The sequence below is a fragment of the Pseudophryne corroboree genome, chromosome 2, assembly GCF_028390025.1.
Source record: "Pseudophryne corroboree isolate aPseCor3 chromosome 2, aPseCor3.hap2, whole genome shotgun sequence".
Taxonomy (NCBI): domain Eukaryota; kingdom Metazoa; phylum Chordata; class Amphibia; order Anura; family Myobatrachidae; genus Pseudophryne; species Pseudophryne corroboree.
The window spans coordinates 195045788-196199220 of NC_086445.1; the positions used below are offsets into that span (position 1 = coordinate 195045788).

Genomic DNA, 1153433 nt, shown 5'->3' on the forward strand with positions numbered 1-1153433 from the left:
AGCCGCTGCCTCGCGCTGACTTATATAAGTCAGCGGGAGGGGGCGGGGCGATGACGCGGCGAGCCATGATTGGCTCGCGGCGGCCATCTTGAATTTTAAAAATGACGCTGAGGCGCCATTTTTGAAATGGGTACCGCTTCCGCTGCCAAACTCTGCACGAGCCTGAAAGCCGCGTCCCGCCGCCGCTACCGCCGCCCGCCTCTCCGCCGCCAGCACCTCCGCCGCCCGGCCCGCCGCATCCCGCACCTCAGCCGCCCGCACCTCCGCTGGTACCGACGCCCACACAGTGATTGACAGCGGATCCAGTGACGGATCCGCTGGCCAATCACTGTGGCTTCACTCACAGGGACGTGCTTTCATAGGTTGAAAGCACGTCCCTGTAGGAAAGCGGCACCACTAATGGTGCCGCTTTCCCATGTTATTTCAATGGGCTTTTCCAGCCCATTGCTAGGGCCCGCCTGCGCCCGCCCCCCGCTCCCCATACCTTTCCCAATCACTACGGGAGGCACCACGATCGGTGCCTCCCAAACTGATTTTAACACATATAATGATAGGTAAAATAATAAAGAAGATACTTATGTGTCATAAGTATCTTCTTTGTATTATTTTACTCATTAATGACAGGGGAGGCACTGCCTCCCCTGACTGCACGTCCCTGCTCAGCGTTTCAGCGCCATTACACACAGCTGTGCTGATTCTGGGACTGCTGGGTGATGCCTCTGTAGAGCCGCCTGCATCATCAGTGCCCGCCAGTGCACGGTGCGCGGCCGGAGAGTACTTCCGGTCGCGACGTGATGACCTCACTACTGATGCGTCTGTTGCAATGGCAACCAAGACGCCGCTGCTCAATGCAGAAAACAGTGACGTGACGTGAACAGTGTCTGTGGAAGACGTGAATGTGAATGAGAGGAGAAACTGTAGCCACACCACCATGGAGACCCTCCACCAATAAAGGACGTGGTTCAACAGGACATGTCTAGGGTCATGGCAACACTTCAAGGGTATAGGAACCAGACATTAATGGATGCTGGTCACACTGCTGTCTATTGATTCCAGGGGTCGGTATGCGCAATACCTGGAGGCTGCTGCCATGTCGGTCTGACGAACCTCACCCGACGGTATCTATCCTATAATCCAGGCTTTCACATGCATCTGTAGTACCCACAGATGGATGGATACAAACAAGACCTTAGTGGCATATGCATAAGACCCCAAGCAAGTGAAAAAACACACCAACATCCATTTTGTCCAGTAAAAGCCCAAAGTGTGCCCCCCCCCCTTTTTTAAATAAATATGCATGCCACCCAGAGGTTGCTATTACGTGGTGCAAGGGGAACTTGCAGCAGGCGGTTGCGGGGATAGTGAAGAGCAAGGGAAAAAGGGAGGGGGGGGAATGGGGTGGGGGAGGGGATGAGGCGAGGGGAAGGGGAAAAGGGGGGGGGGAGGGGGGGAGGGGGGGGGGAAAGGGAACAGGGATGAAGGGGAACAGGACATGCGTGCAGTCCATCACAGACTCATAGAAAGATGTTCCAGGAGAACTTCTCGTTCAGTCCCCCTGGGCTGATAGTTCCTAGTTCATAGATCCATTTGGACTCGATGTGAAGCAACTTGCGATCCCTGTCTCCTCCTCGGAAGCTTCGCGGCACATGGTCTATAATCTGGTGCTTGATGTCATTCAATGAATGGCCCATCAGTGCAAAATGTCTTGCCACGGGTTGTTCGGAAGGCTTGCCCGTCAGTGCTTGCTTGATCGCGGACCTGTGGAGGGCCATCCTCTCTCTGAAAGTTCTGATGGATTTGCCCACGTACACTAAGTGGCATGGGCAGGTAAGTATGTACACGATATGCGTGTACAGTTGTCTGAGCGCATACCGTGACGTGATCTTCCGTCCAGCGTATAAGGGGGGAGGACTGGTCATCCTCAACCTCTCTGATTACATCAAAGAAATAGAGGGACAACTGACGGAGCCCGAGACATATGAGGAACTGATGCATGACCCGACTCTCGAATATCAACATGAACTGGCGTTTCTTCTGGATCAGGCCAAAGCCAATGGGCTATTATCCAGCAAAATGTGTGAAGCTCTCAAGCAGGACCATCCACTTGTGCCCATCTTTTTTGTGGTACCCAAGATCCACAAGAGTGCCACATCACCGCCGGGTAGACCGATAATTGCTGCAAGGGACTCCATCTTTCAACCCATCTCGATATTTCTTGATGGGATCCTGCAACTGTTGATTGTAAAACACCATAACTACATTAAAGATACCACCAGCTTCTTAGAGCGGATCAACAGTATTGGGCAGGTTCCCCCAGGGACACTAATGTGTGTGATCGACGTTAAGAGCCTATACACCAGTATCCCGCACGAAGAAGGTCTACACGTGATGAGAGAGTTCCTTGTTAAAGAGAAGATGGAAGCCCTCGATATAGGTCTCTTCATGCAACTCCTCACGCTGACATTGGAGAGGAATTTTTTCATGTTCAACGGCAGATATTTCCGCCAGAGGACTGGGTGTGCGATGGGGAGCAATGTCTCCCCATCGTTCGCCAACGTCTTCATGTTTCAAGAGGAGCAGGCGGTGTTTTTTGACGACAGGGCTATAGCCCAGCATATCTTGATGTTCGTCAGATACATAGACGATTTGTTCTTGCTCTGGACTGGAGAAACCAAAACGTTTGAACAACTCATGGAGGATGCTAATAATAGACCCTCTACCATCAAATACACCTATACAACCAGTAGGGAGTCCCTCAACTACTTGGATGTAAGGATAACCGTCAAGGATGGCATTTTGAGCACTAGTCTGTACTCCAAACCAACGGACAAGAATGTCCTACTGAGGGCCAACAGCCATCATCCGAGACCCCTCAAGGATGGACTCCCTAGATCACAAATGATAAGGGCCTCCAGGATTATCAGCGACCGATCTAGTTTGGACCAAGAACTAGAGAACATGGTTAGCAAGTTTACCCAAAGGGGATATGACCACCGTAAACTGCAATTGCAGAAAAAAGAAGTTATGGACATACCCAGGGAAACCTTACTGAAACCGGTAACGCGGAAAGCTAAAGCGGTGATTCCATTCGTTAACACCTTCAGCACTGCCAGCCCGGTGATCCAGAGAGCAGCAAGGGCCTTATGGCCTATAGTGGCCTCAGACAGGAAACTTCCAGTGTTCAAAGAGAAACGCCCCATGCTATGCTTCTCTAGAGGTAAGAGCATAAGGGACATTATCGTGCACTCGGATATCACGGGATTCCAGAATGAGGTACAAAGGCCCTCCACTTTTCTCACTAAAGCACCGGGTTGCTACAGGTGCCTCAAATGCACCACATGCAATAGTATGATAGTAGGGTCAACCTTCAAACATCCCCATAAGGAGAGGACCTTTCAGATCAGGCATGTTGTGACATGTACGACCACGCATATCGTGTACATACTTACCTGCCCATGCCACTTAGTGTACGTGGGCAAATCCATCAGAACTTTCAGAGAGAGGATGGCCCTTCACAGGTCCGCGATCAAGCAAGCACTGACGGGCAAGCCTTCCGAACAACCCGTGGCAAGACATTTTGCACTGATGGGCCATTCATTGAATGACATCAAGCACCAGATTATAGACCATGTGCCGCAAAGCATCCGAGGAGGAGACAGGGATCGCAAGTTGCTTCACATCGAGTCCAAATGGATCTATGAACTAGGAACCATCAGCCCAGGGGGACTGAACGAGAAGTTCTCCTGGAACATCTTTCTATGAGTCTGTGATGGACTGCACGCATGTCCTGTTCCCCTTCATCCCTGTTCCCTTTTTTCCCCTCCCCCCCCCCCTCCCCCTTCCCTCATCCCCTCCCCCACCCATTCCCCCCCCTCCCTTTTTCCCTTGCTCTTCACTATCCCCGCAACCGCCTGCTGCAAGTTCCCCTTGCACCACGTAATAGCAACCTCTGGGTGGCATGCATATTTATTTAAAAAAAAAGGGGGGGGGGGCACACTTTGGGCTTTTACTGGACAAAATGGATGTTGGTGTGTTTTTTCACTTGCTTGAGGTCTTATGCATATGCCACTAAGGTCTTGTTTGTATCCATCCATCTGTGGGTACTACAGATGCATGTGAAAGCCTGGATTATAGGATAGATACCGTCGGGTGAGGTTCGTCAGACCGACATGGCAGCAGCCTCCAGGTATTGCGCATACCGACCCCTGGAATCAATAGACAGCAGTGTGACCAGCATCCATTAATGTCTGGTTCCTATACCCTTTAAGTGTTGCCATGACCCTAGACATGTCCTGTTGAACCACGTCCTTTATTGGTGGAGGGTCTCCATGGTGGTGTGGCTACAGTTTCTCCTCTCATTCACATTCACGTCTTCCACAGACACTGTTCACGTCACGTCACTGTTTTCTGCATTGAGCAGCGGCGTCTTGGTTGCCATTGCAACAGACGCATCAGTAGTGAGGTCATCACGTCGCGACCGGAAGTACGGCGGGTCCGTCGCGTCTCCGGCCGCGCACCGTGCACTGGCGGGCTTCTTCAGGATATAAGGTATGTTTGTACACTTCGTATTTGTTACACACCTTGACAAAGGGGCATGTGAGCCCCGAAACGTCGGCTTCATGTAAACGCTTTTGAATACATTTTTCCTTTTTCAAACCCTCGAGTGCCGCTGTCTTTTTTGGAATTCTGCATCATCACTTCAGAAGGCACCGAGGTTAGAGATACAAGTCAGGAGAGTGCCAGTCCATTTGGGAATATATATATATATATATATATATATATATATATATACACATACACATATACATACACACTGCTCAAAAAAAAATAAAGGGAACACTTAAACAACACATCCTAGATCTGAATGAATGAAATATTCTTATTAACTACTATAGTTGAATGTGCCGACAACAAAATCACACAAAAATTATCAATGGAAATCAAATTTATTAACCCATGGAGGTCTGGATTTGGAGTCACACTCAAAATTAAAGTGGAAATACACACTACAGGCTGATCCAACTTTGATGTAAAGTCCTTAAAACAAGTCAAAATGAGGCTCAGTAGTGTGTGTGGCCTCCACGTGCCTGTATGACCTCCCTACAACGCCTGGGCATGCTCCTGATGAGGTGGCGGATGGTCTCCTGAGGGATCTACTTCCAGACCTGGACTAAAGCATCTGCCAACTCCTGGACAGTCTGTGGTGCAACGTGGCGTTGGTGGATGGAGCGAGACATGATGTCCCAGATGTGCTCAATTGGATTCAGGTCTGGGGAACGGGCGGGCCAGTCCATAGCATGAATGCCTTCGTCTTGCAGGAACTGCTGACACACTCCAGCCACATGAGGTGTAGTATTGTCTTGCATTAGGAGGAACCCAGGGCCAACCGCACCAGCATATTGTCTCACAAGGGGTCTGAGGATCTAATTTCGGTACCTAATGGCAGTCAGGCTACCTCTGGTGAGCACATGGAGGGCTGTGCGGCCCCCAAAGAAATGCCACCCCACACCATTACTGACCCACTGCCAAACCGGTCATGCTGGAGGATGTTGCAGGCAGCAGAACGTTCTCCTTGGTGTCTCCAGACTCTGTCACAAGTGCTCAGTGAGAATCGCTTTCATCTGTGAAGAGCACAGGGCGCCAGTAGCAAATTTGCCAATCTTGGTGTTCTCTGACAAATGCCAAACGTCCTGCATGGTGTTGGGCTGTAAGCACAACCCCCACCTGTGGACGTCGGGCCCTCATACCACCCTCATGGAGTTTGTTTCTGATCGTTTGAGAAGACACATGCACATTTGTGGCTTGCTGGAGGTCATTTTATAGGGCTCTGGCAGTGCTCCTCCTGTTCCTCCTTGCACAAAGGCGGAGATAGCGGTCCTGCTGCTGGGTTGTTGCCCTCCTACGGCCTCCTCCACGTCTCCTGATGTACTGGCCTGTCTCCTGGTAGCGCCTCCATGCTCTGGACACTACGCTGACAGACACAGCAAACCTTCTTGCCACAGCTCGCATTGATGTGCCATCCTAGATGAGCTGTACTACCTGAGCCATTTGTGTGGGTTGTAGACTCCGTCTCATGCTACCACTAGAGTGAAAGCACCGCCAGCTTTCAAAAGTGACCAAAACATCAGCCAGAAAGCATAGGAGCCGAGAAGTGGTCTGTGGTCACCACCTGGAGAACAACTCCTTTATTGGGGGTGTCTTGCTAATTGCCTATAATTCCCACCTGTTGTCTATTCCATTTGCACAACAGCATGTGAAATTGTCAATCAGTGTTGCTTCTTAAGTGGACAGTTTGATTTCACAGAAGTGTGATTGACTTGGAATTACATTGTGTTGTTTAAGTGTTCCCTTTATTTTTTTGAGCAGTGTATATATATATATATATATATATATATCTCAATGAAGAAGTGGCACTCACGGGACTTGATTGATAAAAATAAGACTCAGTTCAGGGCGGTCTCAGATGAAAGATCTTTCATCTGAGACCACCGTGTCCTGAGTCTTATTTTTATCAATTAAGTCCCATGAGTGCCACTTCTTCATTGATTTAACTACAAGGTCCCACAGACCTATTAGGAGGCACCTGGGCATTAACTGGAGGAGAGTGTGTGTGTGTGTGTGTGTGTGTGTGTGTGTGTGTGTGTGTGTGTGTGTGTGTGTGTATATACATACACACACACACCATCACAATAGTACTTTCACAATAGTAGTATAGATACACATACCTCTTTCACTTACACACACACACCTCTTTCACTTACACACACATGCCTTTCACTAAGACACACGCCTCTTTCACTTACACACACGCATGTCTCTTTTACTTACACTCACATGCCTCTCACGTGAGCACATGCCTCTTTCACTTACACACACACACGCTTCTTTCACTTACACACGTGCCTCTTTCACTTACACACACACACACATGCCTCTTTCACTTACACACACACACATGCCTCTTTCACTTACACACATACGCCTCTTTCACTTACACACATGCCTTTCACTTACACACACGCCTCCTTTCAATTACACACACAATTACACACACAAACATGCCTCTTTCAATTACACACACACACAAATACACACATGCATCTTTCACTTACACACACGCCTTTCACTTACACCCGCCTCTTACACACACTCACATGCCTCTCACGTAAACCCACTCACATGCCTCTTTCACTTACACACATATGCATCTTTCAATTACACACACACATACCTTTTTCAATTACACACACACATGCCTTTTTTCACTTAAACAGACACACAAATGCCTCTTTCAATTACACACACACCACGCCTCATTCAATTACACACACACACTCACATGCCTTTCACTAACACACTCACATGCCTCTTTCACTTACACACACGCCTCTTTCACTTACACACACATGCCTCTTTCAATTACACACACACACGCCTCTTTCAATTACACACAAACGCAGTTACACACACACACACACACGCCTCTTTCACTTAAACACACACACATGCCTCTTTCAACTACACACACACACAATTATACACACACACCACGCTTCATTTAATTACACACAAATTACACACACAATTACACACACACAATTACACACGTCTCTTTCACTTAAACACACAACTTTCGTTTAAAAAACACAGACATACACACCTCCCTTAAAACATTAACACACATAAACACAGTCAGTGCTGCCAATATTTATTAAAGATATACCCCCAGTAATCACAACCCATACACACACAAACACCACACATACACAGTGCAGCAGCTGGTGCCAGTGCCTACCTTCAGCGAGCAGCAGGACAGAGGAAGAGAGCTTCAGCCGGCCAGCTCTATTGGAAGTGCCTGGGAGCAGCTGCCAGCTCGTCTCTGTGGATACGAGGAGGCAGCTGTTGCAGCCGTGTCACGACACTGGCAAAGCTCCTCCATCCAGATACGGTGCAGCGGCGATGGATGGTCGGGCAGTGGGAGGCAATGGAGGACAGGTGCCCGCTTGAGGTCAGGAGCCTGGCGACAGCCGACTCCTCTGCCTCCCACAGTTCCGCCACTAACAGTACAGGTGACTGTGTGTGTGTGCAAATAGCTGCTGGGTGATCTCCACTCCATGTATCTCACTCCTACTGCTATCCCTATATTCTGTAACCTGAGGGGGCTCCGTGCATCAGGGTAATTAGATAATATAGGTATTTCCCAGGATATATGTATTTTGTATTTTTCTCTGTGTTTTTCAGTCACATTTTACCTCAGAAATCCTCTGTTTGTGCTGTCACACTGCACGGGGAGTTTGTGTTAGGTATTATATCTGCTGATATTGTACCATGTCACCTGTGGTTTATGCTTTCATATCATGTCAGCTACAGGGGACGATGGGTCTGGGGCTGATTCTGCCATGTGCGGTTATGATGTCCCAGATGCATTTGAGGATAACATGGCTGTGGAGGGTTCAGATTTTGGGGGTTCTGTATCCCCCAGTCAATTTGTAACAATGGGGGCACATCGGGGCCTGCCTTTTCTAATTTACTGACTACGCTGGTAACCAGACTTGCGCCCCCTATGGGACCTCTTGTGCCTTATCAGCCTTATATGGTCCCTGCAGTTAATCAGCCGTGGACAGATGCTCTGTCCACTCAGTTATAGCACTTGAATAACTCTTTGGATGAAGGTATTCCTGACCCTCGCCCACCTAAGACTAAACCTAAGAAGTTCTCTAAGCGGCCTGTTACTTCCTCTCAATCCACGCATGTTCCGGATACCTCTTCCGATGAAGATGGCGTGTATTTTGACCCCACAGACTCTGATCATGAGGTTTCTGATGGAGAATCTGTTTCACAGGTGAATGATCCTTATCTCTTAGAGGCTATCAGGCTCATTCTTCAGATTGATGATGATCCTGAGCCTGCTACTACATCTAAGAAACTGGACAGGTTCAAATGTCAGAAGGTTATTAAATTGGTTTTACCTCATTCTGGCCACTTGGTTGACATACGTCAGGAATCCTGGGAGAACCCAGGAAAGAAGATGCTATCCCACTATCCCCTTGCGGCAGAATGGAGTAAAAATTAGGAAACGCCACCGCCGGTGGACTCGCAAATCGCTCGGCTGGTGGTGTCATCTGCTCCGCCTGTCACTACCGTCACGTCTCTCAAGGAGCCGATGGATAAGCATGTGGAGGGCTGCTTAAAAGCTATCTATACCCTTGCAGGGCTGCGCATAGGCCCACCATTGCGGCTACTTGGGCCGCAGAAGCTATTTAGGCGTGGGCTCAGGAAACAGAGGCTGAGTTTACGTCCAATTTTTCTGAACATGCCAGACAATGTCTCTCTTATATTGTCACAGCATCTCATTACATTAAAGAAGCAGCTTCAGATGCCGACGTTCTGGCTGCCAAGGCTGCTACAACATCCATTTTGGCTCGCCGTATTCTCTGGTTATGGTCCTGGTCGGTGGACTTGGACTCTAAGAAAATCCTGGATGTGCTCCCGTTTAAAGGAAACATCCGTTTTGGTGAGGATCTCAACAAGATTGTCGCTGACTTGGCGTCTGCTAAGACTGTATGTCTACCTAGTACTACTCCTTCGGCCCCGAAGGATAAGAGTACTTCCTTTCGCCCCCCGGGTAAAGCAAAGGGTCAGGCATACCCGAAACAGTCTCACACTTCCAAAACCGCCAAGCCCAAGCCTAAACGTGCCTGGGCTGCCGGTCAGCTGGCTTCCAAATCTGACAAGCCTGTGGCATGACGTGGCGGGCTTCCCCCTGGAGGATCCCAGGGTGGGAGGCCGACTTCTACAGTTTACCCAGGTATGGTTGAAGACCACTTCAGATGCTTGGGTACGGGAAGTCGTCACTCACTGATACGGTATATCCTTCAAGACACGTCCCCCTCCTCGCTGTTGCCTGATGGAAATCCCTTCGGATAAGGTGAAGGCAACAATTCTCTGTTTAGTGGTACAATCCCTACTGGACACCGGAGTGGTAGTCCCGGTGCCCCTGGCTCAGAGGAGCAGGGGGTACTATTCAACGCTGTTCCTAGTCCCCAAACCGAATGGTTCCTCCCAGCCCATTCTCAACCTCAAATCTATTAACAAGTTTGTGAGGGTCTCCAAGTTTCGTATGGAGACCCTTCGCTTTATTGTCCTGGCTTTGGAACCAGGGGACTATATGGTATCCTTGTATATACAGGATGCTTACCTGCATATTCCTATTGCCATGTCGCATCAGCAATACCTGCAGTGTGCTATTGGCAATCCCCATTACCAATTCCGGGCCTTACCGTTTGGTCTGACCACGGCTCCGCAAATTTTCACCAAGGTTATGGCAGTTATGACGGCTTCACTCCACCATCGGGGCATCCGGATCCTGCCGTATCTGGACGACTTGATCCTGGCCAATTCCCCAGAAGTTGTCCTCCGTCATTTGGATCTGACGGTCCAGTTTCTGAAAGCCCACGGATTGCTCATCAACTGGAAGAAATCATCCCAGGTCCCTGCCCAGAGCATGGTGCATCTGGGAGCGTTGTTGGACACACACAACCAGAGTTTGTTTTTGTCACAGGAGAAAGTCCTGAAGCTTCAGGACAAGATACGTTGCTTCCCCTCTCGGCCGCGCGTGTCGATACACTCGGCGATGCAAGTACTAGGGCTCATGGTGTAGGCTTTCGACATGGTGGAATATGCTCAATTTCGTTTCCGCCCTCTACAGAAACGGATTCTTGCCAAGTGGGATGGCCTGCCTCACCGGATCAGGTCTCAAATGATTTCCTTGTCTTCAGAGGTCCGTCTATCACTGACCTGGTGGCTGCAGGACCAACGATTGACCAGGGGTCGTCCCTTCTGGATCCCCAAATGGCTCTTTCTGACGACTGATGCCAGTCTGAGGGGTTGGGGCGTGGTGTTGAAGCAACACTTTCTTCGGGGTCGGTGGACCAGGGAGGAGTCTCTCCTCCCGAAAAACATTCTGGAATTGAGGGCAGTGTTCAATGCTCTGAAACTGGCCCAGCATCTAGTACTGAACAGGCCTGTTCAAGTACAGTCAGACAACGCCACCACGGTGGCGTACATAAATCATCAAGGCGGCACTCGAAGCCACATGGCAATGATGGAAGTGTCAAAGATTCTTCAATGGGCGGAACGCCATCTGCCAGCCATATCGGCAGTGTTCATTCCGGGGGTCCTCAACTGGGAAGTAGACTTCCTCAGTCATGAGGACATACATCCCGGAGAGTGGAGCCTTCATCCAGAAGTATTTAAACTTTTAGTGGACAAGTGGGGCCTACCAGATGTAGACCTGATGGCGTCTTGACACAATCACAAAGTTCCGGTCTTCGGAGCAAGAACAAGGGATCCTCAAGCGGCATTCGTGGATGCACTGGCAATTCCATGGAACTTTCAGCTGCCGCACGTTTTCCCTCCGGTGTCACTGTTGCCCAGAGTAGTGAGGAAGTTCAAGCAAGAAGGAGGAATCCTTCTTCTAATAGCTCCAGCGTGGCCCAGACGGCATTGGTTCTCAGACCTACAGGGTCTCTCGCTAGAGCATCCTCTTCTGCTTCCACAATGCCCAGACCTCCTCGTTCAGGGCCCTTGTGTTTACTAGGATTTGGCCCGACTGGCTTTGATGGCGTGGCTCTTGAAGCTTCCGTACTGAGGGCCAAAGGATTTTCTGAGGTGGTCATTCAAACTATGTTGATGGCCCATAAGCCGGCTTCTGCTCGGATTTACCATAGGGTCTGTAATTCTTACTTTGCTTGGTGCGCATCTAACAATCATGACGTTTACAAGTTTAGTACGGCCAAACTTTTGGCCTTCATACAACAGGGCCTGGACTTGAGCCTTCGGCCGGCCTCCCTCAAGGTCCGTATTTCTGCCTTGTCGGTCTGGTTTCAAAGAAAAATTGCGACTCTGCCTGATGTTCATACATTCACTCAGGGTTTTTTACGGATTCAACCTCCCTATGTCTCACCTGTGGCTCCTGTGATTTGTCGTGGTTCTGGAGGCTTTGCAAGAGTGGCTTTCCCTCAAGGTCTTGTTTCTGTTGGCTATTGCCTCTGCTAGTCGGGTATCGGATTTGGGTGCCTTGTCTTGTAGGTCCCCCTATCTGATTTTTCACTGTTATCTACCTAAGGTGGTGTCTTCTTTCCACCTTAACCAGGAGATTGTGGTTCCGGCCTTTGTCTCTCCAGATTTATCCTCCAAAGAGCGGTCTTTGGATGTGGTACGGGCTCTCCGTATCTATGTGAAGAGGACAGCTTCCATTAGGAAGTCTGATTCTCTCTTTGTACTGTTTGGTTTTCACAAACTTGGCTGGCCTACTAACAAGCAGACCTTGACCAGATGGATTAGAATGGTGATTGCACATGCTTATGTACAGGCTGGTTTTCCATCTCCTGCTGCCATCAAAGCCCATTCTACTCGGTCTGTTGGACCTTCTTGGGCGGCCTGCCATGGTGCGACCCTTGAACAATTGTGCAAGGTGGCTACGTGGTCCTCAGTGAACACGTTCATAAGGTTCTATGCCTTTGATACTGCTGCCTCGCAGGATGCCTCCTTTGGACGCCGGGTTCTTGTGCCTGCTATAGTGCGTCCCCTCCCATGAGGAACTGCTTTAGGACATCCCCAATGTTATTCCCTGTGGAATACCAGTGTACTCCGCTGCAGAAAAGGAGATTTATGGTAAGAACTTACCTTGTTAAATCTCTTTCAGCGAGGTACACTGGATTCCACAGGGCGCCCACCCTGACGCACTTACCTTCTGTGGGTTTGTATGGCATTAGCCGCTGATATCTTCTCCTGTCGTGAGAATGTGGTGTATGTGGCTACTAACGGTTGTCATCTCTTTTGCCTGCTACTGCATTGGACTGGTTAACGAAACTGAGCTCCTGTGCATGGAGGCGAGGTTACAGAGGAGGCGTCGCTGAGCATCTTGGGAACAGTCAAAGCTTTTAGCCTGTTGGTGCCTCGGATCAAGATCCTACTCTACACCCCCGATGTTATTCCCTGTGGAATCCAGTGTACCTCGCAGAAAGAGATTTAACAAGGGTAAGTTCTTACCATAAATATCCTTTTAATGATTCACCTATTTTTGCGTAAAAAGAAACATTTGGTTTGATATTTAGATGTTCTATTTGTTGTGTGATTAAAAAAAAGGAGCTTAAGTGGACTTAAAGTCTGTAGATTTCTTCTTTCTACACATGTACAATTTGTCTGTAAATGTTGATATACAAGAAAGCTTCTATGAAAATTAAAACAAAATAAGAAATACATGTTCTGCAATAGTGTCTGGCCATGCACGTTATAATCCATGTCCTGAAAAAATACATACAGCAAATGAGCAGATTAGGTGGTTTATCGCAGACGCTGAGAGGGTGAGGAAATGAGGCTGTCTAGAGAGAATGAGCTCATGTTTTCCATGCAAGTGAAATACTGTATTAAAAGGTGAGCGTACAGGCATTTTAAAGAGAGAGAGAGGGTGGAGGAGTAGGGGGGTCAAAAGTGTGAAAATGTGATATAAAAAAAAAACAGTGACTCAACTTCTAGGTTAAAGATGTAATTATTGCAGTTATTGTCTATGGAAAGCATTTTGCAGTTACCAGACATATTCACGGTGCTGTAATGAGGGGTGTGTGACTGTACCACCACCCAGGGTGTAAAGCTGAGGGGGCAGTATGGGTGCTGTCCCAACCGTATCATTTTCCAACTTGTGGGGAGCTTGAACAGGCACCCATCCTGCTACATAGAAAGGTGCAGATGTCCGGTGTCATGCGTGTTTGCTGTCATATATTGGTGAATATCCACACCAAGCATGGGTAGGAAGGGGAGGGGGAAAGAAATAAACACCCTCTCTGTGTCACTACCCATCTATTACAGTGATTTGCGAGGCGAAAGGTAGGTGATTGGGGTGTCTCACTGTCTATTTCCTGCAAACAGTTATTGCAGAGAGATGAATGGAAGTACAGTACTATGGGGTAACGGGAGACAAAAACATTTTCGAAGCTGGAATGGGGGACTGACCCTGCTTCTAATTATTTCCAATTATTCCTATATTGGCTAACTATACCATGCCTGAAAAAGAGGCACAGTTTAGAAAACTGGCAGCTTAAACGGGAGGTTGTTACTTGACCGGCGGTCAGGAGACCGCCAGTCACAATACCGATGCCGGAATCCTGCCCACTCACAGTCCCGGCAGTCGGCATGCTGACTAACAGGGACTATTCCCACTCGTGGGTGTCCACGACACCAGTGACGTGCGGTGGGGTGAGGCAGAGCTTTTCCTGTCATACTAACATTTGTGCCAGAGTTTTGACTGTGCAAAGTATATGAAAAATACAAACAATATGTTAGAAATATCTCCTTTGCACAATTCTAATCATTTTTATAGCCAAAACTCTGAAAAAGTCTATGACAGGTGAGGCAGTGCCTCACCTACCTATCTTTGCTTTACTGCTGCACCTGTGTATAATGCCCAGATGTACCCTTTGGCTCATATAGTGTGTGTAAAGCTGGCTCTGGGGCTAGCCAGTGCCTCCTGAGCCATTTAGCTCACCGCACGTCCCTGCACAACACCCATAGAGTGTGAATATAACCTGTGGTGCAAGGGGCTCCGTTGTGCCCCCCTCCCCCGCCAGACATCTAAAAGCCGGGATTCTGGCGTCAGTATGGTGTCCGGCGGTCTCCTGACCACCGGCCATGCATACCCAGCTCCTTAAATCTATACAGTTGCCAATACACCAGATCCAAAGGAGTAAGAGTTTGGGAGGTAAGGAGCATAGGGTTTATTTTTCAATCAATGAAAAGGGGAAGAGCGGTAGGTATGTGAAGAGGTGCATGGTGATTAGATATGCCCATGCCACTGGAAGATCCCAGGATATGAAGGAACTAATCTGGAAGAAAATGGAGCCACATCCCGTCCAGAGGAGGTCGCTAAGCCTACAGGGGACTGGAAGAGACCTACACATCGAGAGGAGGCAGCTACAGTCCTTGGGAAAGGCAAGGACCCATGGGCCTATTGTAGTTTGGGCCTAATTCATATTTGTACGGTATCACACAGCCGTAGGTTACTCAGACGGCCATCTCAGATCCACAGCCGAGGCCAGTAAATATGCGTTGGCAGACACAGCCAATGGTCTTCGCACTCCCACAAAATTACATGCCTCCGTTTTGTGGCACAGACCCGACTCCCAAATGCTTGTTAGTTTATATATTATACATATTTGGTTTGGAGACTAGAGGTTAGTCTGATTGTGCGTGGGAGGGCATTACACAGAGTGGGCGCAGCCCGGTTAAAGTCCTGTAATTTTGAGTGGCAGCTAGTAATGTGTGTGGATGAGAGACGCAGATCTTGTGGAGAGCGGAGAGGTTGGGTAGAAAGATATTTTGTGATGAGTGAAGAGATGTATGTAGGTGCAGTTTGGTTAATAGCCTTGTATGTAAGTAAAAGTATTTTATATTGCATATGGTAGCATACCGGTAACCAATGGTGGGACTGACAGAGTGGATCTGCAGACAATGAACGTCTAGCGAGGAAATACATCCTCACACCTGCATTCAAAATAGATTGTAATGGTAAGAACCTATTTTTGGGAAGAACAGTACGGAGACTATTGCAATAATCAATGCGGGAGATAATGAGAGCATGGATTAAAGTTTTAGCAGTGTCTTGTATAATATGGTCGTATTTTGGATATATTTCTTAGATGTATGTAACATGATTCTGAGACAGATTGAATGTAGGGAACAAAGGACAGTTCAGAGTCAAGAATGACACCTAGGCAGCGAGCTTGTGGGGTAAGCTTGATTATTTCGTTATCGACAGTATTGAGGTATCAGGTTGGTAACTACTATTGGCTGGTAGAAATATAATTGATTCTATTTTGTAAATATTAGTATGAGGTGTCGAGATGTCATCCAAGATGAAATGGTAGTAAGACATTCTGTGACATGGCCCAATAGACAATGACAATGGATACGTAGATTTGAGTATCATCCACATACAGAGGACACTGAAATCTGAAAGAGCTGATTAGTTTGCCAAGAGATGTGATATAGATTGAGAAAAGCAGAGGACCTAAAGGGCAGTATTCACGGGCCGATTTGGGGAGAGATGTGTGCTGAGCAGTTCGCTCAGCACACATCTCTCCCCCCACTCAGCACAGCGCGATGTGTGCTGAGCGTGCGGGGGGAGACGGGGGGGGGGAGGGGGCGCTCATTTCACCCAGCGGGTGAAGTGAGCGACCTGCTAGATTGGCCTAGCACCAGCGATAGCGATGCGCGGGGCTGCGCATCGCTATCGCTGTGAGGGGTACACACGGAGTGATCGCTGCTTAAAATCTAAGCTATCTAGTCAGATTGCTTAGATTTTAAGCAGCGATCGCTCCGTGAGTACCCCCCTTAAGACTGAGATAGGTCTGTGCCCTGGAGACCTAGTGATTGAAGTGTTTGTATAAAAACAGAGTGGTCAATAGTGGTCATTCAGAGTATCAGAGTTTTTTTCACAGCACTCCTAGGCCACAAGGTCGTTACAGAGAAATTCAGAAAAAGTTAAATCAAATAAGTTGTGCTTATAAGTCTCTTCCTTAGGTTCAGTTATGCGGCGAGGGACAGGATTCGCTTCTGTTTGTCCGCATATTTTAGAATTGGAAGCTACTAGCTTTGTTTCTGCCTATTCGTACATTGACCATAAATAATTTAAAATCGATCCTGGACCATCAACCCAGGGCACTGCTGCAAGTGCTCCGAGGCACCCAGTTTGGGAGCCACTGGTATACTGTGTAACATTTTTATCATGTGAGCTTATAGCTAATTCAATCATATACACAGATTCTATGCTGCACCGTGAACAGTGCTGCTCTAGGCATGCCTAGTTTAGGTATACTATACATCCAGCCCTGGCAGATGGTTCTCCAGAGGTTTATTTCTTCTTCAAGAGGAAACTGGGGAATTTCCTGACAGGATGACTGCAACATTGTTTTGGCCCTGTCACTACAACATCTCTGTGTACATACTTATTAAAAGTAAAGGCATTTTCAGGGATAATATACATGTAAACTAGACTCCGCTAAGTTTACTGCAAGAGACAGTGTTTCCCAGCCATATAACCTTCTCTGTGATTGGTATAGCAAAGACTATATGACCTTTGAACCAACCAGTTGTTAAAGAAAATTCCTTTAGAATATGATATCCAATGAAGACAGCAAGGATCAAAAGGTCCTGCCTTATGAATGCTTGTAGATCCAATAAAAAGGTTGCCTTCTCATATTTAAATTTGCTTGGTTCAAATGTTATAACAACTGCCATCTGCATATAGGGCCTGATTCAGATGTGGTTGGAGTTGTTATCGGTGCTGCAGAGCCAGCCCTACCCAATATGATAAACAATGGTGAGGTCAGCGCACTTGTGGAAGAGAAGGAATGTGAGAGAAAGGGTGAAGATGGAAAGGGATGGAGAAAGAAGGGATGAAAGAAAATGGGAAGAAAGTGATGTGACAATTTGATGTATGATAGTGTTCACAAATGACCATATGTCGTAATATAATGATATTTATTAGGGTGGTATGTTCCCACTGTCAGGTGTGTCATGCAGACCACCCTTTTCAGTGTACCCTCCTGAATGGTACACTTCTGCTCAAAACTTCTAGAATTAATAATAAGAGTGGTGGGTAAAAGTATGTGCCTCTCCGTAAATCTGGCACAATGTCTGTGTCAGTGTTACGTCCTTAGGAGTCCTAATGTTCAGAGGTCCCTTGCGGGATGAATGTCAGGTATGCCCAAGGGTGCACCTTTACCATTTAGTAATTCTAGAAGTTTTGAGCAGAAGTGTACCATTCAGGAGGGTACACTGAAAAGGGTGGTCTGCATGACACACCTGACAGTGGGAACATACCACCCTAATAAATATCATTATATTACGACATATGGTCATTTGTGAACACTATCATACATCAAATTGTCACATCACTTTCTTCCCATTTTCTTTCATCCCTTCTTTCTCCATCCCTTTCCATCTTCACCCTTTCTCTCACATTCCTTCTCTCCCACAAGTGCGCTGACCTCACCATTGCTTAACATTAGTACGGAGGTAGGACACCTCTAGGCCTAGCAGCACTAACCCCCCATCCCAGTGAGCGCAGTCTCTCTCCATTTATCTACGAATACTACCCAATATGATGCCCTAGGCAAGATTTGGCTGGTGCCCCCTAGCAGCGCCGCTAGTTCCGCCTCTGACCCTGCACCCCTTTCCCAGCCCCATCACTGCTCACCCATAGAAGTCCTCATTTTGGTGCTCCTACCTCCTATATTTTAAATAGGAACAGTGCGCACATTCGGCGCACAGCCCAAAAAGGTGCGTATTCTTGCTGGGAAGGGGCATGGCCACACTATTGTACCCTCAATTCAAATTACTTAATACAGTACTGCAACTTTATTCACATTTTATCATGAGATAGTGTTCCTTATTCACGTTACATCACACAGTAGTACCACTTTACCTTATATACGTTACTCCTCACAGCAGTGACGTGCGGTGGGGTGAGGCAGAGACTTTTTTTGCACCAGACTGTATTTTTCATATACTTTATACAAAGAATATGGTAGCTTTAGCTAACTTGTATTATTCTAATCATTTTTATAGTTAAAACTCTGAAGTAAAAAGTCTATGGCAGGTGAGGCAGTGCCTCCCCTGCTTATCTTTTCCGCACATCTCTGATCAAAACTCACCAAATTTCTAGGAGTTTTACTGCTGCGCATTTGTATAATGCCCACATGCACCCTTTGGCTCATATATTGTGTGTAAATCTGTCTCTGGTACTAGCCAGTGCCTCCTGATCCATTTACCTCGCCGCACGTCCCTACCTCACAGTAGTGCCCCTTATTCACATTACATTACACTGAATTGCTCCTTATTCACATTACATACACCACACCATATTGCTCTTTATTTACATTAGACTACACAGTAGTGCCCTTTCTATACGTCATGCCACACAGTAGAGCACCTTATACACATACTGCCACACATTGGTAATGCCTTTTATTATATATATATATATATATATATATATATACATATATATATATATATTACCATACCATACAGTAATGCCTCTTACACATGACACAGATTATTAATGTCCTTATAAGCATAATGCACCTTACACATTATGCCAAGCTTTATTAATGCCCTTATTCACATAATGTCCCTTACACATATGCTACACATTATTAATGCCCTTAACCACATAATGATACACATAGTGCCACTTACACATATGCCGCACGTTATTAGTGCCCTTATACACACAATGACACACATAGTGCCCCTTGCACATATGCCTCACATTATTAATGCAAATATACACGACACACATAATGCCCCTTACACATATGCCGAACACTATTGCAAAACCAACCCAGCCTCACACAGCACTCTTATGGCCGCTAACACTGTGACCTCTGCCTGGATACAGATGTGTCCTCATACATTTTGCCTCAATACGCCATGCAGTTGGAGATGCCTGGCGTGAGTCAGCTGGCAGGCTCTAGGCCAGCTCTGCTAGTGATCGGGCGCCTTTTTTGCCTAAAATGTCTTATTTGCATTGTTATGTGGCTAGGATGCACAAGCAGCTTCTGCTGATTAAAATTATATGCAGCATGCCTATATTCTGTGTGGCTGTATCTGCATACGAAATGCTACATTACAGTGTATTCCTGGAAATCACTGTAACATAGCATTTTGCATGCAGATACAGTCGCAGTCACACACAGAATATAGGTATGCCGCATATCATTTTAATCAGCAGAAGCTGCTTGTGCCCCTAAGCATTCCAAATGCCCTAGACATTTGCCTATGCCTAGGGCCGGCTCTGTGCTGCGGATTACATAGAAGCAGCAGTGATAGCACTAATATGGTAATGCAGCAGGAGGCGTCACGCCTCCTGCTGCATTACTGATCCGAACTATCTCCTAGCAGGCAGTATCGGATCATCTCCGACACCATCGGCCGGCAGCTTGGCCCATGGGGTAACGCAAGACGGCCGCAACAGGAGCTATCACGAGACCAGGAAATCTCCATTCTCTAAAGGAGATACTGTCCTCATCCTTACCCCACAACTGCAGCACACATCTTCGTTTTGAGAAACGGAGGCCATCACTGCCCACTCCCAGCCCTATAAATGGGTGCTACACCTGAATCAGGTCCATAGTGCTAGCATCTAGCTATCGTTTTATAGAATTTCCTTGACAAATGATTGCGAGCAAACAATCAGCTTTTAGCTAACACTGAAAAACAGATAAAAAGGATCAGATAATTGATTAAGGGCCTAATTCAGACCTGACTGCTAGCAAGTGATTTTTGCACTGCTGCGATCAGATAGTCACCGCCTACAGGGGGAGGGTATTTTAGCTGTGCAAGTGTGCGAACGCATGTGTAGCAGAGCTGTACTAACAGATTTTGTGCGGTCTCTGAGCAGCCCAGGACTTACTCAGCCGCTGCGATCACATCAGTCTGTCCGGGACCGGAATTGACGCCAGGAACCCTCTCGGCAAACGCACGGACACGCCTGCGTTTTTACAGACACTCCCTGAAAACAGTCAGTTGACACTCACAAACGCCCTCTTCCTGTCAATCTCCTTGCGATCGCCCGTGCGAATGGTCGCTGAGTGGCGATCTGCTTTGTACTCGTGCAATGCACCTGTGCATTGCGGTGCATACGCATGCGCAGTTTGGACCTGATCGTGCACAGCAGCGATCAGGTGTCAATTACCCCCTAAATCCATTTGATTTAATCAATTTGTCTGAACAACCATTTTTGTCAGTTCACTGGCATTTCGGAGCAAATGGTCAATTGTCATTTGCTCCCATACATTACCAGGCTTTCGTTCCAACCAGCCAGCTTGGTCAATAAATCTTTAGGTGTATAGTCAGCTTTACATGTTATCACTTCATATAGTGGAAAAAAGGGGAGGGGGGAAGGGATGACGACCTGGACTGCACATCCTATTACTAAAGCTATCAAGAGGTGCTATCATGCTGAGGCTTCTAATACTATGTTGGAAGAAGAAAGATGCAGATGCACACTCTTAGCACTAGTTCTAAAAGTGTGCATCTGCATCTCTCTTCCTCCAGCATTTTATCACTTCAGCAAGAATTTGTCATTATATAATAAATGGTGTCATTATTACAAATCCAGAAAGACTGACTTTTCCATGTTGCTTGCTGCAATATACTTGGAGTTATGTGTTTATTCAAGAAAACAGAGAGAAAATCGTTACAGGCACAATCAATATTAACAAAAATGATACGGTATAAATTGGCTAGTAAGATATAACAGAGTACAAATCAAGTGAGATTTTGATTGTAGTTGCAGTGCAGTCATATAAAACCAGGCCACAGAAACAGCGGAGTATAATACCAGTTACTTTATAAAGACTAATCCAAAGAGACTTGTCATCTACAACTAAAACTAGGTATTTAGGCTCATCACCAAGTGGTAATCTGCAGATTTACATAAGAGGATGAACGTCAAGAACCAGTCTAAAGACACCTTCAGTGCAGGGTCACCACCTAGATCAGGGATGGGGAACCTTTGGCCCTCCAGCTGTTGTTGAGCTACACATCCCAGCATGCCCTGCAACAGTTTTAGCATGGCCAAATACCAAAACTGTAGCAAGGCATCCTGGTATGTGTAGTTCAACAACAGCTGGAGGGCCAAAGGTTTCCCACCCCTGACCTAGATGATACAGAGTTCTTTTATGTGCACCAACAAACTTATTTGGCCGGGTTGAACTAATTGACTTACATTTACATTATAAATGTATAAGTTTGTAGAAATAAATTTTTACTGCTTTGACGGAGGGATGGAGTTATGTGAATGTGTGTATTGGGTAACTACAGTATCAGCTGTTGAATACTACCAAAGGGATAATTTATAATATTTTTGTTTAAAGATACAGTTTAATTGGTGTACCAGTTTTAAAATAAAGTGCTATACAGTATCTATTCATCTATTCAAGTGGGAATTCAAATAAATTGTAATATTTTGGTTGTTGTGTTATACATGAAACCTCTTGATATGCTTGAATAAAATACTCTTACTCTGTTGGGCAAGGCCTTTCCAGTCACTGTTATATTATAGATTAGTTGGGAGACTCTGGACATAGTCTACCGTACCGTTACATTGAACCACAGGAGTTTCCTGTGTTGACCCCTGGTGGATTTCCCTCTTCAATCAACAGCTTGGGTGGAGGCACCATCAGAAATAGAGAATAAACTGATCTTAAAAGGTGTAGCCTGTCTACCAAACACCATCTACAATTAAGCAGGTGTTACACTATTTTAGCAGTGGAAGTAGCTGTGTATACTGTGGTAACTTAAAGTACCGTTGACACAGCTATACGTGACCCTAATAAAAAGGATATTTCCACAGGGAATAACATTGGGGTGTAGAGTAGGATCTTGATCCGAGGCACCAACAGGCTAAAAGCTTTGACTGTTCCCAAGATGCTCAGCGCCGTCTCCTCTATAACCCCACCTCCGTGCACAGGAGCTCAGTTTTGTTAACCAGTCCAATGCAGTGGCAGGTAAAAGAGACGACATCAGTTAGTAGCCACAGACACCACATTCTCATGACAGGAGAAGGTATCAGCAGCTAATGCCATACCAACCCAAAGAAGCTTAGTGCATCAAGGTGGGCGCCCTGTGGAATCCAGTGTACCTTGCAGAAAGAGATTTAACAAAGGTAAGTTCTTACCATAAATCTCCTTTTCTGCAGTGGGGTACACTGGTATTCCACAGGGAATAACATTGGGAATGTCCCAAAGCAGTTCCTCATGGGAGGGGACGCACTGTAGCGGGCACAAGAACCCAGCGTCCAAAGGAGGCATCCTGGGAGGCGGCAGTATCGAAGGCATAAAACCTTATGAACGTGTTCACTGAGGACCACGTAGCCGCCTTCCACAATTGTTCAAGGGTCGCACCACGGCGGGCCGCCCAAGAAGGTCCAAAAGACCGAGTAGAATGGGCTTTGATGGTAGCAGGAGCTGGAAGGCCAGCCTGAACATAAGCATGTGCAATCACCATTCTAATCCATCTGGCCAAGGTCTGCTTGTTATTAGGCCAGCCACGTTTGAGAAAACCAAACAGTACAAAGAGAGAACCAGACTTCCTAACGGAGGCTGTCCTCTTCACATAGATACGGAGAGCCCGTACCACATCCAAAGACAGCTCTTTGGAGGATAAATCTGGAGACATAAAGGCTGGAACCAAAATCTCCTGGTTAAGGTGGAAAGACGACACCACCTTAGGTAGATTACCAGGGCGCGTCCGAAGAAACGCCCAGTCACGGTGAAAAATGAGATAGGGGGACCTACAAGACAAGGCACCCAAATCTGATACCCGTCTAGCAGAGGCAATAGCCAGCAGAAACAAGACCTTGAGGGAAAGCCACTTAAGGTCCGCAGATTCAAGAGGTTCAAACGGAGGGGTATATTTACTAAGGTCCCGATTTTGACCGAGATGCCGTTTTTTCATCAAAGTGTCATCTCGGTAATTTACTAAGCAAAAATCACGGCAGTGATGAGGGCATTCGTAATATTTTGGAAGTCCTAGGAAAAAATCACGAATCAATACACCATCGGTCAAATACGCCTGCAATTTGCTAGAAATCGGGAATTTACTAAAAAGTGCAAAACACAAACACTGCCGACAAAAGCCAAACACTGCCGTGATAAAATACAAATCGTGAAAAAGTGCTAAAAAAAAACAGACCTGCTTTTTTATCCCGTGTTTGTATAGGCATGCACGGATTCATGAGATCCGTGCATGTTTTTCAGTGGGAACGGGGGGAAATGTTATAAATTTTCTGGGAAAAAATTGCGTGGGGTCCCCCCTCCTAAGGCAAACCAGCCTCGGGCTCTTTGAGCCGATCCTGGTTGCAGAAATATGGGAAAAAAATGGACAGGGGTTCCCCCATATTTAAGCAACCAGCATCGGGCTCTGCGCCTGGTCCTGGTTCCAAAAATACGGGGGACAAAAAGAGTAGGGGTCCCCCGTATTTTTGAAACCAGCACCGGGCTCCACTAGCTGGACAGATAATGCCACAGCCGGGGGTCACTTTTATACAGTGCCTTGCGGCCGTGGCATCAAATATCCAACTAGTCACCCCTGGCCGGGGTACCCTGGGGGAGTGGGGACCCCTTCAATCAAGGGGTCCCCCCCCAGCAACCCAAGGGCCAGGGGTGAAGCCCGAGGCTGTCCCCCCCATCCAATAGGCTGCGGATGGGGTCTGATAGCCTTTGTGAAAAGTGATTGATATTGTTTTTAGTAGCAGCACTACAAGGCCCAGCAAGCCTCCCCCGCAAGCTGGTACTTGGAGAACCACAAGTACCAGCATGCGGCGGAAAAACGGGCCCGCTGGTACCTGTAGTACTACTACTAAAAAAATACCCCAATAAAGACAACACACACACACCTTGAAAGTATAACTTTAATACATCCATCCACACCTCCATATACACATACTTACCTTATGTTCCCACGCAGGTCGGTCCTCTTCTCCAGTAGAATCCATTGTGTACCTGTAGAAAAAATGATACTCACATAATCCAGTGTTTTCGGATCCTCTGTAAATCCTTTTGTAATCCACGTACTTGAAAAAATAAAAAAACGGATACCCGACCTCGCACTGAAAGGGGTCCCATGTTTTCACATGGGACCCCTTTCCCCGAATGCCAGAAACCCACTCTGACTGATGTCTAAGTGGGTTTCTTCAGCCAATCAGGGAGCGCTACGTTGTGACACCCTCCTGATCGGCTGTGTGCTCCTGTACTGTATGACAGGCGGCACACGGCAGTGTTACAATGTAGCGCCTATGCGCTCCATTGTAACCAATGGTGGGAACTTTCAGGTCAGCGGTTGACCGAAAGTGACCTCACCGCTGACCTGAAAGTTCCCACCATTGGTTACAATGGAGCGCATAGGCGCTACATTGTAACACTGCCGTGTGTCGCCTGTCAGACAGTACAGGAGCACACAGCCGATCAGGAGGGTGCCACAACGTAGCGCTCCCTGATTGGCTGAAGAAACCCACTTAGACATCAGTCAGAGTGGGTTTCTGGCATTCGGGGAAAGGGGACCCATATGAAAACATGGGTCCCCTTTCAGTTCGTGGTCGGGTATCCGTTTTTTTATTTTTTCAAGTACGTGGATTACAAAAGGATTTACCGAGGAGCCGAAAACACTGGATTATGTGAGTATAATTTTTTCTACAGGTACACCATGGATTCTACTGGAGAAGAGGACCGACCTGCGTGGGAACATAAGGTAAGTATGTGTATATGGAGGTGTGGATGGATGTATTAAAGTTATACTTTCAAGGTGTGTGTGTGTGTTGTCTTTATTGGGGTATTTTTTTAGTAGTAGTACTACAGGTACCAGCGGGCCCGTTTTTCCGCCGCATGCTGGTACTTGTGGTTCTCCAAGTACCAGCTTGCGGGGGAGGCTTGCTGGGCCTTGTAGTACTGCTACTAAAAACAATATCAATCACTTTTCACAAAGGCTATCAGCCCCCCATCCGCAGCCTATTGGATGGGGGGGACAGCCTCGGGCTTCACCCCTGGCCCTTGGGTGGCTGGGGGGGGGACCCCTTGATTGAAGGGGTCCCCACTCCCCCAGGGTACCCCGGCCAGGGGTGACTAGTTGGATATTTGATGCCACGGCCGCAAGGCACTGTATAAAAGTGACCCCAGGCTGTGGCATTATCTGTCCAGCTAGTGGAGCCCGGTGCTGGTTTCAATAATACGGGGGGCCCCTACTCTTTTTGTCCCCCGTATTTTTGGAACCAGGACCAGGCGCAGAGCCCGATGCTGGTTGCTTAAATATGGGGGAACCCCTGTCCATTTTTTTCCCATATTTCTGCAACCAGGATCGGCTCAAAGAGCCCGAGGCTGGTTTGCCTTAGGAGGGGGGACCCCACGCAATTTTTTTTTTACATTTAAACTTTATTTTTTTGTTAAACAAAGTGCACAATGAAGCCCAGCACGGATCTTTCAGATCCGGCCGAGATTCATTGTATTAAAGTCGGCAGTGTTTTACAAGTCACTCACGTAAAACACTGCCAAAAAAAACGAATGACATCGACATCGGAAAACCCGAAAATGCAGAATACGGCAGCTTAGTAAATTAGTCGTAATCAATTCAAAAAGTTGCATATTTACACTTTCGATGTCATTCGTGATTGAACTTTGACCTCAAACGGGAAAACACGAATCTTAGTAAATTTACCCCGGAGACTCTTGCAAAGCCTCCAGAACCACCAACAAATTCCAAGGAGCCACAGGTGGGACATAGGGAGGTTGAATCCATAAAACACCCTGAGTGAATGTATGAATATCAGGCAGAGTCGCAATTTTTCTCTGAAACCATACCGACAAGGCAGAAAGATGAACCTTGAGGGAGGCCGTCCGAAGACCCAAGTCCAGGCCCTGTTGTAGGAAGGCCAAAAGTTTGGCCGTACTAAACTTGTAAACGTCATGATTGTTAGATGCGCACCAAGCAAAGTAAACATTCCAGACCCTATGGTAAATCCGAGCAGAAGCTGGCTTACGGGCCTTCAACATACAGTAGTTTGAATGACCGCCTCAGAAAATCCTTTGGCCCTCAGTACGGAAGCTTCAAGAGCCACGCCGTCAATGCCAGTCGGGCCAAATCCTGGTAAACTCAAGGGCCCTGAACGAGGAGGTCTGGTCGTTGTGGAAGCAGAAGAGGATGCTCTAGCGAGAGACCCTGTAGGTCTGAGAACCAATGCCGTCTGGGCCACGCTGGAGCTATTAGAAGAAGGATTCCTCCTTCTTGCTTGAACTTCCTCACTACTCTGGGCAGGAGTGACACCGGAGGGAACACGTACGGCAGCCGAAAGTTCCATGGAATTGCCAGTGCGTCCACGAATGCCGCTTTAGGATCCTTTGTTCTTGCTCCGAAGACCAGAACCTTGTGATTGTGTCGAGACGCCATCAGGTCTACATCTGGTAGTCCCCACTTGTCCACTAGGAGTTGAAATACTTCTGGATGAAGGCTCCACTCTCCGGCGTGTACGTCCCAACGACTGAGGAAGTCTACTTGACACTTCCATCATTGCCATGCGGCTTCGAGTGCTGCCTTGATGATTTATGTACGCCACCGTGGTGGCGTTGTCTGACTGTACTTGAACAGGCCTGTTCAGTACCAGATGCTGGGCCAGTTTCAGAGCATTGAACACTACCCTCAATTCCAGAATGTTTATCGGGAGGAGAGACTCCTCCCTGGTCCACCTACCCTGAAGAGAGTGTTGCTCCAACACCGCGCCCCAACCCCTCAGACTGGCATCCGTCGTCAGAAGGACCCAGTTGGAGATCAAGAAGGGACGACCCCTGCTCAATCGCTGGGCCTGCAGCCACCAGGTCAGTGACAGACGGACCTCCGGAGACAAGGAGATCATTTGAGACCTGATCCGGTGAGGCAGGCAGTCCCACTTGGCAAGAATCAGTTTCTGCAGAGTGCGGGAATGAAATTGAGCGTACTCCACCATGTCGAAAGCCGACACCATGAGCCCTAGTACTTGCATCGCCGAGTGTATCGACACACGCGGACGAGAGAGGAAGCAACGTATCTTGTCCTGAAGCTTCAGGACTTTCTCCTATGACAAAAACAAACTCTGGTTGTGTGTGTCCAACAATGCTCCAAGATGCACCATGCTCTGGGCAGGGACCAGGGATGATTTCTTCCAGTTGATGAGCCACCCGTGGGCTTGCAGAAACTGGACCATCAGATCCAAATGACGGAGAACTTCTGGGGAATTGGCCAGGATTAGCAGGTCGTCCAGATAAGGCAGGATCCGGATACCCCGACGGTGGAGTGAAGCCGTCATAACTGCCATGACCTTGGTGAAAATTCGCAGAGCCGTGGTCAGACCAAACGGTAAGGCCCGTAATTGGTAATGGAGATTGCCAATAGCAAACCGCAGGTATTGCTGATGTGACATGGCAACAGGGATATGCAGGTAAGCATCCTGTATATACAGGGATACCATATAGTCCCCTGGTTCCAAAGCCAGGAAAATAGAGCGAAGAGTCTCCATACGAAACTTGGAGACCCTCACAAACTTGTTCAAAGATTTGAGGATGAGAATGGGCCGGGAGGAACCATTCGGTTTGGGGACTAGGAACAGCGTTGAATGGCACTACCACTCCGGTGTCCAGGAGGGATTGTACCACTAAACGGAGAGTTATTGCCTTCATCTTTTTCAAAGGGATGTCCGTCAGGCAACAGCGAGGAGGGGGACGTGTCTTGAAGGATATAGCGTATCCGTGAGTGATGACTTCCCGTACCCAAGCATCTGAAGTGGTCTTCAACCATACCTGAGTGAACTGTAGACGTCGGCCTCCCACCCTGGGATCCCCCAGGGGGAGGCCCTCCATGTCATGCCGCAGGCTTGTCAGATTTGGAAGCAGGCTGACTGGCAGCCCAGGCACGTTTAGGCTTGGGTTTGGTGGTTTTGGAGGTGCAAGACTGTTTTGGGTACGCCTGACCCTTTGCTTTACCTGGAGGGCGAAAGGAACGAAAGGAAGTACTACTAGGTAGACCTGCAGTCTTAGCACACGCCAAGTCAGCGACAATCTTGTTGAGATCCTGACCAAAGAGGATGTTTCCTTTAAACGGGAGCACCTCCAGGGTTTTCTTAGAGACCAAGTCTACCGATCAGGACCGTAACCAGAGAATCGTTGGTCCTGCAGCCACCAGGTCAGTGATAGACGGACCTCTGAAGACAAGGAAATCATTTGAGACCTGATCCGGTGAGGCAGGCCATCCCACTTGGCAAGAATCCGTTTCTGTAGAGGGCGGAAACGAAATTGAGCATATTCCACCATGTCGAAAGCCTACACCATGAGCCCTAGTACTTGCATCGCCGAGTGTATCGACACGCGCGGCCGAGAGGGGAAGCAACGTATCTTGTCCTGAAGCTTCAGGACTTTCTCCTGTGACAAAAACAAACTCTGGTTGTGTGTGTCCAACAACGCTCCCAGATGCACCATGCTCTGGGCAGGGACCTGGGATGATTTCTTCCAGTTGATGAGCAATCCGTGGGCTTTCAGAAACTGGACCGTCAGATCCAAATGACGGAGGACAACTTCTGGGGAATTGGCCAGGATCAAGTCGTCCAGATACGGCAGGATCCGGATGCCCCGATGGTGGAGTGAAGCCGTCATAACTGCCATAACCTTGGTGAAAATTTGCGGTAAGGCCCGGAATTGGTAATGGGGATTGCCAATAGCACACTGCAGGTATTGCTGATGCGACATGGCAATAGGAATATGCAGGTAAGCATCCTGTATATACAAGGATACCATATAGTCCCCTGGTTCCAAAGCCAGGACAATAAAGCGAAGGGTCTCCATACGAAACTTGGAGACCCTCACAAACTTGTTAATAGATTTGAGGTTGAGAATGGGCCGGGAGGAACCATTCGGTTTGGGGACTAGGAACAGCGTTGAATAGTACCCCCTGCTCCTCTGAGCCAGGGGCACCGGGACTACCACTCCGGTGTCCAGTAGGGATTGTACCACTAAACAGAGAATTGTTGCCTTCACCTTATCCGAAGGGATTTCCATCAGGCAACAGCGAGGAGGGGGACGTGTCTTGAAGGATATACCGTATCAGTGAGTGACGACTTCCCGTACCCAAGCGTCTGAAGTGGTCTTCAACCATACCTGGGTAAACTGTAGAAGTCGGCCTCCCACCCTGGGATCCTCCAGGGGGAAGCCCGCCACGTCATGCCACAGGCTTGTCAGATTTGGAAGCCAGCTGACCGGCAGCCCAGGCACGCTTGGGCTTGGCGGTTTTGGAAGTGTGAGACTGTTTCGGGTATGCCTGACCCTTTGCTTTACCCGGGGGGCGAAAGGAAGTACTCTTATCCTTCGGGGCCGAAGGAGTAGTACTAGGTAGACATACAGTCTTAGCAGACGCCAAGTCAGCGACAATCTTGTTGAGATCCTCACCAAAACGGATGTTTCCTTTAAACGGGAGCACATCCAGGATTTTCTTAGAGTCCAAGTCCACCGACCAGGACCATAACCAGAGAATACGGCGAGCCAAAATGGATGTTGTAGCAGCCTTGGCCGCCAGAACACCGGCATCTGAAGCTGCTTCTTTAATGTAATGAGATGTCGTGACAATATAAGAGAGACATTGTCTGGCATGTTCAGGAAAATCGGACGGAAACTCAGCCTCCATTTCCTGAGCCCATGCCTCAATAGCTTCTGCGGACAAAGTAGCCGCAATGGTGGGCCTATGCGCAGTCCCTGCAAGGGTATAGATAGCTTTTAAGCAGCCCCCCACATGCTTATCCGTCGGCTCCTTGAGAGAAGTGACGGTAGTGACAGGCAGAGCAGATGACACCACCAGCCGAGCGATTTGCGAGTCCACCGGCGGTGGTGTTTCCCAATTTTTATTCATGATCAGAGTCTGTGGGGTCAATATACACGCCTTCTTCATCGGAAGAGGTATCCGGAACATGCGTGGTTTGAGAGGAAGTAACAGCCCGCTTAGAGGACTTCTTAGGTTTAGTCTTAGGCGGGCAAGGGTCAGGAATACGTTTATCCAAAGAGTTATTCAAGTGCTGTAACTGAGTGGACAGAGCATTCATCCATGCAGGGCCGAAACTAGGAGTTTTGGCACCCGGGGCGAGCCATTAACTTAGCGCCCCCCCCCGCATTCAAGTGTGTGTGTGTGTGTGTATATATATATATATAGTAGCAAAAGGTGCGGCACTGAAGGTGCGGCATTTGAAACGCAGGACCGTGTGTGTCTCTTAATTACAGAGAATCAGCTTCAGTGCCGCACCTTTTGCTTCTGTATCTACTTACACCTGTGAGGGCACCAGCGAAGTAATTCATACTGCACTGGGAGTGCAGTATGAATTACGGTTACACAATGTGTATATTCTATCTATATATATATATATAATCTCAACTTCATAAGGGCAAAGGGGATAGCTAGGCATTTTTATACTTTTTATTTTGGGCTACGGATGAAGGAGGAAAGGAAAATAATAACCCATATATTAATACATACATAAAATCACACACCAATACAAAATACATACTGTCACGCACACATACATTCACTCACATACATACATACATACATATATATATATATATATAATCACACACCTGTACACACATGTATACTGACACATATGTATACAGTGACACACAAGTACACATACAGATGGGATGTAGTTATGTGACCGCCGGTCACAATACTTCCCCCTATATCCCGCCCCCTCACAATCCCGACGGTCGTCATGCCGACCAACAGGGACCACTCCCACCCCAGCGTGGCGAGCGCAGCGAGCCCGCAAAGGGGCTTGCTGTGCTCGCCACCCCCCCGACGGCATTCCGCTCCCGGGATACCAGCGTCGGTATGCCCGGTCACGCATACCCATACATATGTAGTCACACACCTATTCACATACAATCACACACATGCACACATTCATACACACATATAGCAGTCACAGAAACATACAGTGCCCCTTCCCTGAGTACTCACTGTTTAGGCTGTGCTGCTCTTCCCTCTCTCCCATGCTGTTGCTGGCTGGCATGGCACTGTGTGTACAGTGCCGTTTAGCCCCGCCCCCTTTTCGGAATTTCATGTTCACTGCAGCAGTGGCTGCAATGATTAAAGGCGCTAACAGTGGGGTTAGGGGGAGGGGGGAGTAACTTCTCCCCTGTGCCCCCTCTTAATGCGGCTCCGCACGCTGCAGAGATGAAACTGAAAGTAAAGTACAGCTCCCGGCAGCAAGGGCTGCTGGGAGATGTAGTTTAATTTCAGTGTCTTCTCTGCGATGCGGTGCGTGTGCCTGCTGGCTAGACGGGAGCTTGCAAAGTCTGGAGCTCAAGCTGCCCGGCTCTATGCTATCGCTGCCGCATAGGGAGGGGGCGTTAGAAGGGAATTAAAGTGACAGTCTCGGCGCCCTCTCCAGTCTGGCGCCCAGGTCACATGCCCCCCTAGCCCCCCCTTAGTTTCGGCTCTGATCCATGGCGGATTAACCGCAGGGACCATATAAGGCTGATAAGGCACAGGAGGTCCCATAGGGGGCGCAAGTCTAGTTACCAGCGTAGTCAGTAAATTAGAAAAGGCAGACCAAGGCAGGCCCTGATGTGCCCCCGTTGTTACAAACTGACTAGGGGGTACAGAACCCCCAAAACCTGAACCCTCCGCAGCCATGTTATCCTCAAATGCATCTGGGACATCATGACCGCGCACGGCGGAATCAGTCCCAGACCCATTGCCCCCTATAGCTGACATGATATGAAAGCGTAAACCACAGGCAACCCTGTACAATGTCAGGAGATAGGATAGAGGCCCTCATTTCGAGATGATCATAGCTGTGCTAAATTTAGCACAGCTACGATCATTCACACTGACATGCGGGGGAACGCCCAGCACAGGGCTAGTCCGCCCCGCATGTCAGTGCCCCCCCCCCCCCCCCCGCAGAAGTGCAAAGGCATTGCACAGCGGCGTGCCTTTGTAATTCAAGAGTAGCTCCCGACCAGCGCAGCTTTAGCGTGCTGACCGGGAGCTACTCGTCACCCCCCGGCCCGCAGCGGCTGCGTATGACGTCACGCAGCCGCTGCGAGCCACTCCCCGCAGGGTCCGGCCACGTCTGCATGATGACAGAGGCGGCGCTCCACCGAGCGGCCCCGGCAACACAGTCTCTGCAGCGGCATCTACACATCCTAACATCGCCTCTGTTACAGGACTCCGCTCAGTGCACTTCTGCACTCTCCCTGTCAGTAACAGCTACGTGGTGGGCATTGCAGGACAACTTAACCGAGGACGCTCGGTTGTAACCAGCCCACGGGAGAGGTAACTTTGCTTTCACCTTACTTCGGAGCGTATTTAAATAACGGAGTTAAACACCTTATTCACGGGACTGCAACACCGTGTAAAAGCTTGTGAATCATCCTCTATTCCAGTATTTCAATTTACATCCAGGATACGAGTTTTTATTGCCTTATATCAGTGGTTTCCAAACTTTTTGGAATCACGGCACCCTAGAATATTAGAATTTTTTTCACGGCACCCCTAGGCCAAAAATTTCTTATTTAGAAAGAAATAATAAGAATTTACTTACCGATAATTCTATTTCTCGTAGTCCGTAGTGGATGCTGGGAACTCCGTAAGGACCATGGGGATCAGCGGCTCCGCAGGAGACTGGGCACAAAAGTAAAGCTTTAGGACTACCTGGTGTGCACTGGCTCCTCCCCCTATGACCCTCCTCCAAGCCTCAGTTAGGATACTGTGCCCGGACGAGCGTACACAATAAGGAAGGATTTTGAATCCCGGGTAAGACTCATACCAGCCACACCAATCACACCGTACAACCTGTGATCTGAACCCAGTTAACAGCATGATAACAGAGGAGCCTCTGAAAAGATGGCTCACAACAATAATAACCCGATTTTTGTAACAATAACTATGTACAAGTATTGCAGACAATCCGCACTTGGGATGGGCGCCCAGCATCCACTACGGACTATGAGAAATAGAATTATCGGTAAGTAAATTCTTATTTTCTCTGACGTCCTAGTGGATGCTGGGAACTCCGTAAGGACCATGGGGATTATACCAAAGCTCCCAAACGGGCGGGAGAGTGCGGATGACTCTGCAGCACGAATGAGAGAACTCCAGGTCCTCCTCAGCCAGGGTATCAAATTTGTAGAATTTAGCAAACGTGTTTGCCCCTGACCAAGTAGCTGCTCGGCAAAGTTGTAATGTCGAGACCCCTCGGGCAGCCGCCCAAGATGAGCCCACCTTCCTTGTGGAATGGGCTTTTACAGATTTTGGCTGTGGCAGGCCTGCCACAGAATGTGCAAGCTGAATTGTACTACAAATCCAACGAGCAATAGTCTGCTTAGAAGCAGGAGCACCCAGCTTGTTGGGTGCATACAGGATAACAGCGAGTCAGATTTCCTGACTCCAGCCGTCCTGGAAACATATATTTTCAAGGCCCTGACTACGTCCAACAACTTGGAGTCCTCCAAGTCACTAGTAGCCGTAGGTACCACAATTGGTTGGTTCAGATGAAACACTGAAACCACCTTAGGGAGAAAATGAGGACGAGTCCTCAATTCCGCCCTGTCTGAATGGAAGATCAGATAAGGGCTTTTACAGGATAAAGCCCCCAATTCTGACACGTGCCTGGCCGAGGCCAGGGCCAACAACATGACCACTTTCCATGTGAGATATTTTAACTCCACAGATTCAAGTGGTTCAAACCAATGTGACTTTAGGAACCCCAAAACTACATTGAGATCCCAAAGTGCCACTGGAGGCACAAAAGGAGGCTGTATATGCAGTACCCCTTTTACAGACGTCTGAACTTCAGGTAGTGAAGCTAGTTCTTTCTGGAAGAAAATTGACAGGGCCGAAATTTGAACCTTAATGGACCCCAATTTTAGGCCCATTGACACTCCTGTTTACAGGAAATGCAGGAATCGACCTAGTTGAAATTCCTCCATCGGGGCCTTACTGGCCTCGCACCACGCAACATATTTTCGCCAAATGCGGTGATAATGCTTTGCGGTTACATCCTTCCTGGCTTGACCAGGGTAGGGATGACTTCATCCGGAATGCCTTTTTCCTTCAGGATCCGGCGTTCAACCGCCCTGCCGTCAAACGCAGCCGCGGTAAGTCTTGGAATAGACAGGGTCCTTGCTGGAGCAGGTCCCTTCTTAGAGGTAGAGGCCACGGGTCCTCCGTGAGCATCTCTTGAAGTTCCGGGTACCAAGTCCTTCTTGGCCAATCCGGAGCCACGAGTATAGTTCTTACTCCCCTCCGTCTTATAATTCTCAGTACTTTTGGTATGAGAGGAAGAGGAGGGAACACATACACTGACTGGTACACCCACGGTGTTACCAGAGCATCCACAGCTATTGCCTGAGGGTCCCTTGACCTGGCGCAATACCTGTCCAATTTTTTGTTTAGGCGGGACGCCATCATGTCCACCTTTGGTTTTTCCCAATGGTTTACAATCATGTGGAAGACTTCTGGGTGAAGTCCCCACTCTCCCGGGTGGAGGTCGTGCCTGCTGAGGAAGTCTGCTTCCCAGTTGTCCACTCCCGGAATGAACACTGTTGACAGTGCTATCACATGATTTTCCGCCCAGCGAAAAATCCTTGCAGCTTCTGCCATTGCCCTCCTGCTTCTTGTGCCGCCCTGTCTGTTTATGTGGGCGACTGCCGTGATATTGTCCGACTGGATCAGCACCGGCTGACCTTGAAGCAGAGGTCTTGCTTGGCTTAGGGCATTGTAAATGGCCCTTAGCTCCAAAATATTTATGTGAAGTGATGTCTCCAGGCTTGACCACAAGCCCTGGAAATTTTTTTCCCTGTGTGACTGCTCCCCAGCCTCTCAGGCTGGCATCCGTGGTCACCAGGACCCAGTCCTGAATGCCGAATCTGCGGCCCTCTAGAAGATGAGCACTCTGCAACCACCACAGGAGAGACACCCTTGTCTTTGGTGACAGGGTTATCCGCTGATGCATCTGAAGATGCGATCCGGACCATTTGTCCAGCAGGTCCCACTGGAAAGTTCTTGCGTGGAATCTGCCGAATGGAATTGCTTCGTAGGAAGCCACCATTTTTCCCAGGACCCTTGTGCACTGATGCACTGACACTTGGCCTGGTTTTAGGAGGTTTCTGACTAGTTCGGATAACTCCCTGGCTTTCTCCTCCGGGAGAAAACACCTTTTTCCGGACTGTGTCCAGGATCATCCCTAGGAATAGAAGGCGTGTCGTCGGGATCAGCTGCGATTTTGGAATATTGAGAATCCAACCGTGCTGCCGCAGCACTATCTGAGATAGTGCTACCCCGACTTCCAGCTGTTCCCTGGATCTTGCCCTTATCAGGAGATCGTCCAAGTAAGGGATAACTAAAACTCCCTTCTTTCGAAGGAGTATCATCATTTTGGCCATTACCTTGGTAAAGACCCGGGGTGCCGTGGACAATCCAATCGGCAGCGTCTGAAACTGATAGTGACAGTTCTGTACCACAAACCTGAGGTACCCTTGGAGAAGGGTAAATTGGGACATGTAGGTAAGCATCTTTGATGTCCAGAGAGACCATATAGTCCCCTTCTTCCAGGTTTGCAATCACTGCTCTGAGTGACTCCATCTTGAATTTGAACCTTTGTATGTAAGTGTTCAAGGATTTTAGATTTAAAAATGGTCTCACCGAGCCGTCCGGCTTCGGTACCACAAATAGTGTGGAATAGTACCCCTTTCCCTGTTGCAGGAGGGGTACCTTGATTATCACCTGCTGGGAATACAGCCTGTGAATGGCTTGCAATACTGTCTCCCTGTCTGAGGGAGACGTCGGTAAAGCAGACTTTATGAAACGGCGAGGGGGAGACGTCTCGAATTTCTTGAGACGGGCCCCCACCGTGCCTGAGACCGCTTGTAAAGCCCCAGCGTCATGCTGAGGACTTTGCGGAGGCGGGAGAGGGCTTTTGTTCCTGGGAATTGGCTGTTTCCAGTGGCCACCAGGTCTATTAGACCTACCCCAAATAACTCCTCCCTTTTATAAGGCGATACTTCCATATGCCTTTTGGAATCATCATCACCTGACCACTGTCTTGTCCATAACCCTCTTCTGGCAGAAATGGACAGCGCACTTACTCTTGATGCCAGTCGGCAAATATCCCTCTGTGCATCACGCATATATAGAAATGCATCTTTTAAATGCTCTATAGTTCGTAATATACTGTCCCTATCTAGGGTATCAATATTGTCAGTCAGGGAATCCGACCAAGCCACCCCAGCACTGCACATCCAGGCTGAGGCGATTGCTGGTCGCAGTATCACACCCGTGTGAGTGTATATACATTTTAGGATATTTTACTGCTTTCTGTCAGCAGGTTCCTTAAGGGCGGCCGTATCCGGGGACGGTAGTGCCACCTGTTTAGACAAGCGTGTGAGCGCTTTATTCACCCTAAGGGGTGTTTCCAAACGTGCCCTATCCTCTGGCGGGAAGGGGTATGATGCTAATAACTTTTTAGGAATTAACAGTTTTTATCGGGGGAAACCCACGCATCATCACACACTTCATTTAATTCCTCAGATGCAGGAAAAACTACAGGCAGTTTTTTCTCACCCAACCTAATACCCTTTTTAGTGGTACTGGTATCAGAAATGTGTAAAAACATTTTCCATAGCCTCAATCATGTAACGTGTGGCCCTACTGGAAGTCACATTCGTCTCTTAATCGTCGACACTGGAGTCAGTATCCGTGTCGGCGTCTGTATCTGCCATCTGCGGTAACGGGCGTTTGAGAGCCCCAGATGGCTTTTGAGACATCTGGACAGGCACAGGCTGAGTCGCCGGCTGTCTCATGTCATCAATCTTTTGTAAAGAGCTGACACTGTCACATAATTCCTTCCATAAGCTCATCCACTCAGGTGTCGACTCCCTAGGGGGTGACATCTCTGTTACAGGCAATTGCTCCGCCTCCACCTCATTTTCCTCCTCATACATGTCGACACAACGTACTGACACACAGCACACACACAGGGAATGCTCTGATAGAGGACAGGACCCCACTAGCCCTTTGGGGAGACAGAGGGAGAGTATGCCAGCACACACCAGAGCGCTATATATATATATACAGGGATAACCTTATATAAGTGTTTTTCCCCTTATAGCTGCTGTATTGTTATACTGCGCCTAATTAGTGACCCCCTCTCTTTTTTAACCCCTTTCTGTAGTGTAGTAACTGCAGGGGAGAGCCAGGGAGCTTCCCTCCAACGGAGCTGTGAGAGAAAATGGCGCCAGTGTGCTGAGGAGATAGGCTCCGCCCCCTTCTCGGCGGCCTTTTCTCCCGTTTTTCTGTGGAATCTGGCAGGGGTTAAAATTCATCCATATAGCCCTGGGGGCTATAAGTGATGTATTTTCGCCAGCCAAGGTGTTTTTATTGCTGCTCAGGGCGCCCCCCCCTAGCGCCCTGCACCCTCAGTGACCGAAGTGTGAAGTGTGCTGAGGAGCAATGGCGCACAGCTGCAGTGCTGTGCGCTACCTTGGTGAAGACAGGATGTCTTCTGCCGCCAATTTTTCCGGACCTCTTCTTGCTTCTGGCTCTGTAAGGGGGCCGGCGGCGCGGCTCTGGGACCGAGCTCCGAGGCTGGGCCTGTGTTCGGTCCCTCTGGAGCTAATGGTGTCCAGTAGCCTAAGAAGCCCAATCCACTCTGCACGCAGGTGAGTTCGCTTCTTCTCCCCTTAGTCCCTCGATGCAGTGAGCCTGTTGCCAGCAGGTCTCACTGAAAATAAAAAACCTAAAACTAAACTTTCACTAAGAAGCTCAGGAGAGCCCCTAGTGTGCACCCTTCTCGGCCGGGCACAAAAATCTAACTGAGGCTTGGAGGAGGGTCATAGGGGGAGGAGCCAGTGCACACCAGGTAGTCCTAAAGCTTTACTTTTGTGCCCAGTCTCCTGCGCAGCCGCTGATCCCCATGGTCCTTACGGAGTTCCCAGCATCCACTAGGACGTCAGAGAAATTACATTAAGTAGATCGCGTTTATATGTCATCCTTAGGGTCAGTTGTGTGGTGAGGGACAAGATTTGCTTCTGTTTGGCCACATATTTTATGACTGGCAGCCAGCAGCACTGGTTTTGCCTATTATATTGACCATGAATAATTTGAATTGGTCCTGGACCACCAACCCAGGGCACCCCTGCAAGTGTCCGTCCCGAGGCACCCCAGGGAGCCACGGCACACAGTTTGGGAACCTCTGCCTTATATGCATGTTGCAAATTGTTGCCACTCACAACACAATTGCTGGCTTTAATTTATCAGCTTTTCAGTACAGGGGGGTATATTTACTAACATTCGTAATTTTCGGAAAAAGGTCAAAGTTCAATCACGAATGACATCGAAAGTGTAAAACTGCAACTTTTTGAATTTATTACGCCTAATTTACTAAGCTGTCGTATTCGGATTTTTCATTTGTTCCGATGTCGATGTCATTCGTGTTTTTTCCCCGTTTTTTACGGCAGTGATTAGCAAAACACTGCCGACTTTATCACAATGAATCTCGGCCGGATCTGTGTGATCCGTGCTGGGGTTCATTTTTTTTTTTTTTTTTAAATAAACACTGTAAAACTGAGAAAAAAAATGCGTGGGGTCCCCCCTCCTAAGCATAACCAGCCTCGGGCTCTTTGAGCCGACCCTGGTTGCAGAAATATGGGGGAAAAAATGACAGGGGTTCCCCCATATTTAAGCAACCAGCATCGGGCTCTGTGCCTGGTCCTGGTTCCAAAAATACGGGGGACAAAAAGAGTAGGGGTCCCCTGTATTTCTAACACCAGCACCGGGCTCCACTAGCTGGACAGATAATGCCACAGCCGGGGGTCACTTTTATATAGTGCCCTGCGGCCGTGGCATCAAAAATCCAACTAGTCACCCCTGGCCGGGGCACCCTGGGGGAGTGGGGACCCCTTCAATCAAGGGGTCCCCCCCCCCCAGCCACCCAAGGGCCAGGGGTGAAGCCCAAGGCTGTCCCCCCCATCCAATTGGCTGCGGATGGGGGGCTGATAGCCTTTTGTGAAAATGAAAAGATATTGTTTTTAGTAGCAGTACTACAAGGCCCAGCAAGCCTCCCCCGCATGCTGGTACTTGGAGAACCACAAGTACCAGCATGCGGCGGAAAAACGGGCCCGCTGGTACCTGTAGTACTACTACTAAAAAAATACCCAAAAAAAGACAATACACACACACCTTGAAAGTAAAGTTTTATTACATGCATCCACACAAACATACATACATACTTACCTTATGTTCACACGAGGGTCTGTCCTCTTCTCCAGTAGAATCCATGGGGTACCTGTTGATTAAATTCTACTCACCAGATCCAGGGTACCAGGCTCCTCGGATAATCCTTTTGTAATCCACGTACTTGATTAAAAAAAAAAAACGGAGACCCGAGCCACGCACTGAAAGGGGACCCATGTTTTCACATGGGTCCCCTTTCCCCGAATGCCAGAAACCCACTCTGACTGATGTCTAAGTGGGTTTCTTCAGCCAATCAGGGAGCGCCACGTTGTAGCACCCTCCTGATTGGCTGTGTGCTCCTGTACTGTCTGACAGGCGGCACACGGCAGTGTTACAATGTAGCGCCTATGCGCTCCATTGTAACCAATGGTGGGAACTTTCAGGTCAGCGGTTGACCGAAAGTGACCTCACCGCTGACCTGAAAGTTCCCACCATTAGTTACAATGGAGCGCATAGGCGCTACATTGTAACACTGCCGTGTGCCGCCTGTCAGACAGTACAGGAGCACACAGCCGATCAGGAGGGTGCTACAACGTGGCGCTCCCTGATTGGCTGAAGAAACCCACTTAGACATCAGTCAGAGTGGGTTTCTGGCATTCGGGGAAAGGGGTCCCATGTGAAAACATGGGTCCCCTTTCAGTGCGTGGCTCGGGTCTCCGTTTTTTTTTTTTAATCAAGTACGTGGATTGCAAAAGGATTATCCGAGGAGCCTGGTACCCTGGATCTGGTGAGTAGAATTTATTCAACAGGTACCCCATGGATTCTACTGGAGAAGAGGACCGACCCTCGTGTGAACATAAGGTAAGTATGTATGTATGTTTGTGTGGATGCATGTAATAAAACTTTACTTTCAAGGTGTGTGTGTATTGTCTTTTTTTTTTAGTAGTAGTACTACAGGTACCAGCGGGCCCGTTTTTCCGCTGCATGCTGGTACTTGTGGTTCTCCAAGTACCAGCATGCGGGGGAGGCTTGCTGGGCCTTGTAGTACTGCTACTAAAAACAATATCTTTTCATTTTCACAAAAGGCTATCAGCCCCCCATCCGCAGCCAATTGGATGGGGGGACAGCCTCGGGCTTCACCCCTGGCCCTTGGGTGGCTGGGGGGGGGCCTTGATTGAAGGGGTCCCCACTCCCCCAGGGTACCCCAGCCAGGGGTGACTAGTTGGATTTTTGATGCCACGGCCGCAGGGCACTATGTAAAAGTGACCCCCGGCTGTGGCATTATCTGTCCAGCTAGTGGAGCCCGGTGCTGGTTTTAAAAATACGGGGGACCTCTACTCTTTTTGTCCCCCGTATTTTTGGAACCAGGACCAGGCGCAGAGCCCGATGCTGGTTGCTTAAATATGGGGGAACCCCTGTCAATTTTTCCCCCATATTTCTGCAACCAGGATCGGCTCAAAGAGCCCGAGGCTGGTTATGCTTAGGAGGGGGGACCCCAAGCAATTTTTTTTAAGAAAATAACCACTTTCCCACCCCTTCCCACTGATATACATGCACGGATCTCATGGATCCCTGCATGCCTATACAATCACGGATTAAAAAAGCAGGTCTGTTTTTTTTAGCACTTTTTTACGAGTTGTAATTTTTCACGGCAGTGTTTTATTTTTTTTTCCTTTGCGCTTCTTAGTAAATTACCGAGATTCATACTTAAACAGCTGCGTTTTGACCGATGGTGTATTCATTCGTAATTTTTTTCTTGGACTTCCAAAAAATTACGAATGCCCTCATCACTGCCGTGATTATTGCTTAGTAAATTACCGAGATGACACTTTGATGAAAAAACGGCATCTCGGTCAAAATCGGGACCTTAGTAAATATACCCCAGGGTATTTGGACATTTCGTCTATAAGTCCTGAGTCCAGACTAGTTGTTTCACTGTATGACTTTTATATATATTGTATTAACAAACATATTTTTTAATATATCTCAGCATACGTCAGCTTCCTCTTATTTATTTCCCCAATTCCATTGCGCAGCTGGGTTTTTTTTTTCCATTTCTGCCTGTTAGCTGCCTGCACTGCAGGCACCAACTTACAAACTGAGCTCCTGTGCACACAGGCGGGAACCGGGGTTATAGAGGAGGCGGCGCTGAGCATCTTGGGAACAGTCAAAGCTTTTAGCCTGTTGGTGCCTCGGATTAAGATCTCTACTCTACACCCCGATGTTATACCCTGTGGAATACCAGTGTACCCCGCTGCAGAAAGGACACTTCAGTGGATGATAGTTATTGTAAATTCTGTATACTGTCACGCTAGCAGCTCTCACTTCACACTCGCCGCTGTATAACCAAAATGTAATACATGAGAAAGGGTACCCAGCTGCAAGTGAACAAAACTTGCTAAGCTTTGATAAAAATCACCAACACCACCACCACACAGATCACTGCGCTATGGTACTCCCTGATAAAGGGGATTTGTGTAAGATAATGTATCTCATACTTGCCTACTTTTGAAAACAGGTTTCAGGGAGATTCCAGGTGGTAGCAGAATGGTGCGTCGGTGAGGGGCGTGTCATGTGTCGCTCAAAGGGTGTGTCCCGCTCCACCTATGGGCATATTTATTGCCACTCAGGTGAAAACTATAGTACTAAAAGCAGCAATAAATAAAAAAAAGAGTAATAATATAGGTGCACTATATATTAATGGGGATGTAGTTATGTGACCATGGGTCAGGAGACCGCCAGTCACAGTACCTCCCCGTACTCGTACATCCCACCCCCCTTTAAATCTTGACAGTCTGCATGCAGACTACAAGGGACTTTCTCTGACGTCCTAGTGGATGCTGGGTACTCCGTAAGGACCATGGGGTATAGACGGGCTCCGCAGGAGACTGGGCACTCTTAAAAGAAAGATTAGGTACTATATCTGGTGTGCACTGGCTCCTCCCTCTATTCCCCTCCTCCAGACCTCAGTTAGTATCTGTGCCCGGCCAGAGCTGGATGCACCCTAGGGGCTCTCCTGAGCTTCCTAGAAAAGAAAGTATTTGTTAGGTTTTTTATTTTCAGTGAGATCTGCTGGCAACAGACTCACTGCTACGTGGGACTGAAGGGAGAGAAGCGAACCTACCTGCTTGCAGCTAGCTTGGGCTTCTAAGGCTACTGGACACCATTAGCTCCAGAGGGATCGAACACAGGCCCAGTCCTCGGTCGTCCGGTCCCGGAGCCGCGCCGCCGTCCCCCTTGCAGAGCCAGAAGAACGAAGAGAAGTGGAAAATCGGCGGCTGAAGACTCCGGTCTTCATTAAGGTAGCCATTGCTCCCTTAGCACACCACACACTCCGGTCACTGATGGGTGCAGGGCGCTGGGGGGGCGCCCTGGGCAGCAATTAGATTACCTTACTTGGCGAAAAGCACATAATACAGTCTGATAAACTGTATATGTGCATTAACCCCCGCCATTAAAGTACATAAAAGGACAGAAGCCCGCCGCTGAGGGTGCCGGGCCTTCTTCCTCAGCACACCGGCGCCATTTTCTCTTCACAGCTCGGCTGGAAGGAAGCTCCCCAGGCTCTCCCCTGCAGTATCCTGGTACACAAAGGGTAAAAAAGAGAGGGGGGGGCACATAAATCTGGCGAAAAACTGTGTATACAAGCTGCTATAGGGGAAAAATCACTCAGTATAGTGTACATCCCTGTATTATATAGCGCTGTGGTGTGTGCTGGCATACTCTCTCTCTCTCTCTCTCTCCAAAGGGCCTGGTGGGGGAACTGTCTTCAAATAGAGCATCCCCTGTGTGTGTGGTGTGTCGGTACGCGTGTGTCGACATGTCTGAGGTAAAAGGCTCCTCTAAGGAGGTGATAGAGCGGATGTGTGTGGGAGGGTGTCTCCGTCAACAACGCCGACACCTGTTTGGATATGTGTAAGTGCTGAGGTAAAATTATTGCACAAAAGGTTAGGGAACAGAAAGGAAATCTACCCTGGTCTGTCCCTATGTCACAGAGTCCTTCAGAGTCTCTCTATGCTCACTATCCAAAATAACAAAGTATCGACACAGAGTTTAACTCCACTGCCGACTACGATAATGCAAAGTTACAGCCAAGAGGGCTAAAAGATATTCAATATATGATTATTGGAATAAAAGATGATTTGCATATCACTGATGACTCATCTGTCCCTGACACGAGAGTACACATGTTAAGGGGAAGAATGCTGAGGTAAATTTCCCTCCTCTCATGAGGAAAAAGAGCGGGAATCTCCAGACAAGAGACGGCAGCTTCCCACAAGAGAATTCTCAGGCTGTATCCTTTCCCCACTAGGGCCAGGATGTGTTGAGAATCTTCCCCTTGGGTGTCCTGTTTGCACTAGCTATTCTCAGGGATCCTGCAGATAGTGTGCACATTCTAGTATACTAACCAGACCAGCGATTGTGTCGGCATGGGTTTATAGCGCTGTGGCAGCGTGGACAGGTACCTTATCAGCAGAGATTGAGACCCTAGTATGCATATAAATATTTTAATATGCTGTCTTAAGTGATAGATATATAATTATAAAGCATGCCCAAAGGGACATGAGTATACTGGGTCCTAGAGACAAAAGCTATGTCGATTTCTGCTTGACGTGTCCTGTAGAATATACATTGGACAGATGATGCCGACTTAAGAGGCATATGGAAGGCTGAGGATTGTGTGGAGAAAGGTTCTCGGGCCTGGTCTCCACAGCTATAGCTGGTAATTCTGATATTTTGCCTTATATTCCTGCACAGCCTAGGAAAGCACGACATTATTAAATGCAGCTTTTCGAATAAAGAAACAAGAAAGTCTGAGGTGCGTCCTTTCTTGTCAGAGCCGGGGGCAGAGGAAAGAAGCTGTACAACACAGCTAGTCCCCAGGAACAGAAGTCCTCCCTGGCCTCTACAAAAATCCACCGCATGTCGCTGGGGCTCCACAGGCGGAGCTAGGCCCGGTGGGGACACGCCTTCGTAAGTTCAGCCACAAGTGGGTTCACTCCCTGTTAGATCCCTGGGCAATAGAAATTGTATCGCAGGGATACAGGCTGGACTGTGAGAAGATGCCCCCTCACCGAGGACCCGGCGGGCTTCCCCCCAAGAGAGGGAGCCAGTGTTAACTGCAATTCGTAAATTGTATCTTCAACAGGTGGTCAAGGGTCCCCTCCTTCAACAAGAGGGTGTTATTATTCGACCATGTTATAATCCCGAAACCAGACGGTTCGGTTAGACCCATATTGAATTAAAATCCCTGAACATATACCTGAAAAGGTTCAGGTTCAAGATGGAATCGCTAAGAGCGGTCATTGCAAGCCTGAAATGAATCGGGACATAAGGGATGCATACCTTCGTGTCCCCATTTATCCACCTCATCAGGCGTACCTCAGAATTGCGGTACGGGATTGTCATTACCAATTTCACCAAGGTAATGGCGGATATGATGGTGCTCCTGCGGAAGCAAGGTGTCACTATTATCACATACTTGGATGATCTCCTCATAAAAGCGAGATCAAGAGAGCAGTTGCTGGACAGCGTATCACCTTCCCTGGAAGTGAAACGGCAACACGACTGGATTCTATATATTCCAAAGTCGCAGTTGGTTCCTACAGCTCATCTGCCTCGCCTAGGCATGATCCTAGACACAGACCAGAAGAGGGTTTATCTCCCGATAGAGAGAGCTCAGGAGCTCATGACACTGGTCAGGAATCTATTGAAAACCAAAACAGGTGTCAGTGCATCACTGCACTCGAGTCCTGGGAAGGATGATGGCATCATACGAGGCCATCCCCTTCGGCTGGTTCCATGCACAATGGAACTTACTGGACAAGTGGTCCGGATCACATCTTCAGATGCATCGGTTAATCACCCTATCCCCCAGGGCCAGGGTGTCTCTCCTGTGGTGGCTGCGGAGTGCTCACCTTCTCGAGGGCCGCAGATTCGGCATTCAGGACTGGGTCCTGGTGACCACGGATGCAAGCCTCCGAGGGTGGGGGGCAGTTACACAGGGAAGAAAATTCCAAGGTTTGTGGTCAAGCCAACAGACTTGCCTTCACATCAATATCCTGGAACTAAGGGCCATATACAACGCCCTACGTCAAGTGGAGTTCCTGCTTCGCGACCAACCGGTTCTGATCCAGTCAGACCGCAGGGGCTCATGTAAACCGCCAGGGCGGCACAAGGAGCAGGGTGGCGAGGGTAGAAGCCACCAGAATTCTTCACTGGGCGGAGAATCAAGTAAGCGCACTGTCAGCAGTGTTCATTCCGGGAGTGGACACGACCTCCACCCGGGAAAGTGGTGACTTCATCAGTAAGTCTTCACGCAGTTTTGCAAATTGATGGAAACTGCCTCAGGTGGACTACATGGCGTCCCACCTCAATAAAAATATAAAAAAGGCTTTACGCTGGGTCAAGGGACTCTCAGGCGATAGCTGTGGTCGCACTAGTAACACCGTGGGTGTTCCAGTCGGTCTATATATTCCCTCCTCTTCCTCTCAGACCCAAGGGCTGAGAATTGTAATAAACGGAGGAGTGTGAACAATATTCTTTGCTCCGGATTGGCCAAGAAGGACTCGGTACCCGGAACTGCAAGAAATGCTCTCAGAGGACCCATGGCCTCTGCCTCTCAGTCAGGACATGTTGCAACAGGGACCCTGTCTGATCCAAGACTTACCGCGGCTGCGTTGGACGGCATGGCGGTTGAACGCCGGATCCTAGCGGAAAAGGGCATTCCGGATGCAGTTATTCCTACGCTGATAAAGGCTAGGAAAGACGTGACAGCAAGACTTTTTCACTGTATATGGCGAAAATAGGTTGCTTGGTGTGTGGCCGGGAAAGCCCTACAGAGGAATTCCAGGGGGGTCGATTCCTGCACTTCCTACAGTCAGGAGTGACTATGGGCCTAAAATTAGGATCCATAAAGGCCAAGATTTCGGCCCTATCCCTTTTTCTCTCAAAAAGAACTGGCTTCACTGCCTGAAGTTCGGACGTTGTTACAGGGGTGCTGCATATTCAGCCCCTTTTGTGCCTCCAGTGGCACCTTGGGATCTTAACGTGTGTTGGATTCCTAAAATCCCACTGGTTTGAGCCACTTAAGACCGTGGAGCTAAAATATCTCACGTGGAAAGTGGTCATGCTTTTGGCCTTAGCTTGGACTAGGCGTGTGTCAGAATTGGCGGCTTTGTCATGTAAAAGCCCATATCTGATCTTCCATATGGAAAGGGCAGAATGGAGGACTCGTCCCCAATTTCTCCCTAAGGTGGTATCATCGTTTAATTTGAACCTACCTATTGTGGTGCCTGGGGCTACTAGGGACTTGGAGGATTCCAAGTTGCTGGACGTAGTCCGGGCCCTGAAACTTTATGTTTCCAGGACGGCTAGAGTCAGAAAAACTGACTCGCTATTTATCCTGCATGCACCCAACAAGCTGGGTGCTCCTGCTTCAAAGCAGACTATTGCTCGCTGGATCTGTAGCACGATTCAGCTTGCACATTCTGCGGCTGGACTGCTGCATCCTAAATCAGTAAAAGCCCATTCCACAAGGAAGGTGGGCTCTTCTTGGGCGGCTGCCCGAGGGGTCTCGGCTTTACAACTTTGCCGAGCTGCTACTTGGTCGGGTTCAAACACTTTTGCAAAATTCTACAAGTTTGATACCCTGGCAGAGGAGGACCTTGAGTTTGCTCATTCGGTGCTGCAGTCATCCGCACTCTCCCGCCCGTTTGGGAGCTTTGGTATAATCCCCATGGTCCTTACGGAGTACCCAGCATCCACTAGGACGTCAGAGAAAATAAGAAATTTACTCACCGGTAATTCTATTTCTCGTAGTCCGTAGTGGATGCTGGGAGCCCGTCCCAAGTGCGGACTCTCTGCAATACATGTATATAGTTATTGCTTAACTAAAGGGTTATTGTATGAGCCATCTGTTGAGAGAGGCTCAGTTATTGTTCATACTGTTAACTGGGTATAGTTATCACGAGTTGTACGGTGTGATTGGTGTGGCTGGTATGAGTCTTACCCTGGATTCCAAATCCTTTCCTAGTAATGTCAGCTCTTCCGGGCACAGTTTCCCTAACTGAGGTCTGGAGGAGGGGCATAGAGGGAGGAGCCAGTGCACACCAGATATAGTACCTAATCTTTCTTTTAAGAGTGCCCAGTCTCCTGCGGAGCCCGTCTATACCCCATGGTCCTTACGGAGTACCCAGCATCCACTACGGACTACGAGAAATAGAATTACCGGTGAGTAAATTCTTATTATTTCCACTCGTGGGTGTCTATGACATTCACAGAGTGGGAATAGAACCTGTGGTGAGCGCAGCGAGCCCACAAGGGCCTTGTTGCGGTCGCCCCTACCCGCGGTCGGTATGCTGACCGTCGGGATCCCAAGCGGCGGTAACGCATACCCAGTGCTATTAACGTACCACGTACATTTGTTAGAAGAGACACACAAATAGAAAATCTATATACACTGGTGCAGGATTGTGTGATTTTATACTCACATATATATATATATATATGTTGCCTGAGTCCCTCCTGAGCCACATTTTTAATGGCGGCCGCAGAACTGAAGGGGTTAACACTCCTGGCACAGTGACATTTCAAGGGACAATGGGCACCACTTTTAAAAAGACACTAGCGCTAGGCGCCATTTTTAAATGTATCCTCGGTGCTAAGTTCCGAGAGGGTTAACATGTTTAAAAATTTATTTTCCAACTGTTGTTGGCAGCGGCAGTGGAGTGTTAACCCCCGGTGCGCCGGAGGAGAAGGGGGTTGCTATGGCTGCACGGTGCAGGGGTACTCTATACAGGGGAGACTGGGTTAGCCATCTCCCTGTGCGGTGGGAGAGGAACGGACTACCCATAGAGAGCTGCATGCAAAAAGGGGGCATCTTTAGTAACTTAACACCATGTACTGCAAACCATAGAGACGTGTGCTGTATACCCCTCACATAATCAGGATGATGTCTGAAGACTGGACACAAGACAGCAAATCAGCACAAGCCACAGCTACTAATACTAACTTGTTTGTATTTTACTTTTTAAACCTCTAAGGGCAAACAGCTCTTACCCGTAGAAGACCTGTCCTGGATAGATCCTCATAGTTTGGTGTGGAGAAATCGCGGGCCACAAAGGGGGCGGGGCCTCGGCTGTAGGATGACTGCCACTGCTGTACCAGGGAAAAAACTTTTCCCCTCTCTGTAAGGTGGGGGTAAGTGAGACCCGGCCAGGGCAATCTGCAGCACTGAAAGACCGTGACACTGCTGTCCTGCAACTGCTGATAGCTGCAGGGCAGGGAGATGGCCTCTCCAATAGGGTGCCTTCCCACCCCCCTCCGGCTGTGGAAGGATGCAGTCTCTCCCTGTAGCTCCTGTCCCACAGTGACGCTAGCTGCAGTGATGAGCCTCCGCTCAGACTTTCACTGCAGTACAGCGGCCAGCACTATCCACAATGATGGCAGTGAGTATCCCGTGCAGGCCCCACCCCCGGCATTTATGGACTCGCACATGCGCAGTACATATTTTCACAGAGGGACCCTAAAAACCGGGAGGCAAAGCAAGGTTTGCAGGGTAGCGGGAGGCTCAATTAAAATTCGGGAGCCTCCCGCTAAATGCGGGAGGGTAGGTAAGCCTGATTTGGGCAACGTCATGTCAGGATCCCTGGGTCAAAGATCTTATAGCACAGGGATACAGACTGGAGTTTCAGGAACTCCCACCTCCCGGATTCTTCAAATCCGGCTTACCAGCTTCTCCGGAAGCCAGTTTGACCTTACAAGCAGCAATTCAAAAACTGGTAATGACTCATTGTTCCAGTTCCTCTTCACCTGCAAAAATAGGATTTTAATACCTACAGGTAAATCCTTTTCTCCTAGTCCGTAGAGGATGCTGGGGACTCCAAAAGGACCATGGGGTATAGATGGGATCCGCAGGAGACATGGGAACACTATAAGACTTTGAATGGGTGTGAACTGGCTCCTCCCTCTATGCCCCTCCTCCAGACCTCAGTTATAGGAACTGTGCCCAGGGAGACGGACATTTTGAGGAAAAGGATTTTTGTTAACCAAGGGTGAGAAACACACCAGCCCACACCACAACACACTGTACAACATGGCTTTTAAGCAATACCAGTTAACAGCATGAACTAAAAATAGCAACAAGCTGAACATAACCGATACACAACCTCCGTGTAACAGAAGCAATAGCTATCAATACTACTGCAAAAACAGTCCACACAGGGACGGGCGCCCAGCATCCTCTACGGACTAGGAGAAAAGGATTTACTGGTAGGTATTAAAATCCTATTTTCTCTTACGTCCTAGAGGATGCTGGGGACTCCAAAAGGACCATGGGGTCTATACCAAAGCTCCAGACCGGTCAGGAGAGTGCGGACGACTCTGCAGCACCGATTGAGCAAACATGAGGTCCTCATCAGCCAGGGTATCAACCTTGTAGAACTTAGCAAAAGTGTTTGAACCCGACCACGTAGCCGCTCGGCAAAGTTGAAGTGCCGAGACTCCACGGGCAGCCGCCCAAGATGAGCCCACCTTCCTAGTAGAATGGGCTTTCACTGACTTCGACAACGGCAATCCAGCAGGCAATAGTATTACAGATCCAGCGGGCAATAGTCTGCTTGGCAGAAGGAGCCCCAATTTTGTTGGGAGCATATAGGATAAACAGAGCCTCTGATTTCCTAATTTGAGCCGTTCTGGCGGCATAAATTTTCAAAGCTCTGACTACATCAAGAGATTTTGAAACAGCCACGGTATCCGTAGCCACAGGTGCCACGGGTGTAGTACGGGTGACCGGCGGTCTCCTGACCGCCGGTCACCTTACCGACGCCGGGATCCCGGCAGCATACAGACGCCGGGATCCCGGCGGGGAGGGGCGAGTGCAGCAAGCCCCTTGCGGGCTCGCTGCGTTCGCCACGCTGCGGGCTCGGTGGCGACCTGCGGTCGCCACGGGTTCTATTCCCACTCTATGGGTGTCGTGGACACCCATGAGTGGAAATAGTCCCTGTTGGTCGGCATGCCGACCATCGGGATAGTGAGCCGTCGGGCTCATGGAGGAGGTCATGTGACTGTCGGTCAGCCGACCGGCGGTCACATGACTACCACCCGGTGCCACAATAGGTTGGTTTGTGTGAAACGAAGAAACCACCTTCAGCAGAAATTGTTGACGAGTTCTCAATTCCGCTCTATCCACATGGAAAATCAAATAGGGGCTCGTGAGACAAAGCCGCCAATTCAGACACCCGTCTTGCGGACGCGAAGGCCAAAAGCATGACCACCTTCCAAGTGAGAAATTTCAACTCAACCTTTCGCAAAGGTTCAAACCAGTGAGACATAAGAAATTGCAACACCACGTCAATATCCCACGGTGCCACAAACGGAGGATGTATGTGCAGAACTCCCTGCACGAAAGTCTGAACCTCTGGAAGGGCGGCCAATTCTTTTTGAAAGAAAATAAAGCCAAAATCTGCACTTTAATGGAACCTAATTTTAGGCCTGCATCCACACCTGCCTGCAAAAAATGGAGGAAACGATCCAGCTGAAACTCCTCCGTAGGAGCCTTCTTGGCCTCACACCAAGACACATACTTTCTCCAAATACGGTGATAATGCTTCGCCGTGACCTTCTTTCTAGCCTTAAGGAGAGTGGGGATGACTTCCCCGGGAATACCCTTTCGAGCTAGGATTTGGCGTTCAACCTCCACGCCGTCAAACGCAACCACGGTAAGTCCTGGAAGACGCACGGCCCCTGCAGTAACAGATCTTCTCTGTGAGGAAGAGGCCAGGGATCTTCTATGAGCAATTCCTGAAGATCCGGATACCAGGCCTTCCGTGGCCAATCTGGAACAATGAGTACCGCCTTAGCTCTTGTTCTTCTTATGATCCTTATCACTTTTGGAATGAGTGGAAGTGGAGGGAACACATATACCGACTGAAACACCCACAGAGTCACCAGGGCGTCCACTGCACTGGCTTGAGGGTCCCTTGACCTGGAACAATATCTCTGAAGCTTCTTGTTGAGGCGAGACGCCATCATGTCTATTTGAGGAATTCCCCAATGACTTGTCACTTCTGCAAACACCTCTTGATGAAGACCCCATTCTCCTGGATGGAGATCGTGTCTGCTGAGGAAATCTGCTTCCCAGTTGTCCACGCCCGGAAGGAAGACCGCTGACAGAGCGCTTACATGTTTTTCTGCCCAGTGGAGAACTTTTGTGGCCTCCACCATCGCCGCTCTGCTCTTCGTTCCGCCCTGGCGGTTTATGTACGCCACCGCTGTTACGTTGTCCGACTGAATCAGAACAGGTAGACCTTGAAGAAAATGTTCTGCTTGCAGAAGGCCGTTGTAGATGGCTCTTAACTCCAGAACGTTTATGTGCAGACAAGCTTCCTGGCTTGACCATTTTCCCTGGAAATTTTGTCCCTGTGTGACTGCTCCCCAGCCTCAGAGACTTGCATCCGTGGTCACCAGGACCCAATCCTGGATCCCGAACCTGTGTCCCTCTAGGAGGTGAGAACTTTGAAGCCACCACAGGAGAGATATTCTGGTCCTGGAAGATAGCCTTATTTTCCGGTGCATGTGCAGGTGAGACCCGAACCACTTGTCCAACGGGTCCCACTGAAATACTCGGGCATGAAACCTGCCAAACGGAATGGCTTCGTAAGCTGCAACCATCTTCCCCAGCACCCGAGTGCATTGATGGATCGACACTCTTGCCAGTTTCAGAAACTCCTTGACCATGGTCTGGATTTCCAGAGCTTTTTCCGCTGGGAGAAACACTCTCTGCAGTTCCGTGTCCAGGATCATGCCCAAGAAAGACAGACGCGTTGTCGGAACCAACTGTGACTTTGGCAAATTTAGAATCCAACCATGTTGTTGCAGAACTGTCAAGGAGAGTGCCACGCTTCTGAGCAACTGCTCCTTTGATCTCGCCTTTATCAGGAGATCGTCCAAGTACAGGATAATTGTGACACCCTGCTTTCGTAGGAGCACCATAATTTCTGCAATTACTTTGGTGAAGATCCTCGGGCCGTGGAAAGACCAAACGGCAACGTCTGAAATTGGTAATGACAATCCTGAACCGCAAACCTCAGAAAAGCTTGACGTGGAGGATATATTGGGACATGTAAGTAGGCATCTTTTATGTCGACTGACGCCATAAACCCCCCCCCCTTTCCAGACTGGAGATCACTGCCCGAAGAGATTCCATCTTGAACTTGAAAGTTTTCAAATACAGACTGAGGGATTTTAGGTTCAGGATCGGTCTGACCGAGACATCCGGATTTGGAACGACAAAAAGGCTATAATAAAACCCTTCTCCCCGTTGAGACGGGGGTACCGTGAAAATGACACGCTGTTGACATAGCTTTTGTATCGCAGCACGCACTACTTCCCTTTCTGGGATAGAAACTGGCAAGGCTGATTTGAAAAAAATCGGTGGGGGGGGCACCTCCTGAAACTCCAGTTTGTACCCTTGGGACACTATGTCTAACACCCAAGGATCCAGGCCCGAGTGAAACCAGACCTGCCTGAAGAGCCGGAGACGCGCCCCCACCGGTACGGACTCCTGTAGAGGAGCCCCAGCGTCATGCGGTGGATTTGGCAGAAGCCGTGGAGGACTTCTGCTCCTGGGAGCTTGGCACAGCAGGAGACCTTTTTCCCCGTCCTCTACCTTTTGAGGCAAGGAAGGACGACCCTCTTCCTTTTTTGTACTTATTAGGCTGAAAGGACTGCATCTGATAATGCGGCGTCTTTTTCTGTTGTGCAGGAACATAAGGAAGAAATGATGACTTACCCGCTGTAGCTGTAGACACCAGATCAGCGAGGCAGTTACCAAACAAGACCCTACCTTTATAAGGGAGAGCTTCCATAGCTTTCTTAAGGTCGGCATCCGCATTCCATTGATGAATCCACAGCGCTCTCCTGGCCAAGACTGCCATGGCATTGGCCCTTGATCCCAAAAGGCCAATATCCCTTGCCGAAACCTTTAGGTAAGCTGCAGCGTCCCTGATATAACCGAGAGTCAAAAGAATGCTATCCCTTTCCAGGGTATCCATGTCAGATGCCAAATTATCTGCCCACTTGCCAATAGTACTACTCACCCATGCCGACGCCACGGCAAGTCTGTGCAGTGCACCCGTAGTGACAAATGGATTTTAAGGTCGTTTCCTGCTTATGATCCGCAGGGTTCTTTAGGGCAGCAGTGTCAGGAGACGGAAGCGCCACCTTCTTGGACAGTCGTGATAGAGCCTTGTCCACATTGGGAGATGACTCCCACTTTTCCCTGTCGTCAGAGGGGAAAGGATATGTAATTAAAATTCTCTTGGGAAACTGCCACCTTTTGTCAGGAGATTCCCAAGCTTTTTCACAAAGAGTGTTCAGCTCATGAGAGGGGGGAAAAGTCACCTCAGGCTTTTTTCCCTTATACAAACAAACCCTTGTATCAGGAACAGTAGGTACTTCTGAAATATGTAAAACGTCTTTAATTGTCACAATCATGTACTGAATACTCTTAACCAGTTTTGGATTTAAACTGGCCTCACTATAGTCGACACTGGAATCAGAGTCTGTGTCGGTATCAGTATCCGCCATCTGGGTAAATGAACGCTTTTGTGACCCCGAGGGGGCCTGTACCTGAGACAAGGCGTCCTCCATGGATTTTCTCCACGTTTGTGTCTGAGAATCAGATTTATCCAGCCCTTTAGTCAATAACGCCACATTCGCATTCAATGTACTCAACATATCCACCCAATCAGCAGTCGGCGGTGCCGACAGAGCCACTCTCAGCATCTTATCTGCCCCCACTGCAACTTCCTCCGGGGAGGAGCACTCAGCCTCAGACATGTCGACACACACGTACCGACACACACAAACACACTGGCTATAGGGGACAGACCCACAGGAAAGCCTGTTAGAGAAACACAGAGGGAGTTTACCAGCTCACACCCCAGCGCCTATCCCGGTACTGAGAATAATTACCCACTGCCTCAGACCTGTCTGCGCTGTTATTAGTAAGGGTTAATAGCACCAAATTACTGTGCACCCCCCCCCCCCCCCCCGTTTTGCTCCCTGTTACTTGTGCAGGAGAGTGTAGGTCCGGGCCAGTGTCTCTGCATCCTGTGAAGAGAAAACGGCGCTGGTAAGCTGTGAGGGCTAAGCCACTCCCCCTCACCGGCGCGCTGTAGTCACACTCAAATATTTATACTGGCGGGGGCTATATCTAGTGCCTAGGCACTTTTGACATATATATATATATTTTGGCCAGATTCATTGTTAAAACTCCAGTAAGCATGCAGCCCAGGGCGCCCCCCCTGCGCCCTGCAAGTGCCGCCAGAAGTGTGTATGGGAGCATAGCGCGCAGCGCGACCGCTGTGCGGTACCTCATACTGAAGTCTTCTGCCGTCACTGAAGTCTTCTGATCTTCTTTATACTCACCCGGCTTCTTTCTTCTGGCTCTGTGAGGTGGTTGACGGCGCGGCTCCGGGAACAAGCAGCTAGGCGCACCAAGTGATCGAACCCTCTGGAGCTAATGGTGTCCAGTAGCCTAAGAAGCAGTGCCTTTGAACTCAGAAGAAGTAGGTCTGCTTCTCTCCCCTCACTCCCACGAAGCACGGAGCCTGTAGCCAGCAGGTCTCCCTGAAAATAAAAAACCTAACAAAGTATTTTCAGAGAAACTCAGGAGAGCTCCCCTAGTGTGTGTCCAGTCTCTCTGGGCACAGAATCTGAGGTCTGGAGGAGGGGCATAGAGGGAGGAGCCAGTTCACACCCATTCAAAGTCTTATAGTGTGCCCATGTCTCCTGCGGATCCCGTCTATACACCATGGTCCTTCTGGAGTCCCCAGCATCCTCTAGGACGTAAGAGAAATAAAGGTTTTTTAATCCAATCCGTCTGTGGTACCGAAACCGGACGGTTCGGTAAGGCCCATTTTAAACCTCAAGTCACTAAACCCGTACTTACGGGTGTTCAAGTTCAAGATGGAGTCTCTGAGAGCGGTGATCTCAGGTCTGGAGGAGGGGGAATTCCTGGTGTCTCTCGACATCAAGGATGCGTACCTTCACATTCCGATTTGGGCGCCTCATCAGGTGTATCTAAGGTTTGCACTGCAGGACCGTCACTTCCAGTTTCAGGCCCTGCCGTTTGGCCTCTCCACGGCACCGAGAGTTTTCACCAAGGTGATGGCAGAGATTATGTTTCTCCTCCGCAAACAGGCAGTGAACATCATACCATACCTGGACGACCTGCTGCTAAAAGCGCCTTCCAGGGTGAGGTTGTTGGACAGCATTGCCCTCTCAACCAGACATCTCCAGGATCACAGGTGGATTCTGAAACTGCCAAAATCCTTTCTTGAACCTACACAGAGGCTTCCGTTCCTAGGAATGATCCTGGATACAGAGGAACAAAAGATGTTCCTTCCGTTGGAAAAGGCATTGGTAATCCAGTCAATGGTGCGGGATGTCCTAAAACCAACCCGGATATCGGTTCATCTGTGCATTCGCCTTCTGGGGAAGATGGCAGCCTCTTACGAGGCTCTGCAGTACGGAAGGTTTCATGCCAGGACATTCCAGCTGGATCTGTTGGACAAATGGTCCAGATCACATCTTCACATGCACCAGAGGATACGTCTGTCACCAAAAGCCAGGATTTCTCTTCTATCGTGGCTCCAGACTTCTCACCTGACCGAGGGTCAATGGTTCGGGATTCAAAATTGGATTCTGCTAACCACGGACGCAAGCCTCCGAGGTTGGGGAGCAGTCTCTCAGGGGGAACAGTTCCAAGGAAAAATGGTCAAGTCAGGAAGCCATTCTTCCGATCAACATTCTGGAACTTAGGGCAATATACAACACCCTTCTACAGGCATTGCATCTTCTTCAAGATCAAGCTGTTCAGGTTCAGTCGGACAATGTGATGGCAGTAACGTACATAAACCAGCAGGGCGGAACGAAGAGCAGAGCTGCAATGTCAGAGGTAACAAAAATTCTCCTCTGGGCAGAAAGACACGTGGTGGCGCTGTCGGCAATCTTCATTACGGGAGTAGACAACTGGGAAGGGGACTTCCTCAGCAGACATGACCTCCATCCAGGAGAGTGGGGCCTTCACCCACAGGTGTTCGAGTCCTTAACAAGTCGGTGGGGAATTCCACAGATAGACATGATGGCCTCTCGTCTCAACAAGAAGCTAAAGCGCTATTGTTCCAAGTCGAGGGACCCATAAGCAGTGGCGGTGGATGCTCTCGTGACTCCATGGGTTTATCAGATGGTTTACGTGTTCCCACCTCTTCCACTAATCCCAAGAATTTTCAATAGAATAAAAAGGGAAAAGGTTCAAGCACTTCTCATTGCTCCAGATTGGCCGAGAAGGGCCTGGTACGCGGATCTACTGGAGTTGCTCCTTGAAAGTCCAGATTTGTCATGGTCCATTTTCTTCCATAAACAATTGGCTTCTTTCCCTGAGGTTCAGACATTCTTGAATGGTGTTCTGCCCATCCAACCACCCTTTGTGCCTCCCACGGCACCTTGGGATCTTAACGTGGTGTTGCAGTTTCTGAAATCGGACTGGTTTGAACCTTTACAGGAGGTTGATGTTAAGTTTCTTACGTGGAAGACTGTTACACTGTTGGCCTTGGCTTCCGCAAGGCGTGTGTCCGAACTGGGGGCGCTGTCTCACAAAAGCCCCTATTTGGTTTTTCTTGAGGACAGACCTGAACTCAGAACTCGTCAGCAATTTCTTCCTAAGGTAGTGTCTGCGTTTTATATCAACCAACCTATTGTGGTTCCGGTGCTTACTGACACCTCTGCTACCTCAAAGTCCCTGGATGGTGTGAGGGCTTTGAGGATCTACGTGAAGGGGACAGCTCATCACAGAAAATCTGACTCGCTGCTCTATGATCCCAAGAAAATTGTGTGTCTTGCTTCAAAGCAGTCTATTGCTCGCTGGATCAGGCTTACTATCCAGCAGGCTTATTTGTCGTCAGTATTGCTGGTTCCTAAAGTACAGACCCACTCTACTAGGTCAGTAGGTTCTTCCTGGGCGGCTGCCCGGGGTGTCTCGGCTTTACAGCTCTGCTGAGCAGCTACTTGGTCAGGATCGAACACGTTTGCCAAGTTCTACAAGTTCGATACTTTGGCCTCTGAGGACCTTCAGTTTGGTCAATCAGTTCTGCAGGAACCTCAGCACTCTCCCACCCGGTTTGGGAGCTTTGGTACATTCCCATGGTACTAATGTAGGACGTAAGAGAAACTAGGATTTTAATTACCTACCGGTAAATCCTTTTCTCATAGTCCGTAGAGGATACTGGGCGCCCGCCCAGTGCTTCGTTTTTCTGCACTGTTACTTGGTTAAGTATTATTGTTGGTTCAGCCGTTGCTGTTCCTGTTCAAGTTTGGTTAGCATGGCTTTCCTCTTGTTTGTGTGTGCTGGTTCGAATCTCACCACTGTTCAGTTAAATCCTTCTCTCGAAGTATGTGCGTCTCCTCAGGCACAGTTTCTAGACTGAGTCTGGTAGGAGGGGCATAGAGGGAGGAGTCAGCCCACACTATTAAACTCATAAAGTGCCCGTGGCTCCCAAGGAACCCCATGGTACTAATGTGAACCCCAGTATCCTCTACGGACTACGAGAAAAGGATTTACCGGTAGGTAATTAAAATCCTATTTTCTAGCGCTCGCCCCGCTGCCAGGATACTGGTGGCCGGGATCCCGCTGTCGGGATCATGACAGCCGGGATCCCGTCCACCGGTAAAAAGTATGTATTCCACATATAGTATTAACGGCACTATAATGGAAACTATTGATGAGAAAAGGAATCTAGGAGTCACTATTTCAGATGACTTGAAGGCTGAAGTCAGATGCTTGGAGAGGAATCAGCAGCAGAAAGAAAGGGGTGTAGTACTGCTGACCGGCGGTCAGGAGACCGCCGGTCAGCTTACCGACGCCGGGATCCCGGCGGGGAGGGGCGAGTGCAGCAAGCCCCTTGCGGGCTCGCTGCGCTCGCCACCCTGCGGTCGCCACGGGTTCTATTCCCACTCTATGGGTGTCGTGGACACCCACGAGTGGAAATAGTCCCTGTTGGTCGGCATGCCGACCATCGGGATAGTGAGCCGTCGGGCTGGTGGAGGAGGTCATGTGACTGTCGGTCAGCTGACCGGCGGTCACATGAATACTACCCAAAAGAAAGAAGTAATAATGCCACTATATACAGATGTATCCTCTTACAGTGTTGCTGTGATGCGCACACTGTTCGTAGCATAGCGGGCCGTACACTATGTGTATGCCCCGCTATGCCATTCACTTGAATGGGAGTCACATGCACATGCACTGGCCTCCCATTGAGTGTAATGGGAGCGGACAGCGATGTGAACAGACTCAGCATGCCGCGCTGTGTTCACATTACGGTCCCGCTACAGCGCGCTGCTATACACCGCAAGGCTGTAGCCGAACACATTTGTAGGTCACTGTAATGGCCTCATCTATAATACTGTGTTCAGTTCTGGAGGCCATATCTCCAGAAGGATATTAATACATTAGAGACTGTAAAAAGAAGAGCAACTAAAACGATGCATGGCCTACATCACTAAACTTACCTGGAATTGCTAAAAGATTTGAACATGTATAGATTGGAGCAGAGAATGGAACGGGGGGGGGGGGGGGACATGACAAACTTCCAAATATATAAAGGGTTTCAACAAGGAACAGGAGGGAAGCATTCTTCAAAGGAACAGAAGTACAGTATTAGAACACAAGGACATGCCCTGAAATTGGTGGGAGTCAGGTTCAGAGGAAATTTAAGGAAATATTACTTCACAGAAAGGGTAGTGGATAGGTTGAATAGCCTCCAAGCTGAGGTGGTAGAAACTAAGACAGTAGAGCAATTTAAACATGCTTGGGATAGACATAAGAATAATCTTACAAAGAACTAAGGATAAAATAAGTTTGACGTTACCAAAAGATAAAAAAAAAAAAGGGGCAGACTAGATGGGCCAAGAAGAAGTACTTATCTGCTGTCAAATTCTATTTTTCTGTTTCTGTTACCCTTTTCTTATTCCATTACTGCCATCTAGTGCAGACTGAGGGAACTTGATTCACTTGCATGATTTCTATTCTAAATAAGGTAACTTGTCAGTCACTACAGTACAGAAAAAGCCTTTCTCTTTAATAATTACATGATAACTGTTGCATAAAGAAAAAATAATGAACATAATTGCAATATTTCTCTATGCATTTATATACTCATTGATAATGCCGTTTTATATGCAGGAATGAAAAGCTATCCCCTATACTCACTTCAAATACACTTTACCATGAAGCCGCTGCGGCTGCTAAACTTAATACACACCCTACGTACATTGTACACTGTTTGCGTACAGAGTCCCGTACAGTGTACGGACTTTGCGTACACACGCCGCGCTGATGGTACAAAGTACACGCAGCGCGTACACACCCAGAGATACATTTTAAACCTTTTACAGCAATGCAATGCGATAGTAATACACTTTATACCTTAGCAGGGAAAGGAAGACACGACACCAGTTTGTAGTTAAACCACTGGGTTCCGACACCACAGCGTATTATTGCTGAAAGGGGGTTACAATATAAACAATACAATACAACAGAATAATGGCTACAATCAATGGTACATACGTGAGTGGATTCGCCGCACTACCCAGTCTGGTACTCAGTCATCTGATAGATAACGTTGTGAGTCTTGTGTCTGACCAGGCCTGCAGCAGGCTCTCTTTATACAATTCATCCAAAACTTAACACAATGGATACTGTAATCTTTGTCCATTGGACACAGGGATGCTCATTTACAGTACAGGAGAGGTCATAGGTTGGTTTGAATAGGTGGGCGATGTCTGTTCCAACTGCTCTTCTGGGTGGTCTCCTCTGTATTCCCGCTGCATACATAATGTACAGTAAATACAGTTTATATCTATATTCTGCTCCTGCACATAACTATCCGCAGGAACATGCGATCTTCCTCAAACCAACACCGGAATGTTACCCTTAAAATACCCTACAGCTGGATACCAAACACCACCTTATAACCTTGTTCTGTCCCCTCCTATCCTGTAAAGGTGAATCCCTTTGTTCTGTTACCATTTAAACTGCTGTTACTTTCTGATGTGGTGCAGGGAGACTATGTGTACATTGTGCACTATTTGGATTAAATATGTAATGTGTTTTGATGGCTTTTCCATGCGTTCACAAACTCTACCGTAAATACTCATACCACGCGCTAATACGCAGGTCCGCGGGAGCGACCATACGCAAATTGCAAATATGCGCACGCACAGCAGAGCAAGTACGCACACGGAGGCCATCTGTGCGTAGTTTGTACGTGATGTGTGTACTGCAATATTTTTCGACTTTGACATCATATAAATAATTAGTTTAGTAAAGCCAAAGGTTATAAAACGCTATAACAGTCTCTATGTACTCCAGCTGTGTCACCCATGTCTGTCTACCCCTCCCCTTTAGATTGTAAGCTCTCACGAGCAGGGCCCTCTTCCCTCATGTGCTTATCCTTTGTCTTACTTTAATAATCTTCAACTGTACCACATCCAGCAGTCTTCTGTCACCTGATACTTATTCCAGTGTCATCTGCTGATGTAACTATGTTTATTTACCCTGTACTTGTCCTATACTGTCATCAACTGTAAGTTGCTGTTTTCCTGTTTGATTATTTATGTACTGTAATTGTGCGCTGCGGAACCCTTGTGGCGCCATATAAATAAAGGATAATAGTAATAATAACAGTCTACAGCTAGAAGGTATTGGTAGAAGCTGTGTTGATGGGCAGGGGTGTAGCTACAATAGGTGCAGTGCATGGGATGCGGTTGCTATGGGGCCTGGGCTGTTTCTGCTGAGCCCCGTTGGCTGCTTTTATCTCATCACAGCATGCTGCCACATCAGCTCTCCCGGATGGCTCCACCTCTCCCAAATTATGTTGGGAGGAGGCGTGCAGAGTCTGCAGGGACATCCCTGGTCATTGCCACTCCTCCTCCCAGCATCAGTGAGGAATGGAGTTGGCCGGGAGAGCAGATGTGGCTGTAGTGCAGCAGCACACTGCTAACAAATAAAAAGCAGCCAACGAGGCCCCGATGTTGAGTGCCCAACTGCTGCAGGTAGTCCACCAGGAAAAGACTTTTAGGCCCTACACACATGCCGATATTCTGAAAGATATGAACGATCTCGTTCATAAATGAACGAGAACTCGTTCATATCTTTCAGTGTGGAGACTCCAGCGATGAAAGATGCGCGGCCCCGCGCTCGTTCATCGCTGATCTCCCGTCGGCTGTGCATGCAGGCCAATATGGACGATCTCGTCCATATTTGCCTGCACTTCAATGCAGCCGCGTGACGGGGGGAGTGAAGAAACTTCACTCCCCCCGTCACTGCCCCCCCGCCGCCGGGTAGCTCGTCGGCCGTATCGGACGTCGGGCACCTCGGCGGCGCATCGCCGAGTGTGTAGGGCCCCTTAGAGTAGTCTGCCAGCTGAGGGGATTTCAAGATCTTTGAGTAATTCACGATGGGGGAGTGGAGCTCTGAGCAGTCAGTCAGGGGGGTCCCATGGAAATTATGCTATGGGGCCCCCATTGGTAGAGCTACGCCCCTGTTGATAGGTGTCAGCGGTGTGTTATGAAGATTAGCCCACTTGATGAATAGATTAACAAGAGATTGGCTTATTAAGAAGGTAGAACAGAAAATTGTGAGACAGCACAGGGTTCAAGTAGCACAATGCAGGAACATGCATTATAAGATCCAGTCAAGAGACCATTCTGGTATTTATCAACGTTTCAGAATGGTCTCGAGTATTTTTTCTTGCCGAGTGCTGCACCGATGGAAAGATATCCTTATACTTTTGTATATGTGAAGGCACAAGCGCGGTAATATGTGTAGTGCTGATCCTGTGTATATGTAATATATATTTATAGTGCTGTAGAAATGAATTATTACTATTATTATATGTGGCAGACTTTGCCAACTCCTATCTGATCCTGATCCCCGGTGTTGCCTAAACCTAACCCCCCTGTGCTGCAGCCTAAACCTATCCCCCCGCCCCCCCCCCACGGAGCCTAACCCAAACCCTCCCTGTGAGTGCCTAAACGTAATGTCCCCCCCCCCCCCCCAGCCCAAACCTAACCTCAGAAAACGCTGTCTGAATGACCATGACATGCCTGCATTTACCCAATTACTCCCAGTTACCACCCCAAAATGCGGTCTACCTGTCACTCTCTTTGTGACTAATTCCTCAGTAAAAACACCATCGCAATATAATCACTGCGGCTCATACGCATGCGCAGTGCAAAAATATCGACCAATTTGTATACAATACTGCTTTGCGACCACATCTGAATGACCCTCACTAAACGTAAACCCCCCATCCCAGCAGCATAACCCTAACACCCCCCTCCCCTGCAGCCTAACCCTAACCGTCCTCTCCCACAGCCTACCCCGGTCTCCCTCCTGCAGCCTAAACCTAACCGTCTCCCCGGTGCACTGAATCTGCCCCCTCATGAGGAGGCAGGTCACGGGTCATACTGTTTAGATATCCTAGCCCACTTGGATCTAGCATCTACCAGTTCCAGACATTTGCTGCATTAGCTCTACCTCAAGGCAGCATGTATCAACCACTACTGTTGGTCTGTGGCATTGAGAAAGCCTGCACAGCTGTAATTATTCTGAAAATATGGGGGAGGGGGAGCCAGCCCCTTACGTTGCCAGGGGCACTCAGACCTCTAAATACACCCCTGAGTTCTTGTTCCCATTGGTCCTGAAACCGTGCATCCTATACTAACCACTAGATTGAGCTACTCCGGATGTTGAATATGTGTGTGGTTGTGGACTGTTCACTGACCACACCATACCACAGTGCTATGGGGAAGGGGGAAAGTTGCTACAAATTATAAAGACCAGAAGTGTAACCACATTCCCCCAAATTGTTGCGATCATGCCCCCCAGTGCATGCGCTGCCACTTCACCGTAGCATATCCGTACCACCTCCAGTGCCCATGTCCCTTTAGGCCCTGAGCCTGTCCGAGTGTCACTGGCACTGCACCCTATATCTGCTTATTATGGGGTTTATGAATGCTAAGATGTTGTGTATAACGAGATTTATGGTAAGAACTTACCATTGTTAAATCTCTTTCTGCGAGGTACACTGGGCTCCACAGGGAATGACATTGGGGTGTAGAGTAGGATCTTGATCCGAGGCACCAACAGGCTAAAAGCTTTGACTGTTCCCAAGATGCATAGTTCCGCCTCCTCTATAACCCTGCCTCCGTGCACAGGAGCTCAGTTTTTGTTAACCAGTACAATGCAGTAGCAGGTAAAAGAGACGACAACCATTAGTAGCCACATACACCACATTCTCACGACAGGAATAAGTGTCAGCGGCTAATGCCATACCAACCCAAAGAAGCTAAGTGAGTCGGGGTGGGCACCCTGTGGAGCCCAGTGTACCTCACAGAAACAGATTTAACAACGGAAGTTCTTACCATTAATCTAATTTTCTGCTACGGGGTACACTGGGCTCCACAGGGAAAGACATTGGGGATGTCCTAAAGCAGTTCCTTATGGGAGGGGACGCACTGTAGCGGGCACAAGAACCTGGCGTCCAAAGGAAGCATCCTGGGAGGCGGATGTATCGAAGGCATAGGACCTTATGAACGTGTTCACCGAGGACCACGTAGCCACCTTGCACAATTGTTCAAGGGTCGTAACATGGCGGGCCGCCAAAGAAGGTCCAACAGACCGAGTAGAATGGGCCTTGATGGTAGCAGGAGCTGGAAGGCCAGCCTGTACATAAGCATGTGCAATCACCATTCTAATCCATCTGGCCAGGGTCTGCTTGTGAGCAGGCCAGCCACGTTTGTGAAAACCAAACAGTACAAAGAGAGAATCAGATTTCCGAAGGGATGCAGTTCTCTTTACATAGATAGCGAGAGCCCATACCACATCTAAAGACCGCTCTTTGGAAGACAAGTCAGGAGAGGCAAAGGCCGGAACCACGATCTACTGATTAAGGTGGAAAGAAGACACCACCTTAGGTAAGTACCCGGGATGTGTTCTAAGAACCGCCCGGTCACGGTGAAAAATCAGATATGGGGACCTACAAGACAAGGCACTCGGATCCGACACCTGTCTAGCAGAGGCAATTGCCAGCAAAAACAATACCTTAAGAGAAAGCCACTTAAGGTCTGCAGATTCAAGAGGCTCAAACGTAGACTCTTGCAAAGCCTCCAGAACCACAGACAAGTCCCAAGGAGCCACATGCGGGACATAAGAAGGTTGAATCCACAACACACCATGAGTGAACGTATGAACATCAGGTAAAGTCGCAATTTTTCTCTGGAACCAAACTGACAAGGCAGAAATATGCCTTTGTCTGGCCTCCATCAAGGTTCATAAGTCCAGGCTTTATTGTAGAAAGGCCAAAAGTTTGGCCTTACTAAACTTGTAAGCGTCATAATTATTAGTGGCGCACCAAGCAAAGTAAGAATTCCAGACCCTATGATAAATCTGAGCAGAAGCCGGTTTCCAGGCGTTCAACATAGTTTGAATGACCGCCTCAGAAAATCATTTGGCCCTCAAGACGGAAGCTTCAAGAGCCACGCTGTCAAAGCCATCTGGGCCAGATCCTGGTAGACACAAGGGCCCTGAACGAGGAGGTCTGGTCGTTGTGGAAGCAGAAGAGAACGCTCTAACGATAGACCCTGAAGGTCTGAGAACCACTGCCGTCTGGGCCACGCTGGAGCGATCAGAAGTAGGATTCCTCCTTCTTGCTTGAATTTCCTTAATAGCCTGAGCAGGAGTAACACCAGAGGGAACACGTTGGGCAGCCGAAAGTTCCATGGAATTGCCAGTGCGTCCACGAATGCTGCTTGAGGTTGTGTCGAGACGCCATCAGGTCCACATCTGGGAGGCCCCACTTGTCCACTAGGAGTTGAAATACTTCTGGATGGAGGCTCCACTCTCCGGCATGTACGTCCTGACGACTGAGGAAGTCCGCTTCCCAGTTGAGGACCCCACGGAATGAACACTGCCGATATGGCTGGCAGATGGTGTTCTGCCCACTGAAGAATTCTTGATACTTCCCTCATTGCCATGCGGCTGCGAATGCCGCCTTGATGATTTATGTACGCCACCGTGGTAGCGTTGTCCGATTGTACTTGAACAGGTCTGTTCTGTATTAAAATTTGGGCCAAGTTCAGAGCATTGAACACCGGCCGCAGTTCCAGAATGTTTATCGGGAGGAGAGACTCCTTCTTGGTCCACCTACCCTGAAGGGAGTAATGCTCCAACACCACGCTCCAACCTCTCAGACTGGCATCCGTCGTCAGAAGGACCCAGTTGGAGATCCAGAAGTGATGACCCCTGCTCAATCGTTGGTCCTGAAGCCACCAGCTCAGTGACAGACGGACATCCGGAGACAAGGAGATCATGTGAGACCTGATCCAATGAGGCAGGCCGTCCTACTTGGCAAGAATCAGTTTCTGTAGAGGGCGGGAATGGAATTGAGCATACTCCACCATGTCGAAAGCCGACACCATGAGACCTAGCACTTGCATCGACGAATATATCGACACTTGCGGACGAGATAGGAAGCATCACATCCTGTCCTGAAGTTTCAGGACTTTCTCCTGGGACAAGAACAACCGCTGGTTGTGTCTAACAACGCCCCCAGGTGCACCATGCTCTGAGTAGGGACCAGGGAAGATTTCTTTATACAGTTGATGAGCCACCCATGGGCTTGCAGAAACTGGAGCGTCACATCCAGATGGCGTAGGAGAATTTCTGGGGAATTCGCCAGGATCAACAAGTCGTCCAGATACGGCAGGATCCTAACCCCTTGACGGCAGAGTACAGCCATCATTACCGCCATGACCTTGGTGAAGACTCGCGGAGCCATGGTCAAACCAAAAGGTAACGCCCGAAATTGGTAATGGAGGTTGCCAACCGCAAACTTCAGGTACTGCTGATGCGACATTGCAATGGAAATATGCAGGTAAGCATCCTGTATGTCCAGGGAGACCATATAATCCCCAGGCTCCAAGGCCAGAACAATAGAGCGAAGAGTTTCCATTCGAAACTTGGAGACCCTCACAAATTTGTTCAATGACTTGAGGTTGAGAATGGGCTGAGAGGACCCATTCGGTTTCGGGACTAGGAACAGCGGTGAATAGTACCCCTTGCCTCTTTGAGCCAGAGGCACCTGTACTACCACTCCTGTGTCCAGGAGGGACTGTACCACTGAATGAAGAGTTTTTGCCTTCACCTGATCCGAAGGGACGTCTGTCAGGCAAAATCGATGAGGGGGACGATTCTTGAAGTGTACGACATAACCTCGAGTGACAACTTCCCGTACCCAGGCATCGGAAGCGGTCTTTAACTATTCCTGGGTAAACCCTAGAAGTCGGCCCCCCACCCTAGGATCCCCCAGAGGAAGGTCTGCCCCATCATGCAGCAGGCTGGTCAGTTTTGGAAGCAGGCTGATGGGCAGTTTAGGTTTGGGCTTATTGGGTTTGGAAGTGCGAGCCTGTTTCGGGCATGCCTGACCCTTTGCTTTCCCTGAAGGATGAAAGGAGCGAAAGGAAGTACTCTTAGCCTTCGGTACCGAAGGAGCAGTACTAGGTAGACAAGCTGTTTTAGCAGAGGTTAAGTTAGCCACTATCTTATTGAGGTCGTCTCCGAAAAGAATGTCTCCTTTAAAAGGGAGTACCTCCAGGGTTTTCTTAGAGTCCAGATCTACAGACCAGGACCACAACCAGAGAATCCGGCGAGCCAAAATGGACGTAGTAGAAGCCTTGGCCGCCAGAATACCGGCATCAGAAGCCGCCTCCTTAATGTAATGAGAAGCTGTGATAATATACGATAGACATTGTCTAGCATGATCAGAAATGTTGGAAAGCAGCTCAGCTTCCAACTCCTGAGCCCACGCTTCAATAGCCTCTGCAGCCCAAGTCGCTGCAATGGTGGGCCGATGCGCAGCACCTGCTAGGGTGTAAATCGCCTTTAAACAACCCTCCACACGCTTATCCGTCGGTTCTTTCAGAGACGTGACTGTAGTAACAGGCAGAGCTGAGAATACCTATTGTAAAAATATATATAGACTTAACTATACGAGAGAACAAATAGTAAAGTGTAAAAACTATTATCATAAAAAACCCCAATTGGTTTATTAATAAAACATTGCTTGTATAATAATGAAACCACATCAAATAACTTAAACCATTGTATGCACCAGCGCACTGATATCCATAAACAGTCCCAGTTTGAACGTATTTATTAATGTCCAAGAATTCCTAAATGGACAAAAATTTGAATGAATGTCCCGGACCAATTAGTGGCTCACTAAATTAGTCACGTTAGAGGATATTTGTATAGATAATGCAACTTATTATAGGTGCCAGCCTTTTTGATAGAATAGATGTGCCGAAATGAAGCTTTACACTCCGCTGGAAATGAATTTAATGATCCTCCTCATCCATATAATGCAGTCACAACCCCCGTTGTTATTACATGTAATATCTCACCGCTGATGTCCTTTGTAGCTGCCGTCTCTTGAGCTCTGAACGGTGCGACCGTAGCCGTATCAATACGTGGAGACGCTGCCAACCCTATGGCACAAGGGCTGAGGCAACGATGGGGGACGGCAGTAGGAGACGGTGAGTCCCGGACTTGGACGGCGCAGCCGCAAGCAGCATGGGTAGTCGGCTGGGAGCAAAACAAGTGGTCTGCAGGAAGATGAATCCCAAGCTGGGACGGAGCGGCTATCGGCGGCACGAGTGGTCTGCACAGCGGCTGTACCATAATAAGTAGAGCTGGCCAAACAATGGGTATGTGGCTAGAAGCTGTGACAATATACGATAGACATTGTCTAGCATGATCAGAAACGTTGGAAGGCAGCTCAGCTTCCAACTCCTGAGCCCACGCTTCAATAGCCTCTGCAGCCCAAGTCGCTGCAATGGTGGGCCGATGCGCAGCACCTACTTGGGTGTAAATCGCCTTTAAACAACCCTCCACGCGCTTATCCGTCGGTTCTTCAAGAGACGTGACTGTAGTAACAGGCAGAGCTGAGGATACCACCAGCCGCGCCACTTGCGAATCCACTGGCGGGGGTGTCTCCCAATTATTACTTAGCTCCGCCGTGAGGGGATAGCGAGCCAGCATCTTCTTGTGAGGCGTGAATTTCTTTCCTGGATTTTCCCAGGATTCCTGACATATGTCAACTAAATGGTCAGAGTGAGGTAAAACTTGTTTAACCACTTTCTGACGTTTAAATCTGTCCGGTTTCTTAGGGGCAGTATCAGGCTCTGGGTCATCAGTAATTTGAAGAATTATCCTGATAGCCTCCAACAAGTCAGGAACATCCACCTGTGAAACAGATTCCCCATCAGAATTATCAGTATCAGAGTCTGTGGGGTCAGTATATACGCCATCCTCATCAGACGAGGGGTCTGATGAGGACCCCTTGGTCTTAGGCGGACGAGGGTGAGATTTCCAATAATGTGGAGAAAGTAGCCCAAGGTGGGTCATCATGCACCCCAGTTGCTACCGTCCCACTGGGGGGTAGGTAACCCCCAGAACCTGAACCCTCTGCTGCTATGTTTTCCTCTAATGTGTCTGCAGCATCACCACCATGCAATGTGGGATCTGCCCCAGCTCCGTCGCCTCTTGTAGCCGACATGTCTGAAAGCTCAATTCAAGGCAACCCAGTACAATATCAGCAGCACACCTGACAAGAACCCCCTGTGTAGTGTATTAGCACAAACAGAGTTCCAGAGGTATATGGTGACTAAAAATCACAGAGGAAAATACACAATAAGTATATCTTGTGAAACACCTATATTAAGTAATAATTCAGATGCACTTAGCCCCCTCAGGTTACAGAATATAGGGATAGCAATTTGAGTGAGATACACGAAATGGAGGTCACACAGCAGCTATATGCACACACATAGGGGGTAATTCCGAGTTGATCGCTAGCTGCCGTTGTTCACAGCGCAGCGATCAGGCTAAAAATTGGCATTTCTGCGCATGCGTATGGGCCGCAGTGCGCACGTGCGATGTACTTTCACAAAAAACTATGCAGTTTCACACAAGGTCTAGCGACGCTTTTCAGTCGCACTGCTGATCGTTGAGGGATTGACAGGAAGTGGGTGTTTCTGGGTGGCAACTGACCGTTTTCCGGGAGTGTGCTAAAAAAGTGTTTGTGGCGTCAAATCAGGAACTAAACAGACTGAAGTGATCGCAAGCAAGGAGTAGGTCTGCAGCTACTCCGAAACTGCTTGAAAAAAAATGTAACCTCGTTCTGCGATCCTTTCGGTCGCACTTCTGCTAAGGTAAGATACACTCCCAGACTGCGGCGGCTCAGCATTTGCACTGCTGCTAAAAGCAGCTAGCAAGCGATCAACTCGGAATGACCCCCATAGTCACATTGTACAATGCAGAAATTATAACATGCAATAAAACTGCACTGGACTAGCAATACAGAGTAATACTAAGTATAGCTATACACTCAATAGATATAACAATGCACAGTAAAGAGTGGATGTATATCACAGGGTACTTGTACTAAATAACCCTGACTAAATGCACTTATTCTTAACTAACACTGGCAACAGACATGTAAAATACTTAAGTGTCCTGTAAAATGCACAGCGCTGACATGCAGGCGGCTTTACAGAGGAGGATTTGGCCAAACAGTCCCAGGATCAGCTCAGCTTGTCCTAATGGTGCCCAAATGCTGACAGGGAGTGAGGGAGAGATATGCAGCTCCAGGGCGGGAACATTTACTCTAAATGGCACCCTGGGGCTGAGGGAGGGGCTACAGGTCAGAGCCTTATCCCCTTGCTGGACTTCACCACCGGGTACTGTGGGCCTTAGCAAACGGATTTTTGAGAGATTCCGACCTGTGCCCTTGCCCTGGTGATCTAGTGGGGTCCCTGTACTGCCACAGTGTCCACGCCTCCCTCCGCCCACGCTGGGTCGCGGTTTACAGTGGGTGCTGCCTGGGGTACCCACTTACCTCCTCCCTGAATGCGGCCACGCGCTCCTGGAGAGCTGCGGTGGTGTGTGTGCCTGACTGAAGAAAACCGGAGCCTCCGCTGTAAGCACCCGGCAACCAGGGCGCAGAAGTATACAGCGCAGCTGGGGGAGGTGATGGAGCTGCAGCAGGAGATGTCTGACTGACATCTAACACTCACAGTGTCTCTGCTGCAGCCCTTGAAGTCTTAATTTTTCACTTAAAAAAACTCTTCTGAGGGCTGCTGGAGCAGCCCACCTGTTGTATACCTGCACTGCATGGCACCAACTACAAAACTGAGCTCCTATGCACGGAGGCGGAGTTATAGAGGAGGCGGTGCTATGCATTCTGGGAACAGTCAAAGCTTTTAGCCTGTTGGTGCCTCGGATCAAGATCCTACTCTACACCCCAATGTCATTCCCTGTGGAGCCCAGTGTACCCAGCAGCAGAAAGAATCAATTTAAATCTGTCAATACAAACTGAAACAGAATATGACATATGAAATAACAATATTCACATTGTATTTATGTGTGAACTAACTTTATGACCAGAGTTAAACGGTGATCAGCTCCTGCTGACACCAAACTCAAACTGAAGAGCCTGAGCTGTGAGCGGGGTATGAGGAAGAAGGACCATTGCATCTTGGAAGCTTTAATAGCTTAAATGTTCGGTGCCATGATCCTGGTCTCCACCATCATACCCCAAGGTCATCCCTGTGAACGCCTATTTACCCTGAATAAGAAATGAATCTACATCACTACCTTGTATTTTAATAAAGATTAGGCCTAGTAGCAGTGTTCAAACCATGAACCTTTTATTAGTTACTTTGTAAAATGTATACATTGGAAACAATTTGCCTAAGGGTGCCAAAAGTCACTATCACTAACCGACAAGAAATCTGATTTCTCCATTAATATACTGTAATATGCTGCAGATATCAGATATTAAGGAATCCATTATATATTGGGAATCTAGACTAGCAAGACTGAAATCAAATCATAGCTAATTTTTCTCTGTTATTATAGAAAACCAAAAACAGATAGATAATTATGTCCATAGCTTTCTGATTATTCAATTCACAGGGGTAAATTTACTAAGGTGGGAGTTTTTAGAACTGATGATGTTGCCTATAGCAACCAATCAGATTCTATCTATTATGTTCTAGAAGCAGCTAGATAAATGTTAAGTAGAATCTGATTGGTTGCTATGACCAACATCACCAGTTCTATAAAACTGCCACCTTAGTAAATTTACCCCATAGTCTGAATCACTACCTATATCTTAATAAAGACATTATATTAGTAATGAACATAAATTGGAATATAACTGCGATACAATGTGGATCCAATTTTATCTCTCACCTATGTTTTGTCACTCTTTTTCTGACTGAAAGTGGCGCCGATTATGGAGATGGCGGCTATTAAACTAATCATACGGACAGGAAAGATGCATAGTATTCAGCACACAAGAGGAGATGAGCATTTATTTTTATGCATGCAATGCGGGATTAATTGCAATCGATTTGCATTCAATTCTGCCTCGGGCAGAGAGAATTATGGACAGGCATCATTAATATGTGATTGGGAAAATGAGCTTACAATCAATACCAATTTAATTATAAATGTGTTATTAAATTCAAAATTGGACAATTACTATGCTAAAAACTCCACTGCCTGAATAATTTACAAAGATTTGGGGAGACAATGAGAACCTTCTGCCAGCTCATAAGACTAAGAAATGGGACTATCTGCCAGCCAGTCAGATGGGAGACTTCTGCCAGCCAATCAGATGGGGGCCTTCTACCAGCCCATTTACACTTCAAATCACATAGCTATCCATACTTTTACCGCCCATCATGAAAGGCCCATCTAGTAAGATGGTGCAGCTGACCCCAGTAGGGTAAAATCAGCCTTAAATAGGGCATCAGAAGCGAGTTCCCTCTAGAACTAATAGAGCAAGATCAGCATATTACAGTTGTCCTTTCCTTTCCTTAAGCCAACACAACATGACAGGGAAGGCATGGATTTCAATAAGAAAAAACTGTCCCAACTCTCTATTCCTGCTGCTGGCATCAGTTTCGGTGAAGCCCACAATATATTATGGGGTTTAATTGTTCTTCAGATATATGCCAATGCCTTCTGATATGAATAAGAGTAATTGCCACTGTGTCCGATAGTGAAAACCTATCCCACCCACTGTTCTAGTGCACGTCTAGTGCAGACGTTGTTGCCTTCATTACTTTCGTCACTTAGACCGGACCCATGCTAGGTGCAAGAGATCACTCAGTAATAGCCGTCTCTATCCCAAATACATGGAGATGTACTGTACATACGTACCTATGACACTTGCATCAGAATTAGCCACTTCTTGCATCTGGATACTCGCCGCCTAATTACGCCTATTTCATGCTGGACTCCACTCGGGATACAGTCATTTAGTCGACATGCATTAAGTTGACATGGTCACTAGGTTGACATGGAAAAAGGTCGACATGCGTTTTTCTAATTTTTTTAATTCTTTGAACTTCTTCATACTTTACGATCCACGTGGACTACAATTGGGAATAATAACCTTAACCGAAGCATGGCGAGCGGAGCGAGGGGACATGGTGCACTAATTGGGGTTCCCACTCACTCCCATAGTGGTTGACCTAATGACTGTCGACCTAATGACCCATACCCCTCCACTCACAGACAGGGTGGCATGCACGCACTTACTTGCAACTTCGGACACATTGTGTGGCATGCGCACATTTTATTTTGTGATGCAGATATGTGCAGTGGGCTCAAAACAAGTGATGCGTCCGTTCTCACAGATACATCCATCTCAGAATCAGGCCCCTGATGTAGAATATAGCTACAGTATGATGCACAATTACCAAGGATTTTGTTTTTTAAAAAATTGTGTTTATTGAACAGAAGAAATGTAACACACATGTAATAATGCAATATGGAACATTAAAGGCAGACAGTCGAAACACCTGTCCGTACATTACAGTGATATGTTTAATTGTAGAATACTATGAAGCAAAATAATAAATTCCCTAATGGTCGTGAAGTACAGTATAACAATATATAACAGCTACATGGCGAGAATCCCATTTAAAGAAACTCAGAACGGTGACGACCCATCAGCAAGGATTTTGTTTATGTAACTTCATTTATCTTGTTGAAAAGAGAACAGGATTAACAACAACCATAACTGTTCTACATACTAAAGGGGGGTACTCATGGAGCGATCGCTGCTTAAAATCTAAGCAATCTGTAGCCCCTACAGCGATATCTGTAGCCCCTACAGCGATAGCGATGCGCAGCCCCGCGCATCGCTATCGCTGGTGCTAGATTGGCCTGCCGTGCAGGCCAATCTAGCGGGTCGCTCATTTCACCCGCTGGGTGAAATGAGTGCCCCCTTCCCCCCCCCGCACGCTCAGCACAGATCGCGCTGTGCTGAGCGGCGGGAGAGATGTGTGCTGAGCGGTTCGCTCAGCACACATCTCTCCCGCATCGGCCAGTGTTGCGGCCTTAAGCCACAACAAATAAATATTCAAAATAACTATAGGCAATTCTCCCCAATCAGAATCAAAACATCTTCTCACACCTGCTCCGCTGGGCTGTATACTTGAGGCTATCCCACTGCTCCTCACTACACTGTCACAACAAAAAGTAATTATTGCCACAGTAATATAACTAAATTAGGCTATTATATAGCAATTGTTAAGTATAACTTACCCAGTGGCAAACGCACGATTTGCATGGAGGTTTTTTTTTTCCAGAAATGGGTAGAGCCAAGCACAGGGGTGGAGACTGAGGTGACCCATATATATGCTGGGTCCATAAATCTAGTGTGTCTGCGTATATATATATATATATATATATATATATATATTTATTTATAAATAAAAAAGGATTTTGGTACCTACCGGTAAATCCTTTTCTCGTAGTCCGTAGAGGATGCTGGGGTCCACATTAGTACCACGGGGTATAGACGGGTCCACCTGGAGCCATTAGCACTTTAAGAGTTTGAGAGTGTTGGCTGGCTCCTCCCTCTATGCCCCTCCTACCAGACTCAGTCTAGAAACTGTGCCCGAGGGGACAACATACTTCGAGAGAAGGATTATACACAGATAGTGGTAAGATTCATACCCACACATACAAGGCACGTCAAGCCAACTAAGCTTGAACACTCAGCAACCACTGAAACATTACTTACCAAGTAACAATGCAGTACTCAACTAAACGAAGTGGTACTGAACCAAATAACATGGAATAGCAGGAAAACGAAGCGCTGGGCCGGCACCCAGCATCCTCTACGGACTACGAGGAAAGGATTTAACGGTAGGTACCAAAATCCTATTTTCTCTTAAGTACTAGAGGATGCTGGGGTCCACATTAGTACCATGGGGATGTACCAAAGCTCCCAGAACGGGATGGAGAGCGCGGAGGATCCTGCAGAACTGTTTGACTGACTTCAGATCAGAGGCCAAAGTATCGAACTTGTAAAACTTTGCAAACGTGTTCGATCCAGACCAAGTTGCAGCTCGGCAAAGTTGCAATGCCGAGACACCCCGGGCAGCCGCCCAGCAAGACTCCACCTTATGAGTAGAGTAGGCCTTAACATATTTTGGACATGGCAGTCCTGCCGTAGTATAAGCATGCTGGATAGTGAACCTGATCCAGCGAGAGATAGTCTGCTTAGAAGCAGGACACCCAATTTTCTTGGGATCATATAGGACAAAACAGAGAGTCCGACTTTCTGTAACGAGAAGTTCTCTTCACATATATCTTCAGAGCCCCTACGACATCCAAGGACTTTGATGTAATTGAGGAGTCAGTAGCCACTGGCACCACAATAGGTTGGTTGATATGAAATGCCGACACAACCTTCGGAAGAAACTGCTGACGTGTCCGGAGCTCAGCTCTATCATCGTGGAAGATCAAGTAAGGGCTTTTACAGGATAAAGCCCCCAGCTCAGACACACATCTAGCAGAAGCTAAGGCCAACAACGTGACCGCCTTCCATGTAAGAAACTTGAACTCTACCTCATGTAGAGGCTCAAACCAATCCGACTGGAGGAACTGCAACACCACGTTAAGGTCCCAGGGCGCCGTTGGCGGTACAAAGGGAGGTTGGATATACAGAACTCCCTTCAAAAAGGTCTGAACCTCAGGGAGGGCAGCCAATTGTTTCTGTAAGAAAATGGATAGGGCCGAAATCTGGACCTTTACAGAACCCAACCTCAGGCCCATATCCACTCCTGCTTGCAGGAATAGGATGAAACGTCCCAGTTGAAGGTCCACCATAGGAAACTTCTTGGATTCACACCAAGAGATATATTTCTTCCAAATACAATGGTAATGTTTAGACGTTACCCCTTTCCTAGCCTGTATGAGAGTAGGAATAACCTTCTTCGGAATACCCTTCCGAGCAAGTATCAGAAAGCTCAACTTCCATGCCATCAAACGTAGCCGCGGTAAGTCTTGATAGGCGAACGGACCCTGCTGCAGCAGGTCCCCCTGAAGAGGAAGAGGCCTCGGCTTTTCTTGCAGTAGATTCAGAAGGTCCGCGTACCAAGCCCTTCTTGGCCAGTCTGGGGCAATGAGGATCGCTTGAACCCTTGTTTTCCTTATGAGCTTCGGGATTCTTGGGATGAGTGGGAGTGGTGGAAACATGTACACTGACTGAAACACCCATGGAGACACCAGGGCGTCCACTGCCACTGCCTGTGGGTCCCTCGACCTGGAACAATTACGCAGAGGCTTCTTGTTGAGACGAGAGGCCATCATGTCTATTTGAGGCAAACCCCAAAGGTCTGTTATTTCCGTGAACACCTCCAGATGGAGACCCCACTCCCCTGGATGGAGATCGTGTCTGCTGAGGAAGTCTGCTTCCCAGTTGTCTACTCCCGGAATGAAGATGGCTGACAGCGCCAATGCGTGCTTTTCTGTCCAGAGGAGTATTCTTGTCACCTCTGACATTGCCGCTCTGCTCTTCGTTCCGCCTTGTCGGTTTATGTAAGCCACTGTCGTTACGTTGTCCGACTGTACTTGAATGGCCCGATTTCTTAGAAGAGGGGCCGCCTGAAGACTGTTGTAGACGGCTCTTAGTTCCAGGATGTTGATGGGCAGGACGGCTTCCAGGCTTGACCACCGTCCTTGGAAGGTTACTCCCTGAGTGACTGCTCCCCAGCTCTGGAGGCTCGCATCCGTGGTTAGAAGGACCCAGTCCTGAATCCCGAACCTGCGGCCCTCCAGGTGGTGAGGCAATTGGAGCCACCAGAGGAGTGAAATCCTTGCCCTTGGCGACAGACGAATTCTCTGGTGCATGTGGAGGTGAGATCCCGACCACTTGTCCAGGAGATCCAGTTGGAAGGTCCGAGCGTGGAACCTCCCGTACTGGAGAGCCTCTTAAGAGGCCACCATCTTTCCCAATAGGCGAATGCATTGATGAACCGACACCCGGGGTGGCTTCAGGACATCCCGGACCATAGCTTGCATCAGCAACGCCTTTTCCTGCGGAATAAACACCCGCTGCACTTCCGTCTCCAGGATTATTCCCAGAAATGACAACCTCTGGGTTGGTTCCAAATGTGACTTTGGAAGGTTCAGAATCCAACCATGACTCTGGAGCAGTCGTGTTGTGAGAACAATGAACTGCAGTAGCTTCTCCTTGGATGATGCCTTTATCAGCAGATCGTCCAGCTATGGAATGATGTTCACCCCTTGCTTGCGGAGAATCATCATTTCCGCCATCACCTTGGTAAAACACCCTTGGTGCTGTTGAGAGGCCGAATGGCAGGGCCTGGAACTGGAAATGACAGTCCAGCAATGCGAAGCGGAGATAAGCCTGATGCGGCAGACAGATGGGAATGTGGAGGTACGCATCCTTGATATCCAGTGATACCAGGAATTCCCCCTCTTCCAGACCTATCACCGCCCTGAGAGACTCCATCTTGAACTTGAACTCCCCTAGAAAGGGGTTCAATGAATTTAGGTTCAGAATGGGCCTGACCGAACAATCCGGTTTGGGCACCACAAAAAGGTTGGAATAGTAACCTTTGGTCAGCATGTGAGGTGGCACTGGCACAATGACCTGTGCCTCCACCAGCTTTTGGACAGTGTCTTGTAGTACCGTGCTGTCCTCCAACAGAGTTGGTAAGCCTGACTTGAAAAATCGATGAGGAGGGAGACTTTGAAATTCCAGCCTGTATCCCTGAAACACAATATCTATCACCCAGGGACCCAGGCCGGACGATACCCAGACATGACTGAAGTGTCTGAGTCTCGCTCCCACTGGCCCCAACACCGGGGCGTGCAGTCCACCGGGGCGTGCAGTCCACCAAAGTAGGCTTTTGTTCCTGGGAACCTGCAGCGGCAGGTTTCTTGGACTTAATCCAACCTCCCCTAAAGATGGTATTGGATGCTCTGGCCTTTCTGGGATTGTTAGGCCAAAAGGACTGCGGTGCAGATGAAGAGAAAGATTTCTTCGGAGCAGGTGCTGCTGAGGGAAGAAACTGAGACCTACCCGCTGTAGCGGTGGATATCCACGCGTCTAGAGCTTCCCCAAAGAGAGCCTGACCTGTATAGGGTAGGGACTCCACACTCCTCCTGGATTCCGCGTCGGCCGACCACTTGCGCAGCCACAGTCCCTGACGAGCTGAAACAGACATGGAAGAAATTCCCGCAGCCATGCAACCCAGGTCTTTCATGGAGTCTACCATAAAACCTGCAGAATCATGTATGTTGCGTAAATACAAAGCAACGTAATCCCTCTCAATAGTATCCAAATCCTCAAGTAAGGTAGCCGACCACTTTACTATTGCCTTTGCAATCCATGCTGTAGCAATAGTGGGACGTAATATGGCCCCTGAAGCAGTATACATTGATTTAAGCGTGTTATCAATTTTCCTATCAGCCGGCTCCTTTAAGGCGGTAGAGCCTGGAACAGGTAAAACCACCTTCTTTGAGAGTCTGGACACAGGGGCGTCAACAATCGGCGGGTTTTCCCATCCTCCTCAGGGAAAGGAATTAGCGAGGCTTTTTTATTTTCAGTGAAAAAAGCCTCCTCAACCTGCTCAGGTGTGGTATCATTAACATTTAACACATCCCTGATAGTGCTGTCTTCCCGCTCTTCACAGATTATACTGGCCTGAGGAGAAATGTGCTGGCTGAGATCCGCGGACCTCGTCAGACTTGCTGACCAGTGTGGGAAGAAGCGCTGGCCCAGGACGCCCCTCACAGCATTACACCATGTGCCTCTGGACCTTCATAGGAGGACAGTTAATACAGCGCTCCCTCCCCTGTGCCGCCATCTTCACACCCGCCCCCCGCTTGCTTGCGGGGGTCGGTCTTACTCACCACTCTTCAGCACTGTAAGGGGTTGGCGGCATGCTGCAGGGGCAAGCGGTTCCCTGTGGCGGAGAACGATCTGACCCCTCTGGAGCTCAGCGTCCAGTCAGCGGCTCAGACCCCACAGGGTGGACACTGCTCCACTTCTTAGTCCCACGCTGCAGGCAGGCTGTTGCCAACAGCCTCCTGTAAAAAAACCCCTCTAAAACTAACTAACTAGAAAAGCTCAGCAGAGCTCCCCTAGCTGTGACTGGCTCCTCTGGGCACATTTTTAAACTGAGTCTGGTAGGAGGGGCATAGAGGGAGGAGCCAGCCCACACTCTCAAACTATTAAAGTGTTAATAGCTCCTGGTGGACCCATCTATACCCCATGGTACTAATGTGGAATCCAGCATCCTCTACGGACTACGAGAAAAGGATTTACCGGTAGGTAACTAAAATCCTATTATTTCGTCCAGTTTACGTTCCAAGGAGCTAGAAGCGTGTATAGATCAGCAAGTTCAGATTTTAATTCTGCCAACACTGATCTAATTTCCGATTGAATCGTTTTTGTAATGATGGCAACAACATCGTAAGTAGTAAGGGTAGCTTCAGAGGAGGAGCTAACCTCAGTATCTGAGATGCAATACGCAGATGGAGAATTTCGAGAGGTGCAGCCTACTTTCTCCTAAGCACGTAGAATGCTTGGTTTAGGAGCAGCTGAGGTTTTGTGATTTTTCTGAGAAATATTGAAAATGAAAATCAGACAAAGATAAAGGTGTCTGGATGGATATATCAAGTGTGTCTGTTGAAAAGAAGTTGATGCAAAACCAATAGAGTCACTACGTGGAGGCAGGCTCTGGGCCCCTATGCACTTAGTGGTCTCTATATAGTTCTGGGAAGGGCAGACATTATGTAGTCTACGAAGCGTCCGCTAAAAGACCTTGAAGGCGAAGGATGCAGGTTATAATGACTGTAGTTAAATACCCCCTGATTGATCCATAGGCAATAGCCACGAGTATGGGTGAGAGGTCAAATCAGTGGGGTAGCACTGTTCATTTTAGTATGGCACGTGCAGAAAGACCCCACCGAGGATAAGTTTGTAGGCCAGCGGGAAAGCCACCAGATAAGAGTCACACAATAATAGGCGGCAGAAAGGTGAGATCTATATTAATCCACCTTGGAACTTTCAATGGGTAACCGTATTGGCACTGTGTTTGTCAGTCTATCAGAGAGGATGATGAGCACAATAGCAACAAGATTGGTAACAGTGGCACACGCAGGGGGGTTTCCGAGCACCCAGAAACCCCCCCCCTTCCACAAAAAAAAAAAAAAAAAAAAATTGTTGCTGCATTTTGTGAGCCGCAATTTAAGCCCCACCCCTACCGGCATTAGGCTCCGCCCCTTTCAGGCCCCCGAATCGAGTGTTGTGCAATGTGCAGCAGATTCTTGTTGACTGCTATTCTTCTAGCTGTGGCTCCCTCTGATCTCCACTCAGTTCCTCCACCACTGGTGTTTATATAATGGGTGCAGTGTGTGCAGTGCACATGGGACCCTGAGTCCAGAGAGGGCCCCCACCGCACATGCTGCACCCATTTTCTAAATACTCAACCCTCCGGAGTCCCACGGCGACGTCCACTTTGGTATTAAAACTGTGAAAATGGCCCAGCGGCCATTTTCACGGAGTTCTGCGCATGCGCAGTAGAGAAATCTCAGGGAAAATGGCCGCCGTGCCATTTTCCCAGAGATTTGCACATGCGCAGTACAGTCTGAGCACTCTAGTGCTCAGACTCAGCGCTGCCAGCAAAAAGGAGGGGGCCCAAACGGAGGAGGCTGCAACCGGGCCTCCTCCTCTCTTAAAGCGCCCCTGCCCTCCACTATCGTAGACTCCTTGTGGCTCCAAAGATGAGTCTTATAAATGGCTGTCTGGTGTCCTCTGCAGCCTTCCTGGTGGCACTTGTAAGTGCTTAATAAAAGTTTACATTATTTAAATTATAGTACCGCTAAGCGTGTGTAACCCCTAACAGATGCGTACACGTTGCGTAAGCACGCCGTAGCTACACGTGAGGCGGAATACACTTTATAACCCCTAGCAGGAAAGGAACACAACACCAATTGTATTTAAATATATTGGGGTCTGACCCACCAACAGTTATTTACTAAAAGGGGGTTACAACAATAATACAATAAGAGAAACTGGCTACAATCAATGATACATACGTTTGTTTCGCCAGCGCCACCCGGTCCTCGGACAATCAAGACAGATGACATTCAGAGAATGTGTGGCCGGCCAGGCAGCTTGGCTTTTTATACATTTGTTCAGTTCATGATACAACAGACACTGTATGCTCTTCTTCCATTGGTTCGAGGGTGGGACATATCCTGTGCACTGGGGATCATTGGTCAGCTCAAGCGGTGGGCGATGGCTAAGTCTTGAGATGTGATTTCTGTTGTTTGCATCTGAGTTCCCGCCCTATGACCAGTTAAACCCATCACATTAATCATACATAAATTTGGTATTATTAATAACTTATTGTTGCAATATGTGACAATATTCTCATACCCACCAGATTACTGCTTATGTGACCCTGAACAATATGATCCCACACATGATATGATTATCCATTTCCATCCTCAAGATATATATATATATATATATATATATATACACACACACACACACACACATATTCCTGCTATTACAATTTGTTAGGAAATATATATATATATATATATATTTCCAAGAGTTTAAACTATGAATGTTACACCTCAGATATCTAAATGTCTGGTATGTAGTTTGTCAGCTGTTGCTAATCGAGTTCTTTCAAATTAAACAAGGTTTCTGGATATTGTCTTGTTTGTCCTGGCTTAAAGTAAAACAATGACAGTCCAGTATTTACTGTCTTCGACAGATACTGGCCAACTCTAGAACAATGGGGGTAACCAAAGGTATTTGCCTTCTTCATAGGATTACAAAGCTTTGCGTAAACAAGTCAGTCTGGTACATTCAGCACTTGTTTGTGCTTGAGTTTCTAGGAGAATAATTTATGTGTGAACAGTAATTTGCTATTAGAAGGATGTACAGACAGTGTGTGATTTATGCATTATATGGGTAAAATATTGAATATGGCTTTTGATGGCTTTTCTGTGCGAATGCTACCGTATTTACTCATACCACGTGCTAACATGCAAGACCGCATGAGCGGTTATACGTAGCTTGCATGTATGTGTACGCACGGCAGAACAAGCACCCACACGGAGGCCATCTGTGTGGTGTTTGTACGTGATGAGTGTGCCTATAATATTTTTGACTTTGACAGTCCACCCTTTGGCAGTCAATAACTGCCACACATAACTAATAAACTGAAAATATTATCTATACATTATATACAAAGTTTGGATGACCGGGAGAGAGTTGTAGGTAGGAAACAAGTAGCCTAGTGGGATAGGAAAAAAGCATGTATGTATGAATCAATGTCTGAGAGGCATGTATCATCGTGCTGAATATGTTCTAAGTAAGCTTCGCGGTATTGCGAAGTATACATTAAATCCTTCTTATCCCGTATTAAGGGTCTGTACATGGGCAAACAAACACTACCGAGCTCTTTTCGGGCAAGGGCTTTTGACCCTCACCTTTTCGGCTTCTAATACCAACAAATGGGGAGCACATTTATCTGATGATACATGGAGGGGAAAACATGTGAGTGCTACTATATGTGGATATCACCTGTCGACTATGTGTGCCATTAACTGAGGGTTGCAGTGATGAAGGTAAGACACATATATAAAAATACATTTACATAAATTTGGGTAGGGTTGACGTCTTTTCCGGTTGGATGTTTCTGGGTAGAAGGGGTTGACAGAGAAAAATGGTGAAAGAAACAGGCCATGAAATTTATTTGCAATCCTTATCATAACACTGTTTCAACAGATGGGTCATAAATCAAATCTGCTGCTGTAACAACGCCCTCGCTCCTAAATATCAGACCAATAATTATGACGACACCCAGGATACAAAGGAGAAACTTTCCCACATTCACAATAACATTCTGTGCCCACTCTCCTAACCCTGAGAACCACTTGCGTGGGTTCAACCAGGAGACCCAGCCGGTCAGTTCATTACCCACAGCCGTCAAGGTAAGGTTGTGTTTCCTCCTGAACTCCCACTTCAACTGCAAGATCTCATCCATTTTTTGATCGATGATCTACGTGGAGTTGTCAGTGCTATTCGTAATATACGAACAGCACTTCACGCCATATTGAGTTGTCAGGGTAACACAGTACCCACCTGTCACAGCTGTAACGTAATTAAGGACCATTCTGTGCTGGATTAATTCCTTCTTGTAGGCTTGTAACTCCCTTTCTGTATACCTGAAGGTGTCATCATACATCTCAGTGATATTATCTATCAAGTTCGCCAGCGCATGGATGTACCTATAATTTATAGTTCCTCTGGCAGTACGGGTGATATCTAATGCGAGAAGGAACTGAATCCCGGTGGATTCATGGATCAAATCAGAGGCTGCATGCTCTGTCCTATCTATGAGGTGTCTCTTGATGATGTGTTCATAATGGGTATGAGTATAAGGAGTCTGAGCATTGCGGTGAATGTCTTTCATTTTATCATGCGCTATGGTCATGACCTCTGGTAGTACTCTCCCAATATAACACAACCCTTCAGAGCTCGGAGTAAGCCACTTGTACGCTTTCCTCCCACATATGAAATAGGCATCATCTGGGAGTAAATATGACAACACCATATTGCAAATCTTCCATGTAAAGAAACCAATCCCTAGTTCTCTCATTTGCTCAGTACAAGTATCGGGCTGGATGATGTGGGCACAATACCCGTGATACTTTTCCAACCCACATGGTTTTGATCCCATGTGTATACCGGTACCGAAAATACTTTCCACTGTTGGCTATCTTGCGTACAAGTTCAGAGTCGATAGGAATCATATCAGCTCTGTGTGAAAAGGTCATTGTCTGGTTATTCCAAGTTACTTCCCAATTTCCTGGTTTTCGGAAATAGGAAACATTAAAATACATCAGGGACCTATCTACGTTGTACTGGTGGAGCTTCAAGCTAGGGGGCCTAGATATATTGAATTTCTTGTCCACCGGTCTCCCACCCTGTAATTCGATTACCTCATCTATCGTTAAAGGGTATGGTACTAATCCTGACTTGCTCTGTCCTTGAGGTACCTGTGAGCACACCCAACATTCAGTTTGGTTTAAGACCTTACCCACTAATGAGTGGTAATCACTCAACTGATGTCGGCATTAATGTTGGACTGACATCTTTGGATGCACCCATCTTCGACTATGTTCTCTCAATTTCTACATATACAATATTCATCAGACAATAACCCTTCACAGTGCCTCCGAGCTCCATGACTACCAGAGCGCTTACTGATACCAGCCTTTACTAGAGTGATGCGCTGCTCCTGAGATTCTACAATACCGTACTCGCCATCAGAACCCATTCCAGATCCTTGCTCGACGTCTCTGGAACCCTCACCAAAACAGATAGTCCTGATCAAAAACAGAATTACCAGAAAAACCCGAAATGCACTCTCTTGAGGTAGATCCTTTTCATTAAGGAAAAAGAAGAATTAAATAAGAGGGGAAATAAAAAGAAAAATGCATTTTGAAAAAAAGAAAATGGTACGACAATCATCCTTGATCTTGTTGTTCTCCGCGCTCAGCTTTCCTGGAATAGACTCTCTAGTGATTCGAGGTTCTCTTCTCCTTTATCTTTGTCACGAGTTTTCTCCGGGTCCGCGACCTTCTTACAGTGGGACGAGTGGACCCAAGTCTCTCTCTCGGCAACCTTTAGTGCTGTCGTGCTGGTCAACAAAACTTGAAACTGTCCTTCCCACCTGTCTATGAGGCAACCTGAGCGTAGAAGATTTCGAATCATCACATAATCCCCAGACTCAATGTCATGACAATTACTGTTCGGTAGGTCAGGAATCACCAGCTTTAGATTTCTTTGATTTCTCAGCTGCTGGCTCATCCTAACCAAATATTGGGGGTGATTCAGAGTTGTTCGCTCGCTAGCAGATTTTAGCAGCATTGCACACGCTAGGCCGCCGCCCTCTGGGAGTGTATCTTAACTTAGCAGAATTGCGAACAAAAGATTCGCAGAATTGCAAATAGAAAATTCTTAGCAGTTTCTGAGTAGCTCGAGACTTACTCCTACACTGCGATCAGCTCAGCCCGTTTCGTTCCTGGTTTGACTTCACAAACACGCACTGCGTTTGGCCAGCCACTCCCCCGTTTCTCCAGACACGCCCGCGTTTTTCCCTGACACGCCTGCGTTTTTCCTCACACTCCCAGAAAACGGAGTTTCCGCCCAGAAACACCCACTTCCTGTCAATCACACTCCGATCACTTCAACGATGAAAAATCTTCATTCGGACGTGAGTAAATCTGCTAAGTTTTGTGCTAAAATACTAACCGCATGCGCACTGCGTACCATGCGCATTTTTGCCTTAATCGCTCAGTTGCAAAAATCGGCAACGGGCGAACAACTCGGAATGACCCCCCTTGCACAGTTATTTCGTTATTGCACTTTAAATCATCCTGGGGGTCTATCATTACATGGGGTTGTCGACCAAAAAGAACTTTGAAGGGTGATAAGTTAAGTGGTGACCTGGGTGTGGTTCTGATGCTGTACAACACTAGTGGCAAAGCTTCTGGCAACAAAAATCCAGTCTCAGCCATTACATTGCTCAATTTATTCTTAATAGTGCTGTTCATTCTCTCCACCTTCGCACTCGGCTGTGGCCGGTACGGAGTATGCAGATTGCTATTAATACCCATCAGTTTGCACATGACCTGAAAGACTTCACCTGTAAAATGGGTACCCCTATCACTTTCAATCTTTCTAGGGATACCGTATCTGCACACAAATTCCTGCATGATTTTCTTTGCAGTAAACACAGCAGTATTTGTGGCAGCGGGGAATGCTTCTACCCAGTTTGAAAAGACATCAGTACATACTAATACATATTTTAAATTCCTACAGGGTGGTAATTGTATGAAGTCAATTTGTTTTACCTGAAAAGGTCCGTCTGTAGGAGGGATATGGGATGGCTGTTGGTATTGCCTTACCAATATTCTTCCTCAAGCAAGTAAGACATGTCATTGCTTTCTTACCTGCATGAGACGAGAACCCTGATGCACCAGTAGGCTCTTACCAGCTTGCATATACCTTCTTTACCTAGATGAGTCAGACCGTGTGCCGCTTCAGCTAGGCTTGGGAGATATGCTCTGGGGGCCACTGTCTTACCGTGTCCATCTGTCCAAAGTACTGAGGGCTCCTGACCATATCCCTTCGCCTTCCAGACTGCCTTTTCCTGTAGGGAACACAAATTTTGCATTTCAATTAACTGTTGTGTGTTAACCGTGTTAAATGTCATCAGTGGTGTGATGTCAGTTTGTATGGTGGTGCTTGCTGCGGATTTTGCAGCTTCATCTGCCCGGCTGTTACCAAGTGAGATTGGGTCTTGGTTGTGTGTGCTTTACACTTGATAACAGCCACTCTGGTTCCTGTATTGCTGTCAGAAGCCTTTTTATGTGGGACGATTGCACTACAGGTGTGCCAGCTACCATCATGAAATTTCTGAGGTGCCACAGGGCCCCAAAATCATGCACCACTCCGAAGGGGTTCAGTATGGTATGCCGGCGGTCGGGCTCCCGGCATACCGGCGCCGGGTACCCGACCGCCGGCTTACCGACAGTGTGGCGAGCGCAAATGAGCCCCTTGCGGGCTCGCTGTGCGCGACACGCTATTTTATTTTCCCTCCAGGGGGGTCGTGGATCCCCACGAGGGAGAATAAGTGTCGGTATGCCAGCTGTCGGGATTCCGGCGCCGGTATACTGTGCGTCGGGATCCCGTCAGTCGGCATACTGAAGACCACCCCTCCGAAGGCGTACCTAAAATCCATGTATATATTAGCTGACTTACCTTTGGCCAACTCACATGCTCTGGTCAGGGTTACCAGCTCAGCGACTTGTGCTGAGTGTGGTGGGCCAAGGGGTTGTTTCTATAATCTTTGTCATCTACAACTTCGTATAAGGCGCACAGGTCTCCCGATTCCGTCTGTCTGTGGCAACTACCGTCAGTGTAGAAGGTAAAGTCTACTCCTTCCAGTGGGTTGTCACTAGTGTCAGGTCTCGCAGTGAAAGTTTGGTTCAGGCATTCCATAGAATCATGCGTATCAGTATCTGCACTAAATCCTCCTTCACCATCGTTCTCATCCTTGGCAAGTAAATTGCAGGATTTAGTGAGCTGCATCTCTTAATGGTGATGTTTACAGGGGCCATCAGTGATAATTCCCACTTTGTAAACCGAGCAGATGAGACATGTCTGGTTTGGGCGGAGTTTAGCAAGGCTGATACTGCATGAGGTGTATGAATGGTCAAGTCTTGTCCTAACACTACGTCCTCGCTTTTACTTACCAGCAAAGCTATTGCTGCAACCCTTCGCAAGCGAGGAGAGACGGTGCTAGTGTCCAACTGTGCGCTGTAGTAGGCTACTGGTATCACCATGTCTGTGTTAAGACTCCTGCCGCGCACCCAGCACTTTCAGTACCGTACAATTAAAGGGCTTCTCATAATCTGGCATACCCAACGCAGGTGCTTGTGATAAACACTGTTTTAGTCTCTCAAACACCAGTTCAGACTCATCTGTGTGAGAGATCCGTTCCGGTTTGTCCGAAGAGACCATTTCTTGCAAAGGTAGTGCCAGTATGGAGAACCCTGGAATCCACTTCCGACAGTACCCACACATTCCGAGGAAAGTGCGGATCTGTTGCTGAGTTTGCAGCAGAGTCATGTCGCGAATCGCCTGTATTCTATCAGCGGTCAGGTGCCTAAGTCCTTGCGTCAAGCAGTTTCCCAAGTATTTAACCCTGGTCCGGCACAACTTAGTATCTGCCAAGGACGACTCGAGTGAGTCAGAACACAAGTCATCAACATATTGTATTAGCACTGATCCACTTTTAGGTCGAAAGGATTGCAAACAGTCATGCAAGGCCTCGGAGAAAATACTCGGGCTGTCAATGAAACCTTGGGGGAGACGAGTGCAGGTGTACTGTACTCCCCTGTAAGTGAAGGCAAAGAGGTATTGGCTGTCAGGGTGAAGAGGGACAGAAAAGAAGGCAGAACAGAGATCAATGACTGAAGAATTTGGAGGTAGAGGGAATTTGCATGAGGATGACAGCTGGATTAGGCACTACGGGGAATTGGCTCTCAACTATCTTGTTTATCTCCCTTAGATCCTGCACTAGCCTGTAACCCCTCCCCCCACTCTTTTTCACAGGGAAGATGGGACTATTGGCGGTGCTGGACGTCCTGACTAGGATGCCCTGCTGTAGCAGCCACTCTATGAGGGGGTACACTCCTAACTCTACCTCTGGCTTCAGAGGATACTGGGGAATTTTTGGAGCTATCCTACCATCTTTTACTTGTACTGCTACTGGGGCTACATTCGCCATCAATCCAGTGTCCTGTCCATCTTTGGTCCAAAGGGAACCTGGTATTTGTGAGATCATTTCCTCTACCTGCGATGGACACGTGTCTATAACAGTAGAGTGCAACATTAGCCTTTGAGGGGTGTCTAATATATCTTGCACTTCTTGTGCATGGTTCTCGGGAATATCTAAGAACACACCCTCAGGGGTACAATATATGACACACCGCATTTTACACAACAGATCTCTGCCCAGTAGATTAGTCGGAGCCGATGCAGCCAACAGAAAGGAATGTTTAGTCTGCAAAGGCCCTATCGTAATCTCTGCAGGTCTACTCAAAGGGTATTGTTGCACCGTTCCTGTTACTCCCATTGCCAAAATCGTTTTACCCGTGGTTTTTACACCTGTGGTGGAATTCAACACTGACCTGGCTGCTCCTGTATCTACAAGAAAGGGTAATGCTACACCAGCTACATCCACCATGACCTCAGGTTCACTACCAAGGCTAGCAATCAACTTCACTGGCTGTAGACTACAGGTGTGGCCTAACCTCCATTGTGCAGTGGGACCCTCCCGCAGCGCATTGGCAGCTACAATATGTGATGGGGAGAACTGATTTTTTTGGAGGCCTGCCAGTCCCTCCTATGTGGGTATCTCCTTGTTTCCCATCTATGCAGCTCGTAATCCCTTCTATGTGGTCCCTGTTCCCAACTATGTGCATTGTAGCGTGGTTCGTATTCAGGTCTAGGGGGTCTATATAGGCTGTGTCCCGCTACTTCTACAGTCTCTGGCAAAGTGCCCTTCTTTCCTGCAAAGAAAACATGTGATTGACCGTGGCCTAACATCAGGGGTCTGGGATTTAGGCTGATGGGGCTTTCCTGTAAGATCCTGTATACTTACCGTCATCAGCTTCTCCCCTTGCGACTCCCTGTTTACTGATATTACGATCATGCTCGATAGTGCACTCTCTCAGCGCAGCCACCGAAATACCTCTCCAATTTGGCAAAGAGGTTTGTACCCTTGTCCTCAGTGCCTCCTTTAATCCATCCATTAGCACAGAGACAGCTATCTCCCTGTGGTTGGCATTCTCTTTAATATCCTCTATCCCAATGTATCTAGCCCTTTCCTGCAGTGCTCTATGGACATATTCGGATGCCATTTCACTGTCCTTCTGTCTTATGGAGAAAATTTTGTTCCATTTAACAACAGTAGGGAAATACACTTCTAATTGCAGGTTGGTTTGCCTTACATTCTCCTGATTATACTCATCAGTGAGAGGCACTTCTGCATCTAATTTACAATCCGTTATGAATTTTGGGATGTTAATATTTGAGGGTAAACACACTCGTAGCACTGTTCGCCAATCTTTATTTGTGGGCTCATGGCCATTGCCCAATTCTATTTCTGGCATTCGACTAGATCTTTTCTGGGATCCGGGAATTCTGACATAATCGATCTCAGTTCTGATCGGGACCAGAGACAATGCATTGCAATGTTCCTGATGGGAGTTACTACCCGACTATGTTTTCCCATTTGGCACTGCAATCACCCTGACTGGATTTAACTCAACCACATTCCTGTTTGTTTGACTCTATAATACGGGGAGCTATTGTCTCTGCATAATGTATGGTACCGTACTTACCGGTGGACACAACCTCACTCACCCCTCCGCTAAGGGGTATCGCTACTGTTCTCGCCGGTTGGGCCGTGCCCACCTGAGTATCCTGCATGGTGGCTGCTAAAGAGAGTGCCGATATGGTACTGGGCTCATCATTATCCTCACAATCCTGGGAAAAATTCAAAATGGGATACAACTGGCAAGGGTTAGGGTTAACAAATTGATTAATCACTTTTCTATCCTTTTCCAATGCACCATTGGTTGTAGCCAATTTCTCCCCATCAACATATGGCGGTGGTGGTGCGCTCGCAATCGCCTTCCCGCTAGGTTTAAAACTTGTTGTGCGAGCCAGTTCTCTTTGCACATCCCCCTCTTCCTGCCACAAGTTTAAAGTCGGTATGACTGATCCTTTGCTTTCTAGACTGGATCAGACATATTCTAATCCTTATGTTCTGTAATACCTCTGATTCAAAACTACCCATCCTAGGGAATGATGCCCTATCTTCAGCAGTCATACGCACCCATTCATTGCAAAAAGCCTCCGTGTGTGAACCATATTTCTTACACATAATAAACCTCGCTGACCCCCTGGGCAGCGGCTCTCCTGCCTGAACCCTGGCGACCACACGCCCACTGCTTGTGCAATTGGATCCCATCACGGACTTCTTGCCTGATACACAATCCCCAAATGCACCACACAAATAGGCGGTGAAAGACACCTAGCGCTTTCACTCGCTCCTTCTCCACTGACGTACCACGACTCACTCCAATAGTGACCACCGTGTACCCAGTGAGGACCCTAACTGATTTCTATACACTGGAAGTTATAGGAGTAACTTACCTTTTCCAGTGAATATCCACCGTTGAAGATTTTCCTGAGACCAGCGAAAACTTCTTTTTGTTATACACAAATCACGCTTGTGTATACTCTACACGACGCTAATGATATCGCAGTTTGCGCAAAAGCTTGCAAAAGTGGTATCACGTTGCGCTACGTATCGCACGTACAAACGCGCGGTCCAATCGCACAGCGTATAGATACTTGTTACCTATCTGCCCTACGACCACTGGAGTCGAATACACAAGCTAGGCTCCTCAGCCGGAGCGCAACACAAAATCTTTACTTCAGTTCACAATTTTAAACTTCACAATGCACAATTCTATATCACGCTCCTCTGCAAATCTCACGATTTGCGTATTTCTCTATCTGTTAACGTAGGTCAGCCGCCCTACGCCGCCAAGCCTCCGCTTATTTGGTGTCACCACGGGATCCCGACTTCCGGGGTTCAATCCACTCACTCCTACTTTCAGCTCACACAAATACACTGTTTCTTTTCTGTACAGAAAATATCACTCCCTGCGACTAGTAGTCTTATCACAGAGGTAGTACAGTTTAAACAAAATCTAACACTAATCTGCATTTAAAATCGGATAGTTGTGTTATTTGTATTAAATGTATACTATCCCGCCTTTAATTGAACAACTATTGTGTGGTTTTACTTGTGCGCCCGCAATCCTACGCAACCTTGCGGAAACATGCAACCGCACGTGCCTTTACGCTACATGTGCGACCCTGCGCCACGTGTACCCTTCTGCACTTTGTCCGTACCACGTGTACAAACATGCGTCCGCAACCCAATAAACCACACAATCTCTATAAATGTGAGCAATAACAACTACTATCGCTCACTAACACAACACACATTTTTTTCCGTATAAACCTGTGACCAGGCCGGCACAGCGTTTTGTGTTTTATGATTACACCCTTAATACACTATTACAAATATTTATATAGCAAACAAATGTATCCTATTTCACACAGATCTAAAATGACTGTTGTAACCTATGGCAACAATATGTGGGAAAGTATGCAAAGTATCAGTACGCTTTGTGTACGCTTTTGGAGCCAAAAATTTTACAGCTTTTTAAATTGCTTTTTTCCGGTTTCCTCCAAGTTCTAGCAGCACCTCTGTAGATTAGACAGAGCAGACGTGATCTAATCAGCACAAAAGAGGGTTTTAAAACACCCAAGTACCAGGGAAAGGTTTTACTTAAAGATGCGTCTCCACCCTTTGCTGATAGATCACAGTCTGCAATGGCAGGCAAGTCTATGAGTGTGTGAAAAACCGGACTCAGCCCCCAATTGATAAAGCTGATTAACTTACAGGACAGAAAAAGCAATACCTTTAACTTATATTTGTGCAGGCCGCTGCGATCGCTAAGCGTGTGTAACCCCTAACAGATGCGTACACGTTGCGTAAGCACGCCGTCACGCTGTAAGCACAGAGTAGCTACACGTGAGGCGGAATATACTTTATAACCCCTAGCAGGAAAGGAACACGACACCAATTTTATTTAAATATGTTGGGGTACGACCCACCAACAGTTATTTACTAAAAGGGGGTTACAACAATAATAGGATTTTGGTACTTACCGGTAAATCCTTTTCTCCTAGTCCGTAGAGGATGCTGGGGACTACAAAAGGACCATGGGGTATAGACGGGATCCGCAGGAGCTTGGGCACACTGAAAAGACTTGAGACTGGGTGTGAACTGGCTCCTCCCCCTATGCCCCTCCTCCAGACCTCAGTTATAGGAACTGTGCCCAGGAGAGACGGACATTTCGAGGAAAGGATTTTTGTGTAAACTAAGGGCTACAAACATACCAGCCCACACCACAACCATACCGTACAACCGGATTAACAGGAAACCAGATAACAGTATGAAAAAACTACAGCAACAAGCTGAAAACAGAAATACACAACCCGTGTATAAACTATGCGAACCCACAAGAGAACACTGCAAGAAACAGTCCGCACTGGGACGGGCGCCCAGCATCCTCTACGGATTAGGAGAAAAGGATTTACCGGTAAGTACCAAAATCCTATTTTCTCTTACGTCCTAGAGGATGCTTGGGACTCCAAAAGGACCATGGGGTTTATACCAAAGCTCAAGACCGGGCGGGAGAGTGCGGACCACTCTGCAGCACCGACTGAGCAAATGCAAGGTCCTCATCAGCCAGGGTATCAAACTTATAGAACTTGGCAAGTGTTTGAACCTGACCAGGTAGCCGCTCGGCAGAGCTGTAAAGCCGAGACGCCCAAGACGAGCCCACCTTCCTGGTATAATGGGCTTTCACTGACTTCGGCACCGGTAATCCGGCCGAAGAATGAGCCTGCTGAATCGTACTACAAATCCAGCGTGCAATAGTCTGTTTTGAAGCAGGATGACCAATCTTGTTGGAAGCGTACAGAACAAACAGCGCCTCAGTTTTCCTGGCAACAGCCGTACGGGCGACGTAGATCTTCAAAGCCCTCACTACATCCAGAGACCTTAGAACTGCCACAGCATCCCTAGCCACCGGTACCACAATAGGTTGGTTAATGTGAAACGAGACCACCTTTGGTAAAAATCGTTGACGAGTCCTCAATTCTGCCCTATCCGAATGAAAGATCAAGTACGGGCTCTTATGAGATAAGGCCGCCAACTCACACCCGCTTGGCAGAAGCCAGCGCCAACAATATGACTACCTTCCAGGTGAGAAACTTCAACTCAACCTTACGCAAAGGCTCAAACCATGAAGACATAAGAAACTGTGATCCCATGGGGCCACAGGAGGCACAAACGGAGGATTGATATGCAAAACTCCTTTCACAAATGTCTGAACCTCTGGGAGGGCAGCCAATTCTCTTTGAAAGAAAATAGACAATACCGAAATCTGCACCTTGATGGAGCCCAACTTCAGGCCTGCATCCACACCAGCCTGCAAAAAATGGAGAAAACGCCCCAAATTAAATTCTTCCGCAGGAGCCCTCTTAAACTCACACCAGGAAACAAACTTCTTCCAAATACGGTGATAATGCTTCGCGGTAACCTCCTTCCTAGCCTTGACGGTTGATATGTGCCACTGCTGTGATGTTGTCTGACTGTACCAGGACAGGTCGACCTTGAAGAAGGCTTCTTGCCTGTAGCAGGACGTTGTAAATGGCTTTTAACTCGAGAACATTTATGTGGAAACCCGCTTCCTGGAACGACTATCTCCTCTGGAAGTTCCTGCCTTGGATGACTGCACCCCAGCCCCGGAGACTCGCATCTGTCATCAGAAGTACCCAATCCAGGATACCGAACCGGTGTCCCTCTAGGAGGTGAGAACCCTGTAGCCACCACAGGAGGGAAATTCTGGCTCTGTGCAGGTGAGACCCGGACCATTTGCTCAGAAGTTCCCTGACCAACAACTGCAGTTCTAGAGCCTTTTCTTGTGTAAGAAAAATTCTCTGTAACTCCGTATCCAGAATCATGCCCAGAAAAGACAGCCGGGTGGTCGGAATCAACTGAGATTTTGGTAAATTTAGCAACCAACCGTGCTGTCGAAGCACAGACAGCACCAAATCTACACTCCTTAGCAACCTTTCCTTGGACCTCGCCTTTATCAGGAGATCGTCCAAGTACGGGATAATTGAAACCCCTTGCTTGCGAAGGAGAACCATAATTTCTGCCATGACCTTGGTGAAAACCCTCGGTGCCGTGGAAAGGCCAAACGGCAACGTCTGAAATTGGTAATGAGAGTCCTGTATCGCAAACCTGAGGAAGGCCTGATGCGAAGGAAATATCGGGACGTGTAAGTAGGCATCCTTTATGTCGACTGACGCCATACAATCCCCCCCTTCTAGGCTGGACATCACAGCTCGAAGAGATTCCATCTTGAACTTGAAAACTTTCAAGTATGGATTGAGGGATTTTAGATTCAGAATCAGTCTGACCGAACCGTCCGGTTTCGGCACCACAAATAGGCTCGAGTAGAACGCCTCCCCCCGTTGTGACGGGGGAACTGGAACAATGACCTTCTGTTGACACAATTTTGTATCGCTGCCAACACCAGCTCCCTGTCCGGAAGAGACGCTGGTAAGGGCGAAACGAAAAACCAGTGAGGGGGCACCTCCCGAACCTCCAGCTTGTATCCCTGAGACACAATCTCTAGGACCTAAGGATCGAGGCCTGAATGAATCCAGACCTGACTGAAGACTCGGAGACGGCCCCCCACCGGTCTGGACTCCCCCAGGGAAGCCCCAACGTCATGCGGTGGACTTGGTAGAGGCAGGGGAGGACTTTTGGTCCTGGGCGCCCGACACTGCAGGTGACTTCCTACCCCTTCCTTTACCCTTTGAAGCGAGGAAGGACGAACCCTTTCCACGCCTGTATTTATTAGGACAAAAGGACTGCATCTGCTGATGTGGTGCCTTTTTGTGCTGTGTGGGAACATAGGGAAGAAAAGAGGACTTACCCGCCGCCGCGGTAGAGACCAGGTCTGCTAAGCCGTCCCCAAACAAGACATTACCTTTGAAGGGTAAAGCTTCCATAGCTCTCTTGGAGTCGGCCTCAGCATTCCATTGATGGATCCACAATGCCCTCCTTGCTGATATTGACATGGCATTGGCTCTTGATCCCAAGAGACAAACATCCCTCGCCACATCCTTCAGGTAATCTGCAGCGTCCTTGATATAACCAAGAGTCAAAAGAACATTATCCTTATCAAGGGTATCCATATCAGCAGCTAAATTCTCAGCCCATTTAGCAATAGCACTACTCACCCACACGGACGCCACTGCAGGTCTGAGCAATGCGCCTGTATTAGCGAAAATGGACTTCAGAAACGTCTCCAGCTTGCAATCCGCTGGACCCTTGAGAGCTGCAGTGTCCGGAGACAGGAGCGCCACCTTCTTAGACAAACGAGATAGAGCTTTGTCAACATTTGGAGACGACTCCCATTTTTCCCTGTCATCAGAGGGGAAAGGATACGCCATGTAAATCCTCTTGGGAAGCTGCCACCTCTTATCCGGCGACTCCCAAGCTTTTTCACAAAGAGTATTCATTTCATAAGAGGGGGGAAACTTCCCTTCAGGTTTTTTCCCTTTGAACAAATACTTGTTTCCTGCACCGCAGGTTCATCAGAAATGTGCAAAACATCCTTTATAGCCAATCATGTACTGAATACTCTTCACTAAACGCGGATGCAAAGCCGCCTCAAAAAAATCGACCTCAGAATCAGTCAGTGTCGGTATCAGTATCTACCACTTGAGTAAACTGCCTTTTGCGAGCCCGATGGGGTCTGTACCTGAGATAAAGCCTCCTCTATGGACTTCTTCCACACCTGCATCTGTGACGCAGACTTATCTAACCTCTTTGATAAATAAGCTACATTCGTATTGATTGTACTTAGTAACATGAGTAAATCAGGTGTCGGCTGCGCCGACAGACCTAAATCCAGACCCACAACCGCACCCCCAACAACCTCCTCCGGTGAATCACATTCAGCCTCAGACATGTCGACACGTTTAACCGACACACCGAATGTCACAGCTAGGGGACAGGCCTACAGTGAAGCCCAGAGAGAGACCCAGAGGCAGTATGCCAGCTCACACCTATATATCCCTATAGGGGATATATATGACCAGCGCTGCTTTAAAACCAAATAATGCACCACACTGGCCCCCCCCCCCAGAAATCTCCCCGTTACTTGCGAGGAGTGATCGGAAGTCCGGCCCAGCGTCTCCTTCAGCCGCGTGCAGGAGAGAAAAGATGGCGCTGTGAGCAGCGCGCTAAGCTCCGCCCCTTCCCGGCGGGCTTCAGCGTGACCAATTTGAAAATGCCAGCGGGGGCTGAGGAACGGTGCAGAGTCACCGAAAATGCTGCTGCCGGCTTCCCGGACCCCAGTGACCTGCTGCCCAGGGCGCCCCCCCCCCAGCGCCCTGCACCCTGTGAGTGCCGTCAGTGATGTGTGTGGGAGCATGGAGCGCAGTATCACCGCTGCGCTGTACCTGGTCATCGAAGCCTTCTGCCGTCCTGAAGTCTTCTGATCTTCTCATACTCACCCGACTTCTTTCTTCTGGCTTCTGTGAGGGGGTGACGGCGTGGCTCCGGGAACAAGCAGCTAGGTGCACCAAGTGATCGAACCCTCTGGAGCTAATGGTGTCCAGTAGCCGAGAAGCAGAGCCCTTAAACTAAGAAGTAGGTCTGCTTCTCTCCCCTCACTCCCACGTTGCAGGGAGCCTGTAGCCAGCCGGTCTCCCTGAAAATAAAAAAAAAACCTAACAAAAGTCTTTTCCAGAGAAACTCAGGAGAGCTCCCCTAGTGAGTGTCCAGTCAGTCCTGGGCACAAAGTCTAACTGAGGTCTGGAGGAGGGGCATAGGGGGAGGAGCCAGTTCACACCCAGTCTTAAGTCTTTTCAGTGTGCCCAAGCTCCTGCGGATCCCGACTATACCCCATGGTCCTTTTGGAGTCCCCAGCATCCTCTAGGACGTAAAAGAAAATACAATAAGAGAAACAGGCTAGAATCAATGATACATACGTTTGTTTCGCCAGCGCCACCCGGTCACGGTCAATCAAGATAAATGACTTTCAGAGAATGTGTGGCCGGCCAGGCAGCTTGGCTTTTTATACATTTGTTCAGTTCATGATACAACAGACACTGTATGCTCTTCTTCCTTTGGTTCGGGGGTGGGACATATCCTGTGCACTGGGGATCATTGGTCAGCTCAAGCGGTGGGCGATGGCTAAGTCTTGAGATGTGATTTCTGTTTGCATCGGAGTTCCCGCCCCATGACCAGTTAAACCCATCACATTAATCATACATAAATCTGGTATTATTTTTTTAACTCTCATACCCATCAGATTACTGCCTATGTGACCCTGAACAATATGATCCCACACATGATGATTATCCATTTCCATTCTCAAGATATACATACACACACACATATATATATATATATACACACACACACACACACACACACACATACATTCCTGCTATTACAATTTGTTAGGAAATATATATATATATATATATATATATATATATAAAATCTCCAAGAGTTTAGACTATGAATGTTATACCTCAGATATCTATATGTCTGGTACGTAGTTTGGTATATGTCTGGTACGTAGTTTGTCAGCTGTTGCTAATCGAGTTCTTTCAAATTAAACAAGGTTTCTGGATATTGTCTTCTTGTTTGTCCTGGCTTCAAGTAAAACAATGACAGTCCAGTATTTACGGTCTTCGACAGATACTGGACAACTCTAGAACAATGGGGGGTAACTAAAGGTATTTGCCTTCTGCATAGGATTACAAAGCTTTGCGTAAACAAGTCAGTCTGGTACATTTAAGGCACTTGTTTGTGCTTGAGTTTCTAGAATAAATTTATGTGTGAAAATAACTTGCTATTAGATGGATGTACAGTGTGTGATTTATGCATTATATGGGTAAAATACTGAATATGGCTTTTGATGGCCTTTCTGTGCGAATGCGTATGTTACCGTATTTACTCATCCCGTGTGAGCGGTTATACGTAGCTTGTGTGTATGTGTACGCACGGCAGAACAAGCACCTGCACGGAGGCCATCTGTGTGGTTTGTACGTGATGAGTGTGCCTATAATATTTGCGACTTTGACTATATATATATATATATATATATATATATATATACACACACACACACACACGTTTAATATGCTGTATGTGTGTATATATATATATATATATAAATATATGTGTATGTTCAGTATATATGTGTAGATATGGATATATATATTTCTCTTATGTCCTAGAGGATGCTGGGGTCCACATTAGTACCATGGGGTATAGACGGGTCCACCATGAGCCATTGGCACTTTAAAAGTTTGAGAGTGTGGGCTGGCTTCTCCCTCTATGCCCCCCCTACCAGACTCAGTTTAGAAAATGTACCCGGAGGAACCGGTCACAGCTAGAGGAGCTCTACTGAGCTTTTCTAGTTAAAGATAGTTTAAAGTTTATTTTTTTTACAGGAGGCTGTTGGCAACAGCCTGCCTGCAGCGCAAGACTAAGGGGGGGAGCAGTGTCCGCCCGTGGGGTCTGAGCCAGTGGGGACCGCTCGCCCCAGCAGCATACCGCCAACACCATACAGAGCTGAAGAGTGGTGAGTGAGACACCGACCCCCTAGCAAGCGGGGGGCCGGTGTGAAGATGGCGGCACAGGGGAGGGAGCGAGCGCAGTATTAACTGCGCTGCTATGAAGGTCCTGAGGCACATGGTGCGGCACTGTGAGGGGCGTCCTGGGCCAGCGCTTATCCCCACACTGGTCAGCAAGTCTGTCGAGGTCCACGGATCTCAGCCAGCACATTTCTCCACAGGCCAGTATAATCTGTGAAGAGCGGCAAGACAGCGCCATTAAAGGGGACGGAGCTGCTCCTCTGAGCAGACCCAGCAGCGTTCCAGTGCCATTTTCCTGCCTGCGAAGCACTGGATGGAAGAACACATCCCTCCACAGCAACTCAAGCTATCAGTACACGGTACTAGGGGGTTGTAGAGGAGAGGGGAGGCTGTAAAACGATTGTCTCTCCTAATAAGGGACACAGTCTGCGTTGGTAAGGGGTCGCCCTTTACTGAAAGCGCTGTGGTGTGGGTTGGTTCCGATCTCCTCCTTGGGATGAGTGGGAGTTGTGGAAACATGTACACTGCCTGGAACACCCATGGAGTCACCAGGGCGTCCACTGCCTTTGGGTCCCTCGACCTGGAACAATAACGCCGAAGCTTCTTGTTGAGACGAGATGCCATGTCTATTTGGGGCAAACCCCAAAATGTCTGTTATTTCCGTGAACACCTCCGGATGGAGACCCCACTCCCCTGGATGGAGATCGTGTCTGCTGAGGAAGTCTGCTTCCCAGTTGTCTACTCCCGGAATGAAGATAGCTGACAGCGCCAATGCGTGCTTTTCTGTCCAGAGGAGTATTCTTGTCACCTCTGACATTGCCGCTCTGCTCTTCGTTCCGCCTTGTCGGTTTATGTAAGCCACTGTCGTTACATTGTCCGACTGCACTTGAAAGGCCCGATTTCTCAGAAGATGGGCCGCTTGGAGAAGACCGTTGTAGACGGCTCTTAGTTCCAGAATGTTGATCGGTAGCTTCCAGACTTGACCACCTTCCTTGGAAGGTTTCCCTTTGAGTGACTGCGCCCCAGCCCCGGAGACTTGCATCTGTGGTTAGTAGGATCCAGTCCTGAATCCCGAACCCGCGGCCCTCCAGAAGGTGAGGTAATTATAGCCACCAGAGGAGTGAAATCCTGGCCTTTGGCGACAGACGTATTCTCTGGTGCATGTGTAGATGAGATCCCGACCACTTGTCCAGGAGATCCAGTTGGAAGGACCGAGCATAAAACCTCCCGTACTGGACAACACCCAGATGTGACAAATGTCTGAGCCTCGCCTCGCCTCCACCAGCCACACCTCCAGGCCGCACAGTCCACTGTCATGCTGAGGACTTTGGCGTACCCGAAGTAGGTTTCTGTTCCTGGGAACCGGTCGCAGCAGGTTTCTTGGATTTTGGCCGACCTCTTCTAAAGAAGGTGTTGGAGGCTTGGCCTTTTGTTGCTTTGGCAGTCCGAAAGGACTGAGATGCAGCTGAGAGTAAGGAGACTTACCAGCAGTAGCCGTGGAAATCCACGCATCCAATGCTTCCCCAAAGAGAGCCTGACCTATGTAGGGTAAGGTCTCCACACCTCTCCTGGATTCCGCGTCGGCAGACCACTGGCGCAGCCAAAGTCCCCTACAAGCTGAGACAGACAGTGAAGATATCCCTGCAGCCATGGAACCCAGGTCTTTCATGGATTCAACCATAAATCCTGCAGAAACCTGAATGTTACGTAAAAACAATTCAACATCACTTTTATCCATTGTATCCAAATCCTCAAGTAACGTGCCTGACTACTTTACTATAGCTTTGGAAATCCATGCACAGGCAATAGTAGGATGTAGTACAATCCCGGAGGCCGTGTATATGGATTTGAGCGTAGTGTCATTTTTGCGATCAGCCGGCTCTTTTAAGGCGGTAGATCGTGGAACAGGTAAAACCACCTTTTTTGAGAGTCTGGACACAGACGCATCAACTATGGGTGGGTTTTCCCATTTTTTCCTATCCTCCTCAGGGAAGGGAAAAGCAACCAGAACCCTCCAAGGGATCTGGAATTTTTTCTCTGGGTTTTCCCATGCTCTCTCAAATATAGCATTTAATTCTTTAGACGCAGGGAAGGTTAGTGAGGCTTTCTTATGGTCAGTGACGTAAGCCTCTTCAACCTGTTCAGGTGTTGTATCAGTAACATTCAACACATCTCTGATAGCCTCTATCATCAACTGCATCTCTTTTCCAAGAGATGCCGCCCCCCGCAGCACAGCCCTCTCACCTTCTGCCGTTTCAGAATCGGTATCCATGTAATCTTGCATAATCTGGGCAAGAGCACGTTTGTGGGAACATACAGTAGGGGGTCCTGAGGTAACAGAACCGGACCAAACTGCCATAGAGTTCTGTAAAACCTGAGTTGCAGATTCATTCTGTGCAACCCTAGTAAAAATTTGAGAAATCATAGTTTTAATAGAGGATAACCTTTCAGGCTCCCTTGCTGGTATCTGCGCTAAAACAGTGCAATCCTGATTACATGGAATGGCATCCCGAGAGGACATATCCTCTGCAGAATATGACAGAGACCCTGGACATAGCTTAATGGAGACCCCAGACACTCCCCACACACACAGGGGAGGACAGAGTTTCACCCCCAAGAATGGCAAGAGACACACAGCACTTTTAAGGTATAGGGAGACCTCCAACCAGTGCTGACTGTGCACCTTAATAGGTTACGCAGTCTTTCCACAGCCTCCCCCCCTTTCCACAACCCCCTGGTACCGTAAGAGATAGCTGGAGTTGAATTGGAGGGACAGCTCTCACTGACCGCGCTTCTGCAGGCAGGAAAACGGCGCTGAACGCTGCTGGGTCCGCTGAGAAGCTCCGCCCCCTTACATGGCGCTGTCTTCCCGCTCTTCTGAAGATTATACTGGCCTGAGGAATTTTTCTGGCAGCGATCCGGGTACCCTGACAGGCTTGGAGATCAGTGTAGGCGCTGGCTCAGGGCGCCCCTCACAGCGCCACACTATGTACTGCTGAGCCCTGGAGCGCAGTTAGTACTACGCTCCATACCCTGTTGCCGCCATCTTCACACCGGCTCCCCGCTTGCTAGGGGCGGTGACTAACTCGCCACTGATCTTCTGGCTCTGTAAGGGGGTGGTGGCATGCTGCCGGGGTGATCGATCCCCTGTGGCGGGGAACGTTCGATCCCCTCAGGAGCTTAGTGTCCTGTCAGCAGAGATAGTGGCTCAGACCCCGCAGGGAGGACACTACTCCCGCCCCTTAGTCCTACGAAGCAGGGAGGCTGTTGCCAGCAGCCTCCCTGTGCCTAAACTCTAATTAAAATCATAAAACTAAACTCCTATGGAGCTCCCCTAGCTGTGACCGGCTCCTCCGGGCACATTTTCTAATCCGAGTCTGGTAGGAGGGGCATAGAGGGAGGAGCCAGCCCACACACTCAAACTCTTAAAGTGCCAATGGCTCCTAGTGGACCAGTCTATACCCCATGGTTCTAATGTGGACCCCAGCATCCTCTAGGACGTAAGAGAAAGATGCGTATCCAAACAGACCTACACATCTGCATCCACATAGCCCGCAGTTCTGTAGACATGCCTTCAATGAACATTGCCTACTTATGAAATCCAAATTACAATGGTATGTAGTTACTAGGAATTTTTACATTGTAACGTCAAATGGTTCAGAATGTCAACATGTGTGTTATGTCCACATGCTAGACTTAAATGGTACAGGGCTGGCTCCAGGACTGCTGGTAATTTTATGTATAGCCTCATATTACTCAGCTCAGCTGCTAATTTATTTTTATTATATTTATTATTTAAAGTCTGTTAAATGTGCTGAGTTACTTTACAATTAAATTTCTATCAAACTCGACAGGACCCTATTCAGAGTTGGACGCTAATGCGGCCACATCACAGTTTGTCATACATCGGCAAACTGTGCACACGCAATGTCCGAATCACACCCGTGCGGACATTCACCTTGCAGGCGCACACCCGAATGTGGGTGAGAGATCAGATGCTGTATCCTAGGATGCCGGTCAGATCACTACTGCAGCAAGAGGAATCTCCTTGTAAAGGGGGGTACTCACGGGAGAGATGTGTGCTGAGCGATCTTAACACAGACCGCTCAGCACACATCTCTCACCCCGCTCAGCACAGCGCGATGTGCTGAGCGAGGGGGAAAGCAGACGGGGGGCCGCTCACTTCACACAACGGTGAAGTGAGCGACCCGCTAGATTGAGCCTGCATGCAGGCTCAATCTAGCACAGGCGATAGCGATGTGCGGGGCCGCGCATCGCTATCGCTGGGGGGCATACACACGGCAGATCCGTGCTTAAAATCTAAGCAATCTAGCAAGATTGCTTAGATTTTAAGCACGGATCTCTCCGTGTGTACCCCCCTTAAGACGCCTTCTGTTGCATTATCATACAGCACTATCACTGCTGCATACAAGGAAGCAGCAGTGATAGCACCTCCAACCACATCTGAATCAGATCCAGTGTGCAGCTGCAGCTGTCAAAAAGCTGCATTTTCACATAACTAAGGGGGTAATTCTGAGTTGATCGCAGCAGGAACTTTGTTAGCAGTTGGGCAAAACCATGTGCACTGCAGGGGAGGCAGATATAACATGTGCAGAGAGTTAGATTTGGTTGTGTTCAATCTGCAATCTAAATTGCAGTATAAAAATAAAGCAGCCAGTATCTACTCTGCACAGAAACAAAATAACTCACCCAAATCTAACTCTCTCTGCACGTTATATCTGCCTCCCCTGCAGTGCACATGGTTTTGCCCAACTGCTAACAAGGTTCCTGCTGCGATCAATCAACTCAGAATTACCCCCTAAATGCGTAAACGGACAGACTCTTAACATTTCATTATTGACCCCAGCCCAAGTCAGCAATTCCCTAAAGATAAGCTATAGAAAATGTACAGAAATTCCAGTTTTATTATTTAAACTCAAATATATCTAGGACACATGGTAAATGTTTTGCAAAAAAATTCAAATGTGACCCAATACAAAATGAAACAAAACTTTATTTTTATTTATTTTTTAACAGGAAGAAACATTTTCCAGAAGTTTTCGGATCTTAACTTCAGTCTAATTCAAAATAGTAACATGTTAAATTTTGAAAAATTAGTTTTTCTTTTTAAACAATTTACATTTGTTTCATCTAAGGTGACAGACTTCAAAACTTGACACTGGTATAACTTGGGATGGGTTGAATAACATATAGAAAAGGCTAACATATGTTGAAGTGTGGTACAGTACTTCAAATGGCAGTACAAACCTGTTAGGAAGCAATAATATAGAAAATGTTTCTCCGTCACCAGAAAAAAAAGAAAAGTATCCCATCTTATTTAATGTGTGATCATTATCAGAGTAGGATATCTATGTATGATAAGCATACAGTTTCCCATGCTTAACAGAAATAACCCGCAGATAATCTGCATCTACAATATATCTTGGTCCTTAAACAAGTTACTTATGAATTTTCAGTAACATGAATAAAACAGAAAAGCTTATGTGTATTACTATACATTTAGCTTTTACTTGAGCTACAAAAATGTTTTTTATACCTGCCGAGTTTTAGAAGTATATTCAATTGAAGTCTGATCCACTCCGACATTCATTTGTCAGAATGGATCCGACAAGGGCTTTTCAATGCCATCTTAATTCAACTTTAAAAAAAAGCCGAATTGAGATGCAGGAGCTGAGACGGGGGAGAGCAGCGATACAGCAGCGTAGCCGAAGGATGTGTCACAGCCGCCGCTCGCGGCAGCTGTGACACATCCTCCGGTTACGCTGCTATAAGCTGCTGCTGTAGTGCTGCTCTCCCCCATATGCCTGCGGCTCTCCCCCATCTCCTCGTCTAAACTCCCTCATCTCAATCCGACGGTTTTTAAAGTCGGATTGAGATGGTCGAAAAGGGGGCCAAAACCGCTTTCGACAGAAGCACGTGGATCAGCAGCTATTCCACCGATCCATGTGTTTTTCGACAAGTCGCATTCCTCGACTTGTCGAATAATTTTGGGTTATATTGAATAGGTCGGAACCCCTTCCGACCTAAAAAAGTCAAAAACTTAAGTTTTTTCGACAGATGGCAGCTTTCGACTTCAATTGAATAAACCCCTTAGAATAATCAATTGTAAAGATGATCTTTTGGTTCAATTGTAAACCATTTAGGGGAGGAATTAAAGTCTTATACTGGCTACACACTAGGCAAACTTTTAGACGACATCGTTCATTTTCACCCATGTAAGTGATATTGTTTAAAATATTTGCCAGTGTACGTAACGACTGATGAACGATGCGCTCTCCTGCACAGTTATTAGCTCCCTCCATCGCCTGTGCATGCAGGTCAATCTGGACTTATCGTTCAAAACTGCATGTTCAGGCTGGCTGTGGCATGACATCACTGAACGATATCTGTAGCGACATCATTCAGTATGCACGCACTATATCAGCTGTCCAGGAGGGTAGGGGAAAAACTAGGCAATATCGTTCATGGAGCGAATCACCTAGTGTGTGCCCAGCATTAGGCTGGTTACATACTAAGCCAACAAATCTGCTAACATATTGGCTGATTGGTAAGCATATGTATACAGAGTGCTTGTAGGATGTAATAGAACTATGAACACATATCTAAATATAAAAACTGCTAAAAAAATAAAAATAAAGGGATATATAGCATAATGAGCAATGTACTCTATGTTTACAGCTCTTTCTGCAAAATGTCCCAGTAATCCGTAATGGTTCATTTATATGCTGGGTTCCTGAAGAGTTGCTTCAGGAGAGATGCTAGGTACTTGGTAGGTCCTAAGCCAACTTGCCCTATTGCTGCCTTTCTTGACCACGGCGTCCTTCCTTCTAGTTTACCAGCTGCTCCCTACTGTGTTGGAGCACACGTCAGACCGTCTGTGCCCAATTAGGACGTCACACCTGAACTTCCGGTTTTGCTGCAAGCTATCTAACACGTTTCATACTAATGCATTTTGTTAAGGAACCAGGACCCCACCAACATCCTTTCCTTTATGTGTGTGCACAAGGGATGAGCGACCGCATGTCCAGCAATGTGTAGCCTCATCTTCCACAGAAATGCCCAGCCAACAGTCAGAGCACCAGCCAAACATGTACTCCGATACAGCAGGCACCAGCCGGGAAAGCAGATGTAAGAACAACAAGTATTTGCATAAAGAGCTGTAAACATAGCATACATTGCTCATTAAGCTATAAATCTTTAACCATTTTTATGTACTTGCGTTCAATGTGTCCTGCTATAGCTTTGCTGCTTCTAGCAGCAAGCTGTAGCGGGACCACAATGTGAACTCAGAGTGGCATGATGCGCTTCTTCGCATCGCTGTGGTGTCCCTTTGAAGTGGGAGGCGGGCGCATGCCAACTCCCATTCATTTCTATGGCACAGCTGCTATGCCGCACTGTCTTTGCTGCGATGGCAAGGACACAAGAGGGCACATTTGTACATCCTACAAGCGCTCCGTATACATAAATTACCTTTGCCTAAATCTTTAGTGCCGGCACACTAGTCTTTATCTAAGCAACACACTTACCAATTGGCCGCTCAATATGTTTACTCAACTGGGCGGGCATTTAAATTTGTCCATCCAGCAGAGATGTCAGTCCATGTATGGGCAGTTGGCAGGTCAGCCAGACATGCCAATATATTAGCATTGGTTATGCTGCACGGGCGACCAGTTATGTCTGAACGACATTGTTCACAGACATATCGGGTGCACACACCTGCCAATATTTTTATTAGTGTGTAGCCAGCTTTAGAGATGGGCACTTGAGTGAAACCCATTTGCAGCTAAGGACATACCTAATCTCTCTCCCCACCCATAGATGTGCACATGAAGAATAGTGATGCTACTGTTTTGTACTGTGATGTATGCATCTGAACATTGTGAAAAACTGAATCTCTTATTTTTCCAAGCATCATTATTTGAACAACGGTCCACTCACTATACATTAAAGTTCCAGACAATCACGATTTTTAATAGCTGACCAGAAAAAAACAAATTTGCCCACTCAAAAAAATAACTTGTTGCCTTGCCTACATAAACCATCAAGTATTTGGATATGGTATACGATTAGTAGGAGAACGGCTATTTACAAGCTACAAACAAGATTGTACTGCAAACACGCACAAGAATGGGCTAATGGAAGTAAACTTACAGATATTTAGCAAGTTGATGTAATTTAACTCCCCTCAAAAAACACCAAAACATATTGCACAAATGTCTTTGCTTTGGAGCAAATCTGAATGTAATCTATGAATATGGTTTGATAATTAGAAGGAACATAACTGCACTCACTTTTTTAAACATTTAAATAATGACTATTAACACATTTATGAAGGACAGAGCTCTTTGAATGCATTTAATGCAACACTAGTAATTAAAACTTATAAACTGCTCTACTTGTTAACATGGCCCTCAGTGACCAGCTCGTTCACTAGCAAGCAATGGGGTCCTTCAGAGAAACGTTAAGATCTTCAATGATTAAGGCAAAGCCCGGTACAACACTGGATCTTCCTCTGAAACACTGTGACCTCACTTGACTATTAACACTAAACGAAAAGTTTGATTAACGGCAACTGAAAGTACCAGGGGAAGATCAACATGGTCCTCAAATACATCTGTAAAGTGCAAGGTTCTGAAAAAAAACAAGAAAAAACATGTTATGGTAGACTTAGGGATATATTCAATAAGAGTCGGGTCCATTGCGACATGCAGTTGACGGAATGGACCCGACAACCCCTATTCAAAGGAGCGGCCAAATCCGACTGTCGGATTTGGCCGATCCCGTGTCCTGCTGCTGCTAGCAGCTGTCAGCGGTGCCGGCGGATTGATCGCCGTCAGCGGCGCCGTGTGGAGGGGATGACAGCCGCACCGGGAGGAGGAGATCGCAGCCCAGAGGGAGGAGGCGGCAGCGGAGCCGGCACCCAGGGAAGGGGGGATATTGGCCCGCAGGGCGGAGGTGACGGCAGCCCACAGAGAGGAGGTTGATGGCTGCCCGTCGGGAGAAGGGGGTGGCAGCACGCCGGCGGAGAGGAGGAGACGGGGGGAGCAGCGGTGGCTCACAGCAGCGTCCACCCGGCTCCAGCAAGCGGGACGTCGCTTGCTGGAGCCGGGTGGACGCTGCCGCTGGGTCGCTGCTCCCTCCGTCTCCTGCTCTCAGATCACATATCTCAATCCGACTTTTTTTTAAAGTCGGATTGAGATTGTCGGAAATAGGGCTAAAACCCGACGGGTTTGGCCCCGCTTCCGACAATGCACGCTGATCGGCGTCTGAAGCCGCCTATCGGCGTGCATTCCGACAAGTCGGGTTTCCCGACTTGACGGAAAAAATGGGTCCGTAATGAATAGGTCGGAACCCCTTCCGACCTAAAACTGTCGGAAGCTGCCGTCTTTCCGACAAGACGGCAGCTTCCGACAGTTATTGAATATACCCCTTACTGTGCCTTTGTTAACTCTCTTTCTTCTAAGTTCATAGGGTCCACAGAAAAACATTGGGTGGTTGTAGTGGTGGATGGAGAGTCTGGGTACCAACCAGTTAAAGCTTTCAGCATATCCCAGGATGCCTGGCTCTTCTCCCTTATAACCCCACCTCCATGCTCAGGCCTTCAGTTTTGGTAACTAGATCGGAGCAAAAAAGCAGACAAGAGAATCGAAAGATGTTAGGCTCATTAGAACATATTCTCACGGACAGAAGGGAACCAGGGGCCAATGCCGTGCAAACCCAGAGAGGCCAGGTGCGTCCGGGTGGGTGCCCTTTGGACCCTATGAACTTAGAAGAAAGAGAGCTAACAAAAGGTAAGTCTAACACTCGTTTTCTTCTGCAGGGTTCATAGGGAAACTTCAGGGATGTCCTAAAGCAGTACTTCAAAGGTGGGGACGCACTAGAGAGGAAAGCATCCTGGGAGGCGAATGTATCAAAGGCATAAAACCTATGAAACAGCGTGCCTATAAAGGTCTAACAGAGTAGAATTGGCCGAACACGAAGTTGGGACAGGTAGTTCAGCTTGACGGTAGGCATGTGTAACAACCATTCTAATCCATCCGGCCAGCATATCCTTATTAGCAGGCCAACAACACTTGTGAAAACCAAAAAGAATGAACAGAGCTTTAGACCCTCTAATGGAGCTATTACGGTATACACAGACACGCAGAGTATGAATCACATCCAAAGAACGATCCTTTGGTGAGAGGTCTGTGGGGAGAAAGGCTGGAACCACAATCTCTTGATTTAGATGAAACTTAGAACCCACTTTAGGGAGGTAACCCAGCCTAGTCCAGAGAACCGCTCGGTCATGATGAAATATCGGAAAAGGAGGACGACAGGAGAGTGCTCATAAGTCTGACACCCTCCTAGCCGATGCAATGGCGAGCAGAAACAGTGCCTTTTCTGTCAGCCATTTAAGGTTAGCTGATTCCAACGGTTCAAAGGGGGGATCTTGAAGAGCATCCAGCACAACTGATAGCTCCCATGGAGCCACAGGAGGGACATAAGGTGGGTGTATGCGAATAACCCCCTAAGGAAAAGTGCTTACATCCATAAGTGATGCAAGTCTGCATTGGAACCTGCACTTTGAGAGGCAAGCCGTAAGCCTAGATCCAAACCATGTTGCAGGAAAGCAAGTAATCTTAAGGTTTTAAAGATATTTGGATCAATGCTTTTCAGCGCACCAAGCAAAGTAGGTATGCCACACTCTGTAATAGATGCGCGCTGAGGCAGGTTTACGTGCCTTAAGCATGATTTGAATAACAGTTTCTGAAAATCCTTTTGTCCTCAGGATTGAGGACTCAAGAGCCACGCCGTCAAAGACAGGTTGCCTAGGTCTGGATGGAGACTAGGACACTGATAGAAGGAAGTAGAATGCGTCCTACAGAGAGAGACCATGGAGATCAAAGAACTAATGCCTCCTGTGCCACTCAGGGGCTACCAGAATGAGGTTTCCTCCTCCTTCTGGCGTGAGGTCATGAGAGCCACATCTGGGAGACCACATCTGTCCACTAGGAGATGAAAGACCTCTGGGTGTAGAGTCCGCACTCCAGCGTAAACATCCTGACCACTGAGGAAGTCCGCTTCACAGTTCAGTACGCCTGGAATGAACACTGCTGATAATGCCGGAAGATGATGCTTGGCCCACCGAAGAATCTTGGTCACCTCTTGCTGCGAGTGCCACCCCGATGGTTGATGTATGCCACTGTTATGGTGTTGTCTGACCGTACTTGACCAGGCCTGCCCTGAAGAACTGTCTGACCTAGAATCAACGCCTTGTACACTGCCCCCAATTCTAACACTGGCTGGCATCTGAGATTCTGCTAGGCTCCATCTCCTTTGGAAGATTGTTCTGTTACCGCTCCCCAGCCACGAAGGCTGGCATCCGTCGTAACATCCAGTCGGAGATCCAGAATGGTTGTCCTCTGCTTAGCTGGTGAACTTGTAGCCACCAAGATAGGGAAAGTCGAACCTCCGGAGTTAGGGTTATCTATGACTTGATGCGGTTGACCGCTCCATTTGAAGAGAATCAGTTGCTGCAGAGGGCAAGAATGAAACTGAGCATATTTGACCATGTCGAATGCTGACACTATCAGACGGAGAACCTGCATCGCTGCATGAATGGACACGAGGTTGGTGAAGGAACCGGCGTATTTTGTCCTTCAATTTTAAAATCTTGTCCGGTGATAGGAAAAGGAAGGCTACTGTAAGCTGGATATGATTTAGGAGAACTCTGTGTGAGTTCGCCAGAAGCAGTAGAACGTCTAGGTATGGTAAGATTCTGATTCCCCGACGACAAAGATGTGCAGTCATAACAACCATAACTTTGGTAAATATTCTGGATGGCGTAGCAAGGCCAAATGGCAAAGCCTGAAACTGATAATGTTGGTTGCCAATAGCAAACCGCAGGAATTGCTCATGTAAGAGTGCAATAGGGATTTGGAGGTATGCATCCTGTATGTCCAGGAACACCATAAAGTCCCCAGGTTCCATGACCAAAACTAGATCGCAGTGTTTCCATGAGAAACTTTGAGACCTTCACAAACTCGTTCAAAGATTTGAGACTGAGTATCGGTCGGTGTGACCCATTTGGCTTTAGAACCTTGAAAGAGGGTGGAGTAGTATCCTCTGCCTTGCTGAGGCACAGACATAATCTCACCTGACTGAAGAAGGGAGTCTACCATGGTTTGTAGTATCCGGGCCTTGTTTTGATCTGATGGAAGGCCCGTAGTAATGTATTGGTGAGGGGGATACCTCTTGAACGTGTACCGGTGAGAGACTACTTATTGCACCCAAGCGTCTGTCGAGGTCCCTGTCCATACCTGCGCAAGGCGGCCTCCAACTCTGAGGTCCCCAAGAGGGAGGCCCGCACCGTCAGGCTTGTCAGGTTTTGTGGTAGGTTTGATGTGCAGCCCAGGATTGCTTGGCCTTGGGTCTTTGCAGCATGTGTTTGTCTGGGAAACACTTGTCCTTTTGCTTTCCTTGAGGACGAAAGATATGCAAGGTAGAGCCTTAAGGGCGATGAGTAGGTGCCCAAGGTAAAAAGGCAGTTTTGGTGGTGGCCAATGATGCCACAATTTTGTCTAACGCCTCTATAAAAAGAATATCACCTGTAAAAGGGAGGACTTTCAATGTTTTCTTGGAATCCAAACCTACTTTCCAAGATCTTAGCCGAATGATACGTCTTGCTAGTACAGATGTAGCAGATGCCTTTGCCGCTAACACACCAGCATCATATAATGCCTCTGCAATGTAGGCAGTTGCTGACTTAATATGGTCTGGGTATAGTCTGCATTTATTGGACAGATCTGATGGTAGCTCCTATTCTATAGCCTGTAACCATGCTTCAATAGCTGTTGCAGCCCATGAAGCCGTCAACGTGGGACTATGTACAGTGCCTTGCTCAAGTATACACCCCCCTTGGCTTTTTACCTATTTTGTTACATCACAACCTGTAATTCATTTTTATTTTTGAATCTGAATTTTCTGTGATGGATATGCACAAAGTTGGTAAAGTGAAATGAGAAAAAATAAGATTTTAAACCTACCGGTAAATCTTTTTCTCGTAGTCCGTAGAGGATGCTGGGACTCCGTAAGGACCATGGGGATAGACGGGCTCCGCAGGAGACATGGGCACTTTAAGAAAGACTTTGACTCTGGGTGTGCACTGGCTCCTCCCTCTATGCCCCTCCTCCAGACCTCAGTTAGAGAAACTGTGCCCAGAGGAGATGGACAGTACGAGGAAAGGATTTTAGTTAATCCAAGGGTAATATTCATACCAGCCACACCAATCACACCGTATAACTTGTGTTAAACTAACCAGTTAATAGTATGAAAAACAACATAGTTTCGGTCCAAAACCGATGAAACTATAACATAACCCTTATTTAAGCAATAACTATATACAAGTCTTGCAGAAGTAGTCCGCACTGGGACGGGCGCCCAGCATCCTCTACGGACTACGAGAAAAAGATTTACCGGTAGGTTTAAAAACTTATTTTCTCTAACGTCCTAGAGGATGCTGGGACTCAGTAAGGACCATGGGGATTATACCAAAGCTCCCAAACGGGCGGGAGAGTGCGGATGACTCTGCAGCACCGACTGAGCAAACAGGAGGTCCTTCTCAGCCAGGGTATCAAACTTATAGAACTTTGCAAAGGTGTTTGACCCCGACCAAGTAGCAGCTCGGCACAGCTGTAGTGCCGAGACCCCTCGGACAGCCGCCCAAGAAGAGCCCACCTTCCTAGTGGAATGGGCCCTAACCGATTTTGGTAACGGCAATCCTGCCGTAGAATGCGCCTGCTGAATCGTGTTACAGATCCAGCGAGCAATAGTCTGCTTTGAAGCAGGAGCGCCAACCTTGTTGGCTGCATACAGGACAAATAGTGCTTCTGTTTTTCTGACTCTAGCCGTTCTGGCCACGTAAATTTTCAAAGCCCTGACCACATCCAGGGACTCGGAATCCTCCAAGTCACGCGTAGCCACAGGCACAACAATAGGTTGATTCATATGAAAGGATGAAACCACTTTAGGTAGGAATTGAGGCCGAGTCCGCAATTCTGCCCTATCCACATGAAAAACCAGATAGGGGCTGTTATGTGATAAAGCCGCCAATTCCGAGACTCGCCTAGCCGAAGCCAAGGCTAGCAACATGACCACCTTCCAAGTGAGATATTTTAACTCCACCGTTTTGAGTGGTTCAAACCAATGTGACTTCAGGAAACTTAACACCACGTTAAGGTCCCAAGGCACCACCGGAGGTACAAAAGGAGGCTGAATATACAGTACTCCCTTTACAAAAGTCTGTACTTCAGGTAGAGAGGCCAATTCCTTTTGAAAGAAAATGGATAAGGCCGAAATCTGAACTTTTATGGAGCCTAATTTTAGGCCCAAATTCACTACAGTTTGCAGGAAGTGAAGGAGATGACCCAGATGGAATTCCTCCGTAGGAGCATTCCTGGCCTCACACCAAGAAACATATTTTCTCCATATTCGGTGATAATGTTTTGATGTCACGTCTTCCTAGCCTTTATTAGCGTAGGAATGACCTCATCTGGAATACCTTAATCCGCTAGGATCCGGCGTTCAACCGCCATGCCGTCAAACGCAGCCGCCGTAAATCTTGGAACAGACAGGGCCCCTGCTGCAGCAGGTCCTGTCTTAGGGGAAGAGGCCACAGATCTTCTGTGAGCAATTCCTGTAGATCCGGATACCAAGTCCTTCGTGGCCAATCTGGAACAATGAGGATTGTTCTCACTCTTCTCTGTCTTATTATTCTCAACACCTTGGGTATGAGAGGAAGAGGAGGAAACACATAGACCGACCGAAACACCCACGGTGTCACCAGGGCGTCCACAGCTATCGCCTGAGGATCTCTTGACCTGGCGCAATACCTTTTTAACTTTGTGTTGAGACGGGACGCCATCATGTCTATTTGGGGCAGTCCCCACCGACTTGTGATCTGCGCGAAGACTTCCTGATGAAGTCCCCACTCTCCCGGATGCAGGTCGTGTCTGCTGAGGAAGTCTGCTTCCCAGTTGTCCACTCCCGGAATGAACACTGCTGACAGTGCGCTTACATGATTTTCCGCCCAGCGAAGAATCCTGGTGGCTTCCGCCATTGCCCCCATGCTCCTTGTGCCGCCTTGGCGGTTTACATGAGCTACTGCAGTGACATTGTCCGACTGAATCAGAACTGGTTTGTCGCGAAGTAATGCCTCCGCTTGACGTAGGGCGTTGTATATGGCCCTCAACTCCAGGATGTTGATGTGGAGACAAGTCTCTAGACTCGACCAAAGAGCTTGGAAATTTCTTCCCTGTGTGACTGCTCCCCAACCTCGGAGACTTGCGTCTGTGGTCACCAGGATCCAGTCCTGAATGCCGAACCTGCAACCCTCTAGGAGGTGAGCACTCTGCAGCCACCACAGGAGAGACACCCTGGCTCTGGGGGACAGGGTGATCCTCTGATGCATTTGTAGATGTGACCCGGGCCACTTGTCCAGTAGGTCCCATTGGAAGGTCCTCGCATGGAACCTGCCGAAGGGAATGGCTTCGTACGATGCCACCATTTTCCCCAGGACTCGAGTGCAGTGATGCACTGATACCTGTTTTGACTTCAATAGGTTCCTGACCAGAGTCATGAGTTTGAGCTTTTTCCATTGGAAGAAAAACCTTCTTCTGGTCTGTGTCCAGAAGCAAGCCCAAGAAGGCCAGACGCGTCGTAGGAACCAACTGTGACTTTGGGATATTGAGAATCCAGCCGTGTTGCTGTGACACCTTCAAAGACAGAGACACGCTGTCCAGTAACTTCTCCCGAGATCTCGCTTTTATGAGGAGATCGTCCAAGTATGGGATAATTGTGACCCCTCGCTTGCACAGGAGCACCATCATTTCCGCCATTACCTTGGTGAAAATCCTCGGGGCCGTTGAAAGCCCAAACGGCAACGTCTGAAATTGGTAGTGACAATCCTGTACAGCAAATCTCAGGAACGCCTGATGAGGAGGAAATACTGGAACATGAAGGTATGCATCCTTTATGTCCAGGAAAACCATAAAATCCCCCCCTTCCAGGCTGGCGATGACCGCCCTGAGCGATTCCATCTTGAACTTGAACTTTCTCAAGTATAGGTTCAGGGATTTTAAATTCAAAATGGGTCTGAACGAACCGTCCGGTTTCGGAACCACAAACAGGGTTGAGTAACAACCCTTTCCTTGCTGCAGTAGAGGAACCTTGACCACTACCTGTTGAAGATACAATTTTTGTATTGCATTCAACACTAACTCCCTCTCTCAGGGAGCCGCAGGTAGAGCCGATTTGAAAAACCGGCGAGGAGGCACCTCTTCGAATTCAAGCTTGTATCCCTGAGAAACAATTTCTATTGATGTGGCTGAAAAGTCGAAGACGTGCCCCCACTTGAGCGGACTCCCCCAGGGAAGCCCCAGCGTCATGCGGTGGATTTTGCAGAGGCAGGGGAGGACTTCTGTTCCTGGGAACTAGCTGTGTGCAGCTTTTTTCCTCTGCCCTTACCTCTGGCAAGAAAGGACGATCCTCGTACTCTCTTGCTTTTATTCGAACGAAAGGACTGCATTTGATAAGGAGGCGCTTTCTTAGGCTGTGAGGGAACATAAGGCAAAAAAATTGATTTACCTGCCGTAGCTGTGGAGACGAGGTCCGAGAGGCTTTCTCCAATTAACTCCTCACCTTTGTAAGGCAAAGACTCCATATGCCTCTGAGTCGGCATCACCCGTCCACTGTCGGGTCCATAAGACTCGCCTAGCAGAAACAGATATAGCGTTTATTCTGGAACTTAGCAAACAAATGTCTCTTTGAGCATCCCTCATATATAACGCAGCATCTTTTATATGCCCTAGGGTCATTAAAATGGTATCCTTATCTAGGGTCTCAATTTCCGTAGATAAGGCGTCTGTCCATGCTGCGACAGCACTACAAACCCAGGCCGACGCCATTGCCGGTCTAAGAATTGTGCCTGAATGTGTGTAAATGGACTTCATGGTAACCTCCTGTCTGCGATCAGCAGCATCCTTGAGGGTAGCCGTATCTTGGTATGGCAGCGCTATCTTTTTTGATAAACGTATTAATGCCTTGTCCACCTTAGGAGAAGACTCCCATCGTATCCTATCCGTTTGCGGGAAAGGATACGCCATAAGAATCCTTTTGGGAATCTGCAGCCTCTTGTCTGGAGATTCCCAAACCTTTTCGCACAGCTCGCTCAGCTCATACGAGGGTGGAAAAGTGACCTCAGGCTTTTTCTCTTTATACATGTGTACCCTCTTGTCAGGGACAGGGGGTTCCTCTGTGATATGCAAAACATCTTTTATTGCAATAATCATATATCGAATGCCCTTAGCCACTTTTGGCTGTAATTTTGCCTCCTCATAGTCGACACTGGAGTCTGAATCCGTGTCGGTATCTGTGTCCATTATTTGGGACAATGTGCGCTACGGAGACCCGGAAGGTCCCGGTGACACAGGGACAGGCATGGTCTGACTACCTGACTGTTCCCTAGCCTCAGCCTTGTCTAATCTCTTGTGTAATAAATTTACACTAGCACTCAAGACATTCCACATCTCCATCCAGTCCGGAGTCGGTGCTGCAGACGGAGATCTGACATTCATACACTCCCCCTCTTCCTTAGGTGAGCCTTCCACTTCATACATGTTGACACACGCGTACCGACACACCCCACACACACAGGGAAGCTCTTATCTGAAGACAGTTGCCCACCAGGCCCTTTGGAGAGACAGAGAGAGAGTATGCCAGCACACACCCCAGCGCTATATAACCCAGGCAAAACACAGAATGTTTCCCCAGTAGCGCTGAAATAACTTGTTTTTCGCCAATTATGTGACCCCCCCTCTTGAAAAACCCACTGTCACCTCAGTAAGCAGGGGAGAGTTCGGGGAGCTTCCTCTCAGCGCTGTGCTGTGGAGAAAAATGGCGCTGGTGAGTGCTGTGGGAGAAGCCCCGCCCCCTCGGCGGCGGGCTTCTGTCCCGCTCAAATTATTCAAAAACATGGCGGGGGCTCTTTATATACATGAACAGTGCCCAGCTCTACATGTATATATGCCATAATAGAGGTTTATATTGCTGCCCAGGGCGCCCCCCCCTGCGCCCTGCACCCTTACCGTGACCGGAGTGTGTGAGGTGTATGGGAGCAATGGCACACAGCTGCAGTGCTGTGCGTTACCTCAGTGAAGATCACCCAGTAGCCTAAGAAACAGGACCTTGAAACTCAGAGAAGTAGGGCTGTTTCTCTCTCCTCAGTCCCACGATGCAGGGAGTCTGTTGCCAGCAGTGCTCCCTGAAAATAAAAAACCTAATTAAAATACTTTCTTAGCAGGAAATTCAGGAGAGCTCCCTGCAGTGCACCCATCTCCTCTGGGCACAGTATCAAACGGAGGTCTGGAGGAGGGGCATAGAGGGAGGAGCCACGACGGGCCGCCCAAAAAGGTCCAACAGACCGAGTAGAATGGACCTTGATAACAGCAGGAGCTGGGAGTCCAGCCTGCGCATAAAGCTTGTGCAATCACCATTCTAACCCATCTGGCCAAGGTCTGCTTATTCGCAGGCCAGTCACATTTGTGAAAAACCAGAAAGTTCAAAAAGAATCTGACCTCCTGATAGAGGCAGTCCTTTCTACATATATACGGAGAGCATGTACCACATCCAAATACCGCTCTTGGGAGGACAAACCAGGAGAGATAAAGGCTGGAACCACAATCTCTTGGTTGAGGTGGAAAGATGACACCACCTTAGGTAGATAACCAGGGCGAGTTCTAAGAACTGCCCGGTCACGGTGAAAAATCAGAAATGGTGGACGACAGGACAAAGCGCCTAAGTCTGCACCATCCTAGCAGAGGCTATAGCCAACAGAAAAATGACCTTAAGCGTAAGGCAGTTAAGGTCCACAGACTCAAGAGGTTCAAATAGAGACTCTTGAAGGGCAATAAGAACAGACCGATCCCATGGAGCCACAGGAGGCTGAATCCGTAGTACGCCCTGAGTGAATGTATTAACGTCAGGAATAAAAACAATTTTTCGCTGAAACCACACTGACAAGGCAGAAATGTGAACCTTGAGGGAGGCCAGGTGAAGTACTAAATCCAGGCCTTGTTGCAAAAAAGCCAGAAGTCTGGAAGTACTAAACTTGTATGCATCATAATTCTTAGCAGCACACCAGGTAAAGTAAGAATTCCAGTCCCTATAATAAACCAGTGCAGAAGCCGGTTTGCGGGCCTTCAACATAGTTTGAATAACCGCCTCAAAAAATCCTTGGGCCCTCAGGAGAGAAGCTTTAAGAGCCACACCGTCAAAGACAGTTTTGCCAGGTCCTGGTAAACACAAGGGCCCTGAATGAGGTGGTCTGGGAGTTGAGGAAGTAGAAGAGGATGCTCGATCGATAGACCCTGCAGGGTCTGAGAACCAATGCCGTCTGGGCCACGCTGGAGCGATTAGAAGCAGTATTCCTCCTTCTTGCTTGAACTTCCGTAGTGACACTAGAGGGAACACGTATGGCAGCCAAAAGTTCCATGAAATTGCCAGTGCGTCCAAGAACACTGCTTGAGGATCCCTTGTCCTTGCTCCGAAGACCAGAACCTTGCGATTGTGTCGAGACGCCAGCAGGTCAACATCTGGTAGACCCCACTTGTCCACAAGGAGTTGGAAGGCCTCCGGATGAAGACTCCACTCCCCGGCGTGTACGTCCTGATGACTGAGGAAGTCAACTTCCTAGTTGAGGACCTCTGGAATGAACACTGCCGATATTGCTGGCAGATGCCGTTCCGCCCATCGAAGAATTTTTGACACTTCCATCATTGCCATGCGGCTTCGGGTGCCGCCTTGATGATTTATGTACGCCACCGTGGTGGCGTTGTCTGATTGTACTTGAACAGGCCTGTTCTGTACGAAAGGCAGGGCTAGTGTCAACGCATTGAACACTGCCCGCAATTCCAGAATGTTTAGTGGGAGGAGAGATTCCTCCCTGTTCCACCGACCCTGGAGAGAGTGTTGCTCCAACACCGCGCCCCAACTCCGCAGACTGGCATCCGTCATTAAGAGGACCCAGTTGGAGATCCAGAAGGGACGACCCTTGCTTAATTGTTGGTCTTGTAGCCACCAACTAAGTGACAGACGAACCTACGGAGTCAAGAATATAATTTGAGACCTGATCCTGTGAGGCAGGCCGTCCCACTTGGAAAGGATTAACCTTTGCAGAGGGCAGGAATGAAATTGAGCGTACTCTACAATGTTGAAAGCAAACACCAGTGTATCAATACTCTTTGGCGAGAGAGGAAGTATCTGATTATGTCCTGAAGTTTCAGGACCTTCTCTGGAGACAAGAACAAACGTTTGTTGTGTGTCCAGTAATGCCCCCAAGTGTACCATGCTCTAAGCAGGGACCAGTGGGATTTCTTCCAGTTAATGAGCCACCCGTGGGCTTGCAGGAATTGAACAGTCAGTTCCAGATAACGGAGAACCTCTGGGGAGTTCGCCAGCATCAACAAGTCGTCCAGATACGGCAGGATCCTGATACCCTGACGGCGGAGAAGGGCCATCATGACCGTCAAGACCTTAGTGAAGATCTGAGGAGACGTGGTCAGTCTGAAAGGCAAGGCTCGGAACTGATAATGAACGTTGCCAATAGCAAACCAAAGATAATTCTGATGCGACATGGCAATAGGTATATGTAGGTAAGCATCCTGTATATCCAGGGATACCATATAGTCCTTGGGTTCCATAGCCAGTACAATAGAGCACAGAGTTTTCATACAGAATTTGGACATCCGCACAAATTTGTTCAAAGATTTGAGGTTGAGTATAGGTCGGGAGGATCCATTCGGCTGCGGAACTAGACATAGTGTCGAATAGTATCCCCTGCCTCTCTGAGACAGAGGCACCGGTACTATCACTCCTGTATCCAGGAGGGATTGGACAACCAAACGTAGAGTTTGTGCTTTTAACGGATCCAAAGGGAAAAACGTTGAGCAAAACTGTTGAGGGGGACGTCTCTTGAAAGAGATCGCATACCCGTGAGAGACTACTTCCTGCACCCAGGCGTCCGAAGTGGTCTTTAACTAGACCTGGGCGAACCGTAGAATTTGTCCTCCCACCCTTGGCCACCCCAGGGGGAGGCCCGCCCCATCATGCAGCAGGCTTGTCTGGTTTGGAAGCAGGCTGATGGGCGGCCCAAGAACGTTTAGGTTTGGGCTTAGAGGACTTGGAAGTGCAAGCCTGTCTCGGGTACGCCTGTCTCTTTGCTTTACCTGGAGGTCGAAAGGAACGAAAAGTAGTACTTTTAGCCTTCGGAACCGAAGGATTAGTACCTGGGAGAAAAGCAGTCTTGGCTGACGCCAAGTCGGTCACAATTTTGTTCAGATCATCTCCAAATAGTATATCTCCCGTAAAAGGGAGTCCCTGCAAGGTCTTCCTAGAGTCTAAATCCACCAACCAGGACCGTAACCACAGAATCCAGCGAGCCATGATAGACGTAGTAGATGCCTTGGCCGCCATAACGCCTGCATCAGAGGCCTCCTCCTGAATATAGTGGGAGGCTGGAGTAATATAGGTCAGATATTATCTGGCAATTCGGCGGTAGCTCTTCCTCAATTGCTTGAACCCATGCATCAATGCCTTTTGCAGCTGAAGAGGTTGCCATAGTGGGTCTATGTACAGCACCTGTAAGAGTGTAAATAGACTTCAAGCAACCCTCCACACGCTTATCCGTCGGTTCCTTCAAAGAGGTGACTGTGGTGACAGAGAGTAGATGACACCACAATACAGGCTACATGCGAGTCCACTCGTGGCGGGCTTTCCCACTTGTTACTAACTAGTTGGCATCTTTTTAGACAGGGAAAATTTCTTTCCTGAAGAAGACCAGGATTCCTGACGTATGTTAGGATGCGGTAGGTCAGAATGCAGTAAGACTAATTTAGTAACCTTCTGACGTTTGAATATATCAGGTTTCTTTGACGTATCAGGAGGGTCAATCTCATCATCAATCTGAAGAATCAGCTTGATAGCCTCCATTAGGTCAGGAACATCAACCTGTGTTGTAGAATCTTCATCAGAAGCAGCGGTATCAGCATCTGATGGATCAGTATATTCTTCATCCGAATCGGAAGAATCTTCCGAAATATTAGTGGATTGTGAGGAAGAAATGGCCCGCTTAGATGATCCTTTGGTCCCAGTAGGGCGAGGGTTCGGTTTTCGTTTAACCAAGGACCGATTTAAGTGCTGTAACTGGGTTGACAGAGTATCCGCCCATGGTGGATTAACTACAGGGACAATATGTGGCTGTAATGGCACAGGAGGACCCACAGGGGGCGTAAGTCTTGTTACAAGCGTAGTCAGCATATTTGAAAATGCAGCCCAAGGAGGATCTGCCACAGGTGCTGCGGGCTGACTAGGGGTGCAGAACACCCAGTAGCTGGACCCTCAGCAGAAATCATTTCCTCAGGTAAATCCATGTCGCCAGCACTGCATGATGGAGCGTCTGCGGATTTCCCGCCCTGTGCAGCAGACATTATTGGGAATGTAGCCTTAGGGCGTCTCAGTACAATACAGCCAGACAAACACTATACCTGACAAAAAACCCCTAAGATATGTTACTGCAATTAGAGCACAGACAGAGGATTTAAGTGGTATGAGATGACTGAAACACAGTGAATAATACAAAACAGTATATCCTGTGGAACACTATATGGTACAGTATATGAGACCCTGACGCATTTAGTTCCCCAGGGTAGAGAATATAGTGATCGCAATATGTGTGATGCACAGAATAGAATCCACACAGCCGCTACATGCACACACAGTCACAGGTACAATGCAGAAATTATTACATATAAACAGTAAGACTGCACTGGACTAATACTACATAGAGACATGTATGTATACAGATATAACAATGCACAGTAAACACTGGATGTATATCACAGAATTGTACTAAATATTCATTTAGTAGTGCACTTGTTCTTAACCAACGCTGTATAAACGACATGTAGAATACTTAAGTGTCCTGTAAATGCACAGCGCTGATGAGACAGGCGGCTTTACAGAGGAGACAGTGCCCAGCAGTCCCAGGATCAGCTCTGTGAAATGGCGCCCAAACGCTGACAGGAAGTGAGGGAGAGAGAGATGCAGCTCCAGGGCGGGAACACCTGCTGTAGATGGAGCCTGGCGCTGGGGGAGGGGCTACAGGTCAGCGCCTTATCCCCTCTGCTGGACTTCACCACCGGGTACTATGGAGCCTATAATTAACATTTTAGTAAATCCAACCTGTGCTCCCTGCCCTGGTGGATATAGTGGGGTCCCCGCACGGCCACAGTGCTCACGCCAGCGGTGCGGTCCGTCTCCTGGGACCGCGACCAGATTGCGATTTTGGCGGGTCCCACTTGGGGGATGCTCTTACCTCCTCCCTGAAGTGCGCCCATGCGATCCAGGAGAGCAGCAGCGGTGATGTGTGCCCGATGACCAGAGCGCCTCCGCTGCAAGTACCCGGCAACGGGAGTATGCAGAGCCGCTGGGGGAGGTGATGAAGCTGCAGCACAGAATGTCAGCCTGACATGCATGAACTGCAGCCCTTGAAGTCTTCTGTCTGCTTAAAAAGCTTTTTTTAGGGCTGCCTAGCGCAGCCCCACCTGTTAGCTGCCTGCACTGCAGGCACCAACTTACAAACTGAGCTCCAGTGCCTGGAGGCGGGGGTGCAGTGCATCCAGGGAACAGTCAAAGCTTTAGCCTGTTGGTGCCTCGGATCAAGATCCAACTCTACACCCCGATGTTATTCCCTGTGGAATACCAGTGTACCCCGCTGCAGAAAATAATTTTTTATATAAATGTTTCTCATTTCACGTCACCAACTTTGACTCTTTTGTGCAGATCCATCACATAAAATTCAGAGAAATTTTTTTTAAATTAAATTACAGGTTGTAATGTAACAAAATAGGTAAAAAGCCAAGAGGGATGAATACTTTAGCAAGGCACTGTAACATCCTCTACAGTTAACCAAACAGAGCAAACTCTACAGGAGAGCAGCAGGGGGAATCTGCTTGTTTGCGACCCTTTTTGCTAGACTTTTTTGCAGAAACAAGTAGGGTGCCTTTACACTCTGACGCAGAGTGTGGTATGTGACTAGACACAGCCAATTAAGTGCTGTGAACAATGTCCCTGAAAGCACCTGTGCCCAGGGTATAGAGATAACAGTGATCGGAAAATACAGTGCATCTGGTAAGTATTCACAGCGCTTCACTTTTTCCAAATTTTGTTATATTACAGCCTTATTCCAAAATGGAATGCATTTTTTTGTCCTCAAAATTCTACACACAATACCCCATAATGACAATGTGAAAAGGTTTTTTTGAGATTTTTGCAAATTTATTTAAAAAAATAAATAAGAATTTACTTACCGATAATTCTATTTATCATAGTCCGTAGTGGATGCTGGGGACTCCGAAAGGACCATGGGGAATAGCGGCTCCGCAGGAGACTGGGCACAAAGTAAAAGCTTTAGGACTAGCTGGTGTGCACTGGCTCCTCCCCCTATGACCCTCCTCCAAGCCTCAGTTAGGATTCTGTGCCCGGACGAGCGTACACAATAAGGAAGGATTTTGAATCCCGGGTAAGACTCATACCAGCCACACCAATCACACCGTACAACTTGTGATCTGAACCCAGTTAACAGCATGATAACAGAAGGAGCCTCTGAAAAGATGGCTCACAACAACAATAACCCGATTTTTGTAACAATAACTATGTACAAGTAATGCAGACAATCCGCACTTGGGATGGGCGCCCAGCATCCACTACGGACTATGAGAAATAGAATTATCGGTAAGTAAATTCTTATTTTCTCTAACGTCCTAGTGGATGCTGGGGACTCCGAAAGGACCATGGGGATTATACCAAAGCTCCCAAACGGGCGGGAGAGTGCGGATGACTCTGCAGCACCGAATGAGAGAACTCCAGGTCCTCCTCAGCCAGGGTATCAAATTTGTAGAATTTAGCAAACGTGTTTGCCCCTGACCAAGTAGCAGCTCGGCAAAGTTGTAAAGCCAAGACCCCTCGGGCAGCCGCCCAAGATGAGCCCACTTTCCGTGTGGAATGGGCTTTTATAGATTTTGGCTGTGGCAGGCCTGCCACAGAATGTGCAAGCTGAATTGTACTACAAATCCAACGAGCAATCGTCTGCTTAGAAGCAGGAGCACCCAGCTTGTTGGGTGCATACAGGATAAACAGCGAGTCAGATTTTCTGACTCCAGCCGTCCTGGAAACATATATTTTCAGGGCCCTGACTACGTCCAGCAACTTGGAATCCTCCAAGTCCCTAGTAGCCGCAGGCACCACAATAGGTTGGTTTAAGTGAAATGCTGAAACCACCTTAGGGAGAAATTGAGGACGAGTCCTCAATTCTGCCCTGTCCGTATGAAAAATTAGGTAAGGGCTTTTATAGGATAAAGCCGCCAATTCTGATACACGCCTGGCTGAAGCCAGGGCTAACAGCATTACCACTTTCCATGTGAGATATTTCAAGTCCACAGTGGTGAGTGGTTCAAACCAATGTGATTTTAGGAATCCCAACACTACATTGAGATCCCAAGGTGCCACTGGAGGCACAAAAGGAGGCTGTATATGCAGTACTCCCTTGACAAACGTCTGAACTTCAGGAACAGAAGCTAGTTCTTTTTGGAAGAATATCGACAGGGCCGAAATTTGAACCTTAATGGACCCTAATTTGAGGCCCATAGACAGTCCTGTTTGCAGGAAATGCAGGAATCGACCCAGTTGAAATTCCTCCGTAGGGGCCTTCCTGGCCTCGCACCACGCAACATATTTACGCCAAATACGGTGATAATGTTGTACGGTTACATCCTTCCTGGCTTTGATCAGGGTAGGGATGACTTCATCCGGAATGCCTTTTTCCTTCAGGATCCGGCGTTCAACCGCCATGCCGTCAAACGCAGCCGCGGTAAGTCTTGGAACAGACATGGTCCCTGCTGGAGCAGGTCCTGTCTTAGAGGTAGAGGCCACTGGTCTTCCGTGAGCATCTCTTGAATTTCCGGGTACCAAGTCCTTCTTGGCCAATCCGGAGCCACGAGTATAGTCTTTACTCCACTCCTTCTTATGATTCTCAGTACTTTTGGTATGAGAGGAAGAGGAGGGAACACATACACTGACCGGTACACCCACGGTGTTACCAGAGCGTCCACAGCTATTGCCTGAGGGTTCCTTGACCTGGAGCAATATCTGTCCAGTTTTTTGTTGAGGCGAGACGCCATCATGTCCACCTTTGGTTTTTCCCAACGGTTTACAATCATGTGGAAGACTTCTGGGTGAAGTCCCCACTCCCCCGGGTGAAGATCGTGTCTGCTGAGGAAGTCTGCTTCCCAGTTGTCCACTCCCGGAATGAACACTGCTGACAGTGCTATCACATGATTTTCCGCCCAGCGAAGAATCCTTGTCACTTCCGTCATTGCCCTCCTGCTTCTTGTGCCGCCCTGTCTGTTTACGTGGGCGACTGCCGTGATGTTGTCCGACTGGATCAATACTGGCTGACCCTGAAGCAGAGGCCTTGCCTGACTTAGGGCATTGTAAATGGCCCTTAGTTCCAGGATATTTATGTGAAGTGACGTTTCCATGCTTGACCACAAGCCCTGGAAATTTTTTCCCTGTGTGACTGCTCCCCAACCTCTCAGGCTGGCATCCGTGGTCACCAGGACCCAATCCTGAATGCCGAATCTGCGGCCCTCTAGGAGATGAGCACTCTGTAACCACCACAGGAGAGACACCCTTGTCCTTGGAGACAGGGTTATCCGCTGATGCATTTGAAGATGCGATCCGGACCATTTGTCTAGCAGATCCAACTGAAAAGTTCTTGCGTGGAATCTGCCGAATGGAATCGCTTCGTAAGAAGCCACCATCTTTCCCAGGACCCTTGTGCACTGATGCACTGACACCTGGCCTGGTCTTAGGAGTTTCCTGACTAGGTCGGATAACTCCCTGGCTTTCTCTTCCGGGAGAAACACCTTTTTCTGTACTGTGTCCAGAATCATCCCTAGGAACAGCAGACGTGTCGTCGGAATCAGCTGCGATTTTGGAATATTTAGAATCCATCCGTGCTGTCGTAGTACTATTTGAGATAGTGCTACTCCGACCTCTAACTGTTCTCTGGACCGTGCCCTTATCAGGAGATCGTCCAAGTAAGGGATAATTAAGACGCCTTTTCTTCGAAGAAGAATCATCATTTCGGCCATTACCTTGGTAAAGACCCGGGGTGCCGTGGACAATCCAAACGGCAGCGTCTGAAACTGATAGTGACAGTTCTGTACCACAAACCTGAGGTACCCTTGGTGAGAAGGGCAAATTGGGACATGGAGGTAAGCATCCTTGATGTCCAGAGACACCATGTAGTCCCCTTCTTCCAGGTTCGCTATCACTGCTCTGAGTGACTCCATCTTGAACTTGAACCTTTTTATGTAAGTGTTCAAGGCTTTCAGATTTAAAATGGGTCTCACCGAGCCGTCCGGCTTCGGTACCACAAACAGCGTGGAGTAATACCCCTTTCCCTGTTGTAGGAGGGGTACCTTGATTATCACTTGCTGGGAATACAGCTTGTGAATGGCTTCCAATACCGCCTCCCTGTCGGGGGTAGACGTTGGTAAAGCAGACTTCAGGAACCGGCGAGGGGGAGACGTCTCGAATTCCAATTTGTACCCCTGAGATACTACCTGCAGGATCCAGGGGTCCACTTGCGAGTGAGCCCACTGCGCGCTGAAATTCTTGAGACGGGCCCCCACCGTGCCTGAGTCCGCTTGTAAGGCCCCAGCGTCATGCTGAGGACTTGGCAGAAGCGGGGGAGGGCTTCTGGTCGTGGGAAGAAGCTGTCTGTTGCAGTCTTTTTCCCCTTCCTCTGCCCCGGGGCAGATATGAGTGGCCTTTTGCCCGCTTGCCCTTATGGGGACGAAAGGACTGAGTCTGAAAAGGCGGTATCTTTTTCTGCTGCGAGGTGACTTGGGGTAAAAAGGTGGATTTCCCAGCCGTTGCCGTGGCCACCAGGTCCGATAGACCGCCCCCAAATAACTCCTCCCCTTTATACGGCAATACTTCCATATGCCGTTTGGAATCCGCATCCCTGACCACTGTCGCGTCCATAATCCTCTTCTGGCAGAAATGGACATCGCACTTACTCTTGATGCCAGAGTGCAAATGTCTCTCTGTGCATCTCGCATATATAGGAATGCATCCTTTAAATGCTCTATAGTCAATAATATATTGTCCCTGTCCAGGGTATCAATATTTTCAGTCAGGGAATACGACCAAGCCACCCCAGCACTGCATATCCAGGCTGAGGCGATTGCTGGTCGCAGTATAACACCAGTATGTGTGTATATACTTTTAAGGATATTTTCCAGCCTCCTATCTGCTGGCTCCTTAAGGGCGGCCGTTTCTGGAGACGGTAACGCCACTTGTTTTGATAAGCGTGTGAGCGCCTTATCCACCCTAGGGGGTGTTTCCCAACGAGCCCTAACCTCTGGTGGGAAGGGATATAGTGCCAATATTTTTTTAGAAATTAGCAGTTTTTTGTCGGGGGTAACCCACGCTTCATCACACACTTCATTCAATTCATCTGATTCAGGAAAAACTACGGGTAGTTTTTTCACACCCCACATAATACCCCTTTTTGTGGTACTTGCAGTATCAGAGATGTGCAAAACCTCCTTCATTGCCGTGATCATGTAACGTGTGGCCCTACTGGAAAATACGTTTGTTTCTTCACCGTCGACACTGGAGTCAGTGTCTGTGTCTGGGTCCGTGTCGACCCACTGAGGTAACGGGCGTTTAATAGCCCCTGACGGTGTTTGAGACGCCTGGACAGGCACTAACTGAGCTGCCGGCTTGTCTCATGTCGTCAACAGTTTTCTGTAACGTGCCGACACTGTCACGTAATTCCTTAATTACGCCCATCCATTCAGGTGTCGACTCCCTAGGGGGTGACATCACCATTATAGGCAATTGCTCCGCCTCCACATCATTTTCCTCCTCATACATGTCGACACACACGTACCGACACCCAGCACACACACAGGGAATGCTCTGATAGAGGACAGGACCCACTTAGCCCCTTGGGGAGACAGAGGGAGAGTTTGCCAGCACACACCAGAGCGCTATATATGTATAGGGACAACCTTACAATAAGTGTCTATCCCTTATAGCTGCTTATATCTGTTATTTTGCCAAATAAGTGCCCCCCTCTCTTTTTACCCTGTTTCTGTAGTTGCAGGATGCAGGGGAGATTCTGGGAGCCTTCCTACCAGCGGAGCGGTGTGGGAAAAATGGCGCTGTGTGCTGAGGAGATAGGCCCCGCCCCCTTCACGGCGGGCTCTTCTCCCGCTTTTTTCTGGAAAACTGGCAGGGGTTAAATACATCCATATAGCCCAGGAGCTATATATGTGATGTATTTTTTGCCAAATAAGGTAAATTCATTGCTTCCCAGGGCGCCCCCCCCCAGCGTCCTGCACCCTCAGTGACCGAAGTGTGCTGAGAGCAATGGCGCACAGCTGCAGTGCTGTGCGCTACCTTATGAAGACAGGAAAGTCTTCTGCCGCCGATTTATGGACCTCTTCTTGCTTCAGCATCTGTAAGGGGGCCGGCGGCGCGGCTCCGGGACCCATCCATGGCTGGGCCTGTGATCGTCCCTCTGGAGCTAATGTCCAGTAGCCTAAGAAGCCCAATCCACTCTGCACGCAGGTGAGTTCGCTTCTTCTCCCCTTAGTCCCTCGATGCAGTGAGCCTGTTGCCAGCAGGTCTCACTGAAAATAAAAAACCTATTTAAACTTTTACTCTAAGCAGCTCAGGAGAGCCACCTAGATTGCACCCTTCTCGTTCGGGCACAAAATCTTAACTGAGGCTTGGAGGAGGGTCATAGGGGGAGGAGCCAGTGCACACCAGCTAGTCCTAAAGCTTTTACTTTGTGCCCAGTCTCCTGCGGAGCCGCTATTCCCCATGGTCCTTTCGGAGTCCCCAGCATCCACTAGGACGTTAGAGAAAACACACAAAAACTAAAAAATCACATGTACAGAAGTATTCACAGCCTTTGCCATGAAGCTCAAAATTGAGCTCAGGTGCATCCCGTTTCCACTGATCATCCTTGAGATGTTCCTACAGCTTAATTGGAGTCCACCTGTGGTAAATTCAGTCGATTGGACATGATTTGGAAAGGCACACACCTGTCTATCAAGTCCCACACTTGACATCACATGTATGAGCACACACCAAGCATTAAGTCAAAGGAATTGACTGTAGACCTCAGAGACAGGATTGCCTCGAGGCACAGATCTGGGGAAGGGTACGGAAAATAATCTGCTGCTTTGAAGTTTCCAATGAGCACAGTGGCCTCCATCATTCATAAATGAAAGAAGTTTGGAACAACCAGGACTCTTTCAAGAGCTGGCCGGCCGTCTAAACTGAGCGATCGGAGGCCCTAGTCAGGGAGGTAACCAAGAACTCGATGGTCACTCTGTCAGAGCTACAGCATTCCTCTATGTGGAGAGAGTAGAAACTTCCAGAAGGCCAACCATCTCTGCTGCAATCCACCAATCAGGCCTGTATGGTAGAGTGGCCAGATGGAAGTCACTCCTTAGTAAGCAGCACATGGCAGCCCACCTGGAGTTTGCCAAAATGCACCCGAAGGACTCAGACGATGAGAAACAAAATCCGCTGCTCTGATGAGACAAAGATTGAACTCTTTGGTGTGAATGCCAGGCGTCATGTTTGGAGGAAACCAGGCACCGCTCATCACCATGCCTATACCATCCCTACAGTGAAGCATGGTAGTGGCAGCATCATGCTATGGGGATATTTTTCAGCAGCAGGAACTGGGAGACTAGTAAGGATAGAGGGAAAGATGAATGCAGCAACGTACAGAGACATCCTGGATGAAAACCTGCTCCACAGCGCTCTTGACCTGAGACTGGGGAGACTCTTCATCTTTCAGCAGGACAACGACCCTAAGCACTCAGCCAAGATATCAAAGGAGTGGCTTCAGGACAACTCTGTGCAAGTCATTGAGTGGCCCAGCCAGAACCCAGACTTGAATCCGATTGAACATCTCTGGAGATCTGAAAATGGCTGTGCACAGACACTTTCCATCCAACCTAATGGAGCTTGAGAGGTGCTGCAAAGAGAAATGGACGAAACTGCCCATAGCTAGGTGTGCCAAGCTTGTGGCATCATTTTCAAAAAGACTCGAGGCTGTAATTGCTGCCAAAGGTGCATCAACCAAGTAATGAGCAAAGACCGTGAATACTTATGTACATGTGATTTCTTAGTTTATTATTTTTAATAAATTTGCAAAAATCTAAAAAAAAAAAAAAAAAAAAAAACTTTTCACAATGTCACTATGGAGTATTGTTTGTAGAATTTTAAGGTATAAAATGAATTTATTCCATTTTGGAATAAGGCTGTAACATAACAAAACGTGAAAAAGTGAAGCGCTGTGAATATTTTCCAGATGCACTCTATTGTACAGAACTAGCACACAGTCACATACAATGCAGAGAAATGCACAATTACATTGTAATGAGAAGTTAAATCAAATACTCAGCTTGAATATTAAGCAGGTAGGATGTAAGTGTTTGTAAAAACTAGGCTTGCTGCAGAGGTTTTAACGGGATGCGGTCAACATCCCGCCGGACGGAATCCCGACAGCCACAATCCCGACATATTCTCCCTCTGTGTGTGTCCATGATCCCTGTCGGGATTATGCCAGTCGGGATTCCGGTGTCGGTATTCCTACCGCGGGGATCCTGTCCGGCAGGATTTCGTACTGATCCCGTTTTAACAGGGAGACTTTAGAGCCCAGAGATCCCGGAGACCTGCTTGCTGCCGCTCTGAAATGGCTGCCCGGGTTCTCATGAGGGCAGAAGGGAGCGTGAGGCAGCTCAAGGGCGAGAAATGTTATAGACTAGCGCCCAGAGTTCGGGGAGGGGCTACAGGTTAAGTGCCACCTCCCCTGTGCTGGTCTTCCACCCCAGGTACAATGCAGGCCTTTAAAATGGGTGTAATTCACACCATAACATGTGCCCCTAACCACCCTGGTGGTCTAGTGGAGTCCCAGGCCGGAGATTGTGTACACGCCAACGTCGCGTGCCTGTCTCCCTGGACGCGCGGCGGACTGTGATTTCAATGCGGGTTCCGCAAGGAGACCCTTTTTACCTTCCCTCCAATGCCTGCCACGCAGTCCCATCAGCAAGCGGTGTTAGTCGCTGTGTGTGCTCCTTTGCCGCAAGATCCCGGAGGCATAGGCAAGGCAGGAGTTTCGGCGGTGATGGAGCTGCGGCATGAAGTCTCAGCCCAGAATAATAGTGAAAAATGAAATTTATGGTAAGAACTTACCGTTGTTAAATCTCTTTCTGCGAGGTACACTGGGCTCCACAAGGATTAACATCGGGGTGTAGAGTAGGATCTTGATCAGAGGCACCAACAGGCTCAAAACTTTGACTGTTCCCAATATGCACAGCGCCGCCTCCTCTATAACCCCGCCTCCATGCACAGGAGCTCAGTTTAGTTAACCAGTCCAATGCAGTAGCAGGTACCAGAGACGGCAATCATTAGTAGCCACATACACCACACACTCACTACAAGAGAGGGTGTCAGCAGCTAATGCCATACCAACCCAAGTGCGTCAGGGTAGGCGCCTTGTGGAGCCCAGTGTACCTCGCAGAAAGATTTAACAGTAAGTTCTTACCATAAATCTTGTTTTCTGCTGCGGGGTACACTGGGCTCCACAAGGATTAACATCGGGGATGTCCTAAAGCAGTTCGTTATGGGATGGGACGCACTGTAGCGGGCACAAGAACCCGGCGTCCAAAGGAAGCATCCTGGGAGGCGGAAGTATAGAAGGCATAGAACCTTATGAACGTGTTCACTGAGGACCACGTAGCCGCCTTCCACAATTGTTCAAGGGTCGCACCACGGCGGGCCGCCCAAGAAGGTCCAACAGACAGAGCAGAATGGGCTTTAATGGTAGCAGGAGCTGGAAGGCCAGCCTGTACATAAGCATGTGCAATTACCATTGTAATCCATCTGGCCAAGGTCTGCTTGTTAGCACGTCAGCCACGTTTGTGAAATCCAAACAGTAGAAAGAGGATCAGACTTCCTAATGGAGGCAGTTCTCTTCACATAGATACAGAGAGCCCGTACCACATCCAAAGACCGCTATTTGGAAGGCAACTCAGGAGAACTAAAGGCCGGAACCACAATCTCCTGATTAAGGTGGAAGGAAGACACCACCTTGGGTAAATAACCCGGATGCGTTCTATGAACCGCCCGGTCACGGTGAAAAATCAGATATGGGGACTTACAGCATAAGGCACCCAAGTCCGAGACCCTTCTAGCTGAAGCGATAGCCAGCAAAAAAAACAAAAAACAAAAAACCTTAAGGGAAAGCCACTTAAGGTCTGCAGACGCAAGAGGTTCAAACGGAGACTCTTGCAAGGCCTCCGGAACCACAGACAGATCCCAAGGGGCCACGGGTGGTACATAGGGATGCTGAATCCGCAACACACCCTGAGTGAAAGTATGAACATCCGTTAGGGTAGCAATCTTTCTCTGAAACCAAACCAACAAGGCAGAAATGTGAACCTTGAGGGAGGCCAGACGAAGTCCAGGCCCTGTTGTAGGAAGATCAACAGTTTAACCATACTAAACCTGAAAACGTCATGATTATGAGACGCGCACCAAGTAAAAGTAAGAATTCCAGACCCTATGGTAAATCCGAGCAGAAGCCGGCTTACGGGCCTTCAACAGTTTGAATGACCGCCTCAGAAAAACCCTTGGCCCTCAAGACGGAAGCTTCAAGAGCAATGCCGTCAAAGCCAGACGGGCCAAGTCCTGGTAAACACAAGCGCCCTGAATGAGGAGGTCTGGTTGTTGTGGAAGTAGAAGGGGACGATCTAGCGAGAGGCCCTGTAGATCGGAGAACCAGTGCCGTCTGGGCCACGCTGGAGCGATCAGAAGTAGGTTTCCTCCTTCTTGCTTGAAATTCCGTATTACTCTGGGCAGGAGTGACACCGGAGGGAACACATACGGCAGCTGAAAGTTCCATGGAATTGCCAGAGTGTCCACGAACGCTGCTTGAGGATCCCTTGTCCTTGCTCCAAAGACCGGAACCTTGTGATTGTGTCGAGACGCCATCAGGTCCACATCTGGAAGGCCCCACTTGTCCACGAGGAGCTGAAACACCTCTGGATGGAGGCTCCACTCTCCTGCATGTACGTCCTGACGACTGAGAAAGTCCGCTTCCCAGTTTAGGACCCCCCGGACTGAACACTGCGGATATGGCCGGCAGATGGCGTTCTGCCCACTGGAGAATCCGTGATACTACCCTCATTGCCATGCGGCTTTGAGTGCCACATTGATGATTGATGTAAGCCACCGTGGTGGCGTTGTCAGATTGTACTTGAACAGGTCTGTTCTGTATCAAATACTGGGCCAGGTTTAGTGCACTGAACACCGCCTGCAGTTCCAGAATGTTCATCGGGAGTAGAGACTCCTCCTCGGTCCACCGACCCTGAAGGGAGTGTTGCTCCAACACAGCGCCCCAACCTCTCAGACTGGCATCCGTCGTCAGCAGGACCCAGTTGGATATCCAGAAGGGACGACCCCTGCTCAATCGATGGTCCTGAAGCCACTAGCTCAGTGACAGGTGGACCTCCAGAGACAAGGAGATCATTTGAGATCTGATCCGGTGAGGCAAGCCGTCCCACTTGGCAAGAATTAACTTCTGCAGAGGGAGAGAATGGAATTGAGCATACTCCATGTCGAAAGCCGACACCATGAGACCTAGCACTTGCATTGCCTTATGTATTGACACTTGCGGACGAGATAGAAAGCATCGAATCCTGTCCTGAAGTTTCAGGACTTTCTCCTGAGACAACAACCGCTGATTGTGAGCGTCCAATAACGCTCCCAGGTGTACCATGCTCTGAGCAGGAACCAGGGAAAATTTCTTCCAGTTGACTAGCCACCCGTGGGCTTTCATGAACTGGACAGTCAGATCTAGATGACGCAGGAGAATTTCTGGGGAATTTGCCAGGACCAACTAATCGTCCACGTACGGCAGGATCCTGACCCCTTGACGGCGTGGTACAGCCGTCATTACCGCTATTACTTTGGTGAAAACTCGCAGAGCAGTTGTCAAACTAAAAGGTAACGCCCGAAATTGGTAATGAAGGTTGCCCACCGCAAACCTCAGGTACTGCTGATGTGACATTGCAGTAGGAATATGCAGGTAAGCATCCTGTATGTCCCCAGGCTCCAAGGCTAGAACAATAGAGCGCAGAGTTTCCATACGAAACTTGGAGACCCTCACATACTTGTTCAAGGACTTGAGATTGAGAATGGGCCACGAGGACCCGTTCGGTTTCGGGACTAGAAACAGTGGTGAATAGTACCCCGTGCCTCTCTGAGCCAGAGGCACCTGTACTACCACTACTGTGGTCAGGAGGGATTGTACTACTGAATGAAGAGTGTTTGCCTTCACCGGGTCCAAAGGGATGTCTGTCAGGCAAAACCGATGAGGGGGACGTTTCTTGAAGGACACGGCGTAACCTCAAGTGACGACTTCCCTTACCCAGGCATCTTAAGTGGTCTTCAACCATCCCTGGGGAAAACCTAGAAGACGGCCCCCCACCCTGGGATCCCCCAGGGGGAGGCCTGCCCCGTCATGAGGCAGGCTTGTTAGTTTTGGCAGCTGGCTGACGGGCAGCCCAGGCCCGCTTGTTTCGGGTATGCCTGACCTTTTGCTTTTCCTGGAGGATGAAAGGGGAGAGAGAAAGTACTTTTAGCAGAAGGAGCCCTACTTGGTAGGCAAGCTGTTTTAGCAGAAGCCAGGTCAGCCACAATCTTATTGAGGTCATCTCCAAAAAGAATGTCTCCCTTAAAAGGAAGCACCTCCAGGATTTTCTTAGAATCCATATCCACCGACCAGGATCTCAACCAAAGGATACGTCGAGCCAAGATGGACGTAGTGGCAGCCTTGGCCGCCAGCACCCCGGCATCGGAAGCCGTTTCCTTAAGGTAGAGAGAAGCCGTGGCAATTTATGAGAGACATTGTCTAGCATGATCAGAAGCGTTGGAAGGTAGCTCCGCCTCCAGCTCCTGAGCCCATGCTTAAACAGCTTCAGCAGCCCATGTCGCTGCAATGGTTGGTCTATGCACAGCCCCCGATAGGATGTAAATCGCTCTCAAACAACCCTCCACACGTCTATTAGTCGGTTCCTACAGAGAGGTGATGGTAGTCACTGGCAGAGCAGAAGAAACTACCAGTCTTGCCACCTGAGAATCTACAGGAGGAGTGTCCCAATTTTTACATCGCTCCGCAGAGAGAGGATAGAGGATAGCGAGCCAACAGTCTCTTATGCGGTGTGAATTTTGTACCCGGATTTTCCCAGGATTCCTGACGTATGTCAGCCAGGTGTTGAGAATGAGGTAAAACTTGTTTAACCACCTTCTTACGTTTAAATCTGTCTGCCGCAGGCTCAGGTTCATCAAAAACTTGAAGAAAGAGCCTGATAGCCTCAATCAAATCAGGGATATCCACCAGTGACTTCCCATCCCCATCAGAATCCGTGTCTGTGGGGTCAGTATATGCACCCTCCTCCTCAGAGGATGTGTCCGAAACAGCTGTGGATTGTGAGGAAGTAGCATCCCGTTTAGAAGACGTCTTAGGTGGGCGAGAGTGAGACTTATTTTTAGTCAGCGATCGGTTCAAGTGCTGTAACTGAGATGAGATTTGATCTGCCCATGGCGGATTGACTGCAGGGACCATAAACTGCTGCACTGGCATAGGAGGTCCCACAGGGGGCGTAAGTTGTGTTACCAGCGTATTTAATAACGTGGAGAAGGTAGCCCAAGGTGGGTCATTATTGGCCCCCGATGCTACAGACCCACTGGGAGGTAAGGAACCCCCAGAACCTAAACTCTCTGCTGCCATGTTTTCCTCAAAAGTGACTGCAGCATCACCTCCACGCAATGTAGGAGAGGCCCCAATTCCGTTGCCCTGTGTAGCTGACATAACGATAAGCTCAATAACAGGCAACCTAGTACAATATTAGCAGCAATATACCTAGCAATAACTCCCAGTGTAGTGTCAGCACAAACCGGGAATCCAAGAGATATATGGTGACTATAAATCAGAGAAAAATACAGTAAGTATATCTTGTGAAAAACCTATATTAGTTAATAAACCTAATGTAATTAGCCCCCTCAGGTTACAGAATAGAGGAGTAGCAAGCTAAGTGAAATACACGAGATGGATGCCACGCAGCAGCTTCATACACACACACACACATATAGTCACAAATGTACAATGCAGAACTTATACCAAACAATAAAACTGCACTGGACTAGCAATACTTGTGTATCTTAGCAGAAATGCGAACGAAAGGATCGCAACAATGCTACAAGAGAGAGATTGTGCAGTTTTTGAGCTGCTCCAGACCTACTCCTAGCTTGCGAACACTTCAGATTGTTTAGTTCCTGTTTTGATGTCACGAACACGCCCTGCGTTCGGCCAGCCACGCTTGTGTTTGTATCTGACACGCCTGCGTTTTTCCAGACACTCCCAGAAAATGGTCCGTTACCTTCCAGAAACACTCACTTCCTGTCAATCACTCTGCGGCCAGCAGTGCGACTGAAATGAGTCGCTAGACCTTGTGTAAAACTACTTTGGATGTTGTGAAAGTACGTTGCGCCTGCGCATTGCGCCTCATGCGCAGAACTGCCGATTTTTTTGCCTGATCGCTGCGTAGCGTCCGAAAACAGCTAGCAAACAACTATGAATGACCACCACTGACAGGTAGAATACTTAAGTGTCCTGTAAAATGCACAGCGCTAGCAGGCGGCTTTACAGAGGAGGATTTGCCCAAGCAGTCCCAGGAACAGCGCAGCTCCGTGTAATGGCGGCTGACAGGGAGGGAGAGATATGCAGCTCCAGGGCGGGAACATTTACCCAAATGGCGCCCTGGGGCTGGGTCTACAGGTCAGGCCTTATCCCCCTGCTGGCTTCCCCACCGGGCACCGCAGGTTGCAATGAAGCGGGTTTCAACAGAGACAAAAACCCAACCTGTGCCCTGTGTCCCGGAGGCTAGTGGAGCGGCTGCCCCTTAGTGTCCACGGCCGCGCTGGATCGTGATTACTGCGGGCCAAAAAGACCCCTTACCTTCCCTTTGAATGCGGCCACGCGATCCAGGAGACAGCGGCGAGTGTGTGACTGAGAACAACACCGAAGCCTCCACTGTAGTTACCCGGTGGGGGAGTGATGGAGCTGCAGCGGGGGATGTCTGACTGACCTCTAACACTGCTGCAGCCCTTGAAGTCTTCAATTATTCTTTTTTCTTCTGAAAAATAGCTTTTCTTAGGGCTGCAGGAGCAGCCCCCCTGTTGTATGCCTACTTACTGCATGGCACCAACTTACAAACTGAGCTCCTGTGCACGGAGGCGGGGTTATAGAGGAGGCGGCGCTGTGCATCTTGGGAACAGTCAAAGCTTTGAGCCTGTTGGTGCCTCGGATCAAGATTCTACTCTACTCCCCGATGTTAATCCTTGTGGAGCCCAGTGTACCCCGCAGCAGAAATTAAAAAGCATTGGGCCTGTAAACAGTGCACCTGCCTACTGCAGGCACCAATGAAAAAACTGAAGGCCTGAGCATGGAGGTGGGGTTATCAGTTATTTTGGTTGGGGGGGTGCGGTAGAGAGCCAGGCATCCTGGGATATGCTGAAAGCTTTAACTGTGTGATCCATCCACCACTACAACGTCCCGATGTTTCCCTGTGGCACCCTATGAACCTTACAGGAGGAAATAGTCTACACAAAAACATGCAATGCGTGCAATCAAAACACAGATTTCTGCAGGACAGGCAAGAGAAGAATACATAACCATAGTAATGGGCATATACTTCTTCAAAACTCATGCACTCCAGTTGATAAAAATAGGATTTTGGTACTTACCAGGTAAATCCTTTTCTTTGAATCCATAGGGGGCACTGGAGCACTCTTGGGATATGGACGTCTTCCGCAGGAACAGGGCACTGAATATTTAAATTTATAACTCTCCTCCCCTCCATATCCCAGAGTATCTCAGTGTTTTTTACTGAGCCGAACAGGAGCTATAGAGAGGTTGACAATGGAGAATTACATATAACATAACGGACAACAATAAAGTTGACACATAACGTTACTGACAACTAAACAGTTGACACCATAACCGATAGAACTTGATAATTTGAACCAGTCGGTGAGAGTGCGTTACCATTAGATTCCCTGAACTTACCACAAACCAGGTAAACTGCTCTGGGTGGGCGTCCAGTGCCCCCTATGGATTCAAAGAAAAGTATTTACCTGGTAAGTACCAAAATCCTATTTTCTTTTTCATCCACTAGGGGTCACTGGAGTACTCTTGGGACGTACCAAAGCTTCCCCCGTGGGCGGGAGAGCTGTTTGGCACCTGTAACACTAGGCGGCCAAAGCTAGAAGCTGATGCCGCAAACGTATCAAACTTGTAAAAGCGCACAAACGTGTGCACTGAAGACCATGTAGCCGCACGGCACAGCTGCGTTGGAGAAGCTCCACAACCAGCTGCCCATGAAGTTCCCACAGAACGTGTGGAATGAGCTGTTACTGATGTAGGCGGCTGTAACCTAGCATGAAGGTAAGCCTGACGTATGGTCAGTTTTATCCATCTGGATAAGGTCTGCTTAGAAGCTGGCCAACCCATCTTGGCAACATCATAGAGAACAAACAACGTATCAGTCTTACGAACTGTAGACGTTCGGGATACATAAACGCGTAATGCGCGTACCACATCCAGAGTTCCAGACTGTCCTGCTAACACAGGAACTACTATTGGTTGATTGATGTGAAAAGATGACACTACCTTTGGTAAGAAAGCGGGATTCGTCCGAAGTTCCGCTCTGTCATCATGAAACACCAAATACAGTGGCTTGCATGACAAGGCACCCAAATCTGAAACACGCCTTACCGAAGCTAAGGCTAGGAGAAAAGTTGTTTTCCAAGTGAGAAACTTAATATCCACTTGTTGTAAGGGTTCAAAATATGAAGACTGTAAGAACTCTAAAACCAGATTCAAGTCCCATGGCGCTGTAGGTGGAATGAATGGAGGCTGTACTCTGAGGACACCTTGCAGAAAAGTGTGTACCGACGGCAATAGAGCCAATCGTCTTTGAAAGTAAATTGACAACGCAGATACCTGCACCTTTAGTGTAGATAAATGCAGTCCTCCATCTAACCCCGTCTGTAGAAATAACAAAAGACGGGATAACTTGAAAGATGATGTCGGAAACTTCCGAGCTTCACACCAACCTATATAGGCACGCCAAATTCTGTAATAATGAGCTGCCGTAACCGGCTTCTTAGCTCGTAACATGGTTGGTGTAAGATTCTGGAATGCCCTCTCTTCTTAAGAGTGCGGTCTCAACAGCCACCCCGTCAAACGCAGCCGCGCTAAATCGGGGTAAAGGAACGGACCCTGTTGTAACAGGTCTGGACGTAGTGGGAGCAGCCACGGATCGTCTGCGAGTAGTCCGCGGAGATCCGAGAACCAAGCTCTCTGAGGCCAATGAGGCGCCACTAGTATGACTGTGACCGACTCTTTTGATCCGTTTTAGCAACAGAGGGAGCAGCGGAAACGGTGGAAACAGATACACGAGGCTGTACGGCCAAGCGATTGTGAGAGCATCCACCGCCACTGCCTTTGGATCTCTCGTTCTGGACACATACTGGGGCGTTTGGTGATTGTGGCGAGATGCCAGCAGGTCCACTTGAGGGTAACCCCACCTCTGGAACAACATGTGAAACACTTCTGGATTTAATGCCCATTCTCCTGGATGATAAACCCGACGGCTGAGATAATCCGCCTCCCAGTTGTCCACTCCCGGAATGAACACTGCCGACAATATCACTTGGTGATGTACGGCCCAATTGAGGATTCGAGCTACTTCCCGCATTGCCATGCGGCTTCGCGTTCCTCCTTGTTTGTTGATATACGCGACTGCCGTCGCGTTGTCTGACTGCACCTGGACAGTCCGAGACCGAAGCATGTGTACTGCTTGTCGTAGCGCATTGTAAATTGCCCGGAGTTCCAGGACATTTATAGACAGCAATCTTTCGTGATCCGCCCAGAGACCCTGGAGCTGACAATTTTGAACTACAGCTCCCCAACCTCTGAGACTCGCGTCTGTCGTTAGAATTATCCAATTCCAGGCGCCGAACCGTTTCCCTGCGGTTAGATTGTGTACTTTGAGCAACCAGAGTAGAGATACCCTTGCCCGTGGCGACAACCTCACTCTGTGGTGAATCTGCAGATGCGAGCCCGACCACTGTGCGAGCACATCCAGTTGAAATGGACGTGAGTGAAATCTTCCGAACTGAAGCGCTTCGAAAGCCGCCACCATTGTGCCTAAGAGGCGAATGCACAAATGTACCGAGACTGTGCGTGGTTTGAGCACTAATTGTACCAGATGACGAATCATCTGTACTTTCTGTTCTGGTAGGTAAATTCTTTGATTTACCGTATCGAGAATCATACCTAGGAATTGAAGTCGTTGAGACGGAATTAGATGTGATTTCTTGAAGTTGACAATCCAACCGTGGTGAACTAGTACATTGTACGTTAGCAGCGCATGTTGGAGGAGAAGCTGTTGAGACAGAGCTTTGATGAGCAGATCGTCTAAGTACGGAACTATTGTCACTCCCAGGGATCTGAGATGAGCTATTATCACAGACATCACTTTGGTGAATACCCGAGGCGCTGACGAGAGGCCAAACGGTAGAGCCTGAAACTGGTAATGGTTCTGGCGTATTACAAAACGCAAGAACCTCTGATGAGGTTGCCAATTCGGAATGTGTAAGTACGCATCCTTGAGATCTAGCGCAATCATGAATTCCTTTGGCTCTAAACCTGCAATTACTGACCGCAGAGATTCCATCTTGAATCTGTAGTAAGTGACGTACTGATTGAGACCCTTTAAGTTCAATATTGGCCTGACGGAGCCATCCGGCTTCGGTACCACAAACAGACTGGAATAATAACCCTGATCTTGTTGTTGTTCCGGGACCTGAATCAAAACTGCTGAATCCAGTAGGGACTGAATAGCAATTTGCAGAACCGCCCTCTTGTCGTCCGACAGAGGTAGTCCTGTCTTGAAAAACCGCAGAGGCGGAAGACAGTCGAACTCTATTTTGTAACCTTTTAACACTAAATTGCGGATCCACCCATCTGTGGATGTCTGGAACCACGCCAAATGGAACGTCTGAAGGCGTGCTCCCACACTTGGAGATCAGAGATGGGCTGGGACCCCGTCATACCACTGGCTTGTCGGTGACCTTAGCGTCCTGACGACTAGTGTTGGTTTGTTGGAAACCACGTCCTCGACCTAGTCTACCAGGCGTGGCTGTTCCTCTGCCACGCCCGCGAAAGGGCTGAGGTCTAAAGGATTTGAACGCAGGTCCAGAGTATCTCCGTCTTGGTACCGTTAGAGGCAATGGTAAGAAAACAGACTTTCCTCCCGTGGCCTCAGAAATCCATTTGTCCAATTCAGGACCAAACAACTTCTCGCCCCCGTAAGGTAACGCCTCTATACCTCTTTTGACCTCTGCCTCCGCTTGCCAAGAACGCAGCCAGAGTGCTCGTCGTACTGTAACCAGTGACGATGAAATGCGAGAAGTGAGCTGACAGACGTCAGTAGAAGCTGTACATAGATACTCCGCAGCCTCACACATTTGATCAGCAAGAAGTATAAGGCGATCGTCATGTAGGGCAGACTTGAGTTCTGTTATCCATACTATGAGCGCCTTAGTGACCCAAATGCCAACCAACCCAGGTCTCAGCAGCACTCCTGCTCCTATATACATGGACTTTAGCATGGTTTCTATTTTGCGGTCTGAAGGGTCTTTAAGCGTAGTAGCAGTTGGCACTGGTATGGTTAATTTCTTTGTAAGTTTTGACACAGACGAATCAACCATTGGTGGATTCTCCCATGTACATGTCACAGAGTCTGGAAACGGGTAACGACTTAAATCTACGAGGTATAGAAAACCGTTTATCTGGATTCTTTCGTGTTTCTACTAACATCTTATTAAGAGACTCCGAAACAGGAAAACACATTGGAGTCCTCTGTCGTTTAGTAAAGACGACTTCATCATTTGTCAAAGGCTCCTCAGTTTCTGTAAACTTCAGAGACTGACGCACCGCTCTGATGAGATTATCAATGCCTGGGCTGGTAAAATCATCACTATCTGACTGCTGGTCCACTTCGCCTCCTCACCCGTATCTTGCGCAGTGAGGTCTGGCATGGAATCGTCAGAATGCAACATAGCAGAAACAGGTAAATCATAAGACATATGAAATTTATCCCGTCTACCCAAAATGGATTTGGACTTTTGGCAAGGCTGAGATGCCTCCGGTAGTTCTGGCGGTCTCACCCTAGACTCAGAGATCTTGCCGCTTCCCGCTCTTGTCGAGCGGCAGTCAATTCTGATTGAAACCCAGCCAGTACATTGGCTAGCATTTCCCATGGAGGGTCCGGGGAGGAAACTGGCTTTAAAACCGGAGCAGAAATTGTATTCGTAACTGAATTAACAAAACATACTGTACATGTGGTAGATCCATCCGGTAACACACTGTTACAGACCTTGCAGTGAAACTGCTTTTTAGTTTTTGCTGGTGCCTTACTCATTATGCAGACAGACAATACAATATACAAAAAATAAGAATTTACTCACCGGTAATTCTATTTCTCGTAGTCCGTAGTGGATGCTGGGAACTCCGTAAAGACCATGGGAATAGACTGGCTCCGCAGGAGACTGGGCACTCTTAAAAGAAAGATTAGGTACTATATCTGGTGTGCACTGGCTCCTCCCTCTATGCCCCTCCTCTAGACCTCAGTTAGGGAAACTGTGCCTGGAAGAGCTGACATTACCAGGAAAGGATTTGGAATCCAGGGTAAGACTCATACCAGCCACACCAATCACACTGTACAACTCGTGATAACCATACCCAGTTAACAGTATGAACAACAACTGAGCCTCAGTAACAGATGGCTCATAACAATAACCCTTTAGTTAAGCAATAACTATATACATGTATTGCGGAGAGTCAGCACTTGGGACGGGCGCCCAGCATCCACTACGGACTACGAGAAATAGAATTACCGGTGAGTAAATTCTTATTTTCTCTGACGTCCTAGTGGATGCTGGGAACTCCGTAAGGACCATGGGGATTATACCAAAAGCTCCCAAACGGGCGGGAGAGTGCGGATGACTCTGCAGCACCGAATGAGCAAAGGCAAGGTCCTCCTCGGCCAGGGTATCAAACTTGTAGAACTTAGCAAACGTGTTTGAACCCGACCAAGTAGCAGCTCGGCAAAGCTGTAAAGCCGAGACCCCTCGGGCAGCCGCCCAAGAAGAGCCCACCTTCCTTGTGGAATGGGCTTTTACGGATTTAGGATGCGGCAATCCTGCCGCAGAATGAGCTTGCTGAATCGTGCTACAGATCCAGCGCGCAATAGTTTGCTTTGAAGCAGGAGAACCCAGCTTGTTGGGCGCATGCAGGATAAACAGCGAGTCAGTTTTCCTGACTCCAGCCGTCCTGGCTACATATATTTTCAAAGCCCTGACTACATCTAGTAACTTGGAGTCCTCCAAGTCCCTAGTAGCCGCAGGCACCACAATAGGTTGGTTCAAATGAAACGCTGATACCACCTTAGGGAGAAATTGGGGACGAGTCCTCAATTCTGCCCTGTCCATATGGAAGATCAGATAAGGGCTTTTACACGACAAAGCCGCCAATTCTGACACACGCCTAGCCGAAGCTAAGGCCAATAGCATGACCACTTTCCACGTGAGATATTTTAGCTCCACGGTCTTAAGTGGCTCAAACCAGTGGGATTTCAGGAAATCAAACACAACGTTAAGATCCCAAGGTGCCACTGGAGGCACAAAAGGGGGCTGAATATGCAGCACTCCCTTAACAAACGTCTGAACTTCAGGCAGTGAAGCCAGTTCTTTTTGAAAGAAAATAGATCGGGCCGAAATCTGGACCTTTATGGATCCTAATTTTAGGCCCATAGTCACTCCTGACTGTAGGAAGTGCAGGAATCGACCCAGCTGGAATTCTTCTGTAGGGGCCTTCCTGGCCTCACACCAAGCAACATATTTTCGCCATATACGGTGATAATGTTGTGCTGTCACGTCTTTCCTAGCCTTTATCAGCGTAGGAATCACTGCATCTGGAATGCCCTTTTCCGTTAGTATCCGGCGTTCAACCGCCATGCCGTCAAACGCAGCCGCGGTAAGTCTTGGAACAGACAGGGCCCCTGCTGTAACAGGTCCTGTCTGAGAGGCAGAGGCCATGGGTCCTCTGAGATCATTTCTTGTAGTTCCGGATTGGCCAAGAAGAACTTGGTACCCAGAACGATGAGTATAGTTCTTACTCCTCTCTTTCTTACAATCCTCAGTACCTTGGGTATGAGAGGAAGAGGAGGGAACACATAAACCGACTGGTACACCCACGGTGTCACTAGTGCGTCCACAGCTATCGCCTGAGGGTCTCTTGACCTGGCGCAATATCTTTTTAGCTTTTTGTTGAGACGGGACGCCATCATGTCTACCTGTGGCCGTTCCCAACGATTTACAATCAGCGTGAAGACTTCTGGATGAAGTCCACGCTCTCCCGGGTGGAGGTCGTGCCTGCTGAGGAAGTCTGCTTCCCAGTTGTCCACTCCCGGAATGAACACTGCTGATAGTGCTAGCACGTGATTCTCCGCCCATCGAAGAATCCTTGTGGCTTCTGTCATCGCCATCCTGCTTCTTGTGCCGCCCTGTCGGTTTACATGGGCGACCGCCGTGATGTTGTCTGACTGAATCAGCACCGGTTTTTTGAAGCAGGGGTTCTGCTTGACTCAGGGCGTTGTAAATGGCCCTTAGTTCCAGAATATTTATGTGAAGGGAAGTCTCCTGACTTGACCACTGTCCTTGGAAGTTCCTTCCCTGAGTGACTGCCCCCCAACCTCGGAGGCTTGCATCCGTGGTCACCAGGACCCAGTCCTGTATGCCGAATCTGCGGCCCTCGAGAAGATGAGCACTCTGCAGCCACCACAGCAGAGACACCCTGGCCCCCGGGGACAGGGTGATCAGCCGATGCATCTGAAGATGCGATCCGGACCACTTGTCTAACAGATCCCATTGAAAGATCCTTGCATGGAACCTGCCGAAGGGAATTGCTTCGTAAGAAGCTACCATCTTTCCCAGGACTCGCGTGCAGTGATGCACCGACACCTGTTTTGGTTTCAGGAGGTCCCTGACCAGAGATGACAATTCCTGGGCCTTCTCCACCGGGAGAAACACCTTCTTCTGTTCTGTGTCCAGAATCATGCCCAAGAACAGCAGACGCGTCGCAGGAATCAGCTGCGACTTTGGGATATTCAGAATCCAGCCGTGCTGTTGCAGCACTTCCCGAGATAGTGCTACGTTGACTAACAACTGCTCCTTGGACCTCGCCTTTATAAGGAGATCGTCCAAGTACGGGATAATTATAACTCCCTTCTTCCGAGGGAGTATCATCATTTCGGCCATTACCTTGGTATATACCCTCGGTGCCGTGGACAGACCAAACGGCAACGTCTGGAATTGGTAATGACAGTCTTGTACCACAAACCTGAGGTACTCCTGGTGAGGTGGGTAAATGGGGACATGCAGATAAGCGTCCTTGATGTCCAGCGACACCATAAAATCCCCCTCATCCAGGCTTGCAATAACCGCCCTGAGCGATTCCATTCTGAACTTGAACTTCCTTACATAAGTGTTCAAGGATTTTAAATTTAGAATGGGTCTCACCGAACCGTCTGGTTTCGGTACCACAAACATTGTGGAATAGTAACCCCGTCCCTGTTGAAGGAGGGGAACCTTGATTATCACCTGCTGAAGGTACAGCTTGTGAATAGCCGCCAGCACTACCTCCCTTTCCCTGGGAGCCGCTGGCAAGGCTGATTTGAGGTAACGGCGAGGGGGAGTCGCCTCGAACTCCAGCATGTATCCCTGAGATACCACTTGTAGAACCCAGAGATCCACCTGTGAGCGAACCCACTGGTCGCTGAAGTTCCGGAGACGCGCCCCCACCGCACCTGGCTCCACCTGTGGAGCCCCAGCGTCATGCGGTGGACTTAGTGGAAGCAGGGGAGGATTTTAGTTCCTGGGAACTGGCTGTCTGGTGCAGCTTTTTCCCTCTACCCCTGCCTCTGGACAGAAAGGATGCGCCTCTGACCCGCTTGCCTTTCTGAGGCCGAAAGGACTGTACTTGATAATACGGTGCTTTCTTAGGCTGTGAGGAAACCCGAGGTAAAAAAGTCGACTTCCCAGCTGTTGCTGTGGATACGAGGTCCGAGAGACCGTCCCCAAACAATTCCTCACCCTTATAAGGCAAAACCTCCATGTGCCTTTTAGAATCAGCATCACCTGTCCACTGCCGAGTCCATAATACTCTCCTGGCAGAAATGGACATTGCATTAATTCTAGATGCCAGCCGGCAAATGTCCCTCTGTGCATCCCTCATATACAAGACAACGTCCTTTATATGCTCTATGGTTAGCAAAATAGCATCCCTGTCGAGGGTATCAATGTTGTCTGACAGGGTATCAGACCATGCTGCTGCAGCACTACACATCCATGCTGAAGCAATAGCAGGTCTCAGTATAGTACCTGAGTGTGTATATACAGACTTCAGGATAGCCTCCTGCTTTCTATCTGCAGGCTCCTTTAGGGCGGCCGTATCCTGAGACGGCAGTGCCACCCTTTTAGATAATCGTGTGAGCGCCTTGTCCACCCTAGGGGATGTCTCCCAGCGTAACCTATCCGTTGGCGGGAAAGGGTACGCCATCAGTAACCTCTTAGAAATCACTAGTTTTTTATCAGGGGAACCCCACGCTTCTTCACACAATTCATTTAATTTATCAGATGGGGGAAAAGTCACTGGCTGCTTTTTCTCCCCAAACATAATACCCTTTTTAGTGGTAACCGGGTTAATGTCAGAAATGTGCAACACATTTTTCATTGCCGTAATCATGCATCGGAAGGCCCTTGTGGACTGTACATTTGTCTCATCCTCGTCTACACTGGAGTCAGACTCTGTGTCGACATCTGTGTCTGCCATCTGAGCTAGCGGGCGTTTTTGAGCCCCTGAGACGCCTGGGCAGGCGCGGGCTGAGATGCCGGCTGTCCCAAGGCTGTTACGTCATCAAACCTTTTATGTAAAGAGTTGACACTGTCGGTTAATACCTTCCACATATCCATCCACTCCGGTGTCGGCCCCGTAGGGGGTGACATCACAGTTATCGGCTCCTGCTCCGCCTCCACATCAAACATGTCGACACAGCCGTACCGACACACCGCACACACACAGGGAATGCTCTGACTGAGGACAGGACCCCACAAAGTCCTTTGGGGAGACAGAGAGAGTATGCCAGCACACACCGCAGCGCTATATAACACAGGGATTTTCACTATACTGAGTGATTTTTCCAAACAGCTGCTTATTAACACCAATTTGCGCCTAAATTTATGTGCCCCCCCCTCTCTTTTTTACCCTTGTTGTACTGAATACTGCAGGGGAGAGCCTGGGGAGCGTCCTTCCAGCGGAGCTGTGAAGAGAAAATGGCGCTGGCTGTACTGAGGAAGATAGCCCAGCCCCCTCAGCGGCGGGCTTCTCCCGCTTTTTATAATGTTAATGGCGGGGGTTTTTGCACATATACAGTGTTATACACTGTATTATGTGCTATTTTTGCCAAAAGGTAAACTAATTGCTGCCCGGGGCGCCCCCCCCCCAGCGCCCTGCACCCAACAGTGACCGGAGTGTGTGGTGTGCTATGGGAGCAATGGCGCACAGCTGCAGTGCTGTGCGCTACCTTAATTAAGACAGGAGTCTTCAGCCGCCGTTTTTCATCTTTATCTTCCGTCTTCTGGCTCTGCAAGGGGGACGGCGGCGCGGCTCCGGGAACGGACGATCGAGGTCGGGCCCTGTGTTCGATCCCTCTGGAGCTAATGGTGTCCAGTAGCCTTAGAAGCACAAGCTAGCTGCAAGCAGGTAGGTTTGCTTCTCTCCCCTCAGTCCCTCGTAGCAGTGAGTCTGTTGCCAGAAGATCTCACTGAAAATAAAAAAACCTAACAAATACTTTCTTTTCTAGTGAGCTCAGGAGAGCCCACTAGGTGCATCCAGCTCTGGCCGGGCACAGATTCTAACTGAGGTCTGGAGGAGGGGCATAGAGGGAGGAGCCAGTGCACACCAGATATAGTACCTAATCTTTCTTTTAAGAGTGCCCAGTCTCCTGCGGAGCCCGTCTATTCCCATGGTCCTTACGGAGTTCCCAGCATCCACTAGGACGTCAGAGAAACAGACACTTGCACGACTCAGTAAAATAGTACCAAGGTGTGTGTAATATATATATCTGGCCAAGTGCAGTGCACGTGGCCAGTACTATATGAAATCTGATCCCAAATTCCCACTAACACCGCTGCGCCTCCGGTGGAGTAGAGATGTAGGACAGGAAGTCAGGAACGTTCTGGAATCACAACAGGAAGAACAGGAAGCATGGTTAAAATGGCCCCCATGCCATGCTTACAGTATAATCACAGTGCAGGTTATAATCTTTTTTTATATAACCTGGGATAGTGGTAACAAAAAGCCAATTCCTATGCTTCCCTTTTATATATGCAGCCTAGCATACTGCTGCACCCCCCCCCCCCCCGTGCAGCATCGTGTGCTGTGAGCTCCCCCCCCCCCCCCCCCCCTCCTGTATGCTGCGTGTAGTGGAACACCAGGAGCAAGTAAAAGGGCCGAAGACCAGGCAGCGGGAGCCGGGGAGCGCGCTGCATAGAGCGTAGTGCGCTGTGAGGAGCGGCGGCGGGCGGCTCTTTGATAAACAGTGCTCCCCCCTTCCCACACAGACCAACATACCTGGACACCTGTGGTGAGGCTCCGACGGGGCTTTTCTGTAAGCACCGGCCAGCCTTTCTGCAGGATGTCTGCTCTGGCTGAGAGGGTGCTCTTTTTAGAGAGGACCGACACGCCACAGCTGCTAGTAGCAGCTTCCACTATCCCTGACCCCTGGCCTTGGGATGTGGTAATGTGAAAAAAAAAAGAAAAAATCAGAATAAAAAATTAAAATATATTCAAAATAAGTGTGGACTGAGCCACACAAGCCTGTTGCTACAATGAGCACAGAAAAAACACTGAGGTACTCTGGGATATGGAGGGGAGGAGAGTTATAAATTTAAATATTCAGTGCCCTGTTCCTGCGGAAGACGTCCATATCCCAAGAGTACTCCAGTGACCCCTAGTGGATGAAAAAGAAATTAGAAAAATAAGAATTTACTCACCGGTAATTCTATTTCTCGTAGTCCGTAGTGGATGCTGGGAACTCCGTAAGGACCATGGGAATAGCGGGCTCCGAAGGAGGCTGGGCACTCTAGAAAGATCTTAGACTACCTGGTGTGCACTGGCTCCTCCCACCATGACCCTCCTCCAAGCCTCAGTTAGGTACTGTGCCCGGACGAGCGTACACAATAAGGAAGGATTTTGAAAATGCACTTGAAAAAGGATAGTAATCCGAAACGCGTTGTGCCTGGAGTGGGACTTGCAAGCTACATCGGATCTTCACTGCCGTCTTCGCTGCTTCCAACTGCGATTGGGCTAAGCGTGTGGTGTAGTGCTGGGCTGCCCAGCTGGAACCCAACCTTTACATCAAGGCACACACCACACACCCCGAACGGTACGAGTCTGAAGTCTCACCTTGCTTATTTTTGCACCAAGACTGCTCTTTCATGTTCACATCATCTATGTTTACAAATTAAGGGTCTGTGCAATATTTTTAATATGTTTTAATATTCATGTTCCTGTATGTCCAAGCCATGACATATGCACTGTGTCTATATAATGGTTGTTTAGAATAAAACTTTTGTCTTCTTGTCATAAAGCTGACTATAATTTATGATCCTTTGTCACTTCCCTGGGAAAACCAGCGCACACCATAGATGCCAATTTTCTCTCTCAAAACCACCTTTGGGAGAAACTGGGGACGAGTCCTCAATTCTGCCCTATCCATATGGAAAATCAAATAAGGGCTTTTACAAGACAAAGCCGCCAACTTTGATACTCGCCTGGCAGAAGCCAAGGCCAATAACATAACCACCTTCCACGTGAGATATTTCAGATCCACGGTTTTTAGTGGTTCAAACCAATGTGATTTTAAGAAACTCAACACCACGTTGAGATCCCAAGGTGCCACAGGAGGCACAAACGGGGGCTGACTCTGCAGCACTCCTTTTATAAATGTCTGAACTTCAGGTACTGAAGCTAGTTCTTTTTGAAAGAAAATCGACAGAGCCGAGATCTGTACCTTAATGGAACCCAATTTAAGGCCCATAGTCACTCCTGCTTGCAGGAAATGCAGAAATCGACCTAGTTGAAATTCCTCTGTTGGGGCCCTTTCGGCCTCACACCATGCAACATATTTTCGCCATATGCGGTGATAATGAGTTGCTGTAACCTCTTTCCTGGCTTTAGTAAGCGTAGGAATGACTTCCTCCGGAATGCCCTTTTCCTTCAGGATCCGGCGTTCAACCGCCATGCCGACAAACGCAGCCGCGGTAAGTCTTGGAACAGACAGGGCCCCTGCTGCCGCAGGTCCTGTCTGAGTGGCAGAGGCCATGGGTCCTCTGATATAAATTCTTGAAGTTCTGGGTACCAAGCTCTTCTTGGCCATCCACGAGTATCGTTCTTACTCCTCGCCTTCTTATTATTCTCAGTACCTTTGGTATGAGAGGCAGAGGGGAGAACACATAAACCGACTGGTACACCAACGGTGTTACCAGAGCGTCCATAGCTATCGCCTGAGGGTCCCTTGACCCGGTGCAATATCTTTTATAGCTTTTTGTTGAGGCGGGACGCCATCATGTCCACCTGTGGCCTTTCCCAATGGTGTACAATCCTATTAGAAGACTTCTGGAGGAAGTCCCCATTCTCCCGGGTGGAGGTCGTGTCTGTTGAGAAGATCTGCTTCCCAGTTGTCCACTCCGGGAATGAACACTGCTGACAGTGCTAACACATGATTTTCCGCCTATCGGAGAATCCTTGTGGCTTCTGCCATCGCCATCCTGCTTCTTGTGCCGCCCTGTTGGTTTACATGGGCGACTGCCGTGATGTTGTCTGATTGGATCAGTACCGGCTGGTTTTGAAGCAGAGGCCTTGCCGGCCTCAGGGCATTGTAAATGGCCCTCAGGTCCAGAATATTTATGTGTAGGGAAATAACCTGACTTGACCAAAGTCCCTGGAAATTTCTTCCCTGTGTGACTGCCTCCCAGCCTCAAAGGCTGGAATCCATGGTCACTAGGACCTAGTCCTGTATGCCGAACCTGCGGCCCTCTTGAAGATGGGCACTCTGCAGCCACCACAGTAGAGATACCCTGGTCCTTGGAGACAGGGTTATCAGCCTATGCATCGGAAGATGCGATCCGGACCACTTGTCCAACAGGTCCCTCTGAAAAGTTCTTGTATGGAACCTGCCTAATGGGATTGCTTCGTAGGAAGCTACCATTTTTCCCAGGACTCGCGTGCAATGATGCACCGCTACCTATTTTGGCTTCAGGAGGTCTCTGACTAGAGATGACAACTCCTTGGCTTTCTCCTCCGGGAGAAACACTATTTCTGGTTTATGTCCAGAACCATCCCCAGGAACAGTAGACGTGTCATAGGAACCAGCTGTGACTTTGGACTGTTTAGAATCCAACCATGCTGTTGTAGCACTTTCCAAAATAGTGCTACCCAGACTACCAACTGCTCCTTGGACCTCGCCCTTATAACGAGATTGTCCAAGTACGGGATAATTACAACTCCCTTTTTTTGAAGGAGTATCAACATTTCGGCCATTACCTTGATAAAACACCCTCGGTGCCATGTACAGTCCAAACGGCAGTGTCTGGACTTGGTAATGGTAATCCTGTACCACAAATCTGAGGTACTCCTGGCGAGGATGGTAAATGGGGACATGCAGGTAAGCATCCTTGATGTCCCAGGATACCATGTAATCCCCCTCGTCCAGGCTTGGAATAACCGCCCTGAGCGATTCCATCTTGAACTTGAATTTTTGTGTTCAAGGATTTTAAATATAAAATGGGTCACACCGAACCATGCGGTTTCGGTACCCCAACCCGTGTGGAATAGTAACCCCGTCCTTGTTGAAGTAGGGGCACCTTGAGTATTACCTGCTGGGAATACCGCTTATTAATTGCCTCTAGCACAGCCTCCCTGCCTGAGGGAGTTGTCAGCAAGGCATATTTTAGGAAACGGCTGGGGGAGACATCTCGAATTCCAGCTTGTACCCCTGAAATACTACTTGAAAGAAACAGGGATCCACCTGTGAGCGAGCCCACTAATTGCTGAAATTTTTGAGACGGCCCCACACCGTACCTGGCTACACCTGTGGAGCACCCGCGTCATGGTGTGGCCTCACAGGAGGCGGGGGAAGAATCTTGATTCTGGGAACAGGCTGACTGGTGCAGCTTTTTTCCCTCTACCCTTGTCTCTGTACAGAAAGGAAGCGCCAATTGACCCGCTTGCTTTTCTGAAGCCGAAAGGACTGTACCTTTGTCTGTGAGGAAACCTGAGGTAAAATTATTTCTTCCCAGCAGTTGCTGTGGATACGAGGTCCCAGAGACCATCCCCAAATAATTCCTCACCCTTATAAGGCTCTCTATGCGCTTTTTAAGTCAGCATCACCTGTCCAGTGACAGGTCTCTAATACCCTCCTGACAGAATGGACATTACATTTATTTTGGATGCCAGCCGGCAAAATATCCCTCTGTGCATCCCCCATATATAAGACGACGTCTTTAATATGTTTTTATGTTTGCCAACTAGTATCCCTGTTTGACAGGGTCACCGACCACGCTGCAGCAGCACTATCTGCAGGTCTCAGTCTAGTACCTGAGTGTGTAAATACAGACTTCAGGATAGCCTCCTGTTTTTTATCAACAGGTACCTATTAAAGTGGCCGTATCCTAAGACGGCAGTGCCACCTTTTTTGACAAACGTGTGAGCGCCTTATCCACCCTAGGGGATATCTCCCAGCGTAACTTATCCACCTGGCGGGAAAGGGAACGCCATCAGTAACTTTTTATAAATTACCAGTTTCTTAACGGGGGAACCCACGCTTTCACACACTTCATTTATTCATCTGATGGGGGAACAAAACACTGCCTGTTTTTTCTCCCCAAACCTAAAACCCATTTTTAGAGGTGCTTGGGTTAAAGTCAAAAATGTATAACACATTTTTTATTGCCGGGATCACGTCACGGATGTTCCTAGTGGATTGTGTATATGTCTCCACCTTGTCGACACTGGAGTCAGACTCCGTGTCGACATCTGTGTCTGCCATCTGCGAGAGCGGGCGTTTTTGAGCCCCTGATGGCCTTTGAGACGCCTGGGCAGGCGCGGGCTGCGAAGCCGGCTGTCCCACAGCTGTTACGTCATCCACCCTTTTATGTAAGGAGTTGACACTGTCGGTTAATACCTTTCACCTATCCATCCACTCTGGTGTCGGCCCCACAGGGGGCGACATCACATATATCGGCCTCTGTTCTGTCACCATATAAGCCTCCTCATTCAACATGTCGACACAGCCGTACCGACACACCGCATACACACAGGGAATGCTCTAAACGAGGACAGGACCCACAAAAGCCCTTTGGGGGGGACAGAGTAAGAGTATGCCAGCACACACCAGAGCGCTATATATATATATATATATATATATATATATATATATATATATACAGGGACTAACTGAGTTATGTCCCTAATAGCTTTTATATAATATACTGTATACAGTGCCAATTTTAATGCCCCCCCTCTCTTTTCCCTCTTACTGTACTGTAGAATTGCAGGGAAGAGCCAGGGAGCTTCCCTCCAGCCGAGCTGTGAGGGAAAAATGGCGCCAGTGTGCTGAGATAGGCTCCGCCCCTTTTTCGCGGCCTATTCTCCCGTTTTTTATGGAATTCTGGCAGGGGTATTTACCTCATATATAGCCCCTGGGGCCATATATTGAGGTATTTTAGCCAGCCAAGGTGTTTTTATTGCTGCCTCAGGGCCCCCCCCCAGCGCCCTGCACCCTCAGTGACCGGAGTGTGAAGTGTGTGAGAGGAGCAATGGCGCACAGCTGCAGTGCTGTGCGCTACCTTGGTGAAGACAGAGTCTTCATGCCGCCGATTTTCCGGACCATCTTCTTGCTTCTGGCTCTGTAAGGGGGACGGCGGCGCGGCTCCGGGACCGAACATCAAGGCTGGGCCTGCGGTCGATCCCTCTGGAGCTAATGGTGTCCAGTAGCCTAAGAAGCCCAATCCGGCTGCAAGCAGGCGAGTTCGCTTCTTCTCCCCTTAGTCCCTCGCTGCAGTGAGCCTGTTGCCAGCAGGTCTCACTGAAAATAACAAATTCTAAGACTATAACTTTCTAAGAGCTCAGGAGAGCCCCTAGTGTGCATCCAACCTCGGCCGGGCACGAAATCTAACTGGGGCTTGGAGGAGGGTCATGGTGGGAGGAGCCAGTGCACACCAGGTAGTCTAAGATCTTTCTAGAGTGCCCAGCCTCCTTCGGAGCCCGCTATTCCCATGGTCCTTACGGAGTTCCCAGCATCCACTAGGACGTTAGAGAAATAATGGTTATACGCACTGGTTGAAGATAACCATATACCAAAGATTTTATAAATCAACCTGTCTCCAGGAAAATGTTGTTGACTATTTTAGTTTAGTCTTTCATATCATCAAAAGTTTACAGGGGGCATCAGGATAACTGATGCTGAGGCATGAAGTCTGAGTTTGCTTCCACTAATTAAGTAGTGTTTCGGGATTTTTCTGGTGTTTAGATTGGAAAGCTGCTCAACCACCGATCTTTACCTCATCTTAAGCCTATTATAGCATTTTTTGTGCTGGTCACAATCAAACATCAGTACCCACAGAAATTATATCTTGTTTTATTTGAGAGGCCTTTGAACTTACAGAAAAGTATATCAGCGCTTAATCCTCCTCACACGGCAAAGACAATCTACCCAAAATAGACTGTTAAGGTAAGAACTTACCATTGATAACGGGATTTCTCCTATGTCCACAGGTATCCACAGGATAACATTGGGATATGCCGGAGCGACAGCGGAAATGGCACCAAACGGTCACGAGCTTTCTGGCCTCCCAGGATGCATCGGGGCTTCTCCATATAATCCCGCCCACTGACTCATTCAAATCAGTTATTTCCACAGCAATTTAGGCAGCAGCATCAGGTAGAAACCTATTCAGGCGATAAGAACACACATGCACACCCTTCCATGCAAGAGGTTTAGTGATTGCAAAGATCCTCAATCAGGTGTGTCAGGGTGGGATCCCTGTGGATATAGGAGAAATCCGGCTGGGTCCACAGGTTATCCACAGGATAACAATGGGATTCCCAAAGCCAGTTTTAGTGGTGGGGACGCTCCTGATTAGACAGGAGAACCTTTTCGCCCGAATTCAGCGTCATGAGAGGCAAAAGTATCCAAGGCATAATGTCTAATGAATGTGTTAATGGAAGACCATGTGGCTGCCTTACAAATCTGCTCTGCTGAAGCACTATGTTGTGCTGCCCATGAAGGACCTACCTTACGTGTAGAGCAGGGCTGGCCAAACCAGTCCTCAAGATCTACCAACCGTTCACATTTTCCAGACCACCTAGCTGGAGCACAGCTGTTGTCATTACTAATTAAGATGTGCTGCATTCATTCCTAACTGACAATTCTACAGATCTCCAGGAGGCCTGGAAAACATGAACTGTTGGTAGATCTCGAGGACCGGTTTGGCCAGCCCTGGTGTAGAGTGTCCAGAGATATTAGCCGGAGTAGGGAGATCAGCACGAGAATAAGCTTCTGAAATTATCATTCAGAGCCATCTTGCCAGCGTCTGTTTACTTAGCAGGCCATCCTCTTCTATGAAATCCGTAGAGGATGAAGAGAGAATCTGTTTTTCTGATGGCACTAGTACGATCTATGTAGATTCTTAACGCCCGGACCACGTCCAGCGACTCTTCTCCCGCAGAAAGTCCCGATACCTGAAAAGCTGGGACTACAATCTCTTCGGTAAAGTGAAACTTTGAAACCACCTTCAGAAGATAACCAGATTTAGTTCTAAGAACTACCTTATCTGGAAAAAAACTTAGAAAAGGAGACTTACACGACAGTGCTCCTAAATCTGACACTCTTCTAGCTGACGCCATTGCCAGTAGAAAGAGCACCTTAGCCGTCAACCATTTAAGATCTGCTCTCTTAAGTGGTTCAAACGGAGGTCCCTGAAGGATTTTAAGAACCAGATTCAAATCCAAGGGAGCTGCAGGAGGAACAAATGGAGGTTGAATGTGTACAACTCCCTGAAAGAAAGTACGCACATCCTGTAAGTCAGCAATCTTTCTCTGAAACCATACAGTTAATGTTGATACTTGAACCCTCAAGGAAGCTACTTTCAACCCGTTATCCAATCCTGCATGAAGAAAATCCAAAATCCTGGATACTTTAAAAGATCTTGGATTCAAACTTTTTTCACTACACCAATGAATATAGGCTTGCCATATTCGATGATAAATACGAGCTGAAGAAGGTTTTCTTGCTCTAAGCATAGTTTGAATTACTTGTTTTGAAAATCCTCTAGCTTCTAGGATAGAGGGTTCAACAGCCATGCCGTCAAAGACAGACGATCCAGATGGATGTGACAACAAGGACCCTGCATTAGCAGATCTGGACGTTGAGGGAGCAATATTGGTGCTTCCATGGACATCCTTAGTAGATCTGTATACCAATGCCTACTTGGCCAAGCTGGAGCTATTAGAATTATGGCTCCCTTTGCTTGCTTTATTTTCCTCACTACTCTGGGTTACAGAGATTGGAGGGAACAGATATGCCAGATGAAATTTCCATTTTACTGACAGTGCGTCTACAAGGATCGCTCCGGGATCCTTTGTTTTTGATCCGTACCTCGGAACTTTGTTGTTTAGACGAGACGCCATGAGATCTCTCTCTGGTAGACCCCATCTGTTCACTATAGTCTGAAACACTTCTGGGAGTAATGCCCATTCGGTTTCCTGAATGGTGTGTCGACTGAGAAAATCCGCTTCCCAGTTCAGTACACCTGGAACAAACACTGCTGACAATGCTGGAAGATGGAGCTCTGCCCACCTTAGTATGGGAGTTACTTCCTCCATCAATCTTTTGTTGCGAGATCCTCCCTGATGACGGACGTACGCTACTGCTGTTGCATTGTCTGAGCGAATCTGGACTGGTCTTCCTTGCAGACTGTCCTTTGCCTGAACTAGAGCCATATAAATGGCCCTTATTTCCAACAGATTTATTGGCAAGTGACTTTCCCTTATGGTCCTTTTTCCCTGGAACCAAAGGCTTTCGAGCACCGCTTCCTAGCCTTGAAGACTGGCATCTGTCAGGACTTGCCATTCTTTTATCCAAAAGGGTCTCCCCTTGTTTAAATGGTCCCTCTGTAGCCACCAAGCTAGAGACCTTTTCACGTTTACCGGAAACTTTAGCATCTGTTTTTTTTTTATTGTCAGATGATTTCCGTTCCATTTGGTCAGAATAAAGGTGCTGTAGTGGTCTGGAGTGGAATTGTGCATATTCCACCATGTCGAAGGTTGACACCATCAGACCCAACAGTCGTATTGCTGCATGGACTGACATTGTCTGAGTGTGCAACGCCTTTTGAGTCATGACCTGCACCTTGGCTATCTTTTTCTCTGGTAAGAAAATTCTCTGTAGACCTGAATCCAATATGTCCCCCAAATGAACCATCCACTGTGACGGATTCAGAGATGACTTTTCCCAGTTTATGAGCCACCCGTGTCTTTGTAGACAAACTACTGTCTGTTGAAGATGGCTCAAAGTAATTCCTGCGAATGTGCTAGGATTAAAAGGTCATCGAGGTATGGAAATATTCATATCCCCTGCTTGCGGAGATAAGCTGCCATAACCACCATCATTTTGGTAAACACCCTGGGTGCTGTTGCTAGCCCGAAGGGCAAGGCTTGGAACTGAAAATGTTGCTGGAGGATGGCAAACCTGAGGTAACATTGATGAGACTATAAGCACATGAAGGTAGGCATCCTGTATATCCAGAGATACCATGTAATCTCCCGGTTCCATAGCCAACACTATAGAGCGTAACGTCTCCATGTGGAACCTTGGAATCCAAATGTATTTGTTTAACATTTTGAGACTGAGAATTGGTCGGAATGACCCATTTGGCTTCTGAATCAAAATACGGTATTTTGGTACTCACCGTTAAATCCTTTTCTCCTAGTCCGTAGAGGATGCTGGGGACTCCAAAAGGACCATGGGGTATAGACGGGATCCGCAGGAGCTTGGGCACACTTAAAAGACTTAAAACTGGGTGTGAACTGGCTCCTCCCTCTATGCCCCTCCTCCAGACCTCAGTTATAGGAACTGTGCCCAGGAGAGACGGACAGTACAAGGAAAGATTTTTGTTTTAACTAAGGGCTACCAAACTACCAGCCCACACCATAAACATACCGTACAACCGGAATAACGCCAAACCAGATAACAGTATGCATAAAACTCCAGCAACCAGCTGCAACAAACCAATACACAACTCGTGTACAAACTAACTTGACCAGTAAGAAAACACACTGCAAGTAATAGACCGCAGTGGGACGGGCGCCCAGCATCCTCTACGGACTAGGAGAAAATAAGATTTTACTTACCGATAAATCTATTTCTCGTAGTCCGTAGTGGATGCTGGGACTCCGTCAGGACCATGGGGAATAGCGGCTCCGCAGGAGACAGGGCACAAAATTTAAAAGTTTGACCACTAGGTGGTGTGTACTGGCTCCTCCCCCTATGACCCTCCTCCAAGCCTCAGTTAGGATACTGTGCCCGGACGAGCGTACACAATAAGGAAGGATTTTGAATCCCGGGTAAGACTCATACCAGCCACACCAATCACACCGTACAACTTGTGATCTGAACCCAGTTAACAGTATGACAAACGTAGGAGCCTCTGAACAGACGGCTCACAACAATAACAACCCGATTTTTTTGTAACAATAACTATGTACAAGTATTGCAGACAATCCGCACTTGGGATGGGCGCCCAGCATCCACTACGGACTACGAGAAATAGATTTATCGGTAAGTAAAATCTTATTTTCTCTGACGTCCTAGTGGATGCTGGGACTCCGTCAGGACCATGGGGATTATACCAAAGCTCCCAAACGGGCGGGAGAGTGCGGATGACTCTGCAGCACCGAATGAGAGAACTCCAGGTCCTCCTTAGCCAGGGTATCAAATTTGTAGAATTTTACAAACGTGTTCTCCCCTGACCACGTAGCTGCTCGGCAGAGTTGTAATGCCGAGACCCCTCGGGCAGCCGCCCAAGATGAGCCCACCTTCCTTGTGGAATGGGCCTTGACAGATTTAGGCTGTGACAGGCCTGCCACAGAATGTGCAAGTTGAATTGTGCTACAAATCCAACGAGCAATCGTCTGCTTAGAAGCAGGAGCACCCAGCTTGTTGGGTGCATACAGTATAAACAGCGAGTCAGATTTTCTGACTCCAGCCGTCCTTGAAATATATATTTTCAATGCTCTGACAACGTCCAGCAATTTGGAATCCTCCAAATCGCTAGTAGCCGCAGGCACCACAATAGGCTGGTTCAGGTGAAACGCTGAAACCACCTTAGGCAGAAAGTGAGGACGCGTCCGCAGTTCTGCCCTGTCCGAATGGAAAATCAGATATGGGCTTTTATACGATAAAGCCGCCAATTCTGACACTCTCCTGGCTGAAGCCAGGGCCAGTAGCATGGTTACTTTCCATGTAAGATATTTCAAATCCACCGATTTGAGTGGCTCAAACCAATGGGATTTGAGAAAATCCAAAACTACATTAAGATCCCACGGTGCCACTGGGGGCACAACCGGGGGCTGTATATGTAGTACTCCTTTTACAAAAGTCTGGACTTCAGGAACTGAACCCAATTCTTTCTGGAAGAAAATCGACAGGGCCGAAATTTGAACCTTAATGGACCCTAATTTGAGGCCCATAGACAATCCTGTTTGCAGGAAATGTAGGAATCGACCCAGTTGAAATTCCTCCGTCGGGGCCTTCCTGGCCTCACACCACGCAACATATTTTCTCCAAATGCGGTGATAATGTTGTGCAGTCACCTCCTTCCTGGCTTTTACCAGGGTAGGGATGACCTCTTCCGGAATGCCTTTTTCCCTTAGGATTCGGCGTTCAACCGCCATGCCGTCAAACGCAGCCGCGGTAAGTCTTGGAATAGACACGGTCCCTGCTGAAGCAGGTCCCGTCTTAGAGGTAGAGGCCACGGATCCTCCGTGAGCATCTCCTGAAGTTCCGGGTACCAAGTTCTTCTTGGCCAATCCGGAGCCACGAGTATCGTTCTTACTCCCCTTTGCCGTATAATTCTCAGTACTTTTGGTATGAGAGGCAGAGGAGGAAACACATACACTGACTGGTACACCCATGGTGTTACCAGAGCGTCTACAGCTATTGCCTGAGGGTCTCTTGACCTGGCGCAATACCTGTCCAGTTTTTTGTTGAGGCGGGACGCCATCATGTCCACCATTGGTCTTTCCCAATGGACCACAATCATGTGGAAGACTTCTGGATGAAGTCCCCACTCTCCCGGGTGCAGATCGTGTCTGCTGAGGAAGTCTGCTTCCCAGTTGTCCACTCCCGGGATGAACACAGCTGACAGTGCTAACACATGATTTTCTGCCCAGCGGAGAATCCTTGCAGCTTCTGCCATTGCCCTCCTGCTTCTTGTGCCGCCCTGTCTGTTTACGTGGGCGACTGCCGTGATGTTGTCCGACTGAATCAACACCGGCTGACCCTGAAGCAGAGGTTTTGCCAGGCTTAGAGCATTGTAGATTGCTCTTAGCTCCAGTATATTTATGTGAAGAGACGTCTCCAGGCTTGACCACACGCCCTGGAAGTTTCTTCCCTGTGTGACCGCTCCCCAGCCTCTCAGGCTGGCATCCGTGGTCACTAGGACCCAGTTCTGTATGCCGAATCTGCGGCCCTCTAACAGATGAGCACTCTGCAACCACCATAGCAGAGACACTCTTGTCCTTGTGGACAATTTTATCCGCTGATGCATCTGCAGATGCAATCCGGACCATTTGTCCAGCAGATCCCACTGAAAAGTTTGTGCATGGAATCTGCCGAATGGAATCGCTTCGTAAGAAGCTACCATTTTTCCCAGGACTCTTGTGCATTGATGCACAGATACTTTTCCTGGTTTTAGGAGGTTCCTGACTAGATCGGATAACTGCAAAAAAAGGAAAAAGAGGTAATAGTGGCGCTGGCAGGCCTGTGTGTGTGTGCACCCTGGGATTAGCTGCCACCTGGTGAGGAGGTAGCCGGCCTCCTCAACAAACAAAGCAATTAGGAAAATTACCAGGTCGGCGCTTAATACCAATTGGTGAACACAATGATAAAAATTAAACCAATTTATTGACAACAAATCACAAAAAACACATAAAAATAAATAAAATTATACATAAACAGGACCACAATATAATAATATAAAACTGAGGTTCCAGGAACCTCTAAATTAAGCAGTAAATTGAACCTTAATTGGGTATACTCAGAGGGCCGTCACAGTACCTATGTTAAAGGATAATTCTTTTTTAGCTGTTTAGCTACATGAAGTTTTCTTGCCAAGATGTAAAAAGGCACGACAGTACTTAGCACAATTGTGCATATAGGTGTCCTCACTTTATAATTTATTTTCCAATTGGGAAAAGTTCATCACTTGCCAATTTTAGTGTGGACTGTGCAGAGGTAAGCAGTAAAGGGATAGCTGTTACTCACAAACTGGACGGTATTTTCTCTTGTTGTACCGCAATGGTACCGGCGTGCATAGCCGCTCTCTATCACCCTTAGCACGGGTGAGACATCCGTCAGCGGTAGGACTCGTCCGTGGCGTGAGTAGTTGGTAGCGTCAGCTAAACGACCGCTCTCTCCTCCGGCAAAGTGTGAGTATACCGGTACAGCGTGTTCCACTCTCAGTATTGGTGGAATGATGTTCACCAAATTCAGGTGTTCCCAGTGTGATCCGAGGGACTAAATGAATCAGTCACGCTAGAAAGTGTAGCAATTACCGGCAATGGTTTTTGATAAGCTGCTGGGAGGACACACTTCAGTTCTTATTGGCAGTAGGTACTGGGGCTCCTTCTCTCTGTATCCTCAACGCGTTTCTCCGCACCCCAGGCGGCTTCTTCAAGAGGCAGAGTGTGCCTCTTGAAGAAGCCGCCTGGGGTGCGGAGAAACGCGTTGAGGATACAGAGAGAAGGAGCCCCAGTACCTACTGCCAATAAGAACTGAAGTGTGTCCTCCCAGCAGCTTATCAAAAACCATTGCCGGTAATTGCTACACTTTCTAGCGTGACTGATTCATTTAGTCCCTCGGATCACACTGGGAACACCTGAATTTGGTGAACATCATTCCACCAATACTGAGAGTGGAACACGCTGTACCGGTATACTCACACTTTGCCGGAGGAGAGAGCGGTCGTTTAGCTGACGCTACCAACTACTCACGCCACGGACGAGTCCTACCGCTGACGGATGTCTCACCCGTGCTAAGGGTGATAGAGAGCGGCTATGCACGCCGGTACCATTGCGGTACAACAAGAGAAAATACCGTCCAGTTTGTGAGTAACAGCTATCCCTTTACTGCTTACCTCTGCACAGTCCACACTAAAATTGGCAAGTGATGAACTTTTCCCAATTGGAAAATAAATTATAAAGTGAGGACACCTATATGCACAATTGTGCTAAGTACTGTCGTGCCTTTTTACATCTTGGCAAGAAAACTTCATGTAGCTAAACAGCTAAAAAAGAATTATCCTTTAACATAGGTACTGTGACGGCCCTCTGAGTATACCCAATTAAGGTTCAATTTACTGCTTAATTTAGAGGTTCCTGGAACCTCAGTTTTATATTATTATATTGTAGATCGGATAACTCCCTGGCTTTCTCCTCCGGAAGAAATACCTTTTTCTGAACAGTGTCCAGAATCATCCCTAGGAACAACAGACGTGTCGTCGGGATCAGTTGGGATTTTGGAAAATTCAGAATCCACCCGTGTTGTTGGAGCACTACTTGGGTTAGTGCTGCTCCGACCTCCAGCTGTTCTCTGGATCTTGCCCTTATCAGGAGATCGTCCAAGTAAGGGATAATTAAGACGCCTTCTCTTCGAAGGATCTCTTCCAGATTCGCTATCACTGCTCTGAGTGACTCCATCTTGAACTTGAATTTTTGTATGTACAGGTTCAGAGATTTTAGATTTAGAATCGGTCTTACCGAGCCGTCCGGCTTCGGTACCACAAATAGCGTGGAGTAATACCCCTGTCCCTGTTGTAGGAGGGGTACCTTGACTATCACCTGCTGAGAATACAGCTTGTGAATGGCCTCCAATACCGTCGCCCTGTCGGAGGGAGACGTTGGCAAAGCAGACTTTAGGAAACGGCGAGGAGGGGACTTCTCGAATTCCAACCTGTCACCCTGAGATACTACCTGCAGGATCCAGGGGTCCACCTGCGAGTGAGCCCACTGTGCACTGAAATGTTTGAGGCGACCCCCCACCGCCCCTGAGTCTGCTTGTAAGGTCCCAGCGTCATGCTGACGCCTTTGTAGAAGCCGGGGAGGGCTTCTGCTCCTGGGAAGGAGCTGCTTGTTGCAGTCTCTTACCCTTTCCTTTGCCTCGGGGCAAATAGGAATGTCCTTTTGCTCGTTTGTTCTTATAGGAACGAAAGGACTGCGGCTGAAAAGCCTGCGGCTTTTTCTGCTGGGAGGTGACCTGGGGTAAAAAGGTGGATTTTCCGGCCGTTGCCGTGGCCACCAGATCCGATAGACCGACCCCAAATAATTCCTCCCCCTTAAACGGCAATACTTCCATATGTCGTTTGGAATCCGCATCACCTGACCACTGGCGCGTCCATAAACTTCTTCTGGCAGATATGGACATCGCACTTACTCTTGATGCCAGAGTGCAAATATCTCTCTGTGCATCTCGCATATAAAGAAATGCATCCTTTAACTGCTCTATAGTCAGTAAAATACTGTCCCTATCCAGGGTATCAATATTTTCAGACAGTGACTCCGACCAAGCCACGCCAGCACTGCACATCCAGGCTGAGGCGATTGCTGGTCTCAGTATAACACCCGTATGTGTGTATATACTTTTTAATGTATTCTCCAGCCTCCTATCAGCTGGATCCTTGAGGGCGGCCGTATCAGGAGACGGTAACGCCACTTGCTTTGATAAGCGTGTGAGCGCCTTATCCACCCTAGGAGGTGTTTCCCAGCGCGCCCTAACCTCTGGCGGGAAAGGGTATAATGCCAATAACTTCTTTGAAATTAGCAGTTTTCTATCTGGGGTAACCCACGCTTCATCACACACTTCATTCAGTTCCTCTGATTCAGGAAAAACTATCGGTAGTTTTTTCACACCCCACATAATACCCCTTTTTGTGGTACTTGCAGTATCAGAGATATGCAAAGCCTCCTTCATTGCCGTGATCATATAACGTGTGGCCCTACTGGAAAATACGTTTGTTTCTTCACCGTCGACACTGGATTCAGTGTCAGTGTCTGGGTCTGTGTCGACCGACTGAGGTAAAGGGCGTTTTACAGCCCCTGACGGTGTCTGAGACGCCTGTACAGGTACTAACTGGTTTGCCGGCTGTCTCATGTCGTCAACCGACTTTTGTAGCGTGCTGACACTATCCCGTAATTCCATAAACAAAGCCATCCATTCTGGTGTCGACTCCCTAGGGGGTGACATCACCATTACAGGCAATTGCTCCGCCTCCACGCCAACATCGTCCTCATACATGTCGACACACACGTACCGACACACAGCAGACACACAGGGAATGCTCTGATAGAAGACAGGACCCCACTAGCCCTTTGGGGAGACAGAGGGAGAGTTTGCCAGCACACACCCAAGCGCTATAAATATATATAGGGACAACCTTAATAAGTGTGTTCCCTTTATAGCAGCTCAAATATTATAAATATCGCCAATAAGTGCCCCCCCTCTCTGTTTTTACCCTGTTTCTGTAGTGCAGTGCAGGGGAGAGTCCTGGGAGCCTTCCTCGCAGCGGAGCTGGGCAGGAAAATGGCGCTGTGTGCTGAGGAGAATAGGCCCCGCCCTCTTTTCGGCGGGCTTCTTCTCCCGGTTTTTTTGGAACCTGGCAGGGGTTAAATACATCCATATAGCCCCAGGGGCTATATGTGATATATTTTAGCCAGAATAGGTATATTACATTGCTGCCCAGGGCGCCCCTCCCCAGCGCCCTGCACCCTCAGTGACCGCTGGTGTGAAGTGTGCGGAGAGCAATGGCGCACAGCTGCAGTGCTGTGCGCTACCTCATGAAGACTGAGACGTCTTCTGCCGCCGGTTTCTGGACCTCTTCTCTATTCGGCATCTGCAAGGGGGTCGGCGGCGCGGCTCCGGTGACCCATCCAGGCTGTACCTGTGATCGTCCCTCTGGAGCTAGTGTCCAGTAGCCTAAGAAGCAAATCCATCCTGCACGCAGGTGAGTTCACTTCTTCTCCCCTAAGTCCCTCGTTGCAGTGAGCCTGTTGCCAGCAGGACTCACTGAAAATAAAAAACCTAACAAACTTTTTCTAAGCAGCTCTTTAGGAGAGCCACCTAGATTGCACCCTGCTCGGACGGGCACAAAAACCTAACTGAGGCTTGGAGGAGGGTCATAGGGGGAGGAGCCAGTACACACCACCTAGTGGTCAAACTTTTAAATTTTGTGCCCTGTCTCCTGCGGAGCCGCTATTCCCCATGGTCCTGACGGAGTCCCAGCATCCACTAGGACGTCAGAGAAAAGGATTTAACGGTGAGTACCAAAATCCTGTTTTCTCTTACGTCCTAGAGGATGCTGGGGACTCCAAAAGGACCATGGGGATTATACCAAAGCTCCAGAACGGGCGGGAGAGTGCGGATGACTCTGCAGCACCGACTGAGCAAACGCAAGGTCCTCATCGGCCAGGGTATCAAACTTATAGAACTTAGCAAAAGTGTTCGAACCCGACCAAGTAGCTGCTCGGCAAAGCTGTAGCGCCGAGACACCTCGGGCAGCCGCCCAAGATGAGCCCACTTTCCTGGTAGAATGGGCTTTAACCGATTTCGGCACCGGCAGTCCTACCGAAGAATGAGCCTGCTGGATCGTACTACAAATCCAGCGTGCAATAGTCTGTTTTGAAGCAGGATGACCAATCTTGTTGGCCGCATACAAAACAAACAACGCTTCAGTTTTCCTAGTAACAGCTGTCCTAGAAACATATACTTTTAACGCTCTTACAACATCCAGAGATTTTGGAATCGCCACCTCTTTCGTGCTACCGGACTCACAATAGGTTGGTTAATGTGAAGTGAAGAAACCACCTTCGGTAGAAATTGTTGACGAGTCCTCAATTCCGCCCTATCCGAATGAAAAATCAAGTACGGGCTCTTATGATATAAAGCTGCCAATTCCGACACTCGCCTGGCAGATGCCAGCGCCAAAAGCATAACGACTTTCCAAGTGAGAAATTTCAACTCAACCTTACGCAAAGGTTCAAACCAGGAAGACATGAGAAATCGTAAGACGACATCGAGGTCCCATGGAGCTACAAACGGCGGATTGATATTCATTACACCCTTCACAAAGGTCTGAACCTCTGGGAGGGCAGCTAACTTTTTGAAAGAAAATAGACAAAGCCGAAATTTGCACTTTGATGGAACCCAATTTCAGGCCTGCATCTACGCCCGCCTGTAAAAAGTGGAGAAAACGACCCAAGTTAAAGTCCTCCGCAGGAGCCATTTTAAGCTCACACCAGGAAACATACTTCCTCCAGATACGGTGATAGTGTTTCGCCGTAACCTCTTTCCTAGCCTTAATGAGAGTTGGAATGACTTTACTGGGAATTCCCTTACGAGCTAAGATCTGGCGCTCAACCTCCATGCCGTCAAACGCAGCCGCGGTAAGTCTGGAAAAACGCATGGACCCTGCAACAACAGATCCTCTCTTAGAGGAAGCGGCCAAGGATCTTCCACCAGCAAGTCCTGAAGATCTGGGTACCAGGCCCTTCTTGGCCAGTCTGGAACGACGAGAATCACCTGAACCCTTGCTCGACGAATGATCCCCAGCACCTTTGGAATGAGAGGAAGTGGAGGGAACACATACACCGACTGGAAGACCCACGGAGACACCAGGGCGTCCACTGCAGTGGCTTGTGGGTCCCTTGACCTGGAACAATACCTCGGGAGCTTCTTGTTGAGCAGAGAAGCCATCATGTCTATCAACGGAATTCCCTAGCGTCTTGTCACTTCTGCAAATACCTCTTGGTGCAGAGCCCACTCTCCCGGATGGAGGTCGTGTCTGCTGAGGAAATCCGCTTCCCAGTTGTCCACCCCCGGTAGGAAAACTGCTGACAGTGCGCTGACGTGTTGTTCCGCCCAGCGAAGGATCTTTGTGGCCTCCACCATTGCCGCTCTGCTCCTCGTTCCGCCTTGCCGGTTTATATGGGCCACCGCTGTGATGTTGTCTGACTGTACCAGGACCGGTCGATCCTGAATTAGACTTCTTGCTTGGAGCTGGCCGTTGTAAATGGCTCTTAACTCGAGAATATTTATGTGGAGACAGGCTTCCTGGAGCGACCATTTTCCCTGGAAATTTCTTCCTTGGGTGACTGCGCCCCAGCCCCGGAGACTTGCATCTGTCATCAGAAGTACCCAATCCTGGATACCGAATCGGCGTCCCCCCAGGAGGTGATGAGCTTGTAGCCACCACAGGAGAGGAATTCTGCCTCTGGGAGATAGACTTATCTTCCGGTGAATGTGTAGATGAGATCCGGACCATTTGCTCAGCAAGTCCCACTGAAACACGCGGGCGTGAAATCTGCCAAATGGAATGGCTTTGTACGCCGCAACCATCTTCCCCAGAACCCGAGTACAATAATGGATCGACACTCGTCGGCTTCAGAAGTTCTCGGACCATCGTCTGCAGTTCCCGAGCCTTTTCTTCTGGAAGGAATACCTTCTGTAACTCCGTGTCCAGAATCACGCCCAGAAAAGGAAGCCGAGTGGTCGGAATCAACTGGGATTTCGGCAAATTGAGCACCCAACCGTGCTGTCACAGAACCGATAGTGACAACTCTACACTTCTCAGCAACCGTTCCTTGGACCTCGCCTTTATCAGGAGATCGTCCAAGTACGGGATAATTGAAACACCTTGTTTGCGAAGAAGAACCATAATTTCTGCCATGACCTTGGTGAAAATCCTCGGAGCCGTGGAAAGCCCAAACGGCAACGTCTTAAATTGGTAAAGAGAATCCTGTATCACAAACCTGAGGAAAGCCTGATGTGGAGGATATATCGGCACATGTAAGTAGGCATCCTTTATGTCGACTGACGCCATAAAATCCCCCCCCTCCAGGCTGTCAATCACCGCTCGAAGGGATTCCATCTTGAACTTGAAGACTTTCAAGTATGGATTGAGGGATTTTAGATTTAGAATTGGTCTGACCGAACCGTCCGGTTTCGGTACCACAAAGAGGCTCGAGTAGAACCCCTCCCCCCGCTGGGACGGGAACAATGATCTTCTGTAGACACAATTTTTGAATCGCCGCCCGGACCACCTCCCTGTCCGGAAGAACCACTGGTAATGCCGAAATGAAGAACCGCTGAGGGGGCATCTCCTGAAACTCCAGTTTGTATCCTTGAGACACAATTTCTAACACCCAAGGATCCAGGTCTGATTGAATCCAGACCTGGCTGAATACCTGAAGACGGCCCCCCACCGGTCCGGACTCCCCCAGGGAAGCCCCAGCGTCATGCGGTGGACTTGGTAGCAGCCGGGGAGGACTTCTGGTCCTGTGCGCCTGAGGCTGCAGGAAGTTTTCTTCCCCGTCCACTACCCTTTGAGGCGAGGAAAGACGAACCTTTCCCACGCCTGTATTTATTGTGACGAAAGGACTGCATTTGTTGATGTGGTGCCTTTTTCTGTTGTGTGGGAACATAAGGAAGAAAAGAGGACTTACCCGCAGTCGCGGTCGAGACTAGGTCCGCCAGGCCGTCCCCAAACAAGACAGTACCTTTAAAGGGTAGAGCTTCCATAGACCTCTTGGAGTCGGCATCAGCATTCCATTGATGGATCCACAAGGCCCTCCTGGCAGATATCGACATGGCATTGGTCCTTGATCCCAAGAGACAGACGTCCCTTGCCGCGTCCTTTAGGTAATCCGCAGCGTCCTTAATATAACCGAGAGTTAGAAGGACATCATCTTTATCAAGAGTATCCATGTCACTAGCTAAATTCTCAGCCCATTTAGCAATAGCACTACTCACCCATACAGACGCCACAGCAGGTCTGAGCAATGCACCCTAATTAGCAAAAATGGACTTCAGACACGTCTGCAACTTGCGATCCGCCGGATCCTTGAGAGCTGCCGTGTCAGGAGACTGAAGCGCCACCTTCTTAGACAAACGGGATAGAGCTTTATCAACAGTTGGAGATGTCTCCCATTTTCCCCTGTCATCAGAGGGGAAAGGATACACCATATAAATCCTCTTGGGAATCTGCCATTTCTTATCCGGCGACTCCCAAGCCTTTTCACAAAGAGTATTCATTTCATGAGAGGGGGTAAACTTCACCTCAGGTTTCTTTCCCTTGAACAAGCAAATCCTTGTTTCCTGTACCGCAGGTTCATCAGAAATTTGCGAAACATCCTTTATAGCCACAATCATGTACTGAATACTCTTAACTAATCGTGGATGTAACGCAGCCTCAGTGAAATCGACCTCGGAATCAGAGTCCGTGTCTGTATCCGTATCCCCCACCTGAGTAAAAGGCCTCTTATGGGACCCGGATGGGGTCTGTACCTGAGATAAAGCCTCCACCATAGACTTTTTCCACACCTGCATCTGTGACTCAGACTTATCTAACCTCTTAGATAAAGAAGCTACATTGGAATTTATTGTATTAAGGTGTGCTAGTAAATCAGGATTCGGCTGCGTCGACAGTGCTACATCTAGCCCCGCATCCCCACCTCCCATAACCTCCTCTGGTGAATAACATTCAGGCTCCGACATGTCGACACGTAGTACCGACACACAACACACAGAACCGTTCCAGCAAGGTGACAGGCCCACAATGCAGCCCAGAAGAGGAGACAGAGGGAGTATGCCAGCTCACACCCCAGCGCCTGTATATTGGTACACGAATATATGTACCCCGCGCTGCCTTATTATCAAAAAGACTGGTACCCCACTGCGGCTCCCTCTGGAGATGTCCCCTTTACTTGAAATCAGCGTGGAGGTCCCGGCAGCGTCTCTCCCTCCGTCTGGTGCAGGGAGAAAAATAAGAATTTACTCACCGGTAATTCTATTTCTCGTAGTCCGTAGTGGATGCTGGGTACTCCGTAAGGACCATGGGGTATAGACGGGCTCCGCAGGAGACTGGGCACTCTTAAAAGAAAGATTAGGTACTATATCTGGTGTGCACTGGCTCCTCCCTCTATGCCCCTCCTCCAGACCTCAGTTAGGGAAACTGTGCCCGGAAGAGCTGACATTACTAGGAAAGGATTTGGAATCCAGGGTAAGACTCATACCAGCCACACCAATCACACCGTACAACTCGTGATAACTATACCCAGTTAACAGTATGAACAATAACTGAGCCTCTCTCAACAGATGGCTCATACAATAACCCTTTAGTTAAGCAATAACTATATACATGTATTGCAGAGAGTCCGCACTTGGGACGGGCTCCCAGCATCCACTACGGACTACGAGAAATAGAATTACCGGTGAGTAAATTCTTATTTTCTCTGACGTCCTAGTGGATGCTGGGTACTCCGTAAGGACCATGGGGATTATACCAAAGCTCCCAAACGGGCGGGAGAGTGCCGATGACTCTGCAGCACCGAATGAGCAAACTCAAGGTCCTCCTCAGCCAGGGTATCAAACTTGTAGAATTTTGCAAAAGTGTTTGAACCCGACCAAGTAGCAGCTCGCCAAAGTTGTAAAGCCGAGACCCCTCGGGCAGCCGCCCAAGAAGAGCCCACCTTCCTCGTGGAATGGGCTTTTACTAATTTAGGATGCGGCAGTCCAGCCGCAGAATGTGCAAGCTGAATCGTGCTACAGATCCAGCGAGCAATAGTCTGCTTTGAAGCAGGAGCACCCAGCTTGTTGGGTGCATGCAGGATAAATAGCGAGTCAGTTTTTCTGACTCTAGCCGTCCTGGAAACAAAGTTTCAGGGCCCGGACTACGTCCAGCAACTTGGAATCCTCCAAGTCCCTAGTAGCCGCAGGCACCACAATAGGTTGGTTCAAATGAAACGATGATACCACCTTAGGGAGAAATTGGGGACGAGTCCTCCATTCTGCCCTTTCCATATGAAGATCAGATATGGGCTTTTACATGACAAAGCCGCCAATTCTGACACACGCCTAGTCCAAGCTAAGGCCAAAAGCATGACCACTTTCCACGTGAGATATTTTAGCTCCACGGTCTTAAGTGGCTCAAACCAGTGGGATTTTAGGAATCCAACACACGTTAAGATCCCAAGGTGCCACTGGAGGCACAAAAAGGGGCTGAATATGCAGCACCCCTGTAACAACGTCCGAACTTCAGGCAGTGAAGCCAGTTCTTTTTGAGAGAAAAAAGGGATAGGGCCGAAATCTTGGCCTTTATGGATCCTCATTTTAGGCCCATAGTCACTCCTGACTGTAGGAAGTGCAGGAATCGACCCCCCTGGAATTCCTCTGTAGGGCCTTCCCGGCCACACACCAAGCAACCTATTTTCGCCATATACAGTGAAAAAGTCTTGCTGTCACGTCTTTCCTAGCCTTTATCAGCGTAGGAATAACTGCATCCGGAATGCCCTTTTCCGCTAGGATCCGGCGTTCAACCGCCATGCCGTCCAACGCAGCCGCGGTAAGTCTTGGATCAGACAGGGTCCCTGTTGCAACATGTCCTGACTGAGAGGCAGAGGCCATGGGTCCTCTGAGAGCATGTCTTGCAGTTCCGGGTACCGAGTCCTTCTTGGCCAATCCGGAGCAAAGAATATTGTTCACACTCCTCCGTTTATTACAATTCTCAGCCCTTGGGTCTGAGAGGAAGAGGAGGGAATATATAGACCGACTGGAACACCCACGGTGTTACTAGTGTGACCACAGCTATCGCCTGAGAGTCCCTTGACCCAGCGTAAAACCTTTTTTTATCTTTTTATTGAGGTGGGACGCCATGTAGTCCACCTTAGGCAGTTTCCATCAATTTGCAAAACTACGTGAAGACTTCCTGATGAAGTCACCACTTTCCCGGGTGGAGGTCGTGTCCACTCCCGGAATGAACACTGCTGACAGTGCGCTTACTTGATTCTCCGCCCAGCGAAGAATTCTGGTGGCTTCTACCCTCGCCACCCTGCTCCTTGTGCCGCCCTGGCGGTTTACATGAGCCCCTGCGGTCTGACTGGATCAGAACCAGTTGGTCGCGAAGCAGGAACTCCGCTTGACTTAGGGCGTTGTATATGGCCCTTAGTTCCAGGATATTGATGTGAAGGCAAGTCTGTTGGCTTGACCACAAACCTGGGAATTTTCTTCCCTGTGTAACTGCCCCCCAACCTCGGAGGCTTGCATCCGTGGTCACCAGGACCCAGTCCTGAATGCCGAATCTGCGGCCCTCGAGAAGGTGAGCACTCCGCAGCCACCACAGGAGAGACACCCTGGCCCTGGGGGATAGGGTGATTAACCGATGCATCTGAAGATGTGATCCGGACCACTTGTCCAGTAAGTTCCATTGTCCTTGCATGGAACCAGCCGAAGGGGATGGCCTCGAATGATGCCATCATCCTTCCCAGGACTCGAGTGCAGTGATGCACTGACACCTGTTTTGGTTTTCAATGGATTCCTGACCAGTGTCATGAGCTCCTGAGCTCTCTCTATCGGGAGATAAACCCTCTTCTGGTCTGTGTCTAGGATCATGCCTAGGCGAGACAGATGAGCTGTAGGAACCAACTGCGACTTCGGAATATATAGAATCCAGTCGTGTTGCCGTTTCACTTCCAGAGAAGGTGATACGCTGTCCAGCAACTGCTCTCTTGATCTCGCTTTTATGAGGAGATCATCCAAGTATGTGATAATAGTGACACCTTGCTTCCGCAGGAGCACCATCATATCCGCCATTACCTTGGTGAAATTGGTAATGACAATCCCGTACCGCAATTCTGAGGTACGCCTGATGAGGTGGATAAATGGGGACACGAAGGTATGCATCCCTTATGTCCCGATTCATTTCAGGCTTGCAATGACCGCTCTTAGCGATTCCATCTTGAACCTGAACCTTTTCAGGTATATGTTCAGGGATTTTAATACAATATGGGTCTAACCGAACCGTCTGGTTTAGGGATTATAACATGGTCGAATAATAACACCCTCTTGTTGAAGGAGGGGACCCTTGACCACCACCTGTTGAAGATACAATTTACGAATTGCAGTTAACACTGGCTCCCTCTCTTGGGGGGAAGCCCGCCGGGTCCTCGGTGAGGGGGCATCTTCTCACAGTCCAGCCTGTATCCCTGCGATACAATTTCTATTGCCCAGGGATCTAACAGGGAGTGAACCCACTTGTGGCTGAACTTACGAAGGCGTGTCCCCACCAGGCCTAGCTCCGCCTGTGGGGCCCCAGCGACATGCGGTGGATTTTTGTAGAGGCCGGGGAGGACTTCTGTTCCTGGGGACTAGCTGTGTTGTACAGCTTCTTTCCTCTGCCCCCGGCTCTGACAAGAAAGGACGCACCTCAGACTTTTTTGTTTCTGTATTCGAAAAGCTGCATTTAATAATGTCGTGCTGTCCTAGGCTGTGCAGGAAAATAAGGCAAAATATCAGAATTACCAGCTATAGCTGTGGAGACCAGGCCCGAGAACCTTTCTCCACACAATCCTCAGCCTTCCATATGCCTCTTAAGTCGGCATCATCTGTCCAATGTATATTCTACAGGACACGTCAAGCAGAAATCGACATAGCTTTTGTCTCTAGGACCCAGTATACTCATGTCCCTTTGGGCATGCTTTATAATTATATATCTATCACTTAAGACAGCATCTTAAAATATTTATATGCATACTAGGGTCTCAATCTCTGCTGATAAGGTACCTGTCCACGCTGCCACAGCGCTATAAACCCATGCCGACACAATCGCCGGTCTGAGTAGTATACTAGAATGTGCACACTATCTGCAGGATCCCTGAGAATAGCTAGTGCAAACAGGACACCCAAGGGGAAGATTCTCAACACATCCTGGCCCTAGTGGGGAAAGGATACAGCCTGAGAATTCTCTTGTGGGAAGCTGCCGTCTCTTGTCTGGAGATTCCCGCTCTTTTTCCTCATGAGAGGAGGGAAATTTACCTCAGCATTCTTCCCCTTAACATGTGTACTCTCGTGTCAGGGACAGATGAGTCATCAGTGATATGCAAATCATCTTTTATTCCAATAATCATATATTGAATATCTTTTAGCCCTCTTGGCTGTAACTTTGCATTATGGTAGTCAACAGTGGAGTTAAACTCCGTGTCGATACTTTGTTATTTTGGATAGTGAACATAGAGAGACTCTGAAGGACTCTGTGACATAGGGATAGACCAGGGTAGATTTCCTTTCTGTTCCCTAACCTTTTGTGCAATAATTTTACCTCAGCACTTACACATATCCAAACAGGTGTCGGCGTTGTCGACGGAGACACCCTCCCACACACATATCCGCTCTATCACCTCCTTAGAGGAGCCTTTTACCTCAGACATGTCGACACACGCGTACCGACACACCACACACACAGGGGATGCTCTATTTGAAGACAGTTCCCCCACCAGGCCCTTTGGAGAGACAGAGAGAGAGTATGCCAGCACACACCACAGCGCTATATAATACAGGGATGTACACTATACTGAGTGATTTTTCCCCTATAGCAGCTTATATACACAGTTTTGCGCCTAAATTTATGTGCCCCCCCCTCTCTTTTTTACCCTTTGTGTACCAGGATACTGCAGGGGAGAGCCTGGGGAGCTTCCTTCCAGCTGAGCTGAGAAGAGAAAATGGCGCCGGTGTGCTGAGGAAGAAGGCCCCGCCCCCTCAGCGGCGGGCTTCTGTCCTTTTATGTACTTTAATGGCGGGGGTTAATGCACATATACAGTTTATCAGACTGTATTATGTGCTTTTCGCCAAGTAAGGTAATCTAATTGCTGCCCAGGGCGCCCCCCCCCAGCGCCCTGCACCCATCAGTGACCGGAGTGTGTGGTCTGCTAAGGGAGCAATGGCGCACAGCTGCAGTGCTGTGCGCTACCTTAATGAAGACCGAAGTCTTCAGCCGCCGATTTTCAACTTCTCTTCGTTCTTCTGGCTCTGCAAGGGGGACGGCGGCGCGGCTCCGGGACCGGACGACCGAGGACGGGCCTGTGTTCGATCCCTCTGGAGCTAATGGTGTCCAGTAGCCTTAGAAGCCCAAGCTAGCTGCAAGCAGGTAGGTTCGCTTCTCTCCCCTCAGTCCCACGTAGCAGTGAGTCTGTTGCCAGCAGATCTCACTGAAAATAAAAAACCTAACAAATACTTTCTTTTCTAGGAAGCTCAGGAGAGCCCCTAGGGTGCATCCAGCTCTGGCCGGGCACAGATACTAACTGAGGTCTGGAGGAGGGGCATAGAGGGAGGAGCCAGTGCACACCAGATATAGTACCTAATCTTTCTTTTAAGAGTGCCCAGTCTCCTGCGGAGCCCGTCTATACCCCATGGTTCTTACGGAGTACCCAGCATCCACTAGGACGTCAGAGAAATGGCGCGTGTGAGCCGCGGACCGAAGCTCCGCCCCCTTCCCGGCGGCTTCGGCCAGCCAAATTCACTGCCGTCCTGAAGTCTTCTGATCTTCTCATACTCACCCGACTTCTGCCTTCTGTGAGGGGGTGACGGCGTGGCTCCGGGAACAAGCAGCTAGGTGCACCAAGTGATCGAACCCTCTGGAGCTAATGGTGTCCAGTAGCCGAGAAGCAGAGCCTTGAAACTCACAGAAGTAGGTCCTGCTTCTCTCCCCTCACTCCCACGCTGCAGGGAGCCTGTAGCCAGCAGGGCTCCCTGAAAATAAAAAACCTAACAAAAGTCTTTTTCTAGAGAAACTCAGTAGAGCTCCCCTAGTGTGCATCCAGTCACTCCTGGGCACAAAGTCTAACTGAGGTCTGGAGGAGGGGCATAGAGGGAGGAGCCAGTTCACACCCAGTTTTAAGTCTTTTTAGTGTGCCCAAGCTCCTGCGGATCCAGTCTATACCCCATGGTCCTTTTGGAGTCCCCAGCATCCTCTAGAATGTAAGAGAAATAGATTGGATTAAAAACCCTATCCCCATTGTGATGGGGGTACCGGGATAATCACACCCGACTGAAGCAATTTCTGAACTGCTTCTTGCAGGGCATTGGCCTTCGACTCTAAACAAGACGGGCTGGTGCAAAAAAACCTTTGAGGAGGCTGCCTCCTGAATGGGAACCAATACCCGAGAGATACCACCTTCTGCACCCACGCATCTGTCGTCGACTGTTGCCATATGAGTGCAAAATGAAGGAGTCGACCCTCAACCCTGGAATCCTCTGGGCGGAGGCCCATCTCCTCAAGCTGATGGCTTTTGTTCAGGATTGGAAGCTGGCTTTCTACTAGCCCATTGCTTTCTACCCCTGGCTGATCTATTGAACTGGGGTTGCTTAGACTCCTCTTTAGCTTTTGCTTTGCCTTGCCGTAGAAATAGCCGAAATTTTGAACCTCTAGTCTTAGGGTTATAACTAGCCGGAAAACTGACTTTTTTGGATTCAGCTTCCGATTCTCTGACAATTGTTTCTCAAACAATACATTACCAATGAAAGGCAATGCTTCCAGAGCTTTCTTGGATTCTGCATCTGCTTTCCAAGTGCATAGCCAAACTGCTCTACGAGCGGCTACTGTCAAGGCTGATGCTTTAGAAGCAATCGTACCCATACCAATTGCTGCTTCTTCCAAATTGGGCAGCTTGTCTTATACGGCCTAAATTATACCCCTGCTCCGTATTAGAAGGGGAGAGGCCATTTTCTAGTTCCTCCACCCATTCTCCCATTGCCTTTGCCATCCAGGCTGAAGCAATAGCAGGCCTTACCACTGTTTCTGAGAAAATATATTTTTCAAGAAGCTATCTACCCTTCTGTCTGTGACATCATTTAGTGAGGTAGATGACAATGGCAAAGCAGATTTATGCACAAGTCGTATATGTGCATCTACTTTAGGAGGAACTTCTCTTTTTGAACAATCTGCAGCTGGAAATGGGTAATAAGAATCCCATTTTTTCGGAATCTTATATTTTTTACTGGGCGTCGCCCAGTGTTCTTCCATCATTTCCGTAAGATCCTCTGACGCTGGGAACTCAGTTTTAACTGTTTTTGTTCGTTTAAACACAGGTGCTTTAGATTTTGACACTGCTTTGGCTGATTCCTCCAAAGAGAGAATAGCCTTCATTGCATCAATAAGTTTAGCTACATCCTCTGAGCTGAAACTCTGCGACTGATCATCATACGGAGTATTTGAATATACTGTATCATCATCTGTTGTATCCTCTTGTGTAGTCTGTAACATAGACGTACCTACTTTAGTCTTACCTGTACCCTGGTTAATAGCCTGGTTACTTGTAGAAGCTACTGGAACCAAACCATAGGGATGGAGCTGCATGTATGGGTTAATAGTGTAACCTATTCCCTGGGGTCACCTGAATTGAGGTTCAGAACAGAACGGACAACATATAAAAGTCAGCACACATACTAGCAGTCAGTCACATGTTAAAATTTTAGACATTGTCATATGAGAATACAATCAACCATAAAAATTACTTACAAGTAAATGGGACAATTGTATTTCTGTTTTTAACCAGTTTTTTCAAATATATCATGCAGAAAACAACAGTAATATACAGGCCTCATATGCAATATGTACAAAAAGTTAACAATTCATACTAACAAGTAGAGAGAATCTTTAGTACTGTATAACCCTTTCCCCATAGAGTGGGATACAGGGAGACTCACCAAACTTCCATATCCATCAATACGCTCGCAAGACGCTGAGTGGATTCAGACGCTACTAGTGTACACTGCCGCTCTTGATGACTGATGAGACACACAGACGCTCTTTAATGGACACAGACACTCATTGAACAATAAGTGTATACAGATGCTCCTGTCTGCGACCGGGTCTAGGCGGAAAGTCTAGTGTACACCATCGCAGCGTCTATGCTGCAACTAAGTACCCTCATGGTAGCGTCTGAGCCGGAAGTGAGGTCATTAGTTCGGACGGGAGACGCACGGAAACTGGTCATGAACTTGGGGGAGGGGCGGCCAGGAGAGCGTCTAACTCCCCCAGTTGACTTAAACTCCAAGCATCGCGGCCTCACCTAGTCCTGGCGCCTATAATCCCTAAAGCATAGCGCTGTTGCACTTAAGAGTGGCGGCGCATCAAGCACTGTTTGTAGTCCCCTCCAATACAGTGAAGCTGTGTCCGGACCCCATAGTAAGAGGAAACCGATTGACTTACCTTCTCCCCATGCTCCGGCCACAGCCTGGTTACGTCTGCTGGACCTGCTAGAATCATCCGATACAGACGCCCGTCGAGACAGCACTATACCGCGAAGGTAAGCGTTGTTGCGACCCGGTGGAGAGTTGTTGGAGCGACTCTTTCTAGTATGCGTTTAAGACGCTGTTAAGAAAAGTCACTCAAAGAAAAAAAAAACATAGTAAGACTATAAAAATAAAATAATAAAAGCTTCAGGATGCTACTTAATCGCAGCCCTGTGACCATGGTCCGGCTCCTGCCGCGCCAAACAAAAAACTGATTTGACAGTCAGTGGGCGGGATTATATGGAGAAGCCCCGATGCATCCTGGGAGGCCAGAAAGCTCGTGTCCGTTTGGTGGCATTTCCGCTGTCGCTCCGGCATATCCCAATGTTATCCTGTGGGTAACCTGTGGACCCAGCCGGAGAAAAGAGTGTTTATTTTACTTTAATAAAAAAAGTGAAAAAAGCCAATGCATATATTTTCCTAACCACCACAAAGATATACTCTGAATTAATCCACATTTCCAAAACAGCAAAAACGAATCTGGATTCTTTGCAGAATAAAATCTGAAATTGAAAAAGATGCAACATCTGTGTATAATTTAAACAAGTTTATTCTTCTATTTATGGTTAGCAGTCCCCTGCAAGTCACAAAAATGAAACATTATAAATACTCACCCAAATACCCAGTCATGACTTATCTGTAAAGACAGAAACACACAGAATTGACTTAATTAATAAGTAACATTTCGGCACATAAACTTATGGTTACTTCACCTACTGGCTTTTGTTTTCAAATAAGAAGGCCAGTCTTTATTTACTGTACATTGTCAATGAAACTAGTCGGTTACAACTGCAGCGGACTTCAGAGAAAACCATACTTCCACTAAACAAACAGAAAATACAAACCCTTCAAAGTTAGTTCTCCAGGCATCACAACCAGGAAAAGTTGCGACATAGAAAGTGGTAGGACATGACAACCATCCGTTGAGAGCAACAGCTGAGCAAACCAGGATACTTAACCAAGTAACAGTGCAGGAAGAAGTTAGCACCGGGCGGGCGCCAAGCATCCCCTACGGACTATGAGAAAAAGATTTACCGGTAGGTAATTAAAATCCTATTTTCTCTTACGTCCTAGGGGATACTGGGAATCCATTTAGTACCATGGGGAAGTACCAAAGCTCCCTAACCGGGTGGGAGAGTGCTGAGGTTCCTGTGCAGAACTGATTGACGAAACGGAAGGTCCCCAGAGGCCAAAGTATCAAACTTGTAAAACTAAGCAAACGTGTTCGAGCCTGACCAAGTAGCTGCTCGGCAGAGCTGTAAAGCAGAGACACCCCGGGCAGTCGCCCAAGAAGAACCCACCGACCTAGCAGAGAGGGCCTGTACAGATTTTGGAACTGGCGAGCCTGCCGTGGAATAAGCATGCTGGATAGCGAGCCTGATCCAGCGTGCTTCAAAGCAGTCAATTGCATGCTGGATCAGGCTCGCTATCCAGCATGCAATTGACTGCTTTAAAGCAGGACACCCAATTTTATTGGGATAAGAGAGAACGAACAGCGAGTCTGAATCCCTGTGACGAGCTGTTCTATTTACATACACCTTCAAAGCCCTCACGACATCCAAAGACTTTGAAGTAAAGTAGCAGAGGTGTCCGTTACAGCCGGAACCACAATAGGTTGGTTGATGTGAAACGCAGACACCACCTTAGGAAGAAATTGCGGACGAGTCCTGAGTTCAGCTCTGTCCTCATGGAAAATTAGGTAGGGGCTCTTGTAAGACAACGTCCCCAACTCCGACACACGTCTTGCTGAAGCCAAGGCCAACAGTGTGACTGTCTTCCACGTAAGGTACTTAACGTCAACCTCCTGTAACGGTTCAAACCAGTCCGATTGAAGGAACTGCAGCACCAAATTGAGATCGCAAGATGCCATGGGAGGCACAAAGGGAGGTTGGATGTGCAGAACACCTTTAAGAACGTCTGGACCTCAGGTAGAGAAGCCAATTGTTTCTGAAAGTAAATAGACAAGGCCGAAAATCTGGACTTTAATGGAGCCTAGACGTATGCCCACATAAATTCCAATCTGCATAAAAAGCAGGAAACGTCACAGATGAAATTTCACCGTAGAATATGGTCTGCTCTCACACAAAGACATTTTTCCCAGATACGATGGTAATGTTAAGACGTTACCCCCTTTCTGGCTTGGATCATAGTCGGGATAACCTTTTGAGGAATCCCTCTCATGGCTAGAATCAAAAGTTCAACTTCCATGCCGTTAAACGTACAGTAGCTGCGGTAAGTCTTTATAGACGAACGGGCCCTGTTGCAGAAGATCCTAGCGAAGAGGTAGAGGCCACGGATCTTCAGTCAGTATCTCGAGAAGATGCACGTACCAGGCCCTTTGAGGCCAGTCTGGAGCAATGAGTATTGCTTAAATCTTTTCCCTTTTTCTTCTTTTTAGAATTCTTGGGATCAGAGGAAGTGGAGGAAACCCGTACACCAGCTGGTAGACCCACGGAGTCGTCAGAGCGTCTACCGCCACTGCTTGTGGGTCTCTCGACCTGAAGCAATACCGCCTTGAGCTTCTTGTTGAGTCGAGAGGCCATCATATCGATTTGTGGATATCCCCACCGATGTGTCAACCACAGGAACACCTCCGGCTGTAAGTTCGTGTCTGCTGAGGAAGTCTGCTTCCCAGTTGTCTACTCTAGGAATGAAGACCGCCGACAATGCCACGGCGTGTTTTTTCGCCCAGAGGAGAATTCTTGACACCTAACATTGCTGCTCTACTTTTCGTTCCGCCCTATCGGTTTATGTACGTTACTGCCGTCAAATTGTCCAACTAGATTTGAATGGCCTGATTCCGAAGTACAGATGAGGCCTGCAGAACGGCGTTGTAGATAGCCCTGAGTTCCAGGATGTTTATTGGAAGGACGACTTCCTGACTTGACCATCTTCCCTGAAACTGCACCCCCTGGGTGACTGCGCTCCAACCTCTGAGGCTTGCGTCTGTGGTTAGCAGAATCCAATTCTGAATTCCGAACCTCCGACCCTCGACTAGGCAAGAAGTCTGTAGCCACCACAGAAGGGAGATCCTGGCTTTTGGCGACAGACCGATCCTCTGGTGCATGTAAAGATGTAATCCGGACCATTTGTCCAATAGATGTAGCTGGAGGGGCCTCGCATGAAACCTTCCGTTCTGAAGCGCTTCGTAGAAGGCGAATGTACAGATGCACCGAGATCCGGGTTGGCTTCAGGACAGTCCGAACCATTGACTGGATCACCATAGCCTTTTCCAAGGGAAGGAACACAGACTCTGTGTCCAGTATCATTCCCAAGAAAAGAAGCCTCTGTGTCGGTTTTAGGTGAGATTTTGGTAGGTTCAGAATCCACCCGTGATCCAGGAGTAGTCTGGTTGAGAGGCCAATGCTGTCCGACACACTGCTCCCTGGACGATGCCTTTATCAGAAGATCGTCCAGGTACGGAATTATGTTCACTTCCTGTTTGCGGAGTAGAAACATCATCTCTGCCATCACTTTGGTGAACACCCTCGGTGCCGTGAAGAGACCAAATGGCAGGGCCTGGAACTGGTAGTGACAGTTCTGCAATGTAAACCGTAGATAAGCCTGATGAGGCGGCCAGATCGGAATGTGAAGGTACGCATACTTTGCATCCACAGTGAGGGACCCCTCACTTTTTAAAATTGGGGTCCTACTGGTCCTTTTCTGGGTCCCATCAGAATGAAGGTTTTTATTAATCAATCTTATTTGGACACTACAAAAGTGTTGCAAGGTGGGGGGATGGAGTGACAGTGCTGCTGGGCTGCATAACATGCAGGACACCCTGCACCAGAGCTGTGCAACTATACATTGTGGTGCCCTTTTGGCAGAAAGTGAATTGGAGCCCCAGACTCTTCAGGTGGTGCGCGCTGAAGGCGCGTTACAAAAATTTAGGGGCGTGGCTTCATGGGGAAGGGGCGTGACCACATAATAGTGCCAATTAACATTACACCACACCATAGTGCCGCTTATACACATTGCGCCAGGCAGAGCACGTTATACACTTTGCGCCAGGCAGAGCACGTTATACACTTTGCGCCAGGCAGAGCACGTTATACACTTTGCGCCAGGCAGAGCACGTTATACACTTTGCGCCAGGCAGAGCACGTTATACACTTTGCGCCAGGCAGAGCACGTTATACACTTTGCGCCAGGCAGAGCACGTTATACACTTTGCGCCAGGCAGAGCACGTTATACACTTTGCGCCAGGCAGAGCACGTTATACACTTTGCGCCAGGCAGAGCACGTTATACACTTTGCGCCAGGCAGAGCACGTTATACACTTTGCGCCAGGCAGAGCACGTTATACACTTTGCGCCAGGCAGAGCACGTTATACACTTTGCGCCAGGCAGAGCACGTTATACACTTTGCGCCAGGCAGAGCACGTTATACACTTTGCGCCAGGCAGAGCACGTTATACACTTTGCGCCAGGCAGAGCACGTTATACACTTTGCGCCAGGCAGAGCACGTTATACACTTTGCGCCAGGCAGAGCACGTTATACACTTTGCGCCAGGCAGAGCACGTTCTACACTTTGCGCCAGGCAGAGCACGTTCTACACTTTGCGCCAGGCAGAGCACGTTCTACACTTTGCGCCAGGCAGAGCACGTTCTACACTTTGCGCCAGGCAGAGCACGTTCTACACATTGCGCCAGGCTGAGCACATTATACACATTGCGACAGGCAGAGCACATTATACACAGTTTGCGCCAGGCAGAGCACGTTACACAGTTTGCGCCAGGCAGAGCACGTTACACAGTTTGCGCCAGGCAGAGCACGTTACATAGTTTGCGCCAGGCAGAGCACGTTACACAGTCTGCGCCAGGCAGAGCACGTTACACAGTCTGCGCCAGGCAGAGCACGTTACGCAGTTTGCGCCAGGCAGAGCACGTTACACAGTCTGCGCCAGGCAGAGCACGTTACACAGTCTGCGCCAGGCAGAGCACGTTACGCAGTTTGCGCCAGGCAGAGCACGTTACGCAGTTTGCGCCAGGCAGACCACGTTACGCAGTTTGCGCCAGGCAGACCACGTTATGCAGTTTGCGCCAGGCAGACCACGTTATGCAGTTTGCGCCAGGCAGACCACGTTATACACATTGTGCCAGGCAGAGCACGTTATACACATTGCGCCAGGCAGAGCACGTTATACACATTGCGCTAGGTACAGCACATTATACACTTTGCGCCAGGCAGAGCACGTTCTACACATTGCGCCAGGCTGAGCACATTATACACATTGCGACAGGCAGAGCACATTATACACAGTTTGCGCCAGGCAGAGCACGTTACACAGTTTGCGCCAGGCAGAGCACGTTACACAGTTTGCGCCAGGCAGAGCACGTTACATAGTTTGCGCCAGGCAGAGCACGTTACACAGTCTGCGCCAGGCAGAGCACGTTACACAGTCTGCGCCAGGCAGAGCACGTTACGCAGTTTGCGCCAGGCAGAGCACGTTACACAGTCTGCGCCAGGCAGAGCACGTTACACAGTCTGCGCCAGGCAGAGCACGTTACGCAGTTTGCGCCAGGCAGAGCACGTTACGCAGTTTGCGCCAGGCAGACCACGTTACGCAGTTTGCGCCAGGCAGACCACGTTATGCAGTTTGCGCCAGGCAGACCACGTTATGCAGTTTGCGCCAGGCAGACCACGTTATACACATTGTGCCAGGCAGAGCACGTTATACACATTGCGCCAGGCAGAGCACGTTATACACATTGCGCTAGGTACAGCACATTATACACTTTGCGCCAGGCAGAGCACAGTTCACACTATGAATGGGGAGGCACTGAGCAGGATGGGAAGGGGGCAGAGAGATGGTGGTGGGATGCGGGATCACTAGGCAGTAGAAGGGGGTTCTTGCTGAGAGGCAGTGAGATGGGGGCAGAGGGCTGGTTGGGGGGAGGGAAGAGAGAGTTCATGAGATGGTGGGGGACACAGGGCTGTATGGGGGGACACTATGAATGGGGAGGAACTGAGCAGGGTGGGAAGGTGGCAGTGAGATAGGAGTGTGACACTGGGTTAGGGGGGTGGATCAGTATGTCTGAACTGATTGGGGGTTTAGATGGGAGGGCAGTGAGATGGCACAGTGGACTGGTTGGGGAGGGAAGGGGGAAACACTCTGAGGCAGGGTGAGTAATGGTGGGGGACACTGGGCTGGAGAAGGGGCAAACACTGTGAAAGGAGCATTGGCCTGCTGCTGTTCAGTTTCTGCCTGGCCCCGCACAGTGGCTCCAGCACCGCACACTCACACTCCTACCCCAGTGTCCCTGCACCCTACCTGCATCCTCAATTACCTTTGCACTGCCAGCTCTGTGCAGGGATCTGTCCCTCAGGTGGCGGGCCCGGCAAACTAAATCGCTCTGCCGGGTGATGTCACCCGGCAGCAGCGGCTCCGGCTCAGACCCCGGCTCTCGCATCACGGACCCCCCTTCTCCCCTACCCGTGGACTAGTGCATGACGGCGTTTTCATTCAGCAGCTCTTACACCTGGTCCCGGAGCGCCGCGCTGTTGCTTCCCGTGGTGCCGGCTCCCTCACTCCTCTCAGCTTGAGAGCGTTCTCTCTGGCCGGCACTGCCATCATCCCGCCCAGCAGCAGCCGCCTGACACACGTGTCCAACGTGCCCGCCCTCTGACCAATAACGTCAGAGCAGAAAGTCAAGCGCCAGAGAATCAATCCCAACGGAGCACGTCCCTAGGGACCCTCCCATTCTTAAAAAGTGAGTCCCCAGTCCTCATTTTGGGGTAAAATACGCGCTATAGCGTGTTTTTGCGATCACCGATATCCAGACACACTAGGAATTCCCCCTCCTCCAGACCTGAGACCACCACTCTCAGAGACTCCATCTTGAATTTGAACATTTGAATCGGCCTCACCGAACAGTCTGGTTTCAGTACTACAAACAAGTTGGAATACCACCCCTTATTTTGCAGATGAGGTGGAACTGGAACAATGACCTGGGTCTGTACCAGTTTTTGAATGGCGTCCTGTAAAGTTATACTTGCCTTTTGTAAAACTGGTAAGCCTGATTTGAAGAATCTTTGAGGTGGGAGCTCATGGAATTCCAGTCTGTAGCCCTGGGAAATAAGATCTATTACACAGGGATCATGGCATGAAGTTGTCCAGATGTGACCTGCCAGTCTTCCAGGCATCGCGGTCCTCCGTCATGCTGAAGGTTTTGAGGAAGCAGAGCTTGAGTCCTGTTCCTGTGAACCGGCAGTTGCTGGTTTGCGTGGTTTACCTCTAGCGCCTCTGGTGGCGGTAGAAGAACCTCTGGGTTTGCCCCTAAACTTGGCAGTCCAAAAGGACTGTAAATTGAGACCTGAGAGATAGGCGATGTGGAGTACTTCCACCATCCAAAAAATACAAAGGGTTACATTTTGCACAGGTGAGCCATACTTTCATCAGAAACACCCTTACAAATACACCTACATCATCCAGGGCACCTGTGAGGGATTGATCAATGGAGTTTTTGCAGTCAGGAGTTGAGCGGTGTGTATGTGATATTGCACATTTGGAGGAGCTGCACAGGAGGAGGGCACAGGCTGCACACCAGATCCAGGTTCCCAGACCACTTCGTGCTGCACGTAGGTACAGTGCGAGGGTGTACCTGGACTCCCTCTTAGATCAAGAGGTGGTGGAGATGTTTCGGCTGAACCGCAGAAACCTCTTGAGCTTATATGAGCAGACGAGACATGATTTGGAGCCATATGGCTCTGCCAACTATGCAGTGTCTGGGCTACAAAAATTAATGTGCGCACTGCACTTTTTTGCCACAGGCACCACTCAGTCTGTGGGCTCTTGGTCGCTGGGATGCAGCATGACCCTGACCCATAATGGTGTGCTTATTTGGTCAGTAACACACTTATTTGTGCCATGAAGTCAACTTACTTTCCTCTAATCATTGTATTTATGTGCAGTAATAACTGACTGTTAGGGTCTGGTATTTAACTATACCTTAGTGTGTAACAAATACCTGAAAACAACTAATTAATCATTCACAACCACAACTTATATTTTGCAGGGGATTCAGGGTATGGATGTCTACCGTGGCTCATGACACCTCTGCGTAATCCACAAGGCCCTTCACAGCATCAATAGAATGATGCACACATTGCCACCCGCAATGTTGTGGAACGCACTTTTGGGGTGCTTACGCACCATATTAGTGCGGTGGTCATCCTTCCCCAGAAGCCGATTAAAAACTGGCACCATTGCCCTGACTAGGGCACAGTTTTCCTCATAGGAGAGAACGCACATGGCGACCACTGGGAGAACACCCTGGCATAGGGCCTTCCTCACCCTCCTCAAACTGGCACTCATCACCCTCCTCCTCCTGCCAGTCGATGTCACTAAGTAGAGGCTCCTCCAGCTCTTCCTCCTGCTTCCTCTCACAATCCTCCTCCTCTGTGCCACTTTGCCTGCTTCCAGCACCAGCCTCCTCCTGACTCCTCCCAGCCACTGCCCTCCTTGCCACCATGCTGCTCTCTCTGCCTCTCTTGGTCACTCTCCTCTCCATGCTACACTCCTCCCAGCCTAACAAAGGGCAAAATGGCGCTGGAGCCCTTTAAATAGGGTGTGTGATACAGATTCCAGGGGACTTAGCTCGGAAAATAGGTGGGGTTCATTGCTAGTGTGTAATGGTGGTGTTGTAAATCGCATTCTGGTTGGTCAGAAAAGCGCACATTACTGGGTCATATCGTGACAAATCGCATGACATTGCATGTTTCACTCCCTAATTCGCATCCTATTACATTTGCGATTTCAACAAAAAAATTAACGCTTTCAAAACATGCGATAGGGGGCGATTTCAGAATCATCCTATTACATGTCACCCAAGGTGTCTAACCCTTCAATCAGGTTAGCCGACCATTTAGCAATGGCTCTTGTAATCCACCCACATGCTATAGTGGGTCTCTGGGACACCCCAGCAGCTGTATATAAGGATTTGAGCGTAGTCTCAATTTTGCGATCAGCCGCGTCTTTTAGGGAGGCTGCACCTGGGACAGGCATTACAAATTTTTCGTGAAAGCAGAGATACTGATGCATCCACTGTCGGTAGATTTTCCCATTGTTTTCCTATCCTTAGGAGGAAAAGGAAAGGATGATAACAACCGTTTAGGGATTTGAAATTTCCTATCAGGATTAACACACGGTTCTTCAGACAGGGTATTTAGTTCCTTTGACACAGGAAAAGTGACTGAGGATTTCTTCTATATATTAAAATAAGATTTTACTAACTGGTAAATCTATTTCTCGTAGTCCGTAGTGGATGCTGGGGACTCCGTAAGGACCATGGGGAATAGACGGGCTCCGCAGGAGACATGGGCACTTTAAGAAAGAATTTAGATTCTGGTGTGCTCTGGCTCCTCCCTCTATGTCCCTCCTCCAGACCTCAGTTAGAGAAACTGTGCCCGGAAGAGCTGACAGTACAAGACAAGGATTTTGGAAATCCAGGGCAAGACTCATACCAGCCACACCAATCACACCGTATAACTTGTGATAAACTTACCCAGTCAACAGTATGAACAACAACAGAGCATCAGTTCAACCCTGATACAACAATAACATAGCCCTTATTGCGGCAATAACTATATACACGTATTGCAGAAAGTCCGCACTTGGGACGGGCGCCCAGCATCCACTACGGACTGCGAGAAATAGATTTACCGGTAAGTAAAATCTTATTTTCTCTAACGTCCTAGTGGATGCTGGGGACTCCGTAAGGACCATGGGGATTATACCAAAGCTCCCAAACGGGCGGGAGAGTGCGGATGACTCTGCAGCACCGAATGGGCAAACACAAGGTCCTCCTCAGCCAGGGTATCAAACTTGTAGAACTTTGCAAAAGTGTTTGAACCCGACCAAGTAGCTGCTCGGCAAAGCTGTAATGCCGAGACCCCTCGGGCAGCCGCCCAAGAAGAGCCCACTTTCCGTGTGGAATGGGCTTTAACTGATTTTGGCAGCGGCAATCCAGCCGCAGAATGAGCCTGCTGAATCGTGCTACAGATCCAGCGAGCAATAGTTTGCTTTGAAGCAGGAGCACCCAGCTTGTTGGATGCATACAGGATAAACAGCGAGTCAGTCTTCCTGACTCCAGCCGTTCTGGCTACATTAATCTTCAAAGCCCTGACTACATCAAGCAACTTGGAATCCTCCAAGTCACAAGTAGCTGCAGGCACCACAATAGGTTGGTTCAAATGAAAAGATGACACCACTTTCGGCAGAAATTGCGGACGAGTCCGTAATTCTGCCCTGTCCATATGGAAAACCAGATAGGGGCTTTTACATGACAAAGCCGCCAATTCTGACACACGCCTAGCCGAAGCTAAGGCCAATAGCATGACCACCTTCCACGTGAGATACTTTAGCTCCACGGTCTTAAGTGGCTCAAACCAGTGGGATTTCAGGAAACCCAACACCACGTTGAGATCCCAAGGTGCCACTGGTGGCACAAAAGGGGGCTGAATATGCAGCAACTCCCTTAACAAACGTCTGAACTTCAGGAAGAGAAGCCAGTTCCGTTTGAAAGAAAATGGATAGGGCCGAAATCTGGACCTTTATGGACCCCAACTTCAGGCCCATAGTCACTCCAGACTGTAGGAAGTTGAGGAACCGGCCCAGCTGGAATTCCTCTGTAGGGGCCTTCCTGGCCTCACACCAGGCAACATATTTTCGCCATATACGGTGATAGTGTTTTGCTGTCACGTCCTTCCTAGCCTTTATCAGCGTAGGAATAACATCATCCGGAATGCCTTTTTCCGCTAGGATCCTGCGCTCAACCGCCATGCCGTCAAACGCAGCCGCGGTAAGTCTTGGAACAGACAGGGCCCCTGTTGCAACAGGTCCTGTCTGAGAGGCAGAGGCCATGGGTCCTCTGTGAGCATTTCTTGCAGTTCCGGGTACCAAGTCCTTCTTGGCCAATCCGGAACAATGAGTATTGTTCACTCCTCTTTTTCTTACGATTCTCAGCACCTTGGGTATGAGAGGAAGAGGAGTAAACACAGACCGACTGGAACACCCACGGTGTTACCAGGGCGTCCACAGCTATCGCCTGAGGGTCTCTTGACCTGGCGCAATACCTTTGTAGTTTTTTGTTGAGACGGGACGCCATCATGTCCACCTGTGGCAGTTCCCATCGATTTGTAATCTGAGTGAAGACTTCGTGATGAAGTCCCCACTCTCCTGGGTGGAGGTCGTGCCTGCTCAGGAAGTCTGCTTCCCAGTTGTCCACTCCCGGAATGAACACTGCTGACAGTGCTTGCACGTGATCCTCCGCCCAACGAAGAATCCTGGTGGCTTCTGCCATCGCCACTCTGCTTCTTGTGCCGCCCTGGCGGTTTACATGAGCCACTGCGGTGATGTTTTCTGACTGAATCAGCACCGGTTGGTTGCGAAGCAGAGGCTCCGCTTGACTCAGGGCGTTGTATATGGCCCTTAGTTCCAGGATATTTATGTGCAGACAAGCCTCCTTGACTTGTCCACAACCCTTGGAAGTTTCTTCAATGAGTGACTGCCCCCCATCATCCTCGGAGGCTCGCATAAGTGGTCACCAGGACCCAGTCCAGTATGCCGAACCTGCGGCCCTCGAGAAGGTGAGCACTCTGCAGCCACCACAGAAGAGACGGTTCCGGTATGAATGGTCGACCATTGACATGGTCGACACATGAAAGGTCGACATATGAAAAGGTCGACATGAGTTTTTTTAACTTTTTTTGGTGTCGTTTTTTGCGTAAAAGTGACTGGGAACCCCAATTAGTGCACCGCGTCCCCTCGCATGGCTCGCTTCGCTCGCCATGCTTCGGGCATGGTGCCTCCGCTCCGCTACAGCTTCGCTCGGCACACTTTACCGTTCCAATCGTAGTCCATGTGGATCGTAAAGTATGGAAAAGTTCCCCAAAGAAAAACAAAGTTAAAAAACTCATGTCGGCCTTTTCATGTGTCGACCATTTTCATGTGTCCACGTCGACCAATAGTGGTCGACCTAATGACTGTCGACCATAACATGGTCGACCATGTGAACGGATACCAGAAGAGACACCCTGGCCCTCGGGGACAGGGTGATCAGCCGATGCATCTGAAGATGCGATCCGGACCACTTGTCCAACAGATCCCACTGAAAGATCCTCGCATGGAACCTGCCGAAGGGAATGGCTTCGTATGATGCCACCATCTTTCCCAGGACTCGCGTGCAGCGATGCACCGACACCTGTTTCGGTTTGAAGAGGTCTCTGACTAGAGTCACGAGCTCTTGAGCTTTCTCCGCCGGGAGAAACACCTTCTTCTGGTCCGTGTCTAGAATCATGCCCAGAAAAGGCAGACGCGTAGTAGGAATCAGCTGCGACTTTGGAATATTCAGAATCCAGCCGTGCTGTTGCAACACTTCCTGAGTGTGTTCTACGCTGACTAGCAACTGCTCTCTGGACGAGGAGATCGTCCAAGTATGGGATAATTGTGACTCCTTGCTTTCGAAGGAGCACCATCATTTCCGCCATTACCTTGGTAAATATTCTCGTGCCGTGGAGAGCCCAAACGGCAACGTCTGGAATTGGTAATGACAGTCCTGTACCACAAATCTGAGGTACTCCTGATGAGGTGGATAAATGGGGACATGCAAGTAAGCATCCTTGATGTCCAGAGACACCATAAAATCCCCCTCTTCCAGGCTTGCAATGACCGTTCTGAGCGATTCCATTTTGAACTTGAATCTTTTCAGATAAATGTTCAGGGATTTTAAATTCAATATGGGTCTGACCGAACCGTCCGGTTTCGGTACCACAAACATTGTGGAATAGTATCCTCTTCCTTGTTGAAGGAGGGGAACCTTCACCACCACCTGCTGGAGATATAACTTGTGAATTGCCGCTAACACTACTTCCCTTTCTATGGGGGAAGCTGGCAGGGCCGATTTGAGGTAACGGTGAGGGGGCATCACTTCGAATTCCAGCTTGTATCCCTGAGACACAATCTGTATAGCCCAGGGATCCACCTGTGAGCGAACCCACTGGTGGCTGAAATTTCGGAGACGCGCCCCCACCGCTCCAGGCTCCTGTGGAGCCCCAGCGTCATGCGGTGGATTTAGTGGAAGCCGGGGAGGACTTCTGTTCCTGGGAACTAGCTGTATGGTGCAGCTTCTTTCCTCTACCCCTGCCTCTGGCAAGAAAGGACGCACCTCTGACCTTCTTGCTTCTCTGTGATCGAAAGGACTGCATTTGGTAATACGGTGCTTTCTTAGGCTGTGAGGGAATATATGGCAAAAAGTTTGACTTCCCAGCCGTAGCTGTGGAAACTAGGTCCGAGAGACCGTCCCCAAACAATTCCTCACCCTTGTAAGGTAACACCTCCATGTGCTTTTTGGAGTCGGCATCACCTGTCCATTGCCGAGTCCACAGGACCCTTCTGGCAGAAATTGACATTGCATTTATTCTAGAGCCCAGTAGGCAAATGTCCCTCTGGGCATCCCTCATATATAGGACAGCGTCTTTTATATGCCCCAGGGTCAGTAAAATGGTATCCTTGTCTAAGGTATCCATTTCCTCAGACAGATTATCTGTCCATGCTGCTACAGCACTACACATCCAGGCCGACGCAATTGCCGGCCTCAGTATAGTACCTGAGTGTGTATAAACAGACTTCAGGATACTTTCCTGCTTCCTATCTGCAGGATCCTTTAGGGCGGCCGTATCCTGTGACGGCAGGGCCACCTTTTTAGATAAGCGTGTCAGAGCTTTATCTACCCTAGGGGAGGATTCCCAGCGCATCCTGTCCGTTGGCGGTTAAGGGTACGCCACAGTAACCTTTTGGAAATCAGCACTTTCTTATCGGGGGAATCCCACGCTTTTTCACATAATTCATTTAACTCATGTGAAGGGGGAAAGGTCACCTCTTGCTTTTTCTCCCCATACATATACACCCTTTTGTCAGGGACAGGGTTTACCTCTGATATGTGCAATACATCCTTCATTGCTATAATCATGTAGCGGATGGCTTTAGCCATTTTAGGCTGCAATTTTGCATCATCGTCATCGACACTGGAGTCAGAATCCGTGTCGATATCTGTGTCAACCATTTTGGATAGTGGGCGCTTCTGAGACCCTGACGGCCTCTGCACTGTAGGATCAGGCATGGGCTGAGACCCCGACTGTCCTAAGGCATCAGCTTTATCCAACCTTTTATGCAAGGAGTTTACATTATCATTTAACACCTTCCACATATCCATCCAATCAGGTGTCGGCGCCGTCGGCGGGGACACGTCATTCATCTGTACTTGCTCTGCCTCCACAGAGCCCTTTTCGTCAAACATGTCGACACACGCGTACCGACACACCACACACACAGGGGATGCTCTATATGAGGACAGGAACCCCACAAGGCCTTTTGGAGAGACAGAGAGAGAGTATGCCAGCACACACCCCAGCGCTATATGACCCAGGAATCACACAGTAACTTAGTGTTTACCCAGTAGCTGCTGTATATATATTAAATGCGCTAAATTTATGTGCCCCCCTCCCCTCTCTTTTTACCCTTTCTACCGTGAGTCTGCAGGGGAGAGCCTGGGGAGCTTCCTCTCAGCGGAGCTGTGGAGAGAAAATGGCGCTGGTGAGTGCTGAGGAAGAAGGCCCCGCCCCCTCAGCGGCAGGCTTCTGTCCCGCGATTTTGTGTAAAATTAATGGCGGGGGCACATGCATATAACAGTGTCCAATTGTATATATGCTGCTTTCGCCAGGAGGTATCTAATTGCTGCCCAGGGCGCCCCCCCCTGCGCCCTACAGTGACCGGAGTGTGTGGGTTAGTGTGGGCGCAATGGCGCACAGCTGCAGTGCTGTGCGCTACCTCATATGAAGACAGGAGTCTTCTGCCGCCGATTTCGACGTCTTCTTGCTTCAACCCGCCGGCTTCTGTCTTCTGGTTCTGCGAGGGGTACGGCGGCGCGGCTCCGGGAACGGACGACCAAGGCTAAGTTCCTGTGTTCGATCCCTCTGGAGATAATGGTGTCCAGTAGCCTAAGAAGCGCAACCTAGCCGCAGTTAGTAGGTTTGCTTCTCTCCCCTCAGTCCCACGTAGCAGAGAGTCTGTTGCCAGCAGAAGCTCTCTGAAAATAAAAAACCTAACTAAAATACTTTATTAGCAAGCTCAGGAGAGCTCACTAAAAGCACCCAGCTCTGGCCGGGCACAGATTCTAACTGAGGTCTGGAGGAGGGGCATAGAGGGAGGAGCCAGAGCACACCAGTAGTACTAAATCTTTCTTAGAGTGCCCAGTCTCCTGCGGAGCCCGTCTATTCCCCATGGTCCTTACGGAGTCCCCAGCATCCACTAGGACGTTACAGAAAGAGAGAATCTATGGGCATTGCCAAGAGAAAATAAGATTTTACTTACCGATAAATCTATTTCTCATAGTCCGTAGTGGATGCTGGGACTCCGTCAGGACCATGGGGAATAGCGGCTCCGCAGGAGACAGGGCACAAAATTTAAAAGTTTGACCACTAGGTGGTGTGTACTGGCTCCTCCCCCTATGACCCTCCTCCAAGCCTCAGTTAGGATACTGTGCCCGGACGAGCGTACACAATAAGGAAGGATTTTGAATCCCGGGTAAGACTCATACCAGCCACACCAATCACACCGTACAACTTGTGATCTGAACCCAGTTAACAGTATGATAACGTAGGAGCCTCTGAAAAGATGGCTCACAACAATAAACAACCCGATTTTTTTGTAACAATAACTATGTACAAGTATTGCAGACAATCCGCACTTGGGATGGGCGCCCAGCATCCACTACGGACTATGAGAAATAGATTTATCGGTAAGTAAAATCTTATTTTCTCTGACGTCCTAGTGGATGCTGGGACTCCGTCAGGACCATGGGGATTATACCAAAGCTCCCAAACGGGCGGGAGAGTGCGGATGACTCTGCAGCACCGAATGAGAGAACTCCAGGTCCTCCCTAGCCAGGGTATCAAATTTGTAGAATTTTACAAACGTGTTCTCCCCTGACCACGTAGCTGCTCGGCAGAGTTGTAATGCCGAGACCCCTCGGGCAGCCGCCCAAGATGAGCCCACCTTCCTTGTGGAGTGGGCATTGACAGATTTAGGCTGTGGCAGGCCTGCCACAGAATGTGCCAGTTGAATTGTGCTACAAATCCAACGAGCAATCGTCTGCTTAGAAGCAGGAGCACCCATCTTGTTGGGTGCATATAGTATAAACAGCGAGTCAGATTTTCTGACTCCAGCCGTCCTTGAAATATATATTTTCAATGCTCTGACAACGTCCAGCAACTTGGAATCCTCCAAATCGCTAGTAGCCGCAGGCACCACAATAGGCTGGTTCAGGTGAAACGCTGATACCACCTTAGGCAGAAAATGAGGACGCGTCCTCAATTCTGCCCTGTCCGAATGGAAAATCAGATATGGGCTTTTATACGACAAAGCCGCCAATTCTGACACTCTCCTGGCTGAAGCCAGAGCCAGTAGCCTGGTTACTTTCCATGTAAGATATTTCAAATCTACCGATTTGAGTGGCTCAAACCAATGGGATTTGAGAAAATCCAAAACTACATTGAGATCCCACGGTGCCACTGGGGGCACAACCGGGGGCTGTATATGTAGTACTCCTTTTACAAAAGTCTGGACTTCAGGAACTGAAGCCAATTCTTTCTGGAAGAAAATCGACAGGGCCGAAATTTGAACCTTAATGGACCCTAATTTGAGGCCCATAGATAATCCTGTTTGCAGGAAATGTAGGAATCAACCCAGTTGAAATTCCTCTGTCGGGGCCTTCCTGGCCTCACACCATGCAACATATTTTCTCCAAATGCGGTGATAATGTTGTGCAGTCACCTCCTTCCTGGCTTTGACCAGGGTAGGGATGACCTCTTCCGGAATGCCTTTTCCTTTAGGATCCGGCGTTCAACCGCCATGCCGTCAAACGCAGCCGCGGTAAGTCTTGGAATAGACACGGTCCCTGCTGAAGCAGATCCCTTCTTAGAGGTAGAGGCCACGGATCTTCCGTGAGCATCTCCTTACTCCCCTTTGGTGTATAATTCTCAGTACCTTGGGTATGAGAGGCAGAGGAGGGAACACATACACTGACTGGTACACCCATGGTGTTAGCAGAGCGTCCACAGCTATTGCCTGAGGATCTCTTGACCTGGCGCAATACCTGTCCAGTTTTTTGTTGAGGCGGGACGCCATCATGTCCACCATTGGTCTTTCCCAATGGACCACAATCATGTGGAAGACTTCTGGATGAAGTCCCCACTCTCCCGGGTGAAGATCGTGTCTGCTGAGGAAGTCTGCTTCCCAGTTGTCCACTCCCGGAATGAACACTGCCGACAGTGCTATCACATGATTTTCCGCCCAGCGAAGAATCCTTGCAGCTTCTGCCATTGCCCTCCTGCTTCTTGTGCCGCCCTGTCTGTTTACGTGGGCGACTGCCGTGATGTTGTCCGACTGGATCAACACCGGCTGACCCTGAAGCAGAGGTTTTGCCAGGCTTAGAGCATTGTAGATTGCTCTTAGTTCCAGTATATTTATGTGAAGAGACGTTTCCAGGCTTGACCACACGCCCTGGAAGTTTCTTCCTTGTGTGACCGCTCCCCAGCCTCTCAGGCTGGCATCCGTGGTCACTAGGACCCAGTTCTGTATGCCGAATCTGCGGCCCTCCAACAGATGAGCACTCTGCAACCACCATAGCAGAGAGACCCTTGTCCTTGTCGACAATTTTATCCGCTGATGCATCTGCAGATGCGATCCGGACCATTTGTCTAGCAGATCCCACTGAAAAATTTGTGCATGGAATCTGCCGAATGGAATCGCTTCGTAAGAAGCCACCATTTTTCCCAGGACTCTTGTGCATTGATGCACAGACACTGTCCCTGGTTTTAGGAGGTTCCTGACTAGTTCGGATAACTCCCTGGCTTTCTCCTCTGGAAGAAATACCTTTTTCTGAACAGTGTCCAGAATCATCCCTAGGAACAGCAGACGTGTCGTCGGGATCAGTTGGGATTTTGGAAAATTCAGAATCCACCCGTGCTGTTGGAGCACTACTTGAGTTAGTGATACTCCGACCTCCAGCTGTTCTCTGGATCTTGCCCTTATCAGGAGATCGTCCAAGTAAGGGATAATTAATACGCCTTCTCTTCGAAGAAGGATCATCATTTCGGCCATCACCTTGGTAAAGACCCTGGGTGCCGTGGACAATCCAAACGGCAGCGTCTGAAACTGATAATGACAGTTTTGTACCACGAACCTGAGGAACCCTTGGTGTGAAGGGCAAATTGGGACATGAAGGTAAGCATCCTTGATGTCCAAGGACACCATAAAATCCCCTTCTTCCAGATTCGCTATCACTGCTCTGAGTGACTCCATCTTGAACTTGAATTTTTGTATGTACAGGTTCAGAGATTTCAGATTTAAAATAGGTCTTACCGAGCCGTCCGGCTTCGGTACCACAAATAGCGTGGAGTAATACCCCTTTCCCTGTTGTAGAAGGGGTACCTTGACTATCACCTGCTGAGAATACAGCTTGTGAATGGCATCCAATACCGTCGCCCTGTCGGAGGGAGACGTTGGCAAAGCAGACTTTAGGAACCGGCGAGGGGGAGACTTCTCGAATTCCAACCTGTAACCCTAAGATACTACCTGCAGGATCCAGGGGTCCACCTGCGAGTGAGCCCACTGTGCGCTGAAATTCTTGAGGCGACCCCCCACCACCCCTGAGTCCGCTTGTAAGGTCCCAGCGTCATGCTGAGGCCTTTGCAGAAGCCGGGGAGGACTTCTGCTCCTGGGAAGGGGCTGCTTGGTGCAGTCTCTTACCCTTTCCTTTGCCTCGGGGCAAATATGAATGTCCTTTTGCTCGCTTGTTCTTATAGGAACGAAAGGACTGCGGCTGAAAAGACTGCGTCTTTTTCTGTTGGGAGGGGACTTGAGGTAAAAAGGTGGACTTCCCGGCTGTTGCCGTGGCTACCAAATCCGATAGACCGACCCCAAATAATTCCTCCCCTTTATACGGTAATACTTCCATATGCCGTTTGGAATCCGCATCGCCTGACCACTGTCGTATCCATAGACTTCTTCTGGCAGATATGGACATCGCACTTACTCTTGATGCCAGAGTGCAGATATCTCTCTGTGCATCTCGCATATAAAGGAATGCATCCTTTAATTGCTCTATAGTCAATAAAATACTGTCCCTATCCAGGGTATCAATATTTTCAGTCAGGGAATCCGACCAAGCCACCCCAGCACTGCACATCCAGGCTGAGGCGATTGCTGGTCGCAGTATAACACCAGTATGTGTGTATATACTTTTTAGAGTATTTTCCAGCCTCCTATCAGCTGGATCCTTGAGGGCGGCCGTATCAGGAGACGGTAACGCCACTTGTTTGGATAAACGTGTGAGCGCCTTGTCCACCCTAGGGGGTGTTTCCCAGCGCGCCCTAACCTCTGGCGGGAAAGGGTATAATGCCAATAACTTCTTTGAAATTAGCAGTTTTTTTATCAGGGGTAACCCACGCTTCATCACACACGTCATTCAATTCCTCTGATTCAGGAAAAACTACAGGTAGTTTTTTCAGACCCCACATAATACCCCTTTTTGTGGTACTTGCAGTATCAGAGACATGCAAAGCCTCCTTCATTGCCGTGATCATATAACGTGTGGCCCTACTGGAAAATACGTTCGTTTCTTCACCGTCGACACTAGATTCGGTGTCCGTGTCTGGGTCTGTGTCGACCGACTGAGGCAAAGGGCGTTTTACAGCCCCTGACTGTGTTTGAGACGCCTGTACAGGTGCTAATTGGTTTGTCGGCCGTCTCATGTCGTCAACCGACTTTTGCAGCGTGCTGACATTATCACGTAATTCCATAAACAAAGCCATCCATTCCGGTGTCGACTCCCTAGGGGGTGACATCACCAATACCGGCAATTGCTCCGCCTCCACACCAACATCGTCCTCATACATGTCGACACACACGTACCGACACACAGCAGACACACAGGGAATGCTCTGATAGAAGACAGGACCCCACTAGCCCTTTGGGGAGACAGAGGGAGAGTTTGCCAGCACACACCAAAGCGCTATAATTATATAGGAACAACCTTATATAAGTGTTGTTTCCTTATAGCTGCTTAAATATATATAATATCGCCAAAAAATGCCCCCCCTCTCTGTTTTTTACCCTGTTTCTGTAGTGCAGTGCAGGGGAGAGCCTGGGAGCCTTCCTAGCAGCGGAGCTGTGTAGGAAAATGGCGCTGTGTGCTGAGGAGATAGGCCCCGCCCCCTATTTCGGCGGGCTCTTCTCCCGGTTTTTCTGAGACCTGGCAGGGGTGAAATACATCCATATAGCCTCAGGGACTATATGTGATGTATTCTTTTTAGCCAGAAAGGTAATCTCATTGCTGCCCAGGGCGCCCCCCTCAGCACCCTCAGTGACCGCTGGTGTGAAGTGTGCCTGAGCGCAATGGCGCACAGCTGCAGTGCTGTGCGCTACCTCATGAAGACTGAAAAGCCTTCAGCCGCCGGTTTCTGGACCTCTTCTTACTTCGGCATCTGCAAGGGGGTCGGCGGCGCGGCTCCGTGACCCATCCAGGCTGTACCTGTGATCGTCCCTCTGGAGCTAGTGTCCAGTAGCCTAAGAAGCAAATCCATCCTGCACGCAGGTGAGTTCACTTCTTCTCCCCTAGGTCCCTCGTTGCAGTGAGCCTGTTGCCAGCAGGACTCACTGAAAATAAGAAACCTATCAAAACTTTTACTCTAAGCAGCTCTTTATGAGAGCCACCTAGATTGCACCCTGCTCGGACGGGCACAAAAACCTAACTGGGGCTTGGAGGAGGGTCATAGGGGGAGGAGCCAGTACACACCACCTAGTGGTCAAACTTTTAAATTTTGTGCCCTGTCTCCTGCGGAGCCGCTATTCCCCATGGTCCTGACGGAGTCCCAGCATCCACTAGGACGTCAGAGAAATATGAGATACCGAACAATGCAAAAGAGCTGAAGGCCGCTATTGAAGCATTGTGGTCTTCCATAACACCTCAGCAGTGCCACAGGCTGATAGAATCCATGCCACGCCACATTGAGGCAGTAATTCATGCAAAAGGGGCCCAAACCAAGTACTGAATACATATGCATGATTATACTTTTCAGAGGGCCGACATTTCTGTATTTAAATTTTTTTTTAATTTTATGTAATATTCTAATTTTCTCAGATTTGAGATTTTTTTAAACTGTAAGCCACAATCAAAATTATAACAAATAAATGCTTGAAATCTCACTTTGCATGTAATGAGTCTATATTAGTTTCACCTTTTAGGTTGAATTACTGAAATAAATGAACTTTTGAACAATATTCTACTTTTCTGAGCTTCACCTGTATATGTTAGCGGCTACCATTTTGTTGGTTACTGCAGTGGGTAAAGCATAGTGTGTGAACAGGAGTGAGTAGGAAAGGGGTGTATGGAAGGAAAAGCTGAACATATCCACAAAATACTTTTGTAAATAACAGGACTCTAAACTCTTCTGCCACTTTCATAGATATTATGTAAACCACATTTACAGGCTGTGTCAAATTGTAGTGGAATTGTTGGAGACATCCAAGTTCACTGTGATAAAAATGGAGGGTGGAGGCGAGCACAGAACTAAAGCTTACTCTATACTCCACTAGCAGTATTTCAAGTTACAGATAGTTACGGGTACTTACTCATTTGCCATGGCAGCACATACGGAAGAGACTTAGGAGCACGTAAATTAGAACCAAGACTATTTTTCGGATCCATTAAAGTCCCAAACTTAGAACTGCAAGATAAAACAGATCAGGTAAGATGATTATGCAGACCAATCGTTTTTTCATTTGTGTATCTCAACCCTGAAATAAACGATCTAGCGGAAAAATTTAATTATCTCTAAACACTCACTATAAATAAGAGCTAATTAGACAAAATAACGAACACAATAAAGATACCTCTCTTAAGCATGATTCTTTAGTATGTTCTCAACTGTTTGGTTAAACGTGCTTCCAGAAGCAAAATAGCTATTGGTACAGAAAAAAAAAGAAAAAAAAGAAAAAGAAAAAGGACATACTGTAGGAATAGGAAGTGCAAAAATAGGATTTTAATTACCTACCGGTAAATCCTTTTCTCGTAGTACATAGAGGATACTGGGGTCCACAAAAGTACCATGGGGTATCGATGGGTCCACTAGGAGCCATGGGCACTTTAAGATTTAAGATTTTGATAGTGTGGGTTGGCTCCTCCTTCCATGCCCATCCTACCAGACTCAGTCTAGGAAACTGCCCGAGGAGACGCTCACCCTCCTCTGGGTCTGATACATCATAATCATCGGTATCAGCCTGCATGATTTGGGCCACAGTACGTTTCTGTTGAAAACTGGCAGGGGTCTGAGATGCTGGAATGACCACTGAATCTCTATTCATCAGGTCATCAACAGATTGCCTTAAGTATTGCGTCTCCTTCTCATTTTGGGATAATTTAATCAAAATATTTGAAATCATCCATTTTAATTGATCTAACCATACTGGTTCAGATCCACTAGCCTGAGAATGTGTACTATCCTGAGTACACTGCAGTGATTCCTCAGATAGGTACCAAAATCCTATTTTCTCTATCGGTAAATCCTTTTCTCGTAGTCCGTAAAGGATGCTGGGGTCTACAGTAGTACCATGGGGTATAGACGGGTCCACCAGGAGCCATTGGCACTTTAAGAGTTTGAGAGCGTGGGCTGGCTCCTCCCCTCCTAGCAGACTCAGTTTAGAAATTGTGCCCGAGGAGACGACATACTTCGAAAGAAGGACTTAACACAGATAGTGGTGAGATTCATACCAGCTCACACATACAAGGCACGTCAAGACAACTAGCTTGAACTACTCAGCAACAGCCGAAACATTAATTACCAAGTAACAATGCAGTACTTAACTAAAACGAAGTTGTACTGAACCAAATAACATGTGCAGGAAAACTAAGCGCTGGGCAGGCGCCCAGCATCCTCTACCGACTACGAGAAAAGGATTTACCAGTAGGTAACCAATATCCTATTTTCTCTTACGTCCTAGAGGATGCTGGGGTCCACATTAGTACCATGGGGATGTTACAAAGCTCCCAGAACAGGAGGGAGAGCGCGGAGGATCCTGCAGAACTGACTGACTGAACTTCAGATCATCAGAGGCCAAAGTATCGAACTTGTAAAACTTTGCAAACATGTTCGACCCAGACCAAGTTGCAGCTCGGCAAAGTTGCACTGCCGAGACACCCCGGGCAGCCACCCAGGAAGACCTCACCTTACGAGTAGAGTGGACCTTAACAGATTTTGGACATGGCAGCCCTGCCGTAGAATAAGCGTGCTTGATAGTGAACCTGATCCAGCGAGAGATCGTCTGCTTAGAAGCAGGACACCCAATTTTTGGGATCAAATAGGACAAACAGAGAGTCCGACCTCCTGTGACGAGAAGTTCTCTTCACATATATCTTCAGAGCCCATAAAACCTCCAAGGTCTTTGATGTAATTGAGGAGTCAGTAGCCACTGGCACCACAATAGGTTGGTTGACATGAAATGCCGACCCATCCTTCGGAAGAAACTGCTGACGAGTCCAGAGCTCAGCTCTATCTTCATGGAAGATTAAGTAAGGGCTTTTACATGATAAAACCCCCAGCTCGGACACACGTCTAGCAGAAGCTAAGGCCAACAAAGTGACTGCCTTCCAAGTAAGAAACTTGAGCTCTACCTCCTGTAGAGGCTCAAACCAATCCGATTGGAGGAACTGCAACACCACGTTAAGGTCCCATGGCATCGTAGGCGGTACAAAGGGAGGTTGGATATGCAGGACTCCCTTCAAAAAGGTCTGAATCACAGGGAGGGCAGCCAATTGTTTTTGAAAGAAAATGGACAGGGCTGAGATCTGGACCTTCACAGATCCCAACTGCAGACCCATGTCCACTCCTGCTTGCAGGAAGAGGAGGAAACATCCCAGTTGAAACGCCACCGTAGGAAACCTCTTGGACTCACACCAAGAGATATATTTCTTGCAAATACGATGGTAATGTTTAGACGTTACCCCTTTCCTAGCCTGTATGAGGGTAGGAATAACTTTCTTCGGAATACCCTTTTGAGCAAGAACCAGGTGCTCAACTTCCATGCTGTCAAACGTAGCCGCGGTAAGTCTTGATAGGCGAACGGCCACTGCTGTAGCAGGTCCTCCCGAGGAGGAAGAGGCCTCGGCTGTTCTTGCAGTAGATTCAGAAGGTCCGCGTACCAAGCCCTTCTTGGCCAGTCTGGGGCAATGAGGATCGCTTGAACCCTTGTTCCCCTTATGAGCTTTAGGATTCTTGGGATGAGTGGGAATGGTGGAAACACGTACTGACTGGAACACCCACGGACACACCAGGGTGTCCACTGCCTGTGGATCCCTCGACCTGGAACAATAACGCCGAAGTTTCTTGTTGAGACGAGAGGCCATCATGTCTATTTGGGGTAGACCCCAAAGATCTGTTACTTCCTTGAACACCTCCGGATGGAGTCCCCACTCTCCTGGATGGAGATAGTGTCTGCTGAGGAAGTCTGATTCTCAGTTGTCTACTCCCGGAATGAAGATGGCCGACAGCGCCAACGCGTGCTTTTCTGTCCAGAGGAGTATTCTTGTCACCTCTGACATTGCCGCTGTGCTCTTTGTTCCGTCCTCTCAGTTTATGTAAGCCACTGTTGTTACGTTGTCCGACTGCACTTGAATGGCCCGGTTTCTTAGAAGAGGGGCCGCTTGAAGAAGACAGTTGTAGACGGCTCTTAGTTCCAGAATGCTGATGGGCAGGCCTGCTTCCAGGCTTGACCACCGTCCTTGGAAGGTCACTCCTTGAGTGACTGCTCCCCAGCCCCTGTGGCTCGCATCCGTTGATAGCAGGACCCAGTCCTGAATCCCGAATCTGCGGCCTTCCAGGAGGTGAGGCAATTGGAGCCACCAGAGGAGAGAAATCCTTGCCTTTGGCGACAGACTAATTCTTTGATGCATGTGGAGGCGAGATCCCGACTACTTGTCCAGGAGATCCAGTTGGAAGGGCTGAGCATGGAATCTCCCGTACTGGAGAGCCTGTAGGAGGCCACCATATTTCCCAATAGGCGAATGCATTGATGAACAGACACCTAGGGTGGCCTCAAGACATCCCCGGACCATGGATTGGAACCCCAACGTCTTGTCCCTCGAAAGAAACACCCTCTGCACTTCCGTATCCAGGATCATTCCCAGAAATGACAATCTCCGGCTTGGTTCCAAATGTGACTTTGGAAAAATCAGAATCCACCCGTGACACTGGAGCAGTCGCGTTGTGAGAACAATGGACTGCAGCAGCTTCTCCTTGGACGATGCCTTCATCAGGAGATCGTCCAGCTATGGAATGATGTTCACACCCTGCTTGCGGAGTAGCATCGTCATTTCCATCACCTTGGTATACAACCCTTGGTGATGTGGAGAGGCCGAATGGCAGGGCCTGGAACGGAATATGACAGTCCAGCAATGCGATGCGGAGGTAAGGCTGATGCGGCAGCCAGATCGGAATGTGAAGGAACACATCGATATCCAGCGATACCAGGAATTCCCCCTCTTCCAGACCTGATATCACCGCCCTGAGAGACTCCATCTTGAACTCCTTTAGAAAGGGGTTCAACGATTTTAGTTTCAGAATGGGCCTGACCGAACCATCCGGTTTTGGTACTACAAAAAGGTTTGAACAGCAACCTTTGTTCAGCATGTGAGGTGGTACTGGCACAATGACATGTGCCTCTACCAGCTTCTGGACAGCGTCTTGAAGTACTGCGCTGTCCTCCAACAGAGTTGGTAAGCCAGACTTGAAAAAACGATGAGGAGAGAAACTTTGAAATTCCAGCCAGTATCCCCGAGACACAATATCTACTACCCAGGGATCCAGGCCAGACAATACCCAGACATGACTGAAATGTCTGAGTATCGCTCCCACAGGCCCTACCACCAGGCCGTGCGGTCCACCGTCATGCGAAGGACTTTGGGGTGCCTGAAGCAGGCTTTTGTTCCTGGGAACCTGCAGCGGAGAAGGATTTCTTCTGAGCAGGTGATTCTGAGGGAAGAAACTGAGACTTAACCGCTGTAGCGGTGGATATCCACGCGTCTAGAGCTTCCCCAAAGAGAGCCTGACCTGTATAGGGTAACAACTCCACACTTCTTCTGGATTCCGCATCGGCCGACCACTGGCGGAGCCACAGTCCCCAACAAGCTGAAACAGACATGGAAGAAATTCCAGCAGCCATGGAACCCAGGTCTTTCATGGATTCTACTATAAAAAATGCAGAAATCATGAATGTTGCGTAAATATAATGCAACGCCATCCCTATCCATCGTATACCAATCCTCAAGCAAGGTAGCCGACCACTTCACTATTGCCTTTGCAATCCATGCACTAGTAATAGTGGGATGTAATATGGCCCCTGAAGCAGTATACATTGACTTAAGTGTGTTATCAATCTTCCTATCTGCCGGCTCCTTTAAGGCGGTAGATCCCAGAACAGGTAAAACCACCTTTTTTGAGAGTCTGGACACAGATGCGTCAACAATCGGGAGGGTTTTCCCACTTTTTCCTATCCTCCTCAGGGAAAGGAAAAGCCACCAGAACCCTCTTAGGGATCTGAAACTTCTTTTCAGGGTTTACCCATACTTTTTCGAAGATAGCATTCAACTCCTTTGATGCAAGGAAGGTTAGCGAGGCTTTTTTATTTTCAGCGAAAAAAGCCTCCTCAACCTGCTCAGGTGTGGTATCATTAACATTTAACACATCCTGATAGCCTCCATCAACAATTGCACCACCCTTGCAAGAGATGCGGACCCCCGTAACACATCACCATCTGTAGTGTCAGAATCGGTATCCGTGTCGTCTTGTGTAACATGCACAAGCGCACGTTTGTGGGGGTATATAGCGGGGTGTCCTGAGGTACCAGACATGGGCCATACAGCCATAGAGCTCTGTAATACCTGGGTTGCAGATTCATTACTAGCAACCCAACGCTGTCAGAAATCTGAGAAATCCAAGTTTTGATAGAGGAAAACCACTGTGGTTCCCTTGCTGGTATCTGTGCTAAACCAGTGCTAACCTGATTACATGGAAGGGGATCATCCTGGGAGGATAAATCCTCTGAAGCATATGACACAGTGTCTCCGGACATATGTAAAGGAGACCACCAAACACTCCACACACACAGGTGGGGCAGACAGAGTCCCCCCCAAGAAAGGCAAGAGAGACACAGAGATCGGGGCCAACCCACAACACAGCGTTTTTAGTAAAAGGCAACCCCTTACCAGCGCAGACTGTGTCCCTTAATAGGAGACACAGTCGTTTTGCAGCCTCCCCTCCCTTCTACAACCCCCTGGTACCGTTTTTACAGTCAGTAGAGCTGCTGTGGAGGGACTTGATCTTCCATCCAACACTGTGCAGGCAGGAAAATGGCGCTGGAACGCTGCTGGGTCCGCTCTGAGGAGAAGCTCCGCCCCCTTAATGGCACTGTCTTCCCGCTCTTCAGATGATTATACTGGCCTGAGGAAAGTTGCTGGCTGAGTTCCGCGGACCCCGACAGGCTTGCTGACCAGTGTGGGGGGGCAAGCGCTGGCCCAGGGCGCCCCTCACAGCGCCGCACTGTGTGCCTCTGGAACCTTCCCAGGAGCGCAGTTAATAGTGTGCTCCCTCCCCATTGTTGCCATCTTCAAGCCGGACCCCCCGCTTGCTAGGGGGGGGGAGATGGGTCGGTGACTAACATCACTGCTTCAGCTCTGTAAGGGGTTGGCGGCATGCTGCTGGGGTGAACGGTTCCCCTGTGGCGGAGACTGATTCAACCCCTCTGGAGCTCAGTGTCCAGTCAGCGGAGTCAGTGGCTCAGACCCCGCAGGGCGGACACTGCTCCCCCCCTTAGTCCCTCGCTGCAGGGACTGGGGGGGGGGGGGGGGGGGGGGAAATTAAATGCAGAAAACTCTTCAGGAGATTCCCAAGCGTGACCGGCTCCTCCGGGCACATTTTCTAAACTGAGTCTGGTAGGTGGGGCATAGAGGGAGGAGCCAGCCCACACTATCAAATTCTTAAAAGTGCCCATGGCTCGTAGTGGACCAGTCTATACCCCATGGTACTAAAACGGACCCCAGTATCCTCTAGACATCTAGAAATGTAAGCTCTACTGGGGCAGGGACTGATGTGACTGGCTGAATATTCTCTGTAAAGCGCTGTGGAATATGTGCGCACTATATATAAATAACTGGTAATAATAATAATAATAATAAAAATCTATACAGTTTTAGTCAGTTTCCCAATCTCCTCCATTACAGATCACGGTTTAAAGGATGTCCATGCTTGGGCACAAGTGACTTAAGTACCTCAGTCAATTTCATTTAACCATTTCTATATCTCCATCTAGACACACACATTTTAAACAGTAACCATTTACTACAGGGTGAGGCACAAAAATTAAATCAAAAACCTCTTTTAAAAAGTAAAAAAATAAATAAAAATAAATAAATAGGTTTTTAATTACCTACCGGTAAATCCTTTTCTCGTAGTCCGTAGAGGATGTGGGGGTCCATATTAGTACCATGGGGTATAGACGGGTCCACCAGGAGCCATTGACACTTTAAGAGTTTAATAGTGTGGGCTGGCTCCTCCTTCTATACCCCTCCTACCAGACTCAGTCTAGAAACTAAGCATGCTGGATAGTAAAGATGATCCAGCGTGAAATTGACTGCTTAGAAGCAGGACACCCAAGTTTCTTGGGAGCATAGAGGACAAACAGTCACTTTTCCTATGACGAGCTGTACTCTTCACATAAATCCTCAAAGTCCTCACTACATCCAAGACCTTTGAAGCAATTGAGGAGTCAGTAGCCGCTGGCACCACAATAGGTTGGTTGATATGGAAAGCCGATACCACCTTAGGCAGGAACTGTGGACTGTATGTAGCCTGTATCAGGGTAGGAATGACCTCGCTCGGGATACCCTTCCGAGCTAAGATCTGGCGTTCAACCGCCATGCCGTCAAACGTAGCCGTGGTAAGTCTTGATAAGCGAACGGCCCCTGCAGTAGCAGATCCTCCCGAAGAGACAACGGCCTTGGATCTTCCAGCAGAAGATCCAGTAGATCCGTGTACCAAGCCCTCCTTGGCCAGTCTGGAGCAATGAGGATTGCCAGAACCTTTGGTCTTCTTACAAGTTGAAGAACCTTTGGTATCAGAGGAAGTGGAGGGAACACATACACTGACGGGAACACCCACGGTGTTACCAGTGCGTCCACCGCCACTGCCAGTGGGTCTCTTGACCTGGAACAGTACCTACGCAGCTTCTTGTTGAGGAGGGAGGCCATCATGTCTATGTGAAGAACCCCCCACCAACCGGTTACCTCCTCGAATACCTCCGGATGGAGGCCCCACTCTCCTGGATGGGGATCGTGACTGCTGAGGAAGTCTGCTTCCCAGTTGTCTACACCCGGCGGACATCGCCACCGCGTGCCTTTCTGCCCAGAGGAGGATTTTGGACATCTCTGACATGGCAGCCCTACTCTTCGTTCTGCCTTGCCGGTTTATGTAGGCCAATGTGGTCACGTTGTCCGACTGCACCTGAACAGCCCGATCATGTAGAAGGTGTGCTGCTTGCAGAAGGGCGTCATACACGGCCCTAAGCTCCAGGATGTTTATTGGGAGAAGGAATTCTTGATCCGACCACCTTCCCTGAAAAGGTTTCCCCCAGAGCGACTGCTCCCCAACCTCTTAAACTTGCATCTGTGGTTAAAAGGATCCAGTCCTGAATTCCAAACCTTCGGCCTTCCAGAAGGTGCGGAAGTTGTAGCCACCAGGGGAGTGAAATCCTGGCTTTCAGAGACAGGCGTATCCTCTTGTGCATGTGTAGGCGAGAGCCCGACCACTGGTCCAAGAGGTCCAGCTGAAAAGGTCGAGCATGAAACCTGCCGTACTGCAGAGCCTCGTAGGCGGCAACCATCTTCCCCAGAAGGCATAGGCATTGATGAACAGATACCCGGGTAGGCTTTAAGACATCCCGGACCATTGTTTGAATCACCAATGCTTTATCCACCGGGAGAAATACCCTTGGCACTTCCGTGTCGAGAATCATTCCCAAGAAAGACGGCCTCCTTGTCGGCTCCAGATGAGACTTCGGAAGGTTCAGGATCCAGCCGTGCTTCCTGAGCAGCTGTGTTGTGAGCGCGATGGATTGCAACAACCACTCCCTGGACGACGCCTTGATCAGGAGATCGTCCAGATATGGAATTATATTCACCAGCTGTTTGCGGAGAACCATCATCTCCGCCATCACCTTGGTGAAGATCCTTGGTGCTGTGGAGAGGCCAAACGGCAGCGCCTGGAACTAATAGTGATCGTTCAACAGTGCAAACCTGAGATATACCTGATGCGGCGACCAAATGGGAATGTGGAGGTAAGCATCCTTGATGTCTAGACACCAGGAACTCCCCATCCATCAGTCCTGAGACGACAGCTCTCAGAGATTCCATCTTGAATTTGAACTCCCTGAGATAAGGGTTCAAAAACTTTAAGTTTAGAATCGGCCGTACCGAACCATCCGGTTTTGGTACTACAAAAAGGTTGGAATAATAACCCTTGTTCCACTGCTGAGGTGGAACTGGAACAATGACCTCTGACACCACCAATTTTCTGATGGCCTCCAGAAGAATTTTTCTGTCTGCCAGCAGAGCTGGCAAGCCTGACTTGAGGAACTTGAAACTCCAGTCTGTACACCCGGACACTCTATCCAGTACCCAGGGGTCCAGCCCAGACGACACCCAGATGTGGCTGAACTGCCGAAGACTTACCCCCAACTGACCCTCCTCCAGGCCTAGCTGTCCACCGTCATGCAGAGGACTTAGGGGTATCAGAAGCGGGCTTCTGGGTTTGGGAACCTGCGGGAGCAGGTTTCTTTCCTTTGGCACAACCACCTCTGAAGGTGGTGTTCGAAGGCTTGTTCTTTATATGCCTCGCGGGCCGAAAGGACTGTGACGGGGCTGGTGTAAAAGGCTTCTTCGTAGCTGGTGCAGCTGAGGAGAGAAAAGGAGACTTACCCGCGGTAGCCGTGGCAATCCACGCATCCAGCGCCTCCCCAAAGAGAGCCTGACCTGTATAGGGTAGGCCTCCCCACGCTCTTCCTGGATTCCACGTCCGCAGACCATTGGCGCAGCCAGAGACCCCTGCGAGCCGAGACGGACATGGAGTAGATCCCTGCAGCCAGAGACCCCTGCGAGCCGAGACGGACATGGAGTAGATCCCTGCAGCCACGGAACCCCGGTCCTTCATGGAATCTACCAGGAACCCTGCAGTATCCTGAATATGGCGTAAAAATACATCAACGTCACCTTTATCCAGCAAAGTCGACTCCTCCTGCAGAGTGATTGACCACCTGGCAATAGCTTTTGCAATAAAAGCACAGGCTATAGTAGGCTGTAATATAGCCCCAGAAGCCGTGTAAATGGATTTTTGCGTAGTATCCGCCTTGCGATCTGCCGGGTCCTTCAACGTGGTATATCCCGGGACTGGCAACATCACCTGTTTGGACAGCCTGGAGAAAATAGGATTTTGGTACTTAACAGGTAAATCCTTTTCTTTGAATCCATAGGGGGCACTGGAGTACTCTTGGGATATGGACGGCTTCCGCAGGAACAGGGCACTGAATATTTAAATTTATAACAATCCACCCCTCCATATCCCAGAGTACCTCAGTGTTTTTTTACTGAGCCGAACAGGAGCTATAGAGGTTGACAATGGAGAATTACATATAACATAACGGACAACAACAAAGTTGACACATAACGTTACTGACAACTAAACAGTCGACACCATAACCGACAGAACTTGATCATTTGAACCAGTCGGTGAGAGTGTGTTACCATAAGATCCCCTGAACTTACCACAAACCAGGTAAAACTGCTCTGGGTGGGCGTCCAGTGCCCCCTATGGATTCAAAGAAAAGGATTTACCTGGTAAGTACCAAAATCCTATTTTCTTTTTCATCCACTAGGGGTCACTGGAGTACTCTTGGGACGTACCAAAGCTTCCCCAGTGGGTGGGAGAGCTGTTTGGCACCTGCAACACTAGGCGGCCAAAGCTAGATGCTGATGCCGCAAACGTATCAAACTTATAAAAGCGCACAAACGTGTGCACTGAAGACCATGTAGCCGCACGGCAAAGCTGCGTCGTAGAAGCACCACGACCAGCTGCCCATGAAGTTCACACAGAACGTGTGGAATGAGCTGTTACTGATGTAGGCGGCTGTAACCTAGCATGAAGGTAAGCCTGACGTATGGTCAGTTTTATCCATCTGGATAAGGTTGCTTAGAAGCTGGCCAACCCATCTTGGCAGCATCATAGAGAACAAACAACGTATCCTTCTTACGAACTGTAGACGTTAGGGATACATAAACGCGTAATGCGCGTACCACATCCAGAGTTCCAGAATGTCCTGTTAACACAGGAACTACTATTGGTTGATTGATGTGAAAAGATGACACTACCATTGGTAAGAAAGAGGGATTCGTCCGAAGTTCCGCTCTGTCATCATGAAACACCAAATACAGTGGCTTGTATGACAAGGCACCCAAATCTGAAACACGCCTTGCCGAAGCTAAGGCTAGGAGAAAAATTGTTTTCCAAGTGAGAAACTTAATATCCACTTGTTGTAAGGGCTCAAAATATGAAGACTGTAAGAAATCTAAAACCATGGCGCTATAGGTGGAATGAATGGAGGCTGTACTCGGAGGACACCTTGCAGAAAAGTGTGTACAGACGGCAATAGAGCCAGATACCTGCACCTTTAGTGTAGATAAATGCAGTCCTCCATCTAACCCCGTCTGTAGAAATAACAAAAGACGGGATAACTTGAAAGATGATGTTGGAAACTTCCGAGCTTCACACCAACCTATATAGGCACGCCAAATTCTGTAATAATGAGCTGCCATAACCAGCTTCCCAACATGGTTGGTATAACCGATTCTGGAATGCCCTCTCTTCTTAAGAGGGCGGTCTCAACAGCCACCTCGTCAAACGCAGCAGCGCTAAATTCAGGGTAAAGGAACAGACCCTGCTGTAACAGGTCCGGACGTAGTGGGAGCGGCCAAGGATAGTCTGCGAGTAGCAGATAGATCCGAGAACCAAGCTCTCCGAGGCCAATGAGGCGCCACTAGTATGACTGACAGCCTCTCTTTTGATCCGTTTTAGCAACAGAGGGAGCAGCGGAAACGGTGGAAACGGATACATGAGGATGTACGGCCACGCGATTGTGAGAGCATCCACCGCCACTGCCTTTGGATCTCTCGTTCTGGACACATACTGGGGCGTTTGGTGATTGTGGCGAGATGCCATCAGGTCCACTTGAGGGTAACCCCACCTTTGGACCAACATGTGAAACACTTCTGGATTTAATGCCCATTCTCCTGGATGAAATTCCCGACGGCTGAGATAATCCGCCTCCCAGTTGTCCACTCCCGGAATGAGCAATGCCGACAATATCACTTGGTGATGTTCGGCCAAATTGAGGATTCGAGCTACTTCCCGCATTGCCATGCGGCTTCTCGTTCCTCCTTGTTTGTTGATGTACGCGACTGCCGTCGCGTTGTCTGACTGCACCTGGACAGTCTGAGACCGAAGCATGTGTACTGCTTGTCGTAGCGCATTGTAAATTGCCCGGAGTTGCAGGACATTTATAGACCGCAATCTTTCGTGATCCGCCCAGAGACCCTGGAGCTGACAATTTTGAACTACAGCTCCCCAACCTCTGAGACTCGCGTCCGTCGTTAGAATTATCCAATTCCAGGCGCCGAACCGTTTCCCTGCGGTTAGATTGTGTACTTTGAGCCACCAGAGTAGAGATACCCTTGCCCGTGGCGACAACCTCACCCTGTGGTGAATCTGCAGATGCGAGCCCGACCACTGTGCGAGCACATCCAGTTGAAATGGACGTGAGTGAAATCTTCTGAACTGAAGCGCTTCGAAAGCCGCCACCATTGTGCCTAAGAGGCGAATGCACAAATGTACCGAGACTGTGCGTGGCTTGAGCACTAATTGTACCAGATGACGAATCATCTGTACTTTCTGTTCTGGTAGGTTAATTCTTTGATTTACCGTATCGAGAATCATACCTAGGAATTGAAGTCGTTGAGACGGAATTAGATGTGATTTCTTGAAGTTGACAACCCAACCATGGTGAACCAGTACATTGTACGTTAGCAACGCATGTTGGAGGAGCATCTGTTGAGACGGAGCTTTGATGAGCAGATCGTCTAAGTATGGAACTATTGTCACTCCCAGGGATCTGAGATGAGCTATTATCACAGACATCACTTTGGTGAATACCCGAGGCGCTGACGAGAGGCCAAACGGTAGAGCCTGAAACTGGTAATGGTTCTGGCGTATTGCAAAACGCAAGAACCTCTGATGAGGTGGCCAAATCGGAATGTGTAAGTACGCATCCTTGAGATCTAGCGCAATCATGAATTCCTGTGGCTCTAAACCTGCAATTACTGACCGCAGAGATTCCATCTTGAATCTGTAGTAAGTGACGTACTGATTGAGACCCTTTAAGTTCAATATGGGTCTGACGGAGCCATCCGGCTTCGGTACCACAAACAGACTGGAATAATAACCCTGTTGTTGTACCGGGACCTGAATCAAAACTGCCGAATCCAGTAGGGACTGAATGGCAATTTGCAGAACCGCCCTCTTGTCGTCCGAGAGAGGTAGTCCTGTCTTGAAAAACCGCAGTGGCGGAAGACAGTCGAACTCTATTTTGTAACCTTTTAACACTACATTGCGGATCCACCCATCTGTGGATGTCTTGAACCACGCCAAATGGAACGTCTGAAGGCGTGCTCCCACAATTGGAGATCCGAGATGGGCTGGGAGCCCGTCATGCCACTGGCTTGTCGGTGACCTAGGTGTCCTGACGACTGGTGTTGGTTTGTTGGAAACCACGTCCTCGACCTCGTCTACCAGGCGTGGCTGTTCCTCTGCCATGCCCGCGAAAGGGCTGAGGTCTAAAGGATTTGAACGCAGGTCCAGAGTATCTCCGTCTTGGTACCGTTGGAGGCAATGGTAAGAAAACAGACTTTCCTCCCTTGGCCTCAGAAATCCATTTGTCCAATTCAGGACCAAACAATTTCTCGCCCCCGTAAGGTAACGCCTCTATACCTCTTTTGACCTCTGCCTCCACTTGCCAAGAACGCAGCCAGAGTGCTCGTCGTACTGTAACCAGTGACGATGAAATGCGAGAAGTGAGCTGACAGACGTCAGTAGAAGCTGTACATAGATACTCCGCAGCCTCACAGATTTGATCAGCAAGAAGTATAAGGTGATCGTCATGTAGGGCAGACTTGAGTTCTGTTATCCATACTATGAGCGCCTTAGTGACCCAAATGCCAACCAACCCAGGTCTCAACAGCACTCCTGCTGCTATATACATGGACTTTAGCATAGTTTCTATTTTGCGGTCTGAAGGGTCTTTAAGCGTAGTAGCAGTTGGCACTGGTATGGTTAATTTCTTGGTAAGTTTTGACACAGACGAATCAACCATTAGTGGATTCTCCCATGTACATGTCACAGAGTCTGGAAATGGGTAACTAGACTAAAATCTGCGAGGTATAGAAAACCGTTTATCTGGATTCTTTCGTGTTTCTACTAACATCTTATTAAGAGATTCCGAAACAGGAAAACACATTGGAGATCTCTGTCGTTTAGTAAATACGACTTCATCATTTGTCAGAGGCTCCTCAGTTTCTGTAAACTTCAGAGACTGACGCACTGCTCTGATGAGATTATCAATGCCTGGACTGTTAAAATCAACACTATCTGACTCCACTTCGCCCTCCTCACCCTCATCTTGTGCAGTGAGGTCTGGCATGGAATCGTCAGAATGCAACATAGCAGAAACTGGTAAATCATAAGACATATGAAATTTATCCCGTCTACCCAAAATGAATTTGGACTTTTGGCAAGGCTGAGACGCCTCCGGTAGTTCTGGCGGTCTCACCCTAGACTCAGATCTTGCCTCTTCCCGCTCTTGTCGAGCGGCGGTCAATTCTGATTGAAACCCAGCCAGTACATTGGCTAGCATTTCCCATGGAGGGTCCGGGGATGAAACCGGCTTTAAAACCGGAGCAGAAATTGTATTCGTAACTGAATTCACAAAACATACTGTACACATGTGGTAGATCCATCCGGTAACACACTGTTACAGACCTTGCAGTGAAACTGCTTTTTAGTTTTTGCTGGTGCCTTACTCATTATGCAGACAGACAATACAATATACAAAGACAGACCACTTGCACGACTCAGTAAAATAGTACAAAGGTGTGTGTAATATATATATATATATATATATATATATATATATATATATATATATATATATATATATATATATATATATATCTATATCTATCTGGTCAAGTGCAGTACACGTGGCCAGTACTATGAAATGTGATCCCAAATTCCCACTAACACCCCTGCGCCTCCGGTGGAGTAGAGATGTAGGACACGAACGTTCTGGAATCACAACAGTAAGACAGGAAGCATGGTTAAAATGGCCCCCATGCCATGCTTATAGTCTAATCACAGTACAGGTTATAATCATGTGAAACAGATAATAAGAATTTACTTACCGATAATTCTATTTCTCATAGTCCGTAGTGGATGCTGGGGACTCCGTAAGGACCATGGGGAATAGCGGCTCCGCAGGAGACTGGGCACATCTAAAGAAAGCTTTAGGACTAACTGGTGTGCACTGGCTCCTCCCCCTATGACCCTCCTCCAAGCCTCAGTTAGGATACTGTGCCCGGACGAGCGTACACAATAAGGAAGGATTTTGAATCCCGGGTAAGACTCATACCAGCCACACCAATCACACCGTATAACTTGTGATCTGAACCCAGTTAACAGTATGATAACAGAGGAGCCTCTGAAAAGATGGCTCCCAACAATAATAACCCGATTTTTGTAACAATAACTATGTACAAGTATTGCAGACAATCCGCACTTGGGATGGGCGCCCAGCATCCACTACGGACTATGAGAAATAGAATTATCGGTAAGTAAATTCTTATTTTCTCTAACGTCCTAAGTGGATGCTGGGGACTCCGTAAGGACCATGGGGATTATACCAAAGCTCCCAAACGGGCGGGAGAGTGCGGATGACTCTGCAGCACCGAATGAGAGAACTCCAGGTCCTCCTCAGCCAGGGTATCAAATTTGTAGAATTTAGCAAACGTGTTTGCCCCTGACCAAGTAGCTGCTCGGCAAAGTTGTAAAGCCGAGACCCCTCGGGCAGCCGCCCAAGATGAGCCCACTTTCCTTGTGGAACGGGCTTTTACAGATTTTAGCTGTGGCAGGCCTGCCACAGAATGTGCAAGCTGAATTGTACTACAAATCCAACGAGCAATAGTCTGCTTAGAAGCAGGAGCACCCAGCTTGTTGGGTGCATACAGGATAAACAGCGAGTCAGATTTCCTGACTCCAGCCGTCCTGGAAACATATTTTCAGGACCCTGACAACATCCAGCAACTTGGATTCCTCCAAGTCCCTAGTAGCCGCAGGCACCACAATAGGTTGGTTCAGGTGAAAACGCTGGAACCACCTTAGGGAGAAACTGAGGACGAGTCCTCAATTCCGCCCTGTCCGAATGGAAAATCAGATAAGGGTTTTTACAGGATAAAGCCGCCAATTCTGACACGCGCCTGGCCCAGGCCAGGGTCAACAGCATGACCACTTTCCATGTGAGATATTTTAACTCCACAGATTTAAGTGGTTCAAACCAATGTGACTTTTGGAACCCAAACTACATTGAGATCCCAAATTGCCACTGGAGGCACAAAAGGAGGCTGTATATGCAGTACCCCTTTTACAAACGTCTAAACTTCAGGGACTGAAGCTAGTTCTTTTTTGGAAGAAAATTGACAGGGCCGAAATCTGAACCTTAATGGACCCCAATTTCAGGCCCATAGACACTCCTGTTTGCAGGAAATGTAGGAATCAACCCAGTTGAATTTCCTACGTCGGGCCTTACTGGCCTCGCACTACGCAACATTTTTTCGCCAATTGCGGTGATAATGTTTTTGCGGTTACATCCTTCCTGGCTTTAGATCAGGATATGGATGACTTCATCCGGAATGCCTTTTTTCCTTCAGGATCCGGTGTTCAACCGGCATGCCGTCAAACGCAGCCGCGGTAAGTCTTGGAACAGACAGGGTCCTTGCTGGAGCAGGTCCCTTCTTAGAGGTAGAGGCCACGGATCCTCCGTGAGCATCTCTTGAAGTTCCGGTTACCAAGTCCTTCTTGGCCAATCCGGAGCCACGAATATAGTGCTTTCTCCTCTCCATCTTATCAATCTCAGTACCTTGGGTATGAGAGGCAGAGGAGGGAACACATACACTGACTGGTACACCCACGGTGTTACCAGAGCGTCTACAACTATTGCCTGAGGGTCTCTTGACCTGGCGCAATACCTGTCAAGTTTTTTTAATCATGTGGACGACTTCTGGGTGAAGTCCCCACTCTCCCGGGTGGAGGTCGTGCTGAGGAAGTCTGCTTCCCAGTTGTCCACTCACGGAATGAATACTGTTGACAGTGCTATCACATGATTTTCCGCCCAGCGAAGAATCCCTGCAGCTTCTGCCATTGCCCTCCTGCTTCTTGTGCCACCCTGTATGTTTACGTGGGTGACTGCCATGATGTTGTCCGACTGGATCAACACCGGCTGACCTTGAAGCAGAGGTCTTGCTAAGCTTAGAGCATTGTAAATGGCCCTTAGCTTCAGGATATTTATGTGAAGTGATGTATCCAGGCTTGACCCTAAGCCCTGGATATTCCTTCCCTGTGTGACTGCTCCCCAGCCTCGCAGGCTGGCATCCGTGGTCACCAGGACCCAGTCCTGAATGCCGAATCTGCGGCCCTCTAGAAGATGAGCACTCTGCAACCACCACAGGATGGATACCCTTGTCCTTGGTGACAGGGTTATCCACTGATGCATCTGAAAATGCGACCCGGACCATTTGTCCAGTAGGTTCCACTGGAAATTTCTTGCGTGGAATCTAACGAATGGGATTGCTTCGTAGGAAGCCACCATTTTTACCCAGAACCCTTGTGCATTGATGCACTGAGACTTGGTTCGGTTTTAGGAGGTTCCTGCTAGCTCGGATAACTCCCTGGCTTTCTCTTCCGGGAGAAACCTTTTTTCTGGACTGTGTCCAGGAACATCCCTAGGAAACAGAAGACAAGTCGTCGGAACCAGCTGCGATTTTGGAATATTGAGAATCCAATCGTGCTGCCGCAACACTACCTGAGATAGTGCTACACCGACTTCCAACTGTTCCCTGGATCTTACCCTTATCAGGGAATCGTCCAAGTAAGGGATAACTAAAATTCCCTTCCTTCGAAGGGATATCATTTCGGCCATTACCTTGGTAAAGACCCGGGGTGCCGTGGACCATCCCTACGGCAGCGTCTGAACTGATAGTGACAGTTCTGTACCATAACCTGAGGTACCCTTGGTGAGAAGGGTAAATTTTGACATGAAGGTAAGCATCCTTGATGTCCCGAGACATCATGTAGTCCCCTTCTTCCAGGTTCGCAATCACTGCTCTGAGTGACTCAATCTTGAATTTGAACCTCTGTATGTAAGTGTTCAAAGATTTTAGAATCGGTCTCACCGAGCCGTCTGGCTTCGGTACCACAATAGTGTGGAATAATACCCCGTTCCCTGTTGCAGGAGGGGTACCTTGATTATCACCTGCTGGGAATACAGCTTGTGAATGGCTTCCAAAACTGCCTCCCTGTCAGAGGGAGACGTCGGTAAATTGACTTTTGGAAACGGCGAGGGGGAGACGTCTCGAATTTCAATATGTACCCTTGAGATATTACCTGAAGGATCCAGGGGTCTACTTGCGAGTGAGCCCACTGCGCACTGAAATTCATTGAGAACGGGCCCCCACCGTGCCTGAGCTTGTAAGGCCCTAGCGTCATACTGAGGGCTTTGCAGAGGCGGGAAAGGGTTTCTGTTCCTGGGAACTGGGTAATCTCTTCAGCCTTTTTTCTCTCCCTCTGTCACGAGCAGAAAAGAGGAACCTTTTGTCCGCTTGCCAACAAAGGACTGCGCCTGATAATACGGCGTCTTATTTTGAGAGGCGACCTGGGGTACAAACGTGGATTTCCCAGTTGTTGCCGTGGCCACCAGGTCTAAAGACCGACCCCAAATGTCCCCTTTCAAAGGCAATACTTCCAAATGCCGTTTGGAATCCGCATCACCTGACCATTTTACTGGTAGAATTGGACAACGCACTTATACTTTATGCCAGTCGGCAAATATTCCGCTGTGCATCATGCATATATAGAAATGCATCTTTTAAATGCTCTATAGGCAATAATATACTATCCTTATCTAGGATATCAATATTTCCAGTCAGGGAATCCGACCATGCCAACCCAGCACTGCACTTCCAGGCTGAGGCGATTGCTGGTCGCAGTATAACACCAGTATGTGTGTGAATACATTTTTGGATACCCTCCTGCTTTCTATCAGCAGGATCCTTAAGGGCGGCCATCTCATGAGAGGGTAGAGCCCTTGTTCTTACAAGCGTGTGAGCGCCTTATCCCCCCTAGGGGGTGTTTCCCAACGCACCCTAACCTCTGCGGGAAAGGGTATACAGCCAATACTTTTTAAGAAATTATCAATTGTTATCGGGGGGAAACCCACGCATCATCACACACCTCATTTTATTTCTCAGATTCAGGAAAACTACAGGTAGTTTTTCCCTCACCGAACATAATACCCCTTTTTGGTGGTACTCGTATTATCAGAAATGTATAAAACATTTTCCATTGTCTCAATCATGTAACGTGTGGCCCTACTGGAAATCACGGTTGTCTCTTCACCGTCAACACTGGAGTCAGTATCCGTGTCGGCGTCTGTATCTGCCATCTGAGGTAACGGGCGCTTTAGAGCCCCTGACGGCCTATGAGACGTCTGGACAGGCACAAGCTGAGTAGCCGGCTGTCTCATGTCAACCACTGTTTTTTTATACAGAGCTGACACTGTCACGTAATTTTCAACAGTACATCCACTCAGGTGTCGACCCCCTAGGTGGTGACATCACTGTTACAGACACTCTGCTCCGTCTCCACATCATTTTTCTCCTCATACATGTCGACACAAACGTACCGACACACAGCACACACACAGGGAATGCTCTGATAGAGGACAGGACCCCACTAGCTCTTTGGGGAGACAGAGGGAGAGTATACCAGCACACACCAGAGCGCTATATATATATATATATACAGGGATAACCTTATATAAGTGTTTTTCCCCTTATAGCTGCTGTATGTTTTAATACTGCGCCTAATTAGTGCCCCCCTCTCTTTTTTTAACCCTTTCTGTAGTGTAGTGACTGCAGGGAAGAGACCGGGAGCTTCCCTCCAACTGAGCTGTGAGGGAAAATGGCGCCAGTGTGCTGAGGAGATAGGCTCCGCCCCCTTTTCGGCGGCCTTATCACCAGTTTTTCTGTATATTCTGGCAGGGGTTAAATGCATCCATATAGCCCAGGAGCTATATGTGATGCATTTTTTGCCATGTAAGGTATTTTTATCCTGTTTTATTGCGTCTCAGGGCCCCCCCCCCCAGCACCCTGCACCCTCAGTGACCGGAGTATGAAGTGTGCTGAGAGCTATGGCGCACAGCTGCGGTGCTGTGCGCTACCTTATTGAAGACAGGAACGTCTTCTGCCGCCGATTTTTCCGGACCTCTTCGCTCTTCTGGCTCTGTAAGGGGGCCGGCGGCGCGGCTCCGGGACCCATCCAAGCTGGGCCTGTGATCGTCCCTCTGGAGCTAATGTCCAGTAGCCAAGAAGCCCAATCCACTCTGCACTCAGGTGAGTTCGCTTCTTCTCCCCTTAGTCCCTCGATGCAGTGAGCCTGTTGCCAGCAGGTCTCACTGAAAATAACAAACCTAAACTAAAACTTTCACTAAAAGCTCAGGAGAGCCCCTAGTGTGCACCCTTCTCGTCGGGCACAGAAATCGAACTGAGGCTTGGAGGAGGGTCATAGGGGGAGGAGCCAGTGCACACCAGTTAGTCCTAAAGCTTTCTTTAGATGTGCCCAGTCTCCTGCGGAGCCGCTATTCCCCATGGTCCTTACGGAGTCCCCAGCATCCACTTAGGACGTTAGAGAAATATAACCTGGGATAGAGTAACAAAAGCCTAATAGCCTATGCTTTCTATATCATCTATGCAGCCTAGCATACTGCTGCTACTGCTCCCCCCCCCCTCTGTGCAGCTGCGTGCTCCTGCTGCTATATACATGTACTGTGAGCTCCCCCCCCCCCCCCCCCGTATGCTCCGTGTACTGAAACACCAGGAACATGTAAAAGGACCGGGGAGCGGGAGCCGGGGAACGGCCAGCGGGAGCCGGGTAGCTGGACGGCCAGCGGCGCCGGAGAACAGACAGCGGGAGCCGAGGAGCACGCTCCCTCTATGCGGCTCTGAGCAGCGGCGGCGGGCGGCTTACTATGCAGCTCTGAGCGGCGGCGGGAGGTGTGGCTTACATCTCAGAAACAGTGTCCCCACACAGCGGGGCGGCAGCGTGAGCGGACCGCCCCGTCCACCAACATACCTGGACTCCTGTGGTGAGGCTACGACGGGGCTTCTCTGTAAGCACCGGCCAGCCTTTTCTGCAGGATGTCTGCTCTGGCTGTGAGGGTGCTCTTTTAGTGAGGACCGACACGCCACAGCTGCTTGTAGCAGCTTCCACTATCCCGGACCCTCGCCTTTTGGAAGGGGGAAAGGAATGTGGTAAAGTGAAAAAATAAAAAATCAGAAATAAAAAATAAGAATTTACTCACCGGTAATTCTATTTCTCGTAGTCCGTAGTGGATGCTGGGAACTCCGTAAGGACCATGGGGAATAGCGGGCTCCGAAGGAGGCTGGGCACTCTAGAAAGATTTATGACTACCTGGTGTGCACTGGCTCCTCCCACTATGACCCTCCTCCAAGCCTCAGTTAGGACACCGTGCCCGGACGAGCAGACATAATAAGGAAGGATTTAGAATCCCGGGTAAGACTCTTACCAGCCACACCAATCACACCGTACAACTCGTGATACTATATCCAGTTTGACAGTATGAAAACAACTGAGCCTCTCAACAGATGGCTCAACAATAACCCTTTAGTTAACAATAACTATTTACAAGTATTGCAGACAATCCGCACTTGGGATGGGCGCCCAGCATCCACTACGGACTACGAGAAATAGAATTACCGGTGAGTAAATTCTTATTTTCTCTAACGTCCTAGTGGATGCTGGGAACTCCGTAAGGACCATGGGGATTATACCAAAGCTCCCAAACGGGCGGGAGAGTGCGGATGACTCTGTAGCACCGAATGAGAGAACTCCAGGTCCTCCTCAGCCAGGGTATCAAATTTGTAGAATTTTGCAAACGTATTTGCCCCTGACCAAGTAGCTGCTCGGCAAAGTTGTAAAGCCGAGACCCCTCGGGCAGCCGCCCAAGATGAGCCCACCTTCCTTGTGGAATGGGCCTTTACAGATTTTGGCTGTGGTATGCCTGCCACAGAATGTGCAAGCTGAATTGTACTACAAATCCAGCTAGCAATAGACTGCTTAGAAGCAGGAGCACCCAGCTTGTTGGGTGCATACAGGATAAACAGCGAGTCAGATTTTCTGACTCCAGCCGTCCTGGAAACATATATTTTCAGGGCCCTGACAACGTCTAGCAACTTGGAGTCCTCCAATTCACTAGTAGCCGCCGGCACCACAATAGGCTGGTTCAGGTGAAACGCTGACACCACCTTAGGGAGAAATTGGGGACGAGTCCTCAACTCTGCCCTATCCATATGGAAAATCAGATAAGGGCTTTTACATGATAAAGCCGCCAATTCTGACACTCGCCTGGCTGAAGCCAAGGCTAATAACATGACCACTTTCCACGTGAGATATTTCAGATCCACGGTTTTAAGTGGCTCAAACCAATGTGATTTTAAGAAACTCAACATCACGTTGAGATCCCAAGGTGCCACTGGAGGCACAAACGGGGGCTGAATATGCAGCACTCCTTTTACAAAAGTCTGAACTTCAGGGACTGAAGCTAGTTCTTTTTGAAAGAAAATCGACAGAGCCGAGATCTGTACTTTAATGGAGCCTAGTTTTAGGCCCATATCCACTCCTGCTTGCAGGAAATGCAGAAATTGACCTAGTTGAAATTCCTCTGTTGGGGCCTTATTGGCCTCGCACCATGCAACATATTTTCGCCATATACGGTGATAATGCGTTGCCGTAACATCTTTCCTGGCCTTAATAAGCGTAGGAATGACTTCTTCCGGAATACCCTTTTCCTTCAGGATCCGGTGTTCAACCGCCATGCCGTCAAACGCAGCCGCGGTAATTCTTGGAACAGACAGGGCCCCTGCTGTAGCAGGTCCTGTCTGAGCGGTAGAGGCCACGGGTCCTCTGAGAGCATCTCTTGAAGTTCCGGGTACCACGCTCGCCTTGGCCAATCCGGAACCACGAGAATTGTGTTTACTCCTCGCTTTCTTATTATTCTCAATACCTTTGGTATGAGAGGAAGAGGAGGGAACACATAAACCGACTGGTACACCCACGGTGTCACTAGAGCGTCCACAGCTATCGCCTGAGGGTCCCTTGACCTGGCGCAATATCTTTTTAACTTTTTGTTGAGGCGGGACGCCATCATGTCCACCTGTGGTTTTTCCCAACGGTTTACCAGCATCTGGATGAAGTCCCCACTCTCCCGGGTGGAGGTCGTGTCTGCTGAGGAAGTCTGCTTCCCAGTTGTCCACTCCCGGAATGAACACTGCTGACAGTGCTAGTACATGATTCTCCGCCCGTCTGAGAATTCTTGTGGCTTCTGCCATCGCCATCCTGCTTCTTGTGCCGCCCTGTCGATTTACATGGGCGACTGCCGTGATGTTGTCTGACTGGATCAGCACCGGCTGGTGTAGGAGCAGGGATTTTGCTTGACTTAGGGCATTGTAGATGGCCCTTAGTTCCAGAATATTTATGTGAAGGGAAGTCTCCTGACTCGACCATAGTCCTTGGAAGTTTCTTCCCTGTGTGACTGCCCCCCAGCCTCGAAGGCTGGCATCCGTGGTCACCAGGACCCAGTCCTGTATGCTGAACCTGCGGCCCTCTAGAAGATGGGCACTCTGCAGCCACCACAGTAGAGACACCCTGGTTCTTGGAGACAGGGTTATTAAGCGATGCATCTGAAGATGCGATCCAGACCACTGGTCCAACAGGTCCCACTGAAAGATTCTGGCATGGAACCTGCCGAAGGGAATTGCTTCGTAAGAAGCCACCATCTTTCACAGGACCCGCGTGCAGCGATGCACTGATACCTGTTTTGGTTTCAGGAGGTCTCTGACTAGAGATGACAACTCCCTGGCTTTCTCCTCCGGGAGAAACACTTTTCTCTGGACTGTATCCAGAATCATACCCAGGAACAGTAGCCGTGTCGTCGGAACCAGCTGTGACTTTGGGATATTCAGAATCCAGCCGTGCTGGTGCAGCACTTCCTGAGATAGTGCTACTCCCACCAACAACTGTTCCTTGGACCTCGCTTTTATTAGGAGATCGTCCAAGTACGGGATAATTAAAACTCCCTTTCTTCGAAGGAGTATCATCATTTCCGCCATAACCTTGGTAAATACCCTCGGTGCCGTGGACAGTCCAAACGGCAGCGTCTGGAATTGGTAATGGCAATCCTGTACCACAAATCTGAGGTACTCCTGGTGAGGATGGTAAATGGGGACATGCAAGTAAGCATCCTTGATGTCCAGGGATACCATGTAATCCCCCTCGGCCAGGCTTGCAATAACCGCCCTGAGCGATTCCATCTTGAACTTGAATTTCTTTATGTATGTGTTCAAGGATTTCAAATTTAGAATGGGTCTCACCGAACCGTCCGGTTTCGGTACCACAAATAGTGTGGAATAATAACCCCGGCCTTGTTGAAGTAGGGGTACCTTGATTATCACCTGCTGGGAATACAGCTTGTGAATTGCCGCTAGCACCGCCTCCCTGTCTGAGGGAGCAATCGGCAAGGCAGATTTTAGGAACCGGTGGGGTGGGGACGCCTCGAATTCCAGCTTGTACCCCTGAGATACTATTTGCAGAATCCAGGGATCCACCTGTGAGCGAACCCACTGATCGCTGACATTTTTGAGGCGACCCCCCACCGTACCTGGCTCCGCCTGTGGAGCCCCACCGTCATGCGGCGGACTTGGAAGAAGAAGCGGGGGAGGACTTTTGCTCCTGGGAACCTGCTGTTTGTTGCAGCCTTTTTCCCCTACCTCTGGACAGAAAAGACCCGCCTTTTCCACGCCTGTTTTTCTGGGTCCGAAAGGACTGAACCTGATAAAACGGCGCCTTCTTAGGCTGTGAGGGGACATGGGGTAAAAATGATGACTTCCCAGACGTTGCTGTGGAAACTAGGTCCGAGAGACCATCCCCAAATAATTCCTCACCCTTATATGGTAACACTTCCATGTGCTTTTTTGAATCTGCATCTCCTGTCCACTGGCGAGTCCATAAGCCTCGCCTAGCAGAAATGGACAATGCACTTACTTTAGATGCCAGTCGGCAGATTTCCCTCTGTGCATCTCTCATATATAAGACTGAGTCTTTTATATGGTCTATGGTTAACAGGATCGTGTCTCGGTCTAATGTGTCAATATTTTCTGACAGTTTATCTGACCATGCAGCGGCAGCACTGCACATCCAAGCTGACGCAATAGCTGGCCTAAGTATAATGCCTGTGTGTGTATATACAGACTTCAGGATCGCCTCCTGCTTTCTATCAGCAGGTTCCTTGAGGGCGGCCGTATCCTGAGACGGTAGTGCCACCTTTTTAGACAAACGTGTGAGCGCTTTATCCACTCTAGGGGGTGTTTCCCAACGTGACCTATCCTCTGGCGGGAAAGGGAACGCCATTAGTACCTTCATAGGAATTACCAATTTTTTATCAGGGAAAGCCCACGCTTCTTCACACACTTCATTTAATTCATCTGATGGGGGGAAAAAATAAGAATTTACTTACCGATAATTCTATTTCTCATAGTCCGTAGTGGATGCTGGGGACTCCGAAAGGACCATGGGGAATAGCGGCTCCGCAGGAGACTGTGCACAAAGTAAAAGCTTTAGGACTAGCTGGTGTGCACTGGCTCCTCCCCCTATGACCCTCCTCCAAGCCTCAGTTAGGATACTGTGCCCGGACAAGCGTACACAATAAGGAAGGATTTTGAATCCCGGGTAAGACTCATACCAGCCACACCGTACAACTTGTGATCTGAACCCAGTTAACAGCATGATAACAGAAGGAGCCTCTGAAAAGATGGCTCACAACAACAATAACCCGATTTTTGTAACAATAACTATGTACAAGTAATGCAGACAATCCGCACTTGGGATGGGCGCCCAGCATCCACTACGGACTATGAGAAATAGAATTATCGGTAAGTAAATTCTTATTTTCTCTAACGTCCTAGTGGATGCTGGGGACTCCGAAAGGACCATGGGGATTATACCAAAGCTCCCAAACGGGCGGGAGAGTGCGGATGACTCTGCAGCACCGAATGAGAGAACTCCAGGTCCTCCTCAGCCAGGGTATCAAATTTGTAGAATTCAGCAAACGTGTTTGCCCCTGACCAAGTAGCTGCTCGGCAAAGTTGTAAAGCCGAGACCCCTCGGGCAGCCGCCCAAGATGAGCCCACTTTCCGTGTGGAATGGGCTTTTACAGATTTTGGCTGTGGCAGGCCTGCCACAGAATGTGCAAGCTGAATTGTACTACAAATCCAACGAGCAATCGTCTGCTTAGAAGCAGGAGCACCCAGCTTGTTGGGTGCATACAGGATAAACAGCGAGTCAGATTTTCTGACTCCAGCCGTCCTGGAAACATATATTTTCAGGGCCCTGACTACGTCCAGCAACTTGGAATCCTCCAAGTCCCTAGTAGCCGCAGGCACCACAATAGGTTGGTTTAAGTGAAATGCTGAAACCACCTTAGGGAGAAATTGAGGACGAGTCCTCAATTCCGCCCTGTCCGAATGGAAAATCAGATAAGGGCTTTTACAGGATAAAGCCGCCAATTCTGACACGCGCCTGGCCCAGGCCAGGGTCAACAGCATGACCACTTTCCATGTGAGATATTTTAACTCCACAGATTTAAGTGGTTCAAACCAATGTGAGACTTTTGGAACCCAAAAAACTACATTGAGATCCCAAAGTGCCACTGGAGGCACAAAAGGAGGCTGTATATGCAGTACCCCTTTTACAAACGTCTGAACTTCAGGGACTGAAGCTAGTTCCTTTTGGAAGAAAATTGACAGGGCCGAAATTTGAACCTTAATGGACCCCAATTTCAGGCCCATAGACACTCCTGTTTGCAGGAATGTAGGAATCGACCCAGTTGAATTTCCTCCGTCGGGCCTTACTGGCCTCGCCCCACGCAACATATTTTCGCCAAATGCGGTGATAATGTTTTGCGGTTACATCCTTCCTGGCTTTGATCAGGATAGGGATGACTTCATCCGGAATGCCTTTTTTCCTTCAGGATCCGGCGTTCAACCGCTATGCCGTCAAACGCAGCCGCGGTAAGTCTTGGAACAGACAGGGTCCTTGTTGGAGCAGGTCCCTTCTTAGAGGTAGAGGCCACGGATCCTCCGTGAGCATCTCTTGAAGTTCCGGTTACCACGAATATAGTGCTTACTCCTCTCCATCTTATCAATCTCAGTACCTTGGGTATGAGAGGCAGAGGAGGGAACACACACACTGACTGGTACACCCACAGTGTTACCAGAGCGTCTACAGCTATTGCCTGAGGGTCCCTTGACCTGGCGCAATACCTGTCGAGTTTTTCCCAACGGTTTATAATCATGTGGAAGACTTCTGGGTGAAGTCCCCACTCTCCCGGGTGGAGGTCGTGCTGAGGAAGTCTGCTTCCCAGTTGTCCACTCCCGGAATGAATACTGCTGACAGTGCTATCCCATGATTTTCCGCCCAGCGAAGAATCCTTGCAGCTTCTGTCATTGCCCTTCTGCTTCTAGTGCCACCCTGTCTGTTTACGTGGGTGACTGCCGTGATGTTGTCCGACTGGATCAACACCGGCTGTCATTGAAGCAGAGGTCTTGCTAAGCTTAGAGCATTGTAAATGTCCCTTAGCTTCAGGATATTTATGTGAAGTGATGTCTCCAGGCTTGACCATAAGTCCTGGATATTCCTTCCCTGTGTGACTGCTCCCCAGGGTCGCAGGCTGGCATCCGTGGTTACCAGGACCCAGTCCTGAATGCCGAATCTGCGGCCCTCTAGAAGATGAGCACTCTGCAACCACCACAGGAGGGACACCCTTGTCCTTGGTGACAGGGTTATCCGCTGATGCATCTGAAGATGCGACCCGGACCATTTGTCCAGCAGGTCCCACTGGAAAGTTCTTGCGTGGAATCTGCCGAATGGGATTGCTTCGTAGGAAGCCACCATTTTACCCAGAACCCTTGTGCATTGATGCACTGAGACTTGGCTCGGTTTGAGGAGGTTCCTGACTAGCTCGGATAACTCCCTGGCTTTCTCCTCCGGGAGAAACAAATTTTTCTGGACTGTGTCCAGAATCATCCCTAGGAACAGAAGACACGTCGTCGGAACCAGCTGCGATTTTGGAATATTGAGAATCCAATCGTGCTGCCGCAACACTACCTGAGATAGTGCTACACCGACCTTCAACTGTTCCCTGGATCTTACCCTTATCAGGGAATCGTCCAAGTAAGGGATAACTAAAATTCCCTTCCTTCGAAGGAATATCATCATTTCGGCCATTACCTTGGTAAAGACCCGGGGTGCCGTGGACCATCCCTACGGCAGCGTCTGAACTGATAGTGACAGTTCTGTACCATAAACCTGAGGTACCCTTGGTGAGAAGGGTAAATTTTGACATGAAGGTAAGCATCCTTGATGTCCCGAGACATCATGTAGTCCCCTTCTTCCAGGTTCGCAATCACTGCTCTGAGTGACTCAATCTTGAATTTGAACCTCTGTATGTAAGTGTTCAAAGATTTTAGAATCGGTCTCACCGAGCCGTCTGGCTTCGGTACCACAATAGTGTGGAATAATACCCCGTTCCCTGTTGCAGGAGGGGTACCTTGATTATCACCTGCTGGGAATACAGCTTGTGAATGGCTTCCAAAACTGCCTCCCTGTCAGAGGGAGACGTCGGTAAAGTCGACTTTTGGAAACGGCGAGGGGGAGACGTCTCGAATTCCAATATGTACCCCTGAGATATTACCTGAAGGATCCAGGGGTCTACTTGCGAGTGAGCCCACTGCGCACTGAAATTCATTGAGAACGGGCCCCCACCGTGCCTGAGCTTGTAAAGCCCTAGCGTCATACTGAGGGCTTGGCAGAGGCGGGAAAGGGATTCTCTGGGAACTGGCTGATCTCTGCAGCCTTTTTCCTCTCCCTCTGTCACGAGCAGAAAAGAGGAACCTTTTGTCCGCTTGCCAACAAAGGACTGCGCCTGATAATACGGCGTCTTATTTTGAGAGGCGACCTGGGGTACAAACGTGGATTTCCCAGCTGTTGCCGTGGCCACCAGGTCTAAAAGGCCGACCCCAAATGTCCCCTTTCAAAGGCAATACTTCCAAATGCCGTTTGGAATCCGCATCACCTGACCATTTTACTGGTAGAATTGGACAACGCACTTATACTTGATGCCAGTCGGCAATTATTCCGCTGTGCATCATGCATATATAGAAATGCATCTTTTAAATGCTCTATAGGCAATAATATACTATCCTTATCTAGGATATCAATATTTCCAGTCAGGGAATCCGACCATGCCAACCCAGCACTGCACCTCCAGGCTGAGGCGATAGCTGGTCGCAGTATAACACCAGTATGTGTGTAAATACCTTTTTTGGATACCCTCCTGCTTTCTATCAGCAGGATCCTTAAGGGCGGCCATCTCATGAGAGGGTAGAGCCCTTGTTCTTACAAGCGTGTGAGCGCCTTATCCCCCCTAGGGGGTGTTTCCCAATGCATCCTAACCTCTGGCGGAAAGGGTATGCAGCCAATACTTTTTAAGAAATTATTAATTGTTATCGGGGGGAAACCCACGCATCATCACACACCTCATTTTATTTCTCAGATTCAGGAAAACTACAGGTAGTTTTTCCCTCACCGAACATAATACCCCTTTTTTTGGTGGTACTCGTATTATCAGAAATGTATAAAACATTTTCCATTGTCTCAATCATGTAACGTGTGGCCCTACTGGAAATCACGGTTGTCTCTTCACCGTCGACACAGGAGTCAGTATCCGTGTCGGCGTCTGTATCTGCCTGACGGCCTATGAGACGTCTGGACAGGCACAAGCTGAGTAGCCGGCTGTCTCATGTCAACCACTGTTTTTTTATATAGAGCTGACACTGTCACGTAATTTTCAACAGTACATCCACTCAGGTGTCGACCCCCTAGGGGGTGACATCACTGTTACAGACACTCTGCTCCGTCTCCACATCATTTTTCTCCTCATACATGTCGACACAAACGTACCGACACACAGCACACACACAGGGAATGCTCTGATAGAGGACAGGACCCACTTAGCCCCTTGGGGAGACAGAGGGAGAGTTTGCCAGCACACACCAGAGCGCTATATATGTATAGGGACAACCTTACAATAAGTGTCTATCCCTTATAGCTGCTTATATCTGTTATTTTGCCAAATAAGTGCCCCCCTCTCTTTTTTACCCTGTTTCTGTAGTTGCAGGATGCAGGGGAGATTCTGGGAGCCTTCCTACCAGCGGAGCTGTGTGGGAAAAATGGCGCTGTGTGCTGAGGAGATAGGCCCCGCCCCCTTCACGGCGGGCTCTTCTCCCGCTTTTTTCTGGAAAACTGGCAGGGGTTAAATACATCCATATAGCCCAGGAGCTATATGTGATGTATTTTTTGCCAAATAAGGTAAATTCATTGCTTCCCAGGGCGCCCCCCCCCCCCAGCGTCCTGCACCCTCAGTGACCGAAGTGTGCTGAGAGCAATGGCGCACAGCTGCAGTGCTGTGCGCTACCTTATGAAGACAGGAAAGTCTTCTGCCGCCGATTTATGGACCTCTTCTTGCTTCAGCATCTGTAAGGGGGCCGGCGGCGCGGCTCCGGTTCCCATCCATGGCTGGGCCTGTGATCGTCCCTCTGGAGCTAATGTCCAGTAGCCTAAGAAGCCCAATCCACTCTGCACGCAGGTGAGTTCGCTTCTTCTCCCCTTAGTCCCTCGATGCAGTGAGCCTGTTGCCAGCAGGTCTCACTGAAAATAAAAAACCTATTTAAACTTTTACTCTAAGCAGCTCAGGAGAGCCACCTAGATTGCACCCTTCTCGTTCGGGCACAAAATCTTAACTGAGGCTTGGAGGAGGGTCATAGGGGGAGGAGCCAGTGCACACCAGCTAGTCCTAAAGCTTTTACTTTGTGCCCAGTCTCCTGCGGAGCCGCTATTCCCCATGGTCCTTTCGGAGTCCCCAGCATCCACTAGGACGTTAGAGAAACTACGGGTAGTTTTTTCTCTCCAAACATAATACCCTTTTTAGTGGTACCTGTAGTTATATCAGAAATGTTTAACACCTCTTTCATTGCCTCAATCATGCAGTGAATGGCCTTAGTGGGCATCAGGTTTGACTCATCGTCGTCGACACTGGTGTCAGTATCAGTGTCGACATCTGGGTCTGCTTGAGGTAGCGGGCGTTTTAGAGCCTTTGACGACCCATGCGACGCCTGGGCAGGCACGAGCTGAGAAGTTGGCTGTCCCACATTTGGCATGTCGTCGATTTTCTTATATAAGGAGTCTATACGTGCACTCATTACTTTCCATAAGCCCATCCACTCAGGTGTCTGCCCCGCAGGGGGTGACATCCCTTCTAAAGGCATCTGCTCTGCCTCCACATCATTATATTCATCAAACATGTCGACACAGCCGTACCGACACACCGCACACACACAAGGAATGCTCCGAATGAGGACAGGATCCACAAAAGCCCTTTGGGGGGACAGAGTGAGAGTATGCCAGCACACACCAGAGCGCTATATAATGCAGGGACTAACTGAGTTATGTCCCCTATAGCTGCTTTTTATATTATATATATATATATTGCGCCCAAATTTAGTGCCCCCCCTCTCTGTTTTTACCCTGTTCTGTAGTGTAGACTGCAGGGGAGAGCCAGGGAGCTTCCTTCCAGCGGATCTGTGAAGGAGAAATGGCGCCAGTGTGTCTGAGGGAGATAGCTCCGCCCCTTTTCCGCGGCCTATTCTCCCGCTTTTTTCTGGATTCTGGCAGGGGTATTTACCACATATATAGCCTCTGGGGCTATATATTGTGGTATTTTTGCCAGCCAAGGTGTTTTTATTGCTGCTCAGGGCGCGCCCCCCCAAGCGCCCTGCACCCTCAGTGACCGGAGTGTGAAGTGTGCATGAGGAGCAATGGCGCACAGCTGCAGTGCTGTGCGCTACCTTGGTGAAGACTGATGTCTTCTGCCGCCGTTTTTCCGGACCTCTTCTTGCTTCTGGCTCTGTAAGGGGTACGGCGGCGCGGCTCCGGGACCGAACACCAAGGACTGGGCCTGCGGTCGATTCCTCTGGAGCTAATGGTGTCCAGTAGCCTAAGAAGCCCAATCCGGCTGCAAGCAGGCGAGTTCGCTTCTTCTCCCCTTAGTCCCTCGCTGCAGTGAGCCTGTTGCCAGCAGGTCTCACTGAAAATAAAAAACCTAAAACTATACTTTCTTTCTAAGGGCTCAGGAGAGCCCCTAGTGTGCATCCAACCTCGGCCGGGCACGAAATCTAACAGAGGCTTGGAGGAGGGTCATAGTGGGAGGAGCCAGTGCACAACAGGTAGTCATAAATCTTTCTAGAGTGCCCAGCCTCCTTCGGAGCCCGCTATTCCCCATGGTCCTTACGGAGTTCCCAGCATCCACTAGGACGTTAGAGAAATAAGATTATACTCACCGGTAAATCTATTTCTCGTAGTCCGTAGTGGATGCTGGGAACTCTGTAAGGACCATGGGGAATAGCGGCTCCGCAGGAGACTGGGCACAACTAAAGAAAGCTTTAGGACTACCTGGTGTGCACTGGCTCCTCCCTCTATGACCCTCCTCCAGACCTCAGTTAGGATACTGAGCTGACACAATAAGGAAAGGATTTTGAATCCCGGGTAAGACTCATACCAGCCACACCAATCACACCGTATAACTCGTGATACTATACCCAGTTAACAGTATGAAATATAACTGAGCCTCTCAACAGATGGCTCAACAATAACCCTTTAGTTAAACAATAACTATATACAAGTATTGCAGACAATCCGCACTTGGGACGGGCGCCCAGCATCCACTACGGACTACGAGAAATAGATTTACCGGTGAGTAAAATCTTATTTTCTCTGACGTCCTAGTGGATGCTGAGAACTCCGTAAGGACCATGGGGATTATACCAAAGCTCCCAAACGGGCGGGAGAGTGCGGATGACTCTGCAGCACCGAATGAGCGAACTCTAGGTCCTCCTCAGCCAGGGTATCAAACTTGTAGAATTTAGCAAATGTGTTTGACCCCGACCAAGTAGCTGCTCGGCAAAGTTGTAAAGCCGAGACCCCTCGGGCAGCCGCCCAAGAAGAGCCCACCTTCCTCGTGGAATGGGCTTTTACAGATTTAGGATGCGGCAGTCCAGCCGCCGAATGTGCAAGTTGAATCGTGCTACAGATCCAGCGAGCAATAGTCCGCTTTGAAGTAGGCGCACCCAACTTGTTGCGCGCATGCAGGATAAATAGCGAGTCAGTCTTTCTGACTCCAGCTGTCCTGGAAACATAGATTTTTAGGGCCCGGACTATGTCCAGCAACTTGGAGTCCTCCAAGTCACGAGTAGCCGCAGGCACCACAATAGGCTGGTTCAAATGAAACGCTGAAACCACCTTTGGGAGAAATTGGGGACGAGTCCTCAATTCCGCCCTATCCATATGGAAAATCAGATAAGGGCTTTTACAAGACAAAGCCGCCAATTCTGACACACGCCTGGCCGAAGCCAAGGCCAACAGCATGACCACTTTCCACGTGAGATATTTTAGATCCACGGTTTTAAGTGGTTCAAACCAATGCGACTTTAGGAAATCCAACACAACGTTGAGATCCCAAGGTGCCACTGGGGGCACAAAGGGGGGCTGAATATGCAGCACTCCCTTAACAAATGTCTGAACTTCAGGTAGTGAAGCCAGTTCTTTTTGGAAGAAAATTGATAGAGCCGAAATCTGGACCTTAATGGAACCCAATTTTAGGCCCATAGTCACCCCTGATTGTAGGAAGTGCAGAAATCGACCTAGCTGAAATTCCTCCGTTGGGGCCTTCCTGGCCTCACACCACGCAACATATTTCCGCCATATGCGGTGATAATGGTTTGCGGTCACTTCTTTCCTAGCTTTAATAAGCGTAGGGATAACTTCCTCCGGAATGCCCTTTTCCATCAGGATCCGGCGTTCAACCGCCATGTCGTCAAACGCAGCCGCGGTAAGTCTTGGAACAGACAGGGCCCCTGCTGCAGCAGGTCCTGTCTGAGCGGCAGAGGCCATGGGTCCTCTGAGATCATTTCTTGAAGTTCTGGGTACCAAGCTCTTCTTGGCCAATCCGGAACAATGAGTATAGTTCTTACTCCTCTCCTTATTAGTCTCAGTACCTTGGGTATGAGAGGCAGAGGAGGGAACACATATACCGACCGGTACACCCACGGTGTTACCAGAGCGTCCACAGCTATCGCCTGAGGGTCCCTTGACCTGGCGCAATATCTTTTTAGCTTTTTGTTGAGGCGGGACGCCATCATGTCCACCTGTGGCCTTTCCCACCGGTGTACAATCATTTGGAAAACTTCTGGATGAAGTCCCCACTCTCCCGGGTGGAGGTCGTGTCTGCTGAGAAAGTCTGCTTCCCAGTTGTCCACTCCGGGAATGAACACTGCTGACAGTGCTAACACATGATTTTCCACCCATCTGAGAATCCTTGTGGCTTCTGCCATTGCCATCCTGCTTCTTCTGCCGCCCTGTCGGTTTACATGGGCGACCGCCGTGATGTTGTCTGACTGGATCAGCACCGGCTGGTGTTGAAGCAGGGGTCTTGCCTGACTTAGGGCATTGTAAATGGCCCTTAGTTCCAGAATATTTATGTGCAGGGAAGTCTCCTGACTTGTCCATAGTCCCTGGAAGTTTCTTCCCTGTGTGACTGCCCCCCAACCTCGAAGGCTGGCATCCGTGGTCACCAGGACCCAGTCCTGTATGCCGAATCTGCGGCCCTCTAGAAGATGAGCACTCTGCAGCCACCACAACAGCGACACCCTGGTCCTTTGAGACAGGGTTATCAGCCGATGCATCTGAAGATGCGATCCGGACCACTTGTCCAACAGATCCCACTGAAAGATCCTTGCATGGAACCTTCCGAATGGAATTGCTTCGTAAGAAGCCACCATCTTTCCCAGGACTCGCGTGCAGTGGTGCACCGACACCTGTTTTGGTTTTAGGAGGTCTCTGACTAGAGATGACAACTCCTTGGCCTTCTCCTCCGGGAGAAATACTTTTTTCTGTTCTGTGTCCAGAACCATCCCCAGGAACAGTAGACGCGTTGTAGGAACCAGCTGCGACTTTGGAATATTCAGGATCCAGCCGTGCTGTTGTAGCACTTCCCGAGCTAGTGCTACACCGATCAACAACTGTTCCCTGGACCTCGCCTTTATAAGGAGATCGTCCAAGTACGGGATAATTAAAACTCCCTTTCTCCGAAGGAGTATCATCATTTCGGCCATTACCTTGGTAAATACCCTCGGTGCCGTGGACAGACCAAACTGCAACGTCTGGAATTGGTAATGACAGTCCTGTACCACAAATCTGAGGTACTCCTGGTGAGGAGGGTAAATGGGGACATGCAGGTAAGCATCCTTGATGTCCAGTGATACCATGGAATCCCCCTCGTCCAGGCTTGCAATCACCGCCCTGAGCGATTCCATCTTGAACTTGAACCTTCTTATATAAGTGTTCAAGGATTTTAAATTTAAAATGGGTCTCACCGAACCGTCCGGTTTCGGTACCACAAACATTGTGGAATAGTAACCCCGTCCTTGTTGAAGGAGGGGTACCTTGATTATCACCTGCTGAGAATACAGCTTGTGAATCGCCTCCAGCACTGCCTCCCTGTCCGGGGGAGCTGTCGGCAAGGCAGATTTGAGGAAACGGCGAGGGGTTGACGTCTCGAATTCCAGCTTGTACCCCTGAGATACTACTTGTAGAATCCAGGGATCCACCCGTGAGCGAGCCCACTGGTCGCTGAAGTTCTTGAGACGGGCCCCCACCGTACCTGGCTCCGCCTGTGGAGCCCCAGCGTCATGCGGTGGACTTAGAGGAAGCGGGGGAGGACTTTTGTTCCTGGGAACTGGCTGTATGTTGCAGCTTTTTCCCTCTACCTCTGGGCAGAACGGACGCGCCTCTAACCCGCTTGCCTTTCTGGGGCCGAAAGGACTGTACCTGATAATACGGTGCTTTCTTTGGCTGTGAGGGAACATGGGGTAAAAATGCTGACTTCCCAGCTGTCGCTGTGGAAACGAGGTCCGAGAGACCATCCCCAAACAACTCCTCACCCTTGTAAGGCAATACTTCCATGTGCCTTTTAGAATCTGCATCTCCTGTCCACTGCCGAGTCCACAATCCTCTCCTGGCAGAAATGGACATTGCGTTTATTTTAGATGCCAGCCGGCAAATATCCCTCTGTGTATCTCTCATGTACAAGACAGCTTCTTTAATATGCTTCTACGGTTAGCAATATAGTGTCCCTGTCTAGGGTATCAATGTTTTCCGACAGGGAATCTGACCACGCAGCTGCAGCACTGCACATCCATGCTGAAGCAATAGCCGGTCTCAGTATAATTCCTGAGTGTCTAACTATATACAGACTTCAGGATAGCCTCCTGCTTTCTATCTGCAGGCTCCTTTAGGGCGGCCGTGTCCGGAGACGGTAGTGCCACCTTTTTTGACAGACGTGTGAGCGCTTTATCCACCCTAGGGGATGTCTCCCAACGTGACCTGTCCTCTGGCGGGAAAGGGTACGCCATTAGTAACCTTTTAGAAATTACCAGTTTCTTATCGGGGGAAGCACACGCTTCTTCACACACTTCATTTAATTCATCAGATGGGGGAAAAACCACTGGTAGTTTATTCTCCCCAAACATAATACCCTTTTTTGTGGTACCTGGGGTAATATCAGAAATATGCAACACATTTTTCATTGCCGTAATCATGTAACTGGTGGCTCTATTGGAATGTACACTAGTCTCATCATCGTCGACACTGGAGTCAGTATCCGTGTCGACATCTGTGTCTGCCATCTGAGGTAGCGGGAGTTTTAGAGCCCCCGATGGCTTTAGAGACGTCTGGGCAGGCACAGGCTGAGAAGCCGGCTGTCCCACATCTGCTATGTCGTCAAACCTTTTATGTAAGGAGTCGACACTGTCGCGTAATTCCTTCCACATAACCATCCACTCAGGTGTCGACCCCGCAGGGGGTGACATCAGATTTATCGGCACCTGCTCCGCCTCCACATAAGCCTCCTCATTAAACATGTTGACACAGCCGTACCGACACACCGCACACACACAGGGAATGCTCTGACTGAGGACAGGACCCCACAAAGCCCTTTGGGGAGACAGAGAGAGTATGCCAGCACACACCAACAGCGCTCTATAACACAGGGATTAACACTATAACTGAGTGATTTTCCCAATAGCTGCTTGTATACACAATATTGCGCCTAAATTTAGTGCCCCCCCCTCTCTTTTTTACCCTATGTAGTCTGGAAACTGCAGGGGAGAGCCTGGGAGCGATCCTTCCAGCGGAGCTGTGAGGGAAAATGGCGCCAGTGTGCTGAGGGAGATAGCCCCGCCCCTTTGTCGGCGGACTTCTCCCGCTTTTTTCTATGTATATCTGGCAGGGGTATTTTACACATATATAGTCTCTATGACTATATTATGTGTTATTTGCCAGCCAAGGTACTCAATATTGCAGCCCAGGGCGCCCCCCCCCCAGCGCCCTGCACCCATCAGTGACCGGAGTGTGAGGTGTGCATGGGAAGCAATGGCGCACAGCTGCAGTGCTGTGCGCTACCGTGATGAAGACAGAAGTCTTCTGCCGCCGATTTCCAGGACCCTCTTCTTGCTTCTGGCTCTGTAAGGGGGACGGCAGCGCGGCTCCGGGACCGGACGACCGAGGCTGGGCCTGTGTTTGATCCCTCTGGAGCTAATGGTGTCCAGCAGCCTAGAAGCCCAAGCTAGCTGCAAGCAGGTAGGTTCGCTTCTCTCCCCTTAGTCCCTCGAAGCAGTGAGTCTGTTGCCAGCAGATCTCACTGAAAATAAAAAACCTAAAATAAACTTTCTTTTTCTAAGAGCTCATAGTGTGCATCCAGCTCAGCCGGGCACAAAATTCTAACTGAGGTGTGGAGGAGGGTCATAGAGGGAGGAGCCAGTGCACACCAGGTAGTCCTAAAGCTTTCTTTAGTTGTGCAAGGTCTCCTGCGGAGCCGCTATTCCCCATGGTCCTTACGGAGTTCCCAGCATCCACTAGGACGTCAGAGAAAATATATTCAAAACAAGTGTGGACTGAGCCACACAAGCCTGTTGCTACGATGAGCACAGAAAAAACACTGAGGTACTCTGGGATATGGAGGGGTGGAGTGTTATAAATTTAAATATTCAGTGCCCTGTTCCTGTGGAAGCCGTCCATGTCCCAAGAGTACTCAAGTGACCCCTAGTGGATGAAAAAGAAAAAGGTGTCGACTATCGGCGGGGACTTCCATTTCTTTCTATCTTCCTCTGGGAAGGGATAAGCAACCAAGACCCTCTTTTCTGGACTTGAGCTTATCCTTTCCATCTGGACTCCGTTCTACCCATTGGCCTGCACAAGCCGTTCTTCTTTGGGCACAATTTGGACTTCGCTCCCAACACTGGATCTTATCATCCAACCAGTCTATGCACCCCTACAGCTATACAAAGGACCTGTTCCAATGCTGATGCATTCCAACGAGGGGATCTGGTAAATATTTGCCTATTAAAGTGAATGCACAGAGGGAAGCTGTCCTAGCCCATACGAATGGACAATATCAATATCGGAGAACGAAAAATTATATGAAATCCTGTCCAGATAAGCTATATTTGAGTTTTTACTGCCACCCTAGTGGCTAGAGGAATTCTGATAGACTTTAGCAAAAGTGTTTGAACCCGACCAAGTCGCCGCTCGGCAAAGCTGTAATGCCGAGACGCCCCGGGCAGCCGCCCAAGAAAAGCCCACCTTCCTAGTGGAATGGGCCTTTACTAAATGCGGTAACGGCAATCCAGCCGTAACATAAGCCTGCTGAATCGTGTTACAGATCCAGCGAGCAATAGTCTGCTTCGAAGCAGGCGCGCCAATCTTGTTGGCAGCATACAGGACAAACAGTGCTTCTGTTTTCCTAATTCTAGCCGTCCTGGCTACATAAATCTTCAAGGCCCTGACTACATCCAAGGACATGGAATCCTCCAAGTCACTCGTAGCCACAGGCACCACTATAGGTTGGTTCATATGAAATGAAGACACCACCTTAGGTAAAAATTGAGGCCGAGTCCTCAATTCCGCTCTATCCACATGAAAAACCAAGTAGGGGCTCTTGTGAGACAAGGCCGCCCAATTCTGACACACGCCTCGCAGATGCCAAGGCTAATAACATGACCACCTTCCAGGTGAGAAATTTCAACTCAACCAAACGTTTTAAGGGGTTCAAACCAGTGTGATTTAAGGAACTGCAACACCACGTTCAGGTCCCATGGTGCCACAAAAGGAGGCTGGATGTGCAGCACTCCTTTTACAAAAGTCTGGACTTCTGGAAGAGAAGCCAATTCCTTCTGAAAGAATATCGACAGGGCCGAAATCTGTACTTTAACAGAGCCTAACTTTAGGCCCATATCCACTTCTGTCTGTAGGAAGTGGAGAAAACGACCCAGATGGAAATCTTCCGTAGGAGCATTCTTGGTTTCACACAAAGAGACATATTTCCGCCAGATACGGTGATAATGTTTTGCCGTCACTTCCTTCCTAGCCTTTATTAGAGTAGGTATGACCTCCTCCGGAATACCCTTTTCAGCTAGGATCCGGCGTTCAACCGCCATGCCGTCAAACGTAACCGCAGTAAGTCTTGGAACATGCAAGGCCCCTGCTGTAACAGGTCCTCCCTTAGAGAAAGAGGCCAAGGATCTTCTGTGAGCATCTCCTGAAGATCTGGAGTACCAGGCCTTTCGAGGCCAGTCTGGAACAATGAGTATTGTCTGCACTCTTTTTCGTCTTATGATCGTCAACACTTTTGTGATGAGAGGAAGAGGAGGAAACACATAGACCGACTGGAATACCCATGGCGTTACCAGAGCGTCTACTGCTATTGCCAGAGGGTTCCGGGACCTGGCACAATACCTCCGAAGCTTCTTGTTGAGGCGTGACGCCATCATGTCTATTTGAGGAACTCCCCAGAGACCCGTTATCTCTGCAAAGACTTCTTGATGAAGTCCCCCCTCTCCTGGATGGAGATTGTGTCTGCTGAGGAAGTCTGCTTCCCAGTTGTCCACTCCCGGAATGAAGACAGCTGACAGAGCGCTTACGTGGTTTTCCGCCCAGCGAAGAATCCTGGTGGCCTCCGCCATCGCGACTCTGCTTCTTGTCCCGCCTTGGCGGTTCACATGAGCCACTGCTGTGACATTGTCTGATTGAATCAGAACCGGTAGGTTGCGAAGAAGACTCTCCGCTTGTCGAAGGCCGTTGTATATGGCCCTTAATTCAAACACGTTGATGTGTAGACAGGACTCCTGGTCTGACCACAGTCCTTGAAAATTTCTTCCTTGGGTGACTGCTCCCCATCCTCGGAGGCTCGTGTCCGTGGTTACAAGGACCCAGTCCTGAATGCCGAACCTACGACCCTCTAGAAGGTGAGCACTTTGCAGCCACCATAGAAGAGACACCCTGGCCCTGGGGGACAGTGTTATTTTTTGATGTAATTGTAGATGGGACCCGGGCCATTTGTCCAGAAGATCCCATTGAAACGTCCTCGCATGGAACCTGCCGAAGGGAATGGCCTAGTAAGCTGCAACCATTTTCCCCAGAACTCGAGTGCATTGATGAACTGACACTCTTTTTGGCTTCAGCAGGTCTCGGACCATGTTCTGGAGGTCCTGGACTTTTTCCAATGGGAGGAAAACTTTCTTTTGTTCCGTGTCCAGTATCATGCCTAGGAACGCAAGTCGAGTTGTTGGAACCAACTGTGACTTTGGCAGATTGAGAATCCACCCATGTTGCTGAAGCACTCTCAAGTATGGGATAACTGTGACTCCTTGCTTGCGCAGGATCACCATAATTTCCGCCATTATCTTGGTGAAAATCCTCGGGGCCGTGGAAAGCCCAAACGGCAACGTCTGAAACTGTTAATAACAATCCTGTACCGCGAATCTCAGGTACTCCTGATGAGAGGGATATATGGGGACATGAAGGTAAGCATCCTTTATGTCCAGTGACACCATTAAATCCCCCCCTTCCAGGCAGGCTATCACCGCTCTGAGCGATTCCATCTTGAATTTGAATCTTTTCAGGTACAGGTTTAGGGATTTTATATTTAAAATAGGTCTGACCGAACCATCCTGCTTCGGGACCACAAATAGGGTTGAATAATACTCTTTTCCCTGTTGGCTCAGGGGAGCCCTGATAATCACTCGCTGTTGACACAGCGTTTGAATTGCAGCTAGCACTACTTCCCGCTCTGGGGTAGAAGCTGGTAAGGCCGACTTGAAAAATCGGCGTGGGGGCACCTCTTCGAATTCCAGCTTGTAGCCCTGGGAGACTATTTCTATCACCCAAGGGTCCACGTCTGACTGAACCCAGACTTGGCTGAATAGTCGAAGGCGTTCCCCCACCTGTGCGGACTCCCGCAGGGGAGCCCCAGCGTCATGCGGTAGACGTAGCGGAAGCCGGGGAGGACTTCTGCTTTTGGGAACTAGCCGCAGCAGGTGTCCTCTTGCCTCTACCCTTACCTCTGGCGAGGTAAGAGGAGCCCCGACCTCTTCTGGATCTATGCGACCGAAAGGACTGCATCTGATATTGTGGAGGTTTCTTTTGCTGTTGGGGAACAAAAGGTAAAAAGGTAGACTTACCCGCGGTAGCTGTGGAAACCAGGTCCGCGAGGGCGTCCCCAAACAATACATCACCTTTGTAAGGTAAAACCTCCATATGCCTTTTTGAGTCTGCATCCCCCGTCCATTGGCGGATCCATAAGGCTCTTCTTGCCGAAATAGCCATAGCATTGGCTCTTGAACCCAGTAATCCAATGTCTCTTTGAGCGTCCCTCATATATAAGACTGCGTCCTTAATATGAGCTAATGTTAACAAAATGGTATCCCTATCTAGGGTATCAAGGTCAGCTGACAGGGTATCTGTCCAAGCTGCTACTGCACTACATACCCATGCCGACGCAATTGTCGGTCTAAGCAAAGTACTAGTATGTGTGTAAATAGACTTTAATGTAGTCTCTTGCCTGCGGTCCGCAGGGTCCTTGAGGGCCGCTGTGTCAGGGGACGGTAGCGCCACCTTCTTGGAAAGGCGTGTTAAGGCTTTGTCCACTGTGGGAGAGGATTCCCAACGTACCCCGTCCTGTGTAGGGAAAGGGTACGCCATAAGAATCCTTTTGGGAATCTGCAGCTTCTTATCTTGAGTTTCCCATGCTTTTTCACATCACTCATTAAGTTCATGGGAAGGAGGAAAGTTTATAACCTGTTTCTTTCCCTTAAACATGTGTATCCTCGTGTCGGGCACCGAGGGCTCATCAGTGATATGTAAAACATCTTTTATTGCAATAATCATGCACTGAATACTTTTTGACACCCTGGGGTGCAATCTTGCTTCATCATAGTCGACACTGGAATCAGAGTCCGTGTCGGTATCTGTGTACCCTATTTGTGAGAATGGACGTTTCTGAGACCCCGACGGGTCCTGTGAGTCGGCACAATCCGTATATTGACCACCTGCCGACACCCTGGACTCTGCTTTGTCCAGCCTCTTATGCAGTGAAGCTACACTAGCATTTAACATATGCCACATATCCATCCAATCCTGAGTCGGCACCGCCGACTGGGACCCACCACTCATCTGTTCCACCTCCTCTTTGGATAAGCCTTCCGTTTCAGACATGCCGACACACGTACCGACACCCCACACACACAGGGATTTAGCTATGAGGGGACAATTCCCTAAAGAAGGCCCTTTGGAGAGACAGAGAGAGAGTATGCCAGCACACACCAGCGCCAAACTGACCCAGGAAAACACCCAGACAGCGCTTTTATATCATATATATATACTGATTTTCCCCACTCACTGCGCCACTTATGTGCCCCCCTCTCTTTGTTTCCAGCCCTCTGATGTTCAGCAGGGGAGAGTCCGGGGAGCCAGCGTTCTCTGCAGCCTCTGTGGAGAAAATGGCGCTGGTTAATGCAGAGGTATCAAGCTCCGCCCCCTCACGCAGCGGGCTTCGGTCCCGCTCGTATATTTGAAAAAATGGCGGGGGATCTGTAGTTTACTGCCTCCGCAGCCTAACTATTTAATTTTATGCCCAAACGAGGATTATTGCTGCCCAGGGCGCCCCCCCTGCGCCCTGCACCCATCAGTGCCCTGTATGTGTGTAAAGTGTGGGAGCAATGGCGCGCAGCTTACTGCTGCGCGCTTACCTCAGGAAGATCTGAAGTCTTCTGCCGCCTTCTTTCTTCTTTACTCACCCGGCTTCTTTTTTCCGGCATCTGTGAGGAGGATGGCGGCGCGGCTCCGGGACGAACCCCAGGGTGAGACCTGTGTTCCGATTCCCTCTGGAGCTAATGGTGTCCAGTAGCCTAAGAAACAGAGCCCGTAAACTCTTAAGAAGTGGGTCTGCTTCTCTCCCCTCAGTCCCACGATGCAGAGAGTCTGTTGCCAGCAGAGCTCCCTGAAAATAAAAAACCTAACAAAGTTCTTTTACAGAAAACTCAGGAGAGCTCCCTGTAATGCACCATGTCTCCTCTGGGCACAAGATCTAACTGAGGTCTGGAGGAGGGGCATAGAGGGAGGAGCCAGTGCACACCCATACTAAAAGTTCTTTTAGGTGCCCATGTCTCCTGCGGAGCCCGTCTATACCCTATGGTCCTTACGGAGTCCCCAGCATCCTCTAGGACGTAAGAGAAAGACAGCCGAGTGTGAAGAATGGAGACCGGAGGTAGCACAATGAATGTAAAAAAAATAAGAATTTACTTACCGATAATTCTATTTCTCGTAGTCCGTAGTGGATGCTGGGAACTCCGTAAGGACCATGGGGAATAGCGGCTCCGCAGGAGACTGGGCACATCTAAAGAAAGCTTTAGGATCACCTGGTGTGCACTGGCTCCTCCCCCTATGACCCTCCTCCAAGCCTCAGTTAGGATACTGTGCCCGGACGAGCGTACACAATAAGGAAGGATTTTGAATCCCGGGTAAGACTCATACCAGCCACACCAATCACACTGTACAACTTGTGATTTGAACCCAGTTAACAGCATGATAATAGAGGAGCCTCTAGAAAAGATGGCTCACTACAACAATAACCCGAATTTTTTGGTAACAATAATTATGTACCAGTATTGCAGACAATCCGCACTTGGGATGGGCGCCCAGCATCCACTACGGACTACGAGAAATAGAATTATCGGTAAGTAAGTTCTTATTTTCTCTGACGTCCTAGTGGATGCTGGGAACTCCGTAAGGACCATGGGGATTATACCAAAGCTCCCAAACGGGCGGGAGAGTGCGGATGACTCTGCAGCACCGAATGAGAGAACTCCAGGTCCTCCTCAGCCAAGATATCAAATTTGTAGAATTTTACAAACGTATTTGCTCCTGACCAAGTAACTGCTCGGCAAAGTTGTAAAGCCGAGACCCCTCGGGCAGCTGCCCAAGATGAGCCCACCTTCCTTGTGGAGTGGGCATTTTAAGATTTTTGGCTGTGGCAGGCCTGCCACAGAATGTGCAAGCTGAATTGTACTACAAATCCAACGAGCAATCGTCTGCTTAGAAGCAGGAGCACCCAGTTTGTTGGGTGCATACAGGATAAACAGCGAGTCAGATTTTCTGACTCCAGCCGTCCTGGAAACATGTATTTTCAGGGTCCTGACCACGTCAAGCAACTTGGAATCCTCCAAGTCCTTAGTAGCCGCAGGTACCACAATAGGTTGGTTCATGTGAAATGCAGAAACCACCTTAGGTAGAAAATTTGAGGACGAGTCCTCAATTCTCCCCTTTCAGAATGAAATATTAAGTAAGGGCTTTTATATGATAAAGCCGCCAATTCTGACACCCGCCTGGCTGAAAACCAGGGCTAACTCGTCACTTCCATGTGAGATATTTTAAGTCCACAGTGGTGAGTGGTTCAAACCAATGTGACTTTAGGAAACTCAACACAACATTGAGATCCCCAAGGTGCCACTGGAGGCACAAAAGGAGACTGTATATGCAGTACCCCTTTTACAAATGTCTGAACTTCAGGCACTGAAGCCAGTTCTTTTTGGAAGAAAATCGACAGGGCCGAAATTTGAACCTTAATGGACCCTAATTTTAGGCCCATAGACTGTCCTATTTGCAGGAAATGGAGGAAACGACCCAGTTGAAATTCCTCTGTAGGGGCCTTCTTGGCCTCACCCCACGCAACATATTTTCGCCAAATGCGGTGATAATGTTTTGCGGTTACGTCTTTCCTGGCCTTGACCAGGGTAGGGATCTTCAGGATCCGGCGTTCAACCGCCATGCCGTCAAACGCAGCCGCGGTAAGTCTTGGAACAGACAAGGCCCTTGCTGGAGCAGGTCCTTTCTTAGAGGTAGAGGCCACGGTTCGTCCGTGAGCATCTCTTGAAGTTCCGGATACCAAGTCCTTCTTGGCCAATCCGGAACCACGAGTATAGTTCTTACTCCTCTCCTTCTTATGATTCTCAGTACTTTTGGTATGAGGGGCAGAGGAGGGAACACATACACTGACTGGTACACCCACGGTGTTACCAGAGCGTCCACCGCTATTGCCTGAGGGTCCCTTGACCTGGCGCAATATCTGTCTAGTTTTTTGTTTAGACGGGACGCCATTATGTCCACCTTTTGTTTTTCCCAACGGTTTACAATCAGGTGGAAGACTTCTGGGTGAAGTCCCCACTCTCCCGGGTGAAGGTCGTGTCTGCTGAGGAAGTCTGCTTCCCAGTTGTCCACTCCCGGAATGAACACTGCTGACAGTGCTATCACATGATTTTCCGCCCAGCGAAAATCCTTGCAGCTTCTGCCATTGCCCTCCTGCTTCTCGTGCCGCCCTGTCTGTTTACGTGGGCGACTGACGTGATGTTGTCCGATTGGATCAATACCGCCTGACCCTGAAGCAGGGGTTTCGCTTGACTTAGGGCATTGTAAATGTCCCTTAGTTCCAGAATGTTTATATGAAGAGATGTCTCCAGGCTTGACCATAAGCCCTGGAAATTCCTTCCCTGTGTGACTGCTCCCCAGCCTCGCAGGCTGGCATCCGTGGCCACCAGGACCCAGTCCCGAATGCCGAATCTGCGGCCCTCTAAAAGATGAGCACTCTGCAACCACCACAGGAGGGATACCCTTGTCCCTGGTGACAGGGTTATCCGCTGAAGCATCTGAAGATGCGACCCGGACCATTTGTCCAGAAGGTTCCACTGTGCGTGGAATCTGCCGAATGGGATTGCTTCGTAGGAAGCCACCATTTTTTTTTTTTTTTTTTACCCAGAACCCTTGTGCATTGATGCACTGAGACTTGGTTCGGTTTTAGGAGTTTCCTGACTAGCTCGGATAACTCCCTGGCTTTCTCCTCCGGGAGAAGCACCTTCTTTCTGGACTATGTCCAGAATCATCCCTAGGAACAGAAGACAAGTCGTCGGAACCAGCTGCGATTTTGGAATATTGAAAATCCAATCGTGCTGCCGCAACACTATGCTACACCGATCTCCAACTGTTCCCTGGATCTTACCCTTATCAGGGAATCGTCCAAGTAAAGGATAACTAAAATTCCCTTCCTTCGAAGGAATATCATCATTTCGGTCATTACTTCAGTAAAGACCCGGGGTGCCGTGGACCATCCCTACGGCAGCGTCCGAACTGATACAGTTCTGTACCATAACCTGAAATACCCTTGGTGAGAAGGGTAAATTTTGACATGAAGGTAAGCCTCCTTGATGTCCCGAGACATCATGTAGTCCCCTTCTTCCAGGTTTGCAATCACTGCTCTGAGTGACTCAATTTTGAATTTGAACCTCTGTATGCAAGTGTTCAAAGATTTTAGATTTTAAAATCGGTCTCACCGAGCCGTCTGGCTTCGGTACCACAATAGTGTGGAATAATACCCCGTTCCCTGTTGCAGGAGGGGTACCTTGATTATCACCTGCTGGGAATACAGCTTGTGAATGGCTTCCAAAACTGCCTCCCTGTCAGCGGGAGACGTCGGTAAAACAGACTTTTGGAAACGGCGAGGGGGAATACGTCTCGAATTCCAATTTGTACCCCTGAAATATTATCTGAAGGATCCAGGGGTCTACTTGCGAGTGAGCCCACTGCGCACTGAAATTCATTGAGAACGGGACCCCACCGTGCCTGAACTTGTAAAGCCCTAGCGTCATACTGAGGGCTTGGCAGCGGCGGAAAAGGGTTTCTGTTCCTTGGAACTGGCTGATCTCTGCAGCCATTTTCCTCTCCCTCTGTCACGAGCAGAAAAGAGGAACCCTTTTGTCCGCTTGCCAACCAGGACTGCGCCTGATAATACGGCGTCTTATTTTGAGAGGCGACCTGGGGTACATCCCCTCTTTTAAGGCAATACTTCCAAATGCCGTTTGGAATCCGCATCACCTGACCACTTTACTGGAATAATTGGACAACGCACTTATACTTGATGCCAGTCGGCAAATATTCCGCTGTGCATCCTGCATATATAGAAATGCATCTTTTAATTGCTCTATAGGCAATAATATACTGTCCTTATCTAGGATATCATATTTCCAGTCAGGGAATCCGACCACGCCAACCCAGCACTGCACATCCAGGCTGAGGCGATTGCTGGTCGCAGTATAACACCAGTATGTGTGTAAATACATTTTAGGATACGCTCCTGCTTTCTATCAGCAGGATCCTTAAGGGCGGCCATCTCAGGAGAGGGTAGAGCCCTTGTTTTTACAAGCGTGTGAGCGCTTTATCCACCCTAGGGGGTGTTTCCCAACGCACCCTAACCTCTGGCGGGAAAAGGTATACTGCCAATAACTTTTTAGAAAATATCAATTGTTATCGGGGGGGAAGCCCACGCATCATCACACACCTTATTTTATTTCTCAGATTCAGGAAAACTACAGGAAGTTTTTCCTCACCAAACATAATACCCCTTTTTTTTTTTTTTTTTGGTGGTATTCATATTATCAGAAAAGTGTAAACTTTTTCCATTGCCTCAATCATGCAATGTGTGGCCCTATTGGAAATCACGGTTGTCTCTTCACCGTCGACACAGGAGTCAGTATCCCTGTCGGCGTCTGTATCTGAGGTAACGGGCGCTTTAGGGCCCCTGTATGAGACGTCTGGACATGCACAAGCTGAGTAGCCGGCTGTCTCATGTCAACCACTGTCTTTTATACAAAGCTGACACTGTCACGCAATTTCAACAGTACATCCACTCAGGTGTCGACCCCCTAGGGGGTGACAACACTATTTCAGACACTCTACTCCGTCTCCTCATCATTTTTCTCCTCATACATGTCGACACCAACGTACCGACACACAGCACACACACAGGGAATGCTCTGATAGAGGACAGGACCCCACTAGCCCTTTGGGGAGACAGAGGGAGAGTTTGCCAGCACACACCAGAGCGCTATATATATATACAGGGATAACCTTATATAAGTGTTTTTCCCTTTATAGCTGCTGTATTGTTATATACTGCGCCTAATTTGTGCCCCCCTCTCTTTTTTAACTCCTTTCTGTAGTGTAGTGACTGCAGGGGAGAGCCAGGGAGCTTCCCTCCAACTGAGCTGTGAGGGAAAATGGCGCCAGTGTGCTGAGGAGATAGGCTCCGCCCCTTTCTCGGCGTCCTTATCATCCTTTTTCTGTATGTTTTGGCAGGGGTTAAATGCATCCATATAGCCCAGGAGTTATATGTGATGCATTTATTTTAGCCATATAAGGTTTTTTTATCGATTTATTGCGTCTCAGGGCGCTGCCCCCCCCAGCGCCCTGCACCCTCAGTGACCGGAGTGTGAAGTGTGCTGAGAGCAATGGCGCACAGCTGCGGTGCTGTGCGCTACCTTATCTGAAGACAGGATCGTCTTCTGCCGCCGATTTTTCCGGACCTCTTCGCTCTTCTGGCTCTGTAAGGGGGACGGCGGCGCGGCTCCGGTGACCCATCCAGGCTGAACCTGTGATCGTCCCTCTGGAGCTAATGTCCAGTAGCCTAAGAATCCCAATCCACTCTGCACGCAGGTGAGTTCGCTTCTTCTCCCCTTAGTCCCTCGATGCAGTGAGCCTGTTGCCAGCAGGTCTCACTGAAAATAATAAACCTAAACTAAAACTTTCACAAAGAGCTCAGGAGAGCCCCTAGTGTGCACCCTTCTCGTCGGGCACAGAAATCTAACTGAGGCTTGGAGGAGGGTCATAGGGGGAGGAGCCAGTGCACACCAGGTGATCCTAAAGCTTTCTTTAGATGTGCCCAGTCTCCTGCGGAGCCGCTATTCCCCATGGTCCTTACGGAGTTCCCAGCATCCACTAGGACGTCAGAGAAAAACAAAAGTGCACAGCTGGCTCCTTCTCCTTCCCTCCAGTTTGAAAAAATGAGAGAAGAGGGAACATGAGAGAAAGAACACTCGGGAAGGAACCAACCATACTATAACGTTAAACATCAACCAAGCAACTATCAAACTTTTTTCCAAACTGGCCTGAGCAAACATAACAAACACGCAGGCTGGCAGCACCGAGGCGGGTGTCCAGTGTCCTCGAGTAGATTCAGAGAAATAGATTTATTGGTAAGTACCAAAATCCTCTTTTCTCTGTCATCTACTAGGGGACACTGGAGATCAGACAGCTGGGGATGTCCCAAAGATACTCCCATGGGTGGGCGTGCTGTCCAAAGCCTGCAGACGGACAAAATTAGAATCCTTAGCCGCAAAAGTATCACATTTGTAGAAACGAGTTAACGTGTGCGCAGAGGACCACGTCGCTGCTCTACAAAGTTGGGCAGTAGAAGATCCTCTGGCAGTCGCCAAAGACCTAGCGACCTGGTGGTATGCGTATCCACTCGAAACTGAACTCTTTGCCCTGGAGACATACGCTGGTCTGATGGTGAGTCTCATCCATCTGGACAAGGTTTGTTTTGTAGGTGGCCAACACCTCTTGGGACCATTATACAGCTGAAACAAAACGTCTAACCTTCTAAGGGAACTCGTAGCCCGTACGTAAACCTTTAATGCCCTGACTACATTCAGGGAACAGTCCCCCTCTGACACCTGAAGAGATGGGACTACAACAGGTTGGTTTATGTGAAAACCCGAAACCACCTTAGGCAAAAACTCTGCCCTAGTACGGAGTTCCGCCCTATCCTCGTGGAAAATAAGAAAAGGGATCTTACAGGATAGGGCTCCCAATTCCGATACCCTCCTTGACGATACCAAGACGAGCAGCAAGACTGTCTTCCAGGACACATTTCAGATCTGCCCGTTCCAAAGGCTCGAAAAGGTCAGATCTCAAAATTTAGGTCCCACGGAGCTGTGGGAGGACGAAAAGGCGGCTGTAGTCTCAACACTCCCTGTAAAAATGTCTGTACCTCCTGTAAGGACGCTAGACGACGTTGGGAAAAAATAGAGCAGAGACCTGGACTTTCAAGGATCCCAAACTTAAGCCACCAGCCAAACCAGCCTGTAGAAAACGCAACAATCTGGTAAGGCGAAAATTGTCTGAGGTTCCAACCCTTAGGCAGACACCAATCCATACATTTTTTCCAGATTCTATAATAGTGTGCAGCGGTAACCGGCTTCCTTGCCGCTAACATGATAGGAATAGTAGATTTCAGAATACCCTTTTCCTTAGTATCCTGGTCTCAAGAACCACGCCGTCAAACGTAGACTGTTCAGATCCGGGTGTAGAAATGGAAAACAGATCTTCCCTCTGCAGCAACCTCCAAGGCTCCTCCGCTAGGAGGCCCCTCAGATCAGAGTACCAACTTCTACGAGGCCAGTCCGGTGCTTTTAGAATTACCCATGCTGCTTCCTGTTTCACCTTCAACACTAGAGGAAACAGTGGAAATATGTATAGCAGTTCATATGGCCAGTGAATCACTAGCACGTCCACTGCCACTGCTGCTGGGTCCCATGTACTGGTCACATATCTTGAAAGTTGTTGATTGTGTCGAGAAGCCATAAGATCTACCCAAGTCAACCCCCACCTTCTTACTACTGCGTAGAAGACTTGGGTGTAGACTCAACTCTCCTGGGTGCCTGTTTTGACAGCTGAGGTAATCTGCCTCCCAGTTGTCCACTCCTGGAATAAAGACCGCCGATAGGATTACATTGTGCTTCTCTGTCCAAAACCAAATCCTTGTTGCCTCCTTGTCTGTTTATATACGCTGCTGCCGTCACATTGTCCGATTGGACCTTCACAAATTGTCCTCGTACAAGGCTCTCTGCCTGCAGAAGTGCATAGTAGATAGCTCGTACTTTCAGTACATTTAATCAGCAGACAACTCTTGTACTGTGACCACCTCCCCTGAAACTGATGGTTTACCAGTACTGCACCCCAACCTCAAACTTGCATCCGTTGTCAAAATGATACAATCCCAGATTCCAAAACATTTTCCCAAAGACAGGTTTTTGTGGACAGACCACCAGATCAATGCATTCCTGGCCTGTAGTGACAATTGAATCTTCTTGTGAAGACACAGATGCAGGCGTGCTCATTGTGCGATCAGGTTCATCTGGAAAAGTCTTGAGTGAAGTCTGCCGTATTGAATCTCTTTGAAAGATGCTACCATCTTCCCTAAAAGTGGTATACAAAGATGTAAAGACAGTCTGATTTTGTAAAACTTGGCGAACCATGTTTCATAGTAACATAGTTAATGAGGTTGAAAAGAGGCAAAATGCCCATCGGGTTCAACCTATTTCGGATGTCTTGAATCTTGTCCTCTGGGAGGACGACTCTTAACCATATCATGTCTAGGATGAGACCCAAACATTGAATTAATTGGGTTGGCAGTAAGTTGGATTTTTTGAAGTTCACAATCCAACCATGTTGAGTGAGGACCTGATACGTGATCCGTGCGTCCCGAATCAAGAATTCCGGGGACAGGGCCTTGATAAGGTCGTCGTCCAAATAAGGTATTATTGTAATCCCCATAGACCTGAATCTCGCCATCATGACTGCCATGATCTTTGTGAAGATCCTTGGAGCGGATGAAATGCAGAACGGTAGCGCTCTGAATTGGCAGTGTATTTTTCTCCACAGCAAACCTTAGATATGCCTGATGTGGAGTCCAAATCGGGACATGTAGGTACGCATCCTTTATGTCCATTGACACCGAGAATTCCTGTTGTTCCAAACCGACTGTATTAATTTCATCTTTAACCAGTAAACTGTCAGGAATTGATTTAACAACTTTAAATTTAGAATGGGTCTGACAGAGCCATCTGGTTTGGGTACCACAAAAAGATATGAATGAAATCTTGTCACTTTCTGTGGTATTGGAACCGGTACAATTACCTCTTGTAGAAGCAATTGTACTAGATTGCCTCGTATGAGGCCACCATTTTTCCCAGTAGGGGGATGCAAAGGTGAACCGAGACCTTGCGGGGTCTGAGCACCGAGCGGACCATAGCCTGGAGAGTCAATGCATTGTTCATGGGGAGTAATACCTTCTGAGACAGTGTCCAGTATCATTCCCAGGAACTGAATTCTCTGTGACAGTTCCAAGTGAGACTTCTGGAAATTTAGGATCCATCCATGTTCTGTAAGAAGGCGAGAAGCCAAGTCGATGCTGTTCAGCAGACTCTCCCTGGACAGCGCCTTTATCAGTAGATAGTCTAAGTAGGGGACTATGTTGACTCCCACCATGCGGAGTTGCAGCATCATCTTCGCCTTTACTGTTGTGAATACCCTTGGAGCTGTGGAAAGACCAAAGGGTAAGGCCTGAAACTGGAGGTCCAGTATAGCAAATCTGAGATAAGTCTGAGGAGGGGACCATATCGGGATGTGTAGATAGGCATCCTTGATATCTAGGGATACCAGGAACTCCCCTTCCTCCAGACCTAAGACCACCGCCCTTAGAGATTACATCTTGAACCTGAACACCCGAAGATACAAATTCAGAGATTTGAGGTTCAAGATAGGCCGTACCGAACAGTCTGGTTTCGGTACCACGAATAGACTTGAATAAAATCCCCTGTGTACTAGGTGGTACTGGAACAATAACTTGCTTGAAGTAGTTTTTGAATGGCGTCTGGCAAGGTAACTCTAAGCCTGACCTGAAGAATCTGTAAGGAGGAAGTGCTTAGAATTCCAACCGGTAACCCTGGGATATGAGGTCCCTCACCGAAGGGTCCCGACAGGATTCCGCTCACACATGGGCGAAGTGTTGAAGCCGACCACCCACTTGAAAGTCCCCCTGCATCTGGGGCCAACCGTCACGCAGAGGGCTTAGTGGATGAGGATCCGGAGGCCAGGACCAGAGACCCAGCAGCCGCTAGTTCACGGGATTTACCTCTGTTTTCACTAGCTGCATTTGAGGAACCCCTGCCTCTGCCTCTAAATCTGGCCACACGAAAGGACTGCAGAGAAAGCCCAGGATAGGGACGTCTAGCCGGAGGTGCAGCAGACGGCAGATAGGTAGACTTACCCGCCGTTGCTTGAGAAATCCACTTGTTCAGTTCTTCCCCAAACAAGGCATCCCCTGTAAAGGGAAGATTTTCCACGCCATTCTTGGAATCAACATCTGCTGACCATTGTCTGAGCCACAGAGCTCTGCAAGCCGAAACTGCCATTGCGGTGGTACGGGCATTGATGAGGCCTATTTCTTTGATCGCCTCAGTCATGAAATTTGCAGCATGCTGGATATGATGCAGTAGAGTCACGATCTCATCCCGAGTGTGGAGTGTCAAAAACTCTATTATAAGCAATGGTGGGCTTCTGCGCCACGCCCACTGCGGTATAATTTGATTTGAGTGTAGTCTCAATTTTACAGTCAGCTGGGACAGAGAGATAGCACCAGGTACAGGTTAATACAGAGGTTCCCAAACTGTGTGCCGTGGCTCCCTGGGGTGCCTCAGGACACTTGCAGGGGTGCCCTGGGTTGGTGGTCCAGGACCAATTCAAATTATTCATGGTCAATATAATAGGCAAAACCAGTGCTGGTGGCTGCCAGTCATAAAATATGTGGCCAAACAGAAGCAAATCTTGTCCCTCACCACACAACTGACCCCAAGGATGACATATAAACGCGATCTACTTAATGTAATATTTCTTTCTAAATTTCTCAAGAAATTTTTGGCCTAGGAGTGCCGTGAAAAAAATTCTGATATTCTAGGGCGCCGTGATTCAAAAGAGTTTGGAAACCACTGGGTTAATACAATCTTACGTGACAGCCCAGACACTGATGTATCCACATACGGGGGGTTCATACCTTCCTATCCTACGGTGGGAAAGGGAAAGAATTTAGCAACCATTTAGGGGTTTGGATTTTTTTTGTCATGATTGACCTATGCCTCTTTAAAGCGCGAGTTTAATTCCTTGGAGACAGGGAAGGTGGCAGAAGATTTTGGTTTTACATTAAAAAACAACTCTTCCTCAGGTTCTGTCTCCTTATCCGGTATGTTGAGGACTTCCCTAATAAAATAAATTAGGGCTTCCACACCCTGAGACAAAGTACTGTCACCCACCATGTCCATCTCCCCTTCATCCAGACCTATGTCATTATCAGAGTCAGATTGGAGTACATGTGGGAGTGTGCATTTATGAGAGGCCAGCAGGGGGGGCTGAGAGGCATGCCTGTGGTCAACAGCCTTGATCAAAAAATCATCCTCCTGTAGAGGCTCAAACCAATCCAATTGGAACAACTGTAACACCACGGTAAGATCCCAGGGTGTCGTAGGCGGCACAAAGGGAGGCTGGATGTGCAGAACTCCTTTCAAGAAAGTCTGAACCTCAGGGAGGGAAGCCAGTTGTTTCTGGAAGAAAATGGATAAGACCGAAATCTGGACCTTTATGGATCCCAAACGCAGGCCCATATCCACACCTGCTTGCAGGAAGAGAAAACGTCCCAGTTGAAACTCCACCGTAGGAAACTTCTTGGATTCACACCAAGATACATACTTTTCCCAAATGCGATGGTAATGTTTAGATGTTACTCCTTTCCTAGCCTATATCAGGGTAGGAATAACCTTGCTCGGAATGCCCTTCCGAGCTAATATCTGGCGTTCAACCTCCATGCCGTCAAACGTAACCGTGGGAAGTCTTGATAAGCGAACTGCCCCTGTTGCAGCAGGTCCACCCGAAGAGGAAGAGGCCTCGGATCTTCCAGCAGTAGATCCACGTACCAAGCCCTTCTTGGCCAGTCCGGAGCAATGAGGATTGCCTGAACCCTTGTTCTCTTTATGAGCTTTAGAATCCTTGGAATGAGTGGAAGAAACACGTACATGGAGTCACCAGGGCGTCTGCCGCCGCTGCTTGTCGGTCTCGTGACCTGGAACAGTACCTCCAAAGCTTCATGTTGAGACGGGAGGCCATCATGTCTATTTGGGGTACACCCCAAAGATTTGTCACCTCGGTGAACACCTCCGGATGTTGGCTCCACTCTCCTGGATGGAGATAGTGTCTCCTAAGGAAGTCCGCTTCCCAGTTGTCCACTCCCGGAATGAAGATTGCTGACAGCGCCAACGCGTTCCTTTCCGCCCAGAGGATTCTTTTTACCTCTGACATTGCAGCTCTGCTCTCCGTTACGCCCTGTCGGTTTATGTAGGCCACCGTCGTTACATTGTCCGACTGCACATGAATGGCCCGATCTTGCAGAAGATGTGCCGCTTGTAGAAGACCGTTGTACACGGCTCAATGTTGATTGGAAGAATGGATTCCAGACTTGACCACCTTCCTTGGAAGGTCTCCCCTTGGGTGACTGCGCCCCAACCTCTGAGACTTGCATCCGTAGTTAGAAGGATCCAGTTCTGAATCCCAAACTTGCGGCCATCGAGAAGGTGAGGCTATTGTAGCCACCACAGAAGTGAAATCCTGGCTTTTGGCGACAGACGTATTCTCTGGTGCATGTGCAGACGAGATCCCGACCACTTGTCCAAAAGATCCAATTGGAAGGACAGTGCATGAAATCTTCCATAATGAAGAGCCTTGTAGGAGGCAAACATCTTCCCCAGAAGGCAAATGCACTGATGAACCGATACCCGGGTAGGCTTCAGGACCATAGCTTAGATCACCAACGCCTTTTCCACCGGTAGAAATACCCTCTGCACTTCTGTGTCGAGGATCATCCCAAGGAAAGACAATCTCATCGGCTCCAAATGTGACTTTGGAAGATTCAGGGTCCATCCATGCTTACTGAGCAGTCGAGTCGTGAGAGCAATGGACTGCAATAACCTTTCCCTGGAAGATGCCTTTATCAGCAGATCATCCAGATAAGGAATTATATTCATCCCCTAACCTGCGGAGAATCATCATCTCTGCCATTACCTTGGTGAACACCCTCGGTGCTGTGGAGAGGCCGAATGGCAGTGCCTGGAACTGATAGTGACAGTCCAACAGTGCAAATCTGAGATAAGCCTGGTGTGGCGGCCAAATCGGAATGTGGAGGTACGCATGCTTGATGGCCAAGGACACCAGAGACTCTCTCTCCTCCAGCCCTGAGATCACCGCTCTGAGACTCCAGTTTGAACTTGAATTCCCTCAGATAAGGGTTTAGAGACTTCAGGATCAAAATTCGCTTGACCGAACTATTCGGTTTCGGTACCACAAACAGGTTTGAATAGTAACCCTGTTTACCAGATAAGGTGGAACTGGAACAATTACATCTGACCTTTCCAATTTGTGAATGTCTTCCTGAAGGATAGCCCTTTCCATCAGCAAAGCTGGCAGTCCTGATTTGAAGAATCTGTGTGGTGGGAGCTCTTGAAACTCCCGTTTGTACCCCTGGGACACAATATCCTATAACCAAGGGATCCACAACGGACGACACCCAGACGTGACTGAAACGTCTGAGCCTTGCTCCCACCTGTCCGTTTTCCAGGCAGGGAGGCCCACCGTCATGCTGAAGATTTTGAGGAAGAGGCAGGTTTCTAGTCTTGGGAACCTGCCGGCGCCGGTTTTTGGGGAGTTTGCTCGCCCCTCTGAAGAAAGCGGTAGGAGACTTGGACTTTTTAGCTTTTGCAGACCAAAAGGACTGCACAGAGGACGTAGAAAAAGGTTTCTTCGCCGTCTGAGAGGCTGAGGGAAGACAGGTAGACTTACCAGCGGTTGCCGTGGAGATCCACGCATCCAATGATTCCTCAAATAGAGCCTGACCTGTGAAGGGTAGGTTCTCCACACTTCTCCTGGATTCCGCGTCTGCAGACAATTGGCGTAGCCAGAGTCCCCTGCGTGCTGAGACAGCCACGGACGATGTACTTGCAGTCAGATTACCCAGGTCCTTCATGGCCTCCACCATGAAACCCGCAGAATCCTGTATGTTACGTAAAAACAAATTCTATGGATAGAAGTGACATTGAATTATGTCCTCTAGTAATGTGCCTGACCACTTTACTATGGCTTTAGAAATCCAGGCACAGGCAATAGTGGGTCTTAACGCCACTCCTGAAGCAGTGTATATGGATTTGAGCGTAGCTTCAATCTTGCGGTCTGCCGGTTCCTTCAAAGCGGTATAGCCCGGGACAGGTAAAACCACCTTTTTAGACAGTCTAGATACAGAAGCGTCTACTATAGGCGGATTTTCCCACTTTTTCCTATCATCCTCAGGGAAAGGGAAAGCCTCAAGAATCCTCTTTGGGATCTGGAATTTTTTCTCGGGATATTCCCAGGATTTTTCAAATAATGCGTTTAACTCCTTAGACGCAGGGAAGGTCAGGGAGGCCTTCTTATTGTCTGTAAAGTAAGCCACCTCTACCTGTTCAGGTGGTTTGTCAGTAATGTGTAACACATCCCTATTACCCTCAATCATGAGTTGTACCCCTCTCGTCGGGGAAGCCTCACCCCCCCCCCTTCCACATATCCGCATCACCCTCTGCCGTGTCAGAGTCCGTGTCGACCTGCACAATCTGAGCAAGCGCACGTAAATTAGATACACCAGGGGATTTTGAGGTAGTGGGGACAGATCCAGACAAAACCTCCACAGATTGTTTCAAAATCTGTGATTCGGTCTCCTAATGCGCAATCCTAGTAGAAATCTGGGATATAATTCCCTTAATTGAAGCTACCCACTGGGGCTCGGCTTCAGAAGGCTGAGACATATTACATTCCTGTGTACATGGAATGGATTCCTCTGGAGAAGATACATATTCTACTGCACAAGACACAGAGCCTGGACATGGTTATGTGAGAAATTTGCATACACACACACACACACACACGGAAATGTCAGACAGAGTTTCCCCCAAGTACCTTCAGAGAAACACATAGCTTGGAGCCAGCACACACAGCGCCTCCGTAGGCAGTTATAGGATAACTACCTGGCGCTGACTGTGTACCCTTAATGGAACTACACAGTATTAGACAGTCTGCTCCCCCCCCCCCCCCCCCTTCTACAACCCCCTTGGTACCGCACAGGATAGCTGGAGTCTTGGAGAGTCAGCGCTCCCTGACAGCGTCTCAAGAGTGTAGATCTGCAGGGAGAAAATGGCGCTAATAACCTGCTGGCTCCGCTCTAAGGAGAAGCTCTGCCCCCAAACATGGCACGTCTTCCCGCACTTTGGATGTTTATACTAATGCCGCTAGCAGTAGTACATATGTCCCTGATAGCCTGAGTGACCAGTTTTGTAGGGTATAGCGCTGACCCAGGGCAGCCCTCATCACAGCGCCGCACCTGGGTACCGCTGAGCCTCCGGGGCGCAGTGTCAGAACTGCGCTCCCACCCTGTTGCCGCCATACACACCGGCTCCCTGCTTGTTGGGTCACCGGTGACACACTCACCACCGCAATCTTCTGGCTCTGTTAGGGGGTGGCGGCATGCTGCGGGAGTGAGCGGTTGCCTCGGGGACTAACTATCAACACCCTCAGGAGCTCAGTGTCCTGTCAGCGGAGATAGTGGCCATTAACCTCTGAGGGTTGGACACTACTCCCCCCCCCAAGTCCCACGAAGCAGGGAGGCTGTTGCCAGCAGCCTCCCTGTGACTAATACTCTTTAAAAAAAACAAAAAACAAAGAAGCTCTAGGAGCTCCCCTAGCTGTGACCGGCTCCTCCAGGGACATTTTGTAAACTGAGTCTGGTAGGAGAGGCAAAGAGGGAGGAGCCAGCCCACACTCTTAAAGTGCCAATGGCTCCTGGTGGACCCTATACCCCGATGGTACTAATGTGGACCCCAGCATCCTCTAGGACGTAAGAGAAACATGTTGAAATAGCTGTTGTAAATCCATAGAGGGAGCCATTGTATAATGCAGTTGCTGTGGGATAGGTCCAGTGGGAGCTATTGTGGGCTGCACTGGTTGGGGGATACTCAGAGGGGCCATAGGTGGGGTAGAAATGTGGTCAGCAATCTTAGCCAGTAACGTGGTAAAGGAAGCCAATGGAGGCTCTGGTACAATGACTGGGGAGAGGGGGGCTGAGGTGCTGGGAGGCACAAAGAAGCACGTGCACAGACCATCCTGTGATAAATCCTGAGGTAAAACCTCAATGCCACAGGTATTACATGCTACCAGAGAGGGTGTCCCTCGCCTGTTTTGCCTTGCTTTTGTTAGACATGTTAACAGCAAGGAGTGAATACACACAATATGGTATTGAACAGCATGTAACAGGCACAACATGTGACAATTGAGCTCACACAAATACAATATTTAGTCAAGTGTGGCAGAGTTAACCCAAAACACACTAGTATTCGAGGGTCACTGAGAGTGAGAGAAAAACAAGTGCAAGGAAAGTAATTATAATGTACAGTTAGGAACATTAGTTATGGTAGACTTACCTTTGTTAACTCTTTCTTAAAGGTTCATAAGGTCCACAGGAAGAACATCGGGGGAGTTATAGATGGTGGATGAGAGTCCGGGCACCAAACAGTTAAGCTTTCCGGCTTGCTTCCCAGAGCACTCAGCTCCTCTCCAATATAACCCCGCCTCCATGCTCAGGTAGGTCAGATTTGTTAGCTAGCCCAAAGCAGAAAGTGGATAGGAGAGAAGATAGATATTGTACACATAAGAACACATTCTCGCAGACAGGAGAATGGAACCAGTGACTAATACCACAAAAATACAGAGGCCAGGAGCGTCCGCGTGGGCGCCCTGTGGACCCTATGAATCTCAAAGACAGAGCTAACAAATGGTAAGTCTACCATAACTCGTTTTTTTTCCTTCGGAGTTCATAGGGCTCCACAGGGAGAACATCTGGGATGTCCTAAAGCAGTATTTTTAAGGGAGGGGATGCAATTAGGAGGATAACAGAATCCTGTGTCCAAAGGAAGAATCCTGGGATGCAACGGTATCAAATGGGTAGAATTTAGGTTTTGACGGGGGTTGTCTTGTCTCTTCTCCAAACAGAAGATCTCCAGTAAAGGGTAGTATTTTCAGAGTTTCTTTGAGTCTAAATCTGCTTTCCAAGAGCATAACCAAATAATGAGTCTTGTAAGCACTGATGTTGCCGATGCTTTTGCTGCCAACACACCAGAATCAGATAGTGCTTCCCCAATGTAAGTAGCTTTCCTGATACAATCCAAGTATATTCTGCACTCCTCTGATCTAGAGGCAATTCCTCCTCTATTGCCTAAAAATAAGATTTTACTTACCGATAAATCTATTTCTCATAGTCCGTAGTGGATGCTGGGGACTCCGTCAGGACCATGGGGAATAGCGGCTCCGCAGGAGACAGGGCACAAAAGCAAGCTTTTAGGATCACATGGTGTGTACTGGCTCCTCCCCCTATGACCCTCCTCCAAGCCTCAGTTAGGTACTGTGCCCGGACGAGCGTACACAATAAGGAAGGATCTTGAATCCCGGGTAAGACTCATACCAGCCACACCAATCACACCGTACAACTTGTGATTTGAACCCAGTTAACAGTATGATAACAATGAAGTAGCCTCTAAAAAAGATGGCTCACAACAATAATAACCCGATTTTTTTGTAACAATAACTATGTACAAGTAATGCAGACAATCCGCACTTGGGATGGGCGCCCAGCATCCACTACGGACTATGAGAAATAGATTTATCGGTAAGTAAAATCTTATTTTCTCTAACGTCCTAGTGGATGCTTGGGACTCCGTCAGGACCATGGGGATTATACCAAAGCTCCCAAACGGGCGGGAGAGTGCGGATGACTCTGCAGCACCGAATGAGAGAACTCCAGGTCCTCCTCAGCCAGGGTATCAAATTTGTAGAATTTAGCAAACGTGTTTGCCCCTGACCAAGTAGCTGCTCGGCAAAGTTGTAAAGCCGAGACCCCTCGGGCAGCCGCCCAAGATGAGCCCACCTTCCTTGTGGAATGGGCATTTACATATTTTGGCTGTGGCAGGCCTGCCACAGAATGTGCAAGCTGAATTGTACTACAAATCCAACGAGCAATAGGCTGCTTAGAAGCAGGAGCACCCAGCTTTTTGGGTGCCTACAATATAAACAGCAAGTCAGACTTTCTGACTCCAGCCGTCCTGGAATTATATATATATATATATATATATATATATATATATATATATATATATATATATATATATATATATATATATATTTTCAGGGCCCTGACAACGTCTAGCAACTTGGAGTCCTCCAAGTCCCTAGTAGCCGCAGGCACCACAATAGGTTGTTTCAGGTGAAACGCTGACACCACCTTAGGAAGAAACTGGGGACGAGTCCGCAGTTCTGCCCTGTCCGAATGGAAAATCAAATATGGGCTTTTGTAAGACAAAGCCGCCAATTTTGACAATCGCCTGGCCGAGGCCAGGGCCAACAGCATGGTCACTTTCCATGTGAGATATTTCAAATCCACAGATTTGAGTGGTTCAAACCAATATGATTTGAGGAATCCCAACACTACGTTGAGATCCCACGGTGCCACTGGAGGCACACAAGGGCTGTATATGCAATACTCCCTTGACAAACGTCTGGACTTCAGGAACTGAAGCCAATTCTTTCTGGAAGAAAATCTATAGGGCCGAAACTTGAACCTTAATGGATCCCAATTTGAGGCTCATAGACACTCCTGTTTGCAGGAAGTGCAGAAATCGACCTAGTTGAAATTTTTTCGTGGGGCCTTCCTGGCCTCACCTACGCAACATATTTTTACCACATGTGGTGATAACGTTGTGCGGTCACCTCCTTCCTGGCTTTGACCAGGGTAGGTATGACCTCTTCCGGAATGCCTTTTCCCTTAGGATCCGGCGTTCAAACCGCCATGCCGTCAAACGCAGTCGCGGTAAGTCTTGGAACAGACAAGGTCCCTGCTGGAGCAGGTCCTTTCTTAAAGGCCGATGCCACGGTTCCTCTTGGAACAGACATGGTACTTGCTGAAAGCAAATCCCTTCTTAGCTCCCGAGGCCATTAGTCCTCTGTGAGCATCTCTCGAAGTTCCGGTTACCAAGTCCCTCTTGGCCAATCCGGAGCCACGAGTATAGTTCTTACTCCTCTATGTCTTATAATTCTCAATACCTTGGTTATGAGAAGCAGAGGAGGGAACACATACACCGACTGTTACACCCACGGTGTTACCAGGACGTCCACAGCTATCGCCTGAAGGTCTCGTGACCTGGCGCAATACCTGTCCCATTTTTTGTTCGGGCGGGACGCCATCATGTCCACCTTTGGTCTTTCCCAACGGTTCACAATCATGCGGAAAACTTCCCGATGAAGTTCCCACTCTCCCGGGTGGAGGTCGTGCCTGCTGAGGAAGTCTGCTTCCCAGTCGTCCACTCCCGGAATGAACACTGCTGACAGTGCTATCACATGATTTTCCGCCTAGCGAAAAATCCTTGCAGTTTTGCCACTGCCCTCCTGCTTCTTGTGCCGCCCTTTCTGTTTACGTGGGCGACTGCCGTGATGTTATCCCACTGGATCAATACCGGCTGACCTTGAAGCAGAGGTCTTGCTAAGCTTAGAGCATTCTAAATTTGCTCTTAGCTCCAGTATATTTATGTGGAGAGAATTCTCCAGACTTGATCACACTCCTTGTGTGACTGCTCCCCATCCTCTCAGGCTGGCCTCCGTGGTCACGAGCATCCAATCCTGAATGCCGAATCTGCGGCCCTCTAGAAGATGAGCACTCTGTAATCACCACAGGAGAGACACCCTTGTCCTTGGATATAGGGTTATCCGCTGATGCATCTGAAGATGCGATCCGGACCATTTGTCCAGCAGATCCCACTGAAGAGTTCTTGCGTGAAATCTGCCGAATGGAAGCGCTTCGTAATAAGCCACCATTTTTACCAGGACTCTTGTGCAATGATGCACTGACACTTTTCCTGGTTTTAGGAGGATCCCGATTAGCTCGGATAACTCCCTGGCTTTCTCCTCTGGGAGAAACACCTTTTCCTGGACTGTGTCCAGAATCATCCCTAGGACCAGCAGACGTGTCGTCGGAACAACTGCGGTTTTGGAATATTTAGAATCCACCCGTGCTGTCGTAGAACTACTTGAGATAGTGCTACTCCGACCTCCAACTGTTCTCTGGACCTTGTTCTTATCAGGAGGTCGTCCATTTTCTTTGAAGAAGAATCCTCCTTTCGGTCATTACCTTGGTAAGGACCCGGGGTGCCTTGGACAATCCAACGGCATCGTCTTGAAACGGATAGTGACAGTTCTGTACCACGAACCTGAGGTACCCTTGGTGAGAAAAGGCAAACTTTGGGACATGGAGGTAAGCATCCCTGATGTCCCGGGACACCATATAGTCCCCTTGTTCTTAGCTATCACTGCTCTGAGTGACTCCATCTGGATTTGAACCCTTGTAAGTGTTCAAATTTTTCAGATTTAGAATAGGTCTCACCTAGCCTTCAGTACCACCATATAGTGTGGAGTAATACCCCTTTCCTCGTTGTCGGAGGGGTAATTTTATTATCACCTGCTGGGAATACAGCTTGTGAATTGTTTTCAATACTGCCTCCCTGTCGGAGGGAGACATTGGTACAGCAGACTACAGGAACCTGCGAGGGGGGAAACCTCTCGACATTCCAATCTGTACCCCTTGGATACTACTTGTAGGATCCAGGGGTCCTGTACGGTCCCAGCGTCATGCTGAGAACTTGGTAGAAGCGGTGGAGGGCTTCTGTTCCTGGGAATGGGCTGCCTGCTGCAGTCTTCTTCCCTTTCCTCTATCCCTGGGCAGATATGACTCTTATAGGGACGAAAGGACTGAGGCTGAAAAGACGGTGTCTTTTTCTGCAGAGATGTGACTTAGGGTAAAAAACGGTGGATTTTCCAGCAGTTGCCCTGGCCACCAGGTCCCATGGACCGACCCCAAATAACTCCTCCCCTTTATACGGCAATACATCTTTGTGCCGTTTGGAATCTGCATCACCTGACCACTGTCGTGTCCATAAACATCTTCTTGCAGATATGGACATCGCATTTACTCTTGATGCCAGAGTGCAAATATCCCTCTGCGCATCTCGCATATATAGAAATGCATCCTTTAAATGCTCTATAGTCAATAAAATACTGTCCCTGTCAAAGGTATCAATATTTTTAGTCAGGGAATCCGACCAAGCCACCTCAGCTCTGCACATCCAGGCTGAGGCGATCGCTGGTCGCAGTATAACACCAGCATGTGTGTGTATACTTTTTAGGATATTTTTCAGCCTCCTATCAGCTGGCTCCTTAAGTACGGCCCTATCCGTAGATGGTACCGCTACTTGTTCTGATAAGCGTGTGAGCGCCTTATCCACCCTGAGGGGTGTTTCCCACCGCGCCTTAACTTCTGGCGGGAAAAGGTATACCGCCAATAATTTTCTATCGGGGGAAACCCACGCATCATCACACACTTCATTTAATTTATCTGATTCAGGAAAAACTACAGGTAGTTTTTTCACCTCACACATAATACCCTTTTTTGTGGTACTTGGAGTATCAGAAATATGTAACACCTCCTTCATTGCCCTTAACGTGTGGCCCTAAAAGAAAATACGTTTGTTTCTTCACCGTCGACACTGAAATCAGTGTCCGTGTCTGGGTCTGTGTCGACCGACTGAGGTAAATGGGCATTTTACAGCCCCTGACGGTGTTTGAGACGCCTGGACAGATACTAATTTGTTCGCCGGCCCTCTCATGTCGTCAACCGGCTTGCAGCGTGTTGACATTGTCACGTAATTTCCATAAATAAGCCATCCATTCCGGTGTCGACTCCCTAGAGAGTGACATCACCATTACAGGCAATTTGCTCCGCCTCCTCACCAATATTTTCCTCATACATGTCGACACACACGTACCGACATACAGCACACACATAGGGAATGCTCTGATAGAGGACAGGACCCACTAGCCCTTTGGGGAGACAGAGGGAGAGTTTGCCAGCACACACCAAAACGCTATAATTATCCAGGGACAACCTTTATATAAGTGTTCCTCCCTTATAGCATTTTAATATATATACATATCGCCAAATCAGTGCCCCCCCTCTCTGTTTTAACCCTGTTTCTGTAGTGCAGTGCAGGGGAGAGCATGGGAGCCTTCCCACCAGCCTTTCTGTGAGGGAAAATGGCGCTGTGTGCTGAGGAGAATAGGCCCCGCCCCCTTTTCGGCGGGCTTCTTCTCCGGAGTTTTAGATATCTGGCAGGGGTTAAATACATCCATATAGCCTCAAGGGCTATATGTGATGTATTTTTCGCCATACAGGTATTATACATTGCTGCCCAGGGCGCCCCCCTCCAGCGCCCTGCACCCTCCGTGACCGCTGTGTGAAGTGTGCTGACAACAATGGCGCACAGCTGCAGTGCTGTGCGCTACCTGATGAAGACAGAGTCTTCTGCCGCCTGGTTCCGGACCTCTTCATCTTCAGCGTCTGCAAGGGGGGTCGGCGGCGCGGCTCCGGGACGAACCCCAGGGCGAGCCCTGTGTTCCGACTCCCTCTGGAGCTATGTCCAGTAGCCTAAGAATCCAATCCATCCTGCACGCAGGTGAGTTGAAAATCTCTCCCCTAAGTCCCTCGATGCAGTGAGCCTGTTGCCAGCAGGACTCACTGAAAATAAAGAACCTAAAAACTTTTTCTAAGTAACTCTTTAAGAGAGCCACCTAGATTGCACCCTTCTCGGCCGGGCACAAAAACCTAACTGAGGCTTGGAGGAGGGTCATAGGGGGAGGAGCCAGTACACACCATGTGATCCTAAAAGCTTGCTTTTGTGCCCTGTCTCCTGTGGAGCCGCTATTCCCCATGGTCCTGACGGAGTCCCCAGCATCCACTAGGACGTTAGAGAAATTAAGATTCATTAGCTTTTGCTGCCCATGAGGCTGTTATTGTAGGTCTATTTACAGCACACGTCTGTGAAAAGATAGACGCATTGAAAATTGCCTCAAGACCATCTGTGGGTTCCTTTAATGATGAAATGGTTGTGATGATAGGTAAGGTAGATGTTTTTACCAGATGTGTGATACGAGAATCCACTGGAGGAGGTGTCTCCCACCTCGCACTATCCTCCAAAGGGATTGCGAGAGGAGTCGTTTAGACCAGAGGAATTTTTTTTACCAGGAGTATTCCAAGGTTCGTGTCTAATGTCCATAAAATGGTTGAAATATGGAAATTCTGATCTTATTATGTTCTGTAATAGGCCCTACACACTGGGCGATATTACTGAAAGATATGAACGATCTCGTTCATTAATGAACAAGATACCGTTCATATCTTTCAGTGTGGAGACACCAGCGATGAACGATGCGCAGCCCAACGCTCGATCATCGCTGGTGCCCCATCGCTTGTGCATGCAGGCCAATATGGACGATCTCGTCCATATTTGCATGCACTGCTATGGAGCCGAGTGACGGGGGAGTGAAGAAACTTCACTCCACCCGTCACTGCCCCTCCGCCACCGGGTCGCCCGTATCCGCCTTCGGGCAGCTCGGCGGCGGATCGCGTAGTGCCCTTACTTTAAATACATCAGTTTTCAAAGCAACAGCCGCAGGTTTATCAGATAACTGAAGGTTCAGTTTAATTGCATCTATTAATGTCGGTACATCTACAGTAATAGAAGCTGCCTCCTCTGCTACACAGGAATCCATGACCAAGAGTATTCTCTTCACCTTCCTCCAGAGATGATTTGTTTGAATCGGATATAATAGTGGACTGAGAGGAAGATGTAGTATTTCTAGTTAATCTAGAATGCTGTTTGTTCCCTGGCAACATCTTTTGTAAAGCTATAGATGTCTGGGGGCGTGGCCTGACTGGATATGGAGTAGGACGTGTTCTCCTAGCTCCCCAGCCAACAACATCCTGACTATATCCTGCTACCCCTGTGTGATTTCCTGAGTGGCCCTGGACGGTTTTCTAAATACCTGCTGTCCAATCTGGGCTACGTTTCACCGGGATTTTGTGCCCTGTATTCTTGCTGGGACCGTTTATAGGAGCGTGTTGGACCCAACTTACATGAGACCGGCGCCATCTTGGATGGCGCTGCCCGGGAGCTGTACCACTCCTCTCCTACCCGGCTTACCCAACATACCCTAAGGCCGGCGGGAGTGTAGCACGGGGGCCCCGCCGCTCGAATACCTCGCCACTCCGCTCCTCTTACCCGCCGGACGGCCAGGACACTTGCCGCGGCTGAGCTGACTGCAGGGAGCCGCCGGGCGCCATCTTGCGGTTGGCGGGCCGTGTGCACGGAGCTCCGCCACCCGCCCCTGATAGCCCTGGGCTAAAGTTTGAGACTGGAACGGCCTGTGCACCGGCCGGAGAGCACCCCCGCTATATGGTGGACGAGCCCTGCCCCCCTGAGGGCTATAACACCGGCTGCACTGTTTGAGGGATTTTCCGGGCGCCATCTTGTGGTTGGCAGAGTGCTCGGTTCTGCTCCTGACCGCACCTCTCCTGCTGGAAGTGTCTCTCACATGCTGTCTGAGCTGCTGAATCTGACTGAAGTCTGGAGGCTAATACTGAGAGCCCAGCAACACTGCCAAGACCACTGATCCTTCTATATATATATATATATTATATATATATATATATATATATATATATATATATATATATATATATATATTTGTCCCGCACCTCTTGGCCCTCTCACAGCGTGCCAATACCTGTTTTGCCTGCATTGCTTTGATATATATCCGTTCGGGTACGGCGGCATTGTGTTATCCAAAATGGTGAAAGGCCGCCAACAAAACGCGGCAGCGGGCGCAATGGAGAAGTTTGTTCGCAATCCCGGTCCCCAACAACAGAGAAGGGAAACTACACAAGCTGAGTCTTCGATCCCCCCCTCTCCTGCACACAGCTATACCTCATCAGAACCGCCCGATGCTGCGTTACAAAGAGTGTTGGATGCCGTGACAGCTAGTGAGGCCCGCTTGGCTGATAAAATTGGACAGGTGCAGTCCGACCTCTCCATTATCCATCAAGACCTACAAAAGGGTGAGAGAGAGGGTGGGTGAGGCCGAAACCCGTATCTCCAATGTCGAGGATACTGTCACCCCGCTGGGACGGCGAACTGATATTCTGGAGTCTCAGATGACTGATGTGCGCAAAAAACTAACGGATATGGAGGGACGCTTACGTCGCAATAATGTCCGTTTCATCGGTTTGCCCGAGAAGGAGGAAGGCTCATCTCCTGAGGAATTTCTAGAAACATGGCTTCGGAAGGCATTTGGATCCGATGCATTCTCACCTCATTTTACCATAGAACGAGCTCATAGAGTTCCGATGCGCCCTTTGCCTCCGGGGGCTCCGCCTCGTACCTTCATCGCCAAGTTCCTCCACTTCCGCGACCGGGACACTGTTCTGAAACTTGCTCGCACGAAAGGCCCCCTAACATGGAACGGGTCGCCAATATCGGTCTTCCCAGACTTCGCGATGGAGGTGCAGAAAGATAGAGCTCAATTTCTGCCTGTTAAGAGGAGACTCCGGGAACTTGATCTGCCATACGCCATGCTCTTTCCCTCACGATTACGAGTGGTAGCTGATGGTGAAACCATATTTTTTGCGGCCCCTCGGGAGGCGATGGTATGGCTGGATAGACGCTTCCCGGCGAGACGGGCTCTTGCTGATTCGTGATTAATTCCTGTGACTCTAGTTGCAAGAGACTTTCTGTACAGGATAAGATTATCTGCATATCTACTGGGGGGATGCGGGATGTGGAAAATGTTTAAGTATCTAAATGCTGCTCCCTGAGGATGTGAGGGTGATGGGGGGGATAATTATTCACCTGATTTTCTGTTTTGGTACTCTCCTCATATTGACCAATTATTATATGTATGTTGCTGTGATGCGGGGGAGGGGGGGGCTGGGGGAGAGGAGGGATATATTTGTGGTCCGAATATATCCGATTGTATTTTGCTATTCAGTCCCAGGGGGAGACTTTGTGTGTTTCGCCCCCTTTTTCTATCTTGTAGGGGTGATTTAGATTAATGGCTGGGGAAGTTTTGTTTGTGTTTTGTTCTCTTTTTCTTAGGGCCATTATACTCTTGGCTCCACCCAGAGTATAACTAGCTGTGTGCTCTGGGCTCGAGCCGGTGTTAGGTTAAGGGATCCAGGTATGCTGCAGGTTGGGAGTAGTGTACAGGGTGGGGGGAGGGGGGGAAGTTAAAAGTTACGGTTGCTTTTTATATGGATGTTTGGAATTTGAGTATGTATGGCTTACAAATCTATTCATTGAGCGGTGGTGCCTTGTACTTATATGCAGTGGGAGTGGATCTGGCTGGCTGTGGGCTGTAGCCCCTATGATTACCGCAGCGACCCCTCATGGTTGGAATTAGGATGTTGTCATGGAATGTGCGGGGACTCAATGACAAGATTAAACGATCTCTGGTGCTTAGACAAATTAAGCAGTATGCCGCTGATGTGATATGTCTTATGGAGACCCACCTGGTGGGCAGCAAGACCCTAGCCATTAAAAGACCTTGGGTGGGGTGGGCATTCCATTCTACACACACCTCTACATCTCGGGAAGTCTCTATCCTTGTAAAGAAGTCTGTTCCCTTTGTGGTGGAATCAGTACAAACGGACCCATGGGGGAGATATGTGTTTTTAAAGTGTAAGATCCACTGTACCCCTTTGCTTTTACTGTCCGTGTATGTGCCTCCCCCGTACTCCTCCGATGTCTTGAAAAAAGTTGCAGGGTTTATGGCACTGTCACCGGGAATACCTGCGGTGTGTATGGGGGATTTCAACAACGTATTAGATAAAGCGATGGATAGATTCTCTACTAATCCCTCTGGTCCACATTCTGATAGAAATGATTTTGTGTCGGGACTGGGCCTGGTTGATCCCTGGAGAATGAGACATCCATCTGTTAAACAATATTCATGTTTCTCACATTCCCACTCCTCGTTCTCTAGGATTGACCTGGCTCTTCTTTCGAGAGATCTGACTCCTAGGGTTCGGGATTGCAAATATGAGACTAGGGGTATATCAGATCACTCCCCTTTAACACTGATCCTGGATTTTAATTGCTCTAGAGGCCAGGCAGTGTGGAAGTTTAATCCGTTCTGGCTAGTACATATGGGAGATGGCTCCGATTTGGTGGCTGCGTGGCGGGAATTTTTCGAGATAAACAAGGCTGGGCAGCCTATCTCTAACTTATGGGATGCGTTTAAGGCCTTTTTGCGGGGAACCCTAATTAAACGAGTGGCTAATTTAAAAATAAGAATTTACTTACCGATAATTCTATTTCTCGGAGTCCGTAGTGGATGCTGGGGTTCCTGAAAGGACCATGGGGAATAGCGGCTCCGCAGGAGACAGGGCACAAAAAAGTAAAGCTTTACTAGGTCAGGTGGTGTGCACTGGCTCCTCCCCCTATGACCCTCCTCCAGACTCCAGTTAGGTACTGTGCCCGGACGAGCATACACAATAAGGGAGGCATTTTGAATCCCGGGTAAGACTCATACCAGCCACACCAATCACACCGTACAACTTGTGATCTAAACCCAGTTAACAGTATGACAACAGAAAGGGCCTCTTAAAGATGGCTCCTTAACAATAACCCGAATTAGTTAACAATAACTATGTACAAGTATTGCAGATAATCCGCACTTGGGATGGGCGCCCAGCATCCACTACGGACTCCGAGAAATAGAATTATCGGTAAGTAAATTCTTATTTTCTCTATCGTCCTAAGTGGATGCTGGGGTTCCTGAAAGGACCATGGGGATTATACCAAAGCTCCCAAACGGGCGGGAGAGTGCGGATGACTCTGCAGCACCGAATGAGAGAACTCCAGGTCCTCCTTTGCCAGGGTATCAAATTTGTAAAATTTTACAAACGTGTTCTCCCCCGACCACGTAGCTGCTCGGCAGAGTTGTAATGCCGAGACCCCTCGGGCAGCCGCCCAAGATGAGCCCACCTTCCTTGTGGAGTGGGCTTTTACAGTTTTAGGCTGTGGCAGGCCTGCCACAGAATGTGCAAGTTGAATTGTGTTACAAATCCAACGAGCAATCGACTGCTTAGAAGCAGGTGCGCCCAACTTGTTGGGTGCATACAATATAAACAGCGAGTCAGATTTTCTGACTCCAGCCGTCCTTGCAATGTATATTTTTAAGGCTCTGACAACGTCCAACAACTTGGAGTCCTCCAAGTCGCTAGTGGCCGCAGGCACCACAATAGGTTGGTTCAGATGAAATGCTGATACCACTTTAGGGAGAAAATGCGGACGAGTCCGCAGTTCTGCCCTATCCGAATGGAAGATTAGATAAGGACTTTTATAAGATAAAGCCGCCAATTCAGATACTCTCCTGGCAGAGGCCAGGGCTAGTAACATAGTCACTTTCAATGTGAGATATTTCAAATCCACCTTTTTCAATGGTTCAAACCAATGGGATTTGAGGAAATCTAAAACTACATTTAGATCCCACGGTGCCACCGGAGGCACCACAGGAGGCTGTATATGCAGTACTCCCTTGACAAAAGTCTGGACCTCAGGGACAGAGGCCAATTCTTTTTGGAAGAATATTGACAGGGCCGAAATTTGAACCTTAATGGATCCCAATTTGAGACCCATAGATAATCCTGATTGCAGGAAATGTAGGAAACGACCCAGTTGGAATTCCTCCGTCGGAACCCTCCGATCCTCGCACCACGCTACATATTTTCGCCAAATGCGGTGATAATGTTTCACGGTGACTTCCTTCCGTGCCTTAATCAAGGTAGGAATGACTTCTTCTGGAATGCCTTTCCCTTTTAGGATCTGGCGTTCAACCGCCATGCCGTCAAACGCAGCCGCGGTAAGTCTTGAAAAAGACAGGGACCCTGCTGTAGCAGGTCCCTTCTCAGAGGTAGAGGCCACGGTTCGTCCGTGAGCATCTCTTGAAGTTCCGGATACCAAGTCCTTCTCGGCCAATCCGGAACCACTAGTATTGTTCTTACTCTTCTTTGCCGTATGATCTTCAATACCTTTGGTATGAGCGGCAGAGGAGGAAACACATACACTGACTGGTACACCCAAGGAGTTACCAGTGCGTCCACAGCTATTGCCTGTGGATCTCTTGACCTGGCGCAATATTTGTCCAGTTTCTTGTTGAGGCGAGACGCCATCATGTCTACAATTGGTCTTTCCCAACGGTCTATTAACATGTTGAAGACTTCTGGATGTAGACCCCACTCTCCCGGATGAAGATCGTGTCTGCTGAGGAAGTCTGCTTCCCAGTTGTCCACGCCCGGGATGAACACTGCTGACAGTGCTATCACGTGATTCTCCGCCCAGCGAAGAATCTTGGCAGCTTCTGCCATTGCACTCCTGCTTCTTGTGCCGCCCTGCCTGTTTACATGGGCGACCGCCGTGATGTTGTCCGACTGAATCAACACCGGCTTTCCTTGCAGGAGAAGTTCCGCCTGGCTTAGAGCATTGTAGATTGCTCTTAGTTCCAGAATGTTTATGTGAAGAGACTTTTCCAGACTCGTCCATACTCCCTGGAAGTTTCTTCCTTGTGTGACTGCTCCCCAGCCTCTCAGGCTGGCGTCCGTGGTCACCAGGATCCAATCCTGAATGCCGAATCTGCGGCCTTCTAATAGGTGAGCCTTCTGCAACCACCACAGAAGTGACACCCTTGTCTTTGGTGACAGGGTTATTCGCAGGTGCATCTGCAGATGCGACCCTGACCATTTGTCCAACAGATCCCTTTGGAATATTCTTGCATGGAATCTGCCGAATGGAATTGCTTCGTAAGAAGCCACCATTTTTCCCAGGACTCTTGTGCATTGATGTACTGACACTTTTCCTGGTTTTAGGAGGTTCCTGACCAGATCGGATAACTCCTTGGCTTTTTCCTCTGGAAGGAAAACCTTTTTCTGAACCGTGTCCAGAATCATTCCTAGGAACAGCAGACGAGTTGTCGGGATTAAATGGGATTTTGGAATATTCAGAATCCACCCGTGTTGTCTTAGCACCTCTTGAGATAGTGCTAAAGCTGTCTCCAGCTGTTCTCTGGACCTTGCCCTTATTAGGAGATCGTCCAAGTATGGGATAACTAATACGCCTTTTCTTCGAAGAAGAATCATCATCTCGGCCATTACCTTGGTAAAGACCCGAGGCGCCGTGGACAATCCGAACGGCAGCGTCTGAAACTGATAGTGACAGTTTTGAACAATGAACCTGAGGTACCCCTGGTGTGCGGGGTAAATCGGAACGTGTAGATACGCATCCTTGATGTCCAAGGATACCATAAAGTCCCCTTCTTCCAGGTTCGCTATCACTGCTCTGAGTGACTCCATCTTGAACTTGAACTTTTTTATGTAGAGGTTCAAGGACTTCAGATTTAGAATAGGCCTTACCGAGCCATCCGGCTTCGGTACCACAAATAGAGTGGAATAATACCCCTTTCCTTGTTGTAATAGGGGTACTTTGACTATCACCTGCTGAGCGTACAGCTTGTGAATGGCTTCCAACACCCTCTCCCTTTCGGAAGAGACGGTTGGTAAGGCAGACTTCAGGAAACGATGAGGAGGATCCGTCTCTAATTCCAACCTGTACCCCTGAGATATTATCTGCAGGATCCAGGGGTCTACCTGCGAGTGAGCCCACTGCGCGCTGTAATTTTTGAGACGGCCCCCCACTGTCCCCGAGTCCGCTTGAGAGGCCCCAGCGTCATGCTGAGGTTTTTGCAGGAGCCGGGGAGGGCTTCTGTTCCTGGGAAGGAGCTGCCTGTTGGTGTCTCTTCCCTCTTCCTCTGCCTCGTGGCAGGTACGACAAGCCCTTTGCTCTCTTATTTTTGTAGGAGCGAAAAGGCTGCGGTTGAAAGGTCGGTGCCTTTCTCTGTTGGGGAGTGACTTGAGGTAAAAAAGTGGATTTCCCGGCAGTAGCCGTGGCCACCAAGTCTGATAGACCAACTCCAAATAACTCCTCCCCTTTATACGGCAAAACCTCCATGTGACGTTTTGAATCCGCATCGCCTGTCCACTGTCGTGTCCATAAGGCTCTTCTGGCTGAAATGGACATAGCACTCACCCGAGATGCCAGTGTGCAAATATCCCTCTGTGCATCACGCATATAGATAAATGCATCCTTTATTTGTTCTAACGACAGTAAAACATTGTCCCTATCTAGGGTATCAATATTTTCAATCAGGGATTCTGACCAAACTACTCCAGCACTGCACATCCAGGCAGTTGCTATAGCTGGTCGTAGTATAACACCTGCATGTGTGTATATATTCTTTTGAATAACTTCCATCTTTCTATCTGATGGATCCTTAAGTGCGGCCGTCTCAGGAGAGGGTAACGCCACTTGTTTGGATAAGCGTGTGAGCGCCTTGTCCACCTTAGGGGGTGTTTCCCAGCGCGCCCTAACCTCTGGCGGGAAAGGGTATAATGCCAATAACTTTTTTGAAATTATCAACTTTTTATCAGGAGCAACCCACGCTTCATCACACACGTCATTTAATTCTTCTGATTCAGGAAAAACTGTTTGTAGTTTTTTCACACCATACATAATACCCTGTTTTACGGTATCTGTAGTATCAGCTAAATGTAACGTCTCCTTCATTGCCAAAATCATATAACGTGTGGCCCTACTGGAAAATACGTTTGAATTTCTACCGTCGTCACTGGAATCAGTGCCCGTGTCTGGGTCTGTGTCGACCGACTGAGGCAAAGGGCGTTTTACAGCCCCTGACGGTGTTTGAGGCGCCTGGACAGGCATTAATTGATTGTCCGGCCGCCTCATGTCCTCAACTGACTGTTTAAGGGAAGATAAACCATCACGTAATTCCACAAATAAAGGCATCCATTCTGGTGTCGACCCCCTGGGGGGTGACATCTGCATATTTGGCAATTGCTCCGCCTCCACACCAATATCGTCCTCATACATGTCGACACCACGTACCGACACACACCGCAAACTCACAGGGAATGCTCTAATGAAGACAGGACCCACTAGCCCTTTTGGGGAGACAGAGGGAGAGTCTGCCAGCACACACCACAAAGCGCTATATATACAAGGGATATCCTTATATTAAGTGCTCCCTTATAGCTGCTTTAATATATATATATATAGCCATTAATGTGCCCCCCCTCTCTGTTTTACCCTGTTTCTGTAGTGCAGTGCAGGGGAGAGACCTGGGAGCCGTTCTGACCAGCGGAGCTGTGACAGAAAATGGCGCCGTGTGCTGAGGAGATAGGCCCCGCCCCTTTTTCGGCGGGTTCTTCTCCCGCTATTTTTCCAGTCAGGCAGGGGTTAAATATCTCCATATAGCCCCTATGGGCTATATGTGAGGTATTTTTAGCCTTGTATAAGGTTTATATTTGCCTCTCAGAGCGCCCCCCCCCAGCGCTCTGCACCCTCAGTGACTGCCCAGTGAAGTGTGCTGAGAGGAAAATGGCGCACAGCTGCAGTGCTGTGCGCTACCTTATGAAGACTGAGGAGTCTTCAGCCGCCGGTTTCCGGACCTCTTCACGCTTCAGCATCTGCAAGGGGGTCGGCGGCGCGGCTCCGGGACCGGACTCCACGGCTGGGCCTGTGTTCGATCCCTCTGGAGCTAATGGTGTCCAGTAGCCAAGCAGCAAATCCACTCTGCATGCAGGTGAGTTTACTACTTTCCCCCTAAGTCCCACGTTGCAGTGATCCTGTTGCCAGCAGGACTCACTGTAAAGAAAAAAACCTAAACTAAACTTTCTCTAAGCAGCTCTTTAGGAGAGCCACCTAGATTGCACCCTTCTCGTTCGGGCACAAAATCTAACTGGAGTCTGGAGGAGGGTCATAGGGGGAGGAGCCAGTGCACACCACCTGACCTAGTAAAGCTTTACTTTTTTGTGCCCTGTCTCCTGCGGAGCCGCTATTCCCCATGGTCCTTTCAGGAACCCCAGCATCCACTTAGGACGATAGAGAAAAACTTTTTCAGGCACCGGGAGTCCGAACTGGAGACCCTAAGTGTTGCTGCAGAAGCACAATATTTGCAGGATTGTTTAGATAGTTCCAAATCTGCATGGTTGTCAGCTCAGGGGGAGTGGAGGGAATATCTAATGGAAAAGACTCAGCATAGACTTCTCTTCTCCTCTCACGCCTTTTACGCCTCCGGGGATAGGCCGGGATCATATCTATCCTCCCTGGCACGGGGTGAGAGTTCCTCTAACACTGTGGTTGAAATTGAGGCCTCAGACGGTACCACTCTATCGCAGACCCCACAGATTGCGTCGGAATTCGTGTCGTATTATAGGCGATTATACAGTTCTAAACTAGAATGTACCCCGATGCAATTAGACGAATATCTACAGACTATACAGCTCCCCTTGCTGACCTGTGAGGCGCATGACTTCCTCGAGGCACCTATCTCGCCAGAGGAGATTGTGGCTGCGATCAATGCTGCTCCCAATGGGAAGGCTTCGGGGCTAGACGGCATACCGTCTGAGCTATATAAACGACATTTAGATTTTTTTGTCCCCCAACTACTTGAGTTATACAATCAGATATTCACACAGGAATCCCTCCCATTATCTATGGCAGAGGCGTTGATTGTTGTCCTTCCGAAGCCCGATAAGGACCATAGGAAGGTTGATTCTTATAGACCTATCTCCCTTCTCCCGGCCGACATTAAAATTCTGGCCAAAGTCCTGGCATGTAGATTAAATCAGGTCATTACGCAGCTCATACACCCAGATTAGACAGGGTTTATGCCCAATAAATCAACTTCCATTAAACTTAGACGATTATTTACCCATCTCCAGGTCTCCCGTGAGGCTCCCTCATCCATAGTAGTATCATTGGACGCCGCTAAGGCCTTTGACTCCGTGGAATGGGAGTATTTGTGGAGGGTCATGCACAAGTTTGGTATAGGCCCTAGCTTTATCAAATTCATCAGATTGATGTATTCCTCTCCCCTGGCTAGGGTGGCAGTGAACGGTTTTGTATCACACTCCTTTCCATTGTCTAGAGGTACTCGTCAGGGATGCCCATTGTCCCCTACCCTGTTTGCTATGGCCATTGAACCCCTTGCATGTCTTCTGCGAGCGAACCCTGAGATTTTTGGATATACTGTGGGCACCAGAGAGGAGAAAATAGCTCTATATGCCGATGACATCCTGCTATTTGTGGATCGCTATGCTGAGTCTATGCCTAGGATTTTAGATATTATTAATCAATTCGGATGCTACTCCGGGCTCCTGATCAACTGGGAGAAATCCTTCATTATCCCACTCCAGGGCGAGGTCCCCGCCTCCCCATTGGTTGATCTCCCACTAAGATGGGTGAATTCCTTTAAATATCTGGGCATTTGGGTATCTAACGACCCTCATAAATTTACTTCCCTTAATATTACACCACAAATATCTTATCTTCGCAATAAAGTGAAGGTTTGGGGGAAACTGCCTCTGACAGTTACAGGGAGGGTTAATATGGTGAAAATGGTTTTTCAACCCAAACTCCTGTATATTCTACAACAATCCCCAGTATACATCCCCCAGAAAACTTTCAAACAGATAGATGGGTTGCTGTCCTCCTTGGTCTGGGCTAGTAAACGGGCACGGTTGGCACTTAATACTCTGACCAGGCCCAAAACCTCAGGGGGGCTGGCTCTTCCCAACTTTCGTTTTTATTACTTTGCAGCACAATTAGCACATCTATGGGAATGGGTTAATGAGTCTGACATTTCGAGTCTGCACTCGCAGTTGGTAATGCAGGAGTACCCAGGTGGTTCCCCATTGAGACTGCTTCTCTGTGGAAGCGTCAAAATGTCGACACTACCACTCATAAAACAATATATTACAGTTTGGAGGCTGGCGCACCGGATATTGCAAGGACAGGGCATTGATCCCGACACTCCACTGGACAATAAATATGGATTGCCGGAGTTGTGTCAGCTTCAAGTCAGGGAGGTGTGGGAACCATGGGGAGTAATTTCACTGGGACACATACACTGATGGGCTTTTTAGATCCTTCCAGCAGATTCAACAGGAATTTAACGTCCCCTCTGCGTATTTTTTTCGCTTCCTCCAATTGCGGCATGCTATGTCCGCCCAATTCCCCGATGGCCCGCCGACGCTTACTGATTCCCCGGTTAAACTGCTGCTGCAGACGTTGGGATCCGGTCATTTAGTCTCCAAAATATACGGCCGTCTACTTCAAATGCATCATATAGACCCCCTTAGCTCCCTCAAGACCAAGTGGGAGTCTGATCTAGGTCCAGTGTCGGATGATATATGGGAGGGTGCTATGGGATCGTGCCGGCTTTCAAAATCATCTGTCCGATATCAACAGATTCAGTTGTACGTATTACACAGGGTATATATGTCCCCTCTGAGACTGTCACATATAGGGGGATCCCACAGCTCAAAATGTCCCAAATGTGGCAGTCTGGGAGCAGACTTTTGGCATATGATATGGCTCTGTCCCTTGGTGTCGATTTTTTGGGAAGAGGTCATACATGCTATAGTTGATACGGGTATCCCCTCTACCGTACTTACACCTATATCTTGTATATTAGCAACGATAGATGAGGAAGTTCTAGATCCGCCCAGTCGACGCTATGTTGTCAACCTCTGTGCTTTGGCCAAGGTATGCGTAGCCAGATTGTGGATGGCTAATGAAGCCCCAACACCACAATCTTGGATTGCTCTGGTCAATGCCTCTGTCATACATGAAAAATTTGTATATCTGGCCAGGAATGCGGAAAAAAAGTTTATTGCTATATGGGGAAAATGGATGAGTTCTCGCTATTTTGCTTCACGGATGAATACCGCTGAGCTCTAGATCCATTTAACTAACTGATGTGGGGGATCTCTGGGGTGGTTGGCCCATGGTCAGCCGGGTTCAAATGCAGGATACTGCCGTGATAAAGTATACTATGATATGTGTACAATATATAGTAAATCTGGGTCATCAATGCTCTTGCTGCATATGACTTTGAATGGGTTATATAACACCACGTCACACTGTGCTCTTTATGTAATACCGTAAGCATGTTGTTGAATGTATTATCTTTTTATTTGTTTCATTGCTTTATTTATCAGATGTATGCTTGTTATGTTTTGCTTTAGGCAATGTCTAAATGCTAAAGTACTGTAAAAACCAATAAAAACTTATTGAATTCAAAATAAAAAAGCTATAGATGTCTGTGCTAGACTTTGAACTGAACTCGCCAGAGTTTCCACCCAGGGTGGATTTGTATCTGCGGCTGGTACTGGCATAGGAAGACCCATAGCTCCTGTAAGTCTGTCCACCAGGGCACCCAAAAACAGTGTAAAGGAAGCCCAAGGAGGTTCCTGTGTAGGTACAGGAGTAGTTGACTGTATAGCACGAGTCCGGGCTCTCCAACAAGTAGGGAGCCACTTACATTATCCCCAGCCTGGCCGTAGCCACTTCTTTGCGCGCAGGAATGGGCTGGTGACACTGACAAGGTAGCCAGTACACCAGCCTCCAGGAAGGGGTGATGGATAGGTCAGCGGTAGCGTTAGAATGCTCACGGCTTATAAGTAAAAATAAAATAAAGAACGTTAACTGAGGATGCAGGCAGCCCCAGAAAAACACGTGATACACCAAGAAAAGAAAGTGTCTCCATGGATAGAGGCTGGGTATAGGGGAGAACAGTCTGAAAGTAGTTAACTTTTTAGTGCCTAGACTCTTGCAACTCACACTACACCCACAGACCCAGTGCCTTCCTTGGCTGAAAGAAAAAAAAAGCCTTCACATAACCCTTTACAAAGCCAGTTTTTGCCTTTTATTCAACTGTTGGTATGAAGCATAAGCACTGTACTTGCCAACAATCTTTCTGTAATACAGGTGTTCAGCAGATAAGACTAGTATAACATTTATTCAATTGTGTGTTTATTTTACCATCATTTATATAGCACCACCATATTATGGAGCTCTGTGTGGACAATATTCATTTACATCTGTTCCAGCCCCAGTAGACCTTACAATCACATTATTAACTTTTATGTGCTGCAACAAGGTGTCTGCAGCGCCGTACAGGAATTAACAGTACAACTGTTATCAACACATAAAATGAGTCTCCTTATCTGGCGCCTCTGAATTTATTAGTGAAAACCTTCACCCATCCTTGGACTTCAAAGGATCGATAGAGAAGGGGCCAATTCAAGGGAAAGCATGTTTCTCCACAAGGTCACTGCAACTTTTGACTACACTCATAAGGTACAGTATCTTCTAGCCCCCTATAATCGATCTAAGAAGGTGACTTTTAAGAGTATAAAAAAAACCTGACTTTTTTGTACTTAACGTCAAATCTGTGTGCAAATGAGTCCAAAGTACAACAGAACTTGACATTAAAAAAAAGTGGCATAGTAGCACTTCACATACAGATAGAGCCATCTTTATCTTGGCCTTTAATAGGATTAATTGAGTCAGGGCAGTCAGAATTAATCCCCTGCTATAATGACTTAATCCCGATATATTGTTCTCTCTGTATTGTATTGTAGTGTGCCTAGGTGCAGCAGAGAAGCCAAGATGAGCGTGGCTCTATCTGTAGATTCAAACTCAGTTGCACACGGGTATAAAAGCACTGCACATCAAATTAAGTCTCCTGAAATGGATTTGATGCATCGCGATAATGACGCGCATTCAGATGAAAGACAAAAAGACTATCCGTGCAAGCTGAGTCGCACAAAACCTGACACGTTGAGAAAGGATGTTTGGTGCGTCTGCACAAAGTGTATGAGGACGGGTGGAATTCAGTATGCTGGCTGTTGGGATCCCAGCGCTCAGTATACCGGCGCCGGAATCCAGACACCCGGCATACCGACAAATATTCTCTCTTGGAGGTCGATGACCCCCCCCCCCCCCCCCCTTCCTGGAGGGAGAATAAATAGCGTAGCGTGTCACCATGCCAGCAGCGTGGCGAGCGCAGTGAGCCCGCAAGGGGCTCATTTGTTCTCGCCCAGCTGTCAGTATCCAGACGCCGGTATGGTCGCCGCCGGCATACCATACTACACCCACAAGGACACACCTGTACATCTCAATACTCCTGCTCTTTAGGCTTAGCTGTCATTTATGACATTACTAAGGCATTAAGATTTAAATGGTTTCACGTTAAGGGCTGAAATGCCAAACAGAAATTTACAAGCAATTCATCACTTACCTGGGCACGGGGTAGGATGGTATCCCCCACACAAATGTAGACCTTTCACTCTGCAAATCTGTAAGATATTATTTCCATCAATGTATTACAACTCAAACATTAGAAAAGCCCAACTTCAGGCCTGCTGTAAAGTCTAGCGCACAGGTTCACAAACTCTGTCCTCAGAACGCCACAAAGTGTATGTTTTGCAGGTCTCCCACACAGAATAAAAAATTAAATAATTAGCTCCACCTGTGGGCCCTTATAAAATGTGTCGGTAAGTAATTAATACACCTGTGTACCTGCTGGGTTACCTGCAAAAATAGGATTTTGGTACTTACCAGGTAAATCCTTTTCTTTGAATCCATAGGGGGCACTGGAGTACTCTTGGGATATGGACGTCTTCCGCAGGAACAGGGCACTGAATATTTAAATTTATAACTCTCCTCCCCTCCATATCCCAGAGTATCTCAGTGTTTTTTACTGAGCCGAACAGGAACTATAGAGAGGTTGACAATGGAGAATTATATATAACATAACGGACAACAACAAAGTTGACACATAACGTTACTGACAACTAAACAGTTGACACCATAACCGATAGAACCTTATAATTTGAACCAGTCGGTGAAAATGTGTTACCATAAGATCCCCTGAGCTTAATACAAACCAGGTAAAACTGCTCTGGGTGGGCGTCCAGTGCCCCCTATGGATTCAAAGAAAAGGATTTACCTGGTAAGTACCAAAATCCTATTTTCTTTTTCATCCACTAGGGTTCACTGGAGTACTCTTGGGACGTACCAAAGCTTCCCCTGTGGGCGGGAGAGCTGTTTGACACCTGTAACACTAGGCGGCCAAAGCTAGAAGCTGATGCCGCAAACGTATCAAACTTGTAAAAGCGCACAAACGTGTGCACTGAAGACCATGTAGCCACACGGCAAAGCTGCGTCGTAGAAGCTCCCCGACCAGCTGGCCATGAAATTCCCACAGAACCTGTGGGATGAGCTATTACTGATGTAGGCGACTGTAACCTAGCCTTAAGGTAAGCCTGACGTATAGTCAGTTTTATCCATCTGGATAAGGTCTATTGAGAAGCTGGCCAACCCCACTTGGCAGCATCATAGAGAACAAACAACGTATCCGTATTACGAACTGTAGACGTTCGGGACACATAAACGCGTAATGCGCGTACCACATTCAGAGTTCCAGAATGTGCTGTCAACACAGGAACTACTATTGGTTGATTGATGTGAAAAGATGACACTACCTTTGGTAAGAAAGCGAGATTCGTCCGAAGTTCCGCTCTGTCATCAGGAAACACCAAATACGGTGGCTTGCATGACAAGGCACCCAAATCTGAAACACGCCTTGCCGAAGCTAAGGCTAGAAGAAAAATTGTTTTCCAAGTGAGAAACTTTATATCCACTTGCTGTAAGGGTTCAAAATATGAAGACTGTAATAAATGTAAAACCAGATTCAAGTCCCATGGCGCTGTAGGTGGAATGACTGGAGGCTGTACTCTGAGGACACCTTGTAGAAAAGCGTGTACCGACGGCAATAGAGCCAGTCGTCTTTGAAAATAAATTGACAACGCAGATACCTGCACCTTTAGTGTAGATAAACGCAGTCCTCCATCTAACCCCGTCAGCAAAAATAACAAAAGACGGGATAACTTGAAAGATGATGTCGGAAAACTTCCGAGCTTCACACCAACCTATATAGGCACGCCAAATTCTGTAATAATGAGCTGCAGTAACCGGCTTCCTAGCTCGTAACATGGTTGGTATAACCGATACTGTAATGCCCTCTCTTCTTAAGAGGGCGGTCTCAACAGCCACCCCGTCAAACGCAGCCGCGCTAAATCGGGGTAAAAGAACGGACCCTGTTGTAACAGGTCTGGACGTAGTAGGAGCGGGCAAGGATCGTCTGCGAGTAGTCCGCGGAGATCCGAGAACCAAGCTCTCCAAGACCAATGAGGCATCACTAGTATGACTGTGACAGACTCTCTTTTGATCCGTTTTAGCAACTGAGAGAGCAGCGGAAAACGGTGGAAACAGATACACGAGGCTGTACGGCCACGCGATTGTGATTGTGGCGAGGTGCCATCAGGTCCACCTGAGGGTAACCCCACCTGTGGACCAACATGAGAAACACCTCTGGATTTAATGCCCAGTCTCCTGGATGAAAATCCCGACGGTTGAGATCATCCGCCTCGCAGTTGTCCACTCCCGGAATGAACCCAGTCGACAATATCACCTGGTGGTATTCTGGGCAATTGAGGATTCGAGCTACTTCCCGCATTGCCATGCGGCTTCTCGTTCCTCCCTGGTTGTTGATGTATGCGCCTGCCGTCGCGTTGTCTGACTGCACTTGGACAGGCTGAGAGCGAAGCATGTAGTGCATTGTAAATTGCACGGAGTTCCAGGACATTTATAGACAGCAATCTGTCGTGATCCGCCTAGAGACTCTGTCGCTGACCATTTTAAACTACAACTCCCCAACTTCTGAGACTCTCGCCCAGAGTAGAGACACCGTCGCCCCTGGCGACAACCTCACCCTGTGGGGAATCTGCCTATGCGAGGGCGACCACTGCTGTTGAAATGGACGCGAGTGAAAACCTCCGAACTGAAGCGCTTCGAAAGCCACCACCATTGTTCCTAATAGGCGAATACACAAATGTACCGATAGTGTGCGTGGCTTGAGCACTAATTGTACCAGATGGCGTATAATCTGTACTTTCTGGTGTAAAGTCTTTGATTTACCGTATTTGGAATCATACCTAGGAATTGAAGTCGTTGAGACGGAATTAGATGCGATTTCTTGAAGTTGACACTGCAACCGTGGTGTACGTTAGCAGCGCAAGTAGGAGGAGCATCTGTTGAGACGGAGCTCTTATGAGCAGATCGTCTAAGTACGGAACGATTGTCACTGCCAGAGATCTGAAATGAGTTATCATCACAAACATCACTTTGGTGAATACCCGAGGCGCTGACAAGAGGCCAAACGGTAGAGCCTGAAACTGTTAATGGTTGTGGCGTATTGCAAAAAGCAAAAACCTCTGATGAGGTGACCAAACCGGAATGTGTAAGTACGCATCCTGGAGATCAAGCGCAATCATGCAATCTTGTGGCTCCAAATCTGCAAATACTGACAGCAGAAATTCCATCTTCAATCTGTAGTAAGTGACTTACTGATTGAGACTGTGACGAAGCCCTCCGGCTTCGGTACCACAAACAGACGTGAATAATAACCCTGACCTTGTTGGTGTACCTTGCCTGGAATTAAAAACTGCTGAATCCAGCAGAGACTGAATGGCAACCTGCCAAAACAACTTCTTGTCGTCCGACAGAGGCAGTCCTGTCTTGAAAAAAACGCAGTGGCGGGAGACAGCTTTTTTTTAACACTAAATAGCGGATACATCCATCAGTGGATGTCTGGAATCCCGGCAAATGTAACGTCTGAAGACGCGCTCCCACAATTGGAAATCCGAAATGGCCTGGGAGCCCGTCAAGCCAGTGGCTTGTTGGTGACTTTAGCGCCCTGGCGTTACAAGGCGTGGCTGTACCACAGCCTTGACAGGACTGAAGTCTAAAGGATTTGAACGCCGGACCAGAGTATTTCCGTCTTGGTACCGGTGGAGGCAATGTCAGGAAACTAGACTGTCCCCCCCCCCTGCCTTGGCCTGAGAAATGCATTTGTCAATTTTAGGACCAAACAACTTCTGGCCACCGTATTCCTTTGACCTCTGACTCCTCTTGCGAAGAACGCAGCCAGAGAACTTGTCGTGCTGTAACTAGCGACGATGAAAGGCGAGAAGCGAGCTAACAGCCGGCAGCAGAAGCTGTACATAGCTACTTAGCAGCTTCTCAAATTTGATTAACGATAAGTATAACGTGATCGTCATTGTTTCCATACAAAGAGCGCCTTAGTGACCCAAATCTATCTTACGTCTGAAGGGTCTTTATAAGGTTTGACACAGACGAATCCACCAATGGCGGATTCGCCAATGTAGATGTCACTGTGTGGAAACGGGTAAATAGACTTAAATCTGTGAGGTATAGAACGGGTTATTCGCTTATTTCTACTAACATCTTAGTAAGATATCCTAAATAAGAAGCCCATTGGCGATCTCTGTCGTTTAGTAAATATGACTGATTATATGTTAGAGGCTCCTTAGTCTCTGTAAACTTCAGAGACTGACGCACTGGTCATTATCAATGTCTGGGCTGTCAAAAACCGCACTATCTGACTGCTGGTCTAATGTGCCCTCCTCACCCTTATTTAACGCCGTGAGGTTTGGCATAGAATTGTCAGACTGCAACATAGCAGAAACGGTTAAATTATAAGACCAATTAAATTAATACCCTGTTACCCAAAGTGAAGTTGGACTTTTGCAACGGCTGAGACTCCTCCGTTAGATTTGGCGGTCTTCTCAGAGACTCGGATGTTGCCGCTCGTGTCGAACGGTGGCCAATTCTAATTGCAACTAAGCCATTACATTTGCGTAACATAGGAATGAAACCGGGTCCCGGAGTGGAAACCTACAAAACATATGGAACATGTGGTAGATTCATGTACAGACATTGCAGTAAAACTTCCTTTTTAGTCTTTGCTGGTGCCGTACTCATTATGCAGACAGACAACCCAATAAACAAAGACAGACACTTGCACGACTGAGTAAAAGTGTTACTTAAGGTGTGTAATATACATATATATATGGCCGAAGTGCATTCACATGGCCAGCCTATATAAAACCTGAAGCAAAAATTCCCACTAACACCCCTGTGGAGTAGAGATGTAGGACAGGAATGTTCTGGAATTAGAAACAGGAAGAAAACAGGAAGCATGGTTAAAATGGCCCCCATGCCATGCTTACACTGATAATCACAGTACAGGTTACAATACATGCCTCCAGTGTTAATATAGGCTCAATAGTCTATTATACAGTGATAATCACAGGCAGGTTACAATACATGCCTCCTGACTGCAGTTTAATATAGGCTCTCTATTAATACCACCTATAGATATGGCAGCCTGTCATACAGGCTATTCTTCCCCTTTAGATTTTCCCCCTTGCAGCCGCGCTGTAATCAGCCATGTCCTCCCCCCCCCCCCTTCCCCCTGTACTCCCTGTAGCGCTGTGTCTCAGCGGGGAGCATTGCCGGGAAGCTCATTGCAGGGGGGCGAGGGACACTTATTGCAGAGCAGCGGAGATCGGCTGGCCGGAGCGGCGCGTAGCGGCTTCCGGCGTCGCTAGCCGAGCTGCGGCGGTTCCCCTCTCAGCGCTGACATCTTGCAATACAGCGCTGACGGAGCGTCTGGGGCGGGCGGGCTGTATGAGCGGCGGGTGCGGGCGGCATTACAACACGGACCCCACACAGCGGGGCGGCAGCCTGCGCTGACCGCCCCGTTCCCCCCAGCATACCTTGTGTAGGGAGGGCTGCGACGGGGCTTCTATCTGTAAGCTCCGTCCAGCTTTTCAGTTCATGGCTGCGACGGGGCTTCTATCTGTAAGCTCCGTCCAGCTCTTCAGTTCATGGCTGCGACGGGGCTTCTATCTGTAAGCTCCGTCCAGCTTTTGCAGTAGGCAGTGGGCTGCGTGTGGCTGCTCTTTGTGAGGACCGACACGCCATGCTCTCCGTGCAGCGGCACTATCCCGGACCCATGTTTTTACAGAAACTGGGAAGGGATGTGCTAAGTGCAAAAGGAAAAAGTAAAAATGTAAAAGTAAAAATGAAAAATTAATAAAATATTCAACTAAGTGTGGGAACTCCACACAAGCCTTGTTAGTGCTGTGAGCACAGAAAAAACACTGAGGTACTCGGGGATATGGAGGGGTGGAGAGTTCTAAATTTAAATATTCAGTGCCCTGTTTCCTGCGGAAGCCGTCCATATCCCAAGAGTACTCCAGTGACCCCTAGTGGATGAAAAAGAAACATGCACTGTTTGGTGTCCTGAGTACTGAGTTTGAGAACCTGTGGTCTAGCATACCAGAAAGCTACTGCCTCACAGCGGGTATTAACACTATACTGTTGACTACAAACACAAGCTGTTAAAAGTGGCAATTACATTAGCTTGCTGATCTTGGAAAGATAGAAACATAGAATTTGTCGGCAGATAAGAACCACTTGGCCCATCTAGTCTGCCCCCCCCCTTTTTTTTTTTTTACATTATTTTTATCTCTAACCTTATTTGATCCTTATTTCTTTGTAAGGATATCCTTATGTCTATCCCATGCATGTTTAAATTGCTCTACTGTTTAAGCCTCTACCACCTCTGATGGGAGGCTATTCCACTTGTCCACTACCCTTTCTGTGAAATAATTTTTCCGCAAATTTCCCCTGAACCTCCCCCCCTCCAGTCTCAGTGCATGTCCTCGTGTCCTATTGCTTCTCTTCATTTGGAGAATGTTTCCCTCCTGGACTTTGTTAAAACCCTTGATATATTTGAAAGTTTCTATCATGTCCCCCCTTTCCCTTCTCTGCTCCAAACTATACATATTGAGATTTCTTAGTCTTTCTGGGTATGTTTTGTGATGTAGTCTGGGTATGTTTTGTGATGTAATCTGGGTATGTTTTTTCTGCAGTTGCACTAAACAGCCCCTGTAGACACAGCAGGTTCCACGAGACTCTGCTTAGCATCGGGCGTCTTTTCGATGTGAATAGGATGCCCAAGGAGACTGCTGATTAATTGAGATGCAACACTTGTATATTTGTCTTCGACTCAGTCTTTGAAACGCCATACGTAGGGCTACGATGCAGCAGCTGCGGCTTTATTCCATGCCAAGGTTTATTGTGTTTCATATACACAGACTCAAGATATACAGTACAAGTGTCATATCAAAATAATCATCACAGTCTCCTGGGTCCGTGCTACTTGCATTGCGACTAAGACATTTTTGGTAACAACAAAAAAACCAAACCATAGCACCTCGGAGCTAGCAGAGTTGCACAGGGCCTGTCCGTTTACTCACACCAGGTATCTTCCGCTGCATGGTGTACGGAGGCTAGTTGTAGGAGGACACATCTGTGCTACAGACCATGCTGAGGTACTACCGACTGCTGAAAACAATTCTATTGTATGGTTATCAATGCTTCATCAGCATTTACAGCAAGCCCCATTAGCCCTGCTACTGGAAACCAAATACCCCATCTATATTTATTTCATGAGCATATTTTGTATTAACCTCAATTCCCCTTCTTTCTTTATCCTATTTCTTTAACTTATGGATTTTCTTTCCAACACGGAATCCAGTCCTCTTCTTGCCCCTTTTTCTTACCAAATACAAGCTGTGTTTTATCATTCTGTGTACTGTAAATACATGCATTAGCTATGACCCACTGAGGGTGCCATCTCAAGTGTAATAAAATCTAAAGAAAAACTAAGAAACTGGCACTGCAACAGGATCCACTTACACAAAAATACATACAATACATTTTTATTCAACAGATTTACCTTTATGCAGTCAGTCATAAGTGAGAACATGATCTAATAAGCATGTAAATTAAATGATCGTTATACCTTCGTCCCAGTCCTCATTACATGGTGGAGAGTTCCAACGACTTGGGCTCACATCTCTCTTGTACATGCTCTTTTCATCAACTAAAATCCAAAAAGGTTTACAAACATTTCAATACAAAGTAGTTTTAAGAAACAAGGACAGCCACAATTACACATACACATGGGTTCTCATACATCTTTGCTGCAGTCGCGCCAAAAAGACCCTCTTGGCACGCCAGTTCCCTTAAGACTGCTAGTGTTGGCCATGTTTTTTGCTGAAAATATGTCTTAATCGCAACGTGACTGGGACTCACAAGAAGACTGCGCCAATTTATTTGATATGCAACACTTGGATATTTGTGTGCGGTTGAGTCTCTCAATCTACATACAAAGTGCTACAATGTAGCAGCCACAACTTTTTTCCACGCAAAGTTCCATTGTGAATCGTATACAGATTCCGTTGCACACAGATATAAAAAGTGTACATATCAAATTAATCAGCAGAGTCTACTTGGGCTTTGAGTTAGCAGATCTGGCCAAAGAGGGAGTGGAAAGGGAGTGTCTATGGGAAGACTCTGGAGGTCGGCGAACCAATGGAGCCTGGGCCAGGCTGAAGCTATCAACAGCATGATGCCTCCTTCCTACTTGAACTTGCAAAGAACCCGCAGAAGGAGAGACTGGAGGAAAGAGGTATCCCAGACTGAAGTTCCACCTCACCGTCAGAGCGTCCACGAAGGTAGCTGCAGCATCCCTGGTACTGGACCTGTATATGGGTACTTTGTGGTTGTATCGTGAGGACATGAAGTCCACCTCCAGTAGACTCCATTTGTCCAAGACGACATCTGGGTGCAAACCCACTCTTTGGTTTGAACATCTTATCGCTTAGGAAGTCTGCTTCCCAATTGAGGACTCCTGGGATGAACACCTCCGAGATAGGCAGGAGATGACAAATCAACCCAAACGAGGATGCGCGCTACTGCCTTCATAGCCGCTTGACTCCATGAGCCACCCTGACAGTTGAGGTAAGCAACCGCATTGTCGGACTGGACTTGGACAGGACGTCCCTGGAGATAGTCCTGCACCAGAGTGAGTGCCCGGTATACAGCCCAAAGCTCCAGAAAGCTGATGGGCAGGCAACTTTCGTGGGTTGTCCAACATCCCAGAAAGGAGTGATCAGCCACCGCGCCTGACACGCGGGGCTGTCATCTGTAGTGAGGAGCACCCAATCTGGAATCCAGAAGGGATGACCCTTGTCCAAGTGAGACGTTTCACAAGAGTGAAAGCCAAACCTCCTGAGAGAGGACAATCATCTGGGCCCAGATCAGATGATGCTGCCTGTTCCACCGGGACAGGATCAGGTGTTGAAAAGGCCTAGAGTTAAACTGGCCGTATTCCACCATATCAAAGGTGGAGACCAAGGATCCCAGAACTTGCATTGCAGAGTGGAAAGACAGTCACCAACCTTGAAGCAACTTACTTATGCGCAGGTGAAGCGCCGTAATTTTGTCTGCTAGTAGGAAAATCCACCACACCGGAGAATCCAGGAGTGCTTCTACATGTGACATCTTCTGAAGAGCAGGTAGGGAGGACTTCTTCCAGTTGATGAGCCAGCCGTGTTCCTGTAGGAAGGCAATGGTCAGCTGAAGATGGTGCTGGAGTATTCCCGGGGATTGTGCCAACAGAGGATCATCCAGGTATGGAAGTATTACAACTCCCTGATGCCTGTGCAGCCCTAACAGCCATTATTTTGGTAAAGACCCGAAGGGCAGCACCTGAAATTGAGAATGCGGCCAGAGGATAACAAATCTGAGAAATTCCTGATGTTTGGGAGTAATAGGTACATGCAGGCATGCATCCTAAATGTATAAAGATGCCATAAAGTCCCAGGTTCCAATGCTAGGACAATGGAATGGAGATTTATTTTAGGTTGAAAATAGGCCATTCGGCTTCTAAACCAGGAAGAGGGTGGAGTTAAACCCCCTCCCCCTGAAGGGACCGGTATTATTACTCCTGACTGCATCAGAGATTGGAGGGCCATGATGGGATCTGTTGGAGGACCTGTACAAAAGAACTGCTGGGAGGACGTCTCAAAGGTGAGTGTACCAGTGAAAAACCACCATTAATACCCAGGTGTCTGTGGTGGTCTGACGCCATGACTCTGCAAACTGAAGAAGTCTGCCTCCACACCTGGTATCCCCCAGTAGGAGGCCCATCCCATCAGGCAGAGGGTTTGTCATCAGACTTTGTAACTGAATGTTGGCAGCTCATGCTTGTTTAGAGTGAGGTTTGGCGGTCTTGTGTGAGCTGGTCTGCCTGGGAAAGGACTGGCCTTTAACCTTACACTGGGGACGAAAGGACAAAAAAAAAAAAAAAAAAAAGGAGGATGGCCTAGGCTTTGAGGTAGTCGTCAAAAAGTAAAAAGGCAGATCTTGTCCAACTCAGCACCAAACAGTATGTCTCCAGAGAAAAGGAAGAGATTCTAGGAATCAGTGTCCACTACCCAGGACCATAGCCACAAGACCCTTTGGGCGACCACCACAGATGCAGACACTTTGAAAGCAAGTACTCCAGTATCCAAGGACTACCAGGTAAGAAGCTGTCTCCCGGACATAGGAGATGTGGGACAGTCGTTTCCTGGTACCATCGGATTAGGAACAGGTAAGGCTGACGACACATAGGCCCGTTGGATAGTAAGCCTAATAGAACTGTCTAGTCAGGAGCTCCACTCTGTCCTTGTAAAAGTATGGCCTTTTACACGATAAGACCCCTAATTCTGAAACACGTCGAGCAGAAACCAGGGTCAGTAACATCAGTCTTCCACTTGTGGTACTTGTCATCTACCGTCATCAGATGTTCAAACCAGGAGGACTGTAGAAATTTCAACACTACATCCAAATCCCAGGGTGCCGTAGGAGGCACAAAGGGAGGTTTTATGTGGAGTACCCCATGCAAGGTGGTCTGAAATTCTGGCAACACTGCCAACTTCTTTTGAAAAAAAATGGAGAGAGCTGAAATCTGGACCTTAATGGAACCCAGACGTAAGTCCTTATCCACACCAGCCTGCAGAAAACGTAGGAAACGTCCCAATTGAAACTCTGCAGGCGGATACGAGCGTTCCTCGCACCAAGAGAGACATATCTCCTCCGGATATTATGATAGTGTTTTGACGTCACCGGTTTCCTTGCCTGAACCATGGTTGCAATAACTTATGGAAAGGCCCTTGTGAGCTAGGATGTTCCGCTCAACCTCCATGCCGTCAAACGAAGACACCGTAAGTCCGGGTAGACGAACGGTCTTTGTTGAAGAAGATCGCTTCTGAGAGGTAGAGACCAAGGGTCTTGTCCGGGCCAATCCAGGGCAAATCAGAATTGTCTGGACAACTTGATTCAAGATTCGTTTTAGCACTCTTGGGAGCAATGGGATCGTAGGAAACAAGTAGACCAGCCAGGTAAGGACACGGCGACGCCCAGTGCGTCCACTGCCTTCGCCTGAGGGTCCCTGGTCCGCGAGCAATACCAGGGAAGTTTCTTGTTGAGACGAGAAGCCATCATTGTCTATTTGTGGGCAACCCCACCGGTCGATGATCTACTGGAACACCAGGCGATGGAGTCCCCACTCCCCCGGGTGGAGATCGTGACGACTCAGGAAGTCCGCCTCCCAGTTGTCCACACCCGAAATGAAAATTGCTGACATGGCTCTTGCATTTCTTTCCACCCAGAGGAGTATCCGACACCTCTCGCATGCAGGCTCTGCTTTTTGTCCCTCCTTGTCGATTGATATATGCCACCGCCGTGGCGTTGCCCGACTGTATCTGAAACACGTGATCCTGGAGTAAAAAAGAGGCTTGAAGAAGAGCATTGTAGATTGCCGATGTGCTAGAATGTTGACTAGAAGGAGGCTTTCGTGGGCTGACCTCCTGCCCCGGAACTGCCCCCTTGGGTGACCGCTCCTCATCCTCTCAGACTCGCTCCGTTGTAAGGAGGGGCCAATACTGAATTCCGAAACTCCTGCCCTCCGGGAGATTAGGGGACTGTAGCCACCACAGGAAGGAAATCCTTACCTGAGGCGACAGCCGAATCATCCGGTTCATCTGGATATGTGATCCGGACCACTTGCTCAGGAGATCCAACTGAAACGTTCTGGCATGGAACCTTCCTTACTGGATTGCCTCATAGGAGGCAACCATCTTTACCAACAATCTTATGCAGAGATGTACTGACACCTGAGTAGGTACACAGTATCCAGCCACATCCCCAGGAACAGGAGCCTCCGAGTTGGCTCCAGGTGGGATTTCTGTAATTTGAGGATCCACCCATGGTCGGACAGAAGACGGATGGGGCGGTCGATGGAGCAACAAAAGCTACCTGGATCTTGCCTTTATCAGAAGATCGTCTAGATAAGGCACCACATTGATCCCTTGGATCCGGAGTTAAAGCATCATCTCCGCCATCACCTTTGTGAATACCCTTGGGGATGTTGACAGGCCGAAGGGCAGTGCTTGGAATTGGAAGTGATCATCCAGCAGGGCAAACAGCAGGTACAGTACGCCTGATCAGGAGGCCAAATCGGAATATGGAGAAAGGCCTCCTTGACATACAAGGAGACCAGAAATTCCCGATCCTCCAGGCCCGCAATCTCTGCTCGCAGGGATTCCATTTCGAACTTGAACAACCTTAAATAACGATTCAAGGATGTCGGATTCAGAATGGATCTGACCGAACTGTCCGGCTTCGGCACCACAAACAGGTTTGAGTAAAACTCCTTGCTGCATTGCGGTAGTGGTACTGGAACAATGACTGGACCAATTTTCAGATAGCCTGTTGTAACGTTACTTGCATATCCTCCAAAGCTGGTAAGCTTGATTTGAAAAATCGTTCGGGGGTGGGGGGGGGGGGGGGGGGGGAGTACGGTTGAACTCCAGCTTGTAGCCTTGAGAAACGAGCTCCCTGACCCAGAAACAACTTAAGTGACGCAGTCGAGCTCCCACCTCGACATCCCCTCGGGGTGGGTGGACACAGTCATGCTGAGGCTTTAGTGGAAGCAGAACTGGTGGACTGTTCCTGAGGACTGGTACTTGCAGGTTTTCTGTACTTACCTCTGGTACCTCTCGCAGCATTGGAGACACCTCCCAGCAGAGCAGAGCACCAGAGGGGAGAAACGTGGATTTCCCAGCAGTAAATTTGTAAATCCAGGCATCCAACTCAACCCCAAAAAGCCATTCCCCAGAAAAGGGGAGGGACTCCACATTATGTTTGGATTCTGCGTCCGCAATCCACTGACGCAACCACAAGGCCCTGCGTGCAGACACCGCCTTGGCTGACGTCCGAGCATTTATGTTCCCCATCTCCTTGAGGGAATCACAGAGGACATGGGTAGTGTCCTGAACGTGCTTCAGGAGAGTAAACATGGTAACTAAGTGAATATCCCGTGAGGCCCTCCTGAATTTGCGTGGGCCAAGAATGAATGGCATGGGTCAACCGGCAACCCGCAATGACCGGTCTTTGTGAAAGGCTGGGGTCCATATTAGTACCATGGGGGATGTACAGTACCAAAGCTCCTACAACGGGAGGGAGAGCGCGGATGCTCCTGCAGAACCGATTGACCAAACTATCGAACTTGTAGAACTTTGCAAACGTGTTCGACCCAGACCAAGTAGCAGCTCGCCAAAGTTGTAAAGCCGAGACACCCCGGGCAGCCACCCAGGAAGAACTCACCTTACGAGTAGAGTGGGCCTTAACAGATGTAGGACACGGCAATCCTGCCATAGAATATGCATGCTGGATAGTGAACCTGATCCAGCAAGAGATCGTCTGCTTAGAAGCAGGACACCCAAGTTTCTTGGGATCATACAGGACAAACAGAGTCCGATTTTCTGTGACGAGCAGTCCTCTTCACATAGATTTTCAGAGCCCTTACAACATCCAAGGACTTTGATGAAATTGACGAGTCAGTAGCAACTGGCACAATAGGTTGGTTGATATGAAATGCCAACACAACCTTCGGAAGGAACTGCTGACGTGTCCGGAGCTCAGCTCTATCTTCATGGAAGATCAAGTAGGGGCTCTTACAAGATAAAGCCCTTAACTCAGACACACGTCTAGCAGAAGCTAAGGCCAACAAAGTGACAGCCTTCCACATGAGAAACTTGACCTCAACCTCCGGTAGAGGTTCGAACCAATCCAATTGGAACAACTGTACCACCACGTTAAGATCCCAGGGCGCAGTAGGCGGCACAAAGGGAGGCTGGATGTGCAGAACTCCTTTCAAGAAAGTCTGAATCTCAGGGAGGGAAGCCAATTGTTTCTGGAAGAAAATGGATAGGGCCGAAATCTGGACCTTTAAGGATCCCAACCTCAGGCCCATATCCACACCTGCTTGCAGGAAGAGGAGAAACCGTCCCAGTTGAAACTCCACCTTTGGAAACTTCTTGGACTCACACCAATGTGATGGTAATGTTTAGATGTTACTCCTTTCCTAGCCTGTATCAGGGTAGGAATAACCTTGTTCGGAATGCCCTTCCAAGCAAATATCTGTAGTTTAACTTCCATGCCGTCGAACGTAGCCGCGGTAAGTCTTGATAAGCGAATGGCCCCTTCTGCAGCAGGTCCTCCCGAAGAGGAAGAGGCCTCGGCTCTTCTTGCAGTAGATCCAGAAGATCCACGTACCAAGCCCTTCTTGGCCAGTCTGGAGCAATGAGGATTGCCTGAACTCTTGTTCTCCTTATGAGCTTTAGAATCCTTGGAATTAGTGGGAGTGGAAGAAACACGTACACCAACTGGAACACCCACTGAGTTACTAGGGCGTCCACTGCCACTACTTGTGGGTCTCTTGACCTTGAGCAATACCTCCAAAGTTTTCTGTTGAGGCGGGAGGCCATCATGTGTATTTGAGGAACCCCCCAAAGGTTTGTCACCTCCGTGAACACCTCTGGATGGAGGCCCCACTCTCCTGGATGGAGATCGTGTCTGCTGAGGAAGTCCGCTTCCCAGTTGTCCACTCCCGGAATGAAAATTGCCGACAGTGCTAACGCGTGCTTTTCCGCCCAGAGGATGATTCTGGTCACCTCTGACATTGGAGCTCTGCACTTCGTTCCGCCTTGTCGGTTTATGTAGGCCACCGTTGTTACATTGTCCAACTGCACTTGAATGGGTCGATCTCGTAGAAGGTGAGTCGCTTGGAGAAGACCGTTGTATACGGCTCTTAGTTCCAGAATGTTTATTGGAAGACAGGATTCCAGACTTGACCACCTTCCTTGGAAGGTTTCCCCGAGTGACAGCGCCCCAGCCTCGGAGACTCGCATTCGTGGTTAGAAGGATCCAGTCCTGAATCCCGAACCTGCGGCCCTCCAGAAAATGAGGCATTTGTAGCCACCAGAGGAGTGAAATCCTTCCTTTTGGCGACAGACGTATCCTCATGTGCACATGTAGATGAGAACCAGACTACTTGTCTAGGAGATCCAATTGGAAGGATAGAGCATGAAATCTTCCATATTGTAGGAGGCAACCATCTTCCCCAGAAGGTGAATTTACTGATAAACGGAAACTCAGGCTGGCTTCAGGACATCCCGGACCATTGTTTGTATCACCAACGCTTTCTCCTCCGGTAGAAACAACCTCTGCGCTTCAGTGTCGAGGATCACCCCCAGGAAAGAATCATCTTGTCGGCTCCAAATGTGACTTTGGAAAGTTCAGGATCCAACCATGGACCCTGAGCAGATGAGTCGTGAGAGCAATGGACTGCAAAAGGACGACTCCTTTATCAGCAGATCGTCCAGGTATGGAATGTTCACTCCTGCCTGTAGAGGAGAACCATCATTTCTGCCATCACCTTGGTGAACACCCTCAGTGCCGTGGAGAAACCGAATGGCAGTGCCTGAAACGGATAGTGACTGTCTAACAGTGCAAATCTGAGATAAGCCTGGTGTGGAGGCCAAATCGGAATGTGGAGATACGCATCCTTGATACCTAGGGATACCAGAAACTCCCCCTCCTCCATACCAGAGCTCACCGCTCTCAGAGACTCCATTTTGAATTTGAACTCCTTTAGATAAGGGTTTAGCGATTTCAAGTTCAAAATTGGTCTGACCGAACCATCCGGTTTCGGTACCACAGAGGTTTGAATAGTAACCCACGCTGTGCATATGAGGTGGAACTGTAACAATGACCTCTGTCTTTTCCAATTTTTGGATAGCTTCCAGTAGGACAGTTTTGTCTGACAGTAAAGTTGGCAAGCCTGATTTGAAGAATCGGTGAGGTGGGGTTTCTTGAAACTCCAGTCTGTACCCCTGGGACACAATATCCTGTACCCAGGGATCCAGGCTAGACGAGACCCAGACGTGGCTGAAACGCCGGAATCTCGCCCCCACTAGCCCGTCCTCCAGGCTGTGTGGTCCACCGTCATGCTGAGGATTTTGAGGAACCAGAGGCAGGCTTCTGGTCCTGAGAGCCTGTGGGTGCAGGCTTTTTGGATTTTGTCTGGCCACCTCTAAAAAAGGTGGTAGGAGGCTTGGACTTTTTTGCCTTAGCGGTCCTAAAGCACTGTGATGCAGATGAAGAAAAGGGTTTCTTCATAGAAGGCGTTGCTGAGGGAAGAAAAGGTGACTTACCCGCGGTTGCCGTGGAAATCCACGCATCCAACGCTTCCCCAAATAGAGCCTGACCTGTGTAGGGTAGGTTCTCCACACTTCACCTGGATTCCGCGTCTGCAGACCATTGGTGTAGCCAGAGTCCCCTGCGAGCAGAGACAGACATGGAAGATATCCTTGCAGTCAGCGTACCCAGGTCCTTCATGGATTCCAGCATGAACCCCGCAGAATCCTGTATGTTACGTAAAAATAATTCAATGTCACTTCTATCCATTGAATCCAAATCCTCTAGTATCGGGCCTGACCACTTTACTATAGCTTTAGAGATCCATGCGCAGGCAATAGTAGGCCTCAGCGCTACTCATCAAGCAGTGTACATAGATTTGAGCGTAGTGTCAATCTTACAATCAGCCGGGTCTTTTAACGCGGTAGATCCAGGGACAGGTAAAACCACTTTTTTTGACAGTCTGGAAACAGATGTGTCAACTATGGGTGGGTTTTCCCATTTTTTTCTATCTTCCTCAGGGAAGGGGAAAGCAACCAGAATCTGTTTAGGAATCCGGAATTTTTTTTTCTTGGTTTTCCCAGGATTTTTCAAATAAAGAGTTTAATCCTTTAGACACAGGGAAAGTTAGCAAGACTTTTATTATCTGTGAAGTAAGCCTCCGCAACCTGCTCAGGTGTTGTGTCAGTAATATTTAACACATCTCTAATGGCCTCAATCATGAGCTGCACCGCCTTTGCTAGGGATGCCGCCCCCCTCAGCACATCCCCATCACCATCTGCCGTGTCAGTATCCGTGTCATCTTGCATAATCTGGGCAAGGGCACGTTTCTGTGGGTATATGCTAGGTGATTTTGAAGGAATAGGAACAGAACCTGACCAAACTGCCATAGACTTCTTTAAAACCTGAGTCTCAGTATGAGCTACCCTAGTAGAGATCTGAGAGATCATACCCTTAATAGGAGGTTTAAAGACTCAGCAATAGGGATCTGAGACAATGCATTACATTCCTGCGTACATGGAATGTATTCCTCCTGAGAGGAAATGTCCTCTGCAGCTTAAGACACAGAGTCCCTAGACATGGCTATGTGAGAAACAAACACCCACACAGGAAAATGTCAGAAACAGTTTCCCCCCCCAAGTATGCCAAAGAGAAACACAGATTGGAGCCAACATACACAACTTCCCAAGGTAGATATAATACAACTACCTGGCGCTAACTGTGTACCTTAATAGACTACACAGTATTTACACAACCTCCACTCCCCACCCCCCCCCCCCCCTTCTACAAACCCCTGGTCCTGCACAGGATAGCTGCAGTTGCTTGGAGGGACAGCTCTCCCTTTCAGCGTCACTGTAGAGGACCTGCAGGCAGGAAAATGGCGCTGAACGCTGCTGTGTCCGCTCTGAGAAGCTGCGCCCCCTGTACATGGCGCTGCTTCCCGCACTCCACTACTTGCCTGAGGAATTGTGCTGGCAGCGTTACAGAGGTCCCCGACAGCCTTGGTGCCAGTGTAGGGTATAAGCTCTGGCTCAGGGCGCCCCTCACAGCGTCGCACTATGTACCGCTGATCCTCCGCAGCGCAGTTAATACTGCGCTCCCACCCTGTTGCCACCATCTTCACACCGGCTGCCTGCTTGCCAGCGGGTCCGGTGACTCACTCGCCATCGGAATCGCCTAGCTCTGTTAGGGGGTGGCGGCAGTGCTGCGGGAGTGAGCGGTCACCTGGGGCGGCTAACGATCATCACCCTCAGGAGCTCAGTATCCTGTCAGCGGAGATAGTGGCTCAGGCCCCGCAGGGCGGAGACTAACCCTTTCCCACCCCCCTAGTCCCACGAAGCAGGGAGGCTGTTGCCAGCAGCCTCCCTGTGCCTATACTAACTATTAGAGAAAAATAAAACTAAAGAAGCTCTAGGAGCTCCCCTAGCTGTGACCAGCTCCTCCAGGCACATTTTCTAAACAGAGTCTGGTAGGAGGAGCATAGAGGGAGGAGCCAGCCCACCCTATTAAACTCTTAAAGTGCCAATGGCTCCTAGTGGACCCATCTATACCCCATGGTACTAATGTGGACCCCAGCATCCTCTAGGACGTAAGAGATAAAGTGATAAAGCAGTGATAAGTGGAAGGTGATAATACACCAGCCAATCAGCTCCTGCCAATTTACGTATTGGAGCTGATTGGCTGGTGCGTTATCACCTTGCACTTACTGTATCACTGCTTTATCACTTCAGGCTTAATACATCTGTCCCTTACTTCTTTAAAGTTACAAGTTTATTTTTGAACAGGGCATCCATAATTCAGGGACATAACCAAAAGGTAGTTGCAAGAATCAAGTGTGCTAAAGGACCTATGAAATCAGGGGGAGGAGTTAGGCCGTGGGACAGTTCTGTCACTATCCACGCCACTAACTACTCCCTTTAGTAACCCGGTTGCGAGCTAAGCGGAGTGGGCCACCGTGCCCGAAGCGTGGCGAGCCCACAAGGGTACATTTTGGGTACCCTGTTCATGCATGGCTCCTCCCCCTGGTGACGTCAGAGGTTCTTTCTCCAACTTGATTCTAGACATAACTAAAATGCTCTTCTGACTGCCACAGATGAAGCCATAATCCTAGATGACATGCATGACATCCAAAGAGCCTTCACAAATATATTCTGTTTATATACTGTGCACAATTTTAAGATGTTTATTCCTGATCTTATCTTGTATACATTTTTAAGTCCTTGTCTAATAATCATAGGACTCTAGGGGGTAAATTTGCTAAAACTTCTAAAAATGAAAAGTGGTTATGTTGCCCATCCTGTCCATTTCTCTATTGCATCCTAGAAAAAATAAGATTTTACTCACCGGTAAATCTATTTCTCGTAGTCCGTAGTGGATGCTGGGGACTCCGTAAGGACCATGGGGAATAGACGGGCTCCGCAGGAGACTGGGAACTCTAAGAAAGATTTAGTACTACTGGTGTGCACTGGCTCCTCCCTCTATGCCCCTCCTCCAGACCTCAGTTAAGGAAACTGTGCCCGGAAGAGCTGACATTACAAGGAAAGGATTTTGGAATCCAGGGTAAGACTCATACCAGCCACACCAATCACACCATATAACTTGTGATAACATACCCAGTTAACAGTATGAACAACAACAAAGCATCAACCAGGGATGCCAACATAACATAACCCTTTATCAAGCAATAACTATATACACGTATTGCAGAAAGTCCGCACTTGGGACGGGCGCTCAGCATCCACTACGGACTACGAGAAATAGATTTACCGGTGAGTAAAATCTTATTTTCTCTAACGTCCTAGTGGATGCTGGGGACTCCGTAAGGACCATGGGGATTATACCAAAGCTCCCAAACGGGCGGGAGAGTGCGGATGACTCTGCAGCACCGAATGAGCAAACACAAGGTCCTCCTCAGCCAGGGTATCAAACTTGTAGAACTTTGCAAAGGTGTTTGAACCCGACCAAGTAGCTGCTCGGCAAAGCTGTAATGCCGAGACCCGTCGGGCAGCCGCCCAAGAAGAGCCCACCTTCCTTGTGGAATGGGCTTTTACTGATTTTGGAGGCGGCAAGCCAGCCGCAGAATGAGCCTGCTGAACCGTGTTACAGATCCAGCGAGCAATAGTTTGCTTTGAAGCAGGAGTACCCAGCTTGTTGGATGCATACAGGATAAACAGCGAGTCAGTTTTCCTGACTCCAGCCGTTCTGGCTACATAAATCTTCAAAGCCCTGACTACATCTAGTAACTTGGAATGCTCCAAGTCACGAGTAGCCGCAGGCACCACAATAGGTTGGTTCAAATGAAAGATGATACCACCTTTGGCAGAAATAGCGGACGAGTCCGTAATTCTGCCCTGTCCATATGGAAAACCAGATAGGGGCCTTTACATGACAAAGCCGCCAATTCTGACACACGCCTAGCCGAAGCTAAGGCCAATAGCATGACCACTTTCCACGTGAGATATTTTAACTCCACGGTCTTAAGTGGCTCAAACCAGTGAGATTTCAGGAAACTCAACACCACGTTAAGATCCCAAGGTGCCACTGGTGGCACAAAAGGGGGCTGAATATGTAGCACTCCCTTTACAAACATCTGGACTTCAGGTAGAGAAGCTAGTTTTTTTATGAAAGAAAATGGATAGGGCCGAAATCTGGACCTTAATGGACCCCACTTTTAGGCCCAAAATCACTCCCGACTGTAGGAAGAGAAGGAAACGGCCCAGCTGGAATTCCTCTGTAGAGGCATTCCTGGCCTCACACCCAGCAACATATTTTCGCCGTATACGGTGATAATGTTTAGCCGTCACGTCCTTCCTAGCCTTTATCCGCGTAGGAATAACCTCATCCGGAATCCCTTTTTTCTACTAGGATCCGGCGTTCAACCGCCATGCCGTTAAACGCAGCTGCGGTAAGTCTTGGAACAGACAAGGCCCCTGCAGCAACAAATCCTGCCCTAGAGGCAGAGGCCATGGGTCCTCTGTGAGCATTTCTTGCAGCTCTGGATACCAAGTCCTTATTGGCCAATCCGGAACAATGAGTATTGTTCTCACTCCTCTTTTCCTTATGATTCTCAGCACCTTGGGTAAGAGAGGAAGAGGAGGAAACACATAAACCGACTGGAACATCCACGGTGTCACCAGTGCGTCTACAGCTATCGCCTGAGAGTCTCTTGACCTGGCGCAATACCTCTGTAGCTTTTTGTTGAGGCGGGATGCCATCATGTCCACCTGTGGCAGTTCCCACCGACCTACAATCTGCGCGAAGACTTCTTGATGAAGTCCCCCCTCTCCCGGGTGTAGGTCGTGCCTGCTGAGGAAATCTGCTTCCCAGTTGTCCACTCCCGGAATGAACACTGCTGACAGTGCTCGTACGTGATTCTCCACCCATCGAAGAATTCTGGTGGCTTCTCGCCACCCTGCTCCTTGTGCCGCCTTGGCGGTTTACATGAGCCACTGCGTTGATGTTGTCTGATTGGATCAGCACCGATTGGTTGCGAAGCAGGGTCTCCGCTTGACTTAGGGCGTTGTATATGGCCCTTAGTTCCAGGATATTGATGTGAAGGCAAGTCTCCTGCCTTGACCACAGCCCTTGGAAACTTCTTCCCTGAGTGACTGCCCCCCACCCTCGGAGGCTTGCATCCGTGGTCACCAGGACCCAGTCCTGAATGCCGAACCTGCGGCCCTTGAGAAGGTGAGTACTCTGTAGCCACCACAGGAGAGACACCCTGGCCCCGGGGGATAGGGTGATTAACCGATGCATCTAAAGATGTTATTCGGACCACTTTGTCCAGTTAGTCCCATTAGAAGGTCCTCTCATGGAACCTGCCGAAAGGAATGGCCTCGTATGATGCCACCATCCTTCCCAGGACTCGAGTGCAGTGATGCACTGACACCTGTTTTGGTTTTAATAGATTCCTGACTAGTGTCACGAGCTCCTGAGCTCTCTCTATCGGGAGATAAACCCCTTTTCTGGTCTGTGTCTAGGATCATGCCTAGGAGAGGCAGATGAGCTGTAGGAACCAACTGCGACTTTGGAATATATAGAATCCAGGCGTGTTGCCGTTACACTTCCAGAGAAAGTGATACGCTGTTCAGCCACTGCTCTCTTGATCTCGCTTTTATGAGATCGTCCAAGTACGTGATAATAGTGACACCTTGCTTCCGCAGGAGCACCATCATTTCCGCCATTACCTTGGTGAATATTCTCGGGGCCGTGGAGAGACCAAACGGCAACGTCTGAAATTGGTAATGACAATCCCGTACCGCAATTCTGAGGTACGCCTGATGAGGTGGATAAATGGGGACATGAAGGTATGCCTCCTTTATGTCCCGAGTCACGATAAAATCTCCCCCTTTCAGGCTTGTAACGACCGCTCTTAGCGGTTCCAACTTGAACCTTTTCAGGTACATGTTCAGGGATTTTAAATTCAATATGGGTCTGACCGAACCGTCTGGTTTCGGGACTACCACATGGTCGAATAATAACCCCCTCCTTGTCGAAGGAGGGGAACCTTGACCACCACCTGTTGAAGATACAATTTGTGAATTGCAGTTAACCCTGTTTCCCTCTCGTGGGGGGAAGCCGTCAGGGCCGCCAGTGAGGAGGCATCTTTTCAAAGTCCAGCTTGTATCCCTGAGACACAATATCTATTGCCCAGGGATCTAACAGGGAGTGAACCCACTTGTTGCAGAACTTACGAAAGCGTGCCCCCACCGGGCCTAGCTCCGTCTGTGGAGCCCCAGCGACATGCAGTGGATTTTCATAGAGGCCGGGGAGGACTTCTGTTCCTGGGAACTAGCTGTGCTGTGCAGCTTCTTTCCTCTGGCCCCGCCTCTGGCAAGAAAGGACGCACCTCAGACTTTCTTGTTTCTTTGTTCGAAAAGCTGCATTTGATAATGACGTGCTTTCCTAGGCTGTGCAGGAATATAAGGCAAAATATCCGAATTACCAGCTATAGCCGTGGAGACCAGGTCAGAGAACCCCTCTCCACACAATCCTCAGCCTTCCATATGCCACTTAAGTTGGCATCATCTGTCCATTGCATATTCTACAGGACACGTCAAGCAGAAATCGACATAGCTTTGACTCTAGGACCCAGTATACTCATGTCTCTTTGGGCATGTTTGATTATATATATCTCTTAAGACAGCATCTTTAATATATATACATATCTCTCTATACTGCAGTGTGGAGACCGGCACTCTTACACACAAATACAATTGCCCCGGTGCCTCCTCAAGTGATCCAAAGATCATATATATTCACAAACGTGGAGCGGCACTCGAAGGACTTCAGTCAGATAACAAAGGACACAGCGGTCACTAGTTTGTTAGAATCGACGTTTCGATAATTTAATATCGTCTTCAGGATACATACAGTGCATACAAGACAACATTTATATACCTACTCACCAACCCTGTAGTCACCACGCCACTGCTGCGGGCGCCGGGTCCTCGGACGACAGTGTGAATCCGTCGCGCACTTCCTGTGCGCCCGGCCGCTCGAGCGGTTGCCTGGAGACCAAACAATAACATGTGATGTCAACAAAAAACGAGTGTCACTGGGCAATGCTGGATTACATGTATCTAACATAGATGTACATACAGGGACAAAAACTAATGATTATACAAGTGCATGCTAACAACACATCATCTGAGTACCATCTAAAAACGTATATTATATACGACTTTATATGCTAGCATCCATAGACTAAATGCATCAAGAGAACATTGCTAATCCATAAAGAAAAACAAACAGTGGTAACTCAAGCTCCAGTACAAGACAGGCAAAAGTAATCTTAATTGGTAATGGTACAAAGTGTGTTATAAGTCATGCACATAGGATTTCCAGGGTCCAGAACCATCATGGAGCTAAATTGGATACCTAAAACGTGATGCTGACCGAAACAAAAATGAAAGAAACCGATAATTTTTTGAGAGAGAACATGTAAACTCTACACAATCTAAGAAAAACCATTATATACTTCACAGAAAACAATTCAGGGGAAGGTTTTCATTAAGACCTTTCGGTGCAATAGTATTCAGGCGGTATATCCACCTGGCTTCTCTCTGAAGTAGGGCCTTGCCCCTATCACCCCCCCTAAGTCGTTTAGGTTCGGTATCAATGATTTTGTAGCGTAATGTGGTAAGGCCATGTCCCATTAATCTAAAGTGACGGGCCACAGGTTGATTTGATGCACTGCTGGCCCCCTCTAGTGCATGTCTGATGGCCGACCTGTGTAGAGCCATGCGCTCCTTGAACATCCTGGTGGTTTTCCCCACATATATGAGACCACAAGGGCATCTAATAATGTACACCACGTAAGTACTGGTACATGTTAGTACATGGCGTATGGCGATCCGTTCCCCTGAATGTGGATGGGAGAAGGAATCACCATACTCCATGAAACTACACGTGGTGCAACCGGTACATCTGTAACAACCCGCCTTTCTAGTGAGGAAGGTAGTCAGCCCAACTTTTTTGGTATTAGAAACATCGTTCTTAACAAGCCAATCTCTGAGATTCCTATTTCTGGTATAACTGGCTAATACTTTAGTATTTTTGAGCATACTCAGTTCGGGATCTGTTGTCACCACAGGCCATAAGTTCTTTACGGTCTTCGCTATATGTGGACTAGCTGGACAGTATTGTTGAACAAATGGGATACAGTCACCAAGTCGTTTGTGACGGTCACCGGATGGGATTAAGGTTCTGGAGCGTGGGATAGCCAACGCTCTCTCTTTGGCTTTCACCAAGTCCCCATACTTGTATCCTCTGAGCATGAATTGCTTCATCAGGTCATTAATCTCTCGTTCAGCATTGACTATATCATCAGATATACGGTGTATCCGCAAGAATTGAGAGAACGGTAGACCTCTCTTTGTGGAATTAGGATGTTGGCTATTAGCATGCAAAATTGTATTGCGGTCCGTGGCCTTCTTGTACAATGAAGTACAGATTCTGCCATTTGCCACAGAGATTTGGACATCTAGGTAATTCACGGATTGTGTGCTCATCTGATACGTGAATTTGATGGTACTTTCCATGGTATTGATGGCTGTCATTAAAGTATTGAAGTCCTGTTCTGTCCCTGACCATATGAGGAACAGGTCATCAATATACCGTGTAAAGAACAGAATCTTCGATGCAGTGTTGGTATCACTGAAGAAGGCATGGTGTTCCACCTCAAACATGTACGTATTCGCAAAGGCAGGGGCCACACAGGACCCCATCGCACAGCCTTGTTGTTGGACGTACCACCGAGAGTCAAATAGAAAATAATTTCTTTTTAGTGTTAGTTCCAATAATTTGATGAAAAATGAGATATCTGGGCCCAAGTACAGTGTGCTAGATGCCAGCAATCTGAAGACTGCATCTAGTCCCCCCGAATGGGGGATATTGGTATAAAGGCTAACAATATCTAATGTGCAGAGGAACACATTCTCTGGGAGTGTTTGTAACCTTTGTAGTTGGATTATTAAGGAAGTGGTGTCTTTTAAGTAAGTTTTCTGAGCTTGGACCACTGGCTGGAGGTAGATGTCTAAGTATTGGGAAATACGGTAATAGACAGAATGCCTCGCTGATATGATGGGGCGGCCTGGAGGGGAAATGGGGTTTTTGTGGATTTTAGGCAGTGTATATAGTACTGGGGCTACCGGATTCTCCTGGATGAGAGTGTCCCTGGTATTCTTGTTGATAAAGCCCTGTACCACTGCCTCATCCAAAACTCCTTTAAGCTCAAGATTAAATCTACTGGTAGGGTCCGTTGAAATCTCCAAATAAACGGAACTATCCTCCAGTTGTCTGTAGATCTCTTCTTTATATTTGTGTAAGTCTTGTAGAACAATCCCACCCCCCTTATCGGCGGGGCGGATGACAATACTATTGTCCTTACTTAATTTGTGGAGAATGTCCCAGTCTTTTTTAGACATATTGGATCTGCCTGGTTTAAAGGATTTAACAACGCTTTTAACCTCCTGGTCAAGTGAGCGGTTAAAACATCTAAGTGATGGATTCATGCTAAGGGGGTCGAAATTGGAGGCACCTTTAATTTTTTGGAGAGGGTTCGGAGTCATCTGGGACGTAGTTTCAGTAGGACCAAAATGTTCGCGTAGTCTAAGTTTCCTGTTGAAGCGATAGGAATCAATTTTCCATTGAAATTCATTAAATGGAGAGGAAGGTATAAATGACAAACCTTTGTTCAGTAGTTGCTCTTCCTCTTTTGAAAGGTCTCTGCAGGACAGGTTAAAGATTATTTTTTCTTTGGCTTCGTGGTCTTGTTTTTCTGCTTTGAAGATCCTACGCCATTGTCCTCCTCGTCTGGAAGGAGATCCCCTGTGGCCTCTCTTTGTGCCCGTGTGCTTACCCCTAAAGGGGGCTTACCAGTGGTAGATCTCCCTGTTGTATCCGGCTCACTTTGAGAGGACTGGCCTCCACTTGAGGTGTCCGTGTCGCCCGCAAATTTTCTAAATCGCCTCTGTCGGGGTTTGAACTCCCTTCTTTGGCCCGGATTGAACGCCCAGGTATACACCCTACCTTCGGCGTAGTCCTTTTGGACCAGGGTCAGCTTGTTTCGCTTGAATTTCACAAGCTCTCTACGGTAGGAGTCCACTTGTGTGGTCAATTTCGCAAGCCAGTCAGTGTTGGTGTCCTGTGTCAGTGTGGATAGGTGTAGGGCTTCAAATTCAGCTTTCTTCTGCTTAACTGCCTTCAATTCTCTGGCTGATTCCTCCACTACCAGTAGAATAAGGTCTAAGCTGCACTTATTAAGAATTGCTGCCCATTTTCGGCAGAATTCGGTGTTAAACTTCCCTATTGTTGGGGAATTTCTTACCCGAAAGCCCCTGGGTATTTGGCCACTCCGATGATAGTCGGACAAAGTCACTCCATGTAAGAAAAAATCGATCTCTTTCTTTGATAATCTTAATAGCTGGGCATACAATTGTTCCACAGATTGGGCACTTTCAGTCTGCTCAAAGTGCTCTTTGAAGCGTATGTTGTCTGCGTCGGCATCCGAGAAGCTCCAGGTTTCTCCTGTCTGGAGAGTAATATTCCTGATCCCTGTATTCTCCTGCATGCCCGTAGACAGTTAAAAACAAAAGCAAGTGCAAGCCTGCACTCTGCCAGGAATGGTGAGACGATGTATGGAGACTGAGGTGCCTTGTCAGAAGTGATGTACACAGTGATGATAGGTCAGAGACGTCCCATCACTGGATGACATCCATATACTGCAGTGTGGAGACCGGCACTCTTACACACAAATACAATTGCCCCGGTGCCTCCTCAAGTGATCCAAAGATCATATATATTCACAAACGTGGAGCGGCACTCGAAGGACTTCAGTCAGATAACAAAGGACACAGCGGTCACTAGTTTGTTAGAATCGACGTTTCGATAATTTAATATCGTCTTCAGGATTCAAAAAATTATCGGTTTCTTTCATTTTTGTTTCGGTCAGCATCACGTTTTAGGTATCCAATTTAGCTCCATGATGGTTCTGGACCCTGGAAATCCTATGTGCATGACTTATAACACACTTTGTACCATTACCAATTAAGATTACTTTTGCCTGTCTTGTACTGGAGCTTGAGTTACCACTGTTTGTTTTTCTTTATGGATTAGCAATGTTCTCTTGATGCATTTAGTCTATGGATGCTAGCATATAAAGTCGTATATAATATACGTTTTTAGATGGTACTCAGATGATGTGTTGTTAGCATGCACTTATATAATCATTAGTTTTTGTCCCTGTATGTACATCTATGTTAGATACATGTAATCCAGCATTGCCCAGTGACACTCGTTTTTTGTTGACATCACATGTCATTGTTTGGTCTCCAGGCAACCGCTCGAGCGGCCGGGCGCACAGGGATCAGGAATATTACTCTCCAGACAGGAGAAACCTGGAGCTTCTCGGATGCCGACGCAGACAACATACGCTTCAAAGAGCACTTTGAGCAGACTGAAAGTGCCCAATCTGTGGAACAATTGTATGCCCAGCTATTAAGATTATCAAAGAAAGAGATCGATTTTTTCTTACATGGAGTGACTTTGTCCGACTATCATCGGAGTGGCCAAATACCCAGGGGCTTTCGGGTAAGAAATTCCCCAACAATAGGGAAGTTTAACACCGAATTCTGCCGAAAATGGGCAGCAATTCTTAATAAGTGCAGCTTAGACCTTATTCTACTGGTAGTGGAGGAATCAGCCAGAGAATTGAAGGCAGTTAAGCAGAAGAAAGCTGAATTTGAAGCCCTACACCTATCCACACTGACACAGGACACCAACACTGACTGGCTTGCGAAATTGACCACACAAGTGGACTCCTACCGTAGAGAGCTTGTGAAATTCAAGCGAAACAAGCTGACCCTGGTCCAAAAGGACTACGCCGAAGGTAGGGTGTATACCTGGGCGTTCAATCCGGGCCAAAGAAGGGAGTTCAAACCCCGACAGAGGCGATTTAGAAAATTTGCGGGCGACACGGACACCTCAAGTGGAGGCCAGTCCTCTCAAAGTGAGCCGGATACAACAGGGAGATCTACCACTGGTAAGCCCCCTTTAGGGGTAAGCACACGGGCACAAAGAGAGGCCACAGGGGATCTCCTTCCAGACGAGGAGGACAATGGCGTAGGATCTTCAAAGCAGAAAAACAAGACCACGAAGCCAAAGAAAAAATAATCTTTAACCTGTCCTGCAGAGACCTTTCAAAAGAGGAAGAGCAACTACTGAACAAAGGTTTGTCATTTATACCTTCCTCTCCATTTAATGAATTTCAATGGAAAATTGATTCCTATCGCTTCAACAGGAAACTTAGACTACGCGAACATTTTGGTCCTACTGAAACTACGTCCCAGATGACTCCGAACCCTCTCCAAAAAATTAAAGGTGCCTCCAATTTCGACCCCCTTAGCATGAATCCATCACTTAGATGTTTTAACCGCTCACTTGACCAGGAGGTTAAAAGCGTTGTTAAATCCTTTAAACCAGGCAGATCCAATATGTCTAAAAAAGACTGGGACATTCTCCACAAATTAAGTAAGGACAATAGTATTGTCATCCGCCCCGCCGATAAGGGGGGTGGGATTGTTCTACAAGACTTACACAAATATAAAGAAGAGATCTACAGACAACTGGAGGATAGTTCCGTTTATTTGGAGATTTCAACGGACCCTACCAGTAGATTTAATCTTGAGCTTAAAGGAGTTTTGGATGAGGCAGTGGTACAGGGCTTTATCAACAAGAATACCAGGGACACTCTCATCCAGGAGAATCCGGTAGCCCCAGTACTATATACACTGCCTAAAATCCACAAAAACCCCATTTCCCCTCCAGGCCGCCCCATCATATCAGCGAGGCATTCTGTCTATTACCGTATTTCCCAATACTTAGACATCTACCTCCAGCCAGTGGTCCAAGCTCAGAAAACTTACGTAAAAGACACCACTTCCTTAATAATCCAACTACAAAGGTTACAAACACTCCCAGAGAATGTGTTCCTCTGCACATTAGATATTGTTAGCCTTTATACCAATATCCCCCATTCGGGGGGACTAGATGCAGTCTTCAGATTGCTGGCATCTAGCACACTGTACTTGGGCCCAGATATCTCATTTTTCATCAAATTATTGGAACTAACACTAAAAAGAAATTATTTTCTATTTGACTCTCGGTGGTACGTCCAACAACAAGGCTGTGCGATGGGGTCCTGTGTGGCCCCTGCCTTTGCGAATACGTACATGTTTGAGGTGGAACACCATGCCTTCTTCAGTGATACCAACACTGCATCGAAGATTCTGTTCTTTACACGGTATATTGATGACCTGTTCCTCATATGGTCAGGGACAGAACAGGACTTCAATACTTTAATGACAGCCATCAATACCATGGAAAGTACCATCAAATTCACGTATCAGATGAGCACACAATCCGTGAATTACCTAGATGTCCAAATCTCTGTGGCAAATGGCAGAATCTGTACTTCATTGTACAAGAAGGCCACGGACCGCAATACAATTTTGCATGCTAATAGCCAACATCCTAATTCCACAAAGAGAGGTCTACCGTTCTCTCAATTCTTGCGGATACACCGTATATCTGATGATATAGTCAATGCTGAACGAGAGATTAATGACCTGATGAAGCAATTCATGCTCAGAGGATACAAGTATGGGGACTTGGTGAAAGCCAAAGAGAGAGCGTTGGCTATCCCACGCTCCAGAACCTTAATCCCATCCGGTGACCGTCACAAACGACTTGGTGACTGTATCCCATTTGTTCAACAATACTGTCCAGCTAGTCCACATATAGCGAAGACCGTAAAGAACTTATGGCCTGTGGTGACAACAGATCCCGAACTGAGTATGCTCAAAAATACTAAAGTATTAGCCAGTTATACCAGAAATAGGAATCTCAGAGATTGGCTTGTTAAGAACGATGTTTCTAATACCAAAAAAGTTGGGCTGACTACCTTCCTCACTAGAAAGGCGGGTTGTTACAGATGTACCGGTTGCACCACGTGTAGTTTCATGGAGTATGGTGATTCCTTCTCCCATCCACATTCAGGGGAACGGATCGCCATACGCCATGTACTAACATGTACCAGTACTTACGTGGTGTACATTATTAGATGCCCTTGTGGTCTCATATATGTGGGGAAAACCACCAGGATGTTCAAGGAGCGCATGGCTCTACACAGGTCGGCCATCAGACATGCACTAGAGGGGGCCAGCAGTGCATCAAATCAACCTGTGGCCCGTCACTTTAGATTAATGGGACATGGCCTTACCACATTACGCTACAAAATCATTGATACCGAACCTAAACGACTTAGGGGGGGTGATAGGGGCAAGGCCCTACTTCAGAGAGAAGCCAGGTGGATATACCGCCTGAATACTATTGCACCGAAAGGTCTTAATGAAAACCTTCCCCTGAATTGTTTTCTGTGAAGTATATAATGGTTTTTCTTAGATTGTGTAGAGTTTACATGTTCTCTCTCAAAAAATTATCGGTTTCTTTCATTTTTGTTTCGGTCAGCATCACGTTTTAGGTATCCAATTTAGCTCCATGATGGTTCTGGACCCTGGAAATCCTATGTGCATGACTTATAACACACTTTGTACCATTACCAATTAAGATTACTTTTGCCTGTCTTGTACTGGAGCTTGAGTTACCACTGTTTGTTTTTCTTTATGGATTAGCAATGTTCTCTTGATGCATTTAGTCTATGGATGCTAGCATATAAAGTCGTATATAATATACGTTTTTAGATGGTACTCAGATGATGTGTTGTTAGCATGCACTTGTATAATCATTAGTTTTTGTCCCTGTATGTACATCTATGTTAGATACATGTAATCCAGCATTGCCCAGTGACACTCGTTTTTTGTTGACATCACATGTTATTGTTTGGTCTCCAGGCAACCGCTCGAGCGGCCGGGCGCACAGGAAGTGCGCGACGGATTCACACTGTCGTCCGAGGACCCGGCGCCCGCAGCAGTGGCGTGGTGACTACAGGGTTGGTGAGTAGGTATATAAATGTTGTCTTGTATGCACTGTATGTATCCTGAAGACGATATTAAATTATCGAAACGTCGATTCTAACAAACTAGTGACCGCTGTGTCCTTTGTTATCTGACTGAAGTCCTTCGAGTGCCGCTCCACGTTTGTGAATACATATCTCTCTATATACATATATATACACACATATATATATATATATATATATATATATATATATACACACACATATATATATATATATATATATATATATACACACACACACACACACACACACATATATATACTAGGGTCTCAATTTCTGCTGATAAGGTACCTCCACGCCGCCCCAGCGCTATAAACCCATGCCGACACAATCGCCGGTCTGAGTAGTGTACCAGAATGTGCACGCTATCTGCAGGATCCCTGAGAATAGCTAGGGCTACCTTCTGTACAAACATGACACCCTAGGGGAAGATTCCCATCACATCCTGGCCCAAGTGGGGAAAGGATATTGCCTGAGAATTCTTTGTGGGAAGCTGCAGTCTCTTGTCTGGAGATTCCCGCTCTTTTTCCTCATGAGAGGAGGGAAATTTACCTCAGCTTTCTTCCCCTTAAACATGTGTACCCTTGTGTCAGGAACAATGAGTCATCAGTGATATGCAAATCATCTTTTATTACAATAATCATATATTGAATACTTTTCTGACATTTTGGCTGTCACTTTGCATTATCGTAGTCGACACTGGAGTCAAACTCCGTGTCGATATCAGGGTTTATTATTTTGGATAGTGAGCATTGTGAGACTCTGAAGGTCTCTGCGCCATAGGGACATACATGGGCAGATTTCCAGTCTGTTCTCTAATCTTTTGTGCAATAAATTCACCTTAGCACTTACACATATCCAAACAGGTGTCGGCGTTGTCGACGGAGACACCCTCACACACACATATTTGCTCTATCTCCTCCTTAGGGGAGCCTTTTACCTCAGACATGTCGACACACACGTACCGACACACCACACACACAGGGGATGCTCTATTTGAAGACAGTTCCCCCACAAGGCCCTTTGGAGAGACAGAGAGAGTATGCCAGCACACACCCCAGCGCTATATGACCCAGGAATCACACAGTAACTTAGTGTTAACCCAGTAGCTGCTGTATATATTGTTTTTACGCCAAATTTGTGTGCCCCCCCTCTCTTTTTCACCCTCTTTCTACCCTGAGTCTGCAGGGGAGAGCCTGGGGAGCTTCCTCTCAGCGGAGCTGTGGAGAGAAAATGGCGCTGGTGAGTGCTGAGGAAGAAGCCCCGCCCCCTCAGCGGCGGGCTTCTGTCCCGCGTTTCTGTGTAAAAATAATGGCGGGGGCTCATGCATATTACAGTGCCCAGCTGTATATATGCTGCTTTTTGCCAGGAGGTACTCAATTGCTGCCCAGGGTGCCCCCCCCTGCGCCCTACAGTGACCGGAGTGTGTGGGTTAGTGTGGGAGCAATGGCGCACAGCTGCAGTGCTGTGCGCTACCTCATATGAAGACAGGAGTCTTCTGTGGCCGATTTCGACGTCTTCTTGCTTCAACCCGCCGGCTTCTGTCTTCTGGTTCTGCGAGGGGGACGGCGGCGCGGCTCCGGACGACCAAGGTTAAGTTCCTGTGTTCGATCCCTCTGGAGCGAATGGTGTCCAGTAGCCTAAGAAGCGCAACCTAGCCGCAGTTAGTAGGTTTGCTTCTCTCCCCTCAGTCCCACGTAGCAGAGAGTCTGTTGCCAGCAGAAGCTCTCTGAAAATAAAAAACCTAACTAAAATACTTTCTTAATAGTAAGCTCAGGAGAGCTCACTAAAATGCACCCAGCTCCTTCCGGGCACAGATTCTAACTGAGGTCTGGAGGAGGGGCATAGAGGGAGGAGCCAGTGCACACCAGTAGTACTAAATCTTTCTTAGAGTGCCCAGTCTCCTGCGGAGCCCGTCTATTCCCCATGGTCCTTACGGAGTCCCCAGCATCCACTAGGACGTTAGAGAAATAGGATTTTGGTTACCTACCGGTAAATCCTTTTCTCGTAGTCCGTAGAGGATGCTGGGGTCCATATTAGTACCATGGGGTATAGACGGGTCCACCAGGAGCCATTGTCACTTTAAGAGTTTGAGAGTGTGGGCTGGCTCCTCCCTCTATGCCCCTCCTACCAGACTCAGTCTAGAAACTGTGCCCGAGGAGACGACATACTTCGAGAGAAGGAATTACACAGATAGTGGCGAGATTCATACCAGCTCACACAACAGTCAAATCCGGCTAACATGCCGGAACAACTCGGCAACGACTGAACAGTAAATAACGCAGAACTTACCTAGGAACCAGGCAGTACTGAACTATAAAACGAACGCAAGAAAACGCAGCGCTGGGCGGGCGCCCAGCATCCTCTACGGACTACGAGAAAAGGATTTACCGGCAGGTAACCAAAATCCTATTTTCTCTTACGTCCTAGAGGATGCTGGGGTCCACATTAGTACCATGGGGATGTACCAAAGCTCCCAGTACAGGAGGGAGAGCGCAGAGGCTCCTGCAACACTGTTTGACAAAACTTGAGGTCATCAGAGGCCAAAGTGTCGAACTTTTAAAACTTGGCAAACGTGTTCCACCCAGACCAAGTAGCTGCTCGGCAGAGTTGTACAGCCGAGACCCCCCCGAGCAGCCGCCCAGGAAGAGCCCACTTTACGAGTAGAGTGGGCATTTACAGATTTTGGACACGGCAATCCTGTCGAGGAATAAGCATGCTGGATAGAGAACCTGATCCAGCATGAAATCCACTGCTTAGAAGCAGGACACCCAATTTTCTTGGGATCATAGAGGACAAATAGAGAGTCACTTTTTCTATGACGAGCCATCCTCTGCACATAAATCTTCAAAGTCCTCACTACATCCAAGGCCTTTGAAGCAATTGAGGAGTCCGTAGCCACTGGCACCACAATAGGTTGGTTGATATGGAAAGCCGATGCCACCTTAGTCAGGAACTGTGGACGAGTCCTAAGTTCCGCCCAGTCTTCATGGAAGATCAGATAGGGGCTTTTACAAGATAAAGCTCCCAATTCCGACACGCATTGTGCAGAAGCCAAGGCCAACAAAGTGAACGCCTTCCACGTGAGAAACTTGAGATCAGCCTCCTGCAGAGGCTCAAACCAAGCAGATTGCAGGAACTGTAACACCACATCAAGATCCCTGGGTGCCATTGGCGCCACAAAGGGAGGCTGGATGTGCAGAACCCCTTTCAAAAAAGTCTGAAACTCAGGGAGGACAGACAATTATTTTTGGAAGAAGATGGACAAAGCAGAGATTTGGACCTTGATAGAGCCCAATCTTAGTCCCATATCCACTCCTGCCTGCAGGAAAAGGAGAAAACGTCCAAGTTGAAACTCCACCGCAGGAAATTTCTTGGACTCACACCAAGAAACATTTTTTTACAAATGCGATGGTAATGTTTAGACGTTTTTGCCCTTCCTAGCCTGTATCAGGATAGGAACGACCTCACTCGGTATACCCTTTTGAGCTAAGATCTGGCGTTCAACCGCCATGCCGTCAAACTTAGCCGTGGTAAGTCCTGATAAGCGAACGGCCCCTGCAGTAGCAGATCCACCCGAAGAGGCAACTGCCTTGGATCTTCCAGCAGAAGATCCAGTAGATCCACGTACCAAGCAATCCTTGGCCAGTCTGGAGCAATGAGTATTGCCAGTACCTTTGTTCTTCTTACAAGTTGAAGAACCTTTGGTATCAGAGGAAGTGGAGGGAACACATACACTGATGGGAACACCCACGGTGTTACCAGTGCGTCCACCGCCACTGCCAGTGGGTCTCTCGACCTGGAACAGTACCTCCGCAGCTTCTTGTTGAGGCAGGAGGCCATCATGTCTATGTGAGGAACCCCCCACCAACCAGTTACCTCCTCGAACACCTCTGGATGGAGGCCCCATTCTCCTGGATGGAGATCGTGTCTGCTGAGGAAGTCTGCTTCCCAGTTGTCTACACCTGGAATGAAGATTGCTGACATCGCCACCATGTGCCTTTCTGCTCAGAGGAGGATTTTGGACACCTCTAACATGGCAGCCCTGCTCTTCATTCTGCCTTGTCGGTTTATGTAGGCTACTGTGGTCACGTTGTCCGACTGCACCTGAACAGCCCGATCCTGTAGAAGGTGTGATACTTGCAGGAGGGGGGTTGTACAAGGCCCTTAGCTCCAAGATGTTTATTGGGAGAAGGGATTTCCGATTCGACCACCTTCCCTGAAAGGTTTCCCCCAGAGCGACTGCTCCCCAACCTCTTAGACTTGCATCTGTGGTTAAAAGGATCCAGTCCTGAATTCCAAACCTTCAGCCTTCCAGAAGGTGCGGAAGTTGTAGCCACCAGCGGATTGAAATCCTGGCTTTCGGAGACAGAAGAATCCTCTTGTGCATGTGTAGGCGAGAGCCCGACCACTGTTCCAAGAGGTCCAGCTAAAAAGGTCAAGCATGAAACCTGCCGTACTGCAGAGCCTCGTAGGCGGCAACCATCTTCCCCAGAAGGCGTATGCATTGATGAACCGATACCCGGGTAGACTTTAAGACATCCCGGACCATAGTTTGAATCACCAATGCTTTTTCCTCCGGGAGAAATACCCTCTGCACTTCCGTATCAAGAATCATTCCCAGGAAAGACAGCCTCCTTGTCGGTTCCAGATGAAACTTCGAAAGGTTCAGGATCCAGCTGTGCTTCCTGAGCATCTGTGTCGTGAGCGCGATGGATCGCAACAACCTCTCTCTTGACGTCGCCTTGATCAGGAGATCGTTTAGATATGAAATTATGTTCACCCCCTGTTTGCTGCAGAGAACCATCATCTCTTCGCCATCACCTTGGTGAAGATCCTTGGTGCTGTGGAGAGGCCAAACTGCAGCGCCTGGAATGGATAGTGATCGTCCAACAGTGCAAACCTGAGCTATGCCTGATGCGGCGACCAAATGGGAATGTGGAGGTAAGCATCCTTGATGTCTAGACACCAGGAACTCTCACTCTCTCAGTCCTGAGACGACAGCTCTCAGAGATTACATCTTGAATTTGAACTCCCTGAGATAAGGGTTCAAAGACTAAGTTTAGAATCGGCCGTACCGAACCATCCGGTTTTGGTACCACAAAAAGGTTTGAATAATAACCCTTGTTCCACTGCTGAGGTGGAACTGGAACAATGACCTCTGACACCACCAATTTTCAGATGGCCTCCAGACTTGAACGGTGAGGTGGGGGAACTTGAAACTCCAGTCTGTACCCCCTGGACAATATATCCAGTACCCAGGGGTCCAGACCAGACGACACCCAGATGTGGCTGAACTGCCGGAATCTTGCCCCAACCTGACCCTCCTCCAGGCCTAGCTGTCCACCGTCATGCGGAGGACTTAGGGGTATCAGAAGTGGGCTTCTGGGGTCGGGAACCTGCGGGAGCAGGTTTCCTTCCTTTGGCACAACCACCTCTGAAGAAGGTGTTCGAAGGCTTGTTCTTTCTATGCCTCGCGGGCCGAAAGGACTGTGACGTGGCTGGTGTAAAAGGCTTCTTCGTAGCCGATGCAGCTGAGGCGCAGCTGAGGGGAGAAAAGGAGACTTGCCTGCGGTAGCCATGGCAATCCACGCATCCAGCACCCACCCCAAAGAGAGCCTGACCTGTATAGGGTATGCCCTCCAGGCTCTTCCTGGATTCCGCGTCCGCAGACCACTGGCGCAGCCAGAGACCCCTGCGAGCCGAGACGGACATGGAGGAGATCCCCGTAGCATACATCAACATCACCTTTATCCAGCGAAGTAGACTCCTCCTGCAGAGTGATTGACCACCTGGCAATAGCTTTTGCAATCCAAGGCTATAGCAGGCCGTAATATAGCCCCGGAAGCCGTGTAAATGGATTTTAGCGTAGCTTCCACCTTGCGATCTGCCGGGTCCTTCAACGCGGTAGATCCCGGGACTGGCAAGTCCACCTGTTTGGACAGCCTGGAGACAGGCGTCGTCTATTGGCGGGTACTCCAATTTCTTTCTATCTTCCTCTGGGAAGGGAAAAGCAACCAAGATCCTCTTAGGGATATGAAATTTCTTTTCCGGAGTTTCCCAGGCTTTTTCAAAGATAGCGTTTAATTCTTTGGTTGACGGGAAGGTGAGGGGGGGCTTCTTATTATCTGTAAAAAAGGCCTCCTCCACCTGCTCAGGAGCCGTGTCAGAAATATGTAAAATATCCCTTACAACTTCAATCATCAACTGCATCCCCCCCCCCACCCCCCCTAGCAAGTGATGCTGTCCCTCTCGACACCTTCCCGTCACCGTCTGCAGTGTCATAGTCGGTGTCGTGTCATCCTGCATAAGCATTGCAAGTGCATGTTTTTGAGAATGTACCGCAGGGGACCCCGAGGAAGCAGTATCAGACCATACAACTATAGAGGATTGTAGGATCTGAGTGGCATGCTCAGTCCTAGCAACCCTGTCAGAAATCTGAGAAAAAGTCTTCCTCAGAGAGACTAACCATTCTGGCTCTCTAGCTGGGATCTGCGCTACAACAGTGCAATCCTGATTACCTGGTATGGAGTCCTCCTGGGAAGACAAATCCTCTGCAGCATATGAAAATAGGATTTTGGTACTTACCAGGTAAATCCTTTTCTTTGAATCCATAGGGGGCACTGGAGTACTCTTGGGATATGGACAGTGCGTAGCAAAGGAAGGCACATTTAAATATTTAAATGAGCAACCCTCCTCTTCCCTCCTCCATACTCCCAGGATCCTCAGTGTTTTTTGTTACTGAGCCGAATAGGAGCGACAGAGAAGTGAACAATGGAGAATTACATACATTATAAAATAACGGACAACCATAAAGTTGACACATAACGTTACTGACAACTAAACAGTTGACACCATAACCGATAGAACTTGAAAGTTTAAACCAGTCGGTGAGAATGTGTTACCATAAGATCCCCTGAACTTACCACAAACCAGGTAAAACTGCTCTGGGTGGGCGTCCAGTGCCCCCTATGGATTCAAAGAAAAGGATTTATCTGGTAAGTACCAAAATCCTATTTTCTTTTTCATCCACTAGGGGTCACTGGAGTACTCTTGGGACGTACCAAAGCCTCCCCCGTGGGCGGGAGAGCTGTTTGGCACCTGTAACACTAGGCGGCCAAAGCTAGAAGCTGATGCCGCAAACGTATCAAACTTGTAAAAGCGCACAAACGTGTGCACTGCTGACCATGTAGCCGCACGGCAAAACTGCGTCGTAGAAACCCCACGACCAGCTGCCCATGAAGTTCCCACAGAACGTGTGGAATGAGCTGTTACTAATGTAGGCGGCTGTAACCTAGCATGAAGGTAAGCCTGACGTATGGTCAGTTTAATCCATCTGGATAAAGTCTGCTTAGAAGCTGGCCAACCCATCTTGGCTTCTTCAACGTATTCGTCTTACGAAATGTAGACGTTCGGGATACATAAACGCGTAATGCGCGTACCACAACCAAAGTTCCAGAATTTCCTGTTAACACAGGAACTACTATTGGTTGATTGAACTACTATTGGTTAATTGATGTGAAAAGATGACACTACCTTTGGCAAGAAAGCGGGATTCGTCCGAAGATCCGCTCTGTCATCTCGAAACATTAAATACGGTGGCTTGCATGACAAGGCACCCAAAGTTGAAACACGACTTGCCGAAGCTAGGGCTAGAAGAAAAATAGTTTTCCAAGTGAGAAACTTAATATTCACTTAAGGGTTCAAAATATGAAGACTGTAAGAAATCTAAAACCAGCTTCAAGCCCCATGGCGCTGTAGGTGGAATGAATGGAGGCTGTACTCTGAGGACACCTTGCAGAAAAGTGTGTACCGACGGCAATAGAGCCAATCGTCTTTGAAATTAAATTGACAAAGCAGATACCTGCACCTTTAGTGTAGATAAACGCAGTCCTCCATCTAACCCCGTCTGTAGAAATAACAAAAGACGGAAAAACTTGAAAGATGATGTCGGAAACTTCCGAGCTTCACACCAACCTATATAGGCACGCCCAATTCTGTAATAATGAGCTGCCGTAACTGGCTTCCTAGCTCGTACATGGTTGGTATAACAGTTTTTTTTGTCTTCTCTTTTTAAGAGTGCGGTCTCAATAGCCACCCCGTCAAACGCCGCCGCGCTAACTCTTGGTAAAGGAACGGACCCCGTTGTAACAGGTCCGGACGTAGTAGGAGCGGACAAGGATCGTCGGCGAGTAGTCCGCAGAGATCTGAGAACCAAGCTCTCAGAGACCAATGAGGCGCTACTAGTATGACTGTGGCGGACTTTCTTGTGATCCGTTTTAGCAACAAAGGGAGGAGCGGAAACGGTGGAAATAGATACACGAGGCTGTATTGCCACGCGATTGTGAGAGCATCCGCCGCCACTGCCGTTGGATCGGATCTTGCGTTCTGGACACATACTGGGGCGTTTGGTGATTGTGGCGAGATGCCATCAGGTCCACTTGAGGGCAACCCCACCTGTGGACCAGCATGTGAAACACTTCTGGATTTAATGCCCTTCCTCTGTATTTAAAATCCCGACGGCTGAGATAATCCGCCTTCCAGTTGACCACTCCCGGAATGAACACTGCCGACAATAACACTTGGTGATGCTCGGGCCAAATGAGGATTCGAGCTACTTCCCGCATTGCCATGCGGCTTCTCGTTCCTCCTTGTTTGTTGATGTACGCGACCACCGTCGCGTTGTCTGACTGCACCCGGACAGTCTGAGACCGAAGCATGTGCACTGCTTGCCGTAGCGCATTGTAAATTGCCCGTAGTTTCAGGACATTTATAGACAGCAATCTTTCGTGATCCGCCCAGAGACCCTGGAGCTGACAATTTTGACTACAGCTCCCCAACCTCTGAGTCTAGAGTCCGTCATTAGAATTATCCAATTCCAGACGCTGAATTGTTTTCCTGCGGTTAGATTGTGTACTTTGAGCCACCAGAGTAGAGATACTCTGGCCCGTGGCGACAACCTCACCCTGTGGTGAATCTGCAGATGCGAGCCCGACCACTGTGCGAGCACATCCAGTTGAAAAGGACGCGCTTCGAAAGCCGTCACCATTGTGCCTAAGAGACGAATGCACAAATGTACCGAGACTGTGCGTGGCTTGAGCACGAATTGTACCAGATGACGAATACTCTGTACTTTATGTTCTGGTAGGTAATTTCTTTGATCTACCGTATCGAGAATCATTCCTAGGAATTGAAGTCATTGAGACGAATTCAGAAGTGATTTCTTGAAGTTGACAATTCCACCGTGCTGAACTAGTACATTGTACGTTAGTAATGTATTTTGAAGGAGTATTTGTTGAACTAGAGCTGTGATGAGAAGGTTATCTAAGCACAGAACCATCATCACCAGCCGGGATCTGAGACATAACCCCTGTGACAACCCGAGGCGCTGATGAGAAACCAAACAGGAGAGCTTGAATGATGGACTGCCAACGTCTAAGTATGCCAGATGTAGTGGCAACATTTTGAACGCGTAAGAACGCATTCTTGACTTCTAGGGAGAATATGATTTCAGTGGTTGTAAACCTGCAATCACTGACCGCATGAATTCCACTGATTGAGCCACTTTTGGTATATAACAGTCGGCCGGCTGCGGTACTACAAAAAATATTGTAATAACCTTGAATCTAGGAGACACTGAATTGCGGTCTACAGAACTGCCTTTTTCTCTTCTGACACAGGCTGGCTAGTTTTGGATCTAGCCTTGACAAACCACAGCAAAGGTGGTAGACAATGGAACTCTATGTGTGATTGAACACTAATTATGTAACCGCAGATCTGTGGATTTCAGTAATAATGTCGAATGAGACATCAGAAGAATTGCTTGCACAAAAGAAGAAACAAGACAATTAAAAAACTTGCCATGCCATTGGCTTGTCAGCAGCCGTTGTGTCTGAACGACTGTTAAACCACCTTCTCGACCACGTGTAGTCGTGTCGTGTGTTGTAGGACAACTGGAAAAGACTGAGGTTTAAAAGATTTGAACCCTGGTGCAGTTTTGTAAGAACTGGTGTGGCAATGGCTGTAAATAGACTCTCACGCCTGAGCGTGAGAACTGAAACTTCCTAATTTAGGAGTAAATAACACATTTCCGTGTAAGGCCACGCAAAGCGTCTGTCAACCACAAAGAGTGATGGTGGACTACAAGAACTAACATGGCTGACAGCTATAGCAGACATGCGGAAATTCTCAGGCGATATACCAATGTGAGTAACAAGCCGTCGAAACTGTTCTGAGGCCAGAACTGGCTATTAACTACGTTATTTCTGCGACTATAATGTCGGTAACCCAAACCCCAACTACAGCATAGACATTGCCTTTAGCATAGGTGGAATGTCCACTCTGACTAGTCATTAAGTGTAGGTGCAAGTGGGACCTGGACAGTTTTGACACCAAGAAATGCTGTCATAGACTCTGGTATAGTGAATGGTTGAATAATAGAATTAGAACAATGAACACACACACCCGCACAGGCGCTCGCTGCGTTCTATCCTATAGGAACGCTTGCATTTGAAATAACCTTGCGTCTGGCATTGAATCTTTTTGTACCACACAGCCGATGTTAGCATGCGCCCTCTGATGGGTACTGTTTATTTATTATTTATTCTCAGTTATTTATATAGCGCACACATATTCCGCAGCTCTCTCACAGAGAATACATGACCCTCCAGATGAGCATGTGACTTCGCTATAAACAGTTAGATGTAGCCGGCCAAATAGGATTAGGATATATGTACGGATGCGGACTGGTATTCCCACTGTGCACGTGGATTCCCTTAGATAAGTAACGGGTACATAAACTAGAAAAGTATTGCTGCACACTTTCTTGTGACAGAAAATTCCTAACACCACCCCTGCTCCTCTAGTGGGGAAGTGTTGTAGGACCGCAGAAAAATTTCCTGGACAAAGAAACAGGAAATTGAGTTAAAATGGTGTCCAGCCATGTGCGTAGTGCCATGTGCTTTCACCATATGTTAAGCATAAGAACAATAAACAATAGAAATCAATTTCCAATTTACAGTAATGTTAGTCACAACAGATCAGGCATACATTACATATTACCGCCTATATATACAAATGTAATATACTCCCTACGTATATATGACATACTACAATATGTGTAATAAATTACCATGCATATATTAGATATAACGACATATGCATATTATTTATAACATATGCCTGCAATCGGGATCTGGCATACCTGCAGATATAATCATCTCCCCCCCGTGTCCCGCGATCTCCCCCTGTGCAGCCGTAGTGCTCTCCCCTCTCCCACGGACATAGCTAGCGGAGGGGAGCCGGAGAGCAGCGGGAGACGGATGCATTAGCCCAGCGGTGGCAGCCTGTCTGTCCGCGGCTGGGCTGGGAGCGCACTGTGATCAGAGTGCTCCCGCTGAGAACGATGTGCGGCCTGAGCGCCGGGCGGGCAGTGAGGCAGGCATCGGGCGGCTAGCAGGGTTTAAGTAGCGGCGGCCAGCGGGGTGTCTGTAGCGGCGGCCAGCGGGGAGCATGGAGCGGGCGGCCAGCGGCGGAAGACCACGCTCCCAGCACCTGCTGTGTGTCTGGGAGCGTGCAGTACTGGGGGAGTGCACTAACCTTGCGGAAGCTGTGGAAGCTAACCGCATGCAGTCTCTCCTTCGTCTTGCGGCAGCAGCGCTGAAAGCGCCTGTTAGAAAAAAATTATGACTCCTCTGAAATCTCCTCCACCCAGCGTGTACATGTGGAGGAGATGGCCGCTCAATCCCGGACCCTCACTTCTCTGTAAGTGGGGAAGGGACCGCATGCTGCCTGGCTGACACGGCCGTGCTTCTCCTGCAAGCGCCCACGTGTCAGCAGCGGCTGGAGGCAGTACAATTCCGGACCCACACTTCTTAGTAAGTGGGGAAGGTATTGTCTGTAAAATCAATCAAAAATGAAAGTGTAAAAAGTAAAATCAAACTTGAGCTTTCAGCTCATGATGTGCTTCCTTGAGGCACATAAAAACACTGAGGATCCTGGGAGTATGGAGGAGGGAAGAGGAGGGTTGCTCATTTAAATATTTAAATGTGCCTTCCTTTGCTACGCACCGTCCATATCCCAAGAGTACTCCAGTGACCCCTAGTGGATGAAAAAGAAACAGTGTCCCTAGACATGTTGTCACACCCCCCAAACACACAGGGTATTCACTAGACAGAGTTTCCCCCCAAGAATGGCAGAGAGACACAGAGATTGGAGGCCAACCCACATATAGCGCTATTAGAAGTATAGGGAGACCCTAACCAGCGCTGACTGTGTCCCTTGATAGGTGACACAGCCTATTATACATCCTCCCCCCCTTCTACAACACCCTGGTACCGTACAGATAGCTGGAGTTGCTCTGTAGGGACCTGGATATCCACTAGTAGTGATTGCAGGCAGTAAAAATAGGATTTTAATACCTTCCGGTAAATACTTTTCTCTTTGTCCGTAGAGGATGCTTCAAGAACCATGGGGTATAGACGGGATCAGCAGGAGACATGGGCACTTTAAGACTTTGAATGGGTGTGAACTGGCACCTCCATCTATGCCCCTCCTCCAGACTCAAGTTTAAGGAACTGTGCCCAGGGAGACGGACATTTCGAGGAATTTATTTTCAAACCACGGTGAGCGTCTCACCCTCTCACACCTCAAGCATGCCGTAGAAACGTGGCATTCAATAGAACACCAGCCGACAGCATGCAGAATATGCAGCAATATGTTGACATAAAACGTAACACAACCTTTGTGTGAACACAACCAATAACAGCATAACGCATGCCACGGCATGAATAACGTCAGCAACAGGCTGACTTAAACGCAACACAACATGTGTGTAACCATAACCCAATAACTGCAGATACAGTACGCACTGGGATGGGCGCCCAGCATCCTCTACGGACTAAGAGAAAATAAGAATTTACTTACCGATAATTCTATTTCTCGTAGTCCGTAGTGGATGCTGGGGACTCCGTCAGGACCATGGGGAATAGCGGCTCCGCAGGAGACAGGGCACAAAATTAAAAGTTTGACCACTAGGTGGTGTGCACTGGCTCCTCCCCCTATGACCCTCCTCCAAGCCTCAGTTAGGATACTGTGCCCGGACGAGCGTACACAATAAGGAAGGATTTTGAATCCCGGGTAAGACTCATACCAGCCACACCAATCACACTGTACAACTTGTGATCTGGACCCAGTTAACAGCATGATAACAGAGGAGCCTCTGAAAAGATGTCTCACAACAATAATAACCCGATTTTTGTAACAATAACTATGTACAAGTATTGCAGACAATCCGCACTTGGGATGGGCGCCCAGCATCCACTACGGACTACGAGAAATAGAATTATCGGTAAGTAAATTCTTATTTTCTCTGACGTCCTAAGTGGATGCTGGGGACTCCGTCAGGACCATGGGGATTATACCAAAGCTCCCAAACGGGCGGGAGAGTGCGGATGACTCTGCAGCACCGAATGAGAGAACTCCAGGTCCTCCTCAGCCAGGGTATCAAATTTGTAGAATTTTGCAAAAGTGTTTGCCCCTGACCAAGTAGCAGCTCGGCAAAGTTGTAAAGCCGAGACCCCTCGGGCAGCCGCCCAAGATGAGCCCACCTTCCTTGTGGAATGGGCCTTTACATATTTTGGCTGTGGCAGGCCTGCCACAGAATGTGCAAGCTGAATTGTACTACAAATTAGTGATGAGCGAGGTTCGGTTTTACTCGGTTTTACTCGGTTCTCAAAACGGCATCTTATTGGCTATCCAAAACACGTGACATCCGTGAGCCAATAAGATGCCGTTTTGAGAACCGAGTAAAACCGAATCCGCTCATCACTACAATCCAACGCGCAATCGTCTGCTTAGAAGCAGGAGCACCCAGCTTGTTGGGTGCATACAGGATAAACAGCGAGTCAGATTTTCTGACTCCAGCCGTCCTGGAAACATATATTTTCAGGGCCCTGACAACGTCTAGCAACTTGGAGTCCTCCAAGTCCCTAGTAGCCGCAGGCACCACAATAAGTTGGTTCAGGTGAAACGCTGACACCACCTTAGGGAGAAACTGGGGACGCGTCCGCAGTTCTGCCCTGTCCGAATGGAAAATCAGATATGGGCTTTTGTGAGACAAAGCCGCCAATTCTGACACTCGCCTGGCCGAGGCCAGGGCCAACAGCATGGTCACTTTCCATGTGAGATATTTCAAATCCACAGATTTGAGCGGTTCAAACCAATGTGATTTGAGGAATCCCAGAACTACGTTGAGATCCCACGGTGCCACTGGAGGCACAAAAGGGGGTTGTATATGCAGTACTCCCTTGACAAATGTCTGGACTTCAGGAACTGAAGCCAATTCTTTCTGGAAGAAAATCGACAGGGCCGAAATTTGAACCTTAATGGACCCCAATTTGAGGCCCATAGACACTCCTGTTTGCAGGAAATGCAGGAATCGACCCAGTTGAAATTCCTCCGTGGGGGCCTTCCTGGCCTCACACCACGCCACATATTTTCGCCAAATGCGGTGATAATGTTGTGCGGTCACCTCCTTCCTGGCATTGACCAGGGTAGGTATGACCTCTTCCGGAATGCCTTTTTCCCTTAGGATCCGGCGTTCAACCGCCATGCCGTCAAACGCAGCCGCGGTAATTCTTGGAACAGACAGGGTCCTTGCTGAAGCAAGTCCCTTCTTCTTTGAGCATCTCTTGAAGTTCCGGGTACCAAGTCCTTCTTGGCCAATCCGGAGCCACGAGTATAGTTCTTACTCCTCTCCGTCTTATAATTCTCAGTACCTTGGGTATGAGAAGAAGAGGAGGGAACACATACACTGACTGGTACACCCACGGTGTTACCAGAGCATCCACAGCTATTGCCTGAGGGTCCCTTGACCTGGCGCAATACCTGTACAGTTTTTTGTTGAGGCGGGACGCCATCATGTCCACCTTTGGTCTTTCCCAACGGTTCACAATCATGTGGAAGACTTCTGGGTGAAGTCCCCACTCTCCCGGGTGAATATCGTGCCTGCTGAGGAAGTCTGCTTCCCAGTTGTCCACTCCCGGAATGAACACTGCTGACAGTGCTATCACATGATTCTCCGCCCAGCGGAGAATCTTTGCAGCTTCTGCCATTGCCCTCCTGCTTCTTGTGCCGCCCTGTCTGTTTACGTGGGCGACTTCCGTGATGTTGTCCGACTGGATCAGCACCGGCTGACCTTGAAGCAGAGGTCTTGCTAAGCTTAGAGCATTGTAAATTGCCCTTAGCTCCAGTATATGTATGTGGAGAGAAGTCTCTAGACTTGACCACTTTCCCTGGAATTTTCTTCCCTGTGTGACTGCTCCCCAGCCTCTCAGGCTGGCATCCGTGGTCACCAGGATCCAATCCTGAATGCCGAATCTGCGGCCCTCTAGTAGATGAGCACTCTGCAGCCACCACAGAAGAGACACCCTTGTCCTCGGAGACAGGGTTATCCGCTGATGCATCTGAAGATGCGATCCGGACTATTTGTCCAGCAGATCCCACTGAAAAGTTCTTGCGTGAAATCTGCCGAATGGAATCGCTTCGTATGAAGCCACCATTTTTCCCAGGACCCTTGTGCAATGATGCACTGACACTTTTCCTGGTTTTAGGAGGTTCCTGACTAGCTCGGATAACTCCCTGGCTTTCTCCTCCGGGAGAAACACCTTTTTCTGGACTGTGTCCAGAAACATCCCTAGGAACAGCAGACGTGTCGTTGGGATCAGCTGCGATTTTGGAATATTTAGAATCCAGCCGTGCTGTTGTAGCAGTACCCGGGATAGTGCTACTCCGACCTCCAACTGTTCCCTGGACTTTGCCCTTATCAGGAGATCGTCCAAGTAAGGGATAATTAAGACGCCTTTTCTTTGAAGAAGAATCATCATTTCGGCCATTACCTTGGTAAAGACCCGGGGTGCCGTGGACAATCCAAACGGCAGCGTCTGAAACTGATAATGACAGTCCTGTACTACGAACCTGAGGTACCCTTGGTGAGAAGGGCAAATTGGGACATGAAGGGAAGCATCCTTGATGTCCAGGAACACCATATAGTCCCCTTCTTCCAGGTTCGCTATCACTGCTCTGAGTGACTCCATCTTGAATTTGGACCTTTGTATGTAAGTGTTTAAAGATTTCAGATTTAGAATAGGTCTCACCGAGCCGTCTGGCTTCGGTACCACAAATAGTGTGGAATAATACCCCTTTCCCTGTTGTAGGAGGGGTACTTTGATTATCACCTGCTGGGAATACAGCTTGTGAATTTCTTCCAATACGCCTCCCTGTCGGAGGGAGACGTTGGTAAAGCAGACTTCAGGAACCTGCGAGGGGGAGACGTCTCGAATTCCAATCTGTACCCCTGGGATACTACCTGTAGGATCCAGGGGTCTACTTGCGAGTGAGCCCACTGCGCGCAGAAACTCTTGAGACGACCCCCCACCGCACCTGAGTCCGCTTGTAAGGCCCCAGCGTCATGCTGAGGACTTGGCAGAAGCGGTGGAGGGCTTCTGTTCCTGGGAAGAGGCTGTCTGCTGCAGTCTTTTTCCCTTTCCTCTACCCCGGGGCAGATATGACTGGCCTTTTGCCCGCTTGCCCTTATGGGGACGAAAGGACTGAGGCTGAAAAGACGGTGTCTTTTTCTGCTGAGAGGTGAGTTGGGGTAAAAAGGTGGATTTTCCAGCTGTTGCTGTGGCCACCAGGTCCGAAAGACCGACCCCAAATAACTCCTCCCCTTTATACGGCAATACTTCCATGTGCCGTTTGGAATCCGCATCACCTGACCACTGTCGTGTCCATAAACATCTTCTGGCAGAAATGGACATCGCACTTACTCTTGATGCCAGGGTGCAAATATCCCTCTGTGCATCACGCATATATAGAAACGCAACTTTTAAACGCTCTATAGTCAATAAAATACTGTCCCTGTCAAGGGTATCAATATTTTCAGTCAGGGAATCCGACCAAGCCACCCCAGCGCTGCACATCCAGGCTGAGGCAATCGCTGGTCGCAGTATAACACCAGTATGAGTGTATATACTTTTTAGGACATTTTCCAGCTTCCTATCAGCTGGTTCCTTGAGGGCGGCCGTATCAGGAGACGGTAATGCCACTTGTTTTGATAAGCGTGTGAGTGCCTTATCCACCCTAGGGGGTGTTTCCCAACGCGCCCTAACTTCTGGCGGGACAGGGTATAATGCCAATAATTTCTTAGATATTAGCCGTTTTTTATCGGGGTTAACCCACGCTTCATCACACACTTCAATCAATTTATCTGATTCAGGAAAAACTACGGGTAGTTTTTTCACACCCCACATAATACCCTTTTTTTTTTTTTTTGTGGTACATGTAGTATCAGAAATATGTAACGCCTCCTTCATTGCCGTGATTATGTAACGTGTGGCCCTACTGGAAAATACGTTTGTTTCTTCACAGTCGACACTGGAGTCAGTGTCCGTGTCTATGTCGACCGACTGAGGTAATGGGCGTTTTAAAGCCCCTGACAGTGTTTGAGACGCCTGGACAGGTACTAATTGGTTTGCCGGCCGTCTCATATCGTCAACCGACCTTGTAGCGTGTTGACACTATCACGTAATTCCATAAATAAAGCCATCCATTCCGGTGTCGACTCCCTAGGGGGTGACATCCCATTACAGGCAATTGCTCCGCCTCCACTAACATCGTCCTCATACCTGTCGACACACACGTACCGACACACAGCACACACACAGGGAATGTTCTGATAGAGGACAGGACCCCACTAGCCCTTTGGGGAGACAGAGGGAGAGTTTGCCAGCACACACCAAGGCGCTATAATTATACAGGGACAACCTTATAGTAAGTGTTTTCCCTTATAGCAGCTTAATATATATTAATATCGCCAAAATATGCCCCCCCTCTCTGTTTTAACCCTGTTTCTGTAGTGCAGTGCAGGGGAGAGCCTGGGAGCCTTCCCACCAGCGGATCTGTGTGGGAAAAATGGCGCTGTGTGCTGAGGAGATAGGCCCCGCCCCCTTCACGGCGGGCTCTTCTCCCAGTTTTTTCTGTAATCCTGGCAGGGGTTAAATACATCCATATAGCCCAGGGGCTATATGTGATGTATTTTTAGCCAGTAAAGGTAATTACATTGCTGCCCAGGGCGCCCCCCCCAGCGCCCTGCACCCTCAGTGACCGAGGTGTGAAGTGTGCTGAGAGCAATGGCGCACAGCTGCAGTGCTGTGCGCTACCTTAAGAAGACTGGGAAGTCTTCAGCCGCCGATTTCTGGACCTCTTCAGCATCTGTAAGGGGGCCGGCGGCGCGGCTCCGGTGACCCATCCAGGCTGTACCTGTGATCGTCCCTCTGGAGCTAGTGTCCAGTAGCCTAAGAAGCCCAATCCATCCTGCACGCAGGTGAGTTCGCTTCTTCTCCCCTTAGTCCCGCGTTGCAGTGAGCCTGTTGCCAGCAGGACTCACTGAAAATAAAAAACCTAACAAACTTTTATTCTAAGCAGCTCTTTAGGAGAGCCACCTAGATTGCACCCTTCTCGGCCGGGCACAAAAATCTAACTGAGGCTTGGAGGAGGGTCATAGGGGGAGGAGCCAGTGCACACCACCTAGTGGTCAAACTTTTAATTTTGTGCCCTGTCTCCTGCGGAGCCGCTATTCCCCATGGTCCTGACGGAGTCCCCAGCATCCACTTAGGACGTCAGAGAAAATAAGATTTTACTTACCGGTAAATCTATTTCTCGTAGTCCGTAGAGGATGCTGGGACTCCGTAAGGACCATGGGGAATAGACAGGCTCCGCAGGAGATAGGGCACTTTAAGAAAGCTTTGGATTCTGGGTGCGCACTGGCTCCTCCCTCTATGCCCCTCCTCCAGACCTCAGTTAGGGAAACTGTGCCCAGAGGAGATGGACAGTACGAGGAAGGATTTTTGTAAACCTAAGGGCGAGATCCATACCAGCCACACCAATCACACCGTATAACTTGTGATAAACTACCCAGTTAATAGTATGAACAACAACATAGCCTCGGGTCAACCGATAAACTATAACATAACCCTTATGTAAGCAATAACTATAAACAAGTCTTGCAGAAGAAGTCCGCACTTGGGACAGGCGCCCAGCATCCTCTACGGACTACGAGAAATAGATTTACCGGTAACTAAAATCTTATTTTCTCTAACGTCCTTAAGGATGCTGGGACTCCGTAAGGACCATGGGGATTATACCAAAGCTCCCAAACGGGCGGGAGAGTGCGGATGACTCTGCAGCACCGATCGAGCAAACAGAAGGTCCTCTTCAGCCAGAGTATCAAACTTATAGAAGTTTGCAAAGGTGTTTGACCCCGACCAAGTAGCTGCTCGGCACAACTGTAATGCCAAGACCCCTCGGGCAGCCGCCCAAGAAGAGCCCACCTTCCTAGTGGAATGGGCCTTAACCGATTTAGGCAATGGTAATCCTGCCGTAGAATGCGCCTGCTGAATCGTGTTACAGATCCAGCGAGCAATAGTCTGCTTTGAAGCAGGAGCGCCAACCTTGTTGGCCGCATACAGTACAAACAGAGCTTCAGTCTTCCTGATCCTAGCCGTTCTGGTCACATAAATCTTCAAAGCCCTGACCACATCCAGGGACTCGGAATCCTCCAAGTCCCGTGTAGCCACAGGCACGACAATAGGTTGGTTCACATGAAAAGATGAGACCACTTTTGGCAGAAATTGAGGACGAGTCCTCAACTCTGCCCTATCCACGTGAAAAACCAAGTATGGGCTTTTATGCGATAAAGCCGCCAATTCTGAAACACGCCTTGCCGAAGCTAATGCCAACAACATGACCACTTTCCACGTGAGGTATTTCAACTCCACTGTTTTGAGTGGTTCAAACCAAGGTGACTTGAGGAAACGCAACACCACGTTAAGATCCCAAGGCGCCACCGGAGGTACAAAGGGAGGCTGAATATGCAGCACTCCCTTCACAAAAGTATGTACTTCAGGAAGAGAGGCCAATTCTCTTTGAAAGAATATGGATAAGGCCGAAATTTGGCCCTTTATGGACCCTAATTTTAGGCCCAAATTCACTCGTTTGAAGGAAGTGAAGTAGACGGCCCAAATGGAACTCCTCCGTAGGAGCAGCTCTGGTCTCACACCAAGAAACATATTTTCGCCATATACGGTGATAATGTTTCAACGTCAAGTCTTTCCTAGCCTTGATCAGGGTAGGAATGACCTCCTCCGGAATCCCTTTTTCCGCTAGAATCCGGCGTTCAACCGCCATGCCGTCAAACGCAGCCGCGGTAAGTCTTGGAACAGACAGGGCCCCTGCTGCAGCAGGTCCTGCCTTAGAGGAAGAGGCCACGGATCTTCTGTGACCAACTCTTGCAGATCCGGATACCAAGTCCTCCGTGGCCAATCTGGATCAATGAGGATTGTTCTGACCATGCTTATTCTTATTATTCTCAACACCTTGGGTATGAGAGGTAGAGGAGGAAACACACAGACCGATTAGAACACCCAAGGTGTCACCAGAGCGTCTACCGCTACCGCCTGAGGGTCCCTTGACCTGGCGCAATACCGCTTTAGCTTTTTGTTGAGACGGGATGCCATCATGTCTATTTGAGGCAGTCTTCACCGACCCGTGATCTGTGCGAAGACTTCTTGATGAAGTCCCGACTCTCCCGGATGCAGGTCGTGCCTGCTGAGGAAGTCCGCTTCCCAGTTGTCCACCCCCGGGATGAACACTGCTGATAGTGCGCTTATATGGCCTTCCGCCCAGCGTAGAATCCTGGTCGCTTCTGCCATGGCCACTCTGCTCCTTGTTCCGCCTTGGCGGTTTATATGAGCCACTGCCGTGACATTGTCTGACTGAATCAGAACCGGTTTTCCCCGAAGCAATTCCTCCGCTTGACACAGGGCGTTGTATATGGCCCTCAACTCCAGGACGTTGATGTGGAGACAAGTCTCTAGATTTGACCAGAGACCTTGGAAATTTCTTCCCAGTGTGACTGCTCCCCAGCCTCGGAGGCTTGCGTCCGTGGTCACCAGGACCCAGTCCTGAATTCCGAACCTGCGACCCTCTAGTATGTGAGCACTGTGCAGCCACCACAGGAGAGATACCCTGGTCCTGGGAGACAGGGTGATCCTTTGATGCATTTGTAAATGGGACCCGGACCACTTGTCCAAGAGGTCCCATTGAAAAGTCCTCGCATGGAACCTGCCGAAGGGGATGGCCTCGTATGAAGCCACCATCTTCCCCAGAACCAGTGTGCAAAGATGCACTGAAACCTTTTTTGGATTTAATAGGTTCCTGACCAGGGCTATGAGCTCCTGAACCTTTTCGATCGGAAGAAAAACCTTTTACTGGTCTGTGTCTAGAATCAGGCCCAAAAAGGTCAGACGCGTTGTAGGGACTAGCTGGGACTTCGGTATATTGAGAATCCAGCCGTGTAACTGCAACGTCTTCATGGACAGAGACACGCTGTCCAGCAACTTCTCCCGAGATCTCGCCTTTATGAGGAGATCGTCCAAGTATGGGATAATTGTGACACCCTGCCTGCGCAGGAGCACAATCATTTCCGCCATTACCTTGGTGAAAATTCTCGGGGCCGTGGAAAGCCCAAACGGCAACGTCTGAAATTGGTAGTGACAGTCCTGCACTGCAAATCTCAGGAACGCCTGGTGAGGGGGGAATATCGGAACATGAAGGTAAGCATCCTTTATGTCCAGGGACACCATCCAATCCCCCCCCCCCCCCTCCAGGCTGGCGATGACCGCCCTGAGCGATTCCATTTTGAACTTGAACCTCTTCAAGTACAGGTTCAGGGATTTTAGGTTTAAATTGGGTCTGACCGAACAGTCCGGTTTCGGGACCACAAACAGGGTTGAGTAATATCCCTCTCCTTGCTGGAGATGAGGAACTGTGACAATCACCTGTTGAATATACAATTTTTGGATTGCTGTCAACACTAACTCCCTCTCTGACGGGGAAGCCGGCAGAGCAGATTTGAAAAACCGGCGAGGAGGCAAGTCTTCGAATTCCAGCCTGTATACCTGAGAAACAATCTCTAATGCCCAGGGATCCACCTGCGAGTGAACCCAGACGTGGCTGAAAAACCGAAGACGAGCCCCCACTAGATCTGCCTCCCCCCGGGAAGCCCCAGCGTCATGCGGTGGACTTTGCAGATGCAGGGGAGGACTTCTGCTCCTGGGAACTAGCTGTGTGCAGCTTTTTTCCCTTGCCTTTTCCTCTGGCAACAAAGGACGATCCCCGTACCTTCTTGTTCTTATTGGAACGAAAGGACTGCATTTGATAATGAGGTGTCTTTTTTGTATGCTGCGGGGGGACATAAGGTAAGAAATTCGACTTACCACCCGTAGCAGTAGAGACAAGGTCCGAGAGGCCGTCTCCAAACAACTCCTCCCCTTTGTAAGGCAAGGACTCCATATGCCGCTTTGAATCGGAGTCTCCCGTCCACTGTCGGGTCCACAAGAGCCGCCTAACAGAAATAGACATAGCATTTATTCTGGAGCTTAGTAAACAAATGTCTTTCAGCATCCCTCATATACAAGGCAGCATCTTTGATATGCTCTAGGGTCATTAGAATGGAATCCTCATCTAGGGTTTCAAGTTCCGTAGAGAAGGAATCTGTCCATGCTGCGATAGCACTACACACCCAGGCCGATGCCATAGCCGGTCTAATGATAGTACCGGAATGTGTGTAAATGTGTTTCATGGTAACCTCCTGCTTACGATCAGCAGGATCCTTGAGGGAAGCTGTATCCTGAGAAGGCAGTGCCACCTTCTTGGATAAGAGCGTCAGCGCCTTGTCTACCTTCGGCGAAGATTCCCATCGTATCCTGTCCTTTTGTGGAAAGGGATACGCCATAAGAATCCTTTTGGGAACTTGTAGTCTCCTATCTGGAGATTCCCAAGCCTTTTCGCACAAGTCGCTTAGTTCAAATGAGGACGGAAAAGTGACCTCAGGCTTTTTCCCTTTATACATGTGTACCCTCGTGTCAGGGACAGGGGGTTCCTCAGTGATATGCAAAGCCTCTTTAATGGCCATAATCATGTAACGAATACCTTTCGCCACCTTTGGTTGTAATTTTGCATCCTCATAGTCGACACTAGAGTCAGTCTCTGTGTCGGTATCGGTGTCAGTGATTGAGACCCCGAAGGTCCTGGTGCCACAGGGACAGACATGGTCTGGCTACCTGACTGATCCCTAGCTTCAGCCTTGTCTAATTGTTTATGCAGTAAATTTACATTTGCATTCAAGACATTACACATATCCACCCAGCCCGGTGTCGGCGTTGCCGACGGCGACCTGACCATCATGCACTCCCCCTCCTCCTTAGGTGAGCCTTCCTCGTCAAACATGTTGACACACACGTACCGACACATTTCACACACACATGGAATCTCTTTTCTGAAGACAGGTTCCCTTCTTCTGGCTCTGTGAGGAGAACGGCGGCGCGGCTCTGGGGTGAACGCCCAGGACGAACCTGTGTTCATTCCCTCTGGAGCTAATGGTGTCCAGTAGCCGAGGAAGCAGAGCCTAACATTTAAGTAGGTCTGCTCCTGTCTCCTCAGTCCCTCGATGCAGGTAGCCTGTTGCCAGCAGTGCTCCCTGAAAAAATCCTAACAAAAAAACTTTCTAAGCAGGAAACTCAGGAGAGCTCCCTGCAGTGCCCCCATTCTCCTCTGGGCACAGTCTAAAACTAAAACTGAGGTCTGGAGGAGGGGCATAGAGGGAGGAGCCAGTGCACACCCATAATCCTAAAGTCATTTTTAAAGTGCCCTATCTCCTGCGGAGCCCGTCTATTCCCCATGGTCCTTACGGAGTCCCCAGCATCCTCTAGGACGTTCGAGAAATACACACACACACACACACACACACACACACACACACACACACACACACACACACACATATATACACACACATATACATATAGCCCTTTCTGATATGCATCACATTATCATGCCAATTTTTACCCAGTCAGATATTGTTGGTGCCGACAGGGTCACCTCCACACGTCTGTGTCTCCCATATAGTTTTCTTTTGGGAAAACATACATCTACTTACATGCTGACACTTATTTACATGTACCAAGTACCAAACGTTCCCCAGACGTTTGTGGCAAAGCCTCAGATATGCCGACACACGTGTACCAACACCTACCGACATTACACTGGCTATAAGGGATAGACCTCAGCACATTCTGTCGGGGAAACACAGAAAGAGTTAACCAGCTCATTTTTCAGCGCTCATTATACGTTGTGCTTTTTTATTTTAACATATATTGCACCAACCAACTGTGCCCCCCCTCGTTTTTCACTTTGTACAGTAGTGTGGAAGGACCAGCGTCTCCATGAAGAGAAAATGGCGCTGAAACGAAAACGAGTTGTGAGGGCTAAGCCCCGCCCCCTTAATGGGGCGCTTCAGCCCCGCTTTTTCTTTAAAATATTTATACTGGCAGGGGTTGAATATAGTGCCTAGGCACCTATATTATCTTTTGCCAATCTTATATGAGGATTTATCTGCTGCCCAGGGCGCCGCGCCCCCACCTATACCCTGCACCCTACAGTGCCTGTGTGTGTGGGAGCATGGCGCGCAGCGCTGACGCTGTGCGGTACCTCAAAGCCGTCATTGAAGTCTTCTTTTCTTCTTCTACTCACCTGTTTTCTGACTTCTGGCTCTGCAAGGGGGGTGACTGCGGGCTCTGGGAACGAGAATCTAGGCGTACCTAGCTATCAGAGCCTCTGGAGCTAATGGTGTCCAGTAGCCAAAGAAGCAGAGCCTTGAAACTCACAGAAGTAGGTCTGCTTCTCTCCCCTAAGTCCCACGATGCAGGGAGACTGTTGCCAGCAGTGATCCCTGAAAATAATAAACCTAACAAAAGTCTTTTCAGAGAAACTCAGTAGAGCTCCCCTGTGTGTGACCAGTCTCACTGGGCACAGAATCTAAACTGGAGTCTGGAGGAGGGGCATAGAGGGAGGAGCCAGTTCACACCCATTCAAAGTCTTAAAGTGCCCATGTCTCCTGTGGATCCCGTCTATACCCCATGGTTTTTGAAGCATCCCTAGCATCCTCTAGGACGTATGAGAAAATGGCGCTGAACGCTGCTGGGTCCGCTCTGAGGAGAAGCTCCGCCCCTTCAATGGCGCTGTATTCCCGCTCTTGAAGATTATACTGGCCTGAGGAAATTTGTGCTGGCTGAGATCCGTGGACCCCCGACAGGCTGGAGATGGTCAGTGTAGGGTACCTTGCTGGCTCAAGTCGCCCCTCACAACGCCGCACCACAGTACCGCTGAGCCGTCCGGCTCCCACCCATAAAACGCCCTCTTCACAATGAACCCCCCGCTTGCAAGGGGGGGGGACAGTGACTCGCCACACTGCAGCTCTGTGAGGGGGTGGCGGCTGGCTTCCTGGGTGAGCGTTCCCCTGTGGCAGGGCGCGATCTGTCCCCTCTGGAGCTCAATGTCCAGTCAGCGGAGGCAGTGGCTCAAGACCCCGCAGGGCGGACATTGCTCCCCCCCCCCCTCAGTCCCTCGATGCAGGGAGGCTGTTGCCAGCAGCCTCCCTGTAAAATAACAAACTCTAAAAAAAACTTTTACTAGAGAAGCTCTGTAGAGCTCCCCTAGCTGTGACAGGCTCCTCCGGTAAGTCTGGTAAGAGGGGCATAGAGGGAGGAGCCAGCCCACACTATTAAACTCTTAAAGTGCCAATGGCTCCTGGTGGACCAGTCTATACCCCATGGTACTAATATGGACCCCAGCATCCTCTAGGACGTAAGAGAAATTATAGACAGAATCTGATAGGTTGTTATTGGCAACATCAAAACTTAATTTTTAGAAGCTTTAGTAAAGTTGCCACTAGGTCACCACTGCAGTTGCTTCAGCTGTTGAAATGTTCACCCTCCAATCTTTCTACCCAGCCCATTCTTAAATAATGTAATATTTAAGAGGGGTTTTTGTTCATCTGGATAGTCTAGCTATCGTTTTAGTCATTGTCATTTTTTTTTTTTTTGGGGGGGGAGGGTGTCACCTCAGCAGAGAAAGGGTACTTACACTACATATTACCAGTTAATACTCCCGTAAGCACATGCGCCAGAGTTTCGGGAAAACATTATAACAATTCTGAGCTGCTGCTGGCAGCAACACTGCCACAGACACACCCCGGCAACTAATAAAACAGCCCCTGTCTAGTGTGACTCTAGTCTGAAAACACTGAGGGAGGAACGGTCCTATATACCCTCCAGGCTTGCCTTTCCAGTCTACACTCTGGAAAATAAATAAATTATCTATCTTAGTGCAAAAATAAGCTCTCTTAAAATATATTTAAAATTTGAACTTTCAATATAGGTTTTAAAAGCATTTAGAGGAGGAGGTACCTACATTTTTGTATACTGCAGTAAACATTGTTGCATAAACATAGATTTATTAATGGATGTAGATTTGGGTGGTCTTCAGTCATAATGCATATTACCAGAAAATGCTCCCATTACTGTATCTTACCAATGTCTTGCTCAATGCAGCCTTTGTCGTCACATCTGGAAATATGGAAACTCAACTCTCCCCGAGGTACCATATGGCGGGCATTGAAAGGGCAGGTGACAAACTGATTGACAAGGTCAAGATGATTCTTCAAAAAAATAATAAAAAAATAATAACACCTACACACAACAGCCCATCATCTAATGTCCATTAAATAATGGAAGTTTTAAAAACAATGTTTTAGAAGTAGATGCGCAACAATCAATATAGAACACGAAAGGTGCAATACGAACATACTTTCAAAGGGTCTACTCCGTTCAAACCATGGTTCTTGAGATTGGGCAACTGAAACCTAATGGTAGTGTGCAAACCAGACCGACATCCAAACATATTTCAGAGGATCATCAGAGTGTATTCCACAGTGTCTTAGGGGAATATTTACTAAAATGCAGGTTTTGAGAAGTAGACATGTTGACCATAGCAACCAGTCAGATTCTACTTATTTATTTAGCACCTTCTAGAAGGTAACACTTATGTGATTGGTTGCTATGGGCAACATCTCCACTTCTAAAAACAAGCACTTTAGTAAACATACCCTTTAATATCATAGACTTAATAATAAGATTTTACTCACCGGTAAATCTATTTCTCGTAGTCCGTAGTGGATGCTGGGTACTCCGTAAGGACCATGGGAATAGACGGGCTCCGCAGGAGACTGGGCACTCTTTAAAGAAAGATTAGGTACTACATCTGGTGTGCACTGGCTCCTCCCTCTATGCCCCTCCTCCAGACCTCAGTTAGGGAAACTGTGCCCGGAAGAGCTGACATTACTAGGAAAGGATTTGGAATCCAGGCTAAGACTCATACCAGCCACACCAATCACACCGTACAACTCGTGATAACTATACCCAGTTAACAGTATGAACAACAACTGAGCCTCATTAAACAGATGGCTTAGAACAAAAAACCCTATAGTTAAGCAATAACCATATACAAGTATTGCAGAAGTCCGCACTTGGGACGGGCTCCCAGCATCCACTACGGACTACGAGAAATAGATTTACCGGTGAGTAAAATCTTATTTTCTCTGACGTCCTAGTGGATGCTGGGTACTCCATAAGTACCATGGGGATTATACCAAAGCTCCCAAACGGGCGGGAGAGTGCGGATGACTCTGCAGCACCGAATGAGCAAACTCATGGTCCTCCTCAGCCAGGGTATCAAACTTGTAGAATTTTGCAAACGTGTTTGATCCCGACCAGGTAGCAGCTCGGCAAAGTTGTAAAGCAGAGACCCCTCGGGCAGCCGCTCAAGAAGAGCCCACCTTCCTCGTGGAATGGGCTTTGACTGATTTAGGATGCGGCAGTCCAGCCGCAGAATGTGCAAGTTGAATCGTGCTACAGATCCAGCGAGCAATAGTCTGCTTAGAAGCAGGAGCACCCAGCTTGTTGGGTGCATACAGGATAAACAGCGTGTCAGTTTTTCTGACTCTAGCCGTCCTGGAAACATAGATTTTCAGGGCCCGGACTACATCCAGCAACTTGGAAGCCTCCAAGTCCCGAGTAGCCGCAGGCACCACAATAGGTTGGTTCAAATGAAACGCTGATACCACCTTAGGGAGAAATTGGAGACGAGTCCTCAGTTCTGCCCTGTCCATATGGAAGATCAGATAGGGGCTTTTACATGACAAAACTGCCAATTCTGACACACGCCTAGCCGAAGCCAAGGCCAAAAGCATGACCACTTTCCACGTGAGATATTTCAACTCCACGGTCTGAAGTGGCTCAAACCAATGTGATTTTAGGAAATCCAACACAACGTTGAGATCCCAAGGTGCCACTGGAGGCACAAAAGGGGGCTGAATATGCAGCACTCCCTTAACAAACGTCTGAACTTCAGGCAGTGAAGCCAGTTCTTTTTTAAAGAAAATAGACAGGGCCGAAATCTGGACTTTAATGGATCCCAATTTTAGGCCCATAGTCACTCCTGACTGTAGGAAGTGCAGAAATCGACCCAGCTGAAATTTTTCTGTTGGGACCTTCATGGCCTCACACCACGCAACATATCTCCGCCATATGCGGTGATAATGTTTTGCTGTCACATCCTTCCTAGCTTTTATCAGCGTAGGAATGACTTCAACCGGAATGCCCTTTTCCATCAGGATCCGGCGTTCAACCGCCATGCCGTCAAACGCAGCCGCGGTAAGTCTTGGAACAGACAGGGCCCCTGCTGGAGCAGGTCCTGTCTGAGCGGCAGAGGCCAAGGGTCCTCTGAGATCATTTCTTGTAGTTCCGGGTACCAAGTCCTTCTTGGCCAATCCGAAACGATGAGTATAGTTCTTACTCCTCTCTTTCTTATTATCCTTAGTACCTTCGGTATGAGAGGAAGAGGAGGGAACACATAAACCGACTGGTACACCCACGGTGTCACTAGAGCGTTCACAGCTATCGCCTGAAGGTCCTTTGACCTGGCGCAATATCTTTTTAGCTTTTTGTTGAAGCGGGACGCCATCATGTCCACCTGTGGCCGTTCCCAACGGTTTACAATCTGCGTGAAGACTTCTGGATGAAGTCCCCACTCTCCCGGGTGGAGGTCGTGCCTGCTGAGGAAATCTGCTTCCCAGTTGTCCACTCCCGGAATGAACACTGCTGACAGTGCTAGCACGTGATTCTCCGCCCACCGAAGAATCCTTGTGGCTTCTGCCATCGCCATCCTGCTTCTTGTGCCGCCCTGGCGGTTTACATGGGCGACCGCCGTGATGTTGTCTGATTGAATCAGCACTGGTTGGTTTTGAAGCAGGGGCTCTGCTTGACTCAGGGCGTTGTAAATGGCCCTTAGTTCCAGTATATTTATGTGAAGGCAAGTCTCCCGACTTGACCACTGTCCTTGGAAGTTCCTTCCCTGAGTGACTGCCCCCCATCCTCGGAGGCTTGCATCCGTGGTCACCAGGACCCAGTCCTGTATGCCGAATCTGCGGCCCTCGAGAAGATGAGCACTCTGCAGCCACCACAGCAGAGACACCCTGGCCCTTGGGGACAGGGTGATCAACCGATGCATCTGAAGATGCGATCCGGACCATTTGTCTAACAGATCCCACTGAAAGATCCTTACATGGAACCTGCCGAAGGGAATTGCTTCGTAAGAAGCCACCATCTTTCCCAGGACTCACGTGCAGTGATGCACCGACACCTGTTTTGGTTTCAGGAGGTCCCTGACCAGAGATGACAATTCCTGGGCCTTCTCCACCGGGAGAAACACCTTCTGCTGTTCTGTGTCCAGAATCATGCCCAGGAAAAGCAGACGCGTTGCAGGAATCAGCTGCGACTTTGGGATATTCAGAATCCAGCCGTGCTGTTGCAACACTTCCCGAGAGAGTGCTACGCTGACTAACAACTGCTCTCTGGACCTCGCCTTTATAAGGAGATCGTCCAAGTACGGGATAATTATAACTCCCTTCTTCCGAAGGAGTATCATCATTTCGGCCATTACCTTGGTAAATACTCTCTGTGCCGTGGACAGACCAAACGGCAACGTCTGGAATTGGTAATTACAATCCTGTACCACAAACCTGAGGTACTCCTGGTGAGGTGGGTAAATGGGGACATGCAAGTAAGCATCCTTGATGTCCAGCGACACCATAAAATCCCCCTCTTCCAGGCTTGCAATAACCGCCCTGAGCGATTCCATTTTGAACTTGAACTTCCTTATATAAGTGTTCAAGGATTTTAAATTCAGAATGGGTCTCACCGAACCGTCTGGTTTCGGTACCACAAACATTGTGGAATAGTAACCCCGTCCCTGTTGAAGGAGGGGAACCTTGATTATCACCTGCTGGAGGTACAGCTTGTGAATTGCCGCCAGTACTACCTCCCTTTCCCTGGGAGCAGCTGGCAAGGCTGATTTGAGGTAACGGCGAGGGGGAGTCGCCTCTAACTCCAGCTTGTATCCCTGAGATACAATTTGTACAGCCCAGAGATCGACCTGTGAGCGAACCCACTGGTTGCTGAAGTTTCGGAGACGCGCCCCTACCGCACCTGGCTCCGCCTGTGGAGCCCCAGCGTCATGCGGTGGACTTAGTGGAAGCGGGGGAGGATTTTTGTTCCTGGGAACTGGCTGCCTGGTGCAGCTTCTTTCCTCTACCCCTGCCTCTGGGCAGAAAGGATGCGCCTCTGACCCGCTTGCCTCTCTGAGGCCGAAAGGACTGTACATGATAATACAGTGCTTTCTTAGGCTGTGAGGTAAAAAAGTCGACTTCCCAGCTGTTGCTGTGGATACGAGGTCCGAGAGACCGTCCCCAAACAATTCCTCACCCTTATAAGGCAAAACCTCCATGTGTTTTTTAGAATCAGAATCACCTGTCCACTGCCGAGTCTATAATACTCTCCTGGCAGAAATGGACATTGCATTAATTCTAGATGCCAGCAGGCAAATGTCCCTCTGTGCATCCCGCATATATAAGACGTCTTTTATATGTTCTATGGTTAGCAAAATAGTATCCCTGTCGAGGGAATCAATGTTGTCTGACATCCATGCTGAAGCAATAGCAGGTCTCAGTATAGTACCCGAGTGTGTATACACAGACTTCAGGATAGCTTCCTGCTTTCTATCCGCAGGCTCCTTTAGGGCGGCCGTATTCTGAGACGGCAGTGCCACCTTTTTTGATAAGCGTGTGAGCGCCTTGTCCACCCTAGGGGATGTTTCCCAACGTAACCTGTCCGCTGGCGGGAAAGGGTACGCCATCAGTAACCTCTTAGAAATTACTAGTTTATCGGGGGAACTCCACGCTTCTTCACACAATTCATTTAATTCATCAGATGGGGGAAAAGTCACTGGCTGCTTTTTCTCCCCAAACATAATACCCTTCTTGGTAGTAACCGGGTTAACATCAGAAATGTGCAATACATTTTTCATTGCAGTAATCATGCATCGGATGGCCTTTGTAGACTGTACATTTGTCTCATCCTCATCTACACTGGAGTCAGACTCCGTGACGACATCTGTGTCTACCATCTGAGCTAGCGGGCGTTTATGAGCCCCTGATGGCCTCTGAAACGCCTGGGCAGGCGCGGGCTGAGATCCCGGCTGTCCCAAGGCTGCTGCGTCATCGAACCTTTTATGGAAGGAGTTGACACTGTCTGTTAAAGACCTTCCACATATCCATCCAATCCGGTGTCGGCCCCGTCGGGGGCGACACCACACTTATCTGCCCCTGCTCCGCCTCCACGTAACCCTCATCAAACATGTCGACACAGCCGTACCGACACACCGCACACACACAGGGAATGCTCTGACTGAGGACAGGACCCCACAAAGTCCTTTGGGGAGACAGAGAGAGAGTATGCCAGCACACACCACAGCGCTATATAACACAGGGATTTACACTATAATGAGTGATTTTTCCCAATAGCTGCTTATTATCCTATTTGCGCCTAAATTTATGTACCCCCCCTCTTTTTTTACCCTTCTTGTACAGGATACTGCAGGGGAGAGCCTGGGGAGCGTCCTTCCAGCGGAGCTGTGAAGAGAAAATGGCGCTGGTGTGCTGAGGAAGAAGGCCCCGCCCCCTCAGCGGCGGGCTTCTCCCGCGTTTTGTATAGCTTAATGGCGGGTTTTTTTACACATATACAGTTTTCCAGACTGTATTATGTGTTTTTAGTGCCAAAAGGTATTCTTATTGCTGCCCAGGGCGCCCCCTCCCCCCCTGCGCCCTGCACCCTACAGTGACCGGAGTGTGTGGTGTGCAGTGGGAGCAATGGCGCACAGCTGCAGTGCTGTGCGCTACCTTAATGAAGACCGGAGTCTTCTGCCGCCGATTTCATCTTCTTCTGGCTCTGCAAGGGGGACGGCGGCGCGGCTCCGGGAACGGACGATCGAGGTCAGGCCCTGTGTTCGAACCCTCTGGAGCTAATGGTGTCCAGTAGCCTAAGAAGCACATGCTAGCTGCACGCAGGTAGGTTTGCTTCTCTCCCCTCAGTCCCACGTAGCAGTGAGTCTGTTGCCAGCAGATCTCACTGAAAATAAAAAACCTAACAAATACTTTCTTTCTAGCAAGCTCAGGAGAGCCCACTAGGAGCACCCAGCTCTGGCCGGGCACAGATTCTAACTGAGGTCTGGAGGAGGGGCATAGAGGGAGGAGCCAGTGCACACCAGATAGTACCTAATCTTTCTTTTATAGTGCCCAGTCTCCTGCGGAGCCCGTCTATTCCCCATGGTCCTTACGGAGTTCCCAGCATCTACTAGGACGTCAGAGAAATAAGATTTTAAACCTACCGGTAAATCTTTTTCTCCTAGTCCGTAGAGGATGCTGGGGACTCCGTAAGGACCATGGGGATATACGGGCTCTGCAGGAGACATGGGCACTAAAAAGAACTTTAGATATGGGTGTGCACTGGCTCCTCCCTCTATGCCCCTCCTCCAGACCTCAGTTAGAGAAACTGTGCCCAGAGGAGACGGACAGTACAAGGAAAGGATTTTTGTTAATCTAAGTGCAAGATTCATACCAGCCCACACCGTATAACATGGACTATACGAACCAGTTAACAGCATGAAACCAAACAGCATCAGTCCGAGACTGATCAAAACTGTAACATAACCCTTAAGTAAGCAAAAACTATATACAAGTCTTGCAGATGTAGTCCGCACTGGGACGGGCGCCCAGCATCCTCTACGGACTGGGAGAAAAAGATTTACCGGTAGGTTTAAAATCTTATTTTCTCTTACGTCCTAGAGGATGCTGGGGACTCCGTAAGGACCATGGGGATTATACCCAAGCTCCCAAACGGGCGGGAGAGTGCGGATGACTGCAGCACCGATTGAGCAAACAGGAGGTCATCATCAGCCAAGGTATCAAACTTGTAGAACTTCGCAAAGGTGTTTGAATCCGACCAAGTAGCAGCTCGGCACAGCTGTAAAGCCGAGACACCTCGGGCAGCCGCCAAGAAGAGTCCACCTTCCTAGTGGAATGGGCCTTTACAGAATTTGGTAACGGCAATCCAGCCGTAGAATGAGCCTGCTGAATCGTGTTACAGATCCAGCGAGCAATAGTCTGCTTTGAAGCAGGAGCGCCAACCTTGTCAGCTGCATACAGGACAAACAGTGCCTCTGTTTTCCTAACCAGGGCCGTTCTGGCCACATAAATTTTCAATGCCCTGACCACATCAAGGGACTCGGAATCTTCCAAGTCCCGTGTAGCCACAGGTACCACAATAGGTTGGTTCATATGAAAACAAGAAACCACCTTGGGCAAAAATTGAGGACGAGTCCGCAACTCTGCTCTATCCACATGGAAAATCAGATAGTGGCTTTTGTGAGATAAAGCCGCCAACTCCTACACTCGCCTTGCCGATGCCAAGGCCAACAACATGACCACTTTCCAAGTGAGATATTTTAATTCCACCGTTTTAAGTGGTTCAAACCAGTGAGACTTAAGGAACCGCAACACCACGTTAAGGTCCCAGGGTGCACCTGGAGGTACAAAAGGAGGCTGGATATGCAGCACTCCCTTCACAAAAGTCTGGACTTCTGGGAAAGAAGCCAATTCCTTTTGAAAGAAAATGGATAGGGCCGAAATCTGAACCTTAATGGAGCCTAATTTCAGGCCCAAATTCACTCCCGTTTGTAGGAAGTGAAGGAAACGGGCCAAATGGAAGTCTTCCGGAGGAGCATTCCTGGACTCACACCAAGTTACGTACTTTCTCCATATACGGTGATAATGTTTCGCTGTCACGTCTTCCCTAGCCTTTATCAGAGTAGGAATAACATCATCCGGAATGCCCTTTTCCGCTAGGATCCGGCGTTCAACCGCCATGCCGTCAAACGAAGCCGCGGTAAGTCTTGGAACAGAAAGGGCCCCTGCTGTAACAGGTCCTCTCTGAGAGGAAGAGGCCACGGATCTTCTGTGAGCATTTCCTGCAGATCCGGATACCAGGCCCTTCGAGGCCAGTCTGGAACAATGAGAATTTCCTGTACTCCTCTTCTTCTTATGATTCTCAATATCTTTGAGATGAGAGGAAGAGGAGGGAAAACATAGACCGACTGAAACACCCATGGTGTCACCAGGGCGTCCACCGCCACTGCCTGAGGGTCCCTTGGCCTGGCGCAATACTTCGGTAGTTTGTTGAGGCGTGACGCCATCATGTCTATCTAGGGCAGTCCCCACCGACTTGCAATCTCTGCGAAGACTTCCAGATGAAGTCCCCACTCTCCTGGATGTAGATCGTGTCTGCTGAGGAAGTGTGCTTCCCAGTTGTCCACTCCCGGAATGAGGACTGCCGTCGGGGCGCTTACATGACTTTCCGCCCAGCGAAGAATCCTGGTGGCTTCCGCCATTGCCACTCTGCTCTTTGTTCCGCCTTGGCGGTTTACATGCGCCACTGCGGTGATGTTGTCTGACTGGATCAGAACCGGTAGGTCGCAAAGCAAATTTTCCGCTTGTCGAAGGGCATTGTATATGGCCCTCAACTCCAGTACGTTGATGTGAAGACAAGCCTCCTGGTTTGACCAGAGACTCTGGAAGTTTCTTCCGTGTGTGACTGCACCCCAACCTCGGAGGCTCGCATCCGTGGTTACCAGAACCCAGTCCTGAATGCCGAACCTGCGACTCTCCAGAAGGTGAGCACTTTGCAGCCACCACAGGAGAGATACCCTGGCCCTGGGGGACAGGGTGATCATCTGATGAATCTGTGGATGTGACCCGGACCACTTGTCCAGAAGGTCCCACTGAAAAGTTCTCGCATGGAACCTGCCGAATGGAATGGCCTCGTAAGTCGCCACCATCTTTCCCAGAACTTGAGTGCAGCGATGCACCGACACCCTTGTTGGCTTCAATAGTTGCCTGACCAAAGACATGAGTTCTTGGGCCTTTTCCATCGGAAGATAAATCCTTTTCTGATCTGCATCCAGAATCATGCCTAAGAAGGGCAAACGAGTCGTTGGAATCAACTGTGACTTCGGGATATTGAGAATCCAGCCGTGCTGTTGCAACACCCTCAGGAAGAGTGATACGCTGTCCAGCAACTGTTCTCTCGATCTCGCTTTTATTAGGAGATCGTCCAAGTATGGGATAATTGTGACACCCTGCTTGCGCAGGAGCACCATCATTTCCGCCATTACCTTGGTGAAAATCCTCGGGGCCGTGGAAAGCCCAAATGGCAACGTCTGAAATTGGTAATGACAATCCTGTACAGCAAACCTCAGGAACGCCTGATGAGGCGGATATATGGGGACATGAAGGTACGCATCCTTTATTTCCAGGGACACCATATAATCCCCCCTTCCAGGCTGGCGATGACCGCTCTGAGCGACTCAGTCTTGAACTTGAACCTTTTTAAGTATAGGTTTAAGGATTTTAAATTCAAAATGGGCCTGACCGAACCGTCGAGTTTCGGGACTACAAACAGGGTTGAGTAATACCCCATCCCCTGCTGCAGCAGGGGGACTTTGATCACCACTTGTTGAAGACACAATTTTTGAATAGCTTCTAACACTATCTCCCACTCTGGGGGAGAAGCCGGCAGGGCCGATTTGAAAAACCGGCGAGGAGGCACCTCTTCGAATTCCAGCTTGTAACCCTGGGAAACAATTTCTATTGCCCAGGGATCCACCTGTGATTGAACCCAGATGTGGCTGAAAAGTCGAAGACGTGCCCCCACTGGGGCGGACTCCCTCAGCGGAGCCCCAGCATCATGCGGTGGATTTTGTAGAGGCCGGGGAGGACTTCTGCTCCTGGGAACAAGCTGTGGTTGGCAGCTTTTTCCCCTTGCCCTTACCTCTGGCAAGAAAGGAAGATCCCTGCACTCTTGGCTTTATGCGAACGAAAGGACTGCATCTGATAATGTGGCGTTTTCTTAGGCTGTGAGGAAACATAAGGCAAAAAAAATAAGAATTTACTTACCGATAATTCTATTTCTCGGAGTCCGTAGTGGATGCTGGGGTTCCTGAAAGGACCATGGGGAATAGCGGCTCCGCAGGAGACAGGGCACAAAAAGTAAAGCTTTAGGATCAGGTGGTGTGCACTGGCTCCTCCCCCTATGACCCTCCTCCAAGCCAGTTAGGTACTGTGCCCGGACGAGCGTACACAATAAGGGAGGAATTTTGAATCCCGGGTAAGACTCATACCAGCCACACCAATCACACCGTACAACTTGTGATCTAAACCCAGTTAACAGTATGATAACAGCGGAGCCTCTGAAAAGATGGCTCACAACAATAATAACCCGATTTTTGTAACTATGTACAAGTATTGCAGATAATCCGCACTTGGGATGGGCGCCCAGCATCCACTACGGACTCCGAGAAATAGAATTATCGGTAAGTAAATTCTTATTTTCTCTATCGTCCTAGTGGATGCTGGGGTTCCTGAAAGGACCATGGGGATTATACCAAAGCTCCCAAACGGGCGGGAGAGTGCGGATGACTCTGCAGCACCGAATGAGAGAACTCCAGGTCCTCTTTTGCCAGGATATCAAATTTGTAGAATTTTACAAACGTGTTCTCCCCTGACCACGTAGCTGCTCGGCAGAGTTGTAATGCCGAGACCTCTCGGGCAGCCGCCCAAGATGAGCCCACCTTCCTTGTGGAATGGGCCTTAACCGATTTAGACTGTGGCAGGCCTGCCTCAGAATGTGCAAGTTGAATTGTGTTACAAATCCAACGAGCAATCGACTGCTTAGAAGCAGGCGCACCCAACTTGTTGGGTGCATACAGTATAAACAGCGAGTCAGATTTTCTGACTCCAGCTGTCCTGGAACATATTTTCAGGGCCCTGACAACTCCTAGCAACTTGGAGTCCTCCAAGTCCCTAGTAGGTGCAAGGCACCACAATAAGCTGGTTCAGGTGAAACACTGACACCACCTTAGGGAGAGAACTGGGGACGAGTCCGCAGCTTTGCCCTGTCCGAATGGACAAACGGATATGGGCTTTTTTTTTTTTTTTTTTTTTTTAAGAAAAAAACCACCAATTTGACACTCGCCTGGTCCAGGCCAGGGCCAAGAGCATGGTCACTTTTTATGTGAGATGCTGCAAATCCACATATTTGACTGGTTTTAAACCAATGTGATTTGAGAAATCCCAGAACTACGTTGAGATCCCACAGTGCCACTGGAGGCATAAAAAAGGGGTTTGTATATGCAATACTCCCTTGACAAACTTCTGGACTTCACGAACTGAAGCCAATTCTTTCTGGAAGAAAATTTACAGGGCCGAATTTGAACCTTAATGGACCCCAATTTGAGGCCCATAGACACTCCTGTTTGCAGGAAATGCAGGAAACGACCGAGTTGAAATTTCTTTGTGGGGCCTTCCTGGCCTCACACCACGCAACAAATTTTCGCCACACGTGGTGATAATGTTGTGCGGTCACCTCCTTTCTGGCTTTGACCAGGGTAGGAATGACCTCCTCCGGAATGCCTTTTTTCCCTTAGGATCCGGCTTTCCATCGCCATGCCGACAAACGCAGCTGCGGTAAGTCTTGGAACAGACATGGTACTTGCTGAAGCAAGTCCCTTCTTAGCGGCAGAGGCCATAAGACCTCTGTAAGCATCTCTTGAAGTTCCGGGTACCAAGTCCTTCTTGGCCAATCCGGAGCCATGAGTATAGTTCTTACTCCTCTACGTCTTATAATTCTCAGCACCTTAGGTATGAGAAGCAGAGGAGGGAACACATACACCGACTGGTACACCCACGGTGTTACCAGAACGTCCACATCTATTGCCTGAGGGTCCCTTGACCTGGCGCAATACCTGTCCCGTTTTTTGTTCAGACGGGACGCCATCATGTCCACCTTTGGTATTTCCCAACGGTTTACAATCATGTGGAAAAAACTTCTCAATGAAGTTTCCACTCTCCCGGGTGGAGGTCGTGCTGAGGAAGTCTGCTTCCCAGTTTCCATTCCCGAGATGAAAAACTGCTGACAGTGTTATCACATGATTTTCCGCCCAGCGAAAAGTCCTTGCAGTTTCTGCCATTGCCCTCCTGCTTCTTGTGTCGCCCTGTCTGTTTACGTGGGCGACTGCCGTGATGTTTTTCCCACTGGATCAATACCGGCTGACCTTGAAGCAGAGGTCTTGCTAAGCTTAGAGCATTATAAATTTACCCTTAGCTCCAGTATATTTATGTGGAGAAAAGTCTCCATACTTGATCACACTCCCTGGAAATTTTTCCCTTGTGTGACTGCTCCCCAGCCTCTCAGGCTGGGCTCCGTGGTTACCAGCATCCAATCCTGAATGCCGAATCTGCGGCCCTCTAGAAGATGAGCACTCTATAACCACCACAGGAGAGACACCCTTGTCCTTGGATATTGGGTTATCCGCTGATGCATCTGAAGATGCGATCCGGACCATTTGTCCAGCAGATCCCACTGAAAAGTTCTTACGTGAAATCTGCCGAATGGAATTGCTTCGTAGGAAGCCACCATTTTTACCAGGACCCTTGTGCAATGATGCACTGTTTTTAGGAGGTTCCTGACTTGCTCGGATAACTCCCTGGCTTTCTCTTCCGGGAGAAACACCTTTTTCTGGACTGTGTCCAGAATCATCCCTAGGCACAGCAGACGTGTCGTCGGGATCAGCTGCGATTTTGGAATATTTAGAATCCACCCGTGCTGATTGTAGCAGTATCCGAGATAGTGCTACTCCGACCTCCAACTGTTCCCTGGACTATGCCCCTATCAGGAGATCGTCCAAGTAAGGGATAATTAAGACGCCTTTTCTTCGAAGAAGAATCATCAATTCGGCCATTACCTTGGTAAAGACCCCGGGGTGCCGTGGACAATCCAAACGGCAGCGTCTGAAACTGATAGTGACAGTTCTGCACCACGAACCTGAGGTACCCTTAGTGAGAAGGGCAAATTTGGGACATAGAGGTAAGCATCCCTGATGTCCCGGGACACTATATAGTCCCCTTCTTCCTGGTTCGTTATCACTGCTCTGAGTGACTTCATCTTAATTTGAACCTTTGTAAGTGTTCAAAAAAATTTTTTTTTTTTTTTTTTTTTTAGAATAAGTCTCACCTAGCCTTCTGGCTTCAGTACCACAATATAGTGTGGAATAATACCCCTTTTCTGTAGTAGGAGGGGTAATTTAATTGTCACCTGCTGGGAACACAGCTTGTGAATTTTTTCCCATACTACCTCCTTGTCGGAGGGAGACTTGGTAAAGCAGACTTCAGGAGCCTGCGAAGGGGAAACGTCTCGACATTCCCATCTGTACCCCCGGGATACTACTTGTAGGATCCAGGGGTCCTGTACGGTCTCAGCGCCATGCTGAGAACTTGTCAGACGCGGTGGAACGCTTCTGTTCCTGGGAATAGGCTGCCTGTTGCAGTCTTCTTCCCTTTCCTCTATCCCTGGGCAGATATGATCTTATGGGGACGAGAGGACTGAGGCTGAAAAGACGGTGTCTTTTTCTGCAGAGATGTGACTTAGGGTAAAAAACGGTGGATTTTCCAGCAGTTGCCGTGACCACCAGGTCCGATGGACCGACCCCAAACAAGTCCTCTTCCTTTATACGGCCATACTGTGCCGTTTGGAATCTGCATCACCTGACCACTGTCGTGTCCATAACATCTTCTGGCAGTTATGGACATCGCGTTTATTCATGATGCCAGAGTGCAAATATCCCTCTGTGCATCTCGCATATATAGAAATGCTCTATAGTCAATAAAATACTGTCCCTGTCAAGGGTATCAATATTTTTAGTCAGGGAATCCGACCAAGCCACCCTAGCTCTGCACATCCAGGCTGAGGCGATCGCTGGCCGCAGTATAACACCAGTATGTGTGAATATACTTTTTATTATATTTTCCAGCCTTGTCAGCTGGTCCTTGAGGACGGCCCTATCTATAGACGGTACCGCCACTTGTTTTGATAAGCGTGTGAGCGCCTTATCCACCTTAAGGGGTGTTTCCCAACGCGCCCTAACTTCTGGCGGGAAAGGGTATACCGCCCATAATTTTCTATCGGGGGGAACCCACGCATCATCACACACTTTATTTAATTTATCTGATTCAGGAAAAACTATAGTAGTTTTTTCACATCCCACATAATACCCTCTTTTGTGGTACTTGTAGTATCAGAAATACGTAACACCTCCTTCATTGCCTTTAACGTGTGGCCCTAATAAGGAATACGTTTGTTTATTCACCGTCGACACTGGATTCAGTGTCCCTGTCTGTGTCTGTGTCGACCGACTAAAGTAAACGGGCGTTTTAAAACCCTTGACGGTGTTTTTGAGACGTCTGGACCGTACTAATTGTTTGTCGGCCGTCTCATGTCGTCAACCGACCTTGCAGCGTGTTGACATTATCACGTAATTTCCTAAATAAGCCATCCATTCCGGTGTCGACTCCCTAGAGAGTGACATCACCATTACAGGCAATTGCTCCGCCTCCTCACCAACATCGTCCTCCTACCTGTCGACACACACGTACCGACACACAGCACACACACAGGGAATGCTCTGATAGAGGACAGGACCCACTAGCCCTTTGGAGAGACAGAGGGAGAGTTTGCCAGCACACACCAAAAACGCTATAATTATATAGGGACAACCTTATATAAGTGTTTTCCCTTATAGCATCTTAATATATATATAAGCATATCGCCAATTAGTGCCCCCCCTCTCTGTTTTAACCCTGTTTCTGTAGTGCAGTGCAGGGGAGAGCCTGGGAGCCTTCCCTCCAGCCTTTCTGTGAGGGAAAATGGCGCTGTGTGCTGAGGAGATAGGCCCCGCCCCTTTTTCGGCGGCCTCGTCTCCCGCTCTTAACGGATTCTGGCAGGGGTTAAATATCTCCATATAGCCTCCGGAGGCTATATGTGAGGTATTTTTAGCCAAAATAGGTATTCATTTGCCTCCCAGGGCGCCCCCCTCCCAGCGCCCTGCACCCTCAGTGACTGCCGTGTGAAGTGTGCTGAGAGGAAAATGGCGCACAGCTGCAGTGCTGTGCGCTACCTTTAGAAGACTGAGGAGTCTTCTGCCGCCGATTCTGGACCTCTTCTTACTTCAGCATCTGCAAGGGGGCCGGCGGCAAGGCTCCGGTGACCATCCAGGCTGTACCTGTGATCGTCCCTCTGGAGCTGATGTCCAGTAGCCAAGAAGCCAATCCATCCTGCACGCAGGTGAGTTCACTTCTTCTCCCCTAAGTCCCTCGTTGCAGTGATCCTGTTGCCAGCAGGACTCACTGTAAAATAAAAAACCTAAGCTAAACTTTCCTAAGCAGCTCTTTAGGAGAGCCACCTAGATTGCACCCTTCTCGGCCGGGCACAAAATCTAACTGGCTTGGAGGAGGGTCATAGGGGGAGGAGCCAGTGCACACCACCTGATCCTAAAGCTTTACTTTTTGTGCCCTGTCTCCTGCGGAGCCGCTATTCCCCATGGTCCTTTCAGGAACCCCAGCATCCACTAGGACGATAGAGAAATAAGAATTTACTTACCGATAATTCTATTTCTCGTAGTCCGTAGTGGATGCTGGGGACTCCGTAAGGACCATGGGGAATAGCGGCTCCGCAGGAGACTGGGCACAAAAGTAAAGCTTTAGAACTACCTGGTGTGCACTGGCTCCTCCCCCTATGACCCTCCTCCAAGCCTCAGTTAGGATACTGTGCCCGGACGAGCGTACACAATAAGGAAGGATTTTGAATCCCGGGTAAGACTCATACCAGCCACACCAATCACACCATATAACTTGTGATCTAAACCCAGTTAACAGCATGATAACAGAGGAGCCTCTAGAAAAGATGGCTCACTACAGCAATAACCCGATTTTTTTTTTTTTTTTTTTTGGTAACAATAACTATGTACCAGTATTGCAGACAATCCGCACTTGGGATGGGCGCCCAGCATCCACTACGGACTACGAGAAATAGAATTATCGGTAAGTAAATTCTTATTTTCTCTAACGTCCTAAGTGGATGCTGGGGACTCCGTAAGGACCATGGGGATTATACCAAAGCTCCCAAACGGGTGGGAGAGTGCGGATGACTCTGCAGCACCAAATGAGAGAACTCCAGGTCCTCCTCAGCCAGGGTATCAAATTTGTAGAATTTTACAAACATATTTGCTCCTGACCAAGTAGCTGCTCGGCAAAGTTGTAAAGCCGAGACCCCTCGGGCAGCCGCCCAAGATGAGCCCACCTTCCTTGTGGAATGGGCTTTTACAGATTTTGGCTGTGGCAGGCCTGCCACAGAATGTGCAAGCTGAATTGTACTACAAATCCAACGAGCAATAGTCTGCTTAGAAGCAGGAGCACCCAGCTTGTTGGGTGCATACAGAATAAACAACGAGTCAGATTTTCTGACTCCAGCCGTCCTGGAAACCTATATTTCCAGGGCTCTGACAACGTCTAGCAACTTGGAGTCCTCCAAGTCCCTAGTAGCCGCAGGCACCACAATAGGTTTATTCAGGTGAAACGCTGAAAACCACCTTAGGGAGAAACTGAGGACAAGTCCTCAATTCCGCCCTGTCCGAATGGAAAATCAGATGAGGGCTTTTACAGGATAAAGCCGCCAATTCTGACACGCACCTGGCCCAGGCCAGGGCCAACAGCATGACCACTTTTCATGTGAGATATTTTAACTCCACATATTTTAGTGGTTCAAACCAATGTGACTTTTGGAACCCCAAAACTACATTTAGATCCCAAGGTGCCACTGGAGGCACAAAAGGAGGCTTTATATACAGTACCCCTTTCACAAACGTCTGAACTTCAGGGACTGAAGCTAGTTATTTTTGGAAGAAAATTGACAGGGCCGAAATTTGAACCTTAATGGACCCCCATTTCAGGCCCATAGACACTCCTGTTTGCAGGAAATGTAGCAATCGACCTAGTTGAAAAATTCCTCCGTCGGGGCCTTACTGGCCTCGCACCACGCAACATATTTTCGCCAAATGCGGTGATAATGTTTTGCGGTTATATCTTTCCTGGCTTTGATCAGGATAGGAATGACTTCATCCGGAATGCCTTTCTCCTTCAGGATCCGGCGTTCAACCGCCATGCCGTCAAACGCAGCCGCGGTAAGTCTTGGAACAGACAGGGTCCTTGCTGGAGCAGGTCCCTTCTTAGAGGTAGAGGCCACGGATCCTCCGTGAGCATCTCTTGAAGTTCCGGTTACCAAGTCCTTCTTGGCCAATCCGGAGCCACGAATATAGTGCTTACTCCTCTCCATCTTATAATTCTCAGTACCTTGGGTATGAGAGGCAGAGGAGGGAACACATACACTGACTGGTACACCCACTGTTACCAGAGCGTCCACAGCTATTGCCTGAGGGTCCCTTGACCTGGCGCAATACTTGTCGAGTTTTATAAACATGTGGAAGACTTCTGGGTGAAGTCCCCACTCTCCCGGGTGGAGGTCGTGTCTGCTGAGGAAGTCTGCTTCCCAGTTGTCCACTCCCGGAATGAATACTGCTGACAGTGCTATCACATGATTTTCCGCCCAGCGAAGAATCCTTGCAGCTTCTGCCATTGCCCCCCTGCTTCTTGTGTCACCCTGTCTGTTTACGTGGGTGACTGCCGTGATGTTGTCCGAATGGATCAACTCCGGGTGACCTTGAAGCAGAGGTCTTGCTGAGCTTAGAGCATTGTAAATGGCCCTTAGCTTCAGGATATTTATGTGAAGTGATGTCTCCAGGCTTGACCATAAGCTCTGGAAATTACTTCCCTGTGTGACTGCTCCCCAGCCTCGCAGGCTGGCATCCGTGGTCACCAGGACCCAGTCCTGAATGTGCGGCCCTCTAGAAGATGAGCACTCTGCAACCACCACAGGAGAGACACCCTTGTGCTTGGTGACAGGGTTATCCGCTGATGCATCTGAAGATGCGACCCGGACCATTTGTCCAGCAGGTCCCACTGGAAAGTTCTCGCGTGGAATCTGCCGAATGGGATTGCTTCGTAGGAAGCCACCATTTTTCCCAGAACCATTTCATTGATGTACTGAGACTTGGCTCGGTTATAGGAGGTTCCCGGCTAGCTCGGATAACTCCCTGACTTTCTCCTCCGGGAGAAACACCTTTTTCTGGACTGTGTCCAGGATCATCCCTAGGAACAGAAGACGAGTCGTCGGAATCAGCTGCGATTTTGGAATATTGAGAATCCAATCGTGCTGCCGCAACACTACCTGAGATAGTGCTACACCGACCTCCAACTGTTCCCTGGATCTTACCCTTATCAGGGAATCGTCCAAGTAAGGGATAACTAAAATTCCCTTCCTTCGAAGGAGTATCATCATTTCGGCCATTACCTTGGTAAAGACCCGGGGTGCCGTGGACCATCCATACGGCAGCGTCTGAAACTGATAGTGACAGTTCTGTACCATAACCTTGAGGTACCCTTGGTGAGAAGGGTAAATTGGGACATGAAGGTAAGCATCTTTGATGTCCCGAGACATCATGTAGTCCCCTTCTTCCAGGTTCGCAATCACTGCTCTGAGTGACTCAATCTTGAATTTGAACCTCCGTATGTAAGTGTTCAAGATTTTAGATTTAGAATCGGTCTCACCGAGCCGTCCGGCTTCGGTACCACAACAGTGTGGAATAATACCCCGTTCCCTGTTGCAGGAGGGGTATCTTGATTATCACCTGCTGGGAATACAGCTTGTGAATGGCTTCCAAAACTGCCTCCCTGTCAGAAGGAGACATCGGTAAAGCCGACTTTAGGAAACGACGAGGGGGAGACGTCTCGAATTCCAATTTGTACCCCTGAGATATCACCTGAAGGATCCAGGGGTCTACTTGCGAGTGAGCCCACTGCGCGCTGAAATTCATTGAGACGGGCCCCCACCGTGCCTGATTCTGCTTGTAAAAGCCCCAGCGCCATACTGAGGGCTTGGCAGAGGCGGGAGATGGCTTCTGTTCCTAGGAACTGGCTGATTTCTGCAGCCTTTTTCCTCTCCCTCTGTCACGGGGCAGAAATGAGGAACCTTTTGCCCGCTTGCCCACGAAAAGACTGCGCCTGATAATACGGCGTCTTCTTATGTTGAGAGGCGACCTGGGGTACAAACGTGGATTTCCCAGCTGTTGCCGTGGCCACCAGGTCTGAAAGACAGACCCCAAATAACTCCTCCCCTTAATAAGGCAATACTTCCAAATGCCGTTTGGAATCCGCATCACCTGACCACTGTCGTGTCCATAACCCTGTACTGGCAGAAATGGACAACGCACTTAGACTTGATGCCAGTCGGCAAATATTCCGCTGTGCATCACGCATATATAGAAATGCATCTTTTAAATGCTCTATAGGCAATAATATACTGTCCCTATCTAGGGTATCAATATTTTCAGTCAGGGAATCCGACCACGCCAACCCAGCACTGCACATCCAGGCTGAGGCGATAGCTGGTCGCAGTATAACACCAGTATGTGTGTAAATACATTTTAGGATACCCTCCTGCTTTCTATCAGCAGGATCCTTAAGGGCGGCCATCTCAGGAGAGGGTAGAGCCCTTGTTCTTACAAGCGTGTGAGCGCTTTATCCACCCTAGGGGGTGTTTCCCAACGCACCCTAACCTCTGGCGGGAAAGGATATAATGCCAATAACATTCTAGAAATTATCAGTTGTTATCGGGGGAAACCCACGCATCATCACACACCTCATTTAATTTCTCAGATTCAGGAAAACTACAGGTAGTTTTTCCTCACCGAACATAATACCCCTTTTTGGTGGTACTCGTATTATCAGAAATGTGTAAAACATTTTTCATTGCCTCCATCATGTAACGTGTGGCCCTACTGGAAGTCACATTTGTCTCTTCACCGTCGACACTGGAGTCAGTATCCGTGTCGGCGTCTATATCTGCCATCTGAGGTAACGGGCGCTTTAGAGCCCCTGACGGCCTATGAGACGTCTGGACAGGCACAAGCTGAGTAGCCGGCTGTCTCATGTCAACCACTGTCTTTTATACAGAGCTGACACTGTCACGTAATTCCTTCCAACAGTTCATCCACTCAGGTGTCGACCCCCTAGGGGGTGACATCACTATTACAGGCAATCTGCTCCGTCTCCACATCATTTTTCTCCTCATACATGTCGACACAAACGTACCGACACACAGCACACACACACAGGGAATGCTCTGATAGAGGACAGGACCCCACTAGCCCTTTGGGGAGACAGAGGGAGAGTTTGCCAGCACACACCAGAGCGCTATATATATATATATATATATATATATATACATATACAGGGATAACCTTATATAAGTGTTTTTCCCCTTATAGCTGCTGTTTTTTAATACTGCGCGTAATTAGTGCCCCCCTCTCTTTTTTAACCCTTTCTGTAGTGTAGTGACTGCAGGGGAGAGCCAGGGAGCTTCCCTCCAACGGAGCTGTGAGGGAAAATGGCGCCAGTGTGCTGAGGAGATAAGGCCGCCGAAAAGGGGGCGGAGCCTATCTCCCGTTTTTCTGTGTATTTTGGCAGGGGTTAAATTCATCCATATAGCCCAGGAGCTATATGTGATGCATTTTTTTGCCATCCAATGTGTTTTTATTGCGTCTCAGGGCGCCCCCCCCCAGCGCCCTGCACCCTCAGTGACCGGAGTGTGAAGTGTGCTGAGAGCAATGGCGCACAGCTGCAGTGCAGTGCGCTACCTTGTTGAAGACAGGACGTCTTCTGCCGCCGATTTTCCGGACCTCTTCTGTCTTCTGGCTCTGTAAGGGGGCCGGCGGCGCGGCTCTGGGACCTATCCATGGCTGGGCCTGTGATCGGTCCCTCTGGAGCTAATGTCCAGTAGCCTAAGAAGCCCAATCCACTCTGCACGCAGGTGAGTTCGCTTCTTCTCCCCTTAGTCCCTCGATGCAGTGAGCCTGTTGCCAGCAGGTCTCACTGAACATAAAAAACCTAAAACTAAACTTTTCACTAAGCAGCTCAGGAGAGCCACCTAGTGTGCACCCTTCTCGTTCGGGCACAAAAATCTAACTGAGGCTTGGAGGAGGGTCATAGGGGGAGGAGCCAGTGCACACCAGGTAGTTCTAAAGCTTTACTTTTGTGCCCAGTCTCCTGCGGAGCCGCTATTCCCCATGGTCCTTACGGAGTCCCCAGCATCCACTTAGGACGTTAGAGAAAGTTGATTTACCTGCCGTAGCCGTGGAAACTAGGTCCGTGAGACCTTCCCCAAATAATTCCTCACCCTTGTAAGGTAAAAATAAGAATTTACTTCCCGATAATTCTATTTCTCGGAGTCCGTAGTGGATGCTGGGGTTCCTGAAAGGACCATGGGGAATAGCGGCTCCGCAGGAGACAGGGCACAAAAAGTAAAGCTTTAGGATCAGGTGGTGTGCACTGGCTCCTCCCCCTATGACCCTCCTCCAAGCCTCAGTTAGGATACTGTGCCCGGACGAGCGTACACAATAAGGAAGGATTTTGAATCCCGGGTAAGACTCATACCAGCCACACCAATCACACTGTACAACCTGTGATCTGAACCCAGTTAACAGTATGATAACAGCGGAGCCTCTGAAAAGATGGCTCACAACAATAATAACCCGATTTTTGTAACTATGTACAAGTATTGCAGATAATCCGCACTTGGGATGGGCGCCCAGCATCCACTACGGACTCCGAGAAATAGAATTATCGGTAAGTAAATTCTTATTTTCTCTATCGTCCTAGTGGATGCTGGGGTTCCTGAAAGGACCATGGGGATAATACCAAAGCTCCCAAACGGGCGGGAGAGTGCGGATGACTCTGCAGCACCGAATGAGAGAACTCCAGGTCCTCCTTAGCCAGGGTATCAAATTTGTAGGATTTTACCAACGTGTTTGCCCCTGACTAAATAGCCGCTCGGCAAAGTTGTAAAGCCGAGACCCCTCGGGCAGCCGCCCAAGATAAGCCCACCTTCCTTGTGGAATGGGCATTTACATATTTTGGCTGTGGCAGGCCTGCCACAGAATGTGCAAGCTGAATTGTATTACACATCCAACTAGCAATAGTCTGCTTAGAAGCAAGAGCACCCAGTTTGTTGGGTGCATACAGGATAACAGCAAGTCAGTTTTCCTGACTCCAGCCGTCCTGGAACCTATATTTACAGGGCCCTGACAACATCTAGCAACCTGGAGTCCTCCAAGTCCCTAGTAGGCGCAAGGCACCAAAATAAGCTGGTTCAGGTGAAACACTGACACCACCTTAGGGAGAGAACTGGGGACGAGTCCGCAGCTCTGCCCTGTCCAAATGGACAACCAGATATGGGCTTTTTTGAGAAAAAAACCACCAATTTGACACTCGCCTGGTCCAGGCCAGGGCCAAGAGCATGGTCACTTTTCATGTGAGATGCTTCAAATCCACAGATTTGACTGGTTTTAAACCAATGTGATTTGAGGAATCCCAGAACTACGTTGAGATCCCACAGTGCCACTGGAGGCACAAAAGGGGGTTGTATATGCAATACTCCCTTGACAAACTTCTGGACTTCAGGAACTGAAGCCACTTCTTTCTGGAAGAAAATCGACAGGGCCGAAATTTGAACCTTAATGGACCCCAATTTGAGGCCCATAGACACTCCTGTTTGCAGGAAATGCAGGAATCGACCGAGTTGAAATTTCTTCGTGGGGCCTTTCTGGCCTCACACCACGCAACATATTTTTGCCACATGTGGTGATAATGTTGTGCGGTCACCTCCTTTCTGGCTTTGACCAGGGTAGGAATGACCTCTTCCGGAATGCCTTTTTCCCTTAGGATCCGGCGTTCCACCGCCATGCCGTCAAACGCAGCTGCGGTAAGTCTTGGAACAGACATGGTACTTGCTGAAACAAGTCCCTTCTTAGCGGCAGAGGCCATAAGTCCTCTGTGAGCATCTCTTGAAGTTCCGGGTACCAAGTCCTTCTTGGCCAATCCGGAGCCATGAGTATAGTTCTTACTCCTCTACGTCTTATAAGTCTCAGTACCTTAGGTATGAGAAGTAGAGGATGGAACACATACACCGACTGGTACATCCATGGTGTTACCAGAACGTCCACAGCTATTGCCTGAGGGTCTCTTAACCTGGCGCAATACCTGTCCCGTTTTTTGTTCAGACGGGACGCCATCATGTCCACCTTTGGTATTTCCCAACGGTTTACAATCATGTGGAAAACTTCCCGATGAAGTTTCCACTCTGCCGGGTGGAGGTCGTGCCTGCTGAGGAAGTCTGCTTCCCAGTTTCCATTCCCGGAATGAAACACTGCTGACAGTGCTATCACATGATTTTCCGCCCAGCGAAAAGTCCTTGCAGTTTTTGCCATTGCCCTCCTGCTTCTTGTGCCGCCCTGTCTATTTACGTGGGCGACTGCCGTGATGTTTTTCCCACTGGATCAATACCGGCTGACCTTGAAGCAGAGGTCTTGCTAAGCTTAGAGTATTATAAATTTACCCTTAGCTCCAGTATATTTATGTGGAGAAAAGTCTCCAGACTTGATCACACTCCCTGGAAATTTTTTCCTTGTGCGACTGCTCCCCAGCCTCTCGGGCTGGCCTCCGTGGTCACCAGCATCCAATCCTGAATGCCGAATCTGCGGCCCTCTAGAAGATGAGCACTCTGTAACCACCACAGGAGAGACACCCTTGTCCTTGGATATAGGGTTATCCGCTGATGCATCTGAAGATGCGATCCGGACCATTTGTCCAGCAGATCCCACTGAAAAATTCTTGCGTGAAATCTGCCGAATGGAATTGCTTCGTAGGAAGTCACCATCTTTACCAGGACCCTTGTGCAATGATGCACTGATTTTAGGAGGTTCCTGACTAGCTCGGATAACTCCCTGGCTTTCTCTTCCGGGAGAAACACCTTTTTCTGGACTGTGTCCAGAATCATCCCTAGGCACAGCAGACTTGTCGTCGGGATCAGCTGCGATTTTGGAATATTTAGAATCCACCCGTGCTGTTGTAACAGTATCCAAGATAGTGCTACTCCGACCTCCAACTGTTCCCTGGACTTTGCCCTTATCAGGAGATCGTCCAAGTAAGGGATAATTAAGACGCCTTTTCTTCGAAGAATCATCAACATTTCGGCCATTACCTTGGTAAAGACCCGGGGTGCTGTGGACAATCCAAACGGTAGCGTCTGAAACTGATAGTGACAGTTCTGTACCACGAACCTGAGGTACCCTTAGTGAGAAGGGCAAATTTTGGACATGGAGGTAAGCATCCCTGATGTCTCGGGACACTATATAGTCCCCTTCTTCCTGGTTCGTTATCACTGCTCTGAGTGACTCCATCTTGATTTGAACCTTTGTAAGTGTTCAAATTTTTTCAGATTTAGAATAGGTCTCACCTAGCCTTCTGGCTTCAGTACCACAATATAATGTGGAATAATACCCCTTTTCTTGTTGTAGGAGGGGTAATTTGATTATCACCTGCTGGGAATACAGCTTGTGAATTGTTTCCCATACTGCCTCCTTGTCGGAGGGAGACCTTGGTAAACCAGACTTCAGGAGCCTGCGAAGGGGAAACGTCTCGACATTCCAATCTGTACCCCTGGGATACTACATGTAGGATCCAGGGGTCCTGTACGGTCCCAGCGTCATGCTGAGAGCTTGGCAGAAGCGGTGGAACGCTTCTGTTCCTGGGAATGGGCTGCCTGCTGCAGTCTTCTTCCCTTTCCTCTATCCCTGGGCAGATATGACTCTTATAGGGACGAAAGGACTGAGGCTGAAAAGACGGTGTCTTTTTCTGCAGAGATGTGACTTAGGGTAAAAACGGTGGATTTTCCAGCAGTTGCCGTGGCCACCAGGTCCGATGGACCGACCCCAAATAACTCCTCTTCCTTTATACGGCAATACACCTTTGTGCCGTTTGGAATCTGCATCACCTGACCACTGTCGTGTCCATAAACATCTTCTGGCAGATATGGACATCGCACTTACTCTTGATGCCAGAGTGCAAATATCCCTCTGTGCATCTCGCATATATAGAAAATGCATCCTTTAAATGCTCTATAGTCAATAAAATAAGAATTTACTTACCGATAATTCTATTTCTCGGAGTCCGTAGTGGATGCTGGGGTTCCTGAAAGGACCATGGGGAATAGCGGCTCCGCAGGAGACAGGGCACAAAAAGTAAAGCTTTAGGATCAGGTGGTGTGCACTGGCTCCTCCCCCTATGACCCTCCTCCAAGCCTCAGTTAGGATACTGTGCCCGGACGAGCGTACACAATAAGGAAGGATTTATGAATCCCGGGTAAGACTCATACCAGCCACACCAATCACACTGTACAACCTGTGATCTGAACCCAGTTAACAGTATGATAACAGCGGAGCCTCTGAAAGATGGCTCACAACAATAATAACCCGATTTTTGTAACTATGTACAAGTATTGCATATAATCCGCACTTGGGATGGGCGCCCAGCATCCACTACGGACTCCGAGAAATAGAATTATCGGTAAGTAAATTCTTATTTTCTCTATCGTCCTAGTGGATGCTGGGGTTCCTGAAAGGACCATGGGGATTATACCAAAGCTCCCAAACGGGCGGGAGAGTGCGGATGACTCTGCAGCACCGAATGAGAGAACTCCAGGTCCTCCTTAGCCAGGTTATCAAATTTGTAGGATTTTACAAACGTGTTTGCCCCTGACTAAATAGCCGCTCGGCAAAGTTGTAAAGCCGAGACCCCTCGGGCAGCCGCCCAAGATGAGCCCACCTTCCTTGTGGAATGGGCATTTACATATTTTGGCTGTGGCAGGCCTGCCACAGAATGTGCAAGCTGAATTGTATTACACATCCAACTAGCAAAAGTCTGCTTAGAAGCAAGAGCACCCAGTTTGTTGGGTGCATACAGGCTAACAGCAAGTCAGTTTTCCTGACTCCAGCCGTCCTGGAACCTATATTTTCAGGGCCCTGACCACATCTAGCAACTTGGAGTCCTCCAAGTCCCTAGTAGGCGCAAGACACCACAATAAGCTGGTTCAGGTGAAACACTGACACCACCTTAGGGAGAGAACTGGGGACGAGTCCGCAGCTCTGCCCTGTCCAAATGGACAAACAGATATGGGCTTTTTTGAGAAAAAAACCACCAATTTGACACTCGCCTGGGTCCAGGCCAGGTCCAAGAGCATGTTCACTTTTCATGTGAGATGCTTCAAATCCACAGATTTGACTGGTTTTAAACCAATGTGTTTTGAGGAATCCCAGAACTACGTTGAGATCCCACAGTGCCACTGGAGGCACAAAAGGGGGTTGTATATGCAATACTCCCTTGACAAACTTCTGGACTTCAGGAACTGAAGCCAATTCTTTCTGGAAGAAAAATCGACAGGGCCGAAATTTGAACCTTAATGGACCCCAATTTGAGGCCCATAGACACTCCTGTTTGCAGGAAATGCAGGAATCGACCGAGTTGAAATTTCTTCGTGGGGCCTTCCTGGCCTCACACCACGCAACATATTTTCGCCACATGTGGTGATAATGTTGTGCGGTCACCTCCTTTCTGGCTTTGACCAGGGTAGGAATGACCTCTTCCTGAATGCCTTTTCCCTTAGGATCCGGCGTTCCACCGCCATGCCGTCAAACGCAGCTGCGGTAAGTCTTGGAACAGACATGGTACTTGCTGAAACAAGTCCCTTCTTAGCGGCAGAGGCCATAAGTCCTCTGTGAGCATCTCTTGAAGTTCCGGGTACCAAGTCCTTCTTGGCCAATCCGGAGCCATGAGTATAGTTCTTACTCCTCTACGTCTTATAATTCTCAGTACCTTAGGTATGAAAAGCAGAGGATGGAACACATACACCGACTGGTACACCCACGGTGTTACCAGAACGTCCACAGCTATTGCCTGAGGGTCTCTTAACCTGGCGCAATACCTGTCCCGTTTTTTGTTCAGACGGGACGCCATCATGTCCACCTTTGGTAATTCCCAACGGTTTACAATCATGTGGAAAACTTCCCCATGAAGTTCCCACTCTGCCGGGTGGAGGTCGTGCCTACTGAGGAAGTCTGCTTCCCAGTTTCCATTCCCGGAATGAAACACTGCTGACAGTGCTATCACATGATTTTCCGCCCAGCGAAAAGTCCTTGCAGTTTTTGCCACTGCCCTCCTGCTTCTTGTGCCGCCCTGTCTATTTACGTGGGCGACTGCCGTGATGTTTTATCCCACTGGATCAATACCGGCTGACCTTGAAGCAGAGGTCTTGCTAAGCTTAGAGCATTATAAATTTACCCTTAGCTATATTTATGTGGAGAAAAGTCTCCAGACTTGATCACACTCCCTGGAAATTTTTTCCTCGTGTGACTGCTCCCCAGCTTCTCGGGCTGGCCTCCGTGGTCACCAACATCCAAAACTGAATGCCGAATCTGCGGCCCTCTAGAAGATGAGCACTCTGTAACCACCACAGGAGAGACACCCATGTCCTTGGATATAGGGTTATCCGCTGATGCATCTGAAGATGCGATCCGGACCATTTGTCCAGCAGATCCCACTGAAAAGTTCTTGCATGAAATCTGCCGACTGGAATTGCTTCGAAGGAAGTCACCATTTTTTTACCATGGCCCTTGTGCAATGATGCACTGATTTTAGGAGGTTCCTGACTAGCTCGGATAACTCCCTGGCTTTCTCTTCCGGGAGAAACACCTTTTTCTGGACTGTGTCCAGAATCATCCCTAAGCACAGGAGACTTGTTGTCGGGATCAGCTGCGATTTTGGAATATTTAGAATCCACCCCTGCTGTTGTAACAGTATCCGAGATAGTGCTACTCCGACCTCCAACTGTTCCCTGGACTTTGCCCTTATCAGGAGATCGTCCAAGTAAGGGATAATTAAGACGCCTTTTCTTCGAAGAAGAACCATCATTTTGGCCATTACCTTGGTAAAGACCCGGGGTGCCGTGTACAATCCAAACGGCAGCGTCTGAAACTGATAGTGACAGTTCTGTACCACGAACCTGAGGTACCCTTAGTGATAAGGGCAAATTTGGGACATGGAGGTAAGCATCCCTGATGTCTCGGGACACCATATAGTCCCCTTCTTCCCGGTTCGTTATCACTGCTCTGAGTGACTCCATCTTGATTTGAACCTTTGTAAGTGTTCAAATTTTTTTAGATTTAGAATAGGTCTCACCTAGCCTTCTGGCTTCAGTACCACAATATAGTGTGGAATAATACCCCTTTTCTTGTTGTAGGAGGGGTAATTTAATTATCACCTGCTGGGAATACAGCTCGTGAATTGTTTCCCATACTGCCTCCTTGTCGGAGGGAGACCTTGGTAAAGCAGACTTCAGGAGCCTGCGCAGGGGAAACGTCTCGACATTCCAATCTGTACCCCTGGGATACTACTTGTAGGATCCAGGGGTCCTGTACGGTCTCAGCGTCATGCTGAGAGCTTGTCAGAAGCGGTGGAACGCTTCTGTTCCTGGGAATGGGCTGCCTGCTGCAGTCTTCTTCCCTTTCCTCTATCCCTGGGCAGATATGACTCTTATAGGGACGAAAGGACTGAAGCTGAAAAGACGGTGTCTTTTTCTGCAGAGATGTGACTTAGGGTAAAAAACGGTGGATTTTCCAGCAGTTGCCGTGGCCACCAGGTCCGATGGACCGACCCCAAATAACTCCTCTTCCTTTATACGGCAATACACCTTTGTGCCGTTTGGAATCTGCATCACCTGACCACTGTCGTGTCCATAAACATCTTCTGGCAGATATGGACATCGCACTTACTCTTGATGCCAGAGTGCAAATATCCCTCTGTGCATCTCGCATATATAGAAATGCATCCTTTAAATGCTCTATAGTCAATAAAATACTGTCCCTGTCAAGGGTATCAATATTTTTAGTCAGGGAATCCGACCAAGCCACCCCAGCTCTGCACATCCAGGCTGAGGCGATCGCTGGTCGCAGTATAACACCAGTATGTGTGTATATACTTTTTATGATATTTTCCAGCCTCCTGTCAGCTGGCTCCTTGAGGACGGCCCTATCTATAGACGGTACCGCCACTTGTTCTGATAAGCGTGTGAGCGCCTTATCCACCCTAAGGGGTGTTTCCCAACGCGCCCTAACTTCTGGCGGGAAAGGGTATACCGCCCATATTTTCTATCGGGGGGAACCCACGCATCATCACACACTTCATTTAATTTATCTGATTCAGGAAAAACTACGGTAGTTTTTTCACATCCCACATAATACCCTCTTTTGTGGTACTTGTAGTATCAGAAATATGTAACACCTCCTTCATTGCCCTTAACGTGTGGCCCTAATAAGGAATACGTTTGTTTATTCACAGTCGACACTGGATTCAGTGTCCCTGTCTGTGTCGACCGACTAAAGTAAACGGGCGTTTTAAAACCCCTGACGGTGTTTTTGAGACGTCTGGACCGGTACTAATTGTTTGTCGGCCGTCTCATGTCGTCAACCGACCTTGCCGCGTGTTGACATTATCACGTAATTCCCTAAATAAGCCATCCATTCCGGTGTCGACTCCCTAGAGAGTGACATCACCATTACAGGCAATTGCTCCGCCTCCTCACCAACATCGTCCTCATACATGTCGACACACACGTACCGACACACAGCACACACACAGGGAATGCTCTGATAGAGGACAGGACCTACTAGCCCTTTGGAGAGACAGAGGGAGAGTTTGCCAGCACACACCAAAAACGCTATAATTATATAGGGACAACCTTATATAAGTGTTTTCCCTTATAGCATCTTTTTTATATATTTCTAACGCCAAATTAGTGCCCCCCCTCTCTGTTTTAACCCTGTTTCTGTAGTGCAGTGCAGGGGAGAGCCTGGGAGCCTTCCCTCCAGCCTTTCTGTGAGGGAAAATGGCGCTATGTGCTGAGGAGATAGGCCCCGCCCCTTTTTCGGCGGCCTCGTCTCCCGCTCTTAACGGATTCTGGCAGGGGTTAAATATCTCCATATAGCCCCCGGAGGCTATATGTGAGGTATTTTTAGCCAAAAATAGGTTTTCATTGCCTCCCAGGGCGCCCCCCTTCCAGCGCCCTGCACCCTCAGTGACTGCAGTGTGAAGTGTGCTGAGAGGAAATGGCGCACAGCTGCAGTGCTGTGCGCTACCTTAAGAAGACTGAGGAGTCTTCATGCCGCCGATTCTGGACCTTCTTCTTGTTTCAGCATCTGCAAGGGGGCCGGCGGCGAGGCTCCGGTGACCATCCAGGCTGTACCTGTGATCGTCCCTCTGGAGCTAATGTCCAGTAGCCTAAGAAGCCAATCCATCCTGCACGCAGGTGAGTTCACTTCTTCTCCCCTAAGTCCCTCGTTGCAGTGATCCTGTTGCCAGCAGGACTCACTGTAAAATAAAAAACCTAAGCTAAACTTTTCTAAGCAGCTCTTTAGGAGAGCCACCTAGATTGCACCCTTCTCGGCCGGGCACAAAAATCTAACTGAGGCTTGGAGGAGGGTCATAGGGGGAGGAGCCAGTGCACACCACCTGATCCTAAAGCTTTACTTTTTGTGCCCTGTCTCCTGCGGAGCCGCTATTCCCCATGGTCCTTTCAGGAACCCCAGCATCCACTAGGACGATAGAGAAACCTCCATATGCCTCTTCGAATCGGCATCGCCCATCCATTGTCGGGTCCATAGGGCTCGCCTAACCGAAATCGCCATAGCGTTGGCCCTGGAACCCAGTAGGCCAATGTCTCTCTGAGCATCTCTCATATATAGGACAGCATCTTTAATATGACCCAGGGTCAATAAAATGGTTTCTTTATCCAGCGAATCTATATCAGCAGATAAGGTATCTGTCCACGCCGCTACAGCGCTACAAAGTACAAACCCAAGCCGACGCTATCGCCGGTCTGAGTAAAGTACCAGTATGTGTGTAAATAGACTTCAAGGTAGTCTCCTGCCTGCGATCAGCAGGATCCTTTAGGGATGCCGTATCTTGAGATGGCAGCGCAACCTTTTTGGATAAGCGTGTCCATGCTTTATCCACCCTTGGGGAGGATTCCCACCGTATCCTGTGCTTAGTCGGTAAAGGATACGCCATAAGAATCCTTTCGGGAATCTGCAGTTTTTTATCTGGAGAATCCCAAGCCTTTTCAAATAATTCGTTCAGCTCATGAGATGGAGGAAAGGTTACCTCAGGTTTCTTTTCTTTAAACACGTGGACCCTCGTGTCAGGGACAGAGTGTTCATCTGTGATATGTAACACCTCTTTTATAGCAACAATCATATAATGAATACTTTTAGCCAATTTTGGCTGCAACTTTGCATCATCGTAGTCGACACTGGAATCAGAATCCGTGTCGGTATCCGTGTCTACTATTTGGGATAGTGGGCGCTTTTAAGACCCAGGAGGTCCCTGTGACAGAGAAAGGCAGGGCTAAACTCCCTGTACCTTCCCTGGACTCAGCTTTGTCCAACCTTTTGTGCAATAAATTCACATTTGCATTTAAATCATTCCACATATCCAACCAGTCAGGTGTCGGCGTTGCCGACAGACACCACACATTTGCTCCACCTCCTCCCTAGAAGAGCCTTCCGCTTCAGACATGCCGACACAAGCGTACAGACACACCACACACTCAGGGAATTCTCTATCTGGAGACCGTTCCCCCACAAGGCCCTTTGGAGAGACAGAGAGAGAGTATGCCAGCACACACCCAGCGCCAATGACCCAGGGAAACAGATTATAATTATATCTATAACACTGCGCCAAATTATGTGCCCCCCCCCTCTCTCTCTTTCAGACCCTTTGTCAGTGTTCAGCAGGGGAGAGTCCGGGGAGCCAGCTTCTCAGCGTGTGCTGTGGAGAAAATGGCGCTGGTGAGTGCTGAGGATCAAGCCCCGCCCCCTCAGAGGCGGGCTTCGGTCCCGCTCGATTGATTTGAAAAACTGGCGGGGGTTCTCATATATACCGAGCAAAGCCCATATATCTTCTTAAAATGCCAGAGAAGAGGTTTAATTGCTGCCCAGGGCGCCCCCCTGCGCCCTGCACCCTTACAGTGCCTGCCGTGTGTGTGTTGTGTGGGAGCAATGGCGCGCAGCGTTACCTCAATGAAGATCCGAAGTCTTCTGCCGCCTTTGAAGTCTTCTTTCTTCATATACTCACCCGGCTTCTATCTTCCGGCTCTGTGAGGACGACGCGGCGCGGCTCCGGGACGAACTGCAAGGAGAGACCTGCGTTCTGACTCCCTCTGGAGCTAATGGTGTCCAGTAGCCTAAGAAGCAGAGCCTAGCATTTAAGTACGTCTGCTTCTCTCCCCTCAGTCCCACGATGCAGGGAGCCTGTTGCCAGCAGGCTCCCTGAAAATAAAAAACCTAATAAAATACTTTCTTTCAGGGAAACTCAGGAGCGCTCCCTGTAATGCACCCAGTCTCCTCTGGGCACAGTATCAAACTGAGGTCTGGAGGAGGAGCATAGAGGGAGGAGCCAGTGCACACCCATATCTAAAGTTCTTTTTAGTGCCCATGCCTCCTGCGGAGCCCGTCTATCCCCATGGTCCTTACGGAGTCCCCAGCATCCTCTAGGACGTAAGAGAAATATTGTGTTAAATGACCTTCTGGCTGTGTGTATAAGGTGTATATGAAACATAAATGAATTGTGTGAATGTAGACACACTTTGTTTAATGCAAAAAGTTACTAAAAATATTGGCTAAAATTAACTTCAGGCTGTGTGTATAAGGTGTATATGAAACATAAATGCATTCTGTGCTTAGATTTAGGTCCCACCACCATGATATCTCATTATGGTATGCAATTATTCCAAAATATGGAAAAATCCGATATCTAAAATACCTCTGGTCCCAAGCATTTTGGATAAGGGATACTCAACCCGTACATAAAGTCCTTAAAGAATTAAGAATTTAATTTTCAACATTTGCACTGTTACATTTAAATATGTGGGAAACATTAATTCACATACAGGTTTAGAAATTCTATCCAAAATCTGTGTAATCTTTTATAACACCCCAGTAAGACCAAATATAGAAGTGTGAGTTCCGAATGTGGACTTAATCTTTCAACATATAATCTTAACACTATTGCCTGCGCTTCTGGATAAAACAGAAGGCAAGTTCTGGATGTAAAACACATTTCAGTTTGTTGTATATAGGGAAAGCGCCAAACTGCCAGTCACGGGAAGGTGATGGAAGTATGGGAGGAGTTTGGGGATAGGACAGTATAACAGACCTAGCCCATGGAGAGCATTATGATAAATCTGTCCCTGGTCTTAAGTCCTAAACAGCAATCTACTATGAAAAAGACGGCCTAAACAGCAATCTAATGAGAAAGGGGAACAACTACATAAGCAAAAATTAGCACAGAAAAACTGAAATGAAAGCCCATAAACAGGATATGCGAACGTTAGTTGGGCATAGCTACCCTATGATATAGTATACAAGGTCTAAAGTGCGCTGCATGAACCCAAATAAAAGCAAGGCTCTTTAAATGCACAGTAACATCTGTGATCTCCTTTATCATCAATATAAAACCCCTACTGGATAGCTCATGACACAGATCAGAGATAGGATAAATTTGTTACTATCCCTTACAAGTGACCAAGAACAAAATAATGCACTAGTTACTCTACATTCCTGTTCTACACATACACAATTTCACAACCTTTATTGTTGAGTGTGTGTGTGTGTGTGTGTGTGTGTGTGTGTGTGTGTGTGTGTGTGTGTGTGTGTGTGTGTGTGTGTGTAAAATAAATTTACACATGCTCACCTTCTTGCACTTTATCAGGTGATAAGGGAAACGACAAGCTCGTATTTGATGGTTTGAATCATACGGACACTGCAAGAGTCTGTCTGGATCTTGTGGGTCTACAGAAATAAAAATAGGATTTTAATTACCTACCGGTAAATCCTTCCTTTTATCGTAATCCGTAGGGGATACTGGGAATCCATTTAGTACCGTGGAGTATCGACATGTCCACTAGGAGCTATGGCCACTATACAAGTTTGATTAGGTGAGCTGGCTCCTCCCTCTATGCCCCTCCTACCAGACATACTTAGAGAGAAGGATATAGAAAAGTCAAGCGGTGAGAATTCAAACCAGCACAACCATAACAAGAGGAAAGCCAAGCTAACCAAAACTTGTAAACAGGAACAGCAACTGCTGAACCAAACAACATAACTTAACCAAGTAACCGTGCAGGAAGAACGGTGCTCTGGGCGGGCGCCCAGTATCCCCTACAGACTACGAGAAAAGGATTTACCGGTAGGTAATTCAAATCCTATTTTCTCTTACATCCTAGGGGAAACTGGGAATCCATTTAGTACCATGGGGAAGTACCAAAGCACCCAAACCGGGTGGAAGAGTGCTGAGGTTCCTGTGCAGAACTGACTGACCAAACTGAAGGTCCTCAGAGGCCAAGGTATCAAACTTGTAAAACTTTGCAAACGTGTTCGAACCCGACAAGTAGCTGCTCGGCAGAGTTGTCATGCCGAGACACCACGGGAAGCCGCCCAAGATGAACCCAAACTAGTAGAGTGGGCTTGTACAGATTTTAGAATCGGCAAGCCTGCTGTGGAATAAGCATGCTAGAGAGTGAACAAAGAAGGAATTTTTTGCACCCCCTTTAGGGCGCTGGATCCTTAACACCCTGTTACTAGGCGTCTAATAAGTAGGTGTGATAATGTAGAATATAAAATCACTTTTAATCCATATAAAACACGATAAACATAATAAAATAATCCACATGCAAGTTTAGGGTAACGAAACAAAATAGTTCAAAAATTAAGAAATTAAGTGGTTCAGAAACCCTTTTGGTGGCAGGAAAAAAATCGTACCAGTGAATGTATATGGAGCCGCAGGTGTTAAATGATGCAGAGTACCCCGGGAAATACCCTGCTTGATGGCTCCTGTGATTAAATTCCCACTGATCGTCTATCGTCCTAGTTGTCCAAAGAGTCCATCAGGTGGTAAAGGCACAGCAGGGCAACGCCAAAGCGTTTCGGGGATATTAAGTCCCTTTTTCAAGGCTGGATCTGATCCAGCGAGCAATTGACTGCTTTGAAGCAGGACACCCAATCTTGTTGGGATCATATAAAACAAACAGCGAATCAGATTTCCTGTGACGAGCAGTTCGCTTGACACATAAATTCAAAGCCCTTACAACGTCCAAGGACTTTGAAGTAGCAGAGGCGTCCGTAACACCCGGAACCACAGTAAGGAAGAAATTGCTGACGAATCTTGAGTTCAGCTCTGTCCACATGGAAAATCAAGTAGGGGCTCTTGTATGACACCCCCCCATTTCCGACACACATCTTACTGAAGCCAAGGCCAATAGTGTGACGGTCTTCCGTGTAAGGTGCTTTACGTCTACCTCCTGTAATGGTTCAAACCAGTCCGACTGGAGGAACTGCAGTAGCAAATTGAGATCCCATGGTGGCGTGGGAGGCACAAGGGGAGGTTGGATGTGCAAAACACCTTTTAAAGAAGATCTGGACCTCTTGGAGAGAAGCCAATTGTTTCGGAACGAAAATGGACAAGGCCGAAAACTGGACTATGTAACCTAGACGTAGGCCCACATCCACTCCTGACTGCAGATAAAGCAGGAAACATCCCAGATAAAATTCCACCGCAGAATATTGTCTGCTCTCACACCAAGAGACACATTTCTTCCAGATAAGATGGTAATGTTTAGATGTTACCCCCTTTCTGGCTATGATCATAGTCGGGATGACCTTGTCAGGAATCCCTCTCATGGCTAGAAATACCAGTTCAACTTCCATGCCGTTAAACGTAGCCGCGGTAAGTCTTGATAGACGAATGGGCCCTGTTGCAGGAGATCCTCGAAGAGGCAGAGGCCACGGATCTTCGATCAGCAACTCAAGAAAAAACGCATACCAGGCCCTTCGAGACCAGTCCGGAGCGATGAGGATTGCTTGAACCTTTTCTCTTTTTAGAAATCTTGGGACCAGAGGAAGTGGAGGAAACACGTACACCAGCTGGTAGACCCACAGAGTTGTCAGGGCGTCTACCGCCACAGGCTGTGGGTCTCTCGACCTGGAAAAAAATAAGATTTTACTCACCGGTAAATCTATTTCTCGTAGTCCGTAGTGGATGCTGGGGACTCCGTAAGGACCATGGGGAATAGCAGCTCCGCAGGAGACTCTCCGCAGGAGACTGGGCACAGCTAACAAAGAATTAGGACTACCTGGTGTGCACTGGCTCCTCCCACTATGACCCTCCTCCAGACTTCAGTAAGGATACTGTGCCCGGAAGAGCTGACACAATAAGGAAAGGATTTTGAATCCCGGGTAAGACTCATACCAGCCACACCAATCACACCGTATAACTTGTGATATTATACCCAGTTAACAGTATGAACATAACAGAGCCTTTCAACAGATGGCTCAACAATAACCCTTTTAGTTAACAATAACTATATACAAGTATTGCAGACAGTCCGCACTTGGGACGGGCGCCCAGCATCCACTACGGACTACGAGAAATAGATTTACCGGTGAGTAAAATCTTATTTTCTCTAACGTCCTAGTGGATGCTGGGGACTCCGTAAGGACCATAAGGATTATACCAAAGCTCCCAAACGGGCGGGAGAGTGCGGATGACTCTGCAGCACCGAATGAGAGAACTCAAGGTCCTCCTCAGCCAGGGTATCAAATTTGTAGAATTTTGCAAACGTGTTTGCCCCTGACCAAGTAGCAGCTCGACAAAGTTGTAAAGCCGAGACCCCTCGGGCAGCCGCCCAAGAAGAGCCCACTTTCCTCGTGGAATGGGCTTTTACAGATTTAGGCTGCGGCAGGCCAGCCACAGAATGCGCAAGCTGAATTGTGCTACAAATCCAGCGAGCAATAGTCTGCTTTGAAGCAGGAGCACCCATCTTGTTTGGTGCATACAGGATAAATAGCGAGTCAGTCTTCCTGACTCCAGCCGTCCTGGAAACAAATTTTCAAGGCCCTGACTACGTCCAGTAACTTGGAGTCCTCCAAGTCCCTAGTAGCCGCAGGCACCACGATAGGTTGGTTCAAGTGAAAAGCTGATACCACCTTAGGAAGAAACTGGGGACTAGTCCTCAATTCTGCCCTATCCATATGGAAAATCAAATAGGGGCTTTTGCATGACAAAGACGCCAACTCTGCCACCCGCCTTGCCGAAGCCAAGGCCAAAAGCATGACCACTTTCCACGTGAGATATTTTAAATCCACGGTTTTGAGTGGCTAAAACCAATGTGACTTTAGGAAACCCAACACCACGTTGAGGTCCCACGGTGCCACTGGAGGCACAAAAGGAGGCTGAATATGCAGCACTCCCTTGACAAATGTCTGAACTTCAGGCAGTGAAGCCAGTTCCATTTTGGAAGAAAATCGATAGAGCCGAAATCTGGACCTTAATGGAACCCAATTGTAGGCCCATAGTCACCTCTGACTGTAGGAAGTGCAGAAATCGACCTAGCTGAAATTTCTCCTTTTGGGGCCTTCCTGGCCTCACAGTACGCAACATATTTCCGCCCTATGCGGTGATAATGGTTAGCGTTCACTTCTTTCCTAGCTTTAAATAGCGTAGGGATAACTTCCTCCGGAATTCCCTTTTCCTTCAGGATCCGGCGTTCAACCACCATGCCGTCAACGCAGCCGCGGTACGTCTTGAAACAGACAGGCCCCCTGCTGCAGCAGGTCCTGTCTGAGCGGCAGAGGCCACAGGTCCTCTGAGATAATTTCTTGGAGTTCTGGTTACCAAGCTCTTCTTGGCCAACCCGGAACAATGAGTATAGTTCTTACTCCTCTCCTTCTTATTATTCTCATTACCCTGGGTAAGAGAGGCAGAGAAGGGAACACATACACCGACTGGTACACCCACGGTGTTACCAGAGCGTTCCCAGCTATCGCCTGAGGGTCCTTGACCAGGCGCAATATCTTTGTAACTTTTAGTTGAGGCGGGACGCCATCATGTCCACCTGTGGCCTTTCCCAACGGTGTACAATCATTTGGAAGACTTCTGGATGAAGTCCCCACTCTCCCGGGTGGAGGTCGTGTCTTCTGAGAAAGTCAGCTTCTCAGTTGTCCACTCCGGGAATGAACACTGCTGACAGTGCTAACACATGATTTTCCGCCCATCGGAGAATCCTTGTGGCTTCTGCCATCGCCATCCTGCTTCTTGTGCCGCCCTGTTGTGTACATGAGCGACCGCCGTGATGTTGTCTGACTGGATCAGCACCGGCCGGTGTTGAAGCAGGGGTCTAGCCTGACTTAGGGCATTGTAAATGGCCCTTAGTTCCAGAATATTTATGTGTAGGGAAGTCTCCTGACTTTTCCATAGCCTTGGAAGTTTCTTCCCTGTGTGACTGCCCCCCAGCCTCGAAGGCTGGCATCCGTGGTCATCAGGACCCAGTCCTGTATGCCGAATCTGCGGCCCCCTAGAAGATGAGCACTCTGCAGCCACCACAACAACGACACCCTGGCCCTTGGAGACAGGGTTATCAGCCGATGCATCTGAAGATGCGACCCGGACCACATGTCCAACAGATCCCACTGGAAAATCCTTGAATGGAACCTGGCGAATGGAATTTCTTCGTAAGAAGCTACCATCCTTCCCAGGGCTCGCGTGCATTGATGCACCGACACCTGTATACGTATTAGGAGGTCTCTGTCTAGAGACGACAACTCCTTGGACTTCTCCTCCGGGAGAAACCCTTTTTATCCTGTTCTGTGTCCAGAACCATACTCAGGAACAGTAGACGCGTCGTAGGAACCAGCTGCGACTTTGGAATATTCAGAATTCAGCCGTGCTGTTGTAGCACTTCCCGAGATAGTGCTACTCCGCCGAACAACTGCTCCCTGGACCTCGCCTTTATAAGGAGATCGTCCAAGTACGGGATAATTATTTCGGCCATTACCTTGGTAAATACCTCGGTGCCGGGGACAGACCAACGGCAACGTCTGGAATTGGTAATGACAATCCTGAACCACAATTTTGAGGTACTCCTGGTGAAAAGGGTAAATAGGGACATGCAGGTAAGCATCCTTGATGTCCAGTGATACCATCCAGGCTTGCAATAATCGCCCTGAGCGATTCCATTTCGAACTTGAACCTTCGTATATAAGTGTTCAAGGCTTTCAATTTTAGAATGGGTCTCACCGTACCGTCTGGTTTCGGTACCACAACATTTTGGAATAGTAACCCCGGCCTTGTTGAAGGAGGGGTACCTAGATTTCACCTGCTGGAAGTGCAGCTTGTGAATTGCCGCCAGTACTACCTTTCTCCGAGGGCAGCAGGCAAGGCTGAGGTGAGTTAACGGCGAGGGGGAGTCGCCTCGAACTCCAGCCTGTATCCCTGTGATACTATTTGCAGAACCTAGGGATCCACCTGTGGGCAAACCCACTGGTCCCTGAAGTTCCCGAGACGCGCCCCTACCGCACCTGTCTCCACCTGTGGAGCCCCAACGGCAAGCGGTGGACTCAAAGGAAGCGGGGGAAGATTTTTGATCCTGGGAACTGGCTGCTGGTGCAGCTTTTTCCTTCTTCCCTTGTCTCTGTGCAGAAAGGAAGCGCCTTTGACCCGCTTGCTTTTCTGAAGCCGAAAGGACTGTACCTGAAAATACGGTGCTTTCTTAGGCTGTGAGGAAACCTGGGGTAAAAATTTTTTTTCTTCCCAGCTGTTGCTGTGGATACGAGGTCCCAGAGACCATCCCCAACAATTCCTCACCCTTATAAGGCAGAATCTCCATGTGCCTTTTATAGGCAGCATCACCTGTCCACTGCCGGGTTTCTAATACCCTCCTGGCAGAATGGACATTGCATTAATTCTGGATGCCAGCCGGCAAATATCCCTCTGTGCATCCTTTATATATAAGACAACGTCTTTAATATGCTCTATGTTAGCAAACTATTTTCCCTGTCCTAGAGTATTAATATTATCTGACAGGGTATCAGACCACGCTGCAGCAGCACTATTTATGCTGAGGCGATTGCAGGTCTCAGTATATAACCCGAGTGTGTATATACAGACTTCAGGATAGTCTCCTGCTTTTTAATCAGCAGGCTCCTTCATGGTGGCCGTATCCTAATACGGCAGTGCCACCTTTTTTGACAAACGTGTGAGCGCCTTATCCACCCTAAGGGATATCTCCCAACGTGACCTATCCTCTGGCGGGAAAGGGTACGCCATCAGTAACTTTTTAGAAATTACCAGTTTCTTATTGGGGGAACCCACGCTACTTTACACACTTCATTCATTCATCTGATGGGGGAACAAAACACTGGCTGCTTTTTCTCCCCAAAAATAAAACCCCTTTTATGTGGTACTTGGGTTCATGTCAGAAATGCGTAACATTTTTTATTGCCGAGATCATGTAACGGATGTTCCTAGTGGATTGTGTATATGTCTCAATCTCGTCGACACTGGAGTCAGACTCCGTGTCGACATCTGTGTCTGCAATCTGAGGTAACGGGTGCTTTTTTGAGCCCCTGATGGCCTTTGAGACGCCTGGGCAGGCGCGGGCTGAGAAGCCGGCTGTCCCACAGCTGTTTTACGTCATCCAGCCTTGTAAGGAGTTGACATTGTCGTTTAATACCTTCCACCTATCCATCCACTCTGGTGTCGGCCCCACAGGGGACGACATCCCATTTATCGGCCTCTGCTCCGCCTCCACGTAACCTTCCTCATCCCACATGTCGACACAGCCGTACCGACACACAGCACACACACAGGGAATGCTCTGACTGAGGACAGGACCCCACAAAGTCCTTTGGGGAGACAGAGAGAGAGTATGCCAGCACACACCAGAGCGCTATATAATGCAGGGATTAACACTATAACTGAGTGATTTTTCCCCCAATAGCTGCTTGTATAACAATATTGCACCTAAATTTTGTGCCCCCCCTCTCTTTTTAACCCTTTGAGCCTGAAAACTACAGGGGAGAGCCTGGGGAGCTGTCTTCCAGGTGCACTGTGAAGAGAAAATGGTGCCAGTGTGCTGAGGGAGATAGCTCCGCCCCTTTTTCGCGGACTTTTCTCCCGCTTTTTTATGGATTCTGGCAGGGGTATTTGTCACATATATAGCCTCTGGGGCTATATATTGTGATATATTTGCCAGCCAAGGTGTATTTATTGCTTCTCAGGGCCCCCCCCCCCCCCCCCCAGCACCCTCAGTGACCGGAGTGTGAAGTGTGTATGAGGAGCAATGGCGCACAGCTGCAGTGCTGTGCGCTACCTTTGTGAAGACTGATGTCTTCTGCCGCCGATTTTCCGGATTTCTTCTTGCTTCTGGCTCTGTAAGGGGGCCGGCGGCGCGGCTCCGGGACCGAACACCAATGGCCGGTTCCATACGGTCGATCCCTCTGGAGCTAATGGTGTCCAGTAGCCTAAGAAGCCCAAGCTACCACCAGTTAGGTAGGTTCGCTTCTTCTCCCCTTAGTCCCTCGCTGCAGTGAGTCTGTTGCTAGCAGATCTCACTGTAAAATAGAAAACCTAACATATACTTTCTTTCTAGGAGCTCAGGAGAGCCCCTAGTGTGCATCCAGCTCGGCCGGGCACATGATTCTAACTGAAGTCTGGAGGAGGGTCATAGTGGGAGGAGCCAGTGCACACCAGGTAGTCCTAATTTTTTCTTAGCTGTGCCCAGTCCCCTGCGGAGCAGCTATTCCCCATGGTCCTTACGGAGTCCCCAGCATCCACTAGGACGTTAGAGAAATACAGCTTGAGCTTCTTGTTGAAACGAGAGGCCATCATGACGATTTGTGGATATCCTCACCGACACATCAACCACCGGAAAACCTGCGGGTGAAGGACCCATTCTCCCAGGTGCAGGTAGTCTCTGCTGAATAAGTCTGCTTCCAAGTTGTCTACTCCCGGAATGAAGACAGCCGACAACACCACGGCGTGTTCTTTCCGCCCAGAGGAGAATTCTTAACACCTCTGACATTGCGGCTCTGCTTTTCATTCCGCCCTGTCGGTTTATGTACATCACTGCCGTCACATTGTCTGACTGGACCTGAATGGCCTGACTCTGAAGAAATGAGGCCTGCAGAAGGGCATTGTAGATAGCCTTGAGTTCCAGGATGTTTATTGGAAGGACAACTTCCAGACTTGACCATCATCCCTGAAACTGAACCCCCTGGGTGACTGCGCCCCAACCTCTGAGGCTTGCGTCTGTGGTTTGCAGAATTCAATTCTGATTCCCGAACCTCCGACCCTTTGACAAAGTGAGAAGTGTGTAGCCACCACAGGAGGGAGATCCTGGCTTTTGGGGACAGAGGAATCCTCTGATGCATGTGAAGATGCGATCCTGACCATTTGTCCAACAGATCCAGCTGTAAGGGCCTTGCATGAAACCTTCTGTACTGAATCGCCTCGTAAGAGGCCACCTTTTTCCCCAAAAGGCGTATACACAGATGCACAGAGATCCTGGTTGGATTCAGGACAGCCCGAACCATCGACTGAGTAATCACTGCCTTTTCCAAGGGAAGGAATACTTTGAGGATCTGTCCAGTATCATTCCCAGGAAATGAAGCCTCTGCATTGGTTCTAGGTGAGATTTTGTTAGGTTCAGAATCCACTCATGATCCAGGAGTAGTCTGGCTGAAAGACCAATGTTCTCCAACAACTGCTCCCTGGACGGTGCCTTTATCAGAAGATCGTCCAGGTATGGAATTATATTCACTCCTTGTTTGCGGATCAGTAACATCTCTGCCATCACCTTGGTGAACACAGTCGGTGCCATGGAGAGACCAAATGGCAGGGCCTAGTACTGGTAGTAACAGTCCTGCAGTGCAAACCGTAGATAAGCCTGATGAGGCGGCCAGATCGGAATATGAAGGTACACATTCTTGTTATGCAGAGACACTAGGAATTCCCCCTACTTCAGACCCGAGATCAACGCTCTCAAAGATTCCATCTTGAATCTGAACACTTGAAAGTATACGGGTTCAACGACTCAAGATTCAGAAATAGATCTTACCGAATAGTCCGGCTTCGGAAAAACAAGCTGGAATAGTAATCCTTGTTTTGTAGATTAGGTGGAACTGGAACAATGACCTGGGTCTGTAACAGTTTTTGAATAGTGTCCTGTAAGGTTATTCTTGCCTCTTGTGAAACTGGTAAGCCTGATCAAAAGAATCTGTGAGGTGGGAGCTCCTGGAACTCCAGTCTGTAGCCGTGGGATAAAAGGTCTATAACCCAGGGATCCTGGCACGATCTTGTCCAGACGTGACTGAATTTTTTTTAGCCGGGCTCCCATCTGTCAGTCTTCCAGGCATCGTGGTCCACAGTCATGTGGAAGGTTTTGAGGAAGCAGAGCCTAAGCTCTGTTCCTGTGAACCGGCAGTAGCTGGTTTTCGTGGTTTACCTGTAGCACCTCTGGTGGCGGTAGAAGAACCTCTGGCCTTGCCCCTAAGATTGGCAGTCCGAAAGGACTGTAAATAGGATCCCGATTAGGCCTTCCTAGCTGAGGTAGCTGCAGAAGGTACGTACGTACGTACGTACGTACGTACGTGGACTTACCCGCAGTAGCTTTGGAGATCCATTTGTCTAGTTCATCTCCAAATAAGGCCTCCCATGTGAAAGGTATGCCCTCCACACCTTTCCTAGAGTCCGCATCCGCAGTCCACTGGCGTAACCATAAGTCCGTGTGCAGACACTGCCATAGCTGTAGCAAGTGCATTAAGCAAGCTCATCTCTTATGACTTCCACCATAAAGTTCTCAAGAGTCCTGTATATGTTGCAGGAGCAAAATAATCTCCTCTTGAGGTAAGGTGTCAAACCCCTCAATTAGTTTACCCGATCATTTAGCAATGGCTAATCCACCCACATGCTATAGTGGGCCACCCCAGCAGCTGTATACAGATTTGAGCGTAGTCTCAATTTTGCGATCAGCCACGTCTTTTAGGGAGGCTACACCCGGGACAGGCAATACAATTTTCCTTGAGAGCCTGGAGACTGATGCATCCACTATCGGTGGATTTTCCCATTTATGCCTATCCTCAGGAGGAACAACCGCCTAGGAATTTTAAATTTCTTATCTGGATTAACACATGGGGGGTCATTCCAAGTTGTTCGCTCGCAAGCTGCTTTTAGCAGCTTTGCACACGCTAAGCCGCCGCCTACTGGGAGTGAATCTTAGCTTATCAAAATTGCGAACGAAAGATTAGCAGAATTGCGAATAGACACTTCTTAGCAGTTTCTGAGTAGCTCCAGACTTACTCGGCATCTGCGATCAGTTCAGTGCTGGTCGTTCCTGGTTTGACATCACAAACACACCCAGCGTTCGCCCAGCCACTCCTCCGTTTCTCCAGCCACTCCCGCGTTTTTCCCAGAAACGGTAGCGTTTTTTCGCACACACCCATAAAACGGCCTGTTTCCGCCCAGAAACACCCACTTCCTGTCAATCACATTACGATCACCAGAACGAAGAAAAAACCTTGTAATGCCGTGAGTAAAATACCTAACTGCATAGCAAATTTACTTGGCGCAGTCGCACTGCGGGCATTGCGCATGCGCATTAGCGACTAATCACTCCGTTGCGACAAAAAAATACAGAGCGAACAACTCGGAATGACCCCCATGGTTCTTCAAAAAGAGTATGTATTTCCTTTGACACAGGAAAAGTGGCTGAGGATTTTTTCTTTATATTAAAGATTTCTCACTCTCCGTTGTCACCTTATTAGGGATATTGAGGGCTTTCCTGATAGCCTCTATTCCCTGCGACAGAGTAACCTTCCCCACCTCTGAATCCACCTCAGCCTCCTCCATTTCTGACTCCTCATTATCAGAGTCAGAGTGCAGGATATGGGCCAAAGAACAATTTTGCAGACAATTGGCAGGGGACTGAGACGCTGGTCTGGGTACTGAGTCCTTTTTCAAAAACTCAGCCATAGACTGTCTTAAGTATTGCATCTCTTTCTCATTCCAAAATAATTTAGTAGAAATTGTGGAAATCATTTCCCTAATGGAGTCCAGCCATGCTAGTTCTGCCCCACTAGCCTGGGAAGAGGTACTACACTGAGTACACACCAGTGCAGCCCCTGGAGAAGAGGAACACTGTGCTTTACATGAAACACACTCTTTGCCTGACATACTGTTGCAGTGACAACACACACATGAAAAGGTTAAATACACAATTAACCCACAAAGAGCCTTTCCACGGAGACATGGAGAGATTATGGAACCAGCACACGGCACCCTTATCGCTAATGCCAAGCTTATAAGTCGCTCCAACCCTGCTATGAGCCCCTGGTACCGCTGAGGTAATCTGGAGTCTCTTCGGAGGAGCTGTGAAGCCCACGAAGCAGGCAGGCTGGTGCCATCCAATCAAGCCTGAAAATAACAAACTTAGAAAATAAATGCAGAAAACTTCAGGAGCTTCCAGAGACGTGACTGGCTCCTCCGGGCACATTTTCTAAACGGAGTCTGATAGGAGGGGCATATATAGAGGAGCCAGCACACCTAATCAAAACTTCTGTAGTGTCCATGGCTCCTAGTGGACACGTCTATACCCTATGGTACTAAATGAATTCCCAGTATCCCCTAGGACGTAAGAGAAAGAGAAATAGAGATTGTTTAATTAGGAAAAAAAACAACAACAACAAAAAAACTTCTGTACCACACTATTAAAGTATGCACCTTAATGTAGAGAATGTACACTGAATTCTCAGATGGGGCAATTCATTATACAATTCATGACAAATTCAAAAATAGAATTTTGGTACCTACCGGTAAATCCTTTTCTCGTAGTCCGTAGAGGATGCTGGGGTCGACATTAGTACCATGGGGTATAGACGGGTTCACCAGGAGCCATTAGCACTTTAAGAATTTGAGAGTGTGGGCTGGCTCCTCCCTCTATGTCCCTCCTACAAGACAGTCTAGAAACTGTGCCCGAGGAGATGACATACTTTGAGAGAAGGATTATACACAGATAGTGGTGAGATTCATACCAGCTAACACATACAAGGCACGTCAAGCCAACTAACTTGAACTACTCCGCAACGGCTGAAACATTACTTACCAAGTAACAATGCAGTACTCAACTAAAACGAAGGTGTACTGAACCAAATAACATTTGCAGGAAAACAAAGCGCTGGGTGCGCGCCCAGCTTCCTCTACGGACTACGAGAAAAGGATTTACCGGTAGATACCAAAGCTCCCAGAATGGGAGGGAGAGCGCTGAGGCTCCTGCAGAACTGATTGACTGAACATCAGAGGCCAAAGTATCGAACTTGTAAAACTTTGCAAACGTGTTCGACCCAGACCAAGTTGCAGCTCAGTGTAAACGCTGGTTTACGTACAGGACTAAAAGCAACACTTTAAAAAGACATTTCATACACTTTAAATGTAGCCGCTGCGGCCGCTATACTGAATACACAACCTACGTACTTGTTACACCTTTAGCGTACAGGGTCCCGTACCGTGTACGGACTTTGCGTACAAACGCTGCGCTGGCTGTACAAAGTACACACAGCGCGTACACACCCAATGTTACACAGTGAACCCTTAACAGTTATGCATGCGATAGTAATACACTTTAAACCTTAGCAGGGAAAGGAAGACACAACACCAAATTGTATTTAAACGGCTGGGTTCCGACACCACAGCCTATTATTACTGAAAGGGGGTTACAATCACAAAGCAATACAATACAATAATGGCTACAGTCAATGGTACATACTTGTTTGAATCTTCGCCGCGCTACCCAGTCTGGTCCTCGGCCATCTAGATAGATAACTTTGTGAGTCTTGAGAGAGACCAGACTGCAGCTGGCTCCTTTTATACAATCTTCCAAAACTTAAGACAATGGATACTGTAATCTCTTTGTCCATTGGACACAGGGATTGTCATTTACAGTACAGGAGAGGTCATAGGTTGGTTTGAATAGGTAGGCGATGTCTGTTCCAGATGCACTTGTGGGTGGTCTCCTCTGGGTTCCCGCCGCATACCTAATGTACAGTAAATACAGTTTATATCTATATTCTGCTCCTGCACATAACTATTCGCAGGAACGTGCGATCTTCTGCAAACCAACACCGGAATATTACCCTTAAAATACCCTACAGCTGGATACCTAACACAACCTTATAACCTTGTTCTGTCCTCTCCTATCCTGTAAAGGTGAATCCCTTTGTTCTGATACCATTTAAACTGTTGTAACTTGCTGGTGTGATGCGGGGAGACTATGTGTACATTGTGCACTATTTGGATTAAATATGTAATGTGTTTTGATGGCTTTTCCATGCAATCACAAACTCTACTGCAAATACTCATACCACGCGCTAATGCGCAGGACCGCGGGAGCGATAATACGCAAATTGTGAATATGTGCACCCACGGCAGACCAAGTACGCGCACGGAGGCCATCTCTGTGTAGATTGTACGTGATGTGTGTACCACAATATTTTTCGACTTCGACAGTCCACCCTTTGGCAGTCACCAATAACTGCCACTACCTAATCAATAAACAGAATAATATCTATACAATATCTACAGAAGCTTGGATGGTCGGGGGAGAGTTGTAGGCGGGAAATGTATGACCTAGTGGGATAGTAGAAGCATGTATGTATGAATCCATGTCTGAGGGGCATGTATCATCGTGCCGTATATGTTCTACATAAGCTTCGAGGTATTGCGAAGTATACATTAAATCCTTCTCATCCCGTATTAAGGGTCTGTAAATGGGCCAACAAACACTACCGAGCTGTTTTCCGCTTCTTGTTCCAACAAATGGGGTGCACATTTAGTTGATGATACATGGAGGGGGAAACATATGTGAGTGCTAGTATATGTGGATATCACCTGTCGACTATGTGTGCCATTAGCTGGAGGTTGCAGAGATGAAGATAAGACACATATCTAAAAATACATTCACATTAAACATTTTGGGTAGGGCTGATGTCTTTTCCGGATGGATGTATCTGGGCAGAGGGGGAGCCAAAAAAAAAAGAAGAATTTACTCACCGGTAATTCTATTTCTCGTAGTCCGTAGTGGATGCTGGGAACTCCGTAAGGACCATGGGGAATAGCGGGCTCCGAAGGAGGCTGGGCACTCTAGAAAGATTTACGACTACCTGGTGTGCACTGGCTCCTCCCACTATGACCCTCCTCCAAGCCTCAGTTAGGACACTGTGCCCGGACGAGCTGACATAATAAGGAAGGATTTTGAATCCCGGGTAAGACTCATACCAGCCACACCAATCACACCGTACAACTCGTGATACTATATCCAGTTTGACAGTATGAAAACAACTGAGCCTCTCAACAGATGGCTCAACAATAACCCTTTAGTTAGCAATAACTATGTACAAGTATTGCAGACAATCCGCACTTGGGATGGGCGCCCAGCATCCACTACGGACTACGAGAAATAGAATTACCGGTGAGTAAATTCTTATTTTCTCTGACGTCCTAGTGGATGCTGGGAACTCCGTAAGGACCATGGGGATTATACCAAAGCTCCCAAACGGGCGGGAGAGTGCGGATGACTCTGCAGCACCGAAAGAGAGAACTCCAGGTCCTCCTCAGCCAGGGTATCAAATTTGTAGAATTTTGCAAACGTGTTTGCCCCTGACCAAGTAGCTGCTCGGCAAAGTTGTAAAGCCGAGACCCCTCGGGCAGCCGCCCAAGATGAGCCCAACTTCCTTGTGGAATGGGCATTTACAGATTTAGTCTGTGGCAGACCTGCCACAGAATGTGCAAGCTGAATTGTACTACAAATCCAGCGAGCAATAGTCTGCTTAGAAGCAGGAGCACCCAGCTTGTTGGGTGCATGCAGGATAAACAGCGAGTCAGATTTTCTGACTCCAGCCGTCCTGGAAACATATTTTCAGGGCCCTGACAACGTCTAGCAACTTGGAGTCCTCCAAATCCCTAGTAGCCGCAGGCACCACAATAGGCTGGTTCAGGTGAAACGCTGACACCACTTTAGGAAGAAACTGGGGACGAGTCCTCAATTCTGCCCTATCCATATGGAAAATCAGATAAGTGCTTTTACATGAGAAAGCCGCCAATTCTGACACTCGCCTGGCTGAAGCCAAGGCCAATAACATGACCACTTTCCACGTGAGATATTTTAGATCCACGGTTTTTAGTGGCTCAAACCAATGTGATTTTAAGAAACTCAACACCACGTTGAGATCCCAAGGTGCCACAGGGGGCACAAACGGGGGCTGAATATGCAGCACTCCTTTCACAATGTCTGAACTTCAGGTACTGAAGCTAGTTCTTTTTGAAAGAAAATCGACAGAGCAGAGATCTGTACTTTAATGGAGCCTAGTTTTAGGCCCATATTCACTCCTGCTTGCAGGAAATGTAGAAATCGACCTAGTGGAAATTCCTCATTTGGGGCCTTTTTGGCCTCGCACCATGCAACATATTTCCGCCATATGCGGTGATAATGCTTTGCCGTAACATCTTTCCTGGCTTTAATAAGCGTAGGAATAACTTCTTCCGGAATACCCTTTTCCTTCAGGATCCGGCGTTCAATCGCCATGCCATCAAACGCAGCCGCGGTAAGTCTTGGAACAGACAGGGCCCCTGCTGAAGCAGGTCCTGTCTGAGCGGCAGAGGCCATGGGTCCTCTGATATCATTTCCTGAAGTTCCGGGTACCAAGCCCTTCTTGACCAATCCGGAACCACGAGTATCGTTCTTACTCCTCGCCATCTTATTATTCTCAGTACCTTTGGTATGAGAGGCAGAGGAGGGAACACATAAACCGACTGGTACACCCACGGTGTCACTAGAGCGTCCACAGCTATCGCCTGAGGGTCCCTTGACCTGGCGCAATATCTCTTTAGCTTTTTGTTGAGGCGGGACGCCATCATGTCCACCTGTGGCCTTTCCCAACGGTTTACCAACAGCAGGAAGACTTCTGGATGAAGTCCCCACTCTCCCGGGTGTTGGTCGTGTCTGCTGAGGAAGTCTGCTTCCCAGTTGTCCACTCCCGGAATGAACACTGCTGCCAGTGCTAGTACGTGATTTTCCGCCCATCGGAGAATCCTTGTGGCTTCTGCCATTGCCATCCTGCTTCTTGTGCCGCCCTGTCGGTTCACATGGGCGACTGCCGTGATGTTGTCTGACTGTATCAGTACCGGCTGGTTTTGAAGCAGGGGCCTTGCCTGACTTAGGGCATTGTAAATGTCCCTCAGTTCCAGAATTTATATGTAGGGAAGTCTCCTGACTTGACCATAGGCCCTGGAAGTTTCTTCCCTGTGTGACTGCTCCCCAGCCTCGAAGGCTGGCATCCGTGGTCACCAGGACCCCGTCCTGTATGCCGAATCTGCGGCCCTCTAGAAGATGAGCACCCTGCAGCCACCACAGTAGAGACACCCTGGTCCTTGGAGACAGGGTTATCATTTGATGCATTTGAAGATGCGATCCCGACCACTTATCCAAGAGGTCCCACTGGAAGGTCCTCGCATGGCACCTGCCGAATGGAATTGCTTCGTATGAAGCCACCATTTTTCCCAGGACTCGTGTGCAACGATGCACCGATACCCTTTTTGGTTTTAGGAGGTCTCTGACTAGAGATGACAGCTCCTCGGCTTTTTCCTGCGGGAGAAACACTTTTTTCTGTTGTGTCCAAAATCATCCCCAGGAACAGTAAGCGAGTGGAAGGAACCAGCTGTGACTTTGGAATGTTCAGAATCCAGCCATGCTGTTGTAGCACCTCCTGAGATAGTGCTACTCCGACCAGTATCATTTCTGCCATTACCTTGGTAAACACCCTCGGTGCCGTGGACAGTCCAAACGGTAGCGTCTGGAATTGGTAATGGCAAACCTGTACCACAATCTGAGGTACTCCTGGAGAGGAAGGTAAATAGGGACATGCAGGTAAGCATCCTTGATGTCCAGGGATACCATGTAATCCCCCTCGTCCAGGCTTGCAATAACCGCCCTGAGCGATTCCATCTTGAACTTTGTTATGTAAGTGTTCAAGGATTTCCATTTTAAAATGGGTCTCACCGAACCGGCTGGTTTCGGTACCACAAACAGTGTGGAATAGTAACCCCGTCCTTGTTGAAGTAGGGGCACCTTGACTATCACCTGCTGGGAATACAGCTTGTGAATTGCCTCTAGCACAGCCTCCCTGCCTGAGGGAGTTGTCGGCAAGGCAGATTTGAGTAAACGGCGGGGGGGAGACGCCTCGACTTCCAGCTTGTACCCCTGAGATACTACTTGAAGGATCCAGGGATCCACCTGTGAGCGAGCCCACTGATCGCTGAAATTTTTGAGGCGGCCCCCCACCCTACCTGGCTACGCCTGTGGAGCCCCCGCGTCATGCGGTGGACTCAGAGGAAACAGGGGAAGAATTTTGATTCTGGGAACTGGCTGCTGGTGCAGCTTTTTCCCTCTTCCCTCGTTTGACCCGCCTGCTTTTCTGAAGCCGAAAGGACTGTACCTGATAATACAGTGCTTTTCTTAGGCTGTGAGGGAACCTGAGGTAAAATATTTTCATCCCAGCTGTTGCTGTGGATACGAGGTCCCAGAGACCATCCCCAACCAATTCCTCACCCTTATAAGGCTCTATGTGCCTTTTAAAGCCAGCATCACCTGTCCAGTGTCGGGTCTCCAATACCCTCCTGACAGAATGGACATTGCAATAATTTAGGATGCCAGCCGGCAAAATATCCCTCTGTGCATCCCTCATATATAAGACGACGGCTTATGTTTGCAAAATAGTATCCCTGTTTGAAAGGGGTACAGACCACGCTGCAGCAGTCTGCAGGTCTCAGTCTAGTACCTGAGTGTGTAAATACAGACTTCAGGATAGCCTCCTGCTATTTATCAGCAGGTACCTTCAAAGTGGCCGTATCCTAAGACGGCAGTGCCACCTTGACAAACGTGTGAGCGCCTTATCCACCCTAGGGGATATCTCCCAGCGTAACTTATCCTCTGGCGGGAAAGGGTACGCCATCAGTAACTTGTTAGAAATTACCAGTTTCTTATCGGGGAAACCCACGCTTTTTCACACTTCATTCACTCATTTGATGGGGGAACAAAACACTGCCTGCTTTTTCTCCCTACACATAAAACCCTTTGCTTTTAGTGGTACTTGGGTTAATGTCAGAAATGTGTAACACATTTTATATTGCCGGGATCATGTAACGGATGTTCCTAGTGGATTGTGTATATGTCTCAACCTCGTCGACACTGGAGTCAGACTCCGTGTCGACATCTGTGTCTGCCATCTGAGGGAGCGTTGATGGCCTTTGAGACGCCTGGGCAGGCGCGGGCTGAGAAGCCGGCTGTCCCATAGCTGTTACGTCATCCAGCCTTTTATGTAAGGAGTTGACACTGTCGGTTAATACCTTCCACCTATCCATCCACTCTGGTGTCGGCCCACAGGGGGCGACATCTCATTTATCGGCATCTGCTCCGCCTCCACATAAGTCTCCTCATCAAACATGTCGACACAGCCGTACCGACACACCGCACACGCACAAGGAATGCTCCAATGAGGACAGGACCCACAAAAGCCCTTTGGGGGGACAGAGTGAGAGTATGCCAGCACACACCAGAGCGCTATATAATGCAGGGACTAACTGAGTTATGTCCCCTATAGCTGCGTTTATATAATTTATACTGCGCCTAAATTTAGTGCCCCCCCTCTCTTTTTACCCTGTTCTGTAGTGTAGACTGCAGGGGAGAGCCAGGGAGCTTCCTTCCAGCGGATCTGTGAAGGAGAAATGGCGCCAGTGTGCTGTGGGAGATAGCTCCGCCCCTTTTCCGCGGACTATTCTCCCGCTTTTTTCTGGATTCTGGCAGGGGTATTTTCCACATATATAGCCTCTGGGGCTATATATTGTGGTATTTTTGCCAGCCAAGGTGTTATTATTGCTTCTCAGGGCCCCCCCCCCCCAGCGCCCTGCACCCTCAGTGACCGGAGTGTGAAGTGTGTATGAGGAGCAATGGCGCACAGCTGCAGTGCTGTGCGCTACCTTGGTGAAGACTGATGTCTTCTGCCGCCGATTTTCCGGACCTCTTCTTGCTTCTGGCTCTGTAAGGGGGACGGCGGCGCGGCTCCGGGACCGAACACCAAGGACTGGGCCTGCGGTCGATCCCTCTGGAGCTAATGGTGTCCAGTAGCCTAAGAAGCCCAATCCGGCTGCAAGCAGGCGAGTTCGCTTCTTCTCCCCTTAGTCCCTCGCTGCAGTGAGCCTGTTGCCAGCAGGTCTCACTGAAAATAAAAAACCTAAATCTATACTTTCTTTCTAAGGGCTCAGGAGAGCCCCTAGTGTGCATCCAACCTCGGCCGGGCACAAGATCTAACTGAGGCTTGGAGGAGGGTCATAGTGGGAGGAGCCAGTGCACACCAGGTAGTCATAAATCTTTCTAGAGTGCCCAGCCTCCTTTGGAGCCCGCTATTCCCCATGGTCCTTACGGAGTTCCCAGCATCCACTAGGACGTCAGAGAAAAACGGGTGAAAGAAACAGGCCATGAAATTCATTTGCAATCCTTATCATAACACTGTCTCTATGGATGGGTCGAAAATTAAATCTGCTGCTATAACAGCGCCCTCGCTCAGACTCAAATTTGTGCCGTGCTTGCGCCGCATTAGAATTTGAACACACCTAAATATCGTACCAATAATTATGACGACTACCAGGATACAAAGGAGAAACTTCCCAACACTCATGACATTCTGAGCCCACTCTCCTAACCCTGAGAACCATTTGCGTGGGTTCAACCATGAGACCCAGCCGGTCAGTTCATTACTCACAGTCGCTAAGGTAAGGTTGTGCTTCCTCCTGAACTCCCACTTACACTGCAAGATATCGTCCATCTTTTGATCGATAATCTCTGTTGGGTCGTCAGTGCTGTTTGTAATATAAGTACAGCACTTCACACCATATTGAGTTGCCAGAGTAACACAGTACCCACCTGTCACGGCTGTGACATAATTAAGGACCATCCTGTGCTGAATCAGTTCCTTCTTGTAAGCTTGTAACTCCCTTCCCGTATACCTGAAGGTGTCGTCATACATCTCAGTGATATTATCTATCATGTTCGCTAGCGCATGGATATACCTATAACTTATAGTTCCTCTGGCAGTACAGGTAATTTCTAATGCGAGAAGGAACTGAATCACGGTGGATTCGTGGATCAAATCAGAGGCTGCGTGCTCTTCCCTATCTATGAGGTGTCTCTTGATGATGTGTTCATAGTGAGTATGAGTATAAGGAGCCTGAGCACTGCGGTGAACGTCTTTCATTTTATCATGGGTTATGGTCATGACCTCTGGTAGTACTCTCCCAATATAACACAATCCCTCTGAGCTCGGGGCAAGCCACTTGTACGCCTTCCTCCCACATATGAAATAGGCATCATCTGAGAGAACATAGGGGACAAAATATAACATCACCATATTACAAATTTTCCATGTAAAGAAACCAGTCCCTAGTTCTCCCATCTGCTCAGTAGAAGTATTGGGCTGGATGATATGAGCACAATACCCTGACGATACTCTTCCAACCAACATGGTCTTGCTTCCACGAGTATACCTATACCGAAAATGCCTCACACTGTTGGCTATTTGGCGTACAAGTTCAGAGTCTATGGATATCCTATCAGCTCTGTGTGAAAAGGTCATTGTCTGGTTATTCCACGTTACTTCCCAATTTCCCGGCTTTCGGTAATTGGAAATATTAAAAACACAATAAGGACCTGTCTACATGATACTGGTGGAACTTCAAACTAGGGGGCCTAGAGATAATAATAAGAATTTACTCACCGGTAATTCTATTTCTCGTAGTCCGTAGTGGATGCTGGGAACTCCGTAAGGACCATGGGGAATAGCGGGCTCCGAAGGAGGCTGGGCACTCTAGAAAGATCTTAGACTACCTGGTGTGCACTGGCTCCTCCCACTATGACCCTCCTCCAAGCCTCAGTTAGGTACTGTGCCCGGACGAGCGTACACAATAAGGAAGGATTTTGAATCCCGGGTAAGACTCATACCAGCCACACCAATCACACCGTACAACTCGTGATATGAAACACAGTTAACAGTATGAAACAATAGAGCCTCTCAACAGATGGCTCAACAATAACACGATTTAGTTAACAATAACTATGTACAAGTATTGCAGATAAACCGCACTTGGGATGGGCGCCCAGCATCCACTACGGACTACGAGAAATAGAATTACCGGTGAGTAAATTCTTATTTTCTCTAACGTCCTAGTGGATGCTGGGAACTCCGTAAGGACCATGGGGATTATACCAAAGCTCCCAAACGGGCGGGAGAGTGCGGATGACTCTGCAGCACTGAATGAGAGAACTCCAGGTCCTCCTCAGCCAGGGTATCAAATTTGTAGAATTTTGCAAACGTGTTTGCCCCTGACCAAGTAGCTGCTCGGCAAAGTTGTAAAGCCGAGACCTCTCGGGCAGCCGCCCAAGATGAGCCCACCTTCCTTGTGGAATGGGCATTGACAGATTTTGGCTGTGGCAGGCCTGCCACAGTATGTGCAAGCTGAATTGTACTACAAATCCAGCGAGCAATAGTCTGCTTAGAAGCAGGAGCACCCAGCTTGTTAGGTGCATATAGGATAAACAGCGAGTCAGATTTTCTGACTCTAGCCGTTCTGGAAACATATTTTCAGTGCCCTGACAACGTCTAGCAACTTGGAGTCCTCCAAGTCCCTAGTAGCCTAGGCACCACAATAGGCTGGTTCAGGTGAAACGCTGACACCACCTTTGGGAGAAACTGGGGACGAGTCCTCAATTCTGCCCTATCCATATGGAAAATCAAATAAGGGCTTTTACAAGACAAAGCCGCCAACTTTGATACTCGCCTGGCAGAAGCCAAGGCCAATAACATAACCACCTTCCACGTGAGATATTTCAGATCCACGGTTTTTAGTGGTTCAAACCAATGTGATTTTAAGAAACTCAACACCACGTTGAGATCCCAAGGTGCCACAGGAGGCACAAACGGGGGCTGACTCTGCAGCACTCCTTTTATAAATGTCTGAACTTCAGGTACTGAAGCTAGTTCTTTTTGAAAGAAAATCGACAGAGCCGAGATCTGTACCTTAATGGAACCCAATTTAAGGCCCATAGTCACTCCTGCTTGCAGGAAATGCCGAAATCGACCTAGTTGAAATTCCTCTGTTGGGGCCCTTTCGGCCTCACACCATGCAACATATTTTCGCCATATGCGGTGATGATGAGTTGCTGTAACCTCTTTCCTGGCTTTAGTAAGCGTAGGAATGACTTCCTCCGGAATGCCCTTTTCCTTCAGGATCCGGCGTTCAACCGCCATGCCGACAAACGCAGCAGCGGTAAGTCTTGGAACAGACAGGGCCCCTGCTGCCGCAGGTCCTGTCTGAGTGGCAGAGGCCATGGGTCCTCTGATATAAATTCTTGAAGTTCTGGGTACCAAGCTCTTCTTGGCCATCCACGAGTATCGTTCTTACTCCTCGCCTTCTTATTATTCTCAGTACCTTTGGTATGAGAGGCAGAGGGGAGAACACAAACCGACTGGTACACCCACGGTGTTACCAGAGCGTCCATAGCTATCGCCTGAGGGTCCCTTGACCCGGTGCAATATCTTTTATAGCTTTTTGTTGAGGCGGGACGCCATCATGTCCACCTGTGGCCTTTCCCAATGGTGTACAATCCTATTGGAAGACTTCTGGAGGAAGTCCCCATTCTCCCGGGTGGAGGTCGTGTCTGTTGAGAAGATCTGCTTCCCAGTTGTCCACTCCGGGAATGAACACTGCTGACAGTGCTAACACATGATTTTCCGCTATCGGAGAATCCTTGTGGCTTCTGCCATCGCCATCCTGCTTCTTGTGCCGCCCTGTTGGTTTACATGGGCGACTGCAGTGATGTTGTCTGATTGGATCAGTACCGGCTGGTTTTGAAGCAGAGGCCTTGCCGGCCTCAGGGCATTGGAAATGGCCCTCAGGTCCAGAATATTTATGTGTAGGGAAATAACCTGACTTGACCAAAGTCCCTGGAAATTTCTTCCCTGTGTGACTGCCTCCGAGCCTCAAAGGCTAAAATCCATGGTCACTAGGACCTAGTCCTGTATGCCGAACCTGCGGCCCTCTTGAAGATGGGCACTCTGCAGCCACCACAGTAGAGATACCCTGGTCCTTGGAGACAGGGTTATCAGCCTATGCATCGGAAGATGCGATCCGGACCACTTGTCCAACAGGTCCCTCTGAAAAGATCTTGTATGGAACCTGCCTAATGGGATTGCTTCGTAGGAAGCTACCATTTTTCCCAGGACTCGCGTGCAATGATGCACCGCTACCTATTTTGGCTTCAGGAGGTCTCTGACTAGAGATGACAACTCCTTGGCTTTCTCCTCCGGGAGAAACACTATTTCTGGTTTATGTCCAGAACCATCCCCAGGAACAGTAGACGTGTCATAGGAACCAGCTGTGACTTTGGACTGTTTAGAATCCAACCATGCTGTTGTAGCACTTTCCAAAATAGTGCTACCCCGACTACCAACTGCTCCTTGGACCTCGCCCTTATAACGAGATTGTCCAAGTACGGGATAATTACAACTCCCTTTTTTGAAGGAGTATCAACATTTCGGCCATTACCTTGATAAAACACCCTCGGTGCCATGTACAGTCCAAACGGCAGTGTCTGGACTTGGTAATGGTAATCCTGTACCACAAATCTGAGGTACTCCTGGCGAGGATGGTAAATGGGGACATGCAGGTAAGCATCCTTGATGTCCCAGGATACCATGTAATCCCCCTCGTCCAGGCTTGGAATAACCGCCCTGAGCGATTCCATCTTGAACTTGAATTTTTGTGTTCAAGGATTTTAAATATAAAATGGGTCACACCGAACCATGCGGTTTCGGTACCCCAACCCGTGTGGAATAGTAACCCCGTCCTTGTTGAAGTAGGGGCACCTTGAGTATTACCTGCTGGGAATACCGCTTATTAATTGCCTCTAGCACAGCCTCCCTGCCTGAGGGAGTTGTCAGCAAGGCATATTTTAGGAAACGGCTGGGGGGAGACATATCGAATTCCAGCTTGTACCCCTGAAATACTACTTGAAAGAAACAGGGATCCACCTGTGAGCGAGCCCACTAATTGCTGACATTTTTGAGACGGCCCCCCACCGTACCTGGCTACACCTGTGGAGCACCCGCGTCATGGTGTGGCCTCACAGGAGGCGGGGGAAGAATCTTGATTCTGGGAACAGGCTGACTGGTGCAGCTTTTTTCCCTCTACCCTTGTCTCTGTACAGAAAGGAAGCGCCATTTGACCCGCTTGCTTTTCTGAAGCCGAAAGGACTGTACCTTTGTCTGTGAGGAAACCTGAGGTAAAATTATTTCTTCCCAGCAGTTGCTGTGGATACGAGGTCCCAGAGACCATCCCCAAATAATTCCTCACCCTTATAAGGCTCTCTATGCGCTTTTTAAGTCAGCATCACCTGTCCAGTGACAGGTCTCTAATACCCTCCTGACAGAATGGACATTACATTTATTTTGGATGCCAGCCGGCAAAATATCCCTCTGTGCATCCCCCATATATAAGACGACGTCTTTAATATGTTTTTATGTTTGCCAACTAGTATCCCTGTTTGACAGGGTCACCAACCACGCTGCAGCAGCACTATCTGCAGGTCTCAGTCTAGTACCTGAGTGTGTAAATACAGACTTCAGGATAGCCTCCTGTTTTTTATCAACAGGTACCTATTAAAGTGGCCGTATCCTAAGACGGCAGTGCCACCTTTTTTGACAAACGTGTGAGCGCCTTATCCACCCTAGGGGATATCTCCCAGCGTAACTTATCCACCTGGCGGGAAAGGGTACGCCATCAGTAACTTTTTATAAATTACCAGTTTCTTAACGGGGGAACCCACGCTTTCACACACTTCATTTATTCATCTGATGGGGGAACAAAACACTGCCTGTTTTTTCTCCCCAAACCTAAAACCCATTTTTAGAGGTGCTTGGGTTAAAGTCAGAAATGTATAACACATTTTTTATTGCCGGGATCACGTCACGGATGTTCCTAGTGGATTGTGTATATGTCTCCACCTTGTCGACACTGGAGTTAGACTCCGTGTCGACATCTGTGTCTGCCATCTGAGAGAGCGGGCGTTTTTGAGCCCCTGATGGCCTTTGAGACGCCTGGGCAGGCACGGGCTGCGAAGCCGGCTGTCCCACAGCTGTTACGTCATCCACCCTTTTATGTAAGGAGTTGACACTGTCGGTTAATACCTTTCACCTATCCATCCACTCTGGTGTCGGCCCCACAGGGGGCGACATCACATTATTCGGCCTCTGTTCTGTCACCATATAAGCCTCCTCATTCAACATGTCGACACAGCCGTACCGACACACCGCAGACACACAGGGAATGCTCTAAACGAGGACAGGACCCACAAAAGCCCTTTGGGGGGACAGAGTAAGAGTATGCCAGCACACACCAGAGCGCTATATATATATATATATATATATATATACAGGGACTAACTGAGTTATGTCCCTAATAGCTTTTATATAATATACTGTATACAGTGCCAATTTTAATGCCCCCCCTCTCTTTTCCCTCTTACTGTACTGTAGAATTGCAGGGAAGAGCCAGGGAGCTTCCCTCCAGCCGAGCTGTGAGGGAAAAATGGCGCCAGTGTGCTGAGGAGATAGGCTCCGCCCTTTTTTCGCGGCCTATTCTCCCGTTTTTTATGGAATTCTGGCAGGGGTATTTACCTCATATATAGCCCCTGGGGCCATATATTGAGGTATTTTAGCCAGCCAAGGTGTTTTTATTGCTGCCTCAGAGCGCCCCCCCCAGCGCCCTGCACCCTCAGTGACCGGAGTGTGAAGTGTGTGAGAGGAGCAATGGCGCACAGCTGCAGTGCTGTGCGCTACCTTGGTGAAGACAGAGTCTTCATGCCGCCGATTTTCCGGACCATCTTCTTGCTTCTGGCTCTGTAAAGGGGACGGCGGCGCGGCTCCGGGACCGAACATCAAGGCTGGGCCTGCGGTCGATCCCTCTGGAGCTAATGGTGTCCAGTAGCCTAAGAAGCCCAATCCGGCTGCAAGCAGGCGAGTTCGCTTCTTCTCCCCTTAGTCCCTCGCTGCAGTGAGCCTGTTGCCAGCAGGTCTCACTGAAAATAACAAATTCTAAGACTATAACTTTTTAAGAGCTCAGGAGAGCCCCTAGTGTGCATCCAACCTCGGCCGGGCACGAAATCTAACTGAGGCTTGGAGGAGGGTCATAGTGGGAGAAGCCAGTGCACACCAGGTAGTCTAAGATCTTTCTAGAGTGCCCAGCCTCCTTCGGAGCCCGCTATTCCCCATGGTCCTTACGGAGTTCCCAGCATCCACTAGGACGTTAGAGAAAAGAATTTACTCACCGGTAATTCTATTTCTCGTAGTCCGTAGTGGATGCTGGGTACTCCGTAAGGACCATGGGGAATAGACGGGCTCCGCAGGAGACTGGGCACTCTTTAAAGAAAGATTAGGTACTATATCTGGTGTGCACTGGCTCCTCCCTCTATGCCCCTCCTCCAGACCTCAGTTAGGGAAACTGTGCCCGGAAGAGCTGACACTACAAGGAAGGATTTGGAATCCAGGGTAAGACTCATACCAGCCACACCGTACAACTCGTGATAACTATACCCAGTTAACAGTATGAATAACAACTGAGCCTCACTGAACAGATGGCTCATAACAATAACCCTTTAGTTAAGCAATAACTATATACAAGTATTGCAGACAATCCGCACTTGGGACGGGCTCCCAGCATCCACTACGGACTACGAGAAATAGAATTACCGGTGAGTAAATTCTTATTTTCTCTGACGTCCTAGTGGATGCTGGGTACTCCGTAAGGACCATGGGGATTATACCAAAGCTCCCAAACGGGCGGGAGAGTGCGGATGACTCTGCAGCACCGAATGAGCAAACTCAAGGTCCTCCTCAGCCAGGGTATCAAACTTGTAGAATTTTGCAAACGTGTTTGATCCCGACCAGGTAGCAACTCGGCAAAGTTATAAAGCCGAGACCCCTCGGGCAGCCGCCCAAGAAGAGCCCACCTTCCTCGTGGAATGGGCTTTTACTGATTTAGGATGCGGCAGTCCAGCCGCAGAATGTGCAAGTTGAATCGTGCAACAGATCCAGCGAGCAATAGTCTGCTTAGAAGCAGGAGCACCCAGCTTGTTGGGTGCATGCAGAATAAACAGCGAGTCAGTCTTTCTGACTCTAGCCGTCCTGGAAACATAGATTTTCAGGGCCCGGACTACGTCCAGCAACTTGGAAGCCTCCAAGTCCCGAGTAGCCGCAGGCACCACAATAGGTTGGTTCAAATGAAACGCTGATACCACCTTAGGGAGAAATTGGGGACGAGTCCTCAATTCTGCCTTATCCATATGGAAGATCAGATAGGGGTTTTTACATGACAAAGCCGCCAATTCTGACACACGCCTAGCCGAAGCCAAGGCCAAAAGCATGGCCACTTTCCACGTGAGATATTTCAACTCCACGGTCTGAAGTGGCTCTAACCAATGTGATTTTAGGAAATCCAACACAACGTTGAGATCCCAAGATGCCACTGGGGGCACAAAAGGGGGCTGAATATGCAGCACTCCCTTAACAAACGTCTCAACTTCAGGCAGTCAAGCCAGATCTTTTTGAAAGAAAATAGACAGGGCCGAAATCTGGACTTTAATGGATCCCAATTTTAGGCCCATAGTCACTCCTGACTTTAGGAAGTGCAGCAAATCGACCAAGCTGAAATTCTTCTGTTGGGGCCTTCATAGCCTCACACCAAGCAACATATTTTCGCCATATGTGGTGATAATGTTTTGCTGTCACATCCTTCCTAGCTTTTATCAGCGTAGGAATGACTTCAACCGGAATGCCCTTTACCATCAGGATCCGGCGTTCAACCGCCATGCTGTCAAACGCAGCCGCGGTAAGTCTTGGAACAGACAGGGCCCCTGCTGTAGCAGGTCCTGTCTGAGAGGCAGAGGCCAAGGGTCCTCTGAGATCATTTCTTGTAGTTCCGGGTACCAAGTCCTTCTTGGCCAATCCGGAACGATGAGTATAGTTCTTACTCCTCTCTTTCTTATTATCCTCAGTACCTTTGGTATGAGAGGAAGAGGAGGGAACACATAAACCGACTGGTACACCCACAGTGTCACTAGAGCGTCCACAGCTATCGCCTGAGGGTCCCTTGACCTGGCGCAATATCTTTTTAGCTTTTTGTTGAGGCGGGACGCCATCATGTCCACCTGTGGCCTTTCCCAACGATTTACAATCAGCTGGAAGACTTCTGGATGAAGTCCCCACTCTCCCGGGTGGAGGTCGTGCCTGCTGAGGAAGTCTGCTTCCCAGTTGTCCACTCCCGGAATGAACACTGCTGACCGTGCTATCACGTGATTTTCCGCCCATCGGAGAATCCTTGTGGCTTCTGCCATCGCCATCCTGCTTCTTGTGCCGCCCTGTCGGTTTACATGGGCGACCGCCGTGATGTTGTCTGACTGAATCAGCACCACCAGCTGGTTTTGAAGCAGGGGTCTTGCCTGACTTAGGGCATTGTAAATGGCCCTTAGTTCCAGAATATTTATGTGTAGGGAAGCTTCCTGACTCGACCATTGTCCTTGGAAGTTTCTTCCCTGAGTGACTGCCCCCCAACCTCGGAGGCTTGCATCCGTGGTCACCAGGACCCAGTCCTGTATGCCGAATCTGCGGCCCTCGAGTAGATAAGCACTCTGCAGCCACCACAGCAGAGAAACCCTGACCCTCTGGGACAGGGTGATCAGCCGATGCATCTGAAGATGCGATCCGGACCACTTGTCTAACAGATCCCACTGAAAGATCCGTGCATGGAATCTGCCGAATGGAATTGCCTCGTAAGAAGCTACCATCTTTCCCAGGACTCGCGTGCAGTGATGCACCGACACCTGTTTCGGCTTTAGGAGGTCTCTGACCAGAGATGACTCCTTGGCCTACTCCTCCGGGAGAACCACCTTCTGTTCTGTGTCCAGAATCATACCCAGGAACAGCAGACGCGTCGTAGGAACCAGCTGCGACTTCGGGATATTCAGAATCCAGCCGTGCTGTTGGAGCACCTCCTGAGATAGTGCTACTCCGACCAACAACTGCTCCCTGGACCTCGCCTTTATAAGGAGATCGTCCAAGTACGGGATAATTATAACTCCCTTCTTTCGAAGGAGTATCATAATTTCGGCCATTACTTTGGTAAATACCCTCGGTGCCGTGGACAGACCAAACGGCAACGTCTGGAATTGGTAATGGCAGTCCTGTACCACAAAACTGAGGTACACCTGGTGAGGTGGGTAAATGGGGACATGTAGTTAAGCATCCTTGATGTCCAGTGATACCATATAATCCCCCTCTTCCAGGCTTGCAATAACCGCCCTGAGCGATTCCATTTTGAACTTGAACTTCCTTATATAAGTGTTCAAGGATTTCAAATTTAGAATGGGTCTCACCGAACCGTCTGGTTTCGGTACCACAAACATTGTGGAATAGTAACCCCGTCCCTGTTGAAGGAGGGGAACTTTTATTATCACCTGCTGGAGGTACAGCTTGTGAATTGCCGCCAGCACTACCTCCCTGTCCTGGGGAGTAGCTGGCAAGGCTGATTTGAGGTAACGGCGAGGGGGAGACGTCTCGAATTCCAGCTTGTATCCCTAAGATACCACTTGTAGAACCCAGAGATCCACCTGTGAACGAACCCACCAGTCGCTGAAGTTCCGGAGACGGGCCCCCACCGCACCTGGCTCCACCAGTGGAGCCCCAGCGTCATGCGGTGGACTTAGTGGAAGCAGGGGAGGATTTTTGTTCTTGGGAACTAGCTGTATGGTGCAGCTTTTTCCCTCTACCCCTGCCTCTGGGCAGAAAGGACGCGCCTTTAACCCGCTTGCCTTTCTGGGGCCGAAAGGACTGTACCTGATAATACGGTGCTTTCTTAGGCTGTGAGGGAACCTGAGGTAAAAATGTCGACTTCCCAGCTGTTGCTGTGGAAACGAGGTCCGACTGACCATCCCCAAACAATTCCTCACCCTTGTAAGGCAAAACCTCCATGTGCCTTTTAGAATCCACATCACCTGTCCACTGCCGAGTCCATAATACTCTCCTGGCAGAAATGGACATTGCATTAATTCTAGATGCCAGCCGGCAAATGTCCCTCTGTGCATCTCTCATATATAAGACGACGTCTTTAATATGCTCTATGGTTAGCAAAATCGTATCCCTGTCGAGGTTATCAATATTTTCTGACAGGGTATCGGACCACGCTGCTGCAGCACTACACATCCAAGCTGAAGCAATTGCAGGTCTCAGTATAGTACCCGAGTGTGTATATACAGACTTCAGGATAGCCTCCTGCTTTCTATCCGCAGGCTCCTTTAAGGCGGCCGTATCCTGAGACGGCAGTGCCACCTTTTTTGACAAGCGTGTGAGCGCTTTATCCACCCTCGGGGATGTCTCCCAACGTAACCTGTCATCTGGCGGGAAAGGGTACGCCATCAGTAACTTTTTAGAAATCACCAGTTTCTTATCGGGGGAAGCCCACGCTTCTTCACACACTTCATTCAACTCATCTGATGGGGGAAAAACCACTGGTTGCTTTTTCTCTCCAAACATAATACCCTTTTTAGTGGTACCTGGGTTAATGTCAGAAATGTGCAACACATTTTTCATTGCCGTAATCATGCAACGGATGGCTCTAGTGGAATGTACATTTGTCTCGTCCTCGTCGACACTGGAGTCAGACTCTGTGTCGACATCTGTGTCTGCCATCTGAGGTAGCGGGCGTTTTTGAGCCCCTGATGGCCTTTGAGACGCCTGGGCAGGCACTGGCTGAGAAGATGGCTGTCCCACAGCTGTTATGTCATCGAACCTTTTATGCAAGGAGTTGACACTGTCATGTAAAACCTTCCACATATCCATCCACTCTGGTGTCGACCCCGCAGGGGGTGACATCACATTTATCGGCACCTGCTCCGCCTCCACATAAGCCTCCTCATCAAACATGTCGACACAGCTGTACTGACACACCGCACACACACAGGGAATGCTCTGACTGAGGACAGGACCCCACAAAGTCCTTTGGGGAGACAGAGAGAGAGTATGCCAGCACACACCACAGCGCTATATAATCAGGGATTTACACTAACACAAAGTGATTTTTCCCTATAGCTGCTTTACATATACAGTTTGCGCCTAAATTTAGTGCCCCCCCTCTCTTTTTTACCCTTTGAGCTTGGAAACTGCAGGGGAGAGCCTGGGGAGCAGTCTTCCAGCGGAGCTGTGAAGAGGAAATGGCGCCAGTGTGCTGAGGGAGATAGCCCCGCCCCCTTCTCTGCGGACTTCTCCCGCTCTTATATTTCTATTATGGCGGGGGATTTTTGCACATATATAGTTTATTAGACTATATTATGTGCTGTTCGCCAATGTAAGGTACTCTAATTGCAGCCCAGGGCGCCCCCCCAGCGCCCTGCACCCATCAGTGACCGGAGTATGTGGTGTGCAAAGGGAGCAATGGCGCACAGCTGCAGTGCTGTGCGCTACCTTAATGAAGACCGGAGTCTTCAGCCGCCGATTTCCAGGATGTTCTTCTTGCTTCTGGCTCTGCAAGGGGGACGGCGGCGCGGCTCCAGGACCGGACGACCGAGGCTGGGCCTGTGTTCGATCCCTCTGGAGTTAATGGTGTCCAGTAGCCTAGAAGCCCAAGCTAGCTGCAAGCAGGTAGGTTCGCTTCTCTCCCCTAAGTCCCTTGTAGCAGTGAGTCTGTTGCCAGCAGATCTCACTGAAAATAAAAAACCTAACAAATACTTTCTTTACTAGAAGCTCAGGAGAGCCCCTAGTGTGCAACCAGCTCGAACCGGGCACAGATTCTAACTGAGGTCTGGAGGAGGGGCATAGAGGGAGGAGCCAGTGCACACCAGATATTAGTACCTAATCTTTCTTTAAAGAGTGCCCGTCTATTCCCCATGGTCCTTACGGAGTACCCAGCATCCACTAGAACGTCAGAGAAAATAAGATTTTACTCACCGGTAAATCTATTTCTCGTAGTCCGTAGTGGATGCTGGGAACTCCGTAAGGACCATGGGGAATAGCGGCTCCGCAGGAGACTGGGCACAGCTAAGAAAGATTTAGGACTACCTGGTGTGCACTGGCTCCTCCCTCTATGCCCCTCCTCCAGACCTCAGTTAGGAAACTGTGCCCGCAAGAGCTGACACAATAAGGAAAGGATTTTGGAATCCCGGGTAAGACTAATACCAGCCACACCAATCACACCGTACAACTCGTGATACTATACCCAGTTAACAGTATGAATAACAACTGAGCCTCACGAACAGATGGCTCATAACAATAACCCTTTAGTTAGGCAATAACTATATACAAGTATTGCAGACAATCCGCACTTGGGATGGGCGCCCAGCATCCACTACGGACTACGAGAAAATAAGAATTTACTTACCGATAATTCTATTTCTCGGAGTCCGTAGTGGATGCTGGGGTTCCTGAAAGGACCATGGGGAATAGCGGCTCCGCAGGAGACAGGGCACAAAAGTAAAGCTTTTCCGATCAGGTGGTGTGCACTGGCTCCTCCCCCTATGACCCTCCTCCAGACTCCAGTTAGGTACTGTGCCCGGACGAGCGTACACAATAAGGGAGGAATTTTGAATCCCGGGTAAGACTCATACCAGCCACACCAATCACACCGTACAACTTGTGATCTAAACCCAGTTAACAGTATGATAACAAAAGGAGCCTCTGAAAGACGGCTTCCTACAACAATAACCCGATTTTTGTAACAATAACTATGTACAAGTATTGCAGAATAATCCGCACTTGGGATGGGCGCCCAGCATCCACTACGGACTCCGAGAAATAGAATTATCGGTAAGTAAATTCTTATTTTCTCTATCGTCCTAGTGGATGCTGGGGTTCCTGAAAGGACCATGGGGATTATACCAAAGCTCCCAAACGGGCGGGAGAGTGCGGATGACTCTGCAGCACCGAATGAGAGAACTCCAGGTCCTCTTTTTGCCAGGGTATCAAATTTGTAGAATTTTACAAACGTGTTCTCCCCCGACCACGTAGCTGCTCGGCAGAGTTGTAATGCCGAGACCCCTCGGGCAGCCGCCCAAGATGAGCCCACCTTCCTTGTGGAATGGGCATTTACATATTTTTTGCTGTGGCAAGCCTGCCACAGAATGTGCAAGCTGAATTGTACTACAAATCCAACGAGCAATAGTCTGCTTAGAAGCAGGAGCACCCAGCTTGTTGGGTGCATACAGGATAAACAGCAAGTCAGATTTCCTGACTCCAGCCGACCTGGAAACTATATTTTCAGGGCCCTGACAACATCCAGCAACTTGGAATCCTCCAAGTCCCTAGTAGCCGCAGGTACCACAATAAGCTGGTTCAGGTGAAACGCTGACACCACCTTAGGGAGAAACTGGGGACGAGTCCACAGCTTTGCTCTGTCCGAATGGACAATCAGATATGGCTTTGTGAGATAAAGCCGCCAATTCTGACACTCGCCTGGCCGAGGCCAGGACCAACAGCATGGTCGCTTTCCATGTGAGATATATCAAATCCACAGATTTGAGTTGTTTAAACCAATGTGATTTTAGGAATCCCAAACTACGTTGAGAACGCCCAGTGCCACTGGAGACATCAAAAGGGGGTTGTATATGCAGTACTCCCTTAACAACTTCTGGACTTCAGGAACTGAAGCCAATTTCTTTCTGGAAGAAAATCGACCGGTCGAAATTTGAACCTTAATGGACCCCAATTTGAGACCCATATACACTCCTGTTTGCAGGAAATGTAGGAATTAACCTAGTTGAAATTCTTCCGTGGAGCCTTCCTGGCCTCACACCATGGAACACATTTTCACCTAAGCAGTGATAATGTTGTGCGGTCACCTCCTTCCTGGCTCTGACCAGGGTAGGGATGACCTCTTCCGGAATGCCTTTTTCCCTTAGGATCCGGCGTTCACCCGTCAACGCGGCTGCGGTAAGTCATGGAACAGACATGATTCTTGCTGAATCAAGATCCTTTCTAGTATCTCTTGAAGTTCCGGGTACCAAGTTCTTCTTGGCCAAACCGGAGCTACGAGTATAGTTCTTACTCCTCTCCTTCCTATCATTCTCCCTACACTGGGTATGAAAGGCAGAGGAGGGAACACATACACCGACTGGTACACCCACGGTGTTACCAGAGCGTCCCAGCTATTGCCTGAGGGTCTCTAGACCTGGCGCTTCAGGTGGGACGCCATCATAACCACCTTTGGTCTTTCCCAACGGTTTACAAACATGTGGAAACTTCCAGATGAAGTTCCCACTTTTCCGGGTGGAATTCTAGTTGTCCACTCCCGGAATGAACACTGCTGACAGTGTTATCACATGATTTTTCGCCCAGCGAAGAATCCTTGCTGTCATTGCCCTCCTGCTTCTTGTGCCGCCCCGTCTGTTTACGTGGGCGACTGCCATGATGATGTCCTACTGGATCAGCACCGGTTGACTTTGAAGCAGAGGTCTTCCTAGGCTCAGAGCATCGTAAATTGCCCTTAGCTCCAGTATATTCATGTGGAGAGAAATCTCCAGACTTGACCACACTTCCTTGGAAATTTCTTCCCTGTGTGACTGTTCCCCAGCCTCTCAGGCTGGCATCCGTGGTCACCAGAACACAGTCCTGAATGCTGAATGTGCTGCCCTCTAGAAGATGAGCACTCTGCAGCCCCCACAGAAGAGACACCCTTGTCCTTGGAGACAGGGTTATCCGCTGATGCATCTGAAGATGCGATCCGGACCATTCGTCCCGCAAATCCCCCTGAAAAGTTTTTGCGTGAGATCTGCCGAATGGAATCGCTTCGTAAGAAGCCACCATTTTTCCCAGGACTCCTGTGCATTGATGCACTGATACTTGGCCTGGTTTTAGGAGGTTTCTGACTAGGTCGGATAACTCCCTGGCTTTCCCTTCCAGGAGAAATACCTCTTTCTGGACTATGCCCAGAATCATTCCTAGGAACAGCAGACGTATCATCGGAAAACAGCTGCGATTTTTGGAATATTTAGAATCCACTCGTGCTGTCGTAGAACTACTTTAGATAGTTCTTTTCCGACCTCCAACTGTTCTCTGGAAACTTGCCCCTTTCAGGATATCGTCCAAGTAAGGGATAATTAAGATGCCTTTCTTCTTTTAAGAATCATCTTTTCGGCCATTACCTTGGTAAAGGCCCGGGGTGCCGTGGATAATTCAACGGCAGCGTCTGAAACTGATATTGACAGTTCTGTATCACGAACCAGAGGTACCCTTGTTGAGAAGGGCAAATTTGGACATGGAGGTAATCCGTGATGTCCAGGGACACCATATAGTCCCCTTTTTTCCGGTTCTCTATCACTGCTCTGAGTGACTCCATCTTGATTTGAACCTTTTTATGTAAGTGTTCAAAGATTTCAGATTTAGACTATGTCTCACCAAGCCGTCTGGCTTCAGTACCACAATATAGTGTGGAAGACTAATACCCTTTTCCTTGTTGTAGGAGGGGTACTTTGATTATCACCTGCTGGAAATACAGCTTGTGAATTTTTTCCCAATACTGCCTCCCTGTCGGAGGGAGCCGTTGGTAAAGCAGGCTTCAGGAACCTGCGAGGAAAAAATGTCTCGACTCTCCAATCTGTACCCCTGGGATAATACTTGTACGATCTAGGGGTCAACTTGCGAGTGATCCCACTGCGCGCTGAGACTCTTGAGACTACCCCCCCACCTCACCTGAGTCCGCTTGCACGGCCCCAGCGTCACGCTGAGGACTTGGCAGACGCGGTGGAGGGCTTCTTTTCCTGGGAAGGGGCTGCCTGCTGCAGTCTACTTCCCTTTCCTCTATGTCTGGGCAGATATGACTGGCCTTTTGCCCGCTTGCCCACATGGGAAACGGAAGGATTGAGGCTGAAAAGACAGTGTCTTTTTCTGCTGAGATGTAACTTGGGGTAAAAAGGTTGGATTTCCCAGCTGTAGCCGTGGCCCCCAGGTCCGATGGACCGACCCCAAATAACTCCTTCCCTTTATACGGCAATACTTCCATGTGCCGTATGGGATCTGTATCACCTGACCACTGTCGTGTCCATGACATCTTCTGGGAGATATGGACAACGCACTTATCTTGATGCCAGAGTGCAAATATCCCTCTGTGCATCTCGCATACATATATATAGAATGCATCCTATTAAATGCTCTATATCAATAAAATATTTTTAGTCAGGGAATTCGACCAAGCCAACCCAGCACTGCATCTCCAGGCTGATGGCGATCGCTGGTCGCAGTATAACCACCGTATGTGTGTATATACTTTTTAGGATATTTTTCCAGCTGCCTATCAGCTGGCTCCTTGAGGGCGGCCGTATCTGGAGACGGTAACGCCACTTGATAAGCGTGTGAGCGCCTTATCCACCCTAAGGGGTGTTTCCCAACGCGCCCTAACTTCTGGCGGGAAAGGGTATAACGCCAATATTTGCTATCGGGGTAAACCCACGCATCATCACACACTTCATTTTATTTTATCTGATTCAGGAAAAACTACAGGTAGTTTTTTCACTCCCACATAATACCCTTTTTTGTGGTACTTGTAGTATCAGAAATATGTAACACCTCCTTCATTGCCCTTAACGTGTGGCCCTAATGAGGAATACGTTTGTTTATTCACCGTCGACACTGGATTCAGTGTCCGTGTCTGTGTCGACCGACTGAGGTAATTGGGCGTTTTTTTTTTTTTTAAAAACCCCTGACGGTGTTTCTGAGACGCCTGGACCGGAACTAATTGTTTGTCGGCCGTCTCATGTCGTCAACCGACCTTGCAGCGTGTTGACATTCTCACGTAATTCCCTAAATAAGCCATCCATTCCGGTGTCGACTCCCTAGAGAGTGACATCACCATTACAGGCAATTTCTCCGCCTCCTCCAACATCGTCCTCATACATGTCGACACACACGTACCGACACACAGCACACACACCTGGAATGCTCTGACAGAGGACAGGACCCCACTAGCCCTTTGGAGAGACAGAGGGAGAGTTTGCCAGCACACACCAAAAAACGCTATAATTACATAGGGACAACCTTATATAAGTGTTTCTCCCTAATAGCATCTTTATATATATATTTATATCGCCAATTAGTGCCCCCCTCTCTGTTTAAACCCTGTTTCTGTAGTGCAGTGCAGGGGAGAGCCTGGGAGCCTTCTCTCCAGCCTTTCTGTGAGAGAAAAAATGGCGCTGTGTGCTGAGGAGATAGGCCCCGCCCCTTTTCCGGCGGGCTCGTCTCCCGCTCTTTAGTGAAGTTTGGCAGGGGTTAAATATCTCCATATAGCCTCTGGGGGCTATATGTGAGGTATTTTTAGCCAGTATATAGGTTTACATTTGCCTCCCAGGGCGCCCCCCCCCCAGCGCCCTGCACCCTCAGTGACAGCGTGTGAAGTGTGCTGAGAGGAAAATGGCGCACAGCTGCAGTGCTGTGCGCTACCTTTAGAAGACTGTCAGAGTCTTCAGCCGCCGATTCTGGACCTCTTCTAACTTCAGCATCTGCAAGGGGGCCGGCGGCGCGGCTCCGGTGACCATCCAGGCTGTACCTGTGATCGTCCCTCTGGAGCTGATGTCCAGTAGCCAAGAAGCCAATCCATCCTGCACGCAGGTGAGTTCACTTCTTCTCCCCTCAGTCCCTCGTTGCAGTGATCCTGTTGCCAGCAGGACTCACTGTAAAATAAAAAACCTAAGCTAAACTTTCTCTAAGCAGCTCTTTAGGAGAGCCACCTAGAATTGCACCCTTCTCGGCCGGGCACAAAAATCTAACTGGAGTCTGGAGGAGGGTCATAGGGGGAGGAGCCAGTGCACACCACCTGATCGGAAAAGCTTTACTTTTGTGCCCTGTCTCCTGCGGAGCCGCTATTCCCCATGGTCCTTTCAGGAACCCCAGCATCCACTAGGACGATAGAGAAATAGATTTACCGGTGAGTAAAATCTTATTTTCTCTGACGTCCTAGTGGATGCTGGGAACTCCGTAAGGACCATGGGGATTATACCAAAGCTCCCAAACGGGCGGGAGAGTGCGGATGACTCTGCAGCACCGAATGAGCAATCTCAAGGTCCTCCTCAGCCAGGGTATCAAACTTGTAGAATTTAGCAAATGGTTTTAACCCGACCAAGTAGCAGCTCGGCAAAGTTGTAAAGCCGAGACCCCTCGGGCAGCCGCCCAAGAAGAGCCCACTTTCCTCGTGGAATGGGCTTTTACAGATGTAGGATGTGGAAGTCCAGCCGCAGAATGTGCAAGTTGAATCGTACTACAGATCCAGCGAGCAATAGACTGCTTTGAAGCAGGAGCACCCAGCTTGTTGGGCGCATACAGGATAAATAGCGAGTCAGTTTTCCCGACTCCAGCCGTCCTGGAAACATAGATTTTCAGGGCTCTGACTACGTCCAGCAACTTGGAATCCTCCAAGTCCTTAGTAGCCGCAGGCACCACAATAGGTTGGTTCAAATGAAAAGCTGATACCACCTTAGGAAGAAATTGGGGACGAGTCCTCAATTCCGCCCTATCCATATGGAAAATCAGATAAGGGCTTATACATGCCAAAGCCGCCAATTCTGACACACGCCTGGCCGAAGCCAAGGCCAACAGCATGACCACTTTCCACGTGAGATATTTTAGTTCCACGGTTTTAAGTGGCTCAAACCAATGTGACTTAAGGAAATTCACCACCACGTTGAGATCCCAAGGTGCCACTGGAGGCACAAAAGGGGGCTGAATATGCAGCACTCCTTTAACAAACGTCTGAACTCCAGGCAGTGAAGCCAGTTCTTTTTGGAAGAAAATCGACAGAGCCGAAATCTGGACCTTAATGGAACCCAATTTTAGGCCCATAGTCACCCCTGACTGTAGGAAGTGCAGAAATCGACCCAGCTGAAATTCCTCCGTTGGGGCCCTTCTGGCCTCACACCACGCAACATATTTTCGCCATATGCGGTGATAATGGTTTGCGGTCACCTCCTTCCTAGCTTTAATCAGCGTAGGGATGACTTCCTCCGGAATGCCCTTTTCCTTCAGGATCCGGCGTTCAACCGCCATGCCGTCAAACGCAGCCGCGGTAAGTCTTGGAACAGACAGGGTCCCTGCAGCAGCAGGTCCTGTCTGAGCGGCAGAGGCCATGGGTCCTCTGAGATCATTTCTTGAAGTTCTGGGTACCAAGCTCTTCTTGGCCAATCCGGAACCACAAGTATAGTTCTTACTCCTTTCCTCCTTATTATTCTCAGTACCTTGGGTATGAGAGGCAGAGGAGGGAACACATAAACCGACTGGTACACCCACGGTGTCACTAGAGCGTCCACAGCTATCGCCTGAGGGTCCCTTGACCTGGCACAATATTTTTTTAGCTTTTTGTTGAGGCGGTACGCCATCATGTCCACCTGTGGCCGTTCCCAACGATTTACAATCACCTGCTCCGCCTCCACATAAGCTTCCTCATCAAACATGTCGACACAGCTGTACCGACACACCACACACACACAGGGAATGCTCTGACTGAGGATAGGACCCCACAAAGTCCTTTGGGGAGACAGAGAGAGAGAGTATGCCAGCACACACCAGAGCGCTATATAATACAGGGATACCCACTACACACAGTTATTTTTCCCCTATAGCTGCTATAATACACAATTTGCGCCTAAATTTAGTGCCCCCCCCCTCTCTTTTTTACCCTATTGAGCCTGGAAACTGCAGGGGAGAGCCTGGGGAGCATCCTTCCAGCGGAGCTGTGAGAGGAAAATGGCGCCAGTGTGCTGAGGGAGATAGCCCCGCCCCCTTCACGGCGGACTTCTCCCGCTTTTTTCAGGATATTTTTGGCAGGGGATTTTACACATATATAGTCTTCCTGACTATATTATGTGTTTTTTTTGCCAAGCTAAGGTATTTAAATTGCAGCCCAGGGCGCCCCCTCCCCCCAGCGCCCTGCACCCATCAGTGACCGGAGTGTGAGGTGTGCATGGGGAGCAATGGTGCACAGCTGCAGTGCTGTGCGCTACCTTAATGAAGACCGGAGTCTTCAGCCGCCGATTTTCTGGACGTTCTTCTTGCTTCTGGCTCTGCAAGGGGGACGGTGGCGCGGCTCCGGGACCGGACGACCGAGGCTGGGCCTGTGTTCAATCCCTCTGGAGCTAATGGTGTCCAGTAGCCTAAGAAGCCCAAGCTAGCTGCAAGCAGGTAGGTTCGCTTCTTCTCCCCTCAGTCCCTCGAAGCAGTGAGTCTGTTGCCAGCAGATCTCACTGAAAATAAAAAACCTAAATATACTTTCTTTCTAAGAGCTCAGGAGAGCCCCTAGTGTGCAACCAGCTCGGCCGGGCACAAAATTCTAACTGAGGTCTGGAGGAGGGGAATAGAGGGAGGAGCCAGTGCACACCAGGTAGTTCTAAATCTTTCTTAGTTGTGCCCAGTCTCCTGCGGAGCCGCTATTCCCCATGGTCCTTACGGAGTTCCCAGCATCCACTAGGACGTCAGAGAAATTGAATTTCTTGTCCACTGGTCTCCCACCCCGCAATTCGAGTACTTCATCTATTGCTAAAGGGTATGGTACTAACCCTGACTTACTCTGACCTTGAGGTACTTGTGAGCACACCCAGCATTCTGTCTGGTTTAAGACCTTACCCACTAGTGAGTGGTAATCACTCAACGGATGGCGGTCCATGTCGATATTAAGGTTGGACTGACATCTCTGGATGCACCCATCCTCTACTATATTCTCACAATTCCTACATATACAATATTCCTCAGAATATAACCCCTCACAGTGCCTCCGAGCTCTCTGATTACCAGAGCGCTTACTGATGCCAGCCTTTACCAAAGTGATGTGCTGCTCCTGAGATCCTACAAATTCATACTCGCCATCAGAACCCATTCCAGATCCCTGCTCGACCTCTCTGGGACCCTCACCAAAACAAACTGTCCTGATCAAAACCAGAATTACTAACAGAACCCGAAACGCAGTCTCTTGTGATCGATCCATTTCGTTAGGGGAAAGGAGGAAAATAAGAACGAGAAAAGATAGGAAAATGCAGGGGGAGGTGAAAAAAGAAAATGGTGCGACAACCGTTTTAGATCTTGTTACTCTCTGTGCTCAGATGTCCTTCAACAGTCCTGCCTCTCAACTTTCCCGGAACAAACACTCCAGTGATACGAGATTCTCTGTACTCTGCTCTTTGTCACAAGTTCTCTCCGGGTCAGCGACCTTCTTGCAGTGGGACGAGTGGACCCAAGTCTCTCTTTCGGCGACCTTCAATGCTGTCGTGCTGGTTAACAAGACTTGGTATGGTTCTTCCCACCTGTCTATGAGGCAACCTGAGCGTAAGAAATTTCGAACCATCACATAATCCCCAGGCTCAATGTCATGACAATTACTGTTCGGTAGGTCAGGGATCACCAGCTTTAAATTTCTTTGTTGATTTCTCAGCTGCTGGCTCATCCCAACCAAATATTTCAGTCACTTCATTATTACATTTCAAATCATCCTGGGGGTCTATCATTACATGAGGATGTCGACCAAAAAGAATTTCAAAGGGTGATAAGTTAAGGGGAAACCTGGGAGTGGTTCTGATGCTGTACAACACTAGTGGCAAAGCTTCTGGCCACAACAATCCAGTCTCAGCCATTAATTTGCTCAGTTTGTTCTTAATAGTGCTGTTCACTCTCTCTACCTTTGCACCTGCCTGTGCACGGTACAGAGTATGCAACTTGCTATTAATTCCCATCAGTTTGCACATGACCTGAAAGACTTCACCTGTAAAATGGGTACCCCTGTCACCTTCGATTATTCTAGGGATACCATATCTACACACAAATTCCTGCACAATTTTCTTTGCAGTGAACGTAGCAGTATTTGTGGCAGCAGGGAACGCTTCTACCCAGTTGGAAAATACATCAATACAAACTAACACATATTTCAAATTCCTACTGTATGAAGTCGATTTGTATTACCTGAAAAGGTCCATCTGTAGGAGGGATATGGGATGGCTCTGTTGGTATTGTCTTTCCAATATTCTTCCTCAAGCAAGCAAAACAGGTCTCTCTTACCTGCATGAGAAAAGAATCATGGCGCACACCAGTAGGCTCTTATCAGCCTGCACATACCCTCTTTGCCGAGATGAGTCAGACCGTGTGCCTCCTCAGCTAGACTTGGAAAGTATGCTCTGGGGGCTACTGGCTTACCGTGTCCACCTGCCCACAGTCCTGAGGACTCCTGGCCATACCCCTTTGTCCTTCAGACTGCCTCTTCCTGTAGGGAACACAAATTTTCTCATTTTAATTTACTATCGTGTGTTATCAGTTGTGTGAAGTAAACCGTCTCTGGATGAGAGAAGAGCGAGAGAAAAAAAAAAAAGATTTTACTTACCGGTAAATCTATTTCTTGTAGTCCGTAGTGGATGCTGGGGACTCCGTAAGGACCATGGGGAATAGACGGGCTCCGCAGGAGACATGGGCACTTTAAGAAAGAATTAGGACTACTGGTGTGCACTGGCTCCTCCCTCTATGTCCCTCCTCCAGACCTCAGTTAAGGAAACTGTGCCCGGAAGAGCTGACAGTACAAGGAAAGGATTTTGGAATCCAGGGTAAGACTCATACCAGCCACACCAATCACACGGTATAACTCGTGATAAACTTACCCAGTTAACAGTATGAACAACAACAGAGCATCAGACAAACCTGATGCAACCATATCATAACCCTTATTTAAGCAATAACTATATACAAGTATTGCAGAAGAAGTCCGCACTTGGGACGGGCGCCCAGCATCCACTACGGACTACGAGAAATAGATTTACCGGTAAGTAAAATCTTATTTTCTCTAACGTCCTAGTGGATGCTGGGGACTCCGTAAAGACCATGGGGATTATACCAAAGCACCCAAACGGGCGGGAGAGTGCGGATGACTCTGCAGCACCGAATGAGCAAACTCAAGGTCCTCCTCAGCCAGGGTATCAAACTTGTAGAACTTTGCAAAGGTGTTTGAACCCGACCAAGTAGCTGCTCGGCAAAGCTGTAATGCCGAGACCCCTCGGGCAGCCGCCCAAGAAGAGCCCACCTTCCTTGTGGAATGGGATTTTACTGATTTTGGATGCGGCAATCCAGACGCAGAATGAGCCTGCTGAATCGTGTTACAGATCCAGCGAGCAATAGTTTGCTTTGAAGCAGGAGCACCCAGCTTGTTGGATGCATACAGGATAAACAGCGAGTCAGTTTTCCTGACTCCAGCCGTTCTGGCTACATAAATCTTCAAAGCCCTGACTACATCTAGTAACTTGGAATCCTCCAAGTCACGAGTAGCCGCAGGCACCACAATAGGTTGGTTCAAATGAAAGGATGACACCACCTTCGGCAGAAATTGCGGACGAGTCCGTAACTCTGCCCTGTCCATATGGAAAACCAGATAGGGGCTTTTACATGACAAAGCCGCCAATTCAGCCACACGCCTAGCCGAAGCTAAGGCCAATAGCATGACCACCTTCCACGTGAGATATTTTAACTCCACGGTCTTAAGTGGCTCAAACCAGTGAGATTTCAGGAAACCCAACACCACGTTAAGATCCCAAGGAGCCACTGGTGGCACAAAAGGGGGCTGAATATGCAGCACTCCCTTTACAAACGTCTGGACTTCAGGAAGAGAAGCCAGTTCCTTTAGAAAGAAAATGGATAGGGCCGAAATCTGGACCTTAATGGACCCTAATTTTAAGCCCATAGTCACTCCCGCCTGTAGGAAGTGAAGGAAACGGCCCAGCTGGAATTCCTCTGTAGGGGCCTTCCTGGCCTCACACCAAGCAACATATTTTCGCCATATACGAAGATAATGTTTTGCTGTCACGTCCTTCCTAGCCTTTATCAGCGTAGGAATAACCTCATCCGGAATGCCTTTCTCCGCTAGGATCCGGCGTTCAACCGCCATGCCGTCAAACGCAGACGCGGTAAGTCTTGGAACAGACAGGGCCCCTGTTGCAACAGATCCTGTCTGAGAGGCAGAGGCCATGGGTCCTCTGTGAGCATTTCTAGCAGTTCCGGATACCAAGCCCTTCTTGGCCAATCCGGAAAAATGAGTATTGTTCTCACTCCTCTTTTCCTTACGATTCTCAGCACCTTGTGTATGAGAGGAAGAGGAGGAAACACATAAACCGACTGGAACACCCACGGTGTCACTAGTGCGTCCACAGCTATCGCCTGAGGGTCTCTTGACCTGGCGCAATACCTTTGTAGCTTTTTGTTGAGGCGGGATGCCATCATGTCCACCTGTGGCAGTTCCCATCGATTTGTAATCTGTGTGAAGACTTCTTGATGAAGTCCCCACTCTCCCGGGTGGAGGTCGTGCCTGCTGAGGAAGTCTACTTCCCAGTTGTCCACTCCCGGAATGAACACTGCTGACAGTGCTTGCACGTGATTCTCCGCCCAGCAAAGAATTCTGGTGGCTTCTGCCATTGCCACCCTGCTTCTTGTGCCGCCCTGGCGGTTTACATGAGCCACTGCGGTGATGTTGTCTGACTGAATCAGCACCGGTTGGTTGCGAAGCAGAGGCTCCGCCTGACTCAGGGCGTTGTATATGGCCCTTAGTTCCAGGATATTGATGTGCAGACAAGTCTCCTGACTTGACCACAGCCCCTGGAAGTTTCTTCCCTAAGTGACTGCCCCCCACCCTCGGAGGCTTGCATCCGTGGTCACCAGGACCCAGTCCTGTATGCCGAACTTGCGGCCCTCGAGAAGGTGAGCACTCTGCAGCCACCACAGAAGAGACACCCTGGTCCTGGGGGATAGGGTGATCAGCCGATGCATCTGAAGATGCGATCCGGACAACTTGTCCAACAGATCCCACTGAAAGGTCCTCGCATGGAACCTGCCGAAGGGAATGGCTTCGTATGATGCCACCATCTTTCCCAGGACTCGCGTGCATAGATGCACAGGCACCTGTTTTGGTTTTAAGAGGTCTCTGACCAGAGTCACGAGCTCCTGGGCCTTCTCCTCCGGGAGAAACACCTTCTTCTGGTCTGTGTCCAGAATCATGCCCAGGAAGGGCAGACTCGTCGTAGGAATCAGCTGCGACTTTGGAATATTCAGAATCCAGCCGTGCTGTTGTAACACCTCCCTAAAGTGTGCTACGCTGATCAGCAACTGCTCTCTGGACCTCGCCTTTATGAGGAGATCGTCCAAGTATGGGATAATTGTAACTCCTTACTTTCGCAGAAGCACCATCATTTCTGCCATTACATTGGTAAATATTCTCGGTGCCGTGGACAGACCAAACGGCAACGTCTGGAATTGGTAATGACAGTCCTGTACCACAAATCTGAGGTACTCCTGATGAGGTGGATAAATGGGGACATGCAGGTAAGCATCCTTTATGTCCAGAGACACCATAAAATCCCCCTCTTCCAGGCTTGCAATGACCGCCCTGAGCGATTCCATCTTGAACTTGAACCTTTTCAGGTAAATGTTCAGGGATTTTAAATTCAATATGGGTCTGACCGAACCGTCCGGTTCGGAACCACAAACATTGTGGAATAGTAACCCCTTCCCTGTTGAGGGAGGGGAACCTTTACCACCACCTGCTGGAGATATAATTTGTGAATTGCCGCTAACACTACTTCCCTTTCTATGAGGGAAGCTGGCAGGGCCGATTTGAGGTAACGGTGAGGGGGCATCACTTCGAATTCCAGCTTGTATCCCTGAGACACAATCTGTATAGCCCAGGGATCCACCCGTGAGCGAACCCACTGGTGGCTGAAATTTCGGAGATGCGCCCCCACCGCTCCTGGCTCCACCTGTGGAGCCCCAGCGTCATGCGGTGGATTTCGTGGAAGCGGGGAGGTCTTCTGTTCCTGGGAACTAGCTGTATTGTGCAGCTTCTTTCCTCTACCCCTGCTTCTGGCAAGAAAGGACGCACCTCTGACTTTCTTGCCTCTTTGTGATCGAAAGGACTGCATTTGGTAATACGGTGCTTTCTTAGGTTGTAAGGGAATATATGGCAAAAAGTTTGACTTCCCAGCCGTAGCTGTGGAAACTAGGTCCGAGAGACCGTCCCCAAACAATTCCTCACCCTTATAAGGTAAAACCTCCATGTGCTTTTTTGACTCGGCATCACCTGTCCATTGCCGAGTCCACAGGACCCTTCTGGCAGAAATTGACATTGCATTTATTCTAGAGCCCAGTAGGCAAATATCTCTCTGGGCATCCCTCATATATAGAACAGCGTCTTTTATATGCCTCCGGGTCAGCAATATAGTATCCTTGTCCAAGGTATCAAGCTCCTCAGACAGAGTATCTGTCCATGCTGCTACAGCACTACACATCCAGGCCGACGCAATTGTCGGCCTTAGTAGGGTACCTGAATGTGTATAAACGGACTTCAGGATACCTTCCTGCTTTCTATCCGCAGGATCTTTTAGGGAGGCCGTACCCTGTGACGGCAGGGCTACCTTCTTAGATAAGCGTGTCAAAGCTTTGTCTACCCTAGGGGAGGATTCCCAGCGTAACCTGTCCGTTGGCGGGAAAGGGTACGCCATAAGTAACCTTTTGGAAATCTGCATTTTCCTATCAGGAGAATCCCAAGCTTTTTCACATAACTCATTTAACTCATGTGAAGGGGGAAAAGTCACTTCTTGCCTTTTCTCCCCAGACATATAAACCCTCCTGTCAGGGACAGGGCTTTCCTCTGAGATGTGCAATACATCCTACATTGCTATAATCATGTAGCGGATGGCTTAAGCCATTTTAGGCTGCAACTTTGCATCATCGCCATCGACACTGGAGTCAGAATCCGTGTCGATATCCGTGTCAACAATTTGGGATAGTGGGCGCTTCTGAGACCCTGACGGCCTCTGCGCTGTAGGATCAGGCATGGGTTGGTACCCTGACTGTCCCAAGGTATCAGCTTTATCCAACCTTTTTATGCAAGGAGTTTACATTATCATTTAACACCTTCCACATAACCATCCAATGGAGGTGTCGGCGCCGTCGGCGGAGACACCACATTCATCTGCACCTGCTCTGCTTCCACATAGCCTTCCTCGTCAAACATGTCGACACAAGCGTACAGACACACCACACACACACACAGGGGATGCTCTATTTGAGGACAGAACCCCCACAAGGCCTTTTGGAGAGACAGAGAGAGAGTATGCCAGCACACACCCCAGCGCTATATGACCCAGGAATTACACAGTAACTTAGTGTTTACCCAGTAGCTGCTGTACTGTATATACTGATATTGCGCTAAATTTATGTGCTCCCCCTCTCTTTTTACCATCTTTCTACCGTGAATCTGCAGGGGAGAGCCTGGGGAGCTTCCTCTCAACGGAGCTGTGGAGAGAAAATGGCGCTGGTGAGTGCTGAGGAAGAAGCCCCGCCCCCTCAGCGGCGGGCTTCTGTCCCGCGTTTCTGTGTAAAAATAATGGCGGGGGCTCATGCATATTACAGTGCCCAGCTGTATATATGCTGCTTTTTGCCAGGAGGTACTCAATTGCTGCCCAGGGCGCCCCCCCCCCCCCCTGCACCCTACAGTGACCGGAGTGTGTGGGTTAGAGTGGGAGCAATGGCGCACAGCTGCAGTGCTGTGCGCTACCTCATATGAAGACAGGAGTCTTCTGCCGCCGATTTTGACGTCTTCTTGCTTCAACCCGCCGGCTTCTGTCTTCTGGTTCTGCGAGGGGGACGGTGGCGCGGCTCCGGGAACGGACGACCAAGGTTAAGTTCCTGTGTTCGATCCCTCTGGAGCTAATGGTGTCCAGTAGCCTAAGAAGCGCAACCTAGCCGCAGTTAGTAGGTTTGCTTCTCTCCCCTCAGTCCCACGTAGCAGAGAGTCTGTTGCCAGCAGAAGCTCTCTGAAAATAAAAAACCTAACTAAAATACTTTCTTAATAGCAAGCTCAGGAGAGCTCACTAAAATGCACCCAGCTCCTTCCGGGCACAGATTCTAACTGAGGTCTGGAGGAGGGGCATAGAGGGAGGAGCCAGTGCACACCAGTAGTACTAAATCTTTCTTAAAGTGCCCTGTCTTCTGCGGAGCCAGTCTATTCCCCATGGTCCTTACGGAGTCCCCAGCATCCACTAGGACGTTAGAGAAAATAGTAAATTAAGAAAAGAAAAATGTGAGGTTTGGCATTCACCAACAGGCATCATGCATATCGGTGTCTATGCACAGTCTCCATTCACCAGTATTCTCATTCTCTACCCTTTGTGCATGACCAGGCACACTGCATTAATACTGGTGTCCTTATGCTGTTGAGATATACTGGTTTTGGGTAGAGCTCTGAAAGACCGATTAGGCATGTGGCGTTTGAACTGTAATCGGGTCCATGTGTTGTACCTTCCTGTCGGTGAACGTAAGAAATGAGGCGGAAACTTTGAAGGAAAATCACATAGATGTTAGTAACAGATAAGTTTGTAGAGGCAAAGAGGATTTTATAAAATTTGACAACTAGATTGGGAACTATGGGGAAGTGATTCTCTACTGTCTATACCCCTTAAAAAAAATTCTGTGTGTCTTATCTCTACTGGGACTATTCCAGCCATCAATCCAGTGTCCTGTCCATCCTAAGTTCATAGGGAACCCGGTATCTGTGAGTTAATTTTCTCTACCTGTGATGGACATGCATCTAGAACAGTGAAATGTAACATTAGTAAGTTGCATTTATTCTGTTCTTCCCATTAACCGAATCTGTGTTTTCTATATGGCTCGTGATTTCTTACTATATGTCCCTTGATCCCATCTATGTGTTTAATACTGTGGCTTGTTTTCTCTGTCTAGGGGTCTATCTTGACTATGTGTTCTACTATATCTACAATCTCTGACTAAATGCCCTTCCTTCCTACAAGAGTAACATATCCTAGGTCTTTACCTACTATCCGGGTTTTGGGGTTTAGGTTGATGAGACTTTGCTGCAAGAGCCTGTAGACTTATTGTCATCAGCTTCTCCTCCTGTTGCTTTCTATGCCTAGCAATATTATGATGTTCAATTGCGCATGCGCTAAGACAAGGGGATCCAGGGGATCGGGGAATTCTGAAATGATTGACCGCAGCTCAGCTCTAGACCACGGGCAATACATTGCATTATTCCTGGTGAGGATTACTCCTTGACTATCGGTTCCCCCATTGGGAGTTACTATTTCCAAGACAGGATGTAATCCTACCATTCCGTTACTAATCTGTTTACTGTAGGGTGTTGTTGTCTCTGTGCAATGACCCGTCTCACACTTACCGGTAGCTGTGACCTCACCAGTTATTTCAGTGGGGAACACTGGTACTGCTCTAACTGGATGGACAGGCCCCACCTGACTTTCCTGCAGAGCGACTGCCTGAATAAGAGCTGTGATTTGGCTGGATCCTTCATCTTCCTATGACCTTGAAAATACTTCAAAACAGGATACAACTTGCAAAGGTTAGGGTTAATACATTGCTCTTGCATATTACTATCATTTACAGATGTACCATTGATTGTAGCCATCTTATTCCCTTCGACCTGTGTCGGTAATGGTGGGTTCGTGTCTCCATTCCTGCTAAGTTTGGAACCTGCTTTACGAGTTTGTTCCCTTTGCATCTTCCCCTCTTGCTGCCATAAATTTAAACAATCATTATGTCTAATCCTTTGTTTTCTGGATTTAAGAAGACATATTTTACTGCTTACATTCTGCAGTGCCTCGGGTTCAAAGCTGCCCACCTTAGGGAATGGTACCCTATCTTTGTCAGTCATACGTAACCATTCATTGCAAAAAAACTTCTGTGTGTGAACCATATTTTTTACACATGATGAACATTGCTGAGCCTTTCGGCCACATTTCTGCCTGAACCCTGCCTAAACGTCTCTCACTTGAGCAACTGGCTCCCATATTTGTGGTTCTCTTTTAATAACAAAAAAAATTCCCACAAACACCAAAATACTCAATGTAAGTAGACGGTGGAATTATCGCCGAGCGCCTTCCACTCGCTCTCCGCCCACGTTGGCCAGTACTACAATACACTGTTGATAGAGAAGGCAATGTACCCAACTTAGGGCTCCTATCAGACCTTACAACACCGTAATTTCTTTCGGTGGAAGTTCTGTTTGGAATATTCTCCTGAGAGAGGCAGCAAAAAATTCCTTTTCGGTATCTTTCAACTGGAATTGTTTGTAGGGTGAAAAACAGAGAAATTAGATAACCATCCTTCACCCTTTCCAGTGAAGCCCACCAGGGAGATTTCCCGACGTTGTCAAAGAAAATAAGATTTTACTTACCGGTAAATCTATTTCTCGTAGTCCGTAGTGGATGCTGGGGACTCTGTAAGGACCATGGGGAATAGACGGGCTCCGCAGGAGACAGGGCACTTTAAGGAAGAATTTGGATACTGGTGTGCTCTGGCTCCTCCCTCTATGTCCCTCCTCCAGACCTCAGTTAGAGAAACTGTGCCCGGAAGAGCTGACAGTACAAGGAAAGGATTTTGGAATCCAGGGCAAGACTCATACCAGTCACACCAATCACACCGTATAACTTGTGATAAACTTACCCAGTTAACAGTATGAACAACAACGGAGCATCAGATCAACCCTGATGCAACCAAACATAACCCTTATTTAAGCAATAACTATATACAAGTATTGCAGAAGAAGTCCGCACTTGGGACGGGCGCCCAGCGAGAAATAGATTTACCGGTAAGTAAAATCTTATTTTCTCTAACGTCCTAGTGGATGCTGGGGACTCCGTGAGGACCATGGGGATTATACCAAAGCTCCCAAACGGGCGGGAGAGTGCGGATGACTCTGCAGCACCGAATGAGCAAACACAAGGTCCTCCTCAGCCAGGGTATCAAACTTGTAAAACTTTGCAAAAGTGTTCGAACCTGACCAAGTAGCCGCTCGGCAAAGCTGTAATGCAGAGACCCCTCGGGCAGCCGCCCAAGAAGAGCCCACCTTCCTTGTGGAGTGGGCTTTTACTAATTTTGGAAGCTGCAATCCAGCCGCAGAATGAGCCTGCTGAATCGTGTTACAGATCCAGCGAGCAATAGTTTGCTTTGAAACAGGAGCACCCAGCTTGTTGGGTGCATACAGGATAAACAGCGACTCAGTTTTCCTGACTCCAGCCGTTCTGGCTACATAAATCTTCAAAGCCCTGACCACATCTAGTAACTCGGAATCCTCCAAGTCACGAGTAGCCACAGGCACCACAATAGGTTGGTTCATATGAAAGGATGACACCACTTTTGGCAGAAATTGTGGACGGGTCCGCATTTCTGCCCTGTCCATATGAAAAACCAGATAGGGGCTTTTATGTGACAAAGCCGCTAATTCTGACACACGCCTAGCTGAAGCCAAGGCTAATAGCATGACCTTCCACGTGAGAAATTTTAACTCCACGGTTTTGAGTGGCTCAAACCAGTGTGACTTCAGGAAACTCAACACCACGTTAAGATCCCGAGGTGCCACTGGAGGCACAAAAGGAGGCTGAATATGCAGCACTCCTTTTACAAACGTCTGGACTTCAGGAAGAGAAGCCAGTTCTTTTTGAAAGAAAATGGATAGGGCCGAAATCTGGACCTTAATGGAACCCAATTTTAGGCCCAAAGTCACTCCCGACTGTAGGAAGTGAAGGAACCGGCCCAGCTGGAACTCTTCTGTAGGGGCATTCCTGGCCTCACACCAAGCAACATATTTTCGCCATATACGGTGATAACGTTTAGCCGTCACGTCCTTCCTAGCCCTTATCAGCGTAGGAATAACCTCCTCCGGAATGCCTTTTTCTGCTAGGATCCGGCGTTCAACCGCCATGCCGTCAAACGCAGCCGCGGTAAGTCTTGGAACAGACAGCGCCCCTGTTGCAACAGGTCCTGTCTTAGAGGCAGAGGCCATGGGTCCTCTATGAGCATTTCTTGCAGCTCTGGATACCAAGTCCTTCTTGGCCAATCCGGGACAATGAGTATTGTTCTCACTCCTCTTTTTCATATGATTCTCAGCACCTTGGGTATGAGAGGAAGAGGAGGAAATATATAAACCGACTGGAACACCCACAGTGTCACTAGTGCGTCTACAGCTATCGCCTGAGGGTCTCTTGACCTGGCGCAATACCTCTGTAGCTTTTTGTTGAGGCGGGATGCCATCATGTCCACCTGTGGCAGTTCCCACCGACTTGCAATCTGCGCGAAGACTTCTTGCTGAAGTCCCCACTCTCCCGGGTGGAGGTCGTGCCTGCTGAGGAAGTCTGCTTCCCAGTTGTCCACTCCCGGAATGAACACTGCTGACCGTGCTCTTACGTGATTCTCCACCCAGCGAAGAATTCTGGTGGCTTCCGCCATCGCCACCCTGCTCCTTGTGCCGCCTTGGCGGTTTACATGAGCCACTGCGGTGATGTTGTCTGACTGAATCAGCACCGATTGGTCGCGAAGCAGGTTCTCCGCTTGACTTAGGGCGTTGTATATGGCCCTTAGTTCCAGGATATTGATGTGAAGGCAAGTCTCCTGACTTGACCACAGACCTTGGAAATTTCTTCCCTGTGTGACTGCCCCCACCCTCGGAGGCTTGCATTCGTGGTCACCAGGACCCAGTCCTGAATGCCGAATCTGCGGCCCTCGAGAAGGTGAGCACTCTGCAGCCACTACAGAAGAGACACCCTGGCCCTGGGGGGAGAGGGTGATCATCCGATGCATCTGTAGATGTGATCCGGACCACTTGTCCAACAGATCCCATTGAAAGGTCCTCGCATGGAACCTGCCAAAGGGAATGGCCTCATACGATGCCACCATCTTTCCCAGGACTCGCGTGCAGTGATGCACCGACATCTGTTTTGGTTTTAAGAGGTCTCTGACCAGTGTCATGAGTTCCTGAGCCTTCTCCGTCGGGAGAAAAACCTTCTTCTGGTCCGTGTCCAGAATCATGCCCAGGAAGGGCAGACGCGTCGTAGGAATCAGCTGCGACTTTGGAATATTTAGAATCCAGCCGTGCTGTTGTAACACTTCCCGAGAGCGTGCTACGCTGATCAGCAACTGCTCTCTGGACCTCGCCTTTATGAGGAGATCGTCCAAGTATGGGATAATTGTGACCCCATGCTTTTGCAGGAGCACCATCATTTCCGCCGTTACCTCAGTGAAAATTCTCGGTGCCGTGGAGACACCAAACGGCAACGTCTGGAATTGGTAATGACAATCCTGTACCACAAATCTGAGGTACGCCTGATGAGGTGGATAAATGGGGACATGAAGGTATGCATCCTTTATGTCCAGAGACACCATAAAATCCCCCCCTTCCAGGCTTGCGATGACCGCTCTGAGCGATTCCATCTTGAACCTTTTCAGGTATATGTTCAGGGATTTTAAATTCAATATGGGTCTGACCGAACCGTCCGGTTTCGGAACCACAAACATGGTCGAATAATAACCCTTTCTTTGTTGAAGGAGGGGAACCTTGACCACCACCTGCTGAAGATACAATTTGTGAATTGCAGCTAACACAATTTCCCTCTCTAAGGGGGAAGCTGGCAGGGCCGATTTGAGGTATCGGTGAGGGGGCATCTCTTCGAATTCCAGCTTGTATCCCTGAGACACAATCTCTATTACCCAGGGATCCACCTGGGTGTGAACCCACTTGTGGCTGAAATTTCGGAGACGCGCCCCCACCGGGCCTAGCTCCGCCTGTGGAGCCCCTGCGTCATGCGGTGGATTTAGTAGAAGCCGGCGAGGACTTCTGTTCCTGGGAACTAGCTGTGTTGTGCAGCTTCTTTCCTCTACCCTTGCCTCTGGCAAGAAAGGACGCACCTCGGACTTTCTTGCCTTTTTGTGAACCAAAGGACTGCATTTGGTAATACGGTGCTTTCTTAGGTTGTGAGGGAACATATGGCAAAAAATTTGACTTTCCAGCAGAAGCTGTGGAGACCAGGTCCGAGAGACCCTCCCCAAACAATTCCTCACCCTTGTAAGGTAAAACCTCCATGTGCCTTTTTGAGTCGGCATCGCCTGTCCATTGCCGAGTCCACAGGACCCTTCTGGCAGAAATAGACATTGCATTTATTCTAGAGCCCAGTAGGCTAATATCTCTTTGAGCATCTCTCATATACAGGACAGCGTCTTTTATATGCCCCAGGGTCATTAATATAGTATCCTTGTCTAAGGTATCCAGATCCTCAGATAAGGAATCCGTCCATGCTGCTACAGCACTACACACCCAGGCCGACGCAATTGCCGGCCTTAGTAAGGTACCTGAATGTGTGTAAATGGACTTCAGGGTACCCTCTTGCTTTCTATCCGCAGCATCTTTTAGGGTGGCCGTATCCTGTGACGGCAGGGCTACCCTCTTGGATAAGCGTGTTAGAGCTTTGTCCACCCTAGGGGAGGATTCCCAGCGTAACCTGTCCGTTGGCGGGAAAGGATACGCCATAAGCATCCGTTTGGAAATCTGCAGTTTTTTATCTGGAGATTCCCAAGCCTTTTCACATAACTCATTTAGCTCATGTGAAGGGGGAAAGGTCACCTCCTGCCTTTTTTCCCCATACATATGAACACTCTAGTCAGGGACTGGGGTTTCCTCTGTGATGTGCAACACCTCCTTCATTGCTATAATCATATAACGTATAGCTTTAGCCAATTTAGGCTGTAACTTTGCATCATCATAGCCGACACTGGAGTCAGACTCCGTGTCGGTGTCTGTGTCAACAATTTGGGATAGTGGGCGCTTCTGAGACCCTGACGGCCTCTGCGACATAGGGTCAGGCATGGGCTGAGACCCTGACTGTCCTAAGGTTTCAACTTTATCCAACCTTTTATTCAAGGAATTAACATTATCATTTAAAACCTTCCACATATCCATCCAATCAGGTGTCGGCGCCAACCCCACATTCATTTGCTCCCGCTCTGCTTCCACATAGCCTTCCTCGTCAAACATGTCGACACAAGTGTACCGACACCACACACATACAGGGGATGCTCTTTTTGAACACCGTTCCCCCACAAGGCCCTTTGGAGAGACAGAGAGAGAGTATGCCAGCACACACCCCAGCGCTATATGTCCCAGGAATCACACAGTAACTTAGTGTTAACCCAGTAGCTGCTGTATATAAAGCTTTTTGCGCCTAATTTATGTGCCCCCCCTCTCTTTTTACCCTCTTCTACCGTGTTTCTGCAGGGGAGAGCCTGGAGAGCTTCCTCTCAGCGGAGCTGTGGAGAGAAAATGGCGCTGGTGAGTGCTGAGGAAGAAGCCCCGCCCCCTCAGTGGCAGGCTTCTGTCCCGCGTTTGTGTGTAAAATAATGGCGGGGGCTCATGCATATATACAGTGCCCAACTGTATATATGCTACTTTTTGCCAAGAGGTTCCTAATTGCTGCCCAGGGCGCCCCCCCCACCCCCTGCCCTACAGTGACCGGAGTGTGTGGGTTTAATGTGGGAGCAATGGCGCACAGCTGCAATGCTGTGCGCTACCTCAGTTTGAAGACTGGAGTCTTCTGCCGCCGCTTTTGAAGTCTTCTTGCTTCTGTCTTCCGGCTCTGCAAGGGGGACGGCGGCGCGGCTCCGGACGACAAAGGGTGAGATCCTGTGAACGATCCCTCTGGAGCTAATGGTGTCCAGTAGCCTAAGAAGCAGGACCTATATTCAGTGAGTAGGGCTGCTTCTCTCCCCTCAGTCTCACGTAGCAGAGAGTCTGTTGCCAGCAGATCTCTCTGAAAATAAAAAAACCTAACAAAATACTTTCTTATAGCAAGCTCAGGAGAGCTCACTAAGTAGCACCCAGCTCGTCCGGGCACAGATTCAAACTGAGGTCTGGAGGAGGGACATAGAGGGAGGAGCCAGAGCACACCAGAATCCAAATTCTTTCTTAAAGTGCCCTGTCTCCTGCGGAGCCCGTCTATTCCCCATGGTCCTTACGGAGTCCCCAGCATCCACTAGGACGTTAGAGAAAAAACCCTTTTGTCTATGCAATCACGTCTGTGTATGCTCTCCCACAGCGCATATGACACAATGGTATCATGTTGTGCTGTGCAGAACACACAGACATGCGATGCAATAGCACAACCTATAGATACTAGTTATCTATATGCCCTACGATTGCTGTAGACCACCTAGCGTAGATCACTCCAGACCACTTCAGCACTTAGTTGTATGGGATCACTAAGACCACTTCAGTTCTAATCACGCAGGGTAGCGAACCCTACGCCGCCGGGCCTCTAATAACCCGGTGTTACCACTTCAGACCACTTCAGTTTCTGGGTTCAGTTCCACTCTCATCACTCTTGCTTCCACTCACTCAAATACACTTTGGTTTTTCTGTACAGAAAATTTCAATTCATTCAGATAGTCAGCTTTATCCCAGAGGCAATACAGTTTAAACAAAAGTTTTATACTAATCTGCTTTAGAAACCGGGTAGTTTTGTGCTATTGTAGCATGGCTACTATCCCACCTTTTAACTAAACGACACTATTGTGTAATTTGTACTTAGCGTCCGCACTCTTACGCACTTTGCGTAAACATGCGACCGTGCGTGTCTTTTTACGCTGTTTGAGCAGTCCTGTACTTTGTCCGAGACACGTGTACAAAACCCTGCGTCTGCAATAAAAGAAATCACACAGTTCTATAAATGTGAACAATAGTAATTACTACTGCCCACTAGACACAACTTGTTCTGTATAAAATTTTATGCAGACCTGCGTTTGTGTCTTTTCACTTACTTCCTTAAAATACTGTTTTATTTTTAACTATATAGCAACAAATATCTCCGGTTTCACACAGATCTAAATGAATCTAGCAATCTGAGTTTTATGGCAACAATGTGATAGAGTATATAAAGTATGGGTGCCTTTTGTGAATACTCTTTGGCGCCCCTCCCCAAAAAAAATTACAGATTTTTAAATAGCTTTTTTCTTGTTGTTCTACGGGTTCTACCAGCACCTCTGCAAACCATACAGAGCAGACGTCATCTAATCAGCACACAAGTAGGGTTTTCAGTGCATCCATCGACCACGAAAAGGTTACGTAGGATACTTTCCATCCACCCTTTGCTGATAGACTAAGTCTGCTATGACCCGTTAGGCTGCAAGTATGTGGCAAATCGGACGAGCTCCCAATTGTAAACGCTGGTTTACGTACAGGACTAAAAGCAACACTTTAAAAAGACATTTCATACACTTTAAATGTAGCCGCAGCGGCCGCTATACTTAATACACAACCTACGTACTTGTTACACCTTTAGCGTACAGGGTCCCGTACCGTGTACGGACTTTGCGTACAAACGCCGCGCTGGCTGTACAAAGTACACACAGCGCGTACACACCCAATGTTACACAGCGAACCCTTAACAGTTATGCATGCGATAGTAATACACTTTAAACCTTAGCAGGGAAAGGAAGACACGACACCAAATTGTATTTAAACGGCTGGGTTCCGACACCACAGCCTATTATTACTGAAAGGGGGTTACAATCACAAAGCAATACAATAATGGCTACAGTCAATGGTACATACTTGTTATAATCTTCGCCGCGCTACCCAGTCTGGTCCTCGGTCATCTAGATAGATAACTTTGTGAGTCTTGAGAGAGACCAGACTGCAGCTGGCTCCTTTTATACAATCTTCCAAAACTTAAGACAATGGATACTGTAATCTCTTTGTCCATTGGACACAGGGATTGTCATTTACAGTACAGGAGAGGTCATAGGTTGGTTTGAATAGGTGGGCGATGTCTGTTCCAGATGCACTTGTGGGTGGTCTCGTCTGGGTTCCCGCCGCATACCTAATGTACAGTAAATACAGTTTATATCTATATTCTGCTCCTGCACATTACTATTCGCAGGAACGTGCGATCTTCTGCAAACCAACACCGGAATATTACCCTTAAAATACCCTACAGCTGGATACCAAACACCACCTTATAACCTTGTTCTGTCCCCTCCTATCCTGTAAAAGTGAATCCCTTTGTTCTGATACCATTTAAACTGTTGTAACTTGCTGGTGTGATGCGGGGATACTATGTGTACATTGTGCACTATTTGGATTAAATATGTAATGTGTTTTGATGGCTTTTCCATGCGTTCACAAACTCTACCGTAAATACTCATACCACACGGTAATGCGCAGGACCGAAGGAGCGATCATACGCAAATTGTGAATATGTGCACGCACGGCAGACCAAGTACGCGCACGGAGGCCATCTGTGTGTAGTTTGTACGTGGTGTATACCGCAATATTTTTAGACTTCGACATCAGCAAAGTTGTACTGCAGAGACACCCCAGGCAGCCGTCTATGAAGACCCCACCTTACAAGTAGAGTGGGCCTTAACAGATTTTAGAAAAAGCGTGCTGGATAGTGAAACTGATCCAGCGAGAGATCGTCTGCTTAGAAGCAGGACACCCAATTTTCTTAGGATCATATAGGACAAACAGATTCAGACTTTCTGTGACGAGAAGTTCTCTTCACATATATTGTCAGAGCCCTTACGACATCCAAGGACTTTGATGTAATTGAGGAGACAGTAACCACTGGCACCACAATAGGTTGGTTGATATGAAATGCCGACAAAACCTTCGGAAGAAACTGCTGACGAGTCCGGAGCTCAGCACTATCTTCGTGGAAGATCAAGTAAGGGCTTTTACAGGACAAAGACCCCAGCTCGGACACACGTTTAGCAGAAGCTAAGGCCAACAACGTGACCGCCTTCCATGTAAGAAATTTGACCTCTACCTCCTGTAGAGGTCCAAACCAATCCGACTGGAGGAACTGCAACACCACGTTAAGGTCCCCAAGGCACCGTAGGCGGTACAAAGGGAGGTTGGATATGCAGAACGATGGTAATGTTTAGACGTTATCCCTTTCCTAGCCTGTATGAGAGTATGAATAACCTTTTTCGGAATGCCTTTCCGAGCAAGAATCAGGCGCTCAAGTTCCATGCCGTCAAACGTAGCCGCGCTAAGTCTTGATAGGCAAACGGTGCCTGCTGCAGCAGGTCCTCTCAAAGAGGAAGAGGCCTCGGCTCTTCTTGCAGTAGATTCATAAGGTCCACGTTGTCCGACTGGACTTGAATGGCCTGATTTCTTAGAAGAGGGGCAGTCTGAAGAAGACCATTGTAGACAGCTCTTAGTTACAGGATGTTGATGGGCAGGCCGGCTTCTAGGCTTGACCATCGTCCTTCGAAGGTTGCTCCTTGAATGACTGCTCCCCAGCCCCGAAAACACGCATCCGTGGTTAGAAGAACCCAGTCCTGAATCCCGAACCTGCGGCCATCCAGAAGGTGAGGCAATTGGAGCCACCAGAGGAGCGAAATCCTGGCCTTTGGCGACAGACGAATTCTCTGGTGCATGTGGAGGTGAGATCCGGACCATTTGTCCAGGAGATCCAGTTGGAAGGTCAAAACGCGGAACCTCCCGTACTGGAGAGCCTTGTAAGAGGCCACCATCTTTTCCAATAGGCGAATGCATTGATGAACAGACACCTGGGGTGGCTTCAGGAAATCCCGGACCATAGTTTGTATCACCAACGCCTTTTCCTGGTTGGTTCCAAATGTGACTTTGGAAGATTCAGAATCCAACTGCGACTCTGGAACAGTCGTGTTGTGAGAACAATGGACTGCAGCAGCTTCTCCATGGACGATGCCTTTATCGGCAGATCATCCAGATATGGAATGGATGTTCACACCCTGCTTGCGGAGGAGAATCATTTCCGCCATCACCTTGGTAAACACCATTGGTGCTGTGGAGAGGCCGAATGGCAGGGCCTGGAACTGGAAATGACAGTCCAGCAATGCGAAACGGAGATAAGCCTGATGCGGCAGCCAGATTGGAAGGTGGAGATAAGCATCCTTGGTATCCAGGGATACCAGGAATTCACCCTCTTCCAGACCCGATATCACCGCCCTGAAAGACTCCATCTTGAACGCCTTTAGAAAGGGGTTTAATGATTTTAGGTTCAGAATGGGCCTGACCGAACCATCCGGTTTCGGTACCACGAAAAGGTTCGAATAGTAACCTTTGTTCAGCATGTGAGGTGGTACTGGCACAATGACCTGTGCCTCCACCAGCTTTTGGAAAGCGTCTTATAGTACCGTGCTGTCCTCCAACAGAGGTGGTAAGCCTGACTTGAAAAAGTGATGAGGAGGGAGACTTTGAAATTCCAGCCTGTAGCCCCGAGACACAATCTCTACCACCCAGGGATCCAGGCCGGACGATACACAGACATGACTGAAGTGTCCGAGTCTCGCTCCCACTGGCCCCATCACCGGGGCGTGCAGTCCACCGTCATGCGGAGGACTTTGGCGTACCTGAAGCAGGCTTTTGTTCCTGGGAACCTGCAGCGGCAGGTTTCTTGGACTTAACCCGACCTCGCCTAAAGAAGGTATTGGATGTTCTGGCCTTTCTAAGCTTGTTAGGCCGAAAGGACTGCATTGCAGCTGAAGAGAAAGATTTCTTCAGAGCAGGTGCTGTTGAGGGAAGTAACGGAGACTTAACCGCTGTAGCGGTGGATATCCACACGTCTAGAGCTTCCCCAAAGAGAGCCTGACCTGTATTCTTCTGGATTCCGACGAGCTGAAACAGACATGGAAGATATTCCCGCAGCCATGGAACCCAGGTCTTTCATGAACTCTACCATAAAACCTGCAGAATCATGTATGTTGCGTAAATACAATGCAACGTCATCCCCATCTATGTATCCAAATCCTCAAGTAAGGTAGCCGACCACTTCACTATTGCCTTTGCAATCCATGCACTAGCAATAGTGGGACGTAATATGGCCCATGAAGCAGTGTACATTGATTTAAGCGTGTTACCAATTTTCCTATCAGCCGGCTCCTTTAAGGCGGTAGATCCTGGAACAGGCAAAACCACCTTCTTTGAGAGTCTCGACACAGACGCGTCAACAACCGGCGGGTTTTCCCATTTTTTTCCCCCTATCCTCCCTCAGGGAAAGGAGATGCCACCTGGACCCTTTTAGGGACCTGGATTTTTTTCTCAGGGTTTTCACATGCTTTTTCAAATCTAGCATTCAATTCCTTTGATGCAGGGAAGGTTAGCGAGGCTTTTCTATTTTCATTCAAAAAAAGTCTCCTCAACTTGCTCAGGTGAGGTATCATTAACATTTAACACATCCCTGATAGCCTCTATCAACAATTGCACCCACTCTGCAAGAGATGCGGACCCCCGCAACACATCCCCATCATCATCTGTAGTGTCAGAAATGGTGTCCGTGTCGTCTTGTGTGACATGCACAAGCTGTCGAAGTCGAAAAATATTGCAGTACACACATCACGTACAAACTACACACAGATGGCCTCCGTGCGCGTACTTGCTCTGCCGTGCGTGCGCATATTCGCAATTTGCGTGTAGTCGCTCCCGCGGTCCTGCGTATTAGCGGATGGTATGAGTAATTACAGTAGTGTTTGTAATCGCATGGAAAATCCATAAAAACACATTACATATTTAATCCAAATAGTGCACAATGTACACATAGTCTCCCTGCACCACACCAGTGAGTTACACATGTTTAAAAATGGTATAAGAACAAAGGGATTCACCTTTACAGGACAGGAGGGGACAGAACTAGGTTATAAGGTGTTTGGTATCCAGCTGTAGGGTATTTTAAGAGCAATATTCCGGTGTTAGTTTGCAGAAGATCGCACGCTCCTGCGAATAGTAATGCGCAGGAGCAGAATATAAATATTAACTGTATTTACTGTACACTTGACGGCGGGAACCCAGAAGGGACCATCTGCAAGTGCACCTGGAACAGACATCGCCCATCTATTCAAACTGACCTATGACCTCTCCTGTACTGTAAATGACCAGCCCTGTGTCCAATGGATAAAGAGATTACAGTTCCCATTGTGTTAGCTTTTGGACAAATGTATAAATAGCTAGCTGCAGGCCAGGTCACTCTCTCAATCTCTGAAGATCATCAACCTTGATGATTGAGGACCGGACTGGGAAGCGCAGGCGAAACCAAAACGTATGTACCATTGACTGTAGCCATTTTCTTATTGTATTGTTATTGTTGTTATTGCAACCCCCTGCTAGTAAAGAACTGTTGGTGGGTCAGATCCCAACATAGTCTTTGAAATACAAATTGGTGTCGTGTCTCTCTTTCCCTGCTAGTGTTATATAAGTGAAATCCAGTCACATGTGTAGCTGCAAAGTGCCCACGGCGTATCTTTGTGTACTTTGTACGACCTTCGCAGCGTTTGTACGCAAAGTGCGTACACGGTACGGGGCTTTGTACGCAAACTGGGTAAAAAGTACGCAGGCTAAGGATTGATTACAGTGGCCTCAGCGGCTCCATTTAAAGTGTATTGAATGTCTTTTTAAAGTGTTACTTTTAGTCCTGTAAGTAAATCAACAATTACAAAGCGTACGTTGGTGTGGGTATATACTGTAGCGGGGCGTCCTGAAGTACCAGAATTGGGCCATACTGCCATAGAGCTCTGTAATACCTGGTTTGCAGATTCATTACTTGCAACCCTGTCAGAAATCTGAGAAATCCAAGATTTGATAGAGGAAAACCACTTCGGTTCCCTTGCTGGTATCTGTACTAAACCAGTGCTATCCTGATTACATGGAATGGGATCATACAGGGAGGATAAATCCTCTGTAGCATATGACACAGTGTCCCTGGACATAGCTAAAGTAGACCAACAAACACTCCACACACACACACACACACACACGTGGGGGGAGACAGAGTCTCTCCCCCCCCCCCCCCCCCCCCCCAAGAATGGTAAGAGAGACAGATCGGAGCCAACCCACACACAGCGCTTTTAGTAAAGGGAGACCCCTTGTCAGCGCTGACTGTGCACCTTAATAGGATACACAGTCGTTTTACAGCCTCCCCTCCCTTCTACAACCCCCTGGTACAGTGTTCAGATAGCTGGAGTTGCTGTGGAGGGACCTGTTCTTCCTCTCAGCGCTGTGCAGGCAGGAAAATGGCGCTGGAACGCTGCTGGGTCTGCTCTGAGAAGCTCAGCCCCCTTAATGGCGCTGTCTTCCCACTCTTCAAGGATTATACTGGCCTGAGGTAAAATGTGCTGGCTGAGATTCGCAGACCCCGACAGACTTCTGGACCAGTGTGGGGGTAAGCGCTGGCCTAGGGCGCCCCTCACAGCGCTGCACCATGTGCCTCCTGAGCCTTCCCAGGCGTGCAGTTAATACTGCACTCCTTCCCCGTTGCTGCCATCTTCACACCGGTAAGCTCTGTAAGGGGCTGACGGCATGCTGCTGGGGCGAGCGGTCCTCTGTGGTAGAGAACGATTCGACCCCTCTGGAGCTCAGTCAGCGGAGACAGTGGCTCAGACCTTGCTGGGCGGACACTGCTCCCCCCCTTAGTCCCCAGCCTCCTGTAAAAAAAAAAAAAAAAAAACCCTCTAAAAATCGAGATTTATGGTAAGAACTTACCGTTGTTAAATCTCTTTCTGCTAGGTACACTGGGCTCCACAAGGATTAACATTGGGGTGTAGAGTAGGATCTTGATCCGAGGCACCAACAGGCTCAAAGCTTTTGACTGTTCCCAAGATGCTCAGCACCACCTCCTCTATAACCTGGCCTCCATGCACAGGGAGCTCAGTTTCGTTAACCAGCCCAATGCAGTAGCAGGTACCAGAGACGATAATCACTCGTAGCCAAATACACCACACACACTCACTACAGGAGAGGGTGTCAGCAGCTATGCCAATACCAACCCAAAGAAGCCAAGTGCGTCAGGGTGGGCTCCTTGTGGAGCCCAGTGTACCTCGCAGAAAGATTTGACAATGGTAAGTTCTTACCATAAATCTCGTTTTCTGCTGCGGGGTACACTGGGCTCCACAAGGATCAACATCGGGGATGTCTTAAAGCAGTTCCTTATGTGAGGGGACGCCACTGTAGCGGGCACAAGAACCCGGCGTCCAAAGAAAGCATCCTGGGAAGCGGCGGCATCAAAGGCATAGAACCTAATGAACGTGTTCCTCGAGGACCACGTAGCCGCCTTCCACAATTGTTCAAGGGTCGCATCACGGTGGGCTTCCCAAGAAGGTCCAACCGACCGAGTAGAATGGGCATTAATAGCAGCAGGAGCTGAACAACCAGCCTGTACATAAGCATGTGCAATTACCATTCTAATCCATCTGGCCAGAGTCTGCTTGTGAAAACCAAACAATACAAAAAGAGAATCAGATTTCCTAATGGAGGAAGTTCCCTTCACGTAGATACGGAGAGCCCGTACCACATCCAAAGACCGCTCTTTGGTAGACAACTCAGGAGAATTAAAGGCCGGAATCTACTGGTTAAGGTGGAAGGAAGACCCCACCTTAGTTAAGTAACCCGGCCGCGTTCTAAGAACAGCCCGGTCACAGTGAAAAATTAAATAGGGAGACTTACAGGATAAGGCACCCAAGTCCGAGACCCTTCTAGCTGAAGCAATAGCCAGCACGAATAGGACCTCAAGGGAAAGCCACTTAAGATCAGCAGAGACAAGAGGCTCAAACAGAGACACTTGCAAGTCCTCCAAAACCACCGACAAGTCCCAAAGGGCCACAGGCGGCACATAAGGTGGCTGAATCCGCAACACACCCTGAGTGAATGTATGGACATCAGGTAGGGTAGCAATTTTTCTCTGAAACCAAACCGACAAGGCAGATATGTGAACCTTGAGGGAGGCCAGACGCAAGCCTACGTCTAGGCCCTGTTGTAGAAAGGCCAATAGCTTGGCCGTACTAAACTTGAAAACGTCATGATTGTGAGACGCATACCAAGTAAAGTAAGCATTCTAGACCCTATGGTAGATCTGAGCAGAAGCCGACTTACGGGCCTTCAACATAGGTTTGAACGACCGCCTCAGAAAAACCCTTGGCCCTCAGGACGGAAGCCTCAAGGGCCATGCCGTCAAAGCCAGACGGGCCAAATCCTGGTCAACACAAGGGCCCTGAACGAGGAGGTCTGGTCGTTGTGGAAGTAGAAGGGGACGATCCCACGAGAGACCCAGGAGAACAGAGAACCAGTGCCGTCTGGGCCACACTGGAGCGACCAGAAGCAGGTTTCCTCCTTCTTGCTTGAACTTCCGTATTACTCTGGACAGGAGTGACACTGGAGGGAACACGTACGGTAGCTGAAAGTTCCATGGAATTGCCAGAGCGTCCACGAACGCAGCTTGAGGATCCCTTGTCCTTGCTCCGAAGACCGGAACCTTGTGATTGTGTCGAGACGCCATCAGATCCACATCTGGAAGGATCCACATGCCCACGAGAAATTGAAACACCTCCGGATGGAGGCTCCACTCTCAGACGTGTACGTCCTGACGACTGAAAGTCCGCTTCCCAGTTCAGGACGCCCGGAATGAACATTGCGGATATGGCCGCCAGATGGCATTCCGCCCACTGAAGAATCCGTGATGCCGCCTTGATTTTTTATGTACGCCACCGTGGTGGCGTTGTCCGACTGAACTTGAACAGGTCTGTTCTGTATTATATGCTGGGCCATTGTCAACGTGTTGAACACTGCCCGCAGTTCCAGAATATTGATCGGGAAGAGACTCCTCCTTGGTTTACCAACCCTGAAGAGAGTGTTGTTCCAACACCGCGCCCTAACCTCTCAGACTGGCATCCGTTGTCAGAAGGACCCAGTCGGCTATCCAGAACTGACGGCCCCTGCTCAATTGTTGGTCCTGAAGCAAACAGCTCAGTGACAGGCGGACCTCCGGGGACAAGGAGATCATGTGAGATCTGATCCGGTGAGGCAGGTTGTTCCACTTGGTCAGAATTAACTCCTGCAGAGGGCGAGAGTGGAATTGAGCATACTCCACCAAGTCGAAAGAAGACACCATGAGACCAAGCACATGCATTGCCGAGATAGGAAGCATCGAATCCTGTCCTGAAGCTTCAGGACTTTCTCCTGAGACAGGAACAACCGTTAGTTGTGAGTTTCCAATAACGCTCCCAGATGTAACATGCTCCGAGCAGGAACCAGGGAGGATTTCTTTCAGTTGATCGTGGGCTTTCATGCACTGGACCGTCAGAACGAGATGACACAGGAGAAGTTCTGGGGAATTTGCCAGGATTAACAAATCGTCCAAGTACGGTAGGATCCTGACCCCTTGACGGCGGAGTGTAGCCGTCATGACCGCCATTACTTTGGTGAAAACTCGCGGAGCCGTTGTCAAACCAAAGGGTAACGCCCGAAATTGGTAATGAATGTTGCCAACTGCAAACCTCAGGTACTGCTGATGAGATACCGCAATAGGAATAATAGGATTTTAATACCTACCGGTAAATCCTTTCCTCCTAGTCCGTAGAGGATGCTGGGGACTCCAAAAGGACCATGGTGTATAGACTGGATCCGCAGGAGACATGGGCACACTAAAAAGACTTTGACTGGGTGTGAACTGGCTCCTCCCTCTACGCCCCTCCTCCAGACCTCAGTTATAGGAACTGTGCCCATGGGAGACGGGACATTTCGAGGAAAGGATTTTTGTTAAACTAAGGGCGAGAGACATACCAGCTCACACCACAAACACACAGCACAACTGGATCAGCAGGAAAGCCAGATAACAGTATGAACTAACAGCAGCAGCAACAAGCTGAATATAACTGATACACAAACCTCGTGTAACAGAAAATAACCAGTATCAATACAACTGCAAGGAACAGTCCGCACTGGGATGGGCGCCCAGCATCCTCTACGGACTAGAAGAAAAGGATTTACCGGTAGGTATTAAAATCCTATTTTCTCTTACATCCTAGAGGATGCTGGGGACTCCAAAAGGACCATGGGGTCTATACTCTTGCCCGTTCTGGGGTCCAGAACGGGCAGGAGTGCGGGCGACTCTGCAGCACCGATTGAGAAAACATGAGGTCCTCCTCAGCCAGGGTATCAAACCTATAGAACTTAGCAAAACTGTTTGAACCCGACCACGTAGCTGCTCGGCAAAGTTGAAGTGCCGAGACCCCTCGGGCAGCCGCCCATGAAGAGTCCACCTTCCTGGTAGAATGGGCCTTTACCGACTTCGGCAACGGCAGCCCAGCCGAAGAATGAGCGTGCTGAATCGTATTACAAATCCAGCGTGCAATAGTCTGCTTGGAAGCAGGATTTCCAATCCTGTTGGAAGCATACAGGACAAACAGAGCCTCTGTTTTCCTAGTAAGAGCCGTTCTGGAGACATAAATTTTCAAAGCTCTTACGACATCAAGATTTTGGGACTGCCACAGCATCCGTAGCCACAGGTACCACAATAGGTTGATTTATGTGAAACAAAGAAACCACCTTCGGCAGAAATTTTGACGAGTCCTCGATTCCGCTCTATCCACATGAAAAAATCAAATATGGGCTCTTGTGAAACAAAGCCGCCAATTCGGACACTCGTCTGGCAGACGCCAAAGCGAAAAGCATGACCACTTTCCAAGTGAGAAACTTTAACTCAACCTTACGCAAAAGGTTCAAACCAGTGAGACATAAGAAACTGCAACACCACTTCAAGATCCCATGGTGCCACGGGTGGCACAAATGGAGGATGGATATGCAGCACTCCCTTCACGAAAGTCTGAACCTCAGGAAGGATGGCCAATTTTTTTTTAAAGAAAATAGATAAAGCCGAAATCTGCACTTTGATGGAACCCAATTTCAGGCCTGCATCCACGCCTGCCTGCAAAAAGTGGACTAAACGACCCAAGCGAAACTCCTCTGCAGGAGCTGCTTTGGTTTCACACCACGACACATACTTTCTCCAAATACGGTGATAATGTTTTGCCGTGACCTCCTTCCTAGCCTTAAGGAGAGTGGGGTTGACCTCCCTGGGAATACTTTTGCGAGCTAGGATTTGGCGTTCAACGTTCACGCCGTGAAACGCAGACGCGGTAAGTCCGGAAACATGCAGGGCCCCTGCAGTAACAGGTCCCCTCTTAGACGAAGCGGCCAAGGATCTTCTACTAGTAATTCCTGAAGATTCGGATACCAGGCCCTCCGTAGCCAATCTGGAACGACGAGTATTGCCTGAACCCTAGTTCGTCTTATGATCCTCAACACCTCTGGAATGAGAGGAAGCGGAGGGAACACATACACCGACTGAAACACCCACGGAGTTACCAGGGCGTCGACTGCACAGGCTTGGGGGTCCCTCGACCTGGAACAATACATCGGAAGCTTCTTGTTGAGGCGAGACGCCATCATGTCTATCTGAGGAATTCCCCAACGGCTTGTCACTTCTGCAAATACCTCTTGATGAAGAGCCCACTCTCCTGGATGGAGATCGTGTCTGCTGAGGAAGTCTGCTTCCCAGTTGTCCACGCCCGGGAGGAATACTGCTGATAGAGCGCTCACGTGCTGTTCCGCCCAGCGGAGAATTCTTGTGGCCTCAGCCATCGCCGCCCTGCTCCTTGTTCCGCCGTGGCGGTTTACGTACGCCACCGCTGTTATGTTGTCCGACTGGATCAGGACAGGGAGACCCTGAATAAGGTTCTTCGCTTGCAGGAGGCCGTTGTAAATGGCTCTTAACTCGAGACCATTTATGTGGAGACTAGATTCCTGACTTGACCATTTTCCCTGGAAACTTCTTCCTTGTGTGACTGCGCCCCAGCCTCGGAGACTTGCATCTGTGGTCAGCCGGACCCAGTCCTGGATTCCAAATCGGCGTCCCTCTAGAAGGTGAGAACCTTGCAGCCACCACAGGAGAGAAATCCTGGCCCCGGAAGATAGACTTATTTTCCGGTGCATGTGCAGGTGAGACCCGGATTATTTGTTCAGCAGATCCCACTGAAACACCCGGGCATGAAACCTGCCAAACGGAATGGCTTCGTCAGCCGCAACCATCTTCCATAGCACTCGAGTGCATTGATGAATCGACACTCTTGTCGGCCTCAGAAGCTCCTTGACCATGGTCTGTATTTCCAGAGCTTTGTCCGCCGGAAGAAACACTCTCTGAAGCTCCGTGTCTAGGATCATGCCCAGGAAGGGCAGCCGAGTTGTCGGGATCAATTGAGACTTTGGCAAATTTTGAATCCAACCGTGATGTCGCAGAACCGACAGGGAGAGCTCCACATTTCTTAACAACTGTTCCTTTGATCTCGCCTTTATCAGGAGATCGTCCAAGTACGGGATAATTGTGACCCCCTGCTTGCGAAGGAGTACCATAATTTCCGCCATTACCTTGGTGAAAACCCTCGGGGCCGTGGAAAGCCCAAACGGCAACATCTGAAATTGGTAATGACAATCCTGCACCGCAAATCTCAGGAAGGCCTCATGAGGAGGATATATCGGGACGTGTAAGTAGGCATCCTTTTTGTCGACTGACGCCATAAAATCCCCCCCCCTTCTAGGCTGGAGATCACAGCTCGAAGAGATTCCATCTTGAACTTGAAAGTTTTTAAGTATGGATTGAGGGATTTTAGGTTCACAATCGGTCTGACCGAGCCGTCCGGCTTCGGCACGACAAAGAGGCTCGAACAGAACCCTTATCCCCGTTGGGACGGGGGAAACGGCACAATGACCCTCTGTTAACACAGCTTTTGTATCGCAGCATTTACTACTACTCTTTCTGGAAGAGAAACTGGTAGGCCCAACTTGAAAAAGCGGCGGGGGGGTAACTCCTGAAACTCCAGTTTGTACCCTTGGGACACTGTCTAAGACCCAAAGATCCAGGGCCGATTGAAACCAGACCTGACTGAAGAATCGGAGACGGCCCCCCACCGGCACGGACTCCCGGAGGGGAGCCCCAGCGTCATGCGGTGGACTTGGTAGAGGAGGGGGAGGACTTTTGGTCCTGGGTGCCTGACACGGCAGGCGACCTCTTTCCTCTTCCTCTACCCTTTGAAGCGAGGAAGGACGAGCCCTTTCCTTTTTTTTTTTTTATTAGGCCGAAAGAACTGCATCTGATGATGGGGCGCCTTTTTCTGTTGTGTGGGAACATAAGGAAGAAAAGATGACTTACCCGCAGTAGCGGTAGACACCAGGTCAGCAAGGCTGTCACCAAACAAGACACTACCTTTAAAAAGGAGAGCTTCCATATTTTTCTTGGAGTCGGCATCAGCATTCCATTGATGAATCCACAGAGCGTTCCTGGCCGAGACCGCCATAGTGTTGGCTCTTGATCCCAAGAGGCCAACATCCCTCGCCGCATCCTTTAGGTAATCTGCAGCGTCCTTGATATAACCAAGAGTCAAAAGAATGTTATCCTTATCAAGGGTATCCATATCAGAAGCCAAATTATCAGCCCACTTAGCAATAGCACTACTCACCCATACCGACGCCACAGCAGGTCTGAGTAATGCACCAGTATTAACGAAAATGGCCTTCAATGTCGTCTCCAGCTTGCGATCCGCCGGATCCTTGAGAGCAGCAGTGTCAGGAGACGGAAGCGCCACCTTCTTGGACAATCGGGATAGAGCCTTGTCCACATTGGGAGACGACTCTCATTTCTCCCTGTCGTCAGAGAGGATAAGGATATGCCAAAAAAAACTCTTGGGAATCTGCCACCTTTTGTCAGGCGACTCCCAAGCCTTTTCACAAAGAGCGTTCAGTTCATGAGAGGGGGGAAACTTCACCTCAGGCTTTTTCCCTTTAAATAAGCAAACCCTCGTGTCTGGAACAGCAGGTTCCTCAGAGAAATGTAAAACATCTTTAATAGCCACAATCATGTACTGAATACTCCTAACTACCCTTGGATGTAAAGTAGCCTCATTGAAATCGACATCGGAATCAGAGTCTGTGTCGGTATCTGTATCTGCAATCTGGGTAAATGAACGTTTTTGGGACCCTGAGGGGGTCTGTACCTGAGAAAGCGTCCTCCATGGATTTCCTCCATGTTTGTGTCTGAGAATCCGATTTATCCAGCCTCTCAGACAATAAAGCCACATTTGCATTCAGTGTACTCAACATATTCACCCAATCAGCAGTCATGGCTGTGCCGACAGAGTCATTCCCAAATCCTTTTCTGCGCCCCCAGTAACTTCCTCCGGGGAGGAACACTCAGCCTCAGACATGTCGACACGTAGTACAGACACACCCACAACGGCCAAATCAAGGGGATAGACCCACAGGAAAGCCTATAGAGAGAAACACAGAGGGAGTATGCCAGCTCACAACCCAGCGCCCATATACTACAAATAATATATGTGGATTGCGCTTTAATATAAACGTAAAAAGCACCAAATTGCATGTGCCCCCCCCCGTTTTGCTCCCTTGTTACTTGTAAGGAGCTTGGAGGTCCGGGCCAGCGTCTCTGCAGCGACTGTGGAGAGAGAAAATGGCCCCTTCCCGGCGGGCTGTAGTCCCGCTCAAATATGATTTTTTTTATACTGGCGGGGGTAATGTATACGGTGCCCGGGCACCGAATCTGCCTTTGCCAGTGCACACACAGCCTTCTGTAACTGCTGCGCAGGGCACTCATCCCCCCCTGCGCCTTGCACCCTGTATCATCGGTGTGTGTGTGTGTGTGGGAGCATGGAGCGCAGCGCTACCGCTGCGCTGTACCTCCGTCACTGAAGTCTTCTGCCGTCTGAAGCCTTCTGTCCTTTTAATACTTACCCGGCTTCTTTCTTCTGGCTTCTGTGAGGGGGGTGACGGCGCGGCTCCGGGAACAAGCAACTAGGCGCACCAAGTGATCGAACCCTCTGGAGCTAATGGTGTCCAGTAGCCTAAGAAGCAGAGCCTTTGAACTAAGAAGAAGTAGGTCTGACTTCTCTCCTCTCAGTCCCACGATGCAGGGAGCCTGTAGCCAGCAGGTCTCCCTGAAAATAAAAAAACCTAACAAAAGTCTTTCCAGAGAAACTCTGTAGAACTCCCCTTATGTGTGTCCATTCACTCCTGGGCACAGAATCTAACGGAGGTCTGGAGGAGGGGCATATAGGGATGAGTCAGTTCACACCCAGTCAAAGTCTTTTTAGTGTGCCCATGTCTCCTGCGGATCCCGTCTATACCCCATGGTCCTTTTAGAGTCCCCAGCATCATCTAGGACGTAAGAGAAATGTAGGTAGGCATCCTGTATGTCCAGGGAGACCATATAGCCCCCAGGCACCATGGACAGAACAATAAAGCGCAGCGTTTCCATACGAAACTTTGAGATCCGCACATGCTTGTTCAAGGACTTCAGATTGAGAATGGGCCGCGAGGACCCGTTCAGTTTCGGGACTAGAAACAGCGGTGAATAGTACCCCTTGCCTCTCTGAGCCAGAGGCACCTGTACTACCACTCCTGTGGTCAGGAGGCAATGTACCACCGCGTGCAACGTGTTTGCTTTTGCCGGATCCAGAGGCACATCTGTCAGGCAAAATCGTTGCGGGGGACGATTCTTGAATGGTATGGCGTAACCTCCAGTGACGACTTCTCTTACCCAGGTATCTGAAGTGGTCTTCAACCATTCCTGGGCAAAACCTAGAAGTCAGCCCCCAACCCTGGGATCCCCCAGAGGGAGGCCCGCCCCGTCATGTGGCAGGCTTGTCAGTTTTGGAAGCTGGCTGACAGGCGGCCCAGGCACGCTTCGGCCTGGGCTTGGCAGGTCTGGAAGCACGAGCTTGCTTTGGGTACGCCTGACCTTTTACTTTTCCTGAAGGACGAAAGGGCCGAGGGCAATTACTTTTAGCCTTCTGTGCTGAAGGAGCCGTACTAGGTAGGCAAGCTGTTTTAGCAATAGCCAGATCAGCCATGGACCCCTCACTCCGCCAACCACAGTACTTCCCCAACCCTCCAAATGCCCACCCCACAGTCCCAAAAATAAGATTTTAATACCTACCGGTAAATCATTTTCTCTTAGTCCGTAGAGGATGCTGGGGACACCAATAGAACCATGGGGTATAGACAGGATCCGCAGGAGACATGGGCACTTTAAGACTTTCAAAAGGGGTGTGCACTGGCTCCTCCCTCTATGCCCCTCCTCCAGACTCCAGTTATAGGAACTGTGCCCAGGGAGACGGACATATTTCGAGGATAGGATTTATTGTTAAACTAAGGTGAGATTCATACCAGTACACACCTCAAGCATGCCGCACAACGTGGCAATCAACAGAACACACGCAAACGGCATGAACGATTTCAGCAACAAGCTGACAATAAACTTAACACAACATCTGTGTAACCACAACTAATAACTGCAGATACAGTACACACTGGGACGGGCGCCCAGCATCCTCTACGGACTAAGAGAAAAGGATTTACCGGTAGGTATTAAAATCCTATTTTCTCATATGTCCTAGAGGATGCTGGGGACACCAATAGAACCATGGGGTTATACCAAAGCTCTAGAACAGGGCGGGAGAACACGGATGACTCTGCAGCACCGATTGACCAAACTTGAGGTCGTCATCGGCCAGGGTATCAAACTTGTAAAACTTCGCAAAAGTGTTCGAACCTGACCAAGTAGCAGCTCGGCAAAGCTGCAATGCCGAGACCCCCCAGGCAGCCGCCCAGGACGAGCCCACCTTTCTAGTAGAATGAAACTTTACCGATTTTGGCAACGGCAATCCGGTCGTGGTATGAGCATGCCGAATCGTGTTACAGATCCAGCGTGCAATGGTCTGTTTGGAATCAGGACACCCAATCTTGTTGGGAGCATACAGGACAAATAGAGCCTCGGTTATCCTAACTTGAGCCGTTCTGGCGACATAGAATTTCAGAGCTCTTATCACATCCAAAGACTTTGACTCAACGAAAGCATCAGTAGCCACCGACACCACAATAGGTTGGTTCATGTGAAAAGATGAAACCACCTTCGGCAGAAAATGCTGATGAGTTCTCAACTCTGCTTTATCTTCATGAAAAATGAAAGAAGGGCTCTTGGGAGACAAGGCCGCTAATTCAGACACCCGCCTTGCGGATGCCAAAGCCAACAGGATGACCACTTTCCAAGTGAGGAACTTCAACTCCACCTTCTGTAAAGGTTCAAACCAATGTGACTGAAGGGACTGCAACACCACGTTAAGATCCCATGGTGCCACCGGGGGCACAAATGGAGGTTGGATGTGCAAAACACCTTTCACGAAAGTCTGAACTTCTGGAAGGGAGGCCAATTGTTTTTGAAAGAAAACCGATAAGGCTGAAATCTGAACCTTAATTGAGCACAACTTCAGGCCCGCCTCCACACCTGCTTGTAGAAAATGGAGAAAACGTCCTAGCTGAAATTCTTCCGCAGGAGCCTTCTTGGATTCACACCAAGACACATTTTCTCCAGATGCAGTGGTAATGTTTAGACGTTACCCCTTTCATGGCCTGAAGTGTGGGAATGACTTCACTGGGAACAGCCTTTCTGGCTAGGATTTGGCGTTCAACCACCACGCCATCAAACGCAGCCGCGGTAAGTCTTGGTATAGGGTGGTCTTCTGTTTGCCGGCGGTCGGGCTCCCGGCGCTCAGTATACCGGCGCCGGGAGCCCGACCGCCGGCTTACCGACACTTATTTTCCCTCGTGGGGGTCCACGACCCCCATAGAGGGAGAATAAAATAGTGTGGCGCGCGTAGCGCGCCACCGTGCCCGTAGCGTGGCGAGCGCAGCGAGCCCGCAAGGGGCTCATTTGCGCTCGCCAAGCTGTCGGTAAGCCGGCGGTCGGGCTCCCGGCGCCGGGATGCTGGTCGCCGGGAGCCCGACCGCCGGCCACCCGTAGTGAACCCTTGGTATACGCACGGCCCCTGCTGTAACAGGTCCTCGCGTAGAGGCAGAGGCCAGGGATCTCCTATGAGTAATTCCTGAAGATCTGGATACCAAGCCCTCCTCGGCCAGTCCGGGACAATGAGGATCGCTTGAACCTTTGTTCTTCTTATGATCTTTAGAACTTTTGGAATGAGAGGAAGTGGAGGGAATACATACACCGACGGAAACACCCATGGTGTCACCAGTGCATCCACTGCTATTGCCTGAGGGTCCCTTGACCTGGAACAATATCTCTGAAGTTTCTTGTTGAAGCGAGACGCCATCATGTCTATTTGAGGAATTCCCCAATGACTTGTCACTTCTGTGAAGACTTCTTGGATGGAGGCTCCACTCTCCTGGATGGAGATAGTGTCTGCTGAGGAAATATGCTTCCTAGTTGTCCACTCCTGGAATGAAAATCGCTGACAGTGCGCTTGTATGCTTTTCCGCCCAGCAGAGAACCTTTGTGACTTCTGCCATCGCCGCTTTGCTTTTTGTTCCGCCCTGGCGGTTTATGCACGCTACTGCTGTAACATTGTCCGACTGGATCAGTACCGGCAGATTGCGAAGGAGATGTTCCGCCTGCACAAGGCCATTGTAAATGGCCCTTAACTCCAGAACGTTTATGTGGAGACAAGTTTCCTGGCTTGACCATCTTCCTTGGAAGTTTTCCCCCTGCGTGACTGCATCCCATCCTCAGAGACTTGCATCCATGGTTACTAGGATCCAGCCCTGGATCCCGAACATGCCCCCCTCCAGGAGGTGAGAACTGTGCAGCCATCACAGGAGTGATATTCTGGTCTTGGAAGACAGGATTATCCTTCGGTGCATGTGCAGGTGGGATCCGGATCACTTGTCCGACAGGTCCCACTGAAACACTCTGGCATGGAACCTGCCAAACTGAATGGCCTCGTAGGCCGCAACCATCTTCCCCAGCAACCGAGTGCATTGATGGATTGACACCCTTGCTGGTTTCAGAATTTGTTTGACCAGACTCTGAAGTTCCTGAGCCTTTTCCACTGGAAGAAAAACTCTGTAGTTCCGTGTCCAGTATCATTCCTAAGAATGACAACCTTGTCGCCGGAATCAACTGTGATTTTGGCAAGTTTAGGAGCCAACCATGTTGTTGAAGAACTGCCAGGGACAGCGCCACATTCTCCACCAACTGGTCCCTGGATCTCACCTTTATCAGGAGATCGTCCAAGTACGGGATAATTGTGACTCTTTGCTTGCGAAGAAAAACCATCATTTCCACCATTACTTTGGTGAAAATCCTCGGAGCCGTGGAAAGACCAAACGGCAACGTTTGAAATTGGTAATGACAATCCTGAATTGCAAACCTCAAATAATGCGGAGGATAAATGGGAATGTGCAAGTAGGCATCTTTTATGTCCACCGACACCAGAAAATCACCCTCCTCCAGACTGGAGATCACTGCTCGAAGAGACTCCATCTTGAACTTGAATTTCTTTAGGTAGTTATTGAGGGATTTCAGGTTCAGAATTGGTCTGACCGAGCCATCCGGCTTCGGGACCACAAAGAGGCTTGAATAAAAGCCTTCTCCCTGTTGTGACTGGGGAACCCTGACGATGACCTGATTTTGACACAATTTTTGTATTGCGTCGCAAACTAACTTCCTGTCCGGAAGAAAAGCTGGTAAGGTCGATTTGAAAAATCGGCGAGGGGGAACGTCTTGAAACTCCAGTTTGTACCCTTGGGATACTATTTGTAAAGCCCAAGGGTCCAGGTCCGAACTAACTGAAAGGTTTGAGACGTGCCCCCACCGGTGCGGACTCCCGCAGAGGAGCCCCAGCGCCATACGCTGGTTTTGGCAGAAGTCGGGAAAAACTTCTGCTCCTGGGAACCCGCCACGGCTGGCGATCTTTTACCCTTTCCCCTTCCTCTGGTATCAAGGAAGGAAGAACCTCGTCCTTTCTTGTATTTATTGGGCCGAAAGGACTGCATTTGATAGTGGTATGTTTTCTTTTGTTGTGAAGGCACATAAGGTAAAAATGATGACATACCCGCGGTAGCCATAGATACCAAATCAGCGAGGCCGTCACCAAACAAGACACAACCCATATATGGTAGAGACTCCATCTTTATCTTGGAGTCAGCATTCGCATTCCATTGATGAATCCACAATGCTCACCTAGCTGAGACTGCCATGACATTAGCCTTTGATCCCAAAAGGCCAATGTCTCTCGTGGATTCCTTTAGGTAAGCTGCAGCGTCCTTGATATGACCTAGTGTCGGGAGGATACAATCCCTATCTAGGGTATCTACATCAGATGACAAGTTATCTGCCCACTTTTCGATAGCACTACTCACCCACGCAGATGCAATGACCGCTCTGAGTAGCGTACCTGTGGACGTATAAATAGATTTTAACGTACTTTCCTGCTTACGAGCCGCAGAGTCTTTAAGGGCTGCCGTGCCAGGTAACGGAAGAGCCACCTTTTTAGACAAACGCAATAGGGCCTTGTCTACAATAGGGGGGGAGGGGGGTGACTCCCACTTTTACCTATCCCCAGAGGGAAACGGATAAGCCGCCAGAATCCTTTTGGGAATCTGAAACCTTCTGTCGGGGCTTTCCCAGACTTTTTCAAATAGAGCGTTCAATTCATGAGAGGGAGGAAACGCTATTTCAGGTTTCTTTTCCCTATACATACAGACCCTTTTATCAGGAATAGCAGGGTCCTCAGTGATATGTAATACCTCTTTAACTGCCCCAATCATGTACTGAATGCTCGGCCAATTTTGGATCTAATCTGGAATCGCTATAGTCGACACTGGAATCAGTGTCCGTGTCGGTATCCGTGTCTGCCAACTGGGCAAACGTACATTTGTGACCCCGAGGGGACCTGGACTTGTAAAAACATATCTTCCACAGATTTCTTCCATGCCTGGGTCTGAGACTCAGACTTGTCCAATCTATTACTAATACGAGCCACATTAGCATTCAAAGCATTCAACACATTTACCCAATTAGGCGTCGGTGGAGCCGACATGGTCACCCCTGTCGCCTATTGTGTCTCTAATACAGCCTCCTCCTGTGACGAGCACTCAGCCTCAGACATGCCGACACACGTGTAAGAAAACGAGATTTATGGTAAGAACTTACCGTTGTTAAATCTTTCTGCGAGGTACACTGGGCTCCACAAGGAAAGACAATGGGGTGTAGAGTAGGATCTTGATCCGAGGCACCAACAGGCTCAAAAGCTTTGACTGTTCCCAAGATGCATAGCGCCGCCTCCTCTATAACTCCGTCTCCCTGCACAGGAGCTCAGTTTTTAGTTAACCAGCCCAATGCAGTAGCAGGAAAAGAGACAACCGTTATTTGCCACATACACCACACTCTCGCGACTGGAGAAATGTCAGCGGCTAATGCCATGCCAACCCAAAGAAGCTAAGTGCGTCAGGGTGGGCGCCTTGTGGATCCCAGTGTACCTCGCAGAAAGATTTAACAACGGTAAATTCTTACCATAAATCTCGTTTTCTGCTGCGGGGTACACTGGGGATGTCCTAAAGCAGTTCCTCATGGTAGGGGACGCACTGTAGCGGGCACAAGAACCCGGCGTCCAAAGGAAGTATCCTTGGAAGCGGCAGTATTGAAGGAATAGAACCTTATGAACATGTTCACTGAGGACCACGTAGCCGCCTTGCAAAATTGTTCAAGGGTCGCACCACAGCAGGCCGCCCAAGAAGGTCCAACAGACCGAGTAGAATGGCCCGTAATGTGAGCAGGAGCTGACAGACCAGCCTTCACATAAGCATGTCCAATCACCATTCTAATCCATCTGGCCAAAGTCTGCTTGTGAGCAGGTCAGCCCTGTTTGTGAAATGCAAACAGAACAAAGAATCAGATTTCCTAATAGAAGCAGTTCTCTTCATAGATACGGAGAGCCCGTACCACATCCAAAGACCGCTCTTTGGGAGACAGATCAGGAGAAACAAGTGCCGGAACCACAATCTCCTGGTTAAGGTGGACCGAAGAAACCACCTTAGGTAAATATCCGGGACGAGTCCTAAGAACCGCCCAGTCACGGTGAAATATCAGATATGGGGAACTACAAGACAAAGCACCCAAATCCGACACTCTTCTAGCTGAGGCAATAGCCAGCAGAAACACCACCTTAAGGGAAAGCCACTTAAGATCAGCTGAACCAAGAGGTTCAAAACGGAGACTCTTGTAACGCCTCCAAAACCACCGACAAGTCCCAAGGAGCCACAGGCGGGACATAGGGAGGTTGGTTACATCAGGTAAGGTCGCAATTTTTTTTTTTTTTTTTTAAACCACACCAAGGCAGAAATGTGAACCTTGAGGGAGGCCAGACGCAGGCCTAAATCCAGGCCCTGCTGAAGAAAAGCCAAAAGCTTTGCTGCACTAAACTTGAAAGCGTCAAAATTGTTAGATGCGCACCAAACAAAGTAAGAATGCCAGACTCTATGGTAAATCCGTGCAGAAGCCGGTTTCCGGGCCCGCAACATAGTTTTAATCACCGCCTCAGAAAACCCTTTAGCCCTCAAGACGGAAGTTTCAAGAGCCACGCCGTCAAAGACAGCCGGGCCAGGTCCTGGTACAGGGGGCACTGAACGAGGAGGTCTGGGCGTTGTGGAAGTAGAATTGGACGCTCTGACGAGAGGCCCTGGAGGTCTGAAAACCCAATGCCGTCTGGGCCACGCTGGAGCTATGAGGAGCAGGATTCCTCCTTCCTGCTTGAACTTCCGAATTACCCTGGGCAGGAGCGACACCGGAAGGAAAACGTACGGCAGCCGAAACTTCCATGGCACCGCCAGTGCATCCACGAATGCTGCTTGAGGATCCCTTGCTATTGCTCCGAAGACCGGAAACTTGTGATTGTGTTGAGACACCATCAGATCCACGTCTGGAAGGCCCCACCTTTCCACTAGGAGTTGAAACACTTCTGGATGGAGGCCCCACTCTCCGGCGTGTACGTCCTGGCGACTGAGAAAGTCCACCTCCCAGTTAAGGGCTCCCGGAATGAATATAGCCGGTAGATGGCGTTCTGCCCATTGAAGAATCCGTGAGACTTCCTTCATTGCCAATCGGCTTCGAGTACCGCCTTGATTTATGTAAGCCACTGTGGTGGCGTTGTCCGACTGTATTTGAACAGGACGGTTCTGAAATAAATGCTGGGCCAAGTTCAATGAGTTGAAGACCGCCCGCAATTCCAGAATATTGATCGGGAGGAGAGACTCCTCCTTGGTCCACCGACCCTGAAGGGAGTGTTGCTCAAACACCGCGCTCCAACCCCTTAGACTGGCATCTGTCGTCAACAGGACCCAGTCGGATATCCAGAAGGGACGGCCCCTGCACAATCCTTGGTCCTGGAGCCACCAGTACAGCGACAGACGGACCTCCGGAGTCAATGAGATCATGCGAGACCTGATCCGGTGAGGCAGGCCGTCCCACTTGGCCAGAATCAGCCTCTGGAGGGGGCGAGAATGGAATTGAGCATACTCCACCATGTCGAATGCTGACACCATGAGGCCCAGCACCTGCATCACCGAATGTATCGACAATTGCGGACAAGAGAGGAAGCAACGAATCCGGTCCTAAAGCTTCAGGACTTTCTCCTGAGACAAGAACAACCGCTGGTTGTGAGTGTCCAACAGCGCTCCCAGGTGCACCATGCTCTGAGCAGGGACCAGGGAGGATTTCTTCCAGTTGATGAGCCACCCGTGGGCTTGCAGAAACCAGACAGTCAGATCTAGGTGACGTAGGAGAATTTCTGGGGAATTTGCCAGGATCAACAAGTCGTCCAGATACGGTAGGATACTGACCCCTTGAAGGCGGAGTACCACCGTCATCACCGCCATAACTTTGGTGAAGAATCGCGTAGCCATAGTTAAACCAAAAGGTAACGCCCGAAACTGGTAATGGAGGTTGCCAACCGCAAACCTCAGGTATTGCTGATGCGACACTGCTATAGGAATATGCAGGTAAGCATCCTGTATATCCAGGGAGACCATATAATCCCCAGGTTCCAAGGCCAGAACAATAGAGCGAAGGGTTTCCATACGGAACTTGGAGACTCTCACAAACTTGTTCAAAGCCTTGAGGTTGAGAATGGGCCGGAGGAACCATTCGGTTTCGGGACTAGAAAAAGCGGAGAATAGTACCCCCGGCCTCTCTGAGCAAGAGGCACCTGTACTACCACTCCTGAGTCCAGGAGGGTCTGTACCACCGAATGGAGAGTGTTTGCCTTTGTCTGGTCCGAAGGGACGTCTGTCAGGCAAAATCGATGAGGGGGGCAGTCTTTGAAGGCTATAGCGTAACCTCGAGTGACGACTTCCCGTACCCAGGCATCTGAAGTGGTCTTCAACCAATCCTGGGTATACCCTAGAAGCCGGCCCCCCCACACTGGGGTCCCCCAGGGGGAGGCCCGCCTCGTCAGGCGGCAGGCATATCGGTCTTGGAAGCTGGCTGACAGGCAGCCCAGGCTCTTTTGGGCTTTGGCTTACCAGGTTTGGAAGTGCGGGCCTGTTTGTGATACACCTGACCTTTTGCTTTACCTGAAGGATGAAAGGAAGTACTTTTAGCCTTCGGCACAGAAGGAGCGGTACTTGGCAGACAGGCAGTTTTGGCAGTAGCCAAATCAGCCACTATCTTATTTAAGTCCTCCCCAAACAGAATATCTCCCTTAAAAAGGGAGTACCTCCAGGGCTTTTCTAGAATCCAGCCACAATATCCGGCGAGCCAGGACTGACGTAGTAGAGGCCTTGGCTGCTAGAATACCGGCATCAGTAGCCGCCTCTTTAATATAGTGAGAAGCTGTGACAATATATGACAAGCACTGTCTAGCATGGTCAGAAGAGATTTCAGCTTCCAACTCTAGGGCCCATGTCGCTGCAATAGTGGGCCTTTGTGCAGCACCCGTGAGGGTGTGAATCGCTTTCAGACAACCCTCCACACGTTTATCCGTAGGCTCTTTCAGAGACGTGACGGTAGTGACAGGTAGAGCTGAGGAAACCACCATCCTTGCCACATGCGAGTCCACTGGAGGAGGAGTCTCCCAATTTTTTGACAGCTCTGGCGCGAGGGGATAGCGAGCCAGCATCTTTTTGTGAGGCACAAACTTCTTCCCTGGATTTCCCCAAAATTCCTGACATATATCCACTAGGTGATCAGAATGAGGTAAAATTTATTTAACCACCTTCTGACGCTTGAACCTATCTAGTTTCTTAGGAGGGACGGATAGCTCCTGCCGTAGAATGCGCCTGCTGAATAGTGTTACAGATCCAGCGAGAAAATAGTCTGCTTTGAAGCGGGAGCGCCAACCTTGTTGGCTGAATACAGGACAAACAGTGCTTCTGTCTTCTTGACTCTAGCCGTTCTGGCTACGTAAATTTTCAAAGCCCTGACTACATCAAGGGACTCGGAATCTTCCAAGTCACGCGTAGCCACAGGCACGACAATAGATTGGTTCATATGAAAAGATGAGACCACTTTAGGTAGGAATTGAGGACGGGTCCGCAATTCCGCCCTATCCATATGGAAAACCAGATAAGGGCTTTTATGTGATAAAGCCGCTAATTCCGAAACTCGCCTAGCCGAAACCAAGGCTAACAACATGACCACCTTCCAAGTGAGATATTTCAACTCCACCGTTTTAAGTGGTTCAAACCAATGTGACTTAAGGAAACTTAACACCACGTTAAGGTCCCAAGGCGCCACCGGAGGTGTAAAAGGAGGCTGAATATGCAGTACTCCCTTCACAAACGTCTGTACTTCAGGGACAGAGGCCAATTCCTTTTGAAAGAAAATGGATAAGGCCGAAATCTGAACCTTAATAGATCCTAATTTTAGGCCCAAATTCACTCCAGTTTGTAGGAAGTGAAGAAAACGGCCCAGATGGAATTCTTCCGTAGGAGCATTCCTGGCCTCACACCAAGAAACATTTTCGCCATATTCGGTGAAAATGTTTTGATGTCACGTCCTTCCTAGCCTTTATTAGTGTAGGAATGACCTCATCCGGAATACCTTTTTCTGCTAGGATCCGGCGTTCAACCGCCATGCCGTAAAACGCAGCCGCGGTAAGTCTTGGAACAGACAGGGCCCCTGTTGCAACAGGTCCTGTCTTAGAGGAAGAGGCCACGGATCTTCTGTGAGCATCTCCTGCAGATCCGGATACCAGGTCCTTCGTGGCCAATCTGAAACAATGAGAATTGTTCTCACTCCTCTTTTTCTTATTATTCTCAACACCTTGGGTATGAGGGGGAAGAGGAGGAAATACATAGACCGACCGGAACACCCACGGTGTCACTAGGGCGCCCACAGCTATCGCCTGAGGGTCTCTTGACCTGGCGCAATACCTTTGTAGCTTTTTGTTGAGACGGGACGCCATCATGTCTATTTGGGGTAGTCCCCACTGACTTGCAATCTGCGCGAAGACTTTCTGATGAAGTCCCCACTCTCCCGGATGTTGGTCGTGTCTGCTGAGGAAGTCTGCTGTCCAGTTGTCCACTACCGGAATGAACACTGCTGACAGTGCGCTTACATGATTCTCCGCCCAGCGAAGAATTCTGGTGGCTTCCGCCATCGCCACTCTGCTCAATGTGCCGCCTTGGCGGTTTACATGAGCCACTGCGGAGACGTCTGACTGGATCAGAACTGGTTGGTCGCGAAGTAATGCCTCCGCTTGACGCAGGGCGTTGTATATGGCCCTCGGTTCCAGAATGTTGATGTGGAGACAAATCTCTTGACTTGACCAAAGACCTTGGAAATTTCTTCCCTGTGTGACTGCTCCCCAAACTCGGAGGCTCGCATCCGTGGTCACCAGGATCCAGTCCTGAATGCCGAACCTGTGGCCCTCTAGGAGGTGAGCACTCTGCAGCCACCACAGGAGAGATACCCTGGCTCTGGGGGACAGGGTGATCCGCTGATGAATTTGTAGATGTGACCCAGACCACTTGTCCAGTAGGTCCCATTGGAAAGTCCTCGCATGGAACCTGCCGAAGGGAATGGCTTCGTATGATGCCACCATCTTTCCCAGGACTCGAGTGCAGTGATGCACGGACACCTGTTTTGGCTTCAATAAGTTCCTGACCAGAGTCATGAGTTCTTGAGCTTTTTCTGTCGGAAGAAAAACCCTTCTCTGGTCTGTGTCCAGAATCATACCCAAGAAGGTCAAACGAGACGTAGGATTCAGCTGCGACTTTGGAATATTGAGAATCCAGCCGTGTTGCTGTAACACCTTCAGTGAAAGTGATACGCTGTTCAGCAACTTCTCCCGTGATCTCGCTTTTATGAGGAGATCGTCCAAGTATGGGATAATTGTGACACCCTGCTTGCGCAGGAGCACCATCATTTCCGCTATTACCTTGGTGAAAACCCTCGGGGCCGTGGAAAGCCCAAACGGCAAAGTCTGAAATTGGTAATGACAATCCTGTACCGCAAATCTCAGGTACGCCTGATGGAGGATATATGGGAACATGCAGGTATGCATCCTTTATGTCCTGAGATACCATAAAATCTCCCCCTTCCAGGCTGGCGATGACCGCTCTGAGCGATTCCATTTTGAACTTGAACCGTCTTAAGTAAAGGTTCAGGGATTTTAAATTCAAAATGGGTCTGACCGAACCGTCCGGTTTCCGGACCACAAAGAGTTGAGTAGTATCCCTTCCCTCTTTGAAGCAGGGGAACCTCGACCACCACTTGTTGAAGACACAATTTGTGAATCGCATGTAACACTATCTCCCTTTCTAGGGGAGAAGTCGGTAGCGCCGATTTGAAAAACCGGCGAGGGGGCACCTCTTCGAATTCCAGCTTGTATCCCTGAGAAACAATTTCTATTGCCCAGGAATTCACCTGTGAGTGAACCCAGATGTGGCTGAAAAGTCGAAGACGTGCCCCCACTGGAGCGGACTCCCTCAGGGGAGCCCCAGCGCCATGCGGTGGATTTTGCAGAGGCCGGGGAGGACTTCTGTTCCTGGGAACTAGCTGTGTTGTGCAGCTTTTTCCCTCTGCCCTTACCTCTGGCAAGAAAGGACGATCCACGTACTCTTTTGCTTTTATTTGAACGAAAGGACTGCATTTGATAATGAGGCGCTTTCTTAGGTTGTGAGGGAACATAAGGCAGAGGTCCGAGAAGCCTTCTCCAAATAATTCCTCACCCTTGTAAGGTAAAAACTTTATATGCCTCTTTGAGTCGACATCACCTGTCCACTGTCGGGTCCATAAGACTCGCCTAGCAGAAATAGACATAGCGTTTATTCTGGAACCCAGTAAACTAATGTCTCATTGAGCATCCCTCATATATAAGACCGCATCTTTTATAAGCCCTAGGGTCATTAAAATGGTATCCTAATCTAGGGTCTCAATTTCCGCTGATAAGGAATCTGTCCATGCTGCTACAGCACTACAAACCCAGGCCGACGCAATTGCCGGTCTGAGTATCGTACCAGAATGTGTGTAAATGGACTTCAAGGTTACCTCCTGCTTGCGGTCAGCAGGATCCTTGAGGGTAGCCGTATCTTGGGATGGCAGCGCTATCTTTTTTGATAAGCGTGTCAATGCTTTGTCTACCCTAGGGGAGGAATCCCACCATATTTTTGTCTGGAGTTTCCCAAACGTTTTCGCATAATTCGTTCAGCTCATGCGAGGATGGAAAGGTGACCTCAGGCTTCTTTCCTTTATACATGTGTACCCTCGTGTCAGGGACAGGGGGTTCCTCTGTGATATGCAAAACATCTTTTATTGCAATAATCATATATCGCATACATTTAGCCACTTTTGGCTGTCATTTTGCATCATCGTAGTCGACACTGGAGTCTGAATCCATGTCGGTATCTGTGTCAACTATTTGGGATAGTGTGCGCTTCTGAGACCCCGAAGGTCCCGGCGACAATGCTTCGTCTAATCTTTTGTGCAATAAATTTACATTAGCACTTAAGACATTCCACATATCCATCCAGTCAGGTGTCGGCGCTGCCGACAGAGACCTTACATTCATACACTCCCCCTCCTCCTTAGGTGAGCCTTCAACCTCAGACATGTCGACACACGCGTACCGACACACCACACACACACAGGGAAGCTCTTTTCTGAAGACAGATTCACCACCAGGCCCTTTGGAGAGACAGAGAGAGAGTATGCCAGCACACACCCCAGCGCTGTGTGACCCAGGAAAAAACACAGAATGTTTACCCAGTAGCGCCTTTATGTATGTATATGCGCCAATTATGTGCCCCCCCCCCCCCCCCCTCTTGAAAACCCTCCGTCACCGTGAGTAAGCAGGGGAGAGTCCTGGGAGCTTCCTCTCAGCGCTGTGCCGTGGAGAAAATGGCGCTGGTGAGTGCTGAGGGAGAAGCCCCGCCCCCTCGGCGGCGGGCTTCTGTCCTGCTCAAAATTCCTAAAAACATGGCGGGGGCTCTTTATATACATGTACAGTGCCCAGCTGTACATGTATATATGTACTTTTGCCACAGGAGAGGTTTATATTGCTGCCCAGGGCGCCCCCCTGCGCCCTGCACCCTTACAGTGACAGATGTGTGTGAGGTGAATGGGAGCAATGGCGCACAGCTTCACTGCTGTGCGTTACCTCTATGAAGATCAAGATGTCTTCTGCCGCTTCGGAAGTCTTCTTTTCTTCTCATACTCACCCGGCTTCTATCTTCCGGCTCTGCGAGGAGGACGGCGGCGCGGCTCTGGGACGGACGGAGAGGGTGAGACCTGCGTACCAATCCCTCTGGAGCTAATGGTGTCCAGTAGCCTAAGAAACAGAGCCTTGAAACTCAGAGAAGTAGGTCTGTTTCTCTCTCAGTCCCTCGATGCAGGGAGTCTGTTGCCAGCAGGCTCCCTGAAAATAAAAAACCTAACAAATACTTTGACCGGAAACTCAGGAGAGCTCCCTGAAAGCACCCAGTCTCCACTGGGCACAGTATCAAACTGAGGTCTGGAGGAGGGGCATAGAGGGAGGAGCCAGTGCACACCCAGATCCAAAGTCTTTCTTAAAGTGCCCATGTCTCCTGCGGAGCCCGTCTATCCCCATGGTCCTTACGGAGTCCCCAGCATCCTCTAGGACGTTAGAGAAAATACAATTAGAGTATATCTTGTGAATATCCTATATAACAGTATTATAAACCTGACGCACCAAGCCCCCTCAGGTTGTAGAATATAGGGATAGCAAGTTGAGTGAGAGACACGAAATGAAATTCACCAAGCCAGCTAATGCACACATATATAGTCACAGTTGTACAATGCAGAGGTTATTACAAACAATAATACTGCACTGGACTAGCTTATATATAGCTATAGAGTCAATAGATATAACACTGCACAGTAAAAAACTGGATGTATATCACAGGGCACTTGTACCAGAGAACCCTGACTAAATGCACTCTCTTAACTATCACTGTCTAAAAGACATGTAGAATACTTAAGTGTCTTGTAAAGTCACAGCGCTGACTATCAGGCGGCTTTACAAAGGAGGATTTGCCCAAGCAGTCCCAGGTACAGTGTAGCTGAGAGAAATGGCGCCCAAACACTGACTGGGAGTGAGGGAGAGACAGATATGCAGCTCCAGGGCGGGAACATTTACTGTAAATGGCGCCCTGGGGCTGGTGGAGGGGCTACAGGTCTAAGCCTTTTCCCCTCTGCTGGCAAAACCACCTGGTACTGCGGGCCAATGTAAATAGGTTTATGAGGGAAAACCTAACCTCTACCTTTGCCCTGGTGATCTAGTGGGGTCGCCAGTATGCCACAGTGTCCACCGCCAGTGCGCGTGGCCCGCCTCCCACCGTCCGCGCCGGATCCCGATACAGCGCGGGTCCCGCGAACGGGACCCACTTACCACCTCCTGAAGCGTGGCCACGCGATCCCGGAGAGTCCCAGCCATGTGTGTCTAACTGGGAAAAAAACGGAGTCTCCTGCTGTAGTTACCCGGCAACCAGGGCACGGGAGTGTACAGTGCCGCTGGGTAGAGCTGGAGCTGCAGCAGTGAATGTCTCCCGACATTTACACATCGCTGCTGCCCTTGTAGTCTTCACTTTTTCTTAAAAAAAAAAAAAAAAAAAAAAAAAAAAAAAGCTCTCTTAGGGCTGCCTGGAGCAGCCCCTCTGTTATGTGCCTGCTATCTGCAGCACCAACTACAAAACTGAGCTCCTATGCAGGGAGGCGGGGTTATAGAGGAGGCAGCGCTATGCATCTTGGGAAAGCTTTTGAGCCTGTTGGTGCCTCGGATCAAGATCCTACTCTACACCCCATTGTCTTTCCTTGTGGAACCCAGTGTACCCAGCAGCAGTAAAAAACCCACAGACACACTAGGCTTATAGAAGACAGACCCACAGGAAAGCCTTTGAGACAGACAGAGGGAATTTGCCAGCTCACACCCCAGCGCTCAATCAGCGGTTCTGAGGCACCAAATAAAACGCCCAGACCTGTAGCGCTTTTTATATCAAAGTATATTGCACCAAATAACCTCCTCCTCCCCCCCCCCCCCCCCCCCCGCGTTTTGCACCCTTATACTTCTTAGTCGTGTTGAGGAAGGACCAGCGTCTCTGCAGCCAGCAGAGAGGAAAAAATAAGATTTTACTTACCGATAAATCTATTTCTCGTAGTCCGTAGTGGATGCTGGGGACTCTGTCAGGACCATGGGGAATAGCGGCTCCGCAGGAGACAGGGCACAAAAATAAAGCTTTAGGATCAGGTGGTGTGCACTGGCTCCTCCCCCTATGACCCTCCTCCAAGCCTCAGTTAGGATACTGTGCCCGGACGAGCGTACACAATAAGGAAGGATAATGAATCCCGGGTAAGACTCATACCAGCCACACCAATCACACCGTACAACTTGTGATCTGAACCCAGTTAACAGTATGACAAACGTAGGAGCCTCTGAACAGACGGCTCACAACAATAACAACCCGATTTTTTTGTAACAATAACTATGTACAAGTATTGCAGAAGTCCGCACTTGGGATGGGCGCCCAGCATCCACTACGGACTGCGAGAAATAGATTTATCAGTAAGTAAAATCTTATTTTCTCTGACGTCCTAAGTGGATGCTGGGGACTCCGTCAGGACCATGGGGATTATACCAAAGCTCCCAAACGGGCGGGAGAGAGCGGATGACTCTGCAGCACCGAATGAGAGAACTCCAGGTCCTCTTTAGCCAGGGTATCAAATTTGTAGAATTTTACAAACGTGTTCTCCCCCGACCACGTAGCTGCTCGGCAGAGTTGTAATGCCGAGACCCCCCGGGCAGCCGCCCAGGATGAGCCCACTTTCCTTGTGGAATGGGCCTTGACAGATTTTGGTTGTGGCAAGCCTGCCACAGAATGTGCAAGTTGAATTGTGCTACAAATCCAACGAGCAATCGTCTGCTTAGAAGCAGGAGCACCCAGCTTGTTGGGTGCATACAATATAAACAGCGAGACAGACTTTCTGACTCCAGCCGTTCTTGAAATATATATTTTCAATGCCCGGACCACGTCCAACAACTTGGAATCCTCCAAATCGTTAGTAGCCGCAGGCACCACAATAGGCTGGTTCAGGTGAAACGCTGACACCACCTTAGGCAGAAAATGAGGACGCGTCCGCAGTTCTGCCCTGTCCGAATGGAAAATCAGATATGGGCTTTTATAGGATAAAGCCGCCAATTCTGACACTCTCCTGGCTGAAGCCAGGGCCAGTAGCATGGTTACTTTCCGTGTAAGATATTTCAAATCCGCCGATTTGAGTGGCTCAAACCAATGAGATTTGAGAAAATCCAAAACCACATTAAGGTCCCACGGAGCCACTGGGGGCACAACCGGGGCTGTATATGTAGTACTCCTTTTACAAAAGTCTGGACTTCAGGAACTGAAGCCAATTCTTTCTGGAAGAAAATCGACAGGGCCGAAATTTGAACCTTAATGGACCCCAATTTGAGGCCCATAGACAATCCTGTTTGCAGGAAATGTAGGAATCGACCCAATTGAAATTCCTCCGTGGGGGCCTTCCTGGCCTCACACCACGCAACATATTTTCTCCAAATGCGGTGATCATGTTGTGCAGTCACCTCCTTCCTGGCTTTTACCAGTGTAGGAATGACCTCTTCCGGAATGCCTTTTTCCCTTAGAATTCGGCGTTCAACCGCCACGCCGTCAAACGCAGCCGCGGTAAGTCTTGGAATAGACACGGTCCCTGCTGAAGCAGGTCCCGTCTTAGAGGTAGAGGCCACGGATCCTCCGTGAGCATCTCTTGAAGTTCCGGGTACCAAGTTCTTCTTGGCCAATCCGGAGCCACGAGTATCGTTCTTACTCCCCTTTGCCGTATAATTCTCAGTACTTTTGGTATGAGAGGCAGAGGAGGGAACACATACACTGACTGGAACACCCACGGTGTTACCAGAGCGTCCACAGCTATTGCCTGAGGGTCTCTTGACCTGGCGCAATACCTGTCCAGTTTTTTGTTGAGGCGGGACGCCATCATATCCACCTTTGGTTTTTCCCAACGGTTCACAAACATGTGGAAGACTTCTGGATGAAGTCCCCACTCTCCCGGGTGTAGATCGTGTCTGCTGAGGAAGTCTGCTTCCCAGTTGTCCACTCCCGGAATGAACACTGCTGACAGTGCTATCACATGATCTTCCGCCCAGCGAAGAATCCTTGCAGCTTCTGCCATTGCTGTCCTGCTTCTTGTGCCGCCCTGTCTGTTTACGTGGGCGACTGCCGTGATGTTGTCCGACTGGATCAACACCGGCTGACCCTGAAGCAGGGGTTTTGCCAGACTTAGAGCATTGTAAATCGCTCTTAGCTCCAGTATATTTATGTGAAAAGACATCTCCAGGCTTGACCATACTCCCTGGAAGTTTCTTCCCTGTGTGACCGCTCCCCAGCCTCTCAGACTGGCATCCGTGGTCACCAGGACCCAGTCCTGTATGCCGAATCTGCGGCCCTCTAACAGATGAGCACTCTGCAACCACCACAGAAGAGACACCATTGTCCGTGGTGATAAGGTTATCCGCTGGTGCATCTGCAGATGCGATCCGGACCATTTGTCCAACAGATCCCACTGAAAAGTCTTTCCCAGGACTCTTGTGCATTGATGCACAGACACTTTTCCTGGTTTTAGGAGGTTCCTGACAAGTTTGGATAACTCCTTGGCTTTCTCCTCCGGAAGAAACACCTTTTTCTGAACCGTGTCCAGAATCATTCCCAGGAACAGCAGACGTGTTGTCGGTGTCAACTGAGATTTTGGAAAATTCAGAATCCACCCGTGTTGTTGCAGCACTAATCGGGTTAGTGCTACTCCGTCCTCCAGCTGTTCTCTGGACCTTGCCCTTATCAGGAGATCGTCCAAGTAAGGGATAATTAATACGCCTCTTCTTCGAAGAAGAATCATCATTTCGGCCATTACCTTGGTAAAGACCCGAGGTGCCGTGGACAATCCAAACGGCAGCGTCTGAAACTGATAATGACAGTTTTGCACCACGAACCTGAGGTACCCTTGATGTGAAGGGCAAATTGGGACATGCAGGTAAGCATCCTTTATGTCCAGGGACACCATAAAGTCCCCTTCTTCCAGATTCGCTATCACTGCTCTGAGTAACTCCATCTTGAATTTCTGTATGTACAGGTTCAAAGATTTCAGATTTAGAATAGGTCTTACCGAGCCGTCCGGCTTCGGTACCACAAATAGCGTGGAGTAATACCCTTTTCCTTGTTGTAGGAGGGGTACCTTGACTATCACCTGCTGAGAAAACAGCTTGTGAATGGCTTCCAATACCGTCGCCCTGTCTGAGGGAGACGTTGGCAAAGCAGACTTTAGGAACCGGCGAGGGGGAGACTTCTCGAACTCCAACCTGTAACCCTGAGATACTACCTGCAGGATCCAGGGGTCCACCTGTGAGCAAGCCCACTGTACGCTGAAATTCTTGAGTCGACCCCCCACCGCTCCTGAGTCCGCTTGTAAAGCCCCAGCGTCATGCTGAGGGCTTTGCAGAACCCTGGGAGGGCTTCTGTTCCTGGGCAGGGGCAGCTTGCTGTCCTCTCTTACCCCTTCCTCTGCCCCGGGGCAGATATGACTGTCCTTTTGCCCGCTTGTTCTTATAGGACCGAAAGGACTGCGGCTGAAAAGACGGTGTCTTTTTCTGTTGGGAGGGGGTCTGAGGTAAAAAGGTGGATTTTCCGGCAGTTGCCGTGGCCACCAGATCCGATAGACCGATGCCAAATAATTCCTCCCCTTTATACGGCAATACTTCCATATGTCGTTTAGAATCCGCATCACCTGACCACTGTCGCGTCCATAAACTTCTTCTGGCAGATATGGACATCGCATTTACTCTCGATGCCAGAGTGCAAATATCCCTCTGAGCATCTCGCATATAAAGAAAAGCATCCTTTAATTGCTCAATAGTCAATAAAATACTGTCCCTATCCAGGGTATCAATATTTTCAGTCAGGGAATCCGACCAGACCACCCCAGCACTGCACATCCAGGCTGAGGCGATGGCTGGTCGCAGTATCACACCAGTATGTGTGTATATACTTTTTAGGGTAGTTTCCAGCCTCCTATCAGCTGGATCCTTGAGGGCGGCCGTATCTGGAGACGGCAACGCCACTTGTTTTGATAAGCGTGTGAGCGCCTTATCCACCCTAGGGGGTGTTTCCCAGCGCGCACTAACCTCTGGCGGGAAAGGGTATAATGCCAATAACTTTTTTGAAATTAGCACTTTTCTATCTGGGTTAACCCACGCTTCATCACATACATCATTCAATTCCTCCGATTCAGGAAAAACTACAGGTAGTTTTTTCACCCCCCACATAATACCCCTTTTTGTGGTACTTGCAGTATCAGAGATATGCAAAGCCTCCTTCATTGCCGTGATAATATAACGTGTGGCCCTACTTGAAAATACGTTTGTTTCTTCACCGTCGACACTAGATTCAGTGTCTGGGTCTGTGTCGACCGACTGAGGTAAAGGGCGTTTTACAGCCCCTGACGGTGTCTGAGACGCCTGGGCAGGTACCAACTGGTTTTCCGGCCGTCTCATGTCGTCAAATGATTTTTGTAATGTGCTGACATTATCACGTAATTCCATAAACAAAGCCATCCATTCCGGTGTCGACTCCCTGGGGGGTGACATCACCATTATCGGCAATTGCTCTGCCTCCACACCAACATCGTCCTCATACATGTCGACACACACGTACCGACACACAGCAGACACACAGGGAATGCTCTTATCGAAGACAGGACCCCACTAGCCCTTTGGGGAGACAGAGGGAGAGTTTGCCAGCACACACCCAAGCGCTATAATATATATGGGAACAACCTTATATAAGTGTTGTATCCTTATAGCAGCTTAAATATATAAAATATCGCCAAAAAAAGTGCCCCCCCTCTCTGTTTTACCCTGTTTCTGTAGTGCAGTGCAGGGGAGAGTCCTGGGAGCCTTCCTCACAGCGGAGCTGAGCAGGAAAATGGCGCTGTGTGCTGAGGAGAATAAGCCCCGCCCCCTATTCCGGCGGGCTTTTCTCCCGGAGTTTGAGATATCTGGCATGAGTTTAATACATCCATATAGCCTCAAGGGCTATATGTGATGTATTTTTTAGCCATAAAAGGTATTATACATTGCTGCCCAGGGCGCCCCCAGCAGCGCCCTGCACCCTCCGTGACCTAAGGTGTGAAGTGTGTGACAACAATGGTGCACAGCTGCAGTGCTGTGCGCTACCTTCATGAAGACTGAAAAGCCTTCTGCCGCCGGTTTCTGGACCTTCAATCTTCAGCATCTGCAAGGGGGGTCGGCGGCGCGGCTCCGGGACGAACCCCAGGGCGAGACCTGTGTTCCGACTCCCTCTGGAGCTAATGGTGTCCAGTAGCCTAAGAAGCCAATCCATCCTGCACGCAGGTGAGTTGAACTTCTCTCCCTTAAGTCCCTCGATGCAGTGAGCCTGTTGCCAGCAGGACTCACTGAACATAAAAAACCTAAAAACTTTTTCTAAGCAGCTCCTTAAGAGAGCCACCTAGATTGCACCCTGCTCGGACGGGCACAAAAACCTAACTGAGGCTTGGAGGAGGGTCATAGGGGGAGGAGCCAGTGCACACCACCTGATCCTAAAGCTTTATTTTTGTGCCCTGTCTCCTGCGGAGCCGCTATTCCCCATGGTCCTGACGGAGTCCCCAGCATCCACTTAGGACGTCAGAGAAATAAGAATTTACTCACCGGTAATTCTATTTCTCGTAGTCCGTAGTGGATGCTGGGAACTCCGTAAGGACCATGGGGAATAGCGGGCTCCGAAGGAGGCTGGGCACTCTAGAAAGATTTATGACTACCTGGTGTGCACTGGCTCCTCCCACTATGACCCTCCTCCAAGCCTCAGTTAGGACACGGTGCCCGGACGAGCTGACATAATAAGGAAGGATTTTGAATCCCGGGTAAGACTCATACCAGCCACACCAATCACACTGTACAACTCGTGATACTATATCCAGTTTGACAGTATGAAAAACTACTGAGCCTCTCAACAGATGGCTCAACAATAACCCTTTAGTTAACAATAACTATTTACAAGTATTGCAGACAATCCGCACTTGGGATGGGCGCCCAGCATCCACTACGGACTACGAGAAATAGAATTACCGGTGAGTAAATTCTTATTTTCTCTGACGTCCTAGTGGATGCTGGGAACTCCGTAAGGACCATGGGGATTATACCAAAGCTCCCAAACGGGCGGGAGAGTGCGGATGACTCTGCAGCACCGAATGAGAGAACTCTAGGTACTCCTCAGCCAGGGTATCAAATTTGTAGAATTTAGCAAACGTGTTTGCCCCTGACCAAGTAGCTGCTCGGCAAAGTTGTAAAGCCGAGACCCCTCGGGCAGCCGCCCAAGATGAGCCCACTTTCCTTGTGGAATGGGCATTTACAGATTTTGGCTGTGGCAGGCCTGCCACAGAATGTGCAAGCTGAATTGTACTACAAATCCAGCGAGCAATAGTCTGCTTAGAAGCAGGAGCACCCAGCTTGTTGGGTGCATACAGGATAAACAGCGAGTCAGATTTTCTGACTCCAGCCGTCCTGGAAACATATATTTTCAGGGCCCTGACAACGTCTAGCAACTTGGAGTCCTCCAAATCCTTAGTAGCCGCAGGCACCACAATAGGCTGGTTCAGGTGAAACGCTGACACCACCTTAGGTAGAAACTAGGGACGAGTCCTCAATTCTGCCCTATCCATATGGAAAATCAGATAAGGGCTTTTACATGATAAAGCCGCCAATTCTGACACTCGCCTGGCTGAAGCCAAGGCCAATAACATGACCACTTTCCACGTGAGATATTTTAGATCCACGGTTTTAAGTGGCTCAAACCAATGTGATTTTAAGAAACTCAACACCACGTTGAGATCCCAAGGTGCCACAGGGGGCACAAACGGGGGCTCAATATGCAGCACTCCTTTCACAAATGTCTGAACTTCAGGTACTGAAGCTAGTTCTTTTTGAAAGAAAATCGACAGAGCCGAGATCTGTACTTTAATGGAGCCTAGCTTTAGGCCCATATTCACTCCTGCTTGCAGGAAATGCAGAAATCGACCCAGCTGAAATTCCTCTGTTGGGGCCTTTTTTGCCTCGCACCATGCAACATATTTCCGCCATATGCGGTGATAATGCTTTGCCGTAACATCTTTCCTGGCCTTAATAAGCGTAGGAATGACTTCTTCCGGAATACCCTTTTCCTTCAGGATCCGGTGTTCAACCGCCATGCCGTCAAACGCAGCCGCGGTAAGTCTTGGAACAGACAGGGCCCCTGCTGTAGCAGGTCCTGTCTGAGCGGTAGAGGCCACGGGTCCTCTGAGAGCATCTCTTGACGTTCCGGGTACCACGCTCGTCTTGGCCAATCCGGAACCACGAGAATTGTGTTTACTCCTCGCTTTCTTATTATTCTCAATACCTTTGGTATGAGAGGCAGAGGAGGGAACACATAAACCGACTGGTACACCCACGGTGTCACTAGAGCGTCCACAGCTATCGCCTGAGGGTCCCTTGACCTGGCGCAATATCTTTTTAACTTTTTGTTGAGGCGGGACGCCATCATGTCCACCTGTGGTTTTTCCCAACGGTTTACCAGCATCTGGAAGACTTCTGGATGAAGTCCCCACTCTCCCGGGTGGAGGTCGTGTCTGCTGAGGAAGTCTGCTTCCCAGTTGTCCACTCCCGGAATGAACACTGCTGACAGTGCTAGTACATGATTCTCCGCCCATCGGAGAATTCTTGTGGCTTCTGCCATCGCCATCCTGCTTCTTGTGCCGCCCTGTCGATTTACATGGGCGACTGCCGTGATGTTGTCTGACTGGATCAGCACCGGCTGGTGTAGGAGCAGGGATTTTGCTTGACTTAGGGCATTGTAGATGGCCCTTAGTTCCAGAATATTTTTGTGAAGGGAAGTCTCCTGACTCGACCATAGTCCTTGGAAGTTTCTTCCCTTTGTGACTGCCCCCCAGCCTCGAAGGCTGGCATCCGTGGTCACCAGGACCCAGTCCTGTATGCCGAACCTGCGGCCCTCTAGAAGATGGGCACTCTGCAGCCACCACAGTAGAGACACCCTGGTTCTTGGAGACAGGGTTATTAAGCGATGCATCTGAAGATGCGATCCGGACCACTGGTCCAACAGGTCCCACTGAAAGATTCTGGCATGGAACCTGCCGAAGGGAATTGCTTCGTAAGAAGCCACCATCTTTCCCAGGACCCGCGTGCAGCGATGCACTGATACCTGTTTTGGTTTCAGGAGGTCTCTGACTAGAGATGACAACTCCCTGGCTTTCTCCTCCGGGAGAAACACTTTTTTCTGGACTGTATCCAGAATCATACCCAGGAACAGTAGCCGTGTCGTCGGAACCAGCTGTGACTTTGGGATATTCAGAATCCAGCCGTGCTGGTGCAGCACCTCCTGAGATAGTGCTACTCCCACCAACAACTGTTCCTTGGACCTCGCTTTTATTAGGAGATCGTCCAAGTACGGGATAATTAAAACTCCCTTTTTTCGAAGGAGTATCATCATTTCCGCCATAACCTTGGTAAATACCCTCGGTGCCGTGGACAGTCCAAACGGCAGCGTCTGGAATTGGTAATGGCAATCCTGTACCACAAATCTGAGGTACTCCTGGTGAGGATGGTAAATGGGGACATGCAAGTAAGCATCCTTGATGTCCAGGGATACCATGTAATCCCCCTCGTCCAGGCTTGCAATAACCGCCCTGAGCGATTCCATCTTGAACTTGAATTTTTTTATGTATGTGTTCAAGGATTTCAATTTTAAAATGGGTCTCACCGAACCGTCCGGTTTCGGTACCACAAATAGTGTGGAATAGTAACCCCGGCCTTGTTGAAGTAGGGGTACCTTGATTATCACCTGCTGGGAATACAGCTTGTGAATTGCCGCTAGCACCGCCTCCCTGTCTGAGGGAGCAATCGGCAAGGCAGATTTTAGGAACCGGTGGGGTGGAGACGCCTCGAATTCCAGTTTGTACCCCTGAGATACTATTTGAAGGATCCAGGGATCCACCTGTGAGTGAGCCCACTGATCGCTGAAATTCTTGAGGCGGCCCCCCACCGTACCTGGCTCCGCCTGTGGAGCCCCACCGTCATGCGGCGGACTTGGAAGAAGAAGCGGGGGAGGACTTTTGCTCCTGGGAACCTGCTGTTTGTTGCAGCCTTTTTCCCCTACCTTTGCCTCTGGACAGAAAAGACCCGCCTTTTCCACGCCTGTTTTTCTGGGTCCGAAAGGACTGAACCTGATAAAACGGCGCCTTCTTAGGCTGTGAGGGGACATGGGGTAAAAATGCTGACTTCCCAGACGTTGCTGTGGAAACTAGGTCCGAGAGACCATCCCCAAATAATTCCTCACCCTTATATGGCAACACTTCCATGTGCCTTTTAGAATCTGCATCTCCTGTCCACTGGCGAGTCCATAAGCCTCTCCTAGCAGAAATGGACAACGCACTTACTTTAGATGCCAGTCGGCAGATTTCCTTCTGTGCATCTCTCATATATAAGACTGAGTCTTTGATATGGTCTATGGTTAGCAGGATCGTGTCCCTGTCTAATGTGTCAATATTTTCTGACAGTTTATCTAACCACGCAGCGGCAGCACTGCACATCCAAGCTGACGCAATAGCTGGCCTAAGTATAATGCCTGAGTGTGTATATACAGACTTCAGGATCGCCTCCTGCTTTCTATCAGCAGGTTCCTTGAGGGCGGCCGTATCCGGAGATGGTAGTGCCACCTTTTTAGACAAACGTGTGAGCGCTTTATCCACCTTAGGAGGTGTTTCCCAACGTGACCTATCCTCTGGCGGGAAAGGGAACGCCATTAGTACCTTCTTAGGAATTACCAATTTTTTATCAGGGAAAGCCCACGCTTCTTCACATACTTCATTTAATTCATCTGATGGGGGAAAAACTACGGGTAGTTTTTTCTCCCCAAACATAATACCCTTTTTAGTGGTACCTGTATTTATATCAGAAATGTGTAACACCTCTTTCATTGCCTCAATCATGCAGTGAATGGCCTTAGTGGGCATCAGGTTAGACTCATCGTCGTCGACACTGGTGTCAGTATCAGTGTCGACATCTGGGTCTGCGGTAGCGGGCGTTTTAGAGCCCCTGATGACCTGTGCGAAGCCTGGACAGGTACGAGCTGAGAAGTCGGCTGTCCCACATTTGGCATGTCGTCAAATTTCTTATGTAAGGAGTCTATACGTGCACTCATTTCTTTCCATAAGCTCAACCACTCAGGTGTCTGCCCCGCAGGGGTTGACATCCCTTCTAAAGGCATCTGCTCCGTCTCCACATCATTATCCTCATCAAACATGTCGACACAGCCGTACCGACACACCACACACACACAGGGAATGCTCCAACAGAGGACAGGACCCACAAAAGCCCTTTGGGGGGACAGAGTGAGAGTATGCCAGCACACACCAGAGCGCTATATAATGCAGGGACTAACTGAGTTATGTCCCCTATAGCTGCTTTTTCTATATAATTGTATACTGCGCCTAAATTTAGTGCCCCCCCTCTTTTTTACCCTTTTCTGTAGTGTAGACTGCAGGGGAGAGCCAGGGAGCTTCCTTCCAGCGGATCTGTGAAGGAGAAATGGCGCCAGTGTGCTGAGGGAGATAGCTCCGCCCCTTTTCCGCGGACTATTCTCCCGCTTTTTCCTATATTCTGGCAGGGGTATTTTCCACATATATAGCCTCTGGGGCTATATATTGTGGTATTTTTGCCAGCCAAGGTGTTATTATTGCTTCTCAGGGCGCCCCCCCCCCCCAGCGCCCTGCACCCTCAGTGACCGGAGTGTGAAGTGTGTGTGAGGAGCAATGGCGCACAGCTGCAGTGCTGTGCGCTACCTTGGTGAAGACTGATGTCTTCTGCCGCCGATTTTCCGGACCTCTTCTTGCTTCTGGCTCTGTAAGGGGGACGGCGGCGCGGCTCCGGGACCGAACACCAAGGACTGGGCCTGCGGTCGATCCCTCTGGAGCTAATGGTGTCCAGTAGCCTAAGAAGCCCAAGCTGGCTGCAAGCAGGCAGGTTCGCTTCTTCTCCCCTTAGTCCCTCGCTGCAGTGAGCCTGTTGCCAGCAGGTCTCACTGAAAATAAAAAACCTAATTTCTATCTTTCTTTCTAAAGGCTCAGGAGAGCCCCTAGTGTGCATCCAACCTCGGCCGGGCACAAAATCTAACTGAGGCTTGGAGGAGGGTCATAGTGGGAGGAGCCAGTGCACACCAGGTAGTCCTAAATCTTTCTAGAGTGCCCAGCCTCCTTCGGAGCCCGCTATTCCCCATGGTCCTTATGGAGTTCCCAGCATCCACTAGGATGTCAGAGAAATGGCGCAGAGTGAGCTGTGGGGACGAAGATCCGCCCCCTTAATGGTGCGCTTCCGTCCCGCTTGACTGATTATACTGGCGGGGGTATGGGACAGTGCCATTGCAATAATGTCCCTTCTTGCCAGTTTATGCTGAGGATTTTTAGCTGCCCAGGGCGCGCCCGCGCCTTCCCCCCCCCCGCACCCAGTAGTGCTTTGTGTGTGGGAGCCTGGCGCGCAGCGTCCGTTCGCTGCGCGGTATCTGAGAGAATGCATTCACTGAAGTCTTTTCTTCTACTCACCTGTATTCTGCCTTCTGGCTCTGTAAGGGGGTGAGGGGCGGCTGCGGGAGTGAGCATCTAGGCGTACCCAGCGATCAGCACCTTCAGGAGCTAATGGTGTCCTGTAGCCAGAAACAGAAGTTGGTCATACATCTCTACCCTAAGTCCCACGAAGCAGGGACACTGTTGCCAGCAGTCTCCCTGAACATAAAAAACCTAACAAGTCTTTTTTCAGAGAAACTCAGTAGAGCTCCCCTGTAGTGCGTCCAGTCTCACTGGGCACAATTCTAAAACTGGAGTCTGGAGGAGGGGCATAGAGGGAGGAACCAGTGCACACCCCTTTTGAAAGTCTTAAAGTGCCCATGTCTCCTGCGGATCCCGTCTATACCCCATGGTTCTATTGGTGTCCCCAGCATCCTCTAGGACGTATGAGAAACTTACAATGTACAAACTCCATTCCTACACCACACCCACCTGTACCTCCACAAGCAGCAGCACCTCTACACTACCTCCACCATCCGCTGAACACCCTCTGAACCCACCCCTCCACCACCCACACACCACCTCCGACCCCGCATCCCACACACAGACAACCCTCCTACTCCCACATCATCCCATTTGCAAAACCACCTTGAGAAATCCATCATCGATCCACAGTCCCCCTTTGCACTCACCCACCCACCATCCCTACCTGAACTAACACCAACTACCTAAATCAGAAGTAAACTGCGGACCCAAAATACACCTCCACCTCACTGCACCCAGCCCCTTTCAAAAACCACACACACACACAAACACACACTAAAATCCCAAGAACAAACAACGTACAAAACCCTCCACCAACCAAGGGAACACCACCTCACCCCCCCCCCCCCCCCCCCCCCCAAAAAAAAACAAGAAAAAAATAAGAAAAAAATAAGAATTTACTCACCGGTAATTCTATTTCTCGTAGTCCGTAGTGGATGCTGGGAACTCCGAAAGGACCATGGGGAATAGCGGGCTCCGAAGGAGGCTGGGCACTCTAGAAAGATTTAGGACTACCTGGTGTGCACTGGCTCCTCCCACCATGACCCTCCTCCAAGCCTCAGTTAGGACACCGTGCCCGGACGAGCAGACATAATAAGGAAGGATTTAGAATCCCGGGTAAGACTCTTACCAGTCACACCAATCACACCGTACAACTCGTGATACTATATCCAGTTTGACAGTATGAAAACAACTGAGCCTCTCAACAGATGGCTCAACAATAACCCTTTAGTTAACAGTAACTATGTACAAGTATTGCAGACAATCCGCACTTGGGATGGGCGCCCAGCATCCACTACGGACTACGAGAAATAGAATTACCGGTGAGTAAATTCTTATTTTCTCTAACGTCCTAGTGGATGCTGGGAACTCCGAAAGGACCATGGGGATTATACCAAAGCTCCCAAACGGGCGGGAGAGTGCGGATGACTCTGTAGCACCGAATGAGAGAACTCCAGGTCCTCCTCAGCCAGGGTATCAAATTTGTAGAATTTTGCAAACGTGTTTGCCCCTGACCAAGTAGCTGCTCGGCAAAGTTGTAAAGCCGAGACCCTTCGGGCAGCCGCCCAAGATGAGCCCACCTTCCTTGTGGAATGGGCATTTACAGATTTTTGGCTGTGGTATGCCTGCCACAGAATGTGCAAGCTGAATTGTACTACAAATCCAGCGAGCAATAGACTGCTTAGAAGCAGGAGCACCCAGCTTGTTGGGTGCATACAGGATAAACAACGAGTCAGTTTTCCTGACTCCAGCCGTCCTGGAAACATATATTTTCAGGGCCCTGACAACGTCTAGCAACTTGGAGTCCTCCAATTCACTAGTAGCCGCCGGCACCACAATAGGCTGGTTCAGGTGAAACGCTGACACCACCTTAGGGAGAAATTGGGGACGAGTCCTCAACTCTGCCCTATCCATATGGAAAATCAGATAAGGGCTTTTACATGATAAAGCCGCTAATTCTGACACTCGCCTGGCTGAAGCCAAGGCCAATAACATGACCACTTTCCACGTGAGATATTTCAGATCCACGGTTTTTAGTGGCTCAAACCAATGTGATTTTAAGAAACTCAACATCACGTTGAGATCCCAAGGTGCCACAGGAGGCACAAACGGGGGCTGAATATGCAGCACTCCTTTTACAAAAGTCTGAACTTCAGGTACTGAAGCTAGTTCTTTTTGAAAGAAAATCGACAGAGCCGAGATCTGTACTTTAATGGAGCCTAGTTTTAGGCCCATATCCACTCCTGCTTGCAGGAAATGCAGAAATCGACCTAGTTGAAATTCCTCTGTTGGGGCCTTATTGGCCTCGCACCATGCAACATATTTTCGCCATATGCGGTGATAATGCGTTGCTGTAACATCTTTCCTGGCCTTAATAAGCGTAGGAATGACTTCTTCCGGAATACCCTTTTCCTTTAGGATCCGGTGTTCAACCGCCATGCCGTCAAACGCAGCCGCGGTAAGTCTTGGAACAGACAGGGCCCCTGCTGTATCAGGTCCTGTCTGAGCGGTAGAGGCCACGGTTCCTCTGAGAGCATCTCTTGAAGTTCCGGGTACCACGCTCGTCTTGGCCAATCCGGAAACCACGAGAATTGTGTTTACTCCTCGCTTTCTTATTATTCTCAATACCTTTGGAATGAGAGGCAGAGGAGGGAACACATAAACCGACTGGTACACCCACGGTGTCACTAGAGCGTCCACAGCTATCGCCTGAGGGTCCCTTGACCTGGCGCAATATCTTTTTAACTTTTTGTTGAGACGGGACGCCATCATGTCCACCTGTGGTTTTTCCCAACGGTTTACCAGCATCTGGAAGACTTCTGGATGAAGTCCCCACTCTCCCGGGTGGAGGTCGTGTCTGCTGAGGAAGTCTGCTTCCCAGTTGACTACTCCCGGAATGAACACTGCTGACAGTGCTAGTACATGATTCTCCGCCCATCGGAGAATTCTTGTGGCTTCTGCCATCGCCATCCTGCTTCTTGTGCCGCCCTGTCGATTTACATGGGCGACTGCCGTGATGTTGTCTGACTGGATCAGCACCGGCTGGTGTAGGAGCAGGGCTTTTGCTCGACTTAGGGCATTGTAGATGGCCCTTAGTTCCAGAATATTTATGTTAAGGTAAGTCTCCTGACTCGACCATAGTCCTTGGAAGTTTCTTCCCTGTATGACTGCCCCCCAGCCTCGAAGGCTGGCATCCGTGGTCACCAGGACCCAGTCCTTTATTCCGAACCTGCGGCCCTCTAGAAGATGGGCACTCTGCAGCCACCACAGTAGAGACACCCTGGTTCTTGGAGACAGGGTTATTAAGCGATGCATCTGAAGATGCGATCCGGACCACTGGTCCAACAGGTCCCACTGAAAGATTCTGGCATGGAACCTGCCGAAGGGAATTGCTTCGTAAGAAGCCACCATCTTCCCCAGGACCCGTGTGCAGTGATGCCTGTTTTGGTTTTAGGAGGTCTCTGACTAGAGATGACAACTCCCTGGCTTTCTCCTCCGGGAGAAACACTTTCTTCTGGACTGTATCCAGAATCATACCCAGGAACAGTAGCCGTGTCGTCGGAACCAGCTGTGACTTTGGGATATTCAGAATCCAGCCGTGCTGGTGCAGCACCTCCTGAGATAGTGCTACTCCCACCAACAACTGTTCCTTGGACTTTGCCTTTATTAGGAGATCGTCCAAGTACGGGATAATTAAAACTCCCTTTCTTCGAAGGAGTATCATCATTTCCGCCATAACCTTGGTAAATACCCTCGGTGCCGTGGACAGTCCAAACGGCAGCGTCTGGAATTGGTAATGGCAATCCTGTACCACAAATCTGAGGTACTCCTGGTGAGGATGGTAAATGGGGACATGTAGGTAAGCATCCTTGATGTCCAGGGATACCATGTAATCCCCCTCGTCCAGGCTTGCAATAACCGCCCTGAGCGATTCCATCTTGAACTTGAATTTCTTTATGTACGTGTTCAAGGATTTCAAATTTAGAATGGGTCTCACCGATCCGTCCGGTTTCGGTACCACAAATAGAGTGGAATAATAACCCCGGCCTTGTTGAAGTAGGGGTACCTTGATTATCACCTGCTGGGAATACAGCTTGTGAATTGCCGCTAGCACCGCCTCCCTGTCTGAGGGAGCAATCGGCAAGGCAGATTTTAGGAACCGGTGGGGTGGGGACACCTCGAATTCCAGCTTGTACCCCTGAGATACTATTTGCAGGATCCAGGGATCCACCTGTGAGCGAACCCACTGATCGCTGAAATTTTTGAGGCGACCCCCCACCGTACCTGGCTCCGCCTGTGGAGCCCCACCGTCATGCGGCGGACTTGGAAGAAGAAGCGGGGGAGGACTTTTGCTCCTGGGAACCTGCTGTTTGTTGCAGCCTTTCCCCTACCTCTGCCTCTGGACAGAAAGGACCCGCCTTTTCCACGCCTGTTTTTCTGGGTCCGAAAGGACTGAACCTGATAAAACGGCGCCTTCTTAGGCTGTGAGGGGACATGGGGTAAAAATGCTGACTTCCCAGACGTTGCTGTGGAAACTAGGTCCGAGAGACCATCCCCAAATAATTCCTCACCCTTATATGGTAACACTTCCATGTGCTTTTTTGAATCCGCATCTCCTGTCCACTGGCGAGTCCATAAGCCTCTCCTAGCAGAAATGGACAATGCACTTACTTTAGATGCCAGTCGGCAGATTTCCCTCTGTGTATCTCTCATATATAAGACTGAGACTTTTATATGGTCTATGGTTAACAGGATCGTGTCTCTGTCTAATGTGTCAATATTTTCTGACAGTTTATCTGACCACGCAGCGGCAGCACTGCACATCCAAGCTGACGCAATAGCTGGCCTAAGTATAATGCCTGTGTGTGTATATACAGACTTCAGGATCGCCTCCTGCTTTCTATCAGCAGGTTCCTTGAGGGCGGCCGTATCCGGAGACGGTAGTGCCACCTTTTTAGACAAACGTGTGAGCGCTTTATCCACTCTAGGGGGTGTTTCCCAACGTGACCTATCCTCTGGCGGGAAAGGGAACGCCATTAGTACCTTCTTAGGAATTACCAATTTTTTATCAGGGAAAGCCCACGCTTCTTCACACACTTCATTTAATTCATCTGATGGGGGAAAAACTACGGGTAGTTTTTTCTCTCCAAACATAATACCCTTTTTAGTGGTACCTGTAGTTATATCAGAAATGTGTAACACCTCTTTCATTGCCTCAATCATGCAGTGAATGGCCTTAGTGGGCATCAGGTTAGACTCATCGTCGTCGACACTGGTGTCAGTATCAGTGTCGACATCTGGGTCTGCTTGAGGTAGCGGGCGTTTTAGAGCCCCTGATGACCCATGCGACGCCTGGGCAGGCACGAGCTGAGAAGTCGGCTGTCCCACATTTGGCATGTCGTCGATTTTCTTATATAGGGAGTCTATACGTGCACTCATTACTTTCCATAAGCCCATCCACTCAGGTGTCTGCCCCGCAGGGGGTGACATCCCTTCTAAAGGCATCTGCTCCGCCTCCACATCATTATCCTCATCAAACATGTCGACACAGCCGTACCGACACACCGCACACACACAAGGAATGCTCCTAATGAGGACAGGACCCACAAAAGCCCTTTGGGGGGACAGAGTGAGAGTATGCCAGCACACACCAGAGCGCTATATAATGCAGGGACTAACTGAGTTATGTCCCCTATAGCTGCTGTTTTATATAATATATATATTGCGCCTAAATTTAGTGCCCCCCCTCTCTGTTTTTACCCTGTCCTGTAGTGTAGACTGCAGGGGAGAGCCAGGGAGCTTCCTTCCAGCGGATCTGTGAAGGAGAAATGGCGCCAGTGTACTGCAGGAGATAGCTCCGCCCCTTTTCCGCGGCCTATTCTCCCGCTTTTTTCCATATTCTGGCAGGGGTATTTTCCACATATATAGCCTCTGGGACTATATATTGTGGAGTTTTTGCCAGCCAAGGTGTTTTTATTGCTTCTCAGGGCGCCCCATCCCCAGCGCCCTGCACCCTCAGTGACCGGAGTATGAAGTGTGTATGAGAAGCAATGGCGCACAGCTGCAGTGCTGTGCGCTACCTTGGTGAAGACTGATGTCTTCTGCCGCCGTTTTTCCGGACCTCTTCTTGCTTCTGGCTCTGTAAGGGGGACGGCGGCGCGGCTCCGGGACCGAACACCAAGGACTGGGCCTGCGGTCGATCCCTCTGGAGCTAATGGTGTCCAGTAGCCTAAGAAGCCCAATCCGGCTGCAAGCAGGCGAGTTCGCTTCTTCTCCCCTTAGTCCCTCGCTGCAGTGAGCCTGTTGCCAGCAGGTCTCACTGAAAATAAGAATTTACTTACCGATAATTCTATTTCTCGGAGTCCGTAGTGGATGCTGGGGTTCCTGAAAGGACCATGGGGAATAGCGGCTCCGCAGGAGACAGGGCACAAAAGTAAAGCTTTTCCGATCAGGTGGTGTGCACTGGCTCCTCCCCCTATGACCCTCCTCCAGACTCCAGTTAGGTACTGTGCCCGGACGAGCGTACACAATAAGGGAGGAATTTTGAATCCCGGGTAAGACTCATACCAGCCACACCAATCACACCGTACAACTTGTGATCTAAACCCAGTTAACAGTATGATAACAAAAGGAGCCTCTGAAAGACGGCTTCCTACAACAATAACCCGATTTTTGTAACAATAACTATGTACAAGTATTGCAGAATAATCCGCACTTGGGATGGGCGCCCAGCATCCACTACGGACTCCGAGAAATAGAATTATCGGTAAGTAAATTCTTATTTTCTCTATCGTCCTAGTGGATGCTGGGGTTCCTGAAAGGACCATGGGGATTATACCAAAGCTCCCAAACGGGCGGGAGAGTGCGGATGACTCTGCAGCACCGAATGAGAGAACTCCAGGTCCTCTTTTTGCCAGGGTATCAAATTTGTAGAATTTTACAAACGTGTTCTCCCCCGACCACGTAGCTGCTCGGCAGAGTTGTAATGCCGGGACCCCTCGGGCAGCCGCCCAAGATGAGCCCACCTTCCTTGTGGAATGGGCATTTACATATTTTTTGCTGTGGCAAGCCTGCCACAGAATGTGCAAGCTGAATTGTACTACAAATCCAACGAGCAATAGTCTGCTTAGAAGCAGAAGCACCCAGCTTGTTGGGTGCATACAGGATAAACAGCAAGTCAGATTTCCTGACTCCAGCCGACCTGGAAACTATATTTTCAGGGCCCTGACAACATCCAGCAACTTGGAATCCTCCAAGTCCCTAGTAGCCGCAGGTACCACAATAAGCTGGTTCAGGTGAAACGCTGACACCACCTTAGGGAGAAACTGGGGACGAGTCCACAGCTTTGCTCTGTCCGAATGGACAATCAGATATGGCTTTGTGAGATAAAGCCGCCAATTCTGACACTCGCCTGGCCGAGGCCAGGACCAACAGCATGGTCGCTTTCCATGTGAGATATATCAAATCCACAGATTTGAGTTGTTTAAACCAATGTGATTTTAGGAATCCCAAACTACGTTGAGAACGCCCAGTGCTACTGGAGACATCAAAAGGGGGTTGTATATGCAGTACTCCCTTAACAACTTCTGGACTTCAGGAACTGAAGCCAATTTCTTTCTGGAAGAAAATCGACCGGTCGAAATTTGAACCTTAATGGACCCCAATTTGAGACCCATATACACTCCTGTTTGCAGGAAATGTAGGAATTAACCTAGTTGAAATTCTTCCGTGGAGCCTTCCTGGCCTCACACCATGGAACACATTTTCACCTAAGCAGTGATAATGTTGTGCGGTCACCTCCTTCCTGGCTCTGACCAGGGTAGGGATGACCTCTTCCGGAATGCCTTTTTCCCTTAGGATCCGGCGTTCACCCATCAACGCGGCTGCGGTAAGTCATGGAACAGACATGATTCTTGCTGAATCAAGATCCTTTCTAGTATCTCTTGAAGTTCCGGGTACCAAGTTCTTCTTGGCCAAACCGGAGCCACGAGTATAGTTCTTACTCCTCTCCTTCCTATCATTCTCCCTACACTGGGTATGAAAGGCAGAGGAGGGAACACATACACCGACTGGTACACCCACGGTGTTACCAGAGCGTCCCAGCTATTGCCTGAGGGTCTCTAGACCTGGCGCTTCATGTGGGACGCCATCATAACCACCTTTGGTCTTTCCCAACGGTTTACAAACATGTGGAAACTTCCAGATGAAGTTCCCACTTTTCCGGGTGGAATTCTAGTTGTCCACTCCCGGAATGAACACTGCTGACAGTGTTATCACATGATTTTTCGCCCAGCGAAGAATCCATGCTGTCATTGCCCTCCTGCTTCTTGTGCCGCCCCGTCTGTTTACGTGGGCGACTGCCATGATGATGTCCTACTGGATCAGCACCGGTTGACTTTGAAGCAGAGGTCTTCCTAGGCTCAGAGCATCGTAAATTGCCCTTAGCTCCAGTATATTCATGTGGAGAGAAATCTCCAGACTTGACCACACTTCCTTGGAAATTTCTTCCCTGTGTGACTGTTCCCCAGCCTCTCAGGCTGGCATCCGTGGTCACCAGAACACAGTCCTGAATGCTGAATGTGCTGCCCTCTAGAAGATGAGCACTCTGCAGCCCCCACAGAAGAGACACCCTTGTCCTTGGAGACAGGGTTATCCGCTGATGCATCTGAAGATGCGATCCGGACCATTCGTCCCGCAAATCCCCCTGAAAAGTTTTTGCGTGAGATCTGCCGAATGGAATCGCTTCGTAAGAAGCCACCATTTTTCCCAGGACTCCTGTGCATTGATGCACTGATACTTGGCCTGGTTTTAGGAGGTTTCTGACTAGGTCGGATAACTCCCTGGCTTTCCCCTCCAGGAGAAATACCTCTTTCTGGACTATGCCCAGAATCATTCCTAGGAACAGCAGACGTATCATCGGAAAACAGCTGCGATTTTTGGAATATTTAGAATCCACTCGTGCTGTCGTAGAACTACTTTAGATAGTTCTTTTCCGACCTCCAACTGTTCTCTGGAAACTTGCCCCTTTCAGGATATCGTCCAAGTAAGGGATAATTAAGATGCCTTTCTTCTTTTAAGAATCATCTTTTCGGCCATTACCTTGGTAAAGGCCCGGGGTGCCGTGGATAATTCAACGGCAGCGTCTGAAACTGATATTGACAGTTCTGTATCACGAACCAGAGGTACCCTTGTTGAGAAGGGCAAATTTGGACATGGAGGTAATCCGTGATGTCCAGGGACACCATATAGTCCCCTTTTTTCCGGTTCTCTATCACTGCTCTGAGTGACTCCATCTTGATTTGAACCTTTTTATGTAAGTGTTCAAAGATTTCAGATTTAGACTATGTCTCACCAAGCCGTCTGGCTTCAGTACCACAATATAGTGTGGAAGACTAATACCCTTTTCCTTGTTGTAGGAGGGGTACTTTGATTATCACCTGCTGGAAATACAGCTTGTGAATTTTTTCCCAATACTGCCTCCCTGTCGGAGGGAGCCGGTGGTAAAGCAGGCTTCAGGAACCTGCGAGGAAAAAAGGTCTCGACTCTCCAATCTGTACCCCTGGGATAATACTTGTACGATCTAGGGGTCAACTTGCGAGTGATCCCACTGCGCGCTGAGACTCTTGAGACTACCCCCCCACCTCACCTGAGTCCGCTTGCACGGCCCCAGCGTCACGCTGAGGACTTGGCAGACGCGGTGGAGGGCTTCTTTTCCTGGGAAGGGGCTGCCTGCTGCAGTCTACTTCCCTTTCCTCTATGTCTGGGCAGATATGACTGGCCTTTTGCCCGCTTGCCCACATGGGAAACGGAAGGATTGAGGCTGAAAAGACAGTGTCTTTTTCTGCTGAGATGTAACTTGGGGTAAAAAGGTTGGATTTCCCAGCTGTAGCCGTGGCCCCCAGGTCCGATGGACCGACCCCAAATAACTCCTTCCCTTTATACGGCAATACTTCCATGTGCCGTATGGGATCTGTATCACCTGACCACTGTCGTGTCCATGACATCTTCTGGGAAATATGGACAACGCACTTATCTTGATGCCAGAGTGCAAATATCCCTCTGTGCATCTCGCATACATATATATAGAATGCATCCTATTAAATGCTCTATATCAATAAAATATTTTTAGTCAGGGAATTCGACCAAGCCAACCCAGCACTGCATCTCCAGGCTGATGGCGATCGCTGGTCGCAGTATAACCACCGTATGTGTGTATATACTTTTTAGGATATTTTTCCAGCTGCCTATCAGCTGGCTCCTTGAGGGCGGCCGTATCTGGAGACGGTAACGCCACTTGATAAGCGTGTGAGCGCCTTATCCACCCTAAGGGGTGTTTCCCAACGCGCCCTAACTTCTGGCGGGAAAGGGTATAACGCCAATATTTGCTATCGGGGTAAACCCACGCATCATCACACACTTCATTTTATTTTATCTGATTCAGGAAAAACTACAGGTAGTTTTTTCACTCCCACATAATACCCTTTTTTGTGGTACTTGTAGTATCAGAAATATGTAACACCTCCTTCATTGCCCTTAACGTGTGGCCCTAATGAGGAATACGTTTGTTTATTCACCGTCGACACTGGATTCAGTGTCCGTGTCTGTGTCTGTGTCGACCGACTGAGGTAATTGGGCGTTTTTTTAAAAACCCCTGACGGTGTTTCTGAGACGCCTGGACCGGAACTAATTGTTTGTCGGCCGTCTCATGTCGTCAACCGACCTTGCAGCGTGTTGACATTCTCACGTAATTCCCTAAATAAGCCATCCATTCCGGTGTCGACTCCCTAGAGAGTGACATCACCATTACAGGCAATTTCTCCGCCTCCTCCAACATCGTCCTCATACATGTCGACACACACGTACCGACACACAGCACACACACCTGGAATGCTCTGACAGAGGACAGGACCCCACTAGCCCTTTGGAGAGACAGGGGGAGAGTTTGCCAGCACACACCAAAAAACGCTATAATTACATAGGGACAACCTTATATAAGTGTTTCTCCCTAATAGCATCTTTATATATATATTTATATCGCCAATTAGTGCCCCCCTCTCTGTTTAAACCCTGTTTCTGTAGTGCAGTGCAGGGGAGAGCCTGGGAGCCTTCTCTCCAGCCTTTCTGTGAGAGAAAAAATGGCGCTGTGTGCTGAGGAGATAGGCCCCGCCCCTTTTCCGGCGGGCTCGTCTCCCGCTCTTTAGTGAAGTTTGGCAGGGGTTAAATATCTCCATATAGCCTCTGGGGGCTATATGTGAGGTATTTTTAGCCAGTATATAGGTTCACATTTGCCTCCCAGGGCGCCCCCCCCCAGCGCCCTGCACCCTCAGTGACAGCGTGTGAAGTGTGCTGAGAGGAAAATGGCGCACAGCTGCAGTGCTGTGCGCTACCTTTAGAAGACTGTCAGAGTCTTCAGCCGCCGATTCTGGACCTCTTCTAACTTCAGCATCTGCAAGGGGGCCGGCGGCGCGGCTCCGGTGACCATCCAGGCTGTACCTGTGATCGTCCCTCTGGAGCTGATGTCCAGTAGCCAAGAAGCCAATCCATCCTGCACGCAGGTGAGTTCACTTCTTCTCCCCTCAGTCCCTCGTTGCAGTGATCCTGTTGCCAGCAGGACTCACTGTAAAATAAAAAACCTAAGCTAAACTTTCTCTAAGCAGCTCTTTAGGAGAGCCACCTAGAATTGCACCCTTCTCGGCCGGGCACAAAAATCTAACTGGAGTCTGGAGGAGGGTCATAGGGGGAGGAGCCAGTGCACACCACCTGATCGGAAAAGCTTTACTTTTGTGCCCTGTCTCCTGCGGAGCCGCTATTCCCCATGGTCCTTTCAGGAACCCCAGCATCCACTAGGACGATAGAGAAAATAAAAAACCTAAATCTATACTTTCTTTCTAAGGGCTCAGGAGAGCCCCTAGTGTGCATCCAACCTCGGCCGGGCACGAAATCTAACTGAGGCTTGGAGGAGGGTCATGGTGGGAGGAGCCAGTGCACACCAGGTAGTCATAAATCTTTCTAGAGTGCCCAGCCTCCTTCGGAGCCCGCTATTCCCCATGGTCCTTTCGGAGTTCCCAGCATCCACTAGGACGTTAGAGAAAAAACAAAAACACACCACTCCCTGCGTCTAGGCTAACCTCCCACATTACCCTACCCCACTCCACCTCCCCAGCACACATCACCTGCCAATACCCTCCCCCATCCACACAACCTCTCCATGTGGCCCTCCCCCCACCCATGGCACCTCGGTCACCCTCCCCCATCTTCCTGGTCAACAGACCCGCATATCCCACAAACACAACACCTCCCGGAACCTCCCACATCCCTCACCACAGCATATACAAAAACCCTCCCCCATCCGTGGTCTAACCTGCAACACACCATCCACCACTCCTAACACATCAGGAACCCCCTTCCCCCTCCACAGACCCATCGGACCATTCACTCCACCAACCACAGTACCTCTCTCTCCCACCCTCCACATGCCCACCCCACCGTCCCAAAACTTACAATGTACAAACGCTATTCCTACACCACACCCACCTGCACCTCCACAACCGGCAGCACCTCTACATCACCTCCACCATCCGCTGAACAACCTCTAAACCTACCCCTCCGCCACCCGCACCACCTCCGACCCCGCATCCCACACACAAACAACCCTCCTACTCCCACATCATGTACATATCCCATTTGCAAAACCACCTTGAGAAATCCATCACCCATCCACAGCCCCCCTTTGCACTCACCCATGCACCACCCTTACCCGCTAACACCAACTACCTAAATCAGACGCTGAATCAATGTAAAAGGTGACAGTGCTGTGCAGTGCAGTGGGTGTGCAGTGTCACTGTCACTGCACAGCACTCTCACCTTTTACATTGATTCAGCAAGTCAGTCAGTTCTGCCAGCCAGTCACTATTGTTAGCGCCGGTGTCCCAACGCGCCACATTACAGGGAAGTAGATGCACTAGAGTCTCCGGGAAAGCCACTGCCAAAAGGGAGGACAGCAGCTTAGCTGCTTCCAGGAGCAGAAGCATTACCCGCCCCTCAGCCACTCGCAATACCGCCAGGCCCTGTCCACAGCACCCCCTCCACCACCCGCAGTGGCTCCGGACCCCCTCCCCCACCCGCGGCACCCCCATAACCGCTCCTCCCCCACTCGCACAGGTTCCGGACCCCCTCCCCCACCCACGGCACCAACCCTTCCCCCACCCGCAGCACCCCCGGACCCCCTCCCCCATACACGCCACTCCTCCAACTACAGCACCTACTAGGTCATTCATCAGGCCCTGCGTGCGCTGTTCACGCCGTTGCAAGGGGCTATGACCCCTTAACCATTGCACGCACTTTGTCCATGCAATATTTAACCACTCACACAATTATGATTGGAGGTAATACTCCATATAATCAAAATATTGGTTCTGGGGGCGTATCCCCTTACAACAGGGTGAAGAGCGCCTGTAGGGCGCGATAAATCACCTAGTTTATAATCTCTGCTAATACTATCTCATCAATGTATTATAGTGTCATGTGCTTCTCTGGTTTTCCCTTTCTCCTGTACTCCCCACTTTCAGTAATTCCACCTGCTGGTTTGAAGCTTTCACTGTTGTGTGCTCTCATTTCCTCATTGCATTCAAGTCCATATTACTTCTGTCTTGTCCTTGTCTTTTACTCGTCTTATCTTTGTTCTACTCCTCTCTTCTTTGGGTCTTTCGTTCTATCGGCATTGACTTAGTTCACTCGGGGTTAAGTCCATACTACCTACCACCAGTGGCGTTAAGTCCTTGTGGCATCCCAGCACCGGTAGGCACATCACGCCTTATGGGAAAAGCGGCTATTATAGGCAAGAACACCTGCTGGTAAGTTCTACGAGTCTTAACCTGGGGTGTACAAGGGTCACTGCCCAGAAAATCTACGAAAAGAAACCACAGCCTCCTTGGAAATAAATCAAAATTTGTTTGCTTAACTGCGCACTGAGTCCCTTTTTGTTCGGATAAGCTGCCGCACTTCAAGGTGACCAACCTCCAAAATAGAAACAAAAAATACAAATTTGTGCTGCGCTCAATCCTGGTGATTGTAATGTGCTTACCCCTCAATTTGTTATCACTAATTGTCTGTATGGTTTTAGGTACAATATAACCTACACAGGAAGGTGATATATGAGACAATAGCTTTTATAGTTGACCAGTGTAATTTATAAAGTATAGTATATACCAGATCATGGATGAAATTATTATGTGGCAACTGTATTTTTTAAAGTGCTAAGCTCCGTTTATTTAGGAAATTTAGTCCAGTATTGTCCATATCATTTCTCAATGTCACCCTTTCTTAATGCGGCGTCCCGCATGCAAGTTTCACCAGATTCTACTTGGTACAGTCTTTTGAGTACTCAATTGCTTCTGCAGTATTACTGTAAAAGGTACTTGAGTCTTCACGGTGTGGAGCACTCAATGTTCATTCATATGGTACACAGACACAGTGGTTTCCTCCGGACTGGCTTCCTCCTCTCACCCTGGCTGTCCGTGGTGCGTCCTGCTTCGGACGTTCCCCATGCGCCAGTCGGTTCGATTGAGCAGCCTGTCTGAGGCAAGGGAGTCCGGGGGGCGCTCTACGGAGCTGCTCACCAGGCTAACCCCGCCTCATACGGACACTCACCTGTTGTCTTTTCCAGATGATGACCCAAGTTCCGACACCGACTTCTTCCTCCGTTCCTCGTCCTGCGGTTGCTTAGTTACGAGCGCGCTCTCTGAATGTCCGGGTCACGTGACCAGTTCTTTCATGGATCGTCTCGTCCCCTCTGCTCCGTGCGGCGATGATAAATGAAATGTGGATAATAAAATCAGTGGTGCCTCCAACGCGTTTCAGCCTCTGTCAGGCCTTCCTCTGGGAGAATGGTGTATTCAATTAGTGAATTGTTCTGATTTTTAAAGGGTGAATGGGATGTTTTTTCCGGTCATGTGGTCTTCATATGCTGCTCCTATTGGTCTAGACTCCTTTCTATTTAGTGTATAGGATAACCTGATTGATCTGATGGTTCTAAAGGGTCCTGATTAAATATTTATCCCTTTATCTAAAAGTCTGATTTCCCTTTAAATTGATAAATAAGAATTGCTGATGTTGATAGATGTAAATAGGTTATGCACAAATGCCAAATATGGATTAAATGTTAGGGAATCCTATCTTGAAAGTGACAGATATGTTCATTTTTTACAAATAACTGATTTCACTTCATTATCTTTATTTAGTCCAAAAGGGGCCAGTGTCTTCATTTCATACATCCACCTTAGTTCTATTTTATTGATTTTTTCAATAAAGTCACCTCCCCTCCAGTTAGGGTGAACCTCCTGTATCCCTATGAATTTTAATGATTTCGAGTTACTCTCATGGTGATCTTTAAAGTGTTTTGATAAATTGTGTTCCTCCAGTCCCCTTTTGATATTACGAATATGTTCACTAATTCTGGTTTTCAATGGGCGCGTGGTTCGTCCTATGTATTGTTTTTTGCATCCACATTCTAATATGTAAATAACCCCTTTGCTACATCTTATCAACAAGCGGACACCATCCCAGTTGGTTAGAGTCAATTCCAGAAGGACAATTTACCAGACTCAGGAGAAATTGTTCTAAGAAATCAGATTATACAATTCAAGGAGAAGAATTAATTACAGAATTCAGAGAAAGAAAGTATAAGGAGGACAGTATACAACAGGCATACCAACAGGTGGGGGAAATAGATAGAAGACAGTTACTCGAGTATAGAGATAAGAAAGACAAAAAACATTTGGAGGAAGTTATATTCATCACGGAATACACACAACAAGCCAAATCTATACAGCACATACTCAAGAAACACTGGCCACTTCTCATGGAGGATGAAATTCTGAACGACACAAAACCAAAAGTCATCTTTAGAAAAGCACCAGATCTAAAGAAGAAACTGGTACATAGTCATCTACAACCAACTACATTGATACAAACACACATCAATCAATCCAAACCCAGAACAGGTTTCTACTATTGTGGGACCTGTTTGGGATGCAGAAATGGAGGACCGCAGAGCACCAAACCAGTAAACAGCTTCAGTTCCACCAACACACAAAGTATATAATATCAAGGACAGACTGACATGCAATAGCAAAGGGGTTATTTACATATTAGAATGTGGATGCAAAAAACAATACATAGGACGAACCACGCGCCCATTGAAAACCAGAATTAGTGAACATATTCGTAATATCAAAAGGGGACTGGAGGAACACAATTTATCAAAACACTTTAAAGATCACCATGAGAGTAACTCGAAATCATTAAAATTCATAGGGATACAGGAGGTTCACCCTAACTGGAGGGGAGGTGACTTTATTGAAAAAAATCAATAAAATAGAACTAAGGTGGATGTATGAAATGAAGACACTGGCCCCTTTTGGACTAAATAAAGATAATGAAGTGAAATCAGTTATTTATAAAAAAATAAGAATTTACTTACCGATAATTCTATTTCTCGGAGTCCGTAGTGGATGCTGGGGTTCCTGAAAGGACCATGGGGAATAGCGGCTCCGCAGGAGACAGGGCACAAAAAAGTAAAGCTTTACTAGGTCAGGTGGTGTGCACTGGCTCCTCCCCCTATGACCCTCCTCCAGACTCCAGTTAGGTACTGTGCCCGGACGAGCATACACAATAAGGGAGGCATTTTGAATCCCGGGTAAGACTCATACCAGCCACACCAATCACACCGTACAACTTGTGATCTAAACCCAGTTAACAGTATGACAACAGAAAGGGCCTCTTAAAGATGGCTCCTTAACAATAACCCGAATTAGTTAACAATAACTATGTACAAGTATTGCAGATAATCCGCACTTGGGATGGGCGCCCAGCATCCACTACGGACTCCGAGAAATAGAATTATCGGTAAGTAAATTCTTATTTTCTCTATCGTCCTAAGTGGATGCTGGGGTTCCTGAAAGGACCATGGGGATTATACCAAAGCTCCCAAACGGGCGGGAGAGTGCGGATGACTCTGCAGCACCGAATGAGAGAACTCCAGGTCCTCCTTTGCCAGGGTATCAAATTTGTAAAATTTTACAAACGTGTTCTCCCCCGACCACGTAGCTGCTCGGCAGAGTTGTAATGCCGAGACCCCTCGGGCAGCCGCCCAAGATGAGCCCACCTTCCTTGTGGAGTGGGCTTTTACAGTTTTAGGCTGTGGCAGGCCTGCCACAGAATGTGCAAGTTGAATTGTGTTACAAATCCAACGAGCAATCGACTGCTTAGAAGCAGGTGCGCCCAACTTGTTGGGTGCATACAATATAAACAGCGAGTCAGATTTTCTGACTCCAGCCGTCCTTGCAATGTATATTTTTAAGGCTCTGACAACGTCCAACAACTTGGAGTCCTCCAAGTCGCTAGTGGCCGCAGGCACCACAATAGGTTGGTTCAGATGAAATGCTGATACCACTTTAGGGAGAAAATGCGGACGAGTCCGCAGTTCTGCCCTATCCGAATGGAAGATTAGATAAGGACTTTTATAAGATAAAGCCGCCAATTCAGATACTCTCCTGGCAGAGGCCAGGGCTAGTAACATAGTCACTTTCAATGTGAGATATTTCAAATCCACCTTTTTCAATGGTTCAAACCAATGGGATTTGAGGAAATCTAAAACTACATTTAGATCCCACGGTGCCACCGGAGGCACCACAGGAGGCTGTATATGCAGTACTCCCTTGACAAAAGTCTGGACCTCAGGGACAGAGGCCAATTCTTTTTGGAAGAATATTGACAGGGCCGAAATTTGAACCTTAATGGATCCCAATTTGAGACCCATAGATAATCCTGATTGCAGGAAATGTAGGAAACGACCCAGTTGGAATTCCTCCGTCGGAACCCTCCGATCCTCGCACCACGCTACATATTTTCGCCAAATGCGGTGATAATGTTTCACGGTGACTTCCTTCCGTGCCTTAATCAAGGTAGGAATGACTTCTTCTGGAATGCCTTTCCCTTTTAGGATCTGGCGTTCAACCGCCATGCCGTCAAACGCAGCCGCGGTAAGTCTTGAAAAAGACAGGGACCCTGCTGTAGCAGGTCCCTTCTCAGAGGTAGAGGCCACGGTTCGTCCGTGAGCATCTCTTGAAGTTCCGGATACCAAGTCCTTCTCGGCCAATCCGGAACCACTAGTATTGTTCTTACTCTTCTTTGCCGTATGATCTTCAATACCTTTGGTATGAGCGGCAGAGGAGGAAACACATACACTGACTGGTACACCCAAGGAGTTACCAGTGCGTCCACAGCTATTGCCTGTGGATCTCTTGACCTGGCGCAATATTTGTCCAGTTTCTTGTTGAGGCGAGACGCCATCATGTCTACAATTGGTCTTTCCCAACGGTCTATTAACATGTTGAAGACTTCTGGATGTAGACCCCACTCTCCCGGATGAAGATCGTGTCTGCTGAGGAAGTCTGCTTCCCAGTTGTCCACGCCCGGGATGAACACTGCTGACAGTGCTATCACGTGATTCTCCGCCCAGCGAAGAATCTTGGCAGCTTCTGCCATTGCACTCCTGCTTCTTGTGCCGCCCTGCCTGTTTACATGGGCGACCGCCGTGATGTTGTCCGACTGAATCAACACCGGCTTTCCTTGCAGGAGAAGTTCCGCCTGGCTTAGAGCATTGTAGATTGCTCTTAGTTCCAGAATGTTTATGTGAAGAGACTTTTCCAGACTCGTCCATACTCCCTGGAAGTTTCTTCCTTGTGTGACTGCTCCCCAGCCTCTCAGGCTGGCGTCCGTGGTCACCAGGATCCAATCCTGAATGCCGAATCTGCGGCCTTCTAATAGGTGAGCCTTCTGCAACCACCACAGAAGTGACACCCTTGTCTTTGGTGACAGGGTTATTCGCAGGTGCATCTGCAGATGCGACCCTGACCATTTGTCCAACAGATCCCTTTGGAATATTCTTGCATGGAATCTGCCGAATGGAATTGCTTCGTAAGAAGCCACCATTTTTCCCAGGACTCTTGTGCATTGATGTACTGACACTTTTCCTGGTTTTAGGAGGTTCCTGACCAGATCGGATAACTCCTTGGCTTTTTCCTCTGGAAGGAAAACCTTTTTCTGAACCGTGTCCAGAATCATTCCTAGGAACAGCAGACGAGTTGTCGGGATTAAATGGGATTTTGGAATATTCAGAATCCACCCGTGTTGTCTTAGCACCTCTTGAGATAGTGCTAAAGCTGTCTCCAGCTGTTCTCTGGACCTTGCCCTTATTAGGAGATCGTCCAAGTATGGGATAACTAATACGCCTTTTCTTCGAAGAAGAATCATCATCTCGGCCATTACCTTGGTAAAGACCCGAGGCGCCGTGGACAATCCGAACGGCAGCGTCTGAAACTGATAGTGACAGTTTTGAACAATGAACCTGAGGTACCCCTGGTGTGCGGGGTAAATCGGAACGTGTAGATACGCATCCTTGATGTCCAAGGATACCATAAAGTCCCCTTCTCCATCACGTAATTCCACAAATAAAGGCATCCATTCTGGTGTCGACCCCCTGGGGGGTGACATCTGCATATTTGGCAATTGCTCCGCCTCCACACCAATATCGTCCTCATACATGTCGACACCACGTACCGACACACACCGCAAACTCACAGGGAATGCTCTAATGAAGACAGGACCCACTAGCCCTTTTGGGGAGACAGAGGGAGAGTCTGCCAGCACACACCACAAAGCGCTATATATACAAGGGATATCCTTATATTAAGTGCTCCCTTATAGCTGCTTTAATATATATATATATAGCCATTAATGTGCCCCCCCTCTCTGTTTTACCCTGTTTCTGTAGTGCAGTGCAGGGGAGAGACCTGGGAGCCGTTCTGACCAGCGGAGCTGTGACAGAAAATGGCGCCGTGTGCTGAGGAGATAGGCCCCGCCCCTTTTTCGGCGGGTTCTTCTCCCGCTATTTTTCCAGTCAGGCAGGGGTTAAATATCTCCATATAGCCCCTATGGGCTATATGTGAGGTATTTTTAGCCTTGTATAAGGTTTATATTTGCCTCTCAGAGCGCCCCCCCCCAGCGCTCTGCACCCTCAGTGACTGCCCAGTGAAGTGTGCTGAGAGGAAAATGGCGCACAGCTGCAGTGCTGTGCGCTACCTTATGAAGACTGAGGAGTCTTCAGCCGCCGGTTTCCGGACCTCTTCACGCTTCAGCATCTGCAAGGGGGTCGGCGGCGCGGCTCCGGGACCGGACTCCACGGCTGGGCCTGTGTTCGATCCCTCTGGAGCTAATGGTGTCCAGTAGCCAAGCAGCAAATCCACTCTGCATGCAGGTGAGTTTACTACTTTCCCCCTAAGTCCCACGTTGCAGTGATCCTGTTGCCAGCAGGACTCACTGTAAAGAAAAAAACCTAAACTAAACTTTCTCTAAGCAGCTCTTTAGGAGAGCCACCTAGATTGCACCCTTCTCGTTCGGGCACAAAATCTAACTGGAGTCTGGAGGAGGGTCATAGGGGGAGGAGCCAGTGCACACCACCTGACCTAGTAAAGCTTTACTTTTTTGTGCCCTGTCTCCTGCGGAGCCGCTATTCCCCATGGTCCTTTCAGGAACCCCAGCATCCACTTAGGACGATAGAGAAATGAACATATCTGTCACTTTCAAGATAGGATTCCCTAACATTTAATCCATATTTGGCATTTGTGCATAAACTATTTACATCCATCAACATCAGCAATTCTTATTTATCAATTTAAAGGGAAATCAGACTTTTAGATAAAGGGATAAATATTTAATCAGGACCCTTTAGAACCATCAGATCAATCAGGTTATCCTATACACTAAATAGAAAGGAGTCTAGACCAATAGGAGCAGCATATGAAGACCACATGACCGGAAAAAACATCCCATTCACCCTTTAAAAATCAGAACAATTCACTAATTGAATACACCATTCTCCCAGAGGAAGGCCTGACAGAGGCTGAAACGCGTTGGAGGCACCACTGATTTTATTATCCACATTTCATTTATCATCGCCGCACGGAGCAGAGGGGACGAGACGATCCATGAAAGAACTGGTCACGTGACCCGGACATTCAGAGAGCGCGCTCGTAACTAAGCAACCGCAGGACGAGGAACGGAGGAAGAAGTCGGTGTCGGAACTCGGGTCATCATCGGGAAAAGACAACAGGTGAGTGTCCGTATGAGGCGGGGTTAGCCTGGTGAGCAGCTCCGTAGAGCGCCCCCCGGACTCCCTTGCCTCAGACAGGCTGCTCAATCGAACCGACTGGCACACGGGGAACGTCCGAAGCAGGACGCACCACGGACAGCCAGGGTGAGAGGAGGAAGCCAGTCCGGAGGAAACCACTGTGTCTGTGTACCATATGAATGAACATTGAGTGCTCCACACCGTGAAGACTCAAGTACCTTTTACAGTAATACTGCAGAAGCAATTGAGTACTCAAAAGACTGTACCAAGTAGAATCTGGTGAAACTTGCATGCGGGACGCCGCATTAAGAAAGGGTGACATTGAGAAATGATATGGACAATACTGGACTAAATTTCCTAAATAAACGGAGCTTAGCACTTTAAAAAATACAGTTGCCACATAATTATTTCATCCACGATCTGGTATATACTATACTTTATAAATTACACTGGTCAACTATAAAAGCTATTGTCTCATATATCACCTTCCTGTGTAGGTTATATTGTACCTAAAACCATACAGACAATTAGTGATAACAAATTGAGGGGTAAGCACATTACAATCACCAGGATTGAGCGCAGCACAAAATTTGTATTTTTTGCTCCTTGGAAAGAAGATCCTTCAGCTGTAACAAATATATAGTAAAATGTGGCAAATTCAATCCAATACAAACCGGTATTCAAGAATTACTGAGAGAGAAAAAAGGTACAGGGAAAGCAATGATATTGTACATTGAAAGAGAGTGAAAACCAAGCACCAGCACTAGCGTAAGTCACATACAATGCGGAGTATTCAATTTAACTGCAATGGGCACTGATAACTACACAGCCCTGTGGAGGAGGCTGCAGCGCTAGTATAACCTGCTACGTGGAGAGGTATACAGGGATAATCAGCCCACTGCTCCTGGAGACCTGCAGAGCTCAGATATGACTGCACAGCATCTATTTTTAAAGGAGAATGAGGGAGGAGCAGCCTAGCGTGGGAAGACCGCAGTGGAATGGCGCCCTGGGCTGGGGGAGGGGCCGCTGGGAAAGTGCTGACCTCACCTATGCCGATTTCCACCACCAGTTTCCCCTTGCCAGCAAGGGTCCCCAGCGCCTGTGTACGTCAGGCCTAGTGCAGCCGCAGGAGCACTTCATAGTCCAGGAGCACATCAGCGCCGTCAGCCTAAAGGACTGCGCGATACGCAAGTGCAGCGAGCGGGAACCCGCCTTACCCGTCTCCCCCAGTGTCATCCGTTTGCAGTCCTGGGTGCCCCTGTGCCTCTGCTAATGTGATAGCCCGGGGTCCTGCCGCAATCACCTACCCAGTTGTGGTGTCATGGCCCGGTGGGAGGTGTTGGAACATCAGCGCTGGCGTCCTCTGGACTGCCAGGCGCCAATTGCTCAGAGAAAAAAAAAAAAATCTTGAAAAAAAATATATAAAAGCTTGCGCTACAGTGTGCAGCCCCTGTTCAGTGTTACCAGCTCCTGCTGGCACTTAAAAAAAAAAAAAAAAACTGAGGAGCTTGAGCATGGAGGCAGGGTATGAGGGGAGGCTCACAAGCTTTGTTATTCGGTGCCAGTCCTGATCTCCAACAGCCATACCAAGGTATTCCCTGTGCAAACCATGGACCCCGAAAAAAAAAAAAATTCTTGGACTTTTGTTACCATCAATAACACTATTAGGCTGCATTACTAATACATATCTCACAGCTCTCATGTTCATTCTCATACCAAAGACTTGATTCTCAGGCTCCAATCTCCTTTCTTCTTCCTCCTCTTCCCTTTTAAGAGAGAGGGCTACCCACTTTGTTTTCTTTTTTGTAGGCTGCTGACCTGCCAGATTCTCTTTCTCCTTAACAGGTTTGCTCTACAATAGAAAACAAACAAAATGTCAATTTATAATAACAGATGCAAGTTAAAAATGCCATGTTGGTTATGTCACATCAATCAGCAGTGTCTATTGGGGTATGGTTCATTAGGTCGACCACTACTGGTCGACATGAAGGGGGGAAAAAGGTCGACATGAGGGTTTGGGGGGGGTTAACTTTTTTTGTGTGTCATTTTCTTTGTAAAGTGACATGGAACCCGAATTAGTGCAGTGTCTCCTCGCATGGCTCGCGCTGCGCTCGGCACAGGTTACTATTCCCAATCGTACTCCACGTGGAACGTAAAGTATGACAAAAAGTTAGAAAAGTGAAAAAACTCATGTCGACCAAATGACCGTAAGCAGTCTATTGGTGCTTCCTGGTCAGTTTGTATATACACCCCATTTTTGTGAATCTGGGTGCTCACGTTTACTTCCAGTGTCAACAAACATACTGGCAAATTAACTTGCTTTTGAGACTCTAGACTTTAGAATGTGTGAATGTGCAGTATGGAATTGAAATTTACAGCTCTAATGGGTAAGTGCCCAATATGAATGAATTATGTTCACGCTAACCTTTTTAAGCTGTGTGTTGCTCCCTACGTGTGTTTTTTTTTTCCCACCCGAGAAATGCACCCTGCTGGCCTCCAGACAAAAACAGTCAATGAAGGTGGCGAGAAGCGCAGTCAGTGGAGGTGGGGGACAGACAGGGGACTGAGTTTGCCCGTTTCCCCCTATACTACCATTCGTGTTCCAAGGGCATTTCTACCACGGAATTCCAGCAATTCTCTACCATACTCATGGGACACCCAGGACAGTGCACCGTTGGGGCTCTCATCTGCAGTGCCAACAAGTCACACTGGTGGGAAGTGGAGGGGACCATGCAGCAGACATTTACATCACAAAATGCAGATTAGTTTGTTTTCTTTTCCTCCACCAAGGAATACAATCACCAGTCATTCCTTTCATGTTGTCCTGTCCAGAATACAAGTGCCTGTTGGCATAGTTCATACAACAATCAGTTTCACAACAATGGGTATGCTAATACATTTCTATCAGCTCTCTTGAAGCTGCTGTTAAGTTCTGGACAGGAAACTAGCTCTGTGTGAGTGTTTTTAAACACTTATAGCAAAATGTTTTTTTTTTTTGTTTTTTATTGAAAGTGTTTATATTGGCCTGTTTTTGGAGTTCACTATATATAGAGCTAACATTTCTTAATTCATTTAACATTCTAGTATTTATATTTTAATAACCTGTTTTGGCAATTTAGTTATTTTGAGGAACGAAGGCAGCACTAAAAAAATTGTAGAACTGCTAATTCCTCCAGAGCTAAATTTAATTTTGTCAATCTCCATACACGATGGTGTAAATGTGTCAGAGGTTCTGTACTGTGTGGCATATTATAGAAGTTGGGCATTATTGTGGGGCAGATTATGCATTGGTGGGAGAACTATTGTGTGCCATATTATGAAATACAGAATTAAATACTAATGGGTTTATATTATATGCAGTTCCCTATAGTCCATGTTCCAGCAATGCATTATGTCCAAAATTAAACTGTGCCCTCCTTAGTGGTGAGCACCCTGGCCAAAAAATAGGATTTTGGTACTTACCAGGTAAATCCTTTTCTTTGAATCCATAGGGGGCACTGGAGTACTCTTGGGATATGGACGGCTTCCACAGGAAGAAGGCACTGAATAAATTAATTTTGAAACTACACCTCCCCTCCATATCCCTGAGTACCTCAGTGTTTTTTACTGAGCCGAACAGGAGCGATAGAGAGGTTGACAATGGAGAATTACATATAACATAACGGACAATAAAGTTGACACAACATTACTGACAACTAAACAGTTGACACCATAACCGATTAGAACTTGTTAATCTGAACCAGTCGGTGAAAATGTGTTACCATAAGATCTACTGAACCTACCCGAAACCAGGTAAACTGCTCTGGGTGGGCGTCCAGTGCCCCCTATGGATTCAAAGAAAAGGATTTACCTGGTAAGTACCAAAATCCTATTTTCTTTTTCATCCACTAGGGGTCACTGGAGTACTCTTGGGACGTACCAAAGCTTCCCCCCGTGGGCGGGAGAGCTGTTTGGCACCTGCAACACTAGGCGGCCAAAGCTAGATGCGGATGCCGCAAACGTATCAAACTTGTAGAAGCGCACAAACGTGTGCACCGAAGACCATGTAGCCGGCCCGGCAAAGCTGTGTCGTAGAAGTTCCACGACTCGCTGCTCATGACGTTCCCACAGCACGTGTGGAATGAGCTGTTACTGATGTAGGCGGCTGTAACCTAGCATGAAGGTAAGCCTGACGTATGGTCAGTTTAATCCAACTGGATAAGGTCTGCCTAGAAGCTGGCCAACCCATCTTGGCAGCATCATAGAGAGCAAACAACGTATCCGTCTTACGAACTGTCGACGTTCGGGATACATAAATGCGTAATGCGCGTACCACATCCAACCTACCAGAGACTCCTGTTAACACAGGAACTACTATTGGTTGATTGATGTGAAAAGATGACACTACCTTTGGTAGAAAAGCGGAAATCGTCCGAAGTTCCGCTCTGTCATCATGAAACACTAAATACGGTGGCTTGCATGACAGAGCACCCAAATCTGAAACATGCCTTGCTGACGTTAAGGCTAAACGAAAAAATTTTTCCCAAGTGAGAAATTTAATATCCACTTGTTGTAAGGGTTCAAAAATAAAAAGACTGTAAGAAATCTAAAAACCAGATTCAAGTCCCATGGCGCAGTAGGTGGAGTGAATGGAGGCTGAACTCTGAGGACACCCTGCATAAAAGGTGTGAACCGACGGCAATAGGACCAATCTACTATGACAATAAATTGACAACGCCGATATCTGCACTTTTAGTGTGGATAAACTCAGACCTCCATCTAGCCCCATCTGTAGAAATAACAAAAGACGGAATAACTTAAAAGATGATGTCGGAAACTTCCGAGCTTCACACCAACCTACATAAGCACACCAAATTCTGTAATAATGAGCTGCCGTAACCGGCTTCCTAGCTCGTAACATGGTTGGTATAACCGATTCTGGAATGCCCTCTCTTCTTAAGAGGGCTGTCTCAACAGCCACCCCGTCAAACGCGGCCGCGCTAAATCGGGGTCAAGGAACGGACCCTGCTGTAACAGGTCCGAACGTAGTGGGAGCGGCCAAAGACCGACTGCGAGTAGACCGCGGAGATCCGAGAACCAAGCTCTCCGAGGCCAAAGAAGCGCCACTAGTATAACTGTGACGGACTCTTCTTTGATCCGTTTTAGCCACAGAGGGAGCAGCGGAAACGGTGGAAACAGATACACGAGACTGTATGGCCACGTGATTGTGAGAGCATCCACCGCCACTGCCTTTGGATCTCTCGTTCTGGACACGACCTGGGGCGTTTGATGATTGTGGCGGGATGCCATCAGGTCCACCTGCGGGTAACTCCACTTCTGGACCAGCATGTGAAACACTTCTGGATTTAATGCCCATTCTCCTGGATGAAAATTCCGACGGCTGAGATAATCCGCCTCCCAGTTGTCCACTCCCGGAGTGACTACTGCCGACAATATCATTTGGTGATACTCGGCCCAATAGAGGATTCAAGCTACTTCCCGCATTGCCATACGGCTTTTCGTTCCTCCTTGTTTGTTGATATATGCGACCGCCGTCGCATTGTCTGACTGCACCTGAACAGCCTGAGCCTGTGCACTGCTTGTCGTAGCGCATTGTGAATTGCCCGGAGTTCCAGGACATTTATAGACAGCAATCTTTCGTGACCTGCCCAGAGACTCTGGAGCTGATAATTTTGAACTACAGCTCCCCAACCTCTGAGACTCGCGTCCGCCGTGAGAATTATCCAATTCCAGGCGCCGAACCGTTTCCCTGCGGTTAGATTCTGTACTTTGAGCCACCAGAGTAGAGACACTCTGGCCCTTGGAGCCAACCTCACCCTGCGGTAAATCTGCAGATGCGAGCCCGACCACTGCCGAGACCGTGCGTGGCTTGAGCACTAATTGTACCAGATGACGAATGACCTGTACTTTCTGTTCGGGTAGGTAAATTCTTTGATTTACCGTATCGAGAATCATACCTAGGTATTGAAATCGTTGAGACGGAATCATTCAGGAATTCTCGTAGACAATGGTAGGAAATCAGATCCCCCCCCCCCCCCCCCACTTGGTCTGCGATCTATCTCGTTTGGAATCCGACTCCACCTGTTAGGAACGTAGCCAAAGTGGACGTTATGTGCCACTAGCGAAGCTGAAAACGCAATAACCAACTGCCAATGTCCAAAGAAGCTGTAGGCAGCAAGAAGTGTAAGGTGGTCTTTATTTAGGGCAAACCGGAACTGGAGTGTCCTGCCACTACAGCCTTGTTACCTCAAACCCTTACCAAAGAAGGGCGAAGCAACTGCCCTACTGCTGTGTAGGGTACACTCCGATAGGTAGTTAAACGCCCAATAATTGCAATTGTCTCTCATTGAAAATTGTTCAGCCTTCGCTGAGAACCTGACGTACTGGCCTGGTGCTATGACGGCTGGCGGCAAATCGACCGCAACAATCTAACTGAAACAGTAAAAAAAAAAATTTTTTTCAGGCAGTACATGCCCCCGCATTCCCCCCACAGAGGACCGGTAAGGGTCTGTCTGTGCGTGCAGTTTTTACGCAGAGTACTAACCACTATACGATCACGGCAACTTAAACGAGCCAGGTAGGAGACGAACCTACAATCTTGTTATCCGTAGTCAGATGCGTTATACATTGCGCCACTGGCCCAGATTCGTATTTGTCCGACACACTGTGTGACCGACTTTGCAGCGAAGCTGCTTGTTTGACTATGCATTAGACTTAGTGATCATGTACCCCAACCAGTAAGTACACCACGGAAGTAACGTGTGTATAAACCTGCATTACCGTGCATGTGGTTACTAGCAATAGTGAATCTTCCTGTAGAGTCATGCTGTACAAAAACAATCAATAAATTAAACTCCTAACAACACCCCCGCTCCTCCAGAGGCTAAGTGTTGTAGGGCAGCAACCTCCGGGAAAGAACCAGGAAGTAACGTTAAAAAATGGTGTACTACCATGTTTTTTGTTTGTTTTTTTAAACACCTGTTAAACCAGGATCTGAACCAGTGTCCATGCAATCACAATGTTCACTGTGGCCGGAAAGCCTAACCACTTGGCTACAGAGCCACCTGTAAAAACAATAGGCAAAGCTGCTGCAGGTGAGCCTGAACTCACCATGTTTGCAGTGCTCAACAGATACTGTTTAATAAGCACTGTGTGCTGACCAATTAGTCTTGCTTACTGCAAAACTAGATTTTTAATGTCAGCATATTATATATATATATATATATATATATATATATATATATATATATATAAACACAACTGATGGTGCGGCACTCCAAACGACGTAATAAAAGGACACTTACATATCTGTAGTGAAGACAACGTTTCAATGCTTTTACTTGTGCATTTTCATCAGGTCCTGATGAAAATGCACAAGTAGAAGCATTGAAACGTTGTCTTCACTACAGATATGTAAGTGTCCTTTTATTACGTCGTTTGGAGTGCCGCACCATCAGTTGTGTTTATCTTAATACTTGTGGAGGCACCCAGCGCTATTGGACTGTCTAATGGGAGAGCCGGACCTGCATGTTGTTATATATATATATATATATATACATACAACAATGTATATTCACACATACTCAGACCTTAATAAATATATATATAATAAGATTTTACTTACCGATAAATCTATTTCTCGTAGTCCGTAGTGGATGCTGGGGACTCCATCAGGACCATGGGGATTAGCGGCTCCGCAGGAGACAGGGCACAAAAATAAAGCTTTAGGATCAGGTGGTGTGCACTGGCTCCTCCCCCTATGACCCTCCTCCAAGCCTCAGTTAGGATACTGTGCCCGGACGAGCGTACACAATAAGGAAGGATTTTGAATCCCGGGTAAGACTCATACCAGCCACACCAATCACACCGTACAACTTGTGATCTGAACCCAGTTAACAGTATGACAACGTAGGAGCCTCTGAACAGACGGCTCACAACAAGAACAACCCGATTTTTTGTAACAATAACTATGTACAAGTATTGCAGACAATCCGCACTTGGGATGGGCGCCCAGCATCCACTACGGACTACGAGAAATAGATTTATCGGTAAGTAAAATCTTATTTTCTCTAAACGTCCTAGTGGATGCTGGGGACTCCGTCAGGACCATGGGGATTATACCAAAGCTCCCAAACGGGCGGGAGAGTGCGGATGACTCTGCAGCACCGAATGAGAGAACTCCAGGTCCTCTTTAGCCAGGGTATCAAATTTGTAGAATTTTACAAACGTGTTCTCCCCCGACCACGTAGCTGCTCAGCAGAGTTGTAATGCCGAGACCCCTCGGGCAGCCGCCCAGGATGAGCCCACCTTCCTTGTGGAATGGGCCTTGACAGATTTAGGCTGTGGCAGGCCTGCCACAGAATGTGCAAGTTGAATTGTGCTACAAATCCAACGAGCAATCGTCTGCTTAGAAGCAGGAGCACCCAGCTTGTTGGGTGCATACAGTATAAACAGCGAGTCAGATTTTCAGACTCCAGCCGTCCTTGAAATATATATTTTCAATGCCCTGACAACGTCCAGCAACTTGGAATCCTCCAAATCGCTAGTAGCCGCAGGCACCACAATAGGCTGGTTCAGATGAAACGCTGACACCACCTTAGGCAGAAAATGAGGACGCGTCCGCAGTTCTGCCCTGTCCGAATGGAAAATCAGATATGGGCTTTTATACGATAAAGCCGCCAATTCTGACACTCTCCTGGCTGAAGCCAGGGCCAGTAGCATGGTTACTTTCCATGTAAGATATTTCAAATCCGCCGATTTGAGTGGCTCAAACCAATGGGATTTGAGAAAATCCAAAACTACATTAAGGTCCCACGGAGCCACTGGGGGCACAATCGGGGGCTGTATATGTAGTACTCCTTTTACAAAAGTCTGGACTTCAGGAACTGAAGCCAATTCTTTCTGGAAGAAAATCGACAGGGCTGAAATTTGAACCTTAATGGACCCCAACTTGAGGCCCATAGACAATCCTGTTTGCAGGAAATGTAGGAATCGACCCAATTGAAATTCCTCCGTGGGGGCCTTCCTGGCCTCGCACCACGCAACATATTTTCTCCAAATGCGGTGATAATGTTGTGCAGTCACCTCCTTCCTGGCTTTAACCAGTGTAGGGATGACCTCTTCCGGAATGCCTTTTTCCCTTAGAATTCGGCGTTCAACCGCCACGCCGTCAAACGCAGCCGCGGTAAGTCTTGGAATAGACACGGTCCCTGCTGAATCAGGTCCCGTCTTAGAGGTAGAGGCCACGGATTTTCCGTGAGCATCTCCTGAAGTTCCGGGTACCAAGTTCTTCTTGGCCAATCCGGAGCCACGAGTATCGTTCTTACTCCTCTTTGCCGTATAATTCTCAGTACTTTGGGTATGAGAGGCAGAGGAGGAAACACATACACTGACTGGAACACCCACGGTGTTACCAGAGCGTCCACAGCTATTGCCTGAGGGTCTCTTGACCTGGCGCAATACCTATCCAGTTTTTTGTTGAGGCGAGACGCCATCATATCCACCTTTGGTTTTTCCCAACGGTTCACAATCATGTGGAAGACTTCTGGATGAAGTCCCCACTCTCCCGGGTGTAGATCGTGTCTGCTGAGGAAGTCTGCTTCCCAGTTGTCCACTCCCGGAATGAACACTGCTGACAGTGCTATCACATGATCTTCGGCCCAGCGAAGAATCCTTGCAGCTTCTGCCATTGCTCTCCTGCTTCTTGTGCCGCCCTGTGTTTACGTGGGCGACTGCCGTGATGTTGTCCGACTGGATCAACACCGGCCGACCCTGAAGCAGGGGTTTTGCCAGGCTTAGAGCATTGTAAATCGCTCTTAGCTCCAGTATATTTATGTGAAGAGACATCTCCAGGCTTGACCATACTCCCTGGAAGTTTATTCCCTGTGTGACCGCTCCCCAGCCTCTCAGACTGGCATCCGTGGTCACCAGGACCCAGTCCTGTATGCCGAATCTGCGGCCTTGTAACAGATGAGCACTCTGTAACCACCACAGAAGAGACACCCTTGTCCGTGGCGATAAGGTTATCCGCTGATGCATCTGCAGATGCGATCCGGACCATTTGTCCAGCAGATCCCACTGAAAAGTTCGTGTGTGGAATCTGCCGAATGGGATTGCTTCGTAAGAAGCCACCATCTTTCCCAGGACTCTTGTGCATTGATGCACAGACACTTTTCCTGGTTTTAGGAGGTTCCTGACAAGTTCGGATAACTCCCTGGCTTTCTCCTCCGGAAGAAACACCTTTTTCTGAACCGTGTCCAGAATCATTCCCAGGAACAGCAGACGTGTTGTCGGGGTCAACTGAGATTTTGGGAAATTCAGAATCCACCCGTGTTGTTGCAGCACTACTTGGGTTAGTGCTACTCCGTCCTCCAGCTGTTCTCTGGACCTTGCCCTTATCAGGAGATCGTCCAAGTAAGGGATAATTAATACGCCTTTTCTTCGTAGAAGAAACATCATTTCGGCCATTACCTTGGTAAAGACCCGAGGTGCCGTGGACAATCCAAACGGCAGCGTCTGAAACTGATAATGACAGTTTTGCACCACGAACCTGAGGTACCCTTGATGTGAAGGGCAAATTGGGACATGCAGGTAAGCATCCTTGATGTCCAGGGACACCATAAAGTCCCCTTCTTCCAGATTCGCTATCACTGCTCTGAGTGACTCCATCTTGAACTTGAATTTTTGTATGTACAGGTTCAAAGATTTCAGATTTAGAATAGGTCTTACCGAGCTGTCCGGCTTCGGTACCACAAATAGTGTGGAATAATACCCCTTTCCCTGTTGTAGGAGGGGTACCTTGACTATCACCTGCTGAGAATACAGCTTGTGAATGGCTTCCAATACCGTCGCCCTGTCTGAGGGAGACGTTGGCAGAGCAGACTTTAGGAACCGGCGAGGGGGAGACTTCTCGAATTCCAACCTGTAACCCTGAGATATTATCTGCAGGATCCAGGGGTCCACCTGTGAGCAAGCCCACTGCGCGCTGAAATTCTTGAGTCGACCCCCCACCGTTTCTGAGTCCGCTTGTAAAGCCCCAGCGTCATGCTGAGGGCTTTGCAGAACCCGCGGAGGGCTTCTGTTCCTGGGAAGGAGCTGCTTGCTGCCCTCTCTTACCCTTTCCTCTGCCTCGGGGCAGATATGACTGTCCTTTTGCCCGCTTGTTCTTATAGGACCGAAAGGACTGCGGCTGAAAAGACGGTGTCTTTTTCTGTTGGGAGGGGGTCTGAGGTAAAAAGGTGGATTTCCCGGCCGTTGCCGTGGCCACCAGATCCGATAGACCGACGCCAAATAATTCCTCCCCTTTATACGGCAATACTTCCATATGCCGTTTGGAATCCGCATCACCTGACCACTGTCGTGTCCATAAACTTCTTCTGGCAGATATGGACATCGCACTTACTCTCGATGCCAGAGTGCAAATATCCCTCTGAGCATCTCGCATATAAAGAAAAGCATCCTTTAATTGCTCTAAAGTCTGTAAAATACTGTCCCTATCCAGGGTATCAATATTTTCAGTCAGGGAATCCGACCAGATCACCCCAGCACTGCACATCCAGGCTGAGGCGATGGCTGGTCGCAGTATAACACCAGTATGTGTGTATATACTTTTTAGGGTAGTTTCCAGCCTCCTATCAGCTGGATCCTTGAGGGCGGCCGTATCAGGAGACGGTAACGCCACTTGTTTTGATAAGCGTGTGAGCGCCTTATCCACCTTAGGGGGTGTTTCCCAGCGCGCCCTAACCTCTGGCGGGAAAGGGTATAATGCCAATAACTTTTTTGAAATTAGCACTTTTCTATCTGGGTTAACCCACGCTTCATCACATACATCATTCAATTCCTCTGATTCAGGAAAAACTACAAGTAGTTTTTTCACCCCCCACATAATACCCCTTTTTGTGGTACTTGCAGTATCAGAGATATGCAAAGCCTCCTTCATTGCCGTGATCATATAACGTGTGGCCCTACTTGAAAATACGTTTGTTTCTTCACCGTCGACACTAGATTCAGTGTCCGTGTCTGGGTCTGTGTCGACCGACTGAGGTAAAGGGCGTTTTACAGCCCCTGACGGTGTCTGAGACGCCTGGGCAGGTACCAACTGGTTTTTCGGCCGTCTCATGTCGTCAACTGATTTTTGTAATGTGCTGACATTATCACGTAATTCCATAAACAAAGCCATCCATTCCGGTGTCGACTCCCTGGGGGGTGACATCACCATTATCGGCAATTGCTCTGCCTCCACACCAACATCGTCCTCATACATGTCGACACACACGTACCGACACACAGCAGACACACAGGGAATGCTCTATTGAAGACAGGACCCCACTAGCCCTTTGGGGAGACAGAGGGAGAGTTTGCCAGCACACACCCAAGCGCTATAATATATATGGGAACAACCTTATATAAGTGTTGTATCCTTATAGCAGCTTAAATATATAAAATATCGCCAAAAAAAGTGCCCCCCCTCTCTGTTTTACCCTGTTTCTGTAGTGCAGTGCAGGGGAGAGTCCTGGGAGCCTTCCTCACAGCGGAGTTGAGCAGGAAAATGGCGCTGTGTGCTGAGGAGAATAAGCCCCGCCCCCTATTCCGGCGGGCTTTTCTCCCGGAGTTTGAGATATCTGGCAGGGGTTAAATACATCCATATAGCCTCAAGGGCTATATGTGATGTATTTTTTAGCCATAAAAAGTATTATACATTGCTGCCCAGGGCGCCCCCAGCAGCGCCCTGCACCCTCCGTGACCTAATGGTGTGAAGTGTGTGACAACAATGGCGCACAGCTGCAGTGCTGTGCGCTACCTTCATGAAGACTGAAAAGCCTTCTGCCGCCGGTTTCTGGACCTTCAATCTTCAGCATCTGCAAGGGGGGTCGGCGGCTCGGCTCCGGGACGAACCCCAGGGTGAGACCTGTGTTCCGACTCCCTCTGGAGCTAATGGTGTCCAGTAGCCTAAGAAGCCAATCCATCCTGCACGCAGGTGAGTTGAACTTCTCTCCCCTAAGTCCCTCGATGCAGTGAGCCTGTTGCCAGCAGGACTCACTGAAAATAAAAAACCTAAAACTTTTTCTAAGCAGCTCCTTAAGAGAGCCACCTAGATTGCACCCTGCTCGGACGGGCACAAAAACCTAACTGAGGCTTGGAGGAGGGTCATAGGGGGAGGAGCCAGTGCACACCACCTGATCCTAAAGCTTTATTTTTGTGCCCTGTCTCCTGCGGAGCCGCTAATCCCCATGGTCCTGACGGAGTCCCCAGCATCCACTAGGACGTTTAGAGAAATATATATATATATATATATATATATATATATATATATATATATTCCATATATGCATACATACACATATATATTATATACCCATATACATATATCCAGATACATCCTGATACAGAGGTATAATAATTTTTAGAAGTCTGAAACTAAATGCGACCTCACACAGGCTTAAAACCGGAGATGACTGCTGCATAACCACAGCTTAGTTAATGGGCCCTATCTAGTGGCCGGCGCCGGGAGCGCGCTCTTGGGAGCGGGCTCTGGAGAGCTATCATGACTGTAAAACCTATGGTAGGTTTATATTGATAGTGTAAGCCCAAACTGAGCTACCAGAATGTATCTTTTTATTTTTAACAGTTTAAACTAGCATGCATTAGTATGCAATCTAGTTGGATCACCAGTCTCCCCCAGATGGCAAACAATATGCAACACTGCTTAGCTTCCAAAATCAGATGAGTTTGGGCGTATCCAGTGTGGTGTGGTTGCAGAATAAAAAATACCTACAGCACCTTGTACTCCCAGGTGGCTAATCAGGCCCAACACTGCTTAGCTGCCAAAATCAGATGAGATTGGGCGTATCCAGTGTGGTGTGGCCAAGTGAATTAAGCCAAAGCTGCTGCAGGTGAGACCTGAACTCACAATGCTTGCAGTGCTCCACAGATACTGTTTTATAAGCACCATGTGCTGACCAATTGTTATAACATATTTTACTTTACAACAGTGAACAAAGCCAGTATTTGGCTGCCACAGCCATGATTCAGATTTGCAGACTTTAGGATAATATCATTATAAACAGTTATGATATAAATAATAGTAAGAGAAGTGAGTGTATATCCATGTTTTAGACATGGCAGGGAAACTGCTTATTAGTAATTGCTTGTGTCTTACGCATTATGCAGACAGACAATACAAAAAATACAAAGACAGACAACTTGCGCGACTCAGTAAATAGCACTAAGGTGTCTCTATAAATATATATCTGGCCAAGTGCAGTGCACGCCAGCAATATGCCTGATCCCAAATTCCCCTTAACACCCCTGCGCCTTCAATGGAGGAGAGATGTAACACAGGAAATTCTGGAAATACAACAGGAAAAACAACAGGAAGCATGGTTAATATGTCCCCATGCTCACAGTATAACACAAAGTGCCGACTTATAATTATGTAGGCAGATTTAATAAACATCTTATGTTGCACTCAAACCTGCACATATAACTTGTATCCTGTTTTAACAAAGACTTCATAGCCTATTGTAATACATATGCAGCTCTGCTGTATTCTCTTTATCAATAAGAGTTGAATCATGAGCTTTTATCCAGTGACCCTGACATTTCTGTGTGCAGGGAACATCATTGTGACACAGTGGGGCGGCAGCGTGAGCTGACCGCCCCGTTCAACATACCTGGACCCTGTGGTGAGGGCTATGACGGGGCTTCTCTGTAAGTTCCGTCCAGCCTTTACTGCAGGTTTTAGTCCTGCACGTGGTAGTGAGGGAGCTCTTTTTTAGAGAGGTACGACACCCACAGCTGCTAAAGCAGCCTTCACTATCCCGGACCCACGCCTATTGGAAGGGGGGAAGGGATGTGGTAAATCGTTGAAAAAAGAAAAACTGAGAAAAAATTCCAATGAAATGTGGACAAACTCCACAAGCCTTCTAACTGTGTCGAGCACAGTAAAAACACTGAGGTACTCAGGGATATGGAGGGGAAGTGTAGTTTCAAAATTAATTTATTCAGTGCCTTCTTCCTGTGGAAGCCGTCCATATCCCAAGAGTACTCCAGTGACCCCTAGTGGATGAAAAAGAAATCAGGATTTTGGTACTTACCAATAAATCCCTTTCTCAGATTCCACAGGGGACACTGGAGCGCAGTTACAATGGGGATATAGTAGGCAGTAACTGGCACTTTAAAACTAACACTCTGGCTAGCTCCTCCCCTACTATGTTCCCCCTCCAAGACCGTCTATGTAAAACTGTGCCTGAGGAGAGCTGGAATAGACAAACGTTAAAGTAGAGGAGGTTAACGAAACCATGTAAACCAGGATAACACGAAGCCTAGCAGAAAAAAAAAAAAAGGTAAACCTGAACAAAACAAGCAGTCACATAGTGACCTGCAAACCATTAAGTGAAAAAGGAGGAAACAGCGCTGGGTGGGCGCCCAGTGACCACTGTGGAATCAGAGAAAGGGATTTATCGGTAAGTACCAAAATCCTGATTTCTCCTTCATCCATTAGGGGACACTGGAGCGCAGTTACAATGGGGACGTCCCAGAGCTCCCAAGACGGGAGGGAGAGCGCTGAGAGTCCTGTAAAACCGCTCGGCCAAACTGCGATGCGGAGAACGCAAAAGTGTCAAACCTGTAAATTTGACAAACGTATGTCGGCCCGACCAAGTAGCCGCACAACATAAAGTAGACATGGAGACCCGGCGGGCAGCCGCCAACGAGGGCCCCACAGAGCGCGTAGTGCGCCGAAATTGAAGACGGAGGCTCTCGCGAAGCCGCCAAATAAGCCTGTCTGATGGTCAGCCGAATCCATCGGAACAAAGTCCGCTTAGAAGCCGGCCAACCATGGCGGGCAGCATCGTATAGAACAAATAAGGAGTCCGACTTCCGAATAGCCGAAGTCCTATCCACATAGATCTTGAGCGCCCTGACAACGTCCAACGATCTTGAATCGGGAAAGTCCACAGAGGGGGCCGGAACCACAAGTGGCTGATTGATGTGAAAATCGGACACCACCTTTGGTAGAAAAGACATGCGAGTACGGAGCTCGGCCCTATCAGCATGAAACACCAGGTAACGAGGTCGACAAGAGAGAGCCCCAAGTTCTGACACCCGTCTGGCCGAAGCCAGAGCCAGGAGACGGACCACCTTCCAGGTGAGATATTTAATCTCCACCGACTCCAGAGGCTCAAACAACAAAGACTGCAGAAAGGAGAGGACCAGATTGAGGTCCCATGGTGCTGTCGGAGGGCGAAAGGGAGGTTGTATTCGTAGAACCCCCTGAAAGAAAGAAAGTCTGAACTTCCAGCAGCAAGGCTAATTTCTTCTGGAAGAAAACCAAAAGAGCATAGACCTGCACCTTTAGTGAACCCAGTCGTAATCCTGCAGAGAAACCCGCCTGCAAAAAAACTGAGAAGGCGGACCAAGCGAAAAACTGAAGAAGAAAACTCTCGACATTCACACCAGGCTACACAAGTCTTCCAAATGCGGTAGTAGTGAGACGATGTGACCGACTTTTTAGCCTGGAGTATAGTAGGTATAACCGTACAAGGAATCCCCTTCCATTTCAAGATGGCCTTCTCAACAGACACGCCGTCAAACGTAGCCTGCACAAGTCTGGATAACGAAAAAACCTTCACCTGGACCAAGTCCCCACCAAGCAAGCGCATTTGGACTTTATAAGGCAAGTTCCTTTCACACCGTGGAAGCTTCATTTCATCACCAATCGAGGAAAAGCCATATGTGGATGCATTTCCACTTAATTACCTTGAGAGACGCTGCTGCTAACTATTATTCACAGTTGTGATTTGCATGGGCTCTCAGAGTCCAAGGGGACTAATTATCGGAACAGGTCTATTGAACTTTTTTCTTCCATAAAAACATTTCAATTGGGAGGAGCACACCTCACTTTATGTATTAATGCTTTCTATTTTTATGTGCCTAGCAGGCAGTTTTTATTATGCTCTATTTTATTAAATTGTGATTCATTGTGACTTATCTTCTCATTTGTGACCTACAAGCGCTAATACTTTCTTTTTTGGTGCGTCAATTGTTGTTCGGGGTCTGAACAACCCCTTTCTGTATAATAGCTGCTGTGGTGAACCTCCTCATCTAGCGCCAGGAGTGAAATTACCTTTGGGTAAATTTCTTTTCACAATCACTGAATAAAGAAAAGGACCCTGTTGTAGCAGATCGTCCTGTAGTGGCAGGGGCCAAGGCTCCGCTACTGACAACAGGTGTAGGGCGGAGTACCAAGCCCTGGGCGGCCAATCTGGAGCCACCAGGAGGACCAGCGCGTCTTCTCTCCTGATGCATTGCAGAACCCGAGGCAACAACGGGAAAGGAGGAAAGAGTTAAACGAACCAGAAATTCCAAGGCGCCGTAAGGGCATCCACGCCCGCCGCCGCCGGGTCCCTCGACAGAGAATAATACAGAGGCAGTTGATGGTTCAGGCAAAACACCATGAGGTCGATCTGTGGTTTTCCCCACCGGCGGACCAGCTGACAAAACACCTGGGGTTGGAGTGACCACTCTCCCGGGTGCATGTCCTGTCGGCTGAGATAATCGGCTTCCCAATTGTCCACTCCTGGAATGAATATTAACGACAAGGACAGAGCATACTCCGCCGCCCAGAGGAGGATGTCGGTGACCTCCCTCATCGCCGCACGGCTGCGAGTGCCGCCCTGACGGTTCATGTATGCTACCGTTGTGGCGTTGTCGGACTGAACTCTGACCGCTCAACCGCACAGCAGGTGATGTGCCTGAAGTAGGGCATTGTATACGCCTGTAGCTCGAGAATGTTTATTGGGAGAGCGGATTCGTGAATCGACCAGCGCCCCTGAAACCGATGTTCGAGGGTCACTGCCCACCAGCCTCACAGACTTGCGTCCGTGGTGTGGAGAGTCCAATCCCATATGCCGAACTGCCTTCCTTCCAACAGATGTGTCGACTGGAGCCACCAGAGAAGCGACGACCGTGCCTTTGGAGACAGCGTCACCCGCTGATGAAGGAATAGATGAGATCCTGACCACCGGTGTAGAAGACCTAGCTGGAACGGTCAAGAGTGGAAGCGACCGTATGGAAGAGCTTCGAACGCCGCTACCATCTTTCCCAGAATTCGAATGCACAGATACACTGATACCCGACTGTGTCGAAGTACCGACATCACCATCGACAGGATCATGTCCTTAGGAAGGAACACCTTCTGACGGACAGTGTCGAAAATCATCCCCAAAAACAACAACCGTTGTGAGGGGCATAAGTGAGACTTCGGGAAGTTCAGGATCCACCCATGCCGAATCAGAAGGTCCTGTGTTATCCGGATATTCTGAAGTAACAGGTCTGCAGAGCGTGCCTTTATTAGCAGATCGTCCAGACAGGGGACAATCGTCACACCCTGCTTCCGAAGTAGGGCCATCATGACCGCCATGACCTTTGTGAACACTCTGGGAGCAGAAGAGAGACCGAACGGAAGGGCCTGTAACTGGAAATGAGCGTCCTGTATCGCGAACTGGAGAAAAGCCTGATGAGGAGGCCAAATGGGAACATGAAAGTATGCATCCTTGATGTCTAAGGACGCCAGAAACTTGTTTCGCTCCAACCCCGCAATAACAGACTGGAGGGACTCCATCCTGAACTTGAATACCCTCAAAAATAAGATTTTACTCACCGGTAAATCTATTTCTCGTAGTCCGTAGTGGATGCTGGGGACTCCGTAAGGACCATGGGGAATAGCGGCTCCGCAGGAGACTGGGCACAGCTAAGAAAGAATTAGGACTACCTGATGTGCACTGGCTTCTCCCACTATGACCCTCCTCCAGACTTCAGTTAGGATACTGTACCCGGAAGAGCTGACACAATAAGGAAAGGATTTTGAATCCCGGGTAAGACTCATACCAGCCACACCAATCACACCGTATAACTCGTGATATTATACCCAGTTAACAGTATGAACATAACAGAGCCTCTCAACAGATGGCTCAACAATAACCCTTTTAGTTAACAATAACTATATACAAGTATTGCAGACAGTCCGCACTTGGGACGGGCGCCCAGCATCCACTACGGACTACGAGAAATAGATTTACCGGTGAGTAAAATCTTATTTTCTCTAACGTCCTAGTGGATGCTGGGGACTCCGTAAGGACCATGGGGATTATACCAAAGCTCCCAAACGGGCGGGAGAGTGCGGATGACTCTGCAGCACCGAATGAGAGAACTCAAGGTCCTCCTCAGCCAGGATATCAAATTTGTAGAATTTTGCAAACGTGTTTGCCCCTGACCAAGTAGCAGCTCGGCAAAGTTGTAAAGCCGAGACCCCTCGGGCAGCCGCCCAAGAAGAGCCCACTTTCCTCGTGGAATGGGCTTTTACAGATTTAGGCTGTGGCAGGCCAGCCACAGAATGCGCAAGCTGAATTGTGCTACAAATCCAGCGAGCAATAGTCTGCTTTGAAGCAGGAGCACCCATCTTGTTTGGTGCATACAGGATAAATAGCGAGTCAGTCTTCCTGACTCCAGCCGTCCTGGAAACATAAATTTTCACGGCCCTGACTACGTCCAGTAACTTGGAGTCCTCCAAGTCCCTAGTAGCCGCAGGCACCACGATAGGTTGGTTCAAGTGAAAAGCTGATACCACCTTAGGAAGAAATTGGGGACGAGTCCTCAATTCTGCCCTATCCATATGGAAAATCAAATAGGGGCTTTTACATGACAAAGCCGCCAATTCTGACACCCGCCTTGCCGAAGCCAAGGCCAAAAGCATGACCACTTTCCACGTGAGATATTTTAAATCCACGGTTTTGAGTGGCTCAAACCAATGTGACTTTAGGAAACCCAACACCACGTTGAGGTCCCACGGTGCCACTGGGGGCACAAAAGGAGGCTGAATATGCAGCACTCCTTTGACAAATGTCTGAACTTCAGGCAGTGAAGCCAGTTCTTTTTGGAAGAAAATCGACAGAGCCGAAATCTGGACCTTAATGGACCCCAATTTTAGGCCCATAGTCATCCCTGACTATAGGAAGTGCAGAAATCGACCTAACTGGAATTCCTCCGTTGGGGCCTTCCTGGCCTCACACCACGCAACATATTTTCGCCATATGCGGTGATAATGTTGTACGGTTACATCTTTCCTAGCTTTAATAAGCGTAGGAATGACTTCCTCCGGAATACCCTTTTCTTTTAAGATCCGGCGTTCAACCGCCATGCCGTCAAACGCAGCCGCGGTAAGTCTTGGAACAGACAGGGCCCCTGCAGCAGCAGGTCCTGTCTGAGCGGCAGAGGCCATGGGTCCTCTGAGATCATTTCTTGAAGTTCCGGGTACCAAGCTCTTCTTGGCCAATCCGGAACAATGAGTATAGTTCTTACGCCTCTTCTCCTTATTATCCTCAGTACCTTGGGTATGAGAGAAAGAGGAGGGAACACATAAATCGACCGGTACACCCACGGTGTCACTAGAGCGTCCACAGCTATCGCCTGAGGGTCTCTTGACCTGGCGCAATATTTTTCCAGCTTTTTGTTTAAGCGGGACGCCATCATGTCCACCTGTGGCCTTTCCCAACGGTTTACAATCAGTTGGAAGACTTCTGGATGAAGTCCCCACTCTCCCGGGTGGAGGTCGTGCCTGCTGAGGAAGTCTGCTTCCCAGTTGTCTACTCCCGGAATGAACACTGCTGACAGTGCTAACACGTGATTTTCCGCCCAACGGAGAATCCTTGTGGCTTCTGCCATCGCCGCCCTGCCGATTTACATGGGCGACCGCCGTGATGTTGTCTGACTGGATCAGAACCGGCCGGTTTTGAAGCAGGGGCTTTGCTTGACTTAGGGCATTGTAAATGGCCCTCAGTTCCAGAACATTTATGTGTAGGGAAGTCTCCTCGACCAAAGTCCTTGGAAGTTTCTTCCCTGAGTGACTGCCCCCCAGCCCCGAAGGCTGGCATCCGTGGTCACCAGGACCCAGTCCTGTATGCCGAATCTGCGGCCCTCTCTGAGATGAGCACTCTGCAGCCACCACAGCAGAGACACCCTGGTCCTTGGAGACAGGGTTATCAACCGATGCATTTGAAGATGCGATCCGGACCATTGGTCCAACAGGTCCCACTGAAAAGTTCTGGCATGGAACCTGCCGAATGGAATCGCTTCGTAGGAAGCTACCATCTTTCCCAGGACTCGCGTGCAAAGATGCACCGACACCTGTTTTGGTTTCAGGAGGCCTCTCACTAGAGACGACAGCTCCTCGGCTTTCTCCTCTGGGAGAAACACTTTTTTCTGGACCGTGTCCAGAATCATCCCTAGGAACAGTATACGTGTCGCCGGAACCAGCTGAGACTTTGGAATATTCAGAATCCAACCGTGCTGGTGTAGCATCTCCTGAGATAATGCTACGCCGACCAACAACTGCTCTCTGGACCTCGCCCTTATCAGGAGATCGTCCAAGTATGGGACAATTAAAACTCCCTTTTTCCGAAGGAGTATCATCATTTCGGCCATTACCTTGGTAAATACCCTCGGTGCCGTGGACAGGCCGAACGGCAACGTCTGGAATTGGTAATGACAATCCTGTACCACAAATCTGAGGTACTCCTGGTGAGGATGGTAAATGGGGACATGCCCCCCGGGGGATAGTGGGGGCGGTTACCATGGTTACCTAGGAGTTTATGTTACTGACCAATAGGGATATACGGAGGACAATCTCACATCACATGATATAGGTCATGTGATCGGACCCAATCTGACATTCATTAAAAACAATGTTTTTAGCACTTTTATTCATCTCGTTTTTTTATTAACTTACTTGCACTAGAAGATGTCTGCCTTTCTGCTGCTATATATGTATAGATAAGATGATTTTGTGTATATAAACCTAATACAATAGGAACAGTTGTTTCCAGGTTGTTAATTGTTATTCCTATATAAGAGCCATATGAGCCTAGTAAGAGCACCTTTGATAAAGCTGCCAGACGCCAGCGAAACGCGTAAGGGAACCAGCCCTGACCCAGACACCCTAAAGCCACCTTCAGGATACCATTGCAGTTATCACCATCTTGGATATTCTTCAATCTATGGACGTGGAAAAGTAACAGAGGGAAAACCACCAAACATCTGCGTAGGATCGGAGACAGCCTCTGGACCTTCGCTAGGTGGGATACCCGGCAAATCCACTGTAATACTGGTAATTATACCACAAGATTGGACTGATCTGCATATTTAATATTTAAAACTAAGGATCCTGTTGATATTGTGACCGGTCACAGGGACATTACTGATCTTAAGTGGTGTGCACATTTACTGTCGGTGGTCAGAGACTGGATATAGAGGCTCTATTTTTCATGGCTCACAATTATGAAAGTTTTATATATATTTGTTGAATATTAATAAAACGTATGTGATTTATTTTAAGGAAACACCTGATTTTTAGATTCTTTATTAGCGCTGTTTTTATGTTTCATATGTTGTATTTCCAGTTTATGAGAGATTGACTGTCTCACACTTTAATAGCAGCTTAGAGAACCAGCACAATCATAGCGCCAGAACTTGTATCAAGCAATTGATACAAATATATTCTTTTTTTTATGCAGGTAAGCATCCTTGATGTCCAGAAATACCATGTAATCTCCCTCTTCAAGGCTTGCAATAACCGCCCTGAGCGATTCCATCTTGAACTTGAATTTTTTCAAATATGTGTTCAAGGATTTCAAATTTAAAATGGGTCTCACCGAACCGTCCGGTTTCGGTACCACAAACATTGTGGAATAGTAACCCCGTCCTTGTTGAAGTAGGGGCACCCTGACTATCACCTGCTGGGAATACAGCTTGTGAATTGCCTCTAACACAGCCTCCCTTTCTGAAGGAGTCGTTGGTAAGGCAGATTTGAGGAAACGGCGGGGGGGAGATGTCTCGAATTCCAGCCTGTACCCCTGAGATACCACTTGAAGAATCCAGGGATCTACCTGTGAGCGAGCCCACTGATTGCTGAAGTTTTTGAGACAGCCCCCCACCGTACCTGGCTCCGCCTGCTGAGCCCCAGCGTCATGCGGCGGACTTAGCAGAAGAAGCGGGGGAGGAGCTTTTTCCCCCTACCTCTGCCTCTGGGCAGAAAGGACGCGCCTCTACCCCGTCTGCTCTTTTGGGGCCGAAAGGACTGCACCTGATAATACGGTGCTCTCTTTGGTTGTGAGGGGACATGTGGCAAAAATGCCGACTTCCCAGCTGTTGCTGTGGAAACTAAGTCTGAAAGACCATCCCCGAACAACTCCTCACCCTTATAAGGCAAAACTTCCATGTGCCTTTTGGAATCTGCATCCCCTGTCCACTGCCGGGTCCATAACCCTCTCCTGGCACAAATGGACAGTGCACTTATTTTTGATGCCAGCCGGCAAATATCCCTCTGTGCATCTCTTATGTAAAAGACAGCGTCTTTAATATGCTCTATGTTTAGCAATATAGTGTCCCTGTCTAGGGTGTCAATGTTATCTGACAGGGAGTCTGACCATGCAGCTGCCGCACTGCACATCCATGCTGAGGCAATAGCTGGTCTCAGTATAATACCAGTGTGTGTATATATAGCATTTTGGAGAGCCTCCTGCTTTCTGTCAGCAGGTTCCTTTAGGGCGGCCGTATCTTGGGACGGCAGTGCCACCTTTTTTGATAAGCGCGTAAGTGCTTTATCCACCTTAGGGGGTGTTTCCCAACGTGACCTATCCTCTGGCGGGAAAGGGTACGCCATTAGTAATTTTTTTGAAATTACAAATTTTTTATCAGGGGAAGCCCACGCTAGTTCACACACGTCATTTAATTCTTCAGAAGGGGGAAAAACTACTGGTAGTTTTTTCTCCCCAAACATAATACCCTTTTTTGTGGTACCTGGGGTCACCTCGGAAATGTGTAAAACATTTTTCATTGCCTCAGTCATATAACGAGTGGCCCTATTGGACATTACATTAGTCTCTTCGTCGTCGACACTGGTATCAGTATCCGTGTCGACATCTGTGTCTGTCACCTGAGGTAGTGGGCGTTTTAGAGCCCCTGATGACTTTTGAGACGTCTGGGCAGGCACGGGCTGAGAAGCCGGCTGCCCCACATTTGGCATGTCGTCAAATTTTTTATGTAAGGAGTCGACACTTTCACGTAATTCCTTCCACAAGTCCATCCACTCCGGTGTCTGCCTCGCAGGGGGTGACAACACATTTATAGGCACCTGCTCCTCCTCCACATAAGTCTCCTCATCAAACATGTCGACACAGCCGTACCGACACACCGCACACACACAGGGAATGCTCTGACAGAAGACAGGACCCCACAAAGCCCTTTGGGGAGACAGAGAGAGAGAGTATGCCAGCACACACCAGAGCGCTATATAATTTAGGGATTAACACTATATTGAGTGAATTTTTCCCAATAGCTGCTTGTATATACAATATTGCGCCTAAATTTAGTGCCCTCCCTCTCTTTTTAACCCTTTGAGCCTTGCAAACTACAGGGGAGAGCCTGGGGAGCTGTCTTCCAGCTGCACTGTGAAGAGAAAATGGCGCCAGTGTGCTGAGGGAGATAGCTCCGCCCCTTATTCGCTGACTTTTCTCCCGCTTTTTTATGGATTCTGGCAGGGGTATTTATCACATATATAGCCTCTGGGGCTATATATTGTGATATATTTGCCAGCCAAGGTGTATTTATTGTTTCTCAGGGCGCCCCCCCCCCCCCCAGCGCCCTGCACCCTCAGTGACCGGAGTGTGAAGTGTGTATGAGGAGCAATGGCGCACAGCTGCAGTGCTGTGCGCTACCTTGGTGAAGACGGATGTCTTCCGCCGCCGATTTTCCGGATTCTTCTTGCTTCTGGCTCTGTAAGGGGGCCGGCGGCGCGGCTCCGGGACCGAACACCAATGGCCGGTTCCATGCGGTCGATCCCTCTGGAGCTAATGGTGTCCAGTAGCCTAAGAAGCCCAAGCTACCACCAGTTAGGTAGGTTCGCTTCTTCTCCCCTTAGTCCCTCGCTGCAGTGAGTCTGTTGCCAGCAGATCTCACTGTAAAATAAAAAACCTAACATATACTTTCTTTCTAGGAGCTCAGGAGAGCCCCTAGTGTGCATCCAGCTCGGCCGGGCACAGGATTCTAACTGAAGTCTGGAGGAGGGTCATAGTGGGAGGAGCCAGTGCACACCAGGTAGTCCTAATTCTTTCTTAGCTGTGCCCAGTCTCCTGCGGAGCCGCTATTCCCCATGGTCCTTACGGAGTCCCCAGCATCCACTAGGACGTTAGAGAAAACGGATTGAGATCCTACAAGTTCAGGATTGGCCAGACCGAGCCGTCCGGCTTCGGTACGAGAAACAGGCTTGAGTAATAGCCCTGTTTCCGACGATAAGAGGGAACAGGGATCAGTACCTTTGCGGATAGAAGCTTCTGGACCGCTGCCTGCAAGGCAACTCTTTTGTTGTCGGATACTGGTAAATCCGTTGTGAAGAAACGCTGAGGCGGTCGGGCTTGAAAATCGAGCTTGCAACCGCAAATGATGAGATCCCTGACCCAAGCATCTGGACAGGACTGTACCCAGACCTCCCTGAAATACCACAGACGAGCTCCCACCGTGGTCTCCCAGGTGGGAGGGAAGCCCGTCATGCAGTAGTAGCGGTGGAGGACTTAACCTCTGACTGGGTTGAGGCTGTGGAACCTCTGCCTCTATGGCCACGGGAGACGGAAGCTCCTCCCCTGGACTGGCCTCGAAATCTGGAAGGGGCACGAAAGGATCGAAAGGAGGGACCCCTATATGGCCTGCGAGAGGTTGGAGCAGCAGAAGATAGATAAGTCGACTTCTCTCCAGTGGCCTGAGAAATCCAGGCATCCAGATCCTTACCGAACAGGACCTCTCCCAAAAAGGGCAACGCTTCTGCTGCCCTTTTGGACTCCGTATCCGCCTGCCACTGCCGCAGCCAGAGAGCTCTGCGGGACGAAATTGCTAAAACGGAAATCCTAGCACCGAGAATACAGATGTCCATGGAAGCCTCGCAAAGATAAAGGACTGATTCACGGATGTGATTCGCCAACTGTATCAGTTGATCCGCCGGCAAATCATCACGAAGTCCAGAGGACAATTGTTCTGCCCAAGCTTCCATCGCCTTGTTGACCCAACAACCTACCTGCGCCGGGCGATGTAATACCCCGCCGCCGAGTAAATAGTCTTCAAGGTGGATTCCAACTACCTATCTGACGCTTCCTTCAGCGAAGTTGCTCCAGGAACCGGCCGAACCGTCTTTTTGGACAGACGAGACACCGAAGGATCCACAATCGTAGAGGTCTCTCAACGCTTCCTGCTATCTGCGGGAAAAGTATAGGAAGACAATTTTCCTTGATACCTGAAATTTTGCATCTGGATGTTTCCAGGCTGCCGTTATGAGCGCATCTAGCGCCTCCGAAACTGGAAAGGTTACCGGCAAGCATTGGTTGGTGCCAAACCTTGAAGGGCGTAAGGCGTCCTGCTTCGTCTCCTCCACCTGTAATACTGAGCAAATAGCAGTAATAAGAGCCTCTATACCCTGAGCTACTGGTTCAGAGTCCTCGTACACCTGATCGTCATAAGTATCCTGTATATCTACCACCGCCTCATCTAATAGAGGCATATCATCGTCCGATTCGTGTAACACAGAGGCTAGCAATCTCTTTTTTGAATTCTGTGGGGGAGGACTGAAGGACGGGGGGCTTGGGAAGGGATTACAGCCCTAGAGAGCCCTTCAACTGATTTTGCCAGGGAACGGAGCCCATGTTGGTTCAGGCTCCGGTATCGGGACAAGCTGTCGGAACCGGGCCGCCTCTCTAGCTTCCAGAGAAGCCTTCAGTTCTCCTGTCAACAGGGACATAACCTCTGTGAGCTGTGTCGTCCAAACAGGGGTGCTCTGGGGCTCTAATGAGGGCTGAGCAGAAGGCTCTGACCCACAATCCTCACATAAAAGGGAATTTTCAGACTGTTCCTGGGTTAATTTTGTAGAACATTTCTGACATTGGAAAATTTTCTGTGCTGCCTTGGAGCCCTTTCTAGCCACAGTAGCACCTGTCACACTCCCCCACACACACACAGCAAGGGGGGAGAAGGGGGGGGGGGGGGATAGCAGGGGGAGATAGCAGGGAGAAGTGCAGCCACAGCAGCCCTATCAATCCTGCACGTTATTGTGCAGAGTCAGGCACCATTTACAAACTACAGGTGCCTCACCGATCCCTAGTGCTCCCTGTCCCCACTGAAACTGCTCCCTGTGCCGGAATGAAGCCTCCGAGTCTCCCCTTCTCTGCGATGCAGCGTTGTAAAATGGCTGCCAGCACGCGCTGAGCCCGACGGTGCAGAGCGGGATTAAGCTCCACCCCCCCGTAATGGCGTCAGATTTAAACTTGCAAGGCGCCTCCAGTGGTATCCCCGTGCCGACTCTTTGAGCCGCGTTGAGCGGGGAGCTGTGAGCGGAGAGTGAAAGTGAGCCGCGGCCGGAGACCAGACCGGGGGCAAGCCGCCAGAGATTAGAGCTGGGAGTGATGCGAGACGCCGGAGACCAGACCAGGTACTTTCTGTCCACAGTGAGACTTGAATATGGGTGTCTATTTAATAGTACAAGCTCTTTCTACTCACCGCTGCTGCTTGATGGAGTGGCCCCAACAACGCGCTGCAGCGGTGTCTGGCCACCATACTTACCGCTGCAGTGCTGCCGAAATCTGCTGCAGACAGAGCGGCCCCGACACGTAGCGGTGTCCAGCCAGCTCCGGAGAGCTCAGTGTCTCCTTCAGCCGGGGACTATCCCAAACCGCACGCAGCTGCAATGGTACCCCGCCGGCAGCTCTCGCGGTGCAGATTGGCAGTGGCAGAGCTGCCAGTCTATGAAGGAAAAAAATAATAAGATTTTACTCACCGGTAAATCTATTTCTCGTAGTCCGTAGTGGATGCTGGGTACTCCGTAAGGACCATGGAGAATAGACGGGCTCCGCAGGAGACTGGGCACTCTAAGAAAGATTTAGTACTACTGGTGTGCACTGGCTCCTCCCTCTATGCCCCTCCTCCAGACCTCAGTTAAGTAAACTGTGCCCGGAAGAGCTGACATTACAAGGAAAAGACTCATACCAGCCACACCAATCACACCGTATAACTTGTGATAACTTACCCAGTCAACAGTATGAACAACAACAGAGCATCAACAATGGATGCCAACATAACGTAACCCTTTATTAAGCAATAACTATATCCACGTATTGCAGAAAGTCCGCACTTGTCCGTAATGGATGCTGGGCGCCCGTCCCTACGAGAAATAGATTTACCGGTGAGTAAAATCTTATTTTCTCTAACGTCCTAGTGGATGCTGGGGACTCCGTAAGGACCATGGGGATTATACCAAAGCTCCCAAACGGGCGGGAGAGTGCAGATGACTCTGCAGCACCGAATGGGCAAACACAAGGTCCTCCTCAGCCAGGGTATCAAACTTGTAGAATTTTGCAAATGTGTTTGAACCCGACCAAGTAGCTGCTCGGCAAAGCTGTAATGCAGAGACCCCTCGGGCAGCCGCCCAAGAAGAGCCCACTTTCCTTGTGGAATGGGCTTTCACTGATTTTGGATGCGGCAATCCAGCCGCAGAATGAGCCTGCTGAATCGTGCTACAGATCCAGCGAGCAATAGTTTGCTTTGAAGCAGGAGCGCCCAGCTTGTTGGATGCATACAGGATAAACAGCGAGTCAGTCTTCCGGACTCCAGCCGTCCTGGCTGCATAGATCTTCAAAGCCCTGACTACATCAAGCAACTTGGAATCCTCCAAGTCACGAGTAGCCGCAGGCACCACAATAGGTTGGTTCAAATGAAAAGATGACACCACCTTCGGCAGAAATTGCGGACGAGTCCGTAATTCTGCCCTGTCCATATGGAAAACCAGATAGGGGCTTTTACATGACAAAGCCGCCAATTCTGACACACGCCTAGCCGAAGCTAAGGCCAATAGCATGACCACCTTCCACGTGAGATACTTTAGCTCCACGGTCTTAAGTGGCTCAAACCAGTGGGATTTCAGGAAACCCAACACCACGTTGAGATCCCAAGGTGTCACTGGTGGCACAAAAGGGGGCTGAATATGCAGCACTCCCTTAACAAACGTCTGAACTTCAGGAAGAGAAGCCAGTTCCTTTTGAAAGAAAATGGATAGGGCCGAAATCTGGACCTTTATGGACCCCAACTTCAGGCCCATAGTCACTCCAGACTGTAGGAAGTGCAGGAACCGGCCCAGCTGGAATTCCTCTGTAGGGGCCTTCCTGGCCTCACACCAGCAACATATTTTCGCCATATACAGTGATAGTGTTTTGCTGTCACGTCCTTCCTAGCCTTTATCAGCGTAGGAATAACTTCATCCAGTATGCCTTTTTCCGCTAGGATCCTGCGTTCAACCGCCATGCCGTCAAACGCAGCTGCGGTAAGTCTTGGAACAGACAGGGCCCCTGTTGCAACAGGTCCTGTCTGAGAGGCAGAGGCCATGGGTCCTCTGTGAGCATTTCTTGCAGTTCCGGGTACCAAGTCCTTCTTGGCCAATCCGGAACAATGAGTATTGTTCTCACTCCTCTTTTTCTTACGATTCTCAGCACCTTGGGTATGAGAGGAAGAGGAGGAAACACATAGACCGACTGGAACACCCACGGTGTTACCAGGGCGTCCACAGCTATCGCCTGAGGGTCTCGACCTGGCGCAATACCTTTGTAGCTTTTTGTTGAGACGGGACGCCATCATGTCCACCTGTGGCAGTTCCCATCGATTTGTAATCTGAGTGAAGACTTCGTGATGAAGTCCCCACTCTCCCGGGTGGAGGTCGTGCCTGCTGAGGAAGTCTGCTTCCCAGTTGCCCACTCCCGGAATGAACACTGCTGACAGTGCTTGCACGCGATTCTCCGCCCAACGAAGAATCCTGGTGGCTTCGGCCATCGCCACTCCGCTTCTTGTGCCGCCCTGGCGGTTTACATGAGCCACTGCGGTGATGTTGTCTGACTGAATCAGCACCGGTTGGTTGCGAAGCAGAGGCTCCGCTTGACTCAGGGCGTTGTATATGGCCCTTAGTTCCAGGATATTTATGTGCAGACAAGCCTCCTGACTTGTCCACAACCTTTGGAAGTTTCTTCCCTGAGTGACTGCCCCCCCATCCACGCAGGCTCGCATCCGTTGTCACCAGGACCCAGTCCTGTATGCCGAACCTGCGGCCCTCGAGAAGGTGAGCACTCTGCAGCCACCACAGAAGAGACACCCTGGCTCTTGGGGACAGGGTGATCAGCCGATGCATCCGAAGATGCGATCCGGACCATTTGTCCAACAGATCCCACTGAAAGATCCTCGCATGGAACCTGCCGAAGGGAATGGCTTCGTATGATGCCACCATCTTTCCCAGGACTAGCGTGCAGCGATGCACCGACACCTGTTTCGGTTTTAAGAGGTCTCTGACTAGAGTCACGAGCTCTTGAACCTTCTCCGCCGGGAGAAACACCTTCTTCTGGTCCGTGTCCAGAATCATGCCCAGAAAAGGCAGACGCGTAGTAGGAATCAGCTGCGACTTTGGAATATTCAGAATCCAGCCGTGCTGTTGCAACACTTCCTGAGAGTGTGCTACGCTGATTAGCAACTGCTCTCTGGACCTCGCCTTTATGAGGAGATCGTCCCAAGTATGGGATAATTGTGACTCCTTGCTTTCGAAGGAGCACCATCATTTCTGACATCACCTTGGTAAATATTCTCGGTGCCGTGGAGAGCCCAAACGGCAACGTCTGGAATTGGTAATGACAGTCCTGTAAAACAAATCTGAGGTACTCCTGATGAGGTGGATAAATGGGGACATGCAAGTAAGCATCCTTGATGTCCAGAGACGCCATAAAATCCCCCTCTTCCAGGCTTGCAATGACCGCTCTGAGCGATTCCATTTTGAACTTGAATCTTTTCAGATAAATGTTCAGGGATTTTAAATTCAATATGGGTCTGACCGAACCGTCCGGTTTCGGTACCACAAACATTGTGGCATAGTATCCTCTTCCTTGTTGAAGGAGGGGAACCTTTACCACCACCTGCTGGAGATATAACTTGTGAATTGCCGCTAACACTACTTCCCTTTCTATGGGGGAAGCTGGCAGGGCCGATTTGAGGTAACGGTGAGGGGGCATCACTTCGAATTCCAGCTTGTATCCCTGAGACACAATCTGTATAGCCCAGGGATCCACCTGTGAGCGAACCCACTGGTGGCTGAAGAGACGCGCCCCCACCGATCCTGGCTCCACCTGTGGAGCCCCAGCGTCATGCGGTGGATTTAGTGGAAGCCAGGGAGGACTTCTGTTCCTGGGAACTAGCTGTATGGTGCAGCTTCTTTCCTCTACCCCTGCCTCTGGCAAGAAAGGACGCACCTCTGACCTTCTTGCTTCTCTGTGATCGAAAGGACTGCATTTGGTAATACGGTGCTTTCTTAGGCTGTGAGGGAATAAATGGCAAAAGGTTTGACTTCCCAGCCGTAGCTGTGGAAACTATGTCCAAGAGACCGCCCCCAAACAATTCCTCACCCTTGTAAGGCAACACCTCCATGTGCTTTTTGGAATCAGCATCACCTGTCCATTGCAGAGTCCACAGGACCCTTCTGGCAGAAATTGACATTGCATTTATTCTAGAGCCCAGTAGGCATCCTGTCCCTCTGGGCATCCCTCATATATAGGACAGCGTCTTTTATATGCCCCAGGGTCAGTAAAATGGTATCCTTGTCTAAGGTATCCATTTCCTCAGACAGATTATCTGTCCATGCTGCTACAGCACTACACATCCAGGCCGACGCAATTGCCGGCCTCAGTATAGTACCTGAGTGTGTATAAACAGACTTCAGGATACTTTCCTGCTTCCTATCTACAGGATCCTTTAGGGCGGCTGTATCCTGTGACGGCAGGGCCACCTTTTTAGATAAGCGTGTCAGAGCTTTATCTACCCTAGGGGAGGATTCCCAGCGCATCCTGTCCGTTGGCGGGAAAGGGTACGCCATAAGTAACCTTTTGGAAATCAGCACTTTCTTATCGGGGGAATCCCACGCTTTTTCACATAATTCATTTAACTCATGTGAAGGGGGAAAAGTCACCTCTTGCTTTTTCTCCCCATACATATACACCCTTTTGTCAGGGACAGGGTTTACCTCTGATATGTGCAATACATCCTTCATTGCTATAATCATGTAGCGGATGGCTTTAGCCATTTTAGGCTGCAATTTTGCATCATCGTCATCGACACTGGAGTCAGAATCCATGTCGATATCTGTGTCAACCATTTTGGATAGTGGGCGCTTCTGAGACCCTGACGGCCTCTAGACTGTAGGATCAGGCATGGGCTGAGACCCCGACTGTCCCAAGGCATCAGCTTTATCCAACCTTTTATGTAAGAAGTTTACATTATCATTTAACACCTTCCACATATCCATCCAATCAGGTGTCGGCGCCGTCGGCGGAGACACGTCATTCATCTGTACTTGCTCTGCCTCCACATAGCCCTCTTCGTCAAACATGTCGACACACACGTACCGACACACCACACACACAGGGGATGCGCTATATGAGGACAGGACCCCCACAAGGCCTTTTGGAGAGACAGAGAGAGAAAGAGAGAGAGAGAGAGAGAGAGTATGCCAGCACACACCCCAGCGCTATATGACCCAGGAATCACACAATAACTTAGTGTTTACCCAGTAGCTGCTGTATATATATTAAATGCGCTAAATTTATGTGCCGCCCCTCTCTTTTTACCCTTTCTACCGTGAGTCTGCAGTGGAGAGCCTGGGGAGCTTCCTCTCAGCGGAGCTGTGGAGAGAAAATGGTGCTGGTGAGTGCTGAGGAAGTAGGCCCCGCCCACTCAGCGGCAGGCTTCTGTCCCGGGATTTTGTGTAAAATTAATGGCGGGGGCTCATGCATATAACAGTGTCCAACTGTATATATGCTGCTTTTGCCAGGAGGTATCTAATTGCTGCCCAGGGCGCTACCCCCTGCGCCCTACAGTGACCGGAGTGTGTGGGTTAGTGTGGGCGCAATGGCGCACAGCTGCAGTGCTGTGCGCTACCTCATATTAAGACAGGAGTCTTCTGCCGCCGATTTTGACGTCTTCTTTCTTCAACCTGACGGCTTCTGGCTCTGCAAGAGGGACGGCGGCGCGGCTTCGGGAACGGACGACACGGTCAGGTCCTGTGTTCGATCCCTCTGGAGCTAATGGTGTCCAGTAGCCTAAGAAGTGCAACCTAGCCGCAGTTAGTAGGTTTGCTTCTCTCCCCTCAGTCCCACGTAGCAGAGAGTCTGTTGCCAGCAGAAGCTCTCTGAAAATAAAAAACCTAACTAAAATACTTTCTTATTAGCAAGCTCAGGAGAGCTCACTAAAATGCACCCAGCTCTGTCCGGGCACAGATTCCAACTGAGGTCTGGAGGAGGGGCATAGAGGGAGGAGCCAGTGCACACCAGTAGTACTAAATCTTTCTTAGAGTGCCCAGTCTCCTGCGGAGCCCGTCTATTCCCCATGGTCCTTACGGAGTCCCCAGCATCCACTCTGACGTTAGAGAAAAGAAAAAAAAAGAAAATCTTGAGAAAAACCCAAGAGTGACCAGCTCCCTTGGGCACAAAACAAAGACTGGCTTGGAGGGGAACATATTAGGGGAGGAGCTAGCCACAGTGTTAGTTTTAAAGTGCCAGCTCCCAGTTACTGCCTACTATATCCCCATTATAACTGTGCTCAGGTGACCCCTAGTGGATGAAGGAGAAACAATCCTTGAGTGAACGCTATTTAAATATTCACTTGAAAGAAGTGTGTAATATGGGGGCACTATACAAAAATATAGTATTTTAATACCTACCGGTAAAACCTTTTCTCCTAGTCCGTAGAGGATGCTGGGGTCCACTTCAGTACCATGGGGTATAGACGGTTCCGCAGGAGCCATGGGCATTTTAAGACTTTTCAAGGGTGTGAACTTGCCCCTCCCTCTATGCCCCTCCTCTAGACCTCAGTATAGGAACTGTGCCCAGGGAGACGGACATTTCGAGGAAAGGAATTACATTTAATTTAACGGCGAGATTCATACCAGCTCACACCTCAACCATGCCGCACAACATGGCATTCAAAACACATGCCAACGGGCATGAACAATCATTGCAGCAACATGCTGAAAATAACCGTAACAACACTTGTATAACTACAAACTAATAACTGCAGGTAAAGCACGCACTGGGTCGGGCGCCCAGCATCCTCTACGGACTAGGAGAAAAGGATTTACCGGTAGGTATTAAAATCCTATTTTCTCATACGTCCTAGAGGATGCTGGGGTCCACTTCAGAACCATGGGGTTATACCAAAGCGCCAGTAAGGGTGGGAAAGTGCGGATGACCCTGCAGCACCGATTGACCAAACTGTAGGTCCTCATCGGCTAAGGTGTCAAACTTCTAAAACTTAGTAAACATGTTTGCCCCTGACCCAAGTAGCTGCTCGGCAAAGTTGTAATGCCGAGACCCCCCGGGCAGCCGCCCAGGACGAGCCCACCTTTCTAGTAGAATGGGCAGTCACCGAATTCGGTATCGGCAGCCCTGCCGTAGAATGAGCGTGCTGAATCGTACCTCTGATCCAGCGTGCAATAGTCTGCTTAGAAGCAGGACACCCAATCTTGTTGGGAGCATACAGGACAAACAGAGCCTCTGTTTTCCTTATCCGAGTCGTTCTTGCGACAGATTCTCAATGCCCTGACCACATCAAGGGACTTTGAAGCAGCGATGGTGTCAGTAGCCACTGGCACCACAATAGGTTGGTGTATATGGAAAGAAGAAAACCACCTTTGGAATAAATTGTTGACGAGTTCGTAACTCAGCCCTATCTTCATGGAAGATCAGGTAAGGGCTCTTGTGAGACAAAGCCCCTAACTCAGACACTCTTCTTGCGGATGCCTAGGCCAACAGCATGACCACTTTCCAAGTGAGAAATTTCAACTCCATCTCCTGGAGAGGTTCAAACCAATCCGATTGAAGGAATCGTAACACCACGTTAAGATCCCAAGGTGCCACAGGAGGCACAAATGGAGGTTGGATGTGTAGCACCCCTTTCACGAAAGTCTGAACTTCTGGAAGGGAGGCCAATTGTTTCTGAAAGAAAACTGACAAAGCCAAAATCTGGCACTTGATAGAACCCAATCGTAGGTCTGCATCCACACCCGCCTGGAGAAAAATGAAGAAAACGTCCTAACTGAAAACTCTTCCGTTGGAGCCTTCTTGGTTTCACACCAAGACACATTATCTCCAAATACGGTGGTAATGTTTAGACGTTACTCCTTTCCTGGCCTGAATAAGAGTGGGAATTACTTCTTTGGGAATACCCTTTCAGGCTAGGATCCGGCGCTCAGCCATGCCGTCAAACGTAGCCACGGTAAGTCGTGATACACGCACGGCCCCTGCTGTAGCAGGTCCTCGCGAACAAGAAGAGGCCGAGGATCTTCTATGATCAACTTCTTGAAGATCTGGATACCAAGCCCTCCTTGGCCAGTCTGGGACCATGAGGATCGCTCGAACTCCTGTTCTCCTTATGATTTTGAGAACTTTTGGTATCAGTGGAAGTGGAGGGAAGACATATACCGACCGGAACACCCACTGGGTCACTAGTGCATCCACTGCTATTGCTTGAGGGTCTCTTGACCTGGAACAATATCTCTGAAGCTTCTTGTTGAGACGAGATGCCATCATGTCTACTTGAGGAACTCCCCAAAGACCAGTCACCTCTGCGAAGACTTCTTGGTGGAGGCCCCATTCTCCCGGATGGAGATAGTGTCTGCTGAGGAAGTCTGCTTCCCAGTTGTCCACTCCCGGAATGAAAATTGCAGACAGAGCTCTTGCATGTCTTTCTGCCCAGCGGAGGAACTTTGTCACCTCTGCCCTTACCGATCTGCTTTTCGTTCCGCCCTGACGGTTTATGTACGCGACTGCTGTTACATTGTCCGACTGGATCTGTACGGTTTGATCTTGCAGATGTACCGCTTGTAGAAGGCCGTTGTAAATGACTCTCAACTCCAGAACGTTTATGTGAAGACAAGTTTCTTGACTTGACCATCTTCCTTGGAAGCTCTCCCCCTGTGTGACTGCTCCCCAGCCTCAGAGACTTGCATCTGTGGTCACCAGGATCCAGTCTTGAATCCCGAACCTGCGTCTATCTAGGAGGTGAGAGCAGTGTAGCCACCACAGGAGCTAAATTCTGGCTTAGGATGACAGGATTATCCTCTGATGCATGTGTAGATGGGATCCGGACCACTTGTCCAATAGGTCCCCCTGGAATATTCTGACATGGAATCTGCCAAACTGTATGGCCTCGTAGGCCGCTACCATCTTTCCCAACCACCGAATGCATTGATGAATCGACACGCTTGTTGGTTTCAGAATTTGTTTGACCATTCTCTGGATTTCCAGAGCCTTTTCTACTGGAAGAAATACCCTCTGTACTTCTGTGTCCAGTATCATCCCGAGAAAGGACAAATCTTGTCGTCGGTTCCAATTGTGACTTTGGAAAATTTATGATCCAACCGTGACGTTGGAGTATTGTCAGGGAGAGTGCAATGTTCTGCATCAACTTTTCCCTGGACCTCGCTTTTATCAGGAGATCGTCCAGATAAGGAATTATATTGACTCCTTGCAGTCGGAAGGAGGACCATCGTCTCCGCCATTACTTTGGTGAATACCCTCGGTGCCGTGGAGAGCCCGAATGGCAACGTCTGAAACTGGTAATGACAATCCTGTACTGCGAATCTCAGATAAACTTGATGCAGAGAATAAATGGGAACATGTAAGTAGGCATCTTTTATGTCCACTGACACCATGAATTCCCCCTCCTCCAGACTGGAAATCACTGCACTCAGAGATTCCATCTTAAACTTGAACCTTTGCTGGTAGAGATTCAGATTTTTCAGGTTTAGAAATGGTTTGACCGAGCCGTCCGGCTTCAGAACTACAAATAGGCTTTTATTCAAGCCTTTCTTCTTGTTGAGACAAGGGAACCAGGACAATGACTTGATCCTGACACAATCACTGTATTGCTGCTGCTACCATGTCCCTATCTAGGACAGAAGCTGGTAAGGTCGATTCGAAAATACAGCCTGGGGAAATGTTATGAAACTCCAGTTTATACCCGTGGGACTCTTTGTACGGCCCACGTGTCTAGGCCAGATTGAACCCAGAACTGACTGAAGAGTTTCAGATGTGCCCCCACCTGCGCGGACTCCCGCAAGGGAGCCCCAGTGTCATGCTGAAGATTTGGCATAAGCAGAGGTTGATTTCTGCTCCTGTGAGACACTGTGGACTTTATTTCCTTTTCCTCTACCTTTACCCCTATTTTTTTTTTTTTGGGGGGGGGTGTCAAAAAGACTGCGTCTGAGAGTGAAGTGTCTTTTACGCCGGCGCAGGAGCATTAGGCAAGAATGTCGACTCTACCTGCGTTGGCCGCAGAACTAAAGCATCCAGCCCATCTCCAAATAAGGCCTCGCCTTTATACGGGAGAGCCTCCATATTCCTTTTGGAGTCTGCGTCAGCATTCCATTGGCTAATCCACAACGCCCACCGTGCTGAGATTGCCATGGTAACGTTTCTTGATCCCAAGAGACCAATATCTTTCATGGTTTCTAGCACGTATGCAGCAGCGTCTATGATCTGACCTAACGTTAGGAGTATCTCGTCTCCATCTATTGTGTCAATGTCTAATGACAAGTTTTCTGACCACTTTTCAATAGCACTACTCACCCACTCACAGACAATGGTAGGGCTGAGTAGTGTCCCATTGGCCACATCAATAGATCACCTCTCAAACTTGCAGTCTGCCAGCTCCTTAAGTGAAGCCATTCCAGGCGCAGGGACAAACACCTTTTTCCTTTTATGACAGGGCCCTGTCTAAAATGTGGGGTGACTCCCACCTTTTGGAAAAAGGTAAGCTGCCTGAATTCCTTTTGGGAATCTAAAAACTTCTTTTCAGGTTAAATCAGACTCCCTCCAAGAATGTTCAACTCATGAGGTGGAGGGAAAATTACATTACTTCTTTACTAAAGTAAACACTCTTCTGTGGTAAAAGAGGGGGCTTTGTAACTTCTAACACCTCCTTTATAGCTAAAACATGTTTTGAATGCTTTTCGCTAACTTAGGACCTATTCCCCTGGAATCACTAGTGTCGACACAGGAATCAAAGTCCGTGTCGGTATCAGTTTGTACTACTTGTGCAAATTTGTATGTGACCCAGAGGGGTCCCTGTGGATGAAAGGCAAAACTATTAAAAATCACATTTTAAGATTATTTTCAGTTTTCTGCATGACATTCAGTCCAACCTCTTACTGATATGATTCACACTATCACGTAACCTTTCACCCAGTCAGGCTCTTGGTGTCATATTACAACTGTGTCCCCCTAACATGGCTCCCACAGAGGAAGAGCTCCCTGCCTCAGACATGCCACACACGTGCACAATCACACCACAGACACTCCGGTCTTATAGGGGACAGACCCACAGTAAAATCTGTCAGAGGGACACAAATGAATTGCCAGTCCACAACTCCACGCTTAAATAAAAAATCCCTGTGTCGTGTACTTTGTACACAGAGACTTTCCGATATATATATATATATTATATATATATATATATATATATATATATATAGATAGATAGATATATATATATATTTATATTAAGAATTTACTTACCGATAATTCTATTTCTCATAGTCCGTAGTGGATGCTGGGGACTCCGAAAGGACCATGGGGAATAGCGGCTCCGCAGGAGACTGGGCACAAAGTAAAAGCTTTAGGACTAGCTGGTGTGCACTGGCTCCTCCCCCTATGACCCTCCTCCAAGCCTCAGTTAGGATACTGTGCCCGGACGAGCGTACACAATAAGGAAGGATTTTGAATCCCGGGTAAGACTCATACCAGCCACACCAATCACACCGTACAACTTGTGATCTGAACCCAGTTAACAGCATGATAACAGAAGGAGCCTCTGAAAAGATGGCTCACAACAACAATAACCCGATTATTGTAACAATAACTATGTACAAGTAATGCAGACAATCCGCACTTGGGATGGGCGCCCAGCATCCACTACGGACTATGAGAAATAGAATTATCGGTAAGTAAATTCTTATTTTCTCTAACGTCCTAGTGGATGCTGGGGACTCCGAAAGGACCATGGGGATTATACCCAAAGCTCCCAAACGGGCGGGAGAGTGCGGATGACTCTGCAGCACCGAATGAGAGAACTCCAGGTCCTCCTCAGCCAGGGTATCAAATTTGTAGAATTTAGCAAACGTGTTTGCCCCTGACCAAGTAGCTGCTCGGCAAAGTTGTAAAGCCGAGACCCCTCGGGCAGCCGCCCAAGATGAGCCCACTTTCCGTGTGGAATGGGCTTTTACAGATTTTGGCTGTGGCAGGCCTGCCACAGAATGTGCAAGCTGAATTGTACTACAAATCCAACGAGCAATCGTCTGCTTAGAAGCAGGAGCACCCAGCTTGTTGGGTGCATACAGGATAAACAGCGAGTCAGATTTTCTAACTCCAGCCGTCCTGGAAACATATTTTCAGGGCCCTGACTACGTCCAGCAACTTGGAATCCTCCAAGTCCCTAGTAGCCGCAGGCACCACAATAGGTTGGTTTAAGTGAAATGCTGAAACCACCTTAGGGAGAAATTGAGGACGAGTCCTCAATTCTGCCCTGTCCGTATGAAAAATTAGGTAAGGGCTTTTATAGGATAAAGCCGCCAATTCTGATACACGCCTGGCTGAAGCCAGGGCTAACAGCATTACCACTTTCCATGTGAGATATTTCAAGTCCACAGTGGTGAGTGGTTCAAACCAATGTGATTTTAGGAATCCCAACACTACATTGAGATCCCAAGGTGCCACTGGAGGCACAAAAGGAGGCTGTATATGCAGTACTCCCTTGACAAACGTCTGAACTTCAGGAACAGAAGCTAGTTCTTTTTGGAAGAATATCGACAGGGCCGAAATTTGAACCTTAATGGACCCTAATTTGAGGCCCATAGACAGTCCTGTTTGCAGGAAATGCAGGAATCGACCCAGTTGAAATTCCTCCGTAGGGGCCTTCCTGGCCTCGCACCACGCAACATATTTACGCCAAATACGGTGATAATGTTGTACGGTTACATCCTTCCTGGCTTTGATCAGGGTAGGGATGACTTCATCCGGAATGCCTTTTTCCTTCAGGATCCGGCGTTCAACCACCATGCCGTCAAACGCAGCCGCGGTAAGTCTTGGAACAGACATGGTCCCTGCTGGAGCAGGTCCTGTCTTAGAGGTAGAGGCCACGGGTCTTCAGTGAGCATCTCTTGAATTTCTGGGTACCAAGTCCTTCTTGGCCAATCCGGAGCCACGAGTATAGTCTTTACTCCTCTCCTTCTTATGATTCTCAGTACTTTTGGTATGAGAGGAAGAGGAGGGAACACATACACTGACCGGTACACCCACGGTGTTACCAGAGCGTCCACAGCTATTGCCTGAGGGTCCCTTGACCTGGAGCAATATCTGTCCAGTTTTTTGTTGAGGCGAGACGCCATCATGTCCACCTTTGGTTTTTACCAACGGTTTACAATCATGTGGAAGACTTCTGGGTGAAGTCCCCACTCCCCCGGGTGAAGATCGTGTCTGCTGAGGAAGTCTGCTTCCCAGTTTTCCACTCCCGGAATGAACACTGCTGACAGTGCTATCACATGATTTTCCGCCCAGCGAAGAATCCTTGCCACTTCCGTCATTGCCCTCCTGCTTCTTGTGCCGCCCTGTCTGTTTACGTGGGCGACTGCCGTGATGTTGTCCGACTGGATCAATACAGGCTGACCCTGAAGCAGAGGCCTTGCCTGACTTAGGGCATTGTAAATGGCCCTTAGTTCCAGGATATTTATGTGAAGTGACGTTTCCATGCTTGACCACAAGCCCTGGAAATTTTTTCCCTGTGTGACTGCTCCCCAGCCTCTCAGGCTGGCATCCGTGGTCACCAGGACCCAATCCTGAATGCCGAATCTGCGGCCCTCTAGGAGATGAGCACTCTGTAACCACCACAGGAGAGACACCCTTGTCCTTGGTGACAGGGTTATCCGCTGATGCATTTGAAGATGCGATCCGGACCATTTGTCTAGCAGATCCAACTGAAAAGTTCTTGCGTGGAATCTGCCGAATGGAATCGCTTCGTAAGAAGCCATCTTTCCCAGGACCCTTGTGCACTGACACCTGGCCTGGTCTTAGGAGTTTCCTGACTAGGTCGGATAACTCCCTGGCTTTCTCTTCCGGGAGAAACACCTTTTTCTGTACTGTGTCCAGAATCATCCCTAGGAACAGCAGACGTATCGTCGGAATCAGCTGCGATTTTGGAATATTTAGAATCCATCCATGCTGTCGTAGTACTATTTGAGATAGTGCTACTCCGACCTCTAACTGTTCTCTGGACCGTGCCCTTATCAGGAGATCGTCCAAGTAAGGGATAATTAAGACGCCTTTTCTTCGAAGAAGAATCATCATTTCGGCCATTACCTTGGTAAAGACCCGGGGTGCCGTGGACAATCCAAACGGCAGCGTCTGAAACTGATAGTGACAGTTCTGTACCACAAACCTGAGGTACCCTTGGTGAGAAGGGCAAATTGGGACATGGAGGTAAGCATCCTTGATGTCCAGAGACACCATGTAGTCCCCTTCTTCCAGGTTCGCTATCACTGCTCTGAGTGACTCCATCTTGAACTTGAACCTTTTTGTGTAAGTGTTCAAGGCTTTCAGATTTAAAATGGGTCTCACCGAGCCGTCCGGCTTCGGTACCACAAACAGCGTGGAGTAATACCCCTTTCCCTGTTGTAGGAGGGGTACCTTGATTATCACTTGCTGGGAATACAGCTTGTGAATGGCTTCCAATACCGCCTCCCTGTCGGGGGTAGACGTTGGTAAAGCAGACTTCAGGAACCGGCGAGGGGGAGACGTCTCGAATTCCAATTTGTACCCCTGAGATACTACCTGCAGGATCCAGGGGTCCACTTGCGAGTGAGCCCACTGCGCGCTGAAATTCTTGAGACGGGCCCCCACCGTGCCTGAGTCCGCTTGTAAGGCCCCAGCGTCATGCTGAGGACTTGGCAGAAGCGGGGGAAGGCTTCTGTTCGTGGAAAGAAGCTGTCTGTTGCAGTCTTTTTCCCCTTCCTCTGCCCCGGGGCAGATATGAGTGGCCTTTTGCCCGCTTGCCCTTATGGGGACGAAAGGACTGAGCCTGAAAAGACGGTATCTTTTTCTGCTGCGAGGTGACTTGTCCCCTTTATACGGCAATACTTCCATATGCCGTTTGGAATCCGCATCCCCTGACCACTGTCGCGTCCATAATCCTCTTCTGGCAGAAATGGACATCGCACTTACTCTTGATGCCAGAGTGCAAATGTCTCTTTGTGCATCTCGCATATATAGGAATGCATCCTTTAAATGCTCTCTAGTCAATAATATATTGTCCCTGTCCAGGGTATCAATATTTTCAGTCAGGGAATCCGACCAAGCCACCCCAGCACTGCACATCCAGGCTGAGGCGATTGCTGGTCGCAGTATAACACCAGTATGTGTGTATATACTTTTAAGGATATTTTCCAGCCTCCTATCTGCTGGCTCCTTAAGGGCGGCCGTTTCTGGAGACGGTAACGCCACTTGTTTTGATAAGCGTGTGAGCGCCTTATCCACCCTAGGGGGTGTTTCCCAACGAGCCCTAACCTCTGGTGGGAAGGGATATAGTGCCAATAATTTTTTAGAAATTAGCAGTTTTTTTGTCGGGGGTAACCCACGCTTCATCACACACTTCATTCAATTCATCTGATTCAGGAAAAACTACGGGTAGTTTTTTCACACCCCACATAATACCCCTTTTTGTGGTACTTGCAGTATCAGAGATGTGCAAAACCTCCTTCATTGCCGTGATCATGTAACGTGTGGCCCTACTGGAAAATACGTTTGTTTCTTCACCGTCGACACTGGAGTCAGTGTCTGTGTCCGTGTCGACCCACTGAGGTAACGGGCGTTTAATAGCCCCTGACGGTGTTTGAGACGCCTGGACAGGCACTAACTGAGCTGCCGGCTGTCTCATGTCGTCAACAGTTTTCTGTAACGTGCCGACACTGTCACGTAATTCCTTAATTACGGCCGTCCATTCAGGTGTCGACTCCCTAGGGGGTGACATCACCATTATAGGCAATTGCTCCGCCTCCACATCATTTTCCTCCTCATACATGTCGACACACACGCACCGACACCCAGCACACACACAGGGAATGCTCTGATAGAGGACAGGACCCACTTAGCCCCTTGGGGAGACAGAGGGAGAGTTTGCCAGCACACACCAGAGCGCTATATATGTATAGGGACAACCTTACAATAAGTGTCTATCCCTTATATCTGTTATTTTGCCAAATAAGTGCCCCCCTCTCTTTTTTACCCTGTTTCTGTAGTTGCAGGATGCAGGGGAGATTCTGGGAGCCTTCCTACCAGCGGAGCGGTGTGGGAAAAATGGCGCTGTGTGCTGAGGAGATAGGCCCCGCCCCCCTCACGGCGGGCTCTTCTCCCGCTTTTTTCTGGAAAACTGGCAGGGGTTAAATACATCCATATAGCCCAGGAGCTATATGTGATGTATTTTTTTTTGCCAAATAAGGTAAATTCATTGCTTCCCAGGGCGCCCCCCCCCAGCGCCCTGCACCCTCAGTGACCGAAGTGTGAAGTGTGCTGAGAGCAATGGCGCACAGCTGCAGTGCTGTGCGCTACCTTATGAAGACAGGAAAGTCTTCTGCCGCCGATTTATGGACCTCTTCTTGCTTCAGCATCTGTAAGGGGGCCGGCGGCGCGGCTCCGGGACCCATCCATGGCTGGGCCTGTGATCGTCCCTCTGGAGCTAATGTCCAGTAGCCTAAGAAGCCCAATCCACTCTGCACGCAGGTGAGTTCGCTTCTTCTCCCCTTAGTCCCTCGATGCAGTGAGCCTGTTGCCAGCAGGTCTCACTGAAAATAAAAAAAACTATTTAAACTTTTACTCTAAGCAGCTCAGGAGAGCCACCTAGATTGCACCCTTCTCGTTCGGGCACAAAATCTTAACTGAGGCTTGGAGGAGGGTCATAGGGGGGAGGAGCCAGTGCACACCAGCTAGTCCTAAAGCTTTTACTTTGTGCCCAGTCTCCTGCGGAGCCGCTATTCCCCATGGTCCTTTCGGAGTCCCCAGCATCCACTAGGACGTTAGAGAAATATATATACACATACATATACATATACACACACACACACATACATACATATATATTGCCATAATATTACAATAATAAGATTTTACTTACCGATAAATCTATTTCTCATAGTCCGTAGTGGATGCTGGGGACTCCGTCAGGACCATGGGGAATAGCGGCTCCGCAGGAGACAGGGCACAAAAGCAAGCTTTTAGGATCACATGGTGTGTACTGGCTCCTCCCCCTATGACCCTCCTCCAAGCCTCAGTTAGGTACTGTGCCCGGACGAGCGTACACAATAAGGAAGGATCTTGAATCCCGGGTAAGACTCATACCAGCCACACCAATCACACCGTACAACTTGTGATTTGAACCCAGTTAACAGTATGATAATAATGAAGTAGCCTCTAAAAAAGATGTCTCACAACAATAATAACCCGATTTTTTTGTAACAATAACTATGTACAAGTAATGCAGACAATCCGCACTTGGGATGGGCGCCCAGCATCCACTACGGACTATGAGAAATAGATTTATCGGTAAGTAAAATCTTATTTTCTCTAACGTCCTAGTGGATGCTGGGGACTCAGTCAGGACCATGGGGAATATACCAAAGCTCCCAAACGGGCGGGAGAGTGCGGATGACTCTGCAGCACCGAATGAGAGAACTCCAGGTCCTCCTCAGCCAGGGTATCAAATTTGTAGAATTTAGCAAACGTGTTTGCCCCTGACCAAGTAGCTGCTCGGCAAAGTTGTAAAGCCGAGACCCCTCGGGCAGCCGCCCAAGATGAGCCCACCTTCCTTGTGGAATGGGCATTTACAGATTTTGGCTGTGGCAGGCCTGCCACAGAATGTGCAAGCTGAATTGTACTACAAATCCAACGAGCAATAGTCTGCTTAGAAGCAGGAGCACCCAGCTTTTTGGGTGCCTACAATATAAACAGCAAGTCAGACTTTCTGACTCCAGCCGTCCTGGAATTTATATATAATATATATATATATATATATATATATATATATATATATATATATATATATATATATATATATATATATATATATATATATATATATATATATATATATTTTCAGGGCCCTGACAACGTCTAGCAACTTGGAGTCCTCCAAGTCCCTAGTAGCCGCAGGCACCACAATAGGTTGTTTCAGGTGAAACGCTGACACCACCTTAGGAAGAAACTGGGGACGAGTCCGCAGTTCTGCCCTGTCCCGAATGGAAAATCAAATATGGGCTTTTGTAAGACAAAGCCGCCAATTTTGACAATCGCCTGGCCGAGGCCAGGGCCAACAGCATGGTCACTTTCCATGTGAGATATTTCAAATCCACAGATTTGAGTGGTTCAAACCAATATGATTTGAGGAATCCCAACACTACGTTGAGATCCCACGGTGCCACTGGAGGCACACAAGGGCTGTATATGCAATACTCCCTTGACAAACGTCTGGACTTCAGGATCTGAAGCCAATTCTTTCTGGAAGAAAATCTATAGGGCCGAAACTTGAACCTTAATGGACCCCAATTTGAGGCTCATAGACACTCCTGTTTGCAGGAAGTGCAGAAATCGACCTAGTTGAAATTTTTTCGTGGGGCCTTCCTGGCCTCACCCACGCAACATATTTTTACCACATGTGGTGATAACGTTGTGCGGTCACCTCCTTCCTGGCTTTGACCAGGGTAGGTATGACCTCTTCCGGAATGCCTTTTCCCTCAGGATCCGGCGTTCAAACCGCCATGCCATCAAACGCAGTTGCGGTAAGTCTTGGAACAGACAAGGTCCCTGCTGGAGCAGGTCCTTTCTTAAAGGCCGATGCCACGGTTCCTCTTGGAACAGACATGGTACTTGCTGAAGCAAATCCCTTCTTAGCTCCCGAGGCCATTAGTCCTCTGTGAGCATCTCTTGAAGTTTCGGTTACCAAGTCCCTCTTGGCCAATCCGGAGCCACGAGTATAGTTCTTACTCCTCTATGTCTTATAAATCTCAATACCTTGGTTATGAGAAGCAGAGGAGGGAACACATACACCGACTGTTACACCCACGGTGTTACCAGGACGTCCACAGCTATCGCCTGAAGGTCTCGTGACCTGGCGCAATACCTGTCCCATTTTTTGTTCGGGCGGGACGCCATCATGTCCACCTTTGGTCTTTCCCAACGGTTCACAATCATGCGGAAAACTTCCCGATGAAGTTCCCACTCTCCCGGGTGGAGGTCGTGCCTGCTGAGGAAGTCTGCTTCCCAGTTGTCCACTCCCGGAATGAACACTGCTGACAGTGCTATCACATGATTTTCCGCCTAGCGAAAAATCCTTGCAGTTTTGCCACTGCCCTCCTGCTTCTTGTGCCGCCCTTTCTGTTTACGTGGGCGACTGCCGTGATGTTATCCCACTGGATCAATACCGGCTGACCTTGAAGCAGAGGTCTTGCTAAGCTTAGAGCATTATAAATTTGCTCTTAGCTCCAGTATATTTATGTGGAGAGAATTCTCCAGACTTGATCACACTCCTTGTGTGACTGCTCCCAAGCCTCTCAGGCTGGCCTCCGTGGTCACGAGCATCCAATCCTGAATGCCGAATCTGCGGCCCTCTAGAAGATGAGCACTCTGTAATCACCACAGGAGAGACACCCTTGTCCTTGGATATAGGGTTATCCGCTGATGCATCTGAAGATGCGATCCGGACCATTTGTCCAGCAGATCCCACTGAAGAGTTCTTGCGTGAAATCTGCCGAATGGAAGCGCTTCGTAATAAGCCACCATTTTTACCAGGACTCTTGTGCAATGATGCACTGACACTTTTCCTGGTTTTAGGAGGATCCCGATTAGCTCGGATAACTCCCTGGCTTTCTCCTCTGGGAGAAACACCTTTTCCTGGACTGTGTCCAGAATCATCCCTAGGACCAGCAGACGTGTCGTCGGAACAACTGCGGTTTTGGAATATTTAGAATCCACCCGTGCTGTCGTAGAACTACTTGAGATAGTGCTACTCCGACCTCCAACTGTTCTCTGGACCTTGTTCTTATCAGGAGGTCGTCCATTTTCTTTGAAGACGAATCCTCCTTTCGGTCATTACCTTGGTAAGGACCCGGGGTGCCTTGGACAATCCAACGGCATCGTCTTGAAACTGATAGTGACAGTTCTGTACCACGAACCTGAGGTACCCTTGGTGAGAAAAGGCAAATTTTGGGACATGGAGGTAAGCATCCCTGATGTCCCGGGACACCATATAGTCCCCTTGTTCTTTGCTATCACTGCTCTGAGTGACTCCATCTGGATTTGAACCCTTGTAAGTGTTCAAATTTTTCAGATTTAGAATAGGTCTCACCTAGCCTTCAGTACCACCATATAGTGTGGAGTAATACCCCTTTCCTCGTTGTCGGAGGGGTAATTTTATTATCACCTGCTGGGAATACAGCTTGTGAATTGTTTTCAATACTGCCTCCCTGTCGGAGGGAGACATTGGTACAGCAGACTACAGGAACCTGCGAGGGGGGAAACCTCTCGACATTCCAATCTGTACCCCTTGGATACTACTTGTAGGATCCAGGGGTCCTGTACGGTCCCAGCGTCATGCTGAGAACTTGGTAGAAGCGGTGGAGGGCTTCTGTTCCTGGGAATGGGCTGCCTGCTGCAGTCTTCTTCCCTTTCCTCTATCCCTGGGCAGATATGACTCTTATAGGGACGAAAGGACTGAGGCTGAAAAGACGGTGTCTTTTTCTGCAGAGATGTGACTTAGGGTAAAAAACGGTGGATTTTCCAGCAGTTGCCCTGGCCACCAGGTCCCATGGACCGACCCCAAATAAACTCCTCCCCTTTATACGGCAATACATCTTTGTGCCGTTTGGAATCTGCATCACCTGACCACTGTCGTGTCCATAAACATCTTCTTGCAGATATGGACATCGCATTTACTCTTGATGCCAGAGTGCAAATATCCCTCTGCGCATCTCGCATATATAGAAATGCATCCTTTAAATGCTCTATAGTCAATAAAATACTGTCCCTGTCAAAGGTATCAATATTTTTAGTCAGGGAATCCGACCAAGCCACCTCAGCTCTGCACATCCAGGCTGAGGCGATCGCTGGTCGCAGTATAACACCAGCATGTGTGTGTATACTTTTTAGGATATTTTTCAGCCTCCTATCAGCTGGCTCCTTAAGTACGGCCCTATCCGTAGATGGTACCGCCACTTGTTCTGATAAGCGTGTGAGCGCCTTATCCACCCTGAGGGGTGTTTCCCACCACGCCTTAACTTCTGGCGGGAAAGGGTATACCGCCAATAATTTTCTATCGGGGGAAACCCACGCATCATCACACACTTCATTTAATTTATCTGATTCAGGAAAAATAAGAATTTACTTACCGATAATTCTATTTCTCGGAGTCCGTAGTGGATGCTGGGGTTCCTGAAAGGACCATGGGGAATAGCGGCTCCGCAGGAGACAGGGCACAAAAGTAAAGCTTTCCGATCAGGTGGTGTGCACTGGCTCCTCCCCCTATGACCCTCCTCCAAGCCAGTTAGGTACTGTGCCCGGACGAGCGTACACAATAAGGGAGGAATTTTGAATCCCGGGTAAGACTCATACCAGCCACACCAATCACACCGTACAACTTGTGATCTACACCCAGTTAACAGTATGATAACAGCGGAGCCTCTGAAAAGATGGCTCACAACAATAATAACCCGATTTTTGTAACTATGTACAAGTATTGCAGATAATCCGCACTTGGGATGGGCGCCCAGCATCCACTACGGACTCCGAGAAAATAAGAATTTACTTACCGATAATTCTATTTCTCGGAGTCCGTAGTGGATGCTGGGGTTCCTGAAAGGACCATGGGGAATAGCGGCTCCGCAGGAGACAGGGCACAAAAAGTAAAGCTTTAGGATCAGGTGGTATGCACTGGCTCCTCCCCCTATGACCCTCCTCCAAGCCAGTTAGGTACTGTGCCCGGACGAGCGTACACAATAAGGGAGGAATTATGAATCCCGGGTAAGACTCATACCAGCCACACCAATCACACCGTACAACTTGTGATCTAAACCCAGTTAACAGTATGATAACAGCGGAGCCTCTGAAAAGATGGCTCACAACAATAATAACCCGATTTTTGTAACTATGTACAAGTATTGCAGATAATCCGCACTTGGGATGGGCGCCCAGCATCCACTACGGACTCCGAGAAATAGAATTATCGGTAAGTAAATTCTTATTTTCTCTATCGTCCTAGTGGATGCTGGGGTTCCTGAAAGGACCATGGGGATTATACCAAAGCTCCCAAACGGGCGGGAGAGTGCGGATGACTCTGCAGCACCGAATGAGAGAACTCAAGGTCCTCTTTTGCCAGGATATCAAATTTGTAGAATTTTACAAACGTGTTCTCCCCTGACCACGTAGCTGCTCGGCAGAGTTGTAATGCCGAGACCTCTCGGGCAGCCGCCCAAGATGAGCCCACCTTCCTTGTGGAATGGGCCTTAACCGATTTAGACTGTGGCAGGCCTGCCTCAGAATGTGCAAGTTGAATTGTGTTACAAATCCAACGAGCAATCGCCTGCTTAGAAGCAGGCGCACCCAACTTGTTGGGTGCATACAGTATAAACAGCGAGTCAGATTTTCTGACTCCAGCTGTCCTGGAACATATTTTCAGGGCCCTGACAACTCCTAGCAACTTGGAGTCCTCCAAGTCCCTAGTAGGTGCAAGGCACCACAATAAGCTGGTTCAGGTGAAACACTGACACCACCTTAGGGAGAGAACTGGGGACGAGTCCGCAGCTCTGCCCTGTCCGAATGGACAAACAGATATGGGCTTTTTTGAGAAAAAACCACCAATTTGACACTCGCCTGGTCCAGGCCAGGGCCAAGAGCATGGTCACTTTTTATGTGAGATGCTTCAAATCCACATATTTGACTGGTTTTAAACCAATGTGATTTGAGGAATCCCAGAACTACGTTGAGATCCCACAGTGCCACTGGAGGCACAAAAAAGGGGTTTGTATATGCAATACTCCCTTGACAAACTTCTGGACTTCAGGAACTGAAGCCAATTCTTTCTGGAAGAAAATTTACAGGGCCGAATTTGAACCTTAATGGACCCCAATTTGAGGCCCATAGACACTCCTGTTTGCAGGAAATGCAGGAAACGACCGAGTTGAAATTTCTTTGTGGGGCCTTCCTGGCCTCACACCACGCAACATATTTTCGCCACACGTGGTGATAATGTTGTGCGGTCACCTCCTTTCTGGCTTTGACCAGGGTAGGAATGACCTCTTCCGGAATGCCTTTTTTCCCTTAGGATCCGGCTTTCCATCGCCATGCCGACAAACGCAGCTGCGGTAAGTCTTGGAACAGACATGGTACTTGCTGAAGCAAGTCCCTTCTTAGCGGCAGAGGCCATAAGACCTCTGTAAGCATCTCTTGAAGTTCCGGGTACCAAGTCCTTCTTGGCCAATCCGGAGCCATGAGTATAGTTCTTACTCCTCTACGTCTTATAATTCTCAGCACCTTAGGTATGAGAAGCAGAGGAGGGAACACATACACCGACTGGTACACCCACGGTGTTACCAGAACGTCCACATCTATTGCCTGAGGGTCTCTTGACCTGGCGCAATACCTGTCCCGTTTTTTGTTCAGACGGGACGCCATCATGTCCACCTTTGGTATTTCCCAACGGTTTACAATCATGTGGAAAAAACTTCTCAATGAAGTTTCCACTCTCCCGGGTGGAGGTCGTGCTGAGGAAGTCTGCTTCCCAGTTTCCATTCCCGGGATGAAAAACTGCTGACAGTGTTATCACATGATTTTCCGCCCAGCGAAAAGTCCTTGCAGTTTCTGCCATTGCCCTCCTGCTTCTTGTGTCGCCCTGTCTGTTTACGTGGGCGACTGCCGTGATGTTTTTCCCACTGGATCAATACCGGCTGACCTTGAAGCAGAGGTCTTGCTAAGCTTAGAGCATTATAAATTTACCCTTAGCTCCAGTATATTTATGTGGAGAAAAGTCTCCATACTTGATCACACTCCCTGGAAATTTTTTCCTTGTGTGACTGCTCCCCAGCCTCTCAGGCTGGGCTCCGTGGTTACCAGCATCCAATCCTGAATGCCGAATCTGCTGCCCTCTAGAAGATGAGCACTCTATAACCACCACAGGAGAGACACCCTTGTCCTTGGATATTGGGTTATCCGCTGATGCATCTGAAGATGCGATCCGGACCATTTGTCCAGCAGATCCCACTGAAAAGTTCTTACGTGAAATCTGCCGAATGGAATTGCTTCGTAGGAAGCCACCATTTTTACCAGGACCCTTGTGCAATGATGCACTGTTTTTAGGAGGTTCCTGACTTGCTCGGATAACTCCCTGGCTTTCTCTTCCGGGAGAAACACCTTTTTCTGGACTGTGTCCAGAATCATCCCTAGGCACAGCAGACGTGTCGTCGGGATCAGCTGCGATTTTGGAATATTTAGAATCCACCCGTGCTGATTGTAGCAGTATCCGAGATAGTGCTACTCCGACCTCCAACTGTTCCCTGGACTATGCCCCTATCAGGAGATCGTCCAAGTAAGGGATAATTAAGACGCCTTTTCTTCGAAGAAGAATCATCAATTCGGCCATTACCTTGGTAAAGACCCCAGGGTGCCGTGGACAATCCAAACGGCAGCGTCTGAAACTGATAGTGACAGTTCTGCACCACGAACCTGAGGTACCCTTAGTGAGAAGGGCAAATTTGGGACATAGAGGTAAGCATCCCTGATGTCCCGGGACACTATATAGTCCCCTTATTCCTGGTTCGTTATCACTGCTCTGAGTGACTTCATCTTAATTTGAACCTTTGTAAGTGTTCAAAAACAAATTTTTAGAATAAGTCTCACCTAGCCTTCTGGCTTCAGTACCACAATATAGTGTGGAATAATACCCCTTTTCTGTAGTAGGAGGGGTAATTTAATTATCACCTGCTGGGAATACAGCTTGTGAATTTTTTCCCATACTACCTCCTTGTCGGAGGGAGACTTGGTAAAGCAGACTTCAGGAGCCTGCGAAGGGGAAACGTCTCGACATTCCCATCTGTACCCCCGGGATACTACTTGTAGGATCCAGGGGTCCTGTACGGTCTCAGCGCCATGCTGAGAACTTGTCAGACGCGGTGGAACGCATCTGTTCCTGGGAATGGGCTGCCTGCTGCAGTCTTCTTCCCTTTCCTCTATCCCTGGGCAGATATGATCTTATAGGGACGAGAGGACTGAGGCTGAAAAGACGGTGTCTTTTTCTGCAGAGATGTGACTTAGGGTAAAAAACGGTGGATTTTCCAGCAGTTGCCGTGACCACCAGGTCCGATGGACCGACCCCAAACAAGTCCTCTTCCTGTATACGGCCATACTGTGCCGTTTGGAATCTGCATCACCTGACCACTGTCGTGTCCATAACATCTTCTGGCAGTTATGGACATCGCGTTTATTCATGATGCCAGAGTGCAAATATCCCTCTGTGCATCTCGCATATATAGAAATGCTCTATAGTCAATAAAATACTGTCCCTGTCAAGGGTATCAATATTTTTAGTCAGGGAATCCGACCAAGCCACCCTAGCTCTGCACATCCAGGCTGAGGCGATCGCTGGCCGCAGTATAACACCAGTATGTGTGTATATACTTTTTATTATATTTTCCAGCCTTGTCAGCTGGTCCTTGAGGACGGCCCTATCTATAGACGGTACCGCCACTTGTTTTGATAAGCGTGTGAGCGCCTTATCCACCTTTAAAGGGTGTTTCCCAACGCGCCCTAACTTCTGGCGGGAAAGGGTATACCGCCCATAATTTTCTATCGGGGGGAACCCACGCATCATCACACACTTTATTTAATTTATCTGATTCAGGAAAAACTATGGTAGTTTTTTCACATCCCACATAATACCCTCTTTTGTGGTACTTGTAGTATCAGAAATACGTAACACCTCCTTCATTGCCTTTAACGTGTGGCCCTAATAAGGAATACGTTTGTTTATTCACCGTCGACACTGGATTCAGTGTCCCTGTCTGTGTCTGTGTCGACCGACTAAAGTAAACGGGCGTTTTAAAACCCTTGACGGTGTTTTTGAGACGTCTGGACCGTACTAATTGTTTGTCGGCCGTCTCATGTCGTCAACCGACCTTGCAGCGTGTTGACATTATCACGTAATTTCCTAAATAAGCCATCCATTCCGGTGTCGACTCCCTAGAGAGTGACATCACCATTACAGGCAATTGCTCCGCCTCCTCACCAACATCGTCCTCCTACCTGTCGACACACACGTACCGACACACAGCACACACACAGGGAATGCTCTGATAGAGGACAGGACCCACTAGCCCTTTGGAGAGACAGAGGGAGAGTTTGCCAGCACACACCAAAAACGCTATAATTATATAGGGACAACCTTATATAAGTGTTTTCCCTTATAGCATCTTAATATATATATAAGCATATCGCCAAATTAGTGCCCCCCCTCTCTGTTTTAACCCTGTTTCTGTAGTGCAGTGCAGGGGAGAGCCTGGGAGCCTTCCCTCCAGCCTTTCTGTGAGGGAAAATGGCGCTGTGTGCTGAGGAGATAGGCCCCGCCCCTTTTTCGGCGGCCTCGTCTCCCGCTCTTAACGGATTCTGGCAGGGGTTAAATATCTCCATATAGCCTCCGGAGGCTATATGTGAGGTATTTTTAGCCAAAATAGGTATTCATTTGCCTCCCAGGGCGCCCCCCTCCCAGCGCCCTGCACCCTCAGTGACTGCCGTGTGAAGTGTGCTGAGAGGAAAATGGCGCACAGCTGCAGTGCTGTGCGCTACCTTTAGAAGACTGAGGAGTCTTCTGCCGCCGATTCTGGACCTCTTCTTACTTCAGCATCTGCAAGGGGGCCGGCGGCAAGGCTCCGGTGACCATCCAGGCTGTACCTGTGATCGTCCCTCTGGAGCTGATGTCCAGTAGCCAAGAAGCCAATCCATCCTGCACGCAGGTGAGTTCACTTCTTCTCCCCTAAGTCCCTCGTTGCAGTGATCCTGTTGCCAGCAGGACTCACTGTAAAATAAAAAACCTAAGCTAAACTTTCCTAAGCAGCTCTTTAGGAGAGCCACCTAGATTGCACCCTTCTCGGCCGGGCACAAAAATCTAACTGGCTTGGAGGAGGGTCATAGGGGGAGGAGCCAGTGCACACCACCTGATCCTAAAGCTTTACTTTTTGTGCCCTGTCTCCTGCGGAGCCGCTATTCCCCATGGTCCTTTCAGGAACCCCAGCATCCACTAGGACGATAGAGAAATAGAATTATCGGTAAGTAAATTCTTATTTTCTCTATCGTCCTAGTGGATGCTGGGGTTCCTGAAAGGACCATGGGGATTATACCAAAGCTCCCAAACGGGCGGGAGAGTGCGGATGACTCTGCAGCACCGAATGAGAGAACTCCAGGTCCTCCTTAGCCAGGGTATCAAATTTGTAGAATTTAGCAAACGTGTTTGCCCCTGACCAAGTAGCTGCTCGGCAAGGTTGTAAAGCCGAGACCCCTCGGGCAGCCGCCCAAGATGAGCCCACCTTCCTTGTGGAATGGGCATTTACATATTTTGGCTGTGGCAGGCCTGCCACAGAATGTGCAAGCTGAATTGTATTACACATCCAACTAGCAATAGTCTGCTTAGAAGCAAGAGCACCCAGTTTGTTGGGTGCATACAGGATAACAGCAAGTCAGTTTTCCTGACTCCAGCCGTCCTGGAACATATTTTCAGGGCCCTGACAACATCTAGCAACTTGGAGTCCTCCAAGTCCCTAGTAGGTGCAATGCACCACAATAAGCTGGTTCAGGTGAAACACTGACACCACCTTAGGGAGAGAACTGGGGACGAGTCCGCAGCTCTGCCCTGTCCGAATGGACAAACAGATATGGGCTTTTTTGAGAAAAAACCACCAATTTGACACTCGCCTGGTCCAGGCCAGGGCCAAGAGCATGGTCACTTTTCATGTGAGATGCTTCAAATCCACAGATTTGACTGGTTTTAAACCAATGTGATTTGAGGAATCCCAGAACTACGTTGAGATCCCACAGTGCCACTGGAGGCACAAAAGGGGGTTGTATATGCAATACTCCCTTGACAAACTTCTGGACTTCAGGAACTGAAGCCAATTCTTTCTGGAAGAAAATCGACAGGGCCGAAATTTGAACCTTAATGGACCCCAATTTGAGGCCCATAGACACTCCTGTTTGCAGGAAATGCAGGAAACGACCGAGTTGAAATTTCTTTGTGGGGCCTTCCTGGCCTCACACCACGCAACATATTTTCGCCACATGTGGTGATAATGTTGTGCGGTCACCTCCTTTCTGGCTTTGACCAGGGTAGGAATGACCTCTTCCGGAATGCCTTTTTCCCTTAGGATCCGGCTTTCCACCGCCATGCCGACAAACGCAGCTGCGGTAAGTCTTGGAACAGACATGGTACTTGCTGAAGCAAGTCCCTTCTTAGCGGCAGAGGCCATAAGACCTCTGTAAGCATCTCTTGAAGTTCCGGGTACCAAGTCCTTCTTGGCCAATCCGGAGCCATGAGTATAGTTCTTACTCCTCTACGTCTTATAATTCTCAGCACCTTAGGTATGAGAAGCAGAGGAGGGAACACATACACCGACTGGTACACCCACGGTGTTACCAGAACGTCCACAGCTATTGCCTGAGGGTCTCTTGACCTGGCGCAATACCTGTCCCGTTTTTTGTTCAGACGGGACGCCATCATGTCCACCTTTGGTATTTCCCAACGGTTTACAATCATGTGGAAAAAACTTCCCGATGAAGTTTCCACTCTCCCGGGTGGAGGTCGTGCCTGCTGAGGAAGTCTGCTTCCCAGTTTCCATTCCCGGGATGAAACACTGCTGACAGTGCTATCACATGATTTTCCGCCCAGCGAAAAGTCCTTGCAGTTTTTGCCATTGCCCTCCTGCTTCTTGTGTCGCCCTGTCTGTTTACGTGGGCGACTGCCGTGATGTTTTTCCCACTGGATCAATACCGGCTGACCTTGAAGCAGAGGTCTTGCTAAGCTTAGAGCATTATAAATTTACCCTTAGCTCCAGTATATTTATGTGGAGAAAAGTCTCCAGACTTGATCACACTCCCTGGAAATTTTTTCCTTGTGTGACTGCTCCCCAGCCTCTCGGGCTGGGCTCCGTGGTCACCAGCATCCAATCCTGAATGCCGAATCTGCGGCCCTCTAGAAGATGAGCACTCTATACCACCACAGGAGAGACACCCTTGTCCTTGGATATAGGGTTATCCGCTGATGCATCTGAAGATGCGATCCGGACCATTTGTCCAGCAGATCCCACTGAAAAGTTCTTGCGTGAAATCTGCCGAATGGAATTGCTTCGTAGGAAGCCACCATTTTTACCAGGACCCTTGTGCAATGATGCACTGTTTTTAGGAGGTTCCTGACTAGCTCGGATAACTCCCTGGCTTTCTCTTACGGGAGAAACACCTTTTTCTGGACTGTGTCCAGAATCATCCCTAGGCACAGCAGACGTGTCGTCGGGATCAGATGCGATTTTGGAATATTTAGAATCCACCCGTGCTGTTGTAGCAGTATCCGAGATAGTGCTACTCCGACCTCCAACTGTTCCCTGGACTATGCCCTTATCAGGAGATCGTCCAAGTAAGGGATAATTAAGACGCCTTTTCTTCGAAGAAGAATCATCATTTCGGCCATTACCTTGGTAAAGACCCGGGGTGCCGTGGACAATCCAAACGGCAGCGTCTGAAACTGATAGTGACAGTTCTGCACCACGAACCTGAGGTACCCTTAGTGAGAAGGGCAAATTTGGGACATAGAGGTAAGCATCCCTGATGTCCCGGGACACTATATAGTCCCCTTCTTCCTGGTTCGTTATCACTGCTCTGAGTGACTCCATCTTGATTTGAACCTTTGTAAGTGTTCAAAAAATTTTTTAGAATAAGTCTCACCTAGCCTTCTGGCTTCAGTACCACAATATAGTGTGGAATAATACCCCTTTTCTTGTAGTAGGAGGGGTAATTTAATTATCACCTGCTGGGAATACAGCTTGTGAATTTTTTCCCATACTGCCTCCTTGTCGGAGGGAGACCTTGGTAAAACAGACTTCAGGAGCCTGCGAAGGGGAAACGTCTCGACATTCCAATCTGTACCCCTGGGATACTACTTGTAGGATCCAGGGGTCCTGTACGGTCTCAGCGCCATGCTGAGAACTTGTCAGAAGCGGTGGAACGCTTCTGTTCCTGGGAATGGGCTGCCTGCTGCAGTCTTCTTCCCTTTCCTCTATCCCTGGGCAGATATGATCTTATAGGGACGAAAGGACTGAGGCTGAAAAGACGGTGTCTTTTTCTGCAGAGATGTGACTTAGGGTAAAAACGGCGGATTTTCCAGCAGTTGCCGTGGCCACCAGGTCCGATGGACCGACCCCAAATAACTCCTATTCCTTTATACGGCAATACACCTTTGTGCCGTTTGGAATCTGCATCACCTGACCACTGTCGTGTCCATAACATCTTCTGGCAGATATGGACATCGCATTTACTCTTGATGCCAGAGTGCAAATATCCCTCTGTGCATCTCGCATATATAGAAATGCATCCTTTAAATGCTCTATAGTCAATAAAATACTGTCCCTGTCAAGGGTATCAATATTTTTAGTCAGGGAATCCGACCAAGCCACCCCAGCTCTGCACATCCAGGCTGAGGCGATCGCTGGTCGCAGTATAACACCAGTATGTGTGTATATACTTTTTATGATATTTTCCAGCCTCCTGTCAGCTGGTCCTTGAGGACGGCCCTATCTATAGACGGTACCGCCACTTGTTTTGATAAGCGTGTGAGCTCCTTATCCACCCTAAGGGGTGTTTCCCAACGCGCCCTAACTTCTGGCGGGAAAGGGTATACCGCCCATAATTTTCTATCGGGGGGAACCCACGCATCATCACACACTTTATTTAATTTTTCTGATTCAGGAAAAACTACGGTAGTTTTTTCACATCCCACATAATACCCTCTTTTGTGGTACTTGTAGTATCAGAAATATGTAACACCTCCTTCATTGCCTTTAACGTGTGGCCCTAATAAGGAATACGTTTGTTTATTCACCGTCGACACTGGATTCAGTGTCCCTGTCTGTGTCGACCGACTAAAGTAAACGGGCGTTTTAAAACCCCCGACGGTGTTTTTGAGACGTCTGGACCGGTACTAATTGTTTGTCGGCCGTCTCATGTCGTCAACCGACCTTGCAGCGTGTTGACATTATCACGTAATTCCCTAAATAAGCCATCCATTCCGGTGTCGACTCCCTAGAGAGTGACATCACCATTACAGGCAATTGCTCCGCCTCCTCACCAACATCGTCCTCATACATGTCGACACACACGTACCGACACACAGCACACACACAGGGAATGCTCTGATAGAGGACAGGACCCACTAGCCCTTTGGAGAGACAGAGGGAGAGTTTACCAGCACACACCAAAAACGCTATAATTATATAGGGACAACCTTATATAAGTGTTTTCCCTTATAGCATCTTTTTTATATATTTCTAACGCCAAATTAGTGCCCCCCCTCTCTGTTTTAACCCTGTTTCTGTAGTGCAGTGCAGGGGAGAGCCTGGGAGCCTTCCCTCCAGCCTTTCTGTGAGGGAAAATGGCGCTGTGTGCTGAGGAGATAGGCCCCGCCCCTTTTTCGGCGGCCTCGTCTCCCGCTCTTAACGGATTCTGGCAGGGGTTAAATATCTCCATATAGCCTCCGGAGGCTATATGTGAGGTATTTTTAGCCAAAATAGGTATTCATTTGCCTCCCAGGGCGCCCCCCTCCCAGCGCCCTGCACCCTCAGTGACTGCCGTGTGAAGTGTGCTGAGAGGAAAATGGCGCACAGCTGCAGTGCTGTGCGCTACCTTTAGAAGACTGAGGAGTCTTCTGCCGCCGATTCTGGACCTCTTCTTACTTCAGCATCTGCAAGGGGGCCGGCGGCAAGGCTCCGGTGACCATCCAGGCTGTACCTGTGATCGTCCCTCTGGAGCCGATGTCCAGTACCCAAGAAGCCAATCCATCCTGCACGCAGGTGAGTTCACTTTTTCTCCCCTAAGTCCCTCGTTGCAGTGATCCTGTTGCCAGCAGGACTCACTGTAAAATAAAAAACCTAAGCTAAACTTTTCTAAGCAGCTCTTTAGGAGAGCCACCTAGATTGCACCCTTCTCGGCCGGGCACAAAAATCTAACTGAGGCTTGGAGGAGGGTCATAGGGGGAGGAGCCAGTGCACACCACCTGATCGGAAAGCTTTACTTTTGTGCCCTGTCTCCTGCGGAGCCGCTATTCCCCATGGTCCTTTCAGGAACCCCAGCATCCACTAGGACGATAGAGAAAACTACAGGTAGTTTTTTCACCTCACATATAATACCCTTTTTTGTGGTACTTGGAGTATCAGAAATATGTAACACCTCCTTCATTGCCCTTAACGTGTGGCCCTAAAAGAAAATACGTTTGTTTCTTCACCGTCGACACTGAAATCAGTGTCCGTGTCTGGGTCTGTGTCGACCGACTGAGGAAAATGGGCATTTTACAGCCCCTGACGGTGTTTGAGACGCCTGGACAGATACTAATTTGTTCGCCGGCCCTCTCATGTCGTCAACCGGCTTGCAGCGTGTTGACATTGTCACGTAATTTCCATAAATAAGCCATCCATTCCGGTGTCGACTCCCTAGAGAGTGACATCACCATTACAGGCAATTTGCTCCGCCTCCTCACCAATATTTTCCTCATACATGTCGACACACACGTACCGACATACAGCACACACATAGGGAATGCTCTGATAGAGGACAGGACCCACTAGCCCTTTGGGGAGACAGAGGGAGAGTTTGCCAGCACACACCAAAACGCTATAATTATCCAGGGACAACCTTTATATAAGTGTTCCTCCCTTATAGCATTTTAAATAAGAATTTACTTACCGATAATTCTATTTCTCGGAGTCCGTAGTGGATGCTGGGGTTCCTGAAAGGACCATGGGGAATAGCGGCTCCGCAGGAGACAGGGCACAAAAAGTAAAGCTTTAGGATCAGGTGGTGTGCACTGGCTCCTCCCCCTATGACCCTCCTCCAAGCCTCAGTTAGGTACTGTGCCCGGACGAGCGTACACAATAAGGAAGGATTTATGAATCCCGGGTAAGACTCATACCAGCCACACCAATCACACTGTACAACCTGTGATCTGAACCCAGTTAACAGTATGATAACAGCGGAGCCTCTGAAAAGATGGCTCACAACAATAACAACCCGATTTTTGTAACTATGTACAAGTAATGCAGATAATCCGCACTTGGGATGGGCGCCCAGCATCCACTACGGACTCCGAGAAATAGAATTATCGGTAAGTAAATTCTTATTTTCTCTATCGTCCTAGTGGATGCTGGGGTTCCTGAAAGGACCATGGGGATTATACCAAAGCTCCCAAACGGGCGGGAGAGTGCGGATGACTCTGCAGCACCGAATGAGAGAACTCCAGGTCCTCCTTAGCCAGGGTATCAAATTTGTAGGATTTTACAAACGTGTTTGCCCCTGACTAAATAGCCGCTCGGCAAAGTTGTAAAGCCGAGACCCCTCGGGCAGCCGCCCAAGATGAGCCCACCTTCCTTGTGGAATGGGCATTTACATATTTTGGCTGTGGCAGGCCTGCCACAGAATGTGCAAGCTGAATTGTATTACACATCCAACTAGCAAAAGTCTGCTTAAAAGCAAGAGCACCCAGTTTGTTGGGTGCATACAGGATAACAGCAAGTCAGTTTTCCTGACTCCAGCCGTCCTGGAACCTATATTTTCAGGGCCCTGACCACATCTAGCAACTTGGAGTCCTCCAAATCCCTAGTAGGCGCAAGACACCACAATAAGCTGGTTCAGGTGAAACACTGACACCACCTTAGGGAGAGAACTGGGGACGAGTCCGCAGCTCTGCCCTGTCCGAATGGACAAACAGATATGGGCTTTTTTGAGAAAAAAACCACCAATTTGACACTCGCCTGGTCCAGGCAAGGTCCAAGAGCATGTTCACTTTTCATGTGAGATGCTTCAAATCCACAGATTTGACTGGTTTTAAACCAATGTGTTTTGAGGAATCCCAGAACTACGTTGAGATCCCACAGTGCCACTGGAGGCACAAAAGGGGGTTGTATATGCAATACTCCCTTGACAAACTTCTGGACTTCAGGAACTGAAGCCAATTCTTTCTGGAAGAAAAATCGACAGGGCCGAAATTTGAACCTTAATGGACCCCAATTTGAGGCCCATAGACACTCCTGTTTGCAAGAAATGCAGGAATAGACCGAGTTGAAATTTCTTCGTGGGGCCTTCCTGGCCTCACACCACGCAACATATTTTCGCCACATGTGGTGATAATGTTGTGCGGTCACCTCCTTTCTGGCTTTGACCAGGGTAGGAATGACCTCTTCCTGAATGCCTTTTCCCTTAGGATCCGGCGTTCCACCGCCATGCCGTCAAACGCAGCTGCGGTAAGTCTTGGAACAGACATGGTACTTGCTGAAACAAGTCCCTTCTTAGCGGCAGAGGCCATAAGTCCTCTGTGAGCATCTCTTGAAGTTCCGGGTACCAAGTCCTTCTTGGCCAATCCGGAGCCATGAGTATAGTTCTTACTCCTCTACGTCTTATAATTCTCAGTACCTTAGGTATGAAAAGCAGAGGATGGAACACATACACCGACTGGTACACCCACGGTGTTACCAGAACGTCCACAGCTATTGCCTGAGGGTCTCTTAACCTGGCGCAATACCTGTCCCGTTTTTTGTTCAGACGGGACGCCATCATGTCCACCTTTGGTAATTCCCAACGGTTTACAATTATGTGGAAAATTTCCCCATGAAGTTCCCACTCTGCCGGGTGGAGGTCGTGCCTACTGAGGAAGTCTGCTTCCCAGTTTCCATTCCCGGAATGAAACACTGCTGACAGTGCTATCACATGATTTTCCGCCCAGCGAAAAGTCCTTGCAGTTTTTGCCACTGCCCTCCTGCTTCTTGTGCCGCCCTGTCTATTTACGTGGGCGACTGCCGTGATGTTTTATCCCACTGGATCAATACCGGCTGACCTTGAAGCAGAGGTCTTGCTAAGCTTAGAGCATTATAAATTTACCCTTAGCTATATTTATGTGGAGAAAAATCTCCAGACTTGATCACACTCCCTGGAAATTTTTTCCTTGTGTGACTGCTCCCCAGCCTCTCGGGCTGGCCTCCGTGGTCACCAACATCCAAAACTGAATGCCGAATCTGCGGCCCTCTAGAAGATGAGCACTCTGTAACCACCACAGGAGAGACACCCTTGTCCTTGGATATAGGGTTATCCGCTGAAGCATCTGAAGATGCGATCCGGACCATTTGTCCAGCAGATCCCACTGAAAAGTTCTTGCATGAAATCTGGAATTGCTTCGAAGGAAGTCACCATTTTTTTACCATGGCCCTTGTGCAATGATGCACTGATTTTAGGAGGTTCCTGACTAGCTCGGATAACTCCCTGGCTTTCTCTTCCGGGAGAAACACCTTTTTCTGGACTGTGTCCAGAATCATCCCTAAGCACAGGAGACTTGTTGTCGGGATCAGCTGCGATTTTGGAATATTTAGAATCCACCCCTGCTGTTGTAACAGTATCCGAGATAGTGCTACTCCGACCTCCAACTGTTCCCTGGACTTTGCCCTTATCAGGAGATCGTCCAAGTAAGGGATAATTAAGACGCCTTTTCTTCGAAGAAGAACCATCATTTCGGCCATTACCTTGGTAAAGACCCGGGGTGCCGTAGACAATCCAAACGGCAGCGTCTGAAACTGATAGTGACAGTTCTGTACCACGAACCTGAGGTACCCTTAGTGATAAGGGCAAATTTGGGACATGGAGGTAAGCATCCCTGATGTCTCGGGACACCAGATAGTCCCCTTCTTCCCGGTTCGTTATCACTGCTCTGAGTGACTCCATCTTGATTTGAACCTTTGTAAGTGTTCAAATTTTTTTAGATTTAGAATAGGTCTCACCTAGCCTTCTGGCTTCAGTACCACAATATAGTGTGGAATAATACCCCCTTTTCTTGTTGTAGGAGGGGTAATTTAATTATCACCTGCTGGGAATACAGCTCGTGAATTTTTTCCCATACTGCCTCCTTGTCGGAGGGAGACCTTGGTAAAGCAGACTTCAGGAGCCTGCGCAGGGGAAACGTCTCGACATTCCAAACTGTACCCCTGGGATACTACTTGTAGGATCCAGGGGTCCTGTACGGTCTCAGCGTCATGCTGAGAGCTTGTCAGAAGCGGTGGAACGCTTCTGTTCCTGGGAATGGGCTGCCTGCTGCAGTCTTCTTCCCTTTCCTCTATCCCTGGGCAGATATGACTCTTATAGGGACGAAAGGACTGAAGCTGAAAAGACGGTGTCTTTTTCTGCAGAGATGTGACTTAGGGTAAAAACGGTGGATTTTCCAGCAGTTGCCGTGGCCACCAGGTCCGATGGACCGACCCCAAATAACTCCTCTTCCTTTATACGGCAATACACCTTTGTGCCGTTTGGAATCTGCATCACCTGACCACTGTCGTGTCCATAAACATCTTCTGGCAGATATGGACATCGCACTTACTCTTGATGCCAGAGTGCAAATATCCCTCTGTGCATCTCGCATATATAGAAATACATCCTTTAAATGCTCTATAGTCAATAAAATACTGTCCCTGTCAAGGGTATCAATATTTTTAGTCAGGGAATCCGACCAAGCCACCCCAGCTCTGCACATCCAGGCTGAGGCGATCGCTGGTCGCAGTATAACACCAGTATGTGTGTATATACTTTTTATGATATTTTTCCAGCCTCCTGTCAGCTGGCTCCTTGAGGACGGCCCTATCTATAGACGGTACCGCCACTTGTTCTGATAAGCGTGTGAGCGCCTTATCCACCCTAAGGGGTGTTTCCCAACGCGCCCTAACTTCTGGCGGGAAAGGGTATACCGCCCATATTTTCTATCGGGGGGAACCCACGCATCATCACACACTTCATTTAATTTATCTGATTCAGGAAAAACTACGGTAGTTTTTTCACATCCCACATAATACCCTATTTTGTGGTACTTGTAGTATCAGAAATATGTAACACCTCCTTCATTGCCCTTAACGTGTGGCCCCAATAAGGAATACGTTTGTTTATTCACCGTCGACACTGGATTCAGTGTCCCTGTCTGTGTCTGTGTCGACCGACTAAAGTAAACGGGCGTTTTAAAACCCCTGACGGTGTTTTTGAGACGTCTGGACCCGTACTAATTGTTTGTCGGCCGTCTCATGTCGTCAACCGACCTTGGCGCGTGTTGACATTATCACGTAATTCCCTAAATAAGCCATCCATTCCGGTGTCGACTCCCTAGAGAGTGACATCACCATTACAGGCAATTGCTCCGCCTCCTCACCAACATCGTCCTCATACATGTCGACACACACGTACCGACACACAGCACACACACAGGGAATGCTCTGATAGAGGACAGGACCTACTAGCCCTTTGGAGAGACAGAGGGAGAGTTTGCCAGCACACACCAAAAACGCTATAATTATATAGGGACAACCTTATATAAGTGTTTTCCCTTATAGCATCTTTTTTATATATTTCTAACGCCAAATTAGTGCCCCCCCTCTCTGTTTTAACCCTGTTTCTGTAGTGCAGTGCAGGGGAGAGCCTGGGAGCCTTCCCTCCAGCCTTTCTGTGAGGGAAAATGGCGCTGTGTGCTGAGGAGATAGGCCCCGCCCCTTTTTCGGCGGCCTCGTCTCCCGCTCTTAACGGATTCTGGCAGGGGTTAAATATCTCCATATAGCCCCCGGAGGCTATATGTGAGGTATTTTTAGCCAAAAAAGGTTTTCATTTGCCTCCCAGGGCGCCCCCCTCCCAGCGCCCTGCACCCTCAGTGACTGCCGTGTGAAGTGTGCTGAGAGGAAAATGGCGCACAGCTGCAGTGCTGTGCGCTACCTTAAGAAGACTGAGGAGTCTTCTGCCGCCGATTCTGGACCTCTTCTCGTTTCAGCATCTGCAAGGGGGCCGGCGGCGAGGCTCCGGTGACCATCCAGGCTGTACCTGTGATCGTCCCTCTGGAGCTAATGTCCAGTAGCCAAGAAGCCAATCCATCCTGCACGCAGGTGAGTTCACTTCTTCTCCCCTAAGTCCCTCGTTGCAGTGATCCTGTTGCCAGCAGGACTCACTGTAAAATAAAAAACCTAAGCTAAACTTTTCTAAGCAGCTCTTTAGGAGAGCCACCTAGATTGCACCCTTCTCGGCCGGGCACAAAAATCTAACTGAGGCTTGGAGGAGGGTCATAGGGGGAGGAGCCAGTGCACACCACCTGATCCTAAAGCTTTACTTTTTGTGCCCTGTCTCCTGCGGAGCCGCTATTCCCCATGGTCCTTTCAGGAACCCCAGCATCCACTAGGACGATAGAGAAATATATATACATATCGCCAAATCAGTGCCCCCCCTCTCTGTTTTAACCCTGTTTCTGTAGTGCAGTGCAGGGGAGAGCATGGGAGCCTTCCCACCAGCCTTTCTGTGAGGGAAAATGGCGCTGTGTGCTGAGGAGAATAGGCCCCGCCCCCGTTTCGGCGGGCTTCTTCTCCGGAGTTTTAGATATCTGGCAGGGGTTAAATACATCCATATAGCCTCAAGGGCTATATGCGATGTATTTTTCGCCATACAGGTATTATACATTGCTGCCCAGGGCGCCCCCCCCCAGCGCCCTGCACCCTCCGTGACCGCTGTGTGAAGTGTGCTGACAACAATGGCGCACAGCTGCAGTGCTGTGCGCTACCTGATGAAGACTGAGAGTCTTCTGCCGCCTGGTTCCGGACCTCTTCATCTTCAGCGTCTGCAAGGGGGGTCGGCGGCGCGGCTCCGGGACGAACCCCAGGGCGAGCCCTGTGTTCCGACTCCCTCTGGAGCTATGTCCAGTAGCCTAAGAATCCAATCCATCCTGCACGCAGGTGAGTTGAAAATCTCTCCCCTAAGTCCCTCGATGCAGTGAGCCTGTTGCCAGCAGGACTCACTGAAAATAAAGAACCTAAAAACTTTTTCTAAGTAACTCTTTAAGAGAGCCACCTAGATTGCACCCTTCTCGGCCGGGCACAAAAACCTAACTGAGGCTTGGAGGAGGGTCATAGGGGGAGGAGCCAGTACACACCATGTGATCCTAAAAGCTTGCTTTTGTGCCCTGTCTCCTGCGGAGCCGCTATTCCCCATGGTCCTGACGGAGTCCCCAGCATCCATTAGGACGTTAGAGAAATACACTTTCCCCCCCTCTTTGTACTCCGATAGTAAACAGAAACTGAGAGGATCAGCGTTTCTTCCCCTGCTTTTTGCTGGAAGAAAATGGCGCTGAGCAGTGTGCTGGCTGACTGAGGAGGAAGCCATGCCCCCGCAATGGCGCGTTTCTCCTCAGCATTTATGAGGTAATTTTTTATACTGGAAGGGATAGGACTGTGCCTCAGCATCTTATGCCCATTTGACAGTTTTACTAGGTTTCATCCTGCCTAGGGCGCCGCCCCCCGTGCCCTGCAGTGCCTGTGTATGTGTGGGTAGCATGGCGCGCAGCATTCCCGCCCGCTGCGCGGTACCTTTTAGCCGCCACGATGTCTGAAGATTTCTTCTTACACTCACCTGTCTTCTGGCTCTGTAAGGGGGGTGACGGCGGGCTGTGGGAGTGAGCACATAGCCGCAGCTAGCGTTCAGTTCCCTTCATGAGCTAATGGTGTCCTGTCAGCCAGAAGCAGAGCCATGAAACTATTCAGGAAGTTGGTTCCTACTTCTGCCCCCTAAGTCCCACGAAGCAGGGAGACTGTTGCCAGCAGTTCTCCTTGAAAATAAAAAACCTAACAAAGTCTTTTCAGAGAAACTCAGTAGAGCTCCCCTGGAGTGCATCCAGTCTGCCTGGGCACATTTTCTAAACTGAGGTCTGGAGAAGGGGCATAGAGGGAGGAGCCAGTTCCCACCCTTGAAAAGTCTTAAAGTGCCCATGGATCCTGCGGAACAGTCTATACCCCATGGTACTGAAGTGGACCCCAACATCCTCTAGGACGTATTAGAAAATAATGTAGTATGTTGATACAGGTAATTATCTGCTAGTCACGGAAAGCTCAGGAAGGAATAACTAGTTTGAGGATGAAAGCTATAACTACAGGAACATCTATTTTTCCCTCAACATAAAAAATTAGATAAGCAAGTCTGTTGAAGTGGAAAAAGAAAACCTGGAGGGAGAAAGCAGTTTGTTTTCTTTAATTGATGGATACAAAATTGTTGAATCAGCAAGGTCCCAGACAGCGATTTCAGGCGTACAACCAACTGTTGTGGTGGGGTTCAGTTGTAGATGTAGTTAAACTGGGAAAATAACAGCAACTTTGATAGACAATCAGAATTAAACATAGCGGCATCCATAGTTTACGAAAGGTTGCAAGAATAGACCCATTTCTTGTCTTCTGTGGGGTTATGATAACCAGGGAGTATCTGCATATGCTGAAAGCTAGTATGAATTTGCAATGGTGTATTTCCTGAAGATAGGAGTCCCTTGCTTATGTGAACAGATCACTATAAAGGGGGGTACTCACGGAGCGATATTCTAAGCAATCTGACTAGATTGCTTAGAAGTTCGGCAGGATCGCTCCGTGTGTAGCCCCCTCGGCGATAGCGATGCGCGGCCCCGCACATCGCTATCGCCGCTGCTAGATTGGCCTGCATGCAGGCCAATCTAGCGGGTCGCTCACTTCACCCGCTGGGTGAAGTGAGCGGCCCCCCGTCTCCCCCCGCACGCTCAGCACAGATCGCGCTGTGCTGAGCGGCAGGAGAGATGTGTGCTGAGCGGTTCGCTCAGCACGCATCTCTCCTTGATCGGCCCGTGAGTACTGGGCTTAAGAGTGTACATTAAATCTTGGGCATAAGGGAATGGAGATTTAGGTCTTTCCCATCTACGATGCACAATTTATGGGGAAAAGTTGGAAGCAACAATGCACATGACAATAGCAAAGTCTTGAAGGTAATGAGGAGGGAATTGAAGGGAATAACTTTCAATAGATAAGCAGTGTTGTGTATTGTTGTGTCGTGTATTGCAAACTGTTCTTGAGCGATCAGATAAGAAAGCAATACACTTTTTTCTACAAATTAAGCCAATACGGAATGCGCTATAAACGCAATTAATAAAAAAAAGTCAGCACCAGCATAGAAGTGTTCTCTTTTCTTAAGGTATTCGCAGAAACCTATGATTTTTGTCGCACGTTGTTACATAGAAACTATTTCTTTAGATTACAGTATACAAATCTGCATGTTTCTACACAATTTCTATGCTTTTAACATATTACTAGAACTGTGGTTTCATTTAGAGATTATCGCTACAAACAGTGCGATTACATACAAGGAGAGAGAGAGAGAGAGAGAGTGTGAGTGTGAGTGTGAGTGTGTGTGGGGGGAGAGAATGGGAGACAGTAGTTTCATTTGAAAACAATGATTATACAGTAAAAGTTAACACCAGTACCTGGCAGGTCATCAGGTGCATTCTCAACTCGGTGCCATGAACCTTGTGCCCAGTATTATATGGACAGATGACATAATCCATGATTAAACCTGTTCATAAATATATTCAATAATCAATACCAGATACGATTGCAAAAAAATAAAAAAACACACCACAGCATTCCAACACTTTGGAGACAGCCATGCAGGGCTTGTGCCAGATTAAAACTAGTCCAAATTTCTCTAAGTCTGAGAATTAATTAATTCATTTCTGTAAAAAAAAAAATAAGAATTTACTCACCGGTAATTCTATTTCTCGTAGTCCGTAGTGGATGCTGGGGACTCCGTAAGGACCATGGGGAATAGACGGCTCCGCAGGAGACTGGGCACATCTAAAGAAAGATTTAGGTCTATCTGGTGTGCACTGGCTCCTCCCCCTATGACCCTCCTCCAAGCCTCAGTTAGGACACTGTGCCCGGAAGAGCTGACACAATAAGGAAGGATTTTGAATCCCGGGTAAGACTCATACCAGCCACACCAATCACACCGTATAACTCGTGATAGGAACCCCGGTTAACAGTATGATAACAACGGAGCCTCTGAACAGATGGCTCGCAATAACAACCCGATTTGTGTAACAATAACTATTTACAAGTATTGCAGACAATCCGCACTTGGGATGGGCGCCCAGCATCCACTACGGACTACGAGAAATAGAATTACCGGTGAGTAAATTCTTATTTTCTCTGACGTCCTAGTGGATGCTGGGGACTCCGTAAGGACCATGGGGATTATATCAAAGCTCCCAAACAGGCGGGAGAGTGCGGACGACTCTGCAACACCGAATGAGAGAACTCCAGTTCCTCCTCAGCCAGGGTATCAAATTTGTAGAATTTTGCAAACGTGTTTGCCCCTGACCAAGTAGCAGCTCGGCAAAGTTGTAAAGCCGAGACCCCTCGGGCAGCCGCCCAAGATGAGCCCACCTTCCTTGTGGAATGGGCTAGGCTGCGGTAGTCCCACCGCAGAATGCGCCAGCTGAATAGTGCTACAAATCCAGCGCGCGATAGTCTGCTTAGAAGCAGGAGCAACCAGTTTGTTGGGTGCATAAAGGATAAACAGCGAGTCAGTTTTCCTGACTCCAGCCGTCCTGGAAACATAATTTTTCAGGGCCCTGACTACGTCCAGTAACTTGGAATCCTCCAAGTTCCTAGTAGCCGCAGGCACCACAATAGGCTGGTTCAAGTGAAAAATAAGATTTTACTCACCGGTAAATCTATTTCTCGTAGTCCGTAGTGGATGCTGGGAACTCCGTAAGGACCATGGGGAATAGCGGCTCCGCAGGAGACTGGGCACAACTAAAAGAAAGCTTTTAGACTACCTGGTGTGCACTGGCTCCTCCCACTATGACCCTCCTCCAAGCCTCAGTTAGGATACTGTGCCCGGAAGAGCTGACACAATAAGGAAGGATTTTGAATCCCGGGTAAGACTCATACCAGCCACACCAATCACACCGTATAACTTGTGATACTATACCCAGTTAACAGTATGAAATATAACTGAGCCTCTCAACAGATGGCTCAACAATAACCCTTAGTTAGGCAATAACTACATACAAGTATTGCAGACAGTCCGCACTTGGGATGGGCGCCTAGCATCCACTACGGACTACGAGAAATAGATTTACCGGTGAGTAAAATCTTATTTTCTCTGACGTCCTAGTGGATGCTGGGAACTCCGTAAGGACCATTGGGATTATACCAAAGCTCCCAAACGGGCAGGAGAGTGCGGATGACTGCAGCACCGAATGAGAGAACTCAAGGTCCTCCTCAGCCAGGGTATCAAATTTGTAGAATTTTGCAAACGTGTTTGCCCCTGACCAAGTTGCAGCTCGGCAAAGTTATAAAGCCGAGACCCCTCGGGTAGCCGCCCAAGATGAGCCCACTTTCCTCGTGGAATGGGCTTTTACTGATTTAGGATGCGGCAATCCAGCCGCAGAATGCTCCAGCTGAATTGTGCTACAAATTCAGCGAGCAATAGTCTGCTTAGAAGCAGGAGCACCTATTTTGTTGGGTGCCTACAGGATAAAAAGCGAGTCAGTTTTCCGGACTCCAGCCGTCCTGGAAATATAAATTTTTAAGGCCCTGACTACGTCCAGTTACTTGGAATCTTCCAAGTCCCTAGTAGCCACAGGCACTACAATAGGTTGGTTTAAGTGAAAAGCTGATACCACCTTAGGGAGAAACTGGGGACAAGTCCTCAATTCTGCCCTATCCATATGGAAAATCAGATAAGGGCTTTTATATGACAAAGCCGCCAATTCTGACACACGCCTGGCCGAAGCCAAGGCCAATAACATGACCACTTTCCACGTGAGATATTTCAAATCCACAGTTTTAAGTGGCTCAAACCTATGTGATTTTAGGAAACTCAACACCACGTTGAGATCCCAAGGTGCCACAGGAGGCACAAAAGGGGGCTGAATATGTAGCACTCCCTTTACAAATGTCTGAACTCCAGGCAGTGAAGCCAGTTCTTTCTGGAAGAAAATCGACAGAGCCGAAATCTGGACCTTAATGGAACCCAAGTTTAGGCCCATAGTCACTCCTGACTGTAGGAAGTGCAGAAAACGACCCAGCTGAAATTCCTCTGTTGGGGCCTTCCTGGCCTCACACCACGCAACATATTTTCGCCAAATACGGTGAAAATGGTTTGCGGTTACTTCTTTCCTGGCTTTAATCAGCGTAGGAATGACTTCCTTTTTCCTTTAGGATCCGGAATTCAACCGCCATGCCGTCAAACGCAGCAGCGGTAAGTCTTGGAACAGACAAGGCCCCTGCTGTAGCAGATCCTGTCTGAGCGGTAGAGGCCATGGGTCCTCTGATATCATTTCTTGAAGTTCTGGGTACCAAGCTCTTCTTGGCCCATCCGGAACCACGAGTATCGTTCTTACTCCTCGTTTTCTTATTATTCTCAGTACCTTTGGTATGAGAGGCAGAGGAGGGAATACATAAACCGACTGGTACACCCACGGTGTCACTAGAGCGTCCACAGCTATTGCCTGAGGGTCCCTTGACCTGGCGCAATATCTAGTTTTTTGTTTAGGCGGGACGCCATCATGTCCACCTGTGGCCTTTCCCAACGGTTTACCAACAGTTGGAAGACTTCTGGATGAAGTCCCCACTCTCCCGGGTGTAGGTCGTGTCTGCTGAGGAAGTCTGCTTCCCAGTTGTCCACTCCCGGAATGAACACTGCTGACAGTGCTAAGACGAGATTCTCCGCCCATCGGAGAATCCTTGTGGCTTCTGCCATCGCCATCCTGCTTCTTGTGCCGCCCTGTCGGTTTACAAGGGCGACTGCCGTGATGTTGTCTGATTGGATCAGTACCGGCTGGTTTTGAAGCAGAGGCCTTGCCAGACTTAGGGCATTGTAAATGGCCCTCAGTTCCAGAATATTTATGTGTAGGGACGACTCCTGACTTGACCAAAGTCCTTGGAAATTTCTTCCCTGTGTGACTGCCCCCCAGCCTCGAAGGCTGGCATCCGTGGTTACCAGGACCCAGTCCTGTATGCCGAATCTGCGGCCCTCTTGAAGATGAGCACTCTGCAGCCACCACAGTAGAGATAACCTGGTCCTTGGAGACAGGGTTATCAGCCGATGCATCTGAAGATGCGATCCCGACCACTTGTCCAAGAGGTCCCACTGAAAGGTTCTTGCATGGAACCTGCCGAATGGAATTTTGCTTCGTAAGAAGCTACCATTTTTCCCAGGACTCGTGTGCAGTGATGCACCGATACCGGTTTTGGTTTCAGGAGGTCTCTGACTAGAGATGACAGCTCCTTGCCTTTCTCCTGCGGGAGAAACACTTTTTTTTTTTTTTTCTGTTCTGTGTCCAGAACCATCCCCAGGAACAGTAGGCGTGTGGTAGGAACCAACTGTGACTTTGGAATGTATAGAATCCATTCGTGCTGTTGTAGCACTTCCCGAGATAGTGCTACTCCGACCAACAACTGCTCCTTGGACCTCGCCTTTATAAGGAGATCGTCCAAGTACGGGATAATTAAAACTCCCTTTTTTTGAAGGAGTATCATCATTTCTGCCATTACCTTGGTAAAGACCCTCGGTGCCGTGGACAGTCCAAACGGCAGTGTTTGGAATTGGTAATGGCAATCCTGTACCCCAAATCTGAGGTACTCCTGGTGAGGATGGTAAATTGGGACATGTAGGTAAGCATCCTTGATGTCCAGGGATACCATGTAATCCCCCTCCTCCAGGCTTGCAATAACCGCCCTGAACGATTCCATCTTGAACTTGATTTTTTTTATGTATGTGTTCAAGGATTTCAAATTTAAAATGGGTCTCACCGAACCGTCCGGTTTCGGTACCACAAACAGTGTGGAATAGTAACCCCGTCCTTGTTGAAGTAGGGGCACCTTGACTATCACCTGCTGGGATTACAGCTTGTGAATTGCCTCTAGCACAGCCTCCCTGCCTGAGGGAGTTGTCGGCAAGGCAGATTTGAGGAAACGGCGGGGGGGGGGGGGGGGGGGGGGGGGGAGAGACGCCTCGAATTCCAGCTTGTACCCCTGAGATACTACTTGAAGGATCCAGGGATCCACCTGTGAGCGAGCCCACTGATCGCTGAAATTTTTGAGGCGGCCCCCCACCGTACCTGGCTACGCCTGTGGAGCCCCCGCGTCATGCGGTGGACTCAGAGGAAGCGGGGGAAGAATTTTGATTCTGGGAACTGGCTGACTGGTGCAGCTTTTTCCCTCTTCCCTCGTCTCTGTGCAGAAAGGAAGCGCCTTTGACCCGCTTGCTTTTCTGAAGCCGAAAGGACTGTACCTGATAATACAGTGCTTTCTTAGCCTGTGAGGAAACCGGAGGTAAAAAAAAATTTTCCCAGCTGTTGCTGTGGATACGAGGTCCCAGAGACCATCCCCAAACAATTCCTCACCCCTATAAGGCTCTATGTGCCTTTTAAAGTCAGCATCACATGTCCAGTGTCGGGTCTCTAATACCCTCCTGACAGAATGGACATTGCATTAATTCTGGATGCCAGCCGGCAAAATATCCCTCTGTGCATCCCTCATATATAAGACGACGTCTTATGTTCGCAAAATAGTATCCCTGTTTGACAGGGTTACAGACCACGCTGCAGCAGCACTATCTGCAGGTCTCAGTCTAGTACCTGAGTGTGTAAATACAGACTTCAGGATAGCCTCCTGCTTTTTATCAGCAGGTACCTTCAAAGTGGCCGTATCCTAAGACGGCAGTGCCACCTTTTTTGACAAACGTGTGAGCGCCTTATCCACCCTAGGGGATATCTCCCAGCGTAACTTATCCTCTGGCGGGAAAGGGTACGCCATCAGTAACTTTTTAGAAATTACCAGTTTCTTATCGGGGGAACCCACGCTTTTTCACACTTCATTCACACATTTGATGGGGGAACAAAACACTGCCTGCTTTATCTCCCCAAACATAAAACCCTTTTTTAGTGGTACTTGGGTTAATGTCAGAAATGTGTAACACATTTTTTATTGCCGGGATCATGTAACGGATGTTCCTAGTGGATTGTGTATATGTCTCAACCTCGTCGACACTGGAGTCAGACTCCGTGTCGACATCTGTGTCTGCCATCTGAGGGAGCGGGCGTTTTTGAGCCCCTGATGGCCTTTGAGACGCCTGGGCAGGCGCGGGCTGAGAAGCCGGCTGTCCCATAGCTGTTACGTCATCCAGCCTTTTATGTAAGGAGTTGACACTGTCGGTTTATACCTTCCACCTATCCAACCACTCTGGTGTCGGCCCCACAGGGGGCGACATCACATTTATCGGCATCTGCTCTGCCACCACATAAGCCTCCTCATCAAACGTGTCGACACAGCCGTACCGACACACCGCACACACACAGGGAATGCTCTGACTGAGGACAGGACCCCACACAGCCCTTTGGGGAGACAGAGAGAGAGTATGCCAGCACACACCAGAGCGCTATATAATTTAGGGATTAACACTATACTGAGTGAATTTTTCCCAATAGCTGCTTGTATATACAATATTGCGCCTAAATTTAGTGCCCCCCCTCTCTTTTTATGCTGAGAGAGATAGCTCCGCCCCTTTTTCGCGGACTTTTCTCCCGTTTTTTTATGGATTCTGGCAGGGGTATTTATCACATATATAGCCTCTGGGGCTATATATTGTGATATATTTGCCAGCCAAGGTGTTTCTATTGCTGCTCAGGGCGCCCCCCCCCCCCCAGCGCCCTGCACCCTCAGTGACCGGAGTGTGAAGTGTGCATGAGGAGCAATGGCGCACAGCTGCAGTGCTGTGCGCTACCTTGGTGAAGACTGATGTCTTCTGCCGCCGATTTTCCGGACCTCCTCTTGCTTCTGGCTCTGTAAGGGGGACGGCGGCGCGGCTCCGGGAACGAACACCAAGGCCAGTTCCATGCGGTCGATCCCTCTGGAGCTAATGGTGTCCAGTAGCCTAAGAAGCCCAAGCTAGCTGCAAGCAGGTAGGTTCGCTTCTTCTCCCCTTAGTCCCTCGATGCAGTGAGCCTGTTGCCAGCAGGTCTCACTGTAAAATAAAAAACCTAAAATAAACTTTCTTTCTAGGAGCTCAGGAGAGCCCCTAGTGTGCATCCAGCTCGGCCGGGCACAGAAATCTAACTGAGGCTTGGAGGAGGGTCATAGGGGGGAGGAGCCAGTGCACACCAGATAGACCTAAATCTTTCTTTAGATGTGCCCAGTCTCCTGCGGAGCAGTCTATTCCCCATGGTCCTTACGGAGTCCCCAGCATCCACTAGGACGTCAGAGAAAGGTATATTTTGACACAACAATTTTACTAGAATATTGGGATGGCAAGCTGAAATGCACTTTTTATGTGATGGCTGGGACTTTTGTCGGGTTTTACCGCTTTGCGCAGCTAAACCCGATGCTTTTGGGCGTGTCAGAAGTAACAGGAGCACCCCTAAGCAACAATTGAATTACGCAGACGAGCGGCGAAAAAAACAATTGAATTGCACCCATAAAAATGGGGTGGTCTTCAGTATGCCGGCGGTCGGGCTCCAGGCGACCAGCATACCGACACTTATTCTCCCTCGTGGGGGTCCACGACCCCCCTGGAGGGAGAATAAAAAATAGTGTGGCGCGCGTAGCCTGCAAGGGGCTCATTTGCGCTCGCCACACTGTCGGTAAGCCGGCAGTCGGGTTCCTGGCGCCGGTATGCTGGTCGCCGGGAGCCCGACCGCCGGCATATCGTAGTAAACCCATAAAAATGTATTTGCTTTGAAAGTGGTTATCTAGTTCTAGAAAGCAATTTGTATATGCAAGTGAACAACTTATTAGTAATTATGAGGAGAGCATAGCAACAGGTTTAATACATGTTAGGGAAGAGGGGGGGGGGGGGGGGGGGAGAGAAAATAAAAGTTATGGTAGACTAACCATGGTTTCGACTATTTCTTCGAGGTCCATAGGATTACCACGGGGAAAGGAAGGGGGAGGTCTGTTTAGGTGGCACCATACAGTTAAAGATTTCCGATCCCAGAATGCACTGGGTCCTACAAATATTAATAGTAGTACCCACAAGCCAGGTGCTCTGTGGAACCTATGGACTTCATCTCCTCCTGTGCTCAACTCTGCCCAATCTTTAATATATTATGCCCAGCCTTGGCCATCTCACCTTCACTTCTCTGTTGATGTCCTGCGGCCATGTAAGAGTGCACCGCCACCCTCCCCAATGGATGCAGAACAGCAGTATTAATGGGCGACGCACTGTACACATTTCTGCTGTTGTGGAACACGCACACAGTAAAAATAGGAATTTAATACCTACCGGTAACTCCTTTTCTCCTAGTCCGTAGTGGATACTGGGGTCTTGTACTTTAGTACCATGGGGTATAGATCGGGTCACTGAAGCCTGGCACTTTAAAACCTTTAGAGAGTGTGTGGGTGTTAGTGTTGGCTCCTCCCCTCTATGCCCCTCCTACCAGACTCAGTCTAGGAAAACTGTGCCTGAGGAGACTGACCCAACACGAGAGAAGAAACAATACAACAGCGGTGAGGCAAAAAGCCAACACACAACCATAAATAAAAGGAGGGCGCTAACCAGAACAGAGGATAGCAACACCAACCTAACCAGGATAGCACAGCTATCCCAACAACGTAACTGGGACTTTTGTCGGTCCAACCAAATACTTACACAGGTAAGCAGGCGCAAAGTATCCTCTATGGACTAAGAGAAAATAAGAATTTACTTACCGATAATTCTATTTCTCGTAGTCCGTAGTGGATGCTGGGGACTCCGTCAGGACCATGGGGAATAGCGGCTCCGCAGGAGACAGGGCACAAAAGTAAAAGCTTTAGGATCAGGTGGTGTGCACTGGCTCCTCCCCCTATGACCCTCCTCCAAGCCTCAGTTAGGATACTGTGCCCGGACGAGCGTACACAATAAGGAAGGATTTTGAATCCCGGGTAAGACTCATACCAGCCACACTGTACAACCTGTGATCTGAACCCAGTTAACAGCATGATAACAGCGGAGCCTCTGAAAAGATGGCTCACAACAATAATAACCCGATTTTTGTAACAATAACTATGTACAAGTATTGCAGACAATCCGCACTTGGGATGGGCGCCCAGCATCCACTACGGACTACGAGAAAATAAGAATTTACTTACCGATAATTCTATTTCTCGGAGTCCGTAGTGGATGCTGGGGTTCCTGAAAGGACCATGGGGAATAGCGGCTCCGCAGGAGACAGGGCACAAAAAGTAAAGCTTTAGGATCAGGTGGTGTGCACTGGCTCCTCCCCCTATGACCCTCCTCCAAGCCAGTTAGGTACTGTGCCCGGACGAGCGTACACAATAAGGGAGGAATTTTGAATCCCGGGTAAGACTCATACCAGCCACACCAATCACACCGTACAACTTGTGATCTAAACCCAGTTAACAGTATGATAACAGCGGAGCCTCTGAAAAGATGGCTCACAACAATAATAACCCGATTTTTGTAACTATGTACAAGTATTGCAGATAATCCGCACTTGGGATGGGCGCCCAGCATCCACTACGGACTCCGAGAAATAGAATTATCGGTAAGTAAATTCTTATTTTCTCTATCGTCCTAGTGGATGCTGGGGTTCCTGAAAGGACCATGGGGATTATACCAAAGCTCCCAAACGGGCGGGAGAGTGCGGATGACTCTGCAGCACCGAATGAGAGAACTCCAGGTCCTCTTTTGCCAGGATATCAAATTTGTAGAATTTTACAAACGTGTTCTCCCCTGACCACGTAGCTGCTCGGCAGAGTTGTAATGCCGAGACCTCTCGGGCAGCCGCCCAAGATGAGCCCACCTTCCTTGTGGAATGGGCCTTAACCGATTTAGACTGTGGCAGGCCTGCCTCAGAATGTGCAAGTTGAATTGTGTTACAAATCCAACGAGCAATCGCCTGCTTAGAAGCAGGCGCACCCAACTTGTTGGGTGCATACAGTATAAACAGCGAGTCAGATTTTCTGACTCCAGCTGTCCTGGAACATATTTTCAGGGCCCTGACAACTCCTAGCAACTTGGAGTCCTCCAAGTCCCTAGTAGGTGCAAGGCACCACAATAAGCTGGTTCAGGTGAAACACTGACACCACCTTAGGGAGAGAACTGGGGACGAGTCCGCAGCTCTGCCCTGTCCGAATGGACAAACAGATATGGGCTTTTTTGAGAAAAAACCACCAATTTGACACTCGCCTGGTCCAGGCCAGGGCCAAGAGCATGGTCACTTTTTATGTGAGATGCTTCAAATCCACATATTTGACTGGTTTTAAACCAATGTGATTTGAGGAATCCCAGAACTACGTTGAGATCCCACAGTGCCACTGGAGGCACAAAAAAAAGGGGTTTGTATATGCAATACTCCCTTGACAAACTTCTGGACTTCAGGAACTGAAGCCAATTCTTTCTGGAAGAAAATTTACAGGGCCGAATTTGAACCTTAATGGACCCCAATTTGAGGCCCATAGACACTCCTGTTTTCAGGAAATGCAGGAAACGACCGAGTTGAAATTTCTTTGTGGGCCTTCCTGGCCTCACACCACGCAACATATTTTCGCCACACGTGGTGATAATGTTGTGCGGTCACCTCCTTTCTGGCTTTGACCAGGGTAGGAATGACCTCTTCCGGAATGCCTTTTTTCCCTTAGGATCCGGCTTTCCATCGCCATGCCGACAAACGCAGCTGCGGTAAGTCTTGGAACAGACATGGTACTTGCTGAAGCAAGTCCCTTCTTAGCGGCAGAGGCCATAAGACCTCTGTAAGCATCTCTTGAAGTTCCGGGTACCAAGTCCTTCTTGGCCAATCCGGAGCCATGAGTATAGTTCTTGCTCCTCTACGTCTTATAATTCTCAGCACCTTAGGTATGAGAAGCAGAGGAGGGAACACATACACCGACTGGTACACCCACGGTGTTACCAGAACGTTCACATCTATTGCCTGAGGGTCTCTTGACCTGGCGCAATACCTGTCCCGTTTTTTGTTCAGACGGGACGCCATCATGTCCACCTTTGGTATTTCCCAACGGTTTACAATCATGTGGAAAAAACTTCTCAATGAGTTTCCACTCTCCCGGGTGGAGGTCGTGCTGAGGAAGTCTGCTTCCCAGTTTCCATTCCCGGGATGAAAAACTGCTGACAGTGTTATCACATGATTTTCCGCCCAGCGAAAATTCCTTGCAGTTTCTGCCATTGCCCTCCTGCTTCTTGTGTCGCCCTGTCTGTTTACGTGGGCGACTGCCGTGATGTTTTTCCCACTGGATCAATACCGGCTGACCTTGAAGCAGAGGTCTTGCTAAGCTTAGAGCATTATAAATTTACCCTTAGCTCCAGTATATTTATGTGGAGAAAAGTCTCCATACTTGATCACACTCCCTGGAAATTTTTTCCTTGTGTGACTGCTCCCCAGCCTCTCAGGCTGGGCTCCGTGGTTACCAGCATCCAATCCTGAATGCCGAATCTGCTGCCCTCTAGAAGATGAGCACTCTATAACCACCACAGGAGAGACACCCTTGTCCTTGGATATTGGGTTATCCGCTGATGCATCTGAAGATGCGATCCGGACCATTTGTCCAGCAGATCCCACTGAAAAGTTCTTACGTGAAATCTGCCGAATGGAATTGCTTCGTAGGAAGCCACCATTTTTACCAGGACCCTTGTGCAATGATGCACTGTTTTTAGGAGGTTCCTGACTTGCTCGGATAACTCCCTGGCTTTCTCTTCCGGGAGAAACACCTTTTTCTGGACTGTGTCCAGAATCATCCCTAGGCACAGCAGACTTGTCGTCGGGATCAGCTGCGATTTTGGAATATTTAGAATCCACCCGTGCTGTTGTAGCAGTATCCGAGATAGTGCTACTCCGACCTCCAACTGTTCCCTGGACTTTGCCCTTATCAGGAGATCGTCCAAGTAAGGGATAATTAAGACGCCTTTTCTTCGAAGAAGAATCATCATTTCGGCCATTACCTTGGTAAAGACCCGGGGTGCCGTGGACAATCCAAACGGCAGCGTCTGAAACTGATAGTGACAGTTCTGTACCACGAACCTGAGGTACCCTTAGTGAGAAGGGCAAATTTTGGACATGGAGGTAAGCATCCCTGATGTCTCGGGACACTATATAGTCCCCTTCTTCCTGGTTCGTTATCACTGCTCTGAGTGACTCCATCTTGATTTGAACCTTTGTAAGTGTTCAAATTTTTTTAGATTTAGAATAGGTCTCACCTAGCCTTCTGGCTTCAGTACCACAATATAATGTGGAATAATACCCCTTTTCTTGTTGTAGGAGGGGTAATTTGATTATCACCTGCTGGGAATACAGCTTGTGAATTGTTTCCCATACTGCCTCCTTGTCGGAGGGAGACCTTGGTAAACCAGACTTCAGGAGCCTGCGAAGGGGAAACGTCTCGACATTCCCATCTGTACCCCCGGGATACTACTTGTAGGATCCAGGGGTCCTGTACGGTCTCAGCGCCATGCTGAGAACTTGTCAGACGCGGTGGAACGCTTCTGTTCCTGGGAATGGGCTGCCTGCTGCAGTCTTCTTCCCTTTCCTCTATCCCTGGGCAGATATGATCTTATAGGGACGAGAGGACTGAGGCTGAAAAGACGGTGTCTTTTTCTGCAGAGATGTGACTTAGGGTAAAAAATGGTGGATTTTCCAGCAGTTGCCGTGACCACCAGGTCCGATGGACCGACCCCAAACAAGTCCTCTTCCTGTATACGGCCATACTGTGCCGTTTGGAATCTGCATCACCTGACCACTGTCGTGTCCATAACATCTTCTGGCAGTTATGGACATCGCGTTTATTCATGATGCCAGAGTGCAAATATCCCTCTGTGCATCTCGCATATATAGAAATGCTCTATAGTCAATAAAATACTGTCCCTGTCAAGGGTATCAATATTTTTAGTCAGGGAATCCGACCAAGCCACCCTAGCTCTGCACATCCAGGCTGAGGCGATCGCTGGCCGCAGTATAACACCAGTATGTGTGTATATACTTTTTATTATATTTTCCAGCCTTGTCAGCTGGTCCTTGAGGACGGCCCTATCTATAGACGGTACCGCCACTTGTTTTGATAAGCGTGTGAGCGCCTTATCCACCTTAAAGGGTGTTTCCCAACGCGCCCTAACTTCTGGCGGGAAAGGGTATACCGCCCATAATTTTCTATCGGGGGGAACCCACGCATCATCACACACTTTATTTAATTTATCTGATTCAGGAAAAACTATGGTAGTTTTTTCACATCCCACATAATACCCTCTTTTGTGGTACTTGTAGTATCAGAAATACGTAACACCTCCTTCATTGCCTTTAACGTGTGGCCCTAATAAGGAATACGTTTGTTTATTCACCGTCGACACTGGATTCAGTGTCCCTGTCTGTGTCTGTGTCGACCGACTAAAGTAAACGGGCGTTTTAAAACCCTTGACGGTGTTTTTGAGACGTCTGGACCGTACTAATTGTTTGTCGGCCCGTCTCATGTCGTCAACCGACCTTGCAGCGTGTTGACATTATCACGTAATTTCCTAAATAAGCCATCCATTCCGGTGTCGACTCCCTAGAGAGTGACATCACCATTACAGGCAATTGCTCCGCCTCCTCACCAACATCGTCCTCCTACCTGTCGACACACACGTACCGACACACAGCACACACACAGGGAATGCTCTGATAGAGGACAGGACCCACTAGCCCTTTGGAGAGACAGAGGGAGAGTTTGCCAGCACACACCAAAACGCTATAATTATATAGGGACAACCTTATATAAGTGTTTTCCCTTATAGCATCTTAATATATATATAAGCATATCGCCAAATTAGTGCCCCCCCCTCTCTGTTTTAACCCTGTTTCTGTAGTGCAGTGCAGGGGAGAGCCTGGGAGCCTTCCCTCCAGCCTTTCTGTGAGGGAAAATGGCGCTGTGTGCTGAGGAGATAGGCCCCGCCCCTTTTTAGGCGGCCTCGTCTCCCGCTCTTAACGGATTCTGGCAGGGGTTAAATATCTCCATATAGCCTCCGGAGGCTATATGTGAGGTATTTTTAGCCAAATTAGGTATTCATTTGCCTCCCAGGGCGCCCCCCTCCCAGCGCCCTGCACCCTCAGTGACTGCCGTGTGAAGTGTGCGGAGAGGAAAATGGCGCACAGCTGCAGTGCTGTGCGCTACCTTTAGAAGACTGAGGAGTCTTCTGCCGCCGATTCTGGACCTCTTCTTACTTCAGCATCTGCAAGGGGGCCGGCGGCAAGGCTCCGGTGACCATCCAGGCTGTACCTGTGATCGTCCCTCTGGAGCTGATGTCCAGTAGCCAAGAAGCCAATCCATCCTGCACGCAGGTGAGTTCACTTCTTCTCCCCTAAGTCCCTCGTTGCAGTGATCCTGTTGCCAGCAGGACTCACTGTAAAATAAAAAACCTAAGCTAAACTTTCCTAAGCAGCTCTTTAGGAGAGCCACCTAGATTGCACCCTTCTCGGCCGGGCACAAAAATCTAACTGGCTTGGAGGAGGGTCATAGGGGGAGGAGCCAGTGCACACCACCTGATCCTAAAGCTTTACTTTTTGTGCCCTGTCTCCTGCGGAGCCGCTATTCCCCATGGTCCTTTCAGGAACCCCAGCATCCACTAGGACGATAGAGAAATAGAATTATCGGTAAGTAAATTCTTATTTTCTCTGACGTCCTAAGTGGATGCTGGGGACTCCGTCAGGACCATGGGGATTATACCAAAGCTCCCAAACGGGCGGGAGAGTGCGGATGACTCTGCAGCACCGAGTGAGAGAACTCCAGGTCCTCCTCAGCCAGGGTGTGCCCCTGACCAAGTAGCAGCTCGGCAAAGTTGTAAAGCCGAGACCCCTCGGGCAGCCGCCCAAGATGAGCCCACCTTCCTTGTGGAATGGGCATTTACATATTTTGGCTGTGGCAGGCCTGCCACAGAATGTGCAAGCTGAATTGTACTACACATCCAACTAGCAATCGTCTGCTTAGAAGCAAGAGCACCCAGTTTGTTGGGTGCATACAGGATAACAGCAAGTCAGTTTTCCTGACTCCAGCCGTCCTGGAAACCTATATTTTCAGGGCCCTGACAACATCTAGCAACTTGGAGTCCTCCAAGTCCCTAGTAGCCGCAGGTACCACAATAAGCTGGTTCAGGTGAAACGCTGACACCACCTTAGGGAGAAACTGGGGACGAGTCCGCAGCTCTGCCCTGTCCGAATGGACAATCAAATATGGGCTTTTGTGAGACAAAGCCGCCAATTCTGACACTCGCCTGGCCGAGGCCAGGGCCAACATCATGGTCACTTTCCATGTGAGATATTTCAAATCCACAGATTTGAGCGGTTTAAACCAATGTGATTTGAGGAATCCCAGAACTACGTTGAGATCCCACAGTGCCACTGGAGGCACAAAAGGGGGTTGTATATGCAGTATTCCCTTGACAAACTTCTGGACTTCAGGAACTGAAGCCAATTCTTTCTGGAAGAAAATCGACAGGGCCGAAATTTGAACCTTAATGGACCCCAATTTGAGGCCCATAGACACTCCTGTTTGCAGGAAATGCAGGAATCGACCGAGTTGAAATTTCTTCGTGGGGCCTTCCTGGCCTCACACCACGCAACATATTTTCGCCACATGTGGTGATAATGTTGTGCGGTCACCTCCTTCCTGGCTTTGACCAGGGTAGGAATGACCTCTTCCGGAATGCCTTTTTCCCATAGGATCCGGCGTTCAACCGCCATGCCGTCAAACGCAGCCGCGGTAAGTCTTGGAACAGACATGGTACTTGCTGAAGCAAGTCCCTTCTTAGCGGCAGAGGCCATGAGTCCTCTGTGAGCATCTCTTGAAGTTCCGGGTACCAAGTCCTTCTTGGCCAATCCGGAGCCACGAGTATAGTTCTTACTCCTCTACGTCTTATAATTCTCAGTACCTTAGGTATGAGAAGCAGAGGAGGGAACACATACACCGACTGGTACACCCACGGTGTTACCAGAACGTCCACAGCTATTGCCTGAGGGTCTCTTGACCTGGCGCAATACCTGTCCAGTTTTTTGTTCAGGCGGGACGCCATCATGTCCACCTTTGGTCTTTCCCAACGGTTCACAATCATGTGGAAGACTTCCCGATGAAGTCCCCACTCTCCCGGGTGGAGGTCGTGCTGAGGAAGTCTGCTTCCCAGTTGTCCACTCCCGGAATAAACACTGCTGACAGTGCTATCACATGATTTTCCGCCCAGCGAAGAATCCTTGCAGTTTCTGCCATTGCCCTCCTGCTTCTTGTGCCGCCCTGTCTGTTTACGTGGGCGACTGCCGTGATGTTGTCCCACTGGATCAATACCGGCTGACCTTGAAGCAGAGGTCTTGCTAAGCTTAGAGCATTGTAAATTGCTCTTAGCTCCAGTATATTTATGTGGAGAGAAGTCTCCAGACTTGATCACACTCCCTGGAAATTTTTTCCTTGTGTGACTGCTCCCCAGCCTTTCAGGCTGGCATCCGTGGTCACCAGGACCCAGTCCTGAATGCCGAATCTGTGGCCCTTTAGTAGATGAGCACTCTGCAGCCACCACAGAAGAGACACCCTTGTCCTTGGAGACAGGGTTATCCGCTGATGCATCTGAAGATGCGATCCGGACCATTTTTCCAGCAGATCCCACTTAAAAGTTCTTGCGTGAAATCTGCCGAATGGAATCGCTTCGTAAGAAGCCACCATTTTTCCAAGGACCCTTGTGCAATGATGCACTGACACTTTTCCTGGTTTTAGGAGGTTCCTGACTAGCTCGGATAACTCCCTGGCTTTCTCCTCCGGGAGAAACACCTTTTTCTGGACTGTGTCCAGAATCATCACTAGGAACAGCAGACGTGTCGTCGGAGACAGCTGCGATTTTGGAATATTTAGAATCCACCCGTGCTGTCGTAGAACTACTTGAGATAGTGCTACTCCGACCTCCAACTGTTCTCTGGACCTTGCCCTTATCAGGAGATCGTCCAAGTAAGGGATAATTAAGACGCCTTTTCTTTGAAGAAGAATCATCATTTCGGCCATTACCTTGGTAAAGACCCGGGGTGCCGTGGACAATCCAAACGGCAGCGTCTGAAACTGATAGTGACAGTTTTGTACCACGAACCTGAGGTACCCTTGGTGAGAAGGGCAAATTGGGACATGGAGGTAAGCATCCTTGATGTCCAGGGACACCATATAGTCCCCTTCTTCCTGGTTCGCTATCACTGCTCTGAGTGACTCCATCTTGATTTGAACCTTTGTATGTAAGTGTTCAAATATTTCAGATTTAGAATAGGTCTCACCGAGCCGTCTGGCTTCAGTACCACAATATAGTGTGGAATAATACCCCTTTCCTTGTTGTAGGAGGGGTACTTTGATTATCACCTGCTGGGAATACAGCTTGTGAATTGTTTCCAATACTGCCTCCCTGTCGGAGGGAGACGTTGGTAAAGCAGACTTCAGGAACCTGCGAGGGGGAGACGTCTCAAATTTCCAATCTGTACCCCTGGGATACTACTTGTAGGATCCAGGGGTCCACTTGCGAGTGAGCCCACTGCGCGCTGAAACTCTTGAGACGACCCCCCACCGCACCTGAGTCCGCTTGTACGGCCTTGGCAAAAGCGGTGGAGGGCTTCTGTTCCTGGGAATGGGCTGCCTGCTGCAGTCTTCTTCCCTTTCCTCTATCCCTGGGCAGATATGACTGGCCTTTTGCCTGCTTGCCCTTATGGGGACGAAAGGACTGAGGCTGAAAAGACGGTGTCTTTTTCTGCCGAGATGTGACTTGGGGTAAAAAAGGTGGATTTTCCAGCTGTTGCCGTGGCCACCAGGTCCGATGGACCGACCCCAAATAACTCCTCCCCTTTATACGGCAATACTTCCATGTGCCGTTTGGAATCTGCATCACCTGACCACTGTCGTGTCCATAAACATCTTCTGGCAGATATGGACATCGCACTTACTCTTGATGCCAGAGTGCAAATATCCCTCTGTGCATCTCGCATATATAGAAATGCATCCTTTAAATGCTCTATAGTCAATAAAATACTGTCCCTGTCAAGGGTATCAATATTTTCAGACAGGGAATCCGACCAAGCCACCCCAGCGCTGCACATCCAGGCTGAGGCGATCGCTGGTCGCAGTATAACACCAGTATGTGTGTATATACTTTTTATGATATTTTTCCAGCCTCCTGTCAGCTGGCTCCTTGAGGGCGGCCGTAACTGGAGACGGTAACGCCACTTGTTTTGATAAGCGTGTGAGCGCCTTATCCACCCTAAGGGGTGTTTCCCAACGCGCCCTAACTTCTGGCGGGAAAGGGTATAACGCCAATAATTTTCTATCGGGGGAAACCCACGCATCATCACACACACTTCATTTAATTTATCTGATTCAGGAAAAACTACAGGTAGTTTTTTCACACCCCACATAATACCCTCTTTTGTGGTACTTGTAGTATCAGAAATATGTAACACCTCCTTCATTGCCCTTAACATGTAACGTGTGGCCCAAATGGAAAATACGTTTGTTTCTTCAGTGTCCGTGTCTGTGTCGACCGACTGAGGTAAATGGGCGTTTTAAAGCCCCCGACGGTGTTTGAGACGCCTGGACAGGTACTAATTGGTTTGCCGGCCGTCTCATGTCGTCAACCGACCTTGCAGCGTGTTGACATTATCACGTAATTCCCTAAATAAGCCATCCATTCCGGTGTCGACTCCCTAGAGAGTGACATCACCATTACAGGCAATTGCTCCGCCTCCTCACCAACATCGTCCTCATACATGTCGACACACACGTACCGACACACAGCACACACACAGGGAATGCTCTGATAGAGGACAGGACCCCACTAGCCCTTTGGGGAGACAGAGGGAGAGTTTGCCAGCACACACCAAAACGCTATATTATACAGGGACAACCTTATATAAGTGTTTTCCCTTATAGCATCTTAATATATAATAATATCGCCAAATAAGTGCCCCCCTCTCTGTTTTAACCCTGTTTCTGTAGTGCAGTGCAGGGGAGAGCCTGGGAGCCTTCCTAGCAGCGGAGCTGTGTAGGAAAATGGCGCTGTGTGCTGAGGAGAATAGGCCCCGCCCTCTTTTCGGCGGGCTTCTTCTCCCGTTTTTCTGACAACCTGGCAGGGGTTAAATACATCCATATAGCCCCAGGGGCTATATGTGATGTATTTTTAGCCAGCATAGGTACTTTTATTGCTGCCCAGGGCGCCCCCCAAGCGCCCTGCACCCTCAGTGACCGTTGGTGTGAAGTGTGCAGAGAGCAATGGCGCACTGCTGCAGTGCTGTGCGCTACCTCATGAAGACTGAGAAGTCTTCAGCCGCCGATTTCTGGACCTCTTCTCTCTTCAGCATCTGCAAGGGGGTCGGCGGCGCGGCTCCGGTGACCCATCCAGGCTGTACCTGTGATCGTCCCTCTGGAGCTAGTGTCCAGTAGCCTAAGAAGCCAATCCATCCTGCACGCAGGTGAGTTCACTTCTTCTCCCCTAAGTCCCTCGTTGCAGTGAGCCTGTTGCCAGCAGGACTCACTGAAAATAAAAAACCTAACAAAACTTTTACTCTAAGCAGCTCTTTAGGAGAGCCACCTAGATTGCACCCTTCTCGGCCGGGCACAAAAACCTAACTGAGGCTTGGAGGAGGGTCATAGGGGGAGGAGCCAGTGCACACCACCTGATCCTAAAGCTTTTACTTTTGTGCCCTGTCTCCTGCGGAGCCGCTATTCCCCATGGTCCTGACGGAGTCCCCAGCATCCACTTAGGACGTCAGAGAAAAGGAATTACCGGTAGGTATTAAATACCTATTTTCTCTTACGTCCTAGTGGATACTGGGGTCTTGTACTTTAGTATCATTGGGGAAGTCCCAAACGGGTGGGAGAGTGCTGAGACCCCTGTAAAACCGCCTGACCAAACTGAAGGTCATCCTTGGCCAAGGTGTTGAACCTATAGAATTTAACAAATGTGTTCGAACCAGACCAAGTAGCAGCTCGGCACAACTGAAGGGCCGATACACCCCAGGCAGTCGCCCAGGAAGAGCCCACCGACCTCGTCGAGTGGGCATGATCAGACGTCGGCAAGGGCAGAGCCGCCGAAGTATAGGCCTGTTGAATGGGTAACCTGAGCCAGCGAGCAAGAGACTGCTTAGAAACCGTCTGACCAATCTTGGAGGCATCATAAAGGACAAACAGCAAGTCAGATTTTCTATGACGGGCCATCAGTTTGACATAAATCCTCAGATCCCTGACCACATCCAAGGACTCCGGACCAAAAGAAGCATCAGACAAACACTGGAACCACAATAGGTTGATTCACATGAAAGGATGACACCACTTTAGCAAAAACTTCTGCTCTGGCTTCATTATCAAATAAGGGCGCTTACAGGATAAAGCCCCTAATTAAGACACATGTCTGGCAGACGCCAATGCCAATAACATAACAGTCTCCAGGTGAGAAATTTTAACTCCACCCTATGTAAGGGTTCAAACCAGTCCAATTGGAGAAAGGACAGAACCACATTGAAGTCCCACGGAGCTGTGGGAGGAACAAAGGGCAGTTGCAAATGAACTCCCTACAGGAAAGTTTGAACTTCATGCAACACAGCAAGTTGTTTCTGGAAGAAAAGTCTAACCGTAGGCCAACATCCACTCCCGCTTGCAGGAAAAGTAGAAAATGACCCATTCTAAATTCCACGGGAGACACCTTTCTACTTTCACACCAGGAAACATACTTTTTCCAGATACGATGATAATGTTTTGACGTCACCATCTTCCTGGCTTGGACCATGGTGGAAATAACCCGGGAGGTTAGACCTTTTCTTGCTAGAATCTCCTTCTCAACTTCCAAGTCGTCAAACGTAGCTGCTGTAAGTCTGGATAGACGAACGGACCTTACTGAAGATGACTGTTTTGGAGCAGCAGAGGTAAGGGAGCCATGGCCAGGAGGTCCGAGTAACATGCCCGTCAAGGCCAATCCGGGGCAATTAGAATTGCCAGAACGTGTTCCCTTTTTAGTCTTCTCAGAACTCTTGGGATTAGCGGTAGAGTAGGGAAAAGTACACAAACTGGTACGGCCAAGGCGTCGTCAGTGCGTCCACTGCTACAGCCTGTGGATCCCTCGTTCCTCGTTTTGGAAAAGTAACAGCATAGATTCTTGTTGAGACGGGAAGCCATCAAGTCTATCTGTGGACAGCCCCACCGGTGAATTAGTTGTTGAAACACCTGGGGATGTACACCCCATTCCCCCGGATGGAGGTTGTGTCTGCTGAGGAAGTCTGCTTCCCAGTTGTCCACTCCTGGAATGAATATGGCTGAGATGGCCCTTGCGTTGGCTTCTGCCAAGAGGAGGATTTTTGACACTTCTCGCATCGCTGCTCTACTTCTTGTTCCCCTTGTCGGCTAATGTACGCCACCGCCGTGGCATTGTCCGATTGAACCTAGATCGCTCCACCCCTCAGGAGATGGGAAGCTTGCAGAAGTGCATTGTAAATTGCAGAGTTCCAGGACGTTCATCGGTAGAGTAGATTACTGAACCAACCATATCCCCTGAAACTGGGCCCCTTGGGTCGCAGCCCCCAGCCCCGGAGGCTGGCATCCGTTGTCAGTAGAATCCACTAGTGGATATTGAAATTCCTGACTTCTACCAGATGAGGAATTTGTAGCCACCATAACAGAAAAATCTAGGCTTTCGGAGATAAGGTCACTTCCTGAGGCATGTGAAGGCGAGACCAGACCGTTTGTCCAGCAGATTCAGCTGAAAAGGCCGGGCATGAAATCTGACGTTTAGGATTGTCTCATAAGCAGCAACCATCTTGCCCAGCAAACGTATGCAAAGATGTATGGACACCTTGCGAGGACAGAACACTGAGCGAACCAAAGCCTGGATGGCCAAGGACTTGTCCAACGGGAAAAAATAAGAATTTACATACCGATAATTCTATTTCTCGGAGTCCGTAGTGGATGCTGGGGTTCCTGAAAGGACCATGGGGAATAGCGGCTCCGCAGGAGACAGGGCACAAAAAGTAAAGCTTATCCAGATCAGGTGGTGTGCACTGGCTCCTCCCCCTATGACCCTCCTCCAGACTCCAGTTAGGTACTGTGCCCGGACGAGCGTACACAATAAGGGAGGATTTTGAATCCCGGGTAAGACTCATACCAGCCACACCAATCACACCGTACAACTTGTGATCTAAACCCAGTTAACAGTATGATAACAGAGGAGCCTCTGAAAGATGGCTCCCTAAACAATAACCCGAATTAGTTAACAATAACTATGTACAAGTATTGCAGATAATCCGCACTTGGGATGGGCGCCCAGCATCCACTACGGACTCCGAGAAATAGAATTATCGGTAAGTAAATTCTTATTTTCTCTATCGTCCTAGTGGATGCTGGGGTTCCTGAAAGGACCATGGGGATTATACCAAAGCTCCCAAACGGGCGGGAGAGTGCGGATGACTCTGCAGCACCGAATGAGAGAACTCCAGGTCCTCCTTTGCCAGGGTATCAAATTTGTAGAATTTTACAAACGTGTTCTCCCCTGACCACGTAGCTGCTCGGCAGAGTTGTAATGCCGAGACCCCTCGGGCAGCCGCCCAAGATGAGCCCACCTTCCTTGTGGAATGGGCCTTAACAGATTTAGGCTGTGGCAGGCCTGCCACAGAATGTGCAAGTTGAATTGTGTTACAAATCCAACGAGCAATCGACTGCTTAGAAGCAGGCGCACCCAACTTGTTGGGTGCATACAGTATAAACAGCGAGTCAGATTTTCTGACTCCAGCCGTCCTTGAAATGTATATTTTTAAAGCTCTGACAACGTCCAACAACTTGGAGTCCTCCAAGTCGCTTGTAGCCGCAGGCACTACAATAGGCTGGTTCAGGTGAAACGCTGATACCACCTTAGGGAGAAAATGCGGACGCGTCCGCAGCTCTGCCCTATCCGAATGGAAAATTAAATAAGGGCTTTTATAAGATAAAGCCGCCAGTTCAAATACTCTCCTGGCGGACGCCAGGGCCAGTAACATAGTCACTTTCCATGTGAGATATTTCAAATCCACATCTTTTAGTGGTTCAAACCAATGGGATTTGAGGAAATCTAAAACTACATTTAGATCCCACGGTGCCACCGGAGGCACCACAGGAGGCTGTATATGCAGTACTCCCTTGACAAAAGTCTGGACCTCAGGAACTGAGGCCAATTCTTTTTGGAAGAATATTGACAGGGCCGAAATTTGAACCTTAATAGATCCCAATTTGAGACCCAAAGACAATCCTGATTGCAGGAAATGTAGGAAACGACCCAGTTGAAATTCCTCCGTCGGAGCACTCCGATCCTCGCACCATGCAACATATTTCCGCCAAATGCGGTGATAATGCTTCGCGGTGACTTCCTTTCTTGCCTTAATCAAGGTAGGAATGACTTCTTCTGGAATGCCTTTTCCTTTTAGGATCTGGCGTTCAACCGCCATGCCGTCAAACGCAGCCGCGGTAAGTCTTGGAATAGACACGGTCCCTGCTGAAGCAGGTCCTGTCTTAGAGGTAGAGGCCACGGATCGTCCGTGACCATCTCTTGAAGTTCCGGGTACCAAGACCTTCTTGGCCAATCCGGAGCCACTAGTATCGTTCTTACTCCGCTTTGCCGTATGATTCTCAATACCTTTGGTATGAGAGGCAGAGGAGGAAACACATACACCGACTGGTACACCCAAGGTGTTACCAGCGCGTCCACAGCTATTGCCTGCGGATCTCTTGACCTGGCGCAATACCTGTCCAGTTTTTTGTTGAGGCGAGACGCCATCATGTCCACCATTGGTCTTTCCCAACGGTTTATTAGCATGTGGAAAACTTCTGGATGAAGTCCCCACTCTCCCGGGTGAAGATCGTGTCTGCTGAGGAAGTCTGCTTCCCAGTTGTCCACTCCCGGGATGAACACTGCTGACAGTGCTATCACGTGATTCTCCGCCCAGCGAAGGATCCTGGCAGCTTCTGCCATTGCACTCCTGCTTCTTGTGCCGCCCTGTCTGTTTACATGGGCGACTGCCGTGATGTTGTCCGACTGGATCAACACCGGTCTTCCTTGAAGCAGAGGTTCCGCCTGGCTTAGAGCATTGTAGATTGCTCTTAGTTCCAGAATGTTTATGTGAAGAGACTTTTCCAGGCTCGACCACACTCCCTGGAAGTTTCTTCCTTGTGTGACTGCTCCCCAGCCTCTCAGGCTGGCGTCCGTGGTCACCAGGATCCAATCCTGTATGCCGAATCTGCGGCCCTCCAATAGATGAGCCCTCTGCAACCACCACAGAAGAGATACCCTTGTCCTTGGAGACAGGGTTATCCGCAGGTGCATCTGAAGATGCGTGCATTGATGTACAGACACCTTTCCTGGTTTTAGGAGATTCCTGACCAGGTCGGATAACTCCTTGGCTTTTTCCTCGGGAAGAAAAACCTTTTTCTGAACCGTGTCCAGAATCATCCCTAGGAACAGCAGACGAGTTGTCGGCATTAATTTGGATTTTGGAATATTCAGAATCCATCCGTGCTGCTTTAACACCTCTTGAGATATTGCTAATCCCATCTCTAGCTGTTCTCTGGACCTTGCCCTTATTAGGAGATCGTCCAAGTATGGGATAATTAATACGCCTTTTCTTCGAAGAAGAATCATCATCTCGGCCATTACCTTTGTAAAGACCCGAGGTGCCGTGGACAAACCAAACGGCAGCGTCTGAAACTGATAGTGACAGTTTTGTACAACGAACCTGAGGTACCCCTGGTGTGAGGGGTAAATTGGAACGTGGAGATACGCATCCTTGATGTCCAAGGATACCATAAAGTCCCCTTCTTCCAGGTTCGCTATCACTGCTCTGAGTGACTCCATCTTGAACTTGAACTTCTTTATGTACAGGTTCAAGGACTTCAGATTTAGAATAGGCCTTACCGAGCCATCCGGCTTCGGTACCACAAATAGAGTGGAATAATACCCCTTCCCTTGTTGTAGAAGAGGTACCTTGACTATCACCTGCTGAGAGTACAGCTTGTGAATGGCTTCCAAAACCGTCTCCCTTTCGGAAGGGGACGTTGGTAAAGCAGACTTCAGGAAACGGCGAGGTGGATCTGTCTCTAATTCCAACCTGTACCCCTGAGATATTATCTGCAGGATCCAGGGATCTACCTGCGAGTGAGCCCACTGCGCGCTGTAATTTTCGAGACGACCTCCCACCGTCCCCGAGTCCGCTTGAGAAGCCCCAGCATCATGCTGAGGCTTTTGTAGAAGCCGGGGAGGGCTTCTGTTCCTGGGAAGGAGCTGCCTGTTGCTGTTTCTTCCCTCGACCTCTGCCTCATGGCAGATATGAATAGCCCTTTGCTCTCTTATTTTTAAAGGAACGAAAAAGGGCTGCGGTTGAAAAGTCGGTGCCTTTTTCTGTTGGGGAGTGACTTGAGGTAGAAAGGTGGATTTCCCGGCTGTAGCCGTGGCCACCAAATCTGATAGACCGACTCCAAATAACTCCTCCCCTTTATACGGCAAAACTTCCATATGCCGTTTTGAATCCGCATCGCCTGTCCACTGTCGCGTCCATAAAGCTCTTCTGGCCGAAATGGACATAGCACTTACCCGTGATGCCAGTGTGCAGATATCCCTCTGTGCATCACGCATATAAAGAAATGCATCCTTTATTTGTTCTACCGACAGTAAAATATTGTCCCTGTCCAGGGTATCAATATTTTCAATCAGGGACTCTGACCAAACTACCCCAGCACTGCACATCCAGGCAGTCGCTATAGCTGGTCGTAGTATAACACCTGCATGTGTGTATATACTTTTTTGGATATTTTCCATCCTCCTATCTGATGGATCTTTAAGTGCGGCCGTCTCAGGAGAAGGTAACGCCACTTGTTTTGATAAGCGTGTTAGCGCCTTGTCCACCCTAGGAGGTGTTTCCCAGCGCTCCCTAACCTCTGGCGGGAAAGGGTATAATGCCAATAATTTCTTTGAAATTATCAGCTTTTTATCAGGGGCAACCCACGCTTCATCACACACGTCATTTAATTCTTCCGATTCAGGAAAAACTATAGGTAGTTTTTTCACACCCCACATAATACCCTGTTTAGTGGTACCTGTAGTATCAGCTAAATGTAACGCCTCCTTCATTGCCAAAATCATATAACGTGTGGCCCTACTGGAAAATACGGTTGATTCGTCACCACTGGAATCAGTGCCTGTGTCTGGGTCTGTGTCGACCGACTGAGGCAAAGGGCGTTTTACAGCCCCTGACGGTGTTTGAGGCGCCTGGACAGGCACTAATTGATTGTCCGGCCGCCTCATGTCGTCAAACGACTGCTTTAGCGTGTTGACACTATCCCGTAATTCCATAAATAAAGGCATCCATTCTGGTGTCGACCCCCTAGGAGGTGACATCCCCATATTTGGCAATTGCTCCGCCTCCACACCAATATCGTCCTCATACATGTCGACACACACGTACCGACACACAGCAGACACACAGGGAATGCTCTAAACGAAGACAGGACCCACTAGCCCTTTGGGGAGACAGAGGGAGAGTCTGCCAGCACACACCAAAAAACGCTATATATGACAGGGATAGCCTTATAATAAGTGCTCCCTTATAGCTGCTTTATATATATCAAGATATTGCCATTAAATTTGCCCCCCCTCTCTGTTTTACCCTGTTTCTGTAGTGCAGTGCAGGGGAGAGACCTGGGAGCCGTCCTGACCAGCGGAGCTGTGAGAGGAAATGGCGCCGTGTGCTGAGGAGATAGGCCCCGCCCCTTTTTCAGCGGGCTCGTCTCCCGCTATTTTGTGAATACAGGCAGGGGTTAAATATCTCCATATAGCCTCTGGGGGCTATATGTGAGGTATTTTTAGCCTTTATATAGGTTTACATTTGCCTCCCAGGGCGCCCCCCCCCAGCGCCCTGCACCCTCAGTGACTGCGTGTGAAGTGTGCTGAGAGGAAAATGGCGCACAGCTGCAGTGCTGTGCGCTACCTTTAGAAGACTGCAGGAGTCTTCAGCCGCCGATTCTGGACCTCTTCTTACTTCAGCATCTGCAAGGGGGCCGGCGGCGCGGCTCCGGTGACCATCCAGGCTGTACCTGTGATCGTCCCTCTGGAGCTGATGTCCAGTAGCCAAGAAGCCAATCCATCCTGCACGCAGGTGAGTTCACTTCTTCTCCCCTCTGTCCCTCGTTGCAGTGATCCTGTTGCCAGCAGGAATCACTGTAAAATAAAAAACCTAAGCTAAACTTTCTCTAAGCAGCTCTTTATGAGAGCCACCTAGAATTGCACCCTTCTCGGCCGGGCACAAAAATCTAACTGGAGTCTGGAGGAGGGTCATAGGGGGAGGAGCCAGTGCACACCACCTGATCTGGAAAAGCTTTACTTTTTGTGCCCTGTCTCCTGCGGAGCCGCTATTCCCCATGGTCCTTTCAGGAACCCCAGCATCCACTAGGACGATAGAGAAATACCTTTAGAGATACTGTATCCAGTATCATTCCCAGGAATTGGAGACTTTGGGTCGGTTCCAGGTGAGATTTCTGGAAGTTTAGAATCAACCCATGATCCGTAAGCAGGCGAGTCATCAGAACGATGCTGTGCAGTAGACGTTCCCTGGACATAGCCTTTATCAGGAGATCGTCCAAGTAGGGGACTATGTTGACTCCCATCCTGCGCAGTTGCAGCATCATCTCCGCCATGACTTTGGTGAAAACCCTCTGAGCTGTGGACAGGCCAAGGGGCAAGGCCTGAAACTGGAAGTGGTCGTCCAAGATGGCGAACCTGAGGTAAGCCTGATGAGGGGGCCACATGGTAATGTGTAGGTAAGCATCCTTGACATACAGGGACACTAAGAATTCCCCCTCCTGCAGACCATACACCACTGTCCACAGGTATCCCATCTTGAATTTGAACACCCGCAGATACGGGTTTAAAGACTTCAGGTTTAAGATGGGCTGCACCGAACCATCCGGTTTTGGAACGACAAAAAGACTGGAGTTAAACCCCCTTTTGTGTAAAGGAGGAGTTACTGAAACTACCACCACTGTCCGCAAAAGTTTTTGAATTGCTTCTTGCAAGGTAACTTTTGCATCGGGTAAAACTGGTAAGCCCGATTTGAAAAATCTGTGAGGAGGAAATGCTTGAAATTCCAGCTGGTATCCCTGGGAAATGAGATCCCTCACCCAAGGATCCCGGCAGGACTCCGCCCACACGTGGGTGAAGTATTAAAGGCGAGCACCCACCTGAAAGTCGCCTTGCTGCTGATGCCAACCGTCACGCGGAAGGCTTAGCGGCAGGGGATCCGGTGGTCTGGTCCAGGGAGATAGCAGTTGCAGGTTTACGGGACTTACCACGAGATCCTCTGGAAGTAATGGAGACCCCTCGGCCCCTGCCTCTGAACCTTGCCACACGAAAGGACTGCAAGGAAAGACCTGTGTTAGAACGTCGAGCAGGTGGCGCGGCCAACGGCAGATAGGTACTTACCCGCCGTTGTCTGGGAGATCCATTTATTCAATTCGTCCACAAACAAGGCACCACCTGTAAAGGAAAGGTTTTGTACACCCTTTTTGGAATCGGCGTCCGCCGACAATTGACGCAACCACAGAGCCCTGTGCGCCGACACTGCCATAGCAGTAGTGCGCCCATTTATCTTACACAATTCCTTAATAGCCTCACCTCAGTAATGACCTCATCCCGGGGCAGAGAGTCTAAACCATCAATAAGAGTTTCAGATCACTTAACCATTGCCCTGGAAATCCACCCACTAACAATTGTGTGGCGTTGTGCTGCGCCTGCTGCCATATAAATTGTCTTGAGCGTGGTCTCAATTTTACGGTCAGCTAGCTTTAAGGGATATAGCCCCTGGCACCGGCAGTACCAATTTCTTAATCTGGAGACAGACGTATCGACTGACAGGGGTTTTTCCCATAACTTCCTATCCTCAGCTGGGAGGGGAAAAGTAGATAGAAACCTCTGAGGAATTTTAAAACTTCTTGTCAGGGTTTACCCATGCCTCCCTGGCCAGGGAGTTTAATTTCTTTGACACAGGAAAAGTGGCTGAGGTCTTGGGTCTAACATTGAAATACAACTCCTCATCCGGTTCTGCCTCCTGATCCGGTATGAGAAGAATCTCGTACAGCATAAATGAGGGCCTCCACTCCAGGTGACAGAGCTGTCCTACTCCATATCATCATCATCCTCCACATCAGGCTAATCAGAATCAGAAAGGAGCACCTGTGGCAGTGAGCGTTTGTGTGAAACCACTAGAGGGGGCTGAGAAGCCTTCTTTGTATCTGCTGCTTTAGCCACACAATAAACAGAGTGCTTTAACACCTGTGTTTCTCTTTTAGCAGCAGCTAATTCATCAGGTGCCTGTGAGCTGGGTCCATGTGGAGATAAGGAACATTGCTCACACGAGTGACCCCGCTGAAGACGGGGTAGAGTTACAAGCAGCACACATAACCATGTCAACAGACATCTTACACAACTGTAACACAGCGCAGCCCACTAACCAACACCTCCACACAGACCCTAGAGAGCCCCTGTAGTGACACTGAGCGGACACCAGCACACAGAACACAGCAGCACAATGTGTTGGAATAGGTGTATGACCTAATAGTAGTTCAGCGGTGCCAACGCTGGCATGCTCCCCCCTGTTTATGACCCCCTGGTACCAGCCTTACAATCTGTAAAGGTGTGTAAACACAGTGAGATAAATCTGTAAGATTTTGACTTTATAGTCAAAATCTTATGAAAAGCTAGTGCATGTCTCAAGGTGTTAGGCAGCTTGCGATACAGATTCGATCCCAATGCGCACTCCTATGGGGTCGGTATCGTAAAGCTAGATCAGGGAACTTTTTTACCCCAAAATATGTTTAGATACGCCGACGTTACCCCCTTGATTTGAAAGGAAGGAAATCATATTATTGTGCATATATACTGGTTATCACTGTTTATATGGCATTTCTGAGAATAATATTTATTATTTTCGCCAATTATTTTTTGGCAATGAATGGGTTAATTAACACTTTCTCCCCAAAACAGCAGAATGAATGTAAGAAAGATTGATGAAGTAGGAAGGGGGACACGACTTTTAGGAGACAGATGGTCACATCCTCACCTCAGTAATGTCAGTGGGGATTTCCCACTGTTATGTGGTCCACAGTCTGATCCTGCAGAACTCCATCAGCGGTCAGCCACAGAACACTTCAAGATCTGTGTGTGGGTTGGCGGGCCGCAGGCAAGGCAGGACAGGCCAGCGCAGGGCGGGCGCGAGGGAGCGCGATGTGACGTCAGCACGTCACACTGCGGCCAGGAACACAGCAGAGCGGCCAGGAGCGAGCGCGGTGTGACATCAGCACGTCACATCGCGAGCCAGACGGTGCTGTGTCTCAGCAGGGCGACCGTCCATTACCCCCAGGAATTTAATTTTACCCCATTTGGGGTAATTTACCCGTTCCCTGACCACTGAGCTAGATAGATTGTGTAGGCAAGTCAATCTTGACTATTTAGGGTACTATCTAGTATAAAACATAGTCAAAATTGGCAGAGAGTCAAAATTGTACATAGACAAAATCTCAAGCACCGATAGTGAAAATCTGTACTATCTGGACTCTGGGGGAGTAGAGGGAAATCGCAGTCAAAATCGGACATAGCAAGGATCTCACCGTGTGTACACACCTGTACAGCATGAGTCCTGGAAAAGCAGCGTGCATGCAGCCTTGATGATCTGCAGCAGGGAAATGGCGCCTTCCCACCGCTGGTCCCTCTTGGGGAAGCTACCCCCCCCCCCCTCTCTTGAAATGGCACGCGGCCCCTATCAGATTATACTGGCCACGTTACAACAAACATCAGAAAATTGATTGTACAGTCCACACAAAGCCTTGAGACAGTGAGCACTGTGGGGCAACAGCCCTGAGACAGTCAGCGGCAGGCACCGCAGCTCCATGCCCGTGACTTGCCGCCAAAACTGCACCAGGGACCCGCTAACTGGGACCCCGGTGTAACACTCACCACACCTTGTAACTTCGGCATCTGTTAGAGGGTGGCAGATAGCTACTGGCGTGGACATACATACTAACAATGTGTGATCAGAAGCTCAGTGTCCTGTCAGCAGGGATTACAACCATTAGCACTCAGGAGGTTGGTTTGGTCCCCCTCTAAGTCCCACAAAGCAGGTAGCCTGGTTGTCAACCAGAGCTACCGGGAAAAATAAGAATTTACTCACCGGTAATTCTATTTCTCGTAGTCCGTAGTGGATGCTGGGGACTCCGTAAGGACCATGGGGAATAGCGGCTCCGCAGGAGACTGGGCACAACTAAGAAAGAATTAGGACTACCTGGTGTGCACTGGCTCCTCCCTCTATGCCCCTCCTCCAGACCTCAGTTAGGAAACTGTGCCCGGAAGAGCTGACACAATAAGGAAAGGATTTGGAATCCCGGGTAAGACTAATACCAGCCACACCAATCACACCGTACAACTCGTGATACTATACCCAGTGAACAGTATGAACAACAACTGAGCCTCTCAAACAGATGGCTCCAAACAATAACCCTTTAGTTAGGCAATAACTATATACAAGTATTGCAAACAATCCGCACTTGGGATGGGCGCCCAGCATCCACTACGGACTACGAGAAATAGAATTACCGGTGAGTAAATTCTTATTTTCTCTGACGTCCTAGTGGATGCTGGGGACTCCGTAAGGACCATGGGGATTATACCAAAGCTCCCAAACGGGCGGGAGAGTGCGGATGACTCTGCAGCACCGAATGAGCAAACTCAAGGTCCTCCTCAGCCAGGGTATCAAACTTGTAGAATTTAGCAAATGTGTTTGAACCCGACCATTTAGCAGCTCGGCAAAGTTGTAAAGCCGAGACCCCTCGGGCAGCCGCCCAAGAAGAGCCCACTTTCCTCGTGGAATGGGCTTTTACAGATTTAGGATGCGGCAGTCAAGCCGCAGAATGTGCAAGTTGAATCGTACTACAGATCCAGCGAGCAATAGACTGCTTTGAAGCAGGAGCACCCAGCTTGTTGGGCGCATACAGGATAAATAGCGAGTCAGTTTTCCTGACTCCAGCCGTCCTGGAAACATAGATTTTCAGGGCCCTGACTACGTCCAGCAACTTGGAATCCTCCAAGTCCTTAGTAGCCGCAGGCACCACAATAGGTTGGTTCAAATGAAAAGCTGACACCACCTTAGGAAGAAATTGGGGACGAGTCCTCAATTCCGCCCTATCCATATGGAAAATCAGATAAGGGCTTTTATATGACAAAGCCGCCAATTCTGACACACGCCTGGCCGAAGCCAAGGCCAACAGCATGACCACTTTCCACGTGAGATATTTTAGTTCCACGGTTTTAAGTGGCTCAAACCAATGCGACTTAAGGAAATCCAACACCACGTTGAGATCCCAAGGTGCCACTGGAGGCACAAAAGGGGGCTGAATATGCAGCACTCCTTTAACAAACGTCTGAACTTCAGGCAGTGAAGCCAGTTCTTTTTGGAAGAAAATCGACAGAACCGAAATCTAGACCTTAATGGAACCTAATTTGAGGCCCATAGTCACCCCTGACTGTAGGAAGTGCAGAAATCGACCCAGCTGAAATTCCTCCGTTGGGGCCCTTCTGGCCTCACACCACGCAACATATTTTCGCCATATGCGGTGATAATGGTTAGCGGTCACCTCCTTCCTAGCTTTAATCAGCGTAGGGATGACTTCCTCCGGAATGCCTTTTTCCTTCAGGATCCGGCGTTCAACCGCCATGCCGTCAAACGCAGTCGCGGTAAGTCTTGGAACAGACAGGGTCCCTGCTGCAGCAGGTCCTGTCTGAGCGGCAGAGGCCATGGTTCCTCTGATATCATGTCTTGAAGTTCTGGGTACCAAGCTCTTCTTGGCCAATCCGGAACAATGATTATAGTTCTTACTCTTCTCCTTCTTATTATCCTCAGTACCTTGGGTATGAGAGGAAGAGGAGGGAACACAAACCGACTGGTACACCCACGGTGTCACTAAAGCGTCCACAGCTATCGCCTGAGGGTCCCTTGACGTGGCGCAATATCTTTTTAGCTTTCTGTTGAGGCGGGACGCTATCATGTCCACCTGTGGCCTTTCCCACCGGTGTACAACCATTTGGAAGACTTCTGGATGAAGTTCCCACTCTCCCGGGTTGAGGTCGTGTCTGCTGAGAAAGTCTGCTTCCCAGTTGTCCACTCTGGGAATGAACACTGCTGACAGTGCTAACACATGATTTTCCGCCCATCGGAGAATCCTTGTGGCTTCTGCCATCGCCATCTTGCTTCTTGTGCCGCCCTGTCGGTTTACATGGGCGACCGCCGTGATGTTGTCTGACTGGATCAGCACCGGCTGGCGTTGAAGCAGGGGTCTTGCCTGACTTAGGGCATTGTAAATGGCCCTTAGTTCCAGAATATTTATGTGTAGGGAAGTCTCCTGACTCGACCATTGTCCCTGGAAGTTTCTTCCCTGTGTGACTGCCCCCCAACCTCGAAGGCTGGCATCCGTGGTCACCAGGATCCAGTCCTGTATGCCAAATCTGCGGCCCTCTAGAAAATGAGCACTCTGCAGCCACCACAGCAGCGACACCCTGGCCCTTGGAGACAGGGTTATCAGCCGATGCATCTGAAGATGCGATCCGGACCACTTGTCCAACAGATCCCACTGAAAGATCCTTGCATGGAACCTTCCGAATGGAATTGCTTCGTAAGAAGCCACCATCTTTCCCAGGACTCGCGTGCAGTGGTGCACCGACACCTGTTTTGGTTTTAGGAGGTCTCTGACTACAGATGACAACTCCTTGGCCTTCTCCTCCGGGAGAAACACTTTTTTCTATTCTGTGTCCAGAACCATCCCCAGGAACAGTAGACGCGTTGTAGGAACCAGCTGCGACTTTGGAATATTCAGGATCCAGCCGTGCTGTTGTAGCACTTCCCGAGCTAGTGCTACTCCGATCAACAACTGTTCCCTGGACCTCGCCTTTATAAGGAGATCGTCCAAGTACAGGATAATTAAAACTCCCTTTTTCCGAAGGAGTATCATCATTTCGGCCATTACCTTGGTAAATACCCTTGGTGCCGTGGACAGACCAAACGGCAACGTCTGGAATTGGTAATGACAGTCCTGTACCCCAAATCTGAGGTACTCTTGGTGAGGAGGGTAAATGGGGACATGCAGATAAGCATCCTTGATGTCCAGTGATACCATGTAATCCCCCTCGTCCAGGCTTGCAATCACCGCCCTGAGCGATTCCATCTTGAACCTTCTTATATAAAAGTGTTCAAGGATTTTAAATTTAAAATGGGTCTCACCGAGCCGTCCGGTTTCGGTACCACAAACATTGTGGAATAGTAACCCCGTCCTTGTTGAAGGAGGGGTACCTTGATTATCACCTGCTGAGAATACAGCTTGTGAATCGCCTCCAGCACTGCCTCCCTGTCCGGGGGAGCTGTCAGCAAGGCAGATTTGAGGAAACGGCGAGGGGGAGACGTCTCAAATTCCAGCTTGTACCCCTGAGATACTACTTGCAGAATCCAGGGATCCACCCGTGAGCGAGCCCACTGGTCGCTGAAGTTCTTGAGACGGGCCCCCACCGTACCTGGCTCCGCCTGTGGAGCCCCAGCGTCATGCGGTGGATTTAGAGGAAGCGGGGGAGGACTTTTGTTCCTGGGAACTGGCTGTATGTTGCAGCTTTTTCCCTCTACCTCTGGGCAGAAAGGACGCGCCTCTAACCCGCTTGCCTTTCTGGGGCCGAAAGGACTGTACCTGATAATACGGTGCTTTCTTTGGCTGTGAGGGAACATGGGGTAAAAATGCTGACTTCCCAGCTGTCGCTGTGGAAACGAGGTCCGAGAGACCATCCCCAAACAACTCCTCACCCATGTAAGGCAAAACGTCCATGTGCCTTTTAGAATCTGTATCTCCTGTCTACTGCAGAGTCCACAATCCTCTCCTGGCAGAAATGGACATTGCGTTTATTTTAGATGCCAGTCGGCAAATATCCCTCTGTGCATCTCTCATGTATAAGACAGAGTCTTTAATATGCTCTACGGTTAGCAATATAGTGTCCCTGTCTAGGGTATCAATGTTTTCCGACAGGGAATCTGACCACGCAGCTGCAGCACTGCACATCCATGCTGAAGCAATAGCCGGTCTCAGTATAATTCCTGAGTGTGTATATACAGACTTCAGGATAGCCTCCTGCTTTCTATCCGCAGGCTCCTTTAGGGCGGCCGTGTCCGGAGACGGTAGTGCCACCTTTTTTAACAGACGTGTGAGCGCTTTATCCACCCTAGGGGATGTCTCCCAACGTGACCTGTCCTCTGGCGGGAAAGGGTACGCCATTAGTAACTTTTTAGAAATTACCAGTTTCTTATCGGGGGAAGCCCACGCTTCTTCACACACTTCATTTAATTCATCAGATGGGGGAAAAACCACTGGTAGCTTTTTCTCCCCAAACATAATACCCTTTTTTGTGGTACCTGGGGTAATATCAGAAATGTGCAACACATTTTTCATTGCCGTAATCATATAACGAGTGGCTCTATTGGAATGTACACTAGTCTCATCGTCGTCGACACTGGAGTCAGTATCCGTGTCGACATCTGTGTCTGCCATCTGAGGTAGTGGGCGTTTTAGATCCCCTGATGGCTTTTGAGACGCCTGGGCAGGCACGGGCTGAGAAGCCGGCTGTCCCACATCTGCTATGTCGTCAAACCTTTTATGTAAGGAGTTGACACTAGTGATGAGCGGATTCGGTTTTACTCGGTTTTACTCGGTTCTCAAAACCGAATCTTATTGGCTCACTGATGTCACGTGTTTTGGATAGCCAATAAGATTCGGTTTTGAGAACCGAGTAAAACCGAATCCGCTCATCACTAGTTGACACTGTCGCGTAATTCCTTCCACATGTCCATCCATTCAGGTGTCGACCCCGCAGGGGGTGACATCACATTTATCGGCACCTGCTCCGCCTCCACATAAGCCTCCTCATCAAACATGTCGACACAACCGTACCGACACACCGCACACACACACAGGGAATGCTCTGACTGAGGACAGGACCTCACAAAGTCCCTTGGGGAGACAGAGAGAGAGTATGCCAGCACACACCAGAGCGCTTTTTAATGCAGGGATACACACTACACACAGTGATTTTTCCCCTATAGCTGCTATAATACACAGTTTGCGCCTAAATTTAGTGCCCCCCTCTCTTTTTTACCCTATTGAGCCTGGAAACTGCAGGGGAGAGCCTGGGGAGCGTCCTTCCAGCGGAGCTGTGAGAGGAAATGGCGCCAGTGTGCTGAGGGAGATGTCCGCCGAGAAGGGGGCGGGGCTATCTCCCAGGATATTTTTGGCAGGGGATTTTACACCTATATAGTCTTACTGACTATATTATGTGTTTTTTTGCCAAGCTAAGGTACTCTTATTGCAGCCCAGGGCGCCCCCCCACCCCAGCGCCCTGCACCCATCAGTGACCGGAGTGTGTGGTGTGCATGGGGAGCAATGGCGCACAGCTGCAGTGCTGTGCGCTACCTTAATGAAGACCGGAGTCTTCAGCCGCCGATTTCCTGGACGTTCTTCTTGCTTCTGGCTCTGCAAGGGGGACGGCGGCGCGGCTCCGGGACCGGACGACCGAGGCTGGGCCTGTGTTCGATCCCTCTGGAGCTAATGGTGTCCAGTAGCCTAAGAAGCCCAAGCTAGCTGCAAGCAGGTAGGTTCGCTTCTTCTCCCCTCAGTCCCTCGTAGCAGTGAGTCTGTTGCCAGCAGATCTCACTGAAAATAAAAAACCTAAATATACTTTCTTTTCTAAGAGCTCAGGAGAGCCCCTAGTGTGCAACCAGCTCGGCCGGGCACAAAATTCTAACTGAGGTCTGGAGGAGGGGCATAGAGGGAGGAGCCAGTGCACACCAGGTAGTCCTAATTCTTTCTTAGTTGTGCCCAGTCTCCTGCCGAGCCGCTATTCCCCATGGTCCTTACGGAGTCCCCAGCATCCACTAGGACGTCAGAGAAATAAGATTTTAAACCTACCGGTAAATCTTTTTCTCCTAGTCCGTAGAGGATGCTGGGGACTCCGTAAGGACCATGGGGTATAGACTGGCTCCGCAGGAGACATGGGCACTATAAAGAACTTTAGATGGGTGTGCACTGGCTCCTCCCTCTATGCCCCTCCTCCAGACCTCAGTTAGAGAACTGTGCCAAGAGGAGACGGACAGTACGAGGAAAGGATTTTTGTTAATCTAAGGGCAAGATTCATACCAGCCCACACCATCCACACCGTATAACCTGGAATATACGCAACCAGTCAACATTATGAACAAAAACAGCATCAGCCAAAGACTGATCTGAACTGTAACATAACCCTTATGCAAGCAATAACTATATACAAGCCTTGCAGAAATATGTCCACACTGGGACGGGCGCCCAGCATCCTCTACGGTAGGGGTGGGCAACAGGCGGCTCGCGGGCCGGATGCGGCCCGCGGACCAATCCTGCCTGGCCCGCTGTGCCCCACCAGAGTGCAATGACAAGAGGCCCGACAGGCCGCTTGTCATTGCACTGCTTTCAGACGCGGCGCCGCTGAGGAAATCCCGGTCACGTCACAGGGTCAGCTGACCGGGATTTCCTCTATCATGCGCTAGGTCGCGCTGGGCGTAACGGGGGGCGACGCTGGGCGGGCACTGCAGTGGGGACTCGGAGCAGAAGCGGCCAGTGGGGAGCACTGCGGAGGCCAGTGGGGAGAAGAAACGGCGGCCAGCGGGGAGAAGAAGCGGCGGCCAGCGGGGAGAAGAAGCGGCGGCCAGCGGGGAGAAGAAGCGGCGGCAGGAGCAGCAGCAGCGCGGATCATCAGACAGCGGGGATCGTCTGCCACTGACAAATAGGTAAACCCCCTGTCCTGGATAAAGCTAAAGCTGCCATATAAGTTCAGGGGAGGGGAGTTAAAAACGGTTATATGGGTTTAGGGGAGGGGGAGGGTAAGGACTGCTATATAGGTTTAGGGGAGGGTGGGGAAAGGGGGGTAGGGACTGTCTGCCGTAATGTGTAAAAACGGGGGCGCTGTCTGCCGTAATGTGTAAAAACGGGGGCGCTGTCTGCCGTAATGTGTAAAAACGGGGGCGCTGGCTGCCGTAATGTGTAAAAACGGGGGCGCTGGCTGCCGTAATGTGTAAAAACGGGGGCGCTGGCTGCCGTAATGTGTAAAAACGGGGGCGCTGGCTGCCGTAATGTGTAAAAACGGGGGCGCTGGCTGCCGTAATGTGTAAAAACGGGGGCGCTGGCTGCCGTAATGTGTAAAAACGGGGGCGCTGTCTGCCGTAATGTATAAAAACGGGGGAGCTGTCTGCCGTAATTATAAAAATGGGGGTGCTGTCTGTCGTAATCTGTAAAAAGGGGGACGCTGTCTGCCGTAATCTGTAAAAAGGGGGACGCTGTCTGCCGTAATTATAAAAATAGGGGTGCTGTCTGTCGTAATCTGTAAAAAGGGGACGCTGTCTGTCGTAATGTGTAAAAAGGGGGACGCTGTCTGCCGTAATGTGTAAAAAGGGCACGCTGTCTGCCGTAATGTGTAAAAAGGGCACGCTGTCTGCCGTAATGTGTAAAAAGGGATCTCTTTTTGAGTATTTTGTGTGTGGCCCTCGAATATTCGCTGGAAGTGTTAAGTGGCCCCCCAGCTGAAATAATTGCCCACCCCTGCTCTACGGGCTAGGAGAAAAAGATTTACCGTAGGTTTAAAATCTTATTTTCTCTTACATCCTAGAGGATGCTGGGGACTCCGTAAGGACCATGGGGGATTATACCAAAGCTCCAGACCGGGCGGGAGAGTGCGGATGACTCTGCAGCACCGATTGAGCAAACATGAGGTCCTCATCAGCCAGGGTATCAAACTTGTAGAATTTTGCAAAAGTGTTTGAACCCGACCAAGTCGCCGGTCGGCAAAGCTGTAATGCCGAGACGCCTCGGGCAGTCACCCAAGAGCCCACCTTCCTAGTGGAATGGGCCTTTACCGAATTTGGTAACGGCAATCCAGCCGTAGAATGAGCCTGCTGAATCGTGTTACAGATCCAGCGAGCAATAGTCTGCTTAGAAGCAGGAGCGCCAACCTTGTTGGTTGCATACAGGATAAACAGTGCCTCTGTTTTCCTAACCCGAGCCGTCCTGGCTACATAAATTTTTAAGGCCCCGACTACATCAAGGGACTTGGAATCCTCCATGTCATCTGTAGCCACAGGTACCACAATAGGTTGGTTCATATGAAACGATGAAACCACCTTAGGCAAAAATTGAGGACGAGTCCTTAATTCCGCTCTGTCCACATGGAAAATCAGATAGGGGCTTTTGTGAGACAAAGCCGCCAATTCGGACACCCGCCTTGCAGATGTCAAGGCCAACAACATGACCAACTTCCAAGTGAGAAATTTTAATTCAACCGTTTGAAGAGGTTCAAACCAGCGAGATTTTAGGAACTGTAACACCACGTTAAGGTCCCATGGTGCCACTGGAGGCCCAAAAGGAGGCTGTATGTGCAGCACTCCCTTTACAAAAGTCTGGACTTCTGGGAGAGAAGCCAATTCCTTCTGAAAGAAAATTGATAGGGCCGAAATCTGTACCTTAATGGAGCCTAATTTTAGGCCCATATCCACTCCTGTCTGCAGAAAGTGGAGAAGACGGGCCAGATGGGATTCCTCAGTAGGAGCATTCTTGGCTTCACACCAAGATACATACTTTCTCCAGATACGGTGATAATGTTTCGCCGTCACCTCCTTCCTAGCCTTTATCAGAGTAGGGATGGCTTCTTCTGGAATGCCTTTCCCAGCTAGGATTCGGTGTTCAAACTCCATGCCGTCAAACGTAACTGCGGTAAGTCATGGAACACGCAGGGCCCCTGTTGCAACAGGTCCTCTCCGAGAGGAAGAGGCCACGGATCTTCTGTGAGCATTTCCTGAAGATCTGAATACCAGGCCCTTCGAGGCCAATCTGGAACAATGAGTATTGTCCGCACGCTTTTTCGTCTTAGGATTCTCAATATCTTTGAGATGAGTGGAAGAGGAGGGAACACATAGACCGACTGAAACACCCACGGTGTCACCAGTGCGTCTACTGCTACTGCCTGAGGGTCCCTTGACCTGGCACAATACCTCCAAAGCTTCTTGTTGAGGCGTGACGCCATCATGTCTATTTGAGGAAGTCCCCAATGACTTGTTATCTCTGCAAAAACTTCTTGATGAAGTCCCCACTCTCCTGGATGGAGATCGTTTCTGCTGAGGAAATCTGTTTCCCAGTTGTCCACTCCCGGAATGAAGACTGCTGCCAAAGCGCTTATGTGATTTTCCGCCCAGCGCAGAATCCTGGTGGCTTCTGCCATTGCCACTCTGCTCCTTGTTCCGCCTTGGCGATTTACATGAGCCACGGCTGTGACGTTGTCTGATTGAATCAGAACCGGTAGGTCGCGAAGAAGATTCTCCGCTTGACGTAGGCCGTTGTATATGGCCCTCAATTCCATTACGTTGATGTGTAGACAAGCCTCCTGGCTTGACCATATCCCCTGAAAGTTTCCTCCTTGTGTGACTGCTCACCATCCTCGGAGGCTCGCGTTCGTGGTCACCAGAACTCCGTCTTGAATGCCGAACCTGCGACCCTCTAGAAGGTGAGCACTCTGCAGCCACCACAGGAGAGACACCCTGGCTCTGGGGGACAGGCTTATTTTCTGATGAATTTGAAGATGGGACCCGGACCACTTGTCCAGAAGGTCCCACTGAAACGTCCTCGCATGAAACCTGCCGAAGGGGATGGCCTTGTAGGTCGCCACCATTTTCCCCAGTACTCGAGTGCATTGATGGACTGACACTCTTTTCGGTTTTAACAGGTCTCTGACCATGTTCTGGAGTTCCTGGGCTTTTTCCATTGGGAGAAAAATCCTCTTTTGTTCCGTGTCCAGAATCATGCCTAAGAAAGATAGCAGAGTTGTTGGAACCAACTGTGACTTTGGTAGATTCAGAATCCAGCCATGTTGCTGCAGCACTCTCAGGGAGAGCGCCACGCTTTTCAGCAACTGATCTCTCGATCTCGCTTTTATCAGGAGATCGTCCAAGTACGGGATAATTGTGACTCCCTGCCGGCGCAGGAGCACCATAATTTCCGCCATTACGGCAACGTCTGAAACTGGTAATGACAGTCCTGTACAGCGAATCTCAGGTACGCCTGATGAGGGGGATATATGGGGACATGAAGGTATGCGTCCTTTATGTCCAGTGACACCATAAAATCCCCCTCCTCCAGACTGGAGATAACTGCCCGGAGCGATTCCATCTTGAATTTGAAGTTTTTCAAGTACAGGTTTAGGGATTTTAAATTTAGAATGGGTCTGACCGAGCCATCTGGTTTCGGGGCCACAAATAGGGTTGAATAGTACCCCTTCCCCTGTTGAACTAGTGGAACCTCGACAACCACTTGTTGACACAGTTTTTGAATTACAGCTAAAACTATCTCCCTTTCTGGGGAAGAAGCTGGTAAAGCCGATTTAAAAAACCGGCGAGGAGGCACGTCTTCGAATTCCAGCTTGTAACCTTGGGGTACAATTTCCATTGCCCAAGGATCCACGTCTGACTGAACCAAGAATCGAAGACGTGCCCCCACCGGCGCGGACTCCCTCAGTGGAGCCCCAGCGTCATGCGGTGGATTTAGTAGAAGCCGGGGAGGACTTCTGCTCCTGGGAACTAGCCGTAGCAGACAGTCTTTTTCCTCTACCCTTACCTCTGGCGAGGAAGGAAGAGCCCCGACCTCTTCTGGACTTATGCGACCGAAAGGACTGCATCTGATATTGTGGCGTTTTCTTTTGCTGTGGGGAAACATAAGGTAAAAAAGTAGATTTACCGGCGGTAGCTGTGGAAACCAGGTCCGCGAGACCTTCCCCAAATAAATCCTCACCTTTGTAAGGCAAAACTTCCATATGCCTCTGAGTCGGCATCACCCGTCCATTGGCGGGTCCACAGGGCTCGCCTAGCAGAAATCACCATGGCGTTGGCTCTCGAACCTAGCAGACCAATGTCTCTCTGAGCGTCTCTCATATATAAGACTTAGACTTTAATGTGACCTAAGGTCAATAAAATGGTATCCCTATCCAGGGTATCAATGTCAGCTGACAAAGTATCCACCCAAGCCGCTACAGCGCTACAAACCCAAGCCGACGCTGTTGCCGGTCTGAGCAAGGCACCCATATGTGTATAAATTGATTTTAAGGTAGTTTCCTGTCTGCGATCAGCAGGATCCTTGAGGGCTGCAGTGTCTGGAGACGGTAGCGCCACCTTTTTGGACAAGCGCGTTAACCCCTGTCCACCCTGGGTGAGGATTCCCACCGTAACCTGTCCTGCGCAGGGAAAGGATAAGCCATAAGAATTTTCTTGGGAATCTGCAGTTTCTTGTCTGGAGTTTCCCAAGCCTTTCAAATAACGCGTTCAGCTCATGAGATTGGGGAAAAGTTACCTCAGGTTTCTTTTCCTTAAACATGTGTAACCTCTAAAACATCCTTTATTGCAATAATCATATAATGAATACTTTTGGCCACCCTTGGGTGTAACCTTGCATCATTGTAGTCGACACTGGAGTCAGAATCCGTGTCAGTATCAGTGTCTGCTACTTGGGACAGGGGACGTTTCTGAGACCCTGAAGGGCCCTGTGACACAGTCAAAGCCATGGATTGACTCCCTGTTCTATCCCTGGACTCTGCTTTGTCCAATCTCTGATGTAATAAAGACACATTTGCATTTAAAACATTCAACATATCCAACCAATCAGGTGTCGGCGTAGCCGACGGAGACACCACAATCATCTGCTCCACCTCCTCCTTAGATGAGCCTTCCGCTTCAGACATGCCGACACACGCGTACAGACACCCACACACACTCAGGGATATATCTATATGGAGACAGTTCCCCAATAAGGCCCTTTGGAGAGACAGAGAGAGAGAGTATGCCAGCACACACCCAGTGCCACCTGACACTGGAAACAAAATTCCCAGTTAAAACAGCGCTTTTATATTATATCTATAACGAAGGAAGTCTGGCGGCACTCAGGAGACTTTTCAAATTATGAATTTATTGAGGTAACATCCAACAATTGTTTCGGGCCTCCGCCCGTCGTCAGGGATGCATATCAAACAATAAACATACATTATATACCCACATAAGGACCCCCCCCCCTCCCCCCCCACACACACACACACACATATCAAGCTCCTTGACTCATCTCACCTGCAGACCCACTTACCGAGACGAGCGTCACACTGCAAGCCGCCGCCACGAGCCGTCCTGCTCATCAGCCGCTGCCGCACAGCGGACTACGTCATCAATGGGCGCATGCAGGGAGATCGAGATCAAGTGTGTACATTGGTTACCTAAGTAACCGGAAAACAAAACAAATAGACATTTAGACATTAATAATGTGCACAACAACATACAAAGTGAAGTATGTAATATAAATATATTATATATCATATTATGTACTATATTATAAAAACAAACTATGGGACACTGTGTTTTAATAACTCCCAAATATAACACATTTAAAACGTGGCATATATACTAGAGATGAGCGGATTCGGTTTTACTTGGTTCTCAAAACGGCATATTATTGGCTATCCAAAACACGTGACATCCGTGAGCCAATAAGATGCCGTTTTGAGAACCGAGTAAAACCGAATCCGCTCATCTCTAATATATACATATGACCATGTAACAAACAGCATCACAGGGGGACTCGTGGTTTAATAAAATTCTATTATCATAGATAAACCCAATGGCTCGCCATTGTGTGCAACAATCGCACAGTATTGCGAGCATTAGGAGCAAAATAATTGACCATGTCCCAGCATCAATTCGGGGTGGTGATAGGGGCAAAGTGTTACTCCAACTAGAATCGATGGATTTTCAGGTTGGATACACTTGCCCCTAAAGGCCTGAATGAACAACATGGTTTACATAGTTTTTTATAAACTTAAAACTTATCTTGAATTATATTGAATTTATCATAATGGGTTTATCTATGATAACAGAATTTTATTAAACCATGAGTCCCCCTGTGATGCGGTTTGTTACATGGTCATATGTATATATGCCACGTTTTAAATGTGTTATATTTGGGAGTTATTAAAACAGTGTCCCATAGTTTGTTTTTATAATATAGTACATAATATGATATATGATATATTATATTACATACTTCACTTTGTATGTTGTTGTGCACATTATTAATGTCTAAATGTCTATTTGTTTTGTTTTCCAGTTACTTAGGTAACCAATGTACACACTTGATCTCGATCTCCCTGCATGCGCCCATTGATGACGTAGTCCGCTGTGCGGCAGCGGCTGATGAGCAGGACGGCTCGTGGCGGCGGCTTGCAGTGTGACGCTCGTCTCGGTAAGTGGGTCTGCAGGTGAGATGAGTCAAGTAGCTTGAGTGTGTGTGTGTGTGTGTGTCCTTATGTGGGTATATAATGTATGTTTATTGTTTGATATGCATCCCTGACGACGGGCAGAGGCCCGAAACAATTGTTGGATGTTACCTCAATAAATTCATCATTTGAAAAGTCTCCTGAGTGCCGCCAGACTTCCTTCGTTATATTTGGATGTTTTCATCGTATGGAGGGCACCGAAGCAGTTGATACATCAGCAAGGGGAGTGCCGGCTTCATTGTTGCTACAATATTATATATATATATATATATATAAGAATTTACTTACCGATAATTCTATTTCTCGTAGTCCGTAGTGGATGCTGGGGACTCCGTCAGGACCATGGGGAATAGCGGCTCCGCAGGACAGGGCACAAAAGTAAAAGCTTTAGGATCAGGTGGTGTGCACTGGCTCCTCCCCCTATGACCCTCCTCCAAGCCTCAGCCAGGATACTGTGCCCGGACGAGCGTACACAATAAGGAAGGATTTTGAATCCCGGGTAAGACTCATACCAGTCACACCAATCACACTGTACAACCTGTGATCTGAACCCAGTTAACAGCATGATAACAGAGGAGCCTCTGAAAAGATGGCTCACAACAATAATAACCCGATTTTTGTAACAATAACTATGTACAAGTATTTCAGACAATCCGCACTTGGGATGGGCGCCCAGCATCCACTACGGACTACGAGAAATAGAATTATCGGTAAGTAAAATCTTATTTTCTCTGACGTCCTAAGTGGATGCTGGGGACTCCGTCAGGACCATGGGGATTATACCAAAGCTCCCAAACGGGCGGGAGAGTGCGGATGACTCTGCAGCACCGAGTGAGAGAACTCCAGGTCCTCCTCAGCCAGGGTGTGCCCCTGACCAAGTAGCAGCTCGGCAAAGTTGTAAAGCCGAGACCCCTCGGGCAGCCGCCCAAGATGAGCCCACCTTCCTTGTGGAATGGGCATTTACATATTTTGGCTGTGGCAGGCCTGCCACAGAATGTGCAAGCTGAATTGTACTACACATCCAACTAGCAATCGTCTGCTTAGAAGCAAGAGCACCCAGTTTGTTGGGTGCATACAGGATAACAGCAAGTCAGTTTTCCTGACTCCAGCCGTCCTGGAAACCTACATTTTCAGGGCCCTGACAACATCTAGCAACTTGGAGTCCTCCAAGTCCCTAGTAGCCGCAGGTACCACAATAAGCTGGTTCAGGTGAAACGCTGACACCACCTTAGGGAGAAACTGGGGACGAGTCCGCAGCTCTGCCCTGTCCGAATGGACAATCAGATATGGGCTTTTGTGAGACAAAGCCGCCAATTCTGACACTCGCCTGGCCGAGGCCAGGGCCAACCGCATGGTCACTTTTCATGTGAGATATTTCAAATCCACAGATTTGAGCGGTTTAAACCAATGTGATTTGAGGAATCCCAGAACTACGTTGAGATCCCACAGTGCCACTGGAGGCACAAAAGGGGGTTGTATATGCAGTACTCCCTTGACAAACTTCTGGACTTCAGGAAGTGAAGCCAATTTTTTCTGGAAGAAAATTGACAGGGCCGAAATTTGAACCTTAATGGACCCCAATTTGAGGCCCATAGACACTCCTGTTTGCAGGAAATGCAGGAATCGACCGAGTTGAAATTTCTTCGTGGGGCCTTCCTGGCCTCACACCACGCAACATATTTTCGCCACATGTGGTGATAATGTTGTGCGGTCACCTCCTTCCTGGCTTTGACCAGGGTAGGAATGACCTCTTCCGGAATGCCTTTTTCCCTTAGGATCCGGCGTTCCACCGCCATGCCGTCAAACGCAGCCGCGGTAAGTCTTGGAACAGACATGGTACTTGCTGAAGCAAGTCCCTTCTTAGCGGCAGAGGCCATGAGTCCTCTGTGAGCATTTCTTGAAGTTCCGGGTACCAAGTCCTTCTTGGGCAATCCGGAGCCACGAGTATAGTTCTTACTCCTCTACGTCTTATAATTCTCAGTACCTTGGGTATGAGAAGCAGAGGAGGGAACACATACACCGACTGGTACACCCACTGTGTTACCAGAACGTCCACAGCTATTGCCTGAGGGTCTCTTGACCTGGCGCAATACCTGTCCAGTTTTTTGTTCAGGCGGGACGCCATCATGTCACCTTTGGTCTTTCCCAACGGTTCACAATCATGTGGAAGACTTCCCGATGAAGTCCCCACTCTCCCGGGTGGAGGTCGTGCCTGCTGAGGAAGTCTGCTTCCCAGTTGTCCACTCCCGGAATGAACACTGCTGACAGTGCTATCCCATGATTTTCCGCCCAGCGAAGAATCTTTGCAGTTTCTGCCATTTCCCTCCTGCTTCTTGTGCCGCCCTGTCTGTTTACGTGGGCGACTGCCGTGATGTTGTCCCACTGGATCAATACCGGCTGACCTTGAAGCAGAGGTCTTGCTAAGCTTAGAGCATTGTTTTATGTGGAGAGAAGTCTCCAGACTTGATCACACTCCCTGGAAATTTTTTCCCTGTGTGACTGCTCCCCAGCCTCTCCGGCTGGCATCCGTGGTCACCAGGACCCAGTCCTGAACGCCGAATCTGCTGCCTTTTAGTAGATGAGCACTCTGCAGCCACCGCAGAAGAAACACCCTTGTCCTTGGAGACAGGGTTATCCGCTGATGCATCTGAAGATGCGATCCGGACCATTTTTCCAGCAGATCCCACTGAAAAGTTCTTGCGTGAAATCTGCCGAATGGAATCGCTTCGTAAGAAGCCACCATTTTTCCCAGGACCCTTGTGCAATGATGCACTGACACTTTTCCTGGTTTTAGGAGGTTCCTGACTAGCTCGGATAACTCCCTTGCTTTCTTCTCCGGGAGAAACACCCTTTTCTGGACTGTGTCCAGAATCATCCCTAGGAACAGCAAATTGTCGTCGGAAACAGCTGCGGTTTTGGAATATTTAGAATCCACCCATGCTGTCGTAGAACTACTTGAGATAGTGCTACTCCGACCTCCAACTGTTCTCTGGACCTTGCCCTTATCAGGATATCGTCCATTTTCTTTGAAGAAGAATCATCATTTCGGCCATTACCTTGGTAAAGACCCGGGGTGCCGTGGACAATCCAACCGGCATCGTCTGAAACTGATAGTGACAGTTCTGTACCACGAACCTGAGGTACCCTTGGTGAGAAGGGCAAATTGGGACATGGAGGAAGCATCCCTGATGTCCCGGGACACCATATAGTCCCCTTCTTCCTGTTCGCTATCACTGCTCTGAGTGACTCCATCTTGATTTGAACCTTTGTATGTAAGTGTTCAAATATTTCAGATTTAGAATAGGTCTCACCGAGCCGTCTGGCTTCAGTACCACAATATAGTGTGGAATAATACCCCTTTCCTTGTTGTAGGAGGAGTACTTTGATTATCACCTGCTGGGAATACAGCTTGTGAATTGTTTCCAATACTGCCTCCCTGTCAGAGGGAGACGTTGGTAAAGCAGACTTCAGGAACCTGCGAGGGGGAGACGTCTCGAATTTCCAATCAGTACCCCTGGGATACTACTTGTAGGATCCAGGGGTCCTGTACGGCCCCAGCGTCATGCTGAGGACTTGGCAGAAGCGGTGAAGGGCTTCTGTTCTTGGGAATGGGCTGCCTGCTGCAGTCTTCTTCCCTTTCCTCTATCCCTGGGCAGATATGACTGGCCTTTTGCCCGCTTGCCCTTATGGGGACGAAAGGACTGAGGCTGAAAAGACGGTGTCTTTTTCTGCTTAGATGTGACTTAGGGTAAAAAAGGTGGATTTTCCAGCTGTTGCCGTGGCCACCAGGTCCGATGGACCGACCCCAAATAACTCCTCCCCTTTATACGGCAATACTTCCATGTGCCGTTTGGAATCTACATCACCTGACCACTGTCGTGTCCATCAACATCTTCTGGCAGATATGGACATCGCACTTACTCTTGATGCCAGAGTGCAAATATCTCTCTGTGCTCTATAGTCAATAAAATACTGTCCCTGTCAAGGGTATCAATATTTTCAGTCAGGGAATCCGACCAAGCCACCCCAGCGCTGCACATCCAGGCTGAGGCGATAGCTGGTCGCAGTATAACACCAGTATGTGTGTATATACTTTTTAGGATATTTTCCAGCCTCCTATCAGCTGGCTCCTTGTTTGATAAGCGTGTGAGCGCCTTATCCACCCTAAGGGGTGTTTCCCAACGCGCCCTAACTTCTGGCGGGAAAGGGTATACCGCCAATAATTTTCTATCGGGGGAAACCCACGCATCATCACACACTTCATTTAATTTATCTGATTCAGGAAAAACTACATGTAGTTTTTTCACACCCACATAATACCCTTTTTTGTGGTACTTGTAGTATCAGAAATATGTAACACCTCCTTCATTGCCCTTAACATGTAACGTGTGGCCCTAAAGGAAAATACGTTTGTTTCTTCACCGTCGACACTGGAGTCAGTGTCCGTGTCTATGTCGACCGACTGAGGTAAATGGGCGTTTTAAAGCCCCTGACGGTGTTTGAGACGCCTGGACAGGTACTAATTTGTTTGCCGGCCGTCTCATGTCATCAACCGACCTTGAAGCGTGTTGACATTATCACGTAATTCCTTAAATAAGCCATCCATTCCGGTGTCGACTCCCTAGAGAGTGACATCACCATTACAGGCAATTGCTCCGCCTCCTCACCAACATCGTCCTCATACATGTCGACACACGTACAGACACACAGCACACACACAGGGAATGCTCTGATAGAGGACAGGACCCCACTAGCCCTTTGGGGAGACAGAGGGAGAGTTTGCCAGCACACATCAAAACGCTATAATTATACAGGGACAACCTTTATATAAGTGTTTTCCCTTATAGCATCTTAATATATAATCATATCGCCAAATAAGTGCCCCCCCTCTCTGTTTTAACCCTGTTTCTGTAGTGCAGTGCAGGGGAGAGCCTGGGAGCCTTCCCACCAGCAGTTCTGTGAGGGAAAATGGCGCTGTGTGCTGAGGAGATAGGCCCCGCCCCCTATTCCGGCGGGCTCTTCTCCCGGTTTTTCTGAGACCTGGCAGGGGTGAAATACATCCATATAGCCTCAGGGACTATATGTGATGTATTCTTTTTAGCCAGAAAGGTAATCTCATTGCTGCCCAGGGCGCCCCCCCCAGCGCCCTGCACCCTCAGTGACCGCCGGTGTGAAGTGTGCCTGAGCGCAATGGCGCACAGCTGCAGTGCTGTGCGCTACCTCATGAAGACTGAAAAGCCTTCAGCCGCCGGTTTCTGGACCTCTTCTTACTTCGGCATCTGCAAGGGGGTCGGCGGCGCGGCTCCGGTGACCCATCCAGGCTGTACCTGTGATCGTCCCTCTGGAGCTAGTGTCCAGTAGCCTAAGAAGCAAATCCATCCTGCACGCAGGTGAGTTCACTTCTTCTCCCCTAGGTCCCTCGTTGCAGTGAGCCTGTTGCCAGCAGGACTCACTGAAAAGAAGAAACCAGGGGCGTGGCCTAGCTGTATCCTGGAGCAGACGTGCTGCGGAGGAGCTCCCAAGGATAAACCCAAATATACCCCTTATCCACAGCCAAACCTGGAGTGAAACACACCCAGGTGGGGTATTTGCCGCAGGAGAGTGCCCTGCTGTGCGTCCCTGGACAGCGCTGTCATACAGCGGACGAATCCGGCATTGCGGCCTATGCCAACCACTGAAGCCGGGGCCTCGGGTTTGGAGGAGGCCCGGCGGGAAGCTCCAGAGCGGCGCGCAGCCGCAGCGGGACCCGGGACGCGCCCTACGGACACCCCTTGGACCCCACAGCAGTCTGGAGACCTCCCCAAGACCCTCAGGTACCTGGTTATAGGGAGGGAATCATCCAGGGACCCACGGGCTCCACACACAAGGAGACATCCTCCAGCCTGTCACAGCTGCGGCGGCCATCTTGGATTCAAAGTTACAGTACACACAGGCTGCCCACATAGAGAGCCCTTTCTGAGCTATCTGGCTCACAACTCCACACCTCACCAAATTGATATCACATCCAGGACTGTTATATTAACTAAAGCTCACTCACTCCCCACTGCCTGTGGGGGTGTCTGGAGCTGTGGGGTGATGCCAAACTGATTCCTGCCTGCCGAACCCCACTGAGGTCACCGGCCATCATCACTGCCTGCTGACAGACAAAGCGACCCCTAGACACCACCGGACCCGACGGGTGAGCCCTCTCGCGGCCCGCTGCTTATTGCTACGACACGGCATCCTAACCTGGATTCCTGGGGAGTGCCCGCGCCCTGGAGGCACGGAACCACCGACCCTCCACCCTCCCCTCGCTAACTACGAGGAAAGCTGCGGTCCCACAGTGCAGGTGCTTGGATAGCCCTCACCCCACCTACCCATCGCAAGAGCGACCTGCAAGTGTGACCTGCACTCCATTACCAAACCAAATTTCTCTCCCCGCTCGCTGAGCCTCATAGAGCTCATGGCCCCTTAAGCATAACGACCACGAAGTGACAGGGGGCTCTGCCATACATATTGCATTATTCTATTACATTGGTACAAAGCGCCCTATTTACAATGTCGCAAAAAAACCGCAAGAACTCTCAGATACCTAAAGCTAGTATCCTGCGTGCTTGGGAGAAGTCCGGCTCCTCCACCCGGAGCTCCCCATCAACTGAACAATCCTTTGATCCAGCTGACATCGCCACCTCCAGCAGCCCATTGACCACTCAGGATGTGGTGGCTATCGTTACAAAAACGATTCAGTCAGAAATGAGGTCGGTTTTAACCGAGTTCAGATCCGAAATAGCCGACTTGGGCTCCCGCACAGATACACTAGAGCGCAAAGTGGACGACGTCTGCCAATTTCAAACGGTGGTGGAACAGGAACTTTTGGATATTCGGGCAGATATGGAAGCGTACAAAGAACAACTAGAGGATATGGACAACCGCAATCGTCGGAATAACATCCGAGTCCGCAACATCCCTGAAAATGTGTCCCCCAGCTCTCTCCCTGAGTATCTGGAGAGCCTTTTTTTACAACTGACGCCGGATGTCCCCGAGGCCCTTCTCCAGCTAGACCGAGCCCACAGGGCCCTCCGCCCTAGACCGCCTCCGACACAACCGCCACGAGACGTCATTATACGTTTTCATTACTACGCCACCAAAGAGCGGGTCATGCTGGCGGCTAGAGGTCTAACGACGGTGTCTTATGCGGGCTCCCAGTTACAGCTGTTCCAGGACCTTGCCCCCTCTACACTCAAGAAGCGCAGAGACCTAGCACATATTACCAAGGTTCTCCGAGCCCACTCCATAAAATATAAGTGGGGCTTCCCCTTCTCACTGCAGGTAACGCAGAATGGGAAGACTTTCACAGTCAAGACACCAACGCAAGGAGCTGATCTACTTAAAACTTTTGGCATTTTTGAAGATCTTCCTGAATCAACCCAAGACCAGATGTCACCCTCAATCTCAAGCCCACGGGCCCCAGCCCCGGAATGGTCTTCTACTTGAAAGATTTCAGATACCCGTGTTAAATGTACACTCAATTACTGAAAGCTTACATACCTCGGTTCGCCACGTATTCATATACGTTTTTCAGGCTCTACGTGTGACCTGCTGGCTACGGCGCCATGGGCGGTGCTCTCCACTTGGTTACGCGCGAGAGTCAAATAGTTCTCCATTTATATTTTTGTCTTATTTATTTATTTTTATTTTTTATTTCTATAGTATGAAGGCCTTCATACTTCGGTTTGCCATGTTTTCATATATGTTTTTCAGGCTCTCCGCGTGGCCGAGTCGCTGCGACGCCATGGGCGGTGCTGTCCACTTGATTACGCATGAGAGTCAAATAGTTTTTCTTTTTTCTTTTATTTATTTATTTTTACTTCTATAGTATGTTATCATGTCTGTTCATGTTGGTTTATGATTAACATAGTGCACACTTGTTATTGTTATTATTCATAATCTCCTGGTTAGACTGATGTCGATTTTGACCCAAGACCAGATGTCACCCTTAATCTCAAGCCCAAGGGCCCCGGCCCCGGAGTAGTCCTCTACTTGACTGCTCGCAGGCACCCCATGATATAATCCTTGTTAAATGTGATACGTATAGTTGCTGAATACCCTAATCTGCATACTCTACTGCCTTGACGCGCTAAGTGATCACATGTATTTACTCAGGCCCTCTGCGTGGCCGACTGGCTGCGACGCCTCGGACGGCGCGGTCCACTTGGCTACGCGTGAGCGTCAAGCTGTTTTCTTTTTTCAAATTTTATTTATGTTTTTATTATTTCTATAGTATGTTTTCATGTTTGTTCATGTTGGCCTATGATTAGCGTGGCGCTCATTTGTTACTGTTCATAGTCTCCTGGTAGGACCGATGTTGGTTTAGTATCCGACACCATTGCATGCTTTATCCTTCTCCCTCATCATATCTATACCGCTCACACTACTCCTATTTATCTCAATAATGCGATCCTCCTCGCTACCTTTATTCCCCCCTGTCACTTGGTCGTTCCTATTACAACCTCTCCCTCCCCTATACCCCTCCTTACCCTACTTATCGTTCTGTCACAATGCCACGTCCCCCCCCGAAGGATACGCCAGGATGGCGTTTTTCCTTTTAATGTTAAACCTTGCCCTTCTACAGGAAAAGGTTCTCCCCCTCTGTATTTTCATACAGTCCCTTTCCCCTTTTCTCTCTGTCTCTATTTCTCCTTTCCCCCTCTCCATCCCCATGGTCGGACAGCTCCCATCCCGCCCCTCTATTTGCGTCACCCACAGTTCTTCCCACCATGACCCTGAAAATTATATCGGTTAATGCTAATGGCCTTAACTCTCCCACCAAACGAGCCATGGCCATCCAATTCTTTAACAGACAAAAATCTGATGTGGTACTAATTCAGGAGACTCATTTTAAACCCCCACACCCCTCTATGTCCTGCAAACAATTTCCACATGTCTATTATTCAAACATGCCTACCAAACGAAGGGGAACCGCTATTATGATACGTCGAGGCCTCCCTATAACTGTTCATGATACTATCTTGGACCCCCAGGGCCGTTACGTTATCCTTTCATGTTCCTATAACCAAGCTCCCCTGATCTTGGCTTCCATATATGCCCCTAATGCGCAGCAGGGCTCTCTATTTACAGCCTTTTTTGACAGCCTATCCCGCCTTCCTACGGGCACGATTATAATTGGTGGAGACTGCAATGTCACGCTGGATCCACTCCATGACAGATCTCGCCCCGCCCCTACTACTTCTACTCCCGCCAAACTAGCCAAGCGTCTGCAGACGCATTTAACACTATATAACCTGTATGACAGTTGGAGGACCTTGTACCCCTCAGCGAAGGGTTTCACTCACTACTCCCCGCCCCACGACCTCTATACCCGCATAGACTATATGTTCGTCGACCGAGACACTACTCGTAAACTCCTCAGTGCCCAGACGCTCCCTATCTCCTGGTCGGACCACTCCGCTGTTTTGCTCGAGATCTCATCCTCTTCACCCCTCCCCACCAGATTCTGGCGGCTAAATGAATCTCTTCTGCTTAAAAAATGCACCGTAGCTGATATTGCCACCGCCTTAGCTAACTATTATGCGGAAAATGCGACTCCTGACGTCTCTCCCTCCCTAATATGGGAAGCACATAAGGCCACCATCCGAGGTTACCTTATAAGCCTTTCGGCTGCCCAAAAGAAAACTGAAGCCCAACGGATCCGAGTTTTAGAAACAGAACTTGCCGCCTTGACCCTTCTGCATCAGCGCCGCCCCAGAAAGAAAACATATTCCAAACTCCTAGCAGTTAAAGTTCAGCTATCCCAAATCCTCACCAAAAAGGCAGTCAAGGCACTCTTATGGGCACGCCAAAGGTTCTATGAGAAATCTGATAAGGCTGACACCCTGCTAGCCCAAAAACTAAGAGCGAAACGCACTCAAAATCGCATTATATCCCTACGCTGTGCGGACGGGTCTACCACATATGATCCATCGCGAATGGCCGCCCAATTCCGGGATTATTATACATCCTTGTACAATCTCCCTTCCACTCTTGTTGCAGATCCTGATCACGTCTCTAAACTCCGAGACTATCTTTCCACTTGCAAACTCCCTAAACTTTCCGACTCGGATATATTGACACTCAATGCCCCCATTTCCACAGAGGAAATCTCAGTGGCCATTCAGCAGTTACGCCACACCGCAGCCCCTGGCCCTGATGGCTTCACCGCCCCCAAATATTATAAAAAATTCACTACCTCTTTGCTCCCCATGCTCCAATCTCTGTTTAACGCAATCCTAGATGGGGACTCATTCGATGCAGCCACCACCAGGGCCAACCTTATCCTCATTCCGAAACCTGACAGGGACCCGATGGAGATGAAGAACTATCGACCCATCTCGCTCTTGAATGTGGACCTAAAGCTTTTCGCCAAAATCTTGGCTAATAGACTTGCTCCATTCTTGCCCGCCCTCATTCACCCCGACCAGGTCGGTTTCATTCCCTCCAGACAAGCCGCAGATAATACCAGGCACCTCATTGACCTTATCCAGTTGGCACAAGACAAGTCTCTCCCGACGCTGGTCGTGGCTCTCGACGCAGAAAAGGCCTTCGATAGGGTAGCTTGGCCATTCCTACAACAAACACTCCTAAATATGGGCCTGCATGGCGCCTTCTATAAAGGCGTTACTTCGCTGTATCAGAACCCCTCAGCCTCTATCTTAATTAATGGCCTCTCCTCTGATCCTCTTCCCATACGCAACGGCACCCGACAGGGCTGTCCCCTTTCCCCCCTACTCTTCGCCCTTATTATGGAACCGTTGGCAGCTAGAATTAGACTAAACCGTAACATATCTGGTGTCATGTCGGGAGCTCACAATCACAAAATTGCTCTATATGCCGATGACGTCATTCTCACCCTGACTGACCCACCTGCCTCCCTCCCACATCTGATAGAGGAGATAGCTACGTATAGCAGATTTTCAAATTACAACATTAACTCAGACAAAACCGAAATATTAGCCCTACATGTCGCGGACCCAGATCTTCGACTCCTACAGGCCGCCTTCCCATGTGCTTGGCGAGCTGATAAACTCAAATACCTGGGCATCTATCTCACTAAGTCCTACTCTAGTCTCTATGCTGCCAACTTTCCCAGACTCTTAACCTCTATTAAACACGATATGACAAAGTGGAATAAATACATTCTGTCTTGGTTTGGACGTATGACGGCCGTTAAGATGACACTACTGCCCCGTCTGTTATATCTATGGCAAACTCTTCCCATCCACGTCCCCACCTCAATCCTTAAAAATCTTCAAGCAGACCTCACCAGATTTATCTGGGCAGGGCGAAAGCCCAGAGTAAAGATGCGAATCCTCCAAAAGCATCGTCTAGAAGGGGGTCTAGGAGTTCCTGACCTCCTTAAATACTATAGAGCTGCTCACTTAACCACATGTGTCCTTTGACACGATAATCCTGGACACAGAATCTGGACGCAACTAGAGACTACCACACTCCACAGATATTCCCCCTACAGCTTGCTCTGGTGTCGACCGAATAGCCGTCCCCCAGCTTCCTCGCTGTTGCCCACAGTGAAATTCACCCTTGCCATATGGGACCTTTGCTCACGTCTTTACCGGCTACGCTCCTTTCACCCTCTACTCACCCCTCTGTGGAACAACCCGGCATTCCCGCCAGGGGAGAACCACTTAGCTTTTGAGTCCTGGACCAGCCATAACTCACTTTTCCTTCTAGACATCGCCCCGCTACACACGTTCCCCACGTTTGACGTCTTACAATCCCGTTTCTCGCTCCCACGCTCAACCTTTTATCAATTCTTGCAGATACGCCACTTTTTTGCCTCTATCTCCGGAACACCGCCCGTGGGAGGTAAAACGAGCTTTGAATCCCTCTGCTGTACCTGCCGATCAACTAAAGGCTTACTCTCAACTATATATCAAATCTTATTAGCTCACAACTCGCCCCCGAAGGAACCCCACGAAGTAGCGTGGGAGCGGGAGGTAGGTGAAACCCTGACGACAGATGAGTGGTCTGAGATCAGGCAAGAAATTTCCACGAGCTCCATTTCGGTCCGAATTAAAGAAAATGCCTACAAACTATATTACCGTTGGTACCAGGTACCATCGCGTCTCCATTCAATTTACCCCTCCTGCTCGGATAACTGTTGGCGTCAATGCGGCCAGCGCGGAACCCTGTTGCATATTTGGTGGAACTGCCCGCAAATTAAGGGATATTGGACTAGGGTCCATAGACTTATCTTTAAGGTCCTCGGATTGACGATCCCGATGTCTCCTCTCTATTCCCTGCTCTCTCGCCCAATACCTCACACCCCTCGCCACCAACAAAAGCTAATTAAGCATATTTTAAATACGGCCAAATGCCAAATCGCGGCTAACTGGAAATCTCTGTCACCCCCCACGACCCCTGCTACCATTAATGCTATATGGCAAACCTATAGATTGGAACGTATTACAGCGGTTCTCCGGGACACCCCTGATAATTTTAGCAATACGTGGTCACCCTGGACGTCACACTACGGTGCTGAACCTCCACTAACTACCATATAAGATAATGGGAACCATCACAATACCCTATCCAACTGAGGATAATCTGACGCACTGCCCAGGCGACTGGGACCGCCCGACCATTCCTCCCTTTCCTCCCTTCCCAATCCTCCCTCCCTTCTTTTCTCTTCCCCCTCCTTGCCTCTTTTCTCTTCTACTTCTAATCTTAAACTTACTCTTTGTTTTTCTTTTATAAGCTATAATGCTTCATTAAGAGATATTCCTTCGCCCTTAGCTACGGTACACACCAAATGTATTACACTATCTATTGACAGCTTTCTATACATTGGCATGCGTGCCTGTTTGATTCTTTACTCACTCGATATTGTACATAGATAGATACTCTGCCACTGCTATTTGACAGTTGAATGCGATATGTACCAATGTGTGATACCTGTAATGTATATCTTATGAATATCTTGTTAAAAGTTCAATAAAAATTTTCTCAAAAAAAAAAAAAGAAAATAAGAAACCTATCAAAACTTTTACTCTAAGCAGCTCTTTATGAGAGCCACCTAGATTGCACCCTGCTTGGACGGGCACAAAAACCTAACTGAGGCTTGGAGGAGGGTCATAGGGGGAGGAGCCAGTGCACACCACCTGATCCTAAAGCTTTTACTTTTGTGCCCCGTCTCCTGCGGAGCCGCTATTCCCCATGGTCCTGACGGAGTCCCAGCATCCACTAGGACGTCAGAGAAATATATATATATATATATATATATATATGTTAACCAGTCCCTAGAGGTTTATTATTGCTGCCCAGGGCACCCCCCCTGCGCCCTTCAGTGCCGTGTGTGTGTGTGTGTGTGTGTGTGTGTGTGTGTGTGTGTGTGTGTGTGTGTGTGTGTGTGTGTGTGTGTGTGTGTGAGCAGTGGCGCGCAGCGTTACCGCTGCACGTTACCTCAGAGGAAGATCTGAAGAATTCTTTCTTCTTATACTCACCCGGCTTCTATCTTCCGGCTCTGCGAGGACGACGGCGGTGCGGCTCCAATACGAACGGCGAGGGAGAGACCTGCGTTCCAACCCTCTGGAGCTAATGGTGTCCAGTAGCCTAAGAAGCAGAGCCTATCATTTAAGTAGGTCTGCTTCTCTCCCCTCAGTCCCACGATGCAGGGAGCCTGTTGCCAGCAGTGCTCTCTGAAAATAAAAAAACCTAACAAAAGTCTTTTTCAGAGAAACTCAGGAGAGCTGCCCTGTAGTGCACCCAGTCTCCTCTGGGCATAGGATCTAACTGAGGTCTGGAGGAGGGCATAGAGGGAGGAGCCAGTGCACACCCATCTAAAAGTTCTTTATAGTGCCCATGTCTCCTGCGGAGCCCGTCTATACCCCATGGTCCTTACGGAGTCCACAGCATCCTCTAGGACGTAAGAAAATAAGAATTTACTCACCGGTAATTCTATTTCTCGTAGTCCGTAGTGGATGCTGGGACTCCGTAAGGACCATGGGGAATAGCGGCTCCGCAGGAGACTGGGCACAACTAAAAGAAAGCTTTAGACTACTGGTGTGCACTGGCTCCTCCCACTATGACCCTCCTCCAGACTTCAGTTAGGATACTGTGCCCGGAAGAGCAGACACAATAAGGAAGGATTTTAAATCCCGGGTAGGACTCATACCAGCCACACCAATCACACCGTATAACTCGTGATACAATACCCAGTTAACAGTATGATAACAACTGAGCCTCTCAACAGATGGCTCAACAATAACCCTTTAGTTAGACAATAACTATATACAAGTATTGCAGACAATCCGCACTTGGGATGGGCGCCCAGCATCCACTACGGACTACGAGAAATAGAATTACCGGTGAGTAAATTCTTATTTTCTCTGACGTCCTAGTGGATGCTGGGGACTCCGTAAGGACCATGGGGATTATACCAAAGCTCCCAAACGGGCGGGAGAGTGCGGATGACTCTGCAGCACCGAATGAGATAACTCAAGGTCCTCCTCAGCCAGGGTATCAAATTTGTAGAATTTAGCAAACGTGTTTGCCCCTGACCAAGTTGCAGCTCGGCAAAGTTGTAAAGCCGAGACCCCTCGGGCAGCAGCCCAAGATGAGCCCACCTTCCTCGTGGAATGGGCTTTCACCGATTTAGGATGCGGCAATCCAGCCGCAGAATGCGCCAGCTGAATTGTGCTACAAATCCAGCGAGCAATAGTCTGCTTAGAAGCAGGAGCACCTATTTTGTTGGGTGCATACAGGATAAAAAGCGAGTCAGTTTCCCTGACTCCAGCCGTCCTGGAAACATAAATTTTCAAGGCCCTGACTACGTCCAGTAACTTGGAATCCTCCAAGTCCCTAGTAGCTGCAGGCACCACAATAGGTTGGTTCAAGTGAAAAGCTGATACCACCTTAGGGAGAAACTGGGGACGAGTCCTCAATTCTGCCCTATCCATATGGAAAATCAGATAAGGGCTTTTACATGACAAAGCCGCCAATTCTGACACACGCCTGGCAGAAGCCAAGGCCAATATCATGACCACTTTCCACGTGAGATATTTCAGATCCACAGTTTCAAGTGGTTCAAACCAATGTGATTTTAGGAAACTCAACACCACATTGAGATCCCAAGGTGCCACAGGAGGCACAAAAGGGGGCTGAATATGAAGCACTCCCTTTACAAAAGTCTGAACTTCAGGCAGTGAAGCCAGTTCTTTCTGGAAGAAAAATCGACAGAACCGAAATCTGGACCTTAATGGAACCCAATTTTAGGCCCATAGTCACTCCCGACTGTAGGAAGTGCAGAAAACGACCCAGCTGAAATTCCTCTGTAGGGGCCTTCCTGGCCTCACACCACGCAACATATTTTCGCCAAATGCGGTGATAATGGTTTGCGGTTACTTCTTTCCTGGCTTTTATCAGCGTAGGAATGACTTCCTCCGGAATGCCCTTTTCCTTTAGGATCCGGAATTCAACCGCCATGCCGTCAAACGCAGCCGCGGTAAGTCTTGGAACAGACAGGGTCCCTGCTGTAGCAGATCCTGTCTGAGCGGTAGAGGCCATGGGTCCTCTGATAACATTTCTTGAAGTTCTGGGTACCAAGCTCTTCTTAGCCAATCCGGAACCACGAGTATCGTTCTTACTCCTCGCCTTCTTATTATTCTCAGTACCTTTGGTATGAGAGGCAGAGGAGGGAACACATAAACCGACTGGTACACCCATGGTGTCACTAGAGCGTCCACAGCTATCGCCTGAGGGTCCCTTGACCTGGCGCAATATCTCTTTAGCTTTTTGTTGAGGCGGGACGCCATCATGTCCACCTGTGGCCTTTCCCAACGGTTTATCAACAGTAGGAAGACTTCTGGATGAAGTCCCCACTCTCCCGGGTGTAGGTCGTGTCTGCTGAGGAAGTCTGCTTCCCAGTTGTCCACTCCCGGAATGAACACTGCTGACAGTGCTAGTACGTGATTTTCCGCCCATCGGAGAATCCTTGTGGCTTCTGCCATCGCCATCCTGCTTCTTGTGCCGCCCTGTCGGTTTACATGGGCGACTGCCGTGATGTTGTCTGACTGGATCAGAACCGGCTGGTTTTGAAGCAGGGGCCTTGCCTGACTTAGGGCATTGTAAATGGCCCTCAGTTCCAGAATATTTATGTGTAGGGACGACTCCTGACTTGACCAAAGTCCCTGGAAATTTCTTCCCTGTGCGACTGCGCCCCAGCCTCGAAGGCTGGCATCCGTGGTCACCAGGACCCAGTCCTGTATGCCGAATCTGCGGCCCTCTAGAAGATGAGCACTCTGCAGCCACCACAGTAGAGACACCCTGGTCCCTGGAGACAGGGTTATCAGTTGATGCATCTGAAGATGCGATCCCGACCACTTGTCCAAGAGGTCCCACTGGAAGGTCCTTGCATGGAACCTGCCGAATGGAATTGCTTTGTATGAAGCCACCATTTTTACCAGGACTCGTGTGCAGTGATGCACAGATACCCGTTTTGGTTTTAGGAGGTCTCTGACTAGAGATGACAGCTCCTTGGCTTTCTCCTGCGGGAGAAACACTTTTTTCTGTTCTGTGTCCAAAATCATCCCCAGGAACAGTAAGCGTGTGGAAGGAACCAGTTGTGACTTTGGAATGTTTAGAATCCAGCCATGCTGTTGTAGCACTTCCCGAGATAGTGCTACTCCGACCAGTAACTGCTCCCTGGACCTCGCCTTTATTAGGAGATCGTCCAAGTACGGGATAATTAAAACTCCCTTTTTTCGAAGGAGTATCATCATTTCTGCCATTACCTTGGTAAACACCCTCGGTGCCGTGGACAGTCCAAACGGTAGTGTCTGGAATTGGTAATGGCAATCCTGTACCACAAATCTGAGGTACTCCTGGTGAGGAAGGTAAATTGGGACATGCAGGTAAGCATCCTTGATGTCCAGGGATACCATGTAATCCCCCTCGTCCAGGCTTGCAATAACCGCCCTGAGTGATTCCATCTTGAACTTGAATCTTTTTATGTATGTGTTCAAGGATTTCAAATTTAAAATGGGTCTCACCGAACCGTCCGGTTTCGGTACCACAAACAGTGTGGAATAGTAACCCCGTTCTTGTTGAAGTAGGGGCACCTTGACTATCACCTGCTGGGAATACAGCTTGTGAATTGCCTCTAGTACAGCCTCCCTGCCCGAGGGAGTGGTCGGTAAGGCCGATTTGAGGAAACGGCGGGGGGGAGGTGCCTCGAATTCCAGCTTGTACCCCTGAGAGACTACTTGAAGGATCCAGGGATCCACCCGTGAGCGAACCCACTGATCGCTGAAATTTTTGAGGCGGCCCCCCACCGTACCTGGCTCCGCCTGTGGAGCCCCACCGTCATGCGGCGGATTTGGAAGAAGCGGGGGAGGACTTTTGTTCCTGGGAACCTGCTGTGTGTTGCAGCTTTTTCCCCTTCCTCTGCCTCTAGACAGAAAGGACCCGCCTTTTCCACGCCTGTTTTTCTGGGGTCGAAAGGACTGTACCTGATAATACGGCGCTTTCTTAGGCTGTGAGGGGACATGGGGCAAAAATGCTGACTTCCCAGCTGTTGCTGTGGAAACAAGGTCTGAGAGACCATCCCCGAATAACTCATCACCCTTATAAGGCAAAACTTCCATGTGCCTTTTAGAATCTGCATCCCCCGCCCACTGCCGAGTCCATAAGCCTCTCCTAGCAGAAATGGACAAAGCACTTATTCTAGATGCCAGCCGGCAGATCTCCCTCTGTGCATCTCTCATGTACAAGACTGAGTCTTTTATATGCTCTACGGTTAGCAATATAGTGTCCCTGTCTAGGGTGTCAATATTTTCCGACAGGGAATCTGACCAAGCAGCAGCAGCACTGCACATCCACGCTGAAGCAATAGCTGGTCTCAGTATAACACCAGTGTGTGTATATATAGACTTTAGGATAGCCTCCTGCTTCCTATCAGCAGGTTCCTTTAGGGCGGCCGTATCCGGAGACGGTAGTGCCACCTTTTTAGACAAACGTGTGAGCGCTTTATCCACCCTAGGGGGAGTTTCCCAACGTGACCTATCCTCTGGCGAGAAAGGGAACGCCATTAGTAATTTTTTTGAAAGCAACAATTTTTTATCGGGGAAAGCCCACGCTTCTTCACACACCTCATTCAATTCTTCAGATAGGGGAAAAACTATTGGTAGTTTTTTCTCCCCAAACATAATACCCTTTTTTGAGGTACCTGGGTTTATATCAGAAATGTGTAATACCTCTTTCATTGCCTCAATCATGCAACGAATGGCCCTAGTGGACATTAAATTTGACTCATCGTCGTCGACACTGGTATCAGTATCCGTGTCGACATCTGTGTCTGCCATCTGAGGTAGTGGGCGTTTCAGAGCCCCTGATGGCCTTTGAATTGTCTGGGCAGGCACGAGCTGAGAAGCCGGCTGTCCCGCATTTGGAATGTCGTCAAATTTATTATGTAAGGAGTCGACACGTGCACGTAATTCCTTCCATAAATCCATCCACTCAGGTGTCTGCCCCGCAGGGGGTGACATCACATTCATAGGCATCTGCTCCGCCTCCACATAAGCCTCCTCATCAAACATGTCGACACAGCCGTACCGACACACCGCACACACACAGGGAATGCTCTTAAAGGAGACAGGACCCCACAAAAGCCCTTTGGGGAGACAGAGAGAGAGTATGCCAGCACACACCAGAGCGCTATATAATGCAGGGACTAACTGAATTATGTCCCCTTATAGCTGCTATAAGTTATACTGCGCCTAAATTTAGTGCCCCCCCTCTCTTTTTTACCCTTTCTGTAGTGTAGACTGCAGGGGAGAGTCAGGGAGCTTCCTTCCAGCGGAACAGTGAGGGAGAAATGGCGCCAGTGTGCTGAGGGAGATGGCTCCGCCCCTTTTTCGGAGGACTTTTCTCCCGCTTTTTTCTGTATTCTGGCAGGGGTAATTACCACATATATAGCCTCTGGGGCTGTATATTGTGGTTATTTTGCCAGCCAAGGTGTTTTTTTATTGCTGCTCAGGGCCGGCCGCCCCCCCCCCCCCGCCCCCCAGCGCCCTGCACCCTCAGTGACCGGAGTGTGAAGTGTGTATGAGGAGCAATGGCGCACAGCTGCAGTGCTGTGCGCTACCTTGGTGAAGACTGAAGTCTTCTGCCGACGATTTTCCGGACCATCTTCTTGCTTCTAGCTCTGTAAAGGGGACGGCGGCGCGGCTCCGGGAACGAACACCAAGGACGGGTCCTGCGGTCGATCCCTCTGGAGCTAATGGTGTCCAGTAGCCTAAGAAGCCCAAGCTAGCTGCAAGCAGGTAGGTAGGTTCGCTTCTTCTCCCCTTAGTCCCTCGTTGCAGTGAGCCTGTTGCCAGCAGGTCTCACTGTAAAATAAAAAACCTAACATATACTTTCTTTCTAGGAGCTCAGGAGAGCCCCTAGTGTGCATCCAGCTCGGCCGGGCACTGAAATCTAACTGAGGTCTGGAGGAAGGGCATAGAGGGAGGAGCCAGTGCACACCAGATAGTACCAAATCTTTCTTATAGAGTGCCCAGTCTCCTGCGGAGCCCGTCTATCCCCCATGGTCCTTACGGAGTCCCCAGCATCCACTAGGACGTCAGAGAAAATACCCAAATAAAAACAGCACACGCACACCGTGAAAGTAAAACTTTATTACATACATGCCGACAAACACATACTTACCTATGTTCACACGCTGACTCTGTCCACGTCTCCAAGATGAATCCACGGAGTACCTGAAAATAAAATTATACTCACCTAAATCCAGTGTAGCTGTCCTGCTCTTTTTTGTAATCCATGTACTTGCCAAAAAAACAAACCGCATACCCGAACCACGCATTGAAAGGGACCCTCTGTGACAGGAGTCACAGGGGGTCTCAGCATTCGGGGGGAAAGGGGTCCCATGTGTAAACATGGGACCCCTTTCAGTGCGTGGTTAGGGTATGCGGTTTTTTTTTTTTTGCCAAGTACGTGGATTACAAAAAAAAGAACAGGACAGCTACATTGGATTTAGGAGAGTATAATTTTATTTTCAGGTACACCGTGGATTCTACTTTTATTTGTCACAAGGCTATCAGCCCCCCATCCGCAGCCCATGGATGGGAGGGGTCAGCCTCGGGCTTCACCCCTGGCCCTTGGGTGGCTGGAGGGGGTGACCCCTTGATTTAAGGGGTCCCCATTCCTCCTCGGTACCCCGGCCAGGGGTGACTAGTTGGGGATTTAATGCCACGGTCGCAGGGACCGATATAAAAGTGTCCCCCGGCTAGTGGAGCCCAATGCTGGTGTTAAAAATACGGGGGACCCCTACGTCTTTTGTCCCCCGTATTTTTTGCACCAGGACCGGACGCAGAGCCCGGTGCTGGTTCTAAAAATACGGGGGATCCCCTGTCAATTTCCCCCCCCATATTTTTACAACCAGGACCGGCTCAAAGAGCCCGAGGCTGGTTATGCTTAAGAGGGGGGACCCCACGCATTTTTTTCAGCATTTTAACTCATTCCCACTGAAAACCATGCTCTCTGTCAGTAAAAAAAAAATTATCTTTTAAAAAATATGTAAATAATACTTGTGTTTCCTAATAGACAAACCAAGTACATAATCCATTCTAATATAAATAGATATGCTATTAGCAATAAAAAAAAAAAAAAAAAAAAAAAAAAAAAAAAACACACAAAAAAAACATGTTTTTAAAAAAAAATTATTAGATTCCGCCAGCAAAGTGAGGCGGAATGAAATTGACGAAATTACTGTCGAAAAGCACTGTTGTCGAATCGACATTCTTCAATTGAATATACTTAAGTCGAAAAGCCGCATTTTTACCACTGCAGACATGTCAAATTTTAAAAATGTCGAATTGCAAAAAGTCGAATCTGAAACGTCCGTTTTTTTGTCGGAAAGTACTGTATTGCATTGTCTAATCCAATTCGACATTTTTTTTGTCGAAAATACCCCGTTTTTCCACTTTTGCGGCAATTCGACCGCAATTGCATATACCCCTATGTCTTTTCAGTGTGCCCAAGCTCCTGCGGATCCCGTCTATACCCCATTGTCTTTTTGGAGTCCCCAGCATCCTCTAGGACGTAAGAGAAAAATTCTATATACACACACATATACATGCTGTACACACACCACTAAATTTCAGCATCTGTTACTATTTTTAGAAGTAGTTTCTTATGCATTTGCTCAGGATCATATGAAGAAAACATTGGCCTATCGATTTTTTTTTTTTTTTTTGGGGGGGGGGAGTTAAGCACTTTTATGCCCTCATAAGGCCTAAAAATAAAATGTCCAAGTATATCAGAGTGCTACCAAAAGAAACCCCTACACCAGTGGTTCCCAAACTGTGTGCCGTGGCTCCCTGGGGTGCCTCGGGACACTTGCAGGGGTGCCCTGGGTTGGTGGTCCAGGACCAATTCAAAATTATTTATGGTCAATATAAAAGGCAAAACTAGTGCTGGTGGCTGTCAGTCATAAAATATGGGGACAAACAGAAGCAAATCTTGTCCCTCACCACAAAATTGAGCCTAAGGATGACCTATAAACACAATCTACTTAATTTAATATTTCTTTCTAAATTTCTCAATAAGAAATTATTGGCCTAGGGGTGCCGTGAAAAAAATTCTGATACTCTAGGGCGCCGTGATTCAAAAAAGTTTGGGAACCACTGCCCTACACCTTATAAAGGGCGGGATGTACTAAAGCAAAAATGCGGTAAAACCCCCGAAAACGGGGGTTTTACCGCATTTTCATATTTACTAACACCCTACCGCCGCGTTTTCGGCGTCCAGGGTATCGCCATCTCTGGATGGCGATACCCTATAGAAGCCTATGGGCTTCTTTTCGCCGACCGCCGCAACCGTCGACACCGCCGCAGACCCCCCTCCCCCCCAGCTTACCTTCCTCCATGATGCCCCGGACCCGGAAGGTAATCTCCTCCACCCCCTAGCAACGCAGCCGGACGTCCTTCCGGCTGCAGGGGGGAGGAGGAGGCGGCGCCGGGGGCAGCCTGCTGCTGCTACCCGGCATCAAGGCAGTGTGGGGACCCCATGGAGGTGACGGAGACCCCCCGCAGACCACCTAACAGGTATCGCGGGGGGCCTCCGTCACCGCATCGCGATGTTGATCGCATATGTTGGTACATACGCGATCAACATCGCTGCGGTAACCGGCGAGGTATGTTAATACATCCCGCCCAAAATACGGACAATGAAGAAAAAAAAAAAAAAAGAAAGCCTTGAAACCTGGTGTGGTCAGAGCAGTGTTACCCACTTCTGGTACATATTACACTGCGGCTGCTTGGTAATGGCTTCCTAGGACTGTAGCAGTGTGCAGGTGATGGAGACTGGCAGAGCACAAGACATACAGACAACAAGTAGGGATAAGCACATAACCCCCCACCCCCCCTTAAATTCAGGGGCCACCAATATTAGGAGCCCCTGTACCTGCTCTTCTGTGTATATTGCTAAAACCGCGCCATGCCACTCCGACTCCAGCCCCAACCCCATTCGTCTTCCACACCAACCTCAAGCTCCGAGTTATGATTGTAAAACATATAAATGCAAGAAAAATATGGCTGCCATATAATCAATATGGGAATCCACCCGCCACGTCACATCTTCCATTAACTTTTTATTCATTATCTAGAAACGACTGTAGGATGCCGGCCCGACCGTGTGAGTCCCTCCGGCACCCAGGCAGCACACGGAAACCGCTGTCACCTATCTGGCGCTACCCTCCTCCCGCCGTTACCGTGGCTGATCGCGTCCTGCTCCTCTGCTGCGGCTAAACCCGGCCTGCGCTCTCCCGGTGTGCGTGACTGGGAGTGACGGCGTCACACTGCGACTGCGCTCCGCTCTCCCTCAGGTGCTGCTCCGCCCTCCGCCCTGATAATGATGGAAATGCTCACTTTGCCGCCATTTTCTTCTGTACTGTAAGTGTGTATTATTTATTATACCTTTCACAGGGCTCGTCTTTAACAACTAATTCCAAAAAGAGCGGATAATTATATTTATATGGCTATTATCTATATATATAAATTGGCATGCATAAGTTTGTTGAATGGACCCACGCAGTCAAATCTAACTTTTGGTTGTAGCCAAAAAAAAAAAAAAGTTATTCTAGTGCATATTTTTATCCCTATGAGACAGCAGTAGCCAGGTCCCTAAAAAATCTATGTGAAAGTTTATGCGACAGAGTAGGACTTGCGGTGAAATGGGGTCCCGTGGAGTGGGCTGCAAGCTTACATGCATTGTAAAATTCATAAACCAAAACCCCATTGTTTATTCAGATGTAAAATAAAGCATTAAAGTGAATGGAGCTGCCAAGGAGAGTGCAGGGTTCTCTATTATTATAAATATATATAGGCATACATAAGTTTGTTAAATTGACCCACACAAATTTACTAACTTTTGGTTGTAGGAAAACAAGAAGATGTTATAGTACATATTTAGTACATTAATGTTTATTTTGTCTGTAACAGAAATGTTTCTAAGCGTATATTTATTAGGGAGAATGGACCACTTATTTTCAACAGGGCTAGAGTATTGTTTGTTGGGGCCCCAGGGCCACTAATTTGTGGGATCCCCTAATAATAACATTATAAATATGATAAACTGTTGATTTTACTAAAACATATAATGTGTAGGTACTCCCGGCTGCACAAATGGGTTAAAAACCATAGAGCTTGTGATAAGGGGGGAGTCCTGGATGATCGCCCTGCTGTCAATCCAGCACTGCTGCTCACATTACACTGATTACACTGTTGCCGGTAAGTGGAGCATTGTGGGTAATGTACCAGATGTAATCATGCTTTTCCCAAACTCCACAGTTACAATCCATGTTTTAAGGATACCCATGCTTGAGCACAGCTGACTTAATTAATACCACAGTCAATTTGATTTAACCAAGCATGGATATACTTAAAATCTGGGCTGTAATGGCGGCATTTGGGAAACTGTTACAGGGACAATACCACCGCTACTAAATACCAATAGTTAAATACCAATCATTTATATATTACATAACCTCAACCATCCCGCTTTTAGTCGGACAATCCCATTTATGAGGCAGTTCCCCACCGTCTCACACTGCGAGGGAAAGGAGGGAGGGTGTGTTTTTGTGCAAGCGCTCATTAAGCATAGCCAAGTGCAGTACTAAATGAAATGAGTATGGGGGGTATTCAATTAGCCGCACCAATTGTCTTGCCAGAGGCAATCCTATTAGCCCTGATAAGCCAGCTTTAGGGAGACATGAGGCTATTTGGGAAACCCTAGTGTATGGTTATCATTCTCCACACTGCAGCACAGGTGTATTTATTACACACAGCTTTTTTTTTTTTTTTTTTTTTAAATCCACAGGTAGTATTAATCATTTGGCTTGTGATTTTGTAAAGAGTACTGGAACATATGCACTGTTGAGGTACTAGATGAGGTTATAGTCTTGTGGTATTTTTACACACACTGGTGGCAGGCACAAGCAGCACCCATTAACCACTGCTATGCTTAGGACATACCTAGAACTTTTCCAGCTGACAGTATGGTATAAAACAAGTCGACCTTGAAAATGAAGCAACAGGTGGCAACTATGTGAACACATTCTCTTACGTCCTAGAGGATGCTGGCGTCCACATTAGTACCATGGGGGTAAAGACGGGTCCACCAGGAGCCATTGTCACTTTAAAGGACCCCATACACTAGTACGATTTCTCTTACGTCCTAGAGGATGCTGGGGTCCACATTAGTACCATGGGGTATAGATGGGTCCACCAGGAGCCGTTGGCACTTTAAGAGTGTGGGCTGGCTCCTCCCTCTATGCCCCTCCTACCAGACTCCGTTTAGAAAATGTGCCCGGAGGAGCCGGTCACAGCTAGGGGAGCTGTACAGAGCTTCTTTAGTAAAGTTTTTTTTAGAGTTTACTATTTTACAGTAGGGAGGCAACAGCCTCCCTACTTCGTGGGACTAAGGGGGGAGTAGTGTCCGCCCTGCGGGGTCTGAGCCACTATCTCCGCTGACAGGACACTGAGCTCCTGAGGGGATAGATCGTTCCCAGCAGCATTCTGTCGCCCCTTTACAGAGCCGAAGATCACTGGCGAGTGAGTCACCGACCCCCATAGCAAGCGGGGGGCCGGTGTGAAGATGGCAGCAACAGGGTAGGAGCGCAGTACTAACTGCGCTCCAGAGGCTCAGCGGAACTTAGTGCGGCGCTCTGAGGGGCGCCCTGAGCCAGCGCCTGAATCCTGCTCTGGTCAGCAAGCCTGTCGGGGTTTGTGGATCTCAGCCAGCATTTTACCTCAGGCCAGTATAATCCTTGTGAAGAGCAGGAAGACAGCCCCATTTTGGGGGTGGAGCTTCTACTCAGAGCGGACCCAGCAGCGTGCAGCGCCATTTTCCTGCCTGCACAGCGCTGTCCAGGAAGAACAAGTCACTCCACAGCAACTCCAGCTATCTCTCACGGTACCGGGGGGTTGTAGAAGGAGGGGGGAGGCTGCATTAAGACTGTGTAACCTATTAAGGTGCACAGTCAGTGCTAGTAGGGGGTCTCCCTTTACATTAAAAGTGCTGTGTGTGGGTTAGCTCCAATCTCTGTATCTCTCTTGCATTCTTGGGGGTGAAACTCTCTCTCTGTGTGTGTGTGTGTGTGTGTGTGTGTGTGTGTGTGTGTGTGTGTGTGTGTGTGTGTGTGTGTGTGTGTGTGTGTGTGTGTGTGTGTGTGTTTTCTCCATTAAGCTATGTCCAGGGACTCTGTGTCATATGCTGCAGAGGATATGTCCTCTCAGGATGATCCCATTCCATGTAATCAGGATTGCACTGATTTAGAACAGATACCAGCAAGGGAGCCTGAGTGATTATCCTCTATCAAATCTATGATTTCTCAGATTTTAAATAGGGTTGCACAAAATGAATCTGCAACTCAGGCTCTACAGAACTCTATGGCAGTCTGGCCCAGTTCTGGTACCTCAGGATTCCCCACTGTATATTCACATAAACGTGCTCTTGCGCAGATCATGAAGGATGATACAGATATCGATTCTGACACTGCAGACAGTGACGGGGATGTGTTGCGGGGGTCAGCATCTCTTGCTAAAGGGGTGCAGTTGATAATAGAGGCTGTTAGAGATGTGTCGAATATTGCTGATACTACACCCAAGCAGGTTGTGGAGGCTTACTTCACTGAAAATAAGAAAGCCTCCCTAACCAAAGGAATTAATTGCTATTTCTCTGACGTCCTAGTGGATGCTGGGGACTCCGTAAGGACCATGGAGAATAGACGGGCTCCACAGGAGACTGGGCACTCTAAAAGAAATCTATCTGGTGTGCACTGGCTCCTCCCTCTATGCCCCTCCTCCAGACCTCAGTTAGAATCTGTGCCCGGCCAGAGCTGGATGCACCTAGTGGGCTCTCCTGAGCCTGCTAGTAAAGAAAGTAATGTTAGGTTTTTTATTTTCAGTGAGATCTGCTGGCAACAGACTCACTGCTACGTGGGACCGAGGGGAGAGAAGCAAACGTACCTGTTCACAGCTAGGTTGCGCTTCTTAGGCTACTGGACACCATTAGCTCCAGAGGGTTCGAACACAGGCAAAGGTCCTCGGTCGTCCGTTCCCGGAGCCGCGCCGCCGTCCCCCTCGCAGAGCCAGAAGATCAGAAGTTGGTGATGAAATCGGCGGCTGAAGACTCCTGTCTTCATTAAGGTAGCGCACAGCACCGCAGCTGTGCGCCATTGCTCCCACTGCACACCACACACTCCGGTCACTGTAGGGTGCAGGGCGCTGGGGGGGGGGGCGCCCTGGGCAGCAATAATAATACCTTTGGCATAAAAAAGACACATAATACAGTCTGTGACTGTATATGTGTAAAACCCCGCCATTTTTTAGTCAGAAACAGCGGGACAGAAGCCCGCCGCTGAGGGGGCGGGGCCTTCTTCCTCAGCACACCAGCGCCATTTCTCTTCACAGCTCCGCTGGAAGGACGCTCCCCAGGCTATCCCCTGCATTCTCCTGGCACTAAGAGGGTAAAAAGAGAGGGGGGGCACATAAATTTAGGCAAAAGGTGTATTGATACAGCAGCTATTGGGAAAAATTCACTTCTGGTAGTGTGTATCCCTGTGTATATAGCGCTGTGGTGTGTGCTGGCATACTCTTTCTCTGTCTCCCCATAGACCTTGTGGGGTCCTGTCCTCAGTCAGAGCATTCCCTGTGTGTGTGCTGTGTGTCGGTACGGCTGTGTCGACATGTTTGATGAGGAGGGTTACGTGGAGGCGGAGCAAGTGCAGATAAATGTGGTGTCGCCCCCGTCGGTGCCGACACCTGATTGGATGGATATGTGGAAGGTCTTAAATGACAATATAAACTCATTACATAAGAGATTTGATTATGTTGCTGCCGGGGGACAGCCGGGCTCTCAACCCGGGCCTGCCCAGGCGCCTCAGAGGCCGTCGTCAGCGTCTCAAAAACGCCCACTATCTCAGTTGGTTGACACAGATGTCGACACGGAGTCCGACTCCAGCGTCGACGAGGATGAGGCACTATTACAGCCCAAAATGACTAAGGCCATCCGATACATGATTATTGCAATGAAAAATTTATTACACATTTCAGAGGCTGACCCTGTCCCTGACAAGAGGGTAAATATGTTTGGGGAGAAAAAGCAGCCAGTGACTTTTCCCCCGTCACATTAATTAAATGAGTTATGTGAAGAAGCGTGGTCTTCCCCTGATAAGAAAGTGGTGATTCCCAAGAGAATACTAATGGCGTACCCTTTCCCGCCAACGGATAGATTACGCTGGGAATCCTCCCCTAGGGTTGACAAGGCCCTGACGCGCTTATCTAAAAGAGTGGCCCTGCCGTCTCAGGATACGGCCGCCCTAAAGGAACCTGCGGATAGGAAGCAGGAAGGTATCTTGAAGTCTGTGTATACACACTCTGGTACTCTACTGAGACCGGCTATTGCTTCAGCTTGGATGTGCAGTGCTGTTGCAGCATGGACAGATACTCTGTCAGAGGGGTTGGATACCCTGGACAGGGATACCGTATTGCTAACACTTAGCCATATTAAAGACGTCGTCTTATATATGCGGGATGCCCAGAGGGACATTTGCCTGCTAGGCTCTCGAATAAATGCAATGTCCATTTCTCTAACGTCCTAGTGGATGCTGGGACTCCGTCAGGACCATGGGGAATAGCGGGCTCCGCAGGAGACAGGGCACATCTAAAAAAGCTTTTAGGTCACATGGTGCGTACTGGCTCCTCCCCCTATGACCCTCCTCCAAGCCTCAGTTAGGTTTTTGTGCCCGTCCGAGAGGGTGCAATCTAGGTGGCTCTCCTAAAGAGCTGTTTAGAAAAGTTTTTTTTTTAGGTTTCAATCTCAGTGATTCCTGCTGGCAACAGGATCACTGCATCGAGGGACTTAGGGGAGAGATTTCCAACTCACCTGCGTGCAGGATGGATTGGAGTCTTAGGCTACTGGACACTTAGCTCCAGAGGGAGTCGGAACACAGGTCAGCCTGGGGTTCGTCCCGGAGCCGCGCCGCCGATCCCCCTTACAGACGCTGAAGAGACGGCAGAACGGAGGTCCGGAAAGCAGGCGGCAGAAGACTCCTCAGTCTTCTTGAAGGTAGCGCACAGCACGGCAGCTGTGCGCCATTGTTGTCACACGGCTCACTGACTCAGTCACGGAGGGTGCAGGGCGCTGCTGGGGGCGCCCTGGGCAGCAATATAATTACCTTTAGTGGCAAAATAAATACATCACATATAGCCATTAAGGCTATATGTATGTATTTTAACCCAGGCCAGTTTCTTAAAAACCGGGGAAAAGCCCGCCGAAAAAGGGGCGGAGCTTATTCTCCTCAGCACTCAGCGCCATTTTCCTGCTCAGCTCCGCTGGTGAGGAAGGCTCCCAGGTCTCTCCCCTGCACTGCACTACAGAAACAGGGTAACAAAGAGAAGGGGGGCATAAATTGGCGATATTTATATATTAAGAGCGCATATATAGTAAACAACACCTTCTAGGGTTGTTTATATACATTTATAGCGCTTTTGGTGTGTGCTGGCAAACTCTCCCTCTGTCTCCCCAAAGGGCTAGGGGGTCCTGTCTTCGATTAGAGCATTCCCTGTGTGGCTGCTGTGTGTCGGTACGTGTGTGTCGACATGTATGAGGACGATGTTGGTGTGGAGGCAGAGCAATTGCCGATGATGGTAATGTCACCCCCTAGGGAGTCGACACCGGAATGGATGGCTTTAGTTATGGAATTACGTGATAATGTCAGCACATTACAAAAGTCAGTTGACGAAATAAGACGCCCGGCAAACCAGTTAGTACCGGTTCAGGCGTCTCAGACACCGTCAGGGGCTGTAAAACGTCCTTTACCTCAGTCAGTCGACACGGGTACCGACACAGATGAATCTAGTGTCGACGGTGAAGAAACAAACGTATTTTCCAATAGGGCCACACGTTATATGATCACGGCAATGAAGGAGGCTTTGCAGATCTCTGATACTGCTGGTACCTCAAAAAGGGGTATTATGTGGGGGGTGAAAAAACTACCTGTATTTTTTCCAGAATCAGAGGAATTGAATGACGTGTGTGATGAAGCGTGGGTTAACCCCGATAGAAAACTGCTAATTTCCAAGAAGTTATTGGCATTATACCCTTTCCCACCAGAGGTTAGGGCGCGCTGGGAAACACCCCCTAGGGTGGATAAGGCGCTCACACGTTTATCAAAGCAAGTGGCGTTGCCGTCTCCTGATACGGCCGCCCTCAAGGATCCAGCAGATAGGAGGCTGGAAACTACACTGAAGAGTATATACACACATACTGGTGTTATACTGCGACCGGCAATAGCCTCAGCCTGGATGTGCAGTGCTGGGGTAGTGTGGTTGGATTCTCTGACTGAAAATATTGATACCCTGGATAGGGACAGTATTTTATTGACTCTAGAGCAATTAAAGGATGCTTTCCTTTATATGCGAGATGCTCAGAGGGATGTTTGTACTCTAGCATCAAGAGTAAGCGCGATGTCCATATCTGCCAGAAGAAGTTTATGGACGCGACAGTGGTCAGGTGATGCGGATTCCAAGAGGCATATGGAAGTATTGCCATATAAAGGAGAGGAATTGTTTGGGGTCGGTCTTTCGGACCTGGTGGCCACGGCAACTGCCGGCAAATCCACTTTTTTACCTCAGACCCCCTCCCAACAGAAAAAGACACCGTCTTTTCAGCCGCAGTCCTTTCGCTCCTATAAAAAGCGACCAAAAGGACAGTCTTATCTGCCGCGAGGCAGAGGAAAGGGTAAGAAAGGGCAGCAAGCAGCCCCTGCCCAGGAACAGAAGCCCGCCCCGGCTTCTACAAAGCCATCAGCATGACGCTGGGGCTTTACAAGCGGACTCAGGAACGGTGGGGGGTCGACTCAAGATTTTCAGCAATCAATGGGTTCACTCACAAGTGGACCCGTGGGTCCTGCAGATAGTATCTCAGGGTTACATGCTGGAGTTCGAAAGGTCTCCCCCTCGCCGGTTCCTAAAGTCTGCTTTACCAACGTCTCCCTCAGAAAGGACGTCGGTTTTGGAAGCCATTCACAAGCTGTATTCTCAGCAGGTGATAGTCAAGGTACCCCTCCTACAACAGGGAAAGGGGTATTATTCCACACTATTTGTGGTACCGAAACCGGACGGTTCGGTAAGGCCTATTCTAAATCTGAAATCCTTGAACCTGTACATAAAGAAATTCAAGTTCAAGATGGAGTCACTCAGAGCAGTGATAGCGAATCTGGAAGAAGGAGACTTCATGGTGTCCTTGGACATAAAAGATGCTTATCTACATGTCCCGATTTACCCCTCACACCAAGGGTATCTCAGGTTCGTGATACAAGACTGTCATTATCAGTTTCAAACGCTGCCGTTTGGGTTGTCCACGGCCCCTCGGGTCTTTACCAAGGTAATGACCGAAATGATGGTTCTTCTACGAAGAAAAGGCGTATTAATTATCCCTTACTTGGACGATCTCCTGATAAGGGCAAAGTCCAGAGAACAGCTGGAAGTCGGTGTAGCGCTAACACAAGTAGTGCTTCAGCAACACGGGTGGATTCTAAATCTTCCAAAATCTCAATTGACCCCGACAACACATCTGCTGTTCCTGGGCATGATTCTGGACACGGTTCAGAAAAAGGTATTTCTCCCGGAAGAGAAAGCAAGGGAGTTATCCGAACTTGTCAAGAACCTCCTAAAACCAGGAACTGTGTCAGTACATCAATGCACAAGAGTCCTGGGAAAGATGGTGGCTTCGTACGAAGCGATTCCATTCGGCAGATTCGATGCACGAACATTTCAGTGGGATCTGCTGGACAAATGGTCCGGATCGCATCTGCACATGCATCAGCGGATAACACTGTCACCGAGAACAAGGTTGTCTCTCCTGTGGTGGTTGCAGACTGCCCATCTGTTAGTGGGCCGCAGATTCGGCATACAGGACTGGGTCCTGGTGACTACGGATGCCAGCCTACGAGGTTGGGGAGCAGTCACAAAGGGAAGAAACTTCCAGGGCGTGTGGTCAAACCTGGAGACGTCTCTTCACATAAATATACTGGAGCTAAGAGCGATCTACAATGCTCTAAGCCTGGCAAAATCGCTGCTTCAGGGTCAGCCGGTGTTGATCCAGTCCGACAACATCACGGCAGTCGCCCACGTAAACCGACAAGGCGGCACGAGAAGCAGGAGTGCAATGGCAGAAGCTGCAAGGATTCTGCGCTGGGCGGAGAATCATGTCGTAGCACTGTCAGCAGTGTTCATCCCGGGAGTGGACAACTGGGAAGCAGATTTCCTCAGCAGACACGACCTTCACCCGGGAGAGTGGGGACTTCATCCAGAAGTTTTCCACATGATTGTGAACCGTTGGGAAAAACCAAAGGTGGACATGATGGCGTCTCGCCTCAACAAAAAATTGGACAGGTATTGCGCCAGGTCAAGAGACCCTCAGGCAATAGCTGTGGACGCTCTGGTAACACCGTGGGTGTACCAGTCAGTGTATGTGTTCCCTCCTCTGCCTCTCATACCAAAGGTACTGAGAATTATACGGAAAAGAGGAGTAAGAACAATACTGGTAGCTCCGGACTGGCCAAGAAGAACTTGGTATCCGGAACTTCAAGAGATGCTCACGGAGGATCCGTGGCCTCTACCTCTAAGAAGGGATCTGCTTCAGCAGGGACCTTGTATGTTCCAAGACTTACCGCGGCTGCGTTTGACGGCATGGCGGTTGAACGCCGGATTCTAAAAGAGAAGGGCATTCCTGAGGAAGTTATTCCTACTTTAATTAAAGCCAGGAAAGAAGTGACCGCACAACATTATCACCGCATTTGGAGAAAATATGTTGCGTGGTGTGAGGCCAAGAAGGCTCCAACGGAAGAATTTCAATTGGGTCGATTCTTACATTTCCTGCAAGCAGGATTGTCTATGGGCCTCAAATTGGGGTCCATTAAAGTTCAAATTTCGGCCTTATCAATTTTCTTCCAGAAGGAATTGGCGTCAGTGCCTGAAGTACAAACTTTTGTCAAAGGTGTACTACATATACAACCCCCAATAGTGCCTCCAGTGGCACCGTGGGATTTGAACGTGGTTCTAAATTTTCTCAAATCTCATTGGTTTGAGCCTTTAAAATCGGTAGATTTAAAATACCTTACATGGAAGGTAACCATGCTGTTGGCCCTGGCTTCAGCCAGGAGAGTTTCGGAGTTGGCAGCTTTGTCATACAAAAGCCCATATCTGATATTCCATTCGGACAGGGCAGAATTGAGGACACGTCCTCAATTTCTCCCTAAGGTGGTTTCGGCATTTCACTTGAACCAGCCTATTGTGGTGCCTGCGGCTACTAGCGACTTGGAGGACTCCAAGTTACTGGACGTTGTCAGAGCATTAAAAATATATATTTCAAGGACAGCTGGAGTCAGAAAATCTGACTCGTTGTTTACATTGTATGCACCCAACAAGTTGGGTGCTCCTGCGTCTAAACAGACGATTGCACGTTGGATATGTAGTACAATCCAACTTGCACATTCTGTGGCAGGCCTGCCACAGCCTAAATCTGTAAAGGCCCATTCCACAAGGAAAGTGGGCTCATCCTGGGCGGCTGCCCGAGGAGTCTCGGCATTACAACTTTGCCGAGCAGCTACGTGGTCAGGGGAGAACACGTTTGTAAAATTTTACAAATTTGATACTCTGGCTAAAGAGGACCTGGAGTTCTCTCATTCGGTGCTGCAGAGTCATCCGCACTCTCCCGCCCGTTTGGGAGCTTTGGTATAATCCCCATGGTCCTGACGGAGTCCCAGCATCCACTAGGACGTTAGAGAAAATAAGAATTTACTTACCGATAATTCTATTTCTCATAGTCCGTAGTGGATGCTGGGCGCCCATCCCAAGTGCGGATTGTCTGCAATGCTTGTACATAGTTATTGTTACAAAAATCGGGTTATTACTGTTGTTGTGAGCCATCTGTTCAGAGGCTACTTCGTTTGTGTTATCATACTGTTAACTGGGTTCAGATCACAAGTTGTACGGTGTGATTGGTGTGGCTGGTATGAGTCTTACCCGGGATTCAAGATCCTTCCTTATTGTGTACGCTCGTCCGGGCACAGTACCTAACTGAGGCTTGGAGGAGGGTCATAGGGGGAGGAGCCAGTACGCACCATGTGACCTAAAAGCTTTTTTAGATGTGCCCTGTCTCCTGCGGAGCCCGCTATTCCCCATGGTCCTGACGGAGTCCCAGCATCCACTACGGACTATGAGAAATAGAATTATCGGTAAGTAAATTCTTATTTTCTGCCTGGAGGGTCTTATGGACTCTGCAATGGACAGGGGATGCCGACTCTAAAAAACACATGGAGGTTTTGCCTTATAAGGGTGAGGAATTGTTTGGGGACGGTCTCTCGGACCTCGTATCCACAGCGACAGCTGGAAAGTCGACTTTCTTGCCACAGGTTTCCTCACAGCCTAAGAAAGTACCGTATTACCAAATGCAGTCCTTTCGTTCTCAAAAAAGCAAGAGAGTCAGAGGTGCATCCTTTCTTGCCAGAGGCAGGGGTAGAGGAAAGAAGCTGCACCATGCAGCCAGTTCTCAGGAACAAAAGTCCTCCCCTGCTTCCACTAAGTTCACCGCATGACGCTGGGGCTCCACAGGCGGAGCCAGGAGCGGTGGGGGCGCGTCTCCGAAATTTCTGCAACCAGTGGGTTCGCTCACAAGTGGATCCTTGGGCTATACAAATTGTATCTCAGGGATACAAGCTGGAATTCGAAGTGACGCCCCCTCAACGTTACCTAAAATCCGCCTTGCCAGCTTCTCCCACGGGGAGGGAGATAGTCCTGACGGCTATTCACAAGCTGTACCTCCAGCAAGTGATAATAATGGTACCCCCCTTTCAGCAGGGAAGGGGTTACTATTCCACACTGTTTGTGGTACCGAAACCGGACGGTTCGGTAAGACCCATTCTAAATTTAAAATCCTTGAACATTTACATGAAAAAGTTCAGGTTCAAAATGGAATCGCTCAGAGCGGTCATTGCCAGCCTGGAAGAGGGGGATTTTATGGTATCTCTGGACATCAAGGATGCGTACTTGCATGTCCCCATTTATCTGCCTCACCAGGAGTACCTCAGGTTTGTGGTACAGGACTGTCATTACCAATTCCAGACGTTGCCGTTTGGTCTATCCACGGCACCGAGAGTCTTTACCAAGGTAATGGCGGAGATGATGGTACTTCTCCGGAAGCAAGGAGTTATAATTATCCCGTACTTGGACGATCTCCTCATAAAGGCGAGGTCCAGAGAGCAGTTGTTGGTCAGCGTAGCGCACTCTCAGGAAGTGTTGCTACGGCACGGCTGGATTCTGAATATTCCAAAGTCGCAGCTGATTCCTACGACGCGTCTGCCCTTCCTGGGCATGATTCTGGACACAGAACAGAAGAAGGTATTTCTCCCGGAGGAGAAGGCTCAGGAGTTAGTGACCATGGTCAGGGATCTCCTGAAACCAAAGCAGGTGTCGGTGCATCACTGCACGCGAGTCCTGGGAAAGATGGTAGCGTCATACGAAGCCATTCCTTTCGGCAGGTTCCATGCCAGGATCTTTCAGTGGGATCTGTTGGACAAGTGGTCCGGATCGCATCTTCAGATGCATCGGCTGATCGCCCTGTCCCCGAGGGCCAGGGTGTCTCTTCTGTGGTGACTGCAGAGTGCTCATCTTCTCGAGGGCCGCAGGTTCGGCATACAGGACTGGATCCTGGTGACCACGGATGCAAGCCTCCGCGGATGGGGGGCAGTCACTCAGGGAAGAAACTTCCAGGGGCTGTGGTCAAGTCAGGAGACTCGTCTGCACATAAACATACTGGAATTAAGGGCCATATACAACGCCCTGAGTCAAGCGGAGCCCCTGCTTCGAGACCAACCAGTGCTGATTCAGTCAGACAACATCACGGCAGTCACCCATGTAAACCGACAGGGCGGCACAAGAAGCAGGGTGGCGATGGCGGAAGCCACAAGGATTCTTCGTTGGGCGGAGAATCACGTACTAGCACTGTCAGCAGTGTTCATTCCGGGAGTGGACAACTGGGAAGCAGACTTCCTCAGCAGGCACGACCTCCACCCGGGAGAGTGGGGACTTCATCAAGAAGTCTTCGAGCAGATTGCAAATCGGTGGGAACGGCCACAGGTGGACATGATGGCGTCCCGCCTAAACAAAAAGCTAAAAAAATATTGCGCCAGGTCAAGGGACCCTCAGGCGATAGCTGTGGACGCACTGGTAACTCCGTGGGTGTTCCAGTCGGTATATGTGTTTCCTCCTCTTCCTCTCATACACAAGGTACTGAGAATAGTAAGAAAAAGAGGAGTGAGAACAATACTCATTGTTCCGGATTGGCCAAGAAGGGCTTGGTACCCAGAACTTCAAGAGATGGTCACAGAGGACCCATGGCCTCTGCCTCTCAGACAGGACCTGTTGCAGCAGGGGCCCTGTCTGTTCCAAGACTTACCGCGGCTGCGTTTGACGGCATGGCGGTTGAACGCCGGATCCTAGCGGAAAAGGGTATACCGGATGAAGTAATTCCTACGCTGATAAGAGCTAGGAAGGATGTGACAGCAAAGCATTATCACCGCATATGGCGGAAATATGTTGCTTGGTGTGAGGCCAGGAAGGCCCCTACAGAGGACTTCCAGTTGGGTCGTTTTCTGCATTTCCTACAGTCAGGTGTGACTATGGGCCTCAAATTAGGGTCCATAAAGGTTCAGATCTCGGCCCTATCCATTTTCTTTCAAAAAGAACTGGCTTCACTGCCTGAGGTTCAGACGTTTGTAAAGGGAGTGCTGCATATTCAGCCTCCTTTTGTGCCACCAGTGGCACCTTGGGATCTTAACGTTGTGTTGAATTTCCTGAAATCCCACTGGTTTGAGCCACTTAAGACCGTGGAGCTAAAATATCTCACGTGGAAAGTGGTCATGCTATTGGCCTAAGCTTCGGCTAGGCGTGTGTCAGAATTGGCGGCTTTGTCATGTAAAAGCCCCTATCTGATCTTCCATATGGACAGGGCAGAATTGAGGACTCGTCCCCAATTTCTCCCTAAGGTGGTATCATCGTTTCATTTGAACCAACCTCTTGTGGTGCCTGCGGCTACTAGGGACTTGGAGGATTCCAAGTTGCTGGACGTAGTCCGGGCTTTGAAAATGTATGTTTCCAGAACGGCGGGAGTCAGAAAGTCTGACTCGCTGTTTATTCTGTATGCAGCCAACAAGGTTGGCGCCCCTGCTTCGAAGCAGGCTATTGCTCGCTGGATCTGTAGCACGATTCAGCTGGCTCACTCTGCGGCTGGATTGCCGCATCCAAAATCAGTAAAATCCCATTCCACAAGGAAGGTGGGCTCTTCTTGGGCGGCTGCCCGAGGGGTCTCGGCTTTACAGCTTTGCCGAGCTGCTACTTGGTCGGGTTCAAACACATTTGCTAAGTTCTACAAGTTTGATACCCTGGCTGAGGAGGACCTTGAGTTTGCTCATTCGGTGCTGCAGAGTCGTCCGCACTCTCCCGCCCGTTTGGGAGCTTTGGTATAATCCCCATGGTCCTTACGGAGTCCCCTGCATCCACTAGGACGTCAGAGAAAATAAGAATTTACTCACCGGTAATTCTATTTCTCGTAGTCCGTAGTGGATGCTGGGCGCCCGTCCCAAGTGCGGACTTCTTCTGCAATACGTGTATATAGTTATTGCTTACTAAAGGGTTATTGTTATGAGCCATCCGTTGATTGAGGCTCAGTTGTTCATACTGTTAACTGGGTATGGTTATCACAAGTTATACGGTGTGATTGGTGTGGCTGGTATGAGTCTTACCCTGGATTCCAAATCCTTTCCTTGTAGTGTCAGCTCTTCCGGGCACAGTTTCCCTAACTGAGGTCTGGAGGAGGGGCATAGAGGGAGGAGCCAGTGCACATCAGATAGTACCTAATCTTTCTTTTAGAGTGCCCAGTCTCCTGCGGAGCCCGTCTATTCCCCATGGTCCTTACCGAGTCCCCAGCATCCACTACGGACTACGAGAAATAGAATTACCGGTGAGTAAATTCTTATTTCTCTGACGTCCTAGTGGATGCTGGGAACTCCGTAAGGACCATTGGGAATAGCGGCTCCGCAGGAGACTGGGCACAAAAGTAAAGCTTTAGGACTACCTGGTGTGCACTGGCCCCTCCCCCTATGACCCTCCTCCAAGCCTCAGTTAGATGTTTGTGCCCGTCCGAGAAGGGTGCATTCTAGGAGGCTCTCCTGAGTTTATTAGTAAAAGTTTAGTTTTAGGTTTTTTATTTTCAGTGAGACCTGCTGGCAACAGGCTCACTGCATCGAGGGACTAAGGGGAGAAGAAGCGAACCTGCCTGCTTGCAGCCAGCTTGGGCTTCTTGGCTACTGGACACCATTAGCTCCAGAGGGACCGAACACAGGCCCAGCCTCGGAGTCCGGTCCCAGAGCCGCGCCGCCGGCCCCCTTACAGAGCCAGAAGCAAGAAGAGGTCCGGAAAATCGGCGGCAGAAGACATCAGTCTTCACCAAGGTAGCTCAGAGCACTGCAGCTGTGCGCCATTGCTCCTCAGGCACACTTCACACTCCGGTCACTGAGGGTGCAGGGTGCTGGGGGGGGGCGCCTGAGCAGCAATAGAAACACCTTGGCTGGCGAAAATACATCACATATAACCCCCAGGGCTATATGGATGTATTTTAACCCCTGCCAGAATACAGCAAAAAGCGGGAGAAAAGTCCGCCGAGAAGGGGGCGGAGCCTATCTCCTCAGCACACGGGTGCCATTTTCCCTCACAGCTTCGCTGGAAGGACATCTCCCTGACTCTCCCCTGCAGTCCTGCACTACAGAAAAGGGTAAAACAAGAGAGGGGGGCACTAATTAGGCGCAGTATAAATAAAACAGCAGCTATAAGGGGAAAAACACCTCTATAAGGTTATCCCTGTATATATATAGCGCTCTGGTGTGTGCTGGCATACTCTCCCTCTGTCTCCCCAAAGGGCTAGTGGGGTCCTGTCCTCTATCAGAGCATTCCCTGTGTGTGTGCGCTGTGTGTCGGTACGATTGTGTCGACATGTATGAGGAGGAAAATGGTGTGGAGGCGGAGCAATTGCCTGTAATGGAGATGTCACCCCCTAGGGAGTCGACACCTGAGTGGCTGAGCTTATGGAAGGAATTACGTGACAGTGTCAGCTCTTTACAAAAGACGGTTGATGACATGAGACAGCCGGCTACTCAGCTCGTGCCTGTCTAGGCGTCTCAAAAGCCATCAGGGGCTCTAAAACGCCCGTTACCTCAGATGGCAGATACAGACGCCGACACGGATACTGACTCCAGTGTCGATGATGAAGAGACGAATGTGACTTCCAGTAGGGCCACACGTTACATGATTGATGCTATGAAAAATGTTTTACATATTTCTGATAATACAGGTACTACTAAAAAGGGTATTATGTTTGGTGAGAAAAAACTGCCTGTAGTTTTTCCTGCATCTGAGGAATTTAATGAAGTGTGTGATGAAGCGTGGGTTTCCCCCGATAAAAAACTGATAATTCCTAAAAGGTTATTAGCATCATACCCCTTCCCGCCAGAGGATAGGGCACGTTGGGAAACACCCCCTAAGGTGGATAAAGCGCTCACACGTTTGTCAAAACAGGTGGCACTACCGTCTCCTGATAGGGCCGCCCTTAAGGAACCTGCTGACAGAAAGCAGGAGAATATCCTAAAATGTATATACACTCACACGGGTGTTATACTGCGACCAGCAATCGCCTCAGCCTGGATGTGCAGTGCTGGGGTGGCTTGGTCGGATTCCCTGACTGACAATATTGATACCCTAGATAGGGACAGTATATTACTGACTATAGAGCATTTGAAAGATGCATTTCTATATATGCGTGATGCACAGAGGGATATTTGCCGACTGGCATCAAGAGTAAGGAGGTCATTCCGAGTTGGTCGCTAAGTTTTTCGTTCGCACAACATATTCGCAAAGTTGCGTTAATGTAGTAAATTTGCGAACATCCGCCCCCAACGGTTTTTTGCACATTCGTACGCAGTATTACACAAAGTGGGCGTACGTCAAATGACATCGCAGTAATGCGAAACCATCGCAGCAATGCGAAACCATCGCATTAACACATACTTCATCGTAAAAATACTAAGTTGTAGTAGATTTACACATTTTTCCTTAAAAGTGCACACTTTAAAGGAAAAACGCACAACAATGTTTTTTTTTTGCTATTAAGTGAAATTACACCTTTCAGTTTAAAGTCCACAAGCCCTCGTCAATTACGAATCCAATTAGTGTAATGATTGATAATGTTCCAAACCAATTAAGTCAGCAAAAAAAACATGAAGAACACTTTGTTGCCATAATTGGCCATCAACATGTAAAAGTCTAAAATATAAATATAGATGTTTTTTTTTTTTTTTTGGTTTTAAGGTGTTGATTGTGAATGAAGGTGTTTACATGTTTATTAACACAATAATCTCCTAATTTAATTTTTTTTTATAATCTTACGTTAGATGTGTGAAATGTTTTAGGGAATCAATTTCTGCTTGCCAATCTGCTGATCCTTTTTTGCATTAATAAACACAACACCCGGTTAACTGTAAACAACTTGTTTTTATTGGTATTTTTTTTGTAATCAATAAATGTATTTTAAAAAAAAAAAATCATGCAAATTTTTGTAAATGATCCAAACAATTAATTAACCCATGCAGGTGTTGGCGCATGGTTTCAATTATTCCCCCAAAACTTGTGGGATCTCCAACTGCAACATCTGAAATTAAGATGCAACATAAACATTAATAACTTAATCACATTACTTATTATCCAAGCAAGGCACAAAGCACACTTAAATGCAGGCATGTCCAAACTGCTGGCCTCCAGCTGTTGTGAAACTACATATACCAGCATGCCTTGACACAGTTTTGTGGTCAGAGAATGCTAAAGCTGTGTCAGTGCATTCTGGGATGTGTAGTTTTTATCCAGCTGGAGTGCCGCAGTTTGGACAGGCCTGCTTTAATGCCTAAGTGACTACATCATGGCTGCTTTAAGGATAAATCAGTAGCATGACAACACACAAGGCTGCTCAGCAATGTTTTTTTTTTTTAAACAAGAAAGTGTACCACACCATGGGGTACATTTACTACTACGGGAGTTCAATTTAAGATGCGAAGTTGACCATAGCAACCAATCAAATTAAACATGTTATCTTGTAAAAGTGGGCCTAACTTCAAATATAATCTTATTGGTTGCTATGGGCAACGTCCCATGTTAAAGAGAACTACCATCTTAGTAAATGTAACACCATGTTGGCATTCATTCACATCTGTAGTGAAGAGAATTAAATTTAAGGAGGTTTGGTCCTGCATCATCACACTGCATATCAACATCTTCAGAAGGACTACATATCCTAGCATGCCCACAATCCCTGAAACCCGCCTTTACTAAATAAGGTCAAACAGGTTGTGAAAAATACAATAAGCATTTTGTGAGTGTAACTTTCACACCACAAATAATTGTGTTGTTCGGCTGGCTAACAAAGTGAAGCATGTGATTTGAAAGTGCAAACATTATGAATACACAGGCACAAGTGTAAAAGACTAACAACATACTAAACTCCACTCAGGTAGAAATGTTAGGCAGAAAACTGAGCACATATTAAACCATGTTGTCCTGGCAACCCTGTCAAACTAATGAGTGTCGACCTAGAGTGGACACACAAAACATTGCACACATAAACACTACATATAATGATACTCACAAAAATTACAATGCAACATGAACACCATCAATAATAACTCAAAATGTTTTCCATGCTAGCTGATTTTCAACAGTACAACAGTGCATGTTTTTACATTGTAAGTGTAAGTAGGTAATATTTTTGATAGAAATGTTAAAACACTTACTTTCCTCAGCAACATTATGTTCACCACTGAGACCATCAGGGGCTTCTTCTGCCCATTCAGTGGGTGGTGAAGGCAGCTGGATGGGGGAAGGAGGAGGGATTGGGGAAGGAGGAGGGATGGGGGAAGGAGTATGGATGGGTGAAGGAGGAGGGATTGGGGAAGGAGGAGAGATGGGGTAAGGAGGAGGGATTGGGGATGTAATTTGAGGGTGGGTCTGATTGAGATGGCGAGGGGGGCGGAGAGAATGTTTGTCCAATAGAGGGTGAGGGGGGCTGAGAAGGGGAGTTGGAAGTAGAAGGAGAAGGGGACTGGGAAGGAGGAGAAGGGGGCACAGAAAGAGAAGGAGAGGTGGGCTGAGAAGGGGAGTGGAAAGGGGAGGGGGCCTGGGAAGCTGAGGGGGCCGGGGAAGCTGAGGGGGACTGGGAAGCTGAGGGGGCCTGGGAACCTGAGGGGGACTGGGAAGGTGAGGGGGACTGGTAAGCTGAGGGGGACTGGGAAGGGGAGGGGGAGTGAGAAGGGGAGGGGGAGTGAGAAGGGGAGGGGGAGTGAGAAGGGGAGGGGGATTGAGAAGGGGAGGGGGAGTGAGAAGGGGAGGGGGAGTGAGAAGGGGAGGGGGGCTGAGAAGGGGCCTGATGTTGCCTCCCTGCATCTGGTTGCCGTTGTGGTCGTCCTATAATGATATATGTGTTATATTTTAGATTGCATGTTAAATTTCAGAAACACCATTTGTCAATTACATTGTTCTGTCCCATGTAAAAGACACAGGGCTTGTTTTTTTTTTTTTTTTAAGATTTTTCTAACTCTTCATGTTGGCCACAGCAACCAAAATGATTCTACTAAACTTTTTTAATGCTCATTACTGAATCGATTCCATTGAGTCATATTGATTGGTATAGGCAACATCACCAGATCACTATTCAAGACACCTTATTATATAGACACCACTGATCAAGTTATTTGGTACAGTTTCCAGCCTGGGTATTAATTCTGGACAACATGCACTTGTTTTGAATCACTTTGCTACAGTCAGTACTGTTTGCCCTAACCACACACACTGTCATATTTATTAAATTTGTTCAGTCAGTGTTGCAATTACAGACTACCACTTAGTGTAATTTGGCAAAATTTATGCTAATAATCTCTGTTATGTAATGTAATTTACTGCGTGCACGCAGTGCCCGGATTTGCTGGCGGATCTCCGCCAACAGTTCAGGAGTCCTCCTGCGGAGATCACTCCATCTCCTCTCCAGTTGAATGATGGTCCGCCTGCTGCGGACGCGAGACCGCAGTAGGTGGCGGACCTCCGCGTAGGCCTCGCCCTTAACCCGATTTGGGATAAAGCGCCCAACGCGGCCTACGTGGCGGTCCATCACCGCAACCAGGACGCGGAGCTCCCGCCTGGTGAAAGGTGCTGCACGCATCATGGCAATGGCGTTTTCCTTATTTGGGCATATATTTATAGTGTGTGTTAGCATGTGATTTGTCTAAAATCTATGCCGTCATTTCAATTAACTTTATTGATCTTTGCAATGCTGTGAAGAGCACAGTGGTAATTTCGCTCGAGCGGAAATACGCAGTCGCGGAAGAGAAAAAAGAAAAAAATAATTTAACACACAAGCAACTAAAACACCCACACAAACACAGACACACACACACACTTTTTTAAGAATTTGTAAAAATATCTGTGTACTCACCACAGTTTGTGTGATAATTCAGCTGGACAGTCACAAAGTGGTCAACATTCATTTTCATTTGTTTTTTTTTATTAAAAAAAAACCAGGATTTTATGAAAGAAAAAAAAATAAGGACACTATTTAGCAACATCACATTATTATTTTCGAAAATAACACATTGTAAGCTTAACCTGTTTACGGTTATTTTTGATAAACATAATTAGAGATTCCCACACACCCGAATAATTACACAATGACCTTACAATAGTAAGCCAAATTTCTGCGTTACTAAATGAGCATAAGCATTCTGTGTTTTTGATTAATTTCAAAAAGTAAATAAAAAAACACTATACCTGAAATATTCTTCAACAATGCTTGCCCTGACTTGGCTTCCCCTCCGTGTAACACTCCCCCCACCGAAGCGACGGACAACCCCTGGCTCCTCATCAGGCAATTCCTCTGTCTGAGGAAGCTCTACGCTACTCCTTACCGCGATGTTATGTAGTATAGCGCACAGGACCACTAGTTTACTTGCCATCTCCGGCGAATACATGATGTCGCCACCAGTGCGGTGGAGCACACGAAACCGGCCTTTAAGGACCCCAATTGTGCGCTCCACCAGCTGTCTAGTGGCAGTAAGCGCGGAGTTAAATGCCGTCTGTGGTCCTGGCCTGGGATTACGGTAAGGAGTCATGAGCCAGGGGGTGCAAGGATATCCACGGTCTCCTGTTTGAGGAGAAGAAAAAATTAGAAAGAGTATATTCCTAAAATTGTTTAAAAATGGCAGGAAATTATGTTGGCCAACTCACCCAATAACCACATGTCTGCTCGTTGACTTGATCTTAATCTGTGCCATATCCCTGATTGTCTAATGACATAAGCATCATGCGAGTTTCTGGGAAACTTGGCATTCAGGGAAAGGATCTGGAGGGATGGCCCACAAACAACCATTACATTCAGAGAATGAAACAGTTTCCTGTTTCTATAAATTTCTTCATTATGTCTTGGTGGCACAATAGCTACATGTGTGCCATCCACAACCCCAATAACATGTGGGAAGCGACTACCACCTTCCTCAAATTGCCGCTTCACCACATCTAGGGCACCAACATCCAAAGGCATAGCAATAAATTGCTTAACCCGCTTTATGAAAGCCTGGCTGACACGCCGCAGGACCTTACTGAACTGGCCCTGCGACATGCCAACCAGGTCTCCAACAACATGTTGAAAAGACCCTGTGGCCAAAAAATGTAACACAGCAAGGAATTGTGTCAATGGTGGTATTGCTGTAGGATACCGAATTGAAGACTCCAGATCACTCTCTATTATGGAGAGAGTGTCTAGGATTAGATGTGGTGGCAGCCTGTATCTACGCACAACAACATCATCTGGCATCCCAAAAAGTAGGACACGGGTGCGGAAAATTGGTGGCCTAGCACGCCTCCGTTGCCTTGGTTGATGAGGAGCCGGTTGTGGTTGTGGGGCTGGCGGTTGGGGTGGGAGTGCTGCCGTGGGTTGGGGTGGGAGGGCTTCTGCTGCCACAAACACTGACATCACACACTTTAAAAAAATTAAAAAGATATGTTGAATAAGACAAATGCAATCCAAAAAAAAAAACTAAAAACGGGGTGTCAACTTACTGCAGGAGCATACGACATTTTTTCTGGGTTCAATTCCGGAACAATTTGAAATTGAGACAAAAAAGGAAAAACACAAATTAAAAGTGTGAAACCTACATAGTTTTTTCTAAAAAAAAAATATAAATGTCAACCAACAATACAGACACATAATAAGAGCATCAAAGACATAACAAACACCTAAGTATAAATAACAAAAAATAGGTTCGACATCTAAAATAGATTCCAATAAAAATTTAGCCCTTTAGTAGCTAGTACAGGCAAGAACAGCACTACTTTGCAGAACAATCCTGGGAAAAATTATTTAATTTATTATAAAGATGGATGACAAACATAAGCAAAACACTTTGAACAAACACAAACAGCCACAAACACAGGCCAAGGGGACTTGCCTGCTCCTCCAAAAACTGCAGTAAATTAGTGTTTCTCTATCGTCCTAGTGGATGCTGGGGTTCCTGAAAGGACCATGGGGAATAGCGGCTCCGCAGGAGACAGGGCACAAAAGTAAAGCTTTCCGATCAGGTGGTGTGCACTGGCTCCTCCCCCTATGACCCTCCTCCAAGCCAGTTAGATTTTTGTGCCCGGCCGAGAAGGGTGCAATCTAGGTGGCTCTCCTAAAGAGCTGCTTAGAAAAGTTTAGCTTAGGTTTTTTATTTTACAGTGAGTCCTGCTGGCAACAGGATCACTGCAACGAGGGACTTAGGGGAGAAGAAGTGAACTCACCTGCGTGCAGGATGGATTGGCTTCTTGGCTACTGGACATCAGCTCCAGAGGGACGATCACAGGTACAGCCTGGATGGTCACCGGAGCCTTGCCGCCGGCCCCCTTGCAGATGCTGAAATAAGAAGAGGTCCAGAATCGGCGGCAGAAGACTCCTCAGTCTTCTAAAGGTAGCGCACAGCACTGCAGCTGTGCGCCATTTTCCTCTCAGCACACTTCACACGGCAGTCACTGAGGGTGCAGGGCGCTGGGAGGGGGGCGCCCTGGGAGGCAAATGAAAACCTTTTTTGGCTAAAAATACCTCACATATAGCCTCCGGAGGCTATATGGAGATATTTAACCCCTGCCAGAATCCGTTAAGAGCGGGAGACGAGGCCGCCGAAAAAGGGGCGGGGCCTATCTCCTCAGCACACAGCGCCATTTTCCCTCACAGAAAGGCTGGAGGGAAGGCTCCCAGGCTCTCCCCTGCACTGCACTACAGAAACAGGGTTAAAACAGAGAGGGGGGGGCACTAATTTGGCGTTAGAAATATATAAAAAAGATGCTATAAGGGAAAACACTTATATAAGGTTGTCCCTATATAATTATAGCGTTTTTGGTGTGTGCTGGCAAACTCTCCCTCTGTCTCTCCAAAGGGCTAGTGGGTCCTGTCCTCTATCAGAGCATTCCCTGTGTGTGTGCTGTGTGTCGGTACGTGTGTGTCGACATGTAGGAGGACGATGTTGGTGAGGAGGCGGAGCAATTGCCTGTAATGGTGATGTCACTCTCTAGGGAGTCGACACCGGAATGGATGGCTTATTTAGGGAATTACGTGATAATGTCAACACGCTGCAAGGTCGGTTGACGACATGAGACGGCCGACAAACAATTAGTACCGGTCCAGACGTCTCAAAAACACCGTCAGGGGTTTTTAAAACGCCCGTTTACTTTAGTCGGTCGACACAGACACAGACAGGGACACTGAATCCAGTGTCGACGGTGAATAAACAAACGTATTCCTTATTAGGGCCACACGTTAAAGGCAATGAAGGAGGTGTTACATATTTCTGATACTACAAGTACCACAAAAGAGGGTATTATGTGGGATGTGAAAAAACTACCATAGTTTTTCCTGAATCAGATAAATTAAATAAAGTGTGTGATGATGCGTGGGTTCCCCCCGATAGAAAATTATGGGCGGTATACCCTTTCCCGCCAGAAGTTAGGGCGCGTTGGGAAACACCCCTTAGGGTGGATAAGGCGCTCACACGCTTATCAAAACAAGTGGCGGTACCGTCTATAGATAGGGCCGTCCTCAAGGACCAGCTGACAGGAGGCTGGAAAATATCATAAAAAGTATATACACACATACTGGTGTTATACTGCGACCAGCGATCGCCTCAGCCTGGATGTGCAGAGCTGGGGTGGCTTGGTCGGATTCCCTGACTAAAAATATTGATACCCTTGACAGGGACAGTATTTTATTGACTATAGAGCATTTAAAGGATGCATTTCTATATATGCGAGATGCACAGAGGGATATTTGCACTCTGGCATCAAGAGTAAATGCGATGTCCATAACTGCCAGAAGATGTTATGGACACGACAGGGGTCAGGTGATGCAGATTCCAAACGGCACAAAGGTGTATTGCCGTATAAAGGAAGAGGAGTTATTTGGGGTCGGTCCATCGGACCTGGTGGCCACGGCAACTGCTGGAAAATCCACCGTTTTTACCCTAAGTCACATCTCTGCAGAAAAAGACACCGTCTTTTCAGCCTCAGTCCTTTCGTCCCTATAAGATCATATCTGCCCAGGGATAGAGGAAAGGGAAGAAGACTGCAGCAGGCAGCCCATTCCCAGGAACAGAAGCGTTCCACCGCTTCTGACAAGTTCTCAGCATGGCGCTGAGACCGTACAGGACCCCTGGATCCTACAAGTAGTATCCCAGGGGTACAGATTGGAATGTCGAGACGTTTCCCCTTCGCAGGCTCCTGAAGTCTGCTTTACCAAGGTCTCCCTCCGACAAGGAGGCAGTATGGGAAAAAATTCACAAGCTGTATTCCCAGCAGGTGATAATTAAATTACCCCTCCTACTTCAAGAAAAGGGGTATTATTCCACACTATATTGTGGTACTGAAGCCAGAAGGCTAGGTGAGACTTATTCTAAATCTAAAAAATTTTTGAACACTTACAAAGGTTCAAATCAAGATGGAGTCACTCAGAGCAGTGATAACGAACAGGAAGAAGGGGACTATATAGTGTCCCGGGACATCAGGGATGCTTACCTCTATGTCCCAAATTTGCCCTTCTCACTAAGGGTACCTCAGGTTCGTGGTGCAGAACTGTCACTATCAGTTTCAGACGCTGCCGTTTGGATTGTCCACGGCACCCCGGGTCTTTACTAAGGTAATGGCCGAAATGATGATTCTTCTTCGAAGAAAAGGCGTCTTAATTATCCCTTACTTGGACGATCTCCTGATAAGGGCATAGTCCAGGGAACAGTTGGAGGTAGGAGTAGCACTATCTCGGATACTGCTACAACAGCACGGGTGGATTCTAAATATTCCAAAATCGCAGCTGATCCCGACGACACGTCTGCTGTGCCTAGGGATGATTCTGGACACAGTCCAGAAAAAGGTGTTTCTCCCGAAAGAGAAAGCCAGGGAGTTATCCGAGCTAGTCAGGAACCTCCTAAAAACAGTGCATCATTGCACAAGGGTCCTGGTAGAAAATGGTGGCTTCCTACGAAGCAATTCCTTTCGGCAGATTTCACGCAAGAACTTTTCAGTGGGATCTGCTGGACAAATGGTCCGGATCGCATCTTCAGATGCATCAGCGGATAACCCTATATCCAAGGACAAGGGTGTCTCTCCTGTGGTGGTTATAGAGTGCTCATCTTCTAGAGGGCCGCAGATTCGGCATTCAGGATTGGATGCTGGTGACCACGGAGCCCAGCCCGAGAGGCTGGGGAGCAGTCACACAAGGAAAATATTTCCAGGGAGTGTGATCAAGTCTGGAGACTTTTCTCCACATAAATATACTGGAGCTAAGGGTAAATTTATAATGCTCTAAGCTTAGCAAGACCTCTGCTTCAAGGTCAGCCGGTATTGATCCAGTGGGAAAAACATCACGGCAGTCGCCCACGTAAACAGACAGGGCGACACAAGAAGCAGGAGGGCAATGGCAAAAACTGCAAGGACTTTTCGCTGGGCGGAAAATCATGTGATAGCACTGTCAGCAGTGTTTCATCCCGGGAATGGAAACTGGGAAGCAGACTTCCTCAGCAGGCACGACCTCCACCCGGGAGAGTGGAAACTTCATCGGGAAGTTTTTTCCACATGATTGTAAACCGTTGGGAAATACCAAAGGTGGACATGATGGCGTCCCGTCTGAACAAAAAACGGGACAGGTATTGCGCCAGGTCAAGAGACCCTCAGGCAATAGCTGTGGACGTTCTGGTAACACCGTGGGTGTACCAGTCGGTGTATGTGTTCCCTCCTCTGCTTCTCATACCTAAGGTGCTGAGAATTATAAGACGTAGAGGAGTAAGAACTATACTCATGGCTCCGGATTGGCCAAGAAGGACTTGGTACCCGGAACTTCAAGAGATGTTTACAGAGGTCTTATGGCCTCTGCCGCTAAGAAGGGACTTGCTTCAGCAAGTACCATGTCTGTTCCAAGACTTACCGCAGCTGCGTTTGTTGGCATGGCGGTGGAACGCCGGATCCTAAGGGAAAAAGGCATTCCGGAAGAGGTCATTCCTACCCTGGTCAAAGCCAGAAAGGAGGTGACCGCACAACATTATCACCACATGTGGCGAAAATATGTTGCGTGGTGTGAGGCCAGGAAGGCCCCACAAAGAAATTTCAACTCGGTCGATTCCTGCATTTCCTGCAAACAGGAGTGTCTATGGGCCTCAAATTGGGGTCCATTAAGGTTCAAATTTCGGCCCTGTCAATTTTCTTCCAGAAAGAATTGGCTTCAGTTCCTGAAGTCCAGAACTTTGTCAAGGGAGTATTGCATATACAACCCTCTTTTGTGCCTCCAGTGGCACTGTGGGATCTCAACGTAGTTCTGGGATTCTTCAAATCACATTGGTTTAAAACCAGTCAAATCTGTGGATTTGAAGCATCTCACATGAAAAGTGACCATGTTCTTGGCCCTGGCCTGGACCAGGCGAGTGTCAAATTGGTGGTTTTTTTCTCAAAAAAGCCCATATTTGTTTGTCCATTCGGACAGGGCAGAGCTGCGGACTCGTCCCCAGTTCTCTCCCTAAGGTGGTGTCAGTGTTTCACCTGAACCAGCTTATTGTGGTGCCTTGCACCTACTAGGGACTTGGAGGACTCCAAGTTGCTAGATGTTGTCAGGGCCCTGAAAATATAGGTTCCAGGACGGCTGGAGTCAGGAAAACTGACTTGCTGTTATCCTGTATGCACCCAACAAACTGGGTGCTCTTGCTTTTAAGCAGACTATTGCTAGTTGGATGTGTAATACAATTCAGCTTGCACATTCTGTGGCAGGCCTGCCACAGCCAAAATATGTAAATGCCCATTCCACAAGGAAGGTGGGCTCATCTTGGGCGGCTGCCCGAGGGGTCTCGGCTTTACAACTTTGCCGAGCGGTTATTTAGTCAGGGGCAAACACGTTTGTAAAATCCTACAAATTTGATACCCTGGCTAAGGAGGACCTGGAGTTCTCTCATTCGGTGCTGCAGAGTCATCCGCACTCTCCCGCCCGTTTGGGAGCTTTGGTATAATCCCCATGGTCCTTTCAGGAACCCCAGCATCCACTAGGACGATAGAGAAAATAAGAATTTACTTACCGATAATTCTATTTCTCGGAGTCCGTAGTGGATGCTGGGCGCCCATCCCAAGTGCGGATTATCTGCAATACTTGTACATAGTTACAAAAATCGGGTTATTATTGTTGTGAGCCATCTTTTCAGAGGCTCCGCTGTTATCATACTGTTAACTGGGTTTAGATCACAAGTTGTACGGTGTGATTGGTGTGGCTGGTATGAGTCTTACCCGGGATTCAAAATTCCTCCCTTATTGTGTACGCTCGTCCGGGCACAGTACCTAACTGGCTTGGAGGAGGGTCATAGGGGGAGGAGCCAGTGCACACCACCTGATCGGAAAGCTTTACTTTTGTGCCCTGTCTCCTGCGGAGCCGCTATTCCCCATGGTCCTTTCAGGAACCCCAGCATCCACTACGGACTCCGAGAAATAGAATTATCGGTAAGTAAATTCTTATTTTTTGGGCACACTAAACAACACAAACCAAAAGGGGATAAATCTCCCAAAATAAGACACCTACAAGAGACCAAAAATGACAGTAAGAACAACATTTTTACATTAGTCCACAAAACAGAAACACTAAAGCACAGGTTTAGTGTTATAAATTTACATTCAAAATATAGATTAACAACATTTAATATTTAATAAACAAAAAAAAAATTGCTACAACAAACAGTTGCATTTAACAACAAGACGAATGCACGAATACTCACAAACGGAATTTCGCAAAAAGTATGCAATACTGTCTATATGCTAAACGCGAACAAACGTCAAAATGTATGCTTGACAATTACTCACTCAGAAAAGAACAATAGCACCTTCACGCACGGGCCAACGAACTCCAAACTGCAACATCCAAAATACGACAAACTCCAAACTACCAACACTCACAGCGTGCAAACTAGGCCCTTAAATAAGCAGTGCAATCATTAGCAAGATTACCATACTGTACACCTGTGTGAATGAACGCGCCGCACGTAGGTATAAATAGGCACACACCTGGGCGTACACACGTCATCTCCAACATGGCTTCTCGTGAGGAATTAGCAGCAGAGATGGACCGCATTGCACAGCAGCAGATGGCATTGGCGAAAAAACGCCTAGAGTGCCAGAAACGGATGTTGGAATACGCCTCTGCGGATTCTGAACAGGCAGGACCTAGTACTCTGCAAATGTCAGCTTCTGAGCCCCAACAATTGAGTGGGGATACCCTGCCACACACACATACTGGCCAAACTGAGGAGGAATCAGCATTAGCCACACAAACACAACAGACAGAAGCTGCTAGTGAGGAGGAAGATGGTGAGGAGCAACAGGAAGAAACCTCACAGGCTACCTCCAGACGTAAGAAAAGACAGCCAGCATTCACTAAGAGGGAGTTGCGTGTCTTGGTCACGCAGGCCATGTCCAAAGTACATAGAGGCCCCAAAAACATGGGTGCTGCTACAAAAGATCGCATCTGGAGGGACATCACACATTCTGTGAATGAAGTTGGCTCTGTCGTCAGAACATCGCAGGAAGTTAGACGACGGTAAGTGCATCTTGCCAGTCCTTTTTCTGTGCTAAGTTGACTTAAAAATGTAGTGACATGTGATGTTATGTATAGCAAACAGAAGCAGAACATGTGTCCTAGATATTTACATACACAAATAATAAGACTCTACTTTGCCCCTCTTTCACAATACATATGTAGGTGGGCCGACTTCAAATCCCGCCTGAAGGCAAAGAGGTCTGCGGAGTGGAATGCCTCAAGGGCTACAGGGGGAGGACCATCTGTCGCTGTGGAGTTTACAGACTTGGAGGAGATGGCGATGGCCTGTGTCAGTTATGAGGAGGGCCAAGGGGTGTCTAATATGGACACGGACCTGCCTGAGATCCTGACGGGACATGACTTGCCAGGTAAGTTTACACATGTATTTGTCTGCAATTTAAACTGTATTTATAAAATAAAATCTAATTTTTTATTGTACTCTTTTCCCACACATTCTTCTATTTGCTTGCCACAAAACACAGCACAGGGGGATGATCAGTTTGAGTCACAGGAGGGTTATGTGGCTGAGGCTGAGGTGGAGGGACCTAGTGGGTCTGCCAGTGTGGGGCCACAAATCCCACCTCTGCAGGTTCCTACTGGCCCCCCCACCCAACCCTCTGCTATCCCGGAGATCCTGCTTGAAATCGCTAGGTATGGTGAGAGCCTAAATGCGTTTCAAGACGGGGTCCTCCGGGAGGTAAGCCAGATAGCTGTCCGGCTCACTGAGCACCGAACCAGTGTTGAGCAAGGTGTTGCTCAACTCTGCCAAGGTCTGGCAGAGATCAGGCAGGGCCAAGAACAACTTGCCTCCTCATTCCAAAGCCTTGCAAATAACATCTTGCAAGGGCTCCAGGCCATCGCTGTCTCCCTTGCCCACAGTGGCAGAGAGCCACCCACATCGGCTCCCTCCCCTGCCCCTGCCCAGGAAGAACAGCCCACTGGGCAGGCCCAACGAAGGTCGCTCCGCAGACCAAGCCAAGAAGAACAGCCTCAGGCGGGGAGAGAAAAAAGAAAGTGATGTCTCTCCAGATGGGCAGCACCCATGTTTTTCATGTTGCCTCTATGTTATTTTGGAGTTGGCTTGTGTGGCCAGAATGGATAACTCCCTCTTAGTGAAATGTATTATTTATGTTTGGAGGTATTGTAGCCTGTGAGTTTTTTTGTATAAACACCAGAGCCATCTTCCTCTTACTAGTGTGCTATGTATTGTTGTGTTTGTGTGGTGGATCCTAATTCTTTCTCAGTTGTGGCAAAATTTTTGTGTGGCAGGGTGTGTAATATGTTTTATTTTTGATTACAAATTATAATTTAGTCAGAAGCTGAATTTTGCAGAGTACTAAGTTCTGCTATATCATTTGTGTCAGTGCCATATGCTTGCTGCTTGGTCCATCTCTGCCTGTGAGACTCACGTGTAGCCATGTTGTTTTCATGTTGTGAAATCTTACTACAGTAATAAAAAAAATTTAATTAAAAATTGTGCAGTTTATTCAAGGTAATGCATTAGGTAAATCTTAGTTCCAGAAAAATTAGGTCAGCATATAGACACTTGTGGACCAATCTGCAATTTCTCCCAAAAAATTGCATCATCCAACAAATACAGGTATGCTTTGCACCACACTTTAATGTCCATATTAAGTAAACTGACACAACACTTTTTAGATTTATCTATTGGTCAACAGGACATCATTTAAAACATTGTCAAATATTATAAACAAATATTAATGTTACATTTCTGACAAAATTAAAGTGTATGCTGCATTATGTGGGTGTCGGTTTCTTTAGCAAAAATGTTGCAGCTTTCAATTTAAATGTTTAATTATTTCACTTGTTTGTATTTGTTATTCTTACACACATTAAAACAATTTTTAAAAATGTTTACACACCAACTTCAACACAAAAAACAACCTTATTTGGCAGTGTGTGTGATTTATATGTGAGTAGAATAAACATGTAATGTTGGTTCAGACAATTGCTGTTTGCTAACTTTCATCTGCGCAGTAATTAGCAAGTAATTGGCCATCAGATGAATGTGCTCTCCAATTAACAGCTAATTACTGCATACACACTTGGTAACAGTACTTCGCAAATGTAGAGTAACTGCAGACCTACTCGGCTGCTGCGTGAAGGTTGCTACGGTTTCCTATGTTAGATTTAACAGCGACAAGGTATAATTGCGAAAAACACGCCCATTGCAAGTTGCATACTCCCACACTGTACGCTTACTTTCACGCCCATGTCGGAGCATTGCGAAGTCTCGCCTCCGCCACGCCTCCGCCACTCCTCGTTTTCGTTTGCCAGTTACGTGTTGGTTTAAATTTGGCATTTTTGCACTAATGTCGTACGCATGTACTCGCGCATGCGTATGTACGCTTTTGCGCATGCGCAGACACTTAGTTTTCATACATATGCGATGAATCTCTGCGATCAACTCGGAATGAGGGCCTAAGTGCGCTGTCCATTTCTGCCAGAAGAGGGTTATGGACGAGGCAGTGGTCAGGTGATGCTGATTCCAAAAGGCATATGGAAGTATTGCCTTACAAAGGGGAGGCGTTATTTGGGGTAGGTCTATCAGACCTGGTGACCACGGCAACTGCTGGGAAATCCACATTTTTACCCCAGGTAGCCTCTCAACATAAGAAGACGCCGTATTATCAGGCGCAGTCCTTTCGGCCCCATAAGGGCAAGCGGGCAAAAGGCTCCTCATTTCTGCCCCGTGGCAGAGGGAGAGGAAAAAGGCTGCAGCAAACAGCCAGTTCCCAGGAACAGAAGCCCTCTCCCGTTTTCTGCCAAGTCCTCAGCATGACGCTGGGGCTTTACAAGCGGACTCAGGCACTCCCCTAAAGTCTGCTTTACCGACGTCTCCCTCCGACAGGGAGGCGGTATTGGAAGCCATTCACAAGCTGTATTCCCAGCAGGTGATAATCAAGATACCCCTCCTGCAACAGGGACAGGGGTATTATTCCACGCTGTTTGTGGTACCGAAGCCGGACGGCTCGGTGAGACCTATTTTAAATCTGAAATCCTTGAATACATACACAGGTTCAAATTCAAGATGGAGTCACTCAGAGCGGTGATTGCGAACTTGGAAGAAGGGGATTATATGGTGTCTTTGGACATCAAGGAGGCTTACCTCCATGTCCCAATTTACCCTTCTCACCAAGGATACCTCAGGTTTGTGGTACAGAACTGTCACTATCAGTTTCAGACACTGCCGTTTGGTTTGTCCACGGCACCCCCGGTCTTTACCAAGGTAATGGCCGAAATGATGATACTCCTTCGAAGGAAGGGAGTTTTAGTTATCCCGTACTTGGACGATCTCCTGATAAGGGCAAGATCCAGGGAACAATTGGTAGTCGGGGTAGCACTATCTCAAGTAGTGTTGCGGCAGCACGGTTGGATTCTCTATATTCCAAAATCGCAGCTGATCCCGACGACACGTCTTCTATTCCTAGGGATGATCCTGGACACAGTCCAGAAAAAGGTATTTCTCCCGGAGGAGAAAGCCAGGGAGTTATCCGAACTAGTCAGAAACCTCCTAAAAACCAGGCCAAGTGTCAGTGCATCAATGCACAAGGGTCCTGGGAAAAATGGTGGCTTCCTACGAAGCAATCCCTTTCGGCAGATTCCACGCAAGAACTTTCCAGTGGGACCTGCTGGACAAATGGTCCGGATCGCATCTTCAGATGCATCAGCGGATAACCCTGTCACCAAAGACAAGGGTGTCTCTCCTGTGGTGGTTGCAGAGTGCTCATCTTCTAGAGGGCCGCAGATTCGGCATTCAGGACTGGGTCCTGGTGACCACGGATGCCAGCCTGCGAGGCTGGGGAGCAGTCACACAGGGAAGAAATTTCCAGGGCTTGTGGTCAAGCCTGGAGACATCACTTCACATAAATATCCTGGAGCTGAGGGCCATTTACAATGCCCTAAGCCAAGCAAGACCTCTGCTTCAAGGTCAGCCGGTGCTGATCCAGTCGGACAACATCACGGCAGTCGCCCACGTGAACAGACAGGGCGGCACAAGAAGCAGGAGGGCAATGGCAGAAGCTGCAAGGATTCTTCGCTGGGCGGAAAATCATGTGATAGCACTGTCAGCAGTGTTCATTCCGGGAGTGGACAACTGGGAAGCAGACTTCCTCAGCAGGCACGACCTCCACCCGGGAGAGTGGGGACTTCACCCAGAAGTCTTCCACATGATTGTAAACCGTTGGAAATAACCAAAGGTGGACATGATGGCATCCCGCCTCAACAAAAAATTGGACAGGTATTGCGCCAGGTCAAGGGACCCTCAGGCAATAGCTGTGGACGCTCTGGTAACACCATGGGTGTACCAGTCAGTGTATGTGTTTCCCTCCTCTGCCTCTCATACCCAAGGTACTGAGAATTATAAGACGGAGAGGAGTAAGAACTATACTCGTGGCTCCGGATTGGCCAAGAAGGACTTGGTACCCGGAACTTCAAGAGATGCTCACAGAGGACCCGTGGCCTCTACCTCTAAGAAGGGACCTGCTCCAGCAAGGACCCTGTCTGTTCCAAGACTTACCGCGGCTGCGTTTGACGGCATGGCGGTTGAACGCCGGATCCTGAAGGAAAAAGGCATTCAGGAAGAAGTCATTCCTACCCTGATCAAAGCCAGGAAGGATGTAACCGTGCAGCATTATCACCGTATTTGGCGTAAATATGTTGCGTGGTGCGAGGCCAGGAAGGCCCCAACGGAGGAATTTCAACTGGGTCGATTCCTGCATTTCCTGCAAACAGGAGTGTCTATGGGCCTAAAAATTAGGATCCATTAAGGTTCAGATTTCGGCCCTGTCAATTTTCTTCCAGAAAGAACTGGCTTCAGTTCCTGAAGTTCAGACGTTGTCAAGGGGGTGCTGCATATACAGCCTCCTTTTGTGCCTCCAGTGGCACCTTGGGATCTCAATGTAGTTTTGGGGTTCCTAAAATCACATTGGTTTGAACCGCTTAAATCTGTGGATTTGAAATATCTCACATGGAAAGTGGTCATGCTGTTGGCCCTGGCTTCGGCCAGGCGCGTGTCAGAATTGGCGGCTTTATCTTATAAAAGCCCTTACCTGATTTTTCATACGGACAGGGCAGAATTGAGGACTCGTCCACAATTTCTTCCTAAGGTGGTTTCAGCGTTTCACCTGAACCAGCCTATTGTGGTACCTGCGGCTACTAGGGACTTGGACGTTGTCAGGGCCCTGAAAATATATGTTTCCAGGACGGCTGGAGTCAGAAAATCTGACTCCCTGTTTATCCTGTATGCACCCAACAAGCTGGGTGCTCCTGCTTCTAAGCAGACTATTGCTCGTTGGATTTGTAGTACAATTCAGCTTGCACATTCTGTGGCAAGCCTGCCACAGCCAAAATCTGTAAAAGCCCATTCCACAAGGAAGGTGGGCTCATCTTGGGCGGCTGCCCGAGGGGTCTCGGCTTTACAACTTTGCCGAGCAGCTACTTGGTCAGGGGCAAACACGTTTGCTAAATTCTACAAATTTGATACCCTGGCTGAGGAGGACCTGGAGTTCTCTCATTCGGTGCTGCAGAGTCATCCGCACTCTCCCGCCCGTTTGGGAGCTTTGGTATAATCCCCATGGTCCTTACGGAGTTCCCAGCATCCACTAGGACGTCAGAGAAAATAAGAATTTACTTACCGATAATTCTATTTCTCGTAGTCCGTAGTGGATGCTGGGCGCCCATCCCAAGTGCGGATTGTCTGCAATACTTGTACATAGTTATTGTTAACTAAATCGGGTTATTGTTGTTGTGAGCCATCTTTCCAGAGGCTCCTCTGTTATCATGCTGTTAACTGGGTTCAGATCACAAGTTATACGGTGTGATTGGTGTGGCTGGTATGAGTCTTACCCGGGATTCAAAATCCTTCCTTATTGTGTACGCTCGTCCGGGCACAGTATCCTAACTGAGGCTTGGAGGAGGGTCATAGGGGGAGGGGCCAGTGCACACCAGGTAGTCCTAAAGCTTTACTTTTGTGCCCAGTCTCCTGCGGAGCCGCTATTCCCCATGGTCCTTACGGAGTTCCCAGCATCCACTACGGACTACGAGAAATAGAATTATCGGTAATTAAATTCTTATTTTTTTGAAAAGGCTTGGGAAAACCCGTAAAAAAAAAATCCAGATACCTAAGAGGGTTCTGGTGGCATTTCCTTTCCCGGTAGAGGATAGGAAAAAATGGGAAAACCTGCCTATTGTTGACGCATCAGTATCCAGACTCTCAAAAGATGTGGTTTTACCTGTTCCAGGATCTACCGCCTTGAAAGAGCCGGCTGATCGTAAAATTGATAATACGCTCAAATCCATGTACACGGCTTCTGGGGCAATAGTATGTCCCACTATTGCCAGTGCTTGGATTGCCAAAGCTATAGTAAAGTGGTCAGGCACGTTACTTGAAGACTTGGATACTATGGAGAAATGTGATGATGAATTGTTTTTACGTATCATTCAGGATTCAGCAGGATTTCTGGTAGAATCCATAAAAGACCTGGGTTCCATGGCTGCGGGAATTTCTTCCATGTCTGTATCAGCTCGTCGAGGACTGTGGTTGCGCCAGTGGTCTGCCGACGCGGAATCCAGGAGAAGTGTGAAGACCCTACCCTACACAGGTCAGGCTCTCTTTGGGGAAGCGTTAGATGCGTGTATCTCCACGGCTACGGCTGGTAAGTCACCTTTTCTTCCCTCAGCTACACCTGTTTCGAAGAAACCCTTTTCTTCAGCTACATCATAGCCCTTTCGGCCTACCAAGCCCAGAAAGGCCAAGCCGTCCAACACCTTCTTTCGGGGAGGTCGGCCCAAGTCCAAGAAACCTGCGGCTGCAGGTTCCCAGGAACAGAAACCTGCTTCAGGTTGGACTGCACGCCCCGGAAGTGGGGCCAGTGGGAGCGAGACTCGGGCATTTCAGTCACGTCTGGGTGTCATCCGGGCTGGACCCCTGGGTGCAAGATATTGTGTCCCAGGGGTACACGCTGGAATTTCAAAATCTCCCTCCTCACCGATTTTTCAAATCAGGCTTGCCAGCTCTGCTGGCAGATAGGACTGTCCTGCAAGAAGCCATCCAGAAGTTGGTGGAGGCACAGGTCATTGTGCCAGTACCACCTCATATGCAAAACAAAGCTTACTATTCGCACCTTTTCGTGGTACCGAAACCGGATGGTTCGGTCAGGCTCATTCTGAACTTAAAATCACTAAACCCCTTTCTGAGGGAGTTCAAGTTCAAAATGAAGTCTCTAAGGGCAGTGATATCAGTTCTGGAGGAGGGGGAATTCCTGGTATCCCTGGCTATCAAGGATGCGTACCTCCACATTCCGATTTGGCTGCCACGTCAAGCTTATCTTCGATTCGCACTATTGGACTGTCATTTTCAGTTCCAGGCCCTACCATTCGGCCTCTCCACAGCACCAAGGGTATTCACCAAGGTGATGGCGGAAATGATGATTCTCCTCCGCAGGTAGGGGGTGGACATAATTCTGTATCTGTACGATCTATTGATAAAGGCATCGTCCAAGTAGAAGCTGTTACGGTCCATAGCTCTTACGCCCTAGCTTCTCAGGGAACATGGTTGGATCTTGAATCTTCCAAAATCACATTTGGAACCAACCAGGAGGTTGTCCTTTCTGGGAATGATCCTCGACACGGAAGTGCAGAGGGTGTTTCTTCCAGAGGAAAAAGCGTTGGTGCTTCAAACGATGGTCTGAGATGTCCTGAAGCCAACCTGGGTGTTGGTTCATCAGTGCATTCGCCTTCTGAGAAAGATGGTGGCCTCTTACTTGGCTCTGCAGTACGGGAGGTTTCACGCTCGGTACTTCCAACTGGATCTCCTGGACAGGTGGTCGGGATCCCATCTACACATGCACCAGAGAATACGTCTGTTGCCAGGGGCCAGGATTTCACTCCTCTGGTGGCTGCAATTACCTCACCTTTGGGAGGGCCGCAGGTTTGGGATTCAGGACTGGATCTTTCTAACCACGGATGCAAGTTTCCGGGGCTGGGGCGCAGTCACTCAAGGGGAAATCTTCCAAGGAAGGTGGTCAAGTCTGGCTAGCCGGCCTGCCGATAAACATTCTGGAACTAAGCCGTCTACAATGGTCTTCTCCAAGCGGCCCATCTTCTGAGAAATCGGGTCATTCAAGTGCAGTCGGACAATGTGACAACAGTGGCTTACATAAACCGATAGGGCGGAACGAAGAGCAGAGCTGCAATGTCAGAGGTAACAAGAATCAACCTCTAGGCAGAAAAACACGTGTTGGCGCTGTCAGCAATCTTCGTTCCGGGAGTGGACAACTGGGAAGCGGACTTCCTCAGCACACAATCTCCATCCAGCGGAGTGGGGTCTCCATCCGGTGGTGTTCAAGGAGGTAACTGATCTTTGGGGCGTACCACAGATCGACATGATGGCCTCTCGTCTCAACAAGAAGCTTTGGCGGTAATGTTCCAGGTCGAGGGACCCGCAAGCAGTGGCAGTGGACGCCCTAGTGACTCGTGGGTGTTCCAGTCAGTGTCCGTGTTTCCTCCACTTCCACTCATCCCAAGAGTTCTAAAGCTCATAAGGAAAACAAGGGTTCAAGCGATCCTCATTGCTCCAGACTGGCCAAGAAGGGCTTGGTACGCGGACCTTCTGGATCTAATGCAAGAAGAGCTGAGGCCTCTTCCTCTTCGGGAGGACCTGCTGCAGCAGGGGCTGTTCGCCTATCAAGACTTACCGCGGCTACGTTTGACGGCATGGAGGTTGAACGCCTGATACTAGCTCGAAAGGGCATTCCGAACAAGGTTATTCCTACCCTGATACAGGCTAGGAAAGGAGTAATGTCTAAACATTACCATTGCATTTGGAAAAAATATGTATCTTGGTGTGAGTCCAAGAAATTTCCTGCGGTGGAGTTTCATCTGGGACGGTTTCTCCTCTTCCTACAAGCCAGTGTGGATATGGTTCTGAGGTTGGGATCTGTGAAGGTCCAGATTTCGGCCCTATCTATTTTCTTCCAGAAACAATTGGCTGCCCTCCCTGAGGTTCAGACCTTTTTGAAGGGAGTTCTGCACATCCAACCTCCCTTTGTATCGCCTACGGCACCTTGGGACCTTAACGTGGTGTTGCAGTTCCTCCAATCGGACTGGTTTGAACCTCTACAGGAGGTTGAGGTCAGATTTTTTACATGGAAGGCTGTCACTTTGTTGGCCTTGGCTTCTGCTAGACGTGTGTCGAAGTTGGGGGCTTTGTCCTGTAAAAGCCCATACTTAATCTTCCACGAAGATAGAGCTGAGCTCCGGACACGTCAACAGTTTCTTCCGAAGGTTGTGTCGGCATTTCATATCAACCAACCGACCTATTGTGGTGCCAGTGTCTACTGACTCCTCAATTTCATCAAAGTCCTTGGATGTTGTAAGGGCTTTGAAAATCTACAGTATGTGAAGAGGACTGCTCGTCACAGAAAATCGGACTCTCTGTTTGTCCTGTATGATCCCAAGAAAATTGGGTGTCCTGCTTCTAAGCAGACAATCTCTTACTGGATCAGGTTCACTATCCAGCATGCGTATTTTACGGCAGGATTGCCGTGTCCTACGACTGTCAAGGCCCACTCTACTCGTAAGGTGGGGTCTTCCTGGGCGGCTGCCCGGGGTGTCTCAGCGTTACAACTTTGCCGAGCTGAAACTTGGTCTGGGTCGAACACATTTGCAAAGTTCTACAAGTTCGATACTTTGGCCTCTGATGATCTGAAGTTCAGTCAGTTCTGCAGGAGCCTCTGCGCTCTCCCTCCCGTTCTGGGAGCTTTGGTACATCCCCATGGTACTAATGTGGATCCCAGCATCCTCTAGGACGTAAGAGAAAATAGGATTTTGGTTACCTACCGGTAAATCCTTTTCTCATAGTTCGTAGAGGATGCTGGGCGCCCGCCCAGCACTTCGTTTTACTGCAATTGTTATCTGGTTCAGTACAACTTTGTTTTTAATTAAGTACTGCATTGTTACTTGGTAAGTACTGTTTCAGCGGTTGCTGAGTTTTCAAGCTAAGTTAGTTTGATGTGCCTTGTATGTGTGAGCTGGTATGAATCTCGCCACTATCTGTGTTAAATCCTTCTCTCGAAGATGTCTGTCTCCTCGGGCACAGTTTCTAGACTGAGTCTGGTAGGAGGGGCATAGAGGGAGGAGCCAGCCCACACTCTCAAACTCTTAAAGTGCCAAAGGCTCCTGGTGGACCCGTCTATACCCCATGGTACTAATGTGGACCCCAGCATCCTCTACGGACTACGAGAAAAGGATTTACCGGTAGGTAACCAAAATCCTATTTTCCACACATTCCTTCTTTTCAGGAGTATACCTAGCTGTTCATGCTGCAACTGACATGGATCACTTCTCATCTTTATACAAATTACTGTAAACCGTAGTTGCTTAATATTCCAGAATGTCCATGAGACTCCTGAATTTCGGAGAATATTTCCATCAGATCCCTCTTCTGAAGTTGGGCCCTGATGACATGAGTCAGCGCATGTTATGTTATCATAACCCCTCGCCTTGCTGTTTGAGAACATATACTGTATCTCACGTGAAGCTTATTATTGCACTTGTGATTCTGTAAGGAGACCTGGAAAACCAACTGCTTGTGGTCCTGAGTACCGAGCTTGACAACCTGTGCTATATCCCATCAATATACCACCTACACATGTCCCTTTGTCCTCCTTTCCCTAATATCCCAGATGGGAGATACAAACTGTACTGTAAATAACTATGCTCTGAAACCTTTCTCTATAAGTTGTATGCACTTTGGGCCTTATGGTGCCCATACACTTGTGAGATATTAGGTACTATCCTTCGATTTCGACCGGATCTGTGAGAGAATTCGAAGGATTGTATGCACATTTAAGGTACCATGAGACGCGATGCGTGGGCACGCCGCCCGAATGTCGCGTCTCATGATAGTATGTGCTGCACATAATATTTCTTGCATCGCAGTGCGATCGCATGTTTTTTTTTAACACATTCAATATATCACACTGCGATGTGCGATGGGCACCTGGGCCGCTCGCACTCGGCGCTGACGTGCCCATCACGTGATTACCATGTGATCTATCGCATGATCGCATAGTAATCACTTTGGCAGTTCAGGTGCGATTTCAACGAACCTGAATTGCCGGTGCAATGTCGCGTCGCGAGGCATCGCACAAGTGTATGGGCACCATTATTCTAGGTGGGAGAAAAAGAAATAAATAAAGTATATGTATCTTTGGGAAAACCATGCTGCACTGCAGGTGGGGCAGGTTCTAAACATACAGAGAGATATAGAGTTGGGTGGGGTTTGTCGTAGCTGAGCTCTACATTGCAGTGTAAAAATAAAGCTGTTAAGCATTTTTGGGCTTCAAGCAAAAGCAGCCAGTATTTAGTATTATTATTATCCTATATGTAGCGCCACATGGGATCCGCAGCGCCCAATTACAGAGCACATAAACAAGCAAAACAAGAAAACAGTGACTTACAGTTCAAGACAATATAGGACAAGTACAGGGTATATAAAGATAGCTGCACCAGCAGGTGACACTGAAATAAGTATCAGGGCGGCAGAAACCGAGGGATTTGCTGCTATCGAAGGGAGTATGCAGTAAAAGATGGGATAAGTAAGAGAATGAAAGACACGAGGGAAGAGGGCCCTGCTTGTCAGAGCTTACATTTTAAAGGAGCATGCAAACAAATAAATGTATTTGCACCCTTTGAAGCATGATTTGTTCGGGTGCACAAAATCTTGCTCTTATTTGCTTTACTCCCAACTCAGTATCAAATTCTCTATAGTCTGATCTATTAAAAAAAAAAAAAATCTAAACCTACTGTACATTGCCTGTGAAATTGCATTAGTTTTGTGTGTATTTGCTGCATAGGGTGCAGTTGTGGTATACTACATCTGACTTTTATTCTCCAAGAATGGCTTCACATATGTGTGCAAACATATTTGAATACTTTCCACCGTCCATTACTAAACTTCACATCGTTTCCTTAAGTTAGGTACACACTGGCAGATTTTTTTTGGTCTGCCTGACAATTGGATGATTTTTCAGGAAATTGTAGACAAAAATATCTGAGCTACACACTTAAAGAATTTTTTCTCTTACGTCCTAGAGGATGCTGGGGACTCCGTAAGGACCATGGGGTATAGACGGGCTCCGCAGGAGATAGGGCACCTAAAAAGAACTTTAACTATGGGTGTGCACTGGCTCCTCCCTCTATGCCCCTCCTCCAGACCTCAGTTAGATCTTGTGCCCAGAGGAGAATGGGTGCACTGCAGAGAGCTCTCCAAAGTTTTCTGTGGAAAAAAAATTTTGTTAGGTTTTTTATTTTCAGGGAGTCCTGTTGGCAACAGGCTCCCTGCATCGTGGGACTGAGGAGAGAGAAGCACAGCTGGCTTGTCAAGTTGGGCACTGCTTCTAAGGCTACTGGACACCATTAGCTCCAGAGGGAGTCGGAACACAGGTCTCACCTGGGGTTCGTCCCGGAGCCGCGCCGCCGTCCTCCTCACAGATGTCGAAGATAGAAGCCGGGTAGAGAAGGCAGGAGACATCTTAGGCGGCAGAAGACATCAGATCTTCATGAGGTAAGGGCGCGCCATTGCTCCCAGTCACACACACACAGAGCAGCACTGAACCTCACATTTTGGCACAAATACAGTTGGATTAGACTGCGGAGGCAGTAAATCTATGAGCCCCCGCCATTTTATTGAAAAATCACTGGGACCGAAGCCCGCCGTCGGGTGGGCGGAGCTTGATCCTCAGCACTAACCAGCGCCATTTTCTCCACAGAAGCTGCATGAGGAAAACGCTGGCTCCCTGGTCTCTCCCCTGCTGAACTCACAGGCTGGAAAAAAGAGGAGGGGGGCACATTAGCGACGCAGTGAGTGGGAGTTGGCATTATATATAAAAAAGCGCTATCTGGACATATTTTTTCCAGTGTTTTTAAGCGCTGGTGTGTGCTGGCATACTCTTTCTCTGTCTCTCCTTAGGACCTGGTTGGGGTTTTGTCCCCTTATAGGTTAATCCCTGTGTGTGTGGGGTGTCGGTACGTGTGTGTCGACATGTCTGAGGCGGAAGGCTTCTCCAAGGAGGAGGTGGAGCAAATGAGTGGTGTGTCCCCGTCGGTTGTGCAGACTCCAGATTGGATGGACATGTGGCATATGTTAAATGCAAGTGTGGCATCTTTACATAAAAGGCTTGATAAGGCTGATTTAGGGGGGACATCAGGGGGTCAATCCTCAGATTGGACCGACTCACAGGGCCCGTCGGGGTCTCAAAAGCATCCCTTAACACAAGACACTACTACCGACACGGATTCTGATTCCAGTGTCGACTATGACGAAGTAAAATTGCACCCTAGGGTGACTAAAACCATTCAGTGTATGATTGTGGCAATAAGGGATGTGTTGCATATTGTGGATGAACCCTCGGTCCCCGACACAAGGGTACACATGTTTAAGGAAAAGAAACAGATTATTAACTTTCCCACATCTCATGAATTAAATGAATTCTTTGGAAAAGCTTGGGAGACTCCGGATAAGAGACCGCAGATCCCCAAAAGAATTTATATGGCATACCCTTTCCCTAAGCAGGACAGGGAGATTTGGGAATCACCCCCCACTGTGGACAAGGCCCTGACGCGCTTGTCCAAGAAAGTGGCGCTACCGTCTCCTGACACAGCGGCCCTTAAGGACCCTGCAGATCGCAGGCAAGAAACTACCTTAAAGTGTATTTATTCTCATACGGGTGCTGTGCTAAGACCGACAATTGCGTCGGCATGGGTGTGTAGCGCAATTGCAGCTTGGACAGATGAGCTGACAGATCAATTTGATAATATGGATAAGGATACTATATTCCTAACTCTAGCCCATATTAAAGACGCAGTCTTATTTATGAGGGCTGCTCAAAGGGACATTGGATTGCTAGCTTCTAGGGCCAATGCCATGTCTGTCTCAGCGAGAAGATCCTAATGGACTCGCCAATGGACGGGTGATGCGGATTCCAAGAAACATATGGAAGTACTACCCTATAAGGGGGATGTATTGTTTGGGGATGGGCTGACGGACCTGGTTTCCACAGCTACAGCAGGTAAATCAATTTTTTTACCATATATTCCCCAACAGCAAAAGAAAGTAACACCCTATCAGATGCAGTCCTTTCGGTCGCACAAGTCCAAAAGAGGTCGGGGATCCTCTTTCCTCGCCAGAGGTAAGGGCAGAGGCAAGAGAGCACCTGCTTCGGCAGGTGCCCAGGAACAAAAGTCCTCCCCGGCTGCTCCAAAACCCACAGCATGACGCTGGGGCTCCCCTGAGGGAGTCCACACCGGTGGGGGCACGTCTTCGACTTTTCAGTCAGGCCTGGGTCAGTTCGGACCTGAATCCCTGGGTGTTGGAAATAGTTTCCCAGGGTTACAAATTGGAATTCGAGGAGGTGCCCCGGCGCCGATTTTTCAAATCGGCCCTACCAGCTTCCACATCGGAAAGGGATGTAGTGTTAGCTGCAATTCAAACGCTGTGTATACAGCAAGTGATAATCAAGGTTCCCCTGCACCAGCAAGGAATAGGTTACTACTCAACCCTATTTGTGGTCCCGAAACCGGACGGTTCGGTCAGACCTATTTTGAATCTGAAATCCCTAAACCTGTACATAAAAAGATTCAAATTCAAAAGGGAATCTCTCAGAGCGATAATAGCCAACATGGAGGAGGGGGAGTTTATGGTGTCTCTGTACATAAAGGATGCGTACCTTCATGTCCCCATATATGCCCCCCATCAGGAATACCTGAGATTCGCTGTACAGGATTGTCATTACCAATTTTAGACGTTGCCGTTTGGACTCTCCACGGCCCCGAGGATTTTCACCAAGATAATGGCGGAAATGATGGTGGTCCTGCGCAAGCATGGAGTCACAATTATCCCATACTTGGACGATCTCCTGATAAAAGCGAGATCAAGGGAGAAATTGCTGAGCAGTGTGGCGCTCTCTCTGAGAGTACTCCAGCAACACGGTTGGATTCTAAATCTACCGAAGTCACAGTTGATTCCGACAACTCGACTACCGTTCCTAGGTATGATACTGGATACGGAACAAATGAAGGTCTTCCTCCCAATAGAGAAAGACCAAGACATCCAGAACATGGTCAGAGACCTGCTAAAACCGAAAAGGGTGTCAGTTCACCAATGCACTCGAGTTCTGGGGAAAATGGTGGCGGCCTACGAGGCCATTCCCTTCGGAAGGTTCCATGCAAGGACTTTTCAATGGGACCTTCTGGACAAGTGGTCCGGGTCCCATCTGCACTGACATCGGAAAATAACTCTGTCCCCAGGGACCAGAGTGTCCCTCCTGTGGTGGTTGCAAAGTGCTCACCTCCTGGAGGGTCGCAGGTTCGGAATTCAGGATTGGATCCTGGTTACCACGGACGCGAGCCTCCGAGGATGGGGAGCGGTCACACAGGGAAAAAATTTTCAGGGTCTTTGGTCAGACCAGGAGTCCTGTCTACACATCAATGTGTTGGAACTCAGGGCCATTTACAACGGCCTTCGACAAGCGGAGAGTTTTCTTAGAAACCTACCGGTTCTGATTCAATCAGACAATGTCACAGCAGTGGCTCATGTGAACCGCCAAGGCGGGACAAGAAGCAGAGTCGCGATGGCGGAAGCCACAAGGATCCTTCGCTGGGCGGAAAATCATGTAAGCGCTCTGTCGGCTGTCTTCATTCCGGGAGTGGACAACTGGGAAGCAGACTTCCTCAGCAGACACGATCTCCATCCAGGAGAGTGGGGGCTTCATCAAGAAGTCTTTGCAGACGTAACACGTCTTTGGGGAACTCCTCAAATAGACATGATGGCGTCACGCCTCAACAAAAAACTTTGGAGGTATTGCGCCAGGTCTCGGGACCCTCAGGCAGTAGCAGTAGACGATATGAAAAAGGGTGGTCTTAAGAAAAAGAAAAAGACAAAAAGCAGCTATATGCCTTTTCCAGGGCACGCTTAGAAAAAAAAAATTTTGGTAAAGGTAATGACTTATGAAAATGTGAGTGAATTAATACTTAACTTTTATTAGGATATACTTAAGTATAGCCTAATAAAAGTTAAGTATTAATTCACTCACATTTTCATAAGTCATTACCTTTACCAAAAATTTTTTTTTTCTAAGCGTGCCCTGGAAAAGGCATATAGCTGCTTTTTGTCTTTTTCTTTTTCTTAAGACCACCCTTTTTCATATAGTTTACTGAACTATTTTCCGGGAGCACCACCAACCCATTGCTGAATTTATTTGTTTGCAGTAAGCATAATGTTGGTCTAACAAATTACTAAATTAAAATAGACATTATCAATACAGTATTCTGTGCAGATTTACCAATTTCTTAGCAAGGAGCAGTAGACGCTCTGGTAACACCGTGGGTGTTCAAATCGGTGTACGTGTTTCCTCCTCTTCCTCTCATCACAAAAGTGTTGAGGATCATAAGACGAAGAAGAGTACAGACAATACTCGTTGTCCCAGACTGGCCTCGAAGGGCCTGGTACTCGGATCTACAAGAGATGCTCACAGGAGATCCCTGGCCTCTTCCTCTGAGGGAAGACCTGTTGCAGCAGGGGCCCTGTGTATTTCAAGACTTACCGCGGTTACGTTTGACGGCATGGCGGTTGAACGCCGAATCCTAGCGAAAAAGGGGATTCCGGAAGAGGTCATCCCTACTTTAATAAAGGCTAGGAAGGAGGTGACGGTAAAACATTATCACCGTATCTGGCGAAAGTATGTGTCTTGGTGTGAGACCAAGAATGCACCTACGGAAGATTTTCATCTGGGTCGTCTTCTCCACTTCCTACAGACAGGAGAGGATATGGGCCTGAAATTAAGCTCTGTTAAGGTACAGATTTCAGCCCTCTCGATTTTCTTTCAGAAGGAATTGGCTTCTCTTCCAGAAGTCCAGACGTTTGTAAAGGGAGTGCTGCACATCCAGCCCCCTTTTGTGCCTCCAGTGGCACCATGGGACGTGAACGTGGTGTTGCAGTTCCTAAAATCACACTGGTTTGAACCGCTTAACAAGGTTGAGTTGAAATTTCTTACCTGGAAGGTGGTCATGTTGTTGGCCTTAGCATCAGCAAGGCGAGTGTCAGAATTGGCGGCTTTGTCACACAAGAGCCCCTACTTGATTTTTCATGTGGATCGAGCTGAATTGAGGACACGTCCGCAATTTTTGCCTGAAGTGGTTTCTTCGTTCCATATGAATCTACCTATTGTGGTGCCTGTGGCTACAAGTGACCTGGAGGATTCCAGATCCCTGGACGTAGTCAGGGCCTTAAAAATTTATGTAGCCAGGACGGCTAGAATTAGGAAAACAGAGGCTCTGTTTGTCCTGTATGTGGCCAATAAGATTGGCGCTCCTGCTTCGAAGCAGACTATTGCTCGCTGGATCTGTACTACGATTCAGCAGGCTCACTCTACGGCTGGATTGCCGGTTCCAAATTCGGTTAAGGCCCATTCCACTAGGAAGATGGGCTCTTCTTGGGCGGCTGCCCGAGGCGTCTCGGCATTACAACTTTTCCGAGCGGCGACTTGGTCGGGGTCAAACACTTTTGCTAAATTCTACAAGTTTGATACCCTGGCTGATGAGGACCTAGCGTTTGCTCAGTCGGTGCTGCAGAGTCATACGCACTCTCCCGCCCGATTGGATGCTTTGGTATAAACCCCATGGTCCTTACGGAGTCCCCAGCATCCTCTAGGACGTAAGAGAAAATAAGATTTTAAACCTACCGGTAAATCTATTTCTCCTAGTCCGTAGAGGATGCTGGGCGCCCGTCCCAGTGCGGAAACTCTGCAAGACTTGTATATAGTTGTTGCTTACATAAGGGTTATGTTACAGTTGACATCGGTCTTGGACCGTTACTGTCGTTTGTTCATACTGTTAACTGGTTATGTATGTTCCAAGTTACATGGTATGATTGGTGTGGGCTGGTATGAATCTTGCCCTTGGATTGCTAAATCCTGCCTTGTATTGTCCATCTCCTCTGGGCACAGTTCTCTAACTGAGGTCTGGAGGAGGGGCATAGAGGGAGGAGCCAGTGCACACCCATAGTCAAAGTTCTTTTTAGGTGCCCTATCTCCTGCTGAGCCCGTCTATACCCCATGGTCCTTACGGAGTCCCCAGCATCCTCTACGGACTAGGAGAAATAGATTTACCGGTAGGTTTAAAATCTTATTTTTTTCAGTTACCAATTTTGTGCCACATCACCCTGCATTTGCATATGTTCGCCCACAAGGAGGATGATGTAGTAGTGAGAGGAAAACATAGGAAATTTGGGCAGATTATTGAGAACGCACACACACTACTCAATTATCTGGAGATTGTGTCAGATATTTTTGGTCTGGGATGATTGATCGGAAAATCGATCGTTGGTGTGTGTGCAAGATTTTCCCGAATTATCGCCGACACGATCGTTCGTACACACTATAAAGCAAATCAGGCCGATGTCCCAATTATTGGCAAATCGGCCCAATAATTGTATAGTGTGTACCTAGCTTCATCCTTTTGAAATTTTGTGAGCTATGCAATTGGAGCTATCTGTAAAACGGTATCTGGTCCTTAGGTGGAAAGTACTTAGGTCGACTACTATTGGTCGACATGCATTAGGTCGACATGGCCTACATGTCGTCTTGAACAAGGCCGACATGGAAAAAGTCGACATGAGTTTTTCACCATTTAAAAAAAAAATTGCGATTTTTCATACTTTACGTTCCACGTGGACTACAATTGGGAACGGTAACCTGTGCCGAGAGCAGCGGAAGCGGAGCGAGGCACCTTCGCGAGCCATGGGAGGGGACACGGTGCACTAATTGAGGTTCCCGGTCACTTTACGAAGTAAACAACACCAAAAAAACTTTTAAAAAACTGTCGAACTTTTTTCATGTTGCTCTTGTTTGTGTCGACCTAGTCACTGTAGACCTAGTAACTGTCTATGCCAGAGGTTCTCAAACTCGGTCCTCAGGACCCCACACAGTGCATGTTTTGCAGGTAACCCAGCAAGTGCACAGGTGTATTAATTACTCACTGACACATTTTAAAAGGTCCACAGGTGGAGCAAATGATTTCACTTGCAATTCTGTGAGGAAACCTGCAAAACATGCACTGTGTGGGGTCCTGAGGACCGAGTTTGAGAACCTGTGGTCTATGCTATGATCCACACCCCTGTAAAACAGTATGGACAGTTTCCTTCTGACACAGTAAAGCTAGGTACACCCTATATCAGGGGTTCTCAAACTCAGGCCTCAGGACCCCACACAGTGCATATTTTGCAGGTAACCCAGCAAGTGCACAGGTGTATTAATTACTCACTGACCCATTTTAAAAGGTCCGCAGGTGGAGCTAATGATTTCACTTGCGATTCTGTGAGGAGACCTGCAAAACATGCACTGTGTTGGGTCCTGAGGACAGAGTTTGAGAACCTGTGCACTATATAATTAGCTGCCAGACAATCTGTTCAATCTGGCTGGTTGGAATCTGGTGATTTATGGGAGCAAACGACAATTGAGCATTTGCTCCCAAACACTGGAAAATGGACAAAAACTGTTTGGTTAGATCAGTGATTTAACCAATTTAAATGACAAAAACATAAAAAAAAAATTGGATACACTTGTATAATTTATTAGCACATTTACTCTGATCAAACAGATTTTCTCTAACGTCCTAGTGGATGCTGGGGACTCCGTAAGGACCGTGGGTAATAGACGGGCTCCGCAGGAGACTGGGCACTCTTAAGAAAGATTTAGTACTACTGCTGTGCACTGGCTCCTCCCTCTATGCCCCTCCTCCAGACCTCAGTTAGAATCTGTGCCCGGCCAGAGCTGGGTGCTTTTAGTGGGCTCTCCTGAGCTTGCTAATAAGAAAGTATTTTAGTTAGGTTTTTTATTTTCAGAGAGCTTCTGCTGGCAACAGACTCTGCTACGAGGGACTGAGGGGAGACAAGCAAACCTACTAACTGCGGCTAGGTTGGGCTTCTTAGGCTACTGGACACCATTAGCTCCAGAGGGTTCGAACACAGGATCTTAACCTTGGTCGTCCGTTCCCGGAGCCGCGCCGCCGTCCCCCTCGCAGAGCCAGAAGACAGAAGCCGGCAGAAGCAAGAAGACATCGAAATCGGCGGCAGAAGACTCCTGTCTTCACATGAGGTAGCGCACAGCACTGCAGCTGTGCGCCATTGCTCCCACACTAACCCACACACTCCGGTCACTGTAGGGTGCAGGGCGCAGGGGGGGGCGCCCTGGGCAGCAATTAAGTACCTCCTGGCAAAAGCAGCATATATACAGTTGGACACTGTTATATGCATGAGCCCCAGCCATTCATTTTACACAAAATCGCGGGAGAAGCCCGCCGCTGAGGGGGCGGGGCCTTCTTCCTCAGCACTCACCAGCGCCATTTTCTCTCCACAGCTCCGCTGAGAGGAAGCTCCCCAGGCTCTCCCCTGCAATAGAAGAGGGTGAAAAAGAGAGGGGGGGGGGGCACATAAATTTGGCGTAAAAACAATATATACAGCAGCTACTGGGTTAACACTAAGTTACTGTGTGATTCCTGGGTCATAGAGCGCTGGGGTGTGTGCTGGCATACTCTCTCTCTGTCTCTCCAAAGGGCCTTGTGGGGGAACTGTCTTCAAATAGAGCATCCCCTGTGTGTGTGGTGTGTCAGTACGTGTGTGTCGACATGTCTGAGGTAAAAGGCTCCCCTAAGGAGGAGATAGAGCAAATGTGTGTGTGAGAGGGTGTCTCCGTCGACAACGCCGACACCTGTTTGGATATGTGTAAGTGCTGAGGTGAATTTATTGTACAAAAGATTAGAGAACAGACAGGAAATCTACCCATGTCTGTCCCTGTGTCACAGAGACCTTCAGAGTCTCACAATGCTCACTATCCAAAATAATAAACACTGATATCGACACGGAGTTTGACTCCAGTGTCGACTACGATAATGCAAAGTTACAGCCAAGATGGCTGAAAGGTATTCAATATATGATTCTTGTAATAAAAGATGATTTGCATATCACTGATGACTCATTTGTCCCTGACACAAGGGTACGCATGTTAAGGGGAAGAAAGCTGAGGTAAATTTCCCTTCTCTCATGAGGAAAAGAAGCGGGAATCTCCAGACAAGAGACTGCAGCTTCCCACAAAAAATTCTCAGGTAGTATCCTTTCCCCACTAGGGCCAGGATGTGTTGGGAATCTTCCCCTAGGGTGTCCTGTTTGCACAGAAGGTAGCACTAGCTATTCTCAGGGATCCTGCTGATAGCGTGCACATTCTAGTATACTACTCAGACCGGCGATTGTGTCGGCATGGGTTTATAGCGCTGTGGCAGCGTGGACAGGTACCTTATCAGCAGAGATTGAGACCCTAGTATGCATATAGATATATATATATATATATATATATATGTATATATAGAGATATATATATATTAAAGATGCTGTCTTAAGTGATAGATAGATAGATAGATATATATATATATATATATATATATATAAAACATGCCCAAAGAGACATAAGTATACTGGGTCCTAGAGTCAAAGCTATGTCGATTTCTGCTTGACGTGTCCTGTAGAATATGCAATGGACAGATGATGCCGATTTAAGAGGCATGTGGAAGGCTGAGGATTGTGTGGAGAAGGGTTCTCGGACCTGGTCTACACAGTTATAGCTGGTAATTCTGATATTTTGCCTTATATTCCTGCACAGCCTAGGAAAGCACGACATTATCAAATGCAGCCTTTCGAATAAAGAAACAAGAAAGTCCGAGGTGCGTCCTTTCTTGCCAGAGGCGGGGGCACAGGAAAGAAGCTGCACAACACAGCTAGTTCCCAGGAACAGAAGTCCTCCCCGGCCTCTACAAAAATCCACCGCAAGGCGGAGCTAGGCCCGGTGGGGGCACGCCTTCGTCAGTTCAGCCACAAGTGGGTTCACTCCCTGTTAGATCCCTGGGCAATAGATATTGTGTCTCAGGGATACAAGCTGGACTTTGAGAAGATGCCCCCTCACCGACGGCCCTGCCGGCTTCCCCCCACGAGAGGGAAACAGTGTTAACTGCAATTCATAAATTGTATCTTCAACAGGTGGTGGTCAAGGTTCCCCTCCTTCAACAAGGAGGGGGTTATTATTCGACCATGTTGTAGTCCCGAAACCAGACGGTTCGGTCGGACCCATATTGAATTTAAAATCCCTGAACATATACCTGAAAGGGTTCAAGTTCAAGATGGAATCGCTAAGAGCGGTTATTGCAAGACTGAAAGGGGGAGATTTTATGGTGACTCGGGTCATAAAGGATGCATACCTTCATGTCCCCATTTATCCACCTCATCAGGCGTACCTCAGAATTGCGGTACGGGATGGTCATTACCAATTTCAGACGTTGCCGTTTGGTCTCTCCACGGCCTTGAGAATATTCACCAAGGTAATGGCGGAAATGATGGTGCTCCTGCGGAAGCAAGGTGTCACTATTATCACGTACTTGGACGATCTCCTCATAAAAGCGAGATCAAGAGAGCAGTTGCTGAACAGCGTATCACTTTCTCTGGAAGTGAAACGGCAACACGGCTGGATTCTATATATTCCAAAGTCGCAGTTGGTTCTTACAGCTCATCTGCCTCTCCTAGGCATGATCCTAGACACAGACCAGAAAAGGGTTTATCTCCCGATAGAGAGAGCTCAGAAGCTCGTGACACTGGTCAGGAATCTATTAAAACCAAAACAGGTGTCAGTGCATCACTGCACTCGAGTCCTGGGAAGGAGGGTGGCATCATTGTAATGCCAGATCTATAAGAAACAAGACTGCAACAATTGCTGACCTTATTGAATCTGCAGATCTAGCCTGTATTACAGAGACCTGGCTAGATGAAAATGCAGCACCTATATTGGAGGCTGCAGTACCAACAAACTACTCTGTCATCCACAACCCAAGACTGGACCGCAGGGGTGGCGGGGTGGCTATCTGCTTCAAAAAAGAACTTAAACTTAGGGTCCACCCTATTGAAACTACTCGCTCATTTGAGTGCATTGCTGCCCGGAGTTCGACAGGATTAGGTTTCAGACTACTTCTTATTTACCGGCCACCTGGAGATGGAAAGATATTTCTACAAGAAATTGCAGACACTGTTGCTGGCCTGGTTCTGGAACATCAAAGATGGCTCATCCTCGGGGATTTCAATGCATGGGTGGATGATGAGCTCTCACGCCTTGGCCAAGACCTCCTGTGCACAATGAATGGTCTGGGCTTCACACAGGTCATTCCCTCTGCCACACATAAAAGTGGTCACACTCTCGACCTCGTCTTTCAGATTGGATTAGAGGTCACTGACCTAAAAATAAACCCAGTCATCTGGTCAGACCACTACTCCCTCTGGTTCTCAGTTGCAACCCCTCAAATTAGATCTCTGCCCGTGGAGTTGACCAGGTATCGTCCAAGGAGGGGTATGACTCCCCAGGCTCTTGCAGCAAATCTGGATCTCTCTGCTATACAGGGTGCCTGTGAAGATCCCTGTTCCCTAGTCCGTTATTATAATAGGGATGTTATGGCTGCAATTGATATTATCGCCCCTGTGCGTTTAAGACCTCGTAAACCACAACGTCAAGCTCCATGGTTCGACAACAGTGTTAGTGAGCTCAAGAAAAGGGGGCGTAGACTGGAAAGACGATGGAGGAAGACTAACCTAGTGGATGACAAAATAAAACTAATAAAGCATAACGAAGAATATCAATCGACAATCACTCGTAAGAAAGCACAGTTCCTGTCAAATGAGATCACAGCAGCAAACAATAGGCCAGCTCAACTTTTCCGCACAGTGGAGATGCTTTGCAAGCCAGCATGCCTGCAGACTGATGAGACCCTCTCCCAGGCAAGATGCAACGAGTTTGCAAACTTCTTTGCAGATAAAATATCCACCATCCGGGCTGGAATCTCCACAGTGCCATCAAAGGAGTGCCAAATTACAAAGCCCGCCAATATAAGCTACCTGCCTTCATGGACCAGCTTTGATCCAGTGGATGTAAAGGACACTGCTGAAATTGCTCGGATTTTGCGTCCCACCACCTGTGATCTGGACCCAGCCTCAACCAAGCTTCTAATAGGTTGTATGGATATAATTGGTCCTGTCTTTACAAAAATTGTTCAATGCTCTTTGCAGACAGGCATTTTTCCTGGACCCCTAAAGGAAGCAATTGTTAGACCGCTTCTTAAAAAACCTAATTTAGATCCCGACTGCATGACCAACTACAGACCGGTATCAAACCTTCCTTTCCTAGGAAAGGTTATTGAGAAAGTCGTTGCAAATCAACTGGAAACCCGCCTGACAACCCATGATATTTATGATCCATTTCAATCAGGATTCAGGAGAAGACATAGCACTGAAACAGCCCTGGTGTGTGTGTTAAATGATCTTCTGATGGCAAAAGACAGAGGTGACTGTTCAATATTAATCCTTCTGGATCTCTCGGCAGCATTTGATACCGTGGACCATGGGCTTCTGATTGAGCGACTGATACATTTCTGTGGTCTGGATGGCACAGTCCTAAGATGGTTCAAATCATTTCTCACAGGCAGGTCACAGAGAGTATCATCTGGATTATACTCATCACCACCAGTGTCATTGCCATGTGGTGTCCCACAAGGTTCTATACTATCCCCCATGCTTTTTGCAGTATACATGCTCCCATTGGGCGAAATAATCAGGCGCCATGGCCTGGTCTACCACTGCTATGCAGATGATACACAACTGTACTTGTCCTTTGCTCCGGGCACTGATAACCCAATAGCAACCCTTAATGGCTGTCTAGCTGAACTACAGGAGTGGATGAGCGCCAGCTGGCTGCGACTGAACCCGGATAAAACAGAGGTCCTTATGATACGACCGCAACATCAAAGGACAAGACTGCAGCATAGCCAACCAGCTGGACTTACACTCGGGGATTCAGAATTACAGACCAGTGATCGTGTGCGGAATCTTGGCGTTGTCCTGGATGGTGGCTTGACACTTAAACATCAGATATCAGCCACAATCAAATCCTCATTCTTTCACCTGAGGAACATAGCCAGAATCAAGCACTTAATTCCCTCAGATGATATGCCAAAAGTCATACATGCATTTGTATCATCTCGTTTAGACTACTGTAATGCCCTCTACCTTGGTCTCCCAGCAAAAGAATTGCAGCGCTTACAGCTGGTGCAAAACACAGCTGCCAGGCTATTAACCAACCAGCCCCGTTCTAGCCACATAACACCCATCCTCTACTCCCTTCACTGGCTGCCTGTACGATGGCGAATCATCTTCAAGATTGGCTTACTGAGTTTCAAAGCATTACATGACCAAGGCCCAAGGTACCTCAAACAGCTTCTGACCCCATACTGCCCCACTCGATTACTGCGATCTGTAGATGAAGGACTTTTAGCAGTACCTAGAATCTCCCGTAATTCATCTGGGGGTCGAGCTTTTAGTCATGCGGCTCCGACTCTATGGAACTCACTTCCCCGCACAGTGCGAGAGGCCCCAACTATAGAATCCTTCAAAAGTAGACTCAAGACTTTTCTGTTTACTCAAGCATTCCCATAATTGTCCCTTTTAGTATCTTCATGCTTCTGTATTTTATGAAAATGTACTTCATTATTTCCTGTACTATATTATGCTATGTATCTGTTAAGCGCCTTGAGTCCTATGGGAGAAAGAGCGCTATATAAATAAAATTATTATATTATTATTAATTATTATCATTCAAGGCCATTCCCTTCGGCAGGTTCCATAGGAGGACCTTCCAATGGGACTTACTGGACAAGGTCCGGATCACATCTTCGGATGCATCGGTTCATCACCCTATCCTCCAGAGCCAGGGTGTCTCTCCTGTGGTGACTGCAGAGTGCTCACCTTCTCGAAGGTCGCAGATTCGGCATTCAGGACTGGGTCCTGGTGACCACGGATGCAAGCCATCGAGGGTGGGGGGCAGTCACACAGGGAAGAAATTTCCAAGGGCTGTGGTCAAGGCAGGAGACTTGTCTTCACATCAATATCCTGGAACTAAGGGCCGTATACAACGCCCTAAGTCAAGCGGAGACCCTGCTTCGCGACCAACCGGTTCTGATCCAGTCAGACCGCAGTGGCTCATGTAAACCGCCAAGGCGGCACAAGGAGCAGGGTGGCGATGGTAGAAGCCACCAGAATTCTTCGCTGGGCGGAGAATCACGTAAGCGCACTGTCAGCAGTGTTCATTCCGGGAGTGGACAACTGGGAAGCAGACTTCCTCAGCAGGCACGACCTCCACCCGGGAGAGTGGGGACTTCATAGGAAGTCTTCACGCAGATTGCAAATCGGTGGGAACTGCCACGGGTGGACATGATGGCGTCCCGTCTCAACAAAAAGCTAAAAAGGTATTGCGCCAGGTCAAGAGACCCTCAGGCGATAGCTGTGGACGCACTAGTAACACCGTGGGTGTTCCAGTCGGTCTATGTGTTTCCTCCTCTTCCTCTCGTACCAAAGGTGCTGAGAATTGTAAGAAAAAGAGGAGTGAGAACAATACTCATTGTTCCGGATTGGCCAAGAAGGACTTGGTACCCGGAACTGCAAGAAATGCTCACAGAGGACCCATGGCCTCTGCCTCTCAGACAGGACCTGTTGCAACAAGGGCCCTGTCTGTTTCAAGACTTACCGCGGCTGCGTTTGACGGCATGGCGGTTGAACGCCGGATTCTAGCGGAAAAAGGCATTCCGGATGAAGTTATTCCTACGCTGATAAAGGCTAGGAAGGACGTGACAGCAAAGCATTATCACCTTATATGGCGAAAATATGTTGCTTGGTGTGAGGCCATGAAGGCCCCTACAGAGGAATTCCAGCTGGGTCGATTCCTGCACTTCCTACAGTCAGGAGTGACTATGGGCCTAAAATTAGGGTCCATAAAGGTCCAGATTTCGGCCCTATCCATTTTCTTTCAAAAAGAACTGGCTTCACTGCCTGAGGTTCAGACGTTTGTTAAGGGAGTGCTGCATATTCAGCCCCCTTTTGTGCCACCGGTGGCACCTTGGGATCTTAACGTGGTGTTGGGTTTCCTGAAATCCCACTGGTTTGAGCCACTTAAGACTGTGGAGCTAAAGTATCTCACGTGGAAAGTGGTCATGCTGTTGGCCTTAGCTTCGGCTAGGCGTGTGTCAGAATTGGCGGCTTTGTCATGTAAAAGCCCCTATCTGGTTTTCCATGTGGACAGGGCAGAATTGCGGACTCGTCCGCAATTTCTGCCAAAGGTGGTGTCATCTTTTCATTTGAACCAACCTATTGTGGTGCCTGCGGCTACTTGTGACTTGGAGGATTCCAAGCTGTTTGACGTAGTCCGGGCTTTGAAGATTTAGGTAACCAGAACGGCTGGATTCAGGATGACTGACTCGCTGTTTATGCTGTATGCATCCAACAAGCTGGGTGCTCCTGCTTCAGAGCAAACTATTGCTCGCTGGATCAGTAACATGATTCAGCAGGCTCATTCTGCGGCTGGATTGCCGCATCCAAAATCAGTGAAAGCCCATTCCACAAGGAAGGTGGGCTCTTCTTGGGCGGCTGCCCGAGGGGTCTCGGCATTACAGCTTTGCCGAGCTGCTACTTGGTCGGGTTCAAACACCTTTGCAAAATTCTACAAGTTTGATACCCTGGCTGAGGAGGACCTTGAGTTTGCCCATTCGGTGCTGCAGATTCATCCGCACTCTCCCGCCCGTTTGGGAGCTTTGGTATAATCCCCATGGTCCTTACGGAGTCCCCAGCATCCACTAGGACGTTAGAGAAAATAAGATTTTACTCACCGGTAAATCTATTTCTCGTAGTCCGTAGTGGATGCTGGGCGCCCATCCCAAGTGCGGACTTTCTGCAATACGTGTATATAGTTATTGCTTAATAAAGGGTTATGTTATGTTGGCATCCATTGGTTGATGCTCTGTTGTTTGTTCATACTGTTAACTGGGTAAGTTTATCATAAGTTATACGGTGTGATTGGTGTGGCTGGTATGAGTCTTACCCTGGGTTCCAAAATCCTTTCCTTGTAATGTCAGCTCTTCCGGGCACAGTTTCCTTAACTGAGGTCTGGAGGAGGGGCATAGAGGGAGGAGCCAGTGCACACCAGTAGTACTAAATCTTTCTTAGAGTGCCCAGTATCCTGCGGAGCCCGTCTATTCCCCATGGTCCTTACGGAGTCCCCAGCATCCACTACGGACTACGAGAAATAGATTTACTGGTGAGTAAAATCTTATTTTTTTATAGATTATTTTCAGGGCTTTTTTGTGTCCCCATAGTCAAGTTCACTTTATTTTATTTATTTATTTTTAAAAGTGCTTTCTGTTTTACTTTGTAACTTATTGCCCCCATACATTAGCAACGTATTTCTGCTATTTGCTGATCCCCGACGACCGGGTCAGGGAATTGGGAATATTAAATATGTTTAAATATCCCGGTGCCCAGTTTGGGATCGCAAATTGGGGATTTTTAACATGTTTAATTTCTCTGTTTCCCCAGCGGATCGTCAGTACAGCCAGATGGGAAATTGGGCCTGCTGATGTATGGGGGTCTTTACTTCCTTTATAGGTAGGCTTACCATACTATCCCTTTAAACCAGGGCACTCATGAATTACACCTGTCCAATCCACATCAGGACCAATGTACGAAGAGTTACATAGTAACTAAGGTTGAAAAAAGACAATTGTCCATCGAGTTCAACCTGTTTGTGGTCTCCTATGCAGTTTTATTTTAGGACTAGTTATTTTTATGTTAGGACTAGTTATATTAACTATAATACGTGACTACGCACCATAACTCTGAATATCTTTATCCAATAGGAATTTATCTAACCCATTCTTAAAGGTGTTGACTGAGTCCGCCGTTACTACTCTCTCAGGCAGGGAATTCCAAACACGTATTGTCCTTACTGTGAAAAAACCTTTTCGCCTCAATGTGCGGAAACTCCTCTCCTCTAACCTAAGCGAGTAACCACGTGTCCTCTGTGCTGATCTTATTGAAAACAGGTCCCTCGCAAGCTCTGTGTAATGACCCCTTATATATTTGTAGATGTTGATCATGTCCCCTCTTGGTCTCCTCTTTTCCAATGTAAACATGCCTAGCCTTGCAAGCCTTTCCTCGTATTCCAGTATCTCCATGCCCTTAATTAGTTTGGTCGCCCGCCTCTGAACCTTTTCTAGCTCCAGGATATCCTTTGTGTAATGTGGTGCCCAAAATTGCAGTACAGAAACACCTATTACCACCCCATTTAGTATGTAGGTGTTATTTTTGGTCTTACCACCACAGTGCATTACCTTACACTTGTCTGTGCTGAATCTCATTCTCCATTTTGCTGCCCATGCTACCAGTTTAATTAAGTCGTTCTGAAGAGACTCAGCATCCCCCTCCAAATTTCTTTTTTTGGTAAACACATTTTTATTCGAGATTTTCAAAGTACAGAGAACAAAAAGCAATACAAAGAGAAAGATTATGTAGGTACAGGTTGAGTATCCCTTATCCAAAATGCTTGGGACCAGAAGTATTTTGGATATCAGATTTTTCCGTATTTTGGAATAATTGCATACCATAATGAAATATCATGGCGATGGGACCTAAGTCTAAGCACAGAATGCATTTATGTTTCATATACACCTTATACACACAGCCGGAAGGTCATTTTAGCCAATATTTTTTATAACTTTGTGCATTAAACAAAGTGTGTATACATTCACACAATTCATTTAGGTTTTATATACACCTTCTACACACAGACTGAAGGTCTAATAATACAATATTTTTAATAACTTTGTGTATTAAACAAAGTTTGTGTACATTGAGCCATCAAAAATAAAGGTTTCACTATCTCACTCTCACTCAAAAAAGTCCGTATTTCGGAATATTCCGTATTTCGGAATATTTGGATATGGGATACTCAACCTGTATTGCAATTATATAGAAAAACATTTTGAGATACAAAAAAAGACACAGCATTATAAAGGCACCAAAGAGCTTCCCTGAATCAGAGAGCAAGACACAGAAAATTCAGGGCGTGACAAAGGGAGATCTAAAAGTCTAAACTAACGAATAGTAAACTCCTCTGGGTACAGCACCCGAGGGCCAATCTCAAGGAGAGGCAAAAAGAAATAACATTTGTCTGTAACCCCAGTTTTGAAATGGAAAAACATATAGTGAATCATACAATAGATCTCAAAGGATTTCCACAACATTCCTGTGTACTTAGCAAGTTTAGTCAGAGCGCAGAAAGAGAAAGCAAAAACAAGAAGAAAGAAGGTAATAGAAGAGAAAAGTGGAGAGGGATGGGGGGGGGGGGTGTATTTGGCCGGCGATACCTCAGACCAACTCTCCAGTGCCCCTTCGTACAACACCTGGCCACAGGTCCAGGATATGTGCATATCTAGAAGTGGACCCAGGCATCATGGGAGGGGGAGGGGGGGAAGATCAGCCTGTAAGAGATTAAATAATAGCGTGCTCAAATATATTCATAATCTGTGAACACATTTCGGGGGGTCTCGTGAGGATATAGGGTTTCCACTTGTTAAAGAAAGTGCCCGTTCCCGAAGCGATATTAGGCAATAAAGAGTGACGCTTTAAAATATAACAACCTTATTAGCAAATTATGTATCTCCGCCAGGGAGGGGGAGGATCTTGAAATCCAGGATTCCAATATAACCTTTTTAGCTACGGTAACCAATATTGTCAAAAAGGGCACAAGATGAGTCGTATCGGAGGTCAAAGACCAACTATCAAAATTTGCAAATAACAACGGGACAGGATCCAGGGGCACCGCTAGAGAAAATGCAAAGTTAACAAAGTTCCGCAATTTATACCAGAACTTTTTCACCTTACCACACTCCCAAAGATTATGGAACAAAGTGGGTGAGGAATGGTGGCATTTCGGGCAGGAGCCAGTTTCCTCCTGGACAAAAAAGCTGCATTGCTTTTGGGAGATATAGGCCTATATATAATTTTCATATGGGTTTCCTGAAGGGATGAAGTGTGCAGGACTTTTAAAGTTTTATGATAGTACTTGAATAAAATATAATACCAGGGGTAATCTGCGCACTGTGGTGATTAATCTGTACTGTTAGGGATGTGCTGCTTGTTAACGGTTGTCCTTACCCTCTTACTACTACACAAACAAAGTGGCTGCTAAGCCTAACAGCGCTCAATCCCTACAGTGGTGTCTGCTTATGAAAATATTGTGCAATACGAATATTGATGAATAAAAAAGAAAAGAAAATATCTCCCGTTATAACAATACCCAGGTCCTTTTCCCAAAGGGCAGCTGTGGATTTCCATGCTGAAGGTTTACTTGAGGAAATGAGGAAATTATATATATGTGATGTTTTATAAGTGTTCAAAAATGTTACCGCTATCAGTGCTATGGGGTCGGGGGAGTCTGTGCAGGACATAATGGGGGGCAAAGATTTAATGTAGTGGGAAAGTTATGCATAGGAAAATGCATATAGCTTTGAGACGCCATAAGTCTCTTCCGGATAGGAAAAGGGGAGTAGTCGGCCTCCCGGGTCGAATACCTGAGAGGTGCTGCGTAATCCTCGTAGTTTAAGTCTATGGAAATGGGTGCTATGGAGGCCCGGAAGGAACATCGGGTTCCCCCAGATCGGGATCCATTTAAAGTTCAGAGGATTCCTACCCATCCGTTTGCTAGAGGCCCACCAGGCATCATACGTATCCTTAAAATATGGGTTGGAATATAGTCCAGAAGGCAATTTCATTTTAGGGGTAAGTAACAGTGCTCCCGCGGCATAAGGCGCAAGCAGAGCACAGTCTAGCTCATAATCCGTATATAGACTCGTCTTCAACAGCCAGTCCAGCATATATCGGAAGAGCAAAGCACGTGAGTACTGGAATAAATCTGGAAATCCCCAACCTCCGCTTGTCTTCGGCAATTGGAGTTTTTGTCTAGAAATTCAGGATTTTTTAGATTTCCAAATAAACCTCTGAAAAATGGCATACAACTCTCCCACATCAGTAAGCGTGAGGCGAAGTGGTAACATCTGCATACAGTATGTAAGTTTAGGTAGCAGTATAGTCTTAACTTCTGACCTGCCCAATAGTGACAAGGGTAGGTTACCCCAATTTTCCATAGACTTGCCGAAATGAGTAAGTAGGGGGGCATAGTTCAGTTTGTAAAGGGCAGAGAAGCATTTGGGAATCAAAATATCCAAGTACTTAATATGCGAAGGCATAATCTTAATGGAGTTTAATTCAGCGGAGGTCGGGAAGGGGGGGGGGCCTTAATCATTAACAGTTCTGATTTATCTACATTAATCTTGTACCCCGAGAAAGAGCTGAAATGGCAAATCACAGTAAAAACCTGAGGGATAGAATGGGTCGGGTCAGAAAGGAAAAGCAGCATGTCATCCGCAAAGAGGGACAGGCGCAAGTCAACCCCACCAACCTTAATTCCGGAGTACAAAGGGGAATGTCGAAGGGTTAAAGCCAAGGGCTCCAATGCTAATACAAACAACTAAGGGGAAAGGGGGCAACCCTGGCGGGTGCCTCTCAATATCAGGAAAGCCTCCGATAATACTCCATTGCAGATTATTTGCGACGATGCCTTGGAGTACAGGGTCCGTATCAGACCTATAAATTGAGCTGGAAACCCAAAGCGGGCCAGCGTGTCATATAGGTGGTCCCAGTGCACCATATTGAAGGCCTTTTCCGCGTCAAGCGATAGTATAGCTCTCGCCACATTGGAGCTGGTACACTGGGAGGCATGCACAACCGCCAGGACTCTCCTAATATTTATCACAGGGTTCCTGCCCTTCACAAAGCCCGTCTGATCAGCGTGTATGACAGCAAGAAGTATAAGTTTAAGCCTTTCAGCAAGAATTTTTGTCAGTAGTTTGTAATCGGTATTGAGGAGAGAAATTGGCCTATAGGAGCTCAGACCAGAGGGAGTGCGGCCGGGTTTCGGGATTAGTCTCAGAACTGTGGAATTAAAGTAGGGAGGCATCGACCCCGGGGTCATAATTGCATTAAATACCGAGGTAAGAACAGGCGTTATACTGGAGCTGAGTAGTCTATAATAGTCCGGGGTGAGACCATCCGGACCCGGGGCCTTACCAGACTTTAGACCTAAAATTGCCTTCTGAACCTCTAATTCAGTGATGGGTGACAGGAGGGAAGTGCTTTGGGCTATAGAAATCTGCGGGATAGGAAGGGTCTCCCAAAATGAGGAAGTGTCGGACACAGGAGTGGGGGGGAATGAGTATAAATCTGTGTGGAAAGATTGGAGGATGGAGGCCGCCTGCTCATTTGTGGAGGACAGAGCCATCCGCGAACTTTAGAGGTTGAATAATGGAAGAAGGGCGCTGGCCTTTTAAAAGGTTCGAAAGCGTTTTGCTAGATTTATTTCCATATTAAAAAAATCTATAATCTAATCTTTCCGGAAAGTGTAATTAGCCTCAAGTTTAGAAAGCAGGGCCTCAAAAAGAGTCTTGGCTTTAGCATATTCTACTTTATTGTGGGGAGACGGTGTCTGCTTGAAGTTGGCAAATGTGCATGTGAGGGAATGTTGTGCCACCATATAATCTCTCAGTAAGGCCTTCTTGGCCGTTAGTGTGTGGGCAATAATGTTACCTCTAATCGTAGCCTTGGAAGCCTGCCAAAATAAGGGGTGTGGTATTGAAAGTCGACAGTAACTAGGTCGACAATGTCTAGGTCGACCACTATTGGTCGACAGTAACTAGGTCGACAGGGTGTCTAGGTCGACAGGGTCTTTAGGTCGACATGTTCTGGGTCGACAGGTCAAAAGGTCGACATGAGTTTTTAATGTTATTTTGGTGTCGTTTTCTTCGTAGAGTGACCGGGAACCCCAATTAGTGCACTGCGTCCCCTCGCATGGCTCGCTTCACTCGCCATGCTTCGGGCATGGTGCCTTCGCTCCGCTACCGCTTCGTTCGGCACAGATTACCGTTCCAATCGTAGTCCACGTGGAACGTTAAGTATGAAAAGGTTCAAAAAAAGGAAAAAAAAGTGAAAAACTTATGTCGACCTTTTGACCTGTCGACCTAGAACATGTCGACCTAGACACCCTGTCGACCAATAGTGGTCGACCTAGACATTGTCGACCTAGTTACTGTCGACTTTCAATCCGGATCCCCAAAATAAGAGGGCGTTAGAAACACAGGTTTCAGAGTTATGAAAAGCAAAGTCATACCAACTTTCACGGACCCTCTGACGTAGGGGAATGGATGAAGCAAGAGTGGGGGGACACCTCCATGAAATAAAAATTTTCTGAGAAGGCATCAGTTGCAGCTCTACCCATATGGCCGCATGGTCCGACACAGAGATAGACTCAATTTCAGAATGAACAACCTTGGGTAGCAAAAACTCAAACAGTAACACATAATCAATACAGGATAGGGTACTCCGTGCTGCTGACAGGCACGTAAAATCCCTGTCATTAGGGTGCATAACCCTCCAAATGTCCAACAGCTGTAACTTCCTAGCCACGGCGGGCACTCCAAATTTCGGTGGATTATTCCCATGTTCAGATGGGAATTGTTTGTCTAAATGTTTGGAGGAAATCAAGTTCCAGTCTCCACACACAAGAAGCGGGGTATCTGCCATCGGTGTAAGTTTGGTAAGAATAGTTTGCAGAAAGCGTTTGCTGTAGACATTCGGAGCGTAAACATTACACAGTGTATATAATTGACTATTATAAGATATCTGGCATATGACCCATCTACCCCCATCATCGGCAAGAGTCAACTTAACCTCTACTGGGACAGTTTATTTAACAATGATTACAACACTCCTGGTTTTCTTTGAAAAAGATGCGGAGGCTATTACCTTCCAGCCCAGGGCACTGAGTCTCTGATACCCCTTTCACACCACAAATGCAGGGGCAAAACCCGGGAATTCTGCCACGGGCTCATGCAGGGACATTCCCGGGTTGGCACCTTTCATACCAGCATTTGGAGCCGAGACATCCCGGGTCTGCACCTTTCATACTGAACCCGGGATGGCCCCGCATTTTCTGAAAATGGGCGTCTCAGAAAAAAACACAAGACCAGGAAGAGCCCTGAATAGCCAGTCAGCATCAGCAGAGGCAACCCGGGAAGGTGGGACATGTCCCTGCACCATTCACACTGTCCAGGTTCCAGGGAAGAACCCGGGACCAACCCTGGTCGATTGCAGGGTTGAAATGCAGGGAAAGAAATCCCGGGATTTTGTCCCTGTATCCTTTCACACTGAGAAATTTCCCGGGTTGATGCGCGTTCATGTGTTTTAACCCGGGAAATTTTGGGCTGTGTGAAAGGGGTATAAGTGTCCTGGGATAAAAGGTGGGACTCCTGTAGGAATACCAGGTCTACATGAAGCTTCTGCAAATATATAAGCACTTTTTTTATTTTCTGTGGGGAGTTCAGCCCTCCTACATTCCAACTACAGACCTTAAGAGAAGACATATGCCCAGAAGGAAAGAAACAAAAAGAACAGGAGACATGAAATTACCGTCACCCCTTCATAGGGGATGAAAATACCTAGCCGAGGCATCGCCGTCCTGGGAAAAAGAGGGATGGGAGGAAGGGAACAGGGACAGAAAGAATAGTGACTGTAAAAAGAACAGAAACAGCATAAAACGCGTAGTGACATTCCGGCTGAGTAGCCCTAACATAGTCGCTAAACAGAGTGCACACAGCAAAATTTCCAGGAGGGCCCCCAGAAATACTAACAATGCAATCTCACCGCTGGACTACCCACCGCGGCGCCCTCTTTGAAGAAGTGTGCGTATAGCATCCCATCACAGCAAGGAGCACGTATCGTGAGCAAGTAACAGCCTAAATACAAACAAAAACTATAACAGGGCCAATGACAGCAGTATAGCAACAGCAACGGTGTCCCAAACCAGAGACCAGTATCCACAGAATAGGAGCATGCGAAACGGTCCACATGAGCAACATAGGCAATGTAACAGTTGGCATCATTATAGCTGAGCAGCGACAATAACAAAGGCATAAAAGATGTAACCAATCAGTAACATGAAACACACGTATTAGAGACGGCCAGGTACTGAAATATAAGAAACACAGTAGTCCAGTGAATGTGAATCATCAGCTGGTGAATGCAGAAAGCCTCCGCATCCTGCACAGAGAGGAAGTCTTTAAACGAGCCTTCTCTATAGATACGCAGCCTCGCCGGGTATAGCAGCGCAAACTTTTGGTGTTCCCGGATAAGCTTCGAGCAAAGGGGGGAAAATTCCTTCCCGGCCTTCGTCAGCTCTGCCGAATAGTCCTGGAATATTAAAAGAGAGTGCCCTTCCCAGGAAATAGGGCGCTGTTTGCGGGAGGCTTGCCAGAGGATTTCCTTATGGAGGTAATTTAAAACCCTGAAGATCACAGCACGGGGTCTGCTACCCTCTTGTGACCGGAACGGGCCAAGACGGTGGGCTCTCTCTATAACAATGTCAGCACACTCATTGCTAACTTGCAGTAAGCTTGGCAGGCTATCACGAACAAAAATGAGCAATTCGGAGCCTTTCGCTGTTTCTGGCAGCCCTATGATCCGTAGATTATTTCGTAGGCCCTGTTTTCCAGTTCGTCTGTCTTATTGTGTAAGTGGTAGCAGGCTTTAGTGTTGAGACTCACAGCCTTTTTTTTTTTTTATAATATATTTTATTGAATTTTCAAAAGTACAGTGAACAATTCAAATTATTGCAATAAATGAGCCACTTAAAGCATATAGAAAATCCAGTAATACAAAATAAGAGTAGAAAGTATCGTACAATCATATCCAACAATAGCCTAGGAGAGAAAGTTTTCCTTTAGTATAATACTGTCAGAGCATAATGTACCTTTTGGAACATAGTCAAAGAAGAAAAGAAAAAAAGAGAACCATCCGACAGATTGTGAAATGTCTCAACCATTTTTGGACACATGTGAGAGCATATCCAATCAAAACATAACCATACAAGGATCGGGGGGGGGGGGCAAAAAACACATAAAGGGGAAGAGGGGATGGGAAAGAGGTGGAAAGGGAAAATAAATCATCTTAAGGCCGGTGTTCTATTCTGACAAGTTAGTGTTGTCAGACGAAATCTAAATAAATAAATTTTCAACCTAGGACAAATGTCCTGTATCAGTAGAAAGTCTCCTAAGTAAGTTCCATGAAGTATTTTCAAATAATTGAAGAATATGGTTCTGCGAATGCTCGTCTAATATATTAATAAAATATTCCCATTTACGATAGAATATTTCGACACCAAGTTCAATGTCAGGTATAGTAGAGCGTCTATCATAATATAATATTTGCAACAATTTGTGTTTGACTTCTGATATGGAGGGAGCAGAATGTTGGGTCCAATGGATAAGAACAATTTTTTTTAGCAACCGTAACAATCGTGATTAGCAAACGGAGTTTTGATTTCTTATTTGGGCCTAAATCCCAGTCTTTAAAATTTCCACATAGACATGCTAAAGGGTCAGGGAGTACAGTGGTAGAGAACATGGAGTTGATTAGTTGGATCAATTTATTCCAGAATTTTTTTATTTTACCACATTCCCATATGCAATGAATAAATGTGGCATGAGACATTGAGCATTTAATGCAGGCCCCGGTTTCAAGGGTTGTCATATAGCTCCTTTGAGCAGGGGAGATATACGCTCTATGTATCATTCTAATATGGACCTCTTGTAAATAAGAAGATTGCAAGAATTTTAAAGAAGTGTCATATTGAGAGAGCAGGTCTGACAATAGGTTGATACCCGGGACGTCTATGGACCATTTCTGTAGAGAGGATTCCCAATGGGATGAGGCTGAAATGGAAGCTAGGCTAATAGCTGAAATAGGCTAATTTTGTACGGTACAGAGGAGATAAGTTTAAGGAGAGAAGCAAATGTTGACATCTCTTTATCCGTGGTCGATGGAGTGGGTAGGGATTGAATGTAATGACGTGTTTGGAGATACATATAAAAATGATGAGATGGGATAGAATATCTGGATTGGAGGTCGGTGAACAAAAATAAGTTGCCACCAGGATCAAATACTTTCGCTATCGAGGCCAGGCCTTTCTCCTTCCACTGAAGAAAAGAGACATTAGATAAAGAAGGGGGGAAAGCAGGATTCCCCCAAAGTGACGTGTACGGGCAATAGCTAGGATTAGCGTGAAATTTCCTATTTATTATAGACCAGGACCAATATGTGTCCATAAATAATGGATTATTTTTAATGAAAGTTGGAATATCAGACAATTTAGAGTGCAACAGGGCATTTGGAGAATAGGGTGAGAATAACGCAGAATCCAAATGATTATCAGTGTAGGAACTAGTGTCGAGTAACCAATCACTAATATATCGAAAAAATATAAAGTTAGATCAGGGAAGCCGAGGCCTCCATGCTTACGGGGTAGTCGTAATTTGGAGTAGGCTATTCGAGGACGTTTCCCTTGCCACAGAAAGCGGGAAAAGAAAGAGTTCAAAATTTGAACATCTTTCTTGAGAAGTCTGATCGGCAGCATCTGCATTACATAAAAGATTTTTGGAAATAAAATACTCTTAATGGCTGCTAATCTGCCTAGGAGGGAGATGGGTAAAGACATCCAATTGTCTAGGTAGGTTTTAATCTTGGCAATGATTGGGGTAAAGTTAAGTTTATAAAGATCCGATAAATCTGCCGAAATATGTATACCCAGATATTTAACAGAGGATTGAGAAATATGAAAGGATTGGAGAATAGGAAGTGATTGAAAAAAACGAGGGTGGGCCATGGATAGGGAGAATCACTGATTTGTCTAGGTTGACTTTATAGCCAGAAATTGATCCAAAAGAAGAAATGAGGTTTAGGACAGCTGGAAGAGAGGAAGTTGGGTTAGAAAGAAAAAGAACCATGTCGTCTGCGTATAATGATACCTTTAGTTGTTTGGAACGGATAGTAATGCCTTCAACTGACGTTGAGTTACGTATTGCAATCGCTAGTGGTTCTATGGCTATAGCAAATAAAAGGGGGGATAGAGGGCAAACCTGTCTCGTTCCGCGGGAAATAGAAAAGGATGTCGAAAGCGAGCCATTACAGGAAATTTGTGACTGGGGGGAATGGTATAGTGTTTGTAGAATGGATATGAAAATGGGGGGGGGAAACCAAACAAGCGCAAAGTGGAGAAAAGATAGTTCCATTTTACTAAATCAAACGCCTTTTCGGCATCAAAAGAAACAATCATCTTAGGGGGGGCAGAATTAAGAGCGATCGAGTGATGAATCATTGCCAAGATTTTACGGACATTAACAACTGAGTGTCTACCTGAAATAAAGCCAGTCTGGTCCGGGTGTATAATCTGAGGTAGATATTGTTTCAGTCTGTCGGCTAAAATCTTAGTAAACAATTTATAATCATAATTTAATAAGGAAATTGGTCTGTAAGATCCTGGTAGGGATAGATCTTTACCCGGTTTAGGGAGCAATTTAATGATTGCCGAGTTAAAGTAAAGAGGCACAGATTGAGTACTGATTATATTATTATAAAATGCCACCAAATTTTCCGCAAACCTAGGTAGTAAAATCTTATAGAATTCCGCTGTTAGGCCATCCGGACCAGGGGCTTTTAGGGGTTTGGAATATTGAATAGCTCTTGTGACTTCATCAATGGAGACAGGGGCCTCCAATAAATGAGAGAATTCCTCAGGGAACTGTGGAAGGGAGGATTATCATGATGAGGGTCAGAATATATTTTTCCATAGAAAGATTTCATAACATCAGTGATCTGGTCACTCGAGTTTATTAAGGAACCATCCTCACGGCGGAGGGGGTGAACTAGCATTTGTGGCTGCGAGCCTCTTAGGAGATTGGAAAGAAGGCGTCCTGTCTTGTTTCCAAATTTGTGAAATTTGTAGTTAGTAGCGAAAAGTGATCTTTCGCTTTTAAGTTTAAAATATTCATCAAAGTGAACTTTCGCTGTAGTATATGCTAATTTATTAGATGGTGAAGGGGCAGATTTATATGCTTGGTAGGACTCAGTCAATTTGGATTGTAAGTCTAAATAAGATGTGGCTAATCGTTTGTTCTCAGCTGCAACATACGAGATAATGACACCCCGAAGGAATGCCTTGCCCGTTTGCCAGAATAAAGAAGGATTTGAGGACTCACAATCCAAATTAGCATGTTTAAAGTCCATCCATGCGGACTCGATTTTCTGACGAAATGTCACAGATTGCGCCAGATAATTGGGAAATTTCCAGAGTCTAAAAGGGCCTCTATCTATTGAAGTCTGTAGGGTAATCCAGACTAGCGCATGGTCCGACAAACCTATAGGTTCAATGGAGGCTTCATGTATTTTGGGAAATAAGGAGGTGGCTAATAGCATATAGTCAATGCGAGAAAGAGTTTGATGTGCCGCCGACAGGCATGTATAGTCCTTTTCGGTCGGATGCAGTGCACGCCAAACATTAACCAAGCAGAGTTGTTTAGAAAGGGCCGGGATCCCTAATTTTGGGAGGAGGGAGGGTGATTTTTGTGATGTGGATTTGTCTAGTGTAGGAGAGGAGATTAGGTTAAAATCCCCTAGTAAAATGATGGGGCTAGAGCTATATGGTAACAATCTGGCAAGTAAGTTGGTAAAAAAGGATTTCCTAAAAACATTCGGAGCATAGATCGTACATAAAACATATGGGGCATTATTGAGTAAAATTTCTGCAATCAAATAACGACCTTCAGGATCGATCACTGAAGTAGAGATAGAGATGGGTAAGGATTTTTTGACCAAAATGACTACTCCGCGTGATTTGGAATTGAATGGAGCAGCTACTAATAATTTCCAACCCAGTATCTGTAACTTCAGTGATTCCGAGTGAGTTAAATGTGTTTCTTGAAGGCAAACAATGTCTAACTTAATTTTAGAGATATAAGTAAGTATCTTACGTCTTTTAGCTGGGGAATTGATTCCTCCCACATTCCACGTACCTATTCGTACTGACATTTACGTGATGAAGGGGTTAGACAAGGACCAGAAAAGAACATCCCGACTCAACCTGTCAATCAAAAAGCGAAAGGGAGGGGGGGAGGGGGAAGGAACAGGAGGAAAAAAACAGACAGACAGACAGGGGAAAAAAGACGAATAACAAATGCAAAACAGAACAAATAATGTCAACATCATTAGAAGAATGATAAGCAATATATGAGTATACCAACAAAATATAATACAATGCGCTTGAAGAGCCTTGGTAAGTATAGTGTAGTAAAGCAAAATTGTGCAGGCCTCAAACATAGTTAGGAAATAATACCGATAACTGTTAAACCTAAATCTAAACATCCGAAAATGTGTGAGGCTATCAGAATAAGACTAGTCATGTTCGGTGAGTAAAAGCCATGAGAGGGCGCAGTGGTATAAACTAATCTAAAAACTGTGTAAATTATTGAGGAGGAGGATCAGTAATGTCAGCTTGAAAGGTAGAACTTCCAGCTTCAGCCAAGAAAGCTTCAGCATCAGCGGGGGTATTGAAATCTTTGTGAGATGTTCCATCGAATAGTCGAAGTCTGGCTGGATAAATCAGAGCTAATTTCCTGTGATCAGCTACTAAACGGGAGCATATGGGAGAGAAGGCTTTTCGTGCTCTGGATAATTCAACTGAGAAATCTTGGAATAGGTATAGTCTAGCTGATTCCCATAAAATAGGGTTTTTATTGCGGGAGGCCAACCACAATGTCTGTTTATGTAAATAGTTAAGACAACGAAAAAGGACAACCCGAGGGCGGTTAGTAGTAGTGATGAGCGAGGTTCGGTTTTACTCGGTTTTACTCGGTTCTCAAAACGGCATCTTATTGGCTATCCAAAACACGTGACATCCGTGAGCCAATAAGATGCCGTTTTGAGAACCGAGTAAAACCGAGTAAAACCGAGTAAAACCGAATCCGCTCATCACTAGTTAGTAGTAGAGGGCGACTGGTGACCCACTCTGTGAACTCTTTCAATGACGAGGTCGCGGCATTCAGATTCAACCCCCAAAAGGGTCGGTAGAGTAGAACGCACAAAGTGGGCTAGGGCTGGGCCCTTAACTGATTCTAGTAGACCCACGAGACGAATGTTATTTCTTCGTGACCGATTCTCCAGGTCATCTACTTTATTCCAGAGGTGGTAATTATCCTTCTCCAGTTTGGGAACTACATGAGTAAGATGAGAAACGTCTTTAAACAAGGTGCCAACTCTGTGTTCCGTTTCTTCAACACGATGAGTGAGTCGGTTTAATTGCAAGGTGATATCCGATACTGCTTGTGATAATAGTGGCCCCATGGTCGCCTTGATAGCCTCCACCACATCATTATAAGTAACATAGGTGTCTGGAGGAGCAACCAACTTTTTGGCAGCCGGAGACAAAGCCATGGTATCCGCGTCAGAAGTTATATTTGCGTCTGCTCTACGTTTCTCTTGGCGTTGTTGAAGAGGCTGCGTGGATGCAGAGGATGTAAGGTATTTTTCCATATAGGCAATAATAATGACAAAAGAGGCTAGTGTCGGAGTTGTAGTGACACCATCTAATTGATCAAGCTGAGGCCTGCTAGGAAGGCTTTTAGCGCATTACATAAGCATAGTTACATATCAAAACTTGTGGGTGAATTTTCCTGTGAATGCATCCCTGGCAGAGTAAGTAGATATCTCAAACTGTGTTGTAATGAAGGACTGTAGTCTGACCAGCAGCACCGCAGGTTCCTCCACAATGTACTGAGAATCACAGGGATTGAAATTGGGATATTCAGCTTTGTAGATATAGAGATCACAGGAAATGTGGGGTAGGAGTGGATGATGGTAGAATCCACAGGTAGCAACAGACCGGGCGCTCAGGGGTGCTGCAGATAAAATGATACGGTATATGGTAATATATTAAACTGAGGTATAAGTCCAGCCAGTGAAATATGCCTTTGTAATGCTGATGTGAGACTTGTAGTATCCAGCAACACTACCAAAGAAACCAGCAAAGGGAAGGAGGGTGATCAGGGATATGGAGTAAAGTTAGGCAGGTATGATGCTTAAGTGCTGGGGAAAACTTGCAAGATTGAAAGAAAATGGCTGCCGCTGCAGCAGAGGCCTGTGTGAGAACTCCGCGGCTTAAAGTGATTCTCACCTCCCTTATAGTGGTGCAGGGCTAGCTGCCCTGTGTGTCAGCGAAGTCTGCTGGGTCCCTGAAGGGGAGACAGGCTCTGTGAGGCTGCAGGGTGGTGTGGCAGCAGCGTCCGCGGCTCCGTTTCTCCGCGATCTCCGGCGTGGAGCTCAGCCGCCGGGCAGACGCGAAAATCAAGTCCCCGGCTTAACAGAGGACGAAGGCCGCAACCCGCAGAGACCTCTAGTAGCGTCTCCCGGCTCCGCAGCTCGTCGTCGAGGTGTCCGCTGGTGGTAGGAGGCAGAGGGGTTAGGGCAGGGGGCACAATCACAGGGCTGTTTTAGGCAAAAGGGGCACTTTTATTTGAGGCAAGGCAGGATCTCTGCAGAAATGCTGCTGTCTTCCTTCCCGGTCAGGCCACGCCCCCACTCACAGCCTTTTTTAAATTAGCAATGTCTGCAGAGCATTCCCCCACTCTATGCTCAGTAGTGGAGAGTCTCTGAGAGAACTGAGCTAATTGTCTATTTATATCAGCGGTCTGTTCTTTCAGGAGCGGCCCCATCGTTTCTTTCATGGCCTGCACCATAGCAGTATAAGTAATAGCAGAGTCTGAGCCATTGTGTGGATTCAGTACAGGCAGAGGGCGGCTTCTATCCCCCAGTATATCATACAGCAGGAGGGGAGAGGATGGCGCCACCTCAGGGGTAGACATGGGAGAGCCTGGGGAGCGGGGGAGCCGCTATCTCAATGCGCAGGGTACCTGCTGCGGCGTCCGACGCCATTTTAGCTTCCATGCGGCGCCGCTCCCTCTCTCTCTCTCCTTCTCCTTCTGGGACTTTGTGCGTGGCATGAGCGGCGCCCCCCTCCGTATTTATAACCTTACACAATTTGGTATCGTCTGCGAAAATTGACACCATGCTTTCTAGACCTACTGTTAGGTCGTTGCTGAAAATGTTGAACAAAAGTGGTTAAAGTACAGACCCTTGTGGCACAACACTTAGCACTTTAGTCCAATTTGAAAATGATCCATTGACCACAACATGCTGTTCCCTATTATCTAACCAATTACTGACCCAAGTGCATATTGTGCTCCCTAGCCCTATTTCTTGTAGCTTATAGATTAGTCGCATGTGTGGTACTGTGTCGAAAGCTTTGGCAAAGTCTAAAAAGATTACATCCACCTCCTCACCCTGATCAAGGTTCGCACTTACTGTTTCATAAAAGCCAAGTAAGTTGGTTTGACATGATCTGTCCTTCACAAATCCATGTTGGTTCCTTTTAATGACCTTATTAGCAAGGAACTTTCTGCTGCGGGGTACACAGGGCTCCACAGGGAATGACATTGGGGTGTAGAGTAGGATCTTGATCCGATGCACCAACAGGCTCAAAGCTTTGACTGTTCCCAGAATGCCTAACGCCGCCTCCTCTATATCCCCGCCTCCATGCACAGGAGCTCAGTTTTGTAGTTGGTGCCATGCAGTAAGCAGGCACTTAACAGAGGGGCTGCCCCAGCAGCCCTGAAAGAAGCTTTTAAAGTATTTTGAAGACTTCAAGGGCTGCAGCAGATACACTGACTGTGTTAGATGTCAGTCAGACATCTCCTGCTGCAGCTCCATCACCTCCCCCAGCGGCGCTGTACACTCCTGCGCCCTGGTTGCCGGGTACCTACAGCGGAGGCTCTGGTTTTCTTCATTGTTAGTCACACGACCGCTGCTCTCCCGGATCGTGTGGCCGCACTACAGGGAGGAGGTAAGGGGTCCCCTCAACGGGACCCCCTGTTAATCGCGATCCCGCGCGGCCGGTGGACACTGTGGTAGTGCAGGGACCCCACTAGACCACCAGGGAATGGGCACGGGTCAGTTTTCTCTTATAAAGTCGTTTTACTAAGCCCCCAGTACCTGGTGGTGAAGTCCAGCAGGGGGATAAGGCTTTGACCTGTAGCCCCTCCCCCAGCCCCAGGGCGCCATTTAGAGTAAATGTTCCCGCCCTGGAGCTGCATCTCTCTCCCTCCCTGTCAGCGTTTGGGCGCCGTTACTGCAAGCAGAGCTGATCCTGGGACTGTTTGGGCAAATCCTCCTCTGTAAAGCCACTTGCCTGTCAGCGCTGTGCATTTTACAGCATACTTAAGTATTCTACATGTCTGCTGACAGTGTTAGTTAAGAAAAAGTGCATTTAGTCAGGGTTATTTAGTACAAGTACCCTGTGATATACATCTAGTCTTTACTGTGCATTGTTATATCTATTCAGTGTATAGCTATACATAGTACTACTCTGTATTGCTAGTCCAGTGCAGTTTTATTGCATGTCATAATTTCTGCATTGTACAAACTATGACTCTGTGTGTGTGCATATAGCTGCTGTGTGAACTCCATTTCGTGTCTCTCACTCAGATTGCTATCCCTATATTCTATAACCTGAGGGGGCTAAGTGTGTCAGGTTTATCATAATATAGGCAGTTCACAGGATATACTCAGTGTGTATTGTTCACTGTGATTTTTAGTCACCTCTTGAATTCCCTGTTTGTGCTGATACACTGCATAGGGGGTTCTTGTCAGGTGTTGCCTTGCGTTGAGCTTTTGATTATGTCAGCTACAAAGGGCAATGGAGCTGTGGCTGATCCCACACTGCGTGGTGTTGATGCTGCAGACACATTTGAGGATAACATAGCAGCTGAGGGTTCAGGTTCTGGGGGTTCCTTGCCCCCCAATGGGACTGTAGCAACGGGGTGCAAAATGACCCACCTTGGGCTACCTTCTCCACGCTATTGAATACGCTGGTAACTAGACTAACGCCCCTTATGGGACCTCCTGTGCTGGTACAACCGCTTATTGTCCCCGCGGTTAATCTGCCATAGGCAGATCAACTGTCCAATCAGTTACAGCAATTGAACCAATCACTGACTACTCAAAAGTCTAACCCTCGCCCGCCTAAGACCAAGGGGTCCTCTAAGCCGGCAATTACTTCCTCACAATCCACCCACATCCCAGACACCTCATCTGTCAAAGTCAGAAAAATATCACGCTGCACGTTGCCATATATTCACCTCATGCGCGTGCCTGCTGCACGTGCACATTCTCTCCCGTGCGTGCGGATACTCGCAGCCGCGTGATGGCGCCTCGGCCATGCGCTCGAGCGCGTGGTATGTGCATTTACGGTAGAGTTTGTGTGCGTCTAGCGGGCAACTCAATCGTTAAATAATAACACCAAATAGTATGTTTTATAGATAATGTTCCCCTTAATAATGACTGTAAGTTTGTTTAATGTAAATGGTCGCTGGACAGAGGAATTCCTCTTTGTATGGTACGAAGGGTCAGACAGGGTTTGAACAGCTGTGTCTGGTACCTAACTAAAGAACATTTTAATAGCTACAATCCGGTGTTGGTTAGGTAAAGATTAATCGCTCCTGCGTATAGTTATGGCCATTAGTAGATTCTGGACATTTCATATATTTGCGATTCATTACCCATGCGGCGGGAATCTTCAGATTCCCACCCACCTGAGCTGTTTGAAATAGTCACAGCTCACCTGTTCAAACTAACCTATGACCTTTTGTTATGATGCGAGGAGACATTCCTGTGTCCAATGAACAATGAGATTATAGGTCCCTTTGTAGTATACTGTACTCAGTGTATATAAGATCAGCCAGCCTGGGCAGCTCCCCCACTCACTCCACAAACGGTTTTCATATTGACTAACTCGGAGCTGGTACCAGGCTGCGCAGCGATCATTCCCAGTGTGTGTAAGTAATTCTCTGTAATCATCTCGCTCTTTGTTTGTATTGGCCACATTCTCTCTCTCTCTGTTTAGTATAAGATTGTAACGTTATTGTATATTTCTGTCTAGATATTCTGTTAGAATTATATGTTAGCTTGTAGTGTATGACTTGTAAACTGTTTTACCCCTTTTCGATATAACTAAAAGCTTGTTAGTAAAGGTGTTGGATCCTTAGCACGGTATCGTGTGTTCATTACATTGCAGAGGGTAATAGGAGCGTCTCGATCGCTCAAACAGCTTTAGTATTAACAAGGTTAAGCAGCGTTATATCGCTACAGTGTTTCAGTACAAGGTTTACAGTATAAGAGTATCCTTTCTGTGTGTTACATTCAAGTTTTACGGATTGTCATCTTGTGAGCGTCTGCGCCGCTCGTGATCTCCTCGTGGTCTCGAGCGTCCGCTATGCTGGTAGCGTAGCAATACGGTAGTCGCTCGCCCATAGCGTGCTCGACACCAAGCGTAAGCTGTGAGCGAGCGTGCCGCATGTGCGTCTCGATCACGGCCGAGCGTATGCTACGCTAAGCGCGTACCCTTACGGTATCCCATACGCCAATTGCGTACTGAGTCTCTTACCCATATATAGTGAAGGTTATAAGATAATCATAATCAGCATTATCACATCTGATGAGGATGGCGCTTATACGGACCCCACAGATTCTGATCCTGATTCTTCTGATGGGGAAGTTGTTTCGCAGGTGGATGTTCCTGACTTGTTAGAGGCTATCAGGCTCATTCTTCAGGTTGATGATGAACAGGAGCCTGTCACTGCCCCTAAGAAACCAGACAGGTTTAAACATCAGAAGGTGGTTAAACAAGTTTTACCTCACTTTGACCATTTAGTTGACATACATCAGGAGTCCTGGGAAAATCCAGGAAAGAAGTTTACGCCTCACAAGAAGATGCTGGCTCGCTGCTGCGGAGCTTAGTAAAAATTGGGAAACACCCCCACCAGTGGATTTGCAAGTGGCACGGCTGGTAGTATCCTCTGCTCTGCCTGTAACTGCTGTCACGTCCTTGAGAGAGCCGACGGACAAGCGTGTGGACAGGCCTCCCTCTGGGGGATCCCAGGGTGGGGGGCCGACTTCTAGGGTTTACCCAGGAATGGTTGAAGACCACTTCCGATGCCTGGGTACAGGAAGTCGTCACTCGAGGTTAAGCAGTATCCTTCAAGAATCGTCCCCATCATCGATTTTGCGTGACAGACGTCCCTTCGGATCAGGTGAAGGCAAAAACTCTTAATTCGGTGGTACAGTCCCTCCTGGACACAGGAGTGGTAGTACAGGTTCCTCTGGCTCAGAGAGGCAAGGGGTTCTATTCACCGCTGTTCCTAGTCCCGAAACCAAATGGGTCTTCCTGGCCCATTCTCAATCTCAAGTCCTTGAACAAGTGTGTGAAGGTCTCCAAGTTTCTCCAACTCTTCGCTCTATTGTTCTGGCCTTGGAGCCTGGGGACTATATGGTCTCATTGGACATACAGGATGCTTACCTGCATATTCCCATTGCAGTGTCGCATCAGCAGTACCTGAGGTTTGTGGTTTGCAACCTCCATTACCAGTTTCGGGCATTACCTTTTGGTCTGACCACGGCTCCGCGAGTCTTCACCAAGGTTATGGCGGTAATGACGGCTGTACTCTGCCGTCAACGGGCCAGGATCCTACCGTACTTGGATGACTTGTTGATCCTGGCAAATTCCCCAGAGATTCTCCTACGTCATCTAGATTTGACTATCCTGTGCCTGCAAGCCCACGGGTGGCTCATCAACTGGAAGAAATCCTCCCTGGTCCCTGCTCAGAGCATGGTGCACCTGGGAACGTTGTTGGACACTCACAACCAACGGTTGCTCTTGTCTCAGGAGAAAGTCCTGAAGCTACAGGACAGGATTTGATGCTTCCTATCTCGTCCGCAAGTGTCGATACATTCGGCAATGCAAGTGCTAGGTCTCATGGTGTCGGCTTTTGAAATGGTGGAGTACGCTCAATTCCATTCTCGCCCTCTCCAGAGGCTGATTCTTGCCAAGTGGGACGGCCTGCCTCACCGGATCAGGTCTCATATGATCTCATTATCTCCGGAGGTCCGTCTGTCACTAAGCTGGTGGCTTCAGGACCAACGATTGAGCAGGGGTTGTCCCTTCTGGATCTCCAACTGGGTCCTTCTGATGACGGACGCCAGTCTGAGGGGTTGGGGCGTGGTGTTGGAGCAACAAGGAGCAACAATCCCATCAGGGTCGGTGGACCAAGGAGGAGTCTCTCCTCCCAATAAACATTCTGGAATTGCGGGCGGTGTTCAACTCATTAAACTTGGCCCAGCATTTGATACAGAACAGACCTGTTCAAGTACAGTCGGACAATGCCCCCACAGTGGCGTACATAAATCATCGAGGCGGCACTCGAAGCCGCATGGCAATGAGGGAAGTATCACGGATTCTTCAGTGGGCAGAACGCCAGCTGCCAGCCATATCGGCAGTGTTCATTCCAGGGGTCCTAAACTGGGAAGCGGACTTTCTCAGTCGTCAGGACGTACACGCCGGAGAGTGGAGCCTCCATTCAGAAGTGTTTCAACAGAAGTCCAGAAGTGTTTCAAGTGGACAATTGGGGTCTTCCAGATGTGGACCTGATGGCGTCTCGACACAATCACAAGGTTCCGGTCTTCGGAGCAAGGACAAGGGATCCTCAAGCAGCGTTCGTGGACGCACTGGCAATTCCATGGAACTTTCGGCTGCCATACGCGTTCCCTCCTTTATAACTCTGGGCAGGAGTGACACCGAAGTTCAAACAAGAAGGAGGAATCCTACTTCTGATCGCTCCAGCGTGGCCCAGACGGCATTGGTTCTCAGACCTTCAGGGTCTCTCGATAGAGCGTCCCCTTCTACTTCCGCAGCGCACAGATCTCCTCGTTCAGGGCCCCTGTGTATATCAGGATTTAGCCCGATTGGCTTTGACGGCGTGGCTCTTGAAGCTTCCGTCTTAAGGGCCAAAGGATTTTCTGAGGCGGTCATTCAAACCATGTTGAAGGCCCGGAAACCGGTTTCTGCTCGGATTTACCATACGGTCTGGAATTCTTACTTTGCTTGGTGCGCATCTAACAATCATGACGCTTACAAGTTTAGTATGGCCAAACTTTTGGCCTTTCTACAACAGAGCCTGGACTTGGGCCTTCGTCTGGCCTCCATCAAGGTTCATATTTCTGCCTTGTCGGATTGGTTTCAGAGAAAAATTGCGACCTTACCTGATGTGCATACATTCACTCAGGGTGTGTTGCGGATTCAACCTCCTTATGTCCCGCCAGTTGCTCCTTGGGACTTGTCGTGGTTTTGGAGGCGTTGCAAGGGTCTCCGTTCGAGCCTCTTGAATCTGCAGACCTTAAGTGGCTTTCTCTTAAGGTGTTGTTTTTGCTGGCTATTGCCTCTGCCAGACGGGTGTCGGATTTGGGTGCCTTGTCCTGTAGGTCACCATATCTGATTATTCACCGTGATCGGGCGGTTCTTAGAACACGCCCTGGATATTTACCAAAGGTGGTGTCTTCTTTCCTACTTAGTCAGGAGATCGTGGTTCCGGCCTTTGCCTCTCCTGATTAGTCTGCCAAAGAACGGTCTTTGGATGTGGTACGGGCTCTCCGTATCTACGTGAAGACAACTGCCTCCGTCAGGAAGTCGGATTCTCTTTGTTCTGTTTGGTTTTCACAAACGTGGCTGGCCTGCTCACAAGCAGACCCTGACCAGATGGATTAGAATGGTGATTGCACATGATTATGCACAGGCTGGCCTTCCAGCTCCTGCTACCATAAAGGATCGTCGGTTGGACCTTGTACGGCGGCCCGCCGTGATGTGACCCTTCAACAATTGTGCAAGGCGGCTACGTGGTCCTCAGGGAACACGTTCATAAGGTTCTATGCCTTTGATACTTCCGCCTCCCAGGATGCTTCCTTTGGACGCCGGGTTCTTGTGTCCGCTACAGTGCGTCCCCTCCCATAAGGAACTGCTTTAGGACATCCCCAATGTCATTCCCTGTGGAGCCCAATGTACTCCGCAGCAGAAAACAAGAATTATGGTAAGAACTTACCGTTGTTAAATCTCTTTCTGCGAGGTACACTGGGCTCCACAGGGCTCCCACCCTGATGCACTTAGCTTCTTTGGGTTGGTATGGCATTAGCCGCTGACACCCTCTCCTGTCGTGAGTGTGTGGTGTTTGTGGCTACTAACAGTTGTCATCTCTTTTACCTGTTACTGCATTGGACTGGTTAACAAAAACTGAGCTCCTGTGCACGGAGGCGGGATTATAAAAGAGGCGGCGCTAGGCATTCTGGGAACAGTCAAAGCTTTGAGCCTGTTGGTGCCTCGGATCAAGATCTTACTCTACACCCCAATGTCATTCCCTGTGGATCCCAGTGTACCTCGCAGAAAGAGATTTAACAACGGTAAGTTCTTACCATAAATATCGTTTTTGAATATTGGGGGTCATTCCGAGTTAATCGCTAGTGAAAAATGTTTGCAAAGCAGCGATTAAGTGAAAAAGCAGCACTTCTGCGCATGCGGCGCAGTGCGCACGCATGACGTACTTTCACAACGGCCGATGTATTTTTACACAAGGTCTAGCGACGCTTTTCAGTCGCAATGCCAGCCCTAGAGTTATTGACAGGAAAGGGGCGTTTCTAGGTGTCAACTGACCGTTTTCAGGGAATGTTTGAAAAAACGCAGGCGTGCCAGGAAAAATGCAGTCATGGCTGGCCGAACGCAGGGCGTTTTTGTGACGTCAAATCCGGAACTGAACAATCTGAATTGATCGCAAGCTAGGAGTAGGTCTGGAGCAACTCTGAAACTGCACAATTTTTTTTCTTGTAGCCGCTCTGCGATCCTTTCGTTTGCACTTCTGCTAAGCTACAATACACTCCCAGAGGGCGGCGGCTTAGCGTTTGCACGGCTGCTAAAAACTGCTAGCGAGCGAACAACTCAGAATGACCCCCCATTGTCCCTTAGAATACGTTCCAATACTTTCCCCACTGTAGATGTTAGACTAACTGGTCTAGAATTACCCGGTTCAGCTTTGCTCCCCTTTTTGAATATCGGCACTACCTCCGCTATACGCCAGTTATTGACAATAAGGTGTTTAACTGCCTGTAGACCTGTCAAATGAGGGATATTATTATTACATTTTATTCATAGGGTGCTACAAGTGTTTTGCAGCGCTGTACATTGGGCAGACATTAGAACAATACAGGGTACACAGAACTTAATATTACAGTAACAGAAAAACTAAAACAGACGACAGGTAACAATTAGCACCACAATTCTCAGGACACACTACAGCCGAGATGAAAGGAAGCAAAGGACTAGTCGGCATAATATTAGGGACAAGCAGCCACTGGAAGGGGTGTAGTATGATTGGCCAGCGAGTGGGATCCCGGCGGCCAGCATACCGGTGCCGGGATCCCGATCGCCACCATGCCACGCTGCAGGCACGGTGGCGTGCGCGCCACGCTTTTTATTCTCCCTCCAGGGGGGTCGTGGACCCCCAAGAGGGAGAATAGTTGTCGGTATGCCGGGTGTCGGGATTCCGACGCCGGTATACTGAGCACCGGGATCCCAACAGGCGGCATACTGAATGCCACCCACCGGGAGAGATAAACAGTAATGAGCGAGAGAAGATGCAGGTATAGATATTCGCTACATAGGAGAGACCTGTAATTGAAGTGCAAGAGAAGAGGGCTGTGAGAACAGGAGGAAAGAGGGGACTGCTCCAGGGGGTTAGGGGAGACAGACAGGTGACATGAGGTGCAAGCAAACGAAAGGCGTCCTGATGGTAGGAAGTAAGCAAGGTATATTTGGCTAAGGCATGGGGTAGTGGGTTGGGAGAGTGGCCTCGATACTAGATTGTGCGGAAGGGTACACTTTGATGGTTTCAGTGCACGTTTGAAGCTTTGCAAGGTCGGGGAGGGATAAATGTATATAAACTAGACATATCTAGTGTCACAAGCAACATATTGTCTGCCGCATGTTTTAACATGCTAGAATTTTTAAGATGTGTGAAGGTGTGTTGGATGTAAGGTGGAACACTGAACTAATCTCCTCTTGCGCTATAATTAGTATGATATGGCTCAAAGTTCAATAAAAACAAATAAATAATTTCATATATTCTATATTTCTCTAACGTCCTAAGTGGATGCTGGGGACTCCGTAAGGACCATGGGGAATAGCGGCTCCGCAGGAGACTGGGCACATCTAAAGAAAGCTTTAGGACTAACTGGTGTGCACTGGCTCCTCCCCCTATGACCCTCCTCCAAGCCTCAGTTAGATTTCTGTGCCCGACGAGAAGGGTGCACACTAGGGGCTCTCCTGAGCTTCTTAGTGAAAGTTTTAGTTTAGGTTTGTTATTTTCAGTGAGACCTGCTGGCAACAGGCTCACTGCATCGAGGGACTAAGGGGAGAAGAAGCGAACTCACCTGCGTGCAGAGTGGATTGGGCTTCTTAGGCTACTGGACATTAGCTCCAGAGGGACGATCACAGGCCCAGCCTGGATGGGTCCCAGAGCCGCGCCGCCGGCCCCCTTACAGAGCCAGAAGAGCGAAGAGGTCCGGAAAAATCGGCGGCAGAAGACGTTCCTGTCTTCAATAAGGTAGCGCACAGCACTGCAGCTGTGCGCCATTGCTCTCAGCACACTTCATACTCCGGTCACTGAGGGTGCAGGGCGGTGGGGGGGGGCGCCCTGAGACGCAATAAAACATGATAAAAATACCTTACATGGCAAAAAATACATCACATATAGCTCCTGGGCTATATGGATGCACTTAACCCCTGCCAGAATATACAGAAAAACGGGAGATAAGGCAGCCGAAAAGGGGGCGGAGCCTATCTCCTCAGCACACTGGCGCCATTTTTCCTCACAGCTCAGTTGGAGGGAAGCTCCCTGGCTCTTCCCTGCAGTCACTACACTACAGAAAGGGTTAAAAAAAGAGAGGGGGGCACTAATTAGGCGCAGTATTAAAACATACAGCAGCTATAAGGGGAAAAACACTTATATAAGGTTATCCCTGTATATATATATAGCGCTCTGGTGTGTGCTGGCATACTCTCCCTCTGTCTCCCCAAAGGGCTAGTGGGGTCCTGTCCTCTATCAGAGCATTCCCTGTGTGTGTGCTGTGTGTCGGTACGTTTGTGTCGACATGTATGAGGAGAAAAATGATGTGGAGACGGAGCAGAGTGTCTGTAACAGTGATGTCACCACCTAGGGGGTCGACACCTGAGTGGATGTACTGTTGAAAATTACGTGACAGTGTCAGCTCTGTATAAAAAAACAGTGGTTGACATGAGACAGCCGGCTACTCAGCTTGTGCCTGTCCAGACGTCTCATAGGCCGTCAGGGGCTCTAAAGCGCCCGTTACCTCAGATGGCAGATACAGACGCCGACACGGATACTGACTCCTGTGTCGACGGTGAAGAGACAACCGTGATTTCCAGTAGGGCCACACGTTACATGATTGAGACAATGGAAAATGTTTTATACATTTCTGATAATACGAGTACCACCAAAAAGGGGTATTATGTTCGGTGAGGGAAAAACTACCTGTAGTTTTCCTGAATCTGAGAAATAAAATGAGGTGTGTGATGATGCGTGGGTTTCCCCCCGATAACAATTGATAATTTCTTAAAAAGTATTGGCTGTATACCCTTTCCCGCCAGAGGTTAGGGTGCGTTGGGAAACACCCCCTAGGGGGGATAAGGCGCTCACACGCTTGTAAGAACAAGGGCTCTACCCTCTCATGAGATGGCCGCCCTTAAGGATCCTGCTGATAGAAAGCAGGAGGGTATCCAAAAATTTATTCACACACATACTGGTGTTATACTGCGACCAGCAATCGCCTCAGCCTGGAGGTGCAGTGCTGGGTTGGCATGGTCGGATTCCCTGACTGGAAATATTGATATCCTAGATAAGGATAGTATATTATTGCCTATAGAGCATTTAAAAGATGCATTTCTATATACGCATGATGCACAGCGGAATATTTGCCGACTGGCATCAAGTATAAGTGCGTTGTCCAATTCTACCAGTAATAAAATGGTCAGGTGATGCGGATTCCAAACGGCATTTGGAAGTATTGCCTTTGAAAGGGGACATTTGGGGTCGGTCTTTTAGACCTGGTGGCCACGGCAACAACTGGGAAATCCACGTTTGTACCCCAGGTCGCCTCTCAAAATAAGACGCCGTATTATCAGGCGCAGTCCTTTGTTGGCAAGCGGACAAAAGGTTCCTCTTTTCTGCTCGTGACAGAGGGAGAGGAAAAAGGCTGAAGAGATTACCCAGTTCCCAGGAACAGAAATCCTTTCCCGCCTCTGCAAAGCCCTCAGTATGACGCTAGGGCCTTACAAGCTCAGGCACGGTGGGGGCCCGTTCTCAATGAATTTCAGTGCGCAGTGGGCTCACTCGCAAGTAGACCCCTGGATCCTTCAGGTAATATCTCAAGGGTACATATTGAAATTCGAGACGTCTCCCCCTCGCCGTTTCCAAAAGTCGGCTTTACTGACGTCTCCCTCTGACAGGGAGGCAGTTTTGGAAGCCATTCACAAGCTGTATTCCCAGCAGGTGATAATCAAGGTACCCCTCCTGCAACAGGGAACGGGGTATTATTCCACACTATTGTGGTACCGAAGCCAGACGGCTCGGTGAGACCGATTCTAAATCTAAAATCTTTGAACACTTACATACAGAGGTTCAAATTCAAGATTGAGTCACTCAGAGCAGTGATTGCGAACCTGGAAGAAGGGGACTACATGATGTCTCGGGACATCAAGGATGCTTACCTTCATGTCAAAATTTACCCTTCTCACCAAGGGTACCTCAGGTTATGGTACAGAACTGTCACTATCAGTTCAGACGCTGCCGTAGGGATGGTCCACGGCACCCCGGGTCTTTACCAAGGTAATTGCCGAAATGATATCCCTTCGAAGGAAGGGAATTTTAGTTATCCCTTACTTGGACGATTCCCTGATAAGGGTAAGATCCAGGGAACAGTTGGAAGTCGGTGTAGCACTATCTCAGGTAGTGTTGCGGCAGCACGATTGGATTCTCAATATTCCAAAATCGCAGCTGGTTCCGACGACTTGTCTTCTGTTTCCTAGGGATGTTCCTGGACACAGTCCAGAAAAAAGGTGTTTCTCCCGGAAGAGAAAGCCAGGGAGTTATCCGAGCTAGTCAGGAACCTCCTAAAACCGAACCAAGTCTCAGTGCATCAATGCACAAGGGTTCTGGGTAAAAATGGTGGCTTCCTACGAAGCAATCCCATTCGTTAGATTCCACGCAAGAACTTTCCAGTGGAACCTACTGGACAAATGGTCCGGGTCGCATTTTCAGATGCATCAGCGGATAACCCTGTCACCAAGGACAAGGGTATCCATCATGTGGTGGTTGCAGAGTGCTCATCTTCTAGAGGGCCGCAGATTCGGCATTCAGGACTGGGTCCTGGTGACCACGGATGCCAGCCTGCGAGGCTGGGGAGCAGTCACACAGGGAAGGAATATCCAGGGCTTAGGGTCAAGCCTGGATACATCACTTCACATAAATATCCTGAAGCTAAGGGCCATTTACAATGCTCTAAGCTTAGCAAGACCTCTGCTTCAAGGTCAGCCGGTGTTGATCCAGTCGGACAACATCATGGCAGTCACCCACGTAAACAGACAGGGTGGCACAAGAAGCAGGAGGGCAATGGCAGAAGCTGCAGGGATTCTTCGCTGGGCGGAAAATCATGTGATAGCACTGTCAACAGTATTCATTCCGGGAGTGGACAACTGGGAAGCAGACTTCCTCAGCACGACCTCCACCCGGGAGAGTGGGGACTTCACCCAGAAGTTGTCCACATGATTAAAAAACTCGACAGGTATTGCGCCAGGTCAAGAGACCCTCAGGCAATAGTTGTAGACGCTCTGGTAACACCGTGGGTGTACCAGTCAGTGTATGTGTTCCCTCCTCTGCCTCTCATACCCAAGGTACTGAGATTGATAAGATGGAGAGGAGAAAGCACTATATTCGTGGCTCCGGATTGGCCAAGAAGGACTTGGTAACCGGAACTTCAAGAGATGCTCACGGAGGATCCGTGGCCTCTACCTCTAAGAAGGGACCTGCTCCAGCAAGGACCCTGTCTGTTCCAAGACTTACCGCGGCTGCGTTTGACGGCATGGCGGTTGAACGCCGGATCCTGAAGGAAAAAAGGCATTCCGGATGAAGTCATCCCTATCCTGATCAAAGCCAGGAAGGATGTAACCGCAAAAACATTATCACCGCAATTGGCTAAAATATGTTGCGTGGTGCGAGGCCAGTAAGGCCCGACGGAGGAAATTCAACTGGGTCGATTCCTACATTTCCTGCAAACAGGAGTGTCTATGGGCCTGAAATTGGGGTCCATTAAGGTTCAAATTTCGGCCCTGTCAACTTCCAAAAAGAACTAGCTTCAGTCCCTGAAGTTCAGACGTTTGTAAAAGGGGTACTGCATATACAGCCTCCTTTTGTGCCTCCATTGGCACTTTGGGATCTCAATGTAGTTTTGGGTTCCAAAAGTCACATTGGTTTGAACCACTTAAATCTGTGGAGTTAAAATATCTCACATGGAAAGTGGTCATGCTGTTGGCCCTGGCCTGGGCCAGGCGCGTGTCAGAATTGGCGGCTTTATCCTGAAAAAGCCCTTATCTGATTTTCCATTCGGACAGGGCGGAATTGAGGACTCGTCCTCAGTTTCTCCCCAAGGTGGTTTCAGCGTCTCACCTGAACCAACCTATTGGTGGTGCCTGCGGCTACTAGGGACTTGGAGGGCTCCAAGTTGCTAGACGTTGTCAGTGCCCTGAAAATATATGTTTCCAGGACGGCTGGAGTCAGGAAATCTGACTCGCTGTTTATCCTGTGTGCACCCAACAAGCTGGGTGCTCCTGCTTCTAAGCAGACTATTGCTCGTTGGATTTGTAGTACAATTCAGCTTGCACATTCTGTGGCAGGCCTGCCACAGCCAAAAATCTGTAAATGCCCACTCCACAAGGAAGGTGGGCTCATCTTGGGCGGCTGCCCGAGGGGTCTCGGCTTTACAACTTTGCCGAGCAGCTACTTGGTCAGGAGCAAATACGTTTGTAAAATTCTACAAAATTGATATCCTGGCTGAGGAGGACCTGGAGTTCTCTCATTTGGTGCTGCAGAGTCATCCGCACTCTCCCGCCCGTTTGGGAGCTTTGGTATAATCCCCATGGTCCTTACGGAGTCCCCAGCATCCACTTAGGACGTTAGAGAAAATAAGAATTTGCTTACCGATAATTCTATTTCTCATAGTCCGTAGTGGATGCTGGGCGCCCATCCCAAGTGCGGATTGTCTGCAATACTTGTACATAGTTATTGTTACAAAAATCGGGTTATTATTGTTGTGAGCCATCTTTCAGAGGCTCCTCTGTTATCATGCTGTTAACTGGGTTCAGATCACAGGTTATACGGTGTGATTGGTGTGGCTGGTATGAGTCTTACCCGGGATTCAAAATCCTTCCGTATTGTGTACGCTCGTCCGGGCACAGTATCCTAACTGAGGCTTGGAGGAGGGTCATAGGGGGAGGAGCCAGTGCACACCAGTTAGTTCTAAAGCTTTCTTTAGATGTGCCCAGTCTCCTGCGGAGCCGCTATTCCCCATGGGCCTTACGGAGTCCCCAGCATCCACTACGGACTATGAGAAATAGAATTATCGGTAAGTAAATTCTTATTTTTTTATTACATATAAATATATATATATATATATACTTTATAATAAACTATTAGACCGGTCAAATAAAATCACTAACAATATATTTGCATAGCTATAGGAGGTGGATCTTAGATAAACTCTGTGCACAGAGAAATTTTCAAAAATAAAAATCAGTCCATATATTGGATTAAAAAATCAATTTACCAGCTGTAATTCGCACCCATGTAGTGGATAACATATTAATAAGTTGTTATATATTGGAATTCCTCAATATGCTGCCACTTGGCAAAGGAGATGATATTGTGCAAAATAACCGCTCCACACTGGAGCCTTACGTGTAGCTTGCACCAGTTGTTATAACACGGGAGAGTCCAATGACAGAAGACACGGTCTCGGGCTGCGGGAACGGCGCTTCACTGGCGCCTGCTGTGCTGAATAATTACCCGACTTCCAAGCTCTATGAGTCCACGCCTCCAAGTGCCGTATGCAGACACCACAGTCACGGTTGTGTTCTCCCGATCTCCGTTTAGTCTACGGATAATACCGCTAGATGATGGTATATTTTAGGGGTGCAAATAAGGCTGGTATAAGAGTCCAATGATCTGCTTCTGACGCGTTTCGCTCCTCTTATGGGGGCTTCCTCAAAGATGTAAGGTGGTAGGTATGCGTTGAGGTAAACATAATGGGTGGTATTCAATTAGTCATAAAAACTGCACCTTTTTCTATTTTTTAGGATGAATGTGGATTCGTCCTATGTAATAACAGGGCAGTTTTTTCGTCTAGACGAAACATTCGGCAGGAGCGAAAAACATGTGGATTGGCGAATCCACATGTTTTTGCAACTGCACCGGAGAAAACACAGGCCCATTTTGAGGCATTTTTCGCCAGTGCGAAAAGGCCTTAAAAATGGGCGAAAACGTCCAGCAATTGAATACTCAGCAAGGTAAATTTGATAGCTCCAAAATTGCCAGTGCTAATTGAATACCCCCCATATGCTCAGACAGGGACCCCCGTGCCGAAATAATCGGTCTATCGGGAAGCCTATGTGCACACTTATGAATCTTGGGTATTGTATAAAATACTGGCACTATGGGCCAGGGTTCCGGTATGAATGGTCGACCATGTTATGGTCGACAGTCATTAGGCCGACCACTATTGGTCGACATTGACATGGACACATGGTCGACACATGAAAATGGTCGACACATGAAAAGGTCGACATGAGTTTTTTTACTTTTTTGTGTCGTTTTTTGCGTAAAGTGACTGGGAACCCCAATTAGTGCACCGCGTCCCCTCGCATGGCTCGCTTCGCTCGCCATGCTTCGGGCATGGTGCCTTCGCTCCGCTCGGCACAGATTACCGTTCCAATCGTAGTCCACGTGAATCGTAAAGTATGGAAAAGTTCCCCAAAAGAAAAAAAAGTTAAAAAACTCATGTTGACCTTTTCATGTGTCGACCATTTTCATGTGTCGACCATGTGTCCAAGTCAATGTCGACCAATAGTGGCCGACCTAATGACTGTCGACCATAACATGGTCGACCATGTGAACGGATACCATGGTCCAGTCAATTGTAAGCTTCCTCCACATCCCTTCTGTAATAATACCATCAACTACAGCCTGTTGCAATAAAGAATCCAACTGTTTATAAACAGCTGTACAGGGGGGTAGACAGGGGGAGATTTCTGCCGGAGATGTGTGCTGAGCTATCTAGCACAGAACGCTCAGCACACAGCGCGATGTGTGTTGAGCGAGGGGAGGGGGGCGCTCACTTCACCCAGCGGTGAAGTGAGCAATCTAACTAGATTTGGCATGCATGCATGCCAAATCTAGAGCCGGCTATAGCAACACGCAGGACTGCGCATCGATGTTGCCGGCACACTACACACTGAGCAATGTGTGCTTAATTTCTAAGTAATCTGGTCAGATTGCGTAGAAATTCAGTAAAAATCGCAACGTGTGTACCCCCCTTAAGGTCAGCATCTAAACAAATCTATGATCAGAGATATCCATCACAACAATAGTCCCTTGTCTGCTCCTCTTATGATAATGTTCCTGTCTGTTACCCAAATCATCCAGAGCCTTAAAATAGGTACACACTATACAATTATCTGCCAGATCTAGCTGGTTGGAATGAAAATCTAGTAATGGATGAGAGCAAATTATAATCTACCATTTGCTCCAAACACTGGAAAACGGACAAAACCAGTCTTTCATACAAATTGGTTAAACACAATATTAAACAACTTGGATAAACGACTGTTTTTCTCCATTTTTCAGTGTTTGGGAGCAAATGGTAGATTGTAATTTGCCCTCATCCATTACCAGATCCTGCATATCTTAAGTAATGATAAACAATAACTGGAAAATTTGTAGGTTGGGTAGCTGCCTCCAGCATCCTTGAGAAGGTTTAATCTACGTATTGTGTGATACGAACTGGGATTTTGGTCCCAATTTTTGTGTTTGCGGTGGAGAATAAATAAATAAGGAAATATTAATCCAGTATCTACACACGATACGGAAGGGGGGGGACTTTTTAGGGTATATCACCAGTGGGGTGGCCATCTTGGATGCGTCTCTAATTTTTATTCATTCTCTAGTTTTAACTGAGTTTTCTTTAGCAGGTAGTGGATTAATATTTCCTTACTAATTTCCTTTTTTATAAGGGTGTTTCCATACTGATGGGCCACCGTGTGAGTATATAGAGCAGGGGTGGGGAACGTCCGCCACGGGGGCCGTATAAGGCCCACAAAGCCAATTGATCCGGCCAGGCTCACCTAACCAAGAAAGATGCTGGGCGCCTGCTGAGATTGTGTTACCAACGGGTGCCGGCTCCTTCCCCTCAGTGGCAGCCGAAAGCCGGAGCTCACTACTGAGCTGCGGCTTCCGGCTCTGACAGTGTGCTGCTGTGCGCTATGAGAGAAACGTCATGACGTCTCTCCCATAGTTCTGAGGTGCGGGCGGCCAGGCGGTGCGCAGCGGTCCGGAAGCAGGAACGGGGCTGGTGAGTATTGTGTTTTGTTGTTTTTTTTTAATGTGTGTGTGTGTGTGTGTGTGTGTGTGTAAGCGGAGCTACTAGAGGGGGCACATCTAATGGGGCATAACGTGACTGTGGGCATATCTAACGGGGCATAACAAGTGACTGGGGGCATATCTACTGTGGCATAACAAGTGACTGGGGGTATATCTAATGGGGCATAACAAGTGGCCGGGGGTATATCTAATGGGGTATAACAAGTGACTGGGGGCATATCTAATGGGGCATAACAAGTAACTGGGGCATATCTAACAGGGCATAACAAGTGACTGGGGCATATCTAACGGGGCATAACATGTGACTGGGGGCATATCTAATGGGGCATAACAAGTGACTGGGGGCATATCTAATGGGGCATAACAAGTAACTGGGGGCATATCTAATGGGGCATAACAAATGACTGAGGTCATATCAAGTGACTGGGGCATATCTAATGGGGCATAACATGTGACTGGGGGCATATCTAATGGGGCATAACAAGTGACTGGGGGCATATATAATGGGGCATAACAAGTGACTGGGGGATATCTAATGGGGCATAATAACTGACTGGGGGCATATCTAATGGGGCATAACTGACTGGGGACGTATGTACTGGCGTATAACAATTTACTGTGGGCATATGTACTGGGGGCATGTCTACTGTGGCATAACAACTGACTGGAGGTATATCTAATGGGGCATAACAACTAACAGGGCATATCAAATGGGGCATAATCAACTGACTGGGGGCGTATGTACTGGGGTATAACAACTGACTGGGGGCATGTCTACTGGGGCATAACAGCTGAATGGGAGTATATCTACTGGGGCATAACAACTGACTGGGGGCATATGTACTGGGGCATAACTACTGACTGAGGGCATAATTACTCGGGGCATAACTACTGGAGGCAGGCTAATTTTTAAGTTGATAATTTTTGTATGCCCCCGAAGGATTTTATATATATATATATATATATATATATATATATATATATATATACACACACACACACACACACACACACACACACACACAATTAGCCCTTGGTAGAAAAAAGGCTCCCCTCCCCGCTATAGGGGCTGCTTCAGTAATGCTTAGCACTGGTTTTGCCTATTATATTATAAATAAATAAATAATTTGAATTGGTCCTAGACCACCAACCCAGGACACCACTACAAGTGCCTAGAGACAACCCAGTTTGGGAACCACTGAGGGAATAAATGTTTGTATGAAGTTCATTTTACAATCCTTCTGCTGTTCCAGGACTTTAGCACTGATTTCTTTTTTGGTCCAGTCATGTGCCGTGGCTCTCAGGACTCTGCAGGTCAGTCGTTGGTCAAGTCTTAAGGCCCGTACACACTGGTCGATATATCGGCCGTTCTCTTGAACGGCCGATATATCGCGGGACCGTCGGCCAGTGTGTACGGCCGATATGTCTGTGAACTCCGTCGTTCACAGACGTATCGCGTCGGCCGCGCAGCACAGCCGACGGCCAATATATCTACCGATATATTGGCGCGTCGCTGTGTGTGTACGGGGCGGTCGGCCGACCGCCCGTACACAAGCTGCGGCGGCCGGCGGTGATTGACAGCGGAACTGGGCGGGCGTGTGTACACGCCCGCCCAGTTCATGACGTCAGTCCCCGACGTATCGAGCAGTGTGTATGCTCAACACACTGCTCGATCCGTCCATAGATATATCTGCAGATCAATTGATCTGCAGATATATCTATTAGTCTGTACCCACCTTTAAGAAGCAGGTCAGATTCTGTACCACAGATCACGTCCAGCACTGTTACATCACTTTCTCTAACGTCCTAGTGGATGCTAGGGACTCCTTAAGGACCATGGGGAATAGACGGGCTCCGCAGGAGACTGGGCACTATAAGAAAGAATTAGGACTACTGGTGTGCACTGGCTCCTCCCTCTATGCCCCTCCTCCAGACCTCAGTTAGAATCTGTGCCCGGACGGAGCTGGGTGCATTTTAGTGAGCTCTCCTGAGCTTGCTAATAAGAAAGTATTTTCTCTAATGTCCTAGTGGATGCTGGGGACTCCGTCAGGACCATGGGGAATAGCGGCTCCGCAGGAGACTGGGCACAAAGTAAAAGCTTTAGGACTAGCTGGTGTGCACTGGCTCCTCCCCCTATGACCCTCCTCCAAGCCTCAGTTAAGATTTTGTGCCCGAATGAGAAGGGTGCAATCTAGATGGCTCTCCTGAGCTGCTTAGAGTAAAAGTTTAAATAGGTTTTTTATTTTCAGTGAGACCTGCTGGCAACAGGCTCACTGCATCGAGGGACTAAGGGGAGAGAAACGAACTCACCTGCGTGCAGAGTGGATTGGGTTTCTTAGGCTACTGGACATTAGCTCCAGAGGGACGATCACAGGCCCAGCCATGGATGGGTCCCGGAGCCGCGCCGCCGGCCCCCTTACAGATGCTGAAGCAAGAAGAGGTCCATAAATCGGCGGCAGAAGACTTTCCTGTCTTCATAAGGTAGCGCACAGCACTGCAGCTGTGCGCCATTGCTCTCAGCACACTTCACACTCCGGTCACTGAGGGTGCAGGACGCTGGGGGGGGGCGTCCTGGGAAGCAATGAATTTACCTTAGTTGGCAAAAAAATACATCACATATAGCTCCTGGGCTATATGGATGTATTTAACCCCTGCCAGTTTTCCAGAAAAAAGCGGGAGAAGAGCCCGCCGTGAAGGGGGCGGGGCCTATCTCCTCAGCACACAGCGCCATTTTTCCCACACAGCTCCGCTGGTAGGAAGGCTCCCAGAATCTCCCCTGCATCCTGCAACTACAGAAACAGGGTAAAAAAGAGAGGGGGGCACTTATTTGGCAAATTAACAGATATAAGCAGCTATAAGGGATAGACACTTATTGTAAGGTTGTCCCTATACATACTGTATATAGCGCTCTGGTGTGTGCTGGCAAACTCTCCCTCTGTCTCCCCAAGGGGCTAAGTGGGTCCTGTCCTCTATCAGAGCATTCCGTGTGTGTGTGCTGGGTGTCGGTACGTGTGTGTCGACATGTATGAGGAGGAAAATGATGTGGAGGCGGAGCAGAGTGTCTGTAACAGTGATGTCACCCCCTAGGGGGTCGACACCTGAGTGGATGTACTGTTGAAAATTACGTGACAGTGTCAGCTCTATATAAAAAAAAAACAAAAAAAAAAACAGTGGTTGACATGAGACAGCCGGCTACTCAGCTTGTGCCTGTCCAGACGTCTCATAGGCCGTCAGGCAGATGGCAGATACAGACGCCGACACGGATACTGACTCCTGTGTCGACGGTGAAGAGACAACCGTGATTTCCAGTAGGGCCACACGTTACATGATTGAGACAATGGAAAATGTTTGATACATTTCTGATAATACGAGTACCACCAAAAAAGGGGTATTATGTTCGGTGAGGGAAAAACTACCTGTAGTTTTCCTGAATCTGAGAAATAAAATGAGGTGTGTGATGATGCGTGGGTTTCCCCCCGATAACAATTAATAATTTCTTAAAAAGTATTGGCTGCATACCCTTTCCCGCCAGAGGTTAGGATGCATTGGGAAACACCCCCTAGGGGGGATAAGGCGCTCACACGCTTGTAAGAATAAGGGCTCTACCCTCTCATGAGATGGCCGCCCTTAAGGATCCTGCTGATAGAAAGCAGGAGGGTATCCAAAAAAAGGTATTTACACACATACTGGTGTTATACTGTGACCAGCTATCGCCTCAGCCTGGAGGTGCAGTGCTGGGTTGGCATGGTCGGATTCCCTGACTGGAAATATTGATATCCTAGATAAGGATAGTATATTATTGCCTATAGAGCATTTAAAAGATGCATTTCTATATATGCATGATGTACAGCGGAATAATTGCCGACTGGCATCAAGTATAAGTGCGTTGTCCAATTCTACCAGTAAAATGGTCAGGTGATGCGGATTCCAAACGGCATTTGGAAGTATTGCCTTTGAAAGGGGACATTTGGGGTCGGTCTTTTAGACCTGGTGGCCACGGCAACAGCTGGGAAATCCACGTTTGTACCCCAGGTCGCCTCTCAAAATAAGACGCCGTATTATCAGGCGCAGTCCTTTGTTGGCAAGCGGACAAAAGGTTCCTCTTTTCTGCTCGTGACAGAGGGAGAGGAAAAAGGCTGCAGAGATCAGCCAGTCCCCAGGAACAGAAACCCTTTCCAGCCTCTGCCAAGCCCTCAGTATGACGCTAGGGCTTTACAAGCTCAGGCACGGTGGGGGCCCGTTCTCAATGAATTTCAGTGCGCAGTGGGCTCACTCGCAAGTAGACCCCTGGATCCTTCAGGTAATATCTCAGGGGTACATATTGGAATTCGAGACGTCTCCCCCTCGCCGTTTCCAAAAGTCGACTTTACCGACGTCTCCCTCTGACAGGGAGGCAGTTTTGGAAGCCATTCACAAGCTGTATTCCCAGCAGGTGATAATCAAGGTACCCCTCCTGCAACAGGGAACGGGGTATTATTCCACACTATGGTGGTACCGAAGCCAGACGGCTCGGTGAGACCGATTCTAAAATCTTTGAACACTTACATACAGAGGTTCAAATTCAAGATTGAGTCACTCAGAGCAGTGATTGCGAACCTGGAAGAAGGGGACTACATGATGTCTCGGGACATCAAGGATGCTTACCTTCATGTCAAAATTTACCCTTCTCACCAAGGGTACCTCAGGTTTATGGTACAGAACTGTCACTATCAGTTCAGACGCTGCCGTAGGGATGGTCCACGGCACCCCGGGTATTTACCAAGGTAATGGCCGAAATGATGATATTCCTTCGAAGAAAGGGAATTTTAGTTATCCCTTACTTGGACGATTCCCTGATAAGGGTAAGATCCAGGGAACAGTTGGAGGTCGGTGTAGCACTATCTCAGGTAGTGTTGCGGCAGCACGATTGGATTCTCAATATTCCAAAATCGCAGCTGGTTCCGTCGACGTGTCTTCTGTTCCTAGGGATGATCCTGGACACAGTCCAGAAAAAGGTGTTTCTCCCGGAGGAGAAAGCCAGGGAGTTATCCGAGCTAGTCAGGAACCTCCTCAAACCGAGCCAAGTCTCAGTGCATCAATGCACAAGGGTTCTGGGTAAAATGGGGGCTTCCTACGAAGCAATCCCATTCGGCAGATTCCACGCAAGAACTTTCCAGTGGGACCTGCTGGACAAATGGTCCGGGTCGCATCTTCAGATGCATCAGCGGATAACCCTGTCACCAAGGACAAGGGTGTCCCTCCTGTGGTGGTTGCAGAGTGCTCATCTTCTAGAGGGCCGCAGATTCGGCATTCAGGACTGGGTCCTGGTAACCACGGATGCCAGCCTGCGAGGCTGGGGAGCAGTCACACAGGGAAGGAATATCCAGGACTTATGGTCAAGCCTGGAGACATCACTTCACATAAATATCCTGAAGCTAAGGGACATTTACAATGCTCTAAGCTTAGCAAGACCTCTGCTTCAAGGACAGCCGGTGTTGATCCAGTCGGACAACATCACGGCAGTCACCCACGTAAACACAAGAAGCAGAAGGGCAATGACAGAAGCTGCAAGGATTCTTCGCTGGGCGGAAAATCATGGGATAGCACTGTCAGCAGTATTCATTCCGGGAGTGGACAACTGGGAAGCAGACTTCCTCAGCACGACCTCCACTCGGGGAGAGTGGGGACTTCACCCAGAAGTCTTCCACATGATTATAAACCGTTGGGAAAAACTCGACAGGTATTGCGCCAGGTCCAGGGACCCTCAGGCAATAGCTGTAGACGCTCTGGTAACACCGTGGGTGTACCAGTCAGGGTATGTGTTCCCTCCTCTGCCTCTCATACCCAAGGTACTGAGATTGATAAGATGGTGAGGAGTAAGCACTATATTCGTGGCTCCGGATTGGCCAAGAAGGACTTGGTAACCGGAACTTCAAGAGATGCTCACGGAGGATCCGTGGCCTCTACCTCTAAGAAGGGACCTGCTCCAGCAAGGACCCTGTCTGTTCCAAGACTTACCGCGGCTGCGTTTGACGGCATGGCGGTTGAACGCCGGATCCTGAAGGAAAAAGGGCATTCCGGATGAAGTCATCCCTATCCTGATCAAAGCCAGGAAGGATGTAACCGCAAAAACATTATCACCGCAATTGGTGAAAATATGTTGCGTGGTGCGAGGCCAGTAAGGCCCGACGGTGGAAATTCGACTGGGTCGATTCCTACATTTCCTGCAAACAGGAGTGTCTATGGGCCTGAAATTGGGGTCCATTAAGGTTCAAATTTCGGCCCTGTCAATTTTCTTCCAAAAAGAACTAGCTTCAGTCCCTGAAGTTCAGACGTTTGTAAAAGGGGTACTGCATATACAGCCTCCTTTTGTGCCTCCAGTGGCACTTTGGGATCTCAATGTAGTTTTGGGTTCCAAAAGTCACATTGGTTTGAACCACTTAAATCTGTGGAGTTAAAATATCTCACATGGAAAGTGGTCATGCTGTTGGCCCTGGCCTGGGCCAGGCGCGTGTCAGAATTGGCGGCTTTATCCTGTAAAAGCCCTTATCTGATGTTCCATTCGGACAGGGCGGAATTGAGGACTCGTCCTCAATTTCTCCCTAAGGTGTTTTCAGCATTTCACTTAAACCAACCTATTGTGGTGCCTGCGGCTACTAGGGACTTGGAGGATTCCAAGTTGCTGGACGTAGTCAGGGCCCTGAAAATATATGTTTCCAGGACGGCTGGAGTCAGAAAATCTGACTCGCTGTTTATCCTGTATGCACCCAACAAGCTGGGTGCTCCTGCTTCTAAGCAGACAATTGATCGTTGGATTTGTAGTACAATTCAGCTTGCACATTCTGTGGCAGGCCTGCCACAGCCAAAATCTGTAAAAGCCCATTCCACACGGAAAGTGGGCTCATCTTGGGCGGCTGCCCGAGGGGTCTCGGCTTTACAACTTTGCCGAGCAGCTACTTGGTCAGGGGCAAACACGTTTGCTAAATTCTACAAATTTGATACCCTGGCTGAGGAGGACCTGGAGTTCTCTCATTCGGTGCTGCAGAGTCATCCGCACTCTCCCGCCCGTTTGGGAGCTTTGGTATAATCCCCATGGTCCTGACGGAGTCCCCAGCATCCACTAGGACGTTAGAGAAAATAAGAATTTACTTACCGATAATTCTATTTCTCATAGTCCGTAGTGGATGCTGGGCGCCCATCCCAAGTGCGGATTGTCTGCATTACTTGTACATAGTTATTGTTACAAAAATCGGGTTATTGTTGTTGTGAGCCATCTTTTCAGAGGCTCCTTCTGTTATCATGCTGTTAACTGGGTTCAGATCACAAGTTGTACGGTGTGATTGGTGTGGCTGGTAATGAGTCTTACCCGGGATTCAAAATCCTTCCTTATTGTGTACGCTCGTCCGGGCACAGTATCCTAACTGAGGCTTGGAGGAGGGTCATAGGGGGAGGAGCCAGTGCACACCAGCTAGTCCTAAAGCTTTTACTTTGTGCCCAGTCTCCTGCGGAGCCGCTATTCCCCATGGTCCTGACGGAGTCCCCAGCATCCACTACGGACTATGAGAAATAGAATTATCGGTAAGTAAATTCTTATTTTAGTTAGGTTTTTTATTTTCAGAGAGCTTCTGCTGGCAACAGACTCTCTGCTACGTGGGACTGAGGGGAGAGAAGCAAACCTACTAACTGCGGCTAGGTTGCGCTTCTTAAGCTACTGGACACCATTAGCTCCAGAGGGATCGAACACAGGAACTTAACCTTGGTCGTCCGTTCCCGGAGCCGCGCCGCCGTCCCCCTCGCAGAGCCAGAAGACAGAAGCCGGCGGGTGAAGCAAGAAGACGTCAAAATCGGCGGCAGAAGACTCCTGTCTTCATATGAGGTAGCGCACAGCACTGCAGCTGTGCGCCATTGCTCCCACACACTCCGGTCACTGTAGGGTGCAGGGCGCAGGGGGGGGCGCCCTGGGCAGCAATTGAGTACCTCCTGGCAAAAAGCAGCATATATACAGCTGGGCACTGTATATATGCATGAGCCCCCGCCATTATTTTTACACAAAATCGCGGGACGGAAGCCCGCCGCTGAGGGGGTGGGGCTTCTTCCTCAGCACTCACTAGCGCCATTTTCTCTCCACAGCTCCGCTGAGAGGAAGCTCCCCAGGCTCTCCCCTACAGAAGCACAATAAAAGAGGGTAAAAAGAGAGGGGGGGCACATAAATTTGGCGTAAAAGCAATATATACAGCAGCTACTGGGTTAACACTACGTTACTGTGTGATTCCTGGGTCATATAGCGCTGGGGTGTGTGCTGGCATACTCTCTCTCTGTCTCTCCAAAGGGCCTTGTAGGGGAACTGTCTTCAAATAGAGCATCCCCTGTGTGTGTGGTGTGTCGGTACGTGTGTGTCGACATGTCTGAGGTAAAAGGCTCCCCTAAGGAGGAGATAGAGCAAATGTGTGTGTGAGGGTGTCTCCGTCGTTAACGCCGACACCTGTTGGATATGTGTAATTAAGTGCTGAGGTGAATTTATTGCACAAAAGATTAGAGAACAGACAGGAAATCTACCCATGTCTGTCCCTCTGTCGCAGAGACCTTCAGTGTCTCTCAATGCTCACTATCCAAAATAATAAACACTGATGTCGACACGGAGATGGACTCCAGTGTCGACTACGATAATGCAAAGTTACAGCCAAAATGGCAGAAAAGTATTCAATATATGATTATTGTAATAAAAGATGATTTGCATATCACTGATGACTCATCTGTCCCTGACACAAGGGTACACATGTTTAAGGGGAAGAAAGCTGAGGTAAATTTCCCTCCTCTCATGAGGAAAAAGAGCGGGAATCTCCAGACAAGAGACTGCAGTTTCCCACAAAGAATTCTCAGGCAGTATCCTTTCCCCACTAGGGCCAGGATACGATGGGAATCTTCCCCTAGGGTGTCACGTTTGCCCAAAAGGTAACCTGTCGTAACAGCTATTCTCAGGGATCCTGCAGATAGCGTGCACATTCTGGCACACTACTCAGACCGGCGATTGTGTCGGCATGGGTTTATAGCGCTGGGGCAGAGTGGACAGGTACCTTATCAGCAGAGATTGAGACCCTAGTATGTAGATATATATATAGATATATGTATATATAGAGATATATATATATATTAAAGATGCTGTATTAAGAGATTTATACATATATATATATATATAAAAAACATGCCCAAAGAGACATGATATACTGGGTCCTAGAGACAAAGCTATGTCGATTTCTGCTTGACGTGTCCTGTAGAATATGCAATGGACAGATGATGCCGACTTAAGAGGCATAGGGAAGGCTGAGGATTGTGTGGAGAAGGGTTCTCGGACCTGGTCTCCACAGCTATAGCTGGTAATTCTGTTGTTTTGCCTTATATTCCTGCACAGCCTAGGAAAGCGCGACATTATCAAATGCAGCCTTTAGAACAAAAAAGCAAGAAAGTCCGAGGTGCGTCCTTTCTTGCCAGAGGCGGGGGCAGAGGAAAGAAGCTGCACAACACAGCTAGGTCCCAGGAACAGAAGTCCTCCCCGGCCTCTACAAAAATCCAACGCATGTCGCTGGGGCTCCACAGGCGGAGCTAGGCCCGGTGGGGGCACGCGTGCGTAAGTTCAGCCACAAGTGGGTTCGCTCCCTGTTAGGTCCCTGGGCAATAGATATTGTGTCTCAGGGATGCAAGCTGGACTTTGAGAAGATGCCCCCTCACCGACGGCCCTGCCGGCTTCTCCCCACGAGAGGGAAACAGTGTTAACTGCAATTCACAAATTGTATCTTCAGCAGGTGGTGGTCAAGGTTCCCCTCCTTCAACAGGGAAAGGGTTATTATTCGACCATGTTTGTAGTACCGAAACCGGACGGTTCGGTCAGACCCATATTGAATTTAAAATTCCTGAACATATACCTGAAAAGGTTCAAGTTCAAGATGGAATCGCTCAGAGCGGTCATCGCAAGCTTGGAAGGGGGGGATTATATGGTGTCTCGGGACATAAAGGATGCATACCTTCATGTCCCCATTTATCCACCTCTTCAGGCGTACCTCAGATTTGTGGTACAGGATTGTCATTACCCATTCCAGACGTTGCCGTTTGGTCTGTCCACGGCACCGAGAATATTTACCAAGGTAATGGCAGAAATGTGGATGCTTCTGTGAAAGCAAGGAGTTACAATTATCCCATACTTGGACGATCTCCTCATAAAGGCGAGGTCCAGAGAGCAGTTGCTGATCAGCGTAGCACACTCCCGGGAGGTGTTGCAACAGCACGGCTGGGTTCTGAATATTCCAAAGTCGCAGCTGATGCCTACGACGCGTCTGCCCTTCTTGGGTATGATTCTGGACACAGACCAGAAGAAGGTTTTTCTCCCGGCGGAGAAGGCTCAGGAGCCCGTGACTATGGTCAGAGGCCTCTTAAAACCAAAACAGGTGTCGGTGCATCAATGCACACGAGTCCTGGGAAAGATGGTGGCGTCATACGAAGCCATTCCCTTCGGCAGGTTCCATGCGAGGACCTGTCAGTGGGATCTGTTGGACAGGTGGTCCGGATCGCATCTTCAGATGCAGCGGCTGATCACCCTATCCCCCAGGGCCAGGGTGTCTCTTCTGTGGTGGCTGCAGAGTGCTCACCTTATCGAGGGTCGCAGGTTCGGCATTCAGGACTGGGTCCTGGTGACCACGGATGCAAGCCTCCGAGGGTGGGGGGCAGTCACACAGGGAAGAAATTTCCAGGGTCTGTGGTCAAGTCAGGAGGCTTGTCTGCACATCAATATCCTGGAACTAAGGGCCGTATACAACGCCCTAAGACAAGCGGAGCCTCTGCTTCGCAACCAACCGGTGCTGTTCAGGCAGACAACATCACCGCAGTGGCTCATGTAAACCGCCAAGGCGGCACAAGGAGCAGGGTGGCGATGGCGGAAGCCACCAGAATTCTTCGCGGGCCGGAGAATCACGTACTAGCACTGTCAGTAGTGTTCATTCCGGGAGTTGACAACTGGGAAGCAGACTTCCTCAGCAGGCACAACCTCCACCCGGAAGAGTGGGGACTTCATCAAGAAGTCTTCACAAAGATTACAAATCGATGGGAACTGCCACAGGTGGACATGATGGCATCCCGTCTCAACAAAAAGCTACAAAGGTATTACGCCAGGTCAAGAGACCCTCAGGCGATAGCTGTGGACGCACTAGTAACACCGTGGGTGTTCCAGTCGGTCTATGTGTTTCCTCCTCTTCCTCTCATACCCAAGGTGCTGAGAATCGTAAGAAAAAGAGGAGTGAGAACAATACTCATTGTTCCGGATTGGCCAAGAAGGACTTGGTACCCGGAACTGCAAGAAATGCTTACAGAGGACCCATGGCCTCTGCCTCTCAGACAGGATCTGTTGCAACAGGGGCCCTGTCTGTTCCAAGACTTACCGCGGCTGCGTTTGACGGCATGGCAATTGAACGCAGGATCCTAGCGGAAAAAGGCATTCCGGATGAAGTTATTCCTACGCTGATAAAGGCTAGGAAGGACGTGACAGCAAAACATTATCACCGTATATGGCGAAAATATGTTGCTTGGTGTGAGGCCAGGAAGGCCCCTACAGAGGGATTACAGCTGGGCCGGTTCCTGCACTTCCTACAGTCAGGAGTGACTATGGGCTTAAAATTAGGGTCCATAAAGGTCCAGATTTCGGCCCTATCCATTTTCTTTCAAAAGGAACTGGCTTCACTTCCTGAGGTTCAGACGTTTGTAAAGGGAGTGCTGCATATTCATCCCCCTTTTGTGCCACCAGTGGCACCTTGGGATCTTAACGTGGTGTTGAGTTTCCTGAAATCTCACTGGTTTGAGCCACTTAAGACCGTGGAGCTAAAGTATCTCACGTGGAAAGTGGTCATGCTATTGGCCTTAGCTTCGGCTAGGCGGGTGTCAGAATTGGCGGCTTTGTCATGTAAAAGCCCCTATCTGGTTTTCCATATGGATAGAGCAGAATTACGGACTCGTCCGCAATTTCTGCCGAAAGTGGTGTCATCTTTTCATTTGAACCAACCTATTGTGGTACCTGCGGCTACTCGTGACTTGATACCCTGGCTGAGGAGGACCTTGTGTTTGCTCATTCGGTGCTGCAGAGTCATCCGCACTCTCCCGCCCGTTTGGGAGCTTTGGTATAATCCCCATGGTCCTTACGGAGTCCCCAGCATCCACTAGGACGTTAGAGAAAATAAGATTTTACTCACCGGTAAATCTATTTCTCGTAGTCCGTAGTGGATGCTGGGGACTCCGTAAGGACCATGGGGAATAGACGGGCTCCGCAGGAGACTGGGCACTCTAAAGAAAGATTTAGTACTACCTGGTGTGCACTGGCTCCTCCCTCTATGCCCCTCCTCCAGACCTCAGTTAAGGAAACTGGGCCCGGAAGAGCTGACATTACAAGGAAAGGATTTTGGAATCCAGGGTAAGACTCATACCAGCCACACCAATCACACCGTATAACTCGTGATAAACTTACCCAGTTAACAGTATGAACAACAAACAAGCATCACTCAACTGATGCCACATAACATAACCCTTTAGTAAGCAATAACTATATGCACGTATTGCAGAAAGTCCGCACTTGGGACGGGCGCCCAGCATCCACTACGGACTACAAGAAACAGATTTACCGGTGAGTAAAATCTTATTTTCTCTAACGTCCTAGTGGATGCTGGGGACTCCGTAAGGACCATGGGGATTATACCAAAGCTCCCAAACGGGCGGGAGAGTGCGGATGACTCTGCAGCACCGAATGGGCAAACTCAAGGTCCTCCTCAGCCAGGGTATCAAACTTGTAGAACTTTACAAATGTGTTTGAATCCGACCAAGTTGCACTTCGGCAAAGCTGTAATGCCGAGACCCCTCGGGCAGAGGCCCAAGAAGAGCCCACCTTTCTTGTGGAATGGGCTTTCACTGATTTTGGATGCGGCAATCCAGCCGCAGAATGAGCCTGCTGAATCGTGCCACAGATCCAGCGAGCAATAGTTTGCTTTGAAGCAGGAGCACCCAGCTTGTTGGATGCATACAGGACAAACAGCGAGTCAGTCTTCCTGACTCCAGCCGTTCTGGCTACATAAATCTTCAAAGCCCGGACTACGTCAAGCAACTTGGAATCCTCCAAGTCACAAGTAGCCGCAGGCACCACAATAGGTTGGTTCAAATGAAAGGATGACACCACCTTTGGCAGAAATTGCGGACGAGTCCGCAATTCTGCCCTATCCATATGGAAAACCAGATAGGGGCTTTTACATGACAAAGCCGCCAATTCTGACACACGCCTAGCCGAAGCTAAGGCCAATAGCATGACCACTTTCCACGTGAGATACTTTAGCTCCACGGTCTTAAGTGGCTCACACCAGTGGGATTTCAGGAAACTCAACACCACGTTAAGATCCCAAGGTGCCACTGGTGGCACAAAAGGGGGCTGAATATGCAGCACTCCCTTAACAAACGTCTGAACCTCAGGCAGTGAAGCCAGTTCTTTTTGGAAGAAAATGGATAGGGCCGAAATCTGGACCTTTATGGACCCTAATTTTAGGCCCATAGTCACTCCTGACTGTAGGAAGTGCAGGAATCGATCCAGCTGGAATTCCTCTGTAGGGGCCTTCCTGGCCTCACACCAAGCAACATATTTTCGCCATATACGGTGATAATGCTTTGCCGTCACGTCCTTCCTAGCCTTTATCAGCGTAGGAATAACTTCATCCGGAATGCCTTTTTCCGCTAGGATCCGGCGTTCAACCGCCATGCCGTTAAACGCAGCCGCGGTAAGTCTTGGAACAGACAGGGCCCTTGTTGTAACAGGTCCTGTCTGAGAGGCAGAGGCCATGGGTCCTCTGAGTATTTCTTGCAATTCCGGGTACCAAGTCCTTCTTGGCCAATCCGGAACAATGAGTATTGTTCTCACTCCTCTTTTTCTTACGATTCTCAGCACCTTTGGTATGAGAGGTAGAGGAGGAAACACATAGACCGACTGGAACACCCACGGTGTTACTAGTGCGTCCACAGCTATCGCCTGAGGGTCCCTTGACCTGGCGCAATACCTTTTTAGCTTTTTGTTGAGACGGGACGCCATCATGTCCACCTGTGGCAGTTCCCATCGATTTGCAATCTGCGTGAAGACTTCTTGATGAAGTCCCCACTCTCCCGGGTGGAGGTCGTGCCTGCTGAGGACTCTCCCGGGTGGAGGTCGTGCCTGCTGAGGAAGTCTGCTTCCCAGTTGTCCACTCCCGGAATGAACACTGCTGACAGTGCTAGTACGTGATTCTCCGCCCAACGAAGAATCCTGGTGGCTTCTGCCATTGCCACCCTGCTTCTTGTGCCGCCCTGGAGGTTTACATGGGCCACTGCAGTGATGTTGTCTGACTGAATCAGCACTGGTTGGTTTCGAAGCAGAGGCTCCGCTTGACTCAGGGCGTTGTATATGGCCCTTAGTTCCAGGATATTGATGTGCAGACAAGTCTCCTGACTTGACCACAGCCCCTGGAAGTTTCTTCCTTGAGTGACTGATCCCCATCCTCGGAGGCTTGCATCCGTGGTCACCAGGACCCAGTCCTGTATGCCGAACCTGCGGCCCTCGAGGAGGTGAGCACTTTGCAGCCACCACAGAAGAGACACCCTGGCCCTGGGGGACAGGGTGATCAGCCGATGCATCTGAAGATGCGATGCGGACCACTTGTCCAACAGATCCAACTGAAAGATCCTCGCATGGAACCTGCCGAAGGGAATGGCTTCGTATGACGCCACCATCTTTCCCAGGACTCGCGTGCAGTGATGCACCGATACCTGTTTTGGTTTTAGGAGACCTCTGACCAGAGTCACGAGCTCCTGAGCCTTCTCCTCCGGGAGAAACACCTTTTTCTGGTTTGTGTCCAGAATCATGCCCAGGAAGGGCAGACGCGTCGTAGGAATCAGCTGCGACTTTGGAATATTCAGAATCCAGCAATATTCTCGGTGCCGTGGACAGGCCAAACGGCAACGTCTGGAATTGGTAATGACAGTCCTGTACCACAAACCTGAGGTACTCCTGATGAGGTGGATAAATGGGGACATGTAAGTGCGCATCCTTGATGTCCAGAGACACCATAAAATCCCCTTCCTCCAGGCTTGCAATGACCGCCCTGAGCGACTCCATCTTGAACTTGAATTTCTTCAGATAAATATTCAGGGATTTTAAATTCAAAATGGGTCTGACCGAACCGTCCGGTTTCGGTATCACAAACATGGTGGAATAGTAACCCCCTCCCTGTTGAAGGAGGGGAACCTTCACTACCACCTGCTGGAGATATAGCTTGTGAATTGCTGCCAACACTACCTCCCTTTCCCTGGGGGAAGCTGGTAAGGCCGATTTTAGGTAACGGTGAGGGGGCGTCACCTCGAATTCCAGCTTGTATCCTTGAGACACGATTTGTATAGCCCAAGGATCCACCCGTGAGCGAACCCACTGGTGGCTGAAATTTCGTAGACGCGCCCCCACCGCTCCTGGCTCCGCCTGTGGAGCCCCAGCGTCATGCGGTGGATTTAGTGGAAGCCGGGGAGGACTTTTGTTCCTGGGAACTAGCTGCATGGTGCAGCTTTTTTCCTCTACCCCTGCCTCTGGCAAGAAAGGATGCACCTCTGACTTTCTTGCTTTTCTGTGAACGAAAGGACTGCATTTGGTAATACAGTGCTTTCTTTGGCTGTGAGGGAATATGGCAAGAAATTTGACTTCCCAGCCGTAGCCGTGGAAACTAGGTCCGAGAGACCGTCCCCAAACAATTCCTCACCCTTATAAGGCAACACCTCCATGTGTTTTTTAGAGTCGGCATCACCTGTCCATTGCCGAGTCCCTAAGACCCTTCTGGCAGAAATCGACATTGCGTTTATTCTAGAGCCCAGCAGGCAAATGTCCCTCTGGGCATCCCGCATATATAAAGACAGCGTCTTTGATATGTCCTAGGGTCAGTAAAATAGTCTCCCTGTCCAGGGTATCTAAGTCCTCAGACAGAGTATCCGTCCATGCTGCTACAGCACTACACATCCAGGCCGCAGCAATTGCTGGCCTCAGAAGAGTACCAGAATGTGTATAAACAGACTTCAGGATACCTTCCTGCTTCCTATCCGCAGGATCCTTTAGGGCGGCCGTATCCTGTGACGGCAGGGCCACCTTCTTAGATAAGCGCGTCAACGCTTTGTCTACCCTAGGGGAGGATTCCCAGCGTAACCTATCCGTTGGCGGTAAAGAATACGCCATAAGTAATCTTTGGGAAATCAGTACTTTCCTATCAGGGGAATCCCATGCTTTTTCACATAACTCATTTAATTCATGTGAAGGGGGAAAAGTCACTTCTTGCTTTTTCTCCCCAAACATATAAACCCTCTTGTCAGGGACAGGGTTTTCCTCCGATATGTGCAATACTTTTAGGCTGCAACTTTGCCTCATCGTCATCGACACTGGAGTCAGAATCCGTGTCGACATCTGTGTCAACCAACTGGGATAGTGGGCGCTTTTGAGACCCTGACGGCCTCTGAGCTGTAGAATCAGACACGGGTTGAGACCCTGACTGATTATCCAACCTTTTATGCAAGGAGCTTACGTTATCATTTAACACCTTCCACATATCCATCCAATCAGGTGTCGGCGGCGACACCACAGTCACTTGCACTTGTTCTGCCTCCACGTAACAGTCCTCGTCAAACATGTCGACACAAACGTACCGACACACCGCACGCACACGGGGAATGCTCTAATTGAGGACAGGACCCCACAAGGCCTTTCGGGGAGACAGAGAGAGAGTATGCCAGCACACACCCCAGCGCTATATAACCCAGGGATTACACAGTAACTTAGTGTTTACCCAGTAGCTGCTGTCAATGATAATTTGCGCCTAAATTTATGTGCCCCCCTCTCTTTTTACCCTTTTTCTACCTTGATACTGCAGGGGAGAGCCTGGGGAGCTTCCTCTCAGCGGAGCTGTGAAGAGAAAATGGCGCTGGTTAGTGCTGAGGAGGAAGGCCCCGCCCCCTCAGCGGCGGGCTTCTGTCCCGGGTCTGTGTAATAAAATGGCGGGGGCTTGTACATATATACAGTGCCCAGCTGTATATATGTGTCTTTTTGCCAAGAGGTATCCTAATTGCTGCCCAGGGCGCCCCCCCCTGCGCCCTGCACCCTACAGTGACCTGAGTGTGTGGGTAGTGTGGGCGCAATGGCGCACAGCTGCAGTGCTGTGCGCTACCTCATGTGAAGACAGGAGTCTTCTGACGCCGATTTCGATGTCTTCTTGCTTCTGCCGGCTTCTGACTTCTGGCTCTGTGAGGGGGACGGCGGCGCGGCTCCGGGAACGGACGACCAAGGTTAAGATCCTGTGTTCGAACCCTCTGGAGCTAATGGTGTCCAGTAGCCTCAGAAACGCAACCTAGCCGCAGTTAGTAGGTTTGCTTCTCTTCCCTCAGTCCCACGTAGCAGAGAGTCTGTTGCCAGCAGAAGCTCTCTTAAATAAAAAAACCTAACTAAAATACTTTCTTATTAGCAAGCTTAGGAGAGCTCACTAAAAGCACCCAGCTCTGGCCGGGCACAGATTCTAACTGAGGTCTGGAGGAGGGGCATAGAGGGAGGAGCCAGTGCACACCAGGTAGTACTAAATCTTTCTTTAGAGTGCCCAGTCTCCTGCGGAGCCCGTCTATTCCCCATGGTCCTTACGGAGTCCCCAGCATCCACTAGGACGTTAGAGAAAATAAGATTTTACTCACCGGTAAATCTATTTCTCGTAGTCCGTAGTGGATGCTGGGCGCCCGTCCCAAGTGCGGACTTCTTCTGCAATACTTGTATATAGTTATTGCTTAAATAAGGGTTATGTTATGTTGCATCAGGTTGTCTGATGCTCTGTTGTTTTTCATACTGTTAACTGGGTATGTTATCACAAGTTATACGGTGTGATTGGTGTGGCTGGTATGAGTCTTACCCTGGATTCCAAAATCCTTTCCTTGTAATGTCAGCTCGTCCGGGCACAGTTTCCTTAACTGAGGTCTGGAGGAGGGGCATAGAGGGAGGAGCCAGTGCACACCAGTAGTCCTAATTCTTTCTTAGAGTGCCCAGTCTCCTGCGGAGCCCGTCTATTCCCCATGGTCCTTACGGAGTCCCCAGCATCCACTACGGACTATGAGAAATAGATTTACCGGTGAGAAAAATCTTATTTTTTCTTTATTGATACTGGTATGATATTATCTCCACTGTAGTTTTTTTGAATGTAATTAACATTTGTTTAAGTGGTCTCATAGCACTTGTATTTGTCTATTTTGCACAGAAACAAAAACAAAGTCTGTGTCATTGGAACCCTTACCACAGCCCAGAGTTATCACATCCCTCCTGAGGTGTCAGTAATCCTTGTGGGCTTCATATAAATATATTATGCAATTCACAATATGCGCTTACTATCTTCGGAGTGTTAATGAATGAATATGTTTTTATTTAATTTTTTGGTCAGATAATTATAATTTCTCTTACGTCCTAGAGGATGCTGGGGACTCTGTAAGGACCATGGGGAATAGACGGGCTCCGCAGGAGACATGGGCACTAAAAAGAACTTTAGATATGGGTGTGCACTGGCTCCTCCCTCTATGCCCCTCCTCCAGACCTCAGTTTGATACTGTGCCCAGAGGAGACTGGGTGCACTACAGCGAGCTCTCCTGAGTTTCTCTGAAAGAAAGAATTTTGTTAGGTTTTTTATTTTCAGGGAGCCCAGCTGGCAACAGGCTCCCTGCATCGTGGGACTGAGGAGAGAGAAGCAGACCTACTTAAATGCTAGGCTCTGCTTCTTAGGCTACTGGACACCATTAGCTCCAGAGGGAGTCGGAACGCAGGTCTCCCCTCGCAGTTCGTCCCGGAGCCGCGCCGCCGTCCTCCTCACAGATCCGGAAGATAGAAGACTTCAGAGGCGGCAGAAGACTTCAGATCTTCTCTGAGGTAACGCTGCGCGCCAGTGCTCCCACACACAACACACACGGCAGGCACTGATGGGTGCAGTGCGCGGGAAAAGGGGGGGGGGCGCCCTGGGCAGCAATTTTAAACCTCTAGGACTGGCCAAAATATATATATAGGCTCTGAGGGCTGTATATAGGAAACCCCCGCCAGTTTTTTAAAGAAATCGAGCGGGACCGAAGCCCGCCGCTGAGGGGGCAGAGCTTGATCCCTCAGCACTAACCAGCGCCATTTTCTCCACAGCACACCGCTGAGAAGCTGGCTCGCTGGACTCTCCCCTGCTGAACACGGTGACAGAGGGTTTTAAAGAAGGGGGGGGGGGGGGCACATAATTTGGCGCAGTAAATATATATAATAAAAGCGCTATATCTATCTGGGAATTTTTTCCAAGATCATTGGCGCTGGGTGTGTGCTAGCATACTCTCTCTCTCCAAAGGGCCTTGTTGGGGAACTGTCTCCAGATTAGAGATTTCCCTGAGTGTGTGGGGTGTCGGTACGCGTGTGTCGGCATGTCTGAAGCGGAAGGCTCTTCTAGGGAGGAGGTGGAGCAAATGAGTGTGGTGTCTCCGTCGGCAACGCCGACACTTGACTGGTTGGATATGTGGAATGTTTTAAATGCAAATGTGAATTTATTACACAAAAGGTTGGACAAAGCAGAGTCCAGGGAATGTACAGGGAGTCAAGCCCTGCCTTTCACTATGTCGCAGGGACCTTCTGGGTCTCAAAAGCAGTCACTATCCCAAGTAGTAGACACTGATACAGACACGGATTCTGCCTCCAGTGTCTACTATGATGATGCGAAGTTGCAGCCAAAATTGGCTAAAAGTATTCATTATATGATTATTGCAATAAAAGATGTGTTGCATATCACAGATGACCCCTCTGTACCGGATACGAGGGTCCACTTGTTCAAAGAAAAGAAGACTGAGGTTACTTTTCCCCCTTCACATGAGCTAAATGAGTTGTTTGAAAGGGCTTGGGAAACTCCAGACAAGAAACTGCAGATTCCCAAAAGGATTCTTATGGGTATCCTTTCCCGGCTAAGGACAGGATACGGTGGGAATCCTCCCCAAGCAACCCTCAAGGATCCTGCTGATCGCAGGCAGGAGACTACCTTGAAGTCAATTTACACACATACTGGTACATTACTCAGACCGGCGATAGCGTCGGCTTGGGTTTGTAGCGCTGTAGCAGCGTGGACAGATACCTTATCTGCTGATATTGATACGCTGGATAAGGAAACCATTTTATTGACCCTGGGTCATATTAAGGATGCGGTCCTATATATGAGGGATGCTCAGAGGGACGTTGGCCTACTGGGTTCCAGAGCCAACGCTATGGCGATTTCTGCTAGGCGAGCCCTATGGACCCGACAATGGACGGGTGATGCCAACTCGAAGAGGCATATGGAGGTTTTGCCTTACAAGGGTGAGGAATTGTTTGGGGAAGGTCTCAGGGACCTGGTTTCCACAGCTACTGCAGGTAAATCAACTTTTTTGCCTTATGTTTCCTCACAGCCTAAGAAAACGCCACATTATCAGATGCAGTCCTTTCGGTCGCATAAATCCAAGAGAGTACGGGGATCTTCCTTTCTTGCCAGAGGTAAGGGCAAGTGGGAAAAGCTGCCAACTACAGCTAGTTCCCAGGAGCAGAAGTCCTCCCCGGCTTCTACAAAATCCACCGCATGACGCTGGAGCTCCGCTGAGGGAATCCGCCCCAGTGGGGGCACGTCTTCGACTGGGCAATAGACATTGTTTCCCAGGGTTACAGGCTGGAATTCGAAGAGGTGCCTCCTCGCCGGTTTTTCAAATTGACCCTACCGGCTTCTTCCCCAGAGAGGGAGGTAGTTTTAAATGCGATTCAAAAATTGTATCTCCAACAAGTAGTGGTCAAAGTGCCCCTGCTTCAGCAGGGGATGGGGTATTACTCAACCCTGTTTGTGGTCCCGAAACCGGACGGTTCGGTCAGACCCATTCCGAATTTAAAATCCTTAAACCTAAACCTATACTTAAAAAGGTTCAAGTTCAAGATGGAATCGCTCAGCGCGGTCATCGCCAGCCTGGAGGGGGGGGGGGGGGGGATTATATGGTGTCCCTGGACATAAAGGATGCATACCTTCATGTCCCCATATATCCTCCTCATCAGGCGTTCCTGAGATTTGCTGTACAGGATTGTCATTACCAATTTCAGACGTTGCCGTTTGGGCTTTCCACGGCCCCGAGGGTTTTCACCAAGGTAATGGCGGAAATGATGGTGCTCCTGCGCAGGCAGGGAGTCACAATTATCCCGTACTTGGACGATCTCCTAATAAAAGCGAGATCAAGAGAGCAGTTGCTGAACCGTGTATCACTCTCCCTGAGGGTGTTGCAGCAGCACGGCTGGATTCTCAATCTCCCAAAGTCACAGTTGGTTCCAACGACCCGTTTGCCTTTCTTAGGCATGATTCTGGATACAGAACAGAAAAAAGTTTTTCTCTTGATGGAAAAGGCCCAGGAACTCCAGAGCTTTGTCAGGGACCTGTTGAAGCCGAAAAGGGTGTCGGTGCATCAATGCACTCGAGTTCTGGGAAAGATGGTGGCGTCTTACGAGGCCATTCCATTCGGCAGGTTCCATGCGAGGACTTTTCAGTGGGACCTTCTGGACAAGTGGTTCGGGTCACATCTACATATACATCAGATGATCAGCCTGTCCCCAAGGGCCAGGGTGTCTCTCCTGTGGTGGCTGCAGAGTGCTCACCTTCTAGAGGGACGCAGGTTCGGCATTCAGGACTGGGCTCTGGTAACCACGGACGCGAGCCTCTGAGGATGGGGAGCAGTCACACAGGGAAGAAACTTCCAAGGTCTGTGGTCAAGCCAGGAGGCTTGTCTACACATCAACGTACTGGAATTAAGGGCCATATACAACGGCCTTCGTCAAGCGGAGAATTTGCTTTGCGACCTACCGGTTCTGATTCAGTCAGACAACATCACCGCAGTGGCTCATGTAAACCGCCAAGGCGGAACAAAGAGCAGAGTGACAATGGCAAAAGCCACCAGGATTCTTCGCTGGGCGGAAAATCATGTAAGCGCTCTGACAGCAGTCTTCATTCCGGGAGTGGACAACTGGGAAGCAGACTTCCTCAGCAGACACGATCTACATCCCGGAGAGTGGGGACTTCATCTGGAAATCTTTGCAGAGATTACAAGTCAGTGGGGACTGCCTCAAATAGACATGATGGCGTCACGCCTCAACAAGAAGCTTCCGAGATATTGCGCCAGATCAAGGGACCCTCAGGCGATAGCAGTGGACGCCCTGGTGACACCGTGGGTGTTCCAGTCTGTCTATGTGTTCCTTCCTCTTACTCTCATCTCAAAGATATTGAGAATCATAAGACGAAGAGGAGTACAGACAATTCTCATTGTTCCAGATTGGCCTCGAAGGGCCTGGTATCCGGATCTGCAGGAAATGATCACAGAAGATCCGTGGCCTCTTCCTCTCAGAGAGCACCTGTTGCAACAAGGGCCCGGTCTATTCCAAGACTTACCGCTGCTGCGTTTGACGGCTTGGCGGTGTCACGGCGCCGCAGTCTCCATACTTACCTCTCAGAACGCGCTGGGTCTCCGTGCGGCCGTCATCGCTGGCGGGTCCCGGCGTCCGGCATGTGCGTCCGACGTCCTCGGGAGGTGCGGGTGACGTCATCGGCCCGTCCTCCAATCAGGTCTTGGCGGGAAGTTCAAATTCGACGCCGGGCAGTGCTCCGGCGCCTGAGTATCATCGTTGCTACTGTACCTGTGATCTCCAGTGCTCCGTGCCTCCAAGCACCTCCGTGCCTTCAGCACCTCCGTGCCTTCAGCACCTCCGTGCCTCCAAGCACCTCCGTGCCTCCAGCAGCTCCGTGCCTCCAAGCACCTCCGTGCCTCCAAGCACCTCCGTGCCTCCAGCACCTCCGTGCCTCCAAGCACCTCCGTGCCTCCAAGCACCTCCGTGCCTCCAAGCACCTCCGTGCCTCCAGGCACCTCAGTGTCTCCACGCGCTTCAGCGCCTACAAACACTTCTGTGTCTCCAAGTCCTGTGCACGTTAGTGCAGTTGTGTCTCCAGCACCCAGTATTCTTCTGTGATTCACCAGCACCTTTCAAGTTCTCTCTTTCAGGAGACCTTCAGCGTCCACACGTGCCTCCTGTCCGCCGACCTGATCCTGCATGAGGAAAACTTACATCCGGCCATCTCTGCTGCGGTCCAGTTGCGGTTCCACTTCCCGGTCACCGGAAGAAACCCCGAGTCCACAACCCTCCCAAACCAGGTCAGTGATAGGCAGTTGAACGCCGGATCCTAGCTAAAAAGGGCATTCCGGATGAGGTAATTCCTACTCTGATAAAGGCTAGGTAGGAGGTGACAGCGAAACATTATCACCGTATTTGGAGGAAGTATGTGTCTTGGTGCGAGTCCAAGAATGCTCCTCCGGAAGAATTCCATCTGGCCCGTTTTCTTCACTTCCTCCAGACTGGAGTGAATTTGGGCCTAAAATTAGGCTCCATTAAAGTTCAGATTACGTCCCTATCCATTTTCTTTCAGAAGGAATTGGCTTCTCTCCCAGAAGTCCAGACTTTTGTGAAGGGAGTGCTGCATATCCAGCCTCCCTCTGTGCCTCCAGTGGCACCATGGGACCTTAACATGGTGTTACGGTTCCTTAAGTCTCACTGGTTTGAGCCGCTTCAAACGGTGGAATTAAAGTATCTCACTTCGAAGGTGGTCATGTTGATGGCCTTGGCATCTGCTAGGAGAGTATCTGAGTTAGCGGCTTTGTCTCACAAAAGCCCCTATCTGATTTTCCATGTTGATAGAGCTGAGTTGCGGACTCGTCCTCAATTTTTGCCTAAGGTGGTTTCCTCTTTTCATATGAACCAACCTATTGTGGTGCCTGTGGCTACGCGGGACTTGGAGGATTCCGAGTCCCTTGATGTGGTCAGGGTATTGAAAATTTATGTAGCCAGAACTGCTCGGGTTAGGAAAACAGAGGCACTGTTTGTCCTGTATGCAGCCAACAAGGTTGGCGCTCCTGCTTCTAAGCAGACTATTGCTCGCTGGATCTGTAATACGATTCAGCAAGCTCATTCTACGGCAGGATTGTCGTTACCAAATTCCGTAAAGGCCCATTCCACTAGGAAGGTGGGCTCTTCTTTGGCGGCTGCCCGAGGCGTCTCGGCTTTACAGCTGTGTCGAGCGGCGACTTGGTCGGGTTCAAACACCTTTGCGAAATTTTACAAGTTTGATACCCTGGCTGATGAGGACCTCATGTTTGCCCATTCGGTGCTGCAGAGTCATCCGCACTCTCCCGCCCGTTTTGGAGCTTTGGTATAATCCCCATGGTCCTTACGGAGTCCCCAGCATCCTCTAGGACGTAAGAGAAAATAAGATTTTAAGCCTACCGTTAAATCTTTTTCTCCTAGTCCGTAGAGGATGCTGGGCGCCCGTCCCAGTGCGGACTACTCTCTGCAAGACTTGTATATAGTTGTTGCTTGCATAAGGGTTATGTTACGTTTTTGATCAGCCTTTGACTGATGCCGTTTTGTTTAATACTGTTAACTGGTTCGTATGTTCCAAGTTGTACGGTGTGGATGGTGTGGGCTGGTATGAATCTTGCCCTTAGATTACCAAAATCCTTTCCTCGTACTGTCCGTCTCCTCTGGGCACAGTTTCTCTAACTGAGGTCTGGAGGAGGGGCATAGAGGGAGGAGCCAGTGCACACCCATATCTAAAGCTCTTTTTAGTGCCCATGTCTCCTGCGGAGCCCGTCTATTCCCCATGGTCCTTACGGAGTCCCCAGCATCCTCTACGGACTAGGAGAAAAAGATTCACCGGTAGGTTTAAAATCTTATTTTTTTTGTAAATTATTTCAAAATCTAACTGGACCCTTTTTTGTTATTTTCCCCTTAGCTCACTTTAAAATTTTTATAAAGGAGAACATTTTCTAAAAGCAATTAAGCAAGACCATTTTCCGTACTATGTAAGCTGCAGAACTAGGGGGCTAATTCAGACTTAATCGATGCTGTGCGTTTTCGCACAGCAGCGATCAGGTATGAACTGCGCATGCAGCGGCACCGCAGTGCACTGGGTGGGAGGGACCGGGCCGGCTGTGTTTGCCCACCGTTTTGGCGCGGTTCGGGCAATGTAGGCGTGCCCAGATGGTGCGGGGGCGGACCGCGACGGCTCTGTGACATCAGCGACGAGTAGCTCCCTGCCAGGGAACTACTCTTCAAGTACAAAAGCAACGCCACTGTTCGATGCTTTTGTTCTTGTACGACGGGGTAGGGCCTGACATGCGGGGCGGAGTAGCCCTGTGCTGGGCGTCCCCGCGCATGTCAGTGTGCCTGATGTGTATCCTTACATGCCTTACTGCCATGTTTTGCTAATCGCACAGTGTAACCTATCTAGTGCGCCCAACATGGCTGCCTCACCAAGTACTCTCTTGTGTAGAATAAACAATACATGGTTCTGAACTCTAATTTTTTTGTCTTCCCAAATATGTGTAATTTCTTCACCTTTTGAAAGTATTTATTAATAAAATAAAGACAACTTCAAGCAAAATATATTTAAAAAATAAATGTCTATTTCTATTTTAAGTAAAATGCTGCCTTTTTTTTTTCCTCTTCTTTCTCATACGTCCTAGAGGATGCTGGGGTCCACTTCAGTACCATGAGGTATAGACGGTTCCGCAGGAGCCATGGAAACTTTAAGACTTTTCAAGGGTGTGAACTGTCTCCTCCCTCTATGCCCCTCCTCCAGACCTCAGTTTTAGAAATGTGCCCAGGCAGACTGGATGCACTCCAGAGGAGCTCTACTGAGTTTCTCTGAAAAGACTTATGTTAGGTTTTTTATTTTCAGGGAGAACTGCTGGCAACAGGCTCCCTGCATCGTGGGACTGAGGGGAGAGAAGCAGACCTAATTAAATGATAGGCTCTGCTTCTTAGGCTACTGGACACCATTAGCTCCAGAGGGTCGGAACGCAGGTCTCACCCTCGCCGTTCGTCCCGGAGCCGCGCCGCCGTCCTCCTCACAGAGCCGGAAGATAGAAGCCGGGTGAGTTTAAGAAGAAAGAAGATTTCAAAGGCGGCAGAAGACTTCAGATCTTCTCTGAGGTAACGCTGCGCGCCATTGCTTTCACACACAACACACACAGCGGGCACTGAAGGGTGCAGGGCGCAGGGGGGGCGGAGGCAGTATATTATATAATCCCCCGCCAGTATTGGAAATTTGAGCGGGACCGAAGCCCGCCGCTGAGGGGGCAGAGCTTGATCCTCCAGCACTAACCAGCGCCATTTTCTCCACAGCACACTGCAGAGAAGCTGGCTCCCCGGACTCTCCCCTGTACACGGTGACAGAGGGCAAAAAAGAGAGGGGGGGGGGCACTTTTAATTGGCGCAGTGAGGCAGTGAGTGTATATATATATATATATATATATATATATATATATAAGCGCTGTTTTGTCTGGGAATTTGGTTTCCAGTGTCAGTTGGCGCTGGGTGTGTGCTGGCATACTCTCTCTCTGTCTCTCCAAAGGGCCTTATTGGGGAACTGTCTCCATATAGATATATCCCCGAGTGTGTGGGGGTGTCAGTTCTACGCGTGTGTCGGCATGTCTGAAGCGGAAGGCTCATCTAAGGAGGAGGTGGAGCAGATGATTGTGGTGTCTCCGTCGGCAACGCCGACACCTGATTGGTTGGATATGCTGAATGTTTTAAATGCAAATGTGTCTTTATTACATCAGAGGTTGGACAAAGCAGAGTCCAGGGATAGAACAGGGAGTCAATCCATGGCTTTGACTGTGTCACAGGGCCCTTCAGGGTCTCAGAAACGTCCCCTGTCCCAAGTAGCAGACACTGATACCGACACGAAGACTGACTCCAGTGTTGACTACGATGATGCAAGGTTACACCCAAGGGTGGCCAAAAGTATTCATTATAGGATTATTGCAATAAAAGATGTTTTACATATCACAGATGACCCCTCTGTCCCTGACAAGAGGGTACACATGTTTAAGGAAAAGAAACCTGAGGTAACCTTTCCCCCATCTCATGAGCTAAACGCGTTATTTGAAAAGGCTTGGGAAACTCCAGACAAGAAACTGCAGATTCCCAAAATAATTCTTATGGCGTATCCTTTCCCTGCGCAGGACAGGTTACGGTAGGAAAACTCACCCAGGCGTTAACGCGCTTGTCCAAAAAAGGTGGCGCTACCGTCTCCAGACACGGCAGCCCTAAAGGATCCTGCTGATCGCAGACAGAAAACTACCTTAAAATCAATTTATACACATACGGGTGCCTTGCTCAGACCGGCAATAGCGTCGGCTTGGGGTTGTAGCGCTGTTGCGGCTTGGACGGATGCTTTGTCAGCTGACATTGATACCCTGGATAGGGATACCATTTTATTGACCTTAGGTCACATTAAAGACGCAGTCTTATATATGAGAGACGCTCAGAGAGACGTTTGTCTGCTAGGTTCGAGAGCCAACGCCATGGCGATTTCTGCTAGGCGAGCCCTGTGGACCCGCCAATGGACGGATGATGCCGACTCAAAGAAGCATATGGAAGTTTTGCCTTACAAAAGGTGAGTATTTATTTGGGGAAGGTCTCGCGGACCAGGTTTCCACAGCTACCGCGGGTAAATCTACTTTTTTACCTTATGTTTCCCCACAGCAAAAGAAAACGCCGCAATATCAGATGCAGTCCTTTCGGTCGCATAAGTCCAGAAGAGGTCGGGGCTCTTCCTTCCTTGCCAGAGGTAAGGGAAGAGGGAAAAACTGCCTGCTACGGCTAGTTCCCAGGAGCAGAAGTCCTCCCCGGCTTCTACTAAATCCACCGCATGACGCTGGGGCTCCACTGAGGGAGTCTGCGCCGGTGGGGGCACGTCTTCGACTATTCAGCCACGTCTGGGTTCAGTCAGACGTGGATCCTTGGGCAAGGGAAATTGTATCCCAGGGTTACAAGCTGGAATTCGAAGACCTGCCTCCTCGCCGGTTTTTCAAATCGGCTTTACCAGCTTCTCCCCCAGAGAGGGAGACAGTTTTAGCTGCAATTCAAAAACTGTCGTCAACAACAAGTTGTTGTCGAGGTTCCCCTAGTGCAACAGGGGAAGGGGTACTATTCAACCCTATTTGTGGTCCCGAAACCGGATTGCTCGGTCAGACCCATTCTAAATTTAAAATCCCTAAACCTGTACTTGAAAAAGTTCAAATTCAAGATGGAATCGCTCCGGGCAGTTATCTCCAGCCTGGAAGGGGGGGACTTTATGGTGTCACTGGACATAAAGGACGCATACCTTCATGTCCCCATATATCCCCTCATCAGGCGTACCGGAGATTCGCTGTACAGGACTGTCATTACCAGTTTCAGACGTTGCTGTTTGGGCTTTCCACGGCCCCGAGGATTTTCACCAAGGTAATGGCAGAAATGATGGTGCTCCTGCGCTGGCAGGGAGTCACAATTATCCCGTACTTGGACGATCTCCTGATAAAGGCGAGATCGAGAGATCAGTTGCTGAAAAGCGTGGCGCTCTCCCTAAGAGTGCTGCAGCAACATGGCTGGATTCTTAATCTACCAAAGTCACAGTTGGTTCCAACAACTCGGCTATCTTTCTTAGGCATGATTCTGGACACGGAACAAAAGAGGGTTTTTCTCCCAATGGAAAAAGCCCAGGAACTCCAGGACATGGTCAGAGACCTGTTAAAACCGAAAAGAGTGTCAATCCATCAGTGCACTCGAGTACTGGGAAACATGGTAGCGACCTACGAGCCATCCCCTTTGGCAGGTTTCATGCGAGGACGTTTCAGTGGGACCTTCTGGACAAGTGGTCCGGGTCCCATCTTTAAATTCATCAGAAAATAAGCCTGTCCCCCAGGGCCAGGGTGTCTCTCCTGTGGTGGCTGCAGAGTGCTCACCTTCTAGAGGGTCGCAGGTTCGGCATTCAAGACTGGGTTCTGGTGACCACGAACGCGAGCCTCCGAGGATGGTGAGCAGTCACACAAGGAGGAAACTTTCAGAGGATATGGTCAAGCCAGGAGGCTTGTCTACACATCAACGTACTGGAATGGAGGGCCATATACAACGGCCTACGTCAAGCGGAGAATCTTCTTCGCGACCTACCGGTTCTGATTCAATCAGACAACGTCACAGCCGTGGCTCATGTAAACCGCCAAGGCGGAACAAGGAGCAGAGTGGCAATGGCACAAGCCACCAGGATTCTGCGCTGGGCGGAAAATCACATAAGCGCTTTGGCAGCAGTCTTCATTCCGGGAGTGGACAACTGGGAAACAGATTTCCTCAGCAGACACGATCTCCATCCAGGAGAGTGGGGACTTCATCAAGAAGTTTTTGCAGAGATAACAAGTCATTGGGGACTTCCTCAAATAGACATGATGGCGTCACGCCTAAACAAGAAGCTTCGGAGGTATTGTGCCAGGTCAAAGGGCCTGGTATTCAGATCTTCAGGAGATGCTCACAGAAGATCCGTGGCCTCTTCCTCTCAGAGAGGACCTGTTGCAACAGGGGCCCTGCGTGTTCCAAGACTTACCGTGGTTACGTTTGACGGCATGGCGGTTGAACACCGAATCCTAGCTGGGAAAGGCATTCCAGAAGAAGTCATTCCTACTCTGATAAAGGCTAGAAAGGAGGTGACGGCGAAACATTATCACCGTATCTGGAGAAAGTATGTATCTTGGTGTGAATCCAAGAATGCTCCTACGGAAGTTTTCCATCTGGGCCGTTTTCTCCACTTTCTACAGACAGGAGTGGATATGGGCCTAAAATTGTATCTTCAACAGGTGGTGGTCAAGGTTCCCCTGCTTCAACAAGGGAGGGGATATTACTCAACCCTGTTTGTAGTGCCTTGGGACCTTAACGTGGTGTTGAGTTTCCTTAAGTCGCACTGGTTTGAACCACTTCAAACGGTGGAGTTAAAATATCTCACTTGGAAGGTGGTCATGGTATTAGCCTTGGCTTCGGCTAGGCGAGTGTCGGAATTGGCGGCTTTGTCTCATAAAAGCCTCTATCTGGTTTTCCATATGGATAGAGCGGAATTGCGGACTCGTCCTCAATTCTTGCCTAAGGTGGTGTCATCTTTTCATATGAACCAACCTATTGTGGTGCCTGTGGCTACGCCAGACTTGGAGGATTCCAAGTCAGGGCTTTGAAAATTTACGTGGCCAGAACGGCTAGATCCGAAAAACAGAAGCACTGTTTGTCCTATATGCGGCCAACAAGGTTGGCGCCCCTGCTTCAAAGCAGACTATTGCTCGCTGGATCTGTAACACGATTCAGCAGGCGCATTCTACGGCTGGATTGCCGTTACCAAAATCTGTTAAGGCCCATTCCACTAGGAAGGTGGACTCGTCCTGGGCGGCTGCCCGAGGGGTCTCGGCACTACAACTATGCCGAGCTGCTACTTGGTCGGGTTCAAACACCTTTGCAAAGTTCTATAAGTTTGATACCCTGGCTAAGGAGGACCTCCTGTTTGCTCAATCGGTGCTGCAGAGTCATCCGCACTCTCCCGCCCGTTTGGGAGCTTTGGTATAATCCCCATGGTCCTTACGGAGTCCCCAGCATCCTCTAGGACATAAGAGAAAATAAGATTTTAAACCTACCGGTAAATCTTTTTCTCGTAGTCCGTAGAGGATGCTGGGCGCCCGTCCCAAGTGCGGACTACTTCTGCAAGATTTGTATATAGTTTTGCTTACATAAGGGTTATGTTATAGTTTTCATCGGTCTTGGACTGATGCTATGTTGTTTTCATACTGTTAACTGGTTAGTATATCACAAGTTATACGGTGTGATTGGTGTGGCTGGTATGAATCTTGCCCTTGGATTAACAAAAATCCTTTCCTCGTACTGTCCGTCTCCTCTGGGCACAGTTTAGCTAACTGAGGTCTGGAGGAGGGGCATAGAGGGAGGAGCCAGTGCACACCCATACCTAAAGTCTTTCTTAAAGTGCCCATGTCTCCTGCGGAGTCCGTCTATCCCCATTGTCCGTACGGAGTCCCCAGCATCCTCTACGGACTACGAGAAAAAGATTTACTGGTAGGTTTAAAATCTTATTTTCTCCTAGTCCGTAGAGGATGCTGGGCGCCCGTCCCAGTGCAGACATATTTCTGCAAGGCTTGTATATAGTTATTGCTTACATAAGGGTTATGTTACAGTTAAGATCAGTCTTGGGCTGATGCTGTTTTGTTCATACTGTTAACTGGTTGCGTATATTCCATGTTATACGGTGTGGATGGTGTGGGCTGGTATGAATCTTGCCCTTAGATTAACAAAATCCTTTCCTCGTATTGTCCATCTCCTCTGGGCACAGTTTCTCTAACTGAGGTCTGGAGGAGGGGCATAGAGGGAGGAGCCAGTGCACACCCATTCTAAAGTTCTTTGTAGTGCCCATGTCTCCTGCGGAGCCCATCTATACCCCCATGGTCCTTACGGAGTCCCCAGCATCCTCTACGGACTAGGAGAAAAAGATTTACCGGTAGGTTTAAAATCTTATTTTCCCTCCTTCCCACGATCTAAATACTCTTTTTGAGGGAGTGTGGGTGAATCCTGAAAAGAAATTTCATATTCCCAAAGGGATTCAGATTGCTTATTCTTTTCCTTTAGAGGACAGGAAAAAATGTGAGTCACCCCCGGTGTTAAACAGTGCACTGTCCAGGTTAACAAAAAAGGTGATTATCCCTGCACCTGGGACGGCTTCACTAAAGGAGCCGGCAGACCGCAAAATGGAGACTACGTTAAAATCTATTTATGTGGCCAGTGGTACGCTGCTCAGGCCCACCATTGCTTGCGCATGGGTGAGTCGTGCTATTGAAAAGTAGTCAGATAACTTGTCATCAGAAATTGACAGGATTGATAGAGACGAGATACTCCTAACGTTAGGTAATATCAAAGACGCTTCCGCATACATGCTGGAAGCTATAAAGGATATTGGACTCTTGGGTTTAACAGCCGCTACCATGGCAGTATCGGCTCGGAGGGCGTTGTGAATTTGCCAGTGGAATGCTGATGCAGATTCCAATAGAAATATGGAGGCTCTCCCATATAAAGGTGAGGCCTTATTTGGTGATGGGCTGGATGCGTTAGTCCCGGCGGCTACCGCAGGTAAGTCGACATTCTTGTCTTATGCTCCTGCACCGGCAAAAAAGACACATCACTCTTACATGCAGTCCTTTCGGCTAAAAAAATACAAAAAGGCCAAAGGTTCCCTCTTTGCAGGTATGGGAAGGGGAAAAGGAAAGAAGTCCGCAGCGTCACCAGGATCCCAGGAGCAGAAGTCAACCCCTACTTCTGCCAAATCTGCACCATGACGCTGGGGCTCCATTGCGGGAGTCCGCTCGGGTGGGAGCACGTCTGAAGCTTTTCAGTCAAAGTTGGATTCAATCTGGCCTAGTGTCCCATGGGTACAAACTGGAGTTTCAAGATGTCCCCCCATGCCGATTTTTCAAATCGACCTTGCCAGCTTCTCTTCCAGAAAGAGAGGCAGTAACAACGGCAATTCAAAAATTATGTCAGGATCAGGTTATAGTCCTAGTACCCTTGTCACAACAAGGAGAAGGTTTTTATTCAAGCCTCATTGTAGTTCCGAAGCTGGACGGCTCGGTCAGACCGATTTTAAAAATCTGAATCTCTACTTGAAAAGGTTCAAGTTCAAGATGGAATCCCTGAGGGCAGTGATTTCCAGTCTGGAGGAGAGGGACTTCATGGTGTCAGTAGACATAAAGGATGCTTACTTGCATGTTCCCATTTATCCTCCTCACCAAGCTTATCGGAGATTACGGTACAGGGTTGCCATTACCAGTTCCAGACGTTGCCATTCGGTCTCTCCACGGCACCGAGGGTATTCACCAAGGTGATGGCGGAGATGATGGTCCTCCTTCGTCAAAAAGGAGTCGATATAATTCCTTATCTGGACGATCTGATAAAAGCGAGATCCAGGGAACAGTTGGTGCAGAACATCGCACTCTCCCTGTCAATACTCCAACAACACCGTTGGATCATGAATTTTCCAAAGTCGCAGTTGGAACCAACAACAAGATTGTCCTTTTTAGGGATGATTCTGGACACAGAAGTACAGAGAGTATTTCTTCCAGTGGAAAAGGCTCTGGAAATCCAGAAAATGGTCAAACAAATATTGAAACCAACAAGCGTGTCGATCCATCAATGCATTCGGTTGTTGGGGAAAATGGTAGCTTCCTACGAGGCCATACAGTTTGGCCGATTTCATGCCAGAGTATTCCAGTGGGACCTGTTGAACAAGTGGTCCAGATCCCACCTACACCGGAAGATAATCCTGTCATCCAAAGCCAGGATTTTGCTCCTGTGGTGGCTACACAGTTCTCACCTACTAGAGGGACGCAGGTTCGGGATTCAGGACTGGGTCCTGGTAACCACGGATGCAAGTCTCCGAGGCTGGGGAGCTGTCACACAGGGGGAAAGCTTCCAAGGAAAATGGTCAAGTCAGGAAGCCTGCCTTCACATAAACGTTCTGGATTTGAAAGCCATTTACAACGGCCTTCTACAAGCCGTACATCTTCTTCAAGATCATCCCGTGCAGATCCAGTCGGACAATGTAACAACAGCCGCGTACATAAACAGGCACGGCGGAACGAAAAGCAGAGCAGCAATGGCAGAGGTGACAAGGATTCTCCTCTGGGCAGAAAGGCATGTAAGAGCTCTGTCAGCAATTTTCATTCCGGGAGTGGACAACTGGGAAGCAGACTTCCTCAGCAGACACGATCTCCATCCAGGAGAGTGGGGCCTCCACCAAGAAGTCTTTGCAGAGGTGACAAGTCTTTGGGGAGTTCCTCAAGTAAACATGATGGCATCTCGTCTAAACAAGAAGCTTCAGAGATATTGTTCCAGGTCGACAGATCCTCAAGCAATAGCAGTGGATGCACTGGTGACCAGGTGGGTGTTTCGGTCAGTGTATGTTTTCCCTCCACTTCCACCGATTCCAAAAGTTCTCAAAATAATAAGAACAACAAGAGTTCGAGCAATCTTCATTGCCCCAGACTGGCCAAGGAGGGCCTGGTATCCAGATCTTCAGGAGTTCCTCATAGAAGATCCTTGGCCTCTTCCTCCTCGCGAGGACCTGCTGCAGCAGGGGCCGTGCGTGTACCAAGACTTACCGTGGCTACGTTTGACAGCATGGCTGTTGAGCGCCGGATCCTAGCCCGAAAGGGTATTCCCAAGGAAGTCATCCCCACTCTTATTCAGGCCAGGAAAGTAGTAACGTCTAAACATTACCACCGTATTTGGAGAAAATATGTGTCTTGGTGTGAATCCGAGAAGGCTCCTACGGAAGAGTTTGAGTTGGGACGTTTTCTCCATTTTCTGCAGGCTGGTGTGGATGCGGGCCTTAGATTGGGCTTAATCAAGGTCCAGATTTCGGCCTTATCTGTTTTCTTTCAAAAACAATTGGCTTCCCAGAAGTTCAGACCTTCGTGAAAGGGGTTCTACACATCCAGCCTCCATTTGTGCCTCCAGTGGCACCATGGGACCTTAATGTGGTGTTGCAGTTCCTTCAATCGGATTGGTTTGAACCTCTGCAGAAGATAGCATTGAAGTTTCTCACTTGGAAAGTGGTGATGCTTTTGGCCTTGGCATCCGCAAGGCGGGTGTCTGAGTTGGGGGCTTTGTCTCACAAGAGCCTTTACCTGATCTTCCATGAAGATAGGGCAGAGTTAAGAACTCGCCAACAATTTCTTCCAAAGGTGGTTTCGTCTTTCCACATAAACCAACCTATTGTGGTGCCAGTGGCTACTGACACTTTCACTGAGTCACAGTCTCTGGATGTGGTTAGAACTTTGAAGATTTATGTCGCAAGAACAGCTCGGATACGGAAAACAGAAGCTCTGTTTGTCCTATATGCTCCCAATAAGATTGGGTGTCCTGCTGCTAAGCAGACTATTGCGCGCTGGATCAGAGGGACGATTCAGCATGCTCATTCCACGGCAGACTTGCCGATACCTAAGTCGGTGGAGGCCCATTCTACTAGGAAGGTGGGCTCATCCTGGGCGGCTGCCCAGGGCGTCTCGGCTTTACAACTTTGCAGAGCGTCTACTTGGTAAGGGTCAAACACATTTGCTAAATTTTATAAGTTTGACACTTTGGCCGATGAGGACCTCCAGTTTGGTCAGTCAGTGCTACAGGGTCATCCGCACTCTCCCGCCCGTACTGGAGCTTTGGTATAACCCCATGGTACTGAAGTGGACCCCAGCATCCTCTAGGACGTATGAGAAAACAGGATTTTAATACCTACCGGTAAATCCTTTTCTCCTAGTCCATAGAGGATGCTGGGCACCCGACCCAGTGCGTACTTTACCTGCAGTTTGTTCATTTTAGTTACACAAGTTGTGTTACGTTTGTTTTTCAGCATGTTGCTGCAAATGGTTCATGCCTGTTGGCGTGTGTTATGTTGAATGCCATGTTGTGCGGCATGGTTGAGGTGTGAGCTGGTATGAATCTCACCATTGGTATAAAAGTAAATCCTTTCCTCGAAATGTCCATCTCCCTGGGCGCAGTTCCTATAACTGATGTCTGGAGGAGGGGCATAGAGGGAGGAGCCAGTTCACACCCTTGAAAAGTCTTAAGAGTGCCCATGGCTCCTGCAGAACCGTCTATACCCCATGGTACTGAAGTGGACCCCAGCATCCTCTACGGACTAGGAGAAAAGGATTTACCGGTAGGTATTAAAATCCTATTTTTTCTTCTACGTCTTCTTATTATTACTATTATTTGTAATTATTATTTACTCTGCATAATAAAATAGGGAATTTCGGACTAAGATTGGTCCAGTAATCTTATAAACTTGTCCTGTAAGAGGAACAAGATGACTTAAGTCTCATGACTCATGAAGTCATCCTTCAGCACTCAGGAGAGGAAAAACCCCCTTGTGGAGGAAACCTCTGGGGACCCATGGCTGAAGGACTGCCCGTTCCTCTAGGCATTAAGAGACTATGCAGAGTTTGCCCAGACCACCCACTAACCTTGCCTCACCCAGTCATTCCTTCTGTCACCTCAAATCTGCTATTTTGACCTTTTACCCGGCTAGAGAAGAACGCACCTACACGTCAATGGTGAGTGTGTGAAAAAAGAGAGAGCAAGAGATGAATGGGAGTGAGGGGGGTGGGAGGGGGACAGTCATAACCACCATAGCATTCATTTCTCTTACGTCCTAGAGGATGCTGGGGTCCATATATGGGGGTATAGACGGGTCCACCATGAGCCATTGGTACTTTAAGAGTTTGAGAGTGTGGGCTGGCTCCTCCCTCTATGCCCTTCCTACCAGACTCAATTTAGAAAATGTGCCCAGAGGAGCTGGTCACAGCTAGGGGAGCTCCTAGAGCTTCTTTAGTTTTATTTTTTTTTCTAAGAGTTAATTTAGGCACAGGGAGGCTGCTGGCAACAGCCTCCCTGCTTCATGCGACTAAGGGGAGGAGTAGTTTCCGCCCTGAGGGGTCTGAGCCACTATCTCCGCTGACAGGACACTGAGCTTCTGCGGGTGATGATCGTTAGCCATTCCAGGCGACCGCTCACTCCCGCAGCATGCCTCCACCCCCTTACAGAGCCAGAAGACTTCGGTGGCGAGTGAGTCACCGGCCACCCTGGCAAGCGGGGAGCCGGTGTCAAGATGGCGGCAACAGGGTAGGGAGCGCAGTACTAACTGCGCTCCGGGGCTCAGCAGTACATAGTGCGGTGCTGTGAGGGGCGCCCTGAGCCAGCGCCTGTACCCTACACTGGCCAGCAAGCCTGTCAGGGTCCCCGGATCACTGCCAGCAGACATCCTCAGGCCAGTATAATAAAGTGAAGAGCAGGAAGCAGCGCCATGTTCAGGGGGCGGAGCTTCTCAGAGAAGACCCAGCAGCGTTCAGCGCCATTTTCCTGCCTGCAGTTCCTGTACACAGACGCTGACAGGGAGAGCTGTCCCTCCAAGCAACTCCAGTTATCCTGTGCGGTACCAGGGGTTGTAGAAGGGGGGGAGGCTGTGTAAAGTCTGTGTAGTCTATTAAGGTACACAGATAGCGCTGGTAGTTTTATTAGTTCTACCTCAGAAAGTGCTGTGTGTGGGATGGCTCCAATCTCCATCTCTCTCTGTGGCATACTTAGGGGGAAACTGTGTCTGACATTTCCCTGTGTGTGGGTGTTTAATATCTCCCATAGCCATGTCTAGGGACTCTGTGTCATATGCTGCAGAAGATGTTTCCTCTCAGGAGGGATCCATTCCATGTACCCAGGATTGTAATGCTTTGTCTCAGATCCCTATTGTTGAGCCTGAGTGGTTAACTTCTATCAAAGAAATGATCTATCAGATCTCTACTAGGGTAGCTAATACCGAGACTGAAACTCAGTTGTTGAAGAAGTCTATCGCAGTTTGGTCAGGCTCTTACTATTCCTGCAAAATCCCCTAGCATGTTCCCACAGAAACGTGCACTTGCCCAAATTATGCAAGATGACACGGATACCGATTCTGATACTGTAGACCAGGCATTCCCAACCACGGTCCTCAAGGCACACTAACAGTGCAGGTTTTAGTGATATCCAGGCTTCAGCACAGGTGACTTAAAAAGTAGCTCAGTTATTTTGATTTAACCATCTGTGCTGCAGCCTGGATATCACTAAAACCTGCACTGTTGGTGTGCCTTGAGGACCGTGGTTGGGAATGCCTGCTGTAGACGGTGATGGGGATGTGCGGAGGGGGGCGGCATCCCTTGCTAAGGGCGTGCAGCTCATGATTGAGGCCATTAGAGATGTGTTAAACATTAATGACACGCCACCTGAGCAGGTTGAGGAGGCTTACTTCACTGACATTAAGAAAGCCTCGCTAACCTTCCCTGCGTCTAAAGAATTAAACGCTATATTTGAGAAATCCTGGGAAAACCCAGGGAAAAAATTCCAGATCCCAAAAAGGGTTCTGGTTGCTTTTCCCTTCCCTGAGGAGGATAGGAAAAAATGGGAAAACCCACCCATTGTTGACGCATCTGTCGCCAAACTGTCTAAAAAGGTGGTTTTACCTGTCCCTGGATCTACCGCGTTAAAAAAAACGGCTGATCGTAAGATTGACACTACGCTCAAATCCATTTACACTGCTTCAGGAGTGGCGTTAAGGCCCACTATTGCCTGTGAATGGATTTCTAAAGCCATAGTAAAGTGGTCGGGCACATTACTAGAGGATTTGGATACAATGAATAGAAGTAATATTGAATTGTTTTTACGTAACATACAGGATTCAGCGGGGTTCATGGTGGAATCCATGAAGGACCTGGGTATGCTGACTGCACGGATATCTTCCATGTCGGTCTCAGCCCGCAGGGGACTCTGGCTACGCCAATGGTCTGCAGATGCGGAATCCAGGAGAAGTGTGGAGAACCTACCCTACACAGGTCAGGCTCTATTTGGGGAAGCGTTGGATGCGTGGATTTCCACGGCAACCGTGGGTAAGTCACCTTTCCTTCCCTCTGCTACACCTTCTATGAAGAAACCATTTTCTTCAGCTGTGTCGCAGTCCTTTCGGTCTGCTAAGGCAAAAAAGTCCAAGACTCCTACCACTTTCTTTAGAGGTGGTCGTGCAAAATCCAAAAAGCCTGCACCCGTAGGCTCCCAGGACCAGAAACCTGCTTCTGGTTCCTCAAAATCCTCAGCATGACGGTGGACCGCACAGCCTGGAGGAAGAGCTGGTGGGTGAGAGACTCGCGTTTCAGACACGTCTGGGTGTCGTCCGGCCTGGATCCCTGGGTACAGGATTTTGTGTCCCAGGGGTACAGACTGGAGTTTCAAGAACTCCCGCCTCACTGATTCTTCAAATCAGGCTTGCCAGCTTTGCTGACAGACAGGGCTATCCTACAGGAAGCCATACTAAATTTGGAAAAGTCACAGGTCATTGTCCCAGTTCCACCTCATATGCAAAACCAGGGTTATTATTCAAACCTTGTCATGGTACCGAAACCGGATGGTTCGGTCAGACCAATTTTGAACTTGAAATCGATGAACCCTTACCGGAGGGTGTTTAAATTCAAAATGGAGTCTCTCAGAGCAGTGATTTCAGGTCTGGAGGAGGGAGAGTTCCTGGTATTCCTGGATATCAAGGATGCGTACCTCCACATTCCGATTTAGCTGTCGCACCAGGCTTATCTCAGATTTGCACTGTTAAACAGTCACTATCAATTTCAGGCACTGCCATTCGGCCTCTCCACAGCACCGAGGGTGTTCACCAAGGTGATGGCAGAGATGATGGTTCTCCTCCGTAGACAGGGGGTGAACATAATCCCATATCTGGACGATCTGATGATAAAGGCATCGTCCAGGGAGACGTTGTTGCAGTCCATTGTTCTCATGACTCATCTGCTCAGGGAACACTGTTGGATCCTGAACCTTCCAAAATCACATTTGGAGGCGACAAGGAGATTGTCTTTTCTGGGAATGATCCTCGACACGGAAGTGCAGAGGGTGTTTCTGCCAGAGGAGAAAGCGTTGGTGATTCAAACAATGGTCCGGGACGTCCTGAAGCCAGCCCGGGTATCGGTTCATCAGTGCATTCGCCTTCTTGGAAAGATAGTTGCCTCTTACGAGGCTCTACAGTACGGAAGGTTTCATGCTCGGTCCTTCCAACTGGATCTCTTGGACAAGTGGTCGGGATCTCATCTACACATGAACCAGAGAATATGTCTGTCGCCGAAAGCCAGGATTTCATTCCTCTGGTGGCTGCAATTACCTCACTTTCTGGAGGGCCGCAGGTTCGGGATTCAGGACTGGATCCTTCTAACCACGGATGCAAGTCTCCAGGCCTGGGGTGCAGTCACTCAGGGGGATACCTTCCAAGAAGGTGGTCATGCCTGGAATCCAGCCTTCCAATAAACATTCTGGATCTAAGAGCCGTCTACAACGGTCTCTCTCTGACGTCCTAAGTGGATGCTGGGACTCCGTAAGGACCATGGGGAATAGCGGCTCCGCAGGAGACTGGGCACAACTAAAAGAAAGCTTTTGGTCTAACTGGTGTGCACTGGCTCCTCCCTCTATGACCCTCCTCCAGACTTCAGTTAAAATCTTGTGCCCGGCTGAGCTGGATGCACACTAGGGGCTCTCCTGAGCTCCTAGAAAAGAAAGTATATTTTAGGTTTTTATTTTCAGTGAGATCTGCTGGCAACAGACTCACTGCTACGAGAGACTAAGGGGAGAAGAAGCGAACCTACCTGATTGGAGCTAGTTTGGGCTTCTTAGGCTACTGGACACCATTAGCTCCAGAGGGATCGAACACAGGACCCGACCTCGATCGTTCGGTCCCGGAGCCGCACCGCCGTCCCCCTTACAGAGCCAGAAGCATGAAGATGGTCCTGAAAATCGGCGGCAGAAGACTTCAATCTTCAACAAGGTAGCGCACAGCACTGCAGCTGTGCGCCATTGCTCCTCATGCACACCTCACACACCGGTCACTGATGGGTGCAGGGGGCTGGGGGGGGGGGCGCCCTGAGCAGCAATATTCATACCTTGGCTGGCAAAAAATCACAATATATAGTCCCAGAGGCTATATATGTGATAAATACCCCTGCCAGAATCCATAAAAAAGCGGGAGAAAAGTCCGCCGAAAAAGGGGCGGGGCTATCTCCCTCAGCACACTGACGCCATTTTTTCCTCACAGCTCTGCTGGAAGGATCGCTCCCTGGCTCTCCCCTGCAGTTTCAAGCTTCAAAAGGGTAAAAAAGAGAGGGGGGGCCACTAAATTTAGGTGCAGCAATATTTATATATATATATATATATATATATATATATATATATATATATATATAAAAGCAGCTATAAGGGAAAACACTCAGTTATAGTGTTAATCCCTGTGTTATATAGCGCTCTGGTGTGTGCTGGCATACTCTCTCTCTGTCTCCCCAAAGGGCTTTGTGGGGTCCTGTCCTCTGTCAGAGCATTCCCTGTGTGTGTGCGGTGTGTCGGTACGGCTGTGTCGACATGTTTGATGAGGAGGCTTACGTGGAGGCGGAGCAAATGCCGATAAATGTGATGTCACCCCCTGCGGGGCCGACACCTGAGTGGATGGTTATGTGGAAGGAATTACGTGACAGTGTCGACTCCTTACATAAAAGGTTTGACGACATACCAAATATGGGACAGCCGGCTTCTCAGCCTGTGCCTGCCCAGGCGTCTCAAAAGCCATCAGGGGCTCTAAAACGCCCGCTACCTCAGATGGCAGACACAGATGTCGACACGGATACTGACTCCAGTGTCGACGACGATGAGACTAATGTAACTTCCAATAGGGCCACACGTAACAAGATTGAGGCAATGAAAAATGTGTTGCATATTTCTGATGTTACCCCAGGTACCACAAAAAAGGGTATTATGTTTGGAGAGAAAAAACTACCAGTAGTTTCTCTGACGTCCTAAGTGGATGCTGGGACTCCGTAAGGACCAAGGGGAATAGCGGCTCCGCAGGAGGCTGGGCACAACTATAAAGAAAGCTTTAGGTCTAACTGGTGTGCACTGGCTCCTCCCACTATGACCCTCCTCCAGACTTCAGTTAGAATCTTGTGCCCGGCTGAGCTGGATGCACACTAGGGGCTCTCCTGAGCTCCTAGAAAGAAAGTATATTTCTCTATCGTCCTAGTGGATGCTGGGGTTCCTGAAAGGACCATGGGGAATAGCGGCTCCGCAGGAGACAGGGCACAAAAGTAAAGCTTTCCGATCAGGTGGTGTGCACTGGCTCCTCCCCCTATGACCCTCCTCCAAGCCAGTTAGATTTTTGTGCCCGGCCGAGAAGGGTGCAATTTAGGTGGCTCTCCTAAAGAGCTGCTTAGAAAAGTTTAGCTTAGGTTTTTTATTTTACAGTGAGTCCTGCTGGCAACAGGATCACTGCAACGAGGGACTTAGGGGAGAAGAAGTGAACTCACCTGCGTGCAGGATGGATTGGCTTCTTGGCTACTGGACATCAGCTCCAGAGGGACGATCACAGGTACAGCCTGGATGGTCACCGGAGCCTTGCCGCCGGCCCCCTTGCAGATGCTGAAGTAAGAAGAGGTCCAGAATCGGCGGCAGAAGACTCCTCAGTCTTCTAAAGGTAGCGCACAGCACTGCAGCTGTGCGCCATTTTCCTCTCAGCACACTTCACACGGCAGTCACTGAGGGTGCAGGGCGCTGGGAGGGGGGCGCCCTGGGAGGCAAATGAATACCTATTTTGGCTAAAAATACCTCACATATAGCCTCCGGAGGCTATATGGAGATATTTAACCCCTGCCAGAATCCGTTAAGAGCGGGAGACGAGGCCGCCGAAAAAGGGGCGGGGCCTATCTCCTCAGCACACAGCGCCATTTTCCCTCACAGAAAGGCTGGAGGGAAGGCTCCCAGGCTCTCCCCTGCACTGCACTACAGAAACAGGGTTAAAACAGAGAGGGGGGGCACTAAATTGGCGTTAGAAATATATAAAAAAGATGCTATAAGGGAAAACACTTATATAAGGTTGTCCCTATATAATTATAGCGTTTTTGGTGTGTGCTGGTAAACTCTCCCTCTGTCTCTCCAAAGGGCTAGTGGGTCCTGTCCTCTATCAGAGCATTCCCTGTGTGTGTGCTGTGTGTCGGTACGTGTGTGTCGACATGTATGAGGACGATGTTGGTGAGGAGGCGGAGCAATTGCCTGTAATGGTGATGTCACTCTCTAGGGAGTCGACACCGGAATGGATGGCTTATTTAGGAAATTACGTGATAATGTCAACACGCTGCAAGGTCGGTTGACGACATGAGACGGCCGACAAACAATTAGTACCGGTCCAGACGTCTCAAAAACACCGTCAGGGGTTTTAAAACGCCCGTTTACTTTAGTCGGTCGACACAGACACAGACAGGGACACTGAATCCAGTGTCGACGGTGAATAAACAAACGTATTCCTTATTAGGGCCACACGTTAAAGGCAATGAAGGAGGTGTTACATATTTCTGATACTACAAGTACCACAAAAGAGGGTATTATGTGGGATGTGAAAAAACTACCGTAGTTTTTCCTGAATCAGATAAATTAAATAAAGTGTGTGATGATGCGTGGGTTCCCCCCGATAGAAAATTATGGGCGGTATACCCTTTCCCGCCAGAAGTTAGGGCGCGTTGGGAAACACCCCTTAGGGTGGATAAGGCGCTCACACGCTTATCAAAACAAGTGGCGGTACCGTCTATAGATAGGGCCGTCCTCAAGGACCAGCTGACAGGAGGCTGGAAAATATCATAAAAAGTATATACACACATACTGGTGTTATACTGCGACCAGCGATCGCCTCAGCCTGGATGTGCAGAGCTGGGGTGGCTTGGTCGGATTCCCTGACTAAAAATATTGATACCCTTGACAGGGACAGTATTTTATTGACTATAGAGCATTTAAAGGATGCATTTCTATATATGCGAGATGCACAGAGGGATATTTGCACTCTGGCATCAAGAGTAAATGCGATGTCCATATCTGCCAGAAGATGTTATGGACACGACAGTGGTCAGGTGATGCAGATTCCAAACGGCACAAAGGTGTATTGCCGTATAAAGGTAGAGGAGTTATTTGGGGTCGGTCCATCGGACCTGGTGGCCACGGCAACTGCTGGAAAATCCGCCGTTTTTACCCTAAGTCACATCTCTGCAGAAAAAGACACCGTCTTTTCAGCCTCAGTCCTTTCGTCCCTATAAGATCATATCTGCCCAGGGATAGAGGAAAGGGAAGAAGACTGCAGCAGGCAGCCCATTCCCAGGAACAGAAGCGTTCCACCGCTTCTGACAAGTTCTCAGCATGGCGCTGAGACCGTACAGGACCCCTGGATCCTACAAGTAGTATCCCAGGGGTACAGATTGGAATGTCGAGACGTTTCCCCTTCGCAGGCTCCTGAAGTCTGCTTTACCAAGGTCTCCCTCCGACAAGGAGGCAGTATGGGAAAAAATTCACAAGCTGTATTCCCAGCAGGTGATAATTAAATTACCCCTCCTACTACAAGAAAAGGGGTATTATTCCACACTATATTGTGGTACTGAAGCCAGAAGGCTAGGTGAGACTTATTCTAAAAAAATTTTTGAACACTTACAAAGGTTCAAATCAAGATGGAGTCACTCAGAGCAGTGATAACGAACCAGGAAGAAGGGGACTATATAGTGTCCCGGGACATCAGGGATGCTTACCTCTATGTCCCAAATTTGCCCTTCTCACTAAGGGTACCTCAGGTTCGTGGTGCAGAACTGTCACTATCAGTTTCAGACGCTGCCGTTTGGATTGTCCACGGCACCCCGGGTCTTTACCAAGGTAATGGCCGAAATGATGATTCTTCTTCGAAGAAAAGGCGTCTTAATTATCCCTTACTTGGACGATCTCCTGATAAGGGCATAGTCCAGGGAACAGTTGGAGGTCGGAGTAGCACTATCTCGGATACTGCTACAACAGCACGGGTGGATTCTAAATATTCCAAAATCGCAGCTGATCCCGACGACACGTCTGCTGTGCCTAGGGATGATTCTGGACACAGTCCAGAAAAAGGTGTTTCTCCCGGAAGAGAAAGCCAGGGAGTTATCCGAGCTAGTCAGGAACCTCCTAAAAACAGTGCATCATTGCACAAGGGTCCTGGTAAAAATGGTGGCTTCCTACGAAGCAATTCCATTCGGCAGATTTCACGCAAGAACTTTTCAGTGGGATCTGCTGGACAAATGGTCCGGATCGCATCTTCAGATGCATCAGCGGATAACCCTATATCCAAGGACAAGGGTGTCTCTCCTGTGGTGGTTATAGAGTGCTCATCTTCTAGAGGGCCGCAGATTCGGCATTCAGGATTGGATGCTGGTGACCACGGAGCCCAGCCCGAGAGGCTGGGGAGCAGTCACACAAGGAAAAAATTTCCAGGGAGTGTGATCAAGTCTGGAGACTTTTCTCCACATAAATATACTGGAGCTAAGGGTAAATTTATAATGCTCTAAGCTTAGCAAGACCTCTGCTTCAAGGTCAGCCGGTATTGATCCAGTGGGAAAAACATCACGGCAGTCGCCCACGTAAACAGACAGGGCGACACAAGAAGCAGGAGGGCAATGGCAAAAACTGCAAGGACTTTTCGCTGGGCGGAAAATCATGTGATTGCACTGTCAGCAGTGTTTCATCCCGGGAATGGAAACTGGGAAGCAGACTTCCTCAGCAGGCACGACCTCCACCCGGGAGAGTGGAAACTTCATCGGGAAATTTTTTCCACATGATTGTAAACCGTTGGGAAATACCAAAGGTGGACATGATGGCGTCCCGTCTGAACAAAAAACGGGACAGGTATTGCGCCAGGTCAAGAGACCCTCAGGCAATAGCTGTGGACGTTCTGGTAACACCGTGGGTGTACCAGTCGGTGTATGTGTTCCCTCCTCTGCTTCTCATACCTAAGGTGCTGAGAATTATAAGACGTAGAGGAGTAAGAACTATACTCATGGCTCCGGATTGGCCAAGAAGGACTTGGTACCCGGAACTTCAAGAGATGCTTACAGAGGTCTTATGGCCTCTGCCGCTAAGAAGGGACTTGCTTCAGCAAGTACCATGTCTGTTCCAAGACTTACCGCAGCTGCGTTTGTCGGCATGGCGGTGGAAAGCCGGATCCTAAGGGAAAAAGGCATTCCGGAAGAGGTCATTCCTACCCTGGTCAAAGCCAGAAAGGAGGTGACCGCACAACATTATCACCACATGTGGCGAAAATATGTTGCGTGGTGTGAGGCCAGGAAGGCCCCACAAAGAAATTTCAACTCGGTCGTTTCCTGCATTTCCTGCAAACAGGAGTGTCTATGGGCCTCAAACTGGGGTCCATTAAGGTTCAAATTTCGGCCCTGTCGATTTTCTTCCAGAAAGAATTGGCTTCAGTTCCTGAAGTCCAGAAGTTTGTCAAGGGAGTATTGCATATACAACCCCCTTTTGTGCCTCCAGTGGCACTGTGGGATCTCAACGTAGTTCTGGGATTCCTCAAATCACATTGGTTTAAAACCAGTCAAATCTGTGGATTTGAAGCATCTCACATGAAAAGTGACCATGCTCTTGGCCCTGGCCTGGACCAGGCGAGTGTCAAATTGGTGGTTTTTTTCTCAAAAAAGCCCATATCTGTTTGTCCATTCGGACAGGGCAGAGCTGCGGACTCGTCCCCAGTTCTCTCCCTAAGGTGGTGTCAGTGTTTCACCTGAACCAGCTTATTGTGGTGCCTTGCACCTACTAGGGACTTGGAGGACTCCAAGTTGCTAGATGTTGTCAGGGCCCTGAAAATATGTTCCAGGACGGCTGGAGTCAGGAAAACTGACTTGCTGTTATCCTGTATGCACCCAACAAACTGGGTGCTCTTGCTTCTAAGCAGACTATTGCTAGTTGGATGTGTAATACAATTCAGCTTGCACATTCTGTGGCAGGCCTGCCACAGCCAAAATATGTAAATGCCCATTCCACAAGGAAGGTGGGCTCATCTTGGGCGGCTGCCCGAGGGGTCTCGGCTTTACAACTTTGCCGAGCAGCTACTTGGTCAGGGGCAAACACGTTTGCTAAATTCTACAAATTTGATACCCTGGCTAAGGAGGACCTGGAGTTCTCTCATTCGGTGCTGCAGAGTCATCCGCACTCTCCCGCCCGTTTGGGAGCTTTGGTATAATCCCCATGGTCCTTTCAGGAACCCCAGCATCCACTAGGACGATAGAGAAAATAAGAATTTACTTACCGATAATTCTATTTCTCGGAGTCCGTAGTGGATGCTGGGCGCCCATCCCAAGTGCGGATTATCTGCAATACTTGTACATAGTTACAAAAATCGGGTTATTATTGTTGTGAGCCATCTTTTCAGAGGCTCCGCTGTTATCATACTGTTAACTGGGTTTAGATCACAAGTTGTACGGTGTGATTGGTGTGGCTGGTATGAGTCTTACCCGGGATTCAAAATTCCTCCCTTATTGTGTACGCTCGTCCGGGCACAGTACCTAACTGGCTTGGAGGAGGGTCATAGGGGGAGGAGCCAGTGCACACCACCTGATCGGAAAGCTTTACTTTTGTGCCCTGTCTCCTGCGGAGCCGCTATTCCCCATGGTCCTTTCAGGAACCCCAGCATCCACTACGGACTCCGAGAAATAGAATTATCGGTAAGTAAATTCTTATTTTTAGGTTTTTTATTTTACAGTGAGATCTGCTGGCAACAGACTCACTGCAGCGAGGGACTAAGGGGAGAAGAAGCGAACCTACCTAACTGGTGGTAGCTTGGGCTTCTTAGGCTACTGGACACCATTAGCTCCAGAGGGATCGAACACAGGACCCGACCTCGATCGTTCGGTCCCGGAGCCGCGCCGCCTGCCCCCTTACAGAGCCAGAAGCAAGAAGTGTTCCAGAAAATCGGCGGCAGAAGACTTCTGTCTTCAACAAGGTAGCGCACAGCACTGCAGCTGTGCGCCATTGCTCCTCATGCACACCTCACACTCCGGTCACTGATGGGTGCAGGGCGCTGGGGGGGGCGCCCTGAGGGCAATATAGGACACCTTGGCTGGCAAATCTACATCATATATAGTCCTAGAGGCTATATAGGTGTAAAAATACCCCTGCCAGAATTCCAGAAAAAGCGGGAGAAGTCCGCCGGAAAAGGGGCGGGGCCATCTCCCTCAGCACACTGGCGCCATTTTTCCCTCACAGCTCCGCTGGAAGGACGCTCCCTGGCTCTCCCCTGCAGTGTCAAGCTACATAAGGGTAAAAAAGAGAGGGGGGGCACTAAATTTAGGTGCAGTATATATATATATATATATATATATATAATATAAGCAGCTATAAGGGAAAAAACACTCATTTATAGTGGGATCCCTGTGTTATATAGCGCTCTGGTGTGTGCTGGCATACTCTCTCTCTGTCTCCCCAAAGGGCTTTGTGGGGTCCTGTCCTCTGTCAGAGCATTCCCTGTGTGTATGCGGTGTGTCGGTACGGCTGTGTCGACATGTTTGATGAGGAGGCTTATGTGGAGGCGGAGCAGATGCCGATAAATGTGATGTCACCCCCTGCGGGGTCGACACCTGAGTGGATGGTTCTGTGGAAGGAATTACGCGACAGCGTCGACTCCTTGCATAAAAGGTTTGACGACATACCAAATATGGGACAGCCGGCTTCTCAGCCTGTGCCTGCCCAGGCGTCTCAAAAGCCATCAGGGGCTCTAAAACGCCCGCTACCTCAGATGGCAGACACAGATGTCGACACGGATACTGAATCCAGTGTCGACGACGATGAGACTAATGTATCTTCCAATAGGGCCACACGTTATATGATTGAGGCAATGAAAAATGTGTTGCATATTTCTGATGTTACCCCGGGTACCACAAAAAAGGGTATTATATTTGGAGAGAAAAAACTACCAGTTGTTTTTCCTCCATCTGAGGAATTAAATGAAGTGTGTGAAGAAGCGTGGGCTTCTCCCGATAAGAAACTGGTAATTTCTAAGAGGTTACTAATGGCGTACCCTTTCCCGCCAGAGGATAGGTCACGTTGGGAAACATCCCCTAGGGTGGATAAAGCGCTCACACGCTTGTCAAAGAAGGTGGCACTACCGTCTCCGGATACGGCCGCCCTGAAGGAATCTGCTGATAGAAAGCAGGAGGCTATCCTGAAGTCTATATATACACACACAGGTGTTATACTGAGACCAGCTATTGCTCAGCATGGATGTGCAGTGCTGCAGCTGCGTGGTCAGATTCCCTGTCGGAAAATATTGATACCCTAGACAGGGACACTATATTGCTAACCGTAGAGCATATTAAAGACGCACTCTTCTACATGAGGGATGCACAGAGGGATATTTGCCGGCTGGCATCTAAAATAAGTGCAATGTCCATTTCTGCCAGGAGAGGGTTATGGACTCGGCAGTGGACAGGAGATGCAGATTCTAAAAGGCACATGGAAGTTTTGCCTTATAAGGGTGAGGAGTTGTTCGGGGATGGTCTCTCGGACCTCGTTTCCACAGCAACAGCTGGGAAGTCTACATTTTTACCCCATGTTCCCTCACAGCCAAAGTAAGCACCGTATTATCTGGTACAGTCCTTTCGGCCCAATAAGGGCAAGCGGGTTAAAGGCGCGTTCTTTCTGCCCAGAGGCAGAGGTAGAGGGAAAAAGCTGCAGCATACAGCCAGTTCCCAGGAGCAAAAGTCCTCCCCCGCTTCCTCTAAGTCCACAGCATGAGGCTGGGGCTCCACAGGCGGAGCCAGGTACGGTGGGGGCCCGTCTCAAAAATTTCAGCGATCAGTGGGCTCGCTCACGGGTGGATTCCTGGATCTTTCAAGTAGTATCTCAGGGGTACAAGCTGGAATTCGAGACGTCTCCCCCCCGCCGTTTCCTCAAATCTGCCTTGCCAACAACTCCCTCAGGCAGGGAGGCAGTGTTAGAGGCAATTTACAAGCTGTATTCCCAGCAGGTGATAGTAAAGGTGCCCCTACTTCAACAAGGACGGGGTTACTATTCCACAATGTTTGTGGTACCGAAACCGGACGGTTCGGTGAGACCCATTTTAAATTTGAAATCCTTGAACACGTATATAAAAAAATTCAAGTTCAAGATGGAATCGCTCAGGGCGGTTATTGCAAGCCTGGACGAGGGGGATTACATGGTATCACTGGACATCAAGGATGCTTACCTGCATGTCCCCATTTACCATCCTCACCAGGAGTACCTCAGATTTGTGGTACAGGATTGTCATTACCAATTCCAGACGTTGCCGTTCGGTCTATCCACGGCTCCGAGGGTCTTTACCAAGGTAATGGCCGAAATGATGATACTCCTTCGAAAGAAGGGAGTTTTAATTATCCCGTACTTGGACGATCTCCTGATAAAGGCGAGGTCCAGGGAGCAGTTGTTGGTCGGGGTAGCACTATCTCGGGAGGTGCTACAACAGCACGGCTGGATTCTAAATATTCCAAAGTCACAGCTGGTCCCTACGACACGTCTACTGTTCCTGGGGATGGTTCTGGACACAGAACAGAAAAAAGTGTTTCTCCCGGAGGAGAAGGCCAAGGAGCTGTCATCTCTAGTCAGAGGCCTCCTAAAACCAAAACAGGTGTCGGTGCATCACTGCACGCGGATCCTGGGAAAGATGGTAGCTTCCTACGAAGCAATTCCATTCGGCAGGTTCCATGCAAGAACCTTTCAGTGGGACCTGTTGGACAAGTGGTCCGGATCGCATCTTCAGATGCATCGGCTGATAACCCTGTCTCCAAGGACCAGGGTGTCTCTGCTGTGGTGGCTGCAGAGTGCTCATCTTTAAGAGGGCCGCAGATTCGGCATACAGGACTGGGTCCTGGTGACCACGGATGCCAGCCTTCGAGGCTGGGGGGCAGTCACACAGGGAAGAAACTTCCAAGGACTATGGTCAAGTCAGGAGACTTCCCTGCACATAAATATTCTGGAGCTGAGGGCCATTTACAATGCCCTAAGTCAGGCAAAACCCCTGCTTCAAAACCAGCCGGTACTGATCCAGTCAGACAACATCACGGCGGTCGCCCATGTAAACCGACAGGGCGGCACAAGAAGCAGGACGGCGATGGCAGAAGCCACAAGGATTCTCCGATGGGCGGAAAATCACGTGTTAGCACTGTCAGCAGTGTTCATTCCGGGAGTGGACAACTGGGAAGCAGACTTCCTCAGCAGACACGACCTCCACCCGGGAGAGTGGGGACTTCATCCGGAAGTCTTCCAACTGATTGTAAACCGTTGGGAAAAGCCACAGGTGGACATGATGGCGTCCCGCCTAAACAAAAAGCTAGAAAGATATTGCGCCAGGTCGAGAGACCCTCAGGCGATAGCTGTGGACGCTCTAGTGACACCGTGGGTGTACCGGTCGGTTTATGTGTTCCCTCCTCTGCCTCTCATACCAAAGGTACTGAGGATAATAAGGAGAAGAGGAGTAAGAACTATACTCATTGTTCCGGATTGGCCAAGAAGAGCTTGGTACCCGGAACTTCAAGAAATGATCTCAGAGGACCCATGGCCTCTGCTGCTCAGACAGGACCTGCTGCAGCAGGGGCCCTGTCTGTTCCAAGACTTACCGCGGCTGCGTTTGACGGTATGGCGGTTGAACACCGGATCCTGAAGGAAAAGGGCATTCCGGAGGAAGTCATTCCTACGCTGATTAAAGCTAGGAAAGAAGTGACCGCAAACCATTATCACCGCATTTGGCGAAAATATGTTGCGTGGTGTGTGGCCAGGAAGGCCCCAACGGAGGAATTTCAGCTGGGCCGTTTTCTGCACTTCCTACAGTCAGGGGTGACTATGGGCCTCAAATTGGGTTCCATTAAGGTCCAGATTTCGGCTCTATCGATTTTCTTCCAGAGAGAACTGGCTTTACTACCTGAAGTTCAGACTTTTGTTAAGGGAGTGCTGCATATTCAGCCCCCCTTTGTGCCTCCAGTGGCACCTTGGGATCTCAACGTGGTGTTGGATTTCCTAAAGTCACATTGGTTTGAGCCACTTAAAACCATGGAATTGAAATATCTCACGTGGAAAGTGGTCATGTTGTTGGCCTTGGCTTCGGCCAGGCGTGTATCAGAATTGGCTGCTTTGTCATGTAAAAGCCCTTATCTGATTTTCCATATGGATAGGGCAGAATTTAGGACTCGTCCCCAGTTTCTTCCTAAAGTGGTATCAGCTTTTCATCTGAACCAACCTATCGTGGTGCCTGCGGCTACTACAGACTTGGAGGCTTCCAAGTTGTTGGACGTAGTCAGGTCCCTGAAAATCTATGTTTCCAGGACAGCTGGAGTCAGAAAGACTGACTCGCTATTTATCCTGTTTGCGCCCAACAAGTTGGGTGCACCTGCTTCAAAGCAGACTATTGCTCGCTGGATCTGTAGTACGATTCAGCTTGCACATTCTGCGGCTGGACTGCCGCATCCTAAATCAGTGAAAGCCCATTCCACGAGGAAGGTGGGCTCTTCTTGGGCGGCTGCCCGAGGGGTCTCTGCTTTACAACTTTGCCGAGCAGCTACTTGGTCGGGGTCAAACACATTTGCTAAATTCTACAAGTTTGACACCCTGGCTGAGGAGGACCTAGAGTTTGCCCATTCGGTGCTGCAGAGTCATCCGCACTCCCCCGCCCGTTTGGGAGCTTTTGGTATAATCCCCATGGGTCCTTACGGAGTCCCAGCATCCACTTAGGACGTCAGAGAAAATAAGAATTTACTCACCGGTAATTCTATTTCTCGTAGTCCGTAGTGGATGCTGGTTGCCCATCCCAAGTGCGGATTGTCTGCAATACTTGTATATAGTTATTGTTTAACTAAAGGGTTATTGTTGAGCCATCTGTTGAGAGGCTCAGTTGTTGTCATACTGTTAACTGGGTATTGTATCACGAGTTATACGGTGTGATTGGTGTGGCTGGTATGAGTCTTACCCGGGATTCTAAATCCTTCCTTATTGTGTCAGCTCTTCCGGGCACAGTATCCTAACTGAAGTCTGGAGGAGGGTCATAGTGGGAGGAGCCAGTGCACACAAGTTAGACCTAAAGCTTTCTTTATAGTTGTGCCCAGTCTCCTGCGGAGCCGCTATTCCCCTTGGTCCTTACGGAGTCCCAGCATCCACTACGGACTACGAGAAATAGAATTACCGGTGAGTAAATTCTTATTTTTTCCTCCATCTGAGGAATTAAATGAAGTGTGTGAAGAAGCGTGGGCTTCCCCCGATAAGAAATTGGTAATTTCTAAAAGGTTACTAATGACGTACCATTTCCCGCCAGAGGATAGGTCACGTTGGGAAACATCCCCTAGGGTGGATAAAGCGCTCACACGCTTGTCAAAGAAGGTGGCACTACCGTCTCCGGATACGGCCGCCCTAAAGGAACCTGCTGATAGAAAGCAGGAGGCTATCCTGAAGTCTGTATATACACACACAGGTATTATACCGAGACCAGCTATTGCTTCAGCATGGATGTGCAGTGCTGCAGCTGCGTGGTCAGATTCCCTGTCGGAAAGTATTGATACCCTAGACAGGGATATTTACCGGCTGGCATCTAAAATAAGTGCAATGTCCATTTCTGCCAGGAGAGGGTTATGGACTCGGCAGTGGACAGGTGATGCAGATTCTAAAAGGCACATGGAAGTTTTGCCTTATAAGGGTGAGGAGTTGTTCGGGGATGGTCTCTCGGACCTCGTTTCCACAGCAACAGCTGGGAAGTCTGCATTTTTACCCCATGTTCCCTCACAGCCAAAGAAAGCACCGTATTATCAGGTACAGTCCTTTCGGCCCCATAAGGGCAAGCGGGTTAAAGGCGCGTCCTTTCTGCCCAGAGGCAGAGGTAGAGGGAAAAAGCTGCAGCATACAGCCAGTTCCCAGGAGCAAAAGTCCTCCCCCACTTCCTCCAAGTCCACCGCATGACGCTGGGGCTACACAGGCGGAGCCAGGTTCGGTGGGGGCTCGTCTCAAAAACTTCAGCAATCAGTGGGCTCGCTCACGGGTGGATCCCTGGATCCTTCAAGTAGTATCTCAGGGGTACAAGCTGGAATTCGAGACGTCTCCCCCCCGCCGTTTCCTCAAATCTGCCTTGCCAACAACTCCCTCAGGCAGGGAGGCAGTGTTAGAGGCAATTCACAAGCTGTATTCCCAGCAGGTGATAGTCAAGGTGCCCCTACTTCAACAAGGACGGGGTTACTATTCCACAATGTTTGTGGTACCAGAACTGGACAATTCGGTGAGACCCATTTTAAATTTGAAATCCTTGAACACATATATAAAAAAATTCAAGTTCAAGATGGAATCGCTCAGGGCGGTTATTGCAAGCCTGGACGAGGGGGATTACATGGTACAGGATTGCCATTACCAATTCCAAACACTGCCGTTTGGACTGTCCACGGCACCGAGGGTCTTTACCAAGGTAATGGCAGAAATGATGATACTCCTTCAAAAAAAGGGAGTTTTAATTATCCCGTACTTGGACGATCTCCTGATAAAGGCGAGGTCCAGGGAGCAGTTGTTGGTCGGGGTAGCACTATCTCGGGAGGTGCTACAACAGCACGGCTGGATTCTAAATATTCCAAAGTCACAGCTGGTCCCTACGACACGTCTACTGTTCCTGGGGATGGTTCTGGACACAGAACAGAAAAAAGTGTTTCTCCCGGAGGAGAAGGCCAAGGAGCTGTCATCTCTAGTCAGAGGCCTCCTAAAACCAAAACAGGTGTCGGTGCATCACTGCACGCGGATCCTGGGAAAGATGGTAGCTTCCTACGAAGCAATTCCATTCGGCAGGTTCCATGCAAGAACCTTTCAGTGGGACCTGTTGGACAAGTGGTCCGGATCGCATCTTCAGATGCATCGGCTGATAACCCTGTCTCCAAGGACCAAGGTGTCTCTGCTGTGGTGGCTGCAAAGTGCTCATCTTCGAGAGGGCCGCAGATTCGGCATACAGGACTGGGTCCTGGTGACCACGGATGCCAGCCTTCGAGGCTGGGGGGCAGTCACACAGGGAAGAAACTTCCAAGGACTATGGTCAAGTCAGGAGACTTCCCTACACAAATATTCTGGAACTGAGGGCCATTTTCAATGCCCTAAGTCAGGCAAAACCCCTGCTTCAAAACCAGCCGGTACTGATCCAGTCAGACAACATCACGGCAGTCGCCCATGTAAACCGACAGGGCGGCACAAGAAGCAGGACGGCGATGGCAGAAGCCACAAGGATTCTCCGATAGGCGGAAAATCACGTGTTAGCACTGTCAGCAGTGTTCATTCCGGGAGTGGACAACTGGGAAGCAGACTTCCTCAGCAGACACGACCTCCACCCGGGAGAGTGGGGACTTCATCCGGAAGTCTTCCAACTGATTGTAAACCGTTGGGAAAAGCCACAGGTGGACAAGATGGCGTCCCGCCTAAACAAAAAGCTAGAAAGATATTGCGCCAGGTCGAGAGACCCTCAGGCGATAGCTGTGGACGCTCTAGTGACACCGTGGGTGTACCGGTCGGTTTATGTGTTCCCTCCTCTGCCTCTCATACCAAAGGTACTGAGGATAATAAGGAGAAGAGGAGTAAGAACTATACTCATTGTTCCGGATTGGCCAAGAAGAGCTTGGTACCCGGAACTTCAAGAAATGATCTCAGAGGACCCATGGCCTCTGCTGCTCAGACAGGACCTGCTGCAGCAGGGGCCCTGTCTGTTCCAAGACTTACCGCGGCTGCGTTTGACGGTATGGCGGTTGAACACCGGATCCTGAAGGAAAAGGGCATTCCGGAGGAAGTCATTCCTACGCTGATTAAAGCTAGGAAAGAAGTGACCGCAAACCATTATCACCGCATTTGGCGAAAATATGTTGCGTGGTGTGTGGCCAGGAAGGCCCCAACGGAGGAATTTCAGCTGGGCCGTTTTCTGCACTTCCTACAGTCAGGGGTGACTATGGGCCTCAAATTGGGTTCCATTAAGGTCCAGATTTCGGCTCTATCGATTTTCTTCCAGAGAGAACTGGCTTTACTACCTGAAGTTCAGACTTTTGTTAAGGGAGTGCTGCATATTCAGCCCCCCTTTGTGCCTCCAGTGGCACCTTGGGATCTCAACGTGGTGTTGGATTTCCTAAAGTCACATTGGTTTGAGCCACTTAAAACCATGGAATTGAAATATCTCACGTGGAAAGTGGTCATGTTGTTGGCCTTGGCTTCGGCCAGGGGTTTATCAGAATTGGCGGCTTTGTCATGTAAAAGTCCTTATCTGATTTTCCATATGGATAGGGCAGAATTGAGGACTCGTCCCCAGTTTCTCCCTAAGGTGGTATCAGCTTTTCATCTGAACCAACCTATCGTGGTGCCTGCGGCTACAAAAGACTTGGAGGCTTCCAAGTTGTTGGACGTAGTCAGGGCCCTGAAAATTTATGTTTCCAGGACAGCTGGAGTCAGAAAGACTGACTCGCTATTTATCCTGTATGCGCCCAACAAGTTGGGTGCACCTGCTTCAAAGCAGACTATTGCTCGCTGGATCTGTAGTACGATTCAGCTTGCACATTCTGCGGCTGGACTGCCGCATCCTAAATCAGTGAAAGCCCATTCCACGAGGAAGGTGGGCTCTTCTTGGGCGGCTGCCCGAGGGGTCTCGGCTCTACAACTTTGCCGAGCAGCTACTTGGTCGGGGTCAAACACATTTGCTAAATTCTACAAGTTTGACACCCTGGCTGAGGAGGACCTAGAGTTTGCCCATTCGGTGCTGCAGAGTCATCCGCACTCTCCCGCCCATTTGGGAGCTTTGGTATAATCCCCATGGTCCTTACGGAGTCCCAGCATCCACTGGACGTCAGAGAAAATAAGAATTTACTCACCGGTAATTCTATTTCTCGTAGTCCGTAGTGGATGCTGGGCGCCCATCCCAAGTGCGGATTGTCTGCAATACTTGTATATAGTTATTGTTTAACTACAGGGTTATTGTTGAGCCATCTGTTGAGAGGCTCAGTTGTTGTCATACTGTTAACTGGGTATTGTATCACGAGTTATACGGTGTGATTGGTGTGGCTGGTATGAGTCTTACCCGGGATTCAAAATCCTTCCTTATTGTGTCAGCTCTTCCGGGCGCAGTATCCTAACTGAAGTCTGGAGGAGGGTCATAGAGGGAGGAGCCAGTGCACACCAGTTAGACCAAAAGCTTTCTTCTAGTTGTGCCCAGTCTCCTGCGGAGCCGTTATTCCCCATGGTCCTTACGGAGTCCCAGCATCCACTACGGACTACGAGAAATAGAATTACCGGTGAGTAAATTCTTATTTTTCCAAGCAGCCCATCTCCTGCGAGATCGAGCCATTGAAGTGCAGTCGGAGAATGTAACGACGGTAGCCTACATAAACCGACGGGGCGGAACGAAGAGCAGAGCTGCAATGTCAGAGATAACTAGAATCATTCTCTGGGCAGAAAAACATGCGTTGGCGCTGTAGGCAATCTTCATTCCGGGAGTAGACAACTGGGAAGCGGACTTCCCCAGCAGCCACGATCTCCATCCAGTAGAGTGGGGCCTCCATCCGGAGGTGCTCACGGAGGTGACAGATCTTTGGGGGGTACCTCAAATAGACATGATAGCCTCCCATCTCAACAAGAAGCTTCGGAGGTATTGTTCCAGGTCAGGGGACCCGCAAGCTGTGGCAGTGGACGCCCTGGTGTCTCCGTGGGTGTTCCAGTCGGTGTACGTGTTTCCTCCACTTCCACTCATTCCAAGAGTTCTAAAACTCATAAGGAAAACAAGAGTTCAGGCAATCCTCATTGCTCCAGACTGGCTAAAAAGGGCTTGGTACACGGACCTTCTGAATCTACTGCAAGAAGATCCGAGGCCTCTTCCTCTTTGGGAGGACCTGCTGCAGCAGGGGCCGTTCGCCTATCAAGACTTACCACGGCTATGTTTGACAGCATGGAAGTTGAGCGCCTTATTCTTGCTCGGAAGGGCATTCCGAAGAAGGTCATTCCTACCCTGATACAGGCTAGGAAAGGGGTAACATCTAAACATTACCATCGTATTTGGAAGAAATATGTCTCTTGGTGTGAACCCAAAAGTTTCCTATGGTGGAGTTTCAACTCGGACGTTTTCTCCTCTTCCTGCAGGAAGGTGTGGATATGGGCCTGAGGTTGGGATCTGTGAAGGTCCAGATTTCAGCCCTCTCCATCTTCCAGAAACAATTAGCTGCCCTCCCTGAGGTTCAGACTTTTTTGAAGGGAGTTCTGCACATCCAACCTCCCTTTGTACCGCCTACGGCGCCTTGGGACCTTAACATGGTGCTGCAGTTCCTCCACTCAGTTTGAGCCTCTACAGGAGGTTGAGGTCAAATTTCTTACATGGAAGGCGGTCACGTTGTTGGCCTTAGCTTCTGCTAGACGCGTGTCCAAATTGGGGGCTTTATCCTGTAAAAGCCCTTACTTGATCTTCCACGAAGATGGAGCTGAGCTCCGGACACGTCAGCAGTTTCTTCCGAAGGTTGTGTCGGCATTTCATATCAACCAACCTATTGTGGTGTCAGTGACTACCGACTCCTCTATCACATCAAAGTCCTTGGATGTTGTAAGGGCTCTGAAGATATATGTGAAGAGAACTTCTCGTCACAGAAAGTCGGACTCTCTGTTTGTCCTGTATGATCCCAAGAAAATTTTCCTGCTTCTAAGCAGACTATTTCTCGCTGGATTCGGTTCACTATCCAGCACGCTTATTCTAGGGCAGGACTGCCATGTCCAAAATATGTTAAGGCCCACTCTACTCGTAAGGTGGGGTCTTCCTGGGCGGCTGCCCGGGGTGTCTCAGCAGTGCAACTTTGCCAAGCTGCAACTTGGTCTGGGTCAAACACATTTGCAAAGTTTTACAAGTTCGATACTTTGGCCTCTGATGATCTGAAGTTCAGTCAATCAGTTCTTGACTCCCGTTCTGGGAGCTTTGGTACATCCCCATGGTACTAATGTGGACCCCAGCATCCTCTAGGACGTAAGAGAAAATAGGATTTTGGTTACCTACCGGTAAATCCTTTTCTCGTAGTCCGTAGAGGATGCTGGGCGCCCGCCCAGCGCTTCATTTTCCTGCAAATTGTTATTTGGTTCAGTACAACTTCATTTTAGTTGAGTACTGCATTGTTCCTTGGTAAGTAATGTTTCAGCGGTTGCTGACTGTTCAAGCTATGTTAGATTGACGTGCCTTGTGTGTGAGCTGGTATGAATCTTGCCACTATCTGTGTATAATCCTTCTCTCGAAGATTTCAGTCTCTTCGGGCACAGTTTCTAGACTGAGTCTCGTAGGAGGGGCATAGAGGGAGGAGCCAGCCCATACTCTTAAACTGCCAATAACGACTGGTGGACCCGTCTATACACCATGGTACTAATGTGGACCCTAGCATCCTCTACGGCAGGCATGTCCAAACTGCGGCCCTCCAGCTGTTGAGAAACTACACATCCCAGCATGCCCTGACATAGCTTTAGCATTCTCTGACAGCAAAACTGTGTCATGGCATGCTGGGATATGTAGTTTCACAACAGCTGGAGAGCCGCAGTTTGGACATGCCTGCTCTACGGACTCAGAGAAAAGTATTTACCGGTAGGTGAGGGTTCAGATTTGAATAAGGGCGAGTATATCAGAGCCCTGTGATGGACATTATCCACATCCCCCGACGAAGACCACGATTGGTCGAAACGCGTTGGTATGGCTACAAACCGTGGACATTGTTATGTCACCCGCCAGGTCCGGAGCCAGCATGAGAGAGTTGGTGAGACGGAGACAAAGCACAGCACTGACGGTTTCATTATTGTCACACTTGAACTCTTAAACTAAAATGTATGTGGATATTTATTTTATACCATAAAGATTGTTACCTTTTAAACTTATGAGTGCTCTCCAAAGTTTTCCTAGCAACAATACCCTATACTCCATTGGCCTGGAGTTGGATGCAGCTGCACTCGGAGGATTTATAGGAGAGTAGGCCTGCTACATCTCTCCACTAATACATTTAAAAGAAGTTACCAGTTTGTTTGCTGTAAACTGAATATATTGTAGCCACAACAGGGGATATGTGAGAAGTGTATATTGAATGGGAATGACACTTTGTCATCCTATAAAAGCACAATGCATGGAACAACTTCATTATCCATAATAGAAGGCAAGACCGTAGCTTGTACGTCCCTTCATAACCAGCACAGGAGAATTTCAATTTCTATGGGTTGGCACACACAGTTCTTGTCTAATCAATTAAATCTCACTTAAGTTATCTCCTAAGTGAACAAAGTGCTATTACACTACCAGCAATTAAATGACATGTTCACATTTGCCATCAGCACGATTAACACTAGAGGGCAGTACACACGGGGAGAGATGTGTGCTGAGCGATCTGTCACAGACCGCTCAGCACCGCGCAATATGTGCTGAGTGAGGGGGTGGTTGGGGGAGAGGGGGGGTGGGGGTGTGAACGCTCATTTCACCCAGTGATGTGCTAGATCTAACAACGGCGCGCGGGGCCACGCATCGCTATCAGTGTGGGGCATACACACGGAGAGATCCGTGCTTAAAATCTAAGCAAACTAGTCAGATGTGTACTGCCCATATGGTGGATATCCAATTAGGCTCAATGGTCATTATCAGGCTATCCAATTAAAGCCCATTTTTTTATTGGGGAAAAAAAGGACCTACTATCGCCATATATTACATGGGATCCAGGATAAATTGCTGAGGACTGCTTATTGGGGGATTATGCTTTGGGTGTCGCATAATCCCTGATAAATGACGGGTAACCGGGCTAATTGGATAGACCCTGGCAAATCCATTAGCTGCAGTAATTTACCACAGCTAATTGGATACCGGCCTATATCTTATAAACCAGCCGTTGCAGAATGTGTTTCTTGGTGGAGTTTAAATAAGATCTACGGTAATAAAATGCTTAAGGCAAAAAGACAAAATTTATAGTTGAAAAGTTTTATTTAATGTCCAATTAAAATATTTTATCCTTGATACAGTTTTAAAAAAGTTAAAAACAAGGTTAAAAATGGTTAAAAAACAAGGTTAAGAAAGTTGCTAAGGTCCAAAAGATCAGGTGTCACATGTGAATCAGGAAGCTAAAAAACAAAAATAATATAATTACACACAAAAACATCAGTAGTGCCCAATTATTCCATCTTAAAGGCAAATCTTCCCCAATCCCCATTTCTCTTACGTCCTAGAGGATGCTGGGGACTCCGTAAGGACCATGGGGTATAGACAGGCTCCGCAGGAGACATGGGCACTACAAAGAACTTTAGAATGGGTGTGCACTGGCTCCTCCCTCTATGCCCCTCCTCCAGACCTCAGTTAGATCCTGTGCCCAGAGGAGAGTGGGTGCATTACAGGAGAGCTCTCCTGAGTTTCTCTGAAAAATAATTTTGTTAGTTTTTTATTTTCAGGGAGCACTGCTGGCAACAGGCTCCCTGCATCGTGGGACTGAGGAGACAGAAGCAGACCTACTTAAGTGATAGACTCTGCTTCTTAGGCTACTGGACACCATTAGCTCCAGAGGGAGTCGGAACGCAGGTCTCCCCTTGCCGTTCGTGCCAGAGCCGCGCCGCCGTCCTCCTCACAGAGCCGGAAGATAGAAGCCGGGTGAGTATAAGAAAAGAAGACTTTTTAGGCAGCAGAGGACTTCAGATCTTCCCTGAGGTAAGCGCGCAGCGGTAACGCTGCGCGCCATGGCTCCCACACACAACACACACTAGCAGGCACTGATTGGTGCAGGGCGCAGGGGGGGCGCCCTGGGCAGCAATAAAACCTTTAAATCTGGCTCTTATAGGTATATAGGCTGCGGAGGCAGTAATTATAAAAATCCCCCGCCAGTTTTATACATTTGAGCGGGACCGAAGCCCACCGCTGGAGGGGGCGGAGCTTGGTCCCTCAGCACTAACCAGTGCCATTTTCTCCACAGAGAACTGCAGAGAAGCTGGCTCCCCGGTCTCTCCCCTGCTGAACACGGTGACACAGGGCTGAAAAGAGGAGAGGGGGCACTTGTAAGGCGCAGTGAGTGTATTACACTGTTAAATATATATATATATATATATATATATATATATATATATATATATATATATATATATATATATAAGCGCTATATTATCTGGGAAATTGTTTCCAGTGTCAGTTGGCGCTGGGTGTGTGCTGGCATACTCTCTCTCTGTCTCTCCAAAGGGCCTTATTGGGAACCGTCTCCTTATAACTATATCCCTGTGTGTGTGGGGGTGTCGGTACGAGTGTGTCGGCATGTCTGATGCGGAAGGCTCATCTAAGGAGGAGGTGGAGCAGATGATTGTGGTGTCTCCGTCGGCAACGCCGACTCATGATTGGTTGGACATGTGGAATGTTTTAAATGCAAATGTGACCTTATTACATAGGAGAACGGACAAAGCAGAGTCCAGGGAAAAAGCAGGGAGTCAATCCACGGCTTTGACTGGGTCACAGGGCCCTTCTGGGTCTCAAAAACGTCCCCTATCCCAAATAGCAGACACTGATACCGACACGGATTCTGACTCCAGTGTCGACTACGATGATGCGAGGTTACACCCAAGGGTGGCCAAAAGTATTCACTATATGATTATTGCAATAAAAGATTTTTGCATATCACAGATGACCCCTCTGTCCCTGACACGAGGGTGCGCATGTATAAGGAAAAGAAACCTGAGGTAACCTTTCCCCCATCTCATGAGCTGAACGAGTTATTTGAAAAAGCTTGGGAAACTCCAGACAAAAAGCTGCATATTCCCAAGAGGATTCTTATGGCGTATCCTTTCCCTGCACAGGACAGGGTACGTTGGGAATCCTCACCCAGGGTGGTCAAGGTTTTAACGCGCCTGTCCAAGAAGGTGGTGCTACCGTCTCCAGACACGGCAGCCCTCAAGGATCCTGCTGATCGCAGACAGGAAACTACTTTAAAATCTATTTTATACGCATACGGGTGCTTTACTCAGACCGGCAATAACATTGGCATGGGTATGTAGCGCAGTTGCAGCTTGGACAGATACCTTGTCAGCTGACCTTGATACCCTAGACAGGGATACCATTTTATTGACCTTAGGTCACATTAAAGACGCAGTCTTATATATGAGGGACGCTCAAAGAGACGTTGGGCTGCTAGGTTCGAGAGCCAACGCCATGGCGATTTCTGCTAGGCGAGCCCTGTGGACCCGCCAATGGACGGGTGATGCCGACTCAAAGAAGCATATGGAAGTTTTGCCTTACAAAGGTGAGGATTTATTTGGGGAAGGTCTCGCGGACCTGGTTGCCACAGCTACCGCAGGTAAATCTACTTTTTTGCCCTTTGTTCCCCCACAGCAAAAAAAACTCCACAATATCAGATGCAGTCCTTTCGGTCGCATAAGTCCAGAAGAGGCCCATTTTAAATCTAAAATCCCTAAACCTGTACTTGAAAAAGTTCAAATTCAAGATGGAATCGCTTCGGGCGGTGATCTCCAGTCTGGAAGGGGGGGATTTTATGGTGTCACTCGACATTAAGGATGCATACCTTCATGTCCCCATATATCCTCCTCATCAGGCGTACCTGAGATTCGCTGTACAGGACTGTCATTACCAGTTTCAGACATTGCCGTTTGGGCTTTCAACGGCCCCGAGGATTTTCACCAAGATGATGGTGCTCCTGCGCAGGCAGGGAGTCACAATTATCCCATACTTGGACGATCTCCTGATAAAAGCGAGATCGAGAGATCAATTGCAGAGGAGCGTGTCGCTCTCCCTGAGAGTGCTACAACACCACGGTTGGATTCTCAATCTGCAAAAGTCACAATTGATTCCAACGACTCGACTATCATTCCTAGGCATGATTCTGGACACGGATCAGAAGAGGGTTTTTCTCCCGATGGAAAAAGCCCGGGACCTCCAGAACATGGTCAGAGACCTGCTAAAACCAAAAAGTGTCTGTTCATCAATGCACTCGTGTTCTGGGGAAAATGGTGGCAGCCTACGAGGCCATCCCCTTCGGCAGGTTTCATGCAAGGACGTTTCAGTGGGACCTCCTGGACAAGTGGTCAGGGTCCCATCTACAAATATACGTCAGAAGATAAGCCTGTCCCCCAGGGCCAGGGTGTCTCTCCTGTGGTGGCTGCAAAGTGCTCACCTTCTAGAGGGTCGCAGGTTCGGCATTCAAGACTGGGTTCTGGTGACCACGGACGCGAGCCTCAGAGGATAGGGAGCAGTCACACAAGGAAGAAATTTTCAGGGGCTATGGTCAAGCCAGGAGGCTTGTCTACACATCAACGTCCTGGAGTTGAGGGCCATATACAACGGCCTACGAAAAGCGGTGAATCTTCTTCGCGACCTACCGGTTCTGATTCAATCGGACAACGTCACAGCCATGGCTCATGTAAACCGCCAAGGCGGGACAAGGAGCAGAGTGGCAATGGCGGAAGCCACCAGGATTCTTCGTTGGGCGGAAAATCACGTAAGCGCTCCGTCAGCGGTCTTCATTCCGGGAGTGGACAACTGGGAAGCAGACTTCCTCAGCAGACACGATCTCCATCCAGGAGAGTGGGGACTTCATCAAGAAGTTTTTACAGAGATAACAAGTCTTTGGGGAATTCCTCACATAGACATGATGGCGTCCCGCCTCAACAAGAAACTTCGGAGGTATTGTGCCAGGTCAAGGGACCCTCAGGCAGTAGCGGTGGACGCCCTGGTGACACCATGGGTGTTTCAGTCGGTCTATGTATTCCCCCCTCTTCCTCTCATCTCAAAAATATTGAGAATCATAAGACAAAAAAAGAGTGAAAACAATACTCATTGTTCCAGATTGGCCTCGAAGGGCCTGGTATTCAGATCTTCAGGAGATGCTCACAGAAGATCCGTGGCCTCTTCCTCTCAGGGAGGACCTGTTGCAACAGGGGCCCTGCGTATTCCAAGACTTACCGCGGTTACGTTTGACGGCATGGCGGTTGAACACCGAATCCTAGCTGGGAAAGGTATTCCGGAGGAGGTCATCCCTACTCTGATAAAGGCTAGAAAGGAGGTGACGGCGAAACATTATCACCGTATCTGGAGGAAGTATGTATCTTGGTGTGAAGCCATAAATGCTCCTACGGAAGATTTCCATCTGGGCCGTTTTCTCCACTTTCTACAGACAGGAGTGGATATGGGCCTAAAATTGGGCTCCATTAAGGTACAGATTTCGGCCCTGTCTATTTTCTTTCAGAAGGAATTGGCTTCTCTCCCAGAAGTCCAGACTTTTGTAAAGGGAGTGCTGCACATCCAGCCTCCTTTTGTGCCTCCAGTGGCACCATGGGACCTTAACGTAGTGTTACGGTTCCTGAAGTCTCACTGGTTTGAACTTCTTCAAACGGTTGAGTTAAAATTTCTCACTTGGAAGGTGGTCATGTTGTTGGCCTTGGCATCTGCAAGGCGGGTGTCCGAATAGGCGGCCTTGTCTCACAAGAGCCCCTATTTGATTTTCCATGCGGATAGAGCAGAGTTGAGGACTCGTCCTCAGTTTTTGCCTAAGGTGGTTTCTTCATTTCATATGAACCAACCTATTGTGGTGCCTGTGGCTACGGATGACTTGGAGGATTCCAAGTCCCTGGATGTAGTCAGGGCCTTAAAAATCTATGTAGCCAGGACGGCTCGGGTTAGGAAAACAGAAGCACTGTGTGTCCTGTATGCAGCCAACAAAGTTGGTGCTCCTGCTTCGAAGCAGACTATTGCTCGCTGGATCTGTAACACGATTCAGCAGGCTCATTCTACGGCAGGATTGCCGTTACCAAATTCGGTAAAGACCCATTCCACTAGGCTCATTCCACTAGGCGTCTCAGCTTTACAGCTTTGCCGAGCAGCTACCTGGTCGGGTTCAAACACTTTTGCAAGGTTCTATAAGTTTGATACCCTGGCTGATGAGGACCTTGCCTTTGCTCAGTCGGTGCTGCAGAGTCGTCCGCACTCTCCCGCCCGGTCTGGAGCTTTGGTATAAACCCCATGGTCCTTACGGAGTCCCCAGCATCCTCTAGGACGTAAGAGAAAATAAGATTTTAAACCTACCGGTAAATCTTTTTCTCCTAGTCCGTAGAGGATGCTGGGCGCCCATCCCAGTGCGGACAAAATCTGCAAGGCTTGTATATAGTTGTTGCTTACATAAGGGTTATGTTACAGTTGAGATGAGTCTTTAGCGGATACTGTTTTGTTCATACTGTTAACTGGTTGCGTATATTCCAGGTTATACGGTGTGGGCTGGTATGAATCTTGCCCTTAGATTAACAAAATCCTTTCCACGTATTGTCCATCTCCTCTGGGCACAGTTTCTCTAACTGAGGTCTGGAGGAGAGGCATAGAGGGAGGAGCCAGTGCACACCCATTCTAAAGTTCTTTGTAGTGCCCATGTCTCCTGCGGAGCCCGTCTATACCCCATGGTCCTTACGGAGTCCCCAGCATCCTCTACAGACTAGGAGAAAAAGATTTACCGGTAGGTTTAAAATCTTATTTTAATAAATGAAACCTAGGAAAAAATGTCCCTTGTCTTCATGGCCCAATAATCTTGGAGCAGTTTTTATCTACTGACTCGCTGCCAAGTTCCACATATCTAGATGGGATATAGTCACGATCCCAGTGGACGGGATCCCAGTGGTCAACATACCGATGGCTGGATCCCAGCCGCCAGAATGCTGGCAGGGGGCCGAGGGCTATTCCCACTCGTCCACGACACCCATAGAGTGGGAATAGAACCTATGTCTAGCCACCGAGCCTGCAAGGAGCTTCACTGCATTTGCCTTCCTGCTGGCTTTCTGGCGGATGAGATTCCGGCGTCTGCATGCTGAACTCCGGGATCCCGACTCCATCCAGACAGACAGCCAAGCTACCTCACACATTAGAGACACCACTTGTAAAACAATGGTGGCAGTTTCAATTAAGTGATAGTAGCCTCTCACTGTTAAAGTACGGAAACCAGTTCTATTAGTTCTGGAAGGTGGTTGATAGTTACAAGGTTGACACCATAGAATTGGCAGTCAAAATGTCGACTTTTTTTTTTTAGGGGTTTTTTCATATTTTTACAACTTTTGCCTCACTTACTAGCCATGTCACAAAGTATTACCTTTAGTAACCTTGTGGAGAGTGATGCGGAGTGAGCCATTGAGCCCGAAGCGTGGCGAGTAAAGCGAGGCTGCAGTTCACAAATTTGGGTGAAATGTTTAAAAACATAAAAAAATAAAAAAAAAGACTTTGAGTGTCGACATGTTTTATGTCAACCTAATGACTGTCAACCTTTATAATGACTATCTTCTGTATCACACCCATTAGGTACACAGTGATGATTGTGCCTGGGATAGAGGGTGAGCCCTTTTCCAGCCTTGGTAAGCTGTGGCTCAAGACATTCCACACTTTGTTGAATTTCCCCAATGATTGAAATTCACATATCAATATTATAAAAGGTATTGCAAGCTTAGAATAGGAGTGATCTCACCTCTCTCCATTTTCCTTGATCACTTCTTGTGCCTACAATTGTAGAGTCTTTATGATGAATAAAAGAGGGAAAATAAAAATAAAACAAAACCCTGTTTATTGATCATTGATTTATTATTATTATTATTATTATTATTATTATTATCATCCTTTATTTATATGGCGCCACAAGGGTTCCGCAGCGCCCAATTACAGAGTACATAAATAATCAAACAGGAAAACAGCAACTTACAGTTGATGACAGTATAGGACAAATACAGGGTAAATAAACATAGTTACATCAGCAGATGACACTGGAATAAGTATCAGGTGACAGAAGACTGCTGGATGTGGTACAGTTGAAGATTATTAAAGTAAGACAGGATAAGCACATGAGGGAAGAGGGCCCTGCTCGTGAGAGTTTACAATCTAAAGGGGAGGGGTAGACAGACAGGGGTGACACAGATGGGGTACATAGAGAATGTGGAACAGAGGCTTAGGATGAGATTTGGCTGGGTTTGGTGAAGAAGTGGGTCTTGAGAGCCCGTTTGAAGTTTTGTAGAGAGGGGGAGAGGTAGGGAATTCCAGAGAAGTGGTGCAGCACGTGAAAAATCTTGGAGGTAGGAGTGGGAGGAAGTATTTAATTAGAATTTAAATCAGATTGTTAAAATGGTCAAGACTTCTTTACCGAAATGCTTTATAAATAATTTCCTGTTTGGTACTGTACATGCAGTCACAAGGAATATAGCAAGGAGCAAAAAACTGCAGTTTAACTAAGGGTCATTGATCCTATGCTGTACGGTGTACCTGTACATAGTCTAATACAGGACCAGATTAACAGCGGGGGGAATGGAGCTACAGCTCCAGGCCTTCACATAAATTAGCCTATTGTCATGACAGCAAATAATAACAGTCTGCATAGCTGGCCTAGCATACCTCCCAACTGTGCCGATTTTCGCAAGACAGTGCTGCAGTAGTGTGCATGCGGGAGGGGAGGCAGTTGGGAGGCCCCTGTCACTCTGCTCTGCATAAGCAGAGCAGCAGTAAATAGATGCTATGCGCATAGTATGCATTCACCAGACGTAGGGGGGGGGGGGGGGGGGTGTTGTTTGCAATTGTGGGCATTGCCGTGCAGCCACGCCTCCTTTATATTGGCCATGCCCCTTTTTTGTGCAGGCGCAGCTTAGCCGCACAAGAGAGTCCCTACTTCGGTGGCCACAATGTTGGGAGATATGCAGTCGGCCATAAATCTTAAGTATTAAAGTTCTTTCTATTTTTCTCACAAATTCTGTAATTTTTCTATATTTAGGGAGGTAAAGATGCTGATAGTGTAGGGGGTGTACACACCCACACAGCACTGGCAACAGCTCCTCGCCTTCTCAGTATAGGCACTGTGGCTCTTAATCTGGCCCTGGTCTGATATGTTGTAATCCCTACACCCATGATAGCCTCCACCTTTTTCTGCACAAAATGCAATTTTACAATGGTTTTAAGTACTTGGAATACTGGGTCTTAAAACGACACCATCAGGGGCAATGTATAAAATATAATGTGAATGAAATGAAAAATTCTGGTGTCATCCAGGGCTATCAAATGTTAACTTTCAGCTTGCAGCACTTTTAGGAATAATAAAATAAGACTGGTTATTATCACAGAGGTAAGAGGCTTACAATCTAACCTGTATTTAAAAAAAAAAAAAAAAAAGAGTTATTTAATTTACAACTGAAGTATTTTATATTTATGATTCAGCTCAGTAGCCTTTTATAGGTCAAAGCCTAATCGTGACTTTGGGCCTGATTGGATTTGTTAGGAATTGCACGGCCACAGGGAAGCAGCTGTGCAATTAAGTACAAATAAAATGCAGCAGGAGGCGTCTGTAGGAGAGAAACACTTCCTGCATGCATCTGCGAGATCAGAGTGCTGCATCTGAGCACCAGGAAGTCTGCACTCGGTGAGACAGACCTGTATGCCTACAAAAGGAGCGACATGCCCCCTTTTTATTTATATATTAACAGTTTCTTATATAGCGCAGCAAATTCTGTTGCGCTTTACGTTTTTAAGGATGGTGTCGGTTGCCACTCCCCGCTCTGCCCCGCAGCATGTCAGAACGAGTCTTGCGCCTGCACAGACCCCCAACATCGTATTTGTACGTAAACCATCAGGTTTGCACACAAATCCAAATCAGACCCTTTATTGGCTCTAGTCTATAAGCATTTATGTTAGGCCACTAAATTACCATCAAGTTTAAATCCACAGATTGCACATGTTACACCTCTAGAATCATATGTTATTTCAGAGAAATACAGTTTTAAATACATATATAGGTTTTAAAAACACGTCCAATCATCTAGCACAGCAGGAATAGTAATACAAAAACACAAGCTATGGTTTGTCCTGCAAAAATAGTTTTTAATGCGAATCTTATAACATTATCATCTATTGATATGGCGCCAACAAAGTACATAAGCAGTAACAGTGTAAACAAAACACTATGATTGGAGTTCAATTGTTTATTTGCACCCAATCTCCCATCTAAAGTAACGGGAGATCATGGGTGCTATTCAGTTTTTTTTAATAGCGATCAGAAGTGCCATATTTAGCCGTGTAAAACCACTAAACCCAACTAAATCTCTATATCCCCAGCTTGCTGCAATACACAGGCATCACAATATCCCCAGCCTGCTGCAATACACAGGTTTCACAATATCCCCAGCCTGCTGCAATACACAGGCATCACAATATCCCCAGCCTGCTGCAATACACAGGCATCACAATATCCCCAGCTTGCTGCAATACACAGGCATCACAATATCCCCAACTTGCTGCAATATACAGGCATCACAATATCCCCAGCCTGCTGCAATACACAGGTTTCACAATATCCCCAGCTTGCTGCAATACACAGGCATCACAATATCCCCAGCCTGCTGCAATACACAGGCATCACAATATCCCCAGCCTGCTGCAAAACACAGGTTTCACAATATCCCCAGCGTGCTGCAATACACAGGCATCACAATATCCCCAGCTTGCTGCAATACACAGGCATCACAATATCCCCAGCTTGCTGCAATACACAGGCATCACAATATCCCCAGCCTGCTGCAATACACAGGTTTCACAATATCCCCAGCCTGCTGCAATACACAGGCATCACAATATCCCCAGCCTGCTGCAATACACAGGCATCACAATATCCCCAGCTTGCTGCAATACACAGGCATCACAATATCCCCAGCCTGCTGCAATACACAGGCATCACAATATCCCCAGCCTGCTGCAATACACAGGCATCACAATATCCCCAGCCTGCTGCAATACACAGGCATCACAATAAGTCATTTGATTTTGCCCACTTTTTATTTATCCTGAACTTGCATCCAGAATGTAATGCTTCCATTGCCTCTTTAATAAGGATTTCATTATTACTCAGTGATGTGTGACACTTGTTGGCAAGAAAGGCCATCTTCACTGGATACGGTACTGGGGCTTTCTGATGTTGTACAAGCGACATTGTAAGTGGATGTTTGAGAAGCTGTACCTGCAGCACAGCATTGGTTATGGGATCCCGGCAGAAAAATGCCGGGGGGGGGGGGGGGGGGGGGGAGCATAACAAAGCCCCTTGCGGGCTCACGCTCGCCGCAGGTTCTACTCTGTGGGTGTTGTGGACATCCATGAGTGGGAATAAAGCCTGCTTGTCGGCATTCCGTGTGCTTACATTTATAGCGGTCAGAATTCCGGCGTCGGCATGCTGACCGCCGGGATCCCAAGCACTGGTCAGCTAACTGCATCCTGCAGCAGCAAAACATTTTATTTTAAATTCGCTAGACAGCTATATTTTCCCTTAATTACAAAAAATATGTAAAAAATAAATATTTGTTTTATTTAACAATGTATGTGTGTTTTCTGATTATGTTATAAGTTATGGGCTCCAGTACTGTGTGTTGTAAGTTAAAAGTACAATTTATTTTGTGAACTAACACTGATGATTTACTCTGATAAAACTAAATATTTATCTTATAACATTCACTATATATGGGTAAGAGACTCAGTACGCAATTGGCGTATGGGGTACCGTAAGGGTATGCACTTAGCGTAACAGACGCTTAGCCGTGGTCGAGACGCACATGCGGCAAGCTCGCTCACAGCTTAACGCTTGGTGTCGAGCACGCTATAGGCGGCCGACTACCGTAATGCTACGCTACCAGCGTAGCGGACGCTCGTGACCACGAGGGGAACACGAGCGGCGCAGACGCTCACGGGATGACACTCAGTAAACCTTGTATGCAACTCAATGAAAGGTTGAGCCTATACTGTAAACCTTGGTTTTGTAATGTGAGCACAATGCAATGCTAATTAACCTCTATTGTATGAAAGCCTCTTGAGTGATTGAGACGCTCTGAATACTCTCAGCAATGTAATAAACACACAATACCTTGCTAAGGTTCCAAAACCTTTACTAACAATATCTAGCTATGTAAAAAGGGGAAAACAGTTAACAATTCATACACTACAAACTAACATCAATATCTAAGCAGAATAACTACACATAAATATACAATAGCGTCACAATCTTATACAATAACAGAGAGAGAGAGTATGGCAAATACAAACAGGGAATAAGTTGGTCACAGAGAGTACTTACACACTGGAAATGAATCGCAGGCGCAATCTGGTTACCAGCTCCTGGTTAGTCAATGATGAAAACCGTTGTGGGGAGAGACCTGAGCTGCTCCAGGCTGGCAGTTTATATATACACTACATACAGTACACTACAAAGGGCCCTACCATCTCATTGTTCATTGGACACAGGAATCTGTCTTCATATTACAACAAAAGGTCATAGGTTTGTTTGAACAGGTGGGCTGTGACTATATCAAACTGCTCAGGTGGGAGGGAATCTCAGGATTTCCAACACATGGACAATGAATAAATGTCCAGAAACTACTTATAGACATAACTATACGCAGGAGCGATTAATCTTTACCTAACCAGCACCGGATTGTTTCTAATAAAATGTTCTTTTGTTAGGTACCAAACACCACTGCTCAAATCCCATCTGACCCTTCGTATCATGCAAAGAGGAATTCCTCTGTCCAGGGACCAGTCACAATAAACAAACTTTCAGTTATTATTAAGGGGAACATTATCTATAAAACATACTATTTGGATTTACTATGTAACGATTGAGTCGCCCGCTAGACGCACACAAACTCTACCGTAAATGCACATACCATGCGCTCGAGCGCATGGCCGAGGAGGCGCCGTCACGCAACTGCGAATATGCGCACGCACGGGAGAGAATGTGTACGTGCAGCGGCACGCGCATGGGGTGGATATATGGCAACGTGTAGCATGATATTTTTCCGACTTTGACAACTCTTAAAACCAGGACTGTTGGGGTGCTTTGAGGACTGTGTTTGGGAACCACTGCTCTAAACAAATTGAGCAAACAAAGGTTAAAAAAATGTGTGCAAGGTTTTGTTTATATTTCTCTAACGTCCTAGTGGATGCTGGGAACTCCGAAAGGACCATGGGGAATAGCGGCTCCGCAGGAGACTGGGCACAACTAAAAGAAAGCTTTTAGACTACCTGGTGTGCACTGGCTCCTCCCACCATGACCCTCCTCCAAGCCTCAGTTAGATTTCTGTGCTCGGCCGAGCTGGATGCACACTAGGGGCTCTCCTGAGCTCCTAGAAAGAAAGTTTATTTTAGGTTTTTTATTTTACAGTGAGACCTGCTGGCAACAGGCTCACTGCATCGAGGGACTAAGGGGAGAAGAAGCGAACCTACCTGCTTGCAGCTAGCTTGGGCTTCTTAGGCTACTGGACCCTATTAGCTCCAGAGGGATCGACCGCATGGAACTGGCCTTGGTGTTCGTTCCCGGAGCCGCGCCGCCGTCCCCCTTACAGAGCCAGAAGCAAGAAGAGGTCCGGAAAATCGGCGGCAGAAGACATCAGTCTTCACCAAGGTAGCGCACAGCACTGCAGCTGTGCGCCATTGCTCCTCATGCACACTTCACACTTCGGTCACTGAGGGTGCAGGGGGGGGGGGGGGGGGGCGCCCTGAGCAGCAATAAAAACACCTTGGCTGGCAAATATATCACAATATATAGCCCCAGAGGCTATATATGTGATAAATACCCCTGCCAGAATCCATAAAAAAGCGGGAGAAAAGTCCGCGAAAAAGGGGCGGAGCTATCTCCCTCAGCACACTGGCGCAATTTTCTCTTCACAGTGCAGCTGGAAGACAGCTCCCCAGGCTCTCCCCTGTAGTTTGCAAGGCTCAAAGGGTTAAAAAGAGAGGGGGGGCACTAAATTTAGGCGCAATATTGTATATACAAGCAGCTATTGGGAAAAATTCACTCAATATAGTGTTAATCCCTAAATTATATAGCGCTCTGGTGTGTGCTGGCATACTCTCTCTCTGTCTCCCCAAAGGGCTGTGTGGGGTCCTGTCCTCAGTCAGAGCATTCCCTGTGTGTGTGTGGTGTGTCGGTACGGCTGTGTCGACACGTTTGATGAGGAGGCTTATGTGATGGCAGAGCAGATGCCGATAAATGTGATGTCGCCCCCTGTAGGGCCGACACCAGAGTGGATGGATAGGTGGAAGGTATAAACCGACAGTGTCAACTCCTTACATAAAAGGCTGGATGACGTAACAGCTATGGGACAGCCGGCTTCTCAGCCCGCGCCTGCCCAGGCGTCTCAAAGGCCATCAGGGGCTCAAAAACGCCCGCTCCCTCAGATGGCAGACACAGATGTCGACACGGAGTCTGACTCCAGTGTCGACGAGGTTGAGACATATACACAATCCACTAGGAACATCCGTTACATGATCCCGGCAATAAAAAATGTGTTACACATTTCTGACATTAACCCAAGTACCACTAAAAAAGGGTTTTATGTTTGGGGAGAAAAAGCAGGCAGTGTTTTGTTCCCCCATCAAATGAGTGAATGAAGTGTGAAAAAGCGTGGGTTCCCCCGATAAGAAACTGGTAATTTCTAAAAAGTTACTGATGGCGTACCCTTTCCCGCCAGAGGATAAGTTACGCTGGGAGATATCCCCTAGGGTGGATAAGGCGCTCACACGTTTGTCAAAAAAGGTGGCACTGCCGTCTTAGGATACGGCCACTTTGAAGGTACCTGCTGATAAAAAGCAGGAGGCTATCCTGAAGTCTGTATTTACACACTCAGGTACTAGACTGAGACCTGCAGATAGTGCTGCTGCAGCGTGGTCTGTAACCCTGTCAAACAGGGATACTATTTTGCGAACATAAGACGTCGTCTTATATATGAGGGATGCACAGAGGGATATTTTGCCGGCTGGCATCCAGAATTAATGCAATGTCCATTCTGTCAGGAGGGTATTAGAGACCCGACACTGGACAGGTTATGCTGACTTTAAAAGGCACATAGAGCCTTATAAGGGTGAGGAATTGTTTGGGGATGGTCTCTGGGACCTCGTATCCACAGCAACAGCTGGGAAGAAAAAAATTTTACCTCAGGTTTCCTCACAGCCTAAGAAAGCACTGTATTATCAGGTACAGTCCTTTCGGCTTCAGAAAAGCAAGCGGGTAAAAGGCGCTTCCTTTCTGCACAGAGACGAGGGAAGAGGGAAAAAGCTGCACCAGTCAGCCAGTTCCCAGAATCAAAATTCTTCCCCCGCTTCCTCTGAGTCCACCGCATGACGCGGGGGCTCCACAGGCGTAGCCAGGTACGGTGGGGGGCCGCCTCAAAAATTTCAGCGATCAGTGGGCTCGCTCACAGGTGGATCCCTGGATCCTTCAAGTAGTATCTTAGGGTACAAGCTGGAATTCGAGGCGTCTCCCCCCCGCCGTTTCCTCAAATCTGCCTTGCCGACAACTCCCTCAGGCAGGGAGGCTGTGCTAGAGGCAATTCACAAGCTGTATTCCCAGCAGGTGATAGTCAAGGTGCCCCTACTTCAACAAGAACGGGGTTACTATTCCACACTGTTTGTGGTACCGAAACCGGACGGTTCGGTGAGACCCATTTTAAATTTGAAATCCTTGAACACATACATAAAAAAATTCAAGTTCAAGATGGAAATCGCTCAGGGCGGTTATTGCAAGCCTGGAGGAGGGGGATTACATGGTATCCCTGGACATCAAGGAGGCTTACCTACATGTCCCCATTTACCATCCTCACCAGGAGTACCTCAGATTTGTGGTACAGGATTGCCATTACCAATTCCAAACACTGCCGTTTGGACTGTCCACAGCACCGAGGGTCTTTACCAAGGTAATGGCCGAAATGATGATACTCCTTCGAAAAAGGGAGTTTTAATTATCCCGTACTTGGACGATCTCCTTATAAAGGCGAGGTCCAAGGAGCAGTTGTTGGTCGGAGTAGCACTATCTCGGGAAGTGCTACAACAGCACGGATGGATTCTATACATTCCAAAGTCACAGCTGGTTCCTACCACACGCCTACTGTTCCTGGGGATGGTTCTGGACACAGAACAGAAAAAAGTGTTTCTCCCGCAGGAGAAAGCCAAGGAGCTGTCATCTCTAGTCAGAGACCTCCTGAAACCAAAACAGGTATCGGTGCATCACTGCACACGAGTCCTGGGAAAAATGGTAGCTTCTTACGAAGCAAAATTCCATTCGGCAGGTTCCATGCAAGAACCTTTCAGTGGGACCTCTTGGACAAGTGGTCGGGATCGCATCTTCAGATGCATCGGCTGATAACCCTGTCTCCAAGGACCAGGGTATTTCTACTGTGGTGGCTGCAGAGTGCTCATCTTCAAGAGGGCCGCAGATTCGGCATACAGGACTGGGTCCTGGTAACCACGGATGCCAGCCTTCGAGGCTGGGGGGCAGTCACACAGGGAAGAAATTTCCAAGGACTTTGGTCAAGTCAGGAGTCGTCCCTACACATAAATATTCTGGAACGGAGGGCCATTTACAATGCCCTAAGTCTGGCAAGGCCTCTGCTTCAAAACCAGCCGGTACTGATCCAATCAGACAACATCACGGCAGTCGCCCATGTAAACCGCCAGGGCGGCACAAGAAGCAGGATGGCGATGGCAGAAGCCACAAGGATTCTCAGATGGGCGGAAAATCACGTCTTAGCACTGTCAGCAGTGTTTATTCCGGGAGTGGACAACTGGGAAGCAGACTTCCTCAGCAGACACGACCTACACCCGGGAGAGTGGGGACTTCATCCAGAAGTCTGCCAACTGTTGGTAAACCGTTGGGAAAGGCCACAGGTGGACATGATGGCGTCCCGCCTAAACAAAAAACTAGATATTGCGCCAGGTCAAGGGACCCTCAGGCAATAGCTGTGGACGCTCTAGTGACACCGTGGGTGTACCAGTCGGTTTATGTATTCCCTCCTCTGCCTCTCATACCAAAGGTACTGAGAATAATAAGAAAACGAGGAGTAAGAACGATACTCGTGGTTCCGGATGGGCCAAGAAGAGCTTGGTACCCAGAACTTCAAGAAATTATATCAGAGGACCCATGGCCTCTACCGCTCAGACAGGATCTGCTACAGCAGGGGCCCGGTCTGTTCCAAGACTTACCGCGGCTGCAGTTGACGGCATGGCGGTTGAATTCCGGATCCTAAAGGAAAAGGGCATTCCGGAGGAAGTCATTCCTACGCTGATAAAAGCCAGGAAAGAAGTAACCGCAAACCATTATCACCGTATTTGGCGAAAATATGTTGCGTGCTGTGAGGCCAGGAAGGCCCCAACAGAGGAATTTCAGCTGGGTCGTTTTCTGCACTTCCTACAGTCAGGAGTGACTATGGGCCTAAAATAAGAATTTACTTACCGATAATTCTATTTCTCGTAGTCCGTAGTGGATGCTGGGGACTCCGTAAGGACCATGGGGAATAGCGGCTCCGCAGGAGACTGGGCACAAAAGTAAAGCTTTAGAACTACCTGGTGTGCACTGGCTCCTCCCCCTATGACCCTCCTCCAAGCCTCAGTTAGGATACTGTGCCCGGACGAGCGTACACAATAAGGAAGGATTTTGAATCCCGGGTAAGACTCATACCAGCCACACCAATCACACCGTACAACTCGTGATCTAAACCCAGTTAACAGCATGATAACAGAGGAGCCTCTAGAAAAGATGGCTCACTACAGCAATAACCCGATTTTTTGGTAACAATAACTATGTACCAGTATTGCAGACAATCCGCACTTGGGATGGGCGCCCAGCATCCACTACGGACTACGAGAAATAGAATTATCGGTAAGTAAATTCTTATTTTCTCTAACGTCCTAAGTGGATGCTGGGGACTCCGTAAGGACCATGGGGATTATACCAAAGCTCCCAAACGGGCGGGAGAGTGCGGATGACTCTGCAGCACCAAATGAGAGAACTCCAGGTCCTCCTCAGCCAGGGTATCAATTTTGTAAAATTTTACAAACGTATTTGCTCCTGACCAAGTAGCTGCTCGGCAAAGTTGTAAAGCCGAGACCCCTCGGGCAGCCGCCCAAGATGAGCCCATCTTCCTTGTGGAGTGGGCATTTACAGATTTTTGGCTGTGGCAGGCCTGCCACAGAATGTGCAAGCTGAATTGTACTACAAATCCAACGAGCAATAGTCTGCTTAGAAGCAGGAGCACCCAGCTTGTTGGGTGCATACAGGATAAACAGCGAGTCAGATTTTCTGACTCCAGCCGTCCTGGAAACATATATTTTCAGGGCCCTGACAACGTCTAGCAACTTGGAGTCCTCCAAGTCCCTAGTAGCCGCAGGCACCACAATAGGTTGGTTCAGGTGAAACGCTGAAACCACCTTAGGGAGAAACTGAGGACGAGTCCTCAATTCCGCCCTGTCCGAATGGAAAATCAGATAAGGGCTTTTACAGGATAAAGCCGCCAATTCTGACACGCGCCTGGCCCAGGCCAGGGCCAACAGCATGACCACTTTCCATGTGAGATATTTTAACTCCACAGATTTAAGTGGTTCAAACCAATGTGACTTTTGGAACCCAAAAACTACATTGAGATCCCAAGGTGCCACTGGAGGCACAAAAGGAGGCTGTATATGCAGTACCCCTTTTACAACGTCTGAACTTCAGGGACTGAAGCTAGTTCTTTTTGGAAGAAAATTGACAGGGCCGAAATTTGAACCTTAATGGACCCCAATTTCAGGCCCATAGACACTCCTGTTTGCAGTAAATGTAGGAATCGACCCAGTTGAATTTCCTCCGTCGGGCCTTACTGGCCTCGCACCACGCAACATATTTTCGCCAAATGCGGTGATAATGTTTTGCGGTTACATCCTTCCTGGCTTTGATCAGGATAGGGATGACTTCATCCGGAATGCCTTTTTTCCTTCAGGATCCGGCGTTCAACCGCCATGCCGTCAAACGCAGCCGCGGTAAGTCTTGGAACAGACAGGGTCCTTGCTGGAGCAGGTCCCTTCTTAGAGGTAGAGGCCACGGATCCTCCGTGAGCATCTCTTGAAGTTCCGGTTACCAAGTCCTTCTTGGCCAATCCGGAGCCACGAATATTGGCCCTCATTCCGAGTTGTTCGCTCGGTATTTTTCATCGCATCGCAGTGAAAATCCGCTTAGTACGCATGCGCAATGTTCGCACTGCGACTGCGCCAAGTAACTTTACTATGAAGAAAGTATTTTTACTCACGGCTTTTTCTTCGCTCCGGCGATCGTAATGTGATTGACAGGAAATGGGTGTTACTGGGCGGAAACACGGCGTTTTATGGGCGTGTGGCTGAAAACGCTACCGTTTCCGGAAAAAACGCAGGAGTGTCCGGAGAAACGGTGGGAGTGCCTGGGCGAACGCTGGGTGTGTTTGTGACGTCAACCAGGAACGACAAGCACTGAAATGATCGCACAGGCAGAGTAAGTCTGGAGCTACTCTGAAACTGCTAAGTAGTTAGTAATCGCATTATTGCGAATACATCGGTCGCAATTTTAAGAAGCTAAGATTCACTCCCAGTAGGCGGCGGCTTAGCGTGTGTAACTCTGCTAAATTCGCCTTGCGACCGATCAACTCGGAATGAGGGCCATAGTGCTTACTCCTCTCCATCTTATCAATCTCAGTACCTTGGGTATGAGAGGCAGATGAGGGAACACATACACTGACTGGTACACCCACGGTGTTACCAGAGCGTCTACAGCTATTGCCTGAGGGTCCCTTGACCTGGCGCAATACCTGTCGAGTTTTTCCCAACGGTTTATAATCATGTGGAAGACTTCTGGGTGAAGTCCCCACTCTCCCGGGTGGAGGTCGTGTCTGCTGAGGAAGTCTGCTTCCCAGTTGTCCACTCCCGGAATTGCTGACAGTGCTATCACATGATTTTCCGCCCAGCGAAGAATCCTTGCAGCTTCTGCCATTGCCCTCCTGCTTCTTGTGCCACCCTGTCTGTTTACGTGGGTGACTGCCGTGATGTTGTCCGACTGGATCAACACCGGCTGACCTTGAAGCAGAGGTCTTGCTAAGCTTAGAGCATTGTAAATGGCCCTTAGCTTCAGGATATTTATGTGAAGTGATGTCTCCAGGCTTGACCATAAGCCCTGGAAATTCCTTCCCTGTGTGACTGCTCCCCAGCCTCGCAGGCTGGCATCCGTGGTCACCAGGACCCAGTCCTGAATGCCGAATCTGCGGCCCTCTAGAAGATGAGCACTCTGCAACCAACACAGGAGGGACACCCTTGTTTTTGGTGACAGGGTTATCCGCTGATGCATCTGAAGATGCGACCCGGACCATTTGTCCAGCAGGTCCCACTGGAAAGTTCTTGCGTGGAATCTGCCGAATGGGATTGCTTCGTAGGAAGCCACCATTTTACCCAGAACCCTTGTGCATTGATGCACTGAGACTTGGCTCGGTTTTAGGAGGTTCCTGACTAGCTCGGATAACTCCCTGGCTTTCTCCTCCGGGAGAAACACCTTTTTCTGGACTGTGTCCAGGATCATCCCTAGGAACAGAAAACGAGTCGTCGTAACCAGCTGCGATTTTGGAATATTGAGAATCCAATCGTGCTGCCGCAACACTACCTGAGATAGTGCTACACCGACCTCCAACTGTTCCCTGGATCTTACCCTTATCAGGGAATCGTCCAAGTAAGGGATAACTAAAATTCCCTTCCTTCGAAGGAATATCATCATTTCGGCCATTACCTTGGTAAAGACCCGGGGTGCCGTGGACCATCCATACGGCAGCGTCTGAACTGATAGTGACAGTTCTGTACCATAAACCTGAGGTACCCTTGGTGAGAAGGGTAAATTTGGACATGAAGGTAAGCATCCTTGATGTCCCGAGACATCATGTAGTCCCCTTCTTCCAGGTTCGCAATCACTGCTCTGAGTGACTCAATCTTGAATTTGAACCTCTGTATGTAAGTGTTCAAAGATTTTAGATTTAGAATCGGTCTCACCGAGCCGTCCGGCTTCGGTACCACAACAGTGTGGAATAATACCCCGTTCCCTGTTGCAGGAGGGGTACCTTGATTATCACCTGCTGGGAATACAGCTTGTGAATGGCTTCCAAAACTGCCTCCCTGTCAGAAGGAGACATCGGTAAAGCCGACTTTAGGAAACGGCGAGGGGGAGACGTCTCGAATTCCAATTTGTACCCCTGAGATATCACCTGAAGGATCCAGGGGTCTACTTGCGAGTGAGCCCACTGCGCGCTGAAATTCATTGAGACGGGCCCCCCACCGTGCCTGATTCTGCTTGTAAAGCCCCAGCGTCATACTGAGGGCTTGGCAGAGGCGGGAGAGGGTTTCTGTTCCTGGGAACTGGCTGATTTCTGCAGCCTTTTTCCTCTCCCTCTGTCACGGGGCAGAAATGAGGAACCTTTTGCCCGCTTGTCCACGAAAAGACTGCGCCTGATAATACGGCGTCTTCTCATGTTGAGAGGCGACCTGGGGTACAAACGTGGATTTCCCAGCTGTTGCCGTGGCCACCAGGTCTGAAAGACCGACCCCAAATAACTCCTCCCCTTAATAAGGCAATACTTCCAAATGCCGTTTGAAATCCGCATCACCTGACCACTGTCGTGTCCATAACCCTCTACTGGTAGAAATGGACAACGCACTTAGACTTGATGCCAGTCGGCAAATATTCCGCTGTGCATCACGCATATATAGAAATGCATCTTTTAAATGCTCTATAGGCAAAAATATACTGTCCCTATCTAGGGTATCAATATTTTCAGTCAGGGAATCCGACCACGCCAACCCAGCACTGCACATCCAGGCTGAGGCGATTGCTGATCGTAGTATAACACCAGTATGTGTGTAAATACATTTTAGGATACCCTCCTGCTTTCTATCAGCAGGATCCTTAAGAGCGGCCATCTCAGGAGAGGGTAGAGCCCTTACAATACATTTTAGGATACCCTCCTGCTTTCTATCAGCAGGATCCTTAAGAGCGGCCATCTCAGGAGAGGGTAGAGCCCTTACAAGCGTGTGAGCGCTTTATCCACCCTAGGGGGTGTTTTTCAACGCACCCTAACCTCTGGCGGGAAAGGATATAATGCCAATAACATTTTAGAAATTATCAGTTGTTATCGGGGGAAACCCACGCATCATCACACACCTCATTTAATTTCTCAGATTCAGGAAAACTACAGGTAGTTTTTCCTCACCGAACATAATACCCCTTTTTGGTGGTACTCGTATTATCAGAAATGTGTAAAACATTTTTCATTGCCTCCATCATGTAACGTGTGGCCCTACTGGAAGTCACATTTGTCTCTTCACCGTCGACACTGGAGTCAGTATCCGTGTCGGCGTCTATATCTGCCATCTGAGGTAACGGGCGCTTTAGAGCCCCTGACGGCCTATGAGACGTCTGGACAGGCACAAGCTGAGTAGCCGGCTGTCTCATGTCAACCACTGTCTTTTATACAGAGCTGACACTGTCACGTAATTCCTTCCAACAGTTCATCCACTCAGGTGTCGACCCCCTAGGGGGTGACATCACTATTACAGGCAATCTGCTCCGTCTCCACATCATTTTTCTCCTCATACATGTCGACACAAACGTACAGACATACAGCACACACACAGGGAATGCTCTGATAGAGGACAGGACCCCACTAGCCCTTTGGGGAGACAGAGGGAGAGTTTGCCAGCACACACCAGAGCGCTATATATATACAGGGATAACCTTATAGAAGTGTTTTTCCCCTTATAGCTGCTGTATCTTTAATACTGCGCGTAATTAGTGCCCCCCCCCCCCTCTCTTTTTTAACCCTTTCTGTAGTGTAGTGACTGCAGGGGAGAGCCAGGGAGCTTCCCTCCAACGGAGCTGTGAGGGAAAATGGCGCCAGTGTGCTGAGGAGATAGGCTCCGCCCCCTTATCGGCGGCCTTATCTCCCGTTTTTCTATGTATTCTGGCAGGGGTTAAATGCATCCATATAGCCCAGGAGCTATATGTGATGCATTTTTTTGCCATCCAAGGTGTTTTTATTGCGTCTCAGGGCGCCCCCAGCGCCCTGCACCCTCAGTGACCGGAGTGTGAAGTGTGCTGAGAGCAATGGCGCACAGCTGCAGTGCTGTGCGTTACCTTGTTGAAGACAGGACGTCTTCTGCCGCCGATTTTCCGACCTCTTCTGTCTTCTGGCTCTGTAAGGGGGCCGGCGGCGCGGCTCTGGGACCCATCCATGGCTGGGCCTGTGATCGTCCCTCTGGAGCTAATGTCCAGTAGCCTAAGAAGCCCAATCCACTCTGCACGCAGGTGAGTTCGCTTCTTCTCCCCTTAGTCCCTCGATGCAGTGAGCCTGTTGCCAGCAGGTCTCACTGAAAATAAAAAACCTAAAACTAAACTTTTCACTAAGCAGCTCAGGAGAGCCACCTAGTGTGCACCCTTCTCGTTCGGGCACAAAAATCTAACTGAGGCTTGGAGGAGGGTCATAGGGGGAGGAGCCAGTGCACACCAGGTAGTTCTAAAGCTTTACTTTTGTGCCCAGTCTCCTGCGGAGCCGCTATTCCCCATGGTCCTTACGGAGTCCCCAGCATCCACTTAGGACGTTAGAGAAACTTGGGTTCCATTAAGGTCCAGATTTCGGCTCTGTCGATTTTCTTCCAGAAAGAACTGGCTTCACTGCCTGGAGTTCAGACATTTGTAAAGGGAGTGCTACATATTCAGCCCCCTTTTGTGTCTCCTGTGGCACCTTGGGATCTCAACGTGGTGTTGAGTTTCCTAAAATCACATTGGTTTGAGCCACTTAAAACTGTGGATTTGAAATATCTCACGTGGAAAGTGGTCATGTTGTTGGCGTTGGCTTCGGCCAGGCGTGTGTCAGAATGGGCGGCTTTGTCATGTAAAAGCCCTTATCTGATTTTCCATATGGATAGGGCAGAATTGAGGACTCGTCCCCAGTTTCTCCCTAAGGTGGTATCAGCTTTTCACTTGAACCAACCTATTGTAGTGCCTGCGGCTACTAGGGACTTGGAAGATTCCAAGTTACTGGACGTAGTCAGGGCCTTAAAAAATTATATTTCCAGGACGGCTGGAGTCAGGAAAACTGACTCGCTTTTTATCCTGTAGGCACCCAACAAAATAGGTGCTCCTGCTTCTAAGCAGACTATTGCTCGCTGAATTTGTAGCACAATTCAGCTGGAGCATTCTGCGGCTGGATTGCCGCATCCTAAATCAGTAAAAGCCCATTCCACGAGGAAAGTGGGCTCATCTTGGGCGGCTGCCCGAGGGGTCTCGGCTTTACAACTTTGCCGAGCTGCAACTTGGTCAGGGGCAAACACGTTTGCTAAATTCTACAAATTTGATACCCTGGCTGAGGAGGACCTGGAGTTCTCTCATTCGGTGCTGCAGAGTCATCCGCACTCTCCCGCCCGTTTGGGAGCTTTGGTATAATCCCCATGGTCCTTTCGGAGTTCCCAGCATCCACTAGGACGTTAGAGAAAATAAGATTTTACTCACCGGTAAATCTATTTCTCGTAGTCCGTAGTGGATGCTGGGTGCCCATCCCAAGTGCGGATTATCTGCAATACTTGTATATAGTTATTGTTAACTAAAGGGTTATTGTTATGAGCCATCTGTTGAGAGGCTCAGTTATGTTTCATACTGTTAACTGGATATGGTATCACGAGTTATACGGTGTGATTGGTGTGGCTGGTATGAGTCTTACCCGGGATTCAAAATCCTTCCTTATTGTGTCAGCTCTTCCGGGCACAGTATCCTAACTGAGGCTTGGAGGAGGGTCATGGTGGGAGGAGCCAGTGCACACCAGGTAGTCTAAAAGCTTTCTTTTAGTTGTGCCCAGTCTCCTGCGGAGCCGCTATTCCCTATGGTTCTTTCGGAGTTCCCAGCATCCACTACGGACTACAAGAAATAGATTTACCGGTGAGTAAAATTTTATTTTTATTGTAAATTAGCTTTATTTGTAAATAATTAAGCATTTGCATAACGTGCATTACCTGTGCATTTTAAAATAAGTTTATCAAAATTTTTTATACATCTAAACATATGAAACACTGATTATATGTGTAACAGTAAATTGCTTGCTAAGGAGAGGCAATTATGCAGATGTGTGGGTTTTAAACCTACAGGTTAACATTACTATTGAAGTAATAAATACTACAATATAAAACGTCAAAAGCAACCTACATACATTACTGTTTATTAAACATGAATAGAAGTGCTTTTTATGTACAGATATAGAAAATCACCATAATTGCTTAGAAAGGTAGCTCATGTTGGCATGAGTGTGCAGTGTATTTTCACATCAGTGTTAGTCTAAGAACCATACATCGATATCATTGTCTGTGTAGACCCAGAGCTACGCAGACAAAATGTCCTTGTTGAGAGATTTTGTTCCTGTGCGCTGTGTGAAAGCACCCCCCATCCAGCCCCATCACACACCCACGTTGCCGCCAACTTTTACAAAGACATTTCAGCCACTCCCCAGCCCCTTTCGGGAACACCCATGTTATGGATCTCGTTTGCTTTTGCAAATTCCTGTGTGCGCAGTTCTTACTGCTGGTCCGCTGCTCACATGCGCACAGCAGAAAAAACGATGGGTTGCGTGCAAAAATCAGAGTTGTGTACAATTATGAATCAGGCCTATAAAACCTAAAAAGCAGCACCAGCTGAACCCAATCTTGAGGTCGTTGTTGGGAGGACATTATTGCACATGAAGGAAGGGGACCCTGCTTGGGAGAGATTACACTCTAAATGAGTTAGTGAGTGACTAGGATAAAGCAGTGAGTTTTGCTAAGAGCTGGAAGGCTTTTACAAAGAAAGTGGGTCTTGAGTGCCCATCTGAAGCTTTGGAAAGAGATGGAGAGTCCGATAGGGAGAAGCAAAGAGTTCCAGTGGTGGAGAGTAGCAAGGGAGGTGGAAGTGAGAGGAGGTAACTAGTTAATAGGAGATGCGCAGTCATTGGCTAAGCAACGTGGGTGGGCCGGGGCATGCAGGGAGAGGAGGTTGAGGAGGATTGGGTGAAGGCTTTATAGGAGGGCGTGTGGAGTCCGAATTGGGGTCTTAAGGGAAAGTGAAACCAGTGTAGGGCCTGGTGAGGAAAGGCAGAAGCAGTCCAGTAGAAGGAAAAATAGGATTTTAATACCTACCGGTAAATCCTTTTCTCTTAGCCCGTAGAGGATGCTGGGGTCACTTCAAGAACCATGGGGTATAGACGGGATCCGCAGGAGACATGGGCACTTTAAGACTTTCAAAGGGGTGTGAACTGGCTCCTCCCTCTATGCCCCTCCTCCAGACTCCATTTATAGGAACTGTGCCCAGGGAGACGGACATTTAGAGGAAAAGGATTTATTGTTAAACTAAGGTGAGATACATACCAGCTCACACCTCAAGCACGCCGTACAATATGGCATTCAACACAACGCAAGTCAACGACAAGATCATCATCAGCAACAGACTGACTATAAACTTAACACAACATGTGTGTAACCATAACTAATAACTGCAGATACAGTACGCACTGGGACGGGCGCCCAGCATCCTCTACGGACTAAGAGAAAAGGATTTACCGGTAGGTATTAAAATCCTATTTTCTCATACGTCCTAGAGGATGCTGGGGTCACTTCAAGAACCATGGGGTTTATACCAAAGCTCTAGAACGGGCGGGAGAGTGCAGATGACTCTGCAGCACCGATTGACCAAACATGAGTCCTCATCAGCCAGGGTGTCAAACTTGTAGAACTTCGCAAAGGTGTTTGAACCCGACCAAGTAGCCGCTCGGCAAAGCTGTAATGCCTAGACCCCCAGGGCAGCCACCCAGGACGAGCCCACCTTTCTGGTAGAATGGGCCTTCACCGATTTCGGTAACGGCAATCCAGCCGTAGAATGAGCCTGCTGAATCGTATGACAGATCCAGCGCGCAATAGTCTGCTTGGAAACAGGAGCCCCAATCTTGTGAGCATACAGGACAAACAGAGCCTCAGTTTTCCTAATCTGAGCCATTCTGGCCACATAAATTTTCAAAGCTCTGACTACGTCAAGAAACTTCGATTCCAGCAAGGAGTTAGTAGCCACTGGCACCACAATAGGTTGGTTCAAGTGGAATGACGACACCACTTTCGGCAGAAACTGCTGACGAGTCCGTAACTCTGCTCTATCTTCATGGAAAATCAAATAAGGGCTTTTGTGAGACAAGGCCGCCAATTCAGACACCCGCCTGGCGGATGCCAAGGCCAACAGCATGACCACTTTCCAAGTGAGAAATTTCAACTCTACCTTTTGTAAAGGTTCAAACCAATGAGATTGAAGGAATTACAACACCACGTTAAGATCCCACGGTGCCACAGGGGGCACAAAGGGAGGTTGGATGTGCAACACGCCTTTCACAAAAGTCTGAACTTCTTGAAGGGAGGCCAATTATTTTTGGAAGAAAACCGATAAGGCTGAAATTTGTACTTTAATGGAGCCCAACTTTAGGCCCGCATCCACACCGGTTTGTAGAAAATGGAGAAAACGTCCTAACTGAAATTCCTCCGTAGGAGCGTGTTTGGATTCACACCAAGACATGTATTTTCTTCAAATACAGTGATAATGTTTAGACGTTACTCCTCCTGGCCTAAATAAGAGTGGGGATGACTTCCTTGGGAATACCCTTTCGGGCTAGGATCCTGCGTTCAACCTCCAAGCCGTCAAACGAAGTTGCGGTAAGTCTTGGAACACGCACGGCCCCTGCTGTAAAAGATCCTCCCTCAGAGGAAGAGGCCAGGGATCTCTTATGAGTAATTCCTGAAGATCTGGATACCAAGCCCTTCTTGGCCAGTCTGGAACAATGATGATCGCTTGAAACTTTGTTCTTCTCATGATCTTTATCACTTTTGGAATGAGTGGAAGCAGAGGAAATATGTACACCGACTGAAACACCCATGGTCTCACTAGGGCGTCCACTGCTATTTTTTGAGGGTCTCTCGACCTGGAACCAGTAGCGGATCTTGTCACGGGCAAGCAGGACTTTTGCCGAGGGCGCCGCACCATGGCAAGATCCGCTACTGCTGTGCCCCCCGCTGCCCGCTGTGTCCCCCGCTGGACCCGCTGTGAAGGGAACTAGATGCTACGCGTCTAGTTTCCCTACGTGGAGAGGACCTTTGCTGTGCGGTGCGCGATTACGTCATCGCGCACCGCAGAGCATTGCACAGCATTTCAGCGGCGCTACTCTACTGTACAGGGGGCGTAACTGACCACGCCCCCTGTATGAAGCCACGCCCCTATTTCCCACCCGGGGCGCAAAAAGGGCTAGAACCGGCCCTGCCTGGAACAAGATCTCTGAAGTTTCTTGTTGAGGCGAGACGCCATCATGTCTATTTGAGGAATTCCCCAAAGACTTGTCACTTCTGCAAAGACCTCTTGATGAAGACCTCACTCTCCAGGATGGAGATCGTGTCTGCTGAGGAAGTCTGCTTCCCAGTTGTCCACTCCTGGAATGAAGATCGCTGATAGAGCGCTTGTATGCCTTTCCGCCCAACGGAGAACCTTTGCGACCTCTGCCATAGCCGCTCTGCTCTTTGTTCCGCCCTGGCGGTTTATGTACGCTACTGCTGTTATGTTGTCCGACTGAATCAGGACGGACTGATTGCGAAGAAGATGTTCCACTTGCAGAAGGCCGTTGTGAATGGCCCTTAACTCCAGAACGTTTATGTGTAGACACATTTCCTGGCTTGACCATCTTCCCTCGAAGCTTTCCCCCTGTGTGACTGCTCCCCAGCCTCTGAGACTCGCATCCGTGGTCACTAAGATCCAGTCCTGGATCCCGAACCTGCGTCCCTCCAGGAGGTGAGAGCTGTGCAGCCACCACAGGAGTGAGATTCTGGTCTTGGAAGACAGGGTTATCCTTCGGTGCATGTGCAGATGGGACCCGGACCACTTGTCCAACAGGTCCCACTGAAACACTCTGGCATGGAATCTGCCAAACTGAATGGCCTCGTAGGCCGCCACCATCTTCCCCAGCAACCGCATGCATTGATGAATCGATACTCTTGGCGGCTTCAGGATTTGTTTGACCAGGTTCTGAATTTCCAGAGCCTTTTCCACTGGAAGAAAAACTCTGTAATTCTGTGTCCAGAATCATTCCCAAAAACGACAGCCGTCTCGTCGGAACCAACTGTGATTTTGGCAAGTTTAGGAGCCAACCATGTTGCTGCAGAATTGTCAGGGATAGCGTAATGTTCTGTAGCAATTGTTCCCTGGATTTCGCCTTTATCAGGAGATCGTCCAAGTACGGGATAATCGTAACTCCTTGCTTGCGTAGGAGAACCATCATTTCGGCCATTACGTTGGTGAAAACCCTCGGAGCCGTGGATAAACCAAACGGCAACGTCTGAAATTGGTAATGACAATCCCGAACTGCAAACCTCAGGTAGTCCTGATGTGGGGGATAAATGGGAACATGTAAGTAGGCATCCTTTATGTATACCGACACCATAAAATCCCCCTCCTCCAGACTGGAGATCACTGCCCGGAGAGATTCCATCTTGAATTTGAATTTTTTAAAAGTAGAAATTGAGGGATTTGAGGTTCAGGATTGGTCTGACTGAGCCGTCTGGCTTCGGGACCACGAACAGGCACGAATAAAAGCCTTCTCCCTGTTGTGACGGGGGAACCCCACCAATGACTTGATTGTGACACAATTTTTGTATTGTGGCGCATACCACCTCCCTGTCTGGAAGAGAAGCTGGTAAGGCCGATTTGAAAAATCGGTTAGGGGGAACGTCTTGAAACTCTATTTTGTACCCCTGGGACACTATTTCTAAAACCCATGGGTCCAGGGCCGAACAAGCCCAGAACTGACTGAAGAGCCTGAGACGTGCCCCCACCGGTGCGGACTCTTGCAGAGGAGCCCCAGCGTCATGCGGTGGACTTGGCAGAAGCCTGGGAGGACTTCTGCTCCTGGGAACCAGCCGCGGCCGGTGATCGCTTACCTTTTCCCTTTCCTCTAGTAGCAAGGAAGGAAGATCCTCAGCCTTTTCTGTATTTATTGGGCCGAAAGGACTGCATCTGATAGTGGTGTGTTTTCTTTTGTGGTGCAGGCACATAAGGTAAAAATGATACCGATAGATACCAAATCAATGAGGCCCTCACCAAACAATACACCACCTTTATACGGTAGAGACTCCATAGCTCTCTTAGAGTCAGCATCAGCATTCCATTGATGAATGCTCTCCTAGCTGAGACTGCCTGGCATTGGCCAGTGATCCCAAGAGGCCAATATCTCTCGCAGCTTCCTTTAGGTAGAATGCAGCGTCCCTGATATGACCTAGTGTCAAAAGCATGCTATCCCTATCCAGGGTATCCATTTCAGATGACAAGTTTACTGCCCATTTTTCGATAGCACTACTCACCCACGCAGATGCAATGGCTGGTCTGAGTAGCGTACCCGTGGTGACATAAATGGATTTCAATGTATTCTCCTGTCTACGATCCGCAGGATCCTTTAGGGCAGCCGTGTCAGGGGACGGCAGAGCCACCTTTTTGGACAGCCGTGACAGAGCTTTGTCCACAATGGGGGGTGACTCCCATTTTTCCCTATCCCCAGAGGGAAACGGATACGGCTACTACAATCCTTTTGGGAATCTGAAACTTCTTGTCAGGATTTTCCCAAACCTTTTCACAAAGCGTGTTCAGTACATGAGAGGGAGAAAATGTTACCTCAGGTTTCTTCCCTTTATACATACAGACCCTAGTTTCAGGAACAGTAGGGTCCTCAGTGATATGTAATACATCTTTTATAGCCACAATCGTACTGAATGCTCTTTGCCAGTTTTGGATCTAATCTGGCATCACTAGAGTCTGTGTCCGTGTCGGTATCCGTGTCTGCCAGCTGGGCAAATGAACGTTTTTGTGACCACGAGGGGGTCTGGACTTGAAACAACACATCCTCAACGGATTTTTTCCAAGCCTGGTTCTGAGCCTCAGATTTATCCAATCTTATTTATCAGAGCCACATTAGCATTCAAGGCACTCAAAACATTCACCCAATCCGGTGTCGGCGGTGCCGACAGGGTCACTCCCACAGCCGTTTTAACAGTCTCCACCTGGGAAGAGCACTCCGCCTCAGACATGCCGACACACGTGCACCCACTACACGCAGACACAATGGGCCTATAGGGGACAGACCCACAGTAGAGCCTGTCAGAGAGACACAGGGAGTATTACCAGCTCACACCCCAGCGCCTAATCCCGGACTGAAAACACCCAGATGATGTCCCAGACCTGCAGCGCTTTATAATTATATATATATATATATATATATATATATATATATAGCACCAAAAACAACTGTGCCCCCCCCCCCCCGTTTTGCACCCTGTTACTTGTACAGCAGTGTGAGGAGGACCAGCGTCTCTGCAGCCTTGTGTAGAGAAAATGGCGCCGGGCTGTGTGCTGTGAGAGCTAAGCCCCGCCCCCGTAATGGCGCGCTTCAGACCTGCTCGTTTTTAGACTTTTTTTATACTGGCGGGGGTCCGGACAGTGCCCTGGCACTTAGTCCGCTTTTGCCAGGTAGTATTTGAGGCTCAATGCTGCCCAGGCCAAACGTTCTAATAAGTTCACCTAAGAGTAAATATAAAAGGGAGACTATAAGGGGGATCAAGAACAGAACCTCGAGGGACAGAAACTTGTAACAAGACATGGAGTCATGAGAAAAGACAGAGAAAGTGCAGCCAGAGAGGTCTCAGGGCAGCTAGGAGAGGTTAGTGTCACATAAACCAAGAGTGAAGAATTTGCAGGAGAAGGTGGTCCATCGTGTCAAAAGCAGCAGAAAGTTGAAGGAGAATGAACAGAGTTCAATCCTTGGATTTGTTCGCAAAAAGGTAATTACTAACTTTAGTGAGTGTAATTTCTATAGAGTGAAAAGAATGAAAGCCAGACTGATGTGGGTCAAGCACGGAGTGGGAGTAAAAGATGGCAATGAAGCAGTTGTAGACCACTCAAGGCCCTTTTTTACTTGAGGCGACAAGAGCATGCTTGAATGCAAAAGGGACTGATTTGAGAGAAATGTTGAAAAGATGGGCAAAATGGGTACAGACAGTAGGAGAGAGGAAGCAGGAGGGGATCAGCTCCATGGGGAGATGGAAGGGGAGGACTGGAATAAAGCAATATTTTAATCTCCAGAAACTCAGAAAAAGGAAGTCAGAGTTGGCAGGACGAAAAGGAGACAGGCAGAGGCTGGAGTGGTGGAAGTCGGATGGGAAGGGAGAAGGTGTAGCAAGAGAACCTGTTGGAAGATGAAGTCCTGAAATCTGGAGTAAATTTTGGATTTGATTTGTGACGAAGTCAAGGGTGGAGGCAAGAAAGGGCGGTGGCAAAGAATGAAGTTGAAGACATAGGGGTTGAAGGACTGAGTAGAGATAAAGGTTTTGAAATATTGTAAGACTCGATAGCGTAAAGAAGAGCACAGTAGAAAGAGATCACACATTTGAAATGGAGGAAGTCCACAGTGAAGTACGATTTCCTCGCTTAGCTTTTGGAAAACACTTTTGCAGTCATCTGGTGCATTTGAAATTTGATACTGTGGCACAGATCTGGTGACAGCTGGAGCAACAGAGTAAGGGTGTTGTTGTAGAGAAACAATTTAGTCAGGACAGGGGAGGGTGATAATGGGGGAAAAAAGCAAGTCGAGCAGGGAGAAGGAAATCAGGTCATTCGCCTCAAGGGTATGCTCAGTGATGGTAGCCATGCGAGTTAGAGGTGGAGAAAGGGTAAAAGATGATAGTCCAAAAGGAATGAGTAATTCATAAAGTCCGTAATATCACAATGGTGAGTGAAGACCAGATCAAGGGAGTACTCTACTCACACACATGGGAGGATGAGGAGGTCCAATGAGAGAGATCAAACACTGATGTGAGGAAAAGGAATTAGTAGGGATACAGGAGACACCTAAAATGAGGGAGTGAAGATCATAAGAGAGGGGAAACATGAGGAAAGTTGTCAAGAAAATTGGAGTTCGGACCAGGGGGGCGATAGAGGACAGCTATGATAAATGTTGGAAGAGTCAAATAGCATGAACCCGCAAAAGGAAAAGAATGACAGGAAGGGTTTTGAGGGTATAAATTGGAAGAAGCAGCATGGAAAGACAAGGACCGCACCCATGCCAATCACGTGCAAATTGACCATCGTTATAACACTTCCTTACCTTGGCCAGTCTGCTTCATACGAAGACACAGGTTCACGATTACAGGCTGCTTTAGCTCCACCTTTGAAAGTGAGGCCATGTATTATTTAAAAGGTCACATGTAAATCATTTGTCTACGTAGTTTCTGCATGCTCTACCAACAAACTAAACTAAAAGACAACACACAGGACATTAAATTGGGATATTAACTTGAGCATTTAGTGGGACACGGTAAAATTAATAAAAGATAGTGTGAAGAACTCTATGATCCTCAACTGGCAATTTCCTAAACATCATATAACTAGTACAATTTATATACATGTTGGTTCTGCTTTAATGCAGGTACAGATGTACAGTAATGGCACATACTACAGTAAGTGCAACAAGTATGCTCACTTGACACTGCAGGCTTCCAATCAACTGTGTGCCCGGTTTGATTCTGCCCAGATGTAGATCTAACGTATCAAAAAATAACAATACATTATGCATTGCAACAAAAACTCTGGATTTACCCTAACACACTATGCAGGCTTACTTTTACAAAATTTAAGTAACTTCATTAATGTCCTATGGAAAAAAAAAAAACTTATAGAAACAGTATGGGCCTAACTCCAATGTGGTCGCAAAGCAGCTATTGTATGCAAATCAGTTGATGTTTTCTTACTGCGCATTCATCTGAGCCGCTGTGTGTACGCGCAGCGATTGAATTGCGATGGCGGTCGCACAGAGGAATTAGTTGCAAAGTAAGCGACAGGTAGATGGCATTTGGGGGTGGTAACGAAGTGGTAGGGTAAACGCAGGCATGTCATGGCTGTACAGACTGCGTTTTCTGGGCGAGCATAATTAGCAGTTAAGATCTTACTTACTACTGGAGAGCCCTCTGCATCCCGGGAGAGCAGCTCAGTCTTCAGAGGCACTCAGACCCAATATGCGATAATGGTACCGATGTATCAGCAATTATATGCTGTCAGATGGAAATGATATAACAGCAGTGGGCGTCCAATGCCCAAGTTAGCTTCAACCCATATTAGCATATAATTTGCAATTGCAAACAGCAACAAAAGATAGCACCAGCAATCGCAACAACCACATCTGAATTAGGCCCAATAGGTTTTGTTTCAGTAATTAAACTAGTACGAAAATTACAATTTGCATCAAATGGGCAGGGTCACCTTTTCCTATGTATTTGTTTTCACAAGCGCCCCCTATTCTATTATATAAACTACCAGATCTACTTACTTACATACTTACCTAGCCACTGGCGGGATTTTAACAATCAGTATGCCAGCGTTGGTATTGTGACCACCGCTAGTCACACATACCAAACCCCCCTCAGAGAGTACACACTAGACCATTCTTTCTTTTATTGGCCTTTCTAGCAATCCCCACTGGCTTATTGCTTCTGGTGATAAAAATTTTACCTGCAGGTCATTATTACTGATCTCTAGAGGTGTTGGTGTGCCTGTGGTAGTTACATGCATTATAGTCTATAATGTATAGATAAAGTGTGTGCAGGCGCTGGGATATGTTGTCCTTATGTCACAGTTTTAAGTTAAGTAGGTACATGGGCAGACTAGATGGGCCAAGTGGCTCTTATCTGCCATCAAATTCTATGTTATGCAGCCACACTGTGAGAGCGCCATCTCCTGCCATGACACCACCAACAACTCAGCTGAATGATTTCTAATCTGCTGCTGCCTGCCCGCCGATCACAGAACCCTGTATACCTGGAACAGGTTCTGTAGGTCAAGGGAGAGGACAGCTGTGAGTGGAGAGAGGGACCATGAAGTATGCTGTTCTGTAAGGGTCAGTGAGGGAGAGGGGTTCTGTGCACTGCTGATATGGTTGTGGTGCTGGGCTGTAAGGGATGCTGCCTACCTAGTATGTTTAAACTTGTAATACCGATCTAGGTAACAAGCTCCAAGTAACATGTTGCTAATCTTGTTCACATGCCGGCACCTGCAATCTGAGATAGACACAGTCCGAGTTGGTCCCCATCCCATTCAGCTCTCCACCCTCTTTTTCGCCCAATAGGCAGTGCTAGACAAGCACCCTAATAAAATGTGCTGAGCACACCTATGACCAATAACCTTACCCGCTCATATCCTTAAGACCGTGTCCTGGTGACATGTGATCTACTTCATGAAGTTGAGGCATCACTGACCAAATCTCGACAGGCAAATTAACCAATCTCCCGTGTGCATTTTTGCAAATAACTCTGCCTTAGAGCCTAATTTACAGATGTGCACATATACAAAACGGCTCCTGCATCATCGCACACAGTGCCCCCTGTGCAGTTTGGGGCAGTGACGGAGACCGTATTAGAAAATGGGGGAGTGTTTTTTTCCCAGTTTTGTAGACATGCAGAGGCCAGAGTTTTCATCTACCAGTGCAGATTTTGTGGCCCCGGCAGTGTGAATTCCACCACCATATGGAGTATTCTGAGGTTACCCAGATGGTTGATGCTCACGCAGATGAGCCGAAAACAGACTCTTCGGATGGAGCAGCGGATCACAGAAGCCATCAGAACACGTCTATTTACATAAGACACCCCTGCAGCATTTGCATATTTTCATACAGCAGCTGTTGTATGAACAGCTAAACTTTGTCATCAGAACAGAGAGAATAATGGAGACCAAAAGATCTGATAAGCTCACGTAAAAGGAGGAATCAAAGGGAGAATAGAAAGGGACCAAGAACAGAACCTTAGGGGACACCAACTTTGTGTGTAAGGGATAAAGTGGAGTTGAGAAGAGACACCCAGAAGAGGGCAGTGTCATGTATACCAAGGGACTGAAGGATTGGCAGGAAGAGATGATGGTCCACAGTGTCAAAGCAGCAAAGAGGTCAAGGCGAATTAGCAGAGAAGTGCTCTTCAATTTGGCAGCAAGACAGTCTTCAACAACTTTAGTGGGAGCAGTTCTGTACTGTGGAGAGTTAGACTAAAGTGACTCCAGTAGGGAGTGAAAGCAAAAAAAGGTGATAAGGGTTGCAGACAAACAGCTTGAGTAGCTTGGAGACAAAGGAGAGCAGAGTGATCAAGGTTGTTTTTTTGTTTGTTTTTTTAAGAATGGGAGAGAAGAACCTACTGAAGGTAGAGAAAGGTTGAAGAGATGGCAAAATGGGAATGCCAACAGGAAAGAGGGAGTGAAGGAGGCAGAGCACGTTAGTATCAAGGGGGAGGTAGAATACTACTTTATCTCCTGAAACTGGGGAGAAGTAAGTCAGAGTTGGTAGGATAGAAGAGGAAAATGGGGAGAGACTTGAGCAGAGGAGACTTTATGGTCAGGAAGAGGGTGGGGTTAAGAGGACCTAACGGACGGCTTCACTTTTGGATGTGAATTTAGTGGGGATGTCACAGGCAAAGAGTGAGGGGTAGCGAAGTTTGGGGGGTAGGGAAGGAATGAAGGTAATAAAGACATGGTAAGCTTGAAAAATCTGAGTGAAGATAAAGGTTTTGAAATAAGACTGCTAGGAGATAGAACGGGCAGCACTGTAGAAGGTAAGCATACATTTGAAATGGAAGCAGTCCGCAAAGGAGTGCAATTTCCTTTAGTGCTGCTTTGTAGTTCAAGAACACTTGCAGTTATCTGGTGCATTTGAGTCTACAGCAGAAGTTAGGGTAATTGCAATAGCTAGGTCAGGGCAGAAGTGGGTAACAATGGAAAACAGAAGCGAGTCAAGCAGGGACAGAAGGATATGGGGTTGATCGCCTCAATGTTACGCTTGGTAATGGTAGCCTTGTGAGGGATAGATTAAAGGAAAGTTGATGATTTTATAAGAAAGGGAATGTGAAAGTGGTACAGTCAGCAGAGATGTCACAAAAGTGAGTTACCAGATACATAGTAGTGTCCACTAGCATGGAAGGATGAGGTGGTCTATTGAGAGATCAAATGCTGATGCGAGAAAAAGGAGATTAGAGACCGAGGGGAAAATTAATAGTGATACAGCAGTCACGTAAGATGAGGGCGGTAAGGTGAGAATCTAGGAAGTGCCCGAAGGCACCCTAACCAGAAGGCAAAGTTGTCAAGAACTTGACGGGTGGGGGTGTTAATGGAGGACAGCTACAAGAATATGAAAGGGACATATAACATGATCCTCAAAAGAAGAAAATGACAAGGAGGCTTTTAAGAGTATAATTTGAAAAGGAGCAGCAGGGGAAGAGAAGAACCCCCACACCGCCACCATGCTGATCAATGCAATATCGTTATTACCCTTACTTACCTTGGCCACTCAGCTTTGTATGAAGACACAGGTTCCAGAGTACAGGCTGCTCTAGTTTCACCTTTAAAAGTTAAGCCAAATAATATTTAGTACATACAACAAAACTTGACAGGTTAATAATGAGAGAGTAAATGACTCTATAAACATCTTATTACTAGTACAAATAATTTACATATTGGTCTTGCTTTCACACAGATACATATGTACAGTAAGTGCACGTACTACAGCAAGTGCACCAGGGATGCTCACTTGTCACTGTAGGCTTCCAAGCAGTTGTGGCTCCTCCTTGACTTTGCCCATTTGTAGCTCTAAAGTAGCAAATATTTAAAATTCATTATGCAGGTCCAAAGAAACCCCCCCATCCCCACCAAAAAAAAACACTACATTTATAAACTCTGTAGGAATGCTTTTACAAAAGATAAGTTACATTTATGAAAAGTAGTAAAAAAAAAAATTACAATTCAGCTCAAGTGTGTTGCTATGCCCATAACCACCTTTTCCTTTGTACTAGGTTTTCCCAAGCACCCTATATATAAATTACCAGATGATCTACTACCTTGCATTATAAAGAAGTAAATTGCCCAGTTGCCTTGCATGGTCGCATGAGATGCAGCCAGGCTTTCATCACGTGACCATATAGGAGATTCCATATACAGCTGGCTGCTTTTTAAAAGCGGGACATAGGACTGGGAAACAGAGTAAGTTGAGCAACAGAGTTCTAGTGACAACTGAGTGTAATCTTACTAGTGAAAAGAAAGCTGGTTTGAGTGTTGGGGACAAAAAGAGCTAGGAACAGATAGCAGAGGAAAGACACAGGTGGCTCTCAAAACCTAATAGATTAATATTAGCTAGTTAAGTGGATAATAACCACACACAGACATTAATGGAATGCTATAATACCTAAAAATATATTTAAATAGCTTTCAACACAAGGAGGAAGATAATAAAGGAAGTACACACACTTACTTTGCGAAAATATTAAGTAAAAACACGCAGTAAAGAGACACACACGCAAACTAAAGTACTCCCTACTAGTACCTTTTAGGGGATGCAGTTATGTGACCGGCGGTCAGGAGACAGACCGTCACATAACCTTCCCCTACAAGCCGCCCCTCACAATCCTGACTGTCGGCATGCTGACCAACAGGGACTATTCCTACTAGTGGGTGTCCACGACACCCATAGAGTGGGAATAGAACCCGTGGCGTCACCGAGTGCGCAGCGTGCAGAGTGCAGCGAGCCCGCAATGGGCTTGTTGCGCTCGCCCCCTCCCGCCAGCATTCTGCCGGTCAAGCATACAACATCTTTTTTAGGACTGATACACTCTACTTACTCGTCTTTTTTCTGCATTTCTATATGGCAAAATAAAACACCCAGAATGACAAGGAGATTTTTGTACTAAAGAAATCAAGATGGTATCGATAACTTGGCAGTTGCGCATTCTGCTCTTTATCTATAGACCAGATTGGCTCCTTGACAAAAATTATTTTACAAATCCGTTGCTGGAGAAGCAGCTTCCACTCATATGCTTTAGCTGGCCTATTACACGCTCCCTAAACATTACTTTGAAAGCATGGATTGCTGTTGACTTTGAAAGTAACCCCTGTTACCCACCTTACCTCCCACTGTGGACAATCCCTGCCTTCACTACTTCTACAGATAACCCTGTATTCAAGCTGTGGATACGTAAGGGTATTTGGTTAATAAAGGATGTTTTGCTTCTGAAGGCTATTTCCTCAGTTCCAACAACTACAGGAAGATTTTGATCACCCCCAATCTAATTTCTGAAACGTCCTAGAGGATGCTGGGGACGCTTCAAGAACCATGGGGTATAGACGGGATCCGCAGGAGACATGGGCACTTTAAGACTTTGAATGGGTGTGAACTGGCTCCTCCCTCTATACCCCTCCTCCAGACTCCTGTTAGATTCTGTGGCCAGTGAGACTGGATGCACTCTGAGGAGCTCTCCTGAGTTTCTCTGAAAAATACTTTTGTTAGGTTTTTTATTTTCAGGGAGCACTGCTAGCAACAGTCTCCCTGCTTCGTGGGACATAGGGGAGAGAAGCAGACCTACCTCTGTGAGTTTCAAGGCTCTGCTTCTTAGGCTACAGGACACCATTAGCTCCTGAGGGTCTGATCGCTAGGTACGCCTAGATGCTTGTTCCCGGAGCCCGCCGTCACCCCCCTTGCAGAGCCAGAAGTCAGAAGACGGCTGAGTAGAGGAAGATCAGAAGACTTCAGTGACGGCTTTGAGGTACCGCACAGCGGCCGCGCTGAGCGCCACGCTCCCACACTCAGCGGCACTACAGGGTGCAGGGCGTGGGGGGGTGCCCTGGGCAGCATAAATCCTCATTTAAGTGACTGGCAAAAGTGGTATATAGTGCCTGGGCACTGAATCTGAACCCCCACCAGTATAAATATTTGAAAAATAGCGGGGCTGAAGCGCGCCATTAAGGGGGCGTGGCTTAGATCTTACAGCTCTCATCAGCGCCATTTTCTCTCACAGAGCTGCAGAGACGCTGGTCCTGTCCTCCTACACTGCTGTACAAGTAACAGGGTGCAAAACGAGGGGGGGGGGGCACAGTTCATTTGGTGCTGTTTTAATAATAATAAAAGCGCTAACAGGTCTGAGGCATTGTATAAAACGTTTCAGTACTGGGATAGGCGCTGGGTTGTGAGCTGGCAAACTCCCTCTGTGTTTCTCTGACAGGCTTTACTGGTGGTCTGTCCCCTATAGCCCCAGTGTGGTTGTGGGTGTCGGTACACATGTGTCGGCATGTCTGAGGCTGAGTGCTCTTCCCAGGAGAAAGCTGGAGTGGGGACAGAAAAGACTGTGGGAGTGACCCTGTCGGCACCGCCGACTGCTGATTGGGTGAGTGTTTTGAATGCAAATGTGGTTCTATTAAATAAGAGATTGGATAAATCTGAGTCTCAGAACCAGGCATGGAAAAAATCCATGGAGGATGTGTTGTCACAAGTCCATACCCCCGAGGGGGCACAAAAGCGTTAATTTACCCAGATAGCAGATACAGATACTGACACGGACTCTGACTCCAGTGTCGACTATAGTGATGCCAGATTGAATCCTAAACTGGCTAAGAGCATTCAGTACATGATTGTGGCGATAAAAGACGTGTTACATATCTCGGAAGACCCTGCTGTTCCTGATACAAGGGTCTGTATGTTTAAAGGAAAGAAACCTGAGGTAACGTTTCCTCCCTCTCATGAACTGAACACGCTTTTTGAGCACGTCTGGGAAAATCCTGACAAGAAGTTTGAGATTCCCAAGAGAATTCCGGTGGCATATCCGTTCCCTTCTGGGGATAGGGATAAGTAGGAGTCACCCCCCACTGTAGACAAAGCTCTATCACGGTTGTCCAAAAAGGTGGCGCTTCCGTCTCCTGACATGGCGGCCCTAAAAGATCCTGCGGATCGTAAGCAGGAAAATACATTGAAATCCATTTATGTCACTACGGGTACGCTGCTCAGACCTGCCATTGCATCAGCATGGGTGAGTAGCGCTATTAAAAAGTGGGCAGATAACTTGTCATCTGAGATGGATACCCTGGATAAGGATAGCATTCTTTTGACACTGGGTTATATCAGGGACACTGCAGCCTATCTAAAGGAAGCTACAAGGGACATTGGCCTTATGGGATCAAGGGCCAATGCCATGGCAGTCTCAGCCAGGAGAGCATTGTGGATTCATCAATGGAATGCTGACTCTAAGAAGGCTATGGAGTCTCTGCCGTATAAAGGTGGTGTCTTGTTTGGTGACGGCCTCGCTGACCTGGTATCTACGGCTACCGCGGGTAAGTCATTATTTTTACCTTATGTTCCTGCACAACAAATGAAAATGCCCCACTATCAGATGCAGTCCTTCCGGCCCAATAAATACAAAAAAGTACGAGGGTCCTCCTTCCTTGCTGCGAGAGGAAGAGCAAGAAAAAAAGGCAATTGGTTACCCCCAGCACCCTGAATGATAACAGTAACCAGATATAAATCCCATATAATAATAGAATTCAGAGATCTTCGTTACACATATTTGCCCTTTTTTTCTTGCTTAGAAATACCCCTCCCTTTCGAGCACCTGAATGATATCACTAAGCTAATTGAGCATCTACCAATATATATGTCTGTTGTGAGAGGCAGAGAGGTTCCTGCATTAGGAGGAGGTGCCTGCCCCGACATGCCACATGGAGCATTATGGGGTTGCTCCAAGGTAGGTAGCTCTTAGCTTAGACATATTGTAGTAAGGAGCCATTATCATGTGGCTCCTTGCTGGTTAATATTAGACCCAGATTGGGGTAATGGAGGTGTGAGGTGTGGTGCCTCTGGACTGGCTGAGCTGGATGGCTTTATTGTGGCATACCTTTACATTCTTTTAACACTTTTCACTTATTCATTTTTAACACTTTCTCTATTTTAATTACATTTCATGTTTGTATCACCCTCTCTATAGCTTCGGCTTCCTAAATACTAATTTATTAACACTATAGTTTTTTCACTGGTATGCTGCGCTGGGCTTTCTGGCTTATGCTAGTGTTTTGGGGTGCCACACCCTGCACCTAGATATAGCGCTAGGGACCCCAAATATACAGAGACTCCTTGATGCGGCTTTGGGGCTTAACCACACATTTGCGCAAATATGTGTAACGAAGATCTCTGAATTCTATTATTATGTGGGATTTATATCTGGTTACTGTTATCATTCGGGGTGCTTGGGGAAACCAAATGCCTTTTTTTCTTGCTCAGAAATACCCCTCCCTTTCGAGCACCTGAATGATATCACTAAGCTAATTGAGCATCTACCAATATATATGTCTGCTAGAGGAAGAGGAAAGGGGAAAAGGTCACCAGCTGTGGCAGGTTCCCAGGAGCAGACGTCCTCTCCGGCTTCTGCCAAATCCACTGCATGACGCTGGGACTCCTCTGCGGGAGTCCGCACCGGTGGGGGCACGTCTCCAACTCTTCAGTTAAGTCTGGGTTCGTTCGGGCCTGGATCCTTGGGTATTAGAAATAGTGTCCCAAGGGTACAAACTGGAGTTACATGACGTTCCCCCTCACTGATTTTTCAAATCGGCCTTACCAGCTTCTCTTCCGGACAGGGAGGTAGTATGCGATGCAATACAAAAGCTGTGTCAAAATCAAGTCATTGTCAAGGTGCCCCCATCACAACAGGGAGGATGCTTTTATTCGAGCCTGTTCGTGGCCCCGAAGCCGGACGGCTCGGTCAGACCAATTCTGAACCTAAAATCCCTCAATTTCTCATACGTCCTAGAGGATGCTGGGGACACTTCAAGAACCATGGGGTATAGACGGGATCCGCAGGAGACATGGGCACTTTAAGACTTTCAAATGGTGTGACCTGGCTCCTCCCTCTATGCCCCTCCTCCAGACTCCAGTTTAGATCTGTGCCCAGACAGACTGGATGCACGCTGAGGAGCTCTACTGAGTTTCTCAGAAAAGATTTATGTTAGGTGTGTTATTTTCAGGGAGAACTGCTGGCAACAGTCTCCCTGCATCGTGGGACTTAGGGGAGAGAAGTCAGACCTATTTCTGATGAGTTTTAAGGCTCTGCTTCTTGGCTACAGGACACCATTAGCTCCTGAGGGTTTGGAACACTAGGTACGCCTAGGGGTTCACTCCCAGAGCCCGCCGTCACCCTCTTGCAGAGCCAGAAGTCAGAAGACAGGTGAGTAGAAGAAGATCAGAAGACTTCAGTGACGGCTTTGAGGTACTGCACAGCGGCCGCGCTGCGCGCCATGCTCCCACGCACAGCGGCACTGTAGGGTGCAGGGTGCGGGGGGAAGGGGCACCCTGGGCAGCATATAAATCCTCAAATAGAGACTGGCAAACACTAATATGAGTGTCTAGGCACTATATCCAACCCCTGCCAGTATAAATATATTAAAGAAATAGCGGGGCTGAAGCGCGCCATTGAGGGGGGCGGGGCTTAGCCCTCACAGCTCACATCAGCGCCATTTTCTCTCCACAGAGACGCTGGTCCTTCCAAAACACTACTGTACATAAGGTGAAAAACGGAGGGGGGGGGGCACAGTTGATTGGTGCAAGATAAGTTAATAAAAAAGCACAATATATAAGGGATTGAGCGCTGGGTGGTGAGCTGGTAAACTCCTTCTGTGTTCCCTTACAGAATTTACTAGGGTCCTTCCCTTATAGCCAGTGTAATGTCAGTGGATGTTTGCTACACGTGTTTCGGCATGTCTGAGGCTGAGTGCTCTGCCACAAACGGCTGTGGGAGTGACCCTGTCGGCACCGCTGACTCCTGATGGTACATGAAAAAAAAAGTGTCAACATGTCGGTAGATGTTTTTCCCAAGAGAAAAATATATGGGGACACAGAAGTGTGTGGGTGACCTGTTGGCACCACCAATATCTGACAAAAAAAAAAAATTCTGCATGATAATGTGCTGCATCTCAGAAAGGGCTATACCTATATGTATATATGTATAGTAAGGTTGCATAATGCTGTGGCCCAGACACAGACGTTGTAATATTTATGGAGGGTGTCATATTCATAGAATATATTTCCCTCAGACCCCTCGGGGTCGCAAAAATGGTTATTTTGCCCAGTCACTACTCCCGGATATCGACATGAATACTGTTCTTCTGCTGACCGTAATGTTTCCTGATTAGATCCACAAAATAATATGCAGCATTCAGTACATGTTGCATACACATTAAGAACGTATTAACGTCACTAGGGACCCTGCGGTTCCTGACTAAAAGGTTATATATATATATATATATATATATATATATATATATATATATATGAGATATAGATATATGTGTGTATATGGATATATGTATATGTGTGTATGGGTATTCCGAGTGTTTATTCTTTTCCCGCTGCGGAGAGGATAAAGTGGGTGTTACCCCCTGTTCTGCACGGGGGCCCATCACAAAGGATCGTATGCAGGAAGCTACGTTATATTCTAGTTATGTGTCCACGCGTATGTTAATTATACCTGCTATTGCATGTGCATGGGGGAGTAGTAGTATTCAGAAATGGTCGGTTACCTTGTCATCCGATATAGATACCCTGGGGAGAGATGGGGTACTCCAAGTTGGGTCATATCTAGGACACTGCAGCATACTGCCCTGCAACTACAAGGGATATAGGACTCTTGGGTTCGCGGGCCAATTCCATGGTGGTCTTGGCTAGGAGGGCGTTGTGGATTCACCAATGGAATGATGGTGCTGACTCCGAGAAGAAGTGGAGTTTTCTTTCCTATGAAGGTAAAGCCTGGTTTGGCGACGGCCTCGTTAGTTTGATCTCGGCAGATGCCGCTGGTAAGTCTACCTTCTTGCCATATGTTCCCTCATAACGGATGATGACGCATCAATGTCGGATGCAGTCATTTCGGCATAATAGATACAGATCCCCCCTTTCTTTGCGGGTAGAGGAAGGAGAAAAGGGAAGAGGTCAGCAGCCTCTTCAAGATCACAGGAGCAGACATCATCCTCTGTTCTGTCACATCCACCGCGTGACGTTGGGACTCTTGCGGGAGCCCACACCGGTGGGACCACGTCTAAAAACTCTTCAGTCAGTCCTGGAAGGAGCTGGACCCGTGGATTTTACGAATAGTGTCCCAAGGGTGCATACTGGAGTTTCCAGACGTTTCCCCTCACCAATTTTTCAAACTACCGACTCTCCTCCGGACGGGGAGGTAGTATGCGACACAATACAACGGATTTTCACCAGGGTGATAGTGGTAATGATGGTTCTCCGTCGCTAGTACAGAGTCACAATTATCCCGTACTGGGACGATCCCCTGATAACAAAGAGTTCAAGGAACCAGTTGGTGCAAAACATTGCACTCTCCCTGTCAGTTCTTCAACAACAGGGTTAGCTCCTGAACTTGCCAGAATCACTGTTGGTCCCAACGACGCGGTTGTCTGTTTTGGGAATAATACTAGACACAGAACTACAAAGAGTTTTTTCTCCAGTGGAAAAGGCTCTGGAGATCCAGAGTCTGGTCTAACAAATTCCGAGTCCAGCAAGAGTGTCATTTCATCAATACATTCGGTTGCTGGAAAAGATGGTGGCAGCCTACGAGGCCACTCGATTTGGCAGTTTCCATGCCAGGGTGTTCCAGAGGGACCTGTTGGACAAGTGGTCCGGTTCCCACCTACACATACACCAGAGGATAATCCTGTCTTCCAAGACCGGACTCTCACTCCTGTGGTGGCTGCGAATACTCCTACGGCAAAGTGTTCAACTATTAAGATCGGCCTTATCGGTTTTCTTTCAGAATCAATTGGACTCCTTGTCAGAAGTTGAGACTATCGTGAAGGGAGTGTTGCACATCCAACCTCTTTTTGTGGCCTAGTGGCACCAGGGAATCTTAATGGGGTGTTGCAGTTCCTTCAATCACATGGGTTTGAACCTTTACGTAAGGCGGAGTGAAATTCCTCACTTGTTCATGGGTCGTCAGGTTGGCCTTGGCATACGCAAGGCGAGTGTCTGAGTTAGCGGTCTGGTCTCACTAGAGACCTTATTTGATCTTCCATGAAGATAGAGCAGAGTTGGAAACTCGTCAACAATTTCTACCGAAGGTGGTTCCTTCTTTCCACATGTACCAACCTATTGTGTGCCTGTGGCTACGGATGTTGCTGAATCAATGTCTCTGCATGTAGTCAGAGTTTTGAAAATGTATGTCGCCAGGACGGCTCCGTTTAGGAACACAGGCTCTGTTTGTCCGGTTTGCTCCCAGCAAGAGTGGGGGTCCTGCTTCCAAGCAGACCGTTGCATGCTGGATCTGTCATACAATTCAGCATGCTCATCTCACGGCAGGTTTGCCGTTACCGAAATAGGTGAAGGCCCATTCTGCTAGAAAGGTGGGCTCGTCCGGGGTGGTTGACCGGAGAGTTTCGGCATTGCATCTTTGCCGAGCAGCTATTTAGCAAACAATTGGGCTAAGTTTTACGGTTTTTAATACCTTGGCCGAGGTTGACCTCAAATTGGTCATTCGGTACTGCAGAGTCATCCGCACTCTCCCGCCCGTTTTAGAGCTTTGGTATAACCCCATGGTTCTTGAAGTGTCCCCAGCATCCTCTAGGACGTATGAGAAAATAGGATTTTAATACCTACCGGTAAATCCTTTTCTCTTAGTCCGTAGAGGATGCTGGGAGCCCGTCCCAGTGCGTACTATATCTGCAGTTATTGGTTGTGGTTACACACAGGTTGTGTTACGATTTTTGTCAGTATATTGCTGCATATTCTTCATGCCGTTGGCTTGGGTTCTGTTGAATGCCAAGTTCTGCGGCATGCTTAAGGTGTGAGCTGGTAAAATGCTCACCGTGGTTTAACAATAAATCCTTTCCTCGAAATGTCCGTCTCCCTGGGCACAGTTCCTTAAACTGGAGTCTGGAGGAGGGGCATAGAGGGAGGAGCCAGGTCACACCATTTGAAAGTCTTAAAGTGCCCATGTCTCCTGCGGATCCCGTCTATACCCCATGGTTCTTGAAGTGTCCCCAGCATCCTCTACGGACTAAGAGAAAAGGATTTACCGGTAGGTATTAAAATCCTATTTTATATTTGAGAAAATTCAAATTCAAGATGTAATCTCTCCGAGCAGGGATCTCCAGTCTGGAGGAGGGGGATTTTAGGGTGTCGGTCGACATAAAGGATGCCTACTTACACGTCCCCATATATCCTCCGCATCAGGCTTACCTGAGGTTTGCTATTCAGGATTGTCATTACCAATTTCAGACGTTTCCGTTTGGTCTGTCCACGTCTCCAAGAGTTTTCACCAAAGTTATGGCAGAAATGATGGTTCTCCTGCGCAAGCAAGGAGTCACAATTATCCTGTACTTGGACGATCTCCTGATAAAGGCGAGATCCAGGGACCGATTACTGCAGAACATTACGATTTCCCTGACAGTTCTGCAACAACATGGTTGGCTCCTAAACTTGCCAAAGTCACAGTTGAGTCTGACAAAACGACTGTCGATTTTGGGAATGATTCTGGACACAGAAGTACAGAGAGTTTTACTTCCAGAAGAGAAAGCTCTGGAAATTCAGAGTCTGGTCAAACAAATTCTGAAGCAAGCGAGAGTGTCAATCCATCAATGCACTTAAGTGCTGGGGAAAATGGTGGCGGCCTACGAGGCCATTCCATTTGGCAGGTTCCATGCCAGAATGTTTCAGTGGGATCTGTTGGACAAGGTGTCCGGATCTCATCTGCACATGCACCGTAAAATAATCCTGTCATCCAAGACCAGAATCTCACTCCTGTGGTGGCTGCACAACTCTCACCTCCTAGAGGGGCGCAGGTTCGGGATTCAGGATTGGGTCCTAGTGACCACGGATGCGAGTCTCCGAGGCTGGGGAGCAGTCACACAGGGGGAAACTTTCCAGGGAAGATGGTCAAGCCAGGAAGTTTCTCTACACATAAACGTGTTGGAGTTAAGGGCCATTTACAATGGCCTTCAAGTGGAAAGTCTTCTTTGCAACCTGCCCGTCCTGATCCAGTCGGACAATGTGACAGCAGTGGCGCACATAAACCGCCAGGGCGGAACAAAGAGCAGAGCGGCAATGGCAGAGGCTACAAAAATTCTCCGCTGCGCGGAAAGACATACAATCGCTCTGTCGGCAATATTCATTCCAGGAGTGGACAACTGGGAAGCAGACTTCCTCAGCAGACACGATCTCCATCCCGGAGAGTGGGTTCTTCATCAAGAGGTCTTCGCAGAAGTGACAAGTCTTTGGGGAATTCCTCAAACAAACATGATGGCGTCCCGCCTCAACAAGAAACTTCAGAGATATTGTTCCAGGTCGAGAGACCCTCAAGCAATAGCAGTGGAAGCCCTAGTGACACCATTCCAAAGGTGCTGAAGATCATAAGAAGGACAAAGGTTCAGGCAATCCTCATTGTTCCGGACTGGCCAAGAAGGGCTTGGTATCTAGATCTTCAGGAATTACTCATGGGAGATCCCTGGCCTCTTCCTCTACGAGAGGATCTGTTACAGCAGGGGCCGTGCGTATTCCAAGACTTACCGCGTCATCATTTGACGGCTTGGCGGTTGACAGTCGCATCCTAGCCCGAAAGGGTATTCCCAGTGAAGTCATTCCCACACTTATTCAGGCTAGAAAAGAAGTGACGGCGAAACATTATCACCGTATTTGGAGGAAATATGTGTCTTGGTGTGAGTCCAAGAAGGCTCCTACGGAAGAGTTTCAGCAAGGTCGGTTTCTCCATTTTCTGCAAGCAGGTGTGGGTGCGGGTCTAAAGTTGGGCTCAATTAAAGTGCAAATTTCGGCCTTATGAATTTTCTTTCAAAAAGAATTGGCCTCCCTTCCGGAAGTTCAGACTTTCGTGAAAGGCGTGCTGCACATCCAACCTCCGTTTGTGCCCCCAGTGGCTCCATGGGATCTTAACGTGGTGTTACAGTTCCTTCAATCACATTGGTTTGAACCTTTGCAGAAGATAGAGTTGAAATTTCTCACGTGGAAAGTGGTCATGCTGTTGGCCTTGGCATCCGCAAGGTGGGTGTCTGAGTGTCACGATCCGGGTATCTGGACGCCATTTCTTACCCATCAGATGCCTCCTAAGGCTGGCTCAGCGCTCCAGGACCGGATCCCATCTGTTATCCTGATGTGTACATTCCTGTATCCTCTCCTGTCACTCTGGGACGCTGTCACAGTAAACGCCATATTACACCTGGCATGGCGTCTCCCGCGGCCTCCGCCGCCGTCCCTGAACTTCTGCATGCAGAGTGTCTGAGTGGCGATTACGTCAGCCGCGGCCTCCGCTGTGTCCGCGTGGTTGGATGTGCATCTGTCAGCCTGGCGCCTCCTGTCTCCGGTGGCCGGCGCCGCCATTACTGTTTTCATTACCACATGGATTACAAACCAAACTTCCCTCCAAGTGTCTGCATGGGCGCAGCCATCTTGGATTCTGTCAGCTGATCATTTCCACCAATCTGTTCTCAGTATTGATAATCTGCATAATTGCCTAGCCAATCCCTTCCTTGCTGCAGGTATAAATACACTGTGCCTGAGCAAGGAAGGCGTCAGTGCTTTGGTTGTCAAACCTAGTTCCTGTTTGTCTCTCTCCTATGATTGTCTTCCAGGTTCCAGCTCCTGTCTCAAGACTTCCACCATAGAGACCCGCACCAGCATTCCACCTGCGGTGTAGCCTGACTCTCCAATCCATTGTGGATTCATCTGTTTCCAGCTACAACATTACCTGCTTCCAGCTCAGCTTTCAGCAGAGTACAGCTTCCCTTAAAGGGCCGGTGTCCTTTCTACACTTTACCACTCTCCACCGGTATTATTATTTCTCCGCTCTCAAGTTCTACATTTCAGTTCATATTTCATCGCTCCCAAGTTCATCTATTATTTAACTGGTTCCAGCCAGTATCCACTCCGTGCTAACAACAGTCTGGTTCCAGCCAGTATCCACAGCAGCTGTTTTACCTTCAGCAACCCAGCTTTTCCTGGAACACCAGCTGGCACAATCCTGGGTTATCTCCATTGCTACAGTCGGGCCTGGTAAGGACTTTCCATCTAGAAGATCATAAGAACTATCTCACACTACCAGTGCCCTGTGGCTCCTGCCATCCTGTAGTACCCAGGAACTGTATTTATTATTTGCTGACTTTTACGTTTTCTTTTACTGCTGCTGTGTTGCGGAGTTGTCATAATAAACATCATTGACTTTTATCCAAGTTGTCGTGTTCACGCCTTCGGGCAGTTATTATTCATGTTACTTACATGTCCAGGGGTCTGATACAACCTCCCAGGTTCCGGTACATCTCAGCCCCTACAACTGAGGCTGCCTCCCGTCAGCTCAGGCCCTCAGTTGTGACAGTAAGCACTGACCTAATGAATCCAGCCGGAGACCAGGATCAAGCGGCCAGGCCGATGCAAGAACTGGCAGCCCGACTAGAACATCAGGAGGCTGCACAGGGCCACATCATCCGCTGTCTCCAGGATCTCTCTACTCGGCTGGATGGGATTCAGACAACTCTCCGTGGATCAGGCGCGTCTGGTGCGTCAACCACAGTGACTCCAGCTATAACCCCACCCACCTTACCCATTTCTGCTCCACGTCTTCATCTTCCAACGCCAGCAAAATTTGACGGATCTCCAAGATTCTGCAGGGGATTTCTCAACCAGTGTGAGATTCAGTTTGAGCTACAACCTGGCAATTTTCCCAGTGACCGTACAAAAATTGCCTACATTATTTCTCTTCTCAGTGGCTCAGCCCTTGATTGGGCATCACCGTTATGGGAGAGGTCCGACACCCTGCTATCTTCCTACACTGCCTTCGTGTCAACATTCAGGCGCATCTTCGACGAGCCAGGCCGGGTAACCTCAGCTTCATCCGAGATTCTCCGTTTACGCCAGGGGTCACGTACTGTAGGACAATATCTGATACAGGTCCAGATCCTGGCATCCGAACTGGCATGGAACGACGAGGCCTTGTATGCTGCATTCTGGCATGGCTTATCTGAGCGTGTTAAAGATGAGTTAGCTACCAGAGACTTACCTTCTAAGTTAGATGAGCTAATCTCACTCTGCACGAAAGTTGATTTACGTTTCAGAGAGAGAGCAACTGAGCGTGGAAGATCATCTGCTCCAAAATCTTCTGCTCCTCCTCCTCGTCAACTGTCACCATCTAAAGATGAGCCCATGCAACTTGGTCGTTCCCGTTTAACTCCTGCTGAGCGCCGAAGACGTCTCTCCAAGTCTCTTTGTCTTTACTGTGCAGCTCCGTCTCACACCATCAATGCCTGTCCCGAATGTCCGGGAAAACTCCAAACCCTAGCTCGCCCAGGAGAGGGCCGGCTAGGAGTAATGATCTCCTCTCCATCTCCTCATGATTGTAATCTCCCAGTGTCGCTCCAAATTGCTCAACGTTATCGGAACGTCATTGCCCTCCTTGATTCCGGAGCAGCTGGGAACTTTATTACCGAAGCTTATGTTAAACGGTGGTCCCTACCCACCGAGAGACTTCCTTCGTCCATTTCTTTAACTGCCGTGGATGGCAGCAAAATTTTTGATGCAGTTATTTCTTTAAGGACTCTACCAGTTCGTCTGAGAGTGGGAGTTCTTCATTCCGAACTTATTTCTTTTTTAGTGATTCCAAGAGCCACACATCCTGTGGTCCTGGGCCTTCCATGGCTCCGTCTTCACAATCCTACAATTGATTGGACGACTACGCAAATCCTGGCATGGGGTTCCTCCTGTGCTGAGACATGTTTGTTTAAAGTATTGCCTGTCTGTTCTTCCTCCCCCAGGTCGTCTGATGTTCCACCTCCTCCATATCAAGATTTCACGGATGTGTTCAGTAAAGCTTCTGCTGATATCCTTCCTCCTCATAGAGAATGGGACTGTCCGATTGATCTCGTTCCAGGGAAGGTTCCACCTCGAGGCCGAACTTATCCGTTGTCTCTGCCTGAGACGCATTCTATGGAGGAATATATTAAAGAGAACCTAGCAAAGGGGTTCATTCGACCTTCTTCTTCTCCAGCCGGCGCAGGCTTCTTTTTTGTAAAAAAGAAAGATGGTGGTCTGCGGCCGTGCATCGACTACAGAGGTTTGAACGACATTACCATCAAGAACCGTTATCCTTTACCCCTGATTACTGAGCTCTTTGACAGAGTTAGCGGAGCTACCATCTTTACAAAGCTGGACTTGCGAGGTGCATACAATCTCATCCGGATCCGTGAGGGTGATGAGTGGTAGACCGCCTTTAACACCCGTGACGGACATTATGAGTACCTCGTCATGCCCTTCGGATTGAGCAATGCTCCAGCTGTCTTCCAGCATTTTGTCAATGAGATCTTCAGAGACATTCTATACCGTCATGTCGTGGTCTATCTAGACGATATCCTCATTTTTGCCAACGATTTAGAGGAACATCGTTTTTGGGTTAAAGAGGTTCTGTCCCGTCTCCGTGTCAATCATCTCTATTGCAAATTAGAAAAATGCGTCTTTGAAGTCAAGTCCATTCCGTTTCTAGGTTACATTGTGTCCGGTTCCGGACTAGAGATGGATCCTGAGAAACTACAAGCAATCCAAAATTGGCCGGTACCCTTAACCCTCAAAGGGGTCCAGAGGTTCTTAGGGTTCGCCAACTATTACCGAAAGTTTATACGAGACTTTTCCACCATTGTGGCGCCTATTACTGCTTTCACTAAGAAGGGTGCTAACCCGTCCAAGTGGTCTGAAGAAGCCATGCAAGCATTTCATCTTTTAAAACAAAGGTTCATCTCTGCGCCTGTTCTGAAACAGCCTGACATCGACTCTCCTTTCATCTTAGAGGTGGATGCCTCCTCCGTTGGAGTAGGAGCGGTGTTATCTCAGAGGGCTAAAGATGGCCATTTACACCCTTGCAGTTTCTTCTCCCGGAAGTTCTCCCCAGCTGAGCGCAACTATGCCATTGGCGACCAGGAGTTGCTAGCCATCAAGCTCGCTCTAGAAGAGTGGAGGTATCTGTTGGAGGGAGCTTCTCATTCAATCACCATACTTACAGACCACAAGAACCTTTTATACCTGAAGGGCGCACAATGTCTCAACCCTCGTCAGGCCAGATGGGCACTTTTCTTTTCCAGGTTCGACTTTAAACTCCAGTTCTGTCCGGGCTCTCAGAATCGCAAGGCCGATGCCCTTTCCCGCTCATGGGAGCAAGAAAATGAGTCAGAGTCTTCAGACAAGCATCCTATTATAAATCCGTTGGCATTCTCCACGGTAGGGATGGACTCTACGCCCCCATCAGGGAAAAGTTTTGTGAAGCCGATGCTAAGGAAGAAGCTCATGCATTGGGCCCATGCTTCCCGTTTTGCCGGACATACAGGTATCCAAAAAACCCTGGAGTTTATCTCTAGGTCCTATTGGTGGCCAACTCTGAAAAAGGACATCTTGGAGTTTATTGCATCTTGCCCAAAGTGTGCCCAACATAAAGTATCCCGCCAGTCGCCTGCGGGGCAACTGGTTCCACTATCCGTTCCCCGTCGACCATGGACCCACTTGTCGATGGATTTCATTACAGACTTACCCATGTGCAACAAGTTCAATACCATCTGGGTGGTAGTTGACCGGTTCACCAAGATGGCACACTTCATTCCTCTCACCGGTCTTCCGTCAGCTTCCAAGTTGGCTCAAGTATTCATACAAGAGATCTTCCGACTCCACGGTCTTCCTGAAGAAATTATCTCAGATCGAGGAGTTCAATTCACAGCCAAATTCTGGCGAAGTTTATGTCAAGTCCTCCAAGTCAAGCTAAAGTTTTCCACGGCTTACCATCCTCAGACCAATGGTCAAACCGAGAGGGTGAATCAGGACTTGGAGGCCTTCCTCCGCATCTATGTGTCCTCCTCTCAAGATGACTGGGTTCAATTACTTCCCTGGGCCGAGTTCTGTCATAACAACCAGTATCATTCTTCATCTGCTTCAACACCATTCTTCACTAACTTTGGATTCCACCCTAAAGTCCCTGAGTTCCAACCGCTTCCAGCAACTTCTGTTCCCGCAGTGGATATCACCTTGCATCAGTTTGCCGATATCTGGAAGAGCGTACGATCAGCTCTGCTCAAGGCATCGTTCAGGTACAAGAAGTTTGCGGATAAGAAGCGTCGAGCAGTTCCTGCTCTCAAGGTGGGTGATCGGGTATGGTTATCCACGAAGAATTTGAGGTTAAGAGTTCCCAGTATGAAGTTTGCACCTCGCTATATCGGTCCTTTCAAGATTGAACAAGTCATCAATCCTGTTGCTTACAGACTCCAGTTGCCTCCCTTCTTAAAAATACCCAGGACATTCCATGTTTCCCTGTTGAAACCGCTGATCTTGAATCGGTTTCATTCCTCACTTCCTCCAACTCCGAAAGTCCAAACTCAACGAGGCGTTGAGTATGAAGTGGCCAAGATCCTGGACTCACGTCACCGTTACGGTCAACTACAATATCTTATTGACTGGAAGGGTTATGGTCCTGAGGAACGTTCATGGACCAATGCTTCTGATGTCCATGCTCCTGCCTTGGTCCGGAGATTCCATTCCAAGTTTCCTCAAAAGCCAAAGAAGTGTCCTGGGGCCACTCCTAAAGGGGGGGGTGCTGTCACGATCCGGGTATCTGGACGCCATTTCTTACCCATCAGATGCCTCCTAAGGCTGGCTCAGCGCTCCAGGACCGGATCCCATCTGTTATCCTGATGTGTACATTCCTGTATCCTCTCCTGTCACTCTGGGACGCTGTCACAGTAAACGCCATATTACACCTGGCATGGCGTCTCCCGCGGCCTCCGCCGCCGTCCCTGAACTTCTGCATGCAGAGTGTCTGAGTGGCGATTACGTCAGCCGCGGCCTCCGCTGTGTCCGCGTGGTTGGATGTGCATCTGTCAGCCTGGCGCCTCCTGTCTCCGGTGGCCGGCGCCGCCATTACTGTTTTCATTACCACATGGATTACAAACCAAACTTCCCTCCAAGTGTCTGCATGGGCGCAGCCATCTTGGATTCTGTCAGCTGATCATTTCCACCAATCTGTTCTCAGTATTGATAATCTGCATAATTGCCTAGCCAATCCCTTCCTTGCTGCAGGTATAAATACACTGTGCCTGAGCAAGGAAGGCGTCAGTGCTTTGGTTGTCAAACCTAGTTCCTGTTTGTCTCTCTCCTATGATTGTCTTCCAGGTTCCAGCTCCTGTCTCAAGACTTCCACCATAGAGACCCGCACCAGCATTCCACCTGCGGTGTAGCCTGACTCTCCAATCCATTGTGGATTCATCTGTTTCCAGCTACAACATTACCTGCTTCCAGCTCAGCTTTCAGCAGAGTACAGCTTCCCTTAAAGGGCCGGTGTCCTTTCTACACTTTACCACTCTCCACCGGTATTATTATTTCTCCGCTCTCAAGTTCTACATTTCAGTTCATATTTCATCGCTCCCAAGTTCATCTATTATTTAACTGGTTCCAGCCAGTATCCACTCCGTGCTAACAACAGTCTGGTTCCAGCCAGTATCCACAGCAGCTGTTTTACCTTCAGCAACCCAGCTTTTCCTGGAACACCAGCTGGCACAATCCTGGGTTATCTCCATTGCTACAGTCGGGCCTGGTAAGGACTTTCCATCTAGAAGATCATAAGAACTATCTCACACTACCAGTGCCCTGTGGCTCCTGCCATCCTGTAGTACCCAGGAACTGTATTTATTATTTGCTGACTTTTACGTTTTCTTTTACTGCTGCTGTGTTGCGGAGTTGTCATAATAAACATCATTGACTTTTATCCAAGTTGTCGTGGTCACGCCTTCGGGCAGTTATTATTCATGTTACTTACATGTCCAGGGGTCTGATACAACCTCCCAGGTTCCGGTACATCTCAGCCCCTACAACTGAGGCTGCCTCCCGTCAGCTCAGGCCCTCAGTTGTGACACTGAGTTAGCGGCCTTGTCTCACAAGAGCCCTTATTTAATCTTTCATGAAGATAGAGCAGAGTTGAGGACTCGTCAACAGTTTCTACCGAAGGTGGTTTCAGCGTTCCACATGAACCAACCTATTGTGGTGCCTGTGGCTACGGCCGCCTTTGCTAAGTCAAAATCCCTCGATGTGGTTAGGGCTTTGAAGATTTATGTCGCTAGGACGACTCAACTTAGGAAAACAGACGCTCTGTTTGTCCTGTATGATCCCAACAAGATTGTGGCTCCTGCTTCCAAGCAGACTATTGCACGCTGGATCTGTACTACGATTCAGAATGCTCATTCTATGGCTGGATTGCCGTTAACGAAATCAGTGAAGGCCCACTCTACCAGGAAGGTGGGCTCATCTTGGGCGGCGGCCCGGGGGGTCTCGGCGTTACAGCTTTGCCGAGCGGCTACTTGGTCGGGTTCAAACACTTTTGCGAAATTCTATAAGTTTGATACCCTGGCTGATGAGGACCTCATGTTTGGTCAATCGGTGCTGCAGAGTCGTCCGCACTCTCCCGCCCGTTCTGGAGCTTTGGTATAAACCCCATGGTTCTTGAAACGTCCCCAGCATCCACTACGAACTACGAGAAATAGAATTACCGGTGAGTAAATTCTTATTTTTCTCTTAGTCCGTAGAGGATGCTGGGCGCCCGTCCCAGTGCGGACTCTATCTACAGAACTTGCTTAATAGTTATTGGTTGTGTTATACACAGATTGTGTTTCTGTTATGGTTAGCCTGTTGCTGCCATTGTTCATGCCGTTGACTGGACTTATGTTAAATGCCATGTTGTACGGTGTGTTGTGGTGTGAGCTGGCATGTATCTCACCCTTAGTTTAACAATAAATCCTTTTCCTTGAAATGTCCGTCTCCCTGGGCACAGTTCCTATAACTAGAGTCTGGAGGAGGGGCATAGAGGGAGGAGCCAGTTCACACCCATTCAAAGTCTTAAAGTGCCCATGTCTCCTGCGGATCCCGTCTATACCCCATGGTTCTTGAAGCGTCCCCAGCATCCTCTACGGACTAAGAGAAAAGGATTTACCGGTAGGTATTAAAATTCTATTTTTTACATGTTTATTTAGGTCAGTCACTGTATTCAGTGCCTCCAGACTATCTCTATTTAGAGACTGGGATCTCTAGGGGCACTTCTAGCTTTTGCTCATAGTCATAAGTTTAAAGTACACTATTTTTACTCGGATTTCCTTAACGTGGAAGATACATCCCTAATGGGAGGTTACGGGTAGAATATGGCAACAGGAGCGATCAGAGTTAACAGATTATGTTCTATGTTAAACTGATGAGATTAAGCCTGACCTGAATTCAGCAATTCTACAAGAGACTTTACGGATTCTCAACAGAATGTATATTTCACTGGACCATAGACAACATTGCGTGTCTGAGACTGGTGCTTGTCCCAAGTGTCAGTGCCCTTATGCCACACTATACATAATCTGTGGAGTTGTCAGAAGACAATCAATACTGAAGTGGGCGCCAAATCCTTTTATGTGAAATGTGGAGCATGTATTGATACTCTGCCTTCTTATGCACAGATTTTTTTTGTGTTTTTTTTTTAAAGGTGTTTGTGAATATGGAGTGGTATCTTTTGCAACAATAGTGCTAAAATAACATGAATATTTAATCACATGCAAAATGATCATCATTATTTCGCTTCCTTACCTTGGCCACTCAGCTTCGTACGAAGAGACAGGTACCCGATTACATGCAACCCTAGTTCCACCTTTAAAAGTGAAGCCATGTAATATTTAGAGGTCACTTCTAAGTCACTTGCGTATGCAGCTTGCACTCTAACAGACTAAACTAAATGACAACTAAATGACAACATACCAGGACAGTAAAAAATTAACATATAGAACAAAGAAAAAAGAAAAAACTCTTTTGGTGATGCACTCTTATAAAATTGACATTTTAACAGAATTAATTGATATGTGGACTCACTAATAGACAAAACATACATAAACATTTATATAAAAAAAATACCAGGAGCCTGTAGTTCCCCATCTTAATTCTCACCCATTACATCAATCGTTTGTTATACAGTTATCGACAAACGATAAGAGTACCCCACCAAAACAGTTTTCTTTTTTCTTTGTTCTATAGGTTATATGCAAACACTTGGGAGCACCACCGGGCCTTTATATACAGGGACAGATTCAATTGAACCATTATTATAACAATATTAATGGATAATTGAATTTTCACACACTATTAATTATTCCGGTAACATTAGACTTATTAGTAGCCACATTAGACTTATTAGTAGCCACTTATGTGTTTAGTGACTATACCAGTGTGTCGACCTCTGATTCCCCCTTGTTTTTCTTTGCAGTAAAAAATTAAAACAACTGAGAAATAGTTGGACAAATAGAGTTTAAAAAAAAAAATGATCCTCAATTGACAATTTTATAAACATTTTATTACTAGCACAGTTAACACATTACACCTGCCTTAACACAGGTACATATGTACAGTAAGTGCATCAAGGATACTCACTTGTCACTGCAGCCTTCCAAGCAGTTGTGTGTCCTTCCTCATTCTGCCCATATGTAGCTCTAAAGTATCAAAAAATTATTATGCATTGCAAGATAGCAAAGGATTTTCCCTAACAAACCCTGCAGATATGCTTATTCAAAATCCAGTAAGTAGACCGATAGTACGTGGCCACCTGTGAGGTGGTTCGGCTCCCTCCATGACACTGGTGTCAGCGCTTCCCTGTGACATCACTTCTCAGCGCAGAATGCGGCAGGCAGACAGCACCATGGGCAGTCCGGTATAGGGTATATAGAGAAAAGAAAACCCCTGACAGATGGGACAAAGATACCCTGAGAAGACCTCCACCACAGGGGTCGTTCCGTTTACCACAGAGAACTGAACTCCTGCGTGGTAACAGAATACTACCGTATGCCCTTATACAGGGGTTACCTCCTCTCCCCCCCCTATTCCAATTGTAGGAAAGAATTCTTAGTATGAGGTGGGACACCGCAGGGATCGGAGCCCTCAGCCATTTTATCCCAGTATTCCCGGCCTCCTGCAGAGGGTTATCAGCAAGGCCTGTAATTTCCATCACTTCTCTGACCTGTCCTACCTGGGGTTTAATCACACAGAAGTCATATTACGGAGGTGGCTTCTCCGTTCCTGCACTGAATTCTAACCTTACTCTCATTAATCCAACACCTGAACCTGGTGCTCTCTTCCTCTCATAGAAATCATTCAACTTGATAAAAGCTACAATCTGATTGTTCACTAATAATTCTTCCATTCATCCTGTACAAGTTAGACAGTGAAACAAATGTCTGACTCGTTGCTATGGGTTACTACAGATTGGCCTCAGTAATTAAAATACGAAATGTCAGTAGACACGTATGTTATTGAATAAACAACACGCAAAAAAAAAAAAAAAATCCAGTAAGTAACATTCATGAGAGAAGTAGTGTAAAAAATTAAAAGAAAAGAAAAAAAAAAAAGAAGAAAAAAAATACACACACCACATAAAGTAATAAACATGTACTAGGGAAAAAAAATACTATTTGGATAAAATTTGCTGATCTGGCCAAAACCAAATTTCCTTTGTACCATCATTCTGTTATATAAACTACCAGATCATCTACTTTATGTTACTATAAACATAAATAAATGGGCATTTTGTCAGAGGATGTGTTCGATCTTGGAGGCCATTTGCCAACAACTACAGGAGCCTTATGATCCCTTTGAGATTCCAATATGAAATTTGTTATGGACAGTCTTAAAACATCAAAGGAACAACAAGTTTTAACATTTGGGTCAAAGTACCAAATAATTATTTTAGTTTATTTATATCGTGTTCATTCTCCACTAGGACTCAAGGAGCTTAACAGATAGAATGAACATAATACAGTACAGAAACAAAGAAGTACAGGAAAGCTTTTCATAAAAATAGAGCATGGAGATAAAGGGACATTAAGGAAATGCTTGAGTGAATAGGAAAGTCTTGAGTCTGTTTTTGATGGATTCTAGAGAGGGGGCCTGTCGAACAGTGCAGGGAAGCATATTACATAAAGTCTGAGCCGCATGGCTAAAAGCTCGACCCCCAGATGAATTACAGGAGATTCTAGGTACTGCTAAAAGTCCTTCATTTACAAATCGCAATAATCGAGCGGGGCAGTATGGAACCAGAAGCTCCTTCAGGTACCTTGAAAGTCAGTAAGCCAATCTTTAAGACGATTTGCGATCTTACAGGCAGCCAGGGAAGGGAGTCAGGAATGGGTGTTATGTGGCCAGAACCGGTCTCGTTGATGAACAGCCTGGCAGCTGCATTTTGTACCAGATGTAAGCGGTACAGTTCTTTTGCTGGGAGACTAACATAGAGGGCATTGCAGTAGTCTAATCGAGATGATACAAATGCACATAGAACTTTTGGCAGATCCTCAGAGGGAATCAAGTTCTTGATTCTGGCTATGTCCCTCATATGAAAGAATGAGGATTTGATTGTGGCTGATATCTGATGTTTAAGTGTCAAGCCATCATCCAGGACAATGCCAAGATTCTGGAGAAGATCAGTGGTTTGTAATTCTGAACACCCAAGTGTAAGTCCAGTTGGTTGACTATGCTGCAGTCTTGTCCTCTGATGTACATGTACTATCATAAGGATTTCTGTTTAATCAGGATTCAGTTGCAGCCAACTCGTACTCATCCTGGAGCTCAGCCAGACAACCATTTAGGGTTATTTGGTTATCAGTACCAGGAGCAAAGGACAGGTATAGGGCCTAATTCAGACCTGGTCGCAAGCAGGCGTTTTTTGTACTGATGCGACCAGGTAGTCGCCGCCTACAGGGGGAGGGTGTAATCGCTGTGCAGGGGTGCAATCGGATGTGCAGAGAGCCGCACAAACCAAAGTTTGTGCAGTCTCTGCACAGCCCAGGACTTACTCTTGCCCTGCAACGATCGGGCCCGGAGCGGACGTCAGAATCCATCCCTCCAAACGGCTGGACAGTCCTGCGTTTTTCTGGACACTCCTTGGAAACAGTCAGTTGCCACCCACAAACGGCCTCTTCCTGTCAATCTTCTTGTGATCGCTTACTTCGTACATCCCGGCGCTCCCCGTCATGGGGGGCGCGCCTGCGCATTGCGGGGCATACGCATGCGCAGTTCAGACCCGATCTCTGCTGAGTGAAAACGCACAGCAGCGATCGGGTCTGAATTACCCCCATAGTCGTTTATCGTCTGCATAGCAGTAGTACACCAGGACAAGGCGCCTGATTACTTCACCCAGTGGTAGCATGTATACTGCAAAACGCGTGGGAGATAGTATAGTACAGGCATGTCAAACTCGTGGCCCTCCAGTTGTTCTGAAACTACAAGTCCCAGTATGCTTTGCCAGCATACCTTCCACTGATCAGCTGGTAAAGCATGCTGGGACTTGTAGTTTCACAACAGCTGGATGACCATGAGTTTGACATGCCTGGTATAGAACATTGTGGAACACCATATAGCAGTGAGACTGTTTACAATGAGTATACTCCAAATGAATTTGAATCATTTAAGGACAGTGTCATCCAGTCCACAAAATTTCTCAGGCACTCAATCAGAAACCCATGGTCCAAATCAAATTTTGCAGAGAGATCCAGAAGGATTAAAATTGGACATTCACCTCTGTCTCTTGCCATCAGAAGATCATTTAACGCACACACACCAGGGCTGTTTCAGTGCTGTGTCTTCTGAATCCAATTGGAATGGATCATAAATATCATGGGTTGTCAGGTGGGTTTCCAGTTAAGTTGCAACCACTTTAGCAATAACCTTTTCCTAGAAAAGGAAGGTTTGATACTGGTCTTTAGTTGGTCATGCAGTCAGGATCTAGATTAGGTTTTTTTTTTTAAGACGGTCTAACAATTGTTTCCTTTAGTGGTTCAGGAAAAATGCCTGTCTACAAAGAGCACTGGACTATTTTTGCAAATACATGGCCATTTATGTCCATACACCCTATTAGAAGCTTGGTTGAGGCAGGGTCCAGATCACAGGTAGTGTGATGCAACATTCAGGCAATTTCAGCAATGTCTTTTTACATCCAATGGGTCAAAGCTGGTCCATGAAGACAGATGGCTTACACTGGCAGGCTTGGTAGTTTGACTGCACTGTGGAGATTCCAGTCCAGATGGCGGATACTTTATGCGCAAACATGTTTGCAAACTTGTTGCATCTTGCCTGGGAAGGGTTTCATCAGGCTGCAGGCATGCTGGCTTGCAAAGCATCTGTACTGTACAGAGAAACTAAGCTGGTCTATTGTTGCTGCTGTGATATAATTTGACAGAGACTCTGAATTCTTACGGTCGACTGCGGATTGATATTCTTCTTTATGCTTTATACTGTCTTTAAACGTGTGGATTTATAACATTTCCTTATATCAAAAACTGCTTCAGATAAAAATCTAAAATGTGTAGACCGTTTTAATGTCTTTTCTCTAACGTCCTAGTGGATGCTGGGGACTCCGAAAGGACCATGGGGAATAGCGGCTCCGCAGGAGACTGGGCACAAAGTAAAAGCTTTAGGACTAGCTGGTGTGCACTGGCTCCTCCCCCTATGACCCTCCTCCAAGCCTCAGTTAAGATTTTGTGCCCGAACGAGAAGCAATCTAGGTGGCTCTCCTGAGCTGCTTAGAGTAAAAGTTTAAATAGGTTTTTTTATTTTCAGTGAGACCTGCTGGCAACAGGCTCACTGCATCGAGGGACTAAGGGGAGAAGAAGCGAACTCACCTGCGTGCAGAGTGGATTGGGCTTCTTAGGCTACTGGACATTAGCTCCAGAGGGACGATCACAGGCCCAGCCATGGATGGGTCCCGGAGCCGCGCCGCCGGCCCCCTTACAGAGCCAGAAGAGTGAAGAGGTCCGGAAAATCGGCGGCAGAAGACGTCCTGTCTTCAATAAGGTAGCGCACAGCACCGCAGCTGTGCGCCATTGCTCTCAGCACACTTCACACTCCGGTCACTGAGGGTGCAGGGCGCTGGGGGGGGGCGCCCTGGGACGCAATGAAAATACCTTAAATGGCTAAAAATACATCACATATAGCTCCTGGGCTATATGGATGTATTTAACCCCTGCCAGTTTTCCACAAAAAAGCGGGAGAAAGGCCACGAAAAAGGGGCGGAGCCTATCTCCTCAGCACACAAGCGCCATTTTTTCCTCACAGCTCCGTTGGAGGAAGGCTCCCTGACTCTCCCCTGCAGTCTTGCACAACAGAAACAGGGTAAAACAAGAGAGGGGGGGCACTAAATTGGCATATTAATATATACAGCAGCTATATTAGGGAACAACACTTATATAAGGTTATCCCTGTATATATATAGCGCTCTGGTGTGTGCTGGCAAACTCTCCCTCTGTCTCCCCAAAGGGCTAGTGGGGTCCTGTCCTCTATCAGAGCATTCCCTGTGTGTGTGCTGTGTGTCGGTACGCTGTGTCGACATGTATGAGGAGGAAAATGGTGTGGAGGCGGAGCAGTTGCCTGTGTTAGTGATGTCACCCCCTAGGGAGTCGACACCTGACTGGATGGTCTTATGGAAAGAATTACGTGATAGTGTCGGCACTTTACAAAAGACTGTTGACGACATGAGACAGCCGGCAAATCAGTTAATACCTGTACAGGCGTCTCAAACACCGTCAGGGGCTATAAAACGCCCGTTACCTCAGGTCGATACAGACACTGACACGGACACTGACTCCAGTGTCGACGGTGAGGAAACAAACGTATTTTCCAGTAGGGCCACACGTTACATGATCACGGCAATGAAGGAGGTTTTGAACATTTCTGATACTACAAGTACCACAAAAAAGGGTATTATGTGGGGTGTGAAAAAACTACCCGTAGTTTTTCCTGAATCAGATGAATTAAATGAGGTGTGTGATGAAGCGTGGGTTTCCCCCGATAAAAAACTGCTAATTTCTAAAAAATTATTGGCATTATACCCTTTCCCGCCAGAGGTTAGGGCGCGTTGGGAAACACCCCCTAGCGTAGATAAGGCGCTCACACGCTTATCAAAACAAGTGGCGTTACCGTCCCCTGATACGGCCGCCCTCAAGGAACCAGCTGATAGGAAGCTGGAAAATATCCTTAAAAGTATATACACACATACTGGTATTATACTGCGACCAGCAATCGCCTCAGCCTGGATGTGCAGTGCTGGGGTGGCTTGGTCGGATTCCCTGACTGAAAATATTGATACCCTGGACAGGGACAATATATTATTGACTATAGAGCATTTAAAGGATGCATTTCTATATATGCGAGATGCACAGAGGGATATTTGCACTCTGGCATCAAGAGTAAGTGCGATGTCCATTTCTGCCAGAAGAGGATTATGGACGCGACAGTGGTCAGGGGATGCGGATTCCAAACGGCATATGGAAGTATTGCCGTATAAAGGGGAGGAGTTATTTGGGGTCGGTCTATCGGACCTGGTGGCCACGGCAACGGCTGGAAAATCCACCTTTTTACCCCAAGTCACCTCGCAGCAGAAAAAGATACCGTCTTTTCAGGCTCAGTCCTTTCGTCCCCATAAGGGCAAGCGGGCAAAAGGCCACTCATATCTGCCCCGGGGCAGAGGAAAGGGAAAAAGACTGCAGCAAACAGCCTCTTCCCACGAACAGAAGCCCTCCCCCGCTTCTGCCAAGTCCTCAGCATGACGCTGGGGCCTTACAAGCGGACTCAGGCACGGTGGGGGCCCGTCTCAAGAATTTCAGCGCGCAGTGGGCACACTCGCAAGTGGACCCCTGGATCCTGCAGGTAGTATCTCAGGGGTACAAATTGGAATTCGAGACGTCTCCCCCTCGCCGGTTCCTGAAGTCTGCTTTACCAACGTCTCCCCCCGACAGGGAGGCGGTATTGGAAGCCATTCACAAGCTGTATTCCCAGCAAGTGATAATCAAGGTACCCCTCCTACAACAGGGAAAGGGGTATTATTCCACGCTGTTTGTGGTACCGAAGCCGGACGGCTCGGTGAGACCCATTTTAAATCTGAAATCCTTGAACACTTACATAAAAAGGTTCAAGTTCAAGATGGAGTCACTCAGAGCAGTGATAGCGAACCTGGAAGAAGGGGACTATATGGTGTCTCTGGACATCAAGGATGCTTACCTCCATGTCCCAATTTGCCCTTCTCACCAAGGGTACCTCAGGTTTGTGGTACAGAACTGTCACTATCCGTTTCAGACGCTGCCGTTTGGATTGTCCACGGCACCCCGGGTCTTTACCAAGGTAATGGCCGAAATGATGATTCTTCTTCGAAGAAAAGGCGTCTTAATTATCCCTTACTTGGACGATCTCCTGATAAGGGCAAGGTCCAGAGAACAGTTAGAGGTCGGAGTAGCACTATCTCAAGTAGTACTACGACAGCACGGATGGATTCGAAATATTCCAAAATCACAGCTGATTCCGACGACACGTCTGCTGTTCCTAGGGATGATTCTGGACACAGTACAGAAAAAGGTGTTTCTCCCGGAGGAGAAAGCCAAGGAGTTATCCGACCTAGTCAGGAACCTCCTAAGACCAGGCCAAGTGTCAGTACATCAATGCACAAGGGTCCTGGGAAAGATGGTGGCTTCTTACGAAGCGATTCCATTCGGCAGATTCCACGCAAGAACTTTTCAGTGGGATCTGCTGGACAAATGGTCCGGATCGCATCTTCAAATGCATCAGCGGATAACCCTGTCTCCAAGGACAAGGGTGTCTCTCTTGTGGTGGTTACAGAGTGCTCATCTCCTAGAGGGCCGCAGATTCGGCATTCAGGATTGGGTCCTGGTGACCACGGATGCCAGCCTGAGAGGCTGGGGAGCAGTCACACAGGGAAGAAATTTCCAGGGCTTGTGGTCAAGCATGGAAACGTCACTTCACATAAATATCCTGGAACTAAGGGCCATTTACAATGCCCTAAGTCAGGCAAGACCTCTGCTTCAGGGTCAGCCGGTGTTGATCCAGTCGGACAACATCACGGCAGTCGCCCACGTAAACAGACAGGGCGGCACAAGAAGTAGGAGGGCAATGATGGAAGTGGCAAGGATTCTTCGCTGGGCGGAGAATCATGTGATAGCACTGTCAGCAGTGTTCATTCCGGGAGTGGACAACTGGGTAGCAGACTTCCTCAGCAGACACGATCTTTACCCGGGGGAGTGGGGACTTCACCCAGAAGTCTTCCACATGATTGTGAACCGTTGGGAAAAACCAAAAGGTGGACATGATGGCGTCCCGCCTCAACAAAAAACTGGACAGATATTGCGCCAGGTCAAGGGACCCTCAGGCAATAGCTGTGGACGCTCTGGTAACACCGTGGGTGTACCAGTCAGTGTATGTGTTCCCTCCTCTTCCTCTCATACCAAAAGTACTGAGAATCATAAGAAGGAGAGGAGTAAAGACTATACTCGTGGCTCCGGATTGGCCAAGAAGGACTTGGTACCCGGAAATTCAAGAGATGCTCACGGAAGACCCGTGGCCTCTACCTCTAAGAAAGGACCTGCTCCAGCAGGGACCATGTCTGTTCCAAGACTTACCGCGGCTGCATTTGACGGCATGGCGGTTGAACGCCGGATCCTGAAGGAAAAAGGCATTCCGGATGAAGTCATCCCTACCCTGATCAAAGCCAGGAAGGATGTAACCATACAACATTATCACCGTATTTGGCGTAAATATGTTGCGTGGTGCGAGGCCAGGAAGGCCCCTACAGAGGAATTTCAACTGGGTCGTTTCCTGCATTTCCTGCAAACAGGACTGTCTATGGGCCTCAAATTAGGGTCCATTAAGGTTCAAATTTCGGCCCTGTCAATATTCTTCCAAAAAGAACTGGCTTCTGTTCCTGAAGTTCAGACGTTTGTCAAGGGAGTACTGCATATACAGCCTCCTTTTGTGCCTCCAGTGGCACCTTGGGATCTCAATGTAGTTTTGGGATTCCTAAAATCACATTGGTTTGAACCACTCACCACTGTGGACTTAAAATATCTCACATGGAAAGTGGTAATGCTGTTAGCCCTGGCTTCAGCCAGGCGTGTCTCAGAATTGGCGGCTTTATCCTATAAAAGCCCTTACCTAATTTTTCATACGGACAGGGCAGAATTGAGGACTCGTCCTCAATTTCTTCCTAAGGTGGTTTCAGCATTTCACTTAAACCAGCCTATTGTGGTGCCTGCGGCTACTAGGGACTTGGAGGATTCCAAGTTGCTGGACGTAGTCAGGGCCCTGAAAATATATGTTTCCAGGACGGCTGGAGTCAGAAAATCTGATTCGCTGTTTATCCTGTATGCACCCAGCAAGCTGGGTGCTCCTGCTTCTAAGCAGACGATTGCTCGTTGGATTTGTAGTACAATTCAGCTTGCACATTCTGTGGCAGGCCTGCCACAGCCAAAATCTGTAAAAGCCCATTCCACACGGAAAGTGGGCTCATCTTGGGCGGCTGCCCGAGGGGTCTCGGCTTTACAACTTTGCCGAGCAGCTACTTGGTCAGGGGCAAACACGTTTGCTAAATTCTACAAATTTGATACCCTGGCTGAGGAGGACCTGGAGTTCTCTCATTCGGTGCTGCAGAGTCATCCGCACTCTCCCGCCCGTTTGGGAGCTTTGGTATAATCCCCATGGTCCTTTCGGAGTTCCCAGCATCCACTAGGACGTTAGAGAAAATAAGAATTTACTTACCGATAATTCTATTTCTCATAGTCCGTAGTGGATGCTGGGCGCCCATCCCAAGTGCGGAATGTCTGCATTACTTGTACATAGTTATTGTTACAAAAATCGGGTTATTGTTGTTGTGAGCCATCTTTTCAGAGGCTCCTTCTGTTATCATGCTGTTAACTGGGTTCAGATCACAAGTTGTACGGTGTGATTGGTGTGGCTGGTATGAGTCTTACCCGGGATTCAAAATCCTTCCTTATTGTGTACGCTCGTCCGGGCACAGTATCCTAACTGAGGCTTGGAGGAGGGTCATAGGGGGAGGAGCCAGTGCACACCAGCTAGTCCTAAAGCTTTTACTTTGTGCCCAGTCTCCTGCGGAGCCGCTATTCCCCATGGTCCTTTCGGAGTCCCCAGCATCCACTACGGACTATGAGAAATAGAATTATCGATAAGTAAATTCTTATTATTTACTATACTATAGAGTGCAATAATAAAAACTAGGAGACTGAAAAAAAAAAAAAATTGGATCAGTTGGTGTAGAATGAGCCACCCCATAAGTAGGACAAAGAGAGGCACATAGAATACTGTGGGTCAGAGAATAATTTGCTAGGGACAGTGTACCAGAAGACACAGGTGCATACATCTAAAACTAATTTTGCGTCTGTTTTTCGGAGATCCCCACAGAAGGTGTGCACCCCTAGGATTTGAGAAAAAGAATTTCTGCTGCGGGGTACACATCAGGAGGGGTTCCGCGCACGTTCACCCAGGCATGGGAGCGCGGTCTGTAAAGATGTCAGGGCCCGACAAACCCGTGGATATTGTTAGTAACAGGGAGGGGAGAAAAGCTATGAAAGGAATAAGTTAAGTCCCTCATAAGGGGTTACTAAAATACCACATCAGGATGGGTTCAAACCCGTGGATATTGTTAGTAACAGGGAGGGGAAGAAAGCTATGAAAGGAATAAGAAAAATTTACAAAACAGCAGGTTTTCCGTCAGAAGGGACACTAGACCTAGAGAAATGGAAAAAAAAAAACAAAAAAACATTTGCCTCCTGTAACAAGAGTTGGATAATTAAGCATAATAGTAGAGATCAACATAATAGTAGAGATCAAGCATCCATCTGGATCACTGTAGCACAAGAATTGCAGAAAATACAAGGAATGGTGTGAAAACCAGCAAGAAAAACCTAAAGCATGAAGAAGTGGCTTCCCGAGGTACCTCCCTGCCAAAACACCATCTGAACAAGAAAATTATCAAGTGACCCTTGTACTGCCAACAGGTCACCAATATCAATGCATTATAGACTCGGGAGCAAGCCGAACAATTTTAAAGCAGCAAGAGGTACCAAGTGAATTAATGACCACTGAGACCTAGTCCAGCAACAGCACCTCCACACTATACCCCACCCCTATACCCAGACATGCATGCACACCCAGGTACCCCTAGTATGAACAGAATTGAATCATCTGCAAGCTCACTAACAGTGAAATTGAAAAGAGATGAAACAGGAAAATAGAACAACGTTTGAAAGTGGAAAGATGTACATGACAAGACTTAAGAGATGGTGTCATGCACAGACACTCAGGGCACCAGCAGCCCCAGACTTGAAACAGGAGAAGACTGAGTCCATCAGAACTTACTATGATAAAGTCACTATACGACACACAAGATGATAGAATATGAGGGTGTGCAACTCCTGTGTCGGCAACAGTGTACTCAGTCACCACTGGTAGTTCGATAAAAGTGACTTTACCCACAGGAGACACAAGGGTTTCAAGAGCTGTTTTTATGCACAACCAGATTCCTCTACATTTACTTACAGATCAGGCCATTGCAACGACTGGATTGGGAGGTTAAGCCCTACCCCTGCAAGAAAGCAAAGATGTAACCTGAAACACAAGCTTGCTATACAAGTCTATCTCTCACAGGAAAAGTAAGACAAAGAGGAACAACAACTCCCAGCATGAACATCATTATGTTGAACACCAGCCTGGGTGGACTTGGACTAAGAAGATGACATGCCAGCAGCAGTGAGAAAGAATATGCAAGTGAAGAAAGGACAAAGTATGAAGAATAATGAATGAATCATAAAGAGAGGTGATTGGAAAAAGAAAAGTTGAGAAACAATATGAAGGTCGCATGAAAGTTTGGAGACTAAAGGAAGTCTGCTTTAAAAAGGACAAAGAAAGACATCTGACAAGTGGTCAGTACTACATGGCAAGATTACAGAGATAATGCCATGATTTAAAGCAACAGAAGCTCCGGGGTTTAAAGCAAATAATAAGGAACAAGACAGAAAAAGTTCCAAAAGACAAATAAATGATGCTTCTTCTGCCAATATGAAGTACAAGCTTCTTCAGGTACTCCCCAGTGAACATAATGTCTCCAGAGGAAACAGCAGAAGGTATAATTACAGTCACCTTGCCCACTGGAGAAATACGTTTGTGCCTAATGAATACTGGAGCCAGCACACGCAGAAGACAGCAGAGGGAGATACCCACAAGAACTGATGATATCAGAAATTCTTAAAAGGACAGGAGATGCAAGAACTACAGTCACCAATACCAGCCCAGTTCTTAACCTCGGAGTACATGTCCAGTGACTTTGCTGAAGCACAATGTACTAAAGCTTATCCAAGGAGAATACAGTACACACCAGCAGAAGTTTAACTTTCTAGCAACTTATCAAAGGAAAGAACAAAAAAGCCATTTAGAAGCAAGTTAGAACAGAAGTTCAGTATTGACTCATTCCCGCAGTACCAGTTGTAGAAGAAAGTAAGCAATACTACTGGACCAGGATAGCCCTGTGGAGGGGCTATATCACCAAGTGATGTATCCACAAAACACACAGCTAAATACAGGATGTGAATGAACTGCTGATTGCCACCACTACTAAAAGAAGCATCAAGAAGGGGCAGTGTCCTTAGTGAAGTTTCTGGAAGAACAAGACTGCAGAGCCTCAGAAGGAGAAATTGCAGCTAGTCAAGCAAGAGTTAATCTTCCTAGGACACTCAAGGTACCCGACATCTAACAAAAGTGAGAAGGAAAAGATTTATACTGCAAGCTAAGATGCCAACTAGTGTCAAGCAAGTCAGATGATCATTCCTGGGCCTAGTAGGACACTACAGAACATGGATACCTCTAGCACCAGTCTACATGCAAGCATTGTATGACAACACTGAAAGGGAGGAGGGTCCGCATCCTACATACAGCAACAGATGAATTAAGCTATTGAACAATTGGAAACAGCAGTTGCCTCATCTCAAACCCTAGAACTACCTGACTATTAAAGAAAGAGGCCATACATAGAAGTCCTTACGCAAAATCATGGACTGAGGTGAAGACCAGTGGCCTACAACTCAAGCAAGCTTGACAGCAGTAATCAAAGAGCACCTACCGGCATCAGAGCAGTGATAGCAGCAACAGTCCGAGAAGAGTATAAGAGCACAGACACAGTGCTGAATCAGTAGTCCTAGAAGAGGACAAGAGCACAGGCATAGTGCTGAATCATGAACTTATCATCCAGGGTCCACATGCAGGTACAGAGAAGCTTCAACAAGCAAGAACCAGACACCTGTCAGTGGCAAGGTTGACCATGTATGAAGTAGCACTGCCAGAGTGCGACAAGTAACCATCAGAAGATGTATTACCCTCAACTCAGCAACCCTTTTCCAACATTAATCAATAAAGGTGTTGAATCTCAAGATTCAAAAGGAGGGAAAAACAGATTATCTACTGATGAATGGGAAAGCCAGAAGTTTCTAACATTCACTCATGAAGGTAAACAATATTGTTGGACACGATTACCCCAAGGGGGAGCAACCAGTCCATCAGATTTCTCAGAGGCAATGGCATTAATCCTGCAGAAATGGAGACCGCACTTTACAGACACCCAGTTAGTTCAATATGTCGATGATCTGCTTATTGCTGCACAGACAGAAGAGAAGTGCAAAAAAGGAAACAGCATCACTACTCATCTTTGTGACAGAAGAAGATTGCAGAGTGTCAAAAGCCAAACTACAGCTAGTACAGAAAAGAGTTATCTTTTTAGGACACTGCATATCCCAAGGAACAAGGCATCTTACTGATGAAAGAACAAAAGCAATAACTCAAGCAAAAACCCCAAGAACATTAAAAGAAATCAGAGCTTTCCTGGGCCTTATTGGTTATTGCAGAGAATGGATACCCTCAGCCTCATTACTGATGCATCCCCTATATGAATTAACAAAAAAGGAGGCGTCAGCAGAAAACAGGGACACCATTAAAGAAGCAGTAAGAAAACTAAAGCAAGTCATAATAACAGCCCCAGCATTAGGATTGCCTGATTACAAAGAGCCTTTTAACCTATTCTGCCATGAAAACAGAGGGCATTCTTTAGGGGTGCTCACCCAGAAATACGGACCAAAACAAAGACCAGTGGCATACTGTTCAGCCCAGCTGGATCTGATTATCAGAGGAGCACCATCCTGTGTCCGAGCAGTGGCAGCAGCAGCAATACTGAGGGAAAAGGTGACAGACCTTGTGCTTGATCATCCACTGTGTATACAAGTACCGCACGCTGTAACAGAAATACTAAGTCAAGAAAAAAGCAAGCATCTTTCTGCAGCCAGACTTACCAAATATGAAGTAGCACTATTTAAGCGCCTCCCATGTCACCATCACAAGATGAACTGTACTAAACCCAGCTACACTCCTTCCCATCAACGATTCAAAAGAGGGGAGGAGAGGGGGAAATGGTAATGATGGTGAATCGTCAGATGAGGAGGAAAATGCTGCTACAGACGCAGAAAATACAACACAAACATTTCCACATGATTGCCTAGCCCTCATGGAATTAGAGACTTTACTTCTTCCTAATGTCCAAGATACACCACTGGACAATCTAGACATGAACCTGTTCGTCGATGGATCAAGATATTATGATAATGGATCCCCAAGGACAGGATATGCAGTAACAACTGAAACTGAAGTCATAGATTCTGGACCAAGAATGTCAGCACAAGAAGCAGAACTCATAGCAATGACCAAAGCCTGCATACATGCTGAAAACATGACAGCTAACATCTACATGGATTCACGCTATGCTTGGGGGGGGTGTCCCAGGATTACGCTGTTATTTGGAAAAGTAGGGACTTCAAAGGTGCAAATGGAAAACCCATCAAACATGCCAGTTTTATTATGGAACTACCTAAAAGAATTGGCATAATCAAGGTACAAGCACATACTAAGAGCCAAACCATGGAAGCTAAAGGAAATGCATTTGCAGATGCAGAAGCCAAGAGAATTGCCTTACAATCAAAAGAACCTGAGCAAGTCTTCGTAGCTCAAGATGTGAAGCAAATGCCCAGTGAAGGGGAGTTGATCAAAATTCAACAACAAGCATCACAAGGAGAAAAGGAGAAATGGACACGATTGGGGGCAGAAGAAGATGAACATGGACTTTGGAAGTCAAGAGAATTAAAGTACTGTCTACCAGCAGCTCTATTTCCACCTATGTTACAAGTAGCTCATGGACAAGTACATCATTCAAAGGAAGCCATGGTAAATAGAGTACAAGAGCATTGGATAGCTCTAGGCTTCAATAAAGCTGCAACAAACTTTGTAGCAGGATGCTGGATCTGTGGAATCAGCAATCCAGGACAAAGAACCAAGACACCTCTAGGAACTATACCCAAAGCCTCTTACCCATTTCAAAGACTACAAATCAACTATATACAGTTGCCACGAAGCGGTCCATATGAATATGTACTAGTAGCAACGGACATGTTTAGTCACTGGGCCGAAGCCTGGCCAGTAGGCAAAGCCACAGAAAAAACCACTGCAAAGAAACTGATAGCAGAAGTAGTATGTAGATTTGGGATACCTGAGGTTATAGAATCAGATAGAGGTACACATTTCACAGGAGAAGTCATGCAGCATATAATGAAAGATTTGGGGGTACAGCAGGCCTTCCACGTGCCTTACCATCCCCAGGCGAGTGGGGAGGGGGAACATCTGAACTTTGACCTTAAGCTAAAACTACAGAAAATGATGACAGAAACCAAAAGAACTTGGCCAGAATGCCTACCTATAGTCTTGTTCAATATTAGGACCACACCCATGAGACCTAGTAAACTGACTCCATATGAAATATTGTTTGGGTCAGCTCCAAGGACAGGTTGTTATTATCCACAACAATTACAACATAATCATGGTGATTTAACAGGTTATGTACAGGAGGTCTGTAAAACATTGACTAACCTCAATTGCCGAGTGTTTTCTTCCATTCCAGACCCAGAAGGATCAGCTACGCATAAGCTAAATCCAGGAGATTGGGTCTATTTAAAGAGACATGTGAGAAAGACCTTTGAACCAAGATATGATGGTCCATATCAAGTGCTGCTAACCACGCCTACCTCAATCAGGGTGAAGGGTCGTGATACCTGATTACACGCCTCCCAGTCGAAGAAGCTGACAGTGACTCTCCAGCCAGAAGAATGAAGTTGCTTATCCTTTGGTTGTTGTTAAGGGTAATCCCCAAGGTTTAGACTATAAGTCCAGGCAACTGGTTTACTGAAAGGGAATAGTTCAGGCCTAGTGTAGGTAGAATAGGGAGAAAAAGTGGAATCAAAAAGAGGGGAAATGATAGTGTAGGAGCTTCCGCAGTATAGCAAATATATATTGATTCACGCTTTTTCGCATTTATTAAGATATTTACTGTTAATCACAAAATGAGTTTGTGTCCTTAAGAAAAATGTGCAGAGCTGGTCAGAATACTATATTTGCTGAATATCTTGTTTTAAAGCATGACTTGTAAAAGACAAATGCAACATTAAATGTATCCAAGGCGGACAAAGCAACACCAGATAGATCCAAGGCTAATTGAGAAGAATGCTGAAAGAAATCTTCTGAGTTTATGTCCGAAAGACTGATAAACGAAACAATAACCATTTTCAAGGCTGTTCTAGTTGCCACTTGGAACATTGTATGACAATCGATGTATTAATAATAAAGCTATGACGGCCCCTAGCAGGTCATTTATGATTTGCTTCGGTTACACATGAACTTGTGTCATCTTATCATTCATTGACCTCCAACCGGTTGCTAAAGGAACAGAATTCTGACTGATGACTGCAGAGAGTTTATAGACCAGACCTGAATAGGTTAACATACCCTAACAGGCTCCACAAGGAATGGACAATGGGGTGTAGAGTAGGATCTTGATTCGAGGCACCAACAGGCTCAAAGCTTTGACTGTTCACAGAATGCATAGCGCCGCCTCCTATATCACCCCGCCTCCCTGCACAGGATCTCAGTTTTGTAGTTGGTGCTGCAGTAGCAGGCACTTAACAGAGGGGCTGCTCCAGGCAGCACTAAGAAGAGCTTTTTTTCTAAGGGAAAGACTTCAAGGGCAGCAGCAGTGTGTACATGTCAGTGGACATTCACGGCTGCAGCTCTGGCTCTCCCCAGCGGCGCTGTACACTCCCGAGCCCTGGTTGCCGGGTAACTACAGCAGGAGGCTCCGGTTTTCTTCTTGTCAGGCACACACGACGGGGGCTCTCCGGGATCGCGTGGCCGCGCTTCGGGAGGTGGTAAGTGGGTCCCGCTTGCGGGACCCGGTCTTTATCGCGATCCGGCGCGGTCAGTGGGAGGCGGGCCGCGCGCGCTGGCGGTGGACACTGTGGCAGTACCGGCGATCCCACTAGATCACCAGGCCATGGGACAGGTCAGGTTTTCACTATAAACCGTTTTATTAGAGGCCGCAGTACCCGGTGGTTTTGCCAGCAGGGGGATAAGGCTTAGACCTGGAGCCCCTCCCCCAGCCCCAGGGCGCCATTTTCTGCAAATGTTCCCGCCCTGGAGCTGCATATCTGTCTCTCCCTCACTCCCTGGCAGTGTCTGCGGCGCCATTATCCCTCAGCTCACTGTTCCTGGGAATGCTTGAGCAAATCCTCCTATGTAAAGCCGCCTGGTTGTCAGTGCTGTGACTTTACAAGACACTTAAGTATTCTACCTGCCTTTTTTAGTCAGTGTTAGTTAAGAAAGAGTGCATTTAGTCAGGGTTTCCTAGTACAATTACCCTGTGATAAACATCCAGTTCTTACTGTATACTGTTATATCTATTGTTATATAGCTGTGTAAGCTAGTCCAGTGCAGTATTATTGTTAGTAATAACCTCTGCATTGTACAAACTGTGACTATTTGTGTGTGCATTTGATAGCTGAGTGGTGTCCATTTCGTGTCTTTCACTCAACCTGCTATCCCTATATTCTATAACCTGAGGGGGCTTGGTGCGTCAGGTTTTATCTAATATAGGATTTTCACAAAGATATACTGTATTACGTATTTTTCTCTGTGATTTAGTCACCATATCTCTCCTTTATCTCTGCGCAGGGGTTTGGGCTAGAGGTATTGTGCTGCTGACAAATTGTACTGTTACCCGATACTGCAAGTTATATCATGTCTGCTTCTGAGGGTAACCGTTCTGGGGCTGAACACACTGCCGGTGTTGCTGAAGCCGCAGATACCTATGAGGAGAATGTAGCAGCTTTGGGCTCTGGTTCTGGGGGCTCCTTGCCCCCCAGTGGGACGGTGGCAAATAATGACCCGCCGTGGGACGCTTTTTCCATGCTTCTGCATACGCTAGTTCATACACTAACACCCCCTATGGGACCCCCAATGCCGGTGCAACCGTTTGTGGTCCCTGCAGCTAACCCGCCGTGGGCGGACGATTTATCTGCTCAAATAAAGAAGTTGAACCAGTCCCTGACTACTAAAAAGTCTGACCGTCGCTCGCCTACGTCCAAGGGGTGCTCTAAGCGAGCGCTTGTCTCCTCACAATCCACTGCTGTCACTGACACCTCATCGGATGAAGACGGCACTTACACTGACCCCACAGGTTCTGACTCAGATACGGCTGATGGGGAGGGTGGTTCACATGTGGATGTTCCTGATCTTTTGGAGGCTATTAAGTTAATTTTACAGATTACGGATAATCCCGAGCCATCCGTTCCTCCTAAGAAAACCAGATAGGTTCAAGCGTCAGAAGGTGATTAAACAAGTTTTACCTCACTCTGACCACCTTATTGATATACGTCAGGAACCCTGGGAAAACCCGGGTACGAAGTTTGTGCCTCAAAAGAAGATGCTGGCTCGCTATCCCCTCGCGCCGGAGCTGTCTAAGAATTGGGAAACACCTCCTCCAGTGGACTCACATGTGGCTAGGGTGGTGGTTTCCTCAGCTCTACCGGTCACCACCATCACGTCTCTAAAAGAGCCTACGGATAAACGTGTGGAGGGTTGTCTGAAAGCGATTTACACCCTCACGGGTGCTGCACAAAGGCCCACTATTGCAGCTACTTGGGCTGCAGAGGCCATTGAAGCATGGGCCTTGGAGTTAGATGGTGAAATCTCCTCTGACCATGCTAGACAATGCTTGTCTTATATTGTCACAGCTTCTCGTTATATTAAAGAGGCGGCTTCTGATGCCGGTATCCGGTATCTACTACGTCAGTCCCTGCTCGCCGGATATTGTGGCCGAGATCCTGGTCTGTGGATCTGGACTCTAGAAAAATCCTGGAGGTACTCCCTTTTTAAGGGAGATATTCTGTTTGGGGAGGATTTAAATAAGATTGTGGCTGACTTGGCTACTGCCAAAACTGCCTGTCTGCCAAGTACTGCTCCTTCTGTGTCGAAGTCCAAAAGAGCCTGGGCGGCCCGTCAGCCAGCTTCCAAGACAGATAAGCCTGCCGCATGACGGGGCGGGCCTCTCTCTGGGGGATCCCAGGGTGGGGAGCCGGCTTCTAGGGTATACCCAGGAATGGTTGAAGACCACTTTAGATGCCTGGGTACGGGAAGACGTCACTCGAGGTTACGCCATAGCCTTCAAAAACAGACCCCCTCATCGATTTTGCCAGACAGATGTCCCGTTGGACAAGACAAAGGCAAACACTCTACATTCGGTGGTACAGACCCTCCTGGATACAGGAGTCGTCGTACAGGTTCCTCTTGCGCAGAGGGGCCGGGGTACTATTCTCCGCTGTTTCTAGTCCCGAAACCGAATGGGTCCTCCCGGCCCATTCTCAACCTCAAGGCATTGAACAGGTTTGTGAAGGTTTCCAAGTTCTGGATGGAAACCCTTCGCTCTATAGTTCTGGCCTTGGAACCTGGGGACTTCATGGTCTCCCTGGATATACAGGATGCTTACCTGCATATTCCTATAGCAGTGTCTCATCAGCAATACCTGAGATTTGCGATTGGCAACTGCCATTACCAGTTTCGGGCGTTACCTTTTGGTTTAACAACGGCTTCATGAGTCTTTACAAAAGTCATGGCGGTGATGACAGTGGTACTCCGCCGTCAAGGGGTCAGGATACTGCCGTATTTGGACGACTTGTTAATCCTGGCAAATTCCCCAGAACTTCTCCTACGTCATCTAGATCTGACTGTCCGGTTTCTGCAAGCCCACGGGTGTCTCATCAACTGGAAGAAGTCATCCCTGATCCCTGCTCAGAGCATGGTGCATCTGGGAGCACTATTGGACACTCACAACCAGCTGTTGTTCCTGTCTCAGGAGAAAGTCCTGAAACTTCAGGACAGGATTCGTTGCTTCCTTTCTCGTCCGCAAGTGTCGATACATTTGGCAATGCAGGTGCTGGGCCGCATGGTGTCAGCATTCGACATGGTGAAGTACGCTCAATTTCACTCTCGCCCTCTCCAGAGGCTGATTCTAGCCAAATGGGACGGCCTGCCTCACCGGATCAGGTCTCAAATGCTCTCATTGACTCCGGAGGTCCGTCTGTCGCTGCTCTGGTGGCTCCTGGACCAACAACTGTGCAGGGGCCGTCTGTTCTGGATATCCGACTGGGTTCTGTTGACGACAGATGCCAGTCTAAGAGGTTGGGGCACGGTGCTGGAGCAACACTCCCTTCAGGGGCGGTGCACCAAGGAGGAGTCCCTCCTCTTGATCAATATTCTGGAGTTGCGAGCGGTCTTCCATGCCTTGAACATAGCCCAGCATTTAATTCAGAACTGTCCTGTTCAAGTACAGTCGGACAACGCCACCACAGTGGCTTACATAAATCATCAAGGCGGCACTCGAAGCTGCCTAGCAATGAAGGAAGTCTCACGGATTCTACAGTGGGCAGAACGCCTTCTACCGGCCATATCGGCAATATTCATTCCGGGAGTCCTGAATTGGGAAGCGGACTTTCTCAGTCGTCAGGACGTGCATGCCGGCGAGTGGGGCCTCCATCCAGAAGTGTTTCAACTCCTAGTGGAAAGGTGGGGCCTTCCAGACGTAGATCTGATGGTGTCTCGACACAAATCACAAGGTTCCGGTCTTCGGAGCAAGGACAAGGCATCCTCAAGCAGCATTCGTGGATGCGCTGGCGGTACTGTGGAGGTTTCGGCCGCCGTACGTGTTCCCTCCGGTGTCACTCCTGCCCAGGGTAATTCGGAAGTTCAAGCAAGAAAAAGGAATTCTGCTTATCATAGCTCCAGCGTGGCCCAGACGGCACTGGTTCTCAGACCTGCAAGGCCTATCGTCAGAGCGTCCAATTCTACTTCCACAATGCCCAGACCTCCTCTTTCAGGGCCCCTGTGTCTACCAGGACCTAGCCCGGCTGTCTTTGACGGCGTGGCTCTTGAAGCTTCCGTCTTAAGGGCTAAAGGGTTTTCTGAGGCGGTCATTCAAACTATGTTGCGGGCCCGGAAACCGGCTTCAGCTAGGATTTACTATAGGGTCTGGCATTCTTACTTTGTTTGGTGCGCATCTAACGATTAAGATACTTCCAAGTTTAGTATAGCCAATTTGTTGGCTTTTCTTCAGCAGGGCCTGGACTTAGGCCTGCGTCTGGCCTCCCTCAAGGTTCAAATATCTGCCTTGTCGGTGTTGTTTCAGAGAAAAATTGCGACCTTACCTGATGTGCATACCTTTACTCAGGGCGTGTTGCGTATCCAACCTCCCTATGTCCCGCCTGTGGCTCCTTGGGACTTGTCGGTGGTTTTGGAGGCGTTACAAGAGTCTCCATTTGGACCTCTTGTTTCTGCTGACCTTAAGTGGCTTTCCCTTAAGGTGGTGTTTCTGCTGGCTATTGCTTCAGCTAGAAGAGTGTCGGATTTGGGTGCCTTGTCCTGTAGTTCCCTATATCTGATTTTTCACCGTGACCGGTGCCACCTTAATCAGAAGATTGTAGTTCCGGCACTTGTTTCTCCTGATCTGTCTCCCAAAGAGCGGTCTTTGGATGTGGTACGGGCTCTCCGTATCTATGTGAAGAGAACTGCTCCTATTAGGAAATCTGATTCTCTTTTTGTTGTGTTTGGGTTTCTCAAACGGGGCTGGCCTGCTCACAAGCAAACTCTGGCCAGATGGATTAGAATGGTGATTGCACATGCTTATGTGAGAGCTGGTCTCTCTGCTCCTAATCACATTAAGGCCCATTCTACTCGGTCTGTTGGACCTGGACCTTCTTGGGCGGCCCAACGTGGTGCGACCCTTGAACAATTGTGCAAGGCGGCCACGTGGTCCTCTGTGAACACGTTCATAAGGTTCTATGCCTTCGATACTGCCACTTCCCAGGATGCTTCCTTTGGACGCCGGGTTCTTGTGCCCGCAACAGTGCGTCCCCTCCCATAAGGAACTGCTTTAGGACATTCCCATTGTCCATTCCTTGTGGAGGCCAGTGTACCCCGCAGCAGAAAACGAATTTTATGGTAAGAACTTACCTTTGTTAAAACTCTTTCTGCGAGGTACACTGGGCTCCACAAGGCGCCCACCCTGACGCACTTAGCTTCTTTGGGTTGGTATGGCATTAGCCGCTGACACGTCTCCTGTCGTGAGAATGCGGTGTTGTGGCTACTAACCGTTGTCGTCTCTTTTCCTGCTACTGCATTGGACTGGTTAACTGAAAACTGAGATCCTGTGCAGGGAGGCGGGGTGATATAGGAGGCGGCGCTATGCATTCTGGGAACAGTCAAAGCTTTGAGCCTGTTGGTGCCTCGGATCAAGATCCTACTCTACACCCCATTGTCCATTCCTTGTGGAGCCCAGTGTACCTCGCAGAAAGAGTTTTAACAAAGGTAAGTTCTTACCATAAAACTCGTTTTCTGCAGCGGGGTACACTGGGATTCTACAGGGAATACATCGGCGGTGTAGAGTTGGATCTTGATCCGAAGCACCAACAGGCTAAAGCTTTGACTGTTCCCAGGATGCATTGCACTGCCTCCTCTATAACCCCACCTCCAGGCACTGGAGCTCAGTTTGTCAGTTGGTGCCTGCAGAGCAGGTCAGTAACAGGTGGGGCTGCGCTAGGCATCCCTGAAAAGAGCTTTTTAAGAAGACTTCAAGGGCCGCAGCACTGTTTATGTCAGTCTGACATTCTGTGCTGCGGCTCCATCACCTCTCCAGCAGCACAACATACTCCCGCGGCAGGGTTCCAGGGTACTTGCAGTGGAGGCGCACTGTTCATCAGGCACACCACCGCTGACGCTGTCCAGGATTGCGTGGCTGCACATCAGGGAGGAGGTAAGAGGATCCCCCAGGTGGGACCCGCCGGTTAATTGTGGTCCCGGGAGACGGACCGCGCCACTGGCGTGGACACTGTACTGCACAGTCCAGCAGGGCAAGGAAGCAAAGGTCGGATTTACTAAAAATCCGTTTTATATAGGCTCCACAGTACCTGGTGGTGAGGACCAGCATAGGGGATAAGGCGCTGACCTGTAGCCCCTCCCCCAGCTCCGGGCGCCATCTACTGCTGGTGTTCCCAACCTGGAAGCTGCATTTCACTCTCCCTCACTCCCTGACAGAGATTTTGGGGCCATCTTCACTACTAGCTGGGCTGATCCCCGGGACTGCAGGGCTCTGTCTCCTCTGTAGAGCCACCTGTCTCATCAGCGCTGTGCATTTACAGGCACTTAAGTATTCTACATGTCATTTTAGACAGTGTTCGTTAATAACAAGTGTGCTGCTATCTGAATATTTAGTACAAGTATTCTGTGATATACATCCAGTATCTACTGTGCATTGTTATATCTATATTCATAAATATTTATATGCAGTTTTACTAGTCCAGTTTTATTGTTTATCTGTAATACCTTCTGCATTGTACCTGTGACTGAGTGTGCCTGTAGCTGTTGTGTGGGTTTCATTCTCCTGTATCACACATAGATCTGGTATTTTTTACTGTGTGTTTCAGTCACCTCATATCGCTTAAATCCTCTGTTTGTGTCCTGTGTTTACGATCACATAACACAGGGGGGGGTTATTTGCAGGTATTGTGTTTGTCTGGCTATATTGTACTGTCACGCTCTAAGTCCCTATAATGTCTGCCACACAGGGCGGAAAATCCGCGGACGCTTCTGCATCCTGCACTGCTGGCACCATGGATTTACCCGAGGGGGAAGTGTTAGCTGCTGATTCAGGCGCTGGGTGCCATACACCTCCCAGTCAACCCGCAGCACCTGTGGCCAATCAGGACCCACCTTGGGCAGCATTCTAACGTATGCTGAATACGCTTGTAACACATCTTACGCCCCCTGTGGGACCTCCTGTGCCATTACAGCCACATATTGTTCCTGTAGTTAATCCGCCCTGGGCGGACACTCTGCCTACCCAGTTACAACAATTGAATCAATCTTTGGTTAGACACAAGTCTACCCCACGCCCCTCTGGGGCCAAGGGGTCATCTTAGCGGGCCATTTCTTACTCACAATCCACTAATATTTCGGATAATTCTTCCGATGAGGATGGGGAATATACTGATCCGTCAGACACCGATACAGTTGCTCTTAATGAGGAATCTACAACCCAGGTTGATGTTCCTGACCTACTGGGGGCTATTAAGCTGATTCTACAAATAGATGATAAGATCGAGCCTACTACTACAGCCAAGACATCTGATAAATTCAAACGTCAGAAGGTTGCTAAAGTAGTCTTACCACATTCTGACCATTTAATTGACATACATCAGGAATCCTGGTAGTCTCCAGGAAAGAAATTTTCCCTGTCTAAAAATATGCTAGCTCGTTATCCTATCCCTGTGGAGTTGAGTAACAAGTGGGAAACACCACCGCCGGTGGACTCTCATGTCGCACATCTTGTGGGGTCATCTACTCTTAGTGTTCCTTCTAGGATGATGAAGGGGCAGGGTGCCGGAGTTCGGGGGCACATTGGCGCGGGCATGCAAATTAGGGGGGTGGCCACGCCCCCATAATTTTAGTGGGCGGTGCGGCCCACAGACGCTGCTATAGAGGGCGTCTGCGGCCATCGACGTCACTGTTGGGGGCGTGCCCAGCACCTCCGTCGGTGCTGGGCTTCCCCCTGCTCTCTCCCAATGCGTGAATGGATGCCGCTCGCATGCGCACGGCATCTTTACATGCTGGGAGGGCAGGAAGCGGGCGGCTGTTCTAGCAGGGCGCCGCAAAAGGCGCAGGGCGGGTTTTGCCTTCTAAAAAACGGGCAGGGCGCGGCGCCCTGCTAAAACAGCCTAGAGTGAACACTATACTCTGCCTGTCACCTCACTGAACCGACTGATAAGCGTGTGGAGGGTTGCCTGAAGACTGTTTACTCTTACTGGTGCTGTACATAGACCCACTATGGCAGCCTCCTGGGCTGCGAAAGGAATTGAAGCATGGGTTCAGGCAATTGAGGATGAGCTACCTCAGGATTTTTCTAACACTGCCAGACAATATTTGTCCTATATTACCGCAGCCTCCCACTACATTCAGGAGGCGGCCTCTGATGCAGGTGTAATGGCGGCCAAGGCGTCTATTACGTCTATCCTGGCTTGCGAAATACTTGGTTAAGGTGGACCTGGACTCCAAAAAGACCTTGGAGGTGCTCCCTTTTAAAGGGGAAGATCTGAACAAGATTGTGACTAAGAGTACCACTTTTTGTTCCTTTCGACCTCCAGGAAAAGCAAAAGGTCAGGTGTACCCGAGACAGGCTCGTGCTTAATAAAACCACTAAGCCCAACTCTAAACAATCCTGGGCCGCCCGTCAGCCTACTTCCAAACAAGACAAGCCTGCTGCATGATGGGACGGGCCTCCCTCTGGGGGACCCCAGGGTGCGAGGCCGACTTCTGCAGTTTGCCCAGGCCTGGTTAACGACCACTTCGGATGCCTGGGTGCGGGAAGTTGTCTCTCACGGGTACGCAATCTCTAACAAGAGATGTCCCCCTCGCCAGTTCTGCACGATGGTAATCCCTTCGGATCCGTTAAAAGCGCAAGCTCTACACTTGGTTGTACAATCCCTCCTGGACACAGGAGTTGTAGTGCCGGTACCTCTGTCTCAGAGAGGCAGGGGATACTATTTGACCCTGTTTCTAGTTCCGAAGCCAAATGGGTCCTTCCGGCCTATACTCGACCTCAAATCATTGAACAAATTTGTGAGAGTATCCAAATTCCGTATGGAAACTCTGCGCTCCATTGTGCTGGCCATCGAACCCGAAGACTATATGGTATCCCTGGACATACAGGATGCTTACCTGCACATACATATTGCCATGTCACATCAGCAATATTGTCAGTTTGCTATTGGCAACCTATATTAATAATTGCAGGCACTGCCTTTTGGATTGGCCATGGCCCCTTGGATATTCACCAAGGTCATGGCCGTGATGACGGCTCTACTCCGGCGTCAGGGAATCAGGATCCTGTCGTATCTGGACGACTTGCTGATCCTAGCAAACTCCCAAGAGGTTCTCCACAGTCATCTAGAACGGACGGTCCAATTTCTACAAGCCCACGGGTGGCTCATCAACTGGAAAATGTCCTCGCTGGTCCCTGCTCAGAGCATGGTGCACCTGGGGGCACTGCTGGACACACACAGCCAACAATTGTTTTCATCTCCAGAGAAATTTAACAAAAAGGGAGGTAATCTGCGCACTGGGGTGGTTTTACTGTATGGGATGTGCTGCTAGTCAAAAGGGTGTCCAGATATCCATATCTCCAGAGAAAGTCCTGAAACTTCAGGACTGGATCAGATATTTCCTCTCTCACCCAAGAGTGTCGATACACTCGGCGATGCAAGTACTAGGCCTCATGGTGTCGGCTTTCGACATGGTAGAGTACGCTCAATTTCATTCCCACCCTCTGCAGAGCTTAATCCTTTCCAAGTGGGACGGCCTGCCTCACTGGATCAGGTCTCAAGTGATCTCCTTGACTCTGGAGGTTCGTCTGTCACTGAGCTGGTGGCTACAGGACCAACAGTTGAGCAGGGGCTGTCCCTTCTGGATCACCAACTGGGTCCTCCTGACAACGAATGCCAGCCTGCAGGGTTGGGGCGCGGTGTTGGAGCAACACTCTCTCCAGGGTCGATGGACCAGGGAGGAATCTCTCCTCCCGATAAACATTCTGGAATTGCGGGCAGTGTTCAATGTGTTGACACTGGCCCTGCCTCTAGTACAGAACAGGCCCGTTCAAGTACAATCAGACAATGCCACCATGGTGGCATACATAAATCATCAAGACGGCATTCTAGGCCGCATGGCAATGCTGGAAGTATCAAAAATCCTACGTTGGGCGGAATGCCATCTGCCAGCAATATCGGCAGTGTTCATTCCCAGAGTCCTCAACTGGGAAGCGAACTTCCTCAGTCATCAGGACGTTCACGCCGGAGAGTGGAGTCTTCATCCAGAAGTCTTTCGACTCCTAGTGGGCAAGTGGGGCCTAGCAGATGTAGACGTGATGGCGTCTCGACACAATCACAAGGTTCCGGTCTTCTGATCAAGGACAAGGGATCCTCAAGCAGCGTTCGTAGACGCACTGCAGGGTCTATCGATAAAGCATCCTCTTCTGCTTCCCCAACGTCCAGACCTCCTCGTTCAGGGCCATTGTGTCTGTCCGGACTTGGCCAGACTGGCTTTGATGGCGTGGCTCTTTAAGCTTCACTCCTGAGGGCCAAAGGATTCTCTGAGGCAGTTATTCAAACTATGTTGAAGGCCCGCAAACCGGCTTCTGCAAGGATTTATTACAGGGTCTGGAACTCTTCACATGGTGTGCTGCTAAGAACCATGATGCCTATTCGTTCAGAACTTCCAGGTCTTTGGCTTTTCTGCAGAAAGGCTTAGCTTTAGGCCTTCGTCTGGCCTTTCCTCAAGGTTCATATATCTACCTTGTTGGTGTGGTTTCAGAGGAATATTGCGTCTATTCCTGACGTTCATACTTTCACTCATGGTGTTTTACAGATTCAGCCTCCCTATTTCCCTCCTGTGGCTCCATGGGATCTGTCTTTTGTCTTAAACGCCCTACAAGAGTCTCCATTTGAAACTCTTGAGTCTGTGGATCTTAAATGTCTTACACTTAAGGTCGTGTTTTTACTGGCTATTGCCTCTGCTGGGAGGGTGTCGAACTTAGGCGCTTTGTCCTGTCGTCCACTCTTTCTGATTTTTCACCGTGATTGGGCAGTTCTTCGAACTCGCCCTGGTTATCTACCTAAGGTGGTATCATCTTTTTATCTTAACCAAGAGATTGTGGTTCCAGCCTTTATCTCTTCTGGTTTGTCCTCCAAAGAGCGGTCTTTGGATGTGGTACGGGCTCTCTGTATTTACGAAGAGAGGACTGCTTCCCTTTAGGAGGTCAGATACCATTTTTGTACTTTTTGGTTTTCACAAACGTGGCTGGCCTGCGAATAAGCAAACCTTGGCCAGATGGATTAGAATGGTGATTGCACAAGCCTATGCACAGGCTGGTCTTCCAGCTCCTGCTGTTATTAAAGCCCATTCTACTCTGTCGGACCTTCTTGGGCGGCCTGCCGAGGCGCGTCCGCTGAACAATTGTGCAAGACGGCTAGGTGGTCCTCAGTGAACACGTTCATCAGGTTCTATGCCTTTGATACTTCCGCCTCCCAGGATGCTTCCTTTGGACGCGGGGTTCTTGTGCCCACTACGGTGCGTCTCCTCCCATGAGGAACTGCTTTAAGACATCGCCGATGTACTCCCTGTGGAATCCCAGTGTACCCCGCTGCAGAAAAGGAGATTTATGGTAGACTTACCATGGTCAAATCTCTTTCTGAGAGGTGCACTGGATTCCACAGGGCACCCACCCTGATGCACTTAGCTTCTTTGGGTTTGTATGGCATTAGCCTCTAGTCCCTTCTCCTGTCGTGAGAACGTGGTTCTATGTGACTAACATCTACCGTGTCTCTTACCTGCTACTGCATTGGATTGGTTAACGAAACTGAACTGCAGTGCCTGGAGGCGGGGTTGTAGAGGAGGTGGTGCAATGCATCCTGGGAACAGTCAAAGTTTTAGCCTGATGGTGCCTCAAATCAAGATCCAACTCTACACCCCTGATGTAATTCCCTGTGGAATCCAGTGTACCTCGCAGAAAGAAATGTAACCATGGTAAGTCTACCATAAATCTCCTTTTTTCTGATATCTGGTGCTGTCCCTCTATTTCTGACCACAAAAGTCAAGTTGTCAGACTTACTGTACTCCGGAACACACCTAAGCACTATAGTAACGTATTGGCCAATTTTCTGAAGATAAAAGTCCTTAAACACTGGCAAGAGTGCACTTTAAATTTTCACATCCAAGATGCAGCTACGTAAATAAGGCAGTTTAAATACTTACCATCATAAAAGAAAGCATAAGCAGTCAATTACTTTTTCAAAAATAATCGTTATGGTAGACTTACCGTTGATAATTCTATTTCTCCTAAGTCCACAGGAATTACATTGGGATATGAGGTAGTGACAGCGGATTGGCACCAAACGAACAAAGCTTTCGGCCTCCCAGAATGCAACGGGCCCGTCCCTATATCCCTGCCTCCTGGCTCAGGCAAATCAGTTGTTTTCCAAAGCTCAAGGCAGGAGCATCATAGAGACACCTAATCAGGTGAGACGAACACACATGCACACCCTTCCGTACAAGAAGGAAGAGGTTAGTAGGTGAAAGGATCCTCAAATCAGGTGCATCAGGGTGGGATCCCTGTGGACGTAGGAGAAATAGAGTTATCAACGGTAAATCTACCATAACTATTATTTCTCCTGCAGGGTCCACAGGTTATCCACAGGATAACATTGGGACGTCCCAAAGCAATTTAGTGGTGGGGACACTCCTGACTGGACAGGTGAATCCTTGCCCGAATTCAGCATCCTGAGAGGCAAAGTTATCAAAGGCATAATGTCTAATGAATGTGTTAATGGAAGACCATGTGGCTGCCTTACATACTGTATCTGTTCTGCTGAAGCACTATGTTGTGCTGCACAATGACGGACCTACATTACGAGTAGAGCGAGCAGAGACATTAGCCGAAACAGGGAGATCAGCTTGAGAATATGCTTCTGAAATAGTGATTCGAAGCCACCTCGCCAGTGTCTGCTTGTCAGCAGGCCATCCTCTCTTGTGAAATCCGTAGAGAACAAAGAGAGTGTCTGTTTTTGTGATGGCACTGGTACGATCCACGTAGATCTTTAAAGCACGGACTACGTCTAACGATGCATCTCCCGCCGAAAGGTCTGGCCCTTGGAAGGCCGGGAGTACAATTTCTTTGTTAAGGTGGACTTTAGACACCACCTTAGGAAGATACCCAGATTTGGTTCTGAGGACCGCTCTATGTAGATAAAAGAATCAGAAAAGGAGGGCGACATAATAGTGCCCCTAAATCTGAAACTCTTCTAGCTGAAGTAATAGCCAGTAGAAAAAGAACTTTTGCTGTCAACTATTTAAGATCCACTCGTTTTAGTGGTCCATTCCTGCCTGAAGGAATGCTAGGACTCTGGAAACTCTCAAAAGACCTAGGGTCAAATTTCCAGTCACTTCACCACTGAATATAGGCTTGCCATATTCGGTGAAAAATGCGAGCTGAGGAAGGTTTCCTTGCTCTGAGAATTGCTTGAATTACCTGTTGTGAGATACCTCATTCAGGATGGAAGTTTCAAGAGCCATGCCGTCAAAGACAGTCGATCCAGGTGCTTGTGATAGCAAGGACCCTGAGGCAGTAGATCTGGACGTTGAGGGAGTGGGAATGGAGCATCCATCGACAGCCTCTGCAGATCTGTGTACCAATGTCTTCTGGGCCAAGCCGGAGCTATGAGTATCACGGTGCCCCTTCCTTGTTTTGCCTTTCGCATCACCCTGGGTAACAGGGCGATTGGTGGAAACACATGGGCCAGACGAAAGTCCCATCTCACTGACAGGGCATCTACAAAGATCGATTTGGGATCCTTTGTTCTTGACCTGTATGCGAGAACTTTGTTGGTCTCACGGGACGTCATGAGATCTATCTCCGGTAACCTCCACTTGTCCACCAGAATTTGAAAGACTTCAGGGTGTAAAGCCCATTCGTTTACATGAATGGTATGTCGACTGAGAAAATCTGCTTCCCAGTTTAGGACTCCCGGAATGAACACTGCGGACAAGGCTGGATGATGAAGTTATGCCCACTTTAACGTGTGACTTACCTCCTTCATTGCATTTTGGCTGCGATTTCCTCCCTAATGGTTGAGGTACGCTACTGCCATTGCATTGTCCGAGCGGATTTGAACTGGTTTCCCCTGAAGGATGTCCTTTGCCTGAATAAGTGCCATATATATGGCCCGAAGTTGCAATATATTTATTGGTAGGCAACTTGCTTCCAGGGGCAGTAGACCAAGGAAGAAACTCCTTCCTGACTCCGCTCCCCAGCCCTAAAGGCTGGCATCCGTTGTCAGAATTTACCAATCTGATATCCAAAAGCGTCTCTGTTTGTACAGATGGGATGTTTGTAGCCACCAGGCTAATGACCTCCTTACTTCCAGAGGAAGGACCATATTCTGCGTTTTTATTATCTGATGAAAATCATTCCAAATGGAAAGGATCAGATGTTGCAGAGGTCTTGAGTGGAACTGAGCATACTCCACCATGTCGAATGTCGACACCATCAACCCCATCACACGCATTGCTGCCTGAATGGATACCCTTTGACTGTGTAGCAGCTCCTGAATCCTTGACTGAATTTTGGATATTTTGTTCAGAGGTAAAATTACTCTCTGAAGACCCGAATCCCACACAGCCCCCAAGTGAGTCATCCATTGTGACGGAACAAGAGACGACTTTGCCCAATTTATGAGCCAACCGTGTCTCTGCAAACAAGCTATTGTCTGTTGCAGATGACACTGAAGCAATTCCTAAGATTGCGCCAGGATTAATAAGTCGAGGTATGGAAAAATCCTTATCCCCTGCTGACTGAGATAAAATGCCATTACCACCATAATTTTGGTGAATACTCTGGGAGCTGTGACCACTCCAAATGGTAGGGCCTGAAACTGAAAATGTTGCTGGAGGATAGCAAACCTGAGATAGCGCTGATGGGACAGTGCTATAGTAACATGCAGGTAAGCATCCTGGATATCCAGGGATACCATAAAATACTCCGGCTCCATGGCCAAAATAATGGAACGTAAAGTCTCCATATGAAACGGAGGCACCCAAATGTACTTTTTGAGCACTTTGAATGTGAGTATGGGCCGGAACGACCCATTTGGCTTCTGGACTAGAAACAGGTTGGAATAAAAACCTTGTCCTCATTGCATAGGAGGAACTGGAATTGCCACTCCTGACTGAAGCAACTTCTGAACTGCCTCTTGCAAAGCCCTGGCCTTCGTTTCCACTGAAGACGGGCTGGTACAGAAAAACCTTTGAGGAGGGTGTTTCTTGAAAGCAAACGCATAACCGTGAGATACCGCTTCTTGCACCCAGGCATCTGTGGCAAACTGTGCCAGATCTGTGTAAACTGAAGACGTCGGCCTCCCACCCTGGGGTCCTCCGGCCCTCTGGTAGCCCAGTGCTTTTTAATCTTACAGGACTTGTCAGATTGAGATGGTTTGCCATAACCCTTTACTTTTGCTTTTTTTCGAGTCCGAAAGGGCCAAAAAGCTGGAAATCTAGGCTTGGATTTGTGTGTGGAAGGAAACTTCACTTTCTTGGAGACTGCTTCTGACTCCAAAATACTGTTTCATTATTTACCAAAAGGAATATCTCCAGTAAAAGGCGAAGACTCCAGAACCTTCTTGGATTCGGAGTCAGCTTTCCATATAGCCAAACCACTTTGCGAGCTGCTACTGCTGAGACTGCTGCCTGGGAGGCAATTGTACCCATATCCAAGACTGCTTTTTCCATAAAAATAGCCACCTGTTTGATATGTGCAATATGGGATTTTTGCTCTCTAGATGCCAATGAAAGATCATCCTCCAGTGCATCAGCCCAGGCTGCCACTGCTGCAGACCCGGAGTGCAATGAGTCCTCATCCTCAGACGAGTTCTCATCTGAAACGTGTAGACTGTGAAGATGTTGTTTCAGGTCTGTGATTTACTTACCACCGGCCTTTTATCTTGTTTTTGTTGAGAGGCTGCCGATTCCTGTACTGGATGTGATAAACCCCAGGTGGAATGTTGCATGTAAGGGTTAATAGGGTGTCCTATCCCTGTTATAGGAGCTGGCATTATCCACTCAGCTATGCTGGATAATGTCTGTGCAAAGTAGCCAATGGTGGTTCAACCTGAACTTGTGCCTGCCTTGGATTATTCAAGAGGCTTTGGTGAAAGCTGAAACAATTTGCACATAATCCATTTTGAACCAGATCCTGAGAGGTTAACCCAACTTTGCAAGACAAACATGAAATGAGTGTAGGTGCTGCTGTGGAGAGTGTATCCTCCTCACCCTTGCCTCTCTTAGACATGATAAATAAATCACAGACCTGTAGAGTGTTAACTGCACAATTTTTGACTGCAGTGACTTTAAAATTTGTTAAAGTGACATACAATCCGATCCCTCCCTGCCTTGCACCAGCATTGAGGATCGGAATATACAGAAACTGACAGAATTATAGTAAAGTCAGCAATCACACTAGCAATCAGTCACAGGTTATACATTAGAATAATAAGCAACATGAGCACATAATCAACTACAGATAAATTTCAAGTATGTAGGAGAAACATATTACTCCATTACCTTATATCAGAGTTTAAACGTATTCAGTGGCACAGCGAAAGAAACAGCAGCAATAGTTTACAGACTCATATGCATCAGGCACTTATCCAACTATTCATACTCAAAAGGTAGATAGAGACTTAGGAGGTAATTCAGAGCTGATCACAGCAGCAAATTTGTTAGCAGTTGGGCAAAACCATGTGCACTGCAGGTGTGGCAGATATAACATTTGCAGAGAGAGTTAGATTTGGGTGGGTTATTTTGTTTCTGGGCAGGGTAATACTGGCTGCTTTATTTTTACACTGCAATTTAGATTTCAGTTTGAATACACCACACCCAAGTCTAACTCTCTCTGCACGTTATATTTGCCCCTCCTCCCCTGCAGTGCACATGGTTGTGCCCAACTGCTAACAAATTTGCTGTTGCGATCAACTCTGAATTACCCCCTTAGTGCTGTATCACCCATCTCAGGAGAGTGGGATACAGGGAGACTTCAGCCCGCTTCCAGGATCGATCAATACGTTAGGGAACGCTGAGTGGACCCAGATTCTATTAGTGTACACAACCGCCCCGTGAACCTACAGTGAACACAGACGCCCAAGTGAACACTGACGCACCAGTCATACAGCCGTCTATGCTGCGACTGGGTCCTTTTAGATACACAGCATTTCAGACGGATAGCAGGAACTCAGTTCATGGCGGTAAACTCTGAGAAAACTGGTCATGAACCTGGGGGGGGGGCAACCAAGGGAGCGTCATACTCCCCACTGTTGACATCAACCCTAGGGACTGTGGCCTCATACTACCACTGGAGCCTATGATCCCTGAGGCCTACCGCTGGTGCACCTGAGGTGGCAGCCGCATCAGCGACTGTTCAGTAGTCTCCAACCCAAAACAGTGCGGCTGTGTCTCGCATATCCCCCTACTAAGCGGAACCAATGCCTTACCTTCTCCCCGTGCTCCGGCACAGCCTGGTAACATCTGCAGGACTTGCTAGTACATCCTACAGAGACGCCCGCCGAAACAGCACTGTACACGTGGGTAAGCGTTGCCGCTCAAACAAAACCACAGACTATAAAAATAAAATAAAATATTTATGGCTGCTAAAAACCAGCAGCCCATTGACTATGGTCTGGATCCTGCCGCGCCATTGCATTCTGGGAGGCCGAAGCTTTGATCGTTTGATGCCAATCCGCTGTCGCTACCTCATATCCCAATGTTATCCTGTGGATAACCTGTGGACCTTGCAAGAAAATAGCAAGTTATTAAAGGCGCATAATATGCTATCAGTGGTCTAAACTGCAATGGAAATTGATGATCCTAACCTGGGTGGAGATTTCTCGTAGCCATGGTCATGTTTGCTGTAAGGCTTTTGGTTCCCAAATCCATTTAAGATGAAAGGAGATGGTTCACATGACGAACACTCTATAATAATAATAATAATAATAATAAAAATATATATAACACAGGCTATATTATAATGAAATGAGAATGATTATACTGTAGTTTGTTTTCTTTCAGAGCATTTTCTGACTCACATGTTCATAGTACTGTACAATCTACTACTATGCTACTGCAGGCCTGTCAGGAGGAAAACGTAGTATAACGTCAGAAAAACTGCAGTGCTGTCTGAACAGCATGTGTTTTTTGCGCATCTTGTGTCAGTAGCATTTCTGGCATTGTATGCCGATTTGTTTTGTGTGAGATACAACATTTACTAGGCACTACACGGATGTGAAGTGTAATGTCTGGAAGTGTTGCACTAGGATTTCACTTATAGACATAAAGTACTCCCCATTGTTGTACAGGTGGAGTCTCAGATATCCAAACTGCAGTTATGGTAGAATGGGTCGACAGTCAAAAGGCTGACACCAAATTGTCAACATGCACAAAGTAGACATGGTCAAATGATCAACACAGTTGACGCAACATTTTTTGGGGTCATGTTTTACCTTGGAGCACATGGAAACCAAATGAGTGCGTCCCCTCGCTGCAGGTTACTATTCCCAATTGTAGTCCATGTGGATGGTAAAGTATAAAAAATTAAAAGATAAAAATGGAAAAAACCTAACGTTGACTATACGCTGTGTCGATCATGGTCATGTTGACCATCTGCTCCTGTTGACCTTTTGTTAATGTCGACTTATTGGCTGTCGACCTGTCATCCAGATACCCCAAAATTATCTGGAAGGGCAGGTTGGTGCAGGCGTAAAGCACTGTAGAGGAGCGCGGCGCAGCCAGGAAGCAGCCGCAGCCCAGGAGTCCTGATGGCTGCAGAGTCAGTGTGGAGTTCAGGATTTGGAAGCTGCAGCTGGCAGCTCGGCCAGGGGACTCAGGAACCACAGTGTTAGTTTAGTAGGGTCCACTGGGAAGCCGTGTCACTCCAGGCGCCGAGTCAGACAGGTGGGTGACGCGGGATAGTGCATCAGAAAGGACCTACGGTTTTTGCAATATATGGATATGGGAGACTCAACCTGTATTACAGTATAAGCCTGCATTTCCCCACCAAGGTATTTTAATAAAATAAACTCATCATCAGAGTGCATGTGTAAACTACTGCACCCAGTCAAAAACAGGATTTTAATACGACCGGTAAATCCTTTTCTCCTAGTCCGTAGAGGATGCTGGGGTCCACTTCAGTACCATGGGGTATAGAAGGTTCCGCAGGAGCCATGGGCACTTTAAGACTTTTCAAGGGTGTGAACTGGCTCCTCCCTCTATGCCCCTCCTCCAGACCTCAGTATAGGAACTGTGCCCAGGGAGACTGACATTTCGAGGAAAGGATTTACTTTTAAATTAACGGTGAGATTCATACCAGCTCACACTTCAACCATGCCGCACAGCATGGCATTCAACTTAACACACGCCAACGGGAATGAACAAGTTTTGCAACATGCTGAAAATAATCGTAACACAACACTTGTGTAACTACAAACTAACAACTGCAGGTAAAGTACGCACTGGGTCGGGTGCCCAGCATCCTCTACGGACTAGGAGAAAAGGATTTACCGGTAGGTATTAGAATCCTGTTTTCTCATACGTCCTAGAGGATGCTGGGGTCCACTTCAGTACCATGGGGTTATACCAAAGCTCCAGTACAGGCGGGAGAGTGCGGATGACACTGCAGCACCGATTGACCAAAATTGAGGTCCTCATCGGCCAAGGAGTCAAACCTGTAAAACTTTGCAAACGTGTTTGCCCCTGACCAAGTAGCTGCTCTGCAAAGTTGTAACGCCGAGACCCCCCAGGAAGCCGCCAAGGATGAGCCCACCTTTCTAGTAGAATCGGCATTTACAGACTTCGGTATCGGCAATCCTGCCGGGGAATGAGCGTGCTGAATCGTCCCTCTGATCCAGCGCGCAATGGTCTGCTTAGAAGCAGGACACCCAATCTTGTTGGAAGCATACAGGATACAGTCTCTGTTTTCCGTATCCTAGCTGTTCTTTTGACAAATCTTCAATGCTCTAACCACATCAAGAGACTTTGACGCAGTGAAGGTGTCAGTAGCCACTGGCACCACAATAGGTTGGATTATATGGAAAGACGAAACCACCTTCGGAAGAAATTGTTGGCGAGTTCTCAACTCTGCCTTATCTTCATGGAAGATCAGGTAAGGGCTCTTGTGAGACAAGGCCCCCAACTCAGACTCCTTTCCTGGTCTGAATAAGAGTCGGGATGACTTCTTTGGGAATACCCTTTCAGGCTAGGATCCGGCGCTCAACAGCCATGCCGTCACACGTAGCCGCGGTAAGTCCTGATACACGCACGGCCCCTGCTGCAGCAGGTCCTCGCGAAGAGGAAGAGGCCGAGGATCTTCTATAAGCAACTCCTGAAGATCTGGATACCACGCCTTGTTCTTATGAGTTTGAGAACTTTTGGTATCAGTGGAAGTGGAGGGAAGACATACACCGACCGAAACACCCACTGTGACACCAGTGCATCCACTGCTATTGCTTGAGGGTCTCTTGACCTGGAACAATATCTCTGAAGCTTCTTGTTGAGACGAGATGCCATCATGTCTACTTGAGGAACTCCCCAAAAACTTGTCACCTCTGTGAAGACTTCTTGGTGGAGGCCCCACTCTCCTGGATGGAGATCGTGTCTGCTGAGGAAGTCTGCTTCCCAGTTGTCCACTCCCAGAATGAAAATTGCCGACAGAGCTCTTGCATGTCTTTCTGCCCAGAGGAGGATCTTTGTCACCTCTGCCATTGCCGCTCTGCTTTTCGTTCCGCCCTGACGGTTTATGTACGCGACTGCTGTTACATTGTCCGACTGGATCTGCACGGGTCGATCTTGAAGAAGATGCACAGCTTGTAGAAGGCCGTTGTAAATGGCTCTCAATTCCAGAACGTTTATGTGAAGACAGGATTCCTGACTTGACCATTTTCCTTGGAAGCTTTTTCCCTGTGTGACTGCTCCCCAGCCTCGAAGACTTGCATCCGTAGTTACTAGGACCCAGTCCTGAATCCCGAACCTGTCTAATAGGTGAGAACTGTGTAGCCACCACAGGAGCGAAATCCTGGCTTTGGAGGACAGGATTATCTTCTGGTGCATGTGTAGGTGGGATCCGGACCACTTGTCCAACAGGTCCCACTGGAATACTCTGGCATGGAATCGGCCAAACTGTATGGCCTCGTAGGCCGCTACCATCTTTCCCAACAACCGAATGCATTGATGGATCGACACTCTTGTTGGTTTAAAAATTTGTCTGACCATTCTCTGGATTTCCAGAGCCTTTTCTACTGGAAGAAATACCCTCTGTACTTGTGTGTCCAGTATCATCCCCAGAAAGGACAATCTTGTCGTCGGTTCCAACTGTGACTTTGGAAAATTCATGATCCAACCATGTTGTTGGAGTACTGGTATTGACTCCTTGTTGTCGAAGGAGGACCATCATCTCTGCCATCACCTTGGTGAATACCCTCGGTGCCGTGGAGAGTCCGAACGGCAATGTCTGGAACTGGTAATGGCAATCCTGTACTGTGAATCTCAGATAAGCTTGATGAGGAGGATAAATGGGAACATGTAAGTAAGCATCTTTTATGTCTACTGACCTCATGAAGTCCCCTTCCTCCAGACTGGAAATCACTGCCCTCAGAGATTCCATCTTGAACTTGAATCTTTTCAGGTAGAGATTCAGAGATTTCAGGTTTAAAATCAGTCTGACCGAGCCGTCCGGCTTCGGAACTACGAAGAGGCTTGAATAAAACCCTTCTCCCTGTTGTGACAAGGGTACCAGGACAATGACTTGATCCTGACATAATTTTTGAATTGCGGCTGTTACTACTTCTCTGTCCGGAAGAGAAGCTGGCAAATGTCGATTTGAAAAATCGGCATGGGGGGACGTCTTGAAACTCCAGTTTGTATCCATGGGCCACTATTTGCAAAACCCATGGGTCCAGGCCAGATTGAACCCAGAGCTGACTAAAAAGTTTTAGACGTGCTCCCTCCCGAGCGGACTCCCGCAAGGGAGCCCCAGCGTCATGCTGCAGATTTGGAAGAAGCAGGGGTTGATTTCTGCTCCTGTGATCCTGGAGGCGCTGTGGACTTTTTTCCTCTTCCCCTCCCTCTACCTACAAAGAAAGGTGAACCTTTACCCTTTTTGTATTTGTTGGGGCGAAAGGACTGCATCTGAGAGTGATGTGTCTTTTTTGCCGGCGCAGGAGCATAAGGCAAGAAGGTCAACTTACCTGCGGTAGCCGCAGAGACTAAAACATCCAGTCCATCTACAAACAAGGCCTCACCTTTATACGGGAGAGTCTCCATATTTCTTTTGGAATCTGCGTCAGCAGGCGAATCCACAACGCCCTCTGAGCTGAGACTGCCATGGTAGCGGCTTTTGAACCCAAGAGCCCAATATCTTTCATGGCTTCTAGCATGTATGCAGCAGCGTCTTTAATATGACCTAACGTTAGGAGTATCTTGTCTCTATCTATCGTGTCAATTTTAGATGACAAGTTGTCTGACCATTTTTCGATAGCACTACTCACCCACGCACAAGCAATGGTGGGCCTGAGTAGCGTACCATTGGCCACATAAATAGATTTTAACGTAATAGATATTTGGGGGTTGGGGGCTGCGCTAATACCACTTTGTTTATAAAGTAGCTGCTGGGAGAAAAAGGGGGTTTATCCACTCCCCCTATCTATGGATAATGTAAAAAGAAAAAGGGGATCCCCCGCGCTCACTCTACACAAAGTTCAGGCACACATAACTTTGTTAAAAGATTTTTTTATTTTATTGTTAATGGTTAATAAAGTTTTTCAGAAATAAAAAAATGTTTTTTTTAAAAATTAAGTTCATATATAAAAAAGTTGTTTTGAAACTGTAAATTCATATATATATATAAAAAATTCATAAACATAAAAAATTATTTCTATATGAGAAAAACTTAATAAATATATATATATATATATATATATATATATATATATATATATATATATATATATATATATATATATATATATATATATATATATATATATATATATATATGTACAGAAAAAACCTAATACCGGTATACAACAGACATATAAGACAATGCAAGATAGTGGAAAAAAGGAGTAAAGGAATAAATGATAATTTAGACAGACACGCTTCAGCGTTTTACTCTGTCTGTATTCCTATTTATGTTTGTATCTCAGAATGCACCATTTGTATGTCTCTATTATGTTCGTGTATCAATCTGTGTATATACACAAGTCTTTATCAGAGGTGCTCAGCTCGTCCTTATGCAGAAGGGGACGTCCCTCTAGTGAAGGGAAAGTAGACTGATGTGAAAAAGTTCTCCGTGGGTTAGGGGGTATATTGTGAAGAATCTTCTTTCCCCACTAACCTTGTATTGTCTTATATGTCTGTTGTATACCGGTATTAGGTTTTTTCTGTACATATATAATTTTAAAAAACATTTTTTTATTTCTGAAAAACTTTATTAACCATTAACAATAAAATAAAAAAATCTTTTAACAAAGTTATGTGTGCCTGAACTTTGTGTAGATTTTAACGTAGTCTCAAACTTGCGGTCTGCCGGCTCCTTTAGTGAAGCCGTCCCAGGTGCAGGGAGAATCACCTTTTTAGTTAAACGTGACAGGGCACTGTCTAGAACTGGGGGTGACTCCCATCTTTTCCTGTCCTCTGCCAGGAAAGGATAAGCAACCTGAATTCTTTTGGGAATCTGAAATTTCTTTTCAGGGTTTGCACAAACTCCCTCAAAGAGAATATTTAGCTCGTGAGAAGGAGGGAAAGTTACATTAATTTTCTTTTCCTTATAAAAATAAGCCTTCTCCTGTGGTAAAGGAGGGGCTTCCGTAACTTCCAAGACCTCCTTAATAGCAACAATCATGTACTGAATGCTTTTTGCCAATTTAGGATCTATTCCCCTGGAATCACTAGTGTCGACACAGGAATCAGAGTCTGTGTCGGTATCCGTTTGTACTATTTGTGCAAATGGTCTCTTATGTGACCCAGAGGGGTCCCCTGTGGATGAAAGGGCAGAACTATGAAAAATCACATCTTCCACTGATTTTCTCCAGTTATCTGCATGAGACTCAGACTTATCCAATCTCTTACTGATCTGATTCACACTATCACGTAATTCTTTCACCCATTCAGTCTCGTGGTGTGCCGGCAGCACATTACCACTCTGTGTCCCTAAAATGGCTCCCTCAGGGGAAGAGCTCCCTGCCTCAGACATGTCACACAAGTGCACAAACACACCACAGACACTCCGGGACTTATAGGGGACAGACCCACAGTAAAATCTGTCAGAAGGACACAGAAGGATTTGCCAGCTCACAACCCAGCGCTAGTGATAAAAACCCCTGTGTAACACAAAAATGCCCACAGACCTGCAGCGCTTTTATAATGATAAATTCACAATACAGCACCAATTTACACTGTGCCCCCCCCCCCCCCCCCCCCCCCCCCGTTTTGCACCCTGATACTTGTTCAGAAGTGGAGGAGGACCAGCGTTCTTCTCTGCAGCTTGCTTGGAGAGAAAATGGTGCTGAGCAGTGTGCTGGCTGAGTGAGGAGGAAGCCCCGCCCCTGTAATGGCACGTTTCCCCTCAGCAATTTCAATACTAATTTGTATACTGGCGGGGGGAGGGCTGTGCCTCAGCAAATTATGTCCACTTATTAACCAGTTTTCTCTTACGTCCTAGAGGATGCTGGGGACTCCGTAAGGACCATGGGGTATAGACGGGCTCCGCAGGAAACATGGGCACCTATAAAGAACTTTTAGTATGGGTGTGCACTGGCTCCTCCCTCCATGCCCCTCCTCCAGACCTCAGTTAGATCTTGTGCCCAGAGGAGATAGGGTGCATTACAGGGAGCTCTCCTGAGTTTTCTGTGTAAAAGAATTTTGTTAGGTTTTTTTATTTTCAGGGAGCACTGCTGGCAACAGACTCCCTGCATCGTGGGACTGAGGAGAGAGAAGCAGACCTACTTAAATGATAGGATCTGCTTCTTAGGCTACTGGACACCATTAGCTCCAGAGGGAGTCGGAACACAGGTCTCACCCTGGGGTTCGTCCGGGAGCCGCGCCGCCGTCCTCCTCGCAGAGCCGGAAGATAGAAGCCGGGTGAGTATGAGAAGAAGAGAAGACTTCAAGGCGGCAGAAGACTTCAGATCTTCATTACCGCTGCGCGCCATTGTTCCCACACAACACACACAGGCACAGATGGGTGCAGGGCGCAGGGGAGGCGCCCTGGGCAGCAATAAACCTCGTTTTTGGCACAGATATATATATTTATATATTAGGCTGCGGAGGCAGCAAATAGACGATCCCCCGCCATTTTTATGAAATTGAAGCGGGACCGAAGCCCGCCGCTGGAGGGGGCGGATCTTGATCCCTCAGCACTAACCAGCGCCATTTTCTCCACAGAAGCTGCAGAGAATGCTGGCTCCCCGGACTCTCCCCTGCTGAACGCATCAGAGGGCTGAAAAAAAGAGGAGGGGGGCACATTTCAAATGCAGTGAGTGGGAATAGCATTGGCATTATATCTAAAAGCGCTATATGGGTTTTCCAGTGTCAGTTTGGCGCTGGGTGTGTGCTGGCATACTCTCCGTCTCTCCAAAGGGCCTGGTTGGGGAATTGTCCCTGTATAGTTATATCCCTGTGTGTGTGGAGGGGTCGGTACGTGCGTGTCGGCATGTCTGAAGTGGAAGGCTTATCAAAGGAGGAGGTGGAGGAGATGAGTGGTGTGTCCCAGTCGGTAGTGCCGACTCAGGAATGGATGGATATGTGGCATATGTTAAATGCAAGTGTAGCATCATTGCATAAGAGGCTAGACAAAGCAGAATCCAGGGTGACAGCAGGGGGTCAATCCACGGATTGGACAGACTCACAGGGCCCGTCAGGGTCTCAAAAGCGTCCCTTGTCACAAATTGTGGACAGATACCGACACGGACTCTGATTCCAGTGTCGACTATGATGATGCTAGATTGCACCCTAGGGTGGCAAAAACTATTCAGTATATGATTATTGCAATAAAAGATGTTTTGCATATCACAGACGACCCCTCTGTTCCCAACATGAGGGTGCGCATGTATAAGGAAAAGAAACCTGTGGTAAACTTTCCTCCATCTCATGAACTTAATGAGTTATTTGAAAAAGCTTGGGAATCTCCAGATAAGAGACTGCAGATTCCCAAACAGGTTCTTATGGCGTACCCTTTCCCCACACAAGACAGGGCACGTTGGGAATCCTCTCCCATAGTGGACAAGGCTCTAACACGCCTGTCCAAGAAGGTGGCGCTGCCGTCTCCAGATACAGCGGACCACAGGCAGGAGACTACATTAAAGTCTATTTATACACATACTGGTACTTTACTTGGACCGGCAATTGCGTCGGTATAGGTATGTAGTGCAGTTGCAGCTTGGACAGATACCCTGTCAGCTGATCTTGATACCCTAGATAGGGATACTATTTTGCTAACTTTAGCACATATTAAAGACGCAGTCTTATATATGAGAGACGCTCAAAGAGGAGACATTGGATTGTTGGGTTCCAGAGCCAATGCCATGGCGATTTCAGCGAGACGATCCTTATGGACCCGCCAATGGACGGGTGATGCGGATTCAAAAAAGCATATAGAGGTTTTACCCTATAAGGGTGATGTGTTGTTTGGGGATGGGCTCACGGACCTGGTTTCCACAGCTACCGCAGGTAAATCTACCTTTTTACCTTTTGTTCCCCAACAGCAAAAGAAAACTCCACAGTATCAGATGCAGTCCTTTCGGTCGCAAAAGCCCAGAAGAGGTCGGGGCTCCTCCTTCCTTGCCAGAGGTAAGGGTAGAGGGAAAAGAGCACCTGCCGCGGCGGGTTCCCAGGAACAGAAGTCCTCCCCGGCTTCTACAAAATCCACCGCAGGACGCTGGGGCTCCCCTGCTGGAGTCCGCACCGGTGGGGGCACGCCTTCGACTTGTCAGCCAGGTCTGGGTTCGGTCAGACGTAGATCCTTGGGCGATGGAGATAGTTTCCCATGGCTACAAGCTGGAATTCGAAGAGGTGCCCCCACGCTGATTTTTCAAGTCGGCCTTACCAGCTTCTACCCCAGAGCGGGAAGTAGTGTTAGCTGCAATTCAAACGCTGTGTCAACAGCAAGTGATTATCGGGGTTCCCCTGAGCCAACAGGGAAAAGGGTACTATTCGACCCTCTTTGTGGTCCCGAAGCAGGATGGTTCGGTCAGGCCCATTTTAAATCTAAAATCCCTAAATCTGTACCTGAAACGTTTCAAATTCAAGATGGAATCGCTCCGAGCTGTAATAGCCAGCCTGGAAGGGGGGGATTTTATGGTGTCACTGGACATAAAGGATGCTTACCTTCATGTCCCCATATATCCCGCTCATCAGGAGTACCTGAGATTCGCGGTACAGGATTGTCATTTCCAGTTTCAGACGTTGCCGTTTGGGCTTTCAATGGCCCCGAGGATTTTCACCAAGATAATGGCGGAAATGATGGTGATCCTGTGCAGGCAAGGAGTCACAATTATCCCATACTTGGACGATCTCCTGATAAAGGCGAGATCAAAAGATCAATTACTGAAGAACGTGTCACTCTCTCTAAGAGTGCTCCAGCAACACGGTTGGATTCTCAATCTGACAAAATCACAGTTGGTTCCAACAACTCGACTATCGTTCCTAGGCATGATACTAGACACGGAACGAAAGAAGGTTTTTCTCCCGTTGGAAAAAGCCCAGGACCTCCAGAACACGGTCAGAGACCTGCTAAAGCTAAAAAGAGTGTCAGTTCAGCAATGCACTCGAGTTCTGGGGAAAATGGTGGCAGCCTACGAGGCCATTCCCTTCGGCAGGTTCCATGCAAGGACGTTTCAATGGGACCTTCTGGACAAGTAGTCCGGGTCCCATCTACAAATACATCAGAAAATAACACTGTCCCCAAGGGCCAGCGTGTCTCTCCTATGGTGGCTGCAAAGTGCTCACCTTCTAGAGCGTCGCAGGTTCTGCATTCAGGACTGGGTTCTGGTAACCACGGACGCGAGCCTCCGAGGATGGGGAGCAGTCACCCAAGGAAGAAACTTTCAAGGACTATGGTCAAGCCAGGAGTCCTGTCTGCACATCAACATGCTGGAATTAAGGGCCATATACAATGGCCTTCGGCAAGCGGAGGGTCTTCTTCGCAACCTACCAGTCTGATTCAATCGGACAATGTCACAGCCGTGGCTCATGTGAACCGCCAAGGCGGGACAAGGAGCAGAGTCGCGATGGCGGAAGCCACCAGGATTCTTTGCTGGGCGGAAAATCACGTAAGCTTTCTGTCAGCTGTCTTCATTCCGGGAGTGGACAACTGGGAAGCAGACTTCCTCAGCAGACACGGCCTCCATCCAGGAGAGTAGGGACTTCATCAAGAAGTCTTTGCAGAGATAACGGGTCTCTGGGGAGTTCCTCAAATAGACATGATGGCGTCACGCCTCAACAAGAAGCTTCGGAGGTACTGTGCCAGGTCCCGGAACCCTCAGGCAATAGCAGTAGACGCTCTGGTAACGCCATGGGTGTTCCAGCCGGTCTATGTGTTTTCTCCTCTGCCTCTCATCACAAAGGTGTTGAGGATCATAAGACGGACAAGAGTACAGACAATACTCATTATTCCAGACTGGCCTCGAAGGGCCTGGCACTCAGATCTTCAGGAGATGCTCGCAGAAGATCCTTGGCCTCTTCCACTAAGGGAGGACCTGTTACAGCAAGGACTCTGCACGTTCCAAGACTTACCGTGGTTACGTTTGACGGCATGGCGGTTGAACGCCGGACCCTAGCTGAGAAGGGTCATACCTACTCTAATAAAGGCTAGGAAGGAGGTGACGGCGAAACATTATCACCGTATCTGGAGGAAGTATGTATCTTGGTGTGAAGCCAGGAATGCTCCTACGGAAGATTTCCACCTGAGCCGTTTTCTCCACTTTCTACAGGCAGGAGTGGATATGGGCCTGAAGTTGGGCTCTGTTAGGGTACAGATTTCAGCCTTATCGATACTCTTTCAGAAGGAATTGGCTTCTCTTCCAGAAGTCCAGACTTTTGTGAAGGGAGTGCTACACATCCAGCCTCCAGTGGCGCCATGGGACCTGAACGTGGTGTTACAGTTCCTTAAGTCACACTGGTTTGAACCCCTTAAAACGGTTGAGTTGAAATTTCTCACCTGGAAGGTGGTCATGTTATTGGCCTTAGCTTCGGCAAGGCGGGTGTCTGAATTGGCGGCATTGTCTCACAAGAGCCCCTACTTGATTTTCTCTAACGTCCTAGTGGATGCTGGGGACTCCGTCAGGACCATGGGGAATAGCGGCTCCGCAGGAGACAGGGCACAAAAAGTAAGCTTTTAGGATCACATGGTGTGTACTGGCTCCTCCCCCTATGACCCTCCTCCAAGCCTCAGTTAGGTTTTTGTGCCCGTCCGAGCAGGGTGCAATCTAGGTGGCTCTCTTAAAGAGTTGCTTAGAAAAAGTTTTTAGGTTCTTTATTTTCAGTGAGTCCTGCTGGCAACAGGCTCACTGCTACGAGGGACTTAGGGGAGAGAAGTGAACTCACCTGCGTGCAGGATGGATTGGCTTCTTAGGCTACTGGACACCATTAGCTCCAGAGGGAGTCGGAACACAGGTCTCGCCCTGGGGTTCGTCCCGGAGCCGCGCCGCCGACCCCCCTTGCAGATGCTGAAGATTGAAGAGGTCCGGAACCAGGCGGCAGAAGACTTTCAGTCTTCATCAGGTAGCGCACAGCACTGCAGCTGTGCGCCATTGTTGTCAGCACACTTCACACAGCGGTCACGGAGGGTGCAGGGCGCGGGGGGGGGCGCCCTGGGCAGCAATGTATAATACCTGTATGGCGAAAAATACATCACATATAGCCCTTGAGGCTATATGGATGTATTTAACCCCTGCCAGATATCACAAACTCCGGAGAAGAAGCCCGCCGAAAAGGGGGCGGGGCCTATTCTCCTCAGCACACCGCCATTTTCCCTCACAGAAATGCTGGTGGGAAGGCTCCCATGCTCTCCCCTGCACTGCACTACAGAAACAGGGTTAAAACAGAGAGGGGGGGCACTGATTTGGCGATATGAATATATATTAAATGCTATAAGGGAGGAACACTTATATAAAGGTTGTCCCTGTATAATTATAGCGTTTTGGTGTGTGCTGGCAAACTCTCCCTCTGTCTCCCCAAAGGGCTAGTGGGTCCTGTCCTCTATCAGAGCATTCCCTATGTGTGTGCTTTATGTCGGTACGTGTGTGTCGACATGTATGAGGAAAATGTTGGTGAGGAGGTGGAGCAAATTGCCTGTAATGGTGATGTCACTCTCTAGGGAGTCGACACCGGAATGGATGGCTTATTTATGGAATTACGTGATAATGTCAACACGCTGCAAGCCGGTTGACGACATGAGACGGCCGGCGATCAAATTAGTACCTGTCCAGGCGTCTCAAACACCGTCAGGGGCTGTAAAACGCCCATTTACCTCAGTCGGTCGACACAGACCCAGACACGGACACTGATTTCAGTGTCGACGGTGAAGAAACAAACGTATTTTCCTTTAGGGCCACACGTTAAGGGCAATGAAGGAGGTGTTACATATTTCTGATACTACAAGTACCACAAAAAAGGGTATTATGTGGGATGTGAAAAAACTACCTGTAGTTTTTCCTGAATCAGATAAATTAAATGAAGTGTGTGATGATGCGTGGGTTTCCCCCGATAGAAAATTATTGGCGGTATACCCTTTCCCGCCAGAAGTTAGGGCGCGTTGGGAAACACCCCTTAGGGTGGATAAGGCGCTCACATGCTTATCAGAACAAGTGGCGGTACCATCTACAGATAGGGCCGTACTTAAGGAGCCAGCTGATAGGAGGCTGGAAAATATCCTAAAAAGTATACACACACATGCTGGTGTTATACTGCGACCAGCGATCGCCTCAGCCTGGATGTGCAGAGCTGAGGTGGCTTGGTCGGATTCCCTGACTAAAAATATTGATACCCTTGACAGGGACAGTATTTTATTGACTATAGAGCATTTAAAGGATGCATTTCTATATATGCGAGATGCGCAGAGGGATATTTGCACTCTGGCATCAAGAGTAAATGCGATGTCCATATCTGCAAGAAGATGTTTATGGACACGACAGTGGTCAGGTGATGCAGATTCCAAACGGCACAAAGATGTATTGCCGTATAAAGGGGAGGAGTTATTTGGGGTCGGTCCATGGGACCTGGTGGCCACGGCAACTGCTGGAAAATCCACCGTTTTTTACCCTAAGTCACATCTCTGCAGAAAAAGACACCGTCTTTTCAGCCTCAGTCCTTTCGTCCCTATAAGAGTCATATCTGCCCAGGGATAGAGGAAAGGGAAGAAGACTGCAGCAGGCAGCCCATTCCCAGGAACAGAAGCCCTCCACCGCTTCTACCAAGTTCTCAGCATGACGCTAGGACCGTACAGGACCCCTGGATCCTACAAGTAGTATCCAAGGGGTACAGATTGGAATGTCGAGACGTTTCCCCCTCGCAGGTTCCTGTAGTCTGCTGTACCAATGTCTCCCTCCGACAGGGAGGCAGTATTGAAAACAATTCACAAGCTGTATTCCCAGCAGGTGATAATAAAATTACCCCTCCTACAACAGGGAAAGGGGTATTATTCCACACTATATTGTGGTACTGAAGCCAGAAGGCTAGGTGAGACCTATTCTAAATCTGAAATATTTGAACACTTACAAAGGTTCAAATCCAGATGGAGTCACTCAGAGCAGTGATAGCGAACCGGGAAGAAGGGGACTATATGGTGTCCCGGGACATCAGGGATGCTTACCTCCATGTCCCAAAATTTGCCTTTCTCACCAAGGGTATCTCAGGTTCGTGGTACAAAACTGTCACTATCAGTTTCAGACGATGCCGTTGGATTGTCCAAGGCACCCCGGGTCCTTACCAAGGTAATGACCGAAATGAGGATTCGTCTTCAAAGAAAATGGACGACCTCCTGATAAGAACAAGGTCCAGAGAACAGTTGGAGGTCGGAGTAGCACTATCTCAAGTAGTTCTACGACAACACGGGTGGATTCTAAATATTCCAAAACCGCAGTTGTTCCGACGACATGTCTGCTGGTCCTAGGGATGATTCTGGACACAGTCCAGAAAAAGGTGTTTCTCCCAGAGGAGAAAGCCAGGGAGTTATCCGAGCTAATCGGGATCCTCCTAAAACCAGGAAAAGTGTCAGTGCATCATTGCACAAGAGTCCTGGTAAAAATGGTGGCTTATTACGAAGCGATTCCATTCGGCAGATTTCACGCAAGAACTCTTCAGTGGGATCTGCTGGACAAATGGTCCGGATCGCATCTTCAGATGCATCAGCGGATAACCCTATATCCAAGGACAAGGGTGTCTCTCCTGTGGTGATTACAGAGTGCTCATCTTCTAGAGGGCCGTAGATTCGGCATTCAGGATTGGATGCTGGTGACCACGGAGGCCAGCCTGAGAGGCTGGGGAGCAGTCACACAGGGAAAAAATTTCCAGGGAGTGTGATCAAGTCTGGAGAATTCTCTCCACATAAATATACTGGAGCTAAGAGCAAATTTATAATGCTCTAAACTTAGCAAGACCTCTGCTTCAAGGTCAGCCGGTATTGATCCAGTGGGATAACATCACGGCAGTCGCCCACGTAAACAGAAAGGGCGGCACAAGAAGCAGGAGGGCAGTGGCAAAACTGCAAGGATTTTTCGCTAGGCGGAAAATCATGTGATAGCACTGTCAGCAGTGTTCATTCCGGGAGTGGACGACTGGGAAGCAGACTTCCTCAGCAGGCACGACCTCCACCCGGGAGAGTGGGAACTTCATAGGGAAGTTTTCCGCATGATTGTGAACCGTTGGGAAAGACCAAAGGTGGACATGATGGCGTCCCGCCCGAACAAAAAACGGGACAGGTATTGCGCCAGGTCACGAGACCTTCAGGCGATAGCTGTGGATGTCCTGGTAACACCGTGGGTGTAACAGTCGGTGTATGTGTTCCCTCCTCTGCTTCTCATAACCAAGGTATTGAGAATTATAAGACGTAGAGGAGTAAGAACTATACTCGTGGCTCCGGATTGGCCAAGAGGGACTTGGTACCCGGAACTTCAAGAGATGCTCATAGAGGACTAATGGCCTCAGGAGCTAAGAAGGGACTTGCTTCAGCAAGTACCATGTCTGTTCCAAGACTTACCGCGGCTGCGTTTGACGGCATGGCGGTTGAACGCCGGATTCTAAGGGAAAAGGCATTCCGGAAGAGGTCATACCTACCCTGGTCAAAGCCAGGAAGGAGGTGACCGCACAACGTTATCACCACATGTGGTGAGAATATGTTGCGTGGGTGAGGCCAGGAAGGCCCCACGAAGAAATTTCAACTAGGTCGATTTCTGCACTTCCTGAAAACAGGAGTGTCTATGAGCCTCAAATTGGGGTCCATTAAGGTTCAAGTTTCGGCCCTGTAGATTTTCTTCCAGAAAGAATTGGCTTCAGTTCCTGAAGTCCAGACATTTGTCAAGGGAGTATTGCATATACAGCCCCTTTTGTGCCTCCAGTGGCACCGTGGGATCTCAAAGTAGTGTTGGGATTCCTCAAATCATATTGGTTTGAATCGCTCAAATCTGTGGATTTGAAATATCTCACATGGAAAGTGACCATGCTGTTGGCCCTGGCCTCGGCCAGGCGATTGTCAGAATTGGCGGCTTTGTCTTACAAAAGCCCATATTTGATTTTCCATTCGGACGGGGCAGAACTGGGACTCGTCCCCAGTTTCTTCCTAAGGTGGTGTCAGCGTTTCACCTGAAACAACCTATTGTGGTGCCTGCGGCTACTAGGGACTTGGAGGACTCCAAGTTGCTAGACGTTGTCAGGGCCCTGAAAATATATATATATATATATATATATATATATATATATATATTATATATATATATATATATATATATATATATATATAATTCCAGGACAGCTGGAGTCAGAAAGTCTGACTTGCTGTTTATATTGTATGCACCCAAAAAGCTGGGTGCTCCTGCTTCTAAGCAGACTATTGCTCGTTGGATTTGTAGTACAATTCAACTTGCACATTCTGTGGCAGGCCTGCCACAGCCAAAATCTGTAAATGCCCATTCCACAAGGAAGGTGGGCTCATCTTGGGCGGCTGCCCGAGGGGTCTCGGCTTTACAACTTTGCCGAGCAGCTACGTGGTCAGGCGGGAACACGTTTGTAAAATTCTACAAATTTGATACCCTGGCTGAGGAGGACCTGGAGTTCTCTCATTCGGTGCTGCAGAGTCATCTGCACTCTCCCGCCCGTTTGGGAGCTTTGGTATAATCCCCATGGTCCTGACGGAGTCCCCAGCATCCACTAGGACGTTAGAGAAAATAAGATTTTACTTACCGATAAATCTATTTCTCATAGTCCGTAGTGGATGCTGGGCGCCCATCCCAAGTGCGGATTGTCTGCATTACTTGTACATAATTATTGTTACAAAAATCGGGTTATTATTGTTGTGGGCCATCTTTTCAGAGGCTCCTTCGTTGTTATCATACTGTTAACTGGGTTCAAATCACAGGTTGTACGGTGTGATTGGTGTGGCTGGTATGAGTCTTACCCGGGATTCAAGATCCTTCCTTATTGTGTACGCTCGTCCGGGCACAGTACCTAACTGAGGCTTGGAGGAGGGTCATAGGGGGAGGAGCCAGTACACACCATGTGATCCTAAAAGCTTACTTTTTGTGCCCTGTCTCCTGCGGAGCCGCTATTCCCCATGGTCCTGACGGAGTCCCCAGCATCCACTACGGACTATGAGAAATAGATTTATCGGTAAGTAAAATCTTATTTTTCATGTGGATAGAGCAGAATTGAGGACTCGTCCTCAATTTTTACCTAAGGTGGTGTCTTCATTTCATATGAATAAACCTATCGTGGTGCCTGTGGCTACGAGTGACTTGGAGGATTCCATGTCCCTGGATGTAGTCAGGGCCTTAAAGATTTATGTAGCCAGGACGGCTAGAATTAGGAAAACAGAGGCTCTGTTTTTCCTGTATGCAGCCAACAAGATTGGCGCGCCTGCTTCAAAGCAGACTATTGCTCGCTGGATCTGTAACACGATTCAGCAGGCTTATGTTACGGCTGAATTGCCGTTACCGCATTCTATAAAGGCCCATTCCACTAGGAAGGTGGGCTCTTCTTGGGCGGCTGCCCGAGGCGTCTCGGCATTACAGCTTTGCCGAGTGGCGACTTGGTCGGTTTCAAACACTTTTGCTAAATTCTACAAGTTTGATACCCTGGCTGATGAGGACCTAGCATTTGCTCAGTCGGTGCTACAGAGTCATCCGCACTCTCCCGCCCGATTGGGAGCTTTGGTATAAACCCCATGGTCCTTACGGAGTCCCCAGCATCCTCTAGGACGTAAGAGAAAATAAGATTTTAAACCTACTGGTAAATCTTTTTCTCCTAGTCCGTAGAGGATGCTGGGCGCCCGTCCCAGTGCGGAAAATCTGCAAGACTTGTATATAGTTATTGTTTCCATAAGGGTTATGTTACAGGTGGAATCGGTCTTGGACTGATGCTGTTGTTTGTTCATACTGTTAACTGGTTTTGGGTATTCCAGGTTATATGGTATGATTGGTGTGGGCTGGTATGAATCTTTCCCTTAGATTAACAAAATCCTTTCCTCTTATTGTCCATCTCCTCTGGGCACAGTTCTCTAACTGAGGTCTGGAGGAGGGGCATGGAGGGAGGAGCTAGTGCACACCCATACTAAAAGTTCTTTATAGGTGCCCATGTCTCCTGCGGAGCCCATCTATACCCCATGGTCCTTACGGAGTCCCCAGCATCCTCTACGGACTAGGAGAAAAAGATTTACCGGTAGGTTTAAAATCTTATTTTGATTAGGTTTCATGCTGTGCCTGTGTTGAAAGGGTAGCATGGCGCGCAGCATTCCTTGCTGCTGCGTGGTACCTTTTAGCCGTCACGATGACTGAAGATCCTCTCTTCTGTACACTCACCTGTCTTGACTTCTGGCTCTGTAAGGGGGTTGACGGCGGGCTGTGGGAGTGAGCGCATAGCCGCAGCTAGTGTTCAGTACCCTTCAGGAGCTAATGGTGTCCTGTCAGCCAGAAGCAGAGCCATGAAACTATTCAGGAAGTTGGTTCCTACTTCTGCCCCCTAAGTCCCATGAAGCAGGGAGACTGTTGCCAGCAGTCCTCCCTGAAAATAAAAAACCTAACAAAGTCTTTCAGAGAAACTCAGTAGAGCTCCCCTGGAGTGCATCCAGTCTGCCTGGGCACATTTTCTAAACGGAGGTCTGGAGGAGAGGCATAGAGGGAGGAGCTAGTTCACACCCTTGAAAAGTCTTAAAATGCCCATGGGTCCTTCGGAACAGTCTATACCCCATGGTACTGAAGTGGACACCAGCATCCTCTAGGACGTATGAGAAAATGAAAAAAGTTTTAGACAAACGGATACCCTCTAGTGGTAGTCTGGGTGTCTCTCAAACCTTCAACATTTACTTACATAGTGCCAGTATATTCTGTTGCGCTTTACAATTGGGAACAAAACAGTAATAGAACAGTAATAAAACAAGACCGGGTAATAGACAATGAGGTAACAGGGACATGGTCGCAAGCAAACAATCTATAAGCTACCCATCATCTTTGTAATAATTTAAAAAGCATTTAATCAAATAACCAGTCATCTGTATGTAATAACATATCAGCAGCCATTGTAATCAAGCAGTACAAGCTATAGCAGATACAGATCATAAGCCAGTGAGGATTCTTTTTTTATTTTCGGGGAAGGGGGGGGGGGGTCAAGTGAAGGCTAGGAGCCTGCTCGTAACATACTACAGTCCTAAACAGTAGTTCCTATGCTCACAATGTAGACATTAAAAGTCTCATTGGTGCCCAGTATTGCATGTTCCGCTGTCATACGAGTCAGTACTTAAAGACGTGTATGCAGCCATACTCTGTTTACTACAAATCGCTAGATGTAACAGCAACGGACTTGCGTGAGACTAAAATTCATTAATGTTTTTAGTATTAATTGACTTATTTAAAGTACATTAACATACCTTTATTTAGTTTTACTAACAAAGAGTTTTAATCCTTGGCTCACATTTTTTGTTTTTTTTCACTTTGGCGTTTTAGTGCCACTTGGGCATAGTGGCTGCTATGGTTGGCGTCTGAGACTGCAGCAGTTTTTGTAAATGTCCCTGATTTATATGTTATAGAATACTTTAAGCTAATATTGTACTATTTTTATATGAAAGTTGATTTTAAAGTACTCCTCTTGTCCATCAACGTTGCTTAAAGCAGGTTTAGAAAAATATGCATTTCTCTGACGTCCTAGTGGATGCTGGGAACTCCGTAAGGACCATGGGGAATAGCGGGCTCCGAAGGAGACTGGGCACATCTAAGAAAGAATTAAGACTACCTGGTGTGCACTGGCTCCTCCCTCTATGCCCCTCCTCCAGACCTCAGTTAGAATTCTGTGCCCGGCCGAGCTGGTTGCACACTAGGGGCTCTCCTGAGCTCCTAGAAAAGAAAGTATATATTTAGGTTTTTTATTTTCAGTGAGATCTGCTGGCAACAGACTCACTGCTACGAGGGACTTAGGGGAGAGAAGCGAACCTACCTGCTTGCATCTAGCTTGGGCTTCTAGGCTACTGGACACCATTAGCTCCAGAGGGATCGAACACAGGCCCAGCCTCGGTCGTCCGGTCCCGGAGCCGCGCCGCCGTCCCCCTTGTAGAGCCAGAAGCAAGAAGAACGTCCAGGAAATCGGCGGCTGAAGACTCCGGTCTTCATTAAGGTAGCGCACAGCACTGCAGCTGTGCGCCATTGCTCCCCATGCACACCACACACTCCGGTCACTGATGGGTGCAGGGCGCTGGGGAGGGGGGGGGGGGGGGGGGCGCCCTGGGCTGCAATAAGAGTACCTTATATTGGCATAAAACACATAATATAGTCAGTAAGACTATATATGTGTAAAATCCCCTGCCAAAAATATCCTTAAAAAAGCGGGAGAAGTCCGCCGAGAAGGGGGCGGGGCTATCTCCCTCAGCACACTGGCGCCATTTCCTCTCACAGCTCCGCTGGAGGGACGCTCCCCAGGCTCTCCCCTGCAGTTTCCAGGCTCAATAGGGTGAAAAAGAGAGGGGGGGCACAAAATATAGGCGCAAACTGTATATTTATAGCAGCTATAGGGGAAAAATCACTGTGTGTAGTGTGAATCCCTGCATTATATAGCGCTCTGGTGTGTGCTGGCATACTCTCTCTCTGTCTCCCCAAAGGACTTTGTGGGGTCCTGTCCTCAGTCAGAGCATTCCCTGTGTGTGTGCGTGTGTCGGTACGGCTGTGTCGACATGATTGATGAGGAAGATTATATGGAGGCGGAGCAGGTGCCGATAAGTGTGATGTCACCCCCTGCGGGGTCGACACCAGAGTGGGTGGATATGTGGAAGGTATTAACCGACAGTGTCAACTCCTTTACATAAAAGGCTAGATGACGTACAGCAGTGGGACAGCCGGCTTCTCAGCTCGTGCCTGCCCAGGCGTCTCAAAAGCCATCAGGGGCTCAAAAAACGCCCGCTACCTCAGATGGCAGACACAGATGTCGACACGGAGTCTGACTCCAGTGTAGACGACGATGAGACAAATGTAAAATCCACAAGGGCCATCCGTTGTATGATTACGGCAATGAAAAATGTGCTGCACATTTCTGACATTAACCCAGTTACCACAAAAAAGGGTATTATAGTTGGGGAGAAAAAGCATCGAGTGGTTCTTCCCCCATCAGATGAATTGAATAAAGTGTGTGAAGTGGGGTTCCCCCGATAAGAAAATAGTAATTTCTAAAACGTTACTGATGGCGTACCCTGTCCCGCCAAAGGACAGGTTACGTTGGGAGACGTCCCCTAGGGTGGAGAAGGCGCTCACACGCTTGGCAAAAAAGGTGGCACTGCCGTCTCAGGATACGGCCGCCTTAAAGGAGCCTGCTGATAAAAAGCAGGAAGCTATCCTGAAGTCTGTATATACACACTCAGGTATTATACTGAGACCTGCAATTGCTTCAGTGTGTAGTGCTGCAGCAGCTTGGTCCGATACCCTGTCAGATAATATGGATACTAGACAGGGATACTATTTTGCTAACCATAGAGCATTTTAAAGACGTGGTCTTATATATGAGAGATGCACAGAGGGATATTTGCCGGCTGGCATCTAAAATTAATGCAATGTCCATTTCTGCTAGAAGAGTATTATGGACTCGGCAGTGGACAGGTGATGCTGATTCAAAAAGGCACATGGAGGTTTTGCCTTATAAGAGTGAGGAATTGTTTGGGGAGGGTCTCTCGGACCTAGTATCCACAGCAACAGCTGGGAAGTCGACATTTTTACCTTAGGTTTCCTCACAGCCGAAGAAAGCACCGTATTATCAGGTACAGTCCTTTCGGCCACGAAAAGGCAAGCGGGTCAGAGGCGCTTCCTTTCTGCCCAAAGGCAGGGGAAGAGGGAAAAAGCTGCACCAGACAGCCAGTTCCCTGGAACCAAAATCCTCCCCCGCTTCCTCTAAAGTCCACCGCATGACGCTGGGGCTCCACAGGCGGAGCCAGGTGCGGTGGGGGCGCGTCTCCGGAACTTCAGCGACCAGTGGGTTCGCTCACAGGTAGATCCCTGGGTTCTACAAGTGGTATCTCAGGGATACAAGCTGGAGTTAGAGGCCACTCCCCCTCGCCGTTACCTCAAATCTGCCTTGCCGGCTGCTCCCAAAGAAAGGGAGGTAGTACTGGACGCTATTCACAAGCTGTACTTCCAGCAGGTGATAATCAAGGTACCCCCCCCCCCCTTCAACAGGGGCGGGGTTACTATTCCACAATGTTGTGGTACCGAAACCAGATGGTTCGGTGAGACCCATCCTAAATTTAAAATTCTTGAACACTTATATAAGGAAGTTCAAGTTCAAGATGGAATCGCCCAGGACGGTTATACAAGCCTGGAAGAGGGTGTCCCCATGTACCCACCTCACCAGGAGTACCTCAGGTTTGTGGTACAGGACTGTCATTACCAATGCCAGACGTTGCCGTTTGGTCTGTCCACGGCACCGAGGGTATTTACCAAGGTAATGGCCAAAATGATGATACTCCTTAGAAAGAAGGGAGTTATAATTATCCCGTACTTGGACGATCTCCTGAAAAGGCGAGGTCCAAGGAGCAGTTGCTAGTCAGCGTAGCACTATCTCAGGAAGTGCTGCATCAGCACGGCTGGATCCTGAATATCCCAAAGTCGCAGCTGATTCCCGCGACGCGTCTGCTGTTCCTGGGTATGATTCTGGACACAGAACAGAAGAAGGTTTTTCTCCCGGAGGAGAAGGCCCAGGAATTATCATCTCTGGTCAGGGACCTCCTGCAACCAAAACAGGTGTCGGTGCATCACTGCACGCGAATCCTGGGAAAGATGGTAGCTCTTACGAAGCGTTTCCCTTTGGCAGGTTCCATGCGAGGATCTTCCAGTGGGATCTCTTGGACAAGTGGTCCGAATCGCATCTTCAGATGCATTGGTGGATCACCCCGTCACCAAGGGCCAGGGTGTCTCTGCTGTGGTGGCTGCAGAGTGCTCATCTTCGTGAAGGCCGCAGATTCGGCATACAGGACTGGGTCCTGGTGACCACGTATGCAAGCCTCCGAGGGTGGGGGGCTGTCACTCAGGGAAGAAAATGTCCAAGGACAAAAACTTCCTTGCATATAAATATTCTGGAACTAGGGGTCATTTACAATGCCCTGAGTAAAACAGAATCCCTGCTTCAAAAACAACCGGTGCTGATTCAGTCAGACAACATCACGGCTGTCGCCCATGTAAATCGACAAGGCGGCACAAGAAGCAGGATAGCAATGGCAGAAGCCACAAGGATTCTTCGATGGGCGGAGAATCACGTGATAGCACTGTCAGCAGTGTTCATTCCGGGAGTGGACAACTGGGAAGCAGACTTCCTCAGCAGACACAACCTCCACCCGGGAGAGTGGGGACTTCATCCAGAAGTCTTTAAGCTGATTGTACACCGGTGGGAACGACCACAGGTGGACATGATGGCGTCCCGCCTCAATAAAAAGCTAAACAGATATTGCGCCAGGTCAAGGGACCCTCAGGCGATAGCTGTGGACGCTCTAGTGACACCGTGGGTGTACCAGTCGGTTTATGTGTTCCCTCCTCTTCCTCTCATACCCAAGGTACTGAGGAGAATAAGAAGAAGAGTAATAACTATAATCATTGTTCCGGATTGGCCAAGAAGAGGTTGGTACCCAGAACTTCAAGAAATGATCTCAGAGGACCCATGGCCTCTGCCGCTCAGACAGGACCTGTTCCAAGACTTACCGCGACTACGTTTGACGGCATGGCGGGTTGAACACCGGATCCTGAAGGAAAAGGGCATTCCGGAGGAAGTCATCCCTACGCTGATTAAAGCTAGGAAGGATGTGACCGCAATACATTATCACCGCATATGGCGAAAATATGTTGCGTGGTGTGAGGCCAGGAAGGCCCCAACGGAGGAATTTCAGCGGGGTCGTTTTCTGCACTTCCTACAGTCAGGGGTGACTATGGGCCTCAAATTGGGTTCCATTAAGGTCCAGATTTTGGCTCTGTCGATTTTCTTCCAAAAAGAACTGGCTTCACGGCCTGAAGTTCAGATTTTTGTTAAGGGAGTGCTGCATATTCATCCCCCTTTTGTGCCTCCAGTGGCACTTTGGGATCTCAACGTGGTGTTGGATTTCCTAAAGTCGCATTGGTTTGAGCCACTTAAAACCGTGGAGCTAAAATATCTCACGTGGAAAGTGGTCATGCTGTTGGCCTTGGCTTCGGCCAGGCGTGTGTCAGAATTGGCGGCTTTGTCTTGTAAAAGCCCTTATCTGATTTTCCATATGGATAGGGCGGAATTGAGGACTCGTCCCCAATTTCTTCCTAAGGTGGTATCAGCGTTTCATTTGAACCACTCTATTGTGGTGCCTGCGGCTACTCGGGACTTGGAGGATTCCAAGTTGCTAGATGTAGTCAGGGCCCTGAAAATCTATGTTTCCAGGACGGCTAGAGTCAGGAAGACTGACTCGCTATTTATCCTGTATGCACCCAACAAGCTGGGTGCTCCTGCTTCACAGCAGACTATTGCTCGCTGGATCTGTAACACGATTCAACTTGCACATTCTGCGGCTGGACTGCCGCATCCTAAATCTGTAAAAGTCCATTCCACGGGGAAAGTGGGCTCTTCTTGGGCGGCTGCCCGAGGGGTCTCGGCTTTACAACTTTGCCGAGCTGCTACTTGGTCGGGTTCAAACACATTTGCAAAATTCTACAAGTTTGATACCCTGGCTGAGGAGGACCTTGAGTTTGCTCATTCGGTGCTGCAGAGTCATCCGCACTCTCCCGCCCGTTTGGGAGCTTTGGTATAATCCCCATGGTCCTTACGGAGTTCCCAGCATCCACTAGGACGTCAGAGAAAATAAGAATTTACTCACCGGTAATTCTATTTCTCGTAGTCCGTAGTGGATGCTGGGCGCCCATCCCAAGTGCGGATTGTCTGCAATACCTGTATATAGTTATTGCTTAACTAAAGGGTTATTGTTTGGAGCCATCTGTTGAGAGGCTCAGTTGTTATTCATACTGTTAACTGGGTATAGTTATCACGAGTTGTACGGTGTGATTGGTGTGGCTGGTATGAGTCTTACCCGGGATTCCAAATCCTTTCCTTATTGTGTCAGCTCTTCCGGGCACAGTTTCCTAACTTAGGTCTGGAGGAGGGGCATAGAGGGAGGAGCCAGTGCACACCAGGTAGTCCTAATTCTTTCTTAGATGTGCCCAGTCTCCTTCGGAGCCCGCTATTCCCCATGGTCCTTACGGAGTTCCCAGCATCCACTACGGACTACGAGAAATAGAATTACCGGTGAGTAAATTCTTATTTTCTAAACCCTGCTCCAAGATATATTGTGGGTGGGCAGGGCCATTTCTAGGGATCGGCGAGCCATGCAATCACATGGGGCACCTGCAGCCACTGTCACTTTTAGACAGTATACTATGAGATCTGGCCGTTTGCATAGAATACGGTTGAAAATGTCGCTCCCAAAATAGCCACTGCCTCAGAGGAGACTCTTATGAAGGTTACTAGAGGAGGCCATTCTATGTGGGGCATTATATGGTGTCAGGGGCACTTGTGTCTGTATAAGGTAGTCTTTGCCTGCAAGACCACACCCTTTTTGGGCACTTATTTTACAATGTCTAGGGGTGAGCACATTTCTTAGTGTCCGCACTGGAAGCCAAATTGTTTAGAAACAGCCCTTGGGTGGGCCCGGTGAAAGTCAACAAATTTGCTACGGTGGCAACAAGTATATACTGTAGAATGACAACAAAAAAAAAACACTCAGCAAAAAGGTATCATCTAGATTAAATTAAGTGGGTAGAAGTGTCAGAGTAATGACTTTCTTACCCTCTTCCCAATTTTCTTCACACGGAGGGCTTTGCCAGGTTGAATAATTATTTTTGTAGATTTCTGCTTCAGCTGCAAGGAAAAAACACCTTTAGTAATGTGATTAATATATGTACAAAAACTGCAACAAAATTGACAAACTGTTACGATAACCCGACAATCAGGTATAGGTCTAATACAGTACACAATGCTAGAGCCCACAGTTTAGCAATGTCAAGTAAAAATGTAATTCCAAAATTACTGTGCATTGGTGAAGTCAGCAATTTTGCTGGGTAAAACAATTGTCTTGAAAATGCAGTAAGGATATTCACTAGGAATAGGTGTCAACTTTGATATTGATCCACTGGTGACCAGGTGTAATTCATGCATTATCGTTTTCCCCCACCCCGCTGTAGATTCTCAAGGAGTAAAAGACAATAGAAAAATGTGCTTCTTTAGTTCAAGCATGCATCAAGGACTCTGTGGGCAGAATCCAATTTATTATTGCACCTGATCTCCCGTCTAAAGTGACAGGAGGTCGTGGGGGTGATATTTTGTTGTGTCCCGTTAAACCGCTAATTGCGCCTGGCTAATCCCAAGCAAAGAGCTGGGCGCGATCGCGGAAAGTGTTGTTTGGGTCACTTACGCATTACAGCTCGCCACCCACGGGGGGGATGGGGTTGGGGACTGGAAGGTGCGAGCTGAAATGCAGACGCCAGCAGCCATCACGCACAAACGGAGCGACAATTGAAAAGGTCAGTTTGAGCACGATCAGGTGTTTGCCGGCTGGATAAGATTTTAAATTACTCACTGAGTGTGGCCTGACAGTCACTTTCACATCTGCAATGCACCTATTGTTATCACTATCCCAATAGGCTACACATACATACATACATACATACATACATACATACATACATACATAGTGTGTGTATAGATAGATAGATAGATAGATAGATAGATAGATAGATAGATAGATAGATAGATAGATAGATAGAGAGAGAAGTTGGGGTGGTCGGCACTCCCCAAATGAAAAAGCAACTGCCCTGGTGCCCTCCTTTGTAGAGATACAGAGAAAGCAATGTCCTTATAGAGAGGGGTACAAATCTCAACAACTAAAACTTGGCTGAGACATTGGGCTCTGCAGAATCGGTATACAGTATGGTTAAAATACACGTCATTTACACAATGAAGATAAGAGATCTCTCTCTCTATATCTCCTACAAAGTATAATCAACAAAAACAGGATAAAAATTTTACCTGGAAGTGGATCCACCTGACATTTGCTGTCACAGCTTTTCATGTGTAAGTCCAGCTCCTTTTTGGGCATTCTGTGACGGGCATTAAATGGACAAACAGCCAAATCTTTAGCAACTGCTTTATTATTCTGCAAGAAAGAAAACCATTGTATACTTGACTATTTATAATTGCATTATTGGCAGAATGGGCAAATGAGCAGCAGAGAAGCTTTGTAACAAACTGGCTTTTAACTACAGTACAACTTACGGGTACGCCAGACATGCCAAATCAACACTTTAATACTACAGTATATTTTAGGCCAGGGATGACCAACCTGGTCCTTGAAGACATCTAACTTAACATTTTCCAGCCCAACGAGCTGGTGCACAGGTGCATTCATTTCTAACGGACACATTATACAGACCCACAGATGATCTGGAAAACATGAACTGTTAATGGCCAGTGAAGTGCAGTTTGGCCTCCCCTGTTTTATGGCATTGGCCTCAGCTGACATGTAGGTGTAAAACGTGACAGAGGCCCTTTTGAGCCATATTTCATGCATAATATAAAGGTGTTTCCACCAAACTCTGTACCAAGTCTCCTCCTTTCCCAATAGTATTTTGATTAGTCACACACCTGGGCTCCCCATCATTTGCACCATGAAGTAGGGTCCCAGCACTCATACATCCAAATCCTTTGCCAATAACTTTCCTTACCACTTGGTTTAATTATTTCCCAAAAACTGCTACTCTAATGTCTTCAAGCTCGAGTGGAGTATGCATACTCTAACCCATTCCTGTATTGCCATTGACATTCTCTTGAATAATGACCCAAATAGGGTAATACACTCTCTACATGTTCTCTCCTGATATAGCAGAACCACATCTATTGATCACGTGGCTTCAGCTACTTTTTACTTTAACCTCTGCGCGATACCCTCCCTCATACAGTATAACTTTCCTATAGCCTCCACACCTTTACTCATCTCTTCATGCAAACTTACCAAATTCAGAAACACCCCCTTCACCTTGGTTATGCTACACAGTTACCATAAAACTTATATGTATACTTTTTCTATACTCTTACTGCTAATCAGCATTTGTTTATAGATGAGGACTGCGCTCACTCATATGTTGGTATATAGGTGTATGGGGGTGGGGGGGGGGGTGTTTTGGTGCACCTTAACCCGGAGGTGTCCTGCCTCCTTGGTAAGGTAAGTACGGTGGGGTGGTCAGCGCACACAGGGAAGGAAAACCATAGTGGTATAAACTAGGTTGGGGGGGGGGGGGGGGGGGGGGGGGTTGGTTGAGATGCGGGAATGGGATAGTGGGGTGGTGGGTGGAATGTGTACAGACTTTCAATATGTTCACAGTCTGATATGTACGTTGTGTGTTTCTAAAAAAAATTAATAGCCACTGGATGCTGAAATAGATAATCTTTTATTGTAAAAATATCAGAAAAAGTGGAAAAAATACTGCTCATATGTAAAAGGTTGTGAATTTGTTTCATCAAGTGAGTCCTGCCCCATCAGTTGAGTCCTGCAGACTACCCCTTTTGCTGTATACTTTCCTATTGGTATACTGGTAATGCAAGGGTCCCCTTTAGGGGGAAAATATCAGGTGTACTTTTAGAGAATAACTTTACCATAGACTCTATCCGAGCCTATGTATCTTGTGTATGAATACCATAAATGATTGTTGTATATCATGTAGTGCTGTGGCACTAGTGGGTGTTTGACTTATGCGGCGTCCTGCTAGTCATACCTTATGTCTGTACATTTGCCAGTTGTTTACAAACAACAAGCCCGTTACCCTGTTTCCCACTGGCATATGTACAGACATAAGGTATGACTAGCGGGACGCTAGTCATACCACCATGACCTCGGTGAAGACTCGCAGAGCTGTGGTCAAACCAAAAGTAATGCCCGAAATTGGTAATGGAGGTTGCCAACCGCAAACCTCAGGTACTGCTGATGCGACACTGCAATGGGAATATGCAGGTAACATCCTGTATGTCCAGGGAGACCATATAATCCCCAGGTTCCAAGGCCAGAACAATAGAGCGAAGAGTTTCCATACGAAACTTGGAGACCCTCACAAATTTGTTCAAGGACTTGAGGTTGAGAATGGGCTGGGATGACCTATTCGGTTTCGGGACTAGGAACAGCGGTGAATAGTACCCCTTGTCTCTCTGAGCCAGAGGCACCTGTACTGCCACTCCTGTGTCCAGGAGGGACTGTACCACCGACATGAAGAGTTTTTGCCTTCACCTGATCCGAAGGGACGTCTGTGAAGTAAAATCGATGAGGGGGACGATTCTTGAAGGATACGGCGTAACCTCGAGTGACAACTTCCCGTACCTAGGCATCGTAAGTGGTCCTCAACCATTCCTGGGTATACCCAAGAATGCGGCCCCCCACCCTGGGATTCCCCAGAGGGAGGCTCGCCAAGTCATGCGGCAGGCTTGTCAGTTTTGGAAGCAGGTTGACGCGCCAGATAGTGGTGAGATTCATACCAGCTCACACATACAAGGCACGTCAAGTCAACTAGCTTGAACAAATCAGCAAACGGGTGAAACATTACTTACACAGTAACTATGCAGTACGCAACTAAATTAAGTGGTACTGAACCAAATAACATATGCAGGAAAACGAAGATCCTCTACGGACTACGAGAAAAGGATTTACCGGTAGGTACCAAAATCCTATTTTCTCTAATGTCCTAGAGGATGCTGGGGTCCACATTAGTACCATGGGGATGTACCAAAGCTCCCAGAACGGGAGGGAGAGCGCGGAGGCTCCAGCAGAACTGATTGACCGAACTTCAGATCATCAGAGGCCACAGTATCGAACTTGTAGAACAATGCAAACGTGTTCGACCCCGACCAAGTTGCCGCTCTGCAAAGCTGCGTTGCCGAGACACCCCGGGCAGCAGCCCAGGAAGACCCCACCTTACGAGTAGAGTGGGCCTTAACAGATTTTGGACATGGCAGTCCTGCCATCGAATAGGCATGCTGGATAGTGAACCTAATCCAGCGAGAAATAGACTGTTTAGAAGCAGGACACCCAATTTTCTTGGGATTGTACAGGACAAACAAAGAGTCCGATTTCCTGTGACGAGAAGTTCTCTTCACATAAACCTTCAAAGCCCTCACGACATCCAAGGACCTTGAAGTAATCGAGGGGTCAGTAGCCACTGGCACCACAATAGGTTGGTTGATATGAAATGTTGACACAACCTTTGGAAGGAACTGCTGATGAGTCCGGAGCTCAGTTCTATCCTCATGGAAGATCAAGTAAGGGCTTTTGCATGACAAAGTCCCCAGCTCAGAGACACGCCTAGCAGAAGCTAAGGCCAACAAAGTGACCACCTTCCATGTAAGAAATTTGAGCTCCACCTTCTGTAGAGGCTCAAACCAATCCGACTGGAGAAACTGCAACACCACGTTAAAGGTCCCAAGGCGCCGTAGGCGGTACAAAGGGAGGTTGGATATGCAGAACTTCCTTCAAAAAGGTCTGAACCTCCGGGAGGGCAGCCAATTGTTTCTGAAAGAAAATGGACAGGGCTGAAATCTGGACCTTCATAGATCCCAATCTCAGCCCCATATCCACTCCTGCCTGCAGGAAGAGGAAACGTCCAAGTTGAAATTCCACCGCAGGAAACTTCTTGGACTCACACCAAGAGACATATTTATTTCAAATACGATGGTAATGTTTAGACGTTACCCCTTTCCTAGCCTGTATGAGGGTAGGAATCACTTCTTTCGGAATACACTTCCGAGCAAAAATCAGGCGCTCAACTTCCATGCCGTCAAACGCAGCTGCAGTAAGTCTTGATAGGCGGACGGACCCTGTTGCAGCAGGTCCTCCCGAAGAGGAAGAGGCCTTGGCTCTTCTTGCAGTAGATCCAGAAGGTCCACGTACCAAGCCCGCCTTGGCCAGTCTGGGGCAATGAGGATCGCTTGAACCCTTGTTCTCCTTATGAGCTTTAAGATTCTTGGGACGAGTGGGAGTGGTGGAAACACGTACACTGACTGGAACACCCACGGAGACACCAGGGCATCCACCGCCACTGCCTGAGGGTCCCTCGACCTGGAACAATAACGCTGAAGCTTCTTGTTGAGACAAGAGGCCATCATGTCTATTTGGGGTAGACCCCAAAGATCTGTTACCTCCTTGAACACCTCCGGATGGAGGCCCCACTCTCCCGAATGGAGATAGTGTCTGCTGAGGAAGTCTGCTTCCCAGTTGTCTACTCCCGGAATGAAGATGGCCGACAGCGCCAACGCGTGCTTTTCCGTCCAGAGGAGTATTCTTGTGACCTCTGACATCGCTGCCCTGCTCTTCGTTCTGCCCTGTCGGTTTATGTAAGCCACTGTTGTTACGTTGTCCGACTGTACTTGAATGGCCCTGTTTCTTAGAAGAGGGGCCGCCTGAAGAAGACCGTTGTAGATGGCTCTTCATTCCAGAATGTTGATGGGCAGGCCGGCTTCTAGGCTTGACCACCTTCCCTGGAATGTCACCCCCTGAGTGACTGCTCCCCAGCCCCGGAGGCTCGTATCAGTCGTTAGCAGGACCCAGTCCTGAATACCGAACCTGCGGCCCACCAGCAGGTGAGGCAATTGGAGCCACCATAGGAGTGAAATCCTCGCCCTTGGCAACAGACGAATTCTCTGATGCATGTGGAGGGGAGATCCCGACCACTTGTCCAGTAGATCCAGTTAGAAGGTCCGAGCATGGAACCTCCCGTACTAGAGAGCCTCGTAAGAGGCCACCATCTTTCCTGGGGAGGCTTCAAGACATCCCGGACCATAGATTGGATCACCAACGCCTTGTCCCTCGGAAGGAAGACCCGCTGTACTTCCGTATCCAGGATCATTCCCAGAAAAGACCATCTCCGGGTTGGTTCCAAATGTGACTTTGGAAAGTTCAGAATCCACCCGTGACTCTGAAGCAGCCGTGTTGTGAGAGCAATGGACTGCAGCAGCTGTTCCCGGGACAACACCTGGGAACAGCTTATCTGGACGACACCTTTATCAGGAGATCGTCCAGATAAGGCATGATGTTCACCCCCCGCTTGCGGAGCAGCACCATCATTTCCGCCATTACCTTGGTAAACACCCTCGGCGCTGTCGAGAGGCCGAGCGGCAGGGCCTGGAACTGAAAATGACAGTCCTGCAATGCAAAGCGGAGATAAGCCTGATGCGGCAACCAGATCGGAACGTGAAGGTACGCATCCTTGATATCCAAGGATACCAGGAATTCCCCCTCTTCCAGACCTGATATTACCACCCTGAGAGACTCCATCTTGAACTTGAACTCCTTTAGAAAGGGGTTCAATGATTTCAGGTTCAGGATGGGCCTGACCGAACCATCCGGTTTCGGTACCACGAAAAGGTTCGAATATTAACCTTTCGCCTGCATGGCCGTGGTACCGGCACAATGACTTTTGCCTCTACCAGCCGTTGAACAGCCTGCAGTAGTACTGTGCTGTCCTCAAACAGAGTTGGCAAGCCCTACTTGAAAAACCGATGATGAGGGAGACTTTGAAATTCCAGCCTGTATCCCTGAGAGACAATATCCAACACCCAGGGATCCAGGCTGGAGGAGACCCAGACATGACTGAACTGTCTGAGTCTCGCCCCCACAGGCCCCACCTCCGTGCCTTCCCGTCCACCGTCATGCTGAGGATTTAGTGGCACCCGAAGCAAGCTTTTGTTCTTGGGAACCTGCAGCGGCAGGCTTCTTGGACTCGATCCCAGGGGCCCGACAGGCTTGCTGACCAAGTGTGAGGGGTAATCGCTGGCCCAGGGCGCCCCTCACAGCGCCGCACAGTGTGCCTCTGGTAACTATCCTGTTGCCGCCATCTTCACACCGGCCCCCCCCTTGCTAGGGGGGTCGGTGACTAACTCACCACTTTCTTCAGCTCTGTAAGGGGTCGGCGGCATGCTGCTGGGGTGAGCGGTGCCCCTGCGGCGGGGACCGATCAGCCCCTCTGAAGCTCAGTGTCCAGTCAGCGGAGTCAGTGGCTCAGACCCCGCAGGGTGGACACTGCTCCCCCCCCTTAGTCCCACGCTGCAGGGAGGCTGTTGCCAGCAGTCTCCCTGTAAAATAAAAAACTCTAAACTAAACTTTTCCTAGGAAAGCTCAGGAGAACTCCCCTAGCTGTGACCGGCTCCTCCGGGCACAATTTCTAAACTGAGTCTGGTAGGAGGGGCATAGAGGGAGGAGACAGCCCACACTCTCAAACTCTGAAAGTGCCAATGGCTCCTGGTGGACCCGTCTATACCCCATGGTACTAATGTGGACCCCAGCATCCTCTAGGACGTTAGATAAATACACACTGAGTATATCTTGTGAAATACCTATATTAAAATGATAAACTGACGCACTTAGCCCCTCAGGTTATAGAATATAGGGATAGCAATCTGAGTGAGATACATGAAATGGAGGTCACACAGCAGCTATAGGCACACACACACAGTCACATTGTACAATGCAGAAATTGTGACGTGCAATAAAACTGCACTGGACTAGCAATACAGAGTAGTACTATGTGTAGCTATACACTCAATAGCTATAACAATGCACAGTAAAGACTGGATGTATATCACAGGGTACTTGTACTATATAACTCTGACTAAATACACTGTTTCTTAACTAACACTGTCGGCAGACATGTAGAATACTTAAGTGTCCTGTAAAATGCACAGCGCTGACATGCAGGCGGCTTTACAGAGGAGGATTTGCCCAAACAGTCCCAGGATCAGCTCAGCTTGTCCTAATGGCACCCAAACGCTGACAGGGAGTGAGGGAGAGAGAGAGATATGCAGCTCCAGGACGGGAACATTTACTCTAAAAGGCGCCCTGGGGCTGGGGAGGGGCTACAGGTCAAAGCCTTAGCCCCCTGCTGGACTTTACCACCGGGTACTGTGGGCTTATATAAACAGTTTATGAGAGAAAACCGACCTGTGCCCTTGCCCTGGTGGTCTAGTGGGGTCCCTGTACTACCACGGTGTCCACGCCAGCGCGCGTGGCCCGCCTCCCACCGGCCGCGCGGGATCGCAATTTACAGCGGGTCCCGCCGGGGGGACCCACTTACCTCCTCCCTGAGTGCGGCCATACGATTCAGGAGAACAGCGGTCATGTGTGTGACTAACAGGAAGAAAACCGGAGCCTCCGCTGTAAGTACCCAGCGCCGCTGGGGGAGGTAATGGAGCTGCAGCAGGAGATGTCTGACTGACATCTAACACAGACAGTGCCTCTGCTGCAGCCCTTGAAGTCTTAATTTTTCTTTTAAAAGCTTCTTAGGGCTGCTGGAGCAGCCCCCCGTTGTATGCCTGCTTACTGCATGGCACCAACTACAAAACTGAGCTCCTGTGTACGGAGGTGGGGTTATAGTGGAGGCGGCGCTATGCATTCTGGGAACAGTCAAAGCTTTGAGCCTGTTGGTGCCTCTGATCAAGATCCTACTCTACACCCCAATGTCATTCCCTGTGGAGCCCACAGCAGAAAATGTATTACTCCCTAAACGGGTGTTAAATCCTTTCCCTTTCTCTACAGAGGATAGGAAAGTCTGGGAAGCCCCAACGGCAGTGGATACGTCTGTGTACGGGCTGTCACGGAAGATTGTTTTACCTGTTCCTGGGGCTGTTTCCCTTAAAGACCCTGCTTATCGCAAAATTGAAACTACTCTTAAATCAATTTATACTGCAGCAGGCGTAGCCCAACGCCCTACCATAGTGTGCGGCTGGATTTCTGGAGCCATGGTAAAATGGTCTGATGATATTTTGAAAGGATTGCTTACACTACCACAAGAAGAGATAGTTGCATTACTACAACACATGATGCTGCAAACTTTATGAGTGACACTGTTAAAGAACTTCGTATCATTAATGGCCGTACCACTGCTATGGCAGTATTAGCTCGAAGAGCCCTGTGGCTACGTCAGTGGTCAGCAAATGCAGATTCCAAAAAAGGGCTTGAAAACCTTCCTTTTACAGATGATGCCTTGTTGGTTCCGGTATGAATGGTCGACCTTTTCATGTGTCGACCTTTCATGTGTCGACCATGTCAATGTCGACCAATAGTGGTCGACCTAATGACTGTCTACCACAACATGGTCGACCATCTGAACGGATACCGCCTTGTTTGGGGAAGAACTGAACAAGTGGACATCTCAGGCAACTGCAGGTAAATCTACATATCTGCCACCTGCCAGGCGCCCCTCTCCTGGACCCTCCCTGCAGTCCTTTCGGGTGGCCAGATTCAGATGCAAGGCCAGGAGATGCCTCCAATGCAGCTAGAGGATCTCGCGGTAAGTCCCGTAATCCAGCAGCTGTTGGACCTGCGGACATGGCCTCAGGATCCTCTTCCACGAAGTCCTCCACATGACTGTTGTCCCCAGCAGCAAGGAGACTTTCAGGTAGGTGCTCGCCTTCAACACATATGGGCAGAGTCCTGCCAGGATCCTTGGGTTAGGGACCTCATATCCCAAGGATATCGGCTGGAATTCCAGGAACTCCCTCCTCTCAGATTCTTCAGGTCAGGCTTACCAGCTTCACAGGTAGCAAGGGTTTCCTTACAGCAGGCAGTGCAAAAACTTTCTACGGGAGTTACTGTTCCAGTGCCCCCTCAGCTGCACACAAAGAGGTTTTATTCAAGTCTCTTTGTGGTTCTGAAGCCAGACGGCTCGGTATGGCCAATCTTGAATCTCAAATCCCTGAACCCGTATCTTCGGGTGTTCAAATTCAAGATGGAATCTCTAAGAGCTGTGATAGCGAATATGGAGGAGGGGGAGTTTCTGGTATCCCTGGATATAAAGGACGCATACCTACATATCCCTATTTGGCCCCCCTCACCAAGCGTTCCTCAGGATCGCAATTCTGGACCAACATTTCCAGTTTCAGGCCTTAACCTTCGGTCTCTCCACAGCCCCAAGGGAATTCACAAAGGTAATGGAGGAAATGATGCTACAACTGCGAATGAGGGGTGTCCAAATAATTCCGTACCTGGACTATCTCCTAATAAAGGCGGTGTCCAGGGAACAGCTGCTGCACAGTATCGACTTGACTACTCGTTTGCTTACGGATCATGGATGGATACTCAATTTTCAGAAATCTCACTTGGAACCATCTCAGAGAATTTAGTTCCTGGGGATGATCCTGGATACGGTGTCTCAGAAGGTTTACCTTCCCATGGACAAAGCCTTGACTATTCAGTCTATGGTCTGGTCGGTGCTGAAACTTTGCGTGGTATCGATTCATCTGTGCATTCGCCTGCTGGGCAAGATGGTGGCCTCCTACGAGGCGATACAGTATGGCAGGTTCCATGTGCAACCGTTTCAAGTTTCAGCTGGATTTGTTGGACATATGGTCGGGATCTCACCTGCACATGCATCAGCATATAACCCTTTCACCGAAAGCATGGATTTCCCTGCTATGGTGGACACGAGTCCCCCATCTGGTGGAGGGTCAGAGTTTCAACATCCAGTCATGGACGCTGTTGACAACAGATGCCAGCCTCCGGGGTTAGAGGGCTGTGACTCAAGGAGCACAGTTCCAAGGGACGTGGTCCTTTCAGGAATCTGCTCTTCCAATCAACATCTGGAACTCAGGGCAATTTACAGTGCTCTCATACAGGCCTCATCCCTCCTTCGGAATCAGGCCATCCAGGTGCAGTCGGACAATGCCAAGGCTGTAGCGTACATCAACCGGCAGCGATGAACCAGAAGCAGGGCCGCAATGCGAGAGGTCTCAAGAATAGAGTAAGCTTGCAAGCAGGGCCTTCCTACCTCTATGTCTGTCTGTTTTTACCCAGTTTTGTTCTATTACTGTTGTTCTAATTGTAAAGCGCAACTGAATATGCTGCGCTATATTAGAAACTGTTAATAAATAAATAAATACTCCTCTGGGCGGAAGCCAACGCAAGGGCCATCTCAGCCGTTTACATTCCAGGAGTGGACAACTGGGAAGCAGACTTCCTAAGCAGGCACGACCTCCATCCGGGGGAATGGGGCCTCCACCCTCAGGTGTTTCAACACCTTGTTCACAGGTGGGGTTGTCTACAGATAGACCTGATGGCGTCTCATCTCAACAAGAAGCTCCGTCGTTACTGTTCCAGAACGAGGGACCCACAGGTGGTTGTGGTAGACGCTCTGACGACGCCATGGAATTACCAGTTCATTTACATGTTTCCTCCGATTCCTCAAATCCCAAGAGTTCTAAAAAGATTCAAAAATGAAAGGGTTCAGGCAATTCTCATTTCCCCGGATTAGCCTTAACGGGCCTGGTATGCGGATCTCCTGACCCTGTCGTTGGAGGAACCCTGGCCTCTGCCACTTCTCAAGGACCTTCTTCAACAAGGACCGTTAGTCTATCCAGACTTACAGCAGCTACATTTGATGGCCTGGAGGTAGAGGGAGAAATTTTAAACCAGGAAGGGTCTTCCATCCAAGGTGGTTTCCACAGTGGTTCAGGCCCATAAGGTGGTTACCTGAAAACATTACCACCGTATTTGGAAGAAGTCTGTTTTTTGGTGTGAGGGTCGAAAATGTTCTCCTGTGGAATTTCGTCTGGGCCAGTTTCTACTGTTCCTGCAAGCAAGAGTGGATAAGGACCTACGATTAGGCTCCATCAAAGTTCAGATCTCGGCTCTCTCAATCTTCTTCCAGAAACTACTGGCAGTACTTCCTGAAGTACAGACCTTTCTTAAGTGGGTGTTGCACATTCAGCCACCCTTTGTTCCTCCCACTGCTCCGTTGGACTTCAATGTGGTGTTGACCTTTCTTCAATCGGATTGGTTTGAACCCTTGCATAAGAGGTTGGACTTAAAATACCTGATGTGTGTCAAAGTCGAAAAACATCATGATGCATACCCCTTGTACTAACCCCTCATGCACATGCACGCTGCTCGTGCACCTGTTCCCCCGTGCGTACACATACCCGCAAGTTGCGTAGGATCGCTCCGGCGATCGTGCGCATGAGATGTGTATTTACGGCGGGGTTTGTGAGCGTGTAGCGTGCGACTCGATCGTAGCATATTTAACCCAAATAGTGCATTTTGTAGTTAATATTCCCCTAGACCATGTCAGCGAGTATGATTAGTTTAAACTGTTCCTGGACAGAGAGATTCCTCTTTGCATGATAGGAAGGGTCAGATAAAGGTTGAAAGGTGGTGTCTAGTATCCAGCTGTAGGGTATTTTAAGGGTAACATTCCGGTGTTAGTTAGGAAAGGATCGCTCGCTCCGACGTATAGTTATGTACAGAAGTAGATTATGAACATTAACTGTATTTGCTGTAAATTACACATGCGGCGGGAATCCTGAGGATACCTCCCACCAGAGCAGTTGGGGAAAGACACAGCCCACCTGTTCAAATCCACCTATGACCTTTGCTGTAATGTAGAGACACATCCCTGTGTCCAATGAACAATGAGATTACAGGTACCATTGTATTGTGAATGTATGTTATGTATATAAAGACCACTGTTGCCTGGCCAGCCTGTTGTCTCTGAAGGCTTTCTACCTGATAGCTGAGGACTGGATTCCAGGTCGCGCATGCGAAAGATTCCCCACGTATGTATATTCTCTGTAGCCATTGTTCGTTTTATTCTCTGTTATTCTGTTAGATTTCTGTGTTAGCTTGTAGTGTATAACTTGTATTGTTTTCCCATTTTTCTCTGAATAATCCACGGCAGTGTTAGAGCTGCTGTGGTTTTAACCAAACCCGGTGTTGTGTTTTCACTTTCCTGCAAAGGGCTCTCTTAGCGTCTCAATCGCTCAAACAGCATACACATTGCCAAGGTTTTTAAGCATTACATCATTACAGTATTTGACTACTAAGGTTTAGAGTATAAGTATATTCTTACTGTGTTTTATTAACAAGGTTTAAAGGTTATCAACTATGTGTGCGCCCGCTGTGTGTATTCCGTACACTCAGCGCGGCGTGTGTACGCCAAGTGCGTACCACGTGCGGGACTCTGTACGCAAATAGCGTACAAAGTGTGTAGCACATGCACGTGGTCTAGCGGCCATAGCGGCTCCACGGTAATAGTGTATAGCTTTATGTTTAAAGATAATAATTGACATTATCATGTGGAAGACCGTTATGTTACTGCCTTGGCTTTGGCTCGATGAGTGTTGGAATTGGGGGCCTTGTCCTGCAAGAGCCCATACTTGGTGTTTCATGAGGATAGGGCAGAGCTCAGAACTTGCACACAATTTTTGCCGAAAGTAGTATCGACTTTTCATGTAAATCAACCAATCGTGGTTCCTGTCTTATCCGACACTTCGGTTGCTCCAAAGTCCCTGGATATTGTGAGGGCTTTGAGGATTTACATCAAAAGGACTGCTCCTCACAGGAAGTCTGACTCGCTTTTCGTCCTTTATGATGCTATGAAAATTGGTCATCCTGCCTCCAAGCAGTCCATTGCTCGTTGACTCAGATTGACTATCCAACAAGCCTATAGTTTGGCTGCTCTGCCGCTGCAGAGTTCGGTTCAGGCCCACTCCACAAGGTTGGTGGGTTCTTCCTGGGTGGCTGCCCGGGGCGTCTTGGCCTTACAGTTGTGCCGTGCAGCAATTTGGTCTGGTGTGAACACCTTTGTTAAATTCTACAGGTTTGACACCTTGGCGGAAGATGACCTTCAGTTTGGTAAGGCAGTTTTGCAGGGGTCTCAGCACTCTCCCACCCATTCTGGGAGCTTTGGGACATCCCCATGGTAATAAACTATTCCCCAGTATCCACTAGGACGTTAGAGAAAATAGGAATTTAATAACTACCGGTAATTCCTTTTCCCGTAGTCCGTAGTGGATACTGGGTGCCCGCCTCTGTGCTACGTTTTCCTGCTTAACTGGTTGTAAGTGTTATTGGATGGGTCTGCTGTTGCTTCCCTGTTCCATGTTTGGTTAGCATTGCTATCCTTTTATTGTTAGCGTTGCTTTCCTCTGTTCTGGTTAGTTCTGGTTTCTTATTGCTGTGTGTTGGTTCGTTTCCTCACCACTTTATGCGTTATATCCTTCCCTCAAAGTATGTCCGTCTCCTTGGGCATAGCTTCCTAGACGGAGTCTGCTAGGAGGGGCGTAGAGGGGAGGAGCCAACACACACTGACTGATTTCTTAAAGTGCCAGGCTCCAGTGGACCAGATCTATACCTCATGGTAATATACTATTCCCCAGTACCCACTACGGACTACGAGAAAAGGAATTATCGGTAGGTATTAAATTCCTATTTATTTTTTTAAATGTTTATGGCAGGGGGCGCGTTATTTACTGTTTGCACTGGGAGCCGAATTGTTTAGAAAATTGCCCTGCTTTCATTGCAATCTGGCTGGACTAATCTACAATAATTGGCACTTGTACTCCTGTATCAAACCTTGATTTTCTTGCATATGTTAAGCTTAAGAGCACAGTACTTTTTCCTCCAGAGTCATAGAAGTACTGCTGTCAGCACAGTACAGCTGACTGCACCAATAGGAATACCAAGTGGTAAGAAACCTTTTCTGGACAAAAAAACAGGAGGATATGGTATGTTTTATTGCACAACTGTGCTGTATTACTTCTTGTTTGACAAATCTTATTTAAAGATAATCGTAAAATATACATTTGTCATGTTATAGCATAGGGTGCAAATGTACTTGAAAAATCACAAAAGGTGGTATGCTGGCAGTCTGCAGTATGTTACTTATAGTTTCAGTCAGAGAGAATAATCCCAAGGTGAGCTCATCGTCTCCTTTGGCCTGCAAGATCATCCCCTGCAACACCCATCTCTAAGACTTTGCCCGTACCGCTCTTTACCACTGGAACTCTCTCCCTCTCAGACTCTACACCTTCCTACAAAATTTCAAACTGCTCTCAAGACCCACTTCTTTATCAAATCCTTCTAGCTCTCATCCCAGCCTACCGCCACATGATCCTTGCTCACTGTTTCTCAGCCTTCTGTCACACCTGTCAGTCTCCCACTTCCCTTTAGATTGTAAGCTCTGACAAGCAGGGCCCTCTTACCTTGTGTGCTTTTCCTTCCCTCACTATCATCTCCTCCCCACTTCCATAAACAGGACCTCAACATCTAAGGACAAAACTGCAGCATAGCCAACCAACTTGACTTACACTTGGGGATTCAAAATTCCAAAAGGCTAAATCAGGTGCAGAATCTTGACATTGTCCTAAATGTTGGCTTCACACTTAAACATCAGGTATCAGCCACAATCAAATCCTTATTTTTTATTCTACAGAACATAGCCAGAATCAAGCAAACTGCCAGAAACTTGCTTATATACTGACATACAAGGCAATTAACCAAACTGCACCAATATACATCTCTTTACTCATCTCAAAATATCTCCCTACCTGACCTCTCTGCTCAAGATCTGCATCTCTCATCCACAGTATTACTTGTTCCCATTCATAAATACAGAACTTTATCCGGGCTTTACCCACTCTGTGGAATGCCCTCCCACGCGCAATAAAACTCACCTCTAGTCTCCAAACCTTTAAACATTCCCTGAAAACTCACCTCTTCAGACAAGCCTATACAATTCCAGACCCACCCACATAACCTTCACTGCTTCCCTATCTAATTACATCCTCTCTGTACAGAACACATAACCTCACATATTTTATCTTTCTTTACTCTCACAACCTCCTGACCCTTGGCCAACATTGCTGGGTGATCATATCATACAACCCATTAAGAACCTAGCAAACTGGTGGACCATTATGCAATAGGTAGCATCTATCCTTGTGTATCAATGCCTCTTTACCTATAGATTGTAAGCTTGCGAGCAGGGCCTTCCAGTGTCGGACTGGAGCATGAAGGGCCCACCAGGAAAATGCAATCACAGGGGCATTGCCATATGGTGGAAGGAGTATGGCCAAGTGACCAGAGAGGAGTGGACAGACATTATAGGTGCCACCTAGCATAGTATATAAAGAAAAAGAACTCTACCTCGCTGCCCACTTCAAACTGTTGTGTATGCGCCTGGGTTACACCGGGAGAGAGCAGTAGTGTATGCGCCTGGGTTACACCGGGAGAGAGCAGTAGTGTATGCGCCTGGGTTACACTGGGAGAGAGCAGTAGTGTATGCCCCCAGTAGTGCAGTGCCAAATACACATACGCCCCCAGTAGTGCAGTGCCAGATGCAAATATGCCCCAACGTAGTGAAGTGCCAGATACACATACACCCCCAATAGTGCCAGATACACATACAGCCCCTGTAGTGCAGTGCCAAATACACATAGGCCCCCAGTAGTGCAATGCCAGAAACACATCCGCCCCCAGTACTGCAGTGCTAGATACACATATGCCCCCAGCAGTGCCAGGTACACATACGCCCCCAATAGTGCCAGATACACATACCCCCCCCAATAGTGCAGTGCCAGATACACAGGTACTGCCCCCACAGTACCAGATACACAGGTACTGCCCCGACAGGGTTGCTCACCTCCGCCGCCTGGGCTTTGCTGCTGGTCCTGTGGCTGGGGACAAGTGAGGAGGGCGCAGCGCATGCCTCTCCTCCCCTCATTCCGACTCTAGAATCACCGCCACCGCCCGTGATCACCTGCTGCTCCTGTGGCTGGGACGGGAGCTGGTGAGGAGAGAGCAGCCCCACCCTCACACAAAAGATAAAGTGGCTAATACTCAACAGGGCCTATCGGTGAGTTCGCCAGCTCCTCGGTGGCCCAGTCCGAGCCTGGGGCCTTCCTACCTCTATGTCTGTCTGTTTTTGCCCAGTTTGTTCTATTACTGTTGTTCTAATTGTAAAGCGCAACAGAATATGCTGTGCTATATAAAGAAACTGTTAATAAATATAATACAATTATTTCCATTTTATTTATTTCCAAGTATTCAGCCCAGAGCCACCTTTGAATACCTCCCCAGGCAAACGCATTTTGAGCAGATATACACTCTTTATCGAGGTTTACGGCAGTTTGCACACATGAAGTAAAGAAACATCATACTACATGTGACATTACCTTATATACAGTGAGTATCGGTATGCACCATCTGTTTTTTCAGAAAAAATAAGAATTTACTTACCGATAATTCTATTTCTCATAGTCCGTAGTGGATGCTGGGGACTCCGAAAGGACCATGGGGAATAGCGGCTCCGCAGGAGACTGGGCACAAAGTAAAAGCTTTAGGACTAGCTGGTGTGCACTGGCTCCTCCCCCTATGACCCTCCTCCAAGCCTCAGTTAGGATACTGTGCCCGGACGAGCGTACACAATAAGGAAGGATTTTGAATCCCGGGTAAGACTCATACCAGCCACACCAATCACACCGTACAACTTGTGATCTGAACCCAGTTAACAGCATGATAACAGAAGGAGCCTCTGAAAAGATGGCTCACAACAACAATAACCCGATTTTTGTAACAATAACTATGTACAAGTAATGCAGACAATCCGCACTTGGGATGGGCGCCCAGCATCCACTACGGACTATGAGAAATAGAATTATCGGTAAGTAAATTCTTATTTTCTCTAACGTCCTAGTGGATGCTGGGGACTCCGAAAGGACCATGGGGATTATACCAAAGCTCCCAAACGGGCGGGAGAGTGCGGATGACTCTGCAGCACCGAATGAGAGAACTCCAGGTCCTCCTCAGCCAGGGTATCAAATTTGTAGAATTTAGCAAACGTGTTTGCCCCTGACCAAGTAGCTGCTCGGCAAAGTTGTAAAGCCGAGACCCCTCGGGGAGCCGCCCAAGATGAGCCCACTTTCCGTGTGGAATGGGCTTTTACAGATTTTGGCTGTGGCAGGCCTGCCACAGAATGTGCAAGCTGAATTGTACTACAAATCCAACGAGCAATCGTCTGCTTAGAAGCATATATTTTCAGGGCCCTGACTACGTCCAGCAACTTGGAATCCTCCAAGTCCCTAGTAGCCGCAGGCACCACAATAGGCTGGTTTAAGTGAAATGCTGAAACCACCTTAGGAAGAAATTGAGGACGAGTCCTCAATTCTGCCCTGTCCGTATGAAAAATTAGGTAAGGGCTTTTATAGGATAAAGCCGCCAATTCTGAGACACGCCTGGCTGAAGCCAGGGCTAACAGCATTACCACTTTCCATGTGAGATATTTTAAGTCCACAGTGGTGAGTGGTTCAAACCAATGTGATTTTAGGAATCCCAAAACTACATTGAGATCCCAAGGTGCCACTGGAGGCACAAAAGGAGGCTGTATATGCAGTACTCCCTTGACAAACGTCTGAACTTCAGGAACAGAAGCCAGTTCTTTTTGGAAGAATATTGACAGGGCCGAAATTTGAACCTTAATGGACCCTAATTTGAGGCCCATAGACAGTCCTGTTTGCAGGAAATGCAGGAAACGACCCAGTTGAAATTCCTCTGTAGGGGCCTTCCTGGCCTCGCACCACGCAACATATTTACGCCAAATACGGTGATAATGTTGTATGGTTACATCCTTCCTGGCTTTGATCAGGGTAGGGATGACTTAATCCGGAATGCCTTTTTCCTTCAGGATCCGGCGTTCAACCGCCATGCCGTCAAACGCAGCCGCGGTAAGTCTTGGAACAGACATGGTCCCTGCTGGAGCAGGTCCTTTCTTAGAGGTAGAGGCCACGGGTCTTCCGTGAGCATCTCTTGAATTTCCGGGTACCAAGTCCTTCTTGGCCAATCCGGAGCCACGAGTATAGTCTTTACTCCTCTCCTTCTTATGATTCTCAGTACTTTTGGTATGAGAGGAAGAGGAGGGAACACATACACTGACTGGTACACCCACGGTGTTACCAGAGCGTCCACAGCTATTGCCTGAGGGTCCCTTGACCTGGCGCAATATCTGTCCAGTTTTTTGTTGAGGCAGGACGCCATCATGTCCACCTTTGGTTTTTCCCAACGGTTCACAATCATGTGGAAGACTTCTTGGTGAAGTCCCCACTCCCCCGGGTGAAGATCGTGTCTGCTGAGGAAGTCTGCTTCCCAGTTGTCCGCTCCCGGAATGAACACTGCTGACAGTGCTATCACATGATTTTCCGCCCAGCGAAGAATCCTTGCCACTTCCATCATTGCCCTCCTGCTTCTTGTGCCGCCCTGTCTGTTTACGTGGGCGACTGCCGTGATGTTGTCCGACTGGATCAACACCGGCTGACCCTGAAGCAGAGGTCTTGCCTGACTTAGGGCATTGTAAATGGCCCTTAGTTCCAGGATATTTATGTGAAGTGACGTTTCCATGCTTGACCACAAGCCCTGGAAATTTCTTCCCTGTGTGACTGCTCCCCAGCCTCTCAGGCTGGCATCCGTGGTCACCAGGACCCAATCCTGAATGCCGACTCTGCGGCCCTCTAGGAGATGAGCACTCTGTAACCACCACAGGAGAGACACCCTTGTCCTTGGAGACAGGGTTATCCGCTGATGCATTTGAAGATGCGATCCGGACCATTTGTCCAGCAGATCCCACTGAAAAGTTCTTGCGTGGAATCTGCCGAATGGAATCGCTTCGTAAGAAGCCACCATCTTTCCCAGGACCCTTGTGCATTGATGTACTGACACTTGGCCTGGTCTTAGGAGGTTCCTGACTAGGTCGGATAACTCCTTGGCTTTCTCCTCCGGGAGAAACACCTTTTTCTGTACTGTGTCCAGAATCATCCCTAGGAACAGCAGACGTGTCGTCGGAATCAGCTGTGATTTTGGAATATTTAGAATCCATCCGTGCTGTCGTAGTACTACTTGAGATAGTGCTACTCCGACCTCTAACTGTTCTCTGGACCTTGCCCTTATCAGGAGATCGCCCAAGTAAGGGATAATTAAGACGCCTTTTCTTCGAAGAAGAATCATCATTTCGGCCATTACCTTGGTAAAGACCCGGGGTGCCGTGGACAATCCAAACGGCAGCGTCTGAAACTGATAGTGACAGTTCTGTACCACAAACCTGAGGTACCCTTGGTGAGAAGGGCAAATTGGGACATGGAGGTAAGCATCCTTGATGTCCAGAGACACCATATAGTCCCCTTCTTCCAGGTTCGCTATCACTGCTCTGAGTGACTCCATCTTGAACTTGAACCTTTTTATGTAAGTGTTCAAGGATTTCAGATTTAAAATGGGTCTCACCGAGCCGTCCGGCTTCGGTACCACAAACAGCGTGGAATAATACCCCTTTCCCTGTTGTAGGAGGGGTACCTTGATTATCACCTGCTGGGAATACAGCTTGTGAATGGCTTCCAATACCGCCTCCCTGTCGGGGGGAGACGTTGGTAAAGCAGACTTCAGGAACCGGCGAGGGGGAGACGTCTCGAATTCCAATTTGTACCCCTGAGATACTACCTGCAGGATCCAGGGGTCCACTTGCGAGTGTGCCCACTGCGCGCTGAAATTCTTGAGACGGGCCCCCACCGTGCCTGAGTCCGCTTGTAAGGCCCCAGCGTCATGCTGAGGACTTGGCAGAAGCGGGGGAGGGCTTCTGTTCGTGGGAAGAGGCTGTTTGCTGCAGTCTTTTTCCCCTTCCTCTGCCCCGGGGCAGATATGAGTGGCCTTTTGCCCGCTTGCCCTTATGGGGACGAAAGGACTGAGCCTGAAAAGACGGTATCTTTTTCTGCTGCGAGGTGACTTGGGGTAAAAAGGTGGATTTTCCAGCCGTTGCCGTGGCCACCAGGTCCGATAGACCGACTCCAAATAACTCCTCCCCTTTATACGGCAATACTTCCATATGCCGTTTGGAATCCGCATCCCCTGACCACTGTCGCGTCCATAATCCTCTTCTGGCAGAAATGGACATCGCACTTACTCTTGATGCCAGAGTGCAAATATCCCTCTGTGCATCTCGCATATATAGAAATGCATCCTTTAAATGCTCTATAGTCAATAATATATTGTCATTGTCCAGGGTATCAATATTTTCAGTCAGGGAATCCGACCAAGCCACCCCAGCACTGCACATCCAGGCTGAGGCGATTGCTGGTCGCAGTATAATACCAGTATGTGTGTATATACTTTTAAGGATATTTTCCAGCTTCCTATCAGCTGGTTCCTTGAGGGCGGCCGTATCAGGGGACGGTAACGCCACTTGTTTTGATAAGCGTGTGAGCGCCTTATCTACGCTAGGGGGTGTTTCCCAACGCGCCCTAACCTCTGGTGGGAAAGGGTATAATGCCAATAATTTTTTAGAAATTAGCAGTTTTTTATCGGGGGAAACCCACGCTTCATCACACACCTCATTTAATTCATCTGATTCAGGAAAAACTACGGGTAGTTTTTTCACACCCCACATAATACCCTTTTTTGTGGTACTTGTAGTATCAGAAATGTTCAAAACCTCCTTCATTGCCGTGATCATGTAACGTGTGGCCCTACTGGAAAATACGTTTGTTTCCTCACCGTCGACACTGGAGTCAGTGTCCGTGTCAGTGTCTGTATCGACCTGAGGTAACGGGCGTTTTATAGCCCCTGACGGTGTTTGAGACGCCTGTACAGGTATTAACTGATTTGCCGGCTGTCTCATGTCGTCAACAGTCTTTTGTAAAGTGCCGACACTATCACGTAATTCTTTCCATAAGACCATCCAGTCAGGTGTCGACTCCCTAGGGGGTGACATCACTAACACAGGCAATTGCTCCGCCATCACACCATTTTCCTCCTCATACATGTCGACACAGCGTACCGACACACAGCACACACACAGGGAATGCTCTGATAGAGGACAGGACCCCACTAGCCCTTTGGGGAGACAGAGGGAGAGTTTGCCAGCACACACCAGAGCGCCATATATATACAGGGATAACCTTATATAAGTGTTTTTCCCTAATATAGCTGCTGTATATATTAATATGCCAATTTAGTGCCCCCCCTCTCTTGTTTTACCCTGTTTCTGTTGTGCAGGACTGCAGGGGAGAGTCAGGGAGCCTTCCTCCAACGGAGCTGTGAGGAAAAAATGGCGCTTGTGTGCTGAGGAGATAGGCTCCGCCCCTTTTTCGGCGGCCTTTCTTCCGCTTTTTTGTGGAAAACTGGCAGGGGTTAAATACATCCATATAGCCCAGGAGCTATATGTGATGTATTTTTAGCCATTTAAGGTATTTTCATTGCGTCCCAGGGCGCCCCCCCCCAGCGCCCTGCACCCTCAGTGACCGGAGTGTGAAGTGTGCTGAGAGCAATGGCGCACAGCTGCGGTGCTGTGCGCTACCTTATTGAAGACAGGACGTCTTCTGCCGCCGATTTTCCGGACCTCTTCACTCTTCTGGCTCTGTAAGGGGGCCGGCGGCGCGGCTCCGGGACCCATCCATGGCTGGGCCTGTGATCGTCCCTCTGGAGCTAATGTCCAGTAGCCTAAGAAGCCCAATCCACTCTGCACGCAGGTGAGTTCGCTTCTTCTCCCCTTAGTCCCTCGATGCAGTGAGCCTGTTGCCAGCAGGTCTCACTGAAAATAAAAAAACCTATTTAAACTTTTACTCTAAGCAGCTCAGGAGAGCCACCTAGATTGCACCCTTCTCGTTCGGGCACAAAATCTTAACTGAGGCTTGGAGGAGGGTCATAGGGGGAGGAGCCAGTGCACACCAGCTAGTCCTAAAGCTTTTACTTTGTGCCCAGTCTCCTGCGGAGCCGCTATTCCCCATGGTCCTTTCGGAGTCCCCAGCATCCACTAGGACGTTAGAGAAAAAAACCTTTCTGAGCATAACCACGCACCTTACAAGTGTAAGGGAGGTACGCCACATTACAGCGACTGACTGGTACAAACGTATATGACGCAAAGAAACCCTTATATGTTTACAGCACTTCACATATGTGTAAGTGAGGTACGCCACCCCTCCCTGACAGAAGACCATTGAAAGAATACTCCACTTGTTTATAGCATTTTACTTTAGCGGCAAATTAGAAGAATTCCCAGCTTCATTAAGGAAGTCTGGTTGAGCTCAAATTCATTTATTAGTCTACAAAACTCATTGTAAAATGCATACTGCATACCCTGCAACATTTTACACATGAAAATCGGTACAAATTAGGAAAGGGGCGTGGCCATGGGTAAAGGGGCGTGGCCACGTCTCCTTTCCTATACTTTCAGTGTTTATTTGGAGAGTCACAAATCAGTACAAAGCCCTTTTTGGCCGATACAGACCATAAAAAAAAAAATAGGATTTTAATACCTACCGGTAAATCCTTTTCTCCTGGTCCGTATAGGATGCTGGGGACTCCATGGGGTATAGACGGGATCCGCAGGAGACATGGGCACACTAAAAAGACTGACTGGGTGTGAACTGGCTCCTCCCTCTATGCCCCTCCTCCAGACCTCAGTTATAGGAACTGTGCCCAGGGGAGACGGACATTTCGAGGAAAGGATTTTTGTTAAACTAAGGGCGAGAGACATACCAGCTCACACCACAAACACACCGTACAACTGGATCAGCAGGAAAACCAGATAACAGTATGAACTAACAGCAACAAGCTGAATATAACTGATACACAAACCTCGTGTAACCGAAAATAACCAGTATCAATACAACTGCAAGGAACAGTCCGCACTGGGATGGGCACCCAGCATCCTCTACGGACTAGGAGAAAAGGATTTACCGGTAGGTATTAAAATCCTATTTTCTCTTACGTCCTAGAGGATGCTGGGGACTCCAAAAGGACCATGGGGTCTATACCAAAGCTCCAGACCGGGCGGGAGAGTGCGGACGACTCTGCAGCACCGATTGAGCAAACATGAGGTCCTCCTCAGCCAGAGTATCAAACTTATAGAACTTAGCAAAAGTGTTTAAACCCGACCACGTAGCTGCTCGGCAAAGTTGAAGTGCCGAGACCCCTCGGGCAGCCGCCCAAGAAGACCTTCCTGGTAGAATGGGCTTTTACCGACTTCGGCAACGGCAGCCCAGCCGAAGAATGAGCGTGCTAAATCGTATTACAAATCCAGCATGCAATAGTCTGCTTGGAAGCAGGATTTCCAATCTTGTTGGAAGCATACAGGACAAACAGAGCCTCTGTTTTCCTAGTAAGAGCCGTTCTGGCGACATACATTTTCAAAGCTCTTACGACATCAAGAGATTTTGGGACTGCCACAGCATCTGTAGCCACAGGTACCACAATAGGTTGATTTATGTGAAACGCAGAAACCACCTTCGGCAGAAATTGTTGACGAGTCCTCAATTCCGCTCTATCCACCTGAAAAATCAAATATGGGCTCTTGTGAGAGACAAAGCCGCCAATTCGGACACTCATCTGGCAGACGCCAAAGCCAAAAGCATGACCACTTTCCAAGTGAGAAACTTTAACTCAACCTTACGCAAAGGTTCAAACCAGTGAGACATAAGAAACTGCAACACCACTTCAAGATCCCACGGTGCCACGGGTGGCACAAATGGAGGATGGATATGCAGCACTCCCTTCACGAAAGTCTGAACCTCAGGAAGGACGGCCAATTCTTTTTGAAAGAAAATAGATAAAGCCGAAATCTGCACTTTGATGGGACAGGGAGACCCTGAAGAAGGTTCTTCGCTTGCAGGAGGCCGCTGTAAATGGCTCTTAACTCGAGAACATTTATGTGGAGACAAGATTCCTGGCTTGACCATTTTCCCTGGAAACTTCTTCCTTGCGTGACTGCGCCCCAGCCTCGGAGACTTGCATCTGTGGTCAGCAGGACCCAGTCCTGGATTCCAAAACGGCGTCCCTCTAGAAGGTGAGAACCTTGCAGCCACCATAGGAGAGAAATCCTGGCCCTGGAAGATAGACTTATTTTCCGGTGCATGTGCAGGTGAGACCCGGACCATTTGTTCAGCAGATCCCACTGAAACACCCGGGCATGAATCCTGCCAAACGGAATGGCTTCGTAAGCCGCAACCATCTTCCCTAGCACTCGAGTGCATTGATGAATCGACACTCTTGTCCGCCTCAGAAGCTCCTTGACCATGGTCTGTATTTCCAGAGCTTTGTCCGCCGGAAGAAACACTCTCTGAAGCTCCATGTCGTGGATCATGCCCAGGAAGGGCAGCCGAGTTGTCGGGATCAACTGAGACTTTGGCAAATTTATAATCCAACCGTGATGTCGCAGAACCGACAGGGAGAGTTCCACATTTCTTAGCAACTGTTCCTTTGAGGAGATCGTCCAAGTACGGGATAATTGTGACCCCTTGCTTGCGAAGGAGTACCATCATTTCCGCCATTACCTTTGTGAAAACCCTCGGGGCCGTGGAAAGCCCAAACGGCAACGTCTGAAATTGGTAATGACAATCCTGCACCACAAATCTCAGGAAGGCCTGATGAGGAGGATATATCGGGACGTGTAAGTAGGCATCCTTTATGTCGACTGACGCCAGAAAATCCCCCCCTTCTAGGCTGGAGATCACAGCTCGGAGAGATTCCATCTTGAACTTGAAAGTTTTCAAGTATGGATTGAGGGATTTTAGGTTCAGAATCGGTCTGACCGAGCCGTCCGGCTTCGGCACGACAAAGAGGCTCGAATAGAACCCTTCCTCCCGTTGGGACGGGGGAACCGGCACAATAACCCTCTGTTGACACAGCTTTTGTATCGCAGCATTTACTACTACTCTTTCTGGAAGAGAAACTGGTAGGGCCGACTTGAAAAAGCGGCGCGGGGGGAGGGTACCTCCTGAAACTCCAGTTTGTACCCTTGGGACACTATGTCTAAGACCCAAGGATCCAGGTCCGATTGAAACCAGACCTGACTGAAGAATCGGAGACGGCCCCCCGCCGGCACGGACTCCCGCAGGGGAGCCCCAGCGTCATGTGGTGGACTTGGTAGAGGCGGGGGAGGACTTTTGGTCCTGGGTGCCTGACACGGCAGCCGACCTCTTTCCCCTTCCTCTACCCTTTGAAGCGAGGAAGGACGAGCCCTTTCCATTTTTGTATTTATTAGGCTGAAATGGGGCGCCTTTTTCTGTTGTGTGGGAACATAAGGAAGAAAAGATTACTTATCCGCAGTAGCGGTAGACACCAGGTCAGCAAGGCCGTCACCAAACAAGACACTACCTTTAAAAGGGAGAGCTTCCATATTTTTCTTGGAGTCTGCATCAGCATTCCATTGATGAATCCACAGCGCCATCCTGGCCGAGACCGCCATAGTGTTGGCTCTTGATCCCAAGAGGCCAACATCCCTCGCCGCATCCTTTAGGTAATCTGCAGCGTCCTTGATATAACCAAGAGTCAAAAGAATGTTGTTATCCTTATCAAGGGTATCCATATCAGAAGCCGGATTATCAGCCCACTTAGCAATAGCACTACTCACCCATACCGACGCCACAGCAGGTCTGAGCAATGAACCAGTATTAACAAAAATGGCCTTCAATGTCGTCTCCAGCTCGCGATCCGCCGGATCCTTGAGAGCAGCCGTGTCAGGAGACGGAAGCGCCACCTTCTTGGACAATTGGGATAGAGCCTTGTCCACATTGGGAGACGACTCCCATTTCTCCCTGTCGTCAGAGGGGAAAGGATATGCCATAAAAATTCTCTTGGGAATCTGCCACCTTTTGTCAGGCGACTCCCAAGCCTTTTCACAAAGAGCGTTCAGTTCATGAGAGGGGGGAAACTTCACCTCAGGCTTTTTCCCCTTAAATAAACAAACCCTTGTGTCTGGAACAGCAGGTTCCTCAGAGATATGTAAAACATCTCTAATAGCCACAATCATGTACCGAATACTCCTAACTACCCTTGGATGTAAAGTAGCCTCTGTATCGGTCATCTGGGTAAATTAACATTTTTGTGACCCTGAAGTGGTCTGCACCTGAGACAAAGCGTCCTCCATGGACTTCCTCCATGCTGGAGTCTGAGAATCAGATTTATCCAACCTCTTAGACAATAATGCCACATTTGCATTCAAGTGTACTAAACATATTCACCCAATCAGCAGTCGGCTGTGCCGACAGTCATTCCCAAATCTTTTTCTGCGCCCCCAGTAACTTCCTCTGGGGAGGAACACTCAGCCTCAGACATGTCGACACGCAGTACCGACACACCCACACGGGCCAAAGAAAGGGGACAGACCCACAGGGAAGCCTGCAGATAGAACACAGAGGGTGTATGCCAGCTCACACCCCAGCGCCCATATACTACAATACAAATAATATATGTAGTTTGCGCTGCACAATATAACATATAAAGCACCAAATTGCCTGTGCCCCCCCCCCCCCCCCCCCGTTTTGCTCCCCAGATACTTGTAAGGAGCTTGGAGGTCGGGCCAGCGTCTCTGCAGCGTCTGTGAAGAGAGAATATGGCGCTGGTGAGCTGTGCGGCTAAGCCCCGCCCCATCCCGATGCGCTGTAGTCCCGCTCGAATTTGAAAATATTTATACTGGCGGGGGTATCGTATACGGTGCCCGGGCACCGAATATGTCTCTGGCCAGTGTAAAAAAGCCCCTCAGTAACTGCTGCCCAGGGCGCTCCCCCCCCCAGTGCCCTGCACCCTGTGAGTGCCGTTGGTGTGTGGGAGCATGAAGCGCAGCGCAACCGCTGCGCTGTACCTCCGTTATTGAAGTCTTCTGTTCTTCTAATAGTCACCCGGCTTCTTTCTTCTGGCTTCTGTGAGGGGGGTGACGGCGCGGCTCCGGGAACAAGCAGCTAGGCGCACCAAGTGATCGAACCCTCTGGAGCTAATGGTGTCCAGTAGCCTAAGAAGCAGAGCCTTTAACTAAGAAGAAGTAGGTCTGACTTCTCTCCCCTCAGTCCCACGATGCAAGGAGCCTGTAGCCAGCAGGTCTCCCTGAAAATAAAAAACCTAACAAAAGTCTTTCCAGAGAAACTCAGTAGAGCTCCCCCCTAGTGTGTGTCCAGTCACTCCTGGGCACAGAATCTAACTGAGGTCTGGAGGAGGGGCATAGAGGGAGGAGCCAGTTCACACCCAGTCAGTCTTTTTAGTGTGCCCATGTCTCCTGCGGATCCCATCTATACCCCATGGTCCTTTTGGAGTCCCCAGCATCCTCTAGGACGTAAGAGAGAAAAAAGGTACAGTTGGAGGGTATGATACTGCACTACACATTGGTTTTCTTTTTGTTTATTTTCATGCATTTATGAATAAAACAAAATCTCAACAACAATAAAATTATGCCAAAAGAGAATTAGGTGGTTTGGATAAGTATAATATTTACTACACCCTTCACAGAAATCTTACATGCTAAAATAATTTTGCATAGGGTTAAATTCGTTAAAAAAAACAAAAACACATTTCTGAGCGATCTTTAGGGAAAAAAAATAGTCATTTAAGTGGTTAAAGCAGAGGATGTTACTGATCGCTTACAAAGGAATCTGTAGCTCTATATACATTTAGTTGAATATGTATTCGTTTTAACAGGCAGACTAACACACGTGATACACTCCTTACCTCTCTGCATTTTACAAGATGATATGGGAACCTGCTAGGGCGAATCATGTGGTTTTTGTCATACGGACACTGGAGAAGGCCTTCTGATTCCATGTTACCTGAAAAGGACTAAAAGAAGAGTTAAATTCAGAGGATGGATTGATACTATTCTTGTGTAGCTTTTTCAAAATGTAATAATTTTACAGAAAATCATTCATAATTTTTTTTTTTTTTTTTAACATGACCATTTAGATTGGCGTGAACCAACAATTGATTGTTTTGTATACTCATTGTTTAAGTATAGTTGAACACGGGTATCCGTCCTTCATCCTCTTGGCCAGACTAAAGGTCTCCATACATCTGGCGCCGCTATGCCCCAACCCGCCGGCACTGCAGATTGGCCGCCAGCGATTATCAGGGTTCCGTCTGGGGATCAGGGAAATTAAGCCTGTTAAAAATGCCCAATTCCTCGATCCAGCTCAGAATCAGGGAACAAGGATTTTTAAACATGTTTAATATTCCCAAGCCCACGGCTGTTGTGGGATCGGCCCATTGCTGTAAAACATCTCTGATGTATAGGTGCCTTAACTCCTGGGGTGTTGACATCGGTAATCAGACCAACACCACAAAGAGTATTGGTGTGAACACAGTTGCATGTGTTAGATATGCAACAGGGGCAGTTTAAGAGAGGAGGAAGCATGTGTGCAGACTCCATGAGGCCTCCCCTCTCCTGCCGGCGTATTCTCAGAGCAGATTCTGGCATGTGCATGACGGCTGTGCCATTTTCCGAATTATATCATTTAGCAGCCTCAGCACAAAGGTAAACATAGTTGTATATGGGTGAGCGGTGTAGGTACCCCTGCTCCATGGTGACGGTCAGTGCTGTCTATAATGGGTGCAGGACCCATTATAGACACACCCATATGGTGAGGTACAGCACAAGTTGTTGAACAAATATAGGAAGTCTCATTCCCTTATTTATATAGTTCCACCAAGTGTCTGCTGCAACAGTCAGGTAGAATTATAATAGTATGAGCAAACTATACAGTAGAAAAAGGTTCAACCAGCATAAATCGAACAGTGAGATATAGATATAAGTAAAGGCGTTATTAACAGTAGCACTCAAACACCCAGTTCCCTGGGAAGGGTGGACAGAAAGAAACAGATTTACTAAGTGAGAGCAAACAGAAGACAAGAATACAATGACAGTGCATGGTGAGAAGCAAGAGGGTGGAGTGTCCTCTGAGATCTTACGGTGTAATAGGTAGGTTTGGGGGAGCGGGGTGACTGAAGAAATTAGAACAAAGGATGTGAGTTAGTAGACCTGGTAGGCTTTAATAAAACAGGGGTGTTTCTATGGAATGTTTGAATTCCAACAGGTTGGCAGACATTTACATAGGGCAGGGTAGAGAGTTCCAGAGAAGGGAAGCAGCTTAGGTGAAGTCTTGGATGTGGGATTGGGAGGAAGTCAGCCAGGTGACAATCAGAGGTAGCGCTAGAAAGGACAAAAGGGAATGAAGATTAATAAGGGTTCAGAGAAGTTCTGATGAGGCGGGAAAAATTAGTGAGGAGTGGAGCGTTTGAATCAGATCAGCTGAGCGTGTTCATCAACATTGGGCTCGATTCAATTGAACGCAAATTGAATAGCACCAGGAAGGAGGTCCCAACGTTATAAAATTCAGCACACTATTTAATCTGACTAGTGGATTTCTGCTTGCACCCCTCAGGGGATGTGAGCAGAAATCCGACAAATCTTGTGCCGCAATGCTGTTTTAAGTCCTAGCGCGGCGCAAACAACATCACGGCAGGGCACTTATGTCGGAGAATGCCTGTTCTCACGCCTAAACACCCTGTTTAAGGCGCAAGTACAGGTATTCTCAGGCAAAGCAGCGTGCTGAATTGAATAGCACCAGGACCTTCTTCCCGGCACTCCTCAATTCGCGTTCAATTGAATCAAGCTCATTGATTTAAGAGGCACAAGAGGGGAGAGGCAGAAGAGATAAACACCAGAGTAGAAAGTTGATGTAGTCCAGGCAACAGTTGACACGGTCATGAAGAAAATTTGAAGCCTCCAGGATGAGGGAGGGCCTAATCCTGGCACTGTTGGAGATAAAAACAAGATTATTGAAGGAACTCCTCCTGCACTAGCCTTATGCTGGCCATACACTAGTACGATATCGCGTACGAATGTACAATTTAGATGCGTCGTATGATGCATTGTGTGCACATCTTACGTGTTCTGGTTAGGATTACGATGAGATGCGCGGCCCCGTGGGTCAAATGTCGCATCCTCAGATCATGTGAGCAGCCCATATTATCAGTCATAATCGTACGCACATCGGACCTTGTTTTATGCACATATAATACATCGTAAACTATCAGCATCATTTTTGAGTGGCATTTCCTTCCAGGTGATCACGTACTTTTTGTGAGGCATACAGTCGATTGGTAGATTGTATGCTTCATTGTATGCACATAAAACTCAAAATCGTGTGCCAGGGGCTCCCGGGGATTTCGAAGGGAAATCTTATGGCCAGCATTAATGTTGCAGAACACTGTAGAGGAAAATACTGTATAGTAATAACAAATATCGCCTTTACAGTCTTGCTATAAAAAGGGATAAACATAGGTTAAACAGATACATAGAATTTGACAGCAGATAAGTACCATCTGGCCCATATAGTCTGCCCTTTTATGGTGTGGTTATTAGTTATTAGGAGTTTGAGTTAGGGGTTTTGTCAGGGTATTAGGGTCAGGGTATTAGGGTTAGTTGTGAGGGTTAGGGTACTTATACAAGCTTCACGTTAGAAGTGTACTAAAGGCCCCCATCCACTAGTGTGATATGGCCACTTTTCATCAGATTCCGAGCTTTCGGATAGAGGGATCGGTTAAAAAGTGTCACAGCGCATGTAATTTTCCTCCGACTCCAATCCGAGGCGCGTTCCTCGGATCGGAGTTGCAGATCGCTATGGCTGCCAAAAGGATTGGTTTGATCCCGTAGGATGACTGGGATCGCATACGATACAACATATGCAAAAGGACCGCATAGGATGTATCGTATCCAGTCCAGCCACGTGGGAGCTGCCGGTTGAGTTGGCGTGGTATCGCATACAAGGTTCACATGCGATACCTTGCACTAGTGGATGTGGGCCTTCACACATAGGCCCTCATTCCGAGTTGTTCGCTCGCTAGCTGCTTTTAGCAGCATTGCAAACGCTAGGCCACCGCCCTCTGGGAGCTTAGCAGAATAATGAACAAAAGAGTAGCAGAATTGCTACTAAATATTTTCTTGCAGTTTCTGAGTAGATGCAGACCTACTCCTAGATTGTGATCAGCTCGGTCCGTTTAGTTCCTGGTTTGACGTCACAAACACGCCCTGCGTTCGGCCAGCCACTCCCCCGTTTCTCCAGACACTCCCGCGTTTTTCCCCCGACACGCCTGCGTTTTTTAGCACACTCTCGGAAAACGCTCAGTTACCACCCAGAAACGCCCCTTTCCTGTCAATCATTCACCGATCAGCAGTGCGACTGAAAAGCGCCGCACGAACACCAGCAAATCTACAAAGTTTTGTGTAAAATAACTTCGCGCATGCACTCTGCGTACCATTCGCATTTAGCAACAAATCGCAGCATAGCGAAAAACGGCAACGAGCGAACAACTCGGAATGACCACCATAGTGAGCCTTATTTATAGTTAGAAGAAAACCCAGACAAAGATCACAGTAATCTCTCCCTCCTAAACAGTCCTTAGTGGCCTAATTATTAAGGCAGTTTTTAATAAATGTAGGCAGAAACAAAAGTTTCTGCAAATTAATATTTATCAGCACTACGTACTAATAGCCTAATGTGAAATCTCAGGCAAAAGGCAAACTACTGAAGGTTGCAGTCCCCATTATCATCAATAGGAATTACCATCTGTTCCCTATTTACCAATCTCCGAAAATTTGTGCAAACAGCCTTATTGCTTATAGAAGCATGTTCGCAGGAGCAGGATTTTACAGTCCCTCTCTTGCATGCTCCAACAATGACACTGTGCACATGTGCAGTGTCAGACTCTCTGGAGGAGTCCTTTACAAACATGAAAGAGTACTCCACAGTGGGGATGTGACTCGCGGGGACCGCTGTCCCTGTGGATTATATTTAGGGGCAGATTCAATTACCTGCAGCATTTACAGTGTGGGTAAAGCTCTGAAATTAGCGCCCAGAGATGTTAAATTTTTCTGCATTTTCTCCATGCAGTAACCCATAGTATCTGCGTTAAGTGACGGAATCTGTGGGTGTTCCCATATGTTAAGCCTCAGAGGGTGCATTTAACATGGATTTTCCTCACAGATCCTCAGGATAATTGATTCTGCCCCTTATACCCCTTTCAGAAATTTCCCGGGTTATTGCACATGAACGCGCATCAACCCGGGAATTTGCTCAGTGTGAAAGGGTCCTGTAAGAATATCCCGGGACGAGCGTCACGGCATTTCATCCCAGGTCTCGACCAGGGTTGAATCCAGGATCGTCCCGGGACGCGGTACAGTGTGAATGGGTATGCCGGGTCAAGGCGAGTCAGCACCTGTTCTCTGCATAGGAAAAGGCGGTGCTTTGAGATGATTATCTCCAAGCACAGCCTCCGGTAGCGTCAGCGGTGACATCACCAACCCGGCAATATGCCAGGTCAGGCCGCAAGTCTGAAGGGGTCTCAAGCCGGGTCACACCTGGGAGGCACCCGTGTACACATTCCCGGGTGTGACCCGGTTATTGTCAGTCTGAAAGGGGTATTAGTACATAGCTGGAATATACAAATTCATTTAAAATGGAAATATCAGTTGCGATTCTTACCATTAATAAATGCAACAGTGCCGCAATTATTAATAAATAGGCTGCTTAGAGAGCAAGGTAACCATAACTGTCCACTTCTCAAACAAGCAGACTGGGCATGCAGGAACTCATTTCCTCTAGCAGACTCTGGGTCTCTCGCTTTCTCTCTTTGATATGGGGGTAAACTGGTTTTCCATTGTAGCTGCTCACTATAGGTTCTGTCAGCATGCTTACACTGTGGGCATGTAAATCCCCTTTTTGGCACCCCCAGCTCTAGAAAAAAAATAAGATTTTACTTACCGGTAAATCTATTTCTCGTAGTCCGTAGAGGATGCTGGGACTCCGTAAGTACCATGGGGAATAGACGGGCTCCGCAGGAGATAGGGGACTTTAAGAAAGCTTTGGACTCTGGGTGTGCACTGGCTCCTCCCTCTATGCCCCTCCTCCAGACCTCAGTTAGGGAAACTGTGCCCAGAGGAGATGGACAGTACGAGGAAGGATTTTTGTAAATCTAAGGGCGAGATCCATACCAGCCACACCAATCACACCGTATAACTTGTGATAAACTTACCCAGTTAACAGTATGAACAACAACATAGCCACGGTTCAACCGAAAAACTATAACATAACCCTTATGTAAGCAATAACTATATACAAGTCTTTCAGAAGAAGTCCGCACTTGGGACGGGCCACCCAGCATCCTCTACGGACTACGAGAAATAGATTTACCGGTAAGTAAAATCTTATTTTCTCTAACGTCCTTGAGGATGCTGGGACTCCGTAAGGACCATGGGGATTATACCAAAGCTCCCAAACGGGCGGGAAAGTGCGGATGACTCTGCAGCACCGATTGAGCAAACAGGAGGTCCTCCTCAGCCAGGGTATCAAACTTATAGAACTTTGCAAAGGTGTTTGTCCCCGACCAAGTAGCTGCTAGGCACAACTGTAATGCCGAGACCCCTCGGGCAGCCGCCCAAGAAGAGCCCACTTTCCTAGTGGAGTGGGCCTTAACCGATTTCGGTAACGGCAATCCTGCCGTAGAATGCGCCTGCTGAATCGTGTTACAGATCCAGCGAGCAATAGTCTGCTTTGAAGCAGGAGCGCCAACCTTGTTGGCCGCATACAGAACGAACAAAGCTTCAGTCTTCCTGATTCTAGCCGTTCTGGTCACATAAATCTTCAAAGCCCTGACTACATCCAGGGACTCTGAATCCTCCAAGTCCCGTGTAGCCACAGGCACGACAATAGGTTGGTTCACATGAAAAGAGGAGACCACTTTTGGCAGAAAGTGAGGGCGAGTCCTCAACTCTGCCCTATCCACGTGAAAAACCAAGTATGGGCTTTTATGTGATAAAGCCGCCAATTCAGAAACACATCTTGCCAAAGCTAACGCCAACAACATGACCCCTTTCCACGTGAGGTATTTCAACTCCACAGTTTTGAGTGGTTCAAACCAAGGTGACTTGAGGAAACATAACACCACGTTAAGATCCCAAGGCGCCACCGGAGGCACAAAGGGAGGCTGAATATGCAGCACCCCCTTCACAAAGGTCTGTACTTCAGGAATAGAGGCCAATTCTCTTTGAAAGAAAATGGGTAAGGCCGAAATCTGGACCTTTATGGACCCTAATTTTATGCCCAAAGTCACTCCTGTTTGAAGGAAGTGAAGTAGACGGCCCAAATGGAACTCCTCCGTAGGAGCAGCTCTGGCCTCACACCAAGAAACATATTTCCGCCATATACGGTGATAATGTTTTAACGTCACGTCTTTCCTAGCCTTGATCAGGGTAGGAATGACTTCCTCCGGAATCCCTTTTTCCGGTAGGATCCGGCGTTCAACCGCCATGCCGTCAAACGCAGCCGCGGTAAGTCTTGGTACAGACAGGGCCTCTGCCGTAGCAGGTCCTGCCTTAGAGGAAGAGGCCACGGATCCCCTGCGAGCAACTCTTGCAGCTCCGGATACCAAGTCCTCCGTGGCCAATCCGGAACAATGAGTATTGTTCTGACCCTGCTTCTTCGTATTATTCTCAACACCTTGGGTATGAGAGGAAGAGGAGGAAACACATAGACCGATCTGAACACCCAAGGTGTCACCAGAGCGTCTACCGCTACCGCCTGAAGGTCCCTTGACCTGGCGCAATACCGCTTTAGCTTTTTGTTGAGACGGGATGCCATCATGTCGATTTAAGGCAGTCCCCAACGATCCGTGATCTGTGCGAAGACTTCTTGATGAAGTCCCCACTCTCCCGGATGCAGGTCGTGCCTGCTGAGGAAGTCCGCCTCCCAGTTGTCCACCCCCGGGATGAACACCGCTGATAGCGCGCTTACATGGCCTTCCGCCCAGCGTAGAATCCTGGTCGCTTCTGCCATGGCCATTCTGCTCCTTGTTCCGCCTTGGCGGTTTATATGAGCCACTGCCGTGACATTGTCTGACTTTATCAGAACCGGTTTTCTCCGAAGCAATTCCTCCGCTTGACGCAGGGCGTTGCATATGGCCCTCAACTCCAGGACGTTGATGTGGAGACAAGACTAGGCTTGACCAGTGACCTTGGAAATTTCTTCCCAGTGTCACTGCTCTCCAGCCTCGGAGGCTTGCGTCCGTGGTCACCAGGACCCAGTCCTGAATGCCGAACCTGCGACCTTCTAGTAGGTGAGCACTGTTCAGCCACCACAGGAGAGATACCCTGGTCCTGGGACACAGGGTGATCCTTTGATGCATTTGTAAATGGGACCCGGACCACTTGTCCAAGAGGTCCCATTGAAAAGTCCTCGCATGGAACCTGCCGAAAGGGATGGCCTCGTAGGAAGCCACCATCTTTCCCAGGACCCGCGTGCAATGATGCACTGAAACCTTTTTTGGTTTTAATAGGTTCCTGACCATGGCTATGAGTACCTGAACCTTTTCGATCGGAAGAAAAACCTTTTTCTGGTCTGTGTCTAGAATCAGCCCCAAAAAGGTCAGACACGTTGTAGGGACTAGCTGGGACTTCGGTATATTGAGAATCCAGCCGTGTATCTGCAACGTCTTCATGGACAGAGACACGCTGTCCAGCAACCTCTCCCGAGATCTCGCCTTTATGAGGAGATCGTCCAAATATGGGATAATTGTGACCCCCTGCCTGCGCAGGAGCACCATCATTTCCGCCATTACCTTGGTGAAAATTCTCGGGGCCGTGGAAAGCCCAAACGGCAACGTCTGAAATTGGTAGTGACAGTCCTGCACTGCAAATCTCAGGAACGCCTGATGCGGGGGGAATATCGGAACATGAAGGTAAGCATCCTTTATGTCCAGGGACACGATCCAATCCCCCCCCCCCCTCCAGGCTGGCCATGACCGCCCTGAGTGATTCCATTTTGAACTTTAACCTCTTCAAGTACAGGTTCAGAGATTTCAGGTTTAAAATGGGTCTGACCGAACCGTCTGGTTTCGGGACCACAAACAGGGTTGAGTAATATCCCTCTCCTTGCTGGAGATGAGGAACTGTGACAATCACCTGTTGAATATACAATTTTTGGATTGCTGCCAACACTAGCTCCCTCTCTGACGGGGAAGCCGGCAGAGCCGATTTGAAAAACCAGCGAGGAGGCAAGTCTTCGAATTCCAGCCTGTATCCATGAGAAACAATCTCTTATGCCCAGGGATCCACCTGCGAGTGAACCCAGACGTGGCTGAAAAACCGAAGACGAGCCCCCACCAGATCTGCCTCCCCTCGGGAAGCCCCAGCGTCATGCGGTGGACTTTGCAGACGCAGGGGAGGAATTCTGCTCTTGGGAACTAGCTGTGTGCAGCTTTTTTCCCCTGCCTTTCCCTCTGGCAACAAAGGATGATCCACGTACCTTCTTGTTTTTATTGGAACGAAAGGACTGCATTTGATAATGAGGTGCCTTTTTTGTATGCTGCGGGGGGACATAAGGTAAGAAATTTGACTTACCAGCCGTAGCCGTAGAGACAAGATCCGAGAGGCAGTCTCCAAACAACTCCACCCCTTTGTAAGGCAAGGACTCCATATGCCGCTTTGAATCGGCATCTCCCGTCCACTGTCGGGTCCACAAGAGCCGCCTAGCAGAAATAGACATAGCATTTATTCTGTAGCTTAATAAACAAATGTCTCTCTGAGCATCCCTCATATACAAGGCAGCATCTCTGATATGCTCTATGGTCATTTGAATGGCGTCCCTATCTAAGGTGTCAATTTCCTTAGATAAGGAATCTGCCCATGCCACAACCGCACTACAAACCCAGGCCGACGCCATAGCCGGTCGAGCAATAGTACCGGAATGATTGTAAATGTGCTTTAAGGTAATTTCCTGCCTGCGATCAGCAGGTTCCCTGAGGGAAGCCGTATCCTAAGAAGGCAGTGCCACCTTTTTGGACAAACGTGTCAGCGCCTTGTCAACTTTTGGCGAATCCCAGCGTATCCTATGTGTTTGTGGAAAAGGATACGCCATGAGAATCCTTTTGGGAACTTGTGGTCTCCTATCCGGAGATTCCCAAGCCTTTTCGCACAAGTCACTTAATTCAAATGAGGATGGAAAAGTGACTTCAGGCTTCTTCCCTTTATACATGTGTACCCTCGTGTCAGGGACAGGGGGTTCCTCAGTAATATGCAAAACCTCTTTAATGGCAATAATCATGTACCGTATATCCTTAGCCACCTTCGGCTGTAATTTTGCATCTTCATAGTCGACACTAGAGTCAGTATCTGTGTCATCGATCTGGGATATGGTGCGCTTCTGAGACCCCGAAGTACCTGGCGCCCCAGGGACAGGCATGGACTGGCTACCTGACTGATCCCTAGCTTCTGCCTTGTCTAACCTTTTATGCAATAGATTGACATTTGCATTCAAGACATTCAGCATATCCACCCATTCCGGTGTCGGCGTTGCCGACGGCAACCTGACATTCAAGCACTCCCCCTCCACATTAAGCGAGCCTTCCTCGTCAAACATGTCGACACACACGTACAGACACTTCACACACACACAGGGAACCCCTTTCCTGAAGACAGTATCCCTGTCAAGGCCCTTTGAAGAGACAGAGAGAGAGTATGCCAGCACACACCCCAGCGCAATGACCCTGGAGACCAACACAAAATGTTTTTCCCCAGCAGCGCTGTATAATATGTAAACCGCCAATTATGTGCCCCCCCCCCCTCTCTTTTAAGCACCCTTTCACCGTGTGTAAGCAGGGGAGAGTCCGGGGAGCTTCCTCTCAGCAGTGCTGTGGAGAGAAAATGGCGCTGGTGGGTGCTGAGGGAGAAGCCCCGCCCCCATGGCGGCGGGCTTCTGTCCCGCTCAAACTTAGTAAAATATGGCGGGGGCTCTTTTATATACATGTACAGAGCCCACCTGTACATGTATACAGTCTTTTTGTCATGCAGAGGTTTATATTGCTGCCCAGGGCGCCCCCCCCCCCCTGCACCCTTACAGTGACCGGAGTATGTGAGGTGTATGGGAGCAATGACGCACAGCTGCAGTGCTGTGCGTTACCTAAGTGAAGCTGAAGGCTTCTGCCGCCTGACGACTTCTGTCTTCTGTACTTCTAGCTCCGTGAGGAGAACGGCGGCGCGGCTCCGGGGGTGGACGCCCAGTAAGAACCTGCGTTCACCCCCTCTGGAGCTAATGGTGTACAGTAGCCGAGGAAGCAGAGCCTATCTTTGACAAGAAGGTCTGCTCCTCTCTCCTCAGTCCCTCGATGCAGGGAGCCTGTTGCCAGCAGTGCTCCCTGTGAAAAAGTAGTAAAAGGTAGAAAAAAAATCCAAACAAAAATGCTTCTAGGCAGAGAACTCTGGAGAGCCCTCTACAGTGCACCCATCTTGCTCTGGACACAGTGTAAAACTGAGGTCTGGAGGAGGGGCATAGAGGGAGGAGCCAGTGCACACCCAGAATCCAAAGCTTTCTTAAAGTGCCCTATCTCCTGCGGAGCCCGTCTATTCCCCATGGTCCTTACGGAGTCCCAGCATCCTCAAGGACGTTAGAGAAAAAATAATAATAATAATAATAAAGACTGGTCCCAAAGCAAAACTCTATACTACCCCCACTTTGGGTAAATACAGCAATATGCCATGAATGATGCCACCTTTGGAAAACCAAAGACCTCCGCTGATCTGAGGAACCACTCCTAAACTCTCCCAACTTGGTAAAACCAGTCCTTTTATTGAGCTGCTTTGTAGTAATACAGTTGTTCACACCTCCACTAACCCATTGTACTTTGTCCCTCACCTGCGCTGTGTGTGACATAACCCTGCTGTTACCCTGTGACCTTGCCACACACTGTTCTATTCCTGTAAAGGCATTACATTTACATAGTAGTAATTTGACTTTTTACAAAAAAAAATGTTATTTAGATGTGTTATTATTTATATGGAGCCACAACGGATCCGCAGCGCCCATTACAGAATAAACAAATGAGCAAAACAGCATTTACAGTTCAAGACAATATAGGACATGTACGGAAAACCAGGGGTTAGGTGCCATGAAAGGGAGTATTGAGAATAAGATAGGCCGCCTTATTCAGGTTTGTTAGCAAACCAAAAAAGGCACTCTAATAGGCAAAACCATGTGCACTGCAGGTGGGGCAGATATAACATGTGCAGAGAGAGTTAGATTTGCGTGGTGTGAGTTCAAACTGAAATCTAATTTGCAGTGTAAAAATAGCCAGTATTTACCCTGCACAGGCATGGGATGTGTTTATGTGACCGGCAGTCAGGAGACCGCCTATCACAATACAGACGCCAGGATCCCGGCATCTGAAAATCCCGTTGGTCGGCATACCGACCAACAGGGACTATTCCCACTCGTGGGTGCCCACGACACCCATAGAACCTGTGGTGAGCACAGCAAGCTCACAAGGAGCTTCATTGCGCTCGCCCTCCTGCTGGCCATGTAACAGCCGGGATCCCGCCATCGGTATTGTGACCGGCGGACTCCTGACTGCCGGTCACACATCCCCAACCCACAGAAACAATATAACCCACCCAAATCTAACTCTCTCTGCACATGTTACATCTGCCCCACCTGCAGTGCAGCATTGTTTTTCCCATTAGTGTGCTTTTTTGGTTTGCTAACAAACCTGAATAACCCCAAGTATAAGTAAGAGAAGGAAAGAAACATGAGGGGAGAAAGCCCTGCTCTTGCGAGTTTACAATCTGAAAGGTGAAGGACTAACAAACGGGTGAAACAGAAGGGGCAGACCCTGAGCATGATGGCGTGATGGTATATGCCAATTCCATTATATTGAAAAATAAAACACCTGAATTGAGCTAGCACCCATGGAAACCTATCAGGAAGTAATTCCAATCATTTCTATGTAAGGACTGCAGCATATCCACCCCCAGAAAAATAAAGAAAAAACCCACAACATTATACACAATAACAGTCAAATATGCCACCAGTGTGGTTTGCATAGAAGTTTGGTTTGAGGATAGGCTTCTGTATTATTATGATCCTTTATTTATATGGCGCCACAAGGGTTCCGCAGCGCCCAATTACAGAGTACAAATGCACATAATCAAAACAGGAAAACAGTGACTTACAGTTGAAGACAATTTAGGACAAGTACAGGGTAACTAAGCATAACTACAGTAAATGACAGAGATAAGTTCCAGGTGGCCAAAAAAACTGCATGATTATGTAGTTGAGGAATATTAAAGTACGAAAGGATAAGCACATGAGGGAAGAGGGCCCTACTCGTGAGAGCTTACATTCTAAGGGGAGGGGTAGACAGACAGGGGTGACACAGATTCTGTATCTAGCATCACGGGACCTATTTGGGCTGTAACACACTAGCCGGTTTCTCCCGGATAGCAAAAAGACGGACAAACTTTGTCCGGCTTTTTGCCATCCGGCAGAGTCTTTCACACACATCGGCTTTGAGCCGTGTGTGATGCTGTGCGCATGTGCAGCATTAGACACGGCTTGAAAAAAATAGGATTTTAATACCTGCCGGTAAATCCTTTTCTCTTAGTCCGTAGAGGATGCTGGGGACTCCAAAAGGACCATGGGGTATAGACGGGATCCGCAGGAGACATGGGCACTGTAAGACTTTGACTGGGTGTGAACTGGCTCCTCCCTGTATGCCCCTCCTCCAGACCTCAGTTATAGGAACTGTGCCCAGGGAGACGGACATTTCGAGGAAAAGGATTTTTGTTAACCAAGGGTGAGACACATACCAGCTCACACCACAACACACCGTACAACATGGCATTTAACTAAACCAGTCAACAGCATGAACCAGAAAATCAGCAACAGGCTGGTTGAAACCAAAACACAATCTTTGTGTAACAAAAGCAATAACTATGAACAAGTACTGCAGATAGAGTCCGCACTGGGACGGGCGCCCAGCATCCTCTACGGACTAAGAGAAGAGAAAAGGATTTACCGGTAGGTATTAAAATCCTATTTTCTCCTTCGTCCTAGAGGATGCTGGGGACTCCAAAAGGACCATGGGGTCTATACCAAAGCTCCAGACCGGGCAGGATAGTGCGGATGACTCTGCAGCACCGATTGAGCAAACATGAGGTCCTCATCAGCCAGGGTATCAAACTTGTAGAATTTTGCAAAAGTGTTTGAACCCGACCAAGTAGCCGCTCTGCAAAGTTGCAGCGCCGAGACTCCCTGGGCAGCCGCCCAAGATGAGCCCACCTTCCTGGTAGAATGGGCCTTCACTGATTTCGGTAACGGCAATCCAGCCATAGAATGAGCATGTCGAATCACACTACAGATCCAGCGTGCAATCGTCTGCTTAGAAGCAGGAGCCCCAATCTTGTTGGAAGCGTACAGGACAAACAGAGCCTCTGTTTTTCTAATACGAGCCGTTCTGGCTACATAAGTTTTCAAAGCTCTGACCACATCGAGAGACTTTGAATCAGCCAAGGCTTCAGTAGCCACAGGTACCACAATAGGTTGGTTCATGTGAAACGAAGAAACCACCTTTGGTAAAAAATTGTTGACGGACTGTCCTTGTGGAAAATTAAATAGGGGCTTTTGTGAGACAAAGCCGCCAATTCCGACACCCGCTTAGCGGACGCCAAGGCCAATCGCATGACCACTTTCCAAGTGAGAAATTTCAACTCAACCGTTTGCGAAGGTTCAAACCAATGTGACATAAGGAACAGTAACACCACGTTAAAGGTCCCATGGTGCCACAAATGGAGGTTGGATGTGCAGCACGCCTTTCACAAAAGTCTGTACTTCTGGAAGCGAGGCCAGTTCCCTTTGAAAGAAAATTGTTAAGGCCGAAATCTGCACTTTAATGGAGCCTAACTTCAGGCCCGCATCCACACCTGCTTGTAAGAAATGGAGAAACCGACCCAGCTGAAATTCTTCCATAGGAGCCTTCTTGGATTCACACCAAGACACATATTTTCTCCAAATACGGTGGTAATGCTTCGCCGTTACCTCCTTCCAAGCTTTCAGTAGAGTGGGGATGACATCACCGGGAATACCCTTTCGTGCTAGGATTTTGCGTTCAACCGCCACGCCGTCAAACACAACCGCGGTAAGTCTTGGAACACGCACGGCCCTTGCTGCAACAGATTCTCTCTTAGAGGAAGAGGCCAGGGATCTTCTATGAGTAATTCCTGAAGATCCGGATACCAGGCCCTCCGTGGCCAATCTGGAACAACGAGTATCACCTGAACCCTTGTTCTTCTTATGATCCGTATCACCTTTGGGATGAGTGGAAGTGGAGGGAACACATAGACCGACTGTTACACCCACGGTGTCACGAGGGCGTCCACAGCTACTGCTTGAGGGTCCCTCGACCTGGAACAGTATGTCTGAAGTTTCTTGTTGAGGCAAGACGCCATCATGTCTATTTGAGGAACTCCCCAACAACTTGTCACTTCTGCAAAGACCTCTTGATGAAGACCCCACTCTTCTGGATGGAGATCGTGTCTGCTGAGGAAGTCTGCTTCCCAGTTGTCCACGCCTGGAATGAAGACTGCCGACAGAGCGCTTGCCTGTTTTTCCGCCCAGCGAAGAACTTTTGTGGCCTCCGCCATCGCCGCTCTGCTCCTTGTTCCGCCCTGGCGGTTTATGTGCGCCACTGCTGTTATGTTGTCCGACTGAATCAGGACGGGCAGGCCGCAAAGAAGATGTTCTGCTTGCAGAACGCCGTTGTAGATGGCCCTTAGTTCCAGAATGTTTATGTGCAGACAAGCCTCCTGGCTTGACCATTTCCCCTTGAAATTTTGTCCCTGTGTGACTGCTCCCCAACCTTGGAGACTTGCATCTGTGGTTACTAGGACCCAATCTTGGATCCCGAACCTGCATCCCTCTAGGAGGTGAGAACTTTGGAGCCACCATAGGAGAGAAAGCCTGGCCTTGGGAGACAGGCTTCTCTTCCAGTGCATGTGTAGGTGAGACCCGGACCACTTGTCCAACAGGTCACACTGAAAAACCCTGGCATGGAACCTGCCAAACGGGATGGCCTCGTAGGCCGCCACCATCTTCCCCAGCACCCGAGTACATTGATGAATCGACACCCTTGCCGGTTTCAGAATCCCCTTGAGCATGTTCTGGATTTCCAGAGCTTTTTCCATCGGGAGAAAAATTCTCTGCAGTTCCGTGTCCAGAAGCATGCTCAAGAACGACAGCCGTGTTGTCGGAATCAACTGTGACTTTGGCAAATTTAGGAGCCAACCATGTTGCTGCAGGACTGTCAGGGAGAGCGCAACGTTTTTTAGTAACTGCTCCTTTGATCTCGCCTTTATCAGGAGATCGTCCAAGTACGGGATAATTGTGACACCCTGCTTGCGCAGGAGCACCATCATTTCCGCCATTACTTTGGTGAAAATCCTCGGGGCCGTGGAAAGACCAAACGGCAACGTCTGAAATTGGTAATGACAATCCTGAACTGCAAACCTCAGGTAAGCCTGATGTGGAGGATATATGGGGACATGTAGGTAAGCATCCTTTATGTCGACTGAAACCATAAAAACCCCCCCTTCCAGACTGGAAATCACTGCTCTGAGAGATTCCATCTTGAATTTGAATCTTTTCAAACATAGATTGAGGGATTTTAAATTCAGAAATCGGCCTGACCGAGCCATCCGGCTTCGGGACCACGAACAGGCTTGAATAATACCCTTCTCCCCGATGTGACGGGGGTACCGTGACAATGACTTGCTGTTGACACAGCATTTGTATTGCAGCGCACACCACTGTGATCAGTGCACGGCTCCCCCCTGAATTTCCGCTGACGTCATCACAATCAGACGGCGCCGGGCGGAAGCAGGAACACTGAACTACGTGAAATCCATCCATGAAATCCATGGAAACTGTATACAAATCATATTACAACGGTTACAGATACAGCACCAGGGGTTCAGAAACAGCATTATACAAATAGCAAAGCCGTGCACTGATCACACTCTCACGTTTTTGCACTTTGGTATAAAGGTAAGCTTTTACGACTTGTATTTTGTTACCTGACGAAGGATAATAAATCCGAAACGTTGTAAGCAGACTTGGGGGTCCCAGGTCCTTTGTGAGTGAGTCCGTGAGTGCCGCCTGAAATTCTCTGTATATATATATATATATATATATATATATATATATATATATATATATATATATATATATATATACATACATACACACACACACACACACATACACACTGCTCAAAAAAATAAAGGGAACACTAAAATAACACATCCTAGATCTGAATGAATGAAATATTCTTATTAAATACTTTGTTCTTTACATATTTGAATGTGCTGACAACAAAATGCCACAAAAATTATCAATGGAAATCAAATTTATTAACCCATGGAGGTCTGGATTTGGAGTCACCCTCAAAATTAAAGTGGAAAAACACACTACAGGTTGATCCAACTTTGATGTAATGTCCTTAAAACAAGTCAAAATGAGGCTCAGTAGTGTGTGTGGCCTCCACGTGCCTGTATGACCTCCCTACAACCCACACAAGGGGCTCAGGTAGTGCAGCTCATCCAGGATGGCACATCAATGCGAGCTGTGGCAAGAAGGTTTGCTGTGTCTGTCAGCGTAGTGTCCAGAGCATGGAGGCGCTACCAGGAGACAGGCCAGTACATCAGGAATGGTGGAGGAGGCCGTAGGAGGGCAACAACCCAGCAGCAGGACCGCTACCTCCGCCTTTGTGCAAGGAGGAATAGGAGGAGCACTGCCAGAGCCTTGCAAAATGACCTCCAGCAAGCCACAAATGTGCATGTGTCTACTCAAATGATTAGAAACAGACTCCATGAGGGTGGTATGAGGGCCCGACGCCCACAGGTGGGGGTTGTGCTTACAGCCCAACACCGTGCAGGACGTTTGGCATTTGCCAGAGAACACCAAGATTGGCAAATTCGCCACTGGCGCCCTGTGCGCTTCACAGATGAAAGCAGGTTCTCACTAAGCACGTGACAGACGTGACAGAGTCTGGAGACGCCAAGGAGAACGTTCTGCTGCCTGCAACATCCTCCAACATGACCGGTTTGGCAGTGGGTCAGTAATGGTGTGGGGTGGCATTTCTTTGGGGGGCCGCACAGCCCTCCATGTGCTCGCCAGAGGTAGCCTGACTGCCATTAGGTACCGAGATGAGATCCTCAGACCCCTTGTGAGACCATATGCTGGTGCGGTTGGCCCTGGGTTCCTCCTAATGCAAGACAGTGCTAGACCTCATGTGGCTGGAGTGTGTCAGCAGTTCCTGCAAGATGAAGGCATTGATGCTATGGACTGGCCCGCCCGTTCCCCAGACCTGAATCCAATTGAGCACATCTGGGACATCATGTCTCGCTCCATCCACCAATGCCACGTTGCACCACAGACTGTCCAGGAGTTGGCGGATGCTTTAGTCCAGGTCTGGGAGGAGATCCCTCAGGAGACCATCCGCCACCTCATCAGGAGCATGCCCAGGCATGGTAGGGAGGTCATACAGGCACGAGGAGGCCACAGACACTACTGAGCCTCATTTTGACTTGTTTTAAGGACATTACATCAAAGTTGGATCAGCCTGTAGTGTGTTTTTCCACTTTAATTTTGAGTGTGACTCCAAATCCAGACCTCCGTGGGTTAATAAATTTGATTTCCATTGACAATTTGTGTGTGATTTTGTTGTCAGCACATTCAACTATGTAAAGAACAAAGTATTTAATAAGAATATGTCATTCATTCAGATCTAGGATGTGTTAATTTAGTGTTCCCTTTATTTTATTGAGCAGTGTATATATATATATATATATATATATGCCCCCGACCCGACAGCGCTTTTAATGATAATAATCAACGCCAATTTTGCTGTGCCCCCCCCCCCCCCCCCGTTTAGCACCCTGTTACTTGTCACAGAAGTGGAGGTGGTCAGGGCCAGCGTCTCATGCAGCTTCACTGTGGAGATAAAATGGCGCTGATTAGAGCTGGGAGGACCAAGCCCCGCCCCCGTAATGGCACGCTTATGTCCCGCTATTTTTTTTTATACTGGCGGGAGTAGTATACAGTGCCCCTGCACTGTATGTACTTTCGCCAGACAGATCTGAGGTCTTATTCCTGCCCGGGGCACCCCCCCTGCGCCCTGCACCCAAGCCGTGCCGTTGGTGTGTGGGAGCAGTGGCACGCAGCGTGACCGCTGTGCAGTACCTCCGAGACTGATGTCTTCTGCTGCCTTCACTGAAGTCGTCTTTGCTTCGGTCACTCACCCGGCTTCTCTCTTCTGGCTCTGTGAGGGGGACGGCGGCGCGGCTCCGGGAACGAGCAGCTAGGCTATACCAAGTGATCAGACCCTCTGGAGCTAATGGTGTCCAGTAGCCTAAGAAGCAGAGCCTTTAACTCACAGAAATAGGTCTGCTTCTCTCCCCTCAGTCCCACGAAGCAGGGAGCCTGTTGCCAGCAGTGCTCCCTGAAAATAATAAACCTAACAAAGTCTTTTTTAGAGAAACTCTGTAGAGCTCCCCTAATGTGTGTCCAGTCTCTCTGGGCATAGAATCTAACTGAGGTCTGGAGGAGGGGCATAGAGGGAGGAGCCAGTTCACACCCATTTAAAGTCTTAAAGTGCCCATGTCTCCTGCGGATCCCGTCTATACCCCATGGTCCTTTTGGAGTCCCCAGCATCCTCTAGGACGAAGGAGAAAACCCGAAAGCTCCCCTTCACACACACGGTCCACTGTCTTCAAAGACGGCACGGCGCCAGCACGGCAGCCGGACCTTCCAGTGGATATTTCCCGGCCGGTAAAAGCCGGCGTGCGTGTTTCAGCCCTTTTTAGCGTTTATATAAATGAGGTAGACACAGCAGCTTCTGCATAATTTAATGAATTGTTGCTTTGTGCTAATAATAATAATAATTAATAATAATTTTATTTATATAGCGCTCTTTCTCCAATAGGACTCAAGGCGCTTAACAATACATAGCATAATATAGTACAGAAAATAATGAAGTACATTTTTATAAAATACAGAAGCATGAAGATACTAAAAGGGACACTCTGGAAATGCTTGAGTAAACAGGAAAGTCTTGAATCTACTTTTGAAGGATTCTATAGTTGGGGCCTCTCGCACTGTGCGGGGAAGCGAGTTCCATAGAGTCGGAGCCACATGACTAAAAGCTCGACCCCCAGATGAATTACGATAATAGCCTAATGCTGGAGATTTCACAGAAATCTTCTGCAGAAGACTAATTAGCGTGGTAGACCACAGTCTCCATTATTATAAAAAGGAATTATGGTCTGACCACGATTTACCAAAGTGTAATTTAAGGGGTTTGGCCCCAGAAATGCCATTGTTTGATTTTATGATCCCTCTCCTATAGTCTCTGGAAACAGACACTGTGCTCCTGTGCAGTGTCAGATTACCTCAGAGGAGTCTTTCACAGCCAGGATCAAATGCTCAGAGATACTGTAGTGGCTTTCCCTACTGCTGACCCTGCGAGTTTTCTTTAGTACATAAAAGAGGAAATTTTGTTTCAAATTAAAACTAGTTTGTCTGGACTGTTAATGTTTATTAATACATAAGCCACTAAGACTATGACCACGTAATGACACTAAATACATGATTATTAGCATTCACTAATATTGAAGCTGCAAAATCAGTTGTGCTATTCAACACTATGGTGGTTTGTTACAATGAAAAAATAATAGTATGATGTATATTACTTTGAATATACAGAAATTAAATAAGCAACTTACAAAAATCTGTGCACAATGCAAACAGGTATGGATTCACAACAGAATGGGTATTTATTTTAGCTGTTCCACACAAGACTCACAATTTATTTAAAAAAATAAACCATGCTTAGAACCACAATAAAATGCACATTATTGTACGGGGAAGATAGACAGGTAGATCTCTCTTCCTAAAGGTTGCCATACATTAAGTTGAGGTATCGCATGCAGCCTCGCATGCGATATCCAGCAACTCCCTACTGGTGGCTATATCACATACAGGTTGAGTATCCCATATCCAAATATTCTGAAATACGGAATATTCCGAAATACGGACTATTTTGAGTGAGAGTGAGATAGTGAAACCTTTGTTTTTTGATGGCTCAATGTACACAAACTTTGTTTAATACACAAGTTATTAAAAAAATTGTATTAAATGACCTTCAGGCTGTGTGTATAAGGTGTATATGAAACATAAATGAATTGTGTGAATGTAGACACACTTTGTTTAATGCACAAAGTTATAAAAAAATATTGGCTAAAATGACCTTCAGGCTGTGTGTATAAGGTGTATATGTAACATAAATGCATTCTGTGCTTAGGATTTAGGTCCCATCACCATGATATCTCATTATGGTATGCAATTATTCCAAAATACGGAAAAATCCCATATCCAAAATACCTCTGGTCCCAAGCATTTTGGATAAGGGATACTCAACCTGTACAATGTTACGCATGCAATGCCATTCACTGCTCTGGGATACAACGTATCCTTGGTGCAGCAGTGACAATCTCCGAATCCGATCTGATGCGCTCGGGACAACACATCGGGTCGGAATCGGAAGTAAATGACACACAATGACACTTTTCACACGATTTATCAGCCCAATGGGTTGAAATCGTGTAGCAAAGGGCCAACCTGTACTAGTGTATGGGGTCCTTAACCTTCTGTTCCATGGTCACTGTCTACCCCATCTGTGTCACCCGTCTGCCCCACCCCTTTAGAATGAAAGCTGTCATGAGCAGGGCCCTCTCTCCTTATGTGCTTCTCCTCCTCTTACTAGGTGAAAAGAAATTTGCAATAAACCCTATGGAGAATCATTGCATGTGACTAATTGGATATCTGCGATATTGCGGGCCACAATAATAAGCTGCGTTTTCGTAATTTTTTGCTGAGAAAACAGGTTATCACGTCTAACTGCATTGTCCTTGGACAATCTTCTACTCCATACTTCCTACAATAGCACATAACCCTCGCTTTCTGCCAACCTGATGCTTATTTCAGTGTCATATCCCATGTACTTGTCCTATATTGTCATGTACAATGTCTTTGTTTTCTTGTTTGCTCATTTGTTTATGTACTTTGTTGTTAGGTGCTGAGGAACCCTTGTGGCACTAACGGTGGTGGTGGATGGATAGGGTTGATGGTGCCCCATGAAATTAATGGCCAGGAACGTTACAAAGTGTTACAAGGAGAAAATGAAAGATGAGAGCTTATTTGAATAAATTTGTTTGTTTAAGCCAAAACTTTAATTATACTCAAAAAGGACCACTACAGAGAATAAGTAACACGTAGTTATGTGATCTGGTCCCTTGTAAATCAAAACCTATAAAACACATTACAAAATTACCAGCCAGGTTTAGCGTTGGAACAAATAGGAAATACCCAGGCTTAGGAAACATGGCGCTCTTCATTTAAAAGACTACTGTACTTACTGATTGCAGTTCCACCACAAGCTAGAAAGTAGCAGCATTCCCCCAAACTTCAAATCTGTAAGTTGCAAGTAGTAGCTTCTGACGCTCAGCTTTACATAGCAAGGCCACTCAAACAGAAACGTGCCTTTTACCGATGAACAATGTAAAATAAACCCCCACCCCCCAACAAAAATAAATAAATAAGAAAACAGACATATTCTCCCTCCGTGAGTGTCCACGACACCCATAGAGGAAGAATAAATTAGAGTGCCGAGCGTAGTGAGGCACCGTGACTGCCGCGTGGCGAGCTCAGCGAGCCCGCAAGGGGCTGCGTTGCACTCGCCCCATGTCAGGATTGTGCCGGTCAGGATTCCAGTGTCGGTATTCCGACCGCCGGGATCCCGTCCAGCAGGATTTCGTACTAATCCCAAGTTTTGCTACACAGATGAATAACATTGAGGACTCGATCAAATTATTGGTAACAATGTATTGTATACCTCTGTGCGGGGTCAGCAGGGGACTCTAAGGAGGAATGCATTGGTTTGGTCCTACAATGATACAGTATCATTAATTGTTACTTATTGGTTGCATTTAGGATTCATATTTCTTGAAATTATTTTGCATGAAATTCCCAGATATGGATCACAGGGCAACCCTGATTAGGTCGAAAGTCATTAGGTCGACATGGCAATTGTCAACTTGTAAAAGGTCGACTTGGTCAGAGGGTCAACACTAGAAAAGGTTGGCACTGGAAAAGCTCGACATGAGAAATGGTCAACACAAATAAGGTCGACAACTTTTTAAAATATGTTGGTGTCGCTTTCACCGTCACAGCACATGGAACCCCATATCACTCACCCTGCTTTGGGCAAGGTTACTATTCCCAATCGTAGTCCATGTGGATGGTAAAGCAGGCACAGCAGAACACTAACCACGATTTGTGCAATGTCCCAGCAGCAGCATCAACTCGCAGGCTTGGAGAATCAAGCAATGAGGTCCAGCAGGAAGCAATCCATACCATAGAGATTCCGCGAGTATGTGGAGGAGGAAACCATTCTGAGCAAAGACTTCCACAGAGGGAGCAGAGAGGATCTCAGGCAGATGGAGCTCCCCCTGGTGGACGGACCCCGGCAAAGCATCTGGCTGGAGCAAAGAGGAGGAAAGGAAAAGTTCCTGCACAAGCAGCAGGGAGGTAGAGGCACACAGTAGCAAGTCGCAGCATGGAGCAGCAGCATGGGGTGGTTCATTTACCAGCCATATACAAAGGTATGCCCGTTGCCACGGAATCAGACGGTCCAGAATCCGGGACAGAGGACCCGAACGCATTGGGAACAGCGCAGCCAAGCAGGCCCTTCTCCCCCCAGGCACAACACTCCAGCCGGGGACAGGGCAGCAGGGACACAGCAGGTACCAGGAGCCCTTCGCCTGAGGTCCAGGACTCATGAGTGCATCAAGCCTCCACGCAGCTATTCAAAGACTTGGTGCAATTTCCAGCAGCGTCATCAGAGAGAACAAAGGGGCAGGGCCCAGCGCGCCGAGAGGGATAGGCATCGCAGATGGAATGCGAGCAGAGAATTGTTCCTGAGACAGCAGTCCCCACGTTATCTATCCCCCCCACAGAGCAAACGGCATCACTCACGGTCCCATGGGAGCACATCGCCCATGGCAAGCAGCGGACGACACTTTTCAACAGCAATGGGCATACAGCATACAACACCGGGATTGTCAAGGTTGCAGCTGCTCCAGGCAGGCAGAGAGGCAGGAGCAGCAGTTCCAGCATCGGGAGCCAGGTCAGTGGTCCAAATATCGTGGCGACAGCAGGCAATATTGTAGTCCACAGAGGTGTTGCCTCAGCAGCACAGCACAACGGGAGCACCAGCACATGTCGGTAGCTTGCTACACGCCGAACAGGACACTGCAGGGTAGCACTGCGAATCACGATCCACACTACAACACACCAAGGTGGTGTCACCATGAGAATCAGCTAAGATGCGGGAAGCCAAGACAAGGACAGGAAGAAACATGCTACGCTAGGGTCGGCAATGCTCCAACGCTTCTCACGGACTGCACAAAGCACATCCAGACACTAGAGAGACCGCTGTGCGCTTTGCTCAGCGCCGGGACTGTAGCAAATGAAAGAAGCTTCGCCAGGGGTGGCTCGGTCGAGGAGGAGACGGCACGCAGGAATGGCGAGAACATTGTCAATAGCAATTTGCATAATGTAATTGTTACGCAAGGAAATGTGCAAAATGTAAAAAAATTTATTACTGTGGTAAAATTTGCAGGGATGCAGTGTGATAGCGAGAGGGTGCAGCGGGGTGCAGAGGTAGAGGAGAGCCCATCAGAGTCAGATGAGGATGAGGCAGTTAGAGTGTTAAGGGTGCAGCTGAAGGCAGCGATAGCCAATTGTAAAAGCGAAAAGTTCTCATACCCGGGGTAGATGCGGTCAGGGAAAAGGGGGGGGGGGGGTGCAGCAGGATAAGGTGACAGCCTTTGTGCAAGCGGGCACCTCAGTGGGATGCGCTTTCGGTTCAGTAGCAGGCCATTTGCCTATACTAACCAGAAAGGAAATAAAGAAACGGGTCTTTATAGATCTATGTTCATTAACGGAGGCTAAGGAGATGGCCAAACCAAATGAGGGAACGCAGTCAGGCAGCTATAAAACAATTGAGCATTGGCTGAGCGGAATGTTCGCCTATTCAGGCTGCTACATGGAAGCATAGCCAGAGGTAGCCATGAGCATGTTGAAATACACAGATTTCATATATTCCATCTACAAGGAACATGGAGGAACGTTGTGGCGAAAATATGACGAGGGTTTCAGGGAAATAGCCGTGGGCGGAAAAATTCAGCGCAGGGAGGCCTGTCACGAAAAAGCAGGATCTTAGATGCTGGGCTTTTAACGATATGCGTTGCACCTGTCCCCCGTGCAAATACAAGCATGCACATTCTGTGGCAATAACCATGCCACCAAGGAGTGCAACAAAACAGGGGTAGTCACACGTAAAAGGTACCCGCAACAGCAGGGCCTAGGAAAAGAGAATAGTCCCGTGGACGTGGATAGGATCCTGGCATGGCTGGCCAGGTATCCCAAGATTCAGGAAGCCAATTTGCTGCGGGGGTGGGCATCAAGGAGGGTTTTAGGATACCTATAACCAGAAAGGTCACACCCATCGGTAGCTCCAGGAACTTAAAGTCTATCAGGGAGCAGCCAGGGTGGTACGCGAGAAAATCGCTAAGGAGCTATTGTTAGGCAGGATGGCATTCGCAGCTCCGCCATTACCAGGAATTGTAATTTCACCTTTGGGGCTGGTCCTTCAGAAAGCACCTGGGAAGTTCAGGATCATCCAGCACCTGTAATACCCAGAGGGATCGTCTGTAAACGACGCATTAAGCAAAGTCCAATGCTCAGTGCAGTACAAATAATTTAACGCGGTTGTTAGGATGGCTTGAGCACAAGGCAAAACTAGACAAGGCAAGGGAGCCCTGATGGCAAAACTAGACATAGAATAAGCCTTTAGGCATCTTCCCCTGCATCCTGAGAGCTTCAGTTTTGATGGATATTTTTTTGTGGATAAATGTTTGCCTATGGGTTGCGCCAATTCGTGCACTTTCTTTAAAACATTCAGCTCTTTCCTGCAGTGGTGCTGGCAAGAGCGCATGGGGGTCGAGGGCCATAACACACTACCTAGACGATTCCTTGGTAGTGGGGCCACCACAGTCAGCGCAGTGCAGCCAACTGCTGCGCGAGCTACAGGTCATGCTGGAGGAATTTAGTGTGTCTATCGCACCAGGGAAAACAGAGGGTCCGAAAACAGTCTTATCATACTTAGGGATCGAAATCGACACAGAGATACAAGAGTGCAGGCTACCTGGGGAAAAAGTTGAGAAGCTAGAAAGGAATATAGGTTACTGCATCAGAGCAAAGAAGGTTACGCTGGGGCAGCTGCAATCATTATTGGGGATCCTCAATTTTGCATGCAGAGTGATCCCCATGGGCAGGATATTTAAAAGGCGGCTGGAGAAAGCCACTGTGGGCGTTGTGAAAAGGCACCATTTTGTACGCATCTCCAAGGAGCTGAGGGAGGACCTGCGGGTGTGGGAGGAATTCCTCCGACATTTCGACGGAGTGCGAATTTGGCCCAAGGCAATGCTACCCAACCATGCAATACATTTATTTACGGATGCCGCAGAGGGGATAGGTCGGAGCGTATTGGCAAGGAGAGTGGTGCGCACAGAGATGGCCAGCAACATGGGAGAGCACAGGGCTCACCAAGAACCTTGCGGCCTTGGAGTTATTTACGATAGTCGTAGCGGTGGCCATCTGGGGCGAGAAGCTCGCCAACAAACAGATCCAGTTCTGGTGTGACAAGATGGGAGTAGTGCAGGCAGTAAACAACCAGTGAGCATTGTCACCACCAGTCGTCAGGTTGCTTAGGAGATTAGTGGCAGCATGCCTCCACCATAATATTGCCTTCAGGGCAAAACATGTCCCAGGTGAGAAGAATATGATAGCAGATGCGCTGTCAGACAAAATTAGGAGACATTCAGGGCAGCAGCAACAAGGGCGAGCCCAATAGGCATAACATGCCCCTCCTGTCTCAGGCAGATAGTCAAGCCGATTTAGGCAGACTGGTGGAGTGGTCGCTGGCGCCGTGGACATGGAAGGCATACGAGGCCGCGTGACGAAGTTGGCAAAGGTTCCAAGCTCAGATAAGCGCAGAGGAGAAAAACGCGTAGCAACAGCTGCTAGGTCACATCCCATTGGTTTGTAGGGAATCAGAGCGAAGTGGGCCTATTCAGGACGGCATTCACAATGGCATTTAGTGGGGCATTCAGGATTAGTGAACTGATGGTAAAGTCTAAGCGCAAAACCGGTAGCGGTTTACAGCACAAAAATGTGACTAACTAAGCAAGCGGTGTAATGCAAGATAACACAGGTTTATCAGGAAGGAAAAGGGAAATGGGTCCAGTTGTTCAGCCATGCAGATTTCTCTGCATGCCCGGTCGCAGCAGTCAGCGCCTTCTTGGAAGCCAGGCCTGCAGGTGGGGATAATTTCCTCATCCACAAGGACCGGTCGGCACTAACCAAATCCCAGTTTGCGTCAGTCCTAAAAAAAGTACGAGTCAACAAGCGGCTGGCAGGCCAAAACCTTTAGCTATCTTTCATTCAGAATAGGCGCAGCCACGTCTGCCGCTAGCGAAGGGTGCGCAGGGGAAGAAATCAAGGAGCTGGGCAGGTGGAGGTCAGAGAGATATAAAGTTTGTCAGGCCAATCACCAGCGGTGAAGCAGGAAACTATCACCCTATACCCCCCTTCCCCACAGAGCGCAAAGACGTAAGGTGCATATGGATCGTTGGCCATTCTTATATCCATTGGACGGCAATCAGGACCACCGCTAGGCCTTACGGGAGGCAGCTAGGACTGGCAAGGAAGGACGGATGAGTCTTTTGGTTCGGAAGGAGGGAGATGAGGTGGTACAGGCTCAGGGACGCGTTACTGCAGTGCGAAAGAGCGGCAGGCAGCCCAGACGTGATAATGATACATTTAGGAGGTAATGATTTAGGAGACATAAAATCCCTTGATCCGATGAGGATGATGTGCGCAGACCTGGCATGGGCTAAGGGGTGCTGGCAGGCAGCGGAGATGGGGATGATGCTGGACTATACTAAGTTGGTCTGGCACGGGGCAGCCATAGAAAATACCAGGAAGAACGTAAACGCAGCAGCGAGTAGGTGCATTGCAGGGCTAGGAGGAAGGGTCATACATCACAAGGACATCAGTCAGAAGACTGAAGTTATGTACAGGGGAGATGGGGTACATTTGTCGGACGTGGGTATTGACATGTTCATCAATGTACTGCAGGAAGCGCTGGAGGATTGATGGAAAAACAAGCTGCAGGGTGGTGGGTTTCGGTACTTAGGCAGGCCCGAGAACCTCAGTGGCGGGAAGAAGCGGTGCGCAAGGCATGGGAGTGGGGGGAGCCAGCTGAGGTTTGCAGATTCACCGTCCTTAAGGGGCCACACGCCAACTCCAGCTGTCGACGGCGGGCCAGTCGGCTGTCATCAGGCAAGCGTGATCTGGGGGGCTGGCTCCAGACCCTACAGGTAGGCAGGGGCACGCCCCAGGTTTTAATCAATGAAGGGTCATTGACAGGTTTCTCGTTGCCCACCATTTTCTCTGTCCTTACCCTGCAACTGGTAATAAGGTAAAATGTAAATAAAACCGTGACCAATGATTCAATCCCAGATATTGTCTCCGAGTATGATTTCAGGGTAATTAAGTTGGTTTCGCGGGGCGCAGCAGAGCGCCCTCTCCCCCTTAAAGACTACTGTACATACTGATTGCAGTTCCACCACAAGCTAGAGAGTAGCAGCATACCCCCAAACTCCGAATCTTTAAGTTGCAAGTAATAGCTTCCAACGCTCAGCTTTACATAGCAAGGCTACTCAAACAGAAATGTCCTTTTACCGAGGAACAATGTAAAATAAAGAAAACAACATCCCCCTCCAAAGAAATAAAAATAAGAAAACAGAGACAAAAAGCTACAATTCTGTGTAAATACACAGTATCCTGATGAAGGAGACACAGTGTAACATCTGCACATTCACAACTTTGGAAACACAGGGCACGATATCTTATACAAATTCGCTATCTATTTGCAGCTACACTCCCATATTACAGGGACTGCAATACAATTAGACATCTTGGACACAGCATATAACAATCACATAACTACACATATATTATATACACATAGCTACACATATATTATCTGCGGCAGTGTTACATTACATAGGATCCTCATTGGCTAGTTAGGTAATTCCCGGACTGAACCCAGAAATTCCATGGGGAGCTGCCCCCTCTCCGCCTGCCTGGCTTCTCTCATATTCCCTCTCGCTAGTATTTCTGCTGGTACTCGGTGGTACTGTGTGAGCTAATGTACATGAGTTTTGCTACACAGATGAATAACATTGAGGACTCTAACAAATTATTGGTAACAATGTATTGTATACCTCTGTGCGGGGTCACCAGGGGACTCTAAGGAGGAATGCATTGGTTTGGTCATACAATGATACAGTATCATTCATTGTTACTTATTGGTTGCATTTAGGATTCACATTTCTTACAATTATTTTTCATAAAATTCCCAGATATGGATCACAGGGTCAACCCTGATTAGGTCGACATGGGAACTGTCGACATGTGAAAGGTTGACATGGTCAGAAGGTCAACACTGGAAAAGCTCGACATGAGAAATGGTCGACACCATTTTTTAAAATGTGTTGGTGTCGTTTCCCCGTCACAGCACATGGAACCCCATTTCGCTCACCCTGCTTCGGGTAAGGTTACTATTTCCAATCGTAGTCCTTGTGGATGGTAAAGCAGGCACAGTAGAACACTCACCATGATTTGTGCAGTGTAACAGCAGCAGCATCAACTCGCAGGTATGGAGAATAAAGCAGTGAGGTCCAGCAGGAAGCGATCCATACCATAGAGCTTCTAGGAGGATGTGTGAGAGGAAATAATTTTGAGCAAAGACTTCCACAGAGGATACTATGCAGCAGAGAGGATCTCAGATAGAGGGAGCTCCTCCTGGTGGCCGGACCCTGGCAAAGCGTCCGGCTGGAGCAAAGAGGAGGAAAGGAAAAGTTCCAGCACAAGCGGCAGGTAGGCAGAGGCACACAGCAGCAAGGAGCAGCAGCACGGGATGGTCGATTTACCAGCCACATACGAAGGTATGCCCGTGGCCAAAGAATCAGATGGTCCAGAATCCGGTACAGAGGAGCCAAACGCAACGGGAACAGCGCAGCCATGCAGGCCCTTTCCCCCCAGTCACAGGGCAGCAAGGGCACACCAGGTACCAGGAGCCCTTCGCTGGAGGTTCAGGGCTCATGGGTGCATCAAGCCTGCACGCAGCTATTCAAAGACATGGCGCAATTTCCGGCAGCGTCATCAGGGAGAACAGAGGGGCAGGGCCCACGCCCAGCGCGCCGAGGGGGGAGAGGCATCGCAGACGGAACGTGAGCAGAGAATTGTTCCAGAGGCAGCAGTTCCCACGTTATCTATCCCCCACGGAGTATACGGCATCACGATCCCATTGGAGCACATTGCCCGCGGCAAGCAGTGGACTACACTTTTCAACACCGGATTGTCGAGGTTGCAGCTGCTCCAGGCAGGCGAGGCAGGAGCAGCGGTACCAGCATCGTGAGCCGGGTCAGCGGTCTGAATATCGTGGCGGCAGTAGGCAAAATCGTAGTCCACAGAGGTGTTGCCTCAGCAGCAGCACAACGGGAGCATCAGCACGTGTCAGCAGCTTGCTACACACCGAGCAGGATACCGCAGGGGAGCAGTGCGAATTACCATCCATGCTACAACACACCAAGGAGGTGTCACCATGAGAATCAGCCAAGATGCGGGGAGCCATGGCAAGGACAGGAAGAACTGTGCTACGCTAGGGTTGGCGATGCTCCAACGCTTCTCACGGACTGCACAAAGCACGTTCAGACACTAGGGACACCGATGTGCAATTTGCTTGGCAGCGGGACTGCAGCAACCGAAAGAAGCATCGCCAGGGGCGGCTCGGTCAAGGAGAAGAACTTGGTGAGAACAGTCAATAATAGCAATTTGCATAATGTCATTGTTACGCCAGGAAATGTGCCAAATGTACAAAATGTTAGCAATGCTGTGGTAAAATTTGCATGGATGCAGTGTGATAGTGAGAGGGTGCAGCGGGGCGCAGAGCTGGAGGAGAGCCCATCGGAGTCAGATGAGAATGAGGCAGTTAGGAGCTAAGGATGCAGCTGAAGGCAGCGATAGCCAATTGGAAAAGTAAAAAGGGTCTCATACCCGGGGCAGATGCGGTCAGTGAAAAAAATGGGGTGCAGCAGGATAAGGCAACAGCAAGCGGGCACCTCAGTGGGATGCGCTTTCGGGTCAGTAGCAGGCCATTTGCCTATACTAACCAGAAAGGAAATAGAGAAAGGGGCTTTCATAGATATATGTTCATTAACGGAGGCAGAGGGGAACGCAGTCTGACAGCTATAAAACAATTGAGCATTGGCTGAGCGGAATGTTTGCCTATTAAGGCTGCTACATGGAAGCATATCCAGGAGGTAGCCATGAGCATATTGAAATACACTGATTTCATGGAACATGGAGGAACGGTTAGCGAAAATATGACGAGGGTTTCAGGGAAAAAGCCGTGGGCAGAAAGCCCATTGACTTTTGCACTAGGGATTTAGACGTCTGGCATAAAGCGCAAGCAGCGGGCATAGCAGAAAGGGGCACAGCACCGCAAACAATCGCAGGGAGGCCTGGCACAAAAAAGCAGGAGCTTAGATGCTGGGATTTTACTGATATGTGTTGCACCCCAGTGCCCAGTGCAAATACAAACATGCACATTCTGTGGCGCTAACCTTGCTGCCGAGGAGTGCAACAGAAAGAGTGGTAGCCACACGCAAAAGGTACCCGCAGCAGCAGGACCTAGGAAAAGCGAATAGTTCCATGGACGTCGAAAGGATCCTGGCATGGCTGGCCAGGTATCCCAAGATTCAGGAAGTCAATTTGCTGCGGGGGTAAGCACCAAGGAGGGTTTTAGGATACCTGTAACGAGAGAGGTCACGCCCACGGGTAGCTCCAGGAACTTAAAGTCCATCAGGGATCAGCCGGGGGTGGTACGCGAGAAAATCACTAAGGAGCTAGCATTAGGCAGGATGAAAGGGCTATTTGCAGCCCCGCCATTGCCAGGAAAGGTAATTTCACCTTTGGGGCTGGAAGAAAGCACCTGGGAAGTTCAGGCTCATCCAGCACCTGTCATACACAGAGGGAGCGTCGGTAAAAGACGCATTACGCAAAGAACAATGCTAAGTGCAGTACAAATCATTTAACGTGGCTATTAGGATGGCTTGAGCACAAGGCAAGGGAGCCCTGATGGCAAAACTAGACATAGAATAAGCCTTTAGGCTGCTTCCCCTGCATACTTAGATCGACACAGAGATGCAAGAGTGCAGTCTACCTGGGGAAAAAGTTGAGAAGCTAGAAAGGGAAATGGGTTACTGCATCAGGGCAAAGAGGGTTATATGCTGGGGCAGCTGCAATCATTTTTGGGGACGGTGATATTTAGGTTGCCGGCTACTGGGATTCCGGCGCACAGTATACCGGCACCGGAATCCCGACATCTTTTCTCCCTACTGTCGGTATGCCGGCGCCGGTATGCTGGCCGCCGGCATACCATACTACACCCATTGGGGAGCCTCAATTTTGCATGCAGAGTGATCCCCATGGGCAGGATATTTAAAAGGCGGCTCGAGCAAGCCACTGCGGGAATTGTGAAAAGGCACCATTTTGTACGCATCTCCAAGGAGCTGAGGGAGGACTTGCGAGTGTGGAAGGAATGCCTCAGACATTTCAATGGAGTGCGAATTTGGCCCGAGGCAATGCTGCCAAACCATGCAATACATTTATTTACGGATGCCGCAAGGGCGACAGGTCAGAGCGTATTGGCAAGGAGAGTGGTGCGCGCAGAGGTGGCCAGCGACATGGGAGAGCACAGGTCTCACCAAGAATCTTGCGGCCTTGGAGTTATTTCCGATAGTCGTATCGATGGCCATCTGGGGCGAGAAGCTTGCCAACAAACAGATCCAGTTCTGGTGCGACAATATGGGAGTAGTGCAGGCAGTAAATAACCAGCGAGCATAGTCACCACCAGTTGTCAAGTTGCTTAGGAGATTAGTGGCAGCATGCCTCCGCCATAATATTACCTTCAGGGCAAAACATGTCCTGGGTGAGAAGAATTTGATAGCGGACGCACTGTCCAGGCAAAATTGGGAAGCGTTCAGGACAGCAGCGCTAAGGGTGAGCCCAACAGGCCTAACATGTCCCTCCCGTCTCCGGCAGATAGTCAAGCCGATTTAGGCAGACTGGTGGAGCGGTCGCTGGCGCCGTGGACATGGAAGTCGTACAAGGCTGCGTGGGGAAGTTGGCAAAGGTTCCAGGCTCTGATAAGCGCAGAGGAGAAAAACACGCAGCAACAGATGCTATCCTTCTTGGCCAAGCTCAGGCGGGAGCGGTCATCAAGGGTCAGGTTAAGCACCACACTGGCGGGCATTGCATTTTTCGAAAAGTTAGCAGGGAGGAAGGATGAGACAAAGTCATTTATGGTACGCACCATAATGAGGGGATGGGCCAGAGCAGAGGCCAGAAAGCCAGATGCTAGGGAACCCATCACAGTAGATAGACCAAGGACGCTGCTAGGTCACATCCCAGTGGTTTGTAGGGAATCAGAGCGAAGCGGGCCTATTCAGGATGGCATTCACAATGGCTTTTAGTGGGGCATTCAGGATTAGTGAACTGATGGCAAAGTCTAAGCGCAAAACCGGTAGCAGTCTACAGTGCAAAAATGTGACAGTAACCAAGCAAGCGGTGTTATGCAAGATACACAGGTTTATCAGGAACGAAGAGGTAAATGGGTCTAGTTATGCAGGCATGCGGATTTCTCCACATGCCCGGTCGCAGCGGTCAGCGCCTTCTAGGAAGCCAGGCCAGCAGGTGGGGCCCATTCTTATATCCATGGGCGGCAATCAGGACCACCGCTAGGCCTTACGGGAGGCAGCTAGGACTGGCAAGGAAGGACGGATGAGTCTTTTGCTTCAGAAGGAGGGGGATGAGGTGGTACAGGCTTAGGGACGCATTGCTGCAGTGCGAAAGAGCAGCTGGCAGCCCAGACGTGATAATGATACATTTAGGAGGTAATGATTTGGGAGACATAAAATCCCTTGATCTGATGAGGATGATGTGCGCAGACCTGGCATGGGCGAAGGGGTGCTGGAAGGCAGCGGAGATAGTATGGTCCAGCATCATCCCTAGGTTGGTCTGGCGCAGGGCGCGGAAGGGGGCGGCCATAGAAAATACCAGGCAAGCGTGATCAGGGGGCTGGCTCCAGAGCCTACAGGTAGGCAGGGACACGCCACAGGTTTTAATCAATGAAGGGTCAGACAGGTTTCGCGTTGCCCACCGTTTTCTTTGTCCTTACCCTGCAACTGGTAATGAGGTAAAATGTAAATAAAACTGTTGCCAATGATTCAATCCCAGATATTGTTCCAAAGTATGACTTCAGGGTAATTAAGTTGGTTTAGCGGAGGCGCAGCAGAGCGCCCTCTCCCCCTTAAAGACTACTGTACATACTGATTGCAGTTCCACCACAAGCTAGAGAGTAGCAGCATACCCCCAAACTCCGAATCTTTAAGTTGCAAGTAATAGCTTCCGACGCTCAGCTTTACATAGCAAGGCTACTCAAACAGAAATGTCCTTTTATCGAGGAACAATGTAAAATAAAAAAAATAAGATTTTACTTACCGATAAATCTATTTCTCGTAGTCCGTAGTGGATGCTGGGACTCCGTCAGGACCATGGGGGAATAGCGGCTCCGCAGGAGACCGGGCACAAAATTTAAAAGTTTGACCACTAGGTGGTGTGTACTGGCTCCTCCCCCTATGACCCTCCTCCAAGCCTCAGTTAGGATACTGTGCCCGGACGAGCGTACACAATAAGGAAGGATTTTGAATCCCGGGTAAGACTCATACCAGCCACACCAATCACACCGTACAACTTGTGATCTGAACCCAGTTAACAGTATGACAAACGTAGGAGCCTCTGAACAGACGGCTCACAACAATAACAACCCGATTTTTTTGTAACAATAACTATGTACAAGTATTGCAGACAATCCGCACTTGGGATGGGCGCCCAGCATCCACTACGGACTACGAGAAATAGATTTATCGGTAAGTAAAATCTTATTTTCTCTGACGTCCTAGTGGATGCTGTGACTCCGTCAGGACCATGGGGATTATACCAAAGCTCCCAAACGGGCGGGAGAGTGCGGATGACTCTGCAGCACCGAATGAGAGAACTCCAGGTCCTCCTTAGCCAGGGTATCAAATTTGTAGAATTTTACAAACGTGTTCTCCCCTGACCACGTAGCCGCTCGGCAGAGTTGTAATGCCGAGACCCCTCGGGCAGCCGCCCAAGATGAGCCCACCTTCCTTGTGGAATGGGCCTTGACAGATTTAGGCTGTGGCAGGCCTGCTACAGAATGTGCAAGTTGAATTGTGCTACAAATCCAACGAGCAATCGTCTGCTTAGAAGCAGGAGCACCCAGCTTGTTGGGTGCATACAGTATAAACAGCGAGTCAGATTTTCTGACTCCAGCCGTCCTTGAAATATATATTTTCAATGCTCTGACAACGTCCAGCAACTTGGAATCCTCCAAATCGCTAGTAGCCGCAGGCACCACAATAGGCTGGTTCAGGTGAAACGCTGAAACCACCTTAGGCAGAAAGTGAGGACGCGTCCGCAGTTCTGCCCTGTCCGAATGGAAAATCAGATATGGGCTTTTATACGATAAAGCCGCCAATTCTGACACTCTCCTGGCTGAAGCCAGGGCCAGTAGCATGGTTACTTTCCATGCAAGATATTTCAAATCCACCGATTTGAGTGGCTCAAACCAATGGGATTTGAGAAAATCCAAAACTACATTAAGATCCCACGGTGCCACTGGGGGCACAACCGGGGGCTGTATATGTAGTACTCCTTTTACAAAAGTCTGGACTTCAGGAACTGAAGCCAATTCTTTCTGGAAGAAAATCGACAGGGCCGAAATTTGAACCTTAATGGACCCTAATTTGAGGCCCATAGACAATCCTGTTTGCAGGAAATGTAGGAATCGACCCAGTTGAAATTCCTCCGTCGGGGCCTTCCTGGCCTCACACCACGCAACATATTTTCTCCAAATGCGGTGATAATGTTGTGCAGTCACCTCCTTCCTGGCTTTTACCAGGGTAGGGATGACCTCTTCCGGAATGCCTTTTTCCCTTAGGATTCGGCGTTCAACCGCCATGCCGTCAAACGCAGCCGCGGTAAGTCTTGGAATAGACACGGTCCCTGCTGAAGCAGGTCCCGTCTTAGAGGTAGAGGCCACGGATCTTCCGTGAGCATCTCCTGAAGTTCCGGATACCAAGTTCTTCTTGGCCAATCCGGAGCCACGAGTATCGTTCTTACTCCCCTTTGCCGTATAATTCTCAGTACTTTTGGTATGAGAGGCAGAGGAGGAAACACATACACTGACTGGTACACCCATGGTGTTACCAGAGCGTCTACAGCTATTGCCTGAGGGTCTCTTGACCTGGCGCAATACCTGTCCAGTTTTTTGTTGAGGCGGGACGCCATCATGTCCACCATTGGTCTTTCCCAATGGACCACAATCATGTGGAAGACTTCTGGATGAAGTCCCCACTCTCCCGGGTGCAGATCGTGTCTGCTGAGGAAGTCTGCTTCCCAGTTGTCCACTCCCGGGATGAACACAGCTGACAGTGCTAACACATGATTTTCTGCCCAGCGGAGAATCCTTGCAGCTTCTGCCATTGCCCTCCTGCTTCTTGTGCCGCCCTGTCTGTTTACGTGGGCGACTGCCGTGATGTTGTCCGACTGAATCAACACCGGCTGACCCTGAAGCAGAGGTTTTGTCAGGCTTAGAGCATTGTAGATTGCTCTTAGCTCCAGTATATTTATGTGAAGAGACGTCTCCAGGCTTGACCACACGCCCTGGAAGTTTCTTCCCTGTGTGACCGCTCCCCAGCCTCTCAGGCTGGCATCCGTGGTCACTAGGACCCAGTTCTGTATGTCCTTGTGGACAATTTTATCCGCTGATGCATCTGCAGATGCGATCCGGACCATTTGTCCAGCAGATCCCACTGAAAAGTTCGTGCATGGAATCTGCCGAATGGAATCGCTTCGTAAGAAGCTACCATTTTTCCCAGGACTCTTGTGCATTGATGCACAGATACTTTTCCTGGTTTTAGGAGGTTCCTGACTAGATCGGATAACTCCCTGGCTTTCTCCTCCGGAAGAAATACCTTTTTCTGAACAGTGTCCAGAATCATCCCTAGGAACAACAGACGTGTCGTCGGGATCAGTTGGGATTTTGGAAAATTCAGAATCCACCCGTGTTGTTGGAGCACTACTTGGGTTAGTGCTACTCCGACCTCCAGCTGTTCTCTGGATCTTGCCCTTATCAGGAGATCGTCCAAGTAAGGGATAATTAAGACGCCTTCTCTTCGAAGAAGGATCATCATTTCGGCCATTACCTTGGTAAAGACCCGGGGTGCCGTGGACAATCCAAACGGCAGCGTCTGAAACTGATAATGACAGTTTTGGACCACGAACCTGAGGTACCCTTGGTGTGAAGGACAAATTGGAACATGAAGGTAAGCATCCTTGATGTCCAAGGACACCATAAAATCCCCTTCTTCCAGATTCGCTATCACTGCTCTGAGTGACTCCATCTTGAACTTGAATTTTTGTATGTACAGGTTCAGAGATTTTAGATTTAGAATCGGTCTTACCGAGCCGACCGGCTTCGGTACCACAAATAGCGTGGAGTAATACCCCTGTCCCTGTTGTAGGAGGGGTACCTTGACTATCACCTGCTGAAAATACAGCTTGTGAATGGCCTCCAATACCGTCGCCCTGTCGGAGGGAGACGTTGGCAAAGCAGACTTTAGGTTCTTATAGGAACGAAAGGACTGCGGCTGAAAAGCCTGCGGCTTTTTCTGCTGGGAGGTGACCTGGGGTAAAAAGGTGGATTTTCCGGCCGTTGCCGTGGCCACCAGATCCGATAGACCGACCCCAAATAATTCCTCCCCCTTATACGGCAATACTTCCATATGTCGTTTGGAATCCGCATCACCTGACCACTGGCGCGTCCATAAACTTCTTCTGGCAGATATGGACATCGCACTTACTCTTGATGCCAGAGTGCAAATATCTCTCTGTGCATCTCGCATATAAAGAAATGCATCCTTTAACTGCTCTATAGTCAGTAAAATACTGTCCCTATCCAGGGTATCAATATTTTCAGACAGTGACTCCGACCAAGCCACGCCAGCACTGCACATCCAGGCTGAGGCGATTGCTGGTCTCAGTATAACACCCGTATGTGTGTATATACTTTTTAATGTATTCTCCAGCCTCCTATCAGCTGGATCCTTGAGGGCGGCCGTATCAGGAGACGGTAACGCCACTTGCTTTGATAAGCGTGTGAGCGCCTTATCCACCCTAGGAGGTGTTTCCCAGCGCGCCCTAACCTCTGGCGGGAAAGGGTATAATGCCAATAACTTCTTTGAAATTAGCAGTTTTCTATCTGGGGTAACCCACGCTTCATCACACACTTCATTCAGTTCCTCTGATTCAGGAAAAACTATCGGTAGTTTTTTCACACCCCACATAATACCCCTTTTTGTGGTACTTGCAGTATCAGAGATATGCAAAGCCTCCTTCATTGCCGTGATCATATAACGTGTGGCCCTACTGGAAAATACGTTTGTTTCTTCACCGTCGACACTGGATTCAGTGTCAGTGTCTGGGTCTGTGTCGACCGACTGAGGTAAAGGGCGTTTTACAGCCCCTGACGGTGTCTGAGACGCCTGGACAGGTACTAACTGGTTTGCCGGCTGTCTCATGTCGTCAACCGACTTTTGTAGCGTGCTGACACTATCCCGTAATTCCATAAACAAAGCCATCCATTCTGGTGTCGACTCCCTAGGGGGTGACATCACCATTACAGGCAATTGCTCCGCCTCCACGCCAACATCGTCCTCATACATGTCGACACACACGTACCGACACACAGCAGACACACAGGGAATGCTCTGATAGAAGACAGGACCCCACTAGCCCTTTGGGGAGACAGAGGGAGAGTTTGCCAGCACACACCCAAGCGCTATAAATATATATAGAGACAACCTTAATAAGTGTGTTCCCTTTATAGCAGCTCAAATATTATAAATATCGCCAATAAGTGCCCCCCCTCTCTGTTTTTACCCTGTTTCTGTAGTGCAGTGCAGGGGAGAGTCCTGGGAGCCTTCCTCGCAGCGGAGCTGGGCAGGAAAATGGCGCTGTGTGCTGAGGAGAATAGGCCCCGCCCCCTTTTCGGCGGGCTTCTTCTCCCGTTTTTTTTGGAACCTGGCAGGGGTTAAATACATCCATATAGCCCCAGGGGCTATATGTGATATATTTTAGCCAGAATAGGTATATTACATTGCTGCCCAGGGCACCCCCCCCAGCGCCCTGCACCCTCAGTGACCGCTGGTGTGAAGTGTGCGGAGAGCAATGGCGCACAGCTGCAGTGCTGTGCGCTACCTCATGAAGACTGAGACGTCTTCTGCCGCCGGTTTCTGGACCTCTTCTCTATTCGGCATCTGCAAGGGGGTCGGCGGCGCGGCTCCGGTGACCCATCCAGGCTGTACCTGTGATCGTCCCTCTGGAGCTAGTGTCCAGTAGCCTAAGAAGCAAATCCATCCTGCACGCAGGTGAGTTCACTTCTTCTCCCCTAAGTCCCTCGTTGCAGTGAGCCTGTTGCCAGCAGGACTCACTGAAAATAAAAAACCTAACAAACTTTTTCTAAGCAGCTCTTTAGGAGAGCCACCTAGATTGCACCCTGCTCGGACGGGCACAAAAACCTAACTGAGGCTTGGAGGAGGGTCATAGGGGGAGGAGCCAGTACACACCACCTAGTGGTCAAACTTTTAAATTTTGTGCCCTGTCTCCTGCGGAGCCGCTATTCCCCATGGTCCTGACGGAGTCCCAGCATCCACTAGGACGTCAGAGAAAAATAAAAAACATCCCACCCAAGAAATCTAAATAAGAAAACAGAGACAAAAAGCTACAATTCCGTGTAAATACACAGTATCCTGATGAAGGAGACACAGTGTAACATCTGCACGTTCACAACTTTGGAAACACAGGGCACGATATCTTATACAAATTCGCTATCTATTAACTTCTTGCAGCTACACGCCCCTATTACAGAGACTACAATACAATTAGGCACCTTGGACACAGCATATAATCATCACATAAAACACCTTTGCACATAGGGCGGCTCTCACCTAGCGTAGTGGACACTGAGCAGAGCAAGCAGCAGCTAAGGGGCTGCTGCAAGACACAGCAGCCACACATATATTATCAGCGGCAGTGTTACATTACATAGGATCCTCATTGGCTAATTAGGTAATTCCCGGACTGAACCCAGAAATTCCATGGGGAGCTGCCACCTGCCTGGCTTCTCTCATATTCCCTCTCGCTAGTATTTCTGCTGGTACTCGGTGGTACTGTGTGAGCTAATGTACATGAGTTTTGCTACAAAGATGAATAACACTGTGGACTCGATCAAATTATTGGTAACAATGTATTATATACCTCTGTGCGGGGTCACCAGGGGACTCTAAGAAGGAATGAATTGGTTTGGTCCTACAATGATACAGAATCATTCATTGTTACTAATACCCCTTTTCCAGTAGCTTTTTAAACACGGATAAATGCACGGGGGCACGCATTTACCCGTGTTTTTCCCTAGTGGAAAAGGGTCCCCCTGCAGATTCCCGGATCAAGTGATCCGGGAATCCTACCCGGGTAGCTAGCCGGGTTGAACACGAGTTCAACCCAGTAAGCTGTCTAGTGTGAACGGGAGTGCTCCCGTTCACAGTGTATGGGAGGGCGGCGCTGGGAGATCATGTGATCTCCCAGCGCCGTGCCTGCCGCGTCAGCAGCAGCGTCACCAACCCGGCAATATGCCGGGTTGTGAGCGCTGTGGGAAGGGGGCTATAGCACGGGTCGCAGCCGTGTCAAGTGAATTGGCTGCGATCCGTGCTACAGAGGAGGAAAAGGGGTATTATTGGTTGCATTTAGGATTTACATTTCTTACAATTATTTTTCATAAAATTCCCAGATATGGATCACAGGGTCAACCCTGATTAGGTCGACAGTCATTAGGTCGACATGGCAATTGTCGACATGTGAAAGATCGACATGGTCAGAAGGTCAACGCTGGAAAAACTCGACATGAGAAATGGTTGACACAACTTTTTACAATGTGTTGGTGTCGTTTTCACCGTCACAGCACATGGAACCCCATTTTGCTCACCCTGCTTCGGTTAAGGTTACTATTTCCAATCGTAGTCCACGTGGATGGTAAAGCAGGCACAGCAGAACACTCACCACGATTTGTGCAGTGTCCCAGCAGCAGCATCAACTCGCGGGTATGGAAAATCAAGCAGTGAGGTCCAGCAGGAAGCGATCCAAACCATAGAGATTCCAGGAGGATGTGTGAGAGGAAATCATTTTGAGCAAAGACTTCCACAGAGAGGCTACTATGCAACAGAGAGGATTTCAGGTAGAGGGAGCTCCCCCTGGTGGCCAGACCCTGGCAAAGCGTCCGGCTGGAGCAAAGAGGAAGAAAGGAAAAGTTCCAGCACAAGCGGCAGAGAGGCAAAGGCACACAGCAGCAAATCGCAGCACGAAGCAGCAGCATGGGGTGGTCGATTTACCAGCCACATACGAAGGTATGCCCGTGGCCACAGAATTAGATGGTCCAGAATCCGGGACAGAGGAGCCAAACGCATCGGGAACAGCGCAGCCATGCAGGCCCTTTTCCCCCAGTCACAGGTACCAGGAGCCCTTCGCTGGATGTTCAGGGCTCATGGGTGCATCAAGCCTGCACGCAGCTATTCAAAGACGTGGCGCAATTTCCGGCAGCGTCATCAGGGAGAACAAAGGGGCAGGGCCCAGCGCGCCGAGGGGGAGAGGCATCGCAGGCAGAACGTGACCAGAGAATTTTTCCAGAGGCAGCAGTCCCCACGTTATCTATCACCCCCACGGAGTATACGACATTACTCACGGTCCCATGGGAGCGCATCGCCCGCGGCAAGCAGTGGACTACACTTTTCAACACCGGATTGTCGAGGTTGCAGCTGCTCCAGGCAGGCGAGGCAGGACCAGCGGTACCAGCATCGTGAGCCGGGTCAGCGGTCTGAATATCGTGGCGGCAGTAGGCAAAATCGTAGTCCACAGAGGTGTTGCCTCAGCAGCAGCACAACGGGAGCATCAGCACGTGTCAGCAGCTTGCTACACACCGAGCAGGATACCGCAGGGGAGCAGTGCGAATTACCATCCATGCTACAACACACCAAGGAGGTGTCACCATGAGAATCAGCCAAGATGCGGGGAGCCATGGCAAGGACAGGAAGAACTGTGCTACGCTAGGGTTGGCGATGCTCCAACGCTTCTCACGGACTGCACAAAGCACGTTCAGACACTAGGGACACCGATGTGCAATTTGCTTGGCAGCGGGACTGCAGCAACCGAAAGAAGCATCGCCAGGGGCGGCTCGGTCAAGGAGAAGAGCTTGGTGAGAACAGTCAATAATAGCAATTTGCATAATGTCATTGTTACGCCAGGAAATGTGCCAAATGTACAAAATGTTAGCAATGCTGTGGTAAAATTTGCATGGATGCAGTGTGATAGTGAGAGGGTGCAGCGGGGCGCAGAGCTGGAGGAGAGCCCATCGGAGTCAGATGAGAATGAGGCAGTTAGGAGCTAAGGATGCAGCTGAAGGCAGCGATAGCCAATTGGAAAAGTAAAAAGGGTCTCATACCCGGGGCAGATGCGGTCAGTGAAAAAAATAGGGTGCAGCAGGATAAGGCAACAGCAAGCGGGCACCTCAGTGGGATGCGCTTTCGGGTCAGTAGCAGGCCATTTGCCTATACTAACCAGAAAGGAAATAGAGAAAGGGGCTTTCATAGATATATGTTCATTAACGGAGGCAGAGGGGAACGCAGTCTGACAGCTATAAAACAATTGAGCATTGGCTGAGCGGAATGTTTGCCTATTAAGGCTGCTACGTGGAAGCATATCCAGAGGTAGCCATGAGCATATTGAAATACACTGATTTCATGGAACATGGAGGAACGGTTAGCGAAAATATGACGAGGGTTTCAGGGAAAAAGCCGTGGGCAGAAAGCCCATTGACTTTTGCACTAGGGATTTAGACGTCTGGCATAAAGCGCAAGCAGCGGGCATAGCAGAAAGGGGCACAGCACCGCAAACAATCGCAGGGAGGCCTGGCACAAAAAAGCAGGAGCTTAGATGCTGGGATTTTACTGATATGTGTTGCACCCCAGTGCCCAGTGCAAATACAAACATGCACATTCTGTGGCGCTAACCTTGCTGCCGAGGAGTGCAACAGAAAGAGGGGTAGCCACACGCAAAAGGTACCCGCAGCAGCAGGACCTAGGAAAAGCGAATAGTTCCATGGACGTGGAAAGGATCCTGGCATGGCTGGCCAGGTATCCCAAGATTCAGGAAGTCAATTTGCTGCGGGGGTAAGCACCAAGGAGGGTTTTAGGATACCTGTAACGAGAGAGGTCACGCCCACGGGTAGCTCCAGGAACTTAAAGTCCATCAGGGATCAGCCGGGGGTGGTACGCGAGAAAATCACTAAGGAGCTAGCATTAGGCAGGATGAAAGGGCTATTTGCAGCCCCGCCATTGCCAGGAAAGGTAATTTCACCTTTGGGGCTGGAAGAAAGCACCTGGGAAGTTCAGGCTCATCCAGCACCTGTCATACACAGAGGGAGCGTCGGTAAAAGACGCATTACGCAAAGAACAATGCTAAGTGCAGTACAAATCATTTAACGTGGCTATTAGGATGGCTTGAGCACAAGGCAAGGGAGCCCTGATGGCAAAACTAGACATAGAATAAGCCTTTAGGCTGCTTCCCCTGCATACTTAGATCGACACAGAGATGCAAGAGTGCAGTCTACCTGGGGAAAAAGTTGAGAAGCTAGAAAGGGAAATGGGTTACTGCATCAGGGCAAAGAGGGTTATATGCTGGGGCAGCTGCAATCATTTTTGGGGACGGTGATATTTAGGTTGCCGGCTACTGGGATTCCGGCGCAGAGTATACCGGCACCGGAATCCCGACATCTTTTCTCCCTACTGTCGGTATGCCGGCGCCGGTATGCTGGCCGCCGGCATACCATACTACACCCATTGGGGAGCCTCAATTTTGCATGCAGAGTGATCCCCATGGGCAGGATATTTAAAAGGCGGCTCGAGCAAGCCACTGCGGGAATTGTGAAAAGGCACCATTTTGTACGCATCTCCAAGGAGCTGAGGGAGGACTTGCGAGTGTGGAAGGAATGCCTCAGACATTTCAATGGAGTGCGAATTTGTCCCGAGGCAATGCTGCCAAACCATGCAATACATTTATTTACGGATGCCGCAAGGACGACAGGTCAGAGCGTATTGGCAAGGAGAGTGGTGCGCGCAGAGGTGGCCAGCGACATGGGAGAGCACAGGTCTCACCAAGAATCTTGTGGCCTTGGAGTTATTTCCGATAGTCGTATCGATGGCCATCTGGGGCGAGAAGCTTGCCAACAAACAGATCCAGTTCTGGTGCGACAATATGGGAGTAGTGCAGGCAGTAAATAACCAGCGAGCATAGTCACCACCAGTTGTCAAGTTGCTTAGGAGATTAGTGGCAGCATGCCTCCGCCATAATATTACCTTCAGGGCAAAACATGTCCTGGGTGAGAAGAATTTGATAGCGGACGCACTGTCCAGGCAAAATTGGGAAGCGTTCAGGACAGCAGCGCTAAGGGTGAGCCCAACAGGCCTAACATGTCCCTCCCGTCTCCGGCAGATAGTCAAGCCGATTTAGGCAGACTGGTGGAGCGGTCGCTGGCGCCGTGGACATGGAAGTCGTACAAGGCTGCGTGGGGAAGTTGGCAAAGGTTCCAGGCTCTGATAAGCGCAGAGGAGAAAAACACGCAGCAACAGATGCTTTCCTTCTTGGCCAAGCTCAGGCGGGAGCGGTCATCAAGGGTCAGGTTAAGCACCACACTGGCGGGCATTGCATTTTTCGAAAAGTTAGCAGGGAGGAAGGATGAGACAAAGTCATTTATGGTACGCACCATAATGAGGGGATGGGCCAGAGCAGAGGCCAGAAAGCCAGATGCTAGGGAACCCATCACAGTAGATAGACCAAGGACGCTGCTAGGTCACATCCCAGTGGTTTGTAGGGAATCAGAGCGAAGCGGGCCTATTCAGGATGGCATTCACAATGGCTTTTAGTGGGGCATTCAGGATTAGTGAACTGATGGCAAAGTCTAAGCGCAAAACCGGTAGCAGTCTACAGTGCAAAAATGTGACAGTAACCAAGCAAGCGGTGTTATGCAAGATACACAGGTTTATCAGGAACGAAAAGGTAAATGGGTCTAGTTATGCAGGCATGCGGATTTCTCCACATGCCCGGTCGCAGCGGTCAGCGCCTTCTAGGAAGCCAGGCCAGCAGGTGGGGCCCATTCTTATATCCATGGGCGGCAATCAGGACCACCGCTAGGCCTTACGGGAGGCAGCTAGGACTAGCAAGGAAGGACGGATGAGTCTTTTGCTTCAGAAGGAGGGGGATGAGGTGGTACAGGCTCAGGGACGCATTGCTGCAGTGCGAAAGAGCAGCTGGCAGCCCAGACGTGATAATGATACATTTAGGAGGTAATGATTTGGGAGACATAAAATCCCTTGATCTGATGAGGATGATGTGCGCAGACCTGGCATGGGCGAAGGGGTGCTGGAAGGCAGCGGAGATAGTATGGTCCAGCATCATCCCTAGGTTGGTCTGGCGCAGGGCGCGGAAGGGGGCGGCCATAGAAAATACCAGGCAAGCGTGATCAGGGGGCTGGCTCCAGAGCCTACAGGTAGGCAGGGACACGCCACAGGTTTTAATCAATGAAGGGTCAGACAGGTTTCGCGTTGCCCACCGTTTTCTTTGTCCTTACCCTGCAACTGGTAATGAGGTAAAATGTAAATAAAACTGTTGCCAATGATTCAATCCCAGATATTGTTCCAGAGTATGACTTCAGGGTAATTAAGTTGGTTTAGCGGAGGCGCAGCAGAGCGCCCTCTCCCCCTTAAAGACTACTGTACATACTGATTGCAGTTCCACCACAAGCTAGAGAGTAGCAGCATACCCCCAAACTCCGAATCTTTAAGTTGCAAGTAATAGCTTCCGACGCTCAGCTTTACATAGCAAGGCTACTCAAACAGAAATGTCCTTTTATCGAGGAACAATGTAAAATAAAAAAAAATAAAAAACATCCCACCCAAGAAATATAAATAAGAAAACAGAGACAAAAAGCTACAATTCCGTGTAAATACACAGTATCCTGATGAAGGAGACACAGTGTAACATCTGCACGTTCACAACTTTGGAAACACAGGGCACGATATCTTATACAAATTCGCTATCTATTAACTTCTTGCAGCTACACGCCCCTATTACAGAGACTACAATACAATTAGGCACCTTGGACACAGCATATAATCATCACATAAAACACCTGTGCACATAGGGCGGCTCTCACCTAGCGTAGTGGACACTGAGCAGAGCAAGCAGCAGCTAAGGGGCTGCTGCAAGACACAGCAGCCACACATATATTATCAGCGGCAGTGTTACATTACATAGGATCCTCATTGGCTAATTAGGTAATTCCCGGACTGAACCCAGAAATTCCATGGGGAGCTGCCCCCTCTCCGCCTGCCTGGCTTCTCTCATATTCCCTCTCGCTAGTATTTCTGCTGGTACTCGGTGGTACTGTGTGAGCTAATGTACATGAGTTTTGCTACAAAGATGAATAACACTGTGGACTCGATCAAATTATTGGTAACAATGTATTATATACCTCTGTGCGGGGTCACCAGGGGACTCTAAGAAGGAATGAATTGGTTTGGTCCTACAATGATACAGTATCATTCATTGTTACTAATACCCCTTTTCCAGTAGCTTTTTAAACACGGATAAATGCACGGGGGCACGCATTTACCCGTGTTTTTCCCTAGTGGAAAAGGGTCCCCCTGCAGATTCCCGGATCAAGTGATCCGGGAATCCTACCCGGGTAGCTAGCCGGGTTGAACACGAGTTCAACCCAGTAAGCTGTCTAGTGTGAACGGGAGTGCTCCCGTTCACAGTGTATGGGAGGGCGGCGCTGGGAGATCATGTGATCTCCCAGCGCCGTGCCTGCCGCGTCAGCAGCAGCGTCACCAACCCGGCAATATGCCGGGTTGTGAGCGCTGTGGGAAGGGGGCTATAGCACGGGTCGCAGCCGTGTCAAGTGAATTGGCTGCGATCCGTGCTACAGAGGAGGAAAAGGGGTATTATTGGTTGCATTTAGGATTTACATTTCTTACAATTATTTTTCATAAAATTCCCAGATATGGATCACAGGATCAACCATGATTAGGTCGACAGTCATTAGGTCGACATGGCAATTGTCGACATGTGAAAGATCGACATGGTCAGAAGGTCAACGCTGGAAAAACTCGACATGAGAAATGGTTGACACAACTTTTTACAATGTGTTGGTGTCGTTTTCACCGTCACAGCACATGGAACCCCATTTTGCTCACCCTGCTTCGGTTAAGGTTACTATTTCCAATCGTAGTCCACGTGGATGGTAAAGCAGGCACAGCAGAACACTCACCACGATTTGTGCAGTGTCCCAGCAGCAGCATCAACTCGCAGGTATGGAAAATCAAGCAGTGAGGTCCAGCAGGAAGCGATCCAAACCATAGAGATTCCAGGAGGATGTGTGAGAGGAAATCATTTTGAGCAAAGACTTCCACAGAGACGAGGCTGAAGTTAGCTTCTTATTCGGCCAGCTTTTTATTCACTTCTTATTCAAGCTCCAGCTTCTTATTCACTTCTTATTCGAGCTCCAGCTTCTTATTCAGATCATTCAGTTTTGCAAGGGTTAATGTGTCTTGGGCAACACATTTGACGCCTGAAATTCACAGAGTAGGGTCCCTTTCATATGACCCACCTGACGAGGCTGAAGTTAGCTTCTTATTCGGCCAGCTTTTTATTCACTTCTTATTCAAGCTCCAGCTTCTTATTCACTTCTTATTCGAGCTCCAGCTTCTTATTCAGATCATTCAGTTTTGCAAGGGTTAATGTGTCTTGGGCAACACATTTGACGCCTGAAATTCACAGAGTAGGGTCCCTTTCATATGACCCACGTGTATTTTGGCTTGCCCAACGCTGGTTTGGGCATGAAATACGCTGGCAAAGTGGGCACATGCACTATAATTCACCATTTTGAATAAGTAGCTGTAGTTTTGCAGGGGTTAACGAGTCTCGGGCAACAATTTTGACACCTGAAATCAATAGAGTCGGGTCACTTGCATATGACCCACATAGATTTTGCCTTGCCCAACGCTGGTTTTGCCATGAAATACGCTGCCCAAGTGGGCACATTCACAGTATTATGAATTACTAATTTGAATAAGTAGCTGTAGTTGTGCAAGGGTTAACGAGTCTCGGGCAACAATTTTGACACCTGAAATCAACTGAGTCGGGTCACTTGCATATGACCCACATGTATTTTGCCTTGCCCAACACTGGTTTGGCCATGAAATAAGTTGCCCAAGTGGGCACCTTAACACTATAATTTTCTATTATAAATAAGTAGCTGTAGTTTTGCAAGGGTTAACGAGTCTCGGGCAACAATTTTGACACCAGAAATCAATAGAGTCGGGTCACTTGCATATGACTCACATGGATTTTGCCTTGCCTAACACTGGTTTGGCCATGATATACGCTGCCCAAGTGGGCACATACACAGTATTATGAATTACTAATTTGAATAAGTAGCTGTAGTTGTGCAAGGGTTAACGAGTCTTGGGCAAGAATTTTGACACCTGAAATCAACTGAGTCGGGTCACTTGCATATGACCCACATGTATTTTGCCTTGCCCAACACTGGTTTGGGCATGAAATACGTTGCCCAAGTGGGCACCTCAACACTATCATTTTCTATTATGAATAAGTAGCTGTAGTTTTGCAAGGGTTAACGAGTCTCGGGCAACAATTTTGACACCAGAAATCAATAGAGTCCGGTCACTTGCATATGACCCACATGGATTTTGCCTTGCCCAACACTGGTTTGGGCATGAAATAAGTTGCCCAAGTGGGCACCTTAACACTATCATTTTCTATTATGAATAAGTAGCTGTAGTTTTGCAAGGGTTAACGAGTCTCGGGCAACAATTTTGACACCAGAAATCAATAGAGTCGGGTCACTTGCATATGACCCACATGGATTTTGCCTTGCCCAACACTGGTTTGGGCATGAAATACGCTGCCCAAGTGGGCACATACACAGTATTATGAATTACTAATTTGAATAAGTAGCTGTAGTTGTGCAAGGGTTAACGAGTCTCGGGCAAGAATTTTGACACCTGAAATCAACTGAGTCGGGTCACTTGCATATGACCCACATTTATTTTGCCTTGCCCAACACTGGTTTGGACATGAAATACGTTGCCCAAGTGGGCACCTTAACACTATCATTTTCTATTATGAATAAGTAGCTGTAGTTTTGCAAGGGTTAACGAGTCTCGGGCAACAATTTTGACATCAGAAATCAATAGAGTCGGGTCACTTGCATATGATCCACATGGATTTTGCCTTGCCCAACACTGGTTTGGCCATGAAATACGCTGCCCAAGTGGGCACCTTAACACTATAATTTTCTATTATGAATAAGTAGCTGTAGTTTTGCAAGGGTTAACGAGTCTCGGGCAACAATTTTGACACCAGAAATCAATAGAGTCCGGTCACTTGCATATGACCCACATGGATTTTGCCTTGCCCAACACTGGTTTGGCCATGAAATACGCTGCCCAAGTGGGCACATACACCGTATTATGAATTACTAATTTGAATAAGTAGCTGTAGTTGTGCAAGGGTTAACGAGTCTCGGGCAAGAATTTTGACACCTGAAATCAACTGAGTCGGGTCACTTGCATATGACCCACATGTATTTTGCCTTGCCCAACACTGGTTTGGGCATGAAATAAGTTGCCCAAGTGGGCACCTTAACACTATCATTTTCTATTATGAATAAGTAGCTGTAGTTTTGCAAGGGTTAACGAGTCTCGGGCAATCATTTTGACACCAGAAATCAATAGAGTCGGGTCACTTGCATATGACCCACATGGATTTTGCCTTGCCCAACACTGGTTTGGGCATGAAATACGCTGCCCAAGTGGGCACATACACAGTATTATGAATTACTAATTTGAATAAGTAGCTGTAGTTGTGCAAGGGTTAACGAGTCTCGGGCAAGAATTTTGACACCTGAAATCAACTGAGTCGGGTCACTTGCATAAGACCCACATGTATTTTGCCTTGCCCAACACTGGTTTGGGCATGAAATAAGTTGCCCAAGTGGGCACCTTAACACTATCATTTTCTATTATGAATAAGTAGCTGTAGTTTTGCAAGGGTTAACGAGTCTCGGGCAATAATTTTGACACCAGAAATCAATAGAGTCGGGTCACTTGCATATGACCCACATGGATTTTGCCTTGCCCAACACTGGTTTGGGCATGAAATACGCTGCCCAAGTGGGCACATTCACAGTATTATGAATTACTAATTTGAATAAGTAGCTGTAGTTTTGCAAGGGTTAACGAGTCTCGGGCAAGAATTTTGACACCTGAAATCAATAGAGTCGTGTCACTTGCATATGACCCACATGGATTTTGCCTTGCCCAACACTGGTTTGGGCAAGAAATAAGTTGCCCAAGTGGGCACCTTAACACTATCATTTTCTATTATGAATAAGTAGCTGTAGTTTTGCAAGGGTTAACGAGTCTCGGGCAACAATTTTGACACCAGAAATCAATAGAGTCGGGTCACTTGCATATGACCGACATGGATTTTCATGCCCAAACCAGTGTTGGGCAAGGCAAAATCCATGTGGGTCATATGCAAGTGACCCGACTATTGATTTCAGGTGTCAAAATTGTTGCCCGAGACTCGTTAACTCTTGCAAAACTATAGCTACTTATTCATAATAGAAAATGATAGTGTTAAGGTGCCCACTTGGGCAGCGTATTTCATGCCCAAACCAGTGTTGGGCAAGGCAAAATCCATGTGGGTCATATGCAAGTGACCCGACTATTGATTTCAGGTGTCAAAATTGTTGCCCGAGACTCGTTAACTCTTGCAAAACTACAGCTACTTATTCATAATAGAAAATGATAGTGTTAAGGTGCCCACTTGGGCAGCGTATTTCATGCCCAAACCAGTGTTGGGCAAGACAAAATCCATGTTGGTCATATGCAAGTGACCCGACTCAGTTGATTTCAGGTGTCAAAATTCTTGCCCGAGACTCGTTAACCCTTGCACAACTACAGCTACTTATTCATAATAGAAAATGAGAGTGTTAAGGTGCCCACTTGGGCAGCGTATTTCATGCCCAAACCAGTGTTGGGCAAGGCAAAATCCACGTGGGTCATATGCAAGTGACACGACTCTATTGATTTCAGGTGTCAAAATTCTTGCCCGAGACTCGTTAACCCTTGCAAAACTACAGCTACTTATTCAATTTAGTAATTCATAATACTGTGAATGTGCCCACTTGGGCAGCGTATTTCATGGCAAAACCAGCGTTGGGCAAGTCAAAATCCATGTGGGTCATATGCAAGTGACCGGACTCTATTGATTTCTGGTGTCAAAATTGTTGCCCGAGACTCGTTAACCCTTGCAAAACTACAGCTACTTATTCATAATAGAAAATTATAGTGTTACGGTGCCCACTTGGGCAACGTATTTCATGCCCAAACCAGTGTTGGGCAAGGCAAAATACATGTGGGTCATATGCAAGTGACCAGATTCAGTTGATTTCAGGTGTCAAAATTCTTGCCCGAAAATCGTTAACCCTTGCACAACTACAGCTACTTATTCAAATTAGTAATTCATAATACTGTGTATGTGCCCACTTGGGCAACTTATTTCATGGCCAAACCAGTGTTGGGCAAGGCAAAATACATGTGGGTCATATGCAAGTGACCCGACTCAGTTGATTTCAGGTGTCAAAATTCTTGCCCGAGACTCGTTAACCCTTGCAAAACTAAAGCTACTTATTCAAATTAGTAATTCATAATACTGTGAATGTGCCCACTTGGGCAGCGTATTTCATGGCAAAACCAGCGTTGGGCAAGGCAAAATCCATGTGGGTCATATGCAAGTGACCGGACTCTATTGATTTCAGGTGTCAAAATTGTTGCCCGAGACTCGTTAACCCTTGCAAAACTACAGCTACTTATTCATAATAGAAAATGATAGTGTTAAGGTGCCCACTTGGGCAGCGTATTTCATGGCCAAACCAGTGTTGGGCAAGGCAAAATCCATGTGGGTCATATGCAAGTTACCCGACTCTATTGATTTCTGATGTCAAAATTGTTGCCCGAGACTCGTTAACCCTTGCAAAACTACAGCTACTTATTCATAATAGAAAATGATAGTGTTAAGGTGCCCACTTGGGCAACGTATTTCATGCCCAAACCAGTGTGGGGCAAGGCAAAATAAATGTGGGTCATATGCAAGTGACCCGACTCAGTTGATTTCAGGTGTCAAAATTCTTGCCCGAGACTCGTTAACCCTTGCACAACTACAGCTACTTATTCAAATTAGTAATTCATAATACTGTGTATGTGCCACTTGGGCAGCGCATTTCATGCCCAAACCAGTGTTGGGCAAGGCAAAATCCATGTGAGTCAAATGCAAGTGACCCGACTCTATTGATTTCTGGTGTCAAAATTGTTGCCCGAGACTCGTTAACCCTTGCAAAACTACAGCTACTTATTCATAATAGAAAATGATAGTGTTAAGGTGCCCACTTGGGCAACTTATTTCATGCCCAAACCAGTGTTGGGCAAGACAAAATCCATGTGGGTCATATGCAAGTGACCCGATTCAGTTGATTTCAGGTGTAAAAATTCTTGCCCGAGACTCGTTAACCCTTGCAAAACTACAGCTACTTATTCAAATTAGTAATTCATAATACTGTGAATGTGCCCACTTGGGCAGCGTATTTCATGGCAAAACCAGCGTTGGGCAAGGCAAAATCCATGTGGGTCATATGCAAGTGACCTGATTCAGTTGATTTCAGGTGTCAAAATTCTTGCCCGAGACTCGTTAACCCTTGCACAACTACAGCTACTTATTCAAATTAGTAATTCATAATACTGTGTATGTGCCCACTTGGGCAGCGTATTTCATGGCCAAACCAGTGTTGGGCAAGGCAAAATCCATGTGGGTCATATGCAAGTGACCCGACTCTATTGATTTCTGGTGTCAAAATTGTTGCCCGAGACTCGTTAACCCTTGCAAAACTACAGCTACTTATTCATAATAGAAAATGATAGTGTTAAGGTGCCCACTTGGGCAACTTATTTCATGCCCAAACCAGTGTTGGGCAAGGCAAAATACATGTGGGTCATATGCAAGTGACCCGACTATTGATTTCTGGTGTCAAAATTGTTGCCCGAGACTCGTTAACCCTTGCAAAACTACAGCTACTTTTTCATAATAGAAAATGATAGTGTTAAGGTGCCCAATTGGGCAACGTATTTCATGCCCAAACCAGTGTTGGGCAAGGCAAAATACATGTGGGTCATATGCAAGTGACCCGACTCAGTTGATTTCAGGTGTCAAAATTCTTGCCCGAGACTCGTTAACCCTTGCACAACTACAGCTACTTATTCAAATTAGTAATTCATAATACTGTGTAGGTGCCCACTCGGGCAGCGTATTTCATGCCCAAACCAGTGTTGGGCAAGGCAAAATCCATGTGGGTCATATGCAAGTGACCCGACTCTATTGATTTCTGATGTCAAAATTGTTGCCCGAGACTCGTTAACCCTTGCAAAACTACAGCTACTTATTCATAATAGAAAATGATAGTGTTAAGGTGCCCACTTGGGCAACTTATTTCATGCCCAAACCAGTGTTGGGCAAGGCAAAATACATGTGGGTCATATGCAAGTGACATGACTCAGTTGATTTCAGGTGTAAAAATTCTTGCCCGAGACTCGTTAACCCTTGCAAAACTACAGCTACTTATTCAAATTAGTAATTCATAATACTGTGAATGTGCCCACTTGGGCAGCGTATTTCATAGCAAAACCAGCGTTGGGCAAGGCAAAATCCATGTGGGTCATATGCAAGTGACCTGATTCAGTTGATTTCAGGTGTCAAAATTCTTGCCCGAGACTCGTTAACCCTTGCAAAACTACAGCTACTTATTCATAATAGAAAATGATAGTGTTAAGGTGCCCACTTGGGCAACGTATTTCATGCCCAAACCAGTGTGGGGCAAGGCAAAATAAATGTGGGTCATATGCAAGTGACCCGACTCAGTTGATTTCAGGTGTCAAAATTCTTGCCCGAGACTCGTTAACCCTTGCACAACTACAGCTACTTATTCAAATTAGTAATTCATAATACTGTGTATGTGCCCACTTGGGCAGCGTATTTCATGGCCAAACCAGTGTTGGGCAAGGCAAAATCGATGTGGGTCATATGCAAGTGACCCGACTATTGATTTCTGGTGTCAAAATTGTTGCCCGAGACTCGTTAACCCTTGCAAAACTACAGCTACTTTTTCATAATAGAAAATGATAGTGTTAAGGTGCCCAATTGGGCAACGTATTTCATGCCCAAACCAGTGTTGGGCAAGGCAAAATACATGTGGGTCATATGCAAGTGACCCGACTCAGTTGATTTCAGGTGTCAAAATTCTTGCCCGAGACTCGTTAACCCTTGCACAACTACAGCTACTTATTCAAATTAGTAATTCATAATACTGTGTAGGTGCCCACTTGGGCAGCGTATTTCATGCCCAAACCAGTGTTGGGCAAGGCAAAATCCATGTGGGTCATATGCAAGTGACCCGACTCTATTGATTTCTGGTGTCAAAATTGTTGCCCGAGACTCGTTAACCCTTGCAAAACTACAGCTACTTATTCATAATAGAAAATGATAGTGTTAAGGTGCCCACTTGGGCAACTTATTTCATGCCCAAACCAGTGTTGGGCAAGGCAAAATACATGTGGGTCATATGCAAGTGACCCGACTCTATTGATTTCTGGTGTCAAAATTGTTGCCCGAGACTCGTTAACCCTTGCAAAACTACAGCTACTTATTCATAATAGAAAATGATAGTGTTGAGGTGCCCACTTGGGCAACGTATTTCATGCCCAAACCAGTGTTGGGCAAGGCAAAATACATGTGGGTCATATGCAAGTGACCCGACTCAGTTGATTTCAGGTGTCAAAATTCTTGCCCGAGACTCGTTAACCCTTGCACAACTACAGCTACTTATTCAAATTAGTAATTCATAATACTGTGAATGTGCCCACTTGGGCAGCGTATTTCATGGCCAAACCAGTGTTGGGCAAGGCAAAATCCATGTGAGTCATATGCAAGTGACCCGACTCTATTGATTTCTGGTGTCAAAATTGTTGCCCGAGACTCGTTAACCCTTGCAAAACTACAGCTACTTATTCATAATAGAAAATGATAGTGTTAAGGTGCCCACTTGGGCAACTTATTTCATGGCCAAACCAGTGTTGGGCAAGGCAAAATACATGTGGGTCATATGCAAGTGACCCGACTCAGTTGATTTCAGGTGTCAAAATTCTTGCCCGACACTCGTTAACCCTTGCAAAACTACAGCTACTTATTCAAATTAGTAATTCATAATACTGTGAATGTGCCCACTTGGGCAGCGTATTTCATGGCCAAACCAGTGTTGGGCAAGGCAAAATCCATGTGGGTCATATGCAAATGACCCGACTCTATTGATTTCTGGTGTCAAAATTGTTGCCCGAGACTCGTTAACCCTTGCAAAACTACAGCTACTTATTCATAATAGAAAATTATAGTGTTAAGGTGCCCACTTGGGCAGCGTATTTCATGCCCAAACCAGTGTTGGGCAAGGCAAAATTGATGTGGGTCATATGCAAGTCACCCGACTCTATTGATTTCTGGTGTCAAAATTGTTGCCCGAGACTCGTTAACCCTTGCAAAACTACAGCTACTTATTCATAATAGAAAATGATAGTGTTAAGGTGCCCACTTGGGCAACTTATTTCATGCCCAAACCAGTGTTGGGCAAGGCAAAATACATGTGGGTCATATGCAAGTGACCCGACTCTATTGATTTCTGGTGTCAAAATTGTTGCCCGAGACTCGTTAACCCTTGCAAAACTACAGCTACTTATTCATAATAGAAAATGATAGTGTTGAGGTGCCCACTTGGGCAACGTATTTCATGCCCAAACCAGTGTTGGGCAAGGCAAAATACATGTGGGTCATATGCAAGTGACCCGACTCAGTTGATTTCAGGTGTCAAAATTCTTGCCCGAGACTCGTTAACCCTTGCACAACTACAGCTACTTATTCAAATTAGTAATTCATAATACTGTGTATGTGCCCACTTGGGCAGCATATTTCATGGCCAAACCAGTGTTGGGCAAGGCAAAATCCATGTGAGTCATATGCAAGTGACCCGACTCTATTGATTTCTGGTGTCAAAATTGTTGCCCGAGACTCGTTAACCCTTGCAAAACTACAGCTACTTATTCATAATAGAAAATGATAGTGTTAAGGTGCCCACTTGGGCAACTTATTTCATGGCCAAACCAGTGTTGGGCAAGGCAAAATACATGTGGGTCATATGCAAGTGACCCGACTCAGTTGATTTCAGGTGTCAAAATTGTTGCCCGAGACTCGTTAACCCTTGCACAACTACAGCTACTTATTCAAATTAGTAATTCATAATACTGTGAATGTGCCCACTTGGGCAGCGTATTTCATGGCAAAACCAGCGTTGGGCAAGGCAAAATCCATGTGGGTCATATGCAAGTGACCCGACTCTATTGATTTCAGGTGTCAAAATTGTTGCCCGAGACTCGTTAACCCCTGCAAAACTACAGCTACTTATTCAAAATGGTGAATTATAGTGTATGTGCCCACTTTGCCAGCGTATTTCATGCCCAAACCAGCGTTGGGCAAGCCAAAATACAGGTGGGTCATATGAAAGGGACCCTACTCTGTGAATTTCAGGCATCAAATGTGTTGCCCAAGACACATTAACCCTTGCAAAACTGAATGATCTGAATAAGAAGCTGGAGCTCGAATAAGAAGTGAATAAGAAGCTGGAGCTTGAATAAGAAGTGAATAAGAAGCTGGCCGAATAAGAAGCTAACTTCAGCCTCGTTCCACAGAGAGGCTACTATGCAACAGAGAGGATTTCAGGTAGAGGGAGCTCCCCCTGGTGGCCAGACCCTGGCAAAGCGTCCGGCTGGAGCAAAGAGGAGGAAAGGAAAAGTTCCAGCACAAGCGGCAGAGAGGCAAAGGCACACAGCAGCAAATCGCAGCACGAAGCAGCAGCATGGGGTGGTCGATTTACCAGCCACATACGAAGGTATGCCCGTGGCCACAGAATTAGATGGTCCAGAATCCGGGACAGAGGAGCCAAACGCATCGGGAACAGCGCAGCCATGCAGGCCCTTTTCCCCCAGTCACAGGTACCAGGAGCCCTTCGCTGGATGTTCAGGGCTCATGGGTGCATCAAGCCTGCACGCAGCTATTCAAAGACGTGGCGCAATTTCCGGCAGCGTCATCAGGGAGAACAAGGGGGCAGGGCCCAGCGCGCCGAGGGGGAGAGGCATCGCAGGCAGAACGTGACCAGAGAATTTTTCCAGAGGCAGCAGTCCCCACGTTATCTATCACCCCCACGGAGTATACGACATTACTCACGGTCCCATGGGAGCGCATCGCCCGCGGCAAGCAGTGGACTACACTTTTCAATGGCAAGAGCATACAGCATACAACACCGGGATTGTCGAGGTTGCAGCTGCTCCAGGCAGGCAGCGAGGCAGGAGCAGCTGTACCAGCATTGTGAGCAGGGTCAGCGGTCCGAATATCGTGGCGGCAGCAGGCAATATCGTAGTCTACAGAGGGAGCATCAGCACGTGTCGGCAGCTTGCTACACACCGAGCAGGACACCGCAGGGGAGCAGTGTGAATTACCATCCATGCTACAACACACCAAGGAGGTGAATCAGCCAAGATGCGGGGAGCTAAGGCAAGGACAGGAAGAACCCTGCTACGCTAGGGTTGGCGATGCTCCAACACTTTTCACGGACTGCACAAAGCACGTCCAGACACTAGGGACACCAATGTGCGCTTTGCTTGGTGGCGGGACTGCAGCAACTGAAAGAAGCATCGCCGGGGGCTGCTCGGTCAAGGAGAAGAACTTGGTGAGAACATAGTCAATAATAGCAATTTGCATAATGTCATTGTTACGCCAGGAAATGTGCCGAATGTACAAAATGTTAGCAATACTGTGGTAAAATTTGTAGGGATGCAGTGTGATAGCGAGAGGGGGCAGCGGGGCGCAGAGCTAGAGGAGAGCCCATTGGAGTCAGATGAGGATGAGGCAGTTAGGAGCTAAGGATGCAGCTGAAGGCAGCGATAGCCAATTGGAAAAGTAAAAAGGGTCTCATACCCGGGGCAGATGCGGTCAGTGAAAAAAATGGGGGGGGGGGGGGTGCAGCAGAATAAGGCAACAGCAAGCGGGCACCTCAGTGGGATGCGCTTTCGGGTCAGTAGCAGGCCATTTGCCTATACTAACCAGAAAGGAAATAGATAAAGGGGCTTTCATAGATATATGTTCATTAACGGAGACAGGTTTGAGGGATAAGGAGAGGGTCAAATCTAAAGGGGGAACGCAGTCAGACAGCTATAAAACAATTGAGCATTGGCTGAGCGGAATGTTCGCCTATTAAGGCTGCTACATGGAAGCATATCCAGAGGTAGCCATGAGCATACTGAAATACACAGAATTCATGGAACATGGAGGAACGGTTTGGCGAAAATATGTCGAGGGTTTCAGGGAAAAAGCCGTGGGCAGAAAGCCCATTGACTTTGGCACTAGGGATTTAGACGTCTGGGTCAAAGCGCAAGCAGCGGGCGTAGCAGAAAGGGGCACAGCACCGCAAACATTCATCGCAGGGAGGCCTGGCACAAAAAAGCAGGAGCTTAGATGCTGGGATTTTACCGATATGTGTTGCACCCCAGTGCCCAGTGCAAATACAAACATGCACATTCTGTGGAGCTAACCTTGCCGCCAAGGAGTGCAACAGAAAGAGGGGTAGTCATACGCAAAAGGTACCCACAGCAGCAGGACCTAGGAAAAGCGTATAGTTCTGTGGACGTGGATAGGATCCTGGCATGGCTGGCCAGGTATCCCAAGATTCAGGAAGTCAATTTGCTGCAGGTGTAGACATCAAGGAGGGTTTTAGGATACCTATAATGAGAGAGAGGTCACACCCACCGGTAGCTCCAGGAACGTAAAGCCCATCATGGATCAGCAGGAGGTTGTACGCGAGAAAATCGCTAAGGAGCTAGCATTAGGCAGGATGGAAGGGCCATTTGCAGCCCCGCCATTGCCAGAAAAGGTAATTTCACTTTTGGGGCTGGTCCCTAAGAAAGCATCTGGGAAGTTCAGGCTCATCCAGCACCTGTCATACACAGAGGGAGCGTCGGTAAAAGACACATTACGCAAAGACCAATGCTAAGTGCAGTACAAATCATTTAACGCGGCCGTTAGGACGGCTTGAGCACAAGGCAAGGGAGCCCTGATGGCAAAACTAGACATAGAATAAGCCTTAAGGCTGCTTCCCCTGCATACTGAGATCGACGCAGAGATGCAAGAGTGCAGTCTACCTGGGGATAAAGTTGAGAAGCTAGAAAGGGAAATAGGTTACTACATCAGGGCAAAGAGGGTTATATGCTGGGGCAGCTGCAATCATTATTGGGGAGGGTGGTATTTAGGTTGCCGGCTGTTGGGATTTCGGCGCACAGTATACCGGCACCGGAATCCTGACCCCCGGCATACCGACATCTTTTCTTTCTGCTGTCGGTATGCCAGCGGTTGGGATTCCAGCGCCGGTATGCTGGCCGTCGGGAGTCCGGCAGCCGGCGTACCATACTACACCCATTGGGGAGCCTCAATTTTGCATGCAGAGTGATCCCCATGGGCAGGATATTTAAAAGGCGGCTCGAGCAAGCCACTGCAGGCGTTGTGAAAAGGCACCATTTTGTACGCATCTCAAAAGGAGCTGAGGGAGGACTTGCGAGTGTGGAAGGAATGCCTCAGACATTTCAATGGAGTGCGAATTTGGCCCGAGGCAATGCTTCCAAACCATGCAATACATTTATTTACAGATGCCGCAGGGGCGACAGGTCTCACCAAGAATCTTGCGGCCTTGGAGTTATTTCCGATAGTCGTAGCGATGGCCATCTGGGGCGAGAAGCTTGCCAACAAACAGATCCAGTTCTGGTGCGACAATATGGGAGTAGTGCAGGCAGTAAATAACCAGCGAGCATCGTCACCACCAGTTGTCAAGTTGCTTAGGAGATTAGTGTCAGCATGCCTCCGCCATAATATTACCTTCAGGGCAAAACATGTCTTGGGTGAGAAGAATTTGATAGCGGACGCTCTGTCCAGACAAAATTGGGAAGCGTTCAGGGCAGCAGTGCCAAAGGGCGAGCCCAATAGGCCTAACATGCCCCTTCCATCTCAGGCAGATAGTCAAGCCGACTTAGGCAGACTGGTGGAGCGGTCGCTGGCGCCGTGGACATGGAAGGCGTACAAGGCCATGTGGGGAAGTTGGCAAAGGTTCCAGGCTCTGATAAGCGCAGAGGAGAAAAACGCACAGCAACAGCTGCTTCCCTTCTTGGCTAAGCTCAGGCGGGAGTGGTCATCAAGGCTCAGGGTAAGCACCACACTGGCGGGCATTGCATTTTTCGAAAAGTTATCAGGGGAAAAAAATGAGACAAAGTCATTTATGGTACGCACCATAATGAGGGGATGGGCCAGAGCGGAGGCCAGAAAGCCAGATGCCAGGGAACCCATCACAGTAGATAGACTAAGGACGCTGCTAGGTCACATCCCAGTGGTTTGTAGGGAATCAGAGCGAAGCGGGCCTATTCAGGATGGCATTCACAATGGCTTTTAGTGGGGCATTCAGGATTAGTGAACTGATGGCAAAGTCTAAGCGCAAAACCGGTAGCGGTTTACAGTGCAAAAATGTGACAGTAACCAAGCAAGCGGTGTTATGCAAGATACACAGGTTTATCAGGAACGAAAAGGTAAATGGGTCCAGTTGTGCAGGCATGCGGATTTCTCCGCATGCCCGGTCGCAGCGGTCAGCGCCTTCTAGGAAGCCAGGCCAGCAGGTGGGGATAATTTCCTAATTCACAAGGACGGGTCGGCATTAACCAAATCCCAGTTTGCGTCAGTCCTAAAAAAAGTGTGAGTCATCCAGTGGCTGGCAGGCCAAAACCTTTAGCACTCATTCATTCAGAATAGGCGCAGCCACGTCTGCAGCTAGCGAAGGGTGCGCAGGGGAAGAAATCAAGGAGCTGAGCAGGTGGAGATCAGAGCGCTATAAAGTTTATGTCAGGTCGGTCACCAGCGGTGAAGCAGGAAACTATCACCCTATACCCCCCTTCCCCGCAGAGCGCAAAGACGTAAGGTGCATATGGATCGTTGGCCATCATTATATCCATTGGACGGCAATCAGGACCACCGCTAGGCCTTGCGGGAGGCAGCTAGGACTGGCAAGGAAGGACGGATGAGTCTTTTGGTTCAGAAGGAGGGGGATGAGGTGGTACGGGCTCAGGGACGCGTTGCTGCAGTGCGAAAGAGCGGCAAGCAGCCTAGACGTGATAATGATACATTTAGGAGGTAATGATTTGGGAGACATAAAATCCCTTGATCTGATGAGGATAATGTGCGCAGACCTGGCATGGGCGAAGGGGTGCTGGCAGGCAGCGGAGATAGTATGGTCCAGCATCATCCCCAGGTTGGTCTGGCGCAGGGCGCGGAAGGGGGCGGCCATATAAAATACCAGGAAGAACGTAAACGCAGCAGCAAGTAGGTGCGTTGCAGGGCTAGGAGGAAGGGTCATACATCACAAGGACATCAGTCAGAAGACTAAAGGTATGTACAGGGGAGATGGGGTACATTTGTCGGACGTGGGTATTGACATGTTCAACAATGCACTGCAGGAAGCGCTGGATGATTGATGGAAAAACAAGCTGCAGGGTGGTGGGTTTCGGTACTCAGGCAGGCCCGAGAACCTCAGTGGCGGGAAGAAGCGGTGTGCAAGGCATGGGAGTGGGGGGAGCCAGCTGAGGTTTGCAGATGCACCCTCCTTGAGGGGCTGCACGCCAAACTCCAGCTGTAGACGGCAGGCCAGTTGGCTGCGCATCAGGCGAGCGTGATCTGGGGGCTGGCTCCAGAGCCTACAGGTAGGCAGGGGCACGCCACAGGTTTTAATCAATGAAGGGTCATTGACAGATTTCGTGTTGCCCGCCGTTTTCTCTGTCCTTACCCTGCAACTGGTAATGAGGTAAAATGTAAATAAAACTGTTGCCAATGATTCAATCCCAGATATTGTTCCCGAGTATGATTTCAGAGTAATTAAGTTGGTTTAGCGGAGGCGCAGCAGAGCGCCCTCTCCCCCTTAAAGACGGGTGTAGTATGGTTGACCGGCGGTCTCCTGACGCCGGGATCCCGACGGGGAGGGGCGAGTGCAGCAAGCCCCTTGCGGGCTCGGTGGCGACCTGCGATCGCCACGGGTTCTATTCCCACTCTATGGGTGTCGTGGACACCCACGAGTGGAAATAGTCCCTGTTGGTCGGCATGCCGACCATCGGGATACTGAGCCGGCGGGATGGTGGAGGAGGTCATGTGACTGTCGGTCAGCAGACCGCCGGTCACATGAATACCACCCCTTAAAGACTACTGTACATACTGATTGCAGTTCCACCACAAGCTAGAGAGTAGCAGCATACCCCCAAACTCCGAATCTTTAAGTTGCAAGTAATAGCTTCCGACGCTCAGCTTTACATAGCAAGGCTACTCAAACAGAAATGTTCTTTAATCGAGGAACAATGTAAAATTTAAAAAAAAAAAAAACATCCCACCCAAGAATTAAAAAGAAGAAAACAGAGACAAAAAGCTACAATTCCGTGTAAATACGCAGTATCCTGATGGAGGAGACACAGTGTAACATCTGCACGTTCACAACTTTGGAAATACAGGGCACGATATCTTATACAAATTCGCTATCTATTAACTTCTTGCAGCTACACGCCCCTATTACAGAGACTACAATACAATTAGGCACCTTGGACACAGCATATAATCATCACATAAAACACCTGTGCACATAGGGCGGCTCTCACCTAGCGTAGTGGACACTGAGCAGAGCAAGCAGCAGCTAAGGGGCTGCTGCAAGACACAGCAGCCACACATATATTATCAGCGGCAGTGTTACATTACATAGGATCCTCATTGGCTAATTAGGTAATTCCCGGACTGAACCCAGAAATTCCATGGGGAGCTGCCTCCTCTCCGCCTGCCTGGCTTCTCATATTCCCTCTCGCTAGTATTTCTGCTGGTACTCGGTGGTACTGTGTGAGCTAATGTACATGAGGTTTGCTACAAAGATGAATAACATTGAGGACTCGATCAAATTATTGGTAACAATGTATTATATACCTCTGTGCGGGGTCACCAGGGGACTCTAAGAAGGAATGAATTGGTTTGGTCCTACAATGATACAGTATCATTCATTGTTACTAATACCCCTATTCCACTAGCTTTTTAAACACGGGTAAATGCGCGGGGGCGCGCATTTACCCGTGTTTTTCCCTAGTGGAAAAGGGTCCCCTGCAGATTCCTGGATCAAGTGATCCGGGAATCCTACCCGGGTAGCTAGCCGGGTTGAACACGTGTTCAACCCAGTAAGCGGTCTAGTGTGAACGGGAGTGCTCCCGTTCACAGTGTATGGGAGGGCAGCGCTGGGAGATCATGTGATCTCCCAGCGCGGTGCCTGCCGCGTCAGCAGCAGCGTCACCAACCCGGCAATATGCCGGGTTGTGAGCGCTGTGGGAAGGGGGCTATAGCACGGGTCGCAGCCGTGTCAAGTGAAATGGCTGCGATCCGTGCTACAGAGGAGGAAAAGGGGTATTATTGGTTGCATTTAGGATTTACATTTCTTACAATTATTTTTCATAAAATTCCCAGATATGGATCACAGGGTCAACCCTGATTAGGTCGACAGTCATTAGGTCGACATGGCAATTGTCAACATGTGAAAGATCGACATGGTCAGAAGGTCAACGCTGGAAAAGCTCGACATGAGAAATGGTTGACACAACTTTTTACAATGTGTTGGTGTCGTTTTCACCGTCACAGCACATGGAACCCCATTTTGCTCACCCTGCTTCGGTTAAGGTTACTATTTCCAATCGTAGTCCACGTGGATGGTAAAGCAGGCACAGCAGAACACTCACCACGATTTGTGCAGTGTCCCAGCAGCAGCATCAACTCGCAGGTATGGAAAATCAAGCAGTGAGGTCCAGCAGGAAGCGATCCAAACCATAGAGATTCCAGGAGGATGTGTGAGAGGAAATCATTTTGAGCAAAGACTTCCACAGAGAGGCTACTATGCAGCAGAGGAAGCAGAGAGGATTTCAGGTAGAGGGAGCTCCCCCTGGTGGCCAGACCCTGGCAAAGCGTCCAAATGGCTTTTAGTGGGGCATTCAGGATTAGTGAACTGATGGCAAAGTCTAAGCGCAAAACCGGTAGCGGTTTACAGCGCAAAAATGTGACAGTAACCAAGCAAGCGGTGTTATGCAAGATACACAGTTTATCAGGAAGGAAAAGGTAAATGGGTCCAGTTGTGCAGGCATGCGGATTTCTCCGCATGCCTGGTCGCAGAGGTCAGCGCCTTCTTTGAAGCCAGCCCAGCAGGTGGGGATAATTTCCTCATCCACAAGGACGGGTCAGCACTAACCAAATACCAGTTTGCGTCAGTCCTAAAAAAAAGTGCGTGTCAGCCAGCGGCTGGCAGGCCAAAACCTTTAGCACTCATTCATTCAGAATAGGCGCAGCTACATCTGCAGCTAGCGAAGGGTGCGCAGGGGAAGAAATCAAGGAGCTGGGCAGGTGGAGATCAAAGCGCTATAAAGTTTATGTCAGGCCGGTCCCCAGCGGTGAAGCAGGAAACTATCACCCTATACCCCCCTTCCCCGCAGAGCGCAAAGACGTAAGGTGCATATGGATCGTTGGCCATTCTTATATCCATTGGGCGGCAATCAGGACCACCGCTAGGCCTTACGGGAGGCAGCTAGGACTGGCAAGGAAGGACAGACAAGTTTTTTGGTTCGGAAGGAGGGGGATGAGGTGGTACGGGCTCAGCGATACGTTGCTGCAGTGCGAAAGAGCGGCAGGCAGCCCAGACGTGATAATGATACATTTAGGAGGATGATGTGCGCAGACCTGGCATGGGCTAAGGGGTGCTGGCAGGCAGCAGAGAAAGTATGGTCCAGCATCACCCCCCGGTTGGTGGGGCGCGGAAGGGGGCGGCCATAGAAAATACCAGGAAGAACATAAACGCAGCAGCAAGTAGGTGCGTTGCAGGGCTAGGAGGAAGGGTCATACATCACAAGGACATCAGTCAGAAGATTGCAAGGAGATTGAGAGGAAGAAGTCGTTTTTTGGTGGCAACTGACCGTTTTCAGGGAGTGGTTGGAAAAACGCATGCGTGTCCAAGCTTTGGAAGGGACGGTTCCTGACGTCAATTCCGGTCCCGGACAGGCTGTAGTTAGTCCTGGGCTGTTCAGAGACTGCACAAGATTTGTTTGTACAGCTTTGCTACACATGCGTTCACACACTTGCAAAGCTAAAATAAACTCCCCTATGGGCGGCGACTATCTGTTCGCCACACTGCAAAAAAAACCTAGCGAGCGATCAGGTATGAATTCGCCCCATTGTCTCTGAGCATGATTTCAGGGCAATTAAGTTGGTTTAGTGGGAGTGCAGCAGAGCGACCTCTCCCACTTAAAGACTACTGTACATACTGATTGCAGTTCCACCACAAACTCTGAATATTCCAACACTCAGCTTTACATAGCAAGGCTACTAAAAAAGAAATATGCCTTTTACCGAGGAACAGTGTAAAATAACCCCCCCCCCCCCCCCCCCCAAAAAAAAAAAAAAACACGAGTTTTTTGGTTCGGAAGGAGGGGGATGAGGTGGTACGGGCTCAGGGATGCGTTGCTGCAGTGCGAAAGAGCAGCAGGCAGCTCAGACGTGATAATGATACATTTAGGAGGAGGATGTGCGCAGACCTGGCATGGGCTAAGGGGTGCTGGCAGGCAGCAGAGATAGTATGGTCCAGCATCACCCCCCGGGGCGCGGAAGGGGGCGGCCATAGAACAACCCCCCCCCCAAAATAAATAAATAAAATATCAGAGACAAAAAAGCTACAATTCTGTGTAAATACACAGTATCCTGATGAAGGAGACACAGTGTAACATATGCACGTTCACAACTTTGGAAACATAGGGCACAATATCTTATACAAATCCGCTATCTATTAACTTCTTGCAGCTACACGCCCGTATTACAGGCACTGCAATACAATTAGGCACCTTGGACACAGCCTATAATAATCACATAAAACACCCGTGCACATAGGGCGATTCTCACCTAGCGTAGTGGACACTGGGGGTCATTCAGAGTTGTTCGCTCGCTAGCTACTTTTTGCAGCAATGCGATCAGATAGTCACCGCCAATAGGGGAGTGTATTTTAGCTTTGCAAGTGTGCGAACGCCTGTGCTGCCGAGCTCTGCAAAAACATTTTGTGCAGTTTCTGAGTAGGTCTGAATTTACTCAGCCCTTGCGATCACTTCAGCCTGTCTGGTCCCAGAATTGATGTCAGACACCCGCCCTGCAAACGCTTGGAGATTTCTGCGTTTTCCCAAACACTCACAGAAAACGGTCAGTTGACATCCATAAACGCCTTCTTCCTGTCAATCTCCTTGCGATCGGCTGTGCGAATGGATTCTTCGTTAAATCCATCACTCAGCAACAATACGCTTTGTATCCGTGCGACGCACCTGCGCATTGCGGTGCATGCGCAGTAGTGATCTGATCGCTGCGCTGCGAAAAATGGCAGGTCAGAATGTCCCCCACTGAGCAGAGCAAGCAGCAGCTAAGGGGCTGCTGCAGGACGCAGCTAAGGGGCTGCTGCAGGACGCAGCAGCCACACATATATTATCAGCGGCAGTGTTACATTATATTAGATTACATAGGATCCTCATTGGCTAATTAGGTAATTCCCGGACTGAACCCAGAAATTCCATGGGGAGCTGCCCCCTCTCTGCCTGCCTGGCTTCTCTCATATTCCCTCTCGCTAGTATTTCTGCTGGTACTCGGTGATACTGTGTGAGCTAATGTACATGAGTTTTGCTACACAGATGAATAACATTGAGGACTCGATCAAATTATTGGCAACAATGTATTGTATACCTCTGTGCGGGGTCACCAGGGGACTCTTAAGGAGGAATGCATTGGTTTGGTCCTACAATGATACAGTATCATTCATTGTTACTTATTGGTTGCATTTAGGGTTCATATTTCTTAAAATTATTTTGAATAAAATTCCCTGATATGGATCACAGGGTCAACCCTGATTAGGTCGACAGTCATTAGGGCGACATGGCAATTGTCGACACGTGAAAGGTCGACATGGTCAGGAGGTCAACACTGGAAAAGGTTGGCACTGGAAAAGCTCGACATGAGAAATGGTCAACACAAAAAAGGATCGACACAACGTCACAGCACATGAAACCCCATTTCGCTCACCCTGCTTGGGGCATGGTTACTATTCCCAGTCATAGTCCACGTGGATGGTAAAGTATGAAAATGTTAAAAAAATAAACAAAAAAAGCTTTAAAGCCCAGTACACACGGGGAGAGATGTGTGCTGAGCAATCTAGCACAGAACGCTCAGCACACAGCGCGATGTGTGCTGAGCGAAGGGGGGGGGAGCCGCTCATTTCACCCAGCGGGGAAATGAGCGATGAACTAGATTGTGCCTGCATGCAGGCCAGTCTAGTACCGGTGATAGCGACACATGGGGCCGCGCATCGCTGACGCTGTGGGGCCACGCGTCGCTATCGCTGTGAGGCATATACACGGAGAGATCCGTGCTTAACTTCTAAGCAGTCTAGTCAGATTTCTTAGAATGTAAGCACGGATCTCTTCGTGTATACCCCCCCTTTACATTTGCGCATGTCGACCATTTGTACCTGTCAATCATAAGCAATGTCGACCTTCTACATGTCAGCCTAATAGCCATGTTAACCTTCTGTCCATGTCGACCTAATGCATGCTGACCATTAGTGGTAGCCCTATTGACTGTTGACCTAATTAAAGTCTACCTATCATCCGGATACCAAAAGCTAGGTGCTGAGGAGGTATTGGCCAAATCATGGAAGTGTGGTCACGCCCCCTTAAAAAATGATAAAATAGTTTTCCCCAGTGTCACAAAGCAGCGTTGATGACCACACAGGGGTTATGACCACACTGCGAGTTGGGTTGAAGCGCTGGCAGCAAAGTGATAGCTACCGTTATCACTGCTTACAGATTCAGGCCCAGTGTGTATGCCCCTTATTGAGACAGTGAAGTGGGTATTTCCCAGAGGGAATGGACCCATTTATTTTGTATTACTGGATACAATGTCGGAATAAAAACAATCACACACACTCTACTAATACTGCAATTCTGGATAATAGGAGGCATACTCAGCAGTTTTTAAATCACCATACATCGTTAAATATTTGCCGCTTAACTGCAAATATTTAGTATCTCCCAAATGTATCAATAAGGAACCGCAACAGGTATCTCCAATGGGTTAGGTTTGGGTGACCAGCATTTGGGATCCCGCTGGTCACCATACCGACACCGGGATCCCGTTGTTTAGATTGCTGGTGGGGGAACGAGGGAAATGAATCCTCATGCAGGCCCACTGCGCTCGGCACAAGTTCGATTCCCACTCTATGGGTGTCGTGGACACTCACGAGTGGGAATAGTCCCTGTTAGTCAGCATTCCAACTGTCGGGCTCTTTTTTCTTTCTTTCTTTTTTTTGGGAGGGGGGGGGTGTTACTAATTTCTAGTATATTTCTGAAGGTGCATACACAGAGTGCGATTCTGCCTATGTGGCCGATTTTGACTTTGCGATTTCCCTTGAACTCCCCGGAGCCCAGAACCACCGATATTGACTATACACACACTGCAATTTTGGCTATGTACGATTTTGACAAAGGACAATTTTGACTAAACTATGTACTAGATTGTACACTTTCTAGTCAAAATTGACCTGCTTGCACAGTCTATTTTTTCTTGCGATACCAACCCCGCAGGAGCGTGCATCGGCATTGAAAGCTGTATACACACGGTGCAATTTGTTTTCTACCGATATGGACTACGGGCCTAATCCAAAATGCGATCCAACTACAAAAATTGCTAAAAGGATGCGGGCGCATGCGCAGCGCCTGTCCTGCGCATGCATTTGCATTTTCTGTGAGGTGGGGGGCGATAACGCTCCATTTCCTAGGCGGAGTTTGAGCGTGGACTGAAAACGGGGGGGGGGGGGGTGAATGGGGGCGACCGTAAAGATGGCGGCGGGCCTCCCGCGGACGCAGCTAAGCAAGGCAAGAGGCAACCTTAATTTCTGCTATTACGCAGAAACTGCAATGCGATCGCAAGGCAGCGGTCAGCATGCTGGACGGCCTTGCCGTTCAGAATGATTGCATATATAGTCCATATCGGTAGTTCGCACCGTGTGTATGTACCTTAACTTATTTTGCTAAGATATCTAATAGACTATCCTAACTAGGGGAATCATTGATGTTTATGACAACTTGAATAATACCAAACATATATATAAATAGTGATGTGCACCAGACATTTTTCGGGTTTTGTGTTTTGGTTTTGGATTCGGTTCCGCGGCCGTGTTTTGGATTCGACGCGTTTTGGCAAAACCTCCCTGAAATTTTTTTGTCGGATTCGGGTGTGTTTTGGATTCGGGTGTTTTTTTACAAAAACCCCTAAAAAACAGCTTAAATCATAGAATTTGGGGGTCATTTTGAGCCCATAGTATTATTAACCTCAATAACCATAATTTCCACTCATTTCCAGTCTATTCTGAACACCTCACACCTCACAATATTATTTTTAGTCCTAAAATTTGCACGAGGTCGCTGGATGACTAAGCCGACACAAACACCTGGCCCATCTAGGAGTAGCACTGCAGTGTCAGACAGGATGTCAGATTAAAAAAATAGTCCCCAAACAGCACATGATGCAAAGAAAAAAAGAGGCGCAATGAGGTAGCTGTGTGACGAAGCTAAGCGACCCATGTGGCGGACACAAACACCTGGCCCATCTAGGAGTGGCACTGCAGTGTCAGACAGGATGGCACTTCAAAAAATAGTCCCCAAACAGCACATGATGCAAAGAAAAATTAAAGAAAAAAGAGGTGCAAGATGGAATTGTCCTTGGGCCCTCCCACCCACCCTTACGTTGTATAAACAGGACATGCACACTTTAACAAACCCATCATATCAGCAACAGGGTCTGCCACACGACTGTGACTGAAATGACTGGTTGGTGTGGGCCCCCACCAAAAAAGAAGCAATCAATCTCTCCTTGCACAAACTGGCTCTACAGAGGCAAGATGTCCACCTCCTCCTCATCGTCCGATTCCTCACCCCTCACAGATTATTAATTCGTCCCCACTGGAATCCACCATCTCAGGTCCCTGTGTACTTTCTGGAGGCAATTGCTGGTGAATGTCTCCACGGAGGAATTGATTATAATTCATTTTGATGAACATCATCTTCTCCACATTTTCTGGAAGTAACCTCATACGCCGATTGCTGACAAGGTGAGCGGCTGCACTAAACACTCTTTCGGAGTACACACTGGAGGGGGGGCAACTTAGGTAAAATAAAGCCAGTTTCTGCAAGGGCCTCCAAATTGCCTCTTTTTCCTGCAGTATACGTACGGACTGTCTGACGTGCCTACTTGGATGCGGTCACTCATATAATCCTCCACCATTCTTTCAATGGTGACAGAATCATATGCAGTGACAGTAGACGATATGTCAGTAATCGTTGGCAGGTCCTTCAGTCCGGACCAGATGTCAGCACTCGCTCCAGACTGCCCTGCATCACCGCCAGCGGGTGGGCTCGGAATTCTTAGCCTTTTCCTCGCAGCCCCAGTTGCGGGAGGATGTGAAGGAGGAGCTGTTGACGGGTCACGTTCCGCTTGACTTGACAATTTTCTCACCAGCAGGTCTTTGAACCTCTGCAGACTTGTGTCTGCCGGAAAGAGAGATACAACGTAGGTTTTAAATCTAGGATCGAGCACGGTGGCCAAAATGTAGTGCTCTGATTTCAACAGATTGACCACCCGTGAATCCTGGTTAAGCGAATTAAGGGCTCCATCCACAAGTCCCACATGCCTAGCGGAATCGCTCTGTTTTAGCTCCTCCTTCAATCTCTCCAGCTTCTTCTGCAAAAGCCTGATGAGGGGAATGACCTGACTCAGGCTGGCAGTGTCTGAACTGACTTCACGTGTGGCAAGTTCAAAGGGTTGCAGAACCTTGCACAACGTTGAAATCATTCTCCACTGCGCTTGAGTCAGGTGCATTCCCCCTCCTTTGCCTATATCGTAGGTAGCTGTATAGACTTGAATGGCCTTTTGCTGCTCCTCCATCCTCTGAAGCATATAGAGGGTTGAATTCCACCTCGTTACCACCTCTTGCTTCAGATGATGGCAGGGCAGGTTCAGGAGTGTTTGTTGGTGCTCCAGTCTTCGGCACGCGGTGGCTGAATGCCTAAAGTGGCCCGCAATTCTTCGGGCCACCGACAGCATCTCTTGCACGCCCCTGTCGTTTTTTAAATAATTCTGCACCACCAAATTCAATGTATGTGCAAAACATGGGACATGCTGGAATTTGCCCACATGTAATGCACGCACAATATTGGTGGCGTTGTCCGATGTCACAAATCCCCAGGAGAGTCCAACTGGGGTAAGCCATTCTGCGATGATGTTCCTCAGTTTCCGTAAGAGGTTGTCAGCTGTGGGCCTCTTATGGAAAGCGGTGATACAAAGCGTAGCCTGCCTAGGAACGAGTTGGCGTTTGCGAGATGCTGCTACTGGTGCCACCGCTGCTGTTCTTGCTGCGGGAGGCAATACATCTACCCAGTGGGCTGTCACAGTCATAAAGTCCTGAGTCTGCCCTGCTCCACTTGTCCACATGTCCGTTGTTAAGTGGACATTGGGTACAACTGCATTTTTTAGGGCACTGGTGACTCTTTTTCTGACGTCTGTGTACATTTTCGGTATCGCCTGCCTAGAGAAATGGAACCTAGATGGTATTTGGTACCGGGGACACAGTACCTCAACCAATTCTCTAGTTCCCTGTGAATTAACGGTGGATACCCAAACACATTTTTCACCACCCAGGCTGCCAAGGCCTGAGTTATCCGCTTTGCAGCAGGATGACTGCTGTGATATTTCATCTTCCTCGCAAAGGACTGTTGGACAGTCAATTGCTTACTGGAGTACAAGTGGTCTTCCGACTTCCCCTCTGGGATGACGATCGACTCCCAGCAGCAACAACAGCAGCGCCAGCAGCAGTAGGCGTTACACTCAAGGATGCATCGGAGGAATCCCAGGCAGGAGAGGACTCGTCAGACTTGACAGTGACATGGCCTGCAGGACTATTGGCTTTCCTGTCTAAGGAGGAAATTGACACTGAGGGAGTTGGTGGTGTGGTTTACAGGAGCTTGGTTACAAGAGGAAGGGATTTAGTTGGCAGTGGACTGCTTCCGCTGTCACCCAAAGTTTTTGAACTTGTCAATGACTTCTGATGAATGCGCTCCAGGTGACGTATAAGGAGGATGTTTCTAGGTGGTTAACGTCCTTACTAGAGATGAGCGCCTGAAATTTTTCGGGTTTTGTGTTTTGGTTTTGGGTTCGGTTCCGCGGCCGTGTTTTGGGTTCGACCGCGTTTTGGCAAAACCTCACCGAATTTTTTTTGTCGGATTCGGGTGTGTTTTGGATTCGGGTGTTTTTTTCAAAAAACCCTAAAAAACAGCTTAAATCATAGAATTTGGGGGTAATTTTGATCCCAAAGTATTATTAACCTCAAAAAACATAATTTACACTCATTTTCAGCCTATTCTGAACACATCACACCTCACAATATTATTTTTAGTCCTAAAATTTGCACCGAGGTCGCTGTGTGAGTAAGATAAGCGACCCTAGTGGCCGACACAAACACCGGGCCCATCTAGGAGTGGCACTGCAGTGTCACGCAGGATGTCCCTTCCAAAAAACCCTCCCCAAACAGCACATGACGCAAAGAAAAAAAGAGGCGCAATGAGGTAGCTGACTGTGTGAGAAAGATAAGCGACCCTAGTGGCCGACACAAACACCGGGCCCATCTAGGAGTGGCACTGCAGTGTCACGCAGGATGTCCCTTCCAAAAAACCCTCCCCAATCAGCACATGATGCAAAGAAAAAGAAAAGAAAAAAGAGGTGCAAGATGGAATTATCCTTGGGCCCTCCCACCCACCCTTATGTTGTATAAACAAAACAGGACATGCACACTTTAACCAACCCATCATTTCAGTGACAGGGTCTGCCACACGACTGTGACTGATATGACGGGTTGGTTTGGACCCCCCCCAAAAAAGAAGCAATTAATCTCTCCTTGCACAAACTGGCTCTACAGAGGCAAGATGTCCACCTCATCTTCACCCTCCGATATATCACCGTGTACATCCCCCTCCTCACAGATTATCAATTCGTCCCCACTGGAATCCACCATCTCAGCTCCCTGTGTACTTTGTGGAGGCAATTGCTGCTGGTCAATGTCTCCGCGGAGGAATTGATTATAATTCATTTTAATGAACATCATCTTCTCCACATTTTCTGGATGTAACCTCGTACGCCGATTGCTGACAAGGTGAGCGGCGGCACTAAACACTCTTTCGGAGTACACACTTGTGGGAGGGCAACTTAGGTAGAATAAAGCCAGTTTGTGCAAGGGCCTCCAAATTGCCTCTTTTTCCTGCCAGTATAAGTACGGACTGTGTGACGTGCCTACTTGGATGCGGTCACTCATATAATCCTCCACCATTCTATCAATGTTGAGAGAATCATATGCAGTGACAGTAGACGACATGTCCGTAATCGTTGTCAGGTCCTTCAGTCCGGACCAGATGTCAGCATCAGCAGTCGCTCCAGACTGCCCTGCATCACCGCCAGCGGGTGGGCTCGGAATTCTGAGCCTTTTCCTCGCACCCCCAGTTGCGGGAGAATGTGAAGGAGGAGATGTTGACAGGTCGCGTTCCGTTTGACTTGACAATTTTGTCACCAGCAGGTCTTTCAACCCCAGCAGACCTGTGTCTGCCGGAAAGAGAGATCCAAGGTAGGCTTTAAATCTAGGATCGAGCACGGTGGCCAAAATGTAGTGCTCTGATTTCAACAGATTGACCACCCGTGAATCCTTGTTAAGCGAATTAAGGGCTGCATCCACAAGTCCCACATGCCTAGCGGAATCGCTCCGTGTTAGCTCCTTCTTCAATGCCTCCAGCTTCTTCTGCAAAAGCCTGATGAGGGGAATGACCTGACTCAGGCTGGCAGTGTCTGAACTGACTTCACGTGTGGCAAGTTCAAAGGGCATCAGAACCTTGCACAACGTTGAAATCATTCTCCACTGCACTTGAGACAGGTGCATTCCATCTCCTATATCGTGCTCAATTGTATAGGCTTGAATGGCCTTTTGCTGCTCCTCCAACCTCTGAAGCATATAGAGGGTTGAATTCCACCTCGTTACCACTTCTTGCTTCAGATGATGGCAGGGCAGGTTCAGTAGTTTTTGGTGGTGCTCCAGTCTTCTGTACGTGGTGCCTGTACGCCGAAAGTGTCCCGCAATTTTTCTGGCCACCGACAGCATCTCTTGCACGCCCCTGTCGTTTTTTAAAAAATTCTGCACCACCAAATTCAAGGTATGTGCAAAACATGGGACGTGCTGGAATTTGCCCATATTTAATGCACACACAATATTGCTGGCGTTGTCCGATGCCACAAATCCACAGGAGAGTCCAATTGGGGTAAGCCATTCCGCGATGATCTTCCTCAGTTGCCGTAAGAGGTTTTCAGCTGTGTGCGTATTCTGGAAAGCGGTGATACAAAGCGTAGCCTGCCTAGGAAAGAGTTGGCGTTTGCGAGATGCTGCTACTGGTGCCGCCGCTGCTGTTCTTGCGGCGGGAGTCCATACATCTACCCAGTGGGCTGTCACAGTCATATAGTCCTGACCCTGCCCTGCTCCACTTGTCCACATGTCCGTGGTTAAGTGGACATTGGGTACAACTGCATTTTTTAGGACACTGGTGAGTCTTTTTCTGACGTCCGTGTACATTCTCGGTATCGCCTGCCTAGAGAAGTGGAACCTAGATGGTATTTGGTAACGGGGGCACACTGCCTCAATAAATTGTCTAGTTCCCTGTGAACTAACGGCGGATACCGGACGCACGTCTAACACCAACATAGTTGTCAAGGACTCAGTTATCCGCTTTGCAGTAGGATGACTGCTGTGATATTTCATCTTCCTCGCAAAGGACTGTTGAACAGTCAATTGCTTACTGGAAGTAGTACAAGTGGGCTTACGACTTCCTCTCTGGGATGACCATCGACTCCCAGCGGCAACAACAGCAGCGCCAGCAGCAGTAGGCGTTACACGCAAGGATGCATCGGAGGAATCACAGGCAGGAGAGGACTCGTCAGACTTGCCAGTGACATGGCCTGCAGGACTATTGGCATTCCTGGGGAAGGAGGAAATTGACACTGAGGGAGTTGGTGGGGTGGTTTGCGTGAGCTTGGTTACAAGAGGAAGGGATTTACTGGTCAGTGGACTGCTTCCGCTGTCACCCAAAGTTTTTGAACTTGTCACTGACTTATTATGAATGCGCTGCAGGTGACGTATAAGGGAGGATGTTCCGAGGTGGTTAACGTCCTTACCCCTACTTATTACAGCTTGACAAAGGGAACACACGGCTTGACACCTGTTGTCCGCATTTCTGGTGAAATACCTCCACACCGAAGAGCTGATTTTTTTTGGTATTTTCACCTGGCATGTCAACGGCCATATTCCTCCCACGGACAACAGGTGTCTCCCCGGGTGCCTGACTTAAACAAACCACCTCACCATCAGAATCCTCCTGGTCAATTTCCTCCCCAGCGCCAGCAACACCCATATCCTCCTCATCCTGGTGTACTTCAACACTGACATCTTCAATCTGACTATCAGGAACTGGACTGCGGGTGCTCCTTCCAGCACTTGCAGGGGGCATGCAAATAGTGGAAGGCGCATGCTCTTCACGTCCAGTGTTGGGAAGGTCAGGCATCGCAAACGACACAATTGGACTCTCCTTGTGGATTTGGGATTTCAAAGAACGCACAGTTCTTTGCGGTGCTTTTGCCAGCTTGAGTCTTTTCAGTTTTCTAGCGAGAGGCTGAGTGCTTCCATCCTCATGTGAAGCTGAACCACTAGCCATGAACATAGGCCAGGGCCTCAGCCGTTCCTTGCCACTCCGTGTGGTAAATGGCATATTGGCAAGTTTACGCTTCTCCTCCGACAATTTTATTTTAGGTTTTGGAGTCCTTTTTTTTCTGATATTTGGTGTTTTGGATTTGACATGCTCTGTACTATGACATTGGGCATCGGCCTTGGCAGACGACGTTGCTGGCATTTCATCGTCTCGGCCATGACTAGTGGCAGCAGCTTCAGCACGAGGTGGAAGTGGATCTTGATCTTTCCCTAATTTTGGAACCTCAACTTTTTTGTTCTCCATATTTTATAGGCAGAACTAAAAGGCACCTCAGGTAAACAATGGAGATGGATGGATTGGATACTAGTATACAATTATGGACGGACTGCCACGGTTAGGTGGTATAAAAAAAACACGGTTAGGTGGTATATATTATAATAATAATACAATTATGGATGGACGGACTGCCTGCCGACTGCCGACACAGAGGTAGCCACAGCCGTGAACTACCGCACTGTACACTGGTTGATAAAGAGATAGTAGTATACTCGTAACAACTAGTATGACACTATGACGACGGTATAAAGAAAGAAAAAAAAATACCACAGTTAGGTGGTATATATTATAATAATAATACAATTATGGATGGACGGACTGCCTGCCGAGTGCCGACACAGAGGTAGCCACAGCCGTGAACTACCGCACTGTACACTGGTTGATAAAGAGATAGTAGTATACTCGTAACAACTAGTATGACACTATGACGACGGTATAAAGAATGAAAAAAAAACCACGGTTAGGTGGTATATATTATAATAATAATACAATTATGGATGGACGGACTGCCTGCCGACTGCCGACACAGAGGTAGCCACAGCCGTGAACTACCGCACTGTACACTGGTTGATAAAGAGATAGTAGTATACTCGTAACAACTAGTATGACACTATGACGACGGTATAAAGAAAGAAAGAAAAATACCACAGTTAGGTGGTATATATTATAATAATAATACAATTATGGATGGACGGACTGCCTGCCGACTGCCGACACAGAGGTAGCCACAGCCGTGAACTACCGCACTGTACACTGGTTGATAAAGAGATAGTAGTATACTCGTAACAACTAGTATGACACTATGACGACGGTATAAAGAAAGAAAAAAAAATACCACAGTTAGGTGGTATATATTATAATAATAATACAATTATGGATGGACGGACTGCCTGCCGACTGCCGACACAGAGGTAGCCACAGCCGTGAACTACCGCACTGTACACTGGTTGATAAAGAGATAGTAGTATACTCGTAACAACTAGTATGACACTATGACGACGGTATAAAGAATGAAAAAAAAACCACGGTTAGGTGGTATATATTATAATAATAATACAATTATGGATGGACGGACTGCCTGCCGACTGCCGACACAGAGGTAGCCACAGCCGTGAACTACCGCACTGTACACTGGTTGATAAAGAGATAGTAGTATACTCGTAACAACTAGTATGACACTATGACGACGGTATAAAGAAAGAAAAAAAAATACCACAGTTAGGTGGTATATATTATAATAATAATACAATTATGGATGGACGGACTGCCTGCCGACTGCCGACACAGAGGTAGCCACAGCCGTGAACTACCGCACTGTACACTGGTTGATAAAGAGATAGTAGTATACTCGTAACAACTAGTATGACACTATGACGACGGTATAAAGAAAGAAAAAAAAATACCACAGTTAGGTGGTATATATTATAATAATAATACAATTATGGATGGACGGACTGCCTGCCGAGTGCCGACACAGAGGTAGCCACAGCCGTGAACTACCGCACTGTACACTGGTTGATAAAGAGATAGTAGTATACTCGTAACAACTAGTATGACACTATGACGACGGTATAAAGAATGAAAAAAAAACCACGGTTAGGTGGTATATATTATAATAATAATACAATTATGGATGGACGGACTGCCTGCCGACTGCCGACACAGAGGTAGCCACAGCCGTGAACTACCGCACTGTACACTGGTTGATAAAGAGATAGTAGTATACTCGTAACAACTAGTATGACACTATGACGACGGTATAAAGAAAGAAAAAAAAATACCACAGTTAGGTGGTATATATTATAATAATAATACAATTATGGATGGACGGACTGCCTGCCGACTGCCGACACAGAGGTAGCCACAGCCGTGAACTACCGCACTGTACACTGGTTGATAAAGAGATAGTAGTATACTCGTAACAACTAGTATGACACTATGACGACGGTATAAAGAATGAAAAAAAAACCACGGTTAGGTGGTATATATTATAATAATAATACAATTATGGATGGACGGACTGCCTGCCGACTGCCGACACAGAGGTAGCCACAGCCGTGAACTACCGCACTGTACACTGGTTGATAAAGAGATAGTAGTATACTCGTAACAACTAGTATGACACTATGACGACGGTATAAAGAAAGAAAAAAAAATACCACAGTTAGGTGGTATATATTATAATAATAATACAATTATGGATGGACGGACTGCCTGCCGACTGCCGACACAGAGGTAGCCACAGCCGTGAACTACCGCACTGTACACTGGTTGATAAAGAGATAGTAGTATACTCGTAACAACTAGTATGACACTATGACGACGGTATAAAGAAAGAAAAAAAAATACCACAGTTAGGTGGTATATATAATAATAATACAATTATGGATGGACGGACTGCCTGCCGAGTGCCGACACAGAGGTAGCCACAGCCGTGAACTACCGCACTGTACACTGGTTGATAAAGAGATAGTAGTATACTCGTAACAACTAGTATGACACTATGACGACGGTATAAAGAATGAAAAAAAAACCACGGTTAGGTGGTATATATTATAATAATAATACAATTATGGATGGACGGACTGCCTGCCGACTGCCGACACAGAGGTAGCCACAGCCGTGAACTACCGCACTGTACACTGGTTGATAAAGAGATAGTAGTATACTCGTAACAACTAGTATGACACTATGACGACGGTATAAAGAATGAAAAAAAAACCACGGTTAGGTGGTATATATTATAATAATAATACAATTATGGATGGACGGACGGACTGCCGACTGCCGACACAGAGGTAGCCACAGCCGTGAACTACCGCACTGTACACTGGTTGATAAAGAGATAGTAGTATACTCGTAACAACTAGTATGACACTATGACGACGGTATAAAGAATGAAAAAAAAACCACGGTTAGGTGGTATATATTATAATAATAATACAATTATGGATGGACGGACTGCCTGCCGACTGCCGACACAGAGGTAGCCACAGCCGTGAACTACCGCACTGTACACTGGTTGATAAAGAGATAGTAGTATACTCGTAACAACTAGTATGACACTATGACGACGGTATAAAGAAAGAAAAAAAAATACCACGGTTAGGTGGTATATATTGTAATACAATTATGGATGGACGGACTGCCTGCCGAGTTCCGACTGCCGACACAGAGGTAGCCACAGCCGTGAACTACCACACTGTACTGTGTCTGCTGCTAATATAGACTGGTTGATAAAGAGATAGTATACAATACATACAACAATATACTACTATACTGGTGGTCAGGCACTGGTCACCACTAGTCACACTGGCAGTGGCACTCCTGCAGCAAAAGTGTGCACTGTTTAATTTTAAATTAATATAATATTATGTACTCCTGGGGGCTCCTGCTATAACAACCTGCAGTGCTCCCCAGTCTCCCCCACAATTATTATAAGCTTTGCCTTTTATACATTGATGTGCAGCACACTGGGCTGAGCTGAGTGCACACAGACTGAGTCACACTGTGTGACTGGCTGCTGCTGTGTATCGTTTTTTTTCAGGCAGAGAACGGATATAGCAGAGAACGGATATATTATATTAAAATAAATAAAAGTTAACTAACAACAACTGCACTGGTCACTGTGGTAAACTCTGTCTGACTCTGCACAATCTCTCTCTCTCTTCTAATCTAATTTCTAATGGAGAGGACGCCAGCCACGTCCTCTCCCTATCAATCTCAATGCACGTGTGAAAATGGCGGCGACGCGCGGCTCCTTATATAGAATCCGAGTCTCGCGAGAATCCGACAGCGTCATGATGACGTTCGGGCGCGCTCGGGTTAACCGAGCAAGGCGGGAGGATCCGAGTCTGCTCGGACCCGTAAAAAAAACATGAAGTTCGTGCGGGTTCGGTTTCAGAGAAACCGAACCCGCTCATCTCTAGTCCTTACCCCTACTTATTACAGCTTGACAAAGGCAACACACGGCTTGACACCAGTTGTCCGCATTTCTGTTGAAATAATTCCACACCGAAGAGGTGATTTTTTTTGTAATTTGACCAGGCATGTCAATGGCCATATTCGTCCCACAGACAACAGGTGTCTCCCCGGGTGCCTGACTTAAACCACCTCACCATCAGAATCCTCCATGTCAATTTCTCCCCAGCGCCAGCAACACCCATATCCTCATCCTGATGTACTTCAACAGTGACATCTTCAATTTGACTATCAGGAACTGGACTGCGGGTGCTCCTTCCAGCACTTGCAGGGGGCGTGCAAATGGTGGAAGGCGCCACCTGTTCCCGTCCAGTTTGGGAAGGTCAGGCATCGCAACCGACACAATTGGACTCTCCTTGGGGATTTGTGATTTAGAAGAACGCACAGTTCTTTGCTGTGCTTTTGCCAGCTTAAGTCTTTTCATTTTTCTAGTGGGAGGATGAGTGCTTCCATCCTCATGTGAAGCTGACCCACTAGTCATGAGGAACATAGGAGAGGGCCTCAGCCGTTCCTTGCCACTCCGTGTCGTAAATGGCATATTGGCAAGTTTACGCTTCTCCTCAGACGCTTTTAATTTAGATTTGTGGGTCATTTTACTGAACTTTTGTTTTTTGGATTTTACATGCTCTCTACTATGACATTGGGCATCGGCCTTGGCAGACGACGTTGATGGCATTTCATCGTCTCGGCCATGACTAGTGGCAGCAGCTTCAGCACGAGGTGGAAGTGGATCTTGATCTTTCCCTATTACTGTACCGTACTGCTATATATTATATACTGGTGGTCAGCAAAATTATGCACTGTCCTACTACTATGTATATACTGCGCACAAAAACTTAAATGCACCACAGGTATGGATGGATAGTATACTTGACGACACAGAGGTAGGTAGAGCAGTGGACTACTGTACCGTACTGCTATATATTATATACTGGTGGTCAGCAAAATTATGCACTGTCCTACTGTATATATAAACTGCGCACAAAAACTTAAATGCACCACAGGTATGGATGGATAGTATACTTGACGACACAGAGGTAGGTAGAGCAGTGGCCTACTGTACCGTACTGCTATATATTATATACTGGTGGTCAGCAAAATTATGCACTGTCCTACTACTATATATATACTGCGCACAAAGGGGTATATGCAATTGCGGTCGAATTGCCGCGAAAGTTGAAAAACTGGGCATTTTCGACAAAAAAAACATGTCGAATTGGATTTGACAGTGCAATACAGTACTTTTCGTCAAAATACCTGCCGTTTCAGATTCGACTTTTTGCAAATCGACATATTCAAAATTCGACATGTCTGCAATGGTCAAAATGCGGCTTTTTGACAAAAGTATATTCAATTGAAGAATGTCGATTCGACAACAGTGCTTTTCGACAGTCATTTCGTCAATTTCATTCCGCCTCACTTTGCTGGCGAGAGCTGATAAAAAAAAATTCAATTTTTTTTTTTTTTTTGCTTTTTGGATTGCTAATAGCATATCTATTTATTTTTGAAGGGATTATCTACTCGGTTTGTCTTTTTTTGACTCACAAGTATTATTTAATTGATTTTTAAAAATAATATTTTTTTCTTCACTCTGCTGTGATTCCACAGTTTTACCCAGGATACACTTCTGCAAAGCCACTCCTCTATCCTCACTCCCGGGTTTGAGACTTCAGGGAGAAGGAGCCATTAACAGTCAGCTCTCTTGTGGAATCGTTTTTTAGGACAATCCCTGCGTTTTAACACATTTATATCCTATTTTTGTACTGACTACAATAATGGAGCCTTTTTCTGACCAGATTGTGATGTTCATGCTGGCTGCAAGCATGGCGGAAGAAAGAGCTGGTTAACATCAGGATCAAAGTCAGCAAATGTCTGCATTGGGTGAGTCAGTATTGCGTGTTTCATTTCCACGTCCACGCCAGTATCGCACTAGGCGTGAACTGGAGGATCTCAGCGAGTTCGAGGTGATTCAAAATTATCGCTTATCGACTCGCGACATATATTCGCTGTACGCTCTGTTGGAGGCCGACCTGGAACCTCGGGCGCGGACCAATCGCGCAGTCAGCGGTTTCCAGAAACTGCTGGCTACATTACATTTTTTGGCATCAGGCACATTCCAGCCTACTTTGTCTCAAACATGCGGTTTTTCACAGTCGACACTGTCGCGCTGTATAACCCAGGTCATTAGGGTTTTTCGCAAATTGACGATCCAGTTCATCAGATTTCCAGATACGGACAGCGGATGGCGTGAGATCAAATTAGGCTTTTTCACCAAACACAATTTTCCTTATGTTCTGGGCGCGATTGACTGTACCCACGTGCAGATTAGACCGCCACGGAATTAGGAAGAATGTTTTCGGAACCGAAAACATTTCCATTCCATGAATATACAGGCGGTCTGTGATGTCAACATGAAATTTTTGAATATTGTCGAAGTCGGAAAATATTGCAATACACACACCACAAGCAAACACCACACAGATGACATCCATATATGTACTTAGTCTGGCGTGCGTGCAGCATACTCGCAAATTGCGTACAATCGCCTCCCATGGGAGTGCGCGTACGGGCGTGGTATGAGCAATTACAGAAAGATTCTTACTATTAATACAGACACATGCCACAGTGCCCAGCCTGTGTCGAGTCACTGTTCACACACACACTAATCTAACCAAACATGCACATCCTACCAACACAATGTCTTGTTCACTCCAATGTTTAAACAGACCCCCTGGTCTGTGAAGAGAGACAAACACAAACCAAACAAGACATCGTTTGGTGGGGGCCAGAACAATGGGAGACAAATATCCCAATAGATACACACAAGCTTGTGGTTGCAAATTATTAACTACAGGCAGCCTGCAGTCTAGAAAACCTTTGAAAGATAGATATAATTAACAGGGAGACACTTGTATATATATATATATATATATATATATATATATATATATATATATATATTTATGTGTATCTTGAGAATGGTTGGTCATTTCATGTGTAGGATCATGTTGCTTGGAGATAGCATGACAGGGTAACCTAATGAACATGGAAATATCTGTCACACATTGCATGTTTCCCAAACTTGGTGCACACATTGCACATAGTCTCCCCTTTCCGCTCATGCAACTTTTACTTATTTGCAAGGCACAACAAGGGAATTATACACCTTTACAGTATGCAAGGGGACAGTAACTGATCAGAGCATCATGCATGGTATCTACGTGTTCGGATAATTATGAGTAATAATCCGGTGTTGGTTTGGAGAAGATTGCATGTCGTTGCGAAGTTATTCGGAAAGGCAGATTAAAGGTATATTTGTGTTTATTATGTACTTGGTATGCGGTGGGAATCCAGAGCTGACCAGCAGTACACACCCCTGGATCAAGGCATCGCCCATCTCTTCAAACCGACCAATGACCTCTCCTGTACTGTAAACGACCATCCCTACAACCAATCAGTGGAGAGCATACAACCCCATTGTATTGTATTTTGGGCAAGGGTATATAAACCTTGCACCTGGGCCGGTCACTCTCTCTCTCTGCTTTTTAAAGACTCATAGGTCGTCTCGCCAGACGGCTGGGGACCGGATCCGGGTAGCACAAGCGACAAAGCGTACGTATCATTGGGTGTGACTCTCTCTCTGTGATTGAATTGTATTGTGTTGTACCATTTATATTTTAACTTATTGTAACCCCCTTTTACAAATATATTATTACTTGTTGCTGCTTTGGACCACAACATACAATCAAATACTGGTGTCGCATTCAGTTTCTGTTGAGCGTTTGTATAGTGTAATTGCCACACCTAGAGCTGCCTCGTGCTCTCAGCGTGTCGGTCTGTGTGTATGCACTGAGTGTAAGCTGCACGGCTATTCCGGCGTGTGTACGCAAAGTGCGTGCACAGTACGGGACTGTGTACGCTAACTGGGGACAGGATACGTAGGTAAAGGATTTATTACAGCGGCCGCAGCGGCTTCAGTTACAGTGTGCAATAGGGGTTAGTGGCTACTTTCCAAGAAGTCTATCGAACTTCTAAATATTTTTCTGGGATTTCCTGGATCGTCTCACGACTCCTTCATCCTAAGCCAGTCATCGCTGTTTTACAATTTCGAAACAGGAAATATGCCGGGTGGCTGGCTGTTAGGTATTTATTTTAATTGTTTTTATTTTATTTTATTTTTTATTTTTTATAATACCCACCATTTTTTTCATTTCCATAGGCGATGCGGGTTATCCTAACAAATCTTGGCTCTTGACCCCATTGTCTAATCCTGTTGGTAGAGCAGAAAAACGTTACCAAGAGACACACAAAGCATCGAGGGGAGTAATTGAGCGTGCCTTCAGTGTACTTAAAAGCCGGTTTAGATGTTTAGACACTTCCGGTGGTGCTCTTTTGTACTCACCAGCGAAGGTTTGCGGCATGGTAAATGCATGTTGTGTTTCTCTGACGTCCTAGTGGATGCTGGGAACTCCGTAAGGACCATGGGGAATAGCGGCTCCGCAGGAGACTGGGCACAAAAGTAAAAGCTTGAACTAGCTGGTGTGCACTGGCTCCTCCCCCTATGACCCTCCTCCAAGCCTCAGTTAGATTTTTGTGCCCGAACGAGAAGGGTGCATGCTAGGTGGCTCTCCTGAGCTGCTTAGAGTAAAAGTTTATTTTAGGTTTTTTATTTTCAGTGAGTCCTGCTGGCAACAGGCTCACTGCATCGTGGGACTAAGGGGAGAAGAAACGAACTCACCTGCGTGCAGAGTGGATTGGGTTTCTTAGGCTACTGGACATTAGCTCCAGAGGGACGATCACAGGTTCAGCCTGGATGGGTCCCGGAGCCGCGCCGCCGGCCCCCTTACAGAGCCAGAAGAACGAAGAGGTCCGGTGAAATCGGCGGCAGAAGACGTTCCTGTCTTCAACTAAAGTAGCGCACAGCACTGCAGCTGTGCGCCATTGCTCTCAGCACACTTCACACTCCGGTCACTGAGGGTGCAGGGCGCTGGGGGGGAGCGCCCTGAGACGCAATAAAAATCAGAAATACCTTAGGATGGCAAAAGAAATACATCACATATAGCTCCTGGGCTATATGGATGTATTTAACCCCTGCCAGTTTTCCAGAAAAAAGCGGGAGATAAGGCCGTCGTGAAGGGGCGGAGCCTATCTCCTCAGCACACAAGCGCCATTTTCCCTCACAGTTCCGCTGGAAGGACGGCTCCCTGACTCTCCCCTGCAGTCCCTACAGAATCAGGGTAAAAACGAGAGAGGGGGGGCACTATTGGCAGCTAAATTATAACAGCAGCTATAAAAGGGAGTAACACTTATATAAGGTTATCCCTATATATATATATATATATATAGCGCTCTGGTGTGTGCTGGCAAACTCTCCCTCTGTCTCCCCAAAGGGCTAGTGGGGTCCTGTCCTCTATCAGAGCATTCCCTGTGTGTGTGCTGGGTGTCGGTACGATTGTGTCGACATGTATGAGGAGGAAAATGATGTGGAAGCAGAGCAATTGCCTGTGTTAGTGATGTCACCCCCTAGGGAGTCGACACCTGACTGGATGGTTGTATTTAAAGAACTACGTGACAATGTCAGCACTTTACAAAAAACTGTTGACGACATGAGACAGCCGACAAATCAATTAGTGCCTGTCCAGGCGTCTCAGACACCGTCAGGGGCGATAAAACGCCCGTTACCTCAGTGGGTCGACACAGACCCAGACACGGATACTGAGTCCAGTGTCGACGGTGAGGAGACAAACGTAATGTCCAGTAGGGCCACACGTTACACGATCACGGCAATGAAGGAGGCATTGAACATTTCTGACACTACAAGTACCACAAAGAAGGGTATTATGTGGGGAGTGAAAAAACTACCAGTAGCTTTTCCTGAGTCAGATGAATTAAACGAGGTGTGTGATAAAGCGTGGGTTTCCCCCGATAAAAAAGTGCTAATTTCTAATAAATTATTGGCACTATACCCTTTCCCGCCAGAGGTTAGGGCGCGTTGGGAAACACCCCCTAGAGTAGATAAAGCGCTCACACGTTTATCTAAACAAGTAGCGTTACCGTCTCCCAAGTGCGGATTGTCTGCAATACTTGTATATAGTTATTGTTACAAAATTCGGGTTATTATTGTTGTGAGCCATCTTTTCAGAGGCTCCTTCGTTTATCATAAGCCGCTCATAACTTTATTGTGATTACATAAACCTTGTATTTAAGCTAGCTTATCACTAAATAAAACCACACCACACACTGAAATAAAGACACGGACACAGTAGCTGGAGTTAAAGGTCAGACGATGTTTATTAACCGCTGACCAACTCTTTAAACTAATAATTGAGGCCGAATTAGAATTGAATTGAATATATATTAACTTTAGTTTGGAGGATGGCAAACAGAAAACCGCTGCCAAACACCAGCACCCGTCACCTAGATGACAAACCATCAAACCAAGGAGGGGAGTACACATACCCCGCCTCCTTCCCGCATAACCCGCATTGTGCTGGCCTTACCCCTCTTTCTCTGGCAAACGTTCGGTTCCCGCAGGGGAACGTCTAAATGTCCAACCGCAAGAAAAGGACACACCTGCCGTCCATTTAAAGAGGGAGCCCCACAATGACCACTTATGCCTGTGTGACAGCTGGTTGGCAGCGATTTCCCGCCAATCTGGCTTTCAATAGCCCACAGCAAGAACAAAAAACGTAGACGCATTCTGGGAGGGCGGGCGGGCATAAACTGAAAGGCAAGAGGGAGTCTAACAAGATGGCCACCCCTTATATACTAAACTAAGACCCTCCTCTCCATCTTGATGCACAACCCTCTAATCCAATAGGAAAAAACCCAAATGGGAAAACTGATCTGCCTAGCAACTGCTTAGTCATTTAACAACCAATCACAAAAAGTTGATCGCTTATATTGCCTCAGGCTTATGCAGCCTTCAGCTTATCTACTGTTAACTGGGTTCAGATCACAGGTTGTACGGTGTGATTGGTGTGGCTGGTATGAGTCTTACCCGGGATTCAATATCCTTCCTTATTATGTACGCTCGTCCGGGCACAGTATCCTAACTGAGGCTTGGAGGAGGGTCATAGGGGGAGGAGCCAGTGCACACCAGCTAGTTCAAGCTTTTACTTTTGTGCCCAGTCTCCTGTGTAGTTTCTCAAGTGCCGGAGGGTTGCATTTGGGACAAAGGCCGATGTAACCTGCTTGTACCTTGTCTTTGGATGACACAAATACCTGGAACCTCATACTATTCTCTTCCACAGGTCTTGCAGAGTATCCTTCCCAAGTTGCGTGGATGTGAAGGGACACCACAGTTCCCCTGATGTACCATGGGCGACCTACTTGTGATGTGGACCTGAACCTCCGCCATGTAGCAGACAACCCCCCTCAGGTGAGATGTATTGCCCAAAACTCCCTCTTGACCAAGTAACCCCGGCATGTCCAAAGTGCAGCCCTCCGGCATTTGCAAAAACTGCACATCCAATCATGCCCTGACAGCAATGCTTACGCTGCGTCAGGTAATGTTTGGATGTGTAGTTTCTCAAGTGCCGGAGGGTTGCATTTGCATCCCTGCATATGCTGGAGGTCAACCAGTGCTAAAAAAAGGAGCAAAAAAACACGTTTTGGAAACAAACAACAGCACGTCGGCCACATGGCAGATACCGACACACTCTAAAATCACCCCACACAAGCGCAAAAGCATCCCTGCATATGCTGGAGGTCAACCAGTGCTAAAATATGAGCAAAAAAACCATGTTTTAGAAATAAACAACACCACATGTCGGCCACATGGCAGATACCGACACACTCAAAGTCACCCCAAAAAAGCCAAAAAGTACCTCCAGCATGTGCAGGGATGCACCAGTGCTAAAATAGGAGCAAAAAAACATGTTTTGGGAACATAGAACAAAAGTTTGGAGTTTCTTACTAGGCGCAATAAGAAGCAGCCACACTGTTGATCTAAGTGATACACCAATCACTTTACACAATGGAAATTCGATCAGACAGAAGTATAGGAAGAAAAATATCTACTCCCCTGTTCAAATGAGTTCCTTGTTATCTTCACAGATGAGGATTCAAATGACATGAAAAAAAAGACAAACACAAAAAAATAGTGTAATCCCGTTACAATATTCCACAATATTTTAACACTTCTTAATGGATTCCTGGAGCTCTACCACCACCATTCCTATATGTGTTTATTACCGGGGTTACCCCCTATGCAAAACACTCACACTCGAGTGCTGATACAATAAATTGAGAATAATATAGTCCTGTGATGATATCCAAAGAAAAATGGAAGGCTGCGCTAAATGAATACGTACTGACAATAATGATATTAGTATATTACTAGTACAATTTATTAACAGATAATATCACTAAATTCTTATGATCAATATGTCATAAAATGCATGCAACATAAATAAAACTTGATAAAATCATACAGTAGATGTAATAAAAAAGGGGTTACCCAATTGGTCAGAATAGGAATTAATCGGTGAGTGGAAGAGTCCGTTCCAAATTGATCCCCCAGATCGATCTGAGTCCGGTATATATGAATGTATAGGAGGTAAGCAGTGTCCCATAGGATAGCAATTACCGCTAGAGGAATCCGTGCTCTTGGATTTTGAATGGTGAGCTCCTCATGCAATGCGGATTGTAGAAGTTGTCGGTCCAATCTGCTATTTGAGTCCTCCAATTCGTATATGGCGATCCGGAATTTGTGTGGGGGGTGGTTCGGTCTTCCAATTAGTAGTCTCTGACTTTGGGTCGATGTGAGGGAATTGGTTGGCGGAAGTAGCCGGGCACTCGCGTCTAGGTACTTCCGCTAGCGGAGGTCTGACGCGGATGGTTGGCAAAGGGGATGGCCCCTTTTTGGCGGGAAATTCTGGAGATAACGCCTATGTGGGGGCGGGAATCGGGACAACCCTGAAACATGTATTAGAATAGGAAACCATTGTATTAGCTATAGGGAAATTGAGAAATGCTGGTTTTGTATCAACTTAACAGGCCATTGGTGGAAAAATTGAAGGAGTGGTATAAATAGTTGTGATTGTACAGGAGTCCCTCATACCTTGAAAAAGATCCTCTATAGGATCGAAACGCGCCGGTGGGACTTCTTCTTTCCATGGTGTACCTGTCTGGAAAAGCGGTGAGACTTTTCCCCCCAATTTTTGGGATCCATTTAACATCTAGGGAAATAAGTCTCTCCTAACCGGGCATAAAGGATCACCTTTTTATGTAAATTTTATGTGTTTTTATGGATTATTTGGTATGTTTTGGAGATCATTCCAATTTTGTGGAATAAAATTTGTCATTTTTATACAATCTGGTGGTGATCGCCCTCTATAAAAAACGGAGTTGATGTGGAACTAATGAGGAAGACGCCTGAGGTGTTTATTACATGCAATCAAGTCAAGTGGACCACAGTGAGTCGAATGTAGAGGGGGGAACCCCGACACATTTATCTGTATGGTGGTTTCAATCAAAGAAAGAGACATAATGAAAGGCTTTTAAAAAAAAAACCCTTTTTTGTGAGTGCTCTGTGTAAGGGGGCAACCCCAAGAACAGTTATACACAGGTGGTGGGATAATTCCAGAAACGTGTTAAGAAGCACCAGAATACTGTGGAATATCATCACAGGACTATATTATTCTCAACTTATTGTATCAGCACTCGAGTGTGAGTGTTTTGCATAGGGGGTAACCCCGGTAATAAACACATATAGGAATGGTGGTGGTAGAGCTCCAGGAATCCATTAAGAAGTGTTGAAATATTGTGGAATATTGTAACGGGATTACACTATTTTTTTGTGTTTGTCTTTTTTTTCATGTCATTTGAATTCTCATCTGTGAAGATAACAAGGAACTCATTTGAACAGGGGAGTAGATATTTTTCTTCCTATACCTAGCGCTGTTTCTGTCTGATCGAATTTCCATTGTTTATGTTTTGGGAACAAACAACAACACATGTCGGCCACATGGCAGATACCGACACACTGAAAAGTCACCCCAAACAAGCCAAAAAGCATCCCTGCACATGCTGGAGGTCAACAAGTGCTAAAGTAGGAGCAAATAACATGTTTTGGAAACAAATGACACCACATGTCGGCCACATGGCAGATACCGACACGGTCAAAGTCAGCCCAAACAAGCCAAAAAGTACCTCCAGCATGTGCAGGGATGCACAAGTGCTAAAATAGAAGCAAAAAAACATGTTTTGGGAACAAACAACAACACATGTCGGCCACATGGCAGATACCGACACACTGAAAAGTCACCCCAAACAAGCCAAAAATCATTCCTGCACATGCTGGAGGTACACCAATGCAAAAGCATGACCCAAAAAAAAACATTTTATGAAGAAAAAAAAACGTGAAAAACTACCCCCAAACACAAAACTCCAAAAAAAACATGCAGCAATACAAGCAGGAGCTATATACACATACCTGCACACATATACATACCCCAAACACCCCAAAGCAATGCCACATGTACACCTCATGGCACCCCCCACTACACAAACACATACATGCAACGCCAGACCACATGTGGTACTTACCTACAAATGTAGAAATCGCTCCAAAAATGACTCTCCTCCGGGGTAACAGGTATCCTCCTGTCCGTCCTGGATTAAAGCCTGCTGGGTGTAGTATGGCTGACCGGCGGTCTCCTGACCGCCGGTCAGCTTACCGACGCCGGGATCCCGGCAGCATACCGACGCCGGGATCCCAGCGGGGAGGGGCGAGTGCAGCAAGCCCCTTGCGGGCTCGGTGGCGACCTGCGGTCGCCACGGGTTCTATCCCCACTCTATGGGTGTCGTGGACACCCACGAGTGGAAATAGTCCCTGTTGGTCAGCATGCCGACCATCGGGATACTGAGCCGGCGGGATGGTGGAGGAGGTCATGTGACTGTCGGTCAGCAGAACGCCGGTCACATGAATACCACCCAAGCCTGCTGGGTGTCCAAACGATACCACAGCAAACAACAACCAATTTGCTAGCACTGCACCTCCACACACCTCTCTGCAGGTTCACAAAATGGCTGCTGAGCACGCAGCAAACAAGCCCTATAAAGGGCTCCAAACGGCGGGAAGTCGAATCCAGGACGCCCACTGCTCGACGATTGGTCCGTTATTCGACAAGGGGAGTGCCGAATGTGTTTTGTATTGAATATGTCAAATTCATGGTCCCGGGTGGAGGATTTCGGCTGTCGAGTACAGTCGAATCCTAAAACGGTCGAAAAAAAGACGCAATTCGTCCGGAATTGCATATACCCCAATAACTTAAATGCACCACAGGTATGGATGGATAGTATACTTGACGACATAGAGGTAGGTAGAGCAGTGGACTACTGTACCGTACTGATATAATTCTGGTGGTCACTGGTCAGCAAAATTCTGCACTGTCCTCCTATTATATACTACAATGCAGCACAGATATGGAGCGTTTTTCAGGCAGAGAACGTATTATACTGGTGGTCACTGGTCAGCAAAACTCTGCACTGTCCTCCTACTATATAATACTGGTGGTCCCCAGTCCCCACAATAAAGCACACTGAGCACAGATATGGAGCGTTTTTCAGGCAGAGAACGTATAATACTGGTGGTCACTGGTCAGCAAAACTCTGCACTGTCCTCCTACTATATAATACTGGTGGTCCCCAGTCCCCACAATAAAGCACACTGAGCACAGATATTTGCAGCACACTGAGCACAGATATGGAGCGTTTTTTAGGCAGAGAACGTAGATATTTGCAGCACACTGAGCACAGATATTTGTAGCACACTGAGCATAGATATTTGCAGCACACTGAACACAGAAACTGAGAGAACGCCAGCCACGTCCTCTCACTATCATCTCCAATGCACGAGTGAAAAATGGCGGCGACGCGCGGCTCCTTATATAGAATACGAATCTCGCGATAATCCGACAGCGGGATGATGACGTTCGGGCGCGCTCGGGTGAAGTTCGGGGGGGGTTCGGATCCCGAGGAACCGAACCCGCTCATCACTAATATATATATGTTTGGTATTATTCATACACTGTATATGGAATTGAAAATATAAGGAAAATATTGAATCAATATGATACTACCAATTATTTATGTGATATTGTTGCAAAGGGGATTGTCAAACACAAGAAAGTTCTCTTAATAATAATGTAAACAAAAACTAAGTTTAATATAATTTCCATAGTCCATGAGCGCCACATCTAAGTAACTCATCTTTTTCTTTTTTGCTGCGACATTCCTGACTGAATTACAGTGGATGCACCAAACAACAATCCAGATGAAACATTTGCACACATATCAGGTGAGAGATAACGGAGGGAGAGACCACCATATAATATTAATAATATATCTGTTGCGAGATAATTAATACACGTCTTCAACTTTAGGTGGATACCGGCAGCTTTCTTCATAAATAATAAGCAGATTATAAATGTAATTGCCACTACAGGATGAAACACACTGACAGATGGGGGTATATGTAATAGGGTCCAAGTTTGCCGGAGGTGCGGGATGTCGGCCTAGAATGGGCATATTGTAAAGCACCAATAATTTATATATCTAAATTCACAAAAACAAAATAATCTGGAACTGATAATTTCCATATGATTTAAGTAATCTTATTTAACTAAGCCTTAAAGCAGGAGACATCAGCGATATTTCTTGCATTAGATAAACTGACACTGTAGACCATAGGGCCTAATACATATCTGTATGCAATTCCAATGGTTTGTGTACAAATATGATGTTTGGGGGTCTGCTCAGACTGAAGACCCATTCTGCAGAATGGGTCTTGCGATGTCGCTCACATACCCTTGTCAGCCACTGCATGATTGACATGCGACTTTTGGGAGGGGGAGGGAGGGTGGCACATTGCACCATTCTTCAAAACGGGGGCGTGTCCACAGTGGCGGAACTAGCGAGCGGTGGGCCCAGGTGTAACAAAATGCTTTGGGCCCCCCTCATCCCGTCCAAGTCCATCCTCTCACCCCTGGAGAGGATCTGGTGAAGGGGACCTGCTCAGGGCCAGGGAAATGGATACCTAGCAACAGTGCCGTAACTAGACATTGTAGTGCTATGTGCAAGAAACTGCATTGGCGCCCCCCCCCTTAATGCAAAATAGGGGCCATGCGCACAAAAAATATAGGGATGTGGCTTTATTGGGAAGAGGTGTGGCCACAAAATAATAACAATTCATATTACGGTGCACAGTAGTCTCCATTATTCAAATTACGCCGCACAGTAGCACCACTACACCAGGTAGAGCCCCTTTTACACATTACGGCGGACAGATTCCCCTTTTTACACATTACGGCAGACAGTGTGCTCTTTTTACACATTACGGCAGACAGCGTCCCCCTTTTTACACATTACTGCAGACAGCGTCCCTTTTTTACACATTACGGCAGACAGCGTCCCCTTTTTTACACATTACGGCAGACAGCGTCCCCTTTTTACACATTACAGCAGACAGCGTCCCCTTTTTTACACATTACGGCAGACAGCGTCCCCTTTTTACACATTACAGCAGACAGCGTCCCCTTTTTTACACATTATGGCAGACAGCGTCCCCTTTTTTACACATTACAGCAGACAGCGTCCCCCTTTTTACACATTACGGCAGACAGCGTCCCCTTTTTACACATTACAGCAGACAGCGTCCCCCTTTTTACACATTACGACAGACAGCATCCCCTTTTTTACACATTACGGCAGACAGAGTCCCCTTTTTACACATTACAGCAGACAGCATCCCCCTTTATACACATTACAAAAGAAAGAAAGAAAGAAAGAAAGAAAGAAAGAAAGAAAGAAAGAAAGAAAGAAAGAAAGAAAGAAAGAAAGAAAGAGAATAGATTATACTTACTGGCTCCTCGGTGCAGGCAGATGATGATCCCGGGCAGGCAGTGAAGGAAGAGAAGGGAGGTGGAGGAGGGTGCCGCAGCAGCGCAGTGTAATTGGTGGAGATGCTGCTGCAGCTGTCCTCTCCTTCCACATAGGCTGGCCGTCGCTGCTGTAATGAGGGAAGCGCATCCCATCATTCACAGCGGCGGAGGATAGCCTATATGGAAGGAGAGGACAGCTGCAGCAGCGCCTCCACTAATTACAGTGCACTGCTGCATCTCCAGTCCCCCTCCCTCCTCCTCCCCGTGACGTGGCTGTGTCCCTGCTCTAAGTGCGCTCTCCTCCTCGGCGGCCCGCAGCGACAGGCGGCATGTAATGAGTCAGTTTGACTCATTACATGCCGCTGGCTTTGGGCCCCTTCACAGTGGCGGGCCCCAGTGCAAGGCACTGCTTGCACTGGCGGCAGTTCCGCCACTGCGTGTCCAAGACCCAGGTGTCCGGATTAAACGGCCAGCCTGAGTAGGCTTCAGTTTAAGCAGGCTGGCGATGCCTAAATCCGATGTTCGAGATGGTGATCCGAGGCTGTGTCCTTAGGTGTAGTACTCGGATCCTCGCTAATGCAAACAGGAGGCATCTATCTCCTACAGTCGCCTCCTGCTGCATTACAATTTTAATGGAATGAAATTGCATAGCCACTTCCTTGCAGCTGTGCATTTCTTTGCAAACATGAATTAGTCCCATAGTTCCCAATTTTTCAGTGGGGATTTGTCCGCTGACTCCACAGACTATGAGCAGAAATCAGGTTTCTCATATGTCCTAGAGGATGCTGGGGACTCCAAAAGGACCATGGGGTATAGACGGATCCGCAGGAGCTTGGGCACACTATAAAGACTTAAACTGGGTGTGAACTGGCTCCTCCCTCTATGCCCCTCCTCCAGACCTCAGTTAGACTTAGTGCCCAGGAGGGATGGGACACACACTAGGGGAGCTCTCCTGAGTTTCTCTGAAAGTCTTTGTTAGGTTTTTTATTTTCAGGCAGACCTGCTGGCTACAGGCTTCCTGCAGCGTGGGAGTGAGGGGAGAGAAGCGGGACCTACTTCTTCTTAGTTCAAAGGCTCTGCTTCTCGGCTACTGGACACCATTAGCTCCAGAGGGTTCGATCACTTGGTGTGCTTGCTTAGCTGCTTGTTCCCGGAGCCACGCCGTCACCCCCCTCACAGAAGCCAGAAGAAAGAAGTCGGGTGAGTATTAGAGAACAGAAGACTTCAGTGACGGCAGAAGACTTCAGTAACGGAGGTACAGCGGTCGCGCTGCGCTCCATGCTCCCACACACCAATGGCACTCACAGGGTGCAGGGCGCTGGGGGGGAGCGCCCTGGGCAGCAGGTTGCTGATTTCTTCTTAAGGCTGGCGTAAAAGCATTTCGGTACCTGGGTATCGTGTATCATACCCCCGCCAGCATATAACTGCGCGCTGCGCGCCATTACTTCCCCGCCGCCGGCTCCCACGGGTGCAGGGCGCTGTGGGGGGGAGCGCCCTGGGCAGACATTTTACACTTATATCTGTGACTCTCTGGCGGTGCCGGGGCTCCGTGTCCCGGACGCCCGCCAGCATGTGGTAGCGCACTACGAGCCATTGCTTCCCTTCCGGCTCTCACGGGTGCAGGGCGCTGGGGGGGAGTGCCCTGGGCAGCATATTACAGGTGATTGTGGTTACTTATGCTGGCGGTGCCGGGGCTCCGTGTCCCGGACCCCCCACCAGCATGTGGTAGCGCACTACGCGCCATTTCTTCCCCTTCGGCTCCATGGGTGCAGGGCGCTGGGGGGGAGCGCCCTGGGCAGCATTTGTTGAATCGGCCCGGGCGGGAGAGCATGCCCGGACACCGGGTGTCTTCACCCCGCCAGAGCACCGCAGCGTGCACGCTGCGCTCCATCGCTCCCACACACCAACGATCTCCGTGGGTGCGGGGGGGGGGGGGGGCGCCCTGGGCCGTGTTTTGTACATATAGGGGTATATACAGGGGGTTAATCCCTGTATATAAGCCCCAGCTCAATTTTAAGGTTATGTTTGAGCGGGCTTCAGCGCACCGGGAAGGGGTGGAGTTTAGCCCTGATAGAGTCAGCGCCATTTTCCTCAGATCCCCGCCGGGGGGGGGGGGGGCACAGTGTTTTAATGCTATATGGTTGTCATATAGCATTATGTTTTATAATGGACGCATGATCACTCTTATATTACATAAATTCACTGTTTTCCTGTTTGTACCCTATTGGTTAGTCGACATGTCGGCAGGTGTGAGCGTTTTGTCATAAGCTGCTGTGGGGATAACTGTCGGCTTTGCCGGCGTATGGCGGTACTTGATTCGGAAAATTAAGTATTAACAAAATGGGTGTTTGTGTGCTTAAACAGTAAACACGTTAGGGGACATACAACATACAATTGTTTATGGATGCCCTGTCGGCATCAACGGTATTTCCTGGGTAAAGAATTATTAGGCTGTTATTGCCTTGTACCTGTATATATATATATATGTATATTTATAGGTATATGGGTGGGGGGGGTGTTATCAAAATTGTATTTGTATGCTTCCCTCAGACCCCACGGGGTTCCGTGATTATTATTATTATTATTTTTTGCCCACCTACTATTCCTTGCTGTCGTCATTTACTAAGTTTCTGTCGACCATAACGTTCTTGGTAGATCCACATCGGGGGCATGTCAGTACATGGTCATGCACATTCGCAACACATTACTGTCACTAGGGACCTGACAGGTCTGGACAATCCACTTGCGTATAGGTTATATCTATATGTGTATATAAACAAGAGTCCAACAGTGTGGAGGTGCACTCGTCGAGTTCAAACAGTCTGCAACTTCATTTTGTTCACAACAGCTTTATTTCAGTCGATATTCGGCTCTTTAGGTCGACGTTTCGATCCTCATTCTAGGATCTTTATCAAGACAGGCTTCCATTTATACACAATATTTTGAAAGCATCATATATTGATTACTACAAAAGAACAAAAGATGAAATAAAATAACTACATACATAAAAGGAACAAACACAAAAAACAAAAAACGTGAATGGACTACCACGCCCAAGAAGCATTTAAATGCAAAAGACTCTTAGCACCAAGTGTGGTTCAAAAGACAACACCACGCCTCTGTCCATATCTACCAGGTGTGAATACCAGCACCAAATACTAGTCAATTAACGCCAATGTGAGGTATAGATATCTCAAATATGTGCAGCAGCTGTTATGTATGGGGATGTCAGTAACATCATACACTTACTCAGAAAATCAATATGCCATGTTCAGACAGTAAATATGCTGTACGGTTAGTCAGGCTTAATTCAAATAGGATTCTGCAAAGATGAGTTAAAAATATATATATATATATAACTGTGTGTGCATAGCCACATACACTGCTAAAATGAAAGGTCCACATATACCAGGAGCCAAGAGTGAAACAACATAGACTGTCATACTTACAGGTATGATTACTTAAACTCACAATCATGGAGCAACTCAGACAACATTGGAAATCACTGTAAAGATAATACCAACAATTCATACTTCCTCGAATGGCTACCAATATACATAGACCTACTGACCGCTACTTCATACATAGTTCAGTACTCACCTATAGTGAAAGAAATCCTGACACCCTCTACAGCCACACCTCTTACCAGCAAATGGACTGGCCTTATATACCCCTACACAGGAAGTAGCGGAGCAGACCACTGCAGGTACCCCTTCACGTTTTCCCACTTCAGGGTAAACGTCCTAAATGTACAAATTTCTCCACAGCTAGGGATACTTACTGGGCAACTACAGGGACCTTCCGTGCTGTTTAACACAGCTCGGACAGGTCAAACCGCTGATCGCGCCGCGCTTGGAACGCAATGCGTTCCACGGCCCGGAGTCCGGAAATGCCATGTTCAACAGTCTCGTATTCTACGGAGGCCGCTCTGAGACAAAAAGGACTCATACTCTATACACAGACAAACTCCGCTCCGCTGCTCAGGAGCTGTGCGCTGCCGCTTATATACCAAAAAATATATCCTCTGGTACACCACAAAAAAACTAGATGATTAAAGGAATATCCACTATAGTCCGGTACCCGGGGGAATAAATCACCAGATAGTACCTTAGTTGTCAAGGGATTATTGTATTCCAAGGAGTTGTCTAAAAGATATATAACCATGCATATCCGTATCTGCTCACGGGGATAGAAAACCATTTAATTCATAAAAGCCAATCCATTTGCCAAATTGTGCCGGTATAGTCACACCCAGTCAGTATGTTCAGAGACACAGTTCTAAATAAATGCTGTAAATGGAACGTGGTGGTCATAGTATACAGGCAAAACTCACTGAATACTCATCATAAAAAAGACATATGTATATAAAGTTGTTGCGACACAGGACGGAGAACCAAAACCTCCACAAAACATAATTGAAAAATAACTAATAAAAATGAATACAAAATTTACGTAAATCAAATAACTAAATAAACCATAACGTAATATCATTGGTATCACATGTGATCTACAATCGCATGTGTTATCCAATGGAAGTCCATGCTGTGTCGCACACAACTACTATCAGGGTAAATCTAATTCAATGTAATCACAGAATACCAAGCCCTGCCCAAGCCTAAGATTCATTGAGTAAATAGCTCATAGGGGAGCAATTTATAGGAAAACATTCATAGCAGAGTGCTCGTTGAGGCCTTTCGGTGAGACAGTATTGAGGTGTGAAATCCAAAAACTTTCTCTTTTACGTAGGGCTAAAGTGCGGTCACCCCCATTCGGTAGTGGTGGAACCCAATCAATCAACCTGCATTTCAGGTTTGCCACCTGATGACCTCTCTGGAGGTAATGTCGAGCAACCGGCTTATCGGTGATGCCCGTTTGAATTGCTGTTCTAATGGATAGTCGATGATTTGCCATCCGTTCCCTAAAACACCGGGTTGTAAGCCCTACATAACACAGTCCGCACGGACAAGTGAGAGTATAGACCACAAAATCAAGTCTACAATGCAAGTGGTACCTTATCTTGATATTCCTACCAGAGTGCGGGTGGGGAAAGGTAGAACCAGTAAGTAGGGATCTACATGTCGTACACTTCCCGCATGAGAAACAGCCAGGTTTACTGCTCATGATCTGGAGAAAATTAGGTTTAGTTTCAGGTACCATTGTAGGCCTCATCAGCATTTGTCTAAGGTTGGATCCTCTTTTATAGGCCATCATTGGTGGATCCATATGTGTAAAGGGTAACCCCTGATCTGATTTTAGTATTGGCCAATGTTTGCGCAGTGTTTTGCGTGTGAAGTGCGCATAATTATCGAACTTCGTGGTGAAGACCATACGATTCTCGTTAGTAGCAACCCCTAGTACTGTCCCACTAAATATGTTCCTGGCTTTGCAAAGACTATTGCTGATCACTTTAGTGGAGTACCCTCTTTCACTAAACCGCTGCTTCATCTCTTCCAACTGTTTCTCCCTAATTGTTCCATCATTGTTGATACGCATCACTCGTAAAAACTGTGAGATGGGCAAATTATCTTTTAGTGAAGGGGGATGAAAGCTGCTGGTCAATAGAGTGGTGTTTCTGTCAGTGGGATTTCTATATACGGATGTCACAAATGCTCCCTCTACAATAGATACCTGAACATCGAGAAAGTGAATCGAATGATGGGAACTTTCACACGTGAATTTTACAGGGCTCTGGAGTATGTTGATGTTGTTAACCATCTCAACAAAAGATTCCTGTGTGTCCTCCCATATAAGGAAGACATCGTCAATGAATCGTTTGTAGAACGAAATTTTAGAACCATATATAGGTAAAATGTACGTCTCCTCAAACTTGGCCATATACAGGTTTGCGTACGCAGGTGCCAGGTTAGAACCCAAGGCTGTACCCGATAGCTGGAGAAAGTATGAATCCTTATACTTGAAATGGTTGTAGCTCAACACGAGATTGGTAAGTTCCAATACAAATTCAGTTGGTACATTACCCTCTTGGTTTCCACTAAGTGCCTCCTTGATTGCTTCCAATCCATCACTGTGTGGTATGATCGTGTACAGTGACTGTACATCCATGGTGGCCAGGAGACACTTGCCCCTGGGGACACCATGTAATCCAAGTTGTTTGAGAAAGTCACTTGTGTCGCGTATGTAACTGCGACACTTACTTACATATGGCTGAAGTATAGAATCTACCCACCTAGCGATCGGTTGTAGCAATGAACCCTCAGCAGCAATTATGGGTCGCCCAGGTGGTTTGGTCATAGTTTTGTGGATTTTTGGAAGAGTATAGATGATAGGGCATTTGGGTTCATCTATACTCAAGAATTCAAAAAGGTCTTGATCGATCCAATTACTCTCAACGCCTCTCTTTAAACTCAGATCAATGGTCTTTTTTATCATGGGAATAGGGTTCTTAGTGACCCTACGGTATACATTGGTGTCTGCCAACTGGCGACTTATTTCTAAGTCGTAATCTGTCCAGTCCTGCACCACCACGGCTCCACCCTTGTCCGCGGGTCTTATTACAATGGAGGTGTCATCTCTCAAATTTTTAAGTGCTTTTCTCTCACCAGGAGTAAGGTTATCAAAGAGGCGTGTTGGTTTGAAGTGTTGCACATCATTCTGGACCAGTCTGAGGAATGTCTTCACGCTAGGGCTGTGGGATATGGGATCGAATTTAGAACTTTTTTTAAAAGGTTTCTTATCTACCAATTTAGGCTGACCAGAAAAATATTCCTTAAGCCTGAGATTTCTCCCAAACCTGTATTGGTCAACGGTTCCCTGAAATGCTTGATGTGGAAAAGTGGGGACAAACGACAGTCCTCTAGCAAGAAGACTAACCTCAGACTGATCGAGACTACGTTGGGATAAATTAAATACCAAATCTAGGTTTGTTTCCTGCGGCCCCTTCTTTTTATAACCGCCTCTCCGCGTGATTGTTCTGTGTTTCGCGAGTTCCCTTGGGCTGGTGGAAGGCCCTTGGGTACGGTGGTTGTATCTAAAAAATGGGAGTTGTTACCCCGTTGTGCGTCAGATAAATCCGTGTCTGAGGTTGATATGGAAGAAACAATCTTGCGTGAGAATGGGGCTTGTCTACGCTTCCTAAAGAAGCGTCCTGACCGTTCACCCTGTTGTGAATTGCTGTTTCCTAGCAACCACCTGTACACGGTGTGGTTTTGATAATCTGCTGTTACAGTGGCAAGTTTCTTTCTTTTAAATGAGGTGAGTTCCTTCCTATAGGCATCCACTTGTGACTGCAATCTGTCTAACCAATTATTAGTCTTATCATCACGTAATGTGGATAAAGAAATGGTCTCAAGTTGCTCAATCTCCACCTTAACTTTATTAATTGGTAGATAAGAAACCTTTTAAAAAAAGTTCTAAATTCGATCCCATATCCCACAGCCCTAGCGTGAAGACATTCCTCAGACTGGTCCAGAATGATGTGCAACACTTCAAACCAACACGCCTCTTTGATAACCTTACTCCTGGTGAGAGAAAAGCACTTAAAAATTTGAGAGATGACACCTCCATTGTAATAAGACCCGCGGACAAGGGTGGAGCCGTGGTGGTGCAGGACTGGACAGATTACGACTTAGAAATAAGTCGCCAGTTGGCAGACACCAATGTATACCGTAGGGTCACTAAGAACCCTATTCCCATGATAAAAAAGACCATTGATCTGAGTTTAAAGAGAGGCGTTGAGAGTAATTGGATCGATCAAGACCTTTTTGAATTCTTGAGTATAGATGAACCCAAATGCCCTATCATCTATACTCTTCCAAAAATCCACAAAACTATGACCAAACCACCTGGGCGACCCATAATTGCTGCTGAGGGTTCATTGCTACAACCGATCGCTAGGTGGGTAGATTCTATACTTCAGCCATATGTAAGTAAGTGTCGCAGTTACATACGCGACACAAGTGACTTTCTCAAACAACTTGGATTACATGGTGTCCCCAGGGGCAAGTGTCTCCTGGCCACCATGGATGTACAGTCACTGTACACGATCATACCACACAGTGATGGATTGGAAGCAATCAAGGAGGCACTTAGTGGAAACCAAGAGGGTAATGTACCAACTGAATTTGTATTGGAACTTACCAATCTCGTGTTGAGCTACAACCATTTCAAGTATAAGGATTCATACTTTCTCCAGCTATCGGGTACAGCCTTGGGTTCTAACCTGGCACCTGCGTACGCAAACCTGTATATGGCCAAGTTTGAGGAGACGTACATTTTACCTGTATATGGTTCTAAAATTTTGTTCTACAAACGATTCATTGACGATGTCTTCCTTATATGGGAGGACACACAGGAATCTTTTGTTGAGATGGTTAACAACATCAACATACTCCAGAGCCCTGTAAAATTCACGTGTGAAAGTTCCCATCATTCGATTCACTTTCTCGATGTTCAGGTATCTATTGTAGAGGGAGCATTTGTGACATCCGTATATAGAAATCCCACTGACAGAAACACCACTCTATTGACCAGCAGCTTTCATCCCCCTTCACTAAAAGATAATTTGCCCATCTCACAGTTTTTACGAGTGATGCGTATCAACAATGATGGAACAATTAGGGAGAAACAGTTGGAAGAGATGAAGCAGCGGTTTAGTGAAAGAGGGTACTCCACTAAAGTGATCAGCAATAGTCTTTGCAAAGCCAGGAACATATTTAGTGGGACAGTACTAGGGGTTGCTACTAACGAGAATCGTATGGTCTTCACCACGAAGTTCGATAATTATGCGCACTTCACACGCAAAACACTGCGCAAACATTGGCCAATACTAAAATCAGATCAGGGGTTACCCTTTACACATATGGATCCACCAATGATGGCCTATAAAAGAGGATCCAACCTTAGACAAATGCTGATGAGGCCTACAATGGTACCTGAAACTAAACCTAATTTTCTCCAGATCATGAGCAGTAAACCTGGCTGTTTCTCATGCGGGAAGTGTACGACATGTAGATCCCTACTTACTGGTTCTACCTTTCCCCACCCGCACTCTGGTAGGAATATCAAGATAAGGTACCACTTGCATTGTAGACTTGATTTTGTGGTCTATACTCTCACTTGTCCGTGCGGACTGTGTTATGTAGGGCTTACAACCCGGTGTTTTAGGGAACGGATGGCAAATCATCGACTATCCATTAGAACAGCAATTCAAACGGGCATCACCGATAAGCCGGTTGCTCGACATTACCTCCAGAGAGGTCATCAGGTGGCAAACCTGAAATGCAGGTTGATTGATTGGGTTCCACCACTACCGAATGGGGGTGACCGCACTTTAGCCCTACGTAAAAGAGAAAGTTTTTGGATTTCACACCTCAATACTGTCTCACCGAAAGGCCTCAACGAGCACTCTGCTATGAATGTTTTCCTATAAATTGCTCCCCTATGAGCTATTTACTCAATGAATCTTAGGCTTGGGCAGGGCTTGGTATTCTGTGATTACATTGAATTAGATTTACCATGATAGTAGTTGTGTGCGACACAGCATGGACTTCCATTGGATAACACATGCGATTGTAGATCACATGTGATACCAATGATATTACGTTATGGTTTATTTAGTTATTTGATTTACGTAAATTTTGTATTAATTTTTATTAGTTATTTTTCAATTATGTTTTGTGGAGGTTTAGGTTCTCCGTCCTGTGTCGCAACAACTTTATATACATATGTTTTTTTTATGATGAGTATTCAGTGAGTTTTGCCTGTATACTATGACCACCACGTTCCATTTACAGCATTTATTTAGAACTGTGTCTCTGAACATACTGACTGGGTGTGACTATACCGGCACAATTTGGCAAATGGATTGGCTTTTATGAATTAAATGGTTTTCTATCCCCGTGAGCAGATACGGATATGCATGGTTATATATCTTTTAGACAACTCCTTGGAATACAATAATCCCTTGACAACTAAGGTACTATCTGGTGATTTATTCCCCCGGGTACCGGACTATAGTGGATATTCCTTTTATCATCTAGTTTTCTGTGGTGTACCAGAGGATATATTTTTTGGTATATAAGCGGCAGCGCACAGCTCCCGAGCAGCGGAGCGGAGTTTGTCTGTGTATAGAGTATGAGTCCTTTTTGTCTCAGAGCGGCCTCCGTAGAATACGAGACTGTTGAACATGGCATTTCCGGACTCCGGGCCGTGGAACGCATTGCGTTCCAAGCGCGGCGCGATCAGCGGTTTGACCTGTCCGAGCTGTGTTAAACAGCACGGAAGGTCCCTGTAGTTGCCCAGTAAGTATCCCTAGCTGTGGAGAAATTTGTACATTTAGGACGTTTACCCTGAAGTGGGAAAACGTGAAGGGGTACCTGCAGTGGTCTGCTCCGCTACTTCCTGTGTAGGGGTATATAAGGCCAGTCCATTTGCTGGTAAGAGGTGTGGCTGTAGAGGGTGTCAGGATTTCTTTCACTATAGGTGAGTACTGAACTATGTATGAAGTAGCGGTCAGTAGGTCTATGTATATTGGTAGCCATTCGAGGAAGTATGAATTGTTGGTATTATCTTTACAGTGATTTCCAATGTTGTCTGAGTTGCTCCATGATTGTGAGTTTAAGTAATCATACCTGTAAGTATGACAGTCTATGTTGTTTCACTCTTGGCTCCTGGTATATGTGGACCTTTCATTTTAGCAGTGTATGTGGCTATGCACACACAGTTATATATATATATATATATATATATATATATATTTTTTTTTAACTCATCTTTGCAGAATCCCATTTGAATTAAGCCTGATTAACCGTACAGCATATTTACTGTCTGAACATGGCATATTGATTTTCTGAGTAAGTGTATGATGTTACTGACATCCCCATACATAACAGCTGCTGCACATATTTGAGATATCTATACCTCACATTGGCGTTAATTGACTAGTATTTGGTGCTGGTATTCACACCTGGTAGATATGGACAGAGGCGTGGTGTTGTCTTTTGAACCACACTTGGTGCTAAGAGTCTTTTGCATTTAAATGCTTCTTGGGCGTGGTAGTTCATTCACGTTTTTTGTTTTTTGTGTTTGTTCCTTTTATGTATGTAGTTATTTTATTTCATCTTTTGTTCTTTTGTAGTAATCAATATATGATGCTTTCAAAATATTGTGTATAAATGGAAGCCTGTCTTGATAAAGATCCTAGAATGAGGATCGAAACGTCGACCTAAAGAGCCGAATATCGACTGAAATAAAGCTGTTGTGAACAAAATGAAGTTGCAGACTGTTTGAACTCGACGAGTGCACCTCCACACTGTTGGACTCTTGTTTAAATATTGTGGGTCCACCCTTATAGGGAGATCCCCACTAGGGAGCACCTCACTGCTGTCTATTTTTCTGATGTGAGTGCAGGAACATACATGCTATATATTGTATGGCTGTCATAGTACATCCATACTTCCTGACACCTATCACTTGATTGTACATGAATTAAGGAATTACAACCTGAACATTTAGTGTTTGGACAGAATTTTAAGTTTTTTAAAAAATTTGTATGTTTTTGTTGTATGTTGTATTGTTGTCGTGGTTAAAATCCTCTGTATATCACAGATACCTTGAGGAATGGCTCAAGGAGGCTCGTGCCTGTTTAATGAGGGACTTTTATCTCAGGCTGAGCAAGGCATTATCTCCTTTACTGATGACGACATTGAAAAGGTCTTGTTCGATAAATTAGACTTTGAAGCCCTACCTGCTGAATCATCAGCAGATATATTCTATAGGATATTGAGATTAAAACGCCGGGAGGTGGATCTATTGTTACACGGACAGTTCTTGTCTGAATACCATAGGCGTAAACTGATACCACGTGGTTTCAGGGTCAATAATGTACCTACCCTAGGCAGGAATAATCCAGTGTTCTGTAGCAGGTGGTGTTCCATCCTCAATAAATGTTCACTTGACCTTTTAATATTAGTGATAGAAGAAGTGGGAATTGAACTTAATAAAGTTAAGGTGGAGATTGAGCAACTTGAGACCATTTCTTTATCCACATTACGTGATGATAAGACTAATAATTGGTTAGACAGATTGCAGTCACAAGTGGATGCCTATAGGAAGGAACTCACCTCATTTAAAAGAAAGAAACTTGCCACTGTAACAGCAGATTATCAAAACCACACCGTGTACAGGTGGTTGCTAGGAAACAGCAATTCACAACAGGGTGAACGGTCAGGACGCTTCTTTAGGAAGCGTAGACAAGCCCCATTCTCACGCGAGATTGTTTCTTCCATATCGACCTCAGACACGGATTTATCTGACGCACAACGGGGTAACAACTCCCATTTTTTAGATACAACCACCAGCCCAAGGGAACTCGCGAAACACAGAACAATCACGCGGAGAGGCGGTTATAAAAAGAAGGGGCCGCAGGAAACAAACCTAGATTTGGTATTTAATTTATCCCAACGTAGTCTCGATCAGTCTGAGGTTAGTCTTCTTGCTAGAGGACTGTCGTTTGTCCCCACTTTTCCACATCAAGCATTTCAGGGAACCGTTGACCAATACAGGTTTGGGAGAAATCTCAGGCTTAAGGAATATTTTTCTGGTCAGCCTATATTGGTAGATAAGAAACCTTTTAAAAAAAGTTCTAAATTCGATCCCATATCCCACAGCCCTAGCATGAAGACATTCCTCAGACTGGTCCAGAATGATGTGCAACACTTCAAACCAACACGCCTCTTTGATAACCTTACTCCTGGTGAGAGAAAAGCACTTAAAAATTTGAGAGATGACACCTCCATTGTAATAAGACCCGCGGACAAGGGTGGAGCCGTGGTGGTGCAGGACTGGACAGATTACGACTTAGAAATAAGTCACCAGTTGGCAGACACCAGTGTATACCGTAGGGTCACTAAGAACCCTATTCCCATGATAAAAAAGACCATTGATCTGAGTTTAAAGAGAGGCGTTGAGAGTAATTGGATCGATCAAGACCTTTTTGAATTCTTGAGTATAGATGAACCCAAATGCCCTATCATCTATACTCTTCCAAAAATCCACAAAACTATGACCAAACCACCTGGGCGACCCATAATTGCTGCTGAGGGTTCATTGCTACAGCCGATCGCTAGGTGGGTAGATTCTATACTTCAGCCATATGTAAGTAAGTGTCGCAGTTACATACGCGACACAAGTGACTTTCTCAAACAACTTGGATTACATGGTGTCCCCAGGGGCAAGTGTCTCCTGGCCACCATGGATGTACAGTCACTGTACACGATCATACCACACAGTGATGGATTGGAAGCAATCAAGGAGGCACTTAGTGGAAACCAAGAGGGTAATGTACCAACTGAATTTGTATTGGAACTTACCAATCTCGTGTTGAGCTACAACCATTTCAAGTATAAGGATTCATACTTTCTCCAGCTATCGGGTACAGCCTTGGGTTCTAACCTGGCACCTGCGTACGCAAACCTGTATATGGCCAAGTTTGAGGAGACGTACATTTTACCTATATATGGTTCTAAAATTTCGTTCTACAAACGATTCATTGACGATGTCTTCCTTATATGGGAGGACACACAGGAATCTTTTGTTGAGATGGTTAACAACATCAACATACTCCAGAGCCCTGTAAAATTCACGTGTGAAAGTTCCCATCATTTGATTCACTTTCTCGATGTTCAGGTATCTATTGTAGAGGGAGCATTTGTGACATCCGTATATAGAAAGCCCACTGACAGAAACACCACTCTATTGACCAGCAGCTTTCATCCCCCTTCACTTAAAGATAATTTGCCCATCTCACAGTTTTTACGAGTGATGCGTATCAACAATGATGGAACAATTAGGGAGAAACAGTTGGAAGAGATGAAGCAGCGGTTTAGTGAAAGAGGGTACTCCACTAAAGTGATCAGCAATAGTCTTTGCAAAGCCAGGAACATATTTAGTGGGACAGTACTAGGGGTTGCTACTAACGAGAATCGTATGGTCTTCACCACGAAGTTCGATAATTATGCGCACTTCACACGCAAAACACTGCGCAAACATTGGCCAATACTAAAATCAGATCAGGGGTTACCCTTTACACATATGGATCCACCAATGATGGCCTATAAAAGAGGATCCAACCTTAGACAAATGCTGATGAGGCCTACAATGGTACCTGAAACTAAACCTAATTTTCTCCAGATCATGAACAGTAAACCTGGCTGTTTCTCATGCGGGAAGTGTACGACATGTAGATACCTACTTACTGGTTCTACCTTTCCCCACCCGCACTCTGGTAGGAATATCAAGATAAGGTACCACTTGCATTGTAGACTTGATTTTGTGGTCTATACTCTCACTTGTCCGTGCGGACTGTGTTATGTAGGGCTTACAACCCGGTGTTTTAGGGAACGGATGGCAAATCATCGACTATCCATTAGAACAGCAATTTAAACGGGCATCACCGATAAGCCGGTTGCTCGACATTACCTCCAGAGAGGTCATCAGGTGGCAAACCTGAAATGCAGGTTGATTGATTAGGTTCCACCACTACCGAATGGGGGTGACCGCACTTTAGCCCTACGTAAAAGAGAAAGTTTTTGGATTTCACACCTCAATACTGTCTCACCGAAAGGCCTCAACGAGCACTCTGCTATGAATGTTTTCCTATAAATTGCTCCCCTATGAGCTATTTACTCAATGAATCTTAGGCTTGGGCAGGGCTTGGTATTCTGTGATTACATTGAATTAGATTTACCATGATAGTAGTTGTGTGCGACACAGCATGGACTTCCATTGGATAACACATGCGATTGTAGATCACATGTGATACTAATGATATTACGTTATGGTTTATTTAGTTATTTGATTTACGTAAATTTTGTATTAATTTTTATTAGTTATTTTTCAATTATGTTTTGTGGAGGTTTAGGTTCTCCATCCTGTGTCGCAACAACTTTATATACATATGTCTTTTTTATGATGAGTATTCAGTGAGTTTTGCCTGTATACTATGACCACCACGTTCCATTTACAGCATTTATTTAGAACTGTGTCTCTGAACATACTGACTGGGTGTGACTATACCGGCACAATTTGGCAAATGGATTGGCTTTTATGAATTAAATGGTTTTCTATCCCCGTGAGCAGATACGGATATGCATGGTTATATATCTTTTAGACAACTCCTTGGAATACAATAATCTCTTGACAACTAAGGTACTATCTGGTGATTTATTCCCCCGGGTACCGGACTATAGTGGATATTCCTTTTATCATCTGGTTTTCTGTGGTGTACCAGAGGATATATTTTTTGGTATATAAGCGGCAGCGCACAGCTCCTGAGCAGCGGAGCGGAGTTTGTCTGTGTATAGAGTATGAGTCCTTTTTGTCTCAGAGCGGCCTCCGTAGAATACGAGACTGTTGAACATGGCATTTCCGGACTCCGGGCCGTGGAACGCATTGCGTTCCAAGCACGGCGCGATCAGCGGTTTGACCTGTCCGAGCTGTGTTAAACAGCACGGAAGGTCCCTGTAGTTGCCCAGTAAGTATCCCTAGCTGTGGAGAAATTTGTACATTTAGGACGTTTACCCTGAAGTGGGAAAACGTGAAGGGGTACCTGCAGTGGTCTGCTCCGCTACTTCCTGTGTAGGGGTATATAAGGCCAGTCCATTTGCTGGTAAGAGGTGTGGCTGTAGAGGGTGTCAGGATTTCTTTCACTATAGGTGAGTACTGAACTATGTATGAAGTAGCGGTCAGTAGGTCTATGTATATTGGTAGCCATTCGAGGAAGTATGAATTGTTGGTATTATCTTTACAGTGATTTCCAATGTTGTCTGAGTTGCTCCATGATTGTGAGTTTAAGTAATCATACCTGTAAGTATGACAGTCTATGTTGTTTCACTCTTGGCTCCTGGTATATGTGGACCTTTCATTTTAGCAGTGTATGTGGCTATGCACACAGTTATATATATATATATTTTTAACTCATCTTTGCAGAATCCCATTTGAATTAAGCCTGACTAACCGTACAGCATATTTACTGTCTGAACATGGCATATTGATTTTCTGAGTAAGTGTATGATGTTACTGACATCCCCATACATAACAGCTGCTGCACATATTTGAGAGATCTATACCTCACATTGGCGTTAATTGACTAGTATTTGGTGCTGTATTCACACCTGGTAGATATGGACAGAGGCGTGGTGTTGTCTTTTGAACCACACTTGGTGCTAAGAGTCTTTTGCATTTAAATGCTTCTTGGGCGTGGTAGTCCATTCACGTTTTTTATTTTTTGTGTTTGTTCCTTTTATGTATGTAGTTATTTTATTTCATCTTTTGTTCTTTTGTAGTAATCAATATATGATGCTTTCAAAATATTGTGTATAAATGGAAGCCTGTCTTGATAAAGATCCTAGAATGAGGATCGAAACGTCGACCTAAAGAGCCGAATATCGACTGAAATAAAGCTGTTGTGAACAAAATGAAGTTGCAGACTGTTTGAACTCGACGAGTGCACCTCCACACTGTTGGACTCTTGTTTAAATATTGTGGGTCCACCCTTATAGGGAGATCCCCACTAGGGAGCACCTCACTGCTGTCTATTTTTCTGATGTGAGTGCAGGAACATACATGCTATATGTGTATATATGTAGATATAGGTTATATATGCATGGTTAGGATATATGTGTTTTATTGTGTATTACATGATGTATATCCATGAATGCTGAAATAATGGTATTCTTATTATGTGCTGGTCGCTCTGTTAATTAAGCTCTAGATTGGCCATGACGAGTTGGTTTCGATCCTCTCAAGGAGTCCGAATATTATTCTCCTCACAACGCGGAGAGAAAATTATGATAGTCAACTCCTGGTCGACGCAGAGTCCGGTCGCAAAGGATCATACACAGGCAGCTAAGTGAAATTTTATTTCTATACTTTGACCTTATTTGCACTGTATACACTTGAGGGAGTGTTGTAGTCGGGTAGGCATCCGATAGAATTATCCTACCCAGAGTGGGTAGGCTTGCCTATGTTCATTCTTCCTTATAACATTACAGCAGGCTGACTCGTAACAGCAGGAGGTGTGACCGGAAAAATGCGGAGGATGTCTCCGGGAGATGCTGGTGGGAGGTATACAGCTGTTTGGTGTGGCCTCTGTTCAGTCAATCTCGGCGGTTTCCACTGGTAAGTCTAACTTAGTGAGTTAGCCTCCTTCACAACGGTTGGTGACGCATTCTTTTGTGGGATGCAGTCGTTTTAACCGGTTCGATACCGTTCTTTATCCCTTTTCTGTGCAGACAGTGGAAGGTGGAAAAGTAAGGGTTCTGCAGCCTTGTTAGGTTCGCAGAAGTGGATGTCATTTTCTGTTTCCACTACATCCACCTCTTGTCGCTGAGTCTATCTGGCTGGTCCCCACTCCGGTGACCACTTGTCTACTAATTTTCAGTTAGTCCAGGAATAGACGAGGACCTGTGAGTTATTTATAGAAGCCAAAGGGGAACATTTTGAGTTACGGTGGTTTCCCCTTACTGTGTTTTCTAATAGATCTTGCCTTTCCCCTCTGGAAGGGGAGGTAGTGCGCGACGCCATACAGAGGTGCGTCAGGTTCAGGACATTGTCTGGTTGTCCCTGTATGAAGGTGCAAATCGTTGTTTCTCTCTGACTGTTCTTCGGCAAAGGGATTGGCTGTTGTTCCCAACGACGCAGATGTCAAAAGTGGGTTTCAGAGTAGACACTGACCGGTTAAGGTTCAGTGTTTTTCCTGTGGAAAGAGGTCTGAGGATCCAGAGTTGGATCGGCTTTGAGGTGACACCTCATCAATATGTTCCGTTAATAAGACAGATGGGTGCGGCCTAAGAGGCCTTTTTCAGTGAGCAGGTCTAATACCAGAGTGGTTTTCATAGGACCAGTTGGAAATGCGCCGAAGCTGGGGAGCAGTCCGTTGCAAGGAACGTATTTCCAGAGGATAAGGTCAAGTTGGGAAACTTATCAAACAACACATAGAAAGATATTTTAAAAGGAGTAATACATTCCTTAATGGCTAGAGGAACTCCAGGATACAGTTGTGCTCCTTCTTCACTTATCAATACCTCACGAATACAGGAGGATATGCAAAAAAGAAATCATAACATGTGTAGTACAATCACAATTTAATAGTAAACACTAACACACATTGGCCCTCATTCCGAGTTGTTCGCTCGCTAGCCGCTTTTCGCAGCAGTGCACACGCTAAGCCGCCGCCCTCTGGGAGTGAATCTTAGCTTAGCAGAATTGCGAACGTAAGATTCGCAAAATTGCGAATGGAAATTTCTTAGCAGTTTCTGAGTAGCTCGAGACTTACTCTGCCACTGCGATCAGTTCAGTCAGTTTCGTTCCTGGTTTGACGTCACAAACACACCCAGCGTTCGCCCAGGCACTCCCCCGTTTCTCCAGCCACTCCCGCGTTTTTCCCAGAAACGGCAGCGTTTTTTCACACACACCCATAAAACGTCCAGTTTCCGCCCAGAAACACCCACTTCCTGTCAATCACACTCCGATCACCAGAACGAAGAAAAAACCTTGTAATGCCGTGAGTAAAATACCAAACTTCTTAGCAAATTTACTTGACGCAGCCGCAGTGCGTACATTGCGCATGCGCAGTTAGCGGAAAATCGCACCGATGCGAAGGAAAATAACGAGCGAACAACTCGGAATGAGGGCCATTATACATAAAACACGATCCACAAAAAGAATATTTCCCAAAGATTCTGCTGAGAATGGGAGGCCAGAATAATTACCAGCAAATAATGAGAACTGATTTTTGTCAGATCTCAAAATAGCAGTTTGTGACTTCACCTTGAGAAAGACCCGCAGCATTGCGGGTAGAAACGCGTCGGTAATTAAGGGACGGACCGGACTCCGAAGCTGCTGCTGTTAAAAGATTTGGAGAGCTGAATTGATTGCCAAACACCGGTTCCAGTGGTCTTTTCCGGAGAGACGCTTGGTGACTGTATTACAAACTGCTATTTTGAGATCTGACAAAAATCAGTTCTCATTATTTGCTGGTAATTATTCTGGCCTCCCATTCTCAGCAGAATCTTTGGGAAATATTATTTTTGTGGATCGTGTTTTATGTATAATGTGTGTTAGTGTTTACTATTAAATTGTGATTGTACTACACATGTTATGATTTCTTTTTTGCATATCCTCCTGTATTCGTGAGGTATTGATAAGTGAAGAAGGAGCACAACTGTATCCTGGAGTTCCTCTACCCATTAAGGAATGTATTACTCCTTTTAAAATATCTTTCCATGTGTTGTTTTATATTTTTTGTTGTGATGAGCGCCCGAGGGAATACTTTCTCCACCACCCGATTCTTTCTTGATTTAGATTTTGGGTACTTTGGAGGGGTACCTTGGAGATTGTGAGTACCTAGCAGGCTGCCTTGTGACTTTTGCGCAATTTAAAGGTCCCGAAGGAGTTTTTTGTATTTGAAGTTGGGAAACTTGTCTGCTGTATGCTTTCTTGAATTAAGAGCTATTTTAGACGAACGTATTCTTCGTGTTCTGCCCGGGTTAGTTCTGCCAGACGACTTGTCAGCAGTGGCGTAAGTAAGCCGCTATGGTGGAACAAAGAGCAAAGCGGTAATGGCGGAAGATGCACAGTTTGCAGTTGAGTGGGAAGTCTGGTAAACGCTATTTTAGCAGTATTCGTTCCGGAGGTAAACGACGGAGAAATAGATTTCCTCTGCTGGGAAAAATTCAGTCATCATCGAGAAGCTTTCCCAGACGTGCAAGTCTTTGAGGAGTGTCACAATTGGACATGTTGGCGTCTCACCTCAACGAGGGGCCTCAAGGAGATTGGTGCAGGTCAAGGGACATTCAAGATATAGCAGTAGACATCCTCGTGACACCGTGGGTGTTTTTAGTCGGTCTTTGTGGCCTCTCCGCTTTCACTTTTCTGACAGAGGTAAGCGTAAGATGATCAAAGGTTCCGGTGATCCTCTTGAATCCGGTCTAGCCAGCGAGGGTTGGCTATCCAGTTTTTCATGGTTTACTCATAGAAGATTACTGCCCTCTTCCTCTACATGAGGTAATGTTACTACAAGATTAGGGCGTGTATCAGGACTTACTGCGGCTGCGTCTGACGGCGGGGCGGTTGAATGCCATATCCTAAGCTGAATGGGTGTTCCCAGGGAAGTCGTTTCCTCAATTCTTCAGGCTAGGAAAGAACTAACGGCAAAGTGTTACTACCGTAGTTGGAGTAATTATGTGTCTCGGTGTGTATCCAGGAAGGCTCCTATGAAGGGCTTTCAGCTAGATCGTGCTTATCCGTACGTTACAAGCCGGTGTGGAGGCAAGCCTAATAAGTTTCTTTACAAAATTTCTCTCTTGAAACGTGGTCAGGCTATTGGCTTTGACGTCCGCAAGGCGGGTGTCGGAAGTGGTGGTTTTGTCTCACAAGAGCCTTGTTTGATCTTTCAGGTGGATAGAGAGGAATTGAGTACTCGGTTGGTAGTTCAACCAAGAGTGGTTTCTAGGTTTCGCTAAAATCGGCCTATTTTGATGCCGGTGGTTACTTAGGCTTTGGCTGATTCAAATTCCCTCGATCTGGCCAGGGATGTGAGTATGTAGGTCGTCAATTTGGCTCAGTTTGGAGAAACAGAGGCTCTGTTTGTCTGGTATGTTCCCAGCATGGTTTGGGAGACTGCGTTATGCAGTCTGTTACACGCTGAATCTGTGATGCGGTTTGGCATGTTCGTTCTAAGGCTGAATTGCTGTTACCGAAGTCGGTGGAGGTCCATTCTTTTGGGAAGATGGGTTTTTCTTGGGCGGATGCCCGAGGAGTCTAGGCGGTTCAACTTTGCAGAGCAGATTCTTGGTCGGGATCAAATGCTTTTGCTATGCTCTACAAGTTTGATGCCCTGATTGTTGGGGACCTTCTGTTTGCTCATTCGGTGCTGCAGAGTCCGCACTCTCCCGCCCGTTTTGGAGCTTTGGTATAAACCCTATGGTCCTTTTGGAGTCCCCAGCATCCGCTAGGACGTATGAGACAATAGGATTTTGGTACCTACTGGTAAATCCTTTTCTCTTAGTCCGTAGAGGATGCTGGGCGCCCGTCCCAGTGCGTACTGTGTCTGCAGTTATTGCTTTTGGTTACACCCTGGTGGTGTGTCTTCTCTGTCTGGCGGTTGCTACCGTTGTTCACGACATGGCATGCGGGGTCTTATTTTTGCTTATGTGGACACAATGGTTGTGTTACATATTCTCTCAGCATGTGGCTGTGTTTTGTTCGTACCGTTGTCTGGTATCCTACTGAATGCCACATTCTACGGTGTGTTTGAGGTGTGAGCTGGTATGACACTCACCGTGTTATAACAATAAATTCTTTCCTCGAAATTGTCCATCTCTCCTGGGCACAGTTTTCTAACTGAGGTCTGGAGGAGGGGCATAGAGGGAGGAGCCAGTTCCCAGTTCACAACCAGTTTAAGTCTTTATAGTGTGCCCAGGCTCTTGCAGATCCGTCTATACCCCATGGTCCTTTTGGAGTCCCCAGCATCCTCTATGGACTAACAGAAAAGGATTTACCGGTAGGTACCAAAATCCTATTTTCTAAGAGCCAGATTAAAATGTGCTCTCCCACTCCTGGCTGCGATCGCGCCTGCTGGCGGTATTCTAATGTTACTGCCGACGGATGCGACAAGATCATTTCAGCTCGCTACCCTTGGAAGTAGCGAGCTGAAATGCATGTAAAGAGATCCATTTGGGCGCCCAAACGGATCTTATCACGATTGCGCCCATTAGTTTAGTCGGGTTTAGGTGCTTTGCGTGCCGAACCCCGACTGTATTGGGTGCGCTCAGCGCGATAACGGGGGCATTTGAATATCGCTCCTCTATCTGCTGTCACTTTAGACGGGAGATAGGGGGTGCGATAAGATTTGAATTCCCCCCATAGCGTATATCCAGTAAGTGCTCAGATGCTGGGAATAACTGTGCCAGATCACTACTCAATAAGGTGGTGGACACGAATCGCAGCATTGGATGTAGGTAAGTATGTGAGTGTTTAAATGTGTGTAATTAAAATTGTCACGGTGTCTGTGTACTGTTTTTTTGGGGGTATTTTTTTGTAGTAGAACTACAGGTACCAGTGGGCCCGTTCTTTCCCCGCATGCTGTTACTTGTGGTTCTCCAAATACCAGCTTGTGGGGAAGGCTTGCTGGGACTTGTAGTTCTACTACAAAAAACAATATTCTTTATTTTTACACAAGGCTATCAGCCTCCCATCCACCACCCACGGATTGGGGGGACAGCCTCGGGCTTCACCCCTGGTCCTTGGGTGCCTGGAGGGGGGTATCCCTTGATTTAAGGGGACTCCACTCCTCCAGGGAACCCCAGCCAGGGGTGACTAGTTGGGGGGGTAATGCCACGGCCGCAGAGACCTATATAAAAGTGTCCCCCGGCTGTGGCATTATCTCTAGGCTAGTGGAGCCCGGTGCTGGTTTAAAAAATACGGGGGACCCCTACATGTTTTGTCTCCCGTATTAGTTGAACCAGGACCGGACGCAGAGCCCAGTGCTGGTTGTATAAATATGGGGGGACCCTATGCATTTTTCCCCCTGTATTTTTACAACCAGGACCGGCTCAAAGAGCCAGAGGCTAGTTACGCATAGGAGGGGGGATCCCACGCATTTTTTTCTTTGATTTTTAACACTTTCACACCCCTACCCACAAATAAGCATGCACGGTTCTCACTGATCCATGCATGCCTATCAGAATATGGATAAAAAAAGCAGGTCTATTTTAAAACTGCTTTTTTTTTTTGCGAATTCTATGATTTACCGGCAGTGTTTGGCTATTGCTGGCAGTGATTGTGAATACGAATTCTTAGTAAATTACCGAGTTGTATAAAATAACAGGCTTGTTTGACATATGGTGTATTCATTTGTATTTGTGAACTCTGCCGTTAAAACAAATATGAATGCCCTCATCACTGCCGAGATTTGTGTTTAGTAAATTCCCGAGATGACTCTTTGAAAAAAAAAACAACTCGGTCAAAATCGGGACCTTAGTAAATATACCCCGAAGACTGTGGTTTGTGATTGAAAGATGAGGCTGAAGAACTTGGACTTTGAAGAAATGAAGACTGTGGTTTGTGATTGAAAGATGAGGCTGAAGAACTTGGACTTTGAAGAAATGAAGACTGTGGTTTGTGATTGAAAGATGAGGCTGAAGAACTTGGACTTTGAAGAAATGAAGATGTCTGCAGGAACCGCCGTTAGCACCTGGAGCTCCTCTATGACCTAGGATCCCGTGAGCGCTTCCACGAGTGTCAACGGACTTAGCAGGACTGCAGCAGCGTTTAGGTAACCGATAGATGAGAGCAACCAGGACCAGGGAACCAGAAGTAACCTGGGAGCACAGAGCTGGATAACCTTTCACAAGGAGGTAACTTGAAGCACTGGCACTCTCCCTCTGAGCCAGCCCCCTTTTGTAAGGGGAGAACACACAGGATTGGCTGGACACAGATTGGGAACTTCATTGGTAATACTCTGGTCTCCAACATGCTCCCAGCACAGGAGACATGCTTAGCTGTTAGCACACAGCTTTAGCCAGCTTCTGTCTCTGACACACTATACTGTGTCACCACTAGAGGACCTTACCGCAGCGATCCCCACCGCAGCACCAGGCTCTCCAGACCCTCAGCCCCCGGCACTTGGCAGCCGCACATCCGTCCAGGAGGACCCGCCGCCAGCAGCTCCCTGCAGCCACAGCCGCGCCAACCAGCGGGACGGCAACCCGCGGGTGCACCCACTGGAAATAAGGCTCCAGAGCCTGACAGTACCCCCCCCTTTTTAGGGTGGGCTCTGAACACCCTTGTGCTTTCATCAGATTCTTGGTATGAAAGGCCCAGACTAATCTTAGAGCGTGGACGTCCTCTTCAGAAACCCAGGACCTTTCCTCCCGTCCATATCCCTTCCAATCAATAAGATATTAGAGACGACCATATCTTTTACGACAGTCAAGGATCCTATGAACTTCAAATTCTTCTCCTTGAGCAGCTTGCACCTTGGGAGGTCTAGGGAGCGCAGCCTGAAAATGGTTAAGTATGAGAGGGTTCAGTAAGGAGATGTGAAATGCATTTGGGATCTTTGGGATCTTCAAGTATGGAGGCAACGTCACTTTGTATGCTACTGGATTCAATACTTTTTCAATAGGATATGGTCCAATGAATCTGGGGACACCAATAGGAGCGTTGGATGAACTTAAGAGTCTTGAGGCTACCTGAGTGTCCCATACAAGGTAAGGTATGAGCCCACGTGAGCAGTCATTTTCAAAGTTCTGGTGCAACAAAGGTTTTTCCCGGTGGAGGAAGCGAAGTAGTACGAGTTGCAGCAAAGGAGGCAGTATCTAGGATGAATTGTCTGTCCAGAAGATCTGTGGACTCATCTGAATTCAATGAACAAGAGAGTGCATCTGCTTTTCGATTAAGAGACCCTGGACGATAACTGAGCTTGAAAGAAAAACGGGAGAAGAACAGTGCCCACCTGGCTTGTCGTGGGTTTAAACATCGGGCGGTCTGAAGATATAAAAGATTTTTGTGATCCGTGGTTACTGAGATTGGGTGCTGAGCTCCTTCCAGCAAGTACCTCCACTCTTCAAAAGCAAGTTTTATGGCAAGCAATTCTTGTTCTCCAATGGTGTAGTTTTGTTCTGCAGGAGAGAATCTTCGGGAAAAATAAGCACAAGGATGAGCTTTCTGATCCTCAAGTTTGGGATAAGACGGCCCCCACTCCTACTGAAGAAGCATCCACCTCTACCTGAAAAGGACGACTGAGATCAGGTTGCCGAAGGATAGGAGCAGACATGAAGGCCTCTTTCAGAAATGAAAAGGCTTTTAGTGCCTCAGGTGGCCAAGCTGCAGAATTAGACCCTTTTCTTGTTAGTGCTGTAATCGGGGCAATGATGGAGGAATAATCTTTAATAAACTTCCTATAGAAATTTGCGAAGCCTAAAAAACGCTGGATTCCCTTCAGAGTGGTAGGAAGGGTCCAATCTCTGATTGCTTGGACTTTGGCAGGATCCATCTGTAATTCCCTCCCGGAAATGATGTAACCTAAGAAAGGGATGGAGGAAACCTCAAACGTGCACTTCTCCAGTTTACAAAAGAGCCGATTTTCCCTTAGACGTCTCAAGACTTCTCTGACCTGTTTCCGATGGACTTTCAGATCTTTGGAAAATATTAGAATATCGTCCAGATACACAACCAGGCACTTATAAAGGAGATCTCGGAATAATTCGTTGACATAATTCTGGAAGACTGCTGGAGCATTGCATAAGCCAAAGGGCATCACCAGATATTCGTAATGCCCATCGCGAGTATTGAACACAGTCTTCCACTCGTCTCCTGTGTGAATGCGTATAAGGTTATAAACTCCACGCAGGTCCAATTTAGTAAAAATGGTAGCCCCCTTTACTCGGTCAAATAGTTTGGGAATCAACAGCAAGGGGTATCTGTTCTTAACTGTAACTTCGTTGAGGCCCCAGTAGTCGATGCAAGGCTGTAAGCCCCCGTCCTTCTTCTTAACAAAAAAAACCCTGCCCCGGCTGGTGAAGAGGAAGGGCGAATGAACCCTTTGGCCAAATTTTCCTGTATATACTCAGACATCGCTTGGGTTTCCGGGAGAGATAAAGGGTCTGTTCGGCCTCTGGGAGGTGTTTTACCAGGCAGAAAATCGATAGGGCAGTCCCAACTTCGGTGGGGAGGCAAGGTATCCGCCCCTTGCTTACTAAAGACGTCCAGAAAGGGCTGATAGGCATCTGGGAGATCAGTGGAGTGTAAGGTAAGGAGTGGCTTGACGGTGGATAAACAGCTTCGAGAACACGACTCCCCCCAAGCGAGTACATCCATAGTTTGCCAATGCAAGCGGGGGTTGTGCTCCTGTAACCACGGGATTCCTAGGATTATTTTTTGAGAGGCTTTAGGAATTACCAGGAAAGAGATAACTTCAGAATGGAGAATACCAACTTTCATCTTCAGAGGAACTGTACGGTGGGTGATGATCCCTTCAGGGATATAACTTCCATCAACCGCGGTGATAGAGATAGCTCGCTCCAAACAAATGGTTGGTATTTCAGACTGTCGGACTAAGGCGGAAGTAATGAAACTTTCTGCAGCTCCAGAATCCAAAAAGGCTGCAACATGAAGGGAGGTAGAGGGAAGTTCCAGACATACAGCCAACAGTGATTCCTTCCTGGTAAATTGGTTGGGGAATGCTCCTAGTTTAACCTCTCCTACGTAAGCTAGGAGCGGGAGTTTCCCGGTCGTTGAATACAAGACTTAAAGAAGTGGTCGGCCGCCCCACAATACATGCAGAGGTTGCCCTGTCTGCGTCTTTGACGTTCCTCATTGGTGAGACGAGAGTGGTTGACCTGCATGGGTTCTTCAGTAGACAGTGAGGATTGTCTAGGAGTAGGACAGGCCCGAGGTTTGGGTCGCTCGAACCTTGTTCTCTCAAGACAGCGCTCCTTGTATCGCAGATCAATCTTGTTACATAAAGAAATTAGCTGATCGAGCTTAGCTGGCACATCCTGAGTGACCAGGTCATCTTTAATTTTGTCGGAGAGACCGTTCCAAAAGGCGGCAATGAGAGCCTCATCATTCCAGCCCACTTTGGAAGACAGAGTACGGAATTGGATCACATACTGGGCGACGGAGCTGGTTCCCCGATGCAGACGCAGAATCTCCAAAGAGGCAGAGGTGGTCCGGCCTGGCTCGTCAAAGATTTTACGAAAAGTTGCCACAAATTCCAGGTAATTCGAGAGTATGGGATCAGTTCTCTCCCATAAGGGTGAAGCCCAATCCAGAGCTGGTCCGGTCAGAAGTGAAATGATGTATGCGATTTTGGTCCGATCTGACGGAAAGTTAGCTGACTGAAGCTCAAACTGGATCTCGCATTGATTGAGGAACCCTCAGCATTGCTTTGGACCACCGTCAAATTTACTGGGTGGCGGTAGCTGTAAACGAGGAACTGGAATCGACACTGGAGAATTAGGTGCTGGTGGATTGGAAGCTGGAACCGGAGTCCGAGATGTGGAAATGGCTGCGTGAAGAGAATCCAAACGAATGGACATATTCTGCATGAACTGTACAATCTGTGCCTGCATGGCCTCCTGTTTATTTAGACGAGATAGAATATCCACAGAGGCATCGCCCCCGGTAGCCTGCTCACTTGCCGGATCCATTGGGGCCAGTGCTTACTGTCACGCTCGGCGTAAGTTGGGGTTCCGACAACCGAGTTTTGGCTGAAGGGACAGCTACCTGTGAGGACAGTAAACGAGGTGGCTGAATGTAATTCCTCCTCGTGGGGTGGAAGCCAAACTAAGTGTTAACGTTGGCCGGAGGGTGTAAAGAAAAGGAGGACTCCGTAGTTATAATGAATAATCAGGCTGTACACGAATATTGGAAAAATAAAAGAAACTGGAAGAATTAGAGTCTGTGGTTAAATGACTTGAAGAGTGAAGCTGAAGAACTCCGGTAAAGAACTGAAGACTGTGTTTTATGATTAAAAGACGAGGCTGAAGAACTTGGACTTTGAAGAAATGAAGACTGTGGTTTGTGATTGAAAGACGAGGCTGAAGAACTTGGACTTTGAAGAGATGAAGACGTCTGCAGGAACCGCCGTTAGCACCTGGAGCTCCTCTACGACCTGGGACCCCGTGAGCACTTCCACGAGTGGCAACGGACTTAGACAGCAGGACTGCAGCAGTGTTTAGGTAACCGATAGATGAGAGCAACCAGGACCAGGGAACCAGAAGTAACCTGGGAGCACAGAGCTGGATAACCTTTCACAAGGAGGTAACTTGAAGCACTGGCACTCTCCCTCTGAGCCAGCCCCCTTTTATAAGGGGAAAACACGCAGGATTGGCTGGACACAGATTGGGAACTTCATTGGTAATACTCTGGTCTCCAACATGGCTGCCCCCAGCACAGGAGACATACTTAGCTGTTAGCACACAGCTTTAGCCAGCTTCTGTCTCTGACACACTATACTGTGTCACCACTAGGTGACCTTACCGCAGCGATCCCCGCTGCAGCGCCCGGCTCTTCGGCCCCAGGCCGCACATCCGTCCAGGAGGACCTGCCGCCAGCAGCTCCCTGCCGCCGCAGCCGCGCCAACCAGCGGGACGGCAACCCGCGGGAGCACCCGCCGGAGGTAAGGCTCCGGAGCCTGACATACTTCAAACTCTTGGAAGCCTTGACTTAATACAGGAGGTAACTTTAGGTTTGCATAAATATAGTCAGATCATTATCAGATAAAGACATGAAAATATGGTGATATTTTGATAGTGAAAAGTTTTTCAAAGGACACAGTAGTTGGACTTACCACCTCACATGATGAACCAAACTGCTGTGTCCTTCGAAAACTATACATGGGCAAATGAAGTTTACGAGATTAATGAGATTACAACTTCAGACCCAAGTCATTAGTTGAAAGCTACACACAATCCCCAACATTGTAAATGGGGGCAGGTTATCAGCGACAGTCGGTATGATACCTGTGAGTGGTATAATGAAAAATTGATTTGTCTCCAAAGCTGTACCATTTCATGCATGATATTGTTGACAGATGAGAGGTAAATAGAGGTAATTATGTCTGGGAAAGGTTTACAGTGTACTCCATAGTAAAAATGGGGGAGGTGCCAGAGGAATGCAGTAATTGACTATTGTAGGAAATTTCCTCCAAGCAGACAAGTGATGCTCAGTCTGTCTGACCATCTGAAATGAAGGAAAGTAGATAAAGCTAATGGCTTGATTCTCTCCATTAGGTCATTTGTCTAGTGAGGGACAAGCTGAAAACAACTGGAAACCGATGACAGATGAGAAGGTTCTCCAGTACACAAAGGCAAAGGGGCCTCTTCCAAGATGCACACAAATCAGCTGTATTTACACTAACATTGTGTAGATGCGGATAGTCACATGTACCCCAGGTGACCGCAACACCCCTATGCGTATGCAACTCTCAACACACCCTCACTAAACTCAGCCTAAGTTGCCCTGTTACACCTGTTTAGTGTTGCAGCTGAGATGCATATTACTCAGAATCACCTGTAGATGCATGCACTTGGCTAAAAGTTATAAGATCTGTCCACAAAATGGACTTGCTTTCAACTCTGCATGAGCCGTTTAACGTATTGAATAAAAGGAATTCCAATGTATAAATGGTTAGTAATAATAATATCAACAATATTAAAGACATATTAATCTTTTATACCTTGAGATGTTAGGTAACTTTGCACATTGCTGTAGTTAGGGAAACTTTGAAACACATACACAAAATGACACATACCGAAGCAGACACAAAGAGGAAGTGGTATATTTAGGAGGCACTACGTCAGCTTATATATTTTGTGTATCCTGAGTATCTGTGGGCTTCTGCTATTGTCTCTGAGCTCATGCCTGTATCAGTAGTATAGCACAGTAGAAAGAAAGCAGAAGTTGCCTCGCAATTTTGCACTTGAGGGATCATTTACATAGTTGTGGGCCCGTAGTGAGTCTATATGCACACGGAGGTGGCTGATACAGCTGGAGTCAGTGGTCGTCACTTCTTTTGGAGTTGTATAGTGAACTGTAGCCTTCACTGCACAAGATGGCTTTGGGCACAACTTACCAACACAAGCTGGCTGAAAAGCTCATGATACTAAATGACAGAGGGAAAGGAGTATTGATCCGCATCTATAACATCAAAAAGGTAAGATAACCTTTTATTAAAACAATTCCACCAGATATTTACTGTTAAGTCACACTGCACCTTATGTTCTTTGCAAGTAATAGTTCTAATAAAAAAATGCAGTAGCTAAAGTGACAACATTGTATGTTACATTCCATATGTACAGTAAATCAGCCATGTACTGTACATATATGAAAGTGGCTACACCATAGTTGCCTACCCACCCTCATTCTGCAGGAGACTCCCTTGAATAGCAGCAATCTCCCTGACTCCCTGAATAGACCAGTAATCTCCCTGATTGCACCTTATCCCTATTATGCAGCTGTTACATTCTTGGGGGGAAAAAGAAATTAACGATACATACATTCAAATGGGCTCATCGGCGCTATTTTCCTGCATCGGTTATAAGGCACAATGATCCCTGTGGCTACATGCATTTTAAATAGGGTTTCTCGTGGCCACTTACAGTATATGGAACCTCTTGTAAAACGCAATACACAAATCCTGAAAAATATCAGTGTCTTTTCTTCAACAATTAGATCTTTGAGGCTCATTTACATTTGGATGTAAGTCATGTTTATGACACGCCTCTCAGATGTAAAATACACGTCCGCGCTGATAGGTGTCACTTTCACATCTCCCTGAAATTATTTTTCAAAAGTAGGCAAGCATGTGCTACGCCCTATGCTTTGCATATAATCAACTTAATGATCAGGTTGGAAACAGGAAGGAGAAGTTAGGAAGTACGGTACATTCCATAAGATTAAATTCCTTTTTTTTTTACATTGTAAATATGATATGATTTGATGATTGTTTTCGAAAATAGTAATTTACTTGATTATTTGTAGCTTTTTTCTAATGGATATTCAGGGAATAATCAGCTTTGCAGTTAAATTGGAGGCTAATGTTTTAGTTAAATTAAAACAGACAATTTAACACTGTACAGTATATTGTTTATATCAAGGCAAGCAACAGAAGGAAATTTGGTCCTAGATAGCAGTTTACTGCTGTTTTGCCCACTGAATTGGTTATAACCAGGTGATATAATGTACCATACACACTGCACAATAGCCATAGTTTTGCACCAGTGTCTCTGTAGCCATGCTCATCCGTCTTTCGCATCGCGCTGAGTACGCCAAACTGCGGCTTAGTACACCCATGTATTTGTACGGACGCACGTACTTAGATGCACATGTGCATCCTAATTGCGGGCATACTTGCTTCGCCTGGACTGTCACAAATATGCCAAGCTGCATGCTGGATGAGCGTGGCTGCATCTGTATATACACACATATATACACATATGTATAAATATCAATAGCAATGAGAGCGGCACTGGGAGTCGTAATGAACGAAGTGAAAAATCAAGTGCATGACATATGTATAAATATATATATATATATATACACACACATTTATACATACATATGGGTTGGGACTGATATGCTGGTGGTCAGAATACTGACCGCGGCATCCCGATGGTGAGAATCCCAACAGGGGCAAGGCAAGTATACTTACCTTTCCCCAATGCCCCACTAATCCTCCTTCCCGCAGCCTAGACCTAACCCTCCCCCCTTCCCTTCAGCCTAACCCTAACCCTCCCCCATGGTGCCTAAACCTAACCTCCCCTTCCCGCAGGCTAAACCTTCCCCTTCTCCTCACAGCCTAACCCTCCTGGGTGGTGCCTAAGCCTAATTCTTCCTCCTCGCAGCAAACCCTAACCCTCCCTCCCACCCGCAGCCTAAACCTAAACACCCACACACTCACACCCCCACGGCTTATCTCTCCAGCGGGCCGACAAACACTTGTTCGGGATTCCGGTGGCTGGGATTCCGGCGCAAGGATTGTGATCCTAGTCAGGATGCCGACATAGCTACATCAGCAGATGATGCTGAAATAAGTATCAGGTGGCAGAAAACCGTGGGATTTGGTGCAGTTGAACACTATTAAAGTAAGAAACGGGTAAGCACATGAGGGAAGAGGGCCCTACTCATGAAAGCTTACATTCTAAAGGGTAGGCGCAGATAGACAGGGGTGACACAGATGAGGTAGACAGAGAGCATGGACTTCTTGGTGAAAAAGTGGGTCTTGAGAGCCCGTTTGCAGTTTTGTAGAGAGGTGGAGAGTTTGATGGGGAGAAGTATTGAATTCCAGAAGGGAGCAGCAAGTGAAAAATCTTGGAGGTAGGAGTGGCCAGTGGGAGTAAGTAATCAGTAGGCAGGAGAGTCGTTGTGCATTAGCAGAGTGAAGAGGACGGGTGGGAGTGTAAAGGGAGATAAGGTCAGAGATGTAAATGGGGGGAGAAGTGGTTGAGGGCTTTGTAGACGAATGTGAGAAGCTTGAATTGGATTCTGAAAGGGAAGGGAAGCCAGTGAAGGGCTTGTAGGACCGCAGAGGGGGACCTAGTGCGTTTGTTGAGGAAGATGAGTCGTGCTGCAGCATTAAGGTTAGATTGGAGTGGAGAGAGGCATTTGTCAGGTATGCCAGTCAGGAGGAGATTACAGTATTCTAGTATGGAGATGAACAGTGAGTGGATAAGGGTCTTAGTAGCATCCTGGGTCAGAAAGGGCCTGATCCTGGAAATATTTTTTAGATGAAAACACACACACGCATGCAGCTATCTACCTTGCTTGCTGCTGGAAAAGGGGTCCGTCCTCCATGTCCACGACAATTTTCCCAATGATATTTGGGAAGATGGCGTAAGTGCACTAGAGAGCAAAGACTTTGGCACAATGCCAGAGTCTTTGCTTTCAATGTGCGGTGGCCATCTTCCCAAAGATTTCACTGGGATGGTGGTACCGGCCAAAAGTGTACGTATACTTTGCGGGGAATGGGGGTAGGTGGCAGGTGGCCCTGGTCCCTGCTATGCCCCTCCAGCAGCCCGGCCCTGTTAATTGGTACCCAGTCCCCCTCCTCATCTTGGCACCACTGCCCTCACTAATAAAAGGTGAGCCCCCTTTTTCAAACGATGTGGCCAGTCATTGTATAGTATTAGTAATCATATATGATCTACAGCAGGGATTCCTCACCTCGGTCCTCAAGGCACACTAATAGTCCAGGTTTTAGTGATATACATGCTTGAGCACAGGTGGATTCATTAATTCTGCAGTTATTTTGATTGTACCATCTGTGCTGATGCCTGGATATCACTAATACCTGCATTGTTAGTGTGCCTTGAGGACAAAGGTTGGGAGTGCCTGATCTAGAGAATAGAGCCCTACACTACAGAAAGCATTAAGAAGTGGGAGATGGGGAACATATCTTTATGAATACAAAAGAGTAAAAGTGTGATGTACTGCATCATGCTTCAAGGCTGTACAATGCATTGTCGGGCCCCGTAGTAAAATTCAGGTAGAGGTCCAGCCACGGATGTTTCTAGACAATTTGGCTCCCAGTGCGAGCAGTAAAAAAAAAGTCCCCCCCCCCACCATAGACATTAAAAAATGCACCACCCCACCATAGACCTAAAAAACCCTCACTAAAATGGATGTGGCCTCGCTAGGATGATCGTGGCCTTACAGGAAAAGTCTACCTTACACCCCAGTTTTTGCACCAACAGACCTCGCCCAACACCGGAAAAAAAATTCCACCATTTTAAGCCTGCACCATATTATGCTACACACCACAATGCCCATGATACATTATGCCCTACAGTCAAGCTTCTAATCAGTTTTAAATTAGATGCTCATTGCCAGGGGTTTCATGCGCTGGGTGTCATGCTCATTGCCAGGGGTTTCATGCACTGGGTGTCATGCTCGTTGCCAGGGGTTCATGATCTTGGTGTCATGCTCGTTACCAGGGGTAATGCTCATTGCCAGTGGTTTCATACTCTGGCTCTCTTTGTCATGCTCATTTCCAGGGGTGTGTAATGCTCATTGCCAAGGGTTCCATGCTCTGGTTCAGTGTGTCATGCTCATTCCCAGGGGTGGGTAATGCTCATTGCTATGCTCGTTGCTAGGGGTAATGCTCATTGCCAAGAGTAATGCTCATTGCCAGAGGTGTAGCAATCCTGGTGCCAGCCCACCAGCACTGCTATCCTGCTGTCCTTCCTCCCACCCATAGTACTCCACTACAGGGGCGGAGTTTCATGAAATGACGCGGTTGTGTCGTGACATCACAACGCAACCGTGTCATTCCGTGAAACTCCGCCCCTGAACAGAGTACTGTGGGAGGGAGGAGAGGGAGCAGGATAGGAGCTAGAAAGTGCCATGGCGTGCGCCCCGTGCGATCGCCCTGTGCGATCGCATGGATCACCCACTGCTAGAAACGGCACTGGGTCCTGCTAAGCTGTTCTCACCTCCAGTGCATTACACTTTGACTGATGGTCAGAAGAGGCCTCTGCTCTGCACTTTTTTTGTGAGCAGAGTGGTGCCACATCAGAAATGTTCAGTCAGAGTAGGGGGGACAGAATTGCAACAACCCCTCAAATCTGGGTTGCAACCCCTGCACCCATGGTAATTCTGCTCTTGGTTGGGCTGTATGGTTCTGGAAGTAAGAGAGGCCTGCTACAGGTTTCTGATACTCTTGAAGATCTTCTCTGATTGAAGCCCGGGTGTTAAAGCCCAAGGCTACCATTTTTTTGTCTAATTGAATCTTTTTTTTTTGTGGTAGGTGGGGAGTGGACAAGACTGCCTTATATTACAGAAAAAAATAAAACACAATGGCCCCCAATAACAAAAAAACTAAAAACTTTGGCCCCTGACAGGTACACATTGACCCCCACAGGAATAAATACAACGCATTAGCACCAGACAGGAAAAATAACACAAAATTGGCCCCCAACAGAAAAAAAACCCACAGGATCGCGACAGGAAATATGCCAGACACATTATATATTCTAACAGCTGCTGTGATGACCTACATACTGAATAATACCAGTAAAGACACCCATCACATAACACTGCCAGGGGAGCACATCATATTATATTGGCTATGTATCCCTTTTCATTACATCAGTGCTGGTGCCACTTGCAATATAGCAGCAAAGATGCCCATTATTTTACACCAATATGGTTCCTAATAAAAACTAATCATAGAAGGATACTCATAATGTTATGGTATAGCATATAGATTTGGATCACATTATACCAACAGAGATAGCCTACACATTACAGTATATTGGTAGAGACCCCAATAACATGAGTAATTTATTTTGACAGCTTCTGGGGTAAAGTGGGAAAGCAGACACAAAGAGATAGGTTTGTAAATGTTCATCGTGCTCAATCTGGGGGAGCCAGAGCTTGCAGGCACAGTGGGACAAGAGGTCGGCGTCTATATATAGGGTACACCCATCCCGGAAACTCTCCAAAAAGCAGTTGTGAGGAGAGTTTATTTACCTGACTACTTCCAGCTGTGTTATCTCACTATGTGGTGCGCTGGGCTCGGAGGCCAGGCCAATGGAAAATGTCCCATATTTCTGGTGGCCCAATCCGCCCATGGTGCTAACCAGTGGCAGCTGTTGCTGGCCTTCCAATGTAACATAGACAGTGGGAGTGCGGAGCGGGTCTGCATGACATCATAATATCATGCAGTGGTCATGTACTGTAGTTCTCTGGGAACGTTTTGCAGAGGCACAGTAACGGAGCTCAGTGCCAATATTAGTGATGTTAATAGGTCTGAGCCCTATTACTAAGCCTTTGTAAAACATTTAACTAGAAGCCATCTTTTGTGATGGATCATGGATGCAGGGCTGCCATAAGGAGGGGACTGCTGGGACTCCAGTCCCAGGCCCGGCCAAAGAAGGGGCCCACAAATTTCTCTGCACTACGGAGACTACGGTATGTTAATTTAATTGTAACTGACCACCAGCCTCCTCTGAGCCTCCCCAGGCTCCTTTCCTGCTGTGACTTAAAAATTAATATAAACGTTCTTATATGCCCCTTTATATCATAAACCCTTAGGATTAGGGAGACTATATCATTTATTTATTTTTTTATATATTTTTTCATTTATAATACTTACCATATGCTAGTCACTATTCATACTGTATGTTTTACTATGTAGGCAGATAGTGAAAACATTCCATAATTTACAATCATAATGGGTAAAAGGCACAATAATTTCCCCTGGGGAGGCCCTGCCTATTCCGTCCATCCTGGGCCCAGCAATTCCTGATGGTAGCCCTGCATGGACAAACCAGATTTCGTGTGCCGGCCACGGGGCCCCCTGGGGCCACGGGGCCCCCTGGGCCTCAACAGGCTCTAGGCAGGTGCCTAAGTCACCTTGTGGAAAATCCAGGACTGGGGTTAGCTATACTGTATGTGCAGGTTTTTACTTGGGAATGTATCCTATTAATTTCTTTGGTTACACTAAACTACTGTCTTCATTTATCAGCGCTTGCTTTTTGTCAGCATATGATGGGTGTCTCCTGATGTACAAACTCTCACTTCCTGTCAGTTAAATTCTAATTATGTTTAGGAGGAAGTTAACAACAGCCCTCTTTCACTGAGATATATGTATATATGTGTTTTACGGTGACAATACAGCCATGGTTTATCATGAAAATATTTTGGAGCTTAATGACAAAACCCATATGTAATTAAATTGCATAGTAAAATAAATACCACAATTCAGTACCTTTTATTGGGTTCTTGTTTCTACAAAGTGGTTTAAAAATGCCCAGGATATTTGCAGTGAGACCCAAGTTTCTCTGTCTGTTGGTCTTTTCTTGAGACCTACCCTCTTCCAGTCTCTGCCAGACTTTGTACTGGCTGCCTGTTGCCTTCAGGATACAGTTATATTTTGTACTTCATCTTCAAGGCACTTGATAATGTTGCACTTTTTAATTAAATGAATTATGAATTATTCCTATGGGCATTATTCAGCTTCTGTTGCAGTTTTGCTGATTTAGCTAAACTACAACTGCTAGCACTCACATGCTGGGTGCCGCCCAGCACAGGGCAAGGCCATCCAGCATGCTAATTGCCATCAGTAATGCAATCGCACCACAGACTCGGCAAAATAAGGGTAGCCCCCACCTGCGCAGCCATCTTACCCGTTTACGCGCCCCCCCCGAAAACGGCCCGGACTCTCCCCCGTTTTTTGCCCCCACAATGCCGCGTCGTCACCCCGCAAACTACTCTGCCTGTCAATCAGGCAAAGGCGTTCACATCACTTCGATGCAATAACATTGCTCCCTCTGGGCTGATTTATGTCGTCGGGTCCCGGCAACATCTCTCGCCTTCCACTCTGGTCTCCTCAGCATTGGCCCCAGCCAGTCTCCAGTCCTGTGACTTTTCTGAGATTGCATTCCTTCTGTTTGGCCTTTAGTGGTCACAATCTTATCCGAACCTGCTCAAGTACCTTTGGGCAGCGTGTCATACTATCATCCCAGCTCCACTGGGTTTCTCCTTCTCTGATACCCCTTTTCCTCTGCTGCAATAACCCAGGTTATTGCCAGGTCAACCCGGGTCACGGCTCCAGGGGCATATCTACCCATTGTCCTGGATGGCACTCGCCAGGGGAGCCAGCTAAGGAGGGGGCACCACCCTTGGCCAATGGGTGGAATCCCATAATAGTGGCATTATTCCAGAGTTTACTTGCTGCTGGAAAGGAGGGCACCCCGCAACGGAGGCTGCACGCGGGTCCCCTCCTCCTCTCTTAAAATGTCCCTGCTCCTGTGGTTACTCTGCAAGAGTCTCAAGCTGCTTCTATTTGGACCTTCCATCTGTGGATACTCTTCTGAATTCTCAAGTACCCTTTCACTGGCAGTGTGTTCTCTCCAGCCTATGTCTATAGAGACTCCCTTTTATATCACTAATCTTCCTCATATTTTGCATCTATCTTCACTCCAGTGATCTTTCCTGGGAATGCTGCAGCAAAGCGTAAATTCCCATGAAGGAATAATAATTAGTACCCTGCTAGACTCTGTGCCTCTGGGTTGCTGCTAGTGTGTGACAACACCGGATTCTATTGATGCTGCTGAGCTCTGACAGCAATTATTATAACCAAAAGAAGTTGGTACACTGGTAAGAATTGTTTACAGCAACTTCCATTGCTGCAGTACAGCTGCAAGTTCTTATCCCATTACTTGTTCCCTGAAAAAGTCTAAAATTTACATTATTTTTCCATTTTTGCTAATTAAAACATTTTGTTTTTAACATCTAGCAGGTTACTGCTAACCTTTATAGTTATATACATTAGCTTAGAGAACAGACATGAATTGCTTAAATTTACATAAAAACTGTAAAAACAAAAATGGGGATGTTCTAAAACATTTGAAAGGAATATCCGAAATGTTGCTGCTGAGCCTTCGCTGTAAGATAAGGTTAAACAAACACTGTTTGAGTTCCTTCGTTTACTGGTCTCTCGATATATAATGTACAAGATTAATAACAGCTATGCACTGTAGAGAATACACCATAGTCCTGTGCAGCACAGTGTAATGTGTATAAAGTACAATTCTAGTGCACAGTCTGGAACCTGATCCCTAGATGAGGTGGTGGGCCCACCAGTAGAATGGCCCACCAGGGGTTCCCCCTGTTCCAACCCTGCATGTAGCCAAACCTGGATGAAAGTTGGACTACCTAGCTAATACAGGTTGTGTATCCCATATCCAAAATGCTTGGGACCAGAAGTATTTTGGATATCAGATTTTTCCATATTTTGGAATAATTGCATACGATAATGAGATATCATGGTGACGGGACCCAAGTCTAAGCGCAGAATGCATTTATGTTTCATATACACCTTATACCACAGCCAATATGTTTAATAACTTAGTGCATTAAACAAAGTTTGTGTACATACACACAGTTAATTTATGTTTCATCTACACCTTATACCAGAGGTTCCCAAACTGGGTGCTGTGGCTCCCTGGGGTGCCTCGGGACACTTGCAGGGGTGCCCTGGGTTGGTGGTCCAGGACCAATTCAAATTATTCATGGTCAATATAATAGGCAAAACCAGAGCTGGCGGCTGCCAGTCATAAAATATGTGGCCAAACAGAAGCAAATCTTGTCCCTCACCAGCGCCTGGTGGATCGCTCATTTTTCTGTTTTAAGTTGTTTGGGGAGTGGTGCTCCTGAGCATTGGCTGGGCTGCAGTTTCAGGGCGCAAGTTGTCGAGAACTTTTGTTGCTACCCAGTGCGCATGCCTGACGCCATGAATGCGCATGGCCACAGTCATTCACTGCAGAGACGGCAAATCCCTCTTCTCAACCCCAGACCTCATTCCCATAGGAATGACTGGGGAGCTGGGAATCAGCGCCATCTGAAGATTTTAGCTATTTTATATATATATATAAAATATATATAAAATATTTTTCGGACCATAAGACGCACCTGACCATAAGACGCACCTAGTTTTTAGAGTAGGAAAACTGGAAAAAAAATATTCTGAACCAAATAGTGTAATCAAATATTTAATATTTAATAAACTATAACAGAATAGCCCTGCCTCCCTAGTTTTCACCAACCTCTAAGAGATATTTCCAGTTCTGTGTGATTTCTCAGACTCCTACAAGGATTCTGTACAGTGCAGCCTTCTGTCAGAGCGCAGCCTTCTGTCAGAGCCAGCATACACAGACACACACACACATCAGAGCCAGCATACACATAGAGACACACACACACACACACACACACACACACACACACACACACACACACACACACATAGACAGTACCAGTGGTTCCCCGCGTCCAGGCTCTCAGCTAACGCTGCCCGCGGTGCACTCCTGAGGAGGGAGGAGGTGGGGGGGAGCGGGGGAGTCACATGATGCCCGCTCTGCTGCTGGGTTCTGAGATGCGGGCGCTCTGCTGATGACGGCGCAGCAGCAGCATCCAGGACCCGGCGCTACCCGCTACCTGCAACCTCCATCTGTGCTGGCTCTTATTTGCTCCATAAGACGCATATACTTTTTCCCCCACATTTTTGGGGAGAAAAAGTGCGTCTTATGGTCCGAAAAATACGGTATATATATATATATATATATATATATATATATATAAATGTTATAACGAAGTAGAAATGAAAGTCCTAATCTGTGTCTCTCTGTATTTCATAACCCCAAGGATAAGATCTAGTGGACTAACATCTCCGGCCAGCTCCTTGGCCCAGTGCGTTTAACTGTCATTGCCCCCAACTGTCACTGCTGTGCCCTCTCTGCTGTGCCCTCTCTCTGCTGTGCCCTCTCTGCTGTGCCCTCTCTCTTCCTTTTTTTGTGATCTCTGTGACAGAAGCTGACATTGAACATGGGGATAGGTTGATCTGTCTCTTTTACTTTTAAGCAGAGCCCCAAGCTACACACAGTTACTACAGACTGGTAGGTAACCACAAGAGTACCGGCGCTGGAGGCTGCTAATTCTGCCACCTGCATTTCCCCCACAAATTGTTACTCTACTGCATCACGTGTAGCCCACACCACTTAGGTTGGGAGCTCATTTAGCCTGTTTTATGTGATTTCTTTATGTCACATCAAGATCCCCTCATTGTACAGCACTGCGCAATGCGTCAGTACTTTATAATTAAGGTTGGCCAGGGGACCTTGTCTCTGACTTGTTTTTGTTTCTGCATTCAACTTTCCATGTAGCACTATTAGTTTGGTTTACTATATTGTCAATGCAAGTTACCTAACTGCATTCAAATTAAAGATGTGCGGGTTCGGTTTTACCCAGATTAACCCAGATCTCAAAGGCATCTTATTGGCTTTTGGATGTCACATGTTTTGGTTAGCCAATAAGAAAAATCTGGATAAATCCGAACCTGCGTTAATTTTGGCATTAAGAACTGAGTAAATCCAAAACCACTCTACTTAAAATGCTTTAGAATGTATAAATTAGACCTAATAGCAAACCTCACAGTATCAATTATTCACATTTAAGCACTTATCCACCTTGAAGGAAGACTGGTATAGTATAAAGTACAGAAAGTGTAACAACATGAAGGTGGTAACTGCATGACAAAAACACCTTTACCAGCTCCAAAATGTTCTCAGTGAAAGAGATAAAACAATGTGTAAGCAGCAAGATCACAAGTCTCTGGCACAACTATTATGAAATTGGTACCTTGTAATGTTCTGTATTAAGGGCTGATGTAGAGCTGCTGCTGCTGCTCCTCGCCATTGCCATGTCCTAGTTGTTAAGGTGCATTCAAATGCTGAGTTTCCCTTGCGACGTAGAGACGCCATGTGCTGATTGGACAGTTGCTTGGCAGTTGAGGCTGGAGTAATACTCTATGTTCAGCACACATGAAGCTTACATGCATAACTGTACTCATACTGTACTCCCCAAAACACTTAAAATGACCAAAGGATGATCATGAGTAACATAATATGAATAAAAATAAAATAAACTTTATTTTTTGTGATGCTGAAGCAATTTCTAAAGTAACTGATAATTGGAAAAAAGACTATGGGAAGAAAGAATAATATAGATATTAATGGGGCGCTTAAAATAAAATTTTTACTGTATTTTTGTTCTAAGGGTGCATGACCACGCCTCCTGTGATTAGGCCACACCCCCTGAAAAGTACCCGGGCCCAGCCAGATTCTCTACTGCCTTGAAGATGTCAGGCTAGTTTTTCTAACAACTGTGAAGGAGATTTGATTTAACATATTAATCATGGCTAGACTACTAAAGGCATGTGGAACTAATCTACAGTACCTTCAGCACAAATCTGCAATTAAGTGGTTACAAGAAAACCCTCCCATCACTGGCCACTGTGATCAGCGATTGTAGTGCTACAACCGGAGACAACATTACACATTTCAAAAAATAAATAAATTGTGTATTCTCAAATAATACTGCTCTTTTCAATTATAGCCCACTGCTAATTGTTGATGGGCAAACAGTAAATAACATTGTAGTACATATAAGGTAGGACCTTCCCTTTCCAGTTAACATACTCCTCTTTTTTTGTTCTAATAATCCATTTAATTTTTTACTAAATTTGTTTTTAATTAGATTGAAGGAATCTTTCAGAGTAACAATTCTGCTCCCTCACATGTCCTAAATAATAGGGGTATACTTTGTTTGAGAGAGCCAGGGAGTCTCGGGGTATACTTTGTTTGAGAGAGCCAGGGAGTCTTATCTTACAAACTAGAGTGCCCATGTTCCTTACTTATCTGGTGATCATTTGCGATTATCTATATAAATACAGGTGGAGTACCGCCGATGAATCCTATAGCCGCCGAGCCAATGCCTGCTACTGCCTCCACCCTCGCCAATGCCCGCAGCCTGCTCATCAAACTTGTGATGAGCAGGAGGCTAATATATTGTAAATTTTTATAAATTTATGTGAAAGAGAGAGGAGGAGGGAGATGGAAGAGAGAGGAGAAGTATGGAGATGTGAGGAACAGGGGGAGATAGGAGAGAGAGGAGGAATAGGGGGAGACAATGCAAAGGGAGAGAGGAGGAATGGGGGAGAGGGCATACAGAGATATAGGAATAGGGGGAGAAGGAAGAGAGAGAAGGAATAGGGGGAGAAGGAAAAGAGAAGGAAAAGAGGGAGATGGGAGAGAGAGAAGGAATAGGGGGAGACAGGAGAGAGAGAGAGGAGGAATAGGGGGAGACAGCAGAGAGAGATGAGGAATAGTGGGGAGACAACGTAGAGGTAAAGGGGAGGAATGGGAGAGATGGCAGACAGCGAGAGAGGAATAGGGGAAGAAGGAAGAGAGAGAAGGAATAGGGGAAGAAGGAAGACAGAGTAGGAATAGAGAGAGATGGGAGAGAGAGAAGGAATAGAGGGAGATCAGAGAGAGAGAGAAGGAATAGAGGGAGAAGGAAGAGACAAGGAATAGAGGGAGATCAAAGAGAGAAAAGGAATAGAGGGGATTGCAGAGAAAGCGAGGGAGAGAGGAGGAATAGGGGTATACGGTAAAGAGGAGAAGTAGTGGGGAAACAGGAGAGAGGAGAAATCGGGGGAAATGGGAGTGAGAGAGAGAGTAATAGAGGGAGATGGCAGAGAGAGAGAGAGAGGAGGAATAGGGGTATACGGTAAAAAGAAGAAGTAGCAGGGAAACAGGAAAGAGGAGAAATCGGGGGAGATGGGAGTGAGAAGAATAGAGGGAGATGGCAGAGAGGAGGAATAGTGGGTGACTGGACAGGTGAGAGAGGGAGGAGGAATAGGGGGAGACCACCAAATATAGCAATAAGCCAGTATGTAAGTAAAAATCAGAACTAGTTAATGCAAGGAAAAGAGACTACAAGCAGTTACAAATGGGGGAATAAGGCAAAGGAAAAGCACACTAAAATAAACTCGTAGACCAGGCAATATTAAGAAATAAAAACTGCAGTCTAATTATAATACACAGAGCAAGTAATGTAGGCAGGTCTGAGAACAATGTGTAGGGACATAGGACCTGATTCAGAAATGGACGCAGATCGCTGCATACGCAGTCAGATCTGCGTCCATCTCCTCACATGCTGAGAGTGACCCAGCACATTGGGAGGCCGCACAGCACGTGTGAGGCCACCTCCCAATGTGTCCGCAATTAGATTGCGGACTCTTTAAACTAAGGTTGACCTCTGGCAGCACAGCCTGGCTATGCTCCTGTTTGACCCGCCCCCCAATGCCGTGTTGCCGCTCTGTGAATGGCTGTCATTGTCAATCACACTGCGACAGCATCCTTTCAGGATGCAGCTGCAATGTGTAAGGTTGCGCACGTGCACTGCAGCCAATGTGCATGAGCAGACCACCTGAATGCAGCTGCTGCGTACAGATGCGTAGCTGCTTTCGGGTCTGAATGACTCCCATAGACCAAAAATCTAGAAGCACAATTCAAATACAAATTGCTGTATACAAAAGTCCTGCAACTCCTAGTGGAAATAATGGGCCTAATGTAGACCTGGTCGATGCAGTGGCAGCAATTGCAGGCTGAAGCCCGGTGCTGTTTGTGCATGCCCAGCAGCTGCATTGTGTGTGCGTACACGTGAGATGTGAAAGCATCTCACTAGTGCAATCACCTCTGCCTGAGTGACAGGCAGAGGTGGTCGCAGGGTGTGTCGACAGTGTTGCGGTGACTTTTTCGGGGCGGGTCTGGACAACGCAGGCGTGTCCAGACCGTTTGCAGGGTGGACCGTGGCGGCTGCATGTGGCGTCTAAAAACATGGCTAAGCTGCGTAGACAGGGAGCTGCTCGCCAGGTGTGAAAGCATTGCCGCTGTGCAATTCTTTCACACGTCTGTGGGCGGGGGGATAGGGCCTGGCATGCGGGGTGGACTATCCCTGTGTTGGGCGCCCTCCCCCCCCCATATCAGAGATTTTGATCATACATGTGCGTTTTTTCAGATATCTACGATCAGCTCTGAATTAAGTGCACAGTTACAGGGAAAGTAGACAAGAGAAGGAAGAGTGGTAAGTGTGGGGGACTGGGGAAGACACAAAAGGAGGGGGAGGGGGGAATTAGCAAGTGGTCAAAACAGATACCGGGTTATTGGAGGTGAAATGAGCCATCTGTAGTGGCAGGAGCCTGCGAACGATGAACACAGGAACCAGTAAAGGACAAACCAGGAACGCCGGAACAACAGGAACCAGGAAAGGACATCCGCAGGGATCAGTCCAGACAGGATACGCCGGGACACAGCTACCTGAAGAGCAGCATTATGAGACAGTAACAACCCAGCATGTAACCCCACAGTCTGCTGAACCCAGTTGAGGAGTCAGGAGGGACAAGGCAGCCGCAGTAGAGATGGGACAGCTGTAACCAGTGGCGTAAGTTCGTCCCAGATGCCTGGAGGCAAGACAGATGTTGGTGCCCCCTCCAGATAGATAGATAGATAGAATTCCCTGATCAAAAATAAGTTATCAAGCATACTTTACGTTAAGGGCCGTACTGATGGGAAGATGTCCCCAGAGATGTGTGCTGAGTGGTCTATCACAGACCGCTCAGCACACATCTCCCCCCGCTCAGCACAGCGCGATGTGCTGAGCGAGGGGGGGACGGACAAGGGGGGGGGGTGCTCATTTCACCCAGCGGTGAAATGCTATTACTGCGTGCGCCCTGTGTTGCTGTGGACTTCTCCCCACCACCGGAGCCCCACAGCAGCAGACTCCCCCCTCTCCCCACCACCAGAGCCCCACAGCAGCGGACTCCCAACCACCAGAGACCCACAGCAGCGGACTTCTCCCTCCCTCCTCTCCCCACCACCAGATACCCACATCGGCGGACTCCCCTCTCTCCCCACCACCAGAGGCCCACAGCAGCAGACTCCCCCTCTCTCTCCCCACCACCAGAGCCCTACAGCAGCGGACTACCCCCCCCCCCCTCTCCCCACCACCAGAGCCCCACAGCAGCGGACTCCCCCCTCTCTCTCCCCACCACCAGAGCCCCACAGCAGCGGACTCCAACCTCTCCCCACCACCAGAGCCCCACAGCAGCGGACTCCCCCCTCCCTCTCCCCACCACTGGAGACCCACAGCAGCGGACTTCTCCCCCCCCTCCTCTCCCCACCGCCAGATACCCACAGCAGCGAACTCCCCCCCCCTTCCCCACCACCAGAGACCCACAGCAGCGGACCACCCCCCCTTCTCTCCCCACCACCGGAGTCCCGCAGCAGAGGTCTTCTCCTCCCTCTCCTTACCACTGGAGTCCAGCAGCAGAGGTGTGCTCCCCGCAGTGTGTTCTACGGAGCACTGGCGCTGTCTGTGTGTGGAAGTCGGCGGCGGACGTTCCTGGGAGGGGGGGCAGGACCTCTGCTGCAGTGCAGTCCTGCTCTCCCTGCATATGATGCGACCACGGCGGCTTTAAACTCCAGCGGGGAGGGGGGATTATCGGCCGCCGCTGGTAAGATCGGGGGGCAGGAGAGGGATGTCTCGAGTCAGCCAGCCCAGGAATTGGGGGTGGTTTGGTGCCGGGCATCCAGTCCGGCCCTGCCCACTGCCCAATCACATCAGTGTTAGTGACAGGGGCGTGCTTTCATATGGGCTGAAAGCACGCCCCTGTCACAGAGGCACTCATACTAGTGTTACTTATAGGTTTTTTTTTAATGGGCTTTTACAGCCCAATGTTTGGCCCCGCCTCCCGATTCCGGCCCTTACATATTGACAGCAGGAGGCACCGAGAGTGGTGCTTCCGAACACATGTAAAACTTTTTTTTTAACATAATTTAAATAATAGAAAGGATAAAGCAAATACTTATGACACAGAATCTGTGTCATAAGTATCTTCTTTGTATTTTAATAATTAAGGACAGGAGATGCACTGCCTCCCCTGACTGCACGTCCCTGGTTTTTGGAGCTAAATATCTGGGACCCCATTTGTAAAGTACAGCGGGACACCAGTATTTCGAAATGATAATATTAAAAGATAAAAAGGAAAGATGATTATGTTTATCAGATAATCACTTATCCTTTTATTATTTGCATTTATAAATGTATGTGTTTTTTTTAAGATTGATGAATGCATCCCAATGAGAACATACTGTACTGTTGATTTCTCACTATGGAGAGTCTTATATCAGAATATTATGTTTTCCCTTTTTTGCTGTTACATTTTTCTACCAATTTATGGGTGGAGTTGTGTGGATCATGAATGTACCTTGCTGAGTGCACATCAGCTGCAGGAGCTACTTTTGGGCCACCTTATACAATAGATCATATACTAGATCATATACTATGAATTTTTATCTCAGGCAAAACAACATTGATTTTCCAGCACATTTTGTGCATTCCAGTTATACTTCTGCAAGAAAGCACATTTCTAGGCACAGTCTGATCAATGTAATTAAGAGCTTAAAGCACACAAAAGTGACTTACAGTCTGGAAAGCCACTGACCTATCCGGAGAGGCAATGTCTGGAAATCATATAGAGGGTGGCACCAGCAGCATTACTGACACTGTCAGTACATTGCCTCTCACGTGGCCCGCTTCTGCTGATGCTGTGACCTGATGTTGTGGCTCCCATCTCCAGGACTAGCCACCAAAAGACTGAGCTAGTCAGGATGTCCTGAATACTCCATCGCATCCCCAAAATCAGGGCTGCTCCTTATTTCTCTTGTACAGTGTAATTGACTGGAGTCTTCAGGGATATCTATTCTAATTTCATAACCAAAGTCTAGAACACTTTAGACAAAGCTTAACACCTGCTAGGAAGCCTTACAGGTCATAGTCAAATTGAAACTTCTTCCAAGGCAAACACCCAGGTCGATTGAGCTTCTAAGCTACAAATACTTTCAGCTCTCATGTGGGGGTGTAGTAGGGTATGCCGGCGGCCGGGCTCCCGGCGGCCAGCATACCGGCGCCGGAATCCCGACCGCTGGCATACCAACAGCTGGGCAAGCGCAAATGAGCCCCTTGCGGGCTTGCTGCGGGCACGGTGGCACGCTACACGCTATCTATTCTCCCTCCAGGGGGGTCGTGGACCCCTAAGAGGGAGAAAAAGTGTCGGTATGCCGGCTGTCGGGATTCCGGCGCCGGTATACTGTGCGCCGGGATCCCGACAGTCGGCAAACTGAAGTCCACCCCTGATGTGGATGTTATAGTAATTTAATTAATTTCAATAGTCATTCTTAGTGGAAGTTGACAAAGAAAAACAGTGTTAATACTTGAAAAAGGAACACACATTTGTCCACAAACGAGGTTGCACAATGTTTATATAAATAGGTTAATGTTCTCTAATTAGCACAAAAAATTAATTTAAATCCTGTAAGCAGCTGTGCATGAGCTAGGACATAGACATGTTGTCTTGACACAATTGTACTTTTAAATAATGTAACCATACTGGAAATAAATATACTGCAGAGGCATGCGGGGGCTCTGCAGCATATAAAGTGTAATGAGGGGGCTCTGCAGCATATAAAGGGACATGAGGGTGCCCTGTTCATATAAGGGGGCATGAGGGAGCTTTAAGGAATATACAAGAGCAAATGTGGGTCTGCAATCCCACATTTATAGTCATCTGAAAATGAAAATGTGGTAACCCTGCACATGTAATAAAGACAATCCTGATGCGTCCAAACTGTCATAATAATTAATGCTATACCAAATATTACTATAGGATGAAAAGGTAAAAATTAATACACAGGGCTGTTTAAAAATGTAAATAGGTTGGAATTTGTTGTCACTGTTTTACTGTATCCATTATGCACAATGTTCAGAGTATCTACAAGCCTTGGAGGTTTTAACTAGTGTAAAGGCCAAAAAATAGTGTTATATTATCAGAAGTGTATAAATACCTGCTACATGCATATCTGAGAATCCCTATGTTCTTACACTACAGATTCAAATCACATTATATAAATTGTACAAAGTGCCAAAATGTAGTAGCAAATCTAAACTTTGTAAAACAGGCGTACAGTGTCTGTATAAACTGTTTATAATTTATTTATTACCAGTTATTTATATAGTGCACACATATTCCACAGCATTTTACAGAGAATATTTGGTATTCACATCAGTCTCTGCTCCAGTGGAGTTTACAATCTATATTCCCTATCACATACCCATACACTCTAGTGTTAATTTTTTTGTTGGGAGCCAATTAACCTACCAGTATATTTTTGGAGTGTGAGTGGGTCCACACAGTTAGGGCATTGAACCCATGACCTCAGTGCTGTGAGACAGTCTTGCTAACCATTAGTCCATCCTGCTGCTTAAAAAGAAAAAAAAGAAAAAGAATTGAAACTAATGGAGATTATATCAACAATAACTAATACTTATTTTAAAATATACATTTAAAAAGTATTATAATAATTTATTTTTCAAAATCAATTTTATTTGCAAATTCGTGGTACTGCTATGGGCGTAATGTTTGCCACAAACTTTACTGATTGGTTTATGGGAAGCGTGTTACATTGTTATATTTATCATGATAATCCATACAGGAGAATTCAATTCAGTGTTAGTGGAATAGTTGGTGTAAGTATAGTCCTCTGGAACCTAAATACCTGCAAGGCTCTTACTGATCAGTGTGCAAGGTAGAAAACAATCTGTATTGTGCAAAGTCTTTGAATGTTCTTTGTGCAGGATTGCACTGCCCCACAGGGTTACAGGGAACCCCCCCGGTGGTCCCCACTGCCAGAGGGCCCACCCTCTCTTCTAGGGATCAGGTTCCAGACTGTGCACTTGGATTATACTGTACATTATACATGTTATATTATACTGCACAGGACTAAGGTGTATTTCATCTGGTATCTTATCATACAGGGACTAGTAGTATTTGCTATACATACTGTATTTGTCGTGGGGCACAGACCATGCACTCTCTAATGGTTAGCCAATTCCCTAAATTGGCTGGAAACACCCCTAAGCACGGGCCCCTACAGCTGCATTACTCCGGTGGGCCCTTCATGCCCCAGTCGACAATTTCTTTGGGCTTCTGGTAAGCTGCTGGAGTCACTCACTTCATACCTGTCGGCGGCCTGGCTAATACTGCTGTGTGCTTTACCATTTCCAGTGGCTTTGTATTCCCTCCAGTGTTGGGCGCAGCCAGGGCTTCTCCTTGCAGTGGAGAGTAGTTAACTTCCTTGCTGCAGTATTTGTTATCAGAACGATACTTAGATCAGCTGTTGACACTTCTCCTATCCGGAATGACTACAGAAGTCCTATGATAGTGGACTTCTTACTTCGGAACTCTGCAGTGTAAATAAGCCAGTTTAAATTTTTTTTGATTACTTATACTTATAGGTATAGAAGAAATAGAAAGTTGAATAGGCTGCTTATGATGCCTGCCCTAACTAGCTGAATTATTATGTCAAGAAAAACTTAAAATTATCTAATATATTGGAGCAGATCAAAGTGATTTACACTGTACAATGTCTTATATTTGATTCTCATCTTTCATAGACATGTTCAGATACCAAGACAAAACCTCCCTATTTCACAGAGAAGTCTATGGAATCATCTCTAAAATACATCAACAAGAAGTTCCCAAGCATCGATGTTCGAAGCAGTACGGTAATTGCTTTAAGATTCTTATAAGTCTTTAATTTTTTTATATTGAGGTAGACTAATTACATTTTTTTTAAGTTAATAAATGTTAGAACAGCTCTGTTTACTTTAGTCTGAAAATTACTATTAGTGCAAGAGATGTTCTTAATGAAAAGTTACTCTATGCCCACTGTGGCTGGAGACCCGTCCCACATGATAAACTCATGGCCAGAGGCGTAACTAGGGTTTTTGGAGCCCAGGGCAAGATGGAAAATGGCGCCCCCCCCCAAAAAAAAAAAAAAAAAAACACGGCCACACACCAGAAGGGGTGTGGCTACGCTCCAGAAGGGGTGTGGCCACTGAAAATGGCCCACAGTGCCAGTTACATTGCCCCACAGTGCCGGATACATGCCCCACAGTGCCAGTTACATTGCCCCACAGTGCCGGATACATGCCCCACAGTGCCGGATACATTGCCCCACAGTGCCAGATACATGCCCCACAGTGCCAGATACATGCCCCAGTCAGTGCCAGTTACATTGCCCCACAGTGCCAGTTAAATTGCCCCACAGTGCCAGTTACATTGCCCCACAGTGCCGGATACATGCCCCACAGTGCCAGATACATTGCCCCACAGTGCCAGATACATGCCCCACTCAGTCAGGATATGAAGGTATGGATCAGACAATAGCGCTTAGTGGATTAAAAGCCGCCCAGATATATTCAGGTGATTCCCAATCACCAATAATGAATAGTCTAAGTAAACAAATTTTAGAATATAGCTTGGGCGCTACCACCTTAAACAGATATGCACAAAGTTAATTGATGGAAAAAGTCTACGGTATTGTCCCAGCAAGATTTCTTTGTTCTTCCACAGGTCCACCTTTCTCCAAATAATCCTCACATCAGAGAATGTCTTGTGCAATTAATGTCCTTGCAGCTTGTAGTCTGGCCTCTCAGGTTCCCTCTCTAGCTTTTCCGGAGCAGTGAGCGAAGTCCTTTCACACGGAAAGGTTGATTGCCAGATCCCTGGGTCAGTCTGAGGTTAGAGGGATCTAAGTGATGCTCCTGGTGTCCTTTGGTCAAGTCTGGAAAACGCATTTCACCCGTCCTGCGGGCTTGTTCACTTCCAAATGCCCCACTCAGTGCCAGATACATGCCCCACAGTGCCAGTTACATTGCCCCACAGTGCCGGATACAATGCCCCACAGTGCCGGATACATGCCCCACAGTGCCAGATACATTGCCCCACAGTGCCAGATACAAGCCCCGCTCAGTTCCAGTTACATTGCCCCACAGTGCCAGATACAATGCCCCACAGTGCCGGATTTATACCCCACAGTGCCAGATACATTGCCCCACAGTGCCAGATACATGCCCCACTCAGTGCCAGTTACATTGCCCCACAGTGCCGGATACAATGCCCCACAGTGCCGGATACATGCCCCACAGTGCTGGATACATTGCCCCACAGTGCCTGATACATGCCCCACTCAGTGCCAGATACATGCCCCACAGTGCCAGTTACATTGCCCCACAGTGCCGGATACAATGCCCCACAGTGCCGGATACATGCCCCACAGTGCCAGATACATTGCCCCACAGTGCCAGATACATGCCCCACTCAGTGCCATTTACATTGCCCCACAGTGCCGGATACAATGCCCCACAGTGCCGGATACAATGCCCCACAGTGCCGGATACATGCCCCACAGTGCCAGATACATAGCCCCGCAGTGCCAGATACATGCCCCACTCAGTGCCAGTTACATTGCCCCGCAGTGCCGGATACAATGCCCCACAGTGCCCCATACATGCCCCACAGTGCCAGATACATTGCCCCACAGTGCCAGATACATGCCCCACTCAGTGCCAGTTACATTGCCCCACAGTGCCGGATACAATGCCCCACAGTGCCGGATACATGCCCAACAGTGCCAGATACATTGCCCCACAGTGCCAGATACATGCCCCACTCAGTGCCAGTTACATTGCCCCACAGTTCCGGATACAATGCCCCACAGTGCCGGATACATGCCCCACAGTGCCAGATACATTGCCCCACAGTGCCAGATACATGCCCCACTCAGTGCCAAATACATGCCCCACTCAGTGCCAGTTACATTGCCCCACAGTGCCGGATACAATGCCCCACAGTGCCGGATACATGCCCAACAGTGCCAGATACATTGCCCCACAGTGCCAGATACATGCCCCACTCAGTGCCAGTTACATTGCCCCACAGTGCCGGATACAATGCCCCACAGTGCCAGTTACATTGCCCCACAGTGCCAGATACATTGCCCCACAGTGCCAGTTACATTGCCCCACAGTGCCAGATACATTGCCCCACAGTGCCAGTTACATTGCCCCACAGTGCCAGATACATTGCCCCACAGTGCCAGTTACATTGCCCCACAGTGCCAGATACATGCCCCACAGTGCCAGGCCCCACTTGGTGCCAGATACTTGCCCCACTGTGCCGCCGGACCCCCCCGTGCTGCCGGACCCCCCCCCCCCCCCCGTCACTCACCGGCCGCTGGCTTGTTGTTATGTGAGGGGAGGAGAGCGCAGCGTAGCGCCTCTCCTTCCCCTCACCGCTCCAGGTCTCCGGCGACTGTCTGGCGCCGGTTCGCTAGCCAATCAGAGCTTGCGGACCGGCAGCCAATCGGGAGCCAGTCCGCAAGCTCTGATTGGCTAGCGCCGGAGACCGGACACAGCAGCGCTGCTGGCAGCGCTGCTAGTGCTGGCAGCAGCGGTGAGGGGAGGGAGAGACGCTGCGCTCTCCTCCCCTCACATTTAGGGTTGACGGGGGCGAGTGGGGCATGATGCCCTGGACGCCGGCGGCACCCCCCTCTCCTGGGCCTGCCAAGGCGCCCAGGGCACGTGCCCCACTCACCCTACCCTAGATACGCCTCTGCTCATGGCACGTTCGCCATTACCCAAATAGACGAAGCGGTGCTTGGCACCATATCATGTAATTGTACAGGGGATTATGTATTCTAACATGTTGTATTTTGTGCTCTATGCACAGTTGTAGAATTGCACATTTAAAATGTATGGACCATGAACTTACAACAAATGTATTAGGCATTTTTTTTGCATTTTGTGTACAAATTGCCCTTTGGTCATTCTCTTATAAGAAATGATATGTTAATGACCCTGACACCTGCAACGAGGTCTCTGGAAAGGCAGTTTCTTTGAGGATGCAGTCAGGGGGAGTATATACTGTAGTCAGGAGAATAGCCTGTTTCTCTGAAAGGAGGGAAACAATTGAAATTCGAGTTATATTTACATTCTTAATGAGATAGAAAATGCTAAATCGGGCTGTGCTGGGGAAGGCAAACTGGTTTGGGTTGTATATGTGTATATGGAGGGGAAGCAGGACATTGCTTTATCCAGTTATTTAATTCTTGTGAAATGTAATATGTATTTATTTATATTTTGTAAGATAGCATGATTGGTTAAAAAAAGCAATACAGGGGGGCGTGGCTTGGCTACAGAACTATGCAGACGTGTCTCCCTAGAGCTCCTGCCTTGGACACCTTTTAAAAAGCACCTGGCAGCTCCTTGATCGTTTTGGGGACTCCCCTTTATCATCTGGGGAACCCCTACATTGGGCAGCACGGTCTGCGGAGCCGGCGGGTGTCTCCAACACCCGTGCAGGTTGCGGCCTGCTGTCCCCTCTGAAGCCTGGACCTTGATTTCCTTGCGGCCCGGAGGGGAGTGACTGGATCCCGGCACGGAGGACGGCCCCCCCACCGCTCATCGCCTGTGTGCAAGGGCCACCACCGGATACCCCCTTCCCTCTGCCTTCCTCCGATGAGTCCTACCTGCTGCTGCCCTCGTTGCCTCAGGGCGGCGACCGCCGGACATCGCGCCGCGCTGTGGAGGGCCGGTGACAGGCGCGCTCCCCTCTCCCGCTGCGGCGGCCTCTTCCGTTGAGCGGCGCCTGGACGGAGGGCCCCGGCCCGCGTGACCCGCGCACAGCTGTGTCCGCTCCCGGCTGGTCTCGTAGCAACCTCCGGGAGCCTGGGCAGCGGAAGGCCTTCTCAGAGACCTGGCGGCGCCATCTTGTGTTAACTCTTATCTCGCCACCAACTCCCCCCAGGACACCTCTGTCATCAACCACTGGTGCGCCTTTAAGGCTGTTACCAGTGGTGCAGCTATACAGGCTGGTGCCATCCTCAAGAAACAAGCTCTCCAGCTTCAGTCGAAACTGGAGGCCGAATTACTAGATCTTGAAACGCGCAACATGGCCACTCCCTCTAGAACCCTCAAGAAGGAACTCTTTAGTGTTCGTAGCCAACTCCAAAAATTGCTTCTCGCCCGTACCTAAGCGACTTTAAACAGATTAAGACACAAGTTTTATCTCCTGGGTAACAAATCTGGTAGAATGTTAGCCCGTAAGCTCCGGGCTTAGCAAGATAGGAACAAGATCAAATTTGTATACTCCCCCTCCAAACAGAAAGTCCTCAATCCTAAAGATATCACAAATCACTTTGCACATTACTACGCTAAACTTTACAATCTAATGTCTGACCCATCTACCCCTCAACCCACCCCTCTCTCCATCTCTTCTTTTCTGGATAATCTTTCTTTTCCCACACTGAATCCAGAGCAACTGTCCGCTCTCAGCGCCCCATGGACCCCTGCTGAGGTAGCCGCAGCCGTTATGTCCTCTCCCCGCAACAAAGCCCCAGACCCTGACGGGTTCGTCTCTGATTTCTATGCCTCGTTCCTTGATGTTCTCTCTCCCCACCTGACTGCCCTCTTTAACAATTTATCGGATCAAGGAACTTTACCGGCGGTACTTCTAGAAGCACGAATAGCCACTATTCCCAAACCCGGCAAAGTCCCTGCTTATGTACACAATTACCGCCCCATTGCCCTCCTTAATACCGATGTCAAATTATACGCTAAACTGATTGCGTCACGAGTGAATGGGTTTCTGCCATTGCTGATACACCCGGATCAGACTGGTTTTGTCCCGGGCCTACAGGCGTCGGACAATACGCGCAGAGTTTTCAATTTGATTGATTCTCTCTCTACAGATCAGGGCCTTCTCCTGCTATCATTGGATGCCGAGAAGGCCTTTGATAGACTAAATTGGTCCTATATGCGCGAAGTCCTCCGTTTTGGATTTAAGGATCGCATCCTATCCTCCATTTTAGCATTATATAGCTCTCCTTCGGCCCGGGTGTTCAGCAATGGCTTTCTATCCGACCCTTTCCCAATCACAAATGGCACCAGGCAGGGTTGCCCTCTCTCCCCCCTGATGTTTGTTTTGTTAATTGAACCCCTGGCTATTACAATCCGCGACAATCCCCACTTTCCAGCCCTAAAATTCGGCTCCTCCCACCATAAATTAAGCCTTTTTGCGGACGATGTTCTTCTCTTTATTTCTGACACTCCCACCACTCTCCCTCTCCTGACCTCCATCTTACATGCCTTCAGTTTAGCTTCCTATTACAAACTTAACATCACAAAGACTGACGACCTGCCCATTAACCTCTCCCACGCCCTTCCGACCCTCCAATCTTCCTTTCCTTATAACTGGCAGGTTAATTCGATAAAATACTTAGGCGTCCATATCCCCACTCACACTCCCGATGTCTTTACATATAATCTCTCCCCCTTATTAGTTACCTTAGAGGCCTTAACAAAATCTTGGGCGGCATACAAAGTTTCTTGGCTAGGACGTATGGCTGCATTCAAAATGTCCCTCCTGCCCAAACTGATGTACCTGTTCCGCACGATCCCATACACCTTCCCTAAAAAAGCCCTTCAGACTTGTTCCTCTATAATGACCAAGTATGTCTGGTCTTCTAAAACCCCATTACTGGCTCACTCCAAAATGATACTACGAAGAACCTTAGGGGGTCTCTATTTACCCAGCATTTCTCTATACCAGGAAGCTTCCCTATTGGCCTCCCTTAAACATTATTTTACCACTGATTCGCTAGTATCTTGGGTGGAACTGGAACAAAACCAAGCCCATTCGGTCCCCCTTGCGGATCTTTTCCGCATTCCCAAGATGCTCCGACCTGCCCTCCCATATCTTCTTCCATCCACTCAATCCTCGCTTAAGACTTGGGATAATATACATGCCGCCATGCCGTCACCTGCTTGCCGCATCGCCCAGGTCTCCATTACTACCCTCTCAGCGATAATCCCCCATTTAAATCTTTCCAAATGGAGACAGCTGGGCATACTACGTCTAGGGGATATACTGGATGGACTTTCCATGTTGCCCTTCCTTGCCCTACAACAGAAATTCTCCCTTCCTGCCCTCAAACTTTTCCATTATTATCAGGTCGCACACTGGTGGAAATCGATCCCTGCCACCTTATTAACCCTGGATTCCACCTCGCAAGCCCTCTTTTCCCGGCTTTCTTTAAACAAATCCAGAGGCGATATCTTATTCTGGTACAAGCTACTTATTACCCCTATTACCCCCTCCAAATCTACTGCTCAAACGAAATGGGAGTTGGATCTGGGTAGATCGCTGTCACCTCAGGAATGGCGTACTGTTTTCCTAACCTCCCACTCCATGTCCCAATGCCTGAACCACACTGAAATGCATGTTAAACTTGTCCATAGACTGTATCTGACCCCCGACCGATTACACACGTTTTGGCCTAAATGCAGCAACAAATGCTGGAGACTCTGTGGATCAATAGGACATATTTTTCACATATTCTGGTCCAGCCCAATAATTACACAATACTGGTCCGAAGTGTTCGATTTGATTAATACGGATCTCCACACGCAACTTACTCCTGACCCGACTGTAGCGTTACTTCACTTACTCCCCCCCCCCTCGCCCCCCCCCCCCCCCCCCCCTACTAGCAGATATGTTCTGGGTCATATTTTGATACCCGCCCGTGCTAATCTTGCTCAACTATGGAAGCAATCTACTGCCCCAGTTCTACTAAACGTTATTCACAAAACGCACCACCACTACCTCATGGAAACTGAATTCGTCCCTGTCTCCGGCACTGCTTCCTCCCCCCAGGCCCGCTGGTCCCCATGGCAGGTGTTTGTTACTACTGGCCCAGGTTCCCAGTTTTTCCGCAACCCTTCTAACAGTGTCTCAGCCCATTTTAGTCTAACCGAACTCCCTGATAGTGAGTGATTGCATTCCAGGTCTCCTCCCGGAGTAGCTCCCTTGCTTTCATTTAGTGTGGGCTCTCCTCCACTTGCCCTAATCGGGTGTAGGGACATGTTTATGTTTCAGTCCTCTCTCTCTCCCTATGCCTTTTCATGTTCTTCCTCTCCCTATGCCTTTACATGTACTCCCCTTTCCTCTTCTCTCTTTCTTGTGTCTTCCACATTTGTTGCAAGGTACCTCCACCATTGTGTTACTGGATGCTCCCCCCCCTCCCGTGTGCCCCCTCCCTATACAACCCCCCCCCCCCCCCCCATATCGTGTTACGGTGTTATGCTGTATGCCCCCATGCCCTTTTCTTCTTTTTGTACCCCATAAAATTGCTTTTCTCTAATAAAAACTATTAATGTAAAAAAAAAAATACAGGGCGGACCTACCCCCTGTGGTACTGTGTGTAAAAACTGCCCTAGATAGGGAGATCTCTTCTGACTTCTGAGAAGATAGTATTATAATAATAATAATAATAATTGTATTTCTCATACGTCCTAGAGGATGCTGGGGTCCATTTCATGACCATGGGGTATAGACAGTTCCGCAGGAGCCATGGGCACCTCAAGACTTTTCAAGGGTGTGAACTGGCTCCTCCCTCTATGCCCATCCTCCAGACCTCAGTTTTAGAAATGTGCCCAGGCAGACTGGATGCACTCCTGAGGAGCTCTACTGAGTTTCTCTGAAAAGACTTATGTTAGTTTTTTTATTTTCAGGGAGAACTGCTGGTAACAGTCTTCCTGCTTCGAGGGACTGAGGGGGTAGAAGTAGGAACCAACTTCCTAAAGAGTTTCATGGCTCTGCTTCTGGCTGACAGGACACCATTAGCTCCTGAAGGGAACTGAACGCTAGCCGTGCCTAGATGCTCACTCCCACAGCACGCCGTCACCCCCCTCAGAGAGCCAGAAGTCAGAAGACAGGTGAGTATTAGAAGGCAGATCTTCAATCAAGAAAGTGACGGCTAAAGGTGGGGGCGCAGCACGCCATGTTGCCCACACATACACAGGCACTGCAGTGTGCTGGGCGCGGGGGAGCCCTGGGCTGCATGAAACCTATGGAAACTGGCATAAATAAGGGGCATAAGTTGCTGAGGCACAGTCCTACCCCAGCCAGTATAAAAAATTACCTCATAAAAGCTGAGGAGAAACACGCCATTGAAGAGTGGAGCTTCCTCCTCAGTCAGCCAGCACACTGCTCAGCGCCATTTTCTCTCTCTCCTCAGGCTGCAGAGACAACGCTGGTCCTCCTCCACTACTGAACAAGTATCAGGGTGCAAAACAGGGGGGGCCACAGTCAATTTGGTGATATATAATTGTGTGATTAGCATTATAAAAGCGCTGCATGTCAGTGGGCATTTTGTGTTCACAGACATGGTGTTACTGGCGCTGGGTTGTGAACTGGCAAATCCTATCTGTGTCCCTCTGACAGATTTTACTGTGGGTCTGTCCCCTATAAGTCCCGGAGTGTCTGTGGTGTGGTTGGGCACGTGTGTGACATGTCTGTGGCAGGGAATCTCTTCCTCTGTGGAAGACATGTTAGAGACACAGAGGTGTAATATGACACCAAGAGCCTGACTGGGTGAAAGGTTACATGATAGTGTGATTCACTACTGAATCTCATATAGAAAACTGAATATAATCTGTTGAAGATGTGATTTTTAATAGTTCTGCCTTTCATCCATAGGGACCCCTCTGGGTCACATACAAATTTGCACAAGTAGTACAAACTGATACCGACACGGACACTGATTCCTGTGTCGACACTAGTGATTCCAGGGGAATAGGTCCTAAGTTAGCAAAAAGCATTCAAAACATGTTTTAGCTATAAAGGAGGTGTTAGAAGTTACGAAGCCCCCTCTTTTACCACAAGGAGAGGGGGCACTTTAGTAAAGGAGTAATGTAATTTTCCCTCCACCTCAGGAGTTGAACAGTCTCTTGGAGGGAGTCTGATTATACCTGAAAAGAAATTTCAGATTCCCAAAAGGAATTCAGGCAGCTTACCTTTTTCCAAAAGGTGGGAGTCACCCCGCATTTTAGACAGGGCCCTGTCATAAAAGAGAAAAGGTGTTTCTCCCTGCGCCTGGAATGGCTTCACTTAAGGAGCCGACAGACCGCAAGTGAGTGAGGTGATCTATTGATGTGGCCAATGGGACACTACTCAGGCCTACCATTGTCTGTGCGTGGGTGAGTAGTGCTATTGAAAAGTGGTCAGAAAACTTGTCATTAGACATTGACACAATAGATGGAGACGAGATACTCCTAACGTTAGGTCATATCAAAGACGCTGCTGCGTACGTACTAGAAACCATGAAATATATTGGTCTCTTGGGATCAAGAACCGCTACCATGGCAGTATCGGCTCGGAGGGCGTTGTGGATTCGCCCGTGGAATGCTGATGCAGATTCCAAAAGAAATATGGATCCTCTCCCGTATAAAGGTGAGGCCTTGTTTGGTGATGGGCTGGATGCGTTAGTCTCGGCGGCAACCGCAGGTAAGTCAACATTCTTGCCTTCTGCTCCTGCACCAGCAAAAAAAAAGACACATCACTCTCATATGCAGTCCTTTTGGCCCAACAAATACAAAAAGGCCAAAGGTTCCCCCTTCTTTGCAGGTAGGGGAAGGGGTAAAGGAAAGAAGTCTGCAGCGTCTCCAGGATCCCAGGAGCAGAAGTCAACCCCTGCTCCTGCCAAATCTGCAGCATGACGCTGGGGCTCCCTTGCGGGAGTCCGCTCGGGTGGGAGCACGTCTGAAACTTTTCAGCCAAATCTGGATTCAATCTGGCCTGGACCCATGGGTCTCACAAATAGTGTCTCATGGGTACAAACTAGAGTTTCAAGACTTCCCCCCATGCCGATTTTTCAAATCGACCTTGCCAGCTTCTCTTCCAGGAAAAAATGGCATTAACAACGGCAATTCAAAAATTATGTCAGGATCAGGTCATTGTCCTGGTACCCTTGTCACAGCAAGGAGAAGGTTTTTATTCAAGCCTCTTCGTAGTTCCAAAGCCGGACGGCTCGGTCAGACCGATTTTAAACCTGAAAAATCTGAATCACTAACTGAAAAGGTTCAAGTTCAAGATGGAATCCCTGAGGGTAGTGATTTCCAGTCTGGAGGATGGGGACTTCATGGTGTCAGTAGACATAAAGGATGCGTACTTGCATGTTCCCATTTATCCTCCTCACCAAGCTTATCTGCGATTCGCAGTACACGATTGCCATTACCAGGTCCAGACGTTGCCGTTTGGACTCTCCACGGCACCGAGGGTATTCACCAAGGTGATGGCGGAGATGATGGTCCTCTTTCGTCAAATAGGAGTCAATATAATTCCTTATCTGGATGATCTCCTGATAAAAGCAAGATCCAGGGAACAGTTGGTGCAGAACATCGCACTCTCCCTGTCAATACTCCAACAACACGGTTGAATCATGAATTTTCCAAAGTCGCAGTTGGAACCGACGACAAGATTGTCCTTTTTAGGGATGATTCTGGACACAGAAGTATGGAGAGTATTTCTTCCAGTGGAAAAGGCTCTGGAAATCCAGAAAATGGTCAAACAAATATTGATACCAACAAGCGTGTCGATTCATCAATGCATTCGGTTGTTGGGGAAAATGGTAGCGGACTACGAGGCCATACAGTTTGGCCGATTTCATGCCAGAGTATTCCAGTGGGACCTGTTGGATAAGTGGTCCGGATCCCACCTGCACATGCACTGGAAAATAATCCTGTCCCCCCCAAAGCCAGGATTTCGCTCCTGTGGTGTCTACACAGTTCTCACCTACTAGAGGGACGCAGGTTTGGGATTCACGACTGGGTCCTAATAACCACGGATGCAAGTCTCCAAGGCTGGGGAGCTGTCACACAGGTGGAAAGCTTCCAAGGAAAATGGTCAAGTCAGGAAGCCTGCCTTCACATAATTGTTCTGGAATTGAGAGCCATTTACAACGGCCTTCTACAAGTGGTACATCTTCTTCAAGATCATCCCGTGCAGATCCAGTCGGACAATGTAACAGCAGTCGCGTACATAAACAGGCAAGGCGGAACGAAAAGCAGAGCAGCAATGGCAGAGGTGACAAGGATTCTCCTCTGGGCAGAAAGACATGTTAGAGCTCTGTCAGCAATTTTCATTCCGGGAGTGGACAACTGGGAAGCAGACTTCCTCAGCAGACACGATCTCCATCCAGGAGATTGGGGCCTCCACCAAGAAGTCTTCGCAGAGGTGACAAGTCTTTGGGGAGTTCCTCAAGTAGACATGATGGCATCTCGTCTAAACAAGAAGCTTCAGAGAGATTGTTCCAGGTCGAGAGACCCTCAAGCAATAGCAGTGGATGCACTGGTGACACAGTGGGTGTTTCGGTCGGTATATGTTTTCCCTCCACTTCCACTGATTCCAAAAGTTCTCAAAATAATAAGAACAACAAGAGTTTGAGCAATCGTCATTGCCCCAGACTGGCCAAGGAGGGCTTGGTATCCAGATCTTCAGGAGTTGCTCATAGGAGATCCTTGGCCTCTTCCTCCTCAAGAGGGCCTACTACAGCAGGGGCCGTGTGTGTATCAAGACTTACCGCGGCTACGTTTGACGGCATGGCTGTTGAGAGTCGGATCCTAGCCCGAAAGGGTATTTCCAAGGAAGTCATCCCCACTTTTATTCAGGCCAGGAAAGAAGTAACGTCTAAACATTACCACCGTAGTTGGAGAAAATATGTGTCTTGGTGTGAATCCAAGAAGGCTCCTACGGAAGAGTTTGAGTTGGGACGTTTTCTCCATTTTCTGCAGGCTGGTGTGGATGCGGGCCTTAGATTGGGGTCAATCAAGGTCCAGATTTCGGCCTTATCAGTTTTATTTCAAAAACAATTGGCTTCTCTTCCAGAAGTTCAGACCTTCGTGAAAGGGGTTTTACACATCCAGCCTCCATTTGTGCCTCCAGTGGCACCATGGGACCTTAATGTGATGTTGCAGTTCCTTGGTTTGAATCTCTACAGGAGATAGATTTGAAGTTTCTCACTTGAAAATGGTGATGCTTTTAGCCTTGGCATCCGCAAGGCGGGTGTCTGAGTTGGGGGCCTTGTCTCACAAGAGCCCTTACCTGATCTTCCATGAAGATAGGGCGGAGTTGAGAACTCGCCAACATTTTCTTCCGAAGGTGGTTTCATCTTTCCACATAAACCAACCTATTGTGGTGCCAGTGGCTACTTACACGTTCACTTGAGTCAAAGTCTCTAGATGTGGTTAGGGCTTTGAAGATTTATGTCGCTAGAACAGCTCGGATATGGAAAACAGAGACTCTGTTTGTCCTGTATGCTCCCAACAAGATTGGGTGTCCTACTTCCAAGCAGACCATTGCGCTCTGGATCAGAGGTACGATTCAGCACGCTCATTCTTCGGCTGGTTTGCCGTTGCCAAAGTCGGTGAAGGCCCATTCTACTAGGAAGGTGGGCTCGTCCTGGGCAGCTGCCCGGGGAATCTTGGCATTACAACTTTGCCGAGCAGCTACTTGGTCAGGGTCAAACACTTTTGCTAAATTTTATAAGTTTGACACTTTGGCCTATGAGGACCTCAAGTGTGGTCAATCGGTGCTGCAGGGTCATCCTCACTCTCCCGCCCGTACTGGAGCTTTGGTATAAACCCCATGGTCATGAAATGGACCCCAGCATCCTCTAGGACGTATGAGAAAACAGGATTTTAATACTTTTCTCCTAGTCCATAGAGGATGCTGGGCACCCGACCCAGTGCGTACTTTACCTGCAGTTTTGTTCAGTTAGTTACACAAGTTGTGTTACATTTGTTTTCAGCATGTTGCTGTAAATGGTTCATGCCTGTTGGCGTGTGTTATGTTGAATGCCATGTTGTGCGGCATGGTTGAGGTGTGAGCTGGTATGATTCTCACCGTTAGTATAAATGTAAATCCTTTCCTCGAAATGTCCGTCTCCCTGGGCCAAGTTCCTATAACTCAGGTCTGGAGGAGGGGCATAGAGGGAGGAGCCAGTTCACACCCTTGAAAAGTCTTGAGGTGCCCATGGCTCCTGCGGAACCGTCTATACCCCATGATCATGAAATGGACCCCAGCATCCTCTACGGACTAGGAGAAAAGGATTTACCGGTAGGTATTATAATCCTGTTTTATATAGCACTCTTTCTCCAATAGGACTAAATGCTGCTGTCAAACATCTTATATGCAGTGAATGGTCCTTATCACCTTTAGCAACAGACTTAAGGGTCTATTTACTAAGCCTCGGATGGATATAAATGACCAGCCAATCTAACTGCCATGTCACAGACTGGGTTTGAAAAATGACTGTTAGGAGCCAATTGGCTGGTACTTTATCTCTGTCCACTTTATCTTCATCCAAAGCTTAGTAAATAGACCCCTAAGTCTTTTTTAAGACGTTTTGAGCAATAAACATCTTGCCTTTACAACGAGTGCATCCATATCCTCTGCGACTAACAGATTGCGCAATATGCTGCTCCGTTTTCCAGTTGTCCTGCAGTGAGCCTAGCATCTCCAAGCTCCGTCCTTTGCCAGATTCCATAATGTAATAATTCAAAATTAGACCCCACCAAATACACAAAGAGGATTGTTCTTCTCACTCCACTTCTTTCTTTTCTGGGATGAACTGCTGTCAGTATTGCCTGACATCTGCATTTGCATTCCTGTCCTGCAGGGCAGGCACAGTACTATCAGCAAATAATGACACCAGACATAGCTCTGAATAATAGTCTTAATATCTGGTATGACTCTGTATACTAAAACTGACACCAGATATTTCTGTGCACACACATTGATGATGCAAGCAGACTTACACTAATTCCATTAAGTATATTTTACAAGTAAACCTCACTCACCCTTAAAAAAAAAAAAGTTTATTATACAGGGTCTTCACCTGGGGTCAGTGTCTGTTAAGTTCTTTTGCGTGGCCGCCGCCTCTCCAGGACTTCTGGCTTCTTCTGGTCTCTTTCTTCACCTGGGAGGCGGTGGCCTTTGGGCAGCTCTTTTGCATGGACGCCGCCTCTCCAGGACTTCTGGCATCTTCTGTCTTCACCTTGGGGGGCGGCAGCTTTTAAGCTGCTCTTTTACATGCCCGCCGCCTCTCCAGGGCTTCCGGTGTCTTCATCTGGGGGGCTGCGACCTTTGGGCAGCTCTTTTGCATGGTCACCGCCTCCCCAGGGCTTCCGGTGTCCTCTTTCTTCAGGAGCTCTTGCATGCTCACTCCCCGACGGCGGACTATGAGCCACTGCCTCGTGCTGGCTTCTATAAGCCAGTCCCGAAGGGCGGCACGATGACGCAGCGAGCCATGATTGGCTTTTTTGCATATTGCTAATGCTGATATCCCATTTCATTTACTTGATTATCCTTCCTTATGATCACAAGGAAAATGTCTCTTATTTTACTACAAAGATTTAAATAAAATTATCTGTACACTATTCATTTACCATTTTTGCAGAACCCAGATTTTCAGGGTGGAGAAACTTCTCATCCTTTCCATGCTTGGTGTGGGGAGGGAGTCCGCTGTGTTGGCCAACATGTTGATTCTCACTCTTCAAAATCACTTTGGGGCATATTTATCAAGAAAAAAGTGTGAACTGAGAATTTTCAGTTTTCAATTCTCAGCCACAATATTTTCAATATTCATCATTACTGCCTACTAAATTTATAATTTCCGAAAAAGTACTCCTCTTGCAGAAAGTGATATTTTTTTCCTTATTGCTGGGTCTTCGGCTGCAGAATCCCTAGGTTCCATGCTCGTTGCCAGGGGTTTCATGCTCTGGCTCTGGGTGTTATGCCCATTCCCATGGGTGTGTAATGCTTGTTGCCAGGGGTGTATACTCGCTGCCACCAGACACCAGCACTTCTATCCTGCTCCCCCTCCTCCCTCCCATAGTATAGTACTCTGCTCTTGGGACTGAGTTTCGTAAAATGTTGCGATTGTGTTTGTGTGTGTGTGTGTGTGTATGTATATATATATATATATATATGTAGAATGGTGATCAAAAGAGCACTAACCGAAATATGTTTTGATGATTGTTTGAATTAAACCCCTTTACTTTTAGCTTTCTAGATTCTTGATATATCCATATGATATTGTAAAATTCTAACAATATTTTTTTTTAGAACCTGTACTGGTTGTGTTCTTGTCAAAAGAAGCTGCTTTTTAGAAAAAAAGTTTTAAAAAAATTTTATATCAAAAAGAGATTGAGTAAATACACCTAAAGAAGAGTGCATTGGGACCATTTCTATACTTTTTGTTTATATATATATACTATATTGAACTAATCTGCATCTATCTCTCCACTGTCCCTATCTGCCCCAAGCCCTCCCTCCTCTCTCCCCCTAGTCCCTATCCATCCCTTAACTCACTCTCCACCACCAAGTCCTTATCAGCCCCTACTCCCCACTCTCCCAGTACGTATGCAGCAAGTGTGAAACAGTGAGATCAGTATTATTAATATTAGCAGCAGCACCAGCAGGGTAGGAGGCTGTAACATCTCCCTGCAGTATCACTTTCACTTTTAGCTGTGAGTCATTTGGTTATTGCGGCCTATAGTAGCCTCCGGCGCACGTAACAGAGGTGAGGATCAGCCTTAGCGTTTTATTATATGGGATAGTACAAAGGGCCTGATTCCGATTTGTATACAAAGTCGATGTTCACACAACTGAGCAATCATCAGTAGTCTGCGCATGAGCTGCGATCGCACTGCACACATGCCAAGGTACCTTTGGGACTGATGCCACTTGCAGTGAGAATTTAAGCATAGAATGATTGACAGGAAGCGTGTCACGGACATTGTTGGGGTGTGTTTCTGCCTTCAGCTGCGATCATATATGTAGAGAAACCAGGGCCGTAACTACGTGTGTGCCAAGGGGGCTTGGCACACAGCGCAGTTGCCCTGAGGGCGCAACGGCCAGCGGCATGTAATGAGTCAAATTGACTCATTACATGCCGCCTCTGCTGTGTGCGCCGCCGCGCTGTGGAGGGGAAGACAGAAGCGCCGAGCAGCGGAGAGAAGGAGGAGGAGGGAGGGGGAGCAGGGAGCCGCAGCAGCGCTATTTGATTGGTAGTAAGCGCCACTGCAGCATCCCCCTCTCCTTCTGTATTGGCTGCCCGGCGCTGCTATGGATGCTGGGATGCGGTTCCTTCATCCCAGCATCCACAGCAGCGCCAGGCAGCCAATACAGAAGAAGAGGGGGATGCTGCAGCGGCGCTTACTACCAATCAAATAGCGCTGCTGCGGCTCCCTGCTCCCCCTCCCTCCTCTTCCTTCTCATCTCACTGCCTGCACCGAGGGAGCTGCCAGCACGAGGAGCCTGTCAGGTAAGTATCTCTCTCTCTCTCTCTCTCTCTCTCTCTCTCTTTTAGGGGGACACCGTCTGCCATAATGTGTAAAAAGGGGTCCTGGCTGCCGCATTGTGTAAAAAGGAGTCCTGGCTGCCGCATTGTGTAAAAAGGGGGACTGGCTGCCGCAATGTGTAAAAAGGGGTCCTGGCTGCCGCATTGTGTAAAAAGGGGTCCTGGCTGCCGCATTGTGTAAAAAGGGGGCCTGGCTGCCGCAATGTGTAAAAAGGGGGACTGGCTCCCGTAATGTGTAAAAAGGGGGCCTGGCTGCCGCAATGTGTATAAAGGGGTACACCGTCTGCCGTAATGTGTATAAACGGGGACGCTGTCTGCTGTAATGTGTAAAAAGGGGGACTGTCTGCTGTAATGTGTCAAAAGGGGGACGCTGTCTGCTGTAATGTATAAAAGGGGCTCTACCTGGTGTAGTGGCGCTACTGTGCAGCGTAATTTGAATAATGTAGACTACTGTGCACCGTAGTATGAATTGCTATTATGTTGTGGCCACGCCCCTTCCCCATGAAGCCACGCCCCTCTAATTTTTTCGCGCCCCTACGGCGCGCACTGCCCCTGTCTTACATGGGGGGGGGGGGGGCGCCACTGTCGTTTCTTGCACACAGCGCTAAAATGCCTAGTTACGGCACTGAGAGAAACAAGGCACCAACATTGCTGTCATGGCCAGTCTGTGTGACCATAGACTCACTCGGGAGTTGATGTTCCTCGTTTCTGCATCAATGCTTTGTATGTGTACGCAGTTGCTGAGGCTCCGGTGAGCGTCTCTATCCTTTTCTGGGAGGCTGCTTCACTTACCATGGTTAGCAAGTCCATAGCCTGAAATATCGCAAATGCATTGGCTTTTGTGTACAAATCGGAATCAGGCACAAAGATCCTAAAGACAAGAAAAGGCTATTCCTCCTCTTTTGTAGAATTATGTTATGTTAAAAGAAAGGTTAATATAAAATGTAAGTTTTTAAAGAAGTTAAATACAATTTATATAATAATAATAATAATAATAATAATAATAATAATAATAATGGTAAAAATAATAATAATAATAATAATAATAATAAGCATTCTTTTGTGTTTTAAGCATAACTAATCCATAACTTGATAAGCTTTTGGTTTTCCCTCTTGAATGCAGCAACATCTCGGACCAGTGCACAAAGACAAAACAGAGATAGTGAAAAGTCTTACTGGCTATTACCTGACATTTGTGGATGTAATGGAATTTCGGGTAAGTATTGATTGGTTTACATGGATAGCTTTATTGTATTACACAACAGATCCAATGAAAGTTAAAATAACAAAGGCTGCGCTAACCTCAAATATATGATCATTTACTTTGGTACCAACTTTGAGTTATATTTCATAATGTAAACATATTTCTCTGATTTCAGTCTATATGACACAGCCTGTATTAATAGCCACATTTTAGGATATTATTGTCAACCTGTGGCAGTCAGGTTGCCATAGCAATGGCAGATGAAACTCTATATTTGTGAACTGTAACAAATTTGGCACAGCAAATGCAAACAGAAGAGAGCTATAGCTAATATCAAGAAAATGAAACGCTATACAGAATATTTATTAACACACGGCAGACTTAAGCCAGGTACACACTACACAAGTATAATTGTATGACAGGCCTAATAATTTTATAGTGTGTCAGATCAGGTAGTAGATCTGATGACCTACACAGTCAATCTCGTTCCTGACCTCTCGTTCTTGTTGAAGACATCTGAAGACACCACACACTGAGCTAAAAATTGCTCAGTGTGTACAGGATCTGATAATCGCTTTGTCAGGTCTGAGCGTTTATTGGATCTAGTTCCCCTACATGGTCCATCAATCACAGGTAATTATGCAGTATTCTTCCACTCAGGCATATGTGGGTGATACTAGAACATTTATATCAAACATTACACCAATCCACATACTACGTGAAGCACAAAGACATGTAACCTCTAGTTGTAGTGAAGAGGGTGAATGTTCCACATTATGTGTAAAACACATTCAAAGAGATATATTTAGATATTGTGAGTTTCCATTTGGAGTGTAGCAAGAACTTTGTGGGCCCCTTAGCAACATTTTGAAGGGCCCCTTGTCCCAATACTTCTAAAGAGACACCTCTCCACAGCAGTTGTTATTTAGTGTCCCATAACAGTGCCCTACAGTAGTTCATTTTCTAATCTATAGTAGTGCCTTAGTTAATGTTTTCCCCATAGTAGTGTACTAGTTTATTTTATGAACATTAGGAGTGCTCTAGTTCATATTAGATCACATTTTTAGGGCTGCCAATTCATATTATGCAACACAGTACCCACATTTCACATTATGCCATACAGAGTCCCCAGTTGATATTACTCCACATTACAGTGCCTCCAGTTTATATTATGCCTCAGTACAGTGTACCCACTTTCTATTATGCTACACTATAGTGCAGACCTGTGCAAAGTACGGCCCGTAGGCCACATACGGCCCTTTGGCAATCCCTGTCCAGCCCGCGTATTTATTCCAGTCACACGGCCCCCCCCCCTTAATCTCACACACACGGCACCCGCGGCTCTCTGCCCACAGGCTTCCTGCACCACACACTGTGCTGTATCGCTAGGTTACAAAGACCTTGCAATGCAGCTTAGCAATTGAGGCCCAGTGACTGCCCGCAAGTCGCAAGCTACAGAGCCGCAGTGCACGGGCAGTCACTGCCGGCGGTCCCCGTCCCCTGGGTCCCTAGCAGCCAGCGTCTGATGACGTGTATCCCGCTGGAGACGGCTTTGCCCTGTCACTTCCTGCTTAAACTTTGGGTGCTTTAGAGATCCCGTCAGACCGGCATCCAGGGTGAGTCTTGCAGCAATGGGACAGCAACCCGTCATACAGTGCACATTACAAGCCAATAGCAGAAAAAAATGACAAGGTTTGTGCTTTTATTATTTCTCTGACGTCCTAGTGGATGCTGGGAACTCCGTAAGGACCATGGGGAATAGACGGGCTCCGCAGGAGACTGGGCACTCTAAAAGAAAGATTAGGTACTATCTGGTGTGCACTGGCTCCTCCCTCTATGCCCCTCCTCCAGACCTCAGTTAGAATCTGTGCCCGGCCAGAGCTGTATGCACCTAGTGGGCTCTCCTGAGCTGGCTAGAAAGAAAGTATTTGTTAGGTTTTTTATTTTCAGTGAGATCTGCTGGCAACAGGCTCACTGCTACGTGCAACTGAGGGGAGAGAAGCAAACCTACCTGCGTGCAGCTAGCTTGTGCTTCTTAGGCTACTGGACACCATTAGCTCCAGAAGGTTCGAACACAGGGCCTGACCTCGATCGTCCGTTCCCGGAGCCGCGCCGCCGTCCCCCTTGCAGAGCCAGAAGACAGAAGAGAAGGAGATGAAATCGGCGGCAGAAGACTCCGGTCTTCATTAAGGTAGCGCACAGCACTGCAGCTGTGCGCCATTGCTCCCACTGCACACCACACACTCCGGTCACTGTAGGGTGCAGGGCGCTGGGGGGGGGGCGCCCTGGGCAGCAATAAGAATACCTTTTGGCAATATATACACATAATACAGTCTGTGACTGTATATGTGTAAAACCCCCGCCAATTTTAGTCAGAAACAGGACAGAAGCCCGCCGCTGAGGGGGCCGGGCCTTCTTCCTCAGCACACCAGCGCCATTTTCTCTTCACAGCTCCGCTGGAAGGAAGCTCCCCAGGCTCTCCCCGGCAGTATCCTGGTACACAAAGGGTGAAAAGAGAGGGGGGGGGCACATAAATTTAGGCGCAAAATTTGTATATACAGCAGCTACTGGGTAAACACTGAGTTGTAGTGTAATCCCTGGGTTATATAGCGCTGGGGTGTGTGCTGGCATACTCTCTCTCTGTCTCTCCAAAGGGCCTTGTGGGGGAACTGTCCTCAAATAGAGCATCCCCTGTGTGTGTGGTGTGTCGGTACGCGTGTGTCGACATGTCTGAGGTAAAAGGCTCCTCTAAGGAGGTGATAGAGCGGTTATGTGTGTGAGAGGGTGTCTCCGTCGACAACGCCGACACCTGTTTGGATATGTGTAAGTGCTAAGGTGAATTTATTGCACAAAAGGTTAGGGAACAGACTGGAAATCTACCCAGGTCTGTCCCTATGTCACAGAGACTTTCAGAGTCTCTCAATGCTCACTATCCATAATAACAAACACTGGTATCGACATGGAGTTTAACTCCACTGTCGACTACGATAATGCAAAGTTACAGCCAAGATGGCTAGAAGGTATTCAATATATGATTATTGAAATAAAAGATGATTTGCATATCACTGATGACTCATCTGTCCCTGACACGAGAGTACACATGTTTAAGGGGAAGAATGCTGAGGTAAATTTCCCTCCTCTTATGAGGAAAAAGAGCGGGAATCTCCAGACAAGAGACGGCAGCTTCCCACAAGAGAATTCTCAGGCTGTATCCTTTCCCCACTAGGGCCAGGATATGTTGAGAATCTTCCCCTGGGGTGTCCTGTTTGCACAGATGGTAGCACTTGCTATTCTCAGGGATCCTGCAGATAGCGTGCACATTATTGTATACTACCCAGACCGGCGATTGTGTCGGCATGGGTTTATAGCGCTGTGGCAGCGTGGACAGGTACCTTATCAGCAGAGAACCCTAGTATGCAATATTAATATATTAAAGATGCTGTCTTAAGTGATAGATATATAGTTATAAAGCATGCCCAAAGAGACATGAGTATACTGGGTCCTAGAGTCAAAGCTATGTCGATCTCTGCTTGACGTGTCCTGTAGAATATGCATTGGACAGATGATGCCGACTTAAGAGGCATATGGAAGGCTGAGGATTGTGTGGAGAAGGGTTCTCGGGCCTGGTCTCCACAGCTATAGCTGGTAATTCTGCTAGTTTGCTTATATTCCTGCACAGCCTAAGAAAGCACGACATTATTAAATGCAGCCTTTCGTATAAAGAAACAAGAAAGTCTGAGGTGCGTCCTTTCTTGTCAGAGCCGGGCAGCTAGTTCCCAGGAACAGAAGTCCTCCCCGGCCCCTACAAAAATCCACCAATGTCGCTGGGGCTCCACAGGCGGAGCTAGGCCCGGTGGGGACACGCCTTCGTAAGTTCAGCCACAAGTGGGTTCACTCCCTGTTCGATCCCTGGGCAATAGATATTGTGTCTCAGGGATACAAGCTGGACTGTGAGAAGATGCCCCCTCACCGACGGCCCTGCGGGCTTCCCCCCAAGAGAGGGAGCCAGTGTTAACTGCAATTCACAAATTGTATCTTTAACAGGTGGTGGTCAAGGGTCCCCTCCTTCAACAAGAGGGTGTTATTATTAGACCATGTTGTAATCCCGAAACCAGACGGTTCGGTCAGACCCATATTGAATTAAAAATCCCTGAACATATACCTGAGAAGGTTCAAGTTCAAGATGGAATCGCTAAGAGCGGTCAGTGCAAGCCTAAAAAGGGGGAGACTTTGTTGTGAATCGGGACATAAGGGATGCATACCTTCAGGTCCCCATTTATCCACCTCATTAGGCGTACCTCAGAATTGCGGTACGGGATTGTCATTACCAATTTCAGATGTTGCCGTTTGGTCTCTCCACGGCCCCGAGAATATTCACCATGGTAATGGCGGATATGATTGTGCTCCTGCGGAAGCAAGGTGTCACTATTATCACATACTTGGACGATCTCCTCATAAAAGCGAGATCAAGAGAGCAGTTGCTGAACAGCGTATCACTTTCTCTGGAAGTGTAACGGCAACACGGCTGGATTCTATATATTCCAAAGTCGCAGTTGGTTCCTACAGCTCATCTGCCTCTCCTAGGCACGATCCTAGACAGAGACCAGAAAAGGGTTTATCTCCCGATAGAGAGAGCTCAGGAGCTCATGACACTGGTCAGGAATCTATTAAAACCAAAACAGGTGTCAGTGCATCACTGCACTCGAGTCCTGGGAAGGATGGTGACATCATACGAGGCCATCCCCTTAGGCAGGTTCCATGCGAGGACCTTCCAATGGGACTTACTGGACAAGTGGTCCGGATCACCTCTTCAGATGCATCGTTTAATCACCCTATCCCCCAGGGCCAGGGTGTCTCTCCTGTGGTGGCTGCAGAGTGCTCACCTTCTCGAGGGCCGCAGATTCGGCATTCAGGACTGGATCCTGGTGACCACGGATGCAAGCCTCCGAGGGTGGGGGGCAGTTACACAGGGAAGAAATTTCCAAGGTCTGTGGTCAAGTCAACTGACTTGCCTTCACATCAATATCCTGGAACTAGGGGCCATATACAACGCCCTAAGTCAAGCGGAGATCCTGCTTCGCGACCAACCGGTTCTGATCCAGTCAGACCGCAGGGGTTCATGTAAACCGCCAAGGCGGAACAAGGAGCAGGGTGGCGAGGGTAGAAGCCACCAGAATTCTTCGATTGGCGGAGAATCAAGTAAGCGCACTGTCAGCAGAGTTCGTTCCGGGAGTGGACATCAGGGAAGCAGACTTCCTCAGCAGGCACGACCTTCACCCGGAAAAGTGGGGACTTCATCAGGAAGTCTTCACGCAGTTTGCAAATTGATGGGAACTGCCTAAGGTGGACTAGATGGCGTCCCACCTCAATAAAAAGCTAAAAAAGGTTTTACGCCGGGTCAAGGGACCCTCAGGTGATAGCTGTGGTCGCACTAGTAACACTGTGGGTGTTCCAGTCGGTCTCTGTATTCCCTCTTCTTCATCTCATACCCAAGGGCTGAGAATTGTAATAAAAGGAGGAGTAAAAACAATATTCTATGCTCCGAATTGGCCAAGAAGGACTCGGTACCCGGAGCTGCAGGAAATGCTCTCAGAGGACTCAGGGCTTCTGCCTCTCAGACAGGACATGTTGCAACAGGGGCCCTGTCTGTTCCAAAATTTACCGCGGCTGCATTTGACGGCATGGCGGTTGAACGCCAGATCCTAGCGGAAAAGGGCATTCCGGATGCAGTTATTCCTACGCTGATAAATGCTAGGAAAGACGTGACAGCAAGACTTTTTCACTGTATATGGCGAAAATAGGTTGCTTGGTGTGAGGCCGGGAAGGCCCTACAGAGGAATTCCAGCGGGGTCGATTCCTACACTTCCTACAGTCAGGAGTGGCTATGGGCCTAAAATTAGGATCCATAAAGGTCAAGATTTCGGCCCTATACATTTTCTCTAATAAATGAACTGGCTTCACTGCCTGAAGTTCAGACGTTGTTCCGGGGGTGCTGCATATTCAGCCTCCTTTTGTGCCATCGGTGGCACCTTGGGATCTTAACGTTGTGTTGGATTTCCTGAAATCCCACTGGTTTGAGCCACTTAAGACCATGGAGCTAAAATATCTCACGTGGAAAGTGGTCATGCTATTGGCCTTAGCTTCGGCTAGGCGTGTGTCAGTATTGGCGGTTTTGTCATGTAAAAACCCTTATCTGATCTTCCATATGGACAGGGCAGAATTGAGGACTCGTCCCCAATTTCTTCCTAGGGTGGTATCATCGTTTCATTTGAACCAGCCTATTGTGGTGCCTGCGGCTACTAGGGACTTGGAGGATTCCAAGTTGCTGGACGTAGTCCGGGCTTTGAAAATTTATGTTTCCAGAACGGCGGGAGTCAGAAAGTCTGACTCGCTGTTTATTCTGTATGCAGCCAACGAGGTTGGCGCTCCTGCTTCGAAGCAGACTATTGTTCGCTGGATCTATAGCACGATTCAGCTGGTTCACTCTGTGGCTGGATTGCCGCATCCAAAATGGTCTAAGCCCATTCCACAAGGAAGGTGGGCTCTTCTTGGGCGGCTGCCCGAGGGGTCTCGGCTTTACAGCTTTGCCGAGCTGCTACTTGGTCGGGGTCAAACAAGTTTGCTAAGTTCTACAAGTCTGATACCCTGGCTGAGGAGGACCTTGAGTTTGCTCATGCGGTGCTGCAGAGTCATCCGCACTCTCCCGCCCGTTTGGGAGCTTTGGTATAATCCCCATGGTCCTTACGGAGTTCCCAACATCCACTAGGACGTCAGAGAAAATAAGAATTTACTCACCGGTAATTCTATTTTTCGTAGTCCGTAGTGGATGCTGGGCGCCCGTCCCAAGTGCGGACTCTCTGCAATACATGTATATAGTTATTGCTTAACTAAAGGGTTATTGTTATGAGCCATCTATTACTGAGGCTCAGTTGTTGTTCATACTGTTAACTGGGTATGGTTATCACAAGTTGTACGGTGTGATTGGTGTGGCTGGTATGAGTCTTACCCTGGATTCCAAATCCTTTCCTTGTTGTGTCAGCTCTTCCGGGCACAGTTTCCTTAACTGAGGTCTGGAGGAGGGGCATAGAGGGAGGAGCCAGTGCACACCAGATAGTACCTAATCTTTCTTTTAGAGTGCCCAGTCTCCTGCGGAGCCCGTCTATTCCCCATGGTCCTTACGGAGTTCCCAGCATCCACTACGGACTACGAGAAATAGAATTACCGGTGAGTAAATTCTTATTATATTGAGCATAATTAAATTCAAGTTATCATTGGTTCGGCCCTCCAACACAGTTCAGATTTTTCACGTGGCCCCCTATAGATATTAATTGCCCACCCCTGCTATAGTGCCTCCACTTCATATTGTGCCACATTACAGTGCCCTGGTTCATATTATGTAACACTCTAATGCCCTCCAGTTCATTTTATACCACACTAGCTGCTCTACCCGTTCTTCACACTGGAGTTTCTGTTTTTTACGGTTGTACGTATAAATGAGTGTTAAAAAGATGGTAAATCTATAGATATGTAAATTTGAGATGTCTTAATGTAAGTAAATATTAATCCATGGTTCTTGGTGTTACACGAGGTGCACCCGTACCAGATATGGTAAAAAGTGATAGGACTATTTTTGTTGTTTATTACAATCTACACACTGGAGGTTTTCGTCCTCTTAGGGGAGGTGTATTAAAATTCTGATTACGTACTTTTCCTATTTCTCACCTGAAGAATACATATGTTAAATTTCAGCTTCCTAACATATCGGGAAGTAAGAGAATTGGTGATGAGTCAGTCAGTGAGTTAGTGAGTGAGTGAGAGACACGGTAAAGAGTGACAGGACCATTTTTGTAGTTTATTAAATTCTACCCACTGGAGGTGCAATCCAAATTTTGATCCGATTGTCCATTTGGGCATTATCACTCACACAACGCAAGCCACGCATCGGTAATGATGTAATTATGTCAACCCCCTTTTCACCCTGTTAGGGGAAGTTTATTTAAATTATAATGACTTTGTTTTCCTATATTGTAGGCCCAAGGCAAAAGTTTGTTAGGAGCCCCTACGTACCACCCAATGGTGAAAAACATATATAATACACGTAACTGTGTCAGGGAAGGTGGGCTCCTCTCAGCTCTGGGCCCCATAGCAGCTGCACTCTCTGCACCTTTTGTAACTACACCCTTGAGTGTAGCAATACTAACATTAAATCAGTATGTGATAGAGAATTGTGTTTGAGTAACATATTAAAATATAGTCTCTGGGCTTTTGGTGTCACCATGAATCACAGAAGGGAAGATTGAGTTGATAATGTATGAATATCATGCATTGCAAACATCCAGTGTGCGCTTGGTCCAGAGCCATGTAACACACCAGTGTTGCAATATGAAGTATAAAGTATCAAAACCTTCCCCCTTCAGTGATGTGACTCAACTTACAACTTCTATTGGTACATTATAGAGTGTACATGGAGAGCAAACTTAGCCGGTGTTCTTCAATATTTCCTTGATCTTGATACACTCTACAGATGTGTCTCCAGTTAACAGGTATACCGTCATAAACAAGATAGAGATGTAAATAATATAGTGAAGTACAGTTTTTAATTAAAATCACACACACATATAGAAAACAATATCAATGATGATAGGCAGTATTCAAATTCAGCAGGGACCGATAGCCAAAAAATAGCAGTGAATAATTACCAAAAAGGTAAGAACTGTGGCCAAACAGTTCTCACAAGCACATTGTTTTTGTCAGAGAATCCTGGACAGTCCCTCAAATCCCGCCTTAGATAGAACAGATACCGCTCACTGCTGCTGCTATCTGGAACTCCTACTGGTGCACTGACGCGTTTCTATCTGAGGTCTTTTTCAAGGTGAGTATGGGACACTATTGGGACATGTTAATGTGTCTTTAAGAGTGAGCACGGAATTGTCTTCTATAGTCTAATAAGCCCTGGGGAAGCGCTCTGTTTCTGAACGTTTGCACCAAAATCTTATTAGTCAGCACTAAGATTTTTATGCCTCACACATATTTGAGAGTTACTGATCATTAGTAGCAGCTATTCTATACTTAGCATATGGATATTAGAGTCACCATCATAGAATTGTTATTTCCTGTTGTGGTTTTTATGTATTAATTACAATAAATTGTTTGCCTTTAGTTTTAAAAACCGAATTGTTTTAGATATTATTGTTTTGAAGTTTCATTTATTGGTACAGTAGTTTCTTGAATTTAGGAATGTATCAGTTTATACACCTGTTCATCTACTAAGAGTAATAAATGATTTATTTTCAGATGTGTGCAAATTAAAAATACAGATGTGGAAACAGAAGTACTATATATACTTTTGCTCATATAGCTAAATCTATGGCAGGCCCTAAGCAAGTACATAGAAGTGTCCATACACATAATGTGGACGGGCAGGAGCAGAAACACAAGGACCACTTGCCTTTGTGTTTTTTGGCTAAGCCATGGTCTCCAGAGAGGTTTGTCTACAGGAGGGAGATGGCTTATGTTGCCCACTCTTCAGTAAAGCAAACTAACTAGCTCTTGGCCAGGACTAATAAACTCAAGGTACGCCAAGGTGGGTTATCCAGAGAGGAGATATCATCTTAGGAGTTTGGGGTTCCTTGACACGGGTGTAGTATGGCTGACCGGCGGTTTCCTGACCGCCGGTCAGCTTACCGACGCCGGGATCCCGGCGGGGAGGGGCGAGTGCAGCAAGCCCCTTGCGGGCTCGCTGCGCTCGCCACGCTGAGGGCTCGCTGCGGTCGCCACGGGTTCTATTCCCACTCTGTGGGTGTCGTGGATACCCACGAGTGGAAATAGTCCCTGTTGGGCGGCATGCCGACCATCGGGATACTGAGCCGGCGGGATGGTGGAGGAGGTCATGTGACTGTCGGTCAGCAGACCGCCGGTCACATGAATACCACCCCCTTGACACAGATGGTTCCAAAAAACAGGACAGATCAACTATTTTAACCATGGCCATGGTTAATGTAATTCATTACTCATGTAATTTTATTTTGATGTTGGCATAGCACTAATTGAATTAGTCTAATTCTTTTTTACTCTTTCCCTGCAGGATCATGTGTATGAGTTGCTGAACACAATTGATGCTTGCCAGTGTTACTTTGATATTGTAAGATCCAGTTTAAATTTGCTATATTTGCTAGAGTGAAAAGATTTTATTATTATTGGGATGATGTATCAATCAGTAAAAATAATGTAGATTATCAAGCAGTGAAAAGAATGAAGAGTGTCAAGCAGTGAAAGAATGTACCAGTGGAGAAGTTGTCCATAACAACCAATCAGTTTTTATTTTGCATTTATAAAGTACAATTTATAAAATGAAGTAGAAGTGGATTGGTTTCTATGGGCAGCTTGTCCACTGGTCCACTTTTCCGCTCTCTACACTGCTTGATACATTAACCCAGTGGTTCCCAAACTTTCTTGAATCACAGTGCCCTAGAGTATCAGCATTTTTTTCATGGCACCCTAGGAGTTTTTTATTGGTACATTTTGGAAAAAGATGAAATTAAGTTAATGGTGCCTAGCTGTCATCCTTAGGGTCAGTTATGTGGTGGTGTACAGTTGTGCTTCTGATTGTCCACATGTTTTATGATTGTCAGTCACCAGCATGGGTTTTGCCTGTCATTGTGACCATAAATAATTTGATTTGGTTCGTGACCACCAACCCGAGGAACCCCTGCAAGATCCTCACTGCACCCCAGGGTGCCTAGACACACAGTTTGGGAACCAGTGAATTAACCCCTAAATTTGTTAATTTACAGATGTGTCTTCCCTCAGCTTTGCCTCTATCCGTGGCAATTGCGAGTCGTTTGCCATGGCACGCACAGCGTATACACCCATGATCCCTAGGATTGCATGGGTGTGTACCCTCCCATGAACTGGTCCCACTCAGGCATGGCGAGTCGCAATTGCGATGTGGCCACATGTGCACCCATTTGCGGGTAAGCTGACGGCGGCGGCATCTGTATTGCAGTGATAGTTGAACCCCAGGAGCCTATGATGTATTAGATATTGTTTATGACTGCTTTTCTACCAAGTGCTAAATAGCTAGAGTTTATCCAATATTCTGACCATACGGCAGATCCCATAGAGAGTAAAAGCCACTGAGACCCATCCCAACAGCATCCATTCCTTAACTGGCAGATGGTGAGATTATCAAATCTTGGAGAGAATGCGGAGAGAGATAAAGTACCGACCAATCAGCTTCTGTAATTTTTCTAGCACAGCCTTTGATAAAATGACAGAAGCTGAATGGTTGGTACATTATCTCTCTCCACTTTCTCTGTCTGCAAGAGTTGATCATTCTCCTCCAGAGTCCTGCAGCCTATGATCTTACGACCAGATCAGGCAGCTGTAATAGGTGAATCTGCCCCTTGTGCCAAACTGGAGGTTGATTTTGTTCTTGCGTTGGGGCAAAGCACTAGACTATGGATAGCTGTAGATTTATTGGCTTTAATCTTTTAGTCAGATAACATTTTACCTTGCACAACTACACAGCATGCACTTCATTTATACAATGAAGCATGAGTCTTCCTGTTAAAAAAAAACCCAACAAAACTTTATAGAACCTCTTACATAAAAATTCAGTTTCTTCTGCGGGGTACACTGGGCTCCACAAGGATAGACATAGGGGTGTAGAGTAGGATCTTGATCCGAAGCACCAACAGGCTCAAAAGCTTTGACCTTCTTCCCAAGATGCATAGCGCCGTCTCCTATATCACTCCGCCTCCGTGCACAGGAGCTCAGTTTGTAGTTGGTGCTTGCAGTGCAAGCATATGACAGGAAGAGCTGCTCACAGCAGCTCTAGAAAAAGCTTTTTCTGAGAAAAAAAGACGACTACAAGGGCTGCAGCAGAGGCACAGATTGTGCTGGATGACATTGCCTGCTGCAGCTCCATCTCTCCTCCAGCGGCGCTGTACACTCCCGTGCCCTGGTTGCTGGGTACCTACAGCAGGAGGCTCCGGTTTTCTTTCAAGTTAGTCACACACGGCTGGGGCTCTCCGGGATCGCGTGGCCGCACTTCGGGAGGAGGTAAGTGGTTCCCGCTCGCGGGACCCGCACTTCATCGTGATCCGGCGCGGCCGGTGGGAGGCGGGCCGCGCGCGCTGGCGGTGGACACTGTGGCAGTACAGGCGATCTCACTAGATCACCAGGGCATGGGTGCAGGTCAGGTTTTCTCTCTAAACCTTTTTTACAAGTAGCCCGCAGTACCCGCTGGGTTTGCCAGCAGAGGGGATAAGGCTTAGACCTGGAGCCCCAGCCCCAGGGCGCCATTTCCTGCAAATGTTCCCGCCCTGGAGCTGCATATCTGTCTCTCCCTCACTCCCTGGCAGTGTCTGCGGCACCATTATCCCTCAGCTCACTGTTCCTGGGAATGCTTGGGCAAATCCTCCTATGTAAAGCCGCCTGGTTGTCAGTGCTGTGACTTTACATGACACTTAAGTATTCTACCTGCCTTTTTTAGTCAGTGTTAGTTAAGAAAGAGTGCACTTAGTCAGGGTTTCCTAGTACAATTACCCTGTGATATACATCCAGTTCTTACTGTGTACTGTTATATCTATTGTTATATAGCTGTGTAAGCTAGTCCAGTACAGTATTATTGTTAGTAATAACCTCTGCATTGTACAGACTGTGACTATTTGTGTGTGCATTAGATAGCTGAGTGGTGTCCATTTCGTGTCTTTCACTCAACCTGCTATCCCTATATTCTATAACCTGAGGGGGCTTGGTGCGTCAGGTTTTATCTAATAAAGGATTTTCACAAAGATATACTGTATTACGTATTTTTCTCTGATTTAGTCACCATATCTCTCCTTTATCTCTGCTGGTGCTGACTACACTGCGCAGGGGTTTGGGCTAGAGGTATTGTGCTGCTGACAAATTGTACTGTGTTACCTGATACTGCAAGTTATATCATGTCTGCTTCTGATGGTAACGGTTCTGAGGCTGTACACACTGCCGGTGTTGCTGAAGCCGCAGATACCTATGAGGAGAATATAGCAGCTTTGGGCTCTGGTTCTGGGGGCTCCTTGCCCCCCAGTGGGACGGTGGCAACGGGGGCAAATAATGACCCGCCGTGGGCCACTTTTTCCACGCTTCTGCATACGCTAGTTCATAAACTAACACCCCCTATGGGATCCCCAATGCCAGTACAACCGTTTGTGGTCCCTACAGCTAACCCGCCGTGGGCGGACGATTTATCTGCTCAAATAAAGAAGTTGAACCAGTCCCTGACTACTAAAAAGTCTGACCGGCGCTCGCCTACGTCCAAGTGGTCCTCTAAGCGAGCGATTGTGTCCTCACAATCCACTGCTGTCACTAACACCTCGTCGGATGAAGACGGCACTTACACTGACCCCACAGGTTCTGACTCAGATACGGCTGATGGGGAGGGTGGTTCACATGTGGATGTTCCTGATCTTTTGGAGGCTCTTAAGTTGATTTTACAGTTTACGGATGATCCCGAGCTATCCGTTCCTCCTAAGAAACCAGATAGGTTCAAGCGTCAGAAGGTGATTAAACAAGTTTTACCTCACTCTGACCACCTTATTGATATACGTCAAGAACCCTGGGAAAACCCGGGTACGAAGTTTGTGCCTCAAAAGAAGATGCTGGCTTGCTATCCCCTCGCGCCGGAGCTGTCTAAGAATTGGGAAACGCCTCCTCCAGTGGACTCACATGTGGCTAGGATGGTGGTTTCCTCAGCTCTACCTGTCACCACCATCGCGTCTCTAAAAGAGCCTACGGATAAACGTGTGGAGGGTTGTCTGAAAGCGATTTACACCCTCACGGGTGCTGCATAGAGGCCCACTATTGCAGCTACTTGGGCTGCAGAGGCCATTGAAGCATGGGCCTTGGAGTTAGATGCTGAAATCTCCTCTGACCATGCTAGACAATGCTTGTCTTATATTGTCACAGCTTCTTGTTGTATTAAAGAGGCGGTTTCTGATGCCGGTATCCTGGCAGCCAAGGCCTCTACTACGTCAGTCCTGGCTCGCCGGATATTGTGGCTGAGATCCTGGTCTGTGGATCTGGACTCTAGAAAAACCCTGGAGGTACTCCCTTTTAAGGGAGATATTCTGTTTGGGGAGGATTTAAATAAGATTGTGGCTGACTTGGCTACTGCCAAAACTGCCTGTCTGCCAAGTACTGCTCCTTCTGTGTCGAAGGCTAAAGGTACTTTCTTTCGCCCCTTTCGTCATTCATGTAAAGCAAAAGGTCAGGCGTACAACAAGCAGGCCCGCACTTCCAAACCTGGTGAGCCTAAGCCCAAAAGAGCCTGGGCGGCCCGTCAGCCAGCTTCCAAGACAGATAAGCCTGCCGCATGACGGGGCGGGCCTCCCTCTGGGGGATCCCAGAGTGGGGGGCCAGCTTCTAGGGTATACCCAGGAATGGTTGAAGATCACTTCAGATGCCTGGGTAAGGGAAGTCATCACTCGAGGTTACGCCATAGCCTTCAAAAACCGACCCCCTCATCGATTTTGCCAGACAGATGTCCCGTTGGACAAGACAAAGGCAAACATTCTACATTCGGTGGTACAGACCCTCCTGGATACAGGAGTCGTAGTACAGGTGCCTCTTGCGCAGAGGGGCCGGGGGTACTATTCTCCGCTGTTTCTAGTCCCGAAACCGAATGGGTCCTCCCGGCCCATTCTCAATCTCAAGGCATTGAACAGGTTTGTGAAGGTTTCCAAGTTCCGGATGGAAACCCTTCGCTCTATAGTTCTGGCCTTGGAACCTGGGAACTTCATGGTCTCCCTGGATATACAGGATGCTTACCTGCATATTCCTATAGCAGTGTCTCATCAGCAATACCTGAGATTTGCGATTGGCAACTGCCATTACCAGTTTCGGGCGTTACCTTTGTTTTAACAACGGCTCAGCGAGTCTTTACAAAAGTCATGGCGGTGATGACGGTGGTACGCCGCCGTCAAGGGGTCAGGATACTGCCGTATTTGGACGACTTGTTAATCCTGGCAAATTCCCCAGAACTTCTCCTGCGTCATCTAGATGTGACGGTCCGGTTTCTGCAAGCCCACGGGTGGCTCATCAACTGGACGAAGTCATCCCTGATCCCTGCTCAGAGCATGGTGCATCTGGGAGCACTATTGGACACTCACAACCAGCTGTTGTTCCTGTCTCAGGAGAAAGTCCTGAAACTTCAGGACAGGATTCGTTGCTTCCTTTCTCGTCCGCAAGTGTCGATACATTCGGCGATGCAGGTGCTGGGCCTCATGGTGTCAGCATTCGACATGGTGGAGTACGCTCAATTTCGCTCTCGCCCTCTCCAGAGGCTGATTCTAGCCAAATGGGACGGCCTGCCTCACCGAATCAGGTCTCAAATGATCTCATTGACTCCGGAGGTCCATCTGTCGCTGCTCTGGTGGCTCCGGGACCAGCAACTGTGCAGGGGCCATCCGTTCTGGATATCCGACTGGGTCCTGTTGACGACAGATGCCAGTCTAAGAGGTTGGGGTGCGGTGCTGGAGCAACACTCCCTTCAGGGGCGGTGGACCAAGGAGGAGTCCCTCCTCTCGATCAATATTCTGGAGTTGCGGGCGGTCTTCAATGCCTTGAACCTAGCCCAGCATTTAATTCAGAACCGTCCTGTTCAAGTACAGTCGGACAACGCCACCACAGTGGCTTACATAAATCATCAAGGCGGCACTCGAAGCCGCCTAGCAATGAAGGAAGTCTCACGGATTCTACAGTGGGCAGAACGCCATCTACCGGCCATATCGGCAATATTCATTCCGGGAGTCCTGAATTGGAAAGCGGACTTTCTCAGTCGTCAGGAAGTGCATGCCGGCGAGTGGGGCCTCCATCCAGAAGTGTTTCAACTCCTAGTGGAAAGGTGGGGCCTTCCAGACGTAGATCTGATGACGTCTCGACACAATCACAAGGTTCCGGTCTTCGGAGCAAGGACAAGGGATCCTTAAGCAGCATTCGTGGATGCGCTGGCGGTACCGTGGAGGTTTCGGCTGCCATACGTGTTCCCTCCGGTGTCACTCCTGCCCAGGGTAATTCGGAAGTTCATGCAAGAAAAAGGAATTCTGCTTCTCATAGCTCCAGCGTGGCCCAGACGGCACTGGTTCTCAGACCTGCAAGGCCTATCGTCAGAGCGTCCAATTTTACTTCCACAACGCCCAGACCTCCTCGTTCAGGGCCCCTGTGTCTACCAGGACCTAGCCCGGCTGTCTTTGACGGCGTGGCTCTTGAAGCTTCCGTCTTAAGGGCTAAAGGGTTTTCTGAGGCGTTCATTCAAACTATGTTGCGGGTCCAGAAACCGGCTTCTGCTCAGATTTACTATAGGGTCTGGCATTCTTACTTTGGTGCGCATCTAACGATTATGACGCTTCCAAGTTTAGTATAGCCAAGTTGTTGGCTTTTCTTCAGCAGGGCCTGGACTTAGGCCTGCGTCTGGCCTCCCTCAAGGTTCAAATATCTGCCTTGTCGGTGTGGTTTCAGAAAAAAATTGCGATCTTACCTGATGTGCATACTTTTACTCAGGGCGTGTTGCGTATCCAACCTCCCTATTGCCTGTGGCTCCTTGGGACTTGTCGGTGGTTTTGGTGGCGTTACAAGAGTCTCCGTTTGAACCTCTTGGTTCAGCTGACCTTAAGTGGCTTTCCCTTAAGGTGCTGTTTCTGCTGGCTATTGCTTCAGCTAGAAGAGTGTCGGATTTGGGTGCCTTGTCCTGTAGTTCCCCATATCTGATATTTCACCGTGACCGGGCGGTTCTTAGGACTCGTCCCGGCTATCTACCTAAGGTGGTTTCTTCGTTCCACCTTAATCAGGAGATTGTAGTTCCGGCACTTGTTTCTCCTGATCTGTCTCCCAAAGAGCGGTCTTTGGATGTGGTACGGGCTCTCCGTATCTATGTGAAGAGAACTGCTCCTATTAGGAAATCTAATTCTCTTTTTGTTGTGTTTGGGTTTCTCAAACGGGGCTGGCCTGCTCACAAGCAAACTCTGGCCAGATGGATTAGAATGGTGATTGCACATGCTTATGTGAAGGCTGGTCTCTCTGCTCCTGATCACATTAAGGCCCATTCTACTCGGTCTGTTGGACCTTCTTGGGCGGCCCAACGTGGTGCGACCCTTGAACAATTATGCAAGGCGGCTACGTGGTCCTCTTTGAACACGTTCATAAGGTTCTATGCCTTCGATACTGCCGCTTCCCAGGATGCTTCCGTTGGACGCCGGGTTCTTGTGCCCGCTACAGTGCATCCCCTCCCATAAGGAACTGCTTTAGGACATCCCCTATGTCTATCCTTGTGGAGCCCAGTGTACCCCGCAGCAGAAAACGAGTTTTATGGTAAGAACTTACCTTTGTTAAAACTCTTTCTGCGAGGTACACTGGGCTCCAAGAGGCGCCCACCCTGACGCACTTAGCTTCTTTGGGTTGGTATGGCATTACCCGCTGACACTTCTCCTGTCGGGAGAGTGTGGTGTTTGTGGCAACTGGCAGTTGTCGTCTCTTTTACTTATTACTACATTGGGCTGGTTAACAAAACTGAGCTCCTGTGCACGGAGGCGGGGTGATATAGGAGGCGGCGCTATGCATCTTGGGAAGAAGGTCAAAGCTTTTGAGCCTGTTGGTGCTTCGGATCAAGATCCTACTCTACACCCCTATGTCTATCCTTGTAGAGCCCAGTGTACCTCGCAGAAAGAGTTTTAACAAAGGTAAGTTCTTGCCATAAAACTCATTTTTACCATTAAACAAACTCTGAAGCCTCTTATCATAACGCTTTGCAGTGTGCCCAGTCATCTACTCCTTTTGCTCAATTAAATAAAAAGCCTACAAAGCCACCATGCTGTTTTCACAAAAATGTGCATACTGTAGCTGCTGCTGTATTGTTATATATACAGATGGGTCCACGGTTATCTTGACTAGTTTTCTGCGCCTAGGCACAACATGATTTACTATCATAAACCCCTCATCTATTGTTCTCAGCTGCAATACAATACAGAGAACAATGCAGCAGGGGATTAAGTCATTACAGCAGGGGATTAAGTCCGACTGGCCAGTCTCAGTTTATCCTATTAAAGGTCAAGATAAATGTGGACCCATCTGTATATGGATTTACCCATTGATCAGTTGATATTTAGGTGCATGTGTCATTAAAAAGCTTTAGGAATACTTGATGCAATAGCTTGGAGCGCAAACACCCCGTATATTCCAGTAAATGTTTTGAACTCCTAAATTACAGTATATTGACCATGTTTCCATGTACCAGTGAATGCAATATAGTATTATTTAGCAGAATGCACCTGATGGGGATATTTCCTAAGGTAACTATATATTTGTTTCTGTATAATAACCTTGCAGAATGTAAACTACACCTTCACTAAGAATTACCTTGACCTGATAGTGACTTACTTCTCCGTCATTCTGCTAATGTCACGGATTGAAGATAGAAAAACGCTAGTTGCTCTTTACCACTGTGCCCTTGAAATGCTACAAAGCCACAGGTAGGTAACACGTACTAAATATATCAAATAAACTGTATCCGGTCAGGATCCCGGCGTTTGCAATCCTGGCAGTTGGGATATCGATGCCGGCATCCCAACATGTATCTAAATGCTGGCGCTGTAATCCTAAACGCCGAGATCCCGAATGAGCGTCTGCTGGGAGGGCATACTGGTAGAATGCGGGGGAGTTAGTTTTAGGCAGCGTGGGGAGAGTTAGTGTTAGGCTGCGGGGGGGGGGGGGGGGGGGGAGAGGAAGGTTAGGCTGCAGAGGAGGGAGGGTTAGAGTTAGGCCCCACCAGGGAGGGTTAGGGATAGTCTGCGGGGGAGGGAGGGTTAGGATCAGGCTGTGGGTAGGAGTGGTTACAGTTAGGCACCATTGGGAAGAGTTAAGGAGGGTACACACGGAGAGATCCATGTTTAAATTCTAAGCAATCTGACTAGATGTTTAGCAGTTAAGCACGGTTCTCTCCGTATGTATGCCCCACAGTGATAGCGATGCGTCGCTATCACCGGTGCTAGATTGGCCTGCATGCAGGCACAATCTAGCAGGTCGCTCATTTCACCGCTGGGTGAAATGTGCGCCCCCCTCGCTCAGCACACATCACAATGTGTGCTGAGTGGGGGAGAGATGTGTGCTCAGCGGTCACTGATAGATCACTCAGCACACATCTCTCCCCATGTGTATGGGGCTTTAGGGTCAGGCTGCGGGGAAGAAGGGTTAGAGTTAGGTGGATTAGGGATTAGGGATAGTATACTTACTACTCAGGTATCGGGATGCAGAGCGACGGGTTGCCGCTGTCGGTATTGTGTCTGCCGGCATCCCAAGCACCGGGACCCTGATACCATCCCAGAATAAACACATTCTGGTGGTACCAATAGAGATTATTTAAACTATATATGAGATAATGAGTCTTTGCCTTTAAAGAAAATTATAATTATATTAGAAGTCAACAAGGAGTTTGTAACCATATAAGAGCACAGCTGTTGGGTGAGTGCTCTTATACAGATGACAGAAATTTATGGTATCTACAATATTCATGAGAATTTGCAGTAATGTATTACACTGCCCAACAAAAAAAAAATAATTGTTTGGTACCTGGAATGTTAGTATTGATTTTGGTTATATTGGGTGTCCTAATTCCAAATACGAAAACAGTTTTTCTCTATCAACTATACTTTTTGCACATGCCAAGGCCATGGCACATCGCCATCTGGGCCACTTTCAGTCTGAGCAGGACGTCATTCGTCCTGGTTGTCAGAAACTTTCTGGGCAACCACAAAGCTCAAAACTATGCTGAGCTAATAAACAACATGCTCATTGATTTCAGAGACTTTGGATGTAATATGAGCATAAAAGTTAATTACTTACACAGCCACTTGGACCATTTCCCCGAAAATTTGGGTGATATGAGCGAAGAGCAAGGTGAAAGATTTCACCAGGACATTAAAACAATGGAAGATCGCTACCAGGGGAATGGGATATACAGTACATATGATGGCATATTACAGCTGGAATTTACAAAGAGACTGTCCAAACAAAGGGGGTAATTCAGACTGCATCACTGCAGCGACACCCCGGGAGCCCAGTGAGATGCTAAAGCAGGGAGTCCAGTGAGATGATAAAGCAGGGCTGTGATAGCCTCTGCCTGACTGACAAGCAGACGCGGTTGCGGGGTGGGAGAGGGTGTGCCAACGGCATTAGAACGCCATTGGTGGAGCGTGGTACGGACAACAGAGGCGTGTCTGAACCCTTGGGGGGGGGGGGGCGGGCCGCAGTGCCTGCGTGACGTCACATGCAGCCGCTGCGACCCGGGACACGGAGCACTGGCGATGCTTTTGTACCTGTGTGTGTGTGTGTGTGGGGGGGGGAGTAGGGCGGACTAGCGCTGTGCTGGGCGTCCCCCCCGCATGTCAGAGTTAGCACATCTACGATCAGATCTGAATGACCCCCAAAGTCCATTGAAGAATGTCCTACAATAGAAGCTTCCTAAACTAATTTTCTTTTCATTTATGGTTTCATTTTATTATTTAAAAAAAAAGTGTTATTTGAGTCACTATAGTGTTACTGTAATATTAGTATGTATTATTGATGTCACTAAACTATTCTAGAAAATATTTTTAGACTATGTTTTTTTAACGTTTTGTGTTTTGTTATGTGAATCATAGGCCTAATATGAAATAGGGTAACACAAATCAGACGATGTTTATATCTCAAAAAATTAGAGCTTATAGGCGAAAATGAATGTTAGATTTGAAATCAGAACTCCAAATATAGATAAAATCAGCTCAAAAATCCTCGGTACCAAAACATGTGTTGGGCTGTGACAAAGTTTCCCCATGATCAATGACTTCAGAACATACTGTTTATAAAAATATTGTTTATAGCTTTGTCTACATATATTAACTTAATATGTATATTATAAACTGATAGAAAAATATATAAAATTCTCCATTACTGTCAAAACTATGGACCCAGGGGCCCATGTGCACCACCCACCTTGCACGCATTATAGATAGGTCAGTGGTGTATCCTATGTATATAGTAATTGTTGTAATGGTTAGCATTGCTGCCTTACAGCAAAGAGACTATAAATTCAGTTCCCGGTCATGGCCTATTGGTATGGGGTTTGTATGTTTTCACCATGTTTACGTTAGTTTCCTTCATGCATTCTACTATCCTGCAACACTCCAAAAACATACTGGTAGCCCAATTGGCTGCTGTTTGTCCATGTGAAAGGGAATATATATTGTAAAGTCCACTGGGAGCAGGGACTGATGTGAGCTATATAAATAACATAATAAATAAGGTACAAAGTTGCACCTAACACCACGTTCAGCAATGATAGCATACCCTTCAATGGGGTCAATTAAATTGTTATTCGCCCTGGCTGGCACTAGATGGCACCCAACGGAGCAATTCAATTGTTGCTCTGTTCGGGTGTGCATGCAGCCTGGGGGACACATTTCAGCTTGCAGCCTCCTAAGGTGCGAGATGAAAGGTGCAAAAAAACGTGGTTCCTGTTTGATCGCCCTAACCTGGGACTTTAGATGGGTTTAGACGCGCCAATGGCGCAATCCTAGACTGAGGCTTTTTCTTATAAGCATTGCAACAAACAGCCTTAGATGTGCAAAGCATACAGGAAGATCCTAAAGGACCAAGCCCCCACTAACCACCAATGAAAGCAAGTGGGAATGAGTACAGCCCAATAAAATGATGCAGGAGGTTTTGGTGGGTGGTGCTATTGCTGAAGCATATTGTTGCAATGGCCATACATTATTTTTGTTAACCAACCATAGTCTTTTAACTGAGGCTTGTAAATGGTCCTCTCACCCCTCCCCCTTTGGGTGTCATCCATAGCTTTAAGAGAAGCAGTCAGGAACCTTAAGAATCCAGCCCACGTGTCTCTTTGGCAGGTATAAAGAAAAATGGATATAATGCTTTTAATCAGAATTACCTGTTGCTTTTGTAATTTGGAAATTACATAACTACATGAACATAGGCCCTCATTCCGAGTTGTTCGCTCGCAAGCTGCTTTTAGCAGCTTTGCACAGGCTAAGCCGCCGCCTACTGGGAGTGAATCTTAGCTTATCAAAATTGCGAACGAAAGATTAGCAAAATTGCGAATACACACTTCTTAGCAGTTTCTGAGTAGCTCCACACTTACTCGGCATCTGCGATCAGTTCAGTGCTTGTCGTTCCTGGTTTGAGATCACAAACACACCCAGCGTTCGCCCAGACACTCCTCCGTTTCTCCAGCCACTCCCGCGTTTTTCCCAGAAACGGTAGCGTTTTTTCGCACACACCCATAAAACGGCCTGTTTCCGCCCAGAAACACCCACTTCCTGTCAATCACATTACGATCACCAGAACGAAGAAAAAACCTTGTAATGCCGTGAGTAAAATACCTAACTGCATAGCAAATTTACTTGGCGCAGTCGCACTGCGGACATTGCGCATGCACATTAGCGACTAATCGCTCCGTTGCGACAAAAAAATAACGAGCGAACAACTCGGAATGACCCCCACAGGACCTAATTCAAGGTTGATTGCAAAACAACATTTTCCTCTAATGGGCAAAACCATGTGCACTGCAGGTGGGGCAGGTATAACATGTGCAGAGAGAGTTAGATTTGGGTGGGTTGTGTTCAAACTGAAATCTAAATTGCAGTGTAAAAATAAAGCAGCCAATATTTACCCTGCACAGAAACAATATAACCCACCCAAATCTAACTCTCTCTGCAAATGTTATATCTGCCACACCTGCAGTGCACATGGTTTTGTCCATTAGAGGAAAATGTTGTTTTGCAATCAATCTTGCATTATGCCCATAGAAATAACATGCTTCCAAATAGTAAAGTTGCTGCAGTAACTCACAGCATTTGTTTCATATAATATTTGCCCCGCAGTGATCCATCATATGCCCGTCTGGGGCAGATGTTACTGGAGTATGACAGCCCATTGAAAAAGTTAAGTGAAGAATTTGGACCTCATACTAAGGTGAGGTCTTTTGTATTTGTATTTAAGTATTTTTATCTCCCCTTTGGTGAATTAACTTAGCTTACTCCTATGTTTCAAGGCAACACTGGAATATACAGGTAATTTATTGTCCCATATTTCATTCTCATGAAATTGTGATGGTGTGGGGCCGGAGCCCAAGTATAAGTCTAAGATAAGGGAATAGCGGAGTTCTTGCTAATGACATCAATAACATTCATGAACACAGTGCTGGGAGGGCTGCTCACCCCTGCTTTAGGAGGTAGATTTTAGAGATGAGCGGGTTCGGTTCCTCGGAATCCGAACCCGCCCGAACTTCAGGTTTTTTTACACGGGTCCGAGCGACTCGGATCTTCCCGCCTTGCTCGGTTAACCCGAGCGCTCCCGAACGTCATCATCACGCTGTCGGATTCTCGCGAGGCTCGGATTCTATCGCGAGACTCGGATTCTATATAAGGAGCCGCGCGTCGCCGCCATTTTCACACGTGCATTGAGATTGATAGGGAGAGGACGTGGCTGGCGTCCTCTCCGTTTAGAAATAGATAGGAGAGTGAGAGTGAGACACTTCATTTACTGGAGCTTAGGAGGAGTACTCAGAGAGTGCAGAATTTTGCTGATAGTAGTTAGTTAGTTATACTAGTGACTGACCAGTGAGACCACCAGTGCAGTTTTATTATTATTTAATATAATCCGTTCTCTGCCTGAAAAAAACGATACACAGTGACTCAGTCACATACCATATCTGTGCTCAGCCCAGTGTGCTGCATCATCTATGTATAATATCTGACTGTGCTCACACAGCTTAATTGTGGGGGAGACTGGGGAGCAGTTATAGGTTATAGCAGGAGCCAGGAGTACATATTAAACAGTGCACACTTTTGCTGCCAGAGTGCCACTGCCAGTGTGACTGACCAGTGACCTGACCACACTGACCACCAGTATATTGTGATTGTCTACCTGAAAAAGTTAAACACTCGTCGTGTGACTTGTGTGGTGTTTTTTTATTCTATAAAAAACTCATTCTGCTGACAGACAGTGTCCAGCAGGTCCGTCATTATATAATATATACCTGTCCGGCTGCAGTAGTGATATATATATATTTTTTATATCATTATTTATCATCCAGTCTATACTAGCAGCAGACACAGTACGGTAGTTCACGGCTGTAGCTACCTCTGTGTCGGCACTCGGCAGTCCATCCATAATTGTATACCACCTACCCGTGGTTTTTTTTTTTTTTCTTCTTTATACATACTACATCTCATTATCATCCAGTCTATATTAGCAGCAGACACAGTACAGTACGGTAGTCCACGGCTGTAGCTATCTCTGTGTCGGCACTCGGCAGTCCATCCATAATTGTATACCACCTACCCGTGGTTTTTTTTTCTTTCTTCTTTATACATACTACATCTCATTATCAACCAGTCTATATTAGCAGCAGACACAGTACGGTAGTCCACGGCTGTAGCTACCTCTGTGTCGGCACTCGGCAGTCCATCCATAATTGTATACCACCTACCCGTGTTTTTTTTTTCTTTCTTCTTTATACATACTACATCTCATTATCAACCAGTCTATATTAGCAGCAGACACAGTACGGTAGTTCACGGCTGTAGCTACCTCTGTGTCGGCACTCGGCAGTCCATCCATAATTGTATACCACCTACCCGTGGTTTTTTTTTCTTTCTTCTTTATACATACTACATCTCATTATCAACCAGTCTATATTAGCAGCAGACACAGTACAGTACGGTAGTTCACGGCTGTAGCTACCTCTGTGTCGGCACTCGGCAGTCCATCCATAATTGTATACCACCTACCCGTGGTTTTTTTTTCTTTCTTCTTTATACATACTACATCTCATTATCATCCAGTCTATATTAGCAGCAGACACAGTACAGTACGGTAGTCCACGGCTGTAGCTATCTCTGTGTCGGCACTCGGCAGTCCATCCATAATTGTATACCACCTACCCGTGGTTTTTTTTTCTTTCTTCTTTATACATACTACATCTCATTATCAACCAGTCTATATTAGCAGCAGACACAGTACGGTAGTTCACGGCTGTAGCTACCTCTGTGTCGGCACTCGGCAGTCCATCCATAATTGTATACCACCTACCCGTGGTTTTTTTTTTCTTTCTTCTTTATACATACTACATCTCATTATCAACCAGTCTATATTAGCAGCAGACACAGTACAGTACGGTAGTTCACGGCTGTAGCTACCTCTGTGTCGGCACTCGGCAGTCCATCCATAATTGTATACCACCTACCCGTGGTTTTTTTTTTCTTTCTTCTTTATACATACTACATCTCATTATCATCCAGTCTATATTAGCAGCAGACACAGTACAGTACGGTAGTCCACGGCTGTAGCTACCTCTGTGTCGGCACTCGGCAGTCCATCCATAATTGTATACCACCTACCCGTGGTTTTTTTTTTCTTTCTTCTTTATACATACTACATCTCATTATCAACCAGTCTATTATAGCAGCAGACACAGTACGGTAGTCCACGGCTGTAGCTACCTCTGTGTCGGCACTCGGCAGTCCATCCATAATTGTATACCACCTACCCGTGTTTTTTTTTTCTTTCTTCTTTATACATACTACATCTCATTATTATCCAGTCTATATTAGCAGCAGACACAGTACAGTACGGTAGTCCACGGCTGTAGCTATCTCTGTGTCGGCACTCGGCAGTCCATCCATAATTGTATACCACCTACCCGTGGTTTTTTTTTTCTTTCTTCTTTATACATACTACATCTCATTATCAACCAGTCTATATTAGCAGCAGACACAGTACAGTACGGTAGTCCACGGCTGTAGCTACCTCTGTGTCGGCACTCGGCAGTCCATCCATAATTGTATACCACCTACCCGTGGTTTTTTTTTTCTTTCTTCTTTATACATACTACATCTCATTATCAACCAGTCTATATTAGCAGCAGACACAGTACGGTAGTTCACGGCTGTAGCTACCTCTGTGTCGGCACTCGGCAGTCCATCCATAATTGTATACTAGTATCCATCCATCTCCATTGTTTACCTGAGGTGCCTTTTAGTTGTGCCTATTAAAATATGGAGAACAAAAATGTTGAGGTTCCAAAATTAGGGAAAGATCAAGATCCACTTCCACCTCGTGCTGAAGCTGCTGCCACTAGTCATGGCCGAGACGATGAAATGCCAGCAACGTCGTCTGCCAAGGCCGATGCCCAATGTCATAGTACAGAGCATGTCAAATCCAAAACACCAAATATCAGTAAAAAAAGGACTCCAAAACCTAAAATAAAATTGTCGGAGGAGAAGCGTAAACTTGCCAATATGCCATTTACCACACGGAGTGGCAAGGAACGGCTGAGGCCCTGGCCTATGTTCATGGCTAGTGGTTCAGCTTCACATGAGGATGGAAGCACTCAGCCTCTCACTAGAAAACTGAAAAGACTCAAGCTGGCAAAAGCACCGCAAAGAACTGTGCGTTCTTCGAAATCCCAAATCCACAAGGAGAGTCCAATTGTGTCGGTTGCGATGCCTGACCTTCCCAACACTGGACGTGAAGAGCATGCGCCTTCCACCATTTGCACGCCCCCTGCAAGTGCTGGAAGGAGCACCCGCAGTCCAGTTCCTGATAGTCAGATTGAAGATGTCAGTGTTGAAGTACACCAGGATGAGGAGGATATGGGTGTTGCTGGCGCTGGGGAGGAAATTGACCAGGAGGATTCTGATGGTGAGGTGGTTTGTTTAAGTCAGGCACCCGGGGAGACACCTGTTGTCCGTGGGAGGAATATGGCCACTGACATGCCTGGTGAAAATACCAAAAAAATCAGCTCTTCGGTGTGGAAGTATTTCAACAGAAATGCGGACAACAGGTGTCAAGCCGTGTGTTGCCTTTGTCAAGCTGTAATAAGTAGGGGTAAGGACGTTAACCACCTCGGAACATCCTCCCTTATACGTCACCTGCAGCGCATTCATAATAAGTCAGTGACAAGTTCAAAAACTTTGGGCGACAGCGGAAGCAGTCCACTGACCAGTAAATCCCTTCCTCTTGTAACCAAGCTCACCAAACCACCCCACCAACTCCCTCAGTGTCAATTTCCTCCTTCCCCAGGAATGCCAATAGTCCTGCAGGCCATGTCACTGGCAATTCTGACGAGTCCTCTCCTGCCTGGGATTCCTCCGATGCATCCTTGCGTGTAAAACCTACTGCTGCTGGCGCTGCTGTTGTTGCTGCTGGGAGTCGATGGTCATCCCAGAGGGGAAGTCGTAAGCCCACTTGTACTACTTCCAGTAAGCAATTGACTGTTCAACAGTCCTTTGCGAGGAAGATGAAATATCACAGCAGTCATCCTGCTGCAAAGCGGATAACTGAGGCCTTGACAACTATGTTGGTGTTAGACGTGCGTCCGGTATCCGCCGTTAGTTCACAGGGAACTAGACAATTTATTGAGGCAGTGTGCCCCCGTTACCAAATACCATCTAGGTTCCACTTCTCTAGGCAGGCGATACCGAGAATGTACACGGACGTCAGAAAAAGACTCACCAGTGTCCTAAAAAATGCAGTTGTACCCAATGTCCACTTAACCACGGACATGTGGACAAGTGGAGCAGGGCAGGGTCAGGACTATATGACTGTGACAGCCCACTGGGTAGATGTATGGACTCCCGCCGCAAGAACAGCAGCGGCGGCACCAGTAGCAGCATCTCGCAAACGCCAACTCTTTCCTAGGCAGGCTACGCTTTGTATCACCGCTTTCCAGAATACGCACACAGCTGAAAACCTCTTACGGCAACTGAGGAAGATCATCGCGGAATGGCTTACCCCAATTGGACTCTCCTGTGGATTTGTGGCATCGGACAACGCCAGCAATATTGTGTGTGCATTAAATCTGGGCAAATTCCAGCACGTCCCATGTTTTGCACATACCTTGAATTTGGTGGTGCAGAATTTTTTAAAAAACGACAGGGGCGTACAAGAGATGCTGTCGGTGGCCAGAAGAATTGCGGGACACTTTCGGCGTACAGGCACCACGTACAGAAGACTGGAGCACCACCAAAAACTACTGAACCTGCCCTGCCATCATCTGAAGCAAGAAGTGGTAACGAGGTGGAATTCAACCCTCTATATGCTTCAGAGGTTGGAGGAGCAGCAAAAGGCCATTCAAGCCTATACAATTGAGCACGATATAGGAGGTGGAATGCACCTGTCTCAAGCGCAGTGGAGAATGATTTCAACGTTGTGCAAGGTTCTGATGCCCTTTGAACTTGCCACACGTGAAGTCAGTTCAGACACTGCCAGCCTGAGTCAGGTCATTCCCCTCATCAGGCTTTTGCAGAAGAAGCTGGAGACATTGAAGGAGGAGCTAACACGGAGCGATTCCGCTAGGCATGTGGGACTTGTGGATGGAGCCCTTAATTCGCTTAACAAGGATTCACGGGTGGTCAATCTGTTGAAATCAGAGCACTACATTTTGGCCACCGTGCTCGATCCTAGATTTAAAGCCTACCTTGGATCTCTCTTTCCGGCAGACACAAGTCTGCTGGGGTTGAAAGACCTGCTGGTGAGAAAATTGTCAAGTCAAGCGGAACGCGACCTGTCAACATCTCCTCCTTCACATTCTCCCGCAACTGGGGGTGCGAGGAAAAGGCTCAGAATTCCGAGCCCACCCGCTGGCGGTGATGCAGGGCAGTCTGGAGCGACTGCTGATGCTGACATCTGGTCCGGACTGAAGGACCTGACAACGATTACGGACATGTCGTCTACTGTCACTGCATATGATTCTCTCAACATTGAAAGAATGGTGGAGGATTATATGAGTGACAGCATCCAAGTAGGCACGTCACACAGTCCGTACTTATACTGGCAGGAAAAAGAGGCAATTTGGAGGCCCTTGCACAAACTGGCTTTATTCTACCTAAGTTGCCCTCCCACAAGTGTGTACTCCGAAAGAGTGTTTAGTGCCGCCGCTCACCTTGTCAGCAATCGGCGTACGAGGTTACATCCAGAAAATGTGGAGAAGATGATGTTCATTAAAATGAATTATAATCAATTCCTCCGCGGAGACATTGACCAGCAGCAATTGCCTCCACAAAGTACACAGGGAGCTGAGATGGTGGATTCCAGTGGGGACGAATTGATAATCTGTGAGGAGGGGGATGTACACGGTGATATATCGGAGGATGATGATGAGGTGGACATCTTGCCTCTGTAGAGCCAGTTTGTGCAAGGAGAGATTAATAGCTTCTTTTTTGGTGGGGGTCCAAACCAACCCGTCATATCAGTCACAGTCGTGTGGCAGACCCTGTCACTGAAATGATGGGTTGGTTAAAGTGTGCATGTCCTGTTTATACAACATAAGGGTGGGTGGGAGGGCCCAAGGACAATTCCATCTTGCACCTCTTTTTTCTTTAATTTTTCTTTGCATCATGTGCTGTTTGGGGAGTGTTTTTTGGAAGGGCCATCCTGCGTGACACTGCAGTGCCACTCCTAGATGGGCCCGGTGTTTGTGTCGGCCACTAGGGTCGCTTATCTTACTCACACAGCTACCTCATTGCGCCTCTTTTTTTCTTTGCGTCATGTGCTGTTTGGGGAGTGTTTTTTGGAAGGGCCATCCTGCGTGACACTGCAGTGCCACTCCTAGATGGGCCCGGTGTTTGTGTCGGCCACTAGGGTCGCTTATCTTACTCACACAGCTACCTCATTGCGCCTCTTTTTTTCTTTGCGTCATGTGCTGTTTGGGGAGGGTTTTTTGGAAGGGACATCCTGCGTGACACTGCAGTGCCACTCCTAGATGGGCCCGGTGTTTGTGTCGGCCACTAGGGTCGCTTATCTTACTCACACAGCTACCTCATTGCGCCTCTTTTTTTCTTTGCGTCATGTGCTGTTTGGGGAGGGTTTTTTGGAAGGGACATCCTGCGTGACACTGCAGTGCCACTCCTAGATGGGCCCGGTGTTTGTGTCGGCCACTAGGGTCGCTTATCTTACTCACACAACTACCTAATTGCGCCTCTTTTTTTCTTTGCGTCATGTGCTGTTTGGGGAGGGTTTTTTGGAAGGGACATCCTGCGTGACACTGCAGTGCCACTCCTAGATGGGCCCGGTGTTTGTGTCGGCCACTAGGGTCGCTTATCTTACTCACACAGCTACCTCATTGCGCCTCTTTTTTTCTTTGCGTCATGTGCTGTTTGGGGAGGGTTTTTTGGAAGGGACATCCTGCGTGACACTGCAGTGCCACTCCTAGATGGGCACGGTGTTTGTGTCGGCCACTAGGGTCGCTTATCTTACTCACACAGCTACCTCATTGCGCCTCTTTTTTTCTTTGCGTCATGTGCTGTTAGGGGAGGGTTTTTTGGAAGGGACATCCTGCGTGACACTGCAGTGCCACTCCTAGATGGGCCCGTGTTTGTGTCGGCCACTAGGGTCGCTTATCTTACTCACACAGCTACCTCATTGCGCCTCTTTTTTTCTTTGCGTCATGTGCTGTTTGGGGAGGGTTTTTTGGAAGGGACATCCTGCGTGACACTGCAGTGCCACTCCTAGATGGGCCCGGTGTTTGTGTCGGCCACTAGGGTCGCTTATCTTACTCACACAGCTACCTCATTGCGCCTCTTTTTTTCTTTGCGTCATGTGCTGTTTGGGGAGGGTTTTTTGGAAGGGACATCCTGCGTGACACTGCAGTGCCACTCCTAGATGGGCCAGGTGTTTGTGTCGGCCACTAGGGTCGCTTAGCTTAGTCATCCAGCGACCTCGGTGCAAATTTTAGGACTAAAAATAATATTGTGAGGTGTGAGGTATTCAGAATAGACTGAAAATGAGTGGAAATGATGGTTTTTGAGGTTAATAATACTTTGGGATCAAAATGACCCCCAAATTCTATGATTTAAGCTGTTTTTTAGTTTTTTTGGAAAAAAACACCCGAATCCAAAACACACCCGAATCTGACAAAAAAAATTCGGTTAGGTTTTGCCAAAACGCGGTCGAACCCAAAACACGGCAGCGGAACCGAACCCAAAACCAAAACACAAAACCCGAAAAATTTCCGGCGCTCATCTCTAGTAGATTTACTAAAACAGCTAAAACAGACAACTGAAGGTGTTACACGTAGCAACCAATCAGATTCTGTCTCTCATTTTCTAGAATGCAATAGAGAAATTATAGCTAGCATCTGATTAGTTGCTATGGGCAACACCTCCAGTTTTCATTTTAGAAGCTTTAGTAAATCTACCCCTAGATTTTAGAAGCTTTAGTAAATCTACCCCTATATCTAGAATGGCGGGCTAGGCTAGGTTACAGGGTGCCATCTGTCCCCCATGCCGCTATAACTTTGACGTTCATGGCCGCCAGCTGGCTGCAGCTGCATGCTACAACACATGCCCACGGTGGCTTACAGACAGGCAGAAGTACTGTTTCAACTGTGGTTTAAAAATACAGTCAGTGATGCGGCCAGCATCTTCCAGCCACCCGTCGCATATCTGCCAGTGTAGATTCAAAGGGAGTGGACAAAACTACTTGCTTGCAGGCACACTACAGCTGCATGCTTCCTGCATGCGCCATGGACCTACACGCCCCTCTACTTTTCTCTCCTTCCCACTGCGTGCCTGTAGGGTCCCGCCTCCTTTACTGGTGACAGCCTCACAGCTCTGTGCACCCTGTAGAAATAAATACTTGGGGGTCTATTTACTAAGCCTTGGACGTAGAAAAGGTGGACAGAGATAAAGTACCAGCCAACCAGCTCCTAATTGTCATTTTTCAAACACAGCTTGAAACATGGCAGTTAGGAGCTGATTGGCTGGGACTTTATATCTGTCCACTTTATCTCCATCCAAGGCTTAGTAAATAGACCCCACTGTGCCAAATGGGGCATTTCCAACGAAGCCCCCTTGGAGGAGATGACACAGAACCTGGAGACTTGGGGGTGACACAGGATATGGGGGGGCTGACACAAGCCCTGGACACATGAGGGTGAAGAGGTGACACCGTACCTGGAAACATGGGTGGGAAGGGGTGACACAGGACAGGGCACAAGCCGGGGGGAAGGGGGAGGAGAGACACAGGACTTAGGGATATCAGGGGGGGAGGTGGGACACAGGACCTGTGGACATGGGGAAGGTGACAACAGACATGTACACATGAGGGGGAGAAGGTGACACAGTACCTGGGCACATGGGAGTGGAGAGAAGGAATGGAGGGACACAGGAACTGGGGACATGGGGGGGGGGGGAATGACACAGTACATGTACAGTGCACATGAGGGGGACCAGATGAAACAGGACCTGGGGGGTGGGCGGCGGGGGGTCACAAGCCCTGAACACATGAGGGGGAAAGGGTGACACAGTAACTGGGGACATGGGGGAGGTGACACAGGACATGTACACATGAGGTGGAGATGGTGACACAGTACCTGGGCACATGAGGGTGGAGAGAGGGAGAGGAGGGACATAGGACCGGAAGACATGGGGAGGGGGGTGACACAAGATCTGGTCACATGAGGGGGAAGGGGTGACACAGTACCTGGGGACATGAGTTGGAGAGGGTGACACAGGACATGGGCACAAGAGTGGGGAAGGGGGCGGATGGACACAGGACCTGGGGACATGGGGGAGGTGACACAGAACCTGGGGACATCGGGGAGGAAGCTAGCAGGGAGGTGATACAGGCAGTTCAGTGTTGTATATGCTGGGGGGACAGTGTGACACAATGTCACACTGACGCTTGCAGGGAACCTGGAAGTCTGGGTGATGCATTGTCCTGATGCGTTGTCCTCTTCTCTCCCTGGCGCCTACCTGTCACCTATGCATCCTCTCTTCCCAATCTCTATGGCTGGGAGTCATCTGTGTCTGATTTCCTGAGCAGCTGACTGATCCACACATGGCACTGCTCCTATGCCTGCCGACCCCTAATCTAGAAGAAGGATGTCTCTCTTTCAGAGATATCCTTCATTTTTCTCCCAGGCAGCCTAGGTAAGCAGCCCCCATTAGGTCTCAGCGCCCATAGGCAGCTGCCTAATGGAAGCGCCAGCCCTGACAAGATGTCAGTTTTTCAGGGAATGTCTAATAAAACTGATCATAAAATACTGAGGAATCAATATCTACCTCCTCTATAGGGGTTTCACTAACCCATAGGGGACAATTCAATTAAAAGCAATGTAGGAGAGATTCTGGTGATGTGCTACTATGACAACATTTGAGCTCTAGCATAGCTCCCTACAACTCCACATACAGTATTGTGGATTTGGAGTCTGATTTTTAATGTATTTATTGTATAGAGGTCACTGATAAGCTCTCTATATAAAACAGAGGACACTAGAATAGTCACTGCTTTGTGAGTTGGGGCTAGTAGGTTTTGTACTTGTTTATACTGTAGCTCTTTGATATTATTTCTTTATATATTTAAATGGCTGCTTAAATCACACACATGTTAGTTAAACCTGCAAGATTTTTGTTAGGCTAATTTTTCAGTCTCAGTTTGCTGGTAGAAAAATGAGCCACATGCTTGTGTTTGCCCCGAGGCTAAAAGTTGGCAGCCAACCCCTGCTTCTGCATACTTCCCAACCTTAAAAACAATGGGATCGGAACATGTGTGCACGTGTTGAAAAGGGGGCATGGCCTATGTGAAAGTGCCGCGGTCACGAGCCACACCCCCATTTTCATCAGTGTGGGGGCATGTCCAGCGCTCTGTGAGCTGCTGGCATGTCTCCAGTCCCTCTGTCTCCATTGAATAGATGCTGTACGGATGCAGACAGTGTTAAGTGCTAAGCAGAGCAGCAATGACAGGAGCCTCCCAAATGCCCCCTCCCCCCACCACCACGGGACACTGCAGCCCACGGGTGGGACAGTCCCAAAAATTGGGACTATCCCGCAAAAATCGGGAGGTATGCAGTTGGGAGGTATGCTTTTGCATGTCTGTGTTTTTTCTAGAAATTAAATCTATTGTAACATGTCCCTCTGTCCCTGATTTTCAGACACTCTCAACTCTCTCTCAACTCTTCATTTTCAAAAATGTCCACTCTTTCTATTTTGTTATCAAATTGCATGGTGTTGATATATTATAAACCATGATAAATGACAAAATTACGTGTCAAACCAGTAAAATATTGATTGTGGTCATTGTTGATCAGTATTAGAGTGTATGTTTCATGCAGGTTTCAAAAATATTACATTAACTAACAGCCTAGTTGCAACATACAGTAATTAAACACAGACCATTCTTAAGAAAATGAGTTAACAAAAACTTTTCCCCCTCCTCCCTGTGTTATAAATGGCATGCGTCCAGGTCCACCAGGATTCAAACATGGTTCTTCAGAAATTACCTCCGTGTCATTGTTACAGTGACATTAACTGCTGGTCTATTCCATTTATAATACAAATGGAGCCTCCATTATCTTGGCTGTTTCTCCGCCTAAATGGAGGTTTAGTCGCACCTAGGCGATAGCTTAGGTCGCAGAGTTTAATCACGGATAGGCGCATGGAGGCACGACTACATACTCAGCATGCAATACACATCTCCACCACTGGGTGACTGAAGCTCCACTAATCCAGTACTTTAGAGCGAATACAGATGGGTCCACATTTATATTGAACTTTAATAAGATTAACTGAGACTGGCTAGTCGGACTTAATCCCCTGCTGTAATGACTTAATCCCCTGCTGTATTGTTCCCTGTATTGTATTGCAGCTGAGAACAATAGATGAAGGGTTTATGCTAATAAATCATGTTGTGCCTAGGCGCAGAAAACTAGTCAAGCTAACCGTGGACCCATCTGTAACGGCGGAATGATCTACAATACAAGCTCTGGCAAATGGTCAGAGACGACTGTAATGTTAATGTACACACAGACCAATGGTCAGACGGAGAGGGTCAGTTAAAAAAAATATATATATAGTTTATACATATGCAAACGAACGTATTAAAACACTTGTCAATTGCCTAAATACTGTGTTATGCAATATGAGCGTCCAAGTCCCTTAACGGCATAAACAAACACCAATGGGAAGGAATTGCTGCTTACAGTACTTTTACACATGAGCTTGTGTATCTTCCATGAAGCGGCGTGGGCAAGCGGTGAAGTCTTCTGCCTCCCATGCTGAGAGTCCCGGGTACGATTCCCAAAGTGTGAGTGAATTTTTGTTTTTCTGGCACTCACTTAACAATTTTTTTTTTAATCTATTGTAATATACCTTCACATTCAATAGAAGTGTGCACACTTCAAGCCATTACAGCAGAGTACGTTACAAGCTGTTCGTGCTATTTAGTACTCAAATACAAAATACTGTACAGAGATGCTAAGCACAGTAATTTGGCATCCAGGAACTTAGGGAGGAGCTTTTATCTCTCCCCATTATACTTATAAAGATAACACTTGCTGCCGTAGCCTTTAGAGCATAGTATGTTACAAGCTGTTCGTGCTATTTAGTACTCAAAATAAGAATTTACTTACCGATAATTCTATTTCTCATAGTCCGTAGTGGATGCTGGGGACTCCGAAAGGACCATGGGGAATAGCGGCTCCGCAGGAGACTGGGCACAAAGTAAAAGCTTTAGGACTAGCTGGTGTGCACTGGCTCCTCCCCCTATGACCCTCCTCCAAGCCTCAGTTAGGATACTGTGCCCGGACGAGCGTACACAATAAGGAAGGATTTTGAATCCCGGGTAAGACTCATTACCAGCCACACCAATCACACCGTACAACTTGTGATCTGAACCCAGTTAACAGCATGATAACAGAAGGAGCCTCTGAAAAGATGGCTCACAACAACAATAACCCGATTTTTGTAACAATAACTATGTACAAGTAATGCAGACAATCCGCACTTGGGATGGGCGCCCAGCATCCACTACGGACTATGAGAAATAGAATTATCGGTAAGTAAATTCTTATTTTCTCTAACGTCCTAGTGGATGCTGGGGACTCCGAAAGGACCATGGGGATTATACCAAAGCTCCCAAACGGGCGGGAGAGTGCGGATGACTCTGCAGCACCGAATGAGAGAACTCCAGGTCCTCCTCAGCCAGGGTATCAAATTTGTAGAATTTAGCAAACGTGTTTGCCCCTGACCAAGTAGCTGCTCGGCAAAGTTGTAAAGCCGAGACCCCTCGGGCAGCCGCCCAAGATGAGCCCACTTTCCGTGTGGAATGGGCTTTTATAGATTTTGGCTGTGGCAGGCCTGCCACAGAATGTGCAAGCTGAATTGTACTACAAATCCAACGAGCAATCGTCTGCTTAGAAGCAGGAGCACCCAGCTTGTTGGGTGCATACAGGATAAACAGCGAGTCAGATTTTCTGACTCCAGCCGTCCTGGAAACATATATTTTCAGGGCCCTGACTACGTCCAGCAACTTGGAATCCTCCAAGTCCCTAGTAGCCGCAGGCACCACGATAGGTTGGTTTAAGTGAAATGCTGAAACCACCTTAGGGAGAAATTGAGGACGAGTCCTCAATTCTGCCCTGTCCGTATGAAAAATTAGGTAAGGGCTTTTATAGGATAAAGCCGCCAATTCTGATACACGCCTGGCTGAAGCCAGGGCTAACAGCATTACCACTTTCCAAGTGAGATACTTCAAGTCCACAGTGGAGAGTGGTTCAAACCAGTGTGATTTTAGGAATCCCAACTAGAGATGAGCGCCTGAAATTTTTCGGGTTTTGTGTTTTGGTTTTGGGTTCGGTTCCGCGGCCGTGTTTTGGGTTCGAACGCGTTTTGGCAAAACCTCACCGAATTATTTTTGTCGGATTCGGGTGTGTTTTGGATTCGGGTGTTTTTTTCCAAAAACACTAAAAAACAGCTTAAATCATAGAATTTGGGGGTCATTTTGATCCCAAAGTATTATTAACCTCAAAAACCATAATTTACACTCATTTTCAGTCTATTCTGAATACCTCACACCTCACAATATTATTTTTAGTCCTAAAATTTGCACCGAGGTCGCTGTGTGAGTAAGATAAGCGACCCTAGTGGCCGACACAAACACCGGGCCCATCTAGGAGTGGCACTGCAGTGTCACGCAGGATGTCCCTTCCAAAAAACCCTCCCCAAACAGCACATGACGCAAAGAAAAAAAGAGGCGCAATGAGGTAGCTGTGTGAGTAAGATTAGCGACCCTAGTGGCCGACACAAACACCGGGCCCATCTAGGAGTGGCACTGCAGTGTCACGCAGGATGGCCCTTCCAAAAAACCCTCCCCAAACAGCACATGACGCAAAGAAAAAAAGAGGCGCAATGAGGTAGCTGACTGTGTGAGTAAGATTAGCGACCCAAGTGGCCGACACAAACACCGGGCACATCTAGGAGTGGCACTGCAGTGTCACGCAGGATGTCCCTTCCAAAAAACCCTCCCCAAACAGCACATGACGCAAAGTAAAAAAGAGGCGCAATGAGGTAGCTGTGTGAGTAAGATTAGCGACCCTAGTGGCCGACACAAACACCGGGCCCATCTAGGAGTGGCACTGCAGTGTCACGCAGGATGTCCCTTCCAAAAAACCCTCCCCAATCAGCACATGATGCAAAGAAAAAGAAAAGAAAAAAGAGGTGCAAGATGGAATTATCCTTGGGCCCTCCCACCCACCCTTATGTTGTATAAACAAAACAGGACATGCACACTTTAACCAACCCATCATTTCAGTGACAGGGTCTGCCACACGACTGTGACTGATATGACGGGTTGGTTTGGACCCCCCCCAAAAAAGAAGCAATTAATCTCTCCTTGCACAAACTGGCTCTACAGAGGCAAGATGTCCACCTCATCTTCACCCTCCGATATATCACCGTGTACATCCCCCTCCTCACAGATTATCAATTCGTCCCCACTGGAATCCACCATCTCAGCTCCCTGTGTACTTTGTGGAGGCAATTGCTGCTGGTCAATGTCTCCGCGGAGGAATTGATTATAATTCATTTTAATGAACATCATCTTCTCCACATTTTCTGGATGTAACCTCGTACGCCGATTGCTGACAAGGTGAGCGGCGGCACTAAACACTCTTTCGGAGTACACACTTGTGGGAGGGCAACTTAGGTAGAATAAAGCCAGTTTGTGCAAGGGCCTCCAAATTGCCTCTTTTTCCTGCCAGTATAAGTACGGTACACTGTACACTGGTTGATAAAGAGATAGTAGTATACTCGTAACAACTAGTATGACGACGGTATAAAGAATGAAAAAAAAACCACGGTTAGGTGGTATATAATACAATTATGGTTGGACGGACTGCCTGCCGAGTTCCGACACAGAGGTAGCCACAGCCGTGAACTACCGCACTGTACACTGGTTGATAAAGAGATAGTAGTATACTCGTAACAACTAGTATGACTGACTATGACGGTATAAAGAATGAAAAAAAAACCACGGTTAGGTGGTATATATTGTAATACAATTATGGATGGACGGACTGCCTGCCGACTGCCGACACAGAGGTAGCCACAGCCGTGAACTACCGCACTGTACACTGGTTGATAAAGAGATAGTAGTATACTCGTAACAACTAGTATGACACTATGACGGTATAAAGAATGAAAAAAAAACCACGGTTAGGTGGTATATATTATAATACAATTATGGATGGACGGACTGCCTGCCGACTGCCGACACAGAGGTAGCCACAGCCGTGAACTACCGCACTGTACACTGGTTGATAAAGAGATAGTAGTATACTCGTAACAACTAGTATGACACTATGACGGTATAAAGAATGAAAAAAAAACCACGGTTAGGTGGTATATATTATAATAATACAATTATGGATGGACGGACTGCCTGCCGAGTTCCGACACAGAGGTAGCCACAGCCGTGAACTACCGCACTGTACACTGGTTGATAAAGAGATAGTAGTATACTCGTAACAACTAGTATGACTGACTATGACGGTATAAAGAATGAAAAAAAAAACACGGTTAGGTGGTATATATTGTAATACAATTATGGATGGACGGACTGCCTGCCGAGTTCCGACACAGAGGTAGCCACAGCCGTGAACTACCGCACTGTACACTGGTTGATAAAGAGATAGTAGTATACTCGTAACAACTAGTATGACTGACTATGACGGTATAAAGAATGAAAAAAAAACCACGGTTAGGTGGTATATATTATAATACAATTATGGATGGACGGACTGCCTGCCGACTGCCGACACAGAGGTAGCCACAGCCGTGAACTACCGCACTGTACACTGGTTGATAAAGAGATAGTAGTATACTCGTAACAACTAGTATGACACTATGACGGTATAAAGAATGAAAAAAAAACCACGGTTAGGTGGTATATATTATAATACAATTATGGATGGACGGACTGCCTGCCGACTGCCGACACAGAGGTAGCCACAGCCGTGAACTACCGCACTGTACACTGGTTGATAAAGAGATAGTAGTATACTCGTAACAACTAGTATGACACTATGACGGTATAAAGAATGAAAAAAAAACCACGGTTAGGTGGTATATATTATAATACAATTATGGATGGACGGACTGCCTGCCGAGTGCCGACACAGAGGTAGCCACAGCCGTGAACTACCGCACTGTACACTGGTTGATAAAGAGATAGTAGTATACTCGTAACAACTAGTATGACTGACTATGACGGTATAAAGAATGAAAAAAAAACCACGGTTAGGTGGTATATATTATAATACAATTATGGATGGACGGACTGCCTGCCGACTGCCGACACAGAGGTAGCCACAGCCGTGAACTACCGCACTGTACACTGGTTGATAAAGAGATAGTAGTATACTCGTAACAACTAGTATGACACTATGACGGTATAAAGAATGAAAAAAAAACCACGGTTAGGTGGTATATATTATAATACAATTATGGATGGACGGACTGCCTGCCGACTGCCGACACAGAGGTAGCCACAGCCGTGAACTACCGCACTGTACACTGGTTGATAAAGAGATAGTAGTATACTCGTAACAACTAGTATGACACTATGACGGTATAAAGAATGAAAAAAAAAACCACGGTTAGGTGGTATATATTATAATAATACAATTATGGATGGACGGACTGCCTGCCGACTGCCGACACAGAGGTAGCCACAGCCGTGAACTACCGCACTGTACACTGGTTGATAAAGAGATAGTAGTATACTCGTAACAACTAGTATGACTATGACGACGGTATAAAGAAAGAAAAAAAAATACCACGGTTAGGTGGTATATAATTATACAATTATGGATGGACGGACTGCCTGCCGAGTGCCGACTGCCGACACAGAGGTAGCCACAGCCGTGAACTACCGCACTGTACTGTGTCTGCTGCTAATATAGACTGGTTGATAAAGAGATAGTATACAACAATATACTACTATACTGGTGGTCAGGCACTGGTCACCACTAGTCACACTGGCAGTGGCACTCCTGCAGCAAAAGTGTGCACTGTTTAATTTTAAATTAATATAATATTATGTACTCCTGGCTCCTGCTATAACAACCTGCAGTGCTCCCCAGTCTCCCCCACAATTATTATAAGCTTTTATACATTGATGTGCAGCACACTGGGCTGAGCTGAGTGCACACAGACTGAGTCACACTGTGTGACTGCTGTGTATCGTTTTTTTCAGGCAGAGAACGGATATAGCAGAGAACGGATATATTAAATAAAAGTTAACTTAACAACAACTGCACTGGTCACTGTGGTAAACTCTGTCTGCACAATCTCTCTCTCTCTCTCTCTCTTCTAATCTATTCTAATGGAGAGGACGCCAGCCACGTCCTCTCCCTATCAATCTCAATGCACGTGTGAAAATGGCGGCGACGCGCGGCTCCTTATATAGAATCCGAGTCTCGCGAGAATCCGACAGCGTCATGATGACGTTCGGGCGCGCTCGGGTTAACCGAGCAAGGCGGGAAGATCCGAGTCGCTCGGACCCGTGCAAAAAAAAGTGAAGTTCGTGCGGGTTCGGATTCAAAGAAACCGAACCCGCTCATCTCTAATCCCAACACTACATTGAGATCCCAAGGTGCCACTGGAGGCACAAAAGGAGGCTGTATATGCAGTACTCCCTTGACAAACGTCTGAACTTCAGGTACAGAAGCTAGTTCTTTTTGGAAGAATATCGACAGGGCCGAAATTTGAACCTTAATGGACCCTAATTTGAGGCCCATAGACAGTCCTGTTTGCAGGAAATGCAGGAATCGACCCAGTTGAAATTCCTCCGTAGGGGCCTTCCTGGCCTCGCACCACGCAACATATTTACGCCAAATACGGTGATAATGTTGTACGGTTACATCCTTCCTGGCTTTGATCAGGGTAGGGATGACTTCATCCGGAATGCCTTTTTCCTTCAGGATCCGGCGTTCAACCGCCATGCCGTCAAACGCAGCCGCGGTAAGTCTTGGAACAGACATGGTCCCTGCTGGAGCAGGTCCTGTCTTAGAGGTAGAGGCCACGGGTCTTCCGTGAGCATCTCTTGAATTTCCGGGTACCAAGTCCTTCTTGGCCAATCCGGAGCCACGAGTATAGTCTTTACTCCTCTCCTTCTTATGATTCTCAGTACTTTTGGTATGAGAGGAAGAGGAGGGAACACATACACTGACCGGTACACCCACGGTGTTACCAGAGCGTCCACAGCTATTGCCTGAGGGTCCCTTGACCTGGAACAATATCTGTCCAGTTTTTTGTTGAGGCGAGACGCCATCATGTCCACCTTTGGTTTTTCCCAACGGTTTACAATCATGTGGAAGACTTCCGGGTGAAGTCCCCACTCCCCCGGGTGAAGATCGTGTCTGCTGAGGAAGTCTGCTTCCCAGTTGTCCACTCCCGGAATGAACACTGCTGACAGTGCTATCACATGATTTTCCGCCCAGCGAAGAATCCTTGCCACTTCCGTCATTGCCCTCCTGCTTCTTGTGCCGCCCTGTCTGTTTACGTGGGCGACTGCCGTGATGTTGTCCGACTGGATCAATACCGGCTGACCCTGAAGCAGAGGCCTTGCCTGACTTAGGGCATTGTAAATGGCCCTTAGTTCCAGGATATTTATGTGAAGTGACGTTTCCATGCTTGACCACAAGCCCTGGAAATTTTTTCCCTGTGTGACTGCTCCCCAGTCTCTCAGGCTGGCATCCGTGGTCACCAGGACCCAATCCTGAATGCCGAATCTGCGGCCCTCTAGGAGATGAGCACTCTGTAACCACCACAGGAGAGACACCCTTGTCCTTGGAGATAGGGTTATCCGCTGATGCATTTGAAGATGCGATCCGGACCATTTGTCTAGCAGATCCAACTGAAAAGTTCTTGCGTGGAATCTGCCGAATGGAATCGCTTCGTAAGAAGCCACCATCTTTCCCAGGACCCTTGTGCACTGATGCACTGACACCTGGCCTGGTCTTAGGAGTTTCCTGACTAGGTCGGATAACTCCCTGGCTTTCTCTTCCGGGAGAAACACCTTTTTCTGTACTGTGTCCAGAATCATCCCTAGGAACAGCAGACGTGTCGTCGGAATCAGCTGCGATTTTGGAATATTTAGAATCCATCCGTGCTGTCGTAGTACTATTTGCGATAGTGCTACACCGACCTCTAACAGTTCTCTGGACCGTGCCCTTATCAGGAGATCGTCCAAGTAAGGGATAATTAAGACGCCTTTTCTTCGAAGAAGAATCATCATTTCGGCCATTACCTTGGTAAAGACCCGGGGTGCCGTGGACAATCCAAACGGCAGCGTCTGAAACTGATAGTGACAGTTCTGTACCACAAACCTGAGGTACCCTTGGTGAGAAGGGCAAATTGGGACATGGAGGTAAGCATCCTTGATGTCCAGAGACACCATGTAGTCCCCTTCTTCCAGGTTCGCTATCACAGCTCTGAGTGACTCCATCTTGAACTTGAACCTTTTTATGTAAGTGTTCAAGGTTTTCAGATTTAAAATGGGTCTCACCGAGCCGTCCGGCTTCGGTACCACAAACAGCGTGGAGTAATACCCCTTTCCCTGTTGTAGGAGGGGTACCTTGATTATCACTTGCTGGGAATACAGCTTGTGAATGGCTTCCAATACCGCCTCCCTGTCGGGGGTAGACGTTGGTAAAGCAGACTTCAAGAACCGGCGAGGGGGAGACGTCTCGAATTCCAATTTGTACCCCTGAGATACTACCTGCAGGATCCAGGGGTCCACTTGCGAGTGAGCCCACTGCGCGCTGAAATTCTTGAGACGGGCCCCCACCGTGCCTGAGTCCGCTTGTAAGGCCCCAGCGTCATGCTGAGGACTTGGCAGAAGCGGGGGAGGGCTTCTGGTCGTGGGAAGAAGCTGTCTGTTGTAGTCTTTTTCCCCTTCCTCTGCCCCGGGGCAGATATGAGTGGCCTTTTGCCCGCTTGCCCTTATGGGGACGAAAGGACTGAGCCTGAAAAGGCGGTATCTTTTTCTGCTGCGAGGTGACTTGGGGTAAAAAGGTGGATTTCCCAGCCGTTGCCGTGGCCACCAGGTCCGATAGACCGCCCCCAAATAACTCCTCCCCTTTATACGGCAATACTTCCATATGCCGTTTGGAATCCGCATCCCCTGACCACTGTCGCGTCCATAATCCTCTTCTGGCAGAAATGGACATCGCACTTACTCTTGATGCCAGAGTGCAAATGTCTCTCTGTGCATCTCGCATATATAGGAATGCATCCTTTAAATGCTCTATAGTCAATAATATATTGTCCCTGTCCAGGGTATCAATATTTTCAGTCAGGGAATCCGACCAAGCCACCCCAGCACTGCACATCCAGGCTGAGGCGATTGCTGGTCGCAGTATAACACCAGTATGTGTGTATATACTTTTAAGGATATTTTCCAGCCTCCTATCTGCTGGCTCCTTAAGGGCGGCCGTTTCTGGAGACGGTAACGCCACTTGTTTTGATAAGCGTGTGAGCGCCTTATCCACCCTAGGGGGTGTTTCCCAACGAGCCCTAACCTCTGGTGGGAAGGGATATAGTGCCAATAATTTTTTAGAAATTAGCAGTTTTCTGTCGGGGGTAACCCACGCTTCATCACACACTTCATTCAATTCATCTGATTCAGGAAAAACTACGGGTAGTTTTTTCACACCCCACATAATACCCCTTTTTGTGGTACTTGCAGTATCAGAGATGTGCAAAACCTCCTTCATTGCCGTGATCATGTAACGTGTGGCCCTACTGGAAAATACGTTTGTTTCTTCACCGTCGACACTGGAGTCAGTGTTTGTGTCTGGGTCCGTGTCGACCCACTGAGGTAATGGGCGTTTAGTAGCCCCTGACGGTGTTTGAGACGCCTGGACAGGCACTAACTGAGCTGCCGGCTGTCTCATGTCGTCAACAGTTTTCTGTAACGTGCCGACACTGTCACGTAATTCCTTAATTACGGCCATCCATTCAGGTGTCGACTCCCTAGGGGGTGACATCACCATTATAGGCAATTGCTCCGCCTCCACATCATTTTCCTCCTCATACATGTCGACACACACGTACCGACACCCAGCACACACACAGGGAATGCTCTGATAGAGGACAGGTCCCACTTAGCCCTTTGGGGAGACAGAGGGAGAGTTTGCCAGCACACACCAGAGCGCTATATATGTATAGGGACAACCTTACAATAAGTGTCTATCCCTTATAGCTGCTTATATCTGTTATTTTGCCAAATAAGTGCCCCCCTCTCTTTTTTATCCTGTTTCTGTAGTTGCAGGATGCAGGGGAGATTCTGGGAGCCTTCCTACCAGCGGAGCTGTGTGGGAAAAATGGCGCTGTGTGCTGAGGAGATAGGCCCCGCCCCCTTCACGGCGGGCTCTTCTCCCGCTTTTTTCTGGAAAACTGGCAGGGGTTAAATACATCCATATAGCCCAGGAGCTATATGTGATGTATTTTTCGCCAACTAAGGTAAATTCATTGCTTCCCAGGACGCCCCCCCCCAGCGTCCTGCACCCTCAGTGACCGGAGTGTGAAGTGTGCTGAGAGCAATGGCGCACAGCTGCAGTGCTGTGCGCTACCTTATGAAGACAGGAAAGTCTTCTGCCGCCGATTTATGGACCTCTTCTTGCTTCAGCATCTGTAAGGGGGCCGGCGGCGCGGCTCCGGGACCCATCCATGGCTGGGCCTGTGATCGTCCCTCTGGAGCTAATGGCCCTCATTCCGAGTTGATCGGTCGCAAGGCGAATTTAGCAGAGTTACACACGCTAAGCCGCCGCCTACTGGGAGTGAATCTTAGCTTCTTAAAATTGCGACCGATGTATTCGCAATATTGCGATTACTAACTACTTAGCAGTTTCAGAGTAGCTCCAGACTTACTCTGCCTGTGCGATCATTTCAGTGCTTGTCGTTCCTGGTTGACGTCATAAACACACCCAGCGTTCGCCCAGGCACTCCCACCGTTTCTCCGGCCACTCCTGCGTTTTTTCCGGAAACGGTAGCGTTTTCAGCCACACGCCCCTGAAACGCCGTGTTTCCGCCCAGTAACACCCATTTCCTGTCAATCACATTACGATCGCCGGAGCGAAGAAAAAGCCGTGAGTAAAAATACTTTCTTCATAGTAAAGTTACTTGGCGCAGTCGCAGTGCGAACATTGCGCATGCGTACTAAGCGGATTTTCACTGCGATGCGATGAAAAATACCGAGCGAACAACTCGGAATGAGGGCCAATGTCCAGTAGCCTAAGAAACCCAATCCACTCTGCACGCAGGTGAGTTCGTTTCTCTCCCCTAAGTCCCTCGATGCAGTGAGCCTGTTGCCAGCAGGTCTCACTGAAAATAAAAAACCTATTTAAACTTTTACTCTAAGCAGCTCAGGAGAGCCACCTAGATTGCACCCTTCTCATTCGGGCACAAAATCTAACTGAGGCTTGGAGGAGGGTCATAGGGGGAGGAGCCAGTGCACACCAGCTAGTCCTAAAGCTTTTACTTTGTGCCCAGTCTCCTGCGGAGCCGCTATTCCCCATGGTCCTTTCGGAGTCCCCAGCATCCACTAGGACGTTAGAGAAATACAAAATACTGTACAGAGACGCTAAGCACAGTGATTTGGCATCCAGGAACTTAAGGGGTCATTCCGAGTTGATCGCTCGCTAGCAGTTTTTAGCAGCCTTGTAAACACTAATGCCCACTGGGTGTGTATTTTAGTTTAGCAGAAGTGCGAACGGTTGTATCGCAGAGTGCCTGCAAATTTTTTTTGTGTAATTTCAGAGTAGCTCAAAACCTACTCAGCGCTTGCGATCACTTCAGACTATTCAGTTCCGGATTTGACATCACACACCCGCCCAGCATTCGCCCAGCCACGCCTGCGTTTTCCTTGGCACTCCTGCATTTTTCCGAACACTCCCAGAAAACGGTCAGTTGCCACCCAGAAACGCCCACTTCATTGCAATCACTCTGCGGTAACCAGTGCAACTGAAATGCATCGCTAGACCCTGTGCAAAACTGCATCGTTCATTGTGCCTGTATGTCGCGCGTGCGCATTGCGCCGCATACGCATGCGCAGAACTGCCATTTTTTAGCCTGATTGCTGCGCTGCGAACAAATGCAGCTAGCGATCAACTCGGAATGACCACCTTAGGGAGGAGCTTTTATCTCTCCCCATTATACTTAGAAAGATAACACTTGCCGCTGTACGTTACAAGCTTTTCATGCTATTCAGTACTCAAATGCAAAATACTGTACAGAGACGCTAAGCACAGTGATTTGGCATCCAGGAACTTAGGGAGTAGCTTTTATCTCTCCCCATTATACTTATAAAGATAACACTTGCTGCTGTAGCCTTTACAGCAGAGTACATTACAATCTGTTCGTGCTATTTAGTACTCAAATACAAAATACTGTACAGTGATACTAAGCACAGTGATTTGGCATCCAGGAACTTAGGGAGGAGCTTTTATCTCTCCCCATTATACTTAATACTATGGGATTTGGACACTTACATATCCCTAAAATCAGTAGACCATACTGTACCTGTAACATGTTCGTTTGCATCTGTATATGCTGTACTATTTGCGTCTGTACTGTATATACTGTTATATACTGTATGACATAATGTATTGTATATATGTACTGCATCTGTATATGCTGTACTATTGCGTCTGTACTGTATATACTGTTATATACTGTATGACATACTGTATTGTATGTATGTATGTATTGCATATTGTAGCATAATGAAACGCACCAGTAAAGTAGTTCTTACTCTGTAGTTCAGTATTGTATTTTAATGGAGACCACACGCATGCGCAATGGTGATTTTAAAAAGCGACATCTGGTGGATGATCGCAGGTACTACACTCAAAGGTAATGCCAAACACTCTGTGCGCCTCCCTACGACTAGGCGCGCCTCCTTGCGCCCAGGCACCCTGCATATGCCCGATCGCGACTAACGCCTCAGCCAACCAAGATAACATAGGCTCCATCTGTACATATTATCATTAAGTCAAATTAGCATATTAGTCTCGCTGTTCATAATTACTGTCACTCTTTATAAATTCTGTCCTTAGATGTTTTGCTGAAGTTCAGTAAACTGGCATTAATTTGTCTTGCTCTAACCCAGACAGTAACTAATGCCTTGATGTCCACGCACTTCCTCTTCTGTCGGAGATCTCATTCAGGAGAACAATGGAGAGGGGCTCAACTGTTCAGTCTTCTTAGCAATCCTGCAGCAATGATTTCCCCATGTACCTCAGACATGGTAAGATAAGAAAATGGTTATCAGTAGAGAAGGAGTGTACAGTTTGGTCATGGTTTGGTTCTGCATCCCTGAATGATACTTACATACCTCCCACCAGGAGGGACAAAATGCTCTGTTCCTGGACTTCCCTCTTAATTTATGATGGCTGTCACCTTTCTTATCAATTAATTAGTTCAACAAAGGTGACGACCATCATAAATTAAGAAGGAAGTCCAAGGACGGAACATTTTGTTTCTCCAGGAATGGGTTATTTGGAGGTATGTACTTAGCTTCCTGGCGATACAGGTCCAAAACGGTAAAGGTTAACTTGCAGATGTGTCCATGTGTCAATGAGATGAAAAAATATAGTTTATTCATATTGACTATGGAGCTCAAGTAGAGTTGCACGTATATGTGTTTTAGATCGTTTTATTTAAAATACACTTTTCTGTGCTGAGCATGCTAGCCATATATTCCTTATGTTTGAAAGAGGTGTAAAAGGAAAGTAAGAAGTGGACATCCTTATGCCAAATACATTAAATTATTATTATTATTATTATTATTATTACCAGTTATTTATATAACGCACACATATTCTGCAGCGCTTTACAGAAAATATTTGGCCATTCACATCAGTCCCTACCCCGGTTGAGCTTACAATCTATATTCCTTACCACATGTACACACACACATTCATGTTAGGGTTAATTTTGTTGGGAGCCAATTAACCTACCTGTATATTTTTGGATTGTGGGAGGAATCCGGAGTACCCGGAGGAAACCCATGCAATTACGGGGAGAATATACAAACTCCACACAGTTAGGGCCATGGTGGTAGTTGAACCCATGACCTCAGTTCTGTAATGCTAACCATTATACCATCCATACTGCCCATATTAAAGCTGTCTCCCTTAATCGCAAAGGAGATGAACAGGGCTGCTTCTAGACAATTTGTTTCCCAGTGCGAACAGTAAAAAATGCCTTTTGTAATAAGTTTTTTTTGTGTGCATCAAAAAGGGGAGTGGCCTCACTGCAAGGGCCGTGGCCATGCAAGAAAAGACTACCTTACACCCCAGTTATGCCCCTGACACAGAGCTGGATTAAGCCTTTGGGGGGCCCGGGGCACTTAAGACTGGGGGGCCGTAAAGACCAACATTTGGGATACAGGGATGGGCCCTCATTCAGATGTGGATGGAGCATGGCCACACCTCACGGTAAAAGTTGACTTCACGCTGGGGGCATGCACATCACTTTCCCAGCTGCTGTGCTGCCCCCACGCAGCAGGTGGGAGCATTCCCTCTCTACCTTTTCTTCAGCCCACAGAGGGGACACTACCCGACAAACAGGACTGTCCCATCAAACCGTGATGGTTGGCGGGAAATGTATACGTTCATAGTCATACTCACATATACATATATATATATATAAACACATACTGTACATACAGTCACACATATACACAAGTATATATACTGTTACACACATACATACTTACAGTCACACACTTATACACATACATACATACATACATACAGGGCCGGTTCCGGGGCTTCGGGCGCCCCGGGCGGCATTGGGGGCGTGGCTTCATACAGGGGGCGTGGTCATTTACGCCCCCTGTACTGCTGTAGGATGTGCGGTGCGCGATGTCGTCATCGCGCACCGCACAGCAAAGGTCCTTTCCACGAAGGTAAACTAGACGCTAAGCGTCTAGTTCCCTTCGTAGAGAGGACCTTTGCTGTACGGTGCGCGATGACGTCAACGCGCACCGCACTTCATTACAGTGAAGGTCCTCTCCAGGAAGGGAAATTAGACGCGTAGCGTCTAGTTTCCCTTCACTGTGGGCAGCCCACGAAGGGAAACTAGACGCGTAGCGTCTAGTTTCCCTTCACAACGGAACGGACAACGGGACAGCGGGCCACGGCAGCGGGGGGGCACCACAGCAGCAGCGGATCTTGCCATGGTGCGGCGCCCTCCGGATGGCGCCGGCGCCCCGGGCAAAAGTCCTGCTTGCCCGTCGCAAGATCCGCTACTGCATACATACATACATACATGCTGTCACACACACACATCCACAGTCACACACTTATACTCATATATACATTTGTCACACACAGTCATAAACATACAGTATATACACACCACAATCACACAATACATATTATCATACACTTATGCACATATAGTGTGCCCCTCTCCTCCCTCTTACCTTACACTATCCCACACTGACTGGGTGGGCTGTGGGCACACTGTCTATGGCTGCTCTTCCATCCTTTTCCCCTCCCTCCATCCACATGCAATGCTGCCTGCACTGATACTGAATTACAGTGCCGTGTAGCTCCCATCCCCTCAAACCCCTTCCTTCTTTGTAATTTATACAGCGTGCAATACATTTTGTACTGCAGCTGTACACTAAGCTGGGGGGGCATAGAAGCAGGGGAAGCCAGGGTAACGTACCCCCTGAAGCCACCCCTTAATCCGGCTTTACCCTGACAACATACAGGTTGAGTATCCCTTATCCAAAATGCTTGGGACCAGAAGTACTTGGATATCGGATTTTCTCTGACGTCCTAAGTGGATGCTGGGGACTCCGTCAGGACCATGGGGAATAGCGGCTCCGCAGGAGACAGGGCACAAAAGTAAAAGCTTTAGGATCAGGTGGTGTGCACTGGCTCCTCCCCCTATGACCCTCCTCCAAGCCTCAGTTAGGTTTTTGTGCCCGGCCGAGAAGGGTGCAATCTAGGTGGCTCTCCTAAAGAGCTGCTTAGAGTAAAAGTTTTATTAGGTTTTTTATTTTCAGTGAGTCCTGCTGGCAACAGGCTCACTGCAACGAGGGACTTAGGGGAGAAGAAGTGAACTCACCTGCGTGCAGGATGGATTGGCTTCTTAGGCTACTGGACACTAGCTCCAGAGGGACGATCACAGGTACAGCCTGGATGGGTCACCGGAGCCGCGCCGCCGACCCCCTTGCAGATGCTGAAGAGAGAAGAGGTCCAGAAATCGGCGGCTGAAGACTTCTCAGTCTTCATGAGGTAGCGCACAGCACTGCAGCTGTGCGCCATTGCTCTCAGCACACTTCACACCAACGGTCACTGAGGGTGCAGGGCGCTGGGGGGGGGCGCCCTGGGCAGCAATGAAAGTACCTATACTGGCTAAAAATACATCACATATAGCCTCTGGGGCTATATGGATGTATTTAACCCCTGCCAGGTTGTCAGAAAAACGGGAGAAGAAGCCCGCCGAAAAGGGGGCGGGGCCTATTCTCCTCAGCACACAGCACCATTTTCCCTCACAGAACTGCTGGTGGGAAGGCTCCCAGGCTCTCCCCTGCACTGCACTACAGAAACAGGGTTAAAACAGAGAGGGGGGGCACTTATTTGGCGATATGATTATATATTAAGATGCTATAAGGGAAAACACTTATATAAAGGTTGTCCCTGTATAATTATAGCGTTTTGGTGTGTGCTGGCAAACTCTCCCTCTGTCTCCCCAAAGGGCTAGTGGGGTCCTGTCCTCTATCAGAGCATTCCCTGTGTGTGTGCTGTGTGTCGGTACGTGTGTGTCGACATGTATGAGGACGATGTTGGTGAGGAGGCGGAGCAATTGCCTGTAATGGTGATGTCACTCTCTAGGGAGTCGACACCGGAATGGATGGCTTATTTAGGGAATTACGTGATAATGTCAACACGCTGCAAGGTCGGTTGACGACATGAGACGGCCGGCAAACAAATTAGTACCTGTCCAGGCGTCTCAAACACTGTCAGGGGCTTTAAAACGCCCATTTACCTCAGTCGGTCGACACAGACACAGACACGGACACTGACTCCAGTGTCGACGGTGAAGAAACAAACGTATTTTCCTTTAGGGCCACACGTTACATGTTAAGGGCAATGAAGGAGGTGTTACATATTTCTGATACTACAAGTACCACAAAAAAGGGTATTATGTGGGGTGTGAAAAAACTACCTGTAGTTTTTCCTGAATCAGATAAATTAAATGAAGTGTGTGATGATGCGTGGGTTTCCCCCGATAGAAAATTATTGGCGGTATACCTTTTCCCGCCAGAAGGGCGCGTTGGGAAACACCCCTTAGGGTGGATAAGGCGCTCACACGCTTATCACAAGTGGCGTTACCGTCTCCAGATACGGCCGCCCTCAAGGAGCCAGCTGATAGGAGGCTGGAAAATATCTTAAAAAGTATATACACACATACTGGTGTTATACTGCGACCAGCGATCGCCTCAGCCTGGATGTGCAGCGCTGGGGTGGCTTGGTCGGATTCCCTGACTGAAAATATTGATACCCTTGACAGGGACAGTATTTTATTGACTATAGAGCATTTAAAGGATGCATTTCTATATATGCGAGATGCACAGAGGGATATTTGCACTCTGGCATCAAGAGTAAGTGCGATGTCCATATCTGCCAGAAGATGTTTATGGACACGACAGTGGTCAGGTGATGCAGATTCCAAACGGCACATGGAAGTATTGCCGTATAAAGGGGAGGAGTTATTTGGGGTCGGTCCATCGGACCTGGTGGCCACGACAACAGCTGGAAAATCCACCTTTTTTACCCCAAGTCACATCTCAGCAGAAAAAGACACCGTCTTTTCAGCCTCAGTCCTTTCGTCCCCATAAGGGCAAGCGGGCAAAAGGCCAGTCATATCTGCCCAGGGATAGAGGAAAGGGAAGAAGACTGCAGCAGGCAGCCCATTCCCAGGAACAGAAGCCCTCCACCGCTTCTACCAAGTCCTCAGCATGACGCTGGGGCCGTACAAGCGGACTCAGGTGCGGTGGGGGGTCGTCTCAAGAGTTTCAGCACGCAGTGGGCTCACTCGCAAGTGGACCCCTGGAGCCTACAAGTAGTATCCCAGGGGTACAGATTGGAAATTCGAGACGTCTCCCCCTCGCAGGTTCCTGAAGTCTGCTTTACCAACGTCTCCCTCCGACAGGGAGGCAGTATTGGAAACAATTCACAAGCTGTATTCCCAGCAGGTGATAATCAAAGTACCCCTCCTACAACAAGGAAAGGGGTATTATTCCACACTATATTGTGGTACTGAAGCCAGACGGCTCGGTGAGACCTATTCTAAATCTGAAATATTTGAACACTTACATACAAAGGTTCAAATCAAGATGGAGTCACTCAGAGCAGTGATAGCGAACCAGGAAGAAGGGGACTATATGGTGTCCCTGGACATCAGGGATGCTTACCTCCATGTCCAAATTTGCCCTTCTCACCAAGGGTACCTCAGGTTCGTGGTACAGAACTGTCACTATCAGTTTCAGACGCTGCCGTTTGGATTGTCCACGGCACCCCGGGTCTTTACCAAGGTAATGACCGAAATGATGATTCTTCTTCAAAGAAAATGGACGATCTCCTGATAAGGGCAAGGTCCAGAGAACAGTTGGAGGTCGGAGTAGCACTATCTCAAGTAGTTCTACGACAGCACGGGTGGATTCTAAATATTCCAAAATCGCAGCTGTTTCCGACGACACGTCTGCTGTTCCTAGGGATGATTCTGGACACAGTCCAGAAAAGGGTGTTTCTCCCGGAGAAGAAAGCCAGGGAGTTATCCGAGCTAGTCAGGAACCTCCTAAAACCAGGAAAAGTGTCAGTGCATCATTGCACAAGGGTCCTGGGAAAAATGGTGGCTTCTTACGAAGCGATTCCATTCGGTAGATTTCACGCAAGAACTTTTCAGTGGGATCTGCTGGAAAAATGGTCCGGATCGCATCTTCAGATGCATCAGCGGATAACCCTGTCTCCAAGGACAAGGGTGTTTCTTCTGCGGTGGCTGCAGAGTGCTCATCTATTAAAGGGCCGCAGATTCAGCATTCAGGACTGGGTCCTGGTGACCACGGATGCCAGCCTGAGAGGCTGGGGAGCAGTCACACAGGGAAAAAATTTCCAGGGAGTGTGATATAGTCTGGAGTCTTCTCTCCACATAAATATACTGGAGCTAAGGGCAATTTACAATGCTCTAAGCTTAGCAAGACCTCTGCTTCAAGGTCAGCCGGTATTGATCCAGTGGGACAACATCACGGCAGTCGCCCACGTAAACAGACAGGGCAGCACAAGAAGCAGGAGGGCAATGGCAGAAACTGCAAGGATTCTTCGCTGGGCGGAAAATCATGTGATAACACTGTCAGCAGTGTTCATTCCGGGAGTGGACAACTGGGAAGCAGACTTCCTCAGCAGGCACGACCTCCACCCGGGAGAGTGGGGACTTCATCGGGAAGTCTTCCACATGATTGTGAACCGTTGGGAAAGACCAAAGGTGGACATGATGGCGTCCCGCCTGAACAAAAAACTGGACAGGTATTGCGCCAGGTCAAGAGACCCTCAGGCAATAGCTGTGGACGTTCTGGTAACACCGTGGGTGTACCAGTCGGTGTATGTGTTCCCTACTCTGCTTCTCATACCCAAGGTACTGAGAATTATAAGACGTAGAGGAGTAAGAACTATACTCGTGGCTCCGGATTGGCCAAGAAGGACTTGGTACCCGGAACTTCAAGAAATGCTCACAGAGGACTCATGGCCTCTGCCGCTAAGAAGGGACTTGCTTCAGCAAGTACCATGTCTGTTCCAAGACTTACCGCGGCTGCGTTTGACGGCATGGCGGTGGAACGCCGGATCCTAAGGGAAAAAGGCATTCCGGAAGAGGTCATTCCTACCCTGGTCAAAGCCAGGAAGGAGGTGACCGCACAACATTATCACCACATGTGGCGAAAATATGTTGCGTGGTGTGAGGCCAGGAAGGCCCCACGAAGAAATTTCAACTCGGTCGATTCCTGCATTTCCTGCAAACAGGAGTGTCTATGGGCCTCAAATTGGGGTCCATTAAGGTTCAAATTTCGGCCCTGTCAATTTTCTTCCAGAAAAAATTGGCTTCAGTTCCTGAAGTCCAGAAGTTTGTCAAGGGAGTACTGCATATACAACCCCCTTTTGTGCCTCCAGTGGCACTGTGGGATCTCAACGTAGTTCTGGGATTCCTCAAATCACATTGGTTTAAACCGCTCAAATCTGTGGATTTGAAATATCTCACATGGAAAGTGACCATGCTGTTAGCCCTGGCCTCGGCCAGGCGAGTGTCAGAATTGGCGGCTTTGTCTCACAAAGCCCATATCTGATTGTCCATTCGGACAGGGCAGAGCTGCGGACTCGTCCCCAGTTTCTCCCTAAGGTGGTGTCAGCGTTTCACCTGCACCAGCTTATTGTGGTACCTGCGGCTACTAGGGACTTGGAGGACTCCAAGTTGCTAGATGTTGTCAGGGCCCTGAAAATATAGGTTTCCAGGACGGCTGGAGTCAGGAAAACTGACTTGCTGTTATCCTGTAGGCACCCAAAAAACTGGGTGCTCTTGCTTCTAAGCAGACGATTGCTAGTTGGATGTGTAGTACAATTCAACTTGCACATTCTGTGGCAGGCCTGCCACAGCCAAAATATGTAAATGCCCATTCCACAAGGAAGGTGGGCTCATCTTGGGCGGCTGCCCGAGGGGTCTCGGCTTTACAACTTTGCCGAGCTGCTACTTGGTCAGGGGCACACCCTGGCTGAGGAGGACCTGGAGTTCTCTCATTCGGTGCTGCAGAGTCATCCGCACTCTCCCGCCCGTTTGGGAGCTTTGGTATAATCCCCATGGTCCTGACGGAGTCCCCAGCATCCACTTAGGACGTCAGAGAAAATAAGAATTTACTTACCGATAATTCTATTTCTCGCAGTCCGTAGTGGATGCTGGGCGCCCATCCCAAGTGCGGATTGTCTGCAATACTTGTACATAGTTATTGTTACAAAAATCGGGTTATTATTGTTGTGAGCCATCTTTTCAGAGGCTCCGCTGTTATCATGCTGTTAACTGGGTTCAGATCACAGGTTGTACAGTGTGATTGGTGTGGCTGGTATGAGTCTTACCCGGGATTCAAAATCCTTCCTTATTGTGTACGCTCGTCCGGGCACAGTATCCTAACTGAGGCTTGGAGGAGGGTCATAGGGGGAGGAGCCAGTGCACACCACCTGATCCTAAAGCTTTTACTTTTGTGCCCTGTCTCCTGCGGAGCCGCTATTCCCCATGGTCCTGACGGAGTCCCCAGCATCCACTACGGACTACGAGAAATAGAATTATCGGTAAGTAAATTCTTATTTTTCCGTATTTTGGAATAATTGCATACCATAATGAGATATCATGGTGATGGTACCTAAATCTAAGCACAGAATGTATTTATGTTACATATACACCTTATACACACAGCCTGAAGGCAATTTTAGCCAATATTTTTTATAACTTTGTGCATTAAACAAAGTGTGTCTACATTCACACAATTCATTTATATTTCATATACACCTTATACACACAGCCTGAAGGTCATTTAATACAATATTTTTAATAACTTTGTGTATTAAACAAAGTTTGTGTACATTGAGTCATCAAAAAACAAAGGTTTCACTATCTCACTCTCATTCAAAAACGTCCGTATTTTGGAATATTCCATATTTCGGAATATTTGGACATGGGATACTCAACCTGTATTATGCCCTACATAGTAATGCCACTAACCAATTATGCCCCACAGTTATGACCCTGACACCATAATATGCCCTACACAGTAACGTCACTTCCGGGTACCAATGTTCGCTCCTGTACCATCTCCTTGTTATTGGAGGTCCTACTGGACCTCTAGCATGTCTCCTCTGAGGTGGCAGCTATTTTTGGAGTGAGATTTTCAGCAGTGTTCCATGGGGCCGACCAGATCGTGTGGAATTCTGCTGCAGACGTGGCTGCTGGCGCCCCGTGCGATTGCAGGGCTTGTCCGGCCCTAGAAACTGCACTAGACATGAACCTGGATGCAGATGGATATATTCCTGTTAGGAACGTTATCTCTTGCAGGTGTTGGATGACTGGAGTAACAATAAGGCCTGGTAATGATGATAATCTGCAACACTAGCTAGCTGCTTCTGGTTTGCTGATTGACCCCTCTAGTTGATAGTGCTTAAGTCATATCTTGTTTAATAATCTTGCAGCTGTCTGTTCACATTAGTGAATGACTATTTCCATTTGGACAGCGGGAAGGCAAGAATATCCTCATTTGATTCTTAAAGGGGAAAAACTGAATTGAATTAACTTTGAATTTGTATTTCTCTGACGTCCTAGTGGATGCTGGGTACTCCGTAAGGACCATGGGGAATAGACAGGCTCCGCAGGAGACTGGGCACTCTTTAAAGAAAGATTAGGTACTATATCTGGTGTGCACTGGCTCCTCCCTCTATGCCCCTCCTCCAGACCTCAGTTAGAATCTGTGCCCGGCTCGAGCTGGTTGCACACTAGGGGCTCTCCTGAGCTTCTAGTAAAGAAAGTATTTATTAGGTTTTTTATTTTCAGTGAGACTCACTGCTACGAGGGACTTAGGGGAGAGAAGCGAACCTACCTGCTTGCAGCTAGCTTGGGCTTCTAGGCTACTGGACACCATTAGCTCCAGAGGGATCGAACACAGGCCCAGCCTCGGTCGTCCGGTCCCGGAGCCGCGCCGCCGTCCCCCTTGCAGAGCCAGAAGCAAGAAGAACGTCCTGGAAATCGGCGGCTGAAGACTCCGGTCTTCATTAAGGTAGCGCACTGCACTGCAGCTGTGCGCCATTGCTCCCTATGCACACCACATACTCCGGTCACTGATGGGTGCAGGGCGCTGGGGGGGGGGGGGGCGCCCTGGGCTGCAATTAGAGTACCTTACATGGCGAACAGCACATAATATAGTCTAATAAACTATATATGTGCAAAAATCCCCCGCCATAATATAAATATAAAGAGCGGGAGGCGGGGCTATCTCCCTCAGCACACTGGCGCCATTTCCTCTTCACAGCTCCGCTGGAAGACAGCTCCCAGGCTCTCCCCTGCAGCTTCCAGGCTCAAAGGGTAAAAAAGAGAGGGGGGGCACTAAATTTAGGCGCAAACTGTATTGTATAGCTGCTATAGGGAAAATCACTTTGTGTTAGTGTAAATCCCTGATTATATAGCGCTGTGGTGTGTGCTGGCATACTCTCTCTCTGTCTCCCCAAAGGACTTTGTGGGGTCCTGTCCTCAGTCAGAGCATTCCCTGTGTGTGTGCGGTGTGTCGGTACGGCTGTGTCGACATGTTTGATGAGGAGGCTTATGTGGAGGCGGAGCAGGTGCCGATAAATGTAATGTCACCCCCTGCGGGATCGACACCAGAGTGGATGGATATGTGGAAGGTTTTACACGACAGTGTCAACTCCTTGCATAAAAGGTTCGATGACATAACAGCTGTGGGACAGCCGGCTTCTCAGCCAGTGCCTGCCCAGGCGTCTCAAAGGCCACCAGGGGCTCAAAAACGCCCGCCCGCTACCTCAGATGGCAGACACAGATGTCGACACAGAGTCTGACTCCAGTGTCGACGAGGACGAGACTAATGTACATTCCACTAGGGCCATCCGTTGCATGATTACGGCAATGAAAAATGTGTTACACATTTCTGACATTAACCCAGGTACCACTAAAAAGGGTATTATGTTTGGGGAGAAAAAGCAACCAGTGGGTTTTCCCCCATCAGATGAGTTGAATGAAGTGTGTGAAGAAGCGTGGGCTTCCCCCGATAAGAAACTAGTGATTTCTAAAAAGTTACTGATGGCGTACCCTTTCCCGCCAGAGGACAGGTTACGTTGGGAGACATCCCCGAGGGTGGATAAAGCGCTCACACGCTTGTCAAAAAAGGTGGCACTGCCGTCTCAGGATACGGCCGCCTTAAAGAAGCCTGCAGATAGAAAGCAGGAGGCTATCCTGAAGTCTGTATATACACACTCAGGTACTATACTGAGACCTGCAATTGCTTCAGCTTGGATGTGTAGTGCTGCAGCAGCTTGGTCCGATACCCTGTCTGAAAATATTGATACCCTCGAGAGGGATACGATTTTGCTAACCATAGAGCATATTAAAGACGTAGTCTTATATATGAGAGATGCACAGAGGGATATTTGCCGGCTGGCATCTAGAATTAATGCAATGTCCATTTCTGCCAGGAGAGTATTATGGACTCGGCAGTGGACAGGTGATGCGGATTCTAAAAGGCACATGGAGGTTTTGCCTTACAAGGGTGAGGAATTGTTTGGGGATGGTCTCTCGGACCTCGTTTCCACAGCAACAGCTGGGAAGTCGACATTTTTACTAGTGATGAGCACCGGAAATTTTTCGGGTTTTGGTTTTGGGTTCGGTTCCGCGGCCGTGTTTTGGGTTCGAACGCGTTTTGGCAAAACCTCACCGAATTTTTTTTGTCGGATTCGGGTGTGTTTTGGATTCGGTTTTTTTTCTTCAAAAAACCCTAAAAAACAGCTTAAATCATAGAATTTGGGGGTCATTTTGATCCCAAAGTATTATTAACCTCAATAACCATTATTTCCAGTCATTTTCAGTCTATTCTGAACACCTCACACCTCACAATATTATTTTTAGTCCTAAAATTTGCACCGAGGTCGCTGGATGACTAAGCTCAGCGACCCAAGTGGCCGACACAAACACCTGGCCCATCTAGGAGTGGCACTGCAGTGTCACGCAGGATGGCCCTTCCAAAAAACACTCCCCAAACAGCACATGACGCAAAGAAAAAAAGAGGCGCAATGAGGTAGCTGTGTGAGTAAGATAAGCGACCCAAGTGGCCGACACAAACACCTGGCCCATCTAGGAGTGGCACTGCAGTGTCACGCAGGATGGCCCTTCCAAAAAACACTCCCCAAACAGCACATGACGCAAAGAAAAAAAGAGGCGCAATGAGGTAGCTGTGTGAGTAAGATAAGCGACCCAAGTGGCCGACACAAACACCTGGCCCATCTAGGAGTGGCACTGCAGTGTCACGCAGGATGGCCCTTCCAAAAAACACTCCCCAAACAGCACATGACGCAAAGAAAAAAAGAGGCGCAATTAGGTAGCTGTGTGAGTAAGATAAGCGACCCAAGTGGCCGACACAAACACCTGGCCCATCTAGGAGTGGCACTGCAGTGTCACGCAGGATGGCCCTTCCAAAAAACACTCCCCAAACAGCACATGACGCAAAGAAGAAAAAAAAGAGGCGCAATGAGGTAGCTGTGTGACTAAGATAAGCGACCCAAGTGGCCGACACAAACACCTGGCCCATCTAGGAGTGGCACTGCAGTGTCACGCAGGATGGCCCTTCAAAAAACTAGTCCCCAAACAGCACATGACGCAAAGAAGAAAAAAAAGAGGCGCAATGAGGTAGCTGTGTGACTAAGCTAAGCGACCCTAGTGGCCGACACAAACACCTGGCCCATCTAGGAGTGGCACTGCAGTGTCACGCAGGATGGCCCTTCCAAAAAACACCCCCCAAACAGCACATGACGCAAAGAAAAATGAAAGAAAAAAGAGGTGCAAGATGGAATTGTCCTTGGGCCCTCCCACCCACCCTTATGTTGTATAAACAGGACATGCACACTTTAACCAACCCATCATTTCAGTGACAGGGTCTGCCACACGACTGTGACTGAAATGACGGGTTGGTTTGGACCCCCACCAAAAAAGAAGCAATTAATCTCTCCTTGCACAAACTGGCTCTACAGAGGCAAGATGTCCACCTCATCATCATCCTCCGATATATCACCGTGTACATCCCCCTCCTCACAGATTATCAATTCGTCCCCACTGGAATCCACCATCTCAGCTCCCTGTGTACTTTGTGGAGGCAATTGCTGCTGGTGAATGTCTCCACGGAGGAATTGATTATAATTCATTTTAATGAACATCATCTTCTCCACATTTTCTGGATGTAACCTCGTACGCCGATTGCTGACAAGGTGAGCGGCGGCACTAAACACTCTTTCGGAGTACACACTTGTGGGAGGGCAACTTAGGTAGAATAAAGCCAGTTTGTGCAAGGGCCTCCAAATTGCCTCTTTTTCCTGCCAGTATAAGTACGGACTGTCTGACGTGCCTACTTGGATGCGGTCACTCATATAATCCTCCACCATTCTTTCAATGGGGAGAGAATCATATGCAGTGACAGTAGACGACATGTCAGTAATCATTGGCAGGTCCTTCAGTCCGGACCAGATGTCAGCATCAGCAGTCGCTCCAGACTGCCCTGCATCACCGCCAGCGGGTGGGCTCGGAATTCTGAGCCTTTTCCTCGCACCCCCAGTTGCAGGAGAATGTAAAGGAGGAGATGTTGACAGGTCGCGTTCCGCTTGACTTGACAATTTTGTCACCAGCAGTTCTTTGAACCCCAGCAGACTTGTGTCTGCCGGAAAGAGAGATCCAAGGTAGGTTTTAAATCTAGGATCGAGCACGGTGGCCAAAATGTAGTGCTCTGATTTCAACAGATTGACCACCCGTGAATCCTTGTTAAGCGAATTAGGGGCTCCATCCACAAGTCCCACATGCCTAGCGGAATCGCTCTGTGTTAGCTCCTCCTTCAATGTCTCCAGCTTCTTCTGCAAAAGCCTGATGAGGGGAATGACCTGACTCAGGCTGGCAGTGTCTGAACTGACTTCACGTGTGGCAAGTTCAAAAGGTTGCAGAACCTTGCACAACGTTGAAATCATTCTCCACTGCGCTTGAGACAGGTGCATTCCACCTCCTATATCGTGCTCAGTTGTATAGGCTTGAATGGCCTTTTGCTGCTCCTCCAACCTCTGAAGCATATAGAGGGTTGAATTCCACCTCGTTACCACTTCTTGCTTCAGATGATGGCAGGGCAGGTTCAGGCGTTTTTGGTGGTGCTCCAGTCTTCTGTACGTGGTGCCTGTACGCCGAAAGTGTCCCGCGATTCTTCTGGCCACCGACAGCATCTCTTGCACGCCCCTCTCGTTTTTTAAATAATTCTGCACCACCAAATTCAAGGTATGTGCAAAACATGGGACGTGCTGGAATTTGCCCAGATTTAATGCACACACAATATTGCTGGCGTTGTCCGATGCCACAAATCCACAGGAGAGTCCAATTGGGGTAAGCCATTCTGCGATGATCTTCCTCAGTTGCCGTAAGAGGTTTTTAGCTGTGTGCGTATTCTGGAAAGCGGTGATACAAAGCGTAGCCTGCCTAGGAAAGAGTTGGCGTTTGCGAGATGCTGCTACTGGTGCCGCCGCTGCTGTTCTTGCGGCGGGAGTCCATACATCTACCCAGTGGGCTGTCACAGTCATATAGTCCTGAGCCTGCCCTGCTCCACTTGTCCACATGTCCGTGGTTAAGTGGACATTGGGTACAACTGCATTTTTTAGGACACTGGTGAGTCTTTTTCTGAGGTCTGTGTACATTTTCGGTATTGCCTGCCTAGAGAAATGGAACCTAGATGGTATTTGGTACCGGGGACACAGTACCTCCAACAAGTCTCTAGTTGGCTCTGCAGTAATGATGGATACCGGAACCACGTTTCTCACCGCCCAGGATGCCAAGGCCTCAGTTATCCGCTTTGCAGCAGGATGACTGCTGTGATATTTCATCTTCCTCGCAAAGGACTGTTGGACAGTCAATTGCTTGGTGGAAGTAGTAAAAGTGGTTTTACGAGTACGACTTCCCCTCTGGGATGACCATCGACTCCCAGCAGCAACAACAGCAGCGCCAGCAGCAGTAGGCATTACACGCAAGGATGCATCGGAAGAATCCCAGGCAGGAGAGGACTCGTCAGAATTGCCAGTGACATGGCCTGCAGGACTATTGGCATGCCTGGGGAAGGAGGAAATTGACACTGAGGGAGTTGGTTGGGTGGTTTGCGTGAGCTTGGTTACAAGAGGAAGGGATTTACTGGTCAGTGGACTGCTTCCGCTGTCGCCCAAAGTTTTTGAACTTGTCACTGACTTATGATGAATGCGCTGCAGGTGACGTATAAGGGAGGATGTTCCGAGGTGGTTAACGTCCTTACCCCTACTTATTACAGCTTGACAAAGGCAACACACGGCTTGACAAATGTTGTCCGCATTTCTGTTGAAATACTTCCACACCGAAGAGCTGATTTTTTTGGTATTTTCACCAGGCATGTCAATGGCCCTATTCCTCCCACGGACAACAGGTGTCTCCCCGGGTGCCTGACTTAAACAAACCACCTCACCATCAGAATCCTCCTGGTCAATTTCCTCCCCAGCGCCAGCAACACCCATATCCTCCTCATCCTGGTGTACTTCAACACTGACATCTTCAATCTGACTATCAGGAACTAGACTGCGGGTGCTCCTTCCAGCACTTGCAGGGGGCGTGCAAATGGTGAAAGGCGCATGCTCTTCACGTCCAGTGTTGGGAAGGTCAGGCATCGCAAACGACACAATTGGACTCTCCTTGTGGATTTGTGATTTCGAAGAACGCACAGTTCTTTGCTGTGCTTTTGCCAGCTTGAGTCTTTTCATTTTTCTAGCGAGAGGCTGAGTGCTTCCATCCTCATGTGAAGCTGAACCACTAGCCATGAACATAGGCCAGGGCCTCAGCCGTTCCTTGCCACTCCGTGTGGTAAATGGCATATTGGCAAGTTTACGCTTCTCCTCCGACAATTTTATTTTATATTTTTGAGTCCTTTTTTTACTGATATTTGGTGTTTTGGATTTTACATGCTCTGTACTATGACATTGGGCATCGGCCTTGGCAGACGACGTTGCTGGCATTTCATCGTCTCGGCCATGACTAGTGGCAGCAGCTTCAGCACGAGGTGGAAGTCGATCTTGATCTTTCCCTATTTTTGGAACCTCAACATTTTTGTTCTCCATATTTTAATAGGCACAACTAAAAGGCACCTCAGGTAAACAATGGAGATGGATGGATACTAGTATACTTATGGATGGATGAGCGACTGCCGACACAGAGGTAGCTACAGCCGTGGACTACCGTACTGCGTCTGCTGCTAATATAGACTGGATGATAATGATATATAAATATATATATATCACTACTGCAGCCGGACAGGTATATATTATATAATGACGGACCTGCTGGACACTGTCAGCACTGCAGACTCCTAAAGTAAGCTACTAGTATCAAGAAGATAGAAAGAAAAAAAACACCACAGGTAGGTGGTATACAATTATGGATGGACGAGCGACTGCCGACACAGAGGTAGCTACAGCCGTGGACTACCGTACTGCGTCTGCTGCTAATATAGACTGGATGATAATGATATAAAAAATATATATATATCACTACTGCAGCCGGACAGGTATATATTATATAATGACGGACCTGCTGGACACTGTCAGCACTGCAGACTCCTAAAGTAGGCTACTAGTGTCAAGAAGATAGAAAAAAAAAAACACCACAGGTAGGTGGTATACAATTATGGATGGACGAGCGACTGCCGACACAGAGGTAGCTACAGCCGTGGACTACCGTACTGCGTCTGCTGCTAATATAGACTGGATGATAATGATATAAAAAATATATATATATCACTACTGCAGCCGGACAGGTATATATTATATAATGACGGACCTGCTGGACACTGTCAGCACTGCAGACTCCTAAAGTAAGCTACTAGTATCAAGAAGATAGAAAGAAAAAAAAACACCACAGGTAGGTGGTATACAATTATGGATGGACGAGCGACTGCCGACACAGAGGTAGCTACAGCCGTGGACTACCATACTGCGTCTGCTGCTAATATAGACTGGATGATAATGATATAAAAAATATATATATATATCACTACTGCAGCCGGACAGGTATATATTATATAATTAATGACGGACCTGCTGGACACTGTCAGCAGAATGCGTTTATAGAATAAAAACACCACACGACGAGTGTTTAACTTTTTCAGGCAGACAATCACAATATACTGGTGGTCAGACAGTGGTCACTGGTCAGTCACACTGGCAGTGGCACTCTGGCAGCAAAAGTGTGCACTGTTAAATAATATGTACTCCTGCTACTGCTCCCCAGTCTCCCCCACAATTAAGCTGTGTGAGCACTGAGCACTCAGCACAGTCAGATATACATAGATGATGCAGCACACTGAGGCTGAGCACAGATATGGTATACTGTTACTGTGTCACTGTGTATCGTTTTTTTTCAGGCAAAGAACGGATTATATTAAATAATAATATAATAAAACTGCACTGGTGGTCACTGGTCAGTCACTAGTAAACTCTGCACTCTCTGAGTACCCCTAAGCTCCAGTAAATCAAGTGTCTCACTCTCACTCTCTCTCTTCTAATCTAAATGGAGAGGACGCCAGCCACGTCCTCTCCCTATGAATCTCAATGCACGTGTGAAAATGGCGGCGACGCGCGGCTCCTTATATAGAATCCGAGTCTCGCGATATAATCCGAGCCTCGCGAGAATCCGACAGCGGGATGATGACGTTCGGGCGCGCTCGGGTTAGCCGAGCAAGGCGGGAAGATCCGAGTCTGCCTTTGATCCGTGTAAAAAGGCTGAAGTTCGGGGGGGTTCGGATTCTGAGGAACCGAACCCGCTCATCACTAATTTTTACCTCAGGTTCCCTCACAGCCTAAGAAAGCACCGTATTATCAGGTAAAGTCCTTTCGGCCCCAGAAAGGCAAGCGGGTTAAAGGCGCGTCCTTTCTGCCCAGAGGCAGGGGTAGAGGGAAAAAGCTGCACCATACAGCCAGTTCCCAAGAACAAAAATCCTCCCCTGCTTCCACTAAATCCACCGCATGACGCTGGGGCTCCACTGGTGGAGCCAGGTGCGGTGGGGGCCCGTCACCGGAACTTCAGCGACCGGTGGGTTTGCTCACAGGTGGATCCCTGGGTTCTACAAGTGGTATCTCAGGGATACAAGCTGAAATTTGAGACGTCTCCCCCTCGCCGTTACCTCAAATCAGCCTTGCCAGCTACTCCCCAGGACAGGGAGGTAGTGCTGGCGGCAATTCACAAGCTGTACCTCCAGCAGGTGATAATAAAAGTTCCCCTCCTGCAACAGGGACGGGGTTACTATTCCACAATGTTTGTGGTACCGAAACCAGACGGTTCGGTGAGACCCATTCTAAATTTGAAATCCTTGAACACTTATATAAGGAAGGAAGTTCAAGTTCAAAATGGAATCGCTCAGGGCGGTTATTGCAAGCCTGGAAGAGGGGGATTACATGGTATCACTGGACATCAAGGATGCTTACCTACATGTCCCCATTTACCCACCTCACCAGGTGTACCTCCGTTTTGTGGTACAGGACTGCCATTACCAATTCCAGACGTTGCCGTTTGGTCTGTCCACGGCACCGAGGGTATTTACCAAAGTAATGGCCGAAATGATGATACTCCTTCGAAAGAAGGGAGT

The 1153433-nt window shown here is 48.2% G+C and overlaps 3 protein-coding genes and 1 long non-coding RNA gene across 11 annotated transcripts in view; 1 reads left to right on the forward strand and 3 right to left on the reverse strand.

Annotated features, from left to right (window-relative positions):
• Positions 1-104205: 104205 nt before the first annotated feature.
• Positions 104206-629915, reverse strand: LOC135008417 (gametocyte-specific factor 1-like). The gene is made up of 10 exons (XM_063952201.1): positions 629783-629915; positions 563051-563139; positions 496004-496139; positions 373212-373309; positions 339656-339782; positions 289562-289642; positions 282062-282119; positions 200763-200857; positions 179683-179705; positions 104206-107861 (listed from the first exon to the last, which is right to left on the reverse strand). The coding sequence occupies exons 2-9, from the start codon at positions 563129-563131 to the stop codon at positions 179695-179697; spliced, it is 687 nt and encodes a 228-aa protein (XP_063808271.1). The 5' UTR covers positions 563132-563139; positions 629783-629915; the 3' UTR covers positions 104206-107861; positions 179683-179694.
• Positions 629916-648985: 19070 nt separating this feature from the next.
• LOC135050640 (uncharacterized) lies at positions 648986-651032 on the reverse strand. Its single transcript, XR_010241713.1, has 4 exons — positions 650949-651032; positions 650493-650865; positions 650161-650182; positions 648986-649136 (listed from the first exon to the last, which is right to left on the reverse strand). It is a non-coding gene; the product is annotated as an uncharacterized LOC135050640 (long non-coding RNA).
• A 129665-nt stretch (positions 651033-780697) lies between these two features.
• On the reverse strand, positions 780698-1061215 carry LOC135008331 (uncharacterized). Of its 8 annotated transcripts, none has more exons than XM_063952195.1 (13): positions 1061100-1061215; positions 926388-926495; positions 899138-899264; positions 897899-897970; positions 872254-872353; positions 837911-837969; positions 837077-837137; positions 817217-817275; positions 816968-817028; positions 813140-813198; positions 812765-812825; positions 787216-787262; positions 780698-780853 (listed from the first exon to the last, which is right to left on the reverse strand). In XM_063952195.1, exons 1-12 carry the CDS (start codon positions 1061160-1061162, stop codon positions 787235-787237), a joined length of 858 nt encoding a protein of 285 aa, XP_063808265.1. In that variant the 5' UTR covers positions 1061163-1061215; the 3' UTR covers positions 780698-780853; positions 787216-787234. The 8 variants fall into 8 exon arrangements, with proteins under 8 accessions (XP_063808265.1, XP_063808269.1, XP_063808262.1 ...); XM_063952199.1 differs by lacking the exon at positions 1061100-1061215 and adding an exon at positions 973362-973451; XM_063952192.1 differs by lacking the exon at positions 1061100-1061215 and adding an exon at positions 966969-967148.
• Positions 1049812-1153433, forward strand: part of NCKAP1L (NCK associated protein 1 like) — a 616762-nt gene continuing 513140 nt past the window's right edge. The window contains exons 1-7 of the mRNA XM_063952202.1: positions 1049812-1050114; positions 1069815-1069925; positions 1087527-1087619; positions 1097692-1097748; positions 1105971-1106113; positions 1110521-1110611; positions 1135092-1135229. Coding sequence (XP_063808272.1) covers positions 1050013-1050114; positions 1069815-1069925; positions 1087527-1087619; positions 1097692-1097748; positions 1105971-1106113; positions 1110521-1110611; positions 1135092-1135229 — 735 coding nt within the window. The 5' untranslated portion in view covers positions 1049812-1050012. The remainder of the gene's footprint in view (positions 1050115-1069814; positions 1069926-1087526; positions 1087620-1097691; positions 1097749-1105970; positions 1106114-1110520; positions 1110612-1135091; positions 1135230-1153433) is intronic.

Excerpts from the sequence above, each read along its gene's own strand:
- LOC135008417 (XM_063952201.1), bottom strand. The coding sequence starts at position 563,131 with ATGGATTATGTCATCTGTCCATATAATACTGGGCACAAGGTTCATGGC. Across the intron at positions 289,643-339,655 it reads CTGCATTGAGCAAGACATTG|TTGATGAAAAGAGCATGTAC; the intron begins GTAAGATACAGT and ends TTTGGATTTTAG. Across the intron at positions 200,858-282,061 it reads CCATCCTACCCCGTGCCCAG|TTCTAAGTTTGGGACTTTAA; the intron begins GTAAGTGATGAA and ends TTTATCTTGCAG.
- LOC135008331 (XM_063952192.1), bottom strand. The coding sequence starts at position 967,073 with ATGCTGCTGCTGGGACACTGCACAAATCGTGGTGAGTGTTCTGCTGTG. Across the intron at positions 926,496-966,968 it reads GTAACCTTAACCGAAGCAGG|TCCTTTTCAGGTAACATGGA; the intron begins GTGAGCAAAATG and ends CTCTTCTTTTAG. Across the intron at positions 787,263-812,764 it reads TATGAAGCAGACTGGCCAAG|ACTCTACAATTGTAGGCACA; the intron begins GTAAGGAAGTGT and ends TTCATCATAAAG.